Here is a 1,092,241-nt window from a genome sequence, read left to right as displayed (position 1 = left end):
CTCAGACAAATGGTGACGGAACCCACGGGGGGGAGGGAGCGACGCTGGATCTTGTGCTCACAAATGGGGATAGCGTGTCAAATGTCCGAGTGGGTGCCCACCTGGGTGGCAGTGACCATCAAACGGTTTGGTTTGATATGACGGCTGAAGTGGAGGGCAGCCACTCAAAAATCAAAGTCCTGGATTTCAAGCATGCTGACTTTAGTAAAATGGGGGAATACCTGAGGAAGGAGCTGATGGGATGGGAGGATGAACCAGAAGTGGAAGGACAGTGGTCCAGGCTGAAAGAAGCTATAAATAGGGCCGCAAACCTTTATGTAAAGAGAGTAAATAAAAGCAAGAGAAAAAGGAAACCGATATGGTTCTCCAAACAAGTGGCTGAGAAAATAAAGGCTAAAGAGTTGGCCTTCCTGAAATACAGAAAGACTCAACAAGAGGAACACAGGGAGGAATACCGGATGAAACTGAAAGAAGCCAAGAGAGAGATACGTCTGGCGAAAGCACAAGCGGAAGAACAAATGGCTAGAAATGTAAGGAGGGGTGACTAGGAGCTAAAAGCAGCAGTGAAAAGGTGGGTTTTCAGCATAGATTTGAAAACAGGTAGAGATGGAGCTAGACGTATAGGTCCAGGAAGGCTATTCCAGGCATAAGGTGCTGCGAGAGAAAAGGAGCGAAGCCTGGAGTTAGCAGTGGAGGAGAAGGAGGACGAAAAGAGAAATTCGTCAAGCGAGCTCACGGGGAGGAATGTAGGGAGAGATGCCAAGAATGCACCCATAGAGAGACTGAACCGGGCCCGGGGCAGAGCCGCCACCGCCCTGGATCGCTATGTTGTAAGTGAAATGAAACATCTAATAAGTATGCATTAGAACATTCAAATAACATAGATATGATCTAATGCTTTTCTACAGAACAGCTTACCATATAGCCAAGGGGCCAAGTGCCGATATGTAGATGGGGGCAAGATGAGTGGTACAGAGTCAGTTGGGATAAATAGATGGGTGGCTAAACTCTAGGCAAGTTCTTTGAACATTTAAACAAGATATAAGAAACTGGTCTAAGTTACAGTGTGTGTAGCAAGCTAGTCCAGATGCAGAGTGGTGTATAATCAGTCATACTATATGTTAAAGGTTTGGGAGAAGAGCCAGGCTTTCATCTGCTTCCTGAAGTAGAGGTAGTCTCGAGTTAGACATAGCCCCTCTGGGAGTAAATTCCAGAGCATGGGGTCTGCTCCTGAGAAGGCTCACTGGCAGGTATCACATTGTACAATTTCTTTTAATGAGGGTACAGATAGTGATGCTGCTTGAGAGGACCTTAGAGGTCTCAAAGGTGTGTAAAGGTGTGGTGAAACGGAATTTTTCTGCTTCTAAACTGTATAGCAATTTTTTTGACAAGCATTTTCCTTGTTTGGACGGAAGATGTTGTTTGTCCTTTGTTTGTAAAGTTGTTACAGAAGTGACAGTTACTTCTTACCACCTAGGGTGAGGAGAAGTAATCTGCACTGCTGATGGTCAGAAGCCCCGCAGTGTTTATTCTCTGAGCTCTGATTGAATCTGCTGGAAATCTTTAATCTCAGAGTGGGAGTGTGGAAGGTACAGACCTCTATACTGAGACCCTGTTCAAAACCTGTGAGCAGTTAATTTTCTTGAAATCCCCAGGTACTACTCAGGTAGTGAATGTTAGTTTAATATTGATTCCTGTTTCATTTATCTGTTATTGTTGCTGGTTACATCTTTTTTATGTTCACTGTCCACTGTTCTATTTTTCCATGATAATAAATCAATTAATTTATTAGCTCTGTTTGTTCTGGATTGACTTAGAATCCTGGTATTTGTGTGCTTGGACTGTGGGACCCCTGAGATTGTGGCCCCGATGTCCTTAGAAACCATCGGAGAAATAACTTGCAGATGGGAGACTCGCCCAGAGGCAAAGTGGGACCCAGCAAGCAGGTGGAAGGGTATGCCAGTGTAGAGCACGTGCATAGGTGGTAGTGGACCTGAGCAGTGCTAGAACAGACCCTTTAGATGGCCGCAGGGTTAACCCCCCCCCCCCCCCCCCCCAGGTGGGTTCTAGGCATTTTGTGATAAAAGGGCTAACTTATTCTTTAAGTACTCTGGTCCATTTTGTCTGAGGACCTTGAAAATCAAACATAGAGTTTTAAATTTAGCCCTGTAAGGTACTAGTAGCCAATGTAATTTTTGCAGGAAGGGTGTATTGTGTTCACACTGCTTGCAGCCTTCTATCAGTCATGCTGCAGCATTCTGAATTAGTTGGAGCTGATGCAAACTTTTTTTTGTTTTGACCTGTGTACAGGGCATTACAGTAGTCTAGTCATGATGTTATCATAGCATGGACCACTGTGGCCAGACTCATCTTATCAATTATGGACAGAGATTTCGTAGCTGTCACAGGTGATAGAGACCATTTTTAAAGGTTGTTTGAATTTATGAGATACGGGTGAGTGATGAGTCTAGCAGCATTCCAAGATTCTTGACCTGTGATTTTAGGGGGAGTTCATACTTCTCAAAAGTTATTTTAAAGTCAGGTATTTGTCCATTTGTTTTAGGTACCTAAAGAACTCTGTTTTTCTTGGGTTCAGGCAAAGTTTGTTGTTGTTTGCCCATTCCTGAGTTGCGGATAGACAGGCAGTCAGTTTACTCAAGGCTGTGAGTAGATCTGGTTCAATAGGTATGAGTAGTTGCACATCATCAACATAAAAATAGAATTTTGTGTCCATTGACCGAGACAGTATGGATCCCTGTGGCACCCTATAGTTCAGTGCCCAAGGTAATGATGTGCTGTTGTTGAGCAGAACTGATTGTTGTCTGTCTGAACCACACAAATACTGTGCCACTGATACCTGTTTCTTTCAGCACTGTAAGCAAATTATTATGATCCACAGTGTTGAAGGCTGCTGAGAAATCCAGCAACTCTAGTATCGGGCAGATCCTCTATCACAGTTTCTGTGCAGATCATCAAGAAGAGACACAAGGGACACTTTACTTACTATTTTGCCCTTTTTGTGTGAGACCAGGTACCCTGGTTATATGTCTGCACATACACACCGACACCATTCACCCTTTTTTGTATACCAACATTCCCCCCCACCTCATCTTTCCTTCCTTCAATATTTACCCCATGGATGCAGTGGATGCTTGAGCACACCCAGTACTGAACAGACATCTTCACTTCATAAAGGGAGGGGTATTTGTGTTTAGTTTAGCAGCCTCAATCATTTTGAAAAGTTGGCTCCTTAGATTCAGACCACTGGGCAAAATCACAACACATCAACACCCACCATGGCCCTTTGTGAGACTTTCAGGCTTATTTTCGAAAGAGAAGGACGCCCATCTTTCGACACAAATCGCAAGATGGGCATCCTTCTCCCAGGGTCACCCAAATCAGCATAAGCGAAAGCCAATTTTGGGCGTCCCCAACTGCTTTCCGTCTTGTGGGACGACCAAAGTTCCCGGGGCATGTCGGAGGCATAGCGAAGGCTGGACTTGGGCATGGCTAACACATGGGCGTCCTCGACCCATAATTGGAAAAAGAAGGGTGTCCCTTGGACGACTTTACTTGGTCCATTTTTTTCTTATGACCAAGCCATGAAAAGGTGCCCGAACTGACCAGATGACCACTGGAGGGAATCAGAGATGACTTCCCCTTACTCCCCCAGTGGTCACTAACCCCCTCCCACCCTCAAAACAAATTTCTTTAAAAATATTTTTTGCCAGCCTCAAATGTCATACTCAGGTCCATCGCAGCAGTATGCAGGTCCCCAGAGCAGTTTTAGTGGGTGCAGTGCACTTCAGACAGGTGGACCCAGGCCCAACCCCCCCTACCTGTTACACTTGTGGTGGTAAATGTGAGCCTCCAAAACCCACCAGAAACCCACTGTACCCACATCTAGGTGCCCCCCTTCACCCATAAGGGCTATGGTAGTGGTGTACAGTTTTGAGTAGAGGGTTTTGGGGAGGCTGAGCACACACGGTAAGGGAGCTATGCACCTGGGAGCAATATGTGAAGTCCACTGCAGTGCCCCCTAGGGTGCCTGGTTGTTGTCCTGGCATATGAGGGGGACCATTGCACTACGAATGCTGGTTCCTCCCTCAACCAAAGGGCTTGGATTTGGTTTTTTCTGAGATGGTCGTCCTCAGTTTCCATTATTGCCGAAAATCAGAAATGACCAATTCTAAGGACGGCCATCTCTAAGATCGACCTAAATTTCCAGATTTGGGAGTCCCCGACCGTATTATCGAAACAAAAGATGGATGTCCATCTTATTTCATTTACTCCTAATTCATTTGATATTTATTTCTCACATCTAATTTACTTGATATTTCCATATACCTTAACTGTAACAACTCTCTGTTCTTATCATTCCGTTAATGGTGATCGCCATTGCGGCATAATTGTAAGCCACATTGAGCCTGCAAATAGGTGGGGAAATGTGGGATACAAATGCAGCAAATAAATAAAAATAAAAAATTTCGATAATACGGGTTTCCCCGCCCCTTCACAGGGACGTCCTCAGAAAAACTTGGGCGTCCCTTTCGATTATGCCCCTCTTTGTTTTAATTCAACAGATTCACCCTGGTTTGCTCCAGTTCTAAGTCAAAGAAACTGAGACCTACAGCAGGGGAAAGAGCGAATTATCTACTATTAGTATATGGTGCAATAGCTGAAAATCCACTGCCTGATCTATAGGGTCCCAGTTCCTCATCATAAAGGTCGTAGTAGGGCTCACTATGGCCCCTATGCTCCTAAGCTTCGAGGGGGAGGAGCCACATCAAGTTAGAAAAACAACTCAATTCCACCAGCTGTTGTTCTCATCCATAGCTCAGTGGTTCCCAAACCTAGTCCTGGAGGCACCCCAGTCAGTCAGGTTTTCATGATATCCACAATGAATATTCATGAGAAAGATTTGCATGCACTGCCTCCACTGCATTTCTTTAAGAAATCTATTATTCAAAACCCAATAAGGACCACTATTCACACCCTGACAATTAGATAACACCATCCAAAAATGTGATATTACCAATTTTGGAAAAACAAATCCTATCACAGAACCTACCATTCAGAAACAAGTGGTCTATACAAAGGTAGGAGCCATGAGAAGCTGAATAAAAGGTGTAGTCCAGCTCCCAAGGGTTGCAGTCCCTCTAGGAGTCCCAGAGGGCCAAGTCACTCACTGAGTAACTACTCCCCTCCCTAGAGCATTGTACTGTCCATCTTAAGTTGCATGCAACTACTAAAGTCCCCGCCCATCTAACTGCAAAAGAAGCAACCACTGTCCTCAAGCAACCCTAACACAAAACTACCCTCACACCCTCCACAACTGCAGCATCACCCCAAACCTTCTGAGAACCCCAAAAACTACATACCCCCTACATATTTCTCACTATGCCCCAAGCTGTCCCAGCACCCAAAACTAACCCCCTTACGACTGCCCCACCTGCCAAACTTCCCTAACACCTAAAACTACCCCCATAATTGCCCTATAACCCCCAGTCTGTCCACAGCTGCAAACACTACCCAATTGCAACTGCTCTAACCCCAGAAACTACCTCTTGCAACTGCTCCATATCCCCAAACTAATCCACCCCCTTGTAATTGCTCCAACAGCTACAAACTTCCCCCACCCTCCTAAGATAACTTCCCAAAACTACCCCCTGTGACTGCCTAATTATCCCAAAACCTCATCCACACCTCATCCTATATAATAAAACGCAACTCCAACATTCTGAAGCTGACTGCATGGCTGAGGCATTCCTGCTCTCTGTATCCATCTCCTGAATTGACATCACGTACTTCCGGGTTCGTCACAAGCAGAAGTGACCAACCACATGAGGTTTCTCGGCTTCAGAATGTTGGAGGTGCATTCTATTAAATAGGATTGGTCAGTTCCTTGAAGCACAGCCAGAGCTCAGAGTCCTGCACAGTAACGCTCAGACACCAGAGAGAGAGGGGGGCCTGACACCAGAGAGGGGGGGGGAGTATCTCTATCACACACACACTCTCTCTCACACACAGTCAATGTTTCTCACTCTCACACACTGTCTCTCACACACTCTATGTCTCACACTATCACATTCACTCTCTGTGTCACACAGTCACTCACACACTCTCTTGGTCTCATACACTCAGTCTCACAGAGAGTCTGTGTCTCACACACACTCTCGCACACACTGTATCTGTGTGAAACACTCTCTGTCTCACACTGTGTCTCACATACGCACTTGCACACACTCATTCTCACATACACACTGTCTCTCACAGACATACTCGCACCCAGACTCACTCACACACACTCGCACATTCACTCTCTCTCACACACAGTCACTCACACATACACTCAAACATACACACTCCGAGGAAAACCTTGCTAGTGCCCGTTTCATTTGTGTCAGAAACGGGCCTTTTTTACTAGTAAATACATGTTCATTCATAAACTTACAAGAAACACATGCATACAAATGCATATTAGCACATGCATACCCCCACACTCACCAACCCACAAGCAACACAGACATAAATACATCCATATACATATATAGCAGAGTTGAAAAGAATTCCAAGAGCCATGGTCTGCATGCTTTCCACATTTTTGTATTAATATAGTATTCTAACGTACATAAGGGGTTGAAAATGTCTGTGTTTGTCTGTCTGGGAGCAAAATAACCCTGAAAATGTAGCAGAATGGGATGAAACTGGGCATGAGGGAAAAAAAAAAACATAAAAACACATAATGAGTTTGAAAAATTGGCCAAATAAGATTAGGGGTTCCAGAGAAATAAGCCCCCCCCCCCCCGCCAGAAAAAATGGCCCAATACATTTCTATAGGAGGAGTTTCACATTCTGTAGCATAGGTAGCTACATATAGTGAAACATTGCAGTTAGGGAATTCCTCTTTTCCTGCTGCCTCTCCCCATTCTCTACTCTCCCAACCCCCCAAACTACCTTCACCCCCAAAATACCATGGTACACAAACTGCAGCACCCCCCAAAACTAATACCTCACAACATTCCACCACCCCACAGATTGCCCACACACCCTAAAACAACCCCCTCAACTGCCCCAATACCGTAAACTGCTGCTACTCGAAAAACTATAACTACCCCACCACCTTACAAGCCGCCCCAGCTCCTACATTGCTTCTCCCCATAACTGCCCCAACCCCTCACAAATTGCCTCTTCCCTCAAGAATTAGCCCTTCTAAATGCCTCAGGACTTTAAAAACTGCCCCAACCCAAAAAGTACCCTCTACATGTAACTGTTTCATCCCCTAAAACTAACTTGCACCTGCCCCCTTGCAAACTGCTCCAACTAGAAAAACTGCACCATGAAACGTGCCCAAACAGTTCATATTGCCCCATGCAGGTGTTCCATTATCCCACATATAGCCCCAACTAATGGTCACATCATCCCATGAACTGCCCCACACCCAAAATCTACCTTCTGCAACTGTTTCACCACCCTTTTAACTGCTCCACACCCCAAAAAATATCCCCTGTGACTAACCCACCACCACAAACTGCCCCATGCCCAAAAAAATCACTCCCACAACTGCCTCACCAGCCTGCAAATTGTACCGCCCCCTGTAATTGCCCCACCACTCCACAAACTGCCCCATCTGACCCCATCCATAAACAAGCCCCTGCTACTGCTCCCCCACCCCACTAATTGCCCCACCCCAAAATATTACCCTCCCTCAACTGCATCACCACCCTGCAAACTGCCCCACCCCAAAATTAACTCACAACTGCTCCAACAGCTTGCAAACTGCCTCCACTCCTAACAACTGTGCTCCCACCCCCAAAAACTATCCCATGCAACTGACCCATTGACCCTGCAAATTGCCCCCTCTCAGCAAAATACTCAGTACAATCTATATTTTGGTATTCTCACATTTTGAAAGTTTTCATTAGAAATTGTGTATAGTAGAAACTGATTTCACTCATCTTCATAGTCAACTGCTATTCCAGCTCTAATCCCTTCCTCCACATACCCAGCTTCCTCCTTTGCTGTTTTGTGCTGAATTTCCACTTATTGTAGTCCTTTGAAAACATTGAACTGTAGCAGATCGACAAGGGATCTCTGCATTTATTTGGTGAATCAAAACAAGGGCATTCACGTTGAAACAGTATGATCTGATATAGTAAATTCATGCATCTTCCAGAGCAGGGTAGAACAATAGCTTTAATGGCCAAAATATAATCATTAATGTTTGGAGAAGATTTTTTTGGGCAAGGCATTGTGCACTTCAGAAAGCAAATCAAACTCTTTTTATCCTGTCTTAACCTCCTATCAACTAACTGTGCCCCCCAGGTGACTAATCCAGAGACAGGCATATGATGTTTCTTAATGGGGAATTGCCAATATAGAGTACCTTAATGGAGAATAATATCTAGATGTAGTCAATAGATATTTTATAAATGGTGAGTACATGTTTTATTAATTAGAGTTTAAGAAAAATGTGCCATTTTGCAAAGTGATAGATGAAGCCTTTTTCATAACCCTGTTGTACTTCTGTGTATCAGGTAACAAAAGTAACACTGTGATTTTTACATTCTGACTAGAATACAGAGTAGTGATGCTCCATTTCACAGTTTCCGGCTATATCATGGAGCCCCATGGTTTTTGAATAGGCTCAATTCAATTATACATCAGATATTGACTTCTGAAACAGGCATCGATTTGCCAAAACATGGTTCCCTATTGAGCCTGACAGAGTCTGATTGCATCTGATTGACCTTGGACAATAAAACTGTATTTCATTTATTGACCTCTGGGTTTGGTTCCTTTGTGGCAGACTATTGGTCCTAACCTACTCTCATCTTCTGTGCTTTTTCTCCGTAGGGAATTTCCCTTCCTGGTGTTCCACTTCATAGACTATATAAGGTGAGACAAAAAAAGTAACCCCCTAGAGTTTTTGCTATTTTCTCAGCAACTGCTCGGAACATGAACTTTTACAGCTTTATTACGATCTATGTTTATATGCTGCGTGGAAGGAGATTATCTTTAGACACAGTGAAGTTACAGACTTTTAGCATGACCACCCAGCGATTTTTGCATGTTCAAAAATGTTTGCACTGTAAAACTGCCATTATTTGAAAAAGACAGAATGGGATACTAGCGTACTTTTAATGATGTTACACAGGGATGTAGACTTTTATAAATAATAATTTGAATAATTTGTATTTGATAGTATGATAATTTACAAATAATTTCTTTAAAAGCATTTTGGATAAGAACAGCAATCATGGGCAAGGTGTTGGTAGCGGACAAAATGAGAATCCAGACACTGTGTGAACAAGGTTTCAGAGCAAAGGCAATAGTGGCTGCGTATCATCTCAAGAGCTGGAAGCTCAGCATTATGAAGAAAATGTGTTGGTGTGACTGCAGAATTCTGACACATTGTTAATTATATCATTTGAATAATGTTAGTTTACTGTGTCTTAGCTCGAACATTTTAAATGTGCAAAAATTACTAGGTAGTAATGCTAAAATGTCAGTTAAATCAACATAGCTTAAGATAATTAAATGTTGTTTAATAATAATACATAAGTATGATGACTAAATAAATACATAACATTTCTTGCTTTGATTGTAAGCACAGAAAGGCAGTATATCAAATCCCATCCCCTTTCATACTGCTAATAATTTCTATAGAGCTACTAGATGTATGCAGTGCTGTATATCTTATATGGACAGTGGAAGCCCTACCATTAGGCCACCTGAGGAAGGGACCTCAGGTGGCACTCTTTTGGATCAGCATCCACCCCCATGTCTGCCGCTCTCTGGTATCGCCCCTCCCCTGCTCTTCCTTTCCCGAATTTACCTTCTTTTCTTGCTTTCCAAAAGTCAGAGTGGCAGCGGTTCCCATACTGTACCATGTCACGACCCCTTCTCTCTTACAGCCCGCCTGTCTGATGTACATCCTGTTTCCTTGGAGGTAGGGTGGGCTGCAGTGGAGAGAGGGGGTCGGGGCCAGTGGCAGGGCAGCATATGGGAACTGCTGCTGCCCCAACTTTTGGAAAGCCAGAAAAGAAGGTAAATTCAGGGAAGGAAGGAAAGAGGGAGACGTCAGACTTGAAGGAGGGGGAGATGTCAGAATGGGCAGGATGGAGTGGAGTGCAGCCAAGGGGAGGGGTGGAATGGAGCTGGGGCAGCAGACCATCCCCTCACCTCAGGCAGCAGACTGTCTTGGTTTGTCCCTTTATATGGAGGTATTTTCTCTGTCCCTAAAGGGCTCAGAATCTAAGTTTTTGTACCTGGGGCACTGGAGAGTTAAGTGACTTGCCCAAGGTCACAAGGAGCTGCAGTGGGAAATGAACCCAGGTCACCAGGATCACTAACCATTAGGCTAAACCAGTAGGAGGTTACTTCTTTTTGCTTTACCCTGCAGAACAGGGTTGCCGGGTTGAAAACATTTTCCCACCCAAACGAGCCCAAAACCCACACAAAGTTAAACCCCGCCCCTGACGTCATCAACCCCGCCCTGAATACCCCGACATCATCAACCCCACCCCCGACGTAGCCGCCGACGTCACTAACCCCTGACGTAGCCTCCGACGACACCCCGTCCCTGACATCATTAACCCAGCCCCAGAAAACCGCCCAATCACTGCAACACGGCTTTTTAAAAGCTGCCCAATTTCCCGCAGCCGGCAAAAATTGCCCGCAACGGGTCGCGGAAAGCCGCCCAATTGGGCGGGAAACCCGCAGACCTGGCAACCTTGCTGCAGAATGAGCCAGCATCTCTTGTTTTTAATTACCTACCTTTCCTAATCAAGTTCTAGAAAGCACAAAGGCAGACGGTCTGCAAGCTCCAAGATGGAAAATGCACAAAGCAGATCTCCTTTCAGTTGCACGCTAAAAGATTTGCACGTGCATCTTTATAGAATAGCGCTTAGCAAGGTATGTGCACAAATCCAAATTGTTGCCAATTAGCACCAATAATTGATTGTTAACACCCAATTATTGGCACTAATTGGCTCATTACTCAAATTGCGCACACAGGGGTCCTTTTACTAAGCTGCAGGAATAATGGCCCTGTGATAGTGGTGTCGGCTGTTTTCCCCATGTACCAGGGCCCTTTTTTCTGCAGCAGGTAAAAGCCCCCCCCCCAAAAAAAAATGGCCACGCGGTAAGAGAACTCTTACTGCGTGGCCATGCAGTGGGGAGCCCTTACTGCCACCCTTTGAGGTGGCGATAAGGTCTCCCATGCTAACCTGGCAGTAACCAGGCAGCGCACGGCGATGCCCAATTACTGCCGGGTTACCACCGCGCAAGCCATTTCTGGGGGTTTTCTTTCCCTCCGGAAATTACATGTGCTGGGGGTGGGACTACCATCAGTGGCCATATTGGACTGGCGGTAGTCCCGGAAGAGCACGTGGTAAGCCCGCATTGGGCTTACCACCACTCTATAAAAGGGCCCCGTAATTTTGAGTGCCACATATAGAATTTAAGGTAAGCATGAAGTTGGGTGCCCAACTTTATAGACTTAGGGGACTAGAGGTTAATTCTATAAGGGGACACCTAGATTTAGGTTCTAGGAAAGCACCTATTTGAAGCTTATTCTACAAAGCCAGAAGGAAGTCAACCAGATCGAGTGCTTTTTATTTCATGGCTCCTGCCCTGTGGAGCTCCCTGCCCCTGTATCTTAGATTAGAGAAATCATTTACTTCTTTTAGGAATGCCCTGAAAACTCACCCATTTCAGATAGCTTTTGAGAATTATTGAACAACTGGATCCTGCAATTTGGGTAACTTCAGTATAGAGAGCACCTGAGGATTGTTGAGTGAATGATTTTATCACTTTACGTAAATTATTATTATTATTATTAAGCTGTCAACATCATTTTATGGAATAACTCCAATCAAACACCCCTCCTCCAAAAATGTTTTTAGTTAAGTACACATCGATGTCCTTTAGGCTTCTCAAAGTGAATTAAGAACCCCACTTCAGGCTCTGGGTGACAAAGAGGGGCATAATCAAAAGGGACATCCTCGTTTCGATTTGGACGTCCTCGCAAAATGTCCCCATCCAGGGGCGGGGAAACCCGTATTTTCAAAACAAGACGGACGTCCATCTTTTGTTTCGATAATACAGTCAGGGACGCTCAAATCCTGAAATTTGGTCGTCCTTAGAGATGGTTGTTTCTGATTTTTGGCGATAATGGAAACCAAGGATGTCCATCTCAGAAACAACCAAATGCAAGCCATTTGGTCGTGGGAGGAGCCAGCATTTGTAGTGCACTGGTCCCCCTCACATGCCAGGACACCAACCAGGCACCCTAGGGGGCACTGCAGTGGACTTCATAAATTGCTCCCAGGTACATAGCTCCCTTACCTTGTGTAATGAGCCCCACAAAACCCACTACCCACAACTGTACACCACTAACATAGCCCTTATGGGTGAAGGGGGCATCTAGATGTGGGTACAATGGGTTTCTGGTGGGTTTTGGAGGGCTTGCTGTTTCCTCCACAAATGTAACAGGTAGGGGGGTATGGGCCTGGGTCTACCTGCCTGAAGTGCACTGTACCCACTAAAACTGCTCCCGGGACCTGCATGTTCTGTCATGGATCTGAGTATGACATCTGAGGTTGGCAATCAATATTTTTAAAGATGTTTTTTGAGGGTGGAAGGGGGTTAGTGACCACTGGGGGAGTAAGGTCATCTGGTCATTTCGGGCACCTTTTTGTGCCTTGGTCGTGAGAAAAACACGACTAGGTAAAGTCGTCCAAGTGTTCGTCAGGGACGTCCTTGTTTCGGTTATGGGCCGAGGATGTCCAACTGTTAGGCATGCCCAAGTCCTGCCTTTGCTACACCTCCGATACGCCCCCTTGAACTTTGACCATCCCTGCGACGGAAAGCAGTTGGGGACGTCCAAAATCGGCTTTCAATTATACCAATTTGGATGACCCTGGGAGAAGGACGTCCATCTTCTGATTTGTGGCGTCCTTCTCCTTCTCTTTCGAAAATGAGCCCAATAGTCTGAAATTATTTATTTATTTATTTATTTTATTTGTTACATTTGTATCCCACATTTTCCCACCTATTTGCAGGCTCAATGTGGCTTACATAGTACCTTAGTGGCAATCGCCAGTTTCTGTAGAAAAAGTACAAGGTGATATAGTAGTAGAGTAAGAGTTCATGTGTGACAGACACATTGGGGAATCATAAAGAGGAGGTTAAGTTATGTCCAGTATGAGCTTTGGTTTCGTTATGTTGCAGAGTTCAAGCATTTAAGTTGGATCGTTAGGGTATGCCTTTTTGAACAGGTTGGTTTTCAGTCATTTCCGGAAGCTTAGGTGGTCATATGTTGTTTTCACGGCGGTCGGTAATGCATTCCATAATTGTGGGCCTTTTATAAGAGAAGCTGGATGCATAGGTTGATTTGTATCTGAGACCTTTGCAGCTTGGGTGGTTTAATTGGCATTAATTATGATTTGCACACTGATCTGGCTGCACGCTATTCTCTAACACTAGCGCCATTTATCAGGCGAGGCCCAAGGCAAGATGCCGCCTGAGTCAGGGATGAGATGTCGCCCCCCCCCCCCCACCCCAGTCTGGCATCTCCCTCCTTTCTTCCTCCACCCCCTTCCCCGAGGTTACCTGCTTTTTCCATTTTCCAAAAGGTGGCACTGATTTCCACTCCGATTTTTTAGTCACCATATATAGAATCTTCCCCAGTATATATTCCCAGCCTAAATATTTATTTACACAATCTAAAAAATCTATTCACAGCAAAGGCCATTATAAACCTAATATAATAAAAATATAAGGCCCTGTTTACAAAGGTGTGCTAGCATTTTTAGCGCACGCTAACCATGTAGATGCCCATAATATTCCTATTTAGTAGGCAGTAAGGGCTCACACGCTACTCATGCTGTTATCGGGCAGTGCATGGCAATGTGAGTGCACTGCTGATTACTGCTGGGAATGCCTCCCACAGTAGAAAATAGAAAATAATTGTCTATCGCAAGAAACTGCGTGCGCCAAACCCAGAACTACCACCAGGTGCCTGAAATAGCCCGGCAATAGGGCCAATTTGGTGCACTACCGCACCTTTGTAAAAGGGCCTCTAAGAAATCTATACATATACCTTACATAAGTACATAAGCATCGCCATGCTGGGGCAGACCAAGGGTCCATCGAGCCCAGCACCCTGTCACCGACACCATAGGAGCCAACTTTTCAAAATTATTGGGGGTGCTCAACACCCACAGCACCCACAGAGTCGGTTCCTATGCTGACAGCGGCCAAAAGAACAAGTAATTTGTCCCGCCCATCCTACAAATACTGTATTCCCTCGTCCATTCAATAATTCAATAACATTCTATGGCTTTTTCCTCCAGGAAGCCTCCAGCCCTTTTTTGAAGTCCGCTAAGTTAACCGCCTTAACCACCTTTTCCGGCAGCGAATTCCAGAGTTTAACTACGCGTTGAGTGAAGAAAAATTTCCTCCGATTCATTTTAAATTTACCACAGTGCAGCTTCATCGCATGTCCTCTTGTCCTAGTATTTTTGGAAAGCGTAAACAGACGCTCCACATCGACCCGTTCCATTCCACTCATTATCTTATAGACCTCTATCATATCTCCCCTCAGCCGCCTTTTCTCCAAGCTGAAGAGCCCCAGCCTCTTCAGCCTATTGTGATAGGGAAGTCGTCCCATCCCCTGTATCATCTTTGTCGCCCTTCTCTGCACCTTTTCCAATTCCACTCACGTCTTTTTTCAGGTGCGGCGACCAGAATTGAACACAATACTCGAGGTGCGGTTGCACATACTCACATTTAAAAAAAACTCCGCGACCCTATCAAATCAAACTTCAGAAGCCCTTACATTCTTATAGAACAACAAGTAGACAATCTCAATCTACAGAACTAGAGCTGTAACAGAGGAGTGAATCTGGGCTGCTACAAGACAAGCATCTTTTAAGGCATTACCAAGTAACTAGTAGACCAGCAGGAATTATTCCATTTAAGTAGTTCACTGTGTCATTATGGGGTCCTTTTACAAAGGCGCACTAGCGTTTTTAGCATGTGCTAAAAATAAGCGTGTGCTAAAAGCTAAAGATGCCCATATATTCCTATAGGTATATCTAATCTTTAGCGCATGCTAAAAATGCTAACGCACCTTTCTAAAAGACCCCCTATGTAAGGTCTGAAATGCCAAACAATTTTAATTTTACTTGTCAAACAACTGGAAGCCAATGAAGGCTGTGTAAAAAAAAGGTGTAATGTGAACACCCCGGTCACAAGTATTCTGCTGCATCCCACGCTAGTTATAAATTGCAACACCCCATTACAGTTATACAATGTTGGAAAAATTAAGGATCAGAGAACCAGCTGAAAGTCTGCAATAGGTTACAAATTTGACGTAGAAATCTCGGTTTTAAAAAGGTCCCTTTTGTGAATTTTTAATATGCTAAAAGCCTAAGAGGCTTGCAAGCTGGACTATTTACAGTATTATCTCGGATATAGGGGAAGATTCTCTATACGGCGCCTAAAAACTCGGAGCAGAAATCACTGCCGGCTAATCATATCCTATAAGCGGCACCTAGAGTTAGGTGTGGCATATAGAATACGTTTAGTTGGCATCCTAGCGCCTAAAACTACGCACATCCATTTACACCAATGAAAATGTGGTATAAATCCCAGCGCATAGGTTTAAGCACATTGGACCATATTCTATAACAAAGTGCATAAATTTCGGGACACCTACATAACGCCCATTTCCCCACCCATAACTATGCCCCTTTTTTCCTGCACACGTAGAAGTTAGGCGCACTGCATTACAGAATGCACTTAGTGAGTTGTGTGCATAAATTCTAATTATTGCGAATTAGTGTTCATTATTGCTTGTTAGCAGCTGTTATCAGTGCTGATTAGCTTGTTAAGCCAATTAAGTTATACATGTTGTTATAGAATACGCTTGGATTTTGGCGCAGATCTCTAGGCGCGCTAACTAGAATCCAGGGAATAATGCACGCTTCAAAAATATATATATTCAAAGTTTGAGTAGGTATTATACATAGGAAAAAGAAGAATGGTTAAAAAAACTTAGGGGGGCAACTGAGAGGGTAAAAACTGTACAACAGGCATGGACGCTGTTCAAAAATACCATCCTGGAGGCCCAGGCCAAACATATTCCGCGAATTAAAAAAGAAAGATGGAAGTCCAAAAGACACCCGGCTTGGCTGAAAAGTGAGGTGAAGGAAGCTATTAGGGCTAAAAGAAACGCCTTCAGAAAATGGAAGAAGGAACCGTCTGAAAATAACAAGAAGCAGCATTATTACTATGTAAGCCACATTGAGCCTGCGATGAGCGGGAAAGCGCGGGGTACAAATGTAATAAATAAATAAATAAATAAATAAATAAGGAGTGTCAAAGCAAATGCAAGGTGCAGATAAAGAAGGCCAAGAGGGATTACGAAAAAAAGATAGCATTAGAGGCAAAAAAAATAGCAAAATTGTTTTCGGTATATTAAAAGCAGGAAGCCAGAAGGAGGTGGGGGTTGGAGGGGGAGGAAGTAGGGATAGATAGTACAGGGATGCCAATACGGTGTGAATTGTTGAGAGTTTGGGATGTGAGGTTAGCCGTCGAACATGATAGCGTGCCATGAATAATTAAACATCGTCAGTGGTGAGTGGTTTTTGTATCTCATTGGGAGGCTGTTTTATTTGCTATGTATTCAATAAAACTGTTGTAATTAAAATGGAGAGGGGGATAGGGGGAGGGTAATTATATGGTAAGAGAAAAGTAAAGTCTGAGAATGATTGTACACTTTCATTTTGTAACGCTTGGTAGATATTGGCTGTTAACATTGTGATAAACGAGATTGTATATTTTGTGGAGTTCTCAATAAAAATGTTTGAAGTTAAAAGCAGGAAGCCGGCAAAAGAATCGGTTGGGCCGCTGGATGACCGAGGGGTGAAAGGGGCGATCAAGGAAGATAAAGACGTAGCGGAGAGATTGAATGAATTCTTTGCTTCGATCTTCACCCAGGAAGATTTGGGTGGGATACCGGTGTCGGAAATGGTATTTCAAGCGGACGAGTCGAAGAAACTTACTGACTTCACAGTAAACCTGGAGGACGTAATGGGGCAGATCAGCAAACAGAAGAGTAGCAAATCTCCTGGACCGGATGGTATTCATCCTAGAGTACTGATAGAACTGAAAAATGAGCTTGCAGAGCTACTGTTAGTGATGTGCAATTTATCCTTAAAATCGAGTGTGGTACCGGAAGATTGGAGGGTGGCCAATGTAATGCCAATTTTTTAAAAAGGTTCCAGGGGAGATCCGGGAAATTATAGACCGGTGAGTCTGACGTCGGTGCCGGGGAAAATGGTAGAGGCTATTATCAAAAACAAAATTACAGAGCACATCCAAGGACATGGATTACTGAGACCAAGTCAGCACGGCTTTTGTGTGGGGAAATCTTGCCTGACCAATTTACTTCAATTCTTTAAAAGAGTAAACAAACATGTGGACAAAGGGGAGCCGGTTGATATTATTGTGTATCTGGATTTTCAAAAGGCGTTTGACAAGGTACCTCATGAAAGACTACAGAGGAAATTGAAGGGTCATGGGATTGGAGGAAATGTCCTATTGTGGATTAAAAACTGGTTGAAGGATAGGAAACAGAGAGTGGGGTTAAATGGGCAGTATTCACAATGGAGAAGGGTTGTTAGTGGGGTTCCTCAGGGTTCTGTGCTAGGACCGCTGCTTTTTAATATATTTATAAACGATTTAGAGATGGGAGTAACTAGCGAGGTAATTAAATTTGCTGATGACACAAAGTTATTCAAAGTCGTTAACTTGCAACAGGATTGTGAAAAATTACAGAAGGACCTTACGAAACTGGGAGACTGGGCGGCTAAATGGCAGATGACGTTTAATGTGAGCAAGTGCAAAGTGATGCATGTGGGGAAAAAAACGCCGATTTACAGCTACGTCATGCAAGGTTCCACGTTAGGAGTCACGGACCAAGAAAGTGATCTGGGTGTCATCGTCGATAATACACTGAAACCTTCTGCTCAGTGTGCTACTGCGGCTAGGAAAGCGAATAGAATGATGGGAATTATTAGGAAAGGTATGGAAAACAGGTGTGAGGATGTTATAATGCCGTTGTATCGCTCCATGGTGCGGCCGCACCTTGAGTATTGTGTTCAATTCTGGTTGTCGCATCTCAAGAAAGATATAGTAGAATTGGAAAAGGTGCAGCGAAGGGCGACTAAAATGATAGTGGGGATGGGACAACTTCCCTATGAAGAAAGACTAAGGAAGCTAGGGCTTTTCAGCTTGGAGAAGAGACAGCTGAGGGGAGACATGATAGAGGTATATAAAATAATGAGTGGAGTGGAACAGGTGGATGTGAAGCGTCTGTTCACACTTTCCAAAAATACTAAGACTAGGGGGCATGCGATGAAACTACAGTGTAGTAAATTTAAAACAAATCAGATAAAATTTTTCTTCACCCAACGCATAAGTAACCGTGGAATTCATTGCCGGAGAACGTGGTGCAGGCAGTTAGCTTGGCAGAGTTTAAAAAGGGGTTAGACGGTTTCCTAAAGGACAAGTCCATAAACCACTACTAAATGGACTTGGGAAAAATCCACAATTCCAGGAATAACATCTATAGAATGTTTGTACGTTTTGGAAGTTTGCCAGGTGCCCTTGGCCTGGATTGGCCGCTGTCGTGGACAGGATGCTGGGCTCGATGGACCCTTGGTCTTTTCCCAGTGTGGCATTACTTATGTACTTATATAGGCGTTCCACACAGCAGTACTGATCATGTGTGAAGACCGCCTAGGCACTAATCAGTGACTACAGAATAAGCAGGTTACAATATTTCATGAAAGAATGATTTTTACCAGTGTATTTTCATTTCTGACAGCAGTTCTGTGGTGCCCTAAATTTTTTATATCTGGCACATTGCCGTAAATGTTTTCTAATGCTTTTAAGTACTTAATGTAGCCCTTCTGTCCTCAAACTTACATTACATGGACATGCTGAACTCCACCTGTGTATTATACATAGGTAATTAGATGTTTTTCATTAAAGTAAAGTTTAAAACGCTGGGTGTGTATTATATTTTAGATAATATGGTATTATGGTATAGCTCTATGGGAGTATTTATAAAGCATTTTCTGCATGGGGTGCATGGTTTTCCATTGGAAAATGATTCATATCAAACTGTGCTGCTGTATACTTGCAAAAAAGGGGGGAAGCTGGCAAGAACAGACATAGTTTTATGCAATCTGTACTAAGCGTTCCCAGGGGCGTAGTTTGGGTGGAGCAGGAGTAGAGTTGCCTCAGAGCAGATATAAATTTCTGTGAGAGCATTTATGTGCTATTGGGATTATTTTAAGAGCCCATTATATAAAGATACATAGTAACAGTAAATGGCGGCAGATAAAGACCTGTATGGTCCATCCAGCCTGCTCAACAAAGGCAACTAGACTTGTACCTGCCACTCCTTGCAGGTTACACTCCTCATGATTTAACACTTGCATCACAAATAGGGCCATCAGCAATTTGTCACCATGGCAACCACATATAGGCTATTCTATATAATGCAATCTTGCAACACAATACCATAACATCAGGTCAATAGTCTGAAGAGTGGTTTTACTATTATGGCCCACAGCATAATGCAAAAATACTGCTAACTAACAACATTGTACTCGCTATTTCAGCCTTAAGAAGTGTTCCCCTCCCCTACTGAGATATACAGCAACTACATCATAGCATATGATAAAATACACATAATTGATCCTGAACTGCCTTTGCAATTTTTGGTAGAAACAAACAAAGCAGATACGTCAATAGTGTAATTCAAACTTTATTTTAAATAGGTGCCTGACACAGACTGTGTTTCGCCCACAAGGGCTGCGTCAGGGGCTGTAAAATAAGGTCATCATATTGCTTGGATGACTTTATTGTCGCCAAGTGTGGTGAACGAGGTGAAACAGGACAAAAAACCAGCGGATAGACCTCCTCCAAAATGGAGTCTATAAACGCGCTAACACAGAGTGAGGCATATTTTCAAAGCACTTTGGGAGGCTAAGTTCCATAGGTTTCTATGGAACTTTGGGAGGCTAAGTGCTTTGAAAATATGCCTCAGTGTCAGCTTATGGCTTCAGACTCCCATAGAGCTATAACATAATACCTCATTCACCACACTTGGCAACAATAAAGTCATCCAAGCGATATGAAGACCTTATTTTAGAGCCCCTGATGCAGCCCTTGTGGGCGAAACACAGTCTGTGTTGGGCACCTATTTTACAATAAAGTTTGAATTACACTATTGACATATGTGCTTTGTTTGTTTCCATGTTGGATCTTGCAGATTGCCTTGCTGTTTTTTTCCAGTTTTGGGGGCACAGACCATAGAAGTTTGCCTTGTGTTCAGTTTTGGAGGCAGTATCTTGCTAAAGATGTAAAAGACTGGAAGCAGTTCAAAGAAAAGCAACAAAAATGGTATGTGGTTTGCGTAGTAAGACATATGAGGAGAGACTTGATGACCTGAACATGTATACCCTGGAAGATAGGAGAACCAGGGATGATATGATACAGACGTTCAAATATTTGAAGGGTATTAATCCACAAACAAACCTTTCTCCATAAAAGGGAAGGTGATAGAACTAGAGGACATGATTTGAGGTTGAAGGGAGGCTGACCCAGGAATAATGTCAGGAAGTAATTTTTCACCGAGAGGGTGGTGGATACTTGGAATGCCCTCCTGCAGCAGGTGGTGGAGATGAAAACTGTAACAGAATTCTAAAATGCTTGGGATAAACATGTAGGAGTCCTTTTTAGGGAAAGGGGAAATGGGACTTGATATACTGCCTTTCTGAGGTTTTTTTTGCAACTACATTCAAAGTGGTTTACATATATTCAGGTATTTATTTTGTACCAGGAGCAATGGAGGGTTAAGTGACTTGCCCAGAGTCACAAGGAGTTGGTGGGAATTGAACTCAGTTCCCCAGGATCAAAGTCCACTGCACTAACCACTAGGCTACTCCTCCACTTTTAGAAGGAATCAGTCCAAAGAAGCTAAGCGGAGACTAGATGGCAACACTGGTAATTGGGAAGGAAAGCCAGTACTGGGCGGACTTCTACGGTCTGTGCCCTGATCCTGGCTGGATAGATTTGGATGGGTTGGAATGGAGGTTTTCAAGGGCTTCAATAATAACTTCAAAAGTTTTTGAACAAGGGCAGTGCCGGGCAAACATCTACAGTCTATGCCCTGAAAATAGCATGGACAATTCAAGATCGGGTATACATATGTTGTATCACCTCATACCTTATGTAATGAGTTTATCTTCTCGGGCAGACTGGATGGACCGTAAAAGTCTTTATCTGCTGTCATCTACTATGTTACTATATTATTATTCCTGACACTGGCCTTACTTTCCAACTACTGTCCATCATAACTCATCAATAGTCATGAGGTCATTTTAGTTTTGTTTAGATTCTTCCTCCTTCTCTATAGGAATCCTCTGTGTTTATCCCATGCATTTTTTAATTTTGTCACTGTTTTTGTCTCCCCCGCCTGCATCAGCTGGGTATTCCAAGCATCCACCACCTTCTCTGTGAAAAAGTTCAAGTTTCTTTAAATTTGATACCCCGCCTACGGGTAAGATCTTCTAAGTGGCATTACAATTTTAAAAGCAAGATATGAGAAAAAGGAGGAAAAGAAAGTTAATCGTAACAGAAGAATCAAACAGAAATGAAAATGCCAGTCAGTCAAAACTCAAACCTTTCCCTGCCTCAGCAAAGCTGGAAAAAGAAACCTATAGGAAACATTATGGTTGAGGCAGGAAGAAAGCATCACAAAACAAGTATGTTTTTTACTATCAAAAGACATTTCCAATCGTAGAGCAACAGGGATGATATTCTATAAGGTCGGCCCCCTGACACAAAAGATAGTCAATCTGATGGAGTCAAATAAGTACATATAAGTATTGCCATACTGGGAAAGACCAAAGGTCCATCAAGCCCAGCATCCTGTTTCTAACAGTGGCCAATCCAGGTCTCAAATACCTGGCAAGATCCCCAAAAAGTACAAAACATTTTACACTGCTTATCCCAGAAATAGTGGATTTTCCCCAAGTCCATTTAATAATGGTCTATGGATATTTCCTATAGGAAGTCGTCCAAACCTTTTTTTTAAACTCCTCTAAGCAGTGCCATAGCGAGGGCTAATGGCACCCGGGGCGGGTCGCTGCTGCGCACCCCCCTCCCCCGGGTGCAACACAGCGTGACCCCCCCCCCCTCTGCGGTGCACCCCCCCCCCCGGAGTGCAACCCCACCCCCAGACCATATTCTTACCTGCGGGAGGGCCGATCCGCCCCGAGTGCATGTCACTCGGAGCTGCGTTGGCCCCACTGGTTCCCTGCTCTCTCTGCCCCGGAAGTTCCGGGGCACAGAGGGAGCAGGGAACCAGCGGGGCCGGTACCCCCCCAAGCGCTTGCACCCAGGGCGGACCGCCCCCCCCCCCCCGTTCCTACGCCACTGCCGCTAAGCTAATCGCCTTTATCACATTCTCTGGCAACGAATTCCAGAGTTTAATTAAACGTTGAGTGAAGAAAAATATTCTCCAATTCGTTTTAAATTTACTACATTGTAGCTTCATCATATGCCCCCTAGTCCTAGTGTTTTTGGAAAGCGTAAACAGACGCTTCACATCTACCCATTCAACACCACTCATTATTTTATAGACCTCTATCATATCTCCCCTCAGCCGCCTTTTCTCCAAGCTGAAGAGCCCTAGCTGCTTTAGCCTTTCCTCATAGGGAAGTCGTCCCATCCCCTTTATCATTTTTGTCGCCCTTCTCTGTACCTTTTCTAATTCCACTATATCTTTTTTGAGATGCGCCAACCAGAATTGAACACAATATTCGAGGTGCGGTCATACCATGGAGCGATACAAAGGTATTATAACATCCTCATTTTTGTTTTCCATTCCTTTCCTAATAATACCTAACATTCTATTTGCTTTCTTAGCCGCAGCAGCACACTGAGCAGAAGGTTTCAACGTATCATCAACGACAACACCTAGATCCCTTTCTTGGTCCGTGACTCCTAACATGGAACCTTGCATGACGTAGCTATAATTCATGTTCCTCTTTCCCACGTGCATCACTTTGCACTTGCTCACATTAAACGTCATCTGCCATTTAGCCGCCCAGTCTCCCAGTCTCGTTAGGTCCTCTTGTAATTTTTCACAATCCTCCCGCGATTTAACGACTTTTAATAACTTTGTGTCATCAGCAAATTTAATTACCTCACTAGTTACTCCCATCTCTAGGTCATTTATAAATATGTTAAAAAGCAGCGCTCCAAGCACAGACCCCTGGGGAACCCCACTACCTACCCTTCTCCATTGAGAATACTGACCATTTAACCCTACTCTCTGTTTTCTATCTTTTAACCAGTTTTTAATCCACAATAGAACACTACCTCCTATCCTATTACTCTCCAATTTCCTCTGGAGTCTTTCATGAGGTACTTTGTCAAACACCTTCTGAAAATTCAGACACACAATGTCAACCAGCTCACCTTTATCCACGTTTGTTCATCCCTTCAAAGAAATGTAGTAGATTGGTGGTGAGGCAAGATTTCCCTTCACTAAATCCATGTTGACTTTGTCTCATTAATCCATGCTTTTGAATATGCTCTGTAATTTTGTTCTTAATATTAGTCTCTACCATTTTGCCCAGCACCGACGTCAGACTCACCGGTCTATAATTTCCCAGATCTCCTCTGGAACATTTTTTAAAAATCGGTGTTACATTGGCCACCCTCCAATCTTACTGTACCACGCTTGATTTTAAGGTTGTATCACAACCTGCTTGAATGATGGAATCACAAGCTGATTCTGACAGGATGATGTAAGAGCATGAGATGATGTATAAGGGTTGGCCACTATGGTAGACTTTGAATAAATATAGTACTCACCAGCCTCTATGACAGCCTCAGATGTTATAGCCAGGTCTATTAGAACAACATGCAGGCCCCTGGAGTAGTCTAGTAGTGGGTGCAGTGCACTTTAGATAGGTAGACGCAGGCCCATACCTCCTCCTACCTGTTACACTTGTGGTGGAAACTGTGAGCCCTCCAAAACTCACCAAAAACCCACTGTATCCACATATAGATGCTCACTTCACCCATATGGGTTATTGTAGTGGTATACAGTTGGGGGTAATGGGTCTTGGGTTGGTTTGGAGGGCTCAGCAGACAAGATAAGGGAGCAACCAGGAGAGGTTTTAGACAGGCTGAGGACCAGGGCAGAAATTAAGGAGCTGGTACCTCCCCCAATCTCCATGCCCACTTCTTCACAAACAAAACACAGATAGGCCTTCACCAAATATAGAACCCTTCCAGGTGTTGAAGAACATTCATTCCAACAATACCCTGGGTGGAGGTGTTGTCCACTTGCCCATTCTGAAAATTGTCCTTTACAATAAAGATGCACCTCTCAGGTACCAACTGCCCCAAACACTGCACATCCGCATCGATGTACCCTAACACTGGTAGATCAGTCCCGTTTACCGCTACCAGTGTCAGCTGACTCGCATCCTGAAGATTCTCCGTATTCTTAAAATTTTTATTTAAAAAACTTGCGAGAATGGTGGAAACACTCGACCCGGTGTCTACTGTACACACTGTTTCCACTCCATCGATTTTCACTTTCAGCACCGGGCTCGCACCAATAGCTCTCTCTCTCCAAACAATTTTTCCTCCTTATCCTCCGTGCTCAAGTTCCTCTGCATTCTGACAGCCGCCCGAGGATCACTCCCTTTTGGTGATTCTGAAGTTTCACCATGGACACCGCTGGTTCTGGGTGCACTCCCGCTCGTACTTGGTGCTGCTGATTCTTCTCGGTTGGGCCCAGCGTATGTTCTACTGAGCCGTTCACTCTGGCAATTCCTGGCCAAATGACCTGGCTCCCGACACCTGAAGCAAATGATCTCCCCAGTCTGTGTTCTAGACGGCCCCCAGCTCTGGCTAGGCCCCGCACGCTCTCTTGGGGGATTTGCATACCTCCATTCGTTCCTTTCCTTCCTTTGGCGGTCCCACTCCTGTTCCTGCCGCTCGCACATTTTTGTAAACATAGATGTCATTTGCTGCATCATGGCAACTGTGGCTGATTCCCCAGAATGACAAAAATCCCCGGCCTCCTCTCTGTTCCGCTGTAAAATTCTCTTCGGAATCTGCTCCCAAGAAGCCAACCCTCGTTCCTCTCCTGCCCACCGGATGGCAGCCTGCATCAGATCGGAGAAAGGCATGTTCGGGTTGTCCTCACTCCGCTTCGAAATTTCTCTTTTCAACGCTTCATCTCTTATCCCAATGATAAATTGCTCCTTCAATGACTCTTCGGCATTGCCCATCCTCCTTCTGTCACGCTTCATGATGATTTCCATCTTTTCTTGTAACTTATAGGCGAACACTCGGATAGATTCACGTTCACCCTGTCGATAGTTGTAAAACTCCTGAATTCGAAGTCCAAGGGCCACTTTGTCTCCATATACCTGTCAAAGTACCTCAAAAATGGCATCCACAGAGCAATCTCTAGGTAAGGAGTATTTGATGGTGTCGAGTGCTATCCCTCTCAGGTGATCTCGTACCACCTCCACCTGGTCCTCCACCGGAACTCTCAGAATCTGGATTTCATTTTATCTATCCACTCTTCAACTTGAAGGTCGTCCGGCCCTTTCGGGAACCCATGGAAATCCGGCACAGTTCTGTCTTGTGGAATCACCACCGTGTGGGTCACAATTTGTGGAACTCGGCTTCCCATTGCGGCTTCTCCTTCCATCTTCTCTCTTCTTCCGGGAGACTGGGTTTGCTTTCGAGACAGAGATCCCGGGAGACAAAAACCCAAACCACTTTTTTTTCAATATCTTTATTAGCACAGCTCTCCCGTATCACTGGAAACCTTGAAGGGAAGATTTGTTAATACAATTTTCCCCAAATTTCTCAGAGCACAATATACACTTCTGAGGTTACCAATTTCACCGTTTGTTACCCTCAACAACGGGAAAATCCTGCCGACTACGCCAAATGTTAGTCGACCCTCACGCCCAGGATGGTGTAAATAAACTGGGTCCTGGTAAGCCTGGTGGTAATAGTCGTGACGACTCTCCAGGAACCAGTCCACAGGCGTGAGGAGCAGACAACAATCACTAACCTCGTCTCCTACTTCTGAAGCAGGAGAGGAATTTTAACTAATTTCAAGATTTTCCCAGTGTCAAGAACAAGAAACATCCACACCTTATACGAAGAAATTTAATAACTTATTTAATTTAACATTCTAAGATTTTAACCAGACAATGTATAAAGTTTGCACTGTAAATTATGTGTTTAACCTTCTTTCTTTTTTTTTTCCACAGGTTGCTCTGCCACACCACCCAATATCAGATAAGTATATCTACTCTTGTGATTATCCCCCTATTACCCAAAAATTCTTTCCAGGAATCTGTTACATATATAAGGATTTTGATCCTTTGTGTGTTCTTTATGTTTTACAGGATTTTCACCCCACCTTTCCTGGATCCAGGTAAGTACTCCTCCCTTCCTTTTATTTTACCCCCTCCCTTTCCTCTATTACAATGTCCCAGCTTCCGAGTATGCTGCAACTCAGTCTCTCTGTTACGCTTCCTTTGGAACGTCGCTGGTCTTTCTTGCGTGGGGCCCGTGTTCTCAGTTGTTCCACTTCTCCAGCTTGTCCACATTCTAAACCTCACCCTTAACAACCAAAAAGGAGACAAGACCCTCTCTCCCTTTCAGAAACTCCCACTTGATGACATTATTTTTTATATCTATCAAAACTTTGGAAAAATTTTAACTTTTAAACAAATATAACTATAATTCCCTAGTCTAAAAAAACCTAACCTTATTTTATTATAGACCCTAAACTAATAAAGGAGCGATCAGGTGATCAACAGGAACCCAACACAACACCTCACAATCACTCTTTCCCCCCAAGTAATCCCAACATTCACATTCAACTCCAAATATATACAAATCAGCCCCACCAGCATTAATTCACCCTTTAACACCAATTCCATCTTTATTCACTTTCTTCCTGACCAGTCAATCCCTTCTTCCAACTCAAATCAACACCACTCACCCTCAAATCACCTATCTCCACCAGCCACTCCAAAACACACCCTTCTCCTCACCAGATCCCAACTCCTTCAGCCAACCGCCAATGACTCCGTAACCAAGGATACGGAGCTTTCGGTGACATTCCAAGCCCTTCCCAACCAATCAGCCATCTCCCTCAACATTCCGAGCTTCACTGCTGACCGGCGGAATCTTGGCCAGCAGTGCTAAATCCCCATTTTAATTACTGATTTCCCATAGAAAATAATGGGGAAATCAATAATTAAAATAAAAACCCAACTAAACATCTTCCAATCTACCCCAAAATTCCCATACTCAATAACACTTTTATTCCCTACCTAGCTGTAATTTCAAAATGTAAATTTAACCCTTTCTAAACCATACCTCACTATTTTCCCCCAAAACCCCTTTTAAAAATCCCCCAAAAATTCAAAAAATATCCCAAAAATTCAAACTCCCCCGTCTAAACTTACCCCGTCGAATAAAAAAAATTAACTCTTTCAGAACCCCTTTAAACCACACCCTACCAAAAACCCCCACTAAAAATATTTAAATTCAAAATCCAACCCGCCACAAAAATCCCCAAAAATTCCCCGACCCCAAAACTGAAAACCAAATTTAAAAAACTCAAAACCCCGAATTTTTAAAAATAAAAAAACGCTATTTCCACCTTTTAAAATTCAATAAATTAAAATTTCGAGTCAAACGACCCCTTACCTGACAGAAGAATTTCCTCTTTTGCGACGACCCCCGCTGGTTCCGGTCCCGATGATCCTTCTTCAAAAACGGAGGAAAAATAAAAAAACCTCCGTGACCGGGCCCAAAATTTAGGCCCCAGCTTCGGCCTAAACGGAGTTTTCCTTCAGACGCGCGCCCGCAATTCGTGCATGAGGCGCGCCCCGTCGGGAGCACGCTCGCATGTCTTCCTCTCCGCTCCTCCCTCCCACCAGCTCTACAAGGCCCCGTAAACAGCAGGAGAAGCCCGTGCGTCGCCCCACCAACTGCGACCGGCCCCAAAATGACGGCGCTTCACTCCTGACGCCAACCGTGCGTCCCTTTCCCCTCGGAAGCCGGAAACAGCCCCGAACAGCGCTTCTGGAACCCTCGGCAGCCCACCTCGGCCACGAAAACGCCCAGTTCACCTCTTCATGTCCGGGGACATGCCCGATCGGCCCCTGACCTACAAAACGATGGCGCCACTTCCCACAGCGCTTCCCCCTTTAACAAGCAGCCCAAAACGGCCCCAAGCCTGTCACTGCCTGCCACCCTCTTCCAGCAGCCACTCCCGGACCTCTGAAGCCCCAAGTAAGTATAAAAACATTTTATTTTATTCTTTAACCCCTTCTAACAGTAGCATCACGGAGCCTGTGTTCCCCCCACTGTGTTCTCTTATCTGTCTTATCTCCCTTTTTTTCTTTTCAGCCTCTATCCACTCAAATGTCATCTTCTTTCTCACTCTTCTCCTTCTTTGAACTTTTCAGCTATTAATTTTCCATATTCTTCTCTCATTCCTTAGCTGTCCCATTTCCCATCACTCCTTCTCCAACCTGCTATTCCTTTCCATCTTTCACCTGCCCTCCATTACTACATTTCTACCTCTGTATTTGCTATCCTCCTGTCACTAATTATCTTTCCGTCCCCTCTTAGCTTGTACCAGATGGTTCTGCAATTTCCACTATTTCCCCTCCCTCTTCCTCCACTTTTGGTGTCCAATATTTCCTCTCCGTCCTCTCTTTCCTGCTGCTGCTGCTGTTGTTCCTCCCCTCCCACCCTATCTCACCTAAGCCAGCATCTCTCCCTGCCTCCTCCCCTCCCATTGTTCACATGCCTCTCCTTCCCTGGGTCCAACATCTTTCTCTTTCTTCCCAACTGCCCTTCCATCTAGCATCTCTCTCTCCATCCCCACCACTCTCGAGTTCAATATCTTTCCCTCTCTATTCCTTCCCTCCATCACATTGCCATCTCTCTTTCCTTCTCCCCTGTTCCCAGGCCCATCATTTATTCTTCCACCATCCCCTCCCCCCAGTCTACTTTAAAATATCTCCAGGGGCCCCCCACAGTCCCACATCTCTTCCACCTTCTTGCCACCACAATCCGAGGTCTCCCTTCCCTCCCTGTCTACCTTACATCCTGTTCTTGTTGACAGGGGATTGTCGCCATGGCAGCGATTCTAATAAACTGCTTGTGACTGCTCCCACACTGTTCCTCTGCCGCTGCCACATTCCAAACAGGAAGTTGCATCAGAATGTGGCAGAGGAACAGCATCAGGGCAGCCACAGGCAGCGTATAAGAATCACTGCTGGGGGAACAATCTCCTGTCAACAAGAATAGGATGTAAGGTAGTCAGGGAAGGGAGGGAGACCTCAGATTGGGGTGGCAAGAAGGAGAAAGAGATGGTAGACCACAGGGGGCCCATGGAGCTGTGGGGGCCCAGGGCAACTGCCCTGTTTGCCCCCTCCACCCCCCACAACGCTGGCCCTGGGTGCAATGGTGAGATGTGTACTTGAGAGCATTTATATGAAGTCCACAGCAGTGCCCCCTAGGATGCCCCATTGCTTTCCTGGGATGTCTGGGGCACCAATCTGCTAAAAATAGTGGCTCCTCCTACATCTTAATGACTTGATTTCTACGTTTTTCACTTGTAGTTTTTTTTTTTTTAAGTTCTGAAGCTAACGTTGAAACCTCTTAAAATGTACACTCCAGCCATTCATATCTATTCAGTCACAATCAGGGCATAGACCATAGAGGTCTGCCCAGCACCGGTTTTGCTTCCCAATTATCGGCGTCACCACCTGATCTCTGCTTCCATGGATCCATTCCTTCTAAACAGGATTCCTTTGTGTTTATTCCACACACGTTTGAATTCCATTACCGTATTCATCACCACCTCCCGTGGGGAGATATGATAGAGGTCTATAAAATAATGAATGGATTGGAATGGGTAAACGTGAATCACTTGTTTACGCTTTACAAAAATACTAGGACTAGGGGACACACAATGAAGCTGCAAAGTAGTAAATTTAAAATAAATTAGAGAAAATATTTATTCACTCAACGTGTGATTAAACTCTGGAATTTGTTGCCAAAGAATGTAGTAAAAGCAGTTAGCTTAGAGGGGTTTAAAAAAGTTTCGATAGCTTCCTAAAAGAAAAGTCCATATGCCATTATGGATAAGCAGCATAAAATGTATTGTACTGTTTTAGGATCCTGCCAGGTACTTATAGTTTGGATTGGCCACTGGAAACAGGATACTGGGCTTGATGGATCTTTGGTCTGTCCCAATATGGCAACACTTATGTTCTTATGTACTTATGTAGATTTACTGCTGCCCCAAGCAGACAATTTTTGGCCACTACTGTCTCTGACTTTTTGTTTATTTTATACATACTTGCACATTAGAACTTTTTAACATACACTAATTGATTTTACCTATATCGTAGGTTATCATGTATAAAGTCAATTTTGCGTGCTCTAAAATTTTTTAACACGTATTAATAAACTGAATGCACACTAACTCATGCACATCCCTAGTATTGTCAAAACGTCTGTCAGAATGCCACCCCTGGATATGTGCTGCCTCATGCATATGCTTGCTTTGCTAATGCCTACAGCCAGCCCTGCCTGAATGAAGTGAAAACCCTAGTCCAATTCTTGCTTCTCAATTTGAGAATGGTGCAGGGGCAGCGCTCTTGGCCTCTAGAAGAAAGAGAATCTCAGGAGTAATCATAGGCAACATCTGTTGGTTGTCTCAACAGCGGCATTCATGCAGTCCCAAAGGAGGAAATCTCCTGTCCTTGTGGTCACGGAGGAATCCTGATGCTCCAGCTCTGATCAGTGGGAATAAGCCTATGTGGGAAGCAGATCTTTCCTGCTGCTGTGCGTGAAGGCTTTAAAAAGGGCCCTTCCCTTAGCGAACAACTAGTAGCTGCTGGGCTGTCTGGTCCTGGATTGTAACTCCTTCTAAAAATAGTGGCTAGTTGAATGAGCACTGTATATTGAAGCAGAGGCTGCCTGATAAAGAGTGCTTGAGATGAAAGAGTCAGCAGAAGGCCTCAGTGAAGGAAAAATAAAATCAAACAATGAAAAAAGTAACTGGAAAATTAGATAACTGAATACAGCTTACCTACTAAAATTATTGGATAGCTAATTATGAATAATTTGTGATTAATGTTATTATAGATTGGCTATTAATCTGATTCTGTTTTGAGCTGGTTAAAGTTCACAGTAAATTGTTAATTGGATATGTGAGATAAAGAGATGGCAGTTTGAACCAGATTAGTTGAAGAATTTGTTGGGATTATATTTATGGTTGGTGGGGACATAGGCCATATCAGCAACAAAACAAATGCTCAATGGCCTCACAGAACCTCTTCAGTTATTAAAAACTGTCTGACAGTTTCCTGCAAACCTCTCTTCTTATTCAATTTGCATTTGTTTGATATGTGTTGTTATTTATGTTATAAAAATCTTGTCTCTTTGAGCACTATTTTTTAATTGAAGTTTTGAAATTTAACATTCCAAACATTTAAAAAGAAAAAATGAGTACAAAACTCTAATAATCACCTCATTTAGGGGTCCTTTTACTAAGCCATGGTAAAATGTGGCCTGTGATAGTGTGGGCATGTGTTTTCGGCACATGCCGGGCCAGTTTTTACCGTGTCTGTGAAAAAGGGCTATTTTTCAATGGACTGGAAAAAGGGCCTGAGGTAAAATTGAAACCAGCACGTCTATTTACAGCCTGAGCCCATAACACCATCCATTGATCTAGCAGTAAGGGCTCATGTGCTACGCATGCGGTGACCAGTGATTAACGTCGGAAATGCCGTGCGTGGTAGGAAATAAAAAAATAATTTGTCCCGGTGCTGTAAGCGTGTGCCAAATCTGAAATTACCACCAGGGGGCACACTAGCCTGGCGGTAGTCTAGTTTTGCTGTGAGCTGCATGCGCATAGAGCCTACCGTGCCTTTGTAAAAGGGCCCCTTAAAAAAGAAAGGAAAAAAATACTGGTTACAAACCCACATAAATAGGGAAAGAGAACTATATGCAAAAGACAGGAGTGAACCTCTGCAAAAATAGAGAAACACAAACAGCAGAGGTGGTCCATGGAAAGGAGGAGCCATCTCTGCTGTTTGTGTTGCTCTGAAAGAAAACTATACACCATGAAGCTGAAACATAACAAACAAGAAAATTATAGGTATGTCCTTGTATATTCCTTGTACCTAGTTATATACCAGCTCTACAAAACCCATTCCCCTATTCTCCAATGAAGACTACAAAAAATTATTATTTTTTTCCTTCAAAACCTTTCCCAAATGGGCAGGATCAAAAACGAGTAATTATTTCCTTAATAGCTGAGTATTGACAAGGGAACTCTAAAAAAACAAAAAGTTGCCCCATAGCCAAAAGTTCAGTCTTCAATCAAAGAAAAGCCTTCCTCCTGCACTGAGTGATGTGAGCAACATTAGGGAAGACTTGTAAGTTATTCCATGACATAAGGTATATTTTTTCTTAAAGAAACATTTCAATACTTTCAATTTATCTGATTCAGGGCTCCTTTTACTAAGTGGCAGTAAGCCCAACGCGGGCTTTCCACTCGCTATAACAGAAGTACTACCGCAGCTGCCCAGTGGTACTTCCCACCCCTACCGCACCGTCATTTCCGGTGCTACAAAAATGTATTTATTTTTGTAGTGCCGGACTGTACCTGGCAGTAATTGGGTAGTGCCATGCGCTGCCCGGTTACAGCCGGGTTAGCGCAGAAATCCTTACTGCCATCTCAATTGGTGGTGCTTTGTAGCGCTATAGAAATGCTAAATAGTAGTAGTAGTGGTGGTGGTAAGGGATCCCCCCTGAAATGGCCGTGCTTTACTTGCTGCCTGGCCATTTCCTGCAGGAAAGCGAGACCTTCCCTATTACCAGCTGTAGTAAAAGGGGGCCTCAGCACGCGTGTAAAACACACTCCAGCACCAGCCCTCAGGTAGAAGAGACATTAGAAGGGTGGCATAAAGAGAGAAATCATCCTGAGATGTCTCGAGGAATGTGGTCCAATTAAAACATGACAGGCCTCATCGACCTGCCAACCAGAAACACCACAAAATCTGCACGATCATATCTAAACCTCCATAAGTACATAAGTACATAAGTAGTGCCATACTGGGAAAGACCAAAGGTCCATCTAGCCCAGCATCCTGTCACCGACAGTGGCCAATCCAGGTCAAGGGCACCTGGCACGCTCCCCAAACGTAAAAACATTCCAGACAAGTTATACCTAAAAATGCGGAATTTTTCCAAGTCCATTTAATAGCGGTCTATGGACTTGTCCTTTAGGAATCTATCTAACCCCTTTTTAAACTCCGTCAAGCTAACCGCCCGTACCACGTTCTCCGGCAACGAATTCCAGAGTCTAATTACACGTTGGGTGAAGAAAAATTTTCTCCGATTCGTTTTAAATTTACCACACTGTAGCTTCAACTCATGCCCTCTAGTCCTAGTATTTTTGGATAGCATGAACAGTCGCTTCACATCCACCCGATCCATTCCACTCATTATTTTATACACTTCTATCATATCTCCCCTCAGCCGTCTCTTCTCCAAGCTGAAAAGCCCTAGCCTTCTCAGCCTCTCTTCATAGGAAAGTCGTCCCATCCCCACTATCATTTTCGTCGCCCTTCGCTGTACCTTTTCCAATTCTACTATATCTTTTTTGAGATACGGAGACCAGTACTGAACACAATACTCCAGGTGCGGTCGCACCATGGAGCGATACAACGGCATTATAACATCCGCACACCTGGACTCCATACCCTTCCTAATAACACCCAACATTCTATTTGCTTTCCTAGCCGCAGCAGCACACTGAGCAGAAGGTTTCAGCGTATCATCGACGACGACACCCAGATCCCTTTCTTGATCCGTAACTCCTAACACGGAACCTTGCAAGACGTAGCTATAATTCGGGTTCCTCTTACCCACATGCATCACTTTGCACTTGTCAACATTGAACTTCATCTGCCACTTGCACGCCCATTCTCCCAGTCTCGCAAGGTCCTCCTGTAATCGTTCACATTCCTCCTGCGACTTGACGACCCTGAATAATTTTGTGTCATCGGCGAATTTAATTACCTCACTAGTTATTCCCATCTCTAGGTCATTTATAAATACATTAAAAAGCAACGGACCCAGCACAGACCCCTGCGGGACCCCACTAACTACCCTCCTCCACTGAGAATACTGGCCACGCAATCCTACTCTCTGCTTCCTATCTTTCAACCAGTTCTTAATCCATAATAATACCCTACCTCCGATTCCATGACTCTGCAATTTCTTCAGGAGTCTTTCGTGCGGCACTTTGTCAAACTACCCAAGCAGCAAAGGACTCAAATACAAATCCAGCTATGCAACCAGCTTTTCCTACCTAAGCGCACAACTATGAAACGCATTGCCAAAAGCAGTAAAATCTACGTTCGACCATCTAAATTTTCGGAAAGCACTAAAGTTCTGAAGAGCATACCCCACTGACCCAACACAAAAATACCGGTCACTTGCGACACAATACAACCAAAGACCGTAACGGACATTACTTGACTCTTCTTCCCCCCTTTCCCTCTCTAAGTTCCCCCCAACTGTTTCCTACCATACATATACCTCATTATACCACAATATCACTTTGTATTCATTCATACTATGTATTTGTTCAGACTGTAATCGGCTAACGTCGTTAACGGTTATATGTAAGCCACGTTGAGCCTGCAAAAGGTGGGAAAATGTGGCATACAAATGTAACAAATAATTGATCTAGGCCATCTTCCATTCTATCTGGAATAACCATCTTATTTGATATATAAAAACATTTCAAAAAAGCAATATTATTAATGTTGGAAATTTCCAAGACCTTTTTCAGATACTTTTTCAATAGGATTTCTGGTCACAGCAAATGTGCAACTGGAAAGTTCAAAAACCACAAGTTAAGCTACTTTTAATTGCAGTCACACCGGTGGCCTGCAAAGTAGTAACTTGTGGCTCCAGAACGTTCAATCCTTTAGGGGTCCTTTTATAAGGATGCGTTAAAAAGTGGCCTGCACTACTTTTGTCATGCGATTTTCCCGCATGCTCAAGCCCCCTCTTAAAAAATAGCAAGTTAAAGTCAAAGTGTAATGTAAAGGAGACTAAACAGTGATAGAATTCACTCAGACAAAGTTCTGAAAGATATGGAGATGGTTTTTATGTATTAATATATGAACATCATAAGGAAGTTCTCAGAGTATAAACTCACCCAAGCGAGACTACACCGAAGTGAATTACGTCTCTAAGGGTGAACAAGCTTCTCAATCATACAACTTCTCTTTGAATATTTTTCAATTTTTATGAACAAATGCACACCCGTGCTCTTATTGATTGTTAACTTTTAAAGATGAATTTTCACCTCCCTTGAAATTAAAAAACGAATGAGTCAATCCTATCTCTTGCTCCAATAAACCTCGTGCACACAAAAAATAAAATGAAAGATGTTAAAATCAAACACTCTTAGTCACTTTTATATGCTATTTCTATGAACAGTAGACCTTAGCTTTCAATGTTTTCTATAATAACCAAGTGTGATAAATCTAGGCACTTAACGTTATATGGTCAGAAGTTCCACCTCCACCCTGGATTCGGTCCGTGTCCGCGTGTTGTTACCATATCACGCAGCACTCCGGTTCAACACTTCTCAGAGTGAGACGAGTTCTGTTAATTCTGTCAAACGACTTTGCAAACAGCTCTCCAATTCTCTTGGCTCACTGTGGGACAATGAATGTCCAACGTTTCCACTCTTTTAAGTATAATATAACCTTCAGGATAAAATCATAACGAGTCCACCTCTTAGCATGTCTGCCAAAGATTTCTATTTATGGCAATAAAATGAGTGCCTGGCCATTTACCGCGTGAGCCCTTACTGCCTCCTATTTACTTGGCGGTAAGGGCTCACACGCTAACCCTGAAGTAATAGGGCAGCATGCAGCAATGTGGCCGTGCTGCCGATGACTGCTGGGAATGCCACCAATGGGAAAATGCGCCGTCAACTTCAAAACTACCACCGGGCTCTTGTGCGACCCCAGCAGTAGGGACGATTTGGCATGCGCTACCCTTGCGGTAGTCCTACCGCACCTTTGTAAAATGACCACTTTGCGAAACCATATAGGGCCCCTTTTACTAAACCATGCTAGCGATTCCCATGTGGCAAATGCGACAAAGCCCATTAATTGAATGGGCTGCATTGCATTTACTGCACTGAGAATCAATAGCACAGTTTAATAAAAGGGGCCCATAATTTGCTGTCAATTTCCTCTTGTTTTTATTATTATTATTATATATTTATTGAAAACCAAGGTCAAAGAGATAGAAAACAATATGAGCATCATAAATCAATTTACACATGCCAACATTTCTGTTCTCCGGTGTTTTTTGAAGTATAACCCCCCTCCATTCCCCACCCTGGAAGGATACTTCAAGACCCAGCAAGGACATATATAAGTCAGGGTATAAATGGGAAATGAGCAGAAATCCTATTTCAATAATATACAATGTCAGCAATCCCCATGGGATCAAAATAACTACAAAGTACAAAACAAAGGTAAAAAGAAAAAGAAATCCAAGGCAGGATTAACCAAGGGCAAAATCAAATGTATTTAACACAAGTTCTCTTATTGTTAATATATTTTTCCAGCCCATTTGGCATCAAACTTGGCCTTATGACCTTTAAATGTCAATTCAATGTTTTCATATTTCCACAATTCCGTACAAATTTATCGCCAAGATGCAAACTTCAGACCCATTGGATCTTTCCAAGCTCTAGCAAAAGTCATCTTGGCAGCCAAAATCAACAAAAGAGCTAGCTGTTCATGTGGTAGATATGGGGGTAAGGATATTGTAGGTTTGAATTCCCAGCAAACACCACTCCACAACTTAATCTGTTCCCAGATTTAACTCCAGACAGATTTGATGAGTGGACACTTCCACCACATGTGTTCATAGTTGCCCAAGTAACCACAGTGATACCAGCACAACTGTGCCCCTCTATCTTAAAAGAAAGGATGCGGGCCTTGGCTGGGTATCAATACATTCTCATCACTAACATGTATTGTAGTTGTTGGTAGTTAGTTACAGCAGAGCAATGTTCGACATAATCATACATTCATATCCTGTCCCCTTGGTCAAGGGTTACCATCAACCACTTCAACCATGCTACCTCATGTGGCTTGTCCTGCTTTGGCACCAAGTCCATGAGAGTATTATGTAGTCTAGATAATAACTTTTTATTCATATATGATTTAAAGAGAATAATTTCTACTGCTTTTGGTGTCCTAGTAAGGTTATCCTGCACTTCCTTTCTTTGCAGCAGGTCTCAAAACTGAAAATATTGAAAGAAGGGGATCTTCTGCCCTACAAGCTCCTGCAATTGTTGATGTGACAGAAATTAGCTCTGCAGACACAGATCTTTACAGTATTTCAGGTCTAACTGTTCTAAACCTCCACAGTGGTCCAAGATATGCTGAAGATAGTGGAGAGTTGTCTCTCAAACAGACTGTACGGGTGCATTGGGCCAGAGGTTTCCATTTGCGATTTGAGCAATTCCCAGTGATAATGACGCTCTCCCAGAAATATATGGTTATTATTTCTTTATTGAGAACATTTATATCCCACAGATTCGCACCATGGCGGGCTCTATGTGGCTGACATTAATAAAAAAAGAACATCATACAAATTCAAGCTCGGAACAGAGATTAAAGAACATCTTGGGAGGGGAGCAAACAGCAGGGGTACAAAGGAGGGCCGGAAGGAAGTTAAGTAACAGAAGAGAATGATTTTCCACAGAGATTAATCCCTGATATTTGATTTCCCCACAGTCACTACTATCTCATGAAATATCAAAAATAGACCTAGGTGTCAAAATTCCATTTTAATGTGTACCCAATGCTTTTCCACTTGTTGGTCATGATGAACCTTTATGGCCACAATAATGGCAGCTCTATAGGTTTTGACATGTTCCAATTTAAAATTGACTTAGAAAGATTTGTCAGAAAATTGCAACTAAAATGTTTTTTTCACCAACAAGGATAATTGATTATTCAATAGTAAGACCAAAATCTACATGGTTACCACCGCTCATGCCTGATCCAATACTACAGGTATTTAAAACTCTCATATTACGAGATGTAGAAAATCAATATGACAACCGACACTGGCGCTTTCGTGACAATTTATCCAAAAATGAGAGGGAATCTTTAAGGTCATTAAAGGATCCACATGACATAATAATCAAAAAAGTAGACAAAAGGGGAACGGTAGTGGTAATGGATCGGGGAAAGTATGTAAGTGATTGGTGAAAAGCAGAAAATTCTTACTGATCAGAGACTCCATTATCAGAGGCGGTGGCAACCATGTGTGTAAGTGAAGCAGTGGCGTAGCCAGACTGCCAAATTTAGTCACACTAATCAGATGCATTTGTCACACAGGGTAAAGTGCTGCTTTTCAGTGCATCAGATTTCAGACAATTTATTTAATAGTCTAACACCCTTTTCAATGAGCTTTCAGAGGCCAAAACCTCCTGCCTAAGGTCAGTATAATGCTGTTACGGTATCCTCTCCTGACCTAAGGAAGGAAGTATTGGTCTCTGAAACTTTATTAACAAAGGTACCATATTACTTTATCCTAAATTAAAAATAAATTTATTTTCTTTACCTTTGTTGTATGGCTATTTACTTTTTCTCATTGTGTTGCTCCCAGTCTCTAGATTCTGCTTTCCTTCGTTTTCGCTTAACTCTTCTGCCACGGTTTCCTGACCATTTCTCATTTTTCTCTCCTTTTTCTTTGCTTTCTTCAATATTTTTCTGCCTCTCTCTCTCTCTGTCCACATTTAATTCATTCTTACTATCCATTCTTTAATTTCCTTCATCTACTTATGGCTTTTCATCTTTTTCTCATCCTTGTTCTCCCCATGCCCCTTCCTCTTATTCTCCAGTCTTTCACTACTCTCCTTTTCCATCCAGCAGCTCTCTTCTTTCTCTCCCCATCCTTCCAGTGTCTCCCCTCTCTCTCCCCATCCTTCCAGTAGTCTCCCCTCTTTCTTTCTGCATTCTTCCATCCAGCATCACCTCTTTCTCCCTACTCTTCCATCCAGCGTCTTCTCTCTTTCTCCCTACCCTTCCATCCAGCGTCTCCCTCTTTCTCTCCCCATCCTTCCACCCATCTACCCTCTCTCCTGATCCTTCCATCTAATGTCTCTCTCTACCTCCTTCTAACCAGTGTCTCTCTCTCTCTACCCTTTTCTGTTCAGTGTCCCTTCTCTCTCCACATCCTTCTAGTCTCTCCCCTTTCTCTCTGCATCCTTTCATCCATTTCCCCTCTTTCTCTCACCATCCTTCCATCCAGTGTCTCTCTCCCCATCCATCCGTTTTCCCTCTTTCTCTCCCCATCCTTCCATCTGTTTTTCCCTCATTCTCTCCCCATCCTTCCATCTGCTTTTTCCCTCTTTCTCTCCCCATCCTTCCATCTGCTTTTTCCCTCTTTCTCTCCCCATCCTTCCATCTGCTTTTTCCCTCTTTCTCTCCCCATCCTTCCATCTGCTTTTTCCCTCTTTCTCTCCCCATCCTTCCATCTGCTTTTTCCCTTTCCCGATTCCGGCCCGCCAGCCCTAGCTCCCATTACCGGCCACTGCTGCTTGTCCTATTGAGCAGCAGGGCCGGCGCTACAAAAAGAAGAAGCGCTCAGCTGACTGAGCTGAGCGCTAACAACAAAAAAAGTTGAAAAAAAAAAGCGCGGCACCTCCGCAGGCAGCCTTGAGCATTGGCTGCTGGCTCTGCAGGCTCCTCCCGTCTCTTACATCACTGCCCCTGCTTCGCTCCAGGGCCTGCAGAGCCAGCAGCCAATGCTCAAGGCTGCCTGCAGAGGTGCCGCGCTTTTTTTTTTCAACTTTTTTTGTCGTTAGCGCTCAGCTCAGTCAGCTGAGAGCTTCTTCTTTTTGTAGCGCTGGCCCTGCTGCTCAGTAGGAAAAGCAGCAGTGGCCGGCAAAGGGGGCTGGTGCTGGTGCGGGCTTGGAGGAAAAGTGGGCAGGCAGTGTCTGTGCGCTTGAGTGGGTGGGCCAGAGCTGAAATTAGGTGGGCCCAGGCCCACCCGTAGCTACGCCCCTGAAGTGAAGTGTGCCTCCTGTGTGCTTTGGCTGGCAGGAGAGAGAGAGAGACAACAGAAGAGGAGGAGGTACCCTGTGCAGAGGATATACAGACCCAGAACACAGTTCCTGGACTTGACAGAGGAACAATGCATGCACAGGTTCAAACGTGATAAGGAGACAACTACAGCACTAGCATTTCTTATCCCTTGGGGCCACAGTAGCCATCAGCCGGGCAGCCACCTCATGTTGCATAGCTCAGTTTCTAGAATCATTTCTTTGGAGAGACACACATGAAACTATGACAGAGTTTTATGAGCCAGCATACTTCCCCCTCTATGCTTGGGACATTTGTATACACATAGCTGTTAGGCCACCTGTGGACAAAGAAGCCATATATCACGTATTTATGAGAAACCTGGAGAGTTACCACCTAGTGCTAATCATCTGGATCATCACTTTCAAATGAAAATTAAGACTTTTTTTGACTTGTTAAACAATCATAATATAAACAAGGATAGATCCAGATATAATCTCTCTTATGATGACAGTTATCCAGCTTACTATTTTTAGAGTTCTTTTTCCAGAATTTCATTGGATGAATTGAACTCCTTGTGTATAAAGTTTAATAAATCGCATTGTTATCTTGACAATTGTCCCACATATTTAATGAAAATAGTGCCTAAAGCATTTAAGGAGGTCTTGCTTGGTGGATTGAAGACTCTTTTGTCTCTGGTATTATTCCTAAGGATTTCTCTGAGATTATTCTCACTCCAATACTGAAAAATCATTTAGCTTCTAAATGTGATACAGCTAATTATAGACCTGTTGCCTCAATACTCTATTTTATAAAGATAATGGAAGCCTTGGTGACAAAGCAGTTGGTTGCTTATTTGGAACAGTTTGAGTTGTTGCATATGTCCCAATCTGGATTTTGTGCTAATCATAGTACAGAAACGTTGCTGGTTACACTCTTAAACCATATTAGACATCTTATGTGCAAGGACCAGAAAGCTCGTATTATATAACTTGATCTTTCTAGTGCATTGAGGGGCCCTTTTACAAACGTGCAGGAGGGCTAGCGCAGGGTAGCGTGTGCCAAATTGGCACTACCACTGAGGTAGTATGTGTGCCCGGCGGTAATTTTTTTTTTTTACTGCCGAATCCTGCAGTAGAAAATCATTTTCTATTTTCTACTGCGGGGGGCGTTCCCAGTGGTAACCGGCAGTGTGCCCACGTAGGCATGCACTGCATGGTTACTGTGTGGGTAGCATGTGAGCCCTTACCACTAGGTCAAAGGTTGGCGGAAAGGGCTCAGGACATAAATAGGCACACACTAGTTTTAATATTAGTGCAGGCCCATTTCCCGGCCCATTAAAACATAGCCTTTTTCCTAGCCACGTTAAAAAATTTCCTAGTGAGCGCTTAAAAGATGCACCCGTACTACTGCAGGCCACCTTTTACCGTGACTTGGTAAACGGACCCCTTGATTTGGTAGACCATGAAGTTTTGCTTGAAATTTTAGATGGTTTTGGTGTAACTGGCAAAGTTTTCTCATGGATGAAGGGATTCTAGATCTTATCAAGTAAAGATGCATGGGTTACTTTCAGAAAGTTGGTCTTTGCCTTTGGGTGTGCCTCAGGGATCACCCTTATCACCAGTACTATTTAATGTTCTAATGTCTTCTTTGGGTAAACTTCTGGAAAAGGAAGGCTATTCCGTTTATATGTATTTGGTTGATATAACAATCATTTTTCCTATTATTACAGATCTAAAGTATATACATAATTCTATCTCTCATTGTTTTACAATTATTGCAAATTGAATGGCTTCTTATTACCTTAAGCTAATTAAAGAAAAAACAAAATTGTACTTATGTAATTTTACTATTGATAGAGAATCCTATTTGCTAGATCGTTCAATTAAAATTTTGGGTGTTGTGTTGGATGAGAAATTGACCATGGAAAATCAGATCAATTCATTAGTGAGAAGTTTCTTTTAGGTTTTGAGAAAGTTGAGAAATATTCGGAAATGTCTAACGGAAGATTTGTTTAGACTGGTAGTACAATCACTTATTTTTAGTAAATTCGACTACTGTAATATTATATATTTAGGTCTTTCAAAACAAATCTTGAGAAAGATTCAAACTATTCAAAATGTGGCTGTGCATCTAATTTTTTCCCTTAAGAAATCAGATCGAATCACTCCATTTTTTGTTAAGTTGCATTGGCTTTCTGTGGAGGCCAGGGTGCTGTTTAAATTAGGGTGCTTATTATATAGGATCGTATGTGGTCTAAACCCTCATTACATGCTTTCTTTAGTATGTTATTTATGTTTCGCTCAACAATATAGTACTCGCAATTTATCTTTATTCTCCTTTCCTAGTCCATGGGGAATTATTTTTAAGAAATTGCTTACATTTGTCCTCATATTAGGCAGCTACTCTATGGAACACTCTTCTACTTAAATTAAGAAGCGGGGTTAAAAAGGGTTTGGATGACTTCCTAAAGGAAAAGTCTATAGACCATTATTAAAATGGACTTGGAGAAAATCCACTGCTTATTTTAGAATAAACAGCATAAAATGTATTGTACTGTTTTGGGATCTTGCCAGGTACTTGTGACCTGGATTGGCCACTGTTGGAAACAGGATGCTGGGCTTGATGGACCTTTGGTCTGTTCTAGTATGGTGCAGTATGATACTTATACTATTTTTAAGAAGGGGTTGAAGATGTTGGTTCATAAATATGTGCTAAGGAAGTAATAGAGTGTAGTGTGTGGCTGTTTTGGTAAGATTATTTTTATTAGGATAATATGTTAATGATAAACTTGACTCAATTTTTTGTTACGTCCTAGACAGTGGCGTAGCCACAGGTGGGCCTGGGTGGGCCAGGGCCCACCCACTTAGGGCTCAGGCCCACCCAACAGTAGCACACCTTTAGTGGTAGCTGGTGGGAATCCCAAGCTCCGCCAGCTGAAGACTTCCCCTGATGGTAATAAAAACGCTACTCGCCACGATACTGGCACTTGCGCATGCTCAGTTTTCAGTGCATGCCTGCTTCAGACTACCAAGGTGGTGGTGGGGGGAGGGGGGAGAACACTTGTTGCCCACCCACTTCTTGCCTAGGCCCACCCAAAATCTGTTGTCTGGCTACGCCCCTGGTCCTAGATTTTTCTTAAATCTAGTATTTTTGTTGTAACCTACTATGAACTATATTATAGGTATTAGCGGGCTATAAATGAGTTAACTATAACAGTATATCAGAACCAAAAGTCCTTTCATTCTCTGAATGCAGGTGGCCTGCAATGCCTACCACCTAGTAACCAGTGGTGTTCCTTGGTAGGCTGTCATCTGGGGTGGATCGCCGCTGTGCAGCCCCCCCCCCCCCCCCCGGGTGCAGCATCCCTCCTGGTGCATCACCATCCCCCCCAGGTGCATTCTTCTTACCTGCTGTGGTGCTGGGAGCAGCCACGCAGGTGTCAGCTCCGCTGGTTCCCTGCTCTCTCTCTCTGCCCCGGAACAGGAAGTAACAGCAGAGGGAGCATGGAATCAGCAGAGCCGACAGCTGTGTGACTGCTCCCTGCACCCCTCCTGCACTGTGCACCTGGGGCGAACCGCCCCCATTGCCCCACCCTCTGTACACCACTGCTAGTAACTGATATATGTGCCTGCTACCCAGGCTTATCCTACAGTGCCTACATTCTGTCACAATTGAGTCTACATGATCACTTTGAGAGTGGCAAGATTACCCAGGATAGCTTCTAGGTGAACTTACATCACCCACCTACACTCTCTACCAACTAACCAACCTCCTCACAGAAGCCTCTCTGAATATGCATCAACCAGCACTAGAAGCGTCAGGGAAATGATGTGCTAACTCTCTCACCACCAAAGACACACCTGCTTATCTCTCTTCTGTTTTCTCTCCTGCAGTTGTACCAGAGTTCAAACCTGGGACCCCATGACTGAGCTACAGATTCTGCACAGCCTTGATCCAGCCTCTTGAGCCATGAGTAGAGGTGGTAGAAGGAAGTCCCTATTCTGAAAGGAAGCCCATTGGACCAGCAAGGAGTATATTTACTATATATATATATATACTAGCCGTTAAGCCCATTAAAACGGGCAAGATTTCCAGCTACCCTCCTCGCCACCGCTCCCTCCCCCCTCCGTGCCAGGCCCCCTGCACTGACCTGACAGCGCCTCTCACCTCCGTTTGAAAGCGCTGCAGGCAGCAGCAGATCGCTCTGCTGCTGCCTGTAGCGCTTCCACACGAAGGTGAGAGGCGCTGTCAGGTCAGTGCAGGGGGCCCGATACGGAGGGGGTGGGAGTGGCGGCGGGGATGGGGGGAGGGTGGAGGTTGGTGCGCGCGATGTTCGTTTCCAGACTTCAGCAGCAGCGTCCGACAGTCCGACTCTGTTTCCCTCTCTGTTCCGCTCTCTGACGTCATCACATCTTGACGCGAGGGCGGGACAGAGAGGGAAGTCTCTACTGTGCATTTGCAGGTGAATCAGTCACTTGCCATTTATATGTTTGAGATATATAGATATATGGAGTGGAGAAGTGGCCTAGTGGTTAGGGTGGTGGACTTTGGTCCTGGGGAACTGAGGAACTGAGTTCGATTCCCACTTCAGGCAGAGGCAGCTCCTTGTGACTCTGGGCAAGTCACTTAACCCTCCATTGCCCCATGTAAGCTGCATTGAGCCTGCCATGAGTGGGAAAGCGCGGGGTACAAATGTAATAAAATAAAAAAATATATATATACTGTATATATATATATAAGCCTTCCCTTATTGTGTCCAGTATTCCTCCCATTCCCTCCCCTCCCCCTTGGTGTTCCCCCTCCTCCTCCACCACCACTGCCACTGCCCTCCCCATTTACTCCAACCTCCCTCCCTCCTCCACAAACAGATGAAGCTCTCCTCCTGAACCCATCAGTAGGCCTCCCTCAGGCCTACCATACTGCCCTGGTGATCTGCTAACACATTGGGGCAGGAGCAATCCTCACTCACACCTGCCCATCTGTCTCCATAGTGAAAATGGCTGCTGCAACTTCCAATAGCACTCTTGCGAGTTTGCTACTGGAGGGTGTGGCAGCCATTTTGGGATTGAAGCCAGCACAGGCAAGAGGAGATCTCAAATATAAACCAAGATGCAATTTTGAATTGGGTTTTTGGGGGCTAAAAAATCTTGGTTTATATTCAAGTATATACAGTATGTGCCGTTGCTTCTTCTCTGCTGTGATGTCCCATGCATCCTACAGTTAGCAATGTGGTTGCACCATTGCTTTACAGTTTAAATGTGATCACATTCTTGCCCTATAGTTTAGCCAGATAACGTGAATGAATAGATACTAAACATGACACGGCAGAAAAACAGAAGAACAGTAACCCTTGTGGATTCACAGACATATCAGTAACAACAAGGGTGACAAAAGAAAGGGCAGCAGATGATGTACCAACTAACACCTTTATTATGACATCCAGGACTTGACACGAGTTGTGTTTTAGCCTGCAAAGGCCTTCCTCAGGAGTCTTTGTTTGGATGTGTGCTGACATCAAGCTAAGCTTAATGTGACATTGGTGCTGTTCAATATCTTTGCTGCTTTGCTCAAAGAAATCTCATGTACAGACCTGCCAAGTCTCCCGCATTCAGTGGGAGACTCCCACTTCGGCGGGTCATCTCCCGCACTTCCACTAAAGCAGGAAAGTCTCCCACTGAGACACAGCGTCGGCAGCTTCCCTTTCCACCCAGTATTAATTTCCTGGCCACTGCTGCTTCCCCTCTTCAGCAGCAGCGGCCATGACCAAAAAAAACATTAAAAAAGCAAGCGTGGGGCCGCACCAGCCTTCAAGCATGGGCTGTCGGCTCTGCAGCTGCTCCTCCCTCTGCCCCTGGAGGAGCAGGAAGTTGACATCAACTTCCTGCACTGCTCTGGGGACAGAGAGAGGAGAGAAGAGCGGCTGCAGTGCCAACAGACCATACTTGAAGGGTGCCTGCGGCTCCGCGCTTGCTTTTTAATTTTTTTCTTTGTTAGCTCTTTTTTTTTTTGCGGCCGCTGCTGCTCAACAGGTGAAGCAGCAATGGCCAGGAAATGATTATTGGGTGGAAGGGGGAACGGAAGGCAGGTAGAATGGAGAGAGTGGGAAGATGGGAGCGAAGGAGGGGACATGGAGAAGGGCTGGAGAAAGAGAAAAGCTGCTTAAGATGGTGAGAAAGGGGGGATCCTGGCTGAGAGCAAAAAGAGGGAAGACATTGGAAGGAAGGGTAGGGAGAGAAACAGGAGAGATATTGAAGGATGGGGAGAGAGAGGTGGACATGATGAATGGAAAAGGGTAGAGAGAGAGACACTGGATGGAAAGAAGGGAATAGAGAGAGAGACACTGGATGGAAGGATTGGGAGAGAGGGATAGACGGATGGAAGGATTGATAGAGGGGGTAGACGGATGGAAGGATAAGGAGAGATAGAGGGAAGGCGGAAGGATGGGGAGAGAAAGAGGGAAAATGGATGGAAGGATGGGGAGAGGAAAACGCTGTATGGAAGGCTAGGGAGAGAAAGAGGGAAGACATTGGATAGAAGGATAGGTAGAGAAAGAGGGGAGATGGATGAAAGGATGCAGAGAGAAAGGGGAGAGACTGGAAGGATGTGGAGAGAGAGTGGGGGGACACTGAACAGAAAAGGGTAGAGCGATAGACACTGGGTAGAAGGAGGGGGAGAGAGAGACACTAGATGGAAGGATCAGTAGAGAGGGTAGATGGGTGGAAGGATGGGGAGAGAAAGAGGGAAGACGCTGGATGGAAGGGTAGGGAGAAAAAGGAGACGCTGGATGGAAGGATGCAGAAAGGAAGAGGGGAGATACTGGAAGGATGGGGAGAGAAAGAGGGGAACTACTGGATGGAGAGGGGGAGAAGACAGAGTAGTGAAAGACTGGAGAATAAGAGGAAGGGGCATGTGGAGAACAAGGGTGAGGAAAAGATGAAAAGTCATAGGTAGATGAAGGTAAAAGAAGGAAATTAAAGAATGGATAGTAAGAACTAATTAAATCTGGACAAAGAGAGAGAGGCAGAAAAATATTGAAGAAAACAAATAAAAAGGAGAGAAAAATGATGAATGGACAGGAAACCCTGGCAAGAGAAAGACGAAGGAAAGCAAAATCAAGAGACTGGGAGCAACACAATTAGAAAAAGTAAATGGCCGGACAACAAAGGTAAAGAAAATAATTTTATTTTTAATTTAGGATAAAGTAATGTGTTAGCTGTGTTAATAAAGTTTAATAAATGCAAATAGAACACAAAATAGAAAATAAGGTGATACCTTCACTGATTTTAAAACATTTTTTATTAGCTTTTAGAGACCAGCACTTCCTTCCTCGGGTCAGGAGAGGATACCATAAACAGCATTATATTGACCTGAGGCAGGAGGTTTTGGCCTCTGAAATCTAATTGAAAAGGGTATTAGGCTATTAAATAAAATATTTTCTGAAATGGCTGTGGGTTTGAGGTGTGCGGGGGCGGAGCCATGTAGAGTAGGTGGAGCCAATGCAAAGTCGGGGCAGGGCTGGGGCATGTACTAAAATCTCCCTCTCAAAAATTGGGACCCCTTGGCAGTTCTGCGTATAAATTTTAATCTGTTGTATGTTTTAATTTTAGAGTAACATAGTAATTTTTGTATAGTTTGTTCAGCAAAGAAATAATTTTTATTGTTCTGTCCTTTTATATTTTGTATGTGATTTGTTCCCCACTTAGACTTTTATAAATATAGCGGGTTATAAATAAAGTTTTATTATTATTATTATTATTTCTTATGCTTGATGCAGTAGACTACTAATTGTCCCTTCTGATCACCAAATCCAGGTGTCCTTTTACTAAGCCGCGTAAGCGTCTACGTGCGCAAAATGTGCGCCAAAATGGAGTTACCACCCGACTACCGTGTTGCTTGCAGTAATTTCATTTTTTGCGTGCATCTGATACGCAAGTCAGAAAATTTTTTTTTATTTTTGGGCGTGCGTAGGTCATTACCGCCCAGTTACTTCGCTAGGTCAATGGCTGGCGGTAAGGTCTCAGACCCAAAATAGACGCGCAGCACTTTTCATTTTGCCACATGTCCATTTTTGACAAAAATTTTTAAAAGGCCTTTTTTATAGATGCGCTAAAAATGGATTGACGGGCGCCCAAAACCCGCGTCTACACTACTGGAAGCCATTTTTTAGAGCTCCTTTGTAAAAGGACCCCTCAGTTTGAAAATTCTTGCTCTTCAATTTTCAGTGTAATCATTCCTACTCTTTGGAACCACCTACCACAATATTTGAGATTTGAGCTCTCCCACCAAAAAAAAAATCTTATCCTTTTGAAAAAACATTTGAGATTCAAAGGCCATTAAAAAAACAGTTATAGATGGGAGCAGTTCCTGAATTGAGGCACTCATTATGGTAGTAGTTTTAACTCTATGCCTACTCTGTCCTATCTGTGAATAAGTTCCTTAATAATTCATTTAATTTTTATTGCAAACCACATAGATGGATTGCAATATGCGGTATACCAGGAACTAATAAACTTGAAGTTTGAAACCTTTTTTCTCTGAGGCATGTGACATCTTACTGTATCTTTAACTTATATATTCCTCTACTTGTGGCTTTCAATGTCCATGCAGACGAGCCAAAAGGAAGCATGCAGCAGGGAAGAAAGGGAAAGGGAAATGGGATTTGATATACTGCCTTTCTAATTTTTTTTTTAAACTACATTCAAAGCGGTTTACATATATTACTATTACTACTATTTAGCATTTCTATAGCGCTACAAGGCATACGCAGCGCTGCACAAACATAGAAGAAAGACAGTCCCTGCTCAAAGAGCTTACAATCTAATAGAAAAAAAAAATAAAGTAAGCAAATCAAATCAATTAATATTCAGGTACTTATTTTGTACCAGGGGCAGTGGAGGGTTAAGTAACTTGCCCAGAGTCACAGGGAGCTGCAGTGGGAATTGAACTCAGTTCCCCAGGATCAAAGTCCACTGCACTAACCACCAGGTACTTCAAGCACAGACAAAGGCATGCCCAATATGAAACTGAAACTTTTATTGGTGATTCTTAATGATGATGCGACATGGCAATTTGTTTCAGCACATACATAAGACAGGAGTCTACATGAACAATCAAAATAACATTATTAATATAAAACATACTAATACATAAATAAACATTAAAATAAATGTTAAAAGAATACGAAAAATTAATAACTATGGTCAGAAACAAATGATAAAAAATTAAAAATATATACATATCAAAAAATGACATTTTGTCAAAAAGTGTAAAAAAAAAGTATATAAAGTAAAAAAACAGAATGGATGTAATTAAAAGAAACAAACTAACCTTTTCAATATGTACTATGTGTCTATCTTCAAAGAGTGAACCACTAAAGGAGGTCTGAAAAAAAAACAAAAAAAAGTTTTATAAATAAAATGTTAGTTCAAAAAAGAGCGAATGTAGAAAACTAACAGCTGCATGATTGAAAAAATCGAAGTGAGGAAAATAATGCAATCATTGTCTTTTTATATCACTATGGTAGAAATGATGAACCAATTCAAGGTATCGAAAAAAACAGGGGAGATGTAAGTAATAACCAATGAATGAAATCAAGACAATTGGAGTATAAAAGACATCACATAAAAAAAGATCTATCCAAACCAAGTGAAAGGATCTAAAGGGTGAAATCCTTATGGTGTGTTTAATGAAAGATAATATCTAGAAACACATATGAGAACAAATCTGTGCAAATATTTAGGAAGACAGGAAATATATAAACTGGAGAAGAACAGGACAAAAACACTACACAGCACACCCAATATCTTCTCATGAATATGGACAGCACTTCTAACAAAAAATAGACAGAAACCCAGATAGTAAAAGGGCCCCTTAGATAGAATACAAGACTCAGAATATAGCTCCACATGAATATTAGAATCAAAGTAATGTAGGTCAGAGTTGGTGTAAGATCTGGGAGGAGCAGCCTCAGAAGAAAGCAAAGAAAGGAGTTCAGATTAAAGCAGCTGGCAGCTTTCAGGCTTTTTACCAGAAGCCAAGTGTATGGTCAAGGTGCTCTATTCCCCAGATTTGCATTTCATGCCTTGTCTTTTTCAGCTCTCTACCATTGCGATTACATTGCTACAGTAACGGTCTGATGCATAGGAATGTTATAAGCCATGCCAGGCAGAGCCCCATATAAAACCTGAAATAGTAATATCAGTAAAACTATATTGGTCCCGTAAGAAATATCCCAAGATCTTGCTACAAAGCTTTGATTCAATCTTTTGTTGTGCCAATGAAAGATATCACAGCTTTCAGTCCAAATAATGACATAGGAAAGAGAAAAGCATAGTTAGAAGAAAAAGCAATTTGATGGTGCATAATCATTTGGAGGGAATTCTATAAATGGTGCTCAAAAATTGATGCCTGCTCTCTAAAGGGCACACACCCTTTATCGAACATTGCTTAGCACCAATGGCATAGCTACATGGGGCCACAGGGGCCTGAGCCTCCATAGATTTGGCCCTGGACCCCCTGCCAACGACCATCTTGACCCCCCTCTTGCCGCCAACCCTCCCCCGCTGCCGCTGTCACCGTCCGCTACCTTTGCTGGCGGGGGACCCCAACCCCTGCCAGCTGAGGTCCTCTTCTTCTGGCGCAAAGCTTCATTCTGTTTCTGTGAGTCTGACGTCCTGCACATACGTGCAGGACGTCAGACTCACAGAAACAAAACGAAGCCTTGCGCTGGAAGAAGAGGACCTCGGCTGGCGGGGGTTGGGGTCCCCCGCCATCAAAGGTAGGCGACGGCGGAGGAGGGTTGGCAGCGGGTCGTCGGCACAAATCCTAATTGGTGCCAATTAACATCAGTAATTGGTTGTGAGCATGTAATTATTGATAGTTAACTCGTAGGCCATTTAAATTGAACATACATCTCGGGAGTCTACTCAAATTTGGACACTATATATAGAATACAGGGGTTGGTCCTTAACATTTATCCAAAAAATAATATTATTACACAAGTTGACAGTGTGCAAAACTACTATTGCATATTAAAGGATTTGGCAGCTTGAGCTAAATCATGCCAGGAAGATCTAAATGGTTCCAGACTTCTGAGACTTTATTTTATTTTCCTTTCTATCCATATTTGTTTGCAGCCCTAGCAAATAGACTAGACAATAAAATAAAATGTCATTTATCTATCCACTTGGCAGGGAGTTTGTTGAATTAGTAGCTTCTTTAAGCACGTTTGTTAGTACCATAGCTCTGAGGAGCTAAATGTGTTTGCAGATGGCTCTGCCTTGCCATGTCAGTGAGACTGAGTCCCATCTGTTTTCATTTCCGAATGCACTTAATCCATGACTAACCCTGGAGGAAGAGAGCTTGCTCACTCTGCAGTCTGCCATGCCAATCAGGAGGACTCCTTTGGTCTGTTCATAAACATTCTGAAAAATCTCTGATGAAAAAGGAGGTGTGCTCTATTCCGTTCTTGAAAATAAACCAGATTCTTGTGCAATACACTTTTTATGCAGGACTTACAAAGTAACACATGGCAGGTTGATGAAATGAAAATGCTGCCATATTATTATTAAACCATTCCCGTACCCTTTCCTTAAGCCGTGTTTAGAAGAGTCACAAATGTCAATTCCTGCACTGATATCTGGTTAGTTCACAGAGTGGTGTATCTTGTCATTTCTCAATAGCCAGAGGATGAGAGATCTTGGATCCAAGCCTTGATGAACTGTCCTGTGGGAACTGCATCTTTTCTCCCATAAGAGAGAAGCAGAAAAACGATTCATGATTATTTTCGTACAAATGTTACCCTTGATGCTGATACTTCATTTGCCAAAATGTTCAGATGCTTTACCCAAGGGACATTAATTTATGTTGTTTACCATGGTAATTTTTCACTTAGTCTTATTTTTAACCTTTTCGCTGTCTCTCACAGTAGCATTTTCAAACATGGGATATACGTTTACCCAACAAGCAGTAGAATACACTAGTTCTCACTTGATTTAAAACATCTCTTTTTCTTTTGGTTGGTTTCTGTATATGTTGGTTTCTCAGTATAGACCAAACAGATCCAGAGTGGAAGAGGCTATTTATCATTAGCTAACGGGGGCCAGAGGGATTTTTGCAGAGCAGCTTAAAGAATTTACAAAATAATGATTTAAACAAAGATGTAAATGTATAACTCTTTGCATGGATCATTTCAGCCTGCAGGATGTAAGATTCCCTCAGCATTTCTCCTAGTTGATGTCCTTTAGATCCAGCGTAATAAACTGAACTCATCTCAGTGCAGTGGTTAATTATGATTTAACACTGATTTTTATTTGTTTTTTTTATTAGTGCTGATTTTATATGGGCTACAATTACCTCCGATGTAGCAAGGATCGTAGCACATAAAAAAATCAGCACTAAAATGGAAGTAAACCACTGCGCTGCAAAGGGACTCATAGGGAATCATTTTTGATGCTTTTAAGTCATGTTAAAGATTAATGCAGGAGATTTCTTTCCATAGCAAGAGCTACTCACTCATACTGTTATGGCTGCGTGACTCCTGAGGCAGGCCTTTGGCCGAAACATAGGCCCATGTCAAGTCGTCGGATGCAATACAGAATTGGACGTGAGCTGTTTGATACAATAAAGAATTAGACTTTGCAGTGTCGTCCCTCAACTCTTTGGTACCTTCACTGTGTTTGTGTGATTGGGCTGTTTGTGAGGGTGGTTTCCTCTGTGTTTGTTGCTTACTGAATAAAGTGCACCACATGAGTCAATGAAAGAACTATACAATGATCTAACAGCGATCACTCTGTAAAAAAAGAAGTGAGAATGTGGAGACCACCCTGATACTGAAGATAGAAACCGTGAAATATAGTTAAAACAGTAGCAGAAGCGTGGGCAGCTTTGGTCAGAGTGGGTTTGTGAGAAGAAGAAGTCAGGTTGGGAAGTCAGGATAAGATGTCTAGAGGAGAACAACTGTGATAGCAGAGAATCTCAGAAGAAGGGAAAAGCTAGGAATTGCTGTACTGGGCCAGGCCAGGCCACAAATACCTAGCAGAATCCCAATAAGTAGCCAAATTCCATGTGTACTCCCAAGAATAAACAGTGACAATCCTCGGTGCTAGGTTTAGGGGAGTGACATTCAAAGGAGGTGATGAAAACAAGAAACTAAATGCCAAGGAAGTAGAATATGGATATTGGATTGTATCATAACAGACCAAGAAAAAAGCTATATTAGAGAGCCTGCATAAATAACTAGAATGAATGGGGTGTGGAAATGAAGTGAATAAAGAAAGGGAGAGGAGCTAAGGAAGAACTTAGAAGAGGAAGGTTTGGGATATAGAAGAAGATGGGTGAAAGTGAATGTCAGATGAGAAAGATAAAGTGTATGTAAGGGCAAAGTGTGGATGTAAAGACAGGCAGATGGGAAGACATCAGAGGAAGAGGACGTAAAGGAAATATGATTGCTAAATGGAGGAAGGAAGGAGGATTCCGTGGGGCAAAAGGGGAAAGTGAAAGAGAATGATTGAAAAGTTAGAGGGAGGACAAAGATGGGGGATGAAGATGGGATGGATAATGGGGAAGGGGCATTATAAAAATGTGAAATGGGGAATTTAATACCGGATAAAGAAAATGCAAATAAAACTAAGGATATTAAGACAGCAAACGGTATGGTCTGGTGATCTGAACAAATGAGAGAAATTATCGGACAAAAGAAGTGAGGCAAGATAGAGTAATAACTTGGACTGTAGAGGAGCTGGTGTCCTCAATTAGAAGAGAAAATGCTCACACCATTAAGAAGACAAGAAGTGGGTGTAGCACTCCTACAAGAGACACCTCAATGATGTAGAGCATGGGAAATTAAAGAGGGAATGAGTGGGAAAATTCTTTTACTCGACTACTGTGATTAGCAGAAAAATGTCAATAGCTAGTCTGGAGCATAGGACAGTCCTATTCACAGAGCCAAAAGTTTTGTGAAACAAAGCAGGGAGATAGATTATAGAACAAAGGGACTTATATGGTGAACAGTTGGTACTATTGTCGCTGTATGCACCATGGGGGTAATTCTGTACAGGTCACCTAAAGTTAGGCGCTAGGATGATAACGCGTAAGTGGAAATTCTATATTGGCAATTATGCGTGCAATTACCATTACAGAATGCTAGAAACATCAAAGAGAGGTGAAAAAAAAACAACAACAGAAGGTCCATAGTTAGAAAACTGAGTTGGAAAAAAATCAAGAAAACAAAGCAGTATGGTAAAAAGTTTTTAATTGTCGAAATTTCAAACATCCATCAATGAGGTCTAGTCAATTCCTTTCATGCAGTTCCAAAACACTATTGAGCAAATGGGCATTCCAACATGGCTCGCAATTAAATTTGAGATTCCCCATTAAGGTAACATCATATGGTCGTGAACCAGGCATGTGGCTTTTGTACCAGCAAATGAACTAGACATTCGTTACCATACTGCAGTGGTTCTCAAATTTGGCCCTGGAGGATGTAAGTTATACTACTGATGCAAGAGAACTCAAATTACAAAGTTTTGTAATTTTGGTCTAGAGAAACAAGTGGGAATCCCTTATAATTTTACAGTATCTGTTGCATGCCAAGACTGGGTTGTTTCTCTTACATAGTAACATAGTAGATGACAGCAGAGAAAGACCTGCATTGTCCATGCAGTCTGCCCAACAAGATAAACTCATATGTACTACTTTATGTGTATGCCTGACCTTGATTTGTATCTGCCATTTCAGAGCACAGACTGTAGAAGTCTGCCCAGCACTAGCCCCACCTCCCAACCACTAGCCCCGTCTCCCACCACTGGCTCTGCCACCCAATCTCCGCTAAGCTTCTGAGGATCCATTCCTTCTGAACAGGATTCCTTTATGTTTATCCCACGCATTTTTGAATTCCGTTACCATTTTCATCTCCACCACCTCCCATGGGAGGGCATTCCAAGCATCCACCACTCTATCTGTGAAAAAATACTTCCTGACATTTTTCTTGAGTCTGCCCCCCTTCAATCTCATTTCATGTCCTCTAGTTCTACCGCCTTCCCATCTACGGAAAAGGTTCGTTTGCGGATTAATACCTTTCAAATATTTGAACGTCTGTATCATATCACCCCTGTTTCTCCTTTCCTCCAGGGTATACATGTTCAGGTCAGCAAGTCTCTCCTCATACGTCTTGTAACGCAAATCCCATACCATTCTTGTAGCTTTTCTTTGCACCGCTTCAATTCTTTTTACATCTTTAGCAAGATACGGCCTCCAAAACTGAACACAATACTCCAGGTGGAGCCTCACCAACGACTTATACAGGGGCATTAAAACCTCTTTTCTTCTGCTGGTCACACCTCTCTCTATACAGCCCAACAACCTTCTAGCTACGGCCACCACCTTGTCACACTGTTTCATCGCCTTCAGATCCTCAGATACTATCACCCCAAGATCCCTCTTCTTGTCTGTACATATCAGACTCTCACAGCCTAACACATATGTCTCCCATGGATTTCTACTCCTTAAGTGTATCACTTTGCATTTCTTCGCATTGAATATTAATTGCCAAGGCAATTAAAATTCAATGCAAAGAAATGCAAAGTGATGCACTTAGGGAGTAGAAATCTTGTCAATAAAATTAAATACGCTAGTTAAACCTGTATGGTGGTATTCGGGAGTGTCCAGGAAGAGATTTGGGTTAGATCCAGGGTACTCAAAGTATTTACTAATAATGAGTAATGGAGATTTTTTGCTGGGAATGTGGAGTAATGAATTTTGGGGGTGGCAGATCAAAAGAATTACATTAGTGAAGCACTTGTTTGAGGAAGATGAGCCCAAGATGCTGTCCTTTATGGCAATTTTAAAAATATGGCCTCGCAGATAGGAATTTGTTTCACTCATGCAAACAATTCATTATGTAGCTGGATTATTAAAGGGGAAGGAAGATGTTTGAAAACTCAGAATTTGACCAGGTTTGGTCTAGGGAAGCAGAGATGAATTATTTGATAAGAAGCTATTTTTCAGGGATATAGGACTTGGCTATTCAGAGTGATGGAGCAGAAATAGGCTCAAGATTTAGGGGTCCTCTTACAAAGGCATGCTGAAAAATGACTTGCGGTAGTATAGGCGTGGGTTTTGGGCATGTGCAGATCCATTTTCAAGCGCGCCTGTAAATAATGCCAAAAATAGACGTGCGGTAAAATCACATTTACCACTCGTCCATTTGGGGTCTGAGACCTTACCGCCAGCCATAGACCTAGTGGTAAAGAATATGGGCGGTAATGACCTACGCGCGTCAGATGTCATTTTTCAGATGCGCATAGTGGACACGTGCCAAAATTGAAATTACTGCAAGGGCCACGTGGTAACCAGGCGGTAACTCCAATTTTCCATGCTTTGGGCACTCATAGGCACCTACGTGGCTTAGTGAAAGGGGCCCTTAGGGAGGGAGTACTCAGAAGAAGATTTCTGGAATGGAGTGGTGGGAACAGAGGAGTTGATGAAGATTGCGCAATTGTGGGAGATGCATTTTAAGATGCTACATGGGATTTCCATGCATCTGAAATAAGCACATGGAGCAGGGGTGGTCAAATCAGGTAATTGCAAGAAATGTGGACATCCAGAAGAACTTTTAAACATTGTAAGCCCCACATAGATAGAAATAGAAATAGGAACTGAGACAGCAGGTCGGGAGGTGTCAAGTTCTGCTAGAATTTTAGAAAAGGATCGGCTTGACATTTTGGCAGGATGTGAATGACAGGGACCAAATTTCCGGTGAAGTAAGCTATACCTCTCAGATATACCATTACAATCATATTTTATTATGTACTGTTACAAGGTGGAGGAAGATCTGGGAGAGTAATATGAGTTTTATTTTTTGAGTGCAGGATTATTTGATTTTCAGAACATACTATTATCAGCCCCAAATGCATCATTCATCAAATGCTAAGTGGACACAAATTGATTCTTTAAATCTGTTATAACAAGTGTATATAGTCTTATATGTAACAGCTTCCTGGCAATTGCGCGCTCTCTCTCTCACTTCCTTTCTGTCTGTCAATATATCTATTCCTCTGCCTGCCTGTTTGTTTGTCTCTTTGTATTTGTCAGTCTATCCACGCCTGTGACTCATGAAACTTCTCTTTTACTTTTCTCTTTTCTGTATAGTGTTTACAGCTGTACAACACTGCAAGAAGGCTCTAATTTTTGGCAATTTCTCTTGGCTTATCTCATTAGCTGAAATGTTATATGTAATCCATCAGAAGTGCGGAATCTTGTTTACTTACTTACCTTGTACTGGTGACCCTGCTGCTTCCCAACCAATATAAATTTGCAACAGCCATGTAACATGATCTAGGAGTGAAATTCAGTTTCTATCACAAGGGGCTCATTTTAGTGCTAACACTAGTGAAGGCATTAACACTGTAGTCAGTTCTGCAAAGCAGTGATGTAACACTAGTGCTGAAAACATTGGCATACTTTTAAGTGAAGGTCAGTAGTGCAATAACCTTCTAATAATAAGAAAGTGAATGTGCAGGGAGGGCAAATCTCACTTAATTTAATGAAATTATAAGAGCATACGCCTTGCCATACTGAGACAGACTGAAGGTCCATCAAACCTAGTATCCTGTTTCCAACAGTGGCCAATCCAGGGCTTAATCTGTTCATTTAGTCCTTTTGATTTCATTGCTTTTAACTAAGTGTGGCTTCTGTCCTAGTTTTATTGGTGTTCTTTCTATCTTTTGATTTTTTTTATTTGGCTTTTGCTCACAACTTTTTCAGTAGTAGCTCAAGGTGAGTTACATTCAGGTACACTGGGTATATCCCTGTTGGGCCAGTGATGTATCCAGACAGCCAATTTTGGGTGGACCTGAGCCCAAAGTGAGTGGGCACAAAATGTTTTCCTAGCCCCTACCCCCTTCCTCCCCCCACTCTCCACCCCTCCCCTCCCCCAGCACCTCCCAACTCAAAATATACTTTAGCTCATAAAGATCCCCAAGTTCTGTCAGCTGAAAACTTCCTCCGAACACAGGCGGAACTCCCTTTTACCAAGCTTGGCAGGCAGCAGTAGCAAAAGCTCCTTGAGTCACCGATTCTGGCACCCCATGCACGCTTAGTTATCAGTGGCTCAAAGATGTTGCCACCATCTGCCAAGCTTAGTAGAAGGGAGTTTTGGCTGCCTTCAGAGGAGGTCCACAGTTGATGGGGCTTGGGGATCCCCACCAGCTACAGTAAGGGTCAGGACTAAAGTTAGACATACTAGGGCCCAGGGCAGAAAATAAAGAAGCCCCCCAAATTCCCTCTTTTCACTGCCTCTCCTCCAATCTTCCCACCTACCATTACAATCACACTGACAGACTCTCACCATGGATCTCAAATTAGAAATATAAATTTGAAGATAAAAATTGAACTCAGAACCTCAGTATGTACTGCTACAGTGGAGAAATAAAATCAGAAATGTCTTTCTTTTTCTACCGAACACAATAAAATAACATCCGCTATGCACATTTCTCAAGCTAACATATTTCAGTTAATAAATTCAAAATAAATTGCCTTTTCTACCTTTGTTGTCTGGTCATTTTATTTTTCCATCATGTTGGTTCCAGTTTCTGTTTTCCACTTTCCTATCTTTCTGCTGCTGTCTTTTCTCCACTCTCATTCCAATCCTTCACTACACTTGCCTCTGACATATTGATCTTTCGTTTTAGCTGTTTTCTATCTTTTTTTTTCTTTCGTGCTCTCTGTCCACTCAAATTTCATCTCCTAATCCCTTTCCTTCTTTTTACTCATAAATATGAAGCTAAGTACTCTTCAGTACAATGAGTCTGTATTTTAAGCTTTCTAAAAAATATCAAAACGTTTTTATACATTAAAGAATTTGCTGACCGATGAAGAGGCAGAATTGATGCTTAGTTGCCTTATGTGTTCCATTCACTTTACTGATCCAAAGCAGAAACTCAACTTCCACATAACCATAGTGATGGGTTTCTCTGGACCATGATTGTTACATGTAGGTTAAGCTGGATTCGTTATCCTAAGGGTTGAAAAATTACCTGAAAAAGATGAACATCATCTTATTATATGAGCAGGAGTATGAAAATGTAATCCTCCGCTGCCTCAGGTACAAACGTAGTGGTCTTTTTACTAAGCTGAGATAGAAAGTGGCTTTCGCACACCCCTTATGTGGGTTTTTCCCATGCACTAAGGCCATTTTTATTGCAGCATTAATATGGCCAATTTTCCATTTTTTTTTTCGATTAATAGCATCGCTCTAATGTTACTATTATCACATGACCATTTTATAAAATTAGCACATGAGGACTTACCAACCCCTATTTCTGTTCAATACTCAGTTAGCATAAGGTAATGTAGCTGCAGTGATTTTTTTGTGCTGGTACGCATCGGTATGGCATAACAGCACCTTTTTTCTGAGGTCCGGCTCACCTGCCCGCCTTCAGCTCCCCGACTTTCTGTTCATGCTCCCTGCGTTGAAATCTTCTATTTACCCGAAGTCACAGCGAACCGGCAGTGAAAGCAGCAGGCAGGCAGGCTCGCCTTCTCGTCGCTTCCCTTCCCTCTCAGCATCCCCCTTTCCTCTGATGTAATTTCATTTCTGTGAGGGCGAAATGCGTTGAGAGGGAAGGGAAGCGACGAGGAGGTGAGTCTGCCTGCCTGCTGCTTTCAATGCTGGTTCACCGCTGCAACTTCAGGTAAACAGATTTCAACGCGGGGGCATGAATGGAAAGTCGGGGAGCTAAGAGTGGGCAGGTGGGACTGGGGTTGGAACAATCTCAGGGGCAGGTGGAGGCTGGGGCAAGTCACTGGACATGGAAGGGAGGGGGAGGATAGGGGGCAAAAGAGAATCGCTGGACATGGAGGAAAGGGGAGGGCAGGGGAGAGAGGAGAATCACTGGACATGGATGGGAGGGAAGAATAGGGGCAAAGGAGAATCACTGGACATGGAGGGGAGGGCAGGGGAGAGAGGAGAATCGTTGGACATGGATGGGAGGGAAGAATAGGGGCAAAGGAGAATTGCTGGACATGAATGGGAGGGGAGGCCAGAGGAGAATCACTGGACATGGATGGTAGGGGAGGGCAGGAGAGAGAGGAGAGTTGCTGGACATGGATGGATGGAGGGGAGGGCAGGAGAAATGCTGGACATGGATGGAGTGGAGGGCATGGAAGAGAAATGTTGGAGGATGGAAAGACAGAGGAAGGAGATGCACACGGATGGAGGGGAAGGGAGAGTGGAGAAATGCTGGTCATGAATGGAGGAGAGAGAAGACAGAAGAAGGAGATGCACACGGATGGAGGGGAAGGGAGAGTGGAAAAATGCTGGACATGGATGGAGGAGAGGGAAGACAGAGGAAGGAGATGCACATGGAGGGGAGGGGAGAGAGTTGAAATGCTGGATATGGATGGAGAAGAGGAAAGAGAGAGGAAGTGAGATGAACATGGATGGAGGGGAGGGGGAGAGGAGAAATGCTGTACATGGATGGAGGGGAGGGAAGACAGAGGAGGAGATGCACATGGATTTAGGGGCGATGAGAAATTCTGGACACGGATGGAGGGAAGGGGAGAGAGTTGAAATGCTGGACATGGATGGAGGAGAGGGAAGAGAGATGAAGTGAGATGAACATGGATGGAGGGGAGCAGAGAGGAGAAATACTGGACATGTATGGATGAGAGGGAAGAGAGAGGAAGGAGATGCATATGGGTGGAAGGGAGGGAAGAATAGGAAGGAGATGCATACTGACAGAGATGGGGGAAAGGGACAAGAGGAGAAAAACTGTACATGGATGGAGAAAATAGGCAAAAACTAGATCCACTCTATACCTCCTCCAGTCATGTCTGCAGAGGACCCAGCTTTTACCTATGGATGTAGAGCAAGAAATGAAGAAGAAAGGAGGAAAGTAAAGAAATAAATGGAAAGGAAGCCCTGGAAACGGAGTTAAGGGAACAGATAGAGAGCAGCAGAATGAGAGACTTTGACCAACATGATCAGAAAAACAAAGTCACCAGACAACAAAGGTAGAAAAATCATTTTATTTTCATTTTAGTGTTTGGAATATGTCCAATTTGAGAATTTACATCTGCCTTTTTTTTTTTTGCACTGGGTATACTGGAGCTGTAACAGCTTACAGAAATGATTTATAATGAAAAAAAATCACAAATTATTTTTTTCTCCTATACTGGTATAGTATTTTCAATGATATCTGTTTATATGCGCCATGGCTGGTATAAGGGGTGTGACTACTGTGGATGTGGCTACCTTAGGGGTGGAGCCATAGATAGTGACCCCACCCATAATTAGTTCCTACAAAAAAAGCACTGTGTAGCTGTGCTAATTGATCAGCACAGAAATGTCCACTCTTTGCCCCCTAGACATGCCTCCTCAGTGCAAAAATAAAAAATATGTTTTTTGCACATGCCAATCTCAAACATATTGCGGGCCGTCTGAGTGCATGCCGTGGTAAGTGGACACTAGTGCTTACCACAACTTAGTAAACAGACCCTTTAAACTGTGAGCCCCCCCATGAGCATGGAAATACCTACTGTACCTGAATGTAATTAGCCTTGAGCTACTACTGAAAAGGCCTGAGCTAAACCCAAAGGAAGAAGGCTACCATTCTTGTCTCCTTTTCCTGGAAGCATAATGCGATATTAAGGCTATCCCTGCATAGAGATCAGTGGCGTACCAAGGGGGGGGGGCGGTGGGGGCAGTCCGCCCCGGGTGCACGCTGCTGGGGGGTGCCATGGCGCGCGCCTGCTCTGAGTTCGCTGACTTCGCGCGTTCGCTGCAGCTCCCTCTGCCCTGGAACAGGTTCCTGTTCCGGGTCAGAGGGAGCTGCAGCGAACGCGCGAAGTCAGGGAACTCTGAGCAGGCATGCGCTGCGGCACCCCCCCCCCAGCGGCGTGCACCCGGGGGGGTCCGCGCTGCATCGGGGGGGGTGCTGCACCCGGGGGGCGAGGTGCTGCCCCGGGTGTCCGCCCCCCTAGGAATGCCACTGATAGAGAGACCGGATGTGACCTTTTCAAGAAATAGGATCAGGCCATATCCAAATGCTACTCATGAAACTCAAGAGAAGAAGAAACAGTGTACAGCCCTACATCCAAAAACTGTAGCTTTAGGTGTGAATTTGCAGAGTCAAGTACAAAACCAAAGTTTACTTTTGGGGGATCCCGGTCAGCTGCTGTCTTATTATGGAGGAAAGCACCTGGCTTTCCTTGAGCTACTACTACTATAAATCATTTCTATAGCGCTACCAGTCATACGCAGCGCTTCACAATTGAACATGAAGAAAGAAAAGACAGTCCCTGCTCAAAAGAGCTTACAATCTAAATCAGGACAGACAGACAGGACCAATAAGGATAAGGGTAGGACAGACAGAAGGACACATAGGGAAAGGGACTATTGAAGAGAGGAAGACAAGATAAAGGTTACGAGCAAGTGACAAGTTAGGAGTCAAAAGCAGCATCAAACAGGTAGGCCTTTAGCCCAGATTTGAAGGCGGCCAGGGATGGAGCTATATGTAACGGCTCAGGAAGCCCATTCCAGGCATAATGTGCGGCGAGACAAAAGGAACGGAGTCTGGAGTTAGCGATGGAGGAGAAGGGTGCAATTAGGAGAGATTTGCCTAGTGAACGGAGTTCTTGGGAAGGAGTGTAGGGAGAGATAAGGGTGGCGAGGTAAAGAGGCGCAGCAGAGTGAATGCATTTATAGGTCAATAAGAGGAGCTTGAATTTTATACGGAAACGGATAGGGAGCCAGTGAAGTGACTTCAGGAGAGGACTGATATGGGCATAACAAGCTGTGACTTATTTTGGCTTACTTAAAGCAGGTGGTTGATTGATTACTCCTTGTTTTCTTTTTATTTCTCTTTTTTATATTTTTGACAGCCTCCCCCCACCCTCCCAGAATGGTTTCGTTTTGTTTCTGTCTCATTCGCAAGTTTAACAGCAGCTCTAATCTAATCCTACTATTTATTATCTTTTCCATTTTCTATTGTTTTGTAATATTTATGTTTATAGTTAAGTAAGATCTGTTATATTTTGACAATATTGAAATTATAAAAATATAAAATGATTTCACCCAAAGAGGGCAGCAAATAGTGTATAACGCAATAAAAGACCAACAGAGCAAAAAAAAAAAAATGTAGTTGGTGAACAGGACACATGGGTCTTCCTCTAGTCTAACTCTTAAGGGAAAGGGTCTTGATATACTGACTTTCTGTGGTTTTTACAACTACATTCAAAACAGTTTACATAGTATATACAGATACTTATTTGTATCTGAGGCAATGGAGGGTTAAGTGACTTGCCCAGAGTCACAAGGTGCTGCAGTGGGAATTGAACCCAGTTTAGATAAAAAAAGGAAAAGGGGTCCACAACTTTCACAAGAGAAGCAAGCGCAAAATGGCAGGGATGAAAGTGGAGAAAAATCCAGATGACCAACGCAAACAAGGAGTTAGAGCATCCAAAAAGTTTATTCGCCAAAGTAAAAGACTCTACGTTTCATGGCATGCAGTGTATCGTACTCCAGTACTTGTACAATTTTCACACTCTTTGCGATGCTGATTTATCTGAACCATATCGACCACTAAAGAAGGCTTGTTGCAGAAATACGGCCCGCGTAGGGTCTTTTGGGTTAGTTTGCTTTGGCGAATAAACTTTTTGGAATAAACCCTTTGCAGGCTCAATTTCACTAAAAAGAGCATGCAGGACGTGAGGGGAAGACAGAGCAAGGCACGCAACATGGCAGCACTGGAGACCGGCACTGGACAATACTTCAGCTGGCAGGGGTTGGGGACCCCCGTCAGCCAAGGTATATGCTGCGGCAGTAGGTGGGGAGCAGCAGGGCAGTGGAGGGAGTGGCAGGGCGGTGAGGGGGTGATGAGGTGGCAGCGAGATGGTGAGGTGGCGGCGAGGTGGCGACGGGGTGGCAGGGGGGCAGAGGGGGTGGCAGGGGGCAGCAGACCAAAATGTGCCCCCCTACCTCAGACTCTGACCCCCCTCCTACCATGAGGTCTGGCTATGCCCCTGGTCTGTCTTGATTAGATTGTAAGCTCTGTCAAGCATGGACTGTCTCTTACACTTTTGTCTAGTAGTGCTATAGAAATGATAAGTAGTAGTAGTAGTCTTTGGGATTCTGGAATCTTGCTACTCTCCTTATCCCTTATTTGTCCTGTTTGTCTATCTTGATTAGATTATAAGCTCTGTCGAGCAGACACTGTCTTTTTCATGTTCAGTGTACAGAGCTGTGTACATCTAGTAGTGCAATATAAATGATAAGTAATAGTTGTAGTAGCTGTTACATGAGTCCTGGAGAAACCTAGATTCTTTGCAGCATAAGAATTATCCAAAGATCTTACTGTGCATAAGCTTCCAAAATCACAGAGGCTGCTTCTTCATGATCCAATTTGAAGCCCAAGGTAAAGGGTTTAATATTGACAGGCTCAGGTTTCCACCTCACAGTGTTCTCCATGGAGGACTACTGAGCTGAAGTAGTTGTTAACTGATTGTCATAAAATGAGAATTTTCACTATAGAATGATATGACACATGGGTCCCAAGAAGACCTTAGATATTTGTAGATTGTTAAATGCTTTTTACTTGGTAGACAATGGAATGCTTCCAAATAACTTGGATGTAAAGATGTTCTCTGCATGTAATGTACTATGCACATAGAAAGCATATGTAAAGATTACTCAGTGGAATGAAAGAATATGCATTATTTATTTGTACAGCTTATTGATGACCGGATTTTGAAAGATGATCAATAAAATATGGAACTGAATAATGTAAACCTGGCCAGTACCAGAACATTAAGCTTATATCATATACACTTACTCTTTTATTTTGAACATCAGCTTTTCTAGCAGAGAATGGGGAGGGAACACAACATCACCCCAAGTTTTATTGAATACCGTCATGTGATGATTTTGGTTCATATGATCTATTCCAATCACAGTATGGCAGCAACCACTACAGTGGAAGCATGGTAGAAAGGAAACAGAAGGATGCACACTGACTGGACATTGCCCAGGATAAAAAGAGGTCCAGCCTTAGCATACACAATAGAACTAAAGATGACAGTAACGATATCACAAAGCCCCCAGAAAAAATTATATTTCTAATATAGTAATGGGCCACGGTGCACTTGTTCATGGTATGAAAGAGGAGAGAAGGGAGTGAGCCTCACGAAGATGACAAGGAAGCAAAAACAGCGAGAAATAACACCAAATGGCATCCAACCAAATAAAATATGGAATGTATTTATTTATTTATTAGGATTTATTTACCACCTTTTTGAAGGAATTCACTCAAGGCAGTGTACAGTAAGAATAGATCAAACATGAGCAATAGGCAATTACAACAGTAAAAATATTCAAATAACAATACAAAGTATGGCATAGTATACTACTTACAATGTCAACACAATACGTAATAGAACATTTTAATTGATAGTGAAGGGTAAAGCAAAAATGGAACATATAGATAGGTAAGAGAGTAAGAAGAGTTAGAAAATAAGGTGACTGATTTAAAGAAAGTTGCTCATGAGGTCAGAGAGATGGTTAAATATTATCTCAGCTAGGGTAGGAGTAAATAAACATGTCCTGCCACAGTATGTGCAGCCCATGTCACTCTTTGTGTGTATGAGTGAGACTAACGAGTTAGTTACTTCTTCCATTAAAGGCCTGGTTGAAGAGCCAAGCTTTCACCTGCTTCCTGAGTTTAAGAAGTCCTCAATTCAGCAACCAAGTTCTACAAAGTTAAGAGAACTAAAACCGGTTAAGTGGAGTTTTTGAAGATATAAAGGAGACAATATGTTGCTACTTTTCTGCCAAAAAAAACTTGTATCTTAATTTATAGGGTATGTAAAAAGAAATCAGTAAAAACTGCAAAAGGCAACTGAAGCACATTTAAGATCTCTGACTGGCAAAATTAAAGAAAAATTTCTTAGTGATGGCATCATAAAATAGCTGAATGTAGATGCTGAAATAGAAATAAGAAAGGAAATGAAAGGAAGATCAAAAGAGGAACACAAGAAGAGAGATCTACTATAGTCAATGAAGACCAGAAGAAAGGCACCAGCAGAAAGTTTCCAGCACAGTCAAAGATGGCCAGCAGAAGGTGCCAAAACAACCAGGGCAATTGGAAGAGGAAACGGAGAATCAATGATAGTGGTGCAGTCCAGGAGGAAGAGAGCAGGGTAGCATAGGTCAGGTAATAGAAGGAAGGAAAAACACAATGCCTGATGGGGGAGCAGCACAGGAGGATGAGAATTATGGGAGAAAGGTCAAAAAGGAGAGAGAAGAGAAAACGCGGGAGAGAGATCAGGACATAGAGGAGGTGGCAGTTGATCTTCTGATGTGCTAGGCGCCAATAAAAGGAAAGACTAAGTTAAACTTGACACCCATAGTAAATATTATGATAAGTAAAATCAGCAAAGTCATGATCTGCATAAAGGAACTATCAACTGAGATTACAGAGATAAATTGAATATAAAGTTGTGCAGCAAAAATCATCACTGACAAAGTCCTACCAACAAGGTCATGTGGCCAGAAAAAAAAAAAAGAGAAAAAACAATCAGTTATTGGAAAAAAATGTATTGAAGCAATAATAAAATCAGTACATGCAGAAGAGTCACTGAGTCTTTCAAAGGATCAAGTTCGTAGAAAAAAAAAGAGAGAGATCCAAAAAATGAAGCATGCTGCCTTAACAGAAAAAATTGGAAGTAGCAGACAAACATAAAAATTCCAGAGACATGAAGAAAGCCGAAAAGAGAGAGATCGAAATAAATCATTGGTAGAGAACCCAAACCCTTTCTACAGTGAAAATACCCTCTACTAAAGCTGAAACAGAAAAAGTTCTGGAAAATGTATTTAAGGACCCCATAGAGCACAATCAAGAACCAGGATAGCTACCCAGAATACAGGAGAACCTAGAAAACATGAATACTATGAAATGGCCTGATGGAACAACAAAGGACCGGGAAATCAGATTTTTAAAACCCAAACTGAAAAAGCTCTGTCCTAGACAGAATGGCCAACGTTTGATTCTGTTAATGTCTCTCCAACAAGACCTTGTAAACTGCAAAAATCAATTGATCAGACAACCAAATCTGACACCACAATATCTAATAACAGAAAGAACATGTCTCTTTTCAAAGAGAATCCCAAATAATGCCCCCCAAATCTACAGTGTTTACCAAAACAGAGGGAATTGAAGAACACAAACAGAAAACTGCAGAGCAAGTGTAGTGGCCACAAGTAGGACAAAAAAACTGTGATGCTAATCCAAATTCCAAATAAGGAAGCAAAGTTTATTGATTGAAAGACCCGACACAGATCATGTTTTGGCAAATTGCCTGCATCAGTGGTCTAGAAACATACAAATGTTTATGTTTATTAATGTGCTTATATACCACCTTTCAGGGTACAGTCAAAGCAATTTACAATAAAGTAGAAGTGGAAAGGAATGGCAAAATAGACAGCAAAGAGGAAAAACAGTACAATAAGATGAAAAGAACCATAAAGACCACAAAAGTTCACAAGGTCCATAAAGTGTCGCAGCCGCAAAATTGACCTGAAACCCGGGAGTCCACAAGGCCAGTATAGTTTATTAAAATTTACTATACTGCTCAACTGATAGGCAGAGCCAGGGCTTTTTTTGAGGGGGTACTTGGGGGTACTGAGTACTGGCACCTTTTCCATTGTCTGCTAAAATTGACTCATGGACCCCAAGTTTTAATAAAAGAGCTCAGACCCTACACACCAATTCTGCCTTGTCATAGATTCTGGGACTGGTTGCAGGGGGCCTAGCTATTGTGGGGTGGGTTGCTCAGTCATCACCCCAACCCTGAAGGGTGGCCTAGCATTTGAGTACCGGCACTTTTTTTGCTAGAAAAAACACACTGGGCAGAGCAGAGTGATGTACAGGCTAAAATATGAAATAGGAAGAGAAGTCCAGTTAAAGACAGAATAGCAAGTTCACAAACACAGAAACAGCGCAGAAAAGGTAAGTAGGAGGTAAAGAAGTGGAAAGGAGGGATAAGATCTAGTGGTCCAACACTAGACGATCCAAGAGTTCAACAAGGGGTGTTATAGGCTCTGTTCAACAACCATGATTTAAGGTCTGACTTAAAAGACATATTGCTACGAAATGCAACAGGAACACTATTCCAAAAGAAGGGGGCCAGAAAATAAAAGGCACAGTGCCTAGTGGATTTGAATTGTGCTGCTTTAGGGTTTGGTAAAACTAAGCGGTGTTCGTTAAGGGAATGAAAGGCTCTGCTAGGACAGTAGGGTATAGAAAGATTAGATAAATAATCTGGGGTCCCAGACCTAAAAGCCTTAAAGGTAAGAACTGCAATTTTGAACATAATCCTCTGTTTAACCAGTAACCAGTGGTGACCTTTAAGTAAATGTGTGTCATGGTCTGTACGGTGGACTTTGCAGAGCAATCTAATAGCCATATTTTGAAGTGTTTGGAGATTTTTTAAAGTGTAACTGGGCAGTCCTGTGTAAACTATATTACAGTAGTCTATTCTTGTCATAAAAATGAAAGCATAAGTGCATGGAAATTATTATGTGTAAACAGAAGACGAATTGTTCGTAGCTGATGAAATGTGAGGAAACAGGATTTGGACAGATTAGAAATTTGGGGAAGGAATAATAGAGGAGTTGCAGATGACCCCTAGATAGTGAAAGCTAGTAACTGTGTTATTAGAAGAACCGAACAGTGTTACTGGAATGGAAGGTTGTGGTTGAATACCAGTGCACCAGCAAGCGACTGTTTTGTCTTTATTAAATAGTAGTCTATACTCCTGTAACCACTTTTCCACAGTTAAGTCAGGAGAGAAAGGATTAGTGGGAAAAAAACAAAGAATATCATCAGCGTAAAAATATGAGGAAATCCCGGAGGATTGAATAAGTGAAGCAAGGGGACTCAGGAACAGGTTTAATAGGAGAGGGGAGAGGACAGAAACTTGGGGAACACCACTGAGTAAATGCTGATGCTTTGAAGCCACATCATGAGCAAAACCTGAAAGGAGCACTTTGAGAGGAAGGAAGTGAACCAAGAAAGAACTGAACCTGTAATTCCAAGGACAACAAGATGCAAAAGTAATAATGAATGGTTGATAAATCAAAAGCTGCTTATAAATCAAGGGATACTGCTAATACTATCTTATGTTTATCAAGTTGGGAGTGCAATTCACTAAGCAGTGCTTTTATTACAGTTTCGGTACTGTAGTGAGATTGAAAGCCTGACTGTCTGGTGTGTAAAGCAAAGATCTTATCTGAGAAAGAGTTAAGTTGAAAGAAGACGACTTTATCAAGAATTTTGGACATGAAACAAATATTAGAAATAGGGTGATAATGACTGGGAACCGACAGGTCAAGGTATGTTTGTTTTTTTCTAAATTGGCCGAATCACGACAAGCTTCCAGGAATAGGGGAAAAGGCCACTTTGCAAGCTGTGGTTGATTATGGTGAGAAGAATTAAAAGTAACCCTAAGTTGGACATTTTAAACCATGAGGATGGTAAGAGATCGCAGCGACTAAAAGAGGGTCTCATTTTAGTCATAGTTTTAGACAAAGAGATAAGAGTTTATAGGTGAAAGGTAGACTATGCAGAGGATCCAATAAGAGTAAAACAAACAGCTGGACTTAACATCTGAACTAATACCAGCAGGCTGTGAATGAACAGACAGGGTGGGAGACTGGGGGACATTAGGAAGGGGAATATGTAAGCCAATAATTTTACTAACAAAGAACATAGACAGGAACTCAGCTGAGGGCATAAGTGTAGAAGGGGAAACCTGAGGGTGAGAGAACTGCCTGAAAATAGAATAGAGATCTTTCAACGGATTAGTTGATTGTTGAAATCTCTTAAGGACATAGGACTGTTTAGCTTGATAAAATAAATGGGCCTTTACAAGATTCCAGAAGATTCTGAGCAAATATCAGGGGAAAAGAAATTCCAGAGAAAAGGTACAACAGAGAAGACAGGTGCATGATGTGTAGATTCAAGTCTAGTTAAATACAGGGGGAGGGGGATGGCTAGTTGGAGGCCCGACAAAGATCAGAGAACTCGTAAAGGTCTATAAGGAGTAATAAAACAAGCAAGATAAGGGCAGGGGGGGGAGGTACCATGATGGAGGGTTTTAAAAGTCAATGTAAGCATCTCATGATCTATGTGGAACATAATAGAAAGCCAATTATATTGTTTCAGAAGGGGGGATACATGGTCGTATTGAAGAGCATGGCGTAAGCAAGCATACTGCAGTATCCTGGACCATTTGAAGTTTTTTCACACAGTTGATAGAAGGCCGGCATATACAACATTGCAATAGTCCAATTTAGATGCAACTGAAGCATAGAGAAGAGTCACACAGCTGCTATCATCAAGGTAGGGCTGGATAGATCGAATTAAATGAAGGATGTAAAAACAAGATTTGTGATTGGAAAGTGAGAGCAGTATCAATATAAACCCCCAAGTTCTTAAGGGTATCAACTGCTTGAATGGGGGCCCCCTACAGGCAGGAAACAGTGGTAGGAACCGTTTTCTTAGGATTTAAAACCAGGAGGTGGATTGAGAGCCAATCATCAATCTTGTTTAGGCAAAGTTGGAGCAGAGAAAAGTTGGGACTAGCAGGCTTTTGAGGTGAAATTAATAAAATATCATCAGCATAGATTTAACAACAGATCTGAGATTCTTGAATCAGTGAGGCAAGAGGGCTAAGGAAGATGTTAAAGAGCAATGTGGAGAGAACCAAACCCTGGAGGGACACCACAAGATAAAGGGAGTGCAGTAGATGAGGAAGAAGAAAGGGACACATGAAAAGTCCTATTTGTAAGAAAAGAGATAAACTAAGAAAGTACATAATAATAATCTATAATCTACAAGCTGTTCACCATATAAATAGTGACAGAATATATAATCGATTATATTGATTCTGTTTGTAGATGGTTAAGTTCTTTCTACATCTCAAGTGATCATCACCCAGAAGAACAACTTTTAGTAGCAAAAAGCTTCTCAGGCAACATCAGGGTGCCTTTTGGTCTGGACAAATGTGCTAAGGAAATTTTCATTAAAGGAAAATTAAATAAAACTTGGGAGGGGGTTTGGGGGGGAGTTACTACTTTTTACAAATATGTTCAGGGGGGGGGCATTGTGTTGATGTTGTAATGGGATTTTGGCTGTTGATTAATTATTACTGTTTTGATTTTGTTGGTAGTATGCATACCTTGGTTTCTGTGATGTTCCTGTCCATAAATCAATAAACATATTATCTAAAAAAAAATTTAAATAACTGAAAATATCTCTTTGACTGATTATGATGTAAAAGAACTGGATCAGGAAGGGAGAAACATCTAGGAGCAGAGGAAAGAGCAACAACCCAGCACAAATTACCAAGAGAAAAAGATCAGCAAAGAAATTTTACAGGTGACTGAAACTGATATTGAAAAGTGCTTTTACAGCACAGACTAAGGAGCAAGCCATCAATCAGTTAGCAATTCCTGTATTCTCATACTGCTTTGAAATTCTAGTTTTTGATCTTGAAAAACTGGATTTACTAATGTGAGGTCATCTGTAAGAATCAGTATATGCCGAGATTGTACATTCCAAGAGTCAAAGGAAGAATGAGCCTTATGGAAATAAAATATACATAAAGAGCTACTATTATAGCCCTGAAAGCATATTTAACAGCATAAACAAATCTAAATATATATAAAATGTTGAAGTATATTTAAAAAAAAACTTTGGAGCCATAGGTGAGTATTATTGTATTATTTGTTCTACTATTCTCATTGTTATATTCTTTGGGTGATGTTCATGGTTTATCATAATCTGTTTGGTTCCTTTCCATGTTTTTGTTATATGTTCAAGTTGATATTGTGTTGGCTCTTAATAAAGATATATTTTTTTAAATGTCGAAGTATATAAAGGTAAATGTCCAGGATCAGTTCCTCTCCTTAAACTTGGACAAGCATTCCAACGTAGAGCCACTGAGACACTGAGCCTGGCCTGGGGCAAGGCCACTCCCCCACCCCCAACTGCTACCACTGTCGTCTCCCTCTCCTGCTCTCAGGCCGCTGCAGTCCCCAGTCTCCACCCGCCCACCCCCAGCCCCATCGACAGCCCCCCTCCATCCGCCACTGGGCCCTCTGCATTCAAATTAGCAGCGCCTCACCTCCATGTGAAAGCGGCAGATCGCCTCCCTTCAGGCCCTCCCTCACTGTGCCCTGCCCTCACTAAAACAGGAAGTTATATCAGACGAGGACGGGACAGTGATGGAAGGCCCGAAGGGAGGCGATCTGCTGCTTTAACATGGAGGTAAGGCGCTGCCGATTTAAATACAGGGGGCCCGGTGGCGGACAGGGGGGCTGTTGACAGAGCCGAGGGCAGGCAGGTGAGACCAGGGTCTGCAGCACCGGCGGCCTGGGAGCAGGAGAAGGAGAAAGACCCCGGCACCGGGCCCTTCTTGGAGGCCTGGGCCCGGGGAATTTTGTCCCCCCTGCCCCCCCTCTCTGTGGCCCTGTTCCAACGACTAGAAGCAATGAATGAGAATCCATCAGCATATCCAAGGAAGCACTATTATACAGTGTCCATACTGTGGGGCCCTTTTACTAAGCTGTGCTAAAAGGTGGCCTACGCTATGAGTAGCTTTGGTTTCCCCATGCACTGAGGCCACATTTAGTGCAGCTGTAAAATTTCCCTATTAATGGTCAAGCCCTTACTGACACCTATTTAGTAGGCGGAAAGGGTTCACATGCTTACTATCCACGACAATGTAGTTGCGCTAACTGATTAGCGCTGGGCACACCTACTCTTTGCTCCCAAACACGTCCACTGGAGATGCTGACAGGTAGCAGAGGTTCCGCCATGTCCCTTGGACTATAGGTAAGCATCAGCCCCAAAGCTAAAGTCCCACTTTCTCAACTGCTACAATCCAGCTCACTAGTACAGGCTTGGGTGGTACCCCGACCAGAAGCTGCTGGCAACGTCCTTGAACAAGAGGGGAAACAATAACTCTGTGGTGGCAATACACAGGCCTCTTCTTCTGAGAGACCAAGAGACCAGATGGAACTAGTGAACTTACAAGGAGAGGAGGTAACTGGAGGAGCTTTGGATGAGTAAATTTGTGAATTTTCAGATGTATTGATAACGAGCCAGATTTCCCACAGTTTCTTATTGCTAAGCCTTCTGAAATTACTCTTGATGTTATTTGGCAGACTATAGTTGAACAAAGGGAAACTATAATTCTGCAAAATACAGTTTTAACTCAAAGAGTTCAAAACCTGGAACAGCAAGTTGATAAAGACTCTTTAGAAATAAAGGCTTTGACTAATAAGATTGAAAAAGTGGGGAAAGAAGTATTGAAAATTAAAACAACTCATGCTGTGATCATTTTCCGCTCTCTCGGCCAGGCAGAGAGAGGCACCGGGGTTCTGCATGCCAAAGGCGGACCACATAGGCCAACCAATGGGAGCGAGCTGGCACTCAGAACGAGAGTTGGCTGCCTTCTGGCCACAACCTGCAGTGCGCAAAGCGTGCCCAACAATATGGACTTTCGAGCAGGAGCGGAACATCGGCTGGAGGAAAGTGCCCGCTTAGCCAGGAGTGTCCAGCACACCCTGCACCACTGATCCTAGGGCACTTTCGGTTTCTCGGGCACCAGAGGACGGGAAAGCCTGAACGCACATTGTGTTGACCCAGATGAAGAAAGTCAATGACCTGTTCCTGCAGCCTTTCGCTAATGACGGTGTGGGGGTTCCATCCTGGACGGCCTGCCATCTGAACTGCAGGTGCCCCACTCAGAGCTGCCCAGCTCGGTTATCGTCAGTTTCGGTTTTCGTCGATTTTTTCCGCGAAAAATTTGTCTCGGATTTCGTCGGTGTGCCCACGTCACCTCGCTGCTAATTTTGCGAAAACAAAGGGCAACCCACGCGTTCTCCTGCTCAGAAATAATTGCCTCGGTTTTCGTCAGTTTCGGATTTCGCCGATTGTTTTTGGATGGATTATCGACAAAAATCGAGGTATCACTGTATTATCCTTCAGGTATTGTGGCAAGTACTCTCTCTACCTTGCTTTACCCTACCCAAAAGTTATGTTCACCTAGAGAGTTATACTGGTGGCCTGCCCATCCTGCGAATGGCTTGTGCTGAAGAAAATGCCATCTTTCCCCTGTCCTGCTAGAGACATCTGATGGAGTAGCTTGCGCATTCCTTCAATGTTTTTCGCACTGACTGCATGACCTCAGCCTGGGACCTTATCTCTCCAATGGTTGTCTTGTAGATAGCTGGAGGTGATTTGACCTTTTGTAAAGCCCTAACCACAATTGCGGAGCTTTCAGATCTATTTCTTCCATGCGGAGCTCCCCTTTCTCCGTATCCTGCGACTCCACTATTTAATCATTCTGACTTCAAAGGTCTTACGTTCCTGTATGGTTTTAAAGTTACCTTTACATAGACATCATATGAAAAATGCCAGTGCCAGCCAGGATGTCATGCCTGTGGGGCGGCACTTTACAAAACCAGAACACTGTACCAGTGATTTCATAGTAAAAATCATGAAAGGTAACTTTAAAACAATACAGCAACGTAAGACCTTTGAAGTCAGAATGCTTAAATATTTTGACACCCACCAGACAGGACTTAACAAAGATCTGGGTTTTCTAGCCCATTTAAACCATAAAAATTTACTGCTTTGTTTGTCACCCTCCTGTCTCTGTGCAGGGTTCCCTGTCTCTCACCTATCTACCCCCATCCTGTTAGACTGCCACTGAAATGCTTTGATGTTTCACTTATATATACTGTCATCTACCAACATTTGCTTATTTCCGATCTGACAAAGAAGGGCAACCTTCAAAAGCTAATCAATAAATGTATTATGTCCAATAAAAAAGGTATTATTTTCTTTTCCATGTTTTATTTTGTTTTATTTCTACTGATTACCTTTAAAAGTGGACTAACAAGGCTACCACACCTCTCTATGTCTAGTAATTCAAAGTACAGTAATGCCTCAATTTGACTACTGTAATGCTAGTGGGCTCGCCAAAATACGTTCTACAATCACCACAAGTTGCTCAAAATGCCGCAGCATGGGTTCTTCTGGGCATGAACCACTCAGAACATATTTCACTGGCTCTTGCCTCTTTGCATTGGTTGCCCATTTCCTGCAGAGTGCAGTATAAGATCCTACTGCTAGAATTTAAGGGGATAACCAACAAGATTTCACCAGTGATCTCTACAGGATTACATCCACATCAGCCTTCCAAGTCCTTGAGGTCTGCCTCCTTTAACCTGCTTGACATTCCCTCCTTTAAAACCATCTTTCTGGACAAATACAGGAATTCAATTTTCTATATTGCTGGTCCCAGATTGTGGAACTCAATGCTTCACCAGCTATGAGCCCTACGCAATTTAGATGAATTAAAAAAGGCTATCTTTCAGCTGTGAATCACTGGTACAATGCTGATGCAGGATTAATTACAATTTATGTCTTCAGTACTGTTTATTTTTTTTTGTTACATTTGTACCCTGTGCTTTCCCACTCATGGCAGGCTCAATGGGGCAATGGAGGGTTAAGTGACTTGCCCAGAGTCACAGGGAGCTGCCTGTGCTGGGAATTGAACTCAGTTCCACAGGACTAAAGTCCAGCACCCTAACCACTAGGCCACTCCATGTGGATTATGTTGTATGTCTTTGATACTGTGAATGTGTAGTGTTCCCCATGCAGGATTGTAGATGTGCAGGCTACAGGCTCTTTAGATAAATAAATAAAATAAATGAAAAATAAACTAAAGATTAAACCAATTTAAGGGGAAAGTAAGAAGCTTTAGAAAATGTTTCAAGAAGTAATAATTTATGGTTTGTTTGTTTTTTTTACTTCCAGTAGCCACAAGAGGTCTTGGGGGCCTGGGACCCCCATTTTTGGCTCAGGCCCCCTCCTCAACTGCAGTGCCTGTTGAATGGCTGGCAGTGGTACCCAATCCCTGCCAGCAGGAGATTCACTGCCCAACTGCCCCAATGCTGTCTCAGTAGCCAAGAAGTCAGTGGCCGCCTTTCCATCCACTGACTCCAGAACTCCTTGAGTACATCAATAATCTTGTATTCTATGTCTTTTTCTATTATTGCAGTAATCCTGCTTTTTCTTTTTTCTTTTTCAGATTACTGATTACTTTTCTGTACAAGTGATTTCCTTTGTTGTATTATTTTTAAATTGCATAAATAAAAATTTGGGGGAAAAAAAGTTGCACAGCTACTCAAACACAGAGGTTCATTTCAGAAGACAGCTGATTTCTTATACGCCCACATTCTGGGGGAGGTGGAAGATGCCCTGAGTAATCGTATTCAAGTGGCAGTTGATGCCCTATATGCCCAGTTCCTGGAATACACAGCACTTTACTGGGTCCTCACCTTTAGGAGGAGATGGCAGGTTTCTTTGTGTCTTTCAAAGAATATAGTGCAGACTGACGCTTGAAAAAGAATGTAGCATTCCATTTAAAGAGGTCTGCAAATGTCATTGAAGGGTTAGTTCTAACCTGCTTGAGCTGTGTATTAATTTGTGCTATATTAATCATGAAAAGTTACAAATTACCCAAGTCATACTAATACACAGGCAGAGCAGCCAAGTTACCCATTCCAGGAGGCAGACTTTTTGGCTGGTCCTGGATTTATTTCAACCTCTAGCCAATGAAATCAGTGGTGCATTATGGGACCTGCAGCACTGATGTCTATGGATCAATCGTGTACTACAGATACTATACTGCTTTGGGATGTAAATTTAAAACCAGGACCAGCCCAAAAATTCTCCCTCCTGGAATGGGTAACTTGACAGCTCTTCACAGGGGACCAGACCATTGTTGGCTACCAGGTGGACAGGAGCATAAGTACATAAGTAATGCCACACTGGGAAAAGACCAAGGGTCCATCGAGCCCAGCATCCTGTCCAGGACAGCGGCCAATCCAGGCCAAGGGCACCTGGCAAGCTTCCCAAACCCGTACAAACATTCTATACATGTTATTCCCGGAATTGTGGATTTTTCCCAAGTCCATTTAGTAGCGGTTTATGGACTTGTCCTTTAGGAAACGTCTAACCCCTTTTTAAACTCTGCCAAGCTAACCGCAATTAGAGCTGTGTTCTCCTGCTAGCTTCCACTTAGAACTTTTGGGGGATCCTAGTTAAATTGGTTTTTAATTAGGTGTGGTGAGGGGGAATGGAACCGGGTTGGTGGCCCGTTTGTTGTCAGCCCCCCCCCCCCCCCCCCCCCCCCCCGGTTGATAGGAGAAAGGAGGGGAAAGGGGCACAGTTTGTTGTCATCAGTCCGGGAAAGTCCTATTTGCAGATAGGGAGGGGGGGATTCTTTGATTTATTTGTTTATTTATTTATGTATACTAGTGATTTATCCCCTTGCTAAATAACCGCTAATTGTACCGCACTTTTATTTGGTCATTGACGTCAGTTTGTAAAGTCCTTTAGCGCAGACGCTGCCCACGGCCTTCCCACGTAATCCTGATACTTTTTGGTGGGGAACTTGACGCAAACGTCAGTATTGCCTTCAAAAGGCTTCCTTAGACTTTTAATTCAAATGTTTGTGAGACTTATTTTAAAAAATATATTAAAATATTTCTAGTTTTCAAAGTTTATAAAGGCATATTTCATTTTAATGCTATTGGTTTTAATTTTCTGAATATAAAAAGGGGACTGACAAATGACGATTAGCTTTATTAAGGTGAAAGAAGTGAACAAGGAGGCAAAGAACAAAAACAGAAGACATTATTTTGTATTTGAAATGGCTTCTACAGAGGCTTGGGTGTTGTCGGCATTTAAAATAAGGAAGTGTGAATTGACTTCAGTGAAAGAGTTTGTTCTCTAAAAATTAGTGGCTCATTATTTTGACTTAAAAAATATGTTACAGTTCAATTAAATTGTGATTTTTCTGACTGGGTGGAGGAGAAAGGAAATAGAGTGGGATGATGTATACATTTCAGTAATGGAAACAAATGTCTCTGAGTTTTGGGAGAAGTGTAATTAGCTATCATATTTGTCCTGGTGTATAGCACAAAGCATTTTTACGAAATCCTAAATAATAACAAAAATAATAGTAACCCTAATCATACCACGATATGAAAAATACAAAATGATATTATTCATTTTCGAATACAAAATTGATTTTGTTACATATAACGGTGTGGAATAAACCTTTAGGGCTGAGCAATGTTTGACGTCATGCAGTTTTAATATCCGTACTTCTGCAAAACAAACAAAAAAAAAAGTAGTGAAAAAGAAAGTTTAATGTGTCCAGGTCTCCCACGATATTTCCTCCAACAATTTAAGTGTCTGTAATCGCCCTAGATCAGTTTTTGTAGCTTCATAGTAAATAACGGCTGGTTGCTGAATTCTTTTCCGTGCGGTACTGATTTGAGTATGCTGATTGTGTGGTACTTGCATACATACATACATTATTAATTTGAAGGGGCAATGTAGAAGCTTTTTTTTTTTTAACAATGGAGCAAACAACACACTCCAGATAGCACCCCTGTCCAGATGTGCAGCCACACACGTCTAATTCTCAGAGTTTTGGCTCAGGCCAAGGTTTTGCATCAGGAGCTAGGTTTAGTACGAAGGGAAAGCGCTGGCTTTTCCTGCAAATCGAGCACTTAAGCGAAGCTTGGCCTGTAAATAATTCATGTTATTTCAGGGTAAATCAATGCGTTTTCCCTGCACTTTGCAGTTTGCTGTGGCCAGTCTGGGACACATGGAACCGATTATCGTTTCTCCCAGCAGAGGTCCTTCCATCCGAGAGAGAAAACGAGATTTCAGAAACTATTGTCCATTCAGTTTCAAATCAGTTTACAAGAAAAGGCGTTGAAATAGCTTTAGATGGCTGAAATAAACGTCCCGTCAGTGGTCATATAATAAATATACTTTCTTATCTGCTTCTTTCTCAAAGAATCAGTCACCATGACAATGGGGGAGTTTTACCTGGGTTTCCTCTACTAAGCAAAGACATAAACCAGTACCCGTGTAGGTGATTTTCCTTGTGGTTCCTTAGCTTAGTCACAGATATGGGGGAGGGGGGTAAGGGGTTAAATGAATAATTAGTTTTTTTGTTTAGTTTATCAATTTTTAAGATGAGGTTTAAAATATTTTTAAGATGAGGCTTTTCAATAAAATCCAACGTTGACTAGTATTTTATGGAGAATATTTCAATTAAAGTCATGCCACAAATCTTGGCTTTCCCGAAGCAGTTATATAATAGAAAATGTAAATGTGTCCGTACATTTAGAGAAATGTGTGCTGTGTTCTCTTGCAGGTGGTAAATGCACTCTCCAGTTTCATTGACCTCTCGTACCCAGAAGCTCCAAGACTGCAAGATGAATCACAAACCAAACGCTGGAATATTAAGAAAATAAACAGGAATCCCTTTTTATGTCCAGAAATCAAGCTCTTATAAATAAAACACTTGATGCCTCAAGGCTAGGGAATAACAGATTTTCAGCAATTCGTTTGTTTTGCTTTTATTGTTCATCATCCTGATTGTATTAAAGCAGTTTTTTTTAAATGAGAAGTATAAATTGTTGATTTGTAAAAACTCAAAACAGACATACAGTATTTCCACAAGTCTTGTGGAGTGTAGCTCCGAGAAATAAAGCGAGCATTCATGATACATTTTGCATAAAATAATTAGATCTCTTTTCTGGTGTTTGTGATGTGGTGTGAGCTGCTACCTATTAATGGTTTTCAAGCACATAATCTTGTATACACTGTGTCGACTTCACTAACGATCGGTCTGTGTGTTGTGCAGTCACATATTTGCATAGAAATCTATACAACTAAAGCTCTCATTGCAATTGAATTCCTAGTACTTCACCTACACACATTTACAGTTAAATTTAATAGGTGCATATATTTACATTTCCAAATAAATATCTGCAAATCAGCTTTTTTCTGTACATAAGTAGATGTTCATATTTGTGCACAATTATAGAAGTCAGACATAAAATGTATGCATAAGCAATGCAAAATAGATGTTACATATAAATCTGTACATAATGTATACAGACGTTTACACGTAATTTTTATTTATTCATTATTATTCATTTGGATTTAATGTATCTTTTGGTATAGATACCTCTTCTCATACATACCTCAATAAATGTGCTTGTATGCAAAGACATATGTATATTTACACAGGACTATACGTGTTATTTTTTTTACTGCATACATAATTATATACTCTACATTAATATATACATATTTAGTCATAAATAACCATATTTATATACATAGATAAACGGTATGTTACTAATTAAATCTAAGACTTATTTATAATGTTAATTTCTGTGCTCAGAGGTAAAACCAGCATAAGTTATAGAAACCCTTCCTTTAACTAACGAGAAATAACAGTAAATCCAAACTATTCTGTATTTAGGGTATACTCTGTACAAATGACATTTCTTGTAACATAATGTTAAATGAATATTTAATCTGATGTCTATATTATGTGTAGAGTTACTGGCGCAGTGCTTTTCAATCCTCACCTACTACCATATACTGTAGGTAGGGATCAAATTGTGCATTGGTCGTATCTCCCATGTGTCACTGTGCTCCGATTCCCAAAACCCTGCTTAAACTTCTAAGAACAAATCCAGAACACGGCGCTTCCATCAAAAGTTCATGTGATGACTGCTCAAGTCGAGTTTTTATATGTTGTGGTTCTATATTATACTTAACCTACAATGTGTAACTTTTCTTATGCATAACTCTGGCTGCTTTTACACATACACAAAAACCCTGATGTACTATAATACATATTATTCATACATCAACGTGTTTATACACACTAAACTGAACCATTGGTCTATCAAAAACTTAGCTTAAGGAACCTGATGGACTAAGTTTCACGGGGATGAGGCTTGACAGTAAAGCGTTATCATTTTCAAAATTCAAGAAAGGGAAAAGGGGGGAGGGGATGGGGATTTGTTAAACTGCCTTTCTGTGGTTACAAACAAAGCGGTTTTTATATTATATACGAGCATTTATTTTGCATCTGGGACAATGGAGGGTTAAGCAGAACTGTAAATCCACTCGATGATTTCTCCAGTAACAATAGGATTTCTAGAATTGCGCATATAATAAGCGAAGCTCAACCGATACAAAACGAGAGAAGAATCTGCTAGTTGATGATGTAAGGAGAAGGATGTTTCGAGAATAGTACTGAAAGTCTCCTTTAATGATTAATATTTCATAATACTTCTTGTCAAGATGGTATGAAGGGGAGTGAAGCTATGGAAGTCTACATTATGGGAATGGGAAGGGCAAATTGGCACATTTTAGAAAGATATTTCAAAGAACTCTATTATCCCTATACGTTATTAGCGAAGTGATCCCATTCTTCCTGGCCCCTTTTGGTTCTGTTGTATGGTGTGAATATCTGCTGACCAAGGCTGCTCATAAGGTATGGACGTCAGGTGTAATCAGTTATTTGCTTTGACCTGAGGGCAAGAGTAAGGGAACAACCTACAATGAAAGAATGTGGCTAACGGCACAAAGATTGTTTTAGGAAAAAAAGAGAAATTATATTACAGTTTCAATTGATCTCTATCTTTCATTTTCAAAAACGAATCCCTTCTAACTGGCAATGTCAATCTAGCATTGGAAGAGTACGAATTTTTTTTAAAGCTGGCTTTTCCCCCTAACTATAGCTCTTTCTTTCTTCAAAGCTGAGGTTTGTGGTTTCATGGAATTGTTAAAAATCATTTTTAAAAAATAAATTTCTAACACCTTGATTTGTTTTATATTTGTAAAGCAGCTGGGCAGTATGACACTAGAGGAATGTCTAAGTCGGAAACTGTAAACTTACTGAATGAAATGTCCTCGAAAACATTACAATATATACAAGTAGAAACGGATTCTCTGATTTTTCAGTCAGTCCTATTACAGCCAGCAACGATGTCTGCTCTGTTAATAACAGCACAAACCTAGGAAATAGCTGGGCTCGGTTAGTAAATAAAAATACCTTTCCAGAGCAGTAGTCTAGAGGGGAAAAGTGAGGTCTCTGCAGCTTCTGTCAGAAGTGTCTGGGACAAGAAAGGACAATCAGAGTGAGAGGTGGAGAATTAGTAAACCAAGATATCAAATCTTCTTCCCTATTGTTTTTCCTTATGGCTCTCCTATATCTGTTTCCCCATTTGCCTCTGTGCTTCAGATAACGAAAAAAGAAGGCGAAGGCCTGGCTCCTGAAACCTCCCTCCTCCTTCTTGGGATCGGTGGGGGACATGTTAGGAGCCCTCGCTAAGGATATACCTAGCTAGTTTCCATTCTCTCCACGCACACCGTTAATGTCCCTCACACTCCCGTAAAGAGAGCCTGAAACGTGACTCCAGGAGATCTCATTCTCCCTCTTCTCTAACCCCTAGGCTGCAAGATCCTGAGCTCCGGGAAACGGAAAGAGGGAGAGAAGCCTTGGAACCTCCTTGAGCGCACACACGTCCACCCACCCATCAGCTTCAGGAAACCCTTGCACGCCCCCTCCCCCCAGGACACGCCTCCATTCTCTACGCGCACCTATTACTCGTCTGCCTCTCCCTGTCCGCCAATCACCTGCGGAAGTTCCTTTTTCTCCTAGAGAGTGACGTCGCCTGCTCCTCGGTGCCTTGCTCTGACGTCATGCAGCGGGCGATCCTGTGCAGCCTGCGCTCCAGCGGAGTTGAGTAGTTAGCAAGCAGAGCCGGAGTGGGACGTACAGGCTTGTTTCTGCGTCAAACATTGCAACTCAGCTCTCTGTATGGTGGAGATAAGCTTTCAGTATCCTTTTCTGGGTGCCATGGGGGATCATTCCAAGAGTAAGTCTTACAGTAATCAAATACGTCTTAGTTTTGTAAAAATATTCAGTTAGCTCTGCAAGTGGATAAAATAGTTTTTTACTATTTTTGTTACCGTATTTTACTGTTGACCCCAATTATTATTTAAAGGGTTGTTTCCCCTCAGTGGCACTTAAGTAACTTTGGGCTACATTTTTTCAGTTCTATACTGAATCTAAAACTGAAATGTTTGATTTTTTTTCTTTGCTTTCTTTTCCTAGGGCGATTGTTTTATACTTATACCATTTTGATATGAAGGGGGGAAAACGCCCTATTAAAAATCTGTTTGTAAACAAACAAACAAAAAAAAAAAAGCCGAGCAGTGAAATAAGAGGGTAACTTCCACTTTGCACACATTATATTAGTTCTTGTGAAAGTACACATCCATAGCTTCCCGGTGTGCAGTCTTTCGTCTTCAGTATGCACATTTTCAAATGTATTTTCCCTAGTCAAACCGGCCAAGAAGTGATAGTAAAAGTCTAGTGAATCTCTTCCAACCTCTGCTTTGCATCTGATGTTATACCCTTTTTTTTTTTTTTTTTGTCCTATGGGAAGAAGTACCCTGGATACTGAGAGTCCGGCTGGTTGTGGTGGGGAAGGCAGTTGCATGCAGAGAGAGGATGCAGGTTGCTGTGCTCCATGAAGTGTGTTGATGTCTCTGCTCCTCTCCCCTGCTAGAGAAGCCGGGACTTTCCATGTGTGTAGGCTGTGGCAGTCAGATCCATGACCAGTACATCCTGAAGGTCTCCCCGGACCTGGAGTGGCATGCCGCATGTTTAAAATGCGCTGAATGCAGTCAGTACCTGGATGAAACGTGCACTTGCTTTGTAAGAGATGGCAAGACTTACTGTAAAAGGGATTATATCAGGTGAATCATAAGCTCTGTTTCCATATTTACAAAAAAATCCCCTCTATCTGTCTATGTGGTATGTTTGTCGAATTCACTGTCTCAGAATAGTATGAAGAACCCAAAACGATTTCAGAATTAAAAGGAAAATGCATGTGGGATCTGAAACTTAACAGAACTTTTGCTTTTTATTTCTGAAATTGTTTCTTTTTGCCTAGAAACATCGTTTCTGAAGTCCCCTTCCCCCCTTTTGTGCCTGCTGATTTATACTAGAAAAAATGAAGCCCTTTAAAAAAAAAATTTTAAGTATTCTGCTTTGATGCCTTTCCCAAAAATGTTTGATTATGTTTTTGCCGGGAAGCTCGGGCAGTTCAGGATGAGAGTAGTAAACGTACTTCTCCCCTTTCCCCCCCCCCATTTTTTGTTTTTTGCTCAGGTTATTCGGTATAAAATGTGCGAAGTGTAAGATGGCATTCAGCAGCAGTGATTTGGTGATGAGAGCCCGGGAGAACGTGTACCACATTGAATGCTTTCGGTGCTCGGTGTGCACCAGGCAGCTCTTGCCGGGGGACGAATTCTCTCTGCGGGATCACGAGCTGCTCTGCCGGGCTGATCATAGCCTCCTGCTGGACAGGAGTTCTGCCGAGAGCCCTCTCAGCCCTGGTCACATCCAGAGCAACAGAGGCTTGCACCTGTCAGGTAAGGCCCATCACAAGCACAGATTTCTGGTGGGTGGCTACACAGAACTGATCTATTCATCCTGTCCTACTTCTATCTCTCTTACGTATATCATATTTGACAACATAATATGGAAGAAAGAAACAGTATTTAGGCATTAAACAAAACCCCTTCAGCATGATAGTAAAAATGTACCATATTATATATTAAATTAGCCCATGCAATGTACAGTATACTGGCTTATATATTTAACACAGTGAATCGATATATAGTGAACAATTAGTGAACACAGTAGCAGTATATGTTATGCTTTCATAATGTCAGTATAGATGATGTATAGTACATCAGCTGGCCTATTGTAAGGCGAATTGACTTTTGTGCATGGCATATTAGCGCATCAGTAACTTGCAGATGTAGTCTTTATATCCCGAGATATCAGGTAGAGACGATTCGGCAGTTGCGTAGCAGGTGGTTTACAAGAGTTACAAAGGACACCAGGGGAATGCGCACCTGGGACTTTGCTACTTAGCCTTTCAAGCCCTGGCTGCATAGCATTACACTTTATTGGCACACATGGAGAATGTGGTTTCTTAGGGACTTACAGCCCTAGCTGTCTTTTTGTCGGCAGTGAACAAATTATTCGTTGATACCTGACGTTATGGATCCGTATAACTTCCGAATTATTTAATTTTTTTTTAAAGAAATCTTTCATTATTCAGTGAAAATTAGAGAAAGTTCAGCTAGGAGTTTTGAGCCTGTGAATAAAACCACATAGAATTAATTATCTGTGATTGGATTAGACGTAAACATTTTTAAACAAGTCAATTAAATAATTTTTTAAGCAAAACGATCTGCTTTTTTACAAGCTGGAATTCACCTGCCTGCTTTTTTTCATCTATTACTTTTTCTTTTTCAAAGTGACAAATTGATTTGCAGTTAGATTTTGTTAAAATCTATTTATTTTTCTTTTTTTTTATGTGGAATATATAGAGAGCCTTGATCAGGACAGAAAAGCACTGCTGCCTTCTGAGCAACTTGTTTATAGCATTGGGGTGGGATTTGGGGGGCACAATGTTTTGTGTCAGTCAAGGAGGGAAAAGCCAAGTCTCTGATGGCAGTGTTTATTTTTCAATCCTGTATCATTTTAATTGTGGAAGCTAAAATGTCACCCAAAGTTGCAAATTCTGACAGGCAGGCAGGCCCCTCTCCCTTCTCTATCTATAGCTTTCTCCTCCGCCCCTCCCCCATCCTTCCTCTTTCCAATATGGCCTTGATGTCTTTGGTGCCATTACCCTGACTGTACTGGAGCAGACTTGCCAAATCCCACTGCAAGGTTAACCGTAATTAGACTAATTTGTAGCATTTTGCAAACTATTTCTTAAATCACATATCCACAGGGGAAAAAACCTGGTTCAAATATTTCTCCAGAAGGAGGTAGTAATTTTATTAAAGACATATTGTTACCCTTTATTTTCTCCAGATTTCAAGTATTTCTTTGCAGCTGCAGGTCCCATATCCCTGACTCTCTCTCGCTATAGTGAAAGTGCGGGGCCCTGTTTTCCAGAGTTTTCCTCATAGAATGGAAGATAACTTTTGAAAAAATAATGTTCCTTAAGGTTTTTTTTCCCCATCTATTTTCATCCCTTTTAAAGAAACTCCCTGGAAAGATTAGGAAAGAGATGCCATTCAGATGCTGCAAGTACAAATTTCTGCTTTCAACCTCAATGGTATTAAAATATTTTTATGAAACCCTATAGTGAAATGAGAAGCTTAACATTAGATAATGTTACCCTATTGTTTTTGGAAAACACAGTGATTGAAGTAGACCATATTAAAAAAAAATACATTTGGGTTGAAAAAAGTATAACATGTCATTAAAAAATTTTTTTTTATTGAAAATTGTTTCTTAAATGTTTACAACATACAATTTAACAATATAACAGAACAGGAAAGCATCCATTGAACCTGGTGTGATAATTCATATACTGCTTATTTTATAGTCTGGGAGAATAAAAAGGTATCAGTAAAGGTGATCAGAGCAATTAAAGAAACTTGAGCCCAGGTGCTGATAGTAGCACAATATGAGTCTAACGGTGCCCAAGTTTTTAATGAAGATTGAAGAGTATGTTGCTTGACAGCCAAAGCAGCTTTGTACTTTCTTATTACATGGAGATGGCTCCACCATGCCACAAAGTTTAGTTGCGAATTGCCAGTTTTATTAAACTTTCAGCAAAACAGTCCAAACCAGAGGGAAATTAGCATTTAAAAAGCTGTGGAGGTGATTTGCTAATAAATCTGAAAAATTTTTTTTTTTTGAAACAATACTGTATTTTGTATATTTAGCTACAACTAAATTATTATTATATTTAAAATTACATTTGTTTGTCATTTTGACATAAGGATACTCTTCTATCTTTCTATTCATATATCAGGAAATTACTGAAAACACACTTGCTTGAAAACACTTACAATAAGAATCCTCCTTAGAACTTGATTATTCTATATCTAAACCAACCACCTACTAATCCCTCTAAACTGATTATATTAGCCATATTATCATTTTTTTTCTTTTCCATTATGTGTTATGTAAATTATTCCACAGACATATCTTCCTTAATTCTTACATAGTAATATGTTAATTTAGAACAAACCTCTTACTCTGTTCATAACTATATCTTTTGCAATATAATGTAAGCCACATTGAGCCTGCAAATAGATGGGAAAATGTGGGGTACAAATGTAGCAAATAAATAAAGAAATCTATGTATGAGAGTCTATAGTACTCATATTTATCTTGTAAGACTTTATATTTTGATTTTTGCTCACTATACACATAAAATAGGAGACATCTCTGTATATTTCAGTAGCATCCTCTTAGGTATTTTCATTCCTCCAAACAGCATCAAATCTTCCTTCCTCCCTCCCCCATATCATTCTCCCGGTCAGCAATCTACTCTTATACTAGTCCACATTGTAGCAGCAAAAATAAGGATTACGGTGTAGAGTGAAGTGACTTGGCACCACCTTACAATGACTTAGCATGAAAGGAGCTTCTTCCTACTTTGTTAAAGGAAGAGCTGCCACTGGGCTCTGTCATTTGCTGTGGCCGGCAGTACTGATGACCCGACTTCAGTTTCCGGCCATCTTACTAGAATTGTGCCCCTCTCCCCACTCTACACGTCTCTAGACTTCACATAGACTAAAGCAAGTTTTCCAAAGGGTTACAAAAATCATTATTGTCTTTATATATTACAAAAGTAAAGAGTATGTCTTTTACTAAGGCACGTAAGCATTTTTACCGTGCACTAAAAATAGGTGTGCGCTAAATGCTACAGATGCCCATGTATTCTTATGGCGGCCATATTTTTCTGATGCGGGAGCACTTGAACTATGTTATGAGAGCCTCTTCCTTGAGGAAGCTTTTTGCGAAACCTGGCCACGTCGGTGGAGGTTCTCCTGCGGTCAAAGGCTGCCGCTATTTAAAGATAAGTGTGTGCTACAATACACGTTTTTTATATTGCTAAAATGCTGCTATAATGTGCAGCTACAAGATATTGAAAAATTAGAAAGAAGAAAATTAATAATAAAATATTCTTATAGAAAATACAAAAATGGTGACCTTATGAAGATTTGCACCACAACCATTTCTTTGAAAAAGAAAGAACAAAATTGTTCATATGATATGTGCTGCAGTTAGATCTGATGATCCCCTTAAATTCAAATAAAATGTCTACCTCATTGTAGTTATGAGAAAATTTTGATTAAGTTTTGATGTTTGGGACATTAAGAAGAATTATACATGTATTCTTATGGGCATCTCTAGCGTTTAGCGCGCACCTATTTTAGCACGGGCTAAAAATGCTAGTGCGCCTTAGTAAAAGACCCGACAGTGTCCTTGGTTACTGTTGACGGCTGCAATCGGTACTTCTTTGCTGTTGCAGATTCGGTGAGCGGCCGCCAGTCCTCCCTCAGGCCTCACATCCACAAGCAAAGCGAGAAGACTACGCGGGTGCGGACGGTGCTGAACGAGAAGCAGCTCCACACGCTGCGCACCTGCTATGCGGCCAATCCACGGCCCGATGCGCTTATGAAGGAGCAGCTGGTAGAGATGACCGGCCTGAGCCCCAGGGTTATTCGTGTCTGGTTCCAGAACAAGCGCTGTAAAGACAAGAAGAAATCCATACTTATGAAGCAGATCCAGCAACAACAGCAGCACGACAAGACTGTAAGGACATGCTCTCGCCCCCCTCCCCCCCCCCACAGTCAGCTACTTTAATAAGCGCAAAGTTTCTGAAAGACATGAGAGTCAGGGTTTGAAGACAGCCACTACAGCTGAGTCGCAAGGAACCTAATTTAAATAATTTACCTTCCTGTGATGTTTGAATGCTGCAATACTAGCAACCCAGTATTGAGTTAGTCCAAGTCAAAATACACCGATCTATAGAAGATGATTCTATAATGTAGTGTGTGTGTGTGTGGGGGGGGGGGGGGGGATACAGGTTTATGTATAAAAGGTACTTTTGTTTTTATAAGTTAGAAGTTACAGCATTATATAAGTAGCAGAGACAAAGGTATAATGAACAACATATTTTCAATACAATGTGAGACCTTTTCACATTTTATGCAGTTATCTGTTCGGACCTGACTTCCAGTTTAAATGGTCCATAACTGGAATATATGCGTGTTAAAGGCATACCCCAGTAAAGCTGTTTATCTCTTACATGCCTGGGATTACTCCCTGCACTTGATGAGAAACTCAATGGGTCTTACTAATTCAGAAAAAAAAAACCATGACAATTAAATGTCAGTCGATCATCATAATTTATTTTGTAGACAAAGTATAAAGTTCAGAACATAAATTGCTACTGATGTGAAAAAAAAAGTTCCGATTTTGACCATCAGAACTAAAAGAAACTCTTAGACAGTTTTACGGGGGGGGGGGGGGGGGGTGCAGAAAGACAATGGATAAATGTACACAAATTGTTTTATATTAACCTATTACCTTTAGCTCTTACCATAGGACAAACTTTCCTCTTGTAACCTAACCTAATCTGTCCCTTTGCCCCAACTATGTATTTCTCCTATCCGGAACTGGTAATCACCACTTGCGGAATTATGTAAGCCACATTGAGCCTGCAAATAGGTGGGAAAATGTGGGATACAAATGTTATAAATAAATAAATATTGAACAGTGAATTTAATTTTTCAGTCCTGATTTGACACAGATTAATGTTATGAAATAAATAGCTCAAATTATGAGCTAGTCCCAATATTATTAAGGCAGGTTCAGATCATCTCTGCATCAGGCTGAAGCTATATTGTGTACCCTGTTTGTAAACTGAAAGCATTGGGGAATTGGCGAAAGGAGAAAAGTTGGCTTGTAAGATTTCAGTGAAAGAAATGAAGTGTTGTAACTGGATCTAGAAAGGGAGCTCTCTGAGCCTTGAGGGTGGGATGAGAACAGTTTGTTCACTACCACCTTGAATCAGGAACTGAAATTGCAGAATAGAAAACGAGAAAACGCCCCCGTTACGCACATAAAGCTCCAAAGTTACAGAAAAGCATTCTTATGCTTAAAGTACACCCACTATACTGTTAAATAAGCACATTATGTTCTTACAGATATTGCTAATATTGTTGTTTGTATTGTTAATGACATTTTTTGTACCAAAGGAACTGTTCTAGCTCCTCAGTACACGTCTGTGGTTGAATACGTGCAACACCTGAATTTAATGCATTTATGAATATACATAATTTGGATCAGTAGCAGTTTGTCTCACTCTATTTCTTTCATTCATTTGGCAACTAGCTGTATTCAAGGTCATTTAGAGAGTGCTTGGTTTATAAATCTTAGGTCGTCGCTGCAAAATCAAAAGTAGCTACTGCTAGGGAATAGTGGCAATGCCTATTAATACTCTTCTCACCACTAAATAACATTATTAGTACCTCTGGCATGGTGTCTGGCCATAGGATCCTGTGTTATTCCTGCCTGAGCTGTGCTTTTCTCTTTCTGTCCAGAGTTTGCAAGGTCTGACGGGGACCCCCCTGGTGGCCGGGAGTCCCATCCGCCATGACAGCTCAGTGCAGGGCAGTGCTGTGGAGGTTCAGACTTACCAGCCACCTTGGAAAGCGCTCAGCGAGTTCGCCTTACAGAGTGACTTGGAGCAACCTGCCTTCCAGCAGCTGGTAAGAGGCAGCTTCGGCCTTTACTCCCCCCCCCCCCCCCCAATATCCCAGTCTGTAACCTTAGCTCCCGCTCCTTTTATCCTCCCTGACCCAACTCCTTTGACCCTACCTTTAAACTCACTTCCCATTTCCCGAGCCCGCTTCAGAGTTACTGGATCCCTTCTCTGAATTTCTCTTATTATCCTTCCTCGCAGATGCATTTTCAGCGTCACTGTAATAAGGGGAAAACTCATATAAATGACCCTTTGGGATTGGATTCAAAATGGGCTAGTTAGTTTTCAATTAATGGTCACATTGGTTTTACTTTTATCAATAGGCGATTGTACAGCACAATGGAGGTTCTTATGTTACCAGTGTACAGCTCGAAAAGAAAACAGCCACTGACCTTATTCTCACACTCTTCCCAGCCTACTTACACTCTCCATGTATCCTATCCCGGGCTTTCTACTTTCTCTGGGTCTACATCTGTATGGTATTTTTGTTCCTTAAAACACTCGTGACCACCAGCGTTCCACTGTTACATGTGAAACAAAAAAAGAGAAGCATGCTTAAGGTGTACATATTTAATTAAGGATTTCTCCTGAAGGAGCTGTTATTTTAGGAAACAAACCATATTATATTTCTTAGTTATTAAGGGCAAGAGGCTTGTCCAGAGCCCTGCCTTTAAACGGGTGGTGAGCTCACCCCCGATGCCGCACTTGGCGTCATGGTGGTCCCCGGCTAGCTTGTTTACCGGAGCTGCATCGGTGTGGGGGGGGAGGGGGTTGGGAGTGCAGGGGAAGGCTCAGGAGGTTAAAGCCTGAACCGGCTTTGTTGCTATTAGTGGGGTAAGAAAGTTTTGAATGGCAGTGAGAAGGCTCCCCCAATAGGAGCCCCCCCTTTGCTCTCTAGGAGGGGCGAGAGAAGGTGTGGGGGGGGGGGAGTTAAGCTGGAGCTCCTCCCAGGCTCCGGAACTTTCCTTCCCTCTCCTCGGAGACATCTGGCTTACCTGCCCCACCCACCTAGTCGGATGGTCATAGGTTTTTCATTTGCTATTTATTGTTTTCTTGGTGTTTTTATTGTTGCAGCTTGGTGGGGGGTGGGGATGGGGGGTTCCCAAGCAAAGGTGCATTCAAGGAAGGCCCTTTGAACATGCCTCAGTTTTCACCCAGCGGGGAAGGTTAGGCCTAAGCACGTAAACTCAGACCTGGAGGTCCAGTACTGTCCTTGCTCTTGCTGCTTATAGTAATAGTACTCTTTTCTTTGTTAGTTTAAATAAAGTTTCACATTGCTGTGGTGTTATAGTTCCTCACCAATAAAGCTGCAGCCCATTTTATACCACTTTCTTGCCTAACTGGTTCTTAAACTAAAATATCTTACCGACTGCTGTTGCTAATGTATTATGCTTTATATGGACGATCAAAAACGAATCCTATGTGATATTTGACTATAGTGGAAAAATGAGACGGGATATGTGCATAATTAAATGTTAATTTGCTTGCTTTCCAAGAGGGAAGGTATGATATATGTGTCCCATACATCAGGGAGTAATATATGTGATCTAGCATAGCTCATTTGCTGTTGGAACACTGCCTAGTTCAAATGAACTTGAAGAACGGGGTAGATTTGACCGGCTGTAATTTAATAGGTGTAGAACATTCTATTCCGTGACCCGAGAATGGTGTAGAGTGAGAATCTCCTCTGGTATGGTCTTATGCAACATGGGGTCAGAACCATGGCCACAGGATCTCATCAGGTCAGGACATTTCCTCCCTGAAATGGTGTCAGCCGCAGTGCTCCCTTCCTTTACAAAAGGACATATACTGGTATAAGGAGGAAAACCTTCGTAATAAAGCCCTTCTGATGGGTGGCTTGCTTTGTGCAGTTTGGTGAAAATTGGAAAATCTCTTTTTGACGAGCGAGTCAAGTCACTGAAGCAGTCTCCTTTAGTTAAAGAATAGGAAAACCGTCTGTGTTGATTGGTCAAACATCAACTCGGTTTCCTTCACTGCGGGGACTGTCCATGCTGTGTCATGTGAAAGTTATTTTTTTCCTCTAACGATTCATTGCAGAATTGAGATACTTACATATTTCTCCTTTTATGATTTCAGGTCTCGTTTTCTGAATCTGGCTCCTTGGGTAACTCCTCGGGCAGTGACGTGACCTCTCTGTCCTCTCAGTTACCTGACACTCCCAACAGCATGGTACCTAGCCCTGTGGAAACGTGAAGCCTTGGGTCCCCAGCCCACCCAGGATTGGAACTCAGCATGATCGCTTCCCTCTCGTCCTGTCCTGCATGTTACCCATCAAGCCAGGGGTCTGTAGCCCTCTCCAGAGGTCTGACTAAAGGCACTCCTTCCTCACAAATTATCTCGGGTGCCAAATATACCAATGATCTGGACTGCTTTCTTCAGAATGGACAAAACCCTTTGCTGTGGATACAATTTTTTTTAAACAACCACGGGGAAAATATAATTAGTCCCAAGTCACTCATAAGACATTCTTCTCTGAAGGACAATCACGATTTCTGGGCCTGCCTAGGACTGATTGGGAATCAGTAACTCATCTCAAATCAGAGTTCTACTTTGAATGGCATTTTTCCGTATATTTTCCCCACTGCCCTGAAACCATTTCCTTCTGAGATTTTTTTTGTCATTATGATGACGTCAGAGAATCCTGTCCTTCCTTTGTTTATAATGCGCATGATTGCTGGAAAAAAAATATATGGAAATACTGAGACATTCTATTGTTGTTGAAAATGTTTTAAATTATGGATGGAGGACAGATTGCTTGAGCCTTTAAAGAACAAAAGTAAGTTATTGTTATTTATTGTCATGCAAACATCAGTTCATATTGGGATTGATATTTGATCTTAATAAAATAAATTTTATGAAGAATTTGTGTTGGTACTTTTGGGCAAATATCACTATTTGCAAACTAGACCCTTGAAATTTTAATATAATTCCCGGACGGGTCCTGAATTTACTGCATGGGGTACAAGGTTATGGTATTAACTAAAATAAAACACTACAGTAAAATGCAAAAGGTAAACACTGCACATTTAAAATATGCAAATAATCTGTCAAAATATGTTGCGTTAATTCTGAGGCCTTTGATTTCGGAATACGGTTCACTGAGTAACTGTTCTTTGGTGTGCAGGCTCGAATACAGTTGACATTTTTGTGACTGTATGTTTTATTGGCCATAAATTATCAATAATTATAAATGAGCTAAGATAGCAATGATAACGATTACGGTATATAGTCTGAATATATTAAATCTCAGCTTTAGATACAAACAGCAGTATAGACATTGCTGTTAAGGCCTAGTATTAATCAGTACATTAACAGACTCTGCCAAACAGCAAAGAGTTTACAGAAATATTAAACAATAAATTGAACGTTGGTAGATCTACAAGCCAAATGTTTTCATCTGGATTGTTTTCTTGTTCTGGATGTGTCTAGATTTGAGTACAGAGTGGACTGAAACAGTTACCAAGTGGGGATTTTCTTCAACTTGAAATGTTTTAAGCTGGAGTCACACTCTTCATTAATTTTAAGTTTACTCGTTTAGATGTTATGGTGATAAATGACTGCCATTTTCATCTAAAACCTGCAGAACCTTTCCAAGTCAGGCTCAGGAGGCTTTTCTCCCAGGGAAGCTGCATAAATTAATAATATGCAAGCATATCAATATAAAATCAGCCGTTTGCCAGCAGTAGACACCAGTAACTCGTATCTCCGCTCTGTGGGTTACGGTATGAGCACCGCTAAATACAGTTTTATGTCATTTGGCAAATGCAAATGGTATCGAGAGGGTGAAAATATAAACGTGTTTAAAATCTGGCTCTGTCCGTTTCTCAGCATCGTTATCTATAGGAATCTAGCTGCATTTGTCTGTCTGTTATGAAGTTTGTTGCTTCGTAAGAACCAGCTCTGGGAGCGCAGTGGGTACCGAGCACCCCCGATGCCGAGAAAAATCCCTTCATCTGGATACAGGGCGGGATAAATTGCACGGTATTCCCCCCCCCCCCCAATCATTTTGAAATATTGGCGCCTCTTTGTCACCGATTTTTGTTCTCTAGTGGAATAATGGTACAAACTTTTTGTACTGACTAGATTCTAGAATCTAACAGGCTTAAAGTTGACACCAGAAGTTTAAAGTTCAATGACCCACAGCTATTATTTTGTAGGTAATTAATACTGAATCTGTCGGAATCACTGGAAACTCGGATTATTTGCCGTAATTATCTGCTACAATGTGAAAACTCGCTGTTCTTCTGAACAGTTTCTGCAGACTATAGTAAAGGGTATTGATAAATTATGGTGTATTTAGTAATGGCTATTATTTCTGTTCTCGGCCTAGTTTGTTGTAACTTGTGTGGGTGGAAAGGGTTGGTTTTCTGAGAAAGGAGGGCCTTGGGGTTTTGAAATTCTCTCTCTGACTGGCAGTCTTTCTAATCAAATAACAACAGATCTAAGACAAAAGTGACCACGGCATGAAAGAGGATCTTTAACAAAATTAAAAAAAAAAAAAAAGCATTTTTTAAAAAGCAAGATGCATTAGCAGTGCAGTAAGAGATTTTGAAGAGTTTTGTTCACGATTTAACGTATTTCACTTTTATTATCTAATGGTTGCTAAAATGCAGTTATATTTAAAAGACATTTAGCAGTATGGTAAATTTCTTTTGCTGTTAACGATTTGCAGGTTATTTACCCTTATTTGTTTTATTTTATGGCTTTTTTTTTTTTCAAACATTATATTTGATCAAACATTATAATTAATCAACAGTAAAAACAAACAAAAAAAACCCCTCAAAATCCAAACTTTGGATTAACGCTTATTAGGAATGCAAAAACATTTAAAAACGAATACAGAATTTTCTTCAGTCAAGCCGCTGTAAAATAGTTCTGCTGACCTCGAGGTAACTAACATCACTCTTCAGCAAGCTTTTAACTTGAGATTATACCAGGGGCCACATCGGCCTGTCGGTCTCTAAGGGCGAGACTAGGGGGTAAATCTGGGCTGCTCTAAGAAAACGGAGTATGACTTCAAATCGCGTTGCTAACCTTCAATCCACATTTTTAGCAACGTATTTCTTGTAAAATGAGTGGTCTGCCGGACCTGTATGTAATTTCCAAGATCTGGAACTGAAAAGCGAAGTTTATATACTAGATATGGTTTCAGTACCCTCATGTCCACATGAATTATGCAGTACAACATTCGCCCCGGCTGTGTCCTATTCATAATCTTAATAATATATTTAGGAGCTAGTATTGCTCCGTGCAGTTTTGGAGAAGAATAAGAACCTCCTTTCCTTTAGATTAAGCGACAGAAAGCGGAGGGGGTCTGAGGGCACTGGATCATGTCTCTATATTACTGGGTTTGCCTAAACTCCCTCTCCTCAGGCAGAATTGACTGCAAAGAAGTCCCTAGTGCCGGTCCGAGGGAGGTGCTCTTACGTCCTTCTCGTCCCCAGAGTGCATTTGCGATGTGATCAATCTAGTTCCATTTATTAATTCTTGAGTCTAGACAGGGGAAAAGGGCTCGGCGGCTTCTTATCTCTCTTCGGCATCACCTGCAAACTATGAATGAATGAAGCCACAACAAGCACAGTCCCTGGGACCTGGGTAGAAAAAGAAGCTGCAGCTCCGAGAACCAGTCTGGCGTGTCCTGCGTTTATTTTCTTTCCAAAGTCGAGGGGGATTTTTTTTTTTTCGAGGAGGAGGGGGTGGGGGAAGGAGAAATGGCCTCTGGATATACATTGCCCAGGTTACCTGGTGTGACATTTCAAACCCAACAACTTGTTTTTCGAATACTGACTTTGTGATCGGAGGAAATAACTGAAAGATACTGAATCTACAATAGGCCTCAAGGCAAGAAGAGAAACCTAAGACTCGCTGGCTTTTTTTTTTTCTCCCCCAATCCACAAATATTTAACCCTTTGGAATCCGTGTGACAGCTCTTCCATTTTAATCGGGGTGACTTCTTGAGTTGAAGGAAGAAGCAAGGAAAAATTCTAGGCGTCATCAAATTCCCTAATTACCAGAGTTCTCCTGCTCTTCCAGCAAAGTGGAAAAGATTGCACACTTTTAAAAATAATAATTGCTCCATCTTTCAACCATAAAGTTAAACCACAACAGGGATGTGCATGGATTTGTTAAATGAATCGATGTGGAAGTTCAATTTACTTTGCGTTTAATTATAGTGTTTTATGCTGTATTAAAGACACCGATAATTGCATGTTTAATCAAAATTAACATAATTCTGAGCATAGCTAGAGAGAACTCAGTCACTGAAGAAGTTTTAACACTTCCTTAAAACAGGAGAGAAAGTGTGTGAGCTGTTGGGAGAGGGACGGGGAAAATGTGAAGTAAGACAAGCCTGTTTTTAGTTGCTGAAAGTCAAGGTAACATCGCTAACAGAGTTAAAGAAGCCATTCGCTCTAATAACAGTCCCTTCTTTAGGATTTCGGAAATGGTACAGCACACTTGGAGATAAGAGAGTAGACGCAGGGTTAATGAACTCCAGATTTCCATGAGAATTATCCAGGCACGACCTTAAATGAATTTCCTATTTTAAATCTACCTAGGTCTTACCTTACCATCTGTACCTTCAAATCTATGTAATCTTACTTCATGTGGAATTTGAAACTGTTGTGAGAATATTTACTGCTATAGGATTTCAGTAGCAGAAGTAACTTAGGGAGAATGGTGGGTATGGAGCCTGCCTCTTAGGGGGGGGGGTGGGGGGGGGATGAGCTAACCTCCTTTTCTTGATTGGCATTCTGGGTCCAGGCTGGGCCTTGCAGCAGGCAGAAAGGGATGGTGGCGGGTCCTTGTTCAGACCAGGCCCAGAGTAAGGGTGCAGATTAGCCCTGATTGGACTATTATTCTTTAAATTTTGGTCAGCAGGAATCGTCCTCCAATGGGGAAGAGAGGGTGGGAAAACTGATCTTGATACAGGGCCAGCCCCCCTCTGCCCCAAAGACCAGAATCCTTCCTGATCCTCAGTTGCAGCTTGCTTTCCCACCCCCTCTTATTATGTCAGTGTGGGTATAATGAGCTAGAGCCTGCCCAGAAAGAGGTCCTTCTGGGCAGGGCCTCAATGTTCACCAGGTGGTGAATATTGGGCCTCAGCTCAATACAGGCATAAAGGCCCATGTCTGGAATTAGCCTTGCTGCTATGGCGGGTAAACATGGTGTTTACATTAGTTGGCTTTCTTGCACTACACTCCTTGCTGTGAGTGGTGGGTAGTCAGGTTCTTGGTTGTAAATAAATAAAGTTAACTTGTTTACTAGCTCGGGTTATACAATTCTCACCAATAAACAAAGCTGCGGCCTGTTTAACACCTAGCAATTTTAGTACTCTGAATTATTTATATATCTTTGTTGTCTTCCTGTTATAAGTATTTTTGAGGGAGAAAAGGGGGGTGAGTAGTCTCACATCCCCTCATATATGCACAGGATGCCTTGTTTTGGCCTATTCACATGGCTCTGAAAATCCCCAAGAGCAAATTCTAGATTAACTATAAGAGTGGGCACATTTATTTGAGTAAATGTTACACCAGGTCAGGTCTCAAGTATTATAAATTATTCGTGTGTTACCAGAACACTTCATCTGGTCCATGGCACATGTTCTTAAAAGAGGAAAATGTGTTTAATTATATGGTAAAAAGCAGTGCAAGTTTTCTAGCAAAAAGGTGCCGGTACTCAAATGCCAGGCCACCCTCCAGGGGTGGGTGATCACTGAGGGACTCACTCCACAATAACCAGACCCCCTGCAACTAGTCACAGAATCTATGACAAGGCAGAATTGGTGTGTAGAGTCTGAGCTCTTTCATTAAAACTTGTGGTCCATGGGTCAATTTTAGCAGACACTGGAAAAGGTTCCGGTACTCAGTACCCCCGAGTACCCCCTCAAAAAAAAGCCCTGGTAAAAAGTAAAGTAGTTGTAAAAACTAAATTATAAAATAATGCAAGTTAAAGTACCTTTGAGTAAATATAATGCTTTTATCACTGCATACAGTTAAAATAAGGGTAATACTAAATGGCCTCTAGAACCTGCTACTCTTTCTATATGGCATGGACGTATCTAGACTTGACATTTTGAGGGGGTCAGAGTTAAAATGGGGGGGGGGGGCACTAACCCCACATCACCGGCATCGAGTTAACTCTGCAGTTCCCACAGTTCCACAACCCACACAACACCAGCCCAACCCAGCATCACTTCACCAGTGTCCCCAAAGTTTTTTGCTTTGTTTTTGTTTTTGTTTTTTTTAACCTGGAGAGTCTGGATTCTCAGTCTGGACTCGAGTGGACAGCAGGCAGGGCAGTGTGGAGCCTGGAGGACTACTGGTGCTGCTGCAGTGATAGGCAGGCTAGGCAGCAGATGGTGGCTCTGGTCGGTGGTGGGCTCTTCAGTGCTCCAGTCCTCCTCCTCTGGTGAGTGGTAACTGGTTGGCGTGAAGTTTGCAAACCCGAATTTGTGAGGCAAGAGGCGGGTCATGGTGAGCAGCCAGCCAGGGTGGCAGTGAGGCATGACGAGGCGGTGAGCAACAGGGCGCCAGCGGGAAGAATTGTGGAGTCGGACGGCCGCTGACCTGGACCGGACTAGATCAGGCCACACTTCGGTGGGAAGGACTGTGTGGACATCACGTCGTCACAGAAACAGAAGCGCGTGGTCGTGTTGCTGATCTACAAGGGCGGGCTTCTGTTTCTGTGAGTCTGACGTCCTGCATGTTCTACGTGCAGGACGTCAGACTCACAGAAGCGAAGCCTGCCCTTGCAGATCCGCTCCGGAGAACAGGACTTGTTCGGCTGGCGGCGCCAGCAAAGGTACCAGCAGCGGTGGGGGAGGGTTGGCGGCAGGAGGGGGGGGTCGAAGGTGTTGGCAGTAGGGAGGTCCAGGGCCAAATCTAGGGGGGCCCAGGCCCCCGTGGTCCAACAGAGATATGCCCCTGCTGTATGGTAGGCTAGAGCAGTGCTTCTCAATCCAGCCCTCCAAGCGTTCCATCAGGGTTTCAGGATATCCACAATGAATATGTATGAGATAGATTTGCATTCACTGCCTCCTTTTGGTATGTAAATCTATCTTATGTATATTTATTGTGGCTATCCTGAAAACCTGATGGGACTAGGCAGAGCACCTAGTGAGTTTATTTTATTTTATTTTATTTATATTCCAACTAACTACTACCCAGGCAGATACCAAAGAAAAACATGCATAAATAAAGGCCAGCAAGCTGCCTGGTGAGCAAGCAGTGAATAACATGGTAGATGCCACTCAGAAACCCTCAGCTGGCTTTCCATCACCGTCCCCTCTGCCAAAGGCATGACATCACAGGAGCATCATGGAGAATACTCATCTGGATTGGAGGATGGTCAGAGAGGTGGCGGAGACACCAAACTACTCTCCCAATGGGGTGACATCACAGGGGCATCATGGAGAATCCTCATTTGGATTGGAGGATGGTTGGAGAGGGGGCAGAGCCACCAAGCCACAGCAGCAAGGAGAGGCTTAAAAAAGCTTCTGGGGACGAGAAGAACCAGCCCTCTTCTGCAGCACCAGTGGCAGACACACTCCAGGAACCGCCATCGTAAGTATTGTGGGCATCACAGGCTGTGGAACATCAGCTGATCTCAGCCGGCAGAGGAGAGTGGCACAAAAAGAGCTAGAATGCTGCCTGCTTCCCTCCAGCAGCCTGATTGGCCCCCCATTTCCCCCCAAGCGGAACTACCTAGGAGGATACCAAAGAAAAAATAAACTAAAATTCCAAAAAGTCTTCAAATCACAGCTGCTTAAAACTTCTCAATCTGTCACATACATTAATTTATCCCCAACCCAGTCTCCTACTAATTTTCTCCAAACACTTCACGGAACAGATGTGTTTTAAATCATTTTTTAAACCGAACCAAACAAAACAGGGACTAAAAGATAAACTCCATCTCCCCCACTGATAACTCCTTCAGATCTTGAGTAAGTCTCTTCATTCTGTGCTGCCTCCGGTACAAAACTTAGATCCAGAGGCTCAAGTCAAAACCTAACACCAGCACTAGGAGTGATTAGCACCGGAACTACCTGCATGTTAATGTACACAGCATGCACAAAACCCTCCAGCACACGTGCTAATCTGTGCACTGAAGATTAGGGCAAATTGTATGTAAATGCACTGAAATGGATTCAGATCAGGTGATTATAATATATTCACTCCAAATACTCAGAAGACAACACAGAAACTAATACTGGCCTTAATGCCAAAAGCTCACTGCCAGGTCAGGGATGGAATTCAGGTTTTGAGGAGAGGATTTATTCTGAATTTTTCACATTAAATTATCAGTTTTTGGCTTCTTTAGAAAGGTAAAAGAAGTCCATGCAGCCTGTAGTACTGATAGAGAGAAAAAAAAAACATGTTTGCGAGTCTGAGCAAAGCTGGGGGTGAGGACAGGGCAATCCTGATTAGAAGGAATGGGTCTATGGAATCTTAGCGGACATTGGGTGGCGACGCTGGTATTTGGAGAATAAAACCGGTGCAGGGCAGACTTCTATGGTCTGTGCCCTGAGAAAGGCAGGGACAAATCAAACTCAGATATACATACAAAGTATTACATACCATGTAAAATGAGTTTATCTTTTTGGGCAGACTGGACAGACCGTTCAGGTCTTTATCTGCCGTCATTTACTATGTTCTTGTGCTTTGGTGTGAGCCTCTTAGGGGATTTCAACTGCAACAAAAATTTGGAGGGGGGAGGGCTTATATTTCATGGCACAGGGGAAGGGCGTCCATATGCTCTTGCACTTCCTGTTTTGCCTGGCGCGTGCGCACAGGAGTTTCATGATAAGCGCAGCTCTTGTGTGCGTGCATGCATGCATTGAATATTCTTGCCCCTTGCTTTTGATTTACTAGCGCCTATAAAATTTGCATCCTATTTGCTTTCGGGTGGGGGGCTAGTTTTCAGCATTGTTCTTGCACTATGGGATGTGCGCTGTTGCCTCTAGTGCTGGAGTTTTGAGCATCGGGACTTTAGATTGTAAGCTGTCTGGAGGAGGGGAAATACCTAGGGTACCTGAATAAAACTAAGCTTCAGCTGGATCCACACTTTGGAATTTGTTTTTGCAGCTTGTAAGAAATGATGCTTGGGCAAGCAGATTATTCCTATAGTTTCAAGGACGTGCCGCCTGAGTTTAACTGCCTGCGATATGTGCCAACAAAAATCTTCACTGTCACTATTGGTGGGGGGGCACGCAGGGGCGTAGCCAGACAACAGATTTTGGGTGGGCCTAGGCAAGAAATGGGTGGGCACCAAGTGTTCTTCCCAACCCCCACCAGAATAATATCTGAGCTGGTGGGAAAACGCTTCTTTCCACCTTGGCAGTCTGCAGTAGGCATGCGCTGAAAACTGAGTATGCACAGGTGCCAGTATTGTGGAGAGCAGCGTTTTAATTACTTTCAGGGGGATGTCTTTAGCTGGCGGAGCTTGGGATCCCCACCAGCTACAGCTAAACGTGTGCTACTGTTGGGTGGGCCTGAGCCCACCTGTGGCTACGCCACTGGGGGCACGTCTTTGAAACAGCCGCTAGTTGGTGAATCATGTTGCATGTCGGATAGAACCCTCCACAGCCGACTCCATTCATTAAGCTAAGTTGACTATTATAAAGCAACAGCTATCATTTAAATACAGTAGGTCTTGAAAGACTTTAGACGAAAGCTTTTTTCGAATATGAAAACTATGATCAATGGTATGAAATCATTAAAACTTAATATATAAGGACCAGTGACGATTCTGGGTGCTCAAATACGGCATTGAAGCGTATTAGTCACTTGATCCCCATGCTGAGGTCCGCAAAAATTTTAAAAAAATAATAATTTGGTGTGTTTATACATGAGCTCAGACAATTCATTAATAAAATAAAACATACTAATTCTAGTACTAAACATGATCAGTTGGGGAAAATCATTATTACTTTTTTGTTTGGCACTTTCTTTTTCTGTTCTCCTGGGATCTCCAACCCTCTACTTTCTCTGGTCCAAGGAGGGGATTCTTCTCCAACCCTGCTGGGGAAATGGGTGTTGGCTCTCTACTAACCTGAAGACAGGGGAACCCGAGTGAATTGACCATTTGTGAAGGGCCAATGGGAAGCATCCTAATAGAGTTTCGTCACAAACACTGAGCTCCTTATTGTTCCTACTTCACAGCAGCAGGATTTTTTTCTCCTGCAAATTAAATTACTGGCAGACAGAATACACGTCTTTTGCCTATGTTGAAATTAAAACCCTGGGGCAGGCTGCACTAACAGTTGCAGATATAAAAGGCCCAGATTATGGAAGGAAGAGACACCATAGCCCAGCTCTAATATGCGCCTAGAGACCTAGAGCAGCTAATTCTAACCCTCCTTACTTCAGGACACATCCCAGTGCATCATGGGGAAAGCCAAGGGGATTTTGCTTAGGATTTTGAGATTAAATCTAGAAACCCGTTTGGGCTGGGGAAGGATGGTCTCTCTGGCCCTTCATCTGCATGGTAGGACCTGCTATAAAGGAACAGGAGACCCAGGTTTAAGTCCACAGAGAAATCTCCCCACAAAAGTAATTTCTTAGTTGTGTGGGATTCTGCCTGTACTTTGGGAGGCATGCAGGGCTATTTTGTATAGCCTAAGTGACTTTGGTTCCTACGAGGTCTCCCTTTCTCTCCAGACCAGCTGATGATACAATTGTCTTTAAAATGCTTTTTCTTTCTTTTTTCCACATTAAATCTAAAAAGGTTTTTTTGTGGAATTTGGTGGCAGTCTCATAATCTGATCTCAAAAACTGAATACATTCTGCAAGACAATATTTACTCATAATGCCAACTGTATATCCGGTAATGAGTAAATGTTATTTGCCTTCCAAACAGACAGCACACACCGCTAATTAATTCCTTTTATGGGGAAATTTCACTGGGGACTTTAACATAGGTAGGCCACATGCACCCTTGCCCCTGGCCTGTGTACGGAAGATACACAATAACTGGGTGAGAAGCAAGCTTTGGGAATAAATGGCCACAGCTTTATTAATGCACAAAAACATAACCTCCTAAGAAGCACCTGAGCCTTGAGTTCTGTGTTGTAGATGGCTTCTCCCCGCCATGCCTTTCCAGCTACAGAGCATGACTCACTAGTCCATGCAGTAGCCAGCCATGCCTCCTTCTCGAGCTAGGCCTCAGTGTATGTTTGCTTTTGACTGCACCTCGGTCTAGCAGTCCACCTGTCATTAGAGCCAGCTAGGTGATCAGTTCATCGCCACTGGGTGCACATGTCCTCGCCTCGAGTGGCCAAACTCTCTTTCTCCCACTGTTCCTTGCCTGTAGCAGTTTCTAGGCTCAGGTGCCTCTGTAGCTGTGACAATGTGCGTAACTATGTACAGACCTCCATAGGGGTAAAGTAATTAACAATGGGTCTCCCACACCTACCACACAACATATCACAGAGCTGCCAATGGGTCCCAATTTTTGAAAGGGAGATTTTAGTACATGCCCCCAGTCCCGCCCCACTTTGCATTTGCTCCACCCACTCTTCATGGCTTCGCCCCCCGGCACACCTCAAACCCACAGCCATTTCAGAAAATATTAACAGCCAAATACCCTTTTCAATTAGCTTTCACAGGTCAAAACCTCCTGCCTCAGGTCAGTATAATGTTGTTATGGTATCCTGACCTGAGGAAGGAAGTGTTGGTCTCTGAAAGCTAATAAAAAATGTTTTAAAATCAGTGAAGGTATCACTTTATTTTCTACTTTGTGTTTTATTTGCATTTATTAAACTTCATTAACACAGCTAACACATTACTTTATCCTAAATTAAAAATAAAATTATTTTCTTTACCTTTGTTCTCTGGCCATTTACTTTTTCTTTTTTAAATTTATTTTATTTATTTATAAGAATTTAAATTTACAAGCAATAAAATAACTTGCCAGAAATACAGAGAAAGTAATACACAAGAATTATTTCAATCAGGTAATTCTATACTCTTCCTTAGACCACAAACAACAGTAAACAGAAAAAATGTGGTATTAACCTGATTATGCCCAGTTGTTATTTATCTGAATCATTATTCCACATTGATTGTCTGGTTGGCTTCTTCAAACCCAAAACGGTGTATATTCAATTTATTTAGTTGGAAACATACTTATTGTCCAATATTAGTAGAAATAATACACCTAATTTCATTTTTTCTCTTTTAAAACCAGAAATTATTTAACAATGCAAACGCTTGAGTCTCTAATCCAATTCCCACTGATTAAGGTAATCCCAGTTTCACAGGCTTCACTCCCTTTGAATTAATATTACTAAGTAATAATTTATATTACTAAGAGGAATCATTACAAAGGAAAATAACAAAATTTTCAGAACATATTTCTGAGGAAATCTTTAGGAGTCATACCCGGAACTCTGGGAAAACAGCAATCTCAATATTAATCATCTATAATAATATTCATTTTGTTCAAATTTCTGGTCTATTATCATTTTCAAAATCTTAACCATTTCCTACTCCTGTAGAACTTCATTTGCTGTATCAATTTTTCTTTCTCAAAGGGTTCGATTAGTTTATCCATGTAGCTCACTAATAAGATTATATCTGAAGCAAAGTTATGTACTACCACTGTTAGGTCCTGGAGCGCCTTCCAGATGATATTCAATGTAACCTCCACAGGAGCCAAAAACGCCAAGCTGATAGCTCTTACGGGTTTAGGAGTGGCACCGCCGACTCAGGTTCAGCTGTAAACGACTTCCATTTCAGCATGGATTCCTAACTCACTCCTCCACTCCTTTGGACATGGTGGTTAAATGATTTGAGAGTGATGAAGTTGTTTCCAGGTCCAAGAGCATCGATGCTCCTTCACCGGCACTAATCAAAGGACTCACCAACCCAGTCATCTGTGGGCAGCTTGTCCCACACTTGCTGCACAGGGGTCAAAACTCTGGCCATTGGCAGCTGACCCCCGATTGTCCCCTTCCTCTCAGTTAAGGTAACTGCAGTTGCAGACAGGAAATTTCAAGTAAACAAAGACAAAACGTCAGAGGACAGCTGGGCCGTTGAGCGTACGAGCTTCAGGTCGCCATCCTTCCACTCTCCCTAGTTTGGGACACTCCTTGTCTGGCTTCTTCTCAGAGGTCTGTCTGATATGGGTAACCCTTCAGCACAGCCCTCTTGAGTCATTGAAACACAGAAGCCCCTCCACCACTGCAAGGTGGTGTCCCTCGGAGGGGCACTTTTTCTAATTGTGTTGCTCCCAGTCTCTTGATTTTGCTTTCCTTCGTCTTTCTCTTGCCAGAGTTTCCTGTCCATTCATCATTTTTCTCTCCTTTTTCTTTGTTTTCTTCAATATTTTTCTGCCTTTCTCTCTCTGTCCAGATTTAATTAGTTCTTACTATCCATTCTTTCATTTCCTTCTTTTTACTTCATCTACCTATGGCTTTTCATCTTTTCCTCACCCTTGTTCTCCACATGCCCCTTCCTCTTATTCTCCAGTCTTTCACTACTCTGTCCTCTCCCCCTTTCCATCCAGAAGCTCCCCTCTTTCTCTCCCCATCCTTCCTGTGTCTCCCTGCTTTCTTTCTGCATCCTTCCATCCAGCGTCTCCTATTTCTCCCTACCATTCCATCCAGCGTCTTCCCTCTTTTTCTTCCCATCCTTCCACCCATCTACCCTCTCTTCTGATCCTTCCATCTAGTGTCTCTCTCTCTCTTCCCCCTCCTTCTATCCAGTGTCTTTCTATCTCTCTACCCTTTTCTGTTCAGTGTGTCCCCTCTCTCTCTACATCTTTCCAGTCTCTCCCCTCTCTGCATCCTTTCATCCATCTCCCCTCTTTCTCTCCCTATCCTTCTATCCAGTGTCTTCCCTCTTTCTCTCCCTATCCTTCCATCCAGCATTTCTCTCCCCATCCTTCCATTCGTTTTCCCTCTTTCTCTCCCCATCCTTCTGTCTGCCCTCTTTCTCTCCTTATCCTTCTAAACATCTACCCCTTCTCTCTATCTCTCTCTCTATCCCCTTCTTTCCATCCAGTGTGCCTCTCTCTCTACCCTTTTCCAGTCATCATGTCCCCCCTCTCTCTCCTCATCCTTCGATGTCCTCTCCTTTCTCTTCTTACCCTTCCTTCCAGCGTCTTCCCTCTTTCTGTTCTCAGCCAGGATCCCCCTTTCTCCCCATCTTCAGCAGCTTCTCTCTTTCTCCAGCCCTTCTCCATGTCCTCTCCTTCTCTCCCCATCTTTCCACTCTCTCCATTCTACCTGCCTCCCGCTCCCCCTTCCACCCGATAATCAATTCCTGGTCACTGCTGCGTCTCCTGTTGAGCAGCAGCGGCGGCGACAAAAAAAATATTTAAAAAAAGGTAACAAAAAAATGTAAAAAGCAAGCATGGAGCCGCAGGCAGCCTTCAAGCATGGGCTGTCAGCACTGCAGCTGCTCCTCTCTCCTCTCTCTGTCCCCGGAGTGGAGCAGGAAGTTGATGTCAACTTCCTGCTCCTCCAGGGGCAGAGAAAGGAGCAGCTGCAGCGCCGACAGCCCATGCTTGAAAGCTGCTGCGGCCCTGCGCTTGCTTTTTTTTTTTTTTTTTGGTCGCAGCCGCTGCTGCTGAAGAAGAGAAGCAGAAGTGGCCAGGAAATTAATACCGGGTGGAAGGGGGAGCTGCCGATGCCGTGTCTCAGTAGGAGACTTTCCCGCTTTGGCGGGAGTGCGGGAGATGACCCACCAAAGCAGGAGTCGAGACTTGACACGTCTAATATCATAAACTATATCAATAGGAAATTAAATAAATAAACTTATACCTCTTAATTCAATTATATATGCTTAAGGTATGAAAATCTTTGCAAAATATGCTTAAAAATATATTCTAGAATTAAATTATAAATATAAATATATTGTGAAAAGTGCTCAGTTCACACATCAGTCATAATAAACGTGACTGGCTGAGTAGAGAACCATCATTGCACCCTTGGCATTCTCAATTGTATAGGATCAAACGTATTGTTCCCATAAAGCATCTAGCAACAAATAGCCTTGATTAGTTCATTATACATATGCTATAAATAGCAAAGAAGTGTATTGTAAAGGATAACATCAACCGTTAATAATACTAAATCAAGGTACTTATATTAAATATACGTACATACGTTTCTCATACTATGTAGGTTAGAGCGGGGTGCTAAACAGATGTTAAATCACCATTTTGATGAAATTAGATGATTAAATCACAGATTTGGTAACATTCAGTTCTAACAGCTGAAAAGCTCTCGTAGATAACCCACTATGTATGAGTACTTATCTGTAAGCTTTTTCTGTGTGGTAATGAGCGCCAGTTGTGTGGGCATAGATCCACACCCAGTCCAGAAAGTGTTTCCCCCAACAAGACCGGTATTCATGAAGTGTGAAAAACAATAAGAAAACAACAAAAATTGTATTGTGTCAAAATATTTACAAATCTGTACATCCCATCCTGTTAGTCCTGTTACGTCTGATACCATAACATAGTCAAAAATGCTGTCTAACACTTTAAACTACCTATTGGAACACAGATCTCTTTACGGGTAAAGCAACTAATAATCGGTCTCCTACACCTACCACAACAACATATCATAACATAGTCGGCAATGCTGTCTTTTAACTACCCAGAAGTACACAGTGACCCCACATGGTGCCCAAATAATAGCCAAGGGAGGGAGGGTGGGGAAGCGATCCCACCATCCACCGCCAAAGAGAACCCCCTCTCCTCTTTCGCTGTTCTTTATTTCCCCACCTTCACGCTGCCAAGCTGAGGCTCTGCCCCCTCCGCAGGTTCCCCACCAAGTCCCGTGACATACTACTACTACTACTACTTAACATTTCTAGAGCGCTACTAGGGTTACGCAGCGCTGTACAAGACATCACTCTTTGCGGCAGGAAAGCCGGAAGGGGAAGCGGAGTGCGAGATGGGAGCTCCTGCATGGCAGTCACCGTGTTATGTGCGGCTGCTCACCAGGCAGCTTGCTGGCCTTCCTTAACATAGGCGGGCTGTACGCACCCTCGCCCTGACCCACATATGGAAGATATACAGTGACTAGGTGAAAGGCAAGCTTTGGGAATAAATGGCCACAGCTTTATTAATGCGTAATAATATAACCTCCTAGGAAGCACCCAAGCCTTGAGTTTTGTGTTGTAGATGGCTTCTCCCCACCATGCCTTTCCAGTTAGGGAGAATGACTCACTAATCCATGCAGCGGCCAGCCATACCTCCTTCTCCAGCTAGGCCTCAGTGCATGTCTGCTTTTGACTACACCTCGGTAAAGCAATTCACCTGACGTTACAGCCAGCTAGGTGATCAGTTCGTTGCCAGTGGGATGCACATGTCCCCACCTCGAGAGGCTAAACTCCCTTTCTCCTGCTGTTCCTGCACCTCTTGCTCAGGTGCCTCCACCACAATCTGGGGTTGTGAAGCATTCGCCGGGTCACCCCTCACACACCATTAAATCCCCCCCCATTAGAAGTGTCTCTGTAGAGCCTCTTGGAAGATAAGCAGGTCCTCTGCAATGTCTGAAAGATGAACCATGTCCTGTTGGTAGTTTCCTAGGATGAGAGGGGAAGCCCAGTTGTGCCAGATCTTCACACCGCCAAAGTGCTCCATCCACAGTCCAATTTGATGATTCACCTTTTTTTATGCCTCAGGACCACAACCTGGAATTCACCTCTTGTAGTTAAGGGATGATATCGGACCTCTTGTAGTTAAGGGATGATATCGGACCAGAGAAACACAGTTTTGTCTAATAGGATGGACAGCTCAAAAAGGTTGTGCCTTGCCATCGAGATGAGATACCTGCAGGGCGTCTTGCCAATATAATTGCCCCCTAAATGGACAAGCAATGCTTCTGGAGGGGGTGCAATGCCCTGCAATGTCTTGATGTAAGGAAGGAGTGGGTGCCATCTCATACCTGTAACCCCCAACCAAGTGATGGATGTATTTCTGATGTACAATCCGAGGTCGGTGCCCGGGGGTCGGGCCAACAAGCACTTGCTTTGTGTTGAAGACATAAGAGTGTCCAATGATCCACACCATCAGTCACTGCTTCTGGAGGCCTGAAAAATGAAGGAAGCGGTTATTGAAGCTGTACCTGGCCCTTCTTCCCTGATGGTCTGACATAGATCTGGTTACCTGCTGACTTCCAACGGCCCAGTTTTTAATCACCCGAGGATTGAGCTCATGCTGGACCAATATGGAAGGAGTGAGTTCCATAGTCTCCAGGTCGATGGCCTGCCTCACATAGAGCCTTGCAGAAAACTATCGTGAACTGAAACTTGGTGAGAGGGCTGGCAAATTGGTGCAGCAAGTGAGCCTGGCCTCCTGGCAGTCGTGATTCTAAGTAGGACCAGAGGTTGGCCAGAGGGCAAGTGAGCAGGTTTGGGACACTATGTAAGGTGATCGTGTGTCCCTTTCTATCCTGGTCTGTTTTTGACCTAGCAATGAAGATGTGGATTTTTCTTGTGCGACAGAGATGCTGTCCAGACCTAGCCCACCCCTGGCATTCATTTTGGATTGGACAGTCAACTCACCAATGCATAAAGCTGCAAAAAAGGTCAGTGTGAATGCAGTTTTGAACAATGCTGCCTCATAGGCAGTAGTACACACCTTACTGAGTGCCAACCACAGTAGGTGCAGCAGTTCATGGGTGACGGGGCGCCGAGATTCAGACAGATTAAGGCTTATTCTTTCAGCAGTGTCCAAATCAGGAAACTGGCTCGTGGGTTGCTCCATTCTTAAAGTTTGGTAAAGAAGGTGAAGCCCATGATGTGTGAGGTGACCACTGTCCTGGTGATGCCTCTTTCAAATGCATGCGTTGAGATGATTCAGAACCATTTTTCTTTCCCATCCCTGTTGCAGCAGATAGGCCAAAGCCCTTCCGATAAGCACGCCATGTAGAGTGTGCTAAACAGCCAGTGATTAATAAGTCCACTGTGGATTCCCCAGTTGACATAGGTCCTCGGGGACTGGGGTGGGATCTTCATCTGCCGATGGCACAAGCTGTCGAAAAAGTTAAAATTGAAATCATGAAAGAGCATCTGCGATGCAGTTTTCTGCTTCTGGCACATCAGGTTAATTTGCAGGCAAAGGAGTACAAAAATCCAAATGAGCTCAGCAACTCGTGGGCAGTGTACCATTTGATTGTTAATGGTCTTCTGTTTGCCAGTATATTGCCCCAGACATGCAAGGCAGAGACACGGGGAACAGTTAGAGGAAGGTCATGTTCCTGGTGAGTTATGACTTCAGGGATGTAGCCAGACCTCGTGGTGGGAGGGGGCCAGAGCCCGAGGTGTGGGGGGCACATTTTTTGTCTGCTGCCCCTCCCGCCGCTGCCTTGCTGCCCCCCTGCCACCCTGCTGCTTCCCACCCACTGCCGCATCAAATACCTTGGCTGGCAGGGGTCCCCAACCCCCGCCAGCTGAAGCATTATCCAGCCCCAGTATCTGGCATTGCCACATTGCCTGTCCTGCTCTGCCTTCCCCTCAGTCATGCACGCTCCTTTTAGTGAAATTGAGCATGCTCAGTTTCACTAAAAGGAGCATGCCAGACGTGAGGGGAAGACAGAGCAGGGCAGGAAACACGGCGGTGCTGGAGGTCGGTGCTGGACAATGCTTCAGCTGGCGGGATTGGGGACCCTCACCAGAAAACCCAGGGGCCCACAGGAAATTGGGGGGCCCAGGCCCACGTGGCCCCACATAGCTACACCACTGAAAGACTTGACCCACTGTTGCGGCCATGGGGCCGCAAACCAGGCTTTGTTGCAGTATGCTCCACACCCCGTCACTCCTGCTGCATCTGTGAAGAGGTTGAGGTCGATGGTTGACATTGCCTTTGACTGGATCAAGGCTTGCCTGTTAAAGTCCCGTAGGAAATTCAGTCAGATCTGCAGATACTGCTTCATGGGCAAGGTGAACCGCATGTAGTGGTGCTTGCATGTTATGCCCACCATGGCCCTTGCCAATCTGCCTATCGGGATGACCCAGCAGGTGAAATTCAGTGAGCCTATGAGGGACTGCATCTAGTGGAGCATGAGTTTGGAAGTTGCCACTGGGTCAATGATTTTTTTGTCTTAGGTCCTGCAGCTTGTCCTCTGGTGGTCCAGGTTATTGAGTCGATTTCAGTTCCCAAGAAGGTCATCACTTGACTGGGCCCAGTAGTTTTGTTGCATGCAATGGGCATTCCAAATTCATTGGCCACTGTGCTGAAGACATCCTTGCATGTTCTAGATTCCCGTAGACACACATAAAAGAAGTTGTTGAGGTAATTATGATGGTGTTTGCAGGCACACCTGGACACCACCCAGTGTAGAAAGGAGCTGAAGGACTCAAATAGGTTGCGGGTGTTGTTGAAGAAAAGCTGGTTACCGTAACAGAAACCAAACAGCGGGAAGCATTCCGGTTGGATGGGAAGCAGACAGAATGCTGATTCAATATCCACTTTTGCCATGAGGGCCCCACGCCCAGCTGCTTGCACCATGTTCAAGGCCGAGTCAAATGACATGTACTGGACTGAAGTGGTGTGTTCTGGAATAAAATCATTTACTGAGTGGCTGATGGGGTATGAGAGGTTGTGTATACGGCAGTATTTCCCTTGTTCCTTTTTTGGCACTGCAGTGAGAGGAGACACAAACATCCTAGGGAAGGGAGGCTCGGTGAATAGCCCTGCAATGCGGCCCATCGATATTTCTACCACCAATTTATCCGCTACCACATAGACAAGGCAAGTCTATTGGCAGAATTGTCTGACTGGGGGAGGGGCAGCGGTATGGATCCATGAAATGATATGGCAAAGCCTTCTGTGAAGCCACATAGATGCAGGCCCACATCCTGTTTTGGGGGGGTTCTGTTGTAACCAGGGGAGCATGATGTGAACACATATTGGAGTTGGAGCTCTGGCAAACATATCATGCCTTGAGGGTCCCTGCCTGCTTCAGTATGCTCTTCTTAGGGCATAAGGTAAGGGGTGCAGATTGCCATAGATGGCACACTGGTGCTTAAACTTGCATTCTGGAGAGTTGCAGGTACCTCATACTTCCAGCACATCTCTCAGGATAGTGTGGTAGGCCTCCCTTGTGTATGCCTTTGCTGTGGTGTCCTTAAAAAGGGACACGCGGGGACACCTCCAGTCCGTGTGAAGACATTCTGAAGCCAAAGCCCTCCATTGTCCTTGTCCCAGGACATGTTCAGGTTGGATTCCATCTTGTCCCTGAAGTGTTCATTGTATGCAAGCCAGGCATGTCCCTTGTACTCTTGATATATGCCTATGACGGTCTCCAGGTAGCAGAGCATCAGATCAAATTGGTCAGGCCTTTTCCTGCATGTGATACTCATCATGCTTGCATATTACAGCACCTAGCAAGCAAGATTTTGGGGGATCGTTTTGCTATGATCTGCTGATAAGTTTCCCCTTTTAATGTGTTTTTTTGGCATTGCACCTGTGCCTGCCCTGTGCTAGTTTAAAAATATCAATGTACTCTTGTCATATGACCTTCTTTCTCAGGGATTTCAGAACCTTCTGCCACAAGCATTCTGGTGGGACGCCATATGAGCATTTCAGCGCAGGTGTTGAAGGTTGTGCCTGGGGCTCCTAGGTACAGAAAGGAAAGAAAGAGGAGGAAGGAGAGAATGAAGAGTTAGATGGCAATGTGGAATTAGCCCGTTCCGAGCGCTTACACTTCTTACCCATTTTCTTCTTTTGAGCTGGTCAGGTGTTGCTAGAATTGTGCGCTGAAAGCCCACCAGAACCAGAAGAATAGCGGTGTCGAGGGCCAGCCTGGTGGGTGTTTCAGCTGAAGCGGTGGTGTTGCCTCCCGAGGATCCTGTGTGTGGTGGTATCCGGCATTATACCTGTAGGTCCAAGCAGGGTGATCTCTGTCGCATGCTCTGCAGCTCGGGCAGCCTGTATCAGACCAGATATTGGTCATCATTGCAGTGCCCTTTATGTGGTCATTCATCACAAGACCTAGATCTGCATTGATTGGCTCTCGGCCTGTCCGAGAACTTGGAGCCACGACATCTGGTCGAGGACCTGCTTCTAGCTGATGACCTAGATCTTCCACTTCCGGTCTGGGTGTGGATCTGCACTGTCCATCTCAGGACTTGGATCTGTGTCATCTGTCTTAGGACCTGGATCTCTGATGCCCAGCACAGGACCTGGATCTGTGATGGCCATGTGATCCGTGACCTCCAGCGTGGGACCTGAATCTGTGACATCCATAGCAGGACCTGGATCTGCGGCTTCTGGTGCTTGATCTGGATCTGCGGCACCCTGTGCTGTACCTGGATCTGTGACATCCTGTACTGGACTCGGATCTGTGATGCCCAGGGCGAGACCTGCATCCATGATACCTGGTGCTGGACCTGGATCTGTGATGTCTAATGCCAACTGGGATTCATGTTGCCCAGTATGTGACTGGGATCTACATTGCCCATTAGGGGATCTGCATCCCAGTTAGACTGAAGAGCTCCTAGAATGGCGTCGTGAGAGAGACACACTCCCTTTCACCTCTTGTGTTTGGCTGCTGCCATGTCTCATTGTTCTGGGTGTCAAGCAGTTGGGAAAGGTCCATGGTTTCTTGCATCCACCACCGAAGAGGACCCACCCCCTCTCTTTTCTTCAGAGGTTCTTTATTCCTTATATTCCCACCATCAAGCTGAGGCCCCACCTCCGCCCCAGCTTCCCCACAAATCCCTGCTGGGATTCCCCACAATGTCACTGTGATTTCACTATATGCGGCAGGAAAGCCGGGGTGGGGGTGGGGGGAAGCAGAGTGTGAGCCGGCAGCTCCTGTGCAGCAGCCACCATGTTATGTGAGGCTGCTCGCCAGGCAGCTTGCCAGGCTTCTTAAATCTGTGTCTCCTGTTTCTCTAGAGCAGGTTCTACCATAAAGATGAACAGAGTGAGAGGCTAGAGACCCTCCCCCACCCCCACAAGGGATATGCAGGTTCCTACATTTACCTATAAATTCCAAGTCAAATCTTTGTGGCTTTTTTCCATGATGCACTGGAATTTGGCCTCAACAAAGTACCAAGACTGACTTAAAATTGAAAAATCTTCGCTTTCTTGTGTCAGCAAGTGTGACTCGGTTTTAGGTACAGATGAGGAGATATATGTGCAGAAGACATTACAATACCTTCCCTTGCTGTGCATTCATTAATAACCCCAGTAACCACCCAGTTACCAGTTTCACCCACCAGCCAGTGACCATTGTCCATCAATAACCTTCTAAATTAGTCTGTGATCAATGATTCCACTCACAAAGGAAAGTGGAATATCTACTGCAGATGGTAAATTTTAAAGCTAATTTCCCCTTGTCTCCTGGTCTTGGAAGGGACGGTAAGAACTGCCATTGCTTGGCTGTACCATCATTTACATCACAGATGTCTTAGAGATTCAATATTCACCATCATCAGCACCAGGTTACTAAAATCTATACAGTTGGATAATTTAGAACACATTTGTATAGGCAGAAGTTCCTTAAATCTGTTGGATGAGGGACTTTGTGTAAACTTGTGATGCTCTGGGCTTTTGCCATTGATTCATTAAAGTGACCCCCCCCCCCCCCCCCCCCCACACACACACACACAAAATCCAGATTAAAGCAAGCTGTCCATTGCTCACCTGGGAATTAAAGTCTCCCAACCCCTGTAGGAATGTTAAAAAGCTATAAAAAGGTTGAATTTAGGAGTTTAAATAAAAGCAAATGCCAAACACTCTCTCATTTCAAAGAGCAAATTGAAACCAAGAGAAGATCTAACAGCGCCTTTCTGCCACTGAGAGAAAGGAAACCCATGAATCATAGTGTACCCAGGTATAATGCAGTCCTCATTATCCAAGGCAGAGGTTTCAGTTTTAGCAAAAACTCCAAATGTTAGGCACTTATCAGATTGTTCTTGTAACTAATATGCTTCAGGGAAAGGGTTGACCATTATCATATACATAGATAGAAACTTAAAGCTATTTTATGGCTAAAATAACACACACACACACACACAAAAGTCCTTATTCCATTCAGGTTTCCTTTGTTTTCTATTGAAATGCTGCCTGGGGAAAAACTTTCAATTGTGCCAAGCGTCATCTATTTCTTCTGCCTTTTTAATTTTAGACGTGAAACCTATTGCACTGTAGTTATTTATTAAAAAGATGAATATTGTGGCTGAATACTGTATTTCAATTACATAGTTAATTGCAGCACGCAGTCTAATTTTCTACAAAACTGTCTTATTTTAGTTTTCTTCTGGCAAATTCCCTACTGGTGGAGCTAGAGGAATAACCATGGATGAGGGCCTAGTCTGGAGCCCACCTCTGTAGTTTTAGGGGCTGGGAGGAAGTGGTTGCTTAAGGAGGGGCACAGAAAGAATTGGCTGGCATTTTTAAATTTAATCATTTTCATGGATTCCCAGTGCTCTTGAGTGGACAGCTTACCAGCAGGGAGGAGTTCCAGCAAAATCGCACAAAAGTTGCACCCAGAGGCCCGAGGTCATTCCCTTGTTCCTCGGAGGTGGCATTCCCACCCTTCCTTCCTTTGTCCATGAGTAATTGTTACTTTGTTCTGATTGCTATTATGTTCTTCCTGTAGCAGTGTTAATTATGTATTGATGTGCATTGTCGCAGCTGGCGGTCACCTGAGCTAATTTGGGCTAATTTTGGGTGTTAACAAGCACATTCCTCAGTTTTCACAGGGGGTGAGAATTGGAGAGGTGTAATTTCAAGGTCATCTGACCTATCTTAATGGCAAGGAGGTCATTGCTGGATTCCTAAGCCTCAGCTGGAATAGCAAAGCGGCAAGCAGTGGTCACGATGCCGGTGACAAAGCTACCTTGCTGTCAAGGCAAGTGGCAGTCTGGTTGGTTCAAGTTCCGTTAAATTGTTGAGTAATTATGTATGTCAGCTTGGGTGTTGATGGAATCTTATTTCACAATAAATGAAGCTGGGGCCTGTTAAATACCAATTCTAGTCTGAATGTTCTCATTTACTCGATTCACATTTGTCATGTTTTCTGGAGTTGCATTTTGTTCAACAATTGTAATAGCATAAAGAATCAGATGTGTCCCTTGTATTAGTGAGTGGGATGGGCGGGGGGGGGGGGGGGGGGGTAGACATGGAAAGGGAAGCAGATGCCATTGAACATGTTATTTTTTTTTCCACAAGAAGCATGGACCAAGTAATACCTGGCAGATCATTCCTTTATGTATAATATTCAACTAGACTATGCAGGTGTGAGTGGGAGGATAGATAGCATCTTCAGTCATTCCTCTAATTAGTGCAACCACAGATTACTTTTAGGAAGCACAATTAGGCTTTAATTAGGATTCTGTATCCTGAAAGATTTTAGTTAACTCCAGCAGCTCTTCTGAGTGGATGCCAGCAAACTGTATTTTGCTTATTGCAGCAACATTCTTTCTCTGTATGTATTGACATGTGGCTTATATGTCAGACTCAGGGCTGCTTGCATGCTATCTGAAGAGTTATGCACATTTGATGTGCCCCTCAGCTTCAGAGCAGGGGCATAGCCATGGGTGGGCCTGGGCGGGCCCGGGCCCAGCCACTTTTCCTCCAGGCCCACCCATCCGTGATCCCACATCTCCACCTTCATTCCAGAGCGCTGAAATTTGAAGCAGCGCTGCGCTCAGTTCGCCTCACTCAACGCCGCCGGTCATAGTCAGGCCGCTCCTGAGCCGCGGCAGGAACAAAAACAGGCGCTTCACCGAGCCGCCACTTCAGTTCAGCTTCAGCCGGCATAAGAAGAAAAACAAGCGCGGGGCTGCGCCGCTGCAGGCATGCGCTGTCGGCTCTGCCTGTCTTCTGCCCCCGAAACGGGAAATTGATGTCAGCGGGGGCAGAGGATGGGAGAGCCGACAGCGCATGACTGAAGGCTGCTGCGGGTGGCCCCGCGCTTGTTTTTCTTCTTGTGTTGATGACGCTGCTGCTGCTCCTGTTTCAGAGGGCCAGAGAGTGAGAGAGGAAACGTGGTTGGTAGGGGAAGGGTGTCCAAGAGAGCAGAGGGGAGAGAAAAAAAGAAGATGATGCTGGAGAGTACAGAGAAAGATGGGGAGAGAGGGGACATGGAAAAGAGCAGGGGAGAGCCAGAGAGAGATGGGGAGAGAACGGACATGGAAACAACAGGGGAGAGCCAGAGAAAGAGGGAACATGGAAAAGAGCAGGGGAGAGCCAAAGAGAGATAGGGAGAGAAAGAGGGGACATGGAAAAGAGCAGAGGAGAGACAGGCTGCTGGGGAGAAGGAAGGGGAACAAAGGGGATACCCTGACTGGTCAGATGGAGAGACAAAGAGGAGAAATGCTGAATAAAAGGAGGGTGAAAGAGGAAAAATGCTAGAAGAAGGGGCAGAAAGAGGGAAGATGCTAGATGGAAGAGGGGTACAGAGAGAGAGAGATGAGTAGCAAGATGGGGGAGAGAAGGAGGGGACATGGAAAATGGCAGGAGAAAGAGAGAGAAGCTGCTGGAGAGAAACTGGGGGAGACCTTAGCTGGTCAAATGGAGAAATGCTAGATGAAAGGAGGGAGAAAGAGGGAAAATGCTGGAAGGAGGGAGCAGAAAGAGGGGAGACGCTGGATGGAAGGGTAGGAAGAGAAAGAGGAAAGCCACTGGTAGGATGGGGGGGGGGGGGGGGAAGAGATAGGGCATGCTGAATGGAAAAGGGTAGAGAGATAACTGTCTAGAAGGAAGGGAAGATAGAGGGAGACGGATGGAAGGATTGGGAGAGGGTAATAGGTGGAAGGATGGAGAGAGAAAGAGGGATGACACTGGATGGAAGGGTAGGAGAGAAAGAGGGAAGGGCACCCGCTCAGCTGCCAGTCCAGGACTCCAGTCCAGCCCACCACCATCATGTGCACGCCATGCAGTGCACATTTTACAGGAGGGTTGCGGAGCGGAGGTGAGGAGCACGAGCCTGGCCCTGGAAGGTTCTTCTTCATGATTCGACATTATTTCGAGGCGAGCCCAGCAGCAATAGGAGCCAGTAATACAAATTTAAGTACTTTTTTTAATCATAATTTTTAACATTGTGTGACATGTGCTGTGTAATTTGTTTTTAAATTGAGCTAGCTGGGGCCTGCTGCCTGCCTGGGGCTGGTGGTCACTATTAAAATTTATTGCTGGGGAATTTCTGGGTGGGGATGGGCTCCTCATTGCCTTGGGTATATTAGCTCTGGGCCCAGCCAAAATATCAGGTCTGGCTATGCCACTGCTTCAAAGTGCATTCAAGGCTAGTGTAAGAGAATTGGGCTCCCTTCCAATATAACTTTCTGTCCCCTACCTTGCCCTGGCAACCAAGGCTTTGATAATTGAACTCAACAATTATGAGCATCCTAATACCAAGGTCCTGTACTTTTAAATATTAAACATCCTTGAGCGTGTGTACCTGTTAGGATCTATGGTTTTCCTTAGACTGCAGGAGCTCTTTGCTGCTCCCCAGAAGCTGCTATCCTAGGCAACCACCTAGTTTTACCCAAAGGTTAAGCCGGCCCAATCTTGCTCAAGAATGTGTGTGCACTGGCCTGAACACTGTGGATGGGGTTGCTGCTGCTCCAAACCTTAGGTGCAGCTCCTTCCCTCCCTCCATTTTGCAATCTTCTCACTGCTGGAACTTGGAGTTCGCTTATAAGCACAGAAACTTATGCACTCAGTTTCAGAAGCCATGAAACTTCTTTTCATCTTTCACTGAACCCCTTAACGCGCTGAATATGTGAAAAGAGATGCATCATATCTAAAAACCCTTTAATGTACTTTCGCCCCTTTTAATAGCTGCTGTACACCGCCTTGTACTCACTCTGCTGCTCCCCAGTATCTCTCCACACTCGTCCTTCCCTACACCCCTTCCCGTGCACTCCGTTCCCTGGATAAATCCTTCTTATCTGTTCCCTTCTCCACTACTGCCAACTCCAGACTTCGTGCCTTCTGTCTTGCTGCACCCTAGCCTGGAATAAACTTCCTGAGCCCCTACTTGCCCCATCCTTGGCCACCTTTAAATCTAGACTGAAAGCCCACCTCTCTAACATTGCTTTTGACTCGTAACCACTTGCAACCACTCGCCTCCACCTACCCTCCTCTCCTCCTTTCTGTACACATTAATTGATTTGATTTGCTTACTTTATTTATTTTTTGTCTATTAGATTGTAAGCTCTTTGAGCAGGGACTGTCTTTCTTCTATGTTTGTGCAGCGCTGCGTATGCCTTGTAGCGCTATAGAAATGCTAAATAGTAGTAGTAGTAGCCTTGGGAGAATCTTTTCATAAAGGCGATTAATAAATCCCAATAAATAATAGGTATGTTTGCACACATAACAATATACACACCATAAACGACTTTCTTTTTAGGTAGGCTACCAAATTACACACAATTAATGACGTTTTGATGTTTTCTGATTAGTTTAAAAACATCATATTTTTAGAGTTGTGAGAACCTGAAAATAATAACTGAGCCTTGAGCAAAGAATTATTATAATGTAGCGCTATTTCAGTAACAGACCAGATTTTTAAAGATGAATTTACTTATTAAAACTCAGATTAGCTGTTGACTGGAAAAGATGTGAGCTAAATCTAGGGAGATAAGAGAAAAGCAAGACTTGAGTATTATATGAAAAAGAACAGATGTTCTACCAATTGGGTTAATCAGAATCACGGCCCATTTATTAGTTTTTCCTTATAACGTGATTTATGCACAATTGGGAAGTAAATCAGGGCCGAGCAGCTGAGCACGGTGTCTTTCCACAGGGTAAATGGCAGCAGAGATGAAACCTCAATTTCAGGTTTGAGCCTGGATCAGAGCAGACTGCCGGACACAAGTTTAGCAGTTCACTTCAGGTTAATCATAAGAGGACACTGCCAGGGACAGACTGGTGAGTGATAAATAGACTGAGGCAAGGAGGAGCTTCTCCAAGTGCTGCATTTGGACTGCTGGATCTCTAACCTGGGGCAACGAGGGGCTCAAAATTTGATACGTTTTATATTTATTAGTGAAAAAACTATATTTTTCCAGTGGCTAAAATAACATAAACATTAACAAAGTACCTAAAATCTGCAACAGCAAAAATACAACAGTTTTAATTGAATTACATTGCTTCTTAGGAAGATGGTTGAACTAGCCAAAAATAACTTTGTTCTGTCGTTACATTTGCAAAAGAAAACAGAAGCCTAGGCATTGTGTCATTATTAAGCTATGCCCTTCGTGTAGGCTGCTCTAATTTCTGCTGATCGCACTTTGAGGTTCCTACAAATCAGTGAAATGATATAGAAAAAAAACTACAAGAGTGTACATATGATATAGCTATGCATCTCTTTATGGACATATTTACAGGAAAAAAAACCCTAAGTACTTGTCCTAATATCTTATGTGCACAGATTAACCTGGAGAGATTCTGTTGAAAATGGAAACCATAAATTCAAAAATCGTGTTTTTCCCCATCGGTGCATAATATGTTAATATTACAAATAACTTATTATTTCAGGTATTTCATGGCAATTATTTCACATTCTAAGCATGTGTACATGATTTATTTGCAGGCACATTTTTCTTTTGCTTTTCTGTTGCTCATACAGCTGTGGTCCTATATTTAATGCAGTGCCATTATCTAGCTGAAAAGTTTATCAAAGTTGTTATACAGATCAGGGGGAAATGCCGCTTATCAAACCGTTGTAAAGTAATATTAATTATAATGTTATCATTGCCTGCACTGTATATAGAAATTAAAGTACTAGTGTTTCCAGATTTTCACCGTTTCTCGAGCTCTTCAAATGAAAAAGATTCAATGAGCGGAATTCCTCTGTTGTTCGAGCTTTTGCGTGAGCTCCTTAAGCGCAAAGTGGACGCAGAGAAAATAAAGACGTAGAAATAAAAATGGAATCAATGATGTTTGATAGCTAAAGAAAACTACAGGTCAGCGGGGGAGAGACAATTTGGGGGGGGGCGGGGACAGACCCTCCCCATCCCCGAATCCATTATTAATATAGTGGGTGTTCTTTCTTCACGTTATTCCCACAGTTCTGCGTGAACTCGTTTTCCTGACTTGCTCAACATCCCAGAGTAGACGCGCTTTTATAACAGAAATGTTTGTTGTTGAGCAACAAAGAAGGTAATGAGTAAAATGTCAGAAGACCTACACTGATTGTGATTGCAAGTGGGAGAATCCCTCGACCGGACTAGAGGCTCTTGGATTGATTAAGAGGGACATTAATATTATTTATCTGACTCTTTATTACACACAGTGATAACTTTGCCTTACCAGAGTTTGTTTTGTATTATTATTGTTGTTATTATTTTTTAGTAGGTGAGGGATTGAGATCTCAAGGGTGAATGTTGCCTTCCTTTACGGTCCTGGCCTGTCTCACACATTATCCGTCTGTGTACAGCTGAAGCATTTTCCGGTTGCTCATCAGATATTTTGCGTTTCCCATCAACAACCATGCTGGAGGATATGTCCCAGAGGACAGGAGGATCTTGATCGGGGATGGTGGTGTTTTTTTTTTTTAATGTATTTTTCTAAATATTCAAGCATTCCAGAAAAGAGTTCAGGGTAAAAAAAAAATTAGATCAGATGGTTAAAAAAATTATTGATTTGAAAATTGGACTTAAGAATATTCTCTTTAGAAGCCTCAGCTGATCTGCCGTTCATTCACCAAACACCTTAAGGCTCATTCATTAAAGTTTTGCACCACTGCTGGTTGGTCTGGTCTCTGCTTCTCTTTGTAATTTTTCTACAGCATTTCATAGTTTAATGTAACACATATTTGTCAGAATTCCGGTTGTATGACTTTCTAGGGGTAGCTGCCTTCTGAAACGAATTTTTAGCTGAATGTTTTATTTCATGTACCGGGGCTGCTGAAGTTCAAAGAAGTGGAAGGAGTGAACTACTCTCCAGGAATAGCTGCCAAGAGCCTTTCTTGTGCATGGATCGGACTTAAACTTGCTTCCCAAATTTCATAGGCATCAGTGCCTCCTCGGGAAGGTGTTCGGTCTGTGTAGAACAGACAGGCCAAAAAAGCAAAAGGTGATCAGCAATCTATATAAAAAAAAAAAAGTCAGATCTCACAAGTTTTTTTTTTATTCCTTTTCTTTCTCCCCTTAAAAGGACATCAAGTTAATGGCAATCAAAAATCTCTTTAAAAACCGAGTACAACTTTCCAGTCTGTAAGACTGCAATGAGTTTGGATACTAGAGCCGGCAGCGTTCAGCTGAGAAGAGATCGTGGATGGTCCACTTTTCCAAATTAATTACAGGCAAAACCAAAATCGAGAAACCGATTTTAGTATTTTAAAATCTTTCAATCAAATCATCGACCACTGTTCCTAAAATGTTAAAAATGGAACTGAAGCATTTAATGAAAGCTGGACCCCCCGTGTACTGTGAAGTGCTTTAAAAATGCACACAACGAATGGTAAATACTCTAATCAATTAAACATTTTACTGCCAAGAAATTTTAAACCTTTTTAAGCCGACTTCCTGTAAATCTCAGGAGCTTCTGGAAGCAGCTGGACTCAGAGCAGCATCAGAGAAAAAAAAAACCACCTCACAACGAATGGGCTCGGATTGTTTCATGTACTCTTAGTATCTTTCTGATGTTAAGGCCAATTGCGAAGAGATTGTGTCTCCTGCCAAAATGCTGCTCCCAGAGGTTCTGGAGAATTGCACTGGAGCTGTTACAAAATTTTACAAAAAATAATAGTAGTAAGCCTTCGAATTGATACAGGGTGAAATTTACTATTTGCCAAGAGTACTTGTCCTGCACTATAGACAGAGGGCATAACTTTTTTTTTTCTTTTTTGATGGCCAAAACGCCCTGTAATGCTTTTTCAAGAGGAGAGTGCGCTGCATTTCGCCCATAATATAATGAATTTATTTATTTGATATTTTGCTCCCCCTTCGATTTACGTTGGGGCAGAAATTAGAGCAGCCTACATGAAGGGCATAGCTTTACTAATGACCCAATGCCTAGTCTTCTGTTTTCTTTTGCAAATGTAACGACAGAGCAAAGTTATTCTTGGCTAGTTCGACCACCTTTCTAAGAAGCAATGTCATAAGCAAGCAAAGCTTTCAAACGTTATTCATCATTTTGAACAGAAGCAATTTTTTTTCGTCAGAATATTTGGATTCTCTGCTTTCAGGGTCTCCGAACTGACCTTCCCACTGGAAGCACAAGCTGCGATCTTCCGTTAAAAACCCTATTGGAAGACATTAGAGGATCCCACCAAGCTTTTCCCCTTTCCATACTTCCTTAATGTTTCTCAATGAAACAAGCCTTCAGTCCTGGAGGCCCCCATCTTTCTGCCCCAGAAAAGGAAACATCTCCATAACTGTTTAGTATCAAAGCTCTTCAAATGTTACTTCAGGGACCGCTCTGGGCTCTAAATCTATTCAGCCCTTGCTTTGTAAGAGGCACAGTTTTCCAACTAGAAATATATATAGTGCAAAAAGGATTATAAACCTGAACAAACCCCTTCAAACTAATCTAGATCAGTCCTTTCCAAACCCGCTGGTGAGAAAGACAACCATTAGCTTACATGAATAAGGGCAGGCAGAAATTGCATAGTTCAGGTTTGTCTTTTTGAATTTTACTGGTGCCAAATTTCCTCTCCAAACTGTGGGTTGTTAAGTCAGGAATATCGTTCAGGGCTTTAGTCTGTGGCCTGCCAGACGTTTTGTGCATAGCACAGTATTATTTATTTTCAATTTCACTTTCTTTTGAAATCTTAGCTTCTACTTTCTGAGTGATTTGTTCCTCTGCTGGGATAAAAAGACACAGCTTTAAATACTGAGTCCCTCAAGACTCTCATACCTTGATCATCTGCCCACCTATTTGGATTTTTTCTACAGCACTTTTTGCCCTTGAGAAGTTGAAGAGATCTCAGGTGAAGAAAGCCCATGGAGATCAATACCTTCTGCTCTGTTAATCACATAACATCAGAGACGGGGGATCCCTCTTTCCTTGCATTCTTCCCATCTTATACATCTTCCCATACCTCTCACTCCAATACCATCCCATCCCATCCCTCACTCTCTCTCTCCCTTTTCCTACCACTACTCAATAATATACAATTACAACAGTGTGGAGTGAACCAAAAGGCCCCAGCTTCTTTATTGTAAATAACATAACTTTGAAAAAACACAAACATCTGTAAACCTTAGCCCTAGCTACATCAAAGCTACCCAGCTTCAATAGTACCTGTACCTCTTGCCCCCACAGCAAAGTGGTGTAATTGTCTCTGGTCCCGCCTCAGCTAAGCAAGGGCCTGTGTAGCAGGCATGCCCCCCCCCCCCCCCATGCTTGTTCAATCACCCAGATCACCAGACCTTCAATTACATTCCGGCTCCACCCCCTGAGCTGGAGGCTACAACCACCACTGTGTCCAGCACCCCTCAAAGCTTCTACACTGCCTATACCAAGGGGAAGGTGGGAGGGGAAAGTTGCCTACCAGACAGGAGAGCGCTGACTTCCCTTCGACACTTGCTTTTAAACCTTTTTCTCTGACCTCACCTATCCCTATCTTCCTGACCTCACTTACTTTTAAATGTAACCTATGGCTCACTACCCAATCTCCTTAACCCCACCCCTTCCTCCTCCCACACTGGAAAGGAAGGCCCCGTCGTTAAGTTACGGGTGCCCTCCAGACCAACTCTCAGGCTTGTTAACTCTGTTTTACTGCCACTTCACAATTGGCCTGTGTTGATACTATACATTTGTAAGAACATAAGAAAACCTATGCAAATCAGACCTAAGGCCCATCAAGCCCAGCATCTTGTCTCTGAAAGTGGCAAATCCAGGTTACACATGTTCAGCAGAACCCCCTAAAGTGGACCCATTTCCAGGGATGAGCAACAACTCTCCCAAGTCTACCTGGCTAATCATTTTTATGGACTGTTTCTTTAGGGATTTATCTAATCCTCTTTTGAATCCTGCTATGTTGATTGCCTTGATTACATCCTCTGGCAACAGAATCCACAGCTTATCTATATGCTGAATGAAAAAAAAAAGAAAAAAACTTTCAAGGATTTGATTCTTACTGCTGTCCAGGTGATGTCATGTTCAGCTTTGCTTGACTGATACCTCAGCCATCTTGCTGTGGCTTTCTTCAGGGCGAAGGCAGCACGCTAAAGCAATGGTTCTCAACCCCGTACTTGGGACACACCTAGCCAGTCAAGTTTTCAGGATACCCACATGATTATTAATGAGATAAATGTGCATGCACTACCTCCATTACATGCAAATCTATCTCATGCATATTCATCATTGTGGGTATCCTGATAACCTGACTGCTTAGGTGTGTCCCGAGGACTGGGTTGAGAACCCCTGGCCTGAAGAAAGCCACAGCAAAAAGGTTGAATAGTTGGTCAAGCTAACTTGAACACAACCAGTACCAACTGGACAGCTGCAAGAATCATGACACCAGCTGCAGAAGCCTAGAACATGTCTACAATTAGTTTTCCATACTGCTGGTCATAGTTTAATGAATGTCTTGTTTTTGTGTTGTTTTGACAGGTTAAAATACTTCCTATTTAACCTAACCATTCCACTCCATTCATCATTTTATACAGTTCTATCATATCTGAAAAGCCCTACCCTGTTTAGATTCTAAGCTCTGTTTATCTTGAAAATATAGTGCAAAACTGATAGTCCTTATTGACATACTGACCCTTATTGTAGAAAGCTCCGTGTCTAAATTGATATGTGTAGATGGTCAGACATGCCTGAAAGCAATTTTAGAAAGCTGCCATTTTCATGTGGGATGAGGAACCACACCATGTCCTGATGGCAAGGAGGCTTGGTTAGGGTGTGGAGAGGGAATGGAGTGGATGGGCCTACACTAGAAATCTGTATTCACCATTTTACAAAGGGAAATACATGTCTCTAGCCCAGTGGTTCTCAACCTAGTCCTCAGGGCACACATATTGTCAGATTTTCAGGAAGTACGCATAAATGCCTGCCTGAAGGGGAAGGTATGAAGACCAAGAACAAGCCCTCCTCCCCCTGACATCACAGACCCCCCCCTTAATAGCCCTTGGCTTGAAAGTCAATAGCCCCCCTGACAGGCCCCCTCCCCACCCACCTCTTACCCTCTGATTTCATCCCTAGCCTTACTTGGGATCCTGGTATCTACTGGGAGCAGGAGCACCAGGGCTGTGTGTTCCTTCTAGACCACAACAGGCTCAAACTTCAGCAGCAAGTTTGTCTCTTGCTGCAGCTTCCAGGTTTTCGTATGTGGGATTATGTGCAGCCACCATGAGGGAAATGACTGCTAAGGCAGAAAACCCAATAGAAATAAAATGATTAAAGCAGTACTCGCATCCTAATGCTGACAGCAGTGAAAAATGAAGCAGGTTCTCTGGGAAGAACTGCTGGATTTTTCCAGACCATTCAATCCCCTCATGAAATTGAAGCCGCTAACACCAGCTAAAATCTGGGTCCCCTGTGACTTTTGTTTTCAATGAGGAAGGAGCAGGCCAAAAAATACAGCCGGGGGGTGGGGGGGAGAGGGACCTGGCTCCACCAGGTGTACCTCAGAACCAGCAGAAGACTTAATCCCCCAAACTCAATTAGACCAGACACTAGAACAGAAGCTGAACTGCAGCAATAAAACCAGGAGCTTATAAGAGACCGTTGATCACCTGCTGGAGATAGAGCAATACTGGATCACCAGGAGCCTTATCGTCCTATAAGGCTAAGTTCAGTTTTGCATTCTATCTCCATCTCCTGGTAGATGGTCATAGCCTATAAGTTTCTAGATTCATCTGCACGGATGCTAAGGAATTTACATTTTGTGTTATTGCTTTGTGACTGCAAGTGAGTGTAGTGCACAGATTCAAGGTGCTCTGATAGGATAGTGAAGGACAACAGGGTTGCAAGTTAATCACAGGTAACTCTACAATTAATGAATTAACCATTAATCACAATTAAAATAATTATTACTTTGCAGTGTCATCTGTCTCCTTCTGATCACTCCCAACATTTGTCCTCGGCTTGATCTGGCATCTTTTCCGCCACCCATGATTCAACATCATCCCCACCCCCTTGCAACGGTCTACCTTAAAAGTGGTCTTCTATTGGTCCCTGGCAGCATTAACGTTGCACAAATGCTGCCTTTGGTCTGGTCCAAAGCTTTCCCTCTGACCTGTCTGGCCCAGGCAGAAACAGGAAGTGATGTCAGAGGAGGAGCTGGGCAAGAGGGAAAACTTCAGAGCAGACTGCAGGCCACAGGCAGTATATGTGTAATGCTGCTGCCACTGCCAGGGACCAACAGAAGACCATCTTTAAGGTAGATTGGTGGAGAGCAGGGGAGGGGGCACATGCCAAACCCTGGGTGGGGGAAGCATAGTGAGTAGCAGACCCATGAGCAAAACTGGAGGGGCCACTGGAGGAAGCTATGGCTGAGGTGGTGAGCTCCAGCAACTACGAGAAGAGCTTGGTGCTGCTCACCACCAAGTCTGTATTGCTGCTCATAGGGGTGGACGGGAGGGAGGCAAGGAAGAAGGGGAAAAGAGAGAGAGAGAGAGAGAGAGAGAGAGAGAGAGAGAACGGACCTTAGGAAAGAAGGAGAGATAATGGAAGACCAAGCCCAAATCCCCCCCTTTAATAGCTCTTGGCCCAAAAGTCAACAGCCCCCTCATCAGACTTCCCACCTCTCACTCTCTGATTCCATCTCTGGCCTTACTGGGCAATCTCCACTTGCTCCTGCAACTCCAGGTTCCAAATTAGTGCCCATGACCCTTAGTGGTATTCTCACACCAGTTACCACTAGTGGATAGGCTGCCAAATAAGGGCAAAGGGGGAGATTGACCTTTAGGCCAAGGTCTATTAAGGTGGTGGAAGGAGGAGAAAGAGGAAAGGAAAAGAAAGGGAAAGATGTTGGATCTGGGGTGGGAGGGAAGGAGATATCAGTCTTTTAGGGAAGGGAAAGGGGATAGGATTTGATATACTGCCTTTCTGTGGTTTACATATTATATACAGGTACTTATTTTCTCAGAGTCACAAGGAGCAACAGTAGGAAGTAAATAAATAAAAAATAAATAATTTAAATTATGCGACTGTGATTACATTTTTTAAATAATGGAATTAATCACAATTAAAAATTTTAATCAAAATGCAGCCCTAGAAGGAGATATATAAATTTACAAAAGCTCTGTTTTCGGACTACAAGGGTGCAAATGTGAACAGAAATAATTTAAAAGAAAATAAAAAAAATGAATAGTTCTAATTCTCCACTAAATTATAAAATGTATTATGGGGCACATTTACTAAGTTGTGCTAGGCGCTAATGCGCAGCTAATACAGCAAAAATGATCTAAAGCAGGACATGCTAAAGTGTTTCACGTTAGTTTTGCCATTTGTGTGTGCTAACAGTATGTTTAAAAAAAAATGTTTCAAGGGAGGGTGTCAGGGGCAGAGAATGGGTGTGGATGCACTAATCAGCTAGCGCACTATTTACTGCTGTGTTAACTGGTCAGAGGGTCTATAATGTGGGAGCCCTTAGCACCTCTGGCACAGAAGGAAGTAAATACTCCTGTTTGTTTTTCAATAGCTGTGCACTAATACTAACATTAGTGCACAGTTATATATCAAACACATAGAAAAAAAGCCCTTTTTGATGGCTGCATTAAAATATGGGCTTAGAGCGAGGAAAGTCTCGTGTAAGGACATGCTAAGTCCATTTCTTAGTGCAGTTTAGCAAGCAAGAAATAAATGCATTAACTATAGGCAGCTGTGCATCTGTGTATAAAGTTACGTACATGCAACCTGTATAAATTTACCTCCACTAAGCAGAGGAGTTCTTGGGGCATAAGTACGTAAGTACCGCCACGCTGGGAAAAGACCAAAGGTCCATCAAGCCCAGCACTCCGTCTCTGACAGCGGCCAATCCAGGCCCCAAGAACCTGGCAAAAACCCAAAATTTGGAAGGTGTGTGCACTTATGTGATTCCTTTATAGAATACATGAAATGTGTGTGATCAAGAGCAGAGGTAAATCTAAGCACATAATTTCCCTGTACACAACACTGTTTACATATACGCTCATTTATGAAATTACCTCTTTAAGCAAAACAGATTCACTACTTCTGCTGAACCAGTTCTGGCTGAGCAGCTGCCCAGTCTTTTTGACCTCATCTCTCTGTTACTGAATCCCAGATGTAAACAACTACCAGACATTGTAATGTGGCAGAAAGATGACTCTAAAAACTGTCACATTCTCATTAATTTGATTTTAAAAACTGGCAATCAGTTCGGCATTTTTCCAGGATTATTTTTTTGCTGTTGCTGAACTTCTCACATTTCCATTTTATCCAGGCCTGGCAGTATCCCTTCTATCCTGGATATATCAGCAATTAATATAAAAAGAGTCTTTCATACAAACTGAATAAGTTATTTTATTACAACACATGAACATGACTAACTTTTATAATGTGAGCGTTATCTCATTGCAAGAAGCCCCAAGTCACAAGGTCTGGGCTCTCCCAGACATGACAGAGTCTGGAAACAAGATAAACTCCAGTTTGCAAAATTACAGAACACAACACCGCAAAAATCTACAGTACTTCTGATATAAATAGTGCAAATATATCTACAGAGCAAGGGCTATTATATATATATAATGTATCTAATGTACCAAAAAGTTTTTATACACCAGATGAATCAGCATTATTTAATAGGAAAGCTATTCTAATTTAGAAAAATATTTCTTTCTTTACTTTTTAAATTAAAATCATTCATTTATCTTCTTTTTTCAAGAAAAATTGTCGAGCTTCTTCCCAGGTGTGCCGAGGAAATCTGTTGGAAAGTTCCAGGTAATCCTGAGCACTGAAGAATTTTTCTAGGGCAAACAAGAAAAACAGTGAAGTCAGACACACCTTCATTCCTGTCATGGCCAAAGTGGCTACACAAGTGACTAGAAGTAGCAGGGAATTTCTTATTTCATGAATCTTTAGAGATATGTACAAGATTTAGGAGTTTTTCTCAAGACCCAACTCTTAGAAAGCTACATTTACAAATGTTATTTAACTACATCACATTATTCTATTTTTTAGACTTCGGATTATATCTTGAAAGATAGATACTGTGTTTTTTTACCACTGAGATACTAACATAATACATTTCTCTAATCTCAGCTCTAAATGAGTAATAAAGCACAAGAAATGGTCCCTGCACTCATGTCAACTTCAGACAATAACCTATGTAGGAACTGTTTGATGATGTCAGAAGCAGGAAGAATGAAGGTCGTCTTGATCCCGACATCACTCTGGTGATAGATTACACACTAGAAAACTAAGTACAAATAAAACAAAACAAAACTGCCATATTGGGTCAGACCAAAAGTCCATCAAGCCCAATATCCTGTTTCCAAGCGTGGCCATTCCAAGTCATAAGTACTTGGCGGGATCCCAATAAGGTAGCAAGATGTCAAGCTGCTTACCCCCAAGGATAAACAGTGGCTTTCCCCAAGTCTATCTTAATAAAGGTTATTGATTTTTTTCTTCAAGTCTTTTTTAAACCCAGTTATGCTAACTGCAATTACCACATCCTCTGGTAACAAGTTCCAGAGCTTAATTGTACAGTACGAGAAAAGACGTTTTTATGTAGTGTCTTCTCATTTTTGTACCTTTTGAAAGTGTACAAAACTAATTTGCATTTACCTATTATATTTATAACCAAAACAGTTAATAAGTCAAAAATACATATGCATGATCTGTTAAAACATTTTCAATGAAAAAGAGTACAACTCAAGAAAACACTAAACCATGGTGAAAGGATAAATTACACTGTAAAGATACCTTGTATATCCATCTATCCCGTAGTCAATAGTTCTATTTAAGCGTTTAAACAATACAAACCCAATCTCAATCCCCACCCCCAACATAGCTTGATTAAATTGGATATCAACCTTCATATGCGCTTCCATATATGGTTCCCTACCCCCCTCTACTGCCGAGTATATCAACCAAACAAAGCAAGGTAAATATGTATTTGCATGTCAAGTGGTGCTTAGGTGGCAACTCTGGCTGTATCAACTAAGGCTGGTGTTGGGCTGGCTTGTATGGTCTGAGTCCCGCATATAGCAATCTGGTTTAGGATGGGCTGTAGAGAGCTTCGACGATAACTCCAGTAATTTGGAATGTGAGGACAGTACCAGGCAGACTTTTACAGTTTGTGCCCTGCAAATGACAGGACGTATTTGGATAGGCTTTGATGGCAACTCCAGTAGTTGGAACATAAGGACAGAGCCGGGTGGACTTCTATAGTCTATGTCCCAGAACAACAAAGAAAGACCACGATCAAGTATATAATATCATGTTCGTTATTGATTTAATCTAGAACTGAGAATGAATGTGACTTGGGCAGACTGGAAGGACCATTCAGGTCTTTATCTGCTGTCACTTACTATGTTACTATGTATAAAGTTTTATTTTAAAAAATTCAAAGAACACAAATTACCCTTCCTTCCACACTGGAGCACCCACCTCCACTCATCTTCTGAACCAGCAAAAGTATCTTCTATCAAATGTGCTAGGTAGAACTTAAAATACTCAGACATTCCCCACTCATGCCCTTGGTATGCCTTATTTACTAAACCCTCTAGACCCCACTACATTAGGAGCTTCCACATCAAACCTACTACTACTACTTAACATTTCTAAAGCGCTACTAGGGTTACGCAGCGCTGTACAATTTAACATAGAAGGACAGTCCCTGCTCAAAGTACAATCTAAAGGACACGTGAACAGTCAGTCTGATAGGGGCAGTCAAATTGGGGCAGTCTGGATTTCCTAAAAGGTAAGAGTTAGGTGCCGAACGCAGCATTGAAGAGGTGGGCTTTAAGCAAAGACTTGAAAATGGGCAGGGAGGGGGCTTGGCGTAAGGGCTCGGGAAGACTGTTCCAAGCACAGGGTGAGGCGAGGCAGAATGAGCGGAGCCTGGAGTTGGCGGTGGTGGAGAAGGGTAATGAGAGGAGGGATTTGTCCTGTGAACGGAGGTTTTGGGCGGGAACGTAAGGGGAGATGAGGGTAGAGAGGTAGTGAGGGGCAGCAGACTGAGTGCATTTGTAGGTAAGAAGGAGAAGCTTGAACTGAATGTGGTATCTGATTGGAAGCCAGTGAAGTGACCTGAGGAGAGGGGTGATATGAGTATATCGGTTCTGGCGGAATATAAGACGTGCAGCAGAGTTCTGAACAGATTGAAGGGGGGATAGGTGGCTAAGTGGGAGGCCGGTGAGGAGTAAGTTGCAGTAGTCAAGGCGAGAGGTAATGAGAGCGTGGACGAGAGTATGGGTGGTGTGTTCAGAGATGAAAGGACGAATTTTGCTGATGTTAAAGAGGAAGAAGCGACAGGTCTTGGCTATCTGCTGGATATGCGCAGAGAGGGAGGATTCGAAGATGACTCCGAGGTTGCGGGCAGATGAGACAGAGAGGATGAGGGGTTATCAACTGAGATAGAAAGTGGAGGAAGAGGAGAAGTGGGTTTTGGTGGAAAGACGATGAGCTCGGTCTTGGACATGTTCAGTTTCAGGTGGCGGTTGGACATCCAGGCAGCAATGTCGGATAAGCAGGCTGATACCTTTGCCTGGGTCTCCGCGGTGAGTCTGGTGTGGAGAGATACAGCTGGGTACAGCTTGAGTATCATCAGCATAGAGATGATACTGGAAACCATGGGATGAGATCAGGGAGCCCAGGGAAGAGGTGTAGATTGAGAAGAGAAGGGGTCCAAGGACAGATCCCTGGGGAACACCAACAGATAGTGGGATGGGGGTGGAGGAGGATCCATGAGAGTGAACTCTGAAGGTGCGGTGGGAGAGATAGGAGGAGAACCAGGAGAGGACAGAGCCCTGGAACCCAAATGAGGACAGTGTGGCAAGAAGTAAATCATGATTGACAGTGTCAAAAGCGGCAGATAGATCGAGGAGGATGAGGATGGAGTAGTGGCCTCTGGATTTGGCAAGGAACAGGTCATTACAGACTTTAGAGAGTGCTGTTTCTGTCAAGTGTAGAGGGTGAAAACCGGATTGAAGTGGATTGAGGATGGCATGAGAGGAGAGAAAATCGAGGCAGCGGCTGTGAACGGCGCGCTCAAGTATTTTGGAGAGGAAGGGTAGGAGGGAGATGGGGCGGAAGTTGGAGGGACAGGTAGGGTCAAGTGATGGTTTTTTGAGGAGAGGTGTGACTACGGCGTGCTTAAAGGTGTCAGGGACAGTTGCAGTGGAGAGAGAGAGGTTGAGGATATGACAGATGGAGGGGTGACAGTATGAGAGATGGTGTTAAGTAGGTTGGTGGGGATGGGATCAGAAGAGCAGGTGGTACATTTCGAGAAGGAAAGAAGGCGAGTGGTTTCCTCCTTGGTGATGTCGGGAAATGAGGAGAAGGAGGCCTGGGTTGATTGGTTGAGGGTTGAAGGGTGAAGAGGAGGAGATGGCTTGGTAGTGAACTCAAGGTTGATCTTTTGCATCTTGTCGCGGAAGTAATCGGCTAGTGATTGAGGAGAGAGCGAGGGGGTGGGTGGGAGCGGAGGGCACTTTAAGGAGGGAGTTAAGGGTGGCGAAGAGACGACGGAGATGAGAGAATTGGTCAAATGGGTGTAATAATCCTGTTTGGCAAGGAATAGGGAGGAGTGGAAGGAGGATAGCATGAATTTGTAGTGAAGGAAATTTGAATGGGTGCGGGATTTCCTCCAGAGGCGTTCGGCAGATCGGGCGCAGGAGCGAAGGTAACGGATGCAAGGGGTCAGCCATGGCTGGGGAATAGTATGCTTAGTGGGACGGGAGGTAGATGGTGCGAGGGTGTCCAGAGCAGAGGAGAGAGTGGCATTGTAAGCAGAGACAGCCTTGTCGACAGACTCGGAGGACATGATGGAGGGGAGGAGATTAGAAATACTAGAGGATAGGGTGGGGGGTCAATAGCCTGGAGATTCCTGAAGGTAGTGGTTAAAGTTGGATGGGGCTGAGGGGGGGGGGGTAAAGAAGTGTGAAGGTGATCAGGTGATGATCGGAGAGAGGAAGAGCTGAAGCGTGGAAATTGGAGGGAGAGCCGGAAGAGGAGAGGACGAGGTCAAGACAATGGCCGTCTCGGTGAGTAGGGGTGGTGGAGCATAGCTGGAGGTTGAAGGAGGATGTTAGAGTGAGGAACTGAGAAGCGTGAGGGTCGGATTGGTCATCAACCCTGAAACATCTCCTCCCAATCCCTCCCCAAACACTTCCACACTACACCAAACTTCATGCTTCTTCCTCTCAACATCCAGGTAAATTTATCATAAGTTTATCATATTTAATCATGTCTTCCCAGACAAGTTACCATCTCTCAATCTGGGAACCTGTTACAGAAAACTACTGGCTCACTATGGTTAATTTTGCTGCCAAAAAACATTAAGAATAAATTTCATTTGACCCTCCTCTAAAGACTTAAAATCTCCCATGTCCAACAAACACAGCCAGGAAGTTGAGGCCTTGGACTTGCACTCCAAAACATAATTCCAAACCACTTTCCAGAATCTTTGCTTCACTCTACATGACCACAACGTATGGTTGAAAGAACCTGAGCCCCCACCAGCAAGTGCTTGTGGGCCGCTTACCCATTTGGAATAACTGCATGGGGCTAGTGTAGAGCCTGTTTTCCACTCAATATTGAAGCTGTATTTAATAACCCATGAGCACCTGGAAATATAGGTATACACTTCCCCTCAATCTTGTTCTGTAAGTGGCGAGATCATCAGAGAGTTCCATTGCATCTCCTGATTCTTCATATCCTTTGCATCCCCATCCAGAAGCCCTTGATACAATTTGGATAAAGGTTTTTTGGATGATTTATCAAGAAACAAGACTTTCTCAGTGGGTTTCATGGGTCTAGTAAATTGTCTCATAATATAGGTCCTAGTAATAAAAAATCTTAGTTTAAAATAAGCAAAAGAAAAAAGGAACTGAAATCCCTCCTATATGTTCTAACTGACTTTTAGTGACCACCACCCTATTTTCTATCAACTCTTTAAATCTATCCAACCCCCTTCTTCCTCAACTCCTGACCCAACCCTTCCATTCACTATGTGAAAAAAGAAAATAGTCCCAAATTTTACTGTCTGGGAACACTAGACCATCTATCCTACCCTCCTTTCTTCAATTCTCATATCCATGGACCTAGGTAAGGATGTATCTTTTCAAATACAATCTCCCCCTTTCTGGAGCCTCAGAACAGCCAACCTCAAAGATAGACCACTGCCACGCCCATGCATGATTTCTCAACATCTACCCACTGTACATTCTGCCTATCATCATAATGGTATTTTAAGGATTGCAGCACTGCTGCTGATAGAATATCTTTAAGATGGGTGAATTAACATCTCCTTCTGCCTGGCTTCTGGCCAACTGCCTGCTAATACGTGCCATGCCCCTCCTCCCCCAAATATAAACCCCACTTTACTACTTTGCCATTTTATAAAATGTGACCTGCTGAGTGAAAAGGTACCAAAAGTGAGGTTACAAATAACAGAGATAAAGGCTAAAAAAAAGTTTGGAGGGGCAACTTTCATTTTTGAAAGTTTTGTGTACTATAGGGTTGTAGAATGGGGCCATGCAATTTCTTTTTCTCAACTTTGATGTTTTTCATGTTCCACTTGCCTAATGCAGGTACCTAAATTGGGGTATGTGATTTTTGGTGTCAATTACTTTTTGATAAATGTTTATCATTTTTCAAAAGCGTAATTAGTCCATACCCAAGGCTGCAATTTTGCAAGATCATACATTTGATATCCCTCTATCTTTTGGTATAAATGTCACATACTCCACTACTGGTAACTTCACTCAGCGGGTCACAAATGTTTATCTGGTATTGGGATTGGGAAGCTGAAGAATCATCATTTGTAGGCTGCCACACTCCCAGACTAGCTCAATGTAAGCTTCTCCCATGTGCACATTTCCCCTTGTACTTTTTACAGCATTGGAGGATAGTTCAAATTAAAAAGTTCACCTAGTTAGCAGACAATCGGACCCCAAGATATCTAAAACTGCCTTTTATCCACTGGAAGGAGAAGTTGCCCTTCCATTCCATAGGGCAGAAGCCTATCCCCAGTGCCTCCGTCTTTCCCACATTTAAACAGGACCCTGATATCTTGGAATATGTCTCTAAACTCTTTCATGCGAGGGCGTAGGGGACTCTCTGGATTACACATAATAATCATGGTATCATATGTGTATAAAATACTTTGTTCTCTCTTTGCCCTATTTGTACTGGTTCTGACTATTCAATCTAATGGGCGTCACCAGCAGTTCAATTGCCAAAGTGAAGAGCATAGGGGAAAGGAGGAAATTCTGCCTAGTTTCCCTATATAATCCAAATTCTGCAAATTGTGCCCCATTAACACAATACTAGAACAGGATCGCAGATAGAAGGCTTGAATCCAGGCCATGAAATTATTACCCATTTCAATAATGAAGTCCCACTCGAGCCTGTTGGCCTTCTCAGGGTCAAGTGCTAGGCAGAGCCCAAAAAACGTTAATTACCCTCCACACATTGTCAGATACAAGTCTTCCTTTTACAAACCCTTTTTATCCAGGTGTATGATTTTAGAAAGTATATCCTCAAGCCTCAGGGCCAAGACTTTAGCTACTATTTTTATATCATAATTCAATAAGGCAATTGGCCTGTAACTCTCACCCTTCTCACTGGGTTTGCCCTCTTTATGCAGTATCACTACAATGGTTTTATATATAGATTCCAGGAGTCCCTTCCCATCCAGAGCATCATTAATCATTCTCACAAGTGGGCTACTAACTATCTCTGCCATCACCTGATAGTATTCCACTGGGAAACCATCCTCTTCGCTGGCCTTCCCTTTAGAGAGAGATTTGATGGCCATCCTCACTTCTTCTGCTGTAACGAGCCTGTTAAGTTTATGTTGGTCCTCCTCTTCTACTCCAGGCAGTAAGGTTTTTTTTCTATACAATCTTGAATTGCTGTCTTATTTCTCATCCCTTCCAAAGTATAGAAGTATTGTTAAAATTTCTTAAACCCTTCTGTAATTCCTGCATTAGTGTTAATCATGTCACTTTGGCCCCCCACCATTCTCTCACAAATTTAGAGGATCTCCCTTTCTTTAATTGCCAGACAAGTAATTTGTCGGCCATATTACTGTGCTCTAAAAATGACTGGTCAGCTGTAAGAGAAACTTGACCTGCTCTTACAGTGGGGGAAATAAGTATTTGATCCCCCACCAACCAGTAAGAGATCTGGCCCCTACAGACCAGGTAGATGCTCCAAATCAACTCGTTACCTGCATGACAGACAGCTGTCGGCAATGGTCACCTGTATGAAAGACACCTGTCCACAGACTCAGTGAATCAGTCAGACTCTAACCTCTACAAAATGGCCAAGAGCAAGGAGCTGTCTAAGGATGTCAGGGACAAGATCATACACCTGCACAAGGCTGGAATGGGCTACAAAACCATCAGTAAGACGCTGGGCGAGAAGGAGACAACTGTTGGTGCCATAGTAAGAAAATGGAAGAAGTACAAAATGACTGTCAATCGACAAAGATCTGGGGCTCCACGCAAAATCTCACCTCGTGGGGTATCCTTGATCATGAGGAAGGTTAGAAATCAGCCTACAACTACAAGGGAGGAACTTGTCAATGATCTCAAGGCAGCTGGGACCACTGTCACCACGAAAACCATTGGTAACACATTACGACATAACGGATTGCAATCCTGCAGTGCCCGCAAGGTCCCCCTGCTCCGGAAGGCACATGTGACGGCCCGTCTGAAGTTTGCCAGTGAACACCTGGATGATGCCGAGAGTGATTGGGAGAAGGTGCTGTGGTCAGATGAGACAAAAATTGAGCTCTTTGGCATGAACTCAACTCGCCGTGTTTGGAGGAAGAGAAATGCTGCCTATGACCCAAAGAACACCGTCCCCACTGTCAAGCATGGAGGTGGAAATGTTATGTTTTGGGGGTGTTTCTCTGCTAAGGGCACAGGACTACTTCACCGCATCAATGGGAGAATGGATGGGGCCATGTACCGTACAATTCTGAGTGACAACCTCCTTCCCTCCGCCAGGGCCTTAAAAATGGGTCGTGGCTGGGTCTTCCAGCACGACAATGACCCAAAACATACAGCCAAGGCAACAAAGGAGTGGCTCAGGAAGAAGCACATTAGGGTCATGGAGTGGCTTAGCCAGTCACCAGACCTTAATCCCATTGAAAACTTATGGAGGGAGCTGAAGCTGCGAGTTGCCAAGCGACAGCCCAGAACTCTTAATGATTTAGAGATGATCTGCAAAGAGGAGTGGACCAAAATTCCTCCTGACATGTGTGCAAACCTCATCATCAACTACAGAAGACGTCTGACCGCTGTGCTTGCCAACAAGGGTTTTGCCACCAAGTATTAGGTCTTGTTTGCCAGAGGGATTAAATACTTATTTCCCTCTGCAGAATGCAAATAAATTCATATACTTTCCACAATGTGATTTTCCGGATTTAATTTGTGATGTGCTATCTCTCACTGTTACCAATAACCTACCCTTCAATTATGGGCTGCTCATGTCTTTGTCAGTGGGCAAACTTACAAAATCAGCAAGGGATCAAATACTTATTTCCCCCACTGTACTTATATTTCCTCCTAACTTCTACTAGTTGCTTATATGTTTTTTTACCTCCCAGCTGGCCATATAGTTTTTGATATTTTTACAAATCTGTTCTCAAGGTCTGCAATTCTAGCTCTCTTTTGACAGACAGCTATCTGCAGCAGTTTCCCTCTCATAAGTGCTTTCCTGGCATCCCACAATGTACGTACCACCTTTCCATTTGTATTGTTAAATGATAAGAATTCCTCCCACGCTACTTGCAGCTGTTCCCTCTAATGTCCCTTTTGCCCTCCTCCCCATCTCTCCCACCACTATCGAGTGAACAGACATGAGCATGTGATCCAACTTCTCCCTCCTCCCATCCCAGACTTGAACTCAAAGCTTCCAAAGTTCAAAAACATTTCCCATATTACTCACTCCCCAGAAACCTAGAATCATACACCCTTCCACTCTGAAAACTGTTCAGATCTATATCAAACTCGTCACATTTCCTTTTCATATCCTCAAAATTCCCTCCTTACACTCTGCATTCACATTGTAAAACTTAAGACCCACCCATTGATCTCTTTTGCTCAAATCTAACTCTCCACCCTCCCTTCAAAATCCGTACCCACAGTTCTCTACATTGTAGTTAATCCAGTCTAATCCATGTTTTGTCTGTGTCCACTCCATCGAAAACTTCAACGTTTGGGATTGTCATCTCTTTTGCTGCTGCTGGGATCCAACTGAGCTGGTTCCTGTCACCCATCTCTAATAGTTTTTTCTAATACTGCTGCCAGTGTAATATCCAGATCATTTTGCGTCACTGCAGCCACTTCAGGGTGCTGTTGATTCTATTCTCCTCTGGCACCCTTCTGGATGATTTTTCAGGCCAGACATGAATTTTGCCGCCAAATCCGGGTTATTAAAATTTTTTTAACCTCATTTTTGATGACCATTAAGCTTAGCCGGGTACCATATGACAGCTCAGCAGCCCAATTTTTAAATCACCTCCTTCCACTTCAACATCTCTTTGTGTTTACGCACAGTTTCTTGGGTTACATCCAGAAAAAGCCTCACATTCATCCCTTCATACTCCACCACATAGCAATGATGAACAGTTTGGAGTACATGCTCCACTTCCTCATACCAGACCAGTTTTATAATAAATGCTCTTGGTGGGGCCCCAGGTCCAGGTTTAGCGCTCAGTTCACTCTTTCCACTTTATCTGATGGGACTGCCACAGTTCCTGAAAAAAAATTCTTCAGGAGCTTCTGAGCAAGTTTCAGGGGGATCAGGTCCTTCTGGAACACCAAATATTTGGAGATTTGAACAGCGGCTCCGATTTTTCTGCTCTTCCAAATTGGTCATTTAATACTTGGCCCTGTACATGTAGGGACTGGATTGAAGAGTTTTTCAATGCTGATACTCATTGATCCGTCTCCACCACCCGGGATCCCAAGCACTCAAAGCACCTTAATGGGTCGTGCACTCCTCCCTACATACATTAATTGACAGGGGCACTAGAGATGTGACTACCTGTGATACTAGTAATGTAGTTTATATCATAATATGCCCCTGTCAATTAATGTATGTAGGGAGGACTGCACGACCCATTAAGGTGCACCTTACTGAGCATAAGTCTTATATTACTACTCAAAACATCCAAGCACCCTTGGTGGAACATTGACTGCAGCAACAGCATACCGTTGGATATTAAATGGAGAACAGTAGAACATGTTGGGCCAGGAAAAGAGGGTGGGTTCAGTTGGGAAGTTACTGAATTATAGAGAACAATGGCATATTTACAATTTACAGACGGTTGACCCTGACGGCTTAAATGCTGAGTTGGAATGGGCGTCGCTGATTTGAGGAAGTAGAGGTTTAGGCAAGATCTTCTGTCCTATAGGAGTCAAGGGGAAGGATTATTATGTCACAAGGAGTGCGGGCATTTAAACAAGCTGAAGGAACACCGCCGCCATCTTTGCAAGGGGGTTGGTCACGAGGAGTAATAGCAGAGCTGGCGCTAATGGAAGCTTGGGGTAAGAAACTGATTGAATAGAACTTTAAATTTGTCATTGCTTGGGAACTAGTTAATGTTGGGCTCTCAGGTGATGGTATGAGATAAAAATCATTGTTTTCTTTTTATAGGGGAATGTCCTTGAGACAGCTCGCTTTTGAGCGAAACATGCATGTCGGACAACAGAACCCCTGGGTTTGATATAAAAAGATAGGTAAAATAATTGATAAAGTATAAATAATTTAACAGTAGTCATCGGGTGAACCGATGAAGAGGTGGGTGCTGGGTACATTGCTATATTCAAAACTTTAGCAATGAGCACCGCTGAGGTCACCAATATAGTGTGAAAGCATCATATTGAAGAAGAAAAATATCCTCCAAGCATCTATGATTAATTGGACTGTAGCTGGTTCAACAGCTAATGACTTCACAATTAAGAGTTTACTTAGGTATTTAAAAAAATGACCAAATCATCATTCCACATTTTGAATTAAGCACTCTGAAAAAAATTCATAATACTGTGCCTGAGAAAGCTCATGTTTTAGTAACAGTAAATAATGGTAGATAAAGACCATCATGGTTCATCCAATCTTCTCAGAAAGATGGCCTGGGTTGGCTGCTCTATGTAAGTTATCCTCTCCCCTTTGTTGTTAGGGTTACACGTGCCACTCTTTGGAGGTTACCCCACTCTCTTTTTTTTTTCTATTTGTGTGAGTCATTTATGTTTTACTTTGAGTGGAAATACTCTATACCTTTATTCCATCCTTTTCTTATATAGGAATCTGTGGTAGTGTGGCTTGGCAAGGAGGCATGGAACCCTCAGAAAACACACCAGAAGGCAGTGTTAAGTTCACAAAGAAAAGCTTTATTACTATGTACAAGGGAAAATAAACAAGCCTGTTTCCTCATAGGTTCAATACTCTTCATGAAAGCCTCTCAAACAGTCTCAATAAGTCTGCCACTGGCTTGGCTACTCTCTTCCATACACAATGTCTTCATTATCATAGTTCAGCAACCAAGGGATTCTGAGCCTACCTTGGCAGTCTTCTCTTTTGCAAGTGCTCAACCCTAGAATTCCTTCAAGCATATCCTTCAGACTTCCTCTCACTCAGAATACAAGGTCTGAGCTAGGGCCACTCTTCTTCCCTGCAAGTCTGCCAGATACTGTGGCCTAAGCCAGATACTCTTGTGAGGATCCTTGCCCTCTGGACCTCTGCAGGAGACCTCTGTCCTCAGGGCCTCTCTCGCTCTACTTGAATCAAGGCATTTAACTCTATCCTGGCCTGAGCCCCGCCCCTCTGACTCTGCCTCTGAGATGGCCATGAGCACCACCTGCTGTAAGGGGGCTTAACTGCACCCCAGTGAGGAAGTGATCTTGTGGACACCTATTGCTACACCACTCACTCCCTTATAGGATCCTTTTTAAATTCTTTCACATTTTTCATGCCACAGAAACACATTACATGTATCCACCACCCTTCTCCATGAATAAGTATTTCCTGACATTGGTTTTCAGTTTCCCCCCCTTGTAGCTTCATTTCATATCCTCTAGTTCTATAGTCTCTCAATTTTGGACATGTTTTTTTTTGTTTGTTTATCTCTTTCAAGTATTTAAACGGTTTATATCATATCTCACCAATCCCTCATCTCCTCTAGGGTATAGATATTCAAGGGGTATATTTATTTATTGCATTTGTATCCCACATTTTCCCACCTATTTGCAGGCTCAATGTGGCTTACATAATACCGTGATGGCGATCGCCATTCCCGGTATGAGAAATACAGAGTAGTATTGCATTAAAGTTCAAGAGTGACAGAGTAAATTAGGTAGTCAAGGAGGAAGAGTTAAGTTTTGTCCAGTTCTGGTATAAGTTTCGTGTTTTAGCAGACATACGTCTGTCTCTTCTCATATGACTTCTGTCAGAGACCCCAAACCATTTTGGTTTTCTTCTGAACTGCTTAAAGATGTTTTATTTTATTTTTTTATTTCATTTTAATCATTACAGTCATACAATAACTGACAAGATAAGAAGCATGAGATACATAAACAATAAACAAGAAAACGTATAAAGAAAATACATTTCTGTTGCTAAAAGTCTAAATAAATGAGGAAAACAGAGGAGTAATAAGGAAAATAACAAAAGAAAACAAGGGAATAGAAATAAATGCTTTTCAATATACAATCTGCAAAAAAACAAAGAAAACAAAACAAACTAATGAAATAAAAACTATAACACCATTAAATATACCCAATCCCAAAAAACAATAATCAAAATTAAGTCTGTCTATCCAATAAAAACTTCACTAATTGGGCAGGATTAAGAAATGCATAATCCACAATATTATATTTAACCATATATTTATGTGGTGTTTAAGAAAAAAAAAAAAAAAGAAGCCCCGATGGCCAAGACTTTAGATTTAAGCTGAAGAAATATCCAACAAAGAAGTTGTATGGCTCTAGATATATATCTGGAAGTATCTGAACACAATGTGTAAAATTCAATCTCTTCTTTCTTCAAGTATGTTCTTAACACCAGCAACCCAACTTGGTCAGACACAAATGTCACTAAGAGAGTAGCCCTCATTTCAATTTTATCCTGAAAGGATTCTAAGAATTAAATCAGATCAAATTCAGTATTTGAAACAAAAACATCCATGGCTCCCTCTTCCATGTCTTATCTGATCTTAAAAGTAGGAATGTAGTAACAATTTACTAAAGAAATAACATCTGCTCTTTGGAAAACTTAATGTTAAATTCTGTGCTTTATATTGATTTTACAATGCCTCTAACTTATGGTGCAGCACCAAACTTTCCTTGATTGCTTGATGCACCAGTAACTTGTAAGGTAGATACATAAGGTTCTAAAAGAGTCGCTCACTCTTTTACATTAGTAACTCTGTCATCTAATGCATCCATTTTTCCACAAACTGTTTAGAAAAGTCTGCAAACTGAGTGGCCAGAGACTTCCATACAGACTCTGTCCTGCTCACTACAGTCCATATATCAGATAATGAGATATCTTGTTTAGGCTCTTGAGTAGACTACAAAGTAAATAATGCCAACCTGGAAACACCTACTGGTTGAGGCACCTTAACAAGGGCTGTGGGCTAGATTACAAAACAGGACGTAAAACATCATTAGACTCAGGATGAAGAGAAGCTAAAACAGGAGACTCAACTCCAGGATACATCAATAAAGCAACAGGTAGGAAGAGAGTAGGTTGTCCCCCAGAACGCGGCGTCATCTTCAAGCTGGACCACTTCACAGTGAACTGTGAAGAAGAACCAGCAGGCTCCTTAGCCACTCCCACATGCTTATCCATAGGCCCAAACATAGTACTGAGGGTCCCTTACAATTGTAGCTTTATGCTTAGGTATTAACAAAACAAAAAGAAAAGGAAATATATTTTTGAGCCTTCCAAAATGAGGAAATACTCCTACTTGCTTCTCCATGGCTCTAAAGGGACTAAAACATGCTCCTTAGGCATCGTCGTTGATGATACATTGAAAGTCTATGCTTAGTGTGCTGCGGCAGCTAAGAAAGTAAATAGAATGCTAGGTATTATTAGGAATGGAATGGAAAACAAAAATGAGGCCATTATAATGCTTCTGTATTGCTCCACGGTGCAACCGCACCTCGAATATTGTGTTCAATTCTGGTCACCGCATCTCAAAAAAGATACGGTGGAATTAGAAAAGATACAGAGAAGGGCGACAAAAATGATAAAGGGGATGGGACGACTTCCCTATGAGGAAAGGCTGAAGCAGCTAGGGCTCTTCAGCTTGGAGAAAAGACAGCTGAGGGGAGATATGATAGAGGTTTATAAAATAATGAGTGGAGTGGAGTGGAGTGGAACAGGTTGACGTGAGGCATCACTCTTTCCAAAAATACTAGGACTATGGGGCATGCGATGAAGCTACAAAGTAGTACATTTAAAATGAATCATTGAAAGTTTTTCTTCACTCAATATGTAATTAAACTCTGGAATTCGTTGCCAGAGAATGTGGTAAAGGCAGTTAGTCTAGCGGGGTTTAAAAAAGGTTTGGGTGGCTTCCTAAAGGAAAAGTCCATAGACCATTATTAAAATGACTTGGGGAAAATCCACTATCTCTGGGATAAGCAGTATAAAATGTTTTGTACTTTTTTGGGATCTTGCCAGGTATTTGTGATCTGGATTGGCCACTGTTGGAAACAGGATGCTGGGCTTGATGGACCTTTGGTCTTTCTCAGTATGGCAATACTTATGTACTCTCTTCATTCACCTCTTCGAGTTTTTTATGTCCTTGGCAAGAAAGAGACTCCAAAACTGAACACAGTTCTCCAAGAGTGGTCTCATCAATGACTTGTACAGAGGCATTATCACCTGCTCCTTTCTTCTGGTTCTGCATCCTTCTGGCCTTGGCCACTGCCTTATCATATATTTTTACCACCATGAGATCCTCAGACACTAACACCCCGCGGTCCCTTTCCTGGTCCGTGCACATCAGTCTCTCACCTCCTATTGCATACAGCTCCTTTAGATTTCTGTGTCCCCAAATGCTTCACTTTACAATTCCTTACGTTATCATAAGAATATAAGAATAGCCATACTAGGTCAGACCAATGGTTCATCTAGCCCAGTATCCAATCAAGGTCACAAGTACCTGGAAGAAACCCAAACAGTGGTACAAATTTCAGAGCAAGATGTCGTTTTCCCATGTCTATCTCAATCGCAGACTATAGACTTTTCCTCCAGGAACTTGTCTAAACCTTTTTTAAACCCAGATATGCTAACCACTGTTACCACATCCTCTGGCAACAAGTTCCAGAGCTTAACTATTCATTGAGTGAAAAAAATATTTCTTCCTATTTGTTTTAAAAGTATTTCCATATAACTTCCTTGAATGTCCTCTAGTCTTTGTACTTTTTGAAAGAGTAAAAAAAAATCGATTCACTTTTACCTGCTCTATACCACTCAGGATTTTGTAGACCTTAATCATATCTCCCCTCAGCTGTCTCTTTTCCAAGCTGAAGAGCCCTAACCTCTTTAGCCTTTCCTCATATGAGAGGAGTTGCATCCTCTTTACCATTTTGGTCACTCTTCTTTGAACCTTTTCTAATTCTGCTATACCTTTTCTGAGATATGGCAATGTTAAAGCTTAACTGCTAAGCATTTGCCATGCTAATTTTTGTTGGCTACTTCTCTTGCTTTCCACTTCTCCTGAGGTGTAAACTGTTGCCCATTCCTTGTGTCATCTTCAAAAAGGCATACTTTTCCTTTTAACCCTTTGGCAATATTGCTCACAAAAATACTACACAGAATGGACCACAGGATGGATCCCCGAGGCATGTCACTAATTCATCTTTTTTTCCAAGCAAATTCTATTTACTACCACCTTCTGTCACCTGTCAGTCAACCAATTTCTGATTCAGTTAACTACTCTGGAGCCCATCTTCAAGCTGCTCAATTTGTTCATGAGCATCCTATGAGGAATAGTATCATAGGCCTTAATGAAATCTAAGTAGACCACATCCAGCATATGTCCTCGATCCAGTTATTTTATTACCCAGTCAAAGGACTCAATGGTGAAGCCATGTTGTCTTGGATATTAAATTCCATTGGACTATAGAAAATTAATTATCCTTTACTTCCACAGCCTCTCATTATGTTTTCTACCATCAAGGTTAGACCTATTGGCCTGTAGTTTCCTACCTCTTCTCTGTTCCCACTTTTGTGAAGAGGGACCACCCCACATTTCTAAGGATCTATTAAATACATTTTTTGGAGGACCAGCCATCACCCCTCTGAGTTCCCTTGGTACAGTATCCTGGGATGTATCTCATTGGGTTTTGTTTCAGTTTTGCAAGCTGTCCATAATCACTATCTTCTGTAAATGGTGTGGTATCTATACCATCCCTATATGTATCTTGTCAATCTTCTGCTGACCTTCTCTAGGTTGTTCTTCTGTGAACACCAAACACACATATTTGATAAGCATTTCTGCTTTCCTCTCATCACTTTCCACACATTGGCCCTCAGCACCTTTGAGTCCTGTAATTCCACCTCTGGCCTTCCTCTTTTCCTCAATATACTTGAAAAATGTCTTCTCACTTTGTTATATATCTTTAGCCATTTTTACTTCTATCTTTTTTGCCTTGATTTCTGCAGCCACTTCATTGGTGAACCATATCAGTTTCCTTTTCCCCTTGCTTTTATTTACTTTCTTTAAAGATCAGTAGCCCTTTTTATAGCCCCTTTCAGTATTGCACATTGTTTTTTCTCATCCCTTATTTGCTCCCACCTTGCCAGCACCTGCTTCAGGAAATTCCCCATTTTACCAAAGTCAGCATGTTTGAAATGCAGAAATTTAATTTTGGTGTGCTTAGACTCCATCTTAGCTTTTATCAAATCACATCATCTAGAAATCACATTCTCCATTCATGAATACTAAATCCAGCGTTGATCCTCCCCTGGTGAGTTCCATCCCCCTTTGAGCAAAGCCTCTTGTAAGGCATCAGTTGTCTTTCTACTTCTTTCCAGAATCGCTGATGGGATACTTCAATCTACATCTGGTAGATTAAGGTCACCTAGCATCATCACCTCTCCTTTCCTCCCACCTCTGCAATATCATTTATCAGATCTCGGTCCAGTTTTAAAATTTTTTTTTCAAAGGTTCCTTTATTGAACAATGTGTATACAAAGCAAGGAAACAAAGATTATTAGGATACTACCTGAGAACAACAGTTCCATTAAGCATTTTGAAACACAACACCTCTGAATTTTACAAAGTTTAAAATCTAAGCTTAAACCCCCAAAGAACTCCCAGCACCAATCCACCCAAATGGTATGAAAATTAAAGAACATTACAAACATAGTCCAGTGTGCTTCGACATCTCAATATGCAGTTCACTCACATACCCACGCAGTGGCGTAGCTAGGGTAGTTGACACCCGGGGACGGTCATTTTTTTTAACACCCCCCCCCCCAAATCCAGTACTAGGCATACCGAGAATACAAAACACTCAGGACCTATAGAGCAATTCTACCATACCATAAGCAGTCATTTCTACAAGTCACACAAGGAAAAGGAAAGCATCTTAAACACTACAGTGAGCACTAGAACATCAATTCACCTATTGTAAAACGAAAACAGACAGATTAGTACAGATCATCAATTCTGCACAGTCAATGCCAACCGAAAGCCATGTCTTTTTCACAAACACAGATACATCCTAATCCACTATAGAATAAGTAATCATAAACTTTCTATTTAGACAAAAATTAAACTGAACTCCCGATGCCAGACTCTGCATACAATGCAACACCACAGAAACAGAAAATGTTCCCTAGTATTGTGCAAAATATAAAGACAGCAGATGTAAATTTGAAAAAACTAACAAATACCAATCACCACTTTACAAATTAACAAATAGAAATAAAACAAATACAGAAAATAAAATAATACCATTTTATTGGACTAATACATTTGGCTTCCAGAGGCCAAAATCTCCTTCCTCAGGTCAATACAGTATAGTACTGTTACAGTATCCTACCCTGACCTGAGGAAGGGGGTTTTCTTCTCTGAAAGTTAAGTTGAAATGTATTAAAATTAGTCCAATAAAAAGATTACCTTATTTACATGTTCTATTTATAAACATTTATTAACACAGCTACAATACTATATCCTAAAGCAAAAAAATAAAAATATATATTTTATTTACAGTTTGTTGTCTCTGGTTTCTGCTTTCCTCATCTTCTTTTCACGTTCTTCCTTCCATCCAGCATCTGTCTTCGCTCTCTGCCATCCAGTGTTTGCCCTCTCTAATGTCCCTTCCATCCACTGTCTGCCCTCTCTCTCTGTCCCTTCCATTCACTGTCTGCCCTCTCTCTCTCTGCCCCTTCCATCCACTGTCTGCCCTCTCTCTCTCTGCCCCTTCCATCCACTGTCTGCCCTCTCTCTCTGCCCCTTCCATCCACCATCTGCCCCAGTCTGCCATCTCCCTCCCATCCACATCTGCCCTCTATCTGCCCCTTCCATCCACCATTTGCCTCAGGCTGCCCTCTTTCTCTCTCCCCCTTCCACCCACCATCTGCCCTTTCTCTCTGCCCCTTCAATCCGTCTGCCCTCCCTCTCCCATCCATCCAGGGTCTGCCCTCCCTCACACTCCCCACTTCCATCCAGGGTCTGTTCCCTCTCTCTCTGCCCGCTCTTTTCAGCCCCCTTCATCCACCACATGCCAGCCCCAGACCCATTCTCCGACCTGCCCCAGGCATGGATCCATTTTCCCTCCTGCCCCCTTGTCAGACCCCAGTTACAGCTTCAGACCCCTTCTCCCCTCTGAGCACTCCCCTCCCCTCCCCAGTCCCATTCTCCCCTCTAAGCTCTGCCACCCTCCCCAATCCCCTTCTCCCCTGAGCACCCTCTAAGCTCCCCCACCCTCCCGAATCCCCTTCTCCCCTCTGAGCACCCAGTGACCCATCTAAGCTCCCCACCCTCCCCAATCCCCTTCTCCCCTGAGCACCCCTCTAGGCTCACCCACCCTCCCCAATCCCCTTCTCCCCTGAGCACCCCTCTAGGCTCTCCCACCCTCCCCAATCCCCTTCTCCCCTCTGAGCTTCCCCCTCCCCCGAGCCGGTCCCCTCCTGTGCCCCCTCCATTGAGAGCCGACAGCTCTCGTCTCCTGCCGCTACCCTGCTTTTTTTTTTAAAATCCATTGCACCGACGCAGGCAGTGCTTCCCGTCTGCCCTGTGAAGGAGAAAAATGCGTCGCTGGCGCAGGCCTTCCCTCGTTGTGTCCCGCCCTCTTCTGAGGTAACTTCCTATTTCCTCGAGGGCGGGACACAACGAGGGAAGGCCCGACGCCAGCGACGCGATTTTCTCCTTCACAGGGCAGATGGGAAGCGCTGCCTGCGTCGCTGCAATGGATTAAAAAAAAAAGCAGGGTAGCGGCAGGAGACGAGAGCCGTCGGCTCTCGACGGAGCACCACCCACCCGCCGACACCTGGGGCGGCCCGCCCTTGCTACGCCACTGTACCCACGTTGCCTCGGAAGTGAGAAAAGGAGTCCAAGCCCTGATGTTGGAGGCAGACTTAGACGCTGTTGCAATCACGTAGACATGGCTCAATGATTCCCATGAATGGGATGCAAATGTACCAGGCTATAATCTATTTAGGAAGGATAGAGATGGTCGTAAAGGTGGAGGAGTAGCTCTGTATGTGAGAAGTGATATCGCAGTGACTGACATGACAGGGGCCTTAAAAACAGATGATAGAACCTCTGTCCACATGAGTGTTGTCTAAAGACCTCTGACACAATCGGAGGAACTAGATAAAGATCTGATTGCAGATATCCAAAAGTTGGGAATGAAAAAAGAGGTGCTGTTGCTGGGACATTTCAATCTTCCAGATGTAGATTGGAAAGTTTCATCTGCGGAATCGGAAAGAAGTAGAAAGATCGTGGATGCTTTTCAAAGTGCTCTGCTCAGACAAATAGTGATGGAACCCACGAGGGAGGGAGCGACGCTGGTTCTGGTGCTCACAAATGGGGATAGTGTGTCAAATGTCCGAGTGGGTGCCCACCTGGACAGCAGTGACCATCAAACAGTTTGGTTTGATATAACAGCTGAGGTGGAGGACAGCCACTCAAAACTCAAAGTCCTGGATTTCAAGTATGGTGACTTTAGTAAAATGGGGGAATACCTGAGGAAGGAGCTGATGGGCTGGGAGGACATATGAGAAGTGGAAGGGCAATGGCCCAGGCTGAAAGAAGCTATAAATATGGCCACAAACCTTTATGTAAGGAGAGCAAATAAAAGCAAGAGAAAAAGGAAACCAATATGGTTCTCCAAGCAAGTGGCTGAGAAAATAAAGGCTAAAGAGTTGGCGGTCATGAAATACAGAAAAACTCAAGAAGAGGAACACAGGGAGGAATACCGGATGAAACTGAAAGAAGCCAAGAGAGAGATATGTCTGGCGAAAGCGCAAGCGGAAGAACAAATGGCTAGAAATGTAAAGAGGGATGACAAAAATTTCTTCAGGTATATTAGTGAAAGGAGGAAGAAATGAAATTGTAAGACTGAAAGATGCTGCGAACCACTATGTGGATAATGATGAAGAAAAAGCAAATTTGCTAAACAAATACTTTTGTTCTGTTTTCACGGAAGAAAATCCTGGAGAAGGATCACGACTGACTGGCAAAAATACATATGAGAATGGAGTGGATATAGTAGCGCTGTTCACAGAAGAGACTGTATATGAACAACTTGAAAATCTAAAGGTGGACAAAGCCATGGGACCAGACGGGATCCACCCCAGGATATTGAGGGAGCTCAGAGAGGTTCTGGCGGGTCCTCTTAAAGATTTGTTTAATAAATCCTTGTAGACGGGATAGGTTACGTGGGATTGGAGAAGAGTGGATGTGGTTCCTCTTCACAAAAGTGGTGATAGGGAAGAAGCTGGAAACTACAGGCCGGTAATCCTCACTTCGGTTATTGGAAAAGTAATGGAAGCAATACTGAAGGAAAGGATAGTGAATTTCATGGAAGCCAATAAGTTGCAAGATCTGAGACAACATGGTTTTACCAAAGGTAAATTGTGCCAAACGAATCTCACTGAATTCTTTGACTGGGTGACCAGAGAATTGAATCAAGGACATTCCCCACAGGAGGCTCTTGAATAAACTTGACTGGCTGAAGATAGGACCCAACGTGGTGAACTGGATTAGGAACTGGTTGGCCAACAGATGCCAGCGAGTGGTGATTAATGGAATTCACTCGGATGAGGGAAAGGTGAGTAGTGGCATACCTCAGGGATCGGTGCTGGGGCCAATTCTGTTCAATATATTTCTGAGTGACATTGCTGAAGGGTTAGAAGGTAAAGTTTGCCTTTTTGAGGATGATACCAAGATTTGTAACGGAGTGGATACCCCCGGAGGGAGTGGAAAACATGAAAAAGGATCTGCAGAAGCTAGAAGAATGGTCTAATGTTTGACAATTAAAATTCAATGCGAAGAAATGCAAAGTAATGCACTTAGGGAGTAGAAATCCACAGGAGATGTATTTAGGCGGTGAGAGTCCGATATATACAGGCAGGGAGAGAGGGATCTTGGAGTGATAGTCTCTGAGGATCTGAAGGCAACGTAGCCAGAAGTTTGCTAGGCTGTATAGAGAGAGGTGTGACCAGCAGAAGAAAGGAGGTGTTATGCCCTGTACAAGTTGTTGCTGAGGCCCCACCTGGAGTATTGTGTTCAGTTTTGGAGGCCGTATCTTGCTAAAGATATAAAAAGACTAGAAGCGGTGCAAAGAAAAGCTACAAAAATGGTATGGGATTTGCATTGCAAACCGTACAAGAAGAGACATGCTGACCTGAACATGTACACCTTGGAGGAAAGGAGAAACAGGAGTGACATGATACAGACATTAAAATATTTGAAAGGTGTTAATCCACAAACAAACTTTTTCCGGCGACGGGAAGGTGGTAGAACTAGAGGACATGAATTGAATTTGAAGGGGGACAGACTCAGGAGTAATGTCAGGAAGAATTTTTTCACAGAGAGGGTGGTGGATATATGTGGAATGCCCTCCCGCGGGAGGTGGTGATGAATACGGTAATGGAATTCAAACGTGCATGGAATAAACACAAAGGAATCCTGTTTAGAAGGAATGGATCCATGGAATCTTAGCAGAGATTAGGTGGTGATGCCGATAATTGGGAAGCAAAACCGGTGCTGGGCAGACCTCTACGGTCTATGCCCTGAAAATGGCAGATACAAATCAAGGTCAGGTATACATATAAAGTAGCACATATGAATTTATCTTGTTGGGCAGACTGGATGGGCCGTACAGGTCTTTTTCTGCTGTCACCTACTATGTTACTATCAGGCTTATTTTCGAAAGAGAAGGGTGCCCATCTTCTGACACAAATCGGGAGATGGGCGTCCTTCTCTCAGGGTCGCCCAAATCGGCATAATCGAAAGGCGATTTTGGACGTCCTCAACTGCTTCCCATCGCGGGGACGACCAAAGTTAACCGGGGGGGGCGGGGGTGTTGGCACCGTAGCGAAGGCGGGATGGGGGCATATTCAGGTCCCTGGAGCAGTTTTAGTGGATGCAGTGCATTTCAGGCAGGCGGACCCAGGTCCATCCCCCCCCCTACCTGTTACATTTGTGGTGGTAAATGTGAGCCCTCCAAAACCAACCACAAACCCACTGTACCCACATGTAGGTGCCCCCCTTCACCCCTTAGGGCTATAGTAGTGGTGTACAGTTGTGGGGAGTAGGTTTTGAGGGGGTTTTGGGTGGCTCAGCACCCAAGGTAAGGGAGCTATGCACCTGGGAGCAATTTCTTCTACTAACCTATAAATGTACTCACTCTGCTGCTCCCCAGTATCTCTCCACACTCGTCCTTCCCTACACCCCTTCCCGTGCACTCCACTCCATGGATAAATCCTTCTTATCTGTTTCCTTCTCCAGTACTGCCAACTCCAGACTTCGCGCTTTCTGTCTCGCTGCACCCTACGCCTGGAATAAACTTCCTGAGCCCCTACGTCTTGCCCCATCCTTGGCCACCTTTAAATCTAGACTGAAAGCCCACTTCTTTAACATTGCTTTTGACTCATAACCACTTGTAACCACTCGCCTCCACCTACCCTCCTCTCCTCTCCTCCTTCCTGTACACATTAATTGATTTGATTTGCTTACTTTATTTTTGTCTATTAGATTGTAAGCTCTTTGAGCAGGGACTGTCTTTCTTCTATGTTGGTGCAGCGCTGCATACGCCTTGTAGCGCTATAGAAATGCTAAATAGTAGTAGTAGTAGTAGTTTGTGAAGTCCACTGCAGTGCCCCCCCAGGATGCCCGGTTGGTGTCCTGGCATGTCAGGGGGAGCAGTGCACTACAAATTCTGGCTCCTCCAATGACCAAAGGGCTTGGATTTGGTCATTTTTGAGATGGCGTCCTCGGTTTCCATTATGGCCGAAAACCAGGGACGACCATCTCTAAGGTCGACCTAAACGTTGAGATTTGGGCGTCCCCGATCGTATTATCGAAACGAAAGATGGACGCCCATCTTGTTTCGATAATACGGGTTTCCCCGTCCCTTCGCAGGGCCATCCTGCGAGGACGCCCTCATGAAAACTTGGGCGCCCCGTTCGATTATGCCCCTCCACATTACAAATCTTTTCCTATTTAGCCAACATGCATCACTAAACAACCAATAGACACTGCATCTCACAGATATCACATAGTACTGTACCATTTTAATATAGGTGGAGAAAGACTTCCAGGAGTTAGCTAAGAAATGTTTTAATGCAGCCAGGCTAACAGCTGCTGATTTCTGAGAAGACCTGGAACTGGTCTATTAAAAAGATAAATTGCAGGATCCCAAGGAATTACAGTCCCCAGCCATCTCGCAGTTTGGCTTGCATTATTTTCCAAAAGGCCTGCACATTTAGGCAAGTCCACCAACTGTGTCCCATAGTGCTCCTCTCACCAAATCTTCCCCATCAAAGGGGCGATGCTGTGGCAAACATATGATTAAGATGGGCAGAGGTCAAATACCGGCATTACAAAACTTTTCTCACAGTTTTCCTGTATGTTAACAGCAGCTACTAAGGTAGCTTCCACAATAATCCAATCAGCTTCCTCATATTGAGTACCCAGTTCCAATTCTCATTTCCATCAATGAGCAGCAACTCAGGAAAGATCATTATGAAGGTACTCCCCTCACCCTCCCCACTGACAGTTTGAACTTCGTGGGTGTGGCTTGGATCTCTTTCAGGGAGAGAAAACTAACAACTTATAGCAGCAGCTTCAGAGAGCATTTTCCATCTCACAGATAGGCTGCAGAGAATACCTTCTCCTGCTTTAGACTTAGCCTGGCCTCAGAATGACATCCTATAGTATATCTCCTATCAAACTGAGCTCTCTTTTTCATCAAGCACTGCCATTTCCTCCCCTCACCCTCCCCACTGACAGTTTGAACTTCGTGGGTGTGGCTTGGATCTCTTTCAGGGAGAGAAAACTAACAACTTATAGCAGCAGCTTCAGAGAGCATCAGTGTTGCCAGGTGGGCGGTTTTACCGCCCAATTGGGCGGTTTTCCGCGACCCGCCGCGGGAAATTTTTGCCCGCGGCGGGTTGCGGTTTTTTGGGCTGTTTTTGGGCTTCAGGGCGGTTTTTTCGGCCGCGGGGGGGCGGGGTTAGTGACGTTTTTTTGGGCGGGGTTAGTGACTTTGGGCGGGGTTAGTGACGTGGGAGGCGGGGCCGGTGACGTGGGAGGCGGGGCCGATGACGGGGAGGCGGGGCCGGTGACGTGGGAGGCGGGGCCGATGACGGGGAGGCGGGGCCGGTGACGGCGGGGGCGGGGTTGATGACGGCGGGGGCGGGGTGATGACGCGGGGGTGGGGGTGTTAGGGGCGGGGTTTGTGTTTGGGCGGGTTTTGGGCTGGTTTTGGGGCTGGATTGGGCTGGCAAAAAATTTTCCACCTGGCAACCCTGGAGAGCATTTTCCATCTCACAGATAGGCTGCAGAGAATACCTTCTCCTGCTTTAGACTTAGCCTGGCCTCAGAATGACATCCTATAGTATATCTCCTATCAAACTGAGCTCTCTTTTTCATCAAGCACTGCCATTTCCTCCCCTCACCCTCCCCACTGACAGTTTGAACTTCGTGGGTGTGGCTTGGATCTCTTTCAGGGAGAGAAAACTAACAACTTATAGCAGCAGCTTCAGAGAGCATTTTCCATCTCACAGATAGGCTGCAGAGAATACCTTCTCCTGCTTTAGACTTAGCCTGGCCTCAGAATGACATCCTATAGTATATCTCCTATCAAACTGAGCTCTCTTTTTCATCAAGCACTGCCATTTCCTCCCCTCACCCTCCCCACTGACAGTTTGAACTTCGTGGGTGTGGCTTGGATCTCTTTCAGGGAGAGAAAACTAACAACTTATAGCAGCAGCTTCAGAGAGCATTTCCATCTCACAGATAGGCTGCAGAGAATACCTTCTCCTGCTTTAGACTTAGCCTGGCCTCAGAATGACATCCTATAGTATATCTCCTATCAAACTGAGCTCTCTTTTTCATCAAGCACTGCCATTTCCTCCCCTCACCCTCCCCACTGACAGTTTGAACTTCGTGGGTGTGGCTTGGATCTCTTTCAGGGAGAGAAAACTAACAACTTATAGCAGCAGCTTCAGAGAGCATTTTCCATCTCACAGATAGGCTGCAGAGAATACCTTCTCCTGCTTTAGACTTAGCCTGGCCTCAGAATGACATCCTATAGTATATCTCCTATCAAACTGAGCTCTCTTTTTCATCAAGCACTGCCATTTCCTCCCCTCACCCTCCCCACTGACAGTTTGAACTTCGTGGGTGTGGCTTGGATCTCTTTCAGGGAGAGAAAACTAACAACTTATAGCAGCAGCTTCAGAGAGCATTTTCCATCTCACAGATAGGCTGCAGAGAATACCTTCTCCTGCTTTAGACTTAGCCTGGCCTCAGAATGACATCCTATAGTATATCTCCTATCAAACTGAGCTCTCTTTTTCATCAAGCACTGCCATTTCCTCCCCTCACCCTCCCCACTGACAGTTTGAACTTCGTGGGTGTGGCTTGGATCTCTTTCAGGGAGAGAAAACTAACAACTTATAGCAGCAGCTTCAGAGAGCATTTTCCATCTCACAGATAGGCTGCAGAGAATACCTTCTCCTGCTTTAGACTTAGCCTGGCCTCAGAATGACATCCTATAGTATATCTCCTATCAAACTGAGCTCTCTTTTTCATCAAGCACTGCCATTTCCTCCCCTCACCCTCCCCACTGACAGTTTGAACTTCGTGGGTGTGGCTTGGATCTCTTTCAGGGAGAGAAAACTAACAACTTATAGCAGCAGCTTCAGAGAGCATTTTCCATCTCACAGATAGGCTGCAGAGAATACCTTCTCCTGCTTTAGACTTAGCCTGGCCTCAGAATGACATCCTATAGTATATCTCCTATCAAACTGAGCTCTCTTTTTCATCAAGCACTGCCATTTCCTCCCCTCACCCTCCCCACTGACAGTTTGAACTTCGTGGGTGTGGCTTGGATCTCTTTCAGGGAGAGAAAACTAACAACTTATAGCAGCAGCTTCAGAGAGCATTTTCCATCTCACAGATAGGCTGCAGAGAATACCTTCTCCTGCTTTAGACTTAGCCTGGCCTCAGAATGACATCCTATAGTATATCTCCTATCAAACTGAGCTCTCTTTTTCATCAAGCACTGCCATTTCCTCCCCTCACCCTCCCCACTGACAGTTTGAACTTCGTGGGTGTGGCTTGGATCTCTTTCAGGGAGAGAAAACTAACAACTTATAGCAGCAGCTTCAGAGAGCATTTTCCATCTCACAGATAGGCTGCAGAGAATACCTTCTCCTGCTTTAGACTTAGCCTGGCCTCAGAATGACATCCTATAGTATATCTCCTATCACCTTCTCCCACTACTCCAACCAGAGTTACACCTAATCACACTGACCACCCTTCAACATCTTCTGTCCTTCTGTGACTGTTCTCTTGTGCTTGACTGCTTAAATATTTTAAATTTAAATGCTTTACTTTTTGTCTATTAGATTGTAAGCTCTTTGAGCAGGGACTGTCTTTCTTCTGTGTTTGTACAGCGCTGCGTACACTTTGTAGCGCTCTAGAAATGTTAAATAGTAGTAGTAGTACTGATATAACAATAATATTAAGTACCTGGTTCCCCCTCTAAAAAGGTCTCATCTGGTAATAATTTATCCTTGCATGCTCATGAGGACAAAAAAATGTTCTAATTGATAACAAGCAAAAATATGTTGCTGAGGAAGCTGATATGCCCTGGAAAACTCCTCAAAGGAAATTTGAGAGACTAAGATCATACTCCACATACCCTGGCTTTGGAGTGAGGTTCATTACTGTTATGGTATGTGCAAAAATAACCCATTTGGAGACATTGTCCTGAAAGAAATAAACTTCTCATCATCTACATCTGACCCTAAGTTTCCAACACTAAAGTTTTCTATTGATCTCTGCCTAGTTTTTCCATTTGAGTCGAAAGTCTGTAGATTACACCAGTGTGGATGAACAAGCTATGTCCTTTTTTCTCCAAGCCTTCTGTATTTCAGCCACTTTAATGTTGTTTTTGACAGAGCGATACTCCTCCACCTTTTTTGCCATCTCTCACTTCCTGATTAGATTATAGGTGGGTGTGGAGATTCATTGAACCATGTCTTTTTAATGGCCACAATGTCCAAATCTGTTTCCACCATTAGGGCTCCCAAAACAGGAATTCTACTGCAAAGACTATGAACATCTGTGCTCACAGCCTTCCACCAATTTTTAGATTGTTTACTTTTATTGTATATTTAATGCAATGAGATCGTCTCACTTGTACCTTTTTCTCATCATCGTTATGCTTTTGTAGGGGGGTGATATTTATTTATTTATATCCCACAATATTCCCGCCCATGGGCAGGCTCAATGTGGCGTACAATAGTTAATAAGCAAGCAATAGTACAATAGTACAAAGTACAGTAGACAAGGTCACAAGTGGGAGAAAGAATCTGAATCTGCCACTCCCTTGCTCTAGTTTAAATGCCTGCCCACAAATTTATTGAATTTTTCCACTTAGGATCTTTTGCCTACTACAGAATGATGCAGTCCATCAATGCAGTATAGCCTCATGTTTGTTTGCTTATTTATTGGGATTTATTAACTACTTTTATGAAGAGATTCACCCAAGGCAGTACACAGCTGGTACAGTATGTTGTTCCATCTACTGTCTCAACTGCCTATATATCTAAAACCTCTTGCTTACACCAGGCTTGGAGCCACATGTTAAAAGCTGGTTGTGCGGTACAGTTTCTCTTCTTCGTTACCATGAGTGGGTAGAATGCCTGAAAATGCTACTGAATTGACTATGGGTTTAAGTCTCTTCCAAAATTTAAAAGTCTCTTTGTACTGCAGATGTGCTACTTCAAGCCAGGTCGTTTGTTGCCAGATGATTAATAACATAAATTTTTATAATCCTTACTTTCTTGTCTGCTTTCATTCACAATTTGGTTTGTGTTCCTGCTGGTTCAGGATCCCAGGAGGTATTTAACTGTTTACTGTCCCTTGAACTGTGATTTCAAGTTGATTGTTCATGCTGACTGCGCTCCTCATGGCTTTAGCTTGTCTTTGGAAACAAAATAAATCCCCTGCAGGTCAAAGGAACTGAAGGAGAATAGACGCAGTCTTACTCCACAAAAGCAGAAAGTAGGAGGAAGCAGAAACTATTGGCTTCCCATTTAACTTCAGCAGTGTATAAGGCTATGTAAACACTACTGAAATAAGACAGTAAGGCATCTTGGCAAACAGACAACATGGTTTCGCAATGGGGAGATCTTGTCAAACAAAACAGGGTAGTAGATCAGGAAGACAGAGTACATAAGAAAATAAGAGTAAGCCATACTAGGTCAGACCAATGGTCCATCTAGCCCAGTATACTGTTTCCAACAGTGGCCATAAGCCAGGTCACAAGTACCTGGCAGAAACCCAAATCGTGGCAACATTCCATGCTAGAAATCCCAGGGCAAGCAGTTGCTTCCCCATGTCTGTCTCAATAGCAGACATGGGCAACCAGGAACTTGTCCAAACCTTTTCTAAACCCAGATACACTAACCACTGTTACGATATCCTAAAGCAAAGAGTTAATTTTATAATTTGCTCACAAATTTTTCTGTAGTACCTCAAGGTGAGTTACATTCAGTCCCTGAAGGGGTCACAATCTAAGTTTGTACCTGAGGCAATGGAGGGTTAAATGACTTGCCCAGGATCACAAGGAACAGCAGTGGGATTTGGACCAGGAACCCCTGGATGTCAAGACCGGTCCTCTAACTGCTAGGCCACTCCTCCACTCCAGAGCCTAACTATTCATTAAGTGAAAAAATATATCTTCCTATTTTAAAATTGTTTCCATGTAACTTCCTTGAGTATCCCCTAGTCTCTGTACTTTTGGAACGAGTAAAAAAAATTGATTTACGTCTACTTGTTCTACACCACTCAGGACTTTGAAGACCTTAATCATATCTCCCCTCATCCGTCTTTTTTCCAAGCTGAAGAACCCTAGATGTTACTTAGGCAACCTTCGGTAAAGACATTGATATGGTTCCACATGGAACATTGGTAAAAACTAGCCAGTATGGAAGTACCACAGAAAGTTGGTAATTAGATGAGAAGGTAAAAAAACAGTAGAATTCAGAGGGGCTCATTTATAAAGGCTAAACACTGTCATTAGCTATGATATCACATTTATTCAGCAGCACTAAACTATTTAGCTGGAAAAAAGTTAAGGCCAATAGGAATGCTTTATTGTTTCACTTTCATGTTCTTTTGTTTCCAGATGGAAAAGAAAGAGCAAAATATTTTAATGACAAACAAATGAACTGTAAGGAAAAGGCAAATCTCCCTGCACAATTCCATAAGATTTACAATGCGTGTAAGGCACAGGCTTTTTTTTCCCCCTGAGTCCAAATTTCCTGTAACTGAAAGTCTGCTTTTGCTTAATTAAGGAATATTCTAGTCCCTAGTTCTACTGTCACCCACCTGCTATCTGTGAACACTTAAAGCATTCACAAAGAAATCAAATCAAATCAAACGTATAAGGAAAAAAAAATCAGTTCATTCTGACAGCGTGCATGAATTCTGCTATGATTCATGACCTTTTCACCTGATTGCATATACCTCAAGCAGTAAGGTTTGTGTTTCAATACTGCACAAGACCTGGACAGTCGTAACAAACAAACTCTTCCCCTGCCACCCACTGGTAGGTGCTTTGTGGAGCCAGCTACTCCATGCCAAGACCCAAGGATTGAGGTTCAGGGCCGAGGAGGAAGAAGCCCTCCGAGCTCAATCAGAGGAAAGATTTGTGTACCGATCCCCGAGAGCTCATCCTGGCCAGAGACTGGATCATGGGACTGCAGGCCATAGCCTGCACCCCAGGGAGGCTGGCCTACTACAAAACATCCCATTGTACCAGTCCATCTGCACCATCTACTGGAGGCACAGAAACACTGGTAAGTTCGAGGGCTGCAATGCAACTTATACTAGTGTGGATGTTACTGAATCATTAATGTTCTCTGCTTCCATCTGCTGGTAGGGGAACATAACCTACTCATCTGGACTGGTTTAGCAGGATAAGTAAGCTCTATTAAGCAAGACATCAGGTAAACCACTGCTTATCTATGGAGGTGAGTAGCACCGAATCTTGCTACTTTGTGAGATCCTCTCAGGTAGTTATGACCTGGATAGGCCACTGATGTAGGCATCTGGAAGACATACACTTAATAAGATTAGCCAATTACAGCTGCAAGATGCCAGAAAATGGATTCCTGAAAACTGTGATCCCCACAGGGTTTGATCGATCTTTGGTTTGACCTGTGCGATGCATTTGCCGTCCTTTCCTCCTACAATGATCAAGTGGATGACTGCTGCACCTGTTGGCTAGCTATTGACATTCCTTAAATGTTCAACTTACATATGAAAGGGTTCTAAACAGTCCGGGTAGGTGTCCCAAAGCTCTGTGTTATGTTTCCTCTTTGGGTCTTTTGTTTCTTGGACCTAATGGAGAGATGGAGGAACCCTGATCCCTTCTGCTACCTAGGGCTGTCATAGACTCTTGTCAGCTTCCAAAATCAAAGATGATAGTTCTATGGCTGATTTCAATTAAACAAGGAAAAACAAAAAACAAAGAATCCATAGATCAAGATGGCGTCAATAGCGGTTGTGGTTCCCGGAGCTCCTGAGATTTAACGCCGACGCTGACAGAGAAATTCTATCCCCGACTTTTAGATGGGGAAAAGAAATGGAAAAACGCAGGCACCTACCTCCAAGGGACCAGCGCCATCCCTAGCTTCTCGTCAGACGACGCTGGAAACCTTTGGAATCGGGACCCATGGCGAGCAGGACCTTACTTCGATGGGCTCGCCCCATTCGGGGGCAGAGCGCAGCATTGAGGGCGCGACATTGAGCCCTCCTTCTCTCACCGCTCCTCCACAACCCGGAAGCGTAGTTGAACCGGTGCAGCCACAACAGCTAGAAACGCTGATTGTGGAAGGAGGACCATTGTGTACTTCCACTCCAGGGAAGGAGATAATATCTCAGGGAGAAACGCTGGTCGGGCTCCCTGCTTCTCATGGATTCACTCCGGAGGAAAGGTGGAGGAATGATAAGACCTACCCAGGTGACTATGAATATGTTATGGGAGGCAATCCAGCAGGTAAATAACACTTTGCTTCAAATAAATACTTCTATAAAGGGCGAAATTGTAGAACTGAAACAATCTATTCAGAACCTATCTACAAAAGCTCAGGAACAAAACGAAAAGATTTTAAAGATGGAAACTGAGATTAAACAATTACAGGATTTAACTATGACATTGGTCAAAGATAAAGAGATTCAGGAAAGAAGGATGGAGTATTTGGAGAACTGTGGAAGAAGAAATAACTTGCGGTTGTTGAATTTTCCCAAATCCCCTTTAATTTCATCTATGGACATGCTTAGAAAATACTTCAGTGATATACTAGGAATTCCTGTAGAGGGTTATCCCCCTATAACAAGGGCCCAGTATATCTCTGGAGTAGTGAGAACTTCAAAAGAACAGCCTCAGGTTACTCCAAATTTAAATTTGACTGAATTTCTTGAAAATTCGTTGGATGTGGTCACAGAGAGAACAACCTTAATAGTGACATTTGCTCTTGAACTTGATAGAAATAATATTCTCAGACTGTACTTTCGCCATTTAAATGATTGTTTCTTGGGACAAAAAATTCAGATTTTCCCCGATATGGCAAGGAGCACACAAAAAAGGAGAAAGGAATTTCTACTGTATAAATCTAGGACAATTAATTTAGGAGCTACTTTTTTGTTGAAGTTCCCTTGTAAATGCCATGTTACTTTCGAAACAGTTAATTACATATTTTTTACTCCCTCGAAACTATTGGAATTTCTTGTATTAAAGGAAGGTGTTAAACCTCCTGAAGATTTGCCTCCCTGACTGAGAATGCTGAAACGTCGGCTGTAATATCCTGTTCTGCTCAACCGCTTTGAATTTTGTTAACAACTATGTTTAGTTGTATTTTCATTCTTTTTTCCCTAGTATCTTGATTCACTAATTGTGGACAAATTTAAAATAGTTTTCCTTTTTATTTTCTTAGGAATGGCTGTAAGCAGTTATTTCTTTGTGTTGTATTTTCTGATACTGCCATTTATGTCTATGGATGTAAATGAAAAAAAAATTAATAAAGAATAAAAACAAAAAACAAAGAAACCCCAAAGATCTCAAAGAACTTGGCTGATGGCATTTGGTCAGGAGTTCCTCATTTTGCAGCCTCCTTGTGAAGACTGAGTACTGCTTCCTCTTCTTATAGGGTTGTTAGACCCTCCTTTCCTTGATCCCGACTAGCCAGGGAATCCACCCCATCCTGTAGGTGATTAATTCCTCTTTCCCCTGATTCTAACTGGCCAAGTAACCTACTCCACCCAGTTCCTCATTCTGGGGGTTTAATTCTGCGCTTCTTGGCTCATTCCTGGCCTTTCCCCTGTCTTTCTTATGAGGATTAAATTCTTGGGTTAACAGTTCCTCTCCTTGCAGTTTCCTGGTTTGAGGTGATGGTATATATACCCCATCACACCAAATATGGCAATATTTATGTACTTATATGTGCTTAACTACTGTGTGGCTTGGGGTAGAGCTTGGTAGAAAGCTTTTGGGGTCATCTTTTTGAGAGAAACAAATCAGGAAAGCATGCAGAGCATAGCTTATGGAATTCTTTTCAACCCTTGTGTGTGTGTGAGCACATCATGAGGGCAGTCTGAAAACAAATACATCAAATGTTAGATGTCACTGTCAACAGATTAAAAAAAATGTATTTTACAGTTTAATCCCAAGGCAACAGGTATTGTTGTGTTTCTCTACAGCTAGTTGGCATTACACATAGTAATCTCTAGCAAATTACATCATTCAGTCACTAAGGGGGTAACTCTATAAAGTTTAAGTTAACACATGCTGATTACGCACATAAGTGTTTAGAATACCAATGTATGCGCATAAGTTCTGAGTGCTATTCTGTAAATACATGCATATCTTACATAGCACATCAAGTAGATGCACACATAGGTGGAGCCTGGCCAGTGCATGGGTTGCACTCACACTAATGCGTTTAACTTATAGAATACTAAGTTTTGCACGTATCTCTGGCAAGTATTTATACCAGCTCTATGGGGCTGGCATAAGTGCTTGTGCCTAACTGTATATGTTATATATATAAAACATGGAGGGGCATAATCGAACAGGGCACCCAAGTTTTCATGAGGGTGTCCTCGCAGGACAGCCCCGTAAAGGGGCGCGGAAACTCGTATTATCGAAACAAGATGGGCGTCCATCTTTCGTTTTGATAATATGGTCTGGGACGCCCAAATCATGAAATTTAGGTCGACCTTAGAGATGGTCGTCCCCGGTTTTCGGCGATAATGGAAACCGAGGACGCCCATCTCAAAAATGATCAAATCCAAGCCATTTGGTCATGGGAGGAGCCAGCATTCGTAGTGCACTGGTCCCCCTGACATGCCAGGACACTAACCGGGCACCCTAGGGGCACTGCAGTGGACTTCAGAAATTGCTGCCAGGTGCATAGCTCCCTTACCTTGGGTGCTGAGGCCCCCAAACCCCACAACTGTACACCACTACTATAGCCCTTAGGGATGAAGGGGGGCATTTACATGTGGGTACAGTGGGTTTGTGGTGGGTTTTGGAGGGCTCACATTTACCACCACAAGTGTAACAGGTAGGGGGGGATGGGCCTGGGTCCGCCTGCCTGAAGTACACTGCACCCACTACAACTGCTCCAGGTACCTGCATACTGCTACGATGGACCTGAGTACAGCATTTGAGGCTGGCAAAAAAGTATTTTAAAAGATTTTTTTTGAGGATGGGAGGGGGTTAGTGGCCACTGGGGGAGTAAGGGGAGGTGATCACCAATTCCCTCCGGTGGTCATCTGGTCAGTTCGGACACCTTTTTGATGCTTGGTCGTGAAAACAAATGGACCAAGGAAAGTTGGCCAAGTGTTCGTCAGGGATGCCCTTCTTTTTTCCCATTATCGGCTGAGGATGCCCATCTTCTAAGCACGCCCCAGTCCCGCCTTCACTACACAGCCAACACGCCCCCGTGAACTTTGGTTGTCCCTGCAACAGAAAGCAGTTGAGGGTGCCCAAAATCAGCTTTTGATTATGCCGATTTGGGTGACCTTGCGAGAAGGACTCCCATCTCCCGATTTGTGTCGGAAGATGGGCGCTCTTCTCTTTCGAAAATTCACCTGCAAGTATACTAGTATGCTATAAAATAGGCAGTTACTTTCATTTACAGAATATGCTGTCAGGCTGTAGTTCTACAACTGTGTACCTAAGTGTAACCGTATACAGCAATCATTAAGAAAACTATATGGTTCAGTTACTAGGTTTCACATTACACTTTATAGAAAAGACAATGAAATATACATGAAAATCACTATTTTCTTTGAGCCTGTTAATGTGTGTCTGTATCTTTTTCTTTCTCTCTGTTTGTGTATATGTGTGTTTTACTTAGAAGTGTGTATGTTTTCTTTGTGTGTGTCTGTTTCTGTGTATGAATGTCTGCGTGTAATCTGTCTTGGCTTTGTGTGTCTTTGTGACCGGCAGAGACAGAGAGAGGGGAAGGCAAGTTGTTACAGAGAATCAGTGCTTGTTTGTTGCAGCTGCTAGAACTGCCTCTCCACTGAGCCATTTATTGGGGGAGGAGGGGCAGTTTATTTCTCTGGAACCCCCAAATTGATTTCATCCATTTTTTAAGCTATGACTTTCCCCTGGTTTTTCTCCCAATGCCAAATTTCATCCTATTCTGTTCAATTTTCAGTGTTATTTTGCTCACAGAGAAACAGAAGGACAGACATTCTCGCCCACTTATCTAAAATATCTTTTCAATATTCTGTTGGGTTGGAAAATATAAAAAAAGAAATATGACAACTAGTGATCTCATGTTCTTCGGCAATTTAAGGGTCCTTTTACTAAGGTGCACTGAAAAATGGCTTGCAATAGTATAGGCACGGCTTTTGGGCACGCGCCAATCCATTTTTCAGCGTGCCTGTAAAAAAGGCCTTTTTAAAATTTTTGCCGAAAATGGACGTGCGGCACAATCAAAATTGCCGCGCATTCATTTTAGATCTGCGACCTTACTGCCAGCCATTGACCTAGTGGTAAAGTCTCAAACGGTAACCAGGTGGTAATGACCTATGCACATCAAATGCCACTTGGCATGCGTCCGATACGCATGGTAGAAAATAAAAATTATCGGACACGCGCCAAAAATGAAACCACCGCAAGAACCTTGCAGTAACTCCATTTTGGCATGCAATGGGCACGCTTAGATGCTTACGCGGCTTAGTAAAAGGGTCCCTTTGGAGAGATGTGAGATGAAGGATTGTTGGGTGAGTTTTGTTTGTGTGGGTCAGGGTGGAGATGATTTACTTATATTGACTGATAAGGATTTTTGTGTTTTATGGTATGCTTTGTGATATTGTAATTTTTTGACTGTGCATTGCTTTGGTTAGGTTTATAACTGGCGAGACTATATATATATAAAATACATTTTGTAATAACGTTAGCAAGGCTGTTGTAAAAAAATCAGCCTCACATGCTCATTGGGATTTAAATTTACTGCTACTACTACTAATCATTTCTACCTCCAGGTTGGTCATGGAAAGTCTTCACTGAAAGGCACAGTGGGACCACTATTGTTTAGTGCAGGGATTCTCAACCCAGTCCTTGCGACACTCCAGGCTAGTCTGGTTTTCATGATAGCCACAATGAATATGCAAGCGATAAATTTGCATGCACTGCCTCCATTGGATGCAAATTTATCTCATGCATATTCATTGAATATCATGAAAACCAGAATGGTCTGGTGTGTCCCGAGGACTGAGTTGAGAACCCTTGGTTTAATATCTTCTGTTCTGTATAGGTTACCCCAGTCCTTTTTTTGGAAACCTGATAAAATCATACCACTTCTACACAGGTTGCCCCAACAAGCATAAAGCACTCCGAGTTTGCAGTGGGTAATCAGGGTTCACTGAACTCATCTTTCTTTTGTAGTCTCTAGTAATCTATTTTCTGAATAATGTCCTTTCAAGAATAAAATCAGTTCCCCAAAAGATGCAATCCTATACTCCTTTCATTTCACTGCTTTTCTGTATTTATGTTTCTTTCTCTGAAATGGACACCATACTACATAGGAATACGTTTGCAGTTACTTTGTTCTCTGAATAGGAAACTAGACTGTGCATGGAGATATGGGGTGTTTACTTCTCTTTTCAAGGGTCACTGTTTATTTTTCTCATCCATTACTGAAGTTTATTTATTTGTTATTTTAAGGTTAAGAAGTGAGCCTTCACCGTTTATTGTCAAAATATGAATTAAATATTGTTAAAAGTACAAAATAAACATTGGCAGAGTCCGAGAAACTAGTTTCTGTTTTACAATTACAGGCGATAATTAAAAGCAGGTGGATTATTTAGAAATAGAATTCCTTTCTCCTTTCAGAGCTATCCTGGCTTTCTGTGAAGTATATTTTTTCTGCTTCATTTATTGCTCCTGTGTTTACTCACTCTGCCCCTTAAAGCAGTTCCCGCCCCCTTTTATACACAAGTGGGCTAGTCCAAACTACATCAGTTATTTTTGACACTGCTGCTGGTGCAGTGTTTTTCTGTTTATTCACTACAGACTCTGTTTTATAACTAAACAGTAAAGAACCATGGTGACAATAGCATTAGAAGTACTGATATAAAGCGAATGCTACATACCTGTAGAAGGTATTCTCCGAGGACAGCAGGCTGATTGTTCTCACTGATGGGTGACGTCCGCGGCAGCCCCTCCAATCGGAATCTTCACTAGCAAAGGCCTTTGCTAGCCCTCGCGCGCCGATGCGCACCGCGCATGCGCGGCCGTCTTCCCGCCCGAAACCGGCTTGTGCCGGCCAGTCTCATATGTAGCAAAACAAAGACAAGGGAAGACACAACTCCAAAGGGGAGGCGGGCGGGTTTCAATCAGCCTGCTGTCCTCGGAGAATACCTTCTACAGGTATGTAGCATTCGCTTTCTCCGAGGACAAGCAGGCTGCTTGTTCTCACTGATGGGGTATCCCTAGCCCCCAGGCTCACTCAAAACAACAACCATGGTCAATTGGGCCTCGCAACGGCGAGGACATAACTGAGATTGACCTAAAAAATTTACCAACTAACTGAGAGTGCAGCCTGGAACAGAACAAACAGGGCCCTCGGGGGGTGGAGTTGGATCCTAAAGCCCAAACAGGTTCTGAAGAACTGACTGCCCGAACCGACTGTCGCGTCGGGTATCCTGCTGCAGGCAGTAATGAGATGTGAATGTGTGGACAGATGACCACGTCGCAGCTTTGCAAATTTCTTCAATAGAGGCTGACTTCAAGTGGGCTACCGACGCTGCCATGGCTCTAACATTATGAGCCGTGACATGACCCTCAAGAGTCAGCCCAGCCTGGGCGTAAGTGAAGGAAATGCAATCTGCAGCCAATTGGATATGGTGCGTTTCCCCACAGCCACTCCCCTCCTATTGGGATCAAAAGAAACAAACAATTGGGCGGACTGTCTGTTGGGCTGTGTCCGCTCCAGGTAGAAGGCCAATGCTCTCTTGCAGTCCAATGTGTGCAGCTGACGTTCAGCAGGGCAGGAATGAGGACGGGGAAAGAATGTTGGCAAGACAATTGACTGGTTCAGATGGAACTCCGACACCACCTTTGGCAAGAACTTAGGGTGAGTGCGGAGGACTACTCTGTTATGATGAAATTTGGTGTAAGGGGCCTGGGCTACCAGGGCCTGAAGCTCACTGACTCTACGAGCTGAAGTAACTGCCACCAAGAAAATGACCTTCCAGGTCAAGTACTTCAGATGGCAGGAGTTCAGTGGCTCAAAAGGAGGTTTCATCAGCTGGGTGAGAACGACATTGAGATCCCATGACACTGTAGGAGGCTTGACAGGGGGCTTTGACAAAAGCAAACCTCTCATGAAGCGAACAACTAAAGGCTGTCCTGAGATCGGCTTACCTTCCACACGGTAATGGTATGCATTGATTGCACTAAGGTGAACCCTTACAGAGTTGGTCTTGAGACCAGACTCAGACAAGTGCAGAAGGTATTCAAGCAGGGTCTGTGTAGGACAAGAACGAGGATCTAGTGCCTTGCTGTCACACCAGACGGCAAACCTCCTCCACAGAAAGAAGTAACTCCTCTTGGTGGAATCTTTCCTGGAAGCAAGCAAGATACGGGAGACACCCTCTGACAGACCCAAAGAGGCAAAGTCTACGCTCTCAACATCCAGGCCGTGAGAGCCAGGGACCGGAGGTTGGGATGCAGAAGCGCCCCTTCGTCCTGCGTGATGAGGGTCGGAAAACACTCCAATCTCCACGGTTCTTCGGAGGACAACTCCAGAAGAAGAGGGAACCAGATCTGACGCGGCCAAAAAGGAGCAATCAGAATCATGGTGCCTCGGTCTTGCTTGAGTTTCAACAAAGTCTTCCCCACCAGAGGAATGGGAGGATAAGCATACAGCAGACCCTCCCCCAGTCCAGGAGGAAGGCATCCGATGCCAGTCTGCCGTGGGCCTGAAGCCTGGAACAGAACTGAGGGACTTTGTGGTTGGCTCGAGATGCGAAGAGGTCTACCAAGGGGGTGCCCCACACCTGGAAGACCTGTCGCACTACACGGGAATTGAGCGACCACTCGTGAGGTTGCATAATCCTGCTCAACCTGTCGGCCAGACTGTTGTTTACGCCTGCCAGATATGTGGCTTGGAGCACCATGCCGTGACGGCGAGCCCAGAGCCACATGCTGACGGCTTCCTGACACAGGGGGCGAGATCCGGTGCCCCCCTGCTTGTTGACGTAGTACATGGCAACCTGGTTGTCTGTCTGAATTTGGATAATTGGTGGGACAGCCGATCTCTGAAAGCCTTCAGAGCGTTCCAGATCGCTCGTAACTCCAGAAGATTGATCTGTAGATCGTGTTCCTGGAGGGACCAGCTTCCTTGGGTGTGAAGCCCATCGACATGAGCTCCCCATCCCAGGAGAGACGCATCCGTGGTCAGCACTTTTTGTGGCTGAGGAATTTGGAAAGGACGTCCCAGAGTCAGATTGGACCAAATCGTCCACCAATACAGGGATTCGAGAAAACTCGTGGACAGGTGGATCACGTCTTCTAGATCCCCAGCAGCCTGAAACCACTGGGAAGCTAGGGTCCATTGAGCAGATCTCATGTGAAGGCGGGCCATGGGAGTCACATGAACTGTGGAGGCCATGTGGCCCAGCAATCTCAACATCTGCTGAGCTGTGATCTGCTGGGACGCTCGCACCCGCGAGACGAGGGACAACAAGTTGTTGGCTCTCGCCTCTGGGAGATAGGCGCGAGCCGTCCGAGAATCCAGCAGAGCTCCTATGAATTCGAGTCTCTGCGCCGGGAGAAGATGGGACTTTGGGTAATTTATCACAAACCCCAGTAGCTCCAGGAGGCGAATAGTCATCTGCATGGACTGCAGGGCTCCTGCCTCGGACGTGTTCTTCACCAGCCAATCGTCGAGATATGAGAACACGTGCACCCCCAGCCTGCGAAGTGCTGCTGCTCCTACAGCCAAGCACTTTGTGAACACCCTGGGCGCAGAGGCGAGCCCAAAGGGTAGCACACAGTACTGGAAGTGACGTGTGCCCAGCTGAAATCGCAGATACTGTCTGTGAGCTGGCAGTATCGGGATGTGTGTGTAGGCATCCTTCAAGTCCAGAGAGCATAGCCATCGTTTTCCTGAATCATGGGAAGTAGGGTGCCCAGGGAAAGCATCCTGAACTTTTCTTTGACCAGATATTTGTTCAGGGCCCTTAGGTCTAGGATGGGACGCATCCCCCCTGTTTTATTTTCCACAAGGAAGTACCTGGAATAGAATCCCAGCCCTTCTTGCCCGGATGGCACGGGCTCGACCGCATTGGCGCTGAGAAGGGCGGAGAGTTCCTCTGCAAGTACCTGCTTGTGCTGGAAGCTGGAAGACTGAGCTCCCGATGGACAATTTGGAGGTTTCGAGGTCAAATTGAGGGTGTATCCTTGCCGGACTATTTGGAGAACCCACTGATCGGAGGTTATGAGAGGCCACCTTTGGTGAAAAGCTTTCAACCTCCCTCCGATTGGCAGGTCGCCCGGCACTGACACTTGGATGTCGGCTATGCTCTGCTGGAGCTAGTCAAAAGCTCGTCCCTTGCTTTTGCTGTGGAGCCGAGGGGCCTTGCTGAGTCGCACGCTGCTGACGAGAGCGAGCGCGCTGGGGCTTAGCCTGGGCCGCAGGCTGTCGAGAAGGAGGATTGTACCTACGCTTGCCAGAAGAGTAGGGAACAGTCTTCCTTCCCCCAAAAAATCTTCTACCTGTAGAGGTAGAGGCTGAAGGCTGCCGGCGGGAGAACTTGTCGAATGCGGTGTCCCGCTGGTGGAGCTGTTCTACCACCTGTTCGACTTTCTCTCCAAAAATGTTATCCGCACGGCAAGGCGAGTCCGCAATCCGCTGCTGGATTCTATTCTCCAGGTCGGAGGCACGCAGCCATGAGAGTCTGCGCATCACCACACCTTGAGCAGCGGCCCTGGACGCAACATCAAAGGTGTCATACACCCCTCTGGCCAGGAATTTTCTGCACGCCTTCAGCTGCCTGACCACCTCCTGAAATGGCTTGGCTTGCTCAGGAGGGAGTGCATCAACCAAGCCCGCCAACTGCCGCACATTGTTCCGCATGTGTATGCTCGTGTAGAGCTGGTAAGACTGAATTTTGGCCACGAGCATAGAAGAATGGTAGGCCTTCCTCCCAAAGGAGTCTAAGGTTCTAGAGTCCTTGCCCGGGGGCGCCGAAGCATGCTCCCTAGAACTCTTAGCCTTCTTTAGGGCCAGATCCACAACTCCAGAATCATGAGGCAACTGAGTGCGCATCAGATCTGGGTCCCCATGGATCCGGTACTGGGACTCGATCTTCTTGGGGATGTGGGGATTAGTTAAAGGTTTGGTCCAGTTCGCAAGCAATGTCTTTTTTAGGACATGGTGCAAGGGAACAGTGGACGCTTCCTTAGGTGGAGAAAGATAGTCCAGGAGCTCAAACATTTCAGCCCTGGGCTCGTCCTCCACAACCACCGGGAAGGGGATGGCCGTAGACATCTCCCGGACAAAGGAAGCAAAAGACAGACTCTCAGGAGGAGAAAGCTGTCTTTCAGGAGAGGGAGTGGGATCGGAAGGAAGACCCTCAGACTCCTCATCAGAGAAATATCTGGGGTCTTCTTCCTCTTCCCACGAGGCCTCACCCTCGGTGTCAGACACAAGTTCACGGACCTGTGTCTGCAACCGCGCCCGACTCGACTCTGTGGAGCCACGTCCACGATGGGGGCGTCGAGAGGTAGACTCCCTCGCCCGCATCGGCGAAGCTCCCTCCGCCGACGTAGTCGGGGAGCCTTCCTGGGAGGCGACGGCAGCCGGCACCGCACGCGGCACCGACGCCGGAGACCTCACCTCGGGCGATGGGCCAGCCGGCGCCACGCCCGACGGTACCGGTGGCGCAAGCACCGCCGGTACCGGAGGGGTAGGGCGCAACAGCTCTCCCAGAATCTCTGGGAGAACGGCCCGGAGGCTCTCGTTCAGAGCGGCTGCAGAGAAAGGCATGGAGGTCGATGCAGGCATCGACGTCAGAACCTGTTCCGGGCGTGGAGGCTGTTCCAGGCTGTCCAGAGTGGAGCGCATCGACACCTCCTGAACAGAGGGTGAGCGGTCCTCTCGGCGCCGATGCCTGCTGGGTGCCGACTCCTTCGGCGACCCAGAGCTCTCGGTACCGACATGGGAAGGGGACCGGTGACGATGCTTCTTCGACTTCTTGGGACGAAGCATGTCACCGGAGCTTCCCGGTACCGACGAGGAGGACGTAGAAATCCAGCCGTCGCTTCCTCTCGGGCCGAGACCGAAGAAGGTCGGTCTTGGGGGGGCTGTACCGCAGGAGCCCTCAGGGTAGGGGAGACCCACCCGAAGGCTCACCGCCACCAGCAGGGGAATGGACAGCCCTCACCTGCACTCCAGAACAAAGCACCACCGTCCGACGACATCAGCAGACGAGGTCCCGTACCACCGACGTCGATGCAGCTGTCCGATGTCTCGGCGCCGATGCCTCGATGCACTGGCCGCCGAGGTTGAAGGTCTGGACGCTGAAGACGTCGATGCACTCGATACCCCCGGTGCCGATGCCGACGTAGAGCCCGAGAACAAAATGTTCCACTGGGCTAACCTCGCTACCTGAGTCCGCCTTTGCAAAAGGGAACACAGACTACAGGCCTGAGGGCGGAGCTCAGCCCCCAGACACTGAAGACACGACGCGTGCCTGTCAGTGAGCGAGATTACCCGGGCGCACTGGGTGCACTTCTTGAAGCCGCTGGAAGGCTTCGATGTCATGGGCGGAAAAATCACGCCGGCGAAATCGAAAGACGAAATGGCGAAATTTGGCACAGAAAAAAGGGAAATTTCGACCGGGGCCTAAGTAAGGCCTACCCCGACGATGAAAGAAAACTTAACGGGGCGAGAAAAAAACTCGAAGTAGAGGAAGGAAAAACCAAAAATGGTTAATCCAAATGATTTCTGGGATTTCTCACAGAAAAATGTCTAAAACGACGCGCGAGGTCGACTTTTCGGGGCACGAACGGTAAAACACAACCGTACCGAGCGTGGAGAAAAGAAGACTGGCTGGCACAAGCCGGTTTCGGGCGGAAAACCGGCCGCGCATGCGCGGTGCGCATCGGCGCGCGAGGGCTAGCAAAGGCCTTTGCTAGTGAAGATTCCGATTGGAGGGGCTGCCGCGGACGTCACCCATCAGTGAGAACAAGCAGCCTGCTTGTCCTCGGAGAATGCAGAATTAATGTCTGTTATCTGCAGTAGGTCCCATTATATGCAATGTGATAACGTATGTTAATAATGTGAGTCTACACTAATGAATCAGTGCACTTTTGTAAATCTAGTCCATAGATAATTTCTTTTGCCCACCTGCTTTATCTTGTTCCCTTTGATATTCAAGTCGATTGGTTTGTGTTCCAAACTGAAGCTACTGCACCTTCATTTACAGCTATCTGTCTATATTTATTCCCAACTCTTTCTCCCATCTAGTTTAGTCATTCCAGTAATGTGCTGTGGCACATGGCACAGCCCAGACCATGTGTATGTTTGCCAAAAAGATAAAAACAGGTGTTCTGGTTGAACAAGTGGGATTCCATCCTAGTTGAAAAAGGCAAGTGATAATGAGATCCAAACCTTTATAGGTATGTTTCTTTTTTTTCAAATTTATAATTTTTATTAGTAAAACTATACATTCCACAACTGTACAGGGTGTCAAACTCCAAACAACGGCTTGATAACATAGACATAAACCTGAGTCATTCCACCCTCTTTTAATACTTATTTTCTTTGAAACACTTCCCAATTCCCCCCCCCCCCCCCCCATGCTCCTTAGTTCCCCTCCCTGCTCCCACCCCAAACCCCATATCACATGTATCCGTATTGGCTATTACAATTCGTATTTATATACTATGTTCCAAAAGTTCATTCAGGTGCTTCCACTCTTCTGCTTCCGGGTTCAATCGGCTCTTGTGGCGGTCTGTCAATTTTTCCAATGAGGATACTGCTTTTAGTTTCAATAACCAAGTCTGTACAGTAGGGCCCGTTTTCTGTTTCCAATTCACTGCAATACGTGTTTTCGCCGCTGCCAAGCACATCCTCTTAAGTCTACATTGCCATTTCTTCCCTTTCCCATTACCCCAACCCAACAGGCACCATTTAGGATCACACGGAAATAATATCCCTAGGGTCTTAGAAAGTAGATTAGTTATCTCACCCCAAAATTTCTGCAATGGTTCACATTCCCACCATATATGGTAATACGTGCCTATTGCTTGCTCACATCTCCAGCATTGATCAGAGGCCTCTGGGAACATAATTTTCAGCCTATCCGGAGTATAATACCATCTGCTTAATATCTTATAAGCATTCTCTTTAATGAGCACACAAATTGAGGTCTTTTTAACTTCCATACATATTCTTTTCCACTCCAAAACACTGAGTTCTGCCCCTATATCTTGTTCCCATGCCCGCATATATGGCAACTTCTCCATTCCCTGGCCTCTTAGATATGTATAGAATCTGGAGATCCCCTTCCTATAGGTATATTCTTTCTTGTTCTTTTCTCCCAACACCACTCCAGTTTTTAATACGTTTTCTTTGATATTTATTTATCCTTCATATTTTCATTTTAAACTTTTCTGTATTTATTCATTTTCTATTTTGCTACATTTCATCTCTGCTTTATTCTCTATTCTTTTTTCAGACTTTCTTCTAGATGTTTTGATCCTGCTCACCCTTTCTTATCTTTCTGTCATGTATTTTGTTATATTCCCCTTTATCCTACTTCATGATATTTACCATACTTTTCCTTTATTCTTCTCTGTCACATTCAACCCTCTTCCTCACACATCTGTCCCCAAATTTCTCTTTCACATCTACATCTCAAGCCACTCTCCAGCTTTCAAATACATAAAGGCAGTGGCATAACTAGGGACTGAATAGGCCCTGAGCAGAAAAATTGAGATGGGCCCCCAGGACACTATTGCTCCCAAGGTAGAGGAATTGGGTAGGGTGGGGGGAGGAGGTAGGCTGCATATTTCTCAAAGCTGACATATTACAATTAATTAATTCAGAAAAAAAGAGCTTTTCTTCTACCTTTGTTCTCTGAGCATTACTTTGGTCCTAGTGTCTCTCTTCTGCTTTTCTCTGTTTTTCTTCAGGGTCTCTGATCCTTTTGACTCTTTTTCTCTGGATGTCCAGCATTTATTTTTTCTGTGTGTCCCTATCCATCCTGTCTAGTGTCTCCCCTCTGTATTCCTGTCCCTATTCTACCCCCAATGTTCAGTATCTTTTTTTTTGTGTCCCATCCATCATAACCATCTGTGTCCCTATCCCTCTCCTTGTATCCAATATTGCCATTTGCGTCCCTATCCTTGTGTTTCCTCCAGGGCAAGCATCTCTTCAGTGTCCCTGACCCTCCCTATGTCCAGCTTCTCTCTTCCCTTCATCCTGCACCCCCCACCCTCCATGGTTTGGTGTCTCTCTCTTCCTCCCTGTTTGGTCCAGCATCTGTCCCCCTCTCTTCCCTGGTTCAGTCTCTTTCTCCCTCACAGTCCAGTATTAGCCCCCTCTTCCCCCTCCCCTTTGTTCCAGGTCTCTCTCTCCCTCTACTGCTCTCCAGCTCACCATATCTCGCCTCTCTTCTCCTTCCCCTTTGCTCCAGGTCTCTCTTTTCCCTCTATTTTGCCCCTCAAGTCAGCATCTCTTCCTCTCTGCCAACACTGGCCAGTTCAGCATCTCTCCATCCCTACCCCTCCCCTGGCCTGGGTCTGGCATCACTCCAGCTCCCCAACTCCGGCCCTTCACACTAAGCAGGGAGAGCACTGAAACCCGCCTCTCAGACTGGCGGGGCCTTCCTGTGTGCATCCCACCCACAGGAAGTTGTATCAGCGAGGTGGGAAGTGCAGAAGAGTGGGCTGTGGCATCTCTTAACAAGAGCAGCTTTGTCTGAATCTATGGCGCCCCCTCTTTTAAATAATAAGGGGAGAGAGTGGGACACAGGCAATGCTACATAGATTAAAGACCTCATGATCCACAGCGCTGCCGTTATTCCATGCAATTCTGAAGGAGATGGCTGGCAGGCGGGGCTGTTCTTGCATGATTTGTGGCAACAGTCCCAAACACTGTACTCCTACAGTAGTCAGGCTGCAAGGTGTAGGAAGGGTTAGGTTAAAGGGTCATGGATTTGATATACTGCCTTTCTGTGGTTCAACCAAAGCGGTTTACATATATTATATGCAGGTACCTTCTCTGTCCCTAGCAGGCTCACTATCTGATTTTTTTTCATACCTGGGGCAATGGAGTGTTACGTGACTTGCTCAGGGTCACACGGAACAACAGTAGGAATCGACCCTGAATTCCCAAGTTTTCAGTCCACTGCACTAACCATTAGGCTACGCCACTATTATTGTTGCTGGGAGATGTCGAGGCCTTAAGCAAGCTCAGCAGCACCTAGGAATACTTTGGCTGGAAACTTCAGAAGATGGAGGTGAAGATTCTGTGACATGGGGACAATTTCATGGTATAAGCCTGTATTGTAAGACTTGTCCCTCATGCATAGAAAGCTGATGTTGATGTAGAAATGGTGGAGGATAGAGAAGAGGATAGGGCAGGCCACATTGCAATGAGGAAGTATGGAGAGAAGTTCTGCAAGGCGCCTTGTTAACATGGCTGGTATCAGGTACAAGAAGATGTTGAAGCAGGGCACAGTGGTCTTAAACTGATGTAGTTTGGTAATCTTAACTTGAATACATGTTGAATTGTATTTTCTACACACAGAATCTCTTCATAAAGTTGACTAACAAATTCTGATAAATACATAAACAAATAAATAATGTACAAAGGTGTAAAGATGTATGTATGTATATATGGATGTATGTGTTCTCAGCCTCTCAGTATCTAATTTTACTGGGAATGACCATAAGCATTCTTGAGGATGGAGTTGGGGTGGGGTTGTAACTTATGTACATATGTTTATAACATATGCACATATGTGCGTAAAGGTGGTCTGGACATATCAAAGTGTGTAAATGTGTAGACTACTTCCTAGTAGATAATTTTATAATGGTTATTATGTGCATACTTTCTCTTTGTAAAACAGACATAACTTATGTACATATCTGTCACATAGGTTAGGCAGCCAGTTAAAGGGATAATTTTGTAACCGTATGTGCTAGTAAGAGGAATGTGCATACTTTTCCCTGTGGAAACGTTCTCAGATTTTTAAGGCAAAAAATATGTGTAAACCTCCACTTTGAAAATTATTCCAGGAAAATTATAAGCTTACATTTACACCTGCTATTTGGATTGTACTCTTAATATTTCTAGAGCATTTCAAAAGCATGTGCATAAGTGCAAACCCTTCCCCAACCCACTCTTGGAACACTTCTTCAAATAGCAGACACATTTGTGTGCATACTGGCTGCATATGTATAAGTTTACACACATACGGGGGACGGGGAATTTGAAATAGGTCATTTTTTTGCACGTAAAGCATATGTTTTCTGTGTTATGCATTTCTAATCTGCTCTGCTCCCATTTTAGGACCACCCAAATAACTAAAATGTATTCTCATATGTACCCAAAAACAAAATTCTGAGTACAATCCACAGACTAACAGAATACCATTAGTATTATACTTCTCATTAAATAGATAACGTACCTCGCTGCTGGGAAGACTTGTTATCTGTTTTAACTGAATTTTGGGAAAAATCCTAAAAAAAAAAAAAGAAAAGCAATCTATAAATAGTTATTCTTAGAATGAGAAAAAATATAAGAACATAATATCCAATCATGACAAGTATGACTGCAATTTAAGGGGCCTTTTACCAAACCTCAGTAAAATTTGCAGTTACTGCAGGATTTTACTGTGGGGTAGTTGCAAATTCAGCACAGCATCTATTAGGGGCATTCCCATTTTTTTAAAATTGCAGTTCATGCATTAATATTCTGATTAAGGTGCAGTACCTGCTTCCGATTAACACAGAAGCACGTAGCACTTCTTACTGAGGAGGTAGTAAGTGATGCCGCATTAACTCTGCATTAGGTAGTTGATGCATGGTAAATGCAGCACGTTAACTGCCAAACGCCTTCCATGCCCACTCTCTGCTCATCCTCCGCCCTGGCACAAAAAGAACTTAACACCTGGTTCATTACGCGCTAACTTAAAAATACAGCAAACCCCCTTAACGCAACTCTGCATTAGCAGTTAACACAACCCATAAAAGTCACCTGAAACAAAAATAGAGCATCTGAAATGAATAACTTCATTCCAATGGCTTTACTACTAACAGACTGCAAATATTTCTACACATATGAAAATGATAATGGACATATTATAAGAGGTTTATAAACCATGACAGGAGTGGAACACGCAAGCACAAATTGCCGGGCAAAATGGTAGAGGACTATTATAAAGAACAAGACGTATGCGTATGCCTTGTAGCGCTATAGAAGTGATTAGTAGTAGTAGTACATACCAGCTTCTATGACAGCTTCAGACGTTATGACCAGTCATATCACAGCAGCAAGCAGGTACCTGGAGTAGCCTAGTGGTCGGTGCAGTGCACCATAGAGAAGGGAACCCAGGTCCATATCCCACTCTAACTGATATACTTGTGGTGAAAAGTGTAAGCTGTCCAAAAACCCATCAAAAATTTACTGTATGCACACATAGGTGACACTTGCAGATGTAACGGCTATTGTAGTGGTGTACAGTTGGGTACGGTAGGTTTTTGGCAGGCTCACCATACAATAAAAGGAGGTAACAGCGAGATGTGTACCTGGGACTTTTATGTGAAAGCCCACTGCAGTACCCCCTAGAGTGCTCCTGCTGGGATGTCTGTGGTGCCAGTCTACTAAGAATGCGGGCCCCCCAGATGTCCAAATGGCTTGTTTTTGTGCATTTTTTCCTTGAAAGTTTTTTTTTCGAAAATGGTCACGAAAGCAAAATGTACTTAGCATAAAACGTTTAAAAACATCTAGGAAATCACCATTTTGAAACAAAAGATAGACGGTTTTCAGGTTAGAAAATGGCCATGTTCACCACTTGATATTTGGACGTTTTCAGCAAACATCCAAAAGTTGGATTGATATGTCATATCAAAAGTGCTCCTCCACATGGGATATATCACCAACTGCAGACCAAAAAGAAACAGTGATAGGGGTCATCCCTGCTAGTACCCTGTCTCAGATAGAACATTTATGTGTATGCACTATTAATTTTTATATAAGTTTTCTCGGTTGGCACAGAGACCAGCTGGCCACTGTTTTTTTATATCTTTTTTTAAAAGTATTTCAATAAAGAACTCAAACCATACAAATAGCAAAATAGGAAAGGCAAAAAGCTTAACAATGGTACAATTACAAAACAACTCAAACCCTTCTGTCTATGTCCAGCTGGCCACTGTTGAAAGCCCTTCCCAATTTTCCCAAGTACCCCAAATAAAAAATCCCAGTGTACCATGCCAAATACTGTTCCAACATCAATAGCTAGAAGCAAATATGATATTTCCCCTGTTTGGCCACTCACACCAAGTATAAGACCCTTTTTATATTATTGAAAGTCTGATGTCTAGTACAAATCTGGCTTGGTCCGGGTATATTATGGCAGGCAGCGGTGATGCCAATTCATCTGCATTATTTTTGATAACATTTTTATGTCAACATTGATTAGGGATATTTGTTGTTACGAACCATAAGTGCTATCTGGACCAAGTTTAAAGAGCCTGGGTCCGCCTGCCTGAAGTGCACTGCACCCACTAAAACTGCTCAAGGGACCTGCATACTGCTGTCAGGGAGCTGGGTATGACATTTGAGGCTGGCAAAAAATATTTTAAAAGTTTTTTTAGGGGGGGGGGGGGGTTAGTGACCACTGGGGGAGTAAGGGGAGGTCATCCCCGATTCCCTCCAGTGGTCATCTGGTCAGTTCAGGCACCTTTTTGAGGCTTGGTCATAAGAAAAAATGGAACAAGTCGCCCAAGTGCTCGTCAGGGACGCTCTTCTTTTTTCCATTATCGGTCGAGGACGCCCATGTGTTAGGCATGCCCCAGTCCCGCCTTCGCTATGCTTCCGACACGCCCCGTGAACTTTGGTCATCCCCGCGATGGAAAGCAGTTGAGGACGCCCAAAATCTGCTTTCGATTATGCCGATTTGGTCGACCCTGGGAGAAGGACATCCATCTCCCGATTTGGGTCGAAAGATGGGCACCCTTCTCTTTCGAAAATAAGCCTGTATATTTCCTAGTTTTTAGCCATGCTTGGATATATTTCTTTGTTTTGTATAGAAAACAGGAATTCAATAGAAGTGAGCTTCTATACGTAGGAATGAACCAGAAATGCAACAATTTATTTTCTTAAAAATAGCTATCATTTTAACTATTCACATAAACAAAGATTTTTCCTTCCTTGATTTAAATATTATTGTTTTAAACATCAGATTTTCATTTTAAGAATAATTTGATTAAAAAGTTACAAATGAAGGTGCCCTAAAACACAACTCTAGTCTTCAAATGTTTCTAGTCAGTTACTTAACTGGAAAATATTTATATATTTCTAATATTCTATTACAATATGCTAAATAACTTTAGATACAGGAATTAAAGATTATGCCCAGTGATCTACTAGTACAGGGCTTTGTAAGATTAAATATCTTATTTCTCTGTGATATTCCATATTCTGTCACCAGTAGACTCATTTTTTCTTTTTTCAAATCCTGACATCAATTTGATATACAGGTATTCCATTTCTTTTGAAATTGTGGAAGAATCTAAGAATATCATTTCGGTCTCATGAGAATTCTTTAGCTTTCTCTCTCACACCAAGACCATTAATGCATAGTCAGTGATGACTTGCAAACACAGAATAAAGATCAAAAATACAATGTAACAAAAGAAATACTGACTCCCTATAACAATCAGATAACTGGATAATGTCATAAAACTATATTTGTTGTATATATGAAAAGGTTATTATGCAGACCATATTTCAATCTACAAATCTACAATTAATGAGGCTGATATTCAAAGTGATCTCTTCTGCCCGTTTAAATCACTTGTCCGGGGCTAACCAGGCATATTCAGTGGCACTTAACTGGATAGTGCCGCTGAATATATCAGTTAGCACCAAAACTGTCTTTACTGTGGGCAGGGTCTGGAGGCAGAGTCGGCACTCATTCGATAAGTGAATAAATAGGACTGCATAAAACACAGTTCTATTTTTACCTGGCTTATGTTGAATATCTGGAAATACTGTCGGCGGCAGCCAAAAAAACACTGACTGAATATTGACCCCATTGTTGCCAATACGAGGGTCCTTTTACTAAGGTGTGCTGAAAAATGGCATGTTTTGGGCGTGCACAGAATTATTTTTAAGCGCACCTACAAAAAAATGCCCTTTTTGCCAAAAATGGACATGCGGCAAAATTAAAATTGCTGCGCGTCCATTTTGGGTCTGAGACCTTACTGCAAGCCATTGACCTAGTGGTAAGGTCTCACGCGGTAACTGGGTGGTAATGGTCTATGCGTGTCAAATTCCACTTGACGCGCGTAGCAGCCGCGAGTCAGAAAATAAAAATATTTTTCAGATGCGCACCAAAATTGAAATTACCAGAAGGGCCACGCAGTAACTGCGCGGTAACTCCAATTTGGCGCGGCTTAGTAAAAGGGCCCCACAGTGACAAAATAGCAAGATCTAAACACATGCAAAATCTTTTCCTCAAGTGTGATTCCTACTCCAGCCCCAGTGCAGCAATTCAGATCCTGTGCACATGATTTCATCCTCTGACTTTAATGAGCTCTCTGTCACAGCAATGACACATCTGTATGGTCAGAGCCTAAACATTCACTAAATTTACCACAGCTATGAAGCATTTTTCAAACACAATAGAAAAGCAGAATTTGACATTTAAGCAAGACTTTGCATCTTTCTATTCTATCATTTATTGGAATTCCAGGAAAGTAATGCCTCAGAATGTTTGCATAGCTTTACTAAAACCTCAGACCTTTGTTTATACTTCAGTTACATATACAAAAATTATATTGGTCTATACACAACCTGCACATAACCGCAAATTGTATTGATATATGATAAAATGTTACCTATCTGAGGAACAGCAGCATATAGTCTAAATTTCACCATCACAGACACAACTGCTGAAAGAAGGCTGTAACCCCAGTTTGGTTTACATCCCCTAATCGTACCTGCTTTAAAGAAACAGTCCCAGGTTTTGAAAGGCTTCTTAAGTTTACCTGTTTTCTCTGAACTGATTTCAAAGCTACAAAGAGAGGGACTGGAGGCAAATCTTCCCAACTAAACCTAGCCTTCCTCATGTCTGCTGAGCACAATAATCTTGTACCTGAATAAAGGTGGCGAGCAGCACGCAGCTCATCTCCTGCTCCAGAATAACCTTGTTCTGAAGATTATTGTAACAGGCAGCAATCAGAGTTGGGAAGAGCACTTTGATCAGACGAGAATCGCTGAAATACTGGAAAGGAAGCTGGCAGAGTTTCTGCAGCACAGTGGGGTGCCTGCCAGACTGTACGATAACCTGAAAATATGGAACAAAGTCTCACATTAGAACTGTTTTTGCACATCATAGACAATCGTTTCTTTCACGTCAGTGCCTGAAAGAGTGCAACTGTATTTCAAGTCACAAGTGGCATTTTATAGTTACTTCAGGCATATACCAAATAATTTTAATCATTTTAAGTATTCTAGGCAAATAGTGACTGCAATTCACTCATACTGAAAGATATTCTTATATTCCGCAACAGCCTTGTAGTTCAGTGCGGATCACATAGATCAAAGAGTTCAGGCAGACCTGAAGAATCAGTAATTAGTTCTAAAAATTAAAATTCAGAAAACCTTACAATGTAACAGTTGACATACTAAATTCTCACAAATATATAATATTATCCTAAACAGATGAGATATTTATTAAAAATGTATTTTAGCTGCTTCCTAAAGACCAAATAATCTGAAATAATTTGAATCTTAGCAGGAAGAGAATTCTACACTTGAGCTGCTAAATATTGAAAACTAGGAAATTGAAAAAGTAGAGGGTTCCTCAAGAAGAGTTCCTTAAGGAGACCATGACAAAAGAACAATAAAATCCATACGCATTTTAAAAACAAGAGCATAAACTAAACTATATAGTTTAAAATAAAATCGAGTTTCAACCAGAAGTCAATGCAACTTGATCAACGAAGGTGAGGCCCTATCAAACTACTGTACTGAAAATATAAGGTTGGAAATGTAGATTTCCACATATATTCACCTTTGAGGTGTCCTTTGGTGAATACAATAATGAGTGACTGGAACAATCTGAGGGCATTTTCTTTAAATATAAATTTTTATAAAATTATTGATTGTATATGTTAAAGGAGTACTGGTTTTAATATTGCATTAATTAAGTGCCCGCCTTTTTGTGAAGGCTATATATGAATAGACTGGTGTGATATAGAACTATTTTATCTGTAGGAAAATATAAGGCGAGCAACTTATAAGTACTAAAAATGACAAAAATGTTATCACTTTAATTATACTCCACGTAAATATTTAAAATATGCTCCTTAATTATTAACTAAAACTTGCTTCTTCTGTTGTTAAGTACCTGTCAGGTAATACTCTTCTTCACAATATGGCTTCCTTCCAGTGTATTTCTATAGAGAAAAGTGCCTGCTCCTGCATAAAACGTTTTGCATAATATCTACTTTGTCAAAGACAGAGCACAATAATATGGAGGTAATTTTAGAAGGCCATTCTTGCATGTATGTGACACGGTATGAATGACCTCCTACAAAATACCAACTGGCATAAAAATAAGCGCCATGACAAGATGCAAGAACTTTGGCAGTGAACGTATTTGAGTAGAGCAGGGGCCTAGCACATAGATGTGTATATTATGAAAAATCAATCTGCTTGCATACTTGTGTAAAGTAAGCACCTTTATTTACACCAGCTCTCAAGCAGATGTATGTGGTCGAGCCTACAATCAAGGTGCGTTCTCTGATGTCTCTTATTAAACTACCCTCCACATGTCCATTTCCTAGTCAAATTAAGCATGCACAAGTCTTATAATTCACAATGCTATTGCAAAGTGAGAGAGAAGTGTTATCTTTTGTTCATGTAGCATGTGTACGTCATACAATCCTAGTTTTGGCACAATCCTAGTTTTGGCATCGATTGATAAGAAATGTCTCTGCTGATCCAATGATGTTTCTTCATGAAAACTGGTAGATTTTTAAATGAAGCCTGTATTTGCATAAACTGCATTTCACTTTCTTGGCTCTTTAGAGAAAAGTGAGGAAAACAAATGCAACTTAGATGAATTATTTTCTTTTGGATTTAGAGTTCTGCAGCAGAACTACACAAAAATATTTGGCCAATAGGATACTTTTGATATTTTTATTGAACAATTTCAAATAAAAACATCTAGGATCAGTCCCCCCCATATATGGATATAGCATACTATCCATTAATTCAAGAAGTGAAAATATCCACTTGTTGCTAAACTACTGGTGAGAAAACAAACATTTGCATTAATATAATAAAACTGCACAGAAAATTATCACTGTAAAAAATCATTAAAAGATGGTATGCTAGGGAGTGTTCACTATGACTTCAAGCCAGAAAGTGACCATTAATTGTTCAGCAATGACCTTTGGTGCAAGACAACATTACAGATCAGCTTTAATTTCTCTTGTGGCTACTACAGAGAATGAAATGAAACTAAAAGGAAAAATAGGAATCAAGCGTTTCCACAAAGCAGGCTGAGTTTGCAGTTACAAGCATCTGAAAAGCAATGACATCAGCCAACGAACACCCAAATACATTATCTGCTTCAAGGAACTTTCCCTAAGACAATCATAATATGAAAGAGCTGCTGGACACAAAGTTAGATTTTTTTTTTTACATAAGAAGGTGCTTCTCTAAAATTAGCAGCATGCTGAAAGATCAGATCACAACTGTACATTGTAGTTGGAAAAACAGGATTTTACAGGTACACACCCAGACAAGACTGCATTCAAATTAAAACCAGAAGGCAAGAATGAAGCAGTTGTAACTACAGGGACATAAATTACAGGGATTTAACTACATTTCAAAGAACTTTTAAGAATAAGTTAAGAACACACTCTGATGATAATGCATTTTGGTTTAAGAACAAGATCAACATAGTAATACTTTGCATATTTTAGTTCAATAGCCACAAAGACTTGGGAAGCTCATCAGAAAAAGTAGATAGATAATTCTTAGTGCTCCAAAATCCATGAAGATTCTTAGAAAACAAACATGTGGCACTACAGAGTAATACAGAGATACACTACTTTAATTTTGGCATTTGTGGGGAAAAGGTTCTGTCATTTTATTATCATGGCAATATGCACTTCACTATTACCATCATACTGTTGGTACCAAGCGTAGCCGAATGGAGACATGAGTCTCTTTAGTTAAATCTGCTTTAAATAAGGCAAGTTTGAGATTGTCTGGTAATTGAGAGGAAGCTAAAAAGCTCTACAGATCGTCAGCTAGCTATTCTGCAATAAGCTAAGGATTTCTCGTGGGATTCTGGTTCAGGTTCATTTTATTCTTGATATCCTGCCAAAACAGCTAATGCGGTTTACAATAATGTATTTAAACTATATTTAAAATGCACAGGTTCATCACAGCCAGAAACTTTTCATGCAGTTAATCTGGTCAGGATTGCTATTGTTGTCAGATGCAGCAATAAACACGCCTAAATATAAAAGAAGGTTCAGAGAAGCTGAGAAGTTTGCCTGTTCTTTGTGATTGTACGCAGTATCATAACCATTCACATCATCTTAACATATAAATTTATAAGTAATAATTAGTGCATACATGTATTCATAATGATATTATATACACACTAGATGTAGGAACACATGCTCTGCTGCTTAATGCTGTCATGCCACTCTACATAAACAATTAATGGATGGCTCAGTGAGGTTTTCACTCTTGCAACTTCTGGGGCATTTCTGCAACCAGTACAAGGACTAGCTTCAATTTAATCAGTATCACAAAAGTAACTACACTCACTGGAAAAAAAAAAACTGGGCCACACAAGAAAGCCAATGCTTTTAAACATTCCAACATTTATTGGAGAAATAGAAATGTCGTCAATAAAAGTAGTAATGCCTTTGAGCACTGGAGTGCCTGTGTGGTCCGATTTTTGCCACTGAGTACAGTTACTTTTTGTTAGGGGTGTGGAGAAGGGAAATGTAAAATTTTTTTTACTTCATTTGATTTTGTTCTGTTTTAGCATATGCTAAACAAAGCAGTGTATGCTATTTCTTGTTCGCACATGATAAATAGCACATTCTAAATGAAATAACGTATACTACATATACAAGGGAACATGGTCTAGGCATGTTTTGAGCAGGACTAGGGAGGGCTCAAAATATGGACGTCCAAGTCCAATCACATAAGGGGAAGGGACATCCATGTCTAAAAAGATGAACATTGTTATTTAGACCTGGTTCTTGTCATGTCCAGGTTACAGAAATGTACTCTGATTGAGCAGCTGTCCACTTGAGGCACAACACCTCATTAATCTCTCAGTGGTTGTGTCTCCCTCCCTCTCCTCTGAATGTGAAACTGGCAAGGGATACTAGGCTCTATGACAGCTTCAGAAACTATAGACATTTTTAACAGAGCAGCACGCAGGTCTGAGGAGCAGCCTAACGGTTGGTGTGGTGAACTGAAAACCAAGGGACCCAGGTTCAAATCTGACTTCAGCTCCTTTTTTTTTATTTTTTAATAACTGTGAGCCTTCCACGGACAGAAACATTCTTACTGTACCTGAATATATAATACACCTGCAAGCCTGAAGTGGTGTACATTCAGTTAGAGTTGGTATTTTTATTTTCCTGGAAGGCTCAAACAACTGAAGTAGGATTTGAATGTGGATCCCCTGAGTCATCATTAGGCCACCCCTCTGTTTGTGTGGCCATTTTATAAGCTGGACATTCCTACGCTGCTACACATATGTCCATGTTTCTTGTTTTCCTCCGTTCATAATTTGGACATTTCATTTTGGACACTTCTAGCACATGAACATCCATTTCACATGTATTTTAGAAGAGGTTGTATCCTGATCTACAATACATGTGAGATGGGCTTTCAATTTGTGATGCTCCGACTTAGACATCCACATTCTGAATTGGACATCCTTTCTAAAATGCCACTTTCTGTGAATACTTACCTACCATTGATGCTAATGAAAGTGTCAAATCTATATGATATACATGTTTTATCACTGGAGTGTTTGGAAAACAAACACCCCCAGATTCTATATAGCGTGACCGAAATTGTGCGTGCAAAACCGATCATATTCTGGATTTGTGTGTGCAATTTAACAAGCCAATTGGCAACAATAATTGCCACTTCACAAGCAATTATTGATACTGATTGGTATTAATTAGAATTTATGCGTGCAACTTGTTAGGTGCATTCTGTAAAGTGGTGCACATAAATTCTAATGTACGCTACCAAAAAGGGGGCATGGGCCACGGGTGTGGATGGTGGACTATGGGCATTCCGAAAATCTATGTGCGCAGTTATAGAATACACCTGCTCTGGCGCCTAACTTAGGCACCGGTATTTACACCTAGTTTTACTTAGCATAAATGGATGCGCCTAGAGCTAGGCACAAGCATGGCCATTAGGCATAGTCTATAAACTGCTCCTAAATCTAGGTGCAGTTTATAGAATACGCCTAGGTGGAAATATTTTCAGCATCAATTTTTCAGGTGCCATATACAGAATCTAGTGTGCAGCGCTGCGAACGCTTTGTAGCGCTATAAAAATGCTAAATAGTAGTAGTAGTCTACAATGTATAATCTGACTTTGGTTACAGTAAACTTTGTCATAAGGTTTATGGTAATCAAAATAGCGACTTGATTGCTGATTGTGTTTTCTCTCGACAAGCAGGATTATCAGCATATAAGGGAGTGACGTCAATACATGTCATTGGGAAGAATAGTTCTTCCAGAGCTCAGAACTCAGTGTAAAGTTCTGAGCATATAAAGCGCCTCCCACATGCAGCCATCTTTTGAGCTCCTTAGGTTTGTTTCCTCTGCTCTGCCAAACGAACACAAAAATAAAGCTCTCTCAATATTTGAGAGATTTCTATCTCTACCCTTTATAATGTTGTTTTCTATTGTCTTTTTCTTAAAAATAAAAATGATTGAATTTCTTTTATTTCAAAATTTTCAAATCTGCCTGCTATACAGCCAAAAGAAACAGAACTTGATATCCATTCCAAGTATCTTATCTGCCTGGACTCCAAACATGATTAAGCAGAATGCAAACAGTGTTCTTTAATGTCAAAACTCCCCACATATGCAGAACTGCCTCAATTTCCTATGCAGCAACTATGAAGTTGAAAAGAGGCTTCCTTAAGTCTGGAAAAAAGATAAGAGGGAATCCTCTGCACAGAGGTCATCTGACTGCACATTTGGAGGAAAACATCTTCAATGGAGCTGCCTTCTATCTCCCATTGGTGCAGTATTTTGAGTCTAGCAACCAAGAAACAACCACTAATAAAACTAGAGTGTAGCTCCTTGGAGGTTTCCAGGCCAAAAGTGAAGCCAACTTCTGAACACTTGCACTGACTGAAGTGTCATCTTTGACCCCTTCCAAGATGCATGAGAAGCAGATATACCAACACTGAAGACCCTCAAAGTTTCTCCCAAGCGTAATGCTGTGCAGTGGTCTCCAATGCCAAGGCAAGTATGCAGTGCAGATTTTATAGTGCAAATTCAGTGCAGATCAGATGCATACAATACGCAAGAAGCACAATTATCAACGTGGGCTACCATTAAGATGTGTTATTTTATATGTAGTGCGACGGAAAACTATGAGAGACAAGAAATCTTACGTTTAGAAAAACAGATCATTCGAGAGACATAGCGTTGGGTGTAAGGAACAACACCAGCACTAAAGGAGCCTTGATGGCATCACGGATTGCACTTAACACATTATTACACCAGAGGGCAGTAAAATCATTAGCCTATTATAAATATCAGTTATACTTACATGACAGTAAAAGCGGGAAAATGTTTCACATTTGATTAAAACACAAAAGGGATCAACCAGACTATTACAGATGACAACAGAGTGGGTGGTAGACCTCTTCTGATACAGATATCAATGCTATCTTCAAACAGTATTATGGTACGCTATACGTGGCTCCCACTGATGACACATTGGATAGCTCACTTTATCTAGAGAATGTCCGTCTTCCTCAGATCTTTCCCGTCTCAAGCAGAAATGTTAAATGCACCATTCCAAGAGGATGAATTGGCTTAGCTCCAAGTGGCAGCCCACATAACAAGGCGCCAGAACCAGACGGCTTTAGGGCTGAGTTTTACAAGATATTACAGGACTATATTGGGCCTTCTTTATTACGGATGTTTACACAAATTGTACAAAATGGCTCCATGCCGGAGTCTCTTCATTTGGCACAAATCATCTTATTGACCGATATCTTTGTTAAAATTTGAAGCCAAATTGTTTGCAAAGCTGCTGGTGAATCGTTTGGCTAAGATCCTTCCAGAGTTGGTGGAAGATTCCCAAGTGGGCTTTGTCAGAGGTAAGGCAACCGCTAAGAATCTCCGCAAGATATTAGCTTCTTTAGAACTAACTGTTAGTAATACTTACCTTCTATTTTGGCAAGTTTGAAGCGGAGAAAGCCTTTGACCAGGTGTATTGGTCTCCTGTTTAAACCACTTCAGGTGTATGGTATCACGGGGGTTTAGTTTTGAGGCCTTGCACGCTCTTTACCTCAAACACGATAGCAAGGATCTGGGTCAATGGACTCTTGTCTGATCCATTTTCCAATCTATAGGGGTAAATGGCAGGGATGCCCTCTCTCCCCTCTTCTCTTTGTTTTGACGTTAGAACTTCTTGTTTGGGAGATCATAACTCACCCAGAAATGCATGGAGTGCAGTTTCAATCTCATACCTTTAAAATTTCAGCCTTTGCTGATGATCTGTAGTCCATCTAACTGAACCACAGCATTGCTGGAAACTTTGCTTGAATTATTTCAGGAATATAGAACTAGCTTCTTCTGAACAAGCCCGCAGAATGTGTTCCTCATTATTTTCGTTACCTGTGAATACGGCTTTCTATGTGGTCTAGGAAACTATAAGACCTCAATGTTTCCTGTTTATTAGACTTTACTACTGGTATATTGAAGGGCTGGCAGACATTGCCTCTTGGACTCCACGAGCGTACTCATTTGTTTAAAATGGTGGAATTCCCAAAATGGTTATATATGATTTAATTACTACCCCTTAAATTAAATAAAAAAGACCTTCATGCTCTAAATAGGTGTATATCTCGATTTGCTGGGGGATGAAGAGACCCAGGATCCCGTTAGTGTATCTGCTGGGCCCTTGGCGGACTGGAGGGATGGGTCTTCCAGACTTATATAGTAACATAGTAGATGACGGCAGAAAAAGACCTGCGCGGTCCATCCAGTCTGCCCAACAAGATAAACTCACATGTGCTACTTTTTGTGTATATCTTACCTTGATTTGTACCTGTCCTTTTCCGGGCACAGACCGTATAAGTCTGCCCAGCACTATCCCCGCCTCCCACACCGGTTCTGGCACAGACCGTATAAGTCTGGCCCGCACATCCCCGCCTCCAAACCACCAGTCCCGCCTCCCCCCCATCGGCTCTGGTACAGACCGTATAAGTCTGCCCAGCACCATCTCCGTCTCCCGCCACCGGCTTTGCCACCCAATCTCGTCTAAGCTCCTTAGGATCCATTCCTTCTGAGCAGGATTCCTTTATGTTTATATAAATATAACTTGGCCTGCCTAGCTAGACATTTAGGTGACTGGCTTTTGGACTGAGATATTACACCCTTTGGGGTAGAAAGAACACTTTTTCATCCGTACCATTTTATTACCTGCTTCATGCTCCTACCGAGACACTGCCACTTCAATGAGGAATAAAGTCTTGTTAAAGCCCCTTAGGGGTGTGGGATGTTTCTCCACCCACTTCCCTCTCTTACTGTTCAGGGTAACATGCCGGGTCAAGAGAAATTACTTTTCGGAAATGGACAACATTGGGGGATTTTACATTAGAACTGTTCTAAATCCAGATGGATCTTTGCTGTCCCTGAGAGAAACTGGGAGAGGGGATATCCACACACTTAGCGGATCGGTTTGCCTATCATGAACTAAGTCATTATGTGAGCTTCCTGGATCAATCAGCCTTGGCGGCACTTCTTCTAGATCAATTGCGCTTTCTTTTCGCTTTGGAAGATCGAGACCGTCTTCGGTATTCTCTCTCCATAAAGTATTGCTGCGGTTGCTTCCCACTAGTCCTCCTGATCAGGTGAGGAGCAGATGGGCAATCGATTTGCAGAGGTCACCTGAGTCATTAGATTTGGTAGCTTTGGCAGCCCGTATCCCACAGGTAACATCTGCAGCTGATCTATGGGAATGTCAATTTAAAATCTTGTATCATGCATATATCTCTCAGACTCAATTGTTTCACATGGGTGGCATTGACACACACCTTGCTCGAAATGTAAGTCCCAACCAAATTCTTTTTTTCATGCCTTTTGGGAATGTGGGGTGTCTCAGACATTTGAGCTCAGATTGTTAGATACGTGGGGCGGATACTGAACTCAGTGGTGCCCCTTTCCGCAGTGGGGTTTTTTATTGGATAAATACGAGGTATTCTCTCACAGAGGTGGGGTCAGTGGAAATGTCTCTGAAAAAAACTATTCCTAGGCAGGAAGGCAATTCTGAAGGTATGGTCTGCTCCCCCATCTTTTTGGGGGCTGATGAATTTGCTATATCAACATATGTTATGGGAATGTAGAATGATAGACACGTCCCTTAGATGGAAGAAAGAGTTTCTGCCCATCTGGGAAGCTTATCCTTTCCTTGGCTCCTAGGGCACGCAGTTTTTACCTTAAACCGTTTGTAAACGTTTGGGAGTCTGATTCTCGGCTCAGGGGTCTCCCAGGGTGTTTTTTTTTTCATCTGTTGTTTGACATTTAGATTCTCATGGGGGGGGGGAGGGCTATAAGAGTCCAGGCTGCTCCCCCTTATTTAGAGGTATTTGGTGTTAGTACCTGCCTTGCTTCTTTAAGGGTGGTGTAATTTGTCGCTATACTATAAGTTTGTACTGGGAGGGTAGGGATAGGAGGGAGAGGGGTTGGATTAGGATTCAGTCTTTTATATTATAGTGTTACGTTACTGTATAACATTGTTGGGTTTATCTCCTCGCATTTTTGGCTGGGGATGGGAAGATAGGGTAGAGGGGATGGGGGTTATACTTATGAATTGTTTGGGTGATGGCAATTTGAATCTTGCATTGTTTAAAAAAAAATGATCTCATTTGTTATTGTATCTCGTACAATGGTAATTTTGCCTGTATTGCTAGAAGATTGGTATATCCTTGTCACCAATAAAAAGCTTTTTGATCTAAGATGTGTTATTTTACCACTAACTCATGCTGTTTTAGCACAGGTTTAATTTAAGCAATGGGGACCTAGTTACTATATAACTAGATTTAATAGTAAAATAATACATCTTAAAGGTAGCCTATGTTGATAACTCCCCTCCCCACTACTGTCACTTAAGTCATCCCAGAAAAGAATATGTGCATATTTTTGAAAATTGTGAAAATATGCATGTAAGTTCTGACCCCTGTCCCCCTGGAATGCCTCTTCCTGCACCGGGTAAAAGTATGCCTGACATGGCACTAACACATACCCTTAACCTGCATAGAGTGGGGCAATTTTATTAAAGCTCATTTTTGTGCTGTAAAAATGGAAATACATGCACACTCTCCTGGCCCACTCAAAACATGCCCCCTTTTAAAAGCGTCTGTGCTGCAAATCTACATGTGCAATAAACAGCTTTCTAAAATAGCTAATTATACAATAGTCACTTAAATGTGTAAATCCACTATTTGCATGTGTAAAAGTCACACAAGCCTCCTAAATGACCACCTTACATTCTAAAACTCTGATTTGTAACCAAGTACAATTCATTCATGCCAGCTGTCAACTTCTTCTGATCAGGGCAAATGTAGGTCCTAGAGGAAAAGGTACAACCTGTTTCCAAAGAGGAAGCTGATGAACTACAGAACTTCATCACGATGCTACTTTCACAAAACAATTCTACAGAAAAGTATTATTCCCATTGGTATTTCCTTAGATTTATACTTATGAGTGGATTAAAAAACTTATAGAATAACACCATATAAAGATCTTACAATCCTCAAACTGGATATTAAAAATCAGACCAGGAGGCAATGAGAGAAGCAGATTCAAAAATGAAACAATACAGAAAGCTACGAAAATATAAACTGACCAACGTATAGTACAAGAGTGGAAAGCATGCAGATGATGACTCATAGAATGCTTTCCAATCCCTTCTGTGTTTTTATATGCATGTTATTTGTTTTGTTTCTATGTCTCTCTGAACTGGAGGGGAGAGATCAGAAGGATGACGTTTATTAGGAAAGAATAATAAAGTGAAACCAAGGGCCCTGTTTACTAAGATGCGTTAAGCGTTTTTAGTGCACGCTAAAAATTAGTGCGCACTACCCGTGTAGATGCCCATAGGAATTATTATAGGCATCTGCACGGTTAGAACGCTAAAAACGCTAACGCGCCTCTAGCACAGCTTAGTAAACAGGGCCCCAAGTGTGATAATGTATTTAACCATTAGATAAATGTCACTATTAACAGATTTCAAAGATGAAACTTACAGTTTAACTCGTTGCCATTGATTCAAAGCACTGTTATTGTTCTGCTTCAACCACCACTAGTTGGCATTACATGTGAGGGTAGATTTTACGAAGTACATACAAATCCCAATTGTGACATCCTAGTTGAGAGGTGGTAATTTTCCGCTATTAATTTAGAAAAGGATCTGTCAACATACAGCCTTTTCAAAAATACATGCAGGAATGAACGTGTATGTGCCACGTAATGCGGTGACAGCACCCAATTTTGCAATTTTTAATGTCTAAAATATCAATGGGGTCAACATGCAAAATACACATATATGTATTTCAGAACATATGTCTGCCACTTTAGAAACACACTCATCTACAGGTGGAACTCCATCTACCTGTAGCTCGATTACATGCAAACTCGCTTGGCTCCCTTACAAAATAATTTTAATATGTGGTTATCGATACCAAGTGATGCAGTGAATAGAAGTCGCAGAAATGCAGCAGGTGAAAGTCTTTGGTAAATGATGTACTGCATTTTTTTGCTTCATTAGTTTTGAAATACTGTAGTCAGTACAGCTTGTTTTCAGTGGAAGTTTAAAGTAACTTTGGAGAGTATCTTGATTTCTATGGTGTTTATTTGGTTTAAAAATGGACAATTACCAACATTTAACTTGACTTTATCATAGCCTTTGGTAAATGAAGTACTATATATATTTTTTTGCTTCATTAGTTATTGTAATACTATAGTCAGTACAGTTTGTTTTTGGTGGAAGTTTAATGCAACTTTGGAGCAGCGGCGTAGCGAGGGCCGGCTCACACCCGAGGTGGGTCGCCGCTGCGCACCCCCCCAGGTGCAGCACGGCGCACCCCCCTCGGTGCACGCAACCCCCCCCGGAGTGCATCTTTACCGCTGGCGCTCCGCCCCGCCGAGTGCACGTCGTCTCCGGGAGCAGCGTCGGCTCCGTTGATTCCCTGCTTTCCTCTGCCCCGGAACAGGAAGTAACCTGTTCCGGGGCAGAGAGAGCAGGTAACCAGCGGCGCCGACAACCCCCCAGTGCGTGCACCCGGGGCGGACCGCCCCACCGCCCCCCCTTCCTACGCCACTGCTTTGGAGAATATCTTGAAATTATATTTCTACAAATAAAAGGGGTCCTTTTACTAAGGCACACTAATTGATTTAGCTTGTGCTAATGATTATCGTGCATTAAGTGCCATGCAGCCCATTTAGCACGTGCTAAATTTGTTAACGTGTCTTAGTAAAAGGACTCCCCCCCCCCCAAATTTTTATTTTTAAAATGAATTTTTATGGTCTTTCTGTCTCCCATTAGGGTTTCTTTTACATGTAACCTCTTTAGTACACAAATCTAATCCTTTAGATCCCCAACAACTGGGGGTAAACGGAGTTGAATTGTATGGTTCCCCAAGCTGTTACAGTGCTCAATATCATTTCCCAGTATTGACTGGGGGGGGGGGGGGGGGCAAAAACATCACAGGATTAAGGGAAGAACAAGTCATAATGCCTGTAGTTTAGAGTGCTGCATAACACCAGCACCTTTATATTTATTTTTATTTATTTATTTTTCTTACATTTGTACCCCGCGCTTTCCCACTCATAGCAGGTTCAATGCGGCTTACATATTATATACAGGTACTTATTTTCTACCTGGGGCAATGGAGGGTTAAGTGACTTGCCCAGAGTCACAAGGAGCTGCCTGTGCCTGCAGTGGGAATCGAACCCAGTTCCCCAGGACCAAAGTCCAACCACTCTAACCACTAGGCCACTCCTCCACTCTACATATAATCTAGACATCCCCAGGAAGTGGTCTATCCTGACTTTGATCTCAACCAACATATCCCCTTCTGAAATGGGGAATACATGTGTATGTTTTAGCCCCACCCAAAACATGCCCAGCCCACACTCCCTTGCATTATGAATGTATTTGCGATTTGGATGTGTATATCCCAGTTTTCTAAAATTGGGATTTAAACATGTATGTGATATATACCTCGAAATGCTGGTTTATATATGTCCAAATCTTGAATAAGTCTTCTTAAATGACCGCCATAGCAAAGTACACAGTTCAATCACTAGGTGTTCACATAGAGGCATATTTTCAAAGCACTTTGGGAGGCTAAGTTCCATAGGTTTCTATGGAACTTTGGGAGGCTAAGTGCTTTGAAAATGAGCCTCATAAATAGCAACTACTAAGAAGTTGGCTGAAAGATGGCAAATTACTAAGTTTTAGAAGAATCGTGTCTGTCAGGTAATTCATATTTACTTAAAGGTAGATATTTTAGACCTGGTGGTCGTGCAGCTATTATTTATTCCCATCTATATACCTTTAAGAGAGATTATGATTGTATCTCAACTTCACTTTAGAAGCCATTATTTATTTATTTGGATTTATTTACCACCTTTTTGAAGGAATTCATTCAAGGCAGTGCACAGTAAGAATAGATCAAATATGAGCAATAGGCAATTACAGCAGTAACAATATTCAAATAACAATACAAAGTATGGCATAGTATACTACTTACAATGTCAGCATAATAGTAATGGAACATTTTAATTGATAGTGAAGGTAAAGCAAAGATGGAACATATAGATAGGTAAGAGAGTAAGAAGAGTTAGAAAATAAGGTGACTGATTTAAAACGAAAATTGCACATGAAGTCAGAGAGATGGTTAAATATTATCTCAGCAAGGGTAGGAGTGGATAAACATGTCCTGCTACAGTATGTGCAGCCTGTGTCACTCCTTGTCTGTGTGAGTGAGACTAACAAGTTAGTTACTTCTTCTGATTAATTTCCTTTGGACTCCTGTGCCTTTGTATCGCACCATGGTGCGACTGCACCTTGAAAAGTGTGTTCAGTTCTGGTTGCCACATCTCAAAAAAGATATAGTGGAATTAGAAAAGGTGTAGAGAAGGGCAACGAAAATGATAAAGAGGATGGGACGACTTCTCTATGAGGAAAGGCTAAAGTGACTAGGCTTTTCAGCTTGGAGAAGAGGCGGCTGAGGGGAGATATGATAGAGGTCTATAAAATAATGAGTGGAGTGGAACGGGTAGATGTGAAGTGTCTGTTTACGCTTTCCAAAAATACTAGGACTAGGGGGCATGCGATAAAGCTACAAAGTAGTAAATTTAAAACGAATTGGAGAAAATATTTCTTCACTCAACGTGTAATTAAACTCTGGAATTCGTTGCCGGAGAATTTGGTAAAGGCAGTTAGTTTAATGGAGTTTAAAAAAGGTTTGGACGGCTTCCTAAAGAAAAAGTCCATAGACCATTATTAAATGGACTTGGGGAGAATCCATTATTTCTGTGATTAGCAGTATAGATGTTTTGTACTTTTTTGGGATCTTGCCAGGTATTTGTGACCTGGATTGGCCACTGTTGGAAACAGGATGCTGGACTTGATGGACCTTTGGTCTTTCCCAGTATGGCAATACTTATCTTTTTCAACTTTATTTTTTTCTCCAGATGCAGGTTCAGACTTTCTTTACTCTCTTAAAGGTTTTTGCTACAGATATCAGCTAATTATCAGAGCTTAAACTTCAGTTGATTTTAATGAGATTGCTCAGCTGCAAACCAGGTAGGATACAAGTTTGTTTCCTTTGATGAAGGACTTAAGTTTTCAACAATGTGTGTGGGTCTCTACCCATGAAGCAGGGCATACCCTCCATCTTATTTTTACTTCAGGAAAAAGTAAATTTTTTTCATGACCTTGTGACTTCAACCGTATTTGCGTTAGCAGATCATACATTATTTCTTTTGATTTAACTATTGACATGAGGCTAAAAGATCACAGCAACAAAATCAGGTTTTCATGGAATCTGCAAAATTTAGAGCCTACTGTTTTGGCCTCATGCATTTATTCCAGATTATACAAATGTTATTCTGTCCCTTCAGAAGAGCAGATCACTCTCTGGAGAAAGTCATTTTCATCAGTGGGTATAGTCTTGCCCCACTGAAGGAATGCTTAATACTCTTGTCTTGATATTACCTTTGCTATCATGATGGTCTTTATCTGCTAAAGCAATAAACCCACCAAGAAGACTGACTCTGATGAAGAAAAAGATTTAATCTGAGTCATGTTCTGTGTAAAATACACTATGCAGGATATAAACATGCAATCAGCCAGGCACGAACAAAATATCACTCAATTATATTAATCGTTATAAAAACCGACAAACAACTTACCTGTCCCTGCAAGAATTTAATGGTACATTTAAAAAAATTCCAGTCGGCTGTCTCAGTGTTTGAGCTGCAGCACTGCAGGCAAGGAAGTAACAGAAGTTGGAATTTGGAACACTCTGGTGCGCACATGTAAGACTTGTCTCTGATTCACTGGCACTGTGTGCTGAGGGATTGCCATATGCACAGCGCCAGTAGGTCAAGTGACATCTAATGCTTGTGTGTGTGTGTCAGAGCTGAGTTCTGCGCATCAGCCTGGGAGCAGAGAGGATTAATCGTAATATAGTAAGTGACAGCAGATAAAAACATAAACGGTCCAGTATGCCCAATAGTCACACTCATCATCAATTCATAATTAAATCTACAATGAACTGATATTATGTACTTGATTATGGTCTTTCTTTGGCGTTTCTGGGACATAGACCATAAAAGTCCACCCAGCCCTATCCCTATGTTCCCACTGCTGGAGTTGTCGTCGAAGCCCACTCCAGCCTATTTGTCTTCTCATCTGCAGGAAACAGACTCGTAAAAGTCTGTCTAGAACTGTCCTCATGTTCCAGCCACTGAAGTTGCTGTTTAAGCCCTTTCCAGCCCATCCTAAACCAGATTGCCATATATGAGATACAGACCATATAAGTCTGCCTGGTATCGGCTCTAGTTCATCACAGCCGGAGTCACGATCTAAGTGTCACTCGACACATCCACACACATGCAGCCATTTAAGTTTTTTATAACCTCCCATGCCCATCACCATTTGTGTCTCTACCACCCTCCTTAATGGCGACTTTCCGCATCTGTGCTGTTAAAGCAAGGAGGAGGAGGAGACAGCACTCAAAGAACTTGGTACTCAGTAAGTGAGAGGCTGGCACAAGTGCAGCGTAAACTTCCACAGGAACCCTGCACGATGGTCTGCATCCCCACGGGAACCCTGCAGGAATGGCTTCCATCCCCACAGGAACGACTTCCGTCCCCACAGGAACCCTGCAGAACTGCTTCCGTTCCCGTGCAAGTCTCTATATCAAACCCTCCCTTCTCACAAAAAAGAAAAGATCTCACACCTATTCACAGCCTGATAGCATAACTATAAGAAACTAGGGAGTGTCAGTAAAATCAAGTAAACTAATATTGATTCCTTCCTTTAAAAAAGTTTTTCAAGTACCCGTCCTCCAAAAACCACCCTCAGCAACAGAACAATTCAGAGTCTCCTGGACAATACAACCAACCTCAGGAACTCCTGTCCATAAATAAAGACTCTCCCTCCTCCAGACAACACTGACAACTTTCAAGATTATTCTCGGATTTTTTTAATTCTTCCTAGCTGCCACAAGATAATCTGGTTCTCTCTGTCCTCGATTCCTTTGCTAGTTACTTTGATAGTTAGAATCCCGAATGGACTGAATTTATTTCCTGAGTTGATTTTTTGGCGAATGTAGGACTTTTTGATCAGTGAATCTCTGATATGCTTAGAAATCTATAGAAAGATCTAAACAGGGAGGTATTTGTAAAGCAAAATAACTCTGTTGAACTTTGTCACTTGACTACATTTTCAGGCTCCTTGGGAGGTCTTCCAAATTTAGGAAATACTTTTTTTTTTACTTCAGTTCTCTTGCTGAGTTTTCAAAACTGAATACACTGTAATATATGGTATACATATACAAATATGATAGGGTACGTTAGATCTCATATGTGTGTGAACTCAAAAAAATCCAAGGGCATTCCGTTCACTGCCAATTCCTCCAGCGTTACCATTGCTTATTCCTACTACCCGCATAGCACTCCACTATTGCTGTCAACTGGAAAGCTTTAAAATACCAATCTAGATTTATGATACCCTATCACCTGTCCTGTTCTGTAGCATAAATGGTTCTCTTAGCTACACTAGGGGGCCTATCTTTCCAAATTAACCTAAATAATTTTCTCTGTATTGCTACTAACACTCTTCTAGAGACTAACATGGACAAATCCCTAAACATGTCAATCTAAGAATTATATTCATTCTGAAAGTGTGTATTCATTCAATCCAAGAGATATTAAGCCTCTACCACCCTTTCATATCTCTACTTATGCTTCATAACAAATTAGGATAATTTGCTGATGACACAAAGATATTCAAAGTTGTTAAATTGCGAGAGGATTGTGAAAAATAACGAGACTGGGCATCTAAATGGAAGATGATGTTTAATGTGAGCAAGTGCAAAGTGATGCATATGGGAAAGAGGAACCAGAATTATAGTTACGTGATGCAAGGTTCCATGTTAGGAGTCACCGACTGGGAAAGGGATCTAGGCGTCGTCGTTGATGATATGTTCAAACCCTCTGCTCAGTGTGCAGAGGCGGTGGCGGCAGCTAAAAAAGCAAATAGAATGTTAGGTATTATTAGAAAAGGAATGGAAAACAAAAATGAGGACGTTATAATGCCTTTGTATTACTCCATGGTGCGACCGCACCTTAAATATTGTGTTCAATTCTGGTCGCCGCATCTCAAAAAAGATATAGTGGAATTAGAAAAGGTACAGAGAAGGGCGATGAAAATGATAAAGGGGAAGGGATGACTATATTTAAATATTTTATCCATTTTGTGCTATCTTGTAAATTTTGTTTTATTGTAAGCCGCATTGAGATTGCTAACAAGTGGGAAAGCGCGGGTTATAAATGTTACAATACAATACTTCCCTATGAGAAAAGGCTGAAGTGGCTAGGGCTCTTCAGCTTGGAGAAAATATGGCTGACGGGAGATATGATAGAGGTCTATAAAATGGGTAGATGTGAATCACTTGTTTATTCTTTCCAAAAATACTAGGACTAGGGGACACGCGTTGAAGCTACAAAGTAGTAAATTTAAAATGAATCGGAGAACATTTTTCTTCACTCAACGTGTAATTAAACTCTGGAATTCATTGCCAGAGAATGTAGTAAAACTGGTTAGCTTAGCAGGGTTTAAAAAGGTTTGGATGGCTTCTTAAAGGAAAAGTCCATAGACCATTATTAAAACGGACTTGGGGAAAATCCACTGCTTATTTCTACGATAAGCAGAATTAAATATATTGTACTTTTAGGGATCTTGCCAGGTACTTGTGACCTGGATTGGCCACTGTTAGAAACAGGATACTGGGCTTGATGGGACCTTCGGTCTGTCCCAGTATGGCAATACTTATCTATTTATCTCTCTCTTTCCTGCAGCCAACTGTACCCCCCAAGTACCTTAGCTCTTATTTGCTCACTGGAATTGGAAGTCCTCCACCAAAGTTTTTTCTCCTGCTCTGATATAGTTATATTGAGTGCTTCAGTTCTGAAATAATTGACTTTAAATCCTGAGACTCTCCCACATTCTCCTATCTCTTTCAATATGTTTGGCAGGGAAAGCCTTGGTTTTATCACTGTAAGCCAGAGTTTCCCAAACTGTGTTCCATGGCACCCTGGTGCACCGCAGCAAACTCTCTGTGGTGCTGCGGCAAATCCCAACCTCCCTCCTGCCCGAACTGCTACTGCAGACAGCAGTGGCAGAAAAAACAAAACAAAAAAAAAAAGCAAGCATAGGCCTGCAGCAGCCTTCAAGCATATGCTGTCAGTTCTACCAGTCCTCTGACCCCGGACCTGGAAGTTGACATCAGCGGAGGCAGAGGACCAGCACAGCAAACAGTGCATGCCTGAAGGCTGCTGCAGCTCCACGCTTGATTTGCTTTTTTTTGTCGTGGCCACTGGGGACAGGGAGCTGATGGCCTTCGGGACTCACAGAGGCGACTGCCAAAGAGGTTAGATGAAAACAGGAGACGAGATGAAGTCAAAAAGTTGAAGCCAAGAGGCCAGTTTCTGTTTCCCTTCTCATTCAAAGCAAAGCAAGCAAACCTATGAGCTGCTGCCTCCAAGTTGTCATTCTTTACTGTTGGTAGCATTTTTTAATTTAATCTCACTTATATTTTTAAACATGCTGGCTTGTGCAGCATATAGATGTACAAAGAGGAAGTATAATAACGGAATAACTTTTCATAGGTAGAGTAGTAATTTGTTATAAATCGTAATCAGTGTGTCATTTGGAGGGGCTGGTTATAGGGACACCTGAGCACTGTTATATTTGTGTAGAGAAAAAGATGGAGATCTGTGTGGCTGGGGGAGGCGGAGACCTGTGTGGCCAGTCAGGGGCAAAGACTGGTGTGGCTGGGGTGTGTGTGTGTGTAAAAAATTGCTCAGACACAAAGGGTGCCGTGAACGGAAAAGTTTGGGAACCACTGCTGTAAGCAATACATCGTCAGCAAACAAGCTAATCTTATACTCCTCCCCCTTCAGCTCTGCATCCCACTCACATCTGGATTAATTCTTATTCCCTCAGTAAAGAATTTCATTACAAGGTAAAAGGCAGAGGTGAATGGAACAACCCCACCTAGTGTCTTTTTTTTCTAATCTGATAAAAGCCTCCATTCACTTTCACCACTGTAATAGGGCTTTGATTTAGTGCCCATAGCCAAGGCAGAAATTCATTCCTAAATCCTTTCTGCCTCAACACGTCCACTAAGAACTTCCAAGCGTATCTGATCAAATGCTTCCTTGGTATCTAGACTCAATGACATTGTAAGTCCAAAATTTTCTATTATTGAGTTCCTCTCCTTCACAGTAAAACTGCATGATCTGTTTGACTAGGTTAGAAACGAGTATGGCTACCCAGCAGCTCAAATACCTGCTAGGATTTCATATCAAAGTTCAACATGGGAAACGGGAAAATATGAACTACATAGGGTTGAATTCTTGCCTTTTACAAAAATGATGAAGATACTGACTTGTGCACACATGGTGGCAACTCTCCAACCTCTCTGATCATCATATTACATAATTTCTTCAAGGGCAAAACCCAGCTCATTCTGGCAGGCTTTATAGAAGGTAGCAGATAAGTCGACTAAGCCTGGGGCCTTACCGCATTTTAAATGCATTTACTATTGTGAAAAACAGTGTGTTTTAAGCCTGTAAAATGTATTCGATAGTTCTCCTGTCTCAAATATGTTCTGAAGTGTATTTCTCCAGTTTGGCCAGCAGATGGTGCATTGTTATGCTTAAAGCTGTTAGGGGGGTTGACTTCTCTTTCTTTTATTTGGCACACAGATAATAGGAAGTACCTTGCTGTGATGTAACCAGTTTTTACTTGAAACTTGACTGTTCTGTACTCTGCTTGGCCTGGAGTTTTGAAATTACCCAGCAGTTGTGTCTGACAGTTGCTTCACTCTTAGCCTGGAAGAAGAGGGAGACAGATCTTTTTGCTAAGGCTCTGTGAACAATTATATGTCCTGATCTTCTCAGGTACTGTTTAGACAGTATATAGATGTTTAGTTAGTTTTCTAATTGATCCATTTTTCAGTTTCTTGTTACAGTTTGCTATTTGCACATTTTTGTCTACTGTTCAATATTTTTATGAGAATAAACACAATTGTTTGTTCTTCTGCCTGTCTGGACTGATAAAAGAATTCTGATGGTTTGTGCGTTGGGTCTGTGAGTGCTTTCTGGGAACTGTGAGACCACTGGGAGCGTGGCCCCAGTAACCTAGAAATTACTGGGGATAATTTGAGAGTAGGAGAGTCACCCAGAGGCGGTTGTGACTAAGTTGGTAGGAGGCGGGTGCTAGTGTAGAGCACATGTGGCAGTGGCCACGGGTAACCCCATGCAGGTGACACTTATGGTATATACTATGTCCCCCTCTGTGATCTATTAACTCTCTAGTACCTGTTCTTAGCAGAAGAAGAGTCACTAATGTCAGATAATGCTGCTCTAAACTTGCCTCATTCCGTTACTACTACTGTATAGAGGGCCTGGTAGTAGTATGCATAATACTCACCCGTGGAGTTCCATAGGGATCAGTGCTGACTCCACTACTTTTTAACATCTATCTGAGTCCCCTTACCCTGCTCATTCAGAATTATGGAATCAGCACATATTACTATATTGACAACATCCTACTTGATTTTGTTGACCCTTAAAAAAATCAAACCCTACTAAAATCAACGTCTAGACAGCATCACTAGCTGGCTTACTGAGAATTGCCTACCTTTGGATCTGACAAAGTTGGTAGCTTTTGGCTTTCAGATAGAATAACTAAGAGGGAAATTGGTCTAACACTTGGCAATACTCATATTACTCTTGCCAGTCAATTTTGTTTAAGTATTTGGGGGTCATTCTTGATTGATCTTTATCTTTTGATTATCAAATCTCTGCCCTGGTAAAAAAAATGTTTCTGGGCCCTTAGACAATTTTGCTCAGTACAACAGTATTTGGATGATTCGTCTCAGATAACTTTATGCAATAATAGCATCATGTTTAGACTACTGCAGCATCATTTACTCTGGACTCCCACATTATTTGTTTCAATGTCCCAAACCATACAAAACACGGCTACAAGACTCCTCTCTCATGCTAGCCATTGTGACCATATCACTTTTCCTTTGATAAAACACCGCTGGTTGCCCATTTTGTATCATATCCAATTTAAACTTCTTACAATTACGCACAAGGTATTACATACCTGGACCCCCCCCCCCCTTTACTAGTCTCGGTTATCACATTGCACATGCCACCATGGCCCTCAGAGCATTACACAATGGACACCTATATAAGTCCTCTATCCAGACTACCCATCTAGAATCATCATTGCAATTTCTTCTGTGCTGCTCTCCTATTATGGAATGCTTTGCCACCAGCTCTCTTTATAAAACTCTCCTTCACTACATTTAAAGCAACTTGGAAAACCTACTTTTACCAACAAGCATTCGATATCCAATGAATACATACAAGACAGGCCCTAGGAAAGTGTCACTGCCTACTTCCTCTCTTTCATTCCCCCCTCTTTCTTCTTTCCTATCAGAGCATGGTGTTCGTTGCCTAATACTTTGTAATCTTAACTTTGTAAAGCACTCTAATGTACCTGCACAAAGGATGTTATAGTATTCTATTCTAATTAAAACATAAACCACTCCTGGATTTCTTTCACTTATATACACTGTCAGCTAGCACATTTGCTTATTTCCGATCTGAGGAAGAAGGGCAACCTTTGAAAGCTAATCAATAAATGTATTAAGTTATGTCCAATAAAAAGGTATCATCTTATTTTCTTTTCCATGTTTTATTTTGTTTGATTTCTATTGATAACCTTAAGAGTGGACTAACACGGCTACCACACTCCTCTTTCATGTTATAAAACACCACTTTCTTTTCTGTGTGCACCTTAGCTATATAATTAAGTCCTTGCTTCTTCCCCAATTTGTATGGCAGCAACTTTATATATAGTGTTTCGAAATTCTGCTTGTCAATAACACCCAAGAAAAAGATCTAGATGTCATTGTGAACAATACACTGAAATCTTCTGCCCAGTGTGCAGCGGTGGCCAAAAAAGCAAACAATGCTAGGAATTATTAGGAAAGGAATATAAAAGAAGAGAAAGAATATTATAATGCCCCTGTATCGCTCCATGATACGACCACACCTTGAGTATTGTGTGCAATTCTGGTTGCCGTATCTTATAAATGATATAGCAGAATTAGAAGAGGTTCACAGAAGGGCAAACATCATTGGCAAAAAAACACACCACAATTTACATAAGTTCAAAAGTACCACCCTTTCATTTCTTATAATATTTTTTAACAAAGTGAAATACACTTATCTAGATTCCTCCAGCAGAATAAAGTAGTTTGTAGTAAATGGTAAAACAGAAAAACAGGCTTAGACAACAGTGTACAAAGAGGCGTATCTAGAAAATGTTAAAGAAAAAGTTTGTGCGGCTTGCTAGGATGCCCACACAAAGTGCATTAGGTACACTGACAGAAAACAATTTTAAGCGATGAATTCTAGCTGTGAAGGAGGAAGAATTCCTGGACTTTCTGTTCATGCAGTGGTTCCCGAACCTGGTCCTGGAGGCACCCTAGCCAGTCAGGTTTTCAGTATATCCTCACTGAATATTCATGAGAGAGATTTGCATGCACTGCGTCCACTGCATGCAAATCTCTCTCATGAATATTCATTGTGGATATCCTGAAAACCTGACTGGCTGTGGTGCCTCCATGATCAGGTTTGGAACCACTGGGTTAGTGTTTTGGTTTTTTTTTTTTGTGATAGATGTCAAATACTACTATTACTACTGCTACTACTAATCATTTCTATAGAGCTACTAGACGTACGTACACTTGAACATGAAGAGACAGTTCCTGCTCGATAGAGTTTACAATCTAATTAAGATAGACAAACAGGACAAATAAGGGATAAGGATTTACTAAGGTGGAAATGATAAAACATGGGTACTGAACGAGTGGGGTTAGGAGTTAAAAGCAGCATCAAAAGGTGAGCTTTTACCCTAGATTTGAAGACAGCCAGAGATGGAGTTTGATGTACCAGCTCAGGAAGTATGTCCCAGACATATGGTGCAGCAAGATAAAAGGAACAGAGTCTTGAGTTAGCAGTGGAGGAGAAGGGTGCAGATAAGAGAGATTTACCCAGTGAACGCAGTTCCTGGGGAGGAGTGTAGGGAGAGTTAAGAGTGGAAAGGTACTGAGGAGTGGCAGAACAGGTATAGGTCTCAAGGTGGATGAACAAAGAGGCACAACTGAAAAGACATTTTGAAAAATAAAAAAATATAGTTGCTGTACTCAAGGACTAGTAACGTGAAAGACTTTTTTGACAGTATAGCCGAAAAAATGCGAGTGTCAAACGTATATGTAGGAAACAGTACAAGAAGTCTATATCAACACATCACAGAACATCATTCTTGTGTTAAAAGGCAGAAAAAGGGAGCACCTTTGGTAGTGCATTGTTTTGGAAAAGGAACACCTATTAAAGGGTCCTATTAAAGATTTGTTTAATAAATCCTTAGAGACGGGAGAGGTTCCGTGGAGTGGAGAATGGCAGATGTGGGTCCCTCTTCACAAAAGTGGTGATAGGGAAGAAGCTGGAAACTACAGGCCAGTAAGCCTCACTTCGGTTATTGGAAAAGTAATGGAAGCAATGCTGAAGGAAAGGATAGTGAATTTCCTGGAAACCAACAAGTTGCAAGATCCGAGACAACATGGTTTTACCAAAGGGAAATCGTGCCAAACGAATCTAATTGAATTCTTTGACTGGGTGACTGGACAATTGAATCAGGGACATGCTATGGATATAATCTACTTAGATTTCAGCAAAGCTTTTGACACGGTTCCCCACAGGAGGCTCTTGAATAAACTAGATGGGCTGAAGATAGGACCCAAAGTGGTGAACTGGATTAGGAACTGGTTGATGGACAGACGCCAGAGGGTGGTGGTGAATGAATTTGCTTGGATGAGGGAAGGTGAGTAGTGGAGTGCCTCAGGGATCGGTGCTGGGGGCCCATTCTGTTCAATTTATTTGTGAGTGACATTGCCGAAGGGTTAGATGTAAAGTTTGCCTTTTTTGCGGATGATACTAAAATTTGTAACAGAGTGGGACATCCGGGAGGGAGTGGAAAACATGAAAAAGGATCTGCAGAAGCTAGAAGAATGACTAAGGTTTGGGCAATTAAAATTCCATGCGAAGAAAATGCAAAGTGATGCATTTAAGGAGTAGAAATCCATGGGAGAAGTATGTGTTATGTGGTGAGAGTCTGATAGTTACGGACGGGAGAGGGATCTTGGGGTGATAGTATCTGAGGATCTGAAGGCGACAAAACAGTGTGACAAGGCGGTGGAGGCTGTATCTTGTGAAGGATGTAAAAAAAATAGAAGCAGTGCAGAGAAAAGCTACGAGAATGGTATGGGATTTACGTTAAAGGACATATGAGGAGAGACTTGCGGACCTGTACATGTATACCCTGGAGGAACGGAGAAACAGGGTGATATGATACAGATGTTCAAATACTTGAAAGGTATAAATCCGCAAATGAACCTTTTCCAGAGATGGGAAGGAGGTAGAACGAGAGGACATGAAAGGAGACTGAAGGGGGAAGACTCAGGAAAAATGTCAGAAAGTATTTTTTTCACGGAGAGAGTGGTGGATACTTGGAATGCCCTCCCGCGGGAGGTGGTGATGAAAACGGTAACGGAATTCAAACATGCGTGGGATAAACATAAGGAATCCTGTTCAGAAGGAAGGGATCCTCAGAAGCTTAGCCGAGATTGGGTGGCAGTATAGCGCTGCGTTAGTCTGGTAGCGCCTTGGAAATGTTGAGTAGTAGTAGTAGAGCCCGTGGGGGGAGGCGGGGCTGGTGGTTGGGAGGCGGGGCTAGTGCTGGGCAGACTTATATGGTCTGTGCCCTGACAATGGCAGATACAAATCAAGGTAAGGTATACCCAAATCGTAGCACATATGAGTTTATCTTGTTGGGCAGACTGGATGGACCATGCAGGTCTTTTTCTGCCGTCATCTACTATGTTACTATGTTATTTGAGGGGCCCTTTACTAAGCTGCGTAAGTGTCTATGTGCGCCCAATGCACACCAAAATGGAGCTACTGCGTGGCTCTTGCAGTAATTTCATTTTTGGTGCATGTCCGATATGTGCGTCTAAAAAATATTTTTTTTTCGGACATGCTGAATGGACACAAGACAAGTGACATTTGGCACACATAGGTCATTACCACCCGGTTACCACGTGAGTCTTTACCGCTAGGTCAATGGTTGGCGGTAAGGTCTCAGACCCAAAATGGATGCACGGCAATTTTCATTTTGCTGCACATCCATTTTCAGCAAAAATTTAAAAAAGGCCTTTTTACAGGTGTGCTGAAAAATGGATCGGTGCACACCCAAAGCTCAAGCCTACACTAACCGCAAGCCATTTTTTCAGCGTGCCTTAGGGTCCCTGAGCAGTGGCGTAGCCAGACTGCCAATTTTGGGTGGGCCTGAACCCAAAGTGGGTGGGCACAAAATTTTCTCTCTACCCCCCTCCCCCAGGAATATTTAGTCACACTTTTCAGTGAGCTTTCAGAGGCCAAAACCTCCTGCCTCAGGTCAGTATAATGCTGTTACGGTATCATCTCCTGACCTAAGGAAGGAAGTATTGGTCTCTGAAACTTTATTAACACAGGTACCATATTACTTTATCCTAAATTAAAAATAAATTATTTTCTGAAACCTTTGTTGTATGGCCATTTACTTTTTCTCATTGTGTTGCTCCCAGTCTCTAGATTCTGCTTTCCTTCGTCTTTCTCTTGCCAGGGTTTCCTGTCCATTCATCACCTATGGCTTTTCATCTTTTCCTCACCCTTGTTCGCCACATGCCCCTTCCTCTTATTCTCCAGTCTTTCCCTACTCTGTCCTCTCCCTCTTTCCATCCAGCAGCTCCCCTCTTTCTCTCCCCATCCTTCGTGTCTCCCCTCTTTCTTTTGCATCCAGCGTCTCCTTTTATCCCTACCCTTCCATCCAGTGTCTTCCCTCTTTCTCTCCTTATCTTTCAACTCATCTACCCTCTCTCCTGATCCTTCCATCTAGTGTCTCTATCTCCCCTCTCCTTCTATCCAGTGTCTATCTCTCTACCCTTTCTGTTCAGTCTCCTCCCTCTCTCCACATCCTTCTAGTTTCTCCCCTTTCTCTCTGCATCCTTTCATCCATCTCCCCTCTTTCTCTCCCTATCCTCCCATGTCCAGCAGCTCTCTTCCCTCTAGTCCCTTCTTCCTCTTCCTTCCTTGTCCAGCAGCTCTCCAGCCCCTTCCTCCCTCTCCCTCCCATGTCCAGCAGTTCTCTCCCTTCCATCCAATCCCTCCTCCTCTCCATCCCATGTCCAACAGCTCTCTCCCTTCCCTCTAGTCCCTTCTTCCTCTCCCTCCCATGTCCAGTAGCTCTCTCCCTTCCCGCCAGTCCCTCCCATGTCCCAGCAGCTCTCCTTCCCGTCAGTCCCTTCTTCCTCTTCCTCCCATGTCCCAGACGCTCTCTCCCTTCCCTCCAGTCCCTTCTTCCTCTCCCTCCCATGTCCCAGCAGCTTCTCCCTTCCCTTCTTCCTCTCATGTCCCAGCAGCTTCTCCCTTCCCTCCAGTCCCTTCTTCCTCTCCCTCCCATGTCCCAGTAGCTCTCTCTTCCTTCCCTCAAGTCCCTTCTTCCTCTCCCTCCCATGTCCCAGTAGCTCTCTCTTCCTTCCCTCGTCCCTTCCTCCTCTCCCTCCCATGTCCCAGTAGCTCTCTCTTCCTTCCCTCAAGTCCCTTCCTCCTTTTCCACTCCCATGTCCCAGCAGCTTCTCCCTTCCCTTCTTCCTCTCTCCTCCCTGTCCAGTAGCTCTCTCCCTTCCCGCCAGTCCCTCCCATGTCCCAAGCAGCTCTCCCTTCCCGTCAGTCCCTTCTCCCTCTTCCTCCCATGTCCCAGAACGCTCTCCCTTCCCTCAAGTCCCTCTTCCTCTCCTCCCCAGTCCACAGCAGCTTCTCCCTTCCTTCTTCCTCTCATGTCCCAGCAGCTTCTCCCTTCCTCCAGTCCCTTCGTTCCTCTCCCTCCCATGTCCCAGTAGCTCTCTCTTCCTTCCCTCAAAGTCCCTTCTTCCTCTCCCTCCCATGTCCCAGTAGCTCTCTCTTCCTTCCCTCAAGTCCCTTCTTCCTCTCCCTCCCATGTCCCAGTAGCTCCTCTCTTCCCTTCCCTCAAGTCCCTTCCTCCTTTCCCTCCATGTCCCAGCAGCTTCTCCCTTCCCCTTCTTCCTCTCCCTCCCATGTCCCAGCAGCCTCTCCCTTCCCTCCAGTCCCTTCTTCCTCTCCCTCCCATGTCACAGTAGCTCTATCTTCCTTCCTTCCCTCCAGTCCCTTCTTCCTCTCCCTCCCATGTCCAGTAGCTCTCTCTTCCTTCCCTCAAGTCCCTTCTTCCTCTCCCTCCCATGTCCCAGTAGCTCTCTCTTCTTTCCCTCAGGTCCCTTCCTCCTCTCCCTCCCATGTCCCAGCAGCTCAGCCACTTTCCCCCCAGGCCCGCGAATCCACATCCTTCCCACGCTGTCGCAGCCCTTTTGTCCCACGGAGGGCAGCGTTTCCTTCAAGCCCTGTCTTCTCCCCAGGTTCCGCTGCATTGTCCCTGCAAGAGGAATCGTTTTCCTTTTCGGCCGTCGCGCTGTGCTGCCCATACACACAGGCATCTTCGCTCCTCCCCCGCCGCGTTCATCCGGCCCTAACAGGAAGTGCATCAGAGAGGGCCAGAGAATGGACGCGACGGGGTGTGTATGGCAGCGCAGCGTGACGGCCGAAAGGAAAACGATTCCTCTTGCAGGCCTGGACGATGCAGCGGAGCCTGGGAGAAGACAGGGCAGGAAGGAAACGCTGAACGCTGCCTCCGTGGGACAAAAGGGCAGCGACAGCGTGCGAAGGATGTGCGGGCCTGGAGGGAAAATGGGTGGGCCTGGGCCCGTCCAGGCCCACCCGTGGCTGCGCCCCTGTCCCTGAGTATTCCAATACTTTGCTACAGATTGTGTCCCTTTCAATGTCCGGGGAGGAGATCAGAATAAAGCTTTGGTGAGACCTGAGCAATGTTGGATCCACACCTTACAATCCTTGGAACTGCGAGGATTAAACTCACAGATCGAATGGATAGCATTTTTTTGATTTGATGGCAACCAGCAGCCTGGAGTCGATTTGTAAGACTGATTTGCAATGTTCCCTTGTTAAATCTATTTATAATCCATTGAAAGTATAAAATGACAGAAAGTCAGAAAGCTATTTTAAATGGCTCATTTCCACTTCTGGTTAGGATGAATGTCGGCATCATGCAGCCAGTAAGCGGCATGTTTGAAGTCTGGCATTGACTAAAGTAAACTAAGTTTGTACAATCTTTTGATTACTATATGAAATTCATATTGAAGGCACTAAAAGAATGTTGTACATTTTATAGGTGACTAGTAAAAAAGGCCCGTTTCTGAAAGAAATGAAACGGGCGCTAGCAAGGTTGTCCTGTAATGGCAATTATGTTTTTAAGGGAACTGTTAGAAGACAGTATGTGTGAGAGAGAATGAGTGAATATGTGTGAGAGAGTGAATGAGTATGTGTGAGAGAGTGAGTGATTAAGAGAGAGACAGAATGTGTGTGTCTGTCTGTGTGAGTGAGAGAGTGTAGTGTGTTGTGCCATGTGCACCAATTATGCTCTCTCCCCTGCATTCATCCATATGCAGCAAACATCCTCTGTGCCCTGCCCCCTTCATTCATCCATGTGCAGCATCTCTCCCCTGCCCCCTCCATCTATTGTGGTGCAGCAATTCTACTACTAACTAGCATTTCTAAAGCGCTACTCTCCTCTGTCCCTTGCCCTCCCCCCCTACATGTGCATCAACTCTGCATTCTCCCCTGGCCTCTCCTCCATCCACCCATATCCAGGGCCCCCCTCCCTCCATCTCTCTCCCCTCTGAGTTCAGGCCCCTCCCTATCTTCTCTGTCTGTGTGCCCTCCGAGTTCCAGGCCCCCTATTCTCGTTCGATTTCCCGCCCCGCACCTCTCTTTCCTCCCATTCGAGTTCCAGGACACCCTCCCTCCCTCTGAGGTCCACGCCCCCGTGCCTCCATCCCTCTCTCTCTCTCTGCCCTCCAGCATGACCTGTCCTCCGGCAGCCCCCTCGCTTCCTAAGTGCTGGCTGTATTTTAAAAATTCTTACCTTGGGGGCGGCATCCAACAGGTGAAGGCGAGCAGCGTTAAATTGCCTTCGCATGTGTCTCAGCTCTGCCTCTGGTCCCGCCCTTCCGGAAACAGGAAATGAGGGCGGGACCAGAGGCAGAGCTGAGACACATGCGAAGGCAGTTTGAAGCGCCGCTCGCCCTCATTGTGGACGCCGCACCCCAGGTAAGAATTTTGAAAATATAGCCAGCACTTAGGAAGGCGAGGGGCTGCCAGAGGACAGGTCGGCTTGGAGGGCAGGAGAGGACAGGGAGGGAGGAGTGGGGGCTGGCAACTATACAGAGTTCCCTGTCGTTGGTGGTTGCCTTGTGCTGCTGTCGTACTGTTCTTTGCCTCTGATACGTCCCTCATGCTGGTGACGTCACGTTCCTTTGCCTAGCAACTCTGCAGCGTTTCCCCTTCCCTCTCACTGTTCCGCCCTTGATGTCATCACGTTTTGACGCGAGGGCGGGACAGAGAGAGATGGTTACAGAGTTACGAACCCTTCACTGCAGTCTGTCACGGAGTCAGCTTCAGAAACGTTGGAGGTGCAAGTATTATAGTAGATGTAAGCACTTAGTCCCTGAAGAAGCTTAAACAGTAATACGAAGAGCCCTGTTGGGCACAAGAATCAAGCTAAGTGCTTTTATATGTTTGAAAATGAACACTTTATGAACAATTGAAAATGAAAAATTTTATGAACATTGAATCACAATGTTTGAAGAAATTTGGAGTGCACTATGTATATGTTTTTTAGACCGATGAGAAGACTGGAGTCCAGTGAAAGCTGGCACAAAGATATTTTACTGCTGCCAAGCTGGGACATTTGAGGTCTTTTTGAATGTAGTTGCAAAATACCCAGAAAGGTCGGAATGTCAAGTCCCATTTCCGTTTTCCTTCATTAGTGAGTTTTATATATTGGTAAGTTGAGCATTACATTGCACCACCTGCTCCTCTGACCCCATCCCCACCACTTACTAACACCATCTCTCCTACTGTATCCCCCATCTGTCATATCCTCAACCTCTCTCTCTCCACTGCAACTGGTCCCTGACACCTTCAAGTATGCTGTAGTCACACCACTCCTCAAAAAACCATCAACTTGACCCTACCTGTCCCTCCAACTACCGCCCCATTTCCCTCCTACCCTTTCCTCTCCAAGATACTTGAATGCGCCGTTCACAGCCGCTACCTTGACTTTCTCTCCTCTCATTCCATCCTCGATCTGCTTCAATCCGGCTTTCGCCCCCTACACTATCTAAAGTCTGCAATGACCTGTTCCTTGCCAATCCAAAGGTCACTACTCCATCCTCATCCTCCTCGACCTGTCCGCCGCTTTTGACACTGTCAATCACAATTTACTTCTTGGCACACTGCCCTCATTTGGGCTCCAGGGCTCTGTCCTCTCTTGGTTCTCCTCCTATCTCTCCCACCGTACCTTCAGAGTACATTCTCATGGATCTTCCTCCACCCCCATCCCACTCTCTGTTGGAGTTCCTCAGGGATCTGTCCTTGGACCCCTTCTTTTTTCAATCTACACCTCTTCCCTGGGCTCCCTGATCTCATCTCATGGTTTACAATATCATCTCTATGCTGACGACACCCAGCTTTATCTCTCCACACCACACAATCACTGCGGAGACCCAGGCCAAAGTATCAGCCTGCTTATCTGACATGGCTGCCTGGATGTCCAACCGCCAACTGAAACTGAACATGGCCAAGACCGAGCTTATTGTCTTTCCACCCAAACCCACTTCTCCTCTACCTCCATTCTCTATCTCAGTTGATAACTCATCCTCCCCGTCTCATCTGCCCACAACCTCGGAGTCATCTTCGAATCTCCCTCTCCTTCTCTGCGCATATCCAGCAGATAGCCAAAACCTGTCGCTTCTTCCTCTACAACATTAGCAAAATTCACCCTTTCCTCTCTTGAGCACACCACCCGAACTCTCATCCACTCTCTCTTTACCTCTCGTTTTGACTACTGCAACCTACTCCTCACTGGCATCCCACTTAGCCATCTATCCCCCTTCAGTCAGTTCAGAACTCTGCTGCACGTCTTATCTTCCGCCTGGACGATATACTCATATCACCCTCTCCTCAAGTCACTTCACTGGCTTCCGATCAGATACCACATACAGTTCAAGCTTCTCCTACTAACCTACAAATGCACTCGATCTGCAGCCCTTCCTTACCTCTCTATCCTCATCTCCCCTTACGTTCCTACCCATAACCTCCGCTCTCAGGACAAATATCTCCTCTCAGTACCCTTCTCCACCACCGCCAACTCCAGGCTCCGCCCTTTCTGCCTCGCCTCACTCCATGCGTGGAATAAACTCCCTGAGCCCATACGCCAGGCCCCCTCCCTGCCCATCTTCAAATCCTTGCTCAAAGCCCACCTCTTCAATGTCGCCTTCGGCACCTAACCACTATACCTCTACTCAGGAAATCTAGACTACCCCAACTTGACATTTCGTCCTTTAGATTGTAAGCTCCTTTGAGCAGGGACTGTCCTTCTTTGTTGCTCTGTAAAGCGCTGCGTAACCCTAGTAGCGCTCTAGAAATGTTAAGTAGTAGTAGTAATATAGATTAGATAAGAGATTTATGAACATAGTGAAGTTTTTAGCTTGGAAGTTTGTTAGATACATTGTTTTTTTGCTGAAATTCTGTCTAGTTATTGGTTAAAAAAAAAAAGAAGAAGCACATTTGTTAGAAAAGCTTTGGCAGACCAGAAGAAACAAAACTGAGGTACTGAGGAGATTGCTGTGCATGGGATGGACATGCATGCTCTGAACATCAGAGCTGTGGGAAAACAGTGTTCTGTCCTGGTGCTGTCAAATGATGTCACCCACTTGTGTGCCTAACTCAATCCTGCTTATTGATGGAAAAACACTTTTACTGAACCAACGCAGGGAGTTATCAACATGCTGTAAGATCTCAGGTACCATCTTTTCACCAAGTTATAAAGAGAAGATTTTCATGATTGCTGCACCTAAATTATGGAGTGGTTTACCACAGCATCTGCGTGATGCTCAATTTATTTTTGTTACATTTGTACCCCGCACTATCTCACTCATGGCAGGCTCAATGTGGCTTACATGGGGCAATGGAGGGTTAAGTGACTTGCCCAGAGTCACAAGGAGCTGCCTGTGCCTGAAGTGGGAATCAAACTCAGTTCCCCAGGACCAAAGTCCACCACCCTAACCACTAGGCCACTCCTAGAATCCAACTGATTCTTCCTTTTAGGAAGAGGCTAAAGGCCTTTTTATTCCAGCAAGCTTTTGCTACTGCATAATGTTTAGAGGTAGTGATCTAATTACTCTGTAACGCTGGTAGTGATTTGTATGTCTATGTAGTTATTATGATGGTTTTATTATATATAATGTTTTTATGTGAAATTTTGAATGTGATTACTGTGAACTGCCCAGAATAATAGATGGTGCGGGTTATAAATTTTATAAATAAACGTGGCTACTATTAAGACATGTAATTTACTGTTAACCCCGGTTATTAGTAATTAGGTCTAACTGCATAAAACGGGACCTCTGCTAAAATAGCATAAGTTTGTGGTAATAACATGTCTTAACAGTAGCCCATGCTGATAACTACACCCCTTAATATATCTGTAACTAGCTTTCAAGAGTTATCTCCCCTTTACCTGACCAGTTTTGGAAAGACTGCATTTACATGAGAGACTCTACTATTTAAATTTAATGTAGCTGTTGTTTTTCCCTTACTGTCCTGAAGGCAGCAGGTGTAATTTGTGCATGCACTCTACGAAGACAGTTTTATCAGAAGCCACCTAAAGTTAGGCAGCATGTATGCACATAAATGGTAATAATCTGGCTATGCCATCTTTGATAATGCATACTTTGCAGGTGGGAGTCTGTGCAGAGCATGGGTGGGGTGCACACTTACCATGCTTAACATATAGAATAATATAAGTTACAGCAAACATGAGGCATTTACAGCAGCCCCATGTCTGGCATATGCTTTTGTGCCTAAACATATACTCATGTATTGTATATATCTGGTTGTCTACTTTCCTTTATAAATAGGCTTCAAATAGGTGCCCATTTGTAGAACTGCCCTTCATGCGATACAGTGCATATTTTGTAAGTATGCAAATACCTTGCAACTCCACCTACAGGAATGCCCTTGCACAACATGCGCAGAAGTACACGCTACATTGTCAGCATCTGTATTTACACATGCACATACAGCCATATGATTTCAGTAAAGTCCCTTTTTTGGGGGTAAAAGTAGCTTAGCATGTAGAAAAAGCCTTTCTAAAATGACTTCCATTATATTCTTTCCTTAGGGGTCTTTTTACTAAGCTGCGTTAGGCGCTAATTGGCGACTGTGGCAAAAAATGGACTACTGCGAGATGCCCTACAACGTCATGTGGTAGTTTTTGAATGTGCATGCGCTAACTGAATGCTAAATCTTTTTTTTTTTTGAGGGGGCATGTCAGGGCGGAGAGTAAGACGCTCCTGTGTTAACCAGTTAGCGTATTTACATTACCACATGCTAACTGGTTACTGCACGGTTAGCACAGGAGCCCTTACTGCCTAGAAAATAGGCTGTAGTAAAAAATTGACTCAACGCTTGGGAAAGACTTGACTAAGAGCGTGCCAAGGTCAATTTTTACCACAGTTTAGTAAAAGGACCCCTTAGATAAGTGTTACTTGGGAGGTTCACAAAGAATGTTGCTATATTGCTGCAGAACTTAGTAACAATGCCTATGTAAAAAAAAAAAAATAGAACATTCAGTTGTGAGGGAATGTGAGTAAAGGGAAAATACCTTATTTTTTACTTTTATATTAAAAAAAATACTTTTGGATGCATTAAAAAATTAAGATGAGGTGTCTCATGCCATGCAATATGTGTACGGGTCTTGCTCTATGTTATGTGCTGTGTTGGACTGTGTTGTGTGTTATTTTTATATTATGTGACCTGTTATGGGCTACACTGAGGATTAACTGGTAACAATTTACAAAACTACATAAATAAGAAAATACTTCTTTTTTTTAAAAGCAGCACTTTACCTGGATGAAAAGCTCTCTCATGATCTATAAGGGGAAGCACATTTAGATCTTGGATGTTATTGTGGCAGGTTCTTCAGTTACCACACACAAAACCAATTAGTTATTATTAGGAGATTGAGATAACACTCAAGAAATACATCTTTATAAACAAACTGCATTCCTTGTTAAGTGAAGCATTAAAATGATCTCTTCTACTTGGCTAGGTAGCTTTGGTCCCAATGTAATCCCTATTAAGACCTCAACCTCCCAAGAGAGCTGAGGCTGAAAAGCCATTTAAAGCTAATGGAATGGGCCTAATAGGACAATGCCAGCTACTTTCTGTTGCTCATATGAAGGAACTACTTTATGCTATTAAACTCTATATACTATATAGCCAGTAATAGCAACACTGTGAATAACTACCAAAATTATTTTAATGTACTCTTTTTTAAATCTTTTTTTTATAGATTGTAGAACTTCACTTGCTCCCAATACGTTCTTGTGTGCAAAGTAATACTTTAATTCATAAAGGAAAAAGGATAGGGGATGGGATTTGACATACTGCCTTAAAGCATTGAACAATGAGGTAGAGAATGACACGGGGACAAAGTTTGTCCCGGTCCCGCAGTGGCGTTCCTAGGCTGCCTGACACCCGGGGCGGATCGCCAATGCCCCCCCCGGGTTGCAGCGCAGCCCCCCACACCGGCAAAATTACCCCCCCACCGGCAAAAATTACACGCCCCATGGGCGTAATTACACCCTCCCCCGGGTTGCATTTTTACCTGCTGGGGGGGGGGGGGGGGGGGGTGCCGCGCGCCTGTTGGCCGAGTCCGCTCGTTCCCTCCCTGCTGCTCCCTCTGTCCCGGAACAGGAAGTAACCTGTTCCGCGCAGAGGGAGCAGCAGGGAGGGAACGAGCGGACTCAGCCAACAGGCACGTGGCACCCCCCCAGCGGCGTGCACCCGGGGCGGACCGCCCCCACTTGGTACGCCACTGCCGTCCCGTTCCCGTGGGATCTGTCTCCGTTCCCCACCCCGCAGGTTCTGTCTCCGTCCCACCCCATCCCCGCAGGTTCTGTCTCCCTCCCCAACCTGTCCCAGTAGGCCCTGACTCTATCCCTGCCACGTCCCCGCAGGTCTGTCCTCATCTGAAGAAGCCCTCAAACACTTATGATGTTATATTTCAATATTTTTATTAAAGTATAAAAAGGAACAATATGCTGTGCAACTGCTGTTCATAAATCACAAATAGAAAATAATAAAACGAGCAACTACTATAACCCCCCCCCCCCTCTGCCCTTCCAACCCCAACAACAGCTGACTTCTATTACCCCAAGGAATCCTAATGCACCCTTTTAAAATGGCCAGGGGTACAAACCACATCCCGTTTTGTATGCCCTATAGGGGAAGAAATATGTCCTATGAAGCACTGTTATGATTTTTTTAATCTGTGGATGAATAAGTCATGTACAATCTAAGGATTCAGTCTAGCTCTCCTGTCTTCCACAGTCCTTCCTGCATAGAAGCTGTCTTCCCAGAAGATGTGTTGGTAGCAGGAATGCACAGGATCTCCCATGAAAAAGTTTGCCAGTTGTAGTGTTCCAAAAAAATCTAAATATCGTCTGCATCACTCAAACATAAGTAACGATCCAGTTCATTAAAATGACAAAGTTAATCCCTGTCCCCATGGGCTCTGTCCCCATCCCCACTCCGTCTCCATGGATCTGTCTCCGTCCCATCCCCACAGTTACCACGGGTCCACGTCCCGTGTCATTCTCTACAATGAGACACCTTTAGCCTTAGCGACTGCACTAAGAATAACATCTGAGTCGCAGTCTGAGGTCTGCTGATAAATTGTTATTGGATGTCCCCAGTTTTCAATATGTTAGTCTGGAGACCAAATTGCTCTAGAAAGGTTCAGATCGAAGGGGTCCGTTTTTGGAATACTCTCCCTTATGAGATCAGAACTATAAGCTCACTCCTGTAGTTTAGAATGAAACTTAAGCGTTTCTTATTTGCACAAGTTTATGGACTCTGATTATATATTTTACATTTGATTGTTTTTTTATGTATATTTAATTTGTTTTATTTATGTTTTAAAATGTTTTATCTGGAGTTTATTCATGTGGTTTTGTACACCACCTAGAATTTGCAGATAATGTAGTTTACAAATATTTTAAATAAAGAAATAATAAAACGTGTTCTCACAAGTATGTACTCCACCAAATAATAAATAACTTTGGGGGTTGTTTACTAACTGATAGTAAATGGGCCCCTTTATCATTTTGACAGACTATAACTGAATACAACAAATAATTCTTTATATTAGCAGTTCAGAGTTGTTCATAGTCAAATCTGCATAATTCTTTGCTCATGTATAAACAAATCCCATACTGCCAGCATTTAATCAGCAGAATATGTCACCACTCAGGTCTTCTCTTAGAAGGTCAAGATCTTTTGCTTATTCTGACATTGGCAAAGCTCTGACTTCTAAAGCAAAGAATGTTCCAAATTCTTTTTGAACATTTATCATGATGTACTTCTCTCATTTCAACATGAAGACAGAATTTAAAGGTGTTACATTTAGTTGGAGCTATCCGGAGCAGAGCTCCAGTAATTGGTTTCTCCTGAGATAGGCTTACTGTGTCATCATTTTCAAACTTCATGGGACAGTTGTGCTGATCTTTCTCAATGAGTTTTGATAATAGTGTAGTTCCAGCATGGTGAGGTTGGAAGGAATAGAGTATAGCAGTAGAGGTATGATTTCATTTGGGGGAGGGGTAGGAGGGCTTAATTAAAGATTAGGGTATTTACAAATATAATTTAAGGATTAAAATGTTCTTTTTGTCTAGTTTTTAAGTTCTCATGTTCATTTTTCAAATTTAAATGCAAGATTTCAGAATAAAACCTTGTTGAAATCACTCACACGGAAATACATAAATAATATTGATTTTATTTTGACTACTTTAGTCCTTGATAACCAGTGTCACACATGGAGGGGCATAATTGAACGGAACGCCTATCTCCAATGGGCGTTTATCTCCGAGAAACGGGTCCGTGAAGGGGCGGGCCGAACTGTATTTTCGAAAAAATAGACGTCCATGTTTTATTCGCCAAGTTGTGAGCTGGGCGTTTTTGCTTTTCAGCGATAATGGAAAATGAAATCGCCCAGCTCAAAAGCGAATAAATCCAAGGCATTTGTTCATGGGAGGGGGCCAGGAGTCGTAGTGCACTGGTCCCCCTAACATGCCAGGACACCAACCGGGCACCCTAGGGGGCACTTTTACAAAAACAAAAAAAAAAGGTAAAGGAGCTCCCAGGTGCATAGCACCCTTCCCTTGTGTGTTGAGCCCCCCAAATCCCCCTCAAAACCCACTGCCCACAAGTCTACACCATTACTATAGCCCTAAGGGGTGAAGGGGGGCACCTACATGTGGGTACAGTGGGTTGGGGGGGGGTGGACGACTAAGCATTAAGCAGCACAATTGTAACAGGTAGGAGGGGGATGGGCCTGGGTCCACCTGCCTGAAGTCCACTGCACCCCCTAATAACTGCTCCAGTGACCTGCATACTGCTGCCAGGGAGGTGGGTATGACATTTGAGTGGTGAAAATAAAAAGTTGTGAATCATCATTTTTTGTGGTGGGAGGGGGTTTGTGACCACTGGGGGAGCAGGGGAGGTCATCCCCGATTCCCTCCAGTGGTCATCTGGTCATTTAGGGCACTTTTTGGGGCCTTATTCGTGAAAAAACAGGGTCCAGGAAAAGTGCCCTAAATTCTCGCTATTTTGTTTCCATTATCGGCGAAAGGCGCCCATCTCTGATCGCCCGATAACCACACCCCAGTTCCGCCTTCACCACGCCTTCGACACGCCCCCATCAACTTTGTCCGCATCCGCGACGGAGTGCAGTTGAAATCGTCCAAGGTCGGCTTTTCGATTATACCGCGTTATTCGTTTTGTGAGATAAACGTCCAATCTCCTGATTTAGGTCGGAACTTGGGCGTTTTTCTCGTTCGATTATAAGCAGGATGGTAACGTTTACCTGCAATTTGAACAAATGTTTCTAGTGCCACATCTTAGCCCTAACTCTGGTTGAGCTGGAAGCCTAAAGGAGCAGGAGGAACTGTCAGGTCATCACCACGTACAACTCCCATGCACAGACACAAGGATAATCTTCATTAGTGGAAAGCCAATTGTGGTGTGCCACAAGGTTCACTTATCTCATCTATTCTTTTCAACTATTAATGGGACCATTACGATCAAAATGTTCACATGGGTTTTCACCCATTTATATATAGAGACGGTATTACTATTTCTTTTACAGATAATCTACAGAGATTATTGACTAAATTAAAAAAGTGTTAAACTTTATAGAAATCTTGGGCAACAGCATTTAGACTAAAATTGAATAGGGAAAAGACCTAGGGCCCTGTTTACTGTTTTAGAATGCACTAATGCTAGAAACACCCTTTGGAATATATTTATTTATTTGTTACATTTGTACCCACATTTTCCCACCTATTTGCAGGCTCAATGTGGCTTACATAGTACCGCAGAGGCTGTTGCCAATTCAGTTGGTAACAGATACAAAGTTATATTGTGAACAGATGAGGTAGGTTTGGATCAGGTATCAAGGGGTCAAAGAGGTGGAGATTATAAATTGTCCAGTACGATCTTTATTTATGCTGTGTCGCTGGGTGCTGGGATTTTATGTTGGATCGTTGGGATAGGCTTTTTTGAATAGGTGAGTCTTGAGTGATTTTCTGAAGTTTAAGTGGTCATGGATTGTTCTCACTGTGTTTGGGAGTCCATTCCATAGTTGTGCGCTTATGTAGGAGAAGTTGGATGCGTAGGTTGTTATGTATTTTAGTCTTTTACAGTTTGGATAATGTAGGTTTAGGTATGATCTGATGATCTGATTCTGTTTCTGGTTGGTAGATCAATTAGGTCTATCATGTAGACTGGTACTACGTCGTAGATGATTTTGTGTACCAATATATGAGTGTCTCTAGCGTTCAGCGTGCGCAAATACTAGGATCCAATTAGGAGTCAGCATTCAAGAACAGCAGACAACTCGCTGAAATCTGCCCAGTGTGTGGTGGTGGCAGCCAAAAAAGCAAACAGGATGCTAGGAATTATTAGGAGAGGAATGGAAAATAAGATCAAAAATATTATAATGCCTCTGTATCGCTCCATGGTGCAACCTCACCTTGAGTATTGTGTTCAATTCTGGTCGATGTATCTCAAAAAAGATTTAGAGGCATAAGAAAAGGTTCAAAGAACAGCAACCAAAATGATAGCGGGGATGAAACTGCTCCTGTATGAGGGGAGGCTAAAGAGGTTAGGGCTCTTCAGCTTGGAAAAGAGACGGCTGAGGGGGAGATATATGATTGAGGTCTACAAAATTCTGAGTGGAGTGGAACAGGTGGAGGTGAATTGGTTTTTTCTGTCATTCAAAAAGTAAAAAGACCAGGGGACACTCAATGAAACTGCATGGAAATACTTTTAAAACAAATAGGAGTAAATATTTTTTTGCTCAAAGAATAGTTAAGCTCTGGAACTCGTTGCCAGAGGATGTGCTTACGGTGGTTAGTGTATATAGATTTAAAAAGGTTTGGACAAGTTCCTAGAGGAAATGTCCATAGCCTGTTATTGAGATGGACATGGAGAAAGCCCATGGGCGTAGTTTGGGGGGGGGGGGGGGTAAGAGTGGGCAATGCCCCCCAAACGAGCTGCCACCCCATTTTTCTGCCTGGCTTGAGTGGTTGCAGTTGTAGCAGCATCTCTCTTTCTCTACTTCTGCAGCCACCACAGCATTGGCATCTCCAAGCTCTTTCTCTCCTTCCAGCCCCGCTGTACCTGGTATTGCTCCCCCCTCCCGAGTCCTCCAATATCTTGAGTCGCCAGCAGCCTCAGCGAGAAAGCAGTATGCATGCTGCTTTAGACCTGCCCCAGAAACCTTTCTTTCTCTTCAACTTCTTGTTCCCACGTAGGCGGGAAGCTGTAGGAGAGAGAAGGGCTTCCGGGGCAGGTCTAAAGCAGCTTGCATACCGCTTTCTCGCTGAGGCTGCTGGCGACTCGAGATATTGGAGGACTCGGGGGGCAATACCAGGTGCCATGGGGCTGGAAGGAGAGAAAGAACTGAAAGACACCTGTGCTGTGGTGGTGGCGGGGGGGCTGAAAGGAGGAGAGAGACAGGGGTGGGCCTGGCCGGCGAAGGGTAAAAAAAAAAGAGACAACGGGGGCAGGGGCGTAAGACAGAGAGATGGAGATGGAGCAGAAGATGGATAGGACTAGGGGGTGTGGGGGGGAGGGAGAGGCAGAGGGAACAGATGAATGGGACTACGGGGTGTGTGGGACAGAGAGGGAGCAGAAGATGGATGGGACTAGGGGATGTGGGTGGGGGAAGGGTGACGCAGAAGATGAATGTGACTAGGGGTGTGGGGGGAAGGGGAACAGAGTAGATAAGTGGGACGGTGGGGGAGGGAGAGGGAGCAGAAGATGAATGTGACTAGGGGGTGTGGGGGGGGGGAAGAGAGGGAGCAGAAGATGGGTGGGACTAGAGGGTGTGCGGGGGAAGAGAGGGAGCAGAAGATGGGTTGGACTAGAGGGTGTGGGTGGGGGGAGGGAGGAGCAGAAATGGATGTGACTAGGGGTGTGGGGGGGAAGGGGAACAGAGCAGAAGATGATGTGGGTGACTGAATGGGAAAAGAAGACATCAAATGGAGTGAGAAGAAATGGAAAAGCCATCCTGGAAAAGAATTTAGAAGACTGACACATAGAAAGTGGAAGAGAGTGGAACCAGCCCAATCAGAAAAATAAAGTGCTCAGACAACAAAGACAGAAAAGAAAAAAATTATTTTTATTTAATATTTTTTAAAGATTGAAATGTACCTGCTTTGTGAAATGTACATTTTTTTTTTTTAGTTTTGTATTTTGCAGAATACAGGAGAAAAAAAATTCTGTTTCTCTCTTACCAGTATTGCCCTACTTGTTGAGTCTGGCTTTCTTGGGTGGGTGGGGGGGGGGGGGGGGGGGGGGGGGCTGAATGATTTTTTTGAATGGTGCTACTAGCTGTGTTTCTGCCAGGTACTTGTGACCTGGATCGGCCACTGCTGGAAGCAGGATACTGGGCTGAATGGACCATTGGTCTGACCCAGTATGGCTGTTCTTATGTAATTTACATGTGTGCTTCAGCAATTCAGGTGCAGGCACTTACACCAGCTATATGGCTGGTATGTGAACTTGCAGCTACATTACATGTCCTATTTCAGCTGTTACATTAGTATCCTATAAAGGGAAAGTAGGTAAATACTTCTCCTTACAGAATAAGTGCTTAAATATAGATGTACTGGTATAGAATTGCCCTCCATGTGTCTTTATAAAATAGACTAGTAAAACAGGCCCATTTCTGACACAAATGAAACGGGTGCTAGTGTGTATCTTTGAGAGAGTATGTGTGAGATTGACTGTGTGTGTGTGTGAGAGAGAGAGAGAGTGAATGTGAGTGTGTGTGTGACAGAGAGAGAGAGAGAGTGAGACTACTGGGTGCGAGTGTGTCTCCTCTGTCCCCCCTCCAGCCACCCAGCGATTCTCCTCTCTCCCCTGCTCCCCCTCCAGCCACCCAGGGATTCTACTTTTTCCCATGCTCTTCTCTCCCCTGCCCCCCCCTCCAGCCACCCAGCGATTCTCCTCTCCCCTGCCCCCCTCCAGCCATTCAGCGATTGTCCTATCTCCCCTGCCTCCCCTCCAGCCACCCAGCGATTCTTTTTCCCTTGCCCCCCTCCAGCCACCCAGCAAATCTTCTCTCTCCCCTGCCCCCCTCCAGCCACCCAGCGATTCTCCTGTCTCCCCTGCTCCCTCCTCCAGCCACCCAGCGATTGTCCTATCTCCCCTGCCCCCCCTTCAGCCACTCAGTGATTTCCTCTCTCCCCTGCCCCCCCCTCCAGTCACCCAGCCACCCTCTAGCCACTCCTCCACTTTAATCAACATATATTAAATCCCCCCCATGTGCTACAGAAAAAGCACCGATCACATACACACATAAATGCTAATTTGTGAAATAATCCATGTGCATAAACTGTTGCTTGCTGTACACCTTCACATCTGGTGCGGCACGGCGGCGGTGGTCAGACATGGGACTGTAGTGGGGAGACTGTGGAGGGTTTGTGTGTGTTTGAAAGTTTGGGAGGGGCGTGAGCCGGGTGGCGACCTTGGGGGGGGGTGGAGGGGTGAGTGGCGGCGACCTGGGGGGGGCGTGGCGTTGCGGCGAGGGTGGGGCCTCGTGCTGCTGTCATGCGGTTGGTCAGTGCTGCGGGTGACGTACCCAGAACTACGTGTCGTCAATTCAGGAGATGGAGCCTTACAGAGCGCATGAATGCTTCAAGGTGCGTTTTATTATATAGGATTAAAACAGGTACTTTCTTGCCCTGTCAACCTAGGCAATCTGCTTTAAAATGACCTTCTATACATATATTTAGCACCACTAATAATAAACAGCATAAGGAATGGCAAGTCAATAATGAAGGCAAAGATTGCGTTGGAGACAAAAACACATAGTAAAAACTTTTTAGGTATATTAAAGCAAGAAGCTGGTAAAAGAATCAGTTGGACCGCTAGATGACCGTGAGATAAAAGGGGCACTCAGGGAAGACAAAGCCACAGCGGAGAGATTAAATTCATTCTTTGCTTCAGTCTTCACTGAGGAAGATTTGGGAGAGATACCAGTGCCAGAAATGGTATTCGAAGCTGACAAGTCGGAGAAACTGAATGATTTCTTTATAAACCTGGAGAATGTAATGGGGCAGTTCTACAAATTGAAGAGTAGCAAATCTCCTGAACCGGATGGTATTCATCCCAGTGTACTGATAGAATTGAAAAATAAACTTGCATAATTATTGCTAATAATATTTAATTTATCTTTAAAATCAAGCATGGTACCGGAAGATTGGAGACTGGCCAATGTAATACCGATTTTTTTAAAAGTTCCAGAAGTGATCTAGGAAATTATAGACTGATGAGCCTGACATTGGTGCCCAGCAAAATGGTAGAGACTATTATAAAGAACAAAATTACAAAGCGTATTCAAAAGTATGGATTAATGAGACAAAGCCAACGTGGATTTAGTGTAGGGAAATCTTGCCTCACCAATCTATTCTTTGAAGGGGTGAACAAACATGTGATAACGGTGAGCTGGTTGATATTGTGTATCTGGATTTTCAAAAGTACCTTATAAAAGACTCCAGAGGAAACTGGAAAGTCGTGGGTTAGGAGGCAGCGTTCTATTGTGGATTAAAAACTGGTTAAAAGATAGAAAACAGTAGGGTTAAATGGTCAGTATTCTCAATGGAGAAGGATAGATACAGGGGTCTGTGTTGGGAACACTCCTTTTTAACATAGTTATAAATTTTATTTGTTGCATTTGTATCCCACATTTCTCACCTCTTTGCAGGCTGAATGTGGCTTAAATGATCTACAGATGGGAGTAACTAGTTAAATAATTAAATTTGCTGATGACACAAACCTATTCAAAGTTGTTAAATCGCAAGAGGATTGTGAAAAATTACAAGAGGACCTTACGAGACTGGGAGACTGGGCAACAAATGGCAGATGACATTTAATGTGAGCAAATGCAAAGTGATGCATGTGGGAAAGAGGAACCCAAACAATAGTTACATGATGCAAGGTTCCACATTTGGAGTCAATGACCAAGAAAGGAATCTAGGTGTCATCGTTGATATGTTGAAACCTTCTGCTCAGTGTGCGGCGGCGGTGGCTAAGAAAGCAAATAGAATGTTAGGCATTATTAGGAAAGAAATGGAAAACAAAAATGAGGACGTTATAATGCCTTTGTATCGCTCTATGGTGCGACCGCACCTCGAATACTGTGGCAATTCCGGTCACCGCAATTCAAAAGAGATGTAGTGGAATTAGAAAGATAAAGGGGATGGGACGTCTTCTCTATGAGGAAAGGCTAAAGTGGCTTGGGCTCTTCAGTTTGGAGAAAGGACGGCTGAGGGCAGATATGATAGAGATCTACAAAATAATGAGTGGAGTGGAATGGGTAGACGTGAATTGCTTGTTTACTCTTTCCAAAAATACTAGGACTAGGGGGAATGCAATGAAGTTACAAAGTAGTAAATTTAAAACAAATAGGAGAAAATATTCCTTCACTCAACGTGTAATTAAACTCTGGAATTCGTTGCCAAAGAATGTAGTAAAAGCAGTTAGCTTAACAAGGTTTAAAAAAGGTTTGGATAGTTCGTAAAAGAAAAGTCCATAAGCCATTAAGATGGACTTGGGGAAATTGTACTGTTTTGGGATCTTGCCAGGTACTTGTAACCTGGATTTGCCACTGTTGGAAACAGGATGCTGGGCTTGATGGACCTTCGGTATGTCCCAGTATGGCAACACTTATGGTCTTATAACTGTGCAGCAGGAGGGATGTGTGTAACATAACATTCTGCGAGGTTACCTGTGTAATTGTGAACCCTGCCTTAGTCCTACCCATGCTCCGCCCCTATGTCCGCCCTCTTTGCAATACACGCCCATGTAAGATACAGGTATTTTAAAACAGTAGTACGGCTGCACGTAGCAACTCCTCCCTGAGGTGGAGGGAGGAGTTGCTACGTGCAGCCGTACTACTGTTACTGTACAGCAGCCAAAGACCAAGTGGTGGAAGTTTGAGAGGCCCCCTTGATCTCACCCCCCCCCCCACTGAACGTCCCCTGATTTGATTCCCTAACTTCCCTTCCATAGCATTTGCAATCCCCCTATGCTCTCCAATTGACCACCACTTATACAGCCCTCCCCTGAACCAAAGCTCTACCCAAAAATTGCAAGGAAAACCTACCTCATCCTCATCATCCCCTGGGATTTACCTGCGGATGATCCCTGGTAATACAGTAGGCCATGACAGGAGTGGTCCCCCTCCACTCCTGCCCCCTTTGGCATTGGAATAAAAATGGCCACCATAATCCCTAATAGTAGTCTTTTGGTACTTCTGCTAGGGGACATCCTTCCATATAATGAGACAATCAGATTGGATAGTAGGTTGTGAAGGGGGACTAGATGTGTATGTGCGGGATTTGTATGGGGGAAGCACTGCTATGCCAGATCAATACATAATGATTTATTTAATTATGCTTGGGCCACACCAAATTACCTACTGTAATGTAATGCCATGTGGTGTCTGCCCTGTGCCCTATGCAATAAATGCAGGACAGATGCTGGACCCCCCCCCCCCCCCACAGGTGTGAAGAAACTGTGTGTTTTAAGCCTGTAAAATGTATTAGATATTTTCCTGTTTTAATTATGTCCTGAAGTGTATTTCTCCTATTTGGCCAGCAGGTGGCGTTTCTTTGCTGTAAAGCAGTTATAGGGAACTGAATGTTCTTTTTCATTAACACAAGCAGGAAGCAAGCAGCAGTATACCTTTAAAACTTGTTGACTGGGCTCTGATTAGCCTGGACTTTGAAATTATCTAGCAGTTGCTGCTGGGTGTTGCTTCAGTTTCAGCTCGGGAGAAAAGAGAGAAACACTGTAAAAAAAACAGTTATATTTGATAACTGGTGAACAGTTATATATGTCCTGATCTCCCTAGGTACTTTCTAGGAAGTATACAAATGTTTAGTTAGTTTTCTAATTGATTCATTTTCCAGTTACTTGTTACTGTTTGCTATTTGCACATTTTTTATCCACTGTTCCAAGTTCTGAGAATAAACACATTTGTTTGTTCGTCTGCCTGTCTGGACTGATAAAGAATCCTGGTGGTTTGTGTGTTGGGTCTGTGAGTGCTTTCTGGGAACTGTGGGACCACTGAGAGTGTGGCTCCAGTAACCTAGGAATCACTGAGGATAATTTGAGAGCGGGAGACTCGCCCAGAGGCGGTTATGACCCAGTTGGTGAGAGGAGGGTGCTAGTATAGAGCACAAGCAGAAGGTGCAGGCAGACCTGAGTTGTGCTGGGGACAGACCCTCTAAGTGGCCGCGGGGTAACCCCAAGCAGGTGGCTAGGCAGTTCGTGACAACAGGCTTTGCACTTATTATGCACTAGATTTTGCAACCAAGACACGGTAAGTACAAAACCTTACTGCACTTTAGTAATTTCAATAATGCCGTCAATTATATTACTATCAAGTATTCCATTACCATGCAACCCAAAATCCTTCTGTAACACCAAATGTCTATTCTCTTCTCAGTTCCACTATTCATGATGAATTGTAAGCCACATTGAGCCTGCAAAGAGGTGGGAAAATGTGGGATACAAATGCAATAAATAATAAAATAATAATAATAAAGGAATCTCTGTGTCTTCTATTTATTTATGAATTTAAATGATTCATCATTCAAATCATTTGATCATATTGAAACTGGCCTTCTGCTCCTGTGGTTTAAAATAAGTTTGGGCCAGTTCTTGGAGGAAAAGTTCACACAGTGTTAAGGTAGACTTGAGAAAATCCACTGCTTGTTGCTGGAGTAAGCAGCATGGAATCTATCTTCTTTTGGAGATCCTGCCAGGTATTAATGACTTGGATTAGCTACTGTTTGAAAGAGGATATTGAGCTTGTCGGACCTATGGTTTGACCCACTATAGATATTCTTATAATCTTACATGAGTTCACATTATTTTGGAATTAGATGAAGCTGAATTATAAATTTAAATAATTGCTATGGAGGATGAGCTTTGTCTCTGTCTCCATCTGTTGTTTAAAGACTGAGGTGATTAGACTTCTGACTAACAAACTCTGCAAATTTTCAAGGCGGTCAGAACCACTTTAAATATAACAGCTGCTGCAAAAATTTTGATCCATCATTTTCCCTCAAGTATACTGGCTAAATGATAGTTGTTGAAGTGTGTTTTTAACAGCCCCAGGACCAAAGGTTTCTTTGAGACATCCTTCACATGTTATACGGTATTAGCATTCTGAAAAATAGAGTATAAACAGAATGATGCCTCACATATAACCTCCTGTTCTTGGTCAAGGTGTTTTATTGTGGGATCATGGATCAGCTCCTATTTATCTCAAAATCATTTATTTGAAGTTTTTCCTTTCTGGAATTAGCCCCAGGCACAGCACAGCAGTGTTTAGAATCACTAGTAATCTTTTGTTACACTGTCTCAAATTCCTTCTGGTTTCATTTACTTGATGTGTTAGTGGCATTTGCCACCAATGATTATAGAAAGTCCATGAAGTAACTGGAAACCTGCAAATGCATTACTTGCTACCATCATTTTTTAAACATATTTAGAGATAATTTTGTGCTCTCAGCCTTTACTATTTGTTCAGTTGTGATCTAAGGAATTTTTAGCTGCATTCTCGTTTGGAATTTTACTAATGTATTTTTTAGTACTGAGGAAGTATGCGCAGATGCCTGCACTACCACAGGGTGCCTGAACGCGCAACGTGGTAGTGCATTCTGGTGCGTGGGAAGCACACGGTAGTGCTTACCATTGCTTAGTAAAAAGGACCCTCAAATAAAGAGGGTTATTTAAAACTGGTTACTGTGTAAGCCATAGGGACATCTGTCTGGCAGCATTCATTGTAAACTGGCCACACAGACATCCCAGCAGTGCAGAGGGACAGGCTAGTGGTCAATGCAGTGGACTTCACATAAAGGGACTCGGGTACAAATCCTACGAATTAAACTCTGGAATTCATTGCCGGAGAACATAGTGAAGGGCTTGGCAGAGTTTAAAAAGGGGTTGGACAGTTTCCTAAAGGAGAAGTCCATAGACCGCTACTAAATGGACTTGGGAAAAATCCACAATTTCGGGAATAACTAGTACAAAATGTTTGTACGTTTGGGTAGCTTGCCAGGTGCCCTTGACCTGGATTGGCCGCTGTCGGGGACAGGATGCTGGACTTGATGGACCTTTGGTCTTTTCCCATTATGGCATTACTTATGTACTTATGTACCTAAACCTCTTCATATTGTATGGTGAGCTCTCCGGGAACAGAGAAAACCTTTTGTATCTAAAGGTCCACCACTACAATAGACCCAGGCTTGCAGGTAACTTATATATTTAGGTAGAGGAGGTATTTCTATGTTCCAGGAGGGCTCATATATTTGAACTGAAATGAAAGAGTTAAAATGGGAATTGAACCCGGGTCCCATTATTCACTGTCCACTACACTGACCACTAGGCTATGCCATTCACTTACTGCTGCTTTCTTAGGAATGACCATAATATCTGGAGTTGTCATGGAGCCTGGTCCCCCTCCACTCCTGCCCCCTTTGGCATTGGAATAAAAATGGCCACCATAATCCCTAATAGTAGTCTTTTGGTACTTCTGCTAGGGGACATCCTTCCATATAATGAGACAATCAGATTGGATAGTAGGTTGTGAAGGGGGACTAGATGTGTATGTGCGGGATTTGTATGGGGGAAGCACTGCTATGCCAGATCAATACATAATGATTTATTTAATTATGCTTGGGCCACACCAAATTACCTACTGTAATGTAATGCCATGTGTACGTTTGGGTAGCTTGCCAGGTGCCCTTGACCTGGATTGGCCGCTGTCGGGGACAGGATGCTGGACTTGATGGACCTTTGGTCTTTTCCCATTATGGCATTACTTATGTACTTATGTACCTAAACCTCTTCATATTGTATGGTGAGCTCTCCGGGAACAGAGAAAACCTTTTGTATCTAAAGGTCCACCACTACAATAGACCCAGGCTTGCAGGTAACTTATATATTTAGGTAGAGGAGGTATTTCTATGTTCCAGGAGGGCTCATATATTTGAACTGAAATGAAAGAGTTAAAATGGGAATTGAACCCGGGTCCCATTATTCACTGTCCACTACACTGACCACTAGGCTATGCCATTCACTTACTGCTGCTTTCTTAGGAATGACCATAATATCTGGAGTTGTCATGTTTATTTTTGCTTGTTTTAATACATGTAAATTGTTAAATAAAGAATAAAAAAAAAAAAAAGAAAAACAGATAGGGAGCCAATGATGTGACTTGAGGAGAGGGCTAATATGAGCATAGTGACACTGGCAGAATATAAGTTGTGCTGCAGAATTTTGAACAGATTGAAGGGGAGAAAGATGGCTTAGTGGGAGACCTGTGAGAAGCAAGTTGCAATAGTCTAAGCGAGAGGTGATAAAGAGTATGGACCAGGGTTCTGGTAGTGTGCTCAGAAAGGAAGGGATTAATTTTGGTGATATTATAGAGAAAGAAACAACAGGTTTTAGCAGTCTGTTGGAATATGTGCAGAGAAGGAGAGAGAGAGGAGTCGAAGATGATCCCAAGGTTACAAGCTGATGAGACAGGGAGGATGAGTGAGTTATTCACAGAGACAGAGAATGGGGAAGAGGAGAGGTTGGTTTAGGGGAAAAGATAAGAAGTTCAGTTTTGGTCATGTTTAGTTTCAGATGGTGGCGAGACATCCACGCAGCAATGTCAGACAGGCAGGCTGATACTTTGTTAACAAATCACAAAAAATCAGGAAGAACAAATCCACAAACCAAGTTAAACCTTAAACTCACTATATTAAACTTGGGTTCAAAATAATTTATCTTTTTTTATTTTTATGTATGCACTTTAAAAAAATACTATAAAGTGTTTTAAATTATTTTAAATGTGCTCAGACCATACCGTTTACACCCATTATATCCCCAAGTGCAATGGTCTGAGCACATTTAAAATAATTTAAAACACTTTATAGTATTTTTTTAAAGTGCATACATAAAAATAAAAAAAGATAAATTATTTTGAACCCAAGTTTAATATAGTGAGTTTAAGGTTTAACTTGGTTTGTGGATTTGTTCTTCCTGATTTTTTGTGATTTGTTAAAAGAGTTTTTTGGAAGAAATGGCTACACTCGGGTGGGAATCAAAATCTGGTCTCTCCCAAGAAAGGGTTGAAACACTTTTGTCATCGGCCCGGTTGTTTGGGGCTGCTGGTCCTGATGATATGGTGGATTGGGACGAGGTTGGCAAAATTAATAAGGCTTTGATTAGATCTGAAATGCACTCAGCAGCGTTGGTAGAATACTGCCACCTTCAACGTATCCCTAGGGGCTTAAGAATATATAAAGAGCCAAGGTTTTTGGGGAACCAGGATTATGTTACAAATTGGAATAGGATCATATCGCAATGTTCCCTTGATCTGATGTTAGTAACGGTTGATGCTTTACAGCTTACCATTAAGGATCAAGGGGAAGAGCTAGATAAGAAATTGGAAATATTGCGACAATTTGAAACTAAGGAGGTTTTTGATAAGTCATTTCTGGAGCACACGAAAACCATGGATGCATATAAAAAGGAACAACGTGCCCTTAAAGTTGGCAAGTTCAAACGGGATGAACTTGACTATACTAAAGGGTACGTGTATCCATGGATGGATAAGACCAAACGATATAAGAAGCCGAGGGGTAGAAGAGGAAAGAAAGTTGAATTTAGATTTTCATCCTCTAGTGATTCATCTGGTGAGGGTGGTAGTGTTCCTCGAGTGCCAGTCGGTCCTATGAATCCACCGGAGGGTCGGGGCCAGGTTCAGGCAGGGCTATCGGAGTCTTTTTTAAGACTACCTCCAATGATCCCTCAACAGGGGGAAGCAGCAGGAGGAACCAAAATCTGTTCGCCCCAAGCGCCTGGCAAAGGGGCGACATTAGATGTGTACAATATTTCTTCAAAATCTTTAACTGCTGCTCAAGTGTCAGTACTAAGGTTGGGTTTGTCGTTTGTACCACATGTAAATTACGATGCATTTGAGGCTCGTAGGGGTCTCTATAGATTTTTTCGCCTTCTTAGATTGAGGCTCTTTTTCCAGGATCAATCTACTACTGTTCCTGATGGGGAATTCCCTCTTCAGGGGAAGTTGCAGTCCTCATGGGTTCCTGGGGGTGTCCCGGATGCCTCGATTGTGGCCTTTGAACGGGTCGTGCTATGGGAACTTCAGCACCAGGTACGCATGATGCACCAGAGGATGGAGGGGTCCAATTTGAATAAGGCACAGAGAAAGGCATTGGCTGATTTGCGGGCAGACACCACCCTTGTCATCAAGTGTGCTGACAAGGGTGGTGCTGTTGTTGTGCAGGATAGATGTCTATACCTTCAGGAGGCATTTGAGCAGTTATCTAACACATCTCATTATCAACTACTGCCCAGTGATCCTACTCTACAAATAAAATCTAAAATTGCGAGACTGTTAGTTGAAGCTAATACAGCTGGGACCATTTCTCATAAGGAATATAGGTATTTGTATAGGGAGCACCCTCGTGTTCCCTATATTTATTTCCTCCCGAAGATACATAAGTCCCTGACACGACCGCCTGGCCGTCCAATTGTTTCTGGGTGTGGATCCTTGTTGGAGCCGCTGTCTGAATATGTGGATCACTATATAAAACCATGGGTGGAGGAAGCTAGCTCATATGTTAAAGATACTACCCATTTGTTGAAGATTTTAGAGGATGTTAGCATTCCATCGGATAGACCAATACTTCTCGCCACCCTAGATGTGGTGGCGTTATATACTAATATCCCTCAGGATGAAGCATTGAAGATCATTGCTGAGTATTTGTCTCCACTATGTATCTCAGGAGAAAAATACAGTTGCTTAACCACATGAGTGAGTTGGTCATCAAGAACAATTATTTCATGTTCGAAGGTCGGTATTTTCATCAGATTAAAGGGGTAGCGATGGGGGCAACTGTTGCCCCCTCTGTGGCGTGTCTTTACATGACCAGATTTGAAAATAGGTTCATCTATCCTTCCCCTTGGATGAGTAAAACTCTTATGTGGAAGAGATACATTGACGACATTCTCCTTATCTGGGATGGTACAGTTGAGGAGTTACAACAATTTGTAGCATATATTAATAATGCAGATGGACATATGAGCTTTACTGTATCCTGGAATTATAACATCATAAATTTTTTGGATGTCTCCATCAAGATAGAAGGAGGAAGGATTGGCACTTCGATCTATAGAAAAGAAACAGATTGTAACATGATGCTCCATTATTCTAGTTTCCACCCTAGACATTTGCGCAATAATATTCCGGCAGGTCAAATGTTGCGGTTGAAGCGGATATGCTCTGAGAAAGTGGATTTCAGAAGGCAAGCGGCGGATATGTGTCAGCGGTTTAATCGACGTGGATATCCTGACCGAGTTGTCCGCACAGCATATAACAGAGCATCTAATGCGGACCGTCAGTGGCTTCTTCGTCCTAGTGTTCAGGAGGAGAAAAAAATCCTTAGTATGTGTTTTACCTTTTTCTAGGATGTCTAATAACATTAGGAAATTGATTTATAGACACTGGCACATTCTACAAGTGCATGCACCCTTTCAAGAATTTCCCTGTTTTGCATACAGCAGGGCACAAAATTTGGGGGAAATCCTCTCCAGACCTAGGGAGGAATCTCTGGAACAACCAGGACATTATAAATGTGGGGGGTGATTGTACTGTAGATATGTGCAGGAGGGGGATACAATTAAGCCCCCCCACAATAAACAGGTATTTCACATGCATAAGAGAACAGATTGTAATTCTCAGGGGGTTGTATACTGCATATGGTGTCCGTGTGGTTTTTTTTATATTGGTCATACAACTAGAAAAATCAAGATTCGGATTGGGGAACATGTCAGTAACATTCGTACATGTAAGCCTGAGGCTCCTTTATCTGGACACTGGCAGGAGTATAATCATCACATTCAGGATTTACGTTATACAGTGCTGCTTCATATTGAATTGACCAGAGGGGGCAATTTAAGTGAAATTCTAGCCCAAAAGGAGCAGCGTCTGATATTTTCCTGGAACACTGTTCACCCTTCGGGATTGAACAGGGAGGTGGAGTGGCTTTGACTGGTGTTAAATTGACCCCCTGTGGTTTTACAATTGTCTCTGAGCTTTGATACTTATGTTTAAGGGCTGTAGGCTCGGGAGGGTTTAAGAAAGTTCTAAGAAAGTTGCTGTCACTTTAAGGGAAGTTGTTTTCAGCTGGTAAATGCTAAGGTCAGAGCTGCACTAATTCAGGTACTTAAGGAGCACGGGAGCGTGACGTCAGACGCTCTCCGTGGAGTGAGGAAGGGTTCCAGAGGCGATCCTACCCGGGGGATTTATGATGCCTGTAAATTGGTTTAAAAGATTAGTATTGTGAGTTACTTTGTTCTAATACAGTGAGTTTGTTTGAAGCTTTGTGAGTGTATACTTCACCCTGTAAGTGTGGTATGTTTGTAAAAGAGTGTTTTCCTATTTTTAGTTTCCCTTTCTGATGAAGACTTTTGAAACTCGGCCAGAGTTAAAGGGAGCAGTTATTTTGATGGCAAGATTGGAATGGATGAATGATATGTGATTTTAATGAAGCACAAGCACGAGCACAATATACCCCAAGGGAAGTGAAATAATTATGTGAATATGAGTGTATATCGCATTGTGGGTTGGTTTTTGTAAGATATGTGGGGGAAGTGAGATCAGGGTGTCATGAATTAACATTTACCTCCTTTAGGTTCAAAAAAATGTTGAATGGTATGTTTTATTATCCATGTATTAGATGGTAATAAGGAAAGCACCATAATCTATGGGTGGAGGTTTGAGCTCAAGTCTAGCAATATTTAATGTGAATAGTTTATGACCTATACATATGCATTATAAATATACGCATACACCGGTGATTAAGATCTACTTGGGCTCAGCTGTATGTACATACACAAATATTAGGAGGTGGAACATCATTTGTGCAATGATGGTTCCATTGTGACACCACCACATATTCCTCTTGGGGATATAATGGGTGTAAACGGTATGGTCTGAGCACATTTAAAATAATTTAAAACACTTTATAGTATTTTTTTAAAGTGCATACATAAAAATAAAAAAAGATAAATTATTTTGAACCCAAGTTTAATATAGTGAGGCTGATACTTTGGCCTGGATTCCTGCTGAAATTTCTGGTGTGGAGAGGAAGATCTAGGAGTCATCAGCATAAAGGTGATACAGGAGCAAAAACCGCAGGAGCCTGGCCAGAGATTTATACACCAAGCAGCAGATCTTAAACTCAACTCGTGCTGCCACAGGAAGCCAATGAAGCTTCATTAACAGAGGTGTACCACGATTAAATTTCATCTTATCAAATATCAATTTTGCAGCCATATTCTGAATTAAGCATAGCTTCCTTTGCAATTAAAATGTGATTCCTAAATGTAAGGAGTTGCAATCATCTTGAGAAGACAAAACAGCATCTGCACAATCAACTTAAAATGGTCTTGAAGAAAATAAGAACAGACCGATTTAAATTGCCTAAGTTTTAAGAAACTCTTTTACAATATGATGTTAAACTGAGAGTCCATACTCAAGCAGGAATCGAGAAGCACCCTAAAACCCTAGAGGTAGTCTCAACCTTCAAAGATATTCCATCTGTAAAGGACACCACCAGAGAAGTTAGGTTTTATCTGTATTTAATTTAAGATGAACACTTAGGGCTAGATTCTATATATGACACTAAAAAAAAAAAGCACTATTCTACAAGCTACACTTAAAGAGAGTCTTTTACTAAAGATTAACTTGAGTTATCTGCAGCAGGGCTCATAGGAATAACATGGGACCTGCTGCACATAACTCAAACTAATCTTTAGTAAAAGACCCCCAAAGTTAGGTGCGGTTTTTAGAATAGTGCTTACGCCCAGGAATGGTGCCTAAGTTTAGGCATGGCCATTTGCACCAACTGAAACATGGCGCAAATGTAAATGCCTAAGGGGGTCTTTTACTAAGGTGAACTGGCGGTTTTAGTGCACATTAAAAATAGGCGTACGCTAAACGCTAGAGACACCAATGTATTCCTATGGGCATCTTTAGTGTTTAGCGTGTGCTAAAAACGCCAGCGCACCTTAGTAAAAGACCTCCCAAATTAGGTGCATATCTCTGTTATTCTATAACAATATGCATTAATTTTAGGAATGCCCCCATTACGTCCATGACTGGCATTAATTATTGGTGCTAATTAGCTCATTAGTCAATTAAATTATGTACACAAATTGAGCATGCACCCAAATTTGCGCACATACGTTTTAGTGATTTGTATAGAATTAGGGTGTTAGAGACCAACTTCTTATCTTCTCAGCAACATTACCAATAACCGAAAAAGAGAAAGATAAGCTGATTCAATGGGAACTACAACATAAATATCATCAGCATAGGAAAAAATTAATTCTCCATTATTATTACAAATGATCACATTCAAAGTATTCATAAAAATATTGCAAAGAGGAGGAGAAACTGAAGATCCTTGCGGTACTCCAAAAGGTGGACACCAGGCCTGAGGAAACCCCCCCCCCCCCCCCCACTATCCTTAAGAACTTGGTAGCATCTATTTTTCAAAAAAAATAATCTTCAAACCAGTTCAAACCTCTACCTGAAATCCTTAGTTCAGAAAGTTTACAAAGCAATATTTCATGTTTTACAATGTCAAACACTGCTGACATAACAAATTGCAGCAAAACTGCTTAGAACCCTTTACCCAATAATTTGCTGATTTTCTATGTTAAAGCTATTAGTAAAGTTTTGATACTATAAAACCATCGGAATCCATGTTTGAAGAGCTTAATAGATCAAATTGCAATTGATAATTGAGAGCTAAACAAACATTCTGTTTCCTTAGGGGCCCTTTTACTAAGCTGCACTAAAAGGTGGCCTCTGCTATTATTAGCGAATGGGTTTTCCGTGTGCTGAGGCCACCTTTTAACGTGGGGGTAAAATGGGTGATTTTTGTATTTTGGCAGTACTGGCCATGTGCTAATTTTACCATTAGTACATGAGACCTTAACTACACCAATTTCTAGGTGATAAGGGCTCATACACGACAATGTCCACGTGTTAATCCATTTGTGCTGAACACACCCACTCTCTGCCTCCAAACATGTCCCCAGTGCTAAAAAATAAAAATGATATTTTAGCACTTGGAAAGTGAACATACATGCTACAACTACTGCGGGACGTCTCAGTGTACCCCACAGTAGGCATTTTTAACCTGTGGGTAAGCAGGTGTTAGTGTTTACCACAGCTTAGTAAAAGTGCCCCTTAGTCAATAAGGGAATGCCTGCAATGGGCCTAAAGCTAGCTGGTAAGGAAAGATCAATACCAGTAGCTTTAGGGATAGGAGTTAACACAAATATTTTCCATTGACACTGAAAAGTAACCCTGAATTAAAACTAAGTTCACCAAATCCAACAACCAGTGAATAATAAAAGCTGGAGGTTCTGAGAAGAGGTATGCCGGATGTTTATCTAAAGTACAATTAGAAACGGCTAACCTCTTAAATGTAGCAGATACCTTGTTCTCAGAAACCTCTGTAAACGACAACCAGAGCCTATCTGCTGGACTAGTAAAAAAAAAAAAAAAAGTGTAATCTGGAACAATAATTACTTTATCTGATAAAAAGTGACTAGATATTCCTTGAAAAATTGATAAGTTGTATCTATCTTCTGTGATAAATATGAAGCAAGCTGATCTATTAGGATGAACATCAGCAGGACCATAAGTGTTAGAACAGGTGGTTAAGCGACTCATTAACTGAAGTATTTTAGCTAGATTAGGCCTTTTTAATTCTATCAATCCTGAACAATGAGATCTCTTCGCAAATCTTAATTGATTTTTATAATGAAGAGAAGAGACCTTCCAACATCTCTTCAAGCTTAAGTCTCCTTTCTTCCACCATGCTCGTTCTAATCGATGACATTCTTGTTTTAAATCCTGCAACTTCTCTGAGAAAATGCATTATTCTTACTTCTAAAACTAGGCTTAATTTTTAAAGGAGCTATGAAATACAAAACAGGAACAATGCTCTCAGACCAGCTGCTCAACAAAGACTCAACAGTTTTGTCCTTAGTAGTCAACCACAAAGAAACTTGCTTCCACTAAGTATTGGCCTCAGTTTTGACTTGAGATAAGAAATGCTTCTTTTCAGAATGAGGAAAAGAACAACAATTAAAATTCAAAGTAAAATTGCATGTAATGGTCAGTCCATGACCATTATATCAATTTACAAAAAGAAAGAGAAGAGAAAATTGTAGAAACCATCAGATCCAGAAAGTGACCTTTTCTCAAGTGTTGGGGTGAAAGATCGAATAACAAAATGTAGTGTCACTAACAATTGCAAAAATTCCATTACATCCTTATCCATAGAGTCCTTCAAATGTAAATTAGAGTCACCAAGCAAAAGTGTTGAGGAAAATCTTGTACATATAGCCAATACAAATTCATAAAATCGAGGAGAAATATTAGCCCAATGCCAAGGAGATCTATAGATAAGATTAAGAGCAAAAGATTGAGCAGAGGAATCTCCAGACAATTGGCAAAGTAACACCTCTAAACCTGATTCTGAGTAGAAGTCAATTTTATTAACAGATAAAAATAAAAACTTTATAAATCACCCCTAATCCATCACCTTTCTTAGATTCCCTAGAAGTGTGCAAAATCTTCTAACCAGGACAAAGTTCAGATAGAACAGTATCTGAATTACTAGTTAGCCCTCTCTCTGTGATAAATGCTATCCCAATATCTGAGTCTCCCTGTCAAACTGTATTGAATACGTGTTTTATTGCACACAGATCTAGCATTACAGTAACATGAAGATGACATTTTAACATAAGGCTGAAAGCAAACTTTCCTTAAACCTGATCTGTTTACATCAGAAGACCTTACAATTGGTTTAGGATAAGAATAATAACTAGAGATAACCTCTATACTCTATCTCATCAATAGTGAACAATCTATCAAAGTTCTCCCTTTAGGTCTATTCATATGGAAGCCTGAAATTAAAATGGGAATTCTAGTGCTCTCAAGCTGATCCTCCACAACATTTAGCAATCCTCCACATTGCAAAACCAAACCTACCAAAAAGTTTAAAAAAGAAAAAAATACCAAATAGTTCTATCCAGGAGCAACTATATAAAACATAATATAACTAAACAGATAAAATAAGTGTTCTACACTAAATCAAGATAATAATAGGATAAAAATAGAAATTTTGTGTTTGTTCCCCATTCTTCAAAGAGTGTGGCTTTGTACCAAAACAGTGTGGAGTTTTTAACAAACAGTACGCACTCTTGATGACATTGCCCTCAAAATAAAAACAAAAAAAATGTCTGAAATGTAAAAAAACAAATCAAAAATACCATCAACAACACGAGAAACTAAACTAAGGGCCCTGTTTACTAAGGCACGTTAGCGTTTTTAACGAGCCTACAATTAGTGCATGCGCTGTGTAGGTGCCTATAGGGATATTGTAGGCATGTACACGACTAACGTGCCTATAACAAGGTTTAGTAAACAGGGCCCTAAATTTTTGGGCTGCACACCCCTAATGGTTACATATATTCCTGGCAGGCATATAATATAATAGTTTTATCGGCAATTTAGACATCAAAAATCTCCTTTACTTTTGTTGTATAGTGAATCGTGGGAGGTAAAGTACTTTTCACTAAATCTCTAATGTAGACATTGTACTCAGCAACATACAACTAATTTTACAAATACAAAAATAAAATATAGTTCACTGAAAAGTTATGAAGTCTGTAACTGAAACATTTATTAAAGTAAACAGCACTTTAGGACAGTACGGGTCCAGTTGCCAGGTCACGAAATGGCAAATGCAAAACATTCTCTGGTCTTGATTAACATTCTGGCAACCAATCATTGTACAGACCACACCTAAGTTCTCACCTTGCCCCATTTCTTGGACAGAAGTGAAAGGTATGCTGGCAGAATATTAGCACTGGCTCTGCATGATGGCAGCTCAAAACCAAATGATTGCCGAAAGAATATTAGGGGTCGGCTAGAAAGCTGAATATTGTCTGTCTTTGGTGGAGCCTGGAAAGGTACAAAAGGGAGAAAGAGGAGTCAATGAAGAGACAGTCCCCTTTTCAAGAAAAGGAAGCCAGGAGATTACTTTGTGAGCCCAGTGCTCCCATCCTGAGGCACCTCTCGCTGCCCTTAGGAACGCGTGTGCACCAAAGAGGATCTTTTAAAGGGCAAGTGGCGTGAAACCTGGAGGGTGTGCTGGTAGCACTGCAACAGACCTGGGCATAAAGAAGGTTCAAATCCTTTTTGGACTCCTTCACAACGAGGTCATCTGCCTTGTCAAGGTCTCCAGTCTTGCGTCTGTTCCAGCCTTGCCTCAGACCATGAAACTTTCCTAGCCTTGCCTCAGACCATGGACCTTGCCTGGTCTTGCCTTGGACCTTGCCCAGCCTCAGCCTCAGCTTTCCCTTCCTTATCTCTGAGCTCCTGCCAAGTTCCAGCCCAGCCTTGTTTCCACAGTTTGCCCTACCGAGGACCTAGCCAGTCTTGCCTTGCTTTGAACTCCTGTCCTCGCCACATCTCACCTGGTCTTGCCTAGACCTTCTCTTTTCCCGTGCCTTGCTTTGTCTTTAGTGTCTAGTCCCAGCCTTGTCTTAATCGTTGCCTTGTCCAGTCCTATCTGAATCCAGTTCTTGCATTGTCCTTGTCTGCCTGTCTGGACCCAGTTCTAGCCTAGTTTCTTGTCTTGCCTCATCCTGTCTGGGATCCAGTTCTAGCCCTGCTACCTTCTTTCCTTGCCCTTTCTGTATCTGGTCCTTGTCTTATTTGTCTTGCCTTGTCTTGTCCTGCCTTGTTCAGTCTAGCCCTGTCCTATCTATTCTTGCCTAGCTCAGTCCCGCCTTGGTTCGTGTGCTCACTCTTGCAATTTTTCACAATCCTCTTGTGATTTGACAACTTTGAATAACTTTGTGTCATCAGCAATTTAATAACCTGGTTGACAAATCCTCTGCAGTCCTTGGGATTCCTCATACCTTGGGGGAGTCACGAGACAAATACCTGGAGTTGTGGAGGCAGCCACAAGGACTGGGTCAGGCCCAGGAGGAGCCAGCAATGACTGGTAGTGGTCCATGCGAGCAGACAAATCTTGAACTGAGACAGTGAGCTGCTGGACCTGAACAGCAAGTTGCTGGAGTAGCTGTAATGTGGGTGATCTGTCTGAGCTCATGGCCTTCGCAATCTGTCATGAACTCAGGGAAGGTGAGCCCTTGGGCTTCTGCTAGATTCTGGCTAACGGCAGGTGAGTCACCCAGGCCGCAAAGCACTAGGCAAAGAGCTTGGCATGGCAGGTTCGAACTGGAGACAGGCAAGGCAGGCTCGGACCGGAAACAGGGCAGTCAGGGCTGGAGCTGGAGACAAGGCAGGCAGACTTGAAGGTAAGGCCAAACAGGCAAGGCAGGAAACCTCATTGCAAAGGCAGTGCTAGATGGTCTTAAATAGTTCCCAGTCTATGATGTCATCCCTGGGTGTCCAGGTGAGTTTTCCGCTGCTGCCCCTAGAAAACTGGGGTTGTGGCGTGTGCGCGCTACTAAGGAAGGCAGCGCTGCCAGCCCGTCGGTCCAATGAAGGGCTGATAACTCGGGGAGGTGAGTCACATGGCAGCGGCCATGACACTGAGGTGATGAGAAGACCATTGTGTGTCATGATCACCCAACACTTTATACTAAGTTCTGAGCTCAGAGAGCTGTTCCCTTCCAGTGGTAGTGGATGACACTGCCCACTCGTGTGCCTGACTTTTAATCAAGCTTGTTGATGAAAATGACTCTGTCTTTAGTGTTTTGCTGGGTACTTCCTTGTGACTTGGATTTGGCCACTGTTGGATAGGAAGCAGAGCTTGATGGACTGCTGGTTTGACCCAGCACAGCATAATCTTATGATTTTATATCTTATTTTCAGTTAGAGATGAAAGTGAGGAAAGTATGAACTAGAACACTGGTTCCCAAACCTGGTCCTGGAGGAACCCCAGCCAGTCAGGTTTTCAAGATATCCACAACAAATATTCAAGACAGAGATGTACATGAAGTGGAGACAGTGCATGCAAATATCTCTCATGAATATTCATTGTGGATATCCTGAAAACCTGCTGGCTGGGGTGCTTCCAGGACCTGGCTTGGGAACCACCGAACTAGAACATGAAAAATTGGAGGAGAAAATGATAAAGAAAGAGGGAAAATGGCAGAAATAGTAGAGCGTGGAGAGTGTGATTATATTTTAATACAGCACATACTTCCTTATAATAATTGAAAGGAAACCACATGGATATCTTTCACACATTTTCCCTGTCAACACCAACTGGCTACCTCATCCACATAAAAATAAACTATTCTACAAAAGTCATTTTTTGTTTAGGGATGTTATTCTTCCAGTAGAAAAAAGATCTCATTTTCTGGCTGTTGTAATAACATGAGTAATATGGCTACAGCTTGCCACATTATTGTTTAAAGTCTTATGTTTACTGTTGAACAAAACATTTTCTTAAGAAGTACAGCAGTGTCTACCATGTGGAGAATGGGATCTGCATCAAACCTAAAAGCATTTTGTGGCAGCTTACGTAAAAGCTAGAAAGTATGTGCTCTGGAACACTGGTCTGAAGGGTGGCCTCCCTTTCAAATCCTTAATACTCTATTTTAGGGTTTTAGACAGGAGGTTAGTGATATAGGTGTGACAGGGTGAGGTAATCTCATTGCAGTGGAGACAATAATTGATAGAACATGAACCTTAGCCTTCAAACAGCCATCCTCTTTTGGCCTTAACAACCCAGTCATCATCAGTGATGTTAATTTCCTCTCTGTCTTCTGTGCTCATTAAACTTACAGCCTGAAACACAGAAAATAGGATCTTACAGGTATGATGTAGAAGTTTTTCACTATAACTATTTTTTTGACACTTTCTTTTCTCCAAAACACATTAGCCACTAACAGAACGCCCCCCTATAATCTTTGAAATAACTAAACAAAATATTTCAAACAAAAAAGTGAATTTACTACCGTTTGGATTCACAAATTGGGGTGAATTCTATATAAGTTGCCGAAAAAAAACACTATTCTATAAGCTGTGCTTAAAGTTAGGTGCAGTTTATAGAACAGCGCTTACACTCAGGAATTGTGCCTAACTTAAGGAATGCCCCTGTTCCACCTTCCCATTTCCACACCCTCTTTTTGAACTCATATGTAAAATTTTGGTATGGATCCCATGCTTAAATTTACATGCATATATAACAATTAAATCTAATTAGTGCCAATAATTGCTTAAGCCAATTATCAGTACTAATTAGCTCTTTATTCAATTTAATTGTGCGCGGAAATTGGGTGCGTGCCCAAATTTATACACATAATGTTTAGCAACTTTTATAGAATTAGGGTGATTGTGTTCAGTTGTATAACTATAATGCACAGCATTCAAACTTACATGTGTGACATGACTTTCCTATTGTAGAAAAAATTTCATTAACAAGGATGAATATCATGCTTTGTTGTTAGACAATAGCTATTTGAAATATTAATGAATTGCCTTTATCTGAACACAAGCCAAAAGTGGAACACAAGAACAGAGCTCCAAATAAAATGAATTGCCCAAATGACCTGCAAAGTTTTCTCCTGTATGTTCTTTTACTGGTTTGGAGATGCAATATGGATGTGGTATAATTAGGGTTTCTGACTTTAGAATTTAAAAGATAAATTCTGGCCGTGGCCAGAAGGATACTAGGCTGTACAGAGAGGGGTATAATCAGCAGAAGAAAGGAGGTGTTGATGCCCCTCTACAAGTTCTTGGTGAGGCCCCACTTGGAATACTATGTTCAGTTTTGGAGGCCGTATCTTGCAAAAGATGTAAAAAGACTGAAAACGGTGCAAAGAAAAGCTACAACAATGGTATGGGATTTATGCTGCAAACTGTATGAGGACAGACTTGCCGACCATATATATACAATGTGTATACCTTGGAGAAAAGAAGAAACAGGGGTGACATGAAACAGACGTTCAAATATTTGAAAGGTATTAATCTGCAAACAAATCTTTTCCGGAGACGGGAAGGCAGTAGAACTAGAGGACATGAATTGAGGTTGAAGGGGGGCAGACTCAGGAGTAATGTCAGGAAGTATTTTTTCACGGAAAGGGTGGTGGAAACATGGAATGCCCTCCCGTGGGAGGTGGTGGAGATGAAAATGGAATTCAAACATGCATGGGATAAACACAAAGGAATCCTGTTTAGAAGGAATGGATCCATGGAATCTTAGTGGAGATTGGGTGGCAACACCAGTAATTGGGAAGCAAATCCAGTGCTAGGCAGACTTCTATGGTCTGTGCCCTGATCGTGACTGAATAGATATGAATGGGCTTGAGTGTAAATTTTAAGGGGCTTCAACGTTAGCTTCAGAACTTTTAGTACCAGAACAGTGCTGGGCAGACTTCTACGGTCTGTGCCCTAAGAATGGCAAGGACAAATCAAACTCAGGTATACATATAAAGTATCGCATACCATGTAAAATGAGTTTATCTTGTTGGGCAGACTAGATGGACCTTTATCTTTATCTGCCTTCATTTACTGTTACTATAAATACTGATAAAATACTCCTCGCCCCCACTAGCCTGTTTTATATCCTCTGCTCCGCTTTAGTATTTTTTCCAAACTTTTGATTCCTAAATGACACAAACTTTTATTTATTTGGATTTGGCTCATGCCTTTTTCAGTTGTATTTGAAGGCAAGTTACATTCAGGTACAGTACGCATTTCCATATCCCCTGAGGGCTCACAATCTAAGTTTGTACCTGAGGTAATGGAGGATTAAGTAACTTGCCTAAGGTTACAAAGAGAGTTGCAGTGTGGGATTTGAACTGGGCTTCACCAGGTCTCAGCCCACTGCTCTAACCATTAGACTACTCCTCCATAATCAATTCCACTGGAAAAGGTACCAGCAATAGTACTTATGGCCTGAAATATCAATAAACACCAATTTTTGGACCCTCAAAGAACTCCTAATTAGCTTGAAAATAAGCACCTAAGGGGATCAATATTCAAAATGTTTATTGATTATTAAAAATTTGATATACCACCATTTCTAAAGCATAGATCATAAAGGTACACAAAATAAATTAATACATTTTTAAAAAGTAAAAACATTAAAAGACAATTCTTAACTCCAATGTTAATAGTAAAGTACACACTCAAACCAAGATCCAAAACATGAAAATAGTGACTTCACAGAAAAGCTGAATGTTGTGTCAATACACAGGCCTATGCACAATAACTCGTCATGCCATATCTAAGAAAGATTTAAAAAAAGTGCTTTCTAAAGAACCTTAAATTTAGTGAAGGAAAGGTTGGATTGAAAGGAAAGAAGGTAGGGTATTCCATAATTTGGGCGCTAAAAAAAAAAAGAGGGCTGAATTCCTGGTAGTCTCGTATTGAGGACATTTTGGTGGGAGAAGAACTAATCAATGAGCATCAAGTGAATAGAGACAACGAGATGGCGTGTAAGAAAATGGAGAGATGACAAAAATGATGCTGAGTATCTAGGTGAAGAGCTTTGTAAGCTATACATACAATCTTGAACTGAGAGAGGAAAGAAATGGGTAACCAATGTAATTGTTTCAGAAATGGAGAGGAATGATCATGATGAATATCTTTACAGAGAAAACGAGCATCTGAGTTTTGAAGCATTTGTAGCTGGTATAAAAGATGTACAGGAATATGTTTGTAAACAGAGTTATAATAGTCAAGGTATAACATGACAAAAGTATGAATGACAGTGTGCAATGATGAAAAATTTAGTAAATTACTGATTGAGGGCAGATGACGTAACCAATAAAAACCTAATTTAATAACTTGTGCAATCTGTTTATCAAAAACAACCAAGAATCTATGATTACCCCTAAATAACAAAAGAAGTCAACCTGTTACAACAGGCAAATTAAAGAGAACTAGAATCAGGGGCGTAGCCAGACAACAGATTTTAGGTGGGCCTAAGCAAGAAGTGGGTGGGCACCAAGTGTTCTCCCCCCCCCCCCCCCACCTCCAAAAAATATCTCAGTTGGCAGGAAAACATTTCTTTCCACCTTGGCAGTCTGTAGCAGGCATGCGCTGAAAACTGAGCATGTGCAGGTATCATGGAGAGTAGCATTTTCGTTACCATCAGGGAGAAGTCTTCAGCTGGCGGAGCTTGGGATCCCCACCAGTTACTGCTAAACGTGTGCTACTGTTGGGTGGGCCCATCTGTGGCTACGCCACTAACTAGAATAAGAGTTTAACCAGGCAGGCTGATATTCAGTGGCACTTAACCAGATAGTGCCTTGAATACTGGCTCTAACTGACCATAGTTAAATTGGCCAGTTGAGGAAAAGTCCAAGGGCTGAGATGATGCGGTCTCAGAAGTTATGTGGGAACCAGCATTACTGAATACCGGTGCGCACATAGCTACCTGGGCAAGTAGGATCTTGTAAATAGCAGTCCTAAGTTTGCCCAGTTAGCTGTGTGGGTATACACTGAATACTGGCCATACTTACATAACTTCTGGGAAGTATGTTTTTGCTCTGCTGGCTTTTACGAAATGTCTGGTAGTCATTGACTAGGAGCATATATATTACTCTATCTGGACAACTGGCTGATCAAGAGTATGTCAAGCGAAAGAGTGAAGTGGGCCTCAGAACAGAAAGGCAAAACTCAATCTGGAGGAAGCAAAAGTTTTTGAAGGACACGACACAGCCCATAATTCCTCATAATGCCTATGTCAGGGGTCAAATGTTGTTCTCAAAGCACAGTGTTTCTAATTGTGAAGCCACAGTGGAAATAATGTATGGTAACAGTGAAGTGATTCGTGTGTAGTGCTGTCAAAGTTTTCTACCCTAAATGAAAGTGGGTAGCTAGGCTAGCAGCCAAAGACAGATAGGTGGAGTGGTGGTGATGCAGGAGCCTGTGCCTGCTTCACAACCACTGGACTAATGTTGGAAGAAGCAGGGTGGCCCCTAATTTGAAGTTCTGTGTAGGCGCCCATTTTGCCTTCTATTTGTGATGATCTTGGTGGCAACAGTCGGGGAGACAATTCAGAATAAGCAGTTATCAGTCTGCTCCATATTGAGAATTCTAGAGCTCATGGCCACAGTAGTTTATGTTATTCCCACAACACACAGGCATATCAGGAAAACCTAACTTATCTTGAATTTTTAGTGAGTTCAGATAATGCAGACCTTAGGACTGTATCCTGATAATAAAAAAGTCAAAGACCGTTTCTGTGCCAAGCTTTCCCATTCTAATCTGTGTAACAGTATTCCCTTCAAATTTTTCCACATGAAACTGTGTAACGCCTCTAAATGTGCTCCCATTACCCAGGTTAGATGCATCTGTGGTATGTGAACAGAGTCCTGGTCCATCCAAGAAAAATTATTCCATACCGACCTTTTAGAGACGAGGGCAGTTTTGAACACTGAATGCTTTCAGAAATTCTGTGGCCAACATAATGATCCAACTGCAGCTATATAATCCAGCCTTTTGTTTCTTTTGATCCCTACAGGTTAGGCACTGGAGTGACAAAGTTTATGATCTCTGGGTAGCCTATTAAGCCCTGGCAAGTACTGGAAGGGTCTAACTGGCTGCCAATCTATGCGCTATCTAATTATAAAAGATGTGGAAAGGTGTGATGTTGAGCTCAATTCATTCATAAGTACGTAAGTATTGCCATACTGGGAAAGACCAAGGTCCATCAAGCCTACTATCCTGTTTCCAACAGTGGCCAATCCAGATCACAAATACCTGGCAAGATCCCAAAAATGTACAAAACATTTTATACTGCTTATCCCAGAAATAGTGGATTTTCCCCAGTCCATTTAATAATGGTCTATGGACATTTCCTTTAGGAAGCCTTCCAAACCTTTTTTAAACTCTGCTAAGCTAATTGCCTTTACCACATTCTCTGGCAACGAATTCCAGAGTTTAATTACACGTTGAGTGAAGAAACATTTTCTCCGATTTGTTTTAAATTTACTACATTGTAGCTTCATCGCATGCCCCCTAGTCCTAGTATTTTTGGAAAGCGTAAACAGATGCTTTACATCTACCCATTCAACTTCACTCATTATTTTATAGACCTCTAACATATCCCCTCAGCCGCCTTTTCTCTAAGCTGAAGAGCCCTAGCTGCTTTTGCTTTTCCTCATAGGGAAGTCGTTCCAGTCCCTTTATCATTTTCATTGCCCTTCTCTGCACCTTTTCTAACTCCACTATATCTTTTTTGAGATGCAGCGACCAGAATTGAACACAATATTCAAGGTGCGGTTGTACCATGGAGCGATACAAAGGCATTATAACATCCCCATTTTTGTTTTCCATTCCATTCATTTCATTAATCATTACTACACTGTTATTGTTATGGCTTCCTATCAAACATATAAATTGCGAGTGACTGTACTCACCCGCAAATGTGCAGTAGAGACTTTCCCTCTCTGTCCCGCCCCCCGCGTCAATACGTGATGACGAGGGCGGGACAGAGAGGGAAACTGTGCAAAGGGGAGGGAGGGAGGGAACCGCCGAGGTCGCTACCGCTCCCCCCCAACCGGAGTCACCACCGCCGCCCCCCTCCACCCGGCCCCTCTCTTCGCAATTCAACTTACAGAGCCGAAAACGCAGCAGGCAGATCAGACGAGCTGCCGTCGGCCTTCCTTCCCTGCCTCTGTCCCGCCCTCGCCGATGTTACATCACACGAGGGCAGGACACAGGCAGAGAAGAAAGGCCAACGGCAGCTCAGCTGATCTGCCTGCTGCGGTTTCAGCGCTGTAAGTTGAATCGCGAAGAGAGGGCCCGGGCCGGCGACTCCGGGGGGGACGGTGCGGCGACCTCGGGGGGGGGGGGGGGGGGGGAGGGGCGGCGGTGACCTGGTGAGTAGGGTAGCTGGAAATCTCGCCTGTTTTAACGGCCATTAACGGCTAGTCAGAATAATATATTAGGGTTGGGAGGCGAGGATATTGCTGGGCAGACTTATACGGTCTGTCCCAGAGCCGGGGGTTGGGAGGCAGGGATAGTGCTGGGCAGACTTATACGGTCTGTGCCCTGAAAATGACAGATACAAATCAAGGTAAGGTATACACAAAAAGTAGCACATATGAGTTTATCTTGTTGGGCAGACTGGATGGACCATGCAGGTCTTTTTCTGCCGTCATCTACTATGTTACTATGACTCTCCTATTTGTTGTATTACAAAAGAAAACCAAAACTGAAGTTCAACTACATAAAAATGTTTATTTCTTGTTCATGTGTTCTGTGTTTTTCCACGAAGGCAACCTTTAGCTAAAAAATGTGGCTCCACTACAATTGCTTAACAAAACAAAAAAGGTGGAATTATTCACCTATAGTAAGTATTCTCTAAAGACAGCAGAGAAATGAGCCACACAATCCACCTACCTGTCCCTGAGGAGTAGTTCTCTACCTCTTTTTCTTGTAAATGTAGCTAATAAACTGAGGGGCTGGAGTCTAGATAGTACAAGGGAAATTACTGACTGTGAACTCAAGAAAAAGATCTAGGTGTCATTGTAGATAATACGCTGAAATCTTCTCAGTGTGCGGTGGTGGCCAAAAGCAAACAGGATGCTAGGAATTATAAGGAAAGGGATGGTGAACAAGACCAAAAATAATATAATGCCTCTGTATCACTCCATGGTGCGACCACGCCTTTAGTATTGTGTTCAGTTCTGGTCGCCGTATCTCAAAAAAGATATAGCAGAATTAGAAAAGGTTCAAAGAAGAGCGACCAAAATGATAAAGGGGATGGAACTCCTCTTATATGAGAAATGGCTAGAGAGGTTAGCGCTCTTCAGCTTGGAAAAGAGATGGATGATGGGAGATATGATTGAGGTCTACAAAATCCTGAGTGGTGTAGAATGAGCAGAAGCAAATTGATTTTGTTCTCATTCCAAAAGTACAAAGACTAGGGGACACTCAAGGAAACTACATGGAAATACTTTTAAAACAAATAGAAGGAAATATTTTTTCACTTAATGAATAGTTAAGCTCTAGAACTCTTTGTTGGAGGATGTGGTAACAGCGGTTAGTGTATCTGGGTTTAAAAAAGGTTTGGACAAGTTCCTGAAGGAAATGTCCATAGTTTGATATTGAGACAGATATGGGGAGGCAGCTGCTTGCCCCAGGAGTGGTAGCATGGAATGTTGCTAATAATTGGGGTTCTGCCAGGTACTTGTGACCTGGCTTAGCCACTGTTTGGAAACAGGATACTGGGCTAGATGGACTATTGGTCTAACCCAATATGGCTACTCTTATGTTCTTATGCACATGTCTATAACACTGTCCAAGCAAGATCTTCCACAGCAGCAGAAGACAAAGTCAAATGACCCATGCATGTGGCAGTCTGAAGGCAGATAAACACTACCACTGGCTGGAGCCTCATGTTTTCATCACTAAAGATTTTCTGTGCTTATTTTATGCCTTCTTGACGAAACACAGCCAATGAATCTTGGTTAAATTTTCTCCAAACAAGCCAGAACTGATTTTTTTCAGAAATATTAAACTGACAACAGCAAGAATTTTGTAAAAAGGTGAAGAATTAAATTCACTTCAATTTTAGAAGGGAAACTAAGTCACACAATCAGAGTTCTGACTAGAAGAAAAAGACAATTTCAGTGCTTTTGTAAAAGACCTTTCAAGGAATTATCTGTTATAAAATCTACAACAATGGCATAAGGTTTGATGTAGGTTAGAGCATGACAATTATCTAATGTGATCCATCACCTCCTTTGGGTGCATGATTAAAAGTGGGGGCCTGAAGACTTGAATATGCATAGATGTCTCAAAGTACTAACTGAAATGAATATGCAAAGACTCTTATTCCCAATACAGCAATGTAAAGTTACCAAATCTGCCACTCTTGTTAATTTAATTAACAAGACTCATTCAATTATCCAATATAAAATGCAAATGAAGCAAATAGTTGACAGCATACCTAGTTATGTTCATTAGAATAATTAAACAACTTCAACTTTGAAACAGGAATGGGAGACATAAAATACAGGCTATTTTTAATTAAAAACATTTTAATTAGAATCTATAATTCTACAGCAAACACACGATTGACCCTTATCAAAGATTGAGACATTACATTTATTACAGAGTTATCCCTTAAGAATCTGTCTTTGGTAATGTGGGACTTGTTTCGTAGTTAATAGACTAAATGGAGGCAACTCAAGAACTCTCTCATCCATGAAACACTTTTATGCAAAACAGATGCCCAGTGTTAAACCAAAGTATGAGGTTGTAATTCCCTGCCTTGTAAACATAAGCTGTCCGCCAAATAGTAAACAAGAGTTAGCATACTGATGTAGACAGAAGCCAGTATGATTTAGCCCTGAGTAATGATGGCAAATCAATCTAAATATTACATACGTACCAGTTTCATGCTCTTAACACATTTATTTCAACAAGTTAAAACCTATGTCCTGTCAGAATATTTTATTATTTTCATTTGCAGGCCACTTTTTGAGAAAGTAAACTAAAAGCTGAATATTCTAGTATCAAAATGAAAAAAAAAAAACATACATAAACAAGTAAGAACTCTTATTGCATTCTGTTTATAAGAATTTCTGTTTAGAACATTCTCATTGAAAGATCATTTTCAAGAATGATACAGTTCAAAAAGCTCCTATTACAAGAACATTGAGCTTCAATTACCCAAAATGTTTTTACACACTGGGCAGCAGATGATGACAAAGCTTTGGGGTTTGATGAACGCCTACTGCTATAAAACAAAATTGCTTACCTGTCACAAGTGTTCTCCAAAAGAAAGAAGTTCTCCAGTCATATAAGTGGGTTACACAACTACATGGAATGCTGAGAAGAAACAATTTTCTCTCAGGAGAAGCATGATACTAAGTCCCCATATATGGGTAAACACATTAATGGAGCCCAGAATAGAATCTTCATAGAAAGCTTTCGTCATGCTCTAGGTTCTTAATGGATGCACTTTTCTTGTAGTAGCAGTTGCTCCAGTCTCCTAATTATGGTCATACTGTGTTGCTCCTGCTCTAGTAGGGTTCCTTAGTTAGTTTTTTTTCTTTGATGACCTCAAAATTCTTTACTTTTCATAGCTGTGAGATTAAGCTATTTTTAAAAAAAGTTTCACTGAGAATTACAGTATCATCTGAGAAGTTTTTGATGGATTGTTTTTTGTTGCACCATTAATTCTTCAAATAATGTTAGAAAAATGTGACAATGGTGTTAAAAGAGTGAGCACAATGCAGGTAACTATGTGCCAACTCTGATGCCAAGCCTCAAACATCCTGAAATGTGACACTTGTCAGATGATGTCCCTTGAGTACCGTATGATAGAGGTTTATAAAACCATATGGGGTGGACTAGGTAAGTAGGTAAAGGTTATTTACCCTTTCAAACAGAACTAATATTAGGGGACCCACAATGAAACTAATAGGTTAGAAAATTTAAAACAGATGTGAGAAAATAGTAGTAACATACAATACAGCTGCAGAATTTGTGGCTGAAAGATATGGTCAAGCCATCTAGCATGACTGGGTTTAAAAGGCTTTTGAACAAACTCCTAGAGGAAAAGTCCACAAACAATTATTAGCCAGATACCTTTTGAGAAAAGCGATTGCTTATTCCTGGGATAGAGCAACAAACAGAGGATCTATTCTTTGGGATCTGCTGGGTGCTTCCTAGTGGTCTTGACTGGTCACTGTCAGAGAAACGATGTTGGGCTTGATGAACCCTTGTTCTAACTTAGCATGGCACTTCCTATGCTCTTTTGAGGCTCCAAAGAGAACTTCTAGAGCACATCTTCAAAGCTTCAAAAACGGACCTATCTGGGCTTTTATTTACTCTAATAAATTTTAGCATTATTATAAAAGGAAAAACAAGCTTGTACTGGAGGAATCTGTATTTAAGCATCCAAGCACTGTACTGTCCTAGCTGGTGGTGCACTGACATCAAGGGAGCCTTGATTTTATTGGGTTCAAGCACCAACAGAAGCTATGGGAGTGGAGATCATTCTTGCTGCTTCTACCTGATGTTGGCCATTGCTAATCTGCATCATTAGCAGTACATGACTATGGTTTATTGAGTGAAGGTTAAAAAACAGCATTGCTTACAGATTGTCCCTCTTTCAACTTCAGGCTGGTTTGGGGCCCCTAGTGTCAGGGAGCCCAGGGCAATTGCCCTGTTTGCCCACCCCTAATGTGAACATTTACCCTTGAGCCTGCATTCAAGTTGCAAGTTCGGCCACACACACTAGTATTTTATAAAAACACATAGGTGCTAATTTATAAATATAAATGCCTAAGTAGGCTCCTATATTCTTATAAAATTACCTTCTATGTGAACGTTTACAGACATTAAGGTGGGCAATTTTTTAAAAAGGTAATTTCTGCACATACACCCCTCTGTAAATTGCCCCTACATGTCTGACAAATTGCCTCTCTGTATGATTTTTCAGCTGGATAAAACAAACAGTGGATCCAATAAAAGTCCTCTCACAATGAGTGTCTTCCTGAACAAGGTCTTTATTCACAATAACACAATTGACCCGACACGTGACGTGTTTCGGCCGTGAGGCCTGCGTCAGGGGTCTAAAAAATAATATACATAAAAACACACACAAATGTAGTTAAAAACATAATCAAATCATAAAACTCCAAATAAAATAATATGCATATTTAAACCATTGAGACAACTTAATTAAATAATATAAATGTACAAATATAAATGTACAAATACATATATCTCAAATGATAATAAATAAAATTGAAAATGTCAATACACAAAAATGTATACATCTTATATGATAATGAATGAAACTATTGTGGACATAAGTGATATAAATATAAATGATAATAAATAATTATCAAACAAATTTTTATAGAGATAAATGAGGACAAAACATAATATAAGGTACATTGAAATATATAACGTCAAAAATGGGGAACATACCTATTATTACCTGAAGATAAAATGCCTTGTGGGTCAGATGATAAATCAGCATTAAAAACTGCTAAAACAAGTATCTGAAATCAATATATAAATCAATAAAATTAATAAATACATACTACCCATACATCCATATGTATTAACCTCAAAACAGGACTCAAACATTGAACAGGGATTTCCAAATCAATTTACATCAAAGTGTCAAAAAGAGAAAACAATCAAACATGTATATGTAAATAATATGCAAAATAGTTATTGCTGAATGCAACCGATGTATGAAAAAATGCCGTGAAAAAAGAGAAAGAAAAAAGACAAAAGGAGAAAAAAGAAAACACGAAAACATCAAATCAAAAAACATACCTTGTGATAATAAACCAAAAAATAAGCTATAAAAACCTTTTACATCATGTTGTGCTTAATGAAAAAGGATGAAACTGCGCCTCCATGCAGTGTGAAAATTGATTTTTCAGCTGTACATGTATGGGAAGTTATGCAAGTGAGTTAAAAAAAAAGAAGCATAGTTGAATGACACCATGAGGAACCAGTGTAATGTTTATGTTGCAGCCCTGCAAATCTCTTCCATAAAGGTTGATATCAAGTAGGCTACCAATGCATCCATTGCTTGGCAACTGTTCACCTTCACATGTTGCTCTAAAGTTAAGCCATCTGGTAGCCCTGGAAGGCATACAATTGGCAACGACCATACCAGGTTTATTGGTATCAAAATAAATAACATTCCAAGTGCCTTAGTCCACTCCAAGCAGAGGTTAAGGTTCTTCTGTAACACAAAGTGCATAAGACATGTTCACCACTGTGGCTGCATGGCCCAGGCAAAAATATTGGAATGATGACTGATTGGTAAATGTGGAAGTCTGACACCACTTTAGAAAAGGAATTTGGAAGAGTATATAGCACCACCCTATTGTGAAAAAAATCCATGTAGGATGGATCACCCACTAGAGTGCTGAGCTCACTATCTCTAAATGCTGATGTGATGGCTATCGAAAATAGGACCTCTTAGGTCAGGTATTTCAGCTCACAGAGTTCAGTGTCTTGAAAGGAGCTTTCATTAGCTGGGTTAACTAAGACACAGAAGTTGGCTTGATAAGAGGCTTTGATGGATGCAAAGGTGAAATTAGATCTTACCTGCTAATTTTCTTTCCTCTAGACCAGTGATGGCGAACCTATGGCACGCGTGCCAGAGAGGGCACGCAGAGCCCTCTCCCTTGGCACGCGCGCCGTCGCCATCGCTGGTCCGCCCACTCTCCCTCCCAGTTCGGCCTTCCTCCCGCCCTCCCTCCAACGCAACGAGCAACAGCCCGCCCGCCCGTCCTCCCTCCCTCCTTCCCAGCACCAGGAACCCCCTCCTCCTAAAATTTAAAAAGCGTACCTCCTCAGTCGGGGTTAAGGCGGCGTGCGTCAGCAGCGAAGCGCCTGTGCTTCGCTCGACGCGCCTTCGGCCTTCCCTGTCTCAAGCTCTGGTCCCGCCTATGGGCTGCCGACGCACGCTGCCTTAACCCCGACTGAGGAGGTTGGAGGTATGCTTTTTAAATTTTAGGAGGAGGGGGGTTCCTGGTGCTGGGAGGGAGGGAGGACAGACGGGCGGGCTGATGCTCGTTGGGTTGGAGGGAGGGCGGGAGGCCGGCCTGGTGCTGTCTGTGTGCTGCTGGGTGGGAGGGAGGCCTGATGGTGGGTGCTGGGTGGGAGGGAGGCCTGCTGCTGCTGCGTGCTGGGTGGGAGGTAAGCCTGATGGTGGGTGCTGGGTGGGAGGGAGGCCTGCTGCTGGGTGCGAGGGAGGCCTGATGGTGGGTGCTGGGTGGGAGGGAAGCCTGATGGTGGGTGCTGGGTGGGAGGGAGGCCTGCTGCTGCGTGCTGGGTGGGAGGGAGGCCTGATGGTGGGTGCTGGGTGGGAGGGAAGCCTGATGGTGGGTGCTGGGTGGGAGGGAGGCCTGCTGCTGCGTGCTGGGTGGGAGGGAAGCCTGATGGTGGGTGCTGGGTGGGAGGGAGGCCTGATGGTGGGTGCTGGGTGGGAGGGAAGCCTGGTGCTGGGTGCTGCTGGGTGCTGGGAGGTAGGGCAGGGGGGAGAGGAGGGCTGCTGGACATTTGTGGCTGAAGGGGAGAGGATGGTTGCTGGACATGGATGGAGGGCAAGAAATGAAGAAGAAAGGAGGAAAGTAAAGAAATCAATGGAAAGGAAGCCCTGGAAACGGAGTTAAGAGAACAGATAGAGAGCAGCAGAATCAGTGACTAGAACCAATATGGATAGAAAAACAAAATCACCAGACAACAAAGGTAGGAAAAATCATTTTATTTTCATTTTAGTGTTTGGAATATGTCGAATTGGAGAATTTACATCTGCTGTCTTATTTTGCACTGGGCATACTGGAGCTGTAACAGCTTACAGAAATGATTTATAATGGAAGAAAGTCATGTTATTTTTTTCTCCTACACTAGTATAATATTTTCAATGATGTCTGTTTATATGCGCCATGGCTGGTGTAAGGGGTGTGGCTATCATAGGGGTGGAGTCATATGTGGTGACCCCGCCCATAATGAGTACCGGCACTTTGCGATAAATAATTCGGTTTTGGGTTGCTGTTTGGGCACTCGGTCTCTAAAAGGTTCACCATCACTGCTCTAGACCCTCCAGACCGGTCAAGACGCGTGGGTTATGTACTCCTACCAGCAGAGGGAGACTGAGAAAACACTGAGCTTTGAACACTGACTATATAACCTGTGCAGTACATACAGTAGCCAGTATAACACTCACAAAGCAGAGCAACAAAAAACACAACTTTAACTTTAACCAGCAACCCTGTACATGGCTTCCGCCAACTGCAAGAACATTCACTGTTCCTTTCATTGCATTGTAGAGACTGTCATTTCGTGCTTCCACAGGTGGACTTCCTGAACCGCCACAGCTGCACCAGACCCACACCAACCAAAACTGGTAACAAGAGTCTGAAATTATGACAATCATCAGCTGCCAAGAGATGTCAACAGAAACCTACCTCCTGGCCTACAGTATACCTGGGCGGGTCCTTGACCGGTCTGGAGGGTCTAGAGGAAAGAAAATTAGCAGGTAAGATCTAATTTCACCTTCCTCAGCGACCCTCCAGACTGGTCAAGACGCGTGGGACGTACCAAAGCAGTAAACACCTTATGGGCGGGACCTACGAAGGCCAGAGGTCAACACTGCTGCACCAAAACTCGCCTCTTCCTTCGCATGCACATCAATCCTATAATGCATCACAAAAGAATGCAACGAAGACCAAACTGCCGCCCGACAAATATCTGAAGGGGGAATCATACTATTCTCCGCCCAAGAGGCCGCAACCGCCCTGGTAGAATGAGCAGAAAATACCTTAGGAACCTCACGGCCCTTCACCAAATAGGCCAACGCAATCGCCTCCTTCAACCATCTTGCTATCGTCGCCTTGGATGCCGCTGCACCCTTTTTAGGGCCACCATGAAGCACGAACAAATGATCCGACGCTCTGAACTCCTGCGTTCTAGACAGATAACACCGCAAGATGCACCGAACATCTAACTTCGCGAGCCGACGGTGCTCCGAATCTCCCGCCAAGTTACCTAAAACAGGCAACGAAATGACCTGAGTAACATGAAACTCTGAAACCACCTTGGGCAAAAAGGAAGGCACTGGCCTCAAAGACACCTTTTCCTTGGAAAAAAACAGAAAGGGCTCTCTACATGACAAAGCTTGCAATTCCGAGACTCTCTGGTTGGGAGGCGGGAAATACTGCTGGGCAGACTTATACATTCTGTGCCCTGAAAAAGACAGGTACAAATTCAAGATATGAGTTTATCTTGAGCAGACTAGATGGACCATGCAGGTCTTTTTCTGCCGTCATCTACTATGTTACTGAGGTAATAGCCACCAAAAAGACCGCCTTCAAGGAAAGATCTTTGCACGAAGCCGCAAACAAAGGTTCAAATAGAGGTCTGACTAAGGCATCTAAAACGAGATTCAAATCCCACGGGGGAACCAACCGCTGACGAGGCGGCCGCAACAACTTCACACCCTTCAAAAAACGAACAACCTCAGGAATAGAAGCTATGGACTTCCCCTGAACCTTCTCCCGAAAACACGACAAAGCTGCCACCTGAACCTTCAAGGTAGCCAAGGCCAGACCCCTGTCCAAACCATCCTGCAAAAATTCCAAGACCTCCGCCACCGAGGAACGAAAAGGCATCACCGTCCGCTTTGCACACCAGTGCTCAAACAATCTCCAAACCCGAACATACGCCAATGAAGTGGAGGTTCTGCGGGAATTCAACATTGTATCAATGACTCTGGCAGAAAACCCTTTCTTCCTCAACCTGTGCCTCTCAAGAGCCAAGCCATAAGCGAGAACCGAGCCGGGTCTGGCATAACTATCGGGCCTTGACACAAGAGTACTGTTCCTGACAACTGAAGAGGCTCCGCGACCGCCAAACGCACCAGATCTCCGTACCACGGTCGACGCGGCCAGTTCGGAGCTATCAAAATCACCCGACCTGAGTGTCGCTCAATGCACTGGATTACTCGACCTACCAACGGCCACGGAGGAAACACATACAGCAACCCCTGCGGACAGGTTAACAGCAGAGCGTCGAGACCCTCCACTCGCGGATCTCTCTGACGACTGAAAAACCTTGGAACCTGGGCATTGAGTGTTGTGGCCCTCAGATCCATTACTGGCAGACACCAGACCGACACAATTCGGCCGAAAACCGACCGATGTAGAGACCACTCTCCGGGATCCAGAGTATGCCGGCTCAAAAAATCTGCGTCCACGTTGTCCACCCCGGCCACATGAGCCACCGAGAGTGCCTGAAGATGACCTTCCGCCCATTGGAATAACAGGGCCGCCTCCTCCACGACCGCCTGACTCTTTGTGACCCCTTGACGATTGACATAGGCCACGGCTGTGGCGTTGTCGCAGAGCACTCTGACTGCCTTGTGAAGAAGCAGTGACTGAAACCACTGAAGTGCCAACCGAATGGCCCGAGTCTCCAACCGGTGGATGGACCACCATGCTTCCGCCTGGGACCACCGCCCCTGAGCTACCTGACCGAGACAATGCGCTCCCCATCCTAGCAGGCTTGCGTCTGTGACAAGAACCACCCACTGAGGGGACTCCAACGGCATTCCCTTCTCCAGATTGCAAGTTCTGAGCCACCAACGGAGGCTGCGGCGGACAACCGCCGACATCGGCAGACGCACCTCCAACTCCTGCGACAGGGGAGCCCACCGACTGAGTAGAGAGGACTGAAGTTGACGCATGTGCGCCGTGGCCCAAGGAATTACTTCTATGGTCGCCGCCATCATCCCCAGAACTTGCAGGTACGACCGGGCCGTCGGTGACGACAGTGCAAGAAACCACCGAATCAGGTCCTGCAACTTGTGGATTCTCGGGGGCGGCAAAACTACTCGACCCGACCTCGTATCGAACAGAACGCCCAGATACTCCAGAGACTGCGATGGTCCCAAATGACTCTTGCTGAAATTCACCACCCAGCCCAGGGACTGGAGAAACTGTACCACTCGCGATGTTGCCACCTCGCTCTCCGCCCGGGACTTGGCCCGAATCAACCAATTGCCCAGATACGGGTGCACCAAAATGCCCTGCCGGCGCAAAGCTGCCGCCACCACCACCATGACTTTGGAAAAGGTGCGGGGAGCTGTTGCCAGATCGAAGGGCAGGGCACAAAACTGAAAGTGCTTCCCTAAAACTGCAAAGCGAAGAAAACGCTGGTGCGCCGCCCGAATGGGAATGTGAAGATAAGCCTCTGTCAAATCCAGTGAAGTTAGAAACTCTCCCTGCTGGACTGCGACAATGACCGACCGCAATGTCTCCATGTGAAAAGAGGGAACTTTGAGCGCTGCATTGACTCTCTTTAGATCTAAAATAGGCCGAAAGGCATCCTCCTTCTTTGGCACCACAAAGTAAATCGAGTAACACCCCGAGCGTTGCTGAGCGGGCGGAACAGAAACCACTGCTCCCAGGCTGAGAAGACAACGCAACGTGTCCCGTACTGCTGCTTTCTTGAGCCTCGAGTGACAAGGGGACTCCAGAAACCGTTCGGGCGGAGAGGTCTCGAACTCCAGGGCATAACCATCTCGAACCACTTCGAGAACCCACTGATCTGATGTGATGTGGACCCAGCTCTGGTAAAACTGACTCAGCCGAGCTCCTACACGCACCAGAGCCTGGGTCCGCACACCTTCATTGGGCAAGCCGCCCCGAGGTCTGACCTCCCCCGAATGAGCCCCGGCCTCCGCGACGACTCCCTCGAAAGGACTGGGTGCGCTGGAAAAACCGACCTCTAGAAGCCCCACTAAACCTACCTGGCCTATACCGTCGCGCCTCACTAAGTCGGCCTCGAGAGGAATTACCCCTAGCTACCAGCTTGGGACGAAAACCCGGGAGCCGAGGCACCTTGGCATCACTAAGGCCTTTCACTAACATATCCAACTCTTCGCCAAAAAGCCTAGAACCCTTGAAGGGGAGAGAACACAACTTAGCCTTAAAGGCCGCATCCGCGACCCAACCTCTCAACCAGAGAGCCCTAGGCGCTCCCACTATCATAGCCATATTTTTGGCCGATGCACGCAACAAATTATACAGTGCATCAGACAAAAGGACGAACCCATCTCCAACTTGGCTAAATCCTGTAACCCCGAGGTTCCAATCTCCCCGGGATCATCCAGGAGCTTCTCGGCCCAGCAAAAACACGCCCGCGCCACCAGGCCCCCACACACCGAGGCCTGGAGAGCTAGCACTGACAAGTCGAAGCTTCGCTTAAGAAATGCTTCCAACCTCCTATCCTGGGGTTCACGGAGTGCGGCCCCGCCATCTACTGGAATAGCCGTCGCTTTAGTAACCGCTGTAACCACTGCATTTACCGTAGGAGCCTTAAAGGAATCCCTATCCTCCTGCGGCAAGGGATAAAGTCTCGCCATTGCCTTAGAAACCTTACACGGTGAATCTGGCAAATCCCACTCCTGGGTAATCATCTCCCGGAGATCCTTGTTCATAGGAAAGGTCCGTGCTCTATGCTGAATTCCCTTTACCAAAGGATCCTGCCCAGATTCACCTGGAGCCACCTCAGGATTAAATTTAAGGGTAGATGTGACCTGATCAATGAGCTCCGAAAGCTCATCCCTATGAAAAATCCTGACTACTGAGGGATCTTCCCTAGGAAGTGAGTCCACCGGATCTACCGGACCCTCAAAACCCTCAGACTCTCCCCCATCACTAAACGGGCCTTCCGTGCCCACCTGAGACAGACATTCCTTGTCCTCTGTCCACTCTAGCCGAGGTCTTTTAGGCAGCATGGGACTAACCCCCTCCACTCCCTGGGGGGGGGGGGGGCGATTTCCAAGCCTGAAAAAGAGTCCACACAAACTCTGGAGGAAAGCCAACCCCTCCTGGACCCTCATTAGGCACTTTCTGCACCACAACAGAGGCCACTGGGTCAACCACAGCTGAATCTGCGGAACGCGCTGAATTCAAAATGGCGGCTGTTCCTGCCGAAACTGAAAGCGTCGCCGCTGGGCCTGACTGAGTTGCTGCTGACAAAGGGGCCGCCGATACCGCCGGGACTTCCGCGGTTAACTCGGGGGGAACTGCCTCCAAACGTTTAGGTTCTCCGCAAAGACAACACTGACCCCCCGGCGCGAGCACGCGCGACAACGGAGGAGTTTGCCCGCCATAACTTCAAAGGCAGCGCTACCCTGTACTGGCCCCAAGGCAGGAAAGCCCCAAAAGCACTGCTCTCTCGCTCCTAGGACGGAAATGAACCCCGTTCGTTCCGAACCAAATAAATAAATATATCTCCCTTAAAGAGACAGAAGACAATTCTGACAGCTGAAAATTGCAAGGCTCTCAAGGCTACAGTACACACAAAGCAGCCGAGGCACAAAGCTGCCAGTAACTCAGTACTGGAGAGCAGCACAGGGGGAGGGACCCGACAAACAGGTGTGACACCCCAGGGGGAACTACTGGGCCCCACCGGACCCAGGGCCCTGAAGCACTTTATTTATTTATTTATTTTTTTTCTCTCTCTCTCTCTTTTTTTTTTCTTGGCAAACCACGTACAGGGTACTTAAAGGATAGAAATCTCTTGGAAGAAACCCAAAATCCTTAATCCCTAAAATCAAAACTACCTCACCAGACTATTGAAGACTGCACAGGATGTCCTTCTACCTCTGCTGAGACTGAGAAAATACTGGCTACTGTATGTACTGCACAGGTTATATAGTCAGTGTTCAAAGCTCACTGTTTTCTCAGTCTCCCTCTGCTGGTAGGAGTACATAACCCACGCGTCTTGACCGGTCTGGAGGGTTGCTGAGGAACAGTGCATTAAGCGAACTACTAAAGGTTGTACAGAGATGAAGACCTGACTGGTGGGGTAACCCCCAAGCAGATTTGGGAACCACAGAGCAGGTTCATATGTGGAAGGCAGGTAAGGGTTGGATATTGAGGAACAGCAGAAGTATATAAATCAGAAACTTCCAAGTGAGACCTATTTCAGGGCAAATAGGTAGAATGGGAGCTCCTTGGTTTAAATAGGTAAAGGAAGTCAATCAGAGAGGAGGCATTCTTAAGAACCAATCAAGTCAGAATACACTCTAGGCCAATCGTGGCAAATCACATCATCAGGCTGTGACTAAGCGCAGTATAAAAGATAGGAAGAGACTGCAGGTCACTTCTCATGTGAAGGGAGCATCTTGGAGGATAAGTAAGGGACAACAGGAAGGCATCAAGGCTAGCTTGCCAATAATTCTTATCCCGGAGATGCAAAAAGATAAAATGTGAAATATCATTTTCACTATCTCCAGAGATCACCTGTGGAGCTGGAATACATGGCTCAGTTGCCTGCCAGAATATTGTCTTCCTCTGCCAGGAAAGTGCTCTGAGAATTCTCCTATAAGAAATTGCCCACTTCCATATTCTGACAGTCTCCCAAAACAGGAGGTATGACCCTGTACTTCTCTGCTTGTTGATGTCCGTCGCTGGTGGCCTCTATCAATGCTTGACAAAGAAGAAAATCAATAACCCCCAGCATCTGGTGCAACTCCTGGATCCTTTGGAACCAGTGCTTCCAATGCTGACACTGATGATGTACACTCAGAAGCACTGAATGTCTTTTCACACTGCTCTCTCTTAGTCATCTGTGAACACAAATAGCACTAAGAAGATTCATAATAGAGCCCAAGGTCCTACAAGTAGGAGTTGTAGGTATTTGCACCAGATATGCTGCACTGCCTGCAGTTTTTTTTTTAATATGATGGAGGTCTCTTCCTGGGCCAATTTGCCAAAAAAAGACAATTACAGCAAAATCAAATGACTCAGTTTTGAAAAATAAGGGCTGGCTAGAATGTCAAACAACTGAAAAAGAGATGACAGAAAGTCATCATGAAAAATTAAGAACCTGAAAGATAGCCAAACATTCTAGGGACCCTAGAAGGGAAAAAAGAGAGAGGCCCATGGGTATGACAAACAACATTATGAATTAAAAAAAAAACCTTGGAAGAAGTGAATGTAGAGCAGGTATGTCTTTCTGTCTCTGCAGAAGAATGGAGACTGAGGAGGTATCATGTGATGGCACAAGGGAAATGGAAATGAACTTGATATACCGCATTTCTGTGCTTTTTGCAACTACATTCAAAGTGGTTTACATTGTATATACAAGTACTTATTTGTATCTGGGGTAATGGAGGGTTAAGTAACTTGCCCAGAGTCACAAAGAGCTGCAGTGGGAATCGAACCCAGTTCACCAGGATCAAAATCCGCTTCTCTAACCACTAGGCAGGAAGTTGCGCGCATAATACAGTGGTGCCTTTGAAAGGTTTCTAGAAAGTTTTTCTAAGCTGGAGAGTTATCCATGTGGGCTCCCTCAGATGATGTCACTGAATTAAGAGGGCAAGCAGAACAGCAATAGTGTTTGTTATGTAAAAACAGGATTTGAAATTGCTCCCTCCCATAAAATGCAGCTACAAGTATAAATGCTGGATTACAATACACATACCTCCTTATATGCTTTCTTGTGAACTCTATTTAACTAGCAAGTCATTCTTATTTGTGACCTTCTCCACCAATACTAACTCCCATCTTAGCTTTCTCAAACTAGCTTCACAATTTACCTGTAACAGACTTCCTGAGTCAGTACATCATATTTTGGAAGCTCTCTGGCCACATTCACATACAAACTAATAAACTCACATTCAGGCTTATTTTCGAAAGAGAAGGGCACCCATCTTTCGACACAAATCACATGATGGGCGTCCTTCTCTCAGGGTCGCCCAAATCGGCATAATCGAAAGCTGATTTTGGGTGTCCTCAACTGCTTTCCGTCGCGGGGACGACCAAAGTTCATGGGAGCGTGTCGGAAGCATAGCGAAGGTGGGACTGGGGCGTGCTTAACACATGGGCGTCCTCGGCCGATAATGGAAAAAAGAAGGGCGTCCTTGACGAGCACTTAGCCGACTTTACTTGGTCCATTTTTTCTTGCGACCAAGCTTCAAAAAGGTGCCTGAACTGACCAGATGACCACTGGAGGGAATCGGGGATGACCTCCCGTTACTCCCCCAGTGGTCACTAACCCCCTCCCACCCTAAAAAAAAAACTTTTAAAATATTTTTTGCCAGCCTCAAATGTCATACCCAGCTCCCTTATAGCAGTATGCAGAGGTCCCTGGAGCAGTTTTAGTGGGTGCAGTGCACTTCAGGCAGGTAGACCAGGCTCACCCTCCCTTACCTGTTACACTTGTGGTGGTAAATGTGAGCCCTTTAAAACCCACCACAAACCCACTGTACCCACATGTAGGTGCCCCCCTTCACCGCTTAGGGCTAAGGTAGTGTTGTACAGTTGTGGGGAGTGGGTTTTGGGGGCTCAGCACACAAGGTAAGGAAGCTATACATCTGGGACCAATTTCTGAAGTCCACTGCAGTGCCCCCTAGGGTGCCCAGTTGGTGTCCTGGCATGTGAGGGGGATCAGTGCACTACGAATGTTGGCTCCTCCCACGACCAAAGGGCTTGCATTTGGTCATTTCTGAGATGGGCGTCCTCAGTTTCCATTATCGCCGAAAACCGGGGACAACCATCTCTAAGGTCGACCTAAATGTTGAGATTTGGGCGTCCCCGACCGTATTATCGAAACAAAAGATGGACGCCCATCTTGTTTGATAATACGGGTTTCCCTGCCCCTTCGCCGGGACGTCCTGCGAAGATGTCCTCAGGAAAACTTGGGCACTCCGTTTGATTATGCCCCTCTACGATTCTGCTTTTACATCTTGACTATATCTCTGTAAATACATTGTTCTTAAATTTCTGACTGGTCATGTATATGTAGTGATGTAGTGGCCCCTTTGTTAGTTGGGGTTGATGTACCCCAGAGGTGGGTACATCAGTTTGTGGTGTCTATGGCCAAATTTATACTTTTACCCTCGTAACCTTAACTTATGACAGACTTCAAAGGGCTCTTCTTCAGTGAGTTCACACCTATATGGATAGAAGATTGATAATAGACACAGTAGGAAAACAGGCAAAAAAAAAGGTTGGAGGAAACCAGAAACAAATATATGAAAAATAAGAATGATAAAAGGAAAACTGTCTATAAAATCAATGTAAAGTGGTTGCAACAAGCATCATAACACTTCATCAAAGAAAAAATCTAGGTCTCCTTTGAGTTTCATGCATTTCAAACTACATCATTGCAGTGGCGTAGCCAGAAGCAGTGGCGTAGCTAGGGTAGTTGACACCCGGGGCCGGTCATTTTTTAACACCCCCCCCCCCAAATCCAGTACTAGGCATACCGAGAATACAAAACACTCAGGACCTATAGCGCAATTCTACCATACCATAAGCAGTCATTTCTACAAGTCACACAAGCATCTTAAACGCTACAGTGAGCACTAGAACATCAATTCACCTATTGTAAAACGAAAACAGACAGATTAGTACAGATCGTCGATCCTGCACAGTCAATGCCAACTGAAAGCCATGTCTTTTTCACAAACACAGATACACCCTAATCCACTATAGAATAAGTAATCATAAACTTTCTATTTAGACAAAAATTAAACTGAACCCCCGATGCCAGACTCTGCATACAATGCAACACCACAGAAACAGAAAATGTCCCCTAGTACTGTGCAAAATATAAAATTTGAAAAAACTAACAAATCCGATCACTTTACAAATTAACAAATAGAAATAAAACAAATATAGAAAATGAAATACCATTTTATTGGACTAATACATTTAGCTTTCAGAGGCCAAAACCTCCTTCCTCAGGTCAATACAGTATAGTGCTGTTATAGTATCCTATCCTGACCTGAGGAAGGGGGTTTTGTTCTCTGAAAGTTAAGTCAAAATGTATTAAAAATTAGTCCAATAAAATGATTACCTTATGTTCTATTTATAAACATTTATTAACACATAAACACAGATACAATACTATACCCTAAAGCAAAAAAATAAAAAATATATATTTTATTTACAGTTTGTTGTCTCTGGTTTCTGCTTTCCTCATCTTCTTTCACTGTCTTCCTTCCATCCAGCATCTGTCTTCGCTCTTTCTCTGAAATCCAGTGTCTGCCCTCTCTAATGTCCCTTCCTTCCAGTGTCTGCCTTCTCTCTCTGCCCCTTCCATCCACCATCTGCCCTCTTTCTCTCTCCCCCTTCCACCCACCATCTGCCCTTTCTCTCTGCCCCTTCGATCCGTCTGCCCTCCCTCTCCCATCCACCCAGGGTCTGCCCTCCCTCACGCTCTCCCCTTCCATCCAGGGTCTGTCCCCTCTCTCTGCCCCCTCTTTTCAGCCCCCTCTTTTCACCTGCACCTAGTTCCAGTTCCAGCCCACATCTCCCACCTGCCACCCTTTTCAGCCCCACTATCCCACCAGTCCCCAGCCCTTTTCTCCCAGCCCCCAGCCACTTCTCCCTGTCCTCTTTTCAGCCCCTAGTTTCAACCCCAGCCCTTTTCTCTCACCAGTCCCGAGCTTCAGCCCCAGCCAGTTCTCCCTGTCCCCTTTAAAGCCCCCAGTCCCCACAGTTTCAGCCCCTGCCCCTTTTCAGCCCCCAGTTCCAGACCCCTTCTCCCATGAGCACTTCCCTCCCCAGTCCCCTTCTCCCCTCTGAGCACCCCCACCCTCTACAGGCCCCTTCTCCCCTCTGAGCACCCCTCCTCTGAACTCCCCCACCCCCTCTCCAATCCCCATTCTCCCCTCTGAGCACCCCCACCTTCTCCAATCCCCATTCTCCCCTCCGAGCACCCCTCCTCTGAACTCCCCCACCCCCTCTCCAATCCCCATTCTCCCCTCTGAGCACCCCCACCCTCTCCAATCCCCATTCTCCCCTCTGAGCACCCCCACCCTCTCCAATCCCCTTCTCCCATCTGAGCACCCCTCCTCTGAACTCCCCACCCCCTCTCCAATCCCCTTCTCCCCTCTGAGCTCCCCCCCTGACCTAGTCCCGTCCCCCCTCCATTGAAGCCACAGAGCCCTCTTCTCCTGCCACCGCCTGCCTTTTTTTTTTTTTTTTTTTAATCCGTGCAGCCACGCAGGCAGCGCTTCAGGTCTGCCCTGTGTGTGCTGCTGTGAAAGAAGTAAATCGTCAGCGCTGGCTTCGGGGCTTCCCTCGATGTCCCGCTCTCTTGTGAGGTAACTTTCTATTACCTCGAGGGCGGAACATCGAGGGAAGCCCCGAAGCCAGCGCTGACGATTTACTTCTTTCACAGCACACGCAGGGCAGACGCGAAGCGCTGCCTGCGTGGCTGCACGGATTAAAAAAAAAAAAAAAAAGGCAGGCAGTGGCAGGAGAGAGACGCGACGGAGCACCCCCCCACCCGCGGACACCCGGGGCGGACCGCCCCGCCCTTGCTACGCCACTGGCCAGAAGTCAATTTTTGGGTGGGCCAACAGGTTGGATGGGTGGGCACTAGATAGTGGTGTGCTGGTAAATGTTTAACAACAGGCTCTCTCCCCGGTCCACCTCTGCGCCCCCCCCCCCCCCCCCCCCCCCGTCCACCTTCCCTCAAAATTGCAGAGCTGGCTATAGCCGGGGAGAGAGCCTGGGGGGTGGGGAAGGCAATGCATTACTCTCTCCAGGAAAAAAAAACATTAAATGATCCCAGGTTTCAATCTAATTCATGTTTAATGTGGGATAAAATGCCATAAATAAGTAAATAAATATAAACTTTTAATGTTGAGCACCTGATTCTCAAAGTGGACGTGTTCCAATCATTATAATGAAAATAAAATGATTTTTTTCTACCTTTGCTGTCTGGTGACTTTGTTTTTCTGATCATACTGGCCCAGTATCTGATTCTGCTGCTATCTGTCCTCTTTACTCCGTTTCCATGGCTTCCTTTCCATTTATTTCTTTACTTTCCGCCTTTCTTCTTCATGTCTTGCTCTGGGTCCTCCGCAGACTTGACTGTCCAGTGGATCCAGCATCTGCCTATTTTCTTCATCCATGTGCAATTTTCTCCTCTCTTCCTTTTCCCTCATCTCATCTCCTTCCTCACTCTTCCCTCCCCTCAATCCATGTCCAGCATTTCTTCTCTCTCCCTTCCCTCTCCTCCATCCATATCCAGCAGCCTCCTCTCTCCTGCCCTTCCCTCCATCCATGTCCAGCAACCCTCCTCTGCCCCCTGCCCTCCCCTCCATCCACCCATGTCCAGCAACCTTCCTCTCTCCTCTTCCCTTCCCTCCATCCACCCATGTCCAGCAACTCTCCTCTCCCCTCCATCCATCCATCCCCAGCAATTCTCCTCTCTCCCCTGCCCCTATCCATCCATCCCCAGCAATTCTGTTCTTGCCCCTGTCCCCTCCATCCATCCCCAGCAATTCTCCTCTCTCCCCTGCCCCCCCACCTCCATCCATCCATCCCCAGAAATTCTCCTCTCTCCCCTGACCCCCACTTCCATCCATCCATCCCGTGACTCTCCTCTCTCCCCTCCCGCTCCCATCCATGTGTCCAGCAATTCTCCTTCACCCCCATGCATCCTTCCCTCCCATTCCACCTGCCCGCCCTCTCTCTGACGGCAGCGCTTCCCAGACGCTGCCTACCGCCGCCACGATCTACCTCCTCCCTCTGTCTCACTCTCAACAGCAGCGGTAGCGATTCAAACACGCTACCTCCTGCTTCTAACCCGGAAGCGTCTCCTCTGCAGAGGAGACACTTCCGGGTTAGAAGCAGGAGGTAGCTTGTTTGAATTGCGACGCTACTGATGCTGTTGAGAGTGAGACAGAGGGAGGAGGTAGATCGTGGCGGCGGTAGGCAGCGTCTGGGAAGCGCTGCCGTCAGAGAGAAGGAGGCAGATGCAGGATCAGCGCTGCCTGCTCCCTCCGCTCCGCTGCTGGGTGGGCCTGAACCCAAACTGGGTGGGCCTAGGCCCATCCAGGCCCACCCGTGGCTATGCCCCTGCATCATTGTACTCTCTTCCTCCAAACTATGAAAACAAAAGTACTCCTCACTCCTAAAGATGATGCCTTCTTTTTTACTCCCTTCTGATGAACTTGGTGTATAGGATGGGTCAAAGATTAAGCCAACGTTAGGAGACAGCACTCAACCAAAATGATAGAGGGGATGAAACTTCTCCCATATGAGGTAACGCTAAAGAGGTTAAGGCACTTCAGCTTGGAAAAGAGATGGCTGAGGGGGGATATGATTGAGGTCTATAAAATCCTGAGTGGGGTAGAAGTGAATCAATTTTTCACTCCTTCAAAAAGTACAAAGACCAGTGGACACTCAATGAAATTACATTGAAATACTTTTAAAACAAATAGGAGGAAATATTTTTTCACTCAAAGAACAGTTAAGCTCTGGAACTCGCTGCTGGAGGATGTGGTAACAGCGGTTAGAATATCTGGGTTTAAAAAAAGGTTTGGACAAGTTCCTGGAGAAAAAGTTCATAGTCTGTAATTGAGATGGACATGGGGGAAGCCACTGCTTGCCTCGGGACTGGTAACATGGAATGTTGCTGCTAATTGGGTTTCTGCCAGGTACTTGTGACCTGGATTGGCCACTGTTGGAAGCAGGATACTGGGCTAGAATGACCTGGTAAAAATGAATCATTTACTTTCCCAAAAAGGACAAAGAGGACTAGGGGACGTGCCATGAACTTACTAAGTAGTATATTTTAAACAAATCAGAAAAATGTTTGTTGAGCCAGTATGGCTATTTTTATGTCCTTAAGCCTGTGTGGGTGGCACAGGGTTTCGGAGCTCTTACACCTTTGGTGTTTCTCTATGTTCCCTGAGTGTTGTCTAACTCTTCTTGAACAGGTTAAGGATAAGTCCCTGGGTAGGTGTAATATCTCCTGATTCTTAAGGTGGTAGGCACTCACCAGCTCTACTGTCTCCAGAAATCCCTTCCACATTTAGGACTCTCAGAAGTCAGCAGCTTCACTGTTCTTTGCTTGAATGAGGTTCAGGATCCAATCTCTCCATATCCAGACCTTCTTCCTTAGGATACATGGGGCCTCAGAAGGGCAGCTGTGAGTCAGGCTGACTTCCCTCCATCAGTTCACTTAACATGGGAACAGTTCTATCCTTCCTTATTTGTTCCAGGGGACTGCTGGTGGTAAAGCCGGCAAACCCTCTGCTTTATTTCTGCGTTTTCTTTCCCTTAGTCTCTAGGGTAGGGGACTAAGGCTCTGGTGGGCTCCTGAGTGGGGCTTCCTCTTCATGCTCCTCCTATCTAGATACCTCTTAGGGGGAAGAAAGACTAGGTTCCTTCCTCATATTCTTATACTTCAAAAGCTCAATCTCAGATGCTATTGGACCATAGTTTCAGAATAGACCTATTATATAGTTTAATTGGCACCTTTCTCTGGAGCAGGGAGCCAGAATGCTCCTCCTGCAACTAACAAGAAGGTACATCTGGGGTCCTGCTACATATATTTTCTTAACTAGATTATAAGCTCTATGGAGGAGGGATGATCTCACTTATATTTGTCTGTACAGAACAGCATAGGCCAGGTACATTTTTTTTTAGAAATTATTATTAATACTGTAATAGTAGTTGTAGAGTTTCAGGGAGTCTATGCTATGAATAATAATAATGATTATGAAATTATAGTGCTATTCCCTTTAGTACTTAAATAACAGTCCAAGTTCACAGCTATTCTTTAACCAACAGATCTCATTTTTCCTAATGCTTACTGTAATGACAAACAGTTTACATAGTTTACAATTGTTAACGGACTCTGCTTTGTCTTACCTGATTATCCAGGTTGTTTACAGTGAAGTATCCAACACAAATAATGATTTCATGCAGCAAATCTTCACAGTTGTATTGGGCACTGTACCACAACAAAGAGCTGATAATGTGTCGGAAGGCCAAGGAAAGTCCCTCTGCACCTACAACAGTCTGAGATGAAACAACAGTGATAAAACTCCAAATTGAAAACTGTTTACCCGTTTTGCCATAATTTCTTACTACTAAAGTAAACCTAAATAAAACACTTTCAGGTCAATATTCAAATACCAAGGTCAGCGTTTGTTTTAAATGCTGGTCGTGGCATTTGAATTGTCCATGTATATTCAGCACCATTATAAGAACATAAGAATTGCCATACTGACTCAGACCAAAGATCCATCTAGCCCAGTATCCTGTTTCCAACAGTGGCCAATCCAGGTTACAAGCACCTGGCAGGATCCAAAAATGTTGCAAGATTCCATGCTGCTTACCCCCAGGTTTACTTTAATAAATGGTTTATGGACTTTCCTGCCATGAATTTGTCAAAATCTTTTTTTATGCTAACTGTATTTACCACTTCCTACAGCAACACATGAACAAACATTTTTCTGATTTGTTTTAAATACACTACTTAGTAACTTCACGGTGCGTCCCCTAGTCTTTGTCCTTTTTGGAAAAGTAAATGATTCACTTTTACCAGTTCCATTCCACTCAGGATTTTAGATATATATTTCCCTTCGGCTATCTCTTCCCCAAACTGAAGAGTCCTAACTTTCCCTATATATGAGTTATTCTAATCCCATAATCATTTTGGTCACCTTTCTCTGTACCTTTTCTAATTCCGCTATATCTTGTTTGAGATGTGGCAACTAGGACTGCAAACAATATGCAAGGTGCAGAGGAGCAATTGTGTGAGACAGATGCATTTTGATATTTTTTGGTTTATTCTGTATTCTTTTCTAACATTTTGTTTGCTTTCTGACTGCTGCTGCATACTAAGCAGAGTCCTTTCCTTGGCGGTGACTCCTAACGTGGAACTTAGCTACTTGACCACCCAACACTATTCTGTTTCCCTTTACACAAGGAATTTCTATCCACAAAGATTCCACACTGCAGTCTCTTTCCTGCATAATATTTACTAAGTTTAACTCAATGCCCTCTTTAACACGGAGTGCCACCCCTTCTCCAATTTGATGCATCCTATCACTGCAATATAATTACTACTACTACTATTTAGCATTTCTATAACGCTACAAAGCGTACGCAGCGCTGCACAAACATGGAAGAAAGACAGTCCCTGCTCAAAGAGCTTACAATCTAGTAGACAAAAAATAAAGCAAACAAATCAATTAATGTGTAGAGGAAAGAGGAGAGGAGGGTAGGTGGAGGCGAGTGGATACAAGTGGTTACGAGTCAAAAGCAATGTTAAAGAGGTGGGCTTTCAATCTAGATTTAAAGATGGTCAAGGATCTAGGAACGCCCATGACTCAGCCCTATCTGGCATTATCGAGAGTAAGTGCTGCATTTTAATAATGATTTTGCTTAAGGGGTTTTACTCTGTAGTTGCTTATGGGTCCTGGCCTTAAAAAAGCTTTAAAAAGATTTTATATAACCAGAAGGGAAACATAATGATTGATAAAAATATACCATTTTATTATGAATTCAGGTGTTATCTAAAGCTAGAGTAAAGCATACACAGGAATTTAACACTGAAGGCTGAAATAAAGGCCTAATAAATGGTTCAGTTTAGATGTATTAATATATAGACTCAACTAAACCTTTAGGTATCCTTTTTACTAAGGCTCGCTAGCATTTTTAGCACACGATAAAAATAAGCATGTGCTAAACGCTAAAGACGCCCATATATTCCTATGGGCGTCTCTAGCGTTTAGTGCATGCTAATCATTAGCATGCACTAGAAATGCTACCATGTTTTTGTAAAAGACCCCCTTAGTTAGACGGCTACCCCTGATTAATGCTGTACTTTTTCACAATTATTATAGAAAAAACAGATATTCCTGTGCAAATAAAAAATTTCTATGAAATCCTTTTATAAAAGTGAAACTTTCTTTCCAACACTTCCGTTCTCATTACCAAAGCACATAGACTTGCAAAGTTATGTGGCGGGGCATAATCGAACGCGAACGCCCATCTCCATGGGTGTCTATGTCCAAGAACGGGTACGTGAAGGGGCGGGACAGACCGTATTTTCGAAAAAAATGGGCGCCCATCTTTTTTTTCGATAATACGGTTTGTGCCGGGCAAATGCATCGGATATGTGCGGATTTGAGCTGGGCGGTTTCGCTTTTCAGCGATAATGGAAACCGAAGGCGCCCAGCTCAAAAACGAACAAATCCAAGGCATTGGGTCATGGGAGGGGCCAGGATTCGTAGTGCACTGGTCCTCCTCACATGCCAGGACACCAACTGGGCACCCTAGGGGGCACTTGGAAGAAGTAAAAAAAAAAAAAAAAGTTAAATACCTCCCAAGTCCATAGCTCCCTTCCCTTGGGTGCTGAGCCCCCCCAAATCCCCCCAAAACCCACTGCCCACAACTCTACACCATTACCATAGCACTTATGGCTGAAGGGGGGCACCTAGATGTGGGTACAGGGGGTTTTGGAGGGCTCAACATTAACCACCACAAGTGTAACAGGTAGGGGGGTGGGCCTGGGTCCACCTGACTGAAGTCCACTGCACCCACTAACAACTGCTCCAGGGACCTGCATACTGCTGTCATGGAGCTGGGTATGGCATTTGAGGTTGGCATACAGGCTGGCAAAAAAAGTTGTTAAAGTTGTTTTTTTTTTTGGTGGGAGGGGGTTAGTGACCACTGGGGGAGTCAGGGGTGGTCATTCCCGATTCCCTCCGGTGGTCATCTGGTCATTTAGGGCACTTTTTTGGGACTTGTTCGTGGAAAAAAAGGGTCCAAAAAAGTGACCTAAATTCTCGCTAAAAACAGCCATTTTTTTTTGATCATCAGCCGAAGGCGCCCATCTCTGCTCGGCCAATAAACACGCCCCAGTCTCGCCTTCACCAAGCCTCCGACAGGCCCCGTCATCTTTGTTCGTTCCCGCGACAGAGTGTAGTTGCAGGCGCCTAAAATCGGCTTTCGATTATACCGATTTGGGTGCCTTTGTGAGATAGGCGCCCATCTCCCGATTTGGGTTGAAATGTGGGCGCCCATCACTTTCGAAAATAAGGCTGCTAGTAACCTATATAACTTTGCAAGTCTATGTGCTTTGAAAATGGGCCTCCTTATGTATGCTTTAGGTTTTACATATGGGTGCAAACAAATGCCAGTGTGATTCAGAAGCTCTGGAAACTGTTGCTGGAGGATGTGGTAAATGCAGTAGGCATATAGCTGAGTTAAAAAAATACATTCGTACAAGTTTCTGGAGGAAGAGTCTATATACCCATTATTAACTAGGTAGACTTGGGAAAATCCACTTCTTATCCCTGGGTATAAGCAGTATGGAATCTATCTACTTTTTGGGATCCTGCCAGATGCTTGTGACATGGATTGGCCACTGTTGGAAACTGTTCAGCTTGATGGACATTTGGTCTGACCCAGTAGTGCAGGTCTTATGCTATTTTCTAACCACAGTATGATATGAAGCACATGCTTCATCTTTGGAAAATATTTTTCAGACTGAAAGTAGGAAATTAGATAGCTTAGAACAGATTTAATATGGATTAAACATCTTTGCTTTTTCAAATATCTTTGTTGAAACATTTCTAATACTTTTCTGCAGAATCTGAAGATTAGTTTATAAGCAATAACAAAATATACTTTATTACTCGGTGCATCTGGGCATGTTCTAGCAGAAAGTGTAGCTTTTGTCTGGTTTTTCTCTGATCTACAAATGATTTTTTTCAAAGGGGAAACAATCTTTAGTACCCGCTGAATAAAAATTCTGTTCTTATTAATATCATATGGGCTATAATTTGAAAAGATCAATAAAAATGTGCAAAAGTTAGATATCATTAAAACTTCAGCAGAAAGTCTTTTCTGAGTGGAGAATGGCTGCAATATCCAGAGATGTAGGAGAGCTAGATTTTATCTGTGCAGCCTACAGCCTCTATTTAATAAACATGTCAAACAGACAGAGCGACATGAGGTCAAAGGGGGAAAACTGCAAGCAAAGGAATGAAAATGACAGCCTCCTGACTATAACGAGATGGGAGAGCCAGCCTGTGGGAAAATGTCTCATCAAACACTGTTTAAGTGATACTACAGTCCCCATGGTTGTGGACTCAATTTCCATATAATGGTCCATGACCCGAATGAGGCTTTACAAATTGAGGACAGAATTCTTATTCCTCTAGCTTACAAAAGAAAAAAAAATCAGCACAGAGACTAATACATAGTGAAGCTAATTGTAATGTTATTATTGGAAATAATATTTTTTGACTCTTAGCATGTTGCAAAGGTGATGGCTCCTAAGCAGAGTGTCCCAGGGCAAGGGAAACGGCTACCATTGCAAGCATAATCCCTGCTGGCAAGGTCCAAAGGGAAACTGGTAGAAAAAATGAACAGTGAAATTGCTTATCTGTAATTAGGATTCTCTAATAACAGCAGCTCAGTGGATTTAGACATATAGGTCATGTGAATCTGCCTCATGCTAAGTACCTTATTTTAGTCCAGCCACTACAATGACTGGACTAAAACAAGTTGGAAGTAGATATAAAAGAGGGGAAAAGTCCCTGGATACTTGTGAATGACAGCTCATAGCACCAGATCACTGCCCTGATTCTAACTGAGCTCAAAGCTTAAAGGAGTAAGGGGAAACTGATGGATAGATAAATGAACCCCTGCATCAGACCATTCCAAGCTGAGGGCTGGAATCCCAAATGGGGCCACAAAACCCACGTTTCGGGTTGTGAACTAAGTGGGCTTTCTATGGGTGCCTCATTTTTCTGCATCTTTGGAGGGGGGGCACACAATTTTATTTGGCCATGATTATGGTATCACTGTAAAAAAAAAAAAAGAAAAGATTGATAACCACTATTCTACCCCGACTGTGGACCAACAGATCAGTTTAATGTTGGGGCTTCCATAATTGAAACAATCATAGCATAAACCCTACTAAATTTGGACACAAACAAAATATATTGTTAGTTGAAAAGAAAAGACTATTCATGTAAAGGACCAGGGCCGGTCTTAGCAAGTGCGGGGCCCTATGCAGACCAATTTGATTGGGCCCCACCCTAGCCCTGCCCCCACCTAACTCCGCCCCCACCCTAGCTCCAGTACCCCTCCCTCTGAGTTCCTGGGCTGCTCCCTCTGAGCTCCAAGGCCCCCAGCTCCAGGGCTTCCCCCCCTGGGCTCCCAGCTCCAAGGCCCCCCCTCCCACCAGGTCATTTTTTAACACCTCCTCCAAAATCCAGTACTAGGTATGCCGAGAATACAAAACACTCTAGGACCTATTGAGCAATTCTACCATACCATAAGCAGTCATTTCTACAAATCACACAAAGAAAAGGAAAACATCTTAAAACACTAGTGAGCACTAGAACATCAATTCACCTATTGTAAAATGAAACCTGACAGAATAGTACAGATCGTCGATCCTGCACAGTCAATGCCAACTGAAAGCCATGTCTTTTTCACAAACACAGATACACCCTAATCCACTATAGAATAAGTAGTAATATTTAAACTTTCTATTTAGACAAAAATTAAACTGAACCCCCAAGATGCCAGACTCTGCATACAATTCAACACTACAGAAACAGAAAATGACCCCTAGTACTGTGCAAAATATAAAGACAGCAGATGTAAATTTGAAAAAACTAACAAATACCAATCACCACTTTACAAATTAACAAATAGAAATAAAACAAATACAGAAAATAAAATAATCCCATTTTATTGGACTAATACATTTGGCTTCCAGAGGCCAAAATCTCCTTCCTCAGGTCAATACAGTATAGTGCTGTTACAGTATCCTATCCTGACCTGAGGAAGGGGGTTTTCTTCTCTGAAAGTTAAGTCGAAATGTATTAAAATTAGTCCAATAAAAAGATTACCTTATTTACATGTTCTATTTATAAACATTTATTAACACAGCTACAATACTATATCCTAAAGCAAAAAAATAAAAATATATATTTTATTTACAGTTTGTTGTCTCTGGTTTCTGCTTTCCTCATCTTCTTTTCACTGTGTTCCTTCCATCCAGCATCTGTCATCCAGTGTCTGCCCTCTCTGCTGTCCCCTCCATCCAATGTCTGCCCTCTCTGCTGTCCCCTCCATCCAATGTCTGCCCTCTCTCCCTGCCCCTTCCATCCACATCTGCCCTCTATCTCTGCCCCTTCCATGATCCATCCACCATCTGCCCCTGTCTGCCCTCTCTCTCTCTCCCCCATCCATTCACTGTCTGCCCTTTCTCTCTGCCCCTTCAATCCACAATTTGACCTCCCTCTCCCATCCATCCGGGGTTTGCCCTCCCTCTCGCTACCCCATCCAGGATCTGCCCCTCTCTCCGCCCCTTTTTCAGTCCCCAGTTCCAGCCCCACTATCCCACCAGTCCCCCATTTCAGCCCCAGCCCTTTTCTCCCACCAGTCCCGAGCTTCAGCCCCCCAGCCACTTCTCCCTATCCCGTTTTCAGCCTCCAGTCCCAGTACTAGCCCCCTTATCCCACCTACCCTCCTTTTCAGCCCCCAGTTCCAGCCCCCTTCATCCACATGCCTTGTATTAGGGCCCCCTTTTCAGAACCATTCTCCCACCTGACCCACGCATGCCCCATTTTCCCACCAGCCCCAGGCATGGCCCCCATTTTCCCATATGGCCACTTCTCAGACCCCAGTGCCTGCCCCCTTCTTCCATCCGAGAAGCCCCTCCCCAGTCCCCTTCTCCCATCCAAGAACCCCAGTCCCCTCCCCACCCGTCCCCTTTAACCATCCAAGAACCCCCCTCCCCACCCCCTTCTCCCATCCGTGAACCCCCTCCCCACCTCGGTCCCCTTCTCCCATCCAAGAACCCAGTCCCCTCCCCACCCGTCCCCTTCTCACATCCGAGAACTCCCTCCTCAGTCCCCTTCTCCCATCCAAGAACCCCAGTCCCCTTTAACCATCCAAGAACCCCCTCCCCACCCCCTTCTCCCATCCGTGAACCCCCTCCCCACCTCGGTCCCCTTCTCCCATCCAAGAACCCCAGTCCCCTCCCCACACGTCCCCTTTAACCATCCAAGAACCACCTCCCCACCCCCTTCTCCCATCCGTGAACCCCCTCCCCACCTCAGCTTTAGAAATGTTAAGTAGTAATCTCCTTCCCATTTGAGAACCCCCTCCCCACCCTTCCCCCCACCTGAGAACCCCCACCCTACACACCCTTCTCCCATTTCAGCCCCCCCCCCCCAACCTACCTACTAGCTTTGTTCTCCGGTCCCCACCACCCTCACTGGCTTTAAAAAAAGAATTTGGAAGCGCCAGAGGGACAGGCAGCACCTCGTGTCTGCCCTCCCTGCTACTAAAAATGTCTTCGACGTCATCATTGGGCCTTCTCACATTGAGTCCCGCCCACCCTCGCGGTAATTGGAAGTTACCTCAGAGAAGGGCGGGACTCAATGTGAGAAGGCCCAATGACGACGTCGAAGACATTTTTAGTAGCAGGGAGGGCAGACACGAGGCGCTGCCTGTCCCTCTGGCGCTTCCACAGTCTTTTTTTAAAGGTAGGACAGGGTGGGACCGGAACCGGCTCCAAAACGTTTTTCCCATTGAGCCTCTTGAGACGCTTGGGTCCGTTTCTTCATACGAAGACACAGACTACAAACTGCTGGGCTGTGGTTGGGCCCAAGGCACTGGATACACCAAGCATGGGTATCGGTACCTCAGATGGTCCGGTTGCACCGAGTACAACGTTTGAAGCTGCTGGGTGTCTTCAATGACATGGAAGAAAACACAGCCTCGGCGAAATCAAACGATGCGATTGTGCAAAAAAGGAATGGGCACAAAAAGGGGAGAACCTGACAGAGCGACCTAAAGGTCGGCTGCGAGAAAAAGAAAGGAAACTTTAAAATGGCCAAAAAAAAAAAAAAAAAGACTAAGAAAGTACGGGGAAACTAATAATTTATTATTTTTTGAGATATGTTAAACAAATAAACGAAAGAAAAAGAAAGCGAACAAGGATCGCTGAAGAAGTCTTCGTCCTGGGCCGAATGGAACGAAGCGAAAAAACGACTAAGGAGACATGCTCGTGCTGCAGGCGGGAAGCCGTTTGCACATGTGCAGTCTATCCTGCTCGCGCGACAGAATGTTCCCGAAAATCTTCATTTTTGCTGGCAAAATTTTTCTTCCGGTTCCTGGCCCGCCGTGGACAACGACGACCAATTGTGAGAACAAGCAGCCTGCTTGTCCTCGGAGAAAATCATGCTTTCTAGGATTTTAGAACAGTCTGTTCTAAATAATTCACAATCTTTTTCGGAGTGGAGGAGTAGCCTAGTGATTAGTGCAGTGAACTTTGATCCTGGGGGAACTGAGTTCAATTCCCACTGCAGCTCCTTGTGACTTGGGCAAGACACTTAACCCTCCATTGCCCCTGGTACAAAATAAGTACCTGAATATATGTAAACCGCTTTGAATGTAGTTGCAAAAACCTCAGAAAGGCGGTATATCAAGTCCCATTTTCATTTCCCTTTCTTGTTTGGTGCCTTCCTTCCAGTGGAGCATTTTGCCTTCTGTTTGTGACTGAAACAACTCTGATTACTTTCTTTGACTGGGTTCCTAGAGAATTAGGACAAGGCTGTGGAGTGGATGTGGCTTATTTGGATTTCAGAATAGCAGACTCAAATATGCCAAGCCGCATGAGGTTGGACTAGTTTAGAAACTGGTTGAGAGACAGACAACAGAGAGAAAACAGAATTCACTCTGTGGAAAGAAAGATAAGTGGATGGATTTTGGGGTTAATAGGAAAAGGCTTTCTTCTTGCAAATTTAATGAGAAGTGGATTAAGAAAGCCTAAGGAATGGAGGTGTGGTTGGCATTTCATTTGGTTTTTACCCTTTGTAAACTGCCCTTTTCAAAAAGAAAAAATGCCAAACTGGTTTACAGCCAAATTTTAAAAAATACAATAAACATCAATATAATAAAGCACAAATCCCTATCCTAACCTCTGTTTTCTTAAAGTTAGAGCAGAGTTACCTTATAAACTGCAGCTAAAGCGAATGCTACATACCTGTAGAAGGTATTCTCCGAGGACAGCAGGCTGATTGTTCTCACTGATGGGTGACGTCCACGGCAGCCCCTCCAATCGGAAACTTCACTAGCAAAGTCCTTTGCTAGCCCTCGCGCGCCCGCGCGCACCGCGCATGCGCGGCCGTCTTCCCGCCCGAAACCGGCTCGAGCCGGCCAGTCCAGTATGTAGCAAGACAATACACTTCAAGGGAAGACACAACTCCAAAGGGGAGGCGGGCGGGTTGGTGAGAACAATCAGCCTGCTGTCCTCGGAGAATACCTTCTACAGGTATGTAGCATTCGCTTTCTCCGAGGACAAGCAGGCTGCTTGTTCTCACTGATGGGTATCCCTAGCCCCCAGGCTCACTCAAAACAACAACATTGGTCAATTGGGCCTCGCAACGGCGAGGCCATAACTGAGATTGACCTAAAAAATTTACCAACTAACTGAGAGTGTAGCCTGGAACAGAACAAACAGGGCCCTCGGGGGGTGGAGTTGGATCCTAAAGCCCAAACAGGTTCTGAAGAACTGACTGCCCGAACCGACTGTCGCGTCGGGTATCCTGCTGCAGGCAGTAATGGGATGTGAATGTGTGGACAGAAGCCCACGTCGCAGCTTTGCAAATTTCTTCAATGGAGGCTGACTTCAAGTGGGCTACCGACGCAGCCATGGCTCTAACATTATGAGCCGTGACATGACCCTCAAGAGCCAGCCCCGCCTGGGCGTAAGTGAAGGAAATGCAATCTGCTAGCCAATTGGATATGGTGCGTTTCCCTACAGCCACTCCCCTCCTATTGGGATCAAAAGAAACAAACAATTGGGCGGACTGTCTGTGGGGCTGTGTCCGCTCCAGGTAGAAGGCCAATGCTCTCTTGCAGTCCAATGTGTGCAGCTGACGTTCAGCAGGGCAGGAATGAGGACGGGGAAAGAATGTTGGCAAGACAATTGACTGGTTCAGATGGAACTCCGACACGACCTTTGGCAGGAACTTAGGGTGAGTGCGGAGGACTACTCTGTTGTGATGAAATTTAGTGTAAGGGGCCTGGGCTACCAGGGCCTGAAGCTCACTGACTCTACGAGCCGAAGTAACTGCCACCAAGAAAATGACCTTCCAGGTCAAGTACTTCGGATGGCATGAATCCAGTGGCTCAAAAGGAGGTTTCATCAGCTGGGTGAGAACGACATTGAGATCCCATGACACTGTAGGAGGCTTGACAGGGGGCTTTGACAAAAGCAAACCTCTCATGAAGCGAACAACTAAAGGCTGTCCTGAGATCGGCTTACCTTCCACTTGGTAATGGTATGCACTGATTGCACTAAGGTGAACTCTTACGGAGTTGGTCTTCAGACCAGACTCAGACAAGTGCAGAAGGTATTCAAGCAGGGTCTGTGTAGGACAAGAGCGAGGATCTAGGGCCTTGCTGTCACACCAGACGGCAAACCTCCTCCAATGAAAGAAGTAACTTCTCTTGGTGGAGTCTTTCCTGGAAGCAAGCAAGATGCGGGAGACACCCTCTGGCAGACCCAAAGAGGCAAAGTCTACGCCCTCAACATCCAGGCCGTGAGAGCCAGGGACTGGAGGTTGGGATGCAGAAGAGCCCCTTCGTCCTGCGTGATGAGGGTCGGAAAACACTCCAATCTCCACGGTTCTTCGGAGGATAACTCCAGAAGAAGGGGGAACCAGATCTGACGCGGCCAAAAAGGAGCAATCAGAATCATGGTGCCTCGGTCTTGCTTGAGTTTCAACAAAGTCTTCCCCACCAGAGGGATGGGAGGATAAGCATACAGGAGGCCCTCCCCCCAATCCAGGAGGAAGGCATCCGACGCCAGTCTGCCGTGGGCCTGAAGCCTGGAACAGAACTGAGGGACCTTGTGGTTCACTTGAGAGGCGAAGAGATCCACCAGGGGGGTGCCCCACGCCTGGAAGATCTGTCGCACTACACGGGAATTGAGCGACCACTCGTGAGGTTGCATAATCCTGCTCAATCTGTCGGCCAGACTGTTGTTTACGCCTGCCAGATATGTGGCTTGGAGCACCATGCCTTGACGGCGAGCCCAGAGCCACATGCTGACGGCTTCCTGACACAGGGGGCGAGATCCGGTGCCCCCCTGCTTGTTGACATAGTACATGGCAACCTGATTGTCTGTCTGAATTTGGATAATTTGGTGGGACAGCCGATCTCTGAAAGCCTTCAGAGCGTTCCAGATCGCTCGCAACTCCAGAAGGTTGATCTGTAGATCGCTTTCTTGGAGGGACCACCTTCCTTGGGTGTGAAGCCCATCGACATGAGCTCCCCATCCCAGGAGAGACGCATCCGTGGTCAGCACTTTTTGTGGCTGAGGAATTTGGAAGGGACGTCCCAGAGTCAAATTGGAGCAAATCGTCCACCAATACAGGGATTCGAGAAAACTCGTGGACAGGTGGATCACGTCCTCTAGACCCCCAGCGGCCTGATACCACTGGGAGGCTAGGGTCCATTGAGCAGATCTCATGTGAAGGCGGGCCATGGGAGTCACATGAACTGTGGAGGCCATGTGGCCCAGCAATCTCAACATCTGCCGAGCTGTGATCTGCTGGGACGCTCGCACCCGCGAGACGAGGGACAACAAGTTGTTGGCCCTCGCCTCTGGGAGATAGGCGCGAGCCGTCCGAGAATCCAGCAGGGCTCCGATGAATTCGAGTTTCTGCACTGGGAGAAGATGGGACTTTGGGTAATTTATCACAAACCCCAGTAGCTCCAGGAGGCGAATAGTCATCTGCATGGACTGCAGGGCTCCTGCCTCGGATGTGTTCTTCACCAGCCAATCGTCGAGATATGGGAACACGTGCACCCCCAGCCTGCGAAGCGCCGCTGCTACCACAGCTAGGCACTTTGTGAACACCCTGGGCGCAGAGGCGAGCCCAAAGGGTAGCACACAGTACTGGAAGTGGCGTGTGCCCAGCTGAAATCGCAGATACTGTCTGTGAGCTGGCAGTATCGGGATGTGTGTATAGGCATCCTTCAAGTCCAGAGAGCATAGCCAATCGTTTTGCTGAATCATGGGGAGAAGGGTGCCCAGGGAAAGCATCCTGAACTTTTCTTTTACGAGATATTTGTTCAGGGCCCTTAGGTCTAGGATGGGACGCATCCCCCCTGTTTTCTTTTCCACAAGGAAGTACCTGGAATAGAATCCCAGCCCTTCTTGCCCGGATGGCACGGGCTCGACCGCATTGGCGCTGAGAAGGGCGGAGAGTTCCTCTGCAAGTACCTGCTTGTGCTGGAAGCTGTAGGACTGAGCTCCCGGTGGACAATTTGGAGGTTGTGAGGCCAAATTGAGGGTGTATCCTTGCCGGACTATTTGGAGAACCCACTGATCGGAGGTTATGAGAGGCCACCTTTGGTGAAAAGCTTTCAACCTCCCTCCGACAGGCAGGTCGCCCGGCACTGACACTTGGATGTCGGCTATGCTCTGCTGGAGCCAGTCAAAAGCTCGCCCCTTGCTTTTGCTGGGGAGCCGCGGGGCCTTGCTGATTCGCACGCTGCTGACGAGAGCGAGCGCGCTGGGGCTTAGCCTGGGCCGCAGGCTGTCGGGAAGGAGGATTGTACCTACGCTTGCCAGAAGTATAGGGAACAGTCTTCCTTCCCCCGAAAAATCGTCTACCTGTAGAGGTAGAAGCTGAAGGCTGCCGGCGGGCGAACTTGTCGAATGCGGTGTCCCGCTGGTGGAGAGACTCTACCACCTGTTCGACTTTTTCGCCAAAAATTTTATCCGCACGGCAAGGCGAGTCCGCAATCCGCTGCTGGATTCTATTCTCCAGGTCGGCGGCACGCAGCCATGAGAGCCTGCGCATCACCACACCTTGAGCAGCGGCCCTGGACGCAACATCAAAAGTGTCATAAACTCCTCTGGCCAGGAATTTTCTGCACGCCTTCAGCTGCCTGACCACCTCCTGAAAAGGCTTGGCTTGCTCAGGGGGAAGAGCATCAACCAAGCCCGCCAACTGTCGCACATTGTTCCGCATGTGTATGCTCGTGTAGAGCTGGTAAGACTGGATCTTGGACACGAGCATAGAGGAATGGTAGGCCTTCCTCCCAAAGGAGTCTAAGGTTCTAGCGTCCTTGCCCGGGGGCGCCGAAGCATGTTCCCTAGAACTCTTAGCCTTCTTTAGGGCCAAATCCACAACTCCAGAGTCATGAGGCAACTGAGTGCGCATCAGCTCTGGGTCCCCATGGATCCGGTACTGGGACTCGATCTTCTTGGGAATGTGGGGATTAGTTAATGGCTTGGTCCAGTTCGCAAGCAATGTCTTCTTCAGGACATGGTGCAAGGGAACAGTGGACGCTTCCTTAGGTGGAGAAGGATAGTCCAGGAGCTCAAACATTTCAGCCCTGGGCTCGTCCTCCACAACCACCGGGAAGGGGATGGCCGTAGACATCTCCCGGACAAAGGAGGCAAAAGACAGACTCTCGGGAGGAGAAAGCTGTCTCTCAGGAGAGGGAGTGGGATCAGACGGAAGACCCGCAGACTCCTTGTCAGAGAAATATCTGGGATCTTCCTCTTCCTCCCACGAGGCCTCACCCTCGGTGTCAGACACAAGCTCACGGACCTGTGTCTGCAACCTCGCCCTGCTCGACTCCGTGGAACCCCGTCCACGATGGGGGCGTCGAGAGGTAGACTCCCTCGCCCGCATCGGCGAAGCTCCCTCCGCCGACGTAGTCGGGGAGCCTTCCTGGGAGGTGGCCGCGGTCGGCACCGCACGCGGTACCGACGTCGGGGACCTCAACCTGGGCGATGGGCCAGCCGGCGCCACGCTCGACGGTACCGGTGGCGCAAGCACCGCCGGTACCGGAGGGGTAGGGCGCAACAGCTCTCCCAGAATCTCTGGGAGAACGGCCCGGAGGCTCTCGTTTAGAGTGGCTGCAGAGAAAGGCTGAGAGGTCGATGCAGGCGTCGACGTCAGTACCTGTTCCGAGCGTGGAGGCTGTTCCGGGCTGTCCAGAGCGGAGCGCATCGACACCTCCTGAACAGAGGGTGAGCGGTCCTCTCGGTGCCGATGCCTGCTGGGTGCCGACTCCCTCGGCGACCCAGAGCTCTCGGTGCCGACACGGGGAGGAGACCGGTGTCGATGCTTCTTCGATTTCTTCCGAAGCATGTCACCGGAGCTCCCCGGCACCGACGAGGAGGACGTCGAATCCATCCGTCGCTTCCTCGGGGCCGAGACTGAAGAAGGTCGATCTCGGGGGGGCTGTACCGCAGGAGCCCTCAGGGTAGGAGGAGACCCACCCGAGGGCTCACCGCCACCAGCAGGGGAATGGACAGCCCTCACCTGCACTCCACCCGATGCACCACCGTCCGACGACATCAGCAGACGAGGTCCTGGTACCACCGACGTCGATGCAGCTATCCGATGTCTCGGCGCCGATGCAGAGGCCCGATGCCTCGATGCACTCGATGCAGGGGCGGCCGAGGAAGATGGTCTGGACGCTGACGACGTCGATGCACTCGAAGATCCCGGTGCCGATGCCGACGAAGAGCCCGAGAACAACACGTTCCACTGGGCTAGTCTCGCTACCTGAGTCCGCCTTTGAAGCAGGGAACACAGACTGCAGTTCTGAGGGCGGTGCTCGGCCCCCAGACACTGAAGACACGACGAGTGTCGATCAGTGAGCGAGATAACCCGGGCGCACTGGGTGCACTTCTTGAAGCCGCTGGAAGGCTTCGATGTCATGGGCGGAAAAATCACGCCGGCGAAATCAAAAGCCGAAATGGCGAAATTTGAAGCACCAAATTTAGAGGGAGAAAAATTCTCGACCGAGGCCGAAAAGAGGCCTTCCCCGACGACGAAAGAAAACTTACCGGGGCAAAAAAGCTGGAAGTACGGGGAGGATTTACACGAAACCCGGCGAGGGGTTTCCGGAGCACTTCCCGACTAAGGTAAAGCTTTCCCGAAGGAAAAAAACACGCTCAAAACAAATTGGACGCGCGAGGTCGACTTTCCGGGGCTCGACACGGCGAAAACACGACCGTACCGAGTGCGGACAAAAGAAGACTGGCCGGCTCGAGCCGGTTTCGGGCGGGAAGACGGCCGCGCATGCGCGGTGCGCGCGGGCGCGCGAGGGCTAGCAAAGGACTTTGCTAGTGAAGTTTCCGATTGGAGGGGCTGCCGTGGACGTCACCCATCAGTGAGAACAAGCAGCCTGCTTGTCCTCGGAGAATAAAAAACATACAATACAATAACAAATTAATAACAATATACAATCAAAACTTTAACACAACTAAGGCTCAGTCCTCCAATTGCATTTGGGGTGCAAACATTTTAGTAAGCAGTGCACAATGGGTAGTTAGAAAATGATGGACATGAACTATGAGAGAGACCTCAGGATGATGATGCCTAATGATCTTAAGATAGTGAAACAGAGGCAGAGTGATGCTAGTGTCCAGTTTTAGAGGTCATACATCTAAAATGATACATACAGCCTGGAAGTGGTCAAAAGAAAGGTGACCCCAAAAGTGCAGGCTCTGCATTCAAAATTATATAATAGAAGTCTAAGAGGGAAATTTAGGGCTGGCCAAATAAGTAGGTGCACCCTTAATTCCCTGGATTCTATATGGTGCCCAAAATTACGTGCCCAAATTTGGGTGTACATTTTAATTGAGTAACGAACCAATAACTAGCTCATGTTATGTTTTTATTCTTACTGTACACCGCCTTGAGTGAATGCCTTCAAAAAGGCGGTAAATAAATCCTAATAAATAAATAAATGGGCGCTAACAAACAATTATTGTACTTAATTGGCTCCACTTAGGATTTGTGCATGCCTCTTGCTAAGTGCTAGTCTATAAAGATCTATGCACATGGACGTGAAATAGGTTGAAATGAAAAATTAGATAAATTGGAAAGTATGTAAACATGTTCAAAGCAGGGGTTCTAAATGCAATCTTTAACACACACCTAGCCAGCCTGGTTTTCAGAACATCCACAATGAATGACCATGAGATATATTTGTTTACAATGAATAAAATGCATGCAAAACTATCTCATTCATATTTATTGTGGAAACCTTTAAAACCTGTCTGGCTGGGTATGCCCAGGATGTAGACGTGGAGGGGTATAATCGAACGTCGCCGGCGATCTATGTTGGTGGCAGCGCTACAGCTGGTCGGAACCGTATTATTGAAAAAGATGGCTGGCCATCTTTTTTTCCATAATACGGTTTAGCCCGGTCAAATGCCGTGGAGTTCGCCGGGTTTGAGATGGCTGGGTTTGTTTTTCAGCGATAATGGAAAGTTATGTCGGCCATCTCAAACCTCGGCTAAATTCAAGGCATTTGGCCATGGGAGGAGCCAGCATTTTTAGTGCACTGGCCCCCCTGACATGCCAGGACACCAACCAGCCACCCTAGGGGTCACTGCGCTGGACTTCAGAAAAGGTTCCAAGTGCATAGCTCCCTTACTTTGGGAGCTGAGCCCCCCAAACACCCCCCCCCCCAAACCCACTATCCACAAATGTACTGCACCTACTAAAATTGCTCCAGGGACCTGCATACAGCATCTAGGACTTATTGCTGCTGTATAACTTTGGTACACCAGTTCACACCTGAAGACTAATCTCTCTGAAAAAGTCCTTTCTTGAAATAACCACGTTTACTCACAGTTAACGGCAGATCAGAGGTTGTGCCCCACTGGCAAAGAGTCCCCTGGTACTAAGATTAGCAGTAGGTCAGAGCTGGCACAATGGTGTACAATGCCCTCTTTCAGCACCATTCAAGGTAAGAACTACCTTCTCTAACGTGGGTAACACAGGAAAGGGAACTAAAACTGGCTTACAAAAATGGCCACTACCGCATGGACTACAACAGGAAACAAAACAGGGCACACTCTGACCCAGTTAGCAGGGGGGAAAAGCACCATGGGAGTAGAGCCCAGTACCCTACACCCACCATAATGCATTGCTAATGTGACTCTGCAGGGCACCTAACAGAAAAGGTGTCACACTCACCCCAGAGCCACATCGCAACCACGGAAAGGCTGTCGGAGAATACAGTGAATGATACATACCTGTAGCAGGTGTTCTCCGAGGACAGCAGGCTGATTGTTCTCACGACTGGGGTTGACGTCCACGGCAGCCCCCACCAACCGGAACAAAACTTCGCGGGCGGTCCCGCACGCAGGGCACGCCCACCGCGCTTGCGCGGCCGTCTTCCCGCCCGTGCGTGACCGTTCCCGCTCAGTTGAATGACAAGCAAAGATGATCAGAACGCAACTCCAAAGGGGAGGAGGGAGGGTAGGTGAGAACAATCAGCCTGCTGTCCTCGGAGAAAACCTGCTACAGGTATGTATCATTCACTTTCTCTGAGGACAAGCAGGCTGCTTGTTCTCATGACTGGGGTATCCCTAGCTCTCAGGCTCACTCAAAACAAGAACCCAGGTCAATTTAACCTCGCAACGGCGAGGGCATAACAGAAATTGACCTACGAAGAACAACTAACTGAGAGTGCAGCCTGACCAGAATAAATTCGGGTCCTGGAGGGTGGAGTTGGATTTACACCCCAAACAGATTCTGCAGCACCGACTGCCCGAACCGACTGTCGCGTCGGGTATCCTGCTGGAGGCAGTAATGTGATGTGAATGTGTGGACAGATGACCACGTCGCAGCCTTGCAAATCTCTTCAATAGTGGCTGACTTCAAGTGAGCCACCGACGCTGCCATGGCTCTGACACTATGAGCCGTGACATGGCCCTCTAGAGTCAGCCCAGCATAAGTGAAGGAAATGCAATCTGCTAGCCAATTGGAGATGGTGCGTTTCCCGACAGCGACCCCTATCCTGTTAGGGTCAAAAGAAACAAACAATTGGGCGGACTGTCTGTGGGGCTGTGTCCGCTCCAAGTAGAAGGCCAATGCTCTCTTGCAGTCCAATGTGTGCAACTGACGTTCAGCAGGGCGGGTATGCGGTCTGGGAAAGAATGTTGGCAAGACAATTGACTGGTTAAGATGGAACTCCGACACCACTTTCGGCAGGAACTTAGGGTGAGTGCGGAGCACTACTCTGTTGTGATGAAATTTGGTATACGGAGCATGAGCTACCAGGGCTTGAAGCTCACTGACACTACGAGCTGAAGTAACTGCCACCAAGAAAATGACCTTCCAGGTCAAGTACTTCAGATGGCAGGAATTCAGTGGCTCAAAAGGAGGTTTCATCAGCTGGGTGAGGATGACGTTGAGATCCCATGACACTGCAGGAGGCTTGACAGGGGGCTTTGACAAAAGCAAGCCTCTCATGAATCGAACGACTAAAGGCTCTCCAGAGATGGCTTTACCCTCCACACGATAATGGTAAGCACTAATCGCACTAAGGTGATTCCTTACTGAGTTGGTCTTGAGGCCAGACTCCGATAAGTGCAGAAGGTATACAAGCAGGTTCTGTGCAGGACAAGAACGAGGTTCTAGGGCCTTGCTCTCACACCAAACGACAAACCTCCTCCACTTGAAAAAGTAACTCTTTTTAGTGGAATCCTTCCTAGAGGCAAGCAAGACACGGGAGACACCCTCAGACAGACCCAATGCAGTGAAGTCTACGCCCTCAGCATCCAGGCCGTGAGAGCCAGGGACTGAAGGTTGGGGTGCAGCAACGCTCCATCGTTCTGCGAAATGAGAGTTGGAAAACACTCCAATCTCCACAGTTCTTCGGAGGACAACTCCAGAAGAAGAGGGAACCAGATCTGACGGGGCCAAAAGGGCGCGATCAGAATCATGGTGCCGCGGTCTTGTTTGAGCTTCAGTAAGGTCTTCCCCACCAAAGGTATGGGAGGATAAGCATACAGGAGGCTGGTCCCCCAATGAAGGAGAAAGGCATCCGACGCTAGCCTGCCGTGTGTCTGAAGTCTGGAACAGAACAGAGGCAGCTTGTGGTTGGTCCAAGAGGCGAAAAGGTCCACCGAGGGGGTGCCCCACTCTCGGAAGATCTTGCGTACCACTCTGGAATGGAGCGACCACTCGTGCGGTTGCATGACTCTGCTCAGTCTGTTGGCCAGACTGTTGTTTACGCCTGCCAAGTATGTGGCTTGGAGGAGCATGCCGAACTGGCAAGCCCAACGCCACATCCCGACGGCTTCCTGACACAGGGGGCGAGATCCGGTGCCCCCCTGCTTGTTGATGTAATACATTGCAACCTGATTGTCTGTCCGAATTTGGATAATTTGACAGGACAGCCATCTCTGAAAGTCTTCAGTGCATTCCAGATCGCTCAGAGCTCCAGGAGGTTGATCTGAAGATCCTTTTCCTGGAGGGAGCACAGTCCCTGGGTGTGAAGCCCATCGACATGAGCTCCCCACCCCAGGCGAGATGCATCCATCGTCACCACTTTTGTGGGCTGTGGAATTTGGAATGGACGTCCCAGGGTCAAATTGGTCCGAATGGTCCACCAGTGCAGTGAAGTGCGGCAACTGGTGGAGAGGCGGATGACATCTTCTAGATTCCCGGTGGCTTGAAACCACTGGGAAGCTAGGGTCCATTGAGCAGATCTCATGTGAAGACGAGCCATGGGAGTCACATGAACTGTGGAGGCCATATGACCCAGAAGTCTCAACATCTGCCGAGCTGTGATCTGCTGAGACGCTCTGGTCTGTGAAGCCAGGGACCGGAGGTTGTTGGCCCTCGCTTCGGGAAGGAAGGCCTGAGCCATCTGAGTATTCAGCAGAGCTCCTATGAATTCCAGAGACTGGGCTGGCTGGAGATGGGACTTTGGGTAATTTATCACAAACCCCAGCAGCTCCAGGAGGCGAATAGTGCACTGCATGGACCGGAGAGCTCCTGCCTCCGAGGTGTTCTTGACCAGCCAATCGTCGAGATATGGGAACACGTGCACTCCCAGCTTGCGTAGATACGCCGCTACCACCACGAGGCACTTTGTAAACACCCGTGGGGCAGAGGCGAGCCCAAAGGGCAGCACACAATACTGAAAATGCCGTGTGCACAGGCGGAATCTTGAGATACAGTCTGTGAGCTGGCAGTATCGGGATGTGAGTGTATGCGTCCTTTAAATCCAGGGAACATAGCCAATCGTTTTTCTGAATCATTGGCAGAAGGGTGCCCAAGGAAAGCATCCTGAACTTTTCTTTGACCAGGAATTTGTTCAGGCCTCTCAGGTCTAGGATGGGACGCATCCCCCCTGTTTTCTTTTCCACAAGGAAGTACCTGGAATAGAATCCCTGCCCTTCCTGCCCGGGTGGTACGGGCTCGACCGCATTGGCGCTGAGAAGGGCGGAGAGTTCCTCTGCAAGTACCTGCTTGTGATGGGAGCTGAAGGATTGAGCTCCCGGAGGACAATTTGGTGGCAGGGAGGCCAAATTCAGGGCGTATCCGCACCGCACTATTTGGAGAACCCACTGTTCGGAGGTTATGAGAGGCCACCTTTGGTGAAAAAATTTTAACCTCCCTCTGACCGGCAGATCGTCTGGTACGGACACTTTGAGGGCGGCTTTGTTCCCATGGATCCAGTCAAAAGCCCGTCCCCGGCTTTTGCTGTGGAGGCGCAGGGGGCTGCTTAGGCGCACGCTGTTGACGAGAACGAGCGCGCTGGGACTGTCCCTGTGCCTGACGAGGCCTTCGGGCCGGCTGGGTGTACCTACGCTTGGTAAAGGCATAGGGTGCAGCCTGCCGGGCCCGGGAAAAACGTCCACCTGCTGAGGTGGATGCTGAAGGCGCCCGGTGGGAGAGCTTGTCGAGGGCAATTTCCCGCTGATGCAGTTGGTCCACCAGCTGCTCGACCTTCTCGCCAAAAATATTATCCCCCCGGCAAGGGACGTCGGCCAGTCTCTGCTGGGTGCGATTGTCCAGGTCAGAGGCACGCAGCCATGAGAGACTGCGCATCACTAAACCTTGGGCCGCAGCACGAGATGCCACGTCACAGGTGTCATATATACCCCTGGACAGGAACTTTCTGCACGCCTTCAGCTGCCTGACCACCTCCTGAAACGGCCTGGACTGCTCCGGCGGGAGCTTGTCGACCAGGTCCGCCAGTTGCTTCACATTATTCCGCATGTGGATGCTCGTGTAGAGCTGGTAAGAATGGATGCGGGTTACGAGCATGGAAGATTGGTAGGCCTTCCTCCCAAACGAGTCCAGAGTGCGAGACTCCCGCCCCGGGGGCGCCGAGGCGGTATCCCTCGAACTCCGTGCCCTCTTGAGAGCAGAGTCCACGACCGCCGAGTCATGAGGCAATTGGGGCCGCATTAACTCTGGGTCCGAGTGGATTCTGTATTGGGACTCTGCTTTCTTGGGGATGGTGGGATTAGATAGTGGTCTCAACCAGTTCCGAAGCAACGTCTCCTTGAGGACATTGTGCAACGGTACCGTGGAGGACTCTCTAGGTGGTGATGGATAGTCGAAGACCTTGAGCATCTCAGCCCTCGGCTCATCCACGGAGACCACGGGAAAGGGAATGCAGATAGACATATCCCTGACGAAGGAGGCAAAGGAGAGGCTCTCAGGTGGCGAGAGCTTTCTCTCTGGTGAAGGAGTGGGGTCGGAGGGAAGGCCCACAGACTCCTCTGAGGAGAAATATCTGGGGTCCTTCTCCTCCCCCCACGAGGCCTCTTCCTCGGTGTCGGACATGAGCTTGTGCAGCTCAGTCCTCAACCGGGCCCGGCTCGACGTCGAGGCACCGAGGCCTCGGTGGCGTCGTCGAGCGGTGGACTCCCGCACCGGCGGGGATGAAGCTCCCTCCATCGACGGGTACTCCACCTGCGTGGCGGTCGAGACCGGCGCTGCAAGCGGCGTTGGCGTCGAAGGCCTCGGCACCGGGCTAGAGCACGCCGGCGCCACAGTCAGCGGCGCCGAGGGCGCAAGCACCCCCGGCGCCGGCACCGTCTGGCGTATCAGCCCTTCCAGGAACCCCGGAAGGATGGCTCGGAGGCACTCGTCCAGGCCCGCTGTCGGGAAAGGTGAGGGGGCCGGTAGAGGCGTCGGTGCCGGAAGCTGCTCGGGTCCAGGAGACTGCACCGAACTGCTGGCACCCTGACGTGGCGGTACCTGTACTACAGAGGGGGACCTCTCCTCTCGACGCTGCCGCTTCCTCGGCGTAGACTCATCTCTGGCGCCGGGAGCCAGATGCATCGAGGGCGACCGATGACGGTGCTTCTTCGCCTTCTTGCGGTGCCCGTCATCGGCGCTGGGTGGAATTGAGGAGGAGGAGGTCGATCCCCCTCGGCCTCGAGGGACCGGGTCCGACAGGGTTCGGTCCCGAGGGCCCTGGGTAGAGGGAGTGACCGGGGCCGATTGCCCACGCGGCCTCTCACCCCTGCCTTCGTCGGGAGACCGGCGGGCCGACGGGACCTGTGCTCCTGGGGTCGATGCCATCGGTGCCGATTTCGTGGACATTGATACCGGTACCGAAGAACCGGCCGTCGATACCGATGCCGTCGAAGTCGAGGGACCGGCGCAAGTTCCAAAAAGACGGTCCCGAAGAACTTGCCTCGCTACCTGAGTCCGTTCGAAAATAAATCGACCGCGCGGCCACAAGGCCGCAACGCGACGCCCCCGCTGTGAGACGAGGGAAAAACAAAGTTCAGCGTTTTTTTTTTTTAACTAATAGAAAAAACGGAGAACAACGAAAGGAAAGAGAAAAAAAGAGAAAATTCGCGGTTAAAGCGCGATCCGCTTTCCGGGGCTGACAGAGAGAGAGACGAACACGGCTCTCTCCAGCGCGGAAAAGAAAAGACTGAGCTGGAACGGTCACGCATGGGCGGGAAGACGGCCGCGCATGCGCGGTGGGCGTGCCCTGCGTGCAGGACCGCCCGCGAAGTTTTGCTCCGGTTGGTGGGGGCTGCCGTGGACTTCAACCCCAGTCGTGAGAACAAGCAGCCTGCTTGTCCTCGGAGAAAACACATTCTGCTGTCATGGAGGTGGGTACGGCATTTGAGGCTGGCATACAGGCTGACAAAAAAGGTTTTTAGTTTTATTTTTTTTAGTTTGGAAGGGGATTGGTGACCACTGGGGGAGTATGGGGAGGTCATACCCCATTCCTTCCAGTGGTCATCTGGTCAGTTGGGGCACCTTTTGAGGCTTGGCCGTGAAAATAAAAGGACCAAGTAAAGCCGGCGAAATACTGCTTAACGCCACTTTTTTTTCCATTATTGGCGAAAGCCAGCCATCTGGTAGCCACGCCCATGCCCGGCCTTCGCTAATCTACTGACATGCCCCCTTGAACTTTCGCCGGCGAAGCGACAGGAAAGCGGCGATGCTGTAAAAAATGCCACTTTTGATTATACCGATTTCGCTGCTTTTAAGAAATCGCCGGCCATCTCCCGATTTGTGTTGGAAGATGGCCGGCAATCACTTTCGATTATAAGCTGGATAGACTATCATAGAATTAAACCAGTAGTTGGTCTTTTCTTGTAGACTGCAAGTAATAAAGTAAAAGTTGCTGATGTAGTTGAGGCTATTGGGCTCATTTTCGAAAGAGGAGGATGCCCATCTTTCGACATAAATCGGAAGATGGGCGTCCTTCTCACAGGGTTGTCCAAATCGGTATAATCGAACGCCGATTTTGGATGTCCCCAACTGCTTTCCGTCGCAGGGATGGCCAAAGTTCAAGGGGGCATATCAGAGGCATAGTGAAGGCGGGACTTGGGCGTGCCTAACACTTGGACGTCCTTGACCCATAATCGAAAGAAACAAGGACGTCCCTGACAAACACTTGGACGACTTTACCTGGTCGTGTTTTTCTTATGACCAAGGCACAAAAAGGTGCCCGAAATGACCAGATGACCACTGGAGAGAATTGGGAATGACCTCCCGTTACAACCCCCAGTGCTCACTAACCCCCTCCCACCGTCAAAAAACATCCTTAAAAATATTGATTGCCAGCCTCAGATGTCATACTCAGGTCCATCACAGCAGTATGCAGGTACCTGGAGCAGTTTTAGTGGGTTCAGTGCACTTCAGGCAGGCGGACCCAGGCCCATCCCCCCCTACCTGTTACGTTTGGGGAGGAAACAGCGAGCCCTCCAAAACCCACTGTACCCACATCTAGGTGCCCCCTTCATTTGTAAGGGCTATTGTAGTGGTGTACAGTTGTGGGTAGTGGGTTTTGGGGAGCTCAGCACACAAGGTAAGGGAGCTATGTACCTGGGAGCAATTTATGAAGTCCACTGCAGTGCTCCCTAGGGTGCCCAGTTGGTGTCCTGGCATGTCAGGGGGACCAGTGCACTACAAATGCATAAGCTCCTGGACGCGAGAGCGCTTTACAGTGTCAAGTTATGTAAATATCGTTTTCATCAATGGGGCAATAAGACGGGAAAGCTCCTTACCTCCCTGGAGAGGCAGAGGTCGGCAAAGAGTTATATCAGTAAAATTAAGGGGGTGGATGGGGCTTCCCATAATGGCTCACTTGCTATTCAGCGAGAATTTGTACGTTTTTACTCTACGCTTTATAGCAAAGACTCTTTTTCCGCTCCATGATGTGAGGAGTTTTTTTTGCTAAAATAGATCTTCCCTCCCTGTCGGCAGTGCAGCTAGATCATCTTAACGCTCCCCTGCAGGGACAGGAGGTGCAGAGGGTCATCAGACAGCTGAAGTTGGCAAAAGCACTGGGCCCGGATGGCTTGGGCACTGAGTTTTATAAAATCCTGCAGGACTTAATTATTCCCTTCTTTGTTTCTGTGTGCGATGACCTTAGAGAGTCTCAATTTATGGGTTCCTCCTTAAATCATGTCTATATTACTGTCTTCCTGAAGCCTGGGAAAGATGTTGAGCTAGTGAGCTCTTATCGGCCAATATTGTTGCTTAACTAGGATGTAAAGGTATTGGCGGCGGTGCTGGTGTCCAAGTTAAACAAATTTCTCTCACAGCTGGTTCATCCAGATCAAGTGGGGTTTGTTCCGGGTAGGTTTGTTTCGGCTAATATATTGAAGGTGAGTTGCATCTTATTTGAAGGAAGTCAGCGTGTGGGTGATGCGATTTTAGCTAGTTTGAATGCAGAAAAGGCCTTTGATAAGGTAGTGTGGGAGTACCTATTCTGGGTGCTGCAGCGATTTGGAATCCGTGGAGCTTTTCTGGATTTGGTGACGGCCTTTTATAGCAACCCCACGCACAAATTACTGTTAATGATGACCTTACTGAGGTGATATCTCTGGGAGGAGGAACTAGGCAAGGGTCTCCTTTGTTATTTATACTCACCTTGGAGCCCCTTGCTGCGTGGATTCGGAAAGACCCTAATTTCAAGGGAGTTACAGTAGGAGGGCATGAATACTGTATAAACTTGTTCGCAGATGATATGGTGCTGCTAATTGAGAACGCGTCTATTGGTTTGTCGAAGATAATGTCCATTAAACGAGAGTTTGCCTTGTTCTCAGGCCTCAGTATAAATTTTGGAAAGTCTGAGGCTTTACCGATAACTCACTCATGTGCCTGCAGAGCTTTACTAGACTTTCCTTTGGCATGGGCCGGAGAGGGCATTAAGTATCTGGGAGTTTACCTTAGTGCAAATGGTACATGGGTTTATAGGAAGAATGTCATTGAGAAACTGGAAGCTGTAAAACAACTTTGTAGTAGGTGGAAAGACCTTCCAGTGAATTTTCTGGGTCGTGTAGCGTTAGTCAAAATGATTATTTTGCCCAAACTTATATATTTGTTACAGATGATCCCGCTTTGGATACATAGATGGGAGGATAATTTGTTTCACAGTGTAATTGCCTCTTTTATTTGGCATGCCAAGCACCCTAGAATTTCTTATGCCAAGCTGGTTCATAATCGGGGGCTGTAGATACCTGGGACACCTTAGGCAGCTGGGAGGAGCGGATTTTCCATTATTTTGCTCAAGTTAAGCGCGCGTGGACTGTCCCCAAGTCTTCCTTTTTTGCCTTTCTACAGGTGAGAGACTACGTTCTCACTTCTGAGCGAGGCTGTGGAGGTCAAGTAGTCTTTTTACAGATGGATCAGATGTTTTTGAATCTATCTCCTGGCCTCAATAAATTATCCCAGTGGTACCAACTAATTCGTGATACTAGAGGCACCTTTTTTGCAGAAGTTGGCTGAGCAATGGATCCAGGACTTAGTGGAAGACATTTCAGTAGCTCAATTAGGGGCAGCATTTCAGGACCTGCACACAGTGAACCCTAATGCAGCACTACAGGACATTCAATATAGAGTGCTGCACAGAGTGCACATCACTAGACAAAGGGGCAAGGTGATGGGTTTGTGGGAGGATGATGTATATGTGAAGTGCAGGGTGTCCGCTGGATATTTCTTGCATTCCTTTATGGCGTGCCCTTCTCTGTCTTCTCTGGTGTCATATAAAATACCATGCAAGTGACAGAATGCATAAGAGACTTGACCTTAATTTGAAAGGCTACAATTTCAAATTCTGATGAAATATACGTAGCCAAAATTTCTACTTCAAAAAAGCTTTTATAAATAAAAGCTGTACCTCCACCTCTCTTTTTTCCCTACAAGTTAACTTAATTTTGTATCTAGATGGACAAATTTCCTTAATCAAAAGGTCTGATATAGATGTTAGCCATGTCTCAGTTAGCTAAAAACAACCTAGCTGCTTTTCTACAATCCAGTCTTTACTAATATGTGCTTTAGTTTTCACAGACCAAAAAAGATATAGCATAATTATAAAAGATTCAAAGAAGAGTGACCGGCGGTGGGAAGCAGGGCTGGTGGTTGGGAGGTGAGGATAGTGCTGGGCAGACGTATACGGTCTGTGCCCTGAAAAAGACAGGTACAAATCAAGGTAAGGTATACACAAAGAATGGCACATGTGAGTTTATCTTGTTGGGCAGACTGGGTGAACCGTGCAGGTCTTTTACTGCCGTCATCTACTATGTTACTATGTAAGAGTGACCAAAATGATAAAGGGGATGGAACTCCTCTCGTATGAGTAAAGGCTAAAGAGGTTAGGGCTCTTCAGTTTCGAAAGGAGATGGCTGAGGGGAGATATGATAGAGGTCTACAAAATCCTGAGTGATGTAGAACATGTAGAAGTGAATTTCTGAGAAGTTCTGAGAGAAGAAGACATTTCTCTGGTAAGTGAACACTATTTTGCTTTGTGCTTTGGGAACTTAAAGATTGGGGTTTAAAGGAGGAATTGTAGGTTAGTGATAGGCCGAATAAAAATATTTTAAAAAAGCACATTTTATCAACTAATCTCCATAGTCTTTTCCCCTTAGTTTTAAAACTTGAACTTTGTACCACAGCATTAACAGATAGCCTCTAGCAGGCACTGCAGGATCTAGTTTAGTGCTGCCCAGGAGGGAAGGGTTAGGACAGCTGTTGTAGTTGGTGATTCGATCATTAGCCATATAGATAGCTGGATGGCTGGTGGACGTGAGGATCGCCTGGTGACTTGCCTGCCTGGTGGTGGACCTCACGCGTCACCTACATAGGATTTTAGATAGCGCTGGGGAGGAGCGGGCTGTCTTGGTACATGTGGTTACCAATGTCTTAGGAAAATGTGGGAGAGAGGCTCTGGAAGCCAAATTTTGGCTTTTAGGTAGAAAGCTCAAATCCAGAACCTCTATGGTAGCATTTTCTAAAGTGCTACCCATTCGACGCGCAGGGCCCAAAAGACAGGCAGAGCTCTGGAGTCTCAATCCGTGGATGAGATGATGGTGCAAGGAGGAGAGTTTTAGATTTGTTAGGAACTGGGCAACATTCTGGGGAAGGGGGAGCCTATTCCGAAAGGATGGGCTCTACCTTAACCAGGTGGGACCAGGCTGCTGGCATTGGCATTTAAAAAGGAGATAGAGCAGCTTTTAAACTAGAAACTGGGGGAAGGCCAACAGTCGCTCAAGAGAACATGGTTCGGGATAAGGTATCTTTCAAACATATCACCAAGCAAAAAAATAACAGCACAAAGGGCCTTTAAAAACAAAAGGGAACACAGTTCTTTCATTAAAATAATCCTTTAATAGTGAACTTTGATTGAAGAAAGACCTGACACGGGCCGTGTTTCGGTGCTACCGCACCTGCGTCAGGGGTCACACCAATGACAAAGGAGGCTTCAGCAGACTAATTTCAAAAGGTTGATGCTTTCCAAAATTTTGTGTGATATGTTCCTCCGGATAAAATGCAGTGCAAAGCTCACACACAGCAGCAGCGTAAGTCGCAATTACTTTGGATGTTTAGCCACTTGAATGACCAAAGCTATCTGTATATATGGCATGTAATCAGCTCTCGGGTGGACGATGCAGGAACTTTTCTGCGCCTGGATGCACACAATAGCCGCCGTCTCTCTGGTTTTCCCTCCACCACCTCCACCTCCCGTCCCGTGCCGGCGACCTCTTCCTCTCTCCCCCAAACCAGGGAAGACAGAGTATCCAGATAGTGAGGTTGCAAAAGAGACCATAGTAGACCAAGTGTCCTTAAATAAAAATAAAGATCAGACAAAAGATTGCAAATTAATACTGTCAGGTACTGAGCATGATGTAAATAGGAACAACAAACATAGTTTGAAATGTCTATATGCGAATGCTAGAAGCCTAAGAAATAAGATGGGAGAGTTAGAATATATTGCACTAAATGAAAAATTAGATATAATAGACATCTCTGAGACCTGGTGGAAGAAGGATAACCAGTGGGACACTGTCATACCGGGATACAAATTATATCATAGTGATAGGGTGGATCGAATTGGTGGAGGGGTAACATTGTATATTAAGGAGAGCCTTGAATCAAATAGATCGAAAATTCTGCAGGAAACAAAACACATCTTGGAAACATTATGGACTGAAATTCCACGTGTAACGGGGAAAAGGATAGTGATAGGAGTGTTCTACCATCCGCCTGGCCAGGATGAACAGACGGATGCAGAAATGTTAAAGGAAATTAGGGACGCAAACAAACTAGGCAACACAGTAATAATGGGTGATTTCAATTACCCCGATATTGACTGGGTAAATGTAACATCGGGGCACGCTAGGGAGGTAGAATTCCTTGATGAAATCAAGGACTGCTTTATGGAGCAGCTGGTACAGGAGCTGACGAGAGAAGGAAAAATTCTAGACCTAGTCCTTAGTGGAGCGCATGATCAGGTGCAGGAGGTAATGGTGCTGGGGCCGCTTGATAACAGTGATCATAACATGATCAGATTTGATATTAGCTTTGAAGTAAGTATACATAGGAAATCAAATATGTAAGCATTTAACTTTAAAAAAGAAGACTATGATAAAATGAGAACGGTGAAAAAAAAAACTTAGAGATGCGGATGCGAGGGTCAAAAATTTATAACAGGTGTGGATGCTGTTCAAAAACACCATCCTGTAAGCCCAGCCCAAATATATTCCGTGTATTAAAAAAGGAGGACGGAAGACCAAACGACAGCCGGCATGGTTAAAAAGTGAGGTGAAGGAAGCTATTAGAGCTAAAAGAAAATCCTTCAGAAAATGGAAGAAGGAACCGACTGAAAATAATAAGAAATAGCATAAGGAATGGCAAGTTAAATGCGAAGTGCTGATAAGGAAGGTTAAAAGGGACTTTGAAAAAAAAGATTGCGTTGGAGGCAAAAACACATAGTAAATTTTTTCAGGTATATTAAAAGCAGGAAGCCGGCAAATGAATCGGTTGGACCGCTAGATGACCTACCGTAGGGGTAAAAGGAGCAATCAGGGAAGACAAAGCCATAGCGGAGAGATTAAATGAATTCTTTGCTTCGGTCTTCACCAAGGACGATTTGGGAGACATACCGGTGCCAGAAATGGTATTCGAAGCTGACGAGTCGGAGAAATTGAATGATTTCTCTATAAGCCTGGAGGATGTAATGGGGCAGTTCTACAAATTGAAGCGTAGCAAATCTCCTGGACCGGATGGTATTCATTCCAGAGTACTGATAGAACTGAAAAATGAACTTGCGGAGCTATTGTTAGTAATATGTAATTTATCCTTAAAATTGAGTGTGGTACTGGAAGATTGGAGGGTGGCCAATGTAACGCCAATTTTGAAAAAAGGTTCCAGAATTTCTATAAATATGGGGAAAGGGTGGGGGGGGGGGGGGGGGGGCTATTGGCAGGTATGGTGAAAAGGGGCAAGAGATCTCATTTCATCCCAGCAATCCGCAACCACACGGGAGGAGTCTCCACCAAAATAGAGGAGATAGCAAAAGTTTTCCACCAGCATTTTGCTGCTCTATATAAGGCAGAGGCGGCAGACGCTGACCTAGAAACTAAGATTCATCAGTACCTTACTACTACTACTACTTAGCATTTCTATAGCGCTGCCAGGGTTACGCAGCGCTGTACAAGTTTAAACATGGGGAAGGACAGTCCCTGCTCAAGAGAGCTTACAATCTAAAGTGAAGCAGGAATGCCCAGCTTCCTGCGGGGGTGGCAGAAGCGCTTAATCAACCCATATCAGGGAAAGAATTGCAGCACGCCATTAAGGTATTAAAACTATTTTCTGCCCCGGGCTCAGATGTATATACTAGTGTGTTCTATAAAACTTTACAATCACATTTGATAGGTCCCCTGCTCGATTATTATAACACGGTAGTCGAGGAAGGTAAATTCCCACCACATGCAAATGCTGCCTTGATTAGCTTGTTACCGAAGCCAGGACGAGATTTGCAGCAACCAAGCTCTTATTGCCCAATTTCTTTAATTAATGTTGATGTCAAGTTGCTGGCGAGAATCTTGGCTGACCGCCTGGCGCCGCTATTGCCCCAAGTAATTGCTGATGATCAGGTGGGTTTTGTGAGGGGGCGACAGTCGGTAGTCAACGTTAGGAAACTTATTTCTACTTTATTATGGGGCCAGAAAATGGGGGCTTCATATTTAGTAGTGAGTCTCGATGCAAAATGTGTTTCTGACCGAGTACTATGGTTCAGTGGCGTTCCTGGCCTGGATGGCACCCGGGGCGGAGCGCCGATGCGCTCCCCCGCCGCTAAATTACACCTTCCCCCCCCTGGGTGCACGCCGCTGGGGGGGGGGGTGCCGCGGCGTGCGCCCGCTCCGAGTTCGCTAAACTTCGCTTCGCTGCAGCTCCCTCTGCCCCGGAACAGGAAGTAACCTGTTCCGAGGCAGAGGGAGCTGCAGCGAATAAGCGACGAAGTTTAGTGAACTCGGAGCAGGCACGCGCCGTGGCACCCCCCAGCGGCGTGCACCCGGGGCGGACCGCCCCCACCGCCCCCCTTGGTACGCCACTGCTATGGCCTTTTCTATTTGCTACCCTGAACTGGGTGGGTATGCAGGGTTGGCATTTACAAGCAGTGATGTCTTTGTATGCAGCACCGCAAGCAGCACTTCTAGTTGAGTAAGGACAGCAGAATTCCCCATACAAAAAGGAACCCGACAGGGGTGCCCTTTGTCCCCGTTATTATTCCTCTTTTCTGTGGAACCACTTTTGTGCATGATTCAGTCAAATAGAGGGATTCAGGGGGTTCAATTTCCAGGTCAGATGGTAAAAGTGCTAGCTTATGCAGACGATTTGCTATTGACTGGATGACCCGCAGAACTCTCTCACGCACCTTCTGAAGACCATAACAGAATTCAGTGCACTGTCTGGGTTTCAGCTAAATTTAAATAAATCAATTGGAATGCTACTTGGAACAAGCAGTCAGGGCTCATGGCAGAATCTCTTCTCGCTGTAGTGGGTCCTTGACTAGGTTAAATACTTAGGAGTCATTATCCCAGCAGATATAACTAAATTATATGATAAGAATGTGCTCCTTCTGTTGACATATACTAGACAACAGTTGCAACTCTGGAATGAATACGCTCTCTCATTGATGGGATGCATAGCGTTGGTAAACATGATGCTGGTTCCTCACTGGCTTTATGTGTTCCAGATGTTGCCCCTGTTCTTACGGAAAAAGGAAGAGTGGCTGTTAAATAAGGCATTTCAGATTTTCTTGTGGAGGGGTACACGCCTCAGACTCCCCATAGCAATATTACAAAACCCTACAGCGCATGGGGGCTTGGGATTGCTGAATATTAGATATTTAACTGTAGCATGCTCCATGAGACATATGCGGGATTGGCTATTGAGAATGCAGTCCTTTTCGGCCACGTCTCTTGAGACGGCGCTGTCCCCAGTGGTGCACCTCAGTTGGTTGTTACATACTTTTCCAGGTAAAGCAAGCGAGAGCAGCTTGGAGGTGGCTTTGCCGGCGCCATGGTTTTTCAGCAGCAGCCATGCCCTATCTTGCCCTTTGGCATAATCCAGATTTTCCAGTGGGCACATCTTCTCTGGTATTTGCTCGCTGGAGAAGAGTGGGAATCATCCATCTTAGTCAAGTACTCAATGAGGAAGGAACACTGAAATCTTTTGCTGATCTGCGAAGGGAGTTCACGCTTCCACCTCAAGATCACTTTGCCTACCTCCAACTGCATCATTATGTGACTGCCCTACGATGGATGAACCTTTGCAAAGATGTACAAGACACTTTGAACTCAGCCCTTACATTGGGGTCACAAAATTCAATCCCCTTACGTTATCACCATAGACATTTATTAGACACAATGGAGGATTTGGATTACAAGAAGTTCGCTGCTTGGTCTATTGACTTGCAAGTGGCTGTAACTGAAGACCAAATCACACAACATGTATTGAGTTTGCAGCATAGCTCCCGCTTTATACGTCACTGGGAACTCCAATATAAGTTTGTATTACGTCTATATTTATCCCCAGTGAGAGAATATCGAGCGGGGTTCGGGCCATCTGGAGCTTGCCCCAAGTGCAAACAAGATCAAGCTAAGTTAAGTCACATGTTCTGGCTTTGCCCACGTATCAAAAATTTCTGGACAGCAGTGTTTCATGCAGTGCATCGTTATTGGAAGTGTAAAGTGACAGCAAATCCTCAGATTCTGTTTGGGGTTTATAAATACACCGGCCCCACCTGCTCAGAGTTTCGGAGTTTTCTGCAAAAAGCCATTTTAACTGGGAAAAAAGTCATATTGTTACACTGGAAAGAACCATATGCTCCTACACTGGAAAAATGGTGGATTCATATGATTGATCTCTTGAAACTGGAAAGATGTGGGATTAAAAATTTCTCATCTGTGGAAGGACAACAATTCTAAAGAATTTGGGAGAGGTTTTGGAACACACTGCAGCCAGCAGCACGCAGCAGACTATTAAACTGTTAACGTTGTTCAATACCCTTGCAAGGTGTAAGGTTTCATACGGACGAACTTAATTACAGGAGGGGGTTTACTGGGTGAAGGGAGGTAGGGGAGGCAAAAGGGAATGGGAATTATTGGTTGTACATGTGTTGGTTTGTTAACGCATACGTTTTTTTGAAATAATACAAATGATTTAAACATAAAAAAAAGGTTCCAGAGGAGATCCGGGAAATTATAGACTGGTGAGTCTGACGTCGGTGCTGGATAAAATGGTAGAGACTGTTATAAAGAACAAAATTACAGAGTATATTCAAAAGCATGGATTAATGAGACAAAGCCAACATGGATTTAGTGAAGGGAAATCTTGCCTCACCAAACTATTACGTTTCTTTGAAGGGGTGAACAGACATGTGGATAAAGGTGAGCCAGCTGATGTTGTGTATCTGGATTTTCAGAAGGTGTTTGACCAAGTACCTCATGAAAGACTCCAGTGGAAATTGGAGAGTCATGGGATAGGAGGTACTGTTCTACTGTGGATTAAAAACTGGTTAAAAGATAGAAGACAAAGAGTAGGGTTAAATGGTTAGTATTCTCAATGGAGAAGGGTAAGTGGGGTTCCCCAGGGGTCTGTGGTGGGACCACTTGCTTTTTAACATATTTATAAATGACCAAGAGATGGGAGTAACTAGTGAGGTAATTAAATTTGCTAACAACACAAAGATATTCAAAGTCATTAAATCACGGGAAGATTGTGAAAAATTACAAGATGACCTTACAAGACTAGTAGACTGGGCGTCTAAATGGCAGATGAAGTTTAATGTAAGCAAGTGCAAAGTGATGCATGTGGGAAAGAGGAACCCAAATTATAGCTACGTAATGTAAGGTTCCACGTTAGGAGTCACAGAGTAAGAAAGGGATCTAGGTGTTGTTGTTGATGATATGTTGAAACCTTCTACTCAGTGTGCTGCGGCGGCTAAGAAAGCAAATAGAATATTAGGTATTATTAGGAAAGGAACGGAAAACAATAATGAGGATGTTATAATGCCTTTGTATTGCTCCATGGTGCGACCGCACCTCGAATATTGTGTTCAATTCTGGTCGCCGCATCTCAAAAAGTGGAATTAGAAAAGGTGCAGAGAAGGGCGACAAAAATGATAAAGGGGATGGGATGACTTCCCTATGAAGAAAGGCTAAAGTGCCTAGGGCTCTTCAGCTTTGAGAAAATACGGCTGAGGGGAGATATGATAGAGGTCTATAAAATAATGAGTGGAGTGGAAAGGGTAGACGTGAAGCGTCTGTTTACTCTTTCCAAAAGTACTAGGACTAGGGGGCATTCGATGAAGCTACAAAGTAGTAAATTTAAAATGAATTGGAGAAAATGTTTCTTCACTCAACGTGTAATTAAACTCTGGAATTCATTGCCAGAGAATGTGGTAAAGGCAGTTAGCTTAGTGGGGTTCAAAAAAGGTTTGGACGGCTTCCTAAAGGAAAAGTCCATAGACCATTATTAAAATGGGGAAACTCCACTGTTTATTTCTGGGATAAGCAGCATAAATGTTTTGTACTTTTTTGGGATCTTGCCAGGTATTTGTGGCCTGGATTAGCCACTGTTGGAAAGAGGAGGCTGGGCTTGATGGACCTTTGGTCTGTCCCAGTATGGCAATATTTATGTACTTATGAATTGATTTTTTACTCTTTGAAAAATTACAGAGACTAGGAGACACTCAAGGAAGTTATATGGAAATACCTTTAAACAAATAGGAGGAAATATTTTTTCACTCAATTAATAGTTAAGCTCTGGAGCTCCTCCAAACAAGCAGTACCAACAGATAAATCTTCTAACACATCCCAAATTTTGCCCACTCAACCTAGACTGAACAAAAAAAAGCCACCGCCTAAAACACTGATCATGAAGTTCTCCCCCCCGCCCACACCAGACCCACTGGAAAAAAGAATCGTTTAGCCCAGTGATGGGCAACCTTTTGAGCTTGGTGTGTCAAAATTCACCAAAAAAACCGAGCATAACTCAGGTGGTGTGTCACTTCAAGAAAAAAACCATAATTTTGCAATATTTATAGTTTAAATAACAAAAATGTATAAATGTAATATATAACTGTATTTAATAAACCAAAAACTAATTATTTAACTTACCTGCTTAGTGACTTCTTTGTTCATCTGTCAGTCGGTTTCTTTTGTTGGTCTTGATATTATTTAACTTGTGTGGGGTGCCGTGAACTAAGATAAGTGAGGGGGAGGGAGAATTCTTTAACTAACCTGCCTATTAGTGACTTTTTTGTTGCTGAATTTCATTGGCTAAATCTTCAATTGAAGGTTGGTATTTTGTACACTTCAAGCCCAAGCAAGCGCTACTAACTTCATCTGTCAATCTGTTTCTTTTGTTGGTTTTGATATTATTTAACGCTGAGAATAAGGTTTCACAAAAGTACGTAGAGGGAAAAATTGTGAGTAAAGCCATTGCTATATTTTTCAGGGTGCTAAAAGTGTCTGGTAATCGGTTCCAGGCACTCCAAATTTTTTGTTCGTAGTGGCACTCCTCTTGATTCTCCAAGCAGCACCTTTCCAGATTCTCAAGCTTTGAAATTCTACAAGTTGCATCTCCAAATCATCAATTTGCATCCATTGGAAACCATTTAATTCCAAACTACTGTAGACTACTACATCAGGATACTTAATTATTTTCATGGTCTGTTCTAGGCTTCTAAATTGATTAAATCTATCACTGAACTGGTCAAGTAACGAGTCTAAAACATGCTGGTACTTTATATGCAAGGGTTCCATTTCATTTTGTATAGCTGCACTGGCCTTCTCAAAATACTTTGTTACTCGAGGAAAATACTTACAAGTTTTAGTTTCTACATCTCGCTTGAAAATTTTAAGTTTACTTTCAAAAGCTTTTATGTATCCAAACATAACGTCAATACTTTTGCCAAAACCTTGTAACTTTAAGTTTAGTTCATTAATATAAACAGAGAGATCTGTAAAAAACATCAGGGTGTTGACCCACTTATCATCATTGAGCTGAGGAAAGTTTCCCAGATCCTTATCCTCAAGAAATACCTTAACTTCTTCAAAGCACTCCACAAAGCACTCAAGAACTCTGCCTCGGCTCAGCCATCTTACATTATTGTACATCAGCAGTCCACTGTAGGTGGAATCAACCTCCAGTAAAAGTGCAGAAAATTCTCGCTTGTGAGCAGCTATTAAATGAACTATTTTTGTAACAACTGACATTAAGTCGTTTAAGTCGGTGAATCCTGCCTTGGCACATAAAGCCTCCTGATAAAGCCAGGGCAGAGGGAGCAGCAGGGAGGGAACAAGCGGAGGACTCGGAGGTAGCCAACAGGAGCGCGCAAGGCACCCCCCCCAGCAGGTAAACATGCACCGGGGGGGGGGGGGGGGGGGGCATCGGCGATCTGCCCCGGGTGTCAGCAAGCCTGGGAACGCCGCGTGTCATCGAAAATGGCTACACGTGTCAGTGCTGACACGTGTGTCATAGGTTCGCCATCAAGGGTTTAGCCCATCAATCTTTTCCTTAAAAAGTAAAGCAAAGCCCTGTGCAGACAAAATGGAGGAAATCTCCAAACTTTATCCTCTCCCATTAACTCTTCCACTATCTGAAGCAATTTCACCACAGTTGCCCTGTAAAAATGTGTATGGTCCTTACACTTTCCTAGACAAATCAGCAGATTTATATTTTCCACTGTCTTTCTAAGTGACGCCCTGTCTCTTCAAAACCTGTATTCAATGGTGAAACCATCCAACATCGAATTAATTTTTTTAATTTTTAGAAGTGCCCCCTAGGGTACCCGGTTGGTGTCCTGGCATGTCAGGGGGACTAGTGCACTACAAATGCTGGCTCCTCCCACGACTAAATGCCTTGGATTTCGCCGGGTTTGAGATGGCCGGCATTTTTTCCCATTATCGCTGAAAAACAAAACCGGCGATCTCAAACCCGGCAAACTCTGGCATTTGGCCAGGCTAAACCGTATTATTGAAAAAAAGATGGCCGGCCATCTTTTTCGAAAATATGGTTCCGGCCAGCTGTTGCGCCATCACCAAAATAGATCGCAGGCGACCTATTTTGCCGGCGACGTTCGATTATGCCCCTCCATATCTTCTCATAGCTACACAATCACATCCTGGGACCACACAATATTTCATGTAAATCAAATTTCAAAGTCTTCCTGAACAAAAAACCCAATACCCATTTCCCTCTTATTCCTTCTTAGTACGTACCAAAAACTAAATCCTACGAGAAAACTTGTGCTAATTACACTGTATTACGCTCACATCCAAATCTCAGTAAGGCAAAATATATTCAGCCCTGATCCACCATGAGACCTTGCACTTGAATTGACCTGGCCTCCACAAACTAAATATTAATCAGACCTAATTTGAATTAGTCCAACCTCCCATTTCCATCTATATATGATTTTAATACTGGTAAAAGAACTGACCTCCTCACCCTCTAATACCATCAGACCTCCTCCACCCCCCATTCTTCCCTCTCACATCCCCCACAACACCATATCTACCCTTGCCCATATAACATAGAATATTAACATCACACCACCCACCATATCTACTCAAACATATAATTGCAAACTCATCCAACCAAACTCACAATAAAAATCCCAATTCTAACCACCAGAATCCAACCATCTCAAACCATACTACAACACTTTTCACAACCCATATGAAAAAGAACAAAAAAATACCATAAATCCCAGACCCAACCAACCTAACCTAACCTTATCCATTATAATAATATCCTCCACAATCACATCATAACACACAAATTTCAACATTACTCCCACCCAAATCCAAAATACTAAATACCAGAGTCTAACAACTTCAGGACCAGCTCCAAAACACAAAAGCCCCAGAGTCTAACAACTTCAGTATATACTTAGATGTATGTGAAGGGGTAACCTTCTTTTAGAGTTGTGCACATTTCCTCAACCCAGGTAAACATTTAAACTGCTGGCCTGGAAGTGAAGAAAGCAGTAGGTGGGACTAAACATGGGCTACCTAAGCTTAGCAGAAAAGGAAACCACAAATCCATTAAACAGAAGGCTACCTGGCACTCTTCCTCCTCACAAGCCTAAAGACTCAGCTATTATAAGGTTTATAATATTTATCCTTTAGTACAACCTATCCTTTTTAATCTCAAGGACTACTACAACATGATATGGTCTGATGCAAGAAAGATGTAGTGTAAAGAGTATGACAACTACAACACAGTATGAAAGTGAAGACACAAAGATGTCGTCCTTGCGAGCATGTGATCAAAGAAGATCTTCTCTACAATGTGACTCAGGGACCAGTTTTTACAAGCTTAAGAAGTAGGCATCATCGATACATTTAATGGGATAAAGCCACTAAAATACAGCTGACAGTATACTAACAGCATAAGGCTAGAAAACAATATTGGTGGTTACTGGCATGGTTCCAAGGGGCATCATGATCACTGTTCCCTCTAAGTTGAGTAGGAGTATTGCAGCCAGTAGGGGGTAATGCTTCAATATTATTTTCAGTTGCTATGGACAGGCAGGTTCCCTGGAGTCCTGCAGAGCTTGCTTGTCCCCCACAATTGAAAATGTGATAATGAAACAGCACCCTCCACTGGTAGGAGGATTCCCGGTCAACTTAGAAGGAACAGTGATCATGATGTACACTGTCGATCTCAGAAGCTATGTTTTATAATGGAGGACTATGACCCTTATAATGCACTTTGAAGTATGAAAACACCTTAGTCCACTTCCAGGACTACAGATGCAAAATGTCACGACATATGCTGAGTGCCAGAAGTGCTAGAATTCATCAAGAAGAGAACAGTTGCCATACTGTATCTATAAAGGTGAGTGGAACTAAAGCACCAATATGTTCAGAGGGGAGTTGAAGCCATGATATGCACTGTAAACTTGGGAACCATGTGTTTTCAGGGGACCTCAGGCATTCTATGCTCTGGATCTTGGAGACATGCATGGGGAATTGTGACATGGAAGTACTGTATGGTGACAAAAATCATGCTAGCCAAAAACTGGTTTTGACAAACATTTTCAAGGAGCACATTAAACACAGTCCCCCCGATATTCAGCTGGTGATGGTCAGCATTTTTTTTAAAAGCTTGCCTTCGCCAGCTAAATTAGCCCCCAATATTCAGTGCTGGGCCATGTCCAGGCACCAGCACTGAATATTGGGGGCTAAATGTGGGTGGGCTGGATGCCAGAGCTTATTCAGGCGCTGGCTGACTATCGAGCTAGGACCTGTAATTTTTTTTTTTTTACATTTGAGCCCCTCCAAGTGCTTTCTGGGGCCCCCAAAGAAAGTCACCTCCCACCAGCCCGCAGACAACAATAAGACCCAATGTCCCCCCAACCCCCAGCTGTTCAGGTAGGCCCCCTCCGGCCTATCTGTATTCCTGGTGGTCCAGTGGTGGTCGCTGGAGGCAGAAGCGCAGCCCCCTCACTCCTGTCCCTTGCGGTGCCCTTCTAAAATGGCTGCTGCAACCTCTCGCAGCAGCTCACGGTACTTCGTGTAGTACTGTGAGCTGCCACAAGAGGTCGCAGCAGCAATTTTGGAAGGGCACTGCAAGGGGCAGGAGCGAGAGGGCTGCGCTCCTGACCCTAATGACCACTGCTGGACTACCACAGAAACAGGTATGCCCGGGGGCTCCAGCCTACTTAAATTACTTTGAAAATGAGCCTCGGTATGACTTCAGGGACATGGCAGTATTTATTACTTAATCCAAAAAGGCTCAAAAACATCCACTCCTTACACAAAAATACAACAAAATGGTGGACTCAGACTTTCACCACCAGAATGCTAGATAGGAGGAAAAGGCCTCAGATGTTATCAGATCTATTCGCCCTGTACATTCACATCAGGTCAAACAAAAGATCCAATTGGTAACTATTATAATCATTGACCAAAACCCGCTTCCTATCTAACCATTCCAAATCAAAATTTTAAACTTTTAAATTCTTCATATTTTTAACATTTTCAGTATCATTCAATATCATATTTTTTGCATTTTTCAATATTTTTCATAAAAAATGAACTGGCAATTGGCAAACTCTATAGAAAGACAACTTATCTGTGACCCACTACATCCCACAGTAGTGTCACAGATAAGTGCCATTCTATAGAGTTTGCCAACTTCCAGTTCATTTTTTATGAAAAATATTGAAAAATGCAAAAAAATATGATATTGAATGTTATTGAAAATGGAAAAATACAAAGAATTAAAAAAAATAAAATTTGATATGGAATGGTTAGGTAGGAGGGGTTTTTTGGTCAATGATTACAATAGTTACCAATTGGATCTTTTGTTTGACCCAGTGTGAATGTACAGGGCGAATAGATCCAGTAACATCTGAGACCTTATCCTCCTATCCAGCATTCTTAGTGGTGAAAGTCTGGTCCACCTTTTTGTTGTATTTTAACATTTATTACTTTCCAGATTATGCAGTTGTCATGATGTGAGAAGATGGATTGGTCCCCTGATGTAACATAGTAGATGACGGCAGAAAAAGACCTGCATGGTCCATCCAGTCTGCCCAACAAGATAAACTCATATGTGCAACTTTTTGTGTATACCTTACCTTGATTTGTATCTGTCATTTTCAGGGCACAGACCGTATAAGTCTGCCCAGCACTATCCCTGCCTCCCAACCCCTGGCTCTGGGACAGACCGTAGAAGTCTGCCCAGCAATATCCTCGCCTCCCAACCACCAGCCCAGCCTCCCACCACCGGCTCTGCCATCTAATCTCAGCTAAGCTTCTGAGGATCCATTCCCTCGGAACAGGATTCCTTTATGTTTATCCCATGCATGTTTGAATTCTGTTACCGTTTTCCTCTCCACCAACTCCCGTGGGTGAGCATTCCAAGCATCCACCACTCTCTCCGTGAAAAAATACTTCCTGACACTTTTCTTGAGTCTGCCCCCCTTCAATCTCGTATCGTGCCCTCTAGTTCTACCGCCTTCCCATCTCCGGAAAAGGTTAGTTTGCGGATTAATAACTTTCAGATATTTGAACGTCTGTATCATATCACCCCTGTTTCTCCTTTCCTCCAGGGTATACATGTTCAGGTCAGCAAGTCTCTCCTCATACGTCTTGTAACGCAAATCCTGTACCATTCTCGTAGCTTTTCTTTGCACCGCTTCAATTCTTTTTACATCCTTAGCAAGATACGGCCTCCAGAACTGAACACAATACTCCAGGTGGGGCCTCACCAACGACTTACACAGGGGCATTAAAACCTGTTTTCTTCTGCTGGTCACTCCCCTCTTTATACAGCCTAACAACCTTCTACTTACGGCCACCGCCTTGCCACACTGTTTTGTTGCCTTCAGATCCTCAGATACTATCACCCCAAGATCCCTCTCCCCATCGGTACCTAGCAGACTCTCCCCGCCTAACACATACGTCTCCCATGGATTTCTACTCCCTAAGTGCATCACTTTGCATTTCTTCGCATTGAATTTTAATTGCCAAACCTTAGACCATTCTTCTAGCTTCCGCAGATCCTTTTTCATGTTTTCTACTCCCTCCCGGGTGTCCACTCTGTTACAAATTTTAGTATCATCCGCAAAAGGCAAACTTTACCTTCTAAACCTTCAGCAATGTCACTCACAAATATATTGAACAGAATCGGTCCCAGCACCGATCCCTGAGGCACTCCACTACTCACCTTTCCCTCCTCCGAGCGAATTCCATTTACTACCACCCTCTGGCGTCTGTCCGTCAACCAGTCCCTAATCCAGTTCACCACTTCGGGTCCTATCTTCAGCCCGTCCAGTTTGTTCAAGAGCCTCCTGTGGGGAACCGTGTCAAAAGCCTTGCTGAAATCTAGGTAGATTACGTCTATATCACAACCCTGATTTAATTCTCCAGTCACCCAGTCAAAGAATTCAATGAGATTCATTTGGCACAATTTCCCTTTGGTAAAACCATGTTGTCTTGGATCTTGCAACTTATTGGCTTCCAGGAAATTCACTATCCTTTCCTTCAGCATCGCTTCCATGACTTTTCCAGTAATCGAAGTGAGGCTTACCGGCCTGTAGTTTCCAGCTTCTTCCCTATCACCACTTTTGTGAAGAGGGACCACATCCGCCATTCTCCAATCCCACGGAACCTCTCCCGTTTCCAATGATGTAATTTGTAAAATGTAAGTTTAAAATACTTGATGCATTAGAGCAGCCCAATGAAAAACGGTTCAGAAGAAATGGTCCAGACAGCATGAAAGAAACCCAAGAGCACGGGAACGTCCAAAAATTCCAAGCACAAAGCTCTGAAATGGACAAACCAGAGGAAAAGTATGAATCCTAATCAGTTAAAGGAGTACTCAGGTACACTGAGGGGCAACAGCAGAGCCTTGGGCATCTCAATAAGTAAAATGTGCAGGTCTTGGGTGTCCCAAGAGGTAAGAGCACAAGATCCCTGGAGGTTATGAGCACAGCACAAGACTTTACTTTTCTAGTGATATACAAATTTGTAACTCACTGAGTAACACAATGTCCAGTAGAATAGGAATGCAGGCTTCAGTGTTTGACAACAACACAAATCAACCAATCTGTTAGCAGAAGAACAGCTGGCTCTGTCACTGGGAAGGGACTGCAGCTAGTTACAGCCCCAGTATGCGTCAAGCCTGGAGGAAAGCATACTAGAACACTACATTTAAGAGGGCCAAGACCACATCAGAAAATGTGTCTCCAAGCACTGATGAGAAACTATGTTTAGGGCTGACCATCAAGTCCAAGAGAGGTGAGAGACAGCCTACTCTTCTGAATGGAATTTTGCTCTCCAGATGACAAGACCTTTGAGTTCCCATTATCAGTAGAAACGTCATCCTACTCATGGGATCCAACTTTTCAAAATTATTGTGGATGCTAAACCCTATAGAAATCACCTCTCGATGGACACAAAAAGTCTGTTCAATACTGGGGGTGCTCAAGCACACACAGCACTAAGAGAGCTGGCCGTATACTCCTGCTGCAGTCTGTACCAATGAGAAGAAATGAGACATCTATTGTCTACTGGAGAAGTCCAAGAAAGAGGAAAGCAATTCCGGAAAGAGAAGAATCATTCCTCGATAAAGCTTTTAGAGTTTTAAACAACAGTCGGATCTGGGAAACAGTGTTCCTGAAGGAGGCATCAGTCACAACTCAGTGAGCAAGACTATAGAAGAGGACATCCTTGGTATGTAGTGTCATTTCCTTATTATTCCAGTGTTACTAGAGAGCAGTATGATACAAAAAAAAAAATCATATCCCCCTTAGGGGCAAGCCAATTGCAGACTCCTGGCTAAGACCTGGAAAGATGACAGCTCCCTTGAAGAAACAGAAAATGACAGCAGATAAAAACCATATGACCTATCCATTCTGCTCATCTACACCAACTCTACAATCCCTTCCTCTGTTTCAAACACCTATATACTTGACCCATGCATTACTGAATTCAGATACTGTCCTAACACTGGGAGTCCGTTTCATGCATCCACTACAATTTCTGTAAAAAAAACCAAAACAGTATTTCTTTAGATTATTCCACAGTTTACCTTCTTTTACACTCATTCTATGACATCTCATTCCACAGTTTCCTTTCAACTGAAAGAGGCCTGCCTCCTGTACATTAATACACTGAAGGTATTTAAATGCCTCTCATATATCCCCTCTCATCTTTCTGTCAAAATATACAGATCTTTAAGTCTGTACCGTACACTTTATGAGAAAGACAACTGATCATGTTAGTATATGTCCTTTGGGCAGACTCCATCCTGTTGATTGCTTCATGTCCCCAATCACAGGATTCCATAAAAATCTAGAACTCTAGTTTTACACTTCAAACGTTTTCACTGGCCCTACCAATAGCACATGAGCAGCAATAAAGGGCTCAAGCTAATGGGAACCTTTTAGATCTGTACCAGGACAGCAACCTAAATTTCACAGGCAACTGTCCTAAGGAGATAAATGTTGAGGGATGACAAAAAATGTATAAGAAAGTAGTCCCTATTTGCTATAAATGTTATAAACAGCAAAACAATAAAAAAGGGGTAAAACACGTAATCACTTCTAAATACATCATATCATGTGTTTTACTCCTTTGAGGGCAGTATAGTAGCCATTTGCTACCTTAATTCATGTGCTGCTGTGCCTTGGGTCTAGCCTTTACTTAATTAGTCATGTCCACACATGCTGTGGCCCAGCCTCAGTGTTTAAGTTGAACTGATAACAGTAGGTCAAAGAGCACACAAGTTTGTGTATACAAGCTAAACTCATTTTTCAAAGAAGCTCTACTTCCTCTTCGACCAAAATTAATGGCAGCTCCCTACTCTGTTTTATTTCTCAGTACCATCTTTCAAATAATTAGACCATCAAAATAGATGTGGTATCACATATCTGAGACTGCTAAGTTTATCTATGATCGTATTAGTTCTCTATGGTAGTGGAAGCTGCATTTTTTATTCTTTAGGAAATGCAAATCTCTTTTAACTACTGCTGTAAGGTAAAACAATTTTTGAACTGATAACTAGACAGTGCACAAAACCACCCTGTTTCTTAGACTAAATTGCCATCTTAAATTTTAAAACCAATGTAAACCCACAGGATACATGGAGCAAAGAACTGTATACAGCCTGTTTCCAAGATATATAATCAGATCTATCAGGTGTGCTCTGAATTGATGAGGACAGTCACTGCACAGATAAGGGCAGGAAAAATAATGCTTTTCAAAGTTAATGCTCATCTAGTGAGCTTAGAGGATATGTTTTAGTAGGCCAGTCTTACAGTATCTAGTATCCCTAATTCAAACATTTTTTTTTAACACTTGCAAATTTTACACCAGAAAAACAAGAGTAAATTAAAAATTTGTTAAGGTAAACTACTAAGACAACTCACAGGTGAAATCAATGACTCTCTACTGGAGCAGAAGGTCATATCTATAAAAAAATGAATAGGCTTTCATCTTAACATATTTTCTGGGTCACTGAAAAGGATGGATTCTAAGCAAAGAGTTCAAATAGAGGAGCTCTGTTGTATGTTACACACCTGAGACTTTTATTGCAGTTAGAAGCACTATTAAAAGTTTAACTACAATCCTTAACAAACACATACAAATACTAGCAAGGAAGCACAGGTTGCTGTGACAATAAGCATGCTTCTTTTATTATCTTTAAAGTGCAAGAGAAATGGGGTGGCAATGTTCCTCTCTATTTACAACTTTTAACTGCATTTCATGGCACAGATTCCCAGTGATATATCTCTTTATATAGCATAATTCCTTAGCAAGTGTGACAACTGCCCTCACCTCATTGCACAGTTACTACACATGTGATGCTCTGAATAATGAATGAAAGCATAATGTGGTTCCTTTCTGCTTTTGATTGAGACAATTTCCCAGTATCCTCTCTGAATTTGTGCATCATTAAAGCATAATCAGGTTCACTCTATATTCAGTGCTACACTGAACTTAGCTACAACACTGGATTTCTCAGCTATGTTAAAAATTAAAATTTTCAATTTGTAAAAATAAGGAATGATAAACAATATAGTTATACACAATACCTTTGAAGTATGTTTCCAATCATTTTATTCAATGAGACCCCCTTATAGGAATTGTTGGCCATGCCAAGAAATGATCTAACTGACTGCTGCTACAAAGTGACTGCAGAATGAAATATACTTCTAAACTTTTCTGAAATGAGGAGAAATAACAATAGAAGCATTTCACAAAATAATGATGGAGTGCTAAAACTGTAAGGGTGGAGGTGCTCCAGGGTCAAAACAGTAGGGGGGTGGAGAAACCACAGTGCTGACAGGGATAAGGGTGGAAATGCCCCACACAGTGCAGGCAGAAATGATAAAGAACTTAAAAAGTAAGAATAATGATGATGATGGAGAGCTAGAAGAGCAAAAGTGAAGATGATGGAGACCTTAAAGACCCAGTATTTTGGATGACCCCATAGCTAACTTAGATGGCCCTTCCACAGCACAACACTCCACGCCCCCCCCCTGCGATATTAAAAAAATTATATATTTTTTCACCTACTCCACCTCAACATCTCTCCTCATCTGCGGTGTCCTGGCATTTGCCCACCCATCGCTGAACCCCATCCCTCCCTGGTATATCTTACAGGTGTCCCCTGCGCCTGCAGTGATTCAATTATTGCTGCTTGGGCCAGCCCTGCAGGCAGCAATAACTGAATCACTGCAGGTGCTGGGGACGCCTGTAAGGTACACCATGGAGGGATGGGATTCAGCGATGGGTGGGCAAATGCCGGGACGCCTGGGAGGAGAGATGTTGATGTGGGGTGCTGCCACCGGGTGGGCCTGAGCTAAGAATAGGTGGGCCTGTGCCCACCCAAACTCAGCAGTAGCTACGCCACTGTTTAGAAACTTCATTGCATGCTCCCTAGTCCTAGTATTTTTGGAAAGAGTAAACAAGCGATTCGTGTCTATCCTTTCCACTCCACTCAGTATTTTACAGATCTTTATCATATCTCTCCCTCAAATGTCTCCAAGCTGAAAAGACCTAGCCACTTTAGCCATTCCTCATAGGAAAGGCGTCCCATCCCCTTTATCATTTTTGTAGCCTTCTCTGTACCTTTTCTAATTCCACTATATCTTTTTTGATGTGGTGACCAGAATTGTACACAGTATTTGAGATACGGTCCCTCCCTGGAGCGATACAAAGGCATTATAACATTCTCATTTTTGTTTTCCATTCCTTTCCTAATAATTCCTAACATTCTATTTCCTTTCTTAGCCGCCACTGCACACTGAGCAGAGGGTTTCAACATATCATCAATGATGACACCTAGATCCTTTTCCTAAGTGGTGACTCCTAATGTGGAACCTTGAATCACGTATAGATTGGGTTCCTCTTTCCCACATACATCACTTTGCACTTGCTCACATTAAATGTCATCTGCCATTTGGATGCCCAGTCGTGAGGTCCTCTTGCAATTTTTCACAATCCTCTTGTGATTTGACAACTTTGAGTCATCATCTCTAGATCAGTTATAAATATGTTAAAAAGCAGCGGTCCCCACACAGACCCCAACGAACCTCATTATCTATTTATTAAACTTTTGTCAATGTACTTAATGTTCTCAAATGTATTAGGGAGGTTTTTTCAGCTGATGAGGTAACTTATCTGTTAAAACCTGAGAGTCAAAATAAAAACTCCAGGTTGGTTCCCGAGTCTTTTTCCTTCCTTAGTTTTTTGTAAGAATTAGTTTGATTCATCAACTTAGTGCAGGTGAAACAATTTATAATGTTCAATGTTTTGTTTTTGATGGAATTTTCATAATTGCTTGGTGGTTTATTGGTTCCATCAGCTCCTTATTGTTGGTATTTGTAGAACCCCACTATCTACTCTTCTCTATTGAGAATACTGACCATTTAACCATTTCTATCTTTTAACCAGTTTTTAATCCACAGTAGGATATTACCCTCCTATTCCATGACTTTCTAGTTTCCTCAGGAGTCTTTCATGAGGTACTCTGTCAAATGCCTTTTGAAAATCCAGATACACAATATTGACTGGCTCACCTTTACCCACATCTTTATTCACCAAAGAAATTTAGTAGACTGGTGAGGCAAGATTTCCCTTGACTAAATCCATGTTGACTTTGTCTCATTAATCTAGGCTTCAGAGCAGTGTTGCCAGGTGGGCGGTTTTACCGCCCAATTGGGCGGTTTTCCGCGACCCGCCGCGGGAAATTTTTGCCCGCGGCGGGTTGCGGTTTTTTGGGCTGGTTTTTGTGCTTCGGGCGGTTTTTTCGGCCGCGGGGGGGCGGGGTTAGTGACGTTTTTGGGTGGGGTTAATGACGTTTTGGGCGGGGTTAGTGACGTGGGAGGCGGGGCCGATGACGTGGGAGGCGGGGCCGATGACGGGGAGGCGGGGCCGATGACGTAAGAGGCGGGGCCGATGACGGGGAGGCGGGGCCGGTGACGTGGGAGGCGGGGCCGGTGACGGCGGGGGCGGGGTTTATGACGGCGGGGGCGGGGGTGATGACGCGGGGGTGGGGGTGTCAGGGGCGGGGTTTGTGTTTGGGCGGTTTTTGGGCTGTTTTTTGGGCTCCAGTGGGCTGGAAAAAAATTTTCCACCTGGCAACCCTGCTTCAGAGAGCATTTTCCATCTCACAGATAGGCTGCAGAGAATACCTTCTCCTGCTTCCACCCACCCTACCCCTCTACCCACCCACCCCTAGAGTGACATGTCTTATATAACCTCCCTATCAACCCACTCATTACTTTACCTCACCCATTTCTATTCTTCTATCACCTTCTCCCACTACTCCAACCAGAGTTACACCTAATCACACTGACCACCCTTCAACATCTTCTGTCCTTCTGTGACTGTTCTCTTGTGCTTGACTGCTTAAATATTTTAAATTTAAATGCTTTACTTTTTGTCTATTAGATTGTAAGCTCTTTGAGCAGGGACTGTCTTTCTTCTGTGTTTGTACAGCGCTGCGTACACTTTGTAGCGCTCTAGAAATGTTAAATAGTAGTAGTAGTAGTAGTAGGCTTATGTATATGCTCTGTAATTTTGTTCTTTATAATTGTCTCTACCATTTTGCCTGGCACCAACATCAGGCTCACCCGTCTATGATTTCCTAGATCACCTCTGGGACCCTTAAAAAAAAAAAATAGTGTTACATTGGCCATCCTCCAATCTTCCATGCTTTATTTCAAAGATAAATTACATATTACTAACAATAGCTCTGCAAGCTCATTTTTTCAATTCTATCAGTACTCTGGGATGTATACAATCCATTCCAGGAGATTTGCTACTCTTCAGTTTGTCAAATTACCCCATTACATCTTCCAGGTTTACAGAGATTTGTTTCAGTTTCTCTGACTCATCAACATTGAATGCACTGGTATCTCTCCCACATCTTCCTCGTTAAAGACTAGAGCAAAGAATTAATTTAATTTCTTCGCTATGGCCTTGAGTGCCCCTTTTAGCCCTCAGTCATCTAGCGGTCCAGCTGATTCTTTTGCCGGCTTCATGTTTCTACTATACCTAAAAAAGTTTTTACTATGTGCTTTTGCCTCCAACTCAATCTTCTTTTCCAAATCTCTCTTTGCCTTCCTTATCAGCCTTCATTGGAGTTTGCTTCAGACATCTACTAGTCTTTCTGTAAAGAAAACACTTATTATGCACATTACTCAAGCTACTTCCTTTCATCCTCATTTCATGAACCCCTTTTTCCACTGAAAGAAGCCTGTTTTCTGTGTATTTACACTTTTGGATGTATTTAAATCAGGGCTTTTTTTGAGGAGGTACTTGGGGGTACTGAGTACCGGCACCTTTTTCATTATCTGCTAAAATTGACCCATGGACCCCAAGTTTTAATGAAAGAGCTCAGGCTCTACATACCAGTTCTGCCTTGTCATAGATTCTGTGACTGGTTGCAGGGGGGCCAGGCTATTGTGGGGTGGGTCCCTTAGTGACCACCCCGTTCTTGAAGGGTGGCCTGGCGTTACGTACCAGCACCTTTTTTGCTAGAAAAAAACGCACTGATTTAAATTGTCTGTATCATACCTCCTTTTTATTTCAGAATACACATGTTCAGCTATTTAAGTCTGTCTCCATGCTTTTATGATGAATACCACTGACCATTTTAGTAGCTGACCTCTGGGTGACTCCATCCAGTTTATATCATAAGTAGCACAAACTATTTGCCTAAAAACTTAAAGATGAAAAAGTCTGAGGATGAACAATAGTGTTAACTGTAACTGAATAAAGTTTCATAAACTGTTTTGTCTATGTATTCATACAATTATACCATCTGTCACATGACTACTTAGGTAATTAGTCAGAAGCGCACTCTGAGAACAAAAAGCCTGAACATATTATTTTAAGGACTGCTCACCTGAAAAGCTGTCAGATCAAGAACTGCAAAGCTGTTGAGGAAACGAAGACTGTGTAGTGCGACTTGGATAGTGTTCTGTGCATAACTCTCTTTTGGGCTTGATATATTGAGATCAAAGGTGGTGCCATGGAATAGAATACAGTACAGCATATGCAAGACTCCCACTAGATCAGAAGACTGAAGCACTCCTGTGAGGCCTGAGGGATCCTGACGGGGACTCTCAAATATATTCCAAGACCTGTCAAGGAAAACAGCAAACTGGGTAAACAAACTTACTTGAAAATTTGACAGATCCCCTCCCCTAAACTGCCATGTCAATATGTAAACAGAAGATAAACTGAGTCCAGATATGAAAGTGAACCTTTGTGACACATCCACTCCAAGTTATTTTGTTTATATAGTGTTTATAGGTTGTGATACCTTTTAAAAAGCCAGCAAGAAGATGGTAGAGTACAGGAACTTTAAAGATCTCCCAACTCAAATCAGACATCTGAAGCAACTGCCTACGAGGATATGAAACTTGTACTACATAATTATTTTGTTGGGCCTTTAAAAAGTGTCACAAGATACACTGGTTGCAGTTTTCTCCAGGACCAATACAGGATCTGAAAATATATTTTATGACACAGTCACATCCTAAATTTATTTATTTATTTGGCAAACACTTGTATTCCGCAGATCCAGGGTAAACGTTTTCTCAGCAGATAACAAAATCAATATAAAGCTAATAAATATATACAAAACAGAAACAAGATAAAATCATGACAGCAAAAGACATAAATGGATAATCATTCAACTCCACAATATGTGTCCTTTGTAAACTGGATGCATCATATATATAAACAAATGACATAATTTCAACACAGACCTTGCTAAATCACATATACACTGGGTTATATTTACAAATATATCAAGTTAGAAATATGTTGCATATCTTTCAGAATTTCTCAATCCTCATCCTCCCCCCCCCAAATGAAAATAATCTTGCTGAATTTGCCTTTTGCATGGTTATTCAGGGAAACAGAAAGAATGAAGAACTCTCATTAACAGCACTGTTTATATTATCCTTTTAGAAAACTGATGCTACCTTCATAATTCATGTTGGTGCAGTGGGCAAAAAATGGATAGGTAAATATCCAGACAAAACAGACAAGAAAAACAAGGATGGCCAAAATAAACATAGGTTTAGTATTTAACTGCGTTAAGGAAGAAAGTCTGATAATTTTCAATTATAATCTAAATGATTCATTGGAAAAGGTGCTTATTGTTCTTAATGTGCCAAAAGGCACACAAAGCATCTATTCTGCGATATCTGGAGTTTGTGTAATTTATATACTGGAATATCACCTGAGCCACAACATATATCTTATTTTTGCAGCATAAGTAAAAGCACTGCAGAGCACATACTTCTAGAAATTCAGTCATATATGTGGTGCAAGAATTATATATAATAGACATAATTGTTACAGTACTATCCAATATGCTGGTATCTATATGTTACAACAATGGGCTGATATCAATTATCTGAAAGGTTGTTTCTTCTAATGCTTTTTCCTATTTTTATATGTTTTACTAATAAAATTCTAATGCTTTTTTTCAATTTCTGTGATACAAAATTGACACCACAAAATCTGGAACAGTTAGAGAGAAGAGAATCGTTCACAGATCTTTGATGTAGGGCCAATACTTTTAAGTTCAAGTTTATTAGAGACTTTCCATCCCGCCTATCAAACAAGTGAGGTACCACACTTAAATCTAGGCGCCGCTTATAGAATACGCTTAGACGGAAATTCTTGCCGCTTGGATTTTTCAGGCGCTATATATCTCTATGCACTGTACTCCTATGTTTTATTCACTTTGATTGAGGAAAGTATAGTCCAATCCTTTTATTTTTATTACACAGCTTTTATTCCTTTGCAGTTTTGAAAAATGCAGACACATTTCAAGGTTTCCATTTTGTGTGCTCTCTGCGTTTATTGTACAATCAATTACAATTGTGCTACTTTTTATTGTATCTTTCCCAAAATAGATGGTGTTGTGTTTATATTTGTTTCTAAACAGTACAACATAGTAACGTGGAGGGGCATAATCGAACGTTGCCGGCCAAATAGATCGCCGGCGATCTATGTTGGCGGCAGCACTACAGCTGGCCAGAACCGTATTATCGAAAAAGACGGCTGGCCATCTTTTTTTTCGATAATACGGTTTAGCCCGGCCAAATGCCGTGGAGTTCGCCGGGTTTGAGATGGCCGGGTTTGTTTTTCAGCGATAATGGAAAGTTATGTCGGCCATCTCAAACCCCGGCCAAATTCAAGCATTTGGCCGTGGGAGGAGCCAGCATTTTTAGTGCACTGGCCCCCCTGACATGCCAGGACACCAACCAGCCACCCTAGGGGTCACTGCGGTGGACTTCAGGAAAAGCTCCCACCATGTGCATAGTTCCCTTACTTTGGGAGCTGAGCCCCCTAAACCCACTACCCACAAATGTACTGCACCCACTAAAATTGCTCCAGGGACCTGCATACAGCCTCTAGGACTTATTGCTGCTGTATAACTTTGGCACACCAGTTCACACCTGAAGACTAATCTCTCTGAAAAAGTCCTTTCTTGAAATAAGCACGTTTACTCACAGTTAACTGCAGATCAGAGGTTGTGCCCCACTGGCAAAGAGTCCCCTGGTACTAAGATTAGCAGTAGGTCAGAGCTGGCACAATGGTGTACAATGCCCTCTTTCAGCACCATTCAAGGTAAGAACTACCTTCTCTAACGTGGGTAACACAGGAAAGGGAACTAAAACTGGCTTACAAAAATGGCCACTACCGCATGGACTACAACAGGAAACAAAACAGGGCACACTCTGACCCAGTTAGCAGGGGGGAAAAGCACCATGGGAGTAGAGCCCAGTAACCTACACCCACCACAATGCATTGCTAATGTGAGTCTCTGCAGGGCACCTAACAGAAAAGGTGTCACACTCACCCCAGAGCCACATCGCAACCAGGGAAAGGCTGTCGGAGGATACAACACATTCTGCTGTCAAGGAGGTGGGTACGGCATTTGAGGCTGGCATACAGGCTGGAAAAAAGGTTTTTAGTTTTATTTTTTTTAGTTTGGAAGGAGATTGGTGACCACTGGGGGAGTATGGGGAGGTCATCCCCATTTCCTCCAGTGGTCATCTGGTCAGTTTGGGCACCTTTTTGAGGCTTGGTCGTGAAAATAAAAGGACCAAGTAAAGCCGGCGAAATACTGCTTAACGCCGCTTTTTTTTTCCATTATTGGCAAAAGCCGGCCATGTGGTAGCCACGCCCATGTCCCGCCTTCGCTAATCTACCGACACGCCCCCTTAAACTTTCGCCAGCGAAGCGACGGGAAAGCGGCGATGCTGTCAAAAATGCCGCTTTCGATTATACCGATTTCGCCGCTTTTAAGAAATCGCCAGCCATTTCCCGATTTATGTCGGAAGATGGCCGGCGATCACTTTCGATTATAAGCTGGATAGTAACATAGTAGATGACGGCAGAAAAAGACCTTCACGGTCCATCCAGTCTGCCCAAGAAATGTGCCACTTTTTTGTGTATACCTTACCTTGATTTGTACCTGTCTTTTCAGGGCACCGACCGTACAAGTCTGCCCAGCACTATGCCCGCCTCCCACCATCGGCTCTGGCACAGACCGTATAAGTCTGCCCAGCACTATCCCCGCCTCCCAACCACCAGCCCCGCCTCCCACTACCGGCTCTGTTATCCAATCTCGGCTAAGCTCCTGAGAATCCATATCTTCTGAACAGGATTCCTTTATGTTTATCCCACGCATTTTTGAATTCCGTTACCGTTTTCATCTCCACCACCTCCTGCGGGAGGGCATTCCAAGCATCCACCACTCTCTCTGTGAAAAAATACTTCCTGACATTTTTCTTGAGTCTGCCCCCATTCAATCTCATTTCATGTCCTCTCGTTCTACCGCCTTCGTATCTCCGGAAAAGGTTCGTTTGTGGATTAATACCTTTCAAATATTTGAACGTCTGTATCATATCACCCCTGTTTCTCCTTTCCTCCAGGGTATACATGTTCAGGTCAGCAAGTCTCTCCTCATACGTCTTGTAATGCAAATCCCATACCATTCTCGTAGCTTTTCTTTGCACCGCTTCAATTCTTTTTACATCCTTAACAAGATACGGCCTCCAAAACTGAACACAATACTTCAGATGGGGCCTCACCAACGACTTATACAGGGGCATCAACAATCCCTTTCTTCTGCTGGTCACACCTCTCTCTATACAGCCCAACAACCTTCTAGATACAGCCACCGCCTTGTCACACTGTTTCGTCGCCTTCAAATCCTCAGTTACTATCACCCCAAGATCCCTCTCCCCGTCTGTACCTATCAGACTCTCGCCGCCTAACACATACGTCTCCCGTGGATTTCTATTCCCTAAGTGCATCACTTTGCATTTCTTCGCATTGAATTTTAATTGCCAAACCTTAGACCATTCTTCTAGCTTCTTCAGATCCTTTTTCATGTTTTCCACTCCCTCCCGGGTTTCCACTCTGTTACAGATCTTAGTATCATCCACAAATATGCAAACTTTACCTTCTAACCCTTCGGCAAGGTCACTCACAAATATATTGAACAGAATCGGCCCCAGCACCAACCCTTGAGGTACTCCACTACTCACCTTTCCCTCCTCTGAGTGGACTCCATTTACCACCACCCTCTGGCACCGGTCTGTCAACCAGTTCCTAATCCAGTTCACCACTTCGGGTCCTATCTTCAGCCCATCCAGTTTATTTAAAAGCCTTCTGTGGGGAACCGTGTCAAAAGCTTTGCTGAAATCTAAGTAGATTACGTCCATAGCTCGTCCCTGTAATTCTCCTGTCACCCAATCAAAGAACTCAATGAGATTTGTTTGGCATGATTTCCCTTTGGTAAAACCATGTTGTCTTGGATCTTGTAACTTATTGGCTTCCAGGAAATTCACTATCCTTTCCTTCAGCATCGCTTCCATTACTTTTCCAATAACCGAAGTGAGGCTTACCGGCATGTAGTTTCCAGCTTCTTCCCTATCACCACTTTTGTGAAGAGGGACCACCTCCGCCGTTCTCCAATCCCTCGGAACCTCTCCCGTCTCCAAGGATTTATTAAACAAATCTTTAAGAGGACCCGCCAGAACCTCTCTGAGCTCCCTCAATATCCTGGGGTGTATCCCGTCCGGTCCCATGGCTTTGTCCACCTTTAGCTTTACAAGTTGTTCATACACACTCTCTTCTGTAAATGATGCTGTATCCGCTCCATTTTCATTTGTACTTTTTCCAGTCCATCGCGGTCCTGCTCCAGGATTTTCTTCTGTGAAAACAGAACAAAAGTATCTATTTAGCAAATTTGCTTTTTCTTCATCACTATCTACATAGCGGTTCACAGTATCTTTTAGTCTTACAATTCCCTTTTTAGTCATTCTCCTTTCACTAATATACCTGAAGAAATTTTTGTCACCCCTCCTTACATTTCTAGCCATTTGTTCTTCCGCTTTCGCCAGACGTCTCTCTCTCTTGGCTTCTTTCAGTTTCATCCGGTATTCCTCCCCGTGTTCCTGTTCATGAGTTTTTGTGTATTTCTGGAACGCCAATTCTTTAGCCTTTATTTTCTCAGCCACTTGTCTGGAGAACCATATCAGTTTCCTTTTTCTCTTGCTTTTATTTACTTTCCTTACATAAAGGTTTGTGGCCTTATTTACAGCTTCTTTCAGCCTTGACCACTGTCCTTCCACTTCTTGTACTTCCTCCCAGCCCATCATCTCCTTCCTCAGGTATTCCCCCATTTTACTAAAGTCAGCATGCTTGAAATCCAGGACTTGAGTTTTGAGCGGCCGCCCTCCACTACAGCCGTCATATCAAACCAAACCGTTTGATGGTCACTGTTGCCCAGGTGGGCACCCACTCAGACATTTGACACGCTATCCCCATTTGTGAGCACCAGATCCAGCGTCGCTCCCTCCCTCGTGGATTCCGTCACCATTTGTCTGAGCAAAACACTTTGGAAAGCATCCACGATCTCTCTACTTCTCTCCGATTCCGCAGACGGAACCTTCCAATCTACATCCGGCAGATTGAAATCTCCCAGCAACAGCACCTCTCTCTTCTTTCCTAACTTTTGAATATCCGCAATCAGATCCCTATCTAGTTCCTCCAGTTGTGTCGGGGGTCTGTAGACAACACCCACGTGGACTGAGGTTCTATCATCTCTTTTTAAGGTGATCCATATCGCTTCTTCTTTTCCCCAGGCCCCTGTCATTTCAGTCGCTGTGATATCATTTCTCACATACAGAGCTACTCCTCCACCTTTTCGACCCTCTCTATCCTTCTTAAATAGATTATAACCTGGTATGTTTGCATCCCATTCATGGGAACCATTTAGCCACGTCTCTGTGATTGCAACAACATCTAAGTCTGTCTCCACTATCAGGGCTTGAAGGTCATGAACTTTATTGCTTAGACTGTAAGCATTTGTGGTCATCACATTCCATCTACATTTCCTGGTATGTGTTTCAACATTAGTGATTTGGGGGTGTCTTAACCCTTTGGGTACCTTCCTATCTTTTTGTTCCACCTTCATTCCTTTTTCTTCTGCATCCATTCTATTTTCAGGAATATCACAGTGCTGTAATGGCGCAAAAGAATTCTGTAGGGGCAACACTTGTGAGGGCGGATGCTTGTGTGTCACATAACGAAGTCTGCCTGAGCCTACTGTGAACCATCTAGTTTTTGGTGGTTTTATCCTTTGAGGCAGTGGTGTGAATTTGGTTTGATTCTGTGCAGTATGATTTTGTGGAGTCTTTGAAGCTGCTTTAAGTGCATCTAATTCCTCCTTTAGTTTACTGAGCTCCTGTTTTAAACTAGCGAGCTGATGACATATAGGGCAAGCCTTTAGTGCCCAGATGATTGGCCTTGAAACTAAAGCACCGCAATTATTACAGAGAATAAGAGTCATCCTGATTTATTGGGTATGAATAGGTATGCTATGATGGGGTTAATAGTATGCAAGATTTACTTTACTCTTCAGCCACACAGGCAGAGAGATTTGTATTTGGGTGGAGTTAATTTATGATAAGTAGTGTATTTAGGAAATCTGTTTAGGAAGTGGAAGTCTTGGGTTGAGTGGGATGAGGGGCAGGGTGGGGGTGTTAAAATATAAAACGTGTGGAATGTGTTTGCTGTAAAACCTATCTCTAGAACTGTATTAAGCTACTTATCTACACAGCTGGTTGGGATACGGGGAAGACAAGGCTACAAAATGCACCATAAATGACCAAAAGCACAGTTTTAGAGCAGGAATATCCAGGAAGAAAGCCAGCACAAGTCTTATCTGAGTGAGTTTCCTCGAGGCAGGAGACAAGTGAGGACCTCGAAGTTGCCCAGCTCTCAACAGAAACTAGCCCCTCCTAATCGTTTTAGATTGTCTGCAGAAAACCAGGTGGGATGGGGATGGGGATGGGGAGGGGGAGAGTTCAGCACAATTATAGTCAAGGAAAGAGAGTTCTAATACTATCTGGCAGTTTTGAAATCTGAAATCTAGTTTTTTTCAGATTTTCAGATATCAATAAAGCAAGAGATTTATTTTTTTTATTTTATTTATTTGTAACATTTATATCCCACATTATCCCAGTTCAATGTGGCTTACAATAAACAGTATAGGATACATAACAAAGAATAATGCATAAGAAAGTAGTTTGATGTAAGAATTCAATTTTACAATACAGTATCATAAACATACTGGGATAGCTATGGATGTTTAACATTTAGAAAATCTATTATGAATGTGAAATTGTACCTGAAGCAAAGAGAAAGTAAATGGTAGATAGAGTAATAATCTATAACAACCTATTCCCAAGGACTATCGTATCTGGTGAATCAGACCTCCAATGCTAAAGTGTATTTATATATCAAAATGACCTCAATACCTCCACCCCTGGTCTAACACCAATTGGTGAAACAGAACCTTTATATAAAGGATACCAGGGATTCTGTGGGGTTATTTCTTATCATAGGTCATAATTTTAATTAAAGTTAAAATACTCAATTTATTACTTAATCAAAAAACTTATTTGTTTGCATTGGCTGACCTGAATCAGCACATACTCTTACATCTTGCATTCAAGTATCTTAATCACAATGTGTACACGGAGTCTCTTTATCTCTATACCTTCAATTTTTGTTATTCCTATCTATCCACCTTTTCCTTCTGTCTCATGAAAGGTTACACTTAACTGAATTGTGTTTAATCTTCTCCAGCCGGCTGGTGCCTGTTCATGAGCCCTTGAAGTTTGTGGTAGTGCTTTCTCCGATATGCAGATCCTTCGTCGCTCCGTTCTTACTTGTCTTACATTGTGTATTTCATCTTAATTTTCCAACTCTGTTGACAAGAACGTCTTGTTTCGCGATAATAATCGCTGCTTCAGGAACTTCTTTACTTGTATTTTTTACTTTCAATTCTGATGTTATCGTGCACAAAATGGCCGCGGTTTTTTATATATGACGCCCATAGAGTCCTCCTCCAATCCCTTTGTTTCATTCATTTAAAGGGACCGCTAGTAGAATGCCTTCCATTCTACGTTCTTATTTAGTCCTCTGGGCATAGTTGTTTTAAACTGATAAATCAGCCGTTGTTCCCGCTGCCAAAGTTGTTGTTTAATATCCCCCCCTCTCTTACCCTTACTGATCACTTCCAACACAATAAATTGCATTTGCTCAAAGAATGACCCTTCTCTGCACAGTGCTGTGCCATAGGTGCTTCTAATTTCTTATGCACTATTCCATGTTTATGTTCTATTATACGTGTTTTAAATTTTCTTGAAGTGTGTCCTATATAGATCTTACTACATGGACATCTGCTTGCGTATACTACATTCTCTGTCTCACAAGTAGCTTGGCCTCTCACTGTAATCATTTGTTGTCCATGTTCCCATTCTAGAATCGATCCTTCTAAAATATTTGGACAAATACTACATCTATCACATTTCTTTTGGATGCCTGTAATTGTCTGTCCTTTGTCCATACGTCTGATCTACAAAGAGTATCTTGCAGATTCGTGTTCCTCTTGTATGAAACCATCAATCTTTTGTCTTTAAATTCACTCTGTGTTTGCAGTATACCCCAATGTTTTTTTAATATTTTTGTTATCTTATCTGATTCTTTTGTATATTTCAAAATACAATTAATTTGTGGCTCTTCTGTCTTTTTTCTAGGTTGTAATAACCATTCTCTGTCATTAAACCTTGCTCTTTTTTGAGCCCGTTTTATTTCCTTGTTGGGGTAACCTCTTTCTTGAAATTTACTCTTCAATATTTCTGATTTTTCCACATATTTCTGAGTGGAATCACATATTCTTCTATATCGTATGAATTGCGAAAAAGGTAAACTCCCTATCAGATGTTTAGGATGCATACTGTCATATGCCAAAAGAGAGTTGCTATCCGTTGGTTTTGTATACAGATCTGTGTGTAGCTCTTGCCCTTCTTTTTGAATCCATATATCTAAAAAATTAATATGGACCTTGTCCAAGTTGTAATCAAACTTGATTGTTGGATGACAGCAATTCAGTTTCTCTACAAACTGTGAAAGTTCTTGTTCTGTACCTTCCCATAGGGCAAAAACATCGTCTATGTAACGACCCCAATATATAATTTTCTGCCATTCGGGGGCGGTATAGACATATTTTTGCTCATAACGTGCCATAAACAAGTTAGCTATTGAGGGAGCACACGTGGCTCCCATTGCTATTCCCGCTACTTGCAAATATAGCTGGTCATCAAACAAAAAGAAATTGTTTTTCAATGCCAAGCTTATGAGCCCTTGTAAAAATGTTGTAGGGACTGTCCATGGTCTCACCCGTGTGTTTAGGGCTTGTTCTGTCACTTCTAGTGCTTCATTTTGAGGTATCGAAGTATATAATGCTCTCACATCTAAAGTGACTAATTTTGTTGAATGTGAGATCTTGACGTTAGCTATCTGTTTCAAAAAATGCATCGAATCTTTTATGTACGATGGTATTTCCACCATAAGTGGACGTAAGAATGTGTCTACATACTGGCAGATACGTTCAGATAGAGAATTTCTAGCTGACACTATTGGCCTGCCTGGAGGTTTGCTAAGGTTTTTATGGATTTTGGGCACTGTATACAGGATGGGGGTCCTAGCTTGCATATGGCATAGAAATTTATTTTCTTTTTTCGTTAGGAACCCTTGTATCAGGGCTACCTTTGTGTATCTCTGAAGAGTAGTAAGTATATCCAATGTGGGATCTTCAGTTAGTAACTTATAAGTATGCTGATCTGACAGCTGGTGCATTATTTCTGCCATATAGTCTTCTTTAGTTTGTATAACTATGGCCCCTCCCTTGTCAGCTCTTCGAATTACTATTGATGAATTTTTCCCTAGTTGTTGAAGGGCTTGATTTTGCTCTTTTGTTAAATTGTAATTCATCCTTTTCGTTGTTGTTTCTATTATTTCTACATCTTTCAACACAGCCTGTTTAAAAATGTTAATTGCCGGATCTATCGGCCCTGGAGGAATCCAAGTACTTTTATTGACGCAATTTGAATATGCAATTTTTTCCCCTTGATCTTTAAAAAATTTTTTCAGTTGTAGCACTCTTATAAACCTCTCGAAATCTATCCTAAACTGTAGGGGATGATGTTTTCTAGTAGGCACAAAAGATAATCCCTTACTAAGAACTGCTTCTTCTTCCTTTGTCAATTGATGCCCGGACAGATTCACTATAGTGAATCGTCCCGTCGTCTGTTCCTGGTACTGGGTCCTCTGTAAATTTGTGTTCCTCTCCCTCTCGTTCTTCTTATATTTCTGTGCCCCTCTCTTGTTCTGTATCCTCTTCCATAAATCTGCCCTATCATTTTCGGCCCCCCTTGTACTTCTTCTTCACCACTTGATGAATCTGTTGACAAGGCAAAGCCTACTTTTCTTTGTTTTGTCTCTCCTAGTTCTTCTTGCTTAGGTCTTTGCCAGTTATATACGTATCCTTCTGTATAATCTCTCTGATCCCTTTGTATTTTTTTGCATTTAGCTATTTTCAATTCTTTTGTAAACTTATCTAGTTTTCTGTCAAAATCTTCTTTAGTTGTTTCAAACTCAGTCAATGTTGTCAATTGTGACACTCGTTCTTCTAATCGGGGTTTTTCTTCCACCAACTTCTTTTGGATTGTCTGAATTAACAATACCATAAGGTCTAAAGAGCAACGGATAGCAACTCTCTTTTGGCATATGACAGTATGCATCCTAAACATCTGATAGGGAGTTTACCTTTTTCGCAATTCATACGATATAGAAGAATATGTGATTCCACTCAGAAATATGTGGAAAAATCAGAAATATTGAAGAGTAAATTTCAAGAAAGAGGTTACCCCAACAAGGAAATAAAACGGGCTCAAAAAAGAGCAAGGTTTAATGACAGAGAATGGTTATTACAACCTAGAAAAAAGACAGAAGAGCCACAAATTAATTGTATTTTGAAATATACAAAAGAATCAGATAAGATAACAAAAATATTAAAAAAACATTGGGGTATACTGCAAACACAGAGTGAATTTAAAGACAAAAGATTGATGGTTTCATACAAGAGGAACACGAATCTGCAAGATACTCTTTGTAGATCAGACGTATGGACAAAAGGACAGACAATTACAGGCATCCAAAAGAAATGTGATAGATGTAGTATTTGTCCAAATATTTTAGAAGGATCGATTCTAGAATGGGAACATGGACAACAAATGATTACAGTGAGAGGCCAAGCTACTTGTGAGACAGAGAATGTAGTATACGCAAGCAGATGTCCATGTAGTAAGATCTATATAGGACACACTTCAAGAAAATTTAAAACACGTATAATAGAACATAAACATGGAATAGTGCATAAGAAATTAGAAGCACCTATGGCACAGCACTGTGCAGAGAAGGGTCATTCTTTTGAGCAAATGCAATTTATTGTGTTGGAAGTGATCAGTAAGGGTAAGAGAGGGGGGGATATTAAACAACAACTTTGGCAGCGGGAACAACGGCTGATTTATCAGTTTAAAACAACTATGCCCAGAGGACTAAATAAGAACGTAGAATGGAAGGCATTCTACTAGCGGTCCCTTTAAATGAATGAAACAAAGGGATTGGAGGAGGACTCTATGGGCGTCATATATAAAAAACCGCGGCCATTTTGTGCACGATAACATCAGAATTGAAAGTAAAAAATACAAGTAAAGAAGTTCCTGAAGCAGCGATTATTATCGCGAAACAAGACGTTCTTGTCAACAGAGTTGGAAAATTAAGATGAAATACACAATGTAAGACAAGTAAGAACGGAGCGACGAAGGATCTGCATATCGGAGAAAGCACTACCACAAACTTCAAGGGCTCATGAACAGGCACCAGCCGGCTGGAGAAGATTAAACACAATTCAGTTAAGTGTAACCTTTCATGAGACAGAAGGAAAAGGTGGATAGATAGGAATAACAAAAATTGAAGGTATAGAGATAAAGAGACTCCGTGTACACATTGTGATTAAGATACTTGAATGCAAGATGTAAGAGTATGTGCTGATTCAGGTCAGCCAATGCAAACAAATAAGTTTTTTGATTAAGTAATAAATTGAGTATTTTAACTTTAATTAAAATTATGACCTATGATAAGAAATAACCCCACAGAATCCCTGGTATCCTTTATATAAAGGTTCTGTTTCACCAATTGGTGTTAGACCAGGGGTGGAGGTATTGAGGTCATTTTGATATATAAATACACTTTAGCATTGGAGGTCTGATTCACCAGATACGATAGTCCTTGGGAATAGGTTGTTATAGATTATAGTAAACCAAGGTACCCAATTATAGGAAAAATAGAGAGATAGAGATAGAGTAATAACCAATTCAGGTAATAATTAATTGTTTGAGATATGGTTGTTCTTTGTGAGGGTTTGTTTGAATAGGAATGATTTGAGGATTTTGTGGAATCTAGTATATTCCTGTATATTTCTCATTTTGGGTAGTAAGGAGTTCCACCATTTGGTTCCTAGGTAAGTGAAGTCTGCAGAGTTGACAGTTTTGTATATCATTTTTTTTGCAATTGGGAGGTATAGTCTGAGATAGTTTCTTGCCTCATATTTAGTGTTTCTTTGAGGTAAATTTATTAATGCTACCATATAGTATTTGAAAGATAAAGGTACATAATTTGAAGGTGATTCTCGCTTTGGTGAAGCCAGTGTAATTTGATTTTAAGGGGAGGCACTTTAAAAACAAGAGATTTTCGGGCTCATTTTCGAAAGAGGATGCCCATCCTTCGACATAAATCGGAAGATAGGCGTCCTTCTCACAGGGTCACCAAAATCGGTATAATCGGAAGCCGATTTTGGACGTCCCCAACTGCTTTCCGTCGCAGGGACGGCCAAAGTTCAAGGGGGCATATCGGAGGCATGGTGAAGGCGGGACTTGGGCGTGCCTAACACTTGGACATCCTCGACCCATAATCGAAAGAACCAAGGAAATCCCTGATGAACACTTGGACGACTTTACCTGGTCATGTTTTTCTTACGAACAAGGTACAAAAAGGTGCCCAAAATGACCAGATGACCACCGGAGCGAATCGGGGATGACCTCCCCTTACTCCTCCAGTGGTCACTAACCCCCCCTCACCCTTAAAGAATATCTTTATAAATATTTTGTGCCAGCCTCAGATGTCATACTCAGGTCCATGACAGCAGTATGCAGGTCCCTGGAGCAGTTTTAGTGGGTGCAGTGCACTTCAGGCAGGCGGACCCAGGCCTATCCCCCCCTACTTGTTACATTTGTGGAGGAAACAGCGAACCCTCCCAAACCCACCACAAACCCACTGTACCCACATCTAGGTGCCCCCTTCACCCGTAAGGGCTATTGTAGTGGTGTACAGTTGAGGGTAGTGGGTTTTGGGGGGCTCAGCACACAAGGTAAGGGAGCTATGTACCTGGGAGCAATTTATGAAGTCCACTGCAGTACCCTCTAGGGTGCCCGGTTGGTGTCCTGGCATGTCAGGGGGACCAGTGCACTACAAATGCTGGTTCCTCCCATGACCAAATGGCTTGCATTTGGTCGTTTCTGAGATGGATGTCCTTGGTTTCGATTATCGTCGAAAATCAGAAATGACCAAGTCTAGGGACGACCAAATTTCAGAATTTGGACGTCTCTGACCGTATTATCAAAACGAAAGATGGACATCCATCTTGTTTACAAAAAACGGGCTTCTCTGCCCCTGGATCGGGACGTTTTGCGAGGATGTCCAAATTGAAATGAGGACATCCCTTTCGAAAATGCGCCTCTTTGCATATGAACCTGGCTGCAGTGTTTTGAGCTGTTTGGAGTTTTTTTCAACAAGTACTCCTGCTTTTTATTAATTATTGCAACTCTTCAATAATCAACACGTTTTAGCCGTTGATTCCTCCGTACTTATTGGTGATGTTTTAACCCATGTTTTTATTAGTGTTCATTAATTATTTTTACTATTTTTCATTAAAATTCTTACTGATTATTTATAAATGTATATTTATACAATTAACCAATTAGTTCTAATTTTATTTATGTTTTAATTTAATTATCATTGTTCTTAAACATTTTTGAGTAAAATTTATTTTTATGTTTTAATGTCGTTTACAGAAGTTGAGACTCTTGAGGCAGGAGCACTGTGAGCTGAAACACAGGACTGTGTTGAGTCTTGATATTACATTTTTTATGGATTTTATAGATTTCTATGAACCGTATGTTTTTTAATGTGATTTTTAATAAATATCCCTTGGTTGGTACTAGAGATCTGCATGGGAACGGGGTTCGTGGGATTCCCGTGGGGACGGAAGCCGTTCCTGCGGGGTTCCCATGGGGATGGAAGCCGTTCCTGCGGGGTTCCCGTGGGGATGGAAGCCGTTCCTGCGGGGTTCCCGAGGGGATGGAAGCCGTTCTTGCGGGGTTCCCGTGGGGATGGAAGCTGTTCCTGTGGAGTTCCCGTGGAAGTATACACTGCACTTGCGCCAGCCTCTCACTGAGTACCAAGTTCTTTGAGTGCTGCCTCCTCTTCCTCCTTGCTTTAACAGCACAGATGGGGAAGTCTCCATTAAGGAGGTGGTAGAGACACAAACGATGGTGGAATTCAAAAAGGCATGGGATGAACACAGAGGATCTCTAATTAGAAAATGGAAGTTATAAAAAACTTAAACTTAAATGGCTACATATGTGTGTGGATGTTTCGAGTGACACTTGGATGGTGACTCCGGCTGTGATGAACTAGGGCCAATACCGGGCAGATTTCTATGGTCTGTCTCATATATGGCAATCTGGTTTAGGATGGGCTGGAAAGGGCTTAGCAACTTTAGTGGATGCAACATGAGGACAGTGCTAGACAAACTTTTACGGTCTGTTTCCCACAAATGAGAAGGCAAATAGGCTGGAGTGGGCTTCGATGACAACTCCAGCAGTTGGAACATAAGGATAGGGCTGGGTGGACTTCTATGGTCTATGTCCCAGAAACGCCAAAGAATATAATATCACGTTCATTGTTGATTTAATTATGAATTGATAATGAGTGTGACTATTGGGCATACTAGACCGTTCAGGTTTTTATCTGCTGTCACTTACTATGTTACTACTAATCCTCTGTGCTCCCAGGCTGATGCGCAGACCACAGCTCTGACACAGGCACAAGCTCAGATGTCACCTGACCTACTGGCGCATGCATGTGGCGACCTCTCAGCACACAGTGCTAGTGGATCAGAGACAAGTCTTACATGTGCGCAACAAAATGTTCCAAGTTCCAACTTCTGTTCCTTCCTTGCCTGCAGTGCTGCGGCTCGAACCCAGAGAGAGACAGAGAGCCCACCGGAATTTTTTTTAGGTAACATTAAATTCTTGTGGGGATGGGTGGGTACGGGTTAAATTCTTGCGGAGATGGGTAAGATTTCTGTCCCCGTGCAACTCTCTAGTTGGTACTTCTCTGGTCGTTCCCCTTTTTGTTCTGTTGTACTTCCAAATTCTTATCATGTGCTGCTCACAAGCCCAAATCCATTATCTCGACAAAGCTGCTTCAGGAAGAAGAATTTTCAACTCAATGAAGTTCCTCCTCCTGAAGCAGTTCAGCGAAACAAGGGGGCCCTCTGTCGGGGTAATGGATTAGGGCTTGTTGGCATCACATGATAAGAATTTGGAAGTAAAAGACTGGGGCGACTTCGTTATTAAGATAAGTGGAATTTTCTGAGGCATGCCTACTCCAGTGGAACATTTTTTTTTATAGTATTCATATAAAATTAAGTTGAGAGGACACCTTCTCTTTATTTGTTTTGTGCTGCGAGTAACTGCTTTTTTCTGCAGTGTTTTTTTCCTCCCATGAGTGGAGTTGTTTCAGCTTACTGCAGAAGTCAACGATAGTCATCCCCTGAGCAGTTGAGGCTTGTTTATTTAAATATAATGAGTATAGAGGGCATCTTCTTTCTTAATTTTGAGAGCAAATTATTTTTACATAGCTTTACATTTTATATCTTGCTCCATACGTCTTGCTCCTTCTTTACCTGCTTTTAAATCTATGCTGAAAGCTCACCTTTTCACTTCTGCCTTTGGCTCCAAACCGCTACTCATTTGCTCTCCTCCTCCCTACCCTGTAATTCCCTTGCCTGTAATGTCTTGTCTGTTTGTTTTACCTAGATTGTAAGCTCTTTGAGCAGGGACTGTCTCTCTATGTCAAGTGTTCAGCGCTGCGAGCGTCTGGTAGCGCTATATAAATGCTATTAGTAGTAGTAGTATATCTTGCTCTTCCATAAGTGTTTTCCCTTATAACATTAGTGCATGGCCATTAATACAAAAAATAGAAAATCGGTCATTTATGGCTGCAGTAAAAATGGCCTTAGTGCACGGGAAAGACCCATGTAAGGGTATGCTAAGGCCACTTTTTTCTGCAGCTGTGTGCATTTTTATTTTTGTAATATTGTAAGATTTTTAACTAAGTTTAGATAATGCAGGATAAAAATTTGTTACATGAATAAATAAAATGAATATGTTAACTGACTATGCCGAGTGCTCATTTTGAGAGTACTTTTTAATTAAACACATTTTGAAAACTTGTACATTGCACATGATGGATGAAAACAGGAGACAAAGCACAAGCATTTTTACAAAATCAATAGTCTTTCTGTTACATAAAAGCATATAAGGTAAATAAAGATGTCAAGGCACATCTAGTCAGCCCTATTTGTCCTTCCTGTTGTAATACCACAGACTCAAATTGCAGTTTTACATTACATCCCTGCAACAAAAAGATCTTTGTGCCTTTATCAAGCTTTCTTAAATTCTGATACCATTTTACTGCCTACTTCCACTGGGAAGTGGTTCCATGCTTTAATCGGTGAAGAATATTTCCTTATACTACTCCTGGGTTTATCCTTTGTCAGCAGTATACTGTAAATTCTTGATCTTAAACGTGCTTTCCACTGAGAAATGCTTAGCTGTTGCGCACTATTTATATCTTGGAGATTTTAGAATGTCTCTATCTCATCCTCTCATTTCTCGCCTTCTTTTCCTGTAGGGTCTGTCTGAGGGTCTGTCTGTCTGTCTGTCTGTCTGTCTGTCTATCTATCTATCTATCTATCTATCTATCTATCTATCTATCTATCTATCTATCTATCTATCTATCTATCTAGTAAGTCCCAGCTTTGTATAGCCCAGCTTTTCACTGCCCTTACCTTAATTATGTGCTGTAAGAGATGGGACATACAGAATCTGATATACTTCTGATGAGCCCTCAACAAGGATTTATTCATAGGAATTATCAATTCTTTTCTTCTGCTAGTAATACTTCTCCCTGTGTGCCTTGGTATTCATCTGGCTTTCTCCACTCCTTGTTACACTGTTATATAAGTTACAGATTTTTCTCTTGTTTGGTGCATATAAGTATTTCACCTACATCACACACTGCCCTTTTGAACTTCTGTGTTTCAATGGCATGGCCCTATACTTTTTCGTATCAAATCTTGGTTGACCACTCTTGAAGGTTACCTAGATCAGTCCTTAAAGGACTGTCTATCCTATTATAGAAGTCAATATCATCTGCAAAACACAAACATTTCTACTTGCCCACATCCTGCAATATCACTTATATAGATACTCAACAGAACTGGACCTGGTTCTGATAACTGAGGCACTCCACTGATAATCCTCTTATTCTTTTAGGCTTATCACTGCCTTTTAACTAACTCTAGACAGCTTAGTATATTTATTAATCTCTTGCATGGAACAGTGTCAAAGGCCTTACTTTAAAGTTAAGTACATAATGTCAATTGCTTGCCCAGGAATGCCAACCCTGCTGCTCGTTCCTTCCTCCACCTTCCCAAACTGTAAGGGTGTCAAGTACAAGAGGATCTTTGCCTTGTCCTTCCGCTATTGGAGTCCTAAGCACTGGAATGCTCTCCCCCAACACCTTAAAACTCAAGTGGACCACGCCCTCTTCAAGACGTTGTTGAAGACCTACTTCTTGGCCAAGACCTACTCCTCACTTTATACCGCTGCTTGATGCACCCTCCCTGGCTCTTACTCTGCTAGTTCACCCTGTTAGATGCTTCTCCCCATGCATACTCCTTGTATACTCTTCTAAGTTTTCCTATTCTGTATTTTATTTAATGTTTGTAAGCCACATTGTGCCTGCATGAGTGGGAAAATGTGGGATATAAGTGAACAATAAATAAATAAATAACCTTATCATGTGGTTACCCATTTAAAGGAACTGGTCACCTGTGTTTGTCATAATTCCTCTGGTAAAAATATGATATGGTAGGATGACAACTTGACCACAACTACATCCTACTGTATCTCAGGAATACTATTGTGCAAACCTCAAACATTTTTTTGTTTGGCTGAAGATTGTGAAATACAAAGATAAGGCTTCTGTCCACCTCTAGACTTGTCTGCTCTGGCCTCTTCTATACCTACCAGACCATTTGTTGTTTTTTCACAGACTGTTATCTGCATGGTAAGCTGCTGTGGGAGGATATGGTGCTGGAAGGTATGTCACTTGATACCTCCAGACTAGAGTTTTACTCAGCCTTGAGAACAAAACTTCCCTGACAGATCCATTGAAGAAGCAGTTGCTGAAGATGTTTTGGTGCAACTTTGATGACACTGACTGAAGGAGATGCAGCTGGATCGAAGATACAGAGCTTACCAAGAAGTACTGTTGGAATGAAGAAAATAACTTTGGAACATTTACCACAACCAGTGGTGTGCTGGAGCCGGCTCACAACGGCTCGCAAGAGCCGGTTGTTAAATTTTCTTCCGGTTTGCGAGCCAGTTGTTGAAAATTGCGAGCAGGCTCTGGCTCTCCTCCCTCCTCCCACTCTCTGGATCCGCCTCACCGCCCGCTTGTTTTTTGAATTCTTCGGGGCAGGCAGTCTTGCCTGCCCGCTTCCAGCGCTGACTGTCCTCCCCTGCCGGTTCGCACTTTAAAAATGGCCGCCGAGACTTCCAGAAGCGGCCTCGCGAGAGCGGCCATTTTGAAGCGCGAATCTGAAGGCGGGGGATAGTCAACGCTGGAAGCGGGCAGGCAAGACTGCCTGCCCCGAAGAATTCAAAGAACAAGCGGGCAGTGAGGGACCAGATCGGGAGGGAGGGAGGAGAAGAATTCGCCAAACAACTCGGGAGGGGGTGGTAGGGGGGAAAAGGGTAAGGGGTAAGGGTGCATGCAGGGCAGGGGAGAGGAGGGTCACTGCTGGACATGGGTACAGGGCAGGGAAGAGGAGGGTCGCTGGGTATGGGTGCATGCAGGGCAGGGGACAGGAGGGTCACTGCTGGACATGGGTGCATGCAGGGCAGGGGAGAGTAGGGTCACTGCTGGACATGGGTGCATGCAGGGCAGGGGAAAGGAGGGTCACTGCTGGACATGGGTGCATGCAGGGCAGGGGAGAGGAGGGTCACTGCTGGACATCTGGGTGCATGCAGGGCAGGGCAGAGGAGGGTCGCTGGGTATGGGTGAATGCAGGGCTGGGGAGAGGAGGGTCACTGCTGGACATGGGTGCATGCAGGGGAGAGGAGGGGAGAGAAGAAATGCTGGACATGGATGGAGGGGAGAGAAGAATGAGGAAGGAGATGAAATGAGGGAAAAGGAAGAGAGGAGAAAAACTGCACATGAATGAAGAAAATAGGCAGAAGCTGAGGACCAGAAATGAAGAAGAAAGGAGGAAAGGAAAGAAATAAATGGAAAGGAAGCCCTGGAAACAGAGTTAAGAGGACAGATAGCAGCAGAATTGGATACTGGGCCAGCATGATCAGAAAAACAGTCACCAGACAACAAAGGTAGAAAAAAAAATTATTTTATTTTCATTATAGTGTTTGGAATATGTTCACTTTGAGAATCAGGTGCTCAACATTAAAAGTTTATATTTATTTACTTATTTATGGCATTTTATCCCACATTAAACATGAATTAGATTGGAACCTGGGATCATTTAATTTTTTTTTCCTGGAGAGAGTAATGCATTGCCCCCCCCCCCCCCCCCGGCTATAGCCAGCTCTGCAATTGTTTTTTTTTTTGGGGGGGGGGGGCGCAGAGGTGGACGGGGGGGGGGGGGGGGGCGCAGTGGTGGACAGGGTGGCGCCGAGGTGGACCGGGGAGAGAGCCTGTTGTTAAAAATTACCAGCACACCACTGACCACAACTAACTAGTAGAGGGACTGACATAAAGCCAAGGCAACTTTGGTGAAGCAATCACCATAGGTTGGGATGTATGACTAATGCTGGGCAGAATTCTAGGGTCTGGGTCCTCGTAAATGCCAAAGACAGATAAGGATCAAGGTTGGCATGGGCTTCAATGGCAACTCTAGTAGTTGGGAAGTAGGAACAGTGCCAGGCAGACTTCTAAGGTCTGTGCCCCAAAATTGGCAGCGAGATAAAGAGATTAAGTATGCCTATATCATATCATATTCAAAGCATTTGCTATGATTGCAGGGGCTATGCATTCCTATGGGGGGAAGGCATAGAATCATAAAGCTGATATTAGCAAATAAATGATGTTAGTAACTGGTGGAGGAGGGGAAGACATTCTTAGGGTTGAAAGCAATGGAATCATGGTATTATGTTCCAAGATTGCATCATATAACTGTCCATTTGAGGTTGGAAAGATGGCAAGCAGCCAACTGCTTGTTTATGATGCCAGTGTTTAATCATGAAGTGTAACCTGAGCAGAGTGATAGATATGACTCTGGCTACCTTCTTGGGTACATTGGATGGACCATATAAGTCTTCACCTGCTGACATTTACAATGTCACTATGTAAAAAGCTTTTCTTTTGTCTGATCTTGGTCGGAGTATGATCAAACCTAAAATTGTCAAATGGATGATTTACAGCATGGTATTCTACAGAGTTAAAATTTAGCTAGTCAATTGCAAGGCTCATAGGAAAATTGATGTTCTGAAGAATAATGTATAGAGCATAGACATCAGAATGGGGTGGGCCTCAGGGGTCCTGGTCTGATCAATATTTTCACTATACAGCATCAGCAATTAGAGATCTTGGGGGAAAGAGATGGGGTAATTGGGGGGAGATCTTACATAAATACAAGGTAATGAGGTTTCTCTCTTAAGGGCCCTTTTACTACGGTGCGCTGAAAAATGGCACGCGCTAGTGTAGGTGCGTGTTTTGGACGCGCACAGATCCATTTTTCAGTGCACCTGTAAAAAATGCCTTTGTTATATTTTGGCCGAAAATGGACGTGCGGCAAAATGAAAATTGGTGCGCATCCATTTTGGGTCTGAGACCTTACCACCACCCATTGACTTAGAGGTAAGGTCTCACGATTTAACCGGGCGGTAATGGTCTACGCACGTAAAATGCCTTTTACTGCCCGGTTAGAGCCGCGTGCCGGAAAATAAAAATTATTTTCCAGCGAGCATAAAAAATGAAATTACCACCCGGGTCACACAGTAGCCAGGTGGTAATTCCAAATTGACGTGCATTGGGCGCGCGTAGGTGCCTACTCAGCTTAGTAAAAGGGCCCCTTAATAAACAGATTTGGAACATCACATTAGTGCTCATTTTCAAAAAACACATGTTATTAAACAATATAATTTTCAATGGAATGAAAATCAAATTAAGTACCTGGGAGTTCTTTTCGGTCCCACTATTGAAGATACTATTAAATATAATTCTGATAATATAATTAAAATCACTGAAACATTAACTCAAAAGTGGTCCCCTTTAAGGCTCAACTGGTGGGGTAGACTAGAAACTATAAAGATGATGATAGTGCCAAAAATTAATTACATTCTTAGTATGCTCCCTGTATTACTGAATCCTCCAACGTATAAGAAAATTGAAGCTAAACTAATACAATTTTTATGGAGTAATAAAACACCTAGAATTTCTGTTAAAAAATTGAAAGCTTGCTCAATAAAAGGTGGTGTCAATTTCCCTAGTTTCTATGAATACCACATATCCTTTCTTTTAAAACAAAACTCAGCTTATATGTATGATAAGGAACAACACATCACATCACCATGGTTCCATCTTGAAATACTAAAGCAACCAGATACACCAACACATTTCTTTCCTTGGTCTCAACAGACTAAAATCTCTTCCAATGTTTTGTTTAAAACTCTTAAAACAGTTTTCAAAGAACTTGATTCAGTTCTTACACACCCCTTAACACATACCATATACATCCCAATTTGGAATAATCCAAAGTTCAAAATTAACAACTCTTGTATTAATTGGACTGCTTGGAAAAGAGCTGGCATTTGGTCCCTTAATGATGTCATAAAAGATCACTCTTGGCTTCCCTTTTCCCAATTATGTATAAAATTTGGCCTCACAAATTCTCAACACTATAAATGGATCCAACTCAAACATTGTGTAACTAATACATTAGATATAAGTAAATTAACTACTGAGTTACCCACTTGCTGGAAACTCTGCAAATCATTTATGTCTTCCAAAAAAGGTACAAAATACTTCAATTTGCTAAATTCAGCTCACCAACTAGTACCATGCAATCATGGGAACATGATCTAAACACCCAACTAAATGAAAAAGAATGGGAAAAATTCTGGTTCAAAACTACTCATATCACCAAATCAGCGTCCATTTCACAATCTATGTTCTACCTAGCACACAGGGCCCTATGGACTCCAACTAAACTCGCCAAAATGAATACGGCAAAAAACAAAAATAATATGAATAAACGTTGGACATGTGAAAAGGATGTTGGAAATCTCAAACATATTATTTATTCTTGTTCATTTGTTCAAGATTATTGGAACTCTGTATGGAACACAATATCATCTACCTTGAATATTCAAGATGTTTTAACATATAACATAGTCATATTTGGATCCCTAATGATACAATCACCACTAGACAAATATCAAGCACAATTATTAGACATAATGTTACATCAAGCCTTAAGAACCCTTTTCTTTTGTTGGAAAGACCTTACCAAAGTAACGTATTTAACTTGGTGGAATTCTGTGTGTATATTAGCTAAATATGAATATGCTGCGGCTGAAAAACATAACTCACTTGTTAAATACAATAAAATATGGACTTCTTTACTAGATCAACTACATAATAACCTTTCTTAGAGTTGAATTTATGTATGATCATGACTTGTTATAGCAATAATTCTTGTATAATCTTAGTCAGAACATGTATGCTGATGCTTTGTTATTGTTAATCTGTTATGCTGGTTATTTGCTTTTATTTTAGCCATTTGTTATTGACTACAAAACACAATAAAAATATTGGAACAAAAAAAAAAAAAAACCACACAGACTTAGAAAGTTACACAGCAACCTATGTCTATGTGCTTTGAAAATGAACCTCAAAATATCTTGTCCAACTTATTTGTTGAAATCAATGTCCTTAGAGTTTGTTCACTGGTTTACTAGATGGGTCTATTAGATTGTAAGCTCTTTGAGCAGGGACTGTCTTTCTTCTATGTTTGTGCAGCGCTGCGTACGCCTTGTAGCGCTATAGAAATGCTAAATAGTAGTAGTAGTAGTGGCTGATGGGTGCACTGCAGATGGGTGTTTTTTCATTATCTTTGGGAAACATAAAATTGAACCTGATTCTTAAGAACAAAAGTATAACACCTGATGTAATCACGAGACCTGTTGCATCTATACCTGTTTTCACAAAAATAATGAAAGGGTTGATGGCAGACCATCTTTCAGAATATTTGTAACAACATATTTTACTACACTTCTCTGTCTGTATTTAGGAAAGATTATAGAAAGAGATAGCTGTAGGGGCCTTGATCTCAAATGCACTGTCAATACTGAGTAAAGACAGATCATGATACTACAATTCGATTTAGCCACCATCTTCGAACTAGCTTTAGGTGAACTAGGGATAAAAGGTAGGGTGTTAAGTTGGATGGAAGGATTTCTAAGAATGAGAACATATAAAATTAAGATGTCTTGAATACTATCTGATCTATGGATGGAAATTTGTGTGGTAAGTCAGGGCTCCCCACTCTCCTTGGGAAATGTGCTGTCTGCCAGGTGCCAAAATTCAAGATGTTACAGAGAGCTTGTTGAGATTCATCAAGCCTAATGACTATTAACCAATGCTGCTCATCCATGTTGGTACCAATTATACAGCTAGGTACCCCTCTGAACGTATCAAAAGTGACTTAATGGTTCTAGGAGAGTGGGTGAAGCAGACAAGTGCACAGGTGATGTTCTTGTCGATCCTCCCTGTTGAGGGCAAAGGCCAAGGCAGAGAAGCTTGCATACTAGAGATGAATATATGGCTGCACAGATGGTGTTGTCAAGAGCATTTTGGCTTCCTGGACTGTGGGATACTTTTCCAAGGGCTGCTGAGAAGAGATAGTGTTTATCTATCAAAGAAGGGAAGAAGTGTTTTCAGCAGCAGACTGGCTAACTTACTGAAGAGGGCTTCAAACTAGTATCATTGGGGCAGGATGATCAAATCCCCCAGGTTAAGTACAAGCCCTCAGGCAAGTGAAACACTAAACCCCAATACACAAATGGGAAAAAGGGGCAACATCTGGAAAGCGGTATGGGAAAAACGTTTTAAGATCTTGAGGCTGTAATGGAAGAGGCTGATTTGGATTTAATGACGATGACAGAGACATAGTTCATAGAGAACAATGACTGGGATATAATTATACTGGGCTATAATCAGTTCAGGAAAGACAGGGTAGGAAGAAAGGGAGGGGGAGTGGCATAATATTAAAGCCACACATTTGCAGGACTTGTACTAAGTTCTGAAGCTAACATCGAAGCCCATTAAAATTTACACTCCAGCCCATCCCTATCTATTTAGTCACAATCAGGGCGTAGACCGTAGAAGTCTGCCCAGCTCCCGTCTTGTTCCAATTACCGGCGTCGCCACCCAATCTCCGCTAAGATTCCACAGAACCATTCCTTCTAAACAGGATTCCTTTGTGTTTACCCCAAGTATGTTTGAATTCCATTACTGTTTTCATCTCCACCACGCATTCCACATATCCACCACCCTCTCCGTGAAAAAATACTTCCTGACATTAGTCCTGCGTCTGCTCCTCTTTAACCTCAATTCATGTCCTCTAGTTCTACCGCCTCCCCGTCTCTGGAAAAGGTTTGTTTGCAGATTAATACCCTTCAAATATTTGAACGTCTGTATCATATCACCCCTGTTTCTCCTTTCCTCCAAGGTATACATGTTCAGGTCAGCAAGGCTCTCCTCGTACGGTTTGCAATGCAAATCCCATACCATTTTCGTAGCTTTTCTTTGCACCGCTTCCAGTCTTTTTACATCTTTAGCAAGATACGGCCTCCAAAACTGAACACAATACTCCAAGTGGGGCCTCACCAACGACTTGTAGAGGGGCATCAACACCTCCTTTCTTCTGCTGGTTATGCCCCTCTCTACATAGCCTATCATCCTTCTGGCCAAGGCCGTCGCCTTGTTGCCTTGTTTCTTCACCTTCAGATCCTCCGACACCAACACCCCAAGGTCTCTCTCCTGAGTTGAGCTTACTAATCTCTCCCCTCCTATCCGGTATCTCTCCATTGGGTTTCCGCACCCCAAGTGCATCACTCTACACTTCTTGGCATTAAATTTTAACTTGCTAATATTACAGAAACCAAAATACAGGTATATTTAAGAAAAACCAGTGATATGCAAAGCTAATAACACAGGAACATCTAATAAATTAGATATAAAAATTATATATAGTGAATTGTGCTCAGTTTTTTTTGGTGCTTTACAGCGACCCGAAGGCTGCAGATATATAAAAACACCATTCCAGCATCATCGCACACCCTACCTCCAAACCTGTGAAAAGGCTGCCAAAAAACAGAAAAAACGTTCATAAAAAACGGCTACTTAGCTGCATAGTTGTAACAAAAGAGCTCTTGTAGGATCTGGAGGGGGATGATCTTATGAGTAGGATAATGTGAACACTGGTGTCGTATGCACAAAACGATGCAGAGCCCCGGGGCAAAGTAATGCTTATATATTGCAAAACACTCCGTGATACATCAAATGAACGACGTTCAATATTCCTTAATCTTTATCTTTGGTTCCCTACATGGACCATGTTTCGTCGAGATACTGGCGTCTTCAAGGGAACTGATCTAAAAGAAATGTATTAAAATCAAGAAAAGAAAATACGAAATAGAAGCAAAAATGCAAAGCCCAAAAAACGGGCATAGAATAAGTGAAACTAACAATGTCAATATATTCAATGCAGTCCAATATGTTAAAAAAACTCAAAATGTATGCTTTATCATTTACAGATCAGCAACTGCAAAAAACGCCTACGCATGCGTACTTTATATAGTAACAGCTGGTTCTCAAAGCGCGGGAGAATTTTCAAACTAAAGCCTGCCACTCTACTTCCCTGCTCAGGCCACTAGGGGTCACTGTGTCCCACCGATAGATGAATTCTTGTTCCTTTCTCAGGAGAATCTGTGGAACATCACCACCTTGAGGCAAAGAGATTTGGACAAATATAACGAATCTCAGATCTTCAATTACATGGTGTTCCTGTATCCAATGGTCCACTAAAGGTGCTTCACTTTTGTGGCTCCTCAGATTACTAAGATGCTCCCCAATTCGTTGTTTGATTGACAGAACACCACCAGACCCTTTGATTTTCCCCTAACCAACAAACCCACCTGTTTCTCTTGAAGATGTCGGGCTAACATGATGGTGCCTGATCGACTGGCAAACTCAAAAAACGTCTCACGAACCTGATGGTGCATAAACTCAATCTGCATCTGGTGCAAATCACCCTGAAGCCAAGCCAACTCAGACAACAGATCTGGGGTTGAACCCCCCCCCCCCTCCAGTGTTCTCCACTCCAAGTATACCAAGTGCTCCCGAAGATGCAGATGTTCCTTATTCTGAGCTCGTTTTCTAAGGGCCCTCCATTTAATAAGATGACCCCGCACCACTGCCTTAAGAGTGTCCCATAAATAACCATCAGATACCTCCCCAGTATCATTATCTGTCAAATAATCTCCAACGACCCCTTTAAGTTCATCACAAATTTGGCGATCGCCCAACAAATGTTTGAGTCTCCAAAAACCAAATAAGTCTCCCCACCTAATTCACCCAATTCAACCAATATGGGGGGCATGATCAGATGTTAGTATAGGCTCAATACCCGCCTCCCAAACGTGATCCCACCAGGACCTATGACAACAAATAGAGTCAATTCTAGTATAAGTGTTGCATGGATCGGACTAAAACGTATAGGTACGCTACATGGGATAATAAAGTCACCAGACATCTAACAAATCTAATGCATCCATCAATTTCAAAAAAGGCCCTGCGTGAAGCTCTACTGCCATTCCCCCCTTACCCTTCATTTGCCAGAATTTAACACATGCACATCCCAAGAACCAATTTTGTAGTTAGCACCAAGCACGTTCCCCCTCACCCGACAATCCCCCGCCCCACCCTGCCTCCTGCCCATCCTCCACACCCTCAGAACCTCCCCTGACTAACCAAATGGGCCGCCCCAATTACCAGCCAGCCCACCCTAAAGACAGAGAAAGAAGCCTCTCCTACAACCACCTCCCCCTCCCTTCATCCAACCATCACTTGACCCTACCTGTCCCTCCAACTACTGCCCCATCTCCCTCCTACCCGTCCTCTCTAAAATACTTGAGCGCCGTTCACAGCCACTGCCTTGATTTTCTCTCCTCTCATGCCATCCTCGATCCACTTCAATCCGGTTTTCGCCCTCTACACTCGACAGAAACAGCATTCTCTAAAGTCTGTAATGACCTGTTCCTTGCCAAATCCAGAGGCCACTACTCCATCCTCATCCTCCTCGATCTATCCGCCGCTTTTGGCACTGTCAATCATGATTTACTTCTTGCCACACAGTCCTCATTTGGGTTCCAGGGCTCTGTCCTCTCCTCGTTCTGTTCATATCTCTCCCACCGCACCTTCAGAGTTCACTCTCATGGATCCTCCTCTACCCCCATCCCGCTATCTGTTGGTGTTCCCCAGGGATCTGTCCTTGGACCCCTTCTCTTCTCAATCTACACCTCTTCCCTGGGCTCCCTGATCTCATCTCATGGTTTCCAGTATCATCTCTATGCTGATGACACCCAGCTGTATCTCTCCACACCAGACATCACCGCGGAGACCCAGGCAAAGGTATCAGCCTGCTTATCCGACATTGCTGCCTGGATGTCCAACCGCCACCTGAAACTGAACATGTCCAAGACCGAGCTCATTGTCTTCCCACCAAAACCCACTTCTCCTCTTCCTCCACTTTCTATTTCAGTTGATAACACCCTCATCCTCCCTGTTTCATCTGCCCGCAACCTCGGAGTCATCTTTGATTCCTCCCTCTCCTTCTCTGCGCACATCCAGCAGATAGCCAAGACCTGTCGCTTCTTCCTCTTTAACATCAGCAAAATTCACCCTTTCCTCTCTGAACACACCACCCGAACTCTCGTCCACGCTCTCATTACCTCTCGCCTTGACTACTGCAACTTACTCCTCACCAGCCTCCCACTTAGCCACCTATCCCCTCCTCAATCTGTTCAGAACTCTGCTGCACGTCTTATATTCCGCCAGAACCGATATACTCATATCACCCCTCTCCTCAGGTCACTTCACTGGCGTCCAATCAAATACCGCATTCAGTTTAAGCTTCTCCTTCTTACCTACACATGCACTCAGTCTGCTGCCCCTCACTACCTCTCTACCCTCATCTCCCCTTACGTTCCGGCCCGAAACCTCCGTTCACAGGACAAATCCCTCCTCTCATTACCCTTCTCCACCACCGCCAACTCCAGGCTCCACTCATTCTGCCTCGCCTCACCCTAAGCTTGGAACAACCTTCCCGAGTCATTACGCCAAGCCCCCTCCCTGCCCATCTTCAAGTCTTTGCTTAAAGCCCACCTCTTCAATGCTGCGTTCGGCACCTAACTCTTACCTCTCAGGAATTCCAGACTGCCCCAATTTGTCTGCCCCTATCGGTCTGACTGTTCACGTGTCCTTTAGATTGTAAGCTCTTTGAGCAGGGATTGTCCTTCTATGTTAAATTGTACAGCGCTGCGTAACCCTAGTAGTGCTTTAGAAATGTTAAGTAGTAGTAGTAGTAGTAATAAGAAAAACCTCCCTAGAACCCTCAAGCAATACCCACAATGCCCCCCTCCAAATATGCTAACCAATGAACAACATTTATAAAGTAACCCAGGTACCCATTAAGCAGTGAAGATAAAGCTGCCTCAAAGCAAATTTGCCAATGCAGAACAAGCACATAAAAAAGAAAAACAAGTGAATATAAACAGACAGAATCATGTGGATAACCCCCCATTTCTCAAGGAAGTCTTAGATCTGGTGCTCGGGACTTTCTGTCAGCCAGTAGAGGATGAGGCTGGCAACGCAGATGCAGTCCCTTCTGGTCTGGAGAAACTGCAGCACCCAAGTTCCTCTAGTGCCAGCCACGCCTCACCACTACGGCACACTTTTTTGGATTGGCTCCCATGGTGATCAACAGGCCAAAAGTGAACTGCCAGCGGTAGCAATGATTATCAGACTATAGGTATTGTGTCACCTTTCTCAGCTCTCCCCGTTTGGCTAAAGTCGTGCCCAACAGATTCTGGTAAATAGAAACCTTGTAATTTTCCCAGACAATCTCCTTTTGACTGTGTTCTCTGTACAAAATCTCCTCAAACTGAAAGTCATGGGAGCACACAATTATATCCCTGGGGGTCAAGGACTTTCATGAACCTAAACTTCTATGTACTCTGTCCAACTGCACAGCTCTAGTGGGATCATAATGGCCACTCAAGTCCGCCCTCTCAAGTAAAGATGCACAAATCCAGGTAACCACTTGCCTGCAGTCTTTGTAAGGTTCTGTCTAAGGAATGCCCTTAAATCTCAGATTACAGCACCGGGACCTGTTCTCCAGGTCCTCAGGAGGTCACCAAGCGCTGATGATCCACAGTCTGTAAACCCTGCACCTGAGTTTCCAAAGTGCCCAATCTGTCCTCCACCACTTCCACTAGACCACCGAAGTCCCAAACATCATGCCTGATCTCTGCAAGTGCTGCCTTAATATCACCCCGCCTGCTTTTAAATCGCTCTGCAGTGCCTGGAACCATTTGATGACATCCTGCTCGGTGAGTTCCTCGCCATCCTCGATTGCCTGCAGCAGTTCGTCATCCACCGAATCTGTGTGTTCTGCCACCATCTTGAGCGCATAGGCGCCTGCTTTATCCGCCTGTGACTATAGGGGAAATTTAAACTTTTCCAAACGCTTTCGGGTAGACATCCCAAACTCCTGCATGATTGAGGGCACTGAGGGGAAATGCTGAAAACAAAAACTGAGGGGAAGAATAGTTAAATTTAAACACAGCCATGATGGAACTCAACTCTCAAGCCTCCACTTCTCAGTGGTGACGTCGCTTCCTCCCTGCATTGGATTTCATACATTTATATAATATGTATTTTTGAAATTGTTAGTATAAGCCACTTTGGGTAATTAGGACTACAAAAGTTGGCTAAAGATATACAATTAAATTATATTCAAACAGTAATACAGTTACATAACAGAGCTTGGTAGTGCAGTTTTATTATTTTCAAAATTAATATATGATTTTGTAGTGTAGTTGAGGGCAAGATAAGTAGTCCAAAATACATTGGAATAAAAATCAATTGCTTCTTTTAAACAGAAGAGTACCATCCCCGTTCCTTTTCTCAAGGTTCTCTTTGATGTCCCAGTTGTGGTGAAGTATGAGCTGAGTAATGGTGTGGAAAGTACACACAGCATTACACAACCATCTCATAAATGTTATTAGGACAATGACTAGCTTTTTTTGTGGGAATCAGTGATAACACAAGGAGGAACAAACTGCCTATTTACCTATAGCTACCTTTATGCTGTTAGACACACATGCCTATTTGTTTTTGCCAGTCTGCAGTCAACAGTTTAGATCAGAGACATTAAAAGTTAGAGGCTGGCCACCAGCAGAGACTCGCCCAGAGCAAAATGTAACTGAATTTACTGCACAGGTTCCAAACAGGACCAGTGTTTGCTTAACATGGCCAACTTTTATGAACTCTCTATTATGCTAGGAAACAGAGACTTCTAAAGAAATTCTGCCAAAAATAACTTTAAGCAATTTTTATAAGCCAAAAATAGGTAAACAGGCACAAAGCCCTAGACATGCATGCATGCATGAACATACCCACACCAATTTAGACTGCATGCTTCATGGTGAAGGCAACTAACTGCCTTACCCATAGTACCTGTATAAATTGCACTGAAAGTTTATTGCATCAACATATCCTCTGTGGTTACTTTATGCCACACTGCATACATTTTGGGCCTTATTCTATAAAGGTTATGCTCATAAATTTATGCTCCTAAATTACGAGCATAATCTATTTTGAAGCACAGAATATGCTTGTAATTTAGGAGCATAAATTATGCTCATAAATTTAGGCGCATAAACTTTATAGAATAAGGCCCTCTATATTTAAATATCTTTATTGTCATTATCCATCAAAAGACACAAGTATGCAGAAATGCAAACAGCAAGAATACTCAGAATTTCAAGCATAAGAAATGATACTTTACAAGATTTTGTATGAAAACCACTATCCCAACTCTCTTAACTACTCATTCTCCATTCCTTCCTGTACACGCATACAGTTTAACACTACACATCATAATAACATCACATAAGTGCATATATAGATGTTAGAAAAAGGGACTTGTGGACTTGAAGTTCGTAAAATCCACCATATTTTTGTTGATCCAATAAAAGATTTCAGAAACTGCAAGAATTCCAGTTTTCTGTCAGAACAATAAGACTCCTAGAATGCTATGTGTATGTATGTATGTATTTAAAGTTACGGTGGGCAGGGGGTGGTAGCAGCGGCAGTAACAATCCTGCGGGGTGGGGGGCAGTGGCAATGATCCTTGGGGGGGGGGGATGGTGGCTCTGTCCTGGGTTCGGCTCAGTCCCTCAGTGGCCATGGTAAAGCTTTGACCACTGGTCAAAGATATTGATAATGGGGCCTCAACTCCTTGACTTCAGAACCACAGAACCTTGGTGTCACAAAACACCTAGCCACCCGCCTGGAGTTACCCTGCAGCCACTTACCCATTGTGGGCATCCTGAAAACCTGACTAGCTAGGTGGGTCCCAAGGACTGGGTTGAAAATCTCTGCACTAATGTAAACACATTATCCATTCGTTCTTTCCAGATTAATCCACAGTGCCTCTTCCTAATCTTTAAGTGCAGCAATTCAGTCACTTTAATATTATCCTTAACATATGTTACTCCTCTGCTCTTTTTCCCTACCCTGTCTTTCCTGTAAAGAGTATAGTCTCGTATAGCACTACCTCCTGTCCTATAGATGCCCATAATTTACCCCTTTCCAAAGAATGCTGCATCAAAACCCTATTCCCAAAGAACCCCACTATCACAAACCCCCCCCCCAAAAAAAACTTCATGCTATTATAAAGTACTCCACCATCATATCCTCCTTTCCCAAAGACTCCCTCCCCTATTGCTCCTCTGGGCCTACCTGTTGAAATCCCTGACATCCAGGAGTCCCAGGACAGGAGTGATCCCCTAGGTGCTCCTACCTCTGCTGGCATCATGTTCAAAATGGCTCTCATAACCCCTAGGAGTCAAGCTGCCATATACGTAGCTTTTAGCTGGTGTTTATTTCCAAAAATAAAGCAGATTGCAGTGTTCACTGCAAGCTGCGTTATTCCATTTACATAACCATGAGGTCTTTTCCATGTATTTGCACACTTTTCATCTCATCTGCTATAATAATTTGCACCTCCAACGTTCTGAAGCTGACTGCCAGGAAGTTGAAGCCCGGTTCATAATGTCTGAAGCCTTCCGGTGTCGTCACCGTGTTGCCTGGGAAACCGCGACGCGTCTTAAGCACGGGTGCTACGAGTTTGCAGCACCATCTCCATCCCCTCCCAGTTCAGCAGTCCGCCCCCTCCCCCGCCCTCCCCTTCCGAGTTGCAGGATGCCCCCTCTCCCCTTCAAGTTGCAGGACGCCCCTCTACCTTTCAAGTTGCAGGACGCCCCCTCCCTCCCTCCTTCCACGGTGCCCCTGTCCTTCCCTCCCTCGAAGTGCAAGCAGGACCTGTCCTCCGGCAGTCCCTCGCCTTCCTGCGTGCTGGCTGTAATTTAAAAATTGTTACCTTGAGGTCCGGCATCAGCACTGAAGGCGAGCGGCGCTTCACACTGCCTTCCCATCTGTCTGAGCTCTGCCTCTGGTCCCGCTCTTCCGGAAACAGGAAATGAGGGCGGGATCATATATGAACTACATAAGTATTGCCACAAGTTAAACAGCTTTTCTATGTTGAAACTTACAGGAACATGCTGGGAATGTTCCCAACGGTTAGTGCACAGGCTTTGCATTTAGTGTAATGTAAGTGCAATACCACACTTTAGTTAAAGGGCCCTATAGGTGGTTATTTTAGAAGCTCTATTCTTGTTTTGGATGTCTGAAAACTGGCATTTAGACGTCCATATTGCATGGACATCCAAATCCCAATCTTAAAAAGGAAGGATACGAACGTCTAACACTGTAGTGCATCCATATGGCAAGGGAATGTGGACTGAGGGTGTTTTGGGAAGGACTAGGCAGGACCCCAAATACTGGTATCTAACTCCACATTATAAAAGGGGAAGGGATGTCCAAGTCTATAAAGATGGACATCGTTATTTATACCTGGTACTTGTCATATCCAGTTTACAGAAAAGTGCTCTTGATTGAGCAGCTTGTCCACTGGAGGGATTAAGGCATGACACCTCCCCAAGTGGTTGTTGTCCCCCTCCCTCTCCCCTTAATGTGAAACTGGCAAGGGATACCAGTTCCAGGTATTATGGACATTCTTAACACAGCAGCGGTGGATTGGGAACCAAAGGACCCAGGTTTAAATTTTATTTTTTAATTGTGAGCCCTCCAGGGACAGAAAAATGCCTATTGTACCTGAATATATAAGACATCTGCAAGCCTGAAGGCTATTGAAGTGGTGTACACTCAAGTACCTTAGGTATGTTTCTGTTCCTGGAGGGCTCACAATTAAAAAAAATAAACTAAAATCACAAATAGCTGTGTGGCCATTTTATAAAACAAATGTCCCTTTGCTGCCTCTTGTTTTCACCTGTTCATAATTTGGACATTTCAGTTTGTAAATTGAATATTCATGCTGGATGTTTCCAGTACATGGACGTCCATCTCACATGTACTTTTGAACAGGCTGTTCTAAAATACATGTGAAATGGACATTCATTTATGACATTCTGAGTTGGACATCTTTTCTAAAAATGCCGCTCTATGGGATCCTTTTATTAAGGTGCGCTAACGATTAACACGCACTACATGATAAGATGCCCATAGGAATATAATGTGCGTCTTATCATTTAGTGCATGCTAAATCCATCTGCGCACCTTCGAAGAAGGATCCCTATGTTTCTTTATCAAACTAGGACACAATTTGGCACCTTTTTTCCTTTTAAATCTAAGCAACCTGTTATAAAATTACCCTCATAAGGGCTTCATTTAAAATATATATTTATATGTAGAGGTGCCATCAATTAAGGAGCAAAGCCCCCAAAATTAAATTTAACATTTTGAACGCCAAAAAAACCCAAACCAACAAACAACAACAACAACAACAACAAAAAAACCTTCAGGAGGTTAAGTATAACTGAAGAAAGGACCTGACATGGTAAACTGGCTTAGGAACTGGTTGACGGACAGACGCCAGAGGGTGGTGGTAAATGGAATTCACTCGGATGAGGGAAAGGTGAGTAGTGGAGTGCCTCAGGGATTGGTGCTGGGTCCGATTCTGTTCAATATATTTGTGAGCGACATTGCCGAAGGGTTAGAAGGTAAAGTTTGCCTTTTTGCGGACGATACTAAGATTTGTAACAGAGTGGACGCTTGGGAGAGAGTGGAAAACATGAAAAAGGATATGCGGAAGCTAGAATAATGGTCTAAAGTTTGGCAATAAAAATTCAATGTGAAGAAATGCAAAGTGATGCACTTAGGGAGTAGAAATCCACGGGAGACGTATGTATTAGGCTGTGAGAGTCTGATATGTACAGACGGGGAGAGGGATCTTGGGGTGATAGTATCTGAGGATCTGAAGGTGACGAAACAGTGTGACAAGGCGGTGGCAGTAGCTAGAAGGTTGCTAGGCTGTATAGAGAGAGATGTGACCAGCAGAAGAAAGGAAGTGTTGATGCCCCTGTATAAGTCGTTGGTGAGGCCCCACCTGGAGTATTGTGTTCAGTTTTGGAGGCCGTACCTTGCGAAGGATGTTAAAAAAATGGAAGCGGTGCAAAGAAAAGCTACGAGAATGGTATGGGATTTGCGTTACAAGACGTATGAGGAGAGACTTGCTGACCTGAACATGTATAACCTGGAGGAAAGGAGAAACAGGGGTGATATGATACAGACGTTCAAATATTTGAAAGGTATTAATCCGCAAATGAACCTTTTCTGTAGATGGGAAGGCGGTAGAACTAGAGGACATGAAATGAGATTGAAGGGGGGCAGACTCAAGAAAAATGTCAGGTCACGGAGAGAGAGGTGGATGCTTGGAATGCCCTGCTGCGGGAGGTGGTGGAGATGAAAACGGTAATGGAATTCAAAAATGCGTGGGATAAACATAAAAGAATCCTGTTCAGAAGGAATGGATCTTCAGAAGCTTAGCGGAGATTGGGTGGCACAGCCTGGGGGGGGGGGGGGGGGGGGGCTGGTGGTTGGGAGTCGTGGCTAGTGCTGGGCAGACTTCTACGGTCTGTGCCGTGAAAATGGCAGATACTAATCGAGGTCAGGTGTACACAAAAAGTAGCACATGAGTTATCTTGTTGGGCAGACTTGATGGACCGTGCAGGTCTTTCTCTGCCGTCATCTACTATGTTACATGCATTCCTGATACACAAGTCAACGGAGAAATTTTAAAAAACGTATTCCCATTGTAGAATGGAAAAGACATGCATACTTTTTTGGCCTGCCCAAATCATGCCCCCTTGAAATCCTTGTACCTCGGCCACCTAGATGTACAAATGGCAGCTTTTTGATACACAGCTATACAATAGTATCTAGCTCATGATAAATATATGCATTTCAATTAGATAAGAAATATTATAGAATGCATGACAAACACATAATATTAGAATAATCAGTAGGACACAGAACGTGATTAAAAATATGGACTGATGCTATGTATAGAATGATTTTTAGGAAGACTGTTAGAAAAGGAATACAATTTTATATCAGCAGAATAATAAAAGAGAAATTCAATTATAGCCTTAAGAATTAAATTTCGCAAACAGTATGATTTTTATTCTCAAACTGGAGAAAATGGAGCTAGCACAGCATGACACTAGTTCTATCTAGAACCTTCCATCCAGCTTGATACTTATTCCATCCAGCTTTCCCAAACAAAAAAATTAGCAGAGTCTTGAAAAACATTCTGATATCCCCGGAGTGCCTTACTTCTTTCAGACATGATTGTTAATCTGGTAGCTGTGCACATGTGGGAAATTAGTCTACTCTTCCTTAGGTAAACATTTCTATAGGAACTCCTAAAATATATTATTGGGTCTGAGGTGAGCTTATGACTGGTGAATCTGGATATGGAAATGTCTACTTTTGACTCTGTCTGTTGAACAGATCACTTGTTCATTAATATGGCTCTTGTTGGTCTTAACTGTCAATCCTAAGCATGATAAGTGGAAATATGTATGATAAAAATGTAAAAGAACATATTCTTATCAGTTTGAAGATGTAAAGTAAGAAAAGTCCTTCAAAGGATAAGATTATAAGATGTTGTAAACTCAAACCAGGAAGCGAAGATACATACCTGTACCAGGTATTCTCTGATGACAGCAGGTTGATTGTTCTCACATGTGAGTCAGCGTCCACGACGGCCCAGGAAACAGCAAATTTTTCTACAGCAAAATTTTAAAAGTTTTGCCAGAGCCTTCTAGCGTGTGAACTGCGCATGCGTGGACGACTTCCCGCCCGTCGCGTGAGCGTTCCCGCTCAGTTAAATCAAAAAGCAAATAATAAACAAATAACAACTCCAAAGGGGAGGTGGGCGGGTTTGTGAGAACAATCAGCCTGCTATCCTCGGAGAATACCTGCTACAGGTATGTATCTTCGCTTTCTCCGAGGACAAGCAGGCTGCTTGTTCTCACATGTGGGGTATCCCTAGCAACCAGGCTCACTCAAAATAATGAACATAGATTGACCTGAAACCATAAACAACTAACTGAGAGTGCAGCCTGGAACAGAACAAAAATGGGCCTTGGGGGTGGAGTTGGATTCTAAACCCCGAACAGATTCTGCAGCACCGACTGCCCAAACCGACTGTCGCGTCGGGTATCCTGCTGAAGGCAATAGTGAGATGTGAATGTGTGGACTGATGACCACGTTGCAGCCTTGCAAATCTCCTCAATGGAGGCTGATTTTAAGTGAGCCACTGACGCAGCCATGGCTCTAACACTGTGACCCGTGACATGGCCCTCCAGAGTCAGCCCAGCTTGGGCGTAAGTCAAGGATATGCAATCTGCTAGCCGATTGGAGATTGTGCGTTTTCCGATGGCGACTCCCCTCCTGTTGGGATCAAAAGAAACAAACAACTGGGCAGACTGTCTAAAGAGCTTTGTCCGCTTCACATAGAAGGCCAATGCTCTCTTGCAGTCCAAGTGTGCAAACTGCTTTCGCCAGGGCGGGTATGAGGACGGGGAAATAATGTTGGCAAGACAATTGACTGGTTCAGATGGACCTACGACACCAACTTTGGCAGGAACTTAGGGTGCGTGCGGAGGACTACTCTGTTGTGATGGAACTTGATATAAGGTGCATGCACTACCAAGGCCTGAAGCTCACTGACTATACGAGCTGAAGTAACAGCCACCAAGATAACGACCTTCCAGGTCAAGTACGGCAGATGGCAGGAATTCAGTGGCTCAAAAGGAGCTTTCATCAGCTGGGTGAGAATGACGTTGAGATCCCATGACACTGGTGGAGGTTTGACCGGGGGCTTTGACAAAAGCAAACCTCTCATGAAGCGAACAACTAAAGGCTGTCCAGAGATAGGCTTACCCTCTACATGGCGATGATAAGCACTAATCGCACTAAGGTGAACTCTTACGGAGTTGGTCTTGAGGCCAGACTCTGAAAAGTGAAGAAGATATTCAAGCAGGGTCTGTGTAGGACAAGAGCGAGGATCAAGGGCCTTGCTGTCACACCAGACAGCAAACCTCCTCCATTTGAAAAAAAAAAAAACACTTCTTTGTGGAATCTTTTCTGGAAGCAAGCAAGACTCAGGAGACACCCTCTGAAAGACCCAAGGAGGCGAATTCTAAGCTCTCAACATTCAGGCTGTGAGAGCCAGAGACTGGAGGCTGGGATGTAGAAGCGACTCCTTGTTCTGAGTGATGAGGGTTGGAAAACAGTCCAATCTCCACGGTTCTTCGGAGGACAACTCCAGAAGAAGGCGGAACCAGATCTGATGTGGCCAGAAGGGTGCAATCAGGACCACGGTTCTGCAGTCTTGCTTGAGTTTCAGCAAAGTCTTCCCCACTAGAGGTATGGGAGGATACGCATACAGAAGGCCTGTCCCCCAATGTAGGAGAAAGGCATCTGACGCTAGTCTGTCATGGGCCTGAAGTCTGGAACAAACTGAGGGACCTTGCGATTGATCTGAGTGGCAAAAAGATCCACCGAGGGGGTGTCCCACGCTCGGAAGATCTTGCGAACTACGCCCATGTTCAGTGACCACTTGTGAGGTTGCATTATCCTGCTTGGGAGACACCCTCTGAAAGACCCAAGGAGGCGAATTCTAAGCTGTCAACATCCAGGCCATAGTTTCAGCAAAGTCTTCCCTACTAGAGGTATGGGAAGATATGAATACAGAAGGCCTGTCCCCCAATGCAGGAGAAAGGAATCTGACGCTAGTCTGTCGTGGGCCTGAAGCCTGGAACAGAACTGAGGGACCTTGTGATTGATCTGAGTGGCAAAAAGATCCACCAAAGGGGTGCCCCACGCTCGGAAGATCTTGCGGACTACACCCATGTTCAGTGACCACTCGTGAGGTTGCATTATCCTGCTCAACCTGTCGGCCAGACTGTTTACGCCTGCCAGATAAGTGGCTTGGAGAAACATGCCGTGAAGGCGAGCCCAAAGCCACATCTGGACGGCTTCCTGACACAGAGGGCGAGATCCAGTGCCCCCTGCTTGTTGGTGTAGTACATGGCAACCTGATTGCCTGTCTGAATTAAGATTAGTTGGTTGGACAGCCGATCTCTGAAAGCCTTTAGAACGTTCCAGATCGCTCTTAATTCCAGGAGGTTGATCTGGAATTAAGTCAACTCCTTCCCCTGCAACCACCCTCTGAGGCCCACACAACGCCCACTAGTGTCACAAAACACCTCTTTAATCACAATCCTACAAGTCTGTCTAATTAAATCAGCCACTCCCCCCCATCTTTTTTGGCCCTATTCCCTGATGTATCAACACTTCCCAAAACGGCCTACGACGCATCCCTCGGTCTTAAATGTGTTTCTTGCAAAAACGTTATATCCCACTTCAGCCTACCCAACTCCTTAAATACTCTACTGCGTTTCCCCTGGTTATTTAGCCCATGTATAATCCAAGTACCCACTACTAAGGTCTCTCCCTTCCCTACCCCCCCACCTCCCCTTTCCCACAAACATTCTCTGCCCTCTCCCCCGCTCCAAACCCTCACTCCTCTGCTCCAACTTATCTCCAAACTAGCCCCATTTCCCCTCTCTCCCCTCCTCCCCTTATCTCCTCCCATCCTCCACAAACAATCTCTGCCCTCCCTTGTTTTCCAAGCCCCCTCCCCTCTGCTCCAACCCTTCCCCAACTCCCCCCATCCTCCCCCTCTCTTTAGATGATCTCTCTATCAACAAATCAGCCATCCAACGAGGAATCAAACCCTCTCTCTAAACGTTAACCTCTCCAACACTAATCCCTATCCCTCCCAGCATTCCACACACACCCATAACCCTTACATCCAGACATCCCGCACTCCTCCTCCCAACCTCCCTCCTGATTCCAACAGTTTACCACAAGTCCACACAGAACTGCATTTCCTCAGGGCGCTTGTCAGAAATCTTACCCTGATCCACCACCTTCTGTCTCGCTGAATCCACTCTGGCCTCCTTGGCAGCCTCCCGTAACTCCCTGTGAACAGGAACATCTTTACACCCCAAAGAACGCAGTGATAACCACGCCTCATCCGGGTTTTTAACTTTACGCAATGCACCATCCACTGTTAGCCACATGCCAAATGGAAAAAGCCACCTGTACCGGATCCCCTTTGACCTCATAAATTTCGTGACTTCTCTGAAAGATAAACGCTTTTGCAATGTAGTCCAAGCCAAATCCTGAAACACTTCAATCTTACAATTTTTCCAAATGATCTCTTTTTGCTGCCCTGCTTTGGCAAAATCTTCTCCTTCATGGGGAAGTTAGCAAAACATACAACAATATCCTTCTGGCAAGTTTCCTGCTGCGGGCCAGCCACTCTGTGTGCTCTCTGAATACCAAAATCCGGCAATTGGACTCCCTCCTCAGACTTCAAAATGAATCCACACAGTTCTCGGATCACTTCTTCACAATTGCTAGAACTGTTTAATTCAGGAACTCCTTTGAATCGCAGGTTATTGTGGCACAATCTATTCTCCAAGTCCTTCACCTGCTCCCTGAGTTGCTGCAATTCCCAGGTGTCTGCCATCACCACTTTTTGCAGTTTCCCCAAGTCTTGCTTATATGTCTCCATCCCTTCCTTCATCTCCCCGACACGCGTTCCCAAATCATGAACGTCAGCCCTAATTTCTCTGAGGGCAGACTGTATACCCTGTCGGACCCCTGCCAAATCGGCCTTCATTTCTTGAATCCAAGCCACCATCTCCATTTTCACGCTTTCACCCGGCTCCGAGCCCTCCACAACATGCTCCTCTCTAGCCACCACAGGGCTTCACCGCCATCTTTACTCCACTCCTCTCTGTCCCCGCCGATTCCACTGGGTTTTTTTTTTTTTTGCCTTGGTCCGTCGAGAACCGGAATCGTTCCAAACTCTTCTTCGGTGGCATTCCTCAGTCCTCTATAGCAGTCCGATCTTTCCTGCTCTCTCCTACTATGAGTGACTGCTCTGATCTCTCAGTCCTCTACTGCCCCACTGCAATATGGAATGTGGTCTTGTTTCCTGTAGCAAGCCCCTCTCATGCAGTTACCATGTGGTGATGTCAGCTAAACGAGCTGTGATTGGCTGACAGAAACTTGGAGGGACTTAATGGAAAGGGAAGGACGTCTAAACTACTGAATAATGTGGTGCACTGGCTAGAGCACTGAGCTTGTAATCAGAAGGTTGCTGGTTCAAATCCCCTTTTTACTATCGTGGTAATTTAGACGTCCCTGACTGAACTTGCTTGTTTTTTTTTTTTCTTCCGATTTTTCCTCTCTGCGTGGGTCCCGCGCAGCACCAACTAAACTAAAATTGCTCTGGGGACCTGCATACTGCTGTCATGGAGCTAGGTATGATATTTGAGGCTGGCATGGAGGCATCTCAGGGGGACCAGTGCACTACGAATGCTGGCCCCTCCCACGACCAAATGCCTTGGATTTGGTCGTTTTTGAGCTGGGCCACTTCGGTTTCGATTATCACTAAAAAACAAAAACACCCAGCTCAAAAAACACCCTAATCCAATGTATTTTTGAAAAAAAAGATGGATGTCCATTTTTTTCAAAAATACAGTTCGGCCCGCCCCTTCACAGACCCGTGTTCTCAGAGATGGACGTTCTTACACATAGGCGTTCGTGTTTGATTATGCCCCTCTATGGCAACTAGTTAATAATGCTTGCCTCTCTCTTTCTTTTTTTATTCCCCCCTTAATACTAAACTAGGTCCTGCTTGCTTTTCCCTTTCTCTCTCTTTTTATTCCCCCTTAATACTAAACTAGATCCTGCAGTGCCTGCTAGAGTCTATCTATTAATGCTGTGCAAACCATGTGCTAAAAAAGCGAAGATACCTGTAGCAGGTATTTTCCGAGGACAGTACACCATATATTCTCACATCTGAGGTGACGTGTCCCACACCACCCGGTTCAGAGCTTGGAAAAAGCTTTGTACAGCTTTAAGAGCGTGTGCAGCGCTCCCAGTGTGCATGTGCAAGTATCCTCCCACCCACAGCAAGAGAACGGGACCACCTGTACAATGAAATAGCAGAGAAATAACTCCAAGGGGAGGAGGGAAATTATATGAGACTGTATGGCCTGGTGTCCTCAAAAAATGCCTGCTACAGGTAGAATGTTTTAGATATGCGGATTTTAAATAAAGTTTTATGATTATTATTATCTTCGCTTTTTACGAAGACAAGTAGGCCAATAATTCTCACATGCGGGAATCCCTAGCTACCAGGCTCACCAAAAACAACAACAGTGGTCAACTGAACCTCGCAACAGCAAGGTCAAGATACAGATTTACCTGAAACTATATACAAACCATATGAGAATTCAGCCTGGAGCAGAACAAAACAGACATAGGGGGGTGGAAGTTGGATTCTAGATCCCAAACAAATTCTGCAGTACCATCTGTCCAAACCAACTGTTGCATTAGGTATCCTGCCCAAGGCAGTAGTGAGATGTCAATGTGTGGACTGAAGACCATGTTGCGGTATTGCAAATTTCTTCAGTGGAGGCTGACCCTCAAGCAGGCTACTGACACAACCATGGCTCAGACATTGTGAGCCTTGATATGACCCTCAAGAGTCAGACCAGACTGGGCATAAATAAAGGAAATGCAGTCTGCCAGCCAATTAGAAATGATGTGTTTCCCGATGGCGACCCTTATCCAGTTGGGATCAAAAGTTGGGTACCCTGTCTGTGGGGCATAGTCCGCTCCAAGTAAAAGGCCAATGCTCGCTTGCAGTCCAACATGTGCAGTGCTCTCTCACCAGGATGGGCATAAGGTCTGGGATGTATGTTGGGAAGACAATCTGCTGGTTTAGATGGAACACTGACACAACCTTAAGCAGGAACTTAGGGCTGTGATTAAACTTAGTATAATATGGCTCTACTACTAACGCCTGAAAGCTCACTGACTCTGTGAGCTGAAGTAACAGTCACCAAAAACAAGATCTTCCAGGTCAAAAACTTCAGCAACCAGGCAGGAGGCGACCCACTTGTTCCATGGCCACTCCCAGTGTAAGGGCCTAGCAGCCATGTGGGGACTGATGTACCCAGTGCTGATACCAAAGACGTCGATGCTATTACCGATGTCAAGGATTTGGACCTGGCTCCAAAAAGTTTTTCTCGTTGAGCCTCTCTGGCCCAACTAGGTTCTTTTCTTCATATGAAGGCAAAGAACACAATTAGAAGGGGCATGATAGGCCCCAAACACTGGAGACACAAAGAATGGGTGTCTTTGTCAGAGATGGTCCTTTTATGATATGGTGGCCAAATCAAAAGACTCGATGGTGCCAAAAAAGGGGGCAAAGCACCATAAAGATAAAGGGCAAGCCTGACTGAAGGCCACGCCTAAGTGTGGCCTAAAGAACACGGAAAAAAAAGGAATCTTACAAAAAAACTAAAACTGTAAGGGTAAGGTTAAAAAAAAAGTCTCTTCAGAAAATCAGTGACAGAGAAGAAGCTGGAAACTAGAGGCCAGTAAAACTCACTTCAGTTATTGAAAAAGTAATGGAAGCAATGCTGAAGGAAAGGATATAGAATTTCCTGGAATCCAATAAATTACAAGGTCCAAGACAACATGGTTTACCAAAGGTAAATCGTGCCAAACAAATCTGATTGAATTCTTCGACTGGGTGATCAGAGAATAAGATTGAGGACATGCGCTAGATGTAATCTACTTAGATGTCAGCAAAGCCCTTGACACGGTTCTTCATAGGAGGCTCTTGAATAAACTTGTCAAGCTGAAGTTAGGACCCAAAGTGGTGAACTGGATTAGGAACTGGTTGACAGACAGACACCAGAGGGTGGTGGTTACTGGAATTGACTCAGAGGAAGAAAAGGTGAGTAGAGGAGCGCCTCGAGGATCGGTGCTGGGACTGATTTTGTTCAATATATTTGTGAGCGACATTGTTGAAGGGTTAGAAGGTAAGGTTTGCCTTTTTGAAGATGATCAGTGACATAGCAAGGGAGGGCGGGAGGGGCGGTCCGCCCCGGGCGTCAGCTCGGGGGGGGGGGGGGTGCTCCCTGCCAGCTCCCCCCCCCAGTGCCCACCCTCCTCCGTCCAACCAGCTCCCCCTACCTTTAAAAAAATATTGAAATCCGAAGTGAGGCGCAGCACCTCGCGCCTGCACGTAAAAGAAATGTGCAGCGTCTCATCGGGCCTTCTCTCGCTCTGTCTGTCCCACCCTTGCGGAAATAGGAAGTTGCATCAGCGGAGGGAGGAACAGACAGAGCGAGGGAAGACCCGATGAGACGGTGCACATTTCTTTTACGTGCAGGCGTGAGGATTCCGATATTTTTTTAAAGGTAGGGAGCTGTTGGACGGAAGAGGGTGGGCACTGGGTTGGGGGGGTGTCGATGCGCCGGGGGGGGGGGGTGTTGATGCGCTGAGGGGGGGGGGGTATGTCATCGTGCCGCACCCGGGGGGGGGGTGCAACGGCGAACCGCCCTGCCCCGGGTGGCAGCCCCCCTCGCTACGCCACTGCAGATGATGTCAAGATTTCTAATACAGTGGACACACCGGAGGAGTGGAAAACATGAAGAAGGATCTGCAAAACTTTGAAGAATGGTCTAATGTTTGGCAATTAAAATTCAATGCAAAAAAGTGCACAGTGATACACTTATGGAGTAGAAATCTAAGGGAGACGTATATGTTAAGTGGTGAGAGGTTGATAGGCACAGACAGGGAGAGGGACCTTGGAGTGATAGTATATGAGGATCTGAAGGCGGCGAAACAGTGTGACAAGGCGGTGGCCATAAACAGAAGGATGCTAGGCTGTACAGTAAGAGATGTAACCAGCAGAAGAAAGAAGGTGTTGATGCCCAGGTACAAACTGTTGGTGAGGCCCCACCTGGAGTATTGTGTCCAGTTTTGGTGGCCGTATCTTGCTAAAGATGTAAGAAACCTTGAAGTGGTCCAGAAGAATGTGACAAAAATGATATGGGGCTTGCGTAAAAGACATATGAGAAGAGACTGGAAGACCTGAATATGTATACCCTAGAGGAGAGGAGGGACGGGGGAGATATGATACAGACATTTAAATACTTGAAAGGTATTAATTATAGGAACAAATATTTTCCGGAAAAGGGAAAATGGTAAAACTAGAGGATGTAAATTGAGGTTGCAGGGTAGTAGAAAATTATTTTTCATGGAGAGGGTGGTTGATGCCTGGAATGCTTGTGGTGGAGGAAAAAACCGTGGTGGAATTCAAAAAAGTGTGGGATGAACACCGAGGATCTCAAATGAATGGTATAAAAAACAAAACTTAAAGGGTTGCATATGTGTTTGCATGTCAAGTGGTGGTTAGATAGCAACTCTGGCTGTATCAACTAAGGCCGGTGCTGGGCTGCCTTGTATGGTCTGAGCCCCACATATAGCAATCTGGTTTAGGATGGGCTGTACAGAGCTTCGACGGAAACTTCAGTAATGTGGAACATGAGGACAGTGCAGGGCAGAATTTTATGGGTTGTATCCCGCAAATGACAAGACGGATTTGGAAAGGCTGGAGTGGGTTTGACGGCAACTCCAGTAGTTGGAACATAAGGACAGAGCCGGGTGGACTTCTATGGTCTATGTCCCAGAAACAACAAAGGAAGACCATGATCAAGTATATAATATCTCGTTCATTGCTGATTTAATCTTGAATTGATAATGAATGTGACGGTTGGGCAGACTGGATGAACCATTCAGGTCTTTATCTGTTGTCACTTACTATGTTATTAAGTAAAAAATAAGGTAAAAAAAAAGGGAAACAAAAAGGCACAGGAAGGCTCAAAAGATACGCTCTAAATAAATCTCACAAAACGAGCTGTGAGGAGTACCCAAAATGGCATCCTCTCCTCATCACAGAAAAAAAAAAAAGAACTGGTGGTCCTGCACTCTTGTGGCAGTTAGGAAGGCACTAATGCATGCGCAGTGGGAGTGCTGTGTGCACTCAAAGCTGTACAAAGCCTTTTTCAAGCTCTGAACCGGGTGACGCAGGACACGTCATACCACATGTGAGAATTCTTGGCCTGCTTGCCTCGCAGAAATCTTTTCATTTTTCCCACAGAAGAGGTGTGTCGGGGGGGAGCAGCACAGAGTGGGCGTTTTTGTACCAGTTAGCGCACCTACATTACCACATGCTGATTAGCACAGGGTTAGTGTGTGAGGCCTTACCACCTACAAAATAGGTGTTGGTAAATGCTCATGTACTAATTTTTTTAATGGCCATTAATTAAAAAATGGGAAATTGGCCATATTACTGCTGCAGTAGCAATAACCTCAGTGCAGGGAGAAAACCCATGTAAAGGTGTGCTAAGGCCACTTGCTACTGCAGCTTGGTAAAAGGACCCCTAAATGAAGTAAGTTTGAAGGATTTTGACATTTTTTAAATAATTTAAATCCTCCTTTTTTCAGAAACTGTAATTTTGGTAAATAATGTTGGACCTGTAGGGTCTTTACAATAGTTTGGAGCATTGCCAGCTGGGGTCTGGGACTGTAGGGGGGCATTCTTTGCTTACTGACAACTAAGCTCACTATGTGGGTACTCTGGGCCTTAAGGATTTGCAGTTCCCTGTCCACACTCATTTGCTCTCTCGCTCTCTTTCAGGAGGACCCAGAAGATAAATTTAATAAAACAGCCTTGCATAAATGTCTTCAAACTGAAAACGGCAAGGACAAATCAAGGTCATGTATATGTATAAAGTATCACATTTAATGAGTTTAACTTGTTGGGCAGACTGGATGAACTGTACAGGTCTTTATCTGCCATCATCTACTATGTTACTATGTTTACTTTGGGTCCCGCAAGAGATTATGGGCTTTTACAACAGGCCTGGACTGGAGAGATGGGCCCCTCTTTAGTAACTTCCCTCACCTGGTAAGGAGAGTTCCCCATCTTGCTTAGGGTGCTGACTTTCGTGAGTGTCATTTCGGATTCTTCACGGAGCCAATTTCTTCTCCCATATGTGCATTTAAGGCCCATGTATTACAGTCACCTATTTGTGCAAAGTGTGGAATGGTTGAGGGAACTTTGTCTTTAGGGATTGTCCCAACATATATGTCTTTTGAGGTGAGATAACTAATTATTTAAGTCAGTTGCTTGGTATTCAGATTATTATTATTATCCAATACATTTTATTGAGTTTTTTGGGTGTATACAAAAGAGCAATAAACAAATAAACAATACAAAGAGAAGAGAGGAACAATGTCAGTATGCAATATAATCATATCTAGACACACAATGATGATAGAATATTGTTTTAACAACGGTTGGACTATAACACATTTTACTAGTTTGTAAATACTGTTTCATCGGATTAATTTTTCATTTGAGGTTTGGAATTTGAACAGTAGAGGGGAGTGGGGGAGGGGGTAAGGATGTGGTCTAATTTCTCCATAAGACTGCTATAGTGGGGAAAAAATGTATCCTACAACAATGGGTGCAATCAGAGGGGCCCACTCACTGACAATGGAGGAATCAATTCCAAACTCTTATGATGTGGGAGGCGCAGGAGGCCCATCTAACTTACGCATTCCAAGCATTTTCTGGAGATTTGGGGTTTCTATGTTCAGTCACTCCCACTGTGCACTAGAAATATATTGTCAAGAAGTTGCAATGCTGATGCCTATGGGTTTCTGCCTATTTTCCTTTTTGTTCCCTAGTCCACACAGATATTGTATTTATTAAATGAGGGAAAGAGAGCTTAGGGAATAGGTTGAGAGGGGGTAGGGAAGGAATGGGATTGTGGATTGGTTAGTCTTTAGTTCGCTGGCTGGAGGAGGACAGAGCCGCCGCAAAGCCCGGGCCGCTGCCACCCCCCCCCCCCCCCCAACAATCATGCTGCTGCTGCTTCCCCTCCCGGATCACTGCTGCAATTTAAATACCTTGGCTGGCAGGGATCCCAAGGCCCCACCAGCAGAAGACACTTTCCGCCAGCGTTGACTCTTCTGCCGACTGCCTGCCCCTGCATCTGCTTTATCTCTCGGGGCATGCTTGGTTTCAAAACCAAGCATGCATGCCTGAGAAGAAAAGCAGCCGCTCAGCAAGCAATGGGCAGAAGAGCAGCGCTGGAGGAAGACCTGTAGAGTCTGCTCCTCTGGTACCTCCCCAGCCTCCAAGGGGGGGCCCAGCGCCTGAGTTTTCTCTCTCCTGCTCCTGTCGGGGCGTGATCACTCGAGTCCCATCAGAAGCAGGAGAGAGAGAGAGACCCCGGTGCCGGGCCCCCCTTGGAGGCCCGGGGAATTTTGTCCCCCTGCCCACCCCTTCGGCAGCCCTGGAGAAGGATATAAGAGTTCGGGCCTCTTCCAGTGGGGTATAGGAGGGGGAAGACATTAGCCATTTCCTATTAATCTTCTTTTAGGAGGGCGCTCTCTCACATAAAGTGTTTTGAGGTTTCTCTGACAGTTCGATGTTGTTATGCTGTGAGAGTACCACTGGGGCTATTATTCACCCTGTCTTGTTTGTTCTGTTTATAAGTACATAAGTAGTGCCACACTGGGAAAAGACCAAGGGTCCATCAAGCCCAGCACCCTGTCCACAACAGCGGCCAATCCAGGCCAAGGGCACCTGGCAAGCTTCCCAAACGTACAAATATTCTATACATGTTATTCCTGGAATTGTGGATTTTTCCCAAGTCCATTTAGTAGTGGTTTATGGACTTGTCCTTTAGGAAACCGTCTAACCCCTTTTTAAATTCTGCCAAGCTAACCGCCTTCACCACGTTCTCCAGCAACGAATTCCAGAGTTTAATTATGTGTTGGGTGAAGATACATTTTCTCCAAATTGTTTTAAATTTACTACACTGTAGTTTCATTGCATGCCCCATGTTTATGGCTATGACATGTGTTTCATAAGATGGATACTTAGAGGGAGATTGGGGTTGATTGGGGGGGCTTTTTATGAGGTGGGGGACTGTTTTTGTTTCCGCAGGGAGTTGGCGGGAGGTTTTTTTTTCCTACCTTAATTGATATGCTTGAACTGCTGCAGTATATTTTTGGTATTATTCTGCACTTTTTCTTCAATAAAAATTGTTTAAACAAAGATTACAATCCTTTTTTTTTCTCTCAGGTAAATTTTTAATCGAGTGATGTGGCAGTCAACATTTGGTGTTTAGAATTCTTTCTACATTCCAACAATTTTCTTGATCATGGTAAACTTTAGTTATTTCATACCTTTGTTTAAAATTGTTTTGAAGGAGGAGGTTTTACATACAAAAAGATTACCTCTATCTGTGCATTGTCAAATGAACAGGGGAAAGGGGATGGGATTAGTTATACCACTGAAATTTCTGTGGTTACAATCAAAGCAGTTGCCCGGTACTTATTTAGAAACAGGGGCAATGGAGGGTTGAGTGACTTGGCTAGTGTCAAAAGCAGCTGCAGTGGGAATGGAACCTGGTTCCCCTGGTTCTCACTAACCATTAGATGTGAGAAAACAAGATGATGATTGGTCCACTAGATCTAACGTGGAACAGAAAAGAAAGCAGACCTTATGAAGAAAAAAAGAAAAACAAAATGATAAAAATTCAATAAAATACATCAGTTTATGTATTTAGATGTGCTTTAGGTACAATTTATATATGTTATGTGGCTCAGTGTTCAAAGACTTATATGTATTTTACTGAATTTTTATCATTGGTGCCAACTCCGTGGGTGCCCTGGGTGCTCGAGCACCCCCAATATTTCCCCACCAGAACCGGAAGTTCCCCAGGAGCCAGCCCGCTGCCCGATCTCTTCTCCCACTCCCACAACAGTCCTTCGCCTGCCCCTCGCCTTCCTGCATGCCGCCCATAACTTAAAAGTAATCTTACCGGGAAATGAGGGCGGACCAGAGGCAAAGCTGAGAGCAACGAGAAGGGAAGGCATGCTGAACTTAGCGCTGACTCTCCGAGCCTGCTCGTGCTCACCTTTCACTACTGCTGCCACCGGGACCCCGGTAAGATGACTTTTAAGTTATGGGTGGCATACAGGAAGGCGAGGGGCAGGCGAAGGACTGTTGTGGGAGTGGGAGAAGAGGTCGGGCTGGAACTCGAGTTGGAGGGATGGGGGTCTGGAACTCGGAGGGAGGGAGGGAGGGATTGGGGTCTGGAACTCTGAGGAGGGGGGGGGCTGGAACTCTGAGGAGAGGGAGGGGGGCCTGGAACTCTGAGGAGAGGGGGGCGAGGGGAGGGGGACAAATGCACCACCTGTAAAAAAAAAAAATTAAGCACCCCAATCATTTTGAAAAGTTGGCTGCTATGATTTTTATCATTTTGTTTTTATGTTTAATTTTGCAGTTTCATTGCCCCTGACACAGCCTGTACTTCTGGCGAAATAAGGCCATGTCAGCCACTTGTTTGTGAGTCCTGAGCACTTTGAACAAGCAATGAAACTGTTTTCTTCACAAAGTTTGCTTTGTTCTTTCCTAATCATAAGGCTACTCCTCCACTTAGCTACTGGATAGAACATGTATTGCAAGGCTTTGAGGCCTTTTTGCTAGCGCATCTGGTAGCGCTATAGAAATGATAAGTAGTAGTAAAGTATGGTGAACTTAGATGTATTCCTTTTAATAAACCAATTTTACATTTCATTGGTTGCTGAACTGCTATATTCAGGCTTCCCTCACTTTTCTGTTTTCTATGTGGATTTGCAGAAGGCATCTTTCTCTCTCCTTTTTTTTTTCTAGTTTCATATTAACCCATTAGTGCCCAATGTTCCCATAATAAGTCATATGGGAACAAATAGATTTGTTTCCATATGGGAACATTGGGCACTAATGGGTTAACAAAGTTCATGACAGCAGAAATGAATCAATTTGTCCACCAAATCTGCTCAGTTATTCTGGTTCAGGACAGTAAAAGTGTACTTTTAGAATGATCACACAAGTTGCTTGATGAAATGATTCGAAGCAAGTTCAGCGAACCCAAATGTATATGCTATACCGGACAGCTGTACTTTGAGTGTGTTAACACTAATCAAATATTTACTAATTGAAATTCATACAAAATTTGCTTTTGAGGTGATGCACAACTGTCAATAATTGGGCAAGCACATTTTAGATGGAATAGTTATGTGCTGACATTTCAATTCTAACCATTCTGATGAAAAATTAAGAGCTGAGCATTCCGGAAATCACTAAAAACCAACCTGTTCAAAAAGGCATACCCTATCGACCCAACTTAAGTGCCTAAACCTTGCAACACAATGAAACCAAAGCTTGTAATAGACATTGTTTAACTCTTCCTCTATACAATTCCCCAATGTGTCTATAACACATGAACCTTATTCGAACACAAGAACTCTTTGTATTTGTTTCTCTACTGGAGATGGCGAACGCCCCTACGGTACTATGTAAGTCACATTGAGCCTGCAAATAGTGGGATACAAATGTAACAAATAAAATAAATAAATAGATTGGCAATCCTGGTAATTTTGCATAACACTGTGCAAAATATGAGAAGAGTTTTAGTAAATGTAATTTTAGAAGGCGGCTTCACATTAAGCATAAAGAGCTGCAAAGATCTATGAGCTCTCATTAAGTTGTAAGGATGCAAATGGGGTGTTAAATAGCCTGAGCCCACATTGTATAACATTTTAAAAGCAATAATGTACACCTTGAATTTGGTTCTCTAGCTGGCAGTTAATAGAGATCATATAAAATCAGGGTAATATAGTCTCGCATACATGCTCCCACCAGTATTCAAGCTGCAGTGTTTCACATTAATAGGCACGTTTTCAGTTAGGCCATGGTACAGAGATTACATTAGCTAATCCCTGTAATCACAACAAGGACAATGGTAGCAAGACCTTTCCTATCTAAAAGTCTGCACAGTTGCCAAGTAATTTTGAGATAAAAGAAAGTAATCTTTACCACATTAGTATTTGTTTATCCATAGATAACTTCACATTGCTACTTTAAGATACAGCTCCACTTCCTCTAATACAGGAAAAGTTCACAGCACATTTATGTACCAAAGAAGTTGAAACTTGTAAGCAGTAGTGTCATTCGTCAGCCCCCTTTTGTGTCTGCTGTTGTGTGCTGCAAGAGGTGACCTGCTATCTGCAGTCAGCTAACTGTCGTTACCATTGGCACTTCCCTTTTTGCCTTTTAATCACAGTGGGGGGGGGGGGGGGAGTCCAAAAACGTCTGCATTAGTGGTGAGTGTGGCAGGCACTGGAGCAACTGGGGTGCCGCAATCTGTCCTCCAGACAATAAGAGACTGCATCTACATCGAACGCTTCACCCTCTACTGGCTGGCAGTAGGTCCCGGGCACCAGATCTAAAAACTTAAGAAATAGGAGTTTATCCACTTTAGTGTTTCCCATGTCCAGTCCTGGAGTATTCCTTGCCAGTCAAGTTTTCTTGATATCCACAATGAATATGCATGAACTTGATTTGCATACCAATGCCCACAGTATGGGAAACAAACTTCTAGATCTAGAGGCTTCAATGATAGAAGCAGACTTTAGTGGTGGTCATGGAGAACCATGACTGGGATATAGCTATACCTGGCTACAGTGGCGTAGGAAGGGGGGGGGGGCGGTGCGGCGGTCCGCCCCGGGTGCACGCGCTGGGGGGGGGGGGTGTCGGCGCCGCTGGTTACCTGTCCGCCCTGGGTGTCAGCCGGCCTCGCTACGCCGCTGCCTGGCTATAATCTATTCAAGGGAAAGGGAAACGGGACTTGACATACTGCCTTTCTGAGGTTTTTGCAACTACATTCAAAGCGGTTTACATATATTCAGGTACTTATTTTGTACCAGGGGCAATGGAGGGTTAAGTGATTTGCCCAGAGTCACAAGGAGATGCAGTGGGAATCGAACTGAGTTCCCCAGGATCAAAGTCCACTGCACTAACCAATAGGTTACTCCTCCACTCCAGAAAGGCCAGGGTAGGAAAAAAGGGTGAAGGAGTGGCATTATATGCTAAGAATAATATTAAAGTGACAAAACTGAAGGACAAGTGGGTTAAACTGGAAAGAGGGAAGGGAAGATGTATTTACATTGGAGTAATATACAGTTCACCTTCACAGTCAGAAGAAATGGACAGAGACTTAATTGAAGACATCCACAAGATAGCTAGGAAAGGGAAGTACTACTGAAAGATGATTTTAATATGCTGGATGTTGATTAGGGTGTCCCTGCTGTGGGATCATCCAGAAGCAAAGGGATTTTGGATTCCTTACAGGAAGAATTGTTTCAGCAGTGGGTAACGGAACCAACATGGGATGGAGTAATTCTGAACCTGGTGCTAACCAAGAATGTTTCTGATGTCACGATGGGAGACCATTTGGCATCTAGTAATCACCGAATAATGTGGTTCAATATTAAGACAGAGGAGAGGACTTATTCGAGATTGAAGGTCCTGGATTTCAAAAGAACTAACTTTGCTGAGATGGGGGAACTTCTCAAGAAGGAGTTAGTAGGATGGGAACAGCTGAAGGAAGAAGAACAGAAGTGGACAAGACTGACAGGAGCTATTTTGAAGGCAACTAACCTTTATGTTAATAAATAACATAAAGGAATGAGGAAAGAAGGCCGCTCTGGTTCTCGAACGTAGTAGCCGAAAAGGTAAGGGAAAGGAGGTTAGCCTTCATACATTGTAAGATGATTAAGAAAGAAGAAGACAGGCAGGAATATCTGGATAAGCTAAGAGAAGCTGGAAAAGCTGTCAGGAAAACGAAGAGGCATACGGAAGAAAAGTAAACTGACACTGTAAAATTGGGGGATAAGACGTTTTTCAGATATGTAAGCGACAGGAGGAAGTGCCATAATAGCATTGTGAGGCTCAAAGCTGAGGGGGAGGAATATGTGGAAGCTGATAAGGATAAAGAAGAACTGCTTAATAACTAATTCTGTTCTGTGTTCAGGGATGAAAGGCTAGGGGTAGGACCGCAGAAAACAAATGCAAATGGGGATGGATGTATGGTAGACCAAGACCCGTTCTCAGAGGGATTGTGTTTGTGAGGAGCTAGCTAAACTAAAAAAGGACAAAGCGATGGGGCCTGATGGGATACATCCGAGGGTGCTCAAGGAACTTGGAGAAGTTCTGACGGGTTTGCTGACGGACCTCTTCAACGCTTCCTTAGAGTCCACAGTGGTCCAGGAGGACTGGAGAAGGGTGGATGTGGTCCCTTTGCACAAGAGTGGAAGTAAGGAGGAGGTTAGGAATTACAAACCTGGTGGTGAGTAAACTAATGGAAATGCTTCTAAGTGGAGGATTGTGAGGTTTCTCGAATTGAATGGAATGCAGGACCCAAGGCAGCATGGCTTCGCTAGAGGCAGGTTGTGTCAGACGAATGTGATTGATTTCTTTGACTGGGTGACCAAACAGTTGGATGTGGGAGGGGCGCTAGATGTGGTGTACTTAGATTTCAGCAAAGGCTTCGATATGGTTCCGCACAGGTGACTCATAAATAAACTGAGTACCCTTGGTATGGGGCCTAGAATGACTGACTGGGTTAAAAGTTGAACAGAAGGAGACAGAGGATAGTGGTAAATGGAGCTTGCTCTGAAGAAAGGGATGTTATCAGTGGAGTGCCGCAGGGATCGGTCCTAGGGCCGGCTCTTTTTAACATCTTTGTGAGTGAAACAGCGAAACAGCTGTCTGGTAAGGTTTGTCTCTTTGCGGATGAAACCAAACTCTGCAACAGGGTGGACACCCCGGAAGGTGTGGATGACATGAGGAAGGACCTAGCGAAACTTGAGGAATGGTGCAATATTTAGCAACTGAGATTTAATGCTAAAAAATGCAGGGTCATGCACTTGGGTCACAATAATCCAAGGGAAAGGTACAATATGGGGGAGAAGTGCTTCTGTATATAAAGGAAGAGCAAGACTTGGGGGTGATTGTGTCTGGTGACCTTAAAGTTTCCAAACAGGTGAAAAAAGTGATAGTCATAGTCAGAAGGATGTTTGGGTGCATAAGGAGAGGAAAGAGCAGCAGGAACAAATATGTGATAGTGCCCATGTATAAGCCTCTGGTGAGGCCCCATTTACAGTACTGTGTGCAATTCTGGAGACTGCACCTACAGAAGGATATAAACAGGATGGAGTTGGTCCAGAGGGCGGCTACAAAATTGGTAAGTGGTCTTGGACATAAAACGTATAGGGACAGGCTCAGGAACCTCAATATGTATATGCTGGAAGCGAGGAGGGAGAGAGGAGATATGATAGAGATGTTTAAGTATCTCAGAGGCATTAATGTACAGGAAGTGAGCCTTTTTCAAATGAAGGAAAACTCTGGAATGAGGGGGAATACGATGAAGTTAAGCAGAAACAGGCTTAGGAGGAATCTAAGAAAGTATTCGTTCATGGAAAGGGTGGTGGAAACGAGCAATGGCCTCCTGGTAGAGGTTGCGGATTCGAGGACTGTGTCAGAATTTAAAAACATGTGGGACAAGTACATGGGATCCCTTAGGAAAAGAAAAAGTTAGTGGTTATGGAGGATGGGTAGACTGGATGGGACAGAGGATGGGTCATTTAGCCTTCATCTGATGTCATGTTTCTATGCATACACTTCCTCCATTATATGCAAATCTCTTTCATGCATATTCATTGTGGATATACTGAAACCCTGATTGACAAGGGATGCTCCAGGACTGGACTTGGGAAATACTGATCTACTTGACTCTGCTTGGTTCTATACCTTTGTTTCTCTTTGTTATTTATTTGTTTGGCAGTGTCTGGTTTGTTTAAGGCAGCTTTACCCTCACTGCTTTCTGGATATCTGGGGGTAACTTTAGCTTCTTATTCATTGGTTTCTTGCTTTTTGTTTCAGGAAACAGGGGTCATGTGGGTATTGACAATGGGTTTTAGAAGGGTTTGTTTTTTTTCCCTGGAGGCTGGGAGTGGAGAATTGGTTGTGGGAGGGTTTCTTCTTGCCTTCATGGGGTGAGTGGCTTCCTCCATCTTTAGGCTGGATTGGCTGGTCGGGGTACTACTACTACTATTTAGCATTTCTATAGCGCTACAAGGTGTACGCAGCGCTGCACAAACATAGAAGAAAGACAGTCCCTGCTCAAAGAGCTTACAATCTAATAGACAAAAAATAAATAAAGTAGCGGTAGCGGCCTTTGTGTGGTTAGTCAGGGGAGGGTTACCGGGGGGCAGGGGTCTATGCTCAGTACTAACTATAAAATTGGCTCTTGGAATGTACATGGGTTAAATGAGCCAGGCAAGCATAGTGTATGTAGCCTTTACTGAGCTACGTAGGCTCCAGTGGGATATAGTGCTGCTTCAGGAAACCTATTTGCAGGCCTGTGAACATCATTTGCTCTGACATAAAGCCTTTGAAATACATTTAGCTCATGAGCAGCTGAGGAGTGGGCGTTCAGGGGGAGTGGCAATACTAATCCAATGACGCTGTACTTTTCTAGTAGGTAATGTCTATAGGGACACCATGGGCAGGTGTATAGCGGTTAAAGGGACTCTACAAGGGCAGAAGGTGACTATAGTGAATATCTACGTTCCAAACACCCAACAAGGACCTTTTTTATGGAGCTCTGGCCTCGTTTCTTAGATTTTGTGCATGGGCAGTCCTTTTGGGGGGGGGGGGGGGACACTTTTATTTAGTGCCTGTCCCCATGGTTGATCATTCGAAGGATAGGGGGGAGGGCAGTAGAGCCACTTGTAGGGCCTTTTTGAAATTGATCCATGCATTAGATTTGTTAGAAGCACCTGCACATTTTACTCCCACCTGTATGACACCTATACTAGAACTGATTCCATTTGGTGCTACAGGTCGTGGTGGGGTCGTGTTTGGGAGGCAGGTATTGCGCCCATATTAACTTCTGATCATGCACCTGTGTGGACTGAATTGGGGGAGTTGGGCAGGGAGTCTCTAATGAGTTTTTGGAGACTCAATGAACATTTGTTGGGTGATAGCCAAATATGAGATGATATTAAGGGGGGTTACTGACAGCTATTTGATGGATAATGACACTGGGGAGGAATCTGAGGGCTACTTATGGCATGCCCTTAAAGCGGTGGTGCGGGTCATCTTATTAAAGGGGGGACCCTTAGAAAATGTGCTCGGTTCCAGGAACATTTGCGTCTCCGAGAACGCTTGGTATATTTGAAGTGGAAAGCAGAAGGGGGGGGGGGGGGGGGTCAACCCCAGATATTTTGTGAGTTGGCTCGGGTTAGGGGTGCTTTACACTGTCTGCAGATTAAACGGGTAGAGTTCATGCACCGTCAGCTCTGCCAAAAAGTTTTGAGTTTGCTAATTGTTTGGGCACTATGTTAGCTTGTCATCTCTGAGAGAAATGGGTGGGCTTGCTGGTTCAGAAAAATCAAGGGGTCTAGGGACGTTTTATTCTACACTGATGAGGATATTCATAGTTGTTTTTAAAACCTTTACCAGACTCTTACGTATTGCAGACCTTCCCCATCTTTTTAAGCTATAAGGATAAGCAGTTTTTGTCAAGGGCCCTTTCTCTCTATTTGTGGCAGGACTAATATGCCTGCACCCTCTCTGCACAGTTCATGTTACCACAAAAACAGGGTGGATTGGGTCTTTTGAACATTAAACTGTTAACATAAGAACAAAAGAATAGCCATACTGGGTCAGACCAATGGTCCATCTTGCCCAGTATCCTGTTTCCAACAATGGCCAAGCCAGGTCAAAGCACCTGGCAGAAACCCAAATAGTCATGCTACCAATCCCAGGGCAAGCAGTAGCTTCCCCATCTCTGTTCTCCATTGCCAGCTAAATGCATCACCTGACTGATTGGTACCAAGGGACTCAGTATTTTGTTTGCACAGCATAGAGATTCAGTAGTTGCAGCTGCACCACTTTAGATACTGGCTCCATGCACCTGCTGGTATGGTGTGAGTCCCACCTAATTTCGCACCTATCCTTACACCTCTTAGAAAAGCATGGTGTTGACTCTACAAATTACATCATTTCTCTAGGGAGGTATCCCCTTTGTTACCCATAGCAGGCAATGCAGTCTTTCCAGTAGGAGGAACTTTCCCAATTTTTCCGAGATGGCTAGCTGGCAAGGTGCAATACTTATATCATGTAATTGATGAGATGGGTCATCTCAAACCCATAGAGGAGCTGACTCTTCAGTAGAACCCAATTTTTCAAGATTCTTTTGCCGATGCTCAACTTTGTCACTATATTAGGACCTTGAATATAGCCTCTTTGAATGAAGACGTCTGGGACTCTTATAATACTCTGCTTGGCTTACATGCTCAACTTTTGATCCCTTTGCGATAATACCACAACTACTTGTATGACAAGCTTCTGGATATTGATTACGCCCTCCTGGCTCAAAGGTGGGCAGCTGATCTTCCTTTGGCTTCCTAGGTTCAGAAACTGAAGACCTGTTTTACTGCAACGTACACTTTAACTGAAAGCGTATCCCTGTGGGAACTGCAATACAAATTTCTGTTACGCCTTTACATTTCTCCTCACAGGGCCTACAAAGCGACTTTAAGAACTGATAATCTGTGCCCTAAATGTGAGCATGGTGGGGTCTACCTTGGCCACATGTTCTGAACTTGTCTTCCATTCTCGCTTATTGGACTGTTTCTTTCCCACCATGTCTCAGTTTAGGCAGCAGGTACGAAGTCCAGCACCACTTCAGCTTTTTGATATATTTTCTGTCTGAGAATGGCTGGCACCCGTAATGCAGGCTTTCTTGAAGCACACGATGCTGATGGCAAAAAAGACAATTTTGCAAGCCTGGCTATGATTCAGCTCTCTGCTCTGGAGTGCAAGGGGATTTCAGATTTATCGTCACTAAAAGGAGATCAGTTTTTGCAAATGTGAACACCTTTTTGGGACACTTTGGGGCTCATTTTCAAAGCGCTTAGCCTTCCAAAGTTCCATAGGGGATCTGGAGCAATTGACAGATAAATGTCAAGGCCGCTTTGATGCAGCACAGGATGAATGGACATGATTAGAATGGTTATTTGGGGGGGGGGGGGGGGGGGGGGAGTAATATGCAGGATGATTGCTGAAGAAACAGGGCAGGCTCCTAGAGGATTAGTAGCATCTTGAGCAACAGGGCAGGAGGTTCTTTTTTGGGGGGGGTGGGTGGGGAGGGGGGGATTAGTTTCTAGTTCCATTTAGGCAGGGATGATATATTTTTTGTTGTTAAATAATGTTTGTATATTTCTAAACTTGTTGAATAAAAATTGATACTAAAAAACATGCATATATTCTAGTGCCTTAAAGAGCTGATATTTTGTACAGTGAATGTACTGGGTCCTGTATGCGCATACACTATAATACACAAATATTGTGTTATGCATATATGGAATGCCATGTGTATATTTTGATGTCCAAGCAACCATTCTCCAGCATGATATCACCTTGATCTAAGCAGGATGTCGGCGGGCTGGAACAAAATGACCATTAGGGAACTCCTTGATAAAGTGTTCGCAAAACACGTGCTGTGTTGGAGCACTGTACCCCTATGGCCATCTATACATTTCAATTTCACGTTTAAGATGAGTATAATTCTCGTAAGAATATTAAGTAAAACGGTTATAAATAGTGTATTAACAATAGGAGGATGGTGGGGTTGTTTAGCCAATGACGAAGTAAGTGCATAAGGCTCTGTGTATAAACATACGGATGCAGTGCGGCACGGCTGAGGTTCACAACCTTTCACATTAGTTTACATAAGACATCTGTGGAGAAACTGGTTTCAGTGGATACACATCAAGCTACATGAGTGTCTATTACATGTGCATATTTTGTGCATAATTATTATTGGTATATCATGTACAGTTCTGTAATCAAGAGCACTGCCTCTTATTTCACAGCAGTAGTGCTTTCCTTCCAACCCCATTATTCAGTCACATGATCAATTTTGCCCCCCCTTTTTTTCACTAGATTGTCTTCCCATTCCCTTCAATAGAACAATAAAAAAATCATGGGAAGTTTATGCTGGCACAAGATCCTCAATAATGCTAGCCACAGAGAAGCAAGTCAACTTTTCACTCCTCCCCAGCATTAGAAAACCTTCAGGTCTTGTATGCACTTCTCCACATCCAGGCTTAATGCTAACGCCTTCATTACCATTGGATTTTTAAATGAACAGTGCACTGATGCCTATGAAATTCTTTGCACACAGTCTATTTGTGCGCTAAACTCCTCTGTACTTGGGGCAGCCATAGCAGTGCAGAAAACTGTGCAAAACCTCTCAGTAGTGGGAGGAACATGTCTTCAGAGTCTATACAGGTGAGGTGGTAGTGAAGGTCATCCTTTCTGGTGGTGGTAGTTGATGGATACGGCAGGAAAAGACCATAAGCAGCCCAATGACAGGGGGAGGTAGATGGTGAACAGTGACACCAAGAGCAAGAAGTTTGCAGTGCTGGTGGTTCCATGGCAGTAAGTCAATTATGGGCAATTATTGTGGCTGTGAAATCATGGAAAACTGGGGTTGTTCACAGTTTATCAAACTAAGGGCCTAGTATAATAAAGATTTTTTTTCCCAAAAGCATCTAATAAGAAAAGTTTTTTTTTTAATTAAAGCCCTAAATAAGAAACTAAGACCAAATTTCAGACATGTGGGAATGTGTTGTTGATCTTCACATTGTTACGCTAATGTATTGAGTGTTTATAAATTTCTTTAAGGACTTAGGAACATTTTGTTTAAGTGATACTGCCCTTTGGGGAAGGTCAGTCTGTCTCTCTGCCCATCCATCCTTATGAACTACTTCTTAGTGTATTCGCAAAGAAACATACATAAGGAAAAATGCTAGAACAGTGAACCATGTGGTGGGGATGCCAACCCCCTCCATCAGAAAGTGAAAGAGCTGATAGAAAAGGATGGGAGAAGATCTGGGGGTGGGAAAATCAGGCCCATTACGTGAAGAGTTGCACAAAGAACTGGCAAGATCCTGCCAGAACAAGAACAGGAAGACTGCTGTCCAAGGGTCCTGGCGCATATGCTGATGGGAACCCAACCCCCCAACAGAGCTGCTGCTGCAGCAGCAGCAGCAGCCAGGAATACATCATCAGAAAGAAGGATAATTCTAAGATGGGGGAGAGGCCAACAGTTGGGGAAGAATGCAAGGGGAGGGTATAAAGGAACTGGCAAAATGCAAAGGAAGAAGAGATTGCAAGAGGGATGGTGACAGGGAGTGGAGAAGGAGGGGAAGAGGAGGAGAGAATGCAAGGAGGAGGGTGGCAGTAAAGAAAGAGGGATAGTGTAAAGGGTAGGAGGGATGAGGAGTGAGTGTAGCAGGGCAAAGGAGATTGTAAGAAGAGGGAAGACTATATGCCCACACTCAAACATATACCCAATTACCTCCATGACACAAACATATTTCTCATGCAAAGAGCTCCTAGCAAGGGTCCATTCTCTTGAGGATAGAGTAGAAGACTTGGAGGAGCTGAGGGAGACACAGAGGTACATAGAGGAGACTTAAAGGGACACTGTAAAGTCCCATCTCCAGTCTGGCAGCCCCTGTGCTGGCTTGGAGAAGGGAGGTCTCCTAGGAGAGCAGCACCCTGGTGAAGTAGGAAGTAATCCTGTAGACAGGACCTGCCCAACAGGGAATGCACTAGAAGTACATTAAATATTGCCATACTGAGACAAACCGAAGGTCCATCAAGCTCAGCATCCTGTTTCCAACAGTGGCCAATCCAGGTTACAAGTACCTGGGAAGATCCCAAAACAGTACAATACATTTTATGCTGCTTATCCTAGAAATAAGCAGTGGATTTTCGGCAAGTCCATTTTAATAATGGCTTATGGACTTTTCTCTTAAGAAGCTATCCAAACTTTTTTTAAAACTCTGCTAAGCTAACTACTTTTACTACATTCTCTGACAATGAATTCCAGAGTTTAATTACACGTGAGTGAATAAGTATTTTCTACGATTTGTTTTAAATTTACTACTTTGTAGCTTCATTGCGTGCCCCTAGTCGTAGTATTCTTGGAAAGAGTAAACAAGCAATTCACGTCTACCTGTTCCACTCCGCTCATTATTTTATAGACCTCTATCAAATTTCCCCTTAGCTGTCTGTTCTCCAAGCTGAAGAGCCCTAGCCGTTTTAGCCTTTCCTCATAGGGAAGTCATCCCATCCTCTTTAGCATTTTCGTCACCCTTCTCTATACCTTTTCTAATTCCACTATATCTTTTTTGAGATGCGATGACCAGAATTCCACACAATATTCAAGGTGCGGTTGCACCATGAAGTGATACAGAGGCATTATAATGTTCTTATTTTTGTTTTCCATTCCTTTCCTAATTATACCTAACATTCTATTTGCTTTCTTAGCTGCCACCGCACAAGGAACGGAGGGTCTCAACGTATCATCAACGATGACATCTAGATCCCTTTCCTGGTCAGCGACTCCTAATTTGAAACCTTGCATTACATAGCTATAATTCGGGTTCCTGTTTCCCACACGCATCACTTTGCACTTGCTCACATTAAACGTCATCTGCCATTTAGATGCCCAGTCTCCCAGTCTCGTAAGGTCCACTTGTAATTTTTCACAATCCTCTTGCGATGTAACAACTTTAAATAATTTTGTGTCGTCAGCAAATTTAATTACCTCACTAGTTACTCCCATCTCTAGATCATTTATAAATACATTAAAAAGCAACGGCCCCAACACAGAAACCCACTATCTACCCTTCTCCACTGAGAATACTAACCATTTAACCCTAATCTCTGGAGTCTTTCATGAGGTACTTTGTCAAATGCCTTTTGAAAATCCAGATATACAATATCAACAGACTCACCTTTATCCACATGTTTGTTCACCCCTTCAAACAAATGTAATAGATTGGTGAGGCAAGATTTCCCTTCACTAAATCCATGTTGGTTTTGTCTCATTAATCCATGCTTTTGAATATGCTCTGTAACTTTGTTCTTTATAATAGTTTCTACCATTTTGCCTGGCACCTACGTCAGGCTCACCGGTCTATAATTTCCTGGATCACTTCTGAAACCTTTAAAAAAAATCGGTGTTACATTGGCCACCCTCCAATCTTCCGGTACCGTGCTTGATTTTAAAGATAAATTACATATTACTAACATTAGCTCTGCAAGTTCATTTTTCAATTCTTTCAGTACTCTGGGCGCCCATCTTTCGACACAAATCGGGAGATGGGTGTCCTTCTCCCAGGGTTGCCAATATCGGCATAATCGAAAGTCGATTTTGGGTGTCCTCAACTGCTTTCTGTTGCTGGGATGACCAAAGTTCACGGGGCGTGTCAGAAGCATAGCGAAGGCGGGACCGGGGCGTGCTTAACACATGGGCATCCACGGCCGATAATGGAAAAAAGAAGGGTGTCCCTGACGAACACTCGGCCGACTTTACTTGGTCCTTTTTTTTTTTTTACGACCAAGCCACAAAAATGTGCCCTAAATGACCAGATGACCACCGGATGGAATTGGGGATGACCTCCCCTTACTCGCCCAGTGGTCACTAACCCCCTCCCACCCTAAAAAACATTTTAAAATATTTTTTCCAGCCTCTATGCTAGCCTCAAATATCATACCCATCTCCATGACAGCAGTATGCAGGTCCCAGGAGCAGTTTTAGGAGATACTGCAGTGCACTTCAGGCAGGCGGACCCAGGCCCATCCCTCCCACCTGTTACACTTGTGGTGGTAAATGTGAGCCCTCCAAAACCCACCAGAAATGCACTCTACCCACATGTAGGTGCCCCCTTCATCCCTAAGGGCTATGGCAGTGGAGTACAGTTGTGGGGAGTGGGTTTTGGGGGGGGGGGGGTCAGCACACAAGGTAAAGGAGCTATACACCTAGGCGCTTTTTCTGAAGTCCACTGCAGTACCCCTTAGGGTGCCTGGTTGGTGTCCTGGCATGTCAGGGGGACCAGTGGACTACGAATGCTGGCTCCTCCTATGACCAAATGGCTTAGATTTGCTCGTTTCTGAGATGGGCGTCCTCGGTTTCCATTATCGCCGAAAATCGGGGGCGACCATCTCTAAGGTCGACCTAAATGTTGAGCTTTGGGCGTCCCCGACCGAATTATAGAAACGAAAGATGGCCGCCCATCTTGTTTCGATAATACGTGTTTCCCCGCCCCTTCACCGGTACATCCTGTGAGGACGTCCTCAGGAAAACTTGGGTGCCCCGTTCGATTATGCCCCACCACGTCAAATTGCGCCATTACATCCTCCAGATTTATAGAGATTTCATTCAGTTTCTCTAACTCATCAGCTGTGAATAGCATTTCTGGTACCGGTATCTCTCTCATATTTTCCTCAGTGAAGACCGAAGCAAAGAATTCATTTAATCTCTCCGCATGGCTTTGTCTTCCCTGAGTGCCCCTTTTAACCCTCGGTCACCTAGCAGTCCAACAGATTCTTTTGTTGGCTTCTTGGTTTTAATATACCTAAAAACATTTTTACTATGTTTTTTCCCCTCCAACGCAATTTTTCAAAATCCCTCTTTGCCTTCCGTATCAGCGCTTTGCATTTGACTTGCCATTCCTTATGCTGTTTCTTATTATTTTTCAGTCGGATACTTCTTCCATTTTCTAAAGGATTTTCTTTTAGCTCTAATAGCTTCCTTCACCTCACTTTTTAACCATGCCGACTGTTGTTTGGTCTTCTTTTCTCCTTTTTTAATATACAGAATATATTTGGCCTGGGCTTCCAGGATGGTATTTTTGAACAGCATCCACGCCTGATGTAAATTTTTAATCTTTGCAGCTGTTCCTCTAAGTTTTTTTCACTGTTCTTCTCATTTTATCATAGTTTCTTTTTTGAAGTCTCGCACCGAGGATATGTCTTTAACAACTTCTGCCGACGCGGGAAGGGTTAGGACAGCTGTTGCAGTAGGTGATTCGATCATTAGGCATGTAGATAGCTGAGGGGCTGATGGACATGAGGATCGCCTGGTACAAAGGTGGTAGACCTCACGCGTCACCTAGACAGGATTTTAGTGCAGGGGAGGAGCTGGATGTCTTGGTACATGTGGGTACCAATGACATAGGAAACTGTGGGAGGGAGGTTCTGGAAGCCAAATTTAGGCTCTTAGGTAGAAAGCTTAAGTCCAGATCCTCCAGGGTATTTTTTTTAAAGAAATGCTCCCTGTTCCATGCCCAGGATACAAAAGGCAGGCAGAGCTCCGAAGTATCAATGCGTGGTTGAGACAATGGTGCAGGGATGAGGGATTTAGATTTGTTAGGAATTGGGTGACATTCTGAGAAAAGGGGGAGACTGTTCTGAAAAGATGGGTTCCACCTTAACCATGATGGAATCAAGCTTTTAAATTACAATTGGGGGGGGGGGGGGGGGGAGTCGACAGTCACCCAGGAGCGCATAATTCGGTGTGGAGTATCCTTGAAGGATACTATTGAAACAGGACATTTATGGAATCCCAGTAGAGAGGTTTCCACAATGCTTAAAGTAAGCCAGGCGTGCTTAATGAGACAGCAGGATAAAGGATGCACGTTATCCTCATCAATTTCTAAGCAGCTTGTAGCACCAAAGAAAAAACACAATTTGAAGTGCCTGCATACAAATGCTAGAAGCCTAAAAAATAAGATGGGAGAGTTAGAGTATATAGCACTAAATGATGAGGTAGATATAATAGGTATCTCAGAGACTTGGTGGAAAGAGGACAATCAATGGGACACTGTGCTAACATGGTACAAATTGTTTAGCAATTTTCGAGAGGATCAAATTGGAGGGGGTTGCGCTATACGTTAAAGAGGGAATTGAGTCAAATAAAATAAATATTCTACATGAAACAGATTGCAGCGTGGAATCATTATGGCTAGAAATTTCATGTGTGACGGGAAGGAGTATTCTTGTAGGGCTGTACTACTGTCCGCCAGGACAGAACAAACAGATGGATGAAGAAATGTTTAAAGAAATTAGGAAAGCTGGCAAATTGGGCAACGCTGAGCCAAAGGAGTGGCCTAGTGGTTAGGGTGATTAGGGTGGTGGACTTTGGTCCTGGGGAACTGAGTTCAATTCCCACTTCAGGCACAGGCAGCTCCTTGTGACTCTGGGCAAGTCACTTAACCCTCCATTGCCCCATGTAAGCCGCATTGAGCCTGCCATGAGTGGGAAAGCGCGGGGTACAAATGTAACAAAAAAAAAAAATCAACAAATTAAAGAGTAGTGAATCACCTGGACCAGATGGAATACATCCAAGGGTACTCAAAGAACTCAAACATGAAATTGCTAATCTGCTGTTAGTATTATGTAACCTGTCGTTAAAATTGTCTGTAGTACTTGAAGATTGGAAGGAGGCCAATGTGACGCCGATTTTTATTTTTGTTACATTTGTTTCCCACATTTTCCCACCTATTTGTAGGCTCAATGTGACTTACATAGTACCGGAGAGGCCTTTGCAGGCTCCGGTGTGAACAAAAACAGGGTGATGTTGTGGTAAGATCAAGTTCATGTGGCATAGCCACATTAAGGAATCGGAAAACGGAAGAGGTGTGTTATGTCCATTACGTGCTTTAGTTTGGTTGTGTTGCAGAAATTAGACATTTAAGTTAGATCGGTAGGGTATGCCTTTTTAAATAGGTTAGTTTTTAGTGATTGCCAGAAGTTTAGGTGGTCGTACGTCGTTTTCAAGGCTTTTGGTAATGCATTCCACAGTTGTGTGCTTATGTAGGAAAAACTAGATGCGTAAGTTGTGTGAATAGTGTCAGCTTTTATATATTTATACTACTCTACCCCTAATTAATGAAAACTACTCTCCAGAGTGTGCTTCTAAAGACAGGAATAAATCTCGGTTTCTACTGCCTGCCAAGAATTTTCTCGGTTACAATCGGCCATGGGCTAGAACCCATGATAGAGCCCCTAAGGAGGGACGTTGCAACCACTCCCAAAAAGAACCCATAAAACCCGCGAATAAGGTCTTCTGAGTCGAAGAGCAGCGGTCCAATGGATTTCCGCAGATTAGGAATCTTCTCTTTTACAACTAACCCCTCCAATGGACCTACAGTGGTTTGGAATGTTTCTCGTTTACAACAAAACACTGACAAATTTATGGTGAGGAATTTTCCCTGTTACCACTAACCCAACTAAAACATTGGAAGACTAGGAATTTTCTCTGTTACCACTAACCTTTCAAAAATATTTGAAGGCCCTAGTCAACTAGTCCAAACTCGCAACGAAAAGCGTCAGACGTCTCTATATTGCTCCCACGCTCATCTGTACTAGGTAACTTATATGTGGGCAATAATACCGAATCCGCAGGCCACTCCGAAAATGGAATGGAAGTCTGCTCCTACTAATTGAGATACCGTCATCCATTGAAGGATAACCTCCAATGGGTGTAAGCCCCAGGCATCAATATCAAACCCAATGGTTATAGCGTGACACTGGTATATAAGAAAATAAAAGTAATAAAAAATAGAATAAAAATATAGCCTATCCCAGGGAAGAGCCCCTGAAACAAACTACAAAGATAGTAAAGATAAAATAGATATAATAAAAAAAGGAAATTAAAAGAAAGATTTGTAACACTGAACATATGTAAGCTCTTGGGGGATGGTACCATAAAAGAGTCACTAGACAATAGATTTTCTATTAAATAATTCATAAGAAGGGAACTCAAAAGCATTAAAATAAAACAGCCGACAGTAAAGAAGCCCGCAAAACCAGGACAATACGATACAAAATAAAATCATTCACACTGTTGTGCTGCATACACAGACATTAAAGTCTGAAACAAGAGTGACACACGCAAAATAGGAGAGTAGGTGGGACCTAGCGAGGGAGAAAAAAAAATGGTTTTGATGGACAAGCAGAGCGAACCAATGAACAAACGACTTAGTATGTTCCCCATATCAGAGGAAGAAAAGCCGTACAACAAAATAGGAATATCAAGTAAATCATACAAAGAAGCTAGAGAACCGGCAACTGAATTATCAAAAGATAAGTGATTTAAAATAATATGTACCAATACATAAGAATATCATCATGCATGCTGAGAAAATGTGCCATAAAACAAGGTTAAACTTGCAGAAAACTGAAGATATGATTGAACTGAAAACAATGCCGCACACCATTAATTTATAGAACTCGAACATAGTCTTGCAATCTTAACTAAAAATGAAAACCCAAGTTTTTCACCGCAGAGGTAATCAGTAGTTTAAAGTCTAGCTTGCATCCTGAAAAGTTACGGGCAAGCAGTTCCACAGGAAATAAGTGCATATTAATCATGCCGTTCAGAAACAATGCCGTAAGCTAGATTCCGGAGTCAAAAAAAAACATACAAAGTCATGTTATCATGAAACTACATAACGGGTTATCACGTCAATTATCCCCTCACAGCTAAACAAATGCAGCATATGGTTGTCCTAATCCAAAAACGGACACACACAATTACTGTTAAAAATATCAATTCTAAATATAATAACAATAATCTACGGAGGGCCACACATTTAAATGTTACTACTTTTGATATGAGGGGCAATCGGAAGGAGGAAAATAAATAAATTATGTAAGAGGAGAGCATCAGAGAGGAGGGCAGGGAAGAAAATAAAAAGGTGCAGTATAAATATATAAAAGCTGACACTATTCACATTAGCACTATTTTCTTAAACACTGCTTTTATCCTGTTACTTCCATTTCTCTGTTCATGTAACCTGCGGCAAAAGCATTGAGCTTTCCGCCAATTAGTAATTTCTGTTCTAGGTTCCGCCACCGGGACGCTCTTGAAGACGCGTGAGTATAAAAGTGTTTTGTATACGCATGATGCATGTTTTTGTTTAGATAATTTTCCCTTGCACGTTATTGTTTGTATACTTTAGTTGCCCCTATTATATATCTCAGAAATTTGACTTGAACCATCTCACTTATAGATATTGCATTATATTGAATACACTCTTCTATGAGTTCCTATGTGGATTGTCTTCCCCCTATTTCAGATCCCACTATGTCCCCCTCCTCATCCCCTAGTCCCCTGGAAAGAGTCCTTAATTTCTTTCCCGCGGATAGAAAAGAACTTACCCGTTTATGTCAAACCTGGCATACCGCTTGGTCCGCTAAGGATCAAGGACTGGAATGGCCATCAAAGGGCTCATTTGATCAGGGCAAACTCCAAGCCTTGGTCTGCTACAATGAGTCCAACAAAACAGGAAAATCTAGGGATAAACATTTAGCTGCTATTAATAAGTTCATACTTATTGCACGAAACCAGAACGATAGGAGTTTAGGTAAGTCCGATACCGATCAAGCCCCTTACCAAGATCCTGTGACACCAACTGCCCCACCACCTTATGACGCAGCTGCTGCCGCAAGCACCACTAAGCTGCTACCATGTGCAGTGGGATATACCCCAATACCCCCAGGATATTGTGATAAACCTATCACCGATCCTCTGCTACAGAATTCCCAGGGATCTCAGATGGGGACCTCCTCATCCCAGGGCTCACAAACAGTGACACCTTCGCTGACTGCGGGATCTCTAGCTCCTGCGATTTTCGACCCACCTACCACTGTGCATATTGCTGGTGTTGTCGATATATCTCCTCTTTCATCTCAAAAGAACCCTATCCCTATGTCCCAGGGGTCGGCACCAACTCAGCCGCCCGTAACCCCTGCAACAATACCAGTGGCTCAGACTATCACTCAGTCGCCCACTGTCACAACTGCTCCAACGATGCAAGCAACTACCCAGACCCAGACGCTTACTCCACAACCTCATGTCTATCGTACTATATATGGCCAAAAGATTGAGATCCCTCCTCCTATTATTGAACAATATCCTTGTGTCCAGAACCCGACGGTTCCGGTCATTACCCATCCCCCAAGTAATAGAGGATTAGATACCGCGGTCCAGACAACTGCCTACCCCAAACTGGGTAAAGGCCCGGCCTCACACATGACTACACAAACGACTACCTACCCACATATGGGACATACAACTCAGACTTCACCTTTGCCACCATGTTGGGACTCCGCCACCCAAACTGGTCCCCTGCCCCCGCCATCATTACCATGCCCTACTCTGTCTCAGTTACGACAGATGGGTTTTGTTCCATGCAGTCCTGCCACACAGGCACGCGCAATTTGTCAGGAATTATACGATCAGGGTTATGTAAAATTACCCCCTGACTCGGATAATCCATCCATGCCCAGTCGGTAGAGCAGTTGTTTTGTATTTAAGTCCTTTGCATCTTGGGTAGTGCAAATTTAGATAAGATCGTGTTGATTCGGATGTACTTCTAATTGGTAAATCGATCAAGTCTGTCATGTAATTCGGGGCTTCTCCGTTGATGATTTTGTGAACCAGGGTGCAGATTTTGAAGGCGATGCATTCTTTGATTGGGAGCCAGTGTAGTTTTTCGCGGAGGGGTTTTGCGCTTTCAAATCACGTTTTACCAAATATAAGCCTAGCTGCCGTGTTTTGAGCGGTCTGAAGTTTCTTTAAGGTTTGTTTTTTACATCCCGCATAAATTCCATTGCAGTAATCTAAGTGGCTTAGTATCATTGATTGTATCAGGTTGCAAAATGTTTTCCTTGGGAAGAATTGCTTCACGCATTTGAATTTCCACAATGAGTGGAACATTTTCTTTGTTGTGGATGCCACTTGGCTCTCTAGTGTTAAGTTACGGTCCATTGTAAAGCTGAGGATTTTCAAGCTGTTTGAGATAGGAAGAGTGTGATCTGGGGTGTTGATACTTGTGGGGATGTCTGCGCTGTGTTGGGATGAAAGGATGAGACAATGAGTTTTTTCTTTATTGAGTTTTAGTTGAAATGCATTTGCCCATGAATCCATGATGTTCAGGCTGAGCTTGATTTCGTTGGTGATTTCTGTCAGTTTGGTTTTATAAGGAATGTATATTGTGACATCGTCTGCATATATGAAAGGGTTAAGGCCATGGTTGGATAAGACTTGACAAGTGGGGTCATCATTAAGTTGAATAGGATCAGTGATAGCGGCGATCCTTGCGGTACTCCACAGTCTGCTTTTCCACGGTGATGATATGTTTGAATTTGATTTTACTTGATATGTTCTTGTGGCTAGGAAGCCCTTGATCCAGTTAAGCATGTTTCCACCAATCCCCAACTTATCTAGTAATCTTATTAATATATTATGGTTTACCATGTCGAATGCACTAGACATGTCAAATTGGAGGAGAAGGATGTTTCTGCCTGTTGATATTTCCTGCTTGAATTTGGCTAGAAGAGTGAGTAATACTGTTTCCTTGCTGTGGAGGGGGCGAAAGCTTGACTGTGATTCGTGTAATATTGAGAATTTGTTTATGTAATCTATAAGTTGTTTGGTTACCATGCTTTCCATCAGTTTGACCACTAACGGGATAGATGCTACTGGACGGTAGTTAGTGATTTCATTTGTTTTTTTTCTTGGTATCTTTTGGTATTGGGGTGAGTAGGATATTGCCATTTTCCTTAGGGAAGAGGCCTTGCTGAAACATATAATTTAGGTGGGATGTGAGGTCTGCTATGAAGCGGTTAGGGACGGATTACATTAGGTAGCTGGGACAGGTATCTAGTTTACAGTGAGTGTTGGGAAACCTACTAATCGCCTGAGTAACTATTTTGACGGTATGGAGGGCGAAGTTTAACCAGGTCCAATCTGCTGGGTATTCTCCAATGGTTGGGTCCAATTCATTAAGGACGTTTTCAATGTCGGTGTTGTTCTGAGATAGCGTGTTGCGTAGGTTTACAATGTTTTCATTGAAGTACTTCGCAAGTTTATTTGCAGATGGGATGTCTGTATTCGTTGTAGTGACCAAGTTGGTGTCTAGGCGTTTGTTCACGAGTTGGTATGATTTCTTCATGTCTTTGTAATCTGTCCCTATTTTGGTTTTATAGTATGATCTTTTGGCCTGTCTTATTGCGTATTTGTATTTTCGTTGTATTTGTTTCCATGTGTTGAGTGTATGTTCATCTTTTGTTTTATTCCATGCTCGTTCGAGTTTCCTGGTTTGTGTTTTTAACTTTTTCAGTTTATCGTTGAACCATGGTGTCGAGTTATGCTCGCGTGGGGTTCTTGTTCGTAAGGGTGCAATTTCATCTAGTATGCTTTTGCATCTTTTGTTCCATTCTATGAAGTAGTATATGGAGTCTGTTTGTGTTGCCCATTCGTTATTGTATATTAGTTGCCAGAATGTTTTCGTGTCTACTTGACCTCTTGTGCTGTAGAATGTGTGTTCTAGTATTCATTGTATACCCTTCTTCCGCCAATGTTGGAATAAGTTTAGTTTGTAGTGGTCGGTCCAGGGTGTCTCTGTCCATTTCGTATTTGTTATTGTTAGGCTCTGGTCTGTTGAGAGTTTGTGTGAGATGAGATCGTGTGTGCCCTTTGACGTGGGTTGCATTTGTGGCCATTTGAGATCGCATAAATGGAGAAATTCTTTACATTCTCGTGTGTTGATAGAGTTCGGGTGCATAAACGGAGAAATTCCTTACATTCTCGTGTGTTGATAGAGTTCGGGTCTTCTAAGTGAAGGTTGATGTCTCCTAGTACTAGTATATTGGAGTTGGTTACACATGTGTTTCAAATGAAGTCCATGAAGTTGGTCTGGCCTTCGTTCCAATTAGCTGGAGGTCTGTAAAACAAGACACAGTTCAAATGATCGGGTTTTGTTGTGGATTCTGATTGATGAACAACTTGAAAAGCTAAAGGTGGACAAAGCCATGGGACCGGATGGGATCCACCCCAGGATATTGAGGGAGCTCAGAGAGGTTCTGGCGGGTCCTCTTAAAGGTTTGTTTAATAAATCCTTAGAAACATGAGAGGTTCCGAGGGATTGGAGAATGGCGGAAGTGGTCCCTCTTCACAAAAGTGGTGATAGGGAAGAAACTGGAAACTACAGGCCGGTAAGCCTCACTTCTATTATTGGAAAAGTAATGGAAGCGATGCTGAAGGAAAGGATAGTGAATTTCCTGGAAGAAAATGAGCTGCAAGATCCGAGACAACATGGTTTTACCAAAGGGAAATCGTGCCAAACGAATCTCATTGAATTCTTTGATTGGGTGACCGGAGAATTGAACCGTGGACGTGCTATAGATGTAATCTACTTAGATTTCAGTAAGGCTTTTGACACGGTTCCCCAAAGGAGGCTCTTAAATAAACTGGATGGGCTGAAGATGGGACCCAAAGTGGTGAACTGGATTAAGAACTGGTTGACGGACCAGCGCCAGAGGGTGGTGGTGAATGGAGTTCGCTCGGAGGAGGGAAAGGTGAGTAGTGGAGTGCCTCAGGGATCGGTGCTGGGGCCGATTCTGTTCAATATATTTGTGAGTGACATTGCCGAAGGGTTAGAAGGTAAAGTTTGCCTATTTGCGGATGATACTAAGATTTGTAACACAGTGGACACCCCGGAGGGAGTGGGAAACATGAAAAAGGATCTGAAAAAGCTAGAAGAATGGTCTAAGGTTTGGCAATTAAAATTCAATGCGAAGAAATGCAAAGTGATGCACTTAGGGAGTAGAAATCCACGGGAGGCGTATGTGTTAGGCGGGGAGAGTCTGCTAGGTACGGACGGGGAGAGGGATCTTGGGGGTGATAGTATCTGAGGATCTGAAGGCGACGAAACAGTGTGACAAGGCGGTGGCTGTAGCTAGAAGGTTGCTAGGCTGTATAGGGAGAGGCGTGACCAGTAGAAGAAAAGAGGTGTTGATGCCCCTGTACAAGTCGTTGGTGAGGCCCCACCTGGAGTATTGTGTTCAGTTTTGGAGGCCGTATCTTGCTAAGGATGTAAAAAGAATTGAAGCGGTACAAAGAAAAGCTACGAGGATGGTATGGGATTTACGTTACAAGACGTATGAGGAGAGACTTGCTGACCTGGACATGTATACCCTGGAGGAAAGGAGAAACAGGGGTGATATGATACAGACGTTCAAATATTTGAAAGGTATTAATCCGCAAACGAACCTTTTCTGGAGATGGGAAGGCGGTAGAACGAGAGGGCATGAAATGAGATTGAAGGGGGGCAGACTTAAGAAAAATGTCAGGAAGTATTTTTTCACAGAGAGGGTGGTGGATGCTTGGAATGCCCTCCCGCGGGAGGTGGTGGAGAGGAAAACGGTAACGGAATTCAAACATGCGTGGGATAAACATAAAGGAATCCTGTTCAGAAGGAAGGGATCCTCAGGAGCTTAGCCTTGAATGGGTGGCAGAGACGGTTGGGAGGCGGGGCTAGTGCTGGGCAGACTTATACGGTCTGTGCCACGGCTGGTGGTTGGGAGGCGGGGATAGTGCTGGGTAGACTTATACGGTCTGTGCCAGAGCCGATGGTGGGAGGCGGGGCTGGTGGTTGGGAGGAGGGGATAGTACTGGGCGGACTTATACGGTCTGTGCCCTGAAAAAGACAGGTACAAATCAAGGTAAGGTATACACAAAAAACTAGCACATATGAGTTTATCTTGTTGGGTAGACTGGATAGACCTGGACCGTGCAGGTCTTTTTCTGCCGTCATCTACTATGTAACTATGTTACTATGATTGAGGCAATTTCAAGTTGAGGTGTTATGGACTCGACAGTGGTTTTGGTGGTAAAGTGGAACCGATAGATTAGTGCTATGCCTCCGCCTCTCTTTTCTTTTCTGGTCCAGTGTGTGATTTTGTATCCTGGAGGGCACAGGTCTAGGATTATAGGGTCCTTTTGGTCATTGATCCAAGTTTCAGTGAGTAGGTCGAGGTTCTGACATGATCCAGTCTGTTAGCATTGCTGATTTATTTACAGCAGATCTGGCGTTGACGTAGCCCACATGGATTGTTTGGAATGGGTCTTCTGTATTTGGCGTTAAGTGGACTTTTGTTAGTTGTCGTTTCTTTGTTGAGGTGAGTTTGTTTGGGCCCTTATTTCCCTTCTGTTGTGGTTGTTCGTATGTAAGTATTCTTCCTTTATTTAGGTTGTTATCAGTTTGGTGAGGTGTGGTGTATTTGATCAATTTATGATGATTGTGTAGTATGGGTATGATGTTGTTTTCTGCAAGTGGGGTGGTTAGTGTTAAGTGGATCAGTGATAAGGAGCAGATTATTAGGAGTAGTTTGAGAGTATACATTATGGCATATATTTCCTGTGGATACTATTAAGATCGTGTTGCCCCAATCTGCTCTCTTCACAAGCCTGCCTTCTCCAGTTGATCAAATGCAGTGCAAAAGGCTCCTTCTGAGGCACGCCCATCCTGCTGTCTTCAGTTCACTAGCAATTATTCAGGTTTTACTTTGGTTTTTACTGTCAGGCCTTTCAAGCCTTGTCACAGTTGTAAAGTCTCAATATCTTGAAATATAATAGGCACTTTACTCACGGTCTGGTGATCGGACGCATTGTCCAGGGCACAGAGACTCCGCAACCCTGGGAGCTGTGTCTATGTTGGGGGTGGACACCAGAAGGGGGCAGCAGTCTCAGGCTGCTGCTACTGCATTGCTCTGAGCCCCTACGAGCCTGTCTCCGGGGCCTCCGCCACATTGCCCCTTCTCCTTTTGTCGCTGCTGCTGCACTGTGGTCTCAGTGTTGTTGACTGAGCCTTCGGCGGTTCCCTTTGAGAGCGTCCTTATGCTTCCATAACTCCCATGCTCCTGGGGCAGCTCCACCGGACAGTGCTCCCCTTTCCTGCTGTCGTCTGAGGAACTGGCGGGCGGGCGAGGAGGCAGAGCCAGGCGCACGACTGCTTCCACACAGCCCATGCGGTCCCCCGTGGGATAGGCTCGATTGTCTCTCCCTGCTCTGGGTGGGCTGGTGGGTGAGGAGGCAGAGTTAGGCACGCGGTCGCTGTCCCGCGAGCCTCGTGCAGTCCCCCGTGGGGACAGGTTCGGATGCCTCTCCCTGCTCTGAGGGCGACAATGGTGCCATTCACCGCACCCCCACGGGCTCCCCGAGCGCCGTCTACAGCCTTGTGCGGTCCACCGTGGGGGGCAGTTCAGACTGGTGCCCGATTAACTCAGCACAAGTTAGGGCAGCTGTTTTGCTTAACTTTATGCAATTGCTTAGATTGTAAGTGCAGGCTTGGAATTACTGCAGGCAGTGGAGAGGGGAAGAGGAGATTATCTGAGAGCAGTGGCGTAGAAAGGGGGGGGCGGTCTGCCCCGGGTGTCAGCACAAGGGGTGGGGGGTGCTCCGCCGCTCCTGCTGCTTCCAGGCACCCCCGCACCCAAAATCCGCCCCCCCATGGGCGCCTCGTAGAACCCTCCTCCTCCTTCCTTCCCGCCCTCAGCAGCCCTCCTCCTCCTCTCCGCCCCCCCCCCCGTATCATAACCTTTTACTTCCCGTAGTGGCAGCGACATCAGTTACTTACGAAGAAGGCTGCAGGCTCCCCTCCAGCTTCAGCTTCTCCCTTCGCTCTTCACACAGTGAGTGTCCCACCTTCGTGATGACGCATTTCCTGTTTCCGCGAAGGCGGGACACTCACTGTGTGAAGAGCAGGGAGAAGCTGAAGCCGGAGGGGAGCCTGCAGTGCCTTCTTCGTAACGGAACTGACGCCACTGCCACCACAGGAAGTAAACGGTTATGATACGGGGGGGGGGGGGCAGAGAGGAGGAGGAGGAGGGCTGCCGTGGGCGGGAAGGAAGGAACGGAGAGGGCAGGGGAGATAGGAGAATGGATGGGAGGAGAGAACAGGGGGAGAGAACAGATTGCTGGACATGGGGGAGAGAAGGGGAGGGCATGGGGGAGAGAAGAGGTCGCTGGAGGGGAGGGCAGTGGAGGAGAATTGCTGGACGTGGGTGGATGGATGGAGGGGAGGGCAGGAAGGAACGAAGAGGAGGGCTGTGGGGGAGCTGAGGGAGGGCAGGGAGAATCACTGGACATGGATGGGAGGGGAGGGCATGGGGAGAGAAGAGATCACTGGAGAGGAGGGGAGGGCAGGGGAGAGAGGAGAATTGCTGGTGGATGGATGGAGGGGGCAGGGGAGAGAGGAAATTTGCTGGATATGGATGGATGGAGGAGAGGGCAGAGGAGAGGAGAATTGCTGGACATGGATGAATGAATGGGGGCAGGGGAGAGAGGAAATTTGCTGGATATGGATGGATGGAGGAGAGGGCAGAGGAGAGGAGAATTGCTGGACATGGATGAATGAATGGGGGCAGGGGAGAGAGGAAATTTGAAGGATATGGGTGGATGGAGGAGACGGCAGGAGAGAATGGAGAGTTCCTGGACATAGATGGAGAATTGCTGGATATGGATGGATGAATGGGGGCAAGGGAGAGAGGACATTTGCTTGATATGGGTGGATGGAGGAGAGTGCAGGGGAGAATGGAGAGTTGTTGGACATGGATGGATGGATGGAGGGGAGGAAAGTCAGGAAGAAAATGCACATGGATGGAAGAGAGGAGAAATGTTGGACAAGGATGGAGGGAAGGAAAGACAAAGGAAGGAGATGCACATGGAGAGAGGGCAGATCCTAGATGGAAGGGGCAGGGAGAGAGGGCAGACTTTGGATGGAGGGGACAGGAGAGAGAGGGCAGACACTGGATGGCAGGGAGAGAGAGAGAAGGCAGATGCTGGATGGATGGAAGACAGTGAAAAGAAGATGAGGAAAGCAGAAACCAGAGACAACAAACTGCAAGTAAAATATATACTTCTATTTTTTTGCTTTAGGATAAAGTAGTATTGTAGCTGTGTTAATAAATAGAACATGGAAATAAGGTAATCTTTATTGGACTAATTTTAATATATTTTGACTAACTTTCGGAGAACAAAACCCCCTTCCTCAGGCCAGGATAGGATATTTTAAAATCACTATACTGTACTGATCTGATCTGAGGAAGGAGGTTTTGGTCTCTGAAAATTAAATGTATTAGTCCAATAAAATGGTGGTATTTTATTTTCTGTTTCTGTGGTGTTGTATTGTATGCTCAGTCTGGCCTCTTGGGGGTTCAGTTTAATTTTTGTCTAAATAGAAAGTTTGATTACTTATTCTATAGTGGTTTAGGGTTCATCTGTGTTTGTGAAAAAGACACGGCTTTCAGTTGGTATTGACTGTGCAGGATCGACGATCTGTACTATTCTGTCTGGTTACGTTTTACAATAGGCGAATTGATGCTCTATTGCTCACTGTAGTGTTTAAGATGCTTTCCTTTTCCTTATGTGACTCATAGAAATTACTGCTTATGGTATGGTAAAATTGTTCTAGAGATCCTGAGTGTTTTGTATTCTCGTTATGCCTAGTACTGGATTTTGGAGGGGGGTGTTAAAAAATGACCGGCCCCAGGTGTCAACTACCCTAGCTACGCCACTGTCTGAGAGGTTCAGCAATTTGTAAGACAAAGAGGCGTCATTGACCATAACCATACCTTCGAATGTAGCCAGGGGAAATGCTTGGCAATTTGGCTTTTAAAGTCCAGTATCTAATATTTAACAGGCACTTCTGTTCATCAAAGACATGCAGCAGATGGATGTGCTTCACTCCTGTGAAATTATTTGGAAGTTTTTATGCTGAGGAAGCTTCAGCAAGATAACAGAACTTGAGAGGTAGTATAAGTTATAGATATGAACATGAACTCAAAAGTTGTAGTGGTGGTTTTAGTTAGCAGTTTCTGATCCTGGTGTCCTTTGTTCCAATTGATGCAGATATCTGGAGGTTTTTCAGTTGTAAATTCATCTTATTTTGCAAGCAAAGAGAGTCAAAGTTCAAAGGCTTCCAGCAATAGAGGAACAAATGGCTGTACTTACCACTTCTATGTGAATTTCTTTGGAAACTTAATGCAGGGGCTGATGGTTGACTTTAGTATTAAGAAATCTAACAGATTCAGAGTTTTAGAAATAGTTATGTGGTTAAAATAAAACTTTAACACACGGATTGTAGGTATGAACTTTATAGTTTCTGGTTCTGATATCCTTGGATGGTCCAATTGAAGCAGGTTGCTGTAGGCTTTTTCTTTGTTGTCCAGGAGGAGGGTTAGATGTAAATATAGATCCAGTACTAGTCACAGGGCATGAGGAGAGTTATTTGAAATATGAAGGGAAGGTAAAAGTTCTTTTCTCCATCCAAAATAAAAGAAGTTCAAAGTAAAATTGAGGACTGGTGCCTCAATACAGACTGCGCAGAAGTCACTAAAAATTTGGGTTGTAAATAAGCAAAAAGTGTATTATTTGCAGAGCCTCATGTGAACCCAGCTACCCAGTCAGGCAGCTTCAAGATTTAAAAAGGGTTCTAGGGGTGATCTGGGAAATTATAGACTGGTAAGGCTGACGTCGGTGCCAAGTAAAATAATGGAAACTATTATAAAGAATAAAATTACAGAACACGTAGACAAACATGGTTTAATGGGACAGAGTCAGCATGGCTTCAGCCAGGGAAAATATTGCCTCTCCAATTTGCTTCATTTCTTTGAAGGCGTGAACAAACATGTGGATAAAGGTGAGCCGGTTGATGTAGTGTATCTAGATTTTCAGAAAGCTTTTGATAAAGTTCCTCATGAGAAATTCCTGAGGAAATTAAAGAGTCATGGGATAGGAGGCAAGGTTCTGGTGCGGATTAGGAATTGGTTATTGGACAGAAAACAGAGTGGAGTGCCGAAGGGATTAGTACTGGGACTGGTGCTATTTAACATATCTATAAATGATATGGAAATCTGAACGAAGAGTGAGGTGATTAAATTTGCAGATGACACAAAACTTTTCAAGGTTGTTAAAACACATGCAGACTATGAAGTATTGCAGGAAGACCTTAGGAAATGGAAAGATTAGGCATCCAAATGGATGATGAAATTTAATGTGGAGAAATGAAAGGTGATGCACATTGGAAAGAATAATCCAAATCACAGTTACCAGATGTTAGGGTCCCCCCCTTGGGGGTTAGAAATCAAGAAAAAGATCTAGGTGTCACTGTAGATAATATGTTGAAATCTTCTGCTCAATATGTGGTGGTGAACAAAAAAAGCAAACAGGATGCTAGGAATTATTAGGAAAGGGATTATGAATAAGACTGAAAATAATATAAAGTCTCCGTATCACTCCATTGTGTGACTGCAGCTTGAGTACAGCATTCGGTTCCGGTCGTTGTATCTCAAAAAAGATATAGTGGAATTAGAAAAGGTTCAAGGAAGAGAGACAAAATGATAAAGGGGATGGAACTCCTCTCATATGAGGAAAAGCTAAAGAGGTTAGGGCTCTTCAGCGAGGAAAAGAGACAGATGAGGGGAGATATGATTGAGGTCTACAAACTCCTGAATAGAAGTAAATCAATTTTTTATTAATTCCAAAAGTTCAAAGACTAAGAGACACTCAAGGAAGTTACATGGAAATACTTTTAAAACAAATAGGAGGAAATATTTTTTCACTCAAAGAATAGTTAAGCTTTGGAACTCTTTGCTGGAGGATACGGTAACAGTGGTTAGTGTATCTGGGTTTAAAAAAAGGTTTGAACAAGTTCCTGGAAGAAAAGTCCATAATCTGTTATTAAGACAGACATGGGGAAGCAACTGCTTACCCTGGGATTGGTAGTATGGAGTGTTGCCACGATTTGGATTTCTGCCAGGTACTTATGACGCTGCATAACTACTGTTGGAAATAGTATACTGGGCTAGATGGATCAGTGGTCTGACCCTGTATGGCTACTCTTATGTTATGTTCCTATGTTCTCCAACACATACACACATCTTACACTCCCACTCCACACATGAATCCCCAAATGCACATATTCTGTACACTCCGAATACACATATACATTCTACAAAGACAGAAGCCACCTCCCTCCCCCCATAGAGAAGAATATACAAGGCATACTATAGATATACAAACTCCTCACACATACAGCTCGTGTCACCACTCACACCCCATATACTCCTTCCTTCCACCCACACGCCCATACATTTGGTATTTTCTTGAGGAGCATCTTTGTGAGAAAAATCATGCTGGGTTCACCATGAAAATGAGGAGAGGAGAAATATGCCATTTTTGACAAACTAGGTGTACACTTTTCAGCTTGTATTCCTTTGTGATCGCTCTTCTGTCACACTGCACAATATCAATATTTAGTATATCTACCAAAAATATTTGAAAAAATAGTATTTGACCAAATTTTTGGTTATATTGAAAAAACTTTAGTTTTACACTCATGACAATTGGGCTTTAGAGCACCCTATAGCTCAGAGACAGTGTTGACCATCTTGACAGTGCCTCTTGAACTCCTGTGCCTTTTGTCCTGCATTTATCAGGTTCTGCTATAAAGCTGGTGAACCCTTTGAAATATTTAGCTGTCATCACTGACCATCAGCTTTGTTTCGATCTTCACAGTTCATGTTATTAGAAAGCTACTTTTTTGTCCTCCATCAGCTTTGATCTGTTGAACCGTTTCACAGTGATCACGATCAACAGACAGTTATCCATGCACTCATTAGGAGGAGTTCTATAAATGGTGCTCAAAAATGTGTGCTGGAAAAGATCAGCAGTATTCTATAAAGGGCATGCACCAGTGTTCCCTCTAAGGTAAGCGTGTGAGCGATTGCTCAAACAAATTGGGAGCATCATTCCCTTAAGATCAATGTTCGCTCCCTTGCCGTCTTCCTCCCTGCAGGTCTCACTTACAGGATCCTGCAGCCAGCAGTGATTCAGAGTAAAGAGACTCAGACTGTCTCAGTGGCCTTCCTCCTGTAACGTTCCACCCTCTACCGCAACTTCCTGTTTAGTATCAAACAGTAAGTTGCAGTAGAGAGAGTGGGATGTGGCAGAAGGAAAGCCACAGCGACGACCTATGACTATGAATTGCTGCCGGCTGCAGGAACCCAAGGAGGTTGGATAAAAACAGGAGACAGGCTGCTGCATCCATGTTGTCGTTCTTTATTGCTGTTAGCATTTTTATTTAATCTCACTTATATTTGAAAAATTCCAGCTTGTGCGGCATACGGATGTACACTGAGGAAGTATAATAACGGAATAATTTTTCATAGGTAGTGTAGTAATTTGTTATAAATCGTAATCAGTGTGTCATGTGGAGGGGCTGGTTATAGGGACATGAATTAGGTTGAAACCTGGGAGCATTTAAAATTTTTTTCCTGTGCCTAGATCAAAATAGAAAAATGGTTTGTGGGAACTTGCTCCTTTTGTTTCGTGGAATGAAGTGGTATATTGTAAAAATACACTTAATATTGTTTATTACTACTATTCAGTGGAATCTGAACCTAAGTCACCCATCTGCTCTACAATTGTTTTACTCTTTTGAATGCACTCAGACAACGCTAAGAAGTTCAACCATTTTTCAGCATATTTATTCAGCACTGTGGTTGTTTAGTTTCTTATATAAAAAATCCAATTGAAAAATTATGAAAAAAGAAGGAATCTAATTTTGTTTCAATAAACAGACTCGTATTGGGATTGGAGGTTTTTTTTTTAGGACCTATGATTACAACAGTCACTAAAAGTTTCATGTCTGCATCAGTTTAAGCAGTGCACAATGTCTTTGCGATATACAAGGTCCTTTTTCCTCCTCCTATAAAAGTTGACTTTTGGATATAGATTATTGGTTCACCTCCTTTGTGGCATTAATGTTTGTACAGAACAGTGTAGAAAAATGAGCACAAAATAAAGCCTTTATTAGTGCTGTTTCCACCAGTTACAGTAATTTGTTAAGCTGTTTTAGTGATATTCAGCAGTTATTTCATGATATTTATATCTACATATGGGAAGCTTTCAAATAAATTAAAAAGCTGTTGAATAAGTAAAAAAAAAAAAATCTTTTGTCCTCCACCTTTTAAGGCACTGCCTATTCAACATTTTACAGATGGACCATGCAGATAGTTCGGGGGGACTACCCCCTGCTCTTTTTTGGCTGTCGGGCAATTTTCAGCGCTAACTCAGCAGGTCACTCCTTAGAGGGAACAATGGAGTGCACCTTTTATAGGATAGCGCTTAGCATCGATCCAACACCCAACTCTGGCCCAATTCCTAATCTTGAGTATGCTCCGTATTATGGATGGGGAAATCCACAAACTGCCCCAGCCCTAACACCTTCAATGAGGAAAGAAAAAACATTGTACATTAGAACAACCTCCTTCATCTATATGTAAATTAATATCACCAACAACCCATAAAAACTGAAACTGTAACCTAACCTTCGCAATCAAATCCATCACATTCTCCGATCCCCTCACATCCCTCCCACCCACGGGGTAAAGAAAAAACATGAAACCTTCTACCCCTCTCCCTCTGAAACCTGCCACCAAACTTTCCACCCTACCCACCCATCTCACAAACACTAGTTCCAACCCAAGCTAAAAACCAATGCTACTCCACCACCTTTTCCCCCTACCCAAATCACCCTGCAGACACATTTCAACCAGTATCACTTTCTTTCTCTCCCCCACCCATATCTCAGTAACTCTGAAAAAATCAAAACTATGTTGAACAATATGTTCTGCAGTTTCTAACCCCTTCCTTCCAACTGACCAGAAGTTAACTAAACCCCTCTCACCCTCTCCCAAACAAACCCTTCCTCTCTTCTTCTCTCCCCTTCCATCACTACTAAATATAAAACCCTTCTCCTCTTTCCTCCCTGAATGCTCCACAGGCTTCCATAAATCCCATGATCCACACAAATTTGAACAACACCAGTCTCTACCCCAATCGTAACATTCCTCAGCCCCCAACAAACATGCTCATTCCAATCTCGTCACCTCCCTTCCCAATCTTGCCACTTACTCCCTCACCCCCAACACAGCCAGACAAGACAGCAAAAACCTCAAAAGTCTAACAAATCCTAAAACAGGTATATTACGAAAGCACGAATAAACCTGGTAGACTGCTGGCTCATAAATTAAGAAAGATGAGAGCAGATAGACACATCCTGAGAGCGAAAGATGAGAAGGGAACTATGCTACATACATCAGGTCGGATCAGAGAGCGCTTTGCTCAATGCTATGAATCTCTGTATAGAGAGGATGCTGCTGTACAGACAGGGGAAATTGATAATTACTTAAAGGAGAGGGGTCTCTCGGTCTTGTCAGAACAGCAGAAGCGAGAACTCGAAGCCCCAGTGCAGGTGGACGAGGTGCTCCAGGTCATTAAAACACTATCGACAGGGAAGGTGCCGGGATTAGACGGCTTTAGGAACGAGTTCTTCAAGACATTTGGGGGACTGTTGGCGCCATATTTGGCGCTGATTATCAATTCAGTGAGGGACGGAGCTTCCCTTCCTAAGACTATGATGGAGGCCTGGGTGGCGGGTTATACCAAAACCAGGCAAGGACAAAACTGAATGTGCATCATACCGCCCCATCTCGATACTGAACACTGACGTAAAATATTAGCAAAGGTGTTGGCAAACCGTCTGGGTAAGGAGCTCCCTCATCTGATCCATCCAGATCAGGTGGGCTTTGTGGCTAAACATCAGACAGGGGATAATGTAAGAAGAACTTTGGACCTATTGTACACAGCACAGGTGAAGACCAGACCATTGGTGTTGTTAGGGTTAGATGCAGAAAAGGCCTTCGACCGGATCCATTGGGGATACTTGGACAAGGTCTTACAAAGAGTGGGGACAGGTCAGTACTATCGGTCCTGGATTCAAGCATTCTACGCGACACCACAGGCATGTGTAAGAGTCAATGGTGGGAACTCCGGGGCTTTTTTGTTGGATCAGGGTACTCGGCAGGGATGCCCATTGTCCCCCCTCTTATTTGCATTGGCGATGGAACCTTTGGTGGAGGCTATTCGGGAGAACATTGACATTGCTGGAGTACAGGTGGGAGCACAAGAACACAAAATAGCATTATTTGCAGATGATGTTCTCTTGTCTTTGACTAAGCCACTGGTCTCCCTTCCAAATGTAATGAGAGTGATAGAAGGGTACGCTAAGGTCTCTGGATACAAACTGAATGCTAGTAAATTGGCTGGCCTGGCTGTGGGAGTGCAACCGGGGGTTGATGGAAACATTGAAGGCATCCTTTCCCTTTAAGTGGGAGGACCGGGATTTAGGATATTTGGGAGTGCACATTCCTAGGAATCTGTCTGACCTTTTTACTGTTAATTATCCGAGTCTTAAGAAAGAGATACAAAAAGACCTGGATCGATGGATGTCAATGGGGTTATCATGGTTGGGGCAAATCGCTGTAATTAAAATGAATGTTTTACCCCGGCTTCTGTACCTATTCCAAGTACTCCCTATGCGCTTGACCAGATCCTTCTTATCTGGTCTGCAAGAAAACTTGATCATGTTTTGTTTGGAATGGGAAAAGACCGCGTTTACCCCGATCGTTGTCATATAAGAGTAAACGTGACGGGGGTTTAGAGGTCCCTAACCTGTTCTGTTACTACAGTGCGGCACAGTCTAAAGCGGCGATCGAGTGGTTTCGCGGAGAGGACCACAAAACGTGGGTCCATATTGAGCAAGCACTGGTGGGCTCTCGCAAATTAGGACATTTGATGTGGCTTGCTGGAAAATATAGAGGACAGGTGGATAAATTCCCACCCACAGTGCAGGCTACCTTTTACTATTGGGACCTTATGTTTAGGGAGCATCAACCTCCTGTATCAGGTCTGGCGCCAATAGTGGATAATCTGATGTTTGAGCCGGGAGTGGGGAACACCATCTTTTGTAGATGGGCAGAAGCTGGATTAGACATGTGGGGGCAGCTGCATGTGGGAACAGACATGATACCTTACGACACACTAGTGAAAGACTACGGAATTAGAGCTGGTGACCGTTATGCCTACTTGTAACTACAACATTTTATGCTGGGGTCTGTTTATTTAGGATGCATGAGCAGAGAGATACACCCTCTGGAGGAGATGTGTGTGGCTTCTCGAAGTATGAGAGGAATGATAATGACTTTGTATGCATATTTGGTAGCACAACTTAAACCTTCCACCTTGCATCGAGTGAATTGGGAGCAGGAACTACAGTTTACTTTGTCAGAGGCAGGCTGGTTGAAATTAGAGAGAGGGATATTGAAGTCCTCTATGGCAGTAGTTATAAAGGAAAGCGCTATTAAAGTCTTCTATAGGTGGTATCTTACACCGACGCGACTGCACCGTATGTATGCTAACGTGCCGCGAGATTGTTGGAGGAAATGTGGAGGAGTGGAGTCGATGGGACATATCTGGTGGTCCTGCCCTAAGGCACAAGCCTATTGGAAGGGAGTACACTCATGACTACAGGTTTGGGTGGGAAAGTCTGTACAGTGGCATCCTTTGACCTTTTTGTTGGGACAGAGGCCGGAGGGTCTTACCTTAAACCAGTGGCTTCTGGTGAGGGGATCCTTACATGTAGCTCGCATCAATCTGGCAAAGAACTGGAAAGTGTCATTGGTCCCTCAATAGCGGGATGGATTACAAAAGTGAAATACATTTGTGAGATGGAGAGACTGACGGCTGTGAAAAGGAAAGCTCTGCCTAACTGGGAAAAGATCTGGGGGCCTTTTGTGAAAGTGTGTCCTGGATAAAAGGTGAACGGTTTGGAAGGGGAGAGGGGGGTAGTTGGAGGGGTGGGGGGTAGGGATCTAGGAGGGAAGGGAGGTTTTTGAGGGGAGGGGGGGTAGGTAGGTTATGGGAGGATACTCACAAATAAAATCGAAAAATATGAAGTATAATCTGTATTTGAATAGGCATTGCAAATTTTCTTGTGCATTCTTTGTTATGTATTTGGCACAATGTTATGTGTACTTATTCTGTTTTGTACTGAGGCAGTGTTGAGTACGCTATGTTCAGCATTAACAATGTTCAATAAAGACTTCTAAAAATTAAAAAAAAAAAGTCTAACAAATCAAATCTCAAAGTTCTTTAAAAAGTCCATCTTATAACTCTTAATGTCTCTCTGACAGCCCCTTTGAAAGCTAGCAAATTAGCTTGTCCTATTGATGCACCTTTTCGGAATGACTTGCTATAAACATCTGGTACTTTCATTTATCCTCCCCCCTCCTGGAAGTTATATCAGCAGCTATAGGCACTCCAAAGGCACAGGACTGGGATAAACAAGGCTGAACCACTCCTGTCTCCTTCACAACCAGGAAGCTAAGCCGTGACCAAATATTTCTGAATATTTTTTATCTGATTTGGAAGACTCCTGGGCCTTGATGAAGGTGTTATGACTGCTGAAACATCAAACAGCTGGATTTATTATTTATTTATTTGTTACATTTGAACCCCACATTTTCCCACCTATTTGCAGGCTCAATGTGGCTTACATAGTACCGAGAAGGCGTTCGCCATTTCGGTTGATAACAAATACAAGGTTATATTGTGGTCGAATGAGATCGGTGTGTATCAGGCACCATGATGGTCGAAGGGGATGAAGATTGTATATTGTCCAGTACGATCATTGGTTATGTGGTGTTGCTGGGTGTGGGGAATTATGGTGGGCCAGTGGGGTAAACCTTTTTGAAGAGGTTGGTTTTTAGTGATTTCCTGAAGTTTAGATGGTTGCGGATTGTTTTCACAGCTTTTGGGAGTCCATTCCATAGTTGTGCGCTTATGTAGGAGAAGCAGGATGCGTAATTGTTTTGTATTTAAGTCCTTTGCAATTTGGGTAATGTAGGTTTAGGTATGATAGTGATGATCTGATTCTGTTTCTGGTTGGTAGGACTATGAGGTCTATCATATAGCCTGGGACTATGCCGTAGATAATCTTGTGGACCAAGGTGCAGATTTTGAAGAAGATCCGTTCTTTGATTGGGAGCCAATGCAGCTTTTCTCGAAGGGGTTTTGCACTTTCGAATCGTGTTTTACCAAATATCAGTCTGGCTGCTGTCTTTTGGGCGGTTTGGAGTTTTTTTGTGAGCTGTTCTTTGCATCCCGCATAAATTCCGTTGCAGTAATCTGCATGGCTTAGGACCATTGACTGTATTAGGTTTCGGAAGATTTCTCTTGGGAAGAAAGGTTTTACTCGTTTAAGTTTCCACACTGAATAGAACATTTTCTTTATTACGGAGTTTACTTGGATCTCAAGGGTAAAGTTATGGTTGATTGTGATGCCGAGTATTTTTAGGCTATCTGAGGTAGGGAGAGTGTGTCCTGGGGTGTTTAGGGTTGTAGGTTTGTACTTGTTGAGAAGAGAGGATGAGGCAGTGTGTTTTTTCAGTGTTCAGTTTCAGTTGGAATGAGTTTGCCCAGGAGTTCATGATGTTTAGGGCATCATTATTTATTTATTTTCTGTATTTGTATCCCACATTTTCCCACCTCTTTGCAGGATCAATGTGGCTTACATTATGCCGTAGTGGCGATTGCCATTTCCGGAATGAGAAGTATAGAATATTATTGCAATTAAAGTACAGAAAATATAAAGTAAATTAGAAGAAAATAGATAAGCAATTCATTTCAGTTATTTGAAATCATTGGTAATGTATAATGTTCAATAATAACAATGTGATTAAAGTAATCAAAAAAAATTGTTCAATGTTAACTTATTCTGGTAAAGTTCTGATGTCAAGTTTTTTATGAAGGATCCTTTTGATAAGTCATTGATTTCATTGGTTATTTCTGTTAAGTCATGTCTGAAGGGAATGTAGATTGTAACGTCATCTGCATAGATGAATGGGTTGAGGCCTATAGGGACTTTGCCAGTGGGATCATCATTATATTGAAGAGTATTGGTGATAGTGGTGATCCTTGAGGTACTCCGCAGGCTGCTTTCCATGGTGGTGATATGTTTGAGTTTGATTTTACTTGGTATGTCCTGGTGGTTAAAAAGCCCTTGATCCAGTTAAGTACATTTCCATCAATCCCAAAGTGGAAAAGGAGTCTTAGTAATATATTGTGGTTTACCATGTCAAATGCGCTCGACATGTCGAATTGGAGGAGAAGTATGCTTTTTTTGCCTGTGGCTATTTCTTGCTTGAATTTGGCAAGGAGAGGGACTAGGACAGTTTCGGTACTATGGTGGGGGCGAAATCCTGATAGTGAGTCATGTAACATTGAGAACTTATCAATGCATTCCGTAAGCTGTTTGGTCACCAAGCTTTCCATCAGTTTGACTACTAGTGGGATGGACGCAACTGTACGGTAATTATCGTTTGTGTTTTTCTTAGGGTCTTTTGGTAATGGGGTGAGTAGGATGTTACCATAAACCTCGGGGAAGAGACCTTGTTGTAAGATGAAGTTTAGGTGGGATGTGAGGTCAGTTAAGGTGGGATGTGAGGTCAGTTATGAAATGCCCGGGGGCGGATTTAAGTAGATGACTGGGGCATATATCTAGTTTGCAGTGAGTATTGGCAAACCTATGAGTTGCTTGTGTAACTGATTCAGTGGTGAGGAGGATTGATGGTGTTGGGCCATTATTGACTTTTGTGAATGCACCTCTGAATGGACAACTTCTGAGCAAATCATTATAATAGAAGATAAGCACTCATGAGATAATTCTTTAAAGAGGGTGCTAACACGTAGTTGCCAAGAACATGCATAAATGACCAGAACACACTCATATATATTTGTGTGTGTGTGTGTGCAAATACCAATATTCTATAAAATGGCACCTAAATATGATGGTGCATAGTTTGAAGGTAGGCATACACATGAAAGGAGTATAGAATACTATGATTTATATAGTTTTTAAATATTTTTTCATATGGTACATACAACATTTCAGTAGTTGATTCTGCCTAAATTATATGCATTTGTCTGTACTGCTATGTTAATATTCTTTAAGGAAAATAGACACCAATGTAACGCCCATTTTTAAAAAAGGTTCAGGGGAGAACCGGGAAATTATAGACTGGTGAGTCGGATGTCGGTGCCAGGGTAAAATGGTAGAGGCTATTATTAAAAACAAAATTACAGAGCACTTCCGAGGACATGGATTACTGAGACCGAGTCAGCACGGCTTTTGTGTGGGGAAATCTTGCCTGACCAATTTACTTCAATTCTTTGAAGGAGTAAACAAACATGTGGACAAAGGGAAGCCGGTTGATATTGTATATTTGGATTTTCAAATGGCGTTTGACAAGGTACCTCATGAAAGGCTACAGAGGAAATTGGAGGGTCATGGGATAGGAGGAAAAGTCCTATTGTGGATTAAAAACTGGTTGAAGGATAGGAAACAGAGAGTGGGGTTAAATGGGCAGTATTCACAATGGAGAAGGGTAGTTAGTGGGGTTCCTCAGGGGTCTGTGCTAGGATCGCTGCTTTTTAATATATTTATAAATGATTTAGAGATGGGAGTAACTAGCGAGGTAATTAAATTTGCTGATGACACAAAGTTATTCAAAGTCGTTAACTCGCGACAGGATTGTGAAAAATTACAGAAGGACCTTAAGAGACTGGGAGACTTGGCGGCTAGATGGCAGATGACGTTTAATGTGAGCAAGTGCAAGGTGATGCATGTGGGAAAAAAGAACCCGAATTATAGCTACGTCATGCAAGGTTCCACGTTAGGAGTTACGGACAAAGAAAGGGATCTGGGTGTCGTCGTCGATAATACACTGAAACCTTCTGCTCAGTGTGCTGCTGTGGCTCGGAAAGCGAATAGAATGTTGGGCATTATTAGGAAAGGTATGGAAAACAGGTGTGAGGATGTGCCGTTATATCGCTCCATGGTGCGACCGCACCTTGAGTATTGTGTTCAATTCTGGTCGCCGCATCTCAAAAAAGATATAGTGGAATTGGAAAAGGTACAGCGAAGGGCGACTAAAATGATAGCGGGGATGGGACAACTTCCCTATGAAGAAAGACTAAGGAGGCTAGGGCTTTTCAGCTTGGAGAAGAGACGGCTGAGAGGAGACATGATAGAGGTATATAAAATAATGAGTGGAGTGGAACAGGTGGATGTGAAGCGTCTGTTCACGTTTTCCAAAAATACTAGGATTAGGGGGCATGCGATGAAACTACAGTGAAGTAAATTTAAAACAAATCGGAGAAAATGTTTCTTCACCCAACACGTAATTAAACTCTGGAATTCGTTGCCGGAGAACGTGGTGAAGGCGGTTATAGCTTGGCAGAGTTTAAAAAGGGGTTAGACGGTTTCCTAAAGGACAAGTCCATAAACCGCTACTAAATGGACTTGGGAAAAATCCACAATTCCAGGAATAACATGTATAGAATGTACATTTAGGAAGCTTGCCAGGTGCCCTTGGCCTGGATTGGCTGCTGTCGTGGACAGGATGCTGGGCTCGATGGACCCTTGGTCTTTTCCCAGTGTGGCATTATGTATGTACTTACTAGTAAAAAAGGCCCGTTTCTGACACAAATGAAACGGGCGCTAGCAAGGTTTTCCTTGGAGTGTGTATGTTTGGGAGAGTGTATGTGAGAGTGACTGTTTGAGAGTCAGAGTGAAAGTGTGAGTGTGTGAGAGAGAGAGTGAGTCTGGGTGTGAGTGTGTTTGTGAGAGAGTGTGTGTGAGAATGAGAGTGTGTGCAAGTGTGTATGTGAGACACAGTGTGAGAGAGAGTGTGTGTGTGTGGGCAAGAGAGAGAGTGTGTGTGAGACACAGATTCTCTGTGAGAGTGAGTGTATGACACCAAGCGAGTGTGTGAGTGACTGTGTGGCACATAGAGAGTGAATGTGATACAGTGTGAGACAGAGTGTGTGAGAGTGAGAGTCAGAAAGACATTGTATATGAGAGAGAGAGTGTGAGCCGTGCCCTCCCAATCCATGGCCATCTGTCCCCTGCCCCCTCCATTCATCCTTTTCCAGCAATTCCCCTCTGTCCCTGAGCCCTGCCCTCCCAATCCATGGCCATCCATGTTTGTCTGTCACCTGCCCCCTCCATTCATCCCTATCCAGCATTTCCCCTCTCTGCCTGAGGCCTGCCCTGCAATCCATATCCATCCATGCCCATCTGTCCCCTCCATTCATCCCTATGCAGCAATTCCCCTCTCCCTGAGTCCTGCCCTTCCAATCCATGCTCCTCTGTCACCTGGCCCCTCCATTTTTCCCTATCCAGCATTTCCCCTCTCTGCCTGAGGCCTGCTCTGCAATCCATATCCATCCATGCCCATCTGTCCCCTCCATTCATCCCTATCCAGCAATTCCCCTCTCCCTGACTCCTGCCCTTCCAATCCATGCCCATCCATGCTCATCTGTCACCTGGGCCCTCCATTTTTCCCTATCTAGCATTTCCCCTCTCTGCCTGAGGCCTGCTCTGCAATCCATATCCATCCATGCCCATCTGTCCCCTCCATTCATCCCTATGCAGCAATTCCCCTCTCCCTGAGTCCTGCCCTTCCAATCCATGCCCATCCATGCTCCTCTGTCACCTGGCCCCTCCATTTTTCCCTATCCAGCATTTCCCCTCTCTGCCTGAGGCCTGCTCTGCAATCCATATCCATCCATGCCCATCTGTCCCCTCCATTCATCCCTATCCAGCAATTCCCCTCTCCCTGACTCCTGCCCTTCCAATCCATGCCCATCCATGCTCATCTGTCACCTGGGCCCTCCATTTTTCCCTATCTAGCATTTCCCCTCTCTGCCTGAGGCCTGCTCTGCAATCCATATCCATCCATGCCCATCTGTCCCCTCCATTCATCCCTATGCAGCAATTCCCCTCTCCCTGAGTCCTGCCCTTCCAATCCATGCTCCTCTGTCACCTGGCCCCTCCATTTTTCCCTATCCAGCATTTCCCCTCTCTGCCTGAGGCCTGCTCTGCAATCCATATCCATCCATGCCCATCTGTCCCCTCCATTCATCCCTATCCAGCAATTCCCCTCTCCCTGAGTCCTGCCCTTCCAATCCATGCCCATCCATGCTCCTCTGTCACCTGGCCCCTCCATTTTTCCCTATCCAGCATTTCCCCTCTCTGCCTGAGGCCTGCTCTGCAATCCATATCCATCCATGCCCATCTGTCCCCTCCATTCATCCCTATCCAGCAATTCCCCTCTCCCTGAGTCCTGCCCTTCCAATCCATGCTCATCTGTCACCTGGCCCCTCCATTTTTCCCTATCCAGCAATTTCCCTCTCTCCCTGAGTCCTGCCCTCCCAATCCATGCCCATCCATGCTCCTCTGTCCCCTGCCCCCTCCATTCATCCATTTCCAGTAATTCCCCTCTCTCCCTGTGCCCTGTCCTCCTAATCCATACCCATCCATGCTCCTCTGTCCCCTGCCGCCTCCATTCATCCTTTTCCAGCAAGTCCCCTCTCGCCCTTCCATGACCCCCCCCCCCTCGCATCCATGCTACTCTCTCTCCCATGTCCCAGCCTGGCCCGCCCTCTTCTCCCCCCCCCCCCTTCGCATCCATGCCTCGCATCCATGCATCCCTTTTTTTTTTAATTATTCTTTTTAACTTTACCTCCGTGGCGGTTCGTGCAGCGAAGCGTCAGGGAAGGAGGCGGCGCTCCCGACGTCTAGCTTTCCCTTCGCTGTGTTCCGAAGGGAAGGCTAGACGTCGGGAGCGCTGCCTCCTTCCCTGACGTTTCGCTTCCCGATTTGTTTGTTTTTTTCGCGAGGGCGGGGCAGAGACGGCTGGCTGGCTTGAAGGCTTCACACCACGAATCCACGAACCCTACAGCTTCAGTGACGTCAGATGGCTTCAGGGCTTCACAGAACGTTGTCCTCATTAGAACGTTCACGGTGCGTTTTATTATATTAGATGTACTTTGCTTTATAACATAGACTCCTATTAGGTACCTAATTCTGCCTAAGCGCTATTCTGTAAATATGCACATATCTTATATAATGTGTATAACAGATGGGTGTACTTATAGTAGTCTGGGTAGAGTGTGGGTAAGATTCACGCTTACTCATGTAACTTATAGAGTATTAAAAGTTACGCACATATCTCTGGCATTTAGGTGTGAGCACTTAAACTAGATCTATGACTGGTGTAAGTGCTTTTGCATAAATTATCCCATATAATAATTCTCACCTCCAATGTTCAAATGTGTCTGGGACTGTGCCTCCCTCGGAGGTGGTCTGCTAGGCAGGCACGCACTGACGTCAGTGACAGCTGATACCAAAGCAAGGGGGGGACTCCTCCCCCTGTGTTACGGCCCACTGGACCCCCCTTCTGCGACCCTGTCGACCCCCCTTCTCGGCGAAAACCGTCCCCCTGTCGCCATCCAGTACCTGTGCTGACGGGGAACCCCAACCCCTGTCAGCCGAAGTCCTGTGCTGGCCTTCGCGATGTTGCTTCTTCAATGATCTTCGGTTCAAGTTCCTCTGCGTGCGTCTGACGTCAGACGCACGCAGAGGAACTTGAACACAAAATCACTGAAGAAGCACCGCCGCGAAGGCCAGTAAAGGACTTCGGCTGACGGGGGTTAGGGTTCCCCGTCAGCACAGGTACTGGACAGCGGCGGGGGATGGTTTTCGCCGAGAAGGGGGGGGGGGTCGACTGGGTCCCGGAAGGGGGGGGGTGAAAACGGAGGGATGGCAGAGTCTGGAACACTGAGGGAGGGTGGGGGATGGCCTTGCTAGCGCCCGTTTCCTTCCCTTTTGAAACGGGTATTTTTTACTAGCAGACATATATTTCACTTGTTATGCTTATCAAACATATAAACGGCGAGTGACCGTACTCACTCGCAAATGCGCAGTAGAGACTTCCCTGTCTGTCCCGCCCCGCGTCAATACGTGATGACGGGAGGGGCCGGACAGAGAGGGAAACTGCGCCGCCGAGGTTGCTACCCCTATCCCCCCCACTCGGAGTTGCCGCCGCCGCCGCCACCCCTCCACCCGGCCCGGGCCCTCTCTTCGCTTCTGAACTTACACATCCATTCGCCAAACGCAGCAACGCACATCAGCTGAGCTGCCCCTTCCTTCTCTGCCTGTGTCCCGCCCTTGCTGACGTTACGTCACAGGAGGGCGGGGCCACAGGCAGAGAAGGAAGGGCCCACGGCAGCTCAGCTGATGTGCCTTGCTGTGTTCGGCAAATGGATGTGTAAGTTCAGAAGCGAAGAGAGGGCCCGGGCCGGGTGGAGGGGTGGCAGCGGTGGCGGCGACTCCGAGGGGGGGGGGGGAGCGGTGGCGACCTCGCCGGGGGGGGGGGGGGGGGGGAAGGAAAACTCCAATACCAGCCCATTTTTATGGGCTCAACGGCTAGTATTCTATACAGGAAAGTAGAGTCTTGCTTTCCTTTGTAGAATTGTCACCATATAGGAGACATGTTATAAAATTTCTCTTAAATGACCATTTAATATACTGGACTTTTGATTTCTGGATTATTTACTTTGCTCATGAAATCATATAGAGCTATCAACACGTAATGCTAAAAAAATCCTCTAGAGACTTTCTTGTATTACACTTCCCTCAATGTAATAAAATGAAATATAAAACTATCTATAATGCTGGATTTTCATACCAGAGTACAACCAGATGGAACACTTTGTCCAAGCAACTCCATCAAACTGAAGATTATCTCATATTTCATAAACTATTGAAAACTCACTTGATAAGACCGATCTCTAACAATAGAAATAATTAATCTTCTAACTAAACCTGCAACAACAAAACTTTGTCCGTATTCACGTTCTATCCTATTTATTACAAACATGTTATATGATCTGGACTTCATATTATGCTGCTATTAGAAATTTTGTGTTTGTATATATATCTACTTTGTTCTATGTAATCAGAACGCCTTGTAAATTCTACATTTGTTATATTGTGTGTACATTGAATCCTATTTGAGATTATGTGGCCTATAAATGTCATAAAACAAATACATATTTTTTGGAACATGGGAATAATTATATAATGACTGAATGAAATATCTGAGGTGTATGACTGTAAAAGTTATGTGAATTTGGGCAATGCTGACTGTCTGAGGTTTGCACAATTGTAATTGATAGCATAGTCATACAAACAAATACTGATACCTCTCTATATGCATATCATTATAGTGATAATACAGTAAAAATAGCCCTGCCTTTTTATTTAATAAATGCTACTCTGTGGACTATTTTTTTGACTTCTATGTTTTGCTTTCTATTGGGAAGGCTACTATGCATGATCACGCTCAGAAAGTACCAGTCCTTAACAACAGAGAACTGGAACTGGCAGTGTCAAAAGAAGAATTTGAAAGCGAAGTAATGAAAAACTATGGGATAAAAAGTTCTATCCCTATGCTTCTGTTTTTAATTCTTACATAGAAACAGCATAATCTTTGTAAGTGTAGCAGCTTTATAGGTCATTGAGAAAACAAATTTTAGGGAGTTAGGTATCTTGTATGAAACTTATAAAAGAGCTGTTAAAAGGTGTTTTTATAACTCATTTTTGCACACTCCTTGTGCTAGTCCAACACAAGGTATCATTACTTCCTTGTAAGTGTGAAACAGAGAAGAAAATGGCAACCGTGTCAACGCAAGTGCAATTGAGAGAACAGGTAACACATTAATCAGTGCATTTATGTAGATTAAAAAAAATCTTTTCTCTTTAAAGTCTCTTGTCTATGTGGTATTCTTTGGTGGCTCTAGGGAACCACTGCTGGCCTGAAGGGTGCCTCCTCAAAGGTCCATCAGAGCTGTTTTTCAGTAGGGAGGAGCTACCATAGTAATCTTCCGTCTCTGTCCTTCCCTTCCATATTCACTCCTACCCAAAATTTGAGTGAAGCACCTCCATAGTGTGCCTACATTAACCCAAGTCCCGATGGATGGGGTTTCAAACCCACATTCTTTTTATCACACACACAATATTATGGCCCGAGTAAAGTGATTTTAGTGCTAGTATTTGTGAAATAAATACGGTACAAAACATATTTTTAATACTGGTTCCTCATTTGACAAATCTGTGCACTGGAAACATGTCCAGAGGTGAATGGGAAAGTTAGATTAAAAGTTCATGGATTTAGCACCCATTCAGTGAAGAAGTATTTCCTTGTCACTCCCTCCCCTCTTTAGCTTGGTCTAAATCATATACTCAGCTTACATCATCAACTGAAGAAAATTGCATTAGACTATTATTGCCATGGGTTATTGTTTTTAATGCAGATTTTACAGAAAATATAATTTGGGAACAGTGGACAATAAAAACTTACCTTGAAGTGACTGCAAAGGACAGGCGGCACATTCCATGTAACATTGATGCGGCATTCTGAAGAAAAGAAGCTATTTTGGGATTTTCATCTATAGGTCCTTGAACAGAGAGGAAGCAGCCACACAGTTTATCTAGAAGTCCTATATTCACCATATAGCTAGATGCAGGGGGGAAAAAAACATTGCAATACTATATTACATTAAGAAATAGAACCTTGCCAGTTTCAAGAAATTTTATAATAATCACATATCACTAATGTTATCGTAACACACTGTAACATAATAGCAAAAGACCATTTTTCCTATTCAGTTGGTCCACAATGCAGGGATATATCCCAGCAGTAGATATTTATGGGGGAATTCTATATATGGAGAATGTTATGTGCTACTGCCATGCTGAACTTTTGGTGTAGAAAAGCATTGTAACAGATGCAAGGCTCCGAAACTGGGTAGAAACATCAGTTCTGCATGAAATACTTCATTTCATTATTCTATAAAACATTTAGCCAGACTCTACTGAATATTGTAGTTGAAAAATGCAGCATGATATATATATATATATATATATATATATATATATAAAGATTTTTATGATTAAAAACAACAATAGCTTCACAAAACCTACAAAATGCAGACAACTAGAGGATTAAAATATGCTATAAAAAGCCCTCCCTCAGATTTATTGTTTTCTCTCATTCATAAACCACTAGGCTACAGCTTTGGCAGTGCCCTGGCAAGCACAGTGTTTCTTTTCACAGATTGTTCACTAACCTAATGTTTCCCAGCTAGCATGCCAAGGCACACTGGCATGCCATTAGACCTTTAGATATGCATGAGGTGTGCCAAGGAAAAGTCAACACTGAAACACATGTAGAAAATAATGGCAAATAAAGACCAGTCTGCCCATCCATACCATCTTCTATCTCTTCCTCTCCCTGATGCACAGATTCAAACCAGCACCTCACAGCAACAGGTGACATCAGTGGTGGCTTTTAAACTTGCAGGATCTTCTTTATGAGAATATATATAGTCACACATGCCTCTCCTTCCTGGCTAATGCATGAGACCCAGAATGTGGGAATTAATGGGCAGCTGATGGATATGAACATTCAAGTTCTACTCTGTGTAGCACATAGCACCATCGCCTCTTCTCAAGCCTCCTGACTCCTTCCACCTTTTGTTTTATCCTTATTCTCAGGCACAGTGAGATGGAGAGATTATGTACGGAGCACTGAGTGTGACTCATTTTGAATTTTGGGACCAGCAACAGTTGAAGAGCTCTGGCAGCCACAGGAAGCCAATGTAATTACACAAGTTGATTGCCTGTCCTACCCCAACTTTTCTCTTCTGAATTTGTACATAGAAGGTGATGGTCCATTTTATTTACTGCATGCATTTGATATACCTCCAGAGACGTACACATATTTTGATGGGTTCATATTTGTCTTCCCTCATTTTCTTTTAAAATTTGAAAGGGAGGCAGGTAGGGTTTTCAATGCTTTACCAGCTCTTCTTTTGGCCATACGAGTCCTCTCCATGTCCACACTGACGTCTCCATGAAGGCTGGTGTGTGTCTCATTTTTGTTAATGTAGGTGTGCCTTGGACTTGGGGAAGCACTTACTAATGAACCCTGAAATCAATTTTTAACACTTCTACAATGGACCACAAAGATAGGGACCCTTGGAAATCTCTGGGCTGATGCTTTATTTTTCTATTCCATATTTATGAAATATTTATCTACACTTCTTTCCTGCCAGCTCTAGCAAATGCTAATCAAGATGGATTGCATAATCAAGCATAAAAAGGCAATAAGGCTTAAAATTAACATTAAAAGCATAGCAAGAAATATGACAGCACAGACAACCTATTTGGATACTTCCCCATCACAGAAACATAGAAGGTGATGACAGATAAAGACCACATGGCCTTTCCAGTCTGCCCATCCATATCAATCAAAGGCAGCTGCAAACAGTAAGGTCTTAAGAACAATTGAAACTTACAACAATTCTTCCCAACCCTAAGACAAGCAGATAATTTATTCCACAATTTAGGTCAGGCAACCAACCAAGCAGCTTTCTGTGTAGTAACCAAACACTGCGCAACCAAGGGAATCAAATAACCCAGCACCTGAGAGGTCTGAACAGTGCATAAGGAATCATATATATAACTTGGACTGCATCCCTGTATGGCACAAATGAACATGCCAGCATACCTTAAAGCTAACTCTTTGCTTGTCAGGTAGCCAAAGTATCCTTTCTTACTTTGAGGTAATTTGCTTCCATGGGCTATAGTTTATAAGCAGCCTTATTGACACCATCTAAACCACCTGCAGGGCACAAAATATTACCCTACATGGACTGCATCCCTGAATGGAATTCATGAGCATGCCATCATACCTTAAAGCTAACTCTGTGCTTGACAGGCAATCACTGTGGTCTCTCTTACTTAGGGGTAATTTTCTTCCATGGGCTACAGCTTATAAGCAGCCTTATTGCCACATTATTGCTGGAGGGCTCCAGAAGCCAAATAAAAACCATGAAAGGGACTTTCTGGTGATTTCAACAGAAAATGACTACTTGATCATAGAGCCCCCAGCAGATGGCCCGTATTTGTAAGCAGTTCCCTGAAATCCAACCCTGATTCACTGAGATTCTCACTGATGGTGGTGGTGAAATCTTCAGGCTGTAATATGTGATGCTGGGTAAGAAGGTATGTGATTTGAAGACCTTTTTACAACTGCTGGGCTGAGATGATGAGGTGGGATTGCATGGTGTAATCATGGACGTGGCTACTGGATGTAGGGACATAGAGGATGCTGTGCTGTTTGGGGAGACCGAAGTGGAGGATGACAATGGCAGTAGAGCAGCACTCACCAAAATGGATCTGTGGAAGATGTTTACTGATTTATAATGAGAGATTAAACAGAGGTTGCTGACTAATGCTCAAGAGTTCAAAGGCCTGCTAAACAAACTATGCTTAGGCCTTGACGATCTGGGTCAGAGGGTGGAGTGGCAGCCAGAGGAGCAGGAGGACTCAATGGGCAGTTTAAAAGCCCAAACTGAAAAGCTGCAACAGAAGATGGGGACTCTGATAGAGAAACTTCAGGACTTAGAGAATCATTCCGTGGGATCCCAGAGGTGGAAGCTGATGTGACCATTGTGCAACAATTATGTGCAGAAATTTTTGCATTCAGGCCCAAGGGGCAGCAAGCAGACAGACCAATAAAGGTTAAAAGAGCATACTGAATCTTGGGCTCTTGATGAGGAAACTTTCCACATGATATATTGGCCTGTCTTCATGCCTACTCAATTAAAACCACATTGCAGAATAAGGCGTAGAAGATGGAACACATCAAAGGGCAAAGGACTTAGACTGATGTGTATGATGACATCTTTGCAGAGAAAGAAGTTACCATGAAACTTCAGGGTAAAAATGTGTATCATTGGATTTTCCCCCTTAGGCCTGCAGTTTACGGTAAGTGGCATGACCCATCAGCTGAAGATGCTGGAAGACGCAAATAAATTGCTGACAAGAGTAGGTCTAATGCCAGACACAGCATGCAGTGCTCTCAAGGCTAAAGTGATGTTGGAGATTCCTCCCCACTGGTAGTTGAGTCTTTGGGGACGAAGGGAGACAAAACACTGAAGGGACAGTTACTGGGAATGAAACCAGTCAAATAATTGGACCCTGCTTGGAAGGCAAAGCAGATGGTACCAATTATAATGGGCCCTTGGTTGTGTCACCATAATGAAGTCTTGTTAGGATTCTCTCGCTTCCTTGGGGTAGCTGTACCGTAGGAAACAGCAAACCAAAAATACTACAATCCTGATCCCAATCTAGTCCGAGATTCCTGTCCTTCTTAGCAAAGTACTTCTCCCAACAAAACAAAAAATCAAAAGAAAGTTCAAGAAAAGCTGGCTGTAATGTCCTTGGAGCAAACAACCCCCCAACATTAATTCTTAGTATATGCAGTTCTTTTAAAATCCTCAATGCTTGTTCATTTCACAGTTCACAAACCCCTCAAAAGAAACGGAAGAGTGCACCTCACCCTTCCCCCATCAGGTAAAGTTCTTGCAGCAATCAGTTCTCTCTAATTCTCACTGTTCAGCAGAGCAAGAAACTCAGGATGAGTTTAAACTCCCTCCCTCCGGAAGGCACAGCTCTGTTCGGCATAGATATAGCAAAACAAAAAAACAAAGCACAGACGAAAGCTGCTAGTTAAAAGTTCACTTGGAATCTTCCAATTATTTGATAAATTTCACACACCTTTAGATAGACCAGCGTCTCTGTAGCTGAATCTTGTCCCTCCACCCTCACTGGTTCTACCTGCTGGTATGGTGTGAATTAATAATTGTCTCCAGACAGTTGAGCGCTGACCTGCCGGTTTAATTCATTCTGCAGCGACTTCCATTTCCTTCCTGTTTTCCAGGAAAGAGTAACTCTGAAGCAGTCTGAAGCTCTCTCGGTTCAACCCAGTCCATCTCAACTTCCTCACCTCCCATCTCAGCGTCCTTGTCAGCCTATGTAGGTCCTTCCCTCTCACAGCCTCGATGTAAATCTATAATATATTGTTTAGTGAACCAGGGATACTGGGCTAATTCTGCATCCTGGCCTGTCCCCACGGACTGACACTTGGGCTTTCGGGGAGTGACTATAGGGTTGTGTCCCCTTTCCTTCCAGGGCCATTCTGGGTTTCAAACCTCCCTTGTGGTTCTGTCCCTGGACAGGTGAGAAGAGGAGTCAAATCTGCTACTGTTTTGTTTGTTCTGTTGGAGCTTGGTCTCTGAGCCATTACATAATGTACTTGATAATATCAGACATGTTGGATGAAGAACTGACCAGCATCTCAGGGTATGTGTATATATAAGAGTAAAAGATATGGGAGGAGTAGGGCAGGAGGGAAGGTAGCGAGGAAAGGTAGGGTTGGACAATGAATCAGTGAAGGAATATGTGGGGAAGAGGAGGGTGGGATAGATAGAAGGATAGTGTGGTGCATTTGTGAGCAGATAGTCTGTGTCCAGATGATGTAGGGAAAGAAAGTGGGGAAGAGTCATAAAGACGGTGGTAGTGGTGAGAGCATGGGTGTCAACTTGGACCAGATATTTTGCAATTGTATCTGTAGCACATCCATGACTAGAAGAGTTGTGACTTGGAATATGGGAAGATTGGGTTCCCCTATTAAACGGAAAAAAGTATTGAGAGCCTTATGAAGGCTGCAGGCAAGAGTGGCACTTCTCCAGGAAACACATCTCAATGATATTGAAAATGCAAAATTGAAAAGAGAGTAGGTAGGGAAATGGCAATATTTCTTTGAGTCCTGTAAGTAGGAGAGCAGGCGTCACCATTTTGATCTATAGTTCCATTCCAATCATGGAGCAGAGAGTTCTTAAGGAAACAGTACATCAATGGGTAATAGTGCAGGGGGAGGTCTCTGGAGAGAAGTTAGTACTGGTAGTGTTGTAGGCTCCAAATTAGTCTTTTTTTCTCTAAATTGTTAAAGGTGGGGGAGGGTCAGGGAGAAGGGTGGAATTTCAAATGTTTTATAGACTGTACTGAACGATCACTTGTTTGCCCCAAATATCCCCATAATAAACGATTTTATAAGAGTTGCTATATTTGAAGAAAAACAAATATATATTGCTACATGCTGAGTAGAGGCTCAAAATGGTAGGATAAATTGACCCTTTTACAAGGCAAGAAAAGTAGGTAGAAAATAACATACAACTGTGGTGTGACTACTTGATGACAGTCTTACCCTAGAAGATCCTAATGCTTTTTCAGGGAATCATATAGTTAACAGCCTATATTTGTTTAAATAATAGAGACATCTACCAACAGCTCTGAAACTTAAGACAACTTGTTATCATTCTATCATTAGATTAACTTGTTTGATTTGTCACCCCAAATGTCAAGTACAGTACATGTTTCTGTTAGGAAATCAATCCACAGTACACCTCAGGGAGAATATGGTACAAGCTTCGCAGAAGAGTGGCATGAACACATTTATTGAACAAAATATATCACTCCAAACAATCGATCCTTGTAGTAGAAAATAGGGTGGTATTTTACACATCCACAGTAATAAGCAAAAACCAATAGAAAGAAAAAAACATCAAACCCTCCACCTCAATCAAGCCCACAATATAGGAGAGAAACCCAAACAGAAAATTTAGGGAAGAAAAAATTCCATAAATATATTCAACAAAAGAAAAGAACACTTAGTCAGAAGGGTGGTATGGAAACTTTTGACCCGTTTCAGTCCAACTGCAGACCGTAAAAGATGAACATCCTGTCCAGATATGTAAATGTGTCAAGATTCTTGGTACAACAATTTTCATTATTTTGTGTTTTTTTTTTTTGTTCTAGCTATACTCGATTGTCCTGAAATGCCACAATCACAGCCCCTGGTTTGATTTTTCTAGAGTTTGTGGTAAGAATTGGCAAAATTTGTAGCAAGTGACACATTTTCATAGATTTGCATAAATTTCCATATTAAATTAAGCAACCTTTACGAATATTTTATCCAAATGTCATTTTCTGGTATTTCTTAGGTGCTCAATTAATTTTATCTTCTTTTCTAGAAAGGGATTTTAGTGATTGGTACTGGGAAGGGAAGGAATCTGCAAAATTAAAAGGGAGTGGGGTATCTCAGAGGAAGACAAAGAAGAGGGGATCTCAAGAAACATGTGAATAGGGGATGGAAGGATGAAGAGGATGTATTGAAGGGGTGGATAGGGAGAATTGTGGCGTACTAAAAGGAGAGGGATGGGGATGAAGGGGAGGAGAAGAGTAGAAAGAGGATCCAGGACCTCGGATCTTTGAGTCATATTATATAGATTATTCAAAATATGAAAGCCATATGGGATCCCAGAGATGTCAGAGTAAGTACGGCAATCAAATAAGAGGTTCAATATTATAGAAGGTAAGAAATTTATCGAGCTGTATGGACTTTGTGGTCTTTTATCTTCAGTCATACTCTTTATTTCTTCCTATCATTTTAACATTGCTACCAATTTGTCTGTCTACATCAGGTTTTGAATGTACTCTTCTCAGAATCACACTAACAAATAGGCTCTAATTGCACTATTACCCTGTTGCCATGCCTGTAATTTCTGTCAGAGTAGGAGCTTCAGGTGACAGCTCTGTCTATTACAGCTGCTCTGGGATGTGCCAAGCGTTCAGCACAGCAAGTGTCAGATGTCAGCAGGGTACAAGATATCAATCAGCAGCTCTGACAACCTGGTATTCAGACATCCATAATACAGCATCCTGAAATTTCAGACTGCTGGAAACCCTGTGTCTGAAAGATGTGTGGTTAAACATGAACAAAAAGGTTTTTATAGGTAACCTGTATTAATAATGCTTTTAAACAGTTGATCAGTATATCCTGCAAGTTATCAGGAAGCTCTCCAATAGACAGCTTTTTATAAAAACAAAAACATTTTGCATCTGATGCTTTACAAAAGTTATGTCAGTCTAGCCAGGAACAGTTGAGTGAAACATTACTGTATCTTCAATTACATTTGGATTTAGCTTTGATAATTTTTGATTTGTGGCTTGCTCAATTAGGTGGAAGTGCAATCCAGTCAACTCCTTTACATCCACTGTACAAAAAGAATTGGTTACTTTGAGAAAAGAGTGGTTTGAAATACATTCATGGAACAGTAATACTTATTTAGTATGTAATGCATAATATACTTTGACTCTATTTTCACAAGATATGGTAGTGGAGGATAATCTGAACAATGCTACTTATCATCTAGGTTACTTATATGTTTAATTTAATTGCTGATATAGGGAATTTCTTCCTTTGGATTCTCATTTTATTATTGACTGAATATTGCCTTATGCTTATGGGATGTTTATTGAAGAAGAATTTTTAGATCTTTGGAAATGTATTAATTTTATCAAACGATATTCTGTATAGCTGCAATTTGGGAACAAATGGGAGGGAATAGGGAATCGGAATCATTTTTATTCCAGTAAGAGGTGAATCTGAATGTTATGGGGCAAAACATTTTTTACCATCGGGATTTTCTTCTTCCTTCAGACCCAAAGGCCTTGGCTGTGTTTGTTCCTGTTCTGCATCCTTCTCCTCTTTAGCCTACATATCATTGTTGCCTGATTGAAATTAGTTACAAACTGAGGGAGAGATTAGGAAGCGATACTAACATCTCATTGTGTTGGGATTTGTTATGGAGAGTAATTTTTACTGTTGCTGCTTTAGTTTGTGATGTAGTCCGATCTGCTTCCTACTAGGAGTAGGGGATAGTTAGGCTACAGTAGGGATTTATATTGCTGTTTTGTCTTTATATTTTATGATGATGTTTGGTTATTATGTGTGGGTTAGGGACAGAGTATCATTTTGATGCTACTGTTTTCTTTTTTGGCCTTGTGCTAATGTTAATATTAGCGTGTGGCCATTATAAAAAGCTAAATTTAACAGGCGCTAAGGGCACCTGTGTTAAGTCAGCATTATTCAGATAGTGTGAGCTACTGTCAGCATGCTAGCTGAATAGTTCTTCCATGCCCAATCTCCACCCCAACATGCCTCCTCTTCCCCTCCAAAAGTTTAAAAATACCACACGCTTTGCGTGTGCAGATGGCAAAACTAATGCATTAGTGTCTAATGCAGCTTAGTCAAAGGGCCCCTTAGTTTGCAGGGCAGTCGGTTCCAACTTCATAGTGAGAGTGGAGGTAGTGTCAGGCGTTAGTTGGAATTTGTTACATTTTTATTTTTGTATTAGACCTATTGTAGCAAATATTGGGGATGATTCTATATATGGCGCCTAAAAAAATCGGCACCAAAATCAGTGCCTACTAAGTGTATTCTATAATCGGTGCCTAGATTTAGTTCATATTTCAGTGCCTAAATCTATGCACATCCATTTATACCAAAAAGAACTTGGCATAAATCCCTGCATGTAGATTTAGGCACACTGAGCCATATTCTATAACTAGGCGCATACATTTTGGAATGCCCATTTCCCCGCCCATAACCATGTGTCATATCCCCTACTGCAACGGCGTCCTCAAGCAGGGCGGAGTTCTGTTGCAGGGCTGCTGGGCTCCGTCGCAGCGTGCACTTCCACCTCCTCGGGCGGCGCAGCCTTTTCCCATTCAGCGCCTCCTCTCTGTGACGCATCGCGTGTTGTCTTGGCGCCTCTCACCTCCCTGGATTCTGGTCCGCTGGGGATTGGTGGTCTGTTTTGTGTCTCCTCCCACATTGCCCCACCTGGCCTATCAGGATGCTCCCTTCCCCTTGCTCCTCTCTTACTGGCTTTCGGTTGTTCCGTCCTCCTCTCTCCCTATGGCAGCTCCCTCTCACCTTGCTAGGCTCCTGCTGACGTAAGACGCCAGCACTTTATCTGCTGCTCTTTCCTTGGGCTCCATGCTTCGGCTTCTACTTTTGTGGGGGTTGCTTGCTCAGTAGTGTGCTTCTCTTCTACTGGTTCTTCAATACTGACTCTGATCTTACCTGGATTACACTTGCCTGCTGCCTGCCTGTGAACATTGCTTGTACCTGGATTACTCTTGCCTGCTGCCTGCCTGTGAACATCGCTTGTACCTGGACTACTCTTGACCGCTGCCTGCCTGTTGAACATTGGTTGTACCTGGATTACTCTTGCCTGCTGCCTGCCTGTTGAACATTGCTTGTACCTGGATTACTCTCGCCCATTGCCTGCCTTCGGGGGCGTCTCATCGTGCTCAGTAGTGCTCCACTTGGCACAAGAACTCATAAGCTTGACAGTAAGCCAAAGCCATGAGTTCGCCGGACAAACCCGAACTGTCAGACCTGACCCAGGTTTCTCCAGCAACAACAGGCCCAGCTAAACCGACTGTCTGGAATCTTACAGGATGTGTGTTCCCAGATGTCCACTCTCCAAACTCAACGTCAACCACCTGCTGCCCCATCTGGGTCCATTTTTCCTACTCCTGGGTTGCGGCTTCCGGAGCCTCCTCGGTTTGATGGTACTCCTTCTGTTTGTCGGGGGTTCCTTGAGACGCAGCCCAGGGCTTTTTCCTTCGACAGACTCAAAATTACTTATATAATTTCCCTGCTCTCCGGATCCGCCCTGGCTCAGGCCTCTCCTGTCTGGGAGCAGCGAGATCCACTCCTCTCTGACCTGGGGGAGTTTCTTCATCGTTTCAGGTTAAGTCTTTGACGTGCTGGGGCGTCCCTCCTTGGCAGCCGGAGAACTCTTACGGATTAAACAAGGCAGCAGTTCTGTAGGGGCCTATGCGGTATGCTTTCAAACCCATGCCTCCGAGTTGAGATGGAACCAAGAGGCTCTTTTTGGCAGGGGTTAAATGGTCGAATTAAGGATGAGTTAGCAGGCCAGGAACTCCCGACTTCTTTGGATGCCCTCATTACCTTCTGTGTCCGTCTCGACATCCGGTTCCAAGAGAGGTCACAGAAACATTCTGCTCAGCGCCCCCCCCCCCCCCCCACAGAGGCCTTCTCCTCGGATGTCACGCCATGGTTCCCCTAAAGGAGCGATTGGCTCCTCTTCTGGGGGTTCTGAAGAGCCGATGGTTATCGGTTGACATCGTCTCTCTGAGCAGGAGAGGACTCACCGTTGGAACAATCGACTCTGTCTGTATTGTGGACAGGCTGGTCATTTCGTGAAATTTTGTCCTAATAAACCGGGAAACGCGCAAACCCAGGGCCTTTGAAAGGGGTGGCTCTGGGTCGATTATCACCCCTTCCAGATAATCTGGTTTCCATTCCTATTTTTCTGCGATGGAAGGAACTTTGTGTTAGCACTTTAGCCCTGATTGATTCAGGAGCCAGAGGGAATTTTATTGACACCAGCCTTCTAGCCCAACTAGGGACTCCTTCGATCCCCTGTAAACCTATGTTACAGGTGACCTCCATTCAGGGATTGACTCTATCCCACTCCATTACCCAGGTCACGTGACCATTAATGATGTAAGTCGGAATTCTACATCAAGAAGAGATCCAACTCTTGGTTCTCCCCCAGGCCATCCATCCTGTCATTCTGGGCCTGCCCTGGTTGCAACAGCACACACCCAGTATCAACTGGACCACAGGTGATATCAGCAGATGGGGTTCCCAATGTTTTGCTTCATGTCTTAGACCAGTGGACTCTCCCATGAAGACTATTTTGGCCCTTCCCAGGGTTCTCTGCCCCTGGGGGCTCAACTTCCGGGGAACAGCGGTCACCGGGGGTTGCTCGTCCACCAAGCAGGTTATGGGGGCATCTCATCGCGCTCAGCAGTGCTCCACTTGGCACAAGAACTCACAAGCTTGACACCATGCCCCTTTTTGCCTGCATTAGAAGTTCAGCGCACATCGTTACAGAATACGCTTAGTTAGTGACTTGTGCGCCTAAATTCTAATCAGTGCTCATTATTTCTTGTTAAGTACTGTTATCAGCGCTCATTAGCTTGTTAAGAATCCATGCCGAATTCAGTGCAGATCTCTAGGCGCACTATATAGAATCCAGGGGATTGGGTGTAAGCCTGTTCTGCAGATAAACCAGTATCAGACTGAATTACGGGGCCCAAAGCAGATTATAAATTACAGGGCTGAAAGCAGATTACATTATAAAACATTATATACCCAGTGAGGTTAATATTCAGCCACATGGTCAATGTATAATTTGAAATGTCTAAATTAGATGTTTTCATTTTGTACATATTTTGGGTAATGCAATCTGCTTAAGCAGTGCCACTGAATATCCATTTTTAAATTTAACTGTGAAAGTTACTTTGTGTGGGACACCTAGACACACATTTGGTCTGTACTTAATAGCAGTGATTACTGTGTTTTTTTTAACAATGGCTTTGGTGCTAAATATAAATACATAACTGTCACTGCTGTCAGCTAAACATATAGCAGTGATATTCAGCTTATTTCTTGGTTTAAAGTAAACTGTATAGTTTCCTAGAGCCACCATGTCTTAATTGTATGTTGTTGTTATGTCCTTTGAATGAATGCATTCTTTCCTTTTTTAATGGATTTCCTTTAATTTTATTTATTTTATACATTTTTAAAACCACCTTACCCTTTTATTAGAAAAGGCAGTATATCAAGTTTTATATTTAAATCTGTTTATTCTGGAACAAGACATAATGTGACACATCAACTAGATACATCTACTACTTCAACCGTACATCATTGCAATGATTGCATAACTTCCAGCTGTCTATACAATAATCATCCTGCTCCATACATTTTCCTTTTTCCCCCCCTTCCTCTATCACCCCTTTCCCCCCCAATCCCTCCCTATCCCTCCCTCCCGTCCTCCCATACCCTCCGAGACTACTTTACACAGTACTTCTCTATCCTCCCTCCGTAGCATTATTTTAAATTATTGTAAATTATTATAGATTTAACAAATGTCCCCGTGCTGCTGGTGTTAGTGTTTGCCAGAATGGTGCCCATCTCCGTTCAAACTGCTGTCCTCTTTTATTGTCCAAGTGGACTACATCAATTCTCTCCATTCTCATTAACATTATCATCTGAGTTCTCCATTGTTGTAGTGTTGGAGCCCTTGATGCCATCCATTCCAGCAGGATCACCTTTTTGGCTGCAATTACCGCCCTGTTTGTAAATTCCTTGAGTCCTTTGGGTTTTGGGGCCACAACTTTGACGTGACCAAATAATAATTTGTAATCCTGAAGCCAGCGAGTGCCCCACATCTGTGATATGTTTGCTAACAGTTGTCTCCAAAATTTTGCAATATGCGGGCATGTCCAGAACATATGTCCCAACGTGGCCCCAACATGGTTGCATTTAGGGCATTCCCCTGCCGGGGACAGACCCATGTGGAATGCCCGTCTAGGGGCTATATGCATTCGGACTGCAAACTTATATTGTAGTTCCCAGCACCAAACAAAGCCTGTAGATTTCTTCAGATTCAGAACATGAACTTTGAAGATGTTTGTTGATAAGGTCGCCCCTAGTTCGTCTGACCAGGCCTGAGCTAGCCTTTCATAAGGCAGCTCTGCTGCAGTATCCCGGATGTGTCTATGGTATAGCGACAAGGGAACCTTTTGTTGGGCAGATAAGGAGTATGCTGTGGCCAGTTCTTCTTGTACGTCTTCAGCCAAATTCTGCCATTTTAGGCTGTCAATGTAGTGTTTCAACTGGCCATAATGAAAGAGATCTGCATTTGGGAGAGAATATTTGTCTTGCAGTTCCTGAAAGGTCATCAAGCGTCCCTGTTCGTTTATGATCTGGTATACATATTGTATTCCTCGCCGTTGCCATCTCTTGAAGATCTGATACATATCTCCTGCTGGGAAAGCTGGGTTTCTTGTTATGGATAAGAATGGAGTTGCTCCCGCGTTGAATCTATGGAGTTTGCAGACCCATCGCCAAACTTTCTTTGCTGTAGGCATTATCATTGATCGTCCAAGTTCATATGGCAAGGTTCCTCCTGTTTCATGTAGTATACAACTAAAATGTACATTGTCCGTCAAAGCTAACTCCAGTGACGTATCCGAGAAATCTTGCGTGTTCCTATACCAATCTGCTATGTGTCTCATCCCACTTGCAATTGTCATTTGCCTAATGCTTAGAAGGCCTAAGCCTCCATATTCAACAGGCACTTGTAATGTCCTCAAAGGGAGTCTCGCCTTTTTCCCATTCCACAGAAACTTTTGCAATTGCCTGTTAAGTTCCCTCTCATCCCTATGTTTCAAGTATAATGGCAGAACCTGAAATACATACAACCAGCGGGGTACTATTGCCATATTATATAAGGCAATTCTGCCCATCAATGATAACGGGTATCCCTGCCATGTAATCAGTCTGTCTTTTGTATCTCGTAGCAGCTTTTGGACGTTACTATCATAAAGATGGCTCAAGTTCTGTGAGATATATACTCCTAAATATTTCAGAGGCACCCCCTCTACCAATACTGGTATCTCCCCTCCTCCCCCTTCAGGTGGTGTCCCATGTACTAGGAGTGCCTGTGACTTCTGTCTATTCAGCACAAACCCGGAGAGCCTCCCGTAGGACTCTATCTCTTGTAATAGTGCCGGTACTGAGGATCTAGAGTTTTTAAGAAGAACTAATAAGTCATCTGCGAATGCCAATGTTTTAATTGTGGTATCTCCTACTTCTACCCCCATGATGTCTGTCCTGAGGCATAGTCTCCTTAACAGTGGTTCTAGGGACAAGATAAATAAAAGTGGTGAGAGCGGGCAACCTTGACGTGTCCCCCTAGCTATATTGAATGATGGTGTTTTTATCCCATTAACTAACACTGCAGCTGTTGGATCCGTATATAATACTTGGAGTGCCCGAACAAACCATCCCTGAAATCCCATAGTCTGTAGGGTTGCAAATAGATAATCCCAGTGTAGCTTGTCAAAAGCTTTTTCTGCATCCAGGCTGATTGCCAAGGATTGTTGTTCAGATCTCTGGCATGAGGCCATTCCTATTAGTAGTCTTCTGACATTTCCTACTATTTGCCTCCCTTTAACAAAGCCTACCTGTTCTGAGCTTATCACCCGGGGCAATATCCTAGAAAGGCGGTTTGCCATTATCTTTGATAATATTTTTAAATCAACATTTATTAAGGATATCGGTCTGTACGAGTCTGGGAGTTCCTCTGCTCTACCTGGTTTCTTTATAAGAACTATTAGGGCTTCATTGGCATGATCCGCCACCTGTCCCCGCTGTACTGCCTGTTCGTAATTTAATATCAGTGGCTTAACTAACTTGGCACTTAACAATTTGTAAAACTCTCCCGTCAGTCCATCTGGGCCAGGCGCTGAATTTAATTTTAAGGTCTTTATGCATTCCTGTACTTCCCTGCCTGTGACTGGACCATTCAAGGACTCCAACTCCTGTTGAGTCAGTTCTGGCAGATGGCCTGTCTCAAATATTGATTTATTTCTCCTGTATCACTCTTACTTGGGGCTGAGTATATTCTCGAGAAATGTTGTCTTAAAATTTCTGCTATCTTTTCACTTTTGTGTTGTAATTTCCCTTGATCATCTTTCAATGCTGTTATTACCTGCTGATTACTCCATGCCTTAACCATCCCCGCAAACATTGGGCCCGTTCTATTCCCAAATCTCTGAAGTCTGTATTTGTTATATAAGATTCCCCTTGTAGCTCTCTCGTGTAAAAGGGAATTAAGTGTTACTTGCACCGACTGCATATTATCTCTATTTGCCCCTGTAGGTGATCTTATAACTTTCTTTTTAGCTATTCGTAATTTCATCTCTAAATCTATTATAGCTTTAGAAATTTTCTTGTTTCTACCATTTACATATGCAATCACCTCACCCCTCATCACTGCTTTGGCCGTAGCCCAGAACAATGTGGGGTTGTCTCTGTGTTGTCCATTAAATTGTTCGTATTCATCCCACTTTACCTGCATGTATTTTACAAATTCCTGATTTTTATATAGATAGGCCGGGAACCTCCATCCCCTTCCATTCTGTTGGTAGTGTTTTGGCGCCTCTAAGTCTAACCAGACCATAGCGTGGTCTGATATGTCAGCGGCCCCTATGTCTACTGAGGCCACGTTAGGAAATAACGAACGATCCACTAGAATATAATCTAACCTGGAATACGTCCCGTGGGCTCTCGACAGATAAGTGAAATCTTTCTGTCCCGGATGCAGGGTTCAAGAGTCGACTAGGCCCAAGGTTCGCATGAATGATGATAGTGTCCTAGCCCTTGGGCCCCCCCTATGGGCCCTGTTTGGATCTGAACAGTCTTCCATAGGTCGCGCCACTAAATTAAAATCTCCCATGACCATTAGCTTCAGAGATCTGTACGGCCTGCATAATTGTATCAAATGGTTATAAAAATTTTTGTCATATATATTAGGCCCATAAAGGGCTAGCAGCAGTAGTTCTCTGCCCTGTAGCCACACATGTAATAATACATATCTGCCCTTTGGATCTACTGTGATTAGTTCGGATTTTGATACTAACCCTTTTCGTATGAGGATAGTTACACCCCCTCTTCGACCTTCTGCTGGGGAGGCATATACTTCGCCCACCCAATTCCTTTTTAATTTCTGGTTTTCTGCCTGGGACAGGCGGGTTTCTTGGATGCATGCTATATCGGTTTGCTTCCTACGTAACGCTGCCAGCACTTTAGCGCGCTTGACAGGAGAGGTAATTCCTCCTACATTCCAGGTATTAAATCTAATGGTTTTAGCCATTCACTTCCTTTATTGGGTTCTTATAAGAATAGGTTCTGTGGTGGTGGATCGGGCGCCCAGCCTCGCCCTGATCCTTTCTGATTTGTTTTGCCTGGTCTGAGGATGTCTGTTTATATTGTGTGCCTATGACTTTGTCTGAAGGACAGAGCCTTTCCTTTTCTCTTTGGTTCTTTTCCTGGTCTGTTAAATGTAGTCCCTGGTTCCCTATTTCTCTTCCCCCCCTTCCCTTCTTCCCCCATCTCTCCCCCATCTTCTTCTCTAATTTCCCTACCCTTCCCCCCATTTGTATCCCGAATCTTCCCTTGCACCCCTCTTTACCTCTCTCGTCTCCCCCTGGATCTTGGATGATCATAGGTCGTTGTGATAGCCCCCCCGGTCCTCCCCCAAATCCTTATTTCCCATCATATGATCTTTAACATTTATAAACATTGCAATTCCTAATTTTTCATGTTAACTTAACAAACAAACACTTTCATATAACTCCAACTTGCACCTTTGGTTTGTTTCGTTACAGTCTCGACCCTTTTACTCTGTATTATATTATATTCCACCACCTCCCAAACCTGGCAGCGGTGGAGATGTCTAAGGACATGACTGAGTCTAGCAGTCTTCCCCATTCACCTTCTTGTTCACAGCCTCTTAGACTCATGGAATTCCTCCATTTACTATAATCTACTTGGTCTCCTTTTCCAGATGCTGTGTTTGTGGTTTTAATTAGTTTTGGTGGGATTCTGCTTTTACGTGCATTGCTTTTTGAAAAACTGCTGCTTCTTTAGGCGTTGTGAAGGCATGCCATTTCCCATTATGGTGGATCTTTAATGTAGCTGGATACACCAACATGAATTTTTCTTTTTTTGTGTGTAGCACACTGCAAATAGGGTTAAATTCTCGGCGACGCTGTTGTAGTGCCCAAGAGTAATCTTGAAATATCTTCACAGTATGGCCCTCATATTGAAGATCGTCCTTTCTCTGTTTTGCGCCCCGGAGGATTTCCACTTTATGTAAAAAATTGTGGATCTTCGCTATTATCACTCTGGGGCGCTGCGCTCCTTCTTGTTTGCGGCCGAGTCTATGGGCCCGTTCCAGGCATAATTTCCCTATGCTATCCGTCAGCGCTAATTCGGTATTTATCCAGCGCTCCAAAACCGCTGACAAGTTTTGATCTGGGACAGACTCCGGAAAGCCTACAAGTCTAATATTCGATCTGCGCGAGCGGTTTTCCAGTTCGTCTATCAGTTGTCCCTGCTCCCTTACCAGCTTTTGCAGGGCCTGTACTGACGACGCCATTGTTGTTTCTCGATCTTCCTTCTCAGCCACCCTGTTTTCTAGATCTCCTGTCCGCCTCACTGTTTCTTCCAGCGTTTTGTCCATTACTGACATTTGTTGTGTTAATAGCGCAAATTGCGGTTCCGTCGCACTTTTAACTGCTGCTATTATTTGCTGCAACTGGGGTTCGCTGAACAATGATGGTTCGGCCCCGGGACTCCGCGCCATCTTGGCTTCGGGCGGCCCGCGCGGCTTCGCTGTTTCTTTTTTCCCTGTTTTGCTTGGCATGCCCGCCTCTGCGCGAATTAAGAAAGGATCCATATACTAGCAATTTGCTTAGCTCACTGTTTCTTCCTTTCCCGTCCCTTTTCGCATTGTTTAAGTTGGAGAACCGGGAAGGGGCTCAGGAGGAAAAACAACTTGCTGCCGCTCTCCTCTACTCCATCACGTGACCTCGTATATCAAGTTTTAAATAAATATAAACAAAAGCACAGCTGTACGGATAGTGGCTAAATATCAACACTAGGGGCACCCTGTTAAAATTTTCCATTCATAAAAGGTCTTTTATATAATTACCTCAGGGTTACATGTGTAAAAGTACATAGGGTGACCAAAGAGTGCACACCCTTATGTGACACACATGTAAGCATATTCTGGTGCAGAGTACGAGTGTAAATAAAGAACAGTTATTTTAACCTTTTCTCCATCTCCAGTTCATCTCTCAATCTCCACCGCCCACCTTCAGCCCCTCTCTTGCCCTCTAGGAATTTACTTTCTCAAAGGCCTGTTTCCCTATTCAGATTTTTAACAAACAGCAAATCCATTACTCATCAAATGTAATCAACAGAATCAGACACAAATCACACATCCTTCTGCTGCCTGCTGTCCATAATTCATTTGACACATCCACCAGCCTCTTGGGTTCTTTTTCCTGATAACTTCCCTTCTAAGGTCTGGCCTATGTCTATACCTGCTGTTTCATATCCTTTGTTACTCTGGGTTCCTTCTTTTATTAATGTGCATTGTCCCCTAATTATTCAGTCTTCTTTCTACCATAAGAACATAGCAATTGCTAGTGGGTCAGACCAAAGGTCTATCTAGCCCACTGTCATGTTTCTAACAATGGCCAATCCAGATCACAATGGGAGAATAACAAAAAGTAGCAAGATTGCACGTTATTTATTTGTTGCATTTGTATCCCACATTTTCCCACCTTTTTGCAGGCTCAATGTGGCTTACATTATGTCGTAATGGCGATTGCCATTTCCGACATCAGAAATACAAAGTAGTATTACATTAAAGTTCATAAATGTTAAAGTACAGTATAAAGTAAATTAGATACCCCCCCCCCCCCAAGTGATAAGCAATGGCTTTCCTTAGATCCACCTTAATAATAGTATAATAGGCTTTACCTCCAAATATTTGTCTAAACCTTTTAACCCTTTAGTGTCCAATGTTCCCATATGGCTTATTACGGGAACATTGGACACCAAAGGGTTAAAAACATAGCTACACTAATTTTTCTATTCTCTGTTTTATTCTCTCTTTCTTTCCTAATAATTCCTAATATTCTGTTTGTTTTTTTGGCCACTGCTGCACACTGTGCTGAAGATTTCAATGTATTGTCCATAATGACACCTAGATCTTTTTCTGGGTGGCGACTCCTAATGTGCAAACTAGCATTTTGTAGCTATAATTTGGGTTAATCTTCCCAATGTGCATTACTTTGCACTTGTCCACATTAAATGTCATCTGCGTCATAACCTTCAAAGGTCCTCCTGCAACTTCTCAGACCACATGCGATTTAACAACTTTGAATAGATTTGTATCATCTGCAAATTTGATCATTTCACTCATTCTCATTTCTGGATCATTTGTAGGTAAGTTAAAAAGCACCAATCCCACTACAGATACCTGTGGTAACCCACTATTCATGTTTATGTTTATTATACAATTTACTATACCGCTTAGCCATTTAACCCTACTCTATCTTTTAATCAATTCCCAATCCACAACAAGGCATTGCTTCCTATCCTATAACTTTTTAATTTTCTCAGGAGTCTCTCATGAGGGACTTTGTCAAAAGCTTTCTGAAAATCAAGATACACTATATTAACTGACTTACCTTTATCCACACCTTCAAAGAATGTAGCAGACTGGTGAGGTAAGATTTCATCATGGCTAAACCCATGCTTGTTCCCATTAAACTATGTTTATCTATGTGTCCAATAAATAAATCATTTTGTTCTTTATAACAGGTCTACCATTTGTCTGGCATGGATGTCAGGCTCATCGGTCTGCAGTTTCCCAAATTAACCCTGGAATCCTTTTTAAAAACTGGCATTATGTTGGCCACTTACCATAGATTATTTCAATGATAGGCAATGATAGGCTACAGATTACTAAAAGTAAGTTCATTCAGTACTCTGTACATTCAAACAGGTAGCTTGCTGCTCTTCAGCTTGTGAGTTTAGCTTATTACATCTTCTAGGTTTACTGACATTTGTTTCAGTTCCGCCATATTGTCACCTTTTAACGCCCTAAATGACATCCAGCTAGCGGAGGTCAGCAATTTTAAAGCCAATTACAGCTGTGAGCTGAATTAGACCCAGATATTCAAAACTGGGCCATGTCTGGGCACTGGTACTGAATGAGTCCTCAGCAGACATGGAAGATACAGTATACAGAGGTACTGGCTGGTATTCAGTACCAGTACCCCCATACCTAACCAGGAAAAGATGGGACTGCTTGTCCTCTATGTCCAATTAGGTATGCGAGCACTGCATATCATCTGGGTCTGCCCTGGCACTATCCAGCCAGTGCTGTGTGGTCAGAGGAGATATTCAGCATGACTTCCTAGTTAAATGCTGCTGAATATCCCCCTCCCCCCCTGGCCCCACTGACCAGGATTTGAGTGGGAAGGAGCTCCTTATATTTTGTTCCTCAAATCTCTTCTGCTGTAAAGAGCGCCTTCTACAAGCTACGCATGATCCATTCTGCATATCCCTTCCTAGCCCCCTCTGCCTTAAATATTTTTATGCATTCACTTGTTCTCAGTCAGCTCGACTACTGCAATTCCTTGCATTGTGGAATTAGAGCTAAGGATTTACATCGCTTCAGGTTATACAAAATATGGCTGTGAAGCTCCTTACCAGCCATAAGAAATATGACCATATCACACCACTTCTGAAAGATGCCCACAGGCTGCCTGTATCTCACCATGTTCTGTTCATGCTCCTTTTCCTGGTATATAAAATTCATGTCACTGGTCATCCTTCATTCCTCTCCCAGATTCTGGTTCCTTATTTTCCATCACGCAACTTGTGTTCCCTTCAGCAGAACAAACTCACTATTCCTTCCTTCCATGACATTTCTCATAACTCCATTAGACGTTCTATCTTTTCTGTCCAGAACTCTGTAATGCACTACCACTTCACCCAAAGCTTCAACCATCTCTCACACGTTTTAAAGCAGACCTGAAAACCCACATCAATGAACGTCTACCCCAAACTGATTGCCCCATGTAAGGGGTCCTGGATGCCACAATATCCCCTCATGTGTTTCCCTTCCCTTCTTTCCTGTTTACATTGTAGTTCCTCCTTCTGCCCTCTTGTCTCTTGTCATTGTGCATCTCTTTTCCTTCTCTCTAATTTCTGATTTAGACTGTAAGCCGCCCAGACATTTGTTTTGATGGGCGAGACAGTAAGTCTCCGAATAAACTTGAAGGAGCCTGTCCTGACCACTTAACCTCTTTGATATCTACTTCATCTTTGATGGCATGGGTAGCTCCCTTACATCCTCCTCAGTAAACACTGAAGCAAATAATTAATTTAGTTTCCCTGTTTTGTCCTCCCTGAGTGCTTCGTTTACTCTTTGATGATTTAAAGATCCAACAGACTGGGGACTAAGTTATGCTTTGCTTCTCTATCTAGAAAGTTCTCTCAGCCGGCTCCAGGCTAAAGGTAAAGGCAGATTCTGTCCAGTTTCCTAGCAATGAATGTTCCGTAGTGGTTTGTGATGTCATCAGCTGTATCCATCTGTACTGAAGCAGTAAATTACATAAGTACATACATAAGTATTGCCATAATGGGACAAACCAAAGGTCCATCAAGCCCAGCATCCTGTTTCCAACAGTGGCCAATCCAGGTTACAAATACCTGGCAAGATCCCAAAAAAGTACAAAACATTTCATACTGCTTATCCCAGAAATAAGCAGTGGATTTTCCCCAAGTCCAATTTAATAATGGTCTATGGACTCCAGCTTCTTCCAGCCCGCCTGATGCAGCATAGTCCAACCCGCTTGCTCAGCCTCGCCCTGCTTATTCCAGCTACCTGCTCCAGCTTGTCCCAGTCCGTCGGATCCAGCTTATCCCTGCCTGTTCCAGTCATCTGCTCCAGCTTGTTCCAGCCATCCTGATCCAGCTCGTTCAGCCTCTCCCTGCTTATTTCAGCTACCTGCTCCAGCTTGTCCCAGTTCGTCGGATCCAGCTTATCCCTGCCTGTTCCAGTCATCTGCTCCAGCTTGTTCCAGCCCGCCTGATCCAGCTCGTTCAGCCTCTCCCTGCCTGTTCCAACTACCTGCTCCAGCTTGCCGCAGTCCATCGAATCCAGCCTCTCCCAGCTTCTCCCTGCTCGTTCCAGTTCATCTGCACCAGCTTGCTCCAGCCCGCCTGATCAGCTACCTGCTCCAGCTTGCTGCAGTCCGACGGATCCAGCTTCTCCCAGCTCATCTGCACCAGCTTGTTCTAGCCCGCCTGATCAGCTACCTGCTCCAGCTTACCGCAGTCCGTCGGTTCCAGCTTCTCTCTGCTCGTTCCTGTCCATCTGCACCAGCTTGTTCCAGCCCGCCTGATCAGCTTCCCCCTGCTTGTTCCAATTTCTCCGCTCCAGCTGTTGCAGCCTGATCCAGCTTGTCAGCCATTGACTTACTTGCCTGCTAACTTGTCAGCCATTGACTTACCTGCTCTCCAGTCCATCAATTCCAAGCCTCCAATCCAGCTTTTCTGCTCTATCTATCTGCTTCAAACCCCAGTCACTACACATACACTTGTTACACCTCAATCACTACTTATGGCCCCTGTCCACATTCTCTTCCTTGTCCTGTCCCTTCCTAATCTTTTTCCCCTCCCCCTACCGCTGTCTACCGCTGGAAATCATTGCCCACCCATGTCCCCTCCCCTCCTGCTCGCTATGGCAATACCCTATTCACCCCCATCCCTCACCACCTCTCTTGTCCCCCTCCTCCTTCCTAGCGCTTAACCTTCAACACTTCCTTCCTGCCATTAACCCATCACCATTCCTCCTAAGTCCATCCCGTCTTCGTCGCCCGACCTCCCCCACCCTCCTCCGCACTCTCTTGCTCCTCCTCTTGCTATCCGCGGGAGACATTAATCCTAATCCAGGCCCCCCTCACCTGTCCTCCTCCTATCCATGCAAACGATTCCGTGATGTCTCCAATCTCGTCTCTATTCCCCTCCTTCCCCCCCCTTTTCATGTGCCCTGTGGAATGCCCACTCAGTCTGCAACAAACTGCCCTTCACCCATGATCTCTTCATCTCTCGTTCCCTTCAACTGCTCGCCCTAACTGAAACCTGGCTCTCCCCTGACGACTGTGCCTCAGTCGCGGCTCTTTGCCATAGAGGTTATCTCTTCTCTCACACTCCCCGCCCAGCTGGCCGCGATGGAGGCGTCGGGCTTCTACTCTCGCCCTCCTGTAGTTTCCAACCCCTCCTCCTACCGCAGTCTCACTGCTTCTCATCCTTTGAAGCACACTCCATCCGGCTATTCTACCAATTGCCACTCAGAGTGGCAGTCATTTACCGCCCCCCTAATAAATCCCTCTCTTCCTTCCTCACCGACTTTGATGCCTGGCTTTCCGTTTTTCTCGAACCCTTATCTCCGTCCCTCATTCTTGGAGACTTTAACATACACGTTGATGACCAAGCCGACCCTCACGCTTCTCAGTTCCTCACTCTAACATCCTCCTTCAACCTCCAGCTATGCTCCACCACCCCTACTCACCGAGACGGCCATTGTCTTGACCTCGTCCTCTCCTCTTCCGGCTCTCCCTCCAATTTCCACGCTTCAGCTCTTCCTCTCTCCGATCATCTTCACACTTCTTCACCCCGTCCAGCCCCGTCCAACTTTAACCACTACCTCCAGGAATCTCCAGGCTATTGACCCTCCCACCCTATCCTCTAGTATTTCTAATCTCCTCCCCTCCACCATGTCCTCCGAGTCTGTCGACAAGGCTGTCTCCGTTTACAATGCCACTCTCTCCTCTGCTCTGGACACCCTCGCACCATCCAACTCCCGTCCCACTAAGCGTACTATTCCCCAGCCATGGCTGACCCCTTGCATCCGTTACCTTCACTCCTGCGCCTGATCTGCTGAACGCCTCTGGAGGAAATCCCGCACTCATTCAGATTTCCTTCACTACAAATTCATGCTATACTCCTTCCACTCCTCTCTATTCCTTGCCAAACATGATTATTACACCCAACTGACCAATTCTCTCAGCTCCAACCCCCATCGTCTCTTCGCCACCCTTAACTCCCTCCTTAAAGTGCCCTCCGCTCCCACCCCCCCTCGCTCTCTCCTCAATCACTGGCCGATTACTTCCGCGACAAGGTGCAAAAGATCAACCTTGAGTTCACTACCAAGCCATCTCCTCTTCACCCTTCAACCCTCTCCCTCAACCAATCAACCCAGGCCTCCTTCTCCTCCTTTCCCGACATCACCGAGGAGGAAACCGCTCGCCTTCTTTCCTTCTCGAAATGCACCACCTGCTCTTCTGATCCCATCCCCACAAACCTACTTAACATCATCTCTCATACTGTCACCCCTTCCATCTGTCATATCATCAACCTCTCTCTCTCCACTGCAACTGTCCCTGACACCTTCAAGCACGCCGTAGTCACTCCTCTCCTCACAAAAACATCACTTGACCCTACCTGTCCCTCCAACTACCGCCCCATCTCCCTCCTACCCTTCCTCTCCAAAATACTTGAGCGCGCTGTTCACAGCCGCTACCTTGATTTTCTCTCCTCTCACGCCATCCTCGATCCACTTCAATTGGGTTTTCGCCCTCTACACTCGACAGAAACAGCACTCTCTAAAGTCTGTAATGACCTGTTCCTTGCCAAATCCAGAGGCCACTACTCCATCCTCATCCTCCTCGATCTATCTGCCGCTTTTGACACTGTCAATCATGATTTACTTCTTGCCACACTGTCCTCATTTGGGTTCCAGGGCTCTGTCCTCTCCTGGTTCTCCTCTTATCTCTCCCACCGCACCTTCAGAGTTCACTCTCATGGATCCTCCTCCACCCCCATCCCTCTATCTGTTGGTGTTCCCCAGGGATCTGTCCTTGGACCCCTTCTCTTCTCAATCTACACCTCTTCCCTGGGGAACTTAAGAGAAATTCTTTTTCATTTCCATTCTCCATCTTTGCATATATAGACCCAAGAGAATTTTGTTTTATCATTCACCTTGGAGCATATACTTCAAGCCGCACTCTCCGAGGTATTTTATAATCCATTTATTTCACTCTTAACTACAAAATGAGTTGTACATTTTTTCTAGTATGTACGGTTATTTTATTATATTTATGTGCTAATTTGTCACACTTCATGTTTGTTGTGATAAATATATAAAGTTTTTTTAAGGTTAATCAATATTCAATTTCAATATATGTTCATTACAGATGTACGAATGTATTTTTTGTCAATTACTCAAAAAAAATTGTTTTCAACCACAACTATAATTTTTAATTTCTGTTACAGATACATTACATAATTTTTTATTTCTAATTCTTTTTCTGTTTTGGTCTTAACTCATACATATACACAATGTTAAATGTTAATACAGATTGATTTGTTACTCAATGTATAATCCATGCGTTCTAACCATTTACACTTGATAAAATATTCAAAAAACTTTTTCCACACATAATTTAAATTTATGCTTTTAGATTTAGTTGTCGCTATTTTTTTTGTCGGTTTGTTTATTTATGATGTATACTATGCTATTGTTTGTCACTAGTTATATTATCCATTTCGTTCAGGATATATTTGTAACAAATTGTTTTATTTGTCTCACTGTTTTAATCAGGTTTTAAAGACCCCTGAGGCAGGCCTTTTGGGTCGAAACACTTCCGTGTCGGGTCATTTTTTAAAAATTTCGTCATTTTTTATGTGAATAAACATATTTGGTATCCTCATTCAATTTCCTCACTTTTTTCTCCGCAACCAGAATTGAACATAATATTTGAGGTGCGGTCGCACCATGGAGCGATACAAAGGCATTATAACGTTCTCATTTTTGTTTTCCATTCCTTTCCTAATAATTCCTAACATTCTACTTGCTTTCTTAGCCGCAGCAGCACACTGAGCAGAAGGTTCCAACGTATCATCAACGACGACACCTAGATCTCTTTCTTTGTCTAACGTGGAAACTTGCATGACGTAGCTATAATTCGGGTTCCTCTTTCCCATATGCATCACTTTGCACTTGCTCACATTAAACGTCATCTGCCATTTAGACGCCCAGTCCAGTCTTGTAAGATCCTCTTGTAATTTTTCACAATCCTCCCGCGATTTAACGACTTTGAATAACTTTGTGTCATCAGCAAATTTAATTACCTCACTAGTTACTCCCATCTCTAGGTCATCTATATAAATAATTCTCACCTCCAATTCTGAAGCTCACTGTGTGGCAGGGAAACACTGAAGCCCTGTACTGTTGTAGGCTGTCAGCACCACTCACTCTCACTCATACACCCACCCTCAACCATGTCCCATCCGGACATAATTCGCAACCCCAACATTCTAATGAAGCCCCCAAGCTCCACCCACTTCTGTGAAGGGTTCGTAACTTCATGGTGGTGAAGCCTCTCCACTGCCCATGTCTTTCTGTCACGCCCTCGCGTCGAACGTGATGACTTCGAGGGCGGAACAATTTCGGGGAACGAAAGGAACGCGAGAAGAGAAGTTCGCCTCCGTCAGCAGAGGTACGCACAGGCTTCGGGGGGAGGTTTTCCAGATGAAAGGCTGGTGTCCAGAGGGTTGCGCCACGGAAGGGGGGGGGACAGGCAGTAACGCCAAGGGGGGGGGGGGGGTTCAATTCGGTGGGAGGGGCGTGAACGGGGCCTTGAACTGGGAGGGAGGGGGTCTGCAACTCGCCAGGGAGGGAGAAACGGAGGGACAGAGGGGGGTATGGAACTCGGTAGGGAGGGAGGATGGGTGGGGATTTCCTTTTGCTAGCGCCCGTTTCATTGCGTTTCAAAACGGGCCTTTCTTACTATTTTATAAATAAAAAGCAGCGGTCCCATTCCTCACAATAATAGTGCATGCACAGGGGGAGGTTATCACCCAGCTTTTCCCTCTCCTCAAAATAAAATGCTTTTTCTGCACAATCTGATTTCCTGATGTTTATTAGTGTGAGCTGCAGCAAATTCAGGTTTAGGAGTAGCCTGCACTGTCCTTACTGCTACCCCTTGTGTCTTATGAAAGGACACAGTCTTGTTTCTGTCAGCCACTACAGCAGTCAAAGCCGGATTACGGCATAGGCACGTGTCTCGGGCCCAAACGTTTAGGGAAGGCCCTATCAGATGTGCTGAGGTTTCAGGAGTCCCTGAATTGCCAACTGTCTAGCGTTTTTTAGGATTCTACAAATTTTTGAATTACTGGGCTCAAAGTCTGAATGATGGCTAAAGTGTCTGGATATTTTTCACAGTTTAGTCCTCTGTACCTCTCCAATCCTCCCTCCCTCCAGTACAGATACTATGGTAGGATCCAGCCAATTGGGAGACTTCTAGCCACAGGAAGGAGGGGCTGAGCTGCAAGGGCTAGAGTAGGTGGAGGCAGCCCTGAATGGAGATTTGAAGACAGCTGTGAAACCAGTGAATACTGTGGGGGAATGGGACTGTTGAAAGGGAACAGGAATTTAAGAAGAATGGGAGAAAATGTGAAGGATCTGCTGTAGGCTAAGGAAAAGAACTGGCAGCAAATGCAAGAATTTTGTATGATGATGTTGAGGTGGGGACACTGCCTGAGAGAGTGCATGCACTTGTGTATGTTTCTGTGACATATAAAATGGGGGCTGAGCTTCCCTTTGAAAATCTTCCCTTTTACACATACTAAATGAAGGGAAGTTTTCAGCTCAGGGAATTTACCCAGCTAGCTTTTGACACCTCGAGCGAGGGTTGGGAGTGGGCTGGTGAAATAACACAGCTGGACAAAAGGGATGAACACAAAAATAAGTATTTATTCACAGAGCAGAGAAATAGGGTAGTAAAACCACTGCAGTTCACAAAACACGGTATTAAGCAGGCCTCCAGCAGCAGGCCTAACACTGTCTGTGATTGCCAGGGTTGCCATGCCCCAAACATAGCCTATAAGTTATCGGGTTTCCTCCAAGCTACAGGTCTGGGTCCAGACAGAACTCAAAGCAAAGTCTGCAAGATTCAGTCCAAAGTAACAATGGCTTACCTCAACCAGGTCGCGATAATGGAACAGGAGTTTCGGCAGCACACATTGGGGATTCAAGTCTTCCCTCCCTGGCAGAAGTGTAGCCAGGTTGTGACGCTAGGGGGCGTGGAGAGGAGTACACGCATTGCGTAAGTGCAAAGGACCACCTGAAAAATAGGCGTCGTTGCCATGTGAAATCCTTTTAGGGGGAGTAGTCGCTCCCTTGGTGCCTCACCTAGCTACACCACTGCTCCCTGGGCCTCTTGAACCTCAGCTCAGCCCTGTCTTTTCAACTTCTTGGTATGGGCTCTGCCCCACCCGGCTCACTTCCTCCCAAGGCGGGATTCAATGCTCTTAAGGTGGCCCAGACTAGTTAGAAAGGGACTTTTCTTAAGGGTGAGTGGCAGTGATCTATAAACCCCCTCACATAACTATTAAGTGTCCTGAGCAAATTCCTTTGAACACTGTTCTAATACTGTCTTTTCTCTGTCTACATCCTTTCATAAACACCAAAGAAAGTGAAATATTTTATTCTGCTGCTTCCATTTGTGAAACTTTCCTCACATGTAAGACTTTGCAAATATATACCTCAGACACATTTTCCCTTGGTGTCTCTGGTTTATACCAGAGGCAATGGAGAGTGAAAATGACTTGTGCATCTTCTTTGGTTCTTGGCTCACTGCTGCAGAGCTACCAAGTTACCCAGCTCCAGGAGACAGACTTTTTGACCAATTTGGCGGTTGTACTTACATGCCAATTCAGTGTGTTATATGTAGTCTCTCATACTACCAAGTTAAATCCATGCTTCATATCCTATAATGGTCTGGGATATGATTGCAGAAATCCAGGACTAGTTCAGAATTTCCCTCCTGATACTGGGCAACTTGGCAGCTCTCCAGCTCTAACTGTTAAGTCTCTCCATTTGAGGCATGTGCTTACAGGGTCCTCCTGCTCACTCACAGAGTATTACTGCCACCATGCCCACATGTCTCATCAGATCGTAACCTTGGGGTCATCTTCAACTCCTCTCTCTCCTTCTCTGAACATATTCAGCAGACTGCTAAAACTTGTTGTTTCTTTCTCTACAACAGCAGCAAAATTCGCCCTTTCCTTTCTGAGCACACTACCAGAACCCTTATCCACACTCTTATCACCTCTCGCTTAGACTATTGCAACTTGCTTCTCACAGGTATCCCACTTAGCCATCTCTCTCCTCTTCAATCTGTTCAAAACTCTGCCGCACGACTTATATTCCGCCAGTGTCACTATGCTCATATTAACCCTCTCCTCAAGTGTTATGTCTGGGAATGTGAGCCCTTGTGCCCCGACTGAGCACGGCGAAGATGGAGTGACACTGCACTCAGTCAGGCAGCCAGACAACCCCTAGCTTCACCTGGGAAGCGACCACTGCTCCCCGGGAGTTCAGCCCCCAGGTGCAGGCAGCCACCAGGACTTCCGGAACCGGCGGGTTTGCACGGCCACTGACCCGACAGGCAGGGAGAGCAGACACCGTCCAGGAGTAAAGGAGTCAACAGCGCAGCGAATAGTCAGAGAAACAGTCCGAGGTCTAGGCAGGCAGCAACACAGCACGTAGTCAGGCAACAATCCAGAGTCTGGTACACAGGAATCACAGGAACAAAGATAGCCGGCTGTAGAACACAGACGTAGGCCACGACCTCTAAGCACTAGAAGCCGAAGCATGGAATGACTGGTGGCAGGGCTTTAAATAGTGTAGGAATTAGGCTCAAACATGTGCAGCTGTTCCAAGATGGCTGCACCCATCAGAGGAGATGCTCTACACCCAAATATGGGCTTCCTTCCTGAAGCTGCCCAACTTCAAGATGGCTGCCATTACCTGAGACGCCCATCTTCAAGATGGCCGCCCTGTCCAACATCCAAGATGGCTGCCGCATCCTTGAATGCCCATACCCTGCGAAAGCAGGCTGCACCTCTGGAGGAGTGTAACAGAGTGTAACATCAAGTCACTTCACTGGCTCCCAATCCGTTTCCGCATACAGTTCAAACTCCTCTTATTGACTTATAAGTGCATTCACTCTGCAGCGCCTCAGTACCTCTCCAATCTCGTCTCTCCCTACACTCCTCCCTGGGAACTCCGTTCACTGGGTAAATCTCTCTTATCTGCACCCTTCTCCTCCACCGCTAACTCCAGACTCTGTTCCTTTTATCTTGCTGCACCATATGCCTGGAATAAACTTCCTGAGCTGGTCCGTCAAGCTCCATCTCTGGCCGTCTTCAAATCTAGGCTAAAAGCCCACCTTTTTGATGCTGCTTTTAACTCCTAACCCTTACTCACTTGTTCAGTACCCTTATTTGTATCATCCCCACCTTAGTAATTCCCTTATCTCTTATTTGTCCTGTTTGTCTGTCCTAATTAGATTGTAAGCTCTGTCAAGCAGGGACTGTCTCTTCATGTTCAAGTGTACAGTGCTGCGTACTTCTAGTAGCGCTATAGAAATGATAAGTAGTAGTAGTAGTAGATAGGCTCTGCGCTTTCCCTGCTACTTCTGGAGAAGTGAAACGTTGGAGGGGGGAGGGGGCAAGGGTGAGAAAAGAAATAAATCAGGGGAGGGGAAATCCAGATAGGGTGGCCCACAAACATATGTTTGCCTAGGGCCCAATATAGTGTTAATTCGGCCCTGAGAGCAATGCTTCCAAAACTTTTAGCTGACACGATCCCAATTTGACACTTGAAAAAGTACATAATTCCCATTTGACTACCACATTCCTCTCCAAATTTCTGAAACAAAGTACATATGTAATAAATTCATTATGTTTAAACTGTCCTAAAATAATTTAATATTTTAATTATTTTAGCATTCCCCTCTCAATCAGATACTCCAACTGCTCATGTCTCTTAATCTCTTCTCCTCAAGTCTATCTCCTTTCCCAACTTCTCTATCTCCAGCTGATCTCTCTCCCTTCACTTTCAGCCTGTCTCTTCTGTTTTCCCAAAACTTCCAGCCAACCTTTTGTTTCAAGAAGCCTGAGCCTCCAAATGCAGATGCTTAAGAAACAGCACATGTAATTCTCATGCACAACATTCAGATGATGAAGAGAAATACTGAACACCACCTGTAAATTAATTTTTTTAATATATGAGTGATTTCTAATAAGTCTATCCTATCTTATTATGGAGTTCCTTTCTCTTTCATATTTTTATGGTAAAATTTTATTGTAAACCACTGTGATCTGACAAAGCGTGGTGATATAGCAAATTTAATAAACTAAACTACAAGCAAAGAATCCAGAGGGTGTATCTGCTGTTATACCTCCTCTTGGCCTTTCAGTTTCAACAACAGAACTTTTGTGCCAAAACCCTGCTCTAGCAATTCTCTGCCATGCTCTTACTCCACGGAGTGGCACCAGGCATGGGTAGACGGGCAGGATCAAACTGTGACCAAAATCTGCTCAAAGAGCATAGTTGTGCATCTCCCTGCAGAAAGGACTGCATGGGAAAGGACCTGGCCTGAAACCTCTGCAGAGCACCCTTCCAGATTGAGAGGCCTAAGCTGTATGATCTATACAGCTCCAGCAGAAACTTTAAGCAACATACCGGCAAGCAGGGCCGGTCTTAGCAAGTGCGGGGCCCTATGCAGACCAATTTGATGGGGCCCCACCCTAGCTCCGCCCCCTCCCTAGCTCCAGGGCTGGCCACCCTTCCCTCCATGCTCCCAGACCGCTCCCTCCGAGCTCCAAGGCCCCCAGCTCCAGGGCCTCCCTCCCTCCCAGCTCCAAGGCCCCCCCTCCCTCCCTCCCAGTCATTTTTTAACATCCCCCTCCAAAATCCAGTACTAGGTATGCCGAGAATACAAAACACTCAGGACCTATAGAGCAATTCTACCATACCATAAGCAGTCATTTCTACTAAATCACACAAAGAAAAGGAAAACATCTTAAAATACTACAGTGAGCACTAGAGCATCAATTCACCTATTGTAAAATGAAACCAGACAGAACAGTACAGATTGTCGTCGATCCTGCACAGAATGCCAAGTGAAAGCCATGTCTTTTTCACAAACACAGATACACCCTAATCCACGATAGAATAAATAGTAATTTTAAAACTTTCTATTTAGACAAAAATTAAACTGAACCCCCAAGATGCCAGACTCTGCATACAATGCAACACCACAGAAACAGAAAATGTCCCCTAGTACTGTGCAAAATATAAAGACAGCAGATGTAAATTTGAAAAAAAAAAAACTAACAAATACCAATCACCACTTTACAAATAGAAATAAAACAAATATCAAAAATAAAATAATACCATTTTATTGGACTAATAGATTTAGCTTTCAGAGGCCAAAACATCCTTCCTCAGGTCAATATAGTATAGTACTGTTACAGTATCCTATCGTGACCTGAGGAAGGGGGTTTTGTTCTCCGAAAGACAAAATGTATTAAAATGTATTAAAATTAGTCCAATCAAAAGATTACCTTGTTTACATGTTCTATATTATAAACATTTATTAACACATCTACAATACTACTTTATCCTAAAGCAAAAAAATAAAAAATATATATTTTATTTACAGTTTGTTGTCTCAGGTTTCTCCTTTCCTCATCTTCTTTTCACTGTCTTCCTTCCATCCAGCATCTGTCTTCGGTCTCTCTCTGCCATCCAGTGTCTGCCCTCTCTGCTGTCACCTCCATCCAATGTCTGCCCTCTCTCCCTGCTCCTTCCATCCACATCTGCCCTCTATCTCTGCCCCTTCCATGATCCATCCACCATCTGCCCCTGTCTGCCCTCTCTCTCCCCCCATCCATTCACTGTCTGCCCTTTCTATCCCTTCCATCCACTGTCTGCCCTCTCTCTCTCTGCCCCTTCAATCCACCATTTGCCCTCCCTCTGCCATCCATCCAAGGTTTGCCCTCCCTCTCGCTCCCCATCCAGGATATGCCCCTCTCTCTGCCCCTTTTTTTCAGCCCCCAGTTCCAGCCCCACTATCCCACCAGTCCCGAGCTTCAGCCCCCCAGCCACTTCTCCATGTCCCCTTTTCAGCCTCCAGTCCCAGTACTAGCCCCCTTATCCCACCTACCCTCCTTTTCAGCCCCCAGTTCCAGCCCCCTTCATCCACATGCCTTGTATTAGGGCCCCCTTTTCAGAACCATTCTCCCACCTGACCCACGCATGCCCCATTTTTCCACCAGCCCCAGGCCCCATATGGCCCCTTCTCAGACCCCAGTGACAGTCCCCCTTCTCCCATCCAAGAACCCCAGTCCCCTCCCCACCCGTCCCCTTCAACCATCCAAGAACCCCCTCCCTGCCCCCTTCTCCCATCCGTGATCCCCTCCCCATCCCCAGTCCCCTTCAACTATACAAGAACCCCCTCTCCACCCCCTTCTCCCATCCGTGAATACCCCTCCCACCTCAGTCCCCTTATCCCATCCAAGAACCCCAGTCCCCTCCCCACCCATCCCCTTCTCCCATCCGTGACCCCCTCCCCAACCCCAGTCCCCTTCAACCATCCAATAACCCCCTCCCCACCCCCTTCTCCCATCCGTGAATACCCCTCCCACCTCAGTCCCCTTATCCCATTCAAGAACCCCAGTCCCCTCCCCACCTGTCCCCTTCAACCATCCAAGAACCCCCTCCCCACCCCTTCTCCCATCCGTGAACCCCCTCTCCACCTCCCCATTTGAGAACCCCCACCCTACCCTTCCCCCACCTGAGAACCCCACCCTACCCTTCCCCCACCTGAGAACACCCACCCCCTACCCTTCCCCCACCTGAGAACACCCACCCCCTACCCTTCTCCCATCTGAGTCCCTCCCCCCCCCCCGACCCACCTACAAGCTGAGCTCCATTCTGCTGCCCACCACCCTCACTGCCTTTAAAAAAACAATTTGGAAGCATCGGAGAGACAGTGACAGGCAGCACCTCGCGTCTGCCCTGCTACTAAAAATCTCTTCGATGTCGTTCGGGCCTTCCCCACATTGAGTCCCGCCCGCCCTCGCGGTAATTGGAAGTTACCTCAGAGGAGGGCGGGACTCAATGTGGGAAGGCCCAATGACGTCGAACAGATTTTAGTAGCGGGGCGGGCAGACGCGAGGCGCTGCCTGTCACTGTCTTCGGCGCTTCCAAATTGCGTTTTGAAAGGCAGGAGACAGGAGCAGCGACTCGGAGCACCCCCCCCCCCACCCGCTGACATCGGGGGGGGGGGGGGGCGGACCGCCCCCCCCACGTCGCCATCGCGCATCGGATTCGTTGGGAGGGAGGACGGAAGGACGGACTGGAACTCGGGCAGGCGGGGCGACCTGAAGCGCGTGCGGGGCCCCACTGAGCGCGGGGCCCTATGCGGCCGCCTTGCCTTAAGACCGGCCCTGCCGGCAAGCACACCTTAGAATTCTCATTTCCTGCAGGAAGAATCCTGGTAGCCCTGGAATGCAATAAATTGCTCCTAGGCTTGGCTGCTTAACTGGATAGTATGATTTATTCTCAGTTCTTATTAGTCTGTACATCCTAAATGCTGTGTGCTTAACTTAAAATTTTCAAGAGGACCCATTCATGACCACAGTGGATAAATTTGTTACCCCATTTGGGGGTCATGACCCACAATTTGGGAACAGCTATTCTAGAGATTAAGGTGTGGCTGTGTAGTTCGTGTCAAGAAAAGCCTTTTGGGTTTCTCAACTATAGGATGGGGCAAAGTACCTTCCAAAGCATACCAAGAAACTTACCAAGGAGGGCTTTTAACTAGGATCCCCATGGATGGGTGAACACTGTCTTTAGTTAGTATAAAATTAAGCACTTATAGAGAAAAATGAAAAAAAGATTATCTAGAAGGCTATGTATACAAACACTCAAACAATGGGGCATACAGTCTCAGACCTAAAGGCAGTCTTGGAAGAAGCTGACTTTGATATAGTGGTGGTCATAGAAATGTAAAACACAGAAACCCACAACTGGGATATAGTTACACTAGTCATAATCTATTCTGAAAGGAAGAAAGGGAAAATGAATGACACTATGTATGAATAGTAATATTAAAGCAACAGAACTACAGGGCATAAGATTTAAGCTGGAGGCATTGTGCTTATTTTGGGAAAAGTGAATGCAACATCTATTTATACTAGTATAACATACAAACTGTCTTTGAGTTGGAGAGAGATGTGGATGGGCATTTTTGAAAAACAACAAAAAAACATTCAAGTCGGAATTGGAATGTTTAGATCATTTCGTCACCCCCCCCCCCCCCCAAAAGTCTATCATAGAGCCAGTTTTGAACAGGAAAAGCATCTGGGTTTCCCTTTAAAAAATGGTTCAAAGATGGACATTCCTGTACAGAAGACATCTAAAAAGAACAGCCATTTTCCAAACTGACACGTCCAACTTTTAAATGCCCCCCAAAAAACAGGCAAAAGAACATTTGTCTGGCATCATTTTGAGAGAAATGGCCACACAGATGTCCCTGCAGATCAGAGGGGCAGTCTAGTGGTCAGTGCAGTCGACTTTAAACAATAACACTCAGGTACAATTCCTACCACAATTTCTTTATTTTGTATTGTGAGCCCTCCAGGAACAGAAGAAAACCTATTGTACCTAACTGTACACCACTATAATTGCCTTCCACCCTGCAGGTGTCTCCTATATTTAGGTACAGTAGGTAATTTGGTGGTTTAGGAGGGTTCACAAGTTCCACCACAAATGTACTAGGTAGAGTGGGATTTGGACCTGGATTCCCTTGTTCACAGTCCATTGCATGGACCATTAGGCTACTTCTGGGGCCTGCTTGCTGCTCTGTTGGATATGCCCATAATACCTGCAGATGTCATACAGACTGGTATCCCGTTTCAGTTTCACTTCTTATGGTGGTGGGAGGGGGCCAGCATCCACTGGGGGATTAAGAAATGGTCAAGCCTTAATCCCTCCAGTGGTCACCTCGTCAGTTACAGCACCTTTTTGTAACTTAGACAAGATTGAAACAGGTCTAGAAAACACACCCTTTTTTGTCTTGGATGTTTCTTCTTGTTCCCTTGACAATCACACTTAGAATCTTCTCTAGACTTGTGACAACTAGTTTTTAGACCGAAGAATAACAAACCGGTTGTCAAGAGCGTGTGGCGCTACTTGTAGTGCTTCCCACCTTTTTTGCAAACCTCAATAGCAAATACAACCTGAAATATTTAATTACAGTAAGTAATTCATGAATGTGAGTGACGTTATGCGCTGTTTTTGTCTTCAAGCACAAAGGACTTTTTTAAGACCCCCTTTTACACAAGGACTCCATACCCGAGCTCAGACTATAAAGACTCCTGAGGCAGGCCTGTGGCCGAAACACAGATCTGTGTCGAGTCTGTAATAAAGTTTGACTTGTTCGACTCAGTTGTCCCGGTCTCTGGAGTCATTGGTCCACTTCCCACTTTTTCTTTGTGTAGACCCATCTACACAACATAGGAAGACTCCTGAAGCAGGCCAGTGGGCTGAAACACTGCCATATTGAGTTGTTATTGCTGATCAATAAATCTTCTAGACCATACAGCATCATTGTTTTATTGAGTCACCTTCACTGTCTCCTGAGTGATATTGCGGCATCATAAAGAACTGCTTATAAGCGATAGGCATGGTAAACTGTCTACTGCCCTGGATGTGATGTCACAGTTCAATCGTGAAGGAGTGTAACCTGCACAGAGTGGCAGGTCTTTATCCTCCATCATTTACTGTGTCTGTATATTATTTTGGGCCACACTAGTTTTTCTCTAGTGTCATAAATTTTGATGTAGCCAAAGGACCCTGCAAGTTGTGAAATTCCAGTATGGATTAGGACTTGGAAAGTATAAGATATTAAAAAAAAGTACTTTACAAGATTTACAAGACATGACAGGAAACATGTTTACTATACCTGATTAGATCCTGAACTCTTATATGAATATCTGCAACATGAGAGAGCTTGTTTTTCATTTCTTGAGTGGACAGTTTTGATGTGGTAGGCTGTTTGCTTCCATTTGGGAAACTAGAGGCCAGACATTCAAAAACTACTGAGTTGATCTGGAGAAGTCCAGTTGTCAAACCTTCAAACACTTGCTTATTTACACTTCTTCCTAACAGTGCATTGTCTTCTTCTGGAACATAGACCTGTATGAGATAAAATCAAATACAATTTGTAAAATAAGTTTTAAAATTATGAAGTAATCTGTTTTTTTAAAGGCACATCAACCTTTTGTGATAAGAAGAAAAGGCAATCATTTCAAAACATATGATATATTTATTTATTTTACTACATTTATACCCCGTATTTTCCCACAAAAGCAGGCACAATGCGGCTTACAAAATTACAAAAGTTACATATCAAGGGAAATAACTGTTTGAAACAGGTTCAGTCAGGAGGAAGAAGGTGTGGGCTGAGTGATGTAGTGGGAATATGCCTTCTCAAACAAGAATGCTTTTAAAGATTACAGGCGCTTTAAAAACGCTAACGCACCTTAGTAAACATACCCCAAAATGTGATAAAGGGATGATTTTACTGCAAGCATAATAAATTGTGAAAACCTCTACCAAAATTACCAGCATCCACAGACTAAAACTTAGTATGCGTGCTATGGCCATTAACCTCTCCCTTCTATACAGGGTTAGGCACAGTTATGCGCAGTTAGGCGTACAATTGGGTGTCCAGTTATTGAATAGCACCAGTTATATGCATAACTCAATTAGTTAATGGCAATAAGTATCAATAATTGGCACTAATTACAGTCATGTGCATAACTGTCTTATGACCCTAACAGCTATACTGCACAACTGCAAAGGGGGCACTGACATGGGAGGGGCATGGGTAGGTCATACACTCAGTATGAAACATATAGAATACTAAACTAATAATTCAGAAACCAGTTTGAGACTGAGCTTTTTATCTCACAGTACAAATATAAAATAGAAATGATCAAAACAGAGGACCTCAAACCTTCCTAGTGAGACAATTCTTTAATGAATACTTGCTCCCATATTGGGTGCATCTCAACTATATTTGGAGCAGGTTTTTATCATCAGTCCATATAATATTAATAAGAGGGGTAAAAAACAAACCAATGTAAAAAACTCTCGTTACAGAGAAAAATCATTTGGGGGGGGGGGGGGGGGGGGGTTAAAAGACAAGGAGTTCAAAAACAAGTAGAACAATACATAAGAAAGTCCATTAACATTATATTAATCCCACTCACTGACATCATGTTCCACATTTGCTCAGAATTTGGAAACAGGCCTACATTTTGGTCTATTCTGTTATAAAGATTGACCAAGCTTGGGATTCTAAGGTATTTCTTTTATATTCTTCAAAACCAGAAATTACTCCTAATTCAGACAAACCATCGTTGCTTAGTTGCAGTTAGATATTAGTTGAGCTATGGCTTGGAAGAAAGTTAACCACCACAGATATTTATTTGTTACATTTGTATCCCACATTTTCCCACCTATTTGCAGGCTCAATGTGGCTTACATAGTACCGTACATGCGATCGCAAATATCAGTATGAACAAATACAGAGTGATATTGTAGTAGAGTACGGTTCATGTGTTACAGACACGTTAGGGAATCATAAGGGGGAAGAGTTAAGTTACGTCCAGTACGAGCTTTGTATTGTACTGCTTGTCCTGTGCTCTCACAGCGGGCGGGAAGGCATTCGTGCATGCACGGTGGAGAGCTTCTCGTGCTCAAAAGACCTATTTTTTAAGCTTGTTACAAGCTCTGGACCAGCAACACGGAACCGCATTACCCATTTGTGAGACTATAAGACCTGCTGTCCTTGGTGAATACCTGCTACAGTAAGTATCTTCACTATAGTGACAGATTAGGTCAAACCATATAAGTATGACACCAACAAAAAATATAAAGAAAAGGAGGGACAAACGATATGAAACATGGTTACAAGATATGCTGGAACTGTGTCATACTGCTGATTACACCCTGGACAACTGAAGGCATTTCAGTCTTCATCTGTGCAGCTCACAGTAATCTTGGTTTCTCCATGACCTCCTGAGGTAAGTACATTATTTTTAATCAACATGGATGGGGTTCCTGTTTTGGAGCCTTTGGAATTCATGTTTTATGGCTTGATGTAAGACAAACACACAGGATGATGTAACTTCATCCTAACTAAGGAAAAGAAATCTACTTATGATCAAAGCAGATGTATAATTTAGGGGGGGGGGGGGGTTCATATGGGAAGAGGGAGGAACTCACCGGTCGGAGGTTATGAGAGACCACCTTTGGTGAAAAAGTTTAACCTCCCTCCAACCGGTAAGTCGTAAGGCATGGACACTTTTGTTAGCTATGCTCTGCTGGAGCCAGTCAAAAGCCCATCCCTTGCTTTTGCTGGGGAGCAGCAGGGGCCTTAGGTGCACACTATTGAGGAGAACGAGCATGCTGGGGTGTAGCTGAGTAGGCTGGCGAGCTGCTGGAGCATACCTACGACTAGAAAAGCCGTAAGAAGTACTCCGGGACCCACCAAAATACCTCCTAGATGAGGAGGCGGTCGCAGAAGACGCCCGGCGGGAGAGAGAAGACATAGTATCGGTATGCTTCTTGATCTGGTCAACCAGTTCCTCAACCTTCTCTCCGAAAAGGATAGCCCCCCGGCATGGGGCATCCGCCATTCTTTGCTGGACTGAATGGTCCAGGTCAGAGACATGCAGCCATGAGAGTCTGCGCACTGCTATACCTTGGGCAAAGATTCTAGATGCCACGTCAAAAGTGTCATAAGTGCCCCTGGCCAAGAACTTGCGACATGACTTCTGCTGCTTGACCAGCTGGCAAAAAGGCTCGGCATGCTCCGGAGGGAGTGCATCAACCAAGTCAGACAGCTGCCTAACCGAGTTCCGCAAGTAGATTCTCGTGAAGAGTTGGGTATGATTGAATACGGGCGATGAACATCACGGCCTGATACTTTTTTCTCCCAAAAAAATCCACGGTCCTAGCTTCTCTGCCTGGGGAAACCGAAGCATAGTCACTAGTACTCTTGGCTCTCTTGAGAGTGGCATCTACCACCGTGGAGTTGTGGGGTAACTGAGACCTCGTCAAACCAGGTTCCCCATGGATGCGATACTGGGTGTCAATTTTCTTGGGGACCATAGGGACAGACAGAGGGGACGCCCAGTTCCGCATGAGGACTTCATTGAGTACCTCATGCTGGGGGGGGGGGGGGGGGGGCGTCACTGCCTCCTTAGATGGAGAGGTGTAGTCCAGGACCTGGAGCATCTTAGCCCTGGGCTCATCCTCCACTTCTACGGGGAAGGGTATGGCCTCAGCCATTTCCCGCACAAACAAGGTGAAAGAGCGGCTCTCAGGAGGTGATAGCCTTATCTCAGGTGGAGGGGACAGTTCTGAAGGAATCCCAAAGGATGAATTGCAGGAACAGTACCTGGGATCCTCTTCAGACTCTCAAGAGCGCTCCTCCTCGGTGTCGCATAGCACTTCCCTCATGGATGTCTGAGACCAGGCCTGCCTCGACTTCGAAGACCTGTGGCCTCGAGAACGGCACAGAGAGGTCGGTGCATGCCTCGACTCCGGCAAAGCTTCCTCCACCGACGTCGGAGAACCAGCCTGGGTGGCAGTCGACACTGGAACCGTAAGCGGCGCCGATGTCGGGGGCCGCACCATGGGCTGGGGACCAGGCATGGTAGGCACAAGCACCCCCGATACACATCGCTGCATAAAGTCCTCCAAGAGCTCTGGGAGCAAGGCCCGGAGTCGCTCATCAAGAGCCCCCATTGGTAAAGGCTGTGGGGCTGGTGCGGGCTCAGGTTGCCTAACCGTGTGGGGTGTGGGAGCAGGATCTCAGCTGCTGGGAGACAGGCGCGCCAGCACCTCTTGAATGGAGGGGCAGTGCTCCTCCCAGCACCAACGCCTCTCGGAAGCCTGATCCCTCAACGTCCCGGAGCTCCCGGCACCATGCGTCGAAGGAGATCGGTGTCGGTGGTTCTTGGCCTTCGCCCGATGCACATCACCGAGACTTCTCTGTGCTGACAAGGATGACATGGAATCCTCACAAAGCCTCGGGGTTGGTCCTGGGGGGCCTGCACAGCAGGAGGCCTCGAGACAGGTGGTGACCCACTGAACCCCTCACTACTCCCAGTGTCCCTGGGCTTCACAGCAGCAGCCATCCCTATGGTGATTCCCGATGTCGATGCCTCCCTCGATGCCAACGCTGACATTGAAGGACCGGACCGAGCTCCAAAAGGTTTCTCTCTCTGAGCCTCTCGGGAAATTTGTGTCCTTTTCTTCATACGAAGACAACGGATGCAATTTGCCAGGCTATGGTCGGGCCCGAGGAACTAGATACACCAAGAATGTGTATCAGTAACTGAGATGGTCCGGTTGCATCAAGTACATCGCTTGAAGCCACTGGGAGTCTTCGATGACATGGAAGGGAAGACAGCTTCGGCGAAATCAAAAGGCTCGATAGCGCCTATGAAAAAATAAAGGAACAAAAATAGGGAACACCCCGGCAGAGCAAGCCTAAGTACGGCCCACCACGAAAAAATAAAGGAAACTTAAACGTGGGCCAAAAATACTAAAGAAAAATAAGGGTACCTTTTAAAAAAACAAAAACAAATGGAAAATAAAAGTAAAAGGCGAAAAAATAGTCAAAAGGCACTGACAAAACCGAAGAAGGCTCTTTCCCGGGCAGTAGAAGAGCAGCAAAAAGTACCACTGCTCATCACGTGGAAAAAAATCAAACTGAGGAGCATGGCTGCACAGCGGGTGGAAAGGCACTCTAGTACTACTACTATTTAGCATTTCTATAGCACTACAAGGCGTACACAGCGCATGCGCGGTGCTGCACTCGTGCCAGAAGGCTCTAGCAAACTTTTTCATTTTTCTATTCAATATGCCAGTTCCCGGGCTGACGTGGATCCTCGACACACTTGTGAGAATGATCAGCCTGCTTGTCCTCAGAGAACAAGATCAAATGGAAGAAAAACTGGGAATAGCCCAGAAAGTTGCAATTCCAATAGAATAAAATTAGCATGCCATAGGGCCAAAAAATAAAGCAGGTAAATTAAGGTGACGTTTAAATAACCACATTTGTATCTGTTTCCTAAAAATCAAATATACTGCTTGACCTCTAAGGTTTTTTAGGCCATGAACCACTGTACTGGGCTTCAAACTGATGGCATCACAGGGCAGCCGTCAGCCTTTCCTCCATGGCACAGAGCTAGACAGAACATGATCCTTCTCCTTGGACATTCAAGCCAAGAGCTTTGAAACTGAACTATTTGGGGCCAGGCAGAGCAGTGGCAGCCGGGGGAAGAAGGCAGGAACCAAGCGTTGAGGATGGGAGGGATGGGGAGGAGTAGCATTATAAGTGGATCCAGGTCATAGAGGTCCTGGCTTTACTTCCCCTAAATGCAATAACAAAGACAGGATTGGCTCAGCCTGTCCTCCATGACCTGGAGCCATCTGGTAAGCAGTAGCAAGGTCATGGGAAAAAAAGAGAGGTGATAAGTGCAAGGTGTCTAGGAAAGGGGGATGGAAGTGAAGCAACAATCAGGTGCTTAGAAAGAGGGAGAGGACGGGGCCAGGTGCTAAGGAAGGAAAACAGGAACCACAAAAATGGAGAAAAGAGGGTGGAAATGTTGGACTAATGAGTGGGTGAAAGAAAAGGGGAATACAAAGCTGGAAAAAGAGTGAGCGAAAGAGGAGGGAATGCAACAGAGCTGCACTACCCTAACTGCAAAGGTCTAAAATACAATCTAATGTACGCGTCAAACTTTACCTACTTGAGCACACAGCTGTGGAATGCATCGCCGCGCAACCTAAAAATGATCTACAAACTAATGAACTTCCGCAAACTGCTGAAGACCCATCTCTTTAACAAGGCATACCACAAAGATCAATCAATGTGAACACACACAATTCCTCCACACATATTCAAAACTGTCTAATATCTGCTTGTTATGCTATTATCTTGCTTTATCATAACCATATTGCTTGTTATACTATTATCTTGCTTTTTTTTTAAATTTTTTATTTGTACCCCGCGCTTTTCCACTCATGGCAGGCTCAATGCGGCTTAGGTACTTATTTGTACCTGGGGCAATGGAGGGTTAAGTGACTTGCCCAGAGTCACAAGGTGCTGCCTGTGCTTGCAGTGGGAATTGAACCCAGCTCTCCAGGACCAAAGTCCACCACGCTAACCACTAGGCTACTCCTCCACTCCGATGCTGCTTCAACTCTAGGCGGCCATTTTGAAACGCCGAGAGCTGGACTCACAGTATACAGGGCAGCTAGCAGCAGCGCTCCGGGCAGGAAAGAGGGGGCTCTTTCCTGCCCCGAAGAGGTACCTCTAGACCACCACGGATAGTACAGTAAGGGGAGGGGAGGAGAGTCCCAGTCCCGCCCCCGCCAGCCAGCCCGTTTGTCCAGAAATCCGGACAAATGGGCAGGCTGGTCAAATCTGTCCGGACATGTCCTCAAAAAGAGGATATGTCTGGGTAAATCCGGACGTATGGTAACCCTAAGGGAGAACGAATAAAAGAAAAGATCCTGGAAAAAGACTTACACGAAGACCAAAAAGAGGAACAGGGAAAAGAGAGATGCAACAGAAAATAAAATGTCCAGACAAGAAATGTGGCAAAAATCATTGTATTTTTAAATTTTCAGTTACAGGAATATGTCAGGTTTGAAAAAAGTGTGTTTCTAGCTCTGTTTAGTGCTACGCTGCATGCAGGAACAGACTTCTTCAGTTTGTTGGCATAATTCTATTTTGTAATCCCTTATTCTGCATTAGAACACCGATTTGTGTTCTGCATGTATGACAGACGTGGTAGTTTAGTGTGCAGTTTCTGTGCAATGAGCTCTTGCAGTCCACCTTGTCCTGTTTCCTATTCTATGAAGATCTTTGAAAGATAAGTGATTTTTAAGATGTCATAAGAATGTAAAAATGTTGGCAATAGACTGTTTGAATCTGAATTATTGTTGACATTGAAATTTATTATTTCTAGTCTGACCTTGTCCAGGGTGGAGTGCAAACATACATATATAAAATCGAAAAACACAAGAACATAATAAATCACAATCAAAAAACAAAACAACATCCAACAATACACAGTTCCAGCAGAGAGTCTAGTCAATTTACACCAATAAAAAGCCTCTCAGACATTTCTTAAATGTAGGCATAGATCATTAAATGTTTCAACGGGATCTTTTCTTCTCTACTTAGTTTTTGTGATCTTTTAAGTAACATTCTTAAATTAATGTTTTTCTGAAAGTTTAAGGGACTCTTATCAAGGCACGCTGGCGGTTCCCACATGGCAATGCCGACGAAGCCCAATCAAACTGAATAGGGCTTTGTTGGAATTGCTGCACCGAGGACTGCTAGTGCGGTTTGATAAAAGAGGTTCTAAATTAGGAGAGCTCCCAGCACATTATTCTGCACACTTGAGTAGATTCCAGTTACCCCAATATTGATTAGGTAAATGTCCCATCGGGACATGCCAGGGAAGTAAAGTTTCTAGATGCCATAAATGAATACTTCATGAAGCAGTTGATTCAGGATCTGGCCAGAGGGGAAAGTACTCTAGATTAAATCTTTACTGGTATGCAGGACCTGGTATATAAGGTAATGGTAGTAGGCCTGTTAGGCAATAATGATCACAATCAGGCTGATTTTCGAAAGAGAAGGGCGCTATCTTTCGACACAAATCAGGAGATGGGCATCCTTCTCCCAGGGTTGACCAAATCGGCATAATCAAAAGCCGATTTTGGGCGTCTTCAACTGCTTTCCGTCGCGGGGACGACCAAAGTTCCGGGGGCGTGTCGGAAGCATAGCGACGGCGGGACTGGGGCGTGCTTAACACATGGGCGTCCTCGGCCGATAATGGAAAAAAGAAGGGCATCCCTGATGAACACTTGGATGACTTTACTTGGTCCTTTTTTTTTTTATGACAAAGCCACAAAAATGTGCCCTAAATAACCAGATGACCACCGGAGGGAATCGGGGATGACTTCCCCTTACTCACCCAGTGGTCACTAACCCTCTCCCACCCTAAAAAAGTTTTTAAAAATAATTTTTCCAGCCTCTATGCCAGCCTCAAATATCATACCCAGCTCTATGACAGCAGTATGCAGGTCCCTGGAGCAGTTTAAGTGGGTACTGCAGTGCACTTCAGGCAGGCGGACCCAGACCCATCCCCCCTACCTGTTATACTTGTGGTGGTAAATGTGAGCCCACCACAAACCCACTGTACCCATATCTAGGTGCCCCCCTTCATCCCTAAGGGCTATGTTAGTGGTGTACAGTTGTGGGGAGTGGGTTTTGGGGGGCTCAGTACATAAGGTAAGGGAGCTATGCACCTGGGAGCTTTTTCTGAACCCACTGCAGTGCCCCCTACGGTGCCCGGTTGATGTCCTGGCATGTCAGGGGGACCAGTGCACTACGAATGCTGGCTCCTCCCACGACCAAATGGCTTGGATTTGGTCGTTTCTGAGATGGGCTTCCTCGGTTTCTATTATTGCCGAAAATCGGGGACGACCATCTCTAAGGTCGACCTAAATGTTGAGATTTGGGCATCCCCGACCGTATTATCGAAATGAAAGATGGCCGCCCATCTTATTTCGATAATATGGGTTTCCCCGCCCCTTCACGAGGACGTCCTCAGGAAAACTTGGGTGCCCCGTTCGATTATGCCCCTCCACGTGATCAAATTTGTCATTGGTAGAAGACGCTAAGAGAGAATATGATGCAATAAGGAAATCTGTTAGAAAAAACGTGACAGAAACAGTTGCAAGGGTCAAAATTTACATGGGTATGGACTTATTTTAAAAAACTATTTTGAATGCCCAGATAAAACATATTTTATGCATCAAAAATGATGGCCAGCATGGTTTAATGGTGAAGTGGAAGAGATGGTGAAAGCCAAAAGAATGTATTTCAAAAACTGGAAAGCAGACCCTAATGAAGAAAACAGAGATGAGCACAAACACTAACAAGTCAGAAGTAAAAAAATAAGACAGCCAATACAGACTTTGATAAAAGCTTGCTGTAGAAGCAAGAAAAATACTAAAACCCTTTTCAGGTATATATGAAGCAAAAAGTCTATGAGGGAGCTGGTTGGACCGGTAGAATCAAGACATAAATGGATTGCTCTGGCAGGATAAGATAACAGCAGAAAATCTAAGGGGGTACCATTCTACATAGAGGCCAAGAACTAGCTTTATGTAATCAGTGATTTTTTGCATTACTTCTTGCTCAACATCTCCCCACTAATCCCCACCTACCAAACCTCTTACTCTAAATATCTCCCTTTATCTCCCCATTATACCACATAAAATCCAATAAACTCAAACTTATACTCCCATTCCCTTCACCCACCCGCTACCTTCTCCCCCAAAGCCTCAGACACTTCCCACATTGCAAAACATTTATTAGAACACAAAGAAGGGGCATTTTCGAAAGGTTGTCCAAGTCAGAGTTGAGACGACCTCACGAAGTCGTCCAAAATCAGGTAGGTATAATCAAAAAATAGTATGGACGTCCTTAGACATTCCAAAATCGCAATGTGAAACAACCAAATCAAGGACGTCCAAAGTGTGGTAAAAAGGACATTTCTCGCAGAACTGTATAAGGATGTACATCTTACAGAACCGCCGTCCTTCGGCAGTTCTCCAAGAAACACGTCCTTTTTACTGTACTTTGCACTATGAATGTAAATTTATATTTCCCGTACCTGGATGTTCCGCAACTACATTCACTGTACTTGCCATGTGGGAACCGCCAGCGTGCCTTGATAAGAGTCCCTTAAACTTTCAGAAAAACATTAATTTAAGAATGTTACTTAAAAGATCACAAAAACTAAGTAGAGAAGAAAAGATCCCGTTGAAACATTTAATGATCTATGCCTACATTTAAGAAATGTCTGAGAGGCTTTTTATTGGTGTAAATTGACTAGACTCTCTGCTGGAACTGTGTATTGTTGGATGTTGTTTTGTTTTTTGACTGTGATTTATTATGTTCTTGTGTTTTTCGATTTTATATATGTATGTTTGCAGCTGCTGTACTGTTTCACATTGGGCCTGTACCGCTTCCCGTTGCAGCTCCAATTTCTGGCGCCGGTAATCTTCCAGGTGCACATTGTGGCCCAGCAATTGTGTTGCGAGGTGCAGTAGTTGCCTCATCTGGCTGTATGGCCTCTGCTGAGGAGGAGCCCTCCCCTTCTGCATCGGGGGGGGGGGGGGGGGGCACTGTTGGAAACAGGATGCTGGGCTTGATGGACCTTTGGTGTTTCCCAGTATGGCAATACTTATGCACTTATATGTACTTAAGCCACCGTCGGCAAAAGCTGTGGGTGGTGGAGGGAGAGCCTCTGCTGTGGGTGGGGGAGGGAGAGCCGGCGCTGCTGCTGGGTCCTGTGGTTCCACCCCATGTGACTGGTCCTGCGTGCTTTCTTGTGCAGGCACACCTCCAGGCCCACTGGTTTGATGCTCTGTTTGCTGTTCAGTGTGCTGGGGCTGGTGGCCACTAGGGCCAGCTTCTGCCTCTGACTGGCTGTCATCACCTGCATAGCAAAAGGGGAGGAAGTGTGTTGGTCAAAATAACCCACTTTTGTTTTTCAGCATTCTTGTACAGCCCCACACGCAAAGAAATGGTGAGGAATGGGATTGGCAGGCAACCCACAGATGTCATTGTACATGGTACAGAGCTGGAGACGAGGAGCGCAGTGTACTTCAGAGACTGATGTGCAAGAGAACCACACAGGCAGGTGGGTAGACATAGAACTGTGGAAGGAGTGCAGAGGACACAGTGGGAAGGAGATATTCACAGTTTGGTGATGGGAAAAGAGGAGGGAGTGGGGAAGGCCCCCAAAGCTGTGAAACAATGGTAACCTACACACACATAGCTGGATACCGTCCCCCCCCCCCCCCTCCACCTGGCTACTCCCTGTGTCATAGTCTGTGATGAATAGTGATTTGTATTGCTTGAGATCCTCAGCCGCCCACCCAGCCACTGGTCCAGCAGCCACCACACCAGCTCCCCTTCTGGGTCCTGTGCCCAGGTTGCAGGGCAAACCACAGACCACAAGGTGGCCGGACTTCCACAGGGCAGCCAAGGCAGCAGGCTGCCTTGTGGACACAAAGGAGGACAGTGGGAGCTCAACAGAGGAGGACTCTCAACAGAGTTCCCCTGCAGCACTGACAGCTGGACTGCCACCAGCTGCTCAGGAACACAGTGGGAAAAGTTGGAGGGGACAGGGCCAGGGAAGTGATGGGACATGCTAGGGGGGTGGGGGGATGCTGGGAGGAAGGAGTGTGAGGGTTGGAGGGAGGGGAATATGCACCGAATGGGTGGTGGGGGGGGGGGGGGTGGTGGTGGTGGTGGTGGTGTGTAAGTAGTATGTGATAGCAATAAATGTCAACTTACTCTCACACAAAACTTGTCTCAATGAGTCTTTGCCTGGCTCTGACCCCCAGCTGGTGTGCACTCTACTCTGTGGGTGGGAGGTGGAGGGGGTTCCTCATCTTCTTCATCTGGGGCCTGCTGCTGTGGCTTTTCTGGGAGGGCCTGTCCTCTGTGCATTGCCAAATTATGTAGAATGCAGCAGGCCAGGAATATCTTTGCCACCTTTTGGGTGCTGTACAGGAGCTCCCCTCCAGAACGGTCCAGACATCGGAACCTGTTCTTAAGTTGTCCAAAGGTGCGCTCGATGATGCCACGTGTGGTCCGATATCTACTGTTATAGTTCTCTTCCGGCCCTGTTTGTGGGTGCACTATGAGGGACATGAGCCAACTCCGCTGTGGATAGCCTCTGTCACCTTTGGGGAGAAAGAGGATGAGAAAGATGAGTGTGTATTGTTTGGAGTGGGTACCTTGTGGAGGTGGGGGGGGATAGTGGGTTGTGGAGTGAGCTGGAGGGAGACAGTGCTGAGGGTTGCCCGGTGGAGGAGGTATAGTTTGGGCAGATCCATGCTGCATTTACCTAGGAGCCATCTGCCAGTGATCTCCCCTCGGTCAAACCTGCGGAAGATTCCTTAGTGCTGCAATATATAGGCGTTATGGGTGGAACCTGGGTATCGGGCACACACGTCTAGAATCTCCCCCTGGACATCACATACAACTTGCATATTGAGTGGAATGCTTTCCTGTTCCTATAGGTGGCCTCTTGTGCACGGGGGGGGGGGGGGGGGGTTGTCTGAGTGTGACATGTGTGCAGTCAATGGTGCCTATGACCGAGAAGTGAGCTACGGCGTAGAAGTCAGCCATGTTGTTCTGCAGGGCCTGGGGAGCGGTGGGGAAGGTGATGTACTCAGAGGTGAGGGTAAGGAAGGCATCAAGGAACTGGGTGAGGCAGAAATGGAAGCCTGGATGAGACCCGTGTTCACAGACAGGACAGACTGGAAACTCCCAGTGGCCAGAAAAGATAGAAAAGCAGTGATCTTTAGGTGCACAGGGATGGGATTGTTCCTACAGGTCCTGGGCTGCAGGAGGGGTTGGAGCTGCACACAAAGGTGCTGAATGGCAGCCCTATCAAACTGGGGCGTATCTCCTGTGGTGCCTCCCATCTTCCTCCAACATGTAAGCCACCTGTGCATTTAGTGCCTCCATTTCCCCACACTACAGGTGCAATGCAGTGATACCAGTGCTCACCTCTCCCTACCAACCTCATGAAACACAGCAGCAACAAACAGAAGCTGATACTTTCCCACCACTGACAAACAATACGGCCACACACAGCAGAGCCACGCTGCATGCACTCTCTGACCCACTACAAACTCCTGCCACATCCTCTAGCCACTCACTTTCCAAGCAGCAAACGACAGTCTTCACAAACAAGCTACAGCAGCACACAGGAGAAAGAGACATCAAACCAGTAAGGGAATGAAATATGAACTTGGGGACAGTGAATGGAGAGGGATAGGGGGAGGGGATGGGGGATATAGAGGAAGGAGTAGTTGTGTCTGGGTTTGGGGGCTAGAAGGGGTAGGGAAAGCTGAAAAGGTAAAACACAAAAGAGGCAGGTGAGGTTGAAAACATTCTGACTAGGGCACACAGACAAAGGTAACAGGTACTCAACAAACTCTCAGCTTTCTCTCCCGACAACAATCTCACCACTCTCCAACTCCACAAAATTGCTAATGGGTCTAAAGACGACTTCTCCCTTACCCTGGTCACTTTTATTTCAGGTCTAACTAAGGATGCCCATGTTCCCGCCCATGCGAAACCATTTCGCTATCCGTTATACGTTGGAGGTGCCCATCTCGTAATGCCACTCATAACATGCCCCCTGTGGGGACGTCCTTAGATAGGCGTCCTCGCGCTGAGGACGTCTTTACGGCCGTTTCGATTATTGGATTTGGATGACCTTCTTTCACAGGGACGTCCATGTGCCTTTTGTGTCATTTTTTGGATGCCCTTCTCTTTCGAAAATGAGCCCAAAAGGCTCCTATTTACTGAAGTATGTTAAGGTTTTGCAGTTACTATATGGTAACTGCCAAACGTAATGCATGGTAAACGGAAAACATCCAATTAACAGTTCGTGTCGGCCCCTGCATTTTTGGAAGTAGTTGTAGTTAAGCCAGAGAAAAGATCTCTACCATACAATAACATACAGGTTTTATTAACCACCTTTATGAAGAGATTCATCCAGGCAGGTTAGCTACACCTCTTCAGTTGGTGTTAACTGCTCTGCATTATCTGCCACCTTAGATGAAGGTGCAGTCTTTGCACACTGCCTGACTCAGGATAGCATTTTCCACACTAGCTGTTTAACATGGCATCTAACGCATGCTAATAGTTAATTTGCTGTGCTACTAGCATATGATAAAATCCACGTTAAAACGCTAACACAGCTTAGTAACAGGTTCTGAAGTTTTTGTCTACACATCTTGGAGCAGTCATTCTTAAAACCTGGTGTAACCTCTGAACAAGTTCAGTTGTTAAGCCCCTCTCTGCTAGCAACGTGTCTTAGCTTACTGCATCTGCATCCAAAATAACCAAAATTTTAAACTGTATAGCTTGAATCTTTGGTTTTATTATCTCTACAGATGTCAACTTCAGCCAGAATGTACATGAGAAAGCAAGAGCCAACTTGTTTAAGGAAGTGCATTTAATACACACATTCAGAGAAACACACCCTGAGCATTTCTTTGATATATTTCCACTGTCAGAAGAAAAGTTTTATAGTCATTAAGCTCCAACAGAAAGCAAAACACAAGCCAAAGTTCCTAAAGAATAATACTGACATTCTGGTTGATTTCATCATGTCAGAAAACAATCAGAATGGTTCACTCAGATACACCATAGGGCAAGGCTACCAGTCATTTTTGCTAAGCTATTTGAAGAAGAGATATGAATAAAAGATGAAATGCAATTTTGTATCTTGGTTGTTTCTATTAAAGAGCAAAACGTTGTTTCTCACAACATTTTAAAATATTGAAAAATGTGCACAGGAAGTATTTCCTTATTTGTTTCGGTAGTACAATGAGACAACTCTGAGGGGGCTTTGGCTATAGAACCTGGGCACTGACAGGGTGGGAAAGAGCAGTAATTGCTTTTGCCCCTCCCATCAATAGATACCAGTAGGTACTAAGGACAGGTCAGGGGAGTAGGTGCTTAAGGATGTGGGAGCTTTGGAAAATGGGCTCAGGGGTGGATAGATGGTATAATAAGGAACTGGCCCTTTAAAAGATAGCTGGCCTGACCTGATGCAGTGAGGAACTCATCATGTTCCTGGCTGCAGCAACATAAAATAAAATTTACTGCACCAGTCACTAACCTGCTACACTGAAGTATCACAAGTGAGAGGACTAGTGTGGTAAATATTGCATTTTACTTCAGCACAGTGATTGATTCTTTTTTTTTTTTTTTATAAACTAATTTACTACAGAGAGTTCTATGCAACTAAAAGCCCAATTTTGTATATTTCATCTAGGTTGAAAAAGAGATGTCGAAGTCAGAATGTGCACAAATTGACAAACATTGACAACAAAAAGCTTGCTGAATATGGAGCCTTATGTAAAATATATATATAAAGCTGTACGAGTGGAGGAGTGGCCTAGTGGTTAGGGTGGTGGACTTTGGTCCTGGGGAACTGAGTTTGATTCCCACTTCAGGCACAGGCAGCTCCTTGTGACTCTGGGCAAGTCACTTAACCCTCCATTGCCCCATGTAAGCCGCATTGAGCCTGCCATGAGTGAGAAAGCACGGGGTACAAATGTAACAAAAATAAAAAAAAATAAAAATACATGTATTTGGTGGCACGTACCAGAGGAAGAGCCATTTTGGGGAAAATACCTTCAAATAAAGAGCAGCATCACTCAGGGCTCTGTACATGGGTCAGCACTCAAGTAGGGTTGGCAGCGATCAGGCTCTTGACCTGGCCCTGCATTACCCTTTCCATCTTCTTCCCCATCTTTCCCTCCCTTCATCCTTTTCCAGCACCTCTTCCCCAAGGGTGAGACATCTGCACGTAATTCTTCTAAAAATGAAAATTTATTAACATGGCTGCAGCACAGTTACAGTGGGGGAAATAAGTATTTGATCCCTTGCTGATTTTGTAAGTTTGCCCACTGACAAAGACATGAGCAGCCCATAATTGAAGGGTAGGTTATTGGTAACAGTGAGAGATAGCACATCACAAATTAAATCCGTAAAATCACATTGTGGAAAGTATATGAATTTATTTGCATTCTGCAGAGGGAAATAAGTATTTGATCCCCCACCAACCAGTAAGAGATCTGGCCCCTACAGACCAGGTAGATGCTCCAAATCAACTCGTTACCTGCATGACAGACAGCTGTCGGCAATGGTCACCTGTATGAAAGACACCTGTCCACAGACTCAGTGAATCAGTCAGACTCTAACCTCTACAAAATGGCCAAGAGCAAGGAGCTGTCTAAGGATGTCAGGGACAAGATCATACACCTGCACAAGGCTGGAATGGGCTACAAAACCATCAGTAAGACGCTGGGCGAGAAGGAGACAACTGTTGGTGCCATAGTAAGAAAATGGAAGAAGTACAAAATGACTGTCAATCGACAAAGATCTGGGGCTCCACGCAAAATCTCACCTCGTGGGGTATCCTTGATCATGAGGAAGGTTAGAAATCAGCCTACAACTACAAGGGGGGAACTTGTCAATGATCTCAAGGCAGCTGGGACCACTGTCACCACGAAAACCATTGGTAACACATTACGACATAACGGATTGCAATCCTGCAGTGCCCGCAAGGTCCCCCTGCTCCGGAAGGCACATGTGACGGCCCGTCTGAAGTTTGCCAGTGAACACCTGGATGATGCCGAGAGTGATTGGGAGAAGGTGCTGTGGTCAGATGAGACAAAAATTGAGCTCTTTGGCATGAACTCAACTCGCCGTGTTTGGAGGAAGAGAAATGCTGCCTATGACCCAAAGAACACCGTCCCCACTGTCAAGCATGGAGGTGGAAATGTTATGTTTTGGGGGTGTTTCTCTGCTAAGGGCACAGGACTACTTCACCGCATCAATGGGAGAATGGATGGGGCCATGTACCGTACAATTCTGAGTGACAACCTCCTTCCCTCCGCCAGGGCCTTAAAAATGGGTCGTGGCTGGGTCTTCCAGCACGACAATGACCCAAAACATACAGCCAAGGCAACAAAGGAGTGGCTCAGGAAGAAGCACATTAGGGTCATGGAGTGGCCTAGCCAGTCACCAGACCTTAATCCCATTGAAAACTTATGGAGGGAGCTGAAGCTGCGAGTTGCCAAGCGACAGCCCAGAACTCTTAATGATTTAGAGATGATCTGCAAAGAGGAGTGGACCAAAATTCCTCCTGACATGTGTGCAAACCTCATCATCAACTACAGAAGACGTCTGACCGCTGTGCTTGCCAACAAGGGTTTTGCCACCAAGTATTAGGTCTTGTTTGCCAGAGGGATTAAATACTTATTTCCCTCTGCAGAATGCAAATAAATTCATATACTTTCCACAATGTGATTTTCCGGATTTAATTTGTGATGTGCTATCTCTCACTGTTACCAATAACCTACCCTTCAATTATGGGCTGCTCATGTCTTTGTCAGTGGGCAAACTTACAAAATCAGCAAGGGATCAAATACTTATTTCCCCCACTGTACATTGCAAATGTTCTAACCTCAACTCAACTAAACATCAATGAATACATCTATTTTAACTTGCTAACAATTAGAACTGTCAACGAGAGGTAAACCCTAAAATGTGTCCCTCTTGGTAACTAAAGGAGGGGGCCATTGACATTTCATGATCATGACTAACACTTGTTAAACAGCTATGCAACTGCTTCATACATGTACTACTGTCCAAGCTAATTACTTTCCATAGTGTGTCCCTTCACTGCTTGCCACACCTATATCCTCTCTGACTGTCTAAGTCAGGATAAGGGTCTTGATGACTTTTGCTAATCATTCCAGTTCTAATTGTGCAATTGGGTCCTCCTGTTCGTATAAGACAGGTGGCCACTATGTCATATTGCTGTGACAGCAAGTGCCCCCACTCTAGAGGCCGTCTTTACGTCCTAGGTAATCTTCCTCAATGGTCTCTGCAAAGAAACAATGAGGCTTATTTTCAAAGCACTTAGCCTCCCAAAGTTCCATAGAAATCTATGGCACTTAGCCTCCCAAAGTGCTTTGAAAATATGCCTCAATGTGTTTTAAGCCTGTAAAATGTATTACATATTTTCCTGTTTTAATTATGTCTTGAAGTGTATTTCACCTATTTGGCCAGCAGGTTGTGTTTCTTTGCTGTAAAGCTGCTATAGAGGGAACTGAATGTTCTTTTTCTTTAACATAAGCTGGAAGCAAGCAGCAGTATACCGTTAAAACTTGTTGACTGGGCTCTGATTGGCTTGGAGTTTGAAATTACCCAGCAGTTGTTGCTGGTTGTTGCTTTAGTTTCAGCCTGGGAGAAGAGACAAAGAGAGAGAGAGCTCTTTGCTGAAGCCCTGTAAAAAACAGTTATATTTGATAGCTGGTTAACAGCTACATATGTCCCGATCTTCCTAGGTACTTTCTAGAAGTATGCAAATGTTTAGTTAGTTTTCTAATTGATCCATTTTCAGTTACTTGTTACTGTTTGCTATTTGCACATTTTTTTGTCCACTGTTCCAAGTTCTGAGAATAAACACATTTGTTTGTTCGTTCTGCCTGTCTGGACAGATAAAGAATCCTGGTGGTTTGTGTGTTGGGTCTGTGAGTGCTTTCTGGGAACTGTGGGACCACTGGGAGTGTGGCCCCAGTAACCTAGAAATCACTGGGGATAATTGGAGAGTGGGAGACTCGCCCAGAGGCAGTTGTGACCAAATCAATGGGAGGAAGGTGCTAGTGTAGAGCACAAGCAGCAGGTGCAGGTGGACCTGAGTTGTGCTGGGGGTAGATCCTCTAAGTGGTCGTGGGGTAACCCCAGGTGGGTGACTAGGCATTTCTTGACAGCCTCTTTCTCCCTCTATGTGTCCTTTGACTACCTCCTCCAGTCGCTGTGCTGTGACAGGTCTGAGCTCATCCCAGATGACCAGACATGATGGGTGGATGTCATTGGTATGCCTTGCCCTGGTTTTAAAATTCATTCTATTGCTTCTCATTGGCCTTCTATCCCTCCTCCTGTTTGGTCCCTCTCCTCACCTGAACCGATTCCTGCCTGCTCATGCCCCCTTGGTGTTTTGGGTTTTTTTTTTGTCTGCCCTGCGCCGCCACACTATTTGTGAGGGCCCTTCCTGGATTCTTCTGGGCTCCCCCATTATATATTTAAGGATAGGATTCTGTAAAAATTCATGTCCAAGGAGGTCAAATTAAGGATCCAAACTCCAAAATGCAACATTTAGGATGTTTGAGGTAGTTCTGAATATCAGAGATGAGCATATTCCTCCTTAGTCACATCTCCAAATCCCAGGTCCACATGGTTATTTATTTATTTAAACATTTATAGCCCACCTGTTGACTAGACAGGTAACAAAATAAACACAATAATTTAAACAAATCACAGACAAACACAAAAAGTCAGCAAATATAATTTAAAAACTATTTCTTCAACTTCATAAAAGAAAACATATTTATCTAAATCCCAAAATATGCCTGTGCAAATAACAATGCTTTTAACCGTTTCTTAAAAATATCAATTTCTGCATCAAATGAAGCCTTAAAAGCAATTCAGTCCATCCAACAGGACCCACACAAGATAATGCTGCCTTTGCAGTAAAAGCGAAGTGCAAACACTTCATTGATGGAACAATCAATCGCTGTGTATTTTCAGAATGTAATGCCCTTGTAGGCTTATAGCAATGCGACACTTTCTTAAAATAGGCAGGAACTGAATCATGTAGTCTTAAAAATCAATAACAATTTAAAATGAACTCTATAGACAAGTAACGACCAATGGAGAGCTTTCATCACATCCGTCACAGACTCAAAACGTTATGTGTGCCTTGGAGCAGGTGTGAATGCTGATGAGGACATTTTTTAAACTGTATGTGTGCTTCTGTTACAAAATAGGCAACACACTTCAAAGGTCCACCCAAATCATGCCCAGGACCTCCATTCAAATGTGTGTGTACCACAGTATAAATGTGAAAGTAGTGGCATTTCTAAAATTACTACTTAGACCTATAAGACCATTTATACACGTAAATTACCTTACATAAACATCCCCCAGGATGATGCTATAAGGATTGTGTAAGAGGATTTACAACAAGAGACATTACCTTTGGATCAAATATAATTTTTGACAACTTTGACAAAAATGGTACTGAAATACAATTATTTTAAATTTCAAGATCTTTATTTATTTATTTTTACAAATGGACAGCTATGGGGGCCACAGTTGCCTTCGTCATTGCCTGTGTACATATGTGTGAAATTAGAATATGGGAGAGATGTCACTCAAATCCTAGTTAGGAAGGAACAGTGGTTCATCTATTCCTGGTAAACAGTTTTTTTTTTATTATTTATTTAAAGTTTCAAATTTATTACAAGCAGTATCTCATGTTACAGAAAATCAGAGCATATTAACATTCATGAAAACGAAATATTTAGACATTCCTAATAAATAAGAACATACTAAAAAAAGGAAAAAATTAACTCTTTCTTAGACCACCTAAATATCAAAAAGACAGGGGGCGCTAGGAAACAAATGGTGGTATTTATATCTTAAGAAAAAACAAAATGAAAACAAAGATGGCCTGGACTTAACATCCACTTAATTAAATTTTAACCCAGATTTCTTACTATTCAGAAACTATCTGGTAACTTTCTTAATATCCAAAAATTCCTTCAGTTGCTGAGGTTCAAAAAAGATATATTTTTTTATCTAAATACTTAATTAAACATTTACAAGGATAAGAAAGAGTAAAACTAGCTCCTAAGGAATGAGTCTCTTCTCGAAATGCTAGGAAAGCTTTTCGCCCATCTTGTGTGGTTTTCACCACATCAGGATAAATCCAAACTCTATCTCCCATAAAAATTTTCATGGTGTTTTTAAAGAACAATTTTAGTATTGAGTTTAGATCCTGCTCGAAAACCATCGAGACAAGTAATGTTTTTCGTTCAAGAATTTCCACCTCTGATTGTTCAAGAAATTCAGTTAGATTTTGCAAGTCTTTAACATCTTTCTTCTTCTCCATATTTTTTGGAACAGGTAAATAATAAATCTTAGCCACTGGAGGAATTAAATCTGGAGAATATTGAAGTATTTCAACTAAATATTTCTTGAACATTGCCATTGGAGTCATTTCTAAAGATCAAGGAAAATTCAAAAGGCGTAAATTCAAACGCCTGTTGTAGTTTTCAAACTGTTCAATTTTTCGATGTATCATAGTCTTGTCCTTAATAAGCAAATCTGTTTTTAGTTTTAAATTAGAGATATTGTTCTGAACCGCATTATTTGCTTTTTCAGATTCTTTCTTAAAAGTCTCAAATGCTACATTTAAGGAGTCTAGTTTACTCACAATAGATGCAACCGCCATAGTTAATGCTTGAATCGCTTCCGAGATAGTATCCAAAGTTGCCGTACCTGGAGCCTTCCGCTCAACAGAATCTTCCTTTCCCCGGGCTTCAGTTAGGGTTCCGGCAGCAAAGCTTCCTGTCTAGCCCACTTCGGACGTCTCTAGGAGCAATCCACTTCTGTAACCCGCTGGGCAGGGCGGTGGATTAAGCTCGGGAGAGGATAAGGTCGTATTCGTTCCACCTCCGTCTCTCAAGGCTGGAACCTGACTCAAGCCCATTCGATGTGGTGTGCTGGTGGCGTATCTATCAAGCGTTGACTGAATCAGAGCTGCCTCGGAGTTCACTGCCGGTAAGCTCTTAACAGCTCCTTTCCTCTTAGTATGCGGCATGATTGAAGAAGGAAAGAAAAAGAAAGTTATCGCCGAGGAAAGGTTCAGAGGCTTGCAGCGCGTCCTCCAGCTAGACCACCATCTTGACACGCCCTGGTAAACAGTTTTACCAAAGGGACACAATAATGAGGTGGAATGGTTTACAACAACAAAGTACTTGCATACTTGGTCAACATAGGGTGAAGACCATTCGCCATATAAAGATGACACCGAGTCTCAGAGTGAAACAGAGGCTCTATGTCTATGATGGTTGGGGCCACCAAGTAGGTAGGGTGGAGCTGTTTCTCGATCTGAGTCTTTTTCTTCCTTTTTTTATGATAGGTAGTTGTTTGATATTTTGACGGATAACTATTTTGTTTTGTGTAGCATTGAATGGATTATATACCCACAGAAAGAAGCCAATTTGGCAAAACTTGGATCCTTGTTGGGGTGATTCAGGCACATTTCTATCACAATGATTTTGAAACTTTAGTATCATTTGTATTGTAGTAGCAAGTCACTTAACCCTCCATTGCCTCAGGAACAAAATAACAGCCTATATATGATATGTAAATCACTGATTGTAATCACTGAAAGGCAGTATATCAAATCCCATCCCCTTTCCTTCTCCCTTACTGTATAGAGACCATGGGTTTGAATATATTCTCCTTGGGACACCTTTATTGAACAGAGCCCATTGAAGAGGTCTCATTGGGGAGTAATTATTGGAAGAGAACTTATCGTTATGGACTATTGGATTTCTATTCATTGCTCATTGTTTGTGCATTATTGGCTTTCTGTCATCACAAGATAAGTACATGCAAATTGATACACTGAACAGTATAAATAATACTGAGTTAAGCTAAAAAATTGTTTTTTTTTAAATTATAGAACAACATTGGTGCACTTGTACGATAATAGAAATAAATGTGCCTTCCTTCTTTGTAATATTTTGGAACATAAATAATATTTGTGCTCAGAAATTAAATTATTACATAAAACTGATCATAGATTTAATTTTAAGGTTATATACATTGAGAATTTTTAAAAGACTTTAAATTCCTAATAAATATAGTTTGAAAATGTGATTATAACCCTGAACCTTGGGGTTATGTCTCTGCAAGTTTATACGGTTCTGCCGCCACTGTCAAATTTCTTTTTTACAGTGTATGTGGGCTTCTGCTTTTATGTATCACAGCCAACACCTTTGGAATAAAGTACTATCAACACTCAGGTTAGAACTGAATAATGTGTTTAGGAAGCAGTTGAAGATGTGATTGTTAATAATGTATAAACTTGTATTAGTTAACTATTATTTATTTAGATTTAGCTTACACCTTTTGTTTTGACTGCATATTTTAGTTGCACATTGCTTTGAGATCTCTTTGTGAATGGGAAGTGAAACATTAAGTTGAATAAACTAAACTAAACAATTCTGGAACACAATAGTGCAAACATTTAGCTACAGTTACTAACAAGTGTCACCACATTAGCACATGCTAATCTATTAATTCACATTACTTTACTGAAATAGGACCTGGTTACTAATAATGTGCATTAACAGTATTAGTACACACTCATGTGGTAGCACACATTAGTAACTCAAGTTGTTTGAATGAACTTTAACTCAATGCATTGCAGTCGCAATTTTTGCAAAATATGGCTTGTGAAACTAATTTCATGCAGCTTTACTTTGCCCTCATTGTTAAAACTCTGCTTTGCATAATTTTGTACTACAGTTACTCATAAAACTATAAATTTAAATAAAATATTGCACAAATAAGTTATCTGTGATAAAAAGGCATTGGCAAAGACACAAAGAGCCAGATTTTCAGAGTATACATAAACAATATGAATGCTGAGATTGATTTGCATATAATGGAGGCAACGCTTGCAACTCTATTTTACGCTTATCCTTTGTGAATATCGAAAGTACCCGAGTAGCTGGGTTGAAATCCGGTGGTTTAAACTGATTGAAGTATTGGAAATTCAAGCAACTCATAGTTACAATATTTTTCTGCTCGTTTTATTTGTTACTGCTGTATACACAATTCTTATATAACAGCATAAAGAATAAATGTAAATCTACATAAAAAGACTCCTCTTTAGTTACTTTAATTAGAAAAACAAGATTATTTTCTTAAAAGTATTTAATTCATCAAGAATACATCTCCACTGGGATTCTGATCTGAGGTACAAATTTCTGCTGTGATATTTTTATAAATAGGAACAGTAGTAACATGTTAAGAAAACTAGTTTCTAGCAACCCTTTACCCTTTGGAGGCAATTAACAGAGGTATTCTACACATCTTTATTATTAATTTTGTACATTAAGTCACAGGGTTTTAAAGGAAATCAGTGTATAAATGCCCACAATGGAATTTCCTGAAGTTAATGTAGTTTTGGTAAACGGGCTTGCCTGAACAAAAATGTTTTGAGAGATATGCAATTATTAATAGCACTTGTTGTAGTAAACACTCCTGCCTTTGTGAACGTACTCAACAATTTAGCTGTAACAAAAATGAAATGAACTCGTGGTCCTCTTAAGTGGGTGGTCTAGACAGGTCATGACTGAGGTCAATTCAAGAGTGGTTTCATAGAACCTAGTCTGGGAATAATGAGAGCTTCTCTGAGCTGCTAACAGGTTGGGAAAGCCATAAAGTATAATTTCTGTTAAATCAAAATATTCTCTCAATAGTGGTACAAAGAAATGTTTTCTACACGTATAAGTCTAAAAATGCCAGGTCATGAAATGTAAAGTTACACACTGGATTAAAAAAAAAAAAAAGGAGAAATTCTACACCTAAGCTACAGAAACAAAGTTTAGAATTGACAAATGCATATTAGGTTCTCCAAAACCTTCACTGTTCCTGAGAACTGATATAATTTTAGAGCTTGAGAGTATAAATGCTGTATGCAGAATATAATACACTAAAAGCAGTTCAAGATGGAGGCAAAATCCTACAAACTGCAGAAAAACGAGAGAAAACAACCACAGGGAAGGGAACAGCAGTATAGTGGTGATCTCTGTTTAAAATAAATGTAATACGGTTGTATTCCAACTCTACATTTTTCTACTATGCACAGAAATACAGCAATATTTCTTTCATGTTCTTAATTCTTCTGTATATAAAGTGCAACAACACTGCAGAAAAGAGTGAAGCTCTTTTTGGGTCTGATTTTATAACATGATACCTATGTCAGAATTCCAAAAGGTGCTTTTATGAAATAGGCACCCAGATCCAGACATAATGGAGCAGTAATGCCAATGCATATGTACAATTGCTCAGAAGCACACGTAAATGCATGCATGTCCCCTTTTTTTTTTTGGGGGGGGGGGGGGGGATTCAGTAGAAGTCATCCAAAATTATGTGTTAGGATGAGGCATGCTAAATGCAAATTCTATAACGACAGTTCCATGTGGAACTGCCATTATAAAATAATAGCTTAAGTGTGCATTTTTGCCCCTACCTTTAGGCATGACCACTTATGCCAGCCAAAGGCTAGTGTAAATGCTCACACATTACTGCTGACCAGGGGCGTATCTGGAATCCGGTGGTAGGGGGGGCCAGAGCCAGAGAGAGGGGGCACATTTTTGCCTCCCTCCCCCCCCCGCCTCTCTCTACCCCCCCCCTCCGCCGCCTCTCTCCACCCCCCCCCGCCGTCAACCCTCCCCCGCTGCTTACCTTTGCTGGCGGGGGGCCCCAACCCCCGCCAGCCGAGGTCCGACTCAAAGTCTTCATATTTCATCTTCCTCCGACTCCTCCGTGGCCATGCTGCAAGTAACGCTGCTGATTCGTTGAATCCAGTTCGGAGTCTGACATCGCAGCACGTTGTATGCAGCACGTTTAGTGCTCATTAGTGTCTTGATTATAACAGCGTTCGTGGCATTTAGGCGTGAAAATGGAAGTATTTTATATAATTGTGCTTAAATACTGGGCACACCTCTGACCCGCCCATGCATCTCCTGTGGCCATGTCCTTCCCCTGGACATGCCCCATTTTGAGTTATGTGCTATAACAATTAGGAACGCTGTGTATAGAATAGGGCTTAGCTCAGTTATGTGCTTAACTGCTAATCTGTGCCAATTAGAGTGAATGATACATACGAGGACAGCAGGCTGATTGTTCTCACGACTGGGTGACGTCCGCGGCAGCCCCCACCAACCGGAAGAAGCTTCGCGGGCGGTCCGCACGCAGGGCACGCCCACCGCGCATGCGCGGCCGTCTTCCCGCCCGTGCGCGACCGTTCCCGCCAGTTGAATGACAAGCAAAAAGATGAAAACGCAACTCCAAAGGGGAGGAGGGAGGAGGGAGGGTAGGTGAGAACAATCAGCCTGCTGTCCTCGGAGAACACCTGCTACAGGTATGTATCATTCACTTTCTCCGAGGGCAAGCAGGCTGCTTGTTCTCACGACTGGGGTGTCCCTAGCTCTCAGGCTCACTCAAAACAAGAACCCAGGTCAATTGAACCTCGCAACGGCGAGGATACAACAGAAAATTGACCTACGAAGAACAACTAACTGAGAGTGCAGCCTGACCAGAATAAATTCGGGTCCTGGAGGGTGGAGTTGGATTTACACCCCAAACAGATTCTGCAGCACCGACTGCCCGAACCGACTGTCGCGTTGGGTATCCTGCTGGAGGCAGTAATGTGATGTGAATGTGTGGACCGATGACCACGTCGCAGCCTTGCAAATCTCTTCAATAGTGGCTGACTTCAAGTGGGCCACTGACACTGCCATGGCTCTAACACTATGAGCCGTGACATGACCCTCAAGAGCCAGCCCAGCCTGGGCATAAGTGAAGGAAATGCAATCTGCTAGCCAATTGGAGATGGTGCGTTTCCCGACAGCGACCCCTAGCCTGTTAGGGTCGAAAGAAACAAACAATTGGGCGGACTGTCTGTGGGGCTTGGTCCGCTCCAAGTAGAAGGCCAATGCTCTCTTGCAGTCCAATGTGTGCAACTGACGTTCAGCAGGGCGGGTATGAGGCCTGGGGAAGAATGTTGGCAAGACAATTGACTGGTTAAGATGGAACTCCGACACCACCTTCGGCAGGAACTTTGGGTGGGTGCGGAGCACTACTCTGTTGTGTTGAAATTTGGTATATGGAGCATGAGCTACCAGGGCTTGAAGCTCACTGACCCTACGAGCTGAAGTAACTGCCACCAAGAAAATGACCTTCCAGGTCAAGTACTTCAGATGGCAGGTATTCAGTGGCTCAAAAGGAGGTTTCATCAGCTGGGTGAGGACGACGTTGAGATCCCATGACACTGTAGGAGGCTTGATAGGGGGCTTTGACAAAAGCAAGCCTCTCATGAATCGAACGACTAAAGGCTCTCCAGAGATGGCTTTACCTTCAACACGATAATGGTAAGCACTAATCGCACTAAGGTGATTCCTTACTGAGTTGGTCTTGAGGCCAGACTCTGATAAGTGCAGAAGGTATTCAAGCAGGTTCTGTGCAGGGCAAGAACGAGGTTCTAGGGCCTTGCTCTCACACCAAACCTCCTCCACTTGAAAAAGTAACTCTTTTTAGTGGAATCCTTCCTAGAGGCAAGCAAGACACAGGAGACACCCTCAGACAGACCCAACGCAATGAAGTCTACGCCCTCAACATCCAGGCCGTGAGAGCCAGGGACTGAAGGTTGTGGTGCAGCAACGCTCCGTCGTTCTGCGAAATGAGAGTCAGAAAACACTCCAATCTCCACGGTTCTTCGGAGGACAACTCCAGAAGAAGAGGGAACCAGATCTGACGGGGCCAAAAGGGCGCTATCAGAATCATGGTGCCGTGGTCTTGCTTGAGCTTCAGTAAGGTCTTCCCCACCAAAGGTATGGGAGGATAAGCATACAGGAGGCCGGTCCCCCAATGAAGGAGAAAGGCGTCCGACGCTAGCCTGCCATGTGCCTGAAGTCTGGAACAGAACAGAGGCAGCTTGTGGTTGGTCTGAGAGGCGAAAAGGTCCACCGAGGGGGTGCCCCACTCTCGGAAGATCTTGCGTACCACTCTGGAATGAAGCAACCACTCGTGCGGTTGCATGACTCTGCTCAGCCTGTCGGCCAGACTGTTGTTTACACCTGCCAGGTATGTGGCTTGGAGGAGCATGCCGAACTGGCAAGCCCTACGCCACATCCCGACGGCTTCCTGACACAAGGGGCGAGATCCGGTGCCCCCCTGCTTGTTGGTGTAATACATTGCAAACTGATTGTCTGTCCGAATTTGGATAATTTGGCGGGGCAGCCGATCTCTGAAAGCCTTCAGTGCGTTCCAGATCGCTCGGAGCTCCAGGAGGTTGATCTGCAGATCCTTTTCCTGGAGGGACCACAGACCCTGGGTGTGGAGCCCATCGACATGAGCTCCCCACCCCAGGCGAGATGCATCCGTCGTCAGCACTTTCGTGGGCTGTGGAATTTGGAATGGACGTCCCAGGGTCAAATTGGTCCGAATGGTCCACCAGAGCAGTGAAGTGCGGCAACTGGTGGAGAGGCGGATGACATCCTCTAGATTCCCGGTGGCTTGGAACCACTGGGAAGCTAGGGTCCATTGAGCAGATCTCATGTGAAGACGAGCCATGGGAGTCACATGGACTGTGGAGGCCATTTGACCCAGAAGTCTCAACATCTGCCGAGCTGTGACCTGCTGAGACGCTCTGGTCCGCGAAGCCAGGGACATGAGGTTGTTGGCCCTCGCTTCGGGAAGGAAGGCCTGAGCCGTCTGGGTATTCAGCAGAGCTCCTATGAATTCCAGAGACTGGGTTGGCTGGAGATGGGACTTTGGGTAATTTATCACAAACCCCAGCAGCTCCAGGAGTTGAATAGTGCACTGCATGGACCGGAGGGCTCCTGCCTCCGAGGTGTTCTTGACCAGCCAATCGTCGAGATATGGGAACACGTGCACTCCCAGGTTGCGTAGATACGCCGCCACCACCACGAGGCACTTTGTAAACACCCGTGGGGCAGAGGCGAGCCCAAAGGGCAGTACACAATACTGAAAGTGCCGTGCGCCCAGGCGGAATCTGAGATACTGTCTGTGAGCTGGCAGTATCGGGATGTGAGTGTATGCGTCCTTTAAATCCAGGGAACATAGCCAATCATTTTTCTGAATCATTGGCAGAAGGGTGCCCAAGGAAAGCATCCTGAACTTTTCTTTGACCAGGAATTTGTTCAGGCCTCTCAGGTCTAGGATGGGGCGCATCCCCCCTGTTTTCTTTTCCACAAGTAAGTACCTGGAATAGAATCCCTGCCCTTCCTGCCCGGGTGGTACGGGCTCGACCGCACTGGCGCTGAGAAGGGCGGAGAGTTCCTCTGCAAGTACCTGCTTGTGATGGGAGCTGAAGGATTGAGCTCCCGGAGGACAATTTGGTGGAAGGGAGGCCAAATTTAGGGCGTATCCGCACTGCACTATTTGGAGAACCCACTGGTCGGAGGTTATGAGAGGCCACCTTTGGTGAAAAAATTTTAACCGCCCTCCGACCGGCAGATCGTCCGGCACGGACACTTTGAGGGCGGCTATGTTCCCATGGATCCAGTCAAAAGCCCATCCCCGGCTTTTGTTGTGGAGGCGCAGGGGGCTGCTTAGGCGCACGCTGTTGACGAGAACGAGCGCGCTGGGGCTGTCCCTGTGCCTGTCGAGGCCTTCGGGCCGGCTGGGTGTACCTACGCTTGGCAAAAGCATAGGGCGCAGCCTGCCGGGCACGGGAAAAACGTACACCTGCTGAGGTGGATGCTGAAGGCGCCCGGTGGGAGAGCTTGTCGAAGGCGGTTTCCCGCTGATGCAGTTGGTCCACCAGCTGCTCGACCTTCTCGCCAAAAATATTATCCCCCCGGCAAGGGACGTCGGCCAGTCTCTGCTGGGTGCGGTTGTCCAGGTCAGAGGCACGCAGCCATGAGAGCCTGCGCATCACTATACCTTGGGCCGCAGCACGAGATGCCACGTCACAGGTGTCATAGATACCCCTGGACAGGAACTTTCTGCACGCCTTCAGCTGCCTGACCACCTCCTGATAAGGCCTGGACTGCTCCGGCGGGAGCTTATCAACCAGGTCCGCCAGTTGCTTCACAGTGTTCCGCATGTGGATGCTCGTGTAGAGCTGGTAAGATTGTATGCGGGTCACGAGCATGGAAGATTGGTAGGCCTTTCTCCCAAACGAGTCCAGAGTGCGAGACTCCCGCCCAGGGGGCGCCGAGGCGGTATCCCTCGAACTCCGTGCCCTCTTGAGAGCAGAATCCACGACCGCCGAGTCATGGGGCAATTGGGGCCGCATTAACTCTGGGTCCGAGTGGATTCTGTACTGGGACTCTGCTTTCTTGGGAATGGTGGGATTAGATAACGGTCTCATCCAGTTCCGAAGCAGTGTCTCTTTGAGGACATTGTGCAACGGCACCGTGGAGGACTCTCTAGGTGGTGATGGATAGTCGAGGACCTCGAGCATCTCAGCCCTCGGCTCATCCACAGAGACCACGGGGAAGGGAATGCAAATAGACATGTCCCTTACAAAGGAGGCAAAGGAGAGGCTCTCAGGAAGCGAGAGCTTCCTCTCTGGTGAAGGCGTGGGGTCCGAGGGAAGACCCGCAGACTCCTCTGAGGAGAAATATCTGGGGTCTTCCTCTTCCCCCCACGAGGCCTCTTCCTCGGTATCGGACATAAGCTCATGTAGCTGAGTCCGTAACCGGGCCCGGCTCGACGTCGAGGCACCGAGGCCTCGGTGTCGTCGAGCGGTGGACTCCCGCGCCGGCGGGGACGAAGCTCCTTCCATCTACGGGGACTCCACCTGCGTGGCGGTCGAGACCGGCGCCGCAAGCGGCGGCGGTGTCGACGGCCTCGGCACCGGGCTAGAGCTCGCCGGCGCCACAGTCAACAGCGCCGAGGGCGCAAGCACCCCCGGCGCCGGCACAGCCTGGCGCATCAGCCCTTCCAGGATCCCCGGAAGGATGGCTCGGAGGCACTCGTCCAGGCCCGCTGCCAGGAAAGACGGGGGGGCCGGTAGAGGTGTCGGTGCCGGAAGCTGCTCGGGTCCAGGAGACTGCACCGAAGTGCTGGGAGCCTGACGCGTCGGTACCTCCACTACCGAAGGGGATCTCTCCTCTCGACGCGGACGCTTCGGCGTCGACTCCTCGCTGGTACCGAGAGCCGGATGCATCGAAGGCGACCGATGACGGTGCTTCTTAGATTTCTTGCGGTGCCCGTCATCGGTGCCAGGTGGAATGGAGGAGGAGGAGGTCGATCCCCCTCGGTCTCGAGGAACCGGGTCAGACAAGGTTCGGTCCCGAGGGCCATGGGCCGAGGGAGTGACCGGGGCCGATTGCCCACGCGGCCTCTCACCCCTACCCTCACCGGAGGACCGGTGGGCCGACGGGACCTGTGCTCCTGGGGTCGATGCCATCGGTGCCGATTTCGCGGGCATCGATACCGGTACCGAAGAACCGGCCGTCGATACCGATGCTGTCGAGGTCGAGGGGCCAGCGCAAGTTCCGAAAAGACGGTCCCGTAGAACTTGCCTCGCAATCTGAGTCCGTTTCCGGAGATCAAGACACAAAGAACACGACTTGATATTGTGCTCCGGCCCGAGGCACTGGAGGCACCAAGCGTGGGTGTCGGTCTGCGAGATAGGCCGGCCGCACTGACCACACTTCTTAAATCCACTCAGGACCTTCGAGGACATCGACGGAAAAATCGCGTCGGCGAAATTAAAGGCGTCGATGGTGGCGGTAAATCACACCTCGAAAAATAAATTGACCGCACGGCCACAAGGCCGCAACGCGACGCCCCCGCTAGAAAACGAGGGAAAACAAGCGCGTTCACACCTTTTTTTTTTTTTTTTTTTTTTGAAGAAAAGAAAAAGGGTCCGGAACGCGCTCAGAAACAAACAAAAAAACTAAGAAAAATCGCGAAAACGCGACGGTTTTTCGGGGCTGAACAAGAGAGAGCGGCGACGCACGACTCTCTCCAGCGCGGAAAAAACAAGACTGGCGGGAACGGTCGCGCAGGGGCGGGAAGACGGCCGCGCATGCGCGGTGGGCGTGCCCTGCGTGCGGACCGCCCGCGAAGCTTCTTCCGGTTGGTGGGGGCTGCCGCGGACGTCACCCAGTCGTGAGAACAAGCAGCCTGCTTGTCCTCGGAGAATGATTGTTACAGCCAATTATTGAAAGTTATTGCCAATGATGTGGGGGCAAAGAAAGAAAATAGAATGTTAGGTATTATTAGGAAAGGAATGGAAAATAAAAATGAAGATGTTATAATGTCTTTGTATTGTTCCATGGTGCGACTGCACCTAGAATACTATGTGCAATTCTGGTCACCGCATCTAAAAAAAGATATAGTGGAATTAGAGAAGGCGATGAAAATGATAAAGGGGATGGGATCACTTCCCTATGAGGAAAGGCTGAAACGGCTTGGGCTCATCAGCTGGGAGTAAAGATGGGTGAGGGGAGATATGATAAGAGGTATATAAAATAATGAGTGGAGTGGAACGTGTAGACATGAATTGCTTGTTTACTCTTTCCAAAAATACTAGGACTAGGGAACATGCAATGAAGCTACAAAGTAGTAAATTTAAAACGAATCAGAGAAAATATTTCTTCACTCAGTGTGTAATTAAACTCTGGAATTCGTTGCCAGAGAATGTAGTAAAAGCAGTTAGCTTAGCGGCGTTTAAAAAAGGTTTGGAAGGCTTCCTAAAAGAAAAGTCCATAAGCCATTATTAAAATGGACTTGGGAAAATCTACTGCTTATTTCTGGGATAAGCAGCATAAAATGTATTGTACTGTTCTGGGATCTTGTCAGGTACTTGTGACCTGGATTGGCCACTGTTGGAAACAGGATACAGGCTTTGATGGACCTTCAGTCTGTCCCAGTATGGTGGCTACACTTATGTACTATATATATATATATATATATATATATATATATATATATATATATATATATATATATATATAAAATGCCATCCCGTGGGAGGTGGTGGAGATGAAAATGGTAACGGAAGTCAAAGATTCATAAACACAAATGGATCCAAAGAAGCTTAGTGGTGATTAGGAAGCGACATAAGTAACTGGGAAGCAAATCCAGTGCTGGCAGACTTCTATGGTCTGTGCCCTAATTGAGGCTGAATAGATTTGGATGGGGTGGAGTGGAGCTTTTCGTGGGTTTCAATGTTAAAGTAGGAAATTTTAGAACAAGGACAGTGTTGGACAGAATTCTATGGTCTATGCCCTGAAAATGTCAAGGACAAATCAAAACCAGGTACACATATGAAGTATCACTATACATAATGAGTTTATCTTGTTGGGCAAACTGGATGGACCTTACAGGTCTTTATCTACTGTCATCTACTATGTTACTATATAATATACATCCATAATTGACCCTATTCTATAACTATGCACCCAAATGCGTGTTTAACCATGGGTGCCATTTATAGAATTTGTGGGTATGTGTGTATTTGTGTGTTTTATAAAATATTAAGGTATAACTCTGCCCCTGCTCTATGCAACCTATATGCCCAAGAACACCTACAAGTACTGTGACAGGTACAGGTTGTGCCCCGTTACAAGGGTGCCATAGGGAAGAATTATGGGACCCTGATGGCTTGGTATATTAAAAGTAGTAAAAGAATGTGAGGTTTCCAGAAGAAAGATGAGCAACTACAGAGCCCAGAATGCTGGAGCAGGAGATGCAAAGAGCCCAAAAAGGGAGGGCCTTGTAAAAAGGTTTCAGCGCAGGACAAACCATGAATGAGAGAGGTGGGGCCCAGAAGGGTAGAGGCAGGGAAGGTTGAGACCCAGGCAAAAACTGGCCCTTATTAGGAAAGGCTACAGTTACAGTTTTTATATTCCGTTTTTACCAAATTTAGTTCTAAGTGAATTACATAAAGAGTGCTAGATCACACATCTAGGATCATACATAAATGCTACTGGAAAATGTCCTGTACCAGGGAAAAGAGAATCTTCTGGTCCTGGTTAAAGGGGAATGGATGGAGTTCACTGATAGACAGAGACATAACAGAGGAGCAGTTAGTGACCAATAAGGTGGCTTCCAGAAAGTAGGCACAGAAGGTGAGGGGAAAAGCATCCATAGCCCTGTTTCCTGGGAAGAAAGAGTGGTCTGAGTTGCTCCCTAGAAGAAAGTACCTGGTAGTAACCAAAATTGATTATTGTAATTCTCTTTATTTAGGAATGACAGCTACTCGTTTCCAGGCTCTGCTGACTATCCAGAATGCAGGGCACATTTGATTGTAGGGTTGCCAAAATGGACTTGTTACATCTATTTTAAAGTCGCTTTGTTGGTTGCCAGTGATGTTTAGAGTACATTTTAAGATTTTGGTATTAACCCATCAGAGAATTTATGCAAATATTCCAGTGTATTTTTTGAAAGTGCTGAATATTTACCAGCCAACTTGATCGCTGCACTCAGAACTAATACAGCAATTGGTTGTACCATCTGCCACAGCGTATCATAATGCAGAGATTCATGTCCTTGCCTTTTTAATAGCTGAGCTTTTGCTCTGGAATAAATTTCCATGTACTCTGAAATTATGTGCAAATGCTTACCAGTTTAAGGGATACTTAAAGGCTCACTATTTTGTGAAAGCGTGTTTAGAATGATAGTGGTAAGCGCTAGTCACTGCTATTTGGACTTTCTGGACTTTGTTATGTCTATTGTAAGTTTTTATGGTTTTATCATATATGTAAATTTCATAACTCACTTTGGTTAAAGCGGGATATAAATATAAAAATAAATAAAATAAATACTTGAACAGGACCTGATGCTGGGTAGTGGAGGACTCTAGGGGAAAAGGTTCTTACCAGTATTTGGGAACTGGAAATCTGGACACTATTGTTCTGATGATTTTTTCTTTAAGTTAAACAGCCAGGGTGGAGGATAGGACTGTAATGTCACGTTGAGTCTGGTCTTGTTTAGGGTGAGGAGGCTGTTAGACTGGAGCTCCTAGTGCTGCTTAGAAGGAGCCAGTGTTGTTCTTTTAGAATATTGTTTAAGGAAAAATGGAAAGAGAAAACCCCCAGACAGTGCTAGAGGAAAGCTAATTTGCATAATAGGTCTACAATTTGTGTGAGAGACTAGTAGGTAATTTGCATAAGCAAGGATCTCTAGTATGGTGCTTCCTGTGCCTCCTTTGCCGGTACTGAACAATATAGGTATTATCTAGTTTCACAGAAGGAGTAAACGATGGAGCAACAGTTTTGACCAAGGGTTGGAATTCACTGACTGCAAGCTACTGGAGTATGGGCTACTGATGCAGAAGGAACTATATGTGCAGAGTATCTTTGATTCTTTCTGTTAGAGGTAAGACTCTATTCTTAGCTCTGAAGGGCCAGTGACCAGATCTAGACCATATCACACTCTTCCTGCAAAATCTACATTAGCCACCGGAACCTTACAGTGCATAATTTGAAACTCTGAATTTCAAGGTTATCAGACAAAATGGACCAGATACCTAAAGAACAAGTTAGCCCTCTATATACCTTTGGGAACTCTAAGGTCCTCTTAAGGCGCATAGTTCCTCTATCTTATACTGTCGCTCTCTTCCTTATGTGGGGGACAACAACCCGATTTAACATGCATGACCAAATTGAAGTCCCCAGTTAATATAATGGGGAAATCTCCCAGCCCACCACAACATTGCCTAAACACTTCCACTAAAAAAAAAAAGGATGTTTCTATATTTTAGGCATAACCATGAACTACGAGAAACTCCCTCCCCTGCCATTTAGCTCTCAAAATCACAAAATACAACCTGGATCTGAAACTACCTTAGTAATGGTGCATTGTGCTCACTACTCCTGCCCTGCACTCACCCGAAGATGCAAAGTGAACCTCCTGCACCCAACTGATCCACCACAGCCTGTAATGTTCTTTATCATCTAATTTTGTCTCTTGCAGACATGCTATTTGCTTGTCTTAACATATTTAAAATCTTGTGACACTTTACAAGTGAATTGATACTATCCACATTCCAAGATGCTATTTTAACTTCCCTCATCACTCATACTCTCCCAATAATCCAAAAGGCATGCCAAACAAGCATTCCTCTTCTATTTCCCCCATATATGTGACTTGGTATAAACTAAAAGAGGAACAGTTCTAACATGCATACTAATAATTACCATTACAGTTTCTCAGTATCTCCCTCTCAACTCCCTCCGTACTATTGCATTTGATACCCTGTAGTTCCTCCTAGTATCAAAAGAGACCCATTGATATCCTTTGCAAAGCATATACCATCTCTGCTCTATACTACATACATTAGTGTTCCTTACAATCTTGTCATCTTTTGTTATCGGAAGCTCCTATGCAGTTGACCACATCTATCCCTGTTGCTTACATTTATGGTTTGCATTGCTTTATGATCTCTAGCATCAATACTGCTTTTGCCTCATCTCCCAGTTCAGTCTACCAAATCCTTCAATCACAAACCTATATACATTCTTCATTCTGTGAATATCTTCTATTTCCCCTTCCCTATGGGCCAATCGCTTCTCGCAACCCCAGTATTTAGTCCTTCTCAGTCTAGTTTTGTTTCAAATGCTCCCATATAGCCATGGGGTGCAAACCTTTGAAACTTGATTCCCCACTGCCTTTATAGGTCTCAAGATTTCTTTAATTTTTTTCTATCATCTTCCCTACTGTACAACCAAGTATTGCATCTTCAGGGCCCATTAGAACACTAATATCTACTCTCACTGTCTGGAATCTCCTATCGCAGCCATCTGTGTGCTTATGGCATTAGTAAAACCTTTGCCACTCCATTTTTCCAGATTCTAAGTTTTGCTGAAGCATAAAGCAAATCTTTTTATCTATAAGCTGCCTGGACATTCCTGCATACTTATTTTGTACTTGTCTTCATACCTTGGGCCTCCTGCCTTTCTCTAAGCCTGCAGCATGACCACTTTATATGTACCATTGAGTATTTTTGTGATCACCACTGTAAAATGTTTGACGTGTGCACTCTTGAATGCCCTTATACATACTTTACAAAAGGTTCTGCATTTAGCAGAGCGTTCTGTAAAATACAAGGGAAAGTGTGAACATCTTGACTTACATGCCTCATTTCCTACCTAGAATCTATATATAAAACCAGTAAAAAAGGCCCGTTTCTGACACAAATGAAACGGGCACTAGCAAGGTTTTCCTCCGAGTGTGTATGTTTGAGAGAGTGTATGTGACTCTGTGTGTGAGAGAGAGAGAGTGAATGTGCGAGTGTGTGTGTGTGTGTGTGAGAGAGAGAGTGAGTCTGGGTGCGAGTGTGTCTGTGAGAGAGAGAGTGTGTGTGTGAGAATGAGAGTGTGTGCAAGTGCGTATGTGAGACACAGTGTGAGAGAGAGAGAGAGTGTTTCACACAGATACAGTGTGTGCGAGAGAGAGAGAGTGTTTGTGAGACACAGACTCTCTGTGAGACTGTGTATGAGACCAAGAGACTGTGTGAGTGACTGTGTGACACATAGAGAGTGAAAGTGATACAGTGTGAGACAGAGTGTGAGAGAGAGAACGAAAGAGAAAGAAAGACATTGACTGTGAGAGAGAGAGAGAGAGAGAGAGAGAGTGTGTGTGACAGAGATACCTCCCCCCCTCTCTGGTGTCAGGCCCCCCTCTCTCTCTCTGGTGTCTGAACGTTACTGTGCAGGACGCTGAGCTCTGGCTGTGCTTCAAGGAACTGACCAATCCTATTTAATAGAATGCACCTCCAACAATCTGAAGCCGCGAAACCTCGTGTGGTTGGTCACTTCTGCTTGTGACGAACCCGGAAGTATGTGATGCCAATTCAGGAGATGGATACAGAGAGCAGGAATGCCTCAGCCATGCAGTCAGCTTCAGAATGTTGAAGGTGCGTTTTATTATATAGGAAGGACAAGGCTTAACATAGGTCAATCTATAACTTCTATCAACACTCTCAACAAAGTTGCAAAGAATTTTTATACCAACAGACTTAACAGCAGTTCTGATATATTTTAATATTAACAAAGCAAAAGGTCATACGGTACCTCTTTTTACCAGCTAAAATCATCACACACTAAGTTTACTTACATTTTAGACTAAATAAATCCCTTTTACCCCCAGTTTGCAGCACAGTAAAGCATAAGCTGTTTACATTTTCACAGACAAATATTAGACCTAAGATCTTTTTTTCAGAGTTTTTCCCAGGACTATCTTAGTCCTGACAGTCTGTATGTCAAGAAAGATATAATAAGAATCCATGCATACTATACTGAAACTGATGATGAAATGGTAGAGGGGCAAAAACTTGGAGACAGGGAGTTCATTCATTTTGCTAGAGACATACAGGGCACCTGATCAGAGATTTTTATATTTTATTTGCTGAAGCTGATCAATGGGAAATGTTTCTAAGAGCAACATTTGAGTAGATTGAACACTAAGGGTTTAAAACTCATAAGCAATTATGACTGTATCAAAATTTAGCTTTAAATTTCTCAGGCCAAATTTACCCATTTAACCTGAGAAAGGGCCAGGAGACTGCATTTGCATAGGTGCATTAACCCAGCATTAAAGCTAACAATATAATTTTCTATTATGCTGTCAACAAACAAAGTGCCATAGAACATAAATCACCCTGCTACAAGGGGAAGAGCCTTAATTTACCCAGGAAGCAGTAATAATCAGTAACTACTTGGATAACAATATTCATGTAAGTGGACCAAATAGTCATCAATTCAACTTATATACATAGTAACATAGTAAATGACGGCAGAAAAAGACCTGCATGGTCCATTCAGTCTGCCCAACAAGATAACTCATATGTGCTACTTTTTGTGTATACCCTACTTTGATTTGTACCTGTCCTCTTCAGGGCACAGACCGTATAATTCTGTCCAGCACTATCCCTGCCTCCCAACCACCAGCCCTGCCTCCCACCACTGGCTCTGGCACAGACCGTATAAGTCTGCCCAGCACTATCCTCGCCTCCCACCGCCGGCTGGCTCTGCCACCCAATCTCGGCTAAGCTCCTTAGGATCCATTCCTTCTGATAAATTGGTTTAAAATATCCATATATGGGGTGGTGATGCCTCTGAATATTAACTTCTAAATATACAAAATGATTAGTCTATTCTCTGTCCATAGCAAATTTATTTATTTATTTATTGCACTTGTATCCCACATTTTCCCACCTATTTGCAGGCTCAATATGGCTTACAAAGACCTGTTATGGCATCGCCATACCAGGGTAAATAATACAATTGGTGTTACAAAGAGATCAAGGAAAAAGAAGAGGATCTGGTCAAGCAGTTATAGAAAGAGACATTCTGAATAAAGGTGTGTAGATGTTGTGTTATAGTTAGCTATGGGTTATCGTGGTAGGCCTTGTTAAAGAGGTAGGTTTTCAGAGATTTGTGGAAGTTAGTTAATTCGTTGATCATTTTCAAGTGTGTTGGTAGTGCATTCCACAGCTGGAGCCACTTTTTACAGCCATTTGGTAAAAGGGCATTTTTCAGGAGGACTGATAAATGGCTGTGTGGTAAGCAAAATATTGCCGTGTGGCCATTTACAGCCGGAGCCCTTACCGCCTCGGCACTAACCAGTTAGCGCTGATTACCACTGGGCACACCCCTGGCGCTAGAAAATAAAAATGTATTTTCTAGCGCTGGAAGTGGTGTGTAGCAAAGGTGGGACTACCGCCGGGCTCCTGGGCGAGTCCTACGGTAGATTCGATTTGCTGCCCGCCAAGCCTGCGTTACCTCTCCCACCCTTTAGTAAAAAGGCCTCTTAAAGAGAAATAATCAGGAAATAATGTTATATGCAGTGTGTATACACAGCAATATTGTGCAAGAGTGCTTCAGTGAACTTGCTACTATAAACATGGTTATCACGCAGTAGAGTGATTCCTGCCACTTATAAAGTGCTCATGGGATTTCCTCCCTTTTCTAATTAACCAAGGAGTCTGTGTTCTGGCTCATGCAGCAGAACGAAGACCATGTTATGACTGAGCTAGTGCAAGAGAAGCACCTTTCACTGACTTTAATTATACTCCAATAGCTGGAATGCCCTTTTCAAGCTTCTATGGAAAACAACACTCTAGTACTGGCAGGCGGAATCAAATTTCCAGGTTGCATTTTACTTGCTTTGTTTCTGCCAACAACCTATTTGTGCCTCTCTGCCTTTAAACATTAGCAATTAAACTGCTTGGCTCATGAAAATATGACAAACTACAAGCAGAATTTTCATAATAAAATTCTAATGATGACCAGGTCACTATTAAAAAGAGTTTTTTTAACATGAAAACATTTAATGATAGCTAAAAAGTATATGCCACTGGAATAAAAAAAAAAGTTTGTCCATCTGAATAATTTGTAAAATTACTTTACAAATCAATTTGAACCTATGTGTGTTTTCAGATATTAACCTCTGATTAATATAAACTTGGGGGTAATTTTCAAGCTGCCTATACTGAGACAAAGATTATACATACCTGTAGCTTGGACTTTGCACTGATTCTCAAAGCATAAATATGCATGCACTTTTTCTTTTGTACTGTCTGTCACAAGTACAAAGTAGGCATGTCAAAGTGTACATGATTTTATGTGGGTAGAATTTTACTTGAAAAGTCCGTGTATAGGCTAGAAAATGCAATGTATATACATACTTCTCCTTCTCCAGTCTAAACATGCATCTGGGAACACTTCAACTCAATAAAAGTAAAATGTAGTGTGTTCCGCACAAACTTTTAGCCACATTAAAGGTGGGCATTTTCAGTTGCTTTACATAGGTAAAGCATAATTTTATGTGCAGAAATAGTACACAAGCTTGTGCGTCTATGTTGGACCCTTCGTAAATCAAACCATTTGAGTTGTTGATAGTAAGTGGCCACCTACCTTGTTCTTTCTAATAGATAGGCTGGGATCAATCAATTTGATTGACTGGGACTGTAAATTGGTTCATAAGATATCTACAACATTTAGGACATTTTACAGACCTAAAACTGCAATTGATAATACTTTGCAAAACTTTCAATCCTCTCTAGAACTGCATTAAAAAGTAAAAAGCCCCAGAACAATTGTATACGGACTCTCTTTCCTCTTGATACTGCATCTCGTACTGAGTATTATTATGTCACTGAAGAAACAAAAGCCTTGTTTCTAGACTAGAAGTACTGTTCAACATACCGTTAACTGATGCATCAACACGTCCACCAAAAATGTGATCTTGTTACTAAACAGGACATAGCTGCAATTTTCCTTACAGTTATTGCAGACCAGATTGTAAACATTTACTGTGTTACACAGTGACCTACAAAAAACAGAAGAGAAAACCAAATGTTAAACAGTCCATTGAGTTTACTGCAGCTGCTTGGAGTTATCTGCTTTCTTCATGGAGAAAAACTACTAACCCGAGAACCACCAATGCTAAAGAGTGTGAAAGTAAGTTCCCACTCAGCTGGGCTACTAGAAACCAGAGCTTAGAGATATAAATATCTTTGAAAGAAAAGCATTCACCCAGACAGTTTGGAATATTAAAAATCAGCATTTGTAGCTGCATATATGAGATGCTAATCACAGTGTCAGGACCATAGCTTCATTCGGAAAAACCTAATGTGTTCTCAGATGGTGTTCTGAGCAACAAGCTATAGGAATGCAATTTCCATGGGACCTCTTCTGTTAAAATTCAGACTGAGATAGGGATGGAGGACTTTCATGCTGCATTAGTCCAGCATAAAGGCTAACAATATTATGCTGTCAACTAAAACAAAGTGCCATATAACTTAAATCACCCATGTCCAAAACTGTCTAAAGTCAGACCCCAGGGAATGTAAGTGATTTGGTTAAGGTCATGTGTCTGGATCAGGGAAATGAAACCATGCTCTACCTATATACCCCCAATGCTAAGTCTGCTAGAATTAATGTTACAAGAAGCAATGGAACATATTTTTGTCTTTATTAACACCCTCCTGGTGTTGATCTTTCATGTACATATTTGCTTTCTCTGAAATTAGCTTTTTGTGTATTTAATTTCCCCACTATTGCCTTATAACTCAGTCAGTTTTCTTCCCCTTCATATACCAGTTGGCTATTTTATTTGACATCTAATGTTCTCCAATGGGCAGGTGTGTGTGTGTTCATTTTTCTAAACTTTCTTTAAAAAGTTCAGTAACTTCAAGAATATATATATGGAACAGATTGCCAACCTGTTGGAAATCGAATGGGTTAGTACACTAATCTTAGAGATTTTTTTTAATTTTATACTATCCCCAAATATATGGAGACATTTTATAAACTGTATAAAGTTGCTGACCTATAGGCATCTAAACAAATATGCTTTTCTGAAAAAAAAAAAACTCTTTAATGTTCATTAGTTTCTGCAGAATGAACAGTATCACTAACACATCACAAAGTCTCCTCTCAGTATTACAAATACATATTTATATGCTGCCTTTATGTTTTGGAAAACTGTGCTAGGCTTGTAAAAAAAATGCCAATCCAATTTTTACCACATTTTCCTTTTTAGTTATGTGTATCTTTTAAGCTTGTTAAATAGATTGTTATGAATAGAAGGTTTAAGACATGCTGTGAACTAGGGTTTACTCATGCATTTTTTTTGTGTTCAAATGTGGGCATGTTGAGATTGCAGGGAGCCCAGATGGTTTGTAGTGTTAAATGGCAGATTAACGTCAGTACAACTAATTTCTTTATTCTAATCTTATTAAGTGGAGCAACAGCTGTCCACTGTCACCAATTTTACGCAACAGGTCAGTGGAAAGCACAAAACTGCTCTGTGCTTAACTCTAAGGAGAGCAAAGGATCACCTTTCAGTTTCTACAACTAGCTTTATATTGACATTGCAATTAAGCAGTTATCTCCCTGGACAGCAGGGTAACAGTGACACTACTGCCAAGGGGAGCAGGGGTGGGGGTGTTAATATGCACCACTGGAGCAGCAAACCATCTGCCTTCCCAGCCAATACAGTCATTTGCAGTGTACCATTAAGGAGAAAATGCATCCTAAGAGGCCAGGACCATCTGGGAGAATTCGTGCAGGGGGGTCACACATACCACTTTAACCAACCATTCTGCCAGTGAACCCTCTGGGTGTACTGCACAGAGCCTACTTTTTCAGTAGATGCTTGCATTTCATGCCTGAATCAACATGGAAAATAGTTCATATAAAACAGAATGGATGAATACATGCACATAAATTCTTATGCTGATAAGACTGCGCATAAATATTTCCAGGTAGGAATTTTGGGTGTAATGAGGGTGGAATTGCAATCTCCACTTGTATATAGCGAATGCTACATACCTGTAGAAGGTATTCTCCGAGGACAGCAGGCTGATTGTTCTCACTGACGGGTGACGTCCACGGCAGCCCCTCCAATCAGAACACTTTACTAGCAAAGGCCTTTGCTAGTCCTCGCGCGCCGATGCGCATGCGCGGCCGTCTTCCCGCCCGAACCGGCTCGTGTTCGTCAGTCCCATATGTAGCAAGACAAAGACAAGGGAACACACAACTCCAAAGGGGAGGCGGGTGGGCTTGTGAGAACAATCAGCCTGCTGTCCTCGGAGAATACCTTCTACAGGTATGTAGCATTCGCTTTCTCCGAGGACAAGCAGGCTGCTTGTTCTCACTGATGGGGTATCCCTAGCCCCCAGGCTCACTCAAAACAACAAACATGGTCAACTGGACCTCGCAACGGCGAGGACATAACTGAGATTGACCTAACAACTTATCCAACTAACAGAGAGTGTAGCCTGGAACAGAATAAAACATGGGCCTAGGGGGGTGGAGTTGGATCCTAAACCCCGAACAGATTCTGAAGCACTGACTGCCCGAACCGACTGTCGCGTCGGGTATCCTGCTGCAGGCAGTAATGAGATGTGAATGTGTGGACAGATGACCACGTCGCAGCTTTGCAGATCTCTTCAATAGTGGCTGACTTCAAGTGGGCCACTGACGCAGCCATGGCTCTGACATTATGAGCCGTGACATGACCCTCAAGAGCCAGCCCAGCCTGGGCGTAAGTGAAGGAAATGCAATCTGCTAGCCAATTGGATATGGTGCGTTTCCCCACAGCCACTCCCCTCCTGTTGGGATCAAAAGAAACAAACAATTGGGTGGACTGTCTGTTGGGCTGTGTCCGCTCCAGATAGAAGGCCAATGCTCTTTTGCAGTCCAATGTGTGCAGCTGACGTTCAGCAGGGCAGGAATGAGGACGGGGAAAGAATGTTGGCAAGACAATTGACTGGTTCAGATGGAACTCCGACACTACCTTCGTCAAGAACTTAGGGTGAGTGCGGAGGACTACTCTGTTATGATGAAATTTGGTGTAAGGGGCCTGGGCTACCAGGGCCTGAAGCTCACTGACTCTACGAGCTGAAGTAACTGCCACCAAGAAAATGACCTTCCAGGTCAAGTACTTCAGATGGCAGGAGTTCAGTGGCTCAAAAGGAGGTTTCATCAGCTGGGTGAGAACGACATTGAGATCCCATGACACTGTAGGAGGTTTGACGGGGGGCTTTGACAAAAGCAAACCTCTCATGAAGCAAACAACTAAAGGCTGTCCTGAGATCGGCTTACCTTCCACACGGTAATGGTATGCACTGATTGCGCTAAGGTGAACCCTCCAGTCGAAGCACCATCGTCCGACGACATCAGCACTAGTGGAGGTCCCGGTACCACCGACGCCGACGCAGCCTTTCGATGTCTCGGTACCGACGATGCAGAGGGTCGATGCCTCGATGCAGTTGATGCCGAGGTCGAAGGTCTTGAAGCTGTCGACGTCGATGCACTCGATACCCCCGGTGCTGTTGCCGACGAAGAGCCCGAGAACAACACGTTCCACTGGGCCAATCTTGCTACCTGAGTCCTTTTCTGTAAAAGGGCGCAAAGACTACAGGCCTGCGGGCGGTGCCCAGCCCCCAGACACTGAAGACACGACACGTGCCTATCAGTGAGCAAAATTACCCGGGCGCACTGGGTGCACTTCTTGAAGCCGCTGGAAGAGTTCGATGACATGGGCGGAAAAATCACGCCAGCGAAATCAAAACTCTTAATGGCGGTAAAGGCACCAAAAATAGGTAGAGAAAAACTCGAACCGAGGCCTCAAAAGGGCCTACCCCGAAAACGAAAGGAAACTTAGCGGGGCAAAAACTGGAAACACGGGAAAAAGGGGAAAAAGACCGAAAAGGTCTTCCTCCAAGTTCCTTTTTTTTTTTTTTTAAGCAAAAGCTCAAAGACGCGCGAGGGTCAACTTGAGGGGCGCGAAACGGCGCAAACACGACCGTCCTGAGCGCGGACAAAAGAAGACTGACGAACACGAGCCGGTTCGGGTGGGAAGACGGCCGTGCATGCGCGGTGCGCATCGGCGCGCGAGGACTAGCAAAGGCCTTTGCTAGTAAAGTGTTCCGATTGGAGGGGCTGCCGTGGACGTCACCCATCAGTGAGAACAAGCAGCCTGCTTGTCCTCGGAGAATATTAAATATGTGCATCTATCCAAAAAATGTGTGCTGTACTTCCACTTTCTTTGAAGCAGCTGTAAATTTTTGCATGAGGATTTGTGCACTACTATGGCTAGTTCTGACTGCTTGTATAAAGAAGTATAGGTGCCTATGGTGCCATTATAAAATGCTATTCAAGAAAAAAAAAAAAAACAACGCACTAGTGGGCAAGATAAAATACTAAATAACAAAAAATTCCTAATAGGAATGAGGGACCCTCAGATTAAGAGCTCATGCCCGAATGTGATAGCTATACTGGCTCTATACAACTCAGCTCTTAACATCAGTCATCATACTCAAAATTATAAGCAGTCATCAAATCTTATTTGTACAATAACCCACCAATTCATAAATGGCTTCTCTTTATCTTTTATGCACAAATACTGAACAACACATGGAAGGCACTGAAGTCTTTGTAAAAATTGCCCCCAATTCCCAATACTTGGGAGTGGAGGAGTAGCCTAATGGTTAGTGCAGTGGCCTGAGAACCACGGGAACTGGGCTTGATTCCCACTGCAGCTCTTTGTGATTCTGGGCATGGCCCCAGGTACAAATAAATACCTACATATAATATGTAAATCATTTTGATTGTAACCACAGAAAGGTAATATATCATATACCATCCCCTCTCCCTTTCTTCAGTAATACATAACTTATCTTCAAGTTATGTATTCAAGTAGCTAGAAGGTTGTTAGGCTGTATAGAGAGAGGTGTGACCAGCAGAAGAAAGGGGGTGTTGATGCCCCTGTATAAGTCATTGGTGAGGCCCCACCTGGAGTATAGTGTTCAGTTTTGGATGCCGTATCTTGTTAAGGATGTAAAAAGAATTGAAGCGGTGCAAAGAAAAGCTACGAGAATGGTATGGGATTTGCGTTACAAGACGTATGAGGAGAGACTTGCTGAACTAAACATGTATACTCTGGAGGAAAGGAGAAACAGGGGTGATATGATACAGACGTTCAAATATTTGAAAGGTATTAATCCGCAAATGAACCTTTTCCGGAGATGGGAAGATGGTAGAACGAGAGGACATGAAATGAGATTGAAGGGGAGCAGACTCAAGAAAAATGTCAGGAAGTATTTTTTCACGGAGAGAGTAGTGGATGCTTGGAATGCCCTCCCGCGGGAGGTGGTGGAAATGAAAACGGTAACGGAATTCAAACATGCGTGGGATAAGCATAAAGGAATCCTGTGCTGAAGGAATGGATCCTCAGGAGCTTAGTCAAGATCGGGAGGCGGGGCTGGTGGTAGGGAGGCGGGGATAGTGCTGGGAAGACTTATACGGTCTGTGCCAGAGCCGGTGGTGGGAAGCGGGACTGGTGGTTGGGAGGTGGGGATAGTGCTGGGCAGACTTCTACGGTCTGTGGCGGGGCTGGTGGTTGGGAGGCGAGGATAGAGCTGGGCAGACTTATACGGTCTGTGCCAGAGCCAGTGGTTGGGAGGCGGGGCTGGTGGTTGGGAGGCGGGGCTGGTGGTTGGGAGGCGGGGATAGTGCTGGGCAGACTTATACGGTCTGTGCCCTGAAGAGCACAGGTACAAATCAAAGTAGGGTATACACAAAAAGTAGCACATATGAGTTATCTAGTTGGGCAGACTGGATGGACCGTGCAGGTCTTTTTCTGCCGTCATCTACTATGTTACTATGTTAAGTTGAAAAACACCCATTCAGCACAACTTGATACAGGGTTTTGCCAAAATTGCATCAGGGACCACTGTTTCTCTGCTTTCTACCTGCTATCTTAAAAAAAAGTATTTGAAGCTGTATTATGCCAACATGACAGTTGAAAATGCCTCAGGGAGCAGGCTATAAATGATGGTCAAGTAGCATATCACTCCACATTCAACTTGATTTAAAATGTTCTTTAAAAGACAGAGAGGGGCATTTTCAAAAGGACGTTCAAGTCAGAATATAGATGTCCAGCTCATAATATTCAAAACATATGCCTCCTACATATATTTTTCAATAGGAAATATGCCAGGATTTCCTGTTCAAAAATATTTGAGATAGAAGTCTGTGCGCTGAGGATGTCCAGCATGAACAGCCATTTTACAAAGGGGAACATCCAACATACAAATGGCAAAAAAGCAGAGACAAGGACATCTGTCTGGCAGTATTCTTAGAAGGCCACACGGATGTCCCTGCAGAGCAGAGGGCAGCCTAGCAGGTTAGTACTGTGGACATTAAACCAAGGAACCCAGGTTCAAATCACACTTTAATTCTTTTGATTTGTAATTGTGAGCCCTCCAGGAAAAGAAAAAACACATACTGTACCTGAATATATACCACTTCTATAGCCTTTAGGCTTGCAGGTCGCTTCTATATTTAGGTAAAATATGTATTTTCATGTTTCTGGAGGGCTCACAATAAAAAAAAAGAATTAAAGTGGGATTAGAACCTGGGTCCCTTTGTTTAAAGCCCACTGAACTAACCACTAGGCTATTCCTCAGATCTGCATGTGTCTCTATTCAGAATGCCCATAATACCCGATGTCACAGAGTATGGGTATTCCTTTCCAGTTTTACTTTCAGGGGAGAGGAAGGGCACAACAATCACTGGGGGATTAAAGAGTAATCCCTCCAGCGGTGAGCTGCTCAATCAGAGCACCTTTTTGTACCCTACTAGATGTGATTGAAATAGGTCTAACTATGGGCATCCTTCTTTTTAGACTTGGATGTTTCTTCCTGTTTGGTTATTGTTGTTGTATGTCATGATTTGGAGTACTTACTATTCATAGTGCAGTATTGGACTTCCTTTTCTGCCTTTGCAAAATTGGGATTTGGACGTTTCAAGCACACAGAGATCCATATGCTTTGAAAATAAGCGCCAGAGACATTCAAATTAAATGACTGCAAACCACGCTATATTGTCATTCAGACCCACTGTTTTTCTGATCTAAGATCAAAAATCCAATATTATTTTCTTAGTTTCAAATTCACAAATTGCAACAGGGACATGTTCCAGTATTCTCCACCACAACTGTTGTAAGACTTGAATATAAGGACGAACCATAGGGGAGTTCATAGACTATGTATTAAACCAGTTCTTGTGTTCAACCAATCTTGCTTTACTTCCCACAGCAATCCTCTGACAAAGGCATAGGATTACATATACAACAGAAGGAGTGCATGTAGTATAAAATCTTAATTAAAATTGTTTGTGTGTAATAGAATTAATCTAGCTAGTACACTCCTCAGTTTATGGGCAAAAATCACAGAAACCAGATGGTGGTGACCAATACTTTCTTCACCATTTCTTCTGGAGAAAGATCTCTCTATATAAAAAGCAACACCAACGTTCTATGAAGCCTCCAGCTGGAAGTGTGAAGGGGGCGAGATATCCGGTTTCCCTATGAGTGTCTGCCCCGCCCTCTCTGTAACACAGTCAGTGAAGGAAAACAGCAGAGCACGAAATCAAATCGCTGGCTCTGTAACAGTGAAGGACTCAGAGGGGGGAGGGGAGAGAGGCCAGAGGGCCGGGACACACACACTCCCACATGCACACAGAAGAAAACATTGCTAGCCCCCGTTTCATTTGCATCAGAAACGGGGCTTTTTTACTAGTGTAAAATAAGTCAAGAATCACCCTACCACAAACTTTTTGTCCTTAGTAAATGCAATGCAAGGTCCAAGTGCAAAATATGCCAGTATTGGTGAGGTATACTTGATGTTTTGTGAGCCAAAACTGAGTACTTCATCACACACACATTTGTCCATCTTCTCATGTACTTGATTTTCCAGTAAAAAAAAAACAACAAAAAAGGGTTTGGCAAATAAAGCCCTAAAATATGCTATTCTAATGGTAGACTAAGAATATGCCCTCAATTTAAATCTTGACATGAGAAATTTAGACTGCTTTTCAAATTCCAGAACAGAAGAACAAATCTGTCTGATCCTTAAAATCTGCCCAATAGGCAATACTATTTTCAACTGGTTGGGGTGATGACTATCAAAGCTAAGAAGATTATTACATCCCACATCTTTCCTGTGAACATAGTCACCAATTGATTGTGTTCTTTAATCCCAAAGAAATAAAAATATGATGGAGTTGATATTCAGAACAATTTAACTGGGCAGGTGAGGAACCTGCCCTATTAAATCGCAGTGAGCAGATCTTCCTCAGGTTTTCAGTGGCACTTAACCACACAGTGCTGTTGAAAATTCAGTGTGACCGACATGGCACTCGCTGGTTAGTGCCAGGGCAGAGTTGGACAGGATCTGGGGAGTTACGTAGGCACATGCAATATTCAATACTGTAGCTAACCAGATATGTAGGACCGTACAAAAAGCAGTCCTAATGCTGCGGGTAAGATGCTATCAGGAAATACCAAAATAATTTCCTGGTACCGAGAAGATCTGGGTAGCCATTGCCTGTGCCTGGATAGGGCCCAACACTGATTTTCATGTCCAAATTAGTTTGGTGGCAGTCAGTAGTTTAAACACACACTGACCACTGCTGGCTGAATATTGACCTGGATATTAGAATATGTTTCTGTTGCAATTTTGTGGGGTAATAGAGTAGAGAAATTAGTACTAAGAGCACAATATTGGATTTTTGAACTTAGATCAGAAAAAACTGTGGGTTTGAATGACACTACTGAGTGGAGTATGATCATTTAACTTTGAATATCTGTGTCTTTTTAAAGGACAATTTAAATCATGTTTGGCAGCAACTCATTACCACCATGGGCACTGACCTGCAAGGTACCACAAGGATCGACACTGTCACCTATTCTGTCCAATATTTTTATTTTATTTATTGCATTTGTATCCCACATTTTCCCACCTATTTGCAGGCTCAATGTGGCTTACAGAGTTTGGTTATGACATAGTTATTCCATGATATCAGATACAATTCGTAATTTTCAAAGATTAGGTAAGGGAAGAGAGAAGGTATTAGGCAGGATAGAGGTGGACTGTAATAACTGTGTGGATTGGTGAGGTAGTTTTGTAAGGCTATGGGTTTTCTTTGTAGGCCTTGTGGAAGAGACGTGCCTTCAGGGATTTGCGGAAGTTATTTATTTCGTCGATAGCTACCTCAAGTCACTAGGTGAGCTGATTTGGTCAATGGACACTCAGTTCTACATCTACGCAGATGATGTGCAGCTACTCATACCCACTGAACCTGACTTACCTATAGCCTTGAATAAACTGATTACCTGTCTAACATCAATTCAAGAATGGGCTAAACGCAACAAATATTGCCTGAACCCAAGTAAAACTGAGCTTCTCTAACACAAGTGGATACATACCTGACATCAAAATCCCTTTTGGGAAGTACGAACTCCCCCTCAACTCACAAGTCAGGAACCTTGGAATACAGTTAGATCACTTACTCTGATTCCCCAAATCCAATCAACCTTCAACAGCTGCTTCTACTATTTGCGACAGCTACGCTGCCTCTCTCCTTACACAGAAAAGGTAAATATTATCCCAGTTGTGCATGTCATGATAACATCAAGACTGGATTACTGCAATGCAACTATACAGCAATCTGACTACAAAGGGCCTGCACCAGCTCCAGTTGATTCAGAATGCTGCAGCAAGACTCATACAAGGTTACAAGCGACGTGACCACATCACACCATTTTTGCAAAAACTTTATTGGCTACCAGTACAATACAGGGCTAAATGTAAAACTCTATATCTGATCTTCAAGAACCTGAAAGGGAATGGCCCTGAGTAATTGAAGAATAGGATGATCCTCCTCACACCGCCAAGGACACTAAGGTCCTCCCCAAGGACTATCACTAACCACACCCTCTCCAAAAGACATTATATGATGTGATACCCGCAAGCGAGCCTTCTCCGGAGTAGCCCTTACACTTTGGAATGCACTGCCTGAAAGACTCCGCTTAACACAAGACTATCTCTACTTCAGGAAGCAGGTGAAAGCTTGGCTCTTCAACCGGGCCTTTAATGGAAGAAGTAACTAACTTGTTAGTCTCACTCACACACACAAGAAGTGACTTGGGCTGCACATACTGCAGCAGGACGTGTTTATCCACTCCTACCCTAGCTAAGATAATATTTAACCATCTCTCTGATCATGTGCAACTTTCTTTAAATCAGTCACCTTACTTTCTAACTCTTCACTTACCTATCTATATGTTACATCTTTGCTTTACCCTTCACTATCAATTAAAATGTTCTATTACGTATTGTGTTGACATTGTAAGTAGTATACCATGCCATACTTTGTATTATTTGAATATTTTTACTGCTGTAATTGCCTATTGCTCATGTTTGATCTATTCTTACTGTACACCACCTTGAGTGAATTTCTTCAGAAAGGCAGTAAATAAATCAATAAATACATACATACATAAATAAAGTTGAGTGTAGAGTAATGTCATGCTGCTTGGTCATCTTGTACAGCCTGCTCCCTGAGGCACGCTCAACTATCATGTTGACATTGTATGGATTCAAATGCCATTCCTTCTTGGAGATAGCATGTGGAGAATAGAATTAACGCCAATCCCTGGTGCAGCTTTGATTACCAAGTTGGACTAAAAGGGCATTTTTCAATTTAAAGATACAGTGGTGGAAATAAGTATTTGATCCCTTGCTGATTTTGTAAGTTTGCCCACTGACAAAGACATGAGCAGCCCATAATTGAAGGGTAGGTTATTGGTAACAGTGAGAGATAGCACATCACAAATTAAATCCGTAAAATCACATTGTGGAAAGTATATGAATTTATTTGCATTCTGCAGAGGGAAATAAGTATTTGATCCCCCACCAACCAGTAAGAGATCTGGCCCCTACAGACCAGGTAGATGCTCCAAATCAACTCGTTACCTGCATGACAGACAGCTGTCGGCAATGGTCACCTGTATGAAAGACACCTGTCCACAGACTCAGTGAATCAGTCAGACTCTAACCTCTACAAAATGGCCAAGAGCAAGGAGCTGTCTAAGGATGTCAGGGACAAGATCATACACCTGCACAAGGCTGGAATGGGCTACAAAACCATCAGTAAGACGCTGGGCGAGAAGGAGACAACTGTTGGTGCCATAGTAAGAAAATGGAAGAAGTACAAAATGACTGTCAATCGACAAAGATCTGGGGCTCCACGCAAAATCTCACCTCGTGGGGTATCCTTGATCATGAGGAAGGTTAGAAATCAGCCTACAACTACAAGGGGGGAACTTGTCAATGATCTCAAGGCAGCTGGGACCACTGTCACCACGAAAACCATTGGTAACACATTACGACATAACGGATTGCAATCCTGCAGTGCCCGCAAGGTCCCCCTGCTCCGGAAGGCACATGTGACGGCCCGTCTGAAGTTTGCCAGTGAACACCTGGATGATGCCGAGAGTGATTGGGAGAAGGTGCTGTGGTCAGATGAGACAAAAATTGAGCTCTTTGGCATGAACTCAACTCGCCGTGTTTGGAGGAAGAGAAATGCTGCCTATGACCCAAAGAACACCGTCCCCACTGTCAAGCATGGAGGTGGAAATGTTATGTTTTGGGGGTGTTTCTCTGCTAAGGGCACAGGACTACTTCACCGCATCAATGGGAGAATGGATGGGGCCATGTACCGTACAATTCTGAGTGACAACCTCCTTCCCTCCGCCAGGGCCTTAAAAATGGGTCGTGGCTGGGTCTTCCAGCACGACAATGACCCAAAACATACAGCCAAGGCAACAAAGGAGTGGCTCAGGAAGAAGCACATTAGGGTCATGGAGTGGCCTAGCCAGTCACCAGACCTTAATCCCATTGAAAACTTATGGAGGGAGCTGAAGCTGCGAGTTGCCAAGCGACAGCCCAGAACTCTTAATGATTTAGAGATGATCTGCAAAGAGGAGTGGACCAAAATTCCTCCTGACATGTGTGCAAACCTCATCATCAACTACAGAAGACGTCTGACCGCTGTGCTTGCCAACAAGGGTTTTGCCACCAAGTATTAGGTCTTGTTTGCCAGAGGGATTAAATACTTATTTCCCTCTGCAGAATGCAAATAAATTCATATACTTTCCACAATGTGATTTTCCGGATTTAATTTGTGATGTGCTATCTCTCACTGTTACCAATAACCTACCCTTCAATTATGGGCTGCTCATGTCTTTGTCAGTGGGCAAACTTACAAAATCAGCAAGGGATCAAATACTTATTTCCACCACTGTAAGTTAGGTTTGACTGAAGTATTGCGGAGTAGGAGGCATTTTTTTTCAAAGACTTCAGTGCCTTCCATGTATTGTTTAGGGAGGAAGTAATCAATCTGCATTAGGGATTTAAGTCAAATTATTTGCCACTTAACACAACTTAAAGGTCAGTAATGCAGTTTATCTTGCCCTCCCGAAGTGATATTACAGAGATACAAAACATGCAAATGCATGTAAAGCAGCTTGTTACTATGTAAATTCCATAACGTGACTCGTGGTGAACAGTGTGTGCAAACTGCCAATGGTAAAATAACCCCAGCTTTTAGCTGGGGAGCAATAGACTGCCAAGGGGTGCCATTTTGATGAACAGTGTCAGAAGGGCAGAAACAATGGGATTGCTCCTGCCTGGGACCTCCCCTAGACTACTAGGGAATAAAGATACGGGCATGGAGATTGGGATCCTTTGGGTGTGGGGGCTTGATTGGGGGGGGGGGTCTACTCTGGAGGGGCTACTACTTCAGGGAGGACCAGATCGGAGTGGTCTTGTTTGGAGACCTGCACTTCAGGATGTGGGGGGGGGGGGGGGGGGGGAGGGGGGGGGCTCTAATTTGAGGAAGGGGGGAGATCAAAAGGAGTTTGGATTGGAGGGGCTCTACATTGGGGGGACGGACCATGGAGGTCATAGCCAGGAGCATCAGGCTGAGGCTTGGAGGCCCAATGCTCTGGGCACTTGAACAACACTGCTTGTGGAGTGGCTGACAAGCAGCAATATTCATTTACCACAGTGGTTAGCAAACTATGGGACTGTTATACTGCAGGTTGGCAACTATGTGGTAAATCAAGGTGCAGTAAAAGCTCGATTTTTACTGTGCTGTGATTACTCCCCCTCTCCAGTTAGTGTTTATGCATGAAATATAGAGGGAAGCCATTTATGAGTTGGAGGGTTATTGCACAAAGCACTTTTTGATGGTCACTTATGATTTCAGCATGGAGAAGCATTTATATTTTAAACAAAGAATGCTGAGACTGATAACTGAGTTATGAGCTGAGTTGTATATTGCCAGTATGGAGCCAGTATAGCTATCACATTGTGGCATCAGCGCTTAATCTGAAAGTCCTTCATTCCTATTAGCCCTTATACAATAGGCATGACATTAGCACCCTGTTGTAAAATTACAATTTTATAATAGGTTTCCTATGTGTAAAGGCCACACAGACACTTACTTCTATTCTATGTCACATTTTTCCTGGTTCTCCCTCTATCTCTTTAGAAACCTATTTTAATATCCCAGTCATTATTTCTAATAGGTTTAAAGTTAAAGCAGGACACCAGAAAACACATGACAAATTCAATTATTGTATTTATTTAGATTTTGTTCACACCTTTTTCAGTAGTAGCTCAAGGTGAGTTACATTCAGCTACACTGGATTACTTGAACGTGCTGTTCACCGCCGCTGCCTTGATTTTCTCTCCTCACATGCTATTCTTGACCCATTACAATCTGGTTTTCGCCCTCTCCACTCAACCGAAACTGCGCTTACTGAAGTCTCCAATGACCTATTACTGGCTAAATCCAGAGGTCAATATTCCATCCTCATTCTTCTTGATCTTTCCGCTGCTTTTGACACTGTCGATCACAGCATACTTCTCGATACCCTGTCCTCACTTGGATTCCAGGGCTCTGTCCTTTCCTGGTTCTCTTCCTACCTCTCCCTCCAGCACCTTTAGTTTTCACTCTGGTGGATCCTCTTCTACTTCTATCCCTCTGCCTGTCGGCGTACCTCAGGGTTCTGTTCTTGGTCCCCTCCTCTTTTCTATCTACACTTCTTCCCTTGGTTCATTAATCTCATCCCATGGCTTTTCCTACCATCTCTATGCTGATGACTCCCAAATCTACCTTTCTACCCCTGATATCTCACCTTGCATCCAAACCAAAGTTTCAGCGTGCTTGTCTGACATTGCTGCCTGGATGTCTCAACGCCACCTGAAATTAAATATGACCAAAACCGAGCTTCTCATTTTCCCCCCCCAAACCCACCTCCCCGCTCCCCCCGTTTTCTATTTCTGTTGATGGCTCTCTCATTCTCCCTGTCTCCTCAGCTCGAAACCTTGGGGTCATCTTTGACTCTTCTCTCTCCTTCTCTGTTCATATCCAGCAGACCGCCAAGACCTGTCGTTTCTTTCTTTACAACATCCGTAAAATCCGCCCCTTTCTTTCCGAGCACTCTACCAAAACCCTCATCCATACCCTTGTCACCTCTCGTTTAGACTACTGCAATCTGCTTCTTGCTGGCCTCCCACTTAGTCACCTCTCCCCTCTCCAGTCGGTTCAAAACTCTGCTGCCCGTCTCATCTTCCGCCAGGGTCGCTTTACTCATACTACCCCTCTCCTCAAGACCCTTCACTGGCTCCCTATCCGTTTTCGCATCCTGTTCAAACTTCTTCTACTAACCTATAAATGTATTCACTCTGCTGCTCCCCAGTATCTCTCCACACTTGTCCTTCCCTACACCCCTTCCCGTGCACTCCGCTCCATGGATAAATCCTTCTTATCTGTTCCCTTCTCCACTACTGCCAACTCCAGACTTCGCGCCTTCTGTCTCGCTGCACCCTACGCCTGGAATAAACTTCCTGAGCCCCTACGTCTTGCCCCATCCTTGGCCACCTTTAAATCTAGACTGAAAGCCCACCTCTTTAACATTGCCTTTGACTCGTAACCACTTATAACCACTCGCCTCCACCTACCCTCCTCTCTTCCTTCCCGTTCACATTAATTGATTTGATTTGCTTATTTTTTATTTTTTGTCTATTAGATTGTAAGCTCTTTGAGCAGGGACTGTCTTTCTTCTATGTTTGTGCAGCGCTGCGTATGCCTTGTAGCGCTATAGAAATGCTAAATAGTAGTAGTAGTAGTAGTAATAGCACATTATCACCAATCTTTCACTTCTGCATTGGCTACTGATTAGGTATTGTGTGTAATTTCAAATGCTACCACTTATCTTTAAGATACTATATTCCATGGCACCTTCTTATTTGCATATAGCAATTTCTTTTAACAGCCAGGGTGTCAGAATGGTCAGGTCTTTTGTAGGGCCACAGCTTTTGCAACAGATGATGTATTCTAGAATGCCTTGCTGAATGAATTATGATTTGAGATTGATCTTTTCATTTTCTGAAACAAGGTCACATGTATCTTGTTTTTCCACAAGCACTTGCAGAACATAAACTTTTTTTTTTTTTAATCTAGTTTTAACTAATGTTATTTGATGTGCTGTTTGGGTGGTTTAGGTCTTTTCTATAATTTATGGAGTTCCTTTTGATCCTAAACAAGTTGTATTTGTAAACTGCCTTGATCACATGTAGCCAGGTGGTATAAAAATTTTAATAAACAATAAACATAATGTGGTTTATGTTTATTTGGAAAGAAGATATCATTATTTCTTCTTTTGTGGTCTTTTTGTTGTTTTAACTGTGTTTTAATTAATTGTGTCTGGTGTTTTTTGTACCCAGCTTAGAATGTAAGATGAGCCGATTATTTATTTGAAATCAAGTATCATGTTCTAAATGACATATAACAAATGTAGATTATTTTATTTTATAGGTAATCAATAGAAATAAAACATTGATTACCTTTAAACGTGGACCAAAACGGCTACCACACCTCTTTTATTTTATATAAAGTCATGTGCAAAGTTACATAAAACATTATAAATGATGTATTTTACACACGAAGTCACAATACTGTTTTCACATCTTCATTAAAATACCTACCAGTGTAGGAGAATTCGTGGATAAAAAGCCCTAACCTTTGGCACATGAAATCAAGACACTGGGAATGTGGAATAGAACCTGCCTAGCAGAAGTTAATCTTACAAGGTACCTTTTGTCTCTGAGGGTACAGACAACATATTACCATTGCAGTTTGACATGACTGAATTTCGATTCTTTCTTTAAAAATGGTTTATCTTAGCAAATGGATTAAATGTTTCTTCTCTTGAATCCTGATATAAGCCTACTTTAGGATCTTTGATAAGTAATGTTTGTATGACAGACACTGAAACACATGGGGGCTATTTCACACATCTGCTTCTCTAAATAAGATTTATTCATAAAAAACACAAGAGGTTATTAACATAAAAAGATGACTAAAGTAAAACAGCATATACTGTATATCATAATTTGAAATGTATTTGGCTGTCTGAAGAAGAGGAGGAAAAAATGTACCCAGCATGTTATTGCACTAACAAAACAGTGAAGACAAATCAAGATGGGGCTGGCCATATAGCACCTCTACATTTTCTTGAAGATATTGGTAATCCTATGGAAGTCTTTTCAAATTTAGTTTATAAACATCAAGTACTCCTTTTACTAAACTGTGGTAAGCGCTGGTGCACATTTACCACTGCTTAAAAGGGCTTACTGTGGGACATGCTGAAGCACCGTGCGGTAAAAGCCCAATGGTAAAAGCCTTCTCCTCTACTGCTAATTCCAAACTCCGTTCCTTTTATCTCGCTGCACCTCACGCCTGGAATAGACTACCCGAGCCTGTAAGCCTAGCCCCTTCTTTGACCGTTTTCAAATCCAGGCTAAAAGCCCACCTCTTTAACACAGCTACTCACTTGCCCTGTACCCTTTTATCCTCACCTCTTTAATTCCCTTACCTCTTAGTTGTTCTGTCTGTTTGCCTGTCCTATTTAGATTGTGAGCTCTTTGAGCAGGGACTGTCTTTTCATATATGGTGTACAGCGCTGTGTATGCCTTTTAGCGCTATAGAAGTGATAAGTAGTAGTAGAGAGTATTCATGACAACGCAAATCAGTTAGCACAGTCACATTACCGCACACTAATTAGCATGGGATTAGCGCATAAGCCCTTACTACCTACAAAATAGATAGTGGTTAAGGGCTCACTTGCTCATTTTTGTTAATTGCAACGTGCTAATGGCAACAATAGCATGTGGCCATTAATTCGGAAAATGTCCATTAATTCAGTCATTTTCTGCCTGTGGCAAAAATGGCCTTAGTGTGGAGAGACCCGCATATGAGCGTGCTAACGCCACTTTTTACTGCAGCTTAGGAAAGGGACCACCAGGTTTTCTATGTACTTACCAAAACCAGCATTAGGTTGCATTCTAATCTGACAAGAGATGCTTCCAAAGTATATATAACAATATAATAAAAAAACAAACAAAACAAAACAGAGCAGTTTATGTTGTTTAGATCAGGTGTATTACAGTTTGGGGTGTTATTCTTCTTGAAATTGCCCTGTAAATGTAGAGTTAAATATTAATCTCACAATGTGTTTTCTTTGATCCATCTCATTTGACCAGCTTCCATGTTTCAAAAACACCTTTGCAGCCTATAGTGCCCTCTGAGTTGCCAGACAGTGGCATTGTATGAGTTCTCACAGGGAAAGAATTAACTTGGGAAAGGATTCCAGCACTGCAGTTCATTTTTCCTTTTGTTAATTGATCTGATATTTTCTTGTTGATTTTGTGACTTGCCCCAACTGTGGACTACTGCCGAATCTACAGTTTATTTATTTCTGTTTAAGATTTTATTTCTTCATTTGTTTGTAATTCAAATAGTAGAACCGACTTGTTTGTACATTAGTACAGAATGAGACAAAAAAAAGTAACCCCCTACAGTTTTTTCAGCAACTGCTTTGAATTTCAATGAAAAATTTTACATACTTATTTAGTAATCGCATTCCACATTACTATTAAACAGCATTTAATTATCTTAACCTATGTTGATGTTATGTTTAATAGTAGTAGTAGTACTAACATTTTAGTGTTATTACATAGCGATTTTTGCTTGCTAAAAATGTTTGAGCTAAAACACAGTAAATAATGTCATTCAAACGATATAATTAGTAATGGGTCTGAATTTTGCAGTCACTATGAATGCTCAAAGTGTCCACCCCCCAGCTTTAACACAGGCCTTCAGTAACTTTGGGACGTTCTTAACAGCCTTCTCGATCAGTCCCTGTAGTAGGCTGTCCCAGATCATCTGCTGACACCTTGCTCATGATTGCTGTCCGAAATGCTTTTAAATAAATTATCTGTAAATTATCATATTATGAAATACAAATTCAACTTATTGTTTATAAAAATCTTTGTCATTGACATCATTAACAGTAAGCTGGTACCCCATATTTTTCAAATAATAGTAATTTTACAGTGCAAATATGTTTGAACACGTGAAAATCGCTGGGTGGTCATGTTAAAAAGTCTGCAACTTTGTCGTGTTTAAAGGTAATCTCATTCCACTCAGCACATAAATGTAGACCATAACAACAAAGCTGTAATTTCACGTTGAAATTCCAAGTGGTTGCTGAGAAAACAGAAAAAAACTCTAGGGGGTTACTTTTTATTTTTTTTTTGCCTCATCCTGTTTATACTTGATGTTAATTTGTTAAAATGCTTATAAAAACACTATAAAGGCCAATCTTCAAACTGCAGGCACTGTGGGAACTTTTACCCATGATCTTTGCACCAGTTTTCAAAGGGAAAAGTATGAAAAGGCTTTCTTTTTGAAAATTGGTATTGATATACAATACATATGGACACAAACACTTGTTTTTTTCTGAGGGCACAAAATACTGTCTACACCATAGATTCTCAAACCACTCCTCTCGGGACACACCCAGTCAGTTAGGTTTTCAGGAAACCCATAATAAATATGCATGAGATAGATTAGCATACAATGGAGGCAGTGCATGCCAATTTACCTCATGCAGATTCATTGGGGATATCTTGAAAACCAGACTGGCTTGGTATGTCCTGAAGACTGGGTTGAGAACCCCTGGTCTACACACATACTTTTCCTCCTCTTCACCTACACACGTCCCTGGAAATTCTCTCTCTTAATGCAGCTATAAGTATGCATGTTGTGGAACAATATGTTGGCTTTTAAGATGCTTTGATAGAGGGAAATGTTTAGACAGCCAATTAATGCATACATTTTGAAACTTGCCCGTACAATGCTCTGACAATGTAATGATCTGACTGGACAGAATATTATTAAATCAGTTATATAAGTACTGCCCTGAAATTCAAACGCATTCTTCTGGATAATGGTCCTGCTATCTGGATAAATGCCATAGGTGGCTCTATTTGTGGATTTCAACAGCACTATATAGATAATGCTCCTGAAAATCTTTACAGATCTTCTTGGCACTCTCCAGATAGTGCTGGGGCGGCGGCACGACAGATAATAGACGATCTGCCCAGCTATACAGAGAGACAGAGAGGCAATATTGCCATCCAGCTAGAAAAGCAAAAAAGCTGTCCTCAATTTATCTGGATAGCTACATGGTTAGCAGACTGAATATCATTGCATGCCACTCTCTCTATGTATTCAGCACTGCTCACTATCTAGAGAGCAGTGCTGAATATACCTGAATAATTTAAACACTGCAGCTGGTGTTTAAGAACACACTGTCTAGGGTTTTTAATTATTGACCAGATTATGTTTCTTGGAGAGAGTGAGGACAGTGCTCTATACTGCCATACTAGAGGAGACTTATGTTAGATGCATGGATCAGGTTTCTGTTCCTCATGATATTTAAGGCTGTATGCACTGTTGAGGTTGCACTTACAGTTTAAAGGTTGGGGACATGTTTGAGTCAAGTAACTGCTCTTATGAGAATACCAGTGGCCAGACCAGTGGTACTGGAAGTAGTAGCTGAATGAGCTGCATCTTGTTCTCTCAGGATTGATGCTCAAAACTTACCGTGCTAGCAACGTCTGATTTAAACTTGCTGTAGCCAGTCTAGTGATCACATTATTCAGTATCTAATGTATGAAGGGATTCTGAATGGTTTTTACCGTTCGGGGTAGCAGCTAACAATGCTATGCAAATGTATTACAAAGAGCTCATTAATATTAAAATGTGCATTCTGAGTGATGCACAGACATTTCCGAGTGATGCACAGAAAGGACCGCCTACCTTTAATGTGCAAAATTTTCCATCAGGTCTGGAGCTGTCCTTGTGTGAGGGAGACTTCTGGAAGAAGCAGTCTGCTTGCATTTTTCAATAGCAAAACTTGTTGTAGAGAAAAGCTCTAGAGGGGCAGAGAAACAGCTGGGAAGGGGGCTTTCAGCAAGGAGAATATTTTTTTTTCAATAGGAAGCAGTGTGAGAGAGCAGAGAACAGCTCTGAGGGCAAAGAAACTTCTGGGGGTGCTTTCAGCAAGCTTTTTTTCAATAGCAATCACTGTCGGAGAGCAGAGAACAGCTTAGTGGTGGAGAAACAAGCAGACAGCCAATCGACTGGAGAAAGCCCCTGTGATGTCAGCTGGGGAGAGTGGAGAAACAAGCAGACAGCTAATCGGCTGGGGCGAGCCCCTATGGTCAGCTTGGGGGGTGAGTGGAGAGACAGACAAATAGCCAATCAGCTGGGGAAAGCCTCTGTGATGTCAGCTGGTGGTGGTGGGGGGGGGGGGGGGGGGGGGGGGGGGGGGGGGGGAGGGCGGAGAAACAAGCAAACAGCCAATTGGCTGGGGAAAACCCCTTTCCCAAACTGTGCACCGCAGCACCTTGGTGCATCAGAACAAACTCACAGGGGTGTTGCGGAAGAAGATACGCATTAATGGTCTGCACACACCACTGCCGTTTCCTGCCTGCCCTTGGCATGCAGCCTTTAACAGGGGAAGCACCTGCACCATGAGAGCTTACACCTCTGGGGGCTGCAAATCCCATACCTTGCTGCTGCTGGAAGGTGAAGAGCATAGAAGGCTGCAAATGGTTGAGCAGGTTTATGGGAGGAGCTGAGGGCCCAGCGCAGGGCTAAAGGCCTGACACAGAGGAAGAGGCTTGGTTGTCAGTGGAGCCCCAAGGGAAGTGAGATGCTCTGTCCTCAGACAAAGTAGGGCTCCATTCTGCTTCGGGGAGGGGGGGGGGGGGGAGAGAGAGACCTGTGAGGAAATGTGTGGCTCTGAGGATGACCTGAGAGGAAATGTCTTGGAGGGGGAGGGACCTGAGAGACTGAGAGGAAATGTGTGGCTAGGGGTGCCCTATGATGTTAGTTGGGGGGGGGGGGGGGAGGCTTTCAGCAAGGAGGAGATTCCCAAGCAAAATCATAGGGGGCAGAGGGAAGGCAAGTAAGCTGCAGCAGGAAGGTGCAGCCAGCACCACAGCAGTGCAAGGGAAAGGAGACAGGGGGACAGTGGAGACAGTAAGTACTACAGGGGAAAGGAAAGAGTACATCAACCCTAGCACATGCGCAGAACAGGGACATTTATCGAGAGACTGTTCTGTGTATATTAGGCACTTTCCCTATCGAGCTGTCTGCTGAAATTGCGTGCAGCTCATTTGCATGCGATTTCCTTTGATCATCACTTGCTATTTCCAGATTGTAAATTCTACTGAGGATCTAAATGCATGCGTTTTTTAACAGGGATTTTTATGCATCGGGCCTTCAATGGGTCGTTACAATATTTGACTTCTAACAGAGAAGGGCATGTAACAGAAAATCGTGAAATATTGCAGTTTTGCATGATGGTTCTGAGGAAAGCCAGCTGACTGTTTTTCCTGCCAATATTATTACTTAGCCTGACTTTTATATTTGCAAGGCACTGCCCAGAGACACAGATTAGAAATAAGGCAGATGGCTCAGGTCCTGGGTGCTGATCTTACAGGGAGGTCATTCTCCACCATGACCTTTTCTGCCCTAGCACCAACTGTTTACCTTCAATGAATGGATCTGCAGAAAACCTGTAAAGGATAATATGGAAGCTTGTCTCTGTATCAGCCAGCATAATCTGCTAACACTGCTGCAGTACATAACTGAATTAAACAGGCAAGCTAGATGTGGAAAAGTAAAAATATACATTTTTATGAGCATGGCAAAAGTAACAAAAAAGTAAAAGAGAGAAACTTATGTGAGAATTTTTACTTTGATGTAGCCGTTTTTCCCCTTTGAATGAACTTATTTTTCATGTGCAAAGAAGAGATTTTGGGTCTCTTTTTCGAAACAGAAAAATGTCCAAAAATGGCACAACAGGCAGATATACGTATCTCTCGTAGAAAACCATCTAAGGTGTACAATCAAGCAAACAAAGAAAGTCCAAGTCCACTAGTAGCCGAAAAGATGATGTTCCCCGAGGTGGCGTGACATGGGCAGTGTTATGTGATGAATGCCTTTTTGCTGATAACAGCTTCCTGGAGATGGGTAAGGCTAAACCTGTCTTTAGACCCATGTGTGATTTTGCTGAGCTGGAGCATGGAGAGGTGGAAGTGGTGTTTGTCAGACATAGAGGACAGTTACTGTGTGCTTTGTTACATATAATAACACTAGTAAAAAAGGCCCGTTTCCGAAACCAATGAAACGGGCGCTAGCATGTGGCTTTTTGTGTGTGTGTATGTGTCACAGAGTTATTTTGTGTGTGTGTGTGAGTGTGTGAGGGTGCGGTGTGTGTGCAGGTTGTTGATGTGTCTTTTTTTGTTTTGTTTTTTGTTTGGGGGTTGGGGGATGTGCTGTGCTTTCCTTGGTTGCTGTTTGCTGTTGGCTGGGTCGCGGGTAATCCTTCCAGCTGGGCCACAGCTTGTGCTGTTTGCTCATGTCCCAGATGGTGACGGGCACGTTGTTTTCTGGCTCCTCTGTCTCCATGTCAAGCGATCCCAAATATAGTCTGTGCTATAGGCCCTCTGGCACTCTTCAGTACTGGCATTAGGCATTTAAAAATTTCTCCCCCCCCCCCCCCCCCCGGTCTATTTTTGCACATACCCACAGCAGGAATATTCTTCTCTCGTTCCAGCGGTGGTTCTGTGCTCTCCGTGCTGCACAGATAATGAGCCATTCTGCTGGGGAATGCTCCTCCCTTATTGTCACGTAGTTTCCTCTGATTGGTCCGTCTTACGTTGCCTAGTGTTGCCTGGGAACGGTGTTGTGATGGTCCTTTGTGTTTCAGAATGTTGAGGGTGTTTTTTCTGATTGGTCTGTCATGCGAGGGCGGGGCAGAGAGACATGGTCAGTGTTGTGGCTTCACCACCATGAATCCATGAACCCTTCAGGGAGTGACTGAGTGACTTCAGAACGTTGTCTTCAGAACGTTGAGGGTGAGTTTTATTATAGTAGATAGTAAATGACGGCAGATAAAGACCTGTACGGTCCATCCAGTCTGCCCAACAAGATAAACTCATTTTACATAGTATGTGATACTTTATATGTATACCCGAGTTTGATTTGTCCTTGTCTTTATCAGGGCACAGACCGTAACATCGAAGCCCCTTAAAATGTATACTCCAGCCCATCCCTATCCAGTCATGATCAGGGCGTAGAATGTAGACGTCTGCCCAGCTCCCGTTTTGTTTCCAATTACCGACGTCGCCACCCAATCTCCGCTAAGATTCCATGGAATCATTCCTTCTTAACAGGATTCCTTTGTGTTTATCCCACGCATGTTTGAATTCCATTACCGTTTTCATCTCCACCACCTCCTGCGGGAGGGCATTCCACATATCCACCACCCTCTCTGTGAAAAAATACTTCCTGACATTAGTCCTGAGTCTGCCTCCCTTCAACCTCAATTCATGTCCTCTAATTCTACTGCCTTCACATCTCCGGAAAAGATTTGTTTGCGGATTAATACCTTTCAAATATCTGAACGTCTGTATCATGTCACTCCTGTTTCTCCTTTCCTCAGAGGTATACATGTTCAGGTCGGCAAGCCTCTCCTTGTACGGTTTGCAACGCAAATCCCATACCATTTTTGTAGCTTTTCTTTGCGTTGCTTCCAGTCTTTTTACATCTTTAGCAAGATACGGCCTCCAAAACTGAACACTCCAAGTGGGGCCTCACCAACGACTTTTAGAGGGGCATCAACACATCCTTTCTTCTGCTGGTCATGACCCTCTCTACGCAGCCTAGCATCCTTCTGGCCACGGCCGTCGCCTTGTCTCTTCACCTTCAGATCCTCCGACACCAACACCCCAAGGTCTCTCTCCTATGTTACCTTTGTGTGTTTGCCTCAGACTGAACCTTTTGACCCTCACATTTCCTGCCTTGCCTCCTCTGTGTCTCACCTTCTCAATTCCTTGTCCACACCTGCTAGCCCCCCAGCCACACTCTTCCCTTCCTCTGTATCTCAGCCCCTCCCTCACCAACCCCCCACACCTCCATTATATCTCCCTACCTGCTTGTCCTCTGTCTCTTATTGTTCCTGTTTGTCACTGTGCTCTGTGCTGGGGCTGTGGGTATGACTGTTTACTGGTGGTGGAAGAGTGCTTAGTGCTACAGCTATGTGTGTCTGAAGTATTCGTTGGTGGTGAGAGTGAGTGATTTTGGAAGCTGGAATGTGTCTCACAACTTGTGCTAGTGCTGTGTCTCATGAGATGCAGTAGGTGGAGGAGTGCACAGTGGTGTTTCTAGGATTAATGGGTTGCATCTGTGATGGTGGGACACCTGCATGCCAATCCTGGATGCACTGAATGCTTTGGTGGCTCAAACCTTGTTGGAAGTGGACGAGTTTAGAGGGGAGGCCCAGAAGGAGATATCCCTATCAGAGAATTTTCAGGCCCCGCACCTGCTTCCTAGATCTGACCAGGAATGCCTTATTAGGTTCCGCTTTGACAGGGCTGCCATATAGCCCCTCTGTGACCAGCTATAACCCTTCCTCCAGGCCAGGACACACAGGAATAATCTTGTGCCACTTCTCCTGAAGGTCACTGCCTCCCTTGCCTTTCTGGCCACTGGCACTTTCCAGTTAGTGCTAGCAGTCAATGCACTCAGTCCACCATCTCCAAATGTCTTGCCCAGTTCCTCCATGCCTTTCTTACCCACACCTCACACTATATTACCTGCCTCACTAACATCCTGGCACTTCAGAAAAACATGGCTGCGTTCCATGCCATAGACTGCTTCCCCACAGTCATAGGCGTCATCAACTGTACACACGTTGAACTCAGACACCCCCCCTCCCCCCGGACACAAAGAGGCTACCTACAGGAATAGAAAATCATATCACTCCATGAACATGCAAGTCATGCATGATGCCCAGAGGGCGATTGTGAATGTGTATGCCTGCTACCCAGGCTCCAGCTACGATGCCTGCATCCTCCAGGAATCTACCGAGGGGAGATCGCTGGTGGCTGGTTCCTAGGTAAGCAGTACAGGGATTCCCAGACCCCCTCCCTCTCCTAATTTTCAACACACTCCCTCCCTCTAGATGCCTCTTGAAGACAGAACCATTATCCTACCTCCACAAGGTCACTATACCAGCCAATACACACCCATTTTTATGATTCTGCTTCCCTCCACAGGTGACAAAGGCCATCCCCAGCAAACCTGGCTTATGACTTCCATAGTTCACCCCCAAAATGAGGCGGAGGAATACAACAAAAGGCATAAGAGCACCTGCACCATCATAGAATGGACCTCTGGCCAGCTCAATAATTGATTCAGATGTCTGGACTGTTCTGGAAGGGAGCTCCTCTACAGCCCTGAAAAGGTGGCCAAATTTTCATGGATTACTGCACAACCTGGCTCTCTGAAGACAGTCCATTCCAAAGAAGGGACAGCAACCACAGCAGTAGCCGCCAGACCCAGAGGATGAGGGCCCCCCCTCCCCTGCACGCACAGCTGACTAGGGAGCAAACCACCTGGGGGTCTGAACCAAAGACTCATTCTTACCAATTTTCAGTAGCAGTAAGTACACTATTTATGCACAGCACCTCTGTAACATCTCAGACCACCACCACCACCTCCAGCACACAACCCCCTCCCCCTACACACCCACCCACCCTTCTCTCCAGTACACAAACCTTCTCCCTCCACCCATCCCCTGCCCCTGGACACATACACACCCACCCCCTCTCCTCAGCACACAAACCCCCTCCCTCTGCCCATCCCCTCCCACTGAACACCTCCCCACCAACACAGCATAGCAATTAGGTGGCTCACAGCCTTACCTCATCCTCCTTCTCCCCTCTGGAAGCCACCTTTCCCACCCTGTCCGTGAACTGCTAGTGATGGTGTGGGCCTTGCAGGAGCAAAAGTGTGCCAGAATTCTCTTCTGTGGGGCTCCCACTGTGCTCATAGCCATCAGTCCATCCTTGATGCCTCTGCTGCACCCTGGAAAACTGGCCACCTGATTGGCCGGGTGGCTGATCTGCTGCTAGGCCCAGCACTCAGCAAAGGAGTGTCTGCTGCTCCTTAGGGACCTGGCCTCACAGTTGTCCCACTGGCCTCTGATGCTGTGGGTCCCATCCCTGAATGCTTGGATGCTGGTGCGGTTCTGCAGCTGAGGCGGGTGCTGTAAAGCTTGGCTGGGTGGTGTGGCCTCTGGTGTCACTTGTGGCTGGTGTGGAGGGTGTTGCTACAGGACTGGTGACCTCACTGGTTCCAATTAGAGGCTCAGGTGCTTACTGTGTGGGCAGTGTGCGCGCCAAGGCTATTGTGTAATTCTGGAGATCTCGCTGGATCTCTAGAATCAGCTGTCAGATATTCTGGGCTGCCTTCCGGCTCTCCTGCTGCATGGTCTACAGCAGGTGCTGCCCACATCCTTGTTGGACTTGGAGCCCCTCACACAGCAGTTGTAGCTTCTGCTGCCGGTAGTTCACCAGTTGCAAATTCTGCACCTGCAGTTTGTTGGCCAGCCACAGCACCTGCTTCTCGTGGTGCTAGGGTCCCCTAGGGGATGGCTGTGACTCCTCATCAGCCTCCTCCGCCTCTATTGGGCCATCTGTAAATACCGCAGGGAGGGTAGTGGGTTCCACTACTAATTGCTCCTACTCTTCTTCCCCTGCAGGTGGCTTCTGGCTGTTGTCCTCAGCGTGCTCTTCCTCTCCCACGGTGCCCTCGTGTGATACCTCAGCCACCACCAAATCGCCCTCCTCCACCTGATGCGCTTGCGCTGCCTGCTGGTTCCAGGCTCTCCATCAGACTCCGTGTCCTCGCCTGCATAGGGAAAGTACAGAAAATGTGTCTGTTGCATTAGCTAACCTGGCAGTCTGCTGCAGCCTTCCTGAACATACCTCTCAGTGTGTACTTCTAGAACACAGCTGAGGAGGAATGGCATTTGTCATGCAATCCAAAGATGTATGCCTCTACATCCAACACTGAAGGAGCCAAAGGATATGGTGCATTGTGTACCTAAGAGGCAAGGGTACCAGAGAGCCAGATGGGTACAGAAGGAAAGATTGTAGAAGTGGTCAGGAGGGCACAGTGAAAGGAACACAGAGGTGAAGAAAGCAGGAATAGACACTTGTTGGTGATGGGCCTAGATGGATATGGGGAAAGAAGGCATCTAAACATTACAGATACTGGGGTCCTCCACCTGGCGAGCTGAGTAGCCCGACTTACCCACTAATTTGTACTTTCTGTTGAATTCTTGGGACATGGCACCTGATAACCAGCCTTTCAGCATCTTCTCTGGTGTGCCTTCTTACCTCCCTCTCCCACCTACCTGAGAACTTGTACTACACAAGGAAGTGCTATCAATGAGGTCCCCCACACTGTCCCCGCTTGAGGAAGAGAGGGTGAAACTGAGAGAACAATCAGCACAGTTTTGTTCTTCAAAACTTACATGACTTCCCAGCTTGTGCTGAGGTGTCCTGGCATCCTAGGTCATGGATGTGCTCCTGGAGAAGTCGGCTGTGCACCATTCACTCTATAGGAGTGAGGATCACGGTGTCCGCATCCGGCTGGTTGGCCCCAGCCTTCTTCCTCAGAAACCTCTTAAGCTGCCTCCATTTCCTCCTGCAGTCCTCCATCTCCCTATTTTCATGGTAGATCGCATTATGCTTGTTGTATATAGTGACCCATTCTCTTCCCTTGGTAAAAGAGGGTATTGTTTGCCCCTTCAGAGCAAAAAGATTGGCATGGCGTGCCGTGATCTCCTTGACAAACAGCTCACTCTTGCCATCACTGAAACTGCACTTCCTGATTGTAGCCTTCTTTTTGGGTGCCATAGCAATTGTGGGATGTGAAGGGATGTGAAGGGCTGAAAATCCCAAGATGCACATTTTGATAGGGCACTATAGACGTTTCAGCTAAGGTCATTTATAAGTTTCAGAGATGGACTTTTTTTTTCTTTTTAATTATGACCCAGGGGAATGTGGCTTCTCATCTGCCTGGAATCTTCCACACTTGGGAAACTAGCTCATTTGCTCTCCATTTTGTCTCTGCAGTTTTAGGCAACTGAACCCTGGAAGCCATAAGCCAGCTGGGCTCCACTTTTGCCACTGTCTCCAGGTAAGCAGAGACCTCTGACCCTACCTTTCCCCTTCTGGTAGGGAGATGACCTGAGACCTGGTCTGCCTTATATATTTGCAAACAAAGGACTTCTTGCTTTTTGCAGGACCTGGCTGCTGGACAAGATAGAGCACGGGCACTGGTCAGCAGGAACACATGGGACAGCAGTGGACTGTGATACAAACTATTTTCATGCTATTTACCTATTTATTGTTTTAAAACTGACACTATGGGACTGCGGGGATATGTGCAGATTCTACTACCGTGGAGACATTCATTTGTGACTGCCTGCCTGACCAGCAGAGGTGGGTGGGTGGGGGGGAATCCTCTGGGAATGGGTCTGTGCACCATGTTCTCCACAGGCCTGTGGTTCATGGGGTCCACACCTGGTGACTTCTCTCCAGCCTTGAGCTTCACGTCTCTCTTCAGCTGACTCCTATTGTTTAGTGGCAGTCCTCCACATCTCCATTTGTGTTGTAAACCCCATTCAACTTTGCCCATGTGCACACCCAATCCCAGGGTTGAGGGGGACCATTTTATTTATGTATTGTCATTCCCTAAAAATGTAACGCACCCTCACAATCATCCAAATTCCAGCATCATTTCCCTGTTCTGCCCTTCATGTTCAGCAGACCCGAGGTGGAGCCTCTCGCCCTCTTCAGGGCCATCTGCAGATTCCAAGGGGGGGGGGGTGGTGGTTCCTCCAGTAACTATTCCTGCTCTTCCTCCCCTACAGGCAGCTCCTGGCTGGTGCCTACACTATTCCCCTGCCCCGCTGAACGAACAGAAAAACTCTAGTCTCTGCTATGGCCAAGCACGCCTACTTGTTAGTACCCGACCAGTTGCTATTGTGAGACAACAGACATGTGTATAACAATTCACTTCTCTCCTCATGTATATATGCCCCATAATTGTATATAGTTTGCTTCCCTTTCGTCCCCTCTAATGTCCACTGTTGCTATAAATATGCAGATATGAAAACTGCTGTTTGTGCATCTTCTCAAACCCCCTGTCATGCTGAGTAAAGTACAGTTTAGCCACTGCCTATGCACACCTGCTGGTTGGTACCACATGGGTGACTAGTGCGAGACAACACATCTTTACTCTGAGGAGAGCTCTATGCAGTTTGCCGAAAGGGTGTGGGGATGCATGATGAAGGAGGTTTATGGGGCTGGACTCCTGCTGCAGGCTGTCAGGAACAGATAGAGAAATGCTCACAGTATACGTGAATTGTGGCCCACATCAGTACATGTGGCCCCCTACTTGGGGCTAGGAGTGCAAATGTCTACCTAGAATCTTTGGCAAGGGACACATGTGATGGGAAGTTGGTTTCAGCCTCCAGCAAGGAGCTAGACTGGGAGACCAGCATGCCAGCTTTCCACCAATGCTTATGTCACAGACCATGCAGCCCCATCAACCCCAGCTTTCCCTCAGATCAGATATCTGGTGTCAGCATTGGTATAGGATAATGGCCAGATTGTTAACCCCCAGGACACAGATAGCTACAGCGTGCAGTGGTGATGTAGGTGGGCTGTCTGCCCCTTCCTGTAACCCACAGCGCTGTTTTGTGACCTGCTTTGTATTCTCATGTTCAGGTAATTGTAGTTACATTAGAGGTTAATTTCCTTTGGTCGTTTCACCTTCAAATTGTTCTCCTAATCTCCAGAGGGCCACTGGCTGAGCTCATGGCTGTAGGGCATTGAGAAGTGTATCCCTTCCTATGCTGGGTTGAAGGTCCAGATATTACCCTGCCAGGTTTGGGGGTAGGCCGGCCCCTCGGTGAGAAGATGGCCCGGAAATCTGTCTGAGAGACATGTTCGTGCACCGGCAACATTTCCTGCACATGTCTTGGCCATCACCTCGTCAACTGAGAGGCTGGCCTACCCCAGGACCTGGCAGGGCAATATCTGGCTTCATGCCTCAGCTCGGGAAAGGCCCCCAGATACTCTAAAGCCATGAGGTGCTGTGTGTTCCCCCCCCCCCCCCCCCCACACCACCACCACAGGGAACAAGGTAGCAGCTTCCAAAGACTTTACACTCGTTTAAAGTGCTGTGGTGGGCAAACTTAGTTCAAATGTTATTGCAGGGTGTGGAAAGCCCTAAGACATTTGCCATTGCCTAATTTTTGCCTACTAGAGACACAGCATGATGGTGGGGTGCAACCTGGGATCTTGCGGTGGTGGGGGGGAGGGAGTTTGAGTCCCACAGGGCCTTCTTCTGCTGCAGGGCCCACTAGATCCCTCTCCATTAGCACAGTCCTCTGGTACAGCATTTGACACTCAGGGGGAGCTGCTCTGACTGTGGACGCTGAGGGCCCTTTGGCCACTTCTTTTGCCATCTGTCATCCCTCACCCCCCTCGGTTCTGCTGTCTCCCTTTCCCTTGGCTAGTAGTGTTTAAACCACAGCACCTGTCAACCTTGCATATCAAGAAATGAACACTTTTTTTTTTTTTTTTATAGAGTGGAGACACAGACCTTTGTATGCAAACAGCTGTAAACATTGTATTTGTAACACTAAAAATTATATACAGTGGTGCTGGTGCATTGGCCTCATTGAGGCTGTGGCTGCTCCTCAGAGAGCATGCTGCGTTCCACCACAACCTGCCCCATTATTTCTCATTGGGCCACCAGCTCCTGCAACAACAAAGAGACCTTACAGTATGCGACCCTGCCCATATATGGTGTTTGCACATGAGTGGTGCTGTGAACTTTGGGAGCAATGCTTCACACTTACTTTGTCAGAGTTCCTCTGATGGAACTCCATGTCCTCATGGAGATGTTGTGTGTGTGTGTGTGCGTGGAGGGGGGTGCTTAAGGAGGACAAAGAACTCTTGTCTCTGGGACAGTGAAATTTGGTTCACTGCGCAGAGACATGACTATGTACACTGAGGAACTTTTCTCCATGTGCAGTATATATGCACGTTTTGCATGAGGAGGGTATGTCCTGCCAATGCCACAGATGTTTCTTGATGCGGGTACCAGTACCACTGTTGCACATTTTGCATAATTTATTTACAATTGGTGGACTTTATCTTCAAACATTGACATCTGTTGTACGTCCTCTTTCTAAACATTTTTTGGGGTATTTTTGAATATTGGAAAACATCTAGTTCTTTCTTCCAATATGGACTTGCATTTCTAGACACTTCCGATAAATGTTCATTTCGCCATTTGAATGTCATATTGAAAATGCCCCTCTTTATTATTTAAGCTAATCTTTTTTCTTATTTAAAGCAATCAAAATAATTAGTATTGATGATCTAAATTCCTATAGTGGATTTGACAATAGAGGAAAAGTAAAATCTATAATATTTTGAAGAAAAGTTTCAGTACAAAACATAATACTGTAAAAAATATTCAAAAAACCTTTTATATGTGAAACATATTTTTCCTTCCCTGTTTCTCAGCTCACCTTCAACCAGTGCACCAGAACACAGAGCTCTTGTGGCTGGCAGCTTCTCTCTCTTCCTTTCCCTCTACACACATATATACCTCTTGCAGCACAACCCCAAGGCTTCTCCCTTCCTCTGAACAAAAACCCTATCCTTTCTTTCTCTCCCTAAACACACACAGATACAGCCCTGTACCAGTTACCTGTACTAAGTGCTGTGAGCCAATACATATATGCAAATATAATATACTTTATATATCCAAATCCGTGTGGATTGCGTATTCTTTGGGAACCCACTGCCTCTGTGAACTGGACCCCGGGACCACCCTAGACAACGATTGCTGACACCTGTCTCTACCTACCTACCCATCCTATTACTACGCATCCATCCTTCTATTATGTTATACTTAATTTCCTACTTTACATAACAAAATTCTGTGTTACCTATTACTATGTAAGCTGCATTGAGCCTGCTTTTAGTGGGAAAGTGCGGGATACAAAAATAATAAATAAGGACACCCATCTTCCGATTTGTGTCGAAAGATGGGCGTCCTTCTCTTTTGAAGATGAGCCTGCAAGTTAACTCTTGTCAAAAGCCTTTTCAGTGTTGATTCCCAAGAGGAAGGCCTGTTACGCAGTTTTCCTAGATATATAACTTAACAATCTTCCGAATATTGTCTGCTGCCTGCCTCTTGGGAATGAAGCCCACCTGTTCGGGATGGATCAGATCTGGTAACAGGCCACCAAGCCTCACTGCCAAAACTTTATCTAAGATTTTGACATCTGCATTAAGGATAGAGATGGGTCTATAGGATTGACAATCCATCACATCTTTGCCCTCTTTAGGGATAAGAGAGATCCAGGCCTTCAACATAGTGGGAGCAATAGACCCCCCCCCCCCCCATCTCAGATCAGAGCCAACAAAGAGGATAACTCGGACACAAAGGCTTTATAGAATTACCCGGTAGACCATCCAACCCTAGTGCCTTACCAGACGCCAAAGCTCGGATAGACCCTAAAACCTCTTTGGGTGTCACCAGGGTGTCCAAAGCTGTCCTCTGAGTATCAGACATGGAGGGCAGCTCCAGAGCACCTAAGTAATCATTGATATCATTAGGGAGAATCTTAGTCACTTGTATATAAATTAGCTAAAAATTCCCTAAAGTGATCTCTGAGCTGGGCTGATTTATACCTGTACAGTCCTTGATCTTACCCACAATCCATTCAGATCGAGCTTTACAGAGTTTAAAAGCCAACAGGGAGCTCATCTTCTCCATATATTCATAATGTTTCTGACAAAGTCTGTCTAATGCAAACTGCAGGTCTTCCTGGTTGAGTTCTTCTAGCAATAAACCAGTCTGTCTAACAGAATTTTGAACCTGTGTGCTACCTATTTGCCTATGCTGCAATTCAAGATGAGCCAGCCCGATGAGTTACTACTGCCTCAGCAGATCTCTGGCCCTACACTTCCTGGATGCTTGTTTTATAAAGACTCCTTTAGTAAATGCTTTCAATGCATCCCAGACAACAGGAAAGGAGGGACCAGAATCTAGATTATGCTCCAGGTAATCAAGAAGGGTTTTCGTATATTCCCTAACTACCTCCTTGTCCTTAAGAAAGCTAGTGTTAAGGGTCCAAACTTTTCCACCGGCTATTCCCAAATACCAGCAAGGTCAAGCCAACATTTAGCATGGTCCAAGACAATCCGAGTCTCAATCTCCACCCCCTCCACTGAGCGCCAAAGTGAATTTTCTAAAAAATATATAATCTATACAGGTCATGGGGTGAAGAGTAAAAGGTGTAATCTCTCTGGAGCCCCTTACAATCTCTATAAACATCTACTAGGCCTAAGTCTTGCAACATATTTTTCAAAGCAAGGCTAGCTTTTAAGTCTCCACCAGGCCGTACTGAAGAATAAGGTAGGGTTAAGAAAAACATTGCAGTCACCGCCTATCACCAAAGGTCCTTGTCAGGACAGTCCTCATGAAAAGCCACCCAACAGTACCTTAATTTTATGAAAAAATGAAGTTTGATCTATATTGAGGGCATACAAGCTAGAAATTGTCAGTTCAACTTGATCAATCAGAACCTGTGCTTATGAGGTATCTGCTCTCAGGGTCTCGCTTAACTTTTTGAATCTGTAGTCTCAAGTCTGTTTGGAACAATAATCCCACACTTTGCTTCTTAGTATTCTGCTGGTCAGAAGCAAAAAGAATATGACGATACATTCTATGGTGAAGCATATATTCATGACTTTCTTATATACATACAATTTGTACATTCAGATGACTCAGCTCCATATAAAGTGAGTGTCACCATTTGCTTCAGCAAGGCACTTTGACAGGCATCCACAGGCTCCCTACTTCTTTCCGATTCTGCTGACGGGATGTTCCAATCCACATCAGGCAAGTTGAAATCTCCCAACATTAGCACCTCCCCTTTCATACCAATCTTTTGAATATCTTCTATCAGATCCTTGTCTATAGATAACTCGTAGATAACTCCTGTGTGGATACAGTTTCCTTCTCTTTCCAGGACGATCCATAAAGCTTCTCCTTTTCCCCAGGTTCCCCGCATTTCAGCCCATCTGATATATTGTCTCTCATGTACAGTGCCAGTCCTCCACCTCTATAGCCCTCCTTATCCTTCCTAAAAAGATTATAGCCCAGTATGGTCACATCCCATTCATGGGAATTATTGAACCATGTCTCTGTAATAGCAACAATATCCAAGTTTTCTTCTGACATCAGGGCTTATAAGTCTTTAACCTTTTTACTTAGTCTACCAGCATTTGTGTTCATTGCTTTCCATTTGTGCTCATTGCTTAAAGAATGGTGTAAGATCTTGGCAGTTGGCTAGCGTGAAAGCTGAAAGATCCTGGAAAACAGTCACAGTAGCATATTGATAGTGCAGAGCTGTTCCGGAACTGGCTTTCTGCAAGATGGCATCCTTATCCACATGTCAGGAAAAACAAACTACAATATCATGAGAACGGTTATCTGAGCTCGGTCATCTGCAATACTTGGCGCCTCATCTCCCAAAGTGAGCAGATACCGACAGAGGGTTTGCACAATTAAAGCCAAATTCTACTGGTTATTGTTTTCTGGTGCACCATGAAAACGCAAGTTATTTTGTCATCCTCAATTTTCCACATCATCCATTTTATTTTGTAGTTCCTCGTATTGGATTTGTAAGGAATTATATTTGGACTGCAAATCAAGCACATCCTCGCCCTGCTCCTTAATTTGGGTATCCATATCATCCATTCGAGTGCCCAGATCACGCATATCCCTGTGCAGGATATCAATCCTGGAAGTCAACTCACCCTGCATGGCTTTAAGTTCAGTGCTAAGGACAGAAAATCAATTCTTAAATTCCTTTCTTAGCCCAGTAAGAGTAAGTTAAGTGCTAAGGGCAGAAAAGCAGTTCTTAAATTGCTTGCTCAGCCCAGTAAGAATAATCTGAGTAAGGTCACTCTCGTCCACTGAGAATTCGGGCGATGCAGAGTCCATTCTTTAGGGTGGGGACACAGGCCATAGAGGCCACAATATCTCATCTCTCCCTGTCCGCCGAAAATGCCTCAGCGACTCTTTAATATCTCCAGTTTTCTGGGGACATACCGGAGAGTTGGACAACTAAAATAGTTGCAAGGGAAGCCCCAAACAGTCGCCAATGGAGCAACATAATTACCCATACAAAAAGACAGAGCAAGAGCTTGCTCTTCAGGCTGCCATCTCTGCAGCTGATGTCACTTCCTCTATCTTACACTTTCTTGAATGAATACCATGATAAGCAACTACTATCTTGATGCCTGAACAGAATGCCCCTCAGTGGAGGGGAGGGGATTAATTTAGTAAACATCTCTAGGTATGCACTGAGCATTGGGTCCTGACATCAGTCTATGCCAGGCAAAACACACAGTGGATCCAAAAAAGTCCTCTCACAATGAGTGTCTTCCTGAACAAGGTCTTTATTGACAGTAGCAGAAATGACCCGACACATGACGTGTTTCGGCCGTGAGGCCTGCGTCAGGGGTCTATAAAATAATATAATATACAAAGACATGCATAAAAATACAATTATAATTAAAAACATGAATAAAAACTTGAACATCCATATACAATTTCTTGTACAAATTTAGACAAATAAAACATCAGAATGAAAGATGCAAAGTATATATAATAAAAAATATATGATAAAAATATAAGAGTATATGACTTTAAAAGAATAAAGAATATTGAATTATGTAAAGATATGAAATTATACCACATAGAGATAATGAGGACAAGGCATGGAATAAAATACGCAACATAATAAAGTATAAATATAGAGGACATACCTAGTATTATCTGTAGAAAAAAGTACCTTGTAGATCAGATGAAAAAAAGCACTAAAGCTGCTAACAACGATATCTATAATAAATATGTAAGTGAAGGCATAAATCACTACATACTCTCCATACATACATATACAACAAATGAAATGATACTGAAAAAAGTGAAACATAGAATATATGGACAGGGATCCCAAAAAATTGTTTTGATGATGGAGAATAATGAAGAAGACCACACGGGTATGAAAATAAAAATAAAAAAATGAAAATGAAAACAAGGCACGGATGCCAAATGAATCAGCAAATGTCAAAGGTGATGAACCATAAAATAAGGATGGGAGAAACAGAAAAAAGAATTGCCTGATATTACTGTGAAAAATAGCATATATTAAAAAAGAAGACCATAAACTACTAAGAAAAATGGACCATAACATAGGGGAACCACCTAACTGAAAAATAATATTACCTTTGCAAAAGTGCATAAAGAACCACATAACATGCTGGCAGAGTACACCTGAAGGCCATGTTTAGACGATACTGTCACCATAAAGAATATAAAATAAGAGTCAGCAAAAGTATATTGCCAGCATGTTATGTGGTTCTTTATGCACTTTTGCAAAGGTAATATTATTTTTCAGTTAGGTGGTTCCCCTATGTTATGGTCCATTTTTCTTAGTAGTTTATGGTCTTCTTTTTTAATATATGCTATTTTTCACAGTAATATCAGGCAATTCTTTTTTCTGTTTCTCCCATCCTTATTTTATGGTTCATCACCTTTGACATTTGCTGATTCATTTGGCATCCGTGCCTTGTTTTCATTTTCATTTTTTTATTTTTATTTTCATACCCGTGTGGTCTTCTTCATTATTCTCCATCATCAAAACAATTTTTTGGGATCCCTGTCCATATATTCTATGTTTCACTTTTTTCAGTATCATTTCATTTTGTTGTATATGTATGTATGGAGAGTATGTAGTGATTTATGCCTTCACTTACATATTTATTATAGATATCGTTGTTAGCAGCTTTAGTGCTTTTTTTCATCTGATCTACAAGGTACTTTTTTCTACAGATAATACTAGGTATGTCCTCTATATTTATACTTTATTATGTTGCGTATTTTATTCCATGCCTTGTCCTCATTATCTCTATGTGGTATAATTTCATATCTTTACATAATTCAATATTCTTTATTCTTTTAAAGTCATATACTCTTATATTTTTATCATATATTTTTTATTATATATACTTTGCATCTTTCATTCTGATGTTTTATTTGTCTTAATTTGTACAAGAAATTGTATATGGATGTTCAAGTTTTTATTCATGTTTTTAATTATAATTGTATTTTATGCATGTCTTTGTATATTATATTATTTTATAGACCCCTGACGCAGGCCTCACGGCCGAAACACGTCACGTGTCGGGTCATTTCTGCTACTGTCAATAAAGACCTTGTTCAGGAAGACACTCATTGTGAGAGGACTTTTTTGGATCCACTGTGTGTTTTGCCTTTCATTGGTTTTCCTGTGGAGAGTTCACCTTCCATCAGTCTATGCCAGCCACACTCTGTGTCTTTTACCCATCTGATCTATTTTGGAATGCCTCATTCTTATGGTTGCACTGTACCCCTCACAGCATATGTCATCTACCTTTATCCCTGGCCCATTCTGTGCTTTCTTTGATAAGGCTATTATTTTGCTATTACAGAAAGTCCTATAAAACATCACTCGCCATGAAAGCTCAAGTAGTTTGGCTTTGTCTGTTAGTCTGGTGTGCCTTAACACTGGAGCTACCAATAATTTTCCCTACCTATAACAGAATTACAAGCAAATATGGTATTTTAAAATAAAAAAATAATCAATGTTTATTCATTATAACTCATTGATAATTCCTTTTTTTTAAACAATAATGGAAATTGGGAATAATAAAATACAAATAATTGAACAAATGGATGTAAAAATTCAAAGGTGTTTCTAAAATGAGAGTCATTCTATACACATCAGATATTTGGTCATGCATGCCGCACAGACACAGTGCTTCTTAACTTTTCTGGTATACTTTCCACTTATGGGCTTCTTGCAGGCTCCACAAACTTTCATGGCTTTGTTTTCATTGCACACGGCAAACTGGAACTTACGCCATTTGTGGCTACCTCAAGTTCTTTCTTGGTCGTCAGATTCTTCTGGCCTATACTTCCTTGAGGAGATGTGATGCTGTCAATGTTTGAAACCTACTGAAGGATAAACTTACATTGAATTATCTTCTTGCCAGTTACAACTGTTGCACTGATTGCTGCTAGATCAAGGATGTTATGGAAAACTCAACGTGGCCATCTGCAACTTTCTGGTTTCTTGGAATATTTTCAAGCCATTTGATTCAAGCCCTGATTTTGTCTTGTTGTAAAAGGCTACCGTCTCAGGTATCTTCTTTCTGTCAGTTTCAAAGTGGACATCTAGATGGAGGTCACTCAGTAGCAAAACATTTTTGTTTACCTTTCCTTGATAAACAGTGAGAATGCAATCTCCCATTCTTCGTCAAAGTGGTGTCATAGAAATTCTCAGGAGTTTTTCACCAATGATGGAACCTCTTTTGTACCAATACATTGGTCCCACAATGCTTGTACTCATGGTTTCTCATGGTCTTCAACTTCTCCACTAGTTTCACTAACTAAAAAAAAAATTGTTGTCTGCTCAGCAGGTCAGTGATTGTCTTTACTTAAGTATGGGAAGCCTTCAAAAAGTAGGTTTCAGCATCTGCTACTAGCCAGAATTTAATTCAAAACTTATCAGGTTTCTTCACCATGTGCTAGGTAAACACTTTGCTTTAGTAGGAAAATACTGTTAGTCAGATGTCATATTTTCTCATGGCTTGTAGCAAACAATGCAGTGCACAATGAAATGGTTTCAGACTTCTGAAACTGATGCGAATATATCTGTTTTCAACTGAACCAAACTGATTTTCTGGCATTATATCAAACCAGACAAATCATAACATTCTCAGAATCTATTTTGTGGCATAGTGTCGGCAAAAAATCTGGATTCCCCATATAGTTGAACTAAGACTTTCCATTTGTATTGTATGTGCCTCGGACATATCAAATCGTAATGAAAGTATCATAATGAAAGTGTCTTGGAGCTGTCTCCTTGCCTTGGTTTCAGTACAGTTTTTTTTATATGGCAGAGGATATTTTCATCAACATGGGTTAACATGCACTTTCCATGCTGCCTTTTTTAATTTCATGTTTGACTTGGGTATCACAATCCAGGAATTTTTCCAAATACATTTTCAGGCTTATTTTCGAAAGAGAAGGGCGCCCATCTTCCGACAAAAATCGGGAGATGGGCGTCCTTCTCTCAGGGTCACCCAAATCGGCATAATCGAAAGCTGATTTTGGGCATCCTCAACTGCTTTCTGTCGCGGGGACAACCAAAGTTCATGGGGGCGTGTCGGCACCATAGCAAAGGCGGGACTGGGGCGTGTTTAAGAGATGGGCGTCCTCGGCCGATAATGGAAAAAAGAAGGGCGTCCCTGATGAGAACTTGGCCGACTTTACTTGGTCCATTTTTTTCTTGTGACCAAGCCTCAAAAAGGTCCCCAAACTGACCAAATGACCTTACTTCCCCAGTGGTCACCAACCCCCTCCCATCCTAAAAAAAAACTTAAATTTTTTTTTTGACAGCCTCAAATGTCATACCCAGCTCCATGACAGCAGTATGCAGGTCCCTGGAGCAGTTTTAGTGGGTGCAGTGCACTTCAGCCAGGCAGGCCCATCACCCCCCCCCCCCACCTTTTACACTTGTGGTGGTAAATGTGAGCCCTCCAAAACCCACCCACAAGTAGGTGCCCCCCTTCACCCCTTAGGGCTATGGTAGTGGTGTACAGTTGTGGGGAGTGGGTTTGGGGGGGGGGGTTGGGGGGCTCAGCACCGAAGGTAAGGGAGCTATGCACCTGGGATCAATTTCTGAATTCCACTGCAGTGCCCCCTAGGGTGCCCGGTTTGTGTTTTGGCATGTCAAGGGGACCAGTGCACTAAGAATTCTGGCTGTTCCCATGACCAAAGGGCTTGGATTTGGTCATTTTTGAGATGGGTGTCCTCGATTTCCATTATGGCCGAAAACCGGGGTCCACCATCTCAACATTTAGGTCAACCATCTCTAAGGTCGACCTAAATGTTGAGATTTGGGTGTCCCCGACCGAATTATCGAAATGAAAAATGGACGCCCATCTTGTTTCGATAATACAGGTTTCCCCGCCCCTTCGCAGGGCCGACCTTCGAGGACGCCCTCATGAAAACTTGGGCACCCCGTTCGATTATGCCCCTCCACGTTAGGCATGTCTTTCTGGAGCAGAAGTCCTGTCAATAACTTCCCATACAGCTCTGTCAGAACCAGTTGATTTTTCACCAGCTGGAGAGGGAACATATGTCATCTTCCAACCAATCCAATAAATTGTGGTGATATTCCCTGACTGGTTTTTTTTAGATTCATGGAATGGATGGCCATGTCCCTACTCGCATGCCATTCTCATCAATGAGGGCCTTAAATGATTTCACTTGTTTTCCAAAAGACTGTCAGATTGTTCACTGTTTGTCACTATCCAAAATGCTTGGGCTAGGCACATCTTCCTCTTCGCTCTTGGAATCTGATCCACCATGTGAGAAATATGAGGGTGAGGGTGAGAGGGAGAATGAAGGCACATGAAGGAATGAGGAGGCTCGAGAGGGAGGGAGACTGGGTAGAGAAAGGAAGGAGTCTATTCCCCTGGGGGATTGGAGAAAAGGAAAAGACTACAATTCCCAGCAGCCCCTGAGTAGGTCCCGTGGTAGAAACAGGGACTTCAGTCCCCAACAGCCCCCAGAGGACAATACCATCATAAAAATATGAAATCACAGTGCAAGAACAATTTTAAGTTATAAGCAATAGGATGAAGACAGATTAGAAACTTATAGAGGTCAGACCCTCTGCAAGTGAAAGGACAGGTTTATTTTTTTCTAATAGGTTAGAATAAAAGGGGGTAAAATAGAATAAAGGCGTCAATAGTTTCTCAAGAAGAAATTAAGAGCAGGACACAGTTAACCTCAGTTTACAGTTAAACCAAGTCTGAAAATCCCCAACTTAGCTCAGACAACTCTCAAGGTAAAACCAAGTTCTGTTTTTTCTTTTACCACATAGCTGTATACAATTTCTCTTCTTCCAGAGGGACACAGTCTATGAGTCACTAGATGCTAAATAACCAAATTGATTGAATCAAGTCACTGGCAGTGGAGATTCAATACACAATTCTAATGAATGCACCTTTATTCAGCCCATTCTGTTGTTTCAGGAATATTAGTTATGTATTCAAATCCTTCTTCATGGAGGATAAGACTCAAGTAAAGTGGCAATTTCTCCTTATGTATTCTTATGCTGCCACCAGTGGTGTACCTAAGTTGGCTGCTACCTAGGGCAGGTCGCCGCTACACCCCCCTCCCTGGCGTATTTTCCCCCCCGAAGCGCATCATCCTCACCACTTTGAGGTGCATGGAGCAGTTGTAAGGCTGACGGCTCCACCAGTCCCCTGCCCCGGAACATCAGAGGGGGCAGGGAACTGGTGGAGCCGACACCGAGTGACTTCTCTGTGCGCTCCCTTGTTGCCTGCACGAAGATCACCCCCACTGCCCCGCCCTTGGTATGCTAGAGGCTACCTCTAATCTCCTTGTAAAGGAGCAACCCTTTGTTACGGTCGTGCACATGAATTTGAAATGACCATCAAAAAGCCTCCATCTGTTTCAGGATTTTGCAATATGTTTGCCAGCAGCTCCTTCAAGGCTTTCTGTTCAGCTTTTGGAAACCTTGCTACCATTTGTAAAGTGTCTATCTCTACCCCTAAAAAATGCACTGATTGCCTAGAGCCTTCAGTTCTATTCTCTGCTCCCAGTTCCTCTGCCTTCCTTCAGAATAAGGTTCAGTCTGTTAGTCCAAACCATTATGCTAGGCTATGATTTATGATGGTAAAGATAACTAAATGATAACCTTCTGACATACTACAATGAATTTGGCAAAGTATTACTGGGAACAAAATCTAAGACTTCTGAAAAATACAAAATCTCTAAAACATTTAAATTACTCAGAAAGAATGGCTATATATGCACAGGCAGGCGGACCCAGGCCCATCCCCCTCCCTACTTGTTATGTTTGTGGAGGAAACAGCGAGCCCTCCAAATCCACCAGAAACCCAATGTACCCCAAAATCAGAAATGACCAAGTCTAGGGACGACCATCTTTAAGGATGACCTAAATTTCAAGATTTGGGCGTCTCCGACCGTATTCTCGAAACTACTACTACTACTTAACATTTCTAGAGCGCTACTAGGGTTACGCAGTGCTGTACAATTTAACAAAGAGAGACAGTCCCTGCTCAAAGAGCTTACAATCTAATAGACAAGTGAACGGTCGGTACGATAGGGGCAGTCAAATTGGGGCAGTCTGGATTCACTGAACGGTAAGGGTTAGGTGCCGAACGCAGCATTGAAGAGGTGGGCTTTAAGCAAAGACTTGAAGACGGGCAGGGAGGGGGCTTGGCGTAAGGGTTCAGGAAGGTTGTTCCAAGCATAGGGTGAGGCGAGGCAGAATGAGCGGAGCCTGGAGTTGGCGGTGGTGGAGAAGGGTACTGAGAGGAGGGATTTATCCTGTGAACGGAGGTTACGGGCGGGAAACGAAAGATAGACGTCCATCTTGTTTCGATAATACGGGTTTCCCCGCCCCTCCATCGGGACGTTTTGTGAGGACGTCCTCAACAAAACTTGGGCATCCCTTTCGATTATGCCCCTCCACGTCTTCTTGCATAAAAAACTCTTCTTACGGTGGGTTTGGGGGAGGTCTTTTGTGGATGGGTGCAGGTGTTGTATTCAACTCCCCGAGCTTGTGTGCGAGTTAATGGGGGCAATTCCGCCATGTTTTCGCTGACTCAGGGAACCAGGCAAGGGTGCCCACTGTCCCCATTGTTCTTTGCTCTTATTACAGACCCTTTAGCTACAGCTATATGTTCTAACTCTTCTATTCATGGCATCCATGTGGGGGGGGGGGGGGGCAGGGAATACAAGATTAGCTTTTAGCCAATGATGTTCTGCTATCTTTGATATCTCCCCTAATTACTCTTCCAAACGTAATGAAGGAGTTTTCTGTATTCTCCCAGGTCTCGGGGTTTAAAATTAATATGGGGAAGATGGAGGGACTTAACCTTACTCTGCCAGAGAATGTCCTACATTCCTTGCGAGCTTCCTTTCCATTCTGTTGGGTTACTAAGGGCCTGAAATACTTGGGTGTTTGGTTGCGTCTTTATTACTCTCACCTTTAAGAGGGCAATTACCCTAAGTTGACCTCCATTTTAAGAGCTGAATTAGCCCGGTGGAAAGATCTTTCACTTACTTGGTTTAGTAGAATATCTACCATTAGAATGAATGTATTCCCCGTTTACTATATTTGTTTCAAGTTCCGCCCACAGTGATTCCAAAATCTGTTTTGGACTCTTTGCAGTTGTATCACAATTGGAATTTTAGTGTCTGCTTTCTTTTTTGATGTATCTGTTTGATGCAAATGTTAATAAAGACTTTCTGTTACATAAAAAAAAAGTGTAGGATATAGGCCTGCACAGTGCAGGTACAGAAACAAAATCATTATCAGTCCATTAATTCAGAACTGAGGCAACCTCTCTTGCTGACAAAACAGGCATGGATAGTAAATAGAAAAAGCTGATAGGCAGATTGGAAATCTGATAAATACAAAGACTACATAAGAGAACATTCCATACAGACAGCAAAGGCCTTCTAGTAACCCTATCTATATCCTTACAGGGGAACACTGGGTGAATCACACATTTACTGGACTATGATAACGGTAGCATTAAAAGCACCCGGCAAACAACTGGAATTTCTCTCATGGATCACAACAGTAGTATGGTTAAGTAAGCAAGGAATGCACTGGGATCAGCTTATGTTGGCCTTATGAGCATAGATAAAGGGCAAAAAAGCCAAAAAGGCCCACAGTTGGGTCATAGTACATTTGGGAAGCAATGACCTTGTATACACAAAAAACATAGACTGCATTATAGAGATAAAAATTGATCAGTCCACATAATAACAGCATGGAAAAGGACTGGCATCATATAGCCCCAGATAATTCCTTGGCTAAAATGGAGATGTGCCAAGAACCCAGAGTCATAGAGAAGTCTAGAAAAAAAGTTACAGAATGGGGAACTATATAAAAGCATTAAAGGTCATAATAATCAAACATGATATGTTATGCATCAGGGACAGGTAAAGCCCTGCTAAAACCTAACCTGTGACCAAAATTGGCTGCTTAATTTCTGCTGAAACCAAACATGAAAAACTAAACTGGCCCTGCCCCCCACTTCCAGACTTACCCATCAGCAGCAGCCCCCTCACAATCCCCTCCCCTTGCCAGTTCCAATCTCAAAATGACTGCTGTGACAGCAGGAGCTGGTCATGTGTAGGAGCAAGTAGGGATCGTTTCTGTGCCCACTACCCACCAACAAGATAGTAGGCCCACTAGGGGGCTGCCACCGGGGGCTGAGTGGTTGGGTTTGTGAGGAGGTAGGTCTAGGAGGGGGGGCTCTTTTTGGTTGGGGGAAGCAGGGAGGGAGTAGCAGGCTGAACACAGTTTCAGTTCCAGTGGAAAATGCCTGGATTTTGGGCCAGCTTTGGTGCTGAAACCGAAATTCGGTTGGCCTCTAGGAGCAAGAAGTTGTACTTGGAAGATAGTGTCTACCTCTTGGGTATAGGAAACAACATACTGATTGCTGATTAATGCAAGTTGTTAGGTTCAGTAATCAGGAGAGGTGAGGCACCTGGCCATAAACAACAGACATTATACCCTCCAGGTGGTGGCATCCCACTGGCAAGAAAGGGGACACAGAGACAGATTAGGGATCAACCTGATGAAAGATGATTCACCTAGGCCTGAAAGAAAATGGAGTACAGACACCAAGCATGGGCATGAGAACCAAAAAGCATGAGGTCCAGATGCTGCACTTTCCGTGTCTGGGCTCGGTTGGGACCCATCTTTCACAAAGGGGCTGGGCTAAGGTAATGAATGAAGCCTGGCAAACATGGGTGAGCTAGAGAAATAAAGGGGGCCAAGCTGACCACATGGAGTTATGGAGCAGTATGGACACTGGCACAGCCTACATCATGGAGCAAGTGCAGGTGGTGGTGGAGGCTGCCATAAGGATCTGATGAATCATATGAGGGATGGACTTTGAAGTGTTCTCCATTCTGAGCTGATGAAGTCAATAATTATTGATGATTAGTTTTATTATGACTATTATTATGTTGAAAAATGGCTATTTGTCTTAATCTCTCTATATAAAATGCACCTCCAATGTTCTAATGAAGCCGGACGCCTCAAAGTTCTAAGTTTGTAGTTGTGTAGATCGCTGTTTGCCCATGAGTGTCTGCCCCGCCCTTGAGTCACAACGTGATGACGTCGAGGGCGGAGCACTGACACTCACCGAATCGCATTGCTCACCCGACCTGCATGAAAAAAGGAAGGAGTATCAGTAGCTGACAATGAAGGAATCGCCGAACCGTTGCCAGGCAACGGAAGGAGACGTCAAATGCATGACGGACCAATTACGAGCAACTGCATGGGAACAAGGGAGGAGAATGAGCAGCACAATCGGTCACTTTCTCTGCAGCACGGAGATGAGGAACATCGCTGGAAGGAGAATACTATTTGGATGTGACGGCGCAAACAGACACCCAGAAACACAGTTGCAGCCTCCCTAACAAATGCCCTCCCAGACAAAACTACCCACTGTCCGAACGTCCCCGGCACCTCAACCAACCTCCTTCCAAGTTACACACACACACAAAAGTACTGGATCATAATGGCGCTGCAAACACACACCCAGAAATCAACTTGCAGCCTCCCTAACAATCTTCCTCCAACACACAACTAGGGAGGGAGGGAGAAGGGACCCTGGAACTCAGAGGGAGGGGGAGCAACTGGAACTCGGAGGGAGGGGGGACCTTGGAACTGGGAGGGGAGGGAGGGAGAGAGAGGGGACCCTGGAACTGGGAGGGAGTGAAGGGGACCCTGGAACTGGGAGGGAGGGAGGGGGGACCCTGGAACTTGGAGGGAAGGGGACCCTGGAACTGGGAGGGAGGGGACGACCCTGGAACTCGGAGGGAGGGGGGAGATGGCACTGGAACTCAGAGGGACGGAGGGAGGGAACGACTCTGGAACTCGGAGGGCGGGAGGGTGAGCACACATTTATCCTAACAATCCCTTTCAAAACATTAATTGCAGAAAGGCAATACCTTGCTAGCGCCCGTTTCATTGGTTTCCGAAACGGGCCCTTATCCTAGTATAACCATAAGAGTGTGGCCTTTATTTTCACAGAATAGTGCTGATAGCCACCTTATATAAATGGCTGAGGGACACAGAAAAAAGAAAAAAGAGAAGGGAAAAAAGAGGAGGGATGGGATTAAAGAGACATAGGTACCCAACGCCCAATGGCATTATGTTCTATTTTAGGCCTTCTTCTGCACTCATTTTGTATGTTTCTATAATTGTGGAGGAGGAGGAGGAGGGCGTGGAGACAGACTTCATTAAAGGAAGCTATGGCACCTAAAATGATCACATCTTCTGCAAGCCTCACTGCAGATACTGGTTACCTTGCTACTGGATCTAATGATTTGTGATATACAAAACAAGAGGTATATTGCTAATCATTCTGCAATAAAGCCTTAGCTTGGAGCCATGGGATTAGTGCTTTGAGCCACATCATACTGTCAGGATTTCAGACAGAAGAGATCAGGAGAATAGTCTGGATAAGCGCCTCACCTTAACAACTTAATCATGTCAGGAAAGAAACAGACAGACTCCAAGTTTATGGCAGTCACAAAAAGGTTAAATTGTTAGGAGCACCATAACCCTGTGAAAGTTAAAAGTGACTTCAATGAGCAGTAACCATTGACATGTGTGGACAGTGGCCTCAAGAGTACCTACAGACTTGTAATAAACTGATATTACATCAAATAAAAAGCTAGGTAAATGTATTTACATTGTTCATACAGTTTTTATTTTTATTTCTTTGGTTCATAGTTTTTTTTTAAACATAAGACAATGTAGCTTACTATCTTCTAGTTAATGCATTACACATGGAAAGAACAAACAATTACAATGTTTTGTCAACAGTTTAAAATTGTTCTATCTCCAAAAAATAAAAGGAGACTGGAAATGTTTTTATATGGAAATGATTCAATTGAGAAGCAAACAGAATAAATATACTGCAGGCAATTTTTACATCGCTTTTTATGAAGGTAGATTTTCTAAGGAAAGTAATATTCAGACTTGAATTTAAAATCTATGGGGTTCTTTTAACTAAGGTGTGCTAATGAGATTAGTGGGCATGCTAAATGTGAAGAAGACCATAGGAATAAAATGGGCCTCATAGCATTTAGCACATGCTACATCCGTTAGCATACCTTAGTAAAAGGACCTTATGTGTGCTGTATTTGATCTTACTCCAAACACTCATTTCTAACTGCTTAATAATCACCATGATTGAGGAATACGTTTGGTTTTTGGACTTTATTCTTACCCCTGTATTTTTCGGGCTATTTGCAGTTTTTTTTAAAAGTATATAAACCCTATGCCCAATATTCAAAGGCATAATCTGGATATAAGGCTGAATTTGCTGGTGCTGGCCATAGGACACTCAGAAGCACTATCTGGATAGTGCCAGGGGCAGCATGTGGGTAGGGTGGTGGTTATCCAGAGAGTGCTGTCTTAACTTTTTCTGATTAACTATCTGGAGAGCAGGTTGAATATCCTATCTGGATTAGTGGCAGCACTTGCCACGTTCCCTATATTTAGCGCTGTCCACTAACCAGATAGCATCACAGAATATCCATGAATAATTTATATGCCATGGAAACAAACACCAACCACAGAGTTTAAATACTGACCCAACTCTCACGTTTCTGTAGAGGACCTGGCAACAGAATGATGATGTGACTAGTTACATATAGGAATTCTTCAGCAAGCTTTTCCGCTTCTGATACCTTTTATTTTATTTATTTAATCATGACATTTATACCCCATATTAGCCAGAAATAGACTCAAGTTCAATGTGGCTTACAAACAAAAAGTGAATAAAAGATAATAATGTATAGAATTATACACAAATTACAATAACTTTAAGAAGCAAATTAATACATGTGCAGTAAGTAACCAGGGATTTAGACTATCTCAAGGCAAACAAATAAGTATGGGTGGATAGGTGACAGCATAATTAGGCAGGACTAGATGGAAAAAAAGGACGAAACAAGATTAAGAAAAGGATGTGGGTAAAGTTCAAACAGAGTTCATTGTATTCAGAAAGGCCAGACTGAAGAAATGTGTTTTAGAAAACTTTGATAACCCATGTAATAAAAAAAAAATTAACTTACATTTTTTTTTACCATAGTCTTTTATTTTTTTAGTTTATTATTTAATTTTCTTTCTCTCTGATTCCCTCCCTGGTGAGAGTAAAGGGGCACGTCATTACCTATTCCTTGTGCTGTGACTCCAGATATGTTGTGTTATACTGACCTCCATTTTTATTTTGAGAATTTCAGTTAATAGTCTTTATATATTTCTAATTTTACATTTGTATTTACAGAACAATCTGTTTACTGTTTTGTATTTGTTATTTATAGAGCCTTTTAGTGGTTTTATTACTTTATGCCCGATACAGGTGGTTGCTGACCTTGGTCAAGTTGGGCTTTCTAAGAAGTGTTTGGACTTTTACATCCTTGAATGTTTTTTGGACTGTTTTAAATTCACTATTGTAGAAATAAATTCTGGTTGGAAGATGGTCTGCTACTTCCCCCTATTATTTTTCATTGTTGTCTTTGTTTTTGATGGCATTTCAGTAATTAGAAGTTATAAAATACTAAAAGTGGTAGTATCCACTGAAAACTTACTTAGGAGGAAATCGGGAAACTGCATTGTGGTTTGAGCCCAAAATGACAACTTGAAGAACCTGTTCAAGAGCAGCAAGTCCCCCTGCTGCCTGAAATGCTATCTGATCTGCCAGGTCCTGCAGAGAACAAAGAAGAAATAAAAAAGGAAATTAGCTAGCGTTAATATAACAGAAATACAACAGGATCATAGACAAAAGTTTTCAAGTAAAAATGTAAAATTAAATAAAAATTCTAGCAGTTAAGGTGCGCATGTTTAAATATACATATATATAAATATTCTGATGAATATAGATAAAGATTATAACTTTTGGGAGGGCACCCGGGCTGGAGGGAGGCAAGACTGGATTTCAGCTACATTTCCGCTGGATCCCCCAAGGAACTGGGTCCATCCCTGAGGAATCCCTGCAGGACCCGGGTCCATCCCCACACCTGTGGGATTCCTGCTAGCTCCGTTCCCATGCAGCTCTCTAAATTTGACTCAGTGTTCCCAAGCAATTCAGCATCAAAGCATCACAAATTGGATTTGGCCTCACCTAGCAAAAATATGGCAAACAATGAAGGTGTGCAGGCCAACGCGGATATCACGACACAATTAGACCATATCATGGTCTTGCTCACCGAGAATAATAAAGTTGATCCAGCAAGATCAGGGCTATGCCTAGGGTCTCTGGTGCCCCCCTGCAGACTATCAGTTGGCGCCCCCCCCCCCCCCCCCGTGAGGCACAAGATGCAAAGGAAATAGGAGCTGAAAGATGGAGTGCATCTTTGTGGGATTGCTGAACAAATAGAGGGTTTACAACCACTTAGCTTTTTGTGCTTTCATGTTCACAAAATTAGTAATTAAATCTTTGATATCTAACTGGGTACATATATCATTCTCAATAGCAATCATGGCAAGGCTTATAAGCCTTTCTTGCGAAATACTTGATCGCAAATAATCCTATATAATAATTCTCACCTCCAACAGGATGTGCCTGGGACCGTGCCTCCCTCGGAGGTGGTCTGCTAGGCAGGCACGCACAGACGTCAGTGACAGCTGATACCAAAGCAAGGGGAGGAGTAGGGAAACACGCGGAGCGTGTTTCCCTATTCCTCCCCCTGTGTTACAGCCCACTGCACCCCCTTCTGCGACCCAGTCGACCTCCCCTTCTGGCGAAAACCGTCCCCCACCGCCGTCCGTACCTGTGCTGACGGGGGACCCCAACCCCCGTCAGCCAAAGTCCTGTGCTGGCCTTCGCGCCGTTGCTTCTTCAATGATCTTTGGTTCAAGTTCCTCTGCGTGCGTCTGATGTCAGATGCCGCAGAGCAACTTGGACACAAAATCATTGAAGAAGCAACGCCTCGAAGGCCAGCACAGGACTTCTGCTGATGGGGGTTGGGGTCCCCCGTCAGCACAGGTACTGGACAACGGCGGGGGATGGTTTTCGCAGAGAAGGGGGGTCGACTGGGTCGCGGAAAGGGGTGTGTGAAAATGGAGGGACGGCAGAGTCTGGAACAGCGAGGGAGGGAGGGACGGAGGGTGGGGGAGGGACGGAGGGTGGGGGATGGCCTTGATAACGCCCGTTTCCTTCCCTTTTGAAACGGGCATTTTTTACTAGTTTTAAATTATTTTTAACCGTGAAATGATCGCTCACCACTTGCCACACTGACAGGAATTGTCAGCAATATTCTTAGAAACAAATTGCTATTCATTGCAAAATAAGATAGCAGATGTAAATTCTCAAAGTGGACATATTCCAAACACTAAAATGAAAATAAAATGATTTTTCTCTACCTTTGTTGTCTGGTGACTTTCTTTTTCTGATCATTGATAAGTCTCTGACTCTAAAGTTTAGCAATTTCATTAAAGCAAAATATATTTTCACATATCACAGACTCTTCCTACCCAAGGAGAATCTTTTATATAAAAACAAACACCAAAAAAAACAATCAGATTTTCACTTACCAGCTATTCTACACTACACGTCAGCTAAACTTCCTCTGAAACTACTGTTGGAACCATCAGCCAATGAAATGGCTTTTAGCTGTAGATATCCGGTTACCTGATAATTATGCAAACATCATTACAGTCACACCTCGCTCTGTGTACAAGCTCAGATAAAAAAAAACAAAAACTTTGAACCACATACAGATTTTAACAATTACACTATTTAGTTTTTATTTCTCCCCAGTCTCACTTGCACACCTCCCTCCAAACCTGGCTGTTCTCTTTAATTTGAATGTTGTTCAAGCTCACCCTGAATGAGGAGTTTGTCCCACACCAAAGACATAAATAGCACTGGTTGTATTCTTTCAAACAATTTCAGTAAAGCCTGCCTGCCTCAGTGAGCACTGTGGTCGAGAGGAGGAGGGCAGGGGAGAATCACAGCTTCAGGTAAAACATTTTGCAAGTGAGCTGACCTCAGGAAAAAGGTGCCCGTAGGTGCCCTCCAGAGGTCGGCGCCCCCCTGCAGTGCTTACCCCGCTTACTGTGTTGGCATGGCCCTAAGCAAGATATATCTCAAATGAAGGATCGTTTTAACAATTTTGAAGGCTGCTTAGACAAAGCGGAAGCTAGAATCAGCAGTCTCAAGGATGGCTGCATGCTTTCGTGTCACGTCTGTGGCCGTGACCACCCTCAGCCTTACCTTCTTTCTGGGGGTCAGCAGCTCTGTTGGCTTCTGTCTGTGTTTGTCTTGTCTCTAGTCTCTGGGCTGATTGCTTCACTAGACCTCACCTGTGTGGGCTATGCCTCTCTAGGGAGCCAGCATCTAAGATGGCTGCCACCGGCTCTGTGCCAGCTTCCAAGATGGCTCCTGCTTGTCTTTCCTGTGGGCTCACTTCCTATGTGTGTCAAGCCTCTCTTTGGGGTCTGTGTACTTCCTGCTTCTGCTTGGGGTGAAGCCTCTGTTCCTGGCTTACCCTGTGTTTGGGGTGAAGCCTTTGCTCCAGGCTTACCCTGTGTTGGGGTGAAGCCTCTGTTCCTGGCTTACCCTGGGTTGGGGTGAAGCCTATGTCCGGGTTTGTTCTCTGTCTGTATGCGAAGCCTCAGCCTTTGTGGGTTCCCCAGTCAGTGTGTGGAACGGCTGTGGCTTCTTGGCCTGTTCTTCCTGGTTACTCTGTTTGCTGTGCTGCCTGCCCAAGACCCTTGGCCTGTTCTTCCTGGTTTTCTCTCTTTACCCTAAGTCCTGCCTTGCCTAGCCTGTATGCCTACCCTGCTTGTATATCCTGAATCCTGTATCTGTCTAGCTAGTGTGTATTTCCTGGGTGGTTATTCCTGTATCCTGTCTCCACCTAGCTAGAGGGTTTACCCTGTGGGTATTCCTGGATCCCCGTTCTGCCTAGTGTGTATGCTGCCCTAGTCCTTGCTCCTGCTAGGCTTCTGTACGCCTTGTGTTCCTAGGTCTGTCTTCTGGGTCTTGCTAGCGGCTGTGCAGCAGCACACTGTCTGTGTTTAGTTCCTAGTCTGGTCTCCCTCGTGTATCCCAGACCCAGGGTGGGTCCTCTGGATCTTCAGTTCCTGCCTTATCCTGCAAGTCCTGCCGGCCGCCTGCACTTCGGAGCTCAACTCCGGAGGAACGGTGGCTAGGTGCAGGTGAAGCTGTTCCTGTCTCATCTGTTCTAGTTGCCTGCCTTGTACTACTTCAGTCCAGAGTTCCAGTACTGCTCTTCTGTGTTTCCAATCCCGAGGTGGTCTTGCCTGCCGCAGCTGCTCCTCGGCAGTGGCCCAAGGGCTCACGAACTCCAGTCCTGCCTCGAGGACCTGACAGAATGCCAAAGCCCTCGAGAACGCAACATTTCCTGAGACACATAAAATGGTGCTGGAACTTAAAGTGGCATTGGAGGATGTGAGTAATTGGTATCACAGAAATAATATCCGGATCCTGGGGTCCCCAAGGGAAGCGAAGTTATGGAAATACTATTACATTTATTGAACATTTAATTCCTCAACTTCTCCTTATCGAGTTTAATAGGCTCTTCAAGTCTGACAGTCAAAAACAGAAAGGACCGTGGCTTATACTTGTAAAAATTCTACAGTTCCTGCAGATTCATGCTATTTTTCACGCAGCAAAAAATAAACATTCCATTACATGGAAAGATAAACGCAAAACTATAAGTGCTGATTTTTCCAGAGACACTGCACAAAAAAGAAAAGCTTTCTTAAATCTTTGACCTTGTTTTCAGTCTCTAGAAGCTAGATTTGGTTTATTCGCTCCTGCCATTATGGAGGTGACATATCAGAACAAGACCAAATCATGCACTGATCCAAAGGAATTAGAAAAATATATTATGGAACAAGAGTCTTCTAAGATGGCAACATCATAAATGCACTAGCCTCTGATGTCGATATGCACCTGACTAATATATCCTGCATTTTTTCGTGTTCATTTTCTCCCTTTGTGTGCCATTCCAACCTCAACCCCATATTTCCTCATTGGAGAGGGTGAGGTGTGAATGTGTGGTTCTGTTCTTTTGTTTCTGTTTATATCCTCATAGCCATACTTATGCCACAAACTTGAATTATTCTAAAATTTCTGATACATATGACTCTGAGGGATGGTGGGTTCTGGTAAAAAATCAAATATGACAACCACACTATATCACTTTTAAATGTGTATGCACCCAATGTGGATAATCCTTCCTTTTCCAAGACTTGAATACACAATAGGCATTAGCAGGATTCGATTATGTCATTATGGTGGGTGACATGAATTTATCATTAGATATAGTTTTGGAAAGAATATCTTCTAGTAAATCGAAAGTCTTAAGATCTGCCTCTGGACTGCAACATCTGCTGATTTTGTGGCATTTGAAAGATTCCTGGCGTTTAATGCATCCTACTGATATTGATTTTACTTTTTATTCATCGACACATAATTCTCATACTCGTTTGGATTATATATTTGTTTCCCAATCTTTGATTTCCAATATGATAAAATCTTCTATTGAACCAATAGTATTATCAAACCATGCATGTGTTACTCTCAACTTACAAATGTTTCAGTCTGTTTTACCCTCAGCAGCCTGGAGACTTAATGCTGGACTATTTCAGGACACAGATTTTTGTACATCTCTACTAGCTTGGTCTGAATAATATTTCTCTCTGAATGAAACAGCTGATATTGACTACCATATTGTTTGGGATGCATACAAAGCATATAAACATGAAGAGCTAAACAGCAGTGAGGGATTAGTATCTCATAAGGGGAAAACAGAAAAGTATTTCTTTTTAGCAAGATACAAAGTGGACATAAAAATGAAAACGTTCTTAAAAGAGAGAAAAGGAGGTTGGGGAGGGTTCCCCCCCCCCACCATATTCATTCAGAACAGTAAAGTTGCCTCCTTAATAAATCTGAAACTGGACAGCTACCATGCTCAAGGCCTGTTGGGTTCCACCCCCTCTGAAACTGAAAGTTTGGCAAGGGCAGACCCTGAGCATGCACAGATGTCCAAGGCCCCGAGCTGGCAGTAGTGAGCATTTTGTAGATTCGCTGACTGCAGCATCCCCCCTCCCCCCCCAAATTGTGCCACCATAACTCGGAGAATTAAATTTACGATACTTACATTAGTATTTAAGGTCTTTAGAGTAGCAGGTTCCTATCCCCTAAAATCACAGTTAATTCTAATGGCAGTGGATTCCATAACACAAGCCAATATGGTGAATCAAGTACTGGATTAAATTATATATGGTTTAAAAAGAAGCTGCGAGGATAAAAGCAATGTCAGGTTTTGAATCTAGGAATGGGCTGCTAAGGCAACCAGTGTTTTGTCCTCTGAGTCAGGCATAAGTAATATAGAGAATAAGCAAGCTCAAGTAATGAGCCAGAGGAAGAAACTTTGCCCCTGAAGAACTACAGTGGTCCTAACAGAGCTTACAAAGGGATTGCTGAGACGAAGGTGGTTGTTCCTGGCCACCTGAAAGATCTGAGCTGTGTTCTGAGACCTGGACACATGAGATCCATGAGCCTCCAGGTGAAAGTAAATAACTTATATGCACACTGAGGGTGAAGAGAATGCATGTATACTGTTAAACTTGTTGTACATGAATAAAACCATGTTGAACTAAAGAAAGGACCTGTGTGCATTGTCTTCAGGCTGCTGGTTGCTTCTCTACCTTATTTGGCTCATGACGGCAGCGTTTTTAAATGGGCTAGCTTTGTGCATACCGTAACAGGAATGAACTTCACCCCTCAGCTAGCATATGTCAAGGAATGCTTTCAATCAGGTCAGTGGTATACAACACGTTAGGACAATTTCTACAATCTTTGTATCGTAGTATTTTGGTATCTGGTTCCATTCTTTGGTAACTGAGGGTCTTTTCTCCACACATAGTACAGAATTGTCACTGGGTACCAACACATTCATTATGATCTTTTCCTTTACAACAAAGTCTGGTTTTCTTGCTTCAAGCTTCTTCCTGGTGGGAATGGGTATGTCCTGAGTGACGACGACTTCTTCATTTTCTCAATTCTCTTAGGGTCTTGATCCCAATGTTTTTCATTTCAGCAATTTTATAGTGTTTAGACATTTTTCAGAGGATGATATGTGCTACCTTATTACAACTTTTTATATACAGACCTTCAAACACCAGTAAGTCACATCCAACAATGAAATGTGTAACTGCTTTCTTGTTCTATGCTATAAAATCTGCATTTGTTTTACTAGTTTGTTTTTATGTTTTAATTTTTCTTATTTATAAATTTAAAATATTCATATATAAGATCATACACTTGCTTACAGACATACAATATGCCAAGGGTTGCCATTAATTTCCAAGAAGTCCAACAATTAAGACAGTCCTATATCAAAAAAACAAACAAGCCAAAAAAAAACCCTCAACATATTTAGAAGCCCATAATATCACGGAATAGACCAAGAAGAAACAAGATACAATACTTCAAAAGCAACAGAATATTTGCAAAGAAAAGAGCAGACAGAAAAAAAGGTAAAATTATGTATAATCATACCTGATAATTTTCTTTCCATTAATCATAGCTGATCAATCCATAGACTGGTGGGTTGTGTCCATCTACCAGCAGGTGGAGATAGAGAGCAAACTTTTGCCTCCCTATATGTGGTCATGTGCTGCCGGAAACTCCTCAGTATGTCGATATCAAAGCTCCATCCGCAGGACTCAGCACTTAGAGAATTACACCCACGAAGGGACACTCTGCCCAGCTCACCACCGCCGAAACGGGGGAGGGGAATTAACCCAGCTCATCCCCACACAAGTGGGGGAGGGGAATCCGTCCAGCTCATCCCCGCGGAGCGGGGGAGGGACACCACACCCGCCGATGCGGGGGGATCTGGCTTATCCTGCAACCGCAACCGCGGGAGGAGCTGACTGACCCTAACACCGCCGAAGCGGGAGGGGTACAAAGCTGCCCTACAGCCGCACGAAGCGGGAGGGAGTGCCGGCAGAATTTATGTCTCAATCCAGCCCCGTAAAACGGAGGGGAGAGGAATGCAGCAGCTCACTGTAACACAAACTCGTCTCAACTCTTGAAGAATCCAAGTGAAAGAACTTGAACACGAAGTCTTTCTGAAATAACTGAAGACTAAACTTGAACCTGAAATGCAACCAGAATAAAAACAGAACAGATATCTGGGAGGGGCTATGGATTGATCAGCTATGATTAATGGAAAGAAAATTATCAGGTATGATTATACATAATTTTACCTTCCATATCATCAAGCTGATCAATCCATAGACTGGTGGGATGTACCGAAGCAGTACTCACCCAGGGCGGGACATTGAAATCCCTGACCTCAACACTGAAGCTCCAAACCGAGCCTCCGCCCGTGCAGCCACAGTCAAACAGTAATGCTTGGAGAATGTATGAGCCGAAGCCCAAGTTGCCGCCTTGCATATCTCTTCCAAGGAGACGGATCCGGCCTCTGCCATCGAGGCCGCCTGAGCTCTCGTGGAGTGAGCCTTCAGCTGGATAGGCGGCACCTTCCCCGCGGCCACATAAGCCGCTGCAATGGCTTCCTTGACCCATCTTGCCACTGTAGGCTTAGCAGCCTGCAGACCCTTACGAGGACCTGCAAACAGGACAAACAGATGATCCGATTTCCGGAAATCATTGGTCACTTCCAAGTATCTGAAGATGACTCGTCTCACATCCAGATATTTAAGAGCAGAGTACTCCTCTGGGTAGTCCTCCCTACGAAAGGAAGGGAGACAGAGCTGCTGATTCACATGGAAGCGAGAAACAATCTTGGGCAGGAAGGAAGGCACTGTGCGAATAGTCACTCCTGCCTCAGTGAACTGCAGAAAAGGCTCTCGACATGAGAGCGCCTGGAGCTCGGAAACTCTTCTGGCTGAAGTGATAGCCACCAAAAAGACTGCTTTCAACGTCAGGTCTTTCAGAGATGCCCTCGACAAGGGTTCAAAAGGCGGCTTCTGCAATGCTCTTAGCACCAGGTTGAGATTCCACGCAGGCACCACTGAGTGCAGAGGAGGGCGCAGGTGATTAACTCCCTTGAGAAAGCGCACCACATCTGGCTGCGAAGCCAGGGAAGCACCCTTCAGGCGGCCCCTGAAGCAAGCCAGAGCCGCTACCTGGACTTTAAGGGAACTGAGCGACAGGCCTTTCTCCAGACCTTCTTGCAGGAATGCCAACACTGAAGAAATTGGAGCAGTGAAGGGAGAAAGTGAGCCTGCTTCACACCATGCTGCAAAGATACGCCAAACCCTGGCGTAAGCAGTAGAAGTAGAGCGCTTCCTCGCTCTCAGCATAGTGGCGATGACCTTGTCTGAGAAGCCCTTCTTCCTCAGACGCTGCCGCTCAATAGCCAGGCCGTAAGACCAAAGGGAGAGGGATCCTCCATCACCACGGGACCCTGATGTAACAGGCCCTGCTCCACTGACAGCCGCAGAGGATCGTCGACTGAGAGCCTGATCAAGTCCGCATACCAGGGACGTCTGGGCCAATCCGGACCCACCAGGATTACCCTGCCGGGATGCTTTGCCACCCGGTCTAGCACCCTGCCCAACATGGGCCAGGGCGGGAACACATAGAGGAGCTCTTGTGTCGGCCACTGTTGGAGAAGAGCATCTACTCCCAGGGATCGAGGGTCCCGTCCTCTGCTGAAAAAGCGCGGCACTTGGCAATTGGCCGATGACGCCATCAGATCTAGGCTCGGCTGGCCCCAGCGCTTCGTGATGTCCAAGAACGCCTGAGCAGATAGTTGCCACTCTCCGGGCTCCAAGGTATGGCGACTGAGAAAGTCCGCCTTGACATTCATGACTCCGGCAATGTGGGCCGCTGAAAGCTGCTCCAGGTTCGCTTCCACCCACTGGCAAAGACTCATAGCCTCCTTGGCTAGAGGGGCGCTCTTGGTACCTCCCTGGCGGTTGATATAGGCCACAGCCGTGGCATTGTCCGACAGGACCCGTACAGGCTACAACACCAGTACCGGGATGAACTCCAATAACACCAACCGAATGGCTCTGAGTTCCAGGAGGTTGATAGACCACTTGCCTCTGCAGGAGACTAGAGCCCCTGCGCTGTCCTTCCCAAGCAGTGGGCTCCCCAGCCCATCAAAGAGGCGTCTGTCGTGACGACAATCCACTCCGGGGTCACCAGAGGCAATCCTGCAGACAACTTGTCTGTCTGCGTCCACCAGCCCAGCGCCTTGCGCACTGCTGGGTCCACGGGAAGGCGCACAGCATAATCCTCCGACATCGGAGTCCAGCGCAGCAGCAGAGATAGCTGTAGTGGTCTCATATGAGCCCTGGCCCAGGGCACTACTTCCATCGTGGCCGTCATAGAGCCCAACAGCTGCACGTAGTCCCAAGCCCGAATAGGAGAGGCTACTAGGAACTAGTCCACCTGAGCCTGAAGCTTGACAATCCGATTGTCTGGCAGGAACACTCTGCCCACTTGGGTGTCGAATCGAACTCCCAGATACTCCAGGGACTGAGTCGGGCGCAGCTGGCTCTTCTTCCAGTTGATGATCCATCCCAGGGAGCTCACAAGAGCAACTACCCGGTCCATAGCTTTGCCGCACTCTGCATAAGAGGGGGCTCGGATCAACCAGTCGTCCAGATAAGGATGGACTTGTACTCCTTCCTTTAGCAGGAAGGCCGCTATGACCCCCATTACTTTGGAAAAGGTCCGTGGAGCAGTAGCCAACCCGAAAGGGAGGGCTCTGAACTGGAAGTGTCGTCTCAGGACTGTAAAACGCAGAAAGCGTTGGAGAGGAGGCCAGATGGGAATATGCAGGTACGCTTCCTTGATGTCCAAGGAAGCCAAGAACTCTCCTGCCTTCACTGCCGCTATAACAGAGCGGAGAGTCTCCATGCGAAAGTGCCTCACTTTCCAGGCCCGATTGACCCCTTTGAGGTCGAGGATAGGCCGGACAGAACCTCCTTTCTTTGGAACCACAAAGTAAATGGAGTAACGTCCCTTGCCAATCTGATTTTTTGGCACCAGAACGACCGCACCCAGGCGGATCAGGTGTCCAAGGTCTGCTGCACTGCCACAGCTTGACCGGAGACTTGCAGGGAGAGAGTACAAACCCGTCTCTTAAGGGTTGGCAGAACTCTAGCTTGTAGCCGTCTCTGATGACTTCCAGCACCCACGCGTCTGAAGTTATAATGGTCCACTCGCCCAGAAACGAGGACAGCCGTCCTCCAATCTGCACTGGGGCGTGGACCAAGGCCCCGTCATTGGGTACGAGACCCTGGGGGAGGACCGGAGGGAGCACCTCCGGGACGGCGGGCTCTGCGAAAGGAATGCTGCTTGGGGGAGAAATTCCTCTTGAAGGAAGAGGGGGCAGAGGAACCCGACTTGCCCGGGCGGTACCGACGGGCTTCCAGCAACCGTCCTCTGGAGGTACCGGGACGAGTACTAGCCCGAGCCCTGACCTCTGGTAATTTCTTGCCCTTAGACGTGCCGAGATCGGTCACGATTTTGTCCAGCTCGACCCCAAAGAGCAGCTTGCCTTTAAAAGGCAATCTAGCCAGGCGGGATTTAGAGGCGTGGTCAGCAGACCAATGTTTCAGCCAAAGCCACCGCCGCGCAGAGACTGTCTGAGCCATGCCTTTAGCTGAGGCTCTCAAGACATCATACAGCAAGTCTGCCAAATAGGCTAAGCCCGATTCCAGGGCCGGCCAATCAGCCCTCAAGGAAAGATCCGAGGGGGAAGCCCGCTGCACCATAGTCAGGCACGCCCTGGCCACATAGGAGCCGCAAACTGAGGCCTGCAAACTTAAAGCAGCTGCCTCAAAGGACGACCTTAAGGCCGCCTCCAATCTTCTGTCTTGGGCGTCCTTTAGGGCCGTGCCACCTTCCACCGGCAACGCCGTTTTCTTAGTCACCGCAGTGATTAAAGAATCCACGGTAGGCCACAGATAGGCCTCACGTTCACTCACAGCCAAAGGATAGAGGCGGGACATAGCCCTAGCCACTTTAAGGCTCGTTTCCGGGACATCCCATTGAGCCGAAATTAAGGTGTGCATGGCATCATGCACGTGGAAGGATCTAGGCGGGCGCTTCGTCCCCAGCATAATGGCAGAGCCAACAGGGGCTGAGGGAGAGACGTCCTCCGGAGAGGAAATCTTCAAAGTGTCCATGGCCTGTAAAAACAGGTTGGGCAAATCCTCTGGGCTAAAAAGCCGCGCTGCAGAGGGGTCATCCGCTCCATCCGAGCGGGGATCTATCTCCTCCAAGGAATCCGCAAAGGACCGTTGGGAGACCTCAGACACGCTGCCCTCATCTACATCGGAGGAGACAAAGTCCTCCAAGGCCTGGAAATCAACCCGAGGGCGTTTACCTCTGGGAACCTCAACCTCTTTATCAGAAGAGGGAGCAGGGGCAGCGTTTGCATGAGGAAAGCCTGATGCAGCAGCAAAACAAACTCGGGGGAGAAACCCCCCAGACTGTGCACTTCCGCAGCCTGGGCAACAGCCCTAGACGCACTCTCAACCGGCGCTCGCAATAGCGGGGGAGAGACATGCTGCGCATCCAAAATGGCGTCCGGCGCGAAACTCCGCGAAGGAGCCGCGCGGGAAGAACGGCCCACGAAGAAGCCGTCCGAGCCGCGTGGCCGGCCAAGATGGCGGAGGCGAGGAGCGGGGGATGGGTGTTTATGGCGGGAAAAAACCGCCACGCCGGAGGAACGACCGGGACATTCATCGGTCACTAAACTGTCACCCATCAAGGGCGAATCAGGTTGTAAAACCCCCGCATCCCCTCTAGAAGCGCTCCAGCGATCCGGGGAGCGACCCTTTGCGCCCTCGCCCTCCGACGCCATATGCCACGAGGAGAAGAATCGGGGAACCCCCTGCCCGCTATAAAAAGGTAAAATTACCTGCTTGCCGCTCCGAGCTGTAACGAACTGGTGTCCCAGTGAGTAGCTGCAATGAACGTTTAAAGAAACGTCGAATTAAACGCCTTTAAAGACGTTTAAAAATATATTTTTTTTTTTTTTTTAAACGGAGCCAGCGGAAGGGGGAGAAAAGGAGGGACCTGGCACCACCAGGTTTGCACTTGCTCAAAAGAGCCCTCAACCCCAGGCCTCAACAAAACCTAAGGATTAGGCTTGGAGGCCTAGCCAGAGCTGCTGCTGTGTGTGACCACCACCTGCTGAGATAGAGAACATACTGAGGAGTTTCCGGCAGCACATGACCACATATAGGGAGGCAAAAGTTTGCTCTCTATCTCCACCTGCTGGTAGATGGACACAACCCACCAGTCTATGGATTGATCAGCTTGATGATATGGAAACCCACATTACTCTTAGTTGATAATACCACCCCAGCCTCTATCACATTACAATGGATAATCCAGAGAAAATTATTCACTACATACTCCTATGGCCAAGACAATTTTGCAGCTGTTTGGGATCATGAAAATATTAGCATCATGATATTTTACCAAACATACACATGGAAACTGCAACATAAATGTTACATCTAAGGCAATAATATTCTGCCACTTAGGCCTTACACATCTCCTGTGAGGCTGTAGATATATTAGGAAACACTGCAATGTTTCTACCCAAAAAACTGACAATCTTACATTTAAAATATAACTTGAGTATCCAAACTTTGTCAGACTTTAGGACACAGGCCACCACTATGTTCTTCTAACACGTAGCTGCAGTTGAGAGTTTCCCAACAGTCCAGAAACATCCAAGCTGTCTTTTAACATTGATCTTTCACTTCTACTTAATTCTCTTTTCCCAAAAACAACAACTTGCAATAATTTGGAATTATCTCAGGTAGGATTTGCATAATCCCTCTATATCATCTTCTACGCTAAGAGGAGACACCAAAGGGGACTAAGAAAAGTTCACAAATCTCAGGTTCAACCTCTTCAATAAGCCAGGAGCTGTAGCACAACCGTTGCCTGTTCCTGGGAACTCTTCACTGCTACATTTTTCATTATCTTATTCACAGTAACACTCAACATCTCCAACTGAGCTAGATCAGATACAGATGATCCATCAGCCAGGGCTGAAGGATCAGGCAACTCAAACCCCACCCCTGATCCAGTGTTGGCACTCCTCTCCAATTCAGGCTGAATAGTTCCATGGCCCTGCACTGTAGCCATCAATGGTGTAGCCATCCTGGTGGGAGTGGGGAGGTGGGAGGGAATATACTGCTTATCAGTCTTGAGCAAGAGTGCCAAGATTTTATCAAAACTTTACACGTTCTGTTGTATTGGTAGCGTCCCGATTCATACACTCACTTCATAGCGTAAAAATGAGTCACCTGAAACAAACGCAGTCATCGGATCATGATACTTAAGTACAGTTTCTAACATATATAGAGAAAAAAAAGACTTGGATAAACTCATTTGTGCTTTATAAAGTGAGTATACGTGCCACGACTCTGAGGACTCTTCCAATACAGCAGAATTTATAAAGTGCTGATAAAAGTTTGGCACTCTGTTACATTCTCGTAGCAATAACTGTATGATTTTCATGAAATTGTTAGTCTCATAAAGCCCTTTTGTTAGAAATAAATGCACAAAACTGAACAATATAAGCTTCTGTCTAAGCTCTCCAGAGTCAGAAGTTACACTCACTAAGTTATGGTATACCACGAGGTTGGATATATTTGGTCTGTAATAACAATGAGAAAGTATTTTTTCAAATATAATTCAGCTGACAAAATCAGCCAAAATTATTAGTTTTTCCTTTCTTGTTTGGATTTGATTTCCTGGTAATATTGTGGTGTTTAAAGTTTTTGGAAGCCCATCCAACTTAGCTCCCCTGTTATGAATGAATGAATCTATCTATCTATCTATCTATCTATCTATCTATCTATCTATCTATCTATCTATCTATCTATCTATCTATCTATCAGTAAAGTGCTGGCATGACCTTGATTAGAACCTTATGTGGACATTATACCCATATAACCTACGACTGTTATAGGAACCAAAATTTGGACAAACAGAAGATTTTTAAAAACAGAATATAGGGCCACAATATAAAGCGAATATCTTTAATTCTAAAACACCATAAAATATGACAAAATCAAAGACATTGGGGGGGGGGGGGGGGGGGGGGACAACTATCAATGTGAGCTACCATTAAGACAGGATATTTTACCATGCCATGCTATTTTAGCATAGGGTTTCATTTTATGCAGTGAGACCCTGTGCTAAAATAGCATGACGTGCTAAATAACCCATCTTAACAGTAGTCCACATTGATAACTCTCATCCTTAGTGATTAAATATAAAAAGGAAGCAACAGAGCTAAGCAACAAGCAGCACATCTCTTGAAGATTCTAGGTAGTGGTGCGGCCCCTTATAAAAGAAAGGACATTTCTGGCAGCCAGTTCTTTAAAGTAAAGTTTGCTTCAGGACTTTCTGATTATGAATAAACTGTAGTCTGACTGTTCATTTCACTCCTCTTATTATTCTTTGCTGTCATAATACCTATAAAAAAGGCAATTCTCAAAAGCATTTAGCCAGATAAACAGATAAATTGTCCACCCTTTTCATAAGAAAATGTGTAACTGCAAGAGCTTTCAAGGATGCAATATTATAAAAGCTCATAGGTGCAAATGTTGCCTCTATAAAATAGATATAACATATGTGCCTAGATGCTTTTACACCCTAGGCACCCTGTAATAAAGCCACCCTTCTTATGACCAGGTATAATACTTAAAATCTTGAAACCTGGTTTAAAAAAATAATTATCATCATAACAATTGAGAATTCAGATCATGCTACAGCTGGTCTTTGTTCCCCAGATTCTATATATGGCACTCAAAGATCCGTGTACACCTCAATTGCTTAACGAGCCAATTAACGCCAGTACTTGTGCGCAACCCAAAAGGGGGCATGGCCATGGGAGGGGCAAGGGTGAGTCAGAGGCGTTCTCCCAAGACATGTGCAGTGTTATTGAATCCTACTACTACTACTTATCATTTCTATAGTGCTACTAGACATACGCAGTGCTGTACACTTGAACATGAAGAGACAGTCTCTGCTCGACAGAGCTTACAATCTAATTAGGACAGACAAACAGGACAAACAAGAGATAAGGGAATATTAAGGTGAGGATGATAAAATAAGGGTTCTGAACTAGTGAATAAGGGTTAGGAGTTAAAAGCAGCATCAAAAAGGTGGGCTTTTAGCTTAGATTTGAAGACGGCCCGAGATGGAGCTTGACGTACCGGCTCAGGAAGTCTATTCCAGGCATATGGTGCAGCAAGATAAAAGGAACGGAATCTGGAGTTAGTGGTGGAGGAGAAGGGTGCAGATAAGAGAGATTTACCCAGTGAACGGAGTTCCCGGGGAGGAATGTAGGGAGAGATGAGAGTGGAGAGGTACTGAGGAGCTGCAGAGTGAATGCACTTATAAGTCAATAACAGGAGTTTGAACTGTATGCGGAAACGGATAGGAAGCCAGTGAAGTGACTTGAGGAGAGGGCTAACATGAGCATAACGACCCTGGCGGAATATTAGTCGTGCAGCAGAATTTTGAACAGATTGAAGAGGACAGAGATGGCTAAGTGGGAGACCTGTGAGAAGCAAGTTGCAATAGTCTAAGTGAGAGGTGATAAGAGCGTGGATGAGGGTTCTGGTAGTGTGCTCAGAGAGGAAAGGGCGAATTTTACTGATATTATAGAGAAAGAAAAGACAGGTTTTAGCAGTCTGTTGAATATGTGCAGAGAAGGAGAGGGAGGAGTCGATCATGTTTAGTTTCAGATGGCACTGAGACATCCAGGCAGCAATGTCAGACAGGCAGGCTGATACTTTGGCCTGGGTTTCAGCTGAGATTTCTGGTGTGGAGAGGTAGATCTGGGAGTCATCAGCGTAAAGATGATCCTGAAAACCATGGGATAAGATCAGAGTACCAAGGGAAGAAGTATAGATGGAGAAGAGAAGAGGTCCCAGGACAGATCCCTGAGGTACACCAACTGACAGTAGGATAGAAGTAGAAGAGGAGGGGATCCATGCCTAACTTGCACACCAGGATTCAAACCAGGTTTCAGTCAGTATAAATCCTTGCGACCAAAATTCAGCGTGGGAATTGGCTCTAAGAGTCATTCTGTAAACGGTGTGCAACTCAGAGCACCATGTATAAAATAGCATTCCACATCAATTTTCTTTGGTGCTGTTTTTTTCAGCACCATTTACTGAATCTACTCCTATATTTCTTGTGGGTTGAAATAATTTATCCTTCAAGGCTTGTGACAACGTTTGCAGTGGTGAACTGTTACCCCTTAATTCTATATATGGTGTCAAAAATTAGGTTCCAATTTGGCATGTAACTTTGACACTATAACTACAATGAAATACTGGTGAAATGGCAGTGCACTTAGACGTCATTCTGTAACTTGGGAGCCTAATGCTCTAGCACATAACTACAAGGAGGCATTCATGTAGGAGGAGTAACCACAGATCACCGGTGTTCCAACCATTCCAGCATGCACTTTGTAGAATACTGGCTGTTGCATGCGCAAGATGCTGCATTTAGTTGCAAATATTTATGCCAGTGTTCATGCCTAAATTTAGGTGTGTCACTGATGACTTATGCTAGTATTGCATAATGGATTTGATACGCATTTACCGCTATAGAAAACTGGCTTAGCGCTTAGATTTTTGGCGCCTAACTTTTAACGCCCTTTATAGAATTGCCCCCTTAATGTACTTTTGCCATGGTTATTGTTCAATGCCCTGAGTGTGAACTAGCACTCTTTAATGCTTTAAATATCTAATATAATAAAACGCACCCTCAACGTTCTGAGGACAACGTTCTGAAGCCATGAAGCCATCTGACGTCACTCCCAGGCTGAAGGGTTCGTGGATTCGTGGTGTGAAGCCTTCAAGCCAGCCAGCCGTCTCTGCCCCGCCCTCGCGTCAAACGTCATGACGTCGAGGGCGGAAAAAAAAAACCCAAACAAATCCAGCAGCGAAGCGTCACGGAAGGAGGCGGCGCTCCCGACGTCTAGCCTTCCCTTCGCTGTGTTCCGCCTTCTTCTGACGTCAAGGATGACGTCAGAAGAAGGCGGAACACAGCGAAGGGAAGGCTAGACGTCGGGAGCGCCGCCTCCTTCCCTGACGCTTCGCTGCCGGAACCGCCACGGAGGTAAATTTAAAAAGAAGAAAAAAAACAAAAAGGGATGTTGAGGGGAGAGAAGAGGGTGGCCAGTAAAGAAGAACAATGGGAGCGGGAGGGCAGTGGAGAAACGACAGCATGGATGCGAGGGGGGGGGGGCATGGATGCGAAGGGGGGGGGGGGGGGGGGAGAGGGCGGCCCAGGCTGGGACATGGGAGTGAGAGGAGCATGGATGCGAGGGGGGGTCATGGAAGAGAGAGAGGGGACTTGCTGGAAAAGGATGAATGGAGGCGGCAGGGGACAGAGGTGCATGGATGGGCATGGATTGGGAGGGCAGGGCTCAGGGAGAGAGGGGAATTGCTGGAAAGGGATGAATGGAGGCGGCAGGGGACAGAGGAGCATGGATGGGCATGGATTGGGAGGGCAGGACTCAGGGAGAGAGGGGAATTGCTGGATAGGGATGAATGGAGGGGACAGATGGGCATGGATGGATATGGATTGCAGGGCAGGGCTCAGGGAGAGAGGGGAATTGCTGGATAGGGATGAATGGAGGGGGCAGGTGGCAGAGGAACATGGATGGGCATGGATTGGGAGGGCAGGGCTCAGGGAGAGAGGGGAATGGCTGGAAAGGGATGAATGGAGGGGGCAGGGGACAGAAGAGCATGGATGGGCATGGATTGGGAGGGCAGGGCTCATGGAGAGAGGGGAATTGCTGGATAGGGATGAATGGAGGGGACAGATGGGCATGGATGGATATGGATTTCAGGGCAGGCCTCAGGGAGAGAGGGGAATTGCTGGATAGGGATGAATGGAGGGAACAGGTGACAGAGGAGCATGGATGGGCATGGATTGGGAGGGCAGGGCTCAGGGAGAGAGGGGAACTGCTGGAAAAGGATTAATGGAGGGGGCAGGAGACAGATGGGCATGGATTGGGAAGGCAGGGCTCACACTCTCTCTCTCTCATATACAATGTCTTTCTGACTCTCACTCTCACACACTCTGTCTCACACTGTATCACATTCACTCTCTATGTGCCACACAGTCACTCACACACTCGCTTGGTCTCATACACTCACTCTCACAGAGAATCTGTGTCTCACACACACTCTCTCTCACACTGTGTCTCACATGCACACTTGCACACACTCTCATTCTCACACACACACTCTCTCACAAACACACTCACACCCAGACTCACTCTCTCTCTCACTCACACACTCACACTTTCACTCTGACTCTCAGTCACTCTCACATACACTCTCCCAAACATACACACTCCGAGGAAAACCTTGCTAGCGCCCGTTTCATTTGTGTCAGAAACGGGCCTTTTTTACTAGTATTTAAATACATTTGGTGGAGGCTTCCGTGTACTGCATTTTATGTAACCTTGTATGGAAGATATGCAAGTGATACAAATTATGAAGCTGCAATGCGTTTTAAAGAAATGTTATACAAGATGAAAAATATTTTCCAAGAATAAAGTTTCAAGATGGTTGGAATACAAAAAGAAGTTTGGACTTAAGTGATGTTACAAAAAGATTAAGATATTAACAGCTGGGTTGATGATCATTTAAATACATTCTCAGCACTTTAAAACTACAGTTAAAAATGTTAAATGATACAATCAGACCAAAAAGATATCCTGAAAAGAAGACACACAGTGAAAATTAATGTAGGACAGAAGTCCTCTGTATGCAGTTCTGTTGAACAGCTACTGGTATGAGCTTTAGACCTTTCAGTTTTATCTACTAATTATCTCTATTCTATCATGCTGTTATGGAGTACATCAAACTTTGACCTTCTCCTGAGGGGAATTTTCCTTGTATGAGGTTTGTATGTGTCTTACTTAAAATTCAGCTTCTGTTTATCTTAACATTAACCACAAAAACATGTGATCACGGAATTCTCTTCCAGACAGAACCTGATGCTGCTAATTTTTGTGTTTTTCATCCTGTAAGCAAAAATTACACTTGACATACAGAGAATGGGGGACCTGAGAGCAAATTGCTATTCTATAGGATCATATGGTACGTGCAAGCTATGTTATAGAAGTAATTGCTTTTCTAAAGGTAGGTATAAACTATGACATTGGGAAATGACTGCTTTCCCATAAGCATATACAGTAGATACAATGACCCAAGGATACCATGTAAAAGTTTTCAAAGTCTTGTACAGTTTTCATATTTTGCTTTTTATAAAGTACAATCAAAAAATGAAATGAAGTAGTTGTTTCACTATCTAGAAAACATATCCAACACTTTCAATGTGAAAGAATCATTATAGAAAAATTCAACAAGAAATTAAGACTAAGAAACCAAAAAGTCTTAATTGCACAAATCTTCATCTCTTTGAACTTTGCGAAAGCCTCTTTTGTAGCAATAAAAACCATAAGTAATTTAGGATGAGCACCTACCAACTTTGTATAGCAAGATTGTGCAGTTTTTGCCCATTTGTCTTGCCAGAACAGCTCAAGTTCTTTCACGCTGGTTGGAGATTTTCTGTGCAAAGCAGTCTTGCTATAGATTTTTTTTTTTTAATTTAATTCAGATCTGGGCTTTGAATGGGCCACTTGACTGGGCCTCTTGTTGAGCCACTCTTAGGACCACTGTCATGCTGAAAGTTGATTCTTCTCTCTTGTTCTAGGTCTATGGCATACTGGAATAAGTTTTCCACCAGGATCTGCCTATATGTTGCGTCATCCCTCTTGTCCTCAATTTTTATAAGCCTTCCTGCTCCCCATTGCTGTAACGCATTCTCAGAACATAATGCTATCAGTACCATGCTTTACTGCAAGGATGCACCATGTTTACTTTATGCCAACTATATTGCTTAGCAGCATGACAAAAAGTTTCCACTTTGGTTACATCAGACAACAAAACCTTCTCCCACATCTGTGCAGTGCATCCCATATATGTTTCTTTGAAAACTCAGTGCTGCATATCATATGGTTTCCCTTCAACAGTGGCTTTCTTCTGGCCATCCCTCCAACAGGCCGTTACAGGCTGGCTGAATTTCAGTTTCCATGCTGAAACTGACCCAAAACCTATGTTTTGAATTTTTTCTCTTTTGGCTGATTACCCACCACTTGTTTTTGGCAGTGGCAGACCCCCCCCCCCCCCCCCCCCAAACAGGAATATCCCCATCCTCTCTCCCTTCCTCCACTGAACTGGAGTAGCCCCATTCCCTCCACCCATTGGGCCCCGCACAGGCCTACCTTACAATACCTGGTGGTCCAAGGCTATAGTTGGGGCAGGAGCGATCCCCATTTGCCCCTGCCCATACTGTCTATGCTCTTAAAATGGCTGCTGAAATCTCTTGTGAGACTGCTGCTAGAGGTTGTGGTAGCCATTTTGAGAGCAGAGATGGGCCTACCTTACAATCTCAAAGTGGCTGCCGTAACCTCTAGCAGCAGTCATTTTGAGATTAAAGTCGGAATGGGCAGGAATGACTGGTGATCACTCCTGCTCCAATTACAGGCCTAAGCCACCAGGGATTGTTAAGTAGGCCTGGGGGATGGGGAAAGGGAGAGTGGCCCTGGGGTTGGTGAGTGGGTGGTAAGAATGCACATTGAGGAAAGGGGAGGGCAGAATGGGGGCTACTCCTGTTCAGAAGGAAGGAAGGGGGCGGCAGAGTCAGGATCAGGTCTCATGTGGCTTTAGTTTCGGCTTCAGCTGAAAACAAGCATCCAATTTCAGCCAAAGATTCGGTTTCGACAGAAACTGTAAAACACATTTTCAGTCAGCCTCTACACACTATGTTTGTGTAGTAATTCTGAAACCGTTGACCAATCAACATTTTCCCATATCTTATGGCTGACAGTGATTTTCCCTCAGCAGTTTCCTTAATCAATTGCCACTGGCTTGCAGGGACAGTTTGATGACGGCCTTGTCTAGGTGGTGCCAAACCTTTTCCATTTTACAGTGATGGACCTGAAAGTAACCCAAGGGATATTCAAACACACTGAAATTTTCACTTACCTTTTCCACAATCTGTACCTTTAAATAACTTTATCCTGGGGTTGTTTCAGCATATTTAGACCTTTACTTCAAATTCACTTTATATAACAGAAACAGATTGATTTTTCATCCAGGAGTATTTGAATCAGTTCATGTGCTGTGACCGGACACAGATGGGCTGTATTTAACTTATTATGGGCCTTGAGAAGGCAACTTCTGGAAACAAGCTAATTTGCATTTGCTGGGACAATCAAGACTTTTATTTATTTATTCTTAATTATCTGCCGAGCATTTCTTTCTTTCTTTTTTTTATAAATGTTGTTTCATGCTGAAAGTGTAGCATACATTGTGTAACATACATACATAGTAACATAGTAGATAACGGCAGAAAAAGACCGAGATCAGTGAAACAAATTCCTTCTTGTTGGGCAGACTGGATGGACCGTACAGGTCTTTACCTGTCGTCATCTACTATGTTACTACACTTTGAACTGGATTTGATGTGAAAAATTTTACAAGGTATTGCATATGGAACACTGCACTATACACTGCACGTGGTGTATGCAGCTAACAGTTTTCCATAAACAATGTATTCTTTGATATATACCTAGTCTGTAATTATACTGACAGTGAAGAAAAAAGTTTTATAATATGTCTATATTTTAAAAGCCATGTGGACATTAAACTGTTTCATCTCTTTCAATGGCTCTTGCTGCTAGTCCAGGAAAGTATTAATCAGAAGAACAACAAAACAGAAACTTTGTTCTATTTGTCAGTGTTACCAGGCAATCTAATTAAAAAGTATTAATTCTATAAAATCAAGTCATGGATCATCTCTTGAAGGATGCAATTATCTAAAAAAAAAAAAATCCCAAAATGAGAGACCTGGAAAAGAATTTCATCCCACAAATAAAATTCTTTGCTATGCTAGACGGCTTAGCGTTTCTTTTATGTGCTTTATATATAGATAGGATTTTAGATAGTGCTGGGGAGGAGTCCGCTGTCTTGGTACATGTGGGTAATTAAATTTGCTGATGACACAAAGTTATTCAAAGTCGTTAAATCGCGACAGGATTGTGAAAAATTACAAGAGGACCTTACGAGACTGGGAGACTGGGCGGCTAAATGGCAGATGATGTTTAATGTGAGCAAGTGCAAGGTGATGCATGTGGGAAAAAAGAACCCGAATTATAGCTACGTCATGCAAGGTTCCACGTTAGGAGTTTCGGACCAAGAAAGGGATCTGGGTGTCGTCGTCGATAACACACTGAAACCTTCTGCTCAGTGTGCTGCTGCGGCTAAGAAAGCGAATAGAATGTTGGGTATTATCAGGAAAGGTATGGAAAACAGGTGTGAGGATGTTACAATGCCGTTGTATCGCTCCATGGTGCGACCGCACCTTGAGTATTGTGTTCAATTCTGGTCGCCGCATCTCAAGAAAGATATAGTAGAATTGGAAAAGGTGCAGCGAAGGGCGACTAAAATGATAGCGGGGATGGGACGACTTCCCTATGAAGGAAGACTAAGGAGGCTAGGGCTATACAGCTTGGAGAAGAGACGGCTGAGGGGAGACATGATAGAGGTATATAAAATAATGAGTGGAGTGGAACAGGTGGATGTGAAGCGTCTGTTCACGCTTTCCAAAAATACTAGGACTAGGGGGCATGCGATGAAACTACAGTGTAGTAAATTTAAAACAAATCGGAGAAAATTTTTCTTCACCCAACATGTAATTAAACTCTGGAATTCGTTGCCGGAGAAAGTGGTGAAGGCGGTTAGCTTAGCAGAGTTTAAAAAGGGGTTGGACGGTTTCCTAAAGGACAAGTCCATAAACCGCTACTAAACGGACTTGGAAAACTCCAAAATTCCAGGAATAACATGTATAGAATGTTTGTACGTTTGGGAAGCTTGCCAGGTGCCCTTGGCCTGGATTGGCTGCTGTCGTGGACAGGATGCTGGGCTCGATGGACCCTTGGTCTTTTCCCAGTATGGCATTACTTATGTACTTAAGATATATATCTCTGTTTTTAATATCAGACCTGAGATTACACACCTACCGACTGCAGATGTAGACAGTTACACCGAAATACGACTCCTGAAGCGGGCAGTTATGCCAAAACACGGCTCCGGGTTGAATCTATATGTTGTTTCTACAACAATATATATCTCTTTGTTGAATTTTATGACCTCCCAGTGTTGTACCAGAAGAGTCATCACACACCCTACTCTTCCGTATCCTGTGTGCTTGCCATAGTGGCTGTTCTGTTCCTCCACTTTGGTGGCTTTTTTTTATAAGAGAATAAACTGAACAAATATAATGGATAATGATGGTCAAAAAGAGAGGTAATCACCTCTCACACAAAGTCCAATAAACCAAAGAATAGTGAGAAGTACCAATAAAAACGTTAATAAATATAACAATCAATGTTAAAAACCTGACATGACCATGTTTTTGCCCACAAAAAAGGAAGTAGGGAAGGACCAATAAGAAAAAATAAAAAGGACCCTAGGACTCCAAAATTGACAAACACAAAGTTTATTATGATAAAATCTAGACTGTCAAGATTGCATAAGTCTAGGTTTTATCATAATAAACTATATGTTTGTCATATTTGGACTCCTAGGGTCCTTTTTATTATTTATTTATTTTCCTTTGGTCTTCCTCTACTTCTTTTTCATCTGTATTTTGTAATAGGGCATTTTTTCTCCTTTTTTCATGTTTTGCATGTTTTTGTCCACCATTATAACTGTTAATCTCACATTCTTAAAGCAACAATCTCTTGAAATTCTTCACCATCAGTACACAATCTAAAGATATGACAGATAATTTAAAAAAAAGGGGGATATCAAGCATACTATGAGAGGCCAAATAATAAGAACAAAAAGGAATAATTGATGAAAGTGACTACAAATAGAGATGCAAAAATTAATGTGTCCTATTCTGTTTAATCAAATAAAAGTAGAGGAACCAACACGGTCCGTGCTTTTGTACTGAGCCAATGCCTTTGGGTAATGCTATGTGTCTTTATTTTCTCCTGAATGGAGTTCTTTGGGCAATTTCTTTAATTCAGGACTTACTTGAATATCACTGTGACCCCCTGAGGCAGATGTTTGATTACACCAAAACATGGACTGTGTCAGGTCCTCATGCCCAAATAGCGAATAAAGCATCTTTTAAGCACCATTTCCTGTACTGGAGCATCTGTTGGCCAGCCTCTGCTTTTATTTGCTTATACTTCTACATGGAGGTATTTCCTGTTTGCTGTTCCTATTCTGTTTACTAATGTAGCCAAAGATCTATCTAAAATTTGAAGAGAAAAATGGCATACTGATCAGACCTTGGATGTTTCAAAGACAAGAATTTATCAACAGCCTATAAAAAGGGGATATAATTTGAGGGACCGACTTGTGTCTTCCACCTTGCCAACAGGTGGAAAGTCAGATAGGATGGTAGACCATTTTAAATGTGGTCGATTTGCATATTGCAGTATCTGTTTAGAGAGAAAAAATATTTTATTCACCCTAGTATCAAAGGAAAAAAAAAACAATTTTCAAACTATGGGGCCTTTTACTAAGCGGCGGTCAGCATTAATATGTATTTACCATATGCTAAAAGGCACTACCAAGGGACGCAATCAGGCATCCCATGGTAGTTCTGGGATCAGCGTATACTACCTACACGCTAAAAAATAGGTTTATATTTTAGTACGAGGGATGTCTGTAGGCAGAAAGCAGACATGCACTGCGCTAATCGGGTAGCGTGAGTAAATCGCAGCGCACTGCCCAATTAGCACAGAGGTAGTGCATTAGCCCTTACCGTCTAGTAAATGGTGGTGGTATGGGCTTACGAACTAATGGCAATGTGCTTATTGGGAAATTAGTGCACGGCCATTAAGGAGAAACTTGAAATTGTGGTTATTTTACTTCCATGCTAAAAGTGGCCTCAAAACATGGGAAACCCAAGTGCTAAAAACAGAGCAGGCCACTTTTTAGTGTGGCTTATTAAAAGGCTTAGTGAAATTGTCTGTAGGTTGTAATCTCAGGTTTGATATGAGACAAAGAATGTTATTTGTGTGGTGCAATGTCCATGTAACCTACTATATGTAGGCAAAACAAAAAGAACCTTAAAAATCTGAATTCAGGAGCACAAAATATATAAAGCAGGCAATTGAATGAAAGTGATTAGTTGCCTATTGTACAGCAACAAAACATTTGTTTGCGAAACTCAGATTAGTTTTTTTTCCAGTAAAAAAATTCTTGAATAGGGGAGACAGATAGAAAATTGTTGATGTTGAACAAAAGTTTATATACAAAATGAATACAGTTGCACATTATGGACCCAATCAAGTATTGAATCCTTCTGTTTTCATATAATTGTGTCTGTTGATAAGATTTGGCTCTCCTCATCCATCTTTTCAACATTTTCTCCCTCTCCTCCCTTTCACCTTTCCTTCTATTATCCATTGTGCCCCTTTTTTCCCCTCCTTCCATTCCTTTTCCTCCTGTACCATCCTGCCCCTCTTCCTTCCCTCTACTCCTTCTGCACCCCCTGCACCATATTTTCCCTCTTTTCTTTTCTTCCCTTTCCCCTTTTTCATCCATCCCTCTTCCTGTCCTTTCCCTTCCCCCTGATATTACTTCCTTTTCCTTCCCTTAACCCCCTTTAATAATTTTGAGAATAAAGTACTTATTAGTTTGCTCTTTGAATGTTGATCTTATTGATTAATATATTGAGCATTTCAATGATTTTTAATGTTTTTTTTTTAATGCAGTAAGTCATTATGGGGGTCTTTTACAAAGCATCGATAAACCCAATGCGGGCTTATGAATGCTAAATTGAGACTACCGTCGGCTCAATGTGGCTGCCTGCAATAATTTCACTCCGAGCGCGCCATTTCAGGGGGATAAAGAAAACCCCCGGAAATGGCTTGTGCGGAGTTAACCTGGCGGTAATCAGGCATCACCATGCGCTGCCTGGTTACCATCGGGTTATCACGGGAGTCCTTATCGCCACCTCAATGGGAGGAGGTAAGGGGCTCCCCACCACATGGCCATGTTTGTCTGGGGGCTTTTTACCTGCTGCAGTAAAAAGGACCCTGCCACACAGGAGAAATAGCCCCTGCTGCTACAGCAGGGCCCTTTTTCCCCGCAGCTTGGTAAAAGGACCCCTATGTAATTTGCAATCCTATGAGTTCAATACATTTTTATCTTTTAGTTATACAGTGGGGGAAATAAGTATTTGATCCCTTGCTGATTTTGTAAGTTTGCCCACTGACAAAGACATGAGCAGCCCATAATTGAAGGGTAGGTTATTGGTAACAGTGAGAGATAGCACATCACAAATTAAATCCGGAAAATCACATTGTGGAAAGTATATGAATTTATTTGCATTCTGCAGAGGGAAATAAGTATTTAATCCCTCTGGCAAACAAGACCTAATACTTGGTGGCAAAACCCTTGTTGGCAAGCACAGCGGTCAGACGTCTTCTGTAGTTGATGATGAGGTTTGCACACATGTCAGGAGGAATTTTGGTCCACTCCTCTTTGCAGATCATCTCTAAATCATTAAGAGTTCTGGGCTGTCGCTTGGCAACTCGCATCTTCAGCTCCCTCCATAAGTTTTCAATGGGATTAAGGTCTGGTGACTGGCTAGGCCACTCCATGACCCTAATGTGCTTCTTCCTGAGCCACTCCTTTGTTGCCTTGGCTGTATGTTTTGGGTCATTGTCGTGCTGGAAGACCCAGCCACGACCCATTTTTAAGGCCCTGGCGGAGGGAAGGAGGTTGTCACTCAGAATTGTACGGTACATGGCCCCATCCATTCTCCCATTGATGCGGTGAAGTAGTCCTGTGCCCTTAGCAGAGAAACACCCCCAAAACATAACATTTCCACCTCCATGCTTGACAGTGGGGACGGTGTTCTTTGGGTCATAGGCAGCATTTCTCTTCCTCCAAACACGGCGAGTTGAGTTCATGCCAAAGAGCTCAATTTTTGTCTCATCTGACCACAGCACCTTCTCCCAATCACTCTCGGCATCATCCAGGTGTTCACTGGCAAACTTCAGACGGGCCGTCACATGTGCCTTCCGGAGCAGGGGGACCTTGCGGGCACTGCAGGATTGCAATCCGTTATGTCGTAATGTGTTACCAATGGTTTTCATGGTGACAGTGGTCCCAGCTGCCTTGAGATCATTGACAAGTTCCCCCCTTGTAGTTGTAGGCTGATTTCTAACCTTCCTCATGATCAAGGATACCCCACGAGGTGAGATTTTGCGTGGAGCCCCAGATCTTTGTCGATTGACAGTCATTTTGTACTTCTTCCATTTTCTTACTATGGCACCAACAGTTGTCTCCTTCTCGCCCAGCGTCTTACTGATGGTTTTGTAGCCCATTCCAGCCTTGTGCAGGTGTATGATCTTGTCCCTGACATCCTTAGACAGCTCCTTGCTCTTGGCCATTTTGTAGAGGTTAGAGTCTGACTGATTCACTGAGTCTGTGGACAGGTTTCTTTCATACAGGTGACCATTGCCGACAGCTGTCTGTCATGCAGGTAACGAGTTGATTTGGAGCATCTACCTGGTCTGTAGGGGCCAGATCTCTTACTGGTTGGTGGGGGATCAAATACTTATTTCCCTCTGCAGAATGCAAATAAATTCATATACTTTCCACAATGTGATTTCCGGATTTAATTTGTGATGTGCTATCTCTCACTGTTACCAATAACCTACCCTTCAATTATGGGCTGCTCATGTCTTTGTCAGTGGGCAAACTTACAAAATCAGCAAGGGATCAAATACTTATTTCCCCCACTGTAGATATCATTACAAATCTCTGATGCAATATGGCCATGTCATGTTTCTAACACTGACTATTAGATTTATTAAAGTTTTTATTGGTAGTTCTCGATATTCTTTGGTTTAGCGGATATTGTGGGTCAAAATTATCTATTGGTTTCAAAATTGCTATTAACACTTTAGAGAATATGAAATGACTGCAAACTAACATAGAACATCTTTTGTGACTACACTATGCTGTCTCTGATCTATACTAGCCTGCTCAATTTTAATTTCTTTTTAAAAGTTTTTATTTATTGAATCTCAAACATATTGAACAAGTATCCACTTGTTACAGCAATACAGAAAGAATATACAAACTGAGAAATCCTGGCTATTAATAAAGACGAAAAAATATAAAATCCATATCACAAAATCTTACATTTTTCCTTAGACCACCAAAGGGTGGGGAAGTGGCATCAAATAGAAGGAGGATATCCCAAAGCAAGTAACACAGAATAAATTATAGGCCTCAACACATACTACATATTCCTGTCTTGTCACGTGGAGGGGCATAATCGAACGGGGACGCCCATCTCTAAAGACGTCCCGGCGGAGGGGCGGGGAAGCCCCTATTATTGAAACAAGATGGGTGTCCATCTTTGGTTTCGATAATACGGTCGGGGATGCCCAAACTCCACATTTAGGTCGACCTTAGAGATGGTTGTCCTTAGAGATGGTCGTCTCCCTGCAGACGGTTGAAAAGTTCTGGAATCAGTGGTAGCAGATACCGGTTCTTAATGGTTATTTCATTAAGACCCCGGTAGTCTATACAAGGTCGCAGAGAGCCGTCCTTCTTGGTTACAAAGAAGAAACCTGCCCCCGCTGGAGAGGAGGAGGGTCTGATGAAGCCCTTTTGGAGGTTTTCTTGAATATATTCCCGCATGACTTTAGATTCCTCCCGGGACAGGGTATACAGCGGACCCAGAGGTGGTGTCTTGCCTGGTAGTAATTCGATAGGGCAGTCAAAAGGATGATGCGGAGGAAGGGAATCAGTCTCCTGGGCATTGAAAACATCTTGGAAATCTAGATATTCCACAGAAAGGGAAGCATCACAGGAAAGCAGGCCCCCGGGGGAGGCAGAAATAGCCCTAGAAGGAGGAAACACCGGCGTGAGACAGGAAGCAAAACATTGGGAACCCCAACTGTCGATATCGCTAGTGGTCCAGTTGATACTTGGTGTGTGTTGTCGTAACCAATGCAGGCCTAAAATAACAGGATGGATGGCCTGGGAAAGAACCAGAAGCCGAACCTCTTATGTAAAATTCCTACTTGCATCTGCAACGGCCGAGTGACATGGGTAATGGAGGAGGGTAGTCAGTCCCTGAATGGAGGTCACTTGTAACATAGGTTTCTAGGCCATTGAAGGAGTTCCAAGCTGGACTAGGAGACTGGCATCAATAAAATTCCCTCCGGCCCCTGAATCGATCAAAGCCATGGTGCTAATACAAAGTTCCTTCCAGCGCAGGAAAATAGGGACGGAGACCAGATTATCCGGAAGAAGTGAGAATCGACCCAGGGCCACCCCCTTCAGAGGCCCTGGGTCAACGCATTTCCCGGTTTATTCGGGCAATATCTCATGAAATGGCTAGCCTGCCCACAATAGAGTTGATTGTCCCGACGGCGATCCCTTTCCTTCTCAGAGAGGCAATGCCGCCCGATAACCATTGGCTCTTCGGAGATTCCAGAAGTGGTGCCAGTAGCTCCTTTAGGAGAAGAAGGACGCAACACCCGAGGAGATGGTCCCTGTGATTGACGCTGAGCAGAACGTTTCTGTGTCCTCTCTTGAATCCGAACGTTGATATGGATGCAGAGAGTAATCAGGGCAGTCAATGTGGTCTGAAGTTCCCGGCCTGCCAACTTATCTTTGATTCAGCCTGTTAACCCCTGCCAGAAGATGGCCGTGAGGGCCTCCTGGTTCCATCTCACCTCGGAGGCTAGGGTTCGAAAGCGTACGGCATATGCCCCTACAGAGCAATTGCCTTGTTGAATCCGTAGAAGTTCTCCGGCTGTCGAGGAGGGACGTCCAGGCATGTCGAAAACTGACCTAAAGTGGTGAAGAAATTCCCCAAGATCAGTGAGTACAGCACCCACTGCTCCCAGAGAGGAGAGGCCCAAGCCAGGGCTGGTCCGCAGAGCAGTGAGATTATATAAGTGATCTTGAGTTTACTGGAGGAAAAGACTCCGGGTTGCATTTCAAAAAACATAAGACATTGGTTGAGGAACCCTCGACAAGTGGAAGGGATACCATCAAACTGGGGAGGCTCAGGGAGCCTTAACCCAGGAGTCGGTAAAACTGGTCCGGACAGTGCAGCAGGAACTTGCCGTTGGGATTGAAAAGTAGACAACTGGGAACAAATGTCCTGCAGGACTCCAGACAGACGATTCAGCTGGGCCTGTTGTTGCTGAAGAACCTGGGTCAAATTCGCCAAGTTGGGTTTGTCCGGCGAACTCACGGCTTCGGCTTTACTGTACCAAGTAGAGCGCTGCCGAGCCTGGTACTCGGACCAGGTTCTGCTTGGCGGCCGGACAACCCCGGTTTTCACCTGCGCTGACCGCTGTTCCCCAGAGGTTGAGCCCCTAGGTGCGGGCGGCCTGGAGGGATTACGAGATAGAGCAGGAAGCAGGGTGATGAACGTGACAGCCAGATAGGCAAGAGAGTGATCCAGGTACAGGCAGAGTCAGTAGGCAGGCAGCAGACACAAGAGTAATCCAGATAGAGGCAAGGTCAGCAGGCAGGCAGCAGACAAGAATAATCCAGGTACAGGCATAGTCAGCAACGAAGAACAAAGTAGAGGAGAAGCATACTACTGAGCAAGTAACACCTACCAAAGTAGAAGCTGAAGCAAGGATTCAAGGGAGAGCTCAGCTGATAAAGTGCTGGCGTCTGACATCAGCAGGGCGAAGAGGAACAGCCATAGGACAAGAGCTGGGGAAGGAGGAAACGGAAGACGAATAGGAGAGAAACAAGGGAAGCCAGGCAGAGGAAGAGCAGACCCAGGTGGGTGGAAGCAAAGCAATCAAGGAGCCTGGAAGCCAGGCAGAGAGACAGCAGAGCCACGTGCATGGAAGCAAAGCAATCAAGGAGCCTGCAGCCAGAGAAGAAGTACACGCACATGGCGCAGGGATGTGCCAGCCAAGTGTGCGTGTCAACGGGACCCTGCGCAGCCAGAGGACGCTGCTTGCGTTGAAGTAGGGGACATGACACTCTTAAGATTCAGCCTTCTGTTAAAATTCTCCAACTGTTCAATCTTTCTATGGAGAAGTAATTTATCTTTAACAACCACATTCTGAAAATCCTGGAGAGACTTAATATCCTCCTGTACATTTTGAAAACACTTAGAGAAGTCCTCCTTCATATCATCTACTGTTATAGACAAACTGTCCACTTTTGTCAATAAACGTCACCTCTTTAGATGATTTATTCACTGTAGCAGAGAGCTCCATAAGAACCTTCCAAACAGACTCAAGAGAAACCATTGTGGGTTGAAGAGACACTTCTCTTCTACCAGTGATCTCATTTCCACAGAGTTCCTGAAGCAGCTCACCACCTTAGGCCTGCCGTGCCAATTTGTGTGGCACTTGAACAACCTCTAGTGACACTGCACACGGTGGTTGGCATGGATCCAGGGGCGCTAGAGTAGTACTGTGCTCCAAAGTGGCAGTACTTCCTTCCTTCCTCCCGCCTCATAGCAGAGCCTTCAACTCCACTCTGAATAGTTATAATCCCAGTGGCATAACACTCAATCCTTTGTTGTATGGGAGATGAAGTGAGATTTGGTGGGGGAGGAACTCTCACCACCCCTTTCCTCTTCATGTGTGGCATCGTCGGCACAGAAAACAAAAAGCAAGGAAAAACGAAGGAACAATGGAGGAGCACTCGCTCAGCTCACTGGGTAGATGCCGACATCTTAGCCACTCTCCTGTCAATGGTGCTCGAAGTTTGGTGCCTGCCTGCTCAATTTTCAAGTAGCTCAATCACTATTTAAGGATGAATCCCAGCTGCAATAGACTAGGTCTGAAATGGTATGTATGATGGTGAACAAACAGCAGCACTGGAGAACAGCTGCAACTTCTGTATATATTCTGTCAGACAGGAAAATACCAAACTTAATCAAAGATGTTATCTAGAGTTTCAAATCCAGTGACTGATGAAATAAAAAAATTGTGGCTGTGAACATCAAATATCAGTGTTGTTTCCACACTAATAGGAAACTGTTACTCCCCTGAGTTGGTGGTTATCCTTTTCAATTAGTGTAACTTCTGTCTTATTGACTTAGATTCAACGGACATATATTCAATTAGCAGATACACAGAAACAATGGAATTACTTGAACACTTCATCTTTGTAGAACATGGAGGCTGTAATATAAATCTGAGTATCATTTATAATTGGAAAGATTATGCTGATTTACAGTTTTTCAAGGAATAACTGTCATATGTGTATTCTACAAGTTCAGCAAACCCACTAATAATTTAATATACCTTCACACATAATATATTTTTAAATTATGCACATACAAAATGACTATGCAGCTTTTGGTAATGGATTATTATAGAGGAAGTGATCTAAATAAAAACTTGTTTTCAACTTCACTGATATGTCGTTTCAAGCAATTTACGGAACAGAATGTTTGTTCACTACTGTATAGTTTTGATAAAATGACTTTTTGTCACTGACTAATTTTAGCAAAGGAGCAAATTCTACTTCTCTATAGATCTGGAAATGAAACAGAAATATAAGACAAGGGAAGACAACAAGTCTTGTTCAGATGTGATATCTGCCACATCCAGTCCATGAAGATGCTATAAGTGTTGTAGCAACTGCTCTAAGAAGCCTAACTGTAACAAAGCAAAGCAGAGCAAATATGAGTGAGGAAAAGCAGACACTCAGTTTGTATACAACTATATCAGAAGAAAGTAATACAATTTCTGTAATGTTGTGCCAGATACTGTTCATGGGATTCAACATTCTGAAATGTTTCATTTTATTCACTGATTTTAATCAGCAACAATATAGGGGAATGCAGCCCAGAATTTAAAGAAAAAAAATAAGCCCCCCCCCCCTCATTGTCGGTTTATAATCAACTGCCACTACATATGAGAGCATTCATACATTACAAGTTTGGAGTAGTCCCAGAGGACTGGAGAAGAGCGGATGCGGTTCCTCTCTATAAAAATAGAAGGAGATGGTTAGGAACTACAGGTCGGTTAGTTTGACCTCTGTAATGAGTAAATCAAACAAGGACTGCACCTTGATTAAAAAATTTAATCGTGGTTAACTGAACAACTAACATTTTTAATCACAAAATTAATTGTATAAACTGGCTAACAGTTTTATTTTCAGTTACATTGCTATAATGATCCTGGCCAATTGAGAGGTTAAATTTTCCCCCTGCTAAGCAGCATTCCCTCTCTCTCTCCCTCACCCCCAATCATCAAGGACCTCATCTCCATGTTTATCTCTCTTTCTTTCTCCCATCCAGCCTCGGCCATCCAGCACAGCCCCGATCTCTCCACCATTCAGCACTGCTCCATCTCTCTCTCACTCTTCCCCACTCAACATCTCTTCTGTCTCTCATTCCCCCTCACCATGCAGTATCACCCCATCTCTTCCCTCCACAAGGTGATGGCCGTGGCCAGAAGGATGCTAGGCTGCATAGAGAAGGGTATAACCAGCAGGAGGTGTTGATGCCCCTCTACAAGTCATTGGTGAGGCCCCACTTGCAGTTTTGGACTGGAAGCGGTGCAAAGTAAAGTTACCAAAATGGCATGGGATTTGCGTTGCAAACCATACGAGGAGAGACTTGCTGACCTGAGCATGTATACTTTGGAGGAAGGAGAAACAGGGGTGACATGATACAGACATTCAAATATTTGAAAGGTATTAATCAGAAAACAAACCTTTTCCGGAGACGGGAAGGCTGTAGAACTAGAGAACATGAATTGAGGTTGAAGGGGGGCAGACTCAGGAGTAATGTCTGGAAGTATTTTTTCACGGAAAGGGTGGTGGATACGTGGAATGCCCTCCTGCAGAGGAATTCAAACATGCATGGGATACACACAAAGGAATCTTGTTTAGAAGGAATGGATCCACGGAATCTTAGCGGAAATTGGATGGCAACACTGGTAATTGGGAAGCAAAACCAGTGCTGGGCAGACTTCTATGGTCTACGACCTGATAGTGACTGAACAGATATGGATGGGCTGTAGTGTAATTTTTAAGGGGCTTCGACGTTAGCTTCAGAACTTTAATACAAGAACAGTGCTGGGCAGATTTCTATGGTTTGGGCCCTGAGAATGGCAAGAATGAATCAAACTTGGGTATACATATAAAGTATCACATACCATATAAAATGAGTTTATCTTGTTGGGCAGACTGGATGGGCAGTACAGGTCGTTATCTGCCGTCATTTACTATGTTACTATGACTCCCCAGCCTGTGCATGTCTTGGGTTCTCAGGCCATGGATGCTCTTCTTGGAAAGGAACCTGTGTACTGGTAGTTAGTGCGAGACAACACACCTTTACCTTTGATTAGCCAAATGTGTGTGGGCATGCAGGGTGAAGGGGTATATAGAGCTGGACTCCTGCTGCAAACTGATAGGCACAAACAGGGAAATGCTTAGAGTAGGCCAAATGTGGCCTATATCAGTAGATGCAAGCCCCCTCCCTGAGGGTGGTAGTGCAAATGTCTACCTAGGATCTTTGGGAAGGGACACCTGTGATGGGAACTTAGTTATAGGCTCTAGCATGGAGCTGGACTGGGGTCCCAGAATGCAAGTTTTACACAAATGCTTACACCAGTCAGTCTTATTAACCCCAACTTTCTCACAGACCAGATATCTGTTGGCACCATTGGTATAGAATTATGAATAGATTGCAAACCCCCAGGGGACAGACGGCTACAGGGTGCAAAGGTGATGTAGGTGGAAAGTCAGCTATATACTGTGACCCATAATAGTATTTATCTGAACTGCTTTGTCTTGTCATGTCCAGGTAACTGTAGCTACATAAGGGGATAATGGCACTGGTCAATTCAGTTGGTCACCCTCCTCCAACTCCCCAGAAGGACAATGGTTGTGCTCTGGCTATAGGGATCAGTGAGTGGGGCCTTTCCTGAGATGAAACATTAGGCCAGATATTTCCCTGCTAGGTCTTGGGGGCACCTTGGCCACTCAGGTGGTGAGGAGATGGCACAAGGAATCTGCTGCTTCTGATGGATCTCCATGCCATCATGGAGATATTGTGGGGTGGAAAGTGCAATGGTGATGTAGGTGGGCAGTCGGCTCCTAAACCCTATTGTGCATGACAATTTGGGGGCGTGGTTAGGGACGTTCCTGGATTTTATACATGCTGATACAGAATCATGCCTAAGTGTGCCTAACCTAGGTGCCAATATTTACAGGCCTAATTGCAGCCACCTACAGTTAGGCGCATCTTAGTGCCAAGCGCAAGTCTATAAAGGAAGCATACGCATTATAGAATAGCGCTAAGCCTGTCACATTATCAGCGCTGATTTTTAGGCGCTACTTATAGAATTTACTCATAAGTGTTTTACACATTTTCAGATAAACATTTTTTTTGCCATTTGGACGTCATATCAAAAATTCCCCTCCACATCAACTGGCTCACCTTTATTCACATACTTATTCACACCTTCAAAAAATGTAAGACCAATGAGGCAAGACTTCCCTTGATTAAATCCAGGTTGACTTTGTCCCATTCAACCACACCTATGTGCTCAGTAATTCTGTTCTTTATAATGGTTTCAACCATTTTGCCTGGCATGGAGATCAGGCTCACATGTCCATATTTTTCAGGATCACCCCAGAAGCTTTCTTAAAAATTGGCATTATGTTGGCTGCCCTCCAATCAGATGATTTTAATGAGAGGTTACAAACTACTAATAGTAGATCTGCAATGTCATTTTTTAGTTCTTTCAGCTCTCTGTGGTGTATACCATCTGGCTCAGGTGATTTTCTGCTATTTAGTTTGTTAACTTGAACTATTACATACTCTATATTCAATGAAATTTGTATCAGTTCCTCCAAAATGTCACCATTGTAAGTCCGTTATATCTTTCTCAGTAAAGATCAAAGAAAATAATTAAATTTAGTTGCTCATTTTCAAAGCACATAGACTTACAAAGTTACATAGCTTGGGTAGGACAAAGGCAAAGTGGTGATGTATATGTGTATTTTACACAGAAGCACACATACACATTTACACTTTCAGAAGAGGTGTAAATGTGTGCATGAAAATCTATGTGCTACTGAGAATAATTCTGGGTACATATATTGCCTTTATAAAATAGGTATGCTTCTGAAACTTTGGCATATGTGTCCTATTATAAAATTATCCCCCGTATGCTCACGCACAGTAATAAAATAAGCCCCTTAGTTATTTTCATTATAAAATATTTTCTATTTCTGGTGCACATTTCATTATTTATTTTTTCTCTACCTTCAGCATTTTGGTTCTTTCTTCCTCCTAGTTTTACAAATTAAATTTCTTTTAATTTCTCTCATGTCTCTTTTTCTTTTACCTCACTTCCATAGTTTCTCTCTGTTCAAGCATCCTTCAGTTTCTTCTGCCTATCTTGTAGGTTTCTTTCCCTCATAAAGTTTCACTACCTTCCTCTCTCTCCATCTCATATTTTTCTTTTTCTACCGTCATAACCCTTGTATTCTCTATTTCTATCTGCCTATCTGCTCCCCTATCACTTTTCTTAAAGCAATATGCAAAATCCATAGTTGACAGTCTGTTGTGAGGAACTGGAGGAAAACTATGTGGGAGGTAGTTACCTGTGTAAGCCAGATGGGTCAGAATAAGTGGCCCTACATGGTGAGAATAGCCCCTACAATGGCATAATGGCCTATAGGAAGCTGCCCAAATATGTTGGGGAACAAAGACATGCGTAAGCCAAAGAGGTTGAAAGAAATAGTCTCTGCAAGGGGAAACAGACTGCAGTTTGATTACCTGTTTCTCATAATTTTACTGGAAGGTCCCGATTCAGCAATCAAAGCCTCAATTTGTGGCCATTGCTCAAACTGTGGAATTATGGGAAATGCACATAAATATAATTGTGTTTGATCCTAACACTTCACAGTCATGAAGGGATAAATAAACTTTCTTAGTATTTCACTAGTCAGGTAGTGGCCAGAAAGTTGCTTAAAGCCTGCAGACTGCATGTGGGTGGTTTGTTTGCCAACTTTAATAACATCTAAACAGATTTTGGGTCCCTTTATCTTCCTTCTGTCTTGACTGACAACTGACTAATAGGATTACAGGCTCCATTCCAAAAGCACAGCTCAACTACATGGCAGCAAAAAATGACAGCCTACACTGGAATTACAAGGTCCAGGAATCCATCCAATTATTAAGTAAAGTAACTGTTATTACCTAACCTAATCAAAGGAGAAGCAGCTGTTAATCCTTGGTGACCTGCAGCATACTAGGGTCAGACTGGATGAACCATCTTTGTACTTGACTCTTTCTTCAGATAATAATTAGAGTCTTTGTGATCAGGAAAGATGGGCTTCTTTGCATTTCAGACTCAAGCAGCAGACGGGGAACAACTGTCTGCATATTTATTAAAGGGAGATGTGACATTTTATCAGGATTTGCATTTGTAGCACTAGCAATGTTCCACTTCACTGGTACAAACAGCTTTTCCAGCTCAGCAAGCCTGGAAATCAACAGGCAGCACATCATCAAAGCACGAAGGTGCTGATGGTCAGTTCCCCACGTTGTTTCAAATAGCATGGGGGGGGGGGGGGGGGGGGGGGAGAATACCACTGGAACAGTGCAGGGAATTAACTCCTCAATGATCAGCAATAATAACATTCAGATTTATGTACGCTATTAGTGCTGATCATAGAGGAACATTTGCTGGATGATTGTGCATGGGTATGGGCTCAGGCACAATCCTTCCACAGAAGAGGTTGGACAGGTCCGGGCTGTGAAAAACAAAAAGCTCCTGGACCTGTCAAAGCTGAAGCCTGGTGGTCTGGTGGACCTCAAATGCCCCCCTACTCCTAAAAATATAAGCCCTCCCCAGAATTCCAACACACCTGGTGGTCCAGTGGGACCCTTAACAGACCCCCTGATACACCCACCCACTCAAGGGCTAGCCAAGCCTCCCAAGCCCCCTCATATCTCGAAGAAGGAGGGAGAAGGGAGAGACTAGTGTTCCCTCCCTCCTCCTGAGGGTGCCTCTTGAAATGCATATATGTAAGATGGGTGTACATATAGCAGTAGTTTGGGTGGAGCAGGGGCAAGATTCATGCTTACTTGAGTAACTTACAGAATGCTAAATGTTACGCACAAATCTCTGGCATTTAGGTGTGAGCACTTAAACCAGATCTATGACTGGCGTAAGTGCTTATGCATAAATTATAGAAACATATTTCACTTGTTATGCTAGTATTCTATGAAGGAAAGTAGAGGCTTACTTTCCTTTGCAGAATAGTCACCACATAGGAGACATATTATAAAATTCCTCTTAAATAACCATTTAATACACTGGACTTTTGATTTTTGGATTATTTATTTTGCACATGAAATATTTTTTTGGAATACTGGTATGATTATGTTTAATGCATATATCTAATGACTGAATGAAATATCTGAGGTTTATGATTGTAAAAGTGATGTGAGCATGGACAGAGCTGACTTTAATTGTTTGAGGTTTGGACAATTGTCATTGATAGCATAGTCACATAAACAAATACTGATAACTCTCTACACGCATATCATTATATTGATAATATGGTAAAAATATCCCTGCTTTTTTATTTGATTAATGCTATTCTGAGGACTATTTTCTGACTGCTATATTTAGCTTTCTATTAAAAACTTGGCAACATAGCCATATGGGAAGGCTACTATGCAGGATCACTCTCAGAAAGTACCGGTCCATAACAATAGAGAACTGAAACTGGCAGTGCAAGAGAAGAAAAGTAATGAAATACTGAAGGGGTAAAGCAAAGATACTTACCAGTAGCTGATGTTCTCTGAGGACAGCAGGCAACTATTCTCACATGTGGGTGATGTCATCATGTCAGAGCCCGGTGCAGATACTGACTAGAATACAGTATATAATTTTATAGCAGTGTCCTACTGCGAATGTGCTGGTGCCTTCCCGCCTGGGTCCTCCAGTCAGGTGAAAAAGCAAAAAGCCTAAACTAAAGACACCTCATAGGGAGGTGGGAGGGTATGTGAGAATAGTTGGCACGTTGTCCTCGGAAAACACAAGCTAAAGGTGAGTATCTTTGCTTTCTCCGAGGACAAGCAGGCCTTCCTTTTCTCACATGGGGGAATCCATAGCTACCAGGCTCCTTGAAAACAAGAAAGCTAGGATAACTGAGTCTCGAAACATCGCGACTAAAAGTTCAATCAACCTTAAACTATAAACATACTAGCTGTGGAGGTGCAGCCTGGAATAGAATAAAACAGGGCCTAGGAGGTTAGAGTTCGAATCTAGACAACAAACAGATTCTGCATAACTGCCTGTCTGAACCGACTGTCGTGTTGGTATCCTGATCCAGACAATAGTGGGATGTGAATGTGTGGACTGAAGACCATGTTGCAACCTTGCATATCTCTTCTATGGAGGCTGATCTCAAGTGGACTACCTATGCTGCCATGGCTAAAACATTATGAGCTATGACATGTCCCTCAAGTGTCAACCTAGCCTGGGTATAAGTAAAGGAGATGCAGTCTGCTATCCAATTTGAAAGTCTGCATTTACCGATGGCCACCCCCAACCTCTTGGGGCCAAAACAAATGAAAAGCTGGGTGGACTGTTTTTGGCCTATAGTCCATCCAGATAGAAGGCTAAGGCTTGCATGCAGTCTAAGGTATGCAGTACATTTTTGCTAGGATAGGCATGAGGTCTTGGGAAAAAATGTTGGAAGAACAATTGACTGGTTAAGCAAGAACTCTGACACTACCTTACGAACAAACTTAGGATGCATGCAGAGGACTAAACTATTGTGATAGAACTTAATATACGGTGGATGAGCTTCTGGGGCCTGGAGCTCACTGATTCTGAGAGCTGAAGTGACCGCCAGAGGTGTAGCCAGGTTTTGATCTCAGGGGGAGCAGACTTTTATAAAATAGGCACCGGTTGGTGTCAGCTAGACAGCAGTGTCTGTGTTGTTGCTTAGGGGCTGTGGCTGGCAACGATTAATACAGGCTATCTCTGTTATGTCCTGCCTACAAGGAAACAGTAAGTTACATCAGGAGGCAGGACACAGAAGAGGTCCCTGGACTGGCCACAGCAGGCAACCTGTCTTCTTAACTTCAAATAAAAACATTCAAATCGTGACCATCACCTCAGGAATAGCACACCCAGTCCTTCCACTGCTAGATATCTTGTTTAAATCAAGATGGGCTTTTGTTTGTGTGGTGACTCTACAGGATGTGAAGAACACTAGTCTTGAGCACTTTCTTTTTTTTTTTATCTTTATTTTTGAAGTTTTTTCAGTATATAACAGAGCAACAAGTGATACAAACACTGTCATTATGTACATTAGTGATTCTCATTGCTATAGCATCATAATAATAGTAGTGCAATAATAAAATCTAATAAACATCGCAGTTGTCCCTTGAGCTAGTCTTGTATACTAACCCCCTCCCCCCTTGCTTCTCTTCCGCTCTCCCCCCCTTCCCTTCTGTGGTTGTCCAAGAGTACAGAAAGAGAAAAAAAAAACGAATAAAAAGAAAAGATCATCACACATTACAATGGTGACCGTTATGACACATATATGTCCCACACTTTGTGGTATTGGGCCAAATTGCCTTGTCGAATAGCAGTCAGTTTTGACATCAGGCGTACATTATCTAACTTCAGCAGAACTCTTTGTATATCTGGGAGCGTAGGAGCTTTCCAGGCTGCCGCAATCAAGAGCTTGCTAGCCACAAACAACTGTGTGGCAAACCAGTGTATGTCCGGTTTAATTCCCTGCGGTTTGAAGTGGAGTAAAAAGCTATCTAATGCTATTGGATATGTCACCTCCATTGTTTTGTTCAGATAAAGTACAATTTCCCTCCAGAATTTTTTTACATTTTTACATTCCCACCAAATATGCGCCATATCCCCTTGTAGTCCGCAGTTTCTCCAGCAAAGTCCCAGCCCAGTCTTATACATTTTCATCAGGCGGTAGGGCGTGTAGTACCAGCTATAGAGAATTTTATACCCATTCTCCATCATAGCACTTGAGGTGGAGGCCTGGAGCAGAGACCCAAACGCCCTACTCCATTGCTCGGGCTCACGTGTCCCCCCCAGTGCCACCTCCCATTTGGCTGTGTAGTATGTCACTGGGGTATCTTGTAGCAGCAACGCTTTATAGAGCCTGGAAAGTCCCCCGGCCTCCACCCCCCATCATGCCCTTTTCCAATCGTGTTTCAGTGAGGTTGAGCTCCTCCTGTGCTTTACGTTTGATAAAGTCTTTCACCTGGAGATACTGATATGCCTGTAGAGGAGAGAGCCCATGGACCTGGCATAGCTCCCTATATGGGATTGTGTGCCCTTGTTCATGCATTTGGCCTAATTCGCATAAACCCATCTCTTCCCATTGTATGTATGCCTTGTCCACTGATCCCGGACCAAAGCCTGGTGCAAATCTAAGATACATATGTGTAAAGTATTTACGGTCTGGGAAGAATTTTTCTTTTATTGTTCTCCATGTCTGCAAGGGCCAGCATAGGAGGGGTGGGCTGCGTTTTATTAGGTCTCCTAATAATTGTTTGGGCACCCACGGCCCTGCTCGCAGCGGGATCATACCCCACCACCCTTGTTCCATTTCTCCACCCAGTTTGCACTCCCTCTGCAACCATACCGCTATGGTCCTTAAATGTGCAGCCTGATGGTATGTGCGTAGGCACGGAACTCTCATCCCACCTCTCTCTCTGGGCTGGTACATTACTTCCCTTCTCACCCGGGGTGGTTGTTTTCTCCAAATAAAAGTGAACATTTTCCTTTGCACACCCCTCAGGTACCCTTTAGGTAGTGCTATTGGTAAGGCCATAAAGAGGTATAATAGTTTGGGTAGTAATATCATCTTAATTGCGTTAATCCACCCCATCCAGGATAAAGTTAGTCCTTCCCATCTCTCCATTTCATTAAACTGCTCCCGTGTCTTATCCGGGAAGTTAGCGGTGTATAGCTCGTCAAGGCTACGAGTGAGATTTATCCCTAAATATCTGATGTGATGCTTAGCCCACCTATAGGGGAACTGTGTCTTCAGCTGCTGCATTTGATCCTCCGGGATATTTACATCTAGGGCCTCAGATTTGTTAAAGTTTATTTTACATCCTGACTCTGCTCCATAGTTTTGAATTATCTCTCCCAGCTTCGGGAGTGCCACTATAGGATCCTTCAAGGTTAGCAGAACGTCGTCTGCAAACAGAAGAATCTTTGTTTCAAGCCCTCTCCATCTAAATCCTCTGATCTCCGGGTGCGCTCTTACCCGGATAGCCAAGGGCTCCATTACTAGAGCAAAGAGGACAGCGCGCACCCCTGTCGTGTCCCTCTATAGAGTCTAAATGGTGGAGAGAGTATCCCATTAACTCTTACTGAGGCTTGTGGCTCTGTATAAATCTGTCTGAGCCAAGTGCTAAACCGTCCTGCAATTCCCATGCGGTCCAAAACTTTAGAAAGGAAAGACCAGCTCACCCTGTCAAAAGCTTTTTCAGCGTCCAGTGACAGGATGCATAGAGGGGTCCCGCTGAGGCGTGCATTCTGTGTTATAAAAAGGGTCCTTCGAATGTTATCAAACGTCTGTCTGTTTTGGATGAACCCCGCCTGGCCTTCATGTATTAGTGTGGGCAGACATTTTTGTAGACGAGATGACAAAATCTTAGTAAAAATTTTGTAGTCTACTCCCAAGAGTGATATTGGTCTGTAAGAGCTACATTGTAGAGGGTCTTTCCCTGGTTTAGGTATTACCACTATAGTAGCTAGGTTCCATGTTGGTGGGTAGCCCGCGTTGGTTTCTATTGCGTTAAATACCTTCAGGAGTAGTGGGGCCACCAGCCTACCAAATATTTTATAAAACCTGTTGGTAAATCCATCGGGCCTGGTGCCTTACCTGGTATAAGCTCTTTTATGGATTGTTCTATCTCCTCTAGGGTTATGGGCTCTGAGAGTGCCACCTGGGCCTCAGTAGAGAGCCGGGGTAGGTCTACTTCGTCTATGAATTGTGTTTCAGCAGGATCTGCCTGGGGTGCTTCCTGGGAGTAAAATGTCTCATAAAAAGTTTTAAAGGCTGATCTGATGTATGTTTCATCTGATCTAACCTTCCCTGTGTCATCCCTCAGGCTGCCCACCCCATTGCATGTGGTTTGTTGTTTCAACTTGTAGGCGACTCGCCTTATTTCCGAATTCGAAGTATGTCTGACGTGCCCTCAACATCTGTTCCGCTACATCAGCTAGTTCTAATTCTTGTAGTTGGCCTCTACTCCTGTTTTTTTTTCCTCATCCTCAACGGGTATATGGGTATCCCCTCTCTGTCTCTGTTGTTCTATCTGCTGTAGTTCAACCCTCAATTTATGTTCCTCTGCTGTTCGTTTTTTCCATCAGTGAACACTTAGAGCAATAAGGTGGCCTCTCAGGACGGCTTTAAAACCCTCCCAGACAGTTGCCGGCGAAACATCCCCCTTATCATTAAAGTGTATATAGTCCGTGATGTGCTTTTCTATAATAGGGATGTTATCCGGAATAGACAGGAGTGCGTCATCTAGTCGCCAGGGCTGCCGTACCCCCTCTTTATATATGGAGGAATACTGCTGAATGATCGGACCAGATGCAGGGTATAATCTCAATCGAGTCTGTATGCCCTAAAAATGAACCATCCCCCAACCACATATCTATTCGTGATGAGGTCTTGTGGACCGCTGAGTAATAGGTATATTGCCTTTGTGTGGGGTGGGCCCTGCGTCAAAGGTCAGTAAGTTGCCAGCGCTCCATTAGCTCATGTAGCTGACGCCTATTTAGCTTTACCTGATGCCATCCTGTGGTGGAGTTATCTACTTTTGGCTGCAGCGTAATGTTGAAATCTCACCCCCAGTAGGAGGGAGCCCTCCACGTGTGCTGTAAGCAGGTTATTTATTTCTAAGTAAAAGTCTCCTTGTTGTGTATTGGGCCCATATATATTCACCACCGTGTAGCGTTGCCCCCCCCCCCCCCCAATGTCAGCACCAAGAGCACGCTTCGGGAAGTAAAAGTGACCTCGCGGACGGGAGAGCACGGGCAGAAGAGATAGGAAAAGATTAAAGACTTGGGAGGGAGCAGAAAAAAAATATTTATTGGGTTGAGGCGCATAAGTGCCATTTTTTCTAAACAGCTGTTTAGGGGAGCTCCCCCTGCGCTCCACCACTGCCGACCACCACCAGAAACATGGCTTTCCACGACAAAAACTTCAGATAACAGGTATCCACAGGCTCAAAAGGATCTTTCACCAGCTGGGTGAGGACAACGTTGAGATCCCACGACACAACGGGAGGTTTGGTAGGGGGCTTTGTCAACAACAAACCTCTCATGAAGCGAACAAATAAAGGCTGCACAGAGATGGACTCATCTCCTACATGATGATGATAAGCACTAATTGCACTGAAATGGACCCTAACAGAGTTGGCTTTTAAACCAGATTCAGAAAGATGCAGGAAGAACTCAAGCAGTTTTTTGAGTAGGGCAAGAAAAGGGATCTAAGGCCTTGCCCTCACACCAGATGGCAAACCTTCTCCATTTAAAAGAGTAACATCTCTTTGTTGAATCTTTCCTGGAAGCCAGCAAGATACGGGAGACATCCTCAGGCAATCCAAGGGAACTAAATTCTAAGTTCTCAACCTACAAGCCATGAGGGCTAGAGATTGGAGGTTGAGATGCAGAAGGGACCCTTTGTTCGGTATGATGAGGGTCGGAAAACAGTTCAATCTCCACAGATCTTCTGAGGACAATTCCAGAAGAATTGGGAACCGAATCTGCTGTGGCCAGTAGGGAATGATCACAATCATGGTGACCTGATATTGCCTGAGTTTCAGCAAATATTTCTGTATGAGAGGAATGGGAGGATACGCATACAGAAGATCCTGTCTCCAATGCAGGAGAAAGGCATCTGACGCCAGTCTGTCGTGTTGTTCGGATGAGTGATGAAAAGATCCACTGAGTGAGTGCCCCACTGAGTTACACCCATGTTGAGAGACCACTGATGCCGTTGTAATATCATGCTGTCTCAGTCTGTCTGCCAGGCAGTTGCTCTTGCCAGGCAGGTAAGTGGCACGGAAGTCCATCCCGTGAAGAACAGCCCATTGCCACATGCTTACCGCTTCCTGGGTAGGATTCTGTACTCCCCTGTTTGTTGACAAAGAACATCGCAAGCTGGCTGTCTGTTTGAATGTGAACAATTTGGTTCTGGAGTCAATCTCTGAAAGCCTTTAGAGCATTCCAAATGGCCTGGAGCGCGAGGAAATTGATGTGAAACTGAACCTCCTGAGCAGACCACAAGCCCTAAGTGTGAAGCCCATCTACATGAGCTCCTCAACCTAGGTTGGATGCATCCATAGCCAACACCTTCTGAGGCTGTGGAATTTGGAATGGAAGTCCCAGAGTCAAACTGGCCGGATTGTCCACCAGAGAAGGGCGTGAGCCAGATACGGTGGAAAGTGAATGACATCCATTAGGTTCCCTGTTGCCTGAGACCACTGGGAAGCTAAGGTCCAATGGGATGCTCTCAAATGGAGCAATGCCATGGGTGTGACATGCACTGTGGAGGCCATGTGGCCCATCAATCTCAACATTTACTGATCTGAAACCTGCTGGCTGCTGTGGACCTGTGAGGCAAGTGTTACTAAGGTATCTGCTTTCGCCTGAGGAAGAAAGGCCCGAGCCTGTGCTGTATCTATGTACTCCAATTGGCTAACTGGTTGAAGGTGGGACTTGGGATAATTTATGACAAACCCCAGCAGCTCTAGCACCTGATTAGTCAACCGCATTGACTCCTCTGCTCCCTCCTGAGATGTGCTCTTGAGCAACCAATTATCCAAGTAGGGAAATGCATACTCCCAGTCTGCACAGATATGTTCCAACTACCGACTGACACTTGGTGAAAACTCTGGGGGCAGACACCAGGCCAAATGGTAACAGAAATCACGCGCTTACACTTGGCACACCACTTGAAGCCACTGAGGGTCTTCTTGGACATCAAAAAAAGAATCTCAGCTAAATTAAACTCCTCAATCTTGAACCGCTTAAAAGGGAAGTGTTCAAATTGATGATGGGGCTGCGGCCTAACCGCAGAGCCATTGACAAAAAAGAAAGGAAACCTAAAAATGCCGAAAAAGAACAAAAAAAAGAAAGTAACAGGAAGGTAACTTAAGGAAAAAAAAACCCACCCAAATGGGAAGGCACTCACTGAAAACTATAGCAAAGCGTGAAGGAAAGAACACAAAGTGCATCCTCTCAGCTCCCTGGAAAAATGAAGATGGGCGGGAAGGCACGCTGGTGGGAAGCTGTTAGAAAATTCTACACTGTAAGCTAGTCACTGTCCTCACCAGGCTCCATAGGGATGACATCGCCCTCATGTGAGAATAGGAAGGCCTGACTGACCTCAGAGAAATCTATCGTACTAACAATTAGCTATTAAAAGTAAGACTAGTACTTTCTCCTAAAATGCTTAACTTATTCAGATATGTAGGGTAATTTTATAACAGGACGCCTATGTGTACTGTCTATATATAGAGGCAACATAGATGCTTATGTGTCTTTATATATAATAGAACTAGCGAAAACAGCATGTAAATCCCCACTCAAAAATTTACACCTTCTCTGAAAAAGATGTAAACGTGTGTGTGTGTGTGTACACTATGGGCTAAATTCTACATATGGCACCTAAAAAACCCCACATAAGCGGTATTCTATAAGCCGTGCCTAAAATTTGGCACAGTTTATAGAATTACCGCTTAAGCAGAGAGGTCGTGCATAAATTTAGGCACAGCCATGTGCACCAACAAATATGTAGTGCAAATGCCTGCACCTAAATTTAAGTGCAGAGCACCATTATTCTACAAATATGCATGTAACTCAAAACTACGCTCCCAATCTGCCCTAAATGCCCATGAACCTCCTAATTTCCCTGCCCCCTTTTTTGGACCCCAGTAGATTTTAGGCATGGATCGCACACCTACCTTTATGTAGGTAAGTCCCAATTAAATCAAATTAGTGTTAATTCCTTGTTAAAAAGCCAATTATTTGCACTAATTGGCTCATTATTCCATTCTATTGCGTGCGGAAATCAGGAATATGCCTAAATTTGCGCACATAATTTTTGGCAACCTTTATAGCATCAGAGGGTATATGTATATACTTGGTAACTCTACCTCTGCTTCACATGAATCACATCCCCAGGAATGCCTATGCACATAAAAGTAGGTACATGCTTTCCATGCATCTACTTTTTATATGCATATGCAAATTTATGTCTATTACTTCATGAAAACCCCCTTTTTATAAAGGTGCTGAGGTGATGGCGCCTATACTTATCTACATATACTCATAAGTTGATTGAGCCTGGTTGGGAACATTCTAGGGGCAGAATTTACATTTATTCAGTAGTTTTATAAAATATGTGTATGAGTGGAAAAGTTACACTACTGGATGAATGAAAATAAACTTGCCTTGAATGAATCTAAAATGGAAATTATGATAATCAGACAAGAGTGTGATGACAAAGATTATGATCCAGTGAATTTCAAACATAATAGTTTGCTGATTAAAAATCAGGCTTTTAGGCTTGGAGTGCTACTAGATTTACACTTGAATTTGAGAGCTCATGTAGCCATAGTTGTACGAGTCTGTTTTTCAGTGGTGTAGCCAGACCCAATATTTTGGATGGGCCCTTCCATGCCCCCCCAAATCTTCCTAGAGATATTTTAAAAAGTTACAGGTTTTTTTCACCTACCTCGCATCCAACATCTTTCCCCTCCACTGCGTCCCTGCATCTGCCCTCCTGTCTCTGAACCTATCCCTCCCCAGTGTACTTTACAGGTATCCTCAGTGTCTGTAGCGATTCATTTTTGCTGCCTGCGCCAGCCCTGCAGGTTTCCATCTGTGCATCCTGCCCTCACTGACAACACTGCCCTGTTTCCTGTCTGGTGGGACGTGGCAGATGAAAGTCTGTGGGGCCATCACAGGCAGAAAAAAAGATTTGATGCAGAAGATAGGAATGCCTGTAAGGTACACTGAGGAGGGATGGGTTCAGAGACAGAAGGGCAGATGCCAGGACTCTGCAGAAGAAAGAGGTGAGCCTAAGCCAAGAACGAGTGGGCCTGTGCCCACCCAGGACCACCCATAGCTATGCCACTGCTGTTTTTATTAATTGTATGTATTCAGCAAAATCAAGTCAGTGTTGCCTAGATCTGATTTTTGGATTGTTGTGCAGAGTTTGGTTTTGTCTAAATTAGGATACTGTAACAGTTTATATCTGGGTCTTACACAGTCAAGTTATAAGGCTCTACAAGTTGTACAGCACTGTGCAGTGTGATTGATAGATAGATTGAATCGACTTGGCCATGTCACCTCCTTTATGAAAGCATTACATTGGCTCCCTGTGAGTTTAGAACTCAATTTAAGTTATTGATTCTTATTTATAAGACTTTGTTTGGTACGGCCCCACTGTATTTGACACAAATGCTACAGATTTATAAACCAACCGGCTCTCATACAAGGGAGAGAGTTCTTTCAATTGTTGAGCCTTTGCAGTAGAATACAGTAGCTACCAAGAATACACCAGATAGTAGTTACCAAGCAGCTTGTGTCTTTTGCCTAATTTGTGTGAATTTAAGAAATGATTGAAAACATTCATATTTGTACAATCATACTTGTTATAACATGATCAGGTAAACATGATCATATCTGATAAAATTTCTGGCGTAAGTACACACAGGAAATCCAATACGTTAACATTTAACTTTCAAAATGGGGACTATGATAAAATGAGAAGAGAGGAAAAAAAAAAAAAAAAAACTTTGAGGAGCAGCTGCAAAGGTCAAAAATTTACATCAGGTGTGAATGCTATTCAAAAATACCATCCTGGAAACCCAGACCAGATATATTCCATATATTAAAAAAGGAGGAATAAAGGCCAGCTGGCAAGGTTAAAAAGTGAGTTGAAGAAAATGGAAGAAGGATCTGACTGAAAATAGTAGGAAAGAGCATAAGGAATAGCAAGTCAAATGCAAAGCACTGATAAGGAAGAAGATTGTGTTGGAGGCAAAAACACATAGTAAAAACTTTTTTAAAGCTATATTAGAAGTAAGAAGCTGGTACAAGAATCAGTTGGACTGAAGGGTAAAAGGGCACTCAGGAAAGACAAGGCCATAGCAGAGAAATTAAATGAATTCTTTGCTTCAGTCTTCAACGTGGAAGATGTGGGAGAGAAATCAGTGTCAGAAATGGTATTCAGTGCTGATGAGTCAAAGAAATTGAAACAAATCTCTGTAAATCTGGAAGATGCAATGAGACAATTTGACAAAATGAAGAGTAGCCTATCACCTGAACTGGATGGTATACATCCCAGAGTACTGATACAATTGAAAATTAAACTTGCAGAGCTACTGTTAGTAATATGCAATTTATCTTTAAAATCCAGCATGGTACTAGACGATTAGAGGGTGACCAATGTAACACTATTTTTTAAAAAAGGTTTCAGAGGTAATCTGAGAAACTATAGATTGGTGAACCTGATGTCAGTGCCGGGCAAAATGGTAGAGGCTATTATAAGGAACAAAATTACAGAGTATATACATACATAAACATGGATTAATGAGACAAAACCAATAGATTTAGTCAAGTGAAATTTTGCCTCATCAATCTACTTCATTTCTTTGAAGGGGTGAATAAATATGTGGAAAAGGTTAACTGGTCAATATTGTGTGTATCTGGATTTTCAAAAGATATTTGACAAAGTACCTCATGAAAGACTCTTGAGGAAACTAGAAAGTCGTGGGATAAGAAGTACTACTACTACTACTTAACATTTCTAGAGCGCTACTAGGTTTACGCAGCGCTGTACAAATTAACAAATAAGGACAGTCCCTGCTCAGAAGAGCTTACAATCTAAAGAAGTAATGTCCTATTGTGGATTAAAAACTGGTTAAAAGAGATAGAAAACAGAGTAGGGTTAAATGGTCAGTATTCTCAATGGAGAAGGGTAGATAGTGGGTTTTCCCCAGGGGTCTGTGCTGGGGCCACTGCTATTTAACATATTGATAAATGTCAGCCTTCCTGTCAGTGCATGAGCAGTGGCTGGCTCACACACACTGGCAGGAAGGGTGACGTTAAAACAAACAAACAAAAAACAAAACATACCAGCACTGGCATCTGCATTGCTCCCCCCCCCCCCCCGAACCAAACCTATCCCTAGTGGTCCCCTCCCCAATGACCCAAACTGGCCCTTCCTATCCACAGTGGCTCCTATCTAGTGGCTCGCCTACCCATCCTCCTATCCCATGACTTTCTAATTTCCTCAGGAGTCTTTCATGAGGTACTTTGTCAAATATCTTTTGAAAATCCAGATACTAAGATTCAGGAAATTATTGAAACCTGTCAAATATCTTTTGAAAATCCAGATACTAAGATTCAGGAAATTATTGAAACCTGGCCTTTCCTTGTCATACTTAACAACGTTATTCTGGTTTTTGGTACGTTATTGTATACTTTGATTTTAATTAATTCATTGTATTGCACATTAGGGGTTTTTATTTGGAAACTGTTCTGAGCCTTTGAGTGTGAATGGTATATGATATTTGTTATGTTGTGAGATGAGAACAACTAGTAAGGTAATTAAATTTGCTGATGACATAAAGTTATTCAAAGTTGTTAAATCGCAAGTGGACCTTATAACTGGGCATCCAAATGGCAGATAATATTTAATTTGAGCAAGTGCAAACTGATGCATGAGGGAAAGTAGGAGCCCAAATTATAGCTGTGTGATACAAGATTCCACATTAGGAGTCACCAGCCAGGAAAAGGATCTAAGTGTCATTGTTGATGATATGTTGAATCCCTTTGCTCAGTTTGCAGCTGTAGCTAAGAAAGCAATTAGAATGTTTGAAATTATTAGGACCTGAAAACAAAAATTGTGAGTGTTATAATGCCTTTGTATTGTTCTATGGTGCAACCCAACTTTGAGTACTGTGTGCAATTCTAGTCACCACATCTCAAAAAAGATATAGCAGAATTAGAAAAGGTACAGAGAGGGGCGATGAAAATGATAAAGGGGATGGAATTACTTCCCTATGAGGAAAAGCTAAAGTGATTAGGGAGCTTTAGCTTGGAGAAGAGATGGCTGAGGGGAAATATGATAAAGGTCTATAAAATACTGAGCGGAGTGGAATGGGTAGATGTGACTCGCTTGCTTACTCTTTTCAAAAATACTAGGACTAAGAGGGCATGCAATGAAGCTACTAAGTAGTAAATTTAAAACAAACCACAGAAAATATTTCTTCATTCATGTAATTAAACTATGGAATTTGTTGCCAGAAAATGTGGTTAAAAACAATTAGCTTAGAAGGGTTTAAAAAAGGTTTGGGTAATTATTAAGATGGACTACGGAAAATTCATTTCTTATTTTAGGATAAGCAGCATAAAATCTGTTTTTGGGATTTTTCAAGTTACTTGTGACATGGATTGGCCACATTTGGAAACAGGATACTGAGGACCTTCGGTCTATCCCAGTATGGCAACACTTATGTTATGTAAGGGGGGAAGGGTGGTGAGAGACAATACAAACTGTTGGTTTTATGTTTGCTTTTTGTCATTTTATTGTGAATATTTTTTTTAATAAATCGGAACCCACTTAGTTAATAGGTGGGTTATAAATGGGAAAATAAATAAATAAAATATAACTGACAAATTTGTGTGTGTCAACAGGTAAAAACATATGCAGGTACTTTCTGTGGGGAAATTTTAAGCAGGGAAAACATATGTGCTTTCTCTTACAAAACTGATGTAACTTCTGCACATTTCTACCAGCACTGATTAATCTTCTCCAGGCAATGCATGAGTCTCCAGAATCAGCTGGTACACTCTATATATCAACAATGATGACGATAATTGTGTCGAGCAATAAGTCTTTCTAGACACATATCAATCATTTTATTCAGCTCTTCCTCAAAGACTGTTGATGTGTAAGGTGAAGGGGCACCGGTACGGGAATCCCAGGCTCGCCTAGTACACTCCCATTTTTCAAGATGGTGGTGCTGGATGCAGGAGCTTGTAGACATTATTCCTTCCCCCCGTGAAGCTGTATAGAGAGTGGGCTTGGGAGATGGGAGGGTGCCACTGGACACCAGTAATTTATTTATTTTTTTAACTTGAGGAAAAAAAGAGGTTATGTTGGGGTAATGGAGGGAGAAGGTGGCCACTAGCCTACAACTGCAAATATTTCAAATGTTGGTAGGTAGGTGGGCTAGGTTTGGTTTGGGGGGGGGGGGGGGTTGTTAGTCAATGCGGATTCGTGCCAGTATTTTTAATTTTCTTAAACGTCACTTTTCCTGACAATGTGTGAGCCAATCAATGCTCACACACTGACAGGAAAGTTGACGTTTAGCAATGAGCTGCGGATTACTGCCACGATTTCAACACGGCAGTAATTTGCATGTTCATTGCTTAATGTATGCCATATTATTTTACCAGAAGTAATTTTGTGTTACATACCATGAGGCTTGCAGCATTAGTCCCTCTGTTCTGAAAGGAGGGCAATACGATTTTTTGTTAAATTGCCAAAAGGTCACTATGATCTGTAAGAGAAGCTTCTGAAACCTCCCCCTCCCACTCACTTTAAGTTCCAGAGCTGGATAATAGGTTAGCTGATTATATACTGGGTTTAAAAGAGAAAACATTTCCTCAGAATGAAAAGGATGAAACTTCCTTGACCTCAGTCAGAACACCTCTATGGGAGGTGAGTTCTCTCATTTTTATAAACTCCTCAATAGTTGAGTAAGCAGTCAGAGGTCATGCTCTGAGTCACAAAGAGAAAAATGGTGTGATGTTTACACAAACTGTCCTCAAACACTTCTGCTTAACACCTTGTGAATAACTAATAAAAAAAAGATTCCACCTCATGAATACCACTTACAAGTTATTCCCAACTTTTAAAAGTACAAAACTATATAAATATATATGAATTGACTATGTAACATAAAAGCCTGGGGCACCTAATCCCATGAAAGTTATTCAGAGAGGCATAAATGTAAACTTTAGAAAGACATCTGAAAAAGCCAGGGAGCTGTGCTGCTCTACCTCTGAGATTACCAGTGCCATGGTGAGTACTTAAACAAAGCGCTGATGAATGGCACAAGAAATCAGAGTCTGTGCCACTCCTTAGAGTACATTGGAAAGGTTATCTTTGAGAGTTTTTTTTCTATATAATAATTAAAAGAACAATGAAACAAATTTAACAAATAATGGTGTATTAATGATGTATACAAAAAATGTATAATACAATGTTTGAAATTATTCCTAAGCATAAACTGTTTAATATACAAATCAGGCCCTCATTCATAATAAATCTTCTATAATTAATGTCATACATAATACTGAGAAATTTAGGATTAATGTGCTATAGCAAAATAACCATGACATCCTTAAATCCTTAAATATACTATGCTGATATAATTATCTTATACAACAGAAAACACAATAGAATCTGCTGATAGTGCCCTCTGGTGGAGAAACAAACTGTTCTGCACAATCTGACTTTCAATGATAGACGTTTAGTTATGTTCACTTCTTATGTGTTATACATCAGAGCATTTATTCATTCAGTTTATACTCAAGAGTGGTTTCCTTATTTAAAGTAGTTATTCAATTGCCTTAGACATTCATTTTCACAGAGACTAAATGAGAGCTGTACAGTACTTTTTCCTTACTTTATTAACAAAGAAATAAATGTATGTATTGAACTCCAGAGGTTGACTGAATTTCGATTTCGGTTAGGGTGCCAAAACTGCCTCCAAATCCTTTTTATATGGAAACAAAGCAGATCAATTGGAAATGGAAACAAATCTTTATTGGTGAAACAAACCAAAATAATGCCAGACACAGGCCATGTTTCACCCACATAAGGGCTGCGTCAGGAGCTATGTGGTGTGCATAAAATTCTTCACCACCATAAGTGTACAGAACATCTCTTGGGTAAAGCACCGTTGCAAATAAAGTAGCAGCAAAATAACACACAGCTATCAGAATAGTAAGATGTACTGGAATAAGAGTTGCTGCCTTCTGCAACTAAGAGTCCGTTCTTAACCAGCCCTCTCTAGACAAGAGGGGACTGGTGAATCAGCTACACACTGGCTGTCAATGCTGTCAATACATATATAGCGTGAGAGGTGCAAACTCAATAACTTCACAAGGATTTGAGAAGGTTGAGCAGTCAGGACAGCGTAGGCACTGCTCCCAGTGACTTGTGGGCTATCTCTATTGGCTTGCCCTGTCTCCAGCATATTTCCTGAGCAGAAGGTGCCTATGAAATTGCAGATCTGCTGTTGGTGATCTGTAACCTGTCGTTGCAATCATCTGTAGTACTTAAGGACTGAAGGGTGGCTAACAAATGTCTATTTTTAAAAGGGGATCGGAGGGGGGGATCATAAGTACATAAGTACATAAGTAGTGCCATACTGGGAAAGACCAAAGGTCCATCTAGCCCAGCATCCTGTCACCGACAGTGGCCAATCCAGGTCAAGGGCACCTGGCACGCTCCCCAAACGTAAAAACATTCCAGACAAGTTATACCTAAAAATGAGGAATTTTTCCAGTCCATTTAATAGCGGTCTATGGACTTGTCAAGGGTGATCGGGAAATTACAGACAGTAAGTCTGACATCAGTGTCGGGCAAAATAGTCAAAATTATTATAAAGAATAAAATCACTGAACACATACACAAATATGGTTTAATGGGAAAGATTTAACATGGATTCAGCTGAGGGAAGACTTGCCTCACCAATCTGCTTCATTTTTTGAATGCGTGAATAAACATGTGGATAAAGGTGAACCAGCTGATGTAGTGTATCTAGATTTTCAGAAAGCTTTAGGCAAAGTCCCTCATGAGAGACTCTTGAGAAAATTAAAACTCCATGGGATAGGAGGCAATGTTCTGTAATGGATTAGGAACTGGTTGATGGAAATCAGAGCGTATGGTTAAATGGCCAATTCTCTCAGTGGAGGAGGGTGAATAGTGGAGTGCCCCAGGGATCTGTAATGAGACAGGTGCTATTTAAAATATATATTAATGATGTGGAAATGGGAATGACGAATGAGCTGATTAAATCTGCAGATGACAAAAAGCTATTTAAAACTGTTAATAACGCATGTAGATTGTGAAAAATTGCAGCTCGAAGACCTTAGGAAGTTGGAAGAGTGGGCATCCAATGACAGATGAGATTTAATGTGGACAAGTGCACAGTGATGCACAATGGGAAGAATAATCCAAATCATAGTCATTTGATGCTAGGTTCCACCCTAGGGATCAGCACCCAACAAAAAGATTATGGTATCATCATGGACAATATGCTGAAATTGTCTGCCCAGTCTGTGGTGGCAGCAAAAAAAAAGCAAACAGAATGCTAGAAATTATTAGGAATGGGATAGAAAATAAGGCAAAGAATATTATAATGCCTTTGTATTGCTCCAAGGTGCAATCACACCTTGAGTATTGTGTGCAATTCTGGTAGCTGTATCTTAAAAAAGATATAGTAAGCTCCTTTGAGCAGGGACCGTCCTTCTTTGTTAACTTTTACAGCGCTGCGTAACCCTAGTAGCGCTCTAGAAATGTTAAGTAGTAGTCGTATATAGCAGAATTAGAAAAGGTTCAAAGAAGGGTGACCAAAATGATTAACGGGATGGAACTCCTCTTATATGAGGAAAGGCTTATGAGGTTAGGGCTCTTCAGCTTGGAAAAGAGACCGCTGAGGGGGGGGGGGGGGGGGGGATATGATAGAGGTCTACAAATACTGAGTTATGTAGAGTGGGTAAACGAAAATCAATTTTTTACTCTTTCAAAAAGCACAGAGATTAGGGGACACACAAGGAAGTTACATGGTACTACTTTTAAACGAACAGGAAGAAATATTTTGTACTCAACGAATAGCTAAGCTCTGAAACTTGCCAAAGGATGTGATATAAGCAGTTAGTGTATCTTGGTATAGAAAAGGTTTGGAGAAGTTCCTGGAGGAAAAGTCCATAGTCTGCTTTTTGTAAGGAAAGTAAATAAAAGTTAGAGGAAAAGGAGGCTGCTTTGGTTCTCAAAAGTAATAGCTGAAAAGGTAAGGAAAAAGAGGTTATCCTTTATAAACTACAAGAGATCGAAGAAAGAAAAAGACAGATGACAATAGTAGAAACATTTTCTAGAATTACAAACTATTCTTCTAGCTTCGGTAAATCCTTCCTCATGTTATCCACACCATCAGGGTTTCTACCCTACTGCAGAGTTTGGTGTGCCTTGGGTCCTATAATCCATTGGATTCCAAAATCTTAACTATTCTCTGTTTTCAAAGCATTTCCGTTAATTTACATACCACAGATGTCAGACTTACTGGCCTACAGTTCCCAATCTCTGCTTTACTTTCACTTTTGTGGAAAGGGACCACATCTGCCCTTCTTCAGTCCTCTGGGACCACTCCCGACTCTACAGAAGCATTGAAAAAGTAAGCCAGTAGATGGTGTGGATAACATGAGGAAAGACTTAGCGAAACTGGAGGAATGGTCTGGAATTTGGCAAGAATCATTTAATGCTAAAAAATGCAGGGTCATGCATTTGGGCTCCAAAAACCTGAGGAAACGGTAGTTTAGGGGGTTAAGAACTTTTGTGCACGAAAGAGGAATGGGACTTGGGTGTGATCATATGTGATGATCTTAAGGTAGTCAAGCAAATAGAAAAGGTGATGGCCAAAGCTAGAAGGATGCTTGAGTGCATAGGGAGAGAAATGGCTAATACAGAAAAGGAAGTGATGATACCCCTGTATAAGACTCTGGTGAGCCTCATTTAGAATACTATGTACAATTCTGGAGACCCCACATTCAGAAAGATATAAACAGGATGGAGTCGGTCTAGAGGGTGGCTACTAAAATTGTCAGTGGTCTTTGTCATAAAGTGTATGGGGACAGACTTAAAGATCTCAATACGTATACTTTGGAAGGAAGGAGAGGGGAGATATGACAGAGACATTTAAATACCTATGTGGCATAAATACACATGAAACGAGTCTCTTTGAATTGAAAGAAAGCTCTGGAGCAAGGGGGCATAGGATGAAGGTGAAAAGGGATAGATTCAGAAGTCACCCGAGGAAATACTTCTTCAAGGAAAGGGTGTTGAAATTATAGAACAGCCTCCTGGTGGAAGTGGTGTAGATGAAAATAGTACCTGAATTCAAGAGAGTTGAGCTTGGGATAAGCACAATGAATCTCTAAGGGAGAATAGATGGCATGGATGGGCAGACTGGATAGACCATATAGAGGGGGATAATCGAAAGGGGCACACAAGTTTTCCTCAGGATATCCCAGCAAAGGGGCGGGGAAACCCATATTATTGAAACAAGATGAGCGTCCATCTTTCGTTTCGACAATACAGTCGGGGACCCCCAAATCTTGAAATTTAGGTCGTCCCTAGAGATGGTCATCCTTAGACTTGGTCATTTGTGATTTTTGGCGATAATGGAAACTAAGGATGTCCATCTTAGAAATGACCAAATGCAAGCCCTTTGGTCGTGGTAGGAGCCAGCATTCATAGTGCACTGGTCCCCCTGACATGCCAGGACACCAACCGGGCATCCTAGGGGGCACTGCAGTGGACTTCAGAAAAAACTCCCAGGTACATAGCTCCTTTACCTTGTGTGCTGAGCCCCCCAAACCCCACTCTCCACAACTGTACACCACATTTACCATCACAAGTGTAACAGGTAGGGGGGATGGGCCTGGGTCCGCCTGCCTGAAGTGCACTGCAGTACCCACTAAAACTGCTCCAGGGACCTGCATACTGCTGTCATGGAGCTGGGTATGATATTTGAGGCTGTCAAAAAATATAAAAAAAATTTTTTTGAGGGTGGGAGGGGGTTAGTGACCACTGGGGGAGTAAGGGGAAGTCATCCCAGGTTCCCTCCGGTGGTCATCTGGTCAGTTCGGACACCTTTTTGTGGCTTGGTCGTAAGAAAAAAAGGACCAGGTAAAGTCGTCTTAGTGTTCCGTCAGGGACACCCTTTTATTTTCCATTATGGGTTGAGGATGCCCATGTGTTAGGCACACCCAAGTCCCGCCTTCGCTACACCTCCGACACCCCCCCTGGGAACTTTGGTCGTCCCCACGACGGAAAGCAGTTGGGGACGCCCAAAATCGGCTTTCCATTATACCAATTTGGGCGACCCTGTGAGAAGGACGCCCAAAATCGGCTTTCCATTATACCGATTTGGGTGACCCTGTGAGGAGGACGCTCATCTTGCGATTTGTGTCGAAAGATGGGCGTCCTTCTCTTTCAAAAATAAACCTGATAGTCTTTATATGCCTACTATTTTCTCTGTTTTTATGCTATTGGAATTTTTTCAGGTACTTGTGACCTAAATTGGCCACTGTTGGAAGCAGGATACTGGGCTAGAGGGACCACTGGTCTGACCCAGTATGGCTATTCTTATGTTCCTATGCACTGTCCTAGGCATATCTGAGAAAAAAAATGTGTAAATCTTACTTCTTATTTATTCCTCACAATTGTAGAGCATAGTTACAAAACCTGTTAAGTTCTAAAAGCTGTTTTCTGGATAAATGAACATTTTTATTTTCAAGAATTCTAGTTCACATAAGAATATTTTTCACTGACTATCATATACTTTATGAATAAATGCCTTTTCGTGCAAATTTAACACAGGCTGTCTATTGAGGGAGTCTGTTTCTGGTAAAAACTCATGTCTGAAAAAAATGTACTTAGAAACATTGGAACATAAAAAAATAAAGGCAGATAAAGACGTATGGCCTATCCAATCTGCCCATCCATGCCATCAACATGCCATTCCACTCCCTTAAGAGGTTTTGGAAATATGCTCTTCAATTGTTCCTGGTTAGTCTTTCACTTACAGGAGAGGCACAAGAAATGGATTTTCTGCTTTTAAACTGCTTAGATATTCTTTTGATAGGCAGTATATCACATAAAAGTGAACTGTAAACATACACTGATTCACTGTATCACAGTGATTAAGGAATTGCTCCTTTCAAATTGCCTTTCCCTGTCATCTGCTCTCCTGATCACATACACCCCTTTGTTGAGGGATCACCATTGGGTACTGAATCAAATTAAAAATGTTCTTGTTAACATTTAAGGCCTCATTATACCCTTTACACCCCCTTGTACACTCCCATTCTCTAAATGACCATCGAATGTTCCTTCTAAGTTTTCTTCTTCATTGCTCTTTTTCTTTGGAACAGCTTACTTTTAGAAATCTGGCATGAATCCTCTCTGGCTTGTTTTAAATCAGCTATTAAAACCTAGCTATTCCAGCAAGCTTTTAGAGGAAGCTTTTAGAGGACTGGGTATCCGCACTGCGCCTGTTGCTTTTCATTCCTCCCCCCCCCCCTTTTAAAATGTCGACCCTTATTCTCTTGCCTTTCTTTTTCTCTCTTGTTATTTTTAAGTAATGTTTGTATTTTGATTGTGTTCTAACCTTTCCTATCCAAATTATTGTAGTTTCTTTCCTTAGTCTGTATACTGTCTTGTTCTGCGAGACAGGATAGGCGATATAGTAAATCCAAAGAAAGAATAAATACTCACAGAAAGTAGACAATAAAGTTACTCATCTTGAAGTGGACTCCAACTGATCCAGGATTCACACCTTGTACTATTAAAAAAAAAATTTTCACCCAACTCTTTGTAAACCTCAAAAACGAACAAGTCCAAGTCCCAATTAAAAATTTAATCTACAGAGTCACTGAGTTGGGTAAAGATTTTTTTTGAATAGTAGAAGGCATGAATCCTGAATCAATTGACATGCCTTTCAAGATAAGTAACTTTATTTAGAAATGGACTTGAATACATGAAATAACAATGCATGTGTAATGATTGAGAAGGCTATCTTTCACATGGTGAAATTATAGCATGAAACACTTTTTAAAGCACACAAAAGTAAATGCTTTAATGCTTTTATGTATTTTTTGAAAAAAAAATTAGACATAATAAAGGTAATTAGTTTTGATTTAGTTTGAATATAGCTACAGGCTCTCCCAGGTTCTGGCTTCTTCATGGCTCTGAACACCAATAGATATTTCCTTACATGTTAACATTCTTTGCTGAAGCTATAGAAAATGTTTGATTGATATCTTTTATCACTTTGCCTTGGAAGTATAAGAACTTCAGTTAAATAACACTTCTCCTACAAGAGTTTCAGCTGTAAGGACATTTCCCTGTTTAAAAAACCTCCTATCAAAAGAACATCAACAGTGCCAAGAACTTTGAGCACTGCATGCCATATCTTGAGGATGTATGAAATTATAAAGTGTGACAAGCTTTTATGCAAGGTTAACTATTGCATCTTACTGGTCGTTAATTCGCGAGAGGATTGTGAAAAATTACAGAAGGACCTTACGAGACTGGGAGACTGGGCGGCTAAATGGCAGATGATGTTTAATGTGAGCAAGTGTAAGGTGATGCATGTGGAAAAAAAGAAACTGAATTATAGCTACGTCATGCAAGGTTCCACGTTAGGAGTTACGGACCAAGAAAGGGATCTGGGTGTCGGCGTTGATAATACACTGAAACCTTCTGCTCAGTGTGCTGCTGCGGCTAGGAAAGCGAATAGTTGGGTATTATTAGGAAAGGTACAGAAAATAGGTGTGAGGATGTAATAATGCCGTTGTATTGTTCCATGGTATGACCGCACCTTGAGTATTGTGTCCAATTCTGGTCGCCGCATCTCAAGAAAGATATAGTGGAATTGGAAAAGGTGCAGCGAAGGGTGACGAAAATGATAGCGGGGATGGAACGACTTCCCTATGAAGAAAGACTAAGGAGGCTAGGGCTTTTCAGCTTGGAGAAGAGACGGCTGAGGGGAGACATGATAGAGGTATATAAAATAATGAGTGGAGTGGAACAGGTGGATGTGAAGCGTCTGTTCATGCTTTCCAAAAATAGTAGGACAAGGGGGCATGCGATGAAACTACAGTGCAGTACATTTAAAACAAATAGGAGAAAAGTTTTCTTCACCCAACGCGTAATTAAACTCTGGAATTCGTTGGAGAACATGGTGAAGGCAGTTAGCTTGGCAGAGTTTAATAAGGGTTTGGATGGTTTCCTAAAGGACAACTCCATAGACCGCTACTAAATGGACTTGGGAAAAATCCACAATTTTGGGAATAACATGTATAGAATGTTTGTACGTTTGGGAAGCTGCCAGGTGCCCTTGACCTGGATTGGCTGCTGTCGGGGGACAGGATGCTGGACTTGATGGGCCTTTGGTCTTTTCCCAGTATGGCATTATTTATGTACTTATGAGCTTCAACACTGGCACATTATCATTACTAAGATTGCAATAGAACATATTGCCTATAGAGTTTGGACAAGTTAAGAAAGTTCAAAAACGTATGGATGTATGGGACCCTAGACAGAAAAGAGACAATGGCAGATACAAATCAAGGTAAGGTATACACAAAAGTAGCGCACGTGAAATTATCTTGTTGGGCAGAATGAATGGATCGTGCGAGTCTTTTTCTGCCGTCATCTACTATGTTACATGGAGGGAGGCAGAACCCCGATGTTTTAAACTAGATTTCAAACCAGGTTGGCCATTATTCCAACTTGTCATTTATAACATTAGGGATTGCATTACTGTCCATTTGCTATATTGTATTGCTGTGTTGTTTTATTACTGTACTATGTTTATTCATAAGCAGTGGAGTCATCCTGTATGTCTCTCCATGGAAAGAGTTAAACAAAGAAAGCACACACTACAATATTAAGAACTCCTGTAACAGGAACACTACATTTTTAACCTTTGTTACAAGAAGGTTTGTGTTCTCTTCCGTCAAAGTAATTATTGTTACAAGAACAATTGTCTGTAATCCCTTCGGAGTCTTAAGGGAACTCTACTATATTAGGTTGATGAGTTGGTATTTATTTTGCTTCATGTGCACAAACAGGAAAAAAAAACCCTAAATGTAAAAATGTCACATTACAACCTTAACAGACTCTCTGTAAACTATTTTACTTTCCATTCATTGTAATTTGTAGGCAAGAAAGACTTTTAGTAAGTAGAAAAGAGCTGTCTGAATGCTGATCTCCCTGAGGGCAATTCTTTATCCCAGTCAGGTCATTAGTAGAGGTACAGCAATGTAAGCAGCTCTCATATATTGACAGCTTGTATAGTTTCCACTCTGCCTCTCCTCCCCCACCATCATGCAGATTTTTACTCTCCCTGGGGAAATTCAATTAACAGTGTTGGTCTCCTCCTCTCAGTCAATGAGTGACACCATCATGATTCTTCTCACCGCCCCTTAACATGCAAGATGTGCCCACTGAGTTCTTGACTTGCAAGTTAACAAGAGAATTACTGCCCACTTTTAGAAATGACTGCTCATGTTCCTTGTCATAAACACTGTGACAGCTACTGAAATCAATCTTTCATGACCTTATTGATCAGGACACTTGGAAATAATGAGACTTCACCGGTGGCAGAATAATGCTCAGAAGAGGTTAAAAAAAAACAGCATAAAATGAGGGTTGGCCCATTAACACTACAGAATTTATCTTTCTTCCATACTTTCGAGGTTATAGATTTTTATCCATCAAGAAAATAAGCAGAGAAGGTTAGCTGTTGGTGGTAAGTTTATCCGGTCTTTTAGGACACACAACAACTACATATAGGGCTAGATTCTATATATGGCGACTAAAAAAAACTCTATTCTATAAATCACGCTTAAAATTAGGCATGGTTTATAGAATGGCTTTATGCCCAGGAATCATGCTTAACTTTAGGTGCAACCATTTGCACCAACTGAAACGTGGTGCAAACCCTTGAGCCTAAATTAGGTGCAGATCCCCCTTATTCTACAATTACACGTTTAAATTCTAGAACGCCCCCGATCCACCCATGACCCTCCCATTTCTACGTCCCCTTTTTGGACTCACATGTAAAATTTAGGCTCGGATCCAGCACCTGAATTTACACGTGTACATTTCAATTAAATCTAATTAGTGCCAATGACTGCTTGTTAACAAGCTAATTATGGGGGGGGGTCTTTTACTAAGGCGCGCTAGCGTTTTTAGTATGTGCTAAAAATAGGTGTGCGCAAAATGCTAGAGATGCCCTTAGGAATACAATGGGGTTGCTAGCGTTTAGCGCATGCCTATTTTTAGCACAAACTAAAAATGCTATTGCGGCTTAGTAAAACACCCCCACTGGCGCTAATTAGCTTATTATTCAATTGAATTCAACAACATAAATTGGATGTGTGCCCAAATTTGCATGTGAAATTTTTAGAGTTTTTAAAATAGAATTCAGGGGATAATGGGTATCTTTAGATATTTACATTCTAGGATTAGAATAAATATTCTACCTAAATCTCCTGGATAGTACAGAGCAGTAATCAAAACAAAATCCATTTTTAAAGCAAGCACATTTGTCTTGAATATTTTAAGCAGCATATGGTTGGATTTACCTAATAAACTGATAGAAATATAGCAAGTGACATTACCCACTCTGCATCAGTTACAAATTTCACTTTAGTTTATGTTTTCAAATATTTCTCTGCAATTCTTCTAAACCTCTGGGCGTGACTCTATTTGAAAAATGTCATCAATTACTTTGCAGGTTAGTGTCTGATTGATCTAGATTAACTATGGTGCCAGCTAAGACATCAAACATACATTGCAAACACGGTATCATAAACTTATGCTGGAATGATACTGTTCATCGAAAGCACAATTGCGGTATGCACACACACACACACAAAAAGAAGGATGGATCTTAGGAGAGCAAATGTTTTAAAACAGTCAAAGATCCATGCCATATATTCAAAACACACAGTAACAAAGAATAACATCTATTTTGTAAAAAGAGAAGCAACACTGGAATAAGAACATAAATCAAAAGAAGACTCAAGAAACAAGACAAGTTTACTTTGAAAACCAATGAATTACCTCTTTTTAGAACATGATGGATGTTAGGAAGGAAAAGGAAAGGAATTTGGATTTCACTCAGAGACAGTAGCTCAATGCGAGTTATATTCAGGTACAGCAGGTATTATCCTTGATCCTGGAGGGTTTAATAATTGAAATTTGTACTGGAGAGAAAGGAAGTGTTAGTTGATGCCTAAGATGACAAAAAGGGTCAGTGGGATTTAACTCTCTAACTTTGGTTTTATATGTTTCATACAAATTGTACGGAATTTACCCACAAAATCCTGTATCTTGCAAACAGTAACACAGAAACTGAAACATCTGTAGCATAGTCAGAGAAAAATTGATTACTATATGTTGGTATGGAGATATAACAGGTGTTAGAGATTAGGAGGGTTTGGAGGGAAGATCCATTCACACACACAGTGCTAATGACACAAAATAATGTATGTATAATGTTGTATTGAAAATAAACTAAATTTTTCTTATAGCAAAGTGAAGATCCCAAGAATCTTTATTAGAAGCCTTCATAAATGCAAAGCTTCAACCTGCTTGTTCCTTTCAGGAATACTGCCAAACAGGTTCCTACACTAGTCTGCATAGTTGACATTATGGAGGAGATTCTATACATGGTGCCTAAAAAGAAGTGCATTCTATAATCAGCACCTAGATTTAGGCACCAATTACAGCATACGCTTAGTTGATATCTCAGCACCTAAAGCTACGTGCATCCATTTACACCAATGAAAACATGGTGTAAATCTCGGTGTGTAGATTTGGGCACACTGGGCCATATTCTGTAACTACGCATGTAAATGTCAGAACGCCCACAAAATGCCCATTTCCCTGCCCATAACCACACCCCTTTTTACCTGCATGCGTTAGAAGTTTGGCACATTTCGTTATAGAATACGCTTAGCGAGTTGTGCGTATAAATTCTAATCAGTGCCAATTAATGATTACTGCTTCTTAACAGCTATTATCAGTGCTGATTAACTTAAGTCAATTAAGTTACACACGTTGTAGAATCCAAGCTGATTTTGGCAAGGATCTCTAGGCGCACTATATGAAATCCGGGGGTTATTTGCCTAAATCTAATTTGTTCACATATTAAATAATATATAGGATTGCACAAGTTTTAAAGGCACACATACATTTAGAAAGTTCTGGTTTTCAGATCCAGAGTGGCAGTAGTGACAGATTCCAAAACTCAAAATCACACTCTGCTTCTTCAGGCAACAGGAGGCCCCATATCCCTCTTGGCTGCATAATATGCTACCCTACTGCCCAGCTAGAGGCTCAAAAACTAAATGTAATCCTGTGAACTATGATTTACAGTCATTGGAGGATGCTTTAAAATCTATAATATAGACCAGAAAGAACAGTAGCAGCTGGTTGTCCAGACTTGGCAATGGAAGTAGATGCACCATTTCTCCTGTTACCTATTCACAAATTTCTCCGAGTTCCTGAGAGATCAGATTACAGCAGGTTCTGGACTCAGCAGAAGGAAAGGAAGAAGCAGAAAACAGCAGAGAAATGAGCCAGGGCACACAGCAAAATCATTTTCAGATGTTGTTTGGAAGATATAGATGAAAAGTGAAAATACAGTGGAGACTCTTTAATACACAGAGGTCAACCAGTGTGTATAAAACGAGACCGTAGGATAACAGAACTGTTAATTTACATCCATTTAGATCCACCTTACTGTACTTGCCTTGCTAGTTCAAAAACTCACAATGATATAAACAATGACAACTTTATTATCCCTTGTCTAATTGAATAATACAGAGATTCCATGCATTTGTCTCCTCTTTGTGACATGTGCATTACACATGCAAGGCTACCAATCATATATTAACAAGTACCGTGTCTTTACTTTTAAAAATTTGGGATCCATGTTCTTCTCACGGCATAAGCTATACTGCGAGTTAATGGACCATGTACTGTTGGATCTCTAGTGTAGTTCACAGAAATCCTTGTCACCACTGAAGAACCATGTGTTCTCTGCCTACAGCCCTGGATTCTGTTTGAACTGATGTAACCACCTGGAAATGGAACAACAAATCAGGATCAACTGAACAGTGATGTTTACTGAGGTCTGGTAAAAAATTTATTGAGCTCAAGTCTTATATCAGGGAGGATAAGACTGACTCATCGGACAAGCCTTCCATAGGATCAGGAAAGACGGATCTCAAATAGGGCAAAGAAAGTCTTTTGAACCGAGACTCAAGTATAAGTGATCAATTAAAGCACCCAAGGAAGGAATTGTGTCTTTGAATGGAACTGGTATAGAGTTAAGAATGGGTTGAAAAGGAACATAAGAACACCGCCCAGATCTGCTGGTCAACTTGCGCAGTATAGAAAGTGTGAATAAACTATAATAGCCATACTGGGTCGACCAATGGTCCATCTAGCCCAAAAGTGGCCAGTTCAGGTCAGAGGTACCTGATAGAATCCCATATAGTTGTAAGATTCATGCTACTGATCACTGGGACAAGCAGTGGCTTTCCCTATGTCTATCTCATTAGCAGACTACGGACATTTCCTTCCAGGAACATGTCCAAACCTTTTTTAAACCCAGATACACTAACTGCTGATACCACATCCTCTGGCAATGAGTTCCAGCATTTATTCATTGGGTGAAAAAATATTTCCTTCTGTTCATTTTAAAAGTAGTACCATGTAACTTCCTTAAGTGTCCCCTAGTGTTTGTACTTTTTGAAAGAGTAAAAAATCAATTTATGTTTACCCATTCTACATCACTCAATATTTTGCAGACTTCAATCATACCCCCAGCCATCTCTCTTCCAAAATGAAGAGTGCTAAATATGTAGTACATTTAGAACAAACTGGAGAACATATTTTTTTCATTTAACACATGCTTAAGCTATCGTAGCTAGGTTTAATAAAAAAGGTCTGGACAAGTTCTTGTAAGAAAGGTCCATAAGCTTTCAATAAGGTAGACCTAGAGAAAGACACTGTTTATCCTTAGCAGTAAGCAGCATGGAATCTTACTACTTTCCGGGATCCTACCAGGTACTTGTGACTTGGATCGGCTACAATTGGAAACAGAATATTGGGCTTGATGGACCTTTGATTTGATCCAGTATGGTAGTTTTTATATTCTTTCTGAAATCAAAGCTATGCAAGGAGTGGAGGAGTAGCCTAGTGGTTAGTACAGTGGACTTTGATCCTGGGGAACTGAGTTCAATTCCCACTGCAGCTCCTTGTGACTCTGGGCAAGTCACTTAACCCTCTCTTGCCCCGGTACAAAATAAGTACCTGAATATATATATCAAGTCCTATTTCCCTTTCCCCCCTTACATTCACCTTCACGGCCATGTGGCATAGGGAATAATGTTGGAAGGGTGACTGTTCAAATATGAAGTCTGATACCACTTAAGTAGGAACTTAGTATGACTGTGCAGAAAAATCTTAGACATAAAATCTTGAATAGGGTGAATAAATCTCAACGGTCTAGAGCTCACTGACTCTGCATACCCAAGCATCCAACACCAAAAGTAACATCTACCAAGTCAGGTGATTCACTTCACATGGGTCTAGTAGCTTGAAGAAAGTTTTAATAAGGAGGACCAAGCTAAGGTCCCAAGATACAGCTGGAGGATTGATAAGAGGCTTCAACAGAAGTAAGCCCTACACAGAGAAAACAACTAAAGGCTTTAAAGAAATGGGTTTACCTTCTACATGGTTGTGATACGTGTCAATTGCATTTAGTTGAATTGTAATTGCCTGTTAAACCTGACTGTAATAGATGTAGAAGACATTCAAGAGTTTTGAGTCAGATAGGAAAAAAGGTTTAGTGTCTTTCTGTCACACCAAAGGCAATCCTCCTCCACTATGTTACTTAAAACCTTATGACATTCTAATGGATTCTTTCCTAGAATCTAGAAGGGTTTGACAAATATTATGTGGCAGATTCAATGAACTGAACATTAACTTCTCAATAACCACACTATGGGGATGTAACAGAGTTCTCCGATTCTGTGCGATTAGAGCTGGGGGAAATCAGCACTTCCCTCTGATATAAAAGACTCAACTCCACACACATTTACAATTAAATAAAGAAAAGAATCTATGACCTGAATACCTCAGAATAGAAGAGAGAACAACTCAAAAATGTAAAAAAAGAAAGAGCTGACTGACAGTTACTACAGATGGCACTCCTTATAGCAGAGTTTCCCAAGTCAGTCCTGGAGTACCCCCTTGTCAGTCAAGTTTTCAGGATATCCACAATTAATATGCATGAGGTTTATTTGCATATACTGCCTCCAGTGTATGCAAATCTCTTTCATGCATATTTATTGTGGATATCCTGAAAACCTGACTGGCAAGGGGTACTCCAGGACTGACATGGAAAACATTGCTGTAAAGAGTGCCATCTACAGTTGCTGTCTGTCAGCTTTCTTTTTTTCTCTTTTGAGGCATTCAGGTCATAGATTCTTCTCTTTATTTAATTTTTAGATGTGTGTAGACCTGAGTCTTTTATACCAGAGGGAAGTGCTGATTTTAACCCCTCTGGGTAGGTGCTAATGATCTCTTCTTTTACTCTTTTCAATCTTATTTGGATTTACATATGTGCTATTGACTTTATGCATATCCCTTTGTTTACTGCACATTCATTTATATACTTTTTAAAGTATTTAATCACATTAATTTTATTTTTAAAGTTTAAGCTTGCTGTTTTCATTTTTTATGTTTATTTTAACCTTAAGGTGTTGTCCACTCCTCCAATGAGATACACAACACCTGCATTTATAGCCTATCACAGTGGTGGCCCTTCCATTAGGCCAACTGAGGTGGAGGCCTCAGGTGGCACTTTTTCAGGAAGCAGCAAATCTCCCCACACCGGCCACAGTCTGGCTTCTTCCCCTTCCCCGAACCTACTAAAAGTCATCAGTGGCAGCGAATCCCCTAGGCTGCCCTGCTGTGGGCACCAGTCTCTCTGTACTACAGCCCACCTCTCTGATGTAACTTCCTGCTTCCTCAGAGGTGGGCCATAGTAGAGAGAAGGGGCTGGTGCCGGCAGCAAGGCTGCTGCCATCACCCTTTGGGAAACAAAGGTAGGCTTGGAGAAGGAAGAGGGGAAATGCCAGAGTGTGGTCAGGAATAGGGGCGCTATCTCAACCCTTGCCTCAGCCAGCAGATTGCTTTGGACCGCCCCTGGCCTATCATATGCATTTGCAGAACTTCAAGAAGAATGTACAGTATCTGCTAACCAGTTTTATTTTTGGTACCAACTGCGATATTCAATTCTAAGTACCAAAATGAATGTAGGTCATCTAACCAATACCTGCAAATCAAAAGAACTAATGAAATTATTCAGTGCATCATCTAAGATACCATCGCAGATTTATAAACTTTTAATACTTCCCACTAAATACAGATGTCAAGAAACAGAAAAAGTATAGGAAGCTGACTTAAAAGGCACATTAATGGATACACAATAGAAATACCTCGGGGGGGGGGGGGGGGGGGGGGGGGACTGAATCAATGTTAATAACACAAATATTAAGAACATAAGAATTGCCGTAATCGGACAGACCAATGGTCCATCTAGTCCAGTATTCTATTTCCAACAGTGACCAATCCAGGTCACCTGGCAGAAACTCAAATAATGGCAACATTCCATGCTACCAATCCCAGGGCAAGCAGTGGCTTTCCCTATGTCTATCTCAAAAACAGACTATGGATTTTCTCCTCCAGGAACTCTTTAGATTGTAAGCTCCTTTGAGCAGGGACTATCATTCTTTGTTAAACTGTACAGCGCTGCGTAACCCTAGTAGCGCTCTAGAAATGTTAAGTAGTAGTAGTAGTAGATACACTAACCGCTATTACTACATCCTCTAGCAAAGAGTTCCAGAACGTAACTATTCGTTGAGTGAAAAAGAAATTGCCTCCTATTTGTTTTAAAAGTATTTCCATGTAACTTCCTTGAGTGTCCCCTAGTCTTTGTACTTTTGGAATGAGTAAAAAAAATCAATTAACTTCTACTCATTCTATACCACTCAGTATTTTATAGACCTCAATCATATCTCCCCTCATCTGTCTCTTTTCTAAGCTGAAGAGTCCTAACCTCTTTAGCCTTTACTCATATAAGAGGAATTCCATCTCCTTTATCATTTTGGTCACTCTTCTTTGAACATTTTCTAATTCCGATATATCTTTTTTGAGATACGGCGACCAGAACTGAACGCAATACTCAAGATGAGGTTGAACCATGGAATGATACAGAGGCATTATATTATTTTCGGTCTTATTCACTATCCCTTTCATAGCTCATAGAGCAATTCTTATGCCAGTTAAGGAAGCTAAATCTTACACTAAACTAAAGGAAGTAATGGTTGTTGGTCTTGTAATTCAAATTTAGGTATACTTGTTCCTAAACATTTTGCATGTCCAAGCCTACAGCCAAAATGGAGTGCAGCCTGGAATGTCAAATGAAAAATATTTTCAATTGACAAACTTTTCGCTTTCAGTATTTTAATTTTGAAATTTTGCAGCTTCAGGCACATGGGACATATCTTTTTGATTTTCTTTTATCAATAGCGCTAAAGTTAGTTGTATGTAAGTTAAAAAGATAATTGAGTCTTTAAATATCAATCTTTTGTGGAATACAGTATTTTTAATACAGAAAATACAAAACTGATATGACAGAGCAGTACAGTATAAATACTCTTTAAAATGCTTGCAAACATGGATCAAGCTGTATTAATGTATCTCAAACACTTATCTCCCCTGTTTACTAAGCCGCGCTAGTGGCTGCCAGGTGCTAATGCCAACATAGTCCATTCATTTTGAATGGGCTGTGCCAGCATTGCCATGTGGCTTAGTAAACAGGGGGGTTCAGGGGGGTTAGATTGTTGATTATTATACTTGAATGAAAAAAAAACTAAAAATATAAAATAATTTAAAACTCCAAAAAGTCATATAATTACAAGCTTGTTTTTCTTTTTTCTGTCATCTTTCTCTCACTATGTCTTGACTGCTTAGCTCTAGACTATATCATCTGTCTCAGTTCTCCAAAGTCTCTGTAACCTTGAAGGGACACAGCGGTTTCTGTTCTAAATAATTATTGTCCTTAAGGGTTCCACAAGGGAGAAAAAAAAAAGCATCATTGCCATCCAAAACTAGAACACCCTTCAGGAGGTGAAAGTTATCAACTAACAGTGAAGTCAAGGTTTTGTGTGTGACGGTGAGAAAGGGGAGGTTGAAAAAAGATAAAGCTATAAATTAGAAAGAAGGAAATTAAAGAAGAAATACTACAACTTGCTAGACATGTCCACTGTGAAGAGAGCGGCTTGCTGCTAGTATTCTATGCTCTCCTTTTTTTTATAAAGAACTTAAAACTATAAGAAACAGTGCAGAGTTTTTCAGATCCTGTGTGAAAGCCAGCGATTTGCAAATAAAACAAAAATTTAAATAAACAACATTTTGGTGAAAAGCAGTACCTGTTGCAAGTGATTTTTTCTTTTAAATATAAAGACAGATGCAAAGCAATTTTAAAGCACTGGCGGTTCTTTTGAGTTTGTGTGGCTGTCAGGATCTAACATGCTCAGTTTGGACAGTACACAGCACACTTTTTTTCCAAATTGATAAAGTATGTGCACTACTGTGCACTAATAACCCTAAAACCCTGTGTAGCTGCACACTGGCTTTTCTCTTATTAAATGGCATACAGCCATGTGCAAATTTTGACTGGAGTCCATAGGATACAGCTACAAGAAAAACATTGCGGTTTTCCTGTATTACCACTATTGACATGTCATTGTCACTGTACTTAAAACATTCAAAGCTTTTTCAGTTATGAGGAACTATTGGCTTCCTGTAGAAACAAGCAGAGCATTACAAAGGACACTTTATCCTGTACACCCCAAAACTTCAATTAATATGCTTTAGAAGCCTTCTTGAAAGAAAAGACTAGAAATATAGTTGAAGGAACACAGCCTGGGCCTGCATGGTCAAGTCTGGTCTCTGCTTACGTCTGATGGGAGAAGATACTACTGTTCTCGGCATTTATGCCAAACTGGGTCTGTTAACATCAAAGGACTTTTGTCTTTTTAGAGCTCTGCCTAAAATGTTTTCAATGAGTGAAATGAAGGGAATATGCACACAGATAAAAATTCAACACTGTGAAAATGATTTCTACTTCTTCTATTCAAAAGTCAGTTTTTCTCTACTGACCTGACTTCCCCATCATCTTAGCTAACCCCCCTTTTCTCTCTGACCCTATCAGCATGTCTGATACTGTTCATCTCCTCATAAGTTATGAAGTAACCAGAAAAATCTAAATAAGTCTGCATTTATCCTGAGAACTTTCAAAGCCACAAATGTTGGTCCTATTCTTCTTTGCGTATATGTGCAGAACCTTATTGATTAGTTGGTTAATATGTTTAGAAAGTGATGTGGCTGGTCTCTCCGTAGACAGCAGGATAAATGAGACACAGAAATGATTTATGTCACTCAACAACACTAACAAGGATGACTGTCAGAAGTCAGAAAAATAGCAGGATTTTTGAGCATGTGCAGGACTCTCTATGCAACCGCTACATCACCACACACTCAGCCTAATGTAAAGACTGGGAGTCAATGCCCCAAGGAAAGTAGGTGGATATGTACATCCAATTTATATAGCTATCTTCAGAGAACCCTTGCTACAGGCAACCAACTTTGCATTCTCAATATACCTTTGTGTCAGTCTGTTATGTGACGTTACCTTGAGTAGTGTGTAGTTCCATTTGACCTGTTTCAATAAAGATACAGCAAAAGATGTAGAGAGGGGCAACAAAAATTATAAAGGGGAATGGATAATTATCCTATGGGGAAAACCCCCCAAATAGGTTAGGGTTCTTCAGCTTGAAGAGGGATAAGATAAAGGTTTATAAAATCATTAGTGACATGGAACAGGTAAACAGGGAATGGGTGTTTACCCTTAATACTAAGACTAGGTGACAATTCATGAAAATGACAGCAGATTAGAGAACATGTTTTTTTCACTGAATACGCAATTAAGGCATGGTATTTGTTACCAGACCGAGGTCAAGGCAGCTAGCAGATGGACTTAAATGGGTTTAATGTACATTCCTAGAGGAAAAAGCCATAAACTAGTACCAGCTATTCAGTCCTAGGAAAAGACAAGTTGAGGGAATATGTGGGATAGAAACTGAGGGTTGGGAGTTTGGGTGCTTTTTATTCTAGTGGAAGTTGGCTGAAGATTTTAGGTATGTGGGGCTGTTTTATTGTACTTTGGATTTTATGTATTGCTGAGATAAAATTAAAGATGGAGGAATTGGCTGGGGGAGAGTGTAGATCAATGGAAGTTATGGTAGATATGAAAATTGGGGGAGAAATGTTTATAAAGGGGCTTGAGGGTTGTCAGATTTCCTGTCTGTTGTGTGCAATTAAACCCCCTATACTTAGCACCTCAGTTGAAGAGGGTAATTCAGCCTATGTTAGTGTGTGTGGGGGGGCTTATTATACACATGGTTTGTCACAAATAACTGGCAGCATATTCAAGATTTAATTGAAGCGAATCAGCTTGACTATTTATTTCTAACATAAATCTGATTTTCAAAGCATTGAGGTCCTAGTAAGACTTTTTTGTGTCCTGCAGGTTATAAGTATTGTTACACAACCAAGAAGAATAAATGGGATAGGGGAGATGCTGGTGAATTTAGGGAGATTTAGAAAGATGTATCATTTTCTGATGGTATATATAGAGGCATATTTTCAAAGCACTTAGACTTATAAAGTAACGTGGAGGGGCATTTTCGAAAGGAACATCTAAATCAGAATTTGGACGTTTTTACGAAGACGTCCAAATTCCGAATAGGAAAGAACGTCATTTTCAAAAACGATGGATGTCTATCTTTTGAGTTCGAAAATACTACGGAAGTTCTGTGATTTGGACGTTTTGTGATTTGGATGTCCTTTTTTTTTGTCCATTTTTGAACAAAAGACGTCCAAATGCAAGATGTCCAAAACAGGAGTGGCTTAATGGTTAGTGTAGCGGGCTTTGATCCTGGCAACATGGGTTCAATTTTGGGCAAGTCAAATGCACAAGGGGCATGTTTGGATATGACATAAGTACATAAGTAATGCCACGCTGGGAAAAGACTAAGGGTCCATCGAGCCCAGCATCCTGCCCACGACAGCGGCCAATCCAGGCCAAGGGCACCTGGCAAGCTTCCCAAACGTACAAACACTCTATACATGTGTCTTGTCTTCACGTTGGTGAGCCCTTAGGTCCCGCAAGGCCGAAAGACCTCAGAGGACAGCCGTGCACCCCAATCTTCACCCGCGGCGACCGCCGTTCACCAGAGGTTGAGCCCCCAGCTGCAGGTGGTCAGCAGGACTGCTGGAACCGCGGGGTGGACGGCTGACCTGGCTAGTGTCGGGAGTTGCGGCCAGCAGACACAGTCGTCAAGCGCAGAATAGCTCTCTAGACAGGTGGATAGCAGTCCACGGTCAAAGATAGCACAGTCACTGGATAAGCGGCTAGCAATCCGTGGACAAAGATGGCACAGTCTCTGGATAGCGGCTAGCACTCGGCGGTCAAGGATAGCACAGTCTCTGGATAACGGCTAGCAATCTGTGGTCAAGGATAGCACAGTCTCTGGATAACGGCTAGCAATCTGTGGTCAAGGATAGCACAGTCTCTGGATAACGGCTAGCAACCTGTGGTCCAAGATAGCACAGTCTCTGGATACTCCAAATGATGCAACGCAGAACCGCTGCACAGGTTTTGGGAACAGAACCGGAAGCAAGGAGGTCCTCTGGTTCCTGGGTTTAAATATCGCGCCATCCCGCCCCCGGAAAGAAACCCACCAATCCGGCCCAGGGGAGTCGGCAGAGCCCCTGGATTGGCTCTGCCCGAACTCCAGGCGGAGTCATCGCCCGTGTTCGCCAATCCGGTGCGAGGTAGGCGGAGCTCCAGAGTCCTCCGGCTCTGGAGCGAAGGAGACGTCGACTCCGGCGCCGCCATTTTGGGCGGCGCGAACCTCCTCCCGACCTCCCCTTCCCAAGAGGCCGGCGTTCGTCCTCGCTGGCCGCCGATCCCGGCCTGAGCTGCCAGTCCCGCGGCAGCGCCGGCTCCTCCGTGGGACCTCTCGGGCCGTCCTCCGGTGCCGCGGAGGCCGCTGGCTCCCGCTCCCCACAGCGGGAGAGCAGGTATGGGCGCGGGACGCGACAACATGTTATTCCCGGAATTGTGGATTTTTCCCAAGTCCATTTAGTAGCGGTTTATGGACTTGTCCTTTAGGAAACCGTCTAACCCCATTTAAAACTCTGCCAAGCTAACCGCCTTCACCACGTTCTCAGGCAACGAATTCCAGAGTTTAATTACGCGTTGGGTGAAGAAACTTTTTCTCCGATTTGTTTTAAATTTACTATACTGTAGTTTCATCGCATGCCCCAACTATGTCTGAATTTGGATGTTTTTTTGTAAAACGTCCAAAATCAGAACAGGAAAGGTCATTTTCTACAAAAAAAAAGTCTCTCTTTTCCTTTTGAAAATGCTGTTTGGAAAAATGTTTTGTGATTTGGATGTTTTATTTTTTGGTCCATTTTCAAACAAATACATCCAAATGCAAAACGTACAAAATACACAAGAAAATCCACAATAAAGTGAAACCATTCACATGTTCTAAGTGTGGTAAAAGCTTTGGATGTAATGTAAATCTCAAAGCGCATCAGAAAATCCACATGGGAGAGAAACGATTTGCATGTATAGAATCTGGTAAAAGCTTTGGCCAGAAGGTAAACCTCACAATGCACTAGAGAATACACACAGGTGTGAAACCATTTACATGTCCTGAGTGTGGTAAAAGCTTCAGTTGCGTTGGAACAGGTAATTAGGGAATGTACACTCTTGCTATGAAGTAAGGAAAAATAGCACTCTGGTATTTAGATATAAGTAATGAGACCTCCTTTTCATCTATAGATCTGAACTCAAAGCCCAAATCTAATGATAAACAATAGACACAAGGCTCAGATGTTATAAAAAAAAAAAAAAAATAGAAACTTTGGCATCAGGTAGAATAGTGGAAAAGTGACATCCCAGGAAAGCAATAGGGCCTCCTTGGGGGCACTGCAGTGAACGTTATAAAATGCTCCCAGGTACACATCTCACCATTGTTCCCTTACATTGTCTGCTGAGCCCCCCCAAACCCACCACCCTGAACTGTACACCACTACCATAACCCTTACAGGTGAAGGGAGCACCAATATGTGGGTACAGTGGGTTTCTGGTGGGTTTTGGAGGGCTCACAGTTTCCTCCACAAGTGTAACAAGTAGGGGGAGGTAGAAGCCTGGGTCCACCTGTCTGCAGTGCACTACTAGACTACTCCAGGGACCTACATGCTATTCTAATTGATCTGAGTATAACTTCTGAGGCTGGCAAGTAATATTGGGGTGGGACGGGGATAGTGACCACTGGGGGAGTAAGGGGAGGTGATCCCCGAGTCCCTCCAGTGGTCATCTGGTCATTTGGGGCACCTCTTGTGTGGAATAGAGGAGTAGTCTAGTGGTTAGTGCAGCAGACTTTGATCCTGGTGAAGTGGGTTCAATTCCCACTGCAGCTATTTGCTATAAAAAGAGGTCTAGTTCAAAACATCTTAGTCTTGTACGTCTTTGTTTTGTTCCATTATTGCTGAAAGACATCCATATCTTAGGAACACCCAAGTCCTGCCTTGAACATGCCCTTGGCATGCCCCTTTGAGATTTGGACATCCTTCTGACGGCCTTCAGAGAAAGACGTCCAAAAAGAAGTTTCAATAATACTGATAAGATAAACGTCCAAATGCTGACTTATGTCACTTTTTGGACGTCTATCTCTTTTGAAAATGAGCCTAAGACTTACAACGTTCCATACGTGGCTAAGTGCTTTGAAAATGAGCCCCATAGTTTGTATTTGAAAGCTGAAATGAAAAATAATTTGGATCTAGCCTTAATCCACAGCCCCTTTCTCCTTAGAGATTTGGGATGAATTTTAAAATGTCTTTTATTGTTGAAAACAGAATTTCAGGAAATGTTGACTTTAGTCAATTTTACTGCTCATGTTGATGTTGGAGAACATAAAAAGCTCAGTTACTTATCTCCATCTTATTTTCAGTACTTTACTGCAGATGATTCAAGCCCCCCACTCATCAACATGGCCATAGTTTAGATTTAATGTTTATTCTAATATCATCTTTTAATATCTTCCCTCCCAGTGCAGAGTCAATAGTGATATTTGTATGTAATAAATTGATTGGGAAGGGAAGGCAGACTCGGTTTGCACCTGTAACCGAGTTCATTAGGAAAACGTTAGACTGGAATCAACTAGAACTAACATTATTGTCTAAAAGAGAACATAAAGGAACAGCTCAAGTAGCATCACAAGTAAGTGCAGGAGTGGTTTCAATTGTCTATAACTGTACTGGAAGAAATAAGCACCTCTCAAGCCTAAACAAGTTCATCCACTTTGTCAAAGGAAGTGGTTTGCTGATAATTTATTACATCAGTAAAGAGCTTTGCATAACCTGGAAAGGATGTGGGTTAGAACAAAGAGGTTAGAAGATAGGAAGGTTTGGAGAAAACTGGCTAATGAATATTTAGCAAATATTTGCTTGGCAAAGAGTTTGAGATATTCAAAGATTATCAACGTTGCAGTATATAAACCCAAAGAAATGTTTAAAGTTGTAATGCAACTAGGTGGCAAGGACAAAGTTAGAGATCAGACTCCAATGCAGGGTTTAGATGTTGATGATATAGCTTTTTCTTGGAAAAAGTTGATAAACAAGGACAATATAAAGGATAAAAATGGTTTATGTGTTGTGGGAGGGATTAAAGCAGGCAGGAGATCAGGGAACAATACAGAGTGGTAATGATTTAAACTAATAATAGAGGAATGGGACAATAGACCAGGAGATGAGGAAGTGCTCTCTAGGCTAGATTTATTTGAACTTATCACTTTAGAGAGGGTGAAATATCTTGTTGGTTCACTGAAAACAAAGGGTCACCTTTGAACAGAATCCCCACAGCCTTTTACACAACGTGTTCCAATAACATGTACAGGTTGCTGCTTGAATTAATAGGTATGCTCAGTTTAATTATTAGGAGTTATCATTGGCACTGAGAGAACTGGACATGAAGAGTTTGTGAATGTTGCAAAAATGGTCTTCTTGAAATGGAAGGTGGTTAGTAAGCTAAAATCTTAGTTATATTTGAAGGTCTTTGTAACAGTTATGCACTATATAAGGGTAGGCCAGACTCAAGGCACTGAATAAGGGTGGCCAGACTATCTTCTGAAGCATCTGAGATACTAATAATTGGGTGAACTTTGGAGATATTAATTAAGCAACATCAGCTGTTTCATACATGAATTACTGCACACCAACAGTTAAGGCAGCACATTAACTTAAAGCATACTTATTCTGTGTTACACAGTTAGGATGCAATTCTATAACTGGCACCATAATTTAGGCACCTAGATGCAGTATGTTAAGTGCTTATTCTAAAAAGGCATCTGGGCACCATTACAGAATGCTAGCACAAGTCGCCATCAATGCACCTTCATTTAGGAGTACTCAATAGCAGGAGTGAATATGGTGCACTTAAATGTGGCATTTTAACAAGTAACTTACAGAATTCAGTAAGTTATATGTGTAAATGCTGATCTTTACCATGCTATCCTGTGAACACCTCCTTTGCATTTATGCACTAAGGGGTCATTTTACAAAGACGCACTATCTCTTTTAGCGTACACGAAAAAAAAACCCCTCTAAACGTTAGAGATGCCCATATATTTCTAAGGGCGTCTCTAGCATTTAGCATGTGCTGATCATTAGCGCGCACTAAAACCGCTAGTGTGCCTTTGTAAAAGGCTCCCTAGGTGAGTAGCAAGCGTCATTTATAGACTAGCACTGAGCAATTACATGCACAAGTTTACACTTACCTATGTAACTAACATTCTATAAATTTAAGCATGCAAATGGAGCTTAAATTTAGGGGCCAAGTTACATAGAAACAGAGAAAATTGTAGGCAGATAAAGACCATATGGTCTATCCAGTATACCAATAGAGTAAGGGGGCTAATGTAGCTCATGGCATTTTGGGGAAGGGAAATGGAAGGAGTTAATGTAGAGTTCACTGTTACATGTTAGTATTCTTCAAAAAGGTGGTAAATAAATCATAATAAATAAAACCTGGCAGACCATGTAGAGCATTGCACATTATCTGTGGTGAAGTCATCGCATGGTTGTGACTTTTTCTGTGTTAACTGCATGATGTCCCAAACTGCTGGGAGGCCCCCCAAAAGTTAATACAGAGGTTTTACAGTTACCACACAGTAACTGTAAACCTTTAACGCACTATCATAATTAGGGCTCTTTATTCTTGTTGTAGCTTTTTTGGAACCTGAATGGCCTAAAAATGACTGTAAAATAACCCTACTCCTCTGGCTTAAACCCCCTCCCCCAGGTAGAAGCACCCTCTTCCCCCACCCCCTAAAGATGGAAGCACTTAAGTCTCACAGCCCCCACTCCTTATACCACTAAAGGGGGTACTTAGAAACATGACGGCAGATAAAGACCATATGACCTATCCAGTCTTCCCTTCCTCTGTAACCCCTAACTCTTCCTTTTCCTAAGAGATCCTGTCACGGTTGTGGCCATGCCCTTATGTTTAGACCTACTGTTTCTCTGTATCTAGCTCTGTGACCTCTCCAGTCTGCCCTTTTCCCTGTTATTGTTGTTCTTCTTCCTGTAAGCCAAGCCTCGCTTTGGTCTCCCTGCTTCTGCTTCATTTCCTGTTGTTGTTCTTCCTGTTAGCCAAGCCTCGCTTTGGTGTCCCTAAAGCCAAGCTTCGCTGTCTCCCTGCTTCTGCTTCATTTCCCTTGTGACATCATCAGCCTATTCCTTTATAAGGACCTAGGGAGCTTTCCTACGTTGCCTTTGCAAGAGGTCTCTTAATCTTGTGTTACCTGTTTAGATCATTTCCCTGCTTGGCTTTGTTCCTGAGAATCTTGCTCCTGAAGGTCTGTTCTGTATTTCAATGCTTTGCTTTGTTTCTGTGTGTTTGCTTTTGTACCTTGTATCTAGAGCCACGCCCTGCCCTTGGTGTCTGTATCAGTTTGACTCTACCCTTGGCTCCTGCTTTTAGTCTAGCCCTGCTTTTGACTCTTGCTATAGTTAAGCTGTGTGTTTAAGCCAATCTCTGTGTTTAGCCAAGCTCTGTTCCTGTTTTCCCTGTTCTGTTTCCTGTGTGTGTAGTTCTTGTCTGTTAATTCTGAGTCTGTAGAAGCCAGCATCGTTCCTGATTACTTCACTGATATGCACCTGTGTCTGCTGCCTCTCAGTCTGCCTGGCCTTTCCCTTTCCAGCTGTGGGTGCTGGTAAGCATATTGCTTCTTTGTTTGTTTGTCTTCCCTTAGTCTGCTTAATCCTTTGCCTGCTATGTTTGCTTCCTGGCTCGTGAGCTCTGTTTCTGCCAAGTTCTGCTCCTGTTGTGTGTTTGAGCCAGGTTCTGCCCCTGCTCTGTTCCTGTTCCCTGTCAAGCCAAGTCCCTTTCAGTATCCTGCTCCAGCCAAGCCAAGTCCATTCCAGAATCCTGTTCCAGCCAAGCCAAGTGCGTTCCAGAATCCTGTTCCAGTCAAGCCCGTTCCAGAATATTGCTCCAGAATCCTGCTCCAGCCAAGCCAAGCCCATTCTAGAATCCTGCTCCAGTCAAGCCAAGCCAGTTCCAGAATCCTGTTCCAGCCAAGCCAAGCCCGTTCCAGACTCCGGTTCCAGACAAGCCAAGCCCGTTCCAGAATCCGGTTCCAGTCAAGCCTGTTTGATCAAGCCTGTTTGAGAATCCTGAATCCCGTTGGCGAATCCTGAATCCTGTTCCAGCCAATCCTGTTTAAGAATCCTGAATCCTGTTCCAGGCAAGCCTGTTCGAGAATCCTGAATTTTGTTTGAGAATCCTGAATCTTGTTCCAGCAAAGCCTGTTCGAGAATCCTGAATCCTGTTCCAGCCAAGCCTGTTCGAGGATCCTGAATCCTGTTTGAGAATCCTGAATCCTGTCCCTGTCTTGTTTATTGTCTTACTTCTGTTATTCTTGTTTCCTAGCTCCTACCCTGTCTTGCCTGTCTAGTTTTGCTTTGTCTTGTCTCTTGCAGTCTAGTCCTGTCCGGATCCAGTCCTTGCCTTGTCCTGCCCTTTTCTGGACACAGTTTTAATCTACTTCCATGTTTTGCCTTGTCTTGCGTTTCTGGGTCCCAGTCCCAGTTTTAATCCAGTTCCGAGTCTTGCCTTGTCCTGTCTGGGTTCCAGTTCTGGCCCTTTGCCTTCTTTTCCTTGCCTCGTCTGGATCCGGTTCTTGTGTTGTCCATTGTGTTTAGTTATTTTTTTTTTGTTACATTTGTACCACTCACTTTCCCACTCATGGCAGGCTCAATGCGATTTACATGGGGCAATGGAGGGTTAAGTGACTTGCCCAGAGTCACAAGGAGCTGCCTGTGCCTGAAGTGGGAATCAAACTCAGTTCCCCAGGACCAAAGTCCGCCTCTGTCCTGCCTTGTTGAGTCTGTTAGTTTATCCTAGTCCAGTCTGTTCTGATTCCTGCCTGTGCCAGCCCCGGTGATTTGTCTACCAAAGCTCTGGCTTTGGTCCAAGGGTTCGTCATTTCTGACAGTTGTGACAGATCCCACATGCTTATCCCATGCTTTTTTAAATTCTGGAACAGTCCTCAACTCCACAGCCTCTAAAGACCATTCCATGCCTCAACCACTCTTTCTGTGAAATAGTACTTCCTTAGATTACTCATAAGCCTATTCCCTCTTAACGTCATCATATGCCCCCTCATTCCAGAGCTCTCCTTCAGTTGAAAAAGGCTCTCTTCCTGTACATAAATGCCCTTGAGATATTTAAATGTCTCTATTATGTCTCCTCTCTCTCTCCTCTTTTCCAGTGTATATATGTTGAGGTTCATAAGCCTGTCCCTATAATTTTTGCGTTCAAGACCGCTTACTAATTTTGTAGTTGCCCTCTGGACCAACTCCATCCTGTTTATATCTTTCCATAGGTTCAGTCTCCAGAACTGCATGCAGTACTCCAAATGGGGACTCACTAGAGACTTATACAATGGCACTATCACCTCCTTTTTCCTGGTGGTCATGCCTCTCTTTATGCATCCAAACATCCTTCTGGCTTTGACCATCGCTTTTTCTACCTGTTTGGAAGTTTTAAGGTCATCAGACACAATCACCCCCGTTCCGCTCTTCCTTCGAACACTGAAGCACTTCACCCCCAGGAACTGAGTTCGATTCCCACCTCAGGCACAGGCAGCTCCTTGTGACTCTGGGCAAGTCACTTAACCCTCCATTGCCCCATGTAAGCCGCATTGAGCCTGCCATGAGTGGGAAAGCGCGGGGTACAAATGTAACAAAAAAAATACTGATATAGATATAGTAGAATTGGAAAAGGTGCAGCGAAGGGTGACTAAAATGATAGCGGGGATGGGACGACTTCCCAAAGAAGAAAGACTAAGGAGGCTAGGGCTTTTCAGCTTGGAGAAGAGATGGCTGAGGGGAGACATGATAGAGGTATACAAAATAGTGAGTGGAGTGGAACAGGTGGATGCGAAGCGTCTGTTCACGCTTTCCAAAAATACTAGGACTAGGGGGCATGCGATGAAACTACAGTGTAGTAAATTTAAAACAAATCGGAGAAAAATTTCCTGCACCCAATGCATAATTAAATTCTGGAATTCGTTGCCGGAGAACGTGGTGAAGGCAGTTAGCTTGGCAGAGTTTAAAAAAGGGGTTAGATGGTTTCCTAAAGGACAAGTCCATAAACCACTATTAAATGGACTTGGGAAAAATCCACAATTCCAGGAATAACATGTATAGAATGTTTGTACGTTTGGGAAGCTTGCCAGGTGCCCTTGGCCTGGATTGGCCACTGTCGTGGACAGGATGCTGGGCTCGATGGACCCTTGGTCTTTTCCCAGTGTGGCATTACTTATGTACTTATGTTCCCTCGGATTCTTGCGACCCAAGTGCATGACCCTGCATTTTTTGGGATTAAACCTTAGCTGCCAAATATCGGTCCATTCCTCCAGCTTCGCTAGGTCCTTCCTCATGTCATTCACACCCTCTAGAGTGTCCACCCTGTTGCAGAGTTTGGCGTCATCCACAAAGAGACAAACCTTACCAGATAGCTCTTCCGCAATATTGCTCACAAAGACGTTAAAAAGAGCCAGCCCCAGGACCGATCCCTGCGGTACTCCACTGACAACATTCTTTTCTTCAGAGCAAGCTCCATTTACCATTACACTCTGTCTCCTACCAGTCAACCAATTATTAACCCAATCAGTTCTCTAGGTCCCATACCGAGAGCACTCAATTTATTTATCAGTCGTCGCCTGTGCAGAACCATGTCAAAGGCTTTGCTGAAATCCAAGTATACTACATCAAGCACCCCTCCCACGTCCAACCGTTTGGTCACCCAGTTGAAGAAGACAGATTTGTCTGACATGTCCTACCACTAGTGAAGCCATGCTGCCTCGGGGCCCGCATACCATTTAGTTCAACAAATCTCACAATCCTCCTCTTTAGAAGTGTTTCCATTAGCTTACTCACCACTGGGGTCAGATTGACAGGTCTGTAATTCGCAACCTCCTCCTTACTTCCACTCTTGTGCAAAGGAACCACACATCAGCCCTTTTCCAGTCCACTGGGACCACGCCAGTTTCTAAGGAAGCACTGAAGAGGTCTGTCAGCAGAACCAACAGAACTTCTCAGTTCCTTGAGCACCCTCGGGTGTATCCCATCTGGCCCCATCGCTGTCTACTTTCAGTTTGGCTAGCTCTTCACGAACACAGTCCTCCATAAATGGGTCTTGGTCTACCATCCATCCATCCCCTTTAGCCTTTGCTTTCTTCAGCCCTACCCCCGGTCTTTCATCCGTGAACACAGAGCTAAAGTAACTGTTCAGCTTTATCCTTATCATCTTCCACATATTTCTCTCCCTCAGCTTTGAGCCTCACAGTGCTATTATGGCACTTCCTCTTCTCACTTACATTTCTGAGAAAGGTCTTATCCCCCAATTTAACTATATTAGCTATCTTTTCATCCATTTGCCGCTTCGCTTTCCTGATAGCTTTCCCAGCTTCTTTTCGCTTATTCAGGCATTCTCTTCATCTTATTTAGTATTCTCTTCATCTTTCTGAGTCATCTTATAACGTGTGAAGGCAAACCTACTTTCCCTTATCTTTTCAGCTACTACATTTGAGTACCAGAGCAGCCTTCTTTTCCTCTTACTTTTATGTAATTTTCTAATATATAGGTTAGTTTCCTTTAATATAGGTGCTGTCAGTCTTGTCCATTGCTGTTCTACATCCTTCAGCTGTTCCCATCCTGCTAACTGTTCCTTGAGAAATTCCCCCATCTTGACTAACTTAGTTCCTTTGAAATTCAGGACCTTCAATCTCGAGTGAGCCCTCTCTTCTGTTTTAATATTGAACCACACCATAGAATGATCACTAGATGGCCAAATGGTCTGTCACCTTGACGTCAGAAACGTTCTCTCCATTTGTAAGCACCAGGTCCAGAATAACTCCATCCCGCATTGGTTCCGTTACCCACTGCTGGAACAATTCTTCATGTAGGGAATCTAAGATCTCTTTGCTTCTAGACGACCCCGCAGCTGGGACACCCCAATCAACAACCAGCATATTGAAGTCACCTATCAGTAGTATTTCCCCTTTCCTAGCTAACTTGCGGATGTCTTCAACTAAGTCCCCGTCCATCTCCTCCGACTGTAAGGGTGGTCTGTATATCACTCTGATATAGATATATTTTCCTTTCCCTCTTTCCAGTTTAACCCATAGTGCTTCTTCCTTACCTCATGTGTCTTGCAGTTCCGTCACTTGGATATCATTCTTAGCATATAATGCCACACCTCCACCCTTTTTTCCTACTCTGTCCTTCCTAAATAGATTATAGCCAGGTATAGCAACATCCCAGTCATGGTTCTCCGTGAACCACGTCTCCGTGACCGCTACTAAATCCAAGTCTGCTTCCATCATTGTGGCCTCAAGATCTAAAAGTTTGTTTTCCATACAACGGGCATTGGTATACAAGGCTCTCCAGAAGTTACTCTTTTTACTCATTATATGTCCTACCTTCCTTGGGGTTAATTATGGCTTTGTGGCCTTTTGTACCCATCCCCATCAATTTTAGTTTAAAGACCTCTTTAGTACTTTAGCCAGCCTGTTGCTGAAGACACTCCTTCCCTTCCTTGACAGAGGGACACCATGACCACTCAGTACCTCTTGGAAAATCATCCCATGATCTACAAAACCAAAGCACTCTCGTTGGCACCAACCACACAGCCATTTATCTCCAAGATGCAAGCTTCTCTCATTCGGCCTTTACCTTCGACAAGGAGGATCGATGAGAACACCGCCTGCGCACCTAGATGCTTCACCCTCTGACCCAAAGCCAAAGCCATGAAGTCTCGTACGATATGTTCAGTGGGATATTTAGCTGTATCACTTGTGCCAACATGGATGAGTAGCATAGGAGCGTGGTCAGTAGGCTTGATGAGTCTAGGCAATCTTTCCACAATATCGTGAATCTTCGCACCAGACAGACAGCAAACCTCCCTGGCCAACATGTCCAGCCGGCAGATAGGCGCTTTGGTACCACTGAGAAGTGAATCTCCAACCACTAGTACCTTTCGCTTTTTTTGGCCATTTGTCCGGCGGTGACTGCATTTTTGGTCATTGTTTCCAAGATCTTCTCTCCCTTTGATGGAAGTCCTCAATGTTTTGACCTGCATCTCCTGGACAAATTTCTGGTTGTCCCAGATGTATTTTAGTCTTGCCACTTCTTCTCTTAGTTCTTGTACTTCTTTCACTGGTGATTCAACGGATTCAATGGGTTCCTCGGGCAGGAGAGATGCCCAGTCTCCTCCTGCCCCATCTAGCGCCTTTCATAAAACAGTGAGACTACTGCTAGGGAGTCATGTTTCTATATACGGAAACACAACCCCTAGTGTTAGTCGTGCAAGACGTCTGGAGGAACTATTTTGCTCCTGAGCCGCAGGAATAACATCACTTGCAAGGCGGCTTGCAAGCATCATTATTCTCTTAAAACAAGATTCAGGAACCTGTGGGAGTGGGATCCTGCGGGAAATCAAGATGCAGTAAAAGGCAATCTTTTACTGCAACTTGACAAATTCCTCCCTCAGTGCCATAAGCGCATAGCTAACAGGGCAAAGTTAGGACTACTATTTAAGTGGTCCTATTTGCCTGGTTAGCTTTGTGGGTACAAGCACAATCGCCGTTGCCCACGTAATTCCTGGCTCCGCTTAGACTCCAACCATGGGACCACTCAGCACCTACCAGGGAGTTTCATGGTGATCTGAAGGGATATTCAGCAGCACTTCCCAGGTAAGTGTTGCCAACTATCCCCTCTTGACCCACTGAGCTCAGGAGTTTCTCCTGGTTGTTTAAATCATTTTGAATATTGAGAGCATGGTTTTTAAAATGTTATAATTTCTTAGGAACATATTGCAAGAAATGATTTCTTCTATACTTTACCATTACAAAGATTTTAGATTTCTAGAGTTTGATTTGTATATTGGTAAGAGAGTCTTAACAACAAATTTTTCTGCAGCAGCCTCCTTTTGCATCTTCAGGCTTCTAGTGCAACTGAACCCAACTTTTACTGGGCTTCGGCAATGTAAACTTCAACTCACAAATACCCAGAAGTTTTATTCCCTCCGATACAAATCCCTTTCCTGTGCATCCCGGCTATCAAAGCAACAGTCTGACAGACCACAGCCAAATCCAAAACTCAATGCTTATGCACTTTGAGTCTGGCTATTAGATGTCACCATTCTTGGAAGACTGGGGTCAGCAGAATGTCCTGGCTACATGTTACTAGTAGGGAAAGCACAACAGAAGAGGCTTGGATGGCCAAGAGGAAAGGGACTGGTGTGTAACAGGCACATTGAAGGAGGAATTTCAGGCTACGTGTGAAGCAGGAGCCAAGGAGCTCGACTGGAGAGCTGGAAAGCTAGATGAACAGAGGTTCTGGTGGATTCATCCCAGAAGTTGGTTGTATCACCATTGGTGTGTCTCCACTTCTTATATACTGTCACCAAGCTGAGTACAACCTGTGCTGGGACAATGGGGTCTTTATAGAGGCGTGGCTCATTCACTTGCAAGTGAAGACTACGCGATTCTTGGCTTTTCTTTAGCTCTGGATCTCCAGTGGTTCCTAGCATCTGCTCTGTAGTAGTGCTAGATGAAACCCCACTGAGTCTGACAGCTGGGAATCTTCCATGTGCTGTGATTGGATTGGAGAAGCAGCCTAATGGTTAGTGCAGTGGGCTGAGAACCTGAGGAACTAGGTTCAGTTCCCACTGTGGCTCCTTATGATCCTGGGCAAGTCATTTAACCCTCCATTGCTCAGGGACAAAAACGTAGGAGCCCTTTTACTAAAGGATTGCCATGCAGCAACCCAGAACTACCGCCAGCCCAACGTGGCTGCCGGTGGTAGTTCTGCCTTGAGCGCATGCCATTTATGGAACAACAGAAAATAATTCCATAATTTCTAGTGTGGCGCTAACTCGGCTGTAATCAGGCAGCACCGCATGCTGCCTGGTTACTACTGGGTTACCACGGGAGCCCTTACCGCCACCTCACTGAGTGGCGGTAAATGCTCGCCTCCCCCACCCGAATGGCCATGTGGTAAGAATAATCTTACCACATGACCATGTTTTTAAAGGCTTTTTACCTGCTGCGGTAAAAATGCCCCCCCCCCCCCTGCTGCTACCGCAACAACCTTTTTACCACAGCTTGGTAAAAGGACCCCTTAGTTTGTGAGCCCACTAGGAACAGAGAAAGTACCTGTATATAATAAATATAAAGCACTTTGGTTGTACCACAGAGAGGAGGTATATCAAATCCATGACCCTTTACCCTGAACACTGCTTCCAGAATATTCTGCCTGAGAGGCAGAAGCTGACTTTTGGAATAGACCTCAGGTCTCCTGCTTGTGCACCAAAACAAAGCCATCTTAAATCTGATTATCTTTTGTGTGTTACCATATACATTGGGTGGTTTCATAAGATGAGCAACCAATAAAAAGTAAACTGAGAAGAAATCAAATGACCAGCCAAAAAACTGTTTGAGTGACTGTACTGTTTTAATTACATTCTGCTTTATGTTGTCTAAGAACGTAAGTGTTGCCATACTGATACAGTCCAAAGGTCTATCAAGCCCAGTATCCTCTTTCCAAACAATGTCCAATCCAGGTCCCAAAAGAGTAAAACAGATTTTACGCTGCTTATCCTAAACTAGTAAAAAAGGCCCGTTTCTGAAACACATGAAACGGGCGCTAGCCAGGTTTTCCTTGTAGTGTGTATGTATGAGTGAGTGTGTGTGTGATAGTGACTGTGTGAGAGAGAGAGTGTGACTGTGGGATTGTGTGTCAGAGAGAGATTGAGAGTTGGTGGTTGTGTATCTGAGTGAGTGAGTGTGTGTGTTTCAGAATGAGTGTGTGCGAGTGGGTATGTGAGACACAGCGAGTGTGAGAGAGTGTGTTTTCCCGCCGTTCTCCCTTCCCCCACCCCTAGTGTTCCCGTTTGCCCCTGTCCTGTTCCTCCCTTTCGCCCCTACCCCTCTCTCCCTTTCTCCCCCCACAATTGGCATCCTGCAAAGTTTGTGGCAGATTTGGAACCATGCGACCGTACCACAGCGAAGCGTCGCTCAGAGAAAAGGTGACAGCGAGTCCCGACACGTGCAATCTGGCGAACTGTAAGGCTTGTTTGTTAGATGTGTTCATGCTGCACGCAACTTTCTGCCCTCCCTCTGACTGAAAAAGTTGAGAGCAGCCTTACATCGTGCGGGAGCGGGGAATAGCCGCTGCCTGGCGAAGAGGCAAGTGGTGCTATGCCCCGTGGAGCAAGGACAACAGCTGTGGCTGCAGCAGTTGCTGGCTCACACGTCCTTGTTTGTGTCAGTGCAGGTACCGGAAATGACGCTCCCAGCTGATGGTGTCGGCTCGCACACACACCTCCCATTCGGCGCTCGTGATTGGCCGCCTTTATTTCCCTCGGCTTTCCGCAAAAGCCGCTGCTGCACCTCCTTCGCAACCCTGATGGAGGAGGTTGGGAAGAAAGGGGAAGGGCTAGCAGGAGAAAGAAGGGTTTACTAAGCTCCATGGCTGGAAGGGTTGACGCGCGAACTCAGGCGGTGGCACTTGCGGCACCTTCGAGTGGTTGGAGGTCGGTCCTGTAGCAGGGTCGCTGTGGCCAGAGCGTGCGGGCAGTGAACATCGGGGAGGAGGGTAAGTGAGGGAGGGCTGAGGGTGGGGTGATGTGCAGTGGCGCCGGCGACTTGAGAGAGGAGGGGGCCCGGGGGGGAGGGAGAGAGCGTGCTGCGGGTCCAAGGGCAGGGATGGAAGTTGGAGGGGAGAGAGGGAGGGTGGTCCAGGGAGCGGCAGGAGGCAATCATAGCCAATCGGAGAGGGAGTGTGAGTGCTCTGCCCTCATCATCACGTTTTGACGCGAGGGCGGGGCACACAGTAATGGGCAAAAAGTGGTCTCGACGCCTCAACTTCCGGTTGGAGGCTTCATTTAGAACGTTGGGGTTGCGAATTATGTCCGGAAGGGGCGTTGCTGAGGGCGGGTCTATGAGTGAGAGTGAGTGGTGCATGAGTGTGAGTGAGTGTTGCTGACAGCCTAGCCTTCAGTGTTTCCCTCCCACAGAGTGAGCTTCAGAATGTTGCAGGTGAGAATTATTTATATAGATAAGCAGTGGATTTTCTCAAGTCCTTTTTTAATAATGGCTTATGGACTTCCCTTTTAGGTAAGTATCCAAACCTTTTTAAAACCCTGCTAACTGCTTTTACCACATTCTCTGGCAACGAATTCCACAGTATAATTACACACTGAGTGAAGAAATATTTTCTCCTGTTTGTTTTAAATTTACTACTTTGTAGCTTCATTGCGTGCCCCCCTAGTCCTTGAATTTTTGGAAAGAGTAAACAAGCAATTCACGTCTACCCTTTCAACTGGACTCAAAGTATTTTACAGTCCTCTATCATATCTTCCCTCAGCCGTCTCTTCTCCAAGCTGAAGAGCCCAAGCCTCTTTAGCCTTTCCTCATAAGGAAGTCATCCCAATCCCTTTATCATTTTTGTCACCCTTCTCTGTACCTTTTCTAATTCCACTATATCTTTTTTGAGATGCGGTGACCAGGGGCGTAGCCAGACAGCAGATTTTGGGTGGGCCTAGGCAAGAAGTGGGTGGGCACCAGTGGCTACGCCACTAGTTAACAGCAGAATCTTAAAAGTCAAGAAGGCCTTACAAAGTTATTCATTCAATCCTTTATGAAATTGTAAGTTATTAGAAAGCATACGAACTTGTGATGTGGATGTGGTGATATCTTCATCTTCTTTGAACATGCGAACAGTGAAGCCTTCTTTACCACAGAACCTTTGTGCGCATGTCCGGCAGGCTTTCCCTGATTAGCGCACAAGTTCTGCGCACTTTGAATTTGCATCTCATTAGGTTACCACGTAACCCTGGAATACTTTCTCATTAATCTCACTGTAGAAGCTACACACGCCATCAAGCACAGCTCAACCTCATGACTTTCGGCACTGGCCCCTCAATCCCCTGAAAGCTGGAATAAATCTTGCTACAATTCAGTCTCGATGATCCGACCTTTGCTGATCTGACCATCTGGCATATCCAACAGACCCCCGGTGACGGCACGTGGGTTTCTATTTTTATTTCCGAACCCTACCACCATTGTGAGCGGGGACCCTGCTTTTATTGCCTTTGTTCCTGCATTGTTTGAGGTGGTTCCATTGTTCTATGTATTATCCGACAACGGGTCCGGCCCGTGTAGGTCGGATAAATTGAGACTTTACTGTAGAATTTTCACATTGATTGTAAGTTCCTCTAGATCTGTTCAGGACTCCAGTATTATTTACTTGAAGGGCATTGGGTGGGACACTTAGAATTAACATCTCTGCCCTGCCCTTGGTTTTTGTTGTTTTGCATTAAACAACCAGGTTAAAATGTTGGTATTAACATCAATCTCTCTGATTGGTCTTAACATCCCATGCACTAGTGAACCACAAGGAATAATCACTAATATCAGCTGTGGAAGTGCTTTAAATGTATCTCTGGGTATCTGAGGCAGGTAAGATAAGAAAGAGAGGTGGCACCTCAGTTGTTAGAGCCTGTATGTTATCAGGCTTGGGTTTTGGGGAGGGGAGGTGTTAGACCTTTTGAGCCGAGGCTTTTGGTGGGTGGTGACAATGGGATCAGTGCTATATGGGGTGCTATATGGTGGGAGTCACATCTCTTCAGGTTCCGTTCACTGCAGTTGGGATTGTAGAAAGGGGCGGGGGTGGGGGTGAGAGAAGTGTCTGTGACAGGAAAGGCCAGATGAAGGGTGACTTTCGCCTTTATTAAACTAGAAGGAAGGGAGGGAGGAAACCCAGCGGGGTCAGCAGTCTGCAGAACAGTTACTCTGTGACTTTTGTTTTTTGTTGGCGTGCAAGCCTCTTTCGGTATCACGGGCAGGATTCAGGCCCTGCTAATCAGGAATGTAAAAGCAGAGGTGTGCACACCCGTGAAGCTCCTTTGCTCCGGAGAGCACAAAGAATCGCTCTGGGTTCCTGTCACATGGTAAATCCCATCTCACAATCTGCCTTTGTGCCGCTTGCGTTCCACAAGTTGCAATTTGTTTCCTCCAATGAAGGATTTAAGAATATAGAAAGTAAGCCCTCAGTTGAAGAAGCCCTAGGTGATGAATTGGGGAGGTTTCAGCCAAACGCTTGGAATCTCTTGAAGATTGAAGCCGTCATGTTTGGTGCTGTGTCGGTATTTCCAAAGTGTCAGGCTTGTGCTAAACATCTCCTTTGTGCAGAGACTGCCACGTGCCCAATATTTATTTATTTACGTATAGTATCTGATATCAGCGGATGCAATTTTTTTTTCACTCCGGATTTCCATTATCCCTTCCCTTCTGTAAAATGCAGTGCCCGGAGCTGTAGTGTTGCAGCGACGAGCGTAAAAACAACAAGCAGCAAGGCTCGACTCCGTCCTTCGCTTCCTGCCCTCTCTCTGCGCCCCGCCTTCCTCTGATGTCATTTCCTTTCAGGCGGGCGGGACGCTAAGAAGGCAGGAAGCGAAGGACGGAGTTGAGCCTTGCTGCTTGTTGGTTTTACACACGCCTGCTCGCCGCTGCGGGCAAGAAGACTAAGTCGTCATCGTCATGGAAGGTCACAAAAGACTGGGTGGGCCTGTGCCGAGATTGTGCGGGCCTGGGCCCACCCAGGCCTACCCGTAGCTACGCCCCTGGCGGTGACCAGAACTGCACACAGTATTTGAGGTGCGGTCGCACTATGGAGTGATACAAAGGCATTATAATATTCTCATTTTTGTTTTTCACTGCTTTCCTAAAGATTCCTAACATTCTATTTGCTTTCTTAGCTGACGCTGCACACTAAGCAGAGGGTTTCAGCATATCATCAATTATGACACCTAGATCCATTTCCTGGGTGGTGACTCCTAGTATGGAACCTTGCATCATGTAACTACAGTTTGGGTTCCTCTTTCCCATATGCATCACTTAACACTTGCTCACATTAAATGTTGTCTGCCATTTGGATGTCCAGTCTCATGAGGTCCTCTTACAATTTTTCACAATCCTCTTGTGATGTTAATGTTGTTCAAATTTTTACTACTGCAAAGACAGACTAGTACAGACATACAAATCTAAATGTATTTATGAACACTGTTTTTAGGATATCATGTCAAAAATTGCAAAGATAACTAAAAGGAGAGGAAAACAAAATTTTTACTGCCTAAAAAAAAAAAAAAATCTAAACACCAGATAAGTCATTGGTACAGGAAACAATATCTTAGTTTAGTGACTTCATTTTCAAAACATGATTTAAACCTAATGTTTACAGCACAATGTCTGAAACAACCCTGGCGTTTTACTATCTGATTGGCAGCAAGTCTTGCCTAGGAAACTCAGCTGTGCTCTCTTGCTACGGTTATCAATTAGCATGTCAGTACTTAAGCAACAGCCTGCTGATATATCCTCTAGCAAAAGATAAGCGCTCATATAACAATCTGGTCTACAGTGAACTACTAACAATGGACAAGTGCACTGTTACTTTTCTCCAATAGGCCATAAACTTACAGAACTATTGCTACAAAAAATTGGATTAAAAAAACCCAACACAGTAATAAAGTTTTCATAAGAACCTAAGTGAATAAAGAAATCAAGTATAAAAAAACAGAAAATCAAGCTGTTGCTCAAAATCTTTTACTGGTTGGCAAAACGAGACTCAACACGACTCATGTTTCGGCACCTAGGCCTTCATCAGGAGTCTAAAAGACAATATACATAAAAACACATTAAATAGTGTGAAGGACTGTTCTTCTTTGTGTTCCTGTTCGTCATAAAGAACTTGACCTGTGGTCTGCTGATGCTAATTTCCTGTCTCTAATAGGGGCAAATCCAGGTTGCATGCAAGTACCTGGCAGATCCTAATAGGAAAGCCCATGTCACATATTATTAATTTCTTTATTGATTATATATATTATACACATATAGGGATAACATAGCAATTGTAATAAACATATACATGACTAAGAAAAAAAGATGAAGAGAACTAACTCTTATTATCTTAAACAGAAATATAATTTTTTTTCCATCGACCTTAAGTTGAATCAGAAATTATCAATCCAAGAAAAGAAATCAAATTAATATATCTGAAAAATATTAAATTCAGGGATACGCTCGTGGCCCATTCTCTTTTCCCAATTATCTTAAACAGTGAGCATATTTTTAAAACTCAGCTATACGACTGACAACATTCTTATAATAGTAGGAAAGAAATGCTATGAAATCAATAAAATTCCGTAGCTTAATTATACTTTAACAAGTGACTGTGGATTTTCTGCATTAAGCAGCATAGTTATTAATGTGGGTTACCATTAAGACATGCTATTTTACCATTAACCCATGCTATTTTAGCATAGGTTCCATTTTATGCAATGAGACCTAGTTACTAATGACTGGGGGTTAACAGTAAAATAACACATTTTAAAGGTAGCTCATGTTGATAACTTTGACCACTGAGCTGTTTACAAAACCCTGGTCCACAAAATCGTTCACGGAGAAGCTCCGACATACATGTCAGACCTTATAGACTTGCCTATTAGGAATGTAAAAATACCATCAGTCCTCAATCTCCATTATCCTAACTGCAAAGGGCTAAAATATAAATCCACATACGCGACCAGTTTCTCATACATCTGCACGCAGCTATGGAACGCATTACCGAAGGCTATAAAAACGACGCAAGATCTAACCATCTTCAGAAAGCTACTGAAAACAGATCTTTTCAAGAAGGCATACCATAAACATCCATCTTAAACACTAGACAACAACACTATACACAATCTATACAAAACCGAATTCTTACCAAATGACTGATTAACCTCTCTGATATTAATGATCAAGCAATATCACTTTAAACCTTAAGTTGAACAAGGTCTCTCTATAGTCGATGACCTAATGTATGTTACAATCCAATTTATTACTCAGGAACCTTCATGCAATACCATAATTTTATTCTTCCTTACCATGCATGGATGCACATGGTGTATATATATACACCATGATTTGTTTGTTTAATGTTATGTTCCATATTTGTTGCCATGTATGTACAGTGGGGGAAATAAGTATTTGATCCCTTGCTGATTTTGTAAGTTTGCCCACTGACAAAGACATGAGCAGCCCATAATTGAAGGGTAGGTTATTGGTAACAGTGAGAGATAGCACATCACAAATTAAATCCGGAAAATCACATTGTGGAAAGTATATGAATTTATTTGCATTCTGCAGAGGGAAATAAGTATTTAATCCCTCTGGCAAACAAGACCTAATACTTGGTGGCAAAACCCTTGTTGGCAAGCACAGCGGTCAGACGTCTTCTGTAGTTGATGATGAGGTTTGCACACATGTCAGGAGGAATTTTGGTCCACTCCTCTTTGCAGATCATCTCTAAATCATTAAGAGTTCTGGGCTGTCGCTTGGCAACTCGCAGCTTCAGCTCCCTCCATAAGTTTTCAATGGGATTAAGGTCTGGTGACTGGCTAGGCCACTCCATGACCCTAATGTGCTTCTTCCTGAGCCACTCCTTTGTTGCCTTGGCTGTATGTTTTGGGTCATTGTCGTGCTGGAAGACCCAGCCACGACCCATTTTTAAGGCCCTGGCGGAGGGAAGGAGGTTGTCACTCAGAATTGTACGGTACATGGCCCCATCCATTCTCCCATTGATGCGGTGAAGTAGTCCTGTGCCCTTAGCAGAGAAACACCCCCAAAACATAACATTTCCACCTCCATGCTTGACAGTGGGGACGGTGTTCTTTGGGTCATAGGCAGCATTTCTCTTCCTCCAAACACGGCGAGTTGAGTTCATGCCAAAGAGCTCAATTTTTGTCTCATCTGACCACAGCACCTTCTCCCAATCACTCTCGGCATCATCCAGGTGTTCACTGGCAAACTTCAGACGGGCCGTCACATGTGCCTTCCGGAGCAGGGGGACCTTGCGGGCACTGCAGGATTGCAATCCGTTATGTCGTAATGTGTTACCAATGGTTTTCGTGGTGACAGTGGTCCCAGCTGCCTTGAGATCATTGACAAGTTCCCCCCTTGTAGTTGTAGGCTGATTTCTAACCTTCCTCATGATCAAGGATACCCCACGAGGTGAGATTTTGCGTGGAGCCCCAGATCTTTGTCGATTGACAGTCATTTTGTACTTCTTCCATTTTCTTACTATGGCACCAACAGTTGTCTCCTACTCGCCCAGCGTCTTACTGATGGTTTTGTAGCCCATTCCAGCCTTGTGCAGGTGTATGATCTTGTCCCTGACATCCTTAGACAGCTCCTTGCTCTTGGCCATTTTGTAGAGGTTAGAGTCTGACTGATTCACTGAGTCTGTGGACAGGTGTCTTTCATACAGGTGACCATTGCCGACAGCTGTCTGTCATGCAGGTAACGAGTTGATTTGGAGCATCTACCTGGTCTGTAGGGGACAGATCTCTTACTGGTTGGTGGGGGATCAAATACTTATTTCCCTCTGCAGAATGCAAATAAATTCATATACTTTCCACAATGTGATTTTCCGGATTTAATTTGTGATGTGCTATCTCTCACTGTTACCAATAACCTACCCTTCAATTATGGGCTGCTCATGTCTTTGTCAGTGGGCAAACTTACAAAATCAGCAAGGGATCAAATACTTATTTCCCCCACTGTATGCACCTTAACGTAATACCATTTGTAATTCTATTACCCGGAAATGGCAACTGCTATTACGGCAAATGTAAGCCACATTGAGCCTGCAAATTGGTGGGAAAATGTGGGATACAAATGCTACAAAAAAAAAAAATCTACGATTCTCAGTGGTTTACAAAATAACATATATGTCATATCATAATACATAAAAAACAAAAATCACATAATATCAATAATTAAAACAGCATCAAACATGCAATACCTTTCATGATAGCATGCTGTGATTCAAACTTGAAATATTCTGTTAAGAATCTAGTGAATTATTGTTAAAGAGATAATAGATTCAAGTAAGCTTTCACTGTATTACGTTGCAAAGCCAAAAAAAGGGCCTTTTATCAAACTGCAGTAGCAGTCCCCGGTGCAGTAATATTGACAAAACTGATTCACTTTGAATGGGATTCATCTGCATTGCCGCATGGCTTGATGAAAGAGGCCCTAAATGCTTTAAAAAAATCTGTGCCAGCTAACAGATAAATTTTGACTAATTTGAAGACTTTCCTATAATTAAACACACCTCTCGTGTTATATATATATATCTTCTCATGAAGAAACTAAAACTTAAAATGATCTAATTCACTTGTCCTGTCATTATGGTATAACTCTCTCGAAGATTAATAACTCATACTTGAACTGGTAAGAATGACAAGGAAGCAGGAATATGGACTCCTCTCCAATTTTTCTATAATAGGGAACCATGGACCTTTGAAAAACTATGCTCAGAAGAAAATCTAAATCCGTCACATTATGGACTCAATTCTGTAAATTTGGGCACAAAAAAAAGTGCACTCAATTCTGTAAATTTGGGCACAAAAACAAAGTGCACTAAGTGCAATTCTATAAACAGCACTCCAAACTGGGATCCGCGCCCAAATTTGGGCATGAGGATTTACGCCAACTGAAACCTGATATACATCCCTGCACCTAAATTAGGTGGGGATTCCCTGAATTCTATAACTGTGGTGCAAATCCTAGAAATGCCCCTGACCCAGCCATACCCCTCCCATGGCCACGCCTCTTTTTGGATCCACATGAAAAAATTTACGTGCATATCTTCATAGAATAGCGACTATAAAGATGCATATGCAGTGCCAATAATTGATTGCTAACACTCAATTATCAGTGCTAATTGGCTCATCAGGCAATTAAATTGCACATATAATTTTGGCACATGTCCAAATTTGCGTGCAATTTTGAGTGCTATGTATAAAATTAGGTAGTATATGTCTCTATCTATCAGAAATGTGTTGCTTAATTCCTAATAGGTATTAAGGCTTTATCTACCGACTCAGACATCTCTCAACTCAGCTAAAAACTACTAGCAGAATCCAAATCTGCATCTAAGACTTACAAACTACTACAACTCTACAAAAAACACTTCTTTATTGACAGAAAAATCTTGGAAGAATGACCTCGGATTTGAATCTGAACAAACTGACTGGAAACTACTTGGGTCCAAATCACTCCGTCCATCCTTCGAAGCTGCATTGCTCCAAGCCTCATTAAAAAAAATCTTATATAAAACTTACTGGACACCAGATAAAATTGCTAAAGTACCTGGCAATAAATCCAATAAGTGCTAGCACTTCTGAGGTCTAAGAAAGGCTGTAAAATATTATTTTGTATAAATGTACCAATAGATATTTTTCTTTAGAGTGTTAAATACCTTGTTACTATGAATGGAACATTATTCTTTTATATTAATTTTTGCCTGTATTTCTCTTACAAGGTTTATCCTTGTTAAAAATGTATTAAAATTATAAAGAAATAAAAAAAAAAGTGCTAGCACTTCTCATCTGCAATTGGCACACTTTCACATATGATCCTTTATTGCCCAAATCTGCAATCATATTGGACATCTATATGGGATGGAGTATCCCACGTCTTCAATCTGCAAACAAGTTTATCCTACAATAATTCTTCAATTAGCAACTACAGGTCTATATATTCCAGAAGATTCTACTAAACTCTTCAATATTGTGTTGGGCTTTAGCAATTCATCAGATTATTTCTCACTGGAAAGATAACACCAGACTCACTATTGTTTGCATGGTGGGGACAACTTTGCCTCATTGGCAAATATGAGGATGTGGCACTCCCGAAACAAAGACCCACACCATGTATGTCAAAAGTTTGGGCTCCTTTGGACTCTGTCAATCCTCATGAGCAATGAAGCTATGTCTAATATATATTACTAATCCATAACTGATCTTCCACAGCGTTTAATTATTTATTTATTACAGACCTGTTCCTTATTATTCAGTTTGTCTCTTTATATACTGTTCACAGTTGATTTCTTGAACAACCACATTCTGAACTGTTTTATTCAAAACTTTAATAAGAAATTGAATAAAAAAAGAAGAGGTGCCTAGGTTGCTCCAGGGATGCTCTTCAGACACATTAAACAGTTTAGCTGGACTACAGAAATGGCTGTACTAACTTAAATGGAAGTTATCTGCTTTAAGTTTTGGATCGAACATTCAGCAGTACTACCTAACCAGTGTAGCTGGGTCACCCTTCCAGGACCCAGCCAGGCTCGACCCGGCTTAGCTGCCTTCTCCTTCACACGGCTGCTGCCTCGCTCCACAGCAATCTGGCTGCTCTGAGCCTCAGCTCCAGGCCCTGAGAACTTCCAGGACACCTTCCTCCCTCCGTTCCTTTCACAGAGGCACATTCAAAGCACAACGTTTATAAGTAAGAGCTTTTATTTTCTTGCTTCAGGTCAACACAAACGCCCAGGCACACCTTAACTCCAGGTTGTTTAGGGCTTGCTGCCGAAAGCACAAGTCAGGTTCAAAACAGTCCATATAACTTCACTTCACTTGACCTAAGATTACTTCTCTTAGGGAACAGTACATTATCAGAAAGAAAACACAGTAGCTTGGTAGGTTGCAGCCCAGACCCATTCAGTATGAACCAGTTTACACAGTCTTTCTTGCACCTCCTTACAGCACAGTTACACAGCTTGGTTCCCACCTGGTTCAGGCTGGGGTTTCAATTGTGCCCAGCCCTCTTTCTCTCCCAGGGCTGTACCTGTTTCCTCTTTAGTAGAGATCTCCCCCAGCGCCTCAGCCTCTCTCCTCCGGTCTTCCACCAGTCTCTCCAAGGCACAGCTAGCCACCCTCTTACAGCAGCTTTTCGGGTTTGAGCCAGAGCTCCAATCTCCATCTGTTCCTCCTCTAGCCCTTCAGTAACCTCCATTTTATCCTCCTCTTCAACTTCCCCCGCCCCCAACCTCTCCAGCTGGCCCTCATCACCCTCCTCAGAGACCATTTCCCAATCTTCTATCTCCTCCCCTAACTCTTACACAGCCGGGTGGGGAAGAGAAGGATTCTGGGACTGGTAGTTCCTCCCCTTCTTCCTTAACCAAGCCAACCTCTCTGCCTCTGGTAGCCCAGCTTTCTGAATGTGGGTGTTGTGCACATGAAATCTGCCCCGTTGAGATTCCCCAGCTCCCTGCACCCCCTTTCTTCGTGCCTTCCCGGATCCCATTTCACCTGCACTCTCACACCAGATAAGGCCACTGAACTTCGGGCATGAGGATTAGAAGAGAAATCATCCACTTATCCATATGTAGCGGTGGCCATCTTTCTGAATACTGCTACTAATGCGAAACACAGAAGACCTATATTATCTCAAGTTATGGAGCATTTTTAAACCATAAATAATGCTCCTTGTAATTTTTATAATTTAAAATCTGAGAAACTTCTCAGATGCCAGCAAGCGTGATGCATGAATATATGGAAAGTAATTTCTGTGCCATATTCAGCACATAGGGATGTCCCTACCTCTGAGGGTCTGTTTTAGCACGTGAAGTGTATTTTCATAAATTGCCAACTGTAAGTGTAAGTTATAGAATAGCACTTATGAGGGTGACTAGTGCCATTAATTGGCAATTATGCACATAAATGCAAGGTGCTATAACATACGCGCCAACATCTCTTACAGACAGATGCTCAAAATTCCGGCACTGTTTCACTACCATAACAGCGCCGAGGAATTACTTCCTTATGCTCAACACAAACAGTATGCAAATGATATGCATGCTATTAGCTTATTTATTTATTTATTGCGATTGTATCCCACATTATCCCACCTCTTTGCAGGCTCAATGTAGCTTACAATATATCGTTCTTGGTGGTGATAGATTAGAACGTAATCACTTATTGTTACATAGAGATGTTGAATAACATATTAGAGTTTAAAGCAAGCAGATATTATAAAAATAGTTCTGACAGAGATGTATACATTTCTATTTGTTATTCTGTGTGGTATGCCTTTTTAAAAAGATGGGTCTTCAGTGATGTTCGAAAGTTTGTTAGTTCGTAGATCCCTCTCAGGTTGTGCGGCAGTGCGTTCCATAGCTTGGCACTCAAGTAGGTGAAGTTTGCTGTATGCGTAAGTTTGTATTTTAAACCTTTGCAGCTTTGGAGATGAAGATTGAGGAATGTGCAGGCTGATCTTTTGGCGTTCCTTGTCAGTAAGTCTATCAGGTCTGATATATACGCTGGGGTGTCTCCATGGATGATTTTATGAACTAGTGTACAAATCTTAAACGTGATGCATTCTTTGAGTGGGAGCCAGTGTAGCTTTGCTCATAATGGTTTTGCACTTTCATATTTTGCTTTTCCGAATATAAGTCTGGCTGCGGTGTTCTGGGCTGTTTGGAGTTTCTTGATTGTTCTTTACAGCCAGAGCATAGTGCATTACAGTAGTCTAGGTGGCTGAGCACCATTGATTGTACCAAGTTACGGAAGACTGTCATTGGGAAGAACTGTTTTACTCTTTTTAATTTCCACATTGAGTGGAACATCTTCTTGGTTGTGTTGTTCGTATGATTCTCAAGTGTTAGATGACGATCGATAGTCACTCCTAGGATTTTTAGGGTGTCTGATATAGGGAGTGTCAGATTTGGTGTGTTTATGGTGGTGAATTTGTTCGTATTGTGTTCTTTGAGCAGGGACTGTCTTTCTTCTATGTTTGTGCAGCGCTGCGTACGCCTTGTAGCGCTATAGAAATGCTAAATAGTAGTAGTAGAGAGGTGAGTATTAAGCATTGGGTTTTTTCTGCATTGAGTTTGAGCTTGAATGCGTCCGCCCATGTGTGCATGATGTGCAGACTTTGGTTGATATCGTTGGAGATTTCCTGTAGATCCTGTTTTAATGGGATGTAAATCGTTACATCGTCTGTATATATATATGGGTTGAGGTGTTGGTTGGATAGTAGTTTAGCTTAGAGCATGAGGAAGTAAAGCAGAGGATGGTGTCTGGCATATACGCTGAAGAGTTGTGTGTCATTCACAGCTCTTTAGCGCATGCCCAGAATACCGAGGGGGGAGGGGGGAAGGAGGAGGCAGAAGTGCCAACAGCGTTCACAGGAGTTCAGAGGTGGGCGCAGTACTACCAGTGCCAATGGTCCTGAGTCATTACAAACTGCTCTTCTCTTGAGATTTCTCAGAGCAAAGGGAGTCTAAGATAGCACAATCTTTATTATGTTGCCACTTTATCGATCAGGCTCGCACAGCTGCTCTGTTCCTGCTTCGATACAACCAGGACCAAAAATGGATTAGCATGCTACTTGCATTGATAGGCTGCATGATTGTTCATTCCTACTCTCCGTGGCTTTGAACATAAAGCGCAAATAAATGCGGGCACTAGTCCTCCAGCGCCTGTGTTTACCTCTGAGAACTTAATGCGTGTGAGGGGGCATAAACATGGGCAGAGTATGGGCGTGTCTCTGAGAAAGAGCTCATGCTAGGCAGTGCCTGGTGAAAAATATTAATATGAGGAAAGAGTATCTAAAGCAGCATGCAGCAGTTAGTAAAAAAAAAAATCCTGTCACTTTTACCAGAATATGCTGTCCCATATACAATCCATCTTCTAGCTCATGATCCTGATTATGTTAAAATCCAGGATACTGAACAACTTAAAAACATTAAAGAGTGATTCTGATTTATACTAGAAATTTTGATGTCTAAAAATGAAAATAACAGTCATGTGTTTATCAGAAAAATAGTGGAAAACTTCAAACAAACAAAAGATGTCCAATCACCTGATGATCCCAAAATGAATGAAAAACTCTATACTGTATGTGACACAGCAATGAATATTATGTCGAAAAGTACAACCTATAGTTTGGAGTCTCCTAAAGATCCACTACTTCCAGCTCACTTTTTTACTCAACCTGATAAGAATTTTAGTAACACCAAAAATTATCTGCCTCCAGAAATGAAGAGGCCGATATTCAAAGTGATTTAATTGGGCAGGAGCCTCTCGCGCCTGCTTAAATAGCTTCCCGCCACCTAACCGGGGATATTCAGGGGCACTTTACCAGACAGTGCCGCTGAATATACCCTGAGACTGCCCACCAAAAAGTGGGCAGGTCAGGGGTAGCATGGGGAGAAGCCTCAGGTTATGCGGGTGTCGGCAGTATTTGGTGCCGGCACTCACATAGCTAAGCGGCTTCATTTAGGACAGCTCAAGAACTGTCCTAATTAAGGTCGCTTAGCAATGCGGGTGCCAGCTCTGAGTATTAGGTCAGCACCCAAGTAACTTTTTTTTTCTTTAAAAAAAAAAACCACCCAGCCCCCGAGCTCCCTCCCACCCCATGACTATATTCCCTTTTTCCCTCCCCCAGCCCACATCAAGACCCCCCCCCCAACTGTGAAGGTAAGCCCCCGGGCTTAAACAAAAACAAACAACCAGCACCCGAAGCTCCCTCCCACCCCCTGAAAATGTCCTCTTTTTCCCTTCTCCTCCCACAGCCCACATCAAGACCCCACCACTCCCCAAACTGTGAAGGTAAGCCCCCGGGCTTACCTACATCCCTGGTGGTCCAGCAGGGTCATTGGGAGCAGGAGCACAGCCCCCTCGCTCATGACTCTTGCGGCGCCTCTGTAAAACAGGTGCCACAACCTCTCGGGCCAGCACGAGAGGTCTTGGCAACCATTTTACAGAAGCACAGTGAGGGGGCTGCGCTCCTGCCCTCAACAACCCCGCTGAACCACCAGGAATGTAGGTAAGTCTGGGGCCTTACCCTCACAGATGGGGGGGGGGGGGGTCTTGATGCGGGCTGGGGGAGGGAAGGAGGGAAACAGGGGTCATTAGTGGGGGGGGGGAGAGACGGGGCTCGGGGGCTTTAAAAAAACAGAAAAAGGTTATGCGGGTCCCATCCAAATATTCAGCTGTGGCTGCACAAATTTTATGCGCCCCCCCCCCCCCTCTCCCCGGCTGAATATCAGCCAGACCCACATAAGCTCTGGGTGGCCAGGACCTCCAAATTATCCCCAATATTCAGTCCACTGCCGGCTGAATAACAGGGGAAAAATCTTTTTTCATACCTGGAAAGACCAAACCTATCAATGTTCTTGGAGCAGTTAATAAGACTCTATCAACTGAAGGCAGGCAGTCCTAATTCAAATTCTCTCATATAGAGACTACAACCAATGCCAGCAGTGGCACTAACCCAAGCTCTCCAGGAAGGATTAAAGGAAGACTGGACAGTACAGAACTGGATTACAGTGAAAATAAAGATTATACAATACAGTGAAACCTCGGTTTTCGTCGATAATTCGTCCGAAAACTATCGACGAAAACCAAGGCAACGAGCAATTTTTCTTTTAAATGAATAAAAATGACTAATGTATAGAATAAATGAACATTTAACATGGCATTTACCTTTCTGAAGACTCTTCTAGGTGTATGGAAGATGGAGAGAGAGGAGCAGAGATTATTGTTTGAAGGACTGCTGCCTATAGAAACTTTTTTGGGTCCCATGATGACAGCAGGGACTTTTATACAGGCACTCAACCAGCTGTAGTAGTAGTGTGGCAAAACGACAAAATTTTGGTCATAAAACAACAACAGTGTGATCCCACAACCGGAAACAATGCCCCAGAAGAATGCCCCAGAAGAACAACACGTGAGAACGCAAGATTAGCTGCGTGGGCACGCTGACGAAATCCGAGGCGATCGATGAAAACCGAGACGAAAATTTCGCGAAATAAATCGACGATAACCGAAACCGACAAAATCCGAAGTCAACGAAAACCGAGGTTTCACTGTATAAGTTACGCACACCAGGGAACTATTAGGTGCCAATAGTTACAAGTGCCATTGACTTTGCTTAACTGTTGGTGCTTAACTTACATTAGTATTCTATAACAGAATCTTGATGTCAAGAAGCCGTTACAGAACTGGTGCTAAGCGCACAGAATTGGGGGCACCTAACTTACAGAATTACCACCTAAGTATTTACTGCTCTTATGTTCAGAGTTATGACGGTCTGCATTTGTGCTGCAAGCATTTTTTAAGTTAATTTAAAAGTGTACTCATTTAGCATCATCAGTTGTATGCAATAAAAAGCACGTTAAAATCAGTATGTCTAATTTTAGCACACTTGTTTTGACAGTGCTGATGTACTAAGTTAATTGGCTTAATTACAAGCCTTTCCAAATCTACACTCAAGGTGAATTAAAATTCAGGTAAACTATATAGTTTCTTGCCTCCGAAGACTTGCAATGTAAGGGCTCTATTTAAGAATTTGTGTTAACCACTAATTCGAATTAAGCATATGGGGGGGTGGGGGGGGGGGGGCCTTTTACTAAACTGCATGGGTAGCACAAGCCAAATAGGCCCGACCGATCGGGTATTGTGGAAGCCCAGCGGTAGTTCCAAATTTGGCATGCGCAGTTTCCTGCAGTAGAAAATAATTTTCTATTTTCTACCGCAGTGTGCGTTCGGCGGTAATCGGTAGCGCATCCACATTGCCATACACTGCCCAATTACCACACGAGTAGACTTCTTGACTACTTTGGGCGCATAAGTACATAAGTATTGCCACACTGGGATAGACCAAAGGTCCATCAAGCCCAGTATCCTGTTTCCAACAGTGGCCATTCCAGGTCACAAATACATGGCAAGATCCCAGAAAAGCTCAATACATTTTATGATGCTTATGCTTATCCCAGAAATAAGCAATGGATTTTCCCCAAGTCAGTTTAATAATGGTCTATGGACTTTTCCTTTAGAAAGCCGTCCAGACCCTTTTTAAACCTCGCTAAGCTAACCGTTTTTACCACATTTTCTGGCAACGAATTCCACAGTTTAACTACATGTTGAGTGAAGAAAAATTTTCTCCGATTCATATTAAATTTACTACTCTGTAGCTTCATTGCGTGCCCCCCTAGTCCTAGTATTTTTTGGAAAGAGTAAACAAATGATTCACGTCTACCCCCGTTCCACTCCACTCATTATTTTATAGACCTCTCTCATATCTCCCCTCAGCCGTCTCTTTTCCAAGCTGAAGAGCCCTAGCCACTTCAGCTTTTCCTCATAGGGAAGTCATCCCATCCCCTTTATCATTTTCGTTGCCCTTCTCTGTACCTTTTCTGGGTGACTAGAGAACTGGATGAACGACGAGCGAAAGATGTAACCTACTTGGATTCCAGCAAAGACTCTGATACAGTCCCCCACAGAAAACTTGTGAATAAGCTGAAAGGGCTGAACTTAGGACCAAAACAGGCTCATTTTCGAAAGACGTCCATCTTTCGACATAAATCGGAAGATGGACATCCTTCTCCCTGGGATGTCCAAATCGGTACAATCAAAGCTCGATTTAGGACGTCTTCTGCACTCGGTCGCAACAACAGCCAAAGTTCAAGGGGGCAGGTCAGAGGTGTAGCGAAGGCGGAACTTGGGCGTGCCTAGTGCCTAATACTTGGACGTCCTTGACCCATAATCTAAAAAAACAAGGACGTCCCTGACGAGCACTTGGACGTTTTCACCCGGACCTGTTTTTCTTACGACTAAGGCTCAAAAAGGTGCCCGAAATGACCATATGACCACCAGATGGAATCGGGGATGACCTCCCCTTACTCCTCCAGTGGTCACCAACCCCCTCCCACCCTCAAAAAACATCTTTAAAAATATTTGTGCCAGCCTCTATGCCAGCCTCAGATGTCATACTCAGGTCCATGACAGCAGTATGCAGGTCCCTGGAGCAATTTTAGTGGGTGCACTGCACTTCAGACAGGCGGACCCAGCCCCATCCCCCCCTACTTGTTACGTTTGTGGAGGAATCAGCGAGCCCTCCAAAATCCACCACAAAGCCACTGTACCCACATCTAGGTGCCCCCCTTCACCAGTAAGGGCTATGGTAGTGGTGTACAGTTGGGGGTAGTGGGTTTTGGGGGGCTCAGCACACAAGGTAAGGGAGCTATGTTCCTGGGAGCATTTTATGAAGTCCACTGCAGTGCCCCCTAGGTTGCCCGGTTGGTGTCCTGGCATGTCAGGGGGACCAGTGCACTACAAATGGTTTCGAAAATCGCCAAAAATCAGAAACGTCCATGTCTAGGGACGTCCAAATCTAGGGACAGCGAAATTTAAGGATTTGGACATCCCTGACGGTATTTTCAAAGATGGACGTCCATCTTGTTTTGAAAATACGGGTTTCCCCGCCCCTGGATTTGGATGTTTTGCAAGGCCGTCCAAATCGCAACTTGGACGTCCTTTTTGAAGATGCCCCTCCACATGGTGAAATGGATATGAAAATGATTGACCAACAGGTGGCAGAGGGTGGTGGTAAATGGAATCCGCTCAGAGGAAAAGAAGGTGAGCAGTGGTGTTCTCAGGGATCAGTGCTGGGGCCGATTCTGCTTAATATATTTATGAGAGATATTGCTAAAGGGATGGAAGGAAAGGATTGTCTTTTTGCGGATGATGCGAAGATGGCCAATAGAGTGGATACCCTGGAGGGAGTAGAAACAATGAGAAGGGATTGCCAAATGTTAGAAGAATGGTCGAGGGTCTGGCAGTTACTTACTATTGACATCACAACTGACCGTAGCACAGTAGAGTGTTTCACTGAGAAAAGAAGGCAGGAAGGGTCAGCGCAGTAATGTTTGGTGGCTGTTTGCTAACTCCGAAACATATGCTTATTAGGCATAACAGTAAAATACTGAGCACTGCAGATATAAAAAATAATAATAAAACACACTAAATAAAATATAGGAGTATTTTCTGGTGCAAATGTTATATTGATTAGTTAAAATGTAATACCAAGAAGTGCAGAGTGATGCACTTGGGGTGCAGAAACCCAAAAGAGAGATACCAAATAGGAGGGGAGAGATTAGTAAGCTCATTTCAGGAGAGAGACCTTGGGGTGTTGGTGTCCGAGGATCTGAAGGTGAAGAAACAATGTGACAAGGCGATGGCTGTAGCCAGAAGGATGCTAGGCTGCTTAGAGAGGGGTATAACCAGAAGAAGAAAGGAGGTGTTGATGCCCCTCTACAAGCCGTTGGTGAGGCCCCACTTGGAGTATTGTGTTCAGTTTTGGAGACCGTATCTTGCTAAAGATGTAAAAAGACTGGAAGCGGTGCAAAAAAAAGCTACAAAAATGGTATGGAATTTACGTTGCAAACTGTACAAGGAGAGACTTGCCGACCTGAACATGTACACCTTGGAGGAAAGGAGAAACAGTTGTGACATGATACAGATGTTCAAATATTTGAAAGGTATTAATCCACAAACAAACCTCCTTTCCTCCAAGGTATACATGTTCAGGTCGGTAAGTCTCTCCTCGTACGGTTTGCAACGCAAATCCCATACCATTTTTGTAGCTTTTCTTTGCACCGCTTCCAGTCTTTTTACATCTTTAGCAAGATACAGTCTCCAAAACTGAATACAATACTCCTAGTGGGACCAGAGAATCTTAGCAGAGATTGGGTGGCAACACTGGTAATTGGGAAGCAAAACCAGTGCTGGGAAGACTAGGCAGACTTCTACGCTCTATGCCCATGATCGTGACTGAATATATAGGGATGGGCTAGAGTGTAAATTTTAAGGGGCTTCGACGTTAGCTTCAGAACTTTTAGTACAAGAACAGTGCTGGGCAGACTTCTACGGTCTGTGCCCTTAGAATGGCAAGGACAAATCAAACTCAGGTATACATATAAAGTACCGTATGCCATGTAAAATGAGTTTATCTTATTGGGAAGACTGGATGGACTGTACAGTTCTTTATCTGCGGTCATTTACTATATTAGTATGAGTAGCGAATGAGCCCTTACTGCCTGTTAAATAGGTGGTGGTATGGGCTCAGACAATAAATAGTCACGAGCTAATTTTAATATTAGTGCACGGCCATTTACTGCTCCATTTTAAAAAAGATCTTTTCTTTGCCACGATAAAAAGTGGCCCAGTGCATGCCAATTTCACATGCCAAAACTAATGCAGGATACTTTTTACCGTGGCTTAGTAAAAGGGCCCCATAGTTAGTAAATACTGAGAATACTGAGAATAATGGGACTTGCATTAAAAGGAGTTAACACCCTAATTCTATATATGGCACTCAAAATTGTGTGTGCAAATATTGGCACCTGCACAATATAATAGATGAGCTAATTAGCACTGATAATTGGATGCTAAATAGCATTAATTTACATCTGCGTGTGCATCTTTAGGTGCCAGGATCCGAAAAGGGGGTGCAGCCCTGGGTGGATCAGGGACGTTTCTAAAATTTGTATGCAGTATTACAGAATAAGGGATATCTGTGCCTAATTTAGGCACAAGAATTTACACCAGGTTTTAGTTGATGACAATCCTTGCACCAAAAACTTGGGTACAGATCCCCGTGTCAAATGCTATTTTATAAAAAGTGTCAGGTTTTCAAGGCAGAAACTAGGTTCGTGAGCCCTTGGGCCATTGCCGAGGAGCAGCAGTGGCAGGCAAAACCACCCCACACCAGAGACAAGGCAGAACTCTGACTGAAACAGCTAGACTTCACCTGCACTTGACCACCCTTCCCCAGGAGTTGAGCCCCTGGGTGCAGGTGGCCGGCAGGACTTACCGGACAGGGCAGGAACTGAATACCAACTAGGCTGAACAGAGACTGAGGGTCAGAGGGGAGGAATATGCATGGGCAGCAAGGCAGGAAACTGGCCTAGGAGACAAAGACAGACAAAACTACACAAAGCAGGAAATGGACAAGCTAAAGGACAGGAACTGAAAGCTGACGAGCAGCCACTGAAACAGGGCACAAACACTGACAGAAAAGAGACAGGACTGAAAGCTGCAGAACAGCCACTAAGCAAGAGACACAGACAAACAGAAACTAGACCAAGAATACAAACCAGAAACAAGACTAAGAAATAAGCAATAAACCTAAGCTAAACTACACACAGACTAACTAGTATCAGACAAGGAACTATACAAGAAACCAGACTAGGCAGAAGTGCAACAACGCACCAACAAACCAGGGACCTTAGACGATGCAAAGGCAAACACAGAAGTTTCCAGGTGATTAATAGAAATCAAACAAAATAAAACATGGAAAAGAAAATAAGATGATACCTTTTTTATTGTAAAGCCCATCAGCTGCTGAAGCTCAAGCTGCAGGAATCACAAGGCAGCTACGGGTGCTGTTCAGGCACAAATAAGAAAAGCAAGTCTGGCAGCCCGGAAGACCTGGACCTGACTGGGCTGAAGTCTGGAATGGGTGACAGTCCATAGCAGCCACCGGTTCTGGCCACCAGAGGGCGAGGTGAGCACAAACAAGGAAACATTCACATTTGTGACAAAAAGCGCCCAACTTTGAGCATCATTTATAGAATAGCGCTTAGTGCTCATTTTTATCTGTGCCACTCTTTGGGCACCATATACAGAATTCAGTCTTAAATGGTTAACTCACATTAGTAAATATAGCCTTAAGTTGAACCTTGAGGTAATGCGCAGGGAACTTATTTTGAGAGTTTGGGAGAAGGAACTCTCAAAATAAGTCCCCTACCCCAATCCTTACTTCAAGCCACAAAGGCACAGAACCTTCGCAATCCCCTCATGAAGCCTTTAGGATGACTCCCCCACCCCCAAAATACAACCCCTTACCTGAACCCTTCCAAGTTCTTTATTTTCCTCAAGACAACTCCTCTTTGCAATATACCATCTTCCCTCAAATATAAAATTTATTTTCCAATTACCACAGCCCTAACTTCCCTTCAAGAGGAAGACCTTACATACTTGTCCCACAATCCATCCAGCTCCACCTAAACTTGTCCCTCTCATCCAAAATGGTCTTCCTGACTCTCTGCATTTTGACCAGCATGCAGAAATACTGCATTGCTTAATATTTAGCTACACTTTTAGTACATGGGCCACTATAGGCTCATGACATTACATTATAAATACAGCAATATTTTTACTTTTCTTGTGAGATGCATATATGCGATATACTTATAATGTGTAACATTATTTGGTAGTGAAAGTACATTCCAACCTCTCTAATTCTGTACACAGAATGTTTCAGATAGTGTCTCTTTAATAATGAGACTATTCCATTTCAAATGACAGAGGAGAGAGAGAGGTTTTTTTTTACATTCAGAAAGCTCTATAAAGTGTTTAATACTCTTGAGCTTCCCCATAATTAAATTATAAGGCTTTCAGTCAATTTCTTGGGTCTGGGAAAGAATGGTTAAATTTCACCATCCTATTCTCCCAGACCAGAATGTCTCACTAGGAACTCTGTAATTGCATTATAGGGAAGTCCAGGAAGTATCAACACATATAAAAAGTATTATGTTCAGAATTACTTTTGGTGATCATAATGATTTTCTAGTTCCACTTCCTTTCTTTTCTTTTCTGTTGCTATTACTATATAATCTTTGAAATAAAAAAAAGTTTTATGAGCATAATACATATCGTATACAAAAAAAAGGACTGTGCAGTGCTGAGATATATTTTGAATTAAATGTATACGCTATTGCAAAGATGAACAACTGAAAATGATATCTTAAATCATTTATGCAGATTTAATTTTATCTTTTTACATTCACTCTTCTATTGTTTTGCATTACCTTCAGGTTCACAACTGAAAAATATGGGAGAAATTAAACTCTCCAAAATAAATAAAAGCTGTCCAAGATATTTGACTACAAAACCAAACCAAACCATTTTTCACAGCCTGAAACAGGTATTTAGAATGAACAGGAAATACTGTTGCCGTTAGTATTTCATTAATATCCCTCATGCCATCTGCAAAAATCCCCATAAATACCTAATGACCCTATAAATATGTGCCTTGTATCTGTCTCAGATTTCAAATCGAAATACATCTACTCATGGTCGATATTGGTGTAAGTTAAAGTTGAATGCGGCTGTAGTCATGAAAATCTCGCTTCTTACTATGGGGGGTGATTTATCCTCTTAAAAACATTTGTAGACTGTGGGAAAAATCTGAAACCTAACCAGGGCACACTCCCTTCCTTTAGTCTATCAAAAAGCACCTTGAACATTTAGTAGCAACACTTGAGCTTTAAGACTGCTAAAAGTAGCCTAGTAGATAGAGAAGACACATGACTTCTACAAGATGAATGCTTGAACATTTCTCTGCCCATCTTCAAGTCTTTGCTTAAAGCCCACCTCTTCAATGCTGCGTTCGGCACCTAACTCTTACCTTTCAGGAAATCCAGACTGCCCCAATTTGACTGCCCCTATCAGACTGACTGTTCACGTGTCCTTTAGATTGTAAGCTCTTTAGGCAGGGACTGTCCTTCTATGTTAAATTGTACAGCGCTGCTTAACCCTAGTAGCGCTTTAGAAATGTTAAGTAGTAGTAGATCTCAGCATTAAAAGCATTTTGGTCAATTCAGGGTGTCCTCTTTCCAAATGAGCTGTGATCACATCTGTAAACAAGAGTGGGAAGGTGGAGATGGCATTCGCAGTGCATTCTGCAATTAACAACAAACTGGGCAGGCAGCACCTAGCACTCTCCTATCATGCCCAAAACATACACGACATATATCAACACTTGACAAGATATCCAAGAAAGAGTAGAATTTATTATGGCCACAGCATTCTACAACTTATATATGAGAATACATTTGCAGTATCGAACAACTTCATTCCAGTATACATCTTACAGTACTAAGCAATAAGATATATAACTTGATTATCTATCTAGAGCATTTTTGGAGCAAAGTGGCATAGCCTCTTGGAGTCACACAGATCCCTCTTTTGCCTTAGTCACGATGCATATTTTCTGCTTTGCCTGTACTGCCGACATGCCTAGGCGCTACCATTCCAGCTTTGCTCAGGGGATTGCCATAAAAGCATCTTCCCCTTTACAACTGTTGACTCTCTTTCTTGAAGCCTTCAGCCTCCCCATGGCACCACTGATCATTTGTTAGTTTGACACTGCCCCCCCCCCCCCTCTGTACAAGAGGGGGAACACTTAGCCTTAGACATCATAGACATCATCCATGCCACTGCTAGATTGGGACAACAACCACTTGACATTTGACCTTGCTTTGGTCTGAGACACACTGCTGTATACTCTACCAGGCTAGGACCCACCACCACAGACAGAGACAGTGACACTTCGCTTGTCTTGGTCTCCCCACCAAACTTATTTAACCTTGCTTTGGTCTGAGACACACTGATGTACTCTACCAGGCAAGGATCCACCACCACAGACAGACAGTGACACCTCGCTTGTCTTGGTCTCCCCACCAAACTTACTTCAAGTTGGCAGCGTTTCTTTAAATTTTCAGCGCCATTTTTTGCTCACACTTTTTTCTTGGTGCGAGAATAAGCAGTTAAAGCACAGTATTGGTAAGTTTCATTTAAAAAGTTTTGTAAAAAATGTTTTGATAACCAACTTGAACCAATCACCGTTATGCAACGTGAACCAATTGCACAACATTAATGTCAGAGATTTAAAGAGATGCTATCTAGACTAATCATAGTTCATCAAAACAACTAACGTCACAGTCAACTGTCAGCTGACATTGACCAATAGCGCAACGTTAACTTCGGAGAGTTAAAAGGATGCTGTCTATCTAAACTAATCCTAGTTCTTCTAACTAGCGTCACTATTAACTGTTCCCGAGTTTAAAAAAATCATAAAAATGCAGCCCACTGGAGCACTGTATTAAGTCCGTCTGGTTCAATTGTTTTAAGAAGGTATATCCAGCGCTGTTCCTGCTGGAGCAGTAGTCTGTCTTTGTCCCCCCCCCCCCCCCCCAAAGATAGATTGTTTTACATGGGTAATCGCCCAACACTTAAAGGAATCAAACTGATGGCAATAACGCTTGCAATATGCAGCTAAAGGTGCCCTGATTTTATTATGAATAATGCTTGATTTATGTTCACTTAACCTTGTACAGAGGCAACAAGTTGTTTTACCTATATATAGTTTATTGCAGGGACATAATAAAGCATATACTAGTGGAGGAGTGGCCTAGTGGTTGGGGTGGTGGACTTTGGTCCTGAGGAACTGAGTTCAATTCCCACTTCAGGCACAGGCAGCTCCTTGTGACTCTGGGCAAGTCACTTAACCCTCCATTGCCCCATGTAAGCCGCATTAAGCCTGCCATGAGTGGGAAAGCGCGGGGTACAAATGTAACAAAAAAAAAAAAATTTGTACTACATGTAGTGGCATAGCTTAGTTGATAAATCCGTCCATCCTTGTGGTTCCTGAATTCTGTGCATTGAATGGCAATACTGCAAAAAGAACATCAGGAACATTTTTTGTGCCCAAAGGTAGTAGATGTAGGAGTCGGTTCAAGTAACGGCAAAGCTGCTGGGCTCTGAATTTTCTTTTAAGTTGGAATCTCCGGAGTAAGCGATTCTTAAGAAATGTGATGAAAACACTAGATGGGCTTATATAATGTCCCAATTCTTTTTTAGTATTGATCCCACCTCTTCCCCTTCCGACTTGTATCTTAATACGAACGTTTCAAAGGAACTATCTTGACTACAAGATGTTGAACTTTATAGTAACAAGTCTCTGTCATTGTATCTTGATCGAAGATAGGACTTCTTGAGAATATATTTAGGATAATGATGTTTGGACAAGCTGGTCGCCAGTTCTTTTGCCTGATGCTTGTAATCTTTCAACTCACTACAAATTCTTCGTTGGCGCAAAAACTATGAATAAGGTAAATTATTTTTTAATGTCCGTGGATGACAACTGCAGTACTGTAAAAGACTACTTTTGTCAGTGGGTTTGTGATAAACCTGTATGTGGAAACTACCATTCTCTAAAGATATAGATACATCTAGAAAATGGACACTGAGTCCGAATGATTCTTTTGTAAATTGAATCGCAGAGTCACATGCATTAATCCATAGGATAAAATCATCCAGCTGTTGATTATTTCCTGACCAATGAAGGAAAACGTCATTGATATACCGTTCCACATATAAATTTTATCCCCAAATGGTGAATCTGCTAGCCATTTATTCTCAAAATAGTTCACATATAAATTGGCTATATTAGGGGCAAATGTCGCACCCGTGGAGGGGCATAATCGAACGTGAATGCCCATCTCCATGGGCGTCTATGTCCGAGAACGGGTATGTGAAGGGGCGGACCAGACCGTATTTTTGAAAAAAATGGGCGTCCACCTTTCGTTTCGAAAATACGGTTTGTACGGACCAAAATGCCATGGATTTAGTCGTTTGTGAGCTGGGCGTTTTTTTTTTTTTTTTAGCGATAATGGAAAATAAAAATGCTCAGCTCAGAAACATCCTAATCCAAGCCATTTGGTTGTGGGAGGGGCCAGGATTCGTAGTACACGCGCCCCCCTGACATGCCAGGACACCAACCGGACACCCTAGAGGTCAGTGCGGTGGACTTCAGAAAACGCTCCCACATGCATAGCTCCCTTACCACAGGTGCTGAGCCCCCAACCCCCCAACCCCCCTCCCCCAAAACCCACTACCCACAAATGTACAACACTACCATAGCTCTTAGGGGTGAAGGGGGCACCTACATGTGGGTACAGTGGGTTTTTGGAGGACTCCCATTTACCAGCACAAGTGTTACAGGTAGGGGGGATGGGCCTTTGTCCGCCTGCCTGAAGTGCACTGCGGTACCCACTAAAAGTGCTCCAGGGATCTGCATACACGCAGGCCTCTAGGACTTGTTGCTGCTGTATAACCTTGGCACACCAGCTGACACCTGAAGACTAATCTCTTTGAAAAAGTCCTTTATTTGAATAAGCACGTTTACTCACAGTTAACTGCAGATCAGAGGTTGTGCCCCACTGGCAAAGAGTCTTCCTGGTACTGAGATTAGCAGTAGGTCAGAGCTGGCAGAATGCTGTACAATGCCCTCTTTCAGCAACATTCAAGGGAAGAACTAAGTTCTGTAACATGGCTAACACATGAAAGGGATCTAAAACTGTGTTACAAATGATGGTGCCTGTAAGACCTATATAGCTACTGAGGCTTTGTACATTACTGCAAAGCTGTATATTCAGCTGCAGGAGGTATATAAGAAACCTGGCATCCCGAAGGCAGGTGCAGGTAGCATAAGAAACCTGGCAGCCTGACAACAGGAGCATGTATATATAAGAAACCTGCAAGCCAAAGCCTCGTGATGTGGTGTCTGTTGAAGTGCATGGTAAGGGCTTATGATTAAAAAAAAAAGCACGAAGCTATCAAGGTCTTATTACTACTACTACTACTTAACATTTCTAAAGCGCTACTAGGGTTACGCAGCGCTGTACAATTTAACATGGAAGGACAGTCCCTGCTTGAAGAGCTTACAATCTAAAAGACAAATGTACAGTTAATCTGAAAGGTCAGACAGATTGGGGCAACCTATATGTTCGAAAGGTTAGGTTCCGAAAGCAGCATTGAAGAGGTGAGCTTTAAGCAAGGATTTGAAGATGGGTAGGGAGGGGGCTTGGCGTAGGGATTCAGGAAGACTGTTCCAGGCATAGGGTGAGGCAAGGCAAAATGAGCGGAGCCTGGAGTTGGCAGTGGTGGAGAAGGGTACTGAGAGGAGCGATTTGTCGTGTGAGCGGAGGTTACGGGCAGGAACGTAGGGGGAGATGAGGGTAGAGAGGTAGTGAGGAGCAGCAGACCGGGTGCATTTGTAAGTAAGGAGGAGAAGCTTGAATTGGATGCGGTATCTGATCGGAAGCCAGTGAAGTGACTTGAGGAGAGGGGTGATATGAGTATATCGGTTCTGGTGGAATATAAGACGTGCGGCAGAGTTCTGAATGGATTGAAGGGGGGATAGATGGCTGAGTGGGAGGCCAGTGAGGAGCAAGTTGCAGTAGTCGAGGCGAGAGGTAATGAGAGCGTGGACGAGAGTTCGGGTGGTGTGCTCAGTGAGGAAAGGGCGAATTTTGTTGATGTTGAAAAGGAAGAAGCGACAGGTTTTGGCAGTCTGCTGGATATGAGCAGAGAAGGAGAGGGAGGAGTCGAAGATGACCCCGAGGTTGCGGGCAGATGAGACGGGGAAGATGAGGGTGCCATCAACTGAGATAGAGAGTGGGGGAAGAGGAGAAGTGGGCTTAGCTGGAAAGATGAGGAGCTCGGTCTTGGACATGTTCAGCTTCAGGTGGCGATTGGACATCCAGGCAGCAATGTAAGATAGGCAGGCAGATACCTTGGCCTGGGTCTCTGAGGTGATGTCTGGTGTGGAGAGATAGAGCTGGGTGTCATCAGCGTAAAGATGATACTGGAAGCCATGAGATGAGATCAGTGAGCCTAGGGAAGAGGTGTAGATAGAGAAGAGAAGGGGTCCGAGGACAGATCCCTGGGGAACACCAACAGATAGCGGGATGGGAGTGGAGGAAGATCCATGAGAGTGCACCCTGAATGTGCGGTGGGAGAGATAGGAGGAGAACCAGGAGAGGACAGAGCCCTGGAACCCAAATGAGGCCAGAGTGGCGAGAAGTAGATCGTGACTGACAGTGTCAAAAGCGGCAGAGAGATCGAGGAGGATGAGGATGGAGTTGTGGCCTCTAGATTTGGCCAGGAGCAGGTCATTGCAGACTTTAGAGAGTGCTGTTTCTGTCGAGTGGAGAGGGCGGAAGACGGATTGGAGTGGGTCGAGGATGGCATGAGAGGAGAGAAAATCAAGACAGCGGCTATGAACGGCGCGTTCAAGTATTTTGGAGAGGAAGGGTAGGAGAGAGATGGGGCGATAGTTGGAGGGGCAGGTAGGGTCAAGTGATGGTTTTTTGAGGAGAGGTGTGACTAGGGCGTGCTTGAAGGTATCAGGAACAGTTGCAGTGGAGAGAGAGAGGTTAAGGATGCGACAGATGGAGGGGTTGACAGTATGGGCGATGGTGTTAAGTAGGTTGGTGGGGATGGGATCAGAGGAACAGGTGGTGCATTTCGAGGAGGAAAGAAGGCGGGAGGTTTCATCCTCAGTGATCTCTGGAAAGGAGGAGAAGGAGGCCTAGGTTGGTTGGTTGAGGGAGAGGGTTAATGGGTGAAGAGGGGGGGTGGGGGGAGATGGCTTGGTAGTGAACTCAAGGTTGATCTTTTGCACTTTGTCATGGAAGTAATCAGCCAGTGATTGAGGAGAGAGTGAGGGGGGAGTGGGAGCGGGGGGTACCTTGAGGAGAGAGTCAAGGGTGGCGAAGAGACGACGGGGGTTGGAGCTGAGAGAATTGGTCAATTGGGTGTATTAGTCCTGTTTTGCAAGGAATAGGGAGGAGTGGAAGGAGGATAGCATGAATTTATAGTGAAGGAAGTCTGGATGAGTACGAGATTTCCTCTAGAGGCGTTCAGCAGATCGTGCGCAGGAGCGAAGGTAGCGGATGCAAGGGGTCAGCCAAGGTTGGGGATTAGTACGCTTTGTGGGACGGGTGGTGGAAGGTGCGAGGGTGTCAAGGGAAGAGGAGAGAGCGGCATTGTAAGCGGAGACCGCTTTGTCGACAGTCTCGGAGAACATGATGGATGGGAGGAGATTAGAGATACTAGCAGATAAGGTGAGGGGGTCAATGGCCTGGAGATTCCTGGATATGGTGGTTAAGGTTGGGCGGGGCGGAGGGGGGTGGAGAAGTGTGAATGTGATCAGGTGGTGGTCGGAGAGAGGAAGAGCTGAAGCTTGGAAATTGGAGGGTGAGCCGGATGAGGAGAGGACGAGGTCAAAACAATGGCCGTCACGGTGAGTAGGGGTGGTAGAGCACAGCTGGAGGTTGAAGGAGGATGTTAGGGTGAGGAACTTAGAAGCGAGAGGGTTGGATGGGTCATCAGCATGTATATTGAAGTCTCCGAGAATGAGAGACGGAGATGAGGGTTCAAGAAAAACAGAGAGCCAAGCATCGAAGTCGGTAAGGAAGGAAGAGAAGGATTTATTAGGGGGGGCGGTAGATGACTGCCACTCTGAGTGGTAGCGGGTAGAATAGCCGGATGGAGTGGGCTTCAAAGGATGAGAAACAGTGAGACTGCGGTAGGAGGAGGGGTTGGAAACTACAGGAGGGCGAGAGTAGTAACCCAACACCTCCACTGCGGCCAACTGGGCGGGGAGTGTGAGAGAAGAGGTAACCACCATGGCAAATGGCTGCGGCTGAGGTAGAGTCGTCCGGGGAGATCCAGGTTTCGGTTAGGGCGAGCAGTTGAAGGGAGTGGGAGATGAAGAGATCATGGGTGAAGGGCAGTTTGTTGCAAACTGAGTGGGCATTCCACAAGGTGCAAGAGAAGGGGAGGGAGGAAGGGGGGAGTAGGGGAATAGAGACGAGATTGGAGACGTCTCGGGATCGTCCGCGTGGCTAGGATGGGGACAGATGAGGGGGGCCTGGATTAGGGTTAATGTCTCCCGTGGATAGCAGGAGGAGGAGCAAGAGAGAGCGGAGGAGGGAGGGGGAGGATGGCGATGAAGGCGACAAAGACGGGGTGCACTTAGGAGGAATGGGGATGGGTTAATAGCAGGAAGGGAGTGTTGAAGGTTGAGAGCTAGGATGGAAGAGGGGGACAAGAGGGATGGTGAGGTGCTGAACTAGAGTCTGAAGTCCAGAGGTGATTGCTATAAATCCTGAGGTGATTACTATAAATCCTGAAGTGATAACTATATGGCCGTTACCGTAAAGTCTATTAATGTGTACACTAGTGTATATGGGATGGAATCCCAGAACACTGATGCTGTTTCACACACTGCTACCCAATTCATTGAAGTGCCCAACGAATTAAATGACTACTCCTAACATATCCTGTATCTCATAAGCCAATAGAATAATGACATGCAAACCTTGAATGGAGCCAGCTGTCCTCCAGGGAATATAGAACCCCCGTATGTGTAATCCTTCGATGTACAGCACACACAGAACTGTGAAAACCATTTGTTAATGAAAAATCACAATGCAGGGGTAGCAAATACTACCCTAGCTCCATATGTGGTTCTGTAAATGAATATCCGACTGCTAAATTATTTACGTTATTAACTGGGCAGGGGGGGGATTCTATCTGGATATAAATACGCCAACTTCTGATCACCATTGGTTTCTTTTACCCTGCTTGTCCCAGTCAAATGCCCAAGTGTTCCTTAACTTTGCCATCAGTACTGAACCAGAACAGGAAGCCTGCGTGTGCACCCGAGATGTGATGTCCTGCGCGAGTACCTTGATGGGGAGTATCACTCTGATATATCCGAGCAACATCAGTCTGCAATTATGTTCTACAACCTCCATTCACCATTACGATCTTAACCACTTCTATCTGCAATTATGCTCTACAACTTCTGCCCACAAATTTGAATCCCAGTCTAGTAGCCATAATAAACATGCGAATAGAGAACTACACCATGTTTTTCATCCATGAGCCGCCAAAATGAAGGTATGTACAGACAGGCCAACCTGATGTCGATATGACTAGACAACCTCATAGAGCACTATGTCCATGAATAAAAGAAATTACTGCGGGATGAAAACTGCAGGTCTTCATATCCGGACTTGAGCTGGGCTGCTCTATTGAGGATATGTGTTGCACTCCCTCGAGCAAAGTGTATTGTAATGTGAATAAAATGGCGGGAACTGCATGCTGGAGGGGGTGTCTGTGTGTGACTCCAGTGTACAGCATGTGGGCAGGAATCAGAAATAGCTATGGATTATATTTGGCTGTACTAACCATTATGCTATGCCTCCACAGGGGGCTGTCCTTCTGCTGATGCTGGTCTTGTGAACTCTTTGATGGAAGGCCTGTCTGGAAAACATACTGAACATGAAACCACATTAAGCGCCACTGACCCCTGGGGGACCTGTAGATATCGGAGAGCCAAATGAGTATGAACCTACCTGCTAGGTTAGAAAAAAACACCTGCAAGGTGACAGAAGTCTGACCTCGATATGATCGCTTCAGTGTATAACCACACATCAGCTATGTTATTGATAACCCTGAGTGTATACCGATTGTGCATACATTGTATTTAGTAATTATTCCATTCAGCTGAACTTGTAATCAGATGCTGGCAGTCGTTAAATGTTTATGTATTGTGCTTGCACCTTTTTCCGTAGTCGTTAAACATGAGTTTTATATTCAGGAACACTAGATTTTAGTGTTATTTCCAAGGTCACAAAGAGCAGAAGTGGGATTTGAACTAGGCACTACTGGATGACAAAACGCAGTGCTCTAACTACTAACCTACTTCTCTACTCCTTCGATATAATGGAAGAAGAGTAGCAAACAATGATGAATTTGTACCTGCTAATTCTGTATCTGGCTTGGGAAGCCCGGGAAGTGAGATTCTTCTCTCCAAGGCATAGCAGTGTATGCATAGTGGCCCTGCTTGCGTTAGGCAGAGTCCTTCCCAAAAAACAACACTAAAGAAAGATCCATTAAGAAGTAGAGAACGCTAGTGTATTAAATGCATTTGGTAACAAGCATCTACCTGGACCTATTATGAAAATTGTTGCGCCCCTCACCTGCTCCTCGCCTCCATCGCTGTAAGTGGAGCGTCGGCCATAGTGGCAGAGCCGACGCTCCGACTACTGCTCTCTCACCCCTGCTTGTGAGCGACGGCCATCGTGGCTGTGCTGGCGCTCTTGCCCACCGCTGCTCCCACAATCTGGAGCGCCTGCGCTCCGAGTGGAGTCTCCTCTTCCAGGCGCGGGGCCCAGGAACACAGGAACTCTCGCTCCGCTTCCTGATGCCCGGATTGGCCTCTTGCCACCAGGCTCTGCCTCCTCTAGCTGGCTAACCAATCAGAAATCGCTCTTGCCAGCTGATTCCTTTTGCTTCTGATGGTGGGGGCTACTTCAGGAGCGTCTGTTCTCCATTGCATTGCTTCAGCTTCTACTTCGGTAGGTGATTGTTTGCACTGTATCGTTTCTCTAGCTGTTACCTGCTGTCTGACCTGACCTCTGACTGAACACCAGATTACTCTCTTTGCCTGCTGCCTGACCTGACCTCTGCCTGAACACTGGACTACTCTTTGCCTGCTGCCTGACCTCTGCCTGAACACCGGATTACTCTCTTTTCCTGCTGCCTGACCTCTACTTAAACCCGGATTACTCTCTGCCTGCTGCCTGACCTGACCACTGCTTGAACCCGGATTACTCTCTGCCTGCTGCCTGACCTGACCACTACTTGAACCCAGATTACTCTCTCCCTGTTGCCTGACCTGACTACTGCCTGTACTCGGTTACTCTCTGCTTGGTGTCTGTCCTGACCACCACCTGTACCCGAACCACTCTGCCTGCTGCCTGCCTCTGCTCACCACTTGAACCCAGAATTCTCTCTGCCTACTGCCTGCGGATGTCTGACCCCTGCCTGTATCCAGAAGTCCTGCTGCCAGCACCTGTGGGCTCAACCCTCGGAGAACGGCAGCCACCACAGGTGAAGCCTCGGGGTTGCTCGGTTGCCCTATAGAGCGCAGGCTCGAGTCTTCGTCCCTGTGCTCCGCCTGGGCACAAGGACTCATGACCATGACAAAAAGTATGTAAAGGATCAGATCCCACGGGCAATAATATAATAATTTCAGTTCTGTTTTGATATAATTAATGAATCTGACGTTGTTCAAGAAGGAAGTTAACAAATGCTCCATCCAGAGAGTGTGTGCTATGGCCTCCCAATTCTGCTATGAAACAACTTCATAAAGTAAGTGGCCTCTGGGTTGAGTCATGAGCTTAAAACGCAGATCCTTTAGATCTTGAGATGCATGAGTACTACTACTACTACTTAACATTTCTGGAGCGCTTCTAGGGTTATGCAGCGCTGTACAGTTTAACAAAAAGGACAGTCCCTGCTCAAAAGAGCTCACAATCTAAAGGGCGAAATGTCAAGTAGGGGCAGTCCAGGTTTCCTGAATAGAGGTATGATGGTTAGGTGCCGAAGGCGACATTGAAGAGGTGGGCTTTGAGCAAGGCTTTGAAGATGGGCAGGGAGGGGGCCTGGCGTAAGGGCTCAGGGAGTTTATTCCAGGCATGGGGTGAGGCGAGGCAGAAAGGGCTGAGCCTGGAGTTGGCAGTGGTAGAGAAGGGTACTGAGAGGAGGGATTTGTCTTGAGAATGGAGGTTACGGGTAGGAATGTAAGGGAAGATGATTGTAGAGAGGTAGGGAGGGGCTGTAGATCGAGTGCATTTGCAGGTTAAAAGGAGAAGCTTAAATTGTATGCGGTACCTGATCGGAATCCAGTTCTCCCAGTCCCAAAGCCTTCTCTCTGCAAAGTTTGGCTCCCCCCCCGCCCCTGCACAGGGGCTGAACTTGACAGATTGAAGGCTTCAGGACTGGCGCTGATAGCGTTACATGAAACATTACTGCTTGAAGGGAGACACGTTTGTAGGATTCCTGCAGCAGTGAAAAAGATTCTCCTGTTCTGCTAAGTACTCCAAAGTGCAGGGCAGCGGGGGAGGGCTAAAGCAAGTGGAGCGCAATAAGTAAGTGTCGGCAGTTCCAGGCACCCCCCCCCCCCCCGAATGTTGGCTGCCCCTGCTGCGCATACCCTGCTTAGCATGTTCCGCCAGCCCTAATGGGTCAGCAAGCCTCTGGTACTAGGAGATTATTCCCAGGTTTTTATAATACCACACTTTGAGCTTAGGTTAAGCTGTCAGGTACTTGCTGCCGTTCAATGATATATTGAACATAGTAGTGAGAACCTCAGATATCGCATCATAATATTCTAAAACCTTTGGGCCCTGGGTCTTATGCAATGAGTAACATAGTAAGTGACGGCAGATAAAGACCTGAATGGTCCATCCAGTCTGCTCAACAGTCAAATTCATTATCAAGTCAATATTAAATTGAGCTAAATACTCCAGCAGAGGAGTTTGTACAGCAGCACCCAGAAGGTCATCCACTTGTGGCAGATGTAAAAGTGGATGCCACGTGGAGGGGCCACACATGTAAACATATTTTTCCAGAAATATATACACAAAGGCATATTCAGGGGTATTGTCACGTTTTCAAAGCAGGAACTGGGTTGTGAGCCCTTGGGCCACTGCCGAGGAGCAGCAGTGGCAGGCAAAACCACCCCACACCGGAGACTAGGCAAATCTCAGGCAAGCAGTTAGGCTTCACCTGCACTTGGCCACTTTTCACCCAGAGTTGAGCTCTGGGCTTCAGGTGGCTGGCAGGACTTGCTGGACAGGGCAGGACTGGATAACAGCAAGGCAGCACAGGGACTGAGGGTCAGAGGGGAAAGGGAGGAACATGGGCAGCAAGGCAGGAGACTGGGCAAGGAAGGGAAAGCTAAAGGGCAGAACAGAAAGCTGCAGAACAGTCACTAAACCGGGAACAAACACTGACTAACAAGACACAGAACTAAGAGCTGCAAGCAGCCCCAAAGCCAGAACACAGACAAACAGAAACTAAACACAGAATTGCAAACAAGAAACCAGGCAAGGGAAGCAAGCAAAACCTAAACTAAACACAGACTAACTAGAAACAGGCAAGAATCTCAGGCAAACACTGGACTAGCAGAAGTGCAACAAGCACCAACATACCAGGGCCTTAGACGCAATGCAAAGGCAAAGCCAGAGAGTTTCAAAATGGCTAATAAGCCCAGACAGGAAAGACTCAGCTGCAGCAATCACCAGGAAGCTATGGTGGCTGTGCAGGCTCAATCCGCGCAAGCAAACCTGGCAGTCTGGAAGATCCGGACCGGACTCAGCTAAAATCTGGAACGGGTGATGGTCCATAGCAGCCACCTGTTCTGGCCACCAGAGGGCGAGGAAAGCACAAACGTAACAGGTATGGAACAAGTCGATGAACGGCAGGATCAGTATTACCCATCAGTATTACCCATCTTCAAATCCTTGCTCAAAGCCCACCTCTTCAATGTTGCTTTCGGCACCTAACCTTTATACCTTTCAGAAAATCTAGACTGCCCCTATTTGACTGACTGTACATTTGTCCTTCAGGTTGTAAGCTCCTTTGAGCAGGGACTGTCCTTCTATGTTAAACTGTACAGCGCTGCGTAACCCTAGTAGCGCTTTAGAAATGTCAAGTAGTAGTAGTAGTATATTTAATAAACACGCAATGATGTTGTTTAAAACATTAGTATGCACCCACTCCCATGAATACATACCCACACTGTTGTGAAGTACTGGTGTATTAAGTGCAACCTGATCCATGAAAAAGAGCCTGTAAGGCGCAGCTTTTGGTTAGCACTGATGGCTGCGCAATCACCCCTAACCACACCCACACAACCCCCTCAGAAGGCACAGGAGATGGGGAGCACTGTGCAACTCAACCCTGTCGCTTGCCACACCCCCACCGTGCAGGAGAGTGGCAGGAAGAGGAAGACAGGCAAACAGGTCCGGGCTGGTCACCAACGCTGCATCAGCCAAGGCCTGCCGCCATCAAGAGCGCAAGTGGCACACGCAGGCAACTAGACAGGAAGAAGCATTTTACCACCAGCCCAGTCCAACCACCATCGGAAGCACACGCACTAAACAAGAGGTAAAGAAACACCTGCACAAGAAAATATGAACGTAGACCCCATCGCTCCCCCTCTGCACCTGATGAGATATCCAGTCTGGGGTGCGCCTCAAGAACCGAAAGAGGGGGAGGCAATGTGGCTATCCCTAGGCCGCATAGCTGCAGTGTTCCAAACCTCTGGGAAGCACCATCATTAACTTGATCAGCGCGACCCCCATGTCACCGTAATGACAGTACATCCAGAGCCGACGACAACAACGCTCCAGCGAGGGGCCCTACTGTACTGTACCAAAGGAGTGCCACAGGAAGCTCATGGCTCCCTCTCGTGGCCCCCTTTGCCATCAAGCACTCCCGCCAGATAGACTACCAGCCCCCAAACCTGCATCCTAGGAAGTCGGGCATCACCAGACCATAAGCCAGCTGCAGACGAAATGCCGAGGAATGAAAACAGGAAAATGTGGGATACAAATGCAATAAATAAATAAAACAAGAGACATTAGCAGTAACACAAAACCAGATGAATCAAAGAAACACGGTGGTGAGTCAACCAGTTGCTGGCTGAACCATACTACGGTGCAACTAACTCACTGAGAAAGAAGAGTCCCCAGGATCAGTAGGAACATGTTCCTGTGACAAGGGCAGGAGCAAATTCAGGAGCAGAGGAAAAGTTGAGCCGTTGGGAGCAGCAGGCAAAAATGGTGATTGCACCTTTGTAATGCCGCCCATACTGCTTCCGGTGGCCACCTCCTTTCTCTGCCTCCTGTACCTCCTCTCTGTTACCTACTCCCCGTCCCTCATTTACCTACACTACCCTCCCTTTCTTGTTATGTTCCTATGAGCCCTTTCTTACTCCCCTGCTCCTTTCCTCATCCAAGACACCCTCTCCCTGCCAAACTCGGCAGCTGCCCATTTGTGCTTGTGAGCACCTAAACAGCTGGGTCACTGTCCTTTCTAAGCATGACCCACTGATCCCGGATAAAATGGCACCAGCTAAGGCCAAGAACAGCAGTTATGATGCTTACTGGAATTGCATATTCTGCATGAATTGCTACAAACTAATTTATCTACTATGGCAGCTCTAGGTAAAAATGGAAGTGGCAGCTTTAGCTATGCAAACATCAAAATATCAAAAGCGTTTGTATGTTAATTGAAGCATGCCTGGACACCCATAATTTGTTATTAGATGATCTCCACTTGAAAGGGAAAATAGAAAACTTCCTTCAAAGAGATCAAAAAGGCAAGAAGCTTCATTATGTCTCCAATCTGGCTAAATCTATTTCTCACCACTAGAAATTATTTCTAGATCTACCACTCAGCCTAAAAGCTATTGGTGCTCCATTTGGTCTGTTGTACTCAGTCTGGATACGAATTACTTATTATAACTCCACTAGGAATTTTGATAACCCGCAAGAGTTGAGCAGGTTCCTAGAAGAACAAATTGGGGGCATGTCTGAGAGGCTCCACCTCTGAATGGTGATGCTCAAGAAGTGACTAGAGGGCTGGTCTGTCTTTTGCATGTGACAGAAAAGCAAAGATACTTACCTGTAGCAGGTATTCTTTGAGTACAGCTGGCCTTATATTCTCACAAGTGGGTAACACGACCATCGTGGCCCAGTCCAGAGCTTATGACAAGCTTAAAAGAGCTTTGTGGAGCATGAGTCATGCTCCACTGTGCAAGTGTGAGTGCCTTCCCACGCACCACGAGAGTGCAGTTACAGCAGTATAATACTATAATGAATAAAAAAAAAAACAGGCGACAACTACAAAGGGAGGTGGGAGGCTTTGTGAGAATTTAAGGCCTGCTGTCCTCAAAGAACAGCTGCTACAGGCAAAGGAGCCAACTTTTCAAAATGATTGGGGGTGCTGAATGAACGCATACTTGTGCAAGAAGTCCTGGCATGCTGCTCAGAGCCAGAAACAAGCAGGGGGGAGAAGAAGAAGTCTAATTAGTTGGTTGGTGGGGCTCGGTATCCCTGCCAGCGAAGGTAAAGGAGTTCAGAGATGCCAAGGGTGGCCCATCACAAAGCTGGAGATTTACCACCGCTATTCTGGAGACTCAAGGCCAATGAGTGAGGCTTTTCTTGTGGGTTCCAGCCATGTCTAAAACCAGTTCTGGCAGACACGCGTTCAAAAAATGACAAACACATAATACATCCAAAACTTAATAATTATCTTCTCATTTCCATCTTCCAAAATTCCAGACAGCAGCTGTACAGATCAGCAGAACCCAAAGCAGTCCAAAACAAGTAAAGTCAGAAACACAGTTTACACCTAATTATTCAACAGCCTTAGGAGTCGCCTTTGGGTTTAAAAAGCAAAACCATGTGCATGTAAGGACTGGATAAACAAATTAAAACAAAATTTAAAGCAAATGCCCATAGTATGTAATTATTGGTAGCAACAATGAAACAGTGATAGAATATTCACTTTGAGGCATATTTTCAAAGCACTTTGGGAGGCTAAGTTCCATAGGTTTCTATGGAACTTTGGGAGGCTAAGTGCTTTGAAAATGAGCCCCATAGTAAGCAGTCTGAGCCAACAGATTTATTTTCCATTGAATATAATTAACTTTGTATGAACTTGGCAAAGACAGACTTTGAAAAAAAGATTGCGTTGGAGGCAATAACACATAGTAAACATTTTTTTTAGGTATATTTAAAGCAAGAAGCTGGCAAAAGAATTGGTTGGACCGCCAGAAGACCGAGGGGTAAAATGGGTAATCAGGGAAGACAAAGCCATAGTGGAGAGATTAAATTAATTCTTTGCTTCTGTCTTTACCAAGGAAGTTTTGGAAAAGATACCGGTGCCAGAAATGGTATTCAAAGCTGATGAGTCTGAGAAACTGAATGAAATCTCTATGAACCTGAAGGATGTAATGGCGCAATTTGACAAATTAAAGAGTATGCAAATCTCCTGGACCGGATTGTATTCATTCCCAAGTACTGATAGAATTGAAAAATGAACTTGCGGAATTATTGTTAGCAATATGCCATTTATCTTTAAAATCAAGCATGGTTCCGTAATATTGGAGGGTGGCCAATTTTTTTTAAAGGTTCCAGAGGTGATCCGGGAAATTATAGACCGGTGAGCCTGACATCAGTGCCAGGCAAAATTGTATAGATTATTATAAAGAACAAAATTATAGAGCATATTCAAAAGCATGGATTAATGAGACAAAGCCAACATGGATTTAGTGAAGGGAAATCTTGCCTCACCAATCTATTACATTTCTTTGAGGGGTGAACAAACACGTGGATAAAGGTGAGCTGGTCAATATTGTGCATCTGGATTTTCAAATGGCGTCTGACAAAGTACCTCATGAAAGACTTAAGAGGAAATTGGAAAGTCATGGGATAAGAGGTAGTGTCCTATTGTGGATTAAAAAATGGTTTAAATATAGAAAACAGAGAGGAGGGTTACATGGTCATTATTCTCAATGGAGAAGGGTAGACCGTGAGGTTCCCAGGGGTCTGTGCTGGGACGATTGCTTTTTAACATATTTATAAATGATCTAGAGATGGGAGTAACTAGTGAGGTAATTAAATTTGCTGATGACACAAAGTTATTCAAAGTTGTTAAACTGCAACAGGATTGTGAAAAATTAGAAGAGGACCTTACAAGATTGGCATCTAAATGGCAGATGACATCTAATGTGAGCAAGTGCAAAGTGATGCATATGGGAAAAAAGAACCCAAATTTTAGTTATATAATGCAAGGTTCCACATTAGGAGTAATCGACCGAGAAAAGGATCTAGGCGTCATTGTTGATGATATGTTGAAACCCTCTGCTCAGTGTGCGGTGGCTGCTAAGAAAGCAAATAGAATGTTAGTTATTATTAGTAAAGGAATGGAAAACAAAAATGAGTACATTATAATGCCTTTGTATCGCTCCATAGTGTGTCTGCACCTCGATTACTGTATTCAATTCTGGTCACCGCATCTCAAAAAAGATATAGTGGAATTAGAAATGGTACAGAGATGGACAACGAAAATGATAAAGGGAATGGGACGACTACCCTATGAGGAAAGGCTAAACGGCTAGGGCTCTTCAGCTTGGAGACAGACAACTGAAGGGAGACATGATAGAGGTCTATAAAATAATGGGTGGAGTGGAACGGGTGGACGTGAACCATTTGTTTACTCTTTCCAAAAATACTAGGACAAGGGGGCATGTGATGCAGCTACAAAGTAGTAAATTTAAAACAAATCGGAGAAAATATTTCTTCACTCAATTTGTAACTAAATTCTGGAATTTGTTGCCAGAGAATGTAGTAAAAGCGGTTAGCTTAGCAGGATTTTAAAAAGGTTTGAGTGGCTTCCTAAAGGAAAAGTTCATAGACCATTAGTAAATTGGACTTGGGGAAAATCCACTACTTATTTGAAGAATAAACAGCATAAAATGTATTGTACTGTTTTGGGATCTTGCCAGGTACTTGTGACCTGGGTTGGCCACTGTTGGAAACAGGATGTTGGGCTTGATGGACCTTCAGTCTGTCCCAGTATGGCAATACTTATGTGCAGCTAATTGTGTGCTGAACTGGACAATGTTGGCACATTTAGACCGATTCTGGACAGAACTTCTGAATGAGAGAAGCCCTTCACTCATTATTCAATACCTGTCTTTGAAATAGTAGTAATAAAAAAGGAAAGTGTATTTTTATAATATACCTCTGCAATCCACAAAACAAAAGCAGCAAGTTCCCACATGCTATCTTTTTCTTTTGATGTAGGCACAGGAAAAAATGTTAAGGCTCCCTGGTTTCAACCTAATGTTTTTTTTTAATTGTACTCATAAATAGTAAGTCTGATTGTTAAGTAACTGATTCTCATAATGTTATGTTAACATCTCTGCACGAATACAGGGAGTCCCTATAACTAGCTTCTCCTAATGACACACTGATTTAAACATTTAGGACAAATTAGAACTCTAACCGATGAAATCAATACTTCCTCTATGCACATCCCTATGCAGCAGAAGCCGGTATCTTTAAGTGTGAGATCAAATAAAAATGCTACCGACAATAAAGAACTCTTGTTCTGCAGAAGCCAGCCCTTGGCTAGTGCTCTGAAATTCAATACTGCCTCTTGTTTACATTTCCTTTTCCAGGTTTCTCAACAGGGAGGAGGATTTGAAATGAGGGAAATCTTATCTGGTCCTGATTATTATTGGTTACTGAACAATGCTGCATGGAGCAAGGTTTGGGAGAGTCCAGGAGCCTGGAGGGAGGGACTGCTGTGCTCCCAAACCTTGAATCTGGGTGAAACACACGCAGCTCCTAAAACAGAGAAAGAGTTGCTTCTTCTTCTTCTTTTTTATTTAAATCATTTTGCAACCTTATTCACATCCCCAAAAAAAAAAAACCAACAGGAAAGATTGGGCTGTGTACCAGCCTGTCATGATGTCAGAGGGGAAGCTATGGCAGATTATCAGCAACGGAGGCCTCACTGCAGGCTGAGGGCCAAGCAGGGCTGCAACGGGAAGCACAGCAGGCACAAGCACTCTTGATGATGATGCACTCTGTTGAATGAAGCAAGTCAGCAGTTCAGACAGCAAGGCCCGGATGCATTCATCAACATTGGGAAAGGCTTTGGGGGGGGGGGGGGGGGGTCAGCTCATAGACAGTCTGCAGATCTGCTGGGGTTCAGACAGGAGGCTGGTCATGGCTGCAGGGAGACTGACACATCGGCACCTCTTGTATGGAGGGGGAATGGTCCTCCCATCCTCGGGGGATGACTCCCTCGGCACCCCAGAGTTCACAGCACCGTGCGTCAAGGAGGATCGAAGCAGATGCTTCTTGGCCTTTGCCCGAAGTTGGTCACAACATCGAATCCTCCTGTCGCCTCTGGATCGGGTCTTACACAGGACGGTCCCAGGGGATCTGCATAGCAGCTGACACTGCGGCAGGTAGATACATTTGATGCACAACTGCTCCCAGTGTCAATATGTCTAGCAGACATACATACCAACGCCGACACCGAGGATTCAGAACAGGCTCCAAAAATCTTCTCATACTCTGCCTTTCTGGCCACCTGGGTCCTTTTTTTCAAACAAAGACACAGGATACAGTCAGAAGGCCCATGGTAAGACCCCAGACACCGAACACATCAAGAATGGGTATCTGTACCGGAGATAGTTCGATTGCACAGGGCACAGTGCTTAACGCCACTGGGAACATGGAAGCAAAAACTTCCAAAACCAAGTCAAATGACTCGATAATGCAGGAAAAGGGGCTAAGCACCAGAGAAAAACAGAGGAAGAACCCGACTGAAGTCAAGGCCTAAAAGCAGCCTGATGACATAGAAAAAAATAAAGAAAACTTAAACACAGGCAAAATTGCCTAAACACAATAAAGGAAGGGAAAAAAAAGAGACTCAACACATGGGAAAATACAAAATAGGCCAAAAACAGCCAAAACAATGAGCTGATCAAGCTGTGAAGAACAAGAGAAAACCATACCCTGTATCACTTCGACAAAAGAACTGTGGGAACTGCACGCTCATGGTGAGCGGGAAGGCACTTGGCCAGTGGAGCGTGGCCCATGCTCCACAAAGCTCTTTTAAGCTTGTCATAAGACCCAGACTATACAGTGCAATCCGCTTAAGTGCAAGGGTCTGGGACCAAAGAAATGCATGCAGTTAACCGGATCGTGCACTTAACCGTTGTGACCCAAAGAAGCTTGACATCTGATAAACATATGTACAGTACTGTTTATTATTATACGTACAGTATACAGTCTCCATTAACTGACATTACGCTTACTTGAAGTAATCAGTTATAATCCTCTGTACACGAATGGGTCTGTGAGTTCCATAGACTATGTCTGCCAGACGGTAAAAACTGTCATAGCACTGACATCCAGTGGCCTCCAGATAGGCCCGCACAGTGTTGAGACTCTCCAGCGCTCTTGCAAAAGTGACAGGTGAAGGTTGTTGAATTTCGTCAGCATGTGCCTCGCTGCTCATTTCATCCTCTGATTCATCATCAGCTGTTGTTGCCTGTGTGTAGGCGCATATCTAGACATCAGTGCTGTCGTCAGCTGTTTTTAGATCGTAATCAACAGCTACGTAGCAATGGAACTCCTCTTCAGTAACACCGGCTGGGATGTCAATAACCTGTTCATCTGACACGTTTGCAACAGCTGCATCTGTTTCGTCCATCTCCACATCTTTAACAAAGCTTGCCCGCTTGTAGCCGTTCACAATGGTTGCCTGTGTAACATGATCCAACAATGATAGATTACGAGCCAGCTCAACAGCACGTTTATTCTTGCCAGTCTGGTCATCCATAACGCTCATCAGACGACGTAGCACAAGAGCCCGATAATGTTGTTTGAAATTGGCTATTATGCCCTGATCCATAGGTTGGATCAGAGAGGTAGTGTTTGGTGGCAGGAAGACCACCTTGACGTTAGACAGCCTGACATCATCCCTGTGTGCAGCACAATTATCACAAAGCAACAAAATCAGACACTTTTGTGCCCGTATTCTAGTGTCTAACTTCTTTAGCCACTGCTTCCAAATTTCCCCAGTCATCCATGAATTTGCATTAGCCTCATATGACACAGGAAGTCGCTTAACTTTCTTGAAGTAACGGGGCTGTTTGCTCTTTCCAATGACGAGGGGTTCCAACTTCTCACTCCCACCCATATTGCAGCAAAGGAGGATCGTCAGTCGGTCCTTCGACGTTTTACCTCTAGTAGTTTTGGCGTGTTTGAATGCAAGTGTTCCATCAGGAATCGCTCGCCAGTAGAGACCGTTTTTGTTAGCATTGAAAATGTCACGAGGTGCAAACTCGTTCAAGATGGTAGGAAGAACTGAAACAACCCAATTTTCAGCACCAAAGTCATCAGCATCTTGTTTCTCACCATGCTGTTCTTGATCTTTATGTTGTTCCTCTCCTTCCATCTTTCCAACCATCCAACAGTGGCTGGTTAGCTTACTCCATAAGCAGTGGACCACTGACAAGAAACTGTCTGCTCCTGACTCGAAAAAACCACCAAAGAGCATCTTCTACCTCCTCAGCTTTTCCCGCCCATTTTAGTTTCCGTTGTGGATTTGTATTGTTTTGCCAGTCTTCCAGAAGCTGGTCTTTCTGCTTCAAGACACATGAAATTTGACTGGGATTGACACCATATTCTTTAGCAATAGATGCTTGACTTTGTTTTCTAATTTTTTTAAGAACTTCTATTCATTCAGCTAGTGTTAAAGTCTTACAGTTCCGCCGCAACAACCCTAGTGTACACTCTAACAACATTCTTTCGCTTATTCTGCCTGTGGCAGCTAAAGGGGGGTAAATTTGAAATCTCGTTGGTTGTCACGTTCCAATCGGCTTCCATATTACATGTGCGCGCTTTTGCAGAGTCTTCCCTGCAGAGGAGAGGTCTTAAACCATGCATGTAAGTGAATCTTGCACATATCAGTGGTGCGCTAAACCGAAGTTTGTCCCCATAGAAACTGATGGCAGCAAAAACGGGACCGAAGTACAGCATGCAGATAAACAGAGCATGCACTTATCCGAAGTGCACTTAATATATATATATATATATATATATATATATATATATATATATATATATATATATATATATATATATATATACACACAATTCTGCCTTTTCCTACTACTACTAATCATTTCTGTAGCGCTATTAGATATACACAGTGCTGTATATCTTATCTGAAGGTACTTTCTCTTTCCCTAGAGGGCTCACAAGGTAAAATTATGTATCATACCTGATAATTTTCTTTCCATTAATCATAGCAGATCAATCCATAGACTGGTGTGTATTCTAAGTGTTGGCGTTCCTGCAAGGAGGTCTGGAGAAAGGCCTGTCGCTCAGCTCTCTTAAGGTCCAGGTAGCGGCTCTAGCTTGCTTCAGGAGTTGCCTCCGTGAACCCCAGGAACAGCTCTCTACACGAGAGCGCCTGGAGCTCGGAAACCCTCCTGGCTGAAGTGATTGCCACCAAAAAGACCGCTTTCAACGTCAGGTCCTTCAGAGACAGCCGCGATAATGGCTCAAAGGGCGGCTTCTGCAAGGCCCGCAGCACCAGATTGAGATTCCACGTAGGCACTATCGCGTGCAGAGGAGGGCGTAGGTGATTAACCCCTTTGAGAAAACGCACATCTGGCTGAGAAGCCAGGGAAGCACCCTTCAGGCAACTCCTGAAGCAAGCTAGAGCCGCTACCTGGACCTTAAGAGAGCTGAGCGACAGGCCTTTCTCCAGACCTCATTGCAGGAATGCCAACACTGAGAATACACACCAGTCTATGGATTGACCTGCTTGATGATATGGAATCTAAATTTTAAAAGATACAGTTGTTGGTATTTGTGTCTTGAGAACTGGTGTTGTTAAGGTTTGTTATATAGCTATTTAGATGGTTATTTGCAGGATTATGTGTTACTTCACATGGAGGGCCATTTTTAGAAAAACATCCAAGTCAGAATTGGGATGTTTCTTTCATTATGTCCAAAAAGAGCCGCCCATCTTAGAGCTATTTCCAAACAGGAAAAACGTCTGGGTTTCCTGTTCGAAAATGGCACAAAGACAGATGTTTTTGCACAGTAACCCCCAGATTCTAAAATGATGACAAAATTCATATGTGCAAATTGAAGCACGTAGCCAATCTGCATGCACAACTTAATAGTTTAGTAAGCTAATCAGTGCCAATAACTGGCTGATAACCAATTATTGGTGTTAATTGGCCTTAATTAGGATTTATATGCAGATCATATTCTAAAACAATCCACGCGTAATTCCTAACATGTGTAAAATTTGGGGGGAGTGGCTTGGGGCATTTTCTGGGTGTTCTAATATTTTACATGCGAAAATACAGAACTGCACCTAATTTAGGTGCTGGCATTTATACCAGCTTTTAGCAGGCGTTACTGCTGGTGCCTAAAATTAAGGCTCAGTTTATGCCCTAAGCGCTATTCTATAAAGGACGTGTACCCTTTATAGAATAGTGCTCAGCTATTTTTAGGTGTCATTATAGAATTTACCCCAAAATGTCCACAAAGAAGAGTCATTTTCCAAAGCGACATGTCCAACTTATAAACACCACAAAAAAAAAAACCAGGCACTAGAATGTCTACCTGGCATCATTTTCAGAGAAATGGCCACACAGAGGTCCTTGCAGATCAAAGGGGCAGCCTAGTGGTAAGTGCAGTGGACTTTAAACAATGACACCCATCATGGTTCCTTTATTTTGTACAGTGAGCCATTCAGGAACAGAATAAAATCTACTTTACCTGACTGTACACCATTACAATAGTGTTCCACTCTGCAGGTGTCTCCTATATTTAGGTACAGTAGGTAATTTGGTGGTTTTGGAGCGCTCACAATTTCCATCACAAATATACTAGGTAGAATGGAATTTGGACCTGGACCCTCTTGTCCACAGTCTACCGCACAGACCTCTAGGCTACTCATCGGAGCTGCCCTGCTGCTCTGTTGGGTATCCCCATAATACTTGACGCTGTCATAGCGCTTGGTATCCCCTTTCAGTTTCACTTCTTAATGAGGTGGAAAGGAGATAGCATCAACTGTAAAAGCGGTTAGCTTAGTGGGGTTTAAAAAGATTTGGATGGCTTCCTAAAAGAAAAGTCCATAGACCATTATTAAAATGGACTTGGGGAAAATCCACTGCTTATTTCTACAATAAGCAGCATAAAATGTATTGTACTGTTTTGGGATCTTGCCAGGTACTTGTGACCTGGGATTGGCTACTGTTGGAAACAGGATGCCAGGCTTGATGGACCTTCGGTCTGTCCCAGTATGGCAATACTTATGTACTTAACTGGGGGACCAGTGGCCAGTCGGTCAGTCAGAGCACATTTTTGTAACTTAGACCTGATTGAAACAGGTCTAGATAAAAATGTACTTCTTTTGTGCTCTGGACATTTCTTCCTGTTCACCGAAAGGTGTCCTAATTTTGGGCCCACCCTAGTCCCTCCCCAAACACCCCCCCTTGCTATTTGGATGAACTCAGTGAAAAATGTCCCAATTCTGCCTTTTCAAAAATTGTAATTTAGATGTTTTGGGCAGATTATTTTTTTTTTTTGGTCATTTTAAGACATCTACCTGCTTTGAAAATGAGCTCCAAAGTGTCTATGAAAGGGATTTTGTGTTGCTATTATTGAGGTGCTACCAGAATCTGAAAATATTAATTTCTAAGGAAAGCTATAAAGAGAAACATCTCAGTTATGCCGTTTCTAAAAAAAAAAAAAAGTATTAAACTGAGGTATTCCTACTTAACTTACTGTATATGACTGACTCCACAGTTATTTTAAGTACAATTACATTTTCAGTTCAATAAAAATATTTAATTCCTCAATTTTTATCATTAAAAAAAATGATCACTGCCCCTCCTCCCCTTGCCCAGGGATGCACAGGCCAACCTAATTGCTGCTCAGAAGACATCATGACTTGCACTTCTTCCCTGGCTGAGAGGAAACGTTGTAAGCCATGGGTAACTGTTTATATCCAAACACCTAAGAATTTATATTCCTACTGCTCTGTGTACTTTGCTTACCAACAAAATGTGCGCTCTTTTCTTTAATAGGACTGCCATGGTTAGTAGAATGTCACTGAATGACTTTTGTTTGAAGCTAACCAGGAACTAGTTCAGCATAGACCAATCCTGCAGCTTCACTCTGTATATCCTTGCTGCTGCTTTTACCGTTGATTGTGCTGACAGTCTTACTTGGGTACGGGCACTTGTAAAACAATTGCTTGATTGTACCAAGTCATATTGAATATCCTCCTATATCACTCAGATAGTAATTGGTGACATGGGTCACAGAGAAAGCATTACTTTCTCGTACTTCAATCAAATTATAAACCTTGGCAGATAAAATCTGGCTGTTTCAGGTTCATAACGCATACAGCTGAATCTCTATTTAAAGCTGGCACTAGTCTGAAGAGTTTTGAAAGGCAGTTGGAAAGCATCCACATCAAATCCGTCTGTTTAAATTTTGTTTACTTGTGGTAACAGCATACATCTGTCTAAAGTTACTGATAAACCACAGAAAGCTCAGTAACCTTGCTGCTACCCAAATCTCAAAACAAGATTCATCCACAGCTAATGACTAAGAAAATATTCTAAGCATACAGTAAAGTATGGGGCTAGTTTCCTTTTCAAATAATAGAGCTCAGTATTAAAGCTCAATTCCCAGTCACTGATGATAAATTATTAAAATATCAGATGAGGTGCAGACTTTGTTCAGGCATTTTTAGATATGTTTCTCAAAAAAGAGAAAGTGCCTGTTGTTCAGGGTCAGTTAATCAGTCAGTCCATCTCTCTGTTGTCCATCTGTGTGTCCACTTGCATCTGTCTGCATTGAGAGTTTTAAAAAGGGCAGGGAAGGAACTAAGTCTCGGAGTGGTGTGGGGCACAGGCCGCAGTGGAAAAAAAGAAAGTTTTGCAGGGAACTAACTACTATAACAGAAGGAAGTTGAAGTGGTGAGGAAGAGGAAGAAGAGAAGCTCAGTGGGGAAACTGATCACTCTGCTGGCACTGGAACAAGAGACCTCTTGGGTACCAGTATGGAAAGCAGCTGATAAGGGTCCTCAGATCCTGCCAGTGAAGGAATTGCAACTTGTTATGCAAAATGGTGCAAACACTGAGAAGATCATTGAGAAATGAGCGAAAAGAGAGGGGGGGAGGAGAGGGAGGGGGGGGAAGGGGAAGGGGGAATAACTCAATGTAAAAAATATTGATGGGAGAGTTGATTGTCAAAAGTTAATATTAATAATATAAGATTTAATGGTTGGTACTATGACATTTTGTGTTATTGTAAACTGTGTTGAATCATCAATAAAAATTTCATTTAAAAACAAATGGTGCAAACAGAGACTGCAGGTAGCAAGGAGCTTTGGTCCCTGCTCCTCTAGAGAAGGTAGCAGTGAAACAAAAAGTCTGTTATGGTAGAGTGGAGGAGAAGAGTTGGGATGGGAGAAAAGGGGAAGGAGAATGATAAAGTGGAGAGAGAAGAGTGAGGGCTACCAGAAGAGGAGTGGAGGGAGGGAGGGGTGGGAATTAAGAATGGAAAGAAGACTATTGGGCTGATGATCAGAAGCAAACACGGGCGCTAGAGGACAATAGCGCCTGTGTTTGCTCCCACCCAATGATCAGAGCCGGTGAGCATGTGTAATAATGCACTTGTCAGTTCTGAACGCTAATTGCACATGCAAACAAGGGTCTCCCACATTCATCCCTCATGATAAGTGGGCAGCGCGCCAAACAAGGGTGCTGCTACCGCTGCAAACCTTATGCCGGCTCGGAGCTGGCATTAGGGTTTGCTAGCGAGAGAGGAATGAGGGAGATCCACTGAAGAGGTTTGACAGGTCCGGGATTTTCTCCCAGACCTGTGAAACCTAAGCCCGTCCGCCCCCCCTCCCAAAAAACACCAGATCCCCACCCCCACGGCACAAAAACCCTGGTGGTCCAGTGGGAGCACTAGCTTCCCCCCTTCCACCCCCCCCCCCTCACACATCGCACAAAAACATCCTGGTGGTCCAGTGGGACTGCTATCTGCCCCCCCTCCACCCCCAGAGGCCTACATCTCTATCCCTCCTCTTCGGGCACCTTCCCAAAATGGTGGCATCCCACCCTGCCTGGTACATCCTGGTATATGGCTTAACCCATATATGGAAGGTAAGCCCCGTCCAGCGCATCCCAGGATACACCGGGCAGGGCGGGACACCACCATTCTGGGAAGGCCCCCAAAGAGGAGGGAGGGAGTGCTAGTCCCTCCCTCCTCCAACTACTACCACCACTACAGAGGTAGGCCGCTGGGGGTGGAGAGGGGCAGATAGCCAGCGGTCCCTCTGGACCAACAGAGTTCTGCTGTTTGACAGATCCAGGTATTTGACAGCCCGGACCTGTCAAACAACTTCTGCGGGAGGATTGTGCCTTGGGCGCATGCCTAGGCACAATCCTCCTGCAGAAGTACCCCTATGATCAGAGCTAATAGCGCACATAAATTTGCAAGCTATTAACTTTGATCATAGGGGCGTATGAGAGGGTAAAGAGGAGGAAAAGGTTTAGAAGGGAGAAGAGGAACAGAAAACAGAGCAGAGAGAGGAAGGGCAGCAATATTTCTATATCTCTTCCTTTTGCTTATTCTTCTGGTCTAGTTATATTTCCCCTTTTCTTTTTTTCTCCTGTGCTATCTGTTTTATGGCGCTCTTTTCTTTTAAAGCCTTTGGCTGTGTTTTATTGTAAACCACCTTGTTTTTGGAAGGAAAGGTGGTATATAAAATTTTAATAAACTATAAACTGTAAGTGTGCAGTACAGGTCTCTGTCACATATAACACAGAAATCACATGCAGCAGCTTCCCATTCTGTGCATACATGCATACCCCTCCACACACACCGTCCCCTGACCATAGACACAAACACCAATCTATATTAACAACCCAACACACACACACCTCCTGCCATCCTTCCCCCATCCTTTTTTCTCACCGCTCCCATTAATCATCATCCTTCCAGTCACACATACATCCAGTCCTCTGTCCAGAAACAATCCACTCCAGACCACCTACCCTTTCTCATACACAGACATACCCAGTTCTATATACACATCTCCTGCACAAACATCCAAACATACCATACACTCCTCTTCTGCTTTCACACACCCATATATTATCACTCTTCCCTCATTCCCCATATGCTGTGGTAAAGAGATTGGGGTCAGATCACAGTCAGTGTCCAGGATGGTAGAGACCTTAGGCGGTCGGTGGCCCAACTGTTTGGGGAGGCTAAAGGGGGCGGGATTAAGGGTGGGGCCAGGGGTGGAGCTTAAATCCATAATTGTCTGATAACACACAGAGAAAATAAATAAAAATAAAAGTCACAATTAATACCTTTTATTAAATTTAGATATTAGATATGTATCATATGTCAAAGAATAAAGTGGTTGCTCAAAGCATATACTAACCACAATCGCTCAACTACAAAACACTATGCACAACTTTGTGCAAAAACACACTCAGAACCTTACTGTACCATAAATATTACACTGGGCAGAGCCTAATACACCAATATACCACCCATACGGAAAATGCAGACCGTCAACAATATGAAACAAGGATCATAATATCACAATTCTCATGTAGAGCCACAAAACATCCTAATTCATGTTTAATGTGGGATAAAATGCCATACATAAGTAAATAAATAAATATAAACATTTAATGTTGAGCACCTGATTCTCAAAGTGGACATATTCCAAACACTATAATGAAAATAAAATTATCTTTTCTACCTTTGTTGTCTGGTGATTTTGTTTTTCTGATCATGCTGGGCCAGTATCCAATTCTGCTGCTATCTGTCCTCTTAACTCCGTTTCCAGGGCTTTCTTTCCATTTATTTCTTTACTTTCTGCCTTTCTTCTTCATTTCTTGTCCTCGCTCCCCTGCCCCCCCCTCCAGCCATCCACACCCACCCACCCATTGATTCCCTCCTCTCCTCTCTGTTCCCGGGCAGATTTTCTAACAGGAGCTGCTCATCCAATCAGAGAGCTCTATTTGAATGCAGATTAACATACAGACACTCTAATGGGAATTTTTAGTCAAAAACCCTAGCTAAGCCCTTCGTTTTTGGATCAAAGTTCACATTTTTGATCAGAGCCATGCCCTAACATTAAGGCTGTAAACATTGCCAACAATTTTTACTTATAAATATGCAAATGAGAACCTCCCAAAAATGGACTAATTTGCATATGGCTTGAGCAAATTTGAGTACATAGCATACCAATCCCACTTCCTAGCACCTAAATTCTGCAATTAGATTTAATGTAAATACTAGTAAGATAATCAAATTACAACTGGTTATACACAAGGCTAGAGACGGCTTTCACTGTAGCTGCTGCTGCTATTTAAACCCCCCAGAGCAGCAGGACTCACAGGAGAACTAGTACTAATACTATTTAGCATTTCTATAGAAACAGCTGATCCATCCTGCTGTGGCTGGGGAGGCATAGCCTCCCCAAGCCTCTTATACCGGGTGCCTATGGTAGAGACTATTAACAGGATCCACCTTAACAAGGAAATTACATACAAGACTCAAAATGGCCCCCAATAGAAATTGCAGTTCCCATGAGTTCATACGGTGGGGGCCAGGAGAAGAACTGAAAGGGCTCGGGAAGTTGGTGGTGATGGGTAGAGGCAGAGAAGTACTAGGTGACATTAGTAGTAGCAATGGCCCTAGAACAGACGAGATTTTTCCCTGGAAAGAAACAGAGCAGCGTCTGCAGTCATAGAGAAGGAAGCAATTCCCTTTGCCTATTCTGCCCACAGCCAGTAGTGGAGGAAGAAGAAAGCATAGAAAGTGATGTCAGCAGATCCCATAGTTTATTTTGACGAAGAAGAGATGAAGTGTATAAATGGCTAATGTTTGTAGGCCTGAGAGATCTATTACTGCTGTTTTTCTCCCAATGGAAAGGAGACAACTCATCTTTTTTTATATATAGAGAAGGACGTCCATAAAGGATGTCCTTGGCATGTGCATAACGCATAAAGCTTGGCTGCTCTGCGCATGCTCGACTGTTTAACGATGGAATAGAGAATGCAAGTGAGCTACAACGAGCAGCTCATTTGCATTCTTATTCCTTGATGCATGCCCGTTCCTTACCGATTCGCTAAGGGATCGGTAAGGGAAGGGCTTTAACAATTTTTTAGTGCATCTTGGCCTGGGTCAGACCAATGGTCCAACTAGCCCAGTATCCAGTTTCCAACAGTGGCCAAGTCAGGTTATAAGTACCTGGCAGAAACCCAAACAGTAGCAACATTCTATGCTACCAATCCCAGGGTAAGCAGTGGCTTCCCCATGTCTATCTCATTAGCAGACTATGGACTTTTCTTCCAAGAACTTGTTCAAAACTTTTTAAAACCCAGATACGCCGTTACTCTTTCCAACCTAAAAGAAGTTGGAAAGAATTATACAAAAGGAGTTGAGAATGTCCTGGTGGGGGAGGGGGACGCAAAATAGCTCTCCAAAATTTTTAAAGGAACGGGATGAGACTTGCCATAAGGGAACAACCCACAAAAATACACAAGCTTGAAAATTAATCAAACTGGACTGTAGGTTCTATAGAAATAAGCCTCCACAAAATGGCCCAGTGGATATCTTTGGGAAAGAGTTCCAGATTCTCTAGCTGTTAGTTCTCTAAAATGAAGAACTCTGACTTCTTTAGTTTTTTCTCATATGAGTCATTAGTGTCCCTTCTCTGTACTTTTCCTAATTCTGCTATATCTTTTTTAAGATATAGTTAACAGATTTGCACAAAAACCTCAAAGTATAGTCAAATCACGAAGTGATACAAAAGCATTATGATATTCTTTATTTTATTCTCTATTCCTTTCCTAATAATTCCTTACATTGTGTTGCTTTTTTAGCCACCACTGTAAACTGAGCAGAAGATTTCAACATATTGTCTATGACACATAGATCCTTTTCTTGTGTGATGACTCCCCAATGTGGAACCTAGCACTGTACAACTATAATTTGGTTTATTCTTCCCTATGTGTATCACTTTGCACTAATTCACATTAAATTGTTTCTGTCATGGATAATTGTTATGCTAAACACTAAGGCCTTCCTCACTGAGCTTTGAAGAACTTTACAGTATGTACAAAATGTTGCAGCTAGACTAGTTTCTTGGATACAAAATTTTAACAAGTCACCCCATACTTGGAGCAACTCTATTGGCTGCCAATCAAAGAACAAATTAAATTTAAAGATATGATAGTTTTTAAAGCACTGAATGGTCTCTCATCAGCTATTCTGAAAAAGTTTCACAAAGGTATTATCCTGCCAGATCTGTATGACTAGAATATCTGTATCTGCTAATGATTCCTACAGTGAAAACAATGTATATGCATTCAAGCGCATTGCACCTAATTTATGGTACTGATTGACTCCTGCTCATGTTCATGTAAGTCCATATAAGTTAGGTATACTGTTTGTAGTTTCATCTTTGTGTATTGGTGAGTTATCTTATTATTTTCTTTGTTACATTGTGAGTTGCTTAGAAATACCAATTTGTGGCACATACATAGTTTAAATAAATTAATCCTACATGTGCAATTTTACCCACAGCAGAGGGTGATGGTCCTAGGAACAGAATCTAGAAACATACATGCTTGCCATTTGACAAAAACAAATATCTCCACAAAAAGAATATATAGATGTATTTGGACACATTTTCTTTCTACATATTTTCACTTTGAAAATTGGTGCAAAGCTCAAGGATTAATAATTAGCCACCTACTTTGTAGATATGAAGGCATGAAATTGCCCTCAATATATAAACAGAAGAGAAAAAAAACCAACAATCTAAAGGTGACCCTAGGTGGGCCAAACCTCCCTAAATAGAGCTCCAGAAACTGAAGCTTCCTAAGTTTGCCAGTGGCATGAGCTTTTTATACCTCCGGAATTGATGGCTTTCTGTAAGTTACACGTGTCACTTGGCACCACACCATTGATCCGCCTATGCTCCTCCCACGTTTACATCCCAGAGTTACAAGCTATAGCACTTAGGTGCTACTTTACAGAACAGCACTTAGTGAACCTTTGTGAAAAAATGCCAATTAAAGATGCCATTGATGCACCTAAGTGTCAGGTAGTTCTAGGCATGAGCTTATACAATCGCCCCGATAGCTTCTTATGCTTTATAAAAAAAGATTTCCAAAGGTTGGCGAAAACTCTGAGGTGTCAGCAGCCAATTATGTTACTTGCTCATAAAGAGAGAGCATATTATTGCAGCATACTGCAGCAAAATTTTGCAGTGTAAGCTGATACCAGAATGGCTATGGAATCTTGCACAGTTTGGTATTTGTTTTTCAGCATATGCCAAAACAGAAAAAATATCCACAATATGGTTGTGGTAGGATGGTCTCCTGTTTTGTGAATTCATCTCAGCTTACTGATTCAGAAGTAGACAAATATCCTTCCACAAAGTAACTGAAAATAAAACAAATTTTTCTATCTTTGATGTATGGGCATTTTATTTTGTAATCAGAGTGATCCTCATCTCTTGTCCACTTTCCTTTTATCAGGCTTCTCCTAAGCCCTTTTCAAGGGGCTCCTTTATATTTTCTATTTGGTCTGTCTCTTTGTCATCTCTCTTGCTTCCTTACATTTGTTTCTGACATCAATCTTTCCACCTAACTTTTTTCTGCATTTCTGTATCTTTGCCTTTCTATGTACTCATTCTTTTATCTCAGCTTTCTCACCAGGTTTCCATAAGAACACAGCAAAAGCCCCCCCCCCCCCACCCCCATGGTCTGGCATCTTTCCTCTTCTTCCCCCAACAAGTGGTCCAGCACTTCTGTATCTCTCTCCCTCTGTCTTCCTATTGCCTCCTTTCCTATATCCAGCATCTTTTCCTCTTGCCACCCCCTCCCCCACCACGGTTTGTTTTCTTTCCTCAACTGTCCCTTGTGTGGTTCCTTCCTGTTGCTGTGACAGTATCTACACTAAAAAGAAAACCAATGCACCAAGGAACCTTGCTCTCAAGCACACTGTAAATCACTGTTCGGTCCTGCTCTCTCTGATGCACATTCCCTGTTGTTCTGCAGGTGGGATCTGGCAGCGATTTTTAGAGCTCTTGAGCATGAGACAACATGGCTAATTGATTTTCTTTTTAGGGTAATTGTCACAGCAATAGGAAGGCCATGTGATAGAAAGGTTTGAGGGTTTGGGCACATCACAGGAGTTGGCAATAGGGGAAGATGCAGGACCACCATGGTGATGGGAGGAGATGATGATGGATCAACCACATTGGGAGGAGGCAGAAGAGAAGCAGGAAGTCACTTCATCCTGCAGCATTTGGTGGGGCAATGGCCCTCCTCCAAACTAAACCCAGGAGCTTATAGGAATTTGGCTGCCTAGAGAGTTCTGAAAATTGCCAACTAAGATATACACACAGAAACACAGAGCACATGAAGCCACTGTGAATATACCCTGATAAATCTGAAATCTTGATCAATGCAGTGCAGTCAGTGCAACCAACCACTGCTCTAGGATACTCTTGTATGGCAACTATTCATGGAAAACATAGCAACTTAGTAGCATTAAAAGTACCTGCTTCTCCAGAATTCGAGATATTTCCCCCAGGGTCCTGTCCAAAGCTGAAACTTTATTGTTTGCCCATGATCCACTATCCTGGATCTGACTTTGCTTGAGAAGATCCTTTGTTAAACGCTGCAATCTGCAACATTAAATAAAAGACAAAAGTTTGAAAATAAATCACAATGAATGGTAATTTTAAGATGGCTTTTCTGAATCTTTAGAACATAAGAGCATAATAAATGACATCCTGGGTCAGGCCAATAGTCCATCAAGTCCAGTATCCTGTCACCAACAGTGACTAGTTTAGGTCACCTGAAATAGCCGACACATCCCCAAAATGAAATCCTTCTTTAATGAAACTTGTTGAAAAAGATGTTGCAAAGCTGACATCTCATTTTGTAAACAGATTTGATACTCTTGGTTGGACAGAATGATCCATATGGAAATTTCTTCAGTGCAACCATGATATAGTAAAAGCTGATGACAAAGGGCGGGGGGGAGGCATTACTGTGATGGATATGTCTGTGAAATAATGGGGCAACTTATTCATCAATTATTTTATCAAAGTGTGGATCAAGCTCCTATACCCAATGTGAAATTTGAACTGAAAAAAAAAAATTTAAACCCATTCTGTAGACCACAGACCATCACCCAAAAAAATACCAGGTTTTGTCAGCTGAAGCTCCTATAATGCCAGTGATTTAATACATTACCAAAAATTGATAAGGATTTATTAAAACTTCCTGGACAACCAATTATCTTTGCTAAGGGGTCTTTACTTGAACCCTTATCAATTTCAAAGATAACTTTTTAAGACCATTTATTCCCAATATACAATCTTATGTAAAAGATTCTAGGTGTGATGATCCAGCTGGCAAATTTTAATGCCCTTCTGAAGACATTTTGTTGGTGAAAGCGTATATTGAGGTTTTGTATAACAACATTCCTCAAGCCACATGGGGTTCCTCAGAGCTGTGCCTTATCCTTTCTGCTGTCTAACCTACTTTTAAATCCTCTGGCTTTTCTGTTACAGTCTTTGAAGGCTAATGCATACCTCTTTGCTAATGACATACAACTGATTTTCAATTTTGATTCTTTTAACCTGGACTCTACTTTTTGTAATACTTGTTTGTGCAGGATTGCTTCATAGCTTCACTCACCATCTGAAGTTGAATTCATTTAAATCCAGAGCTATGTGCAGTGGCATACCTAGGGTAGTTGACACCCGGGGCTGGTCATTTTTTAACACCCCCCTCCAAAATCCAGTACTAGGCATACAGAGAATACAAAACACTCAGGACCTATACAGCAATTCTACCATACCATAAGCAGTCATTTCTACAAGTCACACAAGGAAAAGGAAAGCATCTTAAACACTACAGTGAGCACTAGAACATCAATTCACCTATTATAAAACAAAACCAGACAGAATAGTACAGATTGTTGATCCTGCAAAGTCAGTGCCAACTGAAAGCCATGTGTTTTTCACAAACACAGATACACCCTAATCCACTATAGAATAAGTAATCATAAACTTTCTATTTAGACAAAAATTAAACTGAACCCCCAAGATGCCAGACTCTGCATACAATGCAACACCACAGAAACAGAAAATGTCCCCTAGTACTGTGCAAAATATAAAGACAGCAGATGTAAATTTGAAAAAACTAACAAATACCAATCACCACTTTACAAATTAACAAATAGAACTAAAACATAGAAAATAAAATAATACCATTTTATTGGACTAATACATTTAACTTTCAGAGGCCAAAACCTTCTTCCTCAGATCAATACAGTATAGTGCTGTTACAGTGTCCTATCCTGACCTGAGGAAGGGGGTTTTGCTCTCCGAAAGTTAGTCAAAATTTATTAAAATTAGTTCAATAAAAAGATTACCTTATTTACATGTTCTATTATAAACATTTATTAACACAGCTACAATACTACTTTATCCTAAAGCAAAAAAAAATAAAAATATATATTTTATTTACAGTTTGTTGTCTCTGGCTTCTGCTTTCCTCATCTTCTTTTCACTGTCTTCCTTCCATCCAGCATCTGTCTTCATTCTTTCTCTGCCATCCAGTGTCTGCCCTCTGCTGTCCCCTCCATCCAATGTCTGCCCTCTCTCCCTGCCCCTTACATGCACATCTGCCCTCTATCTCTGCCCCTTCCATCCACCATCTGCCCTCTCTCTCAACCCTTTCCATTCACTGTCTGCCCTTTCTCTCTGCCCCTTCAATCCACCATTTGCCATCCCTCTCCCCCCCATCCATCCATCCAAGATCTGTCCCCCCCCCTCTCTCTGCCCCTTTTTTCAGCCCCCAGTTCCAGCCCCCCCTTATCCCACCTGCCCCTAGTTCTAGCCCCAGCCCACATCTCCCACCTTCCTCCCCTTTTCAGCCCCCAGTTTCAGCTCCATATCCATCTGAGAAGCCCCCACCCCTTCTCCCATCTGAGAAGCCCCTTCCCCACACCCCCTTCTCCCATCTGAAACCCCCCTCTCCACCCCCCTTCTCCCATCTGAACCCCCCCCCTTCCATCTGAGCCCCCGACCTGACCATCAGCTTCATCCAGAGAGGACAGCCCTCGTCTCCTGCCACCACCCTGCCTTTAAAGAAAAAGCTGTGAAGTGGCATGGCAGGCAGTGCCTCGCGTCTGCCCTGCTTGTAAACGAAGTAAATCTCCATTCTCCTCATCGTCGTCGGGCCTTCACTCACTGGGTCCCGCCCTCCTCTGAGGTAACTTCCTATTTCCGCGAGGGCGGGACCCAGCGAGTGAAGGCCCGACGACGACGAGGAGAATGGAGATTTACTTCGTTTGCAAGCAGGGCAGACATGAGGTGCTGCCTGCCACGCCGCTTCACTGCTTTTTATTTAAAGGTAGGGTGGTGGCAGGAGACAAGGGCTGACTGCAGCGCCAGCAGAGCACCCCCCCCCCCCACCCACTGACACCCGGGGCGGACCGCCCCCACCGCCCCGCCCTTGGTACGCCACTGCATTTTATACTGCTTACCCTAGAAATAAGAAGTGGATTTTCCCAAGTCCATTTCAATAATGGCCTATGGACTTTTCCTTTAGGAAGCCATCCAAACCTGTTTAAAATCCCGCTAAGCTAAGTGCTTTTACTACATTCTCTGTAAACGAATTTCAAAGTTTAATTACACGTTCAGTGAAGAAAATTTTTCTCTGAGTTTTAAATGTACTACTTTGTAGCTTTATTGTGTATCCCCTAGTCCTCGTATTTTTGGAAAGAGTTAACAAGCGATTCATATCTACTCGTTCCACTCCACTTATTAAGTTATATCTCTATCATATCTTCCCTCTTTTCTCCAAGCTGAAGAGCCCTAGCCACTTTAGCCTTTCCTTACAGGGAAGTCGTCCCATCCCCTTTATCATTTTTGTCACCCTTCTCTGTACCTTTTCTAATTCCATTATATCTTTTTTGAGATGTGACCAGAATTGAACACAATATTCGAGGTGCAGTCGCAGTACAAAGGCATTATATCTTCCTCATTTTTGTTTTCCGTTCCTTTCTTAATTATACCTAACATTCTATTTGCTTCCTTTGCTGCAGCCGCAAACTGAGCAGAGGGTTTCAACGTATCATCAACGACGATGCCTAGATTCCTTTCCTGATTGGTGACTCCTAATGTGGAACCTTGCATTACGTAGCTATAATTCAGGTTCCTCTTTTCCACATGCATCACTTTGAACTTGCTCACGTCATCTGCCATTCAGATGCCCAGACTCATAAGGTCCTCTTGCAATTTTTCACAATCCTCCTGTGATTTAACAACTTTGTGTCATCAGCAAATTTAATTACCTCACTAGTTACTCCCATCTCTAGATCATTTATAAATATGTTAAAAAGCAGCGGTCCTAGCACAAACCCCTAAGGAACACCACTATCTACCCTTCTCCATTGAGAACACTGACCATTTAACCCTACTCTGTTTTCTAACTTTTAACCAGTTTTTAATCAATAGGACACTACCTCCTATCCCATTACTCTCCAATTTCCTCTGGAGTCTTTCATGAGGTACTCTGTCAAACTCCTAAAGAAAATCCAGATAAACAATATTGACTGGCTCACCTTTATCAACATGTTTGTTCACCCCTTCAAAGAAATGCAATAGATTGGTGAAGCAAGATTTCCCTTCTTGTTGGCTTTGTCTCATTAATCCATGCTTTTGAATATGCTCTGTAATTTTGTTCTTTATAATAGTCTTTACCATTTTGGCCAGCACCGACGTCAGGTTTATTGGTCTGTAATTTCCCAGATCCCCTCTGAAACCTTTTTAAAAAATCGGTGCTACTGAAAAAACATTACATGCCACGATACAAGGCTTTATTTGGAGAGGGCGTAAGGCCCGATTACCCATAGCAACTCTTTGCATTCCAGTGGAGTATGGTGGATTAGGACTGCTAAATATAAAGTTCCTAAACATAGCCAGCGGCACGAGGAATATAAATGACTGGTTTCGGAATACACAAGACTTTTCAGATACAACTCTGGAACTGGCCCTCACGGGAGGAGTCCACTTCAGCAACTATTTACATTCCTCTGGGGCGCCCATCCCGTATGTATTACGATATTCCAGGATTATGACATTTGCAGTAGCAGTGTGGAAGTGGATTTGTCGTCTACATCACTTCACGCCAAAGGTGACTCCATACCTGGCCGTCTGTGACAATAAGGCCTTTGCACCAGGTAGCCTGTATACTACATTCGGCACATGGGAGAGGCGAGGAATTAAATATCTACTACTAGTTGTCACCAGAGATGGGCATATAAGACCCTTTTCGGAACTACAAGAGGAGTTTGGAGTGCTTACGAAAGATCACTTTCATTATGAACAGCTTAAGCATTATGTGCACTCCTTGCCATGGGAATCCCTGGCAGAAGATGCTCAAGAGGAGCTCTCCTCAGCGTTCTCACTGGAAGCACAGCAAAAGGTGCCACTCGCTTACCATCATCAACATATAAAAGACACCGCCAGGGAGTTGGACTACCTAAAAGTGTCAAGACGGTGGACGGAAGACCTTCATGTGGACATTACAGCAGCGCAAATCAAAGCCCATGTTCTTTCGATCAGACAAACAACTGATCAGTCAACACATTGGGAATTACAATATAAATTTGTCCTTCGTCTGTATGTACCACCAAGAAAGGCATTCTACATGGGTCTCTCTCCTTGGGGAGAATGCCCTAAGAGTGGGCAGAAGGTGCAGACCTGGGCCATATGTTCTGGACCTGTGTGAACATACAGAAGTTCTGGAGAGATCTCATAAAATATGTTAACACAATTTGGAGTCAAAGTTGGAATTACACCCGGCATTGTTGTTTGGATGCCTGGACATGGGGCGCCCCAAGAGGAGAGGTTTCACAGCATTTGTGATGCGTACAGTTATTGTAAGCAAGTTATTTTGACGGAGTGGTTGTCTCATTGGGCCCCAACACTCCAGCAATCGCGAACGAAAATGCTGTGGTTTTTGCGTATGGAACAATTGGGCATAGTGGACTTTGATACCACCAACGGGAAACAGTTCCAACATCAGTGGGCTCCCTTTTGGAACACGCTGACTCCAGCAGCACGTAGTTATTTGTTAAACCTGTAACATGTACCTTGTCAGATGAAGAATATGAAAAAAAGGGAGAGGGAAGGAGAGTAAAGGGAAGAAGGGGGGGGGGGGGGGTGTGATGGGAAAGGTTAGCAAATAAAAGAACAATAATTGCACCAAAGTACACGAAATGTTTTCAGACTGAAATGTGTCAGTTGAGTGCATACGTTTATCTTTAAGCAATGACACTAGACAAAGGGAGGGGTTGGAAAGTTGTGGGGGGGGCGGGGGAAGTTGGGCTAAAACTTGAAAATGGATGTCGGTTAAAGGATGAAACTGCTTATGATGTGTAGTGTAATGTATTACATACCACCAATAAAAAATGATTTAAATATTTAAAAAAATCGGTGTTACATTGGCCACCCTCCAATCTTCTGGTACCACACTTGATTTTAAAGATAAATTACATATTACTAACAATAATTCCGCAAGTTCATTTTTCAGTTCTATCAGTACTCTCGGATGAATAGCATCCGGTCCAGGAGATTTGCTACTCTGAAATTTGTCAAATTGAGCCATTACATCTTCTAGGTTTATAGAGATTTCATTCAGTTTCTCTGACTCATCAGCTTTGAATACCATTTCTGGCACTGGTAGCTCTCCGAAATCTTCCTCGGTGAAGACCGAAGCAAAGAATTCATTTAATCTCTCTGCTATGACTTTGTCTTCCCTGATTGCCCCTTTTACCCCTCGATCATCTACCAGTCCAACCAATTCTTTTGCCAGCTTCTTGCTTGTTTTTGCCTCCAACGCAATCTTTTTTTCAAAGTCCATCTTTGCCTTCCTTATCAGCACTTTGCATTTGACTTGACATTTCTTATTATTTTCAGTCGATTAATTCTTCCATTTTCCGAAGGATTTTCTTTTAGCTCTAATTGCTTCTTCCACCTCACTTTTTAACCATGCTGGCTGTCGTTTGGTCTTCCTTCCTCCTTTTTTAATACACAGAATATATTTGGCCTGGGCTTCCAGAATAGTATATTTGAACAGCATTCACACCTGATATAAATTTTTGACCTTCGCAGCTGCTCCTCTAAGTTTTTTTTCACAATTCTTCTCATTTTATCATAGTCTCCTTTTTGAAAGCTAAATGCTAACGTACTGGATTTCCTGTGTGTACTTACTCCAAAGCTGATCTCAAATATGATATTAGGATCACTGTTATCAAGTGGCCCCACCACCATCACCTCCTGCACCAGTTCATGCGCTCCACTAAGGACTAGGTCAAAACTTTTTCCTTCTCTTGTTGGCTTCTGTACCAGCTGCTCCATAAAGCAATCCTTGATTTCGTCAAGGAATTTTACCTCCCTAGCATGCCGTTACATTTACCCAGTCAATATTGGGGTAATTGAAATCACCCGTTATTATTGTGTTGCCCAGTTTGTTAGCCTCCCTAATTTCTGATAGCATTTCTACATCCATCTGTTCGAAACTCTGACCCGATTATGAATAGAGAGGTTTTGAAAAGAAGCTAGATCTAAAGAAGCATTAGTTAGTAAGGTAGCTAAGATCTCTAGAACTGTAGATTTCTGGTAATGGGACTTTATATAGAGATGATGAAGCCAGGATGAAAGTAACTAGATGGTATTAAGTTGAATAAAATATGAGAAACTAGCCTAAGTTATAGGGTGTGCAGCAATCTAGGTCAAGTGCAGAGTGAGCGGATCATCAATTCTCACATGTATTAAAAACTTGGGAGAAGAAACAGGCTTTCATCTGCTTCCTGAGCTAGAGGTATTTAGTTTGGCCTAGCCCAAGAGTGCAAGGGTTACTCCTAAGAAGGCTCACTGGCAGGCATCAGGCTCTGTGATTTGTTTGGATTCAGGGTTGATGTTTTCACAATTGGCATTACGTCATCCATTTCCAAACTGTGCAATTTCAGCCATTTCTATTTATGTTTACTCTTTTTTACTGAAAAAAGCCATAACACTGCCATAAACAAATTCATACCATTTTAAAGAAAAATCCAACAGTTCCCCATCTCTATTCAGTATGCGCATACAGTATTTTTCTAAGAACAATCTAGGTACCCTTCCATGATGTATTAAGAAAGTTTAGGATTATATGTTCAAGAGTCTACTTCTGGTTTTGTGTGGTAAGGTAAGCCAGAATGGATCCCAAATAGCCTGGATAATCTGTCCTTTAGAGTTGTTGAAATCCTTAATGTATAGCTGCTCTAATCACAATTGTTCAATAACTGTGCCATCTATGATAAACAGGAGGAGTAGTCTGTATCCAAGAGAAAAGAATTGTTTTCTTACCAAAAAGCAAGGCGTTTGTGAGAAATCGATGAAGGCCCGGTGATTCAGGGCCATCTACTGTACATTTATCAAAAAGTAGTCTTGGTTCCAAAGGCAGTTCCACCACAACTGTATGGAATCCAACAGTGACTTCCAAAATCTTTGGACTCTCGGGCATGTCCATAACATGTGTCCCAAGAATGCTGATGGAAGCTTGCATTTTGGACACTGATCCCCAGAGGTCTTGCAGATAGCAAACGTTCTACGTCGTGAAATATGTAAGCAAAAGGCAAATTTGTATAACATTTCTTGATGTATCAAACTGGTTTTTTGCTTGCTCAGTCCCATTATATATGATTGTATAAAAGTGCATGATAAATCAACAGTCCATTTTTGGGCCAACTCTTTATAATCTAAGTCTGGTGTCGACTCTTAAGTACATGTGATGTAAAGACAATGGTACTCTTGTGTAGGATCTTAAGGTCAGCGCCTTGCTTATAGTCTTTTGTACATTTTCTGTAAGGTCTATCCATGGTAGAGAGGACACGTAATGATGTAACTGTCTATATGCAAAAACATCAACTGCCTGTAATTTAAACTTCTGTTGCAATTGTTCAAAGATTTTTTCTTGTCGTCCTCTGTTAGTACTTGGAGTAGGAATTTTAAACCTTGTGCTGTCCACTGTTGAAACTTACTAGATCCTAGACCTGGAAGAAAAGAAGAACTAGCACATATTGACATGTATGGAGTCACTGTGGAGGAGAAACCATGTTGTTTGCAGAGCCATCTCCAAGTCTTGCTATCTACCAAAAGAAGGGGGTTAACCTGCTAAATCTCAGGAGGTTGGAGAGCATGGGTGTGGAAAAAATAACTAAAATGTATCTTTGGCAATAAACCCAGCTCCAAGGCTGTGTCTATAAAATAGCCTGTTCCTCGATACCAATCACTGATGTGGTACATGCCACTAGCTACTGAAAGTTATCTAATGCTGACCAATCCCATACCTCCATGATCCCTGGGTTTCTGCAGCACCTCTACAGAGAGCCAAGATTTCTTGCCTCTCCACAGAAACCTCTGCAGGCACCTATGTAACAGTTTCTCATCACAATGATGCGTATAAAGCGGGAGCAACTGAAATGTATATAACCATTTAGGAGCAAGCACCATTTAAAAAGGTGAATTCACCCCCACAGAGATAAAGGTAGATGCATCCACACTCGCAAATGTAAAAAAGCCAAATTTGTTTCTAAAGACCCTACACGGTCCGTGTTTCGGCCAAAGAGGCCTTCTTCAGGGGTCTATAAATTGGCATATATAAATATTCATCTAAAGGTTCACTCAAATTCAGACAAATCTGAATCATTTGATTATATGGTTTATGCACCGGTCGGACAGTATTAGCAGATTTGTCTGAATTTGAGTGAACCTTTGGATGAATATTTATATATGCCAATTTGTAGACCCCTGAAGAAGGCCTCTTTGGCCGAAACACGGACCATGTAAGGTCTTTAGAAATAAATTTGGCTTTTTTACATTTGCGAGTTTGGTCTTTCTGTATATCTTCCGTTTTTTTTTGTTTTTTTCTGGTGTTTTTTACGGGAGATTTGGACTCTCTTTGTTGTTATAGATGCATCCACACTGCCAGTTGGCGAATTGTGTCAGTTAGTAGAGCTGTGATATTATTGGAGTACAAGGACTTGAAGTCTATAGGCAAGTTAACTCCAAAGTATTTTATTTGTGTTTCAGCTCATTGTAGTGGAAGTCTCCCTTCCATGTATTCCTAACTTCCAGCAGTAGTGGTAATGCTTGAGATTTGGCCAGGTTTAACGTAAACCCTGATAAGCTCCCATACTCCGTTATTAAGGTTAGCAATCTTTGCAAAGAGTCTTGGAGATTGGTTAAAAGGAGAAAAATATCATCCACAAATGTTAGACTTTTAACCTATGAATTAGATACGCATACCCCTGAAATAGTGGGATCTGAATTAATTAATCTCAATAATGGTTCCAAACAAACTACAAACAGTAGGGGGGAGAGTGGACATCCTTGTCTGGTGCCTCTCTCAACAAAAAAGGACGACATTCGTATACCAATCACTAAGAGTTTAGCCCTAGGATGTGTATAAAGAGCAGTTACTGCATGAAAGTATCAGCCACTGATTCCCACATATGATAGGATGGCAAATAATTGGTTCCAGTTTACTGTGTCATACGCCTCTTTCTGCATCCAAACTTACAACCAATGCTAGAAGGTTAGTAGTTCTGCAATGACTTAACACTGCCAGGATTTTCCATACATTATGTACAGACTGTCTTCCCTGCACAAACCCTGTCTGAACTGGACTAACAAGCTTGGGGAGATGGGCTGACAGCTGGGTAAGCAGGTACTTTAGCCAATATTTTGATGTCAACATTAAGTAACAAAATGGGTCTATATGAGTCCACATTTTCTTTAGGCTTACCTGGTTTAGATAGTAAGATAATGAGGGCTATATTAGCAAATCTGGGAAAGGACCCCATGGCTACCACATCTTGATAAAAGGAGGCCAAAGGACCTAGTAACACAAACTGCATCACCTTGTAAAATGCCCCAGTATAGCCATCCTCCCCTGGAGCTGAATACATCTTTAGGGCTTTAATGGCAGTTTGGATCTCTTTGCCCGTCAGTGGTAAATTCAGGGCTTCCTTTGCAGAATCTGAAAGTGTGGACATCCCCTGTTTTTCTAAATAGACCCTGAAAGTCTTCATGTCCACCAAGAGGTCTTTCTGCTTAAATCCCCCAAAGATGTTGTAAGAAAAGGTTTACAATTTTATCTATGCGGTGATGCAGGCTACCCTTTGTGCAGGTACTGCCCTTGGTCCTCCCCAGCCTCTAATCAGATGGGCCATTTGTTTTCCCACTTTGTTTCCAAATTTGTGTAGTTTATATTTATAAAAATCATAAGCCTTGCATGTTTTTTTCGTGACTCAAAGTGCAGTTTGGGTAGCTATTAGATTATCTTTGCTCTCAGACATCATATCATATTATTAATAAAGGCCCTTTTGTCTCTGCGTAATTGATCTTCTAGGTTAATTATACTTCAGGCCAAAATTTTTTTACGCTTGCAAACATAAGCAATAATGTCTCCTCTGGGAACCTCCTTACGTGCTTCCCAAAAAAGTTGGGGATACTCTATATGTGTCACGTTCTCAACGCAGCAACTAGGTTTGTGAGCCCTTGGACCCCTGCCAAGGAGCAGCAGCGGCAGGCAAATCACCCAAGCAAAAAGCAAGGTTGAACATAATAGGCAGGAACCACAGGATAACTAGAAGAGACTTTAATAGTAGGCAGCAAACAATCACATCCAGGCAAAGTCTCTAGGCAGGTGGCTACCAAAAGCAGTAATCAGGTCCAGGCAAAGTCTCTAGACAAGTGGCTATCAAAAGCAGTAATCAGGTCCAGGCAAAGTCTCTAGGCAGGCAGCAAACAAGGGTAATCCATAAACTAACCAGAGTCTTTAGGCAGGCAGAAATCAAGAGATGTCCAGGAACAGGCAGGGTCAAACACACAGGAAACTTTCAGAGCAGGAACTTGAACAAACCAACAGGAACTCATGGAAGATCTTTGATACCAAGGCAAAGCAAGCAAGGCTCACATAAGCTAATAAGCCCATCAGCAGCTGACACTCAGCTGCAGCAATCACCAGCCAAGTAAGGTTGCTGTTCAAGGACAAACCAGCAGAGCAAGTCTGGCAACCTGGAAAATCCGGACCGGACTCTCTGAAGTCTGGAACATGGAAGACAGCAGAAAACAGTTCATAGCAGCCACCAGTTCTGGCCACCAGCGGGCGAGGAGAACACCCACATGGAAACCAATATGCTGTTATTAGTAAAATAGTCTGTCCATTTTTCTTGCAAATATTTAAGAAAATCTTTGTATGCATTAGGTATGTGGGAAATCTCCAAGTTACCGGTGTCCTACAGTATACTGGGGCTTCAAATTCTATCCAGACCATGGAGTGATCCGAAATAATTTCCAGTCATATTGTAGCCGATTTTATTGCCTCAAATAATGTACTGCTTACAAAAATATAATCTATTCTGGAGAGGGTAGCATGCGCTCTAGAACAGTGGGTGTAGTCCTGTTTGCCCAGATATTAAAGTCTCCATGTATCCACTATGTCCAAAGCTTCCTCAAATAACACCAAGGGACTTTTATCTTCACTATGGGGAGAAAAATCTTGAATTGTATTTGTACTATCTTCAGTTCTTTGCATAAGCATGTTCATATCTCCCACAACTACCAACTGTGTAAGGTAAGGTGCTAGTATTATTAATAAAGCAGGATAGAAAATGCGGACCTTGGTGTAGGCCCATAGACTACCAATAAATTTATTTCTCTGCTCTGTACCCAAACTTTTAACAATATGTATCTACCATTAGGATCAGCCAACAGAGTCTGGGCCCTGTATGCTAGGGATTTCTGAAATAGCATAGCCACCCCTCCCCTTCTGCTCTTTGACTATGCACACAGGACCTCCCCCACCCAACTCTTGCACTAATCGCACTAAGGTGAACTCTTGGCCAACTTTGTATGTTCAAGAGCAGTTAGTCTAGTTTCCTGTAGACATGCAATGTCTGCCCCTACTTTATTTAAGGCACTTTTTTTGTTCTCTTAATAGGGGATGTGATTCCTCCTACATTCCATGTTACTATTTTGCAAGATTGCAGACTCATGGTGGTTGCCAATAAATGAAATAAGAAAACTAAGATAAATTCAACAAAACTTTCAAGTAATGCCCAACCCCAACCCAGGAGTTAAATAATACAAGAACCTAGAGAGGATCAAGATCATTCGATACAAAATTTCCATTAAAAGCACATTAGACTGTGTGATAAGAAGCAGTGTGACAATTATTGGAGACATCCCTCCTCGACCCAATTTCCCCCCAACCATAAACCATAAAACCCTTTCAATCCAAACCTTTTGTTCAACTTTTAATCCTTTTCCCCTTAAATCCCCAAAACCCAGTTCCTGTTTCCAGAACCTATTCCCTCCTTACCCCACTCTTTGTGTTACTCTTGTTATCTTCCTCCACTCAACAATTAGCAGAAGGAAGAGAGAACTACTGTAAATGCATAATGAGTCATGCGTCTGGACCTGCCCCTCTTTCCAGGTTATCACTAGCCATTGCCTCTGACCACCCGGGTATAGCCTAGGTTGATCAGCAGAACAAGCAAACTGTCTATAGACCCAGGATTACTGTATTCAATTAGGAGATAAAGAACTTATCCTCCGGGTTCAAAAGGTCACTCAGAGTTTGTGCCATATAGCTGTTGTACCTCTTTTTGGGCTGTGGAAAATGTATCATATGTAATCCAATGTCCATTTGCCTGTACTTTCAATATTGCTGGATACAACAGCATGAACCGCAGCTTCTTCTTGTGTAAACTTGCACATAATGGGGTGAATTTCCTTCTCTGCTCTTGAAGTGCCAATGAGTAATCTTGAAAGATCTTAATCCTTACACCTTCATAAGTCAAAGTGTCCCTTTTGAATCTATAGCCTCTCAAGATTTCTCCTTTATGCAGGTAGTTAAGATTTTTAGTATAAACACTCGTGAATTTCCATCTGATGTACGACCCAGGTGATGTGCTCTCTCCAAACAGAGGGGCCCTGCGATATCTATTAAGGATTTCAACAACTCTAAAGGACGGATATTCCAGACTATTTTGGATCCATTCTGGCTTCCCATACCACACAAAACCAGAAGTAGACTCTTGAATTCCTGTGAGAGCCATTTCTCCAAAACGGGAATCAAGGAGTTCTCTGCTCAGTGTTCTGGGATTCCCACTAATCAGAGGTTATTCCGTCTAGAACGATTCTCTAGATCTTCGATTGTCCTCATAAATTTGAATATGTTTCCCAATCTCTTGCAGCTCTGTTGTTTTGCCTTCCACCTCTGATTCTAAGGCCGCCACTCTTTGTTCCAATTCTCCCGTCCTCCGATGGATATCCACTAATAATGATTCAACCTTGTCTAGATGGGCAGACAACAGGCCAAGGTGAGGTCCGATCGCGTTGCTTACTGCCTCCGTAATCTGGAATAATTACTACTCCAATAAAGGAAGGCTCAACCCCAGCAGCGGCGCCGCCATCTTGTTCTCTGCATTTTTCAGCTTGTCCTTTTCTTTCTCTTTTTTATTTGCGGATTTCCCTGACATGTCACCACCAAAATTGGTCAGAAATTTGTCCATAAACAATGAGAAGTACTGCCGATACAAATGTTTCAGGAATAGTAAGGTACTTCAGGCTTTAATAAGGGTGATTCGGGCGCGGGAACCCAGAGATAGTTGAAACACGTTCTCACTCCTCAGTGCATCACGTGGTCCCCCTGCCATTTCTATTTATGTTACCCTATCCCCAATATACATATGCATGACACTCCCCATTCCTGATACTAAGGTCTCTCTGAATGGATGCTACTACCCACAACTCATATTCCAGAACAGTTCCTTCTTTTTCAGTCTGGGGAAATGACCACCGAGAACCCTTCTGGTCATGATGGATGTAGAATCACTATACAGCAACATTCCCCATGCGGATTTCATAGCTGCATGTGAGAAGCTCCTAAAAACACCCAGACACACAAAAATACATTGAAGAAGGGCACAGACAGCTCTCAGACAATATTTACTACAGGAAACTAACTGAGGATCCCACACAGGATTATACAAAGCAGCTGAAAGACCTTATCAGAACATTTCCTAAACAAGTACAGCCACATCTAAAGAAACTCATACCAAACCAGCCTTCCGTGGGCACATTCTACATGCTACCCAAAATCCACAAACCTGGAAACCCTGGCATACCAATCATATCGGGTATTGGCACACTCACGGAGGAAATATCTGGAATCATAGAGGGGATTCTGAAACCTCATCTTGCACAAAACAAACAGCTTCATACAAGACACCACAGACTTTCTGAATAAATTGAAAAATATCAAGCAATTACCACCGAGTACCCTTCTGGTCACGATGGATATAGAATCACTATACAGCAACATTCCCCAAGCGGATGGCATAGCTGCATGTGAGAAGCTCCTAAAAACATCCACACTGGACCATCAGTACTCACCAGAAACTATTACAAAATTAATCTAATTTATTTTAAGTCACAACTATTTCCGCTTTAAAAATGATATCTATCTACAAATAATGGGCACTGTGATGGGCACCAGGACAGCACCCCAATATGCCAACCTCTTTATGGCTGAGCTGGAAGAGACATTTCTGAATACATACCAGACCAAACCCCTAAAATACTACCAGTACATCGATGACATTTTTATGATTTGGACTGAGGGGGAAGAAACTCTGAAACAATTTTACAATTCCTTCAATACATACAATCCTACAATCAGATTCAAAATTGTCTAATCCCCAGAAAAAGTCAATTTTTTGGACACCACAGTCTCAATCAGCGATGACTATATACAAACATCCATATACAAGAAACCCACAGACAAATGCAGCTACCCCCACAACTTCAGCTTCCACCCTTCACATACAAAAAGATCCATTATTTATAGCCAAGCCACAAGATACCACCGTATCTGCTCTGACTCAGGGGACTGAGACAGACTCCTTGAAATCCTGACTGCATCCGTCGAACAGAAAAGCTACAACCCCAAAATAATCTCAAAGAATATTGCCTCCTTCCTCAAAACACCCAGGGAAAATCTGCTACAGTACAAAGAAAAAAAAGCCACAGACAGAATCCCCCTTATAGTGACATACAACCCAGAGCTGGAAAAATTAAGAAAAATCATAAAAGATCTACAGCCTCTATTCCAGGAGGATTAACCCCTGAAAGAGATATTCCCATCCCCACCAGTGCTGGCCTTCCGACAGCCACCCAACTTAAAACACAAGCTAATTAGAAGTAAGCTCCCAACACGGACTCAAAAAGAAGAGAACAGCACACATCCTTGCAATATATCCAGCTGCAAACTATGCCAAAACATTTCACAGGACCCCATGGTCATTCACAAAGGAAAAATATGCAACATTAAGGAATCTTTCACGTGCTCATCTTCCAAAGTGGTATATATGATTCAGTGTAAAAAATGCAATGAAGGCTGCTACATTGGAGAAACAAGTCAGATGCTAACGAAGAGATTTAATTTACATAGACACCATATGAAAAATGCTAGTACCAATCAGGATGTCACCTCTGTGGGGCAGCACTTTACAAAACCAGAACACTGTACTAGTGATTTGATGGTAAGAATCCTGAAAGGGAACTTTAAAACAATACAGGAACATAAGACCTTTGAAGTCAGAATGATTAAATATTTTGACACCCACCAGACAGGACTTCACAAAGATCTGGGTTTTCTACAACATTATAAACAATAAAATTGTGCTGCTTTAACACCCTCCTGTCTCCATGCATATCTCCCTGTCCCTCATCCACCCGACTCTTCTTGTCTCTCACCTATCCACCCCCATCCTGTTAGACTGTCACTGAAATGCTTTGATGTTTCACTTATATATACTGTCATTTACCAACGAAGCGAAGATACATACCTGTAGCAGGTATTCTCCGAGGACAGCAGGCTGATTGTTCTCACATTTGGGGTCGGCGTCCATGACGGCTCAGGAAACGGCAAATTTTTCTACAGCAAAATTTTAAAAGTTTTGCCAGAGCCCTCTAGCGCACGAACCGCACACAATGCGCATGCTCGGACGACTTCCCTCCCGTTGCGTGAGCATTCCCACTCAGTTTAATCAAAAAGCAAATAATAAACAAACAACAACTCCCAAGGGGAGGTGGGCGGGTTTGTGAGAACAATCAGCCTGCTGTCTTCAGAGAATACCTGCTAAAAGTATGTATCTTCGCTTTCTCCGAGGACAAGCAGGCTGCTTATTCTCACAATTGGGGTATCCCTAGCAACCAGGCTCACTCAAAACAATGAACATTGGTCAATTGGGCCTCGCAATGGCAAGGACATAACAGAGATTGACCTGAAACCATAAACAACTAACTGAGAGTGCAGCCTGGAACAGAACAAAATTGGGTCTAGGGGGGTGGAGTTGGATTCTAAACCCTGAACAGATTCTGCAGCACTGATTGTCCAAACCGACTGTCGCGTCAGGTATCCTGATGAAGGCAGTAGTGAGATGTGAATGTATGGACTGATGACCACTTTGCAGCCTTGCAAATCTCCTCAATGGACGCTGACTTTAAGTGAGCCACTGACGCAGCCATGGCTATAACTTTGTGAACCGTGACATGGCCCTCCAAAGTCAGCCCAGCTTGGGCGTAAGTGAAAGAAATGCAATCTGCTAGCCAATTGGAGATTGTGCGTTTTCCAATGGCAACTCCCCTCCTGCTGGGATCAAAAGAAACAAACAACTGGGCAGACTGTCTAAAGGGCTTTGTCCGCTCCACGTAAAAGGCCAATGCTCTCTTGCAGTCCAAAGTGTGCAAACTGCTTTCGCCAGGGCAGGTATGAGGACGGGGAAAGAATGTTGGCAAGACAACTGACTGGTTTAGATGGAACTCCGACACCACCTTTGGCACGAATGTAGGGTGCGTGCGGAGGACTACTCTGTTGTGATGAAATGTGATATAAGGTGCATGTACTACTAAGGCCTGAAGCTCACTGACTCTACGAGCGGAAGTAACAGCCACCAAGATAACGACCTTCCAGGTCAAGTACTTCAGATGGCAGGAATTCAGTGGCTCAAAAGGAGCTTTCATCAGTAGGGTGAGAACGACGTTGAGATCCCATGACACTGGTGGAGGTTTGACAGGGGGCTTTGACAAAAGCAAACCTCTCATGAAGCGAACAACTAAAGGCTGTCCAGAGATAGGCTTATCCTCTACATGGCGATAATAAGCACTAATCGCACTAAGGTGAACTCTTATTGACATCCTGGTCTTAAGACCAGACTCTGAGAAGTGTAGAAGGTATGCAAGCAGGGTCTGTGTAGGCAAGAAAGAGGATCTAGGGCCTTGCTGTCACACCAGATGGCAAACCTCCTCCATTTGAAAGAGTAACACCTCTTCGTGGAGTCTTTCCTGGAAGCAAGCAAGACTCGGGAGACACCCTCTGAAAGACCCAAGGAGGCGAATTCTAAGCTGTCAACATCCAGGCCATAGTTTCAGCAAAGTCTTCCCTACTAGAGGTATGGGAGGATACGAATACAGAAGGCCTGTCCCCCAATGTAGGAGAAAGGCATCTGACGCTAGTCTGTCGTGGGCCTGAAGTCTGGAACAAACTGAGGGACCTTGTGATTGATCTGAGTGGCAAAAAGATCCACCGAAGGGGTGCCCCACGCTCGGAAGATCTTGCGGACTACGCCCATGTTCAGTGACCACTCGTGAGGTTGCATTATCCTGCTCAACCTTTCGGCCAGACTGTTGTTTACGCCTGCCAGATAAGTGGCTTGGAGAAACATGCCTAGACGGCAAGCCCAAAGCCACATCTGGACGGCGAGATCCGGTGATGGCAACCTGATTGTCTGTCTGAATTAAGATTACTTGGTTGGACAGCCGTTCTCTGAAAGCCATTAGAGCGTTTCAGATTGCTCTTAATTCCAGGAGGTTCATGTGCAGACCTCTTTCCTGAAAGGACCAGGCTCCCTGAGTGTGTAGCCTATCTACATAAGCTCCCCACCCTAGGAGAGATGCATCCATTGTCAGCACTCTTCGTGGCTGAGGAACTTGGAATGGTCGTCCCATGGTCAAATTAGATCGAATCGTCCACCAGTGAAGAGAAAACTGTGGAGGCCATGTGCCCCAGAAGTCTCAACATCTGCAGAGCCGTGACCTGGTGGAACGCTCGAACCATGGACACCAGGGACAGAAGGTTTCCGCCCTTATCTCGGGAAGATAAGCTTGAGCTGAGTGTTCAACAATTAATTCCAATGTTTGGACTGGGGTGAGATGGGACTTGGGATAATTTAAGATGAATCCCAGTAGCTCTAGCACCCGAATAATCATTCGCATGGACTCCTGAGCACCCTCCTTCGAGGTGCTCTTCACCAGCCAATCGTCAATATAAGGAAACACATGCACTCCCAGTCTGAGTAGCGACACTGCGACTACAGCTAGGCATTTGGTAAACACTCTGGGCACAGACGCCAGGCCAAAAGGCAGTACACGGTACTGAAAGTGCTGTGTTCCCAGCCAAAATCGAAGATACTTCCTGTGAGCTGGAAGTATCGAGATGTATGTGTAAGCATCCTTTAAGTCCAGAGAGCCTAGCCAATCGTTTTCCTGAATTATGGGGTGCCTAGGGAAACCACCATGAACTTTTCTCAGACAAGAAATTTCTTCAGGGCCCTTAGGTCTAGGATGAGACGCATCCACCCTGTTTTCTTTTGCACAAGGAATTACCTGGAATAGAATCCCAGCCCTTCTTCCCCTGGTGGAACTGGTTTGACAGCTTGGGCCTTCAGAAGGGCACAGAGTTCCTCTGCAAGTACCTGTTTGTGCTGAGAATTGAAAGAATGAGCTCCTGGTGGACTGTTTGTGCTGAGAACTGTAAGAATGAGCTCCCGGTGGACAATTTGGAGGTTTGGATTCCAGGTTGAGGGTGTATCCTGATCGGACTATTTGAAGAACCCATCGGTCGGAGGTTATGAGAGGCCACCTTTGGTGAAAAAATATCAACCTCCCTCCAACCGTCAAGTTGTCCGGCACGGACACTTTTACTGAGGCTATGCTGAACTGGAACCAGTCAAAAGCCTGTCCCTTGCTTTTGCTGGGGAGCCGCAGAGGCCTTAGGCGCACGCTGTTGACGAAAATGAGCTCACTGGGACTGAGCCTGGACAGGCTGCCAAGAAGCAGGAGTGTACCTACACCTAGCATAGGAATAGGGAGCACTCCTCTTCCCTCCAAAAAACCTCCTAGATGAGTAGGTAGCAGCAGAAGACGCCTGGCAGGAGAGAGAATCCATAGCATCATTGTGCTTCTTGAGCTGGTCAACTAGATCCTCTACTTTCTCACCAAAAAGGTTATCCCTCCGGCAAGGAACATCCTCCATCCACTGCAGGACCCAATGATCTAGGTCAGAGACACGCAGCCATGAGAGTCTGCGCATCACTATATCTTGGGCAGCGATCCTGGATGCTACATCAAAAGTGTCGACCGTACCCCTGGCCAGGAATTTGACAGGCCTTCTTGCTGCCTGACTACCTGATGAAAAGGCTCGGCCTGCTCCGAAGGGAGTACCATCAACCAAGCTAGACAGTTGCCTCACCGAGTTCCACAAGTGGATGCGCGTGAAGAGCTGGTATGTTTGGATTTTGGCAGTGAGCATAGCGGCTTGATACGCCTTCCTCCCAAAAGAGTCCAAGGTTCTAGATTCTCTGCCTGGGGGCGCCAAGACATAGTCCCTAGTACTCTTGACTCTTTTGAGAGCAGAGTCCACCATCATGGAATTGTGAGGTAGCTGATGTCACGGTTGTGCCCATGTATGTTTTGGGCTCTCCTTCTTCTCGCCACCTAGGGGCCAGACTTGGGGGCTGCAATGGACTGTCTGGTTATTATCACCCGTTCCAGATTTCAGCCCAATCCGGTCCGGATCTTCCGGGCTGCCAGACTTGCTTGTTTTGTTTGAACCTACACAGCACCCATAGTTGCCTGGTGATTGCTGCATCTGAGCCTCAGCTGCTGCTGGGCTTATTAGCCATTTTGAAACTCTCTGCTTTGCCTTTGCATCGCCTTAGGCCCTGGTACGTTGGTGCTTGTTGAACTTCTGCTTAGTTTGGATTCTTGCCTGTTTTCAGTTAGTCTGTCTGTAGTTTAGATTAGGTTGTTGCCTGTTTTCTAGTCTTGTCTCTGGGTTATAGTTTTGTGTCTAGTCCTTGTCTGTTTGTGTCTTTAGTGGCTGCTCTGCAGCTTCCAGTCCTGTCTTTTCTCTGTTGGTATTTGTTCCCTGTTTTAGTGGCTGCTTGCAGCTTTCAGTCCTGTCCCTTAGCTTATCCATTCCTTGCCCTGCTGTCCCTGTATGTTCCTTTCCCCTCTGACCCTCAGTCCTGGTTCAGCCTAGTGGGGATCCAGGTCCTGCCCTGTCCGGTAAGTCCTGCCGGCCACCTGCACCCAAGGGCTCAACTCCTACTACTACTAATATTCAGCATTTCTATAGCGCTACAAGGCGTACGCAGCGCTGCACAAACATAGAAGTAAGACAGTCCCTGCTCAAAGAGCTTACAATCTAATAGACAAAAAATAAAGTAAGCAATTAATGTGTACAGGAAGGAGGAGAGGAGGGTAGGTGGAGGCGAGTGGTTACGAGTCAAAAGCAATGTTAAAGAGGTGGGCTTTCAGTCTAGATTTAAAGGTGGCCAAGGATGGGGCAAGACGTAGGGGCTCAGGAAGTTTATTCCAGGCTTAGGGTGCAGCGAGACAGAAGGCGCGAAGTCTGGAGTTGGCAGTAGTGGAGAAGGGAACAGATAAGAAGGATTTATCCATGGAGCGGAATGCACGGGGAGGGGTGTAGGGAAGGACGAGTGTGGAGAGATACTGGGGAGCAGCAGAGTGAGTACATTTATAGGTTAGTAGAAGAAGTTTGAACAGGATGCGAAAATGGATAGGGAGCCAGTGAAGCGACTTGAGGAGAGGGGTAGTATGAGTAAAGCGACCCTGGCGGAAGACGAGACGGGCAGCAGAGTTTTGAACCGATTGGAGAGGGGAGAGGTGACTAAGTGGGAGGCCAGCAAGAAGCAGATTGCAGTAGTCTAAACGAGAGGTGACAAGGGTGTGGATGAGGGTTTTGGTAGAGTGCTTGGAAAGAAAGGGGCAGATTTTACGGATGTTGTAAAGAAAGTAACGACAGGTCTTGGCAATCTGCGGGATATGAGCAGAGAAGGAGAGAGAAGAGTCAAAGATGACCCCAAGGTTTCGAGCTGAGGAGACAGGGAGAATGAGAGAGCCATCAATAGAAATAGAAAACGGGGGGAGTGGGGAGGTGGGTTTGGGGGGAAAAATGAGAAGCTCGGTTTTGGTCATGTTTAATTTCAGGTGGCGTTGAGACATCCAGGCAGCAATGTCAGACAAGCACGCTGAAACTTTGGTTTGGATGCAAGGTGAGATATCAGGGGTAGAAAGGTAGATTTGGGAGTCATCAGCATAGAGATGGTAGGAAAAGCCATGGGATGAGATTAATGAACCAAGGGAAGAAGTGTAGATAGAAAAGAGGAGGGGACCAAGAACAGAACCCTGAGGTATGCCGACAGGCAGAGGGATAGAAGTAGAAGAGGTTCCACCAGAGTGAACACTGAAGGTGCGGAGGGAGAGGTAGGAAGAGAACCAGGAAAGGACAGAGCCTTGGAATCCAAGTGAGGACAGGGTATCGAGGAGTATGCTGTGATCGACAGTGTCAAAAGCAGCGGAAAGATCAAGAAGAATGAGGATGGAATAGAGACCTCTGGATTTAGCCAGTAATAGGTCATTGGAGACTTTAGTAAGCGCAGTTTCGGTTGAATGGAGAGGGCGAAAACCAGATTGTAGTGGGTCAAGAATAGCATGTGAGGAGAGAAAATCAAGGCAGAGGTGGTGAACAGCATACTAAAGTAATTTGGAGAGAAAAGGGAGGAGGGAGATGGGTCGGTAATTAGAGGGACAAGTAGGGTCGAGTGAAGGCTTCTTAAGGAGAGGTGTGACCACAGCATGTTTAAAGGCAGTAGGGACAGTTGCAATGGAAAGTGAGAGGTTGACAATGTGACAGATAAAAGGAATAAGAGCAGGTGAGATGGCATTAAGAAGGTGGGTGGGAATGGGATCAGAGGAACGGGTGGTACATTTTGAGGAAGAAAGGAGAAGTGTAGTTTCCTCTATAGTAACTTCAGGAAAGGAGGAAAAGGAATGAGGGGAAGGAGAGAGAGGAGAACGGACTAGTGGAAGGAGAGGTGGCGAGGTAGAGAATTCAAGGATTATCTTTTGAACCTTGTCATGAAATAATTCAGCAAGGGTCTGAGGAGATAATGAAGGGGGAGATGGGGGAGGGGGCACCTTGAGGAGAGAGTTCAATGTGGTGAAGAGAAGCCGAGGGTTAGAGACAAGAGAGTTGGTCAGTTGGATATAATAATCCTGTTTGGTGCGTAAAAGAGCAGATTGGAAGGAGGTCAGCATGAACTTAAAGTGTAAGAAATTAGCAAGGGCCCGAGATTTCCACCAGAGGCGTTCGGCGGAGCGGGTACAGGAACGTAGGTAGCGGATATTAGAAGTCAGCCAAGGTTGGGGTTTTGTACGCCTTATAGGGCGGGTCATCAAAGGTGCAAGAGTGTCTAAGGCGGAGGATAGAGTATTGTTATAAGAAGAAACAGCCTTGTTGACAGACGTGGATGGTGCCACAGTAGAGAGGAGGTTTGAAACATGGGAGGATAGAGATGAAGGGTCAATATCATGAAGATTCCTAGATCAATTAGATAAGATAGGACGGGACTGGGAGGAAGGAGATTTAAGTGTGAAAGTTATAAGATGGTGATCAGAGAAGGGAAGATCAGAGGCAAGGAAACTAGAGGGTGAACAGTTGGAGGAGAAGATGAGATCAAGACAGTGACCATTTTGATGAGTGGGGGAGGGGGAGCATAGTTGGAGATTAAAGGAGTATGTTAAAGCGAGTAACTTGGAAATATAAGAGTTGGAAGGATCATTAGCAGGAATATCAAAGTCACCAAGGATGAGAGAGGAGGAGGACGGATCATGGAAGAAGGCAAGCCAGGCATCAAAGTCACTGAGAAAGGATGAAAGGGACTTATCAGAGGGACGATAAATGACCGCTATTCGAAGAGGCAGAGGACAGAAAAGGCGGATTGAGCGGACTTCAAAGGAGGAAAAACAGTGAGATTGAGGTGGAAGAAGGGGTTGAAATCTGGAGGAGGGAGAGAGAAGTAATCCAACACCGCCCCCGCGACCAGCAGGGCGAAGAGTATGTGAAAAAAGATAACCGCCATGGCAGAGGGCTGCGACTGCAGCAGTCATCAGGGCAGAGCCAGGTTTCTGTTATCGCGAGCAGATGGAGGTGACGCGAGATAAAGAGGTCCTGGATATAGGGGAGTTTGTTACAGATAGAGCGGGCATTCCATAGGGCACAAGAGAAGGGCAGAGAAGAAAAGGGGAGTAGAGGAATAGAGATGAGGTTAGAGAGGTCGCGGTGAGATCTGTAGAGTTGGGATAATAGTTGGTGAGGAGGGCCAGGATTGGAATTGATGTCACCAATTGAGAGTAAGAGAAGGAGTAAAAGAGAGCGGAAGAGAGTAGGAGAGGTGTGGCCACAAAGGCGCTGAAGGCAAGAAGTATTTAGGTGGAATGGGGAAGGCAAAATGGAGGGAAGAAAGAGACGGAGATTAAAAGCCAAGAGGGAGGAAGAGGGTAGGAGAGAAGGTGAGGTGATGAAGTCGATGGATGGGCAGTGAGTTCCTGTAGCGGAGAGAGGTAGGGGGTGAGGGAAAAGATTAGGAAGGGAGAGGGCCAGGAAGAGAATGTGAATAGGGGCCATAAACGACTGAGGTACTTTAGCAACTGGGAAGAAGATTAGATGCAAAGAGAAAAATGCCCCGAACTCCTGAGGAATGGTGGTCAAGTGCAGGTGAAGTCTAACTGTTTGTCAGAGTTCTGCCTTGTCTCTAGTTTGGGGTGGTTTTGTCACGTCTGTGGCCGTGACCACCCTCAACCTTACCTTCTCTCTGGGGGTCAGCAGCTCTGCTGGCTTCTGTCTGTCTTTGTGTTAGTCTTGTCTCTGTCCGGGTGTGCTGATTGCTTCACTAGACCTCACCTGTGTGGGCTATGCTTCTCTAGGGAGCCAGCATCTAAGATGGCTGCCACCGGCTCTGTGCCAGCTTCCAAGATGGCTCCTGCTTGTCTTTCCTGTGGGCTCACTTCCTATGTGTGCCAAGCCACTCTTTGGGGTCAAGGTACTTCCTGCTTCTGTCTTGCTGCTGGTGACCTCATCAGTGAGAGCCTTCATAAGGAAGTGCTGTGCTGGCATTCTGGGCTTTTGCATAAGTGTTATGCTCTTAGGCCAGGTCAGGTTAGTAAGTGTCTGCTGCACTACTGCTTAGCCTCTCTCTGGGTTCCAGCCCAGTTTCTTTCTGTGTCTCTGTTGTCCTTCCGTGGGGGGGGGGGGGGGGGGGTCTTCCCTGCCACTGTCTGTCTGTGGACTGTGGGTCCTTCCTGGCTTACCCTGTGTTTGGGGTGAAGCCTCTGTTCCTGGCTTACCCTGTGTTTGGGGTGAAGCCTCTGCTCCAGGCTTACCCTGTGTTGGGGGTGAAGCCTCTGTTCCTGGCTTACCCTGGGTTGGGGTGAAGCCTTTGTCCTGGTTTACTCTGTCTGTTCTCCTGTCTGCCCAAGACCCTTGGCCTGTTACTCCTGGTTTGCTCTCTTTACCCTGAACCCTGCCTTGCCTAGCCTGTGTGCCTACCCTGCTTGTATATCCTGAGTGTATATCCTGAAGCCTGTATCTGTCTAGCTAGTGTGTATTTCCTGGGTGGTTATTCCTGTATCTTGTCTCCACCTAGCTAGAGGGTTTACCCTGTGGGTATTCCCGGATCCCCGTTCTGCCTAGTGTGTTGCTGCCCTAGTCCTTGCTCCTGCTAGCTTCTGTGTTCCTTGGTCTGTCTTCTGGGTCTTGCTGCTAGTGGCTGTGCAGCAGCACCCTGTCTGAGTCTAGTTCCGTGCCCTGTCACCCTCGTGTATCCCAGACCCAGGGTGGGTCCTCTGGATCTTCAGTTCCTGCCTTATCCTGCAAGTCCTGCTGGCCGCCTGCACTTCGGAGGAACGGTGGTTAAGTGCAGGTGAAGCTGTTCCTGTTTCGTCTGTTCTAGTTGCCTGCCTTGTACTACTCCAGTCCAGAGTTCCAGTACTGCTCTTCGGGGTATCTAGTTCCAAGGTGGTCTTGCCTGCCGCTGCCGCTCCTCGGCAGTGGCCCAAGGGCTCACGAACTCCAGTCCTGCCTCGAGGACCTGACAGGATACCAAGGCCCTCGAGAACGCAACAGGTTTCGCCTGCCGCTGCCGCTCCTCGGGAGTGGCCCAAGGGTTCACAAACCTAGTTCCTGCTGTGAAAGCGTGACAGCTGAGACCTCATCAATCCAGGCTTTCCGTGGATCCGATATTGGGATTCAGTCTTTTTCAGGATCATGGGATTAGACAGAGGGAACGACAAGTTTCACATAAGGACTTCCTTCAGTAAATTATGCAAAGGAGCTGTTGCAGCCTCTCTAGGTGGAGAAGGATAATCCAGGACCAACAGCATCTCAGCCCTGGGCTCATCCTCAACCTCCATAGGGAAGGGAATAGCCGCAGCCATTTCCCGGACAAAGGAGGTGAAGGTTAGACTCTCCGGTGAAGAAAGTCTCCTTTCTAGTGGAGGGGAAGGTTCAGAAGGAATCCTATAGGACTGGTCAGAAGAAAAGTACCTGGGATCCTCCTCTTCCTCCCACAAACGCTCATCTTCAGTACCGGAAAAGACACCCCTCAGAGCAGTCCGAAACTGAGCCTGCCTCGATGCTGAGGAATGACGTCCTCGATGGCGGTGCCGAGAAGTCGACGCCCGCCTGGACTCTGGTGAAGCTTCCTCCACCGACGTCGAAGGGGAGTTGACCTGGGTCGCAGCCGACAACAATGCCGCAGGCGGCATCGAGGATAGGGGACCTCACCACAGGCAGAGGGCCAGATGCCGCTGCAGCAGACGGTACGGAAGGTGCAAGCACCCCCGACACCGAAGCAGACTGGCGCAGCAATCCTTCCAGAAGCTCTGGAAGCAGGGCCCTGATGCACTTGTCGAGAGCCACCGTCGGACAAGGCTGCAGGATCGGTAAAGGAGTCAGTGGCAGAATCTGTCAAGGCTCGGGAGCAGGTACCGGGCTGCTAGACTGACACATCGGCACCTGCTGAATAGAGGGAGAGTGATCCTCTCGGTGCCGACGCTTTTCGGGTGCAGAATCCCTTGACGCCCTGGAGCTTCCAGCACTGCGTATCGAAGGAGAACGATGACGGTGCTTCTTCACCTTCGCTTGCTGCCTGTCATCAGGGCTACTCGGTACCGATGAGGAAGACATGGAATCCTCACATCTCCTTGGGGCCGAGTCCGATGGTCGGTCCCGGGGGGGCCTGCATAACAGGAGGCCTCGAGACAGGTGTAGACCCACTCGATGCCTCACTGCTCCCAGCACGAGTTGGTCATTCTGCAACCATTACCTCCGCTCCCGACATCAATGTGTCCTTCGTTGATACCGCCGACGTCGGTACCGATGTCAATGTCGAAGGACCGGACCGAGCCCCAAAAATCTTCTCTCGTTGGGCTTCTCGAGAAACTTAGGTCCGTTTCTTCATGCGAACACACAGACTGCAAGTGGCTGTGCTATGGTCGGGCCCAAGGCACTGGATACATCAAGCGTGGGTATCGTTGTCCTTGGTGCAACCGGACCTTCTTGGGTACTGTTTGAAGCCGCTGGGTGTTTTTGATGAAATGGAAGAAAAACGGCTTCGGTGCAATTAAACGACGCGATCGTGCCAAAAAAGTAAAGGTCACAAAAGGGGAAAAGCCTGGCCGCATCAAAAAAAAAAGAAGAAAACTTAGAAAGTGCAAAAAACTAAGAAAAAATACTGTTGTTTTTTTTAAAGAAGAACAAAAATAACGATATAAAGAAAAGAAAATATAAAAAGAATCATCAAGACTGTCTTTCCTGGGCCAGCGAAGTGAACAGGGAAAAACTTCTTTACCTCATTGTGGACAAGAAAAAACTGGGCGGGAAGTCATCCACGCATGCGTGATGCACGCGGTTCACGCGCTAGAAGGCTCTGGCAAAACTTTTAAAATTTTGCTGTACAAAAATTTGCTGTTTCCTGGGCCGCTGTGGACGCCAACCTCACGTGAGAACAAGCAGCCTGCTTGTCCTCGGAGAATTGCTTATTTCCGATCTGACGAAGAAGGGCAACCTTCGAAAGCTAATCAAGAAATGTATTGTTATGTCCAATAAAAAAGGTATCATCTTATTTTCTTTTCCATGTTTTATTTTATTTCTATTGATTACCTTTAAAAGTGGACTAACACGGCTACCACACCTCTCTACTCAGTCTGGGATAAAACTGTTATGTTGTTCTGCTGATCTATGTAATCTTCAAAAAATAAAAATATCAACCAATAAATCAAGACTTTTAAGTTATCCTATGAGGGGCCTTGTCAAATTTAAATACACTATACTAACCAGCTGAAATGTATTTTTTAACTCAACAAATAGTTAAGCTCTGGAATGCGTTGCAAATAGTGACGTTTTTGAAGCAATTACTGAAGGAAGCTCAGCATACAGACCTTGGAAAATTATTTCCTTACCACTGTTGAGAAAAACCTGGAAACTCACTCTTGTGGTGGAAGGCCATTCAGCTCTCAGAAGTGGTTCCTACATCTTGCAGAATATGGAACTTGGGGTGTGTACAGTGCTTTATAACCTTGATCTTTCCTTGAAAATTTTACATAGAATATAGCAGCTACGCTAATGTACTACATCACAGTCATGCCTTATATTGTTAACAGCTGTTTTACTTAAAGTGATCATTATGAGGCATATTTTCAAAGCACTTTGGGAGGCTAAGTTCCATAGGTTTCTATGGAACTTTGGGAGGCTAAGTGCTTTGAAAATGAGCCTCGATATGTCTTATGTCTTTCTACGTCCTGTGCGTGGAATAGGGAGCATTTTTGAATATGCTCCCCTACAGGTTCTAGATTTCAACTTTATAACTAAAAACCTAAATTTGGCTTCTAGAACCTCCCTTCCACATTTTCTTACATCACTGGTACTCAGGGCTTTTTTTGAGGGGGTACTTGGGGGTACTGATTACCGGCACCTTTTCCACTGTCTGCTAAACTTGACCCATGGTTCTCATATTTTAATGAAAGAGCTCAGGTTCTACTTACAAATTCTGCCTTGTCATAGATTCTATGACTGGTTGCAGGGGTCCTGTCTATTGTAGGGTGGGTCCCTCACTGATCAATCCACCCCTGAAGGGTGGCCTGGCATTTGAGTACCGGCACCTTTTTTGCTAGACAAAATGCACTGCTGGTACCTATATGTGATAAGACATCAGCTCCTCCTCTCCACCTTATCTAGGTCACATGTGAGGTCTGTCACCTTTGCATCAGGTAGGCAAGTGACCAAATGATTCTCATGCCCACCAGTCACCTAGCTATCCACATGTCTAATAACTGAATCTTTAACTAAACTGGCCATCTTAACCGTTCTGGGCAGAATCCCCTGGAGACACATCCTTGGTGCGAGTAGATATAACATCCCTTAAAGAGCTAATGGATCACTTCTTTCCTCATTAAGGTGATGCTTTCCTTACAGGTGACCTCTCTCCTCCAGGGCCGTGCCTAGGGTCTCTGGTGCCCCCCCCCCCCCCCCCCCCCCCCATCTAGCATAAAATACCATAAATAAGTAAATAAATATAAACTTTTAACAGGGCATCTGCTTAAGAAAGCAGTTAGGTGCCTACTAAAACTCATAATGACACATACCCTATCTTTCTATAACATGGCGCCTACAGGTGAGGAGCATTTTGAACACCCCCCTCCAAAATCTAGTACTAGGCATGCCGAGAATACAAAACACTCAGGACCTATAGAGCAATTCTACTATACCATAAGCAGTAATTTCTACTGTCACACAAGCCATAAGCTGCTACTGAAGGCATAGCTAAGTCCAAATAAACACAGATAAAACCAACCAGATGGCGAGGAAAGGGGAAGCTTGTAAACTTTACAAGCACAGGACAGTCAACGGACAACTCTAGCGCCAGGTTGACACACGGGAGGAGGCAGGGAGAGATTGATTACCTTAAAACGGTTTGCCAGATGAATGTCTCAGATCACAGAGCAGGGACACAATGTTTTGTAAACAGGTAGGACCGCCACTGGGATTTTGAGGAGTAGTATAAGTGTCTCACATAAATGTAAAGGGAGACAGAACAGTGTGAGAAAATTTTTTTACCTGAGCCCTAGGCCAGCCCTCAAGGTGTTGCGCCAAGCCAGCACTCACCTTGCCATAGCCGGGCGGTCCCCAGAGGATGATGGAGGGAATCTCATGGGCGTGCAGCAGATTCCTGAGCAGCATGTTTTCCCCCAGCACTTTACTCTGCCCCATGTAATCTTCCAGACTGCATGGCCTCATCTTATCAGCTAGAGGCTTCCAATCCCATCCAGCTTCTCGGGCATGCTCTTCTGTTGATAAGTGGTAGCTCCAGTTGCCTACCCCTGGCTATCATCCTTCTCGGTCCCACAGAGGAAGAGGGGCAGGCACTGTCCACCTCGGTCTTAGGCTTGGAAAAGAGAGGGAAAGCGGTGGTGGTGGTGGTGCCGCTCTCCTTCACCTCTTCCTGTCCTGAGAGTTGTATCCTCTTGCTGCCCTGAAGGGCGGTGGGATCGCCCCGCGGCAAGCAGAAGCCAGGTGCGAATTAATACGGCCGGTCGGCAGCTCCTGCAAGCAGACAGGGCAGCGCAAGAGATCGAGAGCGCCAGAATCAGCCATAACTGAGCCCAGGACCTGTGTCCGGACACCGCACGGCTACACAGAAAGCTCCCACGCTCCCTCCCTACAGCAACCCAGGAACTATAGTCCTGTTGCTCCTGTCTTGCCTCCCTTTCCTCTTGTTCCCTCGGCTCCGCAGTACCATCGTTTCTGTACTCTCTCTTGGCAAAAGGTACTACTACTATAAATGGATACAAGTAAATCTCTTCTATTCGTCGTCGTCGGGCCTCACTGTGTCCCGCCCTCGCGGAAATAGGAAGTTACCTCAGAGGAGGGCGGGACACAGTGAGGCCCGACGACGATGACGAATAGTAGAGATTTACTTGTTTTAGAAGCAGCCGGGCACATGCGAGGCGCTGCCTGCAACTCGGCTTCACAAAATTTAAACCCCAAGCGGTATGGCGGGGCAGCACCGCAGCGGCGTCCTTGAAGGCAGGCGCCCCCCCTGCGGTGCTTACCCCGCTTACCATGTTGGCACGGCCCTGCTCTTTTCCAAGGCAGCATAGAGCATACTAGACTGAAGGTGGGACTGCTCTCCTACGTTGCTGTAACAGGGGCGTAGCTACGGGTGGGCCTGGGTGGGCCCAGGCCCACCCAATCTTTGCTCAGGCCCGCCCGCCAAGTCTGCGATGATCCTCCGCTCTGCCGCTACCGCCGCCGCTGCGTCTCTGTGAGCAGCCTCGGCAAAAGAAGAAAATGAAGCGCGGGGCCGCAGCAGCCTTCAGGCATGCGCTGTCGGCTCTGCCATTCTCTGCCCCCGCTGACGTCAATTTCCTGTTCCGAGGGCTGAGGACCGGCAGACCAACAGCGCATGCCTGAAGGCTGCTGCGGCGGCAGCCCTGCGCTTCACTTTCTTCTTTTGTTGAGGGCAGCTGCTCACAGTGGCAGCGTGTCGAAGGGATGCAGTTGACCTCCCTGGTGAGCTCAGCAGCCGTTTGGGTGCCTGGGGAACTAAGGTAAAGCTTCTTTTTATCCACATTGGGTTGGGTGTGTTAATCTACAGCAGTATTCATGGATCTCTCAAGCACATGGCATTATTTTTCTGTAGGCTGGGGTGGAGGAGCATAGAAAAAATATTTTGTTTGGAAGGGGAGGAGGAAGAAAGTGTGTCAGGGTGTATGTTGCATGGTGGAGGGGTGGGGAGAGAGACCAAAGATGTTGGATGGGGACAGAAAAAGGGGAGACACTGGATGAAAGGAGGAAGAGAGAGGAGATGGATGAAAGGAGGGAGACACTGGACAGAAGATGGAGAGCGAGGGAAGATGCTGGTGGAAGGGAGAGAGAGAAAGGGGACATGCTGGATGGAGGTGAGAGGGGAGAAGCTGGATGGAAAGAAAGAAGAGTTGGGATGCTGGATAGAAGAGGGGTACAGAGAGAAAGATGAATGGAAAGATGGTGGGAGAAAGAGGGGACATGGAAAAGGGCAGGGGAGAGACAAGCTGTTGGGGAGAAGGAAGGGGAGCAAAGGTGAGACCCTGGTTGGTCAGATGGAGAGAGAAACAGGAGAAATGCTGGATGAAAGGAGGGAGAGAGAGGAAAAATGCCAGAAGTATATATATATATATAGATAGATAGATAGAGAGAGAGAGAGAGAGAGAGAGAGAGAGAGAGAGACCACCCATATTAGCTCTGGGCCCAGCCAAAATGTCAGGTCTGGCTACGCCACTGTGCTGTAAGTCTTTACTATGTACCAATCTAACTACATAAGTACATAAGTACATAAGTAGTGCCATACTGGGAAAGACCAAAGGTCCATCTAGCCCAGCATCCTGTCACCGACAGTGGCCAATCCAGGTCAAGGGCACCTGGCACGCTCCCCAAACGTAAAAACATTCCAGACAAGTTATACCTAAAAATGCGGAATTTTTCCAAGTCCATTTAATAGCGGTCTATGGACTTGTCCTTTAGGAATCTATCTAACCCCTTTTTAAACTCCGTCAAGCTAACCGCCCATACCACGTTCTCCGGCAACGAATTCCAGAGTCTAATTACACGTTGGGTGAAGAAAAATTTTCCCCGATTCGTTTTAAATTTACCACACTGTAGCTTCAACTCATGCCCTCTAGTCCTAGTATTTTTGGATAGCGTGAACAGTCGCTTCACATCCACCCGATCCATTCCACTCATTATTTTATACACTTCTATCATATCTCCCCTCAGCCGTCTCTTCTCCAAGCTGAAAAGCCCTAGCCTTCTCAGCCTCTCTTCATAGGAAAGTCGTCCCATCCCCACTATCATTTTCGTCGCCCTTCGCTGTACCTTTTCCAATTCTACTATATCTTTTTTGAGATACGGAGACCAGTACTGAACACAATACTCCAGGTGCGGTCGCACCATGGAGCGATACAACAGCATTATAACATCCGCACACCTGGACTCCATACCCTTCCTAATAACACCCAACATTCTATTCGCTTTCCTAGCCGCAGCAGCACACTGAGCAGAAGGTTTCAGCGTATCATCGACGACGACACCCAGATCCCTTTCTTGATCCGTAACTCCTAACGCGGAACCTTGCAAGACGTAGCTATAATTCGGGTTCCTCTTACCCACATGCATCACTTTGCACTTGTCAACATTGAACTTCATCTGCCACTTGCACGCCCATTCTCCCAGTCTCGCAAGGTCCTCCTGTAATCGTTCACATTCCTCCTGCGACTTGACGACCCTGAATAATTTTGTGTCATCGGCGAATTTAATTACCTCACTAGCTTCTAGAGACTGAGCTTGTTCTCTGAGAGCCAGAAGCTATTTGCATTAAATGCAAACATATGACCTCTCACCAACTGGGAGATAATCATACACATGGTATTCAATGTATAAGACTGGATGGCACCCATCTCGGTACAGGACTGATGTCTGCATCTTAGTATTGGTGAATTATTTAGTTATCTAAAGTTGCTAAGGGAGTAAGGATACTAAACTAATATAAAGGGCCTTAAGATTAGTTTGTATATGTTATGCTTTTATTTTGTGTTTTCTTTTCACTGAATTGCAAATAATTTGTTGTTTATGGTGAATCACAAGCTGATGAAAATACTCTGTTAAGACACATTTCCCTCTTACCTTTTTAATTGGGATAACTGCCTGGGGTGAATGGGAAAGAAGATTAACTGAGGCAATTAAATACCTACCTTTTAATGTTCTAGAGCTTTAATAACTAAAATAAAGTACAATAATTTAAGACCTTCTAACCAATCTTATAACTACCTTTTAATGTTCTATGGTTCTAACAACTAACATTAAACTACAACAAAAAATATTAGACACTTTAAACAAGCTAATACCTATTTTTTGCTTTCTGAACAAAATCAAAACAGATCATATTAGTAAACCCACAAATTCTCTTCTATGCCAAACTGTAGGTCAGAAATCTCCTAGTTATTTGAACCCTCCATTGCCCCATGTAAGCCGCATTGAGCCTGCCATGAGTGGGAAAATGCGGGGTACAAATGTAACATAAATAAATAAATAAATAAAATATACTGCCTATATATCCAAGGCAATCTAAATGGTACAATAAAGGACACAGGATTCATACACAAGTAAAAACACCTAGAAAAACTAGAGCTTGTACAACATGGACATATCCAAGACAAGAGGTGGCATAGAAAAGCCGCCTCCACCTACCCTCCTCTCCTCCTTCCTGTACACATTAATTGATTTGATTTGCTTACTTTATTTCTTGTATATTAGATTGTAAGCTCTTTGAGCAGGGACTGTCTTTCTTCTATGTTTGTGCAGCGCTGCATACGCCTTGTAGCGCTATAGAAATGCTAAATAGTAGTAGTAGTAGTAGCAGTCAAAGTTTGAATGTCAAAGAAGCAACAGCCAAAAAAACAAACCAGTGGCCATCAACTTAAAAGAAGTTTATTAAATAAAAAGAACCTTTGATGATAAAGTGTGAGTTTTTTGTCATACCATACAGACATTCTAGTACGAGCCCAACATGTTTTGGCAGCTGACTGCCTGCATGAGGGGCACATTAGGTCCTTGTAATAGGGATATGTAACACATCTTAAAGAAGACTACTCAATGCATAAGGGTTGCTTGCACTGGGCTCCTTGAGACCAGTATGAACTGCTTCAAAAACTAGCTAAAACACACTTGTTTAGATAAAATCTTGATGCTGAAACATGTTGGGTTTTTACTTGAGCATCTATACAGTAGGACAAAAAACTTTCATCATCAAAGGTTGCTTTTTTAATAAAACTTTTAAGTTGAGGGCCACTGGTTTGTTTTCTTGGCTGTTTCTTCTTTGTCATTTATGACATGGACATATACAAGGGAAGAGAGAAGGGAGACAGATTACAGTATTGTCTCAGAATGTAATGCTTATCTAACTCAGGGGTCTTTTTACTAAGTGGTGGTAAGCCCAATGTGGGCTTACTGCTCGTTAATTTGGAACTACTGCTGGTCCAGCGCACACCATTTCCGGTGCTACATTTTTTTTATTTTTGTAGCGCCGGTGTTTACCCAGTGGTAATCAAGCAGCGACGCAAACTGCCCAGTTATAGTCGGGTTACCGTGAGAGCCCTTACCACCACTCAATGGGTGGAGGTAAGTGCTCTCCCCCCTCCCCTGAAATGGCCACGCGGCAAGTGGCTCACTTGCCACATGGTCATTTCTTTAAAAAAAAAAAAAAACAGCCTTTTACCTGTTGCAGTAAAAAGGGGCCTCAGCACGTGTCAAAAACACCCTTTTACTGCAGCTTAGTAAAAGGGGCTCTCAGAAAGGCCTCCTCTGCTTTCAGAACTTCCTCAGAAAAGAGGAAGAAAACTTTTATGAATTTCACTGAGAGGTGGTTATTTTCTGCTGTTTGCCACAATACTGCGAGAAGATAACACCTGTGTTATTTAAAAATTTGTTATTTATATGGTAGATAGGGTGGTGGACTTTGGTCCTGGGGAACTGAGGAACTGAGTTCGATTCCCACTTCAGGCACAGGCAGCTCCTTGTGACTCTGGGCAAGTCACTTAACCCTCCATTGCCCCATGTAAGCCGCATTGAGCCTGCCATGAGTGGGAAAGCGCGGGGTACAAATGTAACAACATTAATGTGCTTTGCTTGCTTGATGCTGTGCATTGGAGTCTTGGTGCAGTAAACAGGATAAATCTTTGTGATGCTTGCTTGATTGCAGCAGCATTAACTTTTAGGAAATGTCTTTCACTTGTCCATTAATATATAATACATATGTAACAAAGAAAGGCTATACAAGCATATGTATTAATATTTTTAGTTCTACAGTAATTTCTCCTAAGTTCTGAAAACAATAATCAAATTAAGTACAAATACTGCATGTTGGCTAAAAAAGGAATAATTCTTGGTCAGGATCCTTGACTAACAGCCAAAAGGTTTCTCTGTTTCATCCATTAGTAACTTTCACCTTCAACCTAAATAATCATAAACGTTAAATAAACATACTTTGTAGACTGCATTTTATGTAACCTCTAATTTTTTGAATATTCTCTCTATCATTACCTACTTTGCATCACAGCCCTGTTCTATGAGCCCCAGTGCATCTTACAATGAATTTAATTTAAGGCTCTTATGAGCAAAGATTATACCATTCATGTGTCAATCATAGGACTCTACTCATACAGAATAATTGCTTACCTTTAACTACTTCTCCAAGGATATAATTTTTAACTGACTTAACTGATAGGGTACTAAGCTCCAGTTCTGGAAGTTTCCCAGACTGTCACATTTAGGAGGTACATAAATCAGAGCAACTCGGTTCAATATCCTTACCTTTCCAAAATATTCTTGTTTCCTCTTTACCTTTCCTACTCATCCTTCTTTTGCTGAACACTATTTGCAACATTCTGCATAAAAATAGAAATTACTCCAAAATCCAAAGCATTGCACTTTCTCAACCTTTTTTCATCTTCTTATATTTAGCTATGTCTAAACTTTTATCAATGACCACTTTTGATCATTTTAAAATTTTAATTTCTTGTATCAGAGGATTTTACTCTTGTACAGCACATTCCAGATAATGAATAAAACAGATTAATAATCACACCGTGCACTCCTCCTCACTCTGAGTATGCCACAAAAGACAATTGTGTATATTTCTGAAGGAATATGCATTGATATGTCAGTTATAACAGTCCTGCAATGTTTATATTTAGAAAGACAGATCCCGCTGACAGTAACCACTTCTGAGCTTACTTTGCTTTATACGGGGAGTCAGAGTTTAAATTCTTTGCTTCCATCAAGCTCTCATATTCCTTTGCTCTGCAGAAAATAAAAATCAAAAAGATAAGTCTTAAATGACATACAGCACAATGTGTGACACCAATCTGACACTGCACAGAAAATACGGAACCAAACGATGATGCACTAACTTGTTTCAAAATCTATTTTCTGCATATATGAAGTACTGACTCTGCAGATAAAACATGTAATGTATTTCATATTAGCTTCCTTGCTATTTATATATAAATGAGGTCAGTTTCAAGAGGCAAAACTGCTACTCTGTGACTGAAGCGAACATGCGCAAACAAAAATGTATACAAAATAATTTTTTTTAAATGTAATTGGAATACATAGCAATGACATGAGAAATAGCCTTTTCCATTGGAAAAGCACAATGCTAATTTTGACTAGTTGTACAATATGGAAAAATGGTCATTTTTTCACAAATATTAAAACTAAAATAGTGCCCAATACATCTGCAGGTATATTAAAGCTTTAAGAGATACCGATGAGTGTGTGGTATCTTTACACACCTCACAAGCTACAGAATACAAAAATAAATACCTCTCTGAATGAATAGATGTTTTACTTTGGGAAATGTAAGCAAGTCTCTGCAGCACAAACCTGTTCAGACACTTAAAAGTATTTTTGTTTACATTGGCTTCATGCCAAAGTTCTGGAAAACTTGAGACAATACTTCTTTGCCACTGCTTAGCTTGGCTCCAGCTTGCCTGGGCCAACAGGTGAAAGCCATCATCAGTCCATCAACCTAAGACAGGGCTCATTGCAGCAATCTATTAACATTTAATACATTTGGCACAAATGCTAAGAAACTTGAGATATGCAGAAAATTTAAATGCTCAGTTCTTAACCACAGAAGCTTTATTGTGGAAAAAAAAATCTTACACAGTGGCAAATGAACTCTCTCTGAGCTACCCAATGAAGACACCATGAGCAAAAAAGGAAAAGCTGAATATAAACTAGATGCCAATTCTTAAGAGAAACAAAGAGGTTTGGTCAGAAAAGATATATGTCAAAACTCACACTGTCCAGGAAAGGCAGTACAAGAAGAGTTGTTATTGAGCAACTATGTTGGACCTTAATCTTTAACATAAATCCTTTAAAATAATGGGATAGATAAACTATACAGTCCTTTCAGAAAAAAATGACAGAATTATATTTATTCTGACCTTTGAGATTTCTTAAGACTAAGGTCTGATGGAGGGAACAGAAAGATGTTAGTCTCACTACTGATATGCACTTAAGTAAATAGTTATGAAGCTGAAACTATAGACCCATTTTAAACTAAATGCTAAGAAAATCTCCAGTCTAAAGCAAAAGAGGTGTAAACTCTGTAGTGTAGGCACAGAACAAGTCCTGAAATAGACATAGCAAGCTGATGTTTTAGAAGACCACTGTGATGCTCTAGACAAACTGCTGTGACTACCCAATAGTGTCCAGTACTGGATTGAAACCGATGAAAGATTCCAGGTCCCAGTGGTAATCAGTCCTCTCAGCACTTCAATCTCTAATCCTTCAGCAACTTTTTTGAGGTGTGAAATTCCCCAGTTCAGCAGGGCTCAGAATTCTTGATGAAAAGAATATCTCAAGGAAATATAACCAATCTTACAAATACTGAGAAATCTTGTACGTACACTCCTATGAATGCAGGAATCTCATCTGAGGCTTTTATCTTGACCTGGTTCTTTGTGGTCAGCGCATAATTCCCCTGATAGCAATGTAAACGCTGTGAAAAATTAAAGGCCACACTACAGAAATGCCCTGTGAATCCTCGTCATTATTTAACAGTAGGACTGACGTTCTCTAAAATCTCTAACTTGGCAAGATGTTCTCCAGAGCCATGTTGCAGTAATACAGATGATGCTTTGTATACAAGACACTGAAATCTGTAGCAGACATACTAGCTTCAAATGAAAAGGTGCCAAAAATAATTTTACTCTTTGGTTCTGATTTTAGTAAGTGTTTCTCGAAAGACACAGATTGGGAAAACAGAATAAGTAAAACAGACCCTTTCTCTTTCTGAAGTATTTCTTTTGAGGTAGGGCTCAAACAAGGCATTACAGAGCACTGCCACAATGAAACACATTAAAATCTTTCAAAGTGCATATATCAAACAATTATACATATGCAGGGACTTCCATAACTGTCTGTCCGTTTGTTTCGGACGCTCCCTTCGTAGTTCCCCTGAAGTCAGAAATAATTGAACTATTGCCAAAAACATTTCCTAATTTATCTTTGGAAAAATGGCTACGCTTAAAACTTTCTTTGTGCATACTGGGCAATGGTGATATGCTAATGGGAACCCATCATAATCTAGTTATGTAAGGTGCTCATATGATGCTGGCTGGCACATCAAAAGTATTTGATTTTTCCCCACTGCTTTGGAAAAAAAAAGCTATTCAAATGCTTATTTGTATGGGTTAAATTTTTAATAGACTTATGCTATATATGTTTCTCATGAAACTAAGTCGGTGAACAGAAAATCCAGACTATTGCTTAGTTCCTTCAATGCAAACAATACAATGTGCCTGTGATGCACGGGTTTGGTAGGTTCTTTATGTGATAATTATTTTTGACAACTCAATGCCCATCTGATTCTTTCTGATGGACATTGTTGGTTTAAGTCTGACTATCCTTTTGACTCTGCTTTCAGCATACAGAGCCTTTTGTTCAACAGTTCCTGCTCATCTATTTCAGGTTGCTTACATTCCATGGAATAAGCTGCTCTCAGCAGTGCTGCAGCTGGGGTTCTTTTCTCTTGAATTTCATAATTCAGAATTACTGGTATTACCCAATGTCAACATAATTATGTAGAAAGAAAGTTGTAACTACTAACTCTAGAATATAAGGTAAATGAGAGGGCAGTGAATAACAGATAATTTTTTTTAAAAAGGAAAGAATTATAGAAAAACATAATGAAGCCAAACTACTATCAGAAAGGTTCACGTTAAACATGTTTTTCATATTAGACACAACATACCACAAAGACAGATGCAGCCAAATTTTATTATTTTTTTTTTTACATCTTTTTGCTCTAGGGTATGAAAAGTCATGGTCTACATATATCTGTGTTCCTCTGTCTAGATTTGCCTACAATTATAGTTTATAGTCAATATGTTGAAAGGTCTCTAAATGACTATATACAAAGAGGATAATGCTGCTGATTAGCCAACTGAATGGACGCTTGCTCTGCACAACAGGCGGTGAACGGAAATACACTTCACTTGCTTCAAGATATCTTGGAGACACCAACACAGTAAAACTGGGACATATGGCCTTCAGGTAAGAAGCACAATACAATATAATACATTGCTTATATTCCACAATTTCCATGCAGATGGTTCATTGTGTATTACAAAAAGATATATACTTGATTACAGGAAAGAACCAGTCAATAGCTGGAAGATTACAAAGCCATTAAAATAATAATAAAAATCATACTTCCAAACAGTTCTTAAATAGAATAGAAAATGGCAGAAACAATATTTACTTCCTGGAACTGATTTTTTACTTTCAGTTTTAACAGACACAGGTACTGGAACTGTGAGAACATGTGATAAGGCATGCAGAGTAAGACCGAGGGCCACTGAACTCAGGGGTCTTTTACTAAGCCGTGGTAGTGTTTTTAGCCTGCAGTACAAATCAGCTGGCGGTAAACGCCGAGACGTCCATTATATTCCTATGGGTGTCTTGGACATTTACCTCCAGCTGATTACCGTGGTTTAGTAAAAGACCCCCATAGCATCCTATTTCTAACTGTGGCCAGTCTGGGTCACAAGAACCTGGCAGATTCAAAAAAGCAGACCTGTTTCCACAGATATACAATGGCTCTCTCAAGTCTACCTGGCTAAAACATTTTTTAAAGGACTTTTTCCACTACAAACTTGCCCAATCCTTTTTTGAACTCTCCTTGAATATATCTTCCTAACGAAATATTGCACTCTCCAGTCACCCAAGCTCTGAACTACTTCCACCTGTTCAACTATTCTCTCACCTCTGCAATAAAGCTGCCTCTCCTCAGATTTCTACCTCCAACCATTGATACAGCTCTCAGAATTACGGAGTCTCTGTGCCCTGGGGCAACACTTCTGAACATCTGACTGTGAGTAAATTATCTGTATTTATTCAATAAAAGAAACTTCAGAAAAGATAGAGACTTCAGGTGTGTTCTGGTGTGCCAAGGTTATACTTTAAGATATTGAGGCTTTACATTAAGAAGATATATCCAAGCCACTTTAACTATACTCTCTAGCAACGGATTCTACTACTTAATTATTTATGCCTTGCACATAAAATTGAGCCTATCAGGGATACAAATACAATAAATAAATACATTTTTGCAATGGTCTGTTTTCAATGTGTTTGTTGTTAGTTTAAGTGTCCTCTTATTTTATGTTGCTTGAAAACTTGAATTGTTTCAAACAGGTCCAAACTTATTTTGGGTCTTCAAAAATCTGATACCATGACTCCTGGATCGTGGTCCTGGCTGAACATGATACTCCTTGCAGTGCGCCGCTCTCTCCGTTCTGGGCACTGGTCACAGGATTCTCAACAGGAACTGTGGAGGCAGGTGCAGTTGGATGATGTCACGTTCCGGGAAGTAATTAGCCGCCTCCCGGATCTGGCATCGTTGCCTCTACGTCTCGGAGCTCCTGGCTATGTCTGAGTCTGGTAGACACTTGTGGCTCTCTAGACATTCCTGAGTTCTTCCTGGCTGTGCCTAGCGCTATCGTGTGAGTGCGTTCCAGAGACGCTATCCTGCTACCGTGTGAGTGGGTTCCTGAGTCGCTATCCTGCTATCTGTGTGAGTGGGTTCCTGAGATACTATCCTGCTATCATGTGAGTGGGTTCCTGAGACTATATCTGGCTATCTGTGCGAGTGGGTTCCTGAGATGCTATCCTGCTATCTCTGTGTGAGCGAGTTAAAGAGAAGTTGATCATATAACTCTTTTTCTAAATATTGACCTCATACTATTACCATTTGTTAAAGGAATAATAGGTCATAGTTCTAGACAATTACTCATCCTCTTATAGCTCCATGAGGTCACAGCTCTGAATAACTACTGGGTCTCTTGCATCTCCAAGGGTTCTCAAATTTATATTTAAGACAAGTGCGACATTATCAATAAATGAAATCGAGATGTAGTATTTGTGTGTTGTCTAATACCTAGGAAATAATTGTATGTCACGATTATACAGCTGTACTCTGAAGCAACTACTCACTGGATTTATCTGGCTACAAGTATACCTATTTGTTCACTTCTATAGTTATGACAACATTTTTATGGTTACTATTTCACAGTGTGGTAATGTGAGAGTGAGTCAAAGAGCCTTCACAAATACAGCCAGACTATCGTTTAAAAGTAAACCCAAAAGGTCTTTAATAGTGTGATTCAAACAGAAGTGCTGGGCAGACTTTTACGGTCTGTGCCCTGAGAAAGGCAAGGACAAATCAAACTAGGGTATACATAAAAAGTATCACATACCATGTAAAATGAGTTTATCTTGTTGGGCAGACTGCATGGACTATTAAGGTCTTTATCTGCTGTCATTTACTATGTTACTATGTTATGTAGAAAGCATAACGGAACTTGTTGATCTCTAAGGATGTTAGCTCAATATTGCACATAAGCAGCTTGGCGTGCAATAGCAGCCATACAAAATGAAGCCTGGTTCTTATCAGACCACAGAACAGTCCCAGTATGCATAGATTACAAAATAAAAAGCTTTCCTACCTCATGGTTACCCCTCAGTTCCTTCAAAGGTATGTTGTGAGCGCAAACTCTAGAAGTCTGCTTCTTCCTGCTTTGCTCCTCTCTGGTCATCTCCCTTCTGGGGGTTTTAACTGCCCTAAGTGAACCATGTGCACCCTACTAAACACTCTAGGGCCCCACTTGTTAAGGTGAAGCTGTGAAAGAGTGTGTTTAAGGTGGACTGACAGTTTCTTAGGCACTACATCACACACAGAATATTTAAAAATTACCATCTCTCTCTCTGAACTTTTTATATGTTCTATTTTAGTGATTGTCCTTAAATATTTTGACATCTTGTGTCTTTTCTCAATTAAAATAGCAGCTCACTTAAGATCTTTCCTTTAAAAGACAGAAACCCTTCTATGTTGACAGGAGTGGTGGGTTAGAGACATAGTTTCATTATGCTTACTTAAAATACAACTAAGTTGTAATATTTCTAAGAATGTATACTGCTACATGCCCTCAGAATAATTTTTTTTTTGTTATTAATTTCTAACATAAATTGCGGCTTGTGAGATTCTTTTGCAATATCTCTTTCTAAGCCAACCAAGAGGTACCACAGTCCTTTAACAGTTCCTTGATAGTCTCAGCACTGGTTTAGTTATAGTGGATACACAGCACTCAAAAATAAATTCCAAAATTAAAGTAAAGCTTGGTGTAAATGTGTGTAATCTATAACGCCGCACACAGATTTTAAAAACACCCACAACCCTCCATTCCATGCTCATGGCCACGCCTTTTTCAACTATGCAACTTAGAATTTATGGGAATTGGGTTACAGAATACACTTACAAAACTGTGCATGTAAATTCTAATTAATGCCAATTAGTGTCAACAATTGCTTAAGTGGCAATTATCAGCATTGATTGGCTTGTTAACTAATTAAGTTGCATGCGCAAACCGAGAATACAACCGGATTTTCGGGTGCAACTTAAATTGTACTAAATAGAATCCAGGGGACAGTGCTACAAACTTGTTTCATTTCATTTATTAAAATTCATATTTTATCCAACAGAATGAAATTCTAAATGGATTACAAAGTGGCATCCATAAAATATGCAAATAAATATTATAAATGACACAATAGAACAAACATACAAAATCTAAAATATATAAAAGTTAATCTCACATAACAGAACAAAGAAATATACAAAAAAATTATTAGATCAAAAAGCTTGAACAAGAAAGCTTTCATCATTTTCCTAATACCCACACCATAGATACTACACTATTATTCCTTATTGATGATTTGCTTACACGTCATTATCGATTGTATTTTGCTATTCTGTTTATTTGACTACAAAGCAAGGCACATATGTGGTTTTCTTCTTATCTGATAAGTCATCTATAGCAGGTTTGGTGGGTTGCCTACTCTGATTCTTGGCAATTGAAAATTAGGTGTGCCTCAAGGCTCAATGTTATTTATTTTCTTACATTTGTACCCTGCGCTTTCCCACTCATAGCAGGTTCAATGCGGCTTACATATTATATACAGATACTTATTTGTACCTGGGGCAATGGAGGGTTAAGTGACTTGCCCAGAGTCACAAGGAGCTGCCTGTGCCTGCAGTGGGAATCGAACCCAGTTCCCCAGGACCAAAGTCCACCACTCTAACCACGCTTTTGTTTCATATTAATCTTTATTAACAATATATCCAATCACCTTTGGTAACAAAGCAAAACCCCATAACCCACTACCTCCAACTGTACACCACTACAATAGCCCTTATAGGTGAAGGGGGCACCTAAATGTGGATACAGTGAGTTTCTGTTGAGATTTGGCGGGCTCACAGTTTCCACCACAAGTGTAACAGGTAGGGGGAGCTTTGGGCCTGGGTCCACCTGTCTGCACCCACCACTAGACTACTCCAGAGACCTGTATTCTGCTCTAATGGACCTGAGTATAACATCTGAGGTTGGCACAGAGGCTGGTAAGTAATGTTTTTAATCACATTTTTTTTTTGGGGGGGGGGGGCGGGATGGAGTTAGTGACCACTGGAGGAGTAAGCGGAGGTCATCCCCAATTCCCTAAAGTAGTCTTCTGGTCATTTAGAGCATTTATTTGTGGCCTATTCATTAATAAAACAGGTCTAGACCAAAATGTCCAACTTATAGCTCTGGATGTTTTTGCTTTGTTCCATTATGGCAGAAAAACATCCAAGTGTTAGGAACACCCAGATCCCGCCCTTAACATGCCCCTGACACACCTCCCTGTGATTTTAATGCACTTCTGATGGACTTCATAGAAAAACATAAAACAATTGGTTTAAAAAATACCAATTTGGATGTTTTAGTGAGAAAAACGTCCAAATGCTGATTTATATCACTTTTGGACATTTTTCTCTTTTGAAAATGAACCTCATAGTCTACTAGGAATCTAAGACATTTAGGTAATAAATTCCATTTTTTAGTGATTTGAAAAGAAAAGCCTGCAGTATGAATGGATTTGTAGATAACTTTCTTACAACAAGGACAGCGAACAGATAAGAAGTCTCTAGCAGTATTTCATTCAGGCAGTTCAATGAGGTTTTGTATGTATGAATTTGTGTATGTTGGGATTTAAGAAGGGATTTTGGGACAAGTAATTTTTCTACAGTTTGGAGCTTTTTTTTCTACGGATATTTCCCCCCCCCCCCCTTCTAATATAGAAACCAGTGATAGAACTGGAACGCCACCATAGGAAGTGGGTTTGATAATTCTATGAACACCCTACTGGGAGTATTTGAGGTTTCATTTTTTTCTTTTAATATCCGATAAGCCACACAAAGGTGGTACCCTGTAATTGAGGTCTACAAAATACTGAGTGGTGTAGAATGAGTAGAAGTAAATCGATTTTTTACTCGTTCCAAAAGTACAAAGACTAGGAGACACTCGAGGAAGTTACACGGAAATACTTTTAAAACAAATACACAGAAATATCTTTTCACTCAACAAATAGTTAAGCTCTGGAACTCTTTCCCGGAGGAGGTGGTAAAGGCAGTTTGCTTATCTGGGTATAGAAAAGGTATGGACATATTACTGGAGGAAAAGTCCATAGTTTGCTATTGAGACAGACACGGGGGGCAACTGCTTGCCCTGTGATTAGTAGTATAGAGTGTTGCCACAATTTGGTTTCTGCCAGGTACTTGTGACCTGGCTCGGCCACTGTTTGGAAAACAGGATACTGGGCTAGATGGATCATTGGTCTGACCCAGTATGGCTATTCTTATGTTCTTATGTAAACAAATGGGTTTATTGTTTTGGTAGAGAAACTAGTTTGTTTCCCTAATTCTTTTGATTGTTTTCTATTTGTCTACTACTACTACTTATCATTTCTATAGCGCTACTAGATGTACGCAGCGCTGTACACTTGAACATTAAGAGACAGTCCCTGCTCGATAGAGCTTACAATCTAACTAGGACAGACAAACAGGACAAACAAGAGATAAGGGAATTACTAAGGTGGGGATGATAAAAATAAGGGTACTGAACAAGTGAGTAAGGGTTAGGTGTTAAAAGCAGCATCAAAAAGGTGCGCTTTTAGCTTAGATTTGAAGACGGCCAGAGATGGAGCTTGACGTACCGGCTCAGGAAGTTTATTTCAGGCATATGGTGCAGCAAGATAAAAGGAACGGAGTCTGGAGTTAGTGATGGAGGAGAAGGGTGCAGATAAGAGAGATTTACCAAGTGTACGGTGTTCCCAGGGAGGAGTGTAGGGAGAGACGAGATTGGAGAGGTACTGAGGAGCTGCAGATTGAATGCACTTATAAGTCAATAAGAGGAGTTTGAACTGTATGTGGAAACGGATAGGGAGCCAGTGAAGTGACTTGAGGAGAGGGTTAATATGAGCATAGCAACACTGGCGGAATATAAGTCATGCGGCAGAATTTTGAACAGATTGAAGAGGAGAGAGATGGCTAAGTGGGAGACCTGTGAGAAGCAAGAGGTCTAAGCGAGAGGTGATAAGAGTGTGGATAAGGATTCTGGTACTGTGCTCAGAAAGGAAAGGGCAAATATTGCTGATGTTGTAGAGAAAGAAACGACAGGTTTTAGCAGTCTGCTGAATATGTGCAGAGAAGGAGAGAGAGGAGTTGAAGATAGCCCCAAGGTTAAGAGCTATGAGACAGGGAGGATGAGAGTGTTATCCATAGAAATAGAGAATGGGGGAAGAGGAAAGGTTGGTTTAGGGGGAAAGATAAGAAGCTCAGTCTTGGTCATGTTTAGTTTCAGATGGCGGTGAGACATCCAGGCTGCAATGTCAGACAGGCAGGCAGGCTGATACTTTGGCCTGAATTCCTGCTGAGATTTTTGGTGTGGAGAGGTAGATCTGGGAGTCATCAGCGTAAAGGTGGTACTGAAAACCATGGGATGAGATCAGAATACCAAGGCAAGAAGTATAGATGGAGAAAAGAAGAGGTCCCAGGACAGATCCCTGAGGTACACCAACTGACAGTGGGACAGAAGTGGAGGAGGATCCACCAGAGTATACACTAAAGATAGGATAGGACAGATAAGAAGAAAATCAGGAAAGAACAGAGCCCTGAAATCCAAGTGAAGACAGCGTATCAAGGAGTAGGCTGTGATCAACTGTGTCAAAAGCAGCAGATAGATCGAGAAGGATGAGGATATTTGTCATCCAGGTTATAAAGCTATTAATTGCCCTAGGCAAGATAAGAAGGGAGAAGGTCTTGCATTGTTTTTTTTAAAGATTTTTTTAATATTAGACTGATGGATAAGATTTGTGAAGATACTTTAGAAATCATAGTATGTTAATTTATGACTTGCACACAAGATGGTAAATTGGGCTTGATATTAATATATAGACCAACAAATAACTGGCCTCTTGCCCAGCAAGAAGGAAGCTATTAGAGCTAAAAGAAAATCCTTCAAAAAATGGAGGAAGGAACTGACTGAAATGAATAAGAAACAGCATAAGGAATGTCAAGTCAAATGCAAAGCGCTGATAAGGAAGCCAAAGAGGGACTTTGAAAAAAAGATAGCGTTGGAGGCAAAAACACATAGTAAAAATGGAGAAATTTAGATAGTGGGGTTCACCAGGGGTCTGTTCTAGGACCGCTGCTTTTTAACATATTTATAAATGACCTAGAGATTGGAATAAATAGTGAGGTATTTAAATTTGCTGATGACACAAAGTTATTCACAGTTGTTAAATCGAAAGAGGATTGTGAAAAATTACAAGAGGACCTTACGAGACTGGGCGTCTAAATGGCAGATGACGTTTAATGTGAGCAAATGCAAAGTGATGCATGTGGGAAACAGGAACCCGAATTATAGCTACGTCATGCAAGGTTCCATGTTAGGAGTCACCAACCAAGAAAGGGATCTAGGTGTCGTCATTGATCATATGTTTAAACCCTCTGCTCAGTGTGCTGCGGCAGCTAAGAAAGCAAATAGAATGTTAGATATTATTAGGAAAGGAATAGAAAACAAAAATGAGGACATTATAATGCCTTTGTATCGCTCTATGGTGCGACCGCACCTCGAATATTGTGTTCAATTCTGGTCGCCGCATCTCAAAAACGATATAGTGGAATTAGAAAAGATACAGAGAAGGGCGACGAAAATGATCAAGGGGATGGGACGACTTCCCTATGAGGAAAGGCTGAAGCAGCTAGGGCTCTTCAGCTTGGAGAAAAGACAACTGAGGGAAGATATGATAGATGTATATAAATTAATGAGTGGAGTGGAATGAGTAGATGTGAATCACTTGTTAACTTTTTCCAAAAATACTAGGACTACGGGATACACAATGAAGCCACAAAGTAGTAAATTTAAAACTCATCGTAGAAAATGTTTCTTCACTCATCGTGTAATTAAATTCTGGAATTCGTTGCCAGAGAATGTAGTAAAGGCAGTTAGATTAGCGGTGTTTAAAAAAGGTTTGGACGTCTTCCCAAAGGAAAAGTCCATAGACCATTATTAAAATGACTGAGAAAATCCACTGCTTATTTCTGGGATAAGCAGCAACAATGTATTGAACATTTTGGGGATCTTGCCAGGTATTTGTGACCTGGATTGGCCACTGCTGGAAACAGGATGCTGGGCTTGATGGACCTTTGGTCTGTCCCAGTGGGGAAATACTTATGTACTTATCTTGAACTATAACTGAAAAAGAACAAGCTAAATAAAATATTAAAATGTTAAAAAGATAACTGTCTTCCATGTAAATTAAAGCTAAACCAGTGGGGTTTTTTTTTGCATTCAATCGTCATATGGTATATGAAATTTTAGCCTACTTTCTGAAGGGAAAAGTGCCATCAGCTTACTTTTTATATTATCATTTTAGTCCATCACAACAATACACTGGTTCAGAGTAGAATATAACTGATCATAACGTGGAGGGGCATTTTCAATATGACGTCTAAGTCCGACTTTGGACATTTCGCAAAAAACATCCAAAATTCAAATAGGAAAGAAGGTCATTTTCAAAAAAGAAAAACATCTATCTTTTTTTTCAAAAATACTGTGGACGTTTTGTTTTTTAGATGTTTTGTGATTTGGACTTTTTTTTTGGTCCATTTAAAAACAAACAAACAAAAACTAAACTAAAAACCGTCCAACTGCAAAACGCACAAAATCAAGTCACTCGGATGTAGAAGGAGCAAGTATTTTTAATAGACTGGTCCCCCTGATATCCCAGGACGGCAATAGGGCACCCTAGAGGCACTGCAGTGGACTTCATAAACTGCTCCCAGGTACACATCTCTCCATTGCTTCCTTACCTTGTGTGCTGAGCCCTCCAAAACCCACTACCCACAACTGTACACCACTACCATAGCCCTTACAGGTGAAGGGGCACTTATATGTGGGTACAGTGGGTTTGTGGTGAGTTTTGGAGGGCTCACAGTTTCCTCCGCAAGTGTAAAACAGGTAGGGGGAGGTGGGAGCCTGGGTCCACCTGTCTGCAGTGCACTGCATCCAAAACTAGAGTACTCCAGGGACCTGCATGCTGTTCTAATGAACCTGATAACATCTCAGGCTGGAATAAGAGGTTGGTAAGTCATGTTTTTCATCACATTTTTGGGGCGCAGGAGAGGGTTAGTGGCTACTGGGGGAATAAGGGGAGGTCATTTCCAAATCCATCCAGTGGTCATCTGGTTATTTAGGGTACCTTTTTGTGCCTTGTTCGTAATAAAAACAGATCTAGCTCAAAACGTCTAAGTTTTAGTCCAGGAAGCTTTTGTTTTGTTCCATTATGGCTGAAAAACTTGAGATTGGACGCACTTCTGGCGGACTTCAGAGAAAAACATCTAAAAACAGGTTTTGATTTGGACGTTTTTGTGAGAAAAACATCCAAATGCAGACATGCCACTTTTTGGATGCTTTTCTCTTTCAAAAATGAGCCTGATAGTAAACAAAGAGTGAACAAAAATATAAGCAAACAGTTACAATAGACGAAGAAAAAAATCTAAAACCATTAGTATATCAATTAGCACTGAAGTAGCCAAGTTTTTAAAAATTTTCTAAAAACCATATAATAGCAAACATTCCATGCATATGTAGGTCTAATAACTTTTCATATTTAGTGCTCTACCCAAAACACATTTTTTGAATGTGTCAGGGGATCTAAGGATCAAGAGTAGTTTTTTTTAATACAAATATATGCACATAAAAATTTCAGAAACCACACTCCAACAGATCCATATGGAACTTTTTGTATATGACTAGATATCATACAGCTGCCTTTCTCTGATCATAGTTAATGAAACATGAATGGAAAGGGACTAGGACTTTATTAATCATAGTCCAAAACGTCAGAAAGGAAAGAAAAGTACAGAACTTATTTATTTATCTATTTGAATTTATTTACCACCATTTTGAAGGAATTGTTTGACAAAGAATGAAAACATGTTTTTGTTTTCTTTTTTTCCCTTCCAGTACAAGAAGCATCAGATCTCAGGCTGGGATAACGTGATCACTAATAAGTTAGACCAGAAAGTATTAATGTCAAAATGCTAGCTTGGATAAATTATGTATATTATGCTTAAAAAAACTCACTGCTCTTCAGGAATAACATTGCTTCACCCCAGCTTTGCTTTCTTTTCCAATTCCAGTATATAAGATCTTATTTGCAGATTTCCTCCACTTTTGACAGATACACAGTAAATCTATTTAATTTTGCAATAACTGTGATTTAACTTTTCTGGTAAGGCTTCATCATACTGAAGAGATACTTTCTTTTAAGAAACAGAAGCTATAAATTTTCCTAATGTTTTTTTTCCTTTTCCCTAAATCTAAATGCAGGAGAAGTGATAAAGGAAGTAATGCATTAATTCGTGGAATTCAAATAATGCTCCAGGGGTATAGCCATGCAAGAAGGGGGGTGTCTGGAGGGGTACAGGCCCCTCCACATTTGACTCAGGCATCTCTAAATAATTCTGAAAAGAATGCTACAGCTGGTGGGGATCCCCAAGTCCAACTAGCTGAAGTTACTTGAGCACTGCACTGCAGCATGTTATCAGAGCCCACTACTCTACTCCCTACATAAGTACATAAGTATTGCCAAACTGGGAAAGACCAAAGGTCCATCAAGCCCAGCATCCTGTTTCCAACAGTGGCCAATCCAGGTTACAAATACCTGGCAAGATCCCCAAAAAGTACAAAATATTTTATACTGCTTATCCCAGAAATAGTGGATTTTCCCCAAGTCCATTTAATAATGGTCTATGGACTTTTCCTTTAGGAAGCTGTCCAAACCTTTTTTAAACTCCGCTAAGCTAACCGCCTTTACCACATTCTATGGCAACAAATTCCAGAGTTTAATTGCACGTTGAGTGAAGAAAACTTTTCTCAGATTCGTTTTATATTTACTACATTGTAGCTTCATCGCATGCCCCTAATCCTAGTATTTTTGGAAAGCGTAAACAGACGCTTCACATCTACCCGTTCAACTCCACTCATTATTTTATAGACCTCTATCATATCGCCCCTCAGCTGCCTTTTCTCCAAGTTGAAGAGCCCTAGCTGCTCAGCGTTTCCTCATAGGGAGATCATCACATCCCCTTTATCATTTTTGTTGCCCTTCTCTGCACCTTTTCTAATTCCACTAATTTTTTGAGATGCGGCGACCAGAATTGAACACAATATTCGAGGTGCGGTCGCACCATGGAGCGATACAAAGGCATTATAACATCCTCATTTTTCTTTTCCATTCCTTTCCTAATAATACCTAACATTCTATTTGCTTTCTTAGCCACAGAAGCACATTGAGCAGAAGGTTTAAACGTATCATCAACGACACCTAGATCCCTTTCTTGGTTGGTGACTCCTAATGTGGAACCTTGCATGACGTAGCTATAATTTGGGTTCCTCTTTTCCACATGCATCACTTTGCACTTGCTCATATTAAACGTCATCTGCCATTTAGACGCCCAGTCACGTAAGGTCCTCTTACAATTTTTCACAATCCTCCCGCGATTTAATGACTTTGAATAACTTTGTGTCATCAGCAAATTTAATTACCTCACTAGTTACTCCCATCTCTAGGTCATTTATAAATATGTTAAAAAGTAGTGGTCCCAGCACAGACCCCTGGGGAACCCCACTAACTACCCTTCTCCATTGAGAATACTGACCATTTAACCCTACTCTCTGTTTTCTATCTTTTATCCTGTTTTGAATCCACAATAGAACGCTACCTCCTATCCCATGACTCTCCAGTTTCCTCTGGGGTCTTTCATGAGGTACTTTGTCAAACGCCTTCTGAAAATCTAGATACACAATATCAACCAGCTCACCTTTATCCACATGTTTCTTCACCCCTTCAAAGAAATGTAGTAGATTGGTGAAGCAAGATTTCCCTTCACTAAATCCATGTTGACTTTGTCTCATTAATCCATGCTTTTGAATATGCTCTGTAATTTTGTTCTTTATAATAGTCTCTACCATTTTGCCCGGCACCGATGTCAGACTCACCAGTCTATAATTTCCCCGATCTCCTCTGGAACCCACTGCAGCTCCTTGTGACTCTGGACAAGTCACTTAACCCTCCATTGCCCCTGGTACAAATAAGTACCTGAATATGCTATGTAAACTGCTTTGAATGTAGTTGCAAAAAAACCACAGAAAGGCGGTATATCAAGTCCCATTTCCCTTCCCTTCCCCCATTACATCCTCCAGGTTTACAGAGAATTCATTAAGTTTCTCCGACTCGTCAGCTTCAAATACCATTTCTAGCACTGGTATGCCACCCAAATCTTCCTCGGTGAAGACCGAAGCAAAGAATTCATTTAATCTCTCTGCTACGGCTTTGTCTTCCTTGATCGCCCCTTTTACTCCTCGGTCATCTAGTGGTCCAACCGATTCTTTTGCCGGCTTCCTGCTTTTAATATACCTAAAAAAAATTTTACTATGTGTTTTTGCCTCCAATGCAATCTTTTTTTTCGAAGTCCCTACCAGGTGAATGCAAAATCTCAATGGAAGTACATCCCATTGATCTTGCAAAATTATCAATGGGGATGTCCCACCCATAAGTTTTTGATATGTGCCCGCTTGCAGGCATTATAGGAGCCAGGAAAAGTGGTGGTGGGAGGCATAAAAACAGCTTTCCACCACATGGATGGCAGTATATGTTCTGAGAGACTAGTAAATACAAGGAATGAGTGGGGAAGAAGGAAGATACTGGAGGGAGAGAGGATTAAAGGTGGGGAACAGGTACCTATGAAGGGAGGCAGGGAGCAGATGCTGGTAGAGTCAGGGAAAGGCAGGTAGTAGAAGCTGTAAGAGGAGGAGAATAGGGACAGGTGGAGAGAAAGAAAAGGAGAAGGCAGGTGTTCAGGTGTTGGGGCAGTAAGGGAAGAGAGACAAGGGAATGGATGCTGGGGCATAGAAGAGGACAGGTGTGAGGAAAGAGGGAGAGGTATGGAGGAACGATTTTGGGCAAGGGCTCAGAAGAAATGTGGGTGGGTGCTTGGAAAGGGGATAAAGCAGCAGAAAGGGTAGTATAGGATAAGAAGAGTGAAAGGCAGGAAAGTGGGGATATAGAAATAGGGGGAGCAGATACTTGGGGATTGGTGGGAGGGGCAGACTCAGCACTTTGAGTATTGGGTAGGTTTGAGGGAAATGGGGGCTGGGGAGTTGGGTGAGGGAAGAGTGGAGACTGATTTAAGCAGGGGTCCAAGGATTAGGAAGATAGTAGGCACTAGGTGATTGTGCGTGGAGGACTAGGCATAATTTCTGGGAAATGGCCTGGAATGCAGTTTCACCACTTCTTTCAGACTAAAGAACAATAGGGGTATTCTGATCCAGCTATTCTTTTCCAGAAGTTTGCAGAGATGAGGAAAGGAGGGGTTAAATTTGGAGCACAGCAGAAAAAAGTCAGTCTGCTCCATAATCCAGTCTCTCTTCTCCTGTTGCTCCTGTCCTTGAGTTACCACCTCCTTCATCTCCTCAGTTCCATTTCATTTTTGTCCACAAAATAAGAACTAGTGGAGGGTAATATAGTAGGTATAGGTTAGACGTGCGAGACCCAGGGTGAACAAATGTGGGGAAGGACAGCCAGTTTGTAGGAAGGACTATGAAAAAGAGGAGGGAAGAAGTCTTTAAAGGAGGGTAAGAACTGAGAGAGGGTTGATATGAAGAAGGCAAAAAAGGGTAATGGGTAGCTGAAGAGGGCACAAAAGAAGAACTATCCTGGAAGAAAGGGGAAATATGAATGACAGGGGAGGAACCCAAGATGAGAGGCAGAGAGATGAGAGCTAGAGAGGGACAGAACACAGAAGGTAGAAATGAAGGACCAGGAAAGGGTTGAAAGAATAAGGAATGAGAGGACTTGAGAAATGAGAACAGGAAACAGAAAGCAGGTAGGTAGGGGAGAAATGAAAAATTAACATAAGGATATCAAACTTTATATTCTGCTATTACCCAGTGATTTGGTTCAATGCAGATAACTTAAGAAAAGAGAAGAAACCAGACTCAGGGGTCGTGGATAAAGAGGAAATGAACCCCACTGCCACACACCAAGATATAGTGGACAGACACATGGATGACCATCAGAATATATGGTTACAATGACACAGTCCAACAAGAGAACTCAAGAAGGAGGGGATATCAAGAAGATCGGAACAGTATAATGTGATGAATTTATCCTCTATCTGATGAGTCTTCTAAATAAGGGTTTAATGTTCATTTCTACTGTTTCATATGATCCTTTAAGATCAGACTGGATCTGGCAAAACCTTTTAGGAATTTGCAAGTTAAGTTGTTTTTTTCATCTCTAGACTAGTCAATTCCAAATATTTCTTTGATTTCATCTAAGTCTAAATGGGTTCCCCCAGGACTAATGTACCCCACATTACTACCTTTCAAGCTTTAGTTTTGCAGGATCTCTCCATTCTTGTTGAGATAAATTGAAAACATATTTCTTATTAATTTATCTCAACAAGAATGGAGAGATCTGTGTCAGTTAGCAAACAATCATTCTTGGTTATTTGTCCAAGAGATAAAAGGAAGCTCAGTTTTTCTACAAGACCATGGTCAATACTAACAGCGAAGCTTTGAGAGAACTATAGGATAAGAAATGTTATTGTTACCACCAGATCCTACCTCTGATTTACAAGAAAAATGTTTGGTAGTGGAAGAAACTTTTTGTAGAGGCTTTCTGGACTAGACAGGAATTTAATTTGTGACTCCAACACCGACCCAAGGTTCCTTTTTTTTTTTTAACATACTAAAAAAGAGACACAGGTCTCTTGAAAATCCACCAGGGTGTCCAACTGCATCTCTTCAAAACTCAGTTTAAAAACTGTTATCCTGTTTTGTGGATCATTTTTGAGAGCTCATGTGACAGCTTCCAGATTTTATTTGAAGGACATTACACATTTTTTAAATGTGATTTCAGATATTTGAAGTTGCATCCTCTACGGTTTTGATTTAATAGAGGCTTTTACTAATAAACTATTGCAGTATATCCATAAAGCAACAACAATGCAATTAAATACCAAATCTTTAAGCCCACTTTTGATTAATGAAAATACAAATCAACTGAACTAGCAATTGTGCAAATTGTTCACAGAAACAAGAACTGTTAAGGAGTAACATATTGCATCCATATCCTCCATTTTCTTTTATAATAAATGAAGTTTAGATTCACTTAGACATAGAGAACAGCCCCACCCACCTTACCCCCCAACTGTTAACCATCCAGTAAAGTCCCTCCATCCCTCACCCCAAACATCAACTGAAACCCCCAATCTACACCCCCCCATCTAACCCCAATGCTGTTTCATACAAGAACAAAAGTATGATCTTTCAGTGGACCCCACAACTTCTTCCACTTCACCAGGACTGCCTGCGGATGGCAGTAAATTTTTCCATTCAATAAACTTGGTATGCCAAAGCTGAAGTGAGGGAACTCCCACATCCTTCCAGAAGGACTAGTGTTAATTTGGCCGCATTCATGCACTGCCGCACCAATTTAACTTGCGCCTGCTTCAAACCTGTTATATCTCTACTAAACAGAATAATCCCAAGATCTCAAGGAATACTGTGCCTCGTGAGCCCTTGTATACTGTAATCCTATTATCCATCGGTGCAGGGCAGACAACTTCCGGGCTCCGCCCTCCCTGGTTTGAGCTCTCCTCTTTCACACAGTCCAAGAGTAAGACACAAAACTCCCTTCAGGATCCACAGCTTTTAATTCAGAGACCTCTTACACAAGCCTCTCAGCAGTCCAAAATAAGGCTTACAGTTCACTTTAGAGTTCCCTTTAAAAGGCTTTCAGACCTTTTCCTCTATCAACACAGTTCAAGTCTATTTAGGCATAGTCCATAACAAAAGAAATCAAAGATGAAAAAATTCACCTGCTCTCTGAATACCTTCTCTCTCAGAGAACTGCAGGTTGGGCAGTTCACCTCCCTCTTCACAGCTACTTCACTCTGTGTCCGCCCACACTGCCCCTTTATACATGCAAACTTTGGTCATTTGTATCCTCATAGTCCATGGGTACTTGCTCCTACAAACTGTTCTCTCCTGCAGGTGAGTCAAGTCCTTCTTCTATGCCTTCCATCCATTCAGGTGCTTCTCCACTCTTCTCTCCTAATTCCCCACTCCCATCAGCTGGCCTGTACCTTTCCTCCCCTTCTTCTCAGGTGGGTGGAATCCTATATTGATTTCTTATCCATGGAAACGGGGTTTGAAAATTGCTGCTCCCTCTACTGGCCACTCTCCGGTATATCTTCTTTTCCCTCGGTGCCCTTCCTTTCCTTCCTAGAGAAGGACTCCATGTTGGGGTTTCTGGGTTGCCTTTCCTCCCCTCTCCCCCCTGGCATTGTGGGTAGGATAGTTCTATACCCCATGGAACTTCAGCATGCCTAAGTTGCACTTCCTCACTACAATACGGGAGAGCACATTCCTTCCAAAGGCTTTAGCTTTAGGACATCCCCACCAAATATGCCCAGGTGTACCTTTGTTTCCCCATTGCCGCCAACAAGTAGATGGCGCCTATAGGAACCAATGACTAAGTCTAAGTCTTTCTGATGTTAAATACCATCAATATATAATCTTTACATTATTCTCTTGTACAATGGTAGCTATAGCTACTTTTGCCAGAGCGGATTCCATAGTTCCTCATTCCTCTGGTTCATAAACTCCTAACTCTAGCTCCCATTTAGATCTATGTTGAAGATCTGGCCGCTGCCTGTCTTGCAAATGCCAATAGAAAACAACCATGAGATGTTTAGTGTAAAGAAAATCTTCACACATGTCTTCTAGATAGGGACTCACCACCTCCAGATGCACTTTAATTGATGTACTCTTTAACAAGGGGCTAATTTGAGATAAGCATAATGGTATTTCCAGGGCAACTGGAAATTGCTGTGTAACTCCACAAAGGGGGCTAGCTCAAAGTCTTCCACCAACTGCCCCAATCTCACAAGCCCCTTAGTTTTCCATTGTCTACACACAGATATCGTCAAACCAGGACCAAAACGGGAGTTATGCCTAATGCGTGTGTATGGCGAGATAAGTGAAAATCTGGTCAAGTCCCAAGGCTATCCCAAATCCTAAGAATGGGCTAGGAGCTGGGCTAATGTCTGCACCCACTGTTAAACAGCAGCCAGGCAGCCACATAAGGTAACTCAAGGGAACTGTGCCCACCACTGCCTGCTCAATAAATATCTAAAGCTTATATGGGTGATTTTGGAACCACTCAATCGCAGCTCTGGCTTGTGTTGCTTCATATGAGACACTCCCAAAGCCTCATTTTTTCCTATCTCTAAACAATTTTTTTTCAGAAAAATAAGCTTTTTTATCACCCCAAATAAAACAGAATATCTGTTACTGAAGGGCTGGCATATATTGCTTGGGCACCAGGATGAGAAGTACCTGAAACAAATAAATCTAAGCAATAGTTCAACTTTACAGTGGTAATTCTTTCAAACCACACGAGTGTTAACCCATTTCATCTCTGCAAATCCTCTTTAACTTGCAGTAACAACTTGGGATAATTAGCCACAAAAAGTTCACAAACTTTTGCTGTAATCCATACTTCCAAATAATTCAGCTAGATTGTACCCAGTGAAAGGGAAAGGAGACCTGTATCAAGTGCAAAACAGACTCCTCCTGAGTAAGATTAAAGGCTTTCGATTTACTCATATTAACCTTGAATTCTGATGCAGCAGAAAAAGCCTCCATTTCCCATACCAGGTTTTGGTCCACATTAACACTCATAGCAAAATTTTGAACATACTGTAATTATAGATGCTATGTGATAGAGATGTGGTGCTGTTGCAGCTGTTTGCTCTGCCTAATTAAAAATGACAAACACATGACTGATGCCATATATTGGCATTCATGCATGTAAGTGTAAGGTGCTATTCTACAATATACACACCAAAATCACTTAACAGATAAGTTGGAGGGAGGGGAGGTCCGGGGCTCACACACGGGTACAACGGGTAGATCATGTTTTTACATGCACTTCCCAGTCAGTGATGAGAAATAGAAGGTAAATGAGGAATGTGGGTACCAAGGCTGACAGAGAATGGTGGGAACATTGTTGCATCTTTAAGGTCTTCACAGCTAAACTCCATGCTGAAAACCCCCCAGACACCAGGTTCACAGAATGTAAACAGAAGGAAACAAAGAATAATGTCTATATTAATTCTTCACACTCTGGCAATCCAGTCAAGCCAGAGTGCTCTACAGTAGAATCCATGTTTGTTTGGTTCTGGCCTCATATACACACAATGGACAAAGGTTGGTCAGACTATAGCCCTACACTCGCACAGGAGCAGGAATCAGTTTTTTCTTAGCCAATAAGGCGCTATAAGTAGACATCAGTATCTTAGTTTCCCAAGGGTCCTTTTACTAAGGTGTGCTGAAAAGTGGCCTGCGCTGGTGTAGATGCATGTATTGGGAGCATGCAGGTCCACTTTTCAGGGCACCAGCGAAAAAGGCTTTTTTGGGTTGCAAATGGACATGTTTCTAAATGAAAATTTACAGGCATCCATTTTGGGCCTGAGACCTTACCACCACCCATTCACTTAGCGGTAAGGTCTCGCACGCTGATTACTGCCCGGTTAGCGCCATGCACTGGAAATTTTCTGGCGCGTGTAAAAAATGAAATTACTGCACGGGCCAAGTGGTAGCCGGGTGGTAGTTCTGAATTGGTGTGCATTGGGCACGTGTAGGCACCTACGCGGCTTTGTAAAAGGGCCCACAGGTCTCTTTTTAGAAGAATGTGTGTTACTAGAGCAACTGAAGGATACACATACATAAGTCCTTCCACCCAATCTAGGAGAAAGACAAAAGAAGCTTGCTTGCCATGTGTCCCTATTCTCAAACAGAACTGAGGAACCTTTATGTTCAAAGGAAATACAAACAGATATACTATGGGTATTCCCCACTCATAGAATATCTTATATGCTACTTTTCTGTCCAGGGACAGCTGATAAGGTTGCAGGACTTCACTCACTTTGCCTGCCAGAATGCTGTCCTTCCTTGCCAGGTGGCTCTGAAGATCATTCCATGTAAGATGGTCCAGTTTCACATCTTGAATCTCCCAAGATAGGAGGTAGAATCCTGGTTCTCCCTACTTAATCATATTCATGAAGAGTTGGTTCAGCATGATCAGATTGCTACCCTGAAGAAGGATCGAAACTTAGGCCATATTGGCAGCAAGTCTGAACGTTGACAGCAGTAATAAAAGCTGACTATTTATGTCAGAGAAGAAAATATTTATAGTTCTTGAAAAAATAAATGTTGATAAAAAGTTAAAATTGGACCTATGCCAATTTAGCAACCACTGAATAAAAGTTTGAAATACTTTAGGTTTGAAACTTAAACTCACTCTAATTGCTCCAAATTCAATAGGATATAGATGAGACAATGAACTATTATGTTTTCATTTAATAATATATAGCCTCATACGTCCAGGGTACCTTTATACAATTTTAGGACACCACTGACTGACATTCATCATCGGCTACCACCACCCACCAAGCATTGCAGAGAAAAACTCTCCTAACATAATCATGAGAGAAAAGTCTACAGTGCTTGGACAGATGGGACAATCAATTATAATAAATCATAAGTTCAGATACTCATCAATCCTAACTAAGACCCCACAGAGAAACATATAAAGGGTCTAAAAAGAAAAAAAGAAAAAATGTAATCAACAAAAAATATCGGAACACAGCAGCCAGGTTTCCATATAAACACTTAGCTTTTGCCTTTTTTCAAAAAGCTTAGTCGTTGTTTAATTCACTTTAATGTCCATAGCTGCGACTCCTTCAGGTGCACGTGTTACTCCCACTCTTTCTTATTCTTATTCCTCGACAGGATTAGGACTCCTACTGTTTCGTTTTCTTCATCAGGAGAAACCATAAGAACGCATCATACATTTCTCTTCGTATCAATATGGACACAAAATGGCGATTGTTTATATAAGACGCCCAGAGGAAGACACCTCCTCCCTCTGACGTCATTAATACTTCCTAAATCAAGAACCAATCAATAAAAAGCAGCCCATTCCATCGGGCCATTCAGTCCATTAGGGCTCACAGTTTGTAATCGGTAAATCCACCTTTGCTCTTTTTGATGTAGTACTTTTGAAATATCACCCCGTCTGCCATTATTAATAATCTGTTCAATGATCATACATTTAAGTTGCTCAAAAGAATGTTTCATCTCGTTACAATGTTTGGCTAAAGGCATGTGCATTTTACCGGCTTGAATACTATGCTTATGTTCACTTAAACAAATTTTAAACATGCGTTTTGTCTGTCCAATATATCTATATCCACAAGGGCATGTAATCATATACACCACTCCTTTTGAAGTGCAATCTGTAAAGTTCTTTAAAGGAATCCATCGATTTCTAATCGGATCCCAAAATTGATCCACCTCTTCCATAACATCACACATAACACACTTCTTACATTTAAAGTGACCCACAAGATCAGACTTTCTGTTAGTCCAAATATCTGAATGGCATAAAATATCAGCCAAGTTAGCCTTTCTTGAATAAGCCACCATACATTTCTGTTCTGCAAACATATTGTGTGTAGTTAAGATATTCCAATGTTTATAGATAATATTTGAAATTTTCGGAGACAGAGATGTGTATTGCATAATGCAGGGAGTGTTTCGTTTTTCTACTTTTTGTTGTTTCAATTCCAACAAATATTCTCTGTGGTTAAAAAGAGCTCTCTTGTATGCATGTTTAACTATACGTTTCGGATAACCTCTTTCATATAGTTTCTCTTTCAAGTGAATAGCCGATTTCTTATATTTCTCCGAAGAGTCACAAATACGCCTATAGCGCAAAAACTGAGCAAACGGGAGATTATTACGAATGTGAATCGGGTGCATACTATCATATTTCAGTAATGAATTCCGATCTGTAGGTTTAATAAAAATATCAGATTCCAATTTACCTCCCACATTTGTGATTTTAACATCCAAAAAATGAATTTCAGTCCTATGTGCTGTATATTGAAACTTGATGGTTGGATGACACCTATTTAAATCAACAATAAACTCTTCCAGCAATTTCTCATCGGCTTCCCAGATCATAAAAACATCATCTATAAATCTCCACCAACAAGATGCATGCTTAAACAAGGGTAATTTGTAGATATAATATCTCTCCAAACTATCCATAAAAATATTCGCCACTGCTGGAGCAAATGCAGCACCCATGGCTATGCCAGTAAGTTGTAAAAATAATTCTCCATTGAAGATGAAATAATTGTTATACAGTGCAAGTTCAAACAATTGCATCAAAAATTTAGTAGGGACCGTAACTTTCCAGGGCTAGTTCTATGGCTTCCACCGCCTCCTGTTGAGGAATAGCCGTATATAACGACTGTACATCCAGTGTTACAAGAATGCCTGAAACCTTTCCCTTTGATAGATCATCCATTTTGTTTAGGAAGTGTGTAGTGTCTTTAATATATGAGACTATATCTGGAACCAACGGAGATAAAAAACTGTACAGATATTTACACACCCTCTCTAAAAGAGAATCCCGCGCCGCTACTATCGGTCTACCTGGTGTTTGTGTGAGAGACTTATGCACTATAGGAAGCAAATAAAAGATGGGTTTGCCATATATTGATGGTCACAAAAAAAATTTCTATGAAGTGATGTGGAATATATGGTGACTTATAGCTGTTAATGTTTACATTGCTGGGATTTTGTGCAAACTACAAGTATTAAAGTTATATAATAACACTAAGCCTGTTAAGAAAGGCGGGAAATTAAGTGTTCTTAAACATTACTCTGTAATTGAAGGAGTAACATGGCTAGCTAAATTAAACATAAAACTTTGTTGCTTATGCATTGTACTTATTGTGCAGGTGTTCCATCTTATTTATCTCCTTTATTAACTCCTCATACTCCTGCATGAATGCTCTGCAAACAAAATTCATCTCTGTGTTCCCTCATTCACAAGGATATTCTTAATTCTTCACACTCTGGCAACCTGGCCAGCTGTAATGTCAAGCCAGAATGCTTAAGACTCTTTTCGTGAATCAACCTTTAGTTGTGTTGGCCCTGTATTTTAGAATTCTCTCCTTCTCTCACTACAATTAGAGTTTTCAGAAAGAAAAGTTAAGGTGACTCTGAAAACCTGACATGATTATTTACATGATTATGGCTTTCTTTCCTTCTTTATGTGCACTATTACATATGCAACTTTTAAAGTTACGTATCTGGCTTAAAATTGTATTGTGTCATTCATAATTCCCTTCCCTTTATTTGTTTGATTTTGTCTTAAGTTGTGTTTGCTTGTCTGTTCTTAGCCTCTGCTTTAATATCTTTGTAAATCGCCCTGTCTCACAAATGACAATATAACAAATGTTCATAAATATAGAAAATAGCTCCCGAATTGTTTGCCTGAATTATGACAATTTTGTTAGACAACTGATCACTGAAAGCCTTTAGAGTATTTCATATTGTCCTTATGTACCATTACACAATACAAATAGATGATTGATCTAAGTGGTTTACATAAAAAAAATCATAACATCAAGAAATTAAAACACAGAAATCAACTAACTCGGAAAGAGAAACTAAACAAAGCCTCCCCACAGCTTGAACCAATGTCCAATAATTCTTCTGTTCTTCTTTTTAAATCAGGGTGAGAACAGCCAGGTCTTTAACACTGTTTGAAATTTCTTCACATCACTTTCCAGACAAAGGTCACTTGGGGGTCTTTTTATAGTGTGGCGATAAGCCCACGGACACTAATCTAGAACTACTGCCAGACCAACATGGGTGCCGGTGGTAGTTCCAGCCCCGGCGAATATCATTTGCTGAACTAGGGAAAATTGCTAGCTATTTTCTAGTGTGGCGCTAACCCAGCAGTAATTGGGCAGCGCCACAACTACCTGGTTACCGCCAGGTTAGTGCAGAAGCCCTTGACGCCACCTCAATGGGTGGCATTAAGTGCTGCCCCCCACATAGCCACACGGTAAGAGAAATCTTACTGCATGACCATGCCTTTTGGCCTTTTTACCAGCTGCGGTAAAAAAGAGCTACAACACGTGGCAAAAAAGGCCTCTGTTGCTAGCGGGGGGCCCTTTTTACAGAAGCTTGGTAAAAGGACCCCTTGGTAAACTATTCCACTAAACAGGGGCCATTAGCATCAGGAAAATTAACTGAACGTGAAGTCCTCTATATGAGCTCCCCAGATCAATCTAGATGCATCTGTACTTTGGATACTTTAAATAAAAGGAATTCAGAATGAGATCTACAATCAGATTTGATTGATTCAGTCACCAATTCAGGAAATCCTTCAACCTCTAGGGTGATTTAGATGGCATTTTCATGAAATTTGCGTGGCTTGAAACAAACTACAGCTCAAACCTCAATAGGATTGCCTAAAAAGATGATGTGCCAAGGCAGTTACATATTTTGTTAAGAAAAATATGTTCCATGCTGACATCTACTGACTCCTTATATTTTCTATGACAAATTCCAAGGTGATGATCCCTTCTTGTGGAAGAAAGGCTTTTGCTCAAGTCATGTCCCATAAAGCACCTATAATTATAATAGAGATAATGAGTTCAACTGAGATTTTGGATATTTATGACAGACTCTTTTGACTACAACACCTGGATGGTTGTGATCACTGATTCCATATGCCTTTTCCCTGAAATGAGCTCTTCACTAAAAAAAAAGAAACACATGAACCGCAAATTTGTATAGCTGTGCAACTACCATGGCTAGGTATTTGTAAATAAGTGTGGTGTATCAAAGGACAGAATGTGAAACTGGATGTGGTCTCTTTTAATAAAGAGTGTTATGTAATCAAATTTACATGCTCTGTTAATTAGTCTGATAGCTGTGTTCTGGATGGATTGTAATTGGTTCATTGCAAATCTAGGCAAGCCATTAAACAAAAAATTAACATAATCAATACTACTGAGAACTAAATGCCTGAGTTAGCTTGTGAAGGGAAGGTGCATCCATGGTGGACTTAAATGATCTAATGAATCGTAAAGAAGCAAAGCAACTTCTAATGATTGTAATAACAAGTGGCTGAAAAGATAATTTGGAGGCCAAAATGATCCCTAAAATTTTAATGGGCAATTCAAATGGCAAAATATTACCCAATATCCATGGTACTACTGAAGGATTAGGGAAACCCCCTGTGATCTGTATGGCCAAGTATAATGGAATATGGAGGAGACAGGGTACCCCAATCAAGCATTATTGTAAACATTAAAGCACCACATGGTTGCAGCAGCTATTTTGCAGTAGCTGCTGTGACGGGCAGGAGCAAGAGGGCATTAGTCCTCCGCAAAAGACCTGGATCACCAGTATTTAGCATGTAGACCTGGGGGTCTTACAGAAGTGGGAGGGTGAGGGTCAGTTGGTCCTTATCAGCATCCAGGGTGGGTGGGCAGATTTGGAGGAGCAGAGGACACCTTATACAGATCCTGGCCAATATTCAGCTGGGGCCACAATAAGCCTTGGCAGCTTCTATATCTCGAATTAGCTCCGGATATTCAATGCTAGTGCACAGATATGGCCTGGCATTGAATATCTGGGACTAATTCTGCCTGCAGTAGTCAATGTTTATAGTTTACAATATTTTACAGTTTTGTAGTAGTCTTGTAGTAGTCTTAGTAACATGCCTGTATAGGAGGGAGGTGGGGGACAGGAATGGGGACGAGAACTGGGATAAAGGTGGGGATAAAGAAGTCTCTGCATTAGTATTTTTGTTATAAGAAACCAGTAAGCAGCAATAAACGCCTGCCATCAATTTGGTTGGATAAATGAATATTTGTTGTTTCAATAAAGAAAGAATAAAAAAAATAGTCAGATTATACAGCACCAATCTTATGGGCGTTACACTGGCTACCAGCAGAATCTACAAGCACAGTTTAACATCTTTTGCTTGGGTCTATAAAACCATGCTACTTGGCAACATTATTAATTCCATATAGACAAAACAGGAATATGAGTTCTTTGCAACAGGCCTTGTCAATGAATCCTGTGAGAGAGTCAAGTTACAATGTTTAAGAAAGTGGGTATTTGTGTATTGTGCCTATAGACTGTAGAATTCCCTGCCACTTAGTTGGAGACAGATTTTCTGTCTTTTTGGAAAGAGAAGAAAGCTTTTACAGATTTTTATGAGTTGGAGGATCTTAAAGGCTCTTTAAGGAGTCTTTCGATGGCTGGATTACATTGTTTTTAAATAACCTTAAATAAATATGATACTGCAAGGTCTGTAAAGAGTTAACTAGGATCTATTGCATCTTAGTTGTCCACAGCTACCAATGCTAGTAAGATAGTTATAGATCTTCCTGTTCAATTCTCAAACTGGGCAGGAAGCACTTCAGCACTCTCCTTTCATTCTAACCACAAGTTGTCCGAGAAGAATGGAATTTATTATGGCCGCAGCATTCTACAACTTACATATGCAAAAATTCACAATAGTGAGCAATTACATACATGAATACAGTTTACAGTAACACGCAACTAAATACCTGACTTGCCCTTCTAGCTTGCATTTTATGGCAAGAGGTCTAGCCTTTGGAGTCACACAGCTCCTGGTTTTACTCAGTAAGCCAATTCTCAGTTCCTCCTGGGGCATATACCATAGACATGCCTCGGTACTAACCTTATAGCCTTGATCAGGGGATTGCCATCAAAGCATCTTCCCCTTCTCAACCGTTGACTCAGTCTGAGGTAGGCACCACCGATCATCTGTTACTTGGGCAGTAGACCTCCTCAGTACAAGAGGGGGACTGCTCCAGTTCTTAGACATCGTCCATTGCACTGCTAGTATGGGACAAAACCAGTCACACTTGCCATTTATTTGGTGTAAGCCATACTGCTGTGTACTCTATCAGGCCAGGACCCACCGCCACGGACCGGGACAGCGACGACCAAAGTTCACGGGGGCGTGTTGGAAGCATAGCAAAGGCGGGATTGGGGCGTGCTTAACACATGGGCATCCTCGGCCAATAATGGAAAAAAGAAGGACGTCCCTGACGAACACTTGGCAGACTTTACTTGGTCCATTTTTTCTTGCGACCAAGCCTCAAAAAGGTGCCCGAACTGACCAGATGACCACCGGAGGGAATCAGGGATGACCTCCCCTTACTCTCCCAATGGTCACTAACCCCCCTCCCACCCTAAAAAAAACCTTAAAAAATATTTTTTGCCAGCCTCAAATGTCATACCCAGCTCCCTGACAGCAGTATGCAGGTCCCTTGAGCAGTTCTGGTGGGTACTTCATTGCACTTCAGGCAGGTGGACCCAGCCCATCCCCCCCTACCTGTTACACTTGTGGTGGTAAATGTGAGCCCTTCAACACCCACCACAAACCCACTGTACCCACTTCTAGGTGCCCGTAACACACCTCGCTTGTCACGGTCCCCTCACCAACCTGAAACCACACTGCGGGCACTCTTAATGCTTCTTGTGCATCTTCGAGAACCAGGTAGCCCTAGCTTGAGATAGGTTGCTTTCACCTATACATATACCTAAATATGATTTCACTGATCCCATAAGAGTACTGTGAGAGCTGCTCTCACCACTCTTTCAAAGCTTTCATAGTTCTGTCCTTAGATAACAGCGGGCTGCACTAGCATTAGAGCCGTTTACACCGCTATTTCACGCAGAATGTTCGATAACGGAATGTGCCCTGCAACTAAGTAATTGGAATGCAGCAAATGCATGCCGGTGTTTAGCGCCATTGTCTTGGCCCTAGTATGTGGCAGCCAGAGCTGCTAGTAATGATTTGTAGGTGGTGGAGTAGTATGGCATGTGAAGTATATGTACGTTAGGTATGAATCATTGGAACTGACCTGCAAAGGTCTTCATGATATATAAGAAACTGCCATCGAAATGCTATAGCAGTAGTGTACTTTCTTGTGCTGGTGGCATATCAGAAAACTGCAAGGTTCGACTGATATGTATGAGACCTGCAACCTGAATTTATTGAAGTATCTTATTTTCAGGTGAAGGTGATACGTAATAGAAAACTGCAAGCCCGAAGCCTATTAAAACTGTGAACAGGATTTATGTAGTATGAACTCATGCCTCCGAAGATATAAGAACCTGTTCCCGAAGGCTAAGTCTTTAAAACCACAAAAATACAGGTGTAGTTAAGAAGCCCTTGCAGCACTGTACCTCTTGCCAGTGAAGCAGTGTAGATAGAAACATGACGGCAGATAAAGACCATATGACCCATTCAGTCCGCCCATCCTCTTAACCCCTAATTCTTCCTGTTCCTAAGCAATCTCACATGCTTATCCCATACCTTTTTAAATTATGGAACAGTCCTCGACTCTACCACCTCCACTGGGAGGCCATTCCATGCCTCCGCCACCCTTTCTGTGAAATAATACTTCCTTAGGTTACTCCTAAGCCTATTCCCTCTTAACTTTGTCATATACCCCCTCATTCCAGAGCTCTCCTTCATTTGAAAAAGGCTCTCTTCCTGTACATAAATGCCCTTGAGATATTTAAACGTTTCTATCATGTCTCCTCTCTCCCTCCTCTCTTCCAGCGTATACATGTTGAGGTACCTAAACCTGTCCCTGTAATTTTTGCATTCAAGACCGCTTACTAATTTCGTAGCCGTCCTCTGGACCGACTCCATCCTGTTTATATCTTTCCGTAGGTGCGGTCTCCAGAACTGCACGCAGTACTCCAAATAAGGCCCCACCAGAGACTTATACAATGGCACTATCACTTCCTTTTTCCTGCTGGTCATGCCTCTCTTTATGCACCCAAGCATCCTTCTGGCTTTGGCTGTCGCTTTTTCTACCCGTTTGAAAGCTTTAAGGTCATCAGACACAATCACCCCCAATTCCCGCTCTTCCTTCACACACTGAAGCACTTCACCCCCTATACTGTACTGTTCCCTCGGATTTTTGCGACCCAAGTGCATGACCCTGCATTTTTTGGGATTAAACCTTAGTTGCCAAATATCGGTCCATTCCTCTAGCTTCGCTAGGTCCTTCCTCATGTCATTCACACCCTTCAGGGTATCCACCCTGTTGCAGAGTTTAGTATCATCCGCAAAGAGACAAACCTTACCAGACAGCCCTTCCGCAATATCGCTCACAAAGACGTTAAAAAGAGCCAGCCCCAGGACCGATCCCTACGGTACTCTACTGACGACATCCTTTTCTTCAGAGCAAGCTCCATTTACCACCACCCTCTTGTATCCTTCCATTCAACCAGTTTTTTTACCCATCAGTTACTCTAGGTCCCACACCGAGGACACTCAATTTATTTATCAGTCGCCTGTGCGGAACCATGTCAAAGGCTTTGCTGAAATCCAAGTATACCACATCAAGCGCCCCTCCCACATCCAACTGTTTGGTCACCCAGTCGAAGAAGACAGTTAGATTCGTCTGACATGACCTGCCACTAGTGAAGCCATGCTGCCAAGGGTCCCGCATTCCACGTAGTTCAAGAAATGTCACAATCCTCCTCTTTAGAAGCGTTTCCATTAGTTTACTCACCAACGAGGTCAGACTGACAGGTCTGTAATCCCCAACTGCCTCCTTACTTCCACTCTTGTGCAAGGGAACCACATCCGCCCTTCTCCAGTCCACCGGGACCACTCCAGTTTCTGAAGAAGTCCGTCAGCGGAGCCGACAGAACTTCTCCGAGTTCCTTAAGCACCCTCGGGTGTATCCCATCAAGCCCCTTCGCTCTGTCTACTTTTAGTTTGGCAAGCTCTTCACGAACACAGTCCTCCGTAAACAGGTCTTGGTCTACCATACATCCATCCCCTTTAGCCTTTGTTTTCTGCAGCCCTACCCCCGGTCTTTCATTCGTAAACACAGAGCTAAAATAATCGTTAAGCAGTTCTCCGGTGCAGGTAGTACATAGGAATCAGTGAAGCTGAGTAGGTCTTGGTGCAGGTGATACATGGAAACCTGCCTGCCAATGGCTATTAAAGCTGCGTACCTTCGAGCACCGATTAGTATTAGGGACAAACTCCTGCATACCATTAGGCTATTGCAGCAGTATACATTCTGGTGTAGGTTATAGTCAGGTGCTCGTGGTATAGGCAAATTGCAAGCCTGGAGGCTATTGTAGCAATGTACATTCCGGCCCAACAATTTGCAGGCTCAATGTGGCTTACATTTGCCGTAGTGGCGGTTGCCATTTCCAGTTAACAGAATTACAAATGGTATTGCATTATGGTGCATACATACATGGTAAAGAATAATACACTATAGTATTGCATATAAGTTCCTGAGTGATAGAATAGATTGTAACATATAACGGTCATCAATTATAGAGAGATCGTTTTCGACATGAGGATTGAAGTGGTATTGCATTAAGGTGCGTACAAACATGATAAAGAAGAATACATTATGGTGTTACATATAAGTTCCTGAGTAATAGATTGGATTGTAACCTGTGTTAGGTCATCAATTATAGAGAAATCATTTTCGACATTAGGAATTAAAGTGGTAGTGCTTGTTCATTGATAACAGTGAGGTTAGTCAGTCAAGTGATAAGAGTTTGGTTCTGTCTAGTTCATGATCAGTCTTATTATTTAGTAATTAGGATGGTTGTTTATGGCATGCCTTCTTGAACAGATCAGTTTTTAGTAGCCTTCGGAAGATAGTTAGGTCTTGTGTTGTTTTTATGGTCTTCGGTAGTTACTTGTTACTGTTTGCTATTTGCACATTTTTCTTTTTGTCCACTGTTCCAAGTTCTGAGAATAAACACATTTGTTTGTTCTGCCTGTCTGGACTGATAAAGAATCCTGGTAGCTTGTCTGTTGGGTCTGTACGTGTTTTCTGGGAACTGTGGGACCACTGGGAGTGTGGCTCCAGTAACCTAGAAATCACTGGGGATAATTGGAGAGCGGGAGACTCGTCCAGAGGCGATTGTGACCCAGTCGGTGGGAGGAGGGTGCTAGTGTAGAGCACAAGTGGCAGGTGTATGTGGGCTTGAGCTCTGCTTGGAATACACCCTCTAAGTGGGTGCCTAGGCATTTCATGACACCCTGTGACCAATTTCAATGAATTAACATGTATTTCAAAAGCAGAGTAGCAAAATAAAATGTATGCCTGGGCCCATAAAGTGGATAGGCTGAAAGCTCCGTATTTCCTTAATCTTGTGGAACAGATGATTGTCATGAAGTTAGCCCGAATGAAGGCCGTGTAATATATAGTTTTGATATGTATTTGTTTAATACTGAAACTGAGCTGAAAGTCTACTTGAGCTCAAAACCTGAGCAAGAACACTGACCTGATATATCAAATCATCCCCTACATGTAATATTTTGATGTATGCAGTAACATGAACTCTGACCATTGGGCTGCCTGGGGGGTATGTTAGAACAACTCCTATGTGGCTAAAAAACTGGCGTACTGATGTAAGTAACAGTACCCCATCTCAAACTGCCAAACACTGTATTCCCCAAGACCAGGCACACTCCAATGACAGCCATTAGATTCCAGAAACCTTATGGCGCTTTGCGAACCTTCTTGAGGCCACTGCAATAGAAAGCTGTGCCTCGGGGTATCAAACATTCAATTAATGCAAGTGATGCTGATGCTTGTTTCACTCTTTTGAGCAGAGACATGTCTGCAAGCTGGTTTATGTCAGTACCTTAATGGAGCAATGTGTCATGATTTATTGAAATGAGCACTAATTCAGTTGGTAGTCCAAATTCACAAGCCGTAGAATCTTAGCTCTCCATATCCTTACCCAGAAAAGCTGCAGCATAGTTAGATATATTTAAGTGTAACCGATAAGAGTGGGATCGCAGCAGCTTTAGACTCCTGTGGTGAGGCATAAGTGCTCCAGCTGGCAAAGCCAGCACAATCGGTATATCTTAGGACATGCCTGTCCGCAAAAAGGGGGAGGGGGCTTAGATCTCTAAAGCAACCCAGGCACCACCAATCAAAGGATGCAATGCTCTGACGGTATCTGGCTTGGAGACATCGGTGAAGTCCTCAGGTAGCGCTTCTTGTGGCCCAGGAAGAGCTGCATGTGCCAGCGCTGATGTCAGTTAGCACATAGATGGTGCTGCTTTTAGTCACTGGAGGCATGTCTGTAACACAACACTACGGAAAGTTCCCATAATTATAGAAATAAAAAACTACATCACGTGATTACAATGTTAATAGCTAGTAGCACAACCTATTATGCAGATTATTCAATGGCAAACCCAAGAATATTAGCACTATGTACCAGTCATGACTGTATGTACTGACACTAGCAATTATTCCACTTAGAATGTATAAATAGCATCTGCCTATGATGTATATTCGAGATCAAGACCCTGTTCCACTTTCGTTTATCGTAATCATGGTGTAGTAAAGATGACTAAGTGTTAGTCAGCTGGGTGTGATGCAGAACGTGGCCTAAGAAAATTTGGCTGTCAATGGTAGCAGAATCGCACGTATCCCCCCGTCATAAGAACATAATAGCTATACTGGGTCAGACCAATGGTCAGTCTAGCCCAGTATCCTGCCACCAGCATGGCTTGGAAAGTGGGCCAATCCAAACCACGAGCACTTGGCAGAAACCCAATTAGTAGCAACAAGATGGCTGATCACCTAGGTAATCACTGGGCTTTAGCCCTTTTCAAAATTGAATATTAATTCTCTTTCAGAGACCTATCACTTATGGGTAACCAGAAAGAGAAATATGGATGTCTTTTGGTTGCGCAGATTTCTTTGTTGGGGGCACTAGTTTTTTTGCCTTAGGATCTGAATTCTTTGTGGGGACATCTCTGCCTGAAAACACTTAAAACAAACCCCAGCATTAAAGAGCAGAAGTAGTGCAGTGCCACAAATATTGGATCAAGAAGGTCTGAGTCCCAAAATGTCCCCTCGCGAAGATGGTCGTCCTCATACCCACCATGGTCCTCACAAAGATGGCCACATCTAAAGCTAAGGAGGAACAATCTGAACTGGCAGCTACTGTAATCATGACAACATGGCTGACAATGCTCCTAACAAAGATGGCCAAATATAGGCATGCCACCTCTTGTCCCTTACCAAAGTTGACCACCTGAATAGCAGAATTTAAGCATTGACTAAGATGGTTACAACTCTGCCACCAACAAAGATGGCTGCCGGAAGGCAAATATTCTTAAGCACTAAGAAACATGGCCCCTATCATGCCTCCAACGAAGATGGACATCAGGAAACAAATTATTTAAGTACTAACAGAAGATGGCTCCCACCTCTGCCACCAACAAAGAGGTCCACCCAGGAAGGTAACCACAGCCCTCAACTAAATGGCTAATAGAGCTCTACATCCTGAGCATGGCTTCCCATTTGCTCCAAATGTCTGCACATGGTCAAGAATCAGGAACGGGAGAGAGGGTTTCTGGCTGCCCCAAGGAAACTGCTATCCTCCGCTCCCAGCTCGGGCAGCCACTAGTATCACGGTCTCGTGAAGGTCCACTCCCAAGAATTAGGAAAACAAGGATGACAGAATCCAGAGTGGCGGGGGGGGGGGGGGGCATACTGAGGATTGAGGCTTCGAAGAGAGGCATGTCTAATGGCAGACAGCTTTGCGTTCTACCCTGACTGGACCCCCGTACTCTACTAACAAAAAAGTAAAGCAGCCTATGATTGGTGGGGCGATATGGAGCCAATTGCCCCACCATAACATGCCACCACCGTCCTTCCATAACATGTGCCCGAAGCACGGCGCTTACTTAACAGTGCTGCAAGCCGCAGAGGGCTGCAGTCACCACCCGATATGCTGACTCTTCCTCCCATGATGGGAGGACTCGGCTGGAGTGCAGAGCATGGGATTGTGGATGTAAGCAAACGGAGGGGAACAGCAGCAGCAAAAGGTGGGTGTTATGATGGCTCCGGAACACAAGTCCCACCTATGTCTCTGCCGCGCCCACCACGTTCACCCTAGGAAAGCTCTTCACGGGCCCTAAGCAAGGTGATCTGAATAAAGCAGCAAAATCCTCATTGCCGGCAAGCTTTCTCCCATGCACCCCCGATCAGGACGGACCCGCCTTTGCCCTGTGCTTCCTTCCTGGCCATGTGGCTGCCCGCCAGGAGCAAGTACAAGTCACTCATCACTGCGCTCCCTTTGGCCCTCAAGGCAGCAAGAAACCACCATCATGCTGGGATCCGAGGCAGTTAGCAGTCATCATGTTGCACAGCTGGCACTGCACTACTTTCACAGCCCGCAACCAGCTAAGGCCCCTTTTACTAACCCGAGTATGCCACCTGCTCACAGGTCACTGTCAGGTAAATCTCCTGGTGCATGTATCTGTAGGGGACAACGAGCTTTGGCAAGATCAGGAATGCCCAACACACTGTGAAAGGGAAGCCGAAAATGTAAGAGGAAAAAAACCTCATAAAATTGACCAGTACAAGGGAGTATGAGCCGTTGGAGCAGCATGTCAAAATAGTGATTGCCTGGGCAAACATTGCACCTAATGCAATGTCTCAATGCCATCCCTTTTCCTCGCCCCTGAATATACTACTACTACTACTTAACATTTCTAGAGCGCTACTAGGGTTACACAGCGCTGTACAGTTTAACAAAGAAGGTCAGTCCCTGCTCGAAGGAGCTTACAATCTAAAGGATGAAATATCAAGTTGGGGCAGTCAAGATTTCCTGAATAGAGGTGTAGTGGTTAGGTGCTGAAGGCGACATTGAAGAGGTGGGCTTTGAGCAAGGATTTGAAGATGGGCAGGGAGGGGGCCTGGCGTATGGGCTCAGGGAGTTTATTCCAAGCATGGGGTGAGGCGAGGCAGAAAGGGCGGAGCCTGGAGTTGGCGGTGGTGGAGAAGGGTACTGAGAGGAGAGATTTGTCTTGAGAGCGGAGGTTACGGGTAGGAACGTAAGGGGAGATGAGGGTAGAGAGGTAAGGAGGGGCATGTCCCCTCATGTCACCTGATTCTAACCTATGCCTACTACCTCCCCACCCCCCTGCTATCCATGATATACTGCTTCTAGCTGCCTTCAATCCCTTCCTTGGTCCCACCCCTCCATCCCTCCCAGGTCCACCCTCCTTGGCTGTGCCAGGTCACCGTCTATTTGTGCCCCTGACCTCCTACACGTCTGGGTCATTCTTCTTTCTCAAAAGTTGCCAATGTTAAAGCAAAATGGAGAACAGGAGGAATGCTGACATTTTTCATGACAGCAACAAAAAGAAAAAAAAAAGCTGCAATGAAATCAAATGACTCTGTTTCAGAAAAATAAGCTGATTGATATCACCTGATGCCTCGACTCAGTGTAAAAAAAAAAAAAAGTGAACACAAAAAAGGAAGATTCAAATTATAATGAAAAACCTAAGTGCACTACAAGAAAAGAAGAAGCCAAACCTAGAGAGACTAATGCCAAAATTTTACATTTCATGCAAACCACCATGAAGAAACACAATCACTGAACTCCCTAGAAAAACGTGAACCAGAGAAGAAGGCTGTATAACTACCATGACATCCTGCTCATGCTCAACAGAGCATGCCAGAATGGTTTAGAGGCTTTATAGTCATGCTCTAATCTTATCCCATTGGTGCAAAGTTCAAGAGTATTTTTTACCTATGTTCTTTGCACTAGTTTTCACAAAGAGCATGCATGTACTTTAAAAATTGATGAGTACGAAGTCTGCTTTGAGTGTGGGTAGAATTTTTCTAGAAAAGCATGTGCAAAAAATGGCATTTTCTAAGCTATGCATTTTCAATCTATGTATACTTTTCCTCCCCTGAACATAACAGAATGCACAATCTAAGGTTAGAAATGCATCTGTTGAACAATGAAACACAGAAAAGAGGAATTGAATCAATACAAACAATCAAAAAACATAAAATAACCCCACTATATTTGTTGTCAAAGCTTCAGCTTAAGATAACAGAAAAAAACTTTACATAGCAGGAAGGAAAAAGCCTCAGATATATTAAAGGTTTTGAATACATTTATACCTGTTTTTATCAATTATTGGCTCAAAACAACCTTCTCTGATGTGTTTTGTGGAACAATGTACAAACTTTTTTTTTTTACTTTGAATTTTTACTGAAATAACATCTCAAACATAACAACGAGCCATTGGCTCCAGCACATGACAATGCAAATATTTAATTTTTATTTTAACATTATGCTTATAACCCTTTTATCCCCCCTATTCCCCCCACCCTCTCCCCCACTAACCCCTCAACAACTGAGTCCCCCAACAGCCCAAACCCCCCTAAATCAGCTGATCAGACAGCTGATTTACATGGATAAATTGCATTAGATTTGTATTAATTGCTTTGAAAATTGTCCTATTATTACACATTATTTACTGCTATATTGAAACATTTGTTGTTGAACTAGACCTTGAAGAAAGCCCAAACGCATACTTCAATTTAAATAGCCTTGTTTTGTGTGGGCTTTCACATAAATGTTTACCTTTTCCATTAGGTGCCTTTTTGAAAAATTCACTTCATGCCAGTTATGTGGTGCCACAGATATTACGGTACATTCCAGTCAGTGAAAGGCAGCACACACTTTACTGTGCATCATTGTATGATCTATTAGTTTTAAACACATACAAATACCAGTGTCCTAACTGGCACAAAAATTCAAATCAGAAAATGTGTGATTCAAAATTTGGCAGTTGTTTCAACACAGAAGTAGAAAGACAGTGCACTATCCTCTTGGCCAAAATTCTGTGATGTTCTAATCCTGGTTTCTTGAATGTTAACATTAGTATGGCTGTTCTTTTAGGGAGGAGGTGAAACTCCTATACTAGAATTCCTCATTATGAATTTCTTGTATAAGCTTAGATAGCCCCATGTTCAGATATCTGCTTCTCTGAAATTCGATTATTTGAACAAGCACTTGTCTAAACGTTAAGATCTGTTCTGGGAAGAGGTATTCCCAGGGGAAGGTTTAGAATTTGAACTAATACACATATTTTATAAAATATAGGCACATGAAAGCAAAATAAACAAGAAAACTTGTGAATGAGAGCAATAGTAAATTTATGTGTACTTTATATGGGATAATGTTCAAAGGGAAGTATGTGTTCACTTTCTTATTTACAACTGTATTTATTTTAAATATATATATTCTGCCTACAGTCAGGCAGATCATATAAAAACATACATGATAAAATCACAGATAAAATCTGCATAAACAGAAGTAAAACTGCTCAGACTTAGTTCATGTTTCAACAAACAAATGTGCTTTCAGGCTTTTTCTAAATTGTTCCATACTCTTACATGGCCTTAAACATCCAGGCAAATTATTGCATACTAGTAAAAGAGGCCCATTTCCAACAGAAAGGAAACGGGTGCTAGCAAGGTTCCAGGGCCCCCTCCCTCCCTCCTCTGAGTTCCAGCCCCCATCCCCGCCTCCCTCCCTCCGAGTTCCATGCCCCCCCTACCTGCCTCCCTCCCTCTTCTCAGAGTTCCAGGACCTGCCCCTCCCCCTCCTTCCCCTCCCCCTCCTTCCCCATTCCTTTCCCTCCGAGTTCCAGTACCCGCCCCTTCCCTTCCAGGACCAGCCCTCCCCTTCCGGTGGAGTTCCAGGACCCCTCCCCCCTCTATCGTCCCGAGCCCCTCTCCCCCCGTCTCGTCCCGTGCCCTCCAAGTTCCATGCACCCACTGTCGTCCAAGTTGCACAACCCCGCACCTCCCTCCCTCTCTCTCTGTGGCCTCCGAGTGCAAGCAGGACGTGTGCGGCTGCCCCACCCATTCGTAAGTGCCGGCCGTTCTTTAAAACTTTTTACCTCGTGGTCCACCGGCAACAGTGAAGTCGAGCAGGCACGGAACAGCGCTTCTGACTGCCTTCGCTTTGCTTCTGTTTCAGCTGTGGCTCTGGTCCCGCCCTTCTGCAAACAGGAAATGAGGGCGGGACCAGAGGCACAGCTGAAACAGAAGCAAAAGCGAAGGCAGTGTGAAGCGCCATGCCATGCCTGCTTGACTTCACTGTTGCCAGCGGACCAGGAGGTAAAACGTTTTAAAGAACAGCCAGCCCTTACGAAGTGGAGGGGCAGCTGCACACGTCCTGCTTGATTCGGAGGCCACAGAGAGAGAGAGGGAGGCTCGAGGCGGTGGAACTCGGACGGGAGTGGAAGGAGGGAGGTAGGGGGGGCATGGAAATCGGGGCGGAGGAACTCGGAGGAGAGGGGGGCCGTGGAACTCGGACGCGAGTGGAAGGAAGGCGGGAGGGAGGGGGTCATGGAACTCGGAGAAGCGATTCTGTACTCACCTCCGGTTGCTGGAGCTGGGTTCCCTTCCCTCTCACTTCCCATTGGTCCACCCTGTGACATCATCCCCAGGGCGGACCAATGGGAACTGTGTTACGAACCCAGGCATCCAGACGGAGGTGCAAATTATTATATAGGATCTGGGGACCTGCAAATGAAAATACTGCAGCTCATGATGAAACACATTTCACAGCATTCATTTTGTCATTCACAAGTAACACAGACGTTTCTGAACACAAAGGCTTTGATGGTGGATACAAAGCAATTGTATGTTTAAACTATGGGACAGATGCAGAGTAAGGACAGTGACCCAGCATTAGGCGGTCACAAGCACAAACAGGTGGTGGTCCAGCACGGCAGGAATAGGAGGTAGGGGGAGGGGGAGGGGGAGGGTGATGGGAAGTATAGAAGAGCTTGCAAGCACAGGCAAATTAGGAAAGGGATAAGTGGAGAGGCACTAAAGAATAGAGGACCTATAGGTAAGCAGGTAAGGCAGGAAGTCTGGGAGGTGGGAAAAGAGGTGACCTCTCGGAGCAAGAAGGGAGGCGCCTGCAAAGTGCACTCACCATTTTAGCCTGTTGCGCCCATGACTCTGCTCCCTTCCACTGAAACATTTGGCAAATTCTTTTTTAATTTGTTTAATCTCATTCTTCTTGCCTGTTGCGTTGTTTGGTCCAGGGTGCCTTCTCTGTGCGCCATTGGTTGTGGCCAGGAAGGGAACACAGGGGTTTGGCTCACAGCAGAGGGCTGAAGAGCCGTGGGCGGCTCAGGCCCAGGCTGGCCGTTTGACTATTTACAGTGCTGGTATGGGGCCCTCACTGCTCGGCTTGCCCTTCTGTTCAGGACCTGCATCTTCTGGGTAGGGTGTAATGTGCCCACAGAGAGGTGGAGTGCAAGTGAGCATGCCAACGGCCGTGGTGAGGAGGACGTTTGTGGTTGTGCGATCGAAACAGCTTGGTTAGATCTTATAGAAGGGTGCTGCCAGATTGGTCGGGAATCGGTATGCATCTGTGGCTCTCGCAGATTCGATTCCGCTCCTGCATGTGTGGAACAAACCATGGTCACGGATAAAACGACTGCGCTGCAGTGATGGGCGGTGTCTGCGAAATCCTGATGGGTCATCAACGGTGCGCTCTGGGGGCACAATTAACGTCAGCTGTGCTGGTACCAGGCATTGTTTGAGGGCGGATTGCAGGCAAGTTTCAATTTAAAAATGTGTTTGTGCCTGGGTTTACCATATAATTCGGGGTTCAATAGGGTGTCGGGCAGCATCTGGATAAGGGATGCTCCCTTCTCTGTGGACCATCAGGTCACGGGTTGGTGGTCATGAAAGGGCAAGCGTAGTGCATGGTCGCATCTGGGAATGTAGACTATTTTTAGGCCTTCGAGGTGTGCCGTGGTCCTCCTGTTTAGGCAGGTATGTTTTTCCCTTGCACGCAGGTGACTCTGTGAATGCGCCACTTCAATGCGCAAATCGCAGTGTCAGGGTGGGGGACAGGTGTCAGCTCATAGTGCCTCTGATCAGTCTGTGGGTTTTGTGAGTCGTTGCATATAGGGCCATTCTATGCAAGCCTGGCGGCAGGCAGAGAGAGGGTTCTATGGTGAATCACTACAGCACCTGGCAGCCATTTTAGGAGGGGTTATAATACTGCGCAATTCAGTTATTGTGGCAGCCATACTGGTGAGGTCTTAGGACACTCAGTGCAAAGGTGACTATTCTATGCCCCCCCCCCCAAAAAGAAAATACTCATTCCACCTATAGCATAACAGGAAAGAACTCCTTTTCAAATCCATCCGCCAGCAAGTTGGTTGTACTTAAAAGTGTTACAGATCAATACTTAATATGATTTTGGATTTATCAAAAAAACATTTTTCCCCCAAATTTTCCCCCATCATAAAATTACAAATCTTCACTTGCTAACATTTTGCTTTGAATGATATCCTTGAAACCCGGCTAGTAATTATTAGGAAAGGAACGGTGAATAAGACAGAAAATACTATAATGCCTTTGTATCGATTCATGATGCAGAGTATAGTACATGATGAATCAACCATGAAACCTTATATTGGACACGTGATGCAATCGGCAACCAGTGCAGTGATTGGAGTATTGAGGATACATGATCAAACTGTGACACCCCAGCCAATAACCTGGCTGTGGCATTCTAGATAGTCTGCAATACCTGAATTCTACACTTAGCAGTTCCCAGATACAGTACATTGCAGAAATCTATCCAAGAAAGCACCAAACTCTTAACCACCAAACTCCGAACCACTGAACTAAAATCTCCACAAGGAAACATTGGCTTCAACCTCATTAACAGATGGAGCAGAAAAAAGCATAGACTTTCACAGTCAAGAAGTGATCCTGCATAGACAATCGAGAATCTGACATCACACCCAACACCCGCATTGTGTTCCTCACAGGTAGTTTGGTCCCATCTACTTTCACAGATTGACACTAAAATAAATAACACAGTAAATGACGGCAAATAAAGACCTGAATGGTCCATCCAGTCTGCCAAACAGTCACACTCATTATCAAATCATGATTAAGCCAACAATGAAAGTGGTATAACTTATGTACATACCTGCTGCATAAGATATACAACCTATAATACAGACTGCCCATACAAAAACACAAAAAAACCCACTGAGTTTACATATGCAACACAGGCTCCTATATATCTCTGTAGAATAGGCTCGCAGAACTATCAACAGCACTCTGAATTTACACCTGCACTAAAGATGTAAATGTGTGCATATACTCTATGTCTCCCTTCCTGGGGTACGTGCATAAAAGTACATGTAGTGGCAGTGACAACACAGCCCGTACTTTTATATGATGTACATGTATAGCCATGTTCTTGGGTGGAGTTTAAGCACAGCACCAGTAGAGTCCCAAGTATGCATGTTCTTTACACATTGTGGGCTAGATTCTGTATATGGCACTGAAAAATCAGTGCCAATAAAATTTTGCTCTACATACTATTCTATAAACGGCACTCCATCCAATTTTTGGCATGAGGATTTACACCAAACAAAACTTGTTGTAAATTCTCACACCCCAATTACACACAGATCTCCCTTTTCTATAAAACTGCACATAAATTCCAGGAATGCCCCGATCTGCTCATGCCCCTCCTATAGCCACAACCATTTTTCAGATCCGTGCATAAATTTTCTGTGCTGATCCCGGTGCCTAAAAATGTGTGTAAATTTTAATTAATGCCAATTAGCACCAATAATTGATTATTAGCACCCAATTATCACAAATTGGCTTGTTATTCGATTAAATTATGAGTGGACATTGGGCACATGGCCAAATCTGTGTGCACAATTTTGAGCACCATATATAGAATTAGGCCACGCATACTCTAAGAATAATGGACTAGATTCTATACATCACACCTAAAAAAAATCAGCGCTGAAATTTGCTTAAGTTTTTTTCTATAAAGTACACCTTAATTTAGCCGTACTTTATAGAATAAGCCTAAATTTCCACTCGGTATATAGAATACGCCGAACGCTAGTCCACATAACTAAATTTAATCACGGGCAGTTATGCCAAGTAAAACTTGGTGTAAATCCTGACACCTAAATTAGGTGTGGGCTGGGTGTATTCTATAACAACACACACAGATTTTAGAAATGCCCATGACCCACCCATTCCACGCCCACTTTTCTTTAATTTTTTTATCATTTTACTTAATTACATTCACATTTATCATGTAAATGTAAGGAAAAAACAGAAATTAATATAAGGAAAAAGATAAAACATTTTCTCACAACAATATATATAATTGTCCACAATTGGGGGATCCAAGATCTGGAAAACAATCTCAAAGAAAATAAGAAAAGCACCAAGTGGTTAATCTTACAAATTCATCCACGCCCACTTTTCAATTATGCGAGTAGAATTTATGCGCAGCACATTATAGAATACACAGCCAGTTCTGCGCATAAATTCTAATTAATGTCAATTAGTGTCAATAATTGCTTGTTAATTGGCAATTACTGGTTTTGATTGGCATGTTAACTAATTGAGTTGCACGTGCAAATACAGAATACGATTGTATCTGCACGCATGTCACAAGGTGTGCTATATAGAATCCGGGGGATTACGCTATAATAGTGTTGCCCAAGACGATCCTGGGGTACCACCTTACCAGTAGGTTTTCAGGATATTTACAATGAATATGCATGAAAGAGATTTGCATACAATGGAGGCAGTGTATGCAAATCAATCTCATGCATACAGGACTGACTTTGGAAACACTGTGCTATATAACATGCTTTAATTAACAATGTGCCCTACTTATAATTTAGATTCAAGATAAAAGAATTCATTCTACTGAGCATCTCATCTTTTTGCTGAATTAATGCTTAGCACAAAATGCAGGGCATTTTATGTATTTAAAAAGTAAACAAGACCAGTGGGAAAAGCAGTTATCTAAAAGAGGGAAAATCCAAAATAAACCACTTTGTTGCCAGTACTAGTATATCTTCCCTAGAGAAGATATGGATATCAAACATATAAATGGCAAGTGACCGTACTCACCCGCAAATGCGCAGTAAAGACCAAACGTTCAAGGAGCAACACTCCAAGCCCCGCCTCCACCAGCAGCTCCTGTACCGAACGTAATGCAGCCAATAGGGAGGGAGGGTGGACAAGAACTAGGATAGGAAGAGAGGGGGAGGAGCCATGGAATTCGCAGGGGAGGAGCCATGTACATCGGAGGTGCACAACAAATCTGCAACTAGGGAGGAGGGCATGGAACTCAGAAAGGGGAGGACAGTTGGTGGAAAACGGACGGAGAGGTGTGGAAATCAGATGGAGAGGGAGCGAAGGAGGGGGCGTGGACATCGGTGGGGGAGGGAGGGAGGATGGACAAGCACTAGGCTAGGAGAAGAGGGAGGAGCCGTGGAAATCGCAGGAGAGGAGAAGTGTAAATCGCACTCAAATGGGAGGCTCTAGGGAGGGAGGGCAGGACCAGTAGTACTTTAACTCGGACAATAGGAAGGAGGTCTGTTGTTGGACATGGGCATGGAAATCAGAGAAGGAGGGAGGAAAGGAGGGGGCATGGACATCAGAAGGGGGAGGGTGGACAAGAACTAGGATAGCAGGAGAGGGAGGAGCCGTGCAACAAAACCAAATGGGCACAGGCGCAATGATTGTGGGTGGAGCAAATGCGGCGACTTGCCCAAACATAACTAATAGCCAGAAGCGCTACCATCCGGGGAGGAGCCAATGCGGAGACCTGGGCGACGAGAAACTAATGCAGGAGAGAAGAGAACCACGATGTACAAGGGCACAGCAGGAACGGCGAGGTGGGCGAGGCAAAACAAAGAACAGCACCAGAAACCAAGCAGGGATCCAAAAACGTTGTGGGGCCAATAGCAAAAGATAAACAGGTGCATTCACTTGCTGCACACACAAACAAGTCCTGCTTTGCTGCCTGAAGCAAAGGCATAGCTGTCCCACCCCTTTGGCTCACTGAACAGCGTGAGTCAGCAGAAGGGGTGGAACAACAACAACATGTATGGGGGGGTGGGGGGAGAGACTGGCAAGCAACTGCAAAACGAGCCTGCCTTTCAAACTGCTCTAACAACTGCCTACAAGGAGACAGAGGAGGGTTGCTGGACATGGGGGGAGGGCAGGGGACAGAGCAGAGTTGCTGCACAAGGAGGTGAAATTTAAAAAACTCGCCCGTTTTAACGGGCTTAACGGCTAGTGATTATAGAAACAAAAAAGGAATAAATTATATAAAAACAATTAAGGAAGTACTTCATGTTAAAGTATTTTTTCAACAAACCCAGCAGTTGAAAGACTTTATAACGTTATCTCTTGTTGTAAGCTCTGCTGAATCTTTTTTTTTTTTAAACAGCAAGCAGGTAACTACTAAAAGCTTTGCAGGATCCAATTATCTGCAATCATAAACTTGGTTTTATATATTATACTGCTCATTTTCAAAGCAGATGGACGTCTTAAAATGCCTAATAAAAACATCCAAATCCTGATTTTGGAAAGTCAGAATTTGGATGTTTCAACATTGCAGTTCATCCAAATAGCAAGGGGGAGTGTTGTGGGTGTGTTTTGGGCAGGACTAGGGAGGGCCCAAAAGTAGGATGTCCTACAGGGATTTTCAAATAGGAAGAAACAAGTGTCTAAAAAGGAGGATGATTTTATCTAGACTCGTTTCAGTCTGGTCCAAGTTACAAAAGTTGCTCTAATTGAGCAGTTAACCACTGGAGGGATTAAGGCATGACCCCCTCCTTAATGCCCCAGTGGTTGCTATCCTCTTCCCTCTCTCCTGAAAATGAAAACAAAGCTCTATGTCAGCTGCAGGTATTATGAACATTCTGAACCAAGCAGTAAGCAGATCAGAAAAGTACCCTAGTGGTTAATGAGGTGGACTATGAGCCGAGGGACCCCAAGTCCCACTTCAACTCTTCTTCTTCTTTTTTTTTTTAATAATTCTGAGCCTTCCAGAAACAGAAAAATGCCTACTAAACCTAAATATATAAAACACCTGCAAGCCTGATGGGTATTGAACTGATGTACATTCTGGAACACTAGGTATTTTTCAGGCCCTGGAAGGATCACATTTACAAAAAAAAATAAACAAACAATCAAACAACAAAAGAGTTATAGTGAGGTTTGAACCTGTGTCCTTTGGTTTACAGCCCTGCACTAACCGCTAGGCTACTCCTTTGTTCTGCAGGGATATCTGTGTGGCCATGTTTTTGAAAATGATGCCAGACAGACATTCATGTCCTGCTTTTTTTTTTTTTTTTGGTCATTCAAAAGTTGGACATTTCACTTTGGAAAATGACTATTTATTTTGGACGTTTTCAGTGCAAAAACGTCCATCTCCAGGCTATAATCAAACAGGAAATATAGACATTTTTCCTGTTTGATTTTGGCTGTGAGATGGCCAGTTAAGACTTTTTTTTTTTAATGTCCCTCATTTAAACCAGGCATTCTCTTGTCAAAAATGAAATGGAACAGGTAACAGACATGTCACATTTTAAGGTAAGACCGCTACAGCTCTTCTTGAGAATAGGTCTGGGCCCCCCTGCAGATTTTAGGTGCTGTGCGCTGCCACTGTTTTTCCTTCATCCCAGGCAACACACAGATCCAGTTTGCTAGCATCAGCCACAGTCTTACACTCTTTTACTCTCTCGAGATTTAGCACATCACCTTAGCAATGCACCCAAACTCAACCACCCCCTAAGGTATAAGTGCTATATTTGAGCCACAGAGCCAGCCTGCAGTGGGAATTTAAAAGTATTTAAATCTGATATCTGTAAACTATTATTGTGCAGAGCCTTGCTGCACAGTTCCATTTCCTTCAAAATCACACTTCCAACCACCAATACCCTTTATGCTGACAGTAAACAACAACAATCTGAGATAGAAGGCCTAGCTGACATTATCTATATATAAAAGGCAAGACCAACGTTCTGAAGCCTCCAGCCGGAAGTGTGAAGCGCCAGAGATATCCGGTTTCCCCATGAGTGAAGGAAAACAGCACAGCACGAAATCCCTCTCTCTGTAACAGTGAAGGACTCAGAGGGGGAGGGGAGAGAGATGCCCTCACTCTCTCTGTAACACAGAACAGCAGGAAACTTAACACTGAAGGACTGGACTCCAAGGGGGGAGGGGGAGGGACAGAGGGCAGACGGCAGGGACACACACTCCCACATGCACACTCTGAAGAAAACCTTGCTAGCCCCCATTTCATTTGCATCAGAAACGGGGCTTTTTTACTAGTTATAAATATATTTTAAATTATACTTTTGTCCTTCACCAATGTAAACTCATTGGATCCTTGCACTGCTTACTGTCCAGCTGATCGCACATGGGCTGCCTTTGAAAGCATACCTGTAGATAACGTTTCTAAAGCACTCCTAAAGTTCTCCATCAAGTTTTGTGGTTTGCATGCTTGCCCTAGTCACCTTTTAAAAGTGGCCCCAAAGCGCTTCATCGCTGACTTGACTTCCTATCTTAATTACATGTTGAACCATGGCATCTTCCCCCCAGAGCATGGCAGGATTCTCCTTACACCCATTCCAAAGAACCCAAAGATCAAAGCCTACGTCATTTCAAACTATCGACCTGTGGGGTCTATACCGCTGATTGTCAAAGTAATGGAAAGCCTGGTAAATACTCAGTTAAAAGAATTCCTAGAGACCTTTGACATTCTGCACTACTCACAGTAAGGTTTCCGTGCTCAGTTTAGCACTGAAACGGTTCTGGTTACAGCCCTGTCTGATTTTAAAAGGGAAATTTCTGTTGATCAAAAAATATTACTGCTGCAGTTCGATATGTCCAGCGCGCTTGATATGGTGGACCACAACATCTTACTACATCTACTGGACACCTTAGGCATCGGAGGGAGCGTGTTACATTGGTTTAAAGGTTTTCTGCCAACAAGAACATACCAGGTCAAAGGCACACCAGTTCATTCCGTGCCTTGGAAAGCTTCCTGTGGGGTCCCCCAGGGTTCGCCCCTTTCACCAACACTATTCAATATCATGCTGTTTCCCCTTGCAACCACACTAGCAAACCTAGGCCTACATCCATTTATCTACGCAGATGATATAACCATCTCCATCTCCTTCCATTCCTCATTAGATGAAATCACGGACGTGATCGAAGCGAGTTTTTCGATCAATGGGCTAAGGCATTTTTGTTTAAGTTAAACGAAGATAAAACTCAGTGTCTTGTATTCTTGTCCCTCCATACCAAATTTTCCTCAAGCTTCCTTGTCATTAAAGACCAGAGACTTGCTATTTCAAAGAGCCTTAGACTTCTAGGTGTTGAGCTGGACCCTCATCTGCAACTGGATCTGCAAGTGCAAGCAGTCACCAAGCGGATGTTCTATGCAATGTGGAGGCTGCGGCGTATTAGGTTCTGTCTCACCAGAGAGCTCTTCTGCACACTCGTCCACTGGCTAGTTCTGTCTCACCTTGATTACTGTAGTGGGATTTATGCGGGCTGCCAAGAGCAACTACTGAGAAAGTTCCAGACTGCCCGGAATACTGCTGCGAGACTCATCTTGGGAAAATCGTGCATGGTTTCTGCGCAGCCTCTACATCTCAATCTGAACTAGCTACCAGTAAGAGAACGAATCGTTTTCAAGATCTGCACACTAACACATAAAATAATTTACGGATTAGCTCCAGAATACATGATTCCTTTGCTAGATCTCCCACCAAGAAATGCCATCAACACAGCTCGCTCCTATCTCCAACTTCATTATCCTTCTTGTAGGGGTGTCAAATACAAACTTCTTTTTGCCCTCCAGCCCGAAGATTTGGAATGCTCTACCTTTGTACCTAAAATTGCAAACTGATCACCATCTTTTCAAGAAGTTGCTGAAAACGTTCCTTTTTGAAAAAACATACTCCATTAGTAATTCTGCTGTTTAGTCATCCTACTTGTTGCTAGCGTTTTATCCTTATTCTTCTGTAAAATTCATGTGTTGTACTTCTCTTCTTTTGTAATTCATGTGAGCCACATTGTGCCTGCATTTGTGGGAAAATGTGGGGTAGAAATGAACCATAAATAAATAAATGTGTTCACTTTCACCTAAAACTTGACTAGGCCTGCAATCAGTTGGGCAGCAAAGCCCACAATCACAAAGACAACTAGCAAAATGATTATGATAATAAATTCTATTAGTGAGAGAAAAAGTAAAAATACAGGAAGCATTTGGAAGATGATCTTGAACAGAAGTTGTTTAAAATCAAAGACCTTTCAGTTATGTGGTTAGCATTGCAGTTCAAAGTGTAATGATGTCCCACACATTACTCTGATCCGCATATGTCACTTTTTAGGCCATTGACAAACTGCAGGTCTGACAACTCATTCCCCATTTTTAGATATTTTTAACTTTTCCATGTTGTGACAGGCAGCAAAATTGATTAAACCCAGTCATGGGATTTGACACTATAGCAGAATGCCTTCTATTTGTTGATTACTATTGATTTTCTTTGATACTTCATTTAAAAATCAATAGCAAAGAAGAAAAATAGGCATGGTTTACACATACTTAAACATACTATTGTATGCTGGAATGGGTTACAGTTTTGGCAGGGCACTAGCATCCAATTATGAGAAAAGCTCTTAACAGGTGAAAGTAAGGGCCCTGGATCGATATTCAGCTTTCTTTCTCAATCACAGAAAGTGGCAATAAATTAAGCTCATCTGTGTTATTTTCAAGATATTCCTAAAGCATAAAGCTTGAAACTTTATTCTCGACCTTTTGTTATATTTGTGTTAAATAGAACTAATAAAGCTTATATATGTATTCCCACTACCTGGAATTCATACGAGCCTTCAGCTTCTTGGCTTTCTTCTTATTTCTCTGCCTTTCTTCACCATCTTTTAAAGGCTCTGGGGGAGCTGGATTTTCAATCACAATATCAACAATATATTTCTTTAAGGAGAGATGTTCCTGCAGAAGACAATAAAATGAGCACAAAAACATTCAAAATTTGTTTTCTAAAACTAAAGGGACGACACAAACAAAAAAAAAAAGCATTACATATGGTTGATATTAAATGTATATCTTCAAAAAACACTGGGTACAGAAAGGAATACAATAATAGTGCTAGATCATCCAATCTGTAATTGTATATTAGAAAAAATATTGTCAAGGGGAGACTTATCTGATTAATGCTAGACATCATATGACTTAAAACGCCAAAGCGCCATTTTTGCCTTTGAGCGGGCAAGCTGGCGGGCAGTGAGAATCCTGGATTGTAAGTATTTCTGTTATGGATCATTTTGTTTAGAATTTGAGTATGAAAATGCATGAATAATTTTTTTCTTTTATACACCCCCCCTATCTTATTCTGCACAAGGAAGTACCTAAAATAGAATCCCTGCCCTTCTTCACCTGGTGAAACGGGTTCGAACACATGGGACTTGAGAAGGGTGGAGAGTTCCTCTGCAAGTACCTGCTACTAGCTGAGAGCAAAAATGGGCTCTTGGTCGAAAACTTGGAGGTTTAGCAAGCAAATTGAGGGTGTATCTGAGCCGGACTATTTGAAGAACCCACCATTCGGAGGTCATGGGAGGCTTCACAAATTTTTTTTTAAAGGTAGAGTGGGAGGCTGGGAGCAGCGGGAGTGGAGCACCCCCCCCCCACCCGCTGACACCCGGGGCGGACCACCTCACCCTTGCTACGCCACTGACATATAGTATCCGTATGCTTCTTGATTTGGTTAGCGACCTCCTCAACCTTCTCTCCAAAAAGGTGATCCCCCCCCCAGCAAGGGGTATCTGCCAACCTCTGCTGAACAGCATGGTCCAGGTCAGAGACATGCAGCCATGAGAGTCTGCGTATCGCAATACCTTGGGCAGAGATCCTGGATGCCACGTCAAAAGTGTCATAAGTGCCCCTGACCAAGAACTTATGACACGCCTTCTGCTGCTTGACCAACTGGCGAAAAGACTCGGCCTGCTCCGGAGGGAGCACATCGACCGTCTGACAGCTGTCGCACCGAGTTCTACAAGTACATGCTCATGAAGAGCTGGTATCACTGGATACAGGCGATGAGCATAGAGGCTGGATATATCTTTCTCCCAAAAGAGTCCAGGGTTCTAGCTTCTCTGCCTGGGGGAGCCTAGTATTCCTGGCTCTCTTGAGAGTGGAGTTCACCACCATGGAATCATAAGGTAACTGGGACCTCACAAACCCAGGTTCACCGTGGATCCTATATTGTGTGTCTATTTTCTTGGGAACCACAAGGACAGACAGAGGGGACGCCCAGTTCCTAACGAGGACTTCCTTGAGTACCTCGTGAAGAGGAGCTGTCACTGCCTTCTTAGGAGGGGAGGTGTAGTCCATGACCTCAAGCATCTTGGCCCTGGGCTCATCCTCCACTTCTATGGGGAATGGAATGGACTCAGCCATTTCCTGTACAAAAGGAGGGAAAGAGATGCTCTCAGATGGAGATAGTCTCCTCTCAGGTGGAGGGGAGGGCTCAGAAGGAAACCCATAGGACTTATTGAAGGAAAAGTACCTGGGATCTTCTTCTGATTCCCATGAGTACTCCTCCTCGGTGTTGGAAAGCACTTCCCAAAGGAATGTCCGAGACCTGGCCCGCCTCGATACTGAAGATCCATGTCCTTGACAGCGGTATGGAGAAACTGGCTCCCGTCTCGACTCCAGCGAAGTTTCCTCCACCGTCGAGTGGGTGTTGACCTGGGTGGCTGTCGACACCGGTGCCGCAAGCTGCGCTGGCAGCGGGGGCTGCAGCACAGGCTGAGGGTCAGATGGGGCCACAGTGGGAGGTATGGTAGGTGCAAGCACCCCCGACACAGACACACATCGCTGCATCCAGAAGCTCAGGGAGCAAGGCCTGGACATGCTCATCGAGGGCTGCCATCTGGAATGACTGTGGCGTCAGCTGAGGCACAGGCTGCAGAATTGCTGGGGCTGGTGCAGGAAGAGGATCTCGGCTGCTTGGAGACACATGCGTCGGCACCTCCCGGATAGAGGGGGCACAGTCCTCCCAGCATCGACGCATCTCAGGTGCCGAATCCCTCGGTGCCCCAGAGCTCCTGGCACCATGCATCAAAGGAGATCGGTGTTGGTGCTTCCTGGCCTTTGCCCGATGCACGTCACCCATGCTCCTTGGTGCTGACAAGGACGACGTCAAATCCTCCTGTCGCCTGAGGGTCAGGCCCGACAATGGACAGTCCTGGGGGGGCCTGTATAGCAGAAGGCCTCGAGACAGGTGGAAACCTAATCGATACCTCACTGCTCCCAGTGTAATGGGGTCTCAAAGTAGCCATCCCTACCTGGGCTCCTGGTGTCGGTGTGATGCTCAACATCGATGCCGCCGCCTACAAATTCAATGCCAATGTCGAGGAATCAGAACTGACTCCAAAAATCTTTACACATTGAGCCTCTCAGGAAACCTGTGTCCTCTTTTTCATATGAAGGCAGAGGGCACAGTTGGCAGGGCTATGGTCAGGCCCAAGGCACTGAAGACACCACGAATGGGCGTCTTTCCCCAAGATGGTCCGGTTGTACCGAGTACAACGCTTGAAGCCACTGGGAGTCTTCATGGACATGAAAGGAAAAACCGCACCGGCCAAATCAAAAGACTCAATGATGCCTATATAAAAAGGGGGAAAAGGCAGAAAAGAAAGAAGCCCGACGGGGCAGACCTGAAAACGCCATGCGTTGAAAAATAAAGGAAACTTATAGGCAGGGCAAAAAGCTAAAAATTAAAAGATTATTTTTTTTGTAAAGAAGACAAAAGGGAGCAGGTAGAAAAAAATGCCAAAGGCACTCAAAATTAAAGAAACACTCTAATCAGGTGTGTGAGGAGCCACCACAAAAAGCAGTGCTCATCATGTGGAAAAAGCGAAACTGCAGGCAGAAAGGCACTCACACATGTGTGCTGGATCGCGGCTCATGCTACTAAAAGCTCTAGTTTTTGTATGGCAATTTTGACGGGCCAGGCGATGCAGGACGGTGTCTACCCACTTGTAAGAATAACAGAGCCTGCTTGTCCTCGGAGAAAAATATTTCCTCCTATATGTTTTAAAAGTATTTCCATGTAACTTCCTTGAGTGTCCCCTAGTCTTTGTACATTTGGAATGAATAAAAAATCAATTTACTTCTATTCGTTCTACACCACTCAGGATTTTGTAGACCTCAATCATATCTCCCCTCATCCATCTCTTTTCCAAGCTGAAGAGCCCTAACCTATTTAGCCTTTCCTCATACAAGAGGAGTTCCATCCCTTTTATCATTATGGCCGCTCTTCTTTGAACCTTTTCTAATTCCACTATATCTTTTTTGAGCGGCGACCAGCACTGAATGCAATACTCAAGATGTGGTTGCACCATGGAGTGATACACAGGCATTACAGTACTTTTGGTCTTATTCATCATCCTTTCCTAATAATTCCTAGCATCCTGTTTGCTTTTTTGGCCAACGCTGCACACTGAGCAGAAGATTTCAGCATATTATCTATGACGACACCTAGAGCAGAAAATTTCAGCATATTATCTACAATGACACCTAGATCTTATTCTAGAGTGCTGACCCCCAAGGCGGACCCTAGCTTCAGGTAACTATTATTCAGTTTATTCTTTCCAATGTGCATCACCTTGCATTTGTCCACATTAAATTTCATCTGTCATCTGGATGCCCAGTCCTCCAATTTTCTAAGGTCTTCCTACAATATTTCACAGTCTGCCCATGTTTTAACAACCTTGAATATTTTTTTGTGGAAAAACTTCAGCCTTCCCCCGACCTGAAGGTCATCTAGTACAGACAAAGCTATGCTCTTGCTTAAACTGGGGTGCAGCATGGGCCTTAGGTGCACACTGTTGACGAGAACAAGTGTGGTGGGGTTGAGCTTGAGGAGGCTGGAGAGAGGAAGTGACATACCTATGTTTCTGTGAGTAGTAGGCACCTCTCACCGACTTCCCAAAGGATCTTCTAGCTGAAGAGGTTGGTGCAGAAGACATTCAGCGGGAGAGAGAAGAGATGGTATCAGTATGCTTTTTGATTTGGTTAGCGATCTCCTCAGCTTTCTCTCCAAAAAGATTATCCCCTCGGCATGGGGCGTCTGCCAACCTCTGCTGAACAGACTGTTCTAAGTCAGAAACACGCAGCTATGAGAGTCTGCACATTGCTATATTTTGAGCAGAGAACCTGGAAGCCACGTCGAAAGTGTCATAGGCACCCCTAGCCAAGAATTTTCAACACACCTTCTTCTGCTTGGCCAACTGGCGCACTGCCTGCTCCGGTGGGAGAGAGTCTGCCAAGTCCATCAACTTGTGCATCGAGTCCCGCAAATAGAAGAGCATAAAGAGCTGGCTTGATTGTATACAGAACACGAGCATTGAGGTCTGGAACATCTTCCTCCCAAAAGAGTCCAAGCTCCTAGTTTCTCTGCCTGGGGGCACCGAGGCATAGTCTCTAGAACTTCTGGCTCTCTTGAGAGCGGACTCAACCACCATGGAGTTGTGAGGCAACTGAGGCCTATCAAAACCAGATGTACTGTGGATCTAGTACTAGGTGTCAATCTTCTTGGGCATGACAGGGACCAACAGAGGGGACTCCCAGTTCCAATCGAGACTTCCTTGAGTACCAAGTGGCGAGGAACAGTCACAGCCTCACTAGGAGGAGTGTAGTCCAGGACCTTGAGCATCTTACCCCTGGGTTCGTCCTCCACTTCCAAATGAAATAGAATATCCTCAGTCATTTCCTTTACAAAAGAAGGGAATGAAAGGCTCTCTGGAGGAGACTTTCTTTCAAGTGGAGGGAAGGGTTCAGAGGAGATACCATAGAACTCATCTGAGGAGAAGTACTGTGGATCCTCCTCTGACTCCCACGAGCGCTTCTCATCGGTGTCAGTCACAAACTCCTCATGGGAGGACTGAGACTGAGCCTGCCTCGACTTTGAGGAGCTCTGTCCTCGAGAGGGGCGTCGAGGAGTCGGTTCCCACCTCGACTCTGGCAAAGCTTTCTTCACGTTGAGGGGGTACAAACCTGGGTGGCAGTCGATGCCAGAGGCTTCACCGCTGGTTGAGGGCCAGGCGGGGCAGCAGAAAGCTGGATGGTAGCCACAAGCACACCGCTACAAGATGCCATCCAGGAGTTCAGGGAGCAAGGCCCAGATATGTTCATTGACGGCAGACACCAGGAAAGACTGGGGTGTCAGCTCCAAAACAGGCTGCAGAACTGATGGGGCTGAGACAGGAGTCGTCCTGGCTGCCTGGAGACAGGCATAATGGCACCTCCTGGATAGAGGGGGAGCGATCCTCCCGGCGCCAATGCTTCTCAGTTGCCAAGTCCCTCAATGCCCCTGAGCTCCCGGCACCGTGTGATAAGGAGAACTGATGCAGCTTCAGCAGAGCGTGCACAGTACATACAAAAGCTGACATTGTTCTCCATTCCAAACAAACATAGCTCCCCCTCCCTCAATTCAAATCTTAATACATGCTAAAAAAAAAAGTTTACAGCTTGTCCCTAAAATGTTAGCCATTGCAAATAAACTGCCCTTTTGCATTTCAACACATCATCAATATGTTCATAATTGTCTGATAATATCACGCAAAGATAGAGAAGCATAACTGATACACTACTACACAGTGCAGCAGATGAGTGAAGCAACAAAATGCCAGTATGAAAATGACACTTGTATGTGTACATCAGCTCTGTCGCTTTCAGATCATATTTACTTTTCTAAGTGACTCTTCTCAGGAGAAGTGTCTTTTCTTCCTATGTATGCCATATGAAAATGACCTCTTCAAAGCTGCCTCTATTTATTTTAATATGATCATTCTCCTCTTGTCCAGTGTCATGCACTGTACTCTTTTGACATAACAATTATAATCAAGTGTAATCGATAACACCTTCTCAATTATACCCTGCAGAAAAGAAAGATGAAACTTTACAACCTCTCTTTCCCCCAGGGGTGGATGGCCTCTTATGCTTATCAGATTCACAATCTATTTACTATACTGTTAAAAGTGACAGCTGAAACGAAATCAAACTAATTTCATTTGCTCAGACATCACAAAAAAAGAACAAGGCACCCTCCAAGAAACATGTGAGTCAACCAGCTGTCCCATACTCTGAATAACAATTAAAAAATCTATCAGTTTTCTGAGAGATAACATGATACAAAAGGAAAATTCTTACATCATTTCCCCTTTCCAATATGAATTTTAACCATGACTTAAGAGATGCTACAGAATTCAGAAGAGTACTCATTTATCAACCTTAGAGGACCTGAATAGATCTTGGTTGTCAGCAAATTAACATGATATGACAAGCATTGTTTCTAACAGTTGTTTTCTTTAGATAGCAGGATTGCTCAGGCACACAAATGGGTGACATAATTTGACGGCACTGGGCCGGAAAAGAACTCAAGCCTGGTCAAAGAATGATGTGAGAGTGGCTAATACTAAACGACAAGTTGGCCACCACAATTTGACCAAATGCACTTTAACTGTGGACAGATCCAAGCAATAGTATAATGTGGTAACTGTGAAACAGCTCTGCACAACTAGCAACCCCAGACAACTTGGATACACTTTCCAATTCATCTGAGGTATGTGAAAATCGGAACCCAAACAAACCAGGAGGTCAGAAAGTATGCAGATGCCCTGCAGGCAAACCTCCACTGATCACACTATTGGAGATGCACATCAAATGGGGATAGTAAACCTCTCAAACTATAATTATCACAGCATGAAGTCTATGTACTCTCCAAAAGACTTTCATTTTGCCCATTCAGCAAGCTGGATGAAATTCAATTATACTCAGACCTGGAGGAATTCTTTAAGAAACTCCACTTGAAGGTACAACAAAGAAACTCCCAACAGACTGGAATACAAATTTTAAACAAAAGAACACATATTTCACCCCACAGGATGGACAAAACAACAAACTGAACAACTACATAGAAAGTTTCAGACATAAGGTAAAATCACAACTTTCCAACAAACGAAAGAAAATTCTGAACAACCTTACTCCACCAGAAAGAGTGGCCATAAGAACCCTCCAAAATAACCCACGCATTATCATCAAACCCGCAGACAAAGGAGAATAAGTGGTGATTATGGACACACAAAAATACATTGAAGAAGGGCACAGACAGTTCTAAGACAACACATACTACAGGAAACTAACTGAGCATCCCCACAGGATTATACAAAACAGCTGAAAGACCTTATCAAAACATTCCCAAAACAAGTACAGCCACATTTGAAGAAACTCATACCAAGCCATCCTTCTGTGGGAACATTCTACATGCTACCCAAAATCCACAAACCTGGAAACCCTGGCAGACCAATCACAGCCACACTCACGGAGGAAATATCTGGACTTATAAAGGGGATTCTGAAACCTTTCGTACACAAGACAAACAACTTCATACAAGCCACCACAGACTTTCTGAATAAATTTAAAAAACATCAAGCAGTTACCACCGGTTACCCTTCTGGTCACAATGGATGTAGAATCACTATACAGCAACATTCCCCATGCAGATGGCATAGTTGCATGTGAGAAACTCCTAAAAACATCCACACTGAACCATCAATACTCACCAGAAACTATTACAAAATTAATCACATTTATTCTAACTCAGAACTATTTCAGTTTTAACAATGATATCTATCTACAAATCTGCGATGGGCACCAGGACAGCACCCCAATATGCTAACCTCTTTATGGCTGAACTGGAAGAGACATTTCTGAATACATACCAGACCAAACCCCTTTAAATACTACCGGTACATTGATGGCATTTTTATGATTTGTGGTGCTTCGCAATCTGCTTTCCAAGGTGATGAAATATTTGAGTTTGATTTTACTTGGTATGTCCTTGTAGTTAGGAATCCCTTGATCCAAGTAAATATATTCCCTCCAATCCCTATCTTATCGAGTATTCTTAGTAATATATTGTGGTCTACCATATTGAATGCGCTCGACATGTCGAATTGGAGTAGGAGGATGTTTTAACCTATTGCTATTTCGTGCTTGAACTTGGCCAGGAGAGTAAATAATACTGTTTCTGTACTATGGTGGGGTTGCGATTGGTGCAGTATTGAGAATTTGTTGATGTATTCCATAAATTGTTTGGCTACAATACCGTCTATCGATTTGGTTGTCAGAAGATGGATGCTACTGGTCGATTGTGATTTCAATTGTTTTTTCTTGGTGTCTTTTGGTATCGGTGTGAGTAAGATGTTGCCTTTTTCCTTAGGGAATAGGCCTTGCTGGAACATGTAGTTTAGGTGGGATGTGAGGTCTGAAATGAATCAGACTGGGGGCCAATTTCATTATATAGTTGGGACAGATGTCTAGTTTACAGTGAATGGTGGAGAACTTACTGATTTGATTGCATATGCTACTGTATCAACAGTGAGGTAGGTGAAGTTTGTCCAAGTTCAGTCTGCAGGCTATTCTCCTGGTTGTGGATCCAGTTTGTTAAGGAAGGTTTCGAGGTTGGTGTTCTCCTGTGATAGAGGTTTGTGTAGGTTAACAATTTTTTCTTTGAAGTACTTTGCAAGTTCGTCTGCTGATGGAATGTCTGTATTTGATGTGGTAACTGAGTTAGTGCCTAGAAGCTTGCCCAATTGTTTGTATAATTTCTTCATGTCTTTGTAATCTGCCCCTATTTGTGCTTTATAGTAATTCCTTTTGGTTTGTCTTATATTTGTATTTTTTATGTGATTGTTTCCATGTGGTAAGCGTTTGTTCGTTTTTGTTTTTTCTACATTCTAGTTCGAGTTTTCTGGATTGTCTTTAGTTTTTACAGTTCGTCGTTGAACCATGGGGTTGTGTTGTGCTTTCGTGAAGTTTTTGTTCGCATGAGTGCTATAACATCTAGTACAGAGTTGCATCTTTTTTCCCATTCCGCGAGGTAGTTTGTAGATTCCGTTTGTGCTGACCATTCGTTGTTGTATACCAACTGCCAAAATATTTTCGTGTCCACCTGACCTCTTGTGCTGTGTGATGTGAATTCTTGTGCTGTGCTTTTTTGTATTAATAGCCATGCGCAGAAAAAAAACGTTCAGAGATAAGTTCACATTTATTGATTTATTATTTTAAGTTGTACCACTATTTAGATAGGCAATAGCGCACACACAAAATATAAATAGAAATGCCCAATGAAAGAAGTGCTATGCCACCTGGCAAAAGAAATGTAATTGCCTGAAATGAGTGTTTTTTGCTGAGGGCACTCTTAAGTAATAAAGAAGAAAAAAGCAAAAATACATTAGAAAAAAGACATATAAGGCTACACATGTGTGGTTATATTGCTGTTAGCCATTTTTGTGTAGCAGTAATACTTGGTACCAGTTTAATACATGAGCAAATGTTGCCATTAGTGTGCGGCCATTTAAAAAATAATTACCACATGAGCACTTACTGCCACCCATTCTGTAGGCACTAAGGGCTCATGCAGTATTTCTATCCTAACCAGTTAGCACATGGTAATGTAGCTATGTGCTTTATTGCAGGAATGCCCACTCTCTGTCTCCTGACTCACCCCTTCAGAAAAAAATATTTTTTAGCACATGGTTGGCACATGCAGATTTGGCAGTTAAAACAGGATGCCTGAGTGCATCTCGCAGGACACCATTTTAAGCTGCGTTAGGCACATGCTGGCACCTAATGCAACTTAGTAAAAGGGCTCCTTAATAATCTGATGAGGTTTCACTTTTCTGGTTAGAGAAGTACCACTTTATCTGTAATATAATTAGATGCAGGATGTTAGTCAAATTACTAAAGTTCAAATGGCTAATGAAAAAAAAAACCTAAGTCTGTTGGGATTGAAGGAGACAAACATATGTAGAAGAGACTTCTCATGAGAATTTGTTATGAAGTTTAGGGCAAAACATATATAACACTATTTCCTCAATTACTTAAAAAGGTGTGACTGCTTTTGGTAAGAACTTAGAATGAGCACAAAGAGCTAATTTGTTGTGATGAAACTGAGTATACAGTTCATAGATGACCAAGGCTTTAAGTTTAGTTTATTTAAATTGGACTTAATGCTTGCATGGAATACATCCAATTGGTTTGAAATACTTATATATTAAAGTGAGTTACAAACAAAACTTAAGGAAACAAAGAACAGAAAGAATATGAGATGGTATAAGGAGAGAAACTTTTCATAAGAAGGAGATAAGGAAAAAGTCAGGTAAAGTGAGAGTGGAAGCAGAAGTGTGTCGAAGCAGTGACCACTCCAGGCCACACTTCAGATCAGCCCCTGGTCAGCAATTATCTCCAAATGCTAAATGAAAGCCAGATTTTTAAAAATCTGTATGAACTGTGTCAATGATGTCAACAATCTCAAACACAGAGGCACTGCATTCCAAAATTAGGGGGCTATGAAAAGAAAGCATTATGCCTTCTAGAATATAACCTGGCTCTTGATAGGGAAGGGATGCATAATAAACTGTCCTGGGAAAACTTCATGGAGTACGCTGGGGAATAAAGTGTAATGAGGTCTGCTATGAACATTGGAAGAGAAGAATGGTATTCAAAGGACACCAAAAAGAGTCATGATCCTTTGTAAAACACCAGAGAGAGTACTACTATTACTTATCATTTCTATAGCACTACTAGACGTATGCAACGCTGTACACTTGAACATGAAGAGACAGTCCCTGTTCGACACAGCTTACAATCTAATTAGGATAGACAAACAGGACAAACAAGAGATAAGGGAATTACTAAGGTGGGAATGATAAAATATGGGTACCGAACAAGTAAGGGTTAGGAGTTAAAAGCAGCATCAAAAAGGTGGGCTTTTAGCTTAGATTTGAAGACGGCCAGAGATAGAGCTTGACATACCGGCTCAGGAAGTCTATTCCAGGCATAAGGTGCAGTAAGGTAAAAGGAACAGAGTCTGGAGTTAGCGGTGGAGGAGAAGGTGCAGATAAGAGAGATTTACCCAGTGAATGGAGTTCCCAGGAAGGAGTGTAGGGAAACATAGTAGTGGAGAGGTACTGAGAAGCTGCAGGGTGAATGCACTTGTAAGTCAATAAGAGCAGTTTGAACTGTATGCGGAAATGGATAGGGAGCCAATGAAGTGACTTGAGGAGAGGGCTAATATGAGCATGGCCTCACTAGGAGCAGATCTTCTCAGACAAATCTGATTGATGTCTTTGACTGGGTGACCAAACAGTTGGAAGTGGGAGGGGCGCTAGATGTGGTGTACTTAGATTTTAGCAAAGCCTTTGACATGGTTCCGCAAAGCCTTAGTGACCTTGGCATGGTCACTGACTGGGTTAACAACTGGTTAAACGGAAGGAGACAGAGAGTAGTGGTAAATGGAGTTTGCTCTGAGGAAAAGCATGCTACAAGTGGTGTACTGCAGGGGTCAGTCATTGGGCCGGCTTTTTTTAACATCTTTGTGTGAGTGATATTACAGAAGGGCTGTCTGGTAAGGTTTGTCTCTTTGCGGATGATACCAAACTCTGTAACAGGGTGGACAACCCGGAGGGTGTGGATAGCATGAGGAAGGATCTGGCGAAGCTTGAAGAATGGTCAGAAAATTGGCAACTAAGATTTAATGCTAAGAAATGCAAGGTCATGCACAAAAACCTGAGGGGTTTTTGTATAGGGGGTGAAGAGCTTCTTTGTACAAAAGAAGAGCGGGACTTGGGGGTGATTGTGTCTGATGACCTTAAGGTGGCCAAACAGGTAGAAAAGGTGACACTCAAGTACTTAAGGAGAGGGATGACCAGCAGGAAAAAAGAGGTGATAGTGCCCTTGTACAAGTCTCTGGTGAGGCCCCATTTAGAATACTGTGTACAATTCTGGAGACCGCACTTACGGAAAGATATAAACAGGATGGAGTCAGTTCAGAGGGTGGCTACAAACTGGTCAGTGGTCTCAGTCATAAAACATATAGGGACAGGCTCATGAATCTCAACATGTATAAGCAGGAAGAGAGGCGGGAGAGAGGGGATATGATAGAGACGTTTAAATACCTCAGTGGCGTTAATGTACAAGAGGTGAGCCTTTTTCAAATGACGGAAACCTCTGGTATGAGAGGGCATAAGATGAAAAGAGGAAACAGGCTTAGGATGAATCTGAGGAAATACTCTTTTAAGGAAAGGTTGTGGATGTGTGGAATGGCCTCCTGGTGGAGGTCGTGGAGATGAAGGCTGTGTCAGAGTTTAAGAAAGTGTGGGACAGACACATAGGATCTCTTATGAAAAGTTAGTGGTTATCGAGAATGGGCAGACTAGATGGGCCATATAGCCCTTATCTTGCCATTATGTTTCTTTTTGCTCTTATGACTGATGAGTACAAAATTGAACTTATCTGTCCAGGGAACAGTATTTCATGCTCTTTGGAGAACCTTAGACAGGCAGCAATGGTCTTTTTAGAGGGAAGTAGACTCTGTCTAGCTATCCTCCTATGACCATCACTCCCATTCATATTTTTCTGATATTGGCACTTGAAACCTCACATCATTCTCAGTAACAGAAACCAACAGACGTTTAGATGTTAGTCTGGGGTTCTCTGTGACTTGAGGAATGATTTTCTGGTTTGTTTTGGGGGTGACCTTGGCAGGACAAATTATTCCTGACTAGAACCACTGTAGTTTTTCTACTATCTTTAAACTGACAGTGGATGGATGGAGCCCCCAATGTTAAGAAATGGTCTTGTAACTCTGTCCAGAGAACTAAGTAACAACTGGGTTGCTTTTTTTTATAAGTCCTCTGAAATTTATTTTGATCATTTATTTATTTTGTTACATTTGTACCCCGCGCTTTCCCACTCATGGCAGGCTCAATGTGGCTTACATGGCATGGCATGATGAGTTCCCACTAACTTCTATAGTAAAGACCAAACCATAACCTTTTGGACCTCCACATAGAACAGGATGCCTAAACTCAGTTGGGCGGCTATACAGGGTGATACATTTGTTACTTATTTAAGCACCTGATTCCAAACAGCCAATTAATTATGTTAAGGAAACTTATTATTTCACGAATTGATTCTGAATTATTATTCTTACATTACAGTACAATATTGTGTGTCAAGCAACATGGAATTGTTATTTATACCCTTTTAAATGCATAAGAAAAGAATGGTATTTCTCATGAATGTATTTCTGATTCACAAACATTCTTGAATGTATTCAATGTGCTTCAGGTCTGCACGGGGTCGGGGGGGGGGGTCTCTAATTAACAGCATGCATTGACATTAGCACATGCCATATGCCACAAGGCCCATTTTATTCTTATGGGCCCTGCAGCAGACAGCATGTATTAACATTAGAGTGTGCTGTTAGCATATGAACTTCACTCCACCCCCTCCACCCCCAAATCCCTCAATCTGAGCAGGGTACAGAACACACTGTGTTATCTACAATACAAAAGAGCAGAAATTTCAGAGAGCATTATATCCTTCAACCAAGATATGCATATGATGATGTGTACCACAACTTGCAAACTAGGATGTACTGAATGTGCTATATGCCTGTGTATATATATACTCTTCAGTACAGAAAGTAGAAAACACTATGGTATCTGCACTCTTTCTTGATCCAGGACAATTCTCAGAGTTCTCAATTTTCAAACATGGAAGATTGGATTACTACTAAACGTCATTCATAGTGGTTATTAAAGTAAGCAAGGAAATAATAACACCTTCCCTCAAACTGAGCTGTCATTCCTTTAAGGTGCAGATCAAAGTGCAGGATTACACAGCAGAAAGACTCAGTCTATTCTTGAAGTGCACCAAATGCATACAGACAGTATTGAATAGCAAGCCTTCTGTCTGCACAAAACACCTGCCATGCTGTACATCATAATGTTCACCACACCTTTTCCAACTATACTATTTGAATACAAAGATAAATTTAAAAAAAATCTCCATCAACCAGTGCGTAACTTCAGAATTACAGAACTGTAGGTACTATAAATCATCTCTGTGGGCAAGAATGAGCTTGCCCTATCAGGATTTTGTTCTAATTAGTTTTAAAAGATGCAGTTTCATATCTAGAGAAAGGCCACTTTCAAGGATCTGCACCAAAAAACTTACATCCACATGAAGAAAACAGAAGTTAACTGCTTTGATTATCGACCCCCCAAAGAACACTATGCCAGTGAATCTCAAACATTTTAGGTGACGTGATCCCTTGACAGCATTTGAAAATTCACATGATTCCAGATGACTACCAAAACCAAATTAGAGAGTAAACCACACCCCTCTACAAATGCTCAGAAACAATCTACAAATGTGGTGCATCCATTAGGTTTCTTCTCTTGACATACCAGCACAATGCAGTAATTTCCAAGGAAGGTGGAATTAGTCAGTACCAGGGTGTGCTAGTCAATTTTAACTCACTTACGGTATCTTTATAGATTGGCAGCACCCCAGATGGTGGCAGGGGCTATGTCCTGAAAAAGCAACCGACCATCCTCCCTCCCCCCCTTTTACCATCCGTTACATCCCATATTCCTAGCCTTCCTTCTCCCCCAATTCTATAATGGTGCATTTTACATCTCTCCCAGTATATAAACATTCAAACTTTATCACTGAGGCTCATATGTTCTTCATATTATAAGTGACATGACATGTATCTGCAAGCAAAGTAAAAGATCATGAGGTGGACATTCAGCCCGTGGCAGTAAGCAGCTTGCAAGCCACTCACAGTCATGGGCTGAGTTAATCCCAGATATTCAATGCCAGGTCATGTCTGAATATCCGGGTTAGTGCAGCTACCTGGAAGTTAACTGGGCACTGCCCAATATCAAGACCACTGCCCAGTTAACTCGATGGATAAAGTTAAGACAACCTTTCTGCACTGGGCACTGCCAATATCTGGGCATTGCCAACTCGGCTTGGTTTAACTGGGCAGTAGCCTTTAGCTGTTTCTTCACCAAGCTGAACAACCCTAACCTTTTTAAGTCTTTCCACAAAGGAAAGTCATTCCATCATTTTTGTCATCATTCTCTGTACCTTTTGTAATTCCACTATATCTTTTTTTTTTTTTAGATTAATTGCACATGATTCTCTAGGTGTGGTCACATCATGGAGCAATACAGGGGCACTATGATATTCTCTGTTTTATTCTTTGTTTCTTTCCTAATAATTCCTAACATTCTATTTGCCTTTTTTATTTTTCTGGCTCCCACCAAACACTAAGCAGAGAATTTCAACATATTATCCACCATGACATCCAGACCCTATTCCTGAGTGTTGATTCCTAATAGCTGGATTATTCTTCCCTATGTGCATCACTTTATCTTGTATACATCTGCAGTCTTGCAATTTTTTTGCAATCTGCTTGTGATTTGACTTTGAATAATTTTGTGCTATTTGGAAATTGTTTATTCCTGCCTTCAAAAAAGCGAATGCTACATACCTGTAGAAGGTATTCTCCGAGGACAGCAGGCTGATTGTTCTCACTGATGGGTGACGTCCACGGCAGCCCCTCCAATCGGAAACTTCACTAGCAAAGTCCTTTGCTAGCCCTCGCGCGCCCGCGCGCACCGCGCATGCGCGGCCGTCTTCCCGCCCGAAACCGGCTCGAGCCGGCCAGTCCAGTATGTAGCAAGACAATACACTTCAAGGGAAGACACAACTCCAAAGGGGAGGCGGGCGGGTTTGTGAGAACAATCAGCCTGCTGTCCTCGGAGAATACCTTCTACAGGTATGTAGCATTCGCTTTCTCCGAGGACAAGCAGGCTGCTTGTTCTCACTGATGGGGTATCCCTAGCCCCCAGGCTCACTCAAAACAACAACATTGGTCAATTGGGCCTCGCAACGGCGAGGACATAACTGAGATTGACCTAAAAAATTTACCAACTAACTGAGAGTGTAGCCTGGAACAGAACAAACAGGGCCCTCGGGGGTGGAGTTGGATCCTAAAGCCCAAACAGGTTCTGAAGAACTGACTGCCCGAACCGACTGTCACGTCGGGTATCCTGCTGCAGGCAGTAATGAGATGTGAATGTGTGGACAGATGACCACGTCGCAGCTTTGCAAATTTCCTCCATGGTGGCTGACTTCAAGTGGGCTACCGACGCTGCCATGGCTCTAACATTATGAGCCGTGACATGACCCTCAAGAGCCAGCCCAGCCTGGGCGTAAGTGAAGGAAATGCAATCTGCTAGCCAATTGGATATGGTGCGTTTCCCTACAGCCACTCCCCTCTTGTTGGGATCAAAAGAAACAAACAATTGGGCGGACTGTCTGTGGGGCTGTGTCCGCTCCAGATAGAAGGCCAATGCTCTCTTGCAGTCCAATGTGTGCAGCTGACGTTCAGCAGGGCAGGAATGAGGACGGGGAAAGAATGTTGGCAAGACAATTGACTGGTTCAGATGGAACTCCGACACAACCTTTGGCAGAAACTTAGGGTGAGTGCGGAGGACTACTCTGTTGTGATGAAATTTGGTGTAAGGGGCCTGGGCTACCAGGGCCTGAAGCTCACTGACTCTACGAGCCGAGGTAACTGCCACCAAGAAAATGACCTTCCAGGTCAAGTACTTCGGATGGCAGGAATTCAGTGGCTCGAAAGGAGGTTTCATCAGCTGGGTGAGAACGACATTGAGATCCCATGACACTGTAGGAGGCTTGACAGGGGGCTTTGACAAAAGCAAACCTCTCATGAAGCGAACAACTAAAGGCTGTCCTGAGATCGGCTTACCTTCCACTTGGTAATGGTATGCACTGATTGCACTAAGGTGAACCCTTACGGAGTTGGTCTTCAGACCAGACTCGGACAAGCGGAGAAGGTATTCAAGCAGGGTCTGTGTAGGACAAGAGCGAGGATCTAGGGCCTTGCTGTCACACCAGACGGCAAACCTCCTCCAATGAAAGAAGTAACTTCTCTTAGTGGAGTCTTTCCTGGAAGCAAGCAAGATGCGGGAGACACCCTCTGGCAGACCCAAAGAGGCAAAGTCTACGCCCTCAACATCCAGGCCGTGAGAGCCAGGGACTGGAGGTTGGGATGCAGCAGAGCCCCTTCGTCCTGCGTGATGAGGGTCGGAAAACACTCCAATCTCCACGGTTCTTCGGAGGATAACTCCAGAAGAAGAGGGAACCAGATCTGACGCGGCCAAAAGGGAGCAATCAGAATCATGGTGCCTCGGTCTTGCTTGAGTTTCAACAAAGTCTTCCCCACCAGAGGAATGGGAGGATAAGCATACAGCAGACCTTCCCCCCAATCCAGGAGGAAGGCATCCGACGCCAGTCTGCCGTGGGCCTGAAGCCTGGAACAGAACTGAGGGACCTTGTGGTTCACTTGAGATGCGAAGAGATCCACCAGGGGGGTGCCCCACGCCTGGAAGATCTGTCGCACCACACGGGAATTGAGCGACCACTCGTGAGGTTGCATAATCCTGCTCAACCTGTCGGCCAGACTGTTGTTTACGCCTGCCAGATATGTGGCTTGGAGCACCATGCCTTGACGGCGAGCCCAGAGCCACATGCTGACGGCTTCCTGACACAGGGGGCGAGATCCGGTGCCCCCCTGCTTGTTGACATAGTACATGGCAACCTGATTGTCTGTCTGAATTTGGATAATTTGGTGGGACAGCCGATCTCTGAAAGCCTTCAGAGCGTTCCAGATCGCTCGCAACTCCAGAAGATTGATCTGTAGATCGCTTTCTTGGAGGGACCACCTTCCTTGGGTGTGAAGCCCATCGACATGAGCTCCCCATCCCAGGAGAGACGCATCCGTGGTCAGCACTTTTTGAGGCTGAGGAATTTGGAAGGGACGTCCCAGAGTCAAATTGGAGCAAATCGTCCACCAATACAGGAATTCGAGAAAACTCGTGGACAGGTGGATCACGTCCTCTAGACCCCCGGCGGCCTGATACCACTGGGAGGCTAGGGTCCATTGAGCAGATCTCATGTGAAGGCGGGCCATGGGAGTCACATGAACTGTGGAAGCCATGTGGCCCAGCAATCTCAACATCTGCCGAGCTGTGATCTGCTGGGACGCTCGCACCCGCGAGACGAGGGACAACAAGTTGTTGGCCCTCGCCTCTGGGAGATAGGCGCGAGCCGTCCGAGAATCCAGCAGGGCTCCGATGAATTCGAGTTTCTGCACTGGGAGAAGATGGGACTTTGGGTAATTTATCACAAACCCCAGTAGCTCCAGGAGGCGAATAGTCATCTGCATGGACTGCAGGGCTCCTGCCTCGGATGTGTTCTTCACCAGCCAATCGTCGAGATATGGGAACACGTGCACCCCCAGCCTGCGAAGCGCCGCTGCTACCACAGCTAGGCACTTTGTGAACACCCTGGGCGCAGAGGCGAGCCCAAAGGGTAGCACACAGTACTGGAAGTGGCGTGCGCCCAGCTGAAATCGCAGATACTGTCTGTGAGCTGGCAGTATCGGGATGTGTGTGTAGGCATCCTTCAAGTCCAGAGAGCATAGCCAATCGTTTTGCTGAATCATGGGGAGAAGGGTGCCCAGGGAAAGCATCCTGAACTTTTCTTTTACGAGATATTTGTTCAGGGCCCTTAGGTCTAGGATGGGACGCATCCCCCCTGTTTTCTTTTCCACAAGGAAGTACCTGGAATAGAACCCCAGCCCTTCTTGCCCGGATGGCACGGGCTCGACCGCATTGGCGCTGAGAAGGGCGGAGAGTTCCTCTGCAAGTACCTGCTTGTGCTGGAAGCTGTAGGACTGAGCTCCCGGTGGACAATTTGGAGGTTGAGAGGCCAAATTGAGGGTGTATTTGGAGAACCCACTGATCGGAGGTTATAAGAGGCCACCTTTGGTGAAAAGCTTTCAACCTCCCTCCGACAGGCAGGTCGCCCGGCACTGACATTTGGATGTCGGCTATGCTCTGCTGGAGCCAGTCAAAAGCTCGCCCCTTGCTTTTGCTGGGGAGCCGCGGGGCCTTGCTGATTCGCACGCTGCTGACGAGAGCGAGCGCGCTGGGGCTTAGCCTGGGCCGCAGGCTGTCGGGAAGGAGGATTGTACCTACGCTTGCCAGAAGTATAGGGAACAGTCTTCCTTCCCCCGAAAAATCGTCTACCTGTAGAGGTAGAAGCTGAAGGCTGCCGGCGGGCGAACTTGTCGAATGCGGTGTCCCGCTGGTGGAGAGACTCTACCACCTGCTCGACTTTTTCGCCAAAAATGTTATCCGCACGGCAAGGCAAGTCCGTAATCCGCTGCTGGATTCTATTCTCCAGGTCGGCGGCACGCAGCCATGAGAGCCTGCGCATCACCACACCTTGAGCAGCGGCCCTGGACGCAACATCAAAAGTGTCATAAACTCCTCTGGCCAGGAATTTTCTGCACGCCTTCAGCTGCCTGACCACCTCCTGAAAAGGCTTGGCTTGCTCAGGGGGAAGAGCATCAACCAAGCCCGCCAACTGCCGCACATTATTCCGCATGTGTATGCTCGTGTAGAGCTGGTAAGACTGGATCTTGGACACGAGCATAGAGGAATGGTAGGCCTTCCTCCCAAAGGAGTCTAAGGTTCTAGCGTCCTTGCCCGGGGGCGCCGAAGCATGTTCCCTAGAACTCTTAGCCTTCTTTAGGGCCAAATCCACAACTCCAGAGTCATGAGGCAACTGAGTGCGCATCAGCTCTGGGTCCCCATGGATCCGGTACTGGGACTCGATCTTCTTGGGAATGTGGGGATTAGTTAATGGTTTGGTCCAGTTCGCAAGCAATGTCTTCTTCAGGACATGGTGCAAGGGAACAGTGGACGCTTCCTTAGGTGGAGAAGGATAGTCCAGGAGCTCAAACATTTCAGCCCTGGGCTCGTCCTCCACAACCACCGGGAAGGGGATGGCCGTAGACATCTCCCGGACAAAGGAGGCAAAAGACAGACTCTCGGGAGGAGAAAGCTGTCTCTCAGGAGAGGGAGTGGGATCAGACGGAAGACCCCCAGACTCCTCGTCAGAGAAATATCTGGGATCTTCCTCTTCCTCCCACGAGGCCTCACCCTCGGTGTCAGACACAAGTTCACGGACCTGTGTCTGCAACCTCGCCCTGCTCGACTCCGTGGAACCCCGTCCACGATGGGGGCGTCGAGAGGTAGACTCCCTCGCCCGCATCGGCGAAGCTCCCTCCGCCGACGTAGTCGGGGAGCCTTCCTGGGAGGTGGCCGCGGTCGGTACCGCACGCGGTACCGACGTCGGGGACCTCAACCTGGGCGATGGGCCAGCCGGCGCCACGCTCGACGGTACCGGTGGCGCAAGCACCGCCGGTACCGGAGGGGTAGGGCGCAACAGCTCTCCCAGAATCTCTGGGAGAACGGCCCGGAGGCTCTCGTTTAGAGCGGCTGCAGAGAAAGGCTGAGAGGTCGATGCAGGCGTCGACGTCAGTACCTGTTCCGGGCGTGGAGGCTGTTCCGGGCTGTCCAGAGCGGAGCGCATCGACACCTCCTGAACAGAGGGTGAGCGGTCCTCTCGGTGCCGATGCCTGCTGGGTGCCGAATCCCTCGGCGACCCAGAGCTCTCGGTGCCGACACGGGGAGGAGACCGGTGTCGATGCTTCTTCGATTTCTTCCGAAGCATGTCACCGGAGCTCCCCGGCACCGACGAGGAGGACGTCGAATCCACCCGTCGCTTCCTCGGGGCCGAGACCGAAGAAGGTCGATCTCGGGGGGGCTGTACCGCAGGAGCCCTCAGGGTAGGCGGAGACCCACCCGAGGGCTCACCGCCACCAGCAGGGGAATGGACAGCCCTCACCTGCACTCCACCCGATGCACCACCGTCCGACGACATCAGCAGACGAGGTCCTGGTACCACCGACGTCGATGCAGCTATCCGATGTCTCGGCGCCGATGCAGAGGCCCGATGCCTCGATGCACTCGATGCAGGGGCGGCCGAGGAAGATGGTCTGGACGCTGACGACGTCGATGCACTCGAAGATCCCGGTGCCGATGCCGACGAAGAGCCCGAGAACAACACGTTCCACTGGGCTAGTCTCGCTACCTGAGTCCGCCTTTGAAGCAGGGAACACAGACTGCAGTTCTGAGGGCGGTGCTCGGCCCCCAGACACTGAAGACACGACGAGTGTCGATCAGTGAGCGAGATAACCCGGGCGCACTGGGTGCACTTCTTGAAGCCGCTGGAAGGCTTCGATGTCATGGGCGGAAAAATCACGCCGGCGAAATCAAAAGCCGAAATGGCGAAATTTGAAGCACCAAATTTAGAGGGAGAAAAAATCTCGACCGAGGCCGAAAAGAGGCCTACCCCGACGACGAAAGAAAACTTACCGGGGCAAAAAAGCTGGAAGTACGGGGAGGATTTACACGAAACCCGGCGGGGGGTTTCCGGAGCACTTCCCGACTAGGACAAAGCTTTCCCGAAGGAAAAAAACACGTTCAAACAAATTGGACGCGCGAGGTCGACTTTCCGGGGCTCGACACGGCGAAAACACGACCGTACCGAGTGCGGACAAAAGAAGACTGGCCGGCTCGAGCCGGTTTCGGGCGGGAAGACGGCCGCGCATGCGCGGTGCGCGCGGGCGCGCGAGGGCTAGCAAAGGACTTTGCTAGTGAAGTTTCCGATTGGAGGGGCTGCCGTGGACGTCACCCATCAGTGAGAACAAGCAGCCTGCTTGTCCTCGGAGAATATATGGTACATTGAAGAGACTGGACTTCCCATGGCTAAATCCATGTTACCTTTGTTCAATTAATCCATGATTATCTCTATTCAGTACCTGGGAACACCTCTGCTCAATGCAGTTCAAAGAACAGATGTAACAGAAATATAGATTTACTACATACAAGGTATGTAATTTTGATATAGCATTTACATATATAACCACTTCCCTCTATATAAAATACAGAACATATATCTAATTAGTAAAACCTAACATTAAAAATTATTTTCATCTCAAAAAAGCTCTATTTGGATGGACTCCTGAAACACAGAATTTAAAGTAACACACAGAGGCTAGTTTTCAAAACACTGGGAAAAGATTGTAGTACAATTACAATAAACTACTCTACCAGAACCAAGCACCCTTTTCGGGCACTTCCCCATTCTATTTAACAGGGTAAAAACAAAATGTGTCAAAGATCAAGAATCAGTTGTCTGAGATGTCAAGTGCAAAAGGTCAGCAGCACAATTTTATAAGGTCAGAGGTGGTATAAATACAATCACACATGTCAAAGGAGCACAGACAACATGTATATAACATAAAGACATCAGTGATGACAAGTAATAACTTTAAGTAGTATTTGTATTTTCACCATGGCTACATTCATTAACTAAAAGAAAGACAATGTAATAATGTGTGACCATGAAAGTTATTATATAAATTCACAATACCCATTTCTTGCAACCTTCTTAGTGACTGTTGCAATGTAACAAATATTTTCTTAAACTAAAATGCTACTTTTGAATAAGTATGAGCTCAGCATGAAGGGAAATCTAAGCCAGACCTTTGATGAGTAAGATAAATGGATTTATGCCCTCACTATCACATCTTATCCAGCTCTTGTTTCATTACTATTAAAGAACGTATTAGGGATAATTTTATAACAGAGCACCTATGTGAAAAACCCAAAAAGCACCTATTTTATAAAGGTAACATAGGCGCTTATATATCTTTATAAAATAAGCTCCCAGAAACAGCCCCACTACCACACAAATGTTCTTGCACAAATATGCATTTGTTCTGAAAAAGGTATAAAGGTACACATTTGTATGTGTGTACCCTATGCTTGCATATATATATATTTTTTTCTTTACATTTCTACTATAATAAAACTCACCCTCAACGTTCTGAGGACACTGACGTCAGTGAAGCCAAGCCCTTACTTCCTTCAAAAGGGTTCGAAAGTTCGTGGTGGTGAAGCCACCAAAATCGCTCCGGGCCCCACCCTTGAGGGCGGAGCTATGGCAGAACAACGAAGGGGTTGGCAGGGAGGGAGGCAGGGAGGGGGGAAATCGCTCCGGGCCCCGCCCTCGCCTCAAACGTCATGATGTTGGGGGCGGAGCAATGGCAGAACGACGAAGGGGTTGGCCGGGGGGAGGGGGGGATGTTGGCGACAAAAACCTTGCTAGCGCCTGTTTCATTTGCTCAGAAACGGGCCTCTTTTACTAGTTTTTTAATAAAAGATGCAAGTACAAAAATAATTGTTGAAAGGGGCTGCTAGTGAAGGTGTTCATATGTTTTTGACATTGAGGGTAAGAAGTTTAAGGTTTACTTCTTGATGATTATCACAATATTTTTGTGTGTGTGTATTGGAAATATTTTTAAAAATATGTTTAAAGGATTATTTTTGTTCCCTTGTTTGGTTAGCGACTTTGGCTGTGGCAGAATATCTGTGTATATGTCCTTGGACAATATGCTGTTGATATTCAGCCAGTGACACTCAACATTTTGCTGACCACCACCAGTGTTATGTCTGGAAATTCTATGCCGAGCCATGTCTCGCTTTCAGCATTGAATTTCTGGATAAAACTTAGCTGGTTAAGTACGATATTCAGCACTTAACTGGCTATGGGGCATACCATATAGATAGGACCAGCTTTTATGTGGTCCTATTTTTGCTGCTACCCTGGCCAGTAAGTGCTGAATATTGGCATGGAAAGGACAAAACTGAAGAGCTGAGGAGACTGCTCAAATGGTAATGGTCATGCATACTCAGAATCATACTGTAAGTTCTGAGCCCTGCTATTCCATCTCAGCCATGTACAAAGTCACCCATTGGAGTGCCTTTTCTTTTTTTTTTTTTAATCTTGATTCTCACACCAGATATGTGGACTTCAGTTACTGGGCTGTTATATTCATCTCCCCTCAATATTATTGACAGTGGAAATATTGCCTGTCAGAAAATATATCGTTCATATTTTTAATAAATGTAATCCCTCATTATAATGGAGATTACTACAGTCATCTGAGAGAATGCTCCAGAGTTTTTGAGAGCAGGGGTCTGGACTTGCAGGAAGTCATCTGAGTTGTGGGTGGACAGAGATCCAGCCCAGAGATGATTGACAGTAGAGGTGGAGTGTGAAGATAATAAAGTTCTTCTTTGTCTGAGCACGGTCTTTGGTTGCCTTCACCCCCGCCAGGACCCTAGGAAGACAGGGGGCATTCTGGAAAGGCCAACAAACTAAGGCTGAATTAAAGAGGAGTTATTGTTAGCCAAAGGCAGTAACTGTAGGAGACGAGTGCTCTGGGTGGGCAAGAGGAGCCCAGCTCATGAACAGGAACAGGGAAGAGACTGCTCAAAGCCCAAGGGTGCAGCCCAGTGAGGTGCAACTCTGCAAGAGAGGACAGACAAGGAGGTCTGATCCTGGAGGAGTTTGCTGGTGACAACCAAGGGTATCAGCACAACCTTGGATTATACAGCCCAAAGGGATAGGTGATGGACTGGAGGAGTTGTATACTTGTACATATTTTGGGATTGCTATAAGAAATCGTTAAGCAGTGAATAAGACTATACCAAATAGTCTTGGATGTACAGAAAACCTCTTAAACCAAATTGTACAAAAGGATTTTTGGAGTTTGGATTAACTGCCTGTTGCAGAGTTCAGCAAAGTTTTCATTAAAAGTTAAATACTTGGAATGGTGAGAATTCCTTGAGAGTGAAGAGCTTACTCCCAGACTGTTAAAGGATACTCAAACTGAAGCTTAGCATAACATCCTACAGCCTTCCAGATCTTTATCTGGCCCTGGCCTGCACCCAAGTTCAAATCACAAGGACTGAGGTGTGGAGAGTGAGTGGTGAGAACAGAAAAACAATTGGTTTGAATTTTTGTGGCTCGGATTGGAGGGAGAACTGAGCTGGTTGGTAAAACCCAGATTACATATATAGAAATAAGGGATAAATACAGAATTAAAACAAGAATTTTAGTTGGCTTCGCTTAAATCTAAAAAATAAATCTAAATCTAAATAAATAAATCTAAATAAATAAATGGCAATAACATACTACTGTTACAATTCGACATGTCAAGCGCAATTGACATGGTTGACCATGGAATTTCATTACACATCCTCGAATACTTCGGAATTGGAGGCAACCTTCTCAATTTGTTTAAGGGGTTCCTAACTACACGCTCATATCAAGTGACATCAAATTCGACTACATCAGCTACATGGACACCTGAATGCCCCTCTCACCAACCATATTCAACCTAATGATGACACCCTTGGCCAAATTACTATCGAATCAGAACCTATACCCATATATATATGCTGATGATGTAACGATCTTCATCCCATTCAAACAAGATCTAAGGGAAATCTCCAACGAAGTCAAGCAAAGCCTACATATCATGAATTCCTGGGCAGATGCATTTCAGCTGAAACTTAATGCAGAAAAAAACCCAATACCTAGTACTCACCTCGCAATACAATAAGAATAAATTTACCACCATCAACCCACCTAAACTAAATCTACCAGTTTCGGACACCCTATAAATTCTTGGAGTCACCATTGATCGACACCTAACACTTGAGAATCATGCGAAAAACATATCTAAAAAGATGTTTCATTCAATGTGGAAACTAAAAAGAGTTAGACCATTTTTTTCCAAGGACTGTCTTCCGCAATCTGGTACAATCATTGGTACTCAGTCATCTGGACTATTGTAACTCACTCTACGCTGGTTGCAAAGAGCAAATACTTAAAAAATTCCAGACAGCCCAGAACACGGCAGCCAGACTAATATTCGGCAAATCAAAATACGAAAGCTCGAAACCCCTAGGAGAAAAACTACACTGGCACCCACTTAAAGAACGCATCACGTTCAAACTTTGCACCCTAGTCCATTAAATCATCCATGGTAACACCCCAGCCTACATGTCAGTCCTAATAGAACTACCTCCCAGGAACGCAAAAAAATCTTCTCGCACATTCCTTAATCTTCATCCTCCCAAGTGTAAAGGTCTGAAATACAAATTAATGCACGCATCTACCTTTTCCTATATGAGCACGCAGCTCTGGAACGTGTTGCCACGTAACCTGAAAACGGTCTATGAATTGACCAATTTCCGTACACTATTGAAAACCTATCTCTTCGACAAAGATATATCACAAACATCAACACGTGTAACTGTATAATCTTTAAAATATCCAGAAATGTCTTATAATGTCTTTTGCTTTTACACTATCATGTATTTCACCACCATGTAACCCAAAACCCTCTGTAAAACCAAATGTATATTCTCTTCTATTTCCAGTATCCATGATGAATTGTAAGCCACATTGAGCCTGCAAAGAGGTGGGATAATGTGGGATACAAATGCAATAAATAAAAAATAAAAATAAATAAATTAAAACATAATCCAATTGTTATTCAAAAAATAAGATTTTTTTGTTTGTTTTTCTTACAGAATTTTCAGTTTCACACATACACATCTCTAAGGAAATAGCTGAAAGAAAACAAAGCATTAATTTTCTTAAAACATTTGGAACATGACAGCGTAGAGTTGAAAAAATCTATCTTTCTGATGAAAATTTTCTATTTCAGATTTATGAGGTTTTAGACTAAAGGTCTGAAGGCTTCTTTCAGAGTAAAGGTGGTAAAATCAAGGTCAAGTTTAAGGGTCAAAGGCAAACTAAAAAAACAGGGTCTATAATTAATGATCTTATGAGAACAATCTCACATAAAAGGCCAGAGAATTAGCTTTCATGAAAATGAAACATTTCTTCAACATTAACTATATAATCTGATATTTAAAATTTAAGCTGATAAAATATAATTACAATCAGAATGGAAAATTTGGTAACAGGATTAGAGGTGATCAAATTAACACTTGAAGGCAAATACTACTATAGGAATTAAAAGAAAATTTAGTCTGGCTACATTGCTCTGCCACAGAGACTAAAAAGAAAGAACCACAAGAGGTAGACACAAATTCTAACCCAAAATTTACAAACAGAAAATACAGAAGAAAAGTGATCAACTCATTCCATCTTATACTTCATCAAACAAAAATTACAGGCTCACTTTAATTTAGCTGATTTAGAATGTCAACTAAATTGAAGTCCATTACTGGAAGGATAAAATAATTTGAACCTTAGTTATTTGTTATTAGACACTAAGGGCTAGATTCTATATACGGTGCCTGAAAATTCTCAGTGTAAAAATATACACCTAGGTGTATTTTCTAAAGTATGCCTATATTTTATAGAATAGGCTTAAATTTCCACATAGTATACAGAATATATTGAGTGCCTCTCCATGTGACCAAATTTTGTTGTAGCCATTTATGCCACGTTTTACTTGTCATAAATCCCGACACCTAAACTGGGCACAAAGTGCATAGATTTTAGAAATGCCCCCACCACGCCCCCTTTTCAACTATGCAACTTAGAATTTAAGCACACCACGTTACAGAATACGTTTAGGGAGGTATGCGCGTAAGTCTTGAATAATGTTAATTAATGCTGATAACTGCTTGTCAACATCCAATTCTGATTGGCTAGTTAACCAATTAAGTTACGCGCATTATTATAGAATATGTTTCAATTTCCGCACAGAAATTAAGGTGCAATGTATAGAATCCCAGGGTAGGTCTCTGATATGATTATGGTCTATGGTTTATGTTTTATTTAATATATTACCCTTAATGTGAACACATCAAAGTAGTTTAAATTTTATGCCATTTTAAAATAGTAAAGGTGAAACGAATTAAAAACATAAAAAGATAGGCAATGATAACTGCACCAAGACCAGCTGTACCAGCTGTCAATGGACATTAGAGGCCTGTTGAAATAGGTAGGTTTACAGGGCAAGAATTCACAATGATAAGCTGAATCTAGATGGGTGATCCAAATGGAAGGTATGTACAAACAACTGTGTAGACAGTGTGTGCGCTGTGATAATTGATGATAGAGGAAGGAGCACTACAGTGTAATACTTTATGTGTCAATGTAAGAACTTTGAATTGGATATAACATTATATAGACAACCAATAATGTTGCATCAGAAAAGGAGTGATACAGGCCCATAGCCTCACATGAGAGAGAATTCTTATGGCCTTCTTTTATACAGTTTGGAGGCATTTGAGTAAGTAGTGGGAAAGTCCAGAATAAACCATCATCAAATCTTCTTAAATCTAATTTTTTTAATGTGCTCATATGTTCTCAGATGTACTGTCAGAGACCAACTGGCCCTAAACTATGTCCTTAGGCATTTAATTATCTGTATGTCCTAATATTTGGTGTTGGTTGCAGTAACTGAGCCATGGTATGGTTAGTGAATAAAGTAAGACTTTATGAGATGGCTCATCCAAATAACACTATACAGCGGAGTGCGGTCAACACTGACCCCTAGATATTTAGACTGACTGAAAAGAGTAATAGGGGTATTTTCCAAAACTGGAGCTACCAAGGAACAAAATGGTTTATCCAAAAGCCAGGAGGCTACTGTCTTAGACAGGTTCAAGAGAAGGTAATTGTCAGACAACCATTTTGAAATGCTGTCCAGACACAGCTGAGTCACAATTTACTGAGATCGATGTTTGAGGGTTCAGTAGTATACAATGACTCCGTGATTTTGAATGAAGGGGACTCAAAATGATATTAAAAAGTAATGGAATCAATACTGATCCCTATGGGACACCACAAGTGAGAGGATGCTGTGTGGATCTCCTTCATGTCAGAAAATAAGAGTAACAATTAAGTACTGTCCCAGTGATACCAGTAGATCTCAACTGGTTAGAAGTATTGTCTGGTCCAACAGGTCAAAGGCCACTAATATATCAAGGGAAATAGCTAAGGAAGCATTACCACAGTCAAATGCTGAATGAATCTCACTTAATAGTGCAGTAAGAACTGGTTCAGTACTGTGTTGTGGCTGAAAGCCACATTAGCAAGTATTCAGGATATTGAGATTTTCTACATGCTGTAATAGCTGGTGAAAAACAATTTTTTCAGTGAGCTTGGTAAGAAGCAAAGGGCTCCTTTTACAAAATGGCGTTACCGATTACCACGCGCTGAATGCGAATTAGTCCATAGGATCTGAATGGGCTTCTCTGCATTTGGCATGTCACTAATCGGTATTGTCACTTATCCTATATAATAAAACGCCACCTCCAACGTTCTGAAGCTGACTCCGTGGCACTAACCCCTGAAGCATTCGTATGCTCTGAAAGGATGCATCCATCTCATGAAGTGACGTCATGTACTTCCGGGTACATCACATGCAAAAGCTGAGCAACCAGAGGTGGGAGGGCGGACGCAAAAGCTGACCAACCAGAGGTGGGAGGGCGGGCGCACAGCGGCGAATGAATCTACCGTTCAGTGGGCCTGCACGCTGAGCTGTGCATGGCAGCGGAGGTTGGATGGTTGGCGGAGGGCCAGAGATTTAGCCGGTATCGTTAGGGGCAGGGGAGAAAGGAGAATCGCTGGGTGGCTGGAGGGGAGGCAGGGGGGAGAGAGGAGCATCGCTGGGTGGCTACGGGGGGGGGGGGGCAGAGGAGAAAGAAGAATCAATGGGTGGCTGGAGGGGGGGCAGGGGAGACAGGAGATTCACTGGGTGGCTGGAAGGGGGGCAGAGGAGAGAAGAGCATCGGTGGGTGGCTGGAAAGGGAGGGCAAGGGAAAATGGAGAATCGCTGGGGGGCCAGAGAACAAAGGAGAATCGCTGGGGGGCCAGAGGACAAAGGAGAATCGCAGGGTGGCTGGAAGGGGGGCAGGGGAGAGAGGAGACTCGCTGGGTAGCTGGAGGGGGGGCAGGGGACAGAGGAGAATCGCTGGGTAGCTGGAGGGGGGGCAGGGGAGAGAAGAGCATCGCTGGGTGGCAGGAGGGGGGGCAGGGGAGAGATACGGGGGGGGGCAAGGAAAAAGGATAATCGCTGGGTGGCTTCAGGGGGAGCAGGGGAGAGAGGAGAATCGCTGGGTGGCTGCAGGGGGGGCAGGGGACAAAGCAGACACACTCGCACCTAGCAGTCTCACTCTCTCTCTGTCACAAACACACACTCGCATATTCACTCTCTCTCTCACACACACACTCTCTCAAACATACACACTCCGACAAAAACCTTGCTAGAACCTGTTTCATTTGTGTCAGAAACGGGCCTGATTTACTAGTCAAACATATAAATGGCAAGAGGCGTACTCACTCGCAAATGTGCAGTAGAGACCCTCTCTGTCCCGCCCCCGCGTCAATACGTGATGACAGGGGTGTGACAGAGGGGGAACCTGCGCACCTGCGAGTGAGGGAGGGAACCGCCGTCGCCACCGCTCCCCCCCCAGGGTTGCCGCTACCGCTCCCCCCACCCACCCGGAGTCGCCGCCGCCACCCACCCTCCACCCGGGCCGGGTACCTGGCTTCACTATTCAAACCGCCGGAACGCAGCACACAGCTCATCTGAGCTGCCGTTGGCCTTCCTTACCTGCCTGTGTCCTGCCCTCGCCGACGTTACGTCACTCGAGGGCGGAACACACGCAGAGAAGAAGGAAGGCTGACGGCAGCTCAGATGAGCTGTGTGCTGCGTTCCGGCGGTTTGAATAGTTTGGCAATTACAGAACTGACTTGATCCTCACAAGTCAAAAACTGGTCAGTAATGACCCCTAATATTTTTAATTTCGATGCAAGTGGGTAAGTTATTTGATTGATAGTGAAACTATTGTACTCATGTGTGCTATAAGGGTTAGATATAATTAAGAATTTAGTTTTTTCTCTATTTAGTTTGAGGTGAAAAGTGGAAGCCCAATCTTCCATCAAATCCATGATTTCACGAATAATACTCAGGATATCCTGGATTTAATTTTCAAAAGATAAGTAAATGGTGACATTATCAGCATACATGAATGAACTGAAACCTCTGGATTCGAGTAGCTGACCGTGGTTCCATCATAATATTGAAGAGGATAGGCAAAATCGGTGAGCCTTGAGGTACTCCACAATTGGGAGACCAAGTAGAAGTAGATCCAGATGTTTTAACTTGATATGTTCTAGATTGGAAGAAACCCTCAAACCACTTAAGAATGGTTCCACAGATACCCAAGTCATCCAGTACTGTTCATAATATGTTATGATCAACAACAACAAAAGAACTAGTCATATCAAATTGTAAAATGATAATGTACTCACCACTTTTCTAAATTTGGATAAAAGCATAGTAAGCACTGTTTCAGTACTATAATTTGGTCTGCACCAAGATTGTGACTTGTGTAACAAGGAGAAGTGGGAGAGGTATTCCATTAGTTGTTTAGCTACCAAGCCCTCCATGACTTTCACAAACAAGGGGATCGATGCAACTGGTCTATAGTTTGTTACATCACTAATCTTAGTTATAGGATTTTTGGGAATATGAGTTAAGATAATATTATTCTTCTCTTCTGGGAATAAGCCATTACTCAGCATGTAAGATAAATATTTGTGGAAGAAACGCCATAAAATGATCCCGCCAATTTCTCAATCTGCACTTCCCCAGCTGTAAAGGACTAAAATACAAGCTGATACACGCCACCACCTTCTCTTACATGAGCACGCAGTTGTGGAATGCATTATCTACAGCCCTGAAAGCTACTGACGAAATAACTAACTTCCGCAAATCCCTGAAGACACATCTCTTCCACAAGGCCTACAAAGAGAACCCATAGCCTTATAAAACTACCTCACCAATCCACACAGTTATTACAGTCCACCTTCTACCCTGCCTAACACCTTCCTTCTCACTTCCCTTACCTAATCTTTGAACATTACTAATTGTAACTGATATCATGGAATGATTATGTCATAACCAAACTCTGTAAGCCACATTGAGCCTGCAAACAGGTGGGAAAATGTGGGATACAAATGCAATAAAATAAATAAAATCAATGAAAAAATCTGGGGCTTCTGATAAGATATAGCTGGGACAGACATCAAGTATGCAATGTGAGCAAGAATATCTATAAAGGAAAGATCTAACTTCAAAGCTAGAGGGAAGGCTAAAACATGATCAAATCCTGTTTGCTACTGTACAATCATCAGAATGTAATGTGACTTCAAGGACTTTATCAATATTATCTGAATTAAGATTATTTAAGCCCATTCTTATTTTTATAATCTTTTGTTCAAAATAATTTGGTAGTTCAGAAGCTGATGGGATAGGTTCATTTGATGATTGAAGATCTTTAGTGCTGAGTAGAGTGTTTACCAGATAAGTCTTTTTATAGATAGTTGACCCTCACCTGTGTAGGCTTTATAGTATTTACATTTGGCAGCTCTTATAGCCAATTTATAATCATTGATTGCTTTCCTCCAAGCTCTTTTTTATTTTTGTCGGTACAGTTCTTAACCCATTTTCTTTCTAGTTTTTTTCATTATCGCTTAGCACTCAAGCTATTTGCATTAAACCAGGGAGATTTTTTAATTGTATTTAGTTTGGGATTTCTCGGAAGCAAGTCCATCTAATATAAGTCTGATTGTTTGGTCCCAATATAAGATGAAATTATTGTGGTCTTGTGACGTAATGCAGGGATCCTCCTGGAATGTGACTGAGGTGTTTTGCTGAGGGGTATGTGAGAAAGGGCAACATTGACATTGAGTTTAATACTCACTTAAATCAGAAAATGTGGAGACTGGATTCCTACCTAGCACTAACTTTTCTAATCAATTTTTTTAAAGTTGATTTTCTTGATTAGTTGTTTCTTTCAATCTAGCAAATGCCTACCGTTTGGTTTTCACTGTTTTCCTGTCAAAACACAGCCATCTTTTCAAGGACATATTGAAATTCAGTTTCCCAGCCTCTTCAAGGAGTGTTCCCCTGGTGGGGTAGTGAATTCATGCACACACACACGCTTCCCAGTCTGACCCCAATATTTTCTCCCTACCTGTTCCCACCAGTCTCTGAACCTCCCTTGTACTGAAATTGTTAGGGAAGAGGGGTATTAGAAAATGAGAGAGGGACGTGCAGCTGTTGTCCGTGTGTTTCTCCCCACCAGTCTCTGAGGCCTCACCCTGTCTCAAGCAGTTTGTCGCCTAGCAACAGCAAGAAAGCAATTTGTCGCTTAGCAACAGCAAGAAAGAACTTTCTGACCTGCAGCTTATTCATTTAATGGATAGAGATTTGATAACAGCTTTTTTCCAGTGGAAAGTGGGAACAGTCCCAGTGGAAAGGCTATTGTGAAGCATAGCTAAAGCATAAGGAAGACGAGCATGTCAAGAGAAAGAAAGTCAATTAGAAGGAATAGGATCAAGCAACAGGTGTTTTTTCTTGAAATGTTAAATAGCTTAGTTAGAGATGCCAAAGATGGAAGGTGAAAACTGAGACCAAAGCTACAGACATGGCATGATCTAGAGAAGAGGTTTGCAGGACAGAGCCTGAAGGTAAGGAGGAAGAAAAAGAAGAAGAAGAAGAATCAATCTTAGAATCTCAGAAGTAAAATACAATGCAAAATTTGAGGACAAGATGGTATTGGGATACAAACAAGTAGGGGGAGGGAAGATAACAGATTAACTATCGGAAATAAGATTTTAGGATGATAATAAGATTTGTTAATCAAATTTGAGTAGTAAGTACAACAATTCTTAAACTTGTGTACGATACTGCACTAAGAGATCTTTATAGAGCTGAAGAGAAACTAAAGAGGGAAATTTATGCCAGTTTCAGTTCCACTCAATGCAGTTGTTGTTTCAGTAGTCAGTGCTCAAGCCAATACCATGGCTTGCGAAGACAGCAAGAATCTACTAAACAAGAAGGAGTGATAATGGCTGTCACCAAACACAAAGAGGAATCCAAGGAGTGAGCCTGATCAGAGACTGGGAGGGGCAAAAAAATCTGAGGGCAAAGAATTAATCAAAGCAGTAGGGTCGATTGAGGAAATATTCCAGAAAACAGTAGGATTCAGATAAGTGGAGCAGGAAATCTTAGAAGAATGAAACAAGGAGGAAATAAGTGATCAGTCCAAGGAAAATCACAAGAAGAAATGTGGCCAACATTAAAAGATTCAAAAGACCGGAAAAGTGTTACCAGCAACATGAGTGGGGATAAATGTACATGTTGAAAAAGATCACATTCAGAGAAAAGAATACAAAAGAACTATCTAGAGGATGGGGGCAAGTATCCAAATGTACATTAAAATCCCCTAGAATCAACAGATTATGAAAATAGGTCAAGTCACAAAATACAGAACCTATAATCAGAAAGTTATTTTCCTTTTAGAGAACATAGTGCTATATTTAACCCTCTGTACCTATGAGGAGCATTTCATCATATCAAGTTTCAAACTCTGTTCTTTCAACCATAGAATTATTCCCTTTTTAACGCACACTATGAGGGAAAATAGCACCAAATGAGATGACCAGAAACAATTTCATATTTTAAAAAAATCTGAGTGCCAAAAATCAAGTACATAAAAAAGGTTATAAACGGAGGAAGTGACATCACCAACCGGGATGGCAGCTTGAACGTGGAGCTCTGTTGGGGCGCTATTAAAAGTGAGCAAATCCCATAGATTTGAGCAGCATCTCGAAGCTTGGATCGCAGGGAAGAGGTCCCAGAGCTATGCCGCCGAAGAAGGGGCTGGAGCGATTCCGTTTCACGATGGAACAAAGCAAAAAAACGCCAGCGGTCTCGGCAGGGCCAGAGCGGAGCGAATCCAAGATGGCGGCGATTCCAGCGGTAGCTGAGGAGCATGCTGAGGAAGGACGGGAGGACTCTGGCAAGATTACTCGGATGTGGTGAGTTGGTTTCAGGACTTGAAGGCCGATTTGGCGGGGGACCGAAAGGATGTCCAAAGCGCCCTGAGAGAAATTAAGGCTGAAATCCACAACCTGGGAACGCGTGACGGTGATGTGGAGCAGGGGATGGAGACTCTTAAGCAGGACATGGGAAAACTCCATAAAGTAGTGAATGCTGACACGGTAGAAGTGCAACAATTAAAGGAGCAGTTGGAAGATCTAGAGAATAGGTCGCGCCAAAATAATTTGAGATTTAAAGGAATCCCAGACTTGGATATGTTCAGCAACTGTGAAGCAGTGATTCAAGAGCTGTGTGGGCACATATTGAATTCCGAGAAAGGGGATCAATTATCGGACCTCCACATCCAGAGAGCGCACAGAGTGGCGGCCCGCAGCGAGATTCCAACCCAAGTTGTTTTGCTGATTTTCCCCACGAAGGAGCAGATATTGTCTAAAGCGAGGCAGCAAAAAGAGATTATTTGGAAGAACTGCAAGATTGGAGTGTTTCAAGATCTGGCATGGACTACTTTACAAAAGCGTTGATCCTTTAGAGAAGTCACGATATTCATGAGGTCAAAGTGGATCCGCTACAGGTGGCTATTCCCCTTTGTGATGTGGCTAACGGTGGATGGGAAGTCGAGCAAAGTAAAGACCCCGGGTGACGCCTGGTCAACATTGCGATCTTTGGGGTGTAGAGGTGTTCCAGTACAGATGGAGTTACCGGAGACCGCCACGGAACCCAGAGCGGATTCAGCGTGGCAGACGGTGGTGGATCGGGGAAAGAAATCTGATAAGCAGGCTTCCTGAAGGAAAACAGACTTAAGTGGACTGGCGACAGATTGATTAATTCGCTGAGGACATTATGCGGATAAGCAACCATTTCAGGGGGTGATATGCATAGGGGGTCGGGTGGGAAGAGGGGAGGGTAGTGTAGGGCTATTTCTCTGTGAGCCTCACTCTGCTGGTCTCTGCCTGTGTATACAACTATGTCAAGATGGAGTCTGTGAACTAAGACCCTGCACTTCAGTGACCAAGCAGATTCAACTTTCTGTTTGTGGCAGAGCTCTGCTTGTGGTAAATAACTGGCAGGTCTGGAAAAAAACTCAAGGATATACAGTGGGCTACCTGACCATTGCACCTCCCTGATGAGCTACAGGGGGTAAGGCCATGGTGCCAGCGAGTCTGATGAGAGACAGGAATGCATACCACAATGTAACAACTGGAAGATCAAAAAGGTTTTCTTGCTCAGGGAAGGAGCTAGACAAGATCCTGATTGGTTGCGGTCTGGTCACCTGGGAATCAGGGGCCAGGGAGCGGGGACCAGAAAGAGGAGAGAGAAGACAGACAGAGGAAGAAAGAAAAAAAGAAAGGGGGAATTTGTCTGGTTCTACTGGAAGAAGGGTAGCTGGCAAGAAGACCAGCAAGACCTGAAGTGGTCCACAACCTCATGAACTGACCATCTGAAGAAAGTACCTGTTGGTTCAGCTCTACCGGCCAGAGAGACTATAATCCTGCATGCTGCAGAGAGCCTATGCTGTTTCTTAAGACGGGGACTCGCTGTGGAAAACAGCTGGAGTCTAAAGGGAAAAACCTGTGTCCACTTCATCTGAGAGACCACCTAGAGTCAGCTCGGTGAGAATTACGGGGATTTATTTCCTATAGTCGGGGATTAGCTAGTGGGTTCTTACCTCAGCAAAGGCGGGTTAGTCAGAACTTTGTGATCAGGAAGATGTGCTGCTAACTGTATTACTTCATGACCTAGTCAGTATTACTAATCAGGATTGTGTAATAACCTAGTAACCAGTGATATCAGTGTTTTAGTTAGACAATACATTCTACAGTTGCTTATCAGCATAAGGGAGCTACATTTGTACAGCTGAGCTGTAGTGTAGGGTGTATTATTCTATTTTCTTACCTATATAATAAATTAATATATTTCACAGCAGTGACTTTACTTTTATTCTAGTTCTCTCTAACAGAAGAAAAGTTCTGGTGTAGGCCCAGAACAGCCAGGTTCCTTTATAATATATAACCCCTGGACAGAGCTAGGAAGTTGGTTTAGCCAGACTCCTGTAAACGGAACCTGGGAATTACTCATTGGGTAGCTTTGCCCAGAAGAGTTATTCATCTATAAATGCTTACAGTAGGCATGGCACTCTGGTGAGAGTGGGGAGCATGGGAGCATGTTGGAACATTGTGAGGTGTGAGCTGAGAGATTGAATTGGAGAGATTTTGTGTGTGGGAAATATAATTGTGTGGGTCTAGGGGTGGAAGGGTGGAGGGAAGCTAGACAGGAGGGTAATGGTTAAGTGAATGTAGCGGATGTGGGGGAGTGTGGGGTGACAGGAGAGCAGGGGATGGACTGTTGTGAGGCCAAAGCCCGGGAGAGTGCGTTTATTCCTCGTGGGATGGCTGATCTACTGACAACAGAGATCGGCTAAAGGGAGGGGGAGGGTTGGGGAGGAAGGGGGAGGGACTGTGGATATGTTAAACTAGGGGAGAGTGGGTCTGGAGCTGGGGGAGGGACGGGGATTGGCCGGGGGGAAGGGGATGGGGGGAGGGGGGAGAGGCCTTACTGGTGGGTACATGGAATGTGAACGGGCTCAATAATCAGGGGAAGCGCAGTAGAGTATTTAAGAAGTTGAGCAGGCTGAAGTGGGACGTAACGTTTTTGCAAGAAACACACTTAAGACCAAGAGATACTCACATGCTGCGTTGTAGGCCTTTTCAGGAAGTGGTGGTACATCAGGGAGAAGGACCAAAGAGGATGGGGGGAGTCGCCATATTGATAAGACAAAATTGTGGGATTGTGATTAAAAAGGTGTTTCGAGATACTAGTGGGCGCTGTGTGGCCCATAGAGGGTGGTTGCAGGGCAAGGAGCTGACATTGATCAATATTTATGCACCGAATGTGGGGCAGAAGAAATTCTTTCAAACATTAAAAGGAGAGATTCTGGGATTTGTGGGGCAGGTAGTGGTAGGGAGGGGATTTTAATCTCGTCCCGGATGCAAGGTTAGACCATTCGACAGGAGGAGGGCAGCAGAGTGGTCCTGGGCGGAAGGCATTGTTGCAATTTATGAAGGGGTTGGAAGTGGTGGATTGTTGGAGGTTGCTACATGGGGTGCAGCAGAATTACACTCGCATGCAGCACAGACCTATTTCTGTATAGATGGGTTGTGGGTGCATCGTAATGGATGGCATATGGTGGAGGCGGCTAAGATAGAGACAATTTGTGTTTCTGATCATGCACCAATGTGGATTAAACTAACTGGGCTGGGTCATTGCAGGCAACAAGGAGTCTGGAGACTTAATGAGTCACTGCTAGGCGATGAGAAAGTGAAGGAAGATATAGTGAATGATACATACCTGTAGCAGGTGTTCTCCGAGGACAGCAGGCTGATTGTTCTCACGACTGGGTGACGTCCGCGGCAGCCCCCACCAACCGGAAAAGGCTTCGCGGGACGGTCGGCACGCAGGGCACGCCCACCGCGCATGCGCGGCCGTCCTCCCGCCCGTGCGCGACCGCTCCCGCCAGTTGAATGACAAGCAATAAAATATGAAACACAACTCCAAAGGGGAGGAGGGAGGGTAGGTGAGAACAATCAGCCTGCTGTCCTCGGAGAACACCTGCTACAGGTATGTATCATTCACTTTCTCCGAGGACAAGCAGGCTGCTTGTTCTCACGACTGGGGTATCCCTAGCTTTCAGGCTCACTCAAAACAAGAACCCAGGTCAACTGAACCTCGCAACGGCGAGGGTACAACAGAAATTGACCTACGAAGAACAACTAACTGAGAGTGCAGCCTGACCAGAATAAATTCGGGTCCTGGAGGGTGGAGTTGGATTTACACCCCAAACAGATTCTGCAGCACCGACTGCCCGAACCGACTGTCGCGTCGGGTATCCTGCTGGAGGCAGTAATGTGATGTGAATGTGTGGACAGATGACCACGTCGCAGCCTTGCAAATCTCTTCAATAGTGGCTGACTTCAAGTGGGCCACTGACGCTGCCATGGCTCTAACACTATGAGCCGTGACATGACCCTCAAGAGTCAGCCCAGCCTGGGCGTAAGTGAAGGAAATGCAATCTGCTAGCCAATTGGAGATGGTGCGTTTCCCGACAGCGACCCCTAGCCTGTTAGGGTCGAAAGAAACAAACAATTGGGCGGACTGTCTGTGGGGCTGTGTCCGCTCCAAGTAGAAGGCCAATGCTCTCTTGCAGTCCAATGTGTGCAACTGACGTTCAGCAGGGCGGGTATGCGGCCTGGGGAAGAATGTTGGCAAGACAATTGACTGGTTAAGATGGAACTCCGACACCACCTTCGGCAGGAACTTTGGGTGGGTACGGAGCACTACTCTGTTGTGATGAAATTTGGTATATGGAGCATGAGCTACTAGGGCTTGAAGCTCACTGACCCTACGAGCTGAAGTAACTGCCACCAAGAAAATGACCTTCCAGGTCAAGTACTTCAGATGGCAGGTATTCAGTGGCTCAAAAGGAGGTTTCATCAGCTGGGTGAGGACGACGTTGAGATCCCATGACACTGTAGGAGGCTTGATAGGGGGCTTTGACAAAAGCAAGCCTCTCATGAATCGAACGACTAAAGGCTCTCCAGAGATGGCTTTACCTTCCACACGATAATGGTAAGCACTAATCGCACTAAGGTGATTCCTTACTGAGTTGGTCTTGAGGCCAGACTCTGATAAGTGTAGAAGGTATTCAAGCAGGTTCTGTGCAGGGCAAGAACGAGGTTCTAGGGCCTTGCTCTCACACCAAACGACAAACCTCCTCCACTTGAAAAAGTAACTCTTTTTAGTGGAATCCTTCCTGGAGGCAAGCAGGACCCGGGAGACACCCTCCGACAGACCCAACGCAGTGAAGTCTACGCCCTCAACATCCAGGCCGTGAGAGCCAGAGACTGAAGGTTGGGGTGCAGTAACGCTCCGTCGTTCTGCGAAATGAGAGTCGGAAAACACTCCAATCTCCACGGTTCTTCTGAGGACAACTCCAGAAGAAGAGGGAACCAGATCTGACGGGGCCAAAAGGGCGCTATCAGAATCATGGTGCCGCGGTCGTGCTTGAGCTTCAGTAAGGTCTTCCCCACCAAAGGTATGGGAGGATAAGCATACAGGAGGCCGGTCCCCCAATGAAGGAGAAAGGCGTCCGACGCTAGCCTGCCGTGTGTCTGAAGTCTGGAACAGAACAGAGGCAGCTTGTGGTTGGTCTGAGAGGCGAAAAGGTCCACCGAGGGGGTGCCCCACTCTCGGAAGATCTTGCGTACCACTCTGGAATGGAGCGACCACTCGTGTGGTTGCATGACTCTGCTCAGTCTGTCGGCCAGACTGTTGTTTACGCCTGCCAGGTATGTGGCTTGGAGGAGCATGCCAAACTGGCACGCCCAGCGCCACAGCCCGACGGCTTCCTGACACAGGGGGCGAGATCCGGTGCCCCCCTGCTTGTTGACGTAATACATTGCAACCTGATAATTTGGCAGGACAGCCGATCTCTGAAAGCCTTCAGCGCGTTCCAGATCGCTCGGAGCTCCAGGAGGTTGATCTGCAGATCCTTTTCCTGGAGGGACCACAGACCCTGGGTGTGAAGCCCATCGACATGAGCTCCCCAACCCAGGCGAGATGCATCCGTCGTCAGCACCTTCGTGGGCTGCGGAATTTGGAATGGACGTCCCAGGGTCAAATTGGTCCGGATGGTCCACCAGAGCAGTGAAGTGCAGCAACTGGTGGAGAGGCGGATGACATCTTCTAGATTCCCGGTGGCTTGGAACCACTGGGAAGCTAGGGTCCATTGAGCAGATCTCATGTGAAGACGAGCCATGGGAGTCACATGAACTGTGGCGGCCATATGACCCAGAAGTCTCAACATCTGCCGAGCTGTGACCTGCTGAGACGCTCTGGTCTGCGAAGCGAGGGACAGGAGGTTGTTGGCCCTCGCTTCGGGAAGGAAGGCCTGAGCCGTCTGGGTATTCAGCAGAGCTCCTATGAATTCCAGAGACTGTGTTGGCTGGAGATGGGACTTTGGGTAATTTATCACAAACCCCAGCAGCTCCAGGAGTTGAATAGTGCACTGCATGGACCGGAGGGCTCCTGCCTCCGAGGTGTTCTTGACCAGCCAATCGTCGAGATATGGGAACACGTGCACTCCCAGCCTGCGTAGGTACGCCGCCACCACCACGAGGCACTTTGTAAACACTCGTGGGGCGGAGGCGAGCCCAAAGGGCAGCACACAGTACTGAAAGTGCCGTGCGCCCAGGCGGAATCTGAGATACTGTCTGTGAGCTGGCAGTATCGGGATGTGAGTATATGCATCCTTTAAATCCAGGGAACATAGCCAATCGTTTTTCTGAATCACTGGCAGAAGGGTGCCCAAGGAAAGCATCCTGAACTTTTCTTTGACCAGGAATTTGTTCAGGCCTCTCAGGTCTAGGATGGGACGCATCCCCCCTGTTTTCTTTTCCACAAGGAAGTACCTGGAATAGAATCCCTGCCCTTCCTGCCCGGGTGGTACGGGCTCGACCGCATTGGCGCTGAGAAGGGCGGAGAGTTCCTCTGCAAGTACCTGCTTGTGATGGGAGCTGAAGGATTGAGCTCCCGGAGGACAATTTGGAGGCAGGGAGGCCAAATTCAGGGCGTATCCGCACCGCACTATTTGGAGAACCCACTGGTCGGAGGTTATGAGAGGCCACCTTTGGTGAAAAAATTTTAACCTCCCCCCGACCGGCAGATCGTCCGGTACGGACACTTTGAGGGCGGCTATGTTCCCGTGGATCCAGTCAAAAGCCCGTCCCTGGCTTTTGCTGTGGAGGCGCAGGGGGCTGCTTAGGCGCACGCTGTTGACGGGAACGAGCGCGCTGGGGCTGTCCCTGTGCCTGACGAGGCCTTCGGGCCGGCTGGTTGTACCTACGCTTTGCAAAAGAATAGGGTGCAGCCTGCCGGGCCCGGGAAAAACGTCCACCTGCTGAGGTGGATGCTGAAGGCGCCCGGTGGGAGAGCTTGTCGAGAGCGGTTTCCCGCTGATGCAGTTGGTCCACCATCTGCTCGACCTTCTCACCAAAAATGTTATTCCCCCCGGCAAGGGACGTCGGCCAGTCTCTGCTGGGTGCGGTTGTCCAGGTCAGAGGCACGCAGCCATGAGAGCCTGCGCATCACTATACCTTGGGCCGCAGCACGAGATGCCACGTCACAGGTGTCATAGATACCCCTGGACAGGAACTTTCTGCACGCCTTCAGCTGCCTGACCACCTCCTGATAAGGCCTGGACTGCTCCGGCGGGAGCTTATCGACCAGGTCCGCCAGTTGTTGCACATTAGTCCGCATGTGGATGCTCATATAGAGCAGGTATGACTGGATGCGGGTCACGAGCATGGAGGATTGGTAGGCCTTCCTCCCAAACGAGTCCAGAGTGCGAGACTCCCGCCCCGGGGGCGCCGAGGCGGTATCCCTCGAACTCCGTGCCCTCTTGAGAGCAGAATCCACGACCGCCGAGTCATGGGGCAATTGGGGCCGCATTAACTCTGGGTCCGAGTGGATCCTGTACTGGGACTCTGCTTTCTTGGGAATGGTGGGGTTAGTTAACGGTCGCACCCAGTTCCGAAGCAGTGTCTCCTTGAGGACATTGTGCAGCAGCAAGCGGCGGCGGTGTCGACGGCCCCGGCGCCGGGCTAGAGCTCGCCAGCGCCACAGACATCGGCGCCGAGGGCGCAAGCACCCCCGGCGCCGGCACAGCCTGGCGCATCAGCCCTTCCAGGATCCCCGGAAGGATGGCTCTGAGGCACTCGTCCAGGCCCGCTGCCGGGAAAGGCGGTGGGGCCGGTAGGGGTGTCGGTGCCAGAAGCTGATGGGGGCCAGGAGACGGCACCGAGGTGCCGGAACCCTGACGCGTCGGTACCTCCACAACCGACGGGGACCTCTCCTCTCGGCGATGACGCTTCGGCGTCGCCTCCTCTCCGATGTCCGGATGCACCGAGGGCGACCGGTGACGACGCTTCTTGTCCTTCTTTCGATGCGTGTCACCGGCGCCGGGAGGTATGGAGGAGGAGGAGGACGATCCCCCTCGGTCTCGAGGAGCCGGGTCAGACAGGGTTCGGTCCCGTGGACCACGGGCTGAGGGAGTGACCGGGGCCGACTGCCCACGCGGCCGCTCACCTCCACCCTCGCCAGCGGACCGGCGGGCCGACGGGACCTGTTCTCCTGGGGTCGATGCCATCGGTGCCGATGTCTCGGGCATCGATACCGGTACCGAAGGACCGGGCGTCGATACCGATGCCGTCGAGGTCGACGTCGAGGGGCCGGCGCAAGTTCCAAAAAGACGGTCCCGCAGAACTTGCCTCGCAACTTGAGTCCGTTTCCGGAGACCGAGACACAGGGAACACGACTTGATATTGTGCTCCGGCCCGAGGCACTGGAGGCACCAAGCGTGGGTGTCGGTCTGCGAGATCGGCCGGCCGCAGCGACCACACTTTTTAAATCCACTCGGGACCTTCGAGGACATCGACGGAAAAATCGCGTCGGCGAAGTCAAAGTCGTCAATGTTGGCGAAAATCACACCTCGAAAAAGAAAACGACCGTGCGGCCACTAGGCCGCAACGCGGCGTCCCCGCTGGAAACGAGGGAAAAAGGGAGCGCGTGCTCCACACGCTCAGGTTTTTTTTTTTTTTTTTTTTTGAAAAAGAAAAGGGAAACCGGCGGTAACAAAAAATTAAATAGAAAAAACAACGATCCGCGTAAACGCGATCGACTTTCCGGCGGCTGAAAGCAGAGAGAGCGGCAAAGCACGACTCTCTCCAGACGCGGAAAAAAAGGAACTGGCGGGAGCGGTCGCGCACGGGCGGGAGGACGGCCGCGCATGCGCGGTGGGCGTGCCCTGCGTGCCGACCGTCCCGCGAAGCCTTTTCCGGTTGGTGGGGGCTGCCGCGGACGTCACCCAGTCGTGAGAACAAGCAGCCTGCTTGTCCTCGGAGAATAAGCTTAATATTCAAGAGTTCCATCGCTTTAATGAGAATGGAGAAGTAACTGAAGGGGTGTCATGGGATGCGTTGAAGGTAGCGGTGAGGGGGGCCTTAAGTGGGAATCGCGCAAGAAAAGGGAAAAAGGACAACACTCGCTAACTTTGCATATGAGGTTATTACACTTAGAAAAGCTGCACAAACGAAACCCTACACCACAGATATGGGAAGACCTTAAACAAATGAAAGGGGAAATAGCACAATTGCAGATGGCAGACATTGATTTCATGAGAACTAAGATAAAGCAGCAATATTTTGAGTTTGCCAATAAATCAAGTGCAATGTTGGACCGTTATTTACGGGCAAGGAGAGGGCGCTCCATTATCCAAAAGTTGAAAGATGGTGGGGGAGGTTGGCACTATGCTGATTCAGATATTGGAAAATCTTACCAAGACTTATATAGTGCCTCTGAGGGTGCATTGGCTGCAAATATAGCTCGTTATTTGGATCAGGTTCCATTACAACGATTGGATGAATCTGAAAGGGCTCAGCTTGGGGAACCTATTAGACTAGGGGAGGTAAAGAAGGTGATAAAAAGGCTTCCTAATGGTAAGGCCCCAGGATTAGATGGATACTCAGTGAGGTTTTACAAGTGTTTTGTGGAGGAGCTGGGAGATTTATTGGTGTGAGTGGGTAATGGCGTTTTGGAGGGCAATCGGCTCCCGGTACCCATGTCTGAAGCTGGGGTAACGGTCCTGCCTAAACCTGGGAAAGACCCCACTGTTTGTGGTTCATATAGACCTATTTTCACTTCTGAATGTGGATGCAAAGATATTAGCTAAGATCCTGGCTAACAGATTGGCTAGGGTACTGCCGAAATTGATTCATACAGATCAATCTGGATTTATCCCAAAGAGGCAAGTAGAGGATAACATAAAGCTTACTCTTCATTTAATATGGGAGACACAAAGATCCCGGTCTAGTACAGCTATGTTAGCCACAGACGCAGAAAAGGCTTTTGACTGGGTCAGTTGGGGGGTTTTGCAAGCAGTGATGAATCGCATGGGCCTTGGAGATAATTTTGGTACCTGGCTGGCAGCCTTATATGCAGATCCGAAGGCATGCCTTAATATTAATGGGGGCTATACATCTTTTTTTCCAATTGGTAGGGGGACTAGGCAGGGATGTCCCTTGTCGCCCCTTCTATTTGCACTGTACATACAGCCATTAGCAGAAATGATACGTCAACATCCAGATCTTCGGGGTATTAGGGTTGGGGGGATGGAACATCGTTTTGCGCTCTTTGCGGATGATGTGCTACTTTATGTGGTGGACCAGAGCAGACGCTACCTATGGTGTTGGAGATCCTTGGGGAATTTGAAAGATATGCTGGTTTAAAGGTTAATATGGATAAAAGTGAGCTATTGGGGATTTCTCTAACCCAAATGGAAGAGAGTAGATTGAGAGTACTCTTTGCTTTCAAATGGGCCAAGAATCACATTCGACATTTGGGGATTCAGATTCCCAAGGATCTGAGAAGAATGTATAGTTTAAATTATGGGAGGATCATGGACCAAATTCGGGTGGAGTTATCCCGATGGAAGGGGTTGTGGCTTTCCTGGTGGAGGCGCATGGCAGTGGTGCAGATGAATGTGCTGCCTAGATTGTTATGTCTGTTTCAGTCACTGCCAGTGGCGGTTCCAAGGCGGACACTTAAACAACTGCAGGGTTTTCTGTCACAGTTTATTTGGGAGGGCAGACATCCCCGTTTGTCGGGACGTATATTGTGGGGGGCTCCTGAGAGGGGGGTAGAGCGGTGCCCAATATTGAGTGGTATTATTTTGCTGCCCAACTGCGGATGATTATAGACTGGGAGAGGGGAAAAACAAAGCCAGCTAGTCATGTGGAGCAGTCGTATAGCCCTCATAGGCCAATGAGTTCCTACTTGTGGACTACTGAAGGAGTGGGAGTGATTTTGGCTGGGATACAAAATCCGTTTGTGAGGCATCTGGAGGAAATGGGGCCAGACTGATATGGTGCCTACACTTGCGTCTTTGCGATGGGAGACAAAATTTGGGGCTGGGAGAGAAAATGCCATATTTGTGCGGTGGGAACAAATGGGTATATTGAATTTCCAAGCTGTGCTGCAGGGGGGTAGGATGAAGAGTTTTGATACGCTGTGCTCCATGTATGGCCTGCCCGGGGGAGATATTTTTTCCTATTTACAGATTCAACACTTTGTGGGGACACTGTGGTGGAGAGGGGACTCAAGAGCTGGAAAGTCTGGAAAACCTGTGGCTTTTGTTGAGGAGGGTGCCCAGACCAATATCAGTGATATATAAATTTTTTAGGGGATGTGATCCCAGACCATTTGGTTTTCAGGTGGACTGGGAGGAAGATTTAAATTGCCATTTTTCTGATCAGGAGTGGGAAGTTATTTGCGGGGAGGTTCAGAAAGCTTCGGTATGTGTTTCGGTGCAGGAAAATAAATATAACGTCTTATCCAGGTGGTATTACACACCTGAGAGATTGAAGCGGATGTACCCTGGTACATCAGACATATGCTGGAGGTGTAAACCCCAGCTGGGTTCTTTTCTACATATATGGTGGACCTGCCCAAGAGTGGTTCCCTTCTGGCAGGCCGCTATGAAAGCGTTAGTAATATTGATTGAATCATCATTGGTGTGTAGTCCTGTGGTATGCCTCTTGGGTTTGTATAACGAGCGGGATTCTTGGAAGGAGAGCATATGGCTACGATGGGGGTTGGCAGCAGCCAAGTGCCTTATAGCACAGCATTGGAAGAAGGTAGAACCCCCCCCCCCCCCCGACATTGGGTGATTGGAAATGCAAATTGGGTCAGTTAATACATATGGAGCGCCTTACGGCTTATCGCAGGGAGGGGGTTTTGCGACATAAGGGTGGGTGGGCTCGATTCCAACAGCGATTACTACGCATTTAGGATGATGGAGAATTAGAGGATGTTGATGGGCTTGGAGGGGAAGGGTTAAGGGGGGGGGGGAGGTGAGAGAGCGTGCCTCAAAGAACCAAGGGGCATTCTCAAGTTAAGAAGGGGCCGGAAGAGGTTGGAGGGTTGGGAGGGGGGGTGGCGCATATTATTGGTGCACAGTCTATTTGGGGTGTGGAAGTTGTTTTAGGGACTAATTATATAACAAATAATGTAGAGGAGTTCAACTAGCTGATAAGCTTGAGTGTGTTGTATTAGTCTAGAAATTGTTAGCCCCGGTGTGGGCACGAATGAGCAGGATGTGCTCTTTCTGAAAATTGACTGTTACAAAATTATTATAATAAAAATTTAAAGTGGAAAAAGAAAAAGAAAGGTTATAAACAAACATTTCTAGGTAATTAATGAACCTACATTGCAGTCTAGTTTGAAGTTCTCCTATGATTATACCATCTGACAACTGTAACTGAAACAAGTACTAAGCATCGCTAACTTTAATCAATATTACAAAAGGTTAGTCAGAAGACATACCACTTCTTCATCAGAGAGCTCTCTCCCCTGGATACTACTATTCTCTCTTACAGCTTGCTGGTGTTTCTTTCCTTTGTTATGGCTGAAGAGGTACACCTCTGAGGAAATCTGTAAGAGAACAATGATAAACTTTTTTTTCTATCAAAGGTCAATTATATGGTCTTGTGAAGCAAAATTGTATTGAATTTACTATTCATGTTCTTTTTGTGTATGATTCTCTTTTCAGGGACTTTGGTGGAGTAAATACCTGCAAATATAGCATCCCAATAATCATATTACTAGGATACATGATGTGTCAGACTGGAAACAATTCATTAAGAACTTGTGTGTTCTTATCTGATTCTTTAAATACACATAACTACCTGGTTGTTCATTAGGACTAGACCAATGTTATTGGCTATCAAATTTCTGAATGCATTTCATTTGTTCAGAATAACTCATTTCCAAGAAGTTGATACATTGATGCCATATGTGGTTTCCTGGAGAGACCAAGTACTTTGAATGGAACATTTCCAGATGAGCTCCTCAGGCTAGGCTTGATATATTCATGCTTAGTAATATTTGAGCATTTAGAAGGATAAAACGTGATAAAAATGGAAGAAAGGTTAATAGCTTAGGATGACGTAAGCAAGGGATCAAAGTTTGGACTCTCCATATCATCGACTGAAAGTAAAAGTGTTGTATGCGCAATTTTTGCATGAAATGAGATAACCATATATTTCAGTACATTCATGTAAGATCTTTTGAATGCCAAACTGTTGTGCTGATACTTTAATATGCTACTGTTCAAGAATTAAAATTATTAGCGATTTTTATAATAAGCCTATTAAACTTCTCCATGTTTCACCTAAATGGTCCGTGTTTCGGATGAATGTCTGCATCAGGGGTTGTACTGACTTCCTAAATAAGCTTGTGTTGTAGTCATCCAGAAGATAACAAAGTGATCTCTGCAGAACAGAAACGCAGGCCATGTAGGGTCTTCTAATAAACCTTGCTCCCTCCAGTTTGAGGCTCCACTGTTCTTATGGGCTCATTGGTTTGTGTTACTGCTTTCCTACTACTGTATTTCATATACACTTTTGCTTTCAGGTGATGATATGTTGGGGTCATTGTAGTGTGTTTTGCTGATAGTTTATCTACATTCATGGACTTTTCCCAAACACAATTACAAATAGTTATATGTCCTCCTTTTGAGATGGTTTGACCAACACTTTCTATTGTACAGAACTTGGCGAACCACTACAACAGCAAACTTAAAACATATCCAGTTGTTCCCTTAATTTTAATCCCAGATATTAAGTACTAGTTCCAGCTGATTCAATGGTCACCCAAAGGACTCCAAAGAGCCATGCATATTGTTGATGTAACATCTAATGATTTAAATGACCACACGTGCGTGGATGTGCTGAGTGGTGCATAGATAGCGACTTCAGCTATGAAGAACTAAGGCCAGTGCCTGGCAGACATGCATGGTCTGTGCCCTGTATATGCCAATCCTGCTTAGGATTGGCTGTGGAGGACTTAGACATCAACTTCAGTAATTGGAATGTGAGGTCAGTGCCAGGCAGACTTTTACTGTCTGTGTCCTGCAAATAACAAGACGGATTCGGATAGGCTAGAGAGAGCTTTGACAGCAACTCTAGTAGTTGATACATAAGGATAGTGCTGGGCGGACTTCTACAGTCTGTGTCCCAGACATTCCAAAGACAGACCATGATCAAGTATTTCATATCACATTCATTGTTGGTTTAATCATGACGATAATGAGTGTGACTACTGGGCAGACTGAATGGACCGTTCAGGTCTTTATCTGCCATCATTTACTCTGTTACTATGACTTACCATGACATTACACAGGGTGCACTGCTTCTTCCTCTCATATGGTGTAAGTTTGGGAGCATAGTCTGTATTTGCATGCCTTCCACTGCTGAGCTCAGCTGCCTTCTCCTTCCTTTGTTCAATCTGTTCCATGTGTCTTCGAATACTCTCATCATGCTAAATAGAGAAAACATAGTGGCAAAGAAAGTTTATGTTTACCCATAATTTGTTCAATCCAGAAGGTAGCCTGTTAATTGCATTAATCTTTTGTTATGCTTACTGCATCACCAGCCATTTTGACACACATGCAATGCTTGCAAAAGCTGAAATTAAATCGGTCTTCCACATCCTCCAAATTCACTTTAAATCCTTTCATCTCCTGTGTTTTGCATTTGAGGACTCCTACTGTTCTGACAAATATTTATTTAATATACTTATAGCCTGCTTAATCCACCATGGTCTTACAAAGTTTATAATAAACGTGCTCAATAAAACAAAAACTAAAAAAAATACAATTAAAAATGAAAAGGCTGCTTAGATAAATGTTTTTACTTTATTACAGAAAAGAAAAAAAATGAAATACCCCACAGCTTATCAGGGAGCTCATTCCACTACTTTGCGGCAAACAATGAAAAAGCTCTACCATATGATTTTTCCTTCCTGATCAGGAACCACACAAACAAGCACAGAGGACTAGAAGATGTGTGCAGAGTTAATATCAAAGAAGTGGAAGAAGCTGCAATAAGACAGACAACCAATGCAACATCATGAAGGCTGGAGAGAGAAAAAGAGCAGCTGCATTTTGGGCCAGTTATAATGCCTTAATGGTAGAAAGTAGAAGGCCCATAAAAAGCAAAGATACTTACCTGTAGCTTGTGTTCTCCAAGGACAGCAGGCCAACTATTCTCACATGTGGGTGACGTCATCCTGACGGAGCCTGTTGCAGACACTGACTAGGTTAGTGTAGAATTTTCTAGAAGTGTCTCACCACGCATGCACTGGTGCCTTCCTGCCCGATGTGCGAGAATGGGTCCTCCAGGCAGATGAAAAAGAAAAAATGCCTAAACTAAAGACAACTTCCAGGAGAGGTGGGAGGGTATATGAGAATAGTCGGTCTGCTGTCCTTAGAGAACAACAACTACAGATAAGTATCTTTGTTTTCTCTGAGGACAAGCAGGCCTTCCTTTTCTCACATGTGGAAATCCCCAGCTACCAGGCTCGCCCAAAACAAAAAAGCTAAGATAACTGCGTCTAGAAATGTCGAGACCAAAACTTCAATCAACCTGAAACTATATATATACTAACTGTGGATGTGCAGCCTAGAACACAATAAAACAAGGCCTAGAAAGGCGGAGTTGGATTCTAGAAACTGAACAGATTCTGCAGAACTGTGTGTATGAACTGACTATCACGTCGGGTATCCTGAGCAAGACAATAGTGGGGATGTGAATGTGTGGACTGAAGACAATTGTCGCAGCGTTGCAAATCTCCTCTATGAAGGCTGATCTCAAGTGGCTACCGACGCCACCAAGGCTCTAACATTATGAGCCATGACATGTTTCTCAAGAGTCAGCCCAACCTGGGTAAAAACAAAGGAGATGTAGCGTGCTATCCAATTAAAAAGTGTGTGGTTTGCCGATGATCACCACCAATCTTGGAGTAAAAAAAACCAGAAAACTAGGTGGACTGTCTATGGGCTTTAGTTCGCTCCAAATACAAGGCTAAGGCTCACTTGCAGTCTAAGGTATGCAGTACAATTTCACCAGGATGGGCATGAGGTCTTGGGAAAAATATTGGAAGAATAATTGACTGGTTAAGATGGAACTCTGACACTACCTTAGGAGGGTGTGTTCGGAGGACTACACTGTTGTGATAGAACTTAATATACAGTGGATGAGATATCAGGGCCTGGAGCTCACTGACCCTGCGAGCTGAAGTGACTGTCACCAGAAATACGATTTTCCAGGTCAAAAACGTCAGATGCAAGATATGCAGAGGCTCAAAAGGAGTTTTCATCAGCTGGGTGAGGACAATGTTGAGATCCCATGACACAACAGGAGGTTTGGTAGGGGGCTTTCTCAACAGCAAACCTCTCATGAAGTGAACAGCTAAAGGCTGTACAGAGATGGACTCACCTCCTACAAGATGATGATATGTATGGGATTTATTATCATCTTGTAGGAGGTGAGTCCATCTCTGTACAGAAGATGATGATAAATGCCAACTGCACCGAGATGGACCCTTACAGAGTTGGTTTTTAAACCAGATTCAGAAAGGTGAAGAAGGTACTCAAGCAGTTTTTGTGTAGGGCAAGAAAAGGGATCTGCGGCCTTGCCCTCACACCAGACGGCAAACCTTCACAATTTAAAAGAGTAACATCTCTTAGTTGAATCTTTCCTGGAAGCCAGTAAGATACGGGAGACACTCTCAGGTAATCCAAGGGATCCAAATTCTATGCTTTAAACATCCAAGCCGTAAATGCCAGAGAATGGGATGTAGAAGGGACACTTCATTCTGTGTGATAAGGGTCGGAAAACAGTGCAATCTCCACGGATTTTTGGAGGACAACTCCAGAAGAAGAGAGAATCAAATCTGCTGTAATCAGTAGGGAGCAATCAGATTTATGGTACCCTGATCTTAACTGAGTTTCAGCAGTGTTCTCTATGAGAGGAATGGGAGGAGATAGATGCAGAAGACCCTGTCCCCAATGCAGGAAAAAGGCATCTGACGCTACTCTGCCGTGTGACCCGAGCAGAACTGAGAGACCTTGCTGTTGAGATGAGTGGCGAAAAGATCCACCGAGGGGATGCCCCATTCTGGGCTATGCCCATGTTGAAAGACTATTCGTGCGGTTACAATATCCTGTTCACTCTGTCTGCCAGGCATCTGTGCTTGTCGGGCAGGTAAGTGGCACAAAGGTCCATCCAATGAAGAAACAACCACTGCCACATGCCTACACACCTACCACTTCCTGACACAAGGGGTAGGATCCCATACCCCTCTGCTTGTTGACATAGAACATCGCAACCTGGTTGTCTGTTTGAATGTGAACAATTTGGTTCTGGAGTCAATCTCTGAAAGCTTTTAGAGCACTCCAAATGGCCCGAGATTGTTGTGGAACTGAACCTCCTGAGTGGACCACTGACCCTGAGTGTGAAGTCCATCCACATGAGCTCTCCAACAGTCAACACCTTCTGAGGTGGTGGAATTTGGAATGGAAGTCCCAGAGTCAAATTGGACCAGATTGTCCACCAGAGAAGGGTATGAGTAGCTCTGGTGGAATGCAAATGACATCTGCAAGGTTCCCTATCACCTGAGACCACTAAGAAGCTAGGGTCCACTGGGCTGCTCTCAAATGGAGCAATGCCATGGGTGTGATATGCATTGTGGAGGCCATGTGGCTCATCAATCTCAACATTTGCCGAGTTGAAACCTGCTGGCTGCTGTGGACCTACGAGGCAAGCGTTACGAAGGTATCCACTCTCACCTGATGAAGAAAGGACCGAGCCTGTGCTGTATATAGCAGGGCTCTTATGTACTCCAATTGGCAAACTGATTGAAGATGGGACTTGGCATCATTTATGACAAACCCCAGCAACTCTAGCACCTGAATAGTCATCTGCATTGACTCCTCTGCACCCTCCTGAGATGTGCTCTAGACCAACCAGTCATCCAGGTAGGGAAACACATACATTCTCAATCTACACAGATATGCTGCAACTACTTCCATATGGCAGACTGCGATACTGGTAGTGGCATTTCCCCACTCAAAATCTGAGATACCTCCTGTGACTTGGAAGTATTGAAATGTGGGTATAGGCATTCTTTAACTGCAGAGAGCATAGCTAATCGTTTTCCTGAATTAGAGGGAGTAAGGTGCCCAGGGAAATCATCCTGAACTTTTCCTTTACCAAAATTTGTTCAGGGCCCTTAGGTCCAGAATGGAGCAAAATCTTCCCATTTTCTTTATCACAAGAAAGTACCTGGAATAAAATTCCTTCTTCCCCTGGTGGTATGGGTTCAACTGCTTGGGCTTGCAGAAGGGTGGGGATTTTCTCTACGAGTACCTGCTTGGGCTGATGCAAGACACTTTGGTGGGCAATTTGCAAGATATTAATGCCAATTCAGAGCGTACCCACAACAGACTACTTGAAAAACCCACTAGTCGGAGGTTACAAGGAGCCATCTATGTTAGAAAAAAGTGAGCCCCCCTCCGACCAGTAATCCATCCAGGACGGATACTCTTTGAGCGGCTATGCTCTGCTGGAACCAGTCAAAACCTGTGCCCTGCTTTGACTGGGGAGCCAGGTGGGACTTCGAGGACAGGGCTGGCAAGGCCTGGGACACTGGCCTTAAGTTGCTTGATCTGAACGAGCAGGCTGCCCAGAAAAAGTGTGGATTGTGTCCGTATGCTTCTTAATGAGGTTAGTGACATCCTCCACTTTCTCTTCAAACAAATTGTCCCCTTGACATGGCACATCCACTAGTCTCTCCTTGAACAGCTTGTTCGAGGTTAGACACACGCTGCTCAGAGTCTGCGCATCACCACAACCATACCAGAGAGCCTGGACGCAACATCAAAAGTATCATAGGCACCCCTGGACAGATAATACCTGCACTCCATCTGCTTTTTGGCCAACTTGTGAAGCTCAGCAGCCTGCTCCGAAGGGACTAAGTGTACCGTTTATCACAGACGCCATGTACATGGTCTTGTAGAGCTAGTTTGACTGGATGTGGGCAATGAGCATCAAGGCCTGAAAAGTCTTCCTCCCAAACGAATCAAAAGTTCTGGTCTCACACCCGGAGGGTGTTGAGGCATAAGAACAAGAACTCTTGGCCCATTTGAAAGTGGATTTGACTACCATGGAGTGGTGAGGCAGCTGGGCCCTCTCAAATTCGGGAGCCTTCTGGATACAATACTGCGTATCCACCTTCTTGGGCACGACCTGCACTGTAAGGGAAGATTCCCAGTTCTTCAACAGTGAGACATTAAGGATAGGGTGCAATCAGTGGCGTACCAAGGGGGGGGGGGGAGGGCGGTGGGTGCGGTCTGCCCCGGGTGCACGCCGCTGGGGGGGGTGCTGCGCGCCTGTCCGCTACGTTCGTTCTGTGCTCCCTCTGCCCTGGAACAGGTTACTTCCTGTCCCGGGGCAGAGGGAGCATGGAAACGAAGCGGACAGGCGTGCGGCAACCCCCCCCCAGCGGTGTGCACAAGGGGGGGGGGGTTCTTTCGCCAGGGGGAGCGCTGCACCCAGAGGGCGGGGCGCATCGGCGATCCGCCCCGGGTGTCAGGCCCCTAGGAACGCCACTGGGTGCAATGGCACAGTGACCCCTACCTTAGGAGAAGACTTATAGCTCAGAACAGATAGCATCTCTGCCCTGCGCTTCTCCTCCGTCTCCAACTTAAATGGGACAGCTGAAGCCCTCACAAAACTGGTGAAAGAGAATGCCTCAGGAGGAGATTTTCATCTTTCTTGAGGAGATGAGGGTTCAGATGGGCTTCCGTATGACTCCTCTGAGAAGTAATGTGGATCCTCATTGGATTATCAAGAGTTGTCCCAATCAGACTCTTCCTCATGTTGAGGATCAGGGGATTGAGTTTGCACCAGCGTCAACCTAGTGGAATGATGACCATGCTCCGAAGAGCCTTGAGGTGCAGTTCTTCCCTCAAATTCTAGGGAAGCTTCCTCCCTCGATGTAGGAGGTGGCACTGCATGCCAAGACCTCGACTCTGACACCTTTCCAGCATCGAGGATGTGGGCAATGGAATCAATGGAGCCTCGGAGACAGCCTGGGGCCTTTCAATGCCAAAGTGGGAGCTTCCTGCAGCAACAATGCCAGCTCCTCTCACAGCATGTTCCAGAACCATTCATTGAAAGCAGGCATTGGCAAAAGCATGGGAACCGGGGAAGATGCAGTCTGAGAAGGTACTGGTGGCAGGGACCTGATCATTCAATGACAGGCACACTGACATCACTTCCAGGGGGAGCAGTCTTCCCAATGTCAGTGCTTCTCGGGTATCAGAGAGTCCAATGCTTCAGTGCTCCTGTCCTGCTAACAGCACCCGGTGTCCAGACAGGTGGCGACCCACTCGATGCCAGTGCACTCCCAGTGGATGCTGAAATTGGAGCCGCCATGGAGGTCGATGCTGCCGGTGCCAAAGACAATGGTCTGGTCTTCGAACAGCCAAAACGATGATCCATTTGAACCAGTCGCACCCTCTGGGTTCTCACCTGCATATGCAAACAGAGATCACATACAGAGGAGTCACAAAAACAGAAATCACAAACAGAGGGATCATGATTTGGCCCAAGGCACCCGATGCACCAATTGTGCATGTCCTTGACAGAAATCAAGCGCATACATCACATACCTACACTTGGCACACTGCTTGAAGTCATTGGGGGTCTTCTTGGACATCAAAAAAAAAGAATCTTGGCTAAAATAAACTCCTGAATCTTGAACCACAAGAAAAAAAGGGGGGGGGGGGGGAGTTCAAACTGAGGATGGGGCTGCTGCCTAATCGCGCAGCCACTCATGAAAAGAAAGGAAACCTAAAAATGCCAAAAAGAACTTAAGGATGCCTTGTTGCTATTCTGCAAATACCCACTCAACTTACATACAGTAGAATGTATTTGCACAGGGAGCGTACACATGGTCGGAGCACGGTTAGGACTCCCACTTACACAGGTAACTTATGAAATACTGTAAGTTATGCAGAGGTTCTAGCATTTTATAATCCATGTGCATAAATATGCACCCTGCCCATGGGACACCCAAATGAACGCTCACCTACAAGTATATGCTATCGAATACTGACACATACTTACAAAATAGCGTGTAGCCAGAAAATGGTCATTTATGTGCCTAAATGTCTACAAACACGTGCAAATGACTAGAATACCAGCAACTATGCACATACTTGCTGCCCAAGTCTAAGTGGTCTCTTATAGAATTACCCCCATATGTATTTATGTGTTAAGTGTTGCTGACTCAACATGTAACAGTGCTGAATATATGTATTAATTTAAATGTTGGTTCTTAAATAAATGCAGTAGCTTTCCAATCTCATGTAACTCATATTTTTTTGTATTCCAGCATTTTCTTCTTTATTAACTTTTCATTCATTTCTTTTTCCTCTTTCCTGCGTTTAGTGGTCTACTTTGAACAGCCTGTCTTAACCCTCCTAATGGTGCCTTTCTTCTTCTTACAAGCTGGCAGGGGAGCTATAATGAACGGAAGATCAACAGGCAAGATGAGATGAGAATGATGGAGAGGATTTCAAGAGAAAGAAGTGAGAGAGCTTCCCCCCACCAATCTAGTTCTCTCAACTTGTTTCTAAGCTCAGTTGGCTGGTTTCCAATATGGAGAACAGTAAATCCTACAGCAAGGGCCAGATTTTACATATTTGCTACAATACCATAAAAAACTACACAATATGACTATATACATAGTTACCTCAGATTCCTCTTGTGCCTAGTGTCTCACAGCAGTGTGATGTTACCACTGCAAAGTATGTGCCATATTTATTCCAGTTTTCAGGTTTTGAGTGTACACGACCATTCAAATAACAACCAATGCCCATGTCATCAGATGAATCTAATCCTGTAGTTTTTATCATTGTTTAAAGAACACATCATTAGGTAAACCTTTCTGCAGATACCTTAAGCTGAATCTTTTTCTGCAGTTCCTCCATGGCTTCCTGTTGAGCTGCTGTAAGAGCTGCCATTCTCTCTTCTCGGTCCCTACAATAAAAGGACATATACCATAACTGAACAGGGAAAAATCCAGAGCATAGAATAAACTGCAAAAACTGAACTGCTAGCAGTAAATACCAGAAGTCTCACCACACAACAAATAAAGGATAAAGGTAATACACAAATACAAATATAAAAGTTACACTTTATAAACATTAACACACAAATGACTATAACAGCTAACATGTTTCGGCTCATGCCTGCATCAGGACTGATATTAAAAATAAATATCAGATGCATACAACTAGTATACAACAGCATAAAACAATCCCAACAGTTGTATGACCTTTGTCCTTATGTGGTGGGACCACCAATTTTTGCTTACATAGTTGGTTTCCCCTAATGTTGAATGTTTTTTTTTTTGTTTGAATACTTAGTTTAAAAACAGCCAAAATTAAAATCATAAATAAGAACATAAATATTGCCATACTGAGACAGACCGAAGGTCCATCAAGCCCAGCATCCTGTTTCCAACAGTGGCCAATTCAGGTTACAAGTATCTGGCAAGATCCCAAAACATACAATACATTTTATGCTGCTTATCCTAGAATAAGTAGTGGATTTTCCCCAAGTCCAACCTTTTTTTAAACCCCGCTAACTGCTTTTACTACATTCTTTAACAACGAATTTCAGAGTTTAATTACATGTTGAGTGAAGAAATATTTTCTCCGATTCCTTTTAAATTTACTACTTTCTAGCTTCATTGCATGCCCCCTAGTCCTAATATTTTTGGAAAGAGTAATACAGAGTATGTCCTTGAATACTCCTTTAAGTGTTCTTCAACTCCATGGTTTAATCAGGAGTTAAAAACATTAAAAACTCAAACAAGGAGGTACGAAAGAGCATGGTCCGAGTCCAAAAATGAAGTACGCTTAATGCTTGGAAAGTTCAGCGGCGTAAATATAAGCATGCCATTAAACAAGCAAAGAGACTCTATTAAAGGAAACAAATTACTACATCTAGTAAAGACCCTAAGAAGCTTTACCAACTTATAAACTCGCTTCTTGATACTACTGCAATTATATCACAACACGTTGACCTTCCAGCTGCTGACCAGCTTGCAAAATATTTCTATGAGAAAATCTCAGACCTGCGCACATCTCTGGGCCACTTTCTTCATGACCTTGATTACTCTTCTGTTCATTGCCCTGCTGATCGCTTTTGGATCAACTTTACACCCTTGACTTCGGAGATTGTAGCACAAGCGCTTACCAGATTTTCTAAAACTTTTTGTAAACTTGATGTTGCCCCTAATTACCTCTTGACTTCTCCTCCTTCATGTTTTATCACGGATCTTACGGCTTACCTTAATTTTATGCTACGGGAAGGATGTTTCCCAAAGGAACATGGTAGAATTCTGCTTACCCCAATTCCAAAGGATCCGAAGAAAAAGGCAAATATCATTACTAACTATCATCCTGTGGCTTCTATCCTGCTACTAATAAAACTTATGGAAAGTATGGTCACTACTCAACTAACATACTACTTGAACAAATTCAATATTCTTCATGAATCACAATCACGTTTCCGCACCCAACATAGCACTGAAACAGTTCTGATTACTCTGTTGTCCAATTTTAAAAACACAATTTCTGTGGGCAAAAATATACTTTTACTACAATATGACTTGTCCACTGCGTTCAACATGGTTGACCATACCATCCTCCTCAGCCTCTTAGATAAATTCAGTATTGGTGGTAATGTGCTAAATTGGTTCAAGGGTTTTCTATCATCTATGTCTTATCAAGTCAAAGTGAACTCCACCCTTTCACCACCTTGGAATCCTGTTTGTGGAGTACCGCAAGGATCACCTTTATCTCCGACACTCTTCAACATTGATGATGATTCCTCTCGCAACTGCACTATCCAAGCATGGCCTTACTCCATTTATTTATGCGGATGATGTAACCATCTCCATCCCTTTCAAGTCTACACTGTCTGAAATTTCTGGCACAATCCAAGCTAGCTTTTCCAAATGTGTTTAAATTTAAACTCAATAAGGATTAAAAGTCATTGTGTTGTTTTTTCTTCACAACACAACAAATCCCATTCCCAAAGCTCTGGTTACTCCTGATACTACCCTCCCAATCTAACAACAGCTTGATAATTCTTGGGGTCACGCTGGACAGCCTCTGTCGCTTGATAGTCATGTTAAGCGAATAACGAAAAAAATGTTCTTGTCGTTGTGGAAGCTTAAACGCATCAAACAGCTGCTGCCAAAAGGTATTTTTCGAACCCTGAGTCATTCACTGGTCTGAAGGCCACATCGACTACTGCAGTGGCATTTCGCTGGTTGTACACACTATATTCTAAAGAAGCTCCAGACGGTTCAAACACCGCAGCCAGACTGTTCTTTGGTAAATCACGCTTCGACAGTGCACAGCCTCTTCGTGTGTGAGACTTCACTGGCTTCCCATTAAGGACTGTATTGATTTCAAGATCTGTGCCTTAACTCACAAGATCATTTAAGGCAAAGTACCAGTGTACATGTATGATTTGATTGATTTGCCTGCAAGAAATTCCATGGTGTCATCTAGAACTTATCTTTCCCTGCCACTATGCTTCATGCAGGAATCTGAAATACAAGACACTGTACGCTTCTTCCTTCTCGTTCATCAGCCCACGAACCTGGAATGCTTTGCCGAGACTCTTGAAAGAGTCATCGGATCATCAAACTTTTAAAAACTGTTAAAAAACGTATTTGTTTACTAAGCCTACCCCGAAGTCAGCAATGTTGTTTAACCTCCTTTTTTTTCCCGTTTTGGTAGTTTACCTGCTCTTTACCCTCTGTCAGCTTCTCCTTGGCTGCTCCTGTTTTCCCATCCGTATTCTCTTATTTTAGCTCCTCTGTACTTCTTTGTATCCTATTACTGGAACAATTTTCTCCTGTTGTACTGTACATTTACACCAGCCATTGACATAGTGTAAGCATGGCTTAGCTACGGGTGGGCCTGGGTGGACACAGGACTACCCAGCAGCAGCACCACACTGCTCTCTTCCCTCTGCGGAGTCCTAGCATCTGTCCTCCTGTATCTAAACCTGTCCCTCCCTGGTGTACCTTACAGGCACCCCCGGCGCCTGCAGGGTAAGTGAAAAAAAAAAGTGTCATTTTTTTTTTTAAATATCTGGGAACATGGGGGGGGGGGGGGGGGGTCGTGCAAAGGTCCCATCCAAGTTAACTCTGTGCCCATCCAAAATACTTGGTTTGGCTATACATAAATGCAAATAGAGAATTCACGCTTAGCGAGCAGCATCCTGGTGCCTAAATTTGGCAACCTGTAGAGAATCACCACCTTTCTGCATGGTGTGCTCACAATTATACAGATTATGCACAAACATTGTGCTAACCATTACGTTCTTTACTACATTAAGGCCTATGTATCACTATGCATCACTCCTAAACATCATGCAAATAGGAACAACAAACATATTCTGAAATGTCTATATGCAAATGCTAGGAGTCTAAGAAATAAGATGGGAGAGTTGGAATATATTGCACTAAATGAAAAATTGGATATAATAGGCATTACTGAGACCTGGTGGAAGGAGGATAACCAGTGGGACAATGTCATACTGGGGTACAAAGTATATCGTAGTGATAGGGTGGACTGAACTGGTGGAGGGGTAGCATTGTATATTAACGAGAGCCTTGACTCAGATAGATTACAAATTCAGCAGGACACAAATCACACCTTTGAATCATTGTGGGTTGAAATTCCATGTATAAAAGGGAAAAGGACGGTGATAGGAGTGTACTACTGTCCGCCTCGCCAGGATGAGCAGGTAGACACAGAAATGACAAAAGAAATCAGAGACGCAAACAAAATGGGCAATCTGATAATAATGGGTGACTTCAATTATCCAAATATAGACTGAGTAAATGTAACATCGGGACACGCTAGAGAGGTACAATTCCTTGATGAAATCAAGGACAGCTTTATGGAGCAGCTGGTACAGGAGCCGACGAGAGAAGGAAAATTCTAGACTTGGTCCTTAGTGAAGCGCATGATCTGGTGAGGGGCGTTATGGTACTTGCGGCCGCTTGATAACAGGATCATAATATGATCAGTTTTGATATCAACCTTGAAGTAACTATACACAGGAAGTCAAATACGTTAGCATTTAACTTTAAAAAAGGAGACTATGATAAAATGAGAAGAACAGTTAAAAAACAAACAGGGGGGCAACTGAGAGGGTAAAAACTGTACAACAGGCATGGACACTGTTCAAAAATACCATCCTGAGTCCCAGGCCAAACGTATTCCGCGAATTAGAAAAGAAAGACGGAAGTCAAAAGACAGCCAGCGTGGTTGAAAAGTGAGATGAAGGAAGCTATTAGGGCTAAAAGAAATGCCTTCAGAAAATGGAAGAAGGAACCGTCTGAAAATAACAAGAAGCAACATGAGTGTCAAAGCAAATGCAAGGCGCAGATAAAAAGGCCAAGAGGATTACGAAAAAAAAGATAGCATTAGAGCAAAAAAACATAGCAAAATTTTTTTTCGGTATATTAAAAGCAGGAAAGCCAGCAAAAGAATCGATTGGGTCGCTGGATGACAGAAGGGTAAAAGGGGCGATCAAGGAAGATAAAGACGTAGCGGAGAGAGATTGAATGAATTCTTTGCTTCGGTCTTCACCGAGGAAGATTTGGGTGGGATACCGGGTGTCGGAAATGGTATTTCAAGCGAACGATCGGAGACACTTACTGACTTCACAGTAAACCTGGGAGGACGTAATTGGGGCAGATCAGCAAACTGAAGAGTAGCAATCTCCTGGACCAGATGGTATTCATCCTAGAGTACTGATAGAACTGAAAACATGAGTTTGCGGAGCTACTCTTTAGTGATATGCAATTTATCCTTAAAATCGAGCGTGGTACCGGAAGATTGTAGGGTGGTCAATGTAACGCCAATTTTTTAAAAAGGTTCCAGGGGAGATCCGGGAAATTATAGACCGGTGAGTCTGACGTCAGTGCCGGGGAAAATGGTAGAGGCTATTATCAAAAACAAAATTACAGAGCACATCCACGGACATGGATTACTGAGACCAAGTAAGCACGGCTTTTGAGTGGGGAAATCTTGCCTGACCAATTTACTTCAATTCTTTCAAGGAGTAAACAAACATGTGGACAAAGGGGAGCCGGTTGATATCGTGCATCTGGATTTTCAAAAGGCGTTTGACAAGGTACCTCATGAAAGGCTACAGAGAAAATTGGACGGTCATGGGATAGGAGGAAATGTCCTATTGTGGATTAAAAACTGGTTGAAGGATAGGAAACAGAGAGTGGGGTTAAAAAGGCAGTATTCACAATGGAGAAGGGTAGTTAGTGGGGTTCCTCAGGGGTCTGTGCTAGGACCGCTGCTTTTTAATATATTTATATAAATGATTTAGAGATGGAAGTAACTAGCAAGGTAATTAAATTTGCTGATGACACAAAGTTATTCTAAGGAGTCGTTAACCTCGCGACAGGATTGTGAAAAATTACAGAAGGACCTTACAGACTGGGAGACTAGGCGGCTAAATGGCAGATGACGTTTAATGTGAGCAAGTGCAAGGTGATGCATGTGGAAAAAAGAACCCAGAATTATAGCTACTCATGCAAGGTTTCCACGTTAAGAGTTATGACCAAGGAAAGGGATCTGGGTATTGTCGTCGATAATACACTGAAACCATCTGCTCAGTGTGCTGTTGCAGCTAGGAAAGTGAATAGAATGTTGGGTATTATTAGGAAAGGTATGGAAAACAGGTGTGAGGATGTTATAATGCTATTGTATCGCTCCATGGTGCGACCGCACCTTGAGTATTGTGTTCAATTCTGGTCGCCGAATCTCAACAAAAATATAGTAGAATTGGAAAAGGTGCAGCAAAGGGCGACTAAAATGATAGCGGGGATGGGACGACTTCCCTATGAAGAAAGACTAAGGAGGCTAGGGCTTTTCAGCTTGGAGAAGAGACGGCTGAGGGGAGACATGATAGAGGTATATAAAATAATGAGTGGAGTGGAACAGGTGGATGTGAAGCGCCTGTTCACGCTTTCCAAAAATACTAGGACTAGGGGGCATGCAATGAAACTACAATGTAATAAATTTAAAACAAATCGGATAAAAGTTTTCTTCAAGCGACGCATAATTAAACTCTGGAATTCGTTGCCGGAGAACATGGTGAAGGTGGTTAGCTTAGCAGAGTTTAAAAAGGGGTTAGATGGTTTCCTAAAGAACAAGTCCATAAACCGCTACTAAATGGACTTGGGAATAACATGTATAGAATGTTTGTACGTTTGGGAAGCTCGCCAAGTGCCCTTGGCCTGGATTGGCCACTGTTGTGGACAGGATGCTGGGCTCAATGGACCCTTGGTCTTTTCTCAGTGTGGCATTACTTATGTACTCTGATGCAAGGGTAAAAGTAGAACTGGGACAAGGGAGACAGAATTGTTCAAATTTTCAGCCCTAAGCTAAAATAAGTTTCATAGAACATCTTCTATCCACGAGTGTACCAAAGAACTTTATGGTAGAAGTTCAGGCTTCACATATGTAAAATATGGAGTGACACAGGTAGATTTGCTGAATCCATATAAGTGCATTTCAGTTGCCTAGAGATATGTGCGCAATTTTAAAATGTGCAGAATTTTAGCTGCAATAAAAAGAAGAGTTCCACATGGTGTAGTTAGAAATTACTACTACTACTAAACATTTCTAAAGCGCTACTAGGGTTACGCAGCGCTGTACAATTTAACATAAAAGGACAGGCCATGCTCGAAGAGCTTACAATCTAAAGGACAAGTGAGTAGACAATACGATAGAGGCAGTCAAATTGGGGCAGTCCGGATATCCTGAAGGTAAGAGTTAGGTGCCGAAATTATGCCCGTCATGTGGCCCAAGCTGTATAAAAAACTATAAACGCATTGGCAATCTGCACATCTTGAATCTAGAACCCACTGTGACTACTGAACAGGCAGGTAAGCTTCTTAAGAAGAGTGGTCTGATGCAAATATTAATCTTATATGGAGATGCAAATATTAATCTTATATGGAGATGCTCACTCAATACACATTTGATTAAATTCAAGTTATTCCAGATTCATGAAGATTTGTATATGGATTTATAGTGACACATGGCTTTGAGAGGGGGAACCAATTTTTTTACATCAAGCCTGTCAGGTATTGTCCTAGTTTATTTCTTTTTGGGAAGTGTAGGTGTCTTTTTTTTTTTTTTGAATTTTTAACAATTTCCATTCCACACAAGAAAAGAGAAAAAAGGCAAAGGCAAACTATAGAAACCTATCAATTGAACAAAATACATCATAGAACAAATTACCTACAAGCCTACGTCAAAGAGGAGAGCTACCAATACATAAAACTGAAGAAAAATCAAAATAGGTGTTAAAAAAAAAGCATCATATCATACAGTTCCTATTTAAACCAATCATTTCTCATAACCTTTGATAAAATCTTCCAACTGTAAAGGCTCTCAAAATATAAACTCCTTCCCCTGATAAAGTGAATGACACATACCTGTAGCAGGTGTTCTCCGAGGACAGCAGGCTGATTGTTCTCACGACTGGGGTGATGTCCGCGGCAGCCCCCACCAACCGGAAAAAGCTTCGCGGGCGGTCCGCACGCAGGGCACGCCCACCGCGCATGCGCGGCCATCCTCCCGCCCGTGCGTGACCGTTCCCGCCAGTTGAATGACAAGCAAAAAAGATGAAAACACAACTCCAAAGGGGAGGAGGGAGGGTAGGTGAGAACAATCAGCCTGCTGTCCTCGGAGAACACCTGCTACAGGTATGTATCATTCACTTTCTCCGAGGACAAGCAGGCTGCTTGTTCTCACGACTGGGGTATCTCTAGCTCTCAGGCTCACTCAAAACAAGAACCCAGGTCAATGGAACCTCGCAACGGCGAGGGTATAACAGAAATTGACCTACGAAGAACAACTAACTGAGAGTGCAGCCTGACCAGAATAAATTCGGGTCCTGGAGGGTGGAGTTGGATTTACACCCCAAACAGATTCTGCAGCACCGACTGCCCGAACCGACTGTCACGTCGGGTATCCTGCTGGAGGCAGTAATGTGATGTGAATGTGTGGACAGATGACCACGTCGCAGCCTTGCAAATCTCTTCAATAGTGGCTGACTTCAAGTGAGCCACCGACGCTGCCATGGCTCTGACACTATGAGCCGTGACATGACCCTCAAGAGTCAGCCCAGCCTGGGCATAAGTGAAGGAAATGCAATCTGCTAGCCAATTGGAGATGGTGCGTTTCCCGACAGCGACCCCTAGCCTGTTAGGGTCGAAAGAAACAAACAATTGGGCGGACTGTCTGTGGGGCTGTGTCCGCTCCAAGTAGAAGGCCAATGCTCTCTTGCAGTCCAATGTGTGCAACTGACGTTCAGCAGGGCGGGTATGCGGCCTGGGGAAGAATGTTGGCAAGACAATTGACTGGTTAAGATGGAACTCCGACACCACCTTCGGCAGGAACTTTGGGTGGGTGCGGAGCACTACTCTGTTGTGATGAAATTTGGTATATGGAGCATGAGCTACCAGGGCTTGAAGCTCACTGACCCTACGAGCTGAAGTAACTGCCACCAAGAAAATGACCTTCCAGGTCAAGTACTTCAGATGGCAGGTATTCAGTGGCTCAAAAGGAGGTTTCATCAGCTGGGTGAGGACGACGTTGAGATCCCATGACACTGCAGGAGGCTTGATAGGGGGGCTTTGACAAAAGCAAGCCTCTCATGAATCGAACTACTAAAGGTTCTCCAGAGATGGCTTTACCTTCCACACGATAATGGTAAGCACTAATCGCACTAAGGTGATTCCTTACTGAGTTGGTCTTGAGGCCAGACTCTGATAAGTGCAGAAGGTATTCAAGCAGGTTCTGTGCAGGGCAAGAACGAGGTTCTAGGGCCCTGCTCTCACACCAAACGACAAACCTCTTCCACTTGAAAAAGTAACTCTTTTTAGTGGAATCCTTCCTAGAGGCAAGCAAGACACGGGAGACACCCTCAGACAGACCCAACGCAGCGAAGTCTACGCCCTCAACATCCAGGCCATGAGAGCCAGAGACTGAAAGTTGGGGTGCAGCAACGCTCCGTCGTTCTGCGAAATGAGAGTCGGAAAACACTCCAATCTCCACGGTTCTTCTGAGGACAACTCCAGAAGAAGAGGGAACCAGATCTGACGGGGCCAAAAGGGCGCAATCAGAATCATGGTGCCGCGGTCTTGCTTGAGCTTCAGTAAGGTCTTCCCCACCAAAGGTATGGGAGGATAAGCATACAGGAGGCCGGTCCCCCAATGAAGGAGAAAGGCATCCGACGCTAGCCTGCCGTGTGCCTGAAGTCTGGAACAGAACAGAACAGAGGCAGCTTGTGGTTGGTCTGAGAGGCGAAAAGGTCCACCGAGGGGGTGCCCCACTCTCGGAAGATCTTGCGTACCACTCTGGAATGGAGCGACCACTCGTGCGGTTGCATGACTCTGCTCAGTCTGTCGGCCAGACTGTTGTTTACACCTGCCAGGTATGTGGCTTGGAGGAGCATGCCGAACTGGCAAGCCCAACGCCACATCCCGACGGCTTCCTGACACAAGGGGGCGAGATCCGGTGCCTCCCTGCTTGTTGGTGTAATACATTGCAACCTGATTGTCTGTCCGAATTTGAATAATTTGGTAGGACAGCCGATCTCTGAAAGCCTTCAGTGCGTTCCAGATCGCTCGGAGCTCCAGGAGGTTGATCTGCAAATCCTTTTCCTGGAGGGACCACAGACCCTGGGTGTGAAGCCCATCGACATGAGCTCCCCACCCCAGGCGAGATGCATCCGTCGTCAGCACTTTCGTGGGCTGAGGAATTTGGAATGGACGTCCCAGGGTCAAATTGGTCCGAATGGTCCACCAGAGCAGTGAAGTGCGGCAACTGGTGGAGAGGCGGATGACATCTTCTAGATTCCCGGTGGCTTGGAACCACTGGGAAGCTAGGGTCCATTGAGCAGATCTCATGTGAAGACGAGCCATGGGAGTCACATGGACTGTGGAGGCCATATGACCCAGAAGTCTCAACATCTGCCGAGCTGTGACCTGCTGGGACGCTCTGGTCTGCGAAGCCAGGGACAGGAGGTTGTTGGCCCTCGCTTCGGGAAGGAAGGCCCGAGCCGTCTGGGTATTCAGCAGAGCTCCTATGAATTCCAGAGACTGTGTTGGCTGGAGATGGGACTTTGGGTAATTTATCACAAACCCCAGCAGCTCTAGAAGTTGAATAGTGCACTGCATAGACCGGAGGGCTTCCGCCTCCGAGGTGTTCTTGACCAGCCAATCGTCGAGATATGGGAACACGTGCACTCCCAGCTTGCGTAGATACGCCGCTACCACCACGAGGCACTTTGTAAACACTCGTGGGGCAGAGGCGAGCCCAAAGGGCAGCACACAATACTGAAAGTGCCGTGCGCCCAGGCAGAATCTGAGATACTGTCTGTGAGCTGGAAGTATCGGGATGTGAGTGTATGCGTCCTTTAAATCCAGGGAACATAGCCAATCGTTTTTCTGAATCATTGGCAGAAGGGTGCCCAAGGAAAGCATCCTGAACTTTTCTTTGACCAGGAATTTGTTCAGGCCTCTCAGGTCTAGGATGGGACGCATCCCCCCTGTTTTCTTTTCCACAATGAAGTACCTGGAATAGAATCCCTGCCCTTCCTGCCCGGGTGGTACGGGCTCGACCGCATTGGCGCTGAGAAGGGCGGAGAGTTCCTCTGCAAGTACCTGCTTGTGATGGGAGCTGAAGGATTGAGCTCCCGGAGGACAATTTGGTGGCAGGGAGGCCAAATTCAGGGCGTATCCGCACCGCACTATTTGGAGAACCCACTGGTCGGAGGTTATGAGAGGCCACCTTTGGTGAAAAAATTTTAACCTCCCTCCGACCGGCAGATCGTCCAGTACGGACACTTTGAGGGCGGCTATGTTCCCGTGGATCCAGTCAAAAGCCCGTCCCCGGCTTTTGCTGTGGAGGCGCAGGGGGCTGCTTAGGCGCACGCTGTTGACGAGAACGAGCGCGCTGGGGCTGTCCCTGTGCCTGACGAGGCCTTCGGGCCGGCTGGGTGTACCTACGGTTGGCAAAAGAATAGGGCACAGCCTGCCGGGCCCGGGAAAAACGTCCACCTGCTGAGGTGGGTGCTGAAGGCGCCCGGTGGGAGAGTTTGTCGAGGGCGGTTTTCCGCTGATGCAGTTGGTCCACCAGCTGCTCGACCTTCTCACCAAAAATATTATCCCCCCGGCAAGGGACGTCGGCCAGTCTCTGCTGGGTGCGGTTGTCCAGGTCAGAGGCACGCAGCCATGAGAGCCTGCGCATCACTATACCTTGGGCCGCAGCACGAGATGCCACGTCACAGGTGTCATAGATACCCCTGGACAGGAACTTTCTGCACGCCTTCAGCTGCCTGACCACCTCCTGATAAGGCCTGGACTGCTCCGGCGGGAGCTTGTCAACCAGTTGCTTCACATTGTTCCGCATGTGGATGCTCGTGTAGAGCTGGTAAGATTGGATGCGGGTCACGAGCATGGAGGATTGGTAGGCCTTCCTCCCAAACGAGTCCAGAGTGCGAGACTCCCGCCCCAGGGGCGCCGAGGCGGTATCCCTCGAACTCCGTGCCCTCTTGAGAGAAGAATCCACGACCGCCGAGTCATGAGGCAATTGGGGCCGCATTAACTCTGGGTCCGAGTGGATTCTATACTGGGACTCTGCTTTCTTGGGGATGGTGGGATTAGATAATGGTCGCATCCAGTTCCGAAGCAGTGTCTCCTTAAGGACATTGTGCAACGGTACCGTGGAGGACTCTCTAGGTGGTGATGGATAGTCGAGGACCTCGAGCATCTCAGCCCTCGGCTCATCCACAGAGACCACGGGGAAGGGAATGCATATAGACATGTCCCTAACAAAGGAGGCAAAGGAGAGGCTCTCAGGAGGCGAGAGCTTCCTCTCTGGTGAAGGCGTGGGGTCAGAGGGAAGGCCCACAGACTCCTCTGAGGAGAAATATCTGGGGACCTCCTCTTCCCCCCACGAGGCCTCTTCCTCGGTATCGGACATAAGCTCATGCAGCTGAGTCCTCAACCGGGCCCGGCTCGACGTCGAGGCCTCGGTGTCGTCGAGCGGTGGATTCCCGCACCGGCGGGGACGAAGCTCCCTGCATCGACGTCGACGGGGACTCCACCTGCGTGGTGGTCGAGACCGGCGCCGCAAGCGGTGGCGGTGTCGAAGGCCTCGCACCGGGCTAGAGCTCGCCGGCGCCACAGTCAACGGCGCATCAGCCCTTCCAGGATCCCCAGAAGGATGCTCGGAGGCACTCGTCCAGGGCCCGCGTCGGAAAAGACGGGGGGCCGGTAGAGGCGTCGGTGCCGGAAGCTGTTCGGGTCCAGGAGACTGCACTGAAGTGCTAGGACCCTGACGTGTCGGTACCTCCACTCACCGAGGGGGACCTTTCTCTCTCGATACGGACGCTTCGGCGTCGACTCCTCCTCCGGCACCGAGGGCCGGGCGCACCGATGGGGACCGATGACGGTGCTTCTTCTGTTTTTTGCGGTGCCCGTCATCAGCGCCAGGTGGAACGGAGGGAGGAGGAGGTCGATCCACCTCGGTCTCGAGGGGCCGGGTCGGACAGGGTTCGGTCCCGAGGGCCATGAGAGGGAGTGACCGGGGCCGATTGCCCACGCGGCCTCTCACCCCTACCGTCACCAGAGGACCGGCGGGCCGATGGGACCTGTACTCCTGGGTCGATGCCATCGGTTTTCGATTTCGCAAGCACCGATACCGGTACCGAAGAACCGGCCGTCGATACCGATGCCGTCGAGGGGTCAACGTCGACCGGGGCCGGCGCAAGTTCCAAAAGACGGTCCCGAAGAAGTTGCCGCGCAACCTGAGTCCGTTTCCGGAGACCAAGACACCAAAGAACACGACTTGATATTGTGCTCCGGCCCGAGGCACTGGAGGCACCAAGCGTGGGTGTCGGTCTGCGAGATAGGCCGGCCACACCGACCACACTTTTTAAATCCACTCGGGACCTTCAAGGACATCGACGGAAAAATCGCGTCGGCGAAGTTAAAGTCGTCGATGGTGGCAGTAAATCACACCTTCGAAAAATAAAGCGACCGCGCGGCCACAACGCAACGCCCTCGCTAGAAAACGAGGGAAAATTCAGCGCGTTCTCTTCCTTTTTTTTTTTTTTTTGAGAAAAGGAAAAAAAGGTTTGAAGCGCGCGGCAACAAAAAACAGAAAATTAACAAAATCGCGGACAACGCGACGGTTTTCCGGGGCTGACTAAGAGAGAGCGGCGACGCACGACTCTCTCCAACGCGGAAAAGAAAAGACTGGCGGGAACGGTCGCGCACGGGCGGGAGGACGGCCGCGCATGCGCGGTGGGCGTGCCCTGCGTGCGGACCGCCAGCGAAGCTTTTTCCGGTTGGTGGGGGTTGCCGCGGACAGTCACCCAGTCGTGAGAACAAGCAGCCTGCTTGTTCCTCGGAGAAGCGATGATACATTTACATGGAAACTTAAAAAAGAAAACTGCTCCCAGGGTGCTACTCTAGGCTTCAAGCACAAAAATGCCTTATGCTAGGAAACATCAGGGAAAATATTATTTTTGCACCACAAAAGCTCATATACTTTCTTCAGGAAAAGTTCTTTTACACCAATGACTTATCATTCTCATTAACAAAAGTGACCAGCAGGGTGGATCTAGACTTAATTATATCTTGTGAACTGCCAAAAAAGCTGTTAGATCCACTTTTGAAGCCACTAGCGATCCACTCTTGCTGATTAACTAGGAGCTTCTTTTTGGATGGTAACTCATTACAATATTCAAGGGTCTTTTACAAAGGTGTGCTAGTGTTTTTTAGTGCGCTCTAATGATTAGCGTGCGCTAAACGCTAGAAATGCCTACAGAAATATATGGCGTGTCTAGCGATTAGAACATGCTTATTTTTAACCAGCACTAAACCGGTAGCACACCTTTGTAAAAGGACCCCTGAATGTAGACTTGTCCTAATATGTCTTTTTTAAATGAAATCCTTAACTGGGATCAATCTACATTAATTTTGAAGTTGACTATGATTGTATTTTATTAATATTTTATTCTGTTCTTTTTTAAATTGTATTTATTTGTCCAGATGCTTGGTAATTTTGTAACCCCTCCTCTTCTGCTAGAAGAATAAGGTTTTAATTTAAGCAACTATACATTACACTTTTGAAACACAGACAAGCTGCAGCTTCAAAAACCACCAAGACATAAGAAAAAGAAAATTAAAAGGCAAGGAGTATTACAAACCTTGCCCGTTCTCGTGCAGCATCCTCCCGTGCTTTTTCTTTCTCCTGGCGCTGTTGCTCAATGCGAGCTTCTTGTTCTTTCCTCTTCATCAACAACTCTTCCACACGGGCCTGGCGCTCTGCCTCCAAGCTCGTTTACGCTCCTAAGTAAACAAGAGCTCCATTTAAAAATTCTCCTTAAATATGAAAGATTATTTTCTCAAAATATATTGCTGCTTTCTTAATGTATATGTTCAGAAAACAAGGTTAAATCTTTCATAAGCCTCTAAAGCAATTATAAAGCAAACCAACTGAACAAAATAAGTAGTAACCATACTTGAAATATACTGCACAGACCATGCAACTTAAAGCAAAGTGAAGTTTCAGCACTTTGTACCTGTTAAAAATCTGCCAGATGTGACCATCCTCTGATAGGCAAGAAGTGGCTAGTTATTCACTCATTCATAACAAGCTGAGCAACAACTGTAACACCCTATACTGGGGTCTTATGTCAGCCATCTTAAAACCGATACAACAGTTCGAAAACACAGCAGCAAGGTTTTTAACAGGGACTAAGAAGTAGGAACATAATACATCTAAAGTGAATGAGCTTCTTTGGCTCACCTTGAATTTAGGGCACTATTTAAAACCTCCATGATTGTCTTTAGGCCAAGAGGGATTACGAAAAAAAGATAGCATTAGAGGCAAAAAAAACATAGTAAAAAATTTTTTCAGTATATTAAAAGCAGGAAGCCAGCAAAACAATCGGTTGGGCCGCTGGATGACCGAGGGGTAAAAGGGGCGATCAAGGGAAGACAAAGACGTAGCGGAGAGATTGAATGAATTCTTGCTTCGGTCTTCACCGAGGAAGATTTGGGTGGGATACCGGTGTCGGAAATGGTATTTCAAGCGGACGAGTCGGAGAAAACTTACTGACTTCACGGTAAACCTGGAGGACGTAATGGGGCAGTTCGGCAAACTGAAGAATAGCAAATCTCCTGGACCGGATGGTATTCATCCTAGAGTACTGATTAGAACTGAAAAAATGAGCTTGCGGAGCTACTGCTAGTGATATGCAACTTATCCTTAAAATCGAGCGTGGTACCGGAAGATTGGAGGGTGGCCAATGTAACGCGCAATTTTTTTAAAAGGCTCCAGGGGAGATCTGGGAAATTATAGACCGGTGAGTCTGACGTCGTGCCGGGAAATGGTAGAGGCTATTATTAAAAACAAAATTACAGACGCACATCCGAGGACATGGATTACTGAGACCGAGTCAACACAGCTTTGTGTGGGGAAATCTTGCCTGACCAATTTACTTCAATTCTTTGAAGGAGTAAACAAACATGTGGACAAAGTGGAGCCGGTTGATATTGTGTATCTGGATTTTCAAAAGGCGTTTGACAAGGTACCATCATGAAAGGCTACAGAGGAAATTGGAGGGTCATGGGATAGGGGAGAATGTCCTATTGTGGAATTAAAACTGGTTGAAGGATAGGAAACAGATAGTGGGGTTAAATGGGCCAGTATTCACAATGGAGAAGGGTAGTTAGTAAGAGGGAGGTCATCCCCGATTCCCTCCGGTGGTCATCTGGTCAGATTGGGGCAGCTTTTCGAGGCTTTGACATGAAAAAAAAGGGACCAAGTCGGCCAAATGCTCGTCAGGGCCAGCTTTCTTTTTTTCATTATCGGGCCGAAGCCGGCTATCTCGTACCATGCCCCCGTCCCGCCTTCTGTACCCTGCCGAAAACGCCCCCCTGAAGTTTGGCCGGCTCCACGATGGACTGCAGTTGAGGACGGCCAAAATCGGCTTTTGATTATGCCAATTTCGCCGGCCTTGAGAGATGGTCGGCCATCTCCCGATTTGTGTCGGAAGATGGCTGGCCTTCTCTTTCGAAATAAGCTGTTAATTAGAAATCAACAAAATAAAACATGGAAAAGAAATAAGATGATACCTTTTTTATTTGGACATAACTTAATACATTTCTTGATTAGCTTTCGAAGGTTGCCTTTCTTCGTCAGATCGGAAATAAGCAAATGTGCTAGCTGACAGTGTATATAAGTGAAAACATTCAAGCATTACTATGACAGTCTGACAGGGGGGGAGGATGGGGGTGGGTCGGAGGTATGCATGGGGACATCAAAGCATATCATTGATATTCTAACAGGATGGGTGTGGATAGGTGAGGGGTGGGGTGATCAACAGAGACATACAGCTTTATGGTTTACAGAAAGGACTTAACAAGGACCTGGGGTTCCTAGCCCATTATAAACCATAAAGCTGTATGTCTCTGTTGATCACCCCACCCCTCACCTATCCACACCCATCCTGTTAGAATATCAATGATATGCTTTGATGTCCCCATGCATACCTCCGACCCACCCCCCATCCTCTCACCCTGTCAGACTGTCATAGTAATGCTTGAATGTTTTCACTTATAAACACTGTCAGCTAGCACATTTGCTTATTCCGATCTGACGAAGAAAGGCAACCTTCGAAAGCTAATCAAGAAATGTATTAAGTTATGTCCAATAAAAAAAGGTATCATCTTATTTTTTTTCCATGTTTTATTTTGTTTGATTTCTATTGATAACCTTAAGAGTGGACTAACACGGCTACCCACACTCCTCTACTTAAGATGGAAAATAGCTGGAAAGTGATGTTGTGGCGAATAAGGTTCATGTGTTACAGACACATTGGGGGATCGTAGAGAAGAAGAGTTATATAGTGTTCATTATGAGCTTTGGTTTCGTTGTGTTGCAGGGATCAGGCACTTAAGTTGGGTCGGTGGGGTATGCCTTTTTGAACAGGTTGGTCTTAGTGATTTCCAGAAGTTTAAGGTGGTTGTACGTTGTTTTCACGGCTTTTGGTAGTGCGTTCCACATTTGTGTGCTTATGTAGGAGAAGCTGGATGCATAAGTTGATTTGTATTTGAGTCCTTTACAGCTTGGGTAGTGGAGATTTAAGTATGTTTGTGTTGATCCTATTGTGTTTCTGGTTGGTAGGTCTATGAGATCTCTCATGTATCCCGGGGATTCGCCGTAGATAATTTTATGGACCAGGGTTGCAGATTTTGAAAGCAATATGTTCTTTGATTGGGAGGCCAGTGCAGGTTTTTCTCGGAGGATTTGGCTCTTTCGAATCGCGTTTTTCCAAATATAAGCCTGGCTGCTGTGTTTTGTGCGAACTGAAGTTTCTTTATAAATTGATCTTTGCATCCCGCATAAATTCCATTACAGTAGTCTGCATGGCTTAGTACCATTGATTGTATCAGGTTGTGGAATGTTCCCTCGGGAAGAATGGTTTCACGCGTTTCAGTATCCACACTGAGTGGAACATTTTCTTGCTTCAAGTGTGAGGTTATGGTCGATTGTAACGCCGAGGATTTTCAGGCTATCTGAGATAGGGAGGGTGTAATCTGGGTGTTTAAAATTGTGTGGTTTGTATTGTGTTGGGATGAGAGGATGAGACAGTGTGTTTTTTCTGTATTGAGTTTTAATTGGAAGGCATTTGCCCATGAGTCATGGTATTCAAGCTGAGCTTGATTTCATTGGTGATTTCTGTCAGGTCATTTTTGTAAGGGATGTATATTGTACATCGTCTGCATAGATGAATGGGTTTAGGCCTTGGATGGATAGGACTTGGCTAGAGGGGTCATCATTAGGTTGAAAAGGATCAGTGATAGTGGTGATCCTTGAGGTACTCCGCAGTCTGCTTTCCACGGTGATGATATGTTTGAATTTGATTTCACTTGGTATGTTCTGGTGGTTAGGAAACCCTTGATCCAGCTAAGTATATTTCCACCGATCCCAAAGTAGTCTAGGAGTCTTAGCAGAATATTATGGTTTACCATGTCGAAAGACCTAGACATGTCGAATTGGAGGAGAAGTATGCTTTTACCAGTTGCTATTTCTAGCTTGATTTGGCCAGGAGAGTGGTTAGTACTGTTCTGGTACTGTGGAGGAGGCGAAATCCTGATTGTGAATCATGTAATATTGAGAATTTGTTAATGTAATCAGTAAGTTGTTTGGTTACCATACTTTCCATCAGTTTGACTGCCTAGTGGGATAGATGCTATTGGCCGGTAGTTGGTGAGGTTTGTTTGTTTTGTTTCTTGGTATCTTTTGGTATTGGGGCTCCTGCCCAAGCGGAACAGGAAGTTGCGTCAGAATGAGGGCGGGAGCCCGGAGGGCCATCGCGGAAGACAGAGGCAGCCTGCCTAATTCGCTGCAGTGTCGCTACTGATAGTGATCAAGGCAACTTAGCATCACCATCGATCACACTGAGGAAAGATGCCCGCTCCTGAAGCTAACAGCCTGGACAGAGCCTGGAAGTCATGAGGGGGAAGGGGGAGACCGATCACGCAGTAAGAGCAGGTAGGCTTTCAATTGGCGGTGCCAGTACGCCATACCATTGCGTACCAGCACAAAAAAAAGCACTGAGTATTTGGCAAGTTGTCTGCTGATGGGGATGTCTGTGTTGGTTGTGGTGACCAAGGTAGTGTCTAGTAGTTTGTGTACGAGTGTTGGTATAGTTTCTTTGCGTTCATTATAATCTGGTCCTATTTTAGTTTTAAAGTATGGCCTTTTGGTCTGTCTATTGCATATTTTGTATTTTCTTTGAATTTGTTTCCAAGCGTGTGAGTGGTATGTGATCATCTTTTATTTTTTTCCATGCCCGCTCGAGCTTCCTGGATTGTGTTTTTAGTTTTTTCAGTTCATCATTAAACCATGGTATCGAATTACGTCTTCGTGATGTTCTTGTTTGTAAGGGTGCTATTTCATCTAGTATGCTTCTGCATCTTTTGTCCCATTCAGAGAGGTAGTGTATGGAGTCCATTTGTGCTGTCCATTCGTTATTGTATATCTGTTGCCAAAATGTTTTCGAGTCTATTTGGCCTCTTGTGCTGTAGGTTGTATGTTTTTTTATACGGTATGAGCCATTCTTCCGTCAGTTTACGGATAGGTTTAGTTTGTAGTGATTGGTCCAAGGTGTTTCTCTCCATTTAATATCTGTTATTATCAGGTTCTGATCTGTGGACAATTTGTGTGAGATGAGGTCAAGTGTGTGCCCTTTGACGTGGGTTGCTTGCATGTGTGGCCAATTAAGATCACATAAGTGAAGGAATTCCTTGCATTCACGTGCATTGGTAGAGTTTGGGTCTTCTAGGTGAAGGTTGATGTCTCCTAATACTAGTATATTGGAGTTGGTTACACAAGTGTTTTGAAATGAAGTCCATGAAGTTTGGCTGGCTTTCGTTCAGGTACCTGGTGGTCTATAAAACAAGACACAGTTCAGGTGATCAAGTAGGGATTTGTTGTGGATCTGATTGAGGCAATTTCAAGTTGGGTTGTTATGGACTCGGCAGTGGTTTCGGTGGTAAAGTGGGATCGGTAGATTAGTGCTATGCCTCCGCCTCTCTTTTCCTTCCTGGTCCAATGAGTGATTTGTATCCTGGGGGGCAAAGGTCAAGGATTATGGGTCCTTTTGATCATGGATCCATGTTTCATTAATGAAAATTAGATCAAGGTTTGCTGATATGATCCAGTCTGTTATTGTTGTTGTTTTATTTTCAACGGATCTGGCATTGATGTAGCCCACTTGAATTGTTTTGGTATGGGGCTTCTATGTTTGTTTGTTTTGTGTGGATTTTTGTTGGTTGTAATTTTTTTGTAAGTGGTGTTTTTGGTATGACCTTTCTTTCGTTCTGTTGATGATTGTCCACATATTGGTATTCTCCTTTATTTTGGTTATTGTCAGTTTGGTGAGGTGTGGCGGTATCTGGTCAGTCGCTGATGGTTGTGTAGTATGGGTATAAGGTTTTTTTCTGCGAGTGGGTGGTTAGTGTTAGGTGGCTCAATGATAAGGAGTAGAGTGCTAGGAGTGGTTTGACGGTATATTCTCACAAGTGGGTAACGCGGCACCGTACAAGTCCAAAAGAGCTTTTGTGGAATGGAGACACATTCGCATTCGAATAGAGAATAGAGTGCGTGCATAGACAAACAATAGAAAGTGAGAAAAGGGGGCGGAATTCCATTACTGAAAAAGAAAGGGAAGGGACAAACAAAAGGAAGCTCTTAGTCTTCAAGGACAGTGGTTGGGCGCTGTTGAAAGAAAAAAAAAAAAAACACCACCACCAACTTAATCAATGCATGTCTAAAATAGAAACGTCTTGAGTTCAGATTTAAAAATTGGTAAAGAGGTTTGATGTCACGAGAAGTAGGTAAAAGGTCTCAAAAGGAGTGGTTCCTTAGACCAAGAGATGGAGGCATGAGTATGTTCATGAAGAATTGTTGTAAGTGGGACAATAAGTAGGTTTTGGTCTTGGGAGTGGAGAGAACATAATGGAGTATATGGAAGTAGTAGCTGACAGAGATAGAGGGATTCCATTGAAATACAAGTTTTGAAAAACATAAGAAGTAATTATAAGTAATTCGATGAGTCATGGGGAGCCAATGGGAATCCATCAAAAGTGGTGTAATGTGATCAAATTTCTTGGCTTTGTGGAGTAACTGAATAGCAGTAATTTGTACAAGCTGCAGAGACTCATGTCTAGCAAAGAAACAGATGCACAGAAAAAAACATTCTTTGAAGTGCATAGGTTTTAATTTATTATTATTACTGCCGATCAAACTTTCATTCATATCTTTCATTTCTTTGGTACATAATCCAGCTTCTTCAATACCCATTATCTTGAAGTCAGACCTCCTCTAATACAAGACTACAGGATTTGATATATGGTAAGGAGCTGAAGTAGGAATCAAGCATGGTTCCCTGGTTCTCAGACCACTGTACTAACCATTAGGCTACTCCTCCATACAGATGGTTCATTTCAGTTCTGAGTTAATACTAACAGTACAGGTGATCACTAACATATCAATGATATTATCTGATTTTCAGTACCAGATCTGGCATAGTGTAAGGGCCTCTGGAGTAAGAAGAATGTTCATTCAGATACTTCGAAAGTTAATGTAATTTCAATGTTGGTTGTGTTGTTGATTATATTTCAACCTAGAGTAAGCTTTACAAAAGGTATTAAGACCTTTTATTAATACTGGTCAGTGTAAAGACCTAAGATTTTCCCCCAAGACATATAACATCAAGAAAATACCCTCTCTTGGTAATTATTACTTACCAATATATTCTCAAGACACTACAGAAAGGTACATCTTATATAATAGAAAACAGAAATGAAATCTCTTTACCCTTTAATAATCTTGCACTGGTTTCAAAGCTTTCCCCAAATACTTGCCAAAATATCAACTGAGAGTAGTTTTTCTTATTACTAAAGTAATAACTCTTTCCATAACAATACATACTTGCACAGCTTCATCACGAGCTTGTTTCTCTTCTTGCCTCCGTTGACGCTCCTCCTGTAATTCATTTAGCCGTTGTTCATACTCTTTTAGTTTAGCCAACACATCATGACGTTTGTTCTGAGCTTCCAACGTGTTTATAAAAGCAATTTCATTTACCTGCAATAGAGCATAGCATATTCAACGTTTTATTTTATAGAATTATCTGTGACAAGAAACGTCATAGCCTAGAGGTTAGCCAAGGGTTTGCCTGTAGACAAGGTAGCCCTGGTTAGCACTTGAGTGGGAGAAGTTTCATAAGCATTCCGGGGTTCCTTTTTTCAACTTTTTTCTTAGTTTTTATGGTACATTTAGTAGTTGTACCATAGTCTGCAAAGAATGGCAGTTTCAATCCTCGGCAGCAATAGTATGGCTACATTGGACCTCCAAAAAAACCTGGGAGATGAGTAAACTGACAATGTCATAAATTAAGGGGACAACCAGTATTAATAGGGAAGAAGCCAGAGCTTTAACTAACGTGTGAATCTTGTAAGAAGCAAGTTGAGGATGGCAAGACCTGAACTGGTCAACCAGCAGGGACGGTGGAGATCATTATGGAAGCAAATTTTGAGTGTGCTGGAGAAATGGAGTGGAGTAGCAGCCTAGTGGTTAGAGCACCAGGCTGCAAATCAGGAAAGCCCAGTTCAAATCCCACTGCTGCTCCTTATGAACTTAGGCAAGTCACTTAATCCTCCATTGCTTCAGAAAAAAACAGATTGTAAACCCTCTGGGACAACCTACTGTACCTGAATGTAACTCCTTGAGCTACTACTGAAAAAGGTTATGAGCTAAATAATATAATGCCTCTGTATCACTCCATGCAAACATATTTGGCCATCGTACACAGAGCCCTAGATCTGACTTTTTACTCCATACTTCAGATCTAGGTTTCTGTGTATGATGGTCAAATATGTTTGTAAGTTAGTATCCATTTATATGGTTCTAACTACAACTGCTAAGCTGTACTAATTTTTTTATACGAAAATAGATCCTTGCATATTGCAGCAGCTTAACCAATGCAAAATTTACATAAACTTTTATGAGACGTGGACTTTGCATAGTTACTTTGCAAAAGTGCACGTCACACAAAACATAGCATAAACCGCCTGAACGCTGGCATTCTTGTGCATTTCCAGGCATTTTGCCCTATTTTCCATATGAAATGCACTTTTGCAAAGTACGTAAGTACATAAGTATACTGGGAAAGACCAAATGTCCAGGGCCGGCCCTAGGGTTTCTAGCGCCCTCCTGCAATCTATTAGTCGGCGCCCCTACCCATCCAGGGGCGGGATCACTATGGCTCCGCCCCCACAGTAGACACACCCCTTTTACCAGCCATGGCATCATTGAAAATATTACACCAGTATAGAAGAAAAATAACTTAGCACACAGACCAGGAATTAGGAGAACAGACAGTCTTGCCAACTCTGAAAAACAATGTGTTATCAAAATTTCAGAATCTAACAAACAGATCCCTATTCAGACACTTGGCTTTGCAGTCACACATGTAGAACAGAGATAGCCCCTCTTCAAATTCTTTAAAAATTAACCTGAAATCCTAAGAAGTTAGACTCTGCATGCAGCACAATAGCCTTCCCAGCCAGCAGAGCTTAGGATCTAGCTAGGGCAGACTTAATCAGCATAAACTAACATATTCTACAATCTGAGTTGGACAGACTAACAGGAGTTACTGAAGTGGGAATGAGAGATAGGAGATTGGTGATGGTTAGGAATTGAAAGCAGGCATCTAGTCCTCCTGTCCTGTGAGTTGCTGTGTTGGGGGTGGGGGTGGAAAAGGGTGGGTCAGGTGCAGCACTAAACAGCAGTCTCTGACAAAACAAGGGTCCAGGCTCTGCTGTGCTGTCTCTGAGCCCTCTCTGGGCTGGATTCAAGCTCCTGGTTTCACTCTCAATACCAATGTATTGAAGGGGTGGCTGCAGAGAATACTATGCTGCTGCTTAGCTCCTGAGCTCAGCCAGGCATAGTGAGTGCCTGTGCTGAAAGCTTCCTCAGGCTTTCCTTCTTGCCCTGAAGCCCCTTGTCACCGGGGGGGAGGGGGGGGAGGGGGGGGCAGGGGCAGAGGTTAGCTGAGCTCCCACAAGTTATTTCGGAGCCAGATTCAGTTGGAACAGTGACATCCTCTGACAAACACAAGGAGGATATTTCTCTGCTTGGGAGGGGGGAGGGGACGGGACGCTTTGGAGCCAGACTGAGATGAGCTGCAGAGATTAGATACTGAAAAACAAAAGCCTCAGCAGAGCTTGCTTGCTTGCAAAGCGCCCTTGAAGGCAGGCGCCCCCCTGCAGTGCTTACCCTGCTTACTGGGTTTGACCGGCCCTGCAAATGTCCATCAAGCCCAGCACCCTGTTTCCAACAGTGGCCAATCCAGGTCAGATACCTGGCAAGATCCCAAAAACGTACAGAACATTTTATACTGCTTATCCCAGAAATAGTTGATTTTCCCCAAGTCCATTTAATAATGGTCTATGGACTTTTCCTTTAGGAAGCCGTCCATTTTGCACTTCAGTACATAAATAGCCTAAGGTGAAGAAGATGGTTTAGACAGCATATGAGAACTTACACGCACATCTACACAAGTGTATGAATTTCAATTGGGCAGAATGGATGGGTTATTTGGGTCTCTGTCTGCCATCATTCACTATGCTACCATGAGATTAGTCACAAGCAACAATCCCCTATACATATCACCAGTCCATCTTCTTACCAACAGATTTCCTTTGTCACTAAATTTGTTTTTTGGTTTTCTTTTTCCGGTGAAAGAAGGCATATGGATAGAGGCAAGCAGGTTGATGTAGTATATCCAGATTTTCATAAAGCAGAGTAACATAGTAGATGACGGCAGAGAAAGACCTGCACGGTCCATCCAGTCTGCCCAACAAGATAAACTCATATGTGCTACTTTTTGTGTATACCTAACCTTGATTTGTATCTGCCATTTTCAGTGCACAGACCGAAGAAGTCTGCCAGCACTAGCCCCGCCTCCCTACCACTAGCCCCGCCACCCAATCTCCGCTAAGCTTCTGAGGATCCATTCCTTTCAAACAGGATTCCTTTATGCTTATCCCACGCATTTTTGAATTCCGTTACCGTTTTCATCTCCACCACCTCCCGCAGAAGGGCATTCCAAGTATCCACCACTCTCTCTGTGAAAAAATACTTCCTTACATTTTTTCTTGAGTCTGCCCCCCTTCAATCTCATTTCATGACAAATTCCTTTATGAGAAACTCCTAAGAAAATTAAAAACCCGTGGGACAGAAGGCAATGTTCTCTTATAGATTATGATGGATGGATAGAAAACAGAGGGTAGGGTTAAATGGCCATTTTTCTTAGTGGAGAAGGGTGAATAGTGGAGTTCTACACGGATCTGAACTGGGTCCGGTATATCTAACATATTTATTAATGATATGGAAATAGGAACAACGAGTGAGGTGATTTAACTTTGAATAATTTTTTATTGTCTGCAAATTTAAACACATACAGATTGTGAAAATTTACGGGAAGACTTTAGAAAGTTGGAAGACTGGGCATCCAAATGGCAGATGAGATTTAATGTGGACAAGTGCAAAGTGATGCACATTGGGAAGAATAATCCAAACCATAGTTATTTGATGCTAGGTTCTACCCTAGGAGTCAGCACCCAAGATAAAGTTCTAGGTGTTATCGTGGGCAATTCGTTGAAATCTTCTGCCCAGTATGTAGCAGCGGCCAAAAAAGCAAACAGAATGCTAGGAATTATTAGGAAAGGGATAGAAAATAAGACAAACAATAATATAATGCCTCTGTATCACTCCATGGTGTGACCTCGCCATGAGTATTGTGTGCAATTCTGGTTACCGTATCTTTAAAAAAATATAGCAGAATTAGAAAAGGGTCAAACAAGGACGAACTCCTCTCATATGAGGAAAGGCTTAAGAGGTTAGGGCTCTCCAGGTTGGAAAACAGACATGTGAGGGGGATACGATAGAGGTCTACAAAATACTGAGTAGTGTAAAATGGGTAAATGTAGATCAATTTTTTACTCTTTCAAAAATTACTAAGACTAGGGGACACTCAAGGAAGTTACATGGAAATACTTTAGTTAATACGAATAGTTAATACGAATAGTTAAGCTCTGGAATTTGTTGCCAGAGGATGTGGTAACAGTGGTTAGCATATCTGGGTTTAAAAATGGTTTTGACAAGTCCTTGGAGGAAAATTCCATAGACTGCTATTAAGATAGACATGGGGAAAGCCACTGAGTGTCCCTGAGAACAGCAGCATGAGTCTTGCTACTGTTTGGAATTCTCCAAAGGAAAAAACAAGGGAAATAATGCCACTCCAAAGCAGGAAATTGAAGCAATACAAAGGAGCACTCCAACACAGTAAAAGTGGTGGAAACCAAAAATTAAGACAACTCAATAACTACACATAACCAAATTAATTTTAATACCCTAAATTTTCAAAAAGAAAAACTCTCTAAGACAAACCTAGCTCGGAGGCATTATATAGCAGTTATATAGACTTTGAGATCTCCTATAGCCCACAGCTATTCCAGATCTGCAGCACTTAAACACGTACTAATCATCTGCCTCCGATGCTAAAGTATGTCTTTTAAAATTTAGTTATGAACAATCTTTTATTCAATTTTAAAAAAATAAAAAAAATCAGCAACCCCAGTACTCAACTTTTAACACAGTGACAGCACAGTGCTGGAAGTATTAGAGACTCTTGACAAGCTATGAATAAAGCATGGTGTTTCAGTTCCACAGAACCTGCTTCTGGGGCAATTCCAAGCCAAGTCGCCACAGCTGCATCACACACTTGGCAACTTCTTTTTGATGGTTGCCATGTGTGTGATGCGGCTGTAGCGTTATTCAGCGACCTGGCTTGGAACTACCCCAGGAACAGATTCTGTGGAACCGAAACGCCATGCTTTATTCGTAGTAAGCATCAGGAGTTTCAATTACTGTGCTATCTCTGTGTCATTTAAGTACTGAGGTTGCTGATTTTCGATTTTTTTAAACTGACTAAAAGACTGATCAGAACTAGATTTAAAAAGATATATATTTTAGCATCGGAGGCAGATGATTAGTACGTGTTTAAGTGCTGCAGATCTGGAATAGCTGTGGGGCATAGGAGATTCATAGCCGGTATAACTGCTATATGATGCCTCTGAGCTAGTTTGTCCTTAGAGAGTTTTTGGTTTCTACCACTTTTGCTCTGTTGGAGCACTCCTTTGTATTGCTTCAAAATATTTACCATTCGGTCAGATACTCGTGACCTGAATTGTCCACTTTTGGAAGCGGATACTCGGATAGCAACTTAGAGCTTTGACCTGAAGAACATCTCTAGTGGGACTGTAGTATCTGAGAGCTAGCTGATGTTAAATATGTACCCGTGGGTTTATCATGCTAAGCCTTTTCTTGTTTAGTTTTTTCTTTACTTCTTTAAATTCTGTTCTGCCCCCCTACATCAATGGTGGTCTAAGGAAGGGATAACAATGTAGTACTGTAATGGTTTTCTTCTTTTGCGGATATTTTCCTTGTAATTCTGTTACAAGTGTTAATGCTTATAAGATTTGTTTAAAAATTGATATAAATAAAGACAATTTTTTAAATAATATTTGATTCTGTATTATTTGTTAATCTTACCTTAGCTTCTTCTTCTTGGGCCTTTTTCACAATAGCCTGCAACTGCACTTCACGCTTAAATTCAGCATGAAGTAATTTTTCATCCATCATTTTCCGTCTCTGTTCCAGTAATTCTTCCTTCCATTTCCGTACTTCTTTCTCCTGCCAACCACACAGAACATTAGAGCACTGCTGAATTAAAGACTGTTAAATTTTCCTAAGACTTTAACATCTACACCCAAAGGTACAGTGGGGGAAATAAGTATTTGATCCCTTGCTGATTTTGTAAGTTTGCCCACTGACAAAGACATGAGCAGCCCATAATTGAAGGGTAGGTTATTGGTAACAGTGAGAGATAGCACATCACAAATTAAATCCGGAAAATCACATTGTGGAAAGTATATGAATTTATTTGCATTCTGCAGAGGGAAATAAGTATTTGATCCCCCACCAACCAGTAAGAGATCTGGCCCCTACAGACCAGGTAGATGCTCCAAATCAACTCGTTACCTGCATGACAGACAGCTGTCGGCAATGGTCACCTGTATGAAAGACACCTGTCCACAGACTCAGTGAATCAGTCAGACTCTAACCTCTACAAAATGGCCAAGAGCAAGGAGCTGTCTAAGGATGTCAGGGACAAGATCATACACCTGCACAAGGCTGGAATGGGCTACAAAACCATCAGTAAGACGCTGGGCGAGAAGGAGACAACTGTTGGTGCCATAGTAAGAAAATGGAAGAAGTACAAAATGACTGTCAATCGACAAAGATCTGGGGCTCCACGCAAAATCTCACCTCGTGGGGTATCCTTGATCATGAGGAAGGTTAGAAATCAGCCTACAACTACAAGGGGGGAACTTGTCAATGATCTCAAGGCAGCTGGGACCACTGTCACCACGAAAACCATTGGTAACACATTACGACATAACGGATTGCAATCCTGCAGTGCCCGCAAGGTCCCCCTGCTCCGGAAGGCACATGTGACGGCCCGTCTGAAGTTTGCCAGTGAACACCTGGATGATGCCGAGAGTGATTGGGAGAAGGTGCTGTGGACAGATGAGACAAAAATTGAGCTCATTGGCATGAACTCAACTCGCCGTATTTGGAGGAAGAGAAATGCTGCCTATGACCCAAAGAACACCGTCCCCACTGTCAAGCATGGAGGTGGAAATGTTATGTTTGGGGTGTTTCTCTGCTAAGGGCACAGGACTACTCACCGCATCAATGGGAGATGGATGGGGCCATGTACCGTACAATTCTGAGGTGACAACCTCCTTCCCTCCGCCAGGGCCTTAAAATGGGTCGTGGCTGGGTCTTTCCAGCACGACAATGACCCAAAACATACAGCCAAGGCAACAAAGGAGTGGCTCAGGAAGAAGCACATTAGGGTCAGGAGTGGCCTAGCCAGTCACCGACCTTAATCCCATTGAAACCTTATGGAGGGAGCTGAAGATGCGAGTTGCCAAGCGACAGCCCAGAACTCTTAATGATTTAGAGATGATCTGCAAAGGAGGAGTGGACCAAAATTCCTCCTGACATGTGTGCAAACTCATCATCAACTACAGAAGACATCTGACCGCTGTGCTTGCCAACAAGGGTTTTGCCACCAAGTATTAGGTCTGTTTGCCAGAGGGATTAAATACTTATTTCCCTCTGCAGAATGCAAATAAATTCATATACTTTCCACAATGTGATTTTCCGGATTAATTTGTGATGTGCTATCTCTCACTGTTACCAATAACCTACCCTTCAATTATGGGCTGCTCATGTCTTTGTCAGTGGGCAAACTTACAAAATCAGCAAGGGATCAAATACTTATTTCCCCCACTGTATGTTTTACACATTCTTAAAAGATATACTTCGGTATCAAGATAATGCTCTACTGTCTTTGAAATAAATCTACTATGTTTTCAGTCCCACTTAAGAAGCGTTCTCTTGAAGAAAACTGAACAAGTTGATATTTCTTCAGACAGTTTACATTTAACAAACATTTTGGAGATCTCTGCAGAAGAAGTGATTTCCGAGTTACTCTTTGATTTTCATTTGTATTTCTACAGGATAAGGAAGCACTATTACATCTGTTATTCAGACTGAAGGACTGTAATTTTATGGAGGATGGGGGGAATATCTATTTTTCCCAGATGTTTCCCGCTGGACTCAGATACATAGAAAAAATTTGTTGTCATATAGGTCCAAGTTTTAGCACTGAGTGCAACTTTTCAATTACGCTAGCCCTGTAAATACATGATTCTTGAATAATGTAAAATATGGCTTTTTTGAGATTTTCCAGTTACAGATTTTCCTGGAGGGAAAATTTTACCCTATAAGATGTTTATGTCATCGTTTCAGGACTTTTTCAGTGATTGCGTTAGGCTCACACCCTTTAAGGACTTTAATTACAGAATATGATTTGTTTGTATATTAGATTGCTTAATCTTCTCTAGAGTTGTATGATACTCTGTGTTTCTTTCTTGCAAAGTTTTTCTTTGTAACATTTATTGGAAATTAATTTATAAAAAAGTGGAATCATATAAGCCAACCCAGCAGAGAGGGTGTGGTGGGGAAAGCCACACTGAGCATACCTAAAGAATTACTTCAACTCTCTTGAATGTTTTCTATGCTGCAATTGTTACTGTTAACCAAGAGATGAAAGAAGAAAGGGACATCTTGAAAGAAGCAATTCACTAATCACTATGTTTCAATGTATCAACGTTTCTATGTCACAGCTGTTGGAACTGGTTCTCTGACAGAAATGGACTAAGCCATTTTTTTTTTTTTTTAAGATTTCCTTGGAACCCCTACTCTGATCTTATTCAGTTTTAAAGTTTATTTGCCTTTTGCCCAGTTTCTTCCCCATACCAAATTTGGTCTTGTTCTGTTTTCAGAGAGTTATTTTGCACCCAGAAAGACAGATCTCAACCCATTATGTATAATGTACAGTTGAACCCCTTTATAATGCGATCCGTTACAACACGAATCCGCTTATAACGCAATGCAAGCATGGCTCTCGATTTGTTTAACAGAAGACGCCGATAGGATCAAATCTGAAGTTCAGCTTTCTCCGAGGACAAGCAGACTGCTTGTTCTCACTGATGGGGTATCCCTAGCCCCCAGGCTCACTCAAAACAACAAACATGGTCAACTGGGCCTCGCAACAGCGAGGACATAACTGAGATTGACCTAACTTATTCAAGTAACAGAGTGCAGCCTGGAACAGAATAGAAATGGGCCTAGGGGGGTGGAGTTGGATTCTAAACCCCGAACAGATTCTGCAGCACTGACTGCCCGAACCGACTGTCGCGTCGGGTATCCTGCTGCAGGCAGTAATGCGATGTGAATGTGTGGACAGATGACCACGTCGCAGCCTTGCAAATCTCTTCGATAGTGGCTGACTTCAAGTGGGCCACTGACGCTGCCAAGGTTCTAACACTATGAGCCGTGACATGACCCTCAAGAGTCAGCCCAGACTGGGCGTAAGCGAAGGAGATGCAATCTGCTAGCCAATTAGAGATGGTGCGTTTGCCAACAGCCACTCCCCTCCTGTTGGGATCAAAAGAAACAAACATTTGGGCGGACTGTCTGTGGGGCTGCGTCCGCTCCAGATAGAAGGCCAATGCTCTCTTGCAGTCCAATGTGTGCAGCTGACGTTCAGCAGGGCGGGTATGCGGACGGGGGAAGAATGTTGGCAAGACAATTGACTGGTTCAGATGGAACTCCGACACCACCTTTGGCAAGAACATAGGGTGAGTGCAGAGGACTACTCTGTTGTGATGAAATTTGGTATAAGGAGCATGAGCTACTAGGGCTTGAAGCTCACTGACCCTACGAGCTGAAGTAACAGCCACCAAGAAAATGACCTTCCAGGTCAAGTACTTCAGATGGCAGGAATTCAATGGCTCGAAAGGGGGTTTCATCAGCTGGGTGAGAACAACATTGAGATCCCATGGCACTGTAGGAGGTTTGATGGGGGGCTTTGACAAAAGCAAACCTCTCATAAATCGAACAACTAAAGGCTGTCCCGAGATCGGCTTACCTTCCACACGGTAATGGAATGCACTAATCGCACTAAGATGAACCCTTACAGAGTTGGTCTTAAGACCAGACTCGGACAAGTGCAGAAGGTATTCAAGCAGGGTCTGTGTAGGACAAGAACGAGGATCTAGGGCCTTGCTGTCACACCAGACGGCAAACCTCCGCCATAGAAGAAGTAACTCTTTTTAGTGGAATCTTCCTGGAAGCAAGCAAGACTCGGGAGACACCCTCAGAGAGACCCATGGAGGCCAAAATCTATGCTCTCAACATCCAGGCCGTGAGAGCCAGGGACCGGAGTTTGGGATGCAGAATAGAGCGCCCCCTCGTTCTGAGTAATCAGGGTCGGAAAACACTCCAATTCCACGGTTCTCGGAGGACAACTCCAGAAGAAGAGGAAACCATATCTGACGCGGCCAAAAGGAGCGATCAGATCATGGTGCCTCAATCCTGCTTGAGTTTCAGCAAAGTCTTCTCCACCAAAGGTATGGGAGGATAAGTATACAGGAGGCCTTCCCCCCAATCCAGGAGAAAGGCATCCGACGCTAGCCTGCCGTGGGCCTGAAGTCTGGAACAGAACTGAGGGAACCTTGTGATTGACTTGAGTGGTAAAGAGATCCACCAAGGGGGTGCCCCACACTTGGAAGATCTGGCATACCACTCGGGAATTGAGCGACCACTCGTGAGGTTGCATGATCCTGCTCAATCTGTCGGCCAGACTGTTGTTTACGCCTGCCAGATACGTGGCTTGAAGAAACATGCCATTCCGGCGAGCCCAAAGCCACATACTGACACTGACACAGGGGGCGAGATCCGGTGCCCCCCTGCTTGTTGATGTAGTACATTGCAACCTGGTTGTCTGTCTGAATTTGAATAATTTGATGGGACAGCCGATCTCTGAAAGCCTTCAGAGCATTCCAGACCGCTTGTAACTCCAGGAGGTTGATCTGTAAGCCTGTCACCTGAAGGGACCAACTCCCTTGGGTGTGAACCCCATCAACATGAGCTCCCCACCCCAGGAGGGACGCATCTGTCATCAGCACCTTTTGAGGCTGAGGAATTTGGAAAGGACGTCCCAGAGTCAAATTGGACCGAATTGGCCACCACTGGAGGGACTGAAGAAAACTCGTGGACAGTAGGATTACGTCCTCTAGGTCCCCAGCAGCTTGGTACACTGAGGTGCTAGGGTCCATTGAGCTGATCTCATGTGGAGGCGGGCCATGGGAGTCACATGCACTGTGGAGGCCATGTGGCCGAGCAATCTCAACATCTGCCGAGCTGTGATCTGCTGCGATGCTCGTACCCAAGAAACAAGGAACAGAAGATTGTCGGTCCTCGCTTCCAGGAGGTAGGCACGAGCAGTCTGAGAATCCAGCAGAGCCCCTATGAATTCGATTTTCTGAACAGGAAGAAGGTGGAACTTTGGATAATCTATCACAAACCCTAGTAGCTCCAGGAGTCGAATAGTCATCTGCATGGACTGTAGAGCTCCTGCCTCGGAGGTGTTCTTCACAAGCCAATCGTCGAGGTAAGGGAACACGTGCACTCCCAGTCTGCGTAGAGACGCCGCTACGACAGCCAGGCATTTTGTGAATACCCTGGACGCAGAGGAGAGACCAAAGGGTATGCACACATACTGAAAGCGCCATGTTCCCAGACAAAATCGAAGATACTGTCTGAGAGCTGGAAGTATCGGGATGTGAGTGTAAGCATCCTTTAAGTCCAGAAAGCATAGCCAATCGTTTTCCTGAATCATGGGAAGGAGGGTGCCCAGGGAAAGCATCCTGAACTTTTCTCAGACCAGATATTTGTTCAGGGCCCTTAAGTCTAGGATGGGACGCATCCCCCCTGTTTTCTTTTCCACAAGGAAGTACCTGGAATAGAATCCCCAGCCCTTCCTGCCCTGGTGGCACAGGCTCGACAGCATTGGCACTGAGAAGGGCGGAGAGAGTTCCTCTGCAAGTACCTGCTTGTGCTGGAAGCTGAAGGATTGAGCTCCCAGTGGGCAATTTGGAGGCTTGGAACCAAATTGAGGTGTATCCTAGTCGGACTATTTGAAGAACCCACTGGTCGGAGGTTATGAGAGGCCACCTTTGGTGAAAAACTTTTAACCTCCCCCGACCGGTAGATCGTCCGGCACAGACACTTTGATTTCGGCTATGCTCTGCTGGAGCCAGTCAAAAGCCCGTCCCTTGCTTTTGCTGGGGAGCCGCAGGGGCCTGCTGGGTCACATGCTGTTGACGAGAACGAGCACGCTGGGGCTTGGCCTGGGCAGCAGGCTGGCGAGAGGGAGGATTGTACCTACGCCTATTAGAAGAAATAGGTAACAGTCCTTCTTCCGCCATAAAAAGCGTCTACCAGTTGAGGTAGATGCTGAAGGGCGCCCGGCGGGGAGAATTTGTCGAAAGCGGTGTCCTGCTGGTGGAGCTGTTCTACACCTGTTCGACCTTTTCACCAAAAATATTATCCCCCTGCAAGGAGAATTCGCAATCCGCTGCTGAATCCTATTTTCCAGGTCGGAGAGCACACAGCCATGAGAGTCTGCGCATCACCACCCCTTGAGCAGCAGCTCTGGACGCGACATCAAAAGTATTGTAAACACCCCTGGCCAGGAATTTACGACACGCCTTCAGCTGCCTGACCACCTGCTGAAAAGGCTTGGCTTGCTCAGAAGGGAGCTTGTCCACCAAGTCCGCCAACTGCCGCACATTGTTCCGCATATGAATGCTCGTGTAGAGCTGGTAAGTTGGATTTTGGCTATGAGCATTGAGGAATAGTAGGCCTTCCTCTCAAAAGAATCCAAGGTTTTAGAGTCTTTGCCGGGGGCGCCGAGCATACTCTCTAGAACTCTTGACCATCTTAAGGGCCAGATCCACAACCCCAGAGTCATGAGGCACTGAGTCCGCTTCAACTCGGGGTCCCCATGGATCCGATACTGGGACTCGATCTTCTTGGGAAAGTGGGGATTAGTTAGCGGCTTCGCCCAGTTCTCCAGCAGTGTCTTCTTGAAGACATGATGCATGGGTACTGTGGACGATTCCTTAGGTGGCGAAGGATAGTCCAAGAGCTCAAACATTTCAGCCCTTGGCTCATCCTCCGTAACCACAGGGAAGGGAATTGCCGTAGTCATTTCCCGGACAAAGGCCGCGAAAGATAGACTCTCGGGAGGAGAAAGCTGTCTTTCAAGGGAGGGAGTGGGATCAGAAGGAAGGCCGTCAGACTCCTCATCTGAGAAATATCTGATGTCTTCCTCTGCCTCCCACGAGGCCTCATCATTGGTGTCGGACACCAGTTCATGGACTTCTGTCCGAAGCCATGCCCCCCTCTCGACTCCGTAGACACATGGCCACGGTGGGAACGTCGAGAAGTAGACAACCGCAATTGGTGGCGATGAAGCTCCCTCCATCGATGTCGTCGGGGAGTCTGCCTAGGAGGCAGCCGACACAGGCACCGCAAGCGGTACCGGTATCAGTGACTTCACAACGGGCAAGGGGCCACCCATCGCCTCACTCGACGGCACTGGCGGCGCAAGCACCCCTGGTACCGGAGGAGAAGGGCACAACAGCTCCTCCAGGATCCCTGGAAGGATGGCCGGAGGCTCTCGCTTTGAGTGGCTGTCGAGGAAGGCAGGGAGTCCGGCACAGGCAACGAACTCAAAATCTGTTCGGGGCGCGGAGGCGGTACCGGGCTGTCCAAGGTAGAGCGCATCGACACCTACTGAATGGAGGGTGAGCATTGCTCCCGGCATCGATGCCGAGTGGGTGCCGAATCCCTCGGCGACCCAGAGCTCTCGATACCACGTCTGGAAGGTGACCGGGTGCCGATGCTTCTTTGCCTTCACATGAAGCATGTCACCGGAGCCTCCCGGTACTGACGAGGACGTCGAATCCAAGCGTCTCTTCCTCGGGGCCGGGTCCGAAGAAGGTCGATCCCGGGGGGGGGGGGGGGGGCTGTACCGCAGGAGCCCTCGAGGCAGGCGAAGACCTACTCGAGGGCTCACCGCCACCAGCAGGGGAATAGACAGCCCTCACCTGTGCTCCTGACGAAGAGGCACCCTCCAACAACATCAGTACCAATGATGATCCCGGTACCGTAGACGCCGAGGCACCGATCGATGGCCTCGGTACCGCAGACGTCGATGCACCGGCCGATGACCTCAATACTGTGACCGTCGAAACACCAGGCGAGGCCCCGAACAAACGTTCCACTGGCCAATCTCACCACCTGAGTTCTCTTCTTCAACAGAAGACAGAGATTACAGGCCTGAGGACGGTGCCCAGCCTCCAGACACTGAAGGCACGAAGCGTGCCTATCAATGAGCAAGATAACCCAGTTGCACTGGGTGCACTTTTTGAAGCCGCTGGGAGGCTTCGATGACATGGGCAGAAAATCACGCCGGCGAAATCAAAATCCGCAATGATGGTGAAGGCACCAAAAAATTAACAAGAAAACCCGTACGGGCGGCCAAAAGGGCCGCTTTCGAAAGCGAAAGGAAACTTGACGGGGAAAAAAACACTTGAAAATAAGAGTTTGGTTGTTTTTTTTTAAACAATAAAACATGATATCTTCTGAAGAGAAAGAGAAGACTTCCGAATGGAAGAAAAGCGCGAGGGTCTCAGAGCACAGAATGCCGAAAATACAGCCGTCCCGAGCCGCGGAAAAAAGAAGACTGACGAACACGAGCACGTTCAGGCAGGAAGACGGCTGCGCATGCGTGGTGGGGCTGTGCGCACGCGAGAGCTAACAAACTTCTTTGCTAGTGAAGATCTCCGATTGAAGGGGCTGCCGTGGACGTCACCCATCAGTGAGAACAAGCAGCCTGCTTGTCCTCGGAGAACAAGCAATAATGATCACTAATTGGCAATAATTAGAATTTACACGCACAACTCACTAAGCGTATTCTGTAACGCACTGCGCCTAAATTGTAATGATCGCAGTCAAAAGGCACATGGTTATGGCTGGGAAAATGGTCGTTTCATGGGCAATCCAAACTTTACATGCACTGTCTTAGAATATGGCCCTCTGCGCCTAAATGTACATCATGTTTTCATTGGTGTAAATGCAGCTGCGTAAGTTTAGGCGCTAGGATATCATATGTATTCTATATACGGCGCCTAAATTTAGGCACTGCTTATAGAATAAGCTTTGGTGTTTTCCACACCAAAAGTTTAGGCGCCATATATAGAACCTGGCTCTACATATTTTTTTTTTTTAATATTTTGGGAAAAGGTGTGTCATGGGCAAAGAATGGTCATGGAAGTGATATCCAGTAAGCACATTATGTTAGCGCATCCTAACTGGATAGCACAGACTTAACACCTCCAAAATAGGAGGAAGTAAGAGCTCACACCTAAAAGACAGGAAGTGCTCCTGAGTTAATTTTTTTTCAAGTCCCACATGCTAATGGAAAAATTTCTTTCTGAGAAGTTCTGAAAGAAGAGGACATTTCTGTGGGTAAGTTATATTATTTTATTCTGTGCTTGGTAACAAAGATTGGGCTTAAAAGAGGAATTGTAGGATATTGATAAACACAGAATTAACAAAAAAAAAAAAAACTTTATTAGCTAGTCTCCATACCCTTTTCCCTATAATTTTAAAACTTAAATTTTCTACCACAGCATTAACAGATAGTCTCTCTAGAAGGCATAGAGGGCCCAGTTCAGTCTTAGAAAAAAAAATACAAATAAAAGAGATTGAAGCAAGCATTATTATAGTTTCCGCACTGTACAACCCTTTCCCCCATAATTTTAAACTACAACTTCTCTAGAGGTAGAAATTTAACAGCCAAGTATAAAAAAGATAGTAGCAAGCCTTAAACTGTCCTAAAAGAAAGTTATTTTGTGTTCTTGCGGGCTGGAGAGGTAGCACTGCTACTGACCTGAATTAGGTGTTAATTAAGGTGTGAGGAAGTAGAATATTTGCAACGGTTACTAAGAGCAATCTGATTACTGGCCTAGCTTCAAAGGTTTGTTTGAAACAGTCTCCTTAGAATCCAAAAACTATATAGAGAAGAAAGGTCCCACTTAACTTTATTTCTGAGAAGTTCTGAGAGAAGAGGACATTTCTGTGGGTAAGCAGCATATTTATTCTATGTTTGGTAACTTAAAATTGGGTTTAAAAGATTAATTGTAAGATATTGATAAACACAGTTAGAATTTTTAAAAAAACGTTATTAGCTCGTCTTCATACCCTTTTTCCCTATAATTTTAAACTTAATTTTTCTGTCACATCATTAACAGATAGTCTCTCTAGAAAGGCACCAGTAGAGCCTAGTTCGGTCCTCATTCTCACTCACCCTCCCCAAGTCCTACTCACCCCAGCTCAACTCTTCATTTATAGTCAATTATTCTAATTAGAACAAGAAGGAAGTTTTCACTAGAGTTTTAATTAGTTTCAGAGAAGCAAACAATAAATAAATTACACCAATCTTAAGGCTCTTTACATTCATCTGATATCCCTAGTACCTTAACAAGTTTTAATTAAAACATCACTATAATACTAAGATGCAGACAGTAGTCCAGAGTAAGATGGGTGCTACCCAGTCTTTTGCACTGAGTGTCATATATATGATTATCTCCCAGTTGGTGATGAGATCATATGTGTGTGCTCGATGCAAAGAGCATCTCTTCGACAAGATATACCACAAAGACCAAAACATGTGAAACTCCCACATATATCCAGAAATGTTAATAATGCTTCTGTTATATTACTATCATGTATTCCACTACCATGTAACCCAAAATCCTTCTTTAACACCAAATATCTACTCTTTTCACTTTTCCCAGTATCCATGATGTATTGTAAGCCACATTGAGCCTGCAAAGAGGAAGGATATGTGGGATACAAATGCAACAAATAAATAGATATCAGAGAATAAGTCCATTCTCTTGAGGATAGAGTAGCAGACTTGGAGGAGCTGAGGGAGATAGAGAAGGCCTACAGGTACGTTGTAGAGAAGTTACACCTCCAGTCTGGCAGCCCCTGTGACTGCAGAGGCATGACCCAATGCAATTTGAGACCAGTGCAAATTGCAAAACAGGAGAGGCTCTGGCAGCAGAATTGGGGCCCAGAAGAGGTGGCCTGCATTCTCTCACTCCTCTGCTGCCTCTACCTGCTCCTCTCATTCCTCTAACCTTGCCTTTAATGGTGAAGGCAGATTGCTTCTCTCATCCGCCCAAGCCTCTCCCCATAGCATCCTGCCTCTTCTGACAGAACTTCCTGTTTTCTGGCAGGTCGCTACGGAGAGAGGCTTGGGCGGATGAGAGAAGCAGCCTGCCTTCAGCATTAAAGGCAAGGTCAGAGAATGAGAGGAGCAGGTAGAAGCAGCGTGAGGAATGAGAGAAAGAAATGTGGATCATGTGGGGGTGGGGAAGGATAGATGCAAGAAGGGATAGATGTGGTCTGTGGGAGGGGGTATGCCTGAGAGTGATAGATATGGACTGCGGTGGGGGGTGCTTCAGAGGGATAAATGTGGACAGTGGGGGGGGGAGTGGTGCTTCAGGGGGATAATTGTTACTAGATATAGGGGATGGAAAAAAAACAAAGACATGAGATGGTGCCCCTGGACTGGAGGAGAAAAATGGTGTCCCTGGAGTGGAGGGAATGGAAGAGATGATACCCATGGAGGGGAGGAGAGAGAAGAAATAGTGACCATGAGATGGACGAAAAGAAAGAGATGGTGCCCATGGAGAAAAGGGGAGAGAGAAGGGAGGAGATGGTAACCAAGGAAGGGAGGGGAGATAAAAGAGCATGGTGCCCGTGAAAGAAGAGAGATGGGAGGGCATGGTGTCCATGGAGGAAAGCAAAGAGGTGGAAACTAGATAGAAGAAAGAAAATGGAAGAACGAATGTGAAAGATAGATATAAAGCAGGAAGCAAAGGAAGAGAACCCCCCCCCCCCCAAAAAAAAAAATGATGTATAGACAATAGGTCCAGGAAAAAGTTCAAAGCACAGGGAAGCAGAACCAGAGACAGTGATCAAGATAATTCGTAAGATAAAAATCACCAGACAACAAAGTGAGAGAAATATTTTATTTGTAGTTTTAGTAATGAAATATATCAATTCTGAGAATTTACATCTGCTGTCTATATATTGCACTGTACAGGAGGAAATGTGAGGGGGAGCTTCATGTGATTAATCGCACGACTAAATACTTTAATCGTGATCAATCGTGAGATTAAACACTTTAATTGATGTACAGCCCTAGTGTTTTACGCTCATGGTTGCGGTTTTAATAAATTCCACTTTCTGTCGAAAATGGACTCCTGTGTCATTTTAGAATGATAGAACCGAGCTCAAGTGGCGAGTTGTCTAGGGAATATTCAGCGTTTAGAGGCGAAACATAAGGCAGGGAGCGTCACCAGCAGTACTTGAAGAGTTGAGGGGCGAGAGACTTGCTGGACTCCATCTATTCAGAGCAGCTAAGCTTGCTACAATCGAGATTTAAAAGGCAGCACCTATGAGTTTACTAACAAAGCAGCACGCAGGCTTGCTATGAAACTACGCGGCAAAAAATAGATCGTACGATAACCCGGGTGAGGGACAGCACGGGTAGCATACTCACCACATCTGAGAACATATGTAGGAGGTTTGGGGAATATTACCAAGCCTTGTATGCACAGGAGGGAAATCCTTCCCCAGAGTCTATTGCTGAGTACTTGGCAGAGTGACCTCTCCCTCCCCCTGACAATCCAGCAACGGGCAGACCTGGATAAGCCGGTCACTCTGTTGGAGATACAAAAGGCCATCCAGCATCTGCCGTCTAGCAAATCCCTGGGGTTGGATGGCTTTCCTAATGAATTTTATAAGAAATTGCTTTGGAGCTGGCACCCCTACTGGCAGACCTGTTTAATCAGATTAGGAAGGGTGAGGTATTGCCCCCTACCATGCTAGAAGCATGGATTGCCATCCTACCCAAGCCAGACAAGGACCACACGGAGTGCGGCTCTTATCGCCCAATCTCAGTTTTGAATGCTGATGTAAAAATATTAGCTAAAGTGTTGTCTAATCGATTGGCGCCGTTGCTTCCGGCAAATTATTCATCCTGACCAAGTAGGCTTTGTGCCATATAGAAAGGCTATGGATAACACTCGGAGGGTAGTTGATCTAATGCATCTGGCTGGGAGGGTGAAGAGGCCAATGTGTTTCCCTTAGCCTAGACGCTGGAAAAGGCCTTGACAGGGTCCAGTGGCCATATATGTATAAAGTGTTAGAGGCATTTGGGATAGGTCCTCAGTTTCGTAGCTGGATCCAATCTTTTTATGATTCACCCAAAGCATGCGTGAGAGTTAACGGGACAAACTCAACTATGTTTAACTTGTATAGAGGAATCCACCAGGGCTGCCCACTATCCCCTTTGCTATTCGCCATGGCAGTGGAGCCTTTTGCCTCCACAGTACGGGCGGACCCGAACATCACTGGAGTTACAATAGCGGGGAGAGAACACCAAAATGGCACTCTTTGCAGACGATGTGTTCCTGTTTGTTACTCGTCTCCAGGTTACATTCCCTAGTTTGTTGGAGGCGATTAGCAAGTACTCGGCAGTGTCTGGCTTTAAGGTGAATATGACAAAGTCTGAGGCTTTTGAATATATCTCTCCCTGACGAGCTGGTACAGTTACTAAAATTCTCCTTTGCCTTCAGATGGGCACCTAAGCAGATTAGGTACCTGGGTGTAAATCTGACAGCAAACTTAGGAGCCCTCTTTACAGCAAACTATAAGGGCTAGCACAGGCTATCTCGGCAGACCTGGATGGGTGGGGTGACCTGGGGCTTTCATGGTCGGCAGAATAGCTGTTGTCAAAATGAATGTTTTGCCTCGGTTGCTCTATGTATTCCAGGCCCTCCTGCTTAAGATGCCCAGAAAATACCTTTCGGCCCTACAGGACCACATTGTTCGATTTATTTGGGCTGGGGAAACGCTTGTCGCGTTCGTGTCTGTACCAGGCTAGGAGGACGGGGAGGTCTGGGGGTCCCCAACTTGAGTTGGTATTACAGAGCAGCTCAAGCACATGCAGCCATTGAATGGTTTCAGGAATATCCTGACAGACAATGGGTGCATTTGGAGCAATACTCTATAGGTCAGAGACCTCTGGGAGCAGTGATGTGGCTCCCCAACCAGTTTCGGTCACTTGGGGAAGAGTTATGGCCCTCTATCCATGTCACTCTACATTATTGGGATAGTCTGTTTCTTAATAGGAAGTGTGTGCTGTCACGCCTATCTCCTATAGCCTTTAACCCACTATTTATCCTGGGACAGAGAAGGGGGTATTTACGCAGTGGCACGAGGAAGGCTTAAAAATGTGGTGTCAAATGTTTGAAGGAGATGCTCTATTACCTTTCAATGCTGTGGTGGGGACTTTCCCAAAGTTGAAGGGTGATGATTTTGCTTATCGCCAATTGTCACATTTCTTAAAACACGAAATGTTAGAGAGGTTGTAACCAGGGAAAAAAAACACTTTGGAGGAAATTTGTGAGGGGTCCGCACAACTAGCAGCCTAATATCGCGTTATATAGTATTATCAATCTACGGGAGCCTAGCTACACTCTTCATAGGAGGAGTTGGCAAAGGAAGTTGGGTTATAACTATGGAAGAGGCGGAGTGGGAAAGCTACAGCGAAGGTGTCTCCACATGTACCTTTTAGGGAGAATGCGGTTGAAGGTGATGTTCCATTGGTACTTGACACCTGAGCACCTTCAGCACATATACCCCGCATCGTCGGGTTTGTGCTGGAGGGGCTGTGGGGTTAAGGGCACGATGGGACACGTCTGGTGGACCTGTAGGAAAATACAGGCCTATTGGAAATCGGTACACAGCAGGTTGCAGAAGTGGCTGGGAGGTGAGGTCCTGTGGAGCCCAACCCTTTTTCTTTTCTCTGCAAAGGTGGCGGGCTTTTCGCAGGCCCAACAGACCTTGTTGAGACATGCTATAAGTGCAGCTAGAGTAGTTGTGGCAACTTTTTGGAAGAAGCCTTGACCCCTCCAATAGCGAGATGGCTTAGTACAACTGAGGCATGTTGCGAAATGGAAAGGCTCTTAGCGGAAAGGCGTAATCAACAGCAAAGGTGGCACTCAATATGGGTCCCTTTTACCAGTTAACGCACTGAGTCAGTGAGGCATAGGGGAGACCAAGCGTTGCTAGGGAGGTGGGGACCTAACTGGGATAGTTGGGGGAGGAGTTGTAGTGGGGGGGGGTGTTGGTTAATTATAAAAACGTTACATAAATTTTGGAGTTAAGGTTAATGCCGAACGATTTTAAGTGGCTTGGTGCTTTACTCATTTTCTTTTTATTGTATGTTTAACCTATTAATAAAGACTTCATGCAATAAAAAAAAAATAGAATTATAGAACCACAGCTGAGCGTGTGCCGATGTGCCCCGATTGTGGCAACTAACTAGCTACGTTTCACCCATCTCTTCCATTTTATAAGATCACTGTCAAATGCAAAGTGCTCATAAGGAAGGCAAAGAGGGACTTTGAAAAAAAGATTGCATTCGAGGCAAAACACAATAGTAAAAACTATTTTTAGGTATATTAAAAGCAAAGAAGCTGGCAAAAGAATCAGTTGGACTTCTAGAATGACTGAGAGGTAAAAGGGGCACTGAGGGAAGACATAAGTACATAAGTATGCCATACTGGAAAGACCAAAGGTCAATCGAGCCCAGCATACTGTTTCCAACAGTGGCCAATCCAGGTCACAAATACCCGGCAAGATCCAAAAATGTACAAAACATTTTATACTGCTTATCCCAGAAATAGTGGATTTCCCCAAGTCCATTTAATAACGGTCTATGGATTTTTCCTTTAGGAAGCTGTCCAAACCTTTTTTAAAAGACAAAGCCATAGAGAAGAGATCTAAATTAATTCTTTGCTTCAGTCTTCACAGAAGATTTGGAGAGATACAGGTGCCAGAAATGGTATTCAAAGCTGGCGAGTCAGAGAAACTGAATCAAATCTCTAAAAACCTAGAAGAGAAATGATACAATTTGACAAATTGAAGAGTAGCAAATCGCCTGGCCCCGGATGGTATTCATCCCAGAGTACTGATAGAATTGAAAAATGAACTTGCAGAACTATTGTTAGTAATATGTAATTTATCTTTACAATCAAGCATGGCACTAGAAGACTGAAGGGTGATCAACGTAATGCCAAGAAGTGATCTGGGAAATTATAGACCAGTGAGCCTGACATTGGTGCCAGGAGAAATAGTAGAAAATATAATAAAGAACAAATTACAAAGCATATTCAAAAGCATGGATTAATGAGACAAAGTCAACATGGATTTAGTGAAGGGAAATCTTGTTTCACCAATCTACTACATTTCTTGAAGGGGCGAACAGGCATGTGGATAAAGGGGAGCCGGTTGATAATGTATATTATGACTGTTCCTGCCTGAAGGTAGCCGACATACAACATAATATGAATTGAATATTCTAAACGTTTGTTTGTAGAAAAGCTTAATGATATTCAATCCTTAAATAACTTAGGCATTGTTTTCAAGATGCAAGAAGTTTTTTCCAACACCTGGTTAGTGCCACCAGGTGTGGTGCCTCAGAGCTCTCCGCTATCTCCTATGCTGTTTAAAGTACTTTTGTCATATTTGGGTAGACTGTTGGAGAATGAAGGATACATGGAGGGGCATAATCGAATGGGGACAACCATTTCTAAGGGCGCCCATCTCTAAGGACGTCCCGGCGAAGGGGCGGGGAACCCATATTATCGAAACAAGATGGGCGGCCATCTTTCGTTTCAATAATACAGTCGGGGATGCCCAAATCTTAGAATGGTTGACCTTAGAGATGCTCTATATAAAAAAAACTGGGAAATTCCAAACCTTCTTAACTTAAGGTTCTAATTACCCAAATTAGTTTGAAATAGTAATATTAAATGGGTTGACACCTGTAACTCCAAAGTTCCACAATCGGGATCGTTTCTAATAAATCAACAAGGAACCTCAAACCTCCTCATCGGGAACACACTGCAACAATTGCTTAGTCCACTATTTTAATGAAGGAGTAGAATACTATCACTGGTTCCAATGAGGGAAAGAAGAGAAAAAAACCAACCGCAAAAAACTCATAACTACATGAGAAAAACGGATGGCATAAAAACTCTCCTTCTCCTTCACTGACTAAAGAGTTAAACAAGATGGAAACACCTCTCTTCCAATCAATATACAACCCGAGTATCTTGCATCCCCCCAAACACACTCATCAGTTTGAAGCCTGGCCCTTAACCTAGACCTGCCCGCCCAATTTTCAAAGTGAACAAAATAAACAATGTCACTAGGAAAATCGCAGGCTTATCTAAACCCACACAGTCTTTCCACAAGTCAATTTTCCACAAAAAACAGTCACTTATCTGCTTGTTAATAACTTCAGGCTCGGTTAGTTTTGTAAATCCAGGCTGATGGTAATAAAATGGAGAAGACACCATACTGTTCAGTTTAAACCTTTGACACCATCCCGTGTCTCCCTTCAGGGCCTTAGAGATGGTCATCCCCAGTTTTCGGCCATAATGGAAACGAGGACACCCCATCTCAAATACGACCAAATCCAAGCCCTTTGGTCATGGAAGGAGACAGAATTCATAGTGCACTGGTCCCCCTGACATGCCAGGACACCAACCGGGCACCCTAGGGGGCACTGCCAGTGGACCTCACAAATTGCTCCCAGGTGCCACAGTTCCCTTACCTTGGGTGCTGAGCCCACCAAACCCACTCCCACAACTCTACACTTCTACCATAGCCCTAAAGCCCTAAGGGGGTGAAGAGGGACTCCGACACGTGGGTACAGTGGGTTTCGGGTGGGTTTGGAGGGCTCACATTTACCACCACAAGTGTAACAGGTAGGGGGGTATGGGCCTGGGTCCACCTGGCTGAAGTGCACTGCACCCACTAAAACTGCTCCAGGGACCTGCAGACTGCTGTCATGGAGCTGGGTATGACATTTCAGGCTGGCATAGAGGCTGACAAAAAAAAATTTTAAGTTTTGTTTTTAGGGTGGGAGGGGGTTGGTGACCACTGGGGGAGTAAGGGGAGGTCATCCCCGATTCCCTCCGGTGGTTATCTGGTCAGTTCGGGCACCTTTTCATGGCTTGGTCGCAAGAAAAAATGGACCAAGTAAAGTTGGCCAAGTGCTCATCAGGGACACCCTTCTTTTTTCATTATCGGCCGAGGACGCCCATCTCCTAATCACGTCCAGTCCCGCCTTCGCTATGGTGCCGATACACCCCCGTGAACTTGGGTCGTCCACGCGACGGGGAAGCAGTTGAGGATGCTCAAAATCAGCTTTCGATTATGCCGATTTGGGCAACCCTAAGAGAAGGACACCCATCTCCCGATTTGTGTCGGAAGATGGGCGCCCTTCTCTTTCAAAAATAAGCCTGATAGTCTACATATATGTGGATGATATAACTCGACTCATGGAGAGACCACGTGATGCGATGAGCTGAGCAAGACGTGAATTGCTTCAGCTCCGAGACCCGCTCCCCCTAAAACAGCTTAATTAGCAACAAAGCAGCATTTGCCACCACTCACCAAGACAACAGAGCGTATGGACAAATATATTCACAAATCGCCTGGTGGTATGGCGCTGCGCACTGCAAAGAAAGAAAAAATAAAAGCGGGAACCTTGGAAGGAGCTATGGCGGAAGGCCCGGGAACACGGGTAGCGACATATAATTTTACAGAACAACAATTGGTCCAACTGACCTCTGCTATTCGAAAAGCTTGGGCTCCGAAGTGGACGGCCATTGCATGACAAATTGGATCAATATCAGACTGCAGTGGATGGCCTGGGATCAGGACGGGAGATCTGGAGGCCAGAATGGCGGCCCATCGAGGACGAGACACGAGGTTACGGGCCGGCTATACACAACCTGCAAAAACAACTGAAAGAACAAAGTGCAAAGCTGGCGGGCCTAGATAGAGCGTTCGCGGAGAAATAATGTCCGTTATAGTTGGGCTTCCAGAGCAACTGCCAGAACGAAAACCTAGAATCTTGGCTTGAAAATGGCTAGGAAAGAACTGGCGCTCACGGATTCGTCTGGCTCGCTGGTAATCGAGCGGGCACACCGAATAGGACGAAGAGTGGAAGCAAATAACAGGCCAGAGTGGTGGTGGCGAACATCCTTAATTATAAACATAAAATTGAAATACTACAAGGTTTTAAATAAGGAGAGACTCACTCAAATATGGTGGATGCAATATATTGATCTTCCAAGACTACACAACGTCGGTTCAAGAGCAGCGCAAGAAATTTCACCCATTGTGCTCACAGTTGATTGAGAAAAAGATAAAATTTGCGTTACAATATCCCGCTAAGTTGCGGCTGTGCATTCAGGATAAATGGCAAACTTTTGATAAAGTGGAGGAAGCACGAGCGACTCTGGTGGAACACAGTTGTTGGACAATACATAGAAAGGAAACAGAATAAACTGTGTAAGAAGGCATAATTGATTGTGAGTAATACAATTGCAGAAAATGGAGAGAAAATATGTTGTATAAGAATGGGGAGGGGGTCTCAAGCATAGACACGTGGTTTTACATTTTCGTGGGCATTGTGACCTGGGGAAATGTTTTGGGGTAGCATCACAGGAAGGGGTACGGGGGAACATGGGGGAAGGATGAGATGGGAATGGGAGGGGGGGGAGAGTAAAATATATTCCAGTATGGCCTAAACCACAATAAAATTTCGATGGCACAGTATTTCTACGAGGGCAAGAGGGGGAGTTGATGCGAATAGGGTATGGGACACATGGGACAATAGATAAAGGCAGAAGAAACGGCACTATACGTTTAGAGCAACACATGCAGTTTAGATATGCCGCTCGAATAATACATGGAACGTGGGAGGGATTTCCTCTCCAATTAAACGGGCAAAATACTTTCGGCCCTGAGGAGACATAAGGCTGATATTGCCTGTTTACAAGAAACCGCCTGTCGGTGGCAGAACACAACAAACTAAAGAAAACGTGGGTGGGTGAGGTGTTTGCCAGCTTCCCCCCGGGGCCGCAAAGGCGGGGGTAGCAGTTTTATTTAGAAAAGGCTTGGCGTATAGGGCCTCGCTGGTAGCCACGGACCAGGCAGGGAGATACTTGATGTTAAGGTGTGGTTGCAAGGGATGGAAGTAAATTTACTGGTAATTTATGGACCAAACAAATCCGATCCTGAATTTTATCAAACAATAATGAAGTTATGCAATCTGAATGGGAACCGACCATTATTGGTAGTGGGAGATTAAATTTGGTAATGGACCCGGACGGGACTGCACAAATCCAGGTTCCTCACATTATCAAGGACCACAGAGGAGAGACACTACCTTGCCTAGTACGCACTCAAGATTTAGTTGATACATGGAGGGCCTTACACCCAACAGAAATAGATTCACACATAGATCCCGGGCTCATGGGACGCAAGCTAGGCTGGACTACATATTAATAACAAGTGGAGAGTTTTACAGAGTGCAGAGGGTAACTATAGGACCGGAAGAGATATCTGATCACGCTCCAGTATGGCTGGATCTGGAAACTAATATAGGGGAAACAGGCGGGAAAAGATGGAGGTTCCCAGCCTATCTGGGGACCGATCCACAATTTCAAAAATATATTGACAAGAAGTGGGAGGAATTTGAAGCGGATAACGCACAGCATGCGGATCAGATGTCTCTGTACTGGTCGACCTTTAAGGCCGTCCTACGGGGAGCCATTATAGCGTATGTCGCCCTTAAAAGAAGAAAGCGGCAGCAAGTGTGCTTTTACTAGAGGCGCAACTGAGACGAGCAAAGAAAGCTTATGCGGAGAAACCCAACCCCAATGAAGCTAGAGACGTTGAAGGCCACACAGGTGTCCTTTAACACATTACTGCATGAAAAAGAAACACACTCCCACCTGTATAAGAGATATAGGCTAGAGAGATATGGTAATCGACCGGGTCGCATGTTGGCCAGGGCTATAAAGACCTGGAATGGCCCACGAACAATTGACGCGCTTAGAAATCGACAGGGACAACTAAACTAACAACCCAACACAAATTGCTAAAATTTTGGCTTCACACTTTGCCACTTAATACAAAAAGAACAGTTAGAAAGCCCACAGAGGATTGGGTTGTATTTGGCACAATCGGGGCTTCCCAGGCTGACAGTAGAGGAACAGCAAGCCCTAAATGCCCCGTTGACGGCAAAGGAATTGCAGGCAGTAATAAAAAAACTGAAGTCATACTCTGCGCCAGGGCCTGATGGATTTTCAGGTGAATTTTATAAAATGCTACCACTGAGAGCAAGGGGGGCATTGATAGATTATTTGATGAGGGTGATAGAGGGTGGCAAGTTACCCCAATACGCTAACACATCAACAATTACTTTAATATTAAAGCCAGGGAAACCAAAAGAATCAGCAGAGTCGTACAGACCCATATCATTATTGAATGTAGACATTAAAATATTAGCAAAATTCTGGCGGAACGCATGGCTGCTGTTCTTCCTAGATTGGTAGGACCGGATCAAGTGGGATTCGTTAGGAATAGGTCATCGGTTTTAATGTACGGAAGGCCTGGTGGCGATGGCTAGATGTCAGGAGAGGAGAGACCCTGCGATGCTCCTGAGTCTGGACGCCGAAAAAGCCTTCGATAAAGTGAGTTGGGATTTCCTCTTCCGGACTCTGGAGCAACTGGGATTTGGGGAATGGTTTGGAAAAGCAGTAAAAGCCTTTGTACAGCCAACCAAGAGCGGGCAGTATTGGCAAATGGGTCACTAAGTGAAGAATTTCCAATAGACGTGGTACGAGGACAAGGGTGCCCCCTGTCTCCTTACTGTTTGTGCTTACTTTGGAACCGTTACTGAGGCAAATAAATGAAGCAGAAGCCATTAAGGGGGTGAGTTTGGATAAGCGTCAAATAAAAGTATTAGCATACGCTGACTGACCTTTTGGTGATAATAACAGATGTCAAACGTTCGCTTAATCCCTGTTAGAGGTTTAGCCAGGTATAGGAGGGTGGCGGGGTTCACCTTAAATCTAGACAAGTCCCTGGCTTTGTCAATCACCCCCAATTTGGTAGACAGAGAGACATGAGTTCCCCTTTAAACGAGCAGGTGGAACACTTAAATACTTGGGGATCTGGTTATCAGTGGATTTCGACAGGTTTATACACTTAATATACAACGGCTACTGAAGGATACGAACAGAATTTGAAGGGATGGGAATCATTGCCATTAAATTTATGGGGAAGAATAGCCCTGTTTAATATGTGCATAGTACCTAAATGGTTGTATGTATTTCAATTGTTGCCTTTATTTTTGAGAAACAAAGAAGAGCGCAGTCTGAACAAAATGTTAGGAAAGTTCTTGTGGAGAGGGAAAAGAGCTCGTCTATCACGGGGAAACTTTGTGTACCCCAGTAGAGTATGGTGGTCTGGATTAATCAGTATTAAGAATATAACAACTGCCAGTGGGATGCGTCACATCAATGACTGGTTTCGCCAGACATCCTACTTCTCCAACACAGAGCTGGAACTCAGCCTGCTTTCACAGACGCATTTTAGTAATTGTCTACATCCAGGAGGAGGTGACGTACCAGAGATATTGAAAGTCACGGGGATCATGAGTTCAGCCAAGGCAAACTGGAAATGGATATGCCGGAGGCACCAGTTCTCGCCCAAAGTAATCCTTATCTTTCTATTGTGAACAATCCTAACTTTGAGCCAGGATGCATTTATCCAGCCTTTAGTAGGTGGAAATTAAAAGAAATGACATATTTGTTACAAGTCCTGACGTTGGAAGGCAAGCTTAAGTCATTTTCAGAATTGAAGACAGAGTTTTTAATTCCTTCAAGAGATTATTTTCACTATGCACAGTTGCAACATTACATTAAGACATTGCCATGGACAGACTTGACGGAGGATGTGCAGGAAGAACTGTCTTCAGCATACTCTTTAAGGGCGCAGGATAAAGTGCCATTGGCCTTCCATCCACCGCCACATAAAGATATGACCCCAGAGGTGGACTACAAGAGGATGGCAGAAATTTGGGGAAAAGATTTATCCATAGTCATCACGGAAGACCTGCTTAAGACTATATTTTGTCAATCAAGAGATGCTCAAACTATGCAGCTCATGGGAAATACAGTATAAAATAGTGATGCGGATGTACGTGGCGCCTAGAAGGGCGTTTCATATGGGCATGTCCCCGTGGGGGGAATGTCCCAAATTGTGGAGTAGACGGAGCAACGTTGGGTCACATGCTGTGGACATGCAAGGAAATACAAAAGTTCTGGAAAGTCATAACATCCAGGTTTCTAAATTGTGGAAAGTGAATGGCAGTTAGATGCGAGATGTTGTTTAATCACTTCAGAGCACCGTGGCGCTCAGTGAAAGGGCCTGAAAGTATTCTTAGGAAAGACTGTCATAATAGCACAACAATGCATAATGGCCAAATGGATTACAAATAACTGTCCAACGCTACAGGACTGGAGATTGCGCATGATTACTCTGGTGCGAATGGAGGAAAATGGCAGTCAGAGACGTTTCATCAAGAAACGGGGAGAGCTGGCAGCAATGCTGGTGTTATTTCTGAGTACTTTAACCCCGGCGGCGAGAAGCCGAATTTTGAACAGATAATTATAAAAAGTTTGAGTCATATTGGGACAGATCCAAGCTGGTTTAAGATGCTAGAGGAAGAAGAAGGAAAGGGAAGGGGGGGGATTTAAAGGGAAGGGGTAGGGGTAGTTGGGGAGGGAGGGGGGGAATAACACAAAAAAAGGAATTGAGACCTTATTAGAAAGAAAGATGTTAATATGGCTATATTGTACAAGGTTTAAAATGTAACAAAGGAATGGTCACTAACAATGTTACTGTTTAATTCCATAATAAAAATGATTTAAATATAACTCGACTCATTCCAGTTATTGAGGGATTTAAAAGATACCTATCATACCCTAATCTTATTGTTTCTCCATTATTACTGATTGGATGTCATCTCGGTTTTTTTAACTGAACAAGGAAAAAACAAAATTCTTTCTGTTTGGGGCCCCACAGAATCAAATAGAGGAGACAAAGTTAATTGCTGATAAAATAACATAGAGCGCTCTTATCAGGATCTTGGGAGTTATATTGGATGACAAATTATTTATTAAGATTTATTTACCATCTTTTTGAAGTAATTCACTCAAGGAGGTGTACAGTAAGAATAGGTCAAACATAAGCAACAGGCAATTACAGCAGTAAAAATATTCAAGTAACAATACAAAGTATGGCATGGTATACTACCCGCAATGACCACACAATACGCAACAGAACACTACAATTGGCAGTGAAGGGTAAGGCAAAGTTGTAACACACAGATGAGCAAGAAAGCAGGAAGAATTAGAAAGTAATGTGACTGATTGAAGAAAGTTGCACATGAAGTCAGAGAGATGGTTAAATATCATCTCAGCTAGGGTAGGAGTGGATAAACATGTCCTGCTGCAGTATGTGCAGCCCGAGTCAATCCTTGTGTGTGTAAGTGAGACTAACAAGTTAGTTACTTCTTCCATTAAAGGCTTGGTTGAAGCTTTCACCTGCTTCCTGAAGTACAGATAGTCTTGTGTTAAGTGGAGCCTTTCAGGCAATGCATTCCAGAGTGTGGGGGCTACTCCAGAGTAGGCTCGCTTGCGGGTATCACATCGTGTAATGTCTTTTGGAGAGGGTGTAGTTAGTGAAAGTCTTTGGGAGGACCTTAGTGTTCTTGGCGGTGTGTGGAGGATCATCCTGCTCTTCAGATACTCTGAGCCATTTCCTTTCAGGGCCTTGAAGATCAGACATAGAGTTTTAAATTTAGCCCTGTATTGTACTGGTAGCCAATGAATCTTGCTGCTGCATTCTGAATCAAATGGAGCTGGTGCAGGCCCTTTGTAGTCAGACCATTGTATAGTGCATTGCAGTAATCCAGTCTTGATGTTACCATGGCATGCACAACTGGGATAAGATTTACCTTCTCGATGTAAGGAGAGAGGCAGCGTAGCTGTCGCAAATAGCAGAAGCAGCTCTTGAAGGTTGCTTGGATTTGGGGAATCAGAGTAAGTGTTGAATCTAACTGTATTCCAAGGTTCCTGACTTGTGATTTGAGGGGGAGTTCATACTTCCCAAAAGGGATTTTGATGTCAGGTATGTATCCACTTGTGTTAGGGACCCAGAGAAGCTCGGTTTTACTTGGGTTCAGGCAAAGTTTGTTGTGTTTAGCCCATTCTTGTCAATGGAACCTCAAGTTAAAACATCTTTCTATACAATGAGGAAGTTGAGAAGTATAAGGAAATACTTACCTGAAGAACTATTTAAATTAGTGGTACAATCCCTGATCCTCAGTAAATTAGATTACTATAACATCATATATTTAGGTCTGCCAAAATAACTGTTGAGGAAAATGCATATGGTACAGAATGTAGTGGCACGGCTGATTTTTTTTTCTCTTAAGAAATCAGATAGGATCACTCTATGTTTCATCAAGTTGCACTGGCTTTCAATAGAAGTGAGGGTATTATTTAAGATGGGAAGTTTATTGTTTATAATAGTTCAAGGTTTGATTCCTCGATATATGCTTTCTTTAGTTAAATATTCTTGTTTGGGTCAATTCTATTGTACAAGATGCTCATCTTTTTTCTCCTTTCCTAGTCCCAGAGGAATAACATCTAAAAAAATTATTTACTAGTTTATTTGCTTATCAAGCTGCTAGTTTATGGAATTCTCTTTTTATTGGTTTGAGATATTTGATTATTTACAGTCAATTTAGGAAAGAACTAAAGACACTTATTTTTAATAAATAAGTGATGGGAACTAGATCATAAAGATTATAATCAGAATTATGCATCTTGCCCTAGGTTCCTATTTTGTAAAATTTGATTATGTGATTACTATAATGGATTTATTTGTATTTCCTAGACTTATTTGGTTCTAGTCTCTTGGTTGTAACCCACTATGAACTGTGTTATCAGTGCTGGCAGGATATAAATTAACTGTAAGAGTGGTTTAGAGCTTTTTGATGGGATTGTTGTCACTATTTTATCTCCATTTACTATTTGTGTTTTCACCCATTTTTTTTAGACCTACTGCATTCCACCAGGAAGTAACTGAGCAGTCTGGATGAGACTTAACAATATTTATCTGCCATCAAATTCTAACAGGTAAAAGGGCACACAATGAAGGCCAGAAGGTACTGCTATCAAAATAATAATAGAGAACTTACCCGCTCCAATAATTTTTGAAGTTTTAGCGTTTTCTCTTCACGAAGTTTCTCTCTTAACTGTTGAGCTTTCAGCTGTTTTTCTTCATGTTTCTTTTTGGATTCTGCAATTGTTCTTTAAAATATTCCAAAAAGAAAAATTTATTTACATCAAACAACCATAAAACCAAGTAAAAGAAATATGCTGAACAAGTTTTCATATATATTTCTATTAGACCACATGCTAATTTGCAGTCTTATCTATAAACATCTGAGAGGTGAAAATCTCTTTCTACTTGAAGTCCTGCAAAATATGCAAATATGTTTAAATAGTCCTATTCTTACTCATTTTTCCCACTAGTTCTCTGAATCCAGTCTTGGATCTAATCAGAAATGGCTTTGTCCTAAAGATTATCCTTAATTAATTCCTCTATTAGCTCAAGTCAAGAGGAGAGAGAGAAATTAACATTGTAAGACAAACTATGCTTTATATTCCATCTTCACTTAAAATAGTAAACCAAGTTGAAACCAGGGCTGCGGAGTGGAAGTCAGTAAGGATGTGCCAACTCTGACTCCAACTTCAAAATAAAAGATTACAACATTACAACTACTACTACTTATCACTTCTATAGCGCTACAAGGCATACACAGCGCTGTACACCACACATGAAAAGACAGTCCCTGCTCAAACAGCTCACAATCTAAATAGGACAAACAGACAGAACAACTAAGAGGTAAGGGAATTAAAGAGGTGGGGATAAATGGGTACAGAGCAAGTGAGTAGTGGTTAGTAGTCAAAAGCAGCGTTAAAGAGGTGGGCTTTTAGACTGGATTTGAAAACGGCCAAAGATGGGGCTAGACGTACTGGCTCGGGAAGTCTATTCCAGGTGTGAGGTGCAGCGAGATAAAAGGAACGGAGTCTGGAATTAGCAGTAGAGGAGAAGGGACAGACAAGAGAGATTTATCAACAGAACGGAGTACCCGAGGGGGGGGGGCGTAGGGAGAGACAAGAGTGGAGAGGTACTGGGGAGCGGTAGACTGAATGCACTTATAGGTCAGTAAGAGAAGTTTGAATTGAACGCGGAAACGGATAGGGAGCCAGTGAAGTGACTTGAGGAGAGGGCTAATGTGAGCATAACGACTCTGGCGAAAAATGAGTCGCGCAGCAGAGTTTTGGACTGATTGAAGAGGAGATAGATGGCTAAGTGGGAGGCCGGTGAGAAGCAGGTTGCAATAATCTAGGCGAGAGGTGATAAAGAGTGTGGATAAGGGTTCTGAGAGGAAGGGACGGATTTTGCTGATGTTATAGAGAAAGAAACGACAGGTTTTAGCAACCTGCTGAATGTGAGCAGAGAAGGAGAGAGAGGAGTCGAAGATGACCCCAAGGTTACGAGCTGATGAGACAGGGAGAATGAGAGTGCCATCCACAGAAATAGGGAAAGGGGGGAGAGGAGAGGTGGGTTTAGGGGGAAAGATGAGAAGCTTGGTTTTGGCCATCTTAAGTTTCAGATGACATTATAATATACGGTAAATGTATCATTTTATACCTATATATTTTTTGTCCTGGACCTAAAGTACCATTAAATATAAGTTATATTTACATGTACTTTAGCGGCATCAGAGTTAAAGGTGAAGTCAGAGAGCCCTGTCGAAAATTGGTTGATTAGCAGACAAAAAATTCTAGTAAGAAAAAGTTACCTACCTGTAGGAAGTCTTTTCCATGGACAGTAGGATAACTGGGAGATGTCATCTAATAAGCCTGCACAGATAAGCCTCTCCAGCCTAGTAAAAACTTCTAGAAGTGATGTGCAGCACTACTGCACATAAGCCTGACAATCCAACTCCCATTATCACAAAGATCACTTAGTCATTGAAAAAGCTAATTGTAAAAGAGAAACCCTAATGAAGATGGGAGGGTATGGCAAACACCTGAAACCGGTAAATAGCCTAGTTTTCTCTGAGGACAAGCAGGATATCAAGTCCTCACAATTCAGATGGTCTAATTACAGACAACTACATAAGCACTGGCAAGTTAGATACAAAACATTGATAAGGCAGACAAAATATAATTTGAAAAGAAGCTTATCACAGAGACAAAAACTCATAATAACATTTTTTCAGGTACATTTGAGGCAATATGCCTGTAAGGGAGTCAGATATAATTTTTAAAAAGTGTTCTATAAATGATACAAGAAGCTAGAGACCAATGAAACTGACATCAGAACCAAGCAAAATGGTAGAAGAAACTGTTATAAAGAACAAAATTGCTGAACATGTACATGGTCATGGGTTTAATGACACAAAGCCAACATGGATTTTGGCCAAAGGAGGCCTTCCCTCAACAATATGCTACACTTTTTAAAGGCATAAATAAATGTGGATAAAGGTAAGTGTGTCAAACATTTTCTGAAAATCCAAATGAAATGTCCCTCATGGGAGATTCTTGAAATATTTTTTTTTAAAATGAGACAGGATGCAATGTCCTCTTGTGGATTAGGAACTGATTAAAGATAGAAAATAGAGTAGGGCTAAATGGAGAAAGTGAACAGTGGAGTGCCCCCAGGTTTCTTTACAGGAACTAGTGCTTTTGACTTATTTATAAACTATCTGGAAATGGGAACGAAGGAGGTGATCAAATTTGCAGATGATATAAAATTATGCATTCCGCATATTTGCAAAGGTGGCAAGAAGAACAAACGTCAGCCAGCATGGTTAAAAGGTGAAGTAAAAGAGGCCATTACAGCCAAAAGACTGCCCTTCAAAGAATGGAAAAAGGACCCAAATGAAGAAAATAAGAAGCAACATATGCACTGGCAAGTCAAATGCAAAGCATTAACAAAGAAGGCTAAAAGAGATTATGAAGAGAAACTTGCCGCAGAGGCTATAACTCACAGTAACAACTTTTCAAGGAACATCAGAAGCAGAAAGCTTGCAAGGGAATCCGTGGGACTGTTAGATCACAAAAGAGCAAAAGGAGCACTCAGGGAGAACAAGGCCATAGTAGAGAAACTTAATGAATTTTGCTTCTGTCTTTACAGAAGATGATGTAAGAGATCTGCCTGTACCGGAAATGGTTTTCAAGGGTGATGATGCGGAGGAATTGAAAGAAATCTCGGTAAACCTGGAAGATGTACTGAGCCAAACTGACAAATTAAACAGTAGTAAATCACCTGAACTCAAGCATGAAATTGTTAATAACATGTAACCCTGTTGTTAAAATCTTCCGTAGTACCTGAAGACTGGAGGGTGGCCAATGTGATGCCGATTTTTTTTAAGGGTTTTAGGGGTGATCCGGGAAATTAGAGACCAGTAAGCCTGACATCAGTGCCGGGCAAAATAGTGGAAACTATTATAAAGAATAAAATGAAAGAACACGTAGACAAACATGGTTTAATGGGACAGAGTCAGCATGGGTTCAGCCGCGGGAAGTCTTGCCTCACCAACTTGCTTAATTTCTTTGAAGGCATGAATAAACATGTGGATAAAGGTGAGCCAGTTGATGTGAAGGGGCATTTTCGATATGACATCTAAGTCTGGACGTTTTGCAAAAAACGTCCAAAATCTAAATAGGAAAAAAGGTCATTTTCAAAAAATAAAAACATCTCTCTTTTGTTTTCGAAAATACAAGGTTTTGTGATTTGGACATTTTTTTGGCCCATTTTCAAACAAAAACCATCCAAGTGCAAAGCGCACAAAATGAAGTCACTGGGATGTAGGAGGAGCCAGCATTTTTAGTAGACTGGTCCCTCAGACATCCCAGGAAAGCAATAGGGCACCCTAGGAGGCACTGCAGTGGACTTCATAAAATGCACTCAGGTACACATCTCACCATCACTCCCTTATCTTGTCTGCTGAGCCCCCCAAAACCCACCCAAAACCCACTACCCCAAACTGTACACCACTACCATAGCCCTTACAGGTGAAGGGGGCACCTATATGTGGGTACAGTGGGTTTCTGGTGAGTTTTGGAAGGCTCAGTTTCCTCCACAAGTGCAACAGGTAGGGAGAAGTATGGGCCTGAGTCCACCTGTCCTCAGTGCACTGCACCCAAGACCATTCCAGGGACCTGCATGTTGTTCTAATGGACCTGAGTATAACATCTGAGGTTGGCATTTTTGGAGGGTGAGAAGGAGTTAGTGACCACTGGGGGAGTAAGAGGATGTCACCCCTGATTCCCTTCAGTGGTCATCTGGTCATTTAGGGCACCTTTTTGTGCCTTCTTCGTTGTAAAAACAGGTCTAACTCAAAACATCTTAGTGTTAGTCTTGGATAGTTTTGTTCTGTTCCATTATGGCTGAAAAACGTCTAAGTGTTAGGAACGCCCAAATCCCACCCTTAACACGCCCCTGACATGTCCCTTTGTGATTTTAATGCATTTCTGATGGACTTCATAGATAAACGTCTAAAAATTGGTTTTGAAAATACCAATTTGGACGTTTTTGTGAGAAAAATGTCCAAATGCAGATTTATGCCGCTTTTTGGACGTTTTTCTCTTTTGAAAATGAGCCCAATAGTGTATCTAGATTTTCAGAAAGCTTATGATAAAATTCCTCATGAGAGAACCCATGAGAAAATTAAAGAGTCATAGGATAGGAGACAAGGTTCTGGTGTGGATTAGGAATTGGCTATTTGACAGAAAACAGAGGGTCATTTATCTCGATGGAGGAGCGTGAACAGTGGAGTGCCACAGGGATCTGTACTGGGACCGGTACTATTTAAAATATTTATAAATGATATGGAAATCGGAACGACGAGAGAGGTGATCAAATCTGCAGATGATACAAAACTACTCAAGATTGTTAAAACACGATTGCAGGAAGACCTTAGGAAATTAGAAGACTGGGCGTCCAAATGGCAGATGAAATTTAATGTGGACAAATGCAAGGTGATGCCCATTGGAAAGAATAATCTGAATCACAGTTACCTGATACTGGATCTGGGTGTCATTGTAGATAATACACTGAAATCTTCTGCTCAGTGTGTGGTGGCGGCCAAAAATGCAAACAGGATGCTAGGAATTATTAGGAAAGGAGTGGTGAATAAGACCGAAAATACTATAATGCCTCTGTATTGCTCCATGGTGCGTTCACACCTTGAGTATTGCATTCAGTTCTGGTCGCCATATCTCAAAAAAGATATAGTGGAATTAGAAAAAGGTTGAAAGAAGAGTGACTAAAATGATAAAGATGGAACTCCTCTCATATGAGGAAAGGCTAAAGAGGTTAAGGCTCTTCAGCTTGAAAAGAGACGGATGAGGGGAGATATGATTAAGGTCTCCAAAATCCTGAGTGGTGTAGAATGAATGTAAATGAATGTAAAAAGTAAATCAATGTTTTACTCGTTCCAAAGTACAAAGACTAGGGGACACTCGAGGAAGTTACATGGAAATACTTTTAAAACAAACAGGAGGAAATATTTTTTTCACTCAACAAAACAGTTAAGCTCTGGAACTCTTTGCCAGAGGAGGTGGTAACAGCGGTTAGTGTGTCTGGAAAAGTCCATAGTCTGCTATTGAGACAAACATGGGAAGCAACTGCTTGCCCTGGATTTGTAGTATGGAGTGTTGCCACGTTTTGGGTTTCTGCCAGGTACTTGTGACCTGGCTGGCCACTGTTTGGGAAAACAGAATACTGGGATAGATGGACCATTGGTCTGACCCAGTATGGCTACTCTTGTGTTCAAATGGAAGATTAAATTTAATGTGGACAAGTACAAACTGATGCATATAAGGAAGAGTAGCCCAAACTATAGCTACACAATGTTGTTCTACATAATAGTCACCACCTAGGAAAAGAATAAATGGTGAAATTCTTTGTTCAGTATGTGGCAGTGGCCAAAAGGCAAACATTCTGTTAACAATTGTTAGGAAATGAATGGAGAATAAAACGGAGAATATCATAATGCCTCTGTATTGCTCCATGGAGCAACTGAACCTTGAGTCTTATGTGCAATTCTTGTTGCTGTATCTCAGAAAAGATTTAGCAAGAAAATACATTTGGGGAAGTGGTGAGGGGCCTGCAAGCCACATAGTGAATGCTATCAGTTAAATTCTCTAACCGCTCTTGCCTTTGTTTTAATATGGTGAAAAGGAAAGGCAGAGAATTGTTTTTTCCCATTGAACCTCGGCAGCCTGTTTCCTTGGGTTCTTTGGACTCAATTGTTGTACAGGGAGGTTTCTAGGAAGATCAATCAGGTACAGTCTTGGTGACACCAGCATCAGAGCTAGGAAGTTTGATGCCAGACATCAGGCTGATGTTTGCTGAGCCCCTTATCTGTAGACTACTCCAGCAATTCTAACCGTGGGATGCTGACTGATCAGTCGAAGATGAATGATGAGGCAAAGGATTGAAGAATGCAAACGGAGTGACTTTGAAGCAAGTACCACTTGAACAGGGCAGAAGACTCTCTTTGCAAACAACAACAATGGTAGCCTGATGCTGAACCGGGACTTAGTGTGGAGTTTCCGGAGCAACTGGTTTGATACTGAAGGAAGCATTATTGAGAGAAGCTTAAACAAAGACTGAGTACTGAAACTAAACTTTCAATGTTACTCTGCTTTTGAATTTGCTCTGACCTGTTCAAGTTCTTTCGCCCTACAGACTATTTAGCAGGCTACAACCAACTTGAGCCTAGTCATAGTTCTTCAAACAAAATCCTTGTTTGATAAACAGAGATAGCATGAGTTATGAATAGAAAAGCTGGAAGAAGATTGTTATGGGCTAAAGAAAACAATGGAACAAATTGAAGATAGTGTGAATTCTTTGTCTTAATTAAATTCTGTAAACTAAAGATTTATAGTTTATTAACATTACTATATACCGCCTTTACTGACATGACAGGCCAAGGTGGTGTACAAACTAAATAGTCTTAAAAAAGTCTTAGAAATAAAGTAGGGAGGTGTTAGAGAACATTTTTAGAAACTGCAATCACAGAATTATAAATTTTCGCCATCTTACTCTGGTTTCTTCACGTGAGATGTTTTAAAAGATATTTTGCTCAATACGGGAAATTATAGACCGGTGCGCCTGACGTCAATGCCAGGCAAAATGGAAGAGACTATTATAAAGAACAAAATTACAGAGCATATTCAGAAGGATGGATTAATGAGACAAAGCCAACATGGATTTAGTGAAGGGAAATCTTGCCTCACCAATCTATTACATTTCTTTGAAGGGGTGAACAAACATGTGGATAAAAATTCCACTTTGAGGAAAGACTACGGAGGTTAAGGATCTTCCACTTCAATGCATATCAGGAGGACAATTTCTATCAGAGGAATCTGAAAGGGGATTCCTTTTCCCAAACTGAAATGATCTATCCACCAGAAAAGTGGGTCCTAAGAGGTTTGGTGATCCAAACTATGCCCCATAATGTCAGGGTAGCTTTGGGCCACTCCAGTGAGATTGTTAAATTCATTGGGCCCCTCTATTTTAATATGTGCCAAGTGAGTTACTGTCAAGGTCAAGTGGCCCAATAACCTATGTCCCATTTTGATGTCTGCTGACTCAACAGACTCTCCTGAACCTCAGATAGTGGGATGGTGATCTTTTCCTGTGGGAGAACGGCTTTCATCTAAGTGATATCTAGCAGGGCTCAATTGAGGTGTCAGGCTTAACTATGATTTTGGGTAGATAATAGACTGGGCAAAAATGGGAAAGCAGCAAGACAGAAACTACTGTTATCCAAGAGTAATATCAATGCTCATCTCACATTTGCAAAAACACACCTGGATGATCTCCAAGCATTTTGGGATAATGTTCTCTGGCAGACGACTCAAATGTGGAACTGTTAGGACATTATCCCCCAGATTCTATACAGCGCGCCTAGAGATCTGTGTCGAAATTGAAGAATATTTCTATAACGTGTAGAGCTTAATTGGCTTAACAAGCTAATCAATGATAACAGCTCTTAAGAAGCAATAATGAACACTAATTGACAATAATTACAATTTATGCGCACAAGTCACTAAGCATATTCTGTAACGCCAGTGCGCCTAACTTCAAAAGCACACAAGCAAAAAGAAGTGTGGTTATGGGCAGGGATATGGACATTTTGTGGGCATTCCAAACTTTATATGCATAGTTATAGAATATATCCCAGTGTACCTAAATCTATGCGACGCGATTTACACCATGTTTTCGCTGGCAAAACTCTTTTTGCGCATAGTTTTAGGCACTGGGATATCTACTAAGCTTATTCTATATACTGCGCCTAAATCTAGGTGCTGCTTATAGAATACGCTTCTATACACTTATAGAATACGCTTAGGCGAAAATGTTTTCCACACGAATAGAAAAAATTAATATTTGTCTAAATTGCCTTAACATCCTCTGATGTTAACAATGATTTCATCTGATACAGTACCAATTTAACATCAATATTGATTTGCATTTTCATAACAGCTTTCCAGTCAAGTATTACTCTTAAGTACCACACTCCTCTACTCTTAAGTAGGAAACCTCAGAGTTAATGGGGATCTGACATTCATTTAATAAGAAATTGGTAGGAATCTTGGAAAATGTATTGTGACTGATAGCCCGTGTTACAGTTTCTCTTGGATTAATTGCAAGACAATTTCCAGATAACCACAAAAGATATGGACATAAGCATTAAAAAAGAACTTCAAGTGGCAGACCACCATTTGATGAAAATAGAACAAAATCACCACATCAGAATATGCAAGATATTATACATTACACTACTTCAACATAGCACAGATGGAATGCATTTATAAATTAAACAGAACTGCCAACAAAGATGAATCTCACAGACCTCTTGAACAAAGTGGAACCCAATTTGACAATTTATTGCTAACCTAAACTTGCTGAGTGTGTCCCACTGAATGAAGTCATGAAACAACTTAAGAGCCAACTCCAATTTTGACCAATCATGACAATAAAATAGAATGATTAATGATGTCAAAAGAAGATGAATATCCACAATAACAAAAGATAAGCCTGCCTACCTGTCTGAAAGACCCTGATGAAGAAATTCCAGTACGGAAAATAGAAGAGTCTTACTATGATCTAAATGAAATCTATTCTGCTGGTCAAGGATACTGTATTTAAGAAAGGGACACCACCTTGTAAGTGGTGGAGGGGCTTCTGTGTTTCAATGATTTAGAGGGCTATGCTGAAGGGTTACCCATATCAGACAGGCCTCTGAGGAGAAACCAGACAAAGAGTGTCCCCAACTGGAGGATCCAAGATGGCGTTGAGGGAGGACGTACGTTAGTTGAGTTCCCGTTTTACACCAGAATACCTGAAGAAGTAGGCGCGCTCCCCAGAGAATGGGGAAGAAAAAAGGCAAAGCCGTGGTGTTGTCCTCCTCAAACACGGCTGGGGTTCCCACCACTTCTCAGTCTACTTTGGAGAGATTCGGGGTCATAACATCGGGGATATCGGTTCCTGCTTCGGGGAACAGCAAGGCTTTATTGCCGAATCTCAGTGGAGAGGGAGTGACTTGAGTCCCCCTATTGGCATGACCTCTCCAAGACCCGGAAACAGTAACGCTTCGCTATGGAGGTCGACAGTGGAAACGCCCGAAGTGGGTTAGGATTCTTACGCGATCCAAGAGGTCCTGGCGCAGCATTGACTCCGTATAATAAACCAACTGGGGGATTGGAGAGTGAGCTCTTCCCCCCGAAGATATCTGGAGCGGTTTCTGTGGAGAAATTGGACCTGGTGAAGCCAAAAAATGTCATAATGGACGCACTATGGGAAGTGCTGCAGAGTGTGAATAATTCTCTTCATCAGATGTCAAAAATTTTTCAGGAATAAATATGTGATTATATCAATACTTATCTAACAAAGTGGAAGTCCAAGATATAAAAATAGAGACTTTGATTACGGAAATGGTTTCTCTACGAAAAACAGTTAATCTGTTAATGAAGGACAGTCATGTTTCTTGTAAAAAAGTGGAACTTCTGGAGAACCAATTAAAGAAAAATAACTTGAGAATGATAAATCTTCCTAAAATACCCTATATATAGAGTTATATTACTAGTGACTTTTGCCTTTGATTTAGATAGGAACATGTTTTGAAATTGTATTTCCGATACATGGCTGATAGTTTTTTGGGTTCAAAGATAAATATATTTCCTGATATATCAAGGGAATTGCAGACTAGGAGGTGTGAACTCTGGCTTTTAAGCCAAGAATCATTGCCCTAGGTGGGACCTTCCTAGAGCGATTCCCTTGTAAGTGTTTTATTTCCATATTACTTATTTGTTGAACCCAAGAAATTACAAGAGTTTGTGGAGTTAAAAGAACAGATGAAGAACCCTCTGCAGCAACTTCCTTTAGTTACCATTGTACCGGCTGCAATTACCGATTAACCTTCCTCCCTCAGAAAATATGATTTGTAAGATTAACCACTTGGTGTTTTTCTTATTTTCTTTGAGATTGTTTTCCTGATCTTGGATCCCCCAATTGTGGACAATTATATATATGTTGAGAGAAAATGTTTTTTCTTTTTCCTTATATTAATTTCTGTTTTTCCTTACATTTACGTGATAAATGTGAATGTAATTAAGTAAAATGATAAAGAAAAAAAGAAAAAAAGAAAAAAAAAAAAAAGGGAGTGGATTCAAAACAAATGTAAGAAATTTCTTCTTCAAGCAAGGCTGGTGACCACATGGAACAACTACTTAATGAATATGATGAAGGCCAGGTAAAGCAACACAAAGCCAAAAAAAGAGCATGAGAAAAGAGAATGCTTAGATGGAAGGATGTGCAAGTAAAGCCTGAAACTTGGTAGGATAAGAAATACCACATCAGAATCAGGCAAATTAGATGAGTCTTGAGACTCTCAGCTGCCATCATGTTTATACCCAGATTGTTCGTCCTTTCCTTTAGGTGCCCTACACAGTCAGAATGAGTGCTCAGATACTAAAATCACGATCCTTTGTTCACATGACCTGATCTTTTTCCCCTATTTAATTTTATATCCTACTCTGGTTATTGAAGCAATTATTCTGGGATCAGGGCCATACACCAGGGTTCTAGGACTCCATCGGATCTTGTAATATGGACCTAAAATCCAGCCACCATGTGCCACCCTTAAGTATGACCATACCTCATAGAGCTCTACATTCTACCTACTCAGCATCCCTGGCCTAGCTAACCCAAGGAGCAAAAGAACTCAGGGATCTGCAAAGCAGAAAAGTCAGAAGTTCCACAGAGCTACTAGGTAACTTTGCTGCTATCATTTTATTATGCTTCTTTCTTCTATTAACTGCAAGTAGATCTGTGACAAGTTCTTGATGCCACTATGTACATGTTCAAGTAATATTTCTATAGCCCTAACTTTTCCTCAAAGCAAAAATGTCAGAGAAAATACAGATATGAAAAATATATGGAATAAAGATCTTCCGAAAGCAGAATTCATATAAGCTTCCAGCTCAGAGAACTAATATCTTATATCCTACTCTTTGCTGTTCTTTATTGCCTTGCTCCCACAAAACTGTTAGAACACTTCAGAAATGTCTACTGGGATAGGTTCTAAGCAATACAGCTTTCTTAACTTTACCAGTCAGCGGTCTGAGTAACACTGCTATCCAGATAGTAGTTGTGCAGCCACTCTATCCAGATTCTGTTCTTGATGGACCTTTATTTTTGTCCCGATTCAGTATGGCTTTTCTTGTATTCTTATATAATTTTGATATAATTATTGGGTATATGCTATACAGAGCTTTGATCATTGTGAGAAATAGGATATAAATGTTTGTAAATAAATAAATAGCCAATATACTAAAGTGGAACTTCACACCCTTCAAATTCTTTTTATCGAAACACTTATCTGTATTACAAAAAAATGTAAATAATGGAGGAAAAAGACCTCAGCTGGCTGCAGCTGTATCATATGCAGCAATTGCGTAATTGCTGGTACGACAGAAGAAAATCAGCTTATCTCTGTTCACAGCTTTAAATCTCTATAATTGGCCCAATGGAAGTTTCTTGACCAATGATAGAGATGAAAAGCTGTGAACAAAGATAAGCTTATTTTCTTCTGTAGTACCAGCAATTACACTGCACATGATACTGCCAAAGCCAGCTGAGGTCTTTTTTCCTCATTACTTACGTTTTTGTAATACTCACAGATAAATGTTAGTTTTGATAAGAAGAATTTTAAGGGTGTGCAAAGTTCCAATTTAGTATGTTGGGTATTTATATAATATTGGTGAAAACTTTTTTTTCTCCATCTTTTGAGTTTTACATTTTTATAAAGAAAGAAAGATTATTTCACCTCTTACGGGGAAGGTGACGAAAGGCTTTTCATGCATATGAATCCCTGTCCTGGGGGGCGAGCAGGTCTCTTCTTCCCACAATATCTCCCCATGATGTATTCTGGCGCCATGATTCACGAGCTAAGAAGGAAAGAAAACAGTTGAGTTTTTGTTTAATTTTTACCCTTAATAAAATAAAACGTACTCACTGAAAAACTAAATTTAAGTCATATCTTCTCTGTAAATATATAAGATTAAATGTTAATGCTTAATACTTTGTAAGGTCCTGGAGATCCAGTTAGACCCTAATAGTTCAAACAAATTTTGCATATAAAGATACTCATAATGAAGGGCAAGTTATCATATAAAACTTGTGTGCTTCTAAATAGTTCTTAAATGAGACATAATAGGAGAAGGTGTCTTCTGGTAGGCAACTGCCAGTGCTGGCCTAGCAGTGAATGATTCAGGCTTCAAGAGGAATAAAATAAGAAATGAGTACTTCAAAGCAAACATATGCAGTGAAGAACAGAAACCAGGATATGCCATTAATACAAGAGACCAAATCACATTTTAATATCCAGAAGTTAACTGATCCCAGTTATGGGCACTACAACTTTTATACTAGCTTGGACCACTGGTTATGCTCCAATGCTTTTCAAATACTGCAAAGACTGAATTACCTTGACCTGGTTTCAGTTTCTTCTTGTGTGGACAAAAATTTCCTGGTTTCTGGTCATGAAAGAGGCAGAAGAAAGGAAAATAAAAGACTAAAAAAATTCAAATAACCTTTTACAAGAAGCAAGACTCATCCCAGTGCTATAGAAAGATTTCACTTTTTCTGTCCCTCCACTAATATGGCAAATGCTGCAGTATAAAGGCTTTAACTGATATCACACTCCACCCTAGAAATAGATTTAATCTTCTTCATTGAAGGATATATTCATTATTAAATAAAACTAGTAAAAAAGGCCCGTTTCTGACACAAATGAAACGGGTGCTAGCAAGGTTTTCCTCGGAGTGTGTATGTTGAGAGAGTGTGTGTGAGAGTGACTCTGTGAGAGACAGAGAGTGAATGTGCGAGTGTGTGTGTGTGACGAGAGAGAGTGAGATTGGGTGCGAGGTGTATCTGTGAGAGAGAGAGAGTGTGTGTGAGAGAATGAGAGTGTGTGCCAGGGGCCCCCCCTCCCTCCCAGTTCCAGGGTTGTCCCTCCCTCCCTCCAAGGTTCAGGGTCTCCCTCCCTCCGAGTTTCAGGTCCCCCCTCTCTCTTCCCCATTGCAATTCAGCATCTCGCTTCTGTCACCCTACTCCCACCATGTCTAATATCTACCCTTCTCTCCCTGAGCAAGCATATTTCCTTTCTTTCCATCCTTCCTTGATCCAGTATCTCCTGTCTTCCCTATCCTCTCTACTCCTCTATCCAGCATCTTCCCCTTGACCAGGTTACTTCCTGTTCCGGGTTAGAGGTAGCAGGGAATCAGCGCAAACTGACACCCCCCCCCCCCCCCAGCAGCGTGCACACGGCAGGCAAGAATGCACTCGGGGGGTGGGGGTTGATGCGCCGAGGGGTGGTGTCATGCTGCACTCCCCCAGGTGTTTCGGGAGGGCGGCTGTTGAGCGCGTCAGTGGCATCAGGCAGGCTCGAGCCTTTTTTTTTTTTTTGTGTGTTGCTGCCAAGCTGTCTGGCAGTTTGGGAGGGGGGGGTTGGATCAGCTGTGAGGCATGGGTTTTTTTTTGACCCCGGGTTCTGAAGTTGTCGTCACAATGCGTTTGCTGACATCAGCCTTTGCTACGGAGCCTAGCAGACAAATCCGAAGAAGTCACGAACACAGGCAGCAAGACCAATAGAACGTTGGAGGTGAGAATTATTATATAGAATAAGCACACAAAATTAGGTACTTACTGGTACTTTTAGTTAAAAGTAAACATTAATACATTTGAAAGTTAGTTCATGATGGATTAAGTATTTTGAAAACTACTCACTTGTGTTTAAATTTATACCTAAACACACACAGCATACCTTCATAGTCAGCCAGAACATCGCTCCAATCCAGAGACATACCACAGAAAGATATGCTTCCACTGCCCATGCTAGCCTAAGGAATAAAAACCAGAATGTCTTTTTATGTAACGTTAGCTAAAAATCAGGCCAGGACATAGAACAGAACAAATGTAAATATTTACAACTTCTCATTCTACCTTAAACACTCTCTGTAAATATTTCCTACTCATACGATGACAAAGGGCCCATTATTCAAATGTCTTAAATAATTACCCCCTATTCTATAAGGTAGCTGCAAATTGAATGTGCAAATTTAGGTGTGGTCCCAATTTGTGAACGTAACTTCATATAACGAGCAAATTAGTGCCAATAACTGGCTTAACAAGCAATTATTGACACTAATTAGATTTAATTGGATGCTACGTGCAGTGTGGAAGTGATGGTCATGGGCGTTTTGGCGTGAAACGGGGGTGTGGTTTTGAGTTACACACATGATTACAGAACAAGGGTACTCTGCACATAAATTTAGATGTGGGCATTTGCATCACATTTTCATTGGTGCAAATGGTGGTGCCTAAATTTACATGCACCTATAACGCACCGAACTTTAGGCCATGGCTTATAGAATAATGCTTAAGCAGGTTTAATGCCAATTTGTTTTAACACCATATAGCCCTTAGTGTCTGGATAGGGTGGAGTTAGGATAAAGGATAAGAGCAGAACAACCAGCTATACTTATAGTGGCGACATCCATATAGCTAAGCAGTTTAATTTAAGCCTGTAAAAAAAAACCACTCCGATATTAAACTACTTAACTGTACAGGCAGAGGCTGAATATTGCCACATAATGTGCTGAATTATGCATAAAAAAGGCCTCTTATCAATTAGGTCATGTCTAATGCACAATGCAAGTAGGCATATACTTTTGGAGTATGCATGCTCAAGGGAGGAGTTTGGAGAGAGCAGAGCGTAGTCAGTCACTATTCATGAATGCTTTTATAAAATATGCCTGCATACACACACATTTTATATGCTAACATTTACGCCTGCTTGCAGTCAGTGGGTGCCCAACATCTAGGCCCTATTTCTGAAACATTTGTGTTATTACTTTATTAAGGCACATGAATGGCAATTCTATAAACTAGGTGCCTGCATTTACATTTCCCTTGGGTGTTAAATGAACATAAGTATACCCTTACCTGCAAATATACCAGTAGGACATCTAACTGCTATTCTACAATGGCAAGCATATACATGTGTGGAGAATGGCCAGGACATGGGTGGGGCTCCCACTTACATGCACAACTTACCGCTGTAAGTTACATGAGTCCCTACGACACTTATTCCTGCAGTTCTGCCAGGTCTATGGCTGGTGTAACTGCAAGTCTGTAAACATAATGCATGCCAATAAAGGATTATTCACTGTCCACTAAATATATCTGGATTTAACTAATTCACCTTTCTAACTCTCACTATGACATCCAACTGTGAATATTTGTAGTTTTTGGGAGGAAAAAAGACTTCAGGACACTCGATACCTCTACTATCGATTTAGTAGTGTGAGGATGCTCGCCAGGAAGTTTGCATAAAGAAAATTTATTTTCAATGACAAACACTGAGCAGCTCGATGTCCGCTACTAAATCGGTAGTAGAGGTATCGAGTGCCTGAAGTCTTTTTTCCTCCCAAAAACTACAAATATTCACAGTTGGATGTCATAGTGGGTGTTAGAAAGGTGAATTAGTTAAATCCAGATATATTTAGTGGACAGCGAATTGAACTTCTAAAAGTGTAAAGCAATAAAGGATTATGCAATTAGTCTATAATGGAATTGGGGTGCCTAAATGCCATTATAGAATAGATGCCCACAGCATGCCCTGTTGTCATTTTCATATTTAGGGCCCTGTTTACTAAGCCGCACTGTAGGCACGCTAGCATTTTTATCGTGTGCTAAGCTAGAGACACTCATATATTCCTATGGGTGTCTCTAGTGTTACCACGCACTAAAAACGCTAGCACACCTTAGTAAACAGGGCCCTTAATATTTAACTATTAATTTCATAAAAAGCTACATCTGACTCCCAGACCATAGGATGAATCTCATTGGTACAGCACACACATTATGCCAATAGATACTGAAAATTTGCATGTGTATTTTGAGATATTACGGGAATATATTATGAAAATGAAACATGACAGCAAGCCAAAATGACATCACAAAACTAAAGTCAATTTTGTGGGCTGACCCAATGGTAACCTTTGTACCACTTTTCCACCATATGGGAGATCCCTGGTTCCATCCCTGAATCGGGTCCTCAATTCCCTGAGTCAGCTGCAATCACTATATCCCCAGAAAAGGGAGTCATTTTCATCATTCAAGCTTGAATTAGGTCCCATGATCACAAAGCTCTGGAAGAAGCCCTGGTGCATAGCTCACAGCTCAGAATAGTCGCTGCAATGACCAGACTGGGTACACTAGGAGTAGAGGATATAAAGTAGGGGGGAAAAAAATCCAAGGTAGAAAGACTTGGGAGCTCACTATAAAATCAGGGTTTGATATATATATATATATATCTAAGAGGGCAATGAATAGATTTATGTGATGGATGGTTCAAAATAATTTAAATAAAAAGAGGTTAGAGGTGAAAGCTATTCAAAGATAATTTTAATTTAGGAGGGAAGTTAACAATGTGGGCTACCGTTGAGACAGGTTATTTTACTACAAATTATGCTAAATAGCACAGGTCCCATTTTGTGCAATGAGACTTCGTGCTACAATAGCAAGACTTGGGCTACTGTTAAGATGGCTTATTTTATCACAAGTTGATAACTTTCCCCCTTAGTCTACTATGAGCTCTAATTACAAGTACCTTCAATACTTAAAAACAAACTAGACATAATTTTAGCTAACACTACTAATAAGTATAGGAATATATAACCATGAGAAAAAATAGTGTCTAGAAGTCATAAGGATCTGAATCTGCTAAAGGTTTACCACAAGTTACCGCTTCTCAGGAAGGGATGGGAGAATTAACTGAGATCTTGAATATCTCTAATCAGGAGAAAAACAAATCATAGTGCAGTAGTGACTACCTTCTGAGAGGCATTCAGGGGGATGTTATCAACATGGGCTACTGTTTAGTCAGGTTATTTTACCACGAATTGGGTTATTTTAGAACATGGCTTCATTGCATGAAATGGGACCCAGAATAACACACACTGATAACTCCCCCCACCCCTAAGTTTTGAAATTATTTTTAAAGAAAGAGCATTTTATACTGTTTTATGTTCATAAGATTTATGTACTCCCTCTATTTCTCCTATTACTTAGAAGATGAGGAGGAAATTCCTCCAGCTATGCCCTCGTACTTTGGCTTTATGGATGTCCTGCCTCCTGAAATATCCTAGGGCATACTTGAATAAGTTTCAGGGTAGAGTATATTTTTCTAGAACTTAAGCATTTGAAGACATTGATCCAGCACTAATTAGGTTATTCACTGAATTGTCTAGCTGAGGAATGGAGGGTTGAAATTAGTTAGGGACCAGAGTTAGGTAGGGGTTCTACCTTTTTCTTTTTTTGCTTCCCATATTAATCTAAACATCTACCAATTATCTTTATGTTAATGAATGTTAGCAAGATTTCATTTCCTTTACCTTTATATTGTCTTATTTGGATACTGAAGTACTTTACTTGTGCTTGACTCTTTTGAGTCACTTTAGGAATCGTTTTCGAAGCAGATGGACGTCTCAAAATGGCCAAAAGAGGTCCATCTGCCAAAAACGTCCAAACCGTGATTTTCAAAAGGCAGAATTTGGATCTCTTACACTGCAGTTCATCCAAACAGAAAGGGGGCGTGCTGAAGGTGTGTTTTGGGTGGGACTAAATTTTTTGGGTGGAACTAAATTAAGACATCTTTCATCAACAATGGAACATCGCTGCCTGGATGTCCAACCGGCATCTGAAATTGAACATGGCAAAGACTGAGCTCCTTATCTTTCCACCCAAACCCTCTTCTCCTCTTCCCCCACTTTCCGTCTCTGTTGACAACATCCTCATCCTCCCCGTCTCTTCAGCACGCAATCTCGGAGTCATTTTCGACTCCTCCCTCTCCTTCTCTGCCCATATCCAGCAGACAGCTAAGACCTGTCGCTTCTTCCCCTATAATATTAGCAAAATTCGCCCATTCCTCTCTGAACAGACCACCCGAACCCTCGTCCACTCACTCGTTACCTCTCGTCTTGACTATTGCAACCTTCTCCTCGCTGGCCTCCCGCTTAGCCACCTATCCCCCCTTCAATCTGTCCAAAATTCCGCCGCACGTCTTATCTACCGCGTGAACCGATACTCTCATATCACCCCTCGCCTCAAGTCGCTTCACTGGCTCCCAATCCGCTACCGTATACAGTTCAAGCTTCTCCTATTGACCTTCAAGTGCACTCAATCTGCTGCCCCCCATTACCTCTCTACCCTCCTCTCCCCGTATGTTCCCACCCGTAACCTCCGCTCTCAGGACAAATCACTCCTATCTGTACCTTCTCCACCACCGCTAACTCCAGACTCCGCCCCTTCTGCCTCGCAGCACCTTATGCCTGGAACAGACTTCCTGAGCCCATACGCCATGCGCCCTCCCTGCCCATTTTCAAGTCCTTACTCAAGGCCCATCTCTTCTCCCTTGCTTTTGGCGCCTAACCACCTTCCCCATTCCTGTTACCTACACTGACTACGTAGTCTGTTACCTTTAGATTGTAAGCTCTCTTGAGCAGGGTCTGTCCCTCCCCGTGTTTAAACTTGTACAGCGCTATAGAAATGCTAAGTAGTAGTAGTAGTAGTAACAGGAAGAAATGTCCAAGGCAAACAAGGAGGACAGTTTTATCTAGACTTGTTTCAATCAAGTCCAGAATACAAAAACGTTCCCTGATTGAGAAATAGGTGGGAAAATGTGGGGTACAAATGTAACAAATAAATAAAATAAATAAACTGACCACTGGAGGGAAGAAGGCATAAGCCCTCATTAATCTCCCAGTGGTTGCTGACCCCTCTCACGCTCCCTATCAAGTGAAAGTGACAGTGGCAACTCCAGGTACTATGACCAGTCCTCAAAGAGCAGTAAGCAAATGTAAGGACTTGTCTACTGGTCAGTGTAGTGGACTTCGAACAACGAGACCCAGGTGTAACTCCCACTTTAACTTTTATTTCTGTACAAATATGTGAGCCCTCCTGGAACACAGAAATATCTACTGTACCTTAATTTATAAGATATCTGCAAGCATGATGACTATTGATTGCAGTGGTGTACCTTTAGGGCTCACAACAACATATAAAGGAACAATGGTGGGACTTGTACCTGGGTCCCTTTGTTTAAAGTACACTGCACTAACCACTTGGCTACTCCTCTGCTCTTCAGGGACATCCGTGCAGCCATTTTTGTACAAACAGTAGCAAACACTGATAAGTTCCTCCTTAAGCAGGTGCATGTTTTCCAAATTCTTTTCCCCAATGTCCAGGGATTTTTTTTTGTTAGTTTCATTTTCTTTAGTTACTCATTTTAATAGTGACTTTTTAACATGTGCTGTAGCCTTTTAATACACTGATCAACTTAATGAGTGCTGTCACTTTAGAAGCCCTTTTACTAAGCTGTGGTAAAAAGTGGCCTGCACTAGGTTCAGCGCATGAAATTGGTGCGTGCTGGGCCACTTTTTTACTGCAGCGGGAAAAAGGCCTTTTTTAAAATGGGGCAGTAATGAACTAATTGTGTGGTAATTGGGCAGCACATGGTAATGTGGCCATGCTGCCGATTACCACTGGGAATGCCCCCGCGGTATAAAATAGAAAATTATTTTCTAACACAGGAAACTGCGCTTGCCAACTTCGGAACTACCGCCGCTATCCCATGCTACCCCGGTGGTAGGGCCAATTTGGCACATGCTACCTGTGCGGTAGGCCTACCGCAGCTTAGTAAGAGGGCCTCTTAAGTTTTTTTATTGTTCACGAATGTTCATCCCTACCCAGCACTAGGAAACTGTAACAAAGAACACTAGGAAACTGTAACAAAGTATATATACTATCAAATTCACCCTCTATTGCTTCAGGTACAAACTTAACTAGATTTACTAATGTGTAAATCACAAATTATTAGTACACATGCCCGGCTTGCACTAAATCCTGCGCATTAAGACATTAAAACAGGTTAGTGTATGTAACCTTCACCCTTTGCAAGTAGTAGTGACAAGCGAATACATATGTAGTGTGTTGGGCAGTTTTGAAAACTGTCCTCACAATTAGTCCACAATTATAGTTAGGAACAGTGGAAGGCACTTGTACATATGCATCACCAAGAGATACTCACAGAAAAGTCACTCTCATTGTCAGTTTCGATGTTAATGTCATTGTTCTCCTCTGCTTCAATCTCTCTGGTTAACTGTTCCTCTTCGGCAATAGCGCTAGCAATTGCCTCTTCATTTGCTTTTTCTAGACGATCTGCTAGCTCTTCTTTTTTAGCAAGGACTTCTGCCATGGACTGTGCAGAAAAAATAAACCCCAAAAAATGATCATTTGCCTTTAGCAAAAAAACACAAAGACTTTAAACATTTTATGAGAACCAGTTTCTCTTTTCTAATCATGCTACCTTTAAAAACACACATAGGTTCCAATCGCATTAATGTATCAAATGAACACAGACCATTTCAAAACAAACATAAATAAAAAAACAAAACATTCAAAGACATACCCATTACACTTACTGAGCATAACAGCTGGGAGATATCAGTAGCAGTATGTATTAGAAATATAGCATTCATTTAGGAAGATATTAGAAAAAAATTGTCATTGTAGACTACCGATGAGATGGTAATGTTGATGTTCTTTCCAGCAAGTCTATAGAACTAAAATTTTCTTTCTAATGAAAAAGTAACTTTTGAAATAGTGTGTACCAGAAACTGTTATTTTCCTGTGGTGACTCTCTATAGGATAGATGTAGGTGCTAAACCTTGAACAAAACACTTAAAATTAAAAAGAAAATAAACATTTCACAAAATGTTATTGTCCTTTATAATAATAACTAGCCGCTAAGCCCGTTAAAACGGGCGAGATTTCCAGCTACCCTCCTCGCCGCCGCTCCCTCCCCCCTCCGTGCCGGACCCCCTGCACTGACCTGACAGTGCCTCTCACCTCCGTGTGAAAGCGCTGCAGGCAGCAGCAGATCACTGTGCTGCTGCCTGCAGCGCTTCCACACGGAGGTGAGAGGCGCTGTCAGGTCAGTGCAGGGGGCCTGATACGGAGGGGGGCGGGAGCGGCGGCGGTGATGGGGGTGGAGGTTGGTGCGTGCGATGTTCGCTTCCAGGCTCCAGCGACAGCATCCGACTCCGTTTCCCTCTCTGTTCCGCCCTCTGACGTCATCACGTCTTGACGCGAGGGCGGGACAGAGAGGGAAGTCTCTACTATGCATTTGCAGGTGAGTCGGTCACTTGCCATTTATATGTTTGATAGTATATTTTGCTCATCATGCTGAAATATTGCTTTAAGGTTCATTACACAATATGTAGCTAGGGCTTACATTCAATTCCCGGCCATGGCTCAACTACTGACGATCAGGCCTATGGATGCTACAGAGACAGAATTAATAGGCTCTAGAGGGCAGTTAATCTCAGCCATTGCTAAGAGATCCCTATTAAGTAGTTTTAGGTTTTACTTGAGACATGTTCCAGAGGAAGCTCTAGATTTCTGACCTTTGGATGAAGACTTACTGAAATGGTTGAAATGGTCTCCTGATTGTGGTGTGCCTCAGTATTTTACCCTCTGTCTCCCACATTATTTAATATCATGATGGCAAACTTAGGTAGTCTTTTAGAGGAACACGGGTTTCATCCCTTTATTTATACAGATATGTCATGTGACTTTCAAGACATTAGTTATTGGTTAAATCAGGCTTAGACTTGATGGAATCTAGGGCGTCTGTATTCAAATTAGAGATAAAAACTATATTCCTGGTCCTCACTAATCCTTTTGACCGCACCCCTTTTGATAGCTTTACTATTGACCAGGTCTCTTATCCACTGGAGTCTGCTTAAGATTACTGGACGCGGCTGTAGATCGTCACCTATCTTTTGAACCCCAAGAGGGGCATAATCGAAAGGGACGCCCAAGTTTTGCTGAGGACGTCCTCGCAAAACATCCCGATGGAGGGGCGGCGTATTATCGAAACAAGATGGACGTCCATCTTTCATTTCGATAATATGGTCAGGGACACCCAAATCTTGACATTTAGGTCATCCTTAGAGATGGTCATCCCTAGACTTGGTCGTTTCTGATTTTCGGCGATAATGGAAACCAAGGACACCCATCTCAGAAACGACCAAATGCAAGCCTTTTGGTCGTGGGAGGAACCAGCACTCATAGTATACTGGTCCCCCTCACATGTCACGACACCAATCAGGCACCCTAGGGGGCACTGCAGTGGACTTCATAAATTGCTCCCAGGTACATACCTCCCTTACCTTGTGTGCTGAGCCTCCCAAAACCCACTATCCACAACTGTACACCACTACCATAGCCCTTAAGGGTGAAGGGGGGCACCTAGATGTGGGTACAATGGGTTTGCGGTGGGTTTTAGAGGGCTCACATTTACCACCACAAGTGTAACAGGTGGGGGGGGGGGGCCTGGGTCTGCCTGCCTGAAGTGCACTGCACCCACTAAAACTGCTCCAGGGACCTGCATACTGCTGTCATGGACCTGAATATGACATTTGAGGCTAGAATAGAGGCTGGAACAAAATATTTTTAAAGATTTTTTTTGGAGGATGGGAGGGGGTTAGTGACCACTGGGGGAGTAAGGGGAGGTCATCCCCAATTCTCTACAGTGGTCATCTGGTCAGTTCGGGCACCTTTTGTGCCTTGGTCATAAGAAAAGAGACCAGGTAAAGTCATCCAAGTGCTCGTCGGGGACGCCCTTTTTTTTTCCATTATGGGTTCAGGACATCCATGTGTTAGGCATGCCCAAGTCCCGCCTTCGCTATGCCTCCGACACGCCCCCGTGTACTTTGGTCGTCCCCGCAGCGGAAAGCAGTTGGGGACGCCCAAAATCAGCTTTCGATTATACCGATTTGGGCGAACCTGTGATCTTCCAATTTGTGTTGAAAGATGGGCGTCCTTCTCTTTCGAAAATGAGCCTGCAAGTCTCCTCTGTTGTAGCCAAATCCCTTAAAACCCTTTGGCACTTACAGAAAACTTAATCCTACTTCTCTACTCCTAGATCAGTCACTTGTTTTGTCTCAAAATGATTACTGCAATGCAATCTATGCTGGTTGTAGGGAACTGTTGTTCAAAAAACTGCAAACTGCCCAAAGCACTACAGTTCAGCTTGTCTGTAAAGTTTTGCACTTTGAGAGGACATCACCATTGTTAACTAAGCTGAATTGGCTGCAATTAAAGCAAGGGTCACTTTTAAAACTTTGCATTCTTATCTACCAAATATTGAATGGTATGGCCTCTGATAATATGCAGCCTCTTGTTGACATTCCACCCCGTAATGCTGTTCTTGGGGCTAGAGAATATTTACAACTACACTATCCAAGTTGTAAGAAAATTGTTTACAAATCAGTTCGTGTACAGGGGATTTGGTTATCAGAGCACAAAATGTTGGAACTCCTTGCCAAAATCGATCCGAGGTCAGCGTGATTACATGTCATATCGAAAAATAAAAACCTTCCTTTCTGGTAGATTTCTGAAAGCAGTTGCTGAACAACCTGACTAGGCAATTCTGATTGTTCTTTACCCTATAGACTATATTTGATTCTTTTATTTCTATTGTAAATTTTATGTATTGTAGGCCTGTATTATCTTTGCTTTGTGCACTTTAGCCATGATTCACTGTATTGCTAGCCACATTGAACTCAGGTTGCTTGGGATAATGTGGGATATAAATGTCATAAATAAATTGGAAGAGGTTTATAAAATATAGGAGAAAAATTCCAAAGTAGTTGTGAATAATGCTTGTAGATCCATCAAACTATTGTTCCAGTTCCAATAGAACTGGAAGACAAAGGAGGAGGAAACTTGTTAGGACCAAAACAAAACAAAACAAAAGCCACCCCCCCCCCCCCCAACACACACACACACACACAACTATAAAAACAAAGGTGCTATTTTTTCTATCACAGAGCCAAAATTAGGGCAAGATTTTAATACAGATTAGCACGTTCATCAAGGCATTTAAACTTCCAGTCATTCATCAAGTCCATAATTCTTGGGAAGATTCTAAGGGCTTGCATACAAAGAAAATGAAACCTGTATCAAATGACCAGAAAATGTGCGTGTCTATACCTCCATGTTAAGATGAAAATTCTGGTGAAACAGCTTCAAGAGTTATAGTACAATGTATTACTACAACAGGCCATCTGATATTTCTCATGAAGTAATGATATAACTGGGTCTTTCGTCATTAAGTCTGTCTATTACATGCACCAATATGAACTCTAAACAATGACGTACTTACCTAAAACCACCTAATATAGTGTCTCAATCAGAATAACACAAACCAAAACCTTTTTGATCTTGACTTAGATAAAATTCCTTTAGGAAAATTAAGTAGGTATTTCTCTTTGTGGTTTAGCAAACCTTTATAGTTAAGCCCAAAATCTGTCAAGAAACTGCTCCAGTTGGGAAATGTTCTATTTTGCACCCCTCCCATCAACCCCCTTCCCTTTGTTAATCTCAAACTGCAATGCACAAAAGACAGAGGCAAAGCACTAAGAAAAGAAAAGAGAACTTTTAACTTGCAAAGACATATTAAAGCCAATAGGTTATTTTGTGCTTGGAATCTGATTTGAACCAGGTGTCTCTGGCATACATAAAATAGACATGCAAAACAGCAAAGGTACTTCCTGTAGCATGTGTTCTCCAAGGACAACAGGCCTTATATTCTCACAAGTGGGTATCGCGGCACCAAGTTGCCCGGTCCGGAGTTTCTAACAAGCTCAAAACAGAGCTTTGTGGAGTGCGAGACACACTCCACCGCACATGCAGAAGTGTCTTCCCGCCCTCCACAAGGGCGCGTCTCCCGCAGGTAGATACAGCAAAACAAATAAAAATAGAAATAGGAGACAACTCCAAGGGGAGATGGACAGGTTTCTGAGAATATAAGTCTTGCTGTCCTCTGAGAACACCTGCTAGTACCTTCACTTTCTTCACTCAACGTGCAATTAAACTCTGAAATTCGTTGCCAGAGAATGTAGTGAAGGTAGTTAGCTTAGCAGGGTTTAAAAATGGTTTGGATAGCTTCCTAAAAGAAAAGTCCATAAGCCATTACTAAAATGGACTTGGGGAAAATCCACTGCTTATTTCTAGGATAAGCAGCATAAAATGTATTGTACTATTTTGGGACCTTGCCAGGTACTTGTGACCTGGATTGGCCACTGTTGGAGACAGGATGCTGGGCTTGATAGACCTTTGGTCTGTCCCAGTATGGCAATACTTATGTACTTATGTAAGCAGGCCTATTTATTCTCAAAAGTGGAGAATCCCTACCATCCAGGCTCAATACAAATAATAAACATTGGTCAATTGGGCCTTGCATCGGCGAAGACATAATTCAGATTAATCTGAAACTATATACAAATTGAGTGAGAGTGCAGCCTGGAACAGAATAAAATTGACCAAGGGGGGTGGAGTTGGATTCTAGACCCCAAACAGCTTCTGCAACACTGTCTGCCCGAACTATCGCGTAAGGTATCCTGCTCAAGGCAGTAATGAAATGTGAATGTGAGAACTGAAGAAGACGTCGCAGCCTTGCAAATTTCTTCAATGGAGGCTGTTTGCAAGTGGGCTACTGACGCAACCATGGCCCTGACATTATGAGCCGTGACAAGACCCTCTAGGATCAGTCCAGCCTGGGTATAAGTGAAAGAAATGAAATCTGCCAGTCAATTAGAAATGGTGCATTTCCTGACTGTGCCCCCCTCCATCCTGTTAGGATCCAAAGAAACAAAAAGCTGGGCGGACTGTCCGTGGGGACTTGTCCGCTCAATGCTTGCTTGCAGTCCAAGGTGTGCAAGCTGCTCTCGCCAGGATGGGGATGAGGTTAGGGAAAGAATGTTGACAAGACAATCTACTGGTCCAGTTGGAACTACTACTACTACTAATCATTTCTATAGCGCTACTAGACATACGCAGCGCTGTACACATTATATGCAGGTACTTTCTCTGTCCCTAGAGGGCTCACATGACCTTTGGTAGGAACTTACGGTGCGTTGTGATGAAACTTAGAATAAGGTGTATCCACCACTAAGGAATAAAGCTCACTGACTTTAAGGAGCTGAAGTAACAGCCACCAAGAAAATGACCTTCCAGGTCAAGTACTTCAGATGTGAGGAAGTCAGAGAACCAAAAGGAGCTTTCATCAGCTGGGTGAGAATGACATTGAGGTCCCATGACACAGGCAGAGGTATGACAGGGGGGCTTTGACAAAAGCAAACCTTTCATGAAGCGAACAACTAGAGACTGGCCAGAGATGGGCTCATCCTCTACAGAGTGATGATAAGCACTAATTGCACTCAGGTGAACCCTTACAGAGTTGGTCTTAAGATCAGACTCAGAAAGGTGCAGAAGGTATTCAAGCAGAGTCTGTGTAGGGCAGGAAATAGGATCTAGAGCCTTGCCTTCACACCACACGGGAAACCTCCTCCATTTGAAAGAGTAACACCACTTGGTGGAATCTTTCCTGGAAGCCAGCAAGACACAGGATACTCACTCTGACAGACCAAGAGAAGCAAATTCTAGGCTCTCAACATCCACGCCTTGAGGGCCAGAGACTGGAGTTTGGGATGCAGAACAGATCCCTCGTTCTGCATGATGAGAGTCAGAAAACAATCCAATCTCCACGCTTCTTTGGAGGATATCTCCAGAAGAAGAGGGAACCAGATCCGCCGAGGCCAGTAAGGTGCGATTACAATCATGGTCCCGTGGTCTTGCTTGAGTTTCAGCAAAGCCTTCCCCACAAGAGGGATGGGAGGATGTGCATACAGAAAAACCACCCCCCAATGGAGGAAGGTATCCGATGCTAGTCTGTGGTAAGCTTGAAGCCTGGAACAGAACTGAGGGACTTTGTGATTCAGTTAAGTGGCAAAGAGATCCACCGAGGGGGTGCCCCACGCTCGGAAGATCTCACGGGCATGGTGAGAGACCACTCGTGCGGTTGCATAACCCTGCTCAGTCTGTTGGCCAGACTATTGTTTTTGCCTGCCAGATAAGTGGCTTGAAGGAACATGCCATGCTGGCGAGCCCAGTGTTACATCCGGGGGCCTCCTGACACAGAGAGCATGATCTGGTGCCCCCCTGCTTGTTGGTGTAATACATTGCAACCTGGCTGTCCGTTTGAATGAGTACGGTTTGGTAAGACATCCAATCTCTGAAAGCGTTAAGAGTATTCCAGATCGCCTGGAGTTCCAGAAGGTTGATCTGACGACCTGTTTCCACGACTGACCAGGCTCCCTGAGCATGAAGCCCATCCACATGAGCTCCCCAACTTAGGAGAGATATATCTGTTGTCAACACCTTTTGAGGCTGAGGAATTTGGAATGGGAGTCCCAGAATCAAATTAGATTGAATAGTCCACCAGAACAGAGAGTGAACATGGTCTGGGAACACTTGGATGACATCTTCTAGACTTCTGGTAGCTTGGCACCACTGAGAGGCTAGAGTCCATTGGGCTGATCTCATGTGAAGGCATGTCATGGGTGTCACAAACTGTGGAAGCTATGTGGCCCAGCAACCTCAACATCTGCCGAGCTGTGACCTGGGTGTAAAAAGGTTTGGACAAATTCCTGGAGGAAAAGTCCATAGTCTGCTATTGAGACAGACATGGGAAGCAACTGCCAGCCCTAGGATTTGTAGTAATGTTGCCACAATTTGGGTTTCTGCCATGTACTTGTGACCTAGCTTGGCTACTGTTTGGAAAACAGGATACTGGGCTAGATGGACCATCGGTCTGACCCAGTATGGCTACTCTTATGTTCACCTTCTACTCTCTATGGACAGATTTAAATATCCGGAGCATCTTGAGTTACTTAAAATTACAGTCTCTGTCATTAAAGAATGCAGCAGTACTCTTAAACTTTCTAATATCTCTACCAAATGACCTCCCTCTGGTTTAACTCCCAAATCAAAATGTATAAATCCTATCTTAACTGGCCCGCCTGTGTGAGTGTGGTATACTATATGCTTGGATTATTTATTTACTACCCTTAGAAGCTCTGAACTCATTACATGGTTACCCTTGATCAGTGTAACTTATGGTCACAACTAAATGAACAATTGTCCTCCTTCCTTACCACACCCTCCAAACCCCTTTTCAAAACTGATCTTTCCTCCTTTTGTCAGCTAATATGCATAGGTAACAAACAGGCCTCCAGAATGTATAAACAGCTTCATGAATGCTTAACTGATTCCTGTTAAAAAAAAAAAAAAAAGAGCAAGTTGGGTTTCCCAGACGTTCTCTATCAACTGATGCTGTGAATTGGAAGCTATTTTGGTCCAAAGTGAATCATCCAACATTGACTGCTGGAGTCTCGCAGTCCTCCTTTTTCATCCTTCACAACACATACTGGACTCCAACAAAAATATCTAAAGTCACATGTAGTAGTCACCTTCCACTTACCTGCTAGTCTTGCCCATCCCCAAACATCTAATTTTTCAATGTCCTAATGTCAACACCAGCTGGACGGAGATATGGAAAAGAATATCCAAAATCCTCTCAATAGACTAATCATCATATTTCATACCAAATTATTATTCTCCACTCTGCTACCCTGGAACTTTCTATTCCAGATCCATTTCACAAACTCTTGAATATAATGATGGCACTGGTCACTCACATCATTGTGCCTCATTGGAAAAATAGTAACAACCTTAACATACATGAGTGGTGGAATCATTTATGTGCCATTCGGTCATATCAGGAAATCAGTTGCATTTAAATGTCGTGGTTTTTCTCATTTTCAGAAACTATGGCTACCTTACGACAACTTTCTGAGACTTCACTAATACTCTTTTCTTCAGTAATCCCTCATACTCCAGTTACATTTCTGGTTATATCCACTGCAACTGTTGTACTTTTTATAACACTTGTTATAATAATGTTCTTAGTTTCTCTTGTTTTTTTTTTTTTTGTTACATTTGTACCCCGCGCTTTCCCACTCATGGCAGGCTCAATGCAGCTTACATATACAGGTACTTATTTGTACCTGGGGCAATGGAGGGTTAAGTGACTTGCTCAGAGTCACAAGGAGCTGCCTGTGCCTGAAGTGGGAATCGAACTCAGTTCCCCAGGACCAGAGTCCACCACCCTAACCACTAGGCCACTCCGCCCAGGACCAGAGTCCACCACCCTAACCACTAGGCCACTCCGTTTGTGAAGTGATTTCTGTATTTAATTGTTATAAATTTCAATTTTAAAATCTATGAAATAAACTAAATTAAATCATTTTCCCATTGGCAGAAAATTTTCAGGTTTACTACTGAGCATAGATTTCATTACTGAGAATTTCAACATAAAACAAAATTATATTAACATTTCTTTTGTACAATACTATTTCTTTCATTTAAAATATGATTCTTGGGTGTCATGTGATGAGTGTATGGTGAGAGAATGCCTGAAGAATGGGCTCTCACATAAACCTTCAATAAAAAGATAAGTGCACTTTCCCTAAAGCATTAATTTCCTGGAAGCAATGTCCAAATGCCCCGAGACCAATACTGGCTGGGTAGAAAGTGGCAGTAATGCAGCAAATCTGCTGAGGTCAGAAAATCAGACAGTAGCACAAAAACAGAACAGCAAGCTCAAAGGGGGCTACAAAGGAGGAGGACCCTTTGGTGCAACCCCATTGGCAGTGACCTACCTCAGCAGCAGGCCTTTTAAGGCCAGCAGAGGCAAAAGACAATATCAATTCTCTTTTTCACTCTGCATGTCTACCTCTGACCCTAGCAGCAAAAACATTAAGACCAACACTATACAGATAGGTCCAGAAAAGCCAAACAATGGAAAAGAAACAGTGTGCAGTAACATTTAAAAGAAGTTCTTTATTCAAGCCTAGAGGCCTGTATCAGGAGACCAAAACATCTACAGAAAGGCCAAAAAGGATATATTTATAAATCGAAACAATAGTAAGAAAGCTGTAAACAAATTATTAAATCATATAACCCATAATGTGTTTTTTAAATAACAAAAATGTATGTTAAAAACACCTCATAAAAATTACATACCAATATTTACAACTTTAAAATATAATGATTAAATATCCCACCATACAAGAAGATATAATAAATTTAAAAACATGAAAAAAATAATTAACAAGAATGCATAAAGAAGAGAGCATAAAGCTAAAAAAAATCCAACATCGAGCACATGTTGTAAGGGTACTAATGGACATCTAAAACCTAAAGAGTTTGAAACGTAGAATAACTGAAGAATCAAAAAAATTAATAAATTAAAGATATAGTAAACATAAAACAAACAACTGAGACTACCTGTAACAATGAGTACAATATTTGGTACACTTGAAGGGAAGGAACCTCTGTAGAACTGCTAATTATGCCTAAGCAAATAGATATAAATCATTATACCAAAGAACAAACACTATATGAACCACTATAATTATGAAGCGCAATTATTCCCGAAGTGCAAAAAAAAGTAACTGTTGTGTTAAAATAGAAAGCACACCTATGAGAAATTCATCAGTAAATTGTAAAACAAACAGAATAAACTTAAGAAAAATTCATATAAAATTAAACCACCCCAGGATTCCCTATATTATTAGTGAAAATACAGAGAGACCAAATGCATTGTAAATATGTGTTTAAAAATATAACTGCTGTAGGAGAACTCTTAAAGAAAGTTGCAGACTCACTTGCAGTGTAGGAAGAACCAATATCAATTATCTAAACACTGTAATGGATAATTGATCAATAAGCACAAACAATAATTCCTGGTAATTACAAATAGGGTAGACATAAATCATCTAAAGATATGCCAACATTGCCATATTGTAAAAAGTATTCTAAAAAGTATATAGTATATCAGGATTGCCAGTATCAAAATACTTAAAAGGTATTGCCCTTCTTAAAACAAGGTATAGTGCACAAATACCAATACAGTAGATTGTGATGGATAAGAACAGTTCCGTGTTTGCCTCTCATCCTTAAGATAAACATGTGCAAATGTAGCAGCCATGATAAATCTCTAGATAAAACTAGCAGAACAGTGGTGCCGAGATAAAAAAGTTTTTTAAAAGTCCTAAAACACTGGTAATTCCGGCACCAAGCCAATTTGGCACCAAATTCAACTCTGTATGATATCACACATATATCCAGTGCTTCTTAAAGCACAGCTGTGTGCAGTATGTAACATATATCAAAAAGAATAAAATACTATGGGGCTTTTTATCAAAAGAGGAAAAATGTCTAAAAAAATGGCATAAAGCAGCATTTGGACGTTTTTCTCACAAAAATGTCCAAATCGGTATTTTCAAAACCTGTTTTTTTAGATATTTTTCTATGCTGTTCATCTACAGTGCTTTCAAATCTCAAGGGGGCGTGCTGGGGGTGTGTTAAGGCAGGATTTGGGCATTCCTAAGACTTGGACATTTTTCAGCCGTAATGGAAGAAGAAAAAATCGTCCAAGCCTAAAACTAAGATGTTTTGAGGTAGACCTATTTTTATAATGAATAAGGCACAATAAGTTGCTCTAAATGATCAGATGACCTTCCCCTTACTCCCCCTCCCATTCCTCCAAAATGTGATTTAAAACATTACTTACTAGCCTCTATGCCAATTTCAGATGTTATACTAGGTCCATTAGAGCAGCATGCAGGTCCCTGGAGTAGTCTAGTGGTGGGTGCAGTTCACTGCAGATAGGTGGACCCAGGCCCATACTTCCACCTACCTGTTACACTTGTGGTGGAAACTTTGAGCCCTTCAAGAGAAACCTACTGTTCCCACATATTTATTTATTTCTCATTTGTACCCCCACATTTCCAATTAGATTGTCGGTTCAATGTGGCTTACAGTTTAATTCAGTTAACATGTAACATATTTGTTAGGAGGTTAGCGCATGTCATTGTTCAATTACTGTTAATGATCAAGTTTCGTGGTGTGTTGATTAGTTTGCCCGTATGGAATCATTGAAGAAAGATTGTCTGAAGAAGTTGGCTTTCAGGTGTTTTCGAAAAGTTAGTAGTCATTCATGCATTTTAGGACTTTCAACATTGTTGGGACAAATGTATGTGAATCTGGTTGAGTATGAAGATTTGTATTTCAGGCCTTGACATCTGGGAAAGTGTAGGGTGAAGTAAGTTCTTGCACCTTCAATTGCATTGTGTATACGTAGTTCTATTAGGTATGTCATGTATTCCAGTGCGAGGCCAAAAATTATCCTATAGGCCAGAGCGAAGGATATACATGCTTTGTTGGGTAGACAGTGTAGTTTGAGGAGTAGTGGTCTTGCACTTTCGAATCAGTTTCTTCTGAATATTAGTATAGCAGCTGTATTTTGTGCTGTTTGCAGTTTCTTTAGTAGTTGATTCCATGTAGTAGTCTTCATGGACGGGGACCATGGATTGGACTAGTGTGCAGAATACGTCTTTCGAGAAGTAGTTTTTTATGCATAATTAGAAGTTCCCTTCAAGTATACCAAATATTGTACTCATTTTCAGAGGTAGGCTCAGTTGTTTATGTATATATATATATATATATGTTTTACACTTTATATTTTAAATATATATATATATATATATATATATATTTTTTTTTTTTTTTTTTTTTTACATTTTATTTATTTAGTGACAGGTCCAGGTTGTGTCCTGTTACAAGGGTGTAGTAGATGAGAGCTACAAAACCCTGATTTCTTGTTTTAGATTAAACATTTACGAAAAAAAGCTGGTTAACCTTAAGGAGGAGGGGAACTACAGGTCCCATAAAGCTGTGTGCTACAGCAGGGGAATCATACAGCCTGGTAAAAGGAGAAAGCACTTCCAGGAATAATCCTGCCCGGGAGGAAGGACCAATTAGAAGGGTTATCCCAGAGGGTGCGGGGATGTGGAGGCCTGAAATCCAGAGGGAGTTTAAACTTGGGAAAGGCAAGATAGAAGAGTGCTCCACCCAGGGAGGAGAAAATCTTCTAGTCCTAATGAGGGAAAAAATATATATTCACTAGTATATAGACAGCTAATAAAAGGAGAGGGATTAATACCCTAAGATCCACAAGAAATCTATGGAGAAAGGAGGAGTCCACAGCCCTGGGGACTGGAAAGGAACCTATCATAGAATAATGCCTGAGTAGCACAGAAATGAGGGCCTTAACAAGAAGAGGAAAAAGAATATGAGAGCAGTAAAGTTACAAAAAATAAAGTTATTGTTGTTGCTCATGGAAGTAGTAGTGTGTACTTTTATGAAAGTGAACTTTAATGTGTTTTATGGTTCACCCTGAGTATGAAGGTAACTGAAGATATGGACTACGGTTGCTGAAAAGGATGTGGACTATCTCTGATCATCTACCTCTTGGCAGTGAAGGTCTGGTGACCAGTACTTGTCCCATATATTTTTGGAGACAAGCCCTTAAAACCTCAGCTCTGAAATGCTGTCACAATATATTCAAATTCTGGTATATATAGTGCAAATTTGTAGCTCATTTTATAAAAATCCATTTTGTTTTCCAACATTTCTTGTGTTTCTGAATAATCTATGTTCTTGATTTCTGGAGAAAAATTAGATTGATTTGAGAAACAAAAGGAAACGGATTACAGGTAGCAGAAGGGGGTCTGGAGTATGGAGAGGAGAGGAAGAGGACATCTCAGAGGAGGAAAATGGACAAAACATCTTTGGAAGGGGTCAGTGGCAGAGGACTAGGAGATAAAGAGGGACTGAGGAAAGGGAAATAGAAAGGGGGTGGAAAAGAGGCATCCTGGATCTAGGAGAGAAAGATCCAAGAAGAGGGGGAATGGAGGGTGAATTCTCTCCCTCAAATCTCCTCTAAATACTGACCCCTTTACACACATACATACCCATACCTTTCAATCTTGTCGTTTCACCCCACATCCCCTCACTTATACACATACACTTCACTCAACCCAGAAGCCTGCCAATCCAACTGCTGAATACAAGTCCATGTGTTTCTTGTGTCTTCAAGCATCACTAAACTTGTTTTGTTAGTACAAATGGTACAGTTTTTTAAACTTGATTATCTATTCTCAAATAGTACAGTTTTTTTAACTTGACTATCTATTCTTACCATCTGTGGGCACTCACATTTGAAAGATCTGAAGGATCCATTTCACTTTCCAGCGTTCCAGTTGGAGCTAGATTTTTAGCACATGTTGACAGAGGCAAATCAGTTCTTAGGCTTTCTGAAGTACTTGCAGGATTTATAAGAACAGGAGGAACTTCTGGAGGTATGTGAGAGGAAGCTGGAATTTCTTGCTGGGAGAGATTTTCAGGGATCCTAACATCTTCTGTTGTTCTGTGTACTGTAAACTAAAAAATATTTACAACACAAGTCAACTACAAGAGAATAGAGATATGCCAGTCAAAATCTAACGCATAGGTATATTACACATTTTTATGTCGCACAGTAACACAATGGCAATTGATTTTGAAATTATTAAGCATCTTATTTGCAGTTTATCCCAAGCTTTTAAACAAATTTCAAAATGACAACAGAGGTAAACCAAGCAAAATATCCACTAACACTTACAGAAATACTGCATCAACTTTAGACTAATGTACTTTTGTCCTGGATACCAGAGAGACTGAGCTTTCAAAAACACTCAATTACAATAATGTAAGTATGAACATGGAACCATTAGCTAGTGAGTTTTGCAAAATCCAATGGATTTTGACAGCCAAAGCAGTGTTATTCAAGTTATATACAGATAAACTCTGGAGTACATTAAATTAATACTGTAAAACTACAACAGTATGAACAGATTGAATAAAAAAAATAATATATAATACAAGTCATACAGATAAAGCATACTAGATAAGAGGAACAAAACATATTGGAAAGATGAGAGTTAAAACAATGTGTGTAAAACTATTCCGGTCAACATTCAGGTTGCAGAAGTCAGCATTATTTTAAACACTGACTGCCACAGGAAGAATTAGCCCCGGATAATCAATGCCAGGCCATATCCAGGCACTGACACTGAATATCTGAGGCTTATTCCTACTGAGCTGGCTGCCGGACCGTATGTGGATCCTAGCTGAATATGGCTGGGACCCACATATCTTCTGGTACCCGGGCAGCACATTACCACTGCCCTCCCACCAAAAAGGCTCAGGCCCTACCTCTCCAAAAGGCTCAGACTCTCATCCAACCCCCATCTCCAGTCAAAATTGATCCCTCAGGCCTACTTTCACCAGCAGGGTAAAAGGCGCAGAAATGAAGCCCACTCACTCCTGCCCTTAGCAGCTGCATCTTGAAAATGGCTTCTGCAACCTCTAGTGGTAGTCTTCCAGTACTACTACTAGTACTGTGAGATTAATACTAAAGGTCACAGTGGTCATTTTCAAGACACAGCCACTAGGGACAGAATAGTGTGGGCTTCTCTTCTGCCACTATTGCCCCACTGGACACTAATAAGGTGAAGGTAGGCCTAGGGGGCCTATTCTGACCTGAGATGAAGGGATATATCAAAGGCTTAGGTATAGCCTGGCTGTGTCACTAAAGCATGAATGATTATCCCAATGAGGCTGCCTGGGAGAATGTTCCCTTAATATTCCTGATTATTGATACATCCAATAAATCGGCTAATTCTACAACACAGAACACCTATAGTATTTTCCCCCACATGAATTTAAGACCCGTCTGAAGATGTTTCAGAATGATTTTAAGAAAGAAACATGGAAAATTAAAATTCTGAAATTTCAAAGAGATACCCATGATTATACAAAATGTTTTGTATAGCCCAGGATGGATACAAACAGAAATATGATAAAAATAGTGAAAAAACTTATCCTTTGCAACATCTAATAATTGTCAGAGCTTAATCTCTCTGACAATTTGTCTTCATCTTCTGCAATATCTTATTTTTTTACACACACAGCCGGTACAAGAATACATCCTACATGAGACAAAAATGTGATCTCAGCCTGTCCTCCTGGAGGCAAAAGTCTGTTATTCCAAAGGATCTTTCTTTTGTACCTATTAAGTATGATCTATTTATGACATGTTATGGGGGGGGGGAATAGGAATGGGATGTCAGTGCAATGCAAAACCTGTAGTTTACTGGGGACTGAAAGGAATGTGAGAGAGAGAGAAGAGAGAGAGTGTGTATAGATTGGGATATGAGTAGTTGGAAGCTGTGTGAGAGAGACAGAGATTTGACAGATATGATTATATTTGTATCTACTAATGTGAGAGGGTTGAATACCCCTCAGAAGCGTTAATTATGTATTAAAGTGGGAGTGGAGGAGTGGCCAAATGGTTAGAGCACTGGTCTTGCAATCCAGAAGTGGTTGGTTCAAATCCCACTGCTGCTCCTTGTGATCTTGAGCAAGTCACTTAACCCTCCATTATCTCGGGTACAAACCTAGATTGTGAGCCCTCCTGGGACAGAGAAATATCTAAAAGGTGTGAGCAAAATCTAAATTAATTAAAGAAGCACAGCAGTTAAAGATGAGAATAGGCTTTATTCAAGAAGCACACTTTCTTCCCTCTGAGGAATGACATTCTATTTCATTTCCTTTTTTGAAACAGAACCATTTCTTTTATTGTAACATAACCATTTTTGTTACTCACTTATAACTTTATATTTAAGTACTCTATGTCTTATCTATGACATTTTTGTAAACTCTCGTTTATTGACACCAGATGCAATTATACATACATAAGGCATGAAACTTCAGATAAAACAATTAAATCAGATACAACTGACATGGTAGTTCAACAATGTCATAAATTTTAAGAATTTAACTTGTCCTTGTCCCAAACCCTCCCAATCCTCCCTTTCAAAAGTTTAAGATCCTGTATGCGCCGTTTGAGTACCAAGAAGGGGCCCAGGTTTTGCAATAAATGTCCCCCCTCCTTAAGGCCAAGTCCAAAATTCCTTTTCTCTTCAGTGAGCAAAGCTGAATCATAGACGAACGCCAGTGAGGCACAGTAAGTTGATTTGGGCTGAACCATAGTTGTAAAATCACTCTTTTCATCAAAAAGGCCTTCATTCCTGCTGGAGCAGTACCTTGAATTTTATTTATTTGTTGCATTTGTACCCCACATTTTCCCACCTATTTGCAGGCTCAATGTGGCTTACACAGTACTGTAACGGTGTTTGCCAAATCTGGTAGAGAGCAGATATATGGTTGTGTTGTGTTCGAGTAGGTAGGTGTATTCCAGGCTCCATTAGGGTTGAAGGAAGGGAGGTTGTATATTGCCCAGTACGATCACTGGTTTAGTTGTGTGGCCGGATGTGGGGATTTACATTGGATCTGTAGGGTAGGCCTTTTTGAAGAAGTTGGTTTTTTAGTGATTTTCTGAAGTTTAGGTGGTCGTGGATTGTTTTCACAGCTTTTTGGAGTGTGTTCCATAATTGTGCGCTTATGTAGGAGAAACTTGATACGTAGGTAGTTTTGTATTTGAGTCCTTTGCAAGTTGGGTAGTGGAGGTTTATGTTTGTACAAGATGATCTGGATCTGTTTCTGGTTGGTAGGTGTAATGGAATAGAATTTTAAAAGATTGTTTTTCAACCCTGTCTGGATCGACCAGTGCACTTGGGGTCTGTATTGTTGATCAGAAGTAATTCTGTTTCATTCATTGTTTAAGTGCTATCTTAAAGGATTGCTTTTCTACCCTCTGAAATCTTGTTTTTCTGACCGAAAGTAACTTTCCTTGTGAATATAAAAATAAGTTGGAATGTGGAAGATAAGGCATGTCTCTAACCAATTCAGTTTGTGCAGGAGGGAGACAGGATATGCTCGACGTTCAAGAAATGCGCCACCTGGCCAGTGGTTTGTTTACTTGGGCCGGAAGCATGTGACTTTATCCTCATTCTGTAATTTTCCCTTTGAGGCGTTCCTGTAACTTTCCATAGTTTTGGACTTGAGATCAGCGCCTAATAAAAAGGGAGGGCTTGTCACAGCACAGTGGGGTTCATCTGTGAGCAACGTATGGGCTGCGCAGAAATGTATTGTTCCTGGTCCAAAAAGCTCCTAGCTCTTTCGCTGTGTATGTGTCGGGCCCTCCTCAGCTGATGATGACAAGAGCTTGAATGATGGAGATCAGTGATGATTGTATGTATGTAATTATTGTTTCTTTCCTGGTCAAAGAACTCTTTGCATTGCTTAGATGTAGAGGCCAGTGATGTAATAATTGTCTTGATCATTGTGTTTGCTTCTTTTCCTGGTCTGAGAGATGTAGAGATCAGTGATGTAACCATTGTTTTCATATAGCTAATCAGTGTACCAGTATAGATATGTACATATTAACCAATTGTAGAATCTAGCTTCCTCTAATAAAGGTTTAATTTACTCATTACGAATCCAAAAGAATCCAAGGTAATTATTGGGTAGTCTGTGTTAGTGAGACAGGCTGTAAATCCATAGCAGATCAGTAGGTCAATAAGGTCTATCATGTATCCTGGGACTGCACCGTAGATAATTTTGTGGACCAGGATGCAGATTTTGAAGTTGATCCGGAGTGGAGGAGTAGCCTAGTGGTTAGTGCAGTGGGCTTTGATCCTGGGGAACTGAGTTCAATTCCCACTGCAGCTCCTTGTGACTCTGGGCAAGTCACTTAACCCTCCATTGCCCCTGGTACAAAATAAGTACCTGAATATATGTAAACCGCTTTGAATGTAGTTGCAAAAACCTCAGAAAGGCGGTATATCAAGTCCCATTTCCCCCTTTGATTGGAAGCCAGTGTAGCTTTTTTCAGAGGGGTTAGGCGCTTTCGAAACGTGTTTTTCCAAAATCAGCCTGGCCACTGTGCTTTGGGCGGTCTGAAGTTTTTTTGTGAGTTGTTCTTTACATCCCGCACAGATTCCGTTGCAATAATCTGCATGGCTTAGAACCATTGATTGTATTAGGTTTCAAAATATTTCCCTCGGGAAGAAAGGTGTCACGCGTTTAAGTTTCCACATTGAGTAGAACATTTTCTTTGTTACGGAGTTTATTTGGCTCTCGAGTGAGGTTGCGGTCGAGTGTGATGCCCAGTATTTTGAGGCTGTCTGAGATAGAGAGGGTGTGTTCTGGGGTGGTTATGGTTGTGGGTTTGTTCTTGTTGTGTTGAGATGAGAGGATGAGGCAATGTGTTTTTTCAGTGTTCAGTTTCAACTGGAATGAGTTTGCCCATGAGTCCATGGTATTCAGACCTGCTTTGATTTCACTGGTTATTTCTGACAAGTCATGTCTGAAAGGAATGTAGATTGAAACATCATCTGCATAGATGAACAGGTTGAGGCCTTGTTTGGATAAGGACTTTGCCAGTGGGATCATAAATATGTTGAAGAGTATTTTGAAAATATCAAACAACTGGCTTTGGGTGGGATGCCAAGTAAATTTCCAAAGATTAGACACATGCGTGCCAAGTTCTCTCCAAAATGTAAGCACTAAAGGGCAAGCCCAAAACATGTGCCCTAAGTGGGCACCTCCACTGGAGCATTTGGGGCAGTTATCATCTTCTAAGAGAGTGGCTCGGTAGGCTCTATATGGAGACACATATAACCTAAATTCAAATTTATACTATACTTCTCACCAACTTACATTCTCTGTCAACCGATAAATTGTCATCATGCATGCACACACCTGCGTAGGTTGAAGTCCCATCCCCAAGTCCGCATTCCATTGTTGAGCCACGCAGGAGTAGACATACTCCTTGATAGAGTCCCTAAAGTGTAAGTGAAAATACTTCAATGGGATAACCAGTTGTGCATTTAATCCCAGCATTAAGTTAAAATATTCCAAGGATTCTGTCTGAGAGGCTATTGGCAGAGAGTGAACATAGTGGCTTAATTGTAAATATGCAAACACATCTCTCTGATCTAAATGAAATTCTTCACAGAGGACTGCAAATGATTTAATGGTTCCACGTTCCGACAATACATGATATAGGTAATGAATACCTTGAGTATCCTATCGTTGAAAAACGAGGGGAGGAACCGCCCACTGGAAAAGCAGGATTGCCTCATATGGAAAGCAGGGGGGAAACTTTATTCAATCCATAAAATTTGCATAACCATCGTCATGCCTGTCGCAATGGTCAGAAAATAGGTGTGAAGAGTCCAACCAACTGGGGCTTGGAGCCAATATGCAAAATGAGTCCCCAGTAATTGTATCTCTGTGCAGGTACAGGGAAAAAAATTGAGTGGAGCAAAACCAATCTGAGAAGTGGCACATGCAACTAGCTACCGAAAAAAGTTTTAGATCTAAAAGACCCAATCCGGAGCATCACCCTTGACAATGTCACTCGGGCACGCTTCCCCTGCCACAAGTAAATAGACAATCTCCTGTGCAACCACCTCTCATCTCTGTGATGTAAAAAAAAAGGGGGGGGGGGGCAAAGTTTGAAAAGTATATATATACTTATTTCCCTCTGCAGAATGCAAATAAATTCATATACTTTCCACAATGTGATTTTCCGGATTTAATTTGTGATGTGCTATCTCCAAAGCGTTTTTTCTGGGGCAACGGAGGGTTAAGTGACTTTACCCAGAGTCACAAGGAGCTGCAGCAGGAATCGATCCCAGTTCCCCAGGACCGAAGTCTGCTGCACTAATCACTAGGCTACACCTCCACTCCATAAATAACTGGGAAGAATTTCTTATGTGACAGTCCACATATATTATGTGATGGTGCTGGGCAGACTTGTGCGGTCTGTGCCGGAGCCGGTGGTTGGGAGGCGGGGATAGTGCTGGGCAGACTTATACGGTCTGTGCCCTGAAGAGCACAGGTACAAATCAAAGTAGGGTATACACAAAAAGCAGCAAATATGAGTTATCTTGTTGGGCAGACTGGATGGACCGTGCAGGTCTTTTTCTGTGTTTGATATTTTTATTTATTAGGATTTCTTTACCACCTTTTTGAAGGAATTCACTCGAGGTGGTGTACAGTACGAATAGATCAAACATGAGCAATAGATAATTACAGCAGTAAAAATATTCAAATAACAAAAGAGTATGGCATGGTATACTACTTACAATGTCAACACACTACGTAATAGAACATTTTAATTGATAGTGAAGGGTAAAGCAAAGATGGAACATTTAGACAGGTAAGAGAGTAAGAAGAGTTAGAAAGTAAGGTGACTGATTTAAAGAAAGTTGCACATGAGATCAGAGAGATGGTTAAATATTATCTCAGCTAGGGTAGGAGTGGATAAACATGTCCTGCTGCAATATGTTCATCGCGAGTCACTCCTTGTATGTGTGAATGAGACTAACAAGTTAGTTACTTCTTCCATTAAACGCCTGGTTGATATGCCGGTTGTTTTTGATTGAAACTCATAGAAGGGCAGCATTCCTACATTATAACAGCACATTCCATACACCAGAATACAGTGGTGGAAATAAGTATTTGATCCCTTGCTGATTTTGTAAGTTTGCCCACTGACAAAGACATGAGCAGCCCATAATTGAAGGGTAGGTTATTGGTAACAGTGAGAGATAGCACATCACAAATTAAATCCGGAAAATCACATTGTGGAAAGTATATGAATTTATTTGCATTCTGCAGAGGGAAATAAGTATTTAATCCCTCTGGCAAACAAGACCTAATACTTGGTGGCAAAACCCTTGTTGGCAAGCACAGCGGTCAGACGTCTTCTGTAGTTGATGATGAGATTTGCACACATGTCAGGAGGAATTTTGGTCCACTCCTCTTTGCAGATCATCTCTAAATCATTAAGAGTTCTGGGCTGTCGCTTGGCAACTCGCAGCTTCAGCTCCCTCCATAAGTTTTCAATGGGATTAAGGTCTGGTGACTGGCTAGGCCACTCCATGACCCTAATGTGCTTCTTCCTGAGCCACTCCTTTGTTGCCTTGGCTGTATGTTTTGGGTCATTGTCGTGCTGGAAGACCCAGCCACGACCCATTTTTAAGGCCCTGGCGGAGGGAAGGAGGTTGTCACTCAGAATTGTACGGTACATGGCCCCATCCATTCTCCCATTGATGCGGTGAAGTAGTCCTGTGCCCTTAGCAGAGAAACACCCCCAAAACATAACATTTCCACCTCCATGCTTGACAGTGGGGACGGTGTTCTTTGGGTCATAGGCAGCATTTCTCTTCCTCCAAACACGGCGAGTTGAGTTCATGCCAAAGAGCTCAATTTTTGTCTCATCTGACCACAGCACCTTCTCCCAATCACTCTCGGCATCATCCAGGTGTTCACTGGCAAACTTCAGACGGGCCGTCACATGTGCCTTCCGGAGCAGGGGGACCTTGCGGGCACTGCAGGATTGCAATCCGTTATGTCGTAATGTGTTACCAATGGTTTTCGTGGTGACAGTGGTCCCAGCTGCCTTGAGATCATTGACAAGTTCCCCCCTTGTAGTTGTAGGCTGATTTCTAACCTTCCTCATGATCAAGGATACCCCACGAGGTGAGATTTTGCGTGGAGCCCCAGATCTTTGTCGATTGACAGTCATTTTGTACTTCTTCCATTTTCTTACTATGGCACCAACAGTTGTCTCCTTCTCGCCCAGCGTCTTACTGATGGTTTTGTAGCCCATTCCAGCCTTGTGCAGGTGTATGATCTTGTCCCTGACATCCTTAGACAGCTCCTTGCTCTTGGCCATTTTGTAGAGGTTAGAGTCTGACTGATTCACTGAGTCTGTGGACAGGTGTCTTTCATACAGGTGACCATTGCCGACAGCTGTCTGTCATGCAGGTAACGAGTTGATTTGGAGCATCTACCTGGTCTGTAGGGGCCAGATCTCTTACTGGTTGGTGGGGGATCAAATACTTATTTCCCTCTGCAGAATGCAAATAAATTCATATACTTTCCACAATGTGATTTTCCGGATTTAATTTGTGATGTGCTATCTCTCACTGTTACCAATAACCTACCCTTCAATTATGGGCTGCTCATGTCTTTGTCAGTGGGCAAACTTACAAAATCAGCAAGGGATCAAATACTTATTTCCACCACTGTACATGGCAAGCAAACTAACAGCAGGATAACTAGATCAATTATGCCAGCCCATTACAGCTGATGAATTCTTGTGGGCAAGGTCCTCTATAGGTAAATCTCTGGGACTGGACGGTTTTACAACACAGTTCTATAAAGTTTTTTGGAACCATCTGGTGGGGCCATTGACAAGATTATTTAATGGCTCAGAACATCAGACAGAGCTACCTTACTCAAGGAGACCTGCTGATATAACTATAATTCACAAGCCAGGAAAAGATCTGACGCATTGCGGGTCCTATAGACCCATATCATTGCTGGGAACAAATTATGGCAGCTAGGCTGCAACTCCAGATGCCTCAGTTAATCCAGCAAGGACAGGCGGGTTTCATTGTGGTAGGCACATGGGACTAGATTCTAAATATCATGCCTAAAAAGTCAGCACCAAAATGAAATTTGCCTAAGCACATTCTATAAAGTACACCTTAATTTAGGTGTACTTTATAGAATAAGCCTAAATTTCTGCGCATTTTATAGAATACGCTGCGCACCAGTCCACACGACTAGTCATGGGTAGTTACACCAAGTAAAACCTGCTGAAAACGCTGATGCCTAAATTAGGCGTGGACCAGGTGTATTCTATAACAACACACATCGATTCTAGAATGCCCACAACCCGCGCATTCCATGCCCTTTTCAACTATGCGACTTAGAATTTACACACAGCACATTAGAGATTACACAAAGTTCTGCATGTAAATTCTAATGAATTCCAATTAGTGTCAATAATTGCTTGTTAATTGGCAATTATCAGCGCAGATTGGCTTGTTAACCAATTAGGTTGTGTGACAAGTTGTTATGGAATACGCTTCAATTTCCACATGGAAATCTCAATGCAATATATAGAATCCGGGGGATGATGGATAACATTAGACATATTTTATATCTTACCTGGCATACCCATAATGCTGGGCACTCAGCACTGGTCTTAACATTCGATGCCAATTAAGCCTGATAGGGTTTTCTGGCCCTATACGTTTGTCATGTTGAAAAAACTGGGGATTAGCGGTAAGATTTTACACTAAGTACAGCTATTGTATACACAATCCTTGGCATGCCTATCCATTAATGGTGGAAATACATATAGCTTTGCCCTGCATAGAGGTATCAGACAGAGTTGCCCTCTGTAAACACCCTTGTAATTTGCAATAGTGAGGGAACTATTCACTCACAGCATACACATGAATCTAGCAATTCATGGGATTTTGATGAGAAAGTCCAATGGTAGTATTTATTTATTTAGATTTTGCTCACAATTTTTTCAGTAGTAGCTTAAGGTGAATTACATTCAGGTACACTAGGTTATTTCCCTGTCCTTGGAGGACTCACAATCTAATTTTGTACCTGAGGCAATGGAGGGTTAAGTGACTTGCCTAAGAGCACAAGAAGCAACAGTGGAATTTGAACTGGGCACTCCTAGATGTCAAGCATGGTGCTCTAAGCACTAGGATAATCCTCCACTCCATAATAAGATATTTTGGTTTGCGGATGATGTCCCATTTGTAACTACATTATTTATGTCAAGAATCATGTTAAGAACTGTACACTGGCTCTGATCTCTGGGATAGCTGTTCCATCCTGATGTCTGATGATGTTACTCACTTGTGTGCCTGATTAATTCTGCTGTCTACAGAAAAAAATCTGTTAAAGGTGAAAAACATTGCTTTCTCCTCCACTGCCATTTCCAAACTATGGGGGTCTTTTACAAAGGCATGTCAGTGTCTTTAGCATGCGCTAATTGGCATGCACTAAACGCTAGAGACACCCATAGGAATATATGGGCGCCTCTAGCGTTTAGCGCATGTGCTAAAAATGATAGTGTGCCTTTGAAAAGGATCCCTATGTGCTATCTGTGTTACTCTGCCATACAACTGAAATAGATATTTTGAGTTGAAACATCTTGCTCAGTTTTAAATGTGAGATTGAGTTATTGAAAAAGTCATTCTTTCATTTATTGAACTTAATATACTGCTTGTACTGCTAAGTGAGGTACAATAAAACAATCTAAAACAATTCAATAAAAGGAACTCCATTATGCCAGATAGAAAAGAGACAGCAGCCATTCAAGAGCATACAAAACACAATTTTTTTAAGTGGATTTTAAAAAGGTTTTATACTTGATTTTGTGCTATGTTGAATATTTTGGACCAAACAATATATAAAATAAATGTCTACTTACACCAAATGTAGTCTAAAAACCTACCCTTTTGAGTTGGTTTTTAAATCTTAACACCCTATTCTCTTCTTTTCATATCTCTGCTTTTAGCCATTTTCCAAAATAAAGGCAACTTGCTAATTCCTTGTTTGTCCTGTGTTGTCTTTGTATACATTGCAAGCTCTACTAAGCAGGGACTGTATCTTATTTATGTGAATATAGTGCAGCTTACATCTAGTAGCATTAAAGAAGTGAGCAACAGTAATAATAATTATTGACTCCAGCAGATCTCACAACTTGAACATCTCCTATAGGTGATACGTTTTCGTAAATGTCCCCAGGAATGACTAACAGTTTAGCCTTAGTTTATTTCCTCATAATAATAGAATTGCAACTGGAGTAGACCTATGTGGAATTGTAAGCCTCAGTATTTATTTATTTATTATTACATTTGTACCCCGCGCTTTCCCACTCAAAGCAGGTTCAATGCGGCTTACATAGTAATTGGGATTACAAGGTATTGATGAAAAGAAATAAGTTGGGTGTTATTGGAGTAATAAAAGAAATAAGAATGTAGAGATGCAGGGATGAGGGGAGTAGTAGAAGGATGAGCAAGGGTAAGTGAGCAATTGGAGGGGTAGATGAGGCGGAAGGGGACGGGCAAGAATGAAGGGAGTATAGGAGAGGTGAGAGCAAGGGTAGGTGAGCATTGGGGGGGGGGGTCGATGAGGCGAAAGGGGATAGAGCAAGGGATAGGCAGGGGGAAATGTGGCGGAAGATGTAGTCTAGGTCATTATCGTTGTCTCCTGGATATGTGATGGATAGATAGGTTCATAGGAATTAATCTGGGTCATTTGGGTAGGCTTGTAGTATAGCACTACTAAACATTTCTAGAGCGCTACTAGGGTTACGCAGCGCTGTACAGTTTAACAAAGAAGGACAGTCCCTGCTCAAAGGAGCTTACAATCTGCCCTCCTGACCTTTCTCCATGCTTGGGCCTTGACTATGTGTGGTTTTTCCCCATTTAGGTCAGCGCAGCTGGAAAAGAGGGGGAAAGCTTTGGTGGACTGCAGGTCAGAAAAGTTCTTTGTTTAAATCCAAAGTCTTTGTTTAACATATTTATAAATGATTTGGGAAAGGAAGCAATGAATAAAGTGATCAAATTTGTACATGACACTTTTTCAAAGTTAATAAAACAGAAGGTATGAAGAGTTCCAGGAGGATCTTGTGAGACTGGGCATCTAAACAGCAGATGAAATTTAATGCAGACAAGTATAAAGTGATGCACATAGTGAAACTTAATCCTAATTGCACATACAGAATGTTAGGTTTTATATCTATATTAGGAGTCACCACCAAGGAGAAGGATCCTGGAATCAACAAAGAGATTATGCTGAAATTTTCATTTGAGTTTGTTGGCAATTAATGAGTAAAAAATAGAGAGCAAAACTGCCATTATGCCTCTGTATTGATCTTGCCTTGAATATTGTGTGCAGTTCTGGCTGTCTCATCTTTAAAAAATAAAAATGATACAGCGGGACTAGAAAACATATATAGAATGGTGACAAAATAACAAACGGGATGGAGTTGCTTCCCTATGAAGCAGGTTAAGTCTCAGCTTGGAAAAGGCAATTTGTGAGGAGATACAATAGTAGTTTTTAAAATGGAGTGGGTAAAACAGGTAAATAGGGAATTGTTATTTATCTTTTCAAACGGTTTCATAGTGTTCATACTCTTACCACTAACAGGTGGCACATTTAAAAGAAATTGATGAGTAAAAAATTACTTTCACCAAATAGTCACAGAATTTGTTACAGGAGGATGTGGATAGCTGGTTTTAAAAGGCTTTAGTGGCCTAGTGGTTAGGGTGGTGGACTTTGGTCCTGGGGAACTGAGGAACTGAGTTTGATTCCCACTTCAGGCACAGGCAGCTCCTTGTGACTCTAGGCAAGTCACTTAACCCTCCATTGCCCCAGGTACAAATAAGTACCTGTATACAATATGTAAGCCGCATTGAGCCTGCCATGAGTGGGAAAGGGCGGGGTACAAATGTAACAAAAAAAAAAAAAAAAAAGATTATAAACAATTAGCCAAGTAAACTTGAGAATGTTGCTGTTTATCTCTGCGAGCAAGCAGCAAGGGTCTGTGCAATCTGTATCGATGAATGTGACCTGGATTTTACCACTGGGTTTGGTGGATCTTTGGTTTGAACAAGGAAGGCATTTCTTGTAGTTCATTTGGACAATTCATATTCAGTAGATGATTTTGTTTTCAGAAATGAACCTTCCTTAGATATCAATATTTGTTATATTCAGTCTTATTCTTGCCATTGCATTAAGTCCCGCCCCTATAAGGCATACAAAACCCCAACCTTGGCTAACTTCTAATATCCGCTACCTACGTTCCTGTACCCGCTCCGCTGAACGCCTCTGGCGGAAATCTCGGGCCCTTGCTGATTTCTTACACTTTAAGTTCATGCTGACCTCCTTCCAATCTGCTCTTTTACGCGCCAAACAGGATTATTAAATCCAACTGACCAACTCTCTTGGCTCTAACCCTCGACTTCTCTTCACCACATTGAACTCTCTCCTCAAGGTGCCCCCTCCCCCAACTCCCCCTTCATTATCTCCTCAGACCCTTGCTGAATTCTTTCACAACAAGGTTCAAAAGATAAACCTTGAATTCTCTACCTCGCCACCTCTCCCTCCACTAGTCCGTTCCCCCCCCTCTCCTTCCCCTCATTCCTTTTCCTCCTTTCCTGAAGTTACTATAGAGGAAACTACACTTCTCCTTTCTTCCTCAAAATGTACCACCTGTTCCTCCGATCCCATTCCCACCCACCTTCTTAATGCCATCTCACCTGCTCTTATTCCTTTTATCTGTCACAATCTCAACCTCTCACTTTCCACTGCAACTGTCCCTACTGCCTTTAAACATGCTGTGGTCACACCTCTCCTTAAGAAGCCTTCACTCGACCCTACTTGTCCCTCTAATTACCGACCCATCTCCCTCCTCCCTTTTCTCTCCAAATTACTTGAGTGTGCTGTTCACCACCGCTGCCTTGATTTTCTCTCCTCACATGCTATTCTTGACCCACTACAATCTGGTTTTCGCCCTCTCCACTCAACCAAAACTGCGCTTACTAAAGTCTCCAATGACCTATTACTGGCTAAATCCAGAGGCCAATATTCCATCCTCATTCTTCTTGATCTTTCCGCTGCTTTTGACACTGTCGATCACAGCATACTTCTCGATACCCTGTCCTCACTTGGATTCCAGGGCTCTGTCCTTTCCTGGTTCTCTTCCTACCTCTCCCTCCGCACCTTTAGTGTTCACTCTGGTAGATCCTCTTCTACTTCTATCCCTCTGCCTGTCGGCGTACCTCAGGGTTCTGTTTTTGGTCCCCTCCTCTTTTCTATCTACACTTCTTCCCTTGGTTCATTAATCTCATCCCATGGATTTTCCTACCATCTCTATGCTGATGACTCCCAAATCTACCTTTCTACCCCTGATATCTCACCTTGCATCCAAACCAAAGTTTCAGCGTGCTTGTCTGACATTGCTGTCTGGATGTCTCAACGCCACCTGAAATTAAATATGACCAAAACCGAGCTTCTCATTTTCCCCCCCAAACCCACCTCCCCGCTCCCTCCGTTTTCTATTTCTGTTGATGGCTCTCTCATTCTCCCTGTCTCCTCAGCTCGAAACCTTGGGGTCATCTTTGACTCTTCTCTCTCCTTCTCTGCTCATATCCAGCAGATCTCCAAGACCTGTCGTTTCTTTCTTTACAACATCCGTAAAATCCGCCCCTTTCTTTCCGAGCACTCTACCAAAACCCTCATCCACACCCCTGTCACCTCTCGTTTAGACTACTGCAATCTGCTTCTTGCTGGCCTCTCACTTAGTAACCTCTGCCCTCTCCAATCGGTTCAAAACTCTGCTGCCCGTCTCATCTTCCGCAAGGGTCGCTTTACTCATACTACCCCTCTCCTCAAGTCGCTTCACTGGCTCCCTATCCGTTTTCGCATCATGTTCAAACTTCTTCTACTAACCTATAAATATACTCACTCTGCTGCTCCCCAGTATCTCTCCACACTCGTCCTTCCCTACACCCCTTCCCGTGCACTCCGCTCCATGGATAAATCCTTCTTATCTGTTCCCTTCTCCACTACTGCCAACTCAAGACTTCGCGCCTTCTGTCTCGCTGCACCCTACACCTGGAATAAACTTCCTGAGCCTCTACGTCTTGCCCCATCCTTGGCCACCTTTAAATCTAGACTGAAAGCCCACCTCTTTAACATTGCTTTTGACTCGTAACCACTTGTAACCACTCGCCTCCACCTACCCTCCTCTCCTCCTTCCTGTACACATTAATTGATTTGATTACTTTATTTTTTGTCTATTAGATTGTAAGCTCTTTGAGCAGGGACGGTCTTTCTTCTATGTTTGTGCAGCGCTGCGTACACCTTGTAGCGCTATAGAAATGCGAAATAGTAGTAGTAGTAAGTCACCGTCATGCCCATTCCATTAGCAGCTGACAGGATGAGGTTCAGAATGAAATCCTTAATCCTAAAATATGTAAGACAATATTTCAGTCTAATTGTGCAGGGGTCAGAAGTTTGAAATAACTGTTCAATGTAGGAGCAGGAAGAGGTACCTGCTACATTTGATGCGGAGGTACTCATGGGGTCAATGGGGTTCTGATGGTGACTGCAGAAGACAAATGGAATGAAGCAATGTTTCGTAACATAATGGTTAGGCAGTATTTAAATTGCTGGAAAGACTTTTTGTTTCCCAGTATGATCCTATAAATGATTCCTACACCAATGTGCTCTCCTTGGTCGGAAGGGGGAGAAAGAAAGAAGTGATGGGGAAGATTCAGGTGTTTGTTTTTCAAGTGACTGACATATTTCAAGGGATCTTGGGTCCATCCTCTGTTGCTGCAAAACTTGTTGGTTAAGGCACTAGTCTATCAACATGTATGTCAAAGCAGACCTAGGTTCAAGGCACCCCAACCTCCCCCCCTCCCCCATCACACACACACACTCTGTACACCTGAAAAAAAGAGTTATAGTCAGGCAAAATTTTCAAATGAAACACTTTTCTTGGCATTTCTAATTATATAGAAGCTTTATGCAAGCTGTGCTAAAGTTGTAAAAACGTTGTTAAAAGCTGACATTTTTGGCATCAAAACTCTTTTATAGTAACGATATTGATTTTGCAGTATAACTGATATTGATTTTTTTATAAAGGATGCTGTAAATATCAAAGCTAATATAAATATTGCCAAAAGAATATTAAGAGCAAGTATTGTATATAAATAACACTGATGGCAACATGAACTGATTGATACAAGTTAAATAACACTTATGTTCATATCCACACACAGAAACTGTTAAATTATTTATGTTGGTTAATTTAAAACATAGATTATAGAATGTAATCAATCTTAATGTACAGAAAAACAAGCTCAAACAAGATCTTAGTAAGACCTGACTTCATCATTAGCACTGTCAACATTTTCTAGTGTTAAGAAGAGATGAATATATTTCCACAACATAATATTTTTCATCTTTTGAGAAACATGTTTAATCAAGACGTAAAATATATGACAGTAGATGAAAAATTAATAGCTTGTCATAGTTGGATGTATGTCATTACTGTTGTCTGTTACTACATTTCTTATGCAGGCCTTTTGCAGTCTGTTTCCCTATCGCCACGTTTTTTCACCATTTCTCACAATGGGATTCTTCTGTCATGTTCTCTGCTGCTTCTGACACTTAGGGGCCCTTTTACTAAGCTGCAGTAAAAAGTGGCCTGCAGCAGTGTAGGTACGTGTATAAGGTGCACGCCAGGCCAATTTTTGCCGCGTCTGCAAAAAGGGTTTTTTTTTTAATGTGATGGGAAAAGGGCATGCAGTAAAACTGAAACTAGAGCGCATCTAAAACTGGCCTGAGCCCTTAATGCCACCCATCGATCTAGCGGTAAGGGCTTATGCACTACACGCATGGTGACCAGTCGGAGCACACATACTGCCGATTACCACCAGAAACAGCATGTGTGGGAGGAAATAAATAAATAATTCATCCAGGCGTTATAGAAGTGTGCCAAATCTGAAATTACCACCAAAGGGGGGACGCACTGGCCTGGCGGAATTCTCATTTGGATGCACGCTGCACACGCATAGAACCTACCACAGCTTGGTAAAAGGGCCCAGTAACTAGGTTTTTCAGTGCTTTCTAAATTTTATTTCTTTTTCATGGCTGTGTGTCCAGGTGTTTTTGAGGCCTCAGTGTGCCTTATTTTTTTTTTTTACATATATTTATTGAATTTCAAATTATATTCAGTATACATTATAAATCCGAATAAAATAAAATAAGAAACATAGAAACAAACATTATACATACAGCAATATATCGAAATATTTAGTCCACAATAAATGGAACCAAGATGAAAGAAATAAAATATATTAGGAAAATTAACATAGAGAATAAACCCTTATGGGTGGTACGAAGGAATGCTCAATGGAGGCAGCTGAGGCACATGTAATATTACTTAGCCACTAACATTAGCACCAGTTTATTCAGGGGCCCCTTTACTAAAGGGTTGTCTGAGGCAACCCAAAACTTCCGCCGACCCAATGCTGCAGCCAGTGGTAGTTCCGCCTCGAGCGCACACCATTTCTGGCATGGAAAATAATTCCGTAATTTCTAGCACGGCCTTAACCTAGTGGGTGGCAGCAAGTGCTCCCCAATGCATGGCCACTTGGTAAGAATAATCTTACCGCACTGGCCATGTCCTTTTTAGGGCTTTTTACTCACTACAGTAAAAAGGGCCCTCGCAAATGACAAAAACAGCCCTCACCGCTACCGCAGGGCCCTTTTTACCACAGCTTGCTAAAAGGACCTCTCAATGTTTGCTGTAAAGCAACTTGTCCATAATCCGCTATTCTGGGCTGCAACTATCAATCACTCATCTTTAGGTTTCTATTCACTTTTCCTTAACCATGCCTGAGTCTGGGCTTGATCAACGAATGATTCCTGAAGTAACACTTAGTATTTCCCGCTGTAGTTATGCATTTGCCACTTGTTGTTTCTCCCCTGCTAACAAATTTGTTGAAGAGTTTTTTTTCTCATCCTTCACAAATTCTGTTGCTTCCTTCCCTTTTGGTACCAATGGATTTTCACCTATTTCTTCTGCTCGTTGGAACACTTGTCCAAGTTTAATGATGGAACTGGAGTCTGGAAGTTCTGTCATATTTCAACACCTTTTATGCATTGGGGTCTGATGATGCCATTAAGTAACTCTACAGGTATAATCTGTTTCTATGAGACCAATTCCTCCTTCAGATCTAGGAAAGTACCATTTTGGCATACACTGATTCTGATAGATCACCTCATGGGCATGAAGGAGTTTTCTCATTCGCACATTCAATTTTTCAAGGTCTTTAAGAAGCCTTCAACACCAAAGCTATGAGTGAGTGCAGAAGTGGCAGTTAATAGCCAGTATCTTATTCCGTGATGTTAATGTTCTCTTCAATATCAATTTTAGTCCCCTATAATATTCTTGAGTGATTTTTTTCTCTCAGCAATTTCTGCTTGATAGTTGCCCACAAATGCCCTAAGTCAAAGGGCCAGAACTGGTACCTGAGAGGTTTCAAATTTGGACACAGTAACACACCTCCACTAGTTTGCTACATGGAAATTATTGTGCTTGACTGACCATATCTGCTAATCTTTATGTCAGACTGGTCTCTTTTGAAACATCCATGATTCCTTTTGAATGTCATTCCCCATTTTCCCTGCAATGTTGTTCATCATCATATTCTTGGATAACAGGTGTATTATCTTCATGACCAAAAAATAAAAAGAAATGAGAAACCTGCAGCCACAAAACATACTGTATCATTAGGCCTATCAAACCACTGTAGCTATTCTTTATACACCTATAATAAGGAAATTAATAATGCTAATGCTGATTATATAACTAGAATAAATCATATATCCTTTATTGTATTTCAAACTGGTCATCAGTTCATACTGTAACACTCTACTACTGCTCGGCTCAATACTTAAATACATTTGAATTTACTGTGATCCTAAGTTACTTCAATCTAACACACTAGCAATGCTCAGGTGACAAGGGTTATTCATCTTCATTTAAAGTGCATCTACCCTTGTACCCTTCAGCACTGGAAATACCTATGTGTGGTCGATTATAAACTGCTTGTTCATGCAGAAAGTAAGATTACACATCTGTAAAGCGAATGCTACATACCTGTAGAAGGTATTCTCCGAGGACAGCAGGCTGATTGTTCTCACTGATGGGTTGACGTCCTCGGCAGCCCCCTCCATCGGAAAGTTTACTAGCAAAGGCCTTTGCTAGTCCTCGCGCGGCCATGCGCACCGCGCATGCGCGGCCGTCTTCCCGCCCGAAACCGGCTCGAGCCGGCCAGTCCAGTATGTAGCAAGACAATACACTTCAAGGGAAGACTCAACTCCAAAGGGGAGGCGGGCGGGTTTGTGAGAACAATCAGCCTGCTGTCCTCGGAGAATACCTTCTACAGGTATGTAGCATTCGCTTTCTCCGAGGACAAGCAGGCTGCTTGTTCTCACTGATGGGGTATCCCTAGCCCCCAGGCTCACTCAAAACAACAACCATGGTCAATTGGGCCTCGCAACGGCGAGGACAAACTGAGATTGACCTAAAAAATTTACCAACTAACTGAGAGTGCAGCCTGGAACAGAACAAACAGGGCCCTCGGGGGGTGGAGTTGGATCCTAAAGCCCAAACAGGTTCTGAAGAACTGACTGCCCGAACCGACTGTCGCGTCGGGTATCCTGCTGCAGGCAGTAATGAGATGTGAATGTGTGGACAGATGACCACGTCGCAGCCTTGCAAATTTCTTCAATGGAGGCTGACTTCAAGTGGGCTACCGACGCAGCCATGGCTCTAACATTATGAGCCGTGACATGACCCTCAAGAGCCAGCCCCGCCTGGGCGTAAGTGAAGGAAATGCAATCTGCTAGCCAATTGGATATGGTGCGTTTCCCTACAGCCACTCCCCTCTTATTGGGATCAAAAGAAACAAACAATTGGGCGGACTGTCTGTGGGGCTGTGTCCGCTCCAGGTAGAAGGCCAATGCTCTCTTGCAGTCCAATGTGTGCAGCTGACGTTCAGCAGGGCAGGAATGAGGACGGGGAAAGAATGTTGGCAAGACAATTGACTGGTTCAGATGGAACTCCGACACGACCTTTGGCAGGAACTTAGGGTGAGTGCGGAGGACTACTCTGTTATGATGAAATTTGGTGTAAGGAGCCTGGGCTACCAGGGCCTGAAGCTCACTGACTCTACGAGCTGAAGTAACTGCCACCAAGAAAATGACCTTCCAGGTCAAGTACTTCAGATGGCAGGAGTTCAGTGGCTCAAAAGGAGGTTTCATCAGCTGGGTGAGAACGACATTGAGATCCCATGACACTGTAGGAGGCTTGACAGGGGGCTTTGACAAAAGCAAGCCTCTCATGAAGCGAACGACTAAAGGCTGTCCTGAGATCGGCTTACCTTCCACATGATAATGGTAAGCACTAATTGCACTAAGGTGAACCCTTACAGAGTTGGTCTTGAGACCAGACTCAGACAAATGCAGAAGGTATTCAAGCAGGGTCTGTGTAGGACAAGAGCGAGGATCTAGGGCCTTGCTGTCACACCAGACGGCAAACCTCCTCCAATGAAAGAAGTAACTTCTCTTAGTGGAGTCTTTCCTGGAAGCAAGCAAGATGCGGGAGACACCCTCTGACAGACCCAAAGAGGCAAAGTCTACGCCCTCAACATCCAGGCCGTGAGAGCCAGAGACTGGAGGTTGGGATGCAGAAGAGCCCCTTCGTCCTGCGTGATGAGGGTCGGAAAACACTCCAATCTCCACGGTTCTTCGGAGGATAACTACAGAAGAAGAGGGAACCAGATCTGACGCGGCCAAAAAGGAGCAATCAGAATCATTGTGCCTCGGTCTTGCTTGAGTTTCAACAAAGTCTTCCCCACCAGAGGGATGGGAGGATAAGCATACAGCAGGCCCTCCCCCCAATCCAGGAGGAAGGCATCCGATGCCAGTCTGCCGTGGGCCTGAAGCCTGGAACAGAACTGAGGGACTTTGTGGTTTGCTCGAGATGCAAAGAGATCCACCAAGGGGGTGCCCCACTCTTGGAAGATCTGGCGCACCACTCGGGAATTGAGCGACCACTCGTGAGGTTGCATAATCCTGCTCAACCTGTCGGCCAGACTGTTGTTTACGCCTGCCAGATATGTGGCTTGGAGCACCATGCCGTTCCGGCGAGCCCAGAGCCACATGCTGACGGCTTCCTGACACAGGGGGCGAGATCCGGTGCCCCCCTGCTTGTTGACGTAGTACATGGCAACCTGGTTGTCTGTCTGAATTTGGATAATTTGGTGGGACAGCCGATCTCTGAAAGCCTTCAGAGCGTTCCAGATCGCTCGCAACTCCAGAAGATTGATCTGTAGATCGCATTCCTGGAGGGACCAGCTTCCTTGGGTGTGAAGCCCATCGACATGAGCTCCCCATCCCAGGAGAGACGCATCCGTTGTCAGCACTTTTTGTGGCTGAGGAATTTGGAAGGGACGTCCCAGAGTCAAATTGGACCAAATCGTCCACCAATACAGGGATTCGAGAAAACTCGTGGACAGGTGGATGACGTCTTCTAGATCCCCAGCAGCCTGAAACCACTGGGAAGCTAGGGTCCATTGAGCAGATCTCATGTGAAGGCGGGCCATGGGAGTCACATGAACTGTGGAGGCCATGTGGCCCAGCAATCTCAACATCTGCCGAGCTGTGATCTGCTGGGACGCTCGCACCCGCGAGACGAGGGACAACAAGTTGTTGGCTCTCGTCTCTGGGAGATAGGCGCGAGCCGTCCGAGAATCCAGCAGAGCTCCTATGAATTCGAGTCTCTGCACTGGGAGAAGATGGGACTTTGGGTAATTTATCACAAACCCCAGTAGCTCCAGGAGGCGAATAGTCATCTGCATGGACTGCAGGGCTCCGGCCTCGGACGTGTTCTTCACCAGCCAATCGTCGAGATAGGGGAACACGTGCACCCCCAGCCTGCGAAGTGCTGCTGCTACTACAGCCAGGCACTTTGTGAACACCCTGGGCGCAGAGGCGAGCCCAAAGGGTAGCACACAGTACTGGAAGTGACGTGTGCCCAGCTGAAATCGCAGATACTGTCTGTGAGCTGGCAGTATCGGGATGTGTGTGTAGGCATCCTTCAAGTCCAGAGAGCATAGCCAATCGTTTTGCTGAATCATGGGGAGAAGGGTGCCCAGGGAAAGCATCCTGAACTTTTCTTTGACCAGATATTTGTTCAGGGCCCTTAGGTCTAGGATGGGACGCATCCCCCCTGTTTTCTTTTCCACAAGGAAGTACCTGGAATAGAATCCCAGCCCTTCTTGCCCGGATGGCACGGGCTCGACCGCATTGGCGCTGAGAAGGGCGGAGAGTTCCTCTGCAAGTACCTGCTTGTGCTGGAAGCTGTAAGACTGAGCTCCCGGTGGACAATTTGGAGGTTTTGAGGCCAAATTGAGGGTGTATCCTTGCCGGACTATTTGGAGAACCCACTGATCGGAGGTTATGAGAGGCCACCTTTGGTGAAAAGCTTTCAACCTCCCCCCGACTGGCAGGTCGCCCGGCACTGACACTTGGATGTCGGCTATGCTCTGCTGGAGCCAGTCAAAAGCTCGCCCCTTGCTTTTGCTGGGGAGCCGCGGGGCCTTGCTGAGGCGCACGCTGCTGACGAGAGCGAGCGCGCTGGGGCTTAGCCTGGGCCGCAGGCTGTCGAGAAGGAGGATTGTACCTACGCTTACCAGAAGCATAGGGACCAGTCTTCCTTCCCCCGAAAAATCTACTACCTGTAGAGGTAGAGGCTGAAGGCTGCCGGCGGGAGAACTTGTCGAATGCGGTGTCCCGCTGGTGGAGAGACTCTACCACCTGCTCGACTTTTTCTCCAAAAATGTTGTCCGCACGGCAAGGCGAGTCCGCAATCCTCTGCTGGAGTCTATTCTCCAGGTCGGCGGCACGCAGCCATGAGAGCCTGCGCATCACCACACCTTGAGCAGCGGCCCTGGACGCAACATCAAAAGTGTCATAAACTCCTCTGGCCAGGAATTTTCTGCACGCCTTCAGCTGCCTGACCACCTCCTGAAAAGGCTTGGCTTGCTCAGGGGGAAGAGCATCAACCAAGCCCGCCAACTGCCGCACATTGTTCCGCATGTGTATGCTCGTGTAGAGCTGGTAAGACTGGATCTTGGCCACGAGCATAGAGGAATGGTAGGCCTTCCTCCCAAAGGAGTCTAAGGTTCTAGGGTCTTTGCCCGGGGGCGCCGAAGCATGCTCCCTAGAACTCTTAGCCTTCTTTAGGGCCAAATCCACAACTCCAGAGTCATGAGGCAACTGAGTGCGCATCAGCTCTGGGTCCCCATGGATCCGGTACTGGGACTCGATCTTCTTGGGAATGTGGGGATTACTTAATGGCTTGGTCCAGTTCGCAAGCAATGTCTTTTTCAGGACATGGTGCAAGGGAACAGTGGACGCTTCCTTAGGTGGAGAAGGATAGTCCAGGAGCTCAAACATTTCAGCCCTGGGCTCGTCCTCCACAACCACCGGGAAGGGGATGGCCGTAGACATCTCCCGGACAAAGGAAGCGAAAGACAGACTCTCAGGAGGAGAAAGCTGCCTTTCAGGAGAGGGAGTGGGATCAGAAGGAAGACCCTCAGACTCCTCGTCAGAGAAATATCTGGGGTCTTCTTCGTCCTCCCACGAGGCCTCACCCTCGGTGTCAGACACAAGTTCACGGACCTGTGTCTGCAACCTCGCCCGGCTCGACTCCGTGGAGCCACGTCCACGATGGGGGCGTCGAGAGGTAGACTCCCTCCGCCGACGTAGTCGGGGAGCCTTCCTGGGAGGTGGCCGCGGTCGGCACCGCACGCGGTACCGACGTCGGGGACCTCAACCTGGGCGATGGACCAGCCGGCGCCACGCTCGACGGTACCGGAGGCGCAAGCACCGCCGGTACCGGAGGGGTAGGGCGCAACAGCTCTCCCAGAATCTCTGGGAGAACGGTCCGGAGGCTCTCGTTCAGAGTGGCTGCAGAAAAAGGCTGAGAGGTCGATGCAGGCGTCGACGTCAGAACCTGTTCCGGGCGAGGAGGCTGTTCCGGGCTGTCCAGAGTGGAGCGCATCGACACCTCCTGAACAGAGGGTGAGCGGTCCTCTCGGTGCCGATGCCTGCTGGGTGCCGAATCCCTCGGCGACCCAGAGCTCTCGGTGCCGACATGGGGAGGAGACCGGTGTCGATGCTTCTTCGACTTCTTCCGAAGCATGTCACCGGAGCTCCCCGGCACCGACGAGGAGGACGTAGAAGCCATCCGTCGCTTCCTCGGGGCCGAGACCGAAGAGGGTCGATCCCGGGGGGGCTGTACCGCAGGAGCCCTCAGGGTAGGAGGAGACCCACCCGAAGGCTCACCGCCACCAGCAGGGGAATGGACAGCCCTCACCTGCACTCCTGACGATGCACCTCCGTCCGACGACATCAGCAGACGAAGTCTCGGTACCACCGACGTCGATGCAGTCGCCCGATGCCTCAACGCCGATGCAGAGGTCCGATGCCTCGATGCAGTCGATGGAGCGGCAGCCAAGGAAGATGGTCCGGACGCTGACGACGTCGATGCACTCGATGCCTCCGGTGCCAATGTCGACGAAGAGCCCGAGAACAAAACGTTCCACTGGGCTAATCTCGCTACCTGAGTCCGCCTTTGTAACAGGGAACACAGACTGCAGTTCTGAGGGCGGTGCTGGGCCCCTAGACACTGAAGACACGCAGAGTGCCTATCAGTGAGCGAGATTACCCGGGCGCACTGGGTGCACTTCTTGAAGCCGCTGGAAGGCTTCGATGTCATGGGCGGAAAAATCACGTCGGCGAAATCAAAGGCCGAAATGGCGAAAATTGAAGCACCAAAATTTAAAGGGAGAAAAATCTCGACCGAGGCCAAACTAGGCCTACCCCGACAACGAAAGAAAACTTACGGGGCAAAAGTTAAGAAAATTACGGGAAGGGCAGAAAACCCGAAAGGGTCTTCCGGAACACTTCCGGAGCGCTTCCCGAACTTTTTTAGAGAAAAAAAGGAAAAAACACGTCGAAAAGGACGCGCGAGGTCGACTCTCTGGGGCACGAACGGCGTAACACGACCGTACCGAGCGCGGACGAAAGAAGACTGGCCGGCTCGAGCCGGTTTCGGGCGGGAAGACGGCCGCGCATGCGCGGTGCGCATGGGCGCACGAGGACTAGCAAAGGCCTTTGCTAGTAAACTTTCCGATGGAGGGGGCTGCCGAGGACGTCAACCCATCAGTGAGAACAAGCAGCCTGCTTGTCCTCGGAGAATAGAGGTTCTCCTTGGACACTAAGCCTGTAGGGCCTGGAAGGCCCAGGTGAAGACTGTAATTGACATTCAAGAGACTTTATTTTCAGCTATCACAGTATTAAATACACACAAAACAGCAAATAAAAAAAAAAAATTTTAATCAGACTAGAACTGGCAGCTTATGAGGTCTCAAAAGCTTAAGGAAACTCCATTTTTTTCTAGGACCAATATTGCTATTAAAGCGCCACACTGTTTAACTGGGTACTAAATCCCAGATCAGTGAAAATGTTTTAAAATGAATTGGGGTGACAGTGTACACAAAAATATTTTTAATGTATTATAATAATTTCTACAAAGTGTTTATCCAGTAGATGAACAAATGATGCAATACAATTTTTAATGCAAATAAAATATTGTATTTCTTATCCAACCCACAAGATTTCTTAAACAAAAATTTCACATCTCCTAACATTTTGTCTCCCTTCCATTTACCCTTATAATCTCAATATTTGGACCAGTGTACTGCAATCTTGTAAACTAGCCTACAGTGTAAGCTGGCATCTATTCTCAGATCCCCCATACTTCATCTTAGCTGGTTTGGCAAGAAGTCATCAGTGCTTTTAAAACAGCACTTCATTCTCCCTACCTCTGCTTTCCATAGCGCTAGACACCAATCCAGTATCTTGATGCTCTTTAGTTTTTCATATTTAGTGCTTTCCTGCTTTTCTCTTTAGATGTGCAAACTACACAAAATATTTACTTTATCTACTGTGTTATTTTGCCTCGTTATGACACTGAAAAACATGCAAAACATTTCTTTATGCAAATCCAGTAACTCTCAGTTTGTAAAACGCATCTTGTCCCTCTAAGAGAATTTGCACCTTTTAAGCCTGACTTTACTTTCACTGCTTAGAACCAGTAGTGCTAGGTGCTATGTAAAGGTTTTGTGTTCTGTTATAATCATTCTTTTGTTACTGCAGGTTCGTGTCCTATTGCTCTCCTTCCTTATGTTTCAAGATGATCTTTGGTCAGTCTCATTTGATTCGCTGTGGTCATTTCCTTTGTCCTCTTGTTTGTTTTTATATACCTCTGGTGTTTCTTTTTCAAATACAAATTTATTTGCCTATCGAATGCTGGTATATCAAGTAACTGAATAAATGAATAACATCTATTTAAGTCCCAAGGGTCAGTTTCTTTCAGATGCAGGAATGTATGTTCTCTCCTATGCTGATGATATTTTTATATTAATTTCAGCTTTAGATAATCTTGCTAAATCTGTAGATTTGGTAAAGGAGCCGAATGAATTAGTCAATCAATGGACTCAGAGGAATTATCTTAAACTTAAAAAAAAAAAACGTGCTTGGTTTGGTAAAGCCAGACCCACAAATTTGAATAATATTGTATTAGTTACATGGGAGATCCTTTCAATAGACTCCCAATCCAGGGTCCTTGGTGTTATACTTAACATAAGCATTGTCATACTAGGGACAGACAAAAGGTCTGTGATGGAAAATATTAAAGATTGCTTTTCAGTCTTGCTTTGATCGATAATACATTTTAAAAATTTTTTGTCTTTGACCAAAAGTGACTTTTCTTGTATATCTCAGATGTATATCTCAAAGAACAGGCTGGACTGTAAGGCACATCTCAAGAACAATGTATGAGATAAGGCACATCTCAAGAACAGGTTGGAATGTCTCTGAAGCCAGTTTGTGGAGGAGGGAGGCGGGGTATGCTTGAGGTTCGGGAGATAAGCCACCTGGCCAGTGGTTTGTTTACCTGAACTGAGAGCGTATGACTGAATCCTCATGTACATTCTTGGATAAGTTTTAGCTTAATAAAAAGGGGGTCTTCTTGCAGTGGAGCTCTGAGGTTCATCTGTGGGTAGACGTACTGCGCAGAGGATTTGTCCCTGGTCATAAGGAGACTTCGGGCTCTAGCTGCAACGGGCCTCCCGGCTGATGAGATAAGGGCCTGAGATTCCTGACCAGTGATGTTGTATGTATGTATATATATATATATATATATATATATATATATATATATATATATCTTTATTATTTTACTTTTCTATAGCCTTCCTTTAGTAATGTACTCGATTATTGTGTGTATTTCTTAATCATTGTGTAGTTGAAACAATAATGACTTACGCACTCTCCATTTAAAGTACTACTAAAAAGTTTCATTTACCCAATAAGAATCTAAAAGAATCTGTAGTATTTTAGTCTTTGAGCAGTCTGTGGTGATCAAGTGAGCAGGCTGGAATACCAAAGCAATACAAGGTCCATCAAGCCCTGTATTCTGTTTCCAACAGTGGTCTATCCAGGTCGCAAGTACCTGACAACTACTACTACTAATCATTTCTATAGTGTTACTTGACGTACGCAGAGCTGTACGCTTTATGTGCAGGCACTTTCTCTGTCCCTAGAGGACTCACGTATGTTCCTTAATCTATGTGCAAGCATTTACAATGTGCTCTATGGCTGGTGTACACGATCATCTGACTTTTGAGGCCCAAATAAACAATCTCATTAAGATTTTTTTTAAGCTCTGACTCAAAACAGCTTTAGAATTGTAGCTCAGGCTGTTCTAATTTTGATTGTTGTAATTCATTTTATAGTGGGAATTTAGTTAAATTTTTTATCTAAACTACAGATGCTACAGAATACAACTGCCAGATTGATTTATAGAAAAAAATAAATTTGAAAGAGTCTTGACTTTGCTGAAGAAGTTACATTGGTTGCCGATAAAAGGGTGTATTCAATTTAAGATTAATTGTATTTTCTCTAAATATTTTTATGGGATGACTGTTTCTCTTGTCTCAGAAACGCCTGCACATTTGACAACCCTGTCCAGATCATGTTCAACTACTCAAAATTAAGTTAGCTTACCCCTCTATACGGTAGGTTCATTCTAAGTCTATATATGACAATTTTTATATGTATCGTCAACATTTGGAATAGACTTCTGCTAAATAAACAGAGTAACTTAAAATAAAATATTGAGATTACCTATTTAACTCTAAGTCTACCTGGCCCAAGTTTAAATACAAATTTATAGCAGATAAAATACTCACTAGTGAAGTTTTCTTCTTCTCTGGAAGTCCTCTCAAAATACCTCAGGTGTTGTTTTCTTCCTCTTCATTAGAAAGCAATTCTTCCACTACCCTGCAACATGACCTGGTCACTCAATTTTCTGTCAACAGGGTCTGGGTGTCTTATAGCAGCTGCTGTAACTCTCACATGTTCTCTGCTTTGTGGTGTCACCTCTAACCTCACACCATTCACTAGAACTTGTGCCATGGAGGGTAGCAGTTTATTTCCAATCGCCAGAGTTGCCAGGGACTAGCTTACGTTTTGCTTCTCTAAGTGGTTCTTTCACCCAGCTCCAGGCTGCAGATATGAAGGTAAAGGCAGGTTCTGTCCAGTTTCCAAGCAAGAGTGTTCCACATTTGTGATGCATTGTGTGGTTTGTGATATCATCAGCTGCATCCATCTGTGCAGAAGCAGTAAAGTCTGAAAGGCCATTCACAATAATAATAATGTATTGGGGGGTGGGGGGCGGAGGTTATCACCGTACTTTCCTGTCTCATATAGAAAGTGCTTTTTGTGTAGAATCCAATGTTCCTTGCTAGAAAAGTGCAGATCAGTTTAGGAGTAGCCTGCACTACTCTCACAGCAGTCCCCAGCGTCCTAAGAAAGGCATAGTCTTGTTTCTCTCAACTAGTACTACAGTGCTTCTGAAATTTTTAGCTGCCAAAACCTTGTTTTAGTACCTGAAAATTTACATGGCCTCAGGTGACTATCAAAACAACTGTTGATGGGGAAGAGCCACATCTCTGTCCAAAATTCAAAAACAACCTACAAACATAAGACATTCACTGTGTTTCCTAAACAAATAGAATGGTGTAATAACAAATTAAATTTAAGTTGAAGTAATATTAGAAGTACATCCCTATCAACCACTCCTCTAGCAGACCATGTCTGTAAACCTTTCTCTCTCCAGTCTATCTGCTCTCTCAGATCACCCCCCCCCCCATCTCTTGCCCATCTCTCTCAATCTCCACCCCTCACCTTCTGCCCATTTCCAGTTACCTGAGCTTCCCTATCCAGATGTTTTAAGAAACAGCAAATGAATCGTTCACCAGCTGTAAGCAGCAGAATCCATCAAAGGTGCATCTGCTGTTACACTTTCCCATTGCTGCAGCCCTGTGCTAAAATCTTACCTCATCATTTCACTGCCATGCTCTCACCCCACTGAGATTTAGTATTATGCCAATCGTTGGGTGGGGGGGGGGGGGGGGGGGGGGAAGAGAGGAGCAAACTCAGCATTTGCTCCAAAGACATATCTGGGTACTTCCCAAGCAAGGGACTCAAACTGTGTGCACTCTACAACTCCAACATGGGAAAAGACCCAACCCACAGCAGTCACATGGAATAAGGGGCCTGAGACACATGATCTATGCAGCTTCAGCATAGGTTGTACAGAAGGGACTGGTAAGCACATCTTACAACCCTCATTTCCCAGAGGAAGAGTCCAGATAGTATCCATCTAATTGGCAGCCCTGAAAAGCTGCCGATTAGATGTTACGTTGTTGCTCTCAAGCCCGGCTGTTTCAGTTGGTATAATTTTATTTCCTATCCACACCAGGTTGCACATTCCATAAGTTGACCTTGCAGAAGTGGTTATGTGCTTGAGTTAAAAATGTCAACAGGGAACTACTCATGATTCCACTGTATTACCTTGTGACCCCACCTGATGTCCCAAACTGCTGGCATAATAAGAATTAACCACGTATTAGAAGTGTACATAGGAAGTGGATGAGCCCATAAATAAGATAAAAATCATATAGTGCCACTAATACTATTTCTGTGCTTTTAACCTCTCTCCCATAGCTACTAAATAAATGCTTGTCCCCAAAAACTCATCTACTCCTCCCAACTACCTCCTCATTGCAAATCTGTGCTAATCAAATCTATTTTATGTATTACAATGTATCCAATACAAGCACATGCATATTCCAACAATGATTTCTACAGTAAGGAAATAGAACAGCTGCAGCTTCATGTTACCTGAGTCCTTTCGGTGAGTTGATGTTCACATGGATATAAAGAATCTTTGGCCACAGCTTCAATTCCTCCTGACACAGCTTCAACTTTTGCACTTTTCTGTTGCACCTCAAATGGCCCAAGATGTATGTTTTCTTTATCACTGTCATCTTTTGACCTGGGTATTTCAATAGCTGGAGGAGTTTTTAGTGATAATGTTGTAGATCGAGAACGAACTTGCCTTCCACGGTGTACTGTTTCCCAGCCTTCTGCATCCTTTCGATCTAGGGTACAAATATCACATTCAAGTGAACTGTATTAGCATGATTCACCTAATTTCAGCAAATTTTCTTCTACTTGAAGAGAGAGAACTTTAGCTAGATAAAAATGTAATCCCCCCCCCCCCCCCCAACTGCATTATCTAATGGACTGAAATCTTCAGAACATTTTATTTTAATATACTGTTAGAGTAAATCAAAACTTGTACAGATTTCATTTTTTTCTAAAATTGATATCTTGTGAACTTTATACCTAATGCTTGAAAAAACTGTAATCCAGGGATATTAAATGGCAGTCCTTTAGGGCAGTCCTTTAGGGCTCCAAACCAGTCTCTTTTTCAGAGATCCTTAATGAATGCATATGAGATATACAGTGTATACAAATATACCTCAAACATATTCATTACATAAACAATTTAATGGGAATTCAAACCTTTAATAAAACTCAAGATAATTAAATCAATATATTGTCCTTATTTCCCAGAATAACACAAAATATAATTTAAAATATACTTGAAGGTGCTCAGAAAAAAAGAACAGCCATGTAGACCTGTCTTTAGCATGTCTGTTCATGGATGATTTTGAGAAAACTTATTTATTTATTGTATTTGTACCCCACATTTTCCCACCTTTTTGCAGGCTCAATGTGGCTTACAGAGTATGGATATGAGAACGTCGTTACATGATTTAAGAAAACAGTCAATCATAAGCTGAGGTGAAAGAGGAATTTAGATGGAAAGGTGTTAGGTAAGGTTGTGTGAGAGGTGTTTTTGGTGTACTTGGGTGGTTTAAGGAACGATTTGTTTCATTGAGGGTGACATAACTATTCCTCAGAATTTTTTGAAGATATTCTCATTTGGAAGCAATTTACTGATGATATTGTTTTTGTATGGACAATTGGGCTTGAAACACTACAGCAATTTCTCGTATGGGTGAATACCCGTAATACCAATATTCAATTTACCGCACATTATGATTGAAAAAAATTGCTTTCTTTAGATAATGAGATACATTTTGTTTGGGTATATTTCAATCCACTATTTTTATAAACCATGGGAAAATTAGGTTCTTACCTTGGTAATTTTCTTTCCTTTAGTCATAGCAGATGAAGCCATTATGTATGGGTTATGTCCATCAACCAGCAGGGGAGATAGAGAGCACTCAAACTTTCACAGTGCCCTCTTGGCCAGCTAGCTCCACTGCCTCTTCAGTATTTGAAGCTTCCAAAGCAATATGGCAAACCGCAATGGGAATCACAAGAGCTTTCCTCACAGCGAACGATGGCCCATCACAAGGGCATGAACTCATAAAGGAGGGAATGCACATCCTCCTGGAGGGAATAAACTCATCCTCCTTATTGTATAAGTGGAGGGGAACACACGCGCCTCCTGGAGGGAATCACACATCCTCCCAACACACTGGAGGGAATGAACTCATCCTCCTATTTATAGAACTGGAGGGGAACATACGCGCCTCCTGGAGGGAATGAACACATCCTCCTAAATTTAAAATGAACATGAATCCTGAAGATTGTTTTCCAACTTTCTCCCAAGGAAGGAACTTCAGGAAATTAGAACAGAACCTGAAAAACAGATTCACAGCATACAGACAATCATACAGGGAGGGCTCATGGCTTCATCTGCTATGACTAAAGGAAAGAAAATTACCAAGGTAAGAACCTAATTTTCCCTTCCTTGTCATCAAGCAGATGAAGCCATTACGTATGGGATGTAACAAAGCAATCCCTAGATAGGGTGGGAACAAGCCACACCACGCGCTAGCACTTGTGCACCAAAACGCGCATCCCTCCTGGCAGCCACATCCAGCAAAGGAGAGCTTAGAAGCCCATGTTGCTGCACTGCATATCTCTTGAAGAGAGAGTGCTCCAGTTTCAGCCCAAGAGGAAGAAATCGCTCTAGTAGAATGTGCCTTAAAGGCTACAGGCGGAACCCTGCCGGCCAGCAGATAAGCTGAAAAGATAGTTTCTTTGAGCCAGCGGGCAATGGTGGCTTTAGACGCTGGAGACCCTCTGCGAGAACCGGATAGCAAAACAAACAGATGATCAGAAGTCCTGAAAGAGTTAGTAACTCGCAGATACTGCAGCAGAGTCCTGCGCACATCCAAAAGGTGCAGCTGCCCAAAAGATTCTGGAAACTCTTCCTCTGAAAAGAGGGCAAGAAAATAGGCTGGTTTAAGTGAAAGGCTGAAACCACCTTAGGCATAAAGGAAGGCACGGTCCGAACCGTGACTCCGGACTCTGAAAATTGCAGAAATGGGTCTCTACAGGACAGCGCCTGGAGCTCTGACACCCCTCTCGCCGAGGTAATGGCCACCAGAAAAACGGCCTTCAGTGTCAAGTCTTTCTCCGATGCTCGCCGAAGCGGCTCAAAAGGAGATGCCTGCAGGGTTTTCAAAACTAGCCCCAGGTTCCAAGCTGGACAGGGTGCTCGCACTGGAGTTGGAGCCGAAGCACCCCTCTAAGAAACTGTGCCACATCTGGGTGAGTAGCCAAAGACACGCCTTCCACCTTACCACGAAGGGAGGCCAACGCTGCCACCTGCACCCGCAGGGAATTATAGGCCAAGCCTTTTTGTACACCTTCCTGAAAAAAGTCCAGAATCGGCGAGACAGGAGCCCGCATTGGAACAATGGCTCTGGAAGCACACCAAGACTCAAACAGGCACCAAATCCTGGCATAAGCCACGGAAGTGGACCGCTTGCGGGCTTGCAGGAGAGTGGAAATAACTTTATTGGAATAACCTTTATCCCTCAATTGCGCCCTCTCAATAGCCATGCCGTAAGACCAAAGCGGCCGGCGTCCTCCATGGCTACCGGTCCCTGAGTCAACAGGTTCGGTACCAGAGGTAACGGCAGAGGAGCCTCCAGGAGCATCTGTCGGAGGTCTGCATACCAAGGTCTCCTTGGCCAATCCGGGGCGATGAGGACCACTTCTCCTGGGTGCAGCCGAATCCGCAAGAGCAGGCGCCCTATCAAGGGCCATGGGGGAAACACATAAAGTAGACCCGGAGGCCAGGGTTGAGCCAAGGCATCCAACCCTGCCGAGCGAGGATCTCTCCGTCTGCTGAAGAAGCACGGGACTTTGGTATTGGCACTTGTCGCCATTAGATCCATCACGGGCTTGCCCCATTTGGCACAGATCTGCAGGAATACTTCGTCTGCCAGATTCCATTCTGCTGGATCGATCTGATGCCTGCTCAGATAATCGGCCTGCACATTGCTCTGACCTGCAATATGAGCTGCCGACAGACACTGAAGATGCAGCTCGGCCCAGTGGCAAATCAGTTCGGCCTGCGCGGCTAGTGCTCTGCACCTTGTTCTGCCTTGTCGATTTATATAGGCCACCGTTGTCGTGTTGTCCGACATCACTCTGACAGCCAATCCTTCCAGGGTCACTTGAAAGGCCAGAAGCGCCTGAAACACCACTTTCAACTCTAGGCGGTTGATGGACCACTCCGACTCCTCGGGTGTCCATAGACCCTGGGCATGCTTCCCCTTGCAGTGTGTGCCCCAGCCCTTCAGGCTGGCATCTGGTACCACCAGGCACCAAACGGGGAGCGTCAGCGGCATTCCTCGCCGCAGCATGCTGTCCGAGAGCCACCACTCCATGCTGAGTCGGGCCGCAGGGAGCCAAGTAAGTCTGCATTGGTAATCCTGAGAAATAGGAGACCATCTCCGGAGTAGGGAATACTGTAGAGGTCTCAGGTGCGCTCTCGCCCAGGGTACCACTTCCATCGTGGCTGTCATCGATCCCAGCAGCTGGACAATGTCCCAAGCTCGCGGGCGGGGCATCCTCAGGAGCAGACGGACCTGATTCTGAAGCTTGCACCGCCTTAGCTCGGGTAGGAACACATAGCCCGAGACTGTGTCGAACCTGGCCCCCAAAATCTCTAGAGATTGTGAAGGAGACAGGTGACTTTTGGCCATATTGACGACCCAGCCTAGAGATTGCAGTACTGAGACCACTCTGGCTGTAGCTTGTAAGCTCTCTGTTGCAGAGTCTGCTCTGATGAGCCAGTCGTCTAGGTACGGGTGAACCCTGATACCTTCTCGCCTGAGAAAAGCAGCTACTACCACCATTACCTTCGAAAAGGTTCGGGGAGCTGTGGCGAGGCCAAAAGGCAAGGCCCTGAACTGGAAATGTTTTCCCAACACCGCAAACCTCAGAAACGTCTGGTGCGGGGGCCAAATCGGTATGTGCAAGTAAGCTTCTTTCAGGTCTAGAGACGTGAGAAACTCTCCTGGCTGAACCGCCGCAATGACGGAGCGCAGGGATTCCATGTGGAAATGCCACACTCTCAGGGACTTGTTCACTTCTTTTAAGTCCAGAATAGGGCGAAAGGACCCACCTTTTCGCGGCACCACAAAGTAGATGGAGTATCGGCCGCAGCCTTGCTCGGCGGGAGGCACCGGGGTCACTGCCCCTAACTGAATCAGACCTTGTAAAGTCTCCTCCACCGCCGCCCGTTTGACGGCAGAACCGTATCGGGACTCCACAAACACGTCTCTTACTGGGGCGTTGAATTCTATTCTGTATCCATCTCTGATCAGGTCCAGAACCCACTGATCTGAGGAAATCTTGGCCCACTCCTCGACAAAGAGGGAAAGCCGTCCTCCGATGACAGGCATCGAGGAGAGGGCTGGTGCACCATCATTGAGAGGGTCGCCCCTGAACTCCTGGTCTTGAGCCACCGGCTGCGGAACGCTTGTCCGAGCGAAAGGAGTTCCTCTGCTGACCACGGGCACGTGAAGTGAACCCAGCAGAACGCCCCGGGCGGTACCTTCTAGCTTCACGGAAGCGAGGTCTGTACGAGGAGTGGACCGCCTGGCCCTTAGAGGAAGGCCTCTGCCTATCTTCGGGCAAGCGCTGGGGTTTTGGATCACCCAGGCCTTTCACAATTTTCTCTAACTCCTCACCAAATAGGAGAAGTCCTTGAAAAGGCAACTTCACCAACCTTTGCTTAAAGGCCATGTCCGCTGCCCAGTGTCGTAGCCACAGACGACGGCGAGCCGCCACTGCTACTGCGTTTGTTTAGCCGAAGCTTTGACAAGGTCATAAAGGGCATCAGCCAGAAAGGACAAGGCCATCTCCATCCGCGGAGCCACATCCAAGAAGGGCTCCGCTCCATCTCCGGGCTGAGCCACTGCCTGTTGCAGCCAAGCTAGGCAGGCTCTCACAGCATAACAGCTGCATGCAGACGCCCGAACAGTGAGACCTGCAATTTCAAAGGACCGTTTCAACGCTGTTTCCAGCCTTTGGTCTTGAACATCCTTCAGGGCAACACCTCCTTCAACAGGGAGGGTAGTTCTCTTTGTCACCGCAGTGACTAGGGCATCCACTGTAGGCATTTGAAAACGAGCCATATGTCCCTCACGCAGAGGGTATAACTGCCCCATAGCCCTGGAAACTCTCAAAGGTCCCTCGGGGTCAGCCCACTGAGCCGAAACAAGCTCTAGGATGGAGTCATGCAAAGGGAAGGCCCGAGCAGCTTTCTTGGTACTAGCCATCCTGGGATTACCCAAGGAGGCCATGCCACTGTCAGGATCTTCAATCGAGAGGGCCTGCAGGGTATCTGAAATAAGCGCTGGCAACTCATCACGGTGGAAAATCCTCACCGCGGAGGGATCATCCAGATCCTGTGGTAAATCCGCACCTGACTCTGGTTCCTCAGACCAAGAACGTCTGTCAGAGTTCTCCGAATCCTCACACCCCGACCACGGGGGGGAAAAAGGTGCACCACAATCTGAAGGGGAATTAACCCTTCTGCGCTTATCTTTAGGCCAAGCATCCGGGAAAAAAAGCCTCACTGGGCAGTCCCAGGCCAGAATCCATCGGGGGGGGGGGCAATCAGAGGAGCCTCAGGCGACCCTTGAGGAAGGGCTCTTTTCATCATGTATGCTTTATGCGGCAAAAGCACAAAATCCAGGGAGAAAATCTCACCCTGGGCACCCAAATCCTGTCCGGTGCTAGCCACTCCTGAAAAAACCTCATCTCGAGGTGCCCCACCCGGCTCAGGTCTCTCCGTGTCCACGGAGGCCGCGCCATGCGGTGTAAGCAAAATGGCGCCCGCTGCCAGCTCAGAGCGGGAAGAAACATCGCTCGCCATGCTCGGGCCGGCTCCTACGCCAATACAGCACGATTTACAGAGCCCTGCTGCTGATTTGCGCTTGCCACAAGTGGAACAGCGCTTTACATTGTCCGCAGCCATCGCCAAAAAACGGCGGTAAAATCCAAAATGGCGGTTTCGCGCCAAAATCGCCCCGATCACGGGCCAACCCCGGAGGAGTTGGAAAACACTCTTACCTCAAAGGATCTAGTGTACAACTACGATCCTGCTGAAAATCAGGTCAAAAACCTCTGTTCCAGCGTCTCTGCGTTTAAAAACGCGACGCGACTTTTTTTTTTTTTTTTAGCTGTGAGGAAAGCAGAGGTATTGAAGACTCCGGAGGCTCAGATGAGTGGGAAAGGCAGGGAAAGGGCGAACCTATATGCCTGCATCCACTGTTGGTGGGTAAGGACTGGGAAAGCAAGGCAATATGTCCACATCCACAGAGGTATGGGTAAGGCAGGGAAAGGGCTAACCTATGTGCCTTTAAAGTGAAGCTGCTATAGCCTCCAACACCCCGGTTAACAACTGGCAAGCCAGGAACCACCTCCCGGCAGATTTTTCTGGAGCTCGAACAAGCTGCAGCCACCCTGCTAAGGGAGATAGAGAATACTGAAGAGGCAGTGGAGCTAGCTGGCCAAGAGGGCACTGTGAAAGTTTGAGTGCTCTCTATCTCCCCTGCTGGTTGATGGACATAACCCATACGTAATGGCTTCATCTGCTTGATGACAAGGAAGGATTGTAATTCATTATTGCATTACCATAGTTATCATCCACGTCATTTATGTGATAACATACCGGTGGGTCAATTTTTATGATTAAGAAGATTGTGTTCATCAGTGACAGAATATAAATATCAATCTATTTCAATGTCTCAAAAATTTGTGGATCGAGGTTACCCATCTTACGTAATTAAAAAAAAGCTTACAAACAAGCATTATATGCGCACCATTAATGGCTCTTATGTGATTTACCAAGTGTTACACGTACCCTTCCCTATTCTCCCACAATTATTGATGTACGGAGGATAATACAAAAACAGTGGGAGATGTTGCAGTACCCAGTACTGGCGGATATGTTGATAAATTCCCATTTGGATAGTTCTGACCATATTTTATTAAAAGGGGAATGTGGACATTTTGCTTGTGGTCACTGCACCTATTGTGAACATGTGTGGTGTACTACAAAAGTTCTTAATACTACACAGTGAAAAGTTTTATTATTTAAACTGTAGGACTACCTGTGATTCACCTCAGGTAATATACTGTGCTAAATGTCTATGTCAAAAATATTACATAGGTCAGACAAAAAGGAAAATAAAGTTTAGGGTTGCTCAACATTTAAATAATATCAGTTTGGCAAAAGTTGAAGCTCCTCTAGTACAACACTGGATTACTCAAGGACACAATGAGTCAGATTTTAAATTTGTTGTTTTGCAACAAGTTATCCTACCGAGAAGAGGCAATGTTTCCTAGGTTTTTAATAAAAAGAAACAAAAACTTATCTATCAGTGGGATATGGTCGAGCCCAGAGGTCTTAATAAAGAAGTTGACTGGACACTGATCATGTGACTGTTTTAAAAAAAATCTGTTAGTGGTAGTCTCTCTCGGCGCCATTTTGGGCAGACACCCACATTCTTTTGAAGCCTGACAAGAGATTTGTTTGTAAGATAATTAGTAATTTGATTTTGTATATTTTTATAAGTGAAGTGATACTTATTGATTTATATGTTTGTTTGTATGGAGGTACCCCCGATGACGTAAGTGATCGTGAAACCTGGTCCAATTCGGTGAAGAAAAGAATTTATTACACCGGATCTAACATCGCATAATAAGACACTGAGGACTTACAAGATAAGTGAATCATTACTGATGGACATAATTCTTCATGCTTTGATGGCAAAAATTATTTTGGACATGATGATTAAGATGGTCTTTGTTTCAATCTTTTTCACTCATTTTGTAACGTTTTTTGGAACATCAAATGCCTTAAATCAAAGAGGAAGTGCAATGATTGAGAAAGGTGGCTATTTATGTGAAACATATGCATTAGGGATATATTGAATGGTTTGTGCCCTCCATGATTGCAGTTTGGTATCCCTGTTGTGGATAGTTCAGAGTATCTATATATATATAAAAGGCACCACCAACGTTCTAATGAAGCCTCACTTCCGTTTTGCATGGTGGTGTAGATATCCGGTTTCACGAATCACAATCACATCCACACTAGAGGGGCAGGAGTCCTCCCCCAGCTGACAAAGCAACCCTCACTGCCCCCCCAAACGAAACACCCCCTACCCCCCTTCGCCCCATCACACAACCCCCTACCCCAAATACCCCCCTCGCAGTATCACACAAGCCCCTCCCCCTGCCACATCAACAAACCCCCTAGGAGCGCCTACAGAGACGACAGTCCCCCCTATACCCCCTCTCCCAAGTTGCCGCCGCTCCCCCCTCTCCCTCTGCCCAGCAACTTTCCCTCCAGTCCCGCCCACACACCCACCCAACAGACCTAACGTGCTGCTCCGATCTCTGCCCGAAGCTGCAGTACCGGACCAACAAAAACAACATCAGCTTTGTGTAAACAGCTCTGCAGCCGCTCCTCTCGCCTCACGTCGCTCCTACAGGGTCCTTCTCCAGGGGCACTGACGTCCAGGCGCGAGGACCGGCTGCACAGCCAACTGCCAGTCCTGATGGCCTCCTGCAGTGCCTCGCCTGCTCATTTCAAACACCTGACGCTGATTTTGTACCACCGCGCCGCCTCTGTGGATGGAGAGAGTTGCTGGCCGCACGGAGAGGGGGGAGCAGCGGCGACAACTTGGTGAGGGCGAGGGGGACAGTGGCAGCGCAGACATCGGGGGGGGGGGGGGGGGGGGGGAAGCGGTGCTAGCGCCCGTTTCATTCCTCTCTGAAACGGGCCTTTCACACTAGTCTTTAATAATATACTGTATTTGTTTAATATTGGTCTCCTAACCTGTTAAACAAATAGGGCTATACTAGCCTCTATGCGTATCTGGATATTAGCGTTTCAAGTGCTTTCCATACTGCATTCCCGTACAACATTCAATGTGGTTTATTATAAAAGTTTTACATTTTGTGGTTCTCTACTTATTAATCAGATCCTAATTATTATTTGCCATTTCTAGATAAGTGAGAAAACAAGAGGCAACTGATTCACTAGATCCAACATGGAACAGAAAAGAAGAAATCAGACCTGTGAAGAAAAACAGTCTTTTTTATCAATAAATTTTTATTAAGAGAACTTAGAAAAAAATGCAGTTCCATACCACAACATCATAGGTGTAAAACAGGACAAACTGCAACCCCCCCCCCCCCCCCCCCGCAATGGCTACAATAACAAACATTTCACTCTCCCCCCTTCTGGAGTCCTGGAGCATCTGCTGCAAATATATGTGTCCATTCGTCAGCTTCTTTATCAAAACACTGTCTCTTACAGTCCGTAAGTTTGTCAATTTCAGCAACCACCTGAACGCTATGTGACCAATCCTGGATGCTAGGGCCCATAGACTGTTTCCAATGAACAGAAATCTCACAGCGGGTTGTGGAGAGAGAAATGCACACAATCTTCAACTTCCAATTAGCTCTGCGGGAGGTCCCCACCCCCAGCAAACAAAACTTTGGGCATAGTGGTAGACACTGTAGAGAACTAAACTAATGTTTGAATTCTTCGCAATGGAGGGCTAAAGGGGAAGTGTGTCTTTTAATCCTGATAGCGCTTTTATGCTCAATTAGCCGCACATATAAGGTTCGAGAGGTTTGTCCAAATCTCAGCAGAAAGAAAGGATAAACATCGAATCCTACTACAAAATGAACAGAGATGGATTTTTAAGCTCAAAGCATGTATTCCTACAGGGCTCAACTCTAAAATTGAGTGGGTCCATTTTTTGTAAGATATATGGCTACTAGTATGCTAGCAATGGAGCTGCACACTATCCAACCAATCATTTTCTTCAGCATCTGATGTCAGCGGGGCTTAAAAGCTGCCTGTGATATCCGCCGTTGAGATTGAGCGGAAGTAAGTACGCTGTCTAAAAGATCAGGAGACAAGATTACACTGTCTCGTTTCTTTCTGTTCTCTTGTAGATTTGTCCAGTGATCCTGAAGCAGAACGCAAATTTGATACGCTGGCCGCCGTTGATCATGGTTAAAATCAACAAAGAAGCACAGAGACCAACTTTTTATTGATCTAAGTTTGTTTGACTATTGCTTAGCCGATTTAAAGATATTACATGGTTTTTGGCCAATGATGAGGAAGTCCAACCCGTTTGACTTTTTTCATATGTCAAGGGGTTTCTCGAGGCCTTTTCCTCTTAAAGAGTACTTACTTAAAATAATACTGTTTTGACTACCTAAACAACAATTTCTGACTTTCATCCGACTGATCTAGGTATCTCACCTCCATTTGTATTGTTTAGTTTACATTGAAGGTGCAGACATTTACACCTGCTCAGGAGATAAAATAAATGCGTAAATCATTACTGTCCATTCTCTACCCAAACTCCTCCCCTGAGCATGCCTATTCTTCTTTTGCGTGTATCCTAATTTTGTAGGAGGCATTTTATATGTCAAAATGTTTTATAAAATTATACTTTTATGCATCTGCAAAGTCATATAATTACCTCTAATTGTATTATGTGGGCCTTTTACAAGGGCGCGCTAGCATTTTTATAGCATGCTAAAAATAAGAATGCGCGAACCCCACAGACACCCATATATTCCTATGGGCGTCTCTAGCATTTAAAAACACTACCGCACCTTTGAAAAAGACCTCCTATGATTGCTACATTTTATATATTTTGTAGTTAAATGTGTCTCTATAGATTTATTAATTTCAGATTAATTTAAAATTTGTATTCTGCCTTTTTAACAATAAACCTAGGCAAAGTGGATTGCAAGTAAAAGTACAGGCATTACAATACACATCTGTATATTGTTGGTCAGCAATGGTTTGGCCCTCCTCTACCCAAAAATAAAAATCGATAGGTGCTGTTTGTAATAAAATTAAAGTGGGCTACATCAACGCCAGATCCGCAGTAAACAAAACAACAATATTAACAGACTGGATCATGTCTGATAACCTTGATCTACTTTTCATCAATGAAACCTAGATCCATGATCAAAAGGACCCAATAATATTAGACTTATGCCCTCCAGGATACAAAAATCAAACAATGGACTAGAAAGGAAAAGAGAGGTGGAGGCATAGCACTAATCTATCGATCCCATTTTGCCACTGAAACCTCTGCCGAGTCCATAACACCTCAACTTGAAATTGCCTCAATCAGAATCCACAGCAAAACCCTGCGTGATCACCTGAACTGCATCATATTCTATAGACCACCATGTAATTGGAATGAAAGTCAGACAAACCTCATGGACTTCATTTCAAACACTTTTGTAGCCAACTCCAATATACTAATATTAGGAGACATTAACCTTCACCTAGAAGACCCAAACTCCACTAACGCACGAGAATGCAAAGAATTCCTCCACTTATGGGACCTCAAATGGCCACACTTGCAAGCAACCCATGTTAAAGGGCACACATAGACCTCATCGCACACAAACTGTCAATAGACCAGAACCTAATAATAACAGATATTAAATGGACAGGAAAACCATGGACCGATCACTATAAACTAAACTTATCCCTAAAATGGCAGAAGAAGGGTTCATACCATACACAAGAACACACAACTTACACCACAAGAGGTCAAGTAGATTCGAAAACATTCTGGCAACAATTATACAAGAACAAATTGACAACACAAACGGACTCCATACACTACCTCATAGAATGGGATAAAAGATGTAGAAGCATACTAGATGAAATAGCACCCTTGCGAACCAGAACCTCAAGCAGACACAACACGATACCATGGTTCAACGATGAATTGAAAAAGCTAAAAACACAATCCAGGAAACTCAAACGAGCATGGAATAAAACAAAAGATGAACACACACTCAACGCATGGAAGCAAACACAAAGAAAATATAAATACGCAATAAGACAGACCAAAAGGTCATACTACAAAACTAAAATTGGGACAGATTACAAAAACACGAAGAAACTATACCAACTCAAGAACAAATTACTAGACACCACCTTGGTCACCAAAACTAATTCAGACATCCAACCGGCAGACAAACATGATAAATACTTCAGTGAAAAAATTGCAAACCTACGCAACACGCTACCTCATGACACCACCGATATTGAAAACCTCCTCAATGGTTTGGACCCAAACCTTGGAGAATATCCGGCTGACCGAACCTGGTCAAAATTCACACTCCTCACCGCTGAAAAAGTCAGCCAAGCGCTTAGTAGGTTCTCCAAAACTCACTGTAATTTGGATATCTGTCCCAGCTATCTAATAAAATCCGCCCCTGACCGCTTTATCACCGACCTCACATCCCACCTAAACTACATGCTTCAGCAAGGCCTCTTCCCTAAGGAAAAGGGCAATATCCTACTTACCCCAATACCAAAAGACACCAATAAAAAAGCAAATGATATCACCAACTACCGCCCAGTAGCATCAATCCCACTGGCAATCAAATTGATGGAAAGCATGGTAACCAAACAACTTACTGATTACATAAGCAAATTCTCAATACTACACGAATCACAATCAGGATTTCATCCCCTCCACAGCACTGAAACAGTACTAATAACCCTCCTAGCCAAAGTCAAGAAGGAAATATCAACGGGTAAAAGCATACTACTCCTCCAATTCGACAAGTCTAGTGCATTCGACATGGTAAACCATAACATACTGCTAAGACTACTAGATTACTTCGGGATCAGCGGAAACATACTCAGTTGGATCAAGGGCTTCCTGACCAACAGAACATACCAAGTGAAGTAAACTTCAAACATATCAACACAGTGGAAAGCAGACTGCGGAGTACCCCAAGGTTCACCACTATCACTGATCCTCTTCAACCTAATGATGACCCCATTAGCTAAGTCCTTATCTGACAAAGGCCTCAACCCATTCATTTATGCAGACGATGTCACTATATACATTCCCTACAATTCTAAACTGACAGAAATCACTGACAAACTCAAGCTCAGCCTGAACATCATGGATTCATGGGCAAATGCATTCCAACTAAAACTCAACACAGAAAAAACACAATGTCTTATCCTCTCATCCCAATACAATGCGGGAAACCCCCACAAGTATAAGCACACCAGATCTTACCCTTCCTGTTTCAGACAGCCTGAAAATCCTCGGAGTTACATTGGACCATAACCTTACACTAGAGAGCCAAGTGAAATCCACAACTAAGAAAATATTCCACTCAATGTGGAAACTCAAACACGTGAAACTTCGCAACCTCATACAATCAATGGTACTAAGCCACGCAGATTACTGCAACGGAATTTATGTGGAATGCAAAGAACAAATCCTAAAGAAACTTCAGACCGCTGAAAACACGGCAGCTAGGCTGATATTTGGAAAAACGCGACTTGAAAGCGCAAAACCCTTACGTGAAAAACTACTGTGGCTACCAATCAAAGAACGAATTACCTTCAAAATCTGCACCATGGTTCACAAAACTATCTACGGCGAAGCTCCGGGATACATGACTGACCTAATAGATCTACCAACAAGAAACACATCTGGTTCAGCATGAACATACCTAAATCTCCACTACCCAAGCTGAAAAAGGACTTTTTTCCTACTTGAACACACAACTATGGAACGCATTACCAAAAGCCATGAAAACAACGTACGACCACCTAAACTTCCTGAAAGCACTAAAAACTAATCTGTTCAAAAAGGCATACCCTACCGAATCAACTTAACTGCCAAAACCTTGCAACACAATGAAACCAAAACAAGTAATGGCATAACATAACTCTTCCGTTCGACGATTCCCTATATGTCTGTTCCAATGATCCTTATTCTACCACTACATCACCTTGTAACTGTCTATACTGAAGTCGGCGTACGTACGCCTCTCTGGTACTATGTAAGCCACATTGAACCTGCAAATAGGTAGGAAAATGTGGGATACAAATGTAACAAATAAATAAATTTATGGAGAACCAAGAAAGGAGTAGAGGGTGACACAGGGCTCCACAAGACAGGAGAATTTGCTTCTAAAGTCTTTATTAGGCACCAAAATGGAGTCCCAACACGGGCCTCTGTTTCAACAGGGAAACCGCATGCTTCAGGGGTCACAGGACTTTGTGTAGTCAATGGTGCTGGGCTGGAACCTATGGTATACAGCATACAAAACTGCCAGGCAGCAGGAAATCCTGCCAAAATATGGCAGCATTCAAGAGTGCTGTCATCATCAGACCAACACCAGTGACTACACAGAGTCCTGTGACCCCTGAAACAGGCAATTTTCCCACCAAAACACAGGCCCGTGTCGGGTCTCCATTTTGGTGCCTGATAAAGACTTTAGATGTGAATTCTCCCGTCTTGTGAGCTGTGTGTCACTCTTTTCTCCTTTTTTAGTTCTCCATTGTTTCCCGAAGAGGGCATCCTCCTATTCCCCTTGTGTAATAATTTATATGCATTTTGCTGTACCTCATCTAGACTTGTTGATGGTGTAATATATTTTTTTTAATAAAACACATTTTTGGAAATTCCTCTTTATCCACACAAACAATATGTTAATTAAGAGGTATGGATATATGCATTCACTTGACTAAATGCCTAACATATATGTGTTTATTATTCTGAGGCAAAGGCTGTAAATGGTACACCCGACTACCATGAACAGAAAATATTGCTGGAAATCATGGTTTCCTGGTAGGTAAATGGATGGCCAGGCTGAAGGCCTACCCAGTGAAGCCTCCAAAACCAATGATAGTTTACGGCTTATAGTTTATTAAAATTCAATATACCACAGGCTTATGCAGATCACAATATTAAAAAGAATAAAAGAAAAAAATTCCATTAAACATAATACGAAGGTACCTAAATGGTCCCTAAATAGCAGATGAAGTTTAATGTGAGAAAGTGCAAAGTGATGCATGTGGGAAAGAGGAACCCGAACAATAGCTACGTAATGCAAGGTTCCACGTTAGGAGTCACCGACCAAGAAAGAGATGTTGATGATACGTTGAAATCCTCTGCTCAGTGTGCTGCTGCGGCTAAGAAAGCAAGTTGAATGTTAGGTATTATTAGGAAAGGAATGGAAAACAAAAGTGAGGACGTTATAATGCCTTTTGTATCAGTCCATGGTGTGACCGCACTTCGAATATTGTGTTCAATTCTGGTCACCGCATCTCAAAAAGGATATAGTGGAATTGGAAAAGGTGCAGAGAAGGGCGACGAAAATGATAAATGGGATGGGACGACTATGAGGAAAGGCTGAAGCGTCTAGGGCTCTTCAGCTTGGAGAAGAGACAGCTGAGGGGAGATATGATAGAGGTCTATAAAATAATGAGTGGAGTGGAACAGGTGCACGTGAATCGTTTGTTTACTCTTTCCAAAAATACTAGGACTAGGGGGCATACGATGAAGCTACAAAGTAGTATACGAATCAGAGAAAATGTTTCTTCACTCAACGTGTAATTAAACTCTGGAATTCGTTGCCAGAGAATGTGGTAAAGGCGGTTAGCTTAGTGGGGTTTAAAAAGGGTCTGGACAGCTTCCTAAAGGAAAAGTCCAAAGACCATTATTAAATTGACTTGGGGAAAATCCACTGCTTATTTCTGGGATAAGCAGCATAAAATGTATTGAGTTTTCTAGGATCTTGCCAGGTATTTGTGACCTGGATTGGCCACTGTTGGAAACAGGATGCTAGGCTTGATGGACCTTTGGTCTGTCCCAGTGTGGCAATACTTATGTACTTATGTACTTATAACATATTCATACAAGACATCTTATCAAACACTCATAATAATATATACAGATAGCCTTCAGCAGATCCACACTATCTCCCTGGAAACTGAACACTAAAAGTATGCATAAATAAATGTTTTTGTTTATTAGTCAAGCTTTATATACCACCAAATTCTGAAAACAGGTCAATGCAGTTCACAGTCAAAAATTAAAAGAAAGGAACGCGATAAAGAAACAGGACAGAAATCACTCACTCAGAGTTAAAGAGTAAAGTCGATGCAGAAGTACCTGGCAAAATTGGGGAACTGGGCATTTAATAATGCAATGAAATTTAGGATGGATAAGTGCAAAAAATGATCTTAACTATAGGTATACAATGCAATGTATTTAATGGTACTTATGCTGATATTGTATCTTGTCAAGCAAGGGTCTCCCAAGGATCATGTCTTTCTGAAATATTTTTTAATCTCTTTCTTTTACCACTTTGTACATTAATGTGCCTTGGTTTGAAATACAAACTTTATGCAGATGATATATTTGATTTTGATTCCAACTGAGAACTCTTTTAATGAAAGCTTTGCGATGCTACGTTTATGTCTTGCTAGCATTATCAGTGAATGAAGGGGAATCATTTAAAACTGAACATTTCTAAAACCCAAATCTGTTACTTTCAAGTTCTTTTGACATTGCTGTTCCTAATCTATTTAATCAGTGGAGATTCCTATTTTGAGTGAGATTCAGGATCTCAGAATTCAGTTTGATTCTTAACTCACAATGAAGAAGTAGGTCCTGAATGTAATTCGTAAGGTCTTTTATAAGCTTAGAATAGTTAGACATGTTAAACCTTATGTTACTAACTTGAATTTCCGCAAGATAGTCCAAACGGTGGTTTGTCCTTTAATAGATTATTGTAATGGCTTGTTTATTGGTATTACAATGAATTCACTTAGGGCACTTCAGGTCACTCAAAATTCTATAGTGAGGGTGATGACATCTCATTTTAGTCAAATCTCTCACATTTTGAAGTCCTTACATTGGTTACCTATGAAATATTGTATTGTATTTAAAATTTTGCTGTGAGTTTTTAAGCCTATTAATGGACTTGTCTCTCCTATGTTATGTTCTGCTTTGAGATTTTACCAACCAACACATCTCTTGAGATCCTCTCAGAACAACTTTCTTGATGTACTATCTTTTCGGCTGGTACGAATGGAGGAGTATAGATCCTCCATTTTTTTTTATCACAGACCCAAAACTATGGAACATGCTACCTGTTGAGCTTCATTCGACACAGAATATATCACAATTCAAGAAAGGTTTTCATATCTTTCTTTTTCTTCAAGCACATGGACCAATGGAACAATAAAAACAAATAACTGTAACATACTGTGCATAGTTCTGTTATATTACTGATTGTCAGTTCTGATGAGATATTTTTATTATATCTTGTTTTGTAATATTTCATTCTTTTATGTATGTGATTTTGTTCCTCGCTTAGAATTTTATGATAATGCAGGTTATAAATACATTTTATTATTATTATAACCAAAAAAAAAGAATGAATTAAAAAAAAAACAATGGAGTTGATATCTAAAGCGATTTAAGTTGCCAGAAATGGATCTTAGCCAGTTAAATTGCTTGTGCAGGGCTATCTGCTGATATTCAATAGCAGTTAACTGGTTCATACTGCTGAATTTCACCACTGGCTGCTAAACAAATCTATTTTGGGTGCGGTCTGGGTGCTGAGTCAGCACTTACGCAGTTAGGTGCTGATATTAAGCATTTAACTGCCTAAGTTTAGCTGTCAAATTGGACCGCAAAAAAGTCTTCTTAACTGCATAAGTGACACTGCATAAATATAAGTGCTGAATATCGCATTAACTGCATATGAGATAGCGAGCCAAAATGTCTCCTGGTCATAGTGACATCTTTATCTTAACCTCAATGTTCTATATTTTAGTTGGCAGCAATAACATGGCTGCCATTGTCAGCATTTTACAAAACAATGCTAGGAAAAATGATAAAGGTATCCCAATGAGAGAAAGATAGCTGTTATTCTGGTTTGTGAGAAGCTTAGATAAAAGCCAAGTAAGCAAGGCAGCAAACTATGATATATAGCCCACCACTTAGGAAATTGAGCAAGATGGAGACAAGGAAATAGGAAGACATGTAATGAAAATGCAAAAGTAGAAAGAAGTCGACACTATGAATTATACCTTAAACTAATAATCTGCAAAATAATCCTAAACACGGTCTTTCAAACCATTCTCAAGTTCCACTTTTCATTTTGTTTTAAAGAAAATGGTTCTTCTGGAAAAAGAAGCATGCAAGTGGTAGTTAACCTAGGCAAAGTTGATGCCAGTATAATTAAAGAAAGCTTTACTTTTGAATTGCAACACTATACTTAACTATTTATCTATGACTTATGGTAAACAACTAAAAATGCTACTGGATGACACTTGCCATTCTTCCGTGATGTTTTTTGCGTTGAAGCTAGCGCACTAGACTGTGCATTTCCGTGAGCTGAACGGCCTGAGGTATTTCCATGGTTAGCTTTTACTTTATCAGCCCAGCTTACACCTGATGGAGCAAGTCGGGTGCTGGGAACAGTCATTGAGGGACCCCTAAGCAAAAAAGAAATACAAAAATTATTATACATTTCTGGAATCTAAGATATACATTGAACACAAAATTCAAAGTACGACATGTATCTATAGTTGAAGATACAATTAATTTTTAGAAGAAATTGTTTTTAAATAAAAATACTGTAAATATATGGTCATTACCCCAGTACTTTGATAATTGTATCTCATCTCCCTTAGTTTCTTCCTCAGGACAAGCCCTACCATACAGCAACCGGAATGTCCATATATAGCTCTACTTTTCAACCCCTACTGGTATGCAAAGGAAGCCCCACAATCAGTCTCTGCACATGGTCTCACATCCTTTTGCATCTCCCACAGGCTGCCCCCTGCTTTTCTTCTATTCTTTTCTCATATTTCTCACCCATACTGTTTATCATATTGTTCTCTGTATATATTAATCAGGCAATTTGTATATATTAATTAAGCAATACAGAATATGGGCAAAGCAAAGTAACTTACAGTGATCGCAATGTTGGACCGACCCATAACATCACATACATTTCACAGAATAGTCACGTAGCTGAGATATGTGAATAAATGATCAATGTGCAGAAGTGGGTGAAATTTTGGCTTGCAGATATAATTTATCTTCAAAACCTTAAGGTGCTACCTAATCATCAGAATTCACTTGGGAACTGTCGGCAAGTCAATGCTGAAGACTTTTGGTTTGCAATAGTAAGTAAGGGAGCAGAGGAGTGGCCAAGTGGTTAGGGTGGTGGACTTTGGTCCTGGGGAACTGAGTTTGATTCTCACTTCAGGCACAGGCAGCTCCTTGTGACTCTGGGCAAGTCACTTAACCCTCCATCGCCCCATGTAAGCCGCATTGAGCCTGTCATGAGTGGGAAAGTGCGGGGTACAAATGTAACAAAAATAAAAAAAATAAATAAAACTATCTACAAACAAAAGATTTGATTTAAAAAAAAAAACAAGAAAAAGAAATATACGCATTGAGGTGTTAATGGCATTTAAAAACATGAATATTTTTAATTTTACAGCACAGGGATGAATGTTTATCCTAAATGCTTAATTCAAATACTCATCTGGGTATGTACCAATAATGTAGAGGTAAATGGACAATTTAGAACCCTGATTTGATCCACCAAGATTTTTTTTTCCCTTAGACACAGTGAGAGTAATTTTAATACTGTCTGCTTTGGACAAAATCCATGGGTGCTTCTTGTCTAAGGACTGTGCACCAATTTTTGAAACTGTTTGTGGGAACAGACTTTTCCTGTAAGTACATTCTCTAGATTGTGAGCCCAATATGGACAGAAAAAGTACCTGCATATAATTATAAACTGCAACGCACTGTACGCTAGCTGTAAAGAACAGACTATCAAAAAACTCCAAACTGCTCAGAATACTGCCGCCAGACTCATATTTGGAAAAACTAAATATGAAAGTGCAAAACCCTTAAGAGAGAAACTTCACTGGTTCCCACTTAAGGAATGAATTGTGTTCAAAATCTGCACGATTGTACACAAAATCATTTACGCAGACGCTCCAATATACATGCTAAACCTTGTGGACCTACCTCCCAGAAACGCCACAAGATCATCCCGCAAATTTCTCAACCTGCACTTCCCCAGCTGTAAAGGATTAAAATACAAGTTGATGCATGCCACTACCTTCTCTTACATGAGCATGCAGTCATGGAACGCACTACCTACAGACCTGAAAACAATCAACTAAACAACTATCTTTCGCAAATCTCTGAAGACATACTTCTTCAACAAAGCCTACAATGAGAACCGATAACCTCACTAATTCAACTCAACAACCCACTCAGTTACGAAAATCCACCTCTATAACCTCAACAACCCACTCAGTTATGAAAATCCACCTCTATAACTACCCTAATTACTCCTTTCCTTCTTCTCTCTTCCCTACTTAACCTCTGCACAATACTAACTGTATCTAATATCTTGGAATGACATTGTTAACAAAATTATGTAAGCCACATTGAGCCTGCAAATAGGTGGGAAAATGTGGGATACAAATGCAATAAATATTAAATAAAATAGATATCCTATCATGCTCAAGCTAACTGGTCCAAGCTAAGATAAACATATAATAAACATGCCAAGCCAACAAAAACTGCTGGAAAATTCAAAGTAAACAGCAACAACCAGCTAAGTTCCTCCTGCAATTGGGAGATTTAGAATAAAATAATTTGCTGCCTCTGCAGAGGTAAAAAAAAACAATTTTGACCAGCTGACACAATCCGAAGTCACGCTGGATAAAGTAAGGCACACAAAATCTGCTGAGCATAAAGTTCAGTGCATAGGGGAACAAAAGCTTTTCGTTGTGTATTTTAGCAGTATAATCCTGAAAGCAAAAACTTTCTGATGATTATAATCCAAACATTGTCCACCAAGTAAGGCTTCCAGGAAAGCTCGCTTGTGCGCAAAATGCTGAACACGAAAAACAATCATCTTGGGACGTGCCTGACCACCAGCCTTAATGCCTATCCAATGGGCCCATTTAATTTTAAAAGGGTCTTCAAAAGATATCAAATGTAAGTAGTATACTATGCCATATTTTGTATTGTTATTTGAATATTTTTACTGCTGTGATTGTCTATTGCTAATGCCTTCAAAAACGCGGTAAATAAATCCTAATAAATAAATAACCCAAAAATTGAGGAAGCCAAGTCTCTAAAGTCTTCACCAGATTTGCATCCTTCAGGGACTCAGAAAGTCCAACCAGATGCAAATTATGGTGTCAGGCTCTGCCCTCCATATCCTCCACTTTGTGTTCCATCTGCTTAAGGATGAGTCAAAGTTGATCCACAGCATGCGATGCATTCTGTGTCCCAGTCTCCAGTACACCCACATGATGCTGCTGAGCATCAAGCTCCAGATCCATGTTATCCAAACGCTCATGAGCGGCCTCAATTTGATCATGCATTTGCTGTAATTTAGCAATTCAAACCAGCTTCCACGACCACCAAATTTCTGTCACAATTTCCTTAGTCCAATCAGAACCAAAGAACTCAGCAGGGCCGACTGAATCTCAATCTTGGCTTCAGCTCCCCACATTTTCTCCACAGTCCTACGGGTCAATCTCAATGCCATAACACAAACCAATTCTTCAAACTCTGCAACACTCCAAAGCTAGTACACAACTAAAGGCAAAGAAGCTTAAATCAGTGGGTAGACGGAGGAGCTGAACAGGCAGCCTCCTTTCTTTCTCTAGGCATCATGTGATCCTACACGCTGAGACCACTTTTAGAGCAGCTGTAAAATGGTAAGCACTATTGCACTGAGGTGAACCCTCACGGATTTGGTCTTAAGACCAGACTCAGAGTGGTGTATAAGGTACTCAAGCAGGGTCTGTGTAGGGCAGGAAAGAAGATCTAGGGACTTGCCCTCAGATCAGCCAGCAAACCTCCTCCATTTGAAAGACTAACACGTCTTGGTGGAATCTTTCCTGGAAGCCAGCACGACTCTGGAGATACCCTCAGGAAGATGAAAGGAAGCAAATTCTAAGCTCTCAATATCCAGGCTGTGAAGGTCAGATTGGAAGTTGGGATGTAGAAGAGATCCCTCATTCTGCAAGATAAGGATCAGAAAACACTCCAATCTCCAAGGTACTTCGGAGGACAACTCCAGAAGTAGAAGGAACCAGATCTGCCTAGGCCAGAATGGAGCAAAATCAGAATCATGGTTTCGTGGTCTTGATTGAGTTTCAGCAAAGTTTTCCCCCCAAGAGGGATGGGTGGATACACATACAGAAGACCGGTCCCCCAATGAAAGAGGAAGGCATCCGACGCTAGTCTGTCATGGGCCTTGAACCTGGAGCAGAACTGAGGGACTTTGTGATTGAACTCAGTGGCAAAGAGATCCACCAGTGGGGGGAGGCCACACATTCAGAAGATCTTGCGGGCAACGTCCATACTGAGTGACCACTCATGCGGTTGCATGACCCTGCTCAGTCTATTGGCGAGGGTGTTGGATTTGCCCACCAGGTAAATGGCCTTGAGGAGCATCCCATGCTGGACTGCCCAGTGTCACATCCAGACAGCCTCCTGACATAGTGGGCTGATCCGGTATCCCTCTGCTAGTTGGATTAGTGCATTGCAACCTGACTGTCTGTTTGAATGAGTACAATTTGGTTGTACAGACAATCTCTGAACGCCTTTAGAGCGGTCCAGATTGCCCATAGCTCCAGGAGATTGAGTTGAAGATCTGATTCCTGATCTGACCAAGCACCCTGGGTGTGAAGTCCATCCACATGAGCTCCCCACCCTAGGCAGGATGCATCTATTGTCAGCATATTCCGGGGCTGAGGAATTAGGAATGGAAATCCCATAGTCAAATTGGACCAAATTGTCTGGTGGTGGAGGCTGAACCAACTCTGGTGGTATTCAGATGACATCCACTAGGTTCCCTGAGGCTTGGCACCACTGGGAAGCTAGGGTCCCCACTGGGCAGGTCTCATTTGAAGACATGCCGTGGGCATGACATGGAGGCCATGTGGCCTAACAATCTCAACATTGTCCGAGCTGTGACCTGGCTTGCTCAGTCCTGAGTGAGCAACAAGACTATCCACCCTTGGTACAGGGAGAAAAGTCCACACCTGCTGCATGTCTAGCAGGGCTACGATGAACTCCAATTGCTGAATGGGATGGAGATGGGATTTAGGGTAGTTTAAATCAACTCAGGTAGTTCCAACACCTGAATAGCTCTCTGTATGGACTCCTGAGCACTGACTTTTGACATGTTCATCATCAGCCAATCGTCCAGAAAGAGGAACACATGGACTCCCAGTCTGCATAGTGACGCTGCAACTACTGCAAGACACTTGGTGAAAATCCTGGGAGTCAATGCAAGGTCAAAAGGCAACACGCAGTGAAGTGTCCCCAGCCAAAATAGAAGATACTTCCTGTGACCTGGAAGTATCAATATGTGAGTGTAAGCATCCTTGAAGTCCACAGAGCACAGTCAATCGTTTTCCTGAATCATGGGAAGAAAGATGCCCAGGAAAACAATCCTGAACTTTTTTTTTTAGCCAGGAATTTGTTCAGGACCCTTAGGACTAGGATGGGATGCATCTCCCATTTTCTTGGGCACAAGGAAGTACTTGGAATAGAATCCCTCCCCTTCTTCCCCTGGTGGAACGGGCTCGACTGCAAGGACCTTCAGAAGGGTGGAGAGTTCCACTGCAAGTACCTGCTTGTGTTGAGAACTAAAGTGAGACACTCTCAGTGGGCAATTTCGTGGTCTTTGACACCAATACAGGGCATAACCGAGACGGACTATTTGGAGAACCTACTGGTTGGTAAGAAGGGGCCACTTTTCTTGGAAGAAATTCAGCCTCCCCCCGACCAGTAGGTCATCTGGGGAAGTCACCATTACTGAGGCTATGCCCTGCTGGAGTCAGTCAAAAGCTCGTCCCCGGCTTTGACTGGGCAGTAGGCTGGGCTTTGGGTGCATGCTGTTGATGAGAACAAGCAAACTGGAACTGAGCTTGCTGAGGCTGGCAAGGAAAATACTTATGTCTCTGAGAGTAGTAAGGACCCCCCCCCCCCCTCTTCAACTTGACAAAAACCTCCAAGATGAGGAGGAAGGTACAGAATATGTCTGGTGGGAAAGAGTGTCAATGGTGTCAGTGGGTTTCCTGATAAAGCCTGCAACATCCTCCACCTTGTCTCTCCAAAATGTCTGTCTCCCCTGTACATGGCATCCACCAACCTCTGTTGGACTGCAGGGTCCAAGTCAGAGACACGCAGCCATGAGAGTCTGCGCATTGCTATGCTCTGGACAGAGATCATGGATGCCACATCAAAGGTGTCACAGGCACCCCTGGCCAAGAACTTTCTACATGCCTTCTGCTGCTTGACCAACTGGAGAAGAGATTCAGCCTTTTACTTTGGGAGAGAATCTGTCAAATCAAGATTCCGTAAGTATAGGCTCTTGTAGAGCTGGGTAAGATTGAATACGGGAGATGAGAATAGAGGCCCGACACATGTTTCACCCAAAAGAATCCACGGTTCTAACTTCTCTGCCAAGGAGCGCTGAAACACAGACCCTAGAACTCCTGGCTCTTTTGAGCATGGATTCCACCAAAAAGGAATGATGAGGCAACTGAGGTTTGCCAAACCCTGGAGAACTCTGGATACGATACATGGTGTCTATCTTCTTGGGCACGACAGGGACAGACTCCCAGTTCTTTACCTGAATATCTTTCAGGATCTGGTGAAGGGGACCCATCACAGCCTCTCTAGGAGGAGATTCATAGTCCAGGACCTCAAACACCTCAGCCCTGGGTTTGCCCTCTGTCTCCAAATGAATGGGAATACCAACCGCCATTTCCTGTACAAAACCTGGGAAGGAAAGACACTCAGGTGGAGACTTCCTCCTTTCCTCTGGAAAGGAGGAGTCAGATGGGATACTGTCCAACTGACAGCTGACATCCCTTCACAATGTTATAACCATGAACTACCCAGACCTCCATCTGTTTTTCTGATTTTACTTTCCTTGTTATCTCTGTTGATACTGAAGTTCATTCCAGCTTATATTGTGGGCTAACATCAGCAGTTGTTTAATTATTTTTCCTGTAAACTTTTTAATTACAGTGTTTATTTTCTATTATACCAACATTTCTGTATGGGCATATTGGTGTCAATTATATTTTGTTAAAACTGATACATAAAAAGCTTTAAAAAAAGGAATGATCCAAACTGCAACAAATAATTAAAAACATGAATTGTACTGGGGAATCTGATTATTTTCTTGCTTTTGTCTTGAATCATTTTTAAGCAATCTGATAATACAATCATTAAAATAAAACTCCAAAACATACATACAATAGTAAATCCCAAGTTGAACAAAATCCAGTATTAGTTAATGTATTTTGAAAACCTGACATGTTTCAGCATTTCATCAGCTTCAGGGATTTAGGATTTTTTTTTATTTTTTTTAAAGAAGCTACATTAAGCAGCATGGGGTTTTACTGTGTGGTAGACAGTGCAGACCCATGTAATGGCTACTACAAATTAAAACCAGCAGCATAGTACAAAACCCACACTAAGTCCTTAACACAGGTAGGGGCAGGAGGTGGGCATGACATGGGCGGGTCAAAGGAGTGGCTGACTGTGACAGCAAGCATGTGGGTTCGTACCATGTGCTGTTATGACTGTTAAAATAGCATAACTGCACTTACTGTGACCTCAAGACATACACAATGTTGCAAGTCCTTGGTTCCACCCCTTACACTGCCATCCTGCCCCTAACACCCTAATAAGATCCCCCAACTCACCCCCCCCCCCAACGTTTGATCCCTCAAGAAGCCCCTCCCCTGAATCCAAACCCTGCCCATATTTCCATGAAAACCTTTCCCATCTCACTATGACCCCCCAGAACTTACCAAAGGTGAACCCTTGCAGTCCAGTGGGCAGGGATGGGAGTGGCTCCCACACCATTAGACCCTGTGCAACAAAATGCCAGCCATCATCCTTAGTTTTACTTTCATTATACTTCTGCTGGGGTGGGGCATCCTTCTATATAAGGTGAAATTCAGTGTTGGGGATTGGGGGTGACAGCGTGTCTGCAATGGATTTTGTCTCCTCTCTCTTGAATTTTTCTGTTTTATCCCTATTATTTTCCCTATCCTATCAATTTAATTGGAGTCCTTTTCTGGCTATGTTTTAGTCTGTAAACCACTTGGCAACATTGATAGGCAGTATAGTAAATACCAAATAAACAAACAATAAAGCAGCTTAACAGCTGTATTTTTTTTATTAGCTGGAGGTGTTTAATGGAGTAAAGAAGTTAAATTTGTTCATACCTGTTAACCTGCTTTCTCGTCAACTCTGCTAGATCTGTCCAGACAAGTAGTAGGAAGGAGACACCAGTGGCGTACCAAGGGGGGGGGGGGGGCGGTGGGGGAAGTCCGCCCCGGGTGCACGCCGCTGGGGGGGGTGCCGCGCGCCTGTCAGCTCTTCGTTTTCATGCTCCCTTTGCCCCGGAACAGGTTACTTCCTGTTCCGGGGCAGAGGGAGCATGAAAACGAAGAGCCGGCAGGCGCACGGCACCCCCCCCCCCCCAGCGGCGTGCACCAGGGGGGGGGGGGGTCTTTCGCCGGGGGGGAGGGGCGCTGCACCCAGGGGGCGGGGCGCATCGGCAATCCACCCCGGGTGTCAGTCTCCCTAGGAACGCCACTAGGGAGACACTACCCATACGTTCTGCACTGGTCTAGTAAAGATGAACATGCAGGGAGTCCAAGATGGCCGCAGAGTGAACCAGACGTGCTTTTGAGCTCCGAGGGTTTTTTCCTTATATTTGAATTTTGAAAAATGCCGAAGAGGCAGAGCTGCTGCTACTGCAGCCCAGCAGCAAAGACCTAGCACTCTTTCTGGCCCGATTGACAAGTACCTCCAGAGAGCCATGGGTCCGAATTCGTCGGTGAGCGGTTCGCAGGGGCAGCCCGAGGCTGGAGAGCGAGGCTTGCCCTTTGAACTGGAAGTGTCTTTGAGCCCCGACGAAAGGACGCCACCCCCTCAGCCTTTGCGAAGCAGTTCCCCGCTAGTAGCGCCCATCGCTCCAAATCCCGATGTGTTACGGGGCGATTTAGGGCGGGAGGCAGCCTTGATGATAGCGGAGAAACAGGGGGGAGAATTATCTACTCCCCTGTCTGCCGGTACAGCGGAACATCTTTCTGAGGGGGCACAGAGGAAAGTGGAAGGTGAGAAGCATGCTTCAAGCTATTTAACAGAGGAGAGGATGTGGCTTTTGAAAAATTTACTCAAAAACCTAAAGAAGTAACTTTGGATAGTGTGTGGCTGTTGATATCAGAACTGGGGAAAACTTTGTGCCCCCAGGTGAAGAAAATTAGTGAAGAAGTTGGGATTTTGACTGGAAATGTGAAGGAAATAGAAAATGAGACGAAATTACTTAAAGCAGTAGTTGCTAAACAAGAAAAAGAAATCCTACAGATGCAGACACTTCAAACAACTATGGTTAAAGATTTGCTTAATTTACGAAGAAAATCTGAAACTCTTGAGAACATTTCAAAGTCTAACAACTTACGCTTTATTAATTTCCCTCAACAACCATTAATCTCGCCTAGAGAAATGCTAAAAAATTATTTTCAAGAAGTTTTGGAGGTTGAGGAAAAAGACATATCACCATTCTCACAGGTCTATTATCTACCTGTGAGAGGAATACAGAATCAACAAAGAAATGAACAACCTTTGGACGTTTCAGCTCTGCTTGAAATGTCCGATACAGCACAGATAACAGCCACAACATTATTGGTTACTGTGGTGCTTTCCTCGGACAAGGCCTGGATTTTAAGAAAATTCTTTCAAAAGAGGGAAAAAAATTTTCGTGGTTTGCATATTAGTGTTTTTCCAGACCTTGCCAAGGAAACACAGAAACGTAGGAAACAGTTCTTGCAAATGAAGCAAGAAGTATTGCAATTGGGTGCCACATTCTATCTTAAACACCCGTGCAAGTGTATAATTAATTATCAATCTGTGAAGTATGTTTACTTTGATCCTGGGCAACTTTCCTCTTTTATAACAGCTAGACGCGCCCCAATATAATTTTGTAGTACCAAAGCATGTCTGTTTCTTATTTTTTATTTAAATAATATATCTTGATTTGTCTCCAGTCTAGGGATATTGAACTCCTATTGTGGACTTTTAGGAAGCTATAATATATAAATTCTTAATTAATAATGTTAACTGAATATGTTGTTCTTTATAGCCGATCTTTTCTGTTACAAGTGATATACTTGTTTTTTATATGTTATAATTATAAATAAAGAATAAAAAAAATAAAAATAAAAAAAAAAGATGAACATGCAGGTGAACTACCTGGTAATTTTCTTTCCTTGAGCCCTCCCAGACCAGTCTAAGACTAGTGAGTTGCGTTCTTTTCCTACCACTTGTCTGGACTGGTCTAGCAGAGATGAAAAGGAAGGATGGTTTTATGTTGGGTAGCTACTATGAACTCTTTCCCTATTATTCATGAGGCTGGGAACAAATGGCTCTATAAATACTCTTAGGAGCACTTTTTCTAAACTGCATTAATGCCTGGTAACTGCTAATACAGAATCATGTAAAGGTCCAATTTGGATGCTCAATTTAGGAGGTTAAATACAGAATATCAACACAAAGAGGCATATTTTCAAAGCACTTAGACTTACAAAGTTACGTGGAGGGTCATAATCAAAAGGGACGCCCAAGTTTTCCTGAGGACGTCCTCGCAGGACGTCTCGACAAAGGGGCGGGGAAACCCGTATTATCGAAACAAGATGGGCGTCCATCTTTCGTTTCGATAATACGGTCGGGGACGCCCAAATCTTGACATTTAGGTTGTCCTTAGAGGTGGTCGCCCTTAGACTTGGTCATTTCTGATTTTCGGCGATAATGGAAACTAAGGATGCCCATCTCAGAAACGACCAAATGCAAGCCCTTTGGTCGTGGGAGGAGCCAGCATTCGTAGTGCACTGGTCCCCCTCACATGCCAGGACACCAACCGGGCACCCTAGGGGGCACTGCAGTGGACTTCAGAGAAAGCCAGGTACATAGCTCCCTTACCTTGGGTGCTGAGCCCCCCAAACCCCACTCCCACAGCTGTACACCACTACCATAGCCCTTACGGGTGAAGGGGGGCACCTAGATGTGGGTACAATGGGTTTCTGGTGGGTTTTGAAGGGCTCACATTTACCACCACAAGTGTAACAGGTAGGGGGGGAAGGGCTTAGGTCCGTCTGCCTGAAGTGCACTGCTGTGATGGACCTGAGTATGACATTTGAGGCTGGCACAAAATATTTTTAATGTTGTTTTTTGAGGGTGGGAGGGGGTTAGTGACCACTGAGGGAGTAAGGGGAGGTCATCCCCGATTCCCTCCGGTGGTCTTCTGGTCAGTTTGGGCACCTTTTTGTGCCTGGGTCGTAAGAAAAACTGGACCAGGTAAAGTTGTCCAAATGCTTGTCAGGGACACCCTTTTTTTTCCATTATGGGTTGAGGACACCCATGTGTTAGGCACGCCCAAGTCCTGCCGTCGCTATGCCTTCAACATACCCCCGGGAACTTTGGTCAACCCCGTGACGGAAAGCAGTTGGGGACACCCAAAATCGGCTTTCGAGTATGCCAATTTGGGCGACCCTGTGAGAAGGACGCCCATCTTCCAATTTGTGTCAAAAGACGGGCATCCTTCTCTTTCAAAAATAAGCCTGATAGTAACCTATGGAAGTTTGTAAGTGTTTTGAAAATGAGACCCTTACTCATATGTGCAGGTAGTCCCAAACAAGCAATTTAAGCAGCCAGGAGCCTTCCCTGGTCACTTAAAATGCTTTGAATATCGACTGGATTTACTGTTCCATCTAGCTGGTTTCATACTGCTCCTCTGTTACTGAAATCAGTAATGCACACCTAGACGAAGACATGATCTGTACTCTAGAACAAACAGAGCTTCCCCAATATTGCTTGGTCTAGAATTCTGACAGAAGATATAAGATTCACAGCCTCATTTTAAACAAATTATTTCATATTTTGATCTTTTTGGAGTTATGCTTTCAGTCTTTGTTATGCCACTCAGTAAGCAAGATTTTCAGAGTGACTTAATTTTGTGTCTTAACTAGAGCCCTTAGGGTGATGTTTTACATGCTAAGACTCCCAGGCCTATTAAAAGGGAGTCTACTTTAAGGGTAGACATGCAAATGTCCCCATCAAGTTAAGGTTAATTAAGAACTTACTATCCCGCCTATCAGCGATGCCAGCTAGACGGCTTACAGACTAGGTAATAAAAGAAAATAAGAAGGGAGAGGAAGTGACGTCACCACTGGCAATGGCTGCCTAGCTTCTTAGCTCCCGCTCCCCGCAGCAATAAAAAGCTAAAAACAGGACCCATTTGCTATTTTTGCCACCTCAAAGCGCTCTTGGCAGGCAATTATCGACGAACAGAATGAGCAAATCGCACTCAGCACGGAACAAAGACTTGGAAAAGTCGACGAGCGGTGGGCTGAGCAAAACGCCAAAACGCCACGAGGCAGTGGCGCAGGCCTCGCCTTCTGACTCTGACTCGGCTTTATCGCTGGTGGAAACACGGAGGCCCTCTACAAAAAAGGGTTTCAGGCGAACTTAGACAGATCTTGTCTGGCATCCAGGAGGACATTCAAAAATCGAAAGAAGAAATATTAGGCAAAATGGATGTGCTTAGCGCAGATCTCCGTGAACTGGGGGGCCGAGTTGAGGAAACAGAGTTTCGGCTGGACGAGCACACGGAATCCCTAACTGCCCATGAGGCACAAATACAGGAACTCGACCAAAAAGCAAAAGACCTGACTTACAAATTGGACGACCTGGAAAATCGAGGTCGAAGAAATAATCTCAGGTTTCGTGGAATTCCAGAGAGCGGAGAAACGGAGGATGTCCCACAAATTGTGCAAACCATATGCACAACCCTGAGGGGAACTGAGACAACAGCAGAGACCATTGAGCTGGATAGAGCTCATAGAGCCCTGGGCCCTCGTCAAGAAAACAGAGCACGAGACATTATTGTTCGATTTCATAAATATGAAGTAAAAGAACAAATTCTTGCCTGGGCTCGGAAGAAACAGGACTTGGAGTTTAACGGCGCCAAGATTACGGTATATCAAGACCTTTCTCAGTTCACATTGCAGCAGCGACGTCTCCTGAAGCCGGCTCTGGATATTTTAATCAAGGAGCGGATTGTTTACAGATGGGGCTTCCCCTTTTCTCTGAAATTTACCATCAAAGGATCTAGACATAGGGTGAGCTCCCTACCTGAAGCCTGGGCGATCTTGCACGCGGAGGGCCTGGTGAGCACAAAGGCGCCTTCAGGGGAACTGGCACCCGTAACGAAAGCAAAACTACAGAAATGGCAGAGGGTCCCCGCATCTAATAAGCGTAGTAACCCGCAGAGGAAAGTGACAGCGGAGGGGACCTGAACGTTGCTGGGACGGCTTCATAGAGGCTTGTCGCTTGAGTTCCTGGCTTCTGTGGACATCGGAGGGAAGCTGGATACAGTCGTGGTAACCAAAAGACTATGTTTGTTGAGTTTCTCGGACTTCTCTGATTTAAGCTTACTCGATGTTTTATGCTTAATACGGGAAGGGTTTTTGTGTGCACCACTAGTGGAAAGGGATGAAGGGGATTCTCCCCTAGCTGGGAGAAGTGCATAATGTGTTGGGGAATGATCTAGTATCATTAGAGGGGTAATGAGAAGAGTAATATGAAGAGAAAAGATCTATATAAAGAAAGCAATGTTTGAAGCTGAATAGATTAGACGAGGGGCAGGAGGGGGCTTTTAGTTTTGCTGGTAGTATGTCAATTGCTGGGGGGGGGGCGGGGGGAAGGTGGGCTTGCCTGATATTCAGTGGGTTACTTTCTCACATCCCACTCGGAGAGAAGGTATCTCCGGGATGGTGTTTAAAGGGGGGGGGGGAAGAGGGAGTTGATTAATGGGTTTAGGGGGAGGGTAAGGGAGGGCGGGCTCGGACTGGTATCTTGTAAGAGGAGGGGGGAGGGGGTGAGTCCTGTAGGTGTTATGTTGTGCTTGTGCTGTTCTCTCTTGTGTTTTAAATATGAATACACACCTTAAGATTCTATCCTACAATGTGAAGGGGCTGAACATGCCACAAAAACGGCAGAGATTATATAAAGAACTTAGACAGTTAGAGGCTCATGTAGTCCTGCTGCAGGAGACACACCTCCGCCGAAAGCATGAAAGACTTCTCTCTCACCCTAGCTATCCCAAATCCTTCTTTGCCTCTTCAAATGAAGGATCTAAAAAAAAGGGGGGTGGCAGTGTTATTTCATGAGTCAGTTGCAGCCCAAATAGTAAAGATCAAAAGGGACCCTGGTGGGCGTTATCTGTTCATACATGCAATATTAGACCAAACGGAAATAAACCTAGCCTGTATATACGCTCCGAATGATCACCAGAGGGATTTCTATACAAAAATAAAAAATCTATTAGCAACATTTGCCCAAGGTTCTATAATACTGGGGGGTGATTTCAACGGAGTTATGGACCCGAGTCTGGACCGTTCTGGACCTGTACAGCCTGTAAGTTCCCGGGATGCATGGGCGTTGGGATCCTTGGCCACTTCCTTAGGGACCCTAGACGTGTGGCGTTTGAACAATGCGCAAGTGAGAGACTAGACATACTACTCCACAGTGCATGCATCGTACTCACGCATTGACTATATCTTCTTGGACCTGGCCTTGGTTGAGCAGGGGCCAGAAGCGGGAATTGGTAGTGCAACGTTATCAGATCATGCCCCAACCTGGGTTACTTTACCTACAATTAAGGCGGAGACCAAGGATACGAGATGGGCACTTAATGCCACAATTTTACAGGAGGGTGAGGTGGTTGAGGGTTGTAAGAAAATGTTGAGAGAGTACCTCGAGATCAATAGGGAGTCTGGACCCCCCCTGAGTATTGTATGGGATGCTATGAAGGCAGTATCGAGAGGCTACTTTTTACAGCTGGCCAGTAGGAGAGCGCGGATTCGTAGAAGGCAAGTGGCCCAATGCATGGATAGGATCAAGAAGTTAGAAGCACAACATAAAGTAGAGGGCTCTCAGGCTGTGCTGGAGGAGTTGCGAGCTCAGCGCATTCAGCTGAACTCTATCTACTCTGAACAGTTAAGCCAACTGCAATCTAAATCGAAAGTCTATTCTTATGAATTCTCCAATAAGGCTGGGCGCCTTCTGGCCTTGCAGCTGCGTAGGCAAAAGATGGAAAAGGCTGTAACACATGTCAGGGAGAGGGGGGGAAACATGTTGCACACATCGGAGGCTATTAGGAAACAATTTAGTGAATTTTACCGGGAGTTATACACCCGTGAAATAAATCCCCCAGTAGAGTCTATTCTAAACTACATAGCTGAGACAGATCTAACTTCCCTAACAGCCCAGCAGCGAGACCTGCTGGATGAGCCGGTCACGCCGCTTGAGATAATCAAAGCTATTCAACATTTACCATCTTGTAAGTCCTCTGGACTGGACGGGCTCCCTAATGAGTTCTACAAAAAGTTTGCCCCAGAACTGTCTCCACTCCTGGCTGATCTGTTTAACCAAATTGGGCGGGGGGAATCATTACCGGGTTCCATGCTAGAGGCCTGGATAGCAGTGATACCGAAACCAGACAAGGACCACACCGAGTGTGGTTCTTACCGTCCCATATCTGTTTTGAACGCAGATGTCAAAATTTTAGCTAAAGTCCTGGCCAATAGACTAGCCCCCTTACTTCCAGCGATTATCCACCCTGACCAGGTGGGCTTTGTCTCCTATAGAAAAGCAATGGACAATACGAGAAGAGTGGTAGACTTAATGTATTTAGCAAAAAGATTGCACAAGCCAATGTGCCTTCTTAGCTTAGACGCTGAAAAGGCCTTTGATAGGGTGCACTGGCCATTCATGTACAGGGTTATGGAGACCTTTGGGATAGGTCCCCAATTTTGTAGATGGATTCAAGCATTCTATGCTTCGCCTAAAGCATGTATCAGATTAAACGGAGGCTACTCCGACTTCTTTAATTTGCACAGAGGCACTAGACAGGGTTGTCCGCTCTCCCCGTTGTTGTTTGCCATGGTTATGGAACCTTTTGCTTCTAGGGTCAGATCTAATCCGGGAATCACTGGTATTACAATAGCGGGGAGGGCACATAAACTTGCCCTTTTTGCAGATGATGTGCTATTGTTTATTACTCGTCCTTTAACATCTTTCCCTGAGCTCCTGAAAACCATTGAGCAATATTCGATACTCTCTGGCTTTAAAGTAAACATGTCAAAATCTGAGGCTTTAAATGTAACCCTACCCGAAGATCAGGTGGAAACCTTAAAGGATACTTATGCTTTTAGGTGGGCTAGTGGGAGCACACGATACTTGGGGGTGAACATAACGGTTGGGCTCCCTGACCTCTTTACAGCAAATTACAAGGGACTGGGTCGAGTTCTATCCGCTGACATGGAGAGATGGGGAGATATTACGCTTTCCTGGCTTGGCCGAATAGCTGCAGTTAAACTGAATATATTACCACGATTACTGTATTTATTCCAGGCTCTTCCGATCTCGTTGCCCCGTAAATTTCTTGCTGCTCTACAAGACCGTATTGTACGATTCATCTGGGCTGGTAAACGTCCAAGGCTAGCAAGGGCCTTCTTGTATCAGGATAGAAAAAGAGGAGGACTGGGGGTCCCTAACATAGCCTGGTACTATAGAGCATCCCAGGCGCGTGCTGCTGTGAAATGGTTTCAGTCCTATCCTGACCGGCAATGGGTGGATTTGGAACAGTTTACTTTGGGTGATAGACCGCTGGGGGCATTAATGTGGCTACCGCGGTCCCTTAGGTGCCTAGAAGATGGGCTATGCCCTTCCATATAAGTAACTATGGATAATTGGGACAGTCTGTTTCCACAACGTAGCTGCTTACTGACGCGCCTCTCCCCTATAGCGTATAACCCATTGTTTGTCCCGGGGACAGAGAGGGGTATATTTACAGGTTGGTATGAGGGAGGTTTGCGAACATGGGGGCAGCTGATTGATGGGGAAACTATTCTGACATTTGCAGAAGCCCAGCAACAGTTCCCGACAGTGGTGTCTGACAAATATGCATATCTCCAACTTACTAATTTTCTTAAGACAAAAGCTGTACAGGAAGTACTGCGCAGGAAGCAAACAATCCACGAGCAAATTTGTGAGGGGCCGGGCACGACTACAGGGCTGATATCTCGCCTACACCATATTATCACTCAGCAATCACCCCGTTACACACTCCATAGGAAAAACTGGCAGAGGGACTTGGGTATTGAACTAGAGGAGGGGACATGGGAGAGGATGGAGCAGGCCGTGGCGAGGGTATCCTCTCATGTGCCATTTAAAGAGAATGCCATTAAAGTTCTATTTAGGTGGTATATGACACCAGAGCGTTTGCAGCGTATTTACCCTACCCTATCTGGGTTGTGTTGGAGAGGATGTGGAGTGAAGGGAACCATGGGTCACATTTGGTGGCATTGCAAGAAAATAAAGGCTTTTTGGAAAGCGGTCCATAGCAGGCTGCAACTGTGGCTGGGGGTACAGATCTCTTGGTTGCCCACTATCTACTTATTGAACGCTAAAGCAGCAGGCCTCTTAGCTAATCAACAAATATTGCTGCGATATGCCACATGTGCAGCTCGAATTGTTATAGCAGCCTGTTGGAAACAGACTACGACTCCACCTTTAATTCGGTGGATTCGAAAGCTGAGATATGTGTGTGAGATGGAGCGCCTTATTGCACAGCGAAGCAATCGCACCAATAAATGGCACCTGATTTGGGACTCCTTTCTCCTTCATGCATAATGTAACCGTTGATTCATAAAACCAGTCCGGGTTGGGAGAGGGAGGGGGTAAGGGGAGGGGGGGAATGAAGTTTGTTTGTCTTATATTATAAAAACACTATAAAAAACTTGAAGTTCTGAAGGAAATCAGTATTACTTCATTCATACTCTGATGCGGAAGCAACATGTACCATATGCTAAACTGTTGTGGTTTTGGTATTGTTAGGAGAAATTTGATTTGTTAGACTATACCTCTGTCATTATACAATGTTCTAAGTGGCACTGTAGCCACGAGCTGTACTGTTGAAAGAATGTACCATTTACTAATAAAGACTTCATATAAATAAATAAAGAAAGAAAGAAAATAAGAAGAAAGTAGAAATAAGACAAACAGAGCAGATGGGTAAGGGGGGAGAACTACAATAATCATGATAGGAAAGCAAGGGGGCAAAGAAAGCACACCAGGAGGGGGAACATACCTAGAGCCCACGTGACACCTGTCCTGCTTATTTTCGAAAGAGAAGGGTGCCCATCTTCCGACACAAATCAGGAAATGGGCACTCTTCTCTCAGGTGCGGCCAAATCGGCATAATCGAAAGCCGATTTTGGCCGCCCTCAACTGCAGTCCGTCGCAGGAGCGGCCAAAGTTTAAGGGGGCATGTCAGAGGCATAGTGAAGGCGGGACTGGGGCGTGGTTAACACATGGGCGCCCTCAGCCAATAATGGAAAAAAGAAGAGCGGCCCTGACGAGCATTTGGCCGACTTTACTTGGTCCATTTATTTTCAGGACCAAGCCTCAAAAAGGTGTCCAAACTGACCAGATAACCACCGGAGGGAATCGGGGATCACCTCCCCGTACTCCCCCAATGGTAACCAACCCCCTACCACCCTAAAAAAAAAATTTAAAACATTTTTTCCAGCCTCTATGCCAGCCTGAAATGTCATACCCAGCTCCATGACAGCAGTATGCAGGTCCCTGGAGCAGTTTTAGTGGGTGCTGTGCACTTCAGGTAGGCGGACCCAGATCCACCTCCCCCCCCCCCCCCACCTGTTACACTTGTGGTGGTAAATGGGAGCCCTCCAAAACCCACCCGAAACCCACTGTACCCACATATAGGTGCCCCCCTTCACCCACAGGGGCTATGGTAGTGGTGTACAGTTGTGGGGAGTGGGTTTTGGGGAGGATTTGGGGGGCTCAGCACCCAAGGTAAGGGAGCTATGTACCTGAGAGCAATTAATGAAGTCCACTGCAGTGCCCCCTAGGGTGCCCGGTTGATGTCCTGGCATGTCAGGGGGATCAGTGCACTATAAATGCTGGCTCCTCCCACGGCCAAATGGCTTGGATTTGGCCTGTTTTGAGATGGCCGCCCTTAGTTTCCATTATCGGCGAAAACTGAGGCCGGCCATCTCTAAGTCTAGCGATCTCAACATTTAGGTCGACCAGCTCTAAGATTGACCTAAATGTCGAGATTTGGCCGGCCCCGACCGTATTATCGGAACGAAAGATGGCCACCCATCTTGCTCGATATTAAGGTTGGCTCCGCCCCTTCCCAGGGCCGTCCCCGGAGATGGGCACCCTTAGAGATGGGTGCCCCCGTTCGATTATGCCCCTCTGTGTCTAGTATCAGCGAAATGCCACCAAATAAAAGATAAGTTTTGAGGTCAACCTTAAACTAGTCCATGGATGACTGAGATCTGAAATGCACTGCAAGCTGATTCCAGAGCTCAGGGATTTCTACTGAAAAAATACAGCGCCTAAGTCTAGCATGAATGATATCTCTGGATGTATGGGCGATCAAACGTTGTTGTGTCGACAAGCAGAGGGGATGAGTGGGGATATATGGAGTCAGCAACAAGCGTGAAAGGCAGGGTCCTCAGTAGTCCTAATTTTAAATATGAAGAATAAGATTTTGTAAGCAATACGATAAGGGAATGGCAACCAATGCGAGGATTTCAGAAGGGAAGTTAAGTGGTCCTATCATAGACAGCTACTTAAATGTCTTCCCACAATACCAGAAACTATTGCTCTTGCCAGTTAAGCAACTCAAAGGCTAACGTTTCCAGTCTCCCATTCATATTGCAGTTCATAACATGTTCAACTGGAGCTGTGATAATGTTTTATTAAGCATTTTCTGCCTTTCAATCTCCTATAAATTGTGTAGTTCATCAACTATAATAATCATCACAGTTCACATTCATCTTTATTAATCAATATTTTAATTCCTAAAGAGCCAAATACCACTAAAGGTGCATACACAGTCAATTCTACAAGAGACTTTAAACAGCAATTACACAGGGTTTGACCTTTGTTTGTTTTCTGAAAGGAAATGACTGTTAATCTTATTAAACAGTGAACATGAAATATATTGATTTTTTATCTTCATTTTGTTGGATTGCCCAAGAATAATAAATAACAGTAAAGAGAATGAGCTCTTCCAGGCATGACCATTTTTATAAATCTTGGCAGGTCTATTTGTTTCTCATATCTAGACAAAGATTTGGTTCACTTCATTTGACTATAACCACAGAACGTCGGTATATCAAACCCCCATCCCTCCTTTCCTCTTCCCGCCTTTCATTTCTCTAGGAGGTTTTATAAGATATATATATATACATATATAGATATATATAATAGAAAGCATCCATTAAGATATTTTAATGTGTATTGTGTTGATATTGTAAGTAGCATACAATGCCATAATGTGTATTGTGTTGATATTGTAAGTAGCATACAATGCCATAATGTGTACTGTTTGCATATTTTTATTGCTCTAATTGTCTACTGCCTCTGTCCAGCTTATTCTTGGGTAAATTTCTTCATAAGACAGTAAATAAATCCTAATAAGTAAATGAATAATAAGTTCCAAATAGTAAGAGCTTCTGATTTCAACCTCCATTTACATGATAAAAATTTGCTGTCATATCTATTGCAACTGCTTGTGCTTATCTGACATGCTCTGACTGCAAAGCTTGTTAGGATTCTAGCTCACATAAAATCAAATAAATATAAACTAAGGAGTCCTTTTACTAAGCTAAGTAATAATGTGCGCTTAACACAGCAAAAACAGTCTAACTCAGGACATGCTAAAGCCACTCCATATTAGTGAGTGAATTCCTTCAAAAAGGCAGTAAATAAATCCTAATAATAATAAACAAATAAATTAGTTGTGGCCTCTGTGCATGCTAAGCATGCAGTAAAGCGAAGTTACTCACCTGTAGCAGATGTTCTATGAGAACAATGGACCAAGCATTCTCACATGTGGGTGACGTCATCCAAAAGAGCCCGGTACAAATGATACCTAGCGTGTATTAGTTAAAGAAAGTTCTAGCAGCATCACACGGCGCATGCATGGGAACCTTTTTGCCAGACTCGCAACCGTAGGTCCATCAGTCAAATGACTCAGCTTAAGAAGACAACTCATAGGGGAGGTGGAGATATGTGAGAATTCCTGGCCTGTTGTCCTCAGAGAACACTTGCTACAAGTAAGTAACGTTGCTTTCTCTGAGGACAAGTAGGCCAGATGTATTCTCACATATGGGAATCCCTAGCTACCAGGCTCACTGAAAACAAAGCTAGGACAATAGGAACTAGAAACATTGAGGCCTTGAAGTCAATTATCCTGAAAGTATATATACAAACTGGCTGTGAAAGTGCAGCCTGAAACAGAAAGAACAAAACTGGGCCTAGGACGGTGGAGTTGGATTCTTGACACCAAACAAATTCTGCAGGACTGTCTAAACAACCGGTTGTCATGTCTGGTATTCCGCTCAGGATAGTAGTGTGATGTGAATGGGTAGACTGAAGAACAACACCTGCCTCGGCCATCAAAATCATGGTTCCTTGATCTTGCTTGAGTTTCATCAAATTCATCTCTATGAGAGGTATGCAAGGATACACATGCAGAAGACCCTCCCCCAATGTAGGAGAAAGGCATCTGACGCTAGTCTGTTGTGTGACTGGAGACTGGAACAGAACTGAGGGACTAACCACCTTCCCCATTCATGATACACTGACTAAATAGTTTGTTACCTTTAGATTGTAAGCTCTCTTGAGCAGGGACTGTCCTTCCCCATGTTTTAACTTGTACAGCGCTGCGTAACCCTAGTAGCGCTATAGAAATGCTAAGTAGTAGTAAGTAGTAGTAGTAGTAGATAAATGGCAAAAAGATCCACTGAGGAGGTGCCCCACTCTTGGACGATCTTGCAGGTTATGCCCATGTTGAGAGACCACTCGTGAGGTTGCATCCACCAGGTTGCTTTGGGGGAGGGACCCACATGACATCCGCCGGGTTCCTTGTGGCCTGAAATCACTGGAAAGCTAGAGTCCACTGGGCCACTCGCAAATGGAAGTGAACCATGGGGAGGCCATGTAGCCTAGTAATCTCAACATCTGTTGAGCTGTGACCAGTTTGCTGCTGTGTACCTGCAAGGCGATCACAATTAGGGCATCCGCCCTTCTGAAGAGCAGGAAGGTCCAAGCTTGCACTGCATCGAGAAAAGCTCCAATATATTCTAGCACCCAAATAGTTCTCTGCATGGACTCCTAAGCCCCCTTCTGCAACATGCTCTACATCAATCATCCAGGTTGGGAAACACAAACTCCCAGTCTGCATAATGATACTGGAACTACTACCAGGCATTTGGTAAAGACCCTGGGAGCAGACACAAGGCCAAAAGGCAGAACATGTTACTGGTGGTGGTGGTTTCCCTATTCAAAACCTGAGATACATCCTGTGACTAGGAAGCATCAAAATGTGGGTATAGGCATCCTTTAAGTCCAGAGAGCATAGTCAAATTTTTCCTAAATCATGGGGAGAAGGATGCCCAGGGAAATCATCCTGAACTTCTCTTTGACTAAGAATTTGTTCAGGGACCTTAGATCTTGGATGGGACGAAATCCCCCCCCATCATTTTGGGTACAAGACAGTACCTGGAATAGAATCCCTTCCCTTCTTCCCCTGGTGGCATGGGAGCCAAAGTATGAGTGCTGAAAACAGATTCAACCACCAAGACAATTGGGCTCTTTCAAATCCGGGAGCCTTCTGGATACAATATTGCATATCCACCTTCTTTGGTACAACCTGCACTGAGAGGGGAGATTCCCAGTTCTTCAACAGTGCATCCTTCAGGATAGGGTGACACCTTTCTTGGGAGGAGCTAAGCCCTGTGCTCCTCCTCGGTCTCCAATTTAAATGGGATAGCAGACACCATCTCCTTAACAAAACCGGTGAGAGAGACCCGTCAGGTGGGGATTTACACCTCTCATGGCAGGGAGGGATCAGAAGGAATACCATAAGACTCCTCCTCCAAAAAACAATGTGGATCCTCCTCGGACTCCCCTGAACGGTTCAGATTAGAATCCTCAAAGTAGACTGGATGGATTGAATGAGTCTGTCCCTGCCCCAGCTCAGTGGGACTCTGCCAATGCCCCAAAGTGTGCCAAGGTACAGCCCTACCCTCAGACTCTGGAGAAGCTTCCTCACCTGATGTCGAGGGCAGTACTGCATGGGTCGATGTTGACGCCAATATCTGTCGAGGCCCCCGGCATCGAAAAATGCTCCACTGGCAGAATCTGGGCCTCAGAAAGGCGGTGAGGCTCAGGTGCAGCAGGCACAAGTGCCCTCAATGCCCGAGCAGAGTGCAGCTGGAACATCTGCAACAACTCCTCCCTGATAATGGTCCAGCACTGTTCATCCAGGATGGGCACCGGCAAAGGCTAGGTTCAGAGATAGCATGGAGAAGTGTTGGTGTCTAACTGGAAGCAGAAACCTGGCTGCCTGAAGACTGGTGCACCAGCATATCCACTAAACAGGGGGAGCGGTCTTCTTGGTGCCAGCACTTCTCAGGTATTGGCACAATACTTTAAAAAGAGGACCGATGCCAATACTTCTTAAGACTTCTCTTGACACTTGGCATTGTGGTCCCTCAGTGCCAACAAGGAAGACATCAAACCCGTATGCATCCTCAGTGTTGCGTCCGATGCTGACCAGTCCTGGGGCAAGCTATCAGCACCCAATGTTGAGGGAGGTGGAGACCTCCTCTATGCTGGTGCACTCCCTGTGGTTGATGCGGTCTGGGAAAGCCATCAAGGTTGATGCATCTGGTGCTGATGTTGATGGACCAGCCTTCAAGGAGCCAAAAAGTTTCTCTTGCTGGACTTGATGTACTATGAGGCATATTTTCAAAGTACTTAGCCTTCCAAAGTTCCATAGGTTTCTATGGAACTTTGGAAGGCTAAGTGCTTTGAAAATATGCCTCTTTGTGTTCTCAACTGCATTTTTAAACAGAGAGAACAAGAATCAGCCTGGTGGTTAGTCCCTAGGCATGCAATGCACCAATTGTGTGAGTCCGTCATAGAAATCATCCAATTACATTGGGTGCACCTCTTGAAGCCATTGTGGGGGGGGGGGGGGGTCAACTTAGACATGGAGAAAAGAATCACAGCCAAATTAAACTCCTCAATCTTGAAAGTAAAAAGGAGCAAAACTGAACATGAAGCTGGTGCTGAGGCTAAGCAGGCCCAAAGAAACACAAAAATAAAGAAAGAGGGATAAAAACCAGCATGGGAAGGCACTTGAAAATCTGAGGAAAACATGAGCTGAGAGGAGACCACAAAGACACATCCTCCTAGCTCTGCAGTAGACACTGAGGACCCATGCTCGCGCATTGGAATGCTTTACCACTTTCTGTACAGCAATTGTCCTCCTTAGCATATTTAAGAAACAGATAAAGGCCTTGATGTTTCAGAGAGCATTTTTTGAAGTATAGTCAGTGGGTGGTGTAGGCTTCAGGATTAAGATTCTGTTTATGTTTATTGAGTTTGTTGATGGTGTTTTATGTGATTTTGATTATGTTTGTTTTATTGTACTCCACCCAGATTTTTGAATTGGTGAACTATACATTTTTGCAAATAAATAAATAGGATGGGTGGGAAGGCACCAACACATGCATGGTGGGATACTGCTAGAAGTTTAACTAATACACGATAGGCAGCATCTGCAGCAGGCTCCATCAGATGACATCACCAACCTGTGAGAAAACACCTGGACTGTTTGTCCTTGGAGAATTATTTTTTCTTCCTTTTCTTTTTTTGAGGGGGTATGTCAGGGGCAGAGAGTGGGTGTTCCTGAGCAAACTGGTTAGCACACATTAACATGGGAGCCCTTATTGCTATCTATATAGGTGGTGGTAAGTGTTCCTGCAGTAATTTTTTTTTACTGGCCACACACTAATGCAAACATTAGCGCTTGGCCATAAATGAAACTAATAGAAAAAAAGGCTTTTTTATAGCTGCACTAAAAATGGCCTTAGCCCTCAGGAAAGACCCATGCCGGGGCCAATTCTTACCGCAGCTTAGTAAAAGGAATCCTAACTGTCCTTTGAAAGACATGCTGAAAACTGCAGGCTGACTAGGAAAGAAAGACAGGAAATATGTCATCAATCAGACTGCATTATTTTTGTCTAAAAAAAAAAAAACTTTAACAGAAGACCTGCAAACAAGTAACTGTGTAGAAAACACTGGGGACATCAAAACTAAGTGAAGGAATAATCAATTTGATAGAGCTTAAAACGGAAGGATTCATTTTCTGAAAGCAGAACCCACCCTGATATTGAATACTACTTGCAATAATTGTTCTGGAGTTCCATTTGATACTTTCCCCCATTAAGGATATTTAAATCAAATCATGTTCAATTATATCACAAGATCCAACTACGTAGAGGAATATCATTTCCAACACTGTTCCTTACCCCACAACCAAAGAAACTAAGGCAGTCATTTACTAGTAGTTAACACAAGCTAACACCATTAGTGTATGTTACCTGCTATAGTGGCACATTTTCATGCAATGGGCCCTGTGACAAATAACATGCATTAATGGCGGTAGTGTGCATTATCTTAATAAATACCCTCCTAAATGTGTCATAATGCTGAAATGTTTCAGTGACATGCAATTCTAATGTAGCTGCTTTCATGAATTTGAAGTAATAGAATTATAAAACATGTTGATGAGTTGGCCCTGTAAGTCAGTGGTAAACATTATGCACTGCCATGCATAAAAACTGGATTTGGTCCCAGGCCAAGCATCTGCTCTCCGAGCTAGGTGAAGCAACATTCAAAATCCCCAGGGAACAGATTGTCACTCAATGAAAACACCACATGGTCCACTTCCCTTCTTTCTTATATAGTGTATATAAGTCAGCAGATCCCCTGCATACTAATTGCCACTGACCACACTAATGGAAGTGTAAATCAAATGGGGATAACCACCTCTCTAACTCACAATCAAAGCATGAGATCTCAGTACTATCTAAAGGACTTCCAGTAAACTATATGGAGGAGTGGCCTAGTGGTTAGGATGGTGGACTCTGGTCCTGGGGAACTGAGGAACTGAGTTTGATTCCCACTTCAGGCACAGCTCCTTGTGACTCTGGGCAAGTCACTTAACCCTCCATTGCCCCAGGTACAAATAAGTACCTGTATATGTAAGCCGCATTGAGCCTGCCATGAGTGCGAAAGCACGATATATATATATATTAAGGAAACTCCAACTAAAAGTAAATTTCCACAAAATAAAGATATCCCCAACAGAACAGAATATAACATAATATGTATTTCATCCCACATGTTGGACAAAACAATAAAATTAGACAACTACATGAAGGGTTTCAGAAATAGGGTGAAATCACAGCTCTTCAGCAAACAAAAAATATTCTCTACAACCTCTCTAGAGTGGCCTTAAAAAGCCTACAGAACCACCACATCTTAAAAAACTCATATCAAGCTGTCCTTCTGTAGGGACATAACAGAGGAGATTTTTGACTTTCTGGTGCTGTCTTCGAATGGTTTGACAGGTTTTTGACCAATAGGTCATATGAGGCTAGGAAAGATGATAAACCTTTGCATAAATGGAAGCCCTGCTTGTGGTGTACCACAGGGTTCATTGCTTTCACCTTTATTATTTTTACTCGTTCCATTCATTATCCTGTTCCTTATTGTTTCCATATTTGTCCAGATTTTGTGTGGATCTAGTCTTTGCTATCTTAATTTGTATGTAGAACTACTCTGGATGTTGTAAACCACTATGTGATACAACAAAACAAAATAAAATTAAACCAAACAACAGTTTAAATAGCTAACTCTTATGCAAAGTTAGCAGGTTAAACATTTTGGAAACTGACTCCATAGTTTTCTGTAGTTTCTCTGAATCTGTAATGGTTATAAGACAAAAATAAAACATTTCAATAATGGAATGTTTGTATCTACATACCCGAAATTCAGGCTCCTCCGAGCACCTGATGTTGTACTAATTCTGTCTGTTGAACTTGGAATTACATGGCGCCCTGGAGACATCTTCTTCACTTCCCAAGCCAATGAAGTAGGTCTACAAATTCAGACAACAATTATAAGATATATACAATATGAACATTCACTTTTTGCATACTGTTACAGAGAAGTGAATGTTCTTTCTTTAGTTTTAGCACACAGATAGAAAGTAAGAAGAAGTATATTTTTAAAATCTTGTTGTTCTGGGATCTGATTGGCTCAGGAGCTCATTTTCATTTGTACTGGCTTTTGCTCCAGTCTTAGCAAGAAAAGAGAGACAGATCTCTTTTCTGAGGCTAAGTGAACAGTTATATGTCCTGATCTTCCCAGGTACTTTTTAGAAAGTAAACAAATGTTTAGTTAGTGCTATAATTGATCCATATTTCAGTTACCCATTATTATTTTGCTGATTGCACATTTTTGTTGTCCACTGCTCAAGTTCCAACCATAAACAATTTTCAGTTTGTTGACTCTGCCTGTCTGGACTGATAAAGAATCCTGGTAGTTTGTGTGTTGGGTCTGTGAGTGCTTTCTGGAAACTGTGGGACCACTGGGAGCATGGCCCCAGTAATCTAGAAATTAATGGGGATAATTTAAGAGCGGGAGACTCACCCAGACCGTTGGGACCCAGTCGGTGGGAGGAGGATGCTAGTATACAGCATAAGTGACAGGTGCATTCGCACCTGAGCTGTGCTGGGGATAGACCCTCTACATGGCCACAGGTTAATCCCAGGTGGGTGGCTAGGCATTTCGTGACAGGTTCTAGTAGTGATACTGACAGAGAAGATAAATAACCATGATGCTCCAACTGTTGGCAGTAACTAGTGAGGGTGAAAACAACAACAATTTCCTTTATCCTAAGCCTGAAACAAGTAATGAGTGCAGACCTTGGGTAAGTCATTTAACCCTTCATTGCCTCCAGTACAAACTTAGATTATAAGCCCTCCAAAGACAGGAAAATATTGCACCTGAATGTAACTTGCCTTGAACTACAACTGGAAAAAAAAGCATGAGTCAAATCCAAATAATAAATAAAAATAAAAAGTAAATAAAAAAGAAGGGGCAGAATGACAATGCAAATTAGTGATGACCGGAAGCAGGAACAGGCAAGAGATAACAGGTCAACATATGCCATTACATTTTTCTTAGAGTCTTGGTCCAGTGGCAACAGTACTGTTGCAATATTAGAGAAACACTTTCTTTGTTAACAGGAAGTCTGTCAATCAATTGCTACAAAACATCAGGCTCATTGCTGGCTACCAGTGAAAATCTGGACACCAAGTAGCTCACTCTGGGGATGATGCAGAAAGATGAGCAGTGGTTCTCAATCTTTTTCCAGCTGGGAAATACATAACGGATGGTGCTCACATACATGACGCTGAATACATGACCTCATGGACCTTGGTCTGATATAGTATGCCAGTTCTTATTAATTAAAATGTAAACATGCTCTGCTTCTACAAAAACACTATCCTTCCCCCACTCCCTCAAACAGTTGTAGATCATAGCTAGCATATTTTCTCTATAGAAGCTACCATACAAAAACAAAAGTCTGATTCTCATGCCTTACCTTAGTAATAGCAACATCAATCTCTCCACTACCAGGCACACTGTGAAATAACACCAAACCTGAAAAAATCCTAACTCAAAATGCATGTAGCAAACCTACCATACAACAGCAGCACTAATTCCTATGATTTAAACATGAACTCTACCTAAGAACAGGCAGCACTACAGAATACACAGAGGAACTCTATTTAGAAAAGAGATGGTAGAAAACAAAAATAAATTTAAAAAAAACACCTTAAATGGCTGCAGGGAGTGGATGTGTGACACCTAGACGGCTACTCCAGCTGTAAAGAACTAAGGCCGGTGTCAGGCAGACTTTGTAGGTCTGCGTCTGTATAAGGCAATCCGTTTTGGATAAGCTGGAAAGGGCTTCAATGGCAACTTCAGTAGCTGGAACCGAGGACAGTGCTGGGCAGACTTTTATGGTCTGGGTCCTGCAAATGACAAGACAGATTTGGATAGGCTGGAGTGGGTTTTGATGGCAACTCCAGTAGGTGGAACATGAGGATACAGCCAGGCGAACTTCTACGGTCTATGTCCCAGAAACATCAAAGAAAGACTCATGATAGAGTATATATCACATTCATTGTTGATTTAATCATGAATTGATAATGAGTGTGACTGCTGGGCAGACTAGATGGACCGTTCAGGTCTTTATAGTAACATAGTAGATGACGGCAGAAAAAGACCTGCACGGTCCATCCAGTCTGCCCAACAAGACAACTCATGTGTGCTACTTTTGTGTATACCCTACTTTGATTTGTACCTGTGCTCTTCAGGGCACAGACCGTATAAGTCTGCCCAGCACTAGCCCCGCCTCCCAACCACTGGCTCTGGCATAGACCGTATAAGTCTGCCCAGCACTATCCCTGCCTCCCACCAGCGGCTCTGGCACAGACCGTATAAGTCTGCCTAGCGCTATCCCTGCCTCCCAACCTCCAGTCCTGCCCCCAACCACTGGCTCTGGCACAGACCGTATAAGTCTGCCCCGCACTATCCCCGCCTCCCAACCTCCAGCCCCGCCTCCCACTACCGGCTCTGCTATCCAATCTCGGTTAAGCTCCTGAGGATCCTTTCCTTCTGAACAGGATTCCTTTATGTTTATCTCACGCATGTTTGAATTCCGTTACTGTTTTCCTCTCCACCACCTCCCGCGGGAGGGCATTCCAAGCATCCACTACTCTCTCCGTGAAGAAATACTTCCTGACATTTTTCTTGAGTCTGCCCCCCTTCAATCTCATTTCATGTCCTCTCGTTCTACCGCCTTCGTATCTCCGGAAAAGGTTCGTTTGCGGATTAATACCTTTAAAATATTTGAACGTCTGTATCATATCACCCCTGTTTCTCCTTTCCTCCAGGGTATACATGTTCAGGTCAGCAAGTCTCTCCTCATACGTCTTGTTATGCAAATCCCATACCATTCTCGTAGCTTTTCTTTGCACCGCTTCGATTCTTTTTACATCCTTAGCAAGATACGGCCTCCAAAACTGAACACAATACTCTAGATGGGGCCTCACCAACGACTTATACAGAGGCATCAACACCCCCTTTCTTCTGCTGGTCACACCTCTCTCTATACAGCCCAACAACCTTCTAGATACAGCCACCGCCTTGTCACACTGTTTCGTCACCTTCAAATCCTCAGATACTATCACCCCAAGGTCCCTCTCCCCGTCTGAACCTATCAGACTCTCGCCACCTAACACATACGTCTCCCGTGGATTTCTATTCCCTAAGTGCATCCCTTTGCATTTCTTCGCATTGAATTTTAATTACCAGACCTTAGACCATTGTTCTAGCTTCTTCAAATCCTTTTTCATGTTTTCCACTCCCTCCGGGGTGTCCACTCTGTTACAGATCTTAGTATCATCCGCAAATAGGCAAACTTTACCTTCTAACCCTTCGGCAAGGTCACTCACAAATATACTGAACAGAATCGGCCCCAGCACCGATCCTTGAGGCACTCCACTACTCACCTTTCCCTCCTCCGAGCTAACTCCATTCACCACCACGCTCTGGCGTCTGTCCGTCAACCAGTTCCTAATCCAGTTCACCACTTTAGGTCCTATCTTCAGCCCATCCAGTTTATTTAAAAGCCTCCTGTGGGGAACCGTGTCAAAAGCTTTGCTGAAATCTAAGTAGATTACGTCCATAGCTCATCCCTGATTCAATTCTCCTGTCACCCAATCAAAAAACTCAATGAGATTCGTTTGGCACGATTTCCCTTTGGCAAAACCATGTTGTCTCGGATCTTGCAACTTATTGGCTTCCAGGAAATTCACTATCCTTTCCTTCAGCATCGCTTCCATTACTTTTCCAATAACCGAAGTGAGGCTTACCGGCCTGTAGTTTCCAGCTACTTCCCTATCACCACTTTTGTGAAGAGGGACCACCTCCGCCATTCTCCAATCCCTCGGAACATCTCCCGTCTCCAAGGATTTATTAAACAAATCTTTAAGAGGACCCGCCAGGACCTCTCTGAGCTCCCTTAATATCCTGGGGTGGATCCCGTCCGGTCCCATGGCTTTGTCCACCTTTAGCTTTACAAGTTGTTCATACACACTCTCTTCTGTAAATGATGCTTTATCCACTCCACTATCATTTGTACTTTTTCCAGTCCATCGCGGTCCTGTTCCAGGATTTTCTTCTGTGAAAACAGAACAAAAGTATCTATTTAGCAAATTTGCTTTTCCTTCATCACTATCTACATAGCGGTTCGCAGTATCTTTTAGTCTCACAATTCCCTTTTTAGTCATTCTCCTTTCACTAATATACCTGAAGAAATTTTTGTCACCCCTCCTTACATTTCTAGCCATTTGTTCTTCCGCTTGCGCTTTCGCCAGACGTATCTCTCTCTTGGCTTCTTTCAGTTTCCTCCGGTATTCCTTCCCGTGTTCCTGTTCTTGAGTTTTTGTGTATTTCTGGAACGCCAACTCTTTAGCCTTTATTTTCTCAGCCACTTGCTTGGAGAAACATATCGGTTTCCTTTTTCTCTTGCTTTTATTTACTTTCCTTACATAAAGGTTTGTAGCCCTATTTATAGCTTCTTTCAGCCTGGACCACTGTCCTTCCACTTCTTGTACTTCCTCCCAGCCCATCAGCTCCTTCCTCAGGTATTCCCCCATTTTAGTAAAGTCAGCACGCTTGAAATCCAGGACTTTGAGTTTTGAGTGGCTGCCCTCCACTACAGCAGTCATATCAAACCAAACCGTTTGATGGTCACTGCCGCCCAGGTGGGCACCCACTCGGACATTTGACACGCTATCCCCATTTGTGAGCACCAGATCCAGCGTTGCTCCCTCCCTCGTGGGTTCCGTCACCATTTGTCTGAGCAAAACCCTTTGGAAAGCATCCACGATCTGTCTACTTCTCTCCGATTTCGCCGACGGAACCTTCTAATCTACATCCGGCAGATTGAAATCTCCCAGCAACAGCACCTCCCTCTTCTTTCCTAACTTTTGAATATCCGCGATCAGATCCCTATCTAGTTCTTCCAGTTGTGTTGGGGGTCTGTAGACAACACCCACATGGACTGAGGTTCTATCATCTCTTTTTAAGGTGATCCATATCGCTTCTTCTTTTCCCCAGGTCCCTGTCATTTCAGTCGCCGTGATATCATTTCTCACATACAGAGCTACTCCTCCACCTTTACGACCCTCTCTATCCTTCCTAAATAGATTATAGCCTGGTATGTTTGCATCCCATTCATGGGAACCATTTAGCCACGTCTCCGTGATTGCAACAATGTCTGCCGTCATTTACTATGTATGTTACTATGTATTGCATGGGGTCCTAGAATACCAATACATCTACTATTAGTAAAAGAATAAATGGAGTGCTAGAGTTCTAGACAGAAGTTTCATGCAAATACCTCAGTTACATTCAAAACAGGCAAACCCTTATCAAATACAGAATAGAAATATAAAGACAAAAATTGAATTGGGAACCCCAAGAAGGCAAACTAGGCATGTATCACAATATAAGAGAAATAAAAACAGAGATGTATTTCCTCTTGTATTAAACAAAATACAAAAACAGCCCTGATGTACATATCTCAAAGCTAACATATTCTACCTATTAAATTCAAAATAAAACACTTTTTTTCAACATTTGTTGTTTGGGTAGTTTATTTTTCCAAGCATGTTGGTCCCAGTTTCTCTTTTCAGGTTTCCTGTCTTCTGTTCTCTTTCCATTAGATGCTGTCCATTTATCCTTTCTCCACTTTTCTCCCATCTTCTATTCCCACACTTCATCCATCTCTGACATAATTCCTCTTTCTCTCTTCAAATTTCACCCTCTCATTCAGTTTTCTACCTATACTTCACTTAACTTCTCATCTCTTCCTCTTATCCTCTAGCTCCCCTGTCCCACTCCTTCCCTGGTCTCTTATTCCCTTTTCTTTCACTCAATCCCCATTAATACATTCCTATTCTCTGTCCTCACCATTCTCCTCTCACTCGCCTCCTTAAGAACCTCAATGGTCTCTCCCACATGGTTCCAAGATGCAAAGCATCTTTCCCTCTCCCCTTCCCATACCCTTGTAGCCCAGCATCTGCCTCGCCCTCTCTCCCTCCCCTCCATCTATCTTTATGATCCAGCATCTCCTGTCTGTCTCTCTCTTTCATCTATCCTCTGGCGGAAATCTCGAGCCCTTGCTGATTTCTTACACTTTAAGTTCATGCTGACCTCCTTCCAATCTGCTCTTTTACGTGCCAAACAGGATTATTATATCCAACTGACCAACTATCTTGGCTCTAATCCTCGACTTCTCTTCACCACATTGAACTCTGTCCTCAAGGTGCCCCCTCCCCCAACTCCCCCTTCATTATCTCCTCAGACCCTTGCTGAATTCTTTCACAACAAGGTTCAAAAGATAAACCTTGCTTTCTCTACCTCACCACCTCTCCCTCCACTAGTCCGTTCCCCTCTCTCTCTCCTTCCCCTCATTCCCTTTCCTCCTTTCCTGAAGTTACTATTGAGGAAACTACACTTCTCCTTTCTTCCTCAAAATGTACCACCTGTTCCTCTGATCCCATTCCCACCCACCTTCTTAATGCCATCTCTCCTGCTCTTATTCCTTTTATCTGTCACATTCTCAACCTCTCACTTTCCACTGCGACTGTCCCTGCTGCCTTTAAACATGCTGTGGTCATACCTCTGCTTAAGAAGCCTTCACTCGACCCTACTTGTCCCTCTAATTACCAACCCATCTCCCTCATTCCTTTTCTCTCCAAATTACTTGAGCGTGCTGTTCACCGCCGCTGCCTTGATTTTCTCTCCTCACATGCTATTCTTGACCCACTACAATCTGGTTTTCGCCCTCTCCACTCAACCGAAACTGCGCTTATTAAAGTCTCCAATGACCTATTACTGGCTAAATCCAGAGGTCAATATTCCATCCTCATTCTTCTTGATCTTTCCGCTGCTTTTGACACTGTCGATCACAGCATACTCCTCGATACCCTGTCCTCACTTGGATTCCAGGGCTCTGTCCTTTCCTGGTTCTCTTCCTACCTCTCCCTCTGCACCTTTAGTGTTCACTCTGGTGGATCCTCTTCTACTTCTATCCCTCTGCCTGTCGGCATACCTCACGGTTCTGTACTTGGTCCCCTCCTCTTTTCTATCTACACTTCTTCCCTTGGTTCATTAATCTCATCCCATGGCTTTTCCTACCATCTCTATGCTGATGACTCCCAAATCTACCTTTCTACCCCTGATATCTCACCTTGCATCCAAACCAAAGTTTCAGCGTGCTTGTCTGACATTGCTGTCTGGATGTCTCAACGCCACCAGAAATTAAATATGACCAAAACCGAGCTTCTCATTTTCCCCCCCAAACCCACCTCCCTGCTCCCCCCGTTTTCTATTTCTGTTGATGGCTCTCTCATTCTCCCTGTCTCCTCAGCTCGAAACCTTGGGGTCATCTTTGACTCTTTTCTCTCCTTCTCTGCTCATATCCAGCAGATTGCCAAGACCTGTCGTTTCTTTCTTTACAACATCCGTAAAATCCGCCCCTTTCTTTCCGAGCACTCTACCAAAACCCTCATCCACACCCTTGTCACCTCTCGTTTAGACTACTGCAATCTGCTTCTTGCTGGCCTCCCACTTAGTCACCTCTCCCCTCTCAAGTCGGTTCAAAACTCTGCTGCCCGTCTCGTCTTCCGCCAGGGTCGCTTTACTCATACTACCCCTCTCCTCAAGACCCTTCACTGGCTCCCTATCCGTTTTCGCATCCTGCTCAAACTTCTTCTACTAACCTATAAATGTACTCACTCTGCTGCTCCCCAGTATCTCTCCACACTCGTCCTTCCCTACACCCCTTCCCGTGCACTCCGCTCCATGGATAAATCCTTCTTATCTGTTCCCTTCTCCACTACTGCCAACTCCAGACTTCGCGCCTTCTGTCTCGCTGCACCCTACGCCTGGAATAAACTTCCTGAGCCCCTACGTCTTGCCCCATCCTTGGCCACCTTTAAATCTAGACTGAAAGCCCACCTCTTTAACATTGCTTTTGACTCGTAACCACTTGTAACCACTCGCCTCCACCTACCCTCCTCTCTTCCTTCCCGTTCACATTAATTGATTTGATTACTTTATTTATTTTTTGTCTATTAGATTGTAAGCTCTTTGAGCAGGGACTGTCTTTCTTCTATGTTTGTGCAGCGCTGCGCACGCCTTGTAGCATTATAGAAATGCTAAATAGTAGTAGTAGTAGTAAGATGCAGTATGTCCCCTTGCCCTTCCCCTTTACCCCCTATGGTCAACTCCCTGTCCCCTCTCCCTTCCCCACCAGCCCTATGGTCCAGCAGCTCCCTGTCCTTTGTCCCTTCCCCTCCACCCCTATGGCCCAATGACTCCCTGTACCTTTTCATCCATCCCTATAGTCCAACAACTCCCTGTCACCTCTCCCTTCTCTCCCACCCCTATCGTCCAATAACTCCTATTCAATCTCCCTTCTCCTCCACCCCTATGTCCAGCAGCTCCCTGTCCCCTCTCTCTTCCTCTCTAGGAAGATATAGCAGATTGAACTTGCAGCACTGTCCTGCTGAAGCAGATATCATTAACAATCCCCCTCCTGCAGATGATATGACAGTTTGAGCTTGTGGCTCTGTTCTTCTCAAGCACATACTTGTTAGCGATCCCCCTCTTTACCTCATCTTCACAATCATGACTTAAGCCTTCTCATGTTTGTGGCTAAGTTTGTCATGAAGAGCAATCCCTGAGAGTGCTGCAATGCAATTGGTCCAGTTTCGGCATTGAATGCGTGGTCTAAGAGGGTGCCGGTTCTTTCTGAAGAATCTAAGTGCGATTATAGCATTGACACTGAAAAGCAGGAAATATCAGTGGGTTCCCGGAGACTGGATGGCAGATCTCAAGAAAGTATTTATGAAGGTAAGACATGATATTGAATCAGTTCTGGATTACATTAAGCAGGACATTGAGAGAAGCAGGAGGAGATGGAATCCTGAATTGTGGAATGTGAGGCCCTGGTGGAACAGTTACTATATCTTATGAGAGTTCCAGCAAAGACATTAAAGCTTTATGGGACAAAACTGAGGACTTAGAAAATAGATCACAGTGTAATAGTAGAATTCACAGTGTGCCAGAAGAGTCTCCCTTCAATAACTGTGAAGCATTAGTGCAGGATATCTCCAAATTTGTTCTGGGTCAAAATGGTGCTGATACTTCGGCAATTGAAATTAAAATTTTGATAGAGCTCAGAGGGCATCTGGTTCCTCACACGGACAGGCAGAGCAGGGATATAATTGCTTGTCTGCATGACATTCAGCTGAAATAGAAAATTTTAGCAGCAGCACATAAGAGTGAACCTCTGCAGTGGAAGGAGCTATCTTTGGAAATTTACCCTGATAGGTTACCCCTCACGCTGCAGAAAAGGAGAGATTTTAGAGGGGTCACTCAATTCTTGCGAGTGGAACATCATTACAAGTTGGGATTCCCTGTTGGCTTAATCTTGTTGGGCAGACTGGATGGACCGTGCAGGTCTTTTTCTGTCTTCATCATCTACTATGTTAAGGTACTTTGCTCTGGGTGTACTCTGCAGAAGAGGCTTAGAAGTTATTTATTGAACATAAAGTGCAAAATATCCCTGAGAGTATTTTAGCACTTCAGGGAAAGTCTAAAATTAACTTGTCCACATCTAAACAGCAGCTTGCTGAGAAAGGAAGGCAATTATCTCACTTATCTGATTCTTCTTCAAGGGCGAAAAATCTGTTGACTAAAGAGTGGACATTAACTTTTATTTCATACTGCTGCATGACATCTTGATCTACTATCAGAAGCTGTTATTGCTATGATTATGACCTTATGTTATTGTTTATCTATGATATATTGAACCAATAAAAATAAAACTTTATTCAGAAAGCTTCAAAAAGCTACAACTTTCTTATCAAGGCTACAAAAGGCTCCTACTGAGCTAAATACAAAATAGAATTATATAAATATAAATAAAGCACGATAAACTCACAAAAAAAACAATATTTATTCTGAAAAATCCAAAAATAATTAAATTACAACCCAGGAACCATCCAGGAGCATTCCGAAAACAAGTGCCGGAAAGCAAAGGCTCTGGTGGAGGAGGAGAAACAAAAAGTCAAATCTTCTCAAAACAGCCAGGCTCCCTCTCCATCTACCAAAGGCAGATTTCAGGTCCAAGGTGTTGATACCTGAGCTAATCCACCATGTCCTGGGAATTTGCAAGCAGCTTCAGACAGGGAACGCCATAAGCACTGCTGAACATCGAGAAAGACCAGGTGGGAACAATGGCTAGCGCCTCTGGTGAAAGTCAGTCTGCACCAGCTCCAAAGAATACCAGTATGAACTAGGTAAATATAATTTATGGGATACATACTGGTACTCTTTGGAATATTTTACTTTGAAAATTACAGACTTACCATATAGATATAATTCTTATTACAATAAAACAGCACTCAGCTTACTCTTGGCATTTTTGAAATAAAGCATTTATTTAAGAAAAGGTAGAGGAAAAAATGCTTAAGACTTTTTTTTTTAAAGTCAAATGATGGGTTTTATTGCAATCACCTTTCCTATGTCTCCCAAATCATACAAGTTCAAAATCAATAGTTGCAGCTGCAATCCCACCCAAACTTACAGAAGCCTTGAAGAGAAATAAATATAATAAAGTCTGAAGATTATTACAGCTAAACAAAAAGATCACTGGGTAGTGTGTGTCAACATAATGTCCGTAGTGGATTTTTCAAGCTATAAGAAATATTTTCAGGCTTTGCCAATTATATGTTCTTAACCCAGTCAATATTATATTACACTGCACTATTAATCATGCAAAGGCCAAACAAGAACCTGAGCAAACCAAATTAAGTATATCAATGTACAGATGCAAATATTTAGGATTCAAAGAAATCTTCTTTCAGACATACCTGCTCTGGGCATCAGTTTTCTCTAATTTTTCTTGAAGCTGGATCCAGTCAATAAGTGCTTTAAAGTCTCTTACATAATTATCTAGCATCATCAGCACCTCCTGCAAAATGAAAGGCAGTATTAATAGTCCAGTATCAAGCAGGACTGTAAGGATAACAATGATCAGAAATAACATTTTGATCTAAAAAAAACATTCAAAAACGTATTACAGCCTAATATCACAGCAAACAATTCCTTCTGTTATAAAATCTTTTAATCTTAATAAAAAGTTAAAATTATGAGTTAATCCAAATGCTATAAAGAACATATACAAGTATATCTCACAGAATTTTCTTACATATGCTTTATGAGGTTTATTTTAAGACTAGCTGGATAGGTGCAAAGTCCACCAGTACTTTTTATCTACAGACACTGCACTTAGGGTGTTATTTACTAAAAGACAGCATCATGTACTAATGCTGTTATCGTCCATTACCTCCATCAGGTGCCACTGCATCAAATGGGCCAGTGGCAGGTAATGAACAACCACCAAGAGTAAATAACTCCATAAACTGAAAAGTACCCACAACCATTTACACCAGCTAATTTATTCAAGTAGTTTTTCCAAACCCTGCTCCCTGCCCTTCTTCCCACCCCACAACACATCCTCCCTACTGCAGGGATACATATAGGGTGGGCAGTTTTCTAAAAGTCTATTTCTCAGGTCAAACTATAGACACAGCTCTGAAAATTACCCATCCTGCATTTCAAAACATTTATAGTAAAGGAATTATAGCTATGAATGTACAGTACATGTTATTTTAAAATAAAATAAAAAAGATGTAATATTTAATTCATTCCATAATCTATGCCATCAGGCATATTTTCAAAGCACTTAGCCTTCCAAAGTTCCATAGAAACCTATGGAACTTTGGAAGGCTAAGTGCTTTGAAAATGAGCCCCATGGTATGTCATCACATATTAAGCATGTGTGTGGGCTGGCCACAATAAAATTATCAGATGATAGAAGGCTACGAAATAGTGTGCCATCAGCAATGAACACAAGCAAGGTGTTAAAAGATCATGTACCTTCACAAAACAATATTGCTGTATAAATAAAGAACCCAAGAGCTGTCATTCTACTTTAAAAGATTAGTGCTAATTTAAGTCATCTTATTTTAGTCTGATGAAAAATAATGTTAGTAGTTTATGAAGAACATTAAGATTAGTGAGAAAGGGTGTCAGATCACTCTGGACCTAGTCGGTGGTTGTCATTGGATTCGGGAGACAGGGGATGGGAAGGGAGTTTTATTACCTTATTTTGTATTAGAGCTTATATTTGTTCCTACTTATGGCGTTATGTTTAAATTCACTGAAAAACTGATTAAATATATTTTTTTAAAGATTACATTAAAAATGCTGCTGAAAAGGCTATTAACCTCAACAAAAGGTAGACCGTGAACTCACTTTGTTCTCTTATGGAAAGATGGGGAAACAGTCTCATTGAGATTATTTTTGAGTTGGCTGAGACTGTGTTAAGAGCCTTTAATTAACCAGTTATTAAGTATCCTTAAATTACGAAAAGGCTATTAAGACAGTGTAGCTGTGGAGAAAGAAAAGGAACTCAGAAAACCTATAATACAGAAAAACCTCAAGTGGTAGATTTTCTTAATGTGGACAACCACTCTGATCATGATCTAAGTAGTACTTGTCTAAAATACTTTTTGACATCAATGAAAATTATCCAAACACCGTTAAGGCTTACTCTCTTTGACGTGCAGAAGTTCAAGGGTAGTTGAATGGTAGTGGATGTTCACTGGATTCTTTTTTGTCATGTCTATTAAGGTCAGCCCTAGTGGAAGTGCTACATTAGCTAGGCCACAGGTGGGGAACCTTTTTTAATCAGAAAGCTACATCCCATCTCAAAGGGATCTCATAAGGCTGTATGTTGTATTGCAGTTGCATAAATGTATGCATTCAGCATGTATGCACAAAAATATGCATATATATTTAGATAGAGGTCTAGAAAATTCATAAAAGCAAAATTGAACTTTGAGAGGAAGAAAATAAGTCATTAAAGGGTCCCTTTTACTAAGCTGTGCTAGTAAATGGGTTTATCTCTAAATTCTATAATGCGTGGCCAAATTGCACGCACAATGCAATTGATTAACAAGCCAATCACAGCACCGATTTTTAAGGCACCATATATAGAATTCCTCCCTTAGTGCATTCCACAGCAGGATTTTCCTGCATGCTAAGCCCATTTCTAGTGTGGCCATGAATTTGGCCTTTTTTCAATTATTTCTATTTCTAGCCATGTGCTAATGGAACCCTTACTACCTACTATGTCATACGTACTAAGGGCTCCCGCGTCGTCAGCATGTGCTGTCATCACGCAATTTGAACAGTACTTCCACGCCCATTCTTTGTCCCCGACATGCCCCCCCCCAAAAAAAAATAAAAATAAATACATACCACACTGCTAGTGTGCTCTAATGGCAAAAACTAATGCAAAATGCTTTAACATATCTTGCTTTAGACCACTAAACACAATACAATAAAATATCTTTAAAAAGAAAAAATAAATACACACATTCCTTATAATGTGCAACAAGAAACAACCTATAATTGGAAGCTGCTCTTTCATATTTAATTACATATTTAATAACTGAAATTTTAAAAGATCCACAGAAATATAGTTGGTAGAACTGCAGTTTAACATAATTCCGATACTGAATATATATGTAGTAAAACCAACATGTCGTGGTTGTTAACAATATCAAATAAAAAGTTTTCTTTCTCCCCCACCATCTGCCCCACCACCCAGTGCAGCAACAGCAAATTTATCAAGCAGCCTTTGAGCTCCTGTGTCATTGAAGGCCATGTTGACCCATTCCATTCCATACTGCAACAGCAGAACAGGAGTGTGAAGACCCCAGTGCATGATACTTATGCTGTGAACATGTCAAAGAAAAGAAAGGCAGCCAGAATCTTACTTCTGAATTATGCCATTTTATATTATTGGAAGCTACAGAAGATTGCAGATTTCTCACTATTAGACTAAGAGATAATATTCAGGCTCAATTTCAAAGCACATAGACTTACAAAGTTATATAGGCAATGGGATGTCCCAATCATTTGTTCTTAATGAAAGTTCTCTTAATAAGGATCTTATTTGTATGGTGACAGCAACCACAAGCCTTAGTGGGTAATACAGGCTATTCAAATTTTGACAAAGTGCCTGAAAGGTGAAGATTTCTCCTTTAACCGTGCCTGAGGCTGCACTGAAATGGAGGCATATCTAGTCTCAAGTCCTTTACCTTTCAAATCTTCTGAGGAGAATTCTTTGAGCACCTTGGCATAAATGGAGGCTATTTGTTGACATCTCAGATTAGTCACTGCTAATATTGCCTGTGTTCTTTTCAGCAGGTCAATAGCTTCTTTCACAGCTAGTAACTTCAATCCATTGCTCCCATGAAAGTGGCTTTCTTGTTTCTTATCTGTGTTTATGAGACTGTATTCTCATAAATTCAAATTAAAAAGTCTCTTTCTGCAAACTGGTCTTGTATCTTGCAATACTGTTTTCTCCTTCTTGTGCTGTTCTCCTGAGTCCATAAGTGGCTACTGAAGGCAATGGACCATTACCAAAGAGATGGACTCATATTCTGTATTCAACGATTTCATTATTGAGGTCATTGTTGCTATACCATAAGAAACTTAGGTGGTTTCTGTTGTCTTTGTGGATGACGTTAACAGCGAAATCTGTAATAGATTGCTGGTTAAATCAGTAGGGAATTGAGCCCTGGAATCAAATAAGATTCAGATCTGACCTGATTGGGTGATATACACCAAAAGTAGGTATGTACTAGCATTCTTCGTTCTCTTTCAAAGGTGGAGCTAACCTCAATGAAGGTTATAAAATACTGTCTTGTCTCAGGTATTCTTGGTGACTTAAAACAAGCGAGAAGCCAGAATCATTTCTCCTCACTGCCAGCTACAAACACACAGTTGTGTCATAGGCAGTACATACAATTTAGAAAATCCTTTTTAAGAAACTAGTGTTTAATTCTGATTACACTATACCTGTTAAATATAGGACTAAACAAAGTTTTTAAATATATAGAATAAATGCCTATTTTTCTTAGAGAAAAGCGTACATAGAAACAAGTCAAGGAGCTACAACTGTTTTTACCTTTTATTATCTATTTAATTTAGTTAGATGTAATTGCTTAGCTAACTTTCACAGATCCTCATATTTTAAAACTAGTAAAACAAGGCCCATTTCTGACACAAATGAAATGGGCGCTAGCAAGGTTTTCCTCAGAGTGTGTATGTTTGAGAGAGTGTGTGTGAGAGTGACTCTGAGAGAGAGAGAGAGTGAATGTGCGAGTGTATGACAGAGAGAGAGTGAGACTGGGTGTGAGTGTGTGAGAGACAGTGTGTGCCAGGGGACCCCCCCACCTCTCTTCAAGTACCAGGGTCATCTCCTCCCTCCCTCCCCAACTTCAGGGTCCCCCCTCCCTCTCTCTCTCTTCCCCATCCCAATTCAGCATCTCCCTTCTTTCACCCTACTCCCACCATGTCTATTATCTACCCTTCTCTCCCTGAGCAAGCATATTTCCTTTCCTTCCATCCTTCCTTGATCCAGTATCTCCTGTCTTCCCTATCCTCTCTACTCCTCTATCCAGCATAGTCCCCTTGACCAGTGGCGTAGCAAGGGCGGGGTGGTGGGGGCGGTCCGCCCCGGGTGCACACCGCTGGGGGGGTGTCGGCTCCGCTGGTTCCCTGCTCCTTCAGCCCCGGAACAGGTTACTTCCTGTTCCGGGGCAGAGGGAGCAGGGAACCAGCGGAGCCGACACCCCCCCCCCCCCCCAGCGGCATGCACATGGGAGGCAAGAATGCACTCGGGGGGGGGGGGCCTTGGGTGATGCGCCAAGGGGGAGGGGTTGATGCCCCGAGGGGGGATCATGCTGCACCCACCCCACCCCCCACCCCCCGCAGGTGTTTCGGTAGGGCGGCTGTTGAGCACGTCAGTGGCATCAGGCAGGCTCGAGCCTTTTTTTTGTGTTGCTGTCAAGCTGTATGGCAGTTTGGGAGGGGGGGGTTGGATCAGCTGTAAGGCATGGTTTTTTTTTTTTTACCCCGGTTCTGATGTTGACATCACAATGCGTTTGCTGATGTCAGCCTGTGCTACGTAGCCTAGCAAACCAACTCCGAAGAAGTCATAAATACAGGCAGCAAGACGCATAGAACGTTGGAGGTGAGAATTATTATATAGGATCTGGACCTCACATCCTATATATAAATATATATGTCTATACATCAAAACAGGTCCTTCCCTTATCTTGGCCCTAAAATTTAGATTTCTATGTCTTCCAAACCCACAATGCGTCCTGCATACCTGTTGTTTTCAGAAGCAGATTAAATTGTGGTTTTGGGCAAGTGGATACTAATGTTGGTCTGGGCAAGAAAGGAGTAGAGGAGTCGCCTAATGGTTAGTACAGTGGCCTGTGAACCGGGAGAAATGGGTTTGATTGCCACTGCAGTTCCTTGTGACTCTGGACAAGTCACTTAAACCTCCATTGCATCAGATACAACAAAAAGTACCTGTATATAATATATAAACCGCTTTGATTGTAACCACAGAAAGGCGGTACATAAAATCTCATCCTCTTTCCCTTTCCTACTCTGCTTTGTTCTAATTGGTTTTATTGCAAATTTTTGTTCTACTTACATTTTTAATGATAGCTCAAAGTCGGTTACTTTCAAGTAAAGTATTTCCATTCTCCAGAGGGTTTACAATCCAAGAGGCCCTTTTTCTAAAGTGCAGAAAGGCTCTGCAAAAACTAGCACATGGTAAGTGCAAAGCCTCTGCTGTAAATGCAGGAGGACATGTCAAGCATCTTCCCTGCATTTACTGCACAGGGTAGACACATACCGCAGGACTCTACGTTACCTGTGTGCCCCAGATACCGGTCACAGCTGGTAGCACAGTGTGGGCTGAGCAAAATAAGTAAATATGTGCCACAGAGATCTGTCACATCTGATCCTCCTTCCTGACTCCCCCCATCTGATTTTTCCAGACAGCCCCTCATCATCACCTTGCAGTCCACCAAGAGCGTTTTGGCTTCCTGGACGCTGAGCACAGATGGTGTCCATCTATCAAAGAAGGGAAGAAGTGTCTTCTGCAGCAGAGGTCTTTAAACTAGAATAGTTGCAGCAGGGTGATTAAAGCCCCCAGGTAAGTGCAAGCCTCAGATAAGTGAAGCATTAAATACCTCTACATAAATGGGAAAAGGGGGCAATGTTTGGAAAGCAGTACATACTAATGCCCGAAGTATAGGAAATAAGGTTTTAGATCTTGAGACTGTGATACAAGAGGCTGATCACAGAGACATGGTTCACAGAGAACCATTACTGTGATATAGTTATACCGGGGTATAATCTGTTCAAGAAAGACAGGGTAGGAAGAAAGGGAGGGGGAGTGGCATTATAAGTTAAAGATAATATTAAAGCCACACAACTGCAGGATTTACAGGGCAAGGAAGAGGCACTATGGGTCAATCTAGAAAGAGGGAATGGCAAATGTGTTTACACTGGTGTGACACACCTCCCCCTCATCATAATGTGCACTGTTATAATGCAAACGCAGTAGCGAATATGTCTCCTGGAACTTTTGCACCTTTTGCATGATTATACTGTACAAGCCTAGTATGGCTCACGGAACTTTTGCTTGATTATACCGTACAAGCCTAGTATAAAAAGTAACATGGTTGACGCGTGGTCCCAGCTCACATGATGGACACATACCATTCCAGCACATATGGTTGATGCGCACTTCCGGCTCACATAGTAACATAGTAACATAGTAGATGACGGCAAAAAAAGACCTGCATGGTCCATACCATTCTAGCACACATGGTTGATGTGCACTTCCAGATCACATGATGGATGCATACTGTTTCAGAGAATATGCCTTTCCAGTTGACGTGCCCTTCCATTTGAAATGTGGTTCCAGCTCGCTGATCTTGAAAATGGCAAATGTTTCGTTGAAGCACAAATCGTATACATTGGAAGAGAAACAATGAGCAATACAGCACATTGATAATGTTGAAACACAAGTAAACGTCTCAAAACACATATATGTTTCAGAATCAAATTTGCGCAGATGGTTAAAAAAAAAACAACAAATCGACCAAAGACCACAGATTACCTGCACAAAATCAACAAAGAATGTGGGGTCTCAAACAAAAACAAGAATGGTTAGAACAAGATGAAGACTTGGACTTGGCACTGTTCAAGTGGTTCATGAAGCAGCAACAAAAGGGTATTCCAATTTCAGGGCGCATGATATGCATGCAAGTGGAGAAATTCGACCAAGAACTTAACGGCGAATCCAATCAGTTCAAAGCAAGCAATGGTTGGCTATGGAGATCTGGCTGCGAAGGCATGGGATATCTCAAGTATCGATTGCAGGCAAAAAAAAGATCTTCAGATGAGCAAGCTGCTCGATCCTATCCATAGAAACTGAAAGAAATTATCAAGGTTAGAAGTTACACAGAAGAACAGGTCTACAATGCTGATGAGACCTATAAATGTTACCAGATAAAAAAAACAACACTGGTGCTGAAGGATGACCGCAAAAAGGAGGATTTGAACAAGCCAAAGATAGACTAACCATCTTGTTCTGCCAATGCAATGGGCAGCCACAAACTTACTCCTCTTTGCACTGGGAAGTACTAAAAATGTTGTTGTTTCCATCATGTTAACATTAAATCATTACCTTTTCTGTATAACAATTCCAGAAATTCATGGATGACGGCTGAAATTTTCCAGGGCTGGTTCCATAGTGACTTTGTTCCTTCTGTTCAAAAACATCTGCAGACTGGGCATCTGAAAGAGAATGCAGTACTGCTCTCGGATAACTGTCCTGACACCTGTCACCTGATATCCCAGGATGGCAAAGCTAGTGTTGAGTATCTGCCCAAAAATACAACCTCCAGGAACCCAAAACATGCACCCACACTATCGCAGGACACTTTTTACCATGGCTTAGTAAAAGGACCTCTTAGAGACTTAGAAGTATTTTCCAGATTTTCAATTTTACAAGAAAACATCATTTTATTCTGTAAAATTTGTCCAAATGTACCTTTTATTTGGTAAATCCTGAGTCTTCTGTTCCTAGACACACATCTGTGAAATTTACTCCTTTAATAAGGCAGAATGGCCCGCAATGGCACCTACACAAACTTTGTGAAATGACTCCAAAGCAACCCAAATAGAATCTAGTGTGATCTCAGATGGTTTCTGTAGTGGATGTAATAAGCCAAGTCTCAACTGATGAACTTCTTCCAGCTATAATCCTTCAGATGCTGCCATATTCTCTACATGAAACGCTGTACCAGCTAGTATGGGAGATCCTGGTTCTGGGGGACTCAACGCTGCTGCAGAATCCAAAGTAGTGCTAGAGCTACACTGTCTCTCCACAGTCAGGAGAGATACCGCATCTATCCACTTCTCTTCTGGCTCAGCTCCCAACATGCTCTACGGTCCCAGAACCTCCACAGGCAATCTAGGGCTAAGGGAAACTTTATCCTCCATTCCAGGATTCTTCATAGCCACCTGCAGCAGTCGCACACAAAGATGAGGGTGTTGCATAAAAGGTTATGAGTCCCAATGCAGGAGTCACTGTCCTTTTTTTTTGGGGGGGGGGGGGGCAAGTACCTCAAAGCTTTCCCTTCTGCTTGGGCACTGAGGGAAAAAGTATAGAATACTTCAGAGCTCTTAGCAAATGTCCTACCTTGCTGCTATCTTGACATCCATGTTATATTTATGAATGTATGTAATTACAACAGCTCTTTGGTGGTTCATTTTTTTAATTGTTATTCACAGAGTATGCCTCTGGCTTGGCAAGCAGATCTGATTTTTAAATAAATTTGATTGATTTATTTAACTTGCAGTATGTTATACACCACTTTGACAGTGTATGATTCAAAGCAATTATAATAAAATAAGAACATGACAATCCAATAAAATAACAGATCAGACACAAACTTCTACAACACACCTAGAAATCTTACAATATAAATGTATTAAGGAGATATTGTTGTTTGACTTCTTAGACTGATGCATTACTGGAATGACAATGAATTTTTGAGGAACTTGCAGGGAAAGTTGTCTCTTCAGATGAGGAATACATGTATTGCTGCTCTGCTTAAATATCATGACTGACTTCCTTTGAACAAAGATGTTATGTCTTTCGGCTACCCTTGCACAAAATTCTAATGAAAAGGAGGAAAAAATATTGATGCACAAAACCCTACTACAATTAACATATTCATTTACTTCCATCAAAGGCTGGTACATCAGGTTGCAAATCATGCTTTTAAACAACAAAATGAACTTTGCAAGGTCTCTGCATAAGAGACAGTCATTTATTTTATCTTTGACAGCTGTTACTTTATAGAGGAACTTCTGATCCTGTCATGATTTCTTAAGTGTTTCCACCAAGCTAATTTTTCACATAAACATATCTTATATCACTTAAAGTAGATTTTCAGAGATTTAAATTGTTTGTGAGACAAATGGCTCCTGAGATACTGCAATGTAAATGAACATTTGAGTGTAGCAGGAAAATATTTTAAACACAAAAGGGTGTAAAATAGTAAACATGCCCAAAGCAAATGTGAAAAATGAAAAAATGTTGATGTTTGCACTAATAGGGATATTTTATTTCTAGACATACAGCTATGAGAGCTGGTGATGTTAAGTCTGTCACAATGGCGTAGAATCAGTTCAGTATGCTGCTATGCAACTGATGCAAATTAATTCTAATTTAGCTCCAGCACCCTGAGCTTGCTGAGGCTAAGGATACTATGGAAGCAGCACCTACAGACTCAGGATATGGTAACAATCTTTCAAAAACACCACTTACTTCCTGCTCAAGCTAAGACTAATACTAGATTAAGGGCATGCCAGATGAACCAAGGGGTTTCACTATGATGGATCCAGGCAGGATGGAAAGAGCTGCAAATCAACATCCATGGCATCATAACTTCAGTACGAATAAGGTCAAATTGAGATGGAAGCACAGGGACCAGAAAGAGCTGCTACGGAAACAGAATAAAAGAAGAAGTTCCACACAGAAATAATGAAGTCTACTTTCAAATATGTGAGCACACAGATCCAAAATAAAAAAACAAAGCGGCCAACAATCAAAACTTTAAGTGACCAATGTCATCAGCCAATGGTGACATAACAGCTTCTCTAAAAAGCTTAGAAAAGCTTCAAAGCCTTTTCTGACACTGCTAGTATCTCGAGGGTATTGTGCATGGATTCATCTACCTTGGCCTGAGAAGTTCCCTTGACCAATCATAGGCAAATATAGTGAGCGTGGCATCATGGCGGACTGAACACTCTCGGCGTTACCCGGTCTCAGAAAGGCTGAGCACCACTTATTTCCTCTCTTCTTTCCTGCTCTGGGGGTCTTTGGAAATTTTACCTATGCCACATATTAAGAAGAAAGGGAGAGAGTGAGGGCTCAGCTGCTGCCAGTCCAAATTTCCTCCCCCATACAGCACTGGTTCACCATGAGACTTCAAATTGGAGCTGGTGGGAGTGGATCTGCTGAAAACACAGGCAAAAGAGTGTCTGTGCTTCTAGGACTTAACATATCTTTGACACCCTTGCGGTCATACCGACACCGTGCTCGGCTAATGCCTGAGTTGAATTCTCAGAAGGCATAAGCTGCTGGTCTGGAGGTCCTGGGTGGCAATGTTAGACCCGGTGAGTTGCTTACCGATCCAACGGAAGGAAGATCTTTGGATTCTTTGAATCCTGAAGTGGAAACCTTGGATAGTATATGAAGCAACGGTGTCCAAATCTCCTCAAAAATCTTCTCTCCTTGTAAAGTTGGTAAATTAACTTTATCGTTGGCGAATACTAAACAGGAATACAAGACTCATTTTGAACATACTGGTAGTGACATCAAAGAACTGAAGGGAACTACAGCAGCTTTAGTTAAAGATAATATGTTGATTCACCATAAACTGGAACAGATTGAGAACTTTAATAGGAGCCTGACTTTGTGAATGTTGAATTTTCCCAAGGCTGAAGAGATGTCGCCTGTGGATTTCTTTAAGAAGTACCTGACAGAGATTCTTCAATATAGGTCAAATACCATAACTCCTTTAAATAAGGTATACTATCTTCCAGTTTCCTCTGGGACTACAGGGACTCCCCCAGAATTCTTGGAAGGCGCAGCCAAGGCCCAGGATGGGGGTGACGTGCTGCAAAATATATCTGCAATACTGGAAGTGCAAGAGCGAGCTACACTTTTGATCTCCTTTGTTTTTGAACAGGAATTTGCTTGTTTACCCATGTAAATGTATAGTAAAGTATTTGGGCTTAACAAATATCTTCTTTGAGCTGGAACAACTGAAAGCCTTCATAGAATTAAAGAAGATCTCCAGGGGGACTAATTGAACTATATTTCTTCAAGGCCATAACAAGGTCTAAGATCTCCAGGGGGACTTAGACCTTGTTACGGCCTTGAAGAAATATAGTTCAACTAGTAAAAAAGGCCCGTTTCTGACACAAATGAAGCGGGTGCTAGCAAGGTTTTCGTGTATGTTTGAGATAGTGTGTGTGAGAGTGACTGTGTGTGTGTGAGAGAGAGAGAGAGTGAATGTGCGAGTGTGTGTGTGTGACAGAGTGAGACTGTCTGTGAGAATGAGAGTGTGTGTGAGAATATGAGTGTGCGGCAGGGGCCCCCCTGCCCCCCTCCCTCTCCTCCCTCCCTCCTTCCCCTCCCCTCCCAGTTATAGGGGCCTCTCCCCCCCCTCCCTCCGCCTTTCAGGGTCGTTCCCCCCCCCCTCCCGCCCTCTGCCTTTCAAGGTCGTCGCCCTCCTCCCTCTGCCTTTCAGGGTCGTCGTCCCCCCTCCCTCCCTCCCACCCACGTTCAGGCTCCCACCCACGTTGAGGCGCCCTCCCTCCCTCCCTCGTTGAGGCAGGCTCACTCCCTCCCAACGTTCAGGCTCCCTCCCTCCCTCCCATGTTCAGGCACCCTCCCTCCAACATTCAGGCAGTCTCCCTCCCTCCCTCCCACGTTCAGGCTGGCTCCCTCCCAGTTTCAGTGAAACGGTCCCGGTCTCCATCAACCATGGAGTTTCCCAGTTGCAGGTCCCAACGCAACTCGACTGTGCTAAGCCGTGTGCTCGAACCCGGATTCTTCTATTGGGCACGACGCGGTCGGCTACTCAGTCCCTCAACGCTTCTGTTTCTCTGTAAAGCTCCGCCTCTGCCCCTGTGCCCTGTCCCTTTCGCCCCTCCTCCTCAGTCTCTGACGTCGGTCGCCGTCAACCACGGAGTTTCCCAAGTGCAGGTAGCAACGCAACTCGACTATGCTAAGCCGCGCGCTCGAACCCGGGTTCCTGTATTGGTGGCAACGTGCTGGCCTACTCCGTCCCTCTTCTTTTTGTCTGTGAAGCTCCACCTCCGCCCCTGTGCACTGTCCCTTTCAACACTCCTCCTCTGTCTCTGGCGTTCTATATGACATCCGCCTGGGAGTGAGGGGGGGGGGGGGCAACGCATGCGCAGAACAGCCTGATCTACAGAGCCTAGCAGACCAAGGAGCCACAGTCTGAGCCAGCAAGACGATTAGAACGTTGGAGGTGAGAATTATTATTTAGGATTTGGGTGTATTTCCTTATTTTTATTTCTTTTGACTCTCTCCATTGATTTTTAGTTCACTCCAACCTCTCCTCTTTTTTTTAGTGGTCTAAGGAAGAGTTTTGTTTAATTTGAGTTGTTTCCTGTTTTCCTTACCTACCCAAGTTTCTTGTGCAAGTGTGTAATTGTAATTGTTTGTATTATATATGAATTTCAAAACAAGCAAGCAAATATATGCACCAACAGTTTGCATAACAATTCCACTATGACAGCCAGACATTTCATAAATACCAGTGATGCTAGTGCTAGACCAAAAAGCAAAAGAAGGTGAGGACTCCCCATGAATCTAAGATACTTCCTGTAGTACAGAAGATAGCCAATCACAATTCAAAAGCGATTCAAAGATCAGTTAGGCTGAGGAGAAATGACATGCTTTGGGGTGTATCTAGGCAACCCAAAGAATTGAAGTTCATGATCCACATTAAAGCACTGCCTCTTGTCCCTGTTTTTGTTTTGTTTTTTTAATAGTAACATATATAGCAGATAACTGCAGATAAAGACCTGTACGGTCCATCAGGTCTGCACAACAAGATACACTCATAACATAAGGATGACGTCCAAGCCACTGGACAGCACCAAAACCTGTTCATACCAGATGGCAGACATCATACATTCCTCAAGGAGAGTCAGCTTGAAATTACACCTAGGCACCGTACCCCCCACCCCACCCCAGGTGCTTCCACATCTCATGGGCCTTTTCTTTGATAAGCCCACGGATGTCGTGCCCCGGTGCTTGCACTGATCCACAGTGTGCTTTTTCACTTCCAGGGGCACCGACATCCGCAGCTATCATGTTTTTTCTAGCCCAGAGACAGCCTTGACTTTTTAAAAAGATGGGTGAAGTAATTGCTGACATGATGCTTGAGAACCTCTCTGAATCTTGGTGCACCCGTCCACTTTGGTTTACCAATTTGGGTGGCACTTTAAGGCTCCTCCATGTGGGGCAGACCCTGCTGCATGTTCTACAACACTTAAGGCCTCTTTTACCAAACCATGCTAGCGATTCCCACGCAGCAATGCCGACAAAGCCCAAAGTGAATGGGCTTTGTTAGCGTTGCCGTGCCGAGAATCGCTAGCATGGTTTAGTAAGAGAGGCACTTAATAGGCTAAGATGCCTATTTTCTGGTGAATCAGACTCTCAGTGTGATTCCCTATAGGCAAACTACTAATATACATTATCAAGCTATATATTTTTTTTTTTTTATAAAAAAAAATTTATACCATCTTCCTGACCAAAATAATTCAAATAGTTTACAGCAAAGACATTAAAAAAAACACCAAAATAAATGTTGGCCTAAATATGATCATATTACCCTGCATCTTCAATGTCTGCACTCGTTGCCCAGTGCTTCAATAATATTTAAGATTCTTATTTTATTTTCAAAGTCTCAACCTGATCCTGTTCACGTATAAACTTTGCTGATGTAACTATTTATGGTTTGTGTTCTTCGTAAGAAGAGTTGTTGGCAATGCCCTCAGTGAAAATATGTCCATGTGTTTTCAGTTGCAGGGTCAATTTTACATAATAAGTTACTAGCATTGTTACAACTTGGGACTGATAATTTAAAGTGTTGAAGAGGCATAAAACAGTTGCTACCAAAGATATGATAAAGTTAGGGATAAGAAAAGGTTGATTACATATTGGTGATTATGTCTTATTATATTATTTTCACTTTTCCTTCTTTCAGTTAATTATGTTTTAATCATCATGCTCTTGATGTGCATATCCATGAGTTTAAGTCAGATGATTTGGGTTTGTTTGTTTTTTTTGGGGGGGTTGCTATCCACCAAGAACCAGGATGGATGTGCAGGCTATAAATAAATTTAAATGAATAAACATACTTGCAATATTTCTATCAAATGCAAAAGTATACCACAATATATATTGATGTAGCCCTAACAATATAAAAAAAATGAGCAGTCTGAGGCATTTTCCCATAGATACGAAAGGGCAAAAACCCTTATACACATCTCATTCAAAATGTCCTTTTCACTTGGAAAGCTAATTTGTGTTTTAAAAAAATACAGGTACAAAGAATCTGCTTCAAATTCTACTAATAAACTCTGACCTTCCTAATTCAATTTTATCAATATAAATCATATATTTTACCTTGTGCTAGAAGAGGAAGTTAAGAACACCATAGATAGTTTTAATGTAACAGTTATTTAGCAAAAGTCCATTGATTTTTCCTAAAAATTGAGCAGAATATAAAAGCTATACTTCTAATACACACTGGCAGATAGAAAATAAACTTACTGACTTTAACAACCGTTTTCGAGGAATGTTTAGTTCAACATTATCAGAAATGATCAGAGCAGTAGCATGCAACTGTAATCCGAGACATGTTTAATGAACAAGGGAATACAAACAAGACAAGCAGCTGGAGCAGCCCCATAGTCACTGATGCACATCTTTCTCCCTAAAGCTATGAAGGCCATTTTGTCAAGCAAGATGAAGCAGAACAAAAGTGGCTCTGAAAGCACCGTTACAGGCGTCTAGATAACTACATATAGATGTACAGCTAAAATTACCAATTAGTTTACCAATTGGCTGCAACGGATTCGATTGGTTTGTAATTAATTCTAGTTACTGGCGCATACAGCAGGATGGTTGGCGCCATCCCTTTGTCCTACTGACACACAATACGAGTGCACAGGACCCTAGGGTCCTGGACATCAATACAGCTCTCTAGTTTGCCTACAATACAGAGTACAGCAGATATACCCTCTGGTGCTGAAGCAGTGGAAACCTATCACATGAGAAGGTGCTGACAGAAAGAAACCTTTATGGACTAAGATGTTGCTGCAAGCTTAAAACCCCACTAGTTTTAAATGCCATTATTTCTGAAGGTCAATTGCAATATAATTAATATTATGCTTGTCTATGTTATACTTCTTTGAAATATGTAAACTGCAAAGAAGAAAACATTTTTCTGAAGATATGCACTTCTTTGACAGTTCTTTGCAACATCTCAGCTGAGATTTCGAAAACTGTACTTTAAAACTTTAGCACTGGGTGGCCCACTCTAGGCACTGCATAATACCATGCAACACAATCAGATCTGATTTCCAAACCCAGTTCCTGCACCTCAGATTGGCAAGGAATGAGGATGCATTCATGCCCTGCCACCTTCAGCTGGGAATCTGAGTTAAGATTTTATGTATAATTCAATGTTCATGTATATGTATATGAGTGGTCCTGGATGGTCATGTGTTTCCCCGTTACCCTACCCCTCTCCCCCCCCTCCCCCCCCCAATACCAAGCTTAACACTGTGCCATGATATGGAGAGTTATCAATGCATATTATCTTAAGGTGGATGTAACAGAAAATGTTTTTTTATAGTTATGTATGCAAAGATGTGCTGTTTGTGATTCTCAAAAAAGTGTAAGAAAGTATGTAAATATTTTTGATACAGTATTTTTTTTCTTTTTATACATACATATGAAACCTTCTTAATTCCCACCTGACATTATGTTTAACTTTTCTCCTTAGTATATTCTCTTCTGAACATGGAAGATTTCTCTAGGTCTTTTTTTGTCCTGTGCTTTCTATGAAAATGCAACATAAGTGCTCTTGATGATACTGAAATCATGTATGAGCACATTTTGGACTATTAACCATTAGTTTGAGCTGACATCCAGGCTAGAAAACACTCAGAAGACTTTCTCCCCACCTGCCCTGATGTCATAGCAACTTCAAAAAATCCAAAAGGGAATAATGGTTAATGCATATTGTAATAAAATTAATACAAGACTAGAAAATTCAGAGCAGAAATTATTCTAAAACCTGTGTAAATGGAAGATATCCAGGATGTCTCAGTTTGTTTATTTGTTTTTAATGGATACAACTATTTTTGCAAAAGTTAGAGAAGAGCTACTAGAAATCTTTATGTTCCACATTTGGATCAAAGATATCATAAAACTGCACCATGTTTGACAGACTCTTGAGATGAGTGGACAGCACAGAATGCAGGTTCATGAGGCTGAATCCCATCACTTTAACCAAAAGAGGCAGAAAGAAAAACAGTAGAAAAAGCTCATGGGAAGCTGAAGGAGATATATTTGACACATAGTTTTTTCAAACACAGGGCAAAAGGCACTGTTTGACAAAAGCAGAACTCACATGCAAAATAAAAACAAGAACCATTTTTATTATTGAAGAGAAATTAGGGAAAAGTAAAGGCTTCCCGATGATGACACCATGCTACAACAGGCAGCAAACACTAGAAGTAGCAGCAGCCAAAATCACTACAATAGCTCTCTGTGCTTCTAGCACGACAGAGCTCCCACACAGAACAGAAGTTGTTTCAAGGCTAATTTTATAAGACTGGAGCTTGTAAAACAGCTTTTACACTCTACAAATTTGCCATAGCATATACTCAAATAAAAAATAGTGCCTTTTTACATTATATACATATAGGTGTTCCCAGGGGCAAAGAATGAGCGAGGCAGGGGGTGGGATCATTCCTTATGCGTGTATTTTATAAAATACACCCATATGCACAAATCGTTTCCTGCCTTGAAGAAGGTGTAACGTTTTGCAGGAACTTTTTAAAGCCACAGAGGTGACACATGTTCCCTTTATAAAACAGATGGAACACATGTACCTAAGTGCCTTCCCTGGCTCAGTGCCCTGCTAAAAGATTACCCTTCCTATTTGCTCTGTACAGATGAATTTGACACAAACAGGGGAGACCTGCTAAAGAGTACAGAAGATTATTATCATTATTATATTCTATTTAAAGGGGCCAAGACACAGTTTAGTTCTGGTCTTAGAGTACTGAGGATGGGATGGTCTTATCCAGCAAAGATAAATCTTTTCTATGTCAGCATTTACAACTGGTAACAATCATGGAAGTCTTTCTTCCTCAAGAAACATTAATTTTTTTATAAGGGGAGGAGGGAAAAATTCATCAAGGTGTGGTAAAAGATCATCTTTTACCGTACCTTGATTCTGCACGGGGTTCCATACCGCAGGTTACTGAATCTGGCTTTACAAGAATAATGCTGCTTGCTGCTCTGCTGGGGATATCAATCCCAATCCTGGTCCTCCAAATCAACTCTCACCCTACCTGTGCAGGTCACACCACAATGCCTCCAATCTTATTCCTGTTCCTCTCCTTTCCCCTTCTTCTCTATCTTTCTCATGTGCCCTATGGAATGTCCACTCTGTCTCCAATAAGCTTGCCTGCATCCAAGACCTCTATCTCTCATACTCTCCATCTGCTTACTCTAAGACTTGGCTTTGCCCTGAAAACTCTGCTTCAGTTGCTGCCATGCCTCACGGAGGTTACTTTTTCTGCAATACACCTCACCCAGTTGGTCACGAAGGTGGTATCAGGCTGCTACTCTCACCTTCTTGCAGATTTCAACTTCTCCTTCCACCTCAGTCTCACTGCTTTTCTTCCACTCCATCTATCTATTCATTCCACTCCCTCTCCAAGTAGCAGTTATTTATTGACCCCCCTGATAAGTCCCTTTCTTCCTTTCTCACCGACTTTGACTCCTGCCTTTCCTTCTCTCTCAAACCTTCACCTCTCCTTTCCTCATGCTTCGGTATTTTAACATTCATGTTAATGACCCCTCTGAATCTTATGCCTCCAAGTTTCTCACTTTAACATCCTCACTCTATCTTCAGCTGTGCTCCACTACCCCTACTCACCAGAATGGCCACTGCCTTGGTATTTTCTTCTCCAACTGCTCACTCTCCAATTTCTCCACCTCATTTCTTCCCCTCTCTGACCATCATCTAATAACTTTCACACTTAACCACCCTACCCCCCCCCCCCATACCCAGTCCCATCCAGTCTCCCCCAATACTTTTAGAAATCTTTAGGCTATTGACCCTTGCACTCTCTCTACCACTGTTTCATCTCTCAACCATTCCATTATCCAAGTCTGCAAAGAGGCTGTCTCTTCCTATAATACTACTCTCTCCTCTGCTCTGATCACTCTCACTTCTCTCATATCCCATACAGTAAGGTGTACCAAACCCCGGCCTTGGCTGATCTCTAGAATCTGCTGAACACCTTTGACTAAAGTCCTGTGCCCATGCTGATTTCATATATTTTTTAAAAACTTTTTATTTATTTGCATTTATAATGGGGGGAATTCTATATATGGAGCCTTCAAAAATTAGCTCTGTAAAACCACATGGTTAGCATGATTATATAAATTACGCCTAAGGTTAGGTGTAGTTTATACAGCACGCTCATGCGCCATTCTTGCAACTAAAATTTAGGTGCACCCATTTAGGCCACCTAAAACCAGGCCTAAATACTGTGTCTAAGTTAGGCACAGATCGGGTGAATTCTATAATAGTGCGCATCGTTTTTTGAAATGCCCACAACCTCAAACTTCTCCATTTTATTAATCAAAGCATTTCTGGCATAGTTCTCAAACCTTTGCATTTTATTAATCAAAGCATTTATTCCACGTCCATATAAATCCCCCAATGCTTGCCATTCCACCACATTATGTTGAATTTCACCAAATCTTGCTTCCATCTCATCACTCCTCAACATCTATATCAGTTTTACTGGCCAAAAAACGTATTCAAGGCGAACGCCTGCATCCCATATAGAGTCTAGTGTAACATTCACAGCATAGGGGTAGGTACCTGAGCTAAGAAAAACCCTGGTACAAGTACCTCAGTTGTTAATCCAGAGGCTGTCACATTCTCCACATCCTTAAGCTGCTGGTTACCTCCTGTCGGGTCTGATGGTAAACACTCATTTTCATCCAAAGATGATCTAACATCGGGTCCTGCTCATACCATCACCAACCTTTGGTGCCTGAGCAATATCCTCCTTCGACTGCACCGAAGCCGTTAACCTGATGGGTAAAGGCACACTAGTCAACTGATCTCGACTCTCCTACAACCCTGGCCCAGAAGGAGGAAGTCGATCCTCAGGTCTCAGTCTGGTTTCAATCATCAGCTAGATCGCCTCAGAGCCAGCGCCGGTACAAATGGATCCACTAAACGCCCTGATTACAAATTCCTCAACGGACAAAGCAACAACTGGTGAGGATTCAGAGAGGTAAGTCCTCCTCACCTTGCGTTTCACCATATCTCTGGAAAATTCCTCTTCACCAGCAAATACTGAGAAAAATAGGAAAATCTACTAGAGAAGTCTGGAGCTCAGAGCCACAAATCCATCTAGATTGCCATCTTGGGCTGTCCCTCGACTTCATAAATTTCAAATTCTTGCTGGCCTCCTTCCAAATCTGCTCTTTCACTTGCCAAACAAGACTACAACATCAATTTGACAAACTCTCTTGCCTCCAATCCTCACCATTGTTACACTGAAATCTCTCTTCAAAGTGACTGAGTACTTCTATGACAAGGTTCACAAAACTAATCTCTTCTTTTCTCTATCTAAAGTTATTCCCTTGGTGCTCTGATCTCCTTCCATGGTTTTCAGTAGTATCTTTTTGCTGATGACTCCCACATCTACCTCTCCACACCAGAGAATTCAGCAGGAATCTGGATGTCTCATTGCTATCTAAAACTAAACATGACCAAAGCTGAACTTCTTATCTTTCCCCATAAACATACATCTCCTCTTCCCCCATTTTCTATTTCCGTGGATAACACTCTCATCATCTTGTAGCCTTGAGGTCATCCTTGACTCCTCTCTATGGGGCCCTTTTACTAAGGCACGGGAGGGCTAACGTGTGGGTAGAGCGAGTCAAATCTGCACTACCGCCAGGCTAGCATGCGCCAAATCCCGTGGTAGAAAATAATTTTCTATTTTCTACCACAGGGGGCATTCCCAGTGTTAATCAGCAGTTAGCGTGTGCTGCATAGTTTCCGCGCAGGTAGTTAGTCCTTACCACTAAGTCAATAGGTGGCGGAAAGGGCTCAGGCCGCAAATAGGTGTGCACTAGTTTCAATTTCAGCGCGCACCCATTTCCTGGCCCATTAAGTAGAGAGGTGTGGTAGCCGTGTTAGTCCACTCTTAAAGGTTATCAATAGAAATCAAACAAAATAAAACATGGAAAAGAAAATAAGATGATACCTTTTTTATTGGACATAACTTAATACATTTCTTGATTAGCTTTCGAAGGTTGCCCTTCTTCCTCAGATCGGAAATAAGCAAATGTGGTAGCAGATAGTATATATGAGATAAACATCAAAGCATTACTTTGACAGTCTGACAGAGTCTGGCCCATTAAAAAAGCCCTTTTTCCCAACCACTGTACAAAATGGCCCAGTGCGCCCAAAAACATGCCCACACTACCACAGCCACTTTTTACCGTGGCTCAGTAAAAGGACCCCTATGTTTCTCTGCACAAATCCAACAGTCTGCTAAAAACTGTCATTTCTCGCTCTGTATAAAATTCATTCCTTGCTTCCTGGGCACACTACCAAAACCCATATCAACATTCTTACCACCTCACGCTTAGATTACTGCAACTTGCTTCTCACAGGTCTCCCACTAAACCAGCTCTATCCCTTTCAATCTATTCAAAATTCTGCTGCATGACTTATATTCTGCCAGCATCGATACACTCACATTAGCCCTCTCATCAAGTCACTTCATTGGCTCTCTCATCCATTTCCACATACAGTTCAAACTCTTCTTATTGACATAAAAGTGCATTCATTTTGCATCTCCTTAGTATCTCTCCAATCTTATCTCTCCCTACAGTCCTCTCCAGAAACTCCATTCATCAGGTAAATCTCTTATCTGTACTCTTCTTCTCCACTGCTAACTCTAGACTCCAGTCCTTTTATTTTGCTGCACTGTATGCCTGGAATAGACTTTCTGAATCAGTACATTAAGCTCCGTCTCTGGCCATATTTAAATTTAGGCTAAAAGCTCACCAGCTTTTAACTCCTAACTCCTTTTCATTTGTTCAATACCCTGTTTTAATCATTTCTACCATAAGTAATTCCCTAATCTCTTATTTGTCCTGTTTGTCTGTCTTGATTAGATTGTAAGCTCTATCGAGCAGGGACCGTCTCATATATGTTTCATGTACAGTGCTGTGTACATTTAGTAGCGCTATAGAAATAAGTAGTAGCAGTAGTAATATAGCTGAAAAAATGTGAAAAATAAAAATAAGACAATGATTATTTAGATCTTAAGATGGGCAATGAATAGAAATAAATTCCACCAGGAAGTTTACAAACCCAAACAAAAGTACTGGAAATTAGGTCTCACCTTGCACTCCACCACACTCTGATCCGATTCACAAGTGACATAGATTTCATCTACTGCGCGCCTTAAGTTGTCAAAGAGAAATGCCCAATAACGGGCTCGAAGGTCCACTTTCCTGGGTTGTCTTGTTTTGGTTGGGCTTTTGTCATGACTTTTGTCTCCAGAAGCAGAAATTTTACAGTCTACCGTAATGTTCTGCAGAAATAAAACATAAAACAATAAAATGAAGAAATAAAGCACAGAATATGGGTTGCTGTTATTTTATTTAAAATAAAGCTGTGCTTTCTGTGCATTGTCCATGTAATCACTAAGTCAGCAAGCAGTAAAGTATCAGGCACATATTTAATACAATTCCTGTAAGTCAGTTTTGTACAAATTTAAAATAGCTCATGTTTTAACACAGGATTTAGGGGTTCTTTTACTAAGCTGCGGTAGAAAGTGGCCTTAGTATGTCCTTATGCAGGTTTTCCTCATGCACTAAGGCTATTTTTACCGCAGTAGTAAAAGCATGATTTTCAATTTTTTTTTTCAATTAATGGCCATGTGGTCACCATTAGCGAGCGACCACTAAAAACAAGTACTGTGTGAACACTTACCACTACCCATTTTGTAGGTGGTAATCCTGCACTAATCACTTAGCATGTGCTAACTGATTAGCACAGATACACTCACTCTCCGCCCCCAGACATGCCCCTTCAACCAAAAACATAAAATATCATTTTTAGCACACACCAATTTGGAATTTACTGCAGGACACCTGAGCACATCCTTTGGTAAACCCTTTTAAGCTGTAGTAAGCGTGTGCTAGCACTGACTGCAGTTTAGTAAAAGGACCCCTTAATAATTTCCCGTAATATTTAATTTAATCAGACATTTATAGGAGATCAAGATGAACTACAATGGAAGAACAAAATAAAATAACAGAAAACAGAAAAATGCCAGCCCCATCTAGTAACCATCCATGGTTAAATTAACATTTTCAGAAATATTTAAGAAATTTACAATAAAAGCACCAAAATAAAACAACTTAAAACAGAGCAGAAAAATAAACCCACCCTCATCCATAACCATCCACCTACTCCCAGTCAACTAACATTCTCAAATTTTTAACAAATAACTAGGTTTTCAATGGTTTCTGAAACCTCAAATAAAATCTCTCCCAGTGAAACTCCATGGCAAACTATTCCAAAGCCCCAGTACCATTCCCTGAACTGATCTGTTCCATGTTACTAAAAATGTAAACTCTGAAGTCACAGGATTTTTTTTTTATTACTATGCACAATACATGAAGACCTAGCCAAGCGAACAACTATGGAAAGCACTGCCAAAAATAGTAAAAGCCAGACCACCTTAATTTCCAGAAAGCACTAAAAACAGACCTATTCAAAAGAGCATACCCCACCGACCCTACATAAAAATACATGGACACCTGTGACACAATGCAACCAAAGAACGTAAAGGACATTACCTGACTCTTCCCCCCCCTCTCTAAGTTCCCCACCAATTGTGCCTACCATACATGTACCTTATCTAACACAATATCACCTTGTATTCATTCATACCATGTATTTGAAAGGTATTAATCCGCAAACGAACCTTTTCAGGAGATGCGAAGGCGGTAGAACGAGAGGACATGAAATGAGATTGAAGGGGGGCAGACTCAAGAAAAATGTCAGGAAGTATTTTTTCACGGAGAGAGTAGTGGATGCTTTGAATGCCCTACCGTGGGAGGTGGTGGAAATGAAAACGGTAACGGAATTCAAACATGCGTGGGATAAGCATAAAGGAATCCTGTGCAGAAGGAATGGATCCTCAGGAGCTTAGTCGAGGTTGGGAGGCGGGGATAGTGCTGGGCAGACTTATATGGTCTGTGCCAGAGCCAGTGGTGGGAGGCAGGGATAGTGCTGGGCAGACTTATACAGTCTGTGCCAGAGCCGGTGGTGGGAGGCAGGGATAGTGCTAGGCAGACTTATACAGTCTGTGCCAGAGCCGGTGGTGGGAGGCAGGGATAGTGCTAGGCAGACTTATACGGTCTGTGCCAGAGCCGGTGGTGGGAGGAGGGGATAGTGCGGGGCTAATTATACGGTCTGTGCCAGAGCCGGTGGTTGGGAGGCGGGGATAGTGCTGGGCAGACTTATACGGTCTATGCCAGAGCCGGTGGTTGGGAGGCGGGGATAGTGCTGGGCAGACTTATACGGTCTGTGCCCTGAAGAGCACAGGTACAAATCAAAGTAGGTTATATACAAAAAGTAGCACATATGAGTTGTCTTGTTGGGCAGACTGGATGGACCGTGCAGGTCTTTTTCTGCCGTCATCTACTATGTACGTTACTATGTATTTGTTCAGACCGGAATCGGCTAACACCGTTAACTGTAATATGTAAGCCACATTGAGCCTGCAAAAAGGTGGGAAAATGTGGGATACAAATGCAACAAATAAATAAAGCAAATAAATGTAAATGAGAAGACAAATAAAGTTGGCATAACCTATTCATAATTTTAATAGTCAAGCAGAGTAACAAATTCTATGCTGGCTGCAATGGGAAGTCAATGTAAAGTTTTTAAGAATGGGTTGGACCTATCCATCCAAGCCCATCCTGAACTGCATTTAGCTGTAGTATAAGTCTAGACAAAGATATATGATGCTACAGTTGTCCATTTAGAATGAAAAACACACATCCAAGAACAAAATTATACAAATTAAAAATGTTATGACTAAAGCACTGCAGAACATTTGTCCTGTTGCAACTACCAGGCAAATTTTGCAACATTCTGGGCCAGATTTTGTAACAAGATACCTGTAGCAGCTGGTGCAGGAGCCGACGAGAGAAGGAAAAATTCTAGACTTGGTCCTTAGTGGAGCGCATGATCTGGTGAGGGACGTTATGGTACTGGGGCCGCTTGATAACAGTGATCATTACTACTACTACTACTATTTAGCATTTCTATAGCGCTACAAGGCATACGCAGCGCTGCACAAACATAGAAGAAAGACAGTCCCTGCTCAAAGAGCTTACAATCTAATAGACAAAAAATAAATAAAGTAGGCAAATCAAATCAATTAATGTGAACGGGAAGGAAGAGAGGAGGGTAGGTGGAGGCGAGTGGTTACGAGTCAAAAGCAATGTTAAAGAGGTGGGCTTTCAGTCTAGATTTAAAGGTGGCCAAGGATGGGGCAAGACGTAGGGGCTCAGGAAGTTTATTCCAGGCATAGGGTGCAGCGAGACAGAAGGCGCGAAGTCTGGAGTTGGCAGTAGTGGAGAAGGGAACAGTAAGAAGGATTTGGTGAGAGGGGTGCGCACTGGACTGGAACCCACTGGACTGGTACACACTGGAGTGGAGCCCACTGGACTGGAACACACCAAGTAGGGGGAACTCTTAACTGCAGGGTCCCGCAGGGATCTCCCCTCTCACCAATTCTGTTCAACCTCTTTATGTCATCCCTTGTCTCAATACACCTGGGACTTAATGAAGGTAAAATTATGTATAATCATACCTGATAATTTTCTTTCCATTAATCATAGCTGATCAATCCATAGACTGGTGGGTTGTGTCCATCTACCAGCAGGTGGAGATAGAGAGCAAACTTTTGCCTCCCTATACATGTATGTGGTCATGTGCTGCCGGAAACTCCTCAGTATGTCGATATCAAAGCTCCATCCGCAGGACTCAGCACTTAGAGAATTACACCCACAAAGGGACACTCTGCCCAGCTCACCACCGCCGAAACGGGGGAGGGGAAGTAACCCAGCTCATCCCCACACAAGTGGGGGAGGGGAATCCGTCCAGCTCATCCCCGCCGAGCGGGGGAGGGACACCACACCCGCCGATGCGGGGGGATCTGGCTTATCCTGCAACCGCAACCGCGGGAGGAGCTGACTGACCCTAACACCGCCGAAGCGGGAGGGGTACAAAGCTGCCCTACAGCCGCACAAAGCGGGAGGGAGTGCCGGCAGAATTTAAATCTCAATCCAGCCCCGTAAAACGGAGGGGAGAGGAATGCAGCAGCTCACTGTAACACAAACTCGTCTCAACTCTTGAAGAATCCAAGTGAAGGAAGAACTTGAACACGAAGTCTTTCTGAAGTAACTGAAGACTAAACTTGAACCTGAAATGCAACCAGAATAAAAACAGTACAGATATCTGGGAGGGGCTATGGATTGATCAGCTATGATTAATGGAAAGAAAATTATCAGGTATGATTATACATAATTTTACCTTCCATATCATCAAGCTGATCAATCCATAGACTGGTGGGATGTACCGAAGCAGTACTCACCCAGGGCGGGACATAGAAATCCCTGACCTCAACACTGAAGCTCCAAACCGGGCCTCCGCCCGTGCAGCCACAGTCAAACAGTAATGCTTGGAGAATGTATGAGCCGAAGCCCAAGTTGCCGCCTTGCATATCTCTTCCAAGGAGATGGATCCGGCCTCTGCCATCGAGGCCGCCTGAGCTCTCGTGGAGTGAGCCTTCAGCTGGATAGGCGGCACCTTCCCCGCGGCCACACAAGCCGCTGCAATAGCTTCCTTGACCCATCTTGCCACTGTAGGCTTAGCAGCCTGCAGACCCTTACGAGGACCTGCAAACAGGACAAAGAGATGATCCGATTTCCGGAAATCATTGGTCACTTCCAAGTATCTGATGATGACTCGTCTCACATCCAGATATTTAAGAGCAGAGTACTCCTCTGGGTAGTCCTCCCTACGAAAGGAAGGGAGACAGAGCTGCTGATTCACATGGAAGCGAGAAACAATCTTGGGCAGAAAGGAAGGCACTGTGCGAATAGTCACTCCTGCCTCAGTGAACTGCAGAAAAGGCTCTCGACAAGAGAGCGCCTGGAGCTCGGAAACTCTTCTGGCTGAAGTGATAGCCACCAAAAAGACTGCTTTCAACGTCAGGTCTTTCAGAGATGCCCTCGACAAGGGTTCAAAAGGCGGCTTCTGCAATGCTCTTAGCACCAGGTTGAGATTCCACGCAGGCACCACTGAGTGCAGAGGAGGGCGCAGGTGATTAACTCCCTTGAGAAAGCGCACCACATCTGGCTGTGAAGCCAGGGAAGCACCCTTCAGGTGGCCCCTGAAGCAAGCCAGAGCCGCTACCTGGACTTTAAGGGAACTGAGCGACAGGCCTTTCTCCAGACCTTCTTGCAGGAACGCCAACACTGAAGAAATTGGAGCAGTGAAGGGAGAAAGTGAGCCTGCTTCACACCACGCTGCAAAGATACGCCAAACCCTGGCGTAAGCAGTAGAAGTAGAGCGCTTCCTCGCTCTCAGCATAGTGGCGATGACCTTGTCTGAGAAGCCCTTCTTCCTCAGACGCTGCCGCTCAATAGCCAGGCCGTAAGCCCAAAGGGGGAGGGATCCTCCATCACCACGGGACCCTGATGTAACAGGCCCTGCTCCACTGGCAGCCGCAGGGGATCGTCGACTGAGAGCCTGATCAAGTCCGCATACCAGGGACCCACCAGGATTACCCTGCCGGGATGCTTTGCCACCCGGTCTAGCACCCTGCCCAACATGGGCCAGGGCGGGAACACATAGAGGAGCTCTTGTGTCGGCCACTGTTGGAGAAGAGCATCTACTCCCAGGGATCGAGGGTCCCGTCCTCTGCTGAAGAAGCGCGGCACTTGGCAATTGGCCGATGACGCCATCAGATCTAGGCTCGGCTGGCCCCAACGCTTCGTGATGTCCAAGAACGCCTGAGCAGATAGCTGCCACTCTCCGGGCTCCAAGGTATGGCGACTGAGAAAGTCCGCCTTGACATTCATGACTCCGGCAATGTGGGCCGCTGAAAGCTGCTCCAGGTTCGCCCCCGCCCACTGGCAAAGATTCATAGCTTCCTTGGCTAGAGGGGCGCTCTTGGTACCTCCCTGGCGGTTGACATAGGCCACAGCCGTGGCATTGTCCGACAGGACCCGTACAGGCTTCAACACCAGTACCGGGATGAACTCCAAAAGCGCCAACCGAATGGCTCTGAGTTCCAGGAGGTTGATAGACCACTTTGCCTCTGCAGGAGACCAGAGCCCCTGCGCTGTCCTTCCCAAGCAGTGGGCTCCCCAGCCCGACAAAGAGGCATCCGTCGTGACGACAATCCACTCTGGGGTCACCAGAGGCATTCCCGCAGACAACTTGTCTGTCTGCATCCACCAGCTCAGCGCCTTGCGCACTGCTGGGTCCAAGGGAAGTCGCACAGCCTAATCCTCCGACATCGGAGTCCAGCGCTGCAGCAAAGAGTGTTGAAGTGGTCTCATATGAGCCCTGGCCCAGGGCACTACTTCCATCGTGGCCGTCATAGAGCCCAACAGCTGCACATAGTCCCAAGCCCGAAGAGGAGAGGCTACCAGGAACTGGTCCACCTGAGCCTGAAGTTTGACAATCCGATTGTCTGGCAGGAACACTCTGCCCACTTGGGTGTCGAATCGAACTCCCAGGTACTCCAGGGACTGAGTCGGGCGCAGCTGGCTCTTCTCCCAGTTGATGATCCATCCCAGGGAGCTCAAAAGAGCAACTACCCGGTCCACAGCTTTGCCGCACTCTGCATAAGAGGGGGCTCGGATCAACCAGTCGTCCAGATAAGGATGGACTTGTACCCCTTCCTTTCGTAGGAAGGCCGCGATGACCACCATTACTTTGGAAAAGGTCCGCGGAGCAGTAGCCAACCCGAATGGGAGGGCTCTGAACTGGAAGTGTCGTCCCAGGACTGCAAAATGCAGAAAGCGTTGATGAGGCGGCCAGATGGGAATATGCAGGTACGCTTCCTTGATGTCCAAGGAAGCCAAGAACTCTCCTGCCTTCACTGCCGCTATAACAGAGCGGAGAGTCTCCATGCGAAAGTGCCGTACTTTCAAGGCCCGATTGACCCCTTTGAGGTCGAGGATAGGCCGGACAGAACCTCCTTTCTTTGGTACCACAAAGTAAATGGAGGAACGTCCCTTGCCAAGCTGACTTTCTGGCACAGGAACGACTGCGCCCAGGCGGATCAGATTGTCCAAGGTCTGCTGCACTGCCACAGCTTTGACCGGAGACTTGCAGGGAGAGAGTACAAACCCGACTTTTAAGGGTCGGCAGAACTCTAGCTTGTAGCCGTCTCTGATGACTTCCAGCACCCACGCGTCTGAAGTTATGGTGGTCCACTCGCCCAGAAACGAGGACAGCCGTCCTCCAATCTGCACTGGGGAGTGGACCAAGGCCCCGTCATTGGGTACGAGACCCTGGGGGAGGACCGGACTGAGAACCTCCGGGACGGCGGTCTCTGCGAAAGGAATGCTGCTTGGGGGAGAAATTCCTCTTGAAGGAAGAGGGGGCAGAGGAACCCGACTTGCCCGGGCGGTACCGACGGGCTTCCTGCAACCGTCCTCTGGAGGTACCGGGACGAGTACTAGCCCGAGCCCTGACCTCTGGTAACTTCTTGCCCTTAGACGTGCCGAGATCGGTCACGATTTTGTCCAGCTCGACCCCAAAGAGCAGCTTGCCTTTAAAAGGCAATCTAGCCAGGCGGGATTTAGAGGCGTGGTCAGCAGACCAATGTTTCAGCCAAAGCCACCGCCGCGCAGAGATTGTCTGAGCCATGCCTTTCACTGAGGCCCTCAAGACATCATACAGCAAGTCTGCCAAATAGGCTAAGCCCGATTCCAGGGCCGGCCAATCAGCCCTCAAGGAATGATCCGAGGGGGAAGCCCGCTGCACCATAGTCAGGCACGCCCTGGCCACATAGGAGCCGCAAACTGAGGCCTGCAAACTTAAAGCAGCCGCCTCAAAGGACGACCTTAAGGCCGCCTCCAATCTTCTGTCTTGGGCGTCCTTTAGGGCCGTGCCACCTTCCACCGGCAACGCCGTTTTCTTAGTCACCGCAGTGATTAAAGAATCCACGGTAGGCCACAGATAGGCCTCACGTTCACTCACAGCCAAAGGATAGAGGCGGGACATAGCCCTAGCCACTTTAAGGCTCGCTTCCGGGACATCCCATTGAGCCGAAATTAAGGTGTGCATGGCATCATGCACGTGGAAGGTTCTAGGCGGGCGCTTCGTCCCCAGCATAATGGCAGAGCCAACAGGGGCTGAGGGAGAGACGTCCTCCGGAGAGGAAATCTTCAAAGTGTCCATGGCCTGTAGCAACAGGTTGGGCAAATCCTGTGGGCTAAAAAGCCGCGCTGCAGAGGGGTCATCCGCTCCATCCGAGCAGGGATCCGTCTCCTCCAAGGAATCCGCAAAGGACCGTTGGGAGACCTCAGACACGCTGCCCTCATCTACATCGGAGGAGACAAAGTCCTCCAAGGCCTGGGAATCAACCCGAGGGCGTTTACCTCTGGGAACCTCAACCTCTTTACCAGACGAGGGAGCAGGGGCAGCGTTTGCATGAGGAAAGCCTGATGCAGCAGCAAAACAAACTCGGGGGAGAAATCCCCCAGACTGTGCACTTCCGCAGCCTGGGCAACAACCCTAGACGCACCCTCAACCGGCGCTCGCAAGAGCGGGGGAGAGACATGCTGCGCATCCAAAATGGCGTCCGGCGCGACACTCCGCGAAGGAGCCGCGCGGGAAGAACGGCGCTTAACTTTAGCCGCTTTTGTGCCGTCGCCCAAATTAAGGGCGTTCATGGCATTAATGTCTCCAACCTCAAGGGCGGCCCACAAAGAAGCCGTCCGAGCCGCGTGGCCGGCCAAGATGGCGGAGGCGAGGAGCGGGGGATGGGCGTTTATGGCGGGAAAAACCGCCACGCCGGAAGAAGGACCGGGACATTCATCGGTCACGAAACTGTCACCCAAAAAGGGCGAATCAGGCTGTAAGCCCCCCGCATCCCCTCTAGAAGCGCTCAAGCGATCCGGGGAGCGACCCTTTGCGCCCTCGCCCTCCGACGCCATATGCCACGAGGAGAAGAATCGGGGAACCCCCTGCCCGCTATAAAAAGGTAAAAATTACCTGCTGTCCGCTCCGAGCTGTAACGAACTGGTGTCCCAGTGAGTAGCTGCAATGAACGTTTAAATAAACGTCGAAATAAACGCCTTTAAGGACGTTTAAAACTTTTTTTTTTTTAAACGGAGCCAGCGGGAGGGGGGAGAAAAGGAGGGACCTGGCACCACCAGGTTTGCACTTGCTCAAAAGAGCCCTCAACCCCAGGCACTCAACAAAACCTAAGAATTAGGCTTGGAGGCCTAGCCAGAGCTGCTGCTGTGTGTGACCACCACCTGCTGAGATAGAGAACATACTGAGGAGTTTCCGGCAGCACATGACCACATATAGGGAGGCAAAAGTTTGCTCTCTATCTCCACCTGCTGGTAGATGGACACAACCCACCAGTCTATGGATTGATCAGCTTGATGATATGGAACTACTATTATCCTATGTGGATGACACCCTGCTTCTCTTACCAGTGAGAGAATTAAACAAAGATCCAACTCAGTTTGTAGTGAATGGTATGACTGCTGTTAGCACCTGGGCCCTGACCAATAAACTGAAACGGAATGCTCAATAAACCAAGGTCCTATGGTTCCGAAATCAGGGAGTTGAGGTCCCATTATCAATATCTTTGTCCAAAGATCAAAGCTTTACAGTTGAATCTGAAACCAAAGTATTAAGGGTCTTGCTTGATTCTTCACTCACCTTCTCGTCCCATATTAATCAGCTATGGAAGAAAACACTATTCAAAATGAGACAGCTACGTCTAGTCAGACCATTCTTCAACCAAAAAGCATTCGCACTACTAGTCCAAATGTTAATTCTACCTCACTTGGATTACTGTAATGTTCTATTTCTTGGTATTAAGTGTCAATATCAGAAAAAACTGCAAATCATACAGAATACAGCTGCAAGACTAACATACAGATTGAATAGCTATACTAATGTTTCAACTCATCTAAACAAACTGCACTGGCTTCACACAGCAGAAAGACTCAGGTTCAAAGCTGCTTGTTTAGTGTTTCAAATCTTACAGGGCTTCACTGCTGACTAGGATTGCTTCGCTATATCTGGTCCAGTCTAACAGACTGAAACAGCATAAGTACACAAGTATAGCCATACTGGGACAGACCAAAGGTCTATCAAGCCCAGCATCCTGTTTCCAACAGTGGCCAATCCAGGTCACAAGTACCTGGCAAGATCCCAAAACAGTACGTTTTATGCTGCTTATCCTAGAAATAAGCAGTGGATTTTCCCCAAGTCCATTTTAATAATGCTCTATGGACTTTTCCTTTAGGAAGCCATCCAAACCTTTTTTAAATCCCGCTAAGATAACTGCTTTTACTACATTCTCTAGCAACAAATTCTAGAGCATCACCATTTCAAAAATTTGAAATCAGAAGATTTTCAGCTCTCTGTTCCCCCTACTTGGTGTCAAAATATGGAACTCTCTACCTATTCCAATCAGAACAGAAAGCAGCTACCTCAGCTTCAGGAAAAGGCTAAAAACCTTTCTCTTCCCAAATAATAATCCATCATGACTTCTACTTCCTAGTATCATCCATTATCTTTTCCTTTAATGTTTTTAGTCTCATGCATTACACCAATGATCTCTAATGTTTCTCATACCTCACCCTAACACTATCTGCTTTTGTCTCATCTAGAATGTAAACCGCACTAAACCCTGGCAAGGGAATATTAGCAGTAAACAAGAATTGAATAAGGTCAGCAGATGGAATCTAAAGCATAGAAAGGGCCCTAGTAACCTCGTCAATAAGACAAGACAGCTCCTCTCACCGCACTAAACACTGGAAAGGGGATATTAGCGGTATACAAGAACTGAATTGAACTGAACAAGGTCCGCAGATAGAGTCCAAAGCATAGAAAGGGCCCTAGTAACCTCATCAATAAGATGAGACAGCTCCTCTCGCCAAAACAGACGACGACACTGGACCGCTCTTCCGCAGCTTCTCTAGATGGGGGAGCCTCAGACTCAGAGTCCAAGAAAGCCTTGGTCCTCCCCTGCCTCCTCCAAGAGAATCAGTGCCACTGGCATCCTCCCCTCAGTTTTATGCCTCTTAGAACCCAAACTGGGCGCCAACTGAGCCCTATGTCTGACTGTAAGTGTTGTCGGACCAACTATGCTAAGCTCTGTAACCAAAAAGCTCCAGGGGACCCTCCCAAATGGATTTGAAGAGGGTAGAGGAGGTAGGCTCAACTACGCTTTGTGGCCACAGCCAGCAGAATGGGAAGCCCACAGATTACAGCTTATATCACTGGTTGAATTCAGGTTTCTTTACCTCCTTCTGCTGGTGGGATGGGATAACACCCGCTGGTTCAGAATAATGTAAGCGGAAGTTAAGAAAGTGCTGATTGGCCAATTTCAATCCTTATATTTGACACAATCTCAGGATGGGGACTAGAAGGATGTTAGGTCTAACCTGATATGGCAAGTCTTATGTTCTCTTTAGATACTTACACCTTGCTTAGTGAAAGAAAGGCAAGGGAGATATAATAGAGATATTTAAATAGGTAAAAGGTATTAATCCACAAGAATCAAACTTTTTTCCAAATGAAACAACGCTGTAGACGGGGAGCATCCAAATAAATCAGGGCAGACCAATGTCTTGTAGAAAACAATTTTATTGATCAAAAGTACCCAACATGGTAGCGTTTCGCCTTCCTAGAGGCTGTGTCAGGGGCTTACACTGAGAAGGAGGAAGGAGCTCTGCGAGTCAGAGATCTGTTACTGCTGCTTATTTTACTGTGACACTGCTGCTGTTTGTTTTTCAACTCACTATTAGGTGTAAGTGCCCTTTGGGACCTTAATAATGTAAGCCCCTGACGAAGTCTCTAGGAAGGCAAAAGATGGCCACGTCAGGCACTTTTGATCAATAAAATCATTTTCTACAAGACAGTGGTCTGACCTGTTTTGTTTAGACTATATGCATGCAGATTGCCACCTCTGTTTTGTTCTATCGAAACAGGGAGCATGGCATGACCTTCCAAGGAGATACACTGAGGAGCAACATCAGGAAATTTTCACAGAAAGAGTGGTGGATTTATTTATTTGGGTTCACATGCCACCTTTCTATAACAATCAAAGTGGTTCATAAGGTTACATAATAACAATATTGAGCCTGTAAATAGGTGGGAAAATGTGGGGTACAAATGCAGCAAATAAATAAATAAATATTACTTCATCTGATCAGGAAGTAATGTTGCAGTTTGCCCTTTCACAGAAGGCACAGAGTACTACTACTACGAACACCAACAATCCCTGATTGAAAGAGCTTACAATCTATTCAATTTTAATTTTAAAGGGCTTCACTTACAGTGTGGGAACTCACAGAAAACCAGCATAACACATGTTTCAGCAACCTCAGCTTCTTTATTTAAAGTCTTTTACTCATTGAGTTTACTCTTCTAAGACTGGCTTGAAACAACGGACCCACTGCCCAGAAGCTAAGTACTTTTTCTACTTTAATTTAAAATAAAAACCATGACCAATAACGATATAGTGCTGCTTTAAAGAGCTTTTTTTTTTGTTACTCAAGAAGAAATGCACATGAAACTGATAGTCTATAAAAAATATTTACTATATAGTACATGCTTGTATTGGTTGAATGCTCTGCCAATCTTAAAGAGTAAAGTCAATGAGTAAAAGATCTATATATATAAAACTCACCCTCAACGTTCTATTGGCTTCTGACGTCACTGAAGCCAAGGTTCGTATGTTCGAAGCTCTGAAGCCTTGAAAAACACAGTCTCTGGGCCCCGCCCTCGCGTCAAACGTTATGACGTTGAGGGCGGAGGTGGAACAATTCACCAACATCGACGACGGGTGGGGGGGGGGGGGGGGGGGCACAGGAAAGCCTTGCTAGCGCCCGTTTCATTGGCTCCAGAAACGGGCCTTTTTTTACTAGTTTTAAATAAAGAAGATGATGTTGCTGGAACATGTGTTATGCTGGTTTACAATCTATTCAAGACAGACAAAAAGAGAACCCCTAAATAGCCTAGAATCTTGTGATTTCCAGTATAGAAATGTTTTAAACAAACAAAACAAATAAGAATAAAAACCAAGCACAGAGTTATTAGCTCTAAAAGTAGTGAAATGTCTTTTCCACTTCCTGAGAAGGCATGGGGGGTAACCTGCACAAAGCAGCAATTACTACCTTAACCACCTTATTGGGCAGACTGAATAGGCTATTATCTTCTGGCATCTACTATATCCTTATGTTAATGGATATTAGGTGACAGTAAGTATTACAAGCATGGCTGCATCCAGGGATTCACACAAATTGTAGGACCGCTGCTCAAAGAATTTCAAATACCAAAAGAATTGGATTAGCACAAGTTTAAAACCTGTGAGTACTAGCTCAAAGGCTTTCCAAAACTGGCCTAACATAATGTAATTTGCTAAAAAAAATATTTCTTCTGAAATGGAGTTCACAAGAAGCAAAGAACACCTTATCCAACTAATTGCTGCTAGGTATCCTGGGGTTTAAAAACAGAATTACAATTATTAGAAAGTACCGGTTTTGAAGTTTTGTGCGTTGCATGAATCCCTCTCTTTGATTTGCCACCAGTCTGCCACTTAGGTTTTCCTGTACAAAGAAAAAAATTGACAATCAAAAATGCTTGAACACATAAGTATGGTATTTCAACAACAAGCTTACATAAGAACATAAGAATAGCCACACTGGGTAAGACCAATGTTCCATCTAGCCCAGTTACCTGCTTACAATAGTTGCCAATCTAGGTCAGAAGTACCTGGCAAAAACCCAGTCAGTAGCAACATTCCATGCTACCAATCCTGGGGCAAGCAGTGGCTTCCCCCATGTCCATCTCAATAACATACTATGGACTTTTCCTTCAGGAACTTGTCCAAACCTTTTTTAAACCCAGATATGCTAACCGCTGTGACCATAGGAGCCAACTTTTCAAAATGATTGGGGGTGCTGAATTTTTTTTTTTTTTACAGGCAGTGCGTCCCGTCCCCCCCCCCCCCCCCCCCCCCCCCCCATACCTTAAAATTCTGTCTACTGCAGTCTTCACATGGGCAGTGGCAGCGCCACTTATAGGCTGCCTGCACCAGGACTGCTTCCCTGAACAGTCCCACCCCTCAGTCCCCCTGTACTGTGCAAATATAAAGAGATACAAATTTCAAAAACTGACATATTTCAATCACTATACTATAGGTTAACAAATACAAATAAAACAAAAAATGGAAAATATATCATTTTAGTGGACTAAATACATTTTTCAATTAGCTTTCAAAGGCCAAAACCTCTTTCCTCAGGTCAGGACAGTATACTGCTGTTATGGTATTCTGTTCCTGACACAAGAAAGGAGAGTTTGGTCTCCAAACATTAGTCAAAAATGTATTAAAATTAGTCCAGTAAAGATATCACCTTACTTCCATTTTCTGTATTTATTAACACAGTTACCACACTACTTTATCCTAAACTAAAAATAAAATTCATTTTTTCCTACCTTTGTGGTCTGGCCGTTAACTGTTTCTAATTGTGTTGGTCCCAGTCTCTTGTTTCTTCTTTCCTCGATCTTTAACTTTCCCCCCTTTCCATCCAGAGTCTACCCCCTCTCTTTCCCCTTTCCTTCCAGCATCTGCCCCCTCTCTTCCCCCTTTCCATCCAGCATCTGACCCCTCTCTTTCCCTTTCCATCCAGCATCTGTCCTCTCTCTCTCCATCCAGCGTCTGCCCCCTCTCTTCCCTCTTTCCATCCAGCGTCTATTTTCTCCATCCATGTGTAGTTTTTCTCCTCTTTTCCCTTTCCCTCATCTCTGTCAGTATGCATCTCCTTCCACTTTCTTCACTCCCCTCCATCCATATGCAACTCCTTCCTCTCTCTTCCCTCTCCTCCATCCATGTTCATCTCACTTCCTCTCTTTCCTCCCCTCCATCCATGTCCAGCATTTCTCCTCTCTCCCCTCCATCCATGTGCATCTCACTTCCTCTCTTCCCTCCCCTCCATCCATGTCCAGCATTTCTCCTCTCTCCCCTCCATCCATGTGCATCTCACTTCCTCTCTTCCTGCCCCTCCATCCATGTCCAGCATTTCTCCTCTCTCCCCTCCATCCATGTTCATCTCCTTCTGTCTTCCCTCCCCTCCATCCATGTCCAGCATTTCTCCTCTCTCCCCACCATCCATGTGCATTTCCTCCTGTCCTCCCTTCCCTACATCCATGTCCAGCATGTCTCCTCTCCCCTCCATGTGCATCTACTTCCTGTCTTTCCTCCACTCCATGTCCAGCATTTCTCCTCTCTCCCCTCCCCTCCGTCCATGTGCATCTCCTTCCTGGCTTTCCTCTCCTCCATCCATGTCCAGTACTTCTCCTGCCCTCCCCTGCATCCATGTCCAGCAACTCTCCTCTCTCCCCTGCCCCCTCCTGTATCCATGTTCTGCAACTCTCCTCTCTCCCCTGCATCCCTGTTCTGCAACTCTCCTCTCTCCCCTGCCCTCCCCTGCATCCATTTCCAGCAACTCTCCTCTCTCCCCTGCATCCATTTCCAGCAACTCTCCTCTCTCCCCTACCCTCCCCTGCATCCATGTTCAGCAACTCTCCTCTCTCCCCTGCCCTCCCCTGTATCCATGTTCAGCAACTCTTCTCTCTCCCCTGCATCCATGTTCAGCAACTCTCCTCTCTTCCCTGCCCTCCCATATCCATGTTCAGCAACTCTCCTCTCTCCCTTGCCCTCCCTGCATCCATGTCCAGCAACTTTCCTCTCTCCCCTGCCCTCCCCTGCATCCATGTCCAGCAACTTTCCTCTCTCCCCTGCCCGCCCCTGCATCCATGTCCAGCAACTCTCCTCTCTCCCCTGCATCCATATTCAGGAACTCTCCTCTCTCCCCTGCCCTCCCCTGTATATATGTTCAGCAACTCTCCTCTCTCCCCTGCATCCATGCTCAGCAACTCTTCTCTCTCCCCTGCCCTCCATCCATGTTCAGCAACCTACACTGACTACATAGCTTGTTACCTTTAGATTGTAAGCTCTCTTGAGCAGGGACTGTCCTTCCCCATGTTTTAACTTGTACAGCGCTGCGTAACCCTTGTAGCGCTATAGAAATGCTAAGTAGTAGTAGTAGAGAACAAACGCCCATGAACCGGAGCAATAACCAAATAAAGGAGGGATGTTATCAACCTCCTGCAAGTACTCCTAATGAGGCACAATGTCTGTATGCAACATCTGTACAAAAACTAAAGTCAGACAGGGCGGGATCATGGATTCATCTGCTGTGACTAAAGGAAAAAAAATTATCAATGTAAGAACCTAATTTTCCCTTCCTTGTCATCAACAGCAGATGAATCCATTAACTGATGGGATGTACCAAAGCACTCCCTAAGTAGGGTGGGAACAGGCAACTCCGCGAGCAAGCACTTGCGCTCCAAAATGTGCATCCTGCCGCGCTGCCACATCCAGCCTGTAATGCTGCACAAACGAGAGCTGAGAAGCCCAGGTAGCAGTACGACAGATTTCTTGAAGAGAAAAGACACCCGTTTCAGCCCACGAAGAGGATATTGCCCCCGAAGCAGTGTCAAACCGGACCCCCAAATACTCGAGAGACTGAGAGGGGGCCAGGTGACTTTTGGGCATACTGACTACCCAGCCCAGAGTCAGAAGAACTGTAACAACTCTGGCTGTGGCAAGTCGGCTTTCGTCTGCCGAATCCGCTCTGATAAGCCAGTCGTCGAGATAAGGGTGAACTCCGATACCCTCTCGCCTGAGAAAGGTAGCCACCACTACCATCACCTTGGAAAAATTCCGAGGGGCAGTTGCAAGAAGCTTAGCTGAAATTGGGTGGCGGAGCAGGTGGGGGGAAGAGGGGGTGGTGGTTGGGAGGCGAGGATAGGGGAGGGCAGACTTATACGGTCTGTACCAGAGCCGGTGATGGGAGGCGGGACTGGTGGTTGGGAGGCGGGAAATACTGCTGGGCAGACTTATATGGTCTGTGCCCTGAAAAGGACAGGTACAAATTCAAGGTAAGGTATACACATATGAGTTTGTCTTGGGCAGACTGGATAGACTATGCAGGTCTTTTTCTGCCGTCATCTACTATGTTACTATGTTAAGGCCGAAAGGCAAGGCACGAAACTGGAAATGTTGGCTCAATACCGAAAACTGAACAAACCGCTGATGTGGCGGCCAGATGGGAATATGCAAATACGCTTCCTTGAGGTCCAGAGACGTGAGAAACTCTCCTGGCTGTACCGCTGCAATGACGGAGCACAGGGTTTCCATGTGGAAGTGTCACACTCCTAAGGCCTCGTTGACTCTGCATAAGTCAAGGATAGGTTTGAACAACCCACCTTTTCGAGGCACCACAAAATAGATGGAGTAGCGACTGCAGCCGCGTTCGGCGGGAGGAACCGGAACCGCCGCTCTGAGCTTCAGCAACACCTGCAAGGTCTCATTTACTGCAGCCCGCTTGATGGCAGTGCCACATCGGGACTCCAAAAACATGTCTCCCACCGGGGCAGCGAATTCTAGTCGGTAACCTTCTCTGATCAGGTCCAGGACCCACTGATTCGAAATAATCTTGGTCCACTCCTCGAGAAAAAGGGTGAGACGACCCCCTACTGCGGGAACCAACGAGTGGACCGGCGCCCCATCATTGTGGAGGACTGCCCTGAACTCCTGGACGTTGCCCGGACGCCGCAGCGCGTTTGTCCGAACGAAAGGAGTTCCTTTGCTGGAAACGGGTACATTGACCAAACCCTGGAAGAGGAGGGAAAAGAAGGACTTTTGGAAGAAGGCCTCGGCCTATCCTCAGGCAACCATTGGGGCTTAGAGTCCCCTAGGTCCTTAATAATCTTCTCCAAATCCTCCCCAAATAAAAGAAGGCCCCGAAAGGGTAACCTCACCAGCCTTCTTTGGAGGCCATGCCAGCCGCCCAATGCCAGAGCCAAAGAAGGCGGCAGGCAGCAACCGCCACCGACATCTGCTTAGCCGAAGCTCTGACCAGGTCATAAAAGGCATCAGCAAAAAAAGACAGGGCAGACTCCATAAGCGGGCCGACCTCAGCAAGGGAACCCGCTCCATCGGCGGGCTGCTCAACCGCCTGCTGCAACCAGAAAAGGCAGGCCCGGGCTGCAGAGGAACTGCAAATAGCTGCCCATAAGGAAAGGCCCGAGATTTCAAAGGACCGCTTCAGTGCGGATTCCAGCCGCCGGTCCTGCATATCTTTCAAAGCGACCCCTCCCTCCACCGGGAGTCTTTTTAGTCACAGCCGTGACTAACACATCCACTTTAGGCATCCCAAAGACGGCCAACTGACTTTCACTCAAAGGGTAAAGGTGACACATAGCCCTGGCAACCTTCAAAGGACCATCAGGGTCAGATCATTGAGCTGAAATAAGCTCTTGGATGGAAGCATGCACGGGAAAAGCCCAAGAAGGCTTCTTAGTACTAGCCATCCTAGGATTAATAGAAGCGGCAGCGCCCTCGTCAGGCTCTTCAATACAATGGGCCTGTAAGGCATCAGAAATGAGAGCTGGCAGCTCGTCGCGGTGGAAAATCTGAACCGCTTTAGGGTCATCAAACTCCTGTGGCAAGCAGCCACCTTCGTCTGGATCATCAGTCCGTGAGGGCCTGCCAGACCCCTCAGACTCCCCGAAACTAGACCACGAGAGAGAACAGAGTGAAGAGTCCCCCTCAGACGGGATATTCACTCATCTGGATTGGCCGCTGTCGTGGACAGGATGCTGGGCTCGATGGACCCTTGGTCTTTTTCCAGTGTGGCATTACTTATGTACTTATGTACGCTTAGCGTCAGCCAAAAGCTCGGGGGAAAAAATAAAGTCTCCAGCAGACGCTGGATAATCAAGAACTGGAGGCAATCCAGTCTGAAATGAATTGTCAGGAGCCTCAGGCAGTGCTCTTTTTAACATAAAAGCCTTATGCATCAGCAGCACAAATTCAGGGGAGAAAAACTGACTCTGTACATCCACCCCCTCATTGGGGGAAGCGGAGGCAATAGCTCCTCTAGAAACCTCGAAACGAGGCGTCCCCCTGCACTCAGACCCCTCCGCAACCGCGAGGGTCGAGTCACATGGCGCCTCCAAGATGGCGCCCGCTGCCAACTGCATCAGGCGGGAAGAATCGCCGCCCACCATGCTCGTGCTAGCATTAGCATCTAGGCAGCATGTGGTGCAAAGCCCAGCTGCTGATCTGCGTTTCCCACAGTGGGAGCAGTGCCTTCAGCAGCCATCAAATATAGAAAACAAAACTTACCCCACACAGAGCACTTTCAGAGGGAACCTCCCCAGAGGAGCTGGGCACCACTCGCACCTCAGGAGACCAAGTCAAACGAGCTTCGGTCAAGCTGCACCAAACCAGGAGCTCTGGAGAAAGCCTCAGATTTTTTTTTTTTTTACTGTGAGGAAAGTTAGAGGCAGGCAGCCATAGAGGAACTCCGGGAGGAGGGGGAATGGGGTAAGGCAGGGACAGGGAAAACCAAGTGTGCCTTTAAAGTGGGCACCACCAGCCACAACACCCCCTGCTCTACTGGCAAAGCACAGGAGCCACCCCAGGCAGAAATCCAGGAGCTGAGAAAGCGACGTTCACACCTGCTGGGAGATAGAGATATACTGAAGGCAGAGGGGGTTAGGTGTCCAGGAACACCATGTGCTTTCAGTGTTCTCTATCTCCACCTGCTGGTAGGCGGATACAACCCATCAGTTAATGGATTCATCTGCTGTTGATGACAAGGAATATACTATTCTTGGTCTTATTTTGCATCCCTTATTTAACAAAGTTTTTCTACCACCATGTAAGCATAGAATAATTAATTGCTTTAATTCAATCTCCGAAGGTTGTGACAATATTTTGAACAACATGAGAATTATCCAAAGACAACATACATGAGCTTCCATGATCATAGCTTCTATCTACAGATGTGTTTTATTTACAATGGCATTAATTAGCCTAGACAGAGGAATGTACAACTGGGATAAATATCAAATTCCAAAACATACAGACCCAACCCATCACAATGTGTTGTCAAATAACTCACATTTTTCTCAGACATACTGTTTTTCCTGGGCCTTAGCACAAAGTGGTGGAAAGAAAAGAATTGATTGAGACAACTGTCAAACCATCTGCAAAAAGATGGATACACTTTTCCATAAAATTGTTCATGACTAAGGTGAATTACTCCTCCAGAAACAAAAAAAAAACTAGGGGAAGCAGTGCCTTTTATTCTCTGCAAAACAGAAATTACGGCAGGCAGATTGTTATTTAAGGCTTTATATACTGCATTTACTTCAAAAAAGACGGCGATAGAAAATGCAAATTTCCTCCATTTCTGGTTTTGAAAAATAAATTAGTAAAGAAAACCAAAGCAACTGCTTGGTGACTCGTCCATGAAAATCCCCGAGAAGAAAATGGGATGATATTTTTTTTAAATGTCATAACCTGCTTAATTCTTGAATTGAAGCTTTGGTTTTAATTTTCCCAGTCTTAAAAATCAGAGGAAAGAGATTTACATTTCTTATCAAAATTCAACTTCCTAATGAGGCCCTGCTATGACAAAAATTTGGATTTTATATTTCCATCCATTCCAATAAGATTACCTAAAATGTTATTGGCAAGCTGCTTGCTTTTCCCCTTATCAAAGTGATACAAGACCTAAGTCATAGTACCCACTATCATTCCAAACAGTATCTGCCACATACTAAATATTCAGAAAAGGCAAAGACATTTTCAACAGAACTTGAAAAACACTATTCAGGGTTTCTGGCATACAGAGCTTCCACAATAACACTCCATTAATGTCCTCTGCTCAACCTCTGACTTAGTCCATAAGGGTTTATTAACCTTACACTTACATGGGTTTTGTTCAGCTATGGAGGTCCTCTACCTAAAAATTACAATTAAAACTGCTTCAATTTCCCTCTACTCTGGGGAGGTGTTAGACGATTATACTTTCATTAGGATTTATGAATCAAGCTGCAAAATAGTGGAATCAATTACCATCATTCACTCGCTGGGAAACTAATTATGGTAGTTTTCACAAATTATTTAAAACTTGTCTATTTTCCAATTTTTAACTTTTTATAAGCTTTATCAATTATAACTATGTAAATTTGGGCTTCAGAGCTCCCTTTATCTTTTTGTAACCAGCGCTGAACTATTTATGGTATGAGTGGTCTATAAGCTATAATTGTATTATACTGTATTGTTCTGCTACAAACCAAACCAGATCAGTGTGGATTACAATGTAAGATAGCTAGCAATTTCTAGTAAAGTGAAGATACTTACCTGTGACAGGCATTCTCCGAGGACAGCAGGTCATTGATTCTCACATGTGGGCGAGATCATCCATGTTGCAGGTGTGGAACGCTTTTACAGCATAGTATAGCTTTAAAAACATACAACAGTATCCCCATTGCACATGCATGAGTGCCTTTCCACTCGCCGAGATAGTGCAGGACCATCAGTACAGTAAAATACCTATTGATTCAAGAGACAACTCCAAGGGCAGGTGGGAGGGTATGTGAGAATTAAAGGCCTGCTGTCCTCAGAGAACACCTGCTACAGGCAAGTATCTTTGCGTTCTCTGAGGACAAGCAGGTCATGTTATTCTCACATGTGGGAATCCCTAGCTACAAGGCCCACCAAAAACAAGAACTGTAGGACAATTGGAACGCGCAACGCCGAGTTCAAACTATTAATTAACCTGAAACTATATACATACTATGTGAGAGTGCAGCCTGGAACAGAACAAGATGGACTTAGGAGGGTGGAGCTGGATTGTAGATTGCACACAAATTCTGCAGAACAGTCTGTCCAAACCAACTATTGCATTGGGTATCTTGCTCAAGGCAATAGTGAGATGTGGTTGTGGACCAAAGACCATGTTGCAGCCCTGCAAATCTCTTCAATAGAGGCTAATCTCAAGTGGGCTACCAAGGCAACCATGGCTCTGACATTATGAGGTTTGCATGACCCTCAAGAGTCTGACCAGCCTGGGCGTAAGTGAAAAAAATGCAATCTGCTGGCCAATTAGAGATTGTGTATTTCCCGGTGGCGACCCTCATCCTGTTGGGATCAAAAGAAACAAAAAGCTGGGTGGATTGTCTGTAGGGCCTAGTCTGCTCCAAGTAAAAGGCCAATGCTCGTTTGCAGTCCAAGGTGTGCAGTGCGCTTTCGCCAGGATGAGCAAGAGGTTTTGTTGGAAGAATGACAGACTAGTTTAGATGGAACGCCAACATAACCTTAGATAGAAACCTAGGGTGCGTGTGGAGAACTACTCTTTTGTGATGAAGCTCACTGTCCCTGCAAGCTGAATAAACAGCCACCAAAAACAAGACCTTCCAAGTCATGTACGTCTACCACTACTACTTAGCATTTCTATAGCGCTACAAAGCGTACGCAGCGCTGCACAAACATAGAAGACAGTCCCTGCTCAAAGAGCTTACAATCTAGTAGACAAAAAATAAAGCAAACAAATCAATTAATGTGTAGAGGAAAAAGGAGAGGGGGGTAGGTGGAGGCGAGTGGATACAAGTGGTTACAAGTCAAAAGCAATGTTAAAGAGGTGGGCTTTCAATCTAGATTTAAAGATGGTCAAGGATGGGGCAAGACGTAGGGGCTCAGGAAGTCTATTCCAGGCATAGGGCGCAGCAAGACAGAAGGAGCGAAGTCTGGAGTTGGCAGTAGCGGAGAAGGGAACAGATAAGAAGGATTTATCCAGGGAACGGAGTGCACGGGAAGGGGTGTAGGGAAGGACGAGTGTGGAGAGATACTGGAGAGATACTTCAAATGACAGGAATCAAGTAACTCAAAGGGAGTCTTCATCAGCTGGGTGAGGCTGACATTGAGGACCCATGAAACAGGTAGAGGTTTGACAGGAGGCTTTGTCAACAGCAAACCTCTCATGAAGCAAACAACTAGAGTCTGTTGAGAGATGAGCTTATCTTCCACATGGTAATGATAAGCACTACTGTACCGAAGTGAATCCTCATGGAGTTGGTCTTAAGACCAGATTCGGAGAGGTATAGAAGGTAGTCAAGCAGGATATGTGTAGGGCAAGAAAGAGGATCTAGAGCCTTGCCCTCACATCAGATGGCAAACCTCCTCCATTTGAAAGAATGACAACCTCAGGAAGATGCAAGGAAGCAAATTCTAAGCTCTTAACAGCCAGGCTGTGAGAGCCAGGAACTGGAGGCTGGCATGAAGAAGAGATACCTTGTTCTGCATTATGAGGGTTGGAAAACACTCCAATCTCCAAGGGTCTCCAGAAGAGGGAACCAGATCTACCTGGGCAAATAAGTAGCAATCAGGATCACGGTTTGTGGTCTTGCTCAGCAAAGTTTTCCCCAAAAGAAGGATGGGAAGATATGCATACCTGCTGTTCCCCCAATGGAGGAAAGCATCAGACACTAATCTGTAATATGCCCTGATCACTGAATAGCACCGAGGGACTTTGTGATTGTACAGAGTGGCAAAGAAATCCACCAAGGGGATGCCCCACACTCAGAAGATCTCACAAGCACCGCCCATGCAAAGTGACCACTTGTGCGGTTGCATGACCCTGCTCAGTTTGTCAAACAGGATGTTTGATTTGCCCACCAGGTAGATGGCTTTGAGCACTATCTTGTTCTGGATGGTCCCCTAACACAGAGGGTATGATCTGGTATCATCCTGCTTGTTGGTGTAATACATTGCAACTTGATTGTCCATTTGAATGAGTACAATCTGGTTGATCAATCAATCTCTGACAGCCTTTAGAGCACTCCAAATTGACCGTAGCTTCAGAAGGTTGATCTTCAGATCTGTTTCCTAAGCTGACCAAGCACTCTTAAGTGTGAAGCTCATCCAAGTGAGCTCCCCACCCCAGGCAGGATGCATCCGTCATTAGCACTTTCTGGGACTAAAGAATTTGAAAAGGAAGTCCCATGGTCAAATTGGATTAAATCATCCACCAGAGGAGGGATTGAACCAACTTCGGTGTTACCCAGATGACATCCGCTAGGTTCCCAGAGGCCTGAGAACACTGGGAAGCTAGGGTCCACAGGGCAATTATGTGAAGACGTCCCATGCGTGCGACATGCACCTAGGAGGCCATGTGGCCCAGTAACCTCAACATCTGCCGAGCTGTGATCTGAAGGCTGCCTCAAACCCAAGTGGTGAGTGCGACTAGAGCGTCCACCCTCGGTACAGAGAGAAAGACTCGGTACAGTGTGTCTAGCAGGGCTCCAATAAACTCCAATTGTTGAACAGGGAGCAGATGGAATTTGGGACAGTTTTAAATGAACCCTAGTAGCTCTAGCACCTGAATAGTTCTCCTAATGGACTCCTGAGCACCTTCATTCAATGTGCTCTTCACCAGCCAATCGTCCAGGTTGGGAAACACATGGACTCCCAGTCTGCGTAGCAACACTGCGATTACCACTAGATACCTGGTGAAAACCCTGGGAGCTGATGCTAGGCGAAAAGGCAACATGCAGTACTGAAAGTGACGTGTTCCCACCCGAAATCTGAGATACTTCCTATGACCTGGAAATATCAAGATGTGAGTATAGGCAGCCTTTAAGTCCAGAGAGCATAGCCAATCTTTTTCCAGAATTATGAGGAGAAGGGTGCCCAGGAAAACCATTCTGAACTTTTCTTTGACAATGAATTTGTTCAGGGCCCTTGGGTCTAGGATGGGATGCATCCCCCCCTATCTTCTCTAGCACAAGAAGGTACCTGGAATAGAATTCCTTCCCTTGTTCACCATGTGGAACAGGCTCGACAGCGTAGGCCTTTACAAGGTGGGAGAGTTTCTCTGCAAGTATCTCCTTGTGATGAGAGCTACAATGAGACACCCTCAGTGGGCAATTTGGTGGTCTTTGACGCCAATGAAGGTCAAAACCTAGACAGACTATTTGAAGGAGGTTACCAGCGCCACCGTTCTTGCAAAAAAACTCAGCCTCTCCACAATCATCTCTGATTGCAGTAGCTCTCCAACTTTCTGCTTTGTACCAGGTGCCCCTCCTATTTTAGAATAAAAATATCTCTTTTTAACATAAACACAGGTTCGTTACTCTCTGTATACCTTAATAGAAGGATATCAATTTACCTTCGCTTAGTCTAAACTTACTACTTACTTTTGCCCACTTCAAAAGGGGGGCAAGAAGTCATACTCTTTTCTATTTTCTATAGAGTTAACAATTAAACTACCTGCTTCCAGTAACTTACTGAACAGATGAAGGAAAAAAAACAGGGTTGGGTCTTTGGTAGACCTCTTCACTTCTTGTATCCACAGGTATAAATAGCTCCTATAATTGTAGTATGGCAAAGAAATGTTGTGCCCTAAAAGCCGAGGCTCTCATTACAGCTCCTGCCTCTGTCCAGACTGAATGCTTGGCCCAAAGACAACATTCTGGTTTCATGCGATAGATGCATGCACATTGAATCCCTCATGAAAGAAGTACATGAACTAAGAGAGGTGGCAGTAAAACTAAGAAGCAACTGTAACAAGCAGAACATCATCCCGAAGACAATGAGGATCACCAGCAGAGAGAAGATTTTGTGTAGAAAAAGGATATCTGGACACAGGTAACCAAATTGTGCAAAATTAACCCCCCAATTCTATCTTCTATTGAACTGAAAAATCCGTTCACAGCCCTTGATGTAGAAGAGATGAAAACATTTTGGGAAAAGGAGGAAACAACCATCAAAAATCCCAAGGCCGCCGGATCACTGGCCAATAAGAAGCAAAAGGTAGTGGTCGGTGATTCTCTTCTGCGGAGTACTGAGGCACACATTTGCTGACCAGACATGATGTCCAGGGAGCTGTGTTGTCTGCCTGGTGAAAAAATAGGGATGTAGCGAAAGGACTGCCTAGACTCATCAACCCTAATGAGATCTAAACCTCAAAGCTGAGTCCAGGAGAAATGCCAAGCTGCATACCTGACAGGAGATCACAGGGAAGCAAAACCAGTGCTGGGCAGACTTCTACGATCTACACCCTGATCGTAACTGAATAGATATGGGGTGCTGGGTAGACTTCTATGGTCTGTGCCCTGAGATTAGCAAGGACAAATCAAACTCAGGTATACATATAAAGTATCACATACCATGTAAAATGAGTTTACTTTGTTGGGCAGACTGGATGGACCATTCAGGTCTTTATCTGCCATCATTTACTATGTTACCTGTAGGGGCAGAAACAGGAAAAGCCAGAGGAAAAATAAAATGAATGTCATCTACATATATGCAGTAATAAACCCAGACCTTTCACATTAAAATCAGTGAGATTTTATTATGGCTCACCTATCTGGAATTCTAATCAGTCTCACAGAACATAGAACTCATACACAACAAAATTTATCAAATAATAAAGTGAACAATGAACCCCAAAAGACTAAAAGGTACAACAGGTAAGCAAAGCAAAAAGGATTCCACACTAAAACAACTGGTCTTCACATTAACCTGTCTCCAAAGTTAAATCTGTATCTTTTAAAGATTCATTCTGAGATTCTGACAACTTCACAGCCCCTTATCCCTGGATGTCTCTTGAGGGACAGATTCAAGTTGCTATTATGTTATTCTGGCAAGTTTATTTCTGCCAGCTATTTCCTGCCTCTCAAGATCTCCACACCAAGGGAGCCTGCAAAGGCCTCTCCGGTACTATGTAAGCCACATTGAGCCTACAAATAGGTGGGGAAATGTGGGATACAAATGTAACAAATAAAAAATAAACTGTTCTTAACTATTGTTTTTCACTTTCTTGACTTCACTGCCTCAGAAACACAAGCATAAACCACTTCCATCTCTGAAGGGCAGTAACTAGAGTACAGCATTATCATGCTGCCACCTGCTGGCAAGCTTAACATTTACAAGCAAATAGGCTTTATTGTTTTCACAAGAACAAATAAACTTTAATCAAACAATGGACAAAATGTACCGAATAGCATATTTTACTATTCGGCCAAACACGAATAATGGGCATTGAGCTTTAACATAATAGAGTAACAGAAATACCCAGTGTACCTGACTGTAACTCACCTTGAGCTACTACCAATAAAGGTGTGAGCAAATCCAAACAAAAAAAAAAACAAGAAAGAAAGAAAGAAACAATGTGAAATCAGAGATCTACTGTTTATTTCAGCAGGATTTAGCCTTGGATTATTTATATTCTTATTTAAATCACTATTTCGGGCCAAATCGAATCCAATATTCGGTACAGCCCTAATGCAAATACCCTGTTTCCTCACAATGGCACAGCACAACTAATTAAACAGCCCATTTATGAGTTTGTTCATTTGAAAATACTTTTACACCACCAGAGCTAATTTTTCTCAAACAGCAATTTAAAAACAGAGAAAAGAAGTGGGCTGTACTTTTCTTTCCATTTGGCCTAGCTAAAATGAATATACTTTTGAGCTTTAGGAGGCTTTCTAATCTCCTCTAGCTTAGGGTCTCTTACTGAGGCAGGCTCCTGGATTGAGGTTTCCAACATGCTCAATGTCTCAAAGGCCTAAGCAATGGTGGACAATAGTCCCTCCCTTGCAAAAGAGGTATACTACCTTACAATCATCACCTTCCCCAAATGGGCGCTCTCCTTCCTTTGGGGGGGGGGGGGAACAGTGAGGGCTCTCTACCTACCATACTGGAAGCACTGCCATGCACCAATGGCACCACAGACTACAGATTGGAACCCCAGTCTTTCATCCTCAGTCTTTTGGACTACCTGTGTTCCCCTGAATCCCTAGTCCTAAACTGCTTTTTCTGATTTTGTGGTGCACCCTAACCTTCCTTAAATAAAATGAACTTCATGGGAAATGGTTACCCTGCTCCCAGGAACCTCAAGCTGTCTCCTGGTATTCCAAAGACCCCCCCCCCCCCTCCAAGGGACAACAGAGAATCCACCAACCCTCTTTCCAGCACAGGTGCTGGAGAAACTGTTGTTAAAGAAATTGAAGAGGTAGGAGCCAACATAGATGGTAGTCCCATGCATTCTGTACAAAGACACACTTCAAGCTTGTGTGCCACTTCTGACACGCCAAAGTTCCGAAAAGAACATGCCAGGTGCCTGCCCAAGCTTCCTCGAGCTGCTGGCAGACTCCCCCCTCCCCCCGGGCATCAGCTGTTGTTCACCAGCTCGAGTATCTTCCTTTTGCAGTCCTTCCTGTTCCTTTTTTCTGTTTGGATCCAACAGAGGGAGGGAGAAGGAGGAAGTAGCAGAAACCCCTGGCCTATTAGCCAAACAAGGGAAGAGGGAAAGAGGAACCCAGACTCTTCCTAGTATGCCTACTTGTGGTTCCTTTGGATTCTGGATTATTCCCTGTCCTCCACACTTAGTCACCAATTTCTCCAACTAACTCGGGAGCAAGCCACACAAGACAAGATAAAGATCACTGCACCGCAAGCCTATCATCATCTATAGGAGATAGAGAAATACTGTTGAGCTGGGGCTGTGCAGTGCCATGCAGAAAGCAGATCTCACAAGTGATAAATCTCTGACTCCATTTGCTGGTTGGTAAGCACAACCCATTGGTTCTGGACTGGCCTGGTGAGGAGGATAAGGAAGATAGTGTTTTTGTGCAAAAATGGAATATGATCCTCCAGTGGAGCACACTAAAAGGAGTCTCTGAGAACACTGAATCTGGCATTAAAATGTTAATCTGGAGAATCTAGGGATGAAAGGTATTTACTTTCTAAATATATGACTGAATCAGAGAAGCAATTACAAATGTTAAAGATAATTTAAAATGATAAAGTATGAAATTTGTATGTGATGAAAATTACTACAAATGAGATGAAATGTACTCCATACAGAAGACTCATCAAGGCGTACAAGAAATCAGAAACTTGTTCATTAAAAAAAAAATAATCTTCCAGGGTCAAAGGGGACTTTTGAGGATTAACAATTGAAAATGATGGAATCCTCCTGTGACTTGTCAGTTGAGAGAACATCCTCAGACTATTCCCAAGGAATAAGGAATCTCTGCTGGGGACATCAATCCCAATCCTGGTCCTCCACATCAGTTCTCATCCGAATCGTGCAGGTCACACCGTGATTTCTCCAATTTAATTTCTGTTCCTCTCTTCCCTGCCTTTGTCATGTGCTCTGTGGAATGACAGCTCTGTCTACAACAAACTTTCATACATCCACGACATCTGTATATCTCGTACACACCATCTGCTTGCCCTAACTGAAACTTGGCTTTGCCCTGAAGACTCTGCTTCAGTCAGGCCCTGTGCATGGAGGTTATCTTTTCTCCCATACTCCTCACCCGGTTGGCCATGGAGGTGGTGTCAGGCTACTACTTTCACCCTCCTGTAGATTTTTAACCTCTTCTCCCACCTCAGTCTCACTACTTTTCTTCCTTCGAAGTTCGCTCCATCTGTCTATTCACTCCTCTGCCTCTCCAAGTAGCAGTCATTTATCGACCCCCTGATAAGTCCCTTTCTTCATCTCTCACTGACTTTGACGCCTGGCTTCCTTCTTTCTTGAACCTTCATCTCCTTTCCTCATTCTTGGGGATTTTAACATTCATGCTAATGATCCCTCTGACTCTTATGCTTCTCAGTTTCTTGCTTTAACATCCTCTTTCAATCTTCAAACTGCTCCACTACCCCCAACTCACCAGAATGGTCACTGTCTTGATCTTATCTTCTTCTCTAACTGCTCACTCTCTAGTTTCTGTGCCTCAGCTCTTCCCCTCTCTGGCCATCATCTGATAACTTTCACACTTAAACACCCTCCCCCCCAGTCCCATCCAATCTCAACCAATACATTTAGGAATCTTCAGGCTACTGACCCTTCTACTCTGTCCTCCATGGTTTCAAATCCCTTCTCAACCACTATGTTATTCAGGTCTGTCAATGCTGTCTCTCCCTATAATACTATTCTCTCCTCTGCTCTGGATACTCTCGCTCCTCCTATTCCCTGTTCTGTAAGGCATACCAAACCCAAGCCTTGGCTGACCTCTAGAATCCACTACCTACGTTCCTGTGCCCACTCTGCCGAACGCCTTTGACTGAAATCCCATGCCCATGCTGACTTCATACATTTCAAATTCTTGCTGACCTCCTTCCAGTCTGCTCTTTTACTTGCCAAACAGGACTACTAATCTAGTTGACAATTATCTTGGCTGAAACCCTCAGAAGTCTCTTTGCCACACTGAACTCTCTCCTCAAAGTGCCTCACCTCCACACTCCCCCTTTCACTTTCTCCCCAGACTCTGGCTGAGTACTTTTATGATAAGGTTCACAAGATTAAACTTGAATTCCTCAACCAGGTCACTTCCACCTCTCCTTCCCTTAGTCCATTCTCTCAACCCTCTAACCCCTGCTTCCTTTTCTGAAATCACTGAAGAGGAACTGCACATTTCTTTACTCCTCAAAAACTACCTACCTGTTCCTCTGATCCTATTCCCACCCACCTACTTACTACTTTCATCCCTTTATCTGTCATATCGTCAATCTTTCACTTTCCACTGTGACTGTTCCTGATGCCTTCAAACATGCCGCAGTCACACCATGTTTTAAAAAAACCTTTACCTGTCCTTCCAACTACTGCCCCATCTCCCTCCTTCCTTTCCTATCCAAGATACTTTAACATGCTGTTCGCCACCATTGTCTTGACTTTCTTGCATATCAAGCTCTTCTTGATCCACTTCAATCTGGATTTCTCCCTCTCCATTCAAATGAAACAGCACTTGCTGAAGTCTCCAATGACCTGTTCCTGGCCAGATCCAAAGGTCTCTATTCTATCCTCATCCTTCTCGATATGTCTGCTGCTTTTGACACTGTTGATTACTGCCTACTCCTAGATACGCTGTCCTCACTTGGATTTCAGGGCTCTGTTCCTTCCTGGTTTTCTTCTTATCTCTCCCATCGTACTTTTAGTGTATACTCTGGTGGATCCTACCCCACTTCTATCCCACTATCAGTTGGTGTACCTCAGAGATCTGTCCTGGGACCTCTTCTTTTCTCCATCTATACTTCTTCCCTTGGTACTCTGATCTCATCCCATGGTTTTCAGTATCACCTTTACACTGATGACTCCCAGATCTACCTTTCCACACCAGAAATCTCAGCAGGAATCCAGGCCAAAATATCAGCCTGCCTGTCTGACTTTGCTGCCTGGATGTTTCACTGACATCTGAAACTAAACATGACCAAGACTGAGTTTCTTATCTTTCCCCCAATCTCTATTTCTGTGGATAACACTCTCATCCTCTCTGTCTCATCATAACCTTGGGGTCATCTTCAACTCCTCTCTCTCCTCTAAAACCTGTTGTTTCTCTATAACACCACCAAAATTCATCCTTTCCTTTCTCAGCACACTACCAGAACCCTTTTCCACACTCTTATCACCTCTCGCTTAGACTACTGCAACTTGCTTCTCATAGGTCTCCCACTTAGCCATCTCTCTCCTCTTCAATTTATTCAAAATTCTGCTGCACGACTTATATTCCGCCAGTATCGCTATGCTCATTTTAGCCCTCTCCTCAAGTCACTTCACTGGCTCCCTATCCACTTCCACATACAGTTCAAACTCCTCTTACTGACTTACAAGTGCATTCACTCTGCAGCTCCTCAGTACCTCTCCACTCTTCTCTCCCTACACTCCTCCCCGGGAATTCCGTTCATTTGATAAATCTCTCTTATCTGCACCCTTCTCCTCCAACGCTAACAACATACTCTGTTCCTTTTATCTTACTGCACCATATGACTGGAATAGACTTCTTGAAACGGTACGTCAAGCTCCATCTCTAGCTGTCTTCAAATCTAGGCTAAAAGCTCACTTTTTTGATGCTGCTTTTAACTCCTTTTTTTTTTCAATTCTCTTTTATTGCCAATAAACACATAAATGTATACAGAAAGCAATAATACATGTTTGCAGTTTTTATAATATCATAAGTCCCTTACCCCTAGTAAAGACCCTCCCCAGTTCCTAACCCAACTGAAATAACAAAACAAGAATTTCAAGTATGGTGACTCAATAAAACATAACTATTATGCTTAAAAAAAACCCATCATGCAGAAATATCCCGCCATCTCATATAGAGTGTCCATACATTAGAAAACTGCAAAAGGTGTCCACGCTTTTTAGCTGTAAGCTTAGACATAAGACAACAATAGTCTGATGCTGCTTTTAACTCCTAACCCTTACTCACTTGTTCAGTACCCATATTTTATCATTCCCACTTTAGTAATTCCCTTAACTCTTATTTGTACTCTTTATCTGTCCTAATTAGATTGTAAGCTCTGTCGAGAAGGGCCTGTCTCTTTATGTCCAGTGTACAGGGCTGCGTAAGTCTAGTAGCACTATAGAAGTAAGTAGTAGTAGTATATTCTTCGCCTGGACATCACATTATTTCCTCTAAGGGTTTTTATCCTTCTTTTGTTAGGGACTCATCTGACAACAGTATAAATTAAACAGCTCTCAGGCCCATTTGAAAATTTGCTGTTAGGGCTTCTTTTACAAAGCTGCATTAGCAATTCCTGCACGGTAAATGAGAAGAAGCCCATTCAATTCCTATGGGCTTCCTCTCTTTTACTGTGCAGGAATCACTACCATGGATTTATAAAAAAGGCTCTTAAGTCACAGAGGATATCGAAGCTTTATACGTAAATATTCCACAAGATGTGATTATTCAGGTTTATTCAATATCTTGGAAACTCGAACAGACACTAAAGAGTGCCCACACATTTTCAGTGTGAACTGACTTCCATAGCTCTTACAACTATTTTATGCTAAATGGAAAGTATTTTCATCTAATAAAAGGAATAGCCATGGATACTACAATGACCCCAAAAGTGGTCAATTAACATGTGGGAGAAGGATTTCTTTTACTCACATCCCCCTTTAAAATACCTATCAAGCTTCAGAGGTGTTTAATTGACTATGGTGTTTATTTTAGAAGCACTATTAGTGTTTCAGATATTCATAAACTGGAACTTAGACGTCCATATCTTGATTTTACAAAGCCAAGATATGAATGTCTAAAACTGCAGAACGTGCATCTGGCAAGTGGGCGTGGTCTGGGGGTGTTTGGGGAGAGATTTTGGCAAGCTAAAAATATGGATGTTATTCCCATTACAGAAGGGGAAGGAACATCCATTTCCATAAAGGTTGCTGCAGAGAGTTAGACCTGCTAAGTAGAACATCCAGGGGTCCCTTGTTGGAAGGGTCAGTAACTACATATATGTTAAAAGTGCAAAGCCTGTGTAGTACATGCAGGAAGCATGTCCAGCATCTGCTCTGCATATATCACATAGGGCAAGTACCATACCCACTCCACCCAGAGGCCCCCCAAACCCCATGCTGTGAAATTGATTTTGTGAGCTAGTAGGACTGATTATGTGACTCTACTTCTTTATAGGTATCAATGGCTACCTATTAGCTGTAGATGCAAATTTAAGATTTAACAAGGGCATCAAGTGTAGCATACTGGTCTGCCTGTTTATTTGACTGGTTGCTTTTTTATTTGCTCTCCCATGTTTTGAAATCCTCATAACAAAGCTCGTTATCTGTTCCACTACCAACAGATTAGGCTTTACTCATTACTCTTCTTTTGCTTACTTAGCACGAGTCTTTTGGAATTCTCTTCCCTTAAGCTTAGGACTGAGTTTTCATAGTCTAGGATTAAATCAGGGTTAAAGACCTGGTATTTCCAATTGGCATTTGATTTGGATTAGACTTCCCATTAATAGTAGTTGATGACTTTTACTTGCTTATTTAAGTTTTCTTGTTTTGTTTTTGACCACTTTTGTGGGATCATTGGGTTTGGGGCAGTGGACTTTCCATCTCTATATCATGGTCTTCAGTGTTTTGACTCTTCATGTCTGTATGCGTATTTTATTTTATAAATATTTTTTAGTTATTTTTGTTACATGCTCTCTACTGAATTATTTGTATATATTATTTACTGCTGTGCAAATCACGACAGAATGATACCTCTTACCTCCTGCACCATATTTCCTCTTAAAAGTGAGGTGTGTGTATGTATGCTCCCCTCAGGAAATTTGAGACATGGCATCTAAATGTATTTTTATAAGACAAATTTTTACTGCTGAATAGAGAAATTATGTTTCTTGAACTGTGTATTCTGCAAGATTTTGGTCCCCAAGGCAGGTAAATCCTGCCAAAACATCCGCAGCATTTTTGGTGGTTCTGGGCAGCTTGTTTGCCTTGATTCTGCAATAGCGCACCAGTTGTCATACTAAAATAAGTACAAATAAATGTTTGGATTGTGCTGAATATAATGTATTGAGAAATTCTTTGTGATCTTGACTTCACAATTTTTCATTCATAGAAAGACAGATATTTTTGATTGCTAAAGGGTACAAACTTGAAAATTCTCTAAAACCAGAGGTGAATAATTTAAAACTACAGGCAAAGGGAGAGCACTGTCTCCAGGTATGAGTCCTTTGACACTAATCACTCAATACGTTATGATATCATTACAGCTTAGAACTACAGCAATGTAAATGCATTGTTTCCACTCTGCTATGACTGAAACCAGTACCATATACTGAGCAAAAATAATGGGAGGCTTCTATAATATGATGAGCCTTAGTGCCTCCAAGGATGCAGGCATTCATCTACAAGAATGATAAACATGATATTCAGGAGTAGTAGAGATGACTGTGATAGCCGGGTTTCCTAGTTTCTGCCTATATGTTCACATATATTAAGGCACAGCCCACTATGAAGGTAATTTTATAAACAGAACACATATGGGAGGATTACAAAAAGGTGCCTATTTTATAAAGGCAAATGGACACCCATGTGCCCTTTTAAAATAGGATCACAGAACCAGCCTCAACAGTGCACATAAGGCCATGCACAAGTTTACATCCACTCTGAAAAAGGTGTAAATGTGCACATGCATGCTACATGTGTACCCATGTTAGGAAACACATGGGTACATTGCAACTTCATCTCTACTCCTCCCAAACTGCGCCCCAGGAAGGCCTACTCTGAGATCATATAAAAGTAGGTGCATTCTTTCCATGTGACTACTTTTTACACAACAATCCAAAAGAATGAAATTAGGAAAAAGAGCCCCTAAGTATAGCCCAAACAAAACAAACCAAAGTAGGGGTGGACCAAATGACCTCCAACAAACAGTGAAGTGGACAACAAATCTTTAAAAAGCACCTCATGTAAAAGGACCCCCATGTTTCGGTAGAACCACTCGCCTGCCTCAGGGGTCACACAAACTATGGGCAAAAACAAAAAAAGGTGACTATATTTTTTTTTAAAAAGTATATATATAGATATACGTACACACACATACACACCATAATAATAGACTATAAACTGTAAAAACCATATGACAGCATATATAAAATTAAATAAACAATTCAAAAATGTAAACAAAACATAAAACTTTATAAAAACATAAAAAAATATAAATGAAGACTATTGTGAACTGCTGTGATGGCATATGTCCTACCGAGTATATCAAATAAAGAAAAGGAAAACTTGAATATGAAACATCTATGGTTGAATATTAAAAAAGCTAAATCCCTGTGAGTATCAGCAGCTACAAACAGGAGGAGAATTAATTAGATATATAAAAAATATGTATGTGCTAAAAAGAAATATATATAATAAATCCACTATATACATTAATAACAAAATGTTTAAACGCTGTCTAAAAAATGGCACAGAAAACAACCTGAGATCATATGTGGATATATAAACTGTACAGGCAAAACGTAATTAAAATGAATGATCTAAGGACTCAAAACTAACCAAAACTGAGAATCTTTTCAACTACTAACAGTTAAGGGTGTAAGATCACTGCTGCAGAAATGCTCCCGAGCCAACTGCTCCCTGGACCAATGCCCAACACACCTACTCAAATCCATCCCTATGGAAGAAGTAAAATGGTTACTCGATGATCTCAATGAGCTGTTAAAAACTGAGTCTCTTTCTCCTGATATGGGCACAATTGTTCTCACTCCAATGTAACATCACCTGCAAACTACCGTCCAGTGGCAAGCATACCCGTTTTCACTAAAGTATTAGAAACCTATATCAGTAAACAATTCTCTTCTGGAAAAATGTGCTTTTTTTCCTTTTTTTTTCATCTTTTTATTAACAAGTAGTACAAAACAGAGCATGAAACACAAAATTAGTAATGCAGAAAATAAGCAAGGCAGTGAAACACAAAACCATCATAACTGTTACGTTGAAGCTCTGTTAAGTGTCCCACCTGTATTTTATCTTACAAAGGAAAGGAAAGAGAAGAAAACACCCCTCACTCATCCCCTCCCGTGTCCAGGAGCTATGAAACAGCAGGAGGCGGCAATGTAGGTAGCCGCTCCAGGCAACACCTCCACAAGCCACAATATTCCTGAGAGGTCCTATGAGCTACAGCAGAGACTCTCCTGCACTCCCAGTCTGCCATCTGCCACATACTGGCATACCAGTGTGCAAGAGGCGGGGCAAGTTGTCCCACCCACTGTTGAATAACTTTCTTAGCCAAAACCAAAGCCAGCAAAATGAACTTGAGGTGATAGTCTGAGAGCCCCTGGTCCACTAGAGCAGCATCTGAGTCCATTAACAGAACCCCATAAGACCACTAATAGGAGTCAGCTAAGACATCTTTCAGGACAGCAATAATGCTGGGCCAGAAGCTCTAAAGCAAAGGACATTCTAAAAATGGTGTACCAAGGAGCCCCGACCCAAGCCACATTTATCACACACATCTGACTTCCAAAGGCCCATGCATTTGCTTCTGGTAATATAAGCATTGTACAAAATCTTAAACTGGATCTCGTGAAGACCCACATTAGGAGTAACCCAGAAGGCTAAACTGAAGCACCGCAATAACTGTGACAGAAACTTTGACCCTCAAATGTGCATTCCATGCTGCTGCCCGGTGTAAAAAAAAAAAAAAAAAAAAAAAAAGATGAAGTCTATGCTCTCTCTCTCTAGGCTGTACAACATGGAAAGCTTGTTCTGATTAGCAGGCATTTGCAAAACAATAGTGTCCAAAGTAGTGAAAGAGGGATATGTGCCATTGGGGGCCCTTCACAGAGGCAAGCTGGTGTCAACGTTGTAAATACGAATAGGAATATTTCTGTGGGATAATCCAAGCCGTCTGACACTGCGAGAAAGAAGGGAAACGACCCAGCCCCAAGGCAGTCACCTGACCCACATATCTACAACCCCCCTGACCCATGTCTCAAAAGGAGATCTATCCTGGTTTGCAGCAAAATCTGGGTTCTGTAAGAGTTCTAAGAAGAGAAAAGGTCCCTCTGCTCCCCCTAACTGAGTTCTCCACCAGTCCCAAGCCAACTTCAGGGGATGAGAGAAAGGAGACAACCAGACCCGTTTGTTCCTAGAGTGAAATATATTAAACACATAGGAAGAGGAGGCATCATCCTCCCACACAAATTCAGAAGCAAATTTAAAGTGCCCAGTGTGGAGCTCATGTATCCAGCGAAGAGTCACTGCTACGTTATAAAGACGGAGATATGGTATGTTTGCTCCCCCTTTACTTCAATCCCGAACAAGCTTATTATAGACAAACCACACTCTACCAGCCCCCCAAAGAAAAGAAGAAACCACCCATCAGTAGACCAGTTCATCCCTATGGGTAATCCAAATAGGCATCATCTGGAGAGGAAAGAGTACCTTAGGAAGAAGAACCATTTTAACCAAAGTGACTCGACCCAAGAAGGATATAGGGAGGTCCCGCCAACGATGACAGATATTTCGAATAGACTACTACTACTACTATTTAGCATTTCTATAGCGCTATAAGACTCCAACTTCTCCCACAAAATTTTACTGTACACAATACCCACATCTAGATGGAGATAGACCTCTATAAATACTTCAGCGGACCCTTAGATCAGGCCAAAGGGAAATTTGGCAGGTGCCGACAGCTATAATTGGTAGATAACACCATTGCCTCCAATTTATCAAAATTAATCTTTATTATTATTATTTGTTACATTTGTTTCCCACATTTTCCCACATATTTGCAGGCTCAATGTGGCTTACATAATACCCAGAAAAGGAACCCACCAAGATGAGCCACCAAAATGGGGATCCCCTGAGACACATGCTCTAAAAATATCAGCAATCATCTGTGAAAAGATTAATTTTATATTTGTGCATCCCAACATGGATCCCAGCTAGTTCAGGGGATTAGTGAATTTTACTAGCCAGTGGTTCTAACAAAAGAGATTCACTGAAGACAGTGTACAACAGATATATCTTAATCAATTGTTAGGCTAGGACTCTATTATAATGTGTATCATAAAAATCTAAGGGCCCTGTTTACTAAGCCGCGCTGTAGGCACGCTAAAGTACGCTAACAATGGAGACACATATTATATTCCTATGGATGTCTCTAGCATTAATTAACGCGTGCTAAAAATTAGAATGCGCTAAAACGTCTGCATGCCTACACTGCAGCTTAGTAAACAGGGCCCTAAATAAGTCCTTCTTTTTGTTTTGATTTTTTACCTCTTACTGCAGTTATCTCTGGATATGAAGGAGGAAAAGGCTTCAGATGCTTTTAATTTCCTGCCCTTTTGTTCAATGTCATTAAAAACACCCGTTGCACCCCCCCCCCCCCCCCCCATCTTTGACTCAACAGTAGGTGCAAGCCTAAGTTGCTGCAGAAGCAGCCATGAAACATTTAGAATAAATGTCTACCTACTTTGTACAGCAGGATGATGCAGTTTATGCTAATTCTTCTTGGCAGAAAAGCTCAGGATACATCAAGTTGGCTGGGGACCATCTGCACACTCAAGTTTGTCAGATTTTCTATTGGCTTCAGGTCTGAGCTTTGACTGGACCACTCAAGAACATTCACTGTTTTCCTGCTGTGTCACTCCATTGTTGTTTTTGCTTTCTGCTTAAGATTACTGTCCTGCTGAAAGCTGAACTTTCTCATCAGAGACTCAGGCCAATGGCAAACTAGAAGAGGTTAACTCCACGATCAGCCTGCATGTTGTGCCATCCATCTTTCTTTTAATTTTCACAAGCTTCCCTGTCCCTGATCCTCCAACAATATTATACTGCCACCACCATGCATTTGCCAGCTGTAAACAAAGAACAAGCTTTTTTTTGGATTCTGAAACAGTTTTGAAGCCCCTTTTTTATTTTCTCTCTCTCTCATAAATCCCGACGCCTAAATTAGGCACGGAGCGGATGTATTGCATAACAATGCACATACATATCAGAAATGCCCATGACCCGCCCATTCCACACTCACTTTTCAACTATATGACATATTTATAAGCACCACGTTACAGATTTGCTTAGCTAGTGTGCATCAATCCTAATTAATGCCAATAAGTGCTGATAATTGGTTGTTTATATCCAATTATCAGCACTGATTAGCTTGTTAACTAATTATGTGCCTTAGTATGGAATACAATTTGATTTCCACACAGAAACCTTGGCGCGATATATAGAATCCTGGGATATGTGGCTTTTCTTCATAGAGGCCAAGCATGTGGAGTAATTTTGTAGTAGTTGAACCGTCTATATTTTCTCCAGCATCAGCCAGCGACCTCCGTAGTTCTTTTAAAACAATCTTAGGTCTCACAGTTGCCTTTCCCAACAGTTCTCTCAAACCCACAACTGCTGACTTTGGAAGGATGGCGTGATCAAGGAAATGTCTTGGTGGTGCCTGTTTTCACTTTACAACACCGGACCTGATAATGCCCCAAAGGAAACAGACATGTATTGCATTTTTCATATAGTTTTCCTCCATTCTGTGCTTTTGACTATCTGTCCTAGAGCTCTTTTGGCACAGCCTTGCTTGGCATGTTTAGGCCCTTGCATCAAATTCACTCCATATAAAAAAGAAGCAGCTTGACTCTTCAACTAAGAGTATTCAAATGCCGTTGTATCGCTCCATGGTGCGACCGCACCTGGAGTATTGTGTTCAATACTGGTCTCCGTATCTCAAAAAAGATATAGTAGAATTGGAAAAGGTACAGCGAAGGGCGACGAAAATGATAGTGGGGATGGGACGACTTTCCTATGAAGAGAGGCTGAGAAGGCTAGGGCTTTTCAGCTTGGAGAAGAGACGGCTGAGGGGAGATATGATAGAAGTGTATAAAATAATGAGTGGAATGGATCGGGTGGATGTGAAGCGACTGTTCACGCTATCCAAAAATACTAGGACTAGAGGGCATGAGTTGAAGCTACAGTGTGGTAAATTTAAAACGAATCGGAGAAAATTTTTCTTCACCCAACGTGTAATTAGACTCTGGAATTCGTTGCCGGAGAACGTGGTACGGGCGGTTAGCTTGACGGAGTTTAAAAAGGGGTTAGATAGATTCCTAAAGGACAAGTCCATAGACCGCTATTAAATGGACTTAGAAAAATTCCGCATTTTTAGGTATAACTTGTCTGGAATGTTTTTACGTTTAGGGAGCGTGCCAGGTGCCCTTGACCTGGATTGGCCACTGTCGGTGACAGGATGCTGGGCTAGATGGACCCTTGGTCTTTCCCAGTATGGCACTACTTATGTACTTATGTACTAAATGAAATGAACTATTATGACTGTGGTGATGTGGTGAGCAATTTCTAACTTATTATGGGCCTTGAAAAGGCAATTTTCAGAAACCAGAGTCAATTTGGGCTTGCTACAACAAAGGATGTGAAGACTTATAAAGTTACAACTTTTCAATTTCTTATTTTTAATTACTTTTTCAATATTTCTATAATTGTTCTCTCACATTGAAAGTATGATGTATGTTGAATAGATCAGTAAAACAAATTCCTACTTTAAAGCATTCTGAATTGTATTTTTTTTTTCAAAAACTTCTATTCCGCAATAACCTGATCAGTTCCATGTGGATAACATAACAGAACCACCAGAACAACCATCTGGGAATTTTTCAGATACTTTAATGCAGTGGATTATCTATTTAAATGGAGAATTGATTTTAATGTTTTTTATGACAAAGAACCATTGTATTTAGATCTTTAAAATACAAGCATCTAAATACATTCATCAAAAACTTTAAAATCAATTCTCCATTTAATAGAAAGCCAATGAAGCTAGATAAAATAGGTGGAACATGCTCAAACCTATTGTAGGAACATCTGTCAACAATTTTGCTGCTATGCTGAAGACTTAGCAACATATTTCCTGGTAAACCCTATTAAATAACATTTCTATAATCTATTTTACTCATCACCAATGCACAAGTATAAACAAAGAAGCTCTGTCTCCATCCTATGGCTCCAAGTCACCCCAAGCTTAGTGGCAGAAAGATGGGGCAATTAGAAGGAAAGCACGTTTTTTTGTGACAAGAGGTGTCCGCACACTTCAAGTGAAACCTGTTCAGTTGTCAATGCTGATTCGATATAACTCAAAGTTGAAAGATGTTCACCCATATTCTTTCCTCGTTTAAAAGCAATAGTTACAAACTCCTTAAACACGAAGTAAAGTTGCATCAAGTGCCAAAGTTTTCACATAATATTAACCAATTGTTGGCTAATCCTTGAAAATGGTAACACATGTTAATAATTCATTGTCCAATTTCTCTCTATTCTGCAGGAGCAATTCTCTCTGTGCAAATCTTGCCCGCAAATATTCCTTTCTTACAGATCATCCAGGATAACCTCGTGATTTAAATCTTTGTTTCAAAATGTCCAATTCTCACTTAAAATCCTCCGGAAAGGAGCAAACTCTTCTCAGGCGAAGGAACTGGCTCACTGGAAGGTTATATGTTAACTTAAATGGATAAAAGGTGTGGAAGAGTGGCCTAGTGGTTATTGTGGTTGACTTTGGTCCTGGGGAACTGGATTCGATTCCCACTGCAGGCACAGGCAGCTCCTTGTGACTCTGGGCAAGTCACTTAACCCTCCATTGCCCCAGGTACAAATAAGTGTATATAATATGTAAGCCGCATTGAACCTGCTATGAGTGGGAAAGCGCGGGGTACAAATGTTACAAAAAAAAAAAGTGAACGAATGTGTTTCTTTCAATTGGCTTCTGACATAGAGACGTGCATAACTATACTTCTTGTTTAATAATCTATAAATCTAAAAATGCTTTCTTAAATGTATCTGCCATCATCACAAACTCAATATCAGGATCTATTGCGTTTAACCAATGAACACGTTTTTGTAAATTTTCTTCAGTGTTGTCCCATACAAAAATAATATGATCCAAAAACCTTTTCCAAAGGATTTCTGATTGGGACTCCTTCAATATACTGTGTTTCTAAACGATCCACATATAGGGTAGCGACTGACGGCGTCAAAGTTGTTCCCATCAACACCTCCAGTATTTGCTGTTAATAATTTCCCTTATACCAAAAATAATATTTGTTCTATCACCATTTTTGCCATTTGAACCAAAAATAAAATCTGACTTTATACGTTGAGGTTGTGTCCAAGCCTCTAGCACAACCGCTATAATCTTCAATGCCTTATTTTGAGATATTTTCATGTACAACACAATGTCCAAAGTCACCAACTATGATGTATCCGATACATTTAGGAATGTCTCCAAAGTAGAAACAAGATGAGAAGAATCTCTAAGACACGATGTTACTTAACTTGCTGCTGTCTGCAGAAACTTATCCGCAAATTGGGAGAAGGCTCCAAAACTGAACGGCGAGTGAAGACAACAGGGCTGCATTTCGATTAAATTTGTAATTGCGTGATTAAAAGGTATGATATTTATTTATTAAATTTTTACTACTGCAGCTCCTTGTGACTCTGGGCAAAGGAGGGTTAAGCGATTTGCCCAGAGTCGCAAGGAGCTGCAGTGGGGGAAAAATAAATAAATACCTTTAATCACACAATTAATAGAAATTAAAATTTTTATTGAAATGCAGTCCTACTATAAATTTTTGATATTTTCTTGAGGGTACAAAACAAATCCAGTGTTTATCAGTGTTCTATCACCACAGAACTATTACTTTTCCAGTAGAATCAAATGGAGAAATTAGACCATATCAAATACGTAATTTGCGTCTCTTAGAAGTCAATAGCACAAAAAAGGGCACAAAAATTGAGAGGAGGAAACAAGGCAAGTCAGGGGACAGGTATAGTATTAGATAAGTGATGTTTTTACAGTGTTTAAACAACAACAACAACAACAAAACAAAAGCTTTTTGGATAATCAGTTAACATCAAAAGTCATACCTATAGTATAACTTGGAATGGAACACTCACTCACTCACTGATCACTAATGCATCAATACATCCATTTCTGAACTCTCACCCCCGTAATCTAACCTCACTCATACCTTTACCCACAGAAATATGTATACCACACATAATGCCCTTCTAGCTTCCTGCTGTCTCCTTCCACTGTTTCAAAGCTTTGATCCATTGTTATATTCTGCAACAATACTTTGATTGTCTCGCATAACTCTTCACAATGTAATCCATAACCAAGCTGTAACAAATTGTACTTCCATCATTCATATCCTATTGTAAACCACACTGAGCCCGCAAAAAGGTGGGAAAATGTGGGATACAAATGCAATAAATAATAATAATAATAACAGATATACTGACTGAAGTCTTGCATTATGTTTTCAGTGTAATACTTTGCATTGTGATAGAAATTTCCTGACTACTATTTCTTACTAGTAAAAAAGGCCCGTTTCTGACACAAATGAAACGGGCGCTAGCAAGGTTTTCCTCGGAGTGTGTATGTTTGGGAGAGTGTATGTGAGAGTGACTGTTTGAGAGTCAGAGTGAAAGTGTGAGTGTGTGAGAGAGAGAGTGAGTCTCTCCCTGAGCCCTGCCCTCCCAATCCATGGCCATCCATGTTTCTCTGTCACCTGCCCCCTCCATTCATCCCTATCCTGCATTTCCCCTCTCTGCCTGAGGCCTGCCCTGCAATCCATATCCATCCATGCCCATCTGTCCCCTCCATTCATCCCTATCCAGCAATTCCCCTCTCCCTGAGTCCTGCCCTTCCAATCCATGCCCATCCATGCTCCTCTGTCACCTGGCCCCTCCATTCATCACTATCCAGCAATTGCCCTCTCTCCCTTAGGCCTGCCCTGCAATCCATATCCATCCATGCCCATCTGTCCCCTCTATTCATCCCTATCCAGCAATTTCCCTCTCTCCCTGAGTCCTGCCCTCCCAATCCATGCCCATCCATGCTCCTCTGTCCCCTGCCCCCTCCATTCATCCATTTCCAGCAATTCCCCTCTCTCCATGGGCACTGCCCCCTCCATTCATCCCTATCCAGCATTTCCCCTCTCTGCCTGAGGCCTGCCCTGCAATCCATATCCATCCATGCCCATCTGTCCCCTCCATTCATCCCTATCCAGCAATTCCCCTCTCCCTGAGTCCTGCCCTTCCAATCCATGCCCATCCATGCTCCTCTGTCACCTGGCCCCTCCATTCATCCCTATCCAGCAATTGCCCTCTCTGCCTGAGGCCTGCCCTGCAATCCATATCCATCCATGCCCATCTGTCCCCTCTATTCATCCCTATCCAGCAATTTCCCTCTCTCCCTGAGTCCTGCCCTCCCAATCCATGCCCATCCATGCTCCTCTGTCCCTTGCCCCCTCCATTCATCCCTTTTCAGCAATTTCCCTCTTTCCCTGAGCCCTGCCCTCCCAATCCATGCTCCTCTGTCCCCTGCTGCCTCCATTCATCCTTTTCCAGCAAGTCCCCTCTCTCCCTTCCATGGCCCCCCCTCGCATCCATGCTCCTCTCTCTCCCATGTCCCAGCCTGGCCCGCCCTCTTCTCCCCCCCCCCCCCCCTTCGCATCCATGCATCCCTTTTTTGTTTTTTTAATTCTTTTTAACTTTACCTCCGTGGCGTTTCCGGCAGCGAAGCGTCAGGGAAGGAGGCGGCGCTCACGACGTCTAGCTTTCCCTTCGCTGTGTTCCGCATTTTTTTGAAGGCGGAACACAGCGAAGGGAAGGCTAGACGTCGGGAGCGCCGCCTCCTTCCCTGACGCTTCGCTTCCGGATTTGTTTGTTTAGACGCGAGGGTGGGGCAGAGACGGCTGGGTGGCTTCACACCACGAACGCCACGAACCCTACAGCCAGGGAGTGACGTCAGATGGCTTCAGAACGTTGTCCTCATCAGAACGTTCACGGTGCGTTTTATTATATTAGATTTGCCTCTTTTTCCCTTTCAACCATACCGTGGCATATCTTTTGATTATGTTATATGCTAGCTAATCCTCTGTACCTGTAAACAGGAAAATGGCAGAAATTACAGAAGCTAAAAGATTACTTTAAAATTTTAAATCTAAAATGTGCAAGCTATTTCCTCATTAGGCCTTATGTTTCAAGCTGTTCTTTTGCCAAAAACCTACCATCATCTTCCTTGTTTTCCAGTGGGACGCTCCAGGCTATCAGGTTCCTTGCAGTGCGTCCTTCTTCTGCCACTATCTTCCTCACTTTGTCATGACTATTCGAACGTTGAAACGAAGACTGAAAACAGAAAGCATTAAGTAGTAATGAGAACAAAGCACCTGCACGAGTCATTTCTGAGCATACATTTGTGGTAGACTAATGGAGGTGTCACTGACAGAGCTGCAAGTTGAAAGAACTATAATGCATGGATGTATGAAAGAATCATCTTAACTCAACTTTCTTATCCTGAGCAAAGATACATGGAAATAGAAAATGCAAGGCAAGCATATTTAAGTATTAAATGTATAACTGAGTAGATCAGTCTAAATATGCATCAAGCCCACTATCCTGATTCCAGCAGTAGACAATCCAGGTCACAAGTACTTGGGCAGGATGATCCCTAAAGATAGATAGCTTAAGCCCCAATGTCTACTTTGTTAAAAACAATTTATGGACTTTTTTCTCCGTGAACTTGTCCAAACCATTTTATTCTTTCCAATCCAAAGAAAACTGTAAAAAATTATACCTAAGTGGACGAGAATGTCTGTCTGGGAGCTAAACCTCTCCCAAAAATGTAACACAATTGGACCAAACACAGCATGAAGGAAAAGCAACAAAAAAGGTACAGAGTTCAGAAGTGGGCAAAATCAGATTGGGGATTCCAGGGAAGAGAGCTCACATCAAAACTTTGTCCCAATGCATTTCTATGGGAGAAGCAGTTCCAGCTTTTGCAGCATAGAAACTTTTGACAATGAAAACATGCCTCTCTGTGTGCTGTACTCTCCAGGTCACAAACACAGAACCAACACAGACACACATAACACACTTCAAAGAAATAGAAAATAATGCCCTCCAGCTAATAAGCTGCCTATTAGCGACTCACATGCATATTTTGTTTTCTTTATTCTTAATTCTGCTGTGAAATCTACTGACTAAATCAGCCATTCCCAACCCAGTCTTTGGGGATACACCTAGTCCCATAGGGTTTTCAGGATATCCACAATGACTATTCATGAGTTGGACTGAATGTAATTGAGGCAGTGTATGCAAATCTATCTCATGCACATTCACTGTGGATATCCCGATAACCCAATCGGACAAGGTGTGCCCTGAGGACTAGACTGGGAATGGCTGGACTAAATCAACCAGTTTTCTTATTGGTTCCAGCAGCCAGCCCAAGTCCAAAATACTGCACCTCTCTCCCTTCTTAAATTGAACATCCTGCTCACCCTGGTTTTAAGTGGGTTTTCGTAAACTTTAAGAAGTGTTCTTGGATCATGTGTGTTTGTCATTCTTTTAAAACCTATTGGATAGCGAAAACATAAACCCCCAAATTCTATAAATTGCACCTAAACTTGAGTGTGAAATTGGGTGTATGATATAGAATAGGGTCAGTTATGAGTGTCCCTTAATTGGCTAATTAGCACTAAAATGGCACTTAATTGGCCATGAGAACAAATTGGCAATAATTTGTAGTTAAGCACATAACCAACTTATTCCACTATTCTATAAACCGAGCACCTCATTTTTATGGTGCGCAACTCCAAAGGGGTGTGAACTTGGGAGGGGCATGGACAGGTCAGGGGCTTGCCAAGAAATTAGGCGCCACATTATTGAATACTGTCATTTACACACCTAACTGCCAGTACTTAGGCATGAGCATTTACACCAGCCTTTGAGCAGGCATAAATGCTTGTGCCTAAAGTTAAGCGTGAAAATGCAGACTTACACTAGTATTCTGTAACAGCAGGTACCTGTTCTAATTCCACTACATGTTTTTTGAGATGCAGTGACCAGAACTGCACACAAATGAGGTGCAGGCGCACCATGCAGCAATAAAAAAGCATTATAATGTCCTCATTTTTGTTTTCCATTCCTTTCCTAATAATACCTAATATTCTATTGGCTTTCTTTGCCACCGCCACACACTGAGCAGAGGGTTTCAACGTATCGATGACACCTAAATCCCTTTCCTAGTTGGTAACTCCTAGTGTGGAAACTTGCATTATGAAGCAATAATTCGCGTTCTTCTTTCCCACATGCATCACTATGCACTTGCTTACATTAAACGTCATCTGCCATTTGGATGCCCAGTCTCCCAGTCTCGTAAGGTCCTCTTGTAATTTTTTACAATCCTGCTGCAATTTAACAATTTTATATAACTTTGTGTCATCAGCAATTGCAATTACCTCACTACTTACTCCTATCTCTAGATCATTAATAACTATGTTATAAAGCAGCGGTCCCAGCAAAGACCCCTGGGGAACCCCACTATCTACCCTTCTCCATTGAGAGTACTGACCATTTAACCCTACTCTTTGTTTTTTTTATCTTTTAACCAGTTTTTAATCCACAATAGGACATTACCTCCTATCCTATGACTCTCCAATTTCCTCTGGAGCCTTTCATGAGGTACTTCATCAAACACCTTCTGAAAATCCAGATACACAATATCAACCGGCTCACCTTTATCCACATGTTTGCTCACCCCTTCAAAGAAATGTAATAGATTGGTGAGGCAAGATTTCCCTTCACTAAATCCATGTTGGCTTTGTCTCATTAATCCATGCTTTTGTATCGCTCCATGGTGCAACCGCACCTCGAATATTGTGTTCAATTCTGGTCACCGCATCTCAAAAAAGATATAGAGGCATATTTTCAAAGCACTTTGGGAGGCTAAGTTCCATAGGTTTCTATGGAACTTTGGGAGGCTAAGTGCTTTGAAAATGAGCCTGATAGTGGAATTAGAAAAGGTACAGAGAAGGGCGACAAAAATGATAAAGGGGATGGGACGACTTCCCTATGAGGAAAGGCTAAAGCGTCTAGGAGAAAAGGTGACTGAGGGGAGATATCATAGAGGTCTATAAAATAATGAGTGGAGTTGAACGGGTAGACATAAGCATCTATTTGTGCTTTCCAAAAATGCTAGGACTAGGGGACATGTGATGAAGCTACAAAGTAGTACATTTAAAACGAATCGGAGGAAATTTTTCATCACTCAACATGTAATTAAACGCTGGAATTCGTTGCCAGAGAATGTGGTAAAGGCAGTTCACTTAGCGGGGTTTAAAAAAGATCTGGGCGGCTTCCTAAAGGAAACGTCCATAGACCATTATTAAATTGACTTGGGGAAAATCCACTGCTTATTTCTGGGATAAGCACTATAAAATGTTTTGTACTTTTTGGGATCTTGCCAAGTATTTGTGACTTGAATTGGCCACTGTTGGAAACAGGACGCTGGGCTTGATGGAACTTTCGTCTGTCCCAGTATGGCAATACTTATCTATGTACATGTTGACTTTGTCTCATTAATTCTCTCAAATTTTATTCTTTATAATAGTCTCTACCATTTTGCCCAGCACTGACGTCAGGCTCACCAGTCTATAATTTCTCAGATCGTCTCTGGAACCTTTTTAAAAAATCAGTGTTAAATTGGCCGCCCTCCAATCTTCCGGTACAATGTTTGATTTTAAAGATAATACATAAAGATACATATTACTAACAATAGTTCTACAAATTAATTTTTAAATTTTATTAGTACACTGGGATGAATACCATCCGGTCTAGGCAAATTTACTACTCTTCAATTTGTCAAATTGCACCATTTTAATATCTTCAAGGTTTATAGAGATTTCATTCAGTTTTGACTCATCAGCTTTGAATACCATTTCTGGCACCAGTATCTCTCTCAAACCTTCCTCAGTGAAGACCAAAGCAAAGAATTTGTTTAATCTCTCCCCTACGGTTTTGCCTTTCCTGAGTGCCCCTTTTACTCCCTCTGTCATTGAGCGGTACAACTGATTCTTTTGCCAGCTTCTTGCTTTTAATATACCTATGGAGGAGGAGGAGTAGCCTAGTGGTTAGAGCAGTGGACTTTGATCCTGGGGAACCGAGTTCGATTCCCACTGCAGCTCCTTGTGACTCTGGGCAAGTCACTTAAGTCTTAACCCTCCATTGCCCCTGGTACAAAATAACTGAATATATGTAAACCGCTTTGAATGTAGTAGCAAAAACCTCAGAAAGGCGGTATATCAAGTCCCATTTCCCTTTCCCTATGTTTTTTTGCCTCCAATGCTTCCTTCACTTCACTTTTTAACCATGCTGGCTGTCGTTTGGTCTTCCTTCCTTCTTTTTTAATACACGGAATATTTTTGGCCTTGGCTTCCAGGATGGTATTTTTGAACAGCATCCACACCTGATGTAAATTTTTGACCTTCGCAGCTGCTCCTCTAAGGTTTTTTTTTTTTTCACCATTCTTATTTTATCAGTCTCCATTTCTGAAAGTTAAATGCTAATGTATTGAATTTCCTGTGTGTACTTACTCCAGAGCTTATATCAAATCTGATCACGTTATGATCACTGTTATCAAGCGGCCCCAGCACCATTACCTCCTGCACCAGGATTAGGGGGCCCTTTTACAAAGTGTCCAAAACAGCCACCGGCAGTACTCCCGCAACGAACACATGCCATTTCTGGGGGAAAAAGAAAAACCCCAGAAATGGCTTGCGTGACGACAACCCGGCAGTAATCGGGCATCACCGCATGCTGCCCAGTTACCACCAGGTTAGTGCAGGAGCGGTTAATGGGTGGTGGTAAGGGCTTCCTGCCGCATGGCCATACGGTAAGAGTTCTCTCACCATATGGCCATGTGTGCTGGTGGCTTTTTTTACCTGCAGCGGTAAAAAGGGCCGTGACGCGTGGAAAAAACGGCCCCCGCTGTTAGTGTAGGGCACTTTTTCATGCAGCTTGGTAAAAGGAACCCTAGGTCTAGAATTTTTCCTCCTCCTGTTGGCTCCTGTACCAGCTGCTACATGAAGCAGTTTTTGATCTTGTCAAGGAATTTTTCCTCCCTAGCATGCCCTGATGTTACCTTTACCCAGTCTATACTGGGGTAATTTAAATCACCCATTATTATTGTATTCCCCAGTTTGTTAGCTTCTTTAGTTTCCGATAACATTTCTACATCTGTCTGTTCATCCTGGCCAGGTGGATGGTAGTACACTCCTATCACTATCCTTTTCCCCTTTACACATGGAATTTCAATCCACAGGGATTCCAAGATGTGTTTTGTTTCCTGCAGAATTTTCCACCTATTTGATTCAAGGCCCTCCTTAACATACAATGCTACCCCTCACCAATTCAATCCACCCTATCACTACGATATAAATTGAACCCTGGTATGACAGTGTCCCACTGGTTATCCTCCTTCCACCAGGTCTCAAAGATGCCTATTATATCTAATTCTTCATTTAGTGCAAGATATTCTTTCTCTCCCATCTTATTTCTTAAGCTTCTGGCATTCGTATATTTATTGCTGCATTTGTATCCCACATTTTCCCACCTATTTGCAGGCTCAATGTGGCTTACAATTATGCCGCAATGGCGATCACCATTAACGGAATGATAAGTACAGAAAGGTGTTACAGTTAAGGTATATGGAAATATCAAGTAAATTAGATGTGACAAATAAAATATCAAATGAATTAGGAGTAAATGAATAAATAATTCATAGCAGGTAGGTAATAACAGGACAAGGTAAAACGTTCAATAATATCAATGTAATTAAAGAAACTAGATTAAAGGAATCAATGTTGGTTTGTTCTGGTGCATTTTGAGAGAAACATGAGAGAGAAACTGGAACAATGAAACTGGGAAGACTGGAGAGTCCTCCTTGCTCCGACTCTACATAACGATACAGCCGAGGTTGTCAAACAGAACTTGCAGCTTTGCCTAACAGCTCTGGCTATTTCTCAGGCTAAAGCGACTTGCTTCCCTCAACTGCTCCTCCTAAGTAGCCGACAGCTAGAATAAAAGAGCCCCGTCCCCTGATGATACCTAAAGAGGAGAACGAGGATGTTCCTCACTACCCATAAAGGTCTTTGAAACGCAGACTCCAACCCCCCCCCCCAACATCCTCTGAAGCTCTCATCCACTTTCGGTGTTATCTGCATTCCTCATCCGATTGTTAGCAAGTGTAGATGTGAACGTGGCTCCACCACCCACCTCGTACACACAGAGCAGCCTGTGCAGCAAGGTGCTGTGGAAAACACCTAGGCCACAGTTTTAGTGTTGGGGTCTGGCTCCTGCGTTATCTGCAAGGTTGGGCTTTGGGGCCCCAAAGTCCAGCTCGGCCTTCAGTCCTGCTCCTCGTAATAGTGAGGTACACATCCCAAATCCAGGCAGTCAAAGAGGCCACTCTCTGGAGTCGAATGCTGCTCCAGGAGAGCCGCCAGGCTAGGAAACTCCTCACTTAAGTGCTCTAAGCTGTATGTGCCCAGCTCAGACTTTAACACCTGGTAAGGAATGATGCCACACAGCGTTCTCACTGCCAAGGTCCAACTTGCAGAATCTGGCTCTTTCTGTAACAAGAATGCACCTAAAGCCTCCCTCCTCAGGAGCGAGGTTACAGAATCCCTGCAGATACCTGCAAAGGACCAGACCATCTCCTGCAGAAGGTCCTCATTTTCCGACAGTTGAGTCGTGTTGCTACACCTTCCAGGCTGCGGTGTCCCCTGGACAGGGCGCTGCAGCTGTGCGTTGTAGCTGGTACAGCGATAGGCCCCTGAGCGGATAGCCTTGCTTTGGATGGCCTTCTTGCGTACTAGGGTCGGGGAGCAGTACGGATTTCACTGGGCAGTGTTTCTGGGACTGCTTCTGACTCCATTTACCTCTTTCACACTGGTGCCTGAGAGCCTGCGAAAGGACACCAGGGCATCGACGTTCTGTGAGATTTCCGAGTCTAGTGGATCTCGTGCCACTCCAGTGCCTCTCTCTGGTGGCCTCGCTGGCTCCATGCAGGAGGGCTCCTCCTCCCCAGGATGCAATGCCAGGTAATGGAGCTGGAAGGAGCAACAGAGCAGCAGGTTCCACAGCTGCACCTCGCTGGACTGGCTGCCAACATACAGGTGGCAGAAAAGCTCATGGCTTGGGCTCTGTGGATTCCGAGCTACAAATGCAAACTGGCAGTCCTGGGCCGGCAAGTAGTGTACAGGATCCGTGGAAGAGCGTGAGCCATCAGGAGAGTCTCTCCATCTGCACTGTACATCTTCACTCCCTGCACACTGAACTTCAGGATCACAGACAGCCGACGAGTGCAGCCCTTCAGAGACTGAAGCTGCTCATGGATCAGGCAGAGAAGGTCTTCCATCGTGAATGAGCATACATACTCCAGAAATTTGGTTATTACTCTGGGCTGCGGGAGCCTGCATCCTGCACTTCTTCCATTTTCTGCTTTCTTTCTCATGCTGAGTGTTATCTCGGCCTTTGCCCACTTACCGGAGTCCTCCGAACCTTTCCTCCACCCCACTCACTGCTGCAGCATTTCTATATGTTTGTTGTTGCTCTTTACATCTTGCTCAGCAGTTGACAGTGTAAATTTTGAATCTTTTGCCTGCTTTTTCTTTAGAGACACTTGATCTACTATGGTCTTTAATGCAACGAGCACGACGAAGAAGAAAAAAAACGACGAAAAGCCGACTAAAATGAAGGCTCTTCTTTCTAGGGGCACAGAACCACCGTAAACAGCTGTTCCTGACCGCGGAAAAAAGAAAACTGAAGCAAGACTCTCTCGTGACGGGCGGGAAGATGGCCATGCATGCGCGGTGCGTGCACCTGGGCACTCGAAGGTTTTAGCAACCTTTGTTGCTAGGAAGATTTTCCGGACCTGGGGCTGCCCTAGTCCCTATCTAAGAAGGGTCTGAAGATAATCAGACTATAAGAAAGCACTACACCCTACCACCCCATTCCTACCAACTTCATAATGCACCAGCTGACTTCTCATGCCACGAGTGGTCGATAAAAAAATTATATTAAATATATAAAAATGATCAAAAGTACGGTAACTACACTTTAATCCCAAAAGTATTAAATCATGTGCCTAGGATGCAGAAATCCAAGGGTCAAATTCCATTCTGAAGGGAAGAAACAGCAATCAAACCAACAGCATCCATGGGTGCATAAAGGGATCCACATAGTAAATGGTTTTACCCACATTCCCCAGGATTCTATATAGCACAACTTAAATTGCGTGCATAAATCCAGTCACATTCTGGATTTGCATGTGCAACTTAATTAGTTAAGCCAATCAGCATTGATAATTGCCAATTAACAATCATTGACACTAATCAGAATTTATGCGCACAACTGTCTAAGAATATAACATGATGGGCATAAATTCTAAGTTGCATCGTTGAAAAGAGAGCATGCCATGAGCGAGTCATGGGCGTATCTAAAATCTATGCATTTGGTTATTGAATACACCCGGTCTGTGCGTAATTTAGGCATCGGCATTTATATCAAGTTTTACTTTGCGTAAGTGCCCACGACTAAATTTAGTTGCTCGGCGTATTCTATAAACCATGCAGAAATTTTGGCATACTTTATAAAATATGCCTAGGTGTATTTCATTTCAGCACCCATTTTTTAGACATCATATATAGAATCTATGTTTATAGGAAATAGTTTAGTAGATCAGGCTCAAAGAGAGAGATTGTTAGGAGAAAGAGCGACAGCAGCAATGCCCTGGTCTCTGAGATCTTTAATACAGCATTCCATATTAAGGGCTAGATCTAGAAAAACACTCCTCAATTCATGTGTCTTTCCCAGTAAGAGTTCTTTCCCCCTGGATTCAGCTCCCTCAAGGAGTAGGGACAAGATGTGACTAGGAAAGAGAGGGCAGCAGCTGACTTCTTGATGAGACCGTGACAATAACAGGAGCTGTACCATGGGATTTTTTTTTTTTTGGGGGGGGGGAGAATTCTAGGAGCTGTCCTGGAGTGATGACACACAGACATGAGCTGCAACCTAGGATGTGGGAGGTGTCACTGTCAAGTTATGCCTTAGGCTGTGAAAAGTGAAGCTGAATCCTGGGTCAGGAAAGGAGTCATGGTGACAGAAGCTGTGCTGTGGCATATGGGGCGTGACTGTGACAGAAACTGTTCCCAGACTTGGGAAGCAACAGGATCTGTGCTCAGAGGTGTGACAGAACTGTGCTCTAGAAAGGGGCGATACCAGTGACTGCCGCTGTACCCTAGGATGGTAGAGGGACACTACTGCCAAGCGCAGTATCCTAGAAGCGTCTCAGTGTCTCGGAATAGGAAGGTAGGCGGCAATGAGAACAACTGGAATGAGAAGAAGGGGTGAAGTGACATCAGCTATGCCCTAAGGTGTGGGTTGCCAGAGGCATGAGCTGTGTAAGAAAATTAACAGTCTCCAGCCTATACCATATTCAAAGTTTTCAGGACGGGAACATGCCGAAAAGACGACATCACTCACCATAGTAACAGAGTTAATCCCACAGGCTAGTCCGCATTTGCCCCCACAGGCGTCGGGAAAGGGTGACCTGGACAAAGATACCAAGTCACACGCATTAGGCGTGTGACACACGCATTCGGCTGCCCTCACACTTACGCACGCCAAGCACCTTTCCTCAAACGCATTCGGGAATCAGGGGAAGGGTCTCACACTCTCCCCCCCCCTCATGATCTGCCATCTCTCCGGCTTCCACTATCCTCCTTATCCGCGATCCTGCACCTCTCCCGGAACCCCCCACCCCCGGTCAAGCTCATACCTGAGGTCGCCCAACAATCCCACAGCTTTCTTTCTCCGGTGCCCCGTCCCCTAGACCACAACTCCTCTCCCGCTGAGGCATCCCGCCTTACACAGGAGGAAGCAGGAAGTTGTGTCAAAGGAAACAGCACAGCAGGCGCAAAGAAGCCAATCAGCACTATCTAAGTTTCTCCTTCCCAGCGCAGCCGTCATCCCCGTTCACTCAAAACAAAGCAAGCAACCCTATGAGCTGCTGCATCCACATTGGCGTTTTTTTTTTTTATTGTTGGCCCATCAGTAACAAGTCTAAAGCTGTTTCAACTGGAGAGGCAGTGCCTTAAAAGGTGGAGGACAAATGTCTATTAGATTGTAAGCTCTTTGAGCAGGGACTGTCTTCTATGTTTGTGCAGCGCTGCGTATGCCTTGTAGCGCTATAGAAATGCTAAATAGTAGTAGTAGTACTTATTGGACAGCTTTTTAATTTATTTGAAGGCTTCCCATATCTAGATATAAATATCATGAAATAACAAAAACAGCTTAAAAATTATTATAGCTGGTAACATAGTAAATGACGACAGATAAAGACCTGTACGGTCCATTCAGTCTGCCCAGCAAGATAAACTCATTGATTATCTTGCTCAAAGCCCACCTCTTCAATGTCGCCTTTGGCACCTAACCACTACACCTCTACTCAGGAAATCTAGACTACCCCAACTTGACATTTCGTCCTTTAGATTGTAAGCTCCTTTGAGCAGGGACCGTCCTTCTTTGTTAATTTGTACAGCGCTGCGTAACCCTAGTAGCACTCTAGAAATGTTAAGTAGTAGTATTTTATATGGTATGTGATGCTTTATATTGTGTACCCGAGTTTGATTTGTCCTTGGCATTCTCAGGGCACAGACCGTAGATGTCTGCCCAGCACTCTTCTTGTACTAAGTTCTGAAGCTAACGTTGAGCCCTTAAAATTTACACTCCAGCCCATCCCTATCTATTCAGTCACGATCACGGCGTAGACCGTAGAAGTCTGCCCAGAACCGGTTTCCTTTAAAACAGGATTCCTTTGTGTTTATCCCACGCATTACCATTTTCATCTCTACCACCTCTCACGGGGGGGCATTCCACATATCCACCACCTTCTCTGTGAAAAAATACTTCCTGACATTACTCCTGATTCTGCCCCCCTTCAACTTCAATTCATGTCTTCTAGTTCTACCGCCTTCCAGTCTCCGAAAAAGGTTCGTTTGCGGATTAATACCTTTCAAATATTTGAACATCTGTATCATGTCACCCCTGTTTCTCCTTTCTTCCAAGGTATACATGTTCAGGTCAGCAAGTTTCTCCTTGTACGGCTTGCAATGCAAATCCCATGCTATTTTTGTTGCTTTTCTTTGCACTGCTTCCAGTCTTTTTACATCTTTAGCAAGATACGGCCTCCAAAACTAAACAGAATACTCCAAGTGGGGCCTCACCAATGACTTGTAGAGGGGCATCAACACCTCCTTTTTTCAGCTGGTTATGCCATTCTCTATGCAGCCTAGCATCCTTCTGGCCACAGCCGTCGCCTTGTCGCATTGTTTTTTCACTTTCAGATCCTCAGACACCAACACCCCAAGGTCTCTGTCCTGAGTCGAGTTTACTAATCTCCCCCCTCCTATTTGGTATCTCTCTTTAGGGTTTCTGCACCCTAAGCACATCACTCTACACTTCTTGGCATTAAATATTAACTGTTAGA

At 43.7% G+C, this 1,092,241-nt stretch overlaps 2 protein-coding genes across 3 annotated transcripts; one reads left to right on the top strand and one right to left on the bottom strand.

Annotated features, from left to right (window-relative positions):
• The first annotated feature begins 83,108 nt into the window (after positions 1-83,108).
• ISL2 (ISL LIM homeobox 2) lies at positions 83,109-93,547 on the top strand. Of its 2 annotated transcripts, XM_030190360.1 has the most exons (7): positions 83,109-83,166; positions 83,863-84,052; positions 84,468-84,730; positions 85,175-85,177; positions 88,651-88,934; positions 90,728-90,895; positions 92,986-93,547. In XM_030190360.1, the coding sequence occupies exons 1-7, from the start codon at positions 83,109-83,111 to the stop codon at positions 93,100-93,102; spliced, it is 1,083 nt and encodes a 360-aa protein (XP_030046220.1). In that variant the 3' UTR covers positions 93,103-93,547. The 2 variants fall into 2 exon arrangements, with proteins under 2 accessions (XP_030046220.1, XP_030046219.1); XM_030190359.1 differs by lacking the exon at positions 85,175-85,177.
• Positions 93,548-130,242: 36,695 nt separating this feature from the next.
• Positions 130,243-1,090,612, bottom strand: SCAPER (S-phase cyclin A associated protein in the ER). Its single transcript, XM_030187331.1, is given in 33 exon segments — positions 130,243-130,709; positions 178,859-178,910; positions 183,551-183,742; positions 274,647-274,796; positions 324,758-324,995; positions 422,177-422,332; positions 458,935-459,167; positions 499,470-499,593; positions 548,796-548,911; positions 694,339-694,465; positions 730,887-730,952; positions 782,130-782,266; positions 829,329-829,436; positions 831,171-831,323; positions 838,810-838,891; positions 853,199-853,337; positions 860,493-860,652; positions 866,185-866,325; positions 892,403-892,514; positions 898,436-898,439; positions 904,625-904,700; positions 904,702-904,745; positions 906,623-906,698; positions 912,950-913,120; positions 926,893-927,117; positions 957,415-957,674; positions 976,089-976,249; positions 1,002,841-1,002,954; positions 1,013,882-1,013,982; positions 1,035,762-1,035,953; positions 1,049,192-1,049,262; positions 1,080,924-1,081,041; positions 1,090,532-1,090,612. Coding segments are annotated over 33 exon segments (4,284 nt in total). The 3' UTR covers positions 130,243-130,605.
• Between the last annotated feature and the right edge of the window lie 1,629 nt (positions 1,090,613-1,092,241).

The sequence above is a fragment of the Microcaecilia unicolor genome, chromosome 1, assembly GCF_901765095.1.
Source record: "Microcaecilia unicolor chromosome 1, aMicUni1.1, whole genome shotgun sequence".
In the NCBI taxonomy this organism is placed as follows: Eukaryota; Metazoa; Chordata; class Amphibia; order Gymnophiona; family Siphonopidae; genus Microcaecilia; species Microcaecilia unicolor.
This window is presented reverse-complemented; position numbering and strand designations above follow the sequence as displayed.

Bases quoted from the DNA above. Each gene is read 5' to 3' on its own strand.
- ISL2 (XM_030190360.1), top strand. From the start codon at position 83,109: ATGGTGGAGATAAGCTTTCAGTATCCTTTTCTGGGTGCCATGGGGGAT. The intron at 84,053-84,467 runs GTGAATCATAAG...TTTTTTGCTCAG, and splicing joins TGTAAAAGGGATTATATCAG to GTTATTCGGTATAAAATGTG. The intron at 90,896-92,985 runs GTAAGAGGCAGC...TTATGATTTCAG, and splicing joins AACCTGCCTTCCAGCAGCTG to GTCTCGTTTTCTGAATCTGG.